Genomic DNA, 924,243 nt, shown 5'->3' on the forward strand with positions numbered 1-924,243 from the left:
GGTATATACCGTTATTCAGGTGTAAATAAACAAGAGGCTGAAGGTGTTTAAGCCTTTTTAAGAAGTGGACAACAACAACAAATATACAATTGTCTACTGTGCATCAGAACGTTGCAGCATGAAACAGTGCAAAGTTAAGCTAAACCAACATTCAGATAATTTGCCTTTACTATTTTAAACCATAATGTTTGGAGCTCAAAAAAAGAAACTGAAAATCAATATGGAAGAAGAAATAGCATATGCCAGGCATTACCAAGATTTCTTAAGAGGTGTTTGACTCAAATGTAAAAAAATAAAAAACACAGCACAAGTTGAATTGATTATTCTTTAAAGATAGATTAAGGACAGGGAATGGGGGAGCAAGAAGAGAAGACTGAGAAAGGGTATAGGTTGTTTTGAATTAAAATCACTGTAAGTTACAAAATCAAAGGTGACTCATCATCAGAGGACCAAGAGGCACCAGACAGTGTACAAAATACATGCTAACTGTCACTAGAGAAGGAGTAAAAAAGTAAATATTAAAATCTCGAGCTCTTACAAGGAAGGGCAAAAAAGCAGAAAGGATTTCAGTAGAGCCCTCAAAATAAGCATCTGCTGTCATCTCAAATCCAAAGGCTACCTTAGACATTAAAAAAATATTTTTCACATTACCTCTTGCATCTAACATCTAATTTCAATATTAGCTCTCCTGATAAATTTCACAGAACATCTTTTGTTTTGCAAAACAAACACCTTGTCTGGGGAAATGGAACTTGACAGTTCTGACTACCTCTGCTTAAGTACAGTCTTGCTAGACCAAAGAAATGTTAATACTAACTTAACAACTGGCAGCTATCTAAGTATTGGTAATTGTGAGCTCTTAATTATATTGTGAAAACATCATGACACCAAGCCAGCGTATCAGTTTCACCAAATGTAATAACCTTAAATGATTATGAAAAATAAACACTTAAAATGAACAGCAGAGATAGGAATTATTATTTAATGACATCCCAAATTAATATCCAATAAAGAAAACACATTGTAAAAAGAAAGGTGAAAAAAATGATTAACAGTTGCAAGAAAAAAACACACACAAATTTGGGGAACCAATAAAATATCAATTGTCAGTAGCATTCAGGACAGCAAGATTTCAGGCTTGTATAAATTCATACTCAGTCATGAACACATCCACCTTTGGATACTGCTAGTAAATAAAAGCAGCAAAAATGCAGAAATAGTCAGCAGATCCTTTTGATCTGTACCTGAAAAAAATAACAGCTGCATTTAATCTTATATAATAGTAAGGAAGGAAAAAAGTGTTTGTATTTTTAATCAAAGAAGCTCTGTGGCAACACTTTGAACAACTGCCAAAGATTTCACATAGCTTAAACTTAGTCTTAAACTAGTCAAAGAGAAACTTGCTTTTGATCCGTGAGAAAATAACACACTGATTAATTTGGAGCTCAGTCAACAGAGGTGTAGCGACTATTATCATTGACACTTGTCATGTTAAACTTCAGAAAAAGGCCTCAAGCAAACAAGCTTGTTGTCCTAAGTACATTACAAACGTATCTTCACTGATACAGTGCATCTGAAATTACGTGAAAGAAATTTCACTTGGTATGACATGGCACCTTGATTAAAAAAAATCTGCACTGGAAGAAGCTATTAAGGGACTGTTTAAACGCATTAAACATTCTCAAAATGCATTAGTACAAGAAGACAAATGTACTATGCAAGGTTCTGCCATGCTCATCAAAAGCACACTCGTGCACCACCATATAGTAATATTATCAATTATCGGGATGATTGAAAGATTTTGTTCATATAATTTACAAAGGATATGAAACTCGGTGCTTCAGTGCATAGCAAACCCATAATCTTAGAGTATGCAATTAAGTCTTTGAGTTGCCATTAGATATTTTGTTACAAGGCTTAATGTAAAGAGCTCCAGGAAGAACTTCTACAGCTTCTGTGTACCCGCATTCAACTACCTTTTTTTAACCTTTATTATAGATTCACAATATTCCTATCCTTAAAAGCCACTAACAAATTTCACCAGAAATACTAAGCTCATGAACCAGAAACTCTAAAAGCACAAAATGTAAGATGCTTCACAGGCACCAGACTGTTCCACATCTTTCTGCAACTTCTACAGGATGTGCTCCAGGTTCGTTAGTCCAGACTAAACTCAGCTGACGACATATGCTGCTTTAGTTTAGAGAACAGCTTTTAACTGTGCCCTCTACAAGATTCTTAAGATATGAATCGCAAGACCAAAGACAATCTTTTCTTAGCTTGGATCCAGGAAAGCGATGACATAAGAGTTAATATTACACTGCTCACCATTGCATTTTTCCCCTCTTCCTCCTTTAGGAACTGAGAGAACAGAGTAAATAATAAGAATCTGGAGCCTAATATAAGGCAGAGCTAATCATACCCTAGCCGCCTATAACTGGAAATAGGCAATCCCATTTTCAGCTAATCCTCTGAGGAACTCACCTGTACTGCTCATACACAAAGTACATGAGGGATTGGTGAAGTGCATGGGTATATACCTGTATCAACTTGGAGTACTGCTACTGGACAAGCTTTTTCTGAAGTGTCCCAGAACCTGCACGCTGCATGAACAACAATCCCAAGCAGCTCTCTGTAATGTGCACTAGGTCTTTCCTTCCCTTTCACTCCTCATGACATGTCATGGTTCTATATCTTGTTACGGGGCTGACCCAAACAGAGTGGCTAGAAGCTACTTCCTGATCAGTAAACCATACCCCCAGGTAACTCAGGTCAACTCTGTTTCTTCATCCTTGAATACACAGTGAACACGCTCCTCTGCATTGTAATACACCTGACCACAGCGCAGATGTGGCTCCTCCTGCTGGTACCAGAGCTCTTCATTGAACTCTGGGAAGAAGAAGGCAATTTCTCTGCTGGCTGATGCTGGTGAATCTGTTAGAATAGAGGAAAAAGATGAGAGATGATAGTCTTGCACCTCAAAGATGCACTACGTTTCAAAGGAAAGGGCAGAAGCTGAGGATGTAAAGAAAAGTGCCAGGCTTGGTTGTAACAGCATAGGTGCAGGTGGAATCTGCAGAAGAGATAAAATCATGAACTTTGACACCACAAACAGAAAGTAAGCAAAGGCAGCCAGAACACCTTCATTCACTCCTCACTGATCTCTAGTCCCTGCCCAGCACTCAGCCAAGAAAGCCTACCTGAGCCATGAGTGGTATTCCTGGTGTCAGTGAGGCCATAAGCTCCTCGGATGGAGTCTGGGACACTGTTTCGGGCTCGGAATACTTTGGTGGGTCCCATCAGGGTTCTCCAGAGGGTGATAGCATTCTCATGGGCCAAGATATAAGCCCACATAGGGCCACTACGAAAAGGACAAGGAAAGAGCAGAAACAGGTAAGGTTACAACAGGGTATAACTTCCTCATTCTTATAAATATGACAAGCTCCAAGAAGCAAATTAGCGCAACTACAACGCAGTGCTCTCTGAGAAGAGATACAGATCTACTACGACACTAGAAAATAAGACCATGGTTTGGAAATATAGCATGCGTGTGACCTCCTCCTAGGTGATGACAACCAAAAACAGCCGGGATGCCGTTCCTGCAGGGTCGATCCCTGCTACCTGCCCACCCCTCAGCCCATAGCTTTCACCCTCAGCGCATCACAAGCACCGTCTCCTGCCGAGATGCATCCCACGCCGAGGCGGACCCCTCCGGATGCTCGGGCAAGACAAGGGTCCGCCTGCCACGCGAAGCAAGCTCCCTCCTCGCGCCCCGCGCTGCCCGCCCGCAGACGCGGCCGGTACCTGGCCATGAACTCCACCAGCCGCTGGTAGAAGAACCGCCCTGCGGGAGAAAGGCGCCTGGAGTCACGCGGCCCGGCCCGGCCCGGCCCGGCCCAGCGGCCAGGCCCGCCCGCCCCGGAGCCGCGGGCCACCCGCGGGCCGCCTACCCGCGTGCTCCCGGTAGAAGCGGCGGCTCTCCTCCCGCCCGCAGCGCAGCTCCTTGGCGCGCACGACGAGGAACCGGTTGCTGAGGATGATCTCGTGCACGGCCTGGAAGGCAGGCAGAGGCGCGGCGGCTGGGCGGGCGGCGCGGACCGCCGGCCCGGCGCGGGCGGCCCGGCCCCCCCGGCCCTCACCTCCAGCACCAGCGGGTGGGCCACGGCGTCCGGCTTCAGCAGCGCCAGCGTCAGCTGCAGCGGCCTCCCGCAGCGCCCCGCCACCGCCATCGCGCCGCCGCTGCCGGCCGCGCGACCACCTGACGGCTGACGCGCGGCGGGGCGGCGCCGGGCGGCGGGGCGGCGCCGGGCGGCGGGGCGGCGCCGGGCGGCGGGGCGGCGCCGGGCGGCGGGGCGGCGCCGGGCGGCGGGGCGGCGCCGGGCGGCGGGGCGGCGCCGGGCGGCGGGGCGGCGCCGGGCGGCGGGGCGGCGCCGGGCGGCGGGGCGGCGCCGGGCGGCGGGGCGGCGCCGGGCGGCGGGGCGGCGCCGGGCGGCGGGGCGGCGCCGGGCGGCGGGGCGGCGCCGGGCGGCGGGGCGGCGCCGGGCGGCGGGGCGGCGCCGGGCGGCGGGGCGGCGCGTGTCGCGTAGCAGCGGGGACGCGGGGGCGGCGCCATGGCGGAGGCGGCGGCGGAGCAGGCCCGGGAGGAGGCCGCGGCCGGCGCCGAGGAGGCCGTGAAGATCATCTGCTTGGGCGACAGCGCCGTGGGCAAGTCCAAGTGTGTGGCCGCGCCGGTCCCCGCCGCCCGGCCGGGCCTCGCGGAAGGCGAGGGGGCGCCCGGGGGCCGCGGCCTCACCCTCCGCCGTTCTCTTTCCGCAGGCTGCTGGAGAGGTTCCTGCTCGACGGATTGTATCCACGCGCCGCGCCGCCCGGACCCCTCAGTTCCCGCTCGTGCCGCCGGGGCCGCCCCCTCAGCCGGCCGGGCGGTGGGGCGCGGCAGAGCGGGCGGCGGTGGGGGGGCGGCGGGCGGCGGGCCCGGCCCGGGGGGCTGCGGCGGGCCCGGGGGGGGCTGCGGCGGGCCCGGCCCGGGGGGGCTGCGGCGGGCCCGGCCCGGGGGGGCTGCGGCGGGCCCGGCCCGGGGGGGCTGCGGCGGGCCCGGGGGGGGGCTGCGGCGGGCCCGGCCCGGGGGGGCGGCGGGCCCGGCCCGGGGGGGCTGCGGCGGGCCCGGCCCGGGGGGGCTGCGGCGGGCCCGGCCGGGGAGCGCACGCCGGCCCGGCGCCGGCAGTCGCTGCGGGTGAGGGGACGTGCGCCTCCGTCGGCTCCTTAACGCGGTCGCAGCCGCCCCCAGCAGCTCTCCACTTTCGCCCTGACGCTGTACAAGCACCGCGTTCGCGTGGACGGGAAGCCGGTCCTGGTGGGTAAGTGCGGAGTGCCCTGGCCGGAGTTCCGGGGGCCCCGGGGACGGGGCGGTGCCGGCTCCGTGGAGGGAGGGTGACGCCGACGGTGCCGCTGGCATACGCAGCAGTATAGAGACCCCAAAATACGGCGGGGGAGGTACTTGCAATGGGCAAAGAGATGCCAAATGTCGATTTGTAGTAGTCAGGGAAATGGGAGAACGAAGGAATCAGAATCACAGAACTGCGGTGGTTTCACACTGATAAACAGGTAAGCTCCACTGTGCGCCTCTGTCACTCCCCCTTCTGATAGAAGTCCCTTCAAAGCTAAACCAGTTTGTGATTCTGTGTAATAGGTTTACATGGCAAGGTTTTGGTAGCTGGGGCGGGGGGGAAGGGATGGGACGCGCAGGGGTGGCTTCTGTGGGAAGAGCTGAGCAGCTGCCCCATGTTAGATAAGAGCCTGTTTCAGCTGGCTCCAAAAGGGACCCGCTGCTGGCCAGAGCTGAGCCAATGAGCAATGCTAGTTGTGCCTCCGGGAGAGCAGATTTAAGAAAGGAAAAAAACTGCTGTGCTACAGCAGCTGGGAGAGAGGAGTGAGAAAAAGTGAGAGAAACAGCCTTGCAGACACCAAGGTCAGTGAAGGAGGGGAAGAGGTGCTCCAGGTGCTGGGGCTGAAGATCCCTGGAAGCTCATGGAGGACCATGGTGGAGCAGGCTGTCCCCCTGCAGCCTATGGTGTACCACAGCAGAGCAGATCTCCATGGTGGAGCAGACTCTAGGCTGGAACTGCAGCCTTCAGAGAAGAGCCCCCATTGGAGCAGGAGGCTTGGTGGGAGCTGCTGCCCATGGTACAGACCCATACTGGACCAGTTCTTGAAGAACGGCAGTCTGTGGGAAGCCTAGGATCAGTTCAGGAAGAACTGCATCCCATGGGAGGGACCCCATGCTGGGGGGCAGGGGAGGACAGTGAAGACGAAGGAATGGCAGAGATGAAGTGTTACGGACTGAATGCATCCACCACTCCCCGTTCCCCTGCACAGCTCAGGCAGAAGATGTAGAAGAGGGTGGATGGTGGGGGAAGGTGTTTTTAATTTGGTTTTAGTTCTCACTGCTGTAATTTGGTAGCAGTAGGCAATAAAGTTACATTAATCTTCCCATGGTGAGTCTGTTTTGCCCATGATGGTAATTGGTGAGTGAACTCCTTGTCCTTATCTGAACCCATAAGACTTTTTTCATCACATTTTCTCCCCTTGTTCTTTTGAGGAAGGGGAGTGAGAGAGTGGCATGGTAGAGCTTAGCTGTCCATCAGTATGAAAGCACTGCAGTTCTGTACTGCTGCCTGTGTCACTACAATTTCTGCATTTTCAGAAACCACAGCTCTGGAAGGGACTGTGAGATGTCATCTAGCACATCTCTATACAGGGGAAATTCTTTACTTAATGACAGTCTTCACGGATACTTACCTATTTCATTTAGTCAAAGACTTCTAATGATAAAGACTGCTTAGGCCATCTATTCCAATATATGTGTCCTTACTGCTAGAAAGTTTCTTGACACTCAGTGTGAATCTTCTCTATCCAAGGTAAACCAGTTATTTCCTATGTTTCCTGGGCACGGCACTGAAAGTTTTTTCCCCTTTCTGCTTGCATCAGTTTTCCACATGTTTGAGTGTTGTAGCTTTTCCCTTTATTTCTTCTCTCTTTTAGGCTAAATAACTTCAGTTTATTCTGCCTTTTTCACAGGATGGATCTCTGGTGATTCTTGATGCTTCCTCTGAATTCTGTTCAGTTGGTTCATGATTGAAATACGCTTTACAAAATTAGAGACGATCCTTTATCAGAGACTTGCTGGTGTATATTATTGCTTTGAGTTAGGAAATGCTGCAATGCTTAAACAACTAGTATCTGTAGTGTAAGAAAGCACAAGGTCTCATTTTGCTGTTTGAGTTTGGCCAGAATCTCCATGTACATCCATTTTTGCCTGATTTCCTCTTTGTTGGAATGCATTGCTTCTGAGCTTGGAGGAGGTGATCATTGAATATTAACCAGCTTTCTTGGGCTCCTCTTCTTTCCAGGGCTTTGTCCCATAGTACTCTACCAAGCAGATCCCTGAAAAGGGCAAAGTCTGTTCTCACAAAGTCCAGGGTAGCAAGTTTGCTGTGCTCCCTCCTTGCTGCTCTCTGGATCCAAAACTTCACCATTTCATGGTCACTGCAGCCAAGCCTGCCCTTGAGTTTCACATTCTCCACCAGCCCCTCCTTGTTGGTGAGAATGAAGTCTGGCAATGCACCTCTCCTCATGGGCTCTTTTATCACTTGGAGAAGGAAGTTGTCATCAGTGCATTCCAGGAACCTCCTGGATTGCCTATGCCCTGCTGTGCTGTCCCTCCAACAGATAATGTGGCGGTTGAAGTCCCCCATGAGAACCAGGGCTTGTGAAAGTGAGGCTGCTTCTATCTGTCTATAGAGGACCTCATCTGCTTGGTCTTCCTGATCAGGTGGCCTGTAGCAGACTCCCACTATAATGTCACCTGTCCCTGCCCTCCCTGTAATCCTGACCCATAAGCTCTCAGCTCCTCATTCATCCCCAGGCAGAGCTCCATGCACTCCAGCTTCTGATTGACATGGAGGGTGATGCCTCCCCCTCGCCTCCCCTGCCTGTCCTTCCTGAAGAGCCTGTATCCTTCCATTAACACTCCAGTCATGGGAGCCATCCCATGGTCTCCGTAAAGCCAATGAAGTCATAGCCCTGAAGGTGTGTGTACATCTCTAACTCCTCTTGTTTATTCCAATACCACGTGCGTTAGCACAGAAACATTAAATTTGAGCCCCTAATGAAGCTGCCTTACTGGCTGGAACACCTTTGTGTTGCTCTTCAGGTGCTCTCCTGCTGACCCATGACCTTTCTTCAGGCTCTGGGCATCTATTGCTGACACTGGCATCAAACTGGGAGGAACAGGATCGATTGAGGTTCCCCTCCTCCAGCAACTCTAGTTTAAAGCCCTCTTCACCAGCTTGGCAAGCCTGTGACCGAAGATGTTCTTCCCCTTCTCTGACAGGTGGACCCCATCAGACGAGGTTTCTGAAAGCGAGTCCCATGGTCTAGGTAGCTGAACCCCTGTCTGTGGCACTAGTCCTGTAACCATCTGTTGATTTGCCAAATTTGAGTGGCCCTTTCAATCCCCTTCCCTTTGACCAGCAGGACTGATGAAGAAACTACCTGCGCTCCTGCGTTCCTTACTGCTGCTCCCAGGGCTCTGTAATCCCTCTTGATACTCCTCAGACTGCTCCTGGCTGCATCGCTGGTGACCACATGAAACAGCAACAGCTGATAATAGTCCTTAGGCTGTACAAGGCTTGTCAGTATCCTGGTAACATCCCTGGTATGAGCCCCCTGGTAAGCATCAGACCTTCCTCAAGAGTAAATCAGGTCAACAGATGGGCACCTCTGTGCCCCTCAGAAGAGATTTGCCTACTACTATCACCTGTCACCTTTTCTTAGTTGGACGAGTTGTTACACAGGGAGCAGACTGTGTTGTCTTACTCTGCTCCACCATCCCTGCAATAGGTCTTTCCTTCTCAGTCTGCAGAGGGGTGAAGTAGTTTTGTAAGGGCATCTGAGGCTTTGGGGGAAGACTCTTCCTCCTGTTGATCCTTGTTGCTGCCAGCTTCCACCCTCCAGTGTCATTGGTCTCACTCCCTTCAGTGAGTGACAGTGAGGGAGTTTTGGGCTGTTTGGCTGTGCGCTGTGATTCCCCTGCAGATCGTGCTAGGATCCAGCTATCCAACTCCTCCTCAGCCTCCCTGATGCTACGCAGCCTTCTCACTGCCTCCTGCAGCTCAGCCACCTGGTACTGGAGGTCCTCCTACCTTCTGCAGGCAGTTCTGCCGCTTGTCCCTGCCCCAAGGGAAAGATCCAGGCACTTCAAGCAGTCGGGAGTCTGTGCTGCAGCCTCGCCTTTCAGTAGCTCCGTCTTGGTGGAAGCATCATCCACGGCTGGGGCAGACAGCACAGACCACGCAGCCAGACCCACGGCCTTTGCCCTGAGACAAGTGCCCACCATTCTGCCTTGAGGATCAGGTAGGGTGAGCACCCCTGATCTGTGCAGATGGGCAGGGAAAGGAGCCTGACTGCAGGGTTAAGGTGTTCTCAACGCCTCCCACTCAGCCAGTGGAATGGCCTTCCCTCATGGGGCGCCGTCCTGCGCCAACTGCCACGCTGTGCTCCTGAGGGGCTGCTTATGTGGGGGTGTGCTGGGCCGCCCACGCCTCCGCAGCTGCTCTCACCCCAGCTGCTGGCCCCTGGCAGGTCTCTGTACTCCCCCGGGGCTTCCCTGGCTCAGGAAACGCCCTTGTGTGATGTGTACAGAACATGCCTGCCCGGAGCTGATCGCCTTGGCAGTAGGTCATGGTCACTTGGTGTTTGTTCCTTGTAAGTGAGGATTCTGGAATGGCACATTGAAAGAGTCAAGCAATTTTAGAAGCTAAGCAAAACTTCCCAGAATGAATGCAAATGTAGTCTGATGAATACTTGCCTATAATTTGGGCAGTTTAAGAAGTCACGGTCCAGAAAGTCAGATACAGTATCCAGTCAGAAACTAACCTGTATTTCAATACCAAGTAGACACAAAGGGAAGTGGCATAATAGTCTTTATGGAGACTGGGGTGCTTCAGTCTAGCTGACAGCATAACTACATCTAGTGGTTCTTACTTGAAGCTGCATAAATTTGTACAACATATAAGACACAAATTTTAGCCCATAAATCCAGCAAGAGGAGGGGGGAAAATCTCTACTTGAGGCACACAAACAGAAAATGGCATTAAAATATTGATGACTGTTCAGGTATGCTTCATGATACCTAGTATACAAGGTACTTAATGAATTGGGACCCGTCTGTCTCAGGCTAACTTCATAATCTTAGAAGCAGTTGTGCCCTTGGAAGGAGCAGATTCAGACTGTCTGGGAGAGTCAGTGGAACCTTTCATTTAGCAGGCACCTGGCTAACACAGATTAACACAGACGTAAGAAATCAAGCTGTCTCAAGACATTTGGATATTGTTTTTTATTGTCATCTCTAGTGACAAAGTACCATACATTGTTACTACTCTTTTCACCTTTGACTAGCTTTATCTTACTGTTCTTATCTGATGACTTCTCTTTTGCTAGAATGTTTATACCACTGTTGTAGCTAACAAAAGATCCTAGTTTTGCATGATTTCTTGGTACTGGAATGTTTCAGGTTAGTGAGGTGAAACCTAATGTGTGACCCTGAGTAGATGGGCAGGTCTTTGCATCCTGGGTTTCAGTGATAAGGAAAACAGAACTTAGGGCATTGTATCATCCTCAGCTTGTTTTTTGTTTGTTTGTTTGTTTGTTTTTCTGTCTTATAGATTTCTGGGACACAGCTGGACAAGAGAGGTTCCAGAGCATGCATGCATCCTATTACCATAAAGCTCATGCTTGTATCATGGTAAGGGCAGTGTCCCAGCTGTGATCTGGTGGAATTTTGGCTGATGGGGTTCCAGTTGACACTTGGCCTGTATGTTACTTTTTCCAATTATACTGTCCTATATTTCTTGTCTCTTCCAGTTGTTTTAAAAAACTTTCCTACATTGTTTCCTATTCTCTCACCAGATAAAGCCACTGTAGTTGGGTATGTTTACCTTTCTTGTATCTTTCCAGATAGCACTAATACTGTATGCCCTGGGTTTTCTTTACTCTAAATTTCCTTTCTTTCATCACTGTGTTTCCAATAATGTGGTATGTACAACTAAATGCATTTCTTTAGAAGCAGTCCTGTCAGGTGATGTGAGGGAAATGGCACTCTCTTCTTGCTCTGCAATGTGACTTTTGAATTATGTAGTACAAAACAGTTTTAACATGTTCTGCAGAGGTACTACATAAGATGTTCTTCTCTGGTCTTCTGCCTTTACTATTTTCACATACTTTGAGCTTCCCATTTTTCTAGCTCAAATGAGCTTTGTTTTCTGACTCCTAACCCACTTAGGTCCCTTGGTCTGTATTAGTACTCTAACTTTTCACTATATCTCATCACTTGTGAGCATCAGTCAACTTTACTGATATTTTAATGTAATTGTTATATTAGAGAAGCCTCACATCTGACCCTATTGACTTAGCAGAACAGGTCTTTCCCAGTGATATGTCATGGGTGATAAAGTGCTTGTCATTGAATGAAATAAGCATGTAAAGGAAAATGGGGGACTGTTGCCTGCATCATGCAAAGAAGGGGGCTGGCTACATATTTCAAGGCTTGCTGGATGTTCTCCATATTCTCTTTCATGATTTCTAACAAAGGCCGGTTTCCCATGTTTATGTCCTCCTGGGAAAATTATGGATGCTGTACATATGTTTGGTGCGGTAGTTTTATCAGGAGCTGTCCTACCGTTGAACCCATGATATAGCTGGTTCTTTTTTGGAAGGTGTTTGATGTGCAGCGAAAAGTCACCTACAAGAACCTGAGTAGCTGGTACAAGGAGCTGAGAGAATTCCGCCCAGAGATCCCTTGCGTTGTGGTAGCCAATAAAATTGATGGTGAGTATATCTTCTTCTTTTAGCCTCCCAGAACTGTGAAGTTATTCTCTTCTTACCTATTTGTGAAAGAATGTCATTCATCTGTTGGGTCCAGATAAGTTCTTGAATATTAGTCCCTCAGGGGGCTGTGTTTTACCAAATAAATAGCTGGGTCCTCTAGTGGCCTTTCACGGTGTCTTATAGGCTCTTGTCCTTGTTTTATTAGCAATTAAAATACAAATTTAATCAATTTAAAATTTATTCAAGCGATGTCCTTCCAATTCTGTCCTTGCCATGCTGCCCATTTCATCCAGCAAGTATACAAAAGCTGGAGCAGTACTTAGTCAAAAATTACAGGATGTCTTGGTGGAAAAGGAGCATAATCTATTCTGCGGCTTCCCCTGATGCACTCAGTAAATGCCTTTGCATTGCTAATTCAGTGTGCAGGTTTCCATGGGACTCTTCCATGCCACAGTATCTAAATATACCTGCTGGAAAACTTGTTCACCTTCCACTGCAGATGACTGAATGATTGCCTCCTCTTAGGAATGCTAGCTAGGCTTTCATAACTGCTGTTATTTAGGTTGTGATCTGTCTTCCGCATTCCATGAGAGTGCATAATGCATCAGCATCAGCTTTCTGCTCAGCATCTAAGAGAGAAGACATACCCACAGGTCCACAGTCTCCTGCTCTATTGGTTTTCTGTCAAGTACCATGTCAGACACGGGCATCCTTGCTGACATTCATAGTGGAAAGTCATCACAGCTATGAATAGGTGTCTCCATCTGAATAAGGTGTCTGGGCTCCCACTGCAGTTTGTGGAAGTTCATTTGATTCAGTGGTGTGGTTTAGGCTATGATGATCTTACCTAATAAAAGCCTTTCCTACAGGATGTGTCAAGTCAACCTTGAATCCACTGATTGCATGGACTGTACAGGAAGCCCAGACAAATGAACTTGCTGTTGACAGTCATATTATAGATACTACTTCTGTGTAGATGAATCCTGCTCCTAGTGTTCTATGTGAGAGTGGACACTGCTTCAAGAAAGTCTTCTCCCTTACCTTTGCTGTATTCCACCAGGACAAGGAAATGATCACTCTTAACACAGACTCAGCCTGTGAAATGGTGGAGCCAGCTTCCTGCAAGGAGGTAGAGAGTGGCTGCCTGGGCAGTGCTCACTGGCAGGTGTTTGGTCTGAACTACTTCAGCTGTTGCTTCTGTGAGAGAGGCGAGATTGTCTGGAGTCATCCTCCTTCTGTGCATACAAGCTGTCTGTTAGTCAAAACTTTGAGCTGTTACTGCTGTGTCAGCATGTTCTATAACTATGAAGTAAATTTATTCCAAAACTGAAAGCCTCTGGCCTACTGATGTTGGAGTAGCTGGACCTAATTGCCCGCTAAGTAAAAAAAAATATAACAGTTGAGTCATTTGTACACTTGTACAAAATGTACATTTGTCATTTGTGATTTTTGTCTTTGATTCACAGTAATATAGGTTACATGGCATAAGGGCAGTGAGCAAGTACGGTTAAAACACCCAAACTGGAAGGAGGGGCGTGGTTTGTGCTGTCAATGGTATCCAGGTCATGTGGACACACAGCAAAATCACAGGGATGTACCTAGAAAATATTCATAGTTGCTGCAAAGTGATTGAACTGATATGTTCTGAGCTGCAAAACATTATGCATTTATAGCACATCAGAATCTATCTATAATGCAGTCAAACACCGTGGATAAAGCAACAAGAACTCTTTCCTTTTTTTGTCTTCTTGCCAATTGTCTGCTGATGCTGTTGCTTTTAAAACCCTCTAGCTTTTGTGGATTCACCTGACCTTGTACGGCAGAGACCAGGCCATGACAGCTAAATCAGACTCTGGTCTCCATCTGTTCCATCATCCCTGTGTATGTTGACATTCTGCCTACAGTGATGCTTTACTGACCATTTTTGCTTTTTTTCCTCCAGCGGATATGAAGGTGACCCAGAAAAATTTCAACTTTGCACGGAAATTCAGTTTACCCTTTTACTTTGTGTCTGCTGCAGATGGCACTAATGTAGTGAAGGTAAAACACAGCTGTTTGGCTCAATGTCTGTGAGAACTCTGTACAGTCCAAGGACATGGACACTGCTGTAGGCACAGAGAGTAGAAAATGGGCTGGTACTTCTGCGTGGCTACTCATGACAGTCATGTTAACTAGAGGTAGTTGTAGAGTGGTTTTTTGTTTGTTTGTTTTTCCTTGGGATGTGGGTACAGTTTCCACATATTAAAGAAACCCAGTGCCCTTTGCTTTGAGTGACAAGTGTTCTTCTCATCAGCTCTTCAATGATGCTATCAAACTGGCCGTTGCTTATAAAAGAATTCAGGAGATTTCATGGATGAGGTCATGCAAGAACTGGAGGTAAGAAAGGCCCTACTTCCTGCACTCCTTCCTCTCTTAAATGATTATTAGCTCTGCCCTTTTCCGCCTCAGTAAAAGCAGAGCTTGTACTGAAGGATGAAACTTTGCAGGAAGGAGAGATATGCCTTATGCTGGTGACACCACTAGGTTTGTGTGCTGTTCATATCTAGGTTGGAAGGGGTGAGGTAGCGACCCTCTGAAGAGCTCATGTTGCCCTAGCCTGAGCTTGAAAGAATCACAGCAGAATGTAGCTGTCATGATTTTCAGCATTTCCTTGTCCTACTTCTTTCCAGAGCTTTGACCTTGAGAAGGAGAGTGAGAATTCGTCGGATAAGGAGGAGAGCTTTCCTGAAGAGAAGCCCCCATCTGCCTAAGGACCAGACCCTGAGTCTATCATGTCTCTCTGCTCCAGTTGTCAGGGGCTAGTTAGAGCTGTCCTCCACAGAGGAAAGCAATTTTTCTCATGCCCTGAGAACTCTGGTGATGGGCAGCTGGGCCTTTCTCCTTCTTGTCAACGACCGTGACCTTCGTTGACTGGGCCCTAACCCTCTGCACATCAGTCAAGGAAAGGGTGAAGTATCCACACTGTTACTAGTTACCGCATGCTTCTTCAAGGCAAAGCTTGCTGGGAGAGCTAAGCCACTGCTGGACCTGCAGAGAAGGGTCCTGCTCAGATGCTTTAATAGTATCTACTGGAGAAAACAAACACTAAAGATTTTTTTTAAAGGTTTGAACTTGGGTTCTTCTTGCACTTTTGTTATAAGGCAGTCCAATTACTGTAGAGTTCAACTGCCAGCCCTCCCCATTCATTTCACAACCTAGCCAGTGCTGACTTTCAGTCCACCCCTGTTATCTCTGCTGCAGTTTCTTTGGGTTTCTCTTCCCCATTCTGTTATGGGGCAACTAGATCGGTAGACTTCTGGACATAGGAAATTTCTCCTTTCAGGTCCTCTAGTATTTAATCGGGTGGACTCTCACACCCAGAAGGCTTCTCCCATCCCAGGCTGATGGATGTGGCTGCTCCTGTTCCCATACATGATGTAGTGTGCATTCCAAAGAGCCGGGTACAAGAACACAGAGACATATACGATTAAAGCAGATGGCAAAACAGAATCACACAGTCACAGAATGGTGGAGGTTGGAAGGGACCTCTGAAGATCATCTAGTCCCAACACCTCTGCCGAACAGGATCACCTAGAGCACCTTGCGCAGGATGGCATCCAGGCAGGTTTTTGAATATCTCCAGAGAAGGAAACTTCACAACCTCTCTGGGCAACCTGTTGTAATGCTCTGTCACCCTCACAGTAAAGAAATGCCCTCTCGTATTCAGATGGAAAACAGATTAACACCGGTAGAACAATGTCCTTACCAGCACTCATGTAAACATAAGCACCACTTACATGATCGTGAACACAAACCAGTAACTCCAAAGTTATCAGGACTGGTGTTCAGTGGGGAAATATGCATGCAGCTTCACTCCATAAGCAGAGCAGATTTATATAGCCTTCAAATAATAGCATGGAAATTAAGTCCCTGTAATAGCTGTGGCTGGATGTCAAGCTCCTCAGCTATTCATTGAGGCAGGCTCTGGATCTTTCCTGATCTGAGTCTCCTGGTGCATGAGCTAGTCCACCTTTAAGTTCACAGGTGCATTGTGCGCGCGTGCGCACACACACACACATCCCACCAGTAGCTGGCTCTGGGGATACTTATGTTGCCAGCTGCTGTCCCTGAGACCTCTGGGCCAGTACTATCTGCATTCCCTTGTCCTCTTGCACCCTCCTCCCTCAGCAGGCATGGCTTCAGCCTTTTCGGGTGACACTTTCTTTCCCCTTTGTGGCCTATGGTCTGCATATTTTGCAGGTGCCAAGTATGGAAATACTCGCACAGGAGACTGAATTGGGATGAGGCATGGTTAGCTGTGGAAATAGGCAGTTTTATTTCTTGAACTAAGTATATTTGAGTAAGTAAAACTAGAGGAGAGTGGGCAGGACAGAGCAGGCCTTTGGCACTGGGGCTGCCTTTGGATCACCAGATACTGCCCCTGAAGAAAATGGTTATAGTACACTGTAGCCTGCAACTAGATCATGTTCAGCTTGCTGCTCAAGCATTATTTCCCCTTATAACCTGCAGGAGTTCCTGCAACAAATTAAAGAATTCCAGGAGTTTCTTGCGTGGAAATGCACATGATATAAATGGGCCTGATGATGGTGATGGTGTTGGCCTTGGCCTGTGAACAGTGGTTGAGACAAAGACTGGCTGTGGTGTTGAAGTAGCCTCTCCTGCTGGATGCAGTCCCATCTGTACCAGGATCCATTCGTAAAAGTGCTGAGTGGAGGCGTATACTCCAGGCCGACGCATTCTACCACAGCCTGTCCCCCAGCTGGTCACACCAACGAGCCAGAAGTAGTCAGCAGTGTTATCTTTGCACACGAGAGGACCACCGCTGTCACCCTGCAGTGGAGGAGAGAAGCCTAAGGTGTTACTAGGTGTCCGCTGTCAGCAGCAGAGCTGGCTCCTCTCTCCCAGCTCCTCCCAGAGCTGTATTCACAGCACAGAAAAGCTCTGCTTGGATTCTGGAGCCTACAGTGGCTTTTCTGGGAGGAGGTCGTGGACATGGAAGGTAGGTCTCTCTCTCTCTCATGTCTCCTGTGCAACAATCCCGGCTGTGGGAAGAAGGGTGTTCCAGGAGTGGGTCTGCCGGGCACCAAGAACATTGCATGGGCTCTCTGGGCAGTCTTGGGGATATGGGACAAGGGGAGCCTTGGCAAGGACCTGCAGATGGGAAAGGGGAGGTGAGCTCCAGAAGTGGTGGGGACCCAGAGCTAGAAGGGTGGCTTGCATGTGCTGGTGTTCGTTTGGGCAGGTACGTCAGGGCTACCCACATGGCAGTGTGTTGACTTGTAGCATGCTCCTACCTGGCAGGTGTCGATGCCACCCTGCATATAACCAGCACACAAGTTGTGGGTCTTGATGGCCCCTCTATACCACCGGCTGCTGTTGCAGAGCTTGGTGTCAATGAGATGGACCATGGCCTCCTGCAGGACATCGGGAGATCGTCCAGCTGCGAGCAGATAGAGGAATTGGCACCCAGCAACTCATTGCTGGTTCTTTTCCCCCCTGCCTGGGTGAACCCCTTCCCCAACCCTTGGCTTTGTGTCTTGAGAGGCACTGTGCTTATGTTTCCCTTCTGTCTTGCTTTGGGAAATGGGTCTGGCCCACCTCTCTGTAGGCGTTCTTCCCCATGGCTTGACCCTGGGTTGTGCCTCTGCCATCAGGTAAGCCCAACCCGTCTCCCCAGCATGCTAAACTTTCACTCTGGACAGCAGTGTTTTTGGGAACTCACATCTTTCCTCTGTGGAACCCCAACCACTGATGTAGCAGGTTGACAGCTCTGACACTCTCAGCGAGGCATCAGGCACGCAGGCAAGTTGTATATAGTAGCTGCACTGGACAGGTTGGTCCAATTCCAGCAGTGCAACGTCGTACCCTGTTTTGATATTTCTATAGTATTCATGAATCACTAGCCGCTTAATATTGCGCACTTCAACCTCAGGGCCCAGCTGAGTCAACCGGTTGGCACCGATCACCACACGCCACATCGTGACATAACTGGAAGGAGATAGAGAAAGGGGTCAGACGGAGGCAGAGCCATGTGCTGTAGCAGCCCAGCAGTTCCCTGAACTCTGCTTTATGGAGGAAAAAGGAAAGCAGTGCTATGAGGGTTGTGATAGCCCTTGTATGCTTTGGGCACAAGGAACATTGATGTGGAGGCTGCTAGGAAGCTCGGCGTGAGCCGAGCCTTCTCACAAGCAGTCCCTCAGCTGGGTTTTGCAGTGCCCAGGCACCGGCCATATTGCAGGGAAACAGATGGGCCCTTACCTTGCATTATCGAAGCAGTGTGCTGCTGTGAGGACCCACTGTGGGCTGATGAGGGACCCTCCACATACATGCCCAACGCCTGAATACCAGGGATTCTGGATGCTGACGATCCAGGGCCAGGCCCCTGGCTGGGCATTCGTGCCACCCACGACGCGCATCATGCCGTAGTGATCGGCCATGGGCCGGAGCCCGCAGGTCCTGTAATCAGAAACTCTTTACTGCCTTGCTCGCCTTTCCTTTGCTCTGTTCACGCTGAAGGTGAGCCGCCTTCCCTCCCCATGAGGCACCATGTGGACAGCGGGGCCCCTGGGTTGTCTCTGACCATGCCCATTTCTGCTTTAGCCCTGCAGATGAGTCGTGCCAGCAGCCCGGGTGCTGGTGAGGCATCAAGCTTCCCCCATGGGGTCTTGGAAGCTCTGGTGTGGCTACAGGGGACGAGGGGACGTCCTCCAGTGAACTCCATAAGGGTCCCCCCAGGCTCCCTCCCAAAGCCTCAGGCCACTCACCCACAGTTTCCTGATGTGCCTTGCACAGGCCAGCACATGGCCAGCAACAGGAGGAGGGGCAGCACCTTCATCACTCCCCGTGGCAAGAGGCAGCTGCTCATGCCCTGGGCTTGTCACGACCAACGCAGCAGCTGATCGTGGTGTGGTGCCCGCGTTGCCCACGGAGCCCTCAGCGCCAACGCCGATGTCACAGAGCCCCTGGTTCCGGGTGCTGGGCACGGCTGTGCCGGTGCCACCTGGGTGGCTGCACGGGGGGGTTCCAGGCAGGAAAGGAGGCGGAAGCTGGGCTTGGGCTCCCCTGACAGACACCCCCTGAACGCTCTTCTGGTGGCACGAGCGTGTGCAGGCCACACGGCAGGCACAGCTCATGGCTCCAAGCACTGCCTGCTGACAGCTAGCAGGAGACACCAAAGCGTGATTTTGTAACCTGTGTGGGAAGTTCACTGCCACCCTGCTCTCTGCAGCTGCTTACCAGCAGGTTCTCCCCGAAGACACACACCAGAGCACATAGCTACTGTAGACAGTATGCATGTGTGAACGCTGTGGAGCTAGGCTGGATACAGCTGGGGCAGATGAGCAGTGAGTCGTGTAAGCTGAACAAGCCAAGCATACCAACGCAGGGTTAACCTTCCTACACAACTCATAGTGGAAATGCACAGCTTACACAGGCTATGTCAGCCATAGCAACATCCTGTAGCAGGATTCACGTTGTTGATCTTAATGAGTAATATTGTCATTCTTGGCCTAGTCTGGCAATATCAGTTGTGGAGTCTGGTATATGTGGCTAAACACACGTAGTTCTATTGATATTGCTGCTCTCAGCTCCACATTCTCCATGGCTTTGCTAAATACTGCATCAACCTCTTATCAGCCTGCTTCCTACTGCTGTATGGGTGAAACCCATCTCGTTTGCATGCTGGAATGCTGGGAAGTTATGGGAGAAAGGCTGGGGCCAGCCACTTGGACTGCAATTTTTCCAAGCAGGACTGGGTCCCCAGAAAGAAGAGAACAGTGACTTCACAGAATCACAGAATTGTAGGGGTTGGAAGGGACCTCAAGAGATCATCGGGTCCAACTCCCCTGCCAAAGCAGGTTCCCCAGGCAGGCGTCCAGACGGGCCTTGAATATCTCCAGAGAAGGAGATCCCACAACCTCCCTGGGCAGCCTGTTCCAGTGCTCTGTCACCCTCACCATGAAGAAGTTCTTTTGCATGTTGGTGCGGAAATTCCTGTGCTCCATTTTGTGGCCATTGCCCCTTGTCCTGTCCCCACAAACCACTGAGAAGAGGTTGGCCAAATCCCACTGTCTCCCACACCTCAGGTATTTATACACATTGATAAGATCCCCTCTCAGTCTTCTCTTCTCCAGGCTGAACAGGCCCAGGTCTCTCAGCCTTTCCTCAAAGGGGAGATGCTCCAGGCCCAGTACCATCTTTGTGGCCCTCCGCTGGACTCTTTCCAGGAGTTCCCTGTCTTTTTTGTACCGGGGAGCCCAGAACTGGACACAGTACTCCAGGTGAGGCCTGGCCAGGGCGGAGTAGAGGGGGAGGATCACCTCCCTTGACCTGCTGGCCATGCTCCTTTTAATGCATGCCAGGATCCCGTTGGTCTTCTTGGCCACGAGGGCACACTGCTGGCTCATGGTCAACCTGTCGTCCACCAGGACCCCCAGGTCCTTCTCCACAGAGCTCCTCTCCAGCAGGTCAGCCTGTACTGATACATTCAGTAAGAACATAAGACTTGAAGAACAGCAGCTGTAAAGCTTGTGAGAGGTGGGGGAGTTTCCTACTGCTATCTGTGCTTGTGCAAATGGATGTAAAGGCAACCTAGTTCCTTGGATGTCAGAGAAGCACAAGATTCAGCCTCTGGTTGAAAGTGGAATAGCTGTTCTTAAGATCCTTGATGCTGAGCATGGCTTTATAGGCACCAGAACTGGGCTCCAAACAAACTGGACTCAAAACTGCTGTGTCTGAAAATTGACCTGATGGTGGTGCCTCAAATCTGCCTATAGTAGACAGAAGGCCTTAGAGAAGACGACTTGTTTTCTGTGGATACAAGGCCCAGGTACTTGTAATGCCATAAGGAATCACAGCTCCTTGGGACCCAGCAGTTGGAAACACCACGTGGGGCCAGCTACTGGGGGGATCACTGTGCACATGCATTTCACTTAGTTAACTTGAAGCTGGATTAGCTCATGAACAAGAGGAGACTCTTTCTGTCATTTGGATGCAGCCCACCTGATTGCAATCAGCTCCAGCATTCACAGACCTTACAGATGGACCAGGCCTACCAACTGCCAGCCACATCTCCACCTTCTGGAGTCATGAGGTGTTTGTTGTCATACAGACTTGTTTGAGCTGCATACCCTAAGCTGCTTCATAGAATCATAGAATATCCCAAGTTGGAAGGGACCCACAAGGATCATCGAGTCCAACTCCCGGCACCACACAGGTCTACTCAAAAATTCAGGCCATGTGACTAAGAGTATATTCCAAACGCTTCTTAAACTCCAACAGGCTTGGTGTCATGACTACGTCCCTGGGGAGCCTGTTCCAGTGTGTGACCAACCTCTCAGTGAAGAGCCTTTTCCAGATATCGAGCCTGAACCTCCCCTGTCACAGCTTGACACCATTTCCTTGGGTCCTATCACTGGTCCCTAAAGAGAATAGATCGGTGCCTGCCCCTCCACTCCCCCTCGTGAGGAAGCTGTAGATGACAGTGCAATGAGGTTTCCCCTCAGCCTCCTCTTTTACAGGCTGAACAGACCAAGTGACCTCAGCCGCTCCTCGTATGTCTTCCCCTCTAGGCCCTTCGCCATCTTTGCAGCCCTTCTATGGACACTCTCCAACAGTTTCACTTCCTTTTTGTACTGTGGTGCCCAAATCTGCCCACAGTACTCAAGGTGAGGCCACACCAGCGCAGAGTAGAGCAGGATAATCCCTTCCCTTGACCGACTAGCAATGCTGTGCTTGAGGCACCCCAGGACGCGGTTGGCCCTCCTGGCTGCCAGGGCGCACTGCTGGCTCATATTCAACTTGCTGTCAACCACAACCCCCAGATCCCCCCCTGCGGGGCTGCTCTCCAGCGTCTCGTCACCCAGTCTGTACGTATAACCAGGGCTGCCCCGTCCCAGGTGCAGGACCCGGCACATGCTCTTGTTAAACTTCATGCGGTTGGTGATTGCCCAGATCTCCAATCTGTCCGGATCTCTCTGCAAGGCCTTTTCACCCCCAACAGAGTCAACAGCTTCTCCCAGTTTAGTATCATCAGCAAATTTACTCAAAACACCCTTCTAGTCCTACATCCAAGTCGTTTATGAAAAAAATGAAAAGAACTTGCCCTAAAATGGAACTGTGGGGGACCCCATTGGTGACTGGCCACCAGCCTGATGTAACCCCATTTACCATAACCCTTTGAGCCCTACCCATCAGACAACTGTTCACCCATCATACGTTTTTATCTAGCAGTATATGCTGGACATTTTGTCCAGTAGGATCCTAAGAGAAACTGTATCGAAAGCTTTAATGAAATCCAAAAAGATTACATCAACTGGCTTCCCTTGATCAACTAGACGGGTGATCTTATAAAAGGAAATCAAATTTGTTAAACAGAACCTACCCTTCATGAACCCATGTTGGCTGTGACCTATGACTGCATTGTCCCCCAGGTGCGTTTCAGTAACTCCCTAGGAGACTTCCCACCTAGACATATACCTTCTGCTGTATCTGTACAGAACCCCGCCCCGTAAACCGCAAGGACCATCCATCTCATCATTCTCTTACTGTGCCCTTAGCCCTCGGAAAGTGATGATGCTGCAGCTCTCAACTGCTCAGCATACTTCCAACTGAGCTGAGATCTCCACTGGGGCATGCCCTTTGCTTCATCTTAAACATGGTCTAGAAGGAGCTGTGCTGGCTCTGGTGATGATGCTACATCCTGGTCCCTCCCTGATCAAGTCAGAGTTTCTCTCAAGAGAGCTCAGCTTGAAGGTCCAACAAATATTTGCACACCCAGCAGGGTTGGTAACCTTCCAACCCTGCAGCTCACTATGCCAGCACACTGTCAGAAGTGTCACTGAGCCAAACTTCCAAGGTAGCTCCAAGGCTAAGCTTGATTAGTTGCGGGGGAGGGTCTGGTGCATTTGGGACAGGCACCACTGTGAAGCAACAGAAGGGGATGGAGCAGCAAGAGACTAGGAGCAGTGGCAGCAGGAGGGCTTGGGAGTACAGTTTGGTACGCAGCAGGGTTGCAGGGCAGGATCCCTGCCCTTCCTGATTTGACTTTCTCCAAACTCCATGTGCTGTTCAAAAAGCATCTTCTCCAGTTTGATGTCCTTCAGAACTTGCCAAATCTCCGGCCCTGCAGCACTCTGCAACAAATCATAGTTCTCAGCAGGGTCTGACTCCAAGTCAAAGAGCAGTGGTGGCACATGATGGGTCAGTGGGGTCAGCCCATGGCAGGCTTGGTCTGGGGTGGTATCACTGTGAAAGGAACCTGCAACAGAAATGTCCAAGTGTAGCTCAGCTGCTACTCAGCTTTTGACAGCAGAACCAGGCAGGACTTCACAAAGCTGCCCGTGCAGAAGGGAGGCGGGACTAACCTTGTGTGAAGTAATGGGCCTTGTACTTCCCAAGCCTGACAGCAAAGGGGCCATGCAGCGGATCAGGGGATGGTGGGTAGAAGAACATGGTCTGACGGGGACTCTGTGGAAAGCAACAGAGGTGATCTTGTCTGTGCAGCCATGAAGCTGGACAAGAGCCCAAGTACACGACCAGACAGTCTCCAGGGAATCACAAAGAAGCCCTGACACTACAGCCAGAACATGGCCAGAAAATGAGGAAGCTAACGAGCAGCAGCATCCTGTTTGCTCCCTGCTCAAAGCTGCAGAGGCTCCTGTCCATCCACTGCAGCCACAGGGACTAGGCTTCGCAAGACGTTGTGGTTGTTACAGTGTGCCCCAGAGCAGACCAGGGAAGCCCATGGCACGGTCCAGACCAGACAAAATCTCCCAGCTCATGGGTCTCCCCCTGACCCCTCAGCTGGCACTGATCATCACGCGCATAGCTCAGGCCTCATACCCAGCCTTCACATACCGCACCAGCCAGAACTGGCCTGCAGGACTCACCTTCCCTGATCCAAACAGCACTGGACTGAGGTCATAGCCATCCAGGGTAACGCTGGGAAGAGCCGCTCCGGCCAAGGCAGTCAGCGTTGGCAGGATGTCCAGGGTGCTTGCCAGCTCATGAGTCACCCCTGCCACCCACGACAGCAAGGCACAAAGAAAGGTTCAAATGCCTGATCCCACTCTCATCCCTACCATCCTCGCTTCTCTCCCCTCCTCTGCTTGTCCCAAGGCAACTGAGTTGCCATGACACCCCTGCCTTGGCTGGTATAAGCACACAAAAGGCACAAGCAGTGCTGAGTCTCACCTGGAGTGATATGGCCTGGCCAATAAGCTACTGCTGGTTCCCGCATGCCACCTTCATATGTTGTGCCCTTCCCGCATCTCAGAAGGCCAGAGCTTCCTCCACGTGCCATCCGCATGGTAGAAGGGCTGTGAGAGAGAAGAACCACCTACCATCAGTTTCACAGGTCCACACAACCCGTTCCCTGCTTGCCAGTGGGACCATGACAAGAAACACACTGTGCCAGTGACACTGAGATCCTTTCCAGCCTTGTGAGGCAGGAGGCATGGGAGGGGTGAAGAAGCTGTGCAAGACACCTGAGCAGGGCACTAGAGACTGAGGCCACCCACACATGAAAGGAATCTGGGGATATTCAGGCTGCATAGTCCTGGACCTAAGCCGGTGCAGCTTCTGCCTGTGAGGGGTACAGCTGATTGATGGGAGCAAGGAGATCATGCAATAGGTCCTCAGCAGAACAGTGTCCACCCACTGACTCAGTTCAGGTCACTAGGATGTCACCTGGCACTGCCACGCCATGTCCCTTGGGCCCCAGTCAATGGGGTCCCATATCATGGTAGTACAGTCTTATCAGTGGATGAAGTCCCTCCAGGGAGCCCACTCACCCATTGTCAGAGGTGAAAAACACCAAGGTTGTGTTCAAAAGACCATTCTCTTGCAGCGCCTGCAGCAGCTGTCCCACTGAGCCATCGAACTCTGAAAGTGCATCACCAAATGGCCCACGCTGTGACTGTCCTGCATACTCCTGGCTTGCAAACTGGGGGTAGTGTGTATGCTGGAGAAAAGGCAGAGAGGGTTGCTACACAAACTCCCAGAGTTGCGTTTCTTTCCCAACTCACTCAGAGACAGCGAAAACCCCAGCTAGGACAGAGATATATGACAATGCCCAAGACATAACAAGGGGCATGCCCCCAAGTTTCAGAAACACCTCCCAGAAATGGTACAAAGAAGCTGAGTCCCGGGCAGGATGCGTAGACTCAGACGGTAGTAAGGTTTCCCAGATGGACTACTGGCCAAGGGAAACAGCCAACGTTCCAGAAAGCAGCCACGCAAGAATAACACCAGAACGGTGCTGCCACAGAGCCTGGACATGGGAACACCGAACCCAAGTCAGCCAGGCGTGGGGAGTTCACCCATCCCTCATCCAAGTATTGACTGCTCAGCACAGCCCAAGGGCTACAGGAGCTGAGGTGCTTCCCAGCTCTCCAGAGCTGAACAAAGGCTTCCTCCCCCACCCTCAGACCTGGAATAGCCCTCCCCCTCTCCTACATGGGAGGCATAGTAGAGCAGGAAGGGCAGGCCTCTTTGTGCACAGTCAGCAATGAAGTCCCGGGAAAATTTGTTGTAGAGTGGCACCAGATCAGGGAAGGAGACTGGCTGTTGCACGATGCTTTGGTTCCAGAGCAGTGGGACTGGCACAAGGTTCTGGTCGCAAGTCCCAAAACACTTGGTATCAGGTGGGAAGCAGGTGAGATTCTGACAGGGGCCCTGGAGAGAACAAACAACACTGCCTTTCATCTGTTCTGCAGGACAGTGAATGGAAGGGGACAAAGAGACTCACAGCAACCCACCACCAGGTCCTACAAGAACCCTTTGGGCAACCACTCTCAGAAACCCAGGGGTCTGTGTCCACCCTAGCACCATCCAAGGACCATGCTGCACCAGTATCACTTTCTGCTGACAGCAGTTCAGATATTTCTTTATAGCCCAGAAGCTGACCTTCCGTCCTGCAATCCACTAAAGGGTGTACATCCTCAGGCACAACTGCTACCTATGATCTGCAGAACTGCTCTACCATACGAAAAACTCAGAGAAGGTCTTTCCCCACCAACGTCCATTTCCCTGGCCTACGGCCACCCACACCCATCTGCCCATGCAGGCACAAACTCAGCCTACACGTCCTCAAACACAAGGTTCACCTTTGAGGCACTCCCCCCACCTGGTCCTGATGCACCCTCGTGGGCTGGACCCATCTCTCACCTGGTCGTGGGAGTACGGCACTCCCAAGAAGTGGTCAAAGCCCTGGTGGATGGGCAGGAAGGAGCCATTAATGCCCACGCCAAGGTGCCACTTGCCAACCATGGCCGTAGCATAGCCCTTGGCCTTCAGCACCTCTGCAACAGTGACCTCAGACAGCGGCAGGCCTCCCCGGGAGTCCGGGTCAAACACGCCAGGGTAAACCCCGGAGCGCATCTGGAAGCGGCCTGTCAGCAGGGCTGCCCTGCGGAAGAGATCGGAGAGGCAGGAGACGGCCGTGACAGCCGGCACGGCACGGCACGGCACAGCCGGCGCCCCGCCCCACACCACCCGGCGGCCCGCAGCTCTTCTCCGCGGCGGGTCCCTCACTCCTGGGGACCTCGCGCCCCGGCCTCAGAGCCGCCGCCGCCAGCCCCCCGCCGCCGCGGGGCCGCGCGCCCGGCCCCCTCCCAGCGCGGCTGCGCCTCGGCGCCTCCCGGGGCGCAGCGGCTTCACCGCCTGCCCCTCCGGCACCGCGGGTCGCTGCCGAGCGCCGCCCCGATGCCTGCCCCCGCCCCGCGGCAGCTCCCGTACCGGGACGGGCTGCACACCGGGGCGCTGCTGTAGAAGCTGGTGAACCGCAGCCCCCGAGAAGCCATCCGGTCCAGGTTGGGCGTGGCGGAAGAAGGGTGCCCGTAGCTCCCCAGATCCCCGAAGCCCAGGTCGTCCGCCAGCAGCACGACGAAGCTGGGCAGGGCGCCGGGCAGGGCGCCGGCCGCCCCGCGCAGGGCCGCCGCCAGCAGCAGGGCCCGCAGCGGGACCCGCGCTGGGAGCGGGCGCCGCGGCCCCATGGCGCTGCCGCCGCCTGCCGCGGGCTGTGCCGGGCGGGCGCTCCCCCGGCCCGCGCGGCCAGCCACGTGACCCAGCGGCGGCGCGGGGCATGCCGGGGCGGTGGCGGCCGGGGGCGTCCCGCTGCCGGCCCGCGGCGGAACGGGGCGGGCTGGGGCCGGGCCGCCGGGAGGCTGCCGGGGGGCGGTGAGCACCTCGGAGGGAGGCGGCGAGCGGGGCCGGGCTGTGTGTGCCCCGGCCGGCTGGCCCAGGCCTCTGCTCCCGGGTGCCTGCTGTCTGGAAGAAGTGACCTGGCTTCTCCCCGGGTGCCTGCGGGGCGCAAAATCAGTAGAGTGAGCTTTGTTCGGGGCAGACTAGGCCCTGTGGGAGTCCTGGTGCTCCTCAAGTGAGGTGTGTATTTGTACAGCAATGACAGAATTTCATGTTTACGAATAAGAGCTGCTGGCAGCGCTTGGGACACAGAAGCCCGTATCCCTCGCGGTCAATGAGTTGCAATCAGAGTAAGGAAGGGGCCGTGCAAAGAGCAATAGCAATTCTGTGGTGGGAGTCTGCACCTGAGAAGACTCTTGCTGTGCCTGCTTTTGAAAACGAGAAAACTCAGAAGACAGGCACTGAAAACGAATTGGGGCCTAATATCCTGAAGAGCACCATGTGCTTAATGTACCCAAAATGAGATTAAAGCAAGACCAGAGATCTTGTACTAACAGATGTACTGGTGGTGGGATGGGGTTAACCACACAGCAGGCAGAGGTGAGGACTTTCACCCAAAAACAAAGCAGGTGTAAAACTTGCTGAAGTCCTAGTCTGGATGTTGTCATGTGGATACACCGTATTTTGTATTCAGCCTGTGTAATCAATCTATTCTGGATTTTGCCATTATTACTAGTCAGCACTTCCTAAGACCCATCCCACTTTTACAACCACTTTATAATTTGCTTGGGAACTTAGCTTCCCATCACTCCCTATTCTCAACAGTTCAGACTGCTGGTATAGCTCCTGGCCTTCCCACGTGTGTCACCTTGTGCCTCCTAAAGGCCTGGCCCTGGCACAAGTAGGGTGCTCGGGCTGCTGCTTCTGCTGTGTTCATTGCCATCAATTATTCAGGGCCAAGAGGCAGAGCAAGTGGGCTGGTACTGCAGCAGGAGGCAAAGCTGCTGTATAATTCATGTAGCCTACTTCATTCATAGGGCATTGCAGTGGTTGCCTTGCAGTGCCTGGCCATGGTGACTGTGGCACAAGGGGATGGCAGGCAGGATGCTGAGGGGAGGAGAACAACTGCAGTTCTGAGCTCTGGAAGGGCACGACATGAGGACAGAGTTTTAGGAACCAGACAAGGAAGAGGGAAGGACATGTGGGACTGTGTGCACTGTGCACAGGTGACATAGTTGTACGGAGCCAGGCAAGGCACTGTGTGACTGCTTCAGGCTGCACCAATGCCAGCAAGCAGGGGTAGAACATACAGATGAACAGTGTCCATGCGGCTGGGCTTAGAAGGGGAGGTCCAAGTGACTGCTGCATTGCTGTGGGAGCCCACTCTGCAAGGACACGTGCAGGCACGTTGTGGTTGGGAATGGTAAGGGTAGATTTTACAGGCTGAGTGCATGAGAGTGGATTGTGAGCTTGTGGGGTGCTTGCTAGTTGTATGTTTGAGAGCAGCCCCACATGTGTAGGGAGTGTGCTCTGCATATGCACGTACCACTTTGGATGCAGTGTGTGCATGCATGCGGGTAACCAGCTGGGTGCACACTGTGCATATGCGTATTGGGTGTGCATACACTGTGTGTCTGCGTCTAGTCTCTTTGTATGTTGTGCTCATGTGCACAAGAAGCAATGCCTTTACCAGCACCCACATAGTACAAAAAAACACAACCCGGAACTTTTCTGCCTCTCCAGTTATCAGGACTGGCGTTCAGTAGTGAACCATACATGCAGCTTTACTCCCTTGATTCATAGGCAGAGCAGATTCATATATCCTTCAAATAATAGCATGGGAATTAAGTCCATGTAATAGCTGTGGCTGGATGTCAAGCTCCTCAGCCACTCATTGGGGCAGACCTTGGGTCTTTCCTGATCTGGATCTCCTGGTGCGAGAGCTAGTCCACCTTTAAGTTCACTGGTGCATTGCATGCACACCCACACAAGGACCCCACCAGTAGCTGGCTCTAGAGACACTTGATGTTGCCAGCTGCTGTCCCTAAGACCTCTGGGCGGTAAATACCTGCATTAAATACCTGCAGTAAATACCTGCATTCCCTTGTCCCATTGCTTGCACCCTCCTCCCTGAGCAAGTATGGTTTCAGCTTTCTTCATAGAATCATAGAATCACAGAATGGCTTGGGTTGGAAGGGACCTGAAAGGTCATCTAGTTCCAGCCCCCCTGCCGTGGGCAGGGATGCCACCCACTAGATCAGGTTGCTCAGGGCCTCATCTAACCTAGTCTCGAACACCTCCAGGGATGGGGCATCTACTACCTGAAAGGAAATAAGCTGTGGGGAGCTGGGGGTCGGCCTCTTCTCTCACTAGTGATAGGACTAGAGGGAATGGCCTCGAGTTGTGCCAGGGGAGGTTTAGGTTCGAAATTAGGAGACATTTCTTCTCAGAAAGAGTAGTCAGGCATTGGAACAGGTTGCTCAGCGAAGTGGTGGAGTCACTGTCCCTGGGGGGTGTTTAAGGTAAGGTTGGACGTGGTGCTTAGCGACATGGTTCAGTGGGTGACGTTGGTAGTAGGGCGATGGTTGGATCAGATGATCTTGGGGGTCTCTTCCAACCTTAATGATTCTGTGATTCTGTGCTTCTCTCTGGGCAACCTGTTCCAGTGTCTCACCACCCTTACAGTGAAGAATTTCCTCCTAACCTCTAATCTAAATCTCCCCTCTTTTAGTTTAAAACCATCTCCCCTTGTCCTGTCATTATCTGATCGAAGTTTCTCTCCATCTTTTTTATAAGATCTCTTTAAATACTGAAAAGCCACAGTGAGGTCATCCTGGAGCCTTCTCTAGGCTGAACAGCCCCAGCTCTCTCAGCCTATTTTCACAGGAGAGGTGCTCCAGCTCCTTGATCATCTTCGTGGCCCTCCTCTGAACCCACTCTAACAGCCCCACATCCTCCTTGTGCTGGGGGCACCAGACCTGGACGCAGGGCTCCAGGTGGACCTGACGAGGGCAGAGTAGAGGGGGCCAATTCCCTCCCCCCCCCCGCTGGACACTCCTTTTTCGATGCAGCCCGGGATGCAGTTGGCCTGGGCAGCGAGTGTGCACTGCTGGCTCATGTTGAATGCGCCCCAAGTCCTTCTCTGCAAGGCTGCCCTCACTGAGTTCTTCTCCCAGTCTGTACTTGTACTTTTGGGGTGACTCTTTCTGCTTTGTGACCCATGGTCTGCACACAGCCTTATTTTGCAAGTGCCACGTATGGAAATCCTTGCCTTGCACAGGAGATTGAACTGGGATGAGGCATGGTTAGCTGTGAAAATAGGCAGTTTTATTTCTTGAACTAAGTATATTTGAGTAAGTAAAACTAGAGGAGAGTGGGCAGGACAGAGCAGGCCTTTGGCACTGGGGCTGCCTTTGGATCACCAGATACTGCCCCTGAAGAAAATGGTTATAGTACACTGTAGCCTGCACTGGATCATGCTCAGCCTGCTGCTCAAGCATTATTTCCCCTTAGGGCATACAGGAGCTCCTGCACCCGAGTAAAGAATTCTTTGAGTTTCTGAAGAGGAAATGGGCAGTCGTTAATCTTGCTTGTTTGTGTTGGTATTGGCCTTGGCCTCTGGAAAGGAGTGGAGGCAGTGAGAAAATGACTCCAATCCCGTGAAGTTGGACGTGAAGTTGGAGAGGTTCGTACTGATGAGTGCAGTCCCATCTGTACCAGGATCCATTCGTAAAAGTGCTGAGTGGAGGCGTATACTCCAGGCCGACGCATTCTACCACAGCCTGTCCCCCAGCTGGTCACACCAACGAGCCAGAAGTAGTCAGCAGTGTTATCTTTGCACACGAGAGGACCACCGCTGTCACCCTGCAGTGGAGGAGAGAAGCCTAAGGTGTTACTAGGTGTCCGCTGTCAGCAGCAGAGCTGGCTCCTCTCTCCCAGCTCCTCCCAGAGCTGTATTCACAGCACAGAAAAGCTCTGCTTGGATTCTGGAGCCTACAGTGGCTTTTCTGGGAGGAGGTCGTGGACATGGAAGGTAGGTCTCTCTCTCTCTCTCATGTCTCCTGTGCAACAATCCCAGCTGTGGGAAGAAGGGTGTTCCAGGAGTGGGTCTGCCGGGCACCAAGAACATTGCATGGGCTCTCTGGGCAGTCTTGGGGATATGGGACAAGGGGAGCCTTGGCAAGGACCTGCAGATGGGAAAGGGGAGGTGAGCTCCAGAAGTGGTGGGGACCCAGAGCTAGAAGGGTGGCTTGCATGTGCTGGTGTTCGTTTGGGCAGGTACGTCAGGGCTACCCACATGGCAGTGTGTTGACTTGTAGCATGCTCCTACCTGGCAGGTGTCGATGCCACCCTGCATATAACCAGCACACAAGTTGTGGGTCTTGATGGCCCCTCTATACCACCGGCTGCTGTTGCAGAGCTTGGTGTCAATGAGATGGACCATGGCCTCCTGCAGGACATCGGGAGATCGTCCAGCTGCGAGCAGATAGAGGAATTGGCACCCAGCAACTCATTGCTGGTTCTTTTCCCCCCTGCCTGGGTGAACCCCTTCCCCAACCCTTGGCTTTGTGTCTTGAGAGGCACTGTGCTTATGTTTCCCTTCTGTCTTGCTTTGGGAAATGGGTCTGGCCCACCTCTCTGTAGGCGTTCTTCCCCATGGCTTGACCCTGGGTTGTGCCTCTGCCATCAGGTAAGCCCAACCCGTCTCCCCAGCATGCTAAACTTTCACTCTGGACAGCAGTGTTTTTGGGAACTCACATCTTTCCTCTGTGGAACCCCAACCACTGATGTAGCAGGTTGACAGCTCTGACACTCTCAGCGAGGCATCAGGCACGCAGGCAAGTTGTATATAGTAGCTGCACTGGACAGGTTGGTCCAATTCCAGCAGTGCAACGTCGTACCCTGTTTTGATATTTCTATAGTATTCATGAATCACTAGCCGCTTAATATTGCGCACTTCAACCTCAGGGCCCAGCTGAGTCAACCGGTTGGCACCGATCACCACACGCCACATCGTGACATAACTGGAAGGAGATAGAGAAAGGGGTCAGACGGAGGCAGAGCCATGTGCTGTAGCAGCCCAGCAGTTCCCTGAACTCTGCTTTATGGAGGAAAAAGGAAAGCAGTGCTATGAGGGTTGTGATAGCCCTTGTATGCTTTGGGCACAAGGAACATTGATGTGGAGGCTGCTAGGAAGCTCGGCGTGAGCCGAGCCTTCTCACAAGCAGTCCCTCAGCTGGGTTTTGCAGTGCCCAGGCACCGGCCATATTGCAGGGAAACAGATGGGCCCTTACCTTGCATTATCGAAGCAGTGTGCTGCTGTGAGGACCCACTGTGGGCTGATGAGGGACCCTCCACATACATGCCCAACGCCTGAATACCAGGGATTCTGGATGCTGACGATCCAGGGCCAGGCCCCTGGCTGGGCATTCGTGCCACCCACGACGCGCATCATGCCGTAGTGATCGGCCATGGGCCGGAGCCCGCAGGTCCTGTAATCAGAAACTCTTTACTGCCTTGCTCGCCTTTCCTTTGCTCTGTTCACGCTGAAGGTGAGCCGCCTTCCCTCCCCATGAGGCACCATGTGGACAGCGGGGCCCCTGGGTTGTCTCTGACCATGCCCATTTCTGCTTTAGCCCTGCAGATGAGTCGTGCCAGCAGCCCGGGTGCTGGTGAGGCATCAAGCTTCCCCCATGGGGTCTTGGAAGCTCTGGTGTGGCTACAGGGGACGAGGGGACGTCCTCCAGTGAACTCCATAAGGGTCCCCCCAGGCTCCCTCCCAAAGCCTCAGGCTACTCACACACAGTTTCCTGATGTGCCTTGCACAGGCCAGCACATGGCCAGCAACAGGAGGAGGGGCAGCACCTTCATCACTCCCCGTGGCAAGAGGCAGCTGCTCATGCCCTGGGCTTGTCACGACCAACGCAGCAGCTGATCGTGGTGTGGTGCCCGCGTTGCCCACGGAGCCCTCAGCGCCAACGCCGATGTCACAGAGCCCCTGGTTCCGGGTGCTGGGCACGGCTGTGCCGGTGCCACCTGGGTGGCTGCACGGGGGGGTTCCAGGCAGGAAAGGAGGCGGAAGCTGGGCTTGGGCTCCCCTGACAGACACCCCCTGAACGCTCTTCTGGTGGCACGAGCGTGTGCAGGCCACACGGCAGGCACAGCTCATGGCTCCAAGCACTGCCTGCTGACAGCTAGCAGGAGACACCAAAGCGTGATTTTGTAACCTGTGTGGGAAGTTCACTGCCACCCTGCTCTCTGCAGCTGCTTACCAGCAGGTTCTCCCCGAAGACACACACCAGAGCACATAGCTACTGTAGACAGTATGCATGTGTGAGCGCTGTGGAGCTAGGCTGGATACAGCTGGGGCAGATGAGCAGTGAGTGACATGCAGTTTCAATGAATCCTGGTGATGCATGCCATGTCCATGCATAAGTACACAGATGTGTTGAAGTGCCTTTTGGTGGTGTCCACTCCGAGTGTGCACACACCAGGCATGCTTGCACTCTGAATGGGTGCACCCTGTATCTACGTACACACATCGTGTGCGTGCACCTTGTACACATTCATTGTAGCATAGGTGATTTGTGTGTGCAGACTGTGAAGATGCATTCTCAGATTCATGTGTGCATGCCATGTGTGCCTGCTTTCCATATTGTACAAGAGATTTGTATGTGCACATTACTTGGTGCTGGTGTGCAATGTGTATTGGTGTGTGTGTGCTGACGTGCGGTGTGTTTGTGCGTGTGTGTGTTTTGGTGTGCAGAATGTGTGTTAGTTTGCAGTCATACTCTGTGTGTTGATGTGCAGTCAGACTGTGTGTGTATGTGTTGGCATGCTGTCTGCGTGTGTATGTGCATGTGCAGCTATTGGTGTGCAGCGTGTGATAGCGCGCATGGCGTTTGTTATACACGTGTTGGTGTGCGGTCCACGTGCATGCATGCGTGTTGGGTTGCTGCGTGTGCGTGTTGGTGTGCAGGCTGTGTACCTGTGGGGGTGCGGCCGTGTTGATGTGCAACCTGTGTTTGCGGGGTGCGGTGTGTGGCCCCGTCTGTCCGCACACGCGGACCGTGCCGCCAGGGGTCGCCGCCGCCCGTCGCGGGGTCCCGGCCCCGCGGTGCGGGAGGGCCGTGGTCCTCTCCCCCCGCGGACCGTGCCGGGGGGGGGGGGCTGTCCCCCCTTGTGTCCCCATGCCGGGGGTGGGAAGTTGTCCTCCCGGGGACACCCCCGCTGCCACCCCGCTGCCGGCGCGGCCCGGGGCACCCAATTCCCCGGGCGGCCGGGCGGGAGCGTGCGGGGTGCGCATGGCGGGGAGCTGGAGCCGCCGCTGCTCCGGGCTTTGCGGGGGAACCGGACACCTCCTGTGTCCGGAGCTTTGATCTCAGGCCCTGGGACCGCTTGCCGTTTTGATGAGCCCTGTTCCCTCCTGGAAGGAGGGGACGAGGGAGGTCCTCGCACCAGCTTCCTGCCGGGGTGGCAGTCTCACCGGGGCTGCCAGGACCGGGCTGGGCGAGCAGGAGCTGCAGGGGTGGCAGAGCAGGGGTGAGAACGGCATGGGCGCTGCCCTTGGTACTTCCGATGCCGACGGAGCTCTGGGCGCCCCTGACTGCAATATTCCTCTTCTCCAGGGTTTGTGGTTTAAAATGTCAATGCAGAGGAGGAGTGGGAGGTAAGGAGCTTCGCAGTGGGGGAGCTGGAGAGCACCGAGGAGTGGAGAGGACAACCTCGGGGTAGGTGTGGGGTGTGGGCAGCACTCCTGTTCTGCACGTGCAGGGGAGCAGCTCCCAGAGCTTGGGTTGCACCTCTGGAACAGCCTTCTTGCCTCTCTCTCGTCCTCCACCTGCCAAGGCTGGTGGGCCTGGCAGCGGCTGTTGCTGATCCTCTTCAGCACTGTTTCACAGCCTGCCTGTGCCTCCCTATGCACAAAGCTGCCTCTGAGCCAGCTCGATGCTGCTGCCTCATAGCTGGGTCTCACCCATGCTGCACTGATGACAGGGGTGCTGTCACTGGTGCATGACACGGGTGCTGAAGGGACAGGAGCATGTCCCTGAGCCTGCCTGGTGCTGAGACACAGGGGAAAACTTGCCGTAGAGTTTGAGGGCTGTGAACTGCAAGGACAAGGGTCTGCTAGGCAGAGCAGTAGGGTGTGAGGGAAATTTGGACATCCACAGAAAAGAGGTGAGGCAACTGCTCCACCAATGACAGGCTCTGGTCCCTTCTCTGCCCCAAGCATCAGTGTTCATGTGGCACTATTGTGAAGCTGAGTGCAGCTACATGGACAGTCACATTTCATGAGAGAGCACTTGGAAATCTCTTGCATAACAGCCAGCTCTCTTCTTTGTGCTTCAAATTGCCTATTTCTGAAGGTCTAGGAGTCTTTTGCTGGTGAAGCAGGGCAGCAAGAGGGTGCTGTAGAGTGGTGGATGGGATGCGGTGCTCATCATTAGGCTGGAGTAATGTTCAAAGTGCTGCAACTAGCAGAAGGGTGGGTGCTGTGAAATGGGGTCCCAGGGACATTGACTAGCTTGGGCTGTTCGGAGAACTTGTATGTGTTGCTTTGGTGTGCTGGTTACGCAGAGCACTGCAAAAACCCAGTGACTATAGGCAGGGCTAGAAGCAAAGTCCTCTGTCCACAGGGGGCCAGGCCCTGTAGATAAATAAGAAGTTGAGTCCCCAGAATGGGGACCAATGTACCAACAGCACATGCAGCCATAGCCTGGAGTGCACAGGGCATGTGGATGATTGCTGCCTGAGCAGCAGGGATGGAGATTCGCACAAGTGAGACATGTGTGTGGAGGGGCTATCTTCAGGGGGCATGGGAAGAGGAATGACGTTCAGAAGAGTCTGTAGCCCTCCCAGGAGAATGGCCAGAGTTACTGCTGCTTCCTGACGTGGGGAGCCCAGGTCCTAGACCAATGTCCTGCTCTGCCAGTGTGAGGACGTGGCAGAGATTGTCCCCAGCAGATGGCCTCACTGTTCCTGGGCAGGGGGTGGTTCTGGGCAGACATCCTGCAGCTTCCAGGTGGCAGATGGATCTGGGATGTCCCTCTTCAGCCCAGTACCACCCCTCACATGCCAGCTGGAGTCTCCTGCTGGGTCTCTTCTATCCTGTTCCTGACATTATTTTCCATAGACCATGTCTGCTACTTTCCATCTGCATGCTTATGCTGTGGGCTGGGTGGCAGGGATGATCTGTGTGGTGGAGAACGCTGCTGGGCTGCTGGTCATGCAGAACAAACTGTCTCAGGATGGAGCCCTTGCCTCTGCATGCATACAGCTTGCAGAGCAACAGCAAAGCAGTTATGCTGTGTTCTGTGATGAAAAGCACAACTGCCTGCCCCCAGGGCTAGAAAAATCTCTGAAGAACCATTCCCTTGCATAAGCATGTGGGGCACCAGGAGGCATGGAGTGGCCGGCTCACCTTGGCAAGGAAGGACAGTGCTGTGAGAAGCTGTCACAAAATCAGAGTGGTTGAGGTTGGAAGGGACCCCTGGAAATTGTTGGAAGGGACCTCTGAAGGGACCCCAACCTGCTCAAGTAGGGCCACCCAGAGCAGGTTGCCCAGGACCGTGACCAGTCAGATTTTGTGTATCTCTAAGGACAGAGACTCCAAAACCTCTCTGGGATCCTGTGCCATTTCCCAGTCACTCTCACAGTAAAACAACATCACTAGTTACTGTCCTCCAGCTGGACTTGATGCTGCTGTTTACCAACATCTGGGCTCAGCCCATCAGTCAGTTTTCAGCCCACCTCATATTCCACTTTTCTAATCTATACTTTGTCAGCTTGCCTACAAAGGTGTTGGGAGAAAGTATCAAAAACATTATTCAAGTGAAAGTGAACAAAATCCACTGCTCTCCTTCATCCACCAAAGCAGTCATCTCATTGTACAAGGTTATCAGAATGGTTAAACACAATTTCCCCTTTATAAATCCTGGCTGTCCCATCCTGCCCTGGCACCTGGCACCTCTCATCTACACCCATTTCAAGGCTGAATTTTTGTATAAGCTGTGCCAGGGAAGCCGATACCTGCCAGAGCTGACAAGTGGGGTGCAGATGGTTGAAACTATCCTGGGCTGCAGAACAATGGGATGGCTATGGCAAGGTGAAGGGCCACTATGTCTGCATGGCCTCTGTGGAGGCTCCCAAAGCCCAGAACAACTGGGTAGCCACCTGCCCAGATCCTACTGGGCTGAAGAGGAGACCAGGGTGCTGGAGTCATGGAGGGGCCTAACCCTGGGGGCTGGCTGCAGTGTAGGAATGGGATGACACTCCTTGCTGTTGGGACTCAGAGAAGAGTCTGATGTCTTTCCTATCTTGATCCAGGGCTGTGTCAGGTGCATTTTCACCCTGCAGGAGGGTTTCTCTTTCCTCAGACCTTTCTAAGAGCAATGGTGCCCACCTCCATGAGCACAGAGTGATGGATGCAGCTTTTGCCACCCTTTGTGTCTGGGTAGGTCTTCCCAGAGAGGCTGAACATCCTCTTAGCTCCACAGAACTAGTGCCTGGGTTGTCATCTCAACCACACAGCAGCCTGAAAATGAAAGGTTAAAATGAAACAAGCTTACAGCATGGTTCTGTCTGAGCACACGAGAAAGTTCCTCTCCAATAAGAGTCACTCCATGCTCAGTCTCAAGGTGCGTGTGGCCACTGCCTGCAGAACGTCCTGCACTGTGTCATGCTGGGAGCCATCCTCACCTGCCTGCCTATGCAGAGCTGGGTACCTGCTCCCGTTTCACTGTTTGTCACACTTTCTTTTGCCTCCCCACCCCAGAGAGCAGGCTGGTTGCACTGGGCTTCTCACACCATCTCACTGGACGCTTTGTGCCTCTGGTGAGCGTGCCCACACTCAGCCTGGCACTGTGGGGCAGGCACGCACCTAGAGCAAGGTGCTTGGCCGCCCTTGCCTTGGGGGCAACTTTGTCCCTAGCTGTCAGTTCGGAGCCTTCCTAGGTCACGCAAACTGCGATGGGGCCATGCGAGCCAGGACCATGGTGTCGGAAGAGATGACATGGGACAGAGCATGGCAGGGACTGACAACAGCAGGCCATCCAGGCTGTCATGGCGCATGCAGCCCTGCTCAGAAAAGCTCTCTCTGCTGTCACTCCAGCTGTGGGCTGGAAAGCCAAGTTCCTGCTGGTTATCTGGGTCTGGCTGTGTGCAGCGGGGGGAGGCTGGCTGTGCCCGGGTCAGGCTGTGTCCCTGGGCTGCCCTGCCCTCAGAGGCTGCTGCCCTGCACCAGCACGGGCAGCCCTGCTCGAGGGGAGCAGGGGGAGGCTCTGGCCAAATTCCTGGCCTCTCTCTTCCCAACACAGGGCAGTGGCACTTGGCCCAGTGTGTAGGTGCCTGCCTCCTTGCCATGTGCGCTGCCATGTCCCAGCAGACCAGGGATTCCAGGAGCCACTTTTAGCATGTGTTTCTCTGTCCTGCACCTGGATAATGGCTTGGAACCCAGCAGGGCTGTGGCTGCATCTGGCTTCCGTGGAGGTAGGTGATGTTTCCTCTGCCCTGGGTGCTTCAGAATCAGCCCCCTCCTGCCACCCCTCTGGGCTGCTTTTAGAAGAGTGACAGGTACTTGTTCTTGCATAGCCCTGCTGGCAGGGAGCTGGGAAGTGAGTGGCAGAAAGGGCAAAGAAAACTCAACCTTGGGCTGCAGCCCCACTCCTAGAAGGTTGTGCCACAGTAAAGAGCACCAAGGAGCACTTCCCTGGACCACAGGATGAGACAGAGTTAGCTGGACACCTTCCCAAGACAAAATAGTCCCATATCTAAGACCAGTCCCCCTATGCCCATGTAAACCCACAGCACTGAAGGAATGCTGCACCCCTTTGCAATCTCAAGAGGTCCCTCTCCCCCTCCTTCGTTCCTACCCCCATGATTTGCATTCCTGTCTCAGAGCAAGTGCAGCTCAGCTGCTGTCCCACAGTCCCTCATTTTTCCTGTCCAGCCTCCCTGCCTGCACCCACACAGGTCTGTGCTCCCAGTTGCTCCCTGGAGTGAGTGGCCCCATTGCCAGGTGATGGGGAAGATGTGCTGCAGGCAGGCCTTTGAACATGAAGTACAGACATTGGCTGGGATGAGGGCTCCTGCAGAAGAGGCTTGTGACTCATTTTAAATAAAGCAGGTTGCATGTGGTGCAAGAAGGTGCTTTTCCTGCAGACCGTGAGCGCAGCTGAATGAGTAGGAGCAGAGGAAGCAGACCACAGGATGATGCTGGCTGCTTACAGCACCAGTGCCATGCCATGGGTTGCCAGGAGCAGAGGGGATATTCTCAGTGCCAGGCAAAGTGATGTGGAGAAAGCTGATATTTTCCCAAATGGGAGCCAAATGCAGTATTTGCTGCAGGCTAAGGGTCTGTCTGAGATGAGTTCCGAGGCTATGCGTGGTGGGGTGATCCAAGCAGCTAGGAGGGGAGTCAACAGACTGACAAGAGAGGAATGGGGTTAGGAAGAATGACAGCCTGAGAAAGCCTTGGAGACAGCAGGAGAGTCTGGCTGAAGGGGAGTGGGTTCAGGAAAAAGTATTGAAGGGGAAGAAACTGCTTCTGGCAGCCCAGCTTTCCTCGTTTGCTCACCACCCTCTCAAAAACCCCGTGCTTCCGTCCACCCGCAGCCAGCCCAGAGCTTGCCAGGTCATGTAGGGTCTTTCATAGCAGCTCCCCAGGGCCAGTGGTGGCTCTGGGGGTGCTGCTTGATGTTTTCTGTTGCTCTGTCTGGGGCAGGAAGGTGATCTGTACCCAGGCAGTGCACCTGACAGTGGATCTGAGAACATGTGAGGCCTTAAACAGCTCCAGGACTACAGCCAGAGGCATTCACACCTTCTCCATTACAAGCTCCCAAGGAAGATGCTGTGGCAGTCCCTTGGGATCAGGGCTGGACCAGATGGTGCTTGAAGCTGGGTGCTGAGGCAGTGGTCATGGGGTGGGGGCAGAGCTTCTGTGTCTGTCGGAGTGCATTTGGGGTGCAGAGTGTTGTGCTGGGGAAAATTGGGAGCGAGGAGTGCAGGGTGTGGTGGCAAGAAAGGGAAACTTGCAGGGTGGCCCGGAGCCTACAGGTCTACCTGTGCTGTGCTGTGCTGTGTCCCCAGGACTTCCTGGCCCCATGGGAAGGTTCTGGCCCTGCATGGCCCCACAGCTGTCCTGCAGGACTCCCACATTCCTGTTGAGGCTGACATAGCTGGATGCAGTAAGGCAAGGCCTGCACCAGATCAATCTTTGCTTGGCACCACTCTGCACCAGATCTATGCTCTTATCTCTATCACTAAGCTGCTCTTCCACACCCTGCTGCTTCCCACAGCTTGTTTCTCCCCCACCTCCTGCAGCTGCAAGAGGCTGCTGTGAGATAATGTTTCAGAAGATGGAACAGACACATCTACAGCAGAGAGACTTCAAATGGGCTGGGAAGCTTGCAGCAGCTCTGCACAACGGAGATGGTGTGCAGTCAATCATTGGATTCCCCCATCCTGCACGCTGCATATTTAATGGCTCTTTGGGTCTCAATGTTTAAATCTATCTAATAAGCATTTAACTGCCGCTCAATATTTAATGCTTCAGTGTTGAGTGTAATAATCCCATGTATCAACGTGAGTGCTGGTCCATCATCCTGGGCATGGGGAGGAGCATGCTGCAGGAGAGGCTCTGCCACAGGGCACATAGTAAGGGGAGAACTGCTCCATGACACAATTTGCATGGGTGTCAGGTTATCTCTACACAATGAGCTGAACCACAGGGCAACAGGAACCGGCCACAGGAGACTGGTAAAGAGCAAAGATACATCAAAGGCAGGCAAAGCAGGACAGCCTGCACATCCAGCACTCCCTGCTCTCCCCCACAGTCCTCCTCCGTGAGTGCAGAGCATTTGCCATGTGGCTGGCTTGTGTGCAGGTGCACATATCTCCCCCTGCACTGTGTTTGTGTGTGCACTTCAGTGAGCTTGCACGTCAGCTAGTTGTTCTGAGACGGCTTTCACTCCCTTTGGGTCTGGTTCTGCTTGCTGGGGCCTCTGCCACCTTGCAGAAAAGCTGAACCCCAAGGCATTTGTTTAGGAGCAGTTCCAGTAGCTCTGTACAGATTGTTCCTGAGCTCACATACCCATGCAAAAGAATAAAATAGTGCAGCTGGAAGGGCCCTTCAAAGATCATCTAGTCCAAATCCCTGACCTCTTCAAGGCTAACCAAAAGTCAAAGCATATTATTGAGGGCATTGTCCAAATGCCTCTTGAACACTGACAGGGATGGGGCATCAACCACCTCTCTAGGAAGCATGTTCCAGTGTTTGACTACCCTCACAGTAGACATTTTTCCTAATGTCCAGTCTGACCCTCCCCTGGTGCAGTTTTGTGCCATTCCCGTGCATCTTGTCATCAGTTACCAGGGAGAAGAGTTTGGTGTTGTCCTCTCCACTTCCTCTCCTCAGGAAGTTGGAGAGAGCGATGAGGTTTCCTCTTAGCCTTCTGTTTTCCAGACTACACAACCCAGGTGTCCTCAGCCTCTCCTCATAAGGCATGTCTTCCGGCCCTTTTACGAGCTTTGTTGCCCTTCTCTGATGCTTTCAAGGACCTTAACATTCTTTTTATATTGTGGAGACCAGAACTGCACACACCGATGTTAAATGTAGTATGAGAATCACCTCTTTAGACCAGCTGTCTGTGCTATTTAATGCATCCTAAAACGCAGTTTGCCCTTCTGGCTGCCAGAGCACTCTGCTTGCTCATGTTGAATCTGCTGTCAGCCAGCACTCCCAGATCCCTTTCTGCAGAGCTTCTCTGCAGCCACTTGTCTCCAGCTGTGTGTTTGTGTCTGGCATTGCAGTGTCCCAGGTGGAGCACCCAGCATTTTCCTTTGTTGAACTTCATATTGTTGCTAATCGCCTGGGGCTTCAGGGCTACTCTGTTGTGCTCAGCTTGCAGGCACTTCAGAATCACAGAATGGTGGAGCTTGGAAGAATCACAGAATCACAGAATTGTAGGGGTTGGAAGGGACCTCAAGAGATCATCGGGTCCAACTCCCCTGCCAAAGCAGGTTCCCTAGAGCAGGTTGCCCAGGTAGGCGTCCAGACGGGCCTTGAATATCTCCAGAGAAGGAGATCCCACAACCTCCCTGGGCAGCCTGTCCCAGTGCTCTGTCACCCTCACCATGAAGAAGTTCTTTCGCATGTTGGTGCGGAACTTCCCATGCTCCATTTTGTGGCCATTGCCCCTAGTCCTATCCCCACAAACCACTGAGAAGAGGTTGGCCAAATCCCTCCGTCTCCCACACCTCAGGTATTTATACACATTGATAAGATCCCCTCTCAGTCTTCTCTTCTCCAGGCTGAACAGGCCCAGGTCTCTCAGCCTTTCCTCAAAGGGGAGATGCTCCAGGCCCAGTACCATCTTTGTGGCCCTCCGCTGGACTCTTTCCAGGAGTTCCCTGTCTTTTTTGTACCGGGGAGCCCAGAACTGGACACAGTACTCCAGGTGAGGCCTGGCCAGGGCAGAGTAGAGGGGGAGGATCACCTCCCTTGACCTGCTGGCCATGCTCCTGTTAATGCATGCCAGGATCCCATTGACCCTCTTGGCCACGAGGGCACACTGCTGGCTCATGGTCAACCTGTCGTCCACCAGGACCCCCAGGTCCTTCTCCACAGAGCTCCTCTCCAGTAGGTCGTCCCCCAGCCTGTACTGATAAGTCCGGTTGTTCCTTCCCAGGTGCAGGACTCTACACTTGCTCTTATTAAACCTCATTTGGTTTCTTCCTGCCCATCTCTCCAGCCAGTCTAGGTCTTGCTGAATCGCGGCACAGCTTTCTGGTGTGTCAGCCACTCCTCCCAGCTTTGTGTCATCGGCGTACTTGCTGAGGGCAGACACTATTCCGTCATCACGGTCGTCGATGAAGATGTTGAACAAAACCGGACCCAGCACCGACCCCTGGGGAACGCCGCTAGTCACAGGTCTCCAGCTGGACTCTGCGCCGCCGATCACCACCCTCAGAGCTCGGCCAGTCAGCCAGTTCTCAACCCACCTTACTGTCCACTCCTCTATCCCACGCTTTCTCAGCTTTGCTATCAGGATGTCATGGGAGACAGTATCGAAAGCCTTGCTAAAGTCAAGGTAGATGACATCCACTGCTCTCCCCCCATCTACCCAGCTGGTGATGTCATCATAGAAGGCAATGAGGTTGGTTGAGCACGACTTCCCCTTGGTAAATCCATGCTGACTGCTCCTCATAACATTCTTCTCTTCCAATTGGTTGGAGATGGCATCCAGAACAAGCTGTTCAACACCTTTTCAGGGACAGAGGTGAGACTGGCTGGCCTGTAGTTTCCTGGATCCTCCTTCTTGCCCTTCTTGAAGACTGGAGTGACATTGGCTACCCTCCAATCTTCAGGCACCTCTCCTGTTCTCCAGGACCTTTCAAAGATGATAGAGAGGGGTTCGGAGATCACCTCCGCTAACTCCCTCAGCACATGTGGATGCATCCCATTGGGACCCATGGATTCGTGTGCGTTGAGCCCACTCAGACACTACTGAACCACTCCCTTGTCAACTGGGGGGATTTCTTCATTTCCCAGACTCTTTCTCCCTCCAGGGTCCAGGGGTTCCAGGGAGGAGTATGAGCAAAGACCGAAGCAAAGAAGGCATTCACTATCTCCGCATTCTCAGCATCCCCCATTACCAGTACACCCCCCTCATTCAGCAGGGGACCCACATTATCTCTAGTCTTCCTTTTACTGTTTACATACTTAAAAAAAAAAACCACAAAACTTCTTATTATCCTTTATCTCTTTTGCAAGCTTCATCTCCAGGTAACAGCAACAGGTACACAGGTTCTTTGGATTGCAGGTGATAAATTCACTGTCTACAAAGAAAACTCAAATGCCAAAAGTATGCGTAACACAGCCTGGCTATTAACATGTTAAAAGGCACAAAGTCTCTATAGAGATTTCTAAGTTTCCCAGGGAGGCACTTGGTATGACCAAGTGTTCAAATCTTACCCAAAGGTGTCCCAGTGGGGGGGGAAGAGAGGCTCAGCTCATCAACTGATCCCAGAAGTCACAATGGTATCTTCTCTCACATCCCCTCTCTCTTAAGTCAATTTATATTATTTTCTATATTTGAGGTGGAGCTTGAGTAACTCTAGTCAGGCATATCTTGGTTATGATTAGTAAAAAGTTTTCTCACTTTCATTTAAAGGTATAGGTTCCGAGAAATTCAGAGCGCATGCTCAGTGAGGGGTGGTCACACCTTGGAGGTGGGGAGTTTTGGGGATGGAGATGTGTTTTGGTGTTATAAGGATATTATAATGAGCAAAGTACACTAGAGAACAGCATTTTGTCAAAAACATGACAGATCGTTGGCTCAGGGTAGCAAATATGCAATTTATTGGTCTAGGTGTGCACAAGAACAATCGGGTCCCCACCTGGTCACAGAGCCTAGCCGCGGTGTCTCCACTCTGATCTACACTCTGTACTGTTCCTTACAGTCAGCACACCAGGTTCCCCCAGTGTGATAGCATCTGAGGTTGGAGACCTAGGGAACTTTTATATAGTGCAGCTATGCTCCACCCTGGAAGCTTCTTCAATGCTGTACATTTTCTTTAAAATGTGAATATCAGTTCAAGTCACCTTAGGCAATTATTCCACAGGGTGTTTATGGAAAAGTTGGATGTGGTACTTAGTGATGTGGTTTAGTGGGTAATATTGGTGTTAGGGGAATAGTTGGACTAGATAATCTTGGAGGTCTTTTCCAACCTTAATTATTCCATGATTCTATGATCATGTTTAGCAGTGGCTGTGGCATGTAAACCCCACAGTCACTGCTTCCTGGGGGAAACTTAGAATGTCCTTGCACATACTGTTGCTGTGGCTCTCACCCTGAGGTGAGCAATTGTGGGTCTTGCCCCACAGCCCAGAAGAGATTTGATTCCTGGGGCATTTCACTTCTCTAATAGCTACATCCTCCCTGGATGACCCTACAGATTTAGGACAGTGCCTTTGCCACACTGAAGTCCAGAGTGACTGCTCATCTTCTGGCATGAGCCATGCCCCCTCCCCAGCCACCTGCCTTGTGCCCTGCTGCCCCTTTGCAGCACAACCCTGCGGGCAGAGTCCTCCAGCCCCAAGGAGGGCTGCAGAGGCACCTGCCTCTTGTGTCGGCAGTGCTGGTGGGCCCAGGCAAGTCTTTTCCCAGCATGCGCATGGGTGAAACACAGCCCCCTTCCTGCTCAGAAAGCTGCCTCCAGGCATGAAGATAACTGCCCCAGCCGTGGGATAGCTGTTCTCTCTGGTGCTGCCTGTGGTGGGTCACGCTGGCCTGGCTCAGGAGGACTCCATGACTGAGAAAAGTGCCTGGTCTGGCCTGGGAGCCCCAGAGCTGTGCCCCAAACTGAGCACTAGCACGCAGGGGCTGGGCAAGCCCAGCTGCTGTGTTAATACAGTCCTGTGAAATCATTCTCTGCAGCAAGCTTAGCTTTTCCTGAAATGTTTCCTTCCCTGCCTTATTCACCTGCCCTTTCTGAAACTGCCATCTCAATCCCTGTTCACAGCTAAAGACTCAGCCACATCATCATCCCCACCGCAAACCCATCCTTATCCCTATTCTCAACCCTGTTCCCATCCCTGTCATCATCATGCTCCCCACCTCTGTTCATCTCTGTCCCTATCCAGACAGCTTCCTTCCTACCCTCTGGACACTCCTGCAGATTGCTTTAACTGTCTTCCAGGGTTTTTGAGAGAGAGAGAAATACCTGATTAATCCCAGAGCGAGCTGTAATCACATGGCAATAACTACACGACTCGTGCTTATCTGAATGTGTAATCACAGCGATGAATAATACTCAGGGTTTAGCACCTTACCAATTAGCTTGGGAGTGGCTGCTGTTGGCTTTATGCAGCAGGTCGCATCCCTCTTGGGGTCATGCTTTGCCTTGTGCGGACAAGGAGCCACTGTCCTGCCAGGACACAAGTGGAGTTAGCAGCTGCCTCCTCAGGGAGCCTGGCCATGGCTGGGAAATTGTCCCATGTAACGCAGTGACTCCTGTCCTGTTGTGAGGTCCCCAGCTGCAAGTGCTCAGGGCAACAGTCGTGCCCTGCTTGTTCCCTGTGTGCTCGTGGAGGACATGGAGGCAGGGCACTGTCCTCTGAACCCACTGTCCCTGATGATGGTTGTGGAGTGTCTGCATGGTGTGGAAACACTCTGCTATGCCATGTTGTGCTGTGACAATGTGCCAGCGGGGACTCCAGGGAGATGGTCCCTTGTCTGGCAAAGCTGCTGGCCATGCAGCCTCTTGTCTGCCTGCTGGCCTCTTCCACCCAGACTAGAAGGACAGAGTGCTTTGGTGCTGCAAGGAAGTGACAAACCATGGTCATCCTGGCCAAAGCCAGTCCCCTGCAGAACCATCCCTGGCTGCAGACTCCAGGTGCTATCAACACTGGGTAGCAGAGATGGGGCCTCACCAGCCTTGATGCCTTTGGGCTCACGGACCCAAAGGGAGCTGGATGCCCCTGTACCACGGTCAAGTGACAAAGCAAAGACCTGGGAGTGGAAACCACTGCCATGAGCCATTATTGTACCATCCAAACTACTCCTTCACAAGTGCCAAGAGAGACAGACTAAGAACTCTGCCTGTGCAAAGCCCTCATGAGGTGCAAAGTATCAACACTGTCTGCATCTTTAACACCCTTTGACAGGGAAAAGAGACCATCATCTGTTCAGCCTGTAGACCTCTGCACTCCTATCATTCCCACAGACCTTCCATAAAAGCCGTGGACTAACTGCAGATGATCCCATGCTGCTGCCTTTTCTGACCACTTGCAGACAGCCCTCTGGGTGTGTCATGACTCTGACCCACTCCCTGCTGGCCAGACAGCTCTTCCCCTCACCCGGTCCCTGTCATGGTGGCCCCAAGGCTGATATGACACAGACCAAAGACATCAGCCAGACCCTCCCAGGTAGAGCAAGACTTAACATACACCAGAGACATGCACATCCCAGAGTGAACATTGAACGGACACACAGTCCAAACTGAACACTGCCCTCAAGATAGGTAGTCCAGTGCCTGTGTGCAAGCACATCCTGTGGTGAGCGCTGCCAGTGCATGTGCACGGTCCCTGGTGAGCACTGTCTGCATGTGTGCACACCTTGGCTGAGCCCTTGTGCACGTGTGCAGCCCTGCGTGCTCTTGCTCCACAGTCAGTGTGTCCCTGTAGCTTGCTCAGCTCTCTAATATCATGATGCAGTGGGCAGTGGCAGCTGAGGTGGGGTGTATGCAGGCAGCTGCTTTCACCCCAGTCCTCTGCGGTGAGAGTCTGGGACTGTGGGGTCCTGTGGCTCAAGCACAGTCAGGGTACAAGGGCAGAAGACTGTGCCATGGCCGGGCTGGGGAAGGACATTCTCGTGGACTGGCAGGCAGAGAACCAGCCTCTGGAAATGTGCAGTGCCACCAAATTAAGGGCTTAATTAGCAGGCGTGTTTCCCTCAAGGAGCTGTCACCTCATTATCATAGAGAATGGTGATTAAGCAGTGGGAAGGGGCAGGCGCCTTGCTCCCTTGTGGGAGAAGCACAAGGATTGGCATCCAGAGAAAGAGTCCACGTGTGAACCTGGAAAGATGTCAAGGGAGAGTTCTGTGTGCCAAGGTAGCACCACAGCTAGCACCCCGTCAGGAAAAGAACTACCTAGGGTAGAGACTGGAGTAAGGACTGTGTCCAAAAGCTGTGTCAGCATACCGACAGCTGTGATCTGTGTAAGGGAAAAGAGATAACACTGCCTTATAGCACAGGGAGCTGTAAGTAAAGCTTTGTTATGTCACCTGTCTGTCTGATCCTAGGCACAGTGTTGCTGATGGTTAGTCATCTAGTAAGAGAGTTCTTAAATCTTACCACAATGTTTGTCTTGTGTAGAGGGTTATGTGAGGCACATGTCAGGACTTCCCATTCAACAGGTGTAATCCAGTCAGGTGCCTAAGAGTCAGGGTGTTTGCCATGCAGCAGGCTGGGCTGGAAAAAGATCTGATAACGCAGGGCATTGTTGCAGACGAGAGATCTTCACTAACAGGTGTTAGCCAGAGTCTCCTTGGCAGCAGGACCACAGGGACTGTGTCCAAAACTCAGCACAGGAAGTTTCCACAGGAGGATAATGATGCCGGTTGCTGTGCACAGGCTGTAGGTGGTGATGTTGTGGAGCTGGATCCCAGCAAGGCACAAGTAGCAAGGGCAGGAAATGTGGTAATGTATATGATGTCTTGCATGCTCCTGTGACACAGTGGAACTGTGTGACGTGTGTTTTGAGAAACCATGGGCTGCAGCAAGAGGCCCAGGACTGTCACCTCGATCCCCCTCACCATATGCCTGTGCTCTCTGCCCAGGTAGATTACAGCCTGAATCAGGCAAATGCACAATGGAATGCATGCACTCATCAAAGCCTCTGCTGTAGGAAACAGAGGGCTAGGCACAGGGTGCCCTTAGCTGCATGCTCAGAGGCTGCTGCTGGCAGAGCCCAAGGCTTATCTGTGTCAGCTAGGAAGATCTGATGTTTCGGAGTCCCACAGCAGCTGCTCCTACACCATGAGCTCAGGGAAAAGAGACAGCTGCACCTTCTGCTTTCATCAGCGGTTGGAAAACACAAGACCTTATCCTGGATTTGTCCACCTTTGAGACCTGTTCCTGGACCTGCAGCTTTGGCCTGAACATCCAGGAATGGCAATGAAGGGGAGAGGCTGCAAAGTGGGATCCAGCATGTGGGACATGGCACAGAGAAGGGGTCCTGGAAAAAATGTGGTTTATTCTATAAGCATCTAGGTAGGACTCAGTGGAGAGGCAGAATCCTACTCAGAGATTCCAGGTCCAAGCATATCCCAAATGCAGCTATTGCACAAATACCAGAAGTGTTGGTAGGCAAGCGCAGCCACTGAGCACTCACGTTGGGAATGGCAATGTGGGGTTGAAGGTTGTACACCCATCAGTATCTGGGCTGCTCTGCACTTGTGTTTGCAGAGACGACCCAACAAGGAGTGGCAGTGCTGGGAACAGGAGGTAGCGAGGCTGTGAGGTGAGCCTGGTGAGCTCTCAGCAAGTTGTCCCTCAACTGACAGGTCTCACCCTGGCTGTGGACAATGCTGCTGTGCCCGAGCACTCTGGTCAGCCACAGCCTCAGCCCAGAGCTCCAGGTGCTGGTCCAGGCCACGGTGCTGCCTGCAGACAAGGACCCAGACCTTGAACTAGGCTCACTGGTCAGAGGGACTCGGGGGCCAGCAGAGACCTGAGGCTTTGGCTGAGGTAGCCAATGCTGCTGAGAAGCCACACTGCAATCCTTTTGTATCATCTTAGGTGATGGGTGAAGTGTCATCTCCATCCACAGGTTTCAGCACTGCAACTCTAATGAGTCTCTGAGCATCGGGTTCAGCAGGAATCACCCTCAAGAAGGGCTGCAGAGAGTAGTTGTGAACCAGCACTGTGCAGTGAAGCAGGCTCATCAGCATTCTCTGTCTACTACATCTGCCCTGTCCTTGCCTGTGCTTAGCTGGAGCCAATTGCTCCTCTTCCTGGAGTCAGTCCCCAGGCACTCTGGGCACCTCAGGAGAAGTGGTGTCACTGTATGATGAGAGACACTTTGCTGGCATGTGAGCTAATGCAGCCTGAGCAGCTCATGCAGATGTTACTATGTGCTAGAGAGGTGATGGCTGCAATGCTCTGTTCAGGTGGACTAGGCAGTGGGGTGCAGGTCTCCATCATGTCTCTCTGTCCACTTCTCTCCTGGGAGGACTGAGCCTACAACACATCCCTGGGCTTCCTGCTGGGCTGTGTTTTCACTCTAACTGCTGCCAGGGAGAAAGCGTCTTCAAGAGCCACCCATTAATTCCATGACCATGTCCTGACCTTCCCGGAGACCGGACTTAGATGGAGGCTGAAGGAGATGGCCAGCTCAAGCATGATCCCCTCTGTGACCCTGGCAGTGCTGGGAATGCTGCCTCCCCTGCGGCCCCACAGTGGCTCCCAGCTGGGCTCTGGCCCAAGCTGGTGCCAGCTCTGCCCTTCTGCTTTTGTGTGCAGCTCATCGTGTATTGCAGAGGAGCATGGGAGCAGCCACTGCTGCCACATCCTTCCCTCCAAAGGGCAGCAGCCCAGGGGGCTTCAGCTGGCCTCCCACCTTCCTGCCATTTCATGCTGTACCTTGGGCCACTTAGTGCTGGAAAGGGCAAGAGTGAAATGAGGGGGCACAAAGGGGAATGTTGAGCTGAGCTGTCCTTTGGACGCTGGGCCCTGCTGCCCAACAGCTTGCGTTTGTCAGGGCATGAAATCTCAGCAAAACACATGTACAGATGTCTGGAGAGGGGAAAGGCAGTGCCATGCTCCATACGCAGCACAGTTCATGTGCTGAGTATAAGATTCACAGATATTATCTGCCTCTGCTGATAGAGTGATACCTCTATCTTGGACATGGCAGAGCATCCCCATGTGCAGCCATGCACCCCCAGTAGGTGGGCAAGAAGCTGAGTCCCCCAAGACCCTAACTGAAGCCCCTGAGCTCTGCCTGGCTCTCTGCTTCTCTAATCTTTCCATGGTCATCAGCCAGGAGCTACTTCCTTCTGTGCTGTACCTCACCGCCCAGAGGAACGCCTCCAGGGTCCCCTTAGCTCCTTTGCCAGACATGGTTTCCCAGCCTTGCTGGTGTGGGATGCCCTGGTATGTCTGGGAGCAGGGACGGGCAGCCCTGGATGCCTTCCTTGTCTGCCCCTTCCCTGTCTCTCCTGGGTCCCCAGTGCACTATTTGCTATTCTCCTGGCTGCCAGACTGGAGGGACCAGATGGGCCCTGCCTCCGCCTGGCTCCTCGCTCCTGCCTGGGAGACATTGCTTCCTGCTGCTTCCCACTCACCAGCGTTTGCATTGCACTTATTCTCTGACCTTTGGAGAAATCAGCACAGGCAGCAAGCTCAGTTCTACAGACCCAGGCTAGGACTCTGGGCAGCACTCCTGTTCCTGGTGTCGGCTACCAGGGACCAGTGTGCCCAAGAGCCCATTCCTCAAGAGCCATCTGCGTGTGCTCCACCATCAACCTGCCCCATGGCAGAGCCCCCGCTTGGGACTCCTACTTAACCAAGCCAGAGCCTATCTGTCTGTGATCTGGCCCAACCTCGTAGACTGCATTCTAGCAGATTGACCTGCCTGATATGCTCACCCAAGTGTCATCACACTTACGTTCCTCGTTGGAAGGTGAGGCTCAGGCGTGACTGGCACAGGCCTATTGTGCATGTTTGTGTATGCAAGCTCATCTCTGCATGCACACAAACACAGGTCCTCTCCACAGGACTGCTCTGGGACTTCCTGAACAGGCAGGAGGAGGGATGGCTTCCCACTCTTTGGGCTTGCCTGGCTCTCAGGAATGGGCAAGTTGCATGTACACAGGCATGGATTTCTCATCGCCTGTGCTCATGTGCTGGCTGCTGCAGAGATACCCTGAGCTGAGCACACTTTTGTCTCTTCTTCCCTGAGCAATGTCTCTTCTCCCAGCTCATACCAGCTCTATTTCACACTTGGCTTGTTTCAAGGGGTGCTGCCACATTCAATATGTCAGATGCTATGCATTCTGAGCTGCCCTTTGTAACACCGTGGGGCTCAGGAGTGGCCTGCTCCAGTGCAGCTGTGCCCTTCCTGCGGCTACTGGACAGAAGAAAGAGGTTCTGCCTCACACCACCTCATGAATGCCTGTCCCTGGCCATTCAACTGCTCCCTGTGCCTTGCAGTCAGATTTGTCTCAATTGATTTCCACCAGGAACTGTTCACACGCCACTTCGACTATGTGGGGTTCCCAGGGCTGTGAGCCCCATACCATCCCACTGCCATGTGCCTAAGACTGGTCCCATCCCTATGACCCAACGAACAGTTCCCTCCTGTGCATACGGGAGTTGTTCTCAGTGCTGTGAGGCTGCAGAGCATACCACAGCTCCAGCTCTGAGCTGCTGCTGTGATCATCACAGCAATCTGAAAATGCCCGGAGTCATGGGACTGGGGGAATGTGTCAGCTGTGTGGGAACAGTGCGTTCTCGGCTCTCCAGGCTTGTGAAGGAAATCCGGGAAGTTTGCCTCAATGAGCTAAAAAATACCCAAAGAATTGCAACTAAACATCTCATGATCAAAACCAGGCCAAGGGCACAGACAGAGCCTGGACGCTATTTCTGAGCCTCTGAGGTGGTAATACTGCCCTGGGAAGTAGCAGGAAGACATCTCTTGGTGGGTCCTGCTCCCCTTGGAGGGTGGAGAGGGGATGTGTAGGAGCTATGGCCAGTGCAGGTCTTAGGGCACGCTGGAAAGTGGCCCTGTGGACGGAGAGAAGGGCCTCATGAGGACTTGCAGCTGGCTGGATGGCTCTGCCTCTCCTGCATCACCCCTGAGCTGGGTGTGACTGCTGTGTGTGACTCATGCTGACCAAAGGTGGGACAGTTGTCATGCAGAGAGAGAGCCACCGCCTGGGACAATGCAGTAGCCTGTCCCTGGAAGGGTACATGACATTCAGGAGAGCTGCTTTGTGGGGTTGTGCAGCTGCTGGGCGCAGGTCCCCATGCAACTCGGGCGTGCCTGCCTGACTTCCTTCCCACGCAGCCCCCTCAAACACGGGTCCCTGTGCTGCACCCTGGCCACGTGCCGCTGATACTTGCACAGAGGTTGTGGAACAGAGCCAGGGCAGGGGGAGAGCAAGGCTCAGCAGATGGGGGGCATGAGGGCCTGCCAGGCTGGGCAGGTGGGGGGCCCAAAGTGGAGGGGAGGGTTCCCACTGGGAGCTGTCTGGGAAGGGCAGCGTCCCCCTTGCTCGCCGGGCAAAGGCTAGGCTGGGCCGTAGTGCTGCCGTGCAGCGCACTGCCACGAGCTCCACCTGTGTCTGCTGGTCCAGCCTCACACTCTGCCCTTCCCAAGCTCATCCCACCCGTGCGTGGCCGGGGCAGACAGCGCCCAGCCTGTCCTCTAGGCTGGGCACCATCAGTCAGCCCATTGTCCATCCGTTCCTGCTGCAGCCTCTGCTGCCATTGCAGTGCTCTCAGGGTTTCCTCCCAGCCGTGGCGCTCCCGCAGGAAGGGAGAATCTCTGCTCCGGCAAGGTGTTTCCTGGCTCCCCAGATAGGATGCGGAGGCACATCCTGACCCCTGCGTGTGTGCGCTGACCCTGAGCTGTACACGGCGTCACCAAGCCCCAGCCACGCAAAACATCCCGCAGCACTCCAGCACAAACCTATGCCCATGCAGCCACGTGTGTGCACGCAGGAGCCCATGGCCAGGCTGTGACCCAGGACGTGCAAGTGCGTCCCGCGCTGCTGGCCCAGCCCAGCTGGCAGCTGGCAGGACGCAGGGGCAGGGGTGTCCCCTTCCTGGCAGGAAAGGGGCTGAGCCGGCGGCTGCAGGTTTCCTGTAGGCTCAGGCTCTGAGGGCGTCAGGAGCCAGAGCAGCCTGAGCAGCACCACGCGGGCCCACGGCAGGTAATGGGGCTGGGCTGCAGGATCCCGGCTGCCCCAAGCATCATGCGGCTGGGGCTCCTCTGATCCCTGCCAAGACATGGGGCTGGGGCAGCCCGGGCAAGGGAAGGTTCCGCTGGCAGCTCTGGTTTCTCACCCTGGGGTGCAGAATGGGCTGTCCCAAGGGCTTTGCTGCGGGGTCAGTGGGGCTGGGCTGGCAGCAAGGGCCACGGGTCTTGGCTGTGTTCAGGCTACAGCATGGGGCAGAGCTACAGGACTGGGCCCTGGGGCAGGTCTTTTGAGCGGCATGGGGCCGGGCCGTTGGGCAGGGCTGTGGGGCAGGGTCGTGCAGCTGTGTCTGCGTTCAGTACCCGCTGCCCTGCTCTTGGTTTGTCACACTGCCGCCGTCCAGCCGGCAATGCCGGGGTCGCGGCCGTGCTGCGGCGGGGTGCCCCACGGCGGGTGCCCCACGTTGGGGTGCCCCACGGCGGGTGCCCCACGGCGGGGAGCGCCGCTCCCCGCCCACGTCGGCTGCCGCTGGCCGCGGGCACCTCCCGGGGGCCGCGGGCTCGGCGGGAGCGGCGGGGCCGGGCCGGAGGGTGCGGGGGAGAGACCGGGGGCCCGGAGAGCCCGAGCGCCGGGGGGTCGGGGAGCACGGGGGGCGGGGGCAGGCGCGGGGAGCTCCGGAGCTCGGGGCAGCCGGGCAGCCCCGCACCGCGGCGGCCGCAGGCGCCGGCCGGCCGTCGGAGCGCGGGGCGGAGACCCTCGGCGCCGTGTGCGAACTTTCCCCGGCGCCCTCCCCTCCCCGCGCACAGGCTCCCCGTCGCCATGACGACTCCTTAAACTAACGCCCCACCGCCGCCGGCGGGGGCCGACTTCGCGGAGGATCCGCCGCGCTCGCCGCGATCCTCCCCGCGCCCCGCCGCCCCCGCCCGCTCCGCGCTGCGGCTCTCCCGCTGCCGGCGGCCGCCGCTGCCCCCGGCCGCGCCGCGGCTATGGTGGCTCGGGCCCCGCCGCCCGCCGCCCCGCAGGTAAGAGCGGCCCCCGGGGCAGGGCCGGCGCCGGGGCGGGCGCGAGGCGGGCGCGCGGAGAGCCCGCGGCGGCGGCGGCGGCGGCGGCGGCGGGGCCGGGGGCGGCGGGCGCCGCTCGCGGACGCCGCTGGGCCCCCGGAGCGCGCCCCGGGGCGCGGGGCTGCGCGCTCCGGCCGAGGCGCGGGGCGCTTCTGTGGCGCGCGCGGGGACGGCTCCGCGTGGCGGCGGGCGGCGGCGGGGCTGCCCGGCGGGCTCGGGCAGCGGCGCGGGGGAGCCGCGGCCGGCAGCGGGTCCGTGGGCGGGCGGAGCCGTGGCTCCGCGGGCTCGTCTGCGGGGAGCGGGTGCCGCGGGCTGCGGGCCGGGTGTCCGGGCGGACGGGGGCCGCGGCGCTCGGCGGGGCGTCCGCGCTGGGCGAGGCGGGGGGCCGGGGGCCGTGGTTTGCCTCAGCGCGCTGCCTCGTGGGGTCCGTGGGTTGCGGTGGGGTTATGCCCTGGGAACGGGGCCACGGTGTGCGGTCTGGCGCGTCTGCGCCGGTGAATCTGGGCCACGGTTTGTGGCTGGGTGTCCGTGCTGGTGTTAGGGGCACCGGTGAGCGGCTGGACGAATGATCCGGGGAATGGGGCTGTGGCTTGCGTGGGGTTGTGTATTGGGACATGGAGTGGCAGTCGTGGTTTGCTGTGGCAGGTGTTGGGGGATAGGAATCATGGGCTGCGCTAGGGTGCCAGCACTTAAGGACAGGAGCTGTCGTTGGCACTGGTGTGCCTGTGCTGGGGAGCGAGGGCTGTGACGTGCTACGGGGTATGCAGGTTGGAGAGGAGGGTCTGTGGCTGTAGTGGGGGCGTATTTGGGGGGATAAGGGCTGTGATTTGCAGTGAATTGAATGTAGCTGGGGGTAGATGCCATGGTTTGCAGTGACACGTACGTGCTGGGAAGTAGGGGCCATGATTTATGGTTGGGTGTACGTGCTGGGGAACGGGAGCCCTGCTTTCTGGTATCATGCACACAGGCGCAGTGTGCCTCAGAGGGTAGGGACCATGATGCCTGTGGCATGGTCCAGAAGCATTTAAACAGAGCAGGGTTACTTCTGGTGAGGGCACATCATTGTTTTTGTAACACGTCTCTTTTTGATCTTTGCGTACCTGTGTATAACTGAGCCTATCCACACCCAGGGCTTTGCACATACCTGTGCATGATGCTCAGCACACCATTTTTCCATGTGTTCTGTTGTCAGTATGTAAGCACAATTTGTGTAGTCAGGCATCTCCAACCCAGTCTCTTCTGGATAATGTGCTGTCCTCTAGACTCAGGATGTGCTGTACAGTCCTGTGTGCGGGACTTATGTGGCCATGCTTCTGTGCCTGGGCCTCAGTTTGCAGTTTTGGCCTGCCCCCTGATGTCTTGGGGAACTGCTGGAAAAATGGGAGTCTGCCATTCTCCTCCTCTTCTAAAAATGGGTCAAGGAAGCAGGAAACTCCAGAGCTGGATTTGCACAGGTACTGGTACACACGAGTGTCCGTGTTTGTGTGAATCAGGATGTGAGAATGAAGAGACGGTAGCCCTGGAAGCAAACAGGATTTAAACAGGAACTGTACCTTCTGTTTCTTGCCTTAATGCCTATGGACAGGGATCCTCAAAGGCTTCAGTGATGTAAGGGTTACATCTGTCAAGCATCTGTGAGAAACATAGTCAAACAGGAGGCTAGCTGTGTAACCATGCCTATAGCAAATGTCTTGCTGTGTTAGCATACCAGCTGCTCTTTTAGCTGTAGTGTGTTTGTGCCAGAGCCTTGGGTTGCAAGGAGAGGAGATGAGGGCTAGGGAATGACCTTGGCACAGTTCTGCTCTTGTCTTGGCCTAGGTGCCCCAGAAGGTGTCTTTGCCTGGGATGTGCAGTTGCTCTTGGCTGGTGTCTCCTAGGCTGGCCAAGTAGTGCTTGCTGCAGCCCTTGCAAATGTGGATGTTGCACAAGAGCCTGCACCCTGAGAGTGTGAGTGTGAGCTTGAATCTTTGGGATTGTATGGCTGTGCGTGAGATGCAGCACATTTTGCGTGCATTGCTTGCATGCAGGCACTGAGGCTTGGGGCTGGGCTTGCAAGGGAACTGAGTGGGAATAGGGATGGCTCTTACATGCTAGGGACCTTTTCCACCAGAAATTCATAAATTTCACTCAACGCTTTTGTTGTCGTTCTCTCTCAATAGTGACATACAGGTAATGGAGACAATGCATAACAAGTTTCCATAGTTTATTTATTTTTAACTAACACTTAGATTCATTACAAAGTTCTTGTGCATGTGGCAACAGAGATTGAGAGGGGGAAAAAGGGCACAAAGGAGGATATTACAAGGTTCTTTTTTTAGATAATCTTTTTTTTTTCTGTTTTACAGCTTAGAACATGTAAATATTCACACAACACCTAAGTATTCTTGATGTTGTTGGTATTTTCTTGATAATGAATAATCTATACTCTGTGTTTTGTACCATATCGTTTAGTTAAACCACTGTTATCTTATAAAAGTGCACATGTACAAGCAGCCCATTACAGAATAGTCTGTTGAGATTTCAGCCAGATAAAAATTGTTACTGCTGCTGTCTCCACACGGGAGGTGTGGGGCAGGGCGTGGGGCTGTGTGGGGTGCATGGGGCAGCAGGCTGAGGCTGGGTGCAGGGCTGGCAGGCTGGGCTCCCTTCCCTGTCTTGCGGAGAGCAGGAAGGTGTGCGTGGAGCTGGGGTGCCCAGCGGGGTGAGGTTCCCTGATGGCGGGACTACAGGGCCCTTGGGCTGCCTGCAGGCAGGTCCTGCCCTGCAGCATGGCAGACAGCGTCTCGCTGCTGTGGGGCATTGCAGAGCCAGGCCAGCATCTGGCCATGGCATTTGGGGTAGCACTGGGCATGTTGCTGTGTAAGCCGGGCAGGGGCATGTGTGGCTGTGATGGAGTTGAGCCGCTTCTGCTGGCTGCATTCAGGCCCTCAGAGTGGCAGGGACCAGCCACAGCCCAAGGTAATGTCACGAGCAGTGCTCTGGGCTCCTGCCTGCTGGCGCAGGAGATAAGAAGGAGCTGAGAGGGGAACAAACGAGCTGGCGCCGTCAGAGCCAGGATAGGATCGGTTGTGCCCTGCCCCAGTCTGCCTGCCTCCTCCCAGCACTGCACCCAGCGCTGCCAGCTTGGATGCTGGGACCTGCTGGTCCAGTTCTGCCCTTGACACTGGGGACAGAGGGGGCACAGCTGCCCCAGGGGCAGCAGAACTGTGGGGCGGGGATCCCCTCTGCAATGGCAGACCTGTCACAGGGGAGGCCATGGAGCTAAAACGAGCACAAAGAGTAAATTGCCATCCCACTCCTAAATGCAGCTGAGCTGCTGTAACTGTGACAACAGGCACAAGCGCTGGCTTCTGAGTGCCTTGGCTCCCATTGGTAGCGTAGGAAGGGGGAGTCAGCGCTGGCTTTGTGGAAGTCTCTCAAGGATCAGCCTAAACTTTTAGGGGATCAGGTGTCTGTGTCACTACTGAACAGCCAGGCTGCCCATCTTCTTGTGGGGAGCAGAGTGGATGGAGACTTTTGTAACCCAAGAAGCAGGTCGATGAGGAGGATCATCTATCATTAAATATTGAAAGATCTTCTTTGGCTGCGACGTATTCTTCACTCCCTGGCAGCAGCTCTGTGAGTTTATGATTCTGGATTTTGGATAAAGACTCGTTTGTGGCCGCACAAGTGACTTTGGAGGGGCATGGGGCTGTGCAGTGCCTGGGACGGTGCAGGAGGGAGCACTGGTGCCTGTTCTCATCCCAGCACTTCCCCGCAGGCAGAGCTGGGCCTAGCTGAGCCGCTGGCACGTGTGCGTGGTGTTCACCCCACAAGCAGCCTCTTGCACCTCAACTTGCCATGAGCCTTTCAGTGTGGGGCTGGTGGTTGTGCTCCAGCCCAGCAGCATTTTGTATTTCAGCTGCTGCTTTGAGGTGCTGGTCCTTTGGAAGGAGGTGACTCTTTGGGCTGCAGTTTCATGCTAAGGTGGGTGGTTGTGTGAGCTCAAGAGCAGCAGAGAGACAGGGGTGGGTTTGGCAGTTGGCTGGGACTTGTTTGCACAGAGAAACCCGAAGTGCAGTTAGGTTTAGGGCTGTGTTTTTCCTCAGGACAGAACTGACTGGTCCTGGACTGTGTCACACCTCCTTACGGTCTCCCCAGCTAGGGACCACGGGGCTCCACCACCCTGGGCGAGGCTGGTCTGTGTGGCTGATTTAAGGAGTGGTTTAAACTTCCTGGTCTGGATCCTTCTGCTTTTTATAGACATCCTCAGGGGAGTGCAAAGAATGGCAGGAAGAGCAGCAGCCCCGTATGCGCTCAGCCCCAACGCTATTGTTCAGCGCTGGCTGGGGCCTTCCCCATGGGAAGCTCAGCGCAAGGCTCAGTGACCTCCTCACAGCCTGATGTAACATTTCCTGGCCTTGGTGGAAAGGGACTACAGCTCCCGGCATGCTGCGGGGATACAGGGCATCACGCTGGGGTTCGGGCTGCAGGACATACCCCTTTGTCGACACTCCTGCTCTTCCACTGGGTTGCAGATCCCTGGGGCTGTGACAAGAGCCTGCTAGGGCATGATGGTAGTGCTGTAGCTCGTCCTGCCTGCCTGCTGACCTCTTGCATGAGTCCTGCAGGCCCTTGGGGTGCCTGGAGCATCTGTGCTGCATCAGGCTGTGCTAGGCTGGGCTCTGGCACAGTGGCAGTTTGGCTGTGGGTATGGCCGGAGCAGTGGCTGGGCTTGGGCTTGCATGGAGATGTGCAGTGGTATCTGCTCGTGGCTCTTCATCTCCTGGCCCTGGGTTCGTGGCTGCCCACTGCTGGGGAAAGCTTTGCCTGCAGATCTTGTCTGGAGCAGCTGGAGCAGAAGATGTCAAGGATGACAAGGATGATGCGTCCTCAAGCATGCATGTGAGAGGGAATAAGCGGCATTGTCCCTCTGTGGGGCCAGGGCCCTGGGACATCTCAGCAGGCAGAAATGGGCAGGTCTTCTCTGCACGAACTCTGATCACAGGCATCTCTGTGAGTCCCACTTGCCATATCATAGCCCTATGGATGTCTCTCCATGCAGACACATTCCCACAGCCCTCCTGATGCAGGAATCTCCAGATGCTTCCCAGTTCCCAGTTCTGTCCTGGGGACAGTTTTACTTCTGCTAACTTCACTTCTGATCATGTCATGCTCGTTAGACTGCTGGGGACCAGCTGCTGAGATCACTGTGAGCTCTGTTATCTTTGAAAGAGAAGAAGCTGAACGAAAAGCAGGAAGTCTGGACATTCACAGTAAGAGTCAAACTTGGACCGGTGAAAGGCAGAATTGCCATTTGTGAGCAAGAACAACAACAGGACAGCCTCCCTGGTGCTCTGAACAAGGTCCCTCTGGCTGCACAGGCAGCAGACTCCTCAGGGACTGGGAGGGCTCAGATACTGGCAATGTACAAGCTACAGTCTAAACACATTGCAGATCATCTGCATAATTTATTCCTCTGTGAAGAGTTTAATTTATCAGGTCCAATAATAAACTCATAAATCTCCTTTGCCTGTTATCAGGGTTGGGAGGAGATGCTCGTATTATAAGGATTTAATTTAGCTCCCGAGCTGCTTCCTGTGCAAACTGGTGCTTTGACATTACAGGATGCGTGCTCATGTGGCCAACATTGCACTGGGCCCTTGTCACAGGAGGACAGAAAGACAATGCTTGAATGGCTGGTGTCAGGACGAGTCCAGGAGGTGGTCATGCTGGCCTGGGTCTGTTGTGGAGGCTGGGTGGACAGATGAAGGTGCAGAGGATAGGTGGGAGGAAGAGCCGTCGTGCTGGAGATGGAACAAGATCCCTGTAAGTGCTGAGTACCGCTCTGCAGCTAGGAACAGCCCTCTGGGGCCAGCCCTGCTGTCCTAGCCCATCTCTGACTCTGCCCGAGGCAGCAGAGGAAGCAGCAGAGGCTCCCCGTGTTGAGAAGGTGGAGACCAGCTGCCTCCATGTGAGACTCGATCCTGCTCACCGTCAGCAGGCCTCGGTGGAGCCCTGCAGAATGGGGTTTCACATCCATGCCAGATTTCCTGCCACTGATTGAGTTGCTGGTGTCATTGCCCATAGAAACATCTAGACCTGGTTGGAAACTTGCAAAGCTCTGGTCCTCAAGGGCTTCCTGTGGCAGTGAGTTGCACCGTCTCATTATGGGTTTGTGACAGAACATTTCCTTTCTTAGCGCGAGGTTCCACTGTATTTTCCATTGCCCTTAAGCTGCAAGATGAAAAGAGCAGAAACGTTGTCTCCTTTCTGCAGACTGTTCAGGATGTTACAGCCTTTTATCTGGGTTCCTTCTTATTTGCCTCCTTTCTTAAGGCAGCCATCCCAGCTCTTTCCTTTCTCTTCTTATGACACTTTTCCTAGTCCCTTGGCCACTCTTGCCTCCTGTTTGAGTCCCCTTGCCTTTGCAGTTTCCTGGGGAGCCCTGGTACCCCCACTGCACCCAGGACAGCTGTTCAGGCGCTCATTCCCCAAGCACTCTGTTGCCTGTCTTGCTCCCAGCCATTGCCTGCAGTGCCCCAGTGTTCCTGGTCCCAGGGGAATGGTGGAAGAGTGCACGGAGTGCTTGGCTGGGTGCAAATGTGGAGCCCTGGGTCCCCAGCATAGCTACTTGGGCTGTGCCCTGGCTGGGTAAGCAGCAGCCTCAACCTGAGGCCTTGGTGTGGTCTTGCTGGAGAAGGCTCCCACAATCCAGACCGCTGCCTGTGGCTGGGTGGTGTGGTTAAGCGCCTGTCCAACAGCCATGTGGACGCCCAGAGGGTGTGGAGCTGGGCCACCAGGTGTGACGGGTGTCGGCGTTGTGCTACCCTTGGTGACTCGTAGCCATGCTGTATAGCTCCAGCCCAAACCCACTGTGTCCCGGGGCTGAGGCTGCCCGGAGGCAGCAGGGTGAGTGAGGGCATGAGCTGCACAAAGTGCCTTTGGTGGGTGGGGAGCTCCTGCTCTGCAGCACCACACAACCCTTTGTCCAAGTGTCCTAATTGCAGCAAACGAGTCTCCCTGCAGTGTTGACAGCAGTGGTGCACAAGGGCTGGGGCTGCTGTGTGCCCTTGAGCCATGTTATGTGCTGCAGTGAGGGGTTTCAGATGGTACATGGTGGGCGGGAGGCTGTGTGGTGTCACCCCTCTGGCCCCAAGCCCTGCAAGTCTGGGCTCATCCAGGTTTGATGTTCCTATGGGCACGGCAGTCCACTGCCTCAGCATCTGCCTGTCCCAGCCTTGGTATTCCCAGTGCTCAGGGATGGGAGAGAAGCTTCTTTCACTGCGGCCGATGCATGTCCAAGCAGGACACGTGCGTGCCCTGTGCTGCTTTGTTTAGGTCTGACATAAGCTGCTGCAGTAGGTTTCCTCTGTTTTAGCAGCACAGGTGTCCCGTGAGCTTTTCTCAGGAGAGAGGTCAGCAGGGTGGTAACAGCTATGTCCGGAGCATCGTGTGAAGGCCGCGTGGTGACCTCAGCAGCGTCACTTTACAGAGGCACACAATAGCCGCTGAGTTTTCCAGGTGAATCGCAGTGCCTGTGGTACCTCTGCCAGTTGAATGGAATACATCTTGTAAAATGCTGAAAGCCTGGTGGCACCCAGCTGCCTGCGTGGTGCACCACGCGTGCTCTGCAAAAATGGGATCCTTGCCGCGGCCCCTTCCCCCCCCACAGCACCTTGCACTTGCCGACACCAGCTGCAGCACAACAAGCGTACTCCGAGAAATCCCAAGTCATACATTTTTAATTTTCTACAACAGAGCAGCCATTTCAGCCACTCACCCAGAAAGGATCTTTAATGAGAAACAAGGATAGAGAGCATGCACATTTCCAGCACACAGGAGAGCAGAGGCACTATGGAAACACTCTGCTCTCTCCTGGCTGCCTGTCACTGTTCTGAGTTTAGCCTGGTGAACTTCCTTCCTGATCTTGTGAAGGTAGGCTCTGCAGGTGCCTTGGGGCTGGTGCCTGAAAAAGAGGAGCTGGCTCTTGGCATAGCTGGTGTTGGTCTGGAGCCAGCCCCTGCTCTCAGGCTCAGTCCTGCTGAGGAGTGGGAGAGGCATGTGGGAGGGAGTCCTGCTGACCCACGGCTGTGCCAGCTCCCTGCTCTCCTGCCCGTGGTTTTCAGGAAGTTGCATTGCCCTCAGACACAACTTTGCCCCATGCTGCGTTGTCAGCAGCGATGTGGAGCTGCCGGTCCCTTAGCCTGCCTGGGTGTGGAGGGAGCCCCTCAGGTCCCCTGCTGGCGATGTGGGCAGGAGGCCGGGGCAGGGCAGCTCCAGTGCAGCAGGGCAGTGGGCATTGCTGCAAGCCGTGGATGACGCTGCTGCTCTCCCTGCTGTCCTGTGGATTTGCTCTGGGATGCTCCTGTTCCCTGACTCAGGTCCTAGGAGGGTCTCCACATCTCCCTGCTGTCCTGAGGCTGCACCAGCTCTCCCTGGGCAGACATAGGTGTAGCGTGCTTGGGGCCTTTCATGGGGTGCATTGCACTGATAATGTCCTTGCTGTCTGTTATCTGCAGGTTGATGAAGAGGGAGTGCTGTGACCCTGTGCCCGTGACAGTTGTTTCAGGTAAATGCTGTTTTTTTCTTCCCTTTCTGCCTTTGGAAATGCCCTGGGCCTCCCAGCAGGAGGTGAGGCTGGTGAGGGCCCTGCTGCCTCTGCCTGGGAGGGCATGACCTGTCTGGGGCACTGGGGATGGAGACCTGGCCAGTGCTCTTGAGCAGCAGCATGGAGGACTTGAGGGCAAAAATGGGGCTTTTGAGGGCTGGAAAAGGATGGAGGGTGTCAGACTGAAGGGAACAGGGTGCATTCAGGCAGGTTGTAAATGATGCAGAAGCAGTTATGAGTCAGGAGTAGGTCATCACATCATAAATGTGCCTTGAGGAGATATCAAAAGGAAAAGACAAGGGGAGAAAGGGTCCGCCCAGACCCTTCCCTCTGGGATCCAGCACGCCATCTCTCACAGAATCCTCCCAGGTCCATCCAGCTGAGATATAGCATCACTGACTGGGGCAAGTACCACTGGTCTTGGAGGACAGGAGGCTCCTGGTCATCTCACTGTTGTGAGTGCTTCTTCCAGCCCTGGCTACTCAGATGCTGACTCATGCAATGGGGCTTTTTCCTGCCCTGCCTAAGGAAGCTGAACCCTTTGCAAGCGCTGCCTGTCCCCATAGCTGATGTGGCTGGTGTGGGATCATGTCACCCCACAGCTGTGTCTGAACTGGGTGCTGTGTGCATGCTGTGCTACAGGGCAGGACAAGATCTCAGTGGGAGCTCTGGGGGACTATGCAGTGTGCTCTGAAGGGCATTTTCTTTGGACACACAGAGAAATTTAGGCTTTTGGTGCTGCTTCCATGGCTGCTGTCAGGCTGACATGAGGGAGGCTGCAGAGCCATGGTGTGAGGCCAGCCAGCACCATGTGTGCATGGCTAACCTGCAGCACCACTGCTGATGGGTGCCAGAACTCCTGTCCCTTAGGAGAATCAAAGCAGTGGTGGATGCCCCTACCCCAGGATGCCAGGACAAGAGTCAGGGGTGCATGCTTCCTCCCAGGGCACTGAATGGATGCGGGCAGGGAAGGGATGTAGCCGTGTCTTATTGTGACTGTGGTAGGGCAAGAACTTGGCACAGAGCTATATAAGGACAGACAGAGCTACACCAGGGACAGGGAGGCACTAGAGAAAGCACAGGGAGGAGTGCTGGGGAGCCCATGGCTGGTGGAAATGTAGCTTGAGCTGTAAGACCCAGCTGGGAAAAGGCAGGGGAGAGATGTCCTTTAGGAATGGAAGACAGCAAATGACAAGTATCTGCTCGTGGTCTGGGGCTGACTCTCTCCATTCTTTGCTTGGCAAGAGACCCAATTTCCTGCCCTGGTCTCTGCCCTGCCCCTCCTGTTTGCTCCTCTGAGCAGCCTTCTCCCTCCCGTCTCCCATGGGGTCTCTTAGTGCCCGGCAAGGACCCCAGCGCCAACTAGGCACAGCACCAGCTGGTTCCTGCCACTGGAGGGTCTGGTGGATGCTGTTTCTGTGCACTGGGTGTGCACACCTGGAGTGCGTCCCTGAGGGTGTGTTCCCACCTACTGCTCACCATGCACCAGTGCAAGAAGTGCTGGGGCTTGCAGGGGAGCCCGACTCCAGCTTCTGCCCCTGTCTCCTGCCAGCCCCATTCACTGCAGGTATTTGCCGTGCACACATCCCAGAAGTCCTGCCCTGGGGAAGGGGCGAACTGAGAATTGCAGGACTCCAGTGCACGCACAGGCCCCATGGACACCTCTGTGGGGCTGGGGCTCAAGAACTGCCAGGCTCACCCAGCCCTCTTGCCCTGTGCACTTGGCAGGCTGAGCTGTGGCGTGCAGCCTGCAATGTGTAGGCTTCAGTGTAAAGGTTTGGAAACCAGAGGATGAGACAAAGGAAAAGTAAAATACTAAGGCACAAGAATACTGAGGTGCTTTTTCTGAGCATGGGTCTGGCTTCAGCGGGCTCTTTCACAGACTGCAGCTTCATTCCAGGACCCCTACAACATCACCTTGTAAATCCTGCAGCTAATTCAGGCTGCCTGTGCAGGGCTGCCTGTGCTGCGTGGGCTGAGCTGTGTGGGCTGTGCTGCGTGTTTCCGTGCAGGGGTGGGCTGTGCTGCATGGGCTGTGCTGCGTGGGCCACACTACGTGCTTCCGTACAGGGGAGTTGCTGTGCCATGCCATGCTATGTCGTGCTGTGACGTGCTGTGCTGCACCGCGCCGTGCTGTGCTGTGCTGCGCTGTGCCGCGCTGTGCCGTGCTATGCAGTGCCGTGCTACACTGTGCTGAGCCATGCTGTGCTGGGTGGCTCAAGGCTGGGGAGTGGCTGTGCCCTGAGTGGTGCTTTCCAGAAAAGCTGTAGGGCTGTGCCAGTTGCCTAAGCATTGGCTGCCTATGCAGGGCAGGTGCAGCCTTGAAATGTGTGCAGTGGGCTTGAATTGTGCTTTTATTGAGAGGTGGACATTTTTCCAAGCTGTTCTTTTACTGGCTTGTGAGTTCAATGAAGTCAGTCCTTCCTGCTCCAAGAGTGCATCCACAACTTGCTGGGCCCAAAGCTGAATGCTGTGGCAGCATCATTTCTGAACGCTTCCAACAGATTGCTCCACAGAAGGCAGCACTCTCACTTGGACAAAATTCCTCCTCCTTGCTCAGCAGCAACACAGCAGATTCCAGTGGGAGCAGGGCCCTGTGGAGCTGGGCTCGGCCAAGGCGAACCCCATTGCAGGGCTTTGTTCCTAACCCTAAAGGAGCAAATTGTCCTCCCCAGCTACAGCAGGAGCCCATGCCTGGGGGACGCAGGGAGGCTGCCGTTGAGCCTGGAGTCTGGCTCAGTCCTGCCTGGATCTGTCCTGGCATGGCTGCCTGGCCAGCTGCTGCTGGCTCCTGTGAGTGCAGCAGCTCTGCCCTGCACTGCTCTGAAGGGTGGGATGGGGCTGGAGGCAGGGATGTGGGGAGGGGAGGATGCCAAGGAGGCGATTAGCTTCTCAGTCCCAGACAAACAGATGGAGGCAGCGTTATCCTATTACCAGAGCTAAGCAGGAGAAGCCGAGTAGTGAGTGCAGGCTGACTGATCAGTGCGCACGCCGGGCTCCTGCAGAGGCAGGATGCTTTTCTGGGGTGGAATCCTCCCCGACACTGGCTCTGGCTCTGGATAGCGGCTGCACCTGGGCAGCACGGAGTCCCTGGAAACAGGTCAGGTACACCCCCCATCCCAGACATGGGTGCAGCACCTCCAGCCCTGCGCCCTGCAATCTGCCTCTGGGGCCTGGAGTGTCAGTGGGGGTGGGCAGGACACCAGCAAGTGTGGGGCACCAGTGCAGCGTGGGGCTGTGCTGGGGCTAGGCCCAGGCCATCACCGGTGAGGCTGAGCCAGGGGGATCGTGATGGGCCTCCCCAGTGGCAGTGACGGGAGGGTGGGTCAGTCCTGCTAGCCGTGGGGCTGTCCAGGTTGCTTCAGGGATTGTGTAATTCCTGGAGGTTCTTGGTTTTCTTGTTTCCCATTGCCTTGTGCTGCTCCTGAGCTGGAGCCAGGAGAGTGGAGATTGCAACAGGTACAGGGCAGCTGGGGTGTCTGTGCAGCCCTACGTCTGTGCCTGCAGGGCAGGGCAGTGCTCGATGGCGAGCTGGCTCAGCCTGGTCCGTGGCATTGCCCACGCGCCCAGGGACTGGGTGTTTTGCCTGGCTGCACAGCCATGGGTCTGTGCTGCTGCCCACTCTGCAGGGATGCAGAGGTGCTTGCTGAGATGAGGGTGCTAGGTGTGGGGACCTAACACTCAGATTTACTTGTCCTTGGGCTGTACCACCTTTGTGGGCTGTGTTTATGTGCAGTTGTGCCCAGGGGTGGTGTGGGAAGATGGAGGGAACAGCTGCATTTTCTGACAGCCTGTCTGTGGTGGGTCAGGCACTGGGGTCTTGTCCCTCTCAGCTGCGTCCTCACATGAATCCAACCCAGGCATTTTCCTCTTCTGCATCGGGGGGCTGTGTGTGTGGGGTTGGTCCTTATGCTCTTGGCTCTGCCCGAGGAGCTGGTGAAGGCTCAGCGACTTGTGGGACAGGAGGAGACACTGCTCTGTCCAGTGCACACCTCCAGGCAAAGTCGTCTGTGGCCAGACTGGTCCAGAGGTCTCTGCAAGGCTCTGACTCCCTGCTCTGGTTGCGAGGGTGATTTCCAGGTGTTCCCATCATTTTGAGGGTGGTGCAGTGCCACCAGTGGGGCTCTTGGCACACAGGTCCGTCCCCGGCCCTGCTGGTGCTGTGCAGCTGCGTGACCTGCAGGCCGGGCGGGCAGCAGGCTGCTGTGTGGGTGCAGGATCAGGGGACCCCGACCGGGGTGCACAGGGCCCTGCACGTGCTCGTGAGAGCGTGTAGCTGTGGTTACCAAGGTGACTGTGTTAAGTGATGTTCCTATGGCTACGCACCGCTGGTGCTTGGAGTTACTGCATGGGGGGAAGGGGGGGCAAAACCCCCAGGATGCCGGTGTTTCTGGGTGAGGCTGTTCTCATTGCAGCAGTTGCCTGGCTCCAGCTCCAGAAGTGCCTTCCTGTGACGACTGTCACACACCAGGGGCTCTGCTGGGCTCTGCAGACCTGGAGGGCCCAGGGCTGTACTGGCTGTGTACTGCCTATGCCCAGCTCTGTGCCCAGCAGGGAAGCAGACACCACCTTGGGATGGGCTTGGAGCAGACCCTGCATGGGGAGGGGGCTCTGGGGACACCTTCCCTGTTTGAGCAGCAGCCACTGCATCCCTGGTGCCCTGCGTGAGCAGTGCCAGCTCCCATGAGTTGCCCTCGTGGCACAGAGAGCCCGCAGATTCCAGCTGCATTACAGGGCAGTAGGTTCTGCAGGCTTTGAGGTCTTCAGCCACTGCCGCCCTCCTTCAGGCTCTGTCCCTCCCTTAGGTCAGGAACATCCCATGTGTGCCACAGGGACAGGCTGGGGCGCTGCGCCTGTGATGCCGACTGAGCACATGCTGCACTGCAAAAGGTGAGGGCGGCCAGGGAGGAAAGACAGCAGCCCCTGATGCTTTGCCGGGAACTGGGACAGATGTGGAAGGGGGCTGTGGGACAGGAAACAATGGGGACGTGCCCCATCTCCTCTGATGGGGAAAAGCTTGGGGAGAGCAGTCGGAGAGGGAGAGGTCACATCTGGGAGGTGGTTCTCCCCGCTGTATTATCCGGGGCTGAGCCAGGCTAGGGGGGCTCAAGCAACTGTTGTCACGTGGGCTCTCTCCTGGTGGTGCTGGCCATGGCTGGGGCAGCTGCTTACATCCTGCTGCTGCTGTGGGAACCTGGAGTCCTGCACAGAGACATTCTTCCTGAGGCTGTCAATGGTTCAGAGCCCAAGGATTGAGTCTGGGATGCCCCAAACCTCAAACTGCCTAAGGTTTAGCTGCTCTTATGACAGACCTGGACCTAGCTGGCTCAAAGAGGGTGGGGAAGTAGCCAGGGTGCAAGCAGCAGACTGTGGAGATATGTACTCGTGACGCAAGCCTGGATTTCAGAGACCACACAGAGGCATGGACAAAGGTTTTGGTGCCTCTCTATGTGCATGTGGCAGGGGACAGCAGGACAGCTATTAGGGATAATGTTTGGGAGCCATGGCACCGAAGCCTCTTGTCCAAGGGCTCTGCAGAAGGGATCCCCTGTGAATTGCCACCTCCAGGCACTGCAGCTGCCTCCAACACCCACACAACCGTGCAAGGACAGTTCAGAGGTTCCCCTGCCCTGTGCTGGACACTAAGGCACAGGTGAGCTCTGGTGTTCCTGGGCATGCACTGCTTTGGTGCCAGATGCTGCTCCTTTTCTTTCTGCTCCTCACTGGGGTCTGTACCACAATGCTGTTGCCCTGGGAAAGCCAGCACTGGTGCAGCAGGTCCAATCCCAGTTGTTGCGGGAGTCGCCCTTTAATCATCTGCACATCCCCAGTGACCCAGTAACCCTGGCAGGCTGAGAGAAGGAAAATCAATTGGCAGTAGAATTACCCATTGAGCCCTGTAGGACACAGGCCATAGGCAGGCTGATCAATGAGCGTTGCTCCCCGTGCCCTCTCCCCTCTGCCCTCTCCCTTCTCTCATTAAATCCGTGCATCTTAATACTCCATCTGGGGCCACTGCAAGCATATACTGTGCTCCTGTCACCCAGCCAGGTACTCTCCCTTGCTCAGCTCCCTGGAGTGAAGACCTCTCTCTGCTCCTTCTAGCGGCTGTCCCCGTCTTGTGCAGGCTGGCCTTCTGCTCTTGGTGCAGGAGATGCCATGAGAGCTCTCTTGGATGTGCTGTCACCCCTTTGCTGGGCACAGGTGAAGAGCAAGCCCTAGTAGGCGAGGGCAGGGTGGCCAGCACTCCTCTGCTGTGCTGGAGACTGTGGCGACAGGTCAGAGGGGCTGTGATGGCATTGACCTCCCTGCCAGCTCTGCCGGTGAGGTAGATGGGAGCTGCACCCAGCAAGGGAGCACGGCTAGGTTTGCCACCCCACTTTGACCTGCCCGCCAGCGAGGGAGGGAGCAAGCAGCCCTCCCAGCTGGTGTGCAAAGCCACTGCTGGGACAAAGCACCTGCATGGCGCTGATCCTGCACATGCTGTAGCCCAGTATGGGGTGGGCGCGGATGCAGCCCAGCCTGTCACAACACGGACTGAGGATGGGGCTGCATCCAGTGCCTGCCCCTGCCCACATGGGGCGGGGACGCGCTGGTGCCTGGGTCATTGTTGGAGGACATGGGCAACAGCGGTGAAGGAAGAGGCTGAGCTGGTGCAGGCTGCTTTGCGCTGCCTGTCATGCGCGACTGGGACGGAGCCATGGCAAAGAGCCCGTGCCCAGGCAAGCCATGAGGACGGCTCTGGCTCTGCTGTGCCCTGCATCTGGGCAGGCCCTGGGCACAGCAGCAGGTGACCAACCCAGGGTGGCCTGTGGGAGCCCCAGCACCCTGCACGACGTGCTGCGCTCAGCCCTGCAGTGGGGTTGAGCAGCGCTGTACCCCCTGGCCCCATCCCCCCCTGTGGAGGCCAAGCCTTCCGCAGCGCTTGCGGCCATCGACCGCACGCTCCAGCTGCAGCTGCAGCCGCCCCTGGTAAATCAGTAACTAGCTTGTGTGAGCGAACGGCACTGCCTGTCCCATGGGCATCGCCAGCCAGGCGCAAGCGGACGCTCCCCAGTTCTTTGAGGTGAGGGCTGACTCGCTGCGGTGGTGTGGGAGGGCAGGGCTCTGAGCAGGGCTCTTAAAGGTGACCCCGGGCTCCCCAGCTCTGGGGGGACTCAGGGGTGATGAGGCGTGCAGGCGCCGTGGCTGGGTTTGGTACTGCTGCAGGAGCGGAGCCGGGAGAGCTGTGGCGGCTGCTGGAGCTGGTGCCAGCCGCGGGCTTTGGAGGGGCGAGCGTAGCCTGGGGCTCTGCAGCTGTGCCATGGATCTGGCAGGGCAGGGGGAGTGCGGATGGACCTGCTGCCCTGTTCCCAGTGCAGGTGGGTGGATGTGCTGCCCTGTCCCTAGAGCAGCTCTCTGGGTGCTAACCTGAAGTGTGTACCTGTTGGGCCTTCTACAAGAAGCTCTCCCCTGCAACTGTGACAGCCCCAAGGCGTGGGGCCTCTTCCCAGTGCTCCCAGCAGTGATAGCACTGTGTGCTCCTCTCCACACCCACCAAGTAGTGATCCCCTGGCAGGACACTGGGTCTCCCCCTAGCTCCTGCTTGCAATGGTGGTGCCCCCACCCACAAACCCTGTGCTGCAATGGGGGCCCTGGAGCACCAGGACCTGGTACAGGCTGTGCCCTGGTGTGTGGCTGTGGGGCACAGCTGGAGTGTGCATGTCTCTCCCATAGACCAGCACCAAGAAGTCCCCAGTCCCTGGGGTGCTGCATGAGCTGTCGCTCCTGCCATCTCCCCCAGGAAAGTGGCATTTGTGCTAGAAAGCAGCATCTGCAGCCTCCTGTGATATGCCCCAGGCACAGGCAAGCCTAGGGACATGGTGAGCCAGGTGCTCCATACGTGTCGTATCTCTGAGACATGTCTGCCTATTCCTCTAAGGGCCAGGCCTGCAGGAATCACAGTGTTGCTGGGCATGAGAGTGGAGGTGAAGCCTGAGCAGTGCTGAAAGCCTTGCTGTGCATGGGAAAGCAGGCACTGGAATGGGAGGAAATTTAACTATGATTCAGCCAGGGGGAGCCTGCCCATCCCAGGCAGGCCTCATTGCTAGCTACAGTAGACTGGTGTTTGCAGGTTTCTGCCAGTCGGTTTGGCTGGGCAGAAGTTAATTCCTTCAGGTGTCTGGCCATGATTCCTGGATGGCCAACAAGCCCTGCAGAGGAAGGCTCAGGTGGTTCCACTTTGTGCCCGTGCTGAGATGTGTAAGTGCTCCCTTGGTGTGGAGAGGTAGCTGCTGATGCTGTTGAGATGTCAGCTGCTATTATCCTGGTTTCGCTTCTTGCGCTCCCTAGCACACTGTTTGAATCTGTGGGACTGCTGCATGGGCCGGAGCTGAGACCTCTCTGTGGTGCATGGGGGGGTGACAACGGCTTTGAAGCCCAGCAAGGCATGAGCCATGCAGAGGGCTCCTTTGGAGGTGCATTGCTTTGTGTCCCTGAGTGTGACTCCAGCCAGTGACTGGTGCAGTCCCTGGGACTGGGACCCCACATGTGCTGGGGCCCCTCATGAATCTGCCATTGTCCCAAGTGCTGCAGCCCCGTGTCTCTGGGTTAGGGGTCTGCCATGCAAGAGGAGACCGCATAAGCAGCACTTTTTTAGCCTGCAAACAGGCTAAAGTTGTAGTGTGGCTCGAGTTGCTGTCTGTGATGTATATAAATACTTACATAAACAGGGGAGGGGAGAAGAGCTGTGCAGGCTAGCAGACAATGCTGACGCAGGAATAGGGTAAACTAGCCATGCTTGTGTGGGCTAGAAATTAGGCCATTGCTAACCATAACAGCAATGAAAGGTCTGAAACAGCTTTCCAGGAAGAGGAGAGAAGGTGAGAGGAGGCCTGGAGGAAAGCGTTTGGAAAGAGGGTTTCAGAGTTGGTGCCAGTGTGTGCCAGCCCTAGCCCTGAGGACAGGGAGAGCCCTCCCTCAGCCTAGCACTGGGCAGCTGTGGCCCTGCAGGGAGCTGGGCTCTTGTCCCAGGCTGCAGGACCTGGTGCTGACTGACAGCGGGCCTGGGTCTTTGCAGCCCTCCCTGGGCTCCTCTGGCAACCACTGCTCACCCTGCCAGCTGGGCGGGGGGACAGCAACTGCCCGGCTCCCTGGAGGTGCCACTGGAGCAGCCCATTGCCCCATCCCAGGAGCGGTCTGGGCTGCACCCCCTGCTGTCCTGTGCCCTGTTTTCCCCTTCCTGCCCTTCCCATGCCCTGAGGCCGCTTGTTTTCTTCAGCCCTTGCTGGGTCCCACTGCTGTGCCAAGGCTGGGCATTCTCCAGGGCCCTCCTTGGAGAGCAAGGGTGATGCAGGGGGCCAGAGCTCTTGGGGGAGTAACAGTGACAACGTCAGAGCGGTGCTCAGCAGCACGGCCTGGGAGAGTCCCAGTGGCACGGTTGCCCTTGGTGGTGGGATGTGTAAGTGGTGGCAGGGGCAGTACTTCAGATTGTGACATTGAGAGTGATGGAGAGGGGCTGGTGATTAGGGAACACTGTTCCTCTCAGGAAAAGAAGTGAAGGTAGCTGCACTTCACAACCTCTTGGCAGGGCTGTTGCAGAGTATTTGGGAGTCCAAATAAAAGGCTCTGTTCCGAACGTCATCTTTGGTGCTCCTGCTGACACGTGGGAAGCTCTACTATGCTGGTGAGGAGTGACTTTCTTTGACAGAAGCATTACTGATTTGTTCCTGTCACTATAAAATCTTCCTGGAAGATTTTATAACTCTCTTTGATGATTTTTCATCAATTTTTCCTGGTGTTGGAATAAGACTCTTCGGATTATAATTTCTAAGATACTCAATTTATATCTTTTTTTCAAGATAAGTGATTTTTTTTTTTTTCGGCAGAGAAGTTGATTTAATAAGAGAAAATGAATGTGAATGACTCTGCAAGTCTGTAATGGAGTTCAGGGGTGGGGGTGGCCAACACATTTTTCCAGTCATTCACAGTTGTATCTGAAACATCACTGGGAACTAATGAGGTACCAGAAGATTGGAATAAAAAGCAAGAATAATCCTGACAATTACCATCTGGAGCATTTAATTTCTCCCTCTATTGAAATAACAAGACAGAAAAAGAGGAAAGAAATAAAATAATTGAACAGCAATAATCGAACAGAGCTATAGCAGCGAATGACAGGCACTGGCTGAGATGAGTACTGCTGCAGGGCAGGTGGAGGGAGATTTGCCACTGAGGGGCCACAAGCTGGAGCTGCTTGCTCTGTGTTCAGCCCTTGTCTGCATTCAGGCCTGACGGAGCTGCTGGCAGAGCCCGTCCATCCCCTGCGTGCATCTGGTGATGCATTGCCCTGCTGCTGGCTGCTGGCCGCTGGCCTCAGGAGCAGCCCCTCCGCTTGCCCATCCTGACCCTGCAGGTGGCACAGCCTCCTCTGTGCAGACCGGTGTCCCCCAGCCCCACTTCCCCTGCCGCAGATACCAAGGTCTCGGGCACTGTCTCTGGGCTGTTTGTGGGTTGTGCCAATTCCACCATGAGTCTGCAGGGTCCCTATCCCTGCTGCTGCTTGGTGCCTGTCCCGCCTGGGACTTACGCTGCGGGGCACTGAGCTCTGCCGGGGCCAGCCATGCCCTGCGTCTCCTGGCCCTGCAGTGTCCCCTGTGCTGGGCAGCAAGCGTGTGGGGACAGGCCAGCCCCCGGGGCTCTCCCCAAGGACCAAGACGCTGCACAGGAGTGGGGCTGCTGGTGCCCAACCAGGAGCAGTGCCGTGGACCCATGCTTGCATGGTTGTAGGTTTCTCCTCCTGGCCTCCAGCTGCTCCTCAGTGCTTCTGCCACGTGCAGCCACAGCTGCTGGCTTCCCAGCTCTGGCTTCTCTGCTTCCTGCTCTGCCCTTTGTTCCACAGACAGTTTTGCCTGCTCCCTTCCTGGCCACTCTTACTCCTTTGTCTTCTGAGCTGCCAGAGATCTCAGCTGGGGCTTGCTTCTCGGCTGCTTGTGACTCACGGCCATTTCATCCACTTCCTCCCCTTGGTAGCCCCACCTTGTCCCCTGTGACCCTGATTCAAGGCTGAAGAGCCTAGCCTGAAGCCCTTCACTTTTGCATTTTCTGCTGAAAAGCCTTTGTCCCAGACCCGTGCTCTGCTCAGTGCTGGCATTTTCTCCAAAGCTCTGCCGTTTCAATGTGCCTTTACCCAGGGCCTGGACAGACCCCAGATGGGGAGCACGGGTGCTTTCCAGCACTCCAGCCTCTCCTCTTGTCCCAGTTCCCTGCCAGGGTGCTGTTCCCAGGCCACAGGGAGCACACAGCAGGAGAGGTGCTGTTGCATAGGCAGTCCCCCTTGTGACGTTTTAGGCTTTCTGTGGTGCTGGGCAAGAACGTATTGTCACACCTTAGAAAGGGGCTGGTTAGGGATGACTGAAACTTACGTTACTGTGTGCTCCCATGCAGGTGCACAGGCTTGACCCATGCCAGGGCAACATTGGGAGTCCAGGGGTGAGGGGAGCCGTGACTGCAAGGGAAGCTGCTGACCCTCTGCTCCTTGCCCTGGCAGGCAGCAGCGTACAGTCAGGACCTGCAGATCTCTTGCACAGGTGTGCAGGTGTGGGAAGGAAAGGAGGAGCTCAGAGACTGGCCAGTTGCTCCTGGGATGCTCTTGTTTGTCATCATCAACCCATGATTTCAGTTTTGGGGTTAGTGCCATGGAGTTGCACGGGTCTGCAGATGCAGCCTTCTCTGTCTGTCTTGCTTTCTCTACTGGTGCAGGACATTCGCAGCAGATGCTGCTCCATCTGGGAGAGTTGCTTGAGGCCAGGCTGCCTGTCAAGAGTCAGGCTCTCCCTGATGCCTGCCTTGTTGCAGTCCCTTGGCCTCAGGGTGGGAGGGCTGAAGGAAGCACCATTAGTCATTTCCTGGACAGATCCAGGCCATACCGTAAATCTCTCCAGCTCTCAGTGGTTTGGGGGCTATTTCTGTTTGAGGATTGTCATGTAGATTAAAGCTTTGAATCCCGGCCAGTGATGGACCGGACGTAGCCCCATGCACAGTCCTGCAGAGCTCAGCCCAGCATCCCATCTGCTCTTGGCAGGACAGTTGCTGGCCTGTCCCTGCCTGGGAGCAAGGACTTGACCTGCCAGGCAGGCAGGGTCCTCCTGTCTCTAGTTCTCACTGGCAGACGGACTGGCAAAAATAGCAGCCTGTGGCAGTGGCCAGTCGTGTCTGCTCTGTGAGCTGGAGCTAACAGTAGCTGTGCCTGCCACCACTCCACCATGTGCACGTGCTTCTCTGACCGAGGCAGGTTCCTGGGGGGGAACTGGCCATCCATCCTCCCACTCCCAAAACCTTGGCACGAGGTCAATGGCACAAGAATCCTGTTGTCCAAACACAGACCAGTTTGGGGAGCCCCTGGCAGATGGCCCCTGTTCACTGCCTGATGAGCTGGTGGAGATGCTGCTGGAGGCTGGACCCCAAGGGCCAATCTGGCTGTTGGCGGGTGTGCACAGCCACATCGTGAGTGGTGACAGCCCCTGAGCAGGAGTCTCGGAGACCTCAGAGAGGGCAGCATTTAAGTACCTGCAGGATGAAGTTTGCAGGGCAAGAACCAAGACCTTTCCCTATAAAACCCTGAGATGGGCAAAGTGCGGAGCCCTCCATGAGTTGCAGCTGCTTGTATTGCTGATGTCCAGCCTCCCTCATTACTCCCCGCTTGAAGATGCGGAAAGAGCCAGGCAGGCCCTCCAGATATGCTGCGCTCTGGGGCCTGGGCAGGGTGTGTGGTGGTAGTTGGCCCCTGCTGGGAGGAGGCCGCCTGTGGGGATCCCTGCGTGCGGTGGGGCATCTCTGTAGGGTCCCTGAGATGGGGATTCCCATCTGAGGTGGGGGTGGTCCTACGCAAGGCCCTTGGCATGAAGATCCATGTTGGGGGGATGCCCCCATGAGGTCCCTGCAGTGGAGCTACCTGTGGGGGGGGGTGAGTCTGCAAGATTCCTGCGTGGTGGGTTGGGGGTTCCCCGGTACAAGTGTCCTTTAATAGGTCCCCGAGGGGGTGCCTGTGTGGAGCGTGGGGCTCTTCTGCAAGGTCCCTGACACAAGGATTATTGTTGGGGGTGTCCCCACACGATTCCTGCATGGTGGGGTTGGTTCCCCAGCGAGGGCCTCTAGATGGGACTCCCTGTGTGGGACGGGTGCGGGTCCCTGCATGGGGTGCCTGTGTGTGGTGTGGGGGTCCCCGCTGGGAGCCCTGTCGGGGGGCCCACGAGGTCCCTTTGCGGAGGTTGGGGTGCTCTGGTGGAGGGTCCGTGGGGGCGGGGGGCGCGAGGTCCCTCCGGGGGTGCCCTCGTGGTCCCCGCCGGCCGCGCTCACCGCTCGTCTCCCGCAGGGCCCCCGGTGCCGGTGCCGGCCGCGCCGCACGGAGCATGCCTCTGAGCCCCGCCGGCAGCAAGCATGAGAGCCCGGAGTCGCCGCCGCCAGAGCCGCCGCCGCCGCCGGAGCGACAGCCCCGCGCCGCCGGGGAGCCGGGCGCCGGCCTGCGGGAGGAGACGCGGCTCGACCCGGCCCGGGGCCCCGGCGGGCCCCGCTCCCCCAAGCTGGCGGCCCCGGCGCGCATGGAGGAGCCCGCGCCCGGCGCCATCGTCGTCCGCATCGGCATCCCCGACCTCCAGCAGACGGTGAGTGCGCGCCCGGCCCCGACCCGCGCCCCGACCGGCCCCGGCCCCGGCCCCGGCCCCGGCCCCGGCCCCGGCCCCGGCCCCGACTCCCAGCCCAGCGCCGACCGGCGAGAGCCGCCGCCTCCGCGCCCCGGCGCCGCCCGGCACCGCCCGGCAAACTTCGCTCTGCCGCGGGCGGGGGCTTGGCCGGCCACGGCTCCGGCAGGACGGCTCCCCGTGGCCCGGCTCCCCGCGGCCCGGCTCCCCGCCGCCCCTGCTGCCGGTGCCCCGCAGAGCCCCCGCTCCCGGTGTCCCGCGGCGGGACTGCGGCGCTGCCTCTCGGGGCCCATCCCCGCCGGGGCGCTCCGGAGCGCCCGGGGCCGGTAGCGCGGCGGGGCCGGGCTGCGCTGTGCCGCCTGCCCGGGCGTGGGGGCACCGGGGCTGGGGGTAGAGCGGGGCGCAGCGCAGGAGGCTTCAGCACCAGCACCGGTACCTGTACCGGCACCGGCTCCGGAACCGGCTCTGGCTCTGGCACCGCTACTGGCTGGGTGCCGCGGGAGCGTGGAGCTGCAGCGCAGCGCTGGGAAAGGTGATGGCTGCTGGTGAGCCAGCGGTGCGGGCGGTGTGCGTGTGCAGCGGGGCCGCAAGCCAGGTGTGAGCGTGCATGAGTGGCGAATGGACGTAGATGTGACCGCGGCAGGTTTGAGGTGTCCAGCCTGGGTGCAGTGCAGCCATGGTGTGTGCTGGGTGCCCCAGTGTGGGCACAGCGGTGCAGTGGTGACGGTGCCGCAGGCGGGACATGTGTCTGTTGCTCGCCAGGAGCTGATGTGTGACACAGGAGGGCACTGGGCATCGCGGCATGTCAGCTGGGGTGGCTGTGAAGTGGAGCAGCACGTGGGGCGCAGGCGGTAGTTGGCACGCAGCACATTTGGTGTCCGGCAGGCAGTGTGCTGTGGGGAGCGGCTGTGACTGACCAGGGCGGTGTTGGGGTCACCTGGGGGCAAGTGCTTGGAGGCTGAGTCTGGTCAGGGCAGGAAGAAAGTTCACCGAAGGACTGCAATATCCATGGTTCTGATGAAGGGTGCTTGTTAGGGTGCTGTGCTGAGAGCAGTAGCTTGCCTGGGAAGGGATGGGCTGGGAGGTGCAGGGAGCCCAAGCTCAGGGTTGAGATGCTGTGGGCAGGAGAAGGGTGTCCTTGGGGGTGAGGCTGGGGGAGGTAAGGAGGCAGAGGGGACTGGGGCAAGCAGAGCATTGCTGCATGGGTGTGCAGGTTACTAAGGGATGTGAGACCGCTCCTGTTTGGTGGGGAGAGTCCCCTTTTGGAGAGCAGTGTGGGGGTCCTGCCTGGAGCCGGAGGGGCAGCAGCAGGGGCCAAGAAGCTCATGAGAGAATGGTGGTGTTGTGGCTGGGGCCAAGGTGCTGGCATGTTTGCCAGCACAGGCTCACAGGCACTGTGGAGTGGCAGAGGAAGGTGAGGCCACACTGCTTTTAGCGTCGAAGAACTGGATAGACAGTCTGCTCTGGAGAGGAGAGTCCTTGTGCTATGGGAGGGCTTCACTCTGCTCGCTACTGCCTCAGCCTTGCTGCAGCTGTGAGCAAGGCTGTCAGGGACATGAAGTTTGCCTCTTCCCTTCTCCACTGTGTTAGCCCTGACACATCAGGACTTCTTACTTCGGCTCCAGCCCCCCCCATTCCCAAGCAGATGCGAGGACCCAGGTCCCATCCTGCTCCAGCCCTCACCGCAGACCTCATTGTGTGATGCAGAGTGGGACAGAGCCCGAGGACTGTCAGTGAGGACACTCTGCAGTTTGCAGTGGTGTCCACCTCTCCACTTCTCTGTTCCTTGGGCACAGCTCCATATTTCCCTTCCCCATCATAGGCATTTGGGTCATGTTCCTCCCCATGGTCGGAGGGTGCTGCACTGGCCCTCGACAGCTCATGCTCCCCCTGGTGTTTCTGGTAGTGAGAGGGCATTGCCACCTGCTTTGTCTCCTGGCTTGGGCTCTCTCCAGGTCTCTGTGGTGCATGTGGTCAGTTTGTGGCAGTTCCTGACCTGGGTGCAGCAGCAATGTTGCGTACCCTGGCAATGCTGCAGCAAGGGAAGAGGAGACCTGAGGCGCAGGCATCTTCTCACAGATGTCCTTCCCCAGCTTTCTGTGTTCCGCCTGCCTGGCTCTGCCGTGGCATGGCCCTCCCTGGAGGCCTGGGTCCCATCTGGCTGGGAGGCTAGCACCAGCCCTGTGTAGGTTTGCAGGGGGTCAGTGTCTGCACCCCTGAGGGACCTTGCAGCCTGGATGTAGAAACCAGGGCTTGGTCTAAGGAGAGGGGAGGGTGTCCTGCAGGCTGGGATGGGACACAGGATTTTGGTGGCACCTGTGGGAGGGGCAGCCAAGTGCTGACCCTATAAAGGGGCCACTTTTGACCTCCTCTGACCTCCATCTCCTCTCTGGACCTCTACAGAGGCTGGGTTGCGCTGGGCCATGGGGCATCAGGGATCAACCAGAAAGGAGAGGGTTTCTTCCCTGGTTACTCTAGGGAGAGGGCAAATATGAGAAGGATGGGATGCTAGCAGGGATCACTGGTCTCCGCAGGACCATGGTGCTGACAGCAGGCTTGTGTGACAGAGGGATTTTGCTGATTGACCTCCAGGCCTGAACACTCCAAGGTGATCCCATAGCCTCCTTGCACAGGAGCTTCTGAGCATGTGGTCTGGTGTGGCAGCCACAGCCTGTGGCTGATGAGCCATGGGCTTTTCAATAACAAGCTCTGCTCTAAGGTGGGGATTGTCTCTTTCAGGATCTTCAGTGCACAGCTTTTCAGTATCAAGTCAGACTCCATTAGCTGCCATTGGACTTCAGCCGGACAAAGTGCACTTTATTCAAGTTCACGTCTCTTGTCAGGGATGGAGCCTACAGGTGGGCTTTTAGACAGTGAAGTGGCTGACTTTTCAAGTCAAGCTTCCCAACTTTCTTGGATTCATCTCCAAGCCTCTTTTAGGTTCCTTTGCAACTCTATCACAATCGTTATTCGGCTGAAAGCCTTTGAATTCCCTGTTAGTGGTTTCCATTGTTAGGTGCAAATCTCCACCTGAGGTGGTGATCTGGAAAGGTACTCTCTTCAGGCACATTGCTGTTTACTCCTAATGATGGGTCAGCACTTCGAGTTAAATAGTCTGGGCAAGCTGCACTAGCTCTGAGCTCGAGGAAGAGAGGTTAAGCTGCCCTATAACCATACAAACAGCTGGAGAAATGGACCCTGGGGGACAGGAGGGTCAGGACACTTTGCAAGATGTTCTCTGACTCTGCACAGACAAATCCAGCTGCAGAGAGCAGGTAGAGATGGGGCAGAGGGAAAGGTCCTCCTGCAGTACCGAAACCAGGGGAGCTGCACTGGGATGGAAAGGGAGAACATAATTACTAAAAGGAGACTCCCCTTGTTGCAGTGCAGAAGAAGCTGGTGGCATTCCCTACCATGCAGGAGAAGAACTCTGCTGGAGCTGTAAACAGGCTATGAACCCCTCAGTGTGCTGACTGACAGAGTTTGCAAATGGCTCTGCTTTCTGAAGGGCAGAGATGCCACAGGGAGTTGCAGGTTTCCCAAAGTCTGTGGGTATGGGACAGCCCTGCAAGTGTCAGGGTGATGGGCTGATGGGAATGTGGGAGAGGATGGTGCTCAGCACTGCCGGCACCAGTGCTACTGCTCTGAGGAGTGCCCGGGGCCGTGGTCAGGAGCTGCATGGTGCCCTGCAGTTTTGGCCATCTTGTGTGCTGCAGGAAGGTCCTATGTCCTGCCCCTGGCAGTCAGCTTGCTGCTTAGCTGGGTATTTTTCATGGTGCCTCAAATTTCCTGTCCCCTGTTCCTCTCTGTGCGGCAGCTGAGGCCCTCAAGGCAAGTATGTCAGGAAGGGAAGGTTCTGCAGGATGGGAGCATCTTGTTGCTTCAGGAGTTTTGTGTCCTTGCCCCTTGCCCACCCTTCCCACTAGCAGTGTCCAAAGGACTTCCTAGCTCTGAGTTTCAGGGTTCCCTGTGCTGGGGGTTAAGTTCTTTGGGAAATGTCTCCCTCCTGCCCACCTCCTGTGGGGTCCACCGTGATGGGACCCTGGCTTCTGATCCTTCGCTCACTGGGCTGTGGGTGCCACGATCCTGCAAGCAGGCTTTGGGCACAGCAGCTGTGATGGGGGTGGCCAGTCTGATGGTACCCCTGGGGCAAGTGAATCCGGGTTATCTCAGGTCACTGGCCTGACAGCAGGTAGCAAGGACAATTAATGTGGGGGCTCGTGCTGAAGCATAGCCGGTGAGATGCTGGAGTACCTGTATCCTGTGGAAGGAGGTCCTGTAGGTGCCCAGGCAGCAGGGTCTGACATGTCCTTCTGTGCTGGCATCTGTCCTGCAGGAGGGCTCATGCCTCATGCAGGGCTTTATGGTATGTCAGGGACTGACGAGGAAAGGTCCCACAATGAAGAGCAGACAGTGGCCTCGGATATGTGGGGTCACCCAGCACTTGTAAGAGGCTGTTTGAGAGGCCAGGCATCTCTTTTCTGTGGAATGAAGTTGCTCATTCTCCTCCATGGCTGCAGAGAAGGCTCTGCTCTGGTCCCACTTCGCAATTGCTCTATACTCCAGGATAATATTTTCTGGCTTGTTATCTCCTTAATGCAAATGAGGGAAGAGCCTGAAAAACAGTGCAACAAAACATTGATTCTTCTGCTAAGCCAAGGGAAACCAAGGGATAAATTTTCCTATTATAAAAGAGAGAGAGGCAACATTTTCCTGAACTTCTGCTTAGCCAAGACTGATGGTAAGAAGGAAGACTGTGAAGAGGTGGTGTGGTGGGCCATTTGTTTGAGGTTTGATGCGAATTCAGTGTGCCAGGAGCATGTGAGAGCGAACGCAGGCCGTCCTGCAAGCATCACCAGCTCTGTCTCCGCAGCCTGGTGAGGCAGGGAGGTGGTGGCCCTGAGCTGCGGCTGGCTGAGCCGCCCACCACCCGACAGCAGCATGGGACTGTGCAAGCCCTGCCTGCGCCCGCAGGGAGGTTTGCTGCGGCCCTGCAGGGCATGATGCGGGGGCTGCGGGTGCCTCTGCTGCTGTGGTCTGGACACTGCAGAGGGGCCGTGTGACAAGGGACGCTGGTTCTGACCAGGTGGTTTGCAAAGGAGGGTTTTTGTGTCTTAAATAAGTGGCCTTTTCTGTAGAAAATGCCACTTGCTTCCTAAAAGAAAAGCAGAGAGGTGGCAGGGGATGTAGGAAATACCAGTGGACACATAGGAGCCGGGGAGTGCCACCACTCCACTGCTGCGTGCCATGTCCCCTGGTGATTGCCTGTGGCACAGGTGGGACTAAGAGAGGTAGGTGAAGAGGTGCTGCCGGTTTCCCCAAACTGGCATGAGAGCTATGGATGGACATTCAGCAGTTCGTGTGCAGTGGCTGTGGAGGCCATGGCAGTGCTGTGCTGGTGGGCACAGCAGCAGACCTGCCGGCAGCCTGCTCCAGTGTCCTGGACAAGCATGTCCCCCACATGCGCCGATTCCCTGCAGCTACCTGCAGGTGCCACATGCTAAGTGATGTGGTGCCAGCTGCAGGTGTTCAGAAGGCAGAACTGCTGAGTTTGTGGAAGAAATTGGTACAAAAAGGATGAATGAAACCACTCTTAACACTTGTTGTGGGTTAGTCCCATAGTCCCCAATCCAATAGTGAAAATCATAGTGAAAATCTGCTGGCATGTGTGCATTATATAAACTACTGTTCTAAATCTGTGTTGCTCCTGGTGTGTTGGCAGGTGTTGGCAGGACAATAAAAGCTTTCTGGGTCCAACCTGGCAGGGGTCTAGGGCAGCATTGTGCTCTGGGGCATCCCAGTCCCCTGCAGAGCCCTCCTAGCACCAGGGCTATAGCAGTTAAAGTACAGACTTTGGGTAGATCTGCTCTATATGCAATGTGATATGAGTCCATGCAGGGTACCGCTCAGTCGGAAAGAATCCCTTCTCACCATCAGCTGCTGCTGCACAGGAAAATACAAGAGGCTTCAGTCACATCAAAAGAGAAGGAAGAACTGCCTGGTTGGTGGTGCAGTCTTTGAGCAACAGTGCGCAGTGGTGTAATTAAGGACTGCATGGTGCTGTGCTCATGAGGGGGCAGAGCCAACACAGTCCACATGCAGTGAATGCCAGTGGACAGTGTGGCTAGCAAGTGCTACTGTCCTCGCCAGCACCAGGGACCGTCTTCTGGTGGTCTGACACTTGTTGGGATGCTCAGGATGCTGCCAGCTGCCTGTTGTGTGCCATTCCTCTGTAGGGCCGTGACTGGGGAGCAGCCCTGTCCGCAGCATGGAGTGGGTGGACAGGAGCGAGCAGGGCGCTGCAACCCAATGGGGCTTAGCAGACCCACAGGAGTGTAGGGCTGCTGCACTGGGTCCATGTGCCGTTGAGGGGGTGCAGACAACCCCAGCATTTCGCTGTCCCAGTGCACACCTCCAGGTGCTGTCCCGCTGCCTGCTCAGCTGCGGTGGGGTGGTACAGCGTGAGAGCTGGGCTGGTTGCAGCGGTGTCTGGAGTGGAGTTCCACGTGCTCGTGGTCCATGCTGCGATGGTGTTTCACCCCATGGGCCCATTTCATATGGGCAGGGAACTGATATGTTATGTGATGATTCCTGAGATAGTAATTTGTTTGGAGTTTGATAACCTGGAGAGCTCCCTTCCTCCTTCAACCCTGCTCCATTGTGAGCTGCTGGTGCACACTGGTGCTGGCCCTTGCATTGGCAGGGGGTGTAAGCATGGGCAAAGCAATGAGGAGGCTGGTGTGCAAGGCCCTGAGGATCTTTTAAAATTGGTAGAGCTTCTCCTCCTCATCTGCCTGCTCCTGCATTCATCCTGTGGCTGCTTATCCTCCAGGAACAGCCATTTCAACTCAGCTTTTGGCTGCGTATTGCTCTGTGGGAGAGGGTGGTGGAGACCCAGGATAAAATTATCCAAAACACCTACAAGATTTATGAGATTATAATCTATTTTTTAACAAGACAGAAGCATGCTCAAGCTGATTTTTTTTCTTTTTTCCTGAAATAGATGTGAATCGCAGGTCTGTATCATTAAAACATTTGAAAACCATACTGATTGCCCTAGTATTGTGGTAGGAGTGCTTTGGACATACGTGCCAGCCTCCTCTGGGGGCCCATAATACAGAAATAATCCTTGAAAAGTGCAGAAGTCCTCCAGCAGTCATCCAAGTCCCCTCTGTCTGCAGTATGCACTGGTGCTGGCTGTTGGAAGGTGCCTGGGTACATCCTATGGGAAAGGTACCTGGGTACATCCTATGGGAAAGTGTGTTCTGCTGCTGCCAGCGGGCAGTGCTGGCTACCCCCTGTATGTCCAGTTGCTACCATTGTTGTCAATACAGAGTGAAAAGGCACAGGTTTTCCACAACCATAGAACCACAGAACATCTTGGGTTGGAAGCGACCTTAAAGATCATATAGTTCCAGCCCCCTTACCACGGGCAGGGATGCCACCCACCAGATCAGGTTGCTCAGGGCCTCGTCCAACCTGGTCTTGAACACCTCCAGGGATGGGGCATCCACAACTTCTCTGGGTAACCTGTGCCAGTGCCTCACCACCCTCAGAGTAAAGAACTTATTCCTAACATTTTCACTGGAAGCAGGGAAAACTTGTTCCAAGGAATCACGGCTCAGCACATCACATAAAAAATGTATATGTAGAGATAAGAGCCGCTTGCAGGTGAGTGGTACTTAGGAAGTGGCTAACTATCAGAGAGCTGGAGCTTATTGAAATAGCTCAGAAAAATCTGGAGGAATGGCAGTGTTCAGCTGATGAGGCTTCCACCTGGAGATTTCCAAGGGTTTTTCTTCTCCATTGTGTGCTGGGAACTCTCTTTCTTTCCCTTTTTAAATCATGTTAAAACCAGACCAAGGAGCTGCTGTAGGTTAAAATAACATTTTTCCTCCACTGGCTCTAGCCTGCAGCAGCTTCCCTCGTCAGGTCCATGCGCACTATTGGAGCCGAGGGAGGAGATGGCAGCAGCATTTTTGACTTTGACAAGTCTGCAAACAGTGTCCTTGGCGCGGAAAGTCCTTTCTCTGTCTTCTGGGTACTGTTCCGTTGGGTCTGGTGTATTGCCACTGTCAGAAACAGCGACAGCTCCTTCTAGCCCTACAATCGCTTTTGCTGCCCAGGGCTATGGGGCAGGTCTGGAGGCCAGGATGTGTGCAGCTGTGCTCAGGTCTTCATGCCGGCTGTGCAGCACCAGCAACGCCGTGTGAGCTCCTGGCAGCACGGATGGCACTGGCCGTGTGCTAATTAGCTATTTAAATATATACCCACCCACACCACGCTCTATTTAGGTCCTTACTTGCTGTCACAAAGCAGGGATAAAAAGCACAAAATCAGGTTTGAGCGTTGTAGATTCTCCCAGGTCATTTTAAACTGAAATAATGAAAAGGTCTTTCTTGACCTGAAAGGGACAACTCCCACCCCCTGAAGGGCTGAGGATTCATCTCGTGTGTCCCAAGGCCTCACAGGAGCCCTTTCCTGCGGTTTTCTTTGTGGTGTGGAGCTGGTGGAGATGGTCTGTGCATTGGCTGCTTTCTGCAGCTGCTTGTCAGAGATGGAGAAGGAGAGGAAGAGAGGGCAAGGAAAGTGGGGCTGGCACTGCATCTGCTCCTGCCAGAGGGGTGAGAGTGTAGGTGGCCCTGGGCAGGAGCGTGGCCACCAGCCATGCAATGTGACCACGCCAGCCCCTGGCTCCTGGGCTCACAAGCTCATCTCCTCTGCCCAGTGCCTGGCTTCTCACTCCTCTCGCAATACCACGCAGCACCTAAAAATTCTTGTTTCCATGCTCCATCTCGGCTATGTGCGCAGTGCAGAAAAAAAATAAAAAATAGCAGAACTTTGATGTTGCAAAGGGAAGATCTGGAGGTCAGGAAATGACCTCCTGAATGGCCTAAACCTGCTCTTAAAACTTTGATCCTTGGCCAAAGCATCTGCTTTCTGCTGTTGTAAAAATCTCTAGATGTCAATAGTTGTATTGGATTTTCAACCCTTTTATGGAAGAATCAAACCACTTATGCACATGCTTTGAGATGCTTTTTGATTACAAGCTGCACATTGTTTTTCCATAGGAACCCAGCTTCTTTCAGATTGGATTAATAGTGCTCAATGAATGAGACAGCTGTTCAGCTTTTATTAATCTTTCTTATTCACTCTGCAGCCCTATGCTTCACTCACTGTATGCTGCCGAATGCTGCACCAAACATGACATACTTTGAAGTCTCCTTGTAGCTTTTTTTTTTTGCATTTATTTTCCTAACACAAACATTAAAGCATTCTGCTAGTATCCAGACAGTAGGATTTACAGAGGGGACTGGGATTATCAGTATAACAAACCATAAGGTTTTGTCCGGTGTTCTGTTATACCGTGCTGAGTAGCTGGGGGTTTGCTACGGCATCGCAGCTGGCCAGCCCGTCTTCCAGTGCAGTGCTTGTGTAAGGCAAGGAGCCCACCTGCTCCCTTGGGATGTGCCAGTTTTCCCCAGCCACCAAGGGGAATGAGGAGCAGGTGGCGGCCAGCCTTGTACAATCATTAATATGGGTCGCATACCTCAGCAAGAGCACTGTGGTTCAGGCTGCAGTTTAGTAGTTAATACTAAACCCGTTGGCCCGGGCTGATGGAGCTGACCCTGGAGCCTGCACGGGGAGCAGGGCAGAGCGCAGGTCCCTGTCCTGCGGGGCCGCCCCTTCTTTGCCCATGGGATGTGCAGCGCGGTGGTGCCTGGGTGTAACGGGAAGGGGAGAGGTGCACCTGGGCTGGGGTCCGCAGAGCCTGACATGGGGACTGCTGGCTGTGCTGCTGTGAGGGGAGCCGGCAGCCAGACCTCGCCTGCCCGCAGGGACGGGCTGTGGGGTAGCGGCTCATCTCCGGCCGCTGCAGCTCAGGTCCCCGAGCGAGGCTCCTGACCCACGGGGCTCTCAGTCAGTGCACATCCAAGGAGGGCTCTCAGAGAAGCCCTTAGCTGAGCGTATGAAACTAGTTTACTTACTAAACCAACCTTAACCATAAATCAGTGAACATGTTTTATTCCTCCCAGCTTATGCAGCTGGGTCAGTTCACAGGGGAGCAGATCCAAAAGTGAGGAACCAGGTGGAGGTTTAGCAAGCAGAGGAGAACTCGCTTTTTGCCTCTAATCCAGAAATAAAAGTCCTTTCAAGTGGGTGAGACCTACCAGTGCTGAGATCTTGATGAATGTGAAGAAACAGTTCATTTAAGTAACTATAGATGAAAGTCCCTTTTTATGGCCATTGTTTGTAAGTGCAAGGGATATTTTGGTTACTTTTTGGCATTTCCAATGAATCCAGTACAGGTAGTGTAGGGTAGCTTATTTAATTTGTTAGTACTCAGAAATATTTTAAAATGCTAAATGAATATTTTATTGCCAGTTTTTATTGTAGGCCACTTTGATTTAAATCACAAGTAAAAAATTACTCATCCTCTATTAAGTAAGAAAAATGCTTCTCACTCTTTTCTAAAATATTAGGATAAAAATAAAAAAATTGAATGTATACTTTACATTGTAATTGCTTAAATAGATGCATAGAGTTACCATGTATCTACTTAGGAAGAAGCACTTCTGGTTGTAAAGTCTATATTAAATCGCAAATTAATCTAATGTAATGGCTATGAATTGATCCGACTCAGCTTTTCTTTAGGAAAATGGTGGAATGCAGAACAACATCAGACTCATTTATTTATAACCAGATTTTCTGCCAGCTGATTTATCATGGTTAAAATCGGTGATCACTTTGACTTAAATCAATCTACTTTACTTTATTATGTGTGTGGAGGGAGGCTTTTCCCTGAAGCAGGAGAGCTTTGGGTCACTGCTTTGTGGCTGTGGCTGTGGTTGGTTATTTTGGGGGCTGGGAAATTTAGCTGCCAAGCGTGCAACACCCTTTGGGACACCACGGGTGAATTATTTGATGAGTTGTTTTGAGTAAATGCAATTTATTTGCATAAAACTCTTGAAACTTGATTTAAAGAAAGCCATGTAAATATGCATCCATTCACTAGCGCAACGAACTCAGCCCTTCTGTCAGCAGGGAAGCAGTAAGCATTCCCTGTATCCTGCTCTGCAAACATTTCACGGCCCTGATGGAGGGCAGTGGGGAAAGGGGAGCCTTCCCTAGGAGCAGAGGGGCATGCCAGGCTGCGTGGCCGGGTGAGTGCAGGCCCCTTGCTCTTGTGAAGCCAGCTGGCCATGGTGCAAAGGCTGCATCCCGTGTTTTGTTCTTGGTGGCAGGCATGGCTGGCACAAGTGTGGTGAGGGCTGGTGGGCGCTGCGGTAGCTGGGCTGGCTCCCCATGTGGACCCCCGTGCCATGGGTGTCCAAACCTCTGCTGCAGTGGCTGGAGAAGGATATGGGCCATGCGGAGCTGGGCAGGCACAAGGTGAGGACCCTTGTCCCATCGCTTGCAGGGCAGCTCAGCAGAGCCAGCGGCATCCCCGGTGCTCCCCAACTATGCCTGCCATGCCAGTGGGTGCTGCTCAGATCCAGTCTTCCTCTCCAGTTAACTGCTTCTCCCAGAATTGTTCAGAAAAGGTTTAAACACTGAAGTTACTAGCAAGACACGTGCCTCCACCTTGTACCTACATTCTGAGTTTGAGTCCTTCCCTTCAGTCAGAGTGGGACTTATAGGTGAGAATGGTGCTGGTGGCATCCCAGCACTGCTGTAGGCTGATGCACCAGCAGTCCTGGTGTGACAATGCCACTGCACAACAAGGAGGAGGAGAGGGCAAGGCGGGTGACTGGATCTCACAGTACTGAGCATCGCTGGTCACTGTGACACCCATTTATTCCATTTCACCAGGAGAGGATGTGGGGGCATGGGTGAAATGTTTTACTGGAACTGGGCATCCACGTCTCATTCCTGTCTTCAGTGATGCTCTTTAGCTATCAGAGAGCTTGTTTGTAAAATGGGTCAATAGTGGTTGCCTTACCCAAAGGTTTAGGATGTGCCCTTCACCGTTAAAGAGCTGGTGCCAAAAGCGGTGTTAAGCATCATCAGTGCAAGAGCTGAGGCAAAGAGTCACAGCTCCTCCCTGGAGGCTCAGAGATAGTGATGGTGGAGATGTTTCACGGTGGAGAGATTTCATTCTTGCACATTAGGATCACTCTGGGGTCTCCTACACCCTTGGATAATTTGGTGATGCTCCTCCCCATTCCTGTCCAACACCAGAGCCAGCTTTGTGGAAGGCAGGGTTGTTTCTCCGGCTACTCCCTTCCCAACTCCCGCAGACAGGTTGTGAAAGCCTTCGCTGCTGGAGCAAGGCTGGAGGTGGGGAGGTGCAAGCGCTGCAGCCTGAGGGGCTGGGACAGGTTTTAGCAAGGGGCTTGACACAGCATGAGCTGCACCCCGCTCACAGACCAGCTGCGGTGGCTGAAGTAGAAATGTTCCTCACTGTTGCTTTTTCTGCTTAACAAGAGAAAAACTCCTTTCTTGCTATGTCTCTGCCTTTGGTCTGTTTGGCAACTGCTGCTTTGCTGGCTCCCTGTCCCACATCTTTGCTTTCAGGGCAGAATGTGCCTGGAGAAGGAGCAGCCACTGCGCCCATGGGCTGATGCTGGGAGGTGTGGTGGGGCTGCTGGGGCTGGGGCTCGAGGCAAGGAGACCCAGTGGGCTGGCAGGCTATGGGAACTATGTACATTCTAGTGAAATACATGAAGGAAAACTTGGAGCAAGCAAGGCATTGAGGATATAACAGGTATATTTAGCTTGGACTAAACTGTCAAAGCAGGTATTTCTCTTGTCTTTCTGAGCTCTGTCCCCTGAACACTTGCATACTTGTAGTTGCCAGAGGTTTTGCAGCTTGAAGGTTCAGCCATAGCTTTGTGCTGGGAGCTGCAGGTTTGTTCACATCGAACACAGCGCAGGGCAGATTTCATGGATCCTCAGAGGGAAAGTGCTTGCAGAGCATCCTGCACTGGGAGCATGATCCTGCTTGGGCATGTGATGAGGAGCTCAGGAGCAGGCACAAGCTTGCACTGTCTACTTTTGGAAAGAAGACAAGAGGGCAGCCTTCCCTCTCTCCTTGCCTGTGCTTAGAGGGCAAAGTGAACATAATTGAGCCATAATTCACAGTTACTGGTAAGAAAGCATGGGCCACAGTATGAGAAGCGGTATTGGAGCTTTATATTACAGCTATCTCCAAGGGAGATTATTTTTATTAAAATCTGGGTTGATGGAAAATTCTGAGATTAGCTTCATTTTTAATGTATAGTTCTTTGTGGATCAGCCCCAAAAGAGTCTTCCTGCTGTCTCCAGCTGTCGAGCTGTGTTCCTGTTCCCAGAAGCATTGTGACCAGACACCCAGTGTGCTGAAGATGCCCAGTTCTAAATGAATGTCCAGAGTTATTTGTCAGCATTTCCAAGAAAAAGTGGATATGAAATCTTAGGTGAAGAAAAACCCCACAAATTGTTGGAAGATTACAGTAAAAATGATCAGTGCTGCAGACCCACTTATTCCCCAAACCTCTGCCACTTCTATTTGCATGCAAGGAAAATGTGCGCATCTGGCAGTACGAGCAGAGGAAGGTTGTCTGCCCGGAGGGATTTGTCACCATGCCGTGGGGCTGGCAGGGAAGTGCCCCACAGCAGGGAGCACAGCCCCCTCCCCATGTGTCTGTTCTCCTCCTTCCTGCAGCAGCAATCCCTGACTGAGCCCTCTGTATGCCTCCAAGCAGCCCAGCTCTGTCCCGCTGTGGCCATGTGGTGCCCAGTGGCTGCCGCTGGGCCAGTGCCACTGGGCAGCGGGAGCAGCTGCTCCGAAGGGGGTACCTGGAGCTGACATGCATGCTGCATGGGGGCTTGGTCATAATGGTGGAAGAATCCCACAGGACTTGTGTCTGCCAGCACAGACATCTGTACTCACAGGGGCTACGCATCATCCTGTCTGGGCCAAGAGGTGCTCTTTTAGTAGAATTGGTGTGAACTGTTGTACAGGTAAAGGCTGAAGCCAGTGCATTCCCCTGCCTGACAGCACTGAGGTTTGCAAAGGTGTCCCGTGGGAGAGGCCAGGGCCGGCTGTGCCAGGTGCCATGGGGAGGACAGCTTCTGCAGACACAGCCTCAGGGGCAATACCAAGGAGCTGTAATGAGGTGAGTGGCTGCCTCAGGGCATGGGGTCCTGCTGCAGGCAGCCAGCAGGAGTTGGGCATGGGCTCACCAGCACAGGGCTGACTGCAGGGTGTGTGCTGCTGATCAGATCTGCCAATGAAATCTGCTGTGTGTCCTTGCCTGCACCTGGCCAGGGTGGAGACTTGTGCCTGGTCAGGATGCTGGCACTGGCCTTGAACCCTCCGTGGTCCTTCTGGTGGCACTTAGGAGCAAGCAGCAAGTGCTCCCATATCCTGGATCCCTGGGAGGTTCAATCACCCAGCAGTGCCGGAGGACTTGGTGCTCCCAGTCACACACTGGGGCCATGCTGTGTCTCTGCTCCTGCTGCTGCCTCTGTCCAGCGTGCCCGAGTGTGCTGTGTCTCTCAGCACTGGCATGGTGCCTGTGGGGACCTCAAGAGTATCCCTAAATTTTTAAAGCATGTCTGAAAAATTTCCTGATATGCTTTCGAACATAGGTTTTTTCTCTGTTAATGGCTTGGTGTTGGCTGCTGATGACTGGATCTGCTAATGGATTCCTTCTAGGTTCATCTGAGCATATGTGTGGAGCGAGTGGGGACCGGAGTTTGCTGCCCTTGGACCAGTTCCCTGGTGCCACTCACCGTCTGCAAACACCGCACCCATGGGAGGGAGCACAGGGACATCTCTCCTGTCAGATTGGCTCACCCCACTGTGCAGCCTCAGCTCCTTCTGTGCTGTTCATCCCCTCCCTTGCTGCCCTGATTGAATTGTAATAATAAATTTACACAGTAACATTTCATAAAGTACATGGTGTTACAGCCCTTTGCTGCCCACATTTCCCAGAGATTTGGTGTAGCACATTAGGGCATGCTGCTCATTTTCTGACTACAGTTTTATCAGGTGTGGTTGAGGTGACTTAGGGTGTTTTCTCCCAGGGCTCTGGAGGAAGACTGGGATCCCTGCATGCAGCCAGCACTCTGTCCGCAGGCTGGCTCCAAATCCACCACCCCACTGTGCTATCGGCACCTTCCCTCTGGTTCTAAGTTGATTTCTTGCTGTCCCCAGCATTTCTCAGGCTGTGGTTAGAGTTTGTGAATCATATACCTTAAAATGAATATTTACACAGGTGCTGAAGGAACATAATTGAAATTAATTCTTTCTTTGTGTCATGTGGGGACTGAATACAGCAGAAGAAGCTAACAAAAAAGGCTTTAAGAGGGAGGAATTGGGTGACATCATCTACAGCTACACAAATGAGTTTGTTGCCCAACACCATGCTGGCTGCCTTTATCTGTCAAGGTTTTATGCATTTAATTAGCATATTTTCAAAAATTTTCAGTGTTGTGCAAGGGTGTGTGGATGGACAGACTGTGCAAGTCAGTTGTGTGAAGGTCCTTCCTGCTGTAGTGGTGGGATTTTGTCAATGGGCAGAGTTCAGCAGTACGTTATAATTGCAAATCTGTAGATGTTCAAACCTGGATTCACCAAATCTCTCATAGAGGCTGGTTCTAGATTGGGTTTCCTGCTTTTCCTGCAGCTCTTATTGTGCCTTGTCCCAGATATTTTTATGGCAACATAGACTTTTTCTAGAACTTTGATCCACTTCTCTACTGTCTCCTTATTGCCACAGACAGAAGAGGGTTGTGAAGAAGCATTATCCTTTGTTAAACATGTTAATAATCATTTATGGGCAAAAAAACGTTAATATATAGAAAAAGCAGACAAAGCTTTCCCAGCCTGAAGAGTGACTGGTGGGCCTGAAACATCATTCATTTTTCTTAGCTGTGTCAGATGATTTAGCAAAGGAGAGAATCTCTTGCTTTTACCTGTACTCTCAGTCCAGGAAAGCGTAGGATTGCTCTAGGAGATGTTCTTCCTCACTGTGGCCTGTGGCATCTAGCCATAGAGCTGTGGAGCTCCAGCTGTGAGTGAGTTGTAAGTTCAGGATGGTGCCTGCATGCATGCCCGGGACATGTGAGCTGCCTGCTCCTCAGTGGTCCCAGGTGTCCCACAGCGTCCTCAGCACCACTGCAACCATGGTCTGGCTCAAGACCAGGTGCTCTCCAAACCTTAACCAGTATTGCCAACTCCAGGGGGCCTGTGCTTGCAGAGACCACGGAGGATTTGTTCTCAATGTGGTTTATGAAGATTTCTCATCTGTTAAGGAATGCTGTGGTTTTTGTTCATCCAAATCCGCTTCATATATGAAGTTAGCTCAGAGCGAGAACCAGAGGTTTATGCTAGGAGATGAAAATCTTAAATCCTAAATTACAAACGGAGCAGTGCAGTTACAAAAGAAATAACAGCACAGATTTAGAGTGTATCTTGCATTTACTGTTTTTTTTTCTTATAGATACAGTCAGCTGAGTTTTCTGCCTAGCAGTGTTCTGCCTCCAAGCTACTTATGTGAGCACCCTCTGATGCAAAAAACTTAATTTCTGATTTATCCGTTTTTTCTCAGTTAGCTTATACATATACAAAATTTCAGAGCTTGTCCTACACCCATTCTCTACTTATGATGGGACCTCATGATATTGTGACCTTACGTTTAATCGTGTTTCTTTGAAGAGAATCCCAAAAGAAGCATGTTTGAGAGAAAGCATCTCTGGACATCAGAGCTTCTCCCGCTTCATCTCCCACCCTCTCATTTCTTTTTTCATAGAGTCCCTGGAATTAGATTCATAAACTTGTAATTTGCAGATTACACAGTAAAATGTTTTTGGCATTGTTTTCAGTTTAGCTTTCAGTTTCCTAGCAGTTTGTGAAGACTTGGTATTATGTGATGTTACATACCGTTAGACCCAGGGACAGTGCCTCAGATTTGCTTTGCTTCAGAGCAGCATTCCCTTCTCAGGGATTCACAAATTGAGATTTTATCTTTCATTTAATTGGGGCTTGTCCAGTTAAATAGTAGTGAGTAACAAGGGCCTCAGGTGCCCTGGAAAGGTGATTGAGGATGAGCAGTGGGCTGCTGTGCTTCTCCTGGCTAGGACCCTGGGGGAGGAGGTAACTCACCTGTGTCTGGAGGAGGTAACTCACCTGTGTCTGGAGGAGGTAACTCACCTGTGTCTCCTTGCGCTGCTGTTGTCTGTAGGTTTGTGCCCGGCCAATAAGCACAGAGTCGGAATCCACAGGAAGGTCTTTCAATTAAATAATTAATTGTATAACTCTGCAGAGTCAGGTGCTTGGCGATCTTCCACAAAGCAAGTACACCTCTGACTCCAATCACCATCAGCAAACTTGTGAAAACTCTCCTTGGCTCCTTTTGTTCGGCTGTTGCAGCTCACCTAACTTATCTCTACTGAGCTTGCGCGTTACAGAGGAACAGTTGGGGGGGGGGGCAAGGCAGCAAATCCCACATTTGCATAGATTAGCATTTTGATGAGTGTGATTTTTAATATGTTAATGGCCCTTAATGAGCAAAAGGTTACTATAGGTCAGTCTGGAGCTGTTTTTCTCCTTCTTGTTTATTACCTTTTAATTACCTTTTATCCCTTATCTTCCTTGCTTCTGCTAGCTCAAGGCTACCTGTCTCTTTCTTTCAGCTAAAAGACTACACAAGCTACAGGTCTCCCTACTTTCTTCAAGGTTTTCTTGTTTTTTTTTTGTTTTTTTTTCCCAGCTTTGGGACTACACTGTCAGTACCCTGCCAGCACCTGAGGCCATGGACTAAGGAAGTTCTGCCAGGAAGGAAAGCGGGGTGGCTCACCACAACCCTGACAAACAGGGTGAAATCCAAGCTGTTGAGTGCCTTTTAGTCCCTGTTGCCGGCTCACATTTGTGCTTAGTGAGGAGTCAAGCAAGATTTGAGATTTTCCATTGCTTTGAGATGGGACCTGTATACAGTCAGTGTAAGTGCTCTGGTCTGGGCTCATTCTGAGCCCGGTGTGATCCCAAGGGTTTCCATGGGACAGACACAGAGCTGATTGTTGCTCTGATAGTGAATAAAATATGGAACTAAAGAGTAAGCACTTGCTGCTGGTAATTGAGTCCAAGGGGCCCTACTAATTTTTCCTGTAGCTTTGCAGCAACCCTAATTGGTCATGCTGGCTTATGGATGCATAATTGTTAGAGATGCTGATACTTATTTATGGTAATAGCCAGGGTCTCATTTGTGATTAGAGAGTCGATATGCTAGGTGTTGTATAAACACATGCAAAGACAAATTTTTCAGCCTGTAAATGTTCTTCTTGTTTCTATTTCTCTTTCCTGGTTAAAGGTACATTTCAGTATATTGCTTTTTCCACAGTTACTATGTTGCATTAAAAAGGGTGTGCAGGAACATTGCTATACTTTTACTAATAGAACTATAAATTATTTATCTCAGTGAGTGTACAACACTGTAGCGATCCATTAAAGTTATTGTTGTGTTTAATATTTGTTTTATTAATCTTTTCTTCTGTCAATCACTTCAGATTAACTAATAAGTATGAGCTGTTTTCTAAACTTCTTTCTTTTCTTTATTTTTTTATATACCAAAGTGTCCTAAAACTAATGCATCATCTTAAATGCATTTACTTCTGTTATACTATGAAGTAATGCCTTTGCAGTGTGGCTCCAAATCCCAGAACCATAACAATTAAAAGATCCAGTAAGCATTTTTCTAGCATAACTTGTCACATTGGTATTTATTCTTAGTCCAGTCTAACTCAAATGTCCCAAGAAAGCAGGTTATTTGCTTATATGGAAGATTACAGTAAAGTTTGTTATCCCTGGCTGCTGGAAAAGAGGTATTTTCTGATGCTGTCTTTTTTTCATCATCTACTGTCTGCTTGAGGTTTTAGTGTGGTGCCAGCCACTGTGCCATGTTACTATGGGAAATCTGTACAGCAGCGAGTGCATTGCATTTCTCAATTCAAGATCTGGCGAAGGAGTTGACCTGGGTTCTCTGGTCCAGCATAACAAGCTGCACGTAACTCGCATCAGAGAGAGTTAAGAGTAAGGAGCTCTGTTTGGATCTCCTTCCAACTTGTACCCTTTCCTGGGATAACCTGGAAAAGCTCCTCTGTCCCATTATCCCAAAAGCTGGAACTGGGCATTGAGCTGCCCTTGCACATGGGTAGGGTCTGCTGTCCCACTGCTCATCCCTGGTGGCTTGAGCTGCCCAAGGTGACCTTAAGGGTGCACGTTCTTGAGCTGCAGATAACTTCCCTGTGGCTGCCCATGGGCTGATGCCAGTGCCGCGCTCGCTGGTCCCTGAAGAGGGTTTTCTGTGTTTGCAGCTGCCATAGCCACCATGCGATTGCTGCTGCAGAAGGAAGCCATCTAGGTCCTCCAGGACTTACTCTGAGCACATGCAGGGCTCCTGCAGGAGGGCCCTGTCTGTCCTTGTGCATCTGGAGTAGGGATGCCGGGTTGTACATTTTTTTAGAAAGAACAGCAAAACAGGTGAAGCTGGGAAATGGGGAGCAAAAGGGCTCCGTGATACCTTCTTGGGCATTAGATGCTTTGGCATCCAGACCATCTGGCAAGACAAATTTGAGTAGCTCTGAATGTTCCCTTCTTTGCACAGAGCAGGAAGCTCAGCTCTGAGGGCTGGATCCCAGTCCCGGAGCCACTTCCCGTTAGCACAGCAGTGCCTCCTGACAGCATGGGGCTGCATCTCTAGAGGTGGCCTCCACCCCTCCCCTCTGTCCTCACTTCATGCTGGGGCTCTGAGTACCTCCTTCCACTTGGGCAGAGTGGGAGGTGTGTCCTGCTCCCCTGCCCTCAGGTGAGAGGGGAGCATGGTACCTGGAAATGACCCTTGTCTTTGATTGTGCCCACCGGGATGTGGCAGGTTATCATAAAATCATAGAATCATTAGGGTAGGAAAAGACCTTCAAGATCATCTGGTCCAACCATCCCCCTACTACCAATATCACCCACTAAACCATGTCCCTTAGAGCCAGGTCCAACCTTTCCTTGAACACCTTATCATACCTCTCATCTGGGGGAATGTCCCTGGGGAGCCCGGCAGTCCAGTGTAACAGTGTAAGGCGTGGTGGAGGCATGCAGAGGTGCTCCCCATGGATCCTTTGCAGTGCTGTGGTCACAAACTGTGTGACCTGAGGGTAGGATCTGCCTATTGGCTTACAGCAGGAGCAGCCACGTGCCAGCGCAGAGAACGAAGAAGCTGTGTCCTTCCTGTGGACGCTGTTTCCCAGGGGTTTATGTACATGGATTTGTGGCAGCGCTTTATCTTCAGGCTTTTGCCTCGGCACTAGCCTTGCACAGGCTTGAGCTGACCACTCACATTGGCTGTTTTTTTATTTTGTTTGTTTGTTTGTTTCTTCCTGAGATCACTGTGGGTGTTTTCCAGCAGCTCAAGCCAAATGTTGTTTCTTCCCACTGCTCATGCTTGTTTGTTGAGGCACAGATCAATTTAGAAACTGGTGCTCCAAATTAAGCTGAACTGGAGCTGGGCGGGGATAATCCGTCTTCCCTTTTCTATGATCTAACAGAGGGTATTTTTCCACATTTCTTTTTTTCTCCTCCCCATTATTGCTGACAAATATATTTCTAATTTTCTGTCTCATGTGTACATCATTATCAGGCATTGCAACTTGTATAGTTTTTCTCTTCTACTGAGTATGTGTGTGTGGAGTTTTACAAAACAGGATTAATCTTTGCTGAGTCTTATTGTCTGGAAACATGTCACATTTTTTGGTATACTCGCTGCTTATTTAGGATGCAATCATTATTAGCAACATCTTATTCCCTTTTAATGTCTTTGTTGTTTGATTGACCCCAGATGCCATTTAACCTCCTTCCTCTATTTAGGTCTTTGACCTTATTTATTGTTGTTGCTATACTGGCTGAGGGCTGAAGAATGGTATGGTAGTGGCATACCCAACAAAAATTTGAGAAATTAAAATCATGCAAACAAGATGTCATGAAGCAGTATTAGAATCATAGAATCACAGAATATCCTGAGTTGGAAGGGACCCACAAGGATCATTGAGTCCATCTCCTGGCACCACACAGGTCTACCCAAAAATTCAGGCCATGTGACTAAGAGCACAGTCCAAATGCTTAAACTCTGACAGGCTTGGTGCTGTGACTACGTCCCTGGGGAGCCTGTTCCAGTGCGTGACCACCCTCTCGGTGAAGAACCTCTTCCTGACATCCAGCATGAACCTCCCCTCTCACAGCTTGGCACCATTCCCTCAGGTCCTATCGCTGGTCACTAAAGAGAATAGATCGGTGAATATTAAACACTGCTTCTAAAATGTGCAATTTACTCTATTTCCATGGTCCAGGAATTTTATAATTCTCAACATAAAGAAAACTTCCATCAGTCTGCTAGAAGTCATGCTTTTCCTGATACTGGTTTTAATAACACTGTTTTTATTAAAACAGTCTGTAACTGCTTTTGGCTTATAGCTCAGTTTTGCTGTAGACCACTGATTGTCTAAATGTGTCCTGACTTTCACAGATCATTGGCATCATTAAAGGCTTGGTTGATTAATTAAACAGCCAGCTAACCTAACAAAATCCTACTCCCTGCTTCTGATTGGCTCTTCCTTCTTACTGGTTTATTGATGGAAAGTCAGGCTTTGTTATATCACTGCTTTACAAAATTGACTTGCAGAACAAGTGGTGAGCTGTTGATGCAGGGGGCCAGGGAAAGGAGCAGTGCTGGAGGCCGCAGGCGTGAACAGCCACGTGTGCTTGGGACTGGGCCACGTGCCCTGCGTGGGGTCAGGAGGGGGGAGCCCGGGTGGGCATGGGGAAGGTGTGACTGGGTACCAGAGGGGAGAGCGCAGCATCCACTGATGCATGGGTAGAGGTCATAGTGCAAATGCGTGGTGGGAGGTTGTGAGAGCAGCAGTACCTACTTGAGCAAAACAGAGACATTTTTCCTTCTTTTCCCTTAGTAATGTCCTGCTGTTAATTTTCAGTATAAGGAGGCGAAGTAGTTGTTGCAGGGAAAAAAAGGGAAAGCAGAGTCAAGATTGTGTTGTGAGCTGTCCCAGGGATGTCAGGGCAAGCATGGAGGCTCTATAAGCTGCCATGTAGTCCTCATCTGAGCCTCTGCAGTGCTGCTGGAGGCTGAGGGCCTCCGGAGTCAGGCACAGATGCTAAACTTAACAGTAAGTTAAGTAAGTTGCTGAGAAGACCCCCTTGAACACTCAGACATTGCAATTTCTATATTATAGTCTTACCATTTTTAGTCTGCTGCGTTTTCCCAAATTCGTTTCAGGGATATGTTCAATTGTTGGGTTGCTTTGGATTTTTTTTGTACTTTTTGAGCCATTGTGACCAAAGTAATTGCATCCTGCCTCAGGTTCTTTTTCTGTGGGAAGTATGATATACATTTCCTTATAGATCCAAAGGAATCTCCTGTATATAAATGCAGAGCATGCAAACTCTGCAGTTGCTGATAGAAGAAAAATGCTATTTTTTTATAACCGGGAAAAATATGGAAGGTAGTCAATATAGGCCCTTCTAAAACTATTTAACTTAATATTAACTTCAGTTTATTTGACAACTTGAAATTCCTTTCTACGGCAGAATTTTTATTGCAAACATGATAATATTGTAGAAGTTGCCATTTGTGAACCTCGAGGCCTTGGTTGCCTGGGAACAGTCAAGCTTTTGGGCTGCTGTTGGGAGGCTGCCAATGCTCAGTGTGTTGGACAAATACTGGCTGAATTGATCATCAGAGGAGTGGTTAATAAATTTATCAACGTTGTCATTGTTCTTTTTTAATTAAAAGCCATAGAGTAGAGGAGCATGCCTCTTCCAGCATCAGCTCTTGCCTGCCAGCTGACGCTGCTTTAAGTGCCACTGCTCACAGGGCACTCAGGATGCTCCCCTGCGAAGAGGCAGGAGGGCAGCTGGAGGTGGCAACCCTTTGACAAGTGCAGTTCAGCTATGGGGGTTTTGTGAGGGTCCCTGCAGAGCCACTGCAGGGGTCTGCACCAGGACCCTGGGCACAGCAGCCCCGCACCTGATATCTCTGTAACAGAGGAGAGCGGGGCTGTGCCAGCCTGAGCACCGCCTATACCCTTTTGTAGAGGTGCGGTCCCTCTGGAGCATCTGGAGCTCAGGGCAGAGGTGGGCAAGGAGTCAGTAGCAGAAATGAAGAAACAAACTGAATCAACAGCGTAAAGTGTTGGCGATGTTTCACAAAAGAATGGATCAGCAGGTGAGTGCCGAAGCAAACTGATTAGAAAAAACCAACAAAACAGTAGGTAATTATTGAAGGAATTTTAAGTATGGAGCAGATGAGTAGGTAGTAATAATGTGTATTTTCACTCAAAACAGTTATTAAATCAGGGAAAAGAGATTAGCAAGAAGGATTTGTTGACACTAAAGCTTTTGCTAAGGATGTCTTCAATGTGGAAAGTTAACGACCAATAAACTTATATGTGGTATAGTAGTTATACTGTTAATCGAAAACAGGAAAATTGAACAGCTGGAAAATAATTTCTGGTAAGATTTAACCATTGCATTTTTAGAAGTTCATGTCTCCCTAATATATTTTCATTCTTTAATAAGAAAGAATGGATATGAGAGATGACTGAGAGGATTTATCAAGATTTCAAAGTAGCTTGATGAAAACACCTCTGAAAAGTTTTTAGAAGTTGCATGTGGAAAGAAGAGTTGGAATGCCTTGAATGTCAAGTGAAGAGATTGGCTTGGGAAAGCACAGAAAAAAATGATGAATTCTTGTCTTCAGAGGAGTTTGGTGGGGTGCTGAGGGGCAGGAAGGAAAATACCTCAAAGTTTGTTCAGAGTGTTAACAATTCGAAAAGGAACATAGCAAAGTAGGCAGCATGCAAGTTTGATGACACTGGTTTCAGGCCATCGGCATCCATCTGGGTCTTGTCTGGAGCGGTAGTCAAAACTGTGGCTCTTGGAGCTGCAAGAACAAATGCTGGAGGGTTGGAGCAAAGGATGGGCACACAGTGACACCTCCCCAGAAAACTTCTCCAGCCTAAACCAGCAGTTAGTCCAGGGGCTGGGCCAGAGGTGTTGTACTTGATAACCCTGTCATTGATGTTTCTTCCAGGAAACTGTAGTATTGTATTTTAAACTCTCTTAGTGCTTGCAGGCTTCTCCTCAGAGGGGCCTCCAGCAGCTGTAGGAATGGCCACAAGGACTGGCAGAGACAAGCACCAAGCCCTGACTATGGCCTCCAGCAACCCTGTGGGATGGAATGGGACACGACCAGAAGGGGTGACTGGATGGCAAATGGCTTTGCAGGAAAGCCCAAGGGACCCCAGAGGCCATCATGACCCAGTGCTGGCAGCGCCCTCGGGCAGTGAAGGCTGAGCTCATCCTGGGTGGCGATGGCTGATGGCAGTCAGCAGGTGTGGGCAGGGATGGCTCCCCTCCACTCAGCACTGGTGAGACCCATCAAGATACTGGGGCCAGACTGGGCTCACCAGCCCAGGCAGACATTGACACAATCCAGCAGGTTCCATGGAGGCTGCTGAGATTCTCAGGACTGAGGTGCAGGAGGTAGGAGGAAAGGCTGAGTGGAATTTTCTTAGACCAGGGAGAAGAGGAGACCTTACTGCCATCTGTGACTGCCTAACAGTGTGGGGAGAGGCGACAGAGCTGGGCTCCTCTGGGAGTGCCACGATGGGTCAAGAGGCCCAAGATACAGCCAGAGATGTCATCCTTCCCTGTCAGGAAATGCCCTCCACTGGAAGGAGGTGGGACGTGGACTGGAGCCTTGAGAAGCCATGGGGTCTCTGTCCTTGGAGATGCTCAGCACTTGCCTGGCCAGTACTGTGCATCCTTTAACAGGTCACCTCTGCTTGAGCAGGGCCAGCTTTTTCCAGGACTCTTCCACTGACATAAGTCTGTGACTCCCTGCTGCAGGGCTCCACAGGTGAACATGTGTTGGGTCGTAGAGAAATAGCCATTCTGAGTCCAGCTTTGACTCTGCCAGTTTCTCTTATTACCCTCCCAAGTTTTGTTTTGAAAGACTTTACTGTTGGTGTGTGGAAGATAGCGCAAGTTAACAGAACCAATGCAGTTGTAACTAACAAGGTGTATGTGCAAAAGTCTTGGAGTTGTAAGTATGAAGAAAAAGGATCCAAACATGAAACTGTGGATCTGGTCATTGAGATCTTTGTAAAACAAGTGAAGTAGAGAGTGGTCCTAAACTAAACCAAGAGTTACTGTTGCAATTAGAGTCAGACCTGGGTAGGGTGTTCTGACTGGGTTAAGCTAAACAACTGATGATACACAATGTTGATTTGTGGTTATGACTGTGTGAGTGGAGGTACCTGGGAGACCAGTTTGGAGTCAATTGCCAGAACCCTGCAGCATGCCATTGAAGGACCAGTACGAGTGTGTCTAATGAAGATGTCCTATCTGTTTTCTTGTCTTGTGTTGTTTGCATCAATTCCGAAGGAAATAATACCTGTTTATCTTTTCCATGCCACTTTTGGTGTTCTTGTATTCCTTCTCAGTCTTCTTTTTCCCAGACTGAAGATTCTTGTCTATTTAGTTGTGCTTCATATGGATGCTGCTCCAGGCCATTGATCATTTTTCCCTCCCTTGTCGGCACCTTTCCCACTTCTGGTGTGGCCTTTCTGAAACAGGAACCAGGACTGCATGCAGTATGGAGGACATGGGTATACCAAGGTCTTCTGATGCAAGGGTGCTTCCAGCTCCTTTGGTAGTGGTCTCTGCTGTTCTGTTGGGCACCTGCTGAGTGGTGCTCTGGTGAGGTCCTAGGACTGCTGGCCACAGTCAGGTGAGAGTCATCTCAGAGCCTGTCCTCATCTGCACTTTTACCTGGGGCTGATCTGCACTATTCTTGAGCCATTTGGCTCTGAGGTCCTTCTGCTGGGTTTTACTGTCAGCTTGCAGTTTTGCCACACTGAGTGCATTAGTTCTTGCCTCAAAATTTGCTTCCCCTTCCCAGACCATCCCAGACCTGTGAGCAGCACAGGCAGTGGTCAAAATCTTGTGAGATGCTTCTGTAAAAACTGGGGTCTACTTGTGTATATTGGGTTTACGTGGCAGGGTTTTGGTAGTGGGAGGCTGCAGGGGTAGCCTGTGTGAGAAGAATCCAGAAGCTGCCCCATGTTAGATAACGGCCACTTTCAGCCAGCTCCAATGGGACCCGCTGCTGTCCAGAGACGAGCCAGTAGGTGATGTTGTTTACACCTCTGTAAGAGCATATTTAAGAAAGGGAAAAAACTGCTGCACAACAGCAGCTGGGAGAGCAAGGAGTGAAAAACAGCCTTGCAGACACTAAGGTCAGTGAAGAATGATGGCAGGAGGTGCTCCTGGTGCCGGAGCAGAAGTCCCATGGTGGAGCAGGCCGTCCCCCTGCAGCCCATGGTGTACCACACCAGAGCAGATCTCCACACTGCAACCCATGGAGGATCCCACAGTAGAGCAGGTGGATGTGGCCTGGAGGAGGCTGTGGCCTGTGGAGAACCCCCACCAGAGCAGACACTGGGCTGGAGCTGCAGCCCATGGAGAGGAGCCCATGAAGGAGCAGGGGGTCTAGGGGGAGCTGTTGATCATGGGGAACCCATGCTAGAGCAGTTTACTCCTGACGGATGGACCCCGTGGTACAGACACGTATTGGAGAAGTTCTTGAATATCTGCTTCCTGTGGGAAGCCCGCACAGGATCAGTTTGGGAAGGACGGCATCCCGTGGGAGGGACCCCCCGTGGAGCAGGGACAGAGAGTGACTGAGAAGGAGTGGTGGAGACGAAGTGTTTTGGACTGACCACAGCCCCCATTCCCCCATTCCCGTGTGCTGCTTGGGGGGAGGAGGTGGAAGAGGGTGGATGGGGGGAAGGTGTTTTTAGTTTGTTTTTGTTTCAAGGACTGGAGCACCTCTCTTATGAAGAAAAGCTGAGAGAGTTGGGGGTGTTCTGCCTGGAGAAGAGGAGGCTCTGGGGAGACCTCATTGTGCTTTCAGTGCTTAAGGGGGTCTTATAAAAAGGATGGAGAGGGACTCTACTTGGGTAGATAATGATAAGACAAGGGGGAATGGTCTTTAAAAGAGGATAGATTTAGTGTACGCATTAGGAAGAAATTCTTCACTGGAAGGGTAGTGAGGCACTGGAACAGGTTGCCCAGAGAAGCTGTGGATGCCCCATGTGAGAAACAAAGTTGTGTTTTTGCAATACAAGGTGTTTTTGCAGTGGAAAATTCCACTAACCTTGCATATTCAAAAGTGATTTTGTAGCATAGCTGTGGGGAGTATGTTAAGCAGATAAGGGGAAGGTCCTACTGTCCCAAAATAAGGAGAATAGCTAAGAAAAACAGGATGAGCAGTACGAAATCTGTAAAAACAAAAATCACGGGACTTTTTAGCCAAAAGGTTATGATAAACCTTTACTGTGTGCTGCTGCTTGCAGGACGCCCGCCATTGCAATCACGAATAAAATAGCTTCACAGAAGGTCCTGTCTGAAGAAAATTATTGATATTTTTCTCACACCCCATACCTGGAGGTGTTCAACGCCAGGTTGGATGGGGCCTTGGCCAACCTGATCTTGTGGGTGGCATCCCTGCCTATGGCAGGGGGGTTGGAACTAGATGATCTTTAAGATCCCTTCCAACCCAAGCCATTCTCTGATTCCATGACTCTATGATCATTGTGCATCCCCTCTACCTCAGGATGTTCTATGATTCTATGAAATAAGAGCCTGAAAAGCTCCAGAAGGCCAAACCGGTGGTCTTTCTGGCCCTGTATCAGTGTCTAGCAGTGGCTAAAGGGTATCGCATTTAGGGAACACCTGAAGCCTTGTCTCTTTCTGCAGTCCGTTCCCCCCACGCTCCTGTTTTAACAAATGGTGGTTTAGGATGTTAGCCTATCAAAACAAATTACGTTTTAATTCATTCAAATACACGATTTTACAGGTAACTAAGGACTAATGCCAGATCTAGAAAACAAGGAGATATGTATTGGAAAGAATGTGGGGTTTGACTGCCTGAAAGGGGTGGAGTGGTCAAAGTAGACTGAACCCAAACTGCCGCATGCTTTATTGCAAACTGCTAATGTGATGCCTGGAGATAGAAGAAAGTGGACAGTGAGTTGAAGTGAGGACAGTATTTTATAGCTGTATATGACAGCTGTGAGACAGATGCTGGAATATTGCCTCTGGCTCTGCATTCTGCAATTTAAAAAGTATATTTAAAATTAAAGAGGGTGCTGAAAAGAGCAACAAAAATGATTTGAGATCTGGAGAAAATGCATTATAATTTATATACACTAGTCTCTTCAGCTCACCCTGAACAAGACTAAAAGGTGACTATGTTAAACAGGGGTTGCCAGTGCAGCAAGACACAGTACTAAACAGTTATTCAATATCACAGGTAAAGATATAACAAGAAATAATGATTGGAAGTTTAAACCAAGGGAATCAAATGAGAATTAAGACTACCTTTTATCATTGAGGATGAGTATTGGACTTACTAATTTATTCAAGGAAGGAGTGCCTTTTCTATCATATGTGGGTTTTTTGTTTATTTTTTAAGGGATTCTTTTCAGGAAACATAGCCAAATTGAAGTAATTCAGCTGATTATTGTAGTTAATGGTTGAAACTTGCAGGGTACTGGTATATTGCTCAGAATAAATGATTTAACAGGCTTTCTTGGCTTTACATTTGCTGAATCAGAGGGCATGTTGAATGTGTGCTGCAAAGGCAACTACCATATGCTATTTTCACTGGTTTCATCCATTCCCTAGTCAAATTTGATTTCATTTACTCCTTTATACTGAGAATTTCTTTACCAGTTCTTCAAGTGTTTATTAGGACCTTTCTACCCAGGTACTGTTTCTGTATATTGATGCTGGATGAACAGATCTTATTCACCCTTCTGTAGAAGAAGCTTTACTGTATGTGGCTTTTGTCTGCCCTAAGCAGAGCTAAAGCTTCTCAGATCTTCATTTTCCAACTGCTCACAAGTTGGACAGTAGTGTTTTTTTTTTTTTTTTTTTTTGTGTGTGTGTGTGGTTGTGGTTGTGATGGTGCAGTGAGCCAAGCAGGAAAAAGTTCCGGGTCTCTGAAGGAAATACTCACCTCTTTAACCTATTTTGGGCTCTTTGGTTGGACCTGCTGATCCCAAACTTTTTTGCATTTCCTTTGCACTGTCTTTTCTGTATGAAGAGTTCAGCAGTTGGATGAAAGGGGCTGGTGATTTTGCTCTTCAGCAGCCCTTTCCTTGCAGGTGGTTAATAATAAAGCTGTTGTAGCTTTGTGTAAGAGGGAGCTTTTGCCTGAACCACTCACTTAGAGTTAATCAGGTGCTGGATCTCTTTAAACATTCATTTCAAGCTGTGTTTGTATCAGAGGCAGCTGCTTCTCTGAAAGCAATGATGGAGGGGCTATAGGATGGAGATGGTTGTCACTGTCAGCACTGCAGAGAGGTTGTAATATGGGGTCTCTTGGACTTTTTTTTTTTTTTTCAAATAGAAGTAACTGTGGATAGCTTCCTACCCACAAAGGATACCAGAGGATGATACAACAGTCAACAACATCCTTCCAGACTGGCTCATAAGCAGCAACCATTTTGCTGGAAAACTCAGTGAGCCAAAATACTTTATCTACAGCGCAGAACTCTGCAAGAAGGGCTCATGCACCAGCCACCTTCCTGCTGGGAGCTGAGAACCTCCCTCCTACTCTTTATCTTGTTTCCTTTTGGTGGAGGCAGCTTCTCCTAGCATGGTGTTCCAGCACATCAGATGGCAGGGCCAGAGCTTTCCTCAGGAGGTGATCTAAGCCCCCAAATTCCTGTTGTTTTGCCAGCATACACATTGCTCTGTAAGCTGGTCCCAGTCTGTTCACCACCACCATCCAGCGCACAGGAAACTTGTGCTGGCTTCTCTTCTTCTCTACTAAAATGCAGGGTGGTTGTTGCTCTGCCCAGTTCCTGCAGAACCCAGCTTCTTCCTTGGCCTATGTTCCTGAAGCAGAAAAGCTGCAATGGTGATGTCCATCCTGTCCCGCAGTTTCCTGGCCAGGGACTGTCTCAACCTCTGCCCGTCTGTGAGGGGGGCTGCTGCTGGCTCCCTGGCTGGTGGCAAGCTGAGGCTGCCACTGGTGGCGGTGCCCCAGTGGCTCCGGTGGCAGTGCTGTCTTGTGGCTCTGATCCATCTCCTATGAGCAAGGCCAGTAGGATCCTGCGGGGGAACAAGAGGAGGCAGGGGATTAATAATCTCTGCCCCACATCACAGGAAGAACTCACTGCTGAAACTGCTGCTTAAGGGGATAGGCTTTTAATAAATCAGAGGGAAAAAAATTACTTATAATTGGGAAAACCAAGTATAGCCTTTTAGGTAAAGGTGAAAAAGATACCTGGGCTTGTTTGTTTTGTACCTGTTTTCTGTTCCTGTGACTTGGTCCCAGTCCCTGCATCAGAAGGAGCCACTGCCCACTGGGTGCAAACCCTGGCTGGTGCAGCGCCGTGCTGTCTGCCCCTCTGGGATGTTTCACTTCTGGGTCTGGCCTCAAGTCCAGTGCACTTGTCCCCTGCAGACCACTCCATGCCTCCAGTCACCTTTGTCATCTTTACCTTTCCTGTTTCTGTTTTTTCCTGAAAAGACAGAGCGATCAGACCCACACGTGATGTAGAAGATCTGGATGTGCTGCCAACTTAAGCGTTGTAACAGCCTTCAGCCTACATCGCATCAGCTCACATCCCGGCATGTGCACATGTGACTCTGCTAATGAACACCTCCGTGTCAGGAAACCCGCCTGGTTAACCTTAACCTTTGTTTACCATCTTCCTTGTTGGTTATTCCAAAAGAATACTTACTTGCTTTTGGCAGTCTAGTTTATGGCAGCAAGGGACATTGTTGAAAGCACTTTGGAAATATGAGTGTGTATTGGGTAAGCAGGCCAGCCTTGCTCTGGCAGCATGGGTTCTCTCCAGGCTCTCCTCGTAGATGGGAGGCATGTCTCTACAGAAAGTAAGCTGTTCTCTCAGCAGTGTGGATGCTTGTCCAAGTCCTGTCCGTTTCCCTGTCAGAGAGGTCAGTCCTGTGGGACCCAGGGCACCGTGACACCCAGCGGGATCTCAGTGCTTCCTGCCTCAGCTCTGCTCCCACTCCAAGGACAGTTTGCACACCATGGTCAACGCTGTTTCATCAGCCTGCTCTTGAACTTGTCATGCTCCTGTGCCTGCTGGGGAGTTTTTGTCACCTACCTATGAGTCCCTGCATGTTGGCAGCTGTAGCGGCAGCAAGGAGCCTGTCCTGTTGCCCATCCTCACAGGAGGAGCCCAGGGACTCTGCCTGGGATGACTTCACACCTCAGTCACTTGCCAGCCTCACCCACTGCCCATCAGATTCCCCACTTCCTTTGCATTTGCTAGTTTTTAATGCCTTTGTTACCGTTGTCTTTTTGCATGTGGTTTGTGCTCCCTTCTGCTCTCATTCCGTGGTGACTCCATTTTCCAAAGGAAATCTTTTACTTTCTATAGTTTCCCCTGCTCTGTTGTTTTGGCTACTCCATCTTTCTCTGGGACCTCTTAGAGACCATTTTTCTATTTTTGCCATACATTTGTTCAGAGCTTCTAATGTGATGTTATGAAATATATTCCCTGCTGCCTGCAGGCACGTTACCTTTTCAGCTGCTTCTTTTAATTTCCTTTCAACTCTTTCTCATTTTTGTGCATTTCGATGAAAAATTTTAGTCTTTTTTGCTGTTAAAGGGTTGTCGAATATAAGTTCTTTATTGTCATTATTGCAGGGTGGCTCCTGAATAGATCTTGTCTGTCATCCTCTGTGGTGCTGAGGATTGAATCTGAAGCTGAGCTCTTTCTTCCTTCAGGAAGGAGTCATCCATGCTGTCTAACTTGCAAAGCTGCATCGTTTTCTTTCAGGAGTTGTTTCTAAGGCTTTGATTGTTGTATGACAAAAATTATTGCTAGTGACAGTGAACCAAAGTGAGCAGCTTGTTCTGAAAGCTGCCTCCAGCCTGTCCCCATCCAACCTGGTGCAGGGTCATCTCTGCAGTGTCTCTGTGTGCGTGCCCGGGTTCCTCGTGGGGACTGGTGCAGGAGCAGTGCTCAGCATCCTGGCAGGAGAGCCTGAGGAGCAAAGGGGTACCAACTTGCCCTTCTCCTACAAGCTTGGGGCTGCACAAGACAACTGGTTTCCTGATTCCTTTTAAAATTCTTATTGGCTTGAGTGTCTCAGCCCTTAGGGCTGGAAGTTATTCCTTCCTGCCTGTGTAAAGTGCTGTCTCAGGGCTGGATGTCCCTGTGCCCGCTGTGGCAGGGCCCTGTGCTGTTTGAGCTCAGCACCCCTTTCCTGATGGAGGTGGGGATCAGTGCCTGGTGTGGTGCTTGTGGCTCAAGCAGCTGAACATTTCGTGCTCTGTCTGGGACCAGCCAGGTGCTGATTTGGGAGCTGCCATGGCTGTTCTGGCTGTGCTGGTGGAGATTGAGGAGTTCCCTGTGAAAGAGGAGTTGGAGAAGCCCTTGCTGCAGTGTCTGCCTGAGCAAACTGAACACAGAGCGGCTTTCTGCTGCGGATCCATGCAGGCTTCAGAGTTAAGGCTGTACAGAGAGATCCTTTGCAACCGTTCGGCAGGCGTTGGTGGGATATTGCTCCTGGAGCGGCTGTGCTGCATCATGGAGTGGAATAAGCAAGTTTAGTTTCAGGAACTCTCATATGAGAAAGTTATTAATACATCTAATGGTATTTGGAAAAACTGAGACATTACACTTTAAGTAGTGGGGTCATGGCCACAAATGGCAAGGCAACATTTTGACCTAACAGCAGAAGTAGGTATTCTTTTCTTTCCAATTTCTGACACTGGTTAATGAAACACACTGCAGGATGGAAGCTGTTTTCTCTCCTAAACAGGAAATGTTAATACTGTCCAGGGTATGTTTTTGCAGTGTAAAGTTTGATATAAAATTCACTGATTTTTGTATTGGGATGTTCCTTCAACCAGCACTTGTGCTTGTACATACGTGTATATCTGTCAATAGCTTTTTTTCCATTAGCCACATATTTTTGTACTGAAAAGCACAATTTGACAGTCAGGAAGAATCCTAGAGGCTAAGTAAGCATGTAGGAAGGTATAGATGGTGATTTTTTATTTAGGGGTCCCTGAAAGAACGATACATGTTCTGCTGAAGCACAACAGAGCTGATATCTCACAGGTTTTGAACTCCTGATGTCTCAGCCCACCAAGTGGCTGCCTCTTCCTTAGTACCTGCTTTAGGACAAGCACGTGTTGATAAGTATGTTCACTTGCTACTGTGGTCAGCAATAAAATAGATAACGCTGACCTCTGTTTGCAGTACATGGCTTGCTGCCAAGTGCAAGTTATCCTTGCCTGAGAAAAATGAACTGTAACATCAGCTCAGTTGCTGTGTTGCATGGTGACTTCTGGGTGGTGATCGGGCCTGGCATTGTGCAGTGCAGCGATGGTGCTCTGCTGCCGACCACCCTGTGCCTCAGCAGGACCATTTGTTTTTCTCTAGGCAATGCTGTTTAAATTAAAAAAAAAAAAAAAAGGCTTACTTTGCCTTCCAGCACAGAAATCAGGAGCTCTACATGGAACTGACAGGCAGTGATTTTGAAACAAAACAGTGAAACAATACCAGAGACTTTCTTCTCCTTGCCCAGAAAGTGTGGATGGGGTGGAAGAGCAAAGAAGGAGGAAAACCAAAGTAACTGGAATGAGGAGAGGTCAAGGGCCAAAAAGCAAAAACTGGGACCTGGGAGGGGAAACTGAGACCACTGATGGGGACTGCCTGTTGTGAGCCTGACCTCTGGTGCTGCCAGTGCAGCATCTTCCTGCCTTCCTGCTCCTGGCTGTGAGAGCAGACGTGAAGGGCCTGCGGTTCTGCAGCCGAGACAGCCAGGGTGCACGGCAGCTGCAGAAGACACAGCTTGAAGGTGAAGGACTGCGAACACTTGATTTCTCAGGGCCCGAGCAGGGAAAGCTGCTTACAGGACCAGGGAAATGAACTGCATGTTACAGGGTGGAAAGGAAAAATAGGACTTCGAATGCATGAAGACAGAGTTGACAGAAGACCTCACTGGATGCCTTGCCTTCCTGGAGGGGGTTGCCGTGCTGGCGTGTACTGCTCCTTTTTTTACACATGTGCAAAATTCCTAGTGGGGAATTCAGTAGACTCCTTACACACTGTCAGAGGGATATTTAATTAAAATATTGCTATTATATTGTTGTTAGGCCGTAAAATACTCTTTGGCACATCTCATTTTATAACATTTTGTAAAATACCAGATTTGAGTCTGCCCTGAACCCTACAAAATAGGTTGGGGGGGATCTGCTAAGTCTCATTCTTTTCTAATTTTTAACTTTTTTTCACCCCTTTCCTCCCCTCCTCTAATCAACTGACATGGAAAAGATTGTGTCTTTCCAATCTCATCCTTCTCCTCACTCTTAGTGTGACTGTTCCTGGGTGCGGTGATGGACTACAGAACCTTAGGGATGCTCAGCTCTAATTGCCCTCTGTCTCTCCACAGAAGTGTCTGCGGTTGAATCCAGATGTTCCTGTGTGGGTCTCCAAGCAGCGCATTCTGTGCACTCTCAACCACAGCCTGAAGGATGTTCTCAACTATGGGCTCTTCCAACCAGCCTTCAACGGCAGGGCTGGGAAGTTCCTGGATGAGGAGCGTCTACTGCGGGAGTACCCCCTGAATCCCGACACTCCTGTCCCCTACCTGGAGGTAGCTGTCCTTTTTTTTTTTTTTTTTTCAAATATATGTGTGTATCTATATACAGATATAGATATATATGCACACACATATATATATGCATAAGTATATAGGACTCATGTGATCCCTTCCACTCTAGTCTCCCCAAAGGCATCACAAAAATTAAGCCCCCTTCCCCTTTTTTTCCCCATTTGCCATCAGGAGTGAAAGCACAGAAATTTCTGTGGGTGTATGTTTACTCACAGAGAATTCATTGAGGGAAAGCTGAGGCAAACGCCTCTGAGTTTTAGTTTTAGTTGCTCTTGACTCTGTCTGGTAGAGAGCTCCATAACATCTGCCACAGTCCTGTGAAACGGCTTCCCTGTTTTTTGACCCTGTTGATCAAAATTTCTTTTTTTTTCTACTGACACATAACTGTCATGGAAGATTGAATTTACAGAAGGAAAACCATTGGTACAGAAGGAAAAGCATAGGAAGGTCTTTGAATGTGAGGCTGAAGAAGCCGTTTGACATTTTTTACTTTATTTTAATATTTATTTATTTTAATTTAATTTACAGTTGTTCTAGAGGCTGGAGGGCAACTGTGTGCTTTGACAGTAAATGACCGTTCCTGTGTGGACCTCATCTATGTGATGAGCATGGAGGATAAATGCTAAGTTTCAAGCTATACTATTTTCTGTTCCAGAAAATTAAGTGGAACAGAAATTAACTGAATTACTCTGTACTAACATTCAATATAGATTTTGCCCTTGGCTGGGATTCAGGTGAACACATGTAGGTATTTGTTCTAGGGTGACCTGGAGCATTTCTTAGGCTCCATTGACTCCCCACTGACTGTAATGGGACTTTGGTTACCTGCATGTGGTCCTCTAGTTTTAGGGATCTTGTGCTATATTTTACCCACAGAATCTACTTAGAAAGCATTACACGCTTAAGCTGCATGAACTCTTATAAATGCAAGCGTGAATGCTGTTATTATAACTAATCCTGACTAATTTGGAAAGAAAGTACTGCACAATTTCTTAGTAAACTAACGTTTAATATAGACAAAAACATTTGGAACAACATTAAGAATGCTTGCAAATAAACCTATGAGGTAGTAAATTCCTTAATGTTCTTTACATAGGCTTTAATGCTTCGTTTCTGTGTAATTTAGCATAATGTCCATGTTTAATGTCTTAGTGCACACATCTAAATGCAGACTTGACATGGATATTTGTTATGTGTCATTTCAGTTCTTCATAACTTGATAAGAACGGTAGCTGAGGACTTAAGAATACTTGTCGGAAAACCCCAGAATCCATTTACAAGAAATAAATCCTACATTGATACCAGTGAGGTTTCTTGAGCCCAAAAGATAAATTAGCCCTCAAGGCTGCATATGAATGTAATCAGATAAACGAGGGTTTGTACACAGCAACAGAGAAATTACAGAGTTAAAAAGCAGGTACCTGCAGTATTTCCCTGGAGAGGTGGGATGCTGGCTCCGTCCTCTGCCATGGAGAGCTGTTGGTACTCCAGATTCCTTTATTGGGATAAAACAGCAGCTGCAACACAGCATGCTGGTGCTCAAGCAGCGGGCAGGGTTCTGCCTGCCCATCTGCTGAGATCCAGTTACCCTCATGTGTGTTCGAAGGTATTGACCATATCCCATATTATCCTACTGGTTGTCATCTACTGTCAGATGCTTACCGTCTCATTCATAATGAGGTAGCTATTTCATTTGTATGCCAAACAACGCTGTTGTGTTTCAGCCATTATTAGCCATCACACAATCAGTTCATTCACCTTGTAGCTTTGAATGAGATTTTGAAATTCACGTGCCTCCATGTCTTCCTTGCACAAGTCCAGTCCACGGATGAGCAATCAGAGCAGAACTGTTGGGGTGCAAATAGCTTAGGGTTAGCTGTCCACTTCTGCCATGTAGTTTTGAGTGGCTGACGATGGGTTGCACAACTTAACTCTTCTCAGTTGAAGTTCTTGCTTTGCCCCAGGGTGGCAGTTGTGTGCTGTCATTACATCAAAGCCAACACAGCCTGCCTTCCGCCTCGCTGTTTCCCTGCCCTGTAGTGCACGGCATCTGGGACCAGGTGTGCTCGGGAGCTTCCCCAGGGTTGAAGGCAGTGACAGCAGTGGTGGGCAAGAAGCCTAAAGCTGCCCAGATTAGGCCAGTGTGCTGCCCAGGATGCAGAGCTGGCGGCTGGGAGCAGAGCTCGTTTGCAGACCCTGGGACGTGATGCCAGGGGTGAAGAGGAGCCACCGAAGGGTGCTTGCATGACAGTGTTGGGATGTGCAAGGGAACCCCAACACTGGCAACATCTGCAAGTGACCAACATCTGTATATCAGTGGGCGAGACAGTTTTTACATTCAGGGAATGATTAAAAAAAAGCTGTGTGAAGAAACATCTGCCCAGCAGTACAAGTTTGTGATAAATTTTGGAATACAAGGGCAACTACAGAAGATTGAAAATGTGCTAATATATTACCAGCATTGAAAAATAAGTAACTTCAGTCCAAAGATAATTTGATGTCAGTTCCAGCTGAAATAATGAAATGTTGGTGACAGATTAAGTTCATAGCAATTCAAAAATTCAGAGTACAATTCATGCATTGAAGAAAGATCTAGTCAAAGCCAATTTCACTCTTTAAGGAAATTGTAATTTTGCGTTATAAAGATAACTGTACAAAGGTAACAGCCCCTTGGGAGTACCTGGTTTTGTTCTACATGGTATTCAAATTCATGATTAGTGCTCTTAAACATCAATAGGACAAGTAATACTGGCTAACTAATCAATGGTTTAAAAGTGGTTGTCACTGAAATCATCACTGCATAGATATATTTCTAGTGGGGTTTCTTAAGGACCAACATCAAGCTTGATATGGTTACCCCAGGTATCTGAGCGTAAAAGTGTATGAGTTGGACACGATGATCCTTGTGCATCCCTTCCAACCTGGGATAATCTATGATTCTATGAATGAGAAATCACTACTGATTGTCTGACTACACCAAGTCTGGCAGAGAATATAACAGTGTGGATGGCACTCTAGGTCATCTGGTAAGTAGGACCCATCAAAGTATACTGCTAAGTCAGCCAAGTGAAAAACATAAAGGGACAAGGCTTTCTTGCAGATGAGGGGCTCTGATTTCAGAAAACAAAGTTTCTGAATAAAATGTTGAGTCTTTTGGTCAAGAAAGCTAACATTAATTCCTAGTGTGATGCCATGGCAAAAAAAAAGTGATCCTGTAATTTTTTGGTGTGTTCCCTCACAAACAGTGAGTTGGTTTCAGGAGTGGCTGGGGTCAAGAGAGTGATATTAGAGCAGTGTGGGGGCCATAGGCAGTGTTCTTGAAAGGACATCAGCAGAAATGATCTGAGAACAGAAGAGGAGATCCTTCAGTGAGAGATTTAGAGCTCAGCCTGCTTAAAGGAAATTTGGCTATAGAATACTTGTGTAAGAACTTTCCTGGGGAAAACCTCTCTGTTCTTAGAGAGATCCTGAATGAATTGGGAAGAAGCAGAACAAAGCCCACACTTTTGGAAGCTGAAGCCAGACAGATTCATATGAAGAACTCGTCAGAATCTCTTTATTGAGAAAAGCAATCAACTATTAGAACAAATTATGGAGGAGAACAGTGGATTCTGTATCTGTTATTTTCAAATTTAGACTGAATGTCTTATATGCAAGACTTTACTGGAGCTGCTCAAGAGCAATTTGATGCTGAGTATGTTTTGTTCATCTCATATCTGACATTCTCCCCTCTTGCAGTTCCGGTACAAAAGGCGTGTGTACACCCAGACTTTGCTGGATGACAAGCAGTTTGCCAAACTCCATACAAAGGTAAGGCTGGAGTCTAGCCTGTCAGCTCAAAGCCCTGGTAGCATGTTCAGCACCAATGGTCTGTCCCGATGAGCTGTGGTCTGTTACAGAGAGAGTACCAGGTCTTGAGATGTTTCAGCCTTCCTTGCTTGCCAGAACACAAGTCACTCGTGTAAGCGGACTGGTACTTGCCAAAGTCTGGGGTGATTTAGATGGGGGTGCAAGCTGAAGGACTCCACTGAGCTGTGGTGGGGTGCCTGCATAGAGGGGGGTCCATGCACTGTGTACGTGTGCTTGTGGATGGGTATCTAGTTGGGCTCATCTCTGCTGGAGATCTTGGGGCCAGCTTTCCACAGGGTGGTAAGGCAGAGGTACACACAATGGGGCAGTTCAAGAGAAACTTTGCTGGCCTGGGTAAGTGACTAAATGCCTGGGGAGTACAATAGTGTGCATTGAGGAGTATGCCTTTCCCTCCCCCTGCCAGAGGCTGCTGCACGCCTTCGCCTTGCATGCAGGCCATTGCCTTGTCCCCGGCTTTAACCCACGCATGGTTCAATCCTTGTGTGGAGAGTGTTCTTGGTCTACTGCATCCAGGGGTTGTGGGCAGTGATCGAGGAATGTGTAAAAATTAGCAGTGCAGGAATTGATTGGGTCTTCCAGATGTTTGAAGGACAGTGAGTGCAGTAAGGATGGTGCTTTTTGCATGCTTAAGTGTTTTCTGGGAGGGAAAGTGCCCCTTCCCTCCCCCCCGAACCCCCAGCTCTCCAGGCTCTGTGGACAGAGACCCCCAACCCAGTACCACCTGCAGGTGCTGCAGAGTCAGGGATGCTGATGGTCACTGGGCCCTGAGCAGACGGTAGCTGGATGTTCTGTTGCATTGCACTTTACCAGAAAGCTGCAGTGGTTCCATGATGTCATTTCTTGTCTAAGTACCTAAAACAGTAACTGTGGAGAGGTCTGGGACCATCAAAGGATTTCTGTTGCCATTAATAATTGTACCTTGAGACTGCCCATGGCCTGTGGGGACTGTGTTGGTTCCCTGGAGGCCAGGACCAGTGGCAGATGGGAAACCACAGGCAGGAGGAGAGAGGTGGGCTCCAGCAGCACAGCTGGCCCTCACGCAGCCCAGTGGCTCTAACATGCTTGGCAGCATTTGCATAGCTGTGTGGTGTGGGGACACCCTCAGTGACCGTCAAACTTTGCCTGTTTTCTGGGAGAGTTCACAGAGAAGTGGGGCTCAGGGCAGGGAGCAATGCCACGGAAGAGATCCTGGGTGTGGCCTGTGCACGAAGGAAAGTGCAAGGAGGCTTTAGAGTTCTTGTTTAAGGAGGATGGAGGACAGGGTGAGATCCCCAGGGCTCCCTGCTGGGTCCCTTGTGGCTGTACAGAGCTACAGCTCCACTGTGAGGTATGGCTGGCTTCCTGACTATTTTTGTTTTGCCCTCTGACTCGATGTGCACAGTTGCCAGACTGTCAGCTGTAGTGCTTAGCCGCTTTCCTCTGAAAGCCAGCTGTTCCAGGAAACACAGAGGAGGTGACCAGGTCTCAGCAATGCTGGCTGTGTGCCTGAGCTCTCTGCTTCCTCCTCAGCCTTCCCAGCAGCCTGCTCAGCCCCTTTGCATAGGGCTGCTGTGCGTTGCTCCTGCTGCAGGTCTGCAGGCTGGTGCCTTGCTCCTGCTCACACGTGCTCTGTAAGAGAGGCAGAAGAGGGTTGCAAGTTTTCAGTTAACATGTACAGCAGCAAGAGCTGAGTACGGTGGAGCTACAGGCGTAACACAGAGGGAACAAAACTTTCTCCCAAAGGACTTGACCTACTGTAAAGGTTAAAATCTTCCTCATGGGAAGAAACAGGTCCTCTGTCTTCCTTTAGCAGAGCTGCAGAAATGAGAAACAAAACGCTACTAGAGTTTGAATTTGACTCACAAAGATTAAAGTCATGAGGTTTCTGTCTAGTGGCATAAGAATATCCAGGCAGCAAATCTGGAAAGCTCTCAGCATCTCCCTGGCGCCAGGAAACATGAATCACTTCTGAGCTTTGCCAGTGGGAGACTGCATTTCCTAGAGGGAGGGCTGCAGATGCCTGTGGCAGGGAGACCTAAACGGCAGCATCTGAGGACATCCCCTAAGACTGTATAGTAGCCATAAATAAGCTTTATTAAATATTCACGTAACCTCTCTGCTTTAATGTCTGCTTAAAATAACAAATCTCCTTCATGTTGTTTCTATGCTTTTTAAGCTGTCTTTTGCTGCTAAAATATGGCATCCAAATGAAATCTTACATCTGTGCTCCCCTTTTATTTCCATCAAGAGGGTGCTGATGCATGTTTCCCTTGGCTGGTATTTTCCAGGAGCCCACGGGCACCGTGGGCCGTGAAGCTCATGGGGATGGCAGAGGAGCCCTGGTGCTGCCCTGGGGCTGCTCCTGTAGGGCTGCGGTGCAGGGGGTGGGTGAGCAGGAGACATGCTTGTGCCAGCTGCTCACTGGGGCAATGATGGTGCTGACAGCCAACAGCAGCAGCGTGACTAACTGCATGGTGCAGCTCGGCACTGATTGCTGGGAGAGGGCGAGAGCGGAGAGCCTGTGCAAGCCTCCCTGCGGGTGGCTGGAGGATGAGAGAGGCACAAAGCAAGCGGGGACATGGGCTCCTCTTTAGGGAGGTGGCTGACTGAGCGGAGAGAAATCTGGCAAGCTGCTGGGGACCCCACACCTAGAGTGAAGAGCATGGTACTGCCTGCTGCTTCTTCTGTGCCAGGTGCTGCCGGCGAGACTGGTCAATCCAGTGCTATGACACTGACCCTATGCAGGGATGCTCAGGGGGCTGGCAGCGAGGCAGGGCTGGGGTGGGGGGATCATCCCTGTAGCAAGGAGGTTTTGTTGGGCCAGCTTGGAGTGGTTGACCCGTCCACAACTGCAGGCGTGTACAAGTTACTCTTATGGATATGAGTGGGCTGTTGTGGGTGTCTCTTCTGCTTTCAGTGCTCCTAGGGGCTGATGCATTCTGCTGGGAAAGCAGATGCATAGCACCGATCTCTGTGTGGAATGGTGCAGACCATGCATGTGTCTTGAAGCATGAGGATGGAATTGTTTCCATATTATTTGTAGTGAGGCCTAATCTCTTGGGTAGTGATTTACTGGTGGGATTGGGTTTTTTTGTTTGTATGGTTTTTTTTTTTTTTTTTTTTTTTTTTGTCTTCCCTCAGATGCAGTAATTTAAAGTGCTGTGAGGAATTAGATTTAGGTCTGATGGGATGGTGGGACTGTGCCTCAGGCTGTGGTATATGTGAAATCTTGAGACCTGTGGCTAACAGGCTCATCTGAATGAGAGTAAAGTACAAAAACATTCAGAGTTTAGAGTCTCATTGTAGGTAACAGGATATCCTACTTGAAACTTTAAATGCTCTTGATGTATGAGTCTTAACTGACACTTAAAAAAAAAGCAACTCCTTTTGCATGGCAGGCGACTTGTTCTAAGAAGTGGGGAAGCTGATTTCTTGGACTTGCAGCAATAACAAGGTAACTTGGTAAAATCAGTCAGTCAGCTTTAATTTCTTATACCTTTTGGGATCTGAAGGCAGTGACACTTATAATAGATTTTTTTTCCTCACTGAATTGCAGTAGACAACTTTGAATGGGAGCGCAAAAAAATGCATGTGATAAAAGGACAGTCCCAACATCACAGAATCACAGAATTGAAGGGGTTGGAAGGGACCTCGAAAGATCATCGGGTCCAACCCCCCTGCCAAAGCAGGCTTCTTAGAGCAGGCTGCCCAGGTAGGCGTCCAGACGGGCCTTGAATATCTCCAGAGAAGGAGACCCCACAACCTCCCTGGGCAGCCTGTTCCAGTGCTCTGTCACCCTCACCGTGAAGAAGTTCTTTTGCATGTTGGTGCGGAACTTTCTGTGCTCTATCTTGTGGCCATTGCCCCTTGTCCTGTCCCCACAAACCACTGAGAAGAGGTTGGCCAAATCCCTCCGTCTCCCACACCTCAGGTATTTATACACATTGATAAGATCCCCTCTCAGTCTTCTCTTCTCCAGGCTGAACAGGCCCAGGTCTCTCAGCCTTTCCTCAAAGGGGAGATGCTCCAGGCCCGATATCATCTTTGTGGCCCTCCGCTGGACTCTTTCCAGGAGTTCCCTGTCTTTTTTGGACCGGGGAGCCCAGAACTGGACACAGTACTCCAGGTGAGGCCTGGCCAGGGCGGAGTAGAGGGGGAGGATCACCTCCCTTGACCTGCTGGCCATGCTCCTTTTAATGCATGCCAGGATCCTGTTGGTCTTCTTGGCCACCAGGGCACACTGCTGGCTCATGGTCAACCTGTCGTCCACCAGGACCCCCAGGTCCTTCTCCACAGAGCTCCTCTCCAGCAGGTCGTCCCCCAGCCTGTACTGATAAGTCCGGTTGTTCCTTCCCAGGTGCAGGACTCTACACTTGCTCTTATTAAACCTCATTTGGTTTCTTCCTGCCCATCTCTCCAGCCGGTCTAGGTCTCGCTGAATGGCGGCACAGCCTTCTGGTGTGTCAGCCACTCCTCCCAGCTTCGTGTCATCGGCGTACTTGCTGAGGGCAGACACTATTCCCTCATCAAGGTCGTCGATGAAGATGTTGAACAAGACTGGACCCAGCACCGACCCCTGGGGAACGCCGCTAGTCACAGGTCTCCAGCTGGACTCTGTGCCACCGATCACCACCCTCAGAGCTCGGCCAGTCAGCCAGTTCTCAACCCGCCTAACTGTCCACTCCTCTATCCCACACTTTCTCAGCTTTGCTATCAGGATGTCATGGGAGACAGTATCGAAAGCCTTGCTAAAGTCAAGGGAGATGACATCCACTGCTCTCCCCCCATCTACCCAGCTGGTGATGTCATCATAGAAGGCAATGAGGTTGGTTGAGCACGACTTCCCCTTGGTAAATCCATGCTGACTGCTCCTCATAACATTCTTCTCTTCCAATTGGTTGGAGATGGCATCCAGAACAAGCTGTTCAACACCTTTTCAGGGACAGAGGTGAGACTGACTGGCCTGTAGTTTCCTGGATCCTCCTTCTTGCCCTTCTTGAAGACTGGAGTGACATTGGCTATCCTCCAGTCTTCAGGCACCTCTCCTGTTCTCCAGGACCTTTCAAAGATGATAGAGAGCGGTTCGGCGATCACCTCTGCCAACTCCCTTAGCACACATGGATGCATCCCATTGGGACCCATGGATTTGTGTGCGTTGAGCCCACTCAGGTGCTCCCCAACTACCCTTGGGTCAACCACGGGGGAGCCCTCCATTTCCCAGCCCCTTTCTCCTCCCACCAGGGTCGAGGAGCGCCGGGGGGGAGTTCCTGAAGCAAAGACTGAAGCAAAGAAAGCATTCAGTATCTCTGCCTTCTCGGCATCTCCCGTTACCAGGACATCCCCCCTCGTTCAGCAGGGGACCTACATTATCCCTAGTCTTCCTTTTACTGTTTACATACTTAAAAAAAACCTTCTTATTATCTTTTATCTCTTTTGCAAGCCTCATCTCTAGGTGGGCTTTAGCCTTCCTCGTCGCGTCCCTGCAGGCCCTGACAACATTTCTATACTCTTCCCAAGAGGACAGGCCCTTTTTCCACATTTCATAGACCTTCCTCTTCCTTTTGATCTTATCGATTAGCTCCTTGCCCATCCACATAGGTTTCAAGCCCCCCTTCCCCGATTTCCTACTCCTAGTGATGCACCGATCCTGAGCTTGGAAGAAGTGCTGTTTAAATGTAGCCCAGCTCTCACAAGCACTCTTGCCTTCTAGCAACCTAGCCCAGGAGATACTTCCAAGCAGGTCCCGGAAGAGGTCGAAGTTGGCTCTTCGAAAGTCCAGGGCAGCAATCCTGCTTTTAGCCTTACTTCTTCCACCAAGTTCCATCTTGAACTCCACCATTTCGTGGTCGCTGCATCCCAAGCTGCCCCCAACCTTCACATCCCTAACAAGCCCATCCCTGTTCGTAAGGACAAGGTACAGAAGCACCCCCTGCCTTGTCGGCTCCTCCACCACCTAAGTCAGAAAATTGTCTTCAACGCATTGCAGGAACCGTTTGGACTGCTCGTGCCTGGCTGAGTTGCTTGCCCAACAGATGTCTGGGTAATTGAAGTCCCCCATGAGAACCAGCGCCCGTGATCGTGAGGCTACTACCAGCTGTTTGTAGAAGGCCTCATCGACCACGTTCTCCTGATCTGGTGACCTGTAGTACACCCCCACAACCGTGTCTCCCATAGCAGCCTACCCCTTAATTCTCACCCACAAGCTCTCCACTTGTCCTTCACCCTCCCTCAGGTGGAGCTGGGTACACACTAATTGCTCCCTCACATAAAGGGCAACCTCACCCCCTCGCTTCCCCAGCCTGTCTTTCCTAAAGAGGACGTAGCCCTCCATGGCAGCGTTCCAGTCACGCGAGCTGTCCCACCATGTCTCTGTGATCGCAACGAGATCGTGGCCCTGCGACCGAACGCAGATCTCGAGCTGTGTTCATGTTTACAAATGAAATGTTCATGTTTACAAATGAAAAATCTGTGCAGAAAAATCTTGGCATTTACCAAAATGTCCACAAAGGACATTGCGTTACCAAAAGACATGGGGTATTACCACCTTGAATGGGAAAGAAGCAACACATTTAAAGCAATTATTAGCAGTATGACTGACATCAGTGTAGATAGGAAGCATTAGCTGTAGGCAGTGATCTTCATGTGCTACAAATTGTACAATTAGAGAAGACAGCCAGCCCAGGCATGGGCATGGGACAGGGTGTATGTAGGCAGCTGGGGGAAGGAGCAGTGAGGGAGCATCAGCTTGGCAGCCGACACCAGCAGCAGCTCCACAGGTGACTGCCACGAGCTTTTCTCTAGGTGCTGGTGCATGAGCAGGGCCATAGTGATGTGGAGGGGATGGTGGCACAGCTCCAGGGAGCAGTGGGATGTGGGGGGTGTCTTAGCCCCAAATGAACCTGGGAGATTGGAGCAACCACCATGGCCATGGCGATGCTGGGAGGAGGCATGGGGGCAGGCAGCCGGGGCAGGCTGTGAAGGACCTCGGGAAGAGCTGGGCCACTGGCATTTGGTATAGGAGTGACCAAGTCTGGTGTGGCATGCACAGCTGCCTTCTTTAAGCCCTTTTTAGGGAGTATCAGTGTATTGTCCTGTGTGGTATTCTCCAGGAGAAGATGGGCTGTCAGCATTTTGGTAGCTGGTAGAGCAGCCATGTGCATACCAGCCTGGGAGCTTCCATTGAGGTTATGGTATCATGGTGCTAGCCTGTTTGCGCTCCTATTTAAAATGTTGTCATATCCCTGAAAATCCAATTAGAGAGCCAAAGGAACTCGTTAATGTCAGCAGTAAGTGCTGGACAGTGAAAGGACTTGCCATGAATAGACAAGCAACTGTGCAGGTGCTGTAAAACAGCACTAACTCAGCACTAGCACGCGGCACTTGCAGGGCAAGCAGGCGATCAGGCCCAGTCAGCATGGGTTTATGAAAGGCAGGTCCTGCTTGACGAACCTGATCTCCTTCTATGACCAAGTGACGCGCTTGGTGGATGAGGGAAAGGCTGTGGATGTGGTTTACCTTGACCTCAGTAAGGCTTTTGACACAGTTCCCCACAACATTCTCCTCAAGAAACTGGCTGCTCGGGGCTTGGACTGGCGTACACTTCTCTGGGTTAGAAACTGGCTGGATGGCCGGGCCCAGAGAGTTGTGGTGAATGGAGTCAAATCTGGTTGGAGGCCGGTTATTAGTGGAGTCCCCCAGGGCTCGGTACTGGGGCCAGTCCTCTTTAATATCTTTATCGATGATCTCGATGAGGGGATCGAGTGCACCCTCAGTAAGTTTGCCGATGACACCAAGCTAAGTGCGTGTGTCGATCTGCTCGAGGGCAGGAAGGCTCTGCAGGAGGATCTGGATAGGCTGGACTGATGGGCTGAGGTCAACTATATGAAGTTCAACAAGGCCAAGTGCCGGGTCCTGCACCTGGGGCGCAACAACCCCAAGCAGAGCTACAGGCCGGGAGATGAGCGGTTGGAAAGCTGCCTGGCCGAGAAGGACCTGGGAGTACTGGTTGATAGTCGGCTGAATATGAGCCAGCAGTGTGCCCAGGTGGCCAAGAAGGCCAACGGCATCCTGGCCTGTATAAGAAGCAGTGTGGCCAGCAGGTCTAGGGAAGTGATTTTGCCCCCTGTACTCGGCTCTGGTGAGGCCGCACCTCGAGTGCTGTGTTCAGTTTTGGGCCCCTCGCTACAGGAAGGACATGGAGGTGCTCGAGAGAGTCTAGAGAAGGGCGACCAAGCTGGTGAGGGGTCTGGAGAACAAGTCTTACGAGGAGCGGCTGAGGGAGCTGGGCTTGTTCAGCCTGGAGAAGAGGAGGCTCAGGGGCGACCTCATCGCTCTCTACAGTTACCTTAAAGGAGGCTGTAGAGAGGTGGGGGTTGGTCTGTTCTCCTACGTGCCTGGTGACAGGACGAGGGGGAATGGGCGAAAGTTGCGACAGGGGAGTTTTAGGTTGGATGTTAGGAAGTACTTCTTTACCGAAAGGGTTATTAAGCATTGGAATGGGCTGCCCAGGGAGGTGGTGGAGTCACCATCCCTGGAGGTCTTTAAAAGACGTTTAGATGTAGAGCTTAGCGATATGGTTTAGTGGAGTACTTAGTGTTAGGTCGGAGGTTGGACTCGATGATCTTGAGGTCTCTTCCAACCTAGAAATCTGTGATACTGTGATACTGTGATACTGTGAACTCCTGGGGCACCATGTGCACTGTGCCTTCTGCCTGGCTGGTAACATTAGCTGAGTATCACCTGGTGCAGGCTGGAGTCCGTGCTGCCTCAGCAGCACTCGGAGCAGCACACCTGCAGCATCCCTCATGGAGGTGTGTGTCCTGTGGGACAGCAGGTGCTGCCCCCAGTCCTCTGCTGAGTGCTTGCCCCTGCCACAGCTTGGACCTTGGGCCAGAGCAACCCTCTGCAAGCTGTTGGTCCCATTCATGCTGGGAGTGCTTCAAAAGGGTTTGGAGAAGCACTGAGCCAACCTCGGAGGTGATGTTTAAAGATTCTTGTTGTGTGCAGTGAAATTGATTATCTGATGTTTCTGTGGGAATCAATGATGTCTGTGATACTGTGATACTGTGATACTGTGAACTCCTGGGGCACCATGTGCACTGTGCACATGATGTCTGTTTGCTGCTGTCTGATTGCCTCGGTGAGAACTTGTAAAATGGCTGGTGCAAGGGAGGACCAGCTTCTTCTGGTGACTGTGACCCCGCGTCATCTGCCACGCTCTGAAATGTGGATGGTTTGTCTTAATTTTAGCTGCTGTTTGGAGCAAACCAGGCCCTGAGGAAAGGTTAGGCTTTTTTTGATACTAAAATTGCTGGAAACATCAGCATGCCCTTGGCGTTAAGGGGATGTTTTGTCTCCACTCTTGCGGTGCGGCTTCCTGTGTGCCCAGCCTGGGCTGAATAGTGAGTGACAGTTAGAATAATTTCTCTGCAAGAAGAATATCTCATTTATTTTCTTTCATTTCTATTCAAGAGAGAAAGACTTGTTCCCTTGCACCAGCTTCCTCTCAATGAGCTTTTATTTTCTGGAGGGTGTTGATTTTTCTTGTGGTTTTGTGCTAATGAGGGATAATGGGCTGAACACAATGTCCCAGCAGGATGACTGGGACTGTGTCCCTTCCCCAGGAACTTTCCTGATCTTAACCTCAGGCTTGCTTTTGTGAACACGCCTCAGACTTGCTCAACAGTCATCTACTGACATAGGGTGTTTTGGGTAATGATGTGAAAATCGAGCTGAAGCACAAGGGAGAGGTGGCAGAGGTTTGAGCAGAAGCCCCAGTGGCTTCCCAATGGTGGGATAAGGGCAGAGCCAGGTTTGGCTCCTGTCTCCTCTAACTGGGCTCCTCCTTTTCCAGAATGAGGGCAGGGTTCATGGACAGCCTGCAGGAGATGCTGGGGGCGGTGAGCTAAGCTCCACTGCAGAGTTTTGGTAGAGACCACAATGGCCCCAGTGCTGGGATGGGAGGGTCCTACCTGCCTCAGCCCCTTGTGTCCAACCCCTGCTCTCACCTGCTGCTGGCCCGTGCCAAGACATTGGGAAATCTATTGGACATCTGATGGTAAGACAAGGGGCAACGGGTACAAGCTGGAAGATAGGAGGTTCCACTTAAATATGAATTACAGAATCACAGAATCATCTAGGTTGGGAGAGACCTCCAAGATCACCTAGTCCAACCACAGTGAGGGTGAGGGAACACGGGAACAGGCTTCCCAGAGGTTGTGGAGTCTCCGTCTCTGGAGAAATTCAAAACCTGCCTGGACGCGTTCCTGTGTGACCTGATCTAGGTGTTCCTGCTCTGGCAGGGGGATTGGACTAGATGATCTTTCAAGGTCCCTTCCAATCCCTAAAATTCTGTAATTCTGTGAAATAGAGACACAAAATGCCCATTAAATCAGCGAGGGGCAGCCATACGCTAGTTTAATTTTATTTGCATAAGTTCTTGTTGTGTCTTGCTTTTTTTCTCCCCAAGGAAGGTTTCCTTCATGCCTCTTAGTATAGCCATTCAAACACACTGATTTGAAAATCACCACAATCTTCACACTAAATATGGTACTTTTGCTCGTGGGAAGATACACTATGAGTGTTTATTTAAGCAGTTAGATATCTTTGTATAAATACGTTTATGTTTTAATTTTTGCGTATAGGGAATTGGATGTGATGCCTTTACTGGTTTCTGATTTTTTTTTTTATATTATTATTTTGATTTGTATCCAACTGTGTTTGGGCAGAAGCTGAAATTCAATTAAAATTAAAGCAGAATAACATTTTAAATAGTGTCTTTATCACTTTGATAAATGTTCCTGGAACGTACTGGACACAGAAGAAGAAAAGTAAATTTATCAGTACATATCTTTTGTATTTAAAGCTGACTGATCTTTTAAACAAAGGGAGATTTGGTTTGTATTAGTGTTTCTCATTACAAATTCTCAAAGGTATTTAAGTGACAGAAAATAAGTAAGTATCTGGTGAGATTTCAAAATTGCCTAAGCGATTTAGGCATCTGCTTAGCTCCCCTTGATTTCTGTGGGAGTCTGACATTTGCTCTCTCTCTTCATGTCTAGTCACCTTAATACTTTTCAAAACCTGGCCCCAAATCCTCAAGTTCTTAGAATAATGAGATCTCATTCCTTTCCCGACAGGATTTTATTCATAAACTGGGGGAGGAAAGCAAGCCTCCTTACTCTCCCAGCTCTCAAATCTCCTTTCGGCTTTGAGTGAATCAGTCCAAATTATAAAGAAAGTATCTATGTTTCTAGCTAAATTGAAATGAAAAACAATCTGATAGGAAAGCTTTTCTATGCACCATAAGCTGAAAAAACAACATGGAAAAATGTAAATACCAGCATTTGCTTCTTTGAAAAGTGGTTATAATGTGCCCAGCATGGGATATGGCTGTGACATATTTATAGTTTTTGAGTTGATTTACAAAGCCAAGTATGTTTTGCTTCTGGTTTCAAATGATTCAGAAAAAGCATGCTTGAATTCATGACTATTGGAGGAAGGGCCATTTAATCAATACAGTTTTCTAAATACTTGGAAGTATGGACTTAGCATAAGCTGTCACATGGCAAACACAGGTTTTAACAGCTGTATTTTTGCAAAGAGAGATACCCTTAGCGTAACCGAATTCTTACTGAAACAAAGACATTAAAGCCAGGATGAAGTTGCTGTTAGTTTGGCACTGCTGCCTGTGTCGTGGTGCCTAGGGCTGCCACGAGTGACTGCGGTGGCAAGTGGGCGCAGAGTGGCTCCCAGGAGCCACCTGGGTCTGATTTCAGTTCAAGCTGTTAAACTCCGATCAGCCCTGTGCTGTGTTCCTGGTGTGGTGTCGGTTCAAACGCTGGCTGAATCGTTCAGCTGCGCTGCTGGGGATGGGCCACTGCGCCAAAAGAAGCTGAGACTGCCCCGCAGACTGTGGGCAGATGTCTGCCTGCTGTCAAGGGCCCGCATCCCCCTCTGAGCTGGGGCTGCTTGAGAGGCTCCGGGACCGTCCTGCAGGCTCTGCCCAGGGATCCTGGAGCCAGCCAGGATGAGCATGGAGTCCCACATGGCATTCTGGTGCTGGAGGCATTAGTCTGCAATGGCCAGGTATGTGAGAGGCTGCCAAGGACAAGAGCGCCTGGATCTTGATGCAACGGTTTGAAGTATGCACTGACCAAAACATCTTAATTTGTAATATCCTGTTCCTTTCCATAATTCGATTTCTGTTATTTCTCAGATCTGGCTATTGGCAGAGTGCTGGAGAGCTCTCTGGGAAGTAGCTGAGTGCCTCCCAAGTATGTGTGCTTCGAAACAGTGGTCTCTCTGTGGTCATTGCAAAATTTTAACTCCAGTGAAACAGTGTCTTTCTCTAACTTTATTCTGGAAAACAGCTCAATTGATTTAATTATGTACCTCTCCATTGGTGAAGAATAAGAAACTGAAAACTGTGTAGTAATATGAAGCTCTGGGCAGCTACGCTTGTGAATACTGCTGTTCCTCATGCCTGTAACAAAATTACATGGGTCCCTCTGGTTGCTGCTTTGCTGCTCAAGCACACAGTTCCAAACCTGCTGTCTTTTGGCAGTGAAATGGTGCAAGGTGACCCTGCTCCTGTCTGCTTGTCCCATCTGCTGACACAGTTCACTGCTTTGGTTGTACAAACACATCTTCCAGTAAGGTCATGCTGTAAACTAAATCAGAGATGCCATCTCGGTTTTCTTTTTATTAGTCTGTTTCCTCGTTATATTTTATTTCAGATTTGTAAGTGGAGCGAGGCTGTCATCTAATCCTGTGATTAGACATGTGATTCTTGTAACATCTATAATTATGCCTCAGTAAATGGTCTTTTTCATTATCTGTGTTCAGTTTTCTTAGGTATTACCCTTGTTCTCCAGGGTCTAGGACCGAAAGTGGAGGAACAAAACTGGGCAAGGGATGATCAGAAGCCGCTACATTATGTTCTGTCCTCTCCTTGTATTTTTAAGTTTGTGAACTGCAGTGAACTCTTAGCTTGGGCACCAAGATGCACATCTGGAGCATGCTGCTAAGCAGTTATAAACTAATGGAAGAAAATATTTTTCTATTTATTATTTAACAGGTAAAGTCTATGGACTTGACAGATTATTTTTGAAGCTTTGCTGTACATTTGATCTGAGATCTTGTGTAGATGAACATTCTTTGTTCTTCATTTGGAAGGACAGGATAGTAGTGGATTTCCCCCAAACGGAAATTCCATGTGGTCACCCATTAGCGCCTGTGTGGTGCACAGGACCTTGATGATTAACAAGCACCTGTAGTGGGAGAATGCACATCCCAGAGGTGAAGGTGCCTCTTTCTGCATTCTCCTTTTACTCATGCACTTTTATCTTCAGTATCTTGCTAAATATAGAATCTATCATTAAAAGTTGACATAGTGCATCATCTTCCCAGTGTCAAAATATGTTTTACCTTCCTGAGCACCTACAATAGTAGAAGTATACACTAGCACACTGCTGATGGATGTAGATGGTCTGGATAGGATGTACTTCTGGGTTGTAAACAACAGTCAGTAGTAGAACCTGAAGAGCAGTTCAGTTTAGTACCTGGGATGTTTGGTAACAACCTAAATGTGCAACTGTAAGAAGTCACTGTCGCATGCACAGAGGTGCATTGTCTGCCTGAGCAGAGAGCTCACAGAAGAAACTTTCCTGTTCCTAGAGGACCTGGGAAGGCTGCAGGTTAAGGGATGTGCATGGGCAGAGGGTACTGGCACCACGGGGGTGGGCATGGGCTCATCATTGACATGGAATCAGCTCTGTTGGCAAGGATCTTGCTGGGACTGTCAGTCCTGTTCTTGGGTACTGGGGCTTACCATGCATGGAGCATCATCTGTTGGGTTAGGTTAGCATTATCTGCTAAATGGCTGTTGGAAGGAGAAGGGACATATGGACAAACAGGAGTTGAAAGACCAGGGTTCAATCTGCACAATTGGGTGATAGTTGAGAATAGGCATTTTGGGATCACATCCTGGAGGTGGTCGCGGAGTTTTCAGTTTGTGCTGTTGCTGGCAGGTGGCTGCGAGTTCCTCCAGTGTTACTGCACTTGTGCTGATGGAATACTGAAACAGGAGAAAGATTTTTCTTTTAGTTACTCATGAAACAGGAAGGAATCTGGGGGAGAAGCAACACCGAGTAGCAAGGGTCAGGGAGGTGTCTTGCCATCAGAAGGGCAGCACTTGTGCACTGCTGCAGTTGATGCCAGTTGCACATGCCTGTTTGTGCTGTGGGAATCAGTTATGCCAAGGGTGCACATTTCCAGCTCCTTCCGCTTTGGGTGACCAACTCTTTTTTACAATTTGAGCTGTTTCCCTCACTCATGTGCACTGTCCTGCTATGGTGCTGGGTCTGTCCTGGTGACCCCATCCAGGCTAGAGAGGCTCTGAGGAACATGAGGGAGCATCTGGGGTGTGTGAAGTGATTAGTATGGGGAGCAGAGGATCAGCTGTGATATTGGACATCTCTGGGTAATACCTACTCCTGCCCTTGTGCCCCAGGAGAGCAGTGCAGTACGGGAAGCCAACCTTGTAACTCAGATGTGTGCTTGTGGCTCTGTGCCTCATCTCATGCATGGCTGTGGCACTGACACCCCTGCCCATGTCTGGGTGTCGCTGTGGACAGATGGAGTGAGCCGCTTGAGTACTGGTATGGGTGCTGTGGGGCTGCATCGCTGCAAGGTTTTGCCTGAGCTAATAATCTCTGATGAGATGGCGTTAATGTTGCAGGGGGTGGTGCACTAAAATGACAAGAAATTTACGTATGTGATCTGGCTTGTTTTATGGCATGGGTCTGTGGTGCCAACCTTAGAAAACGTGCAAAAAATGTTTAGCTTTGCACACTAACTACATACAGAGAGAATTTGGTTAACCAGGTAAACAGCCCAGCATTAATTTGCCTCATCTTTTGATAGTCTCAGCTTGGTGATACTTTCTGTCTGACTTCTTAACATGGTCTCCTCAGCATGCCAGAGATAGAGCACAGGTGAACTTTACAGGTCCCAAGTTTGGGGATTTGCAATGTCCTCTGTAGAATTGCTTCTAAAAGTATTAACTTTTCCCCTTAGAAAATTAAACTTTGGCAGGAGCAAAATATTACACAAGATAATGCATAATGAAATTTTGTTTAGAAAGTCGTTGAAAAGAATCATAAATGTTTCTGCATTGTGCTTAGTATTTTCAGATTTTTTTTTTCAGCTAAAAAACTTCAAAATGAAATTTGAAGTGAAATACTTTGGAATTCATTTTGTTTCATAAAAGATATCATTCTTCTGTGTCAAATTAAAGGAAAATGTTGAATCTTGAGTTTTTTCACTGTGTGGAAAATCTACTCTGCTCAGAAGCGTTCGGCCAGCAGTGTGGTGTTTCACAGGAGCTACAGCTATTGCTTGATTCTTGATTGCAGGTTGGCTGGTTGGCTAAAGCATTTCCCAAAGTCTTCCCTCAGCTGCTTGGACACAATTTTTGGAACGTCAGACACTTTCTAGACTTCCTTTCCTAAAACTGGCTGCTGCAAGGCTTAATTAAAATCAGCTAAAAGAAAAACAAAAACAAACAAACAAAGACCAACCTGCAATCAAAGATCTGAAAAACTGGACTGGAAATGAGTATTTTCACGTTGTAGTCTGTCCAAGTGCTGTCTGCCTGCCTGGCAGAGCTGCAATTTCTAGAGTCTAGAAATTTAATAAAAGAATATATTCATCAAGTATAGCTATCCAAAAGAGAAAAAAAGAGGAAAAAAACAGTAACCTACAAACAGCCAGGCAGACTTAAAGGAGTCTTTTGAGCATTCAGTCCCCTCAAGAGAACAAGATTGTCTCTGGCCAAAGACAGAAAATTACACCAAGAATAAAACAGAATTTCACAGCAGGGAGTGCAACAGCCATACCCATTACACTGTACAATTATAGTCGGTGTTTGAGTAGCTTGATCTTTCTTGAGTGTTTCAAGTTCAACGGGCAGACAGATGATACAGCCTCAAAATGATTTACAAGAGAAGATGTGACACTGCAGTGAGGACACAGACAAAGCCCAAGTGTGCTGTGCCATCACTGGTGCTGCTTAGTGGGTGGCTGGCACTGCACCTTCCATAGCCAGCACCGTGCTGCATGGTTGACAAATGCCTTGATAGATGTCTGGTGATGTGTCTGTGTCACAGGCATGTACAACGTGCGCCTGCCCTCGTGGTGTTTGTGAACAGAAAGCGTGCATTAGCAGAGCGTTGTGGTGTGGGCAGAGGGTGGCTTCCTTGGGATGGTCCAGCAATCCCCAGTCTTGAAGAGTGGGTAGGAAGGACCACATTCCACGTGGACTTGTGGCATACCCTTGAAGAGGGTATTTGCCTTGTAGGGCGTATAGTCTTAGGGACCTGGGAATGAATAAGTGCCCTGGCTTCTAGTGGGTGCTGCACCATTATCCTTGCTGGTTGCCTTGGGTCTCCTGAATGAGGATATTCCTCTGGTGGCTTTTTTCTTCCCATCGGTGTGTTAACACTATGTATTGTATGTTTTCCTGGGGTGTCACGGCTGCAGGCAAATCTGAAGAAGTTCATGGAGTACGTGCAAATGCTAAATGCGGAGAAGGTCTGCAGACTGCTGGAGAAGGGACTGGACCCCAACTTCCATGACCCGGATACTGGAGGTGAGATTGGCCTCTCCAGACAGGGGATGATGGCAGGGCAGGGTTGGGGGAAAAAGTGTCCAGGGGATGCAGTGGGAATTTGGGGGAGTGGTTGTTCTTGAAGAGGCATAGCAAATGATAATTTGTCTGAAATGTAAGGTTTGGAAGAGAGGTATATAAGCTGGATTTCTTAATAGCGTGTCCTGTTATGACACTTGGGTCTTGGAGGTCTTGGGAACATGAAGTTACAGAAGGTGCTTGGCAGAGAGTGTGTGTGCGGAGGGAAAGATGAATAGTCTGGGAATATGACATAAAATGAAACAGCTGTGGAGCTGTGCATCTTTCAGAGTCGGATTCTGGGGAGGACAAAGCTTTCTCTGTGACTGGCATGTTGGGTGAACACAAAATCTCTTCATGAAGCTGTCAGAAGGTTTAAGAAATGTTTTGGAGGTCAAGAAAATAAAATCTTGGCTTCTGGGTACCTCATTTTTTTATTTTTATTTTTTATGCACCTCAGAGAGGTCAGGCCTTTGGAGCACAGGCTGTCGGGTTGTCTGCAGGCTCCTGGGAATGAAGAATGAGAATCACAATCCCATACATTTTCCTTATGGACAGGATCATGAGGGAGGATTCTCATGGTCTTGTTCTGAGAGAGGAGCTACTGTTTTTACTGTTTCTGTTTTAAAGTAATGCACTTTATTGGTATTTAGCATAGAGTTGAACTTCTTTGTGTGAATTATGGGCACATTTCCAACCCATGAGCAGACTCCAATCTGATGATTAATTTTTTATGTTTCCAGTTCAGTTCGATGGCTTTTCAGGTTGTTTCTGAAATTCTGGCTACCTCTGTAGTAGGAGTTCTAGTGTGTCCAGACTGTTGTTCCACACCAAGATCAGCTGGCACAGTCTGCTGTCATGCACTCTGTTAACCTCTCTTATCTTCTCAGACAACAGGGCTGCACCCAAACTGCCCCTTGAGAATGGCTCTTGGCCTCTGCCAGCTCTTCAAATGGGAAGGTGAAAGGTGGTTTAGCCAAACTCTGGCAAGAAGCATTCAAACGGCGTGCAGTAATGTTTGTGTCGTGTAATTTGCTGGTGTAGCCGCTCTGTCTGATCTTGCTGGAGTGCCCTGGTGAACAACTGCTTATATGAAAAATAAACTGTTAGTAGCATACAAGCATGATTGCTGTTTGCTCTGGAGCATGCCCAAACAGCTCAGCTCTATTTCACTTTCATTTTAGCCCAAGACCTTTCAAGCATTTTGAGTGATGTTTCTTTAAAAAGAAAGTCCTACGCTCTTCTAAAGCCGATTCAGCTTTCTGAAATATATTGCAGAGTGCAGTGTGCTTGAGGAGATCATAGAATCATAGAATGGTTTGGGTTGGAAGGGACTTTAAAGATCATTCAGTTCCTACTCCCTGCCATGGGCAGGGATACATTTCAGTAGATCAGATTGCTCAAAGCCCCATCCAGTGGGGCTGGTAAAGTTTAGGATGCTGGGAAAGTTTTGGATCTGATGTTATTTCACAAAAGGGTGGAGGTTTATAGGAACAGACTCTTGCATGCTGCACAGACTTAAATACAGAGTGGGAGGAAGGAAAACAAGACAACAAACCACCTGATCCAAATAGTTATTTGGTTCCAGTTCAGAACTGAAGGCAGAACTGGATTTTATGAGACGTGAAAATAGTGTTGGAGCACAGGGAGTCTTGGACACCTTATTTTGAGCCCTAAGTCTTGTGCAAAACAACTTTATTACTGCTTGCTTTACAATCTGTTTTGTGAACGTGACAGAATGACATAAAACTGCTGTTCAGTATTCATGGGTAGCGGGAATTTAAGACCAGATGGAGCTATTATACCATCCGACCTGACCTCCTGCATCTCATTGGATCCTCGTCACCTTGTGTGTGTGTGAGTTCACTAAGCAAAGCTTAAACATATTTTCCAGAAAGTCATCAATCTTGATTCAGGGAATAGAGGATCTGTGCTGTTCTTTAGTTATTTGGTTAATCACCCTCACTGTTTAAAATTCGTACCTCATTTAAATTTGTATGCTTCAGCTTCCAGCTGTCGTTATACTTTATCTTCTAGATTAAAGAGCACTTTAGAACCTGGTCTTCACATGAAGGTATTTGCACATGGTAATCAAGTCAACATTCAATCTTCCCTTTCCTAATTAAAGAGGCCAAACTCCTTTAGCCTTCCATTGAAGGTATTTTTTCCAGTTTTCCTGTCACTTTTGAGGTTTACCTGTCACTGCTCCATTTCTAGGAGGTTTTTAAGAAGGCAGGCACCAGACAGCCTGCTGTCTGTCTGCACCATTCATCACGGGCAGGTGCCGTTTTCCCTGTGGGTCCTTGCTCTCTGGTCTCCTGTGGCTGTGGTAGCAGTGGCCTCATTGGGGAGGACCCTGGCAGCTGCACGTCTCTGCGATAGACCTCTGCGTCACTCCCTGCAGGGGTTATTTGACCTGTGTCACCTGAAGCATGGTGAAACCATGAAGCAGTTCCTCGTTTGGAAGCTTTGTTTTGGTGAGGCTGGTTTTGCTCCCATTGACTTCCCTGTGCAGCCTGGCTGGCTGAAGGGCAGAGCAAGGTGGGAGCACGTCGCTCCTCCCATGGCTGCCAGCTGCAGCTCTGCCCCCTGCACAGGAGGATTTTGCAAAGCTGTGACCACAGGGCGCAGCCAGACAGGGCAGCACATTTCCTCCCCCAAGCAGTGTGTTCACCCCAGGCTAAGATGGATCCTGCAGGGTTGCCATGGCTTTTGTTTCTGGTTTTCGAATTGCCCAGCCCTGATTGCTCTTAGCAATCTCCCAAGCTTTGTCACCTACAAATATGATCAGAGATTTTCATATACATCAAGATAAAGATGATGAAGGTAGTGCCAAGTCCAACACCTTGGAGAGCCTCTTCAACACCCGCAACCATGTTCCCCAGTGACCACTCTGACTGCTTCTCCTTCACTGGGTTTTAGTTAATTTAAAACATGTGTAGCTGACATTTTATACTGCTCATTTTTAATGTCATGTAGGACTCAGCCGAGCATGAGTCTTACATCAATACAGCTATCTGCATCAATCAGACTTGTAATTTACCAAGAAAAGGAATTATGTGTGAGTAGCAAGACCTATTTACTGTAAAACTTGGCTGGCCAATATTAATGACATTGGTATTCTTCAATGCTGTGTCAATTAAATTCCAAATGAATTTTCCGAGCGTTTGTCCAAGATCAGTGCTATTTTTCTGGCTTGTTGTTTTGTGGATCATCTTACTTCTCCTTTTTGAATACTGTCCTGACATTGCTATCTTTTCAGTCTTTTTGAATGTCCTAATATTTCAAAATGTATTAAAATTTAACTTTATTGGCCCAGAAAGACCTTCAGGAATAAGTTAAGGAGGATGATATACAACATTCACTAGATGTAAACAATTTATTCAAGCTCAGGTAGCTCGTGCCAAAAATCCTTATTTAGTGATAAGGAAAATAATATTTCCATGGTAGCAAAATTAAAAATAAATTATTGATCATCTTACTTTCTGTATTTGTTAACAATTATTCATTATCTGCTTAGCTGACGTTTGCACAGGGCATAGGAAATTATTTTGGTATTATCTAATTTAAACAACAGTAACAAAACCCCTCTCAGTAGTCCTTTGCCATGCCGAATGCAGTTTTCTTTACTGTTATGTCATTTGTTCTTGTTCTTGCCCTTCATTTTCTAATTTTGAATTCATACTGACTGTTATTTCATCGTGGCCTAGTGTTAGAGTCTTTGTAACTGCTCTTATCACTTCACTGCTGACCTGGATGGGGAACGCAGCAGTGGTTCTCCTCTTCAATTTATGGAGTAGTATTCCTGAAACTGTTCTTCAAGAATTCCCAGTCACCTTTTACTTTTTCTTTTTAATTTTAAGCCTCCACATTTCCTACGATAAATTTCCTAATCTAATTTCCCTTGGTTGATTCCCTTAGGAAGCATCAAATATTTACCTGGCTGGTTGGGACTTCCATCTCTCCCCGTTGTCTTTAGCTGACGAGGCAGCAGTCAAATGTTTCATAGATTTTTATTCCTTATGTTGAAATCTAAAGTAGCATTTACCTATGTTGGAGCAAAACATTATCTATGGAAAAGCAATCATTTTTTCCTTTTTAGAAAATGAAATGATGTTTTTTTGGTCATTGAATGGGACAGCCAGCATTTGCTCTCAAGTTGAAGTTGTCCTTATAGTGCAAGTGTTAATTTATATAACTTGGAGATCAACACTTAAAGGTTAATTAATTTTTTTTCTTTACTGGTCTGTAATAAAATCTCATGAAGGATATTTTAACTTTTTACTTCAGACAGTAATCTACATGAATTTTTGGCCCTGTTCTGAATCGTTGCTGGCCATATGATAGATGATGGGATTTTAATGTGAACTCTTTTTCTGGGCCTCCTTGCCCACTCAGTACTTTCTCATTCTTAATGTTCTAAAATGGTGTAATTGTCTGTAGATTTCAGTAATGACAATTATATCAAGATTCTTATTACCAGTAAAAGCAGTCCACATCCTTTTTGCTGTTATCTGGTCTCCTAGTACTTTGAAATGAGCAAAGAAAAAGAAAAACCTTCCTCTCATTCTTTGTCAAATGGCCTTAATTACTTTTGACATGGTGCATTTGTGCTGTATTTCCCTCTTTGGAATTGTTTCACTTGTGTTCTTGGTTTAATGTCTTTCTAATTGTTCTAGTTATTTCTCAGCCAAGATCATTATCTCACCTCTCTGTGAAGTGTAGGTTGTTGACTGAGAAAATCCTCTAGAATGGGCCAGTGTTCCCTAAACCCAAGTTTAGCAAAACTCAATTTTGCTCTCACGCAGCTGGCTGTTCACTTCTAGTGTTTTCTGAACAATGTCTTCTCCTGCTTGTAAGACTGAAGGGATCCCTGGGATGAGCACATGGACTTTTCTTTCCATCAACTTCCCATCCATGTCCTCATGTCCCATTACTAGAGAATTTCTGTCTAATTTCACAAGCTTATCCAACATTAAAGGAAAATGTTGGGCTGCCCTCACCTTTTGTGTTAAGATGTAACATAAATGAAAGTGCCTCTGTACAGGGATGCAGCATGGGCTGTGCACTGATTCCTGTTCCAGATGATGGTGAAGGGCACCCAGATGCCTTTCAGCTGCCAGCTCTGAGGCAGTGACCTGCACTGGGCACCTCACTCTGGGCAATCTGAGACATCAGCGTGGCCCTGACAGATGCGATGCACGGCTGGCAGGAGACTCGTCTGCTGCTCCAAGTAGGATGGGCATCCTGCATTGCCAGGCGGGGTCCGTGCTGGGGATGGCTGCATCCCACCTGTGGGCTGCTGCAGGGTGGGCTCAGCTGTGCTCCATTGAGTTATCCACCACGCTGCTGTAAACCCTGCGGGAGCCTATGTACCCATGAATAGGAAACTTAATTTGTGGGCTGAATTCCATGCCTCTGGCTTTGGCTTGAGGAAGACAGCGCACTGTTTTACTCTTCACCTCTCACTTCAAACAGTCTTTCTTGATGACTTTTCTCAGGGTCTGAGCCTCTCATGAATCTTTGTATAAAATAGGAGCTGATAGTCTCACTGAAAGAAAACAGAAATTATAGGCAAGAAAATAAAATATGTTTGTCTATTTCTGATTTCTTTTCCACTTCTGGCCATAACAGTAACGACCCTTCTCCTTGGGCTGCCTCTAAGTCTGACTCTTGAGTTTAGCTGTCCAGCCAACTTCCTCTAAGTTTTCATTTTTTCAAACCTTATACGGTAGTGTAATGTGTGCTTCTGATCCATATCTTCCAGTTGTCACCAGATTGAACTTCATATGCAGGACTGTTCCTCTCCATTTGTAGAAGGGAAAGCATAGTGCATCCAGCTTAGCATAGCTTTTCTATTTGTACAGTTGGAATAGATCCATACCTGAAAAGAAGGAATGAGTTTCCCTTTGAAACTCCTATTTGGCAGTCCTACTTTCCTGATAGGAGTCTTCACGATGGACTTGTTTACTAAACTAGAATTTCCTAAATTTCCAGTTGAAAGATGAAGAGTATGCAGGGATCCTATGCTGCAGAGTATGAGAGCAGATTTATGGATTGTATTGTCCTATGACAGTATTAGCAGTCAATCATGTTGGTATTGATATAATATATACTGTAAGTTTTAAAAGCTGCAGAAATTGTAGAACCATAGACTATTTGGGGTTGGAAGGGACCTTAAATATAATCTAGTTCCAACCCACCTGCCTTGGCGGGGATGCTACCTATTAGATTGGGTTGCCCAAGGGCCTCATCCACCCTGGTCTTGAACATCTCCAAGGGTGGGGCATCCACAACCTCTCTGGACAACCTGTTCCAGTGCTTCACCAGCTTCTGAATGAAGATCTTCCTCCTAACCTCTAATGTAAATCTCCCCTCTTTTAGTTTAAAACCATTCCCCCTTGTCCTGTCATTATCTAACTGAACAAAAAGTTGTTCTCCATGTCTAAGTCCCCTTTAAGCACTGAAAGGCCGCAAGGATGTCTCCCCAGAGCCTTCTCTTCTCCAGGCTGAACATCCCCAGCTCTCTCAGCTTTCTTCATAGGAGAGGTGTTCCAGCCCTCTCATTCCTTTAACTAGAAGCCTCTTCCTGTTTCTTAATACTGTTGTTGTTGTTAAGAGCCTTATGCTTTTTTATTTGAACCCTAGGATATTGGACATACCTGGTGAGAGAGGATTGTTTTTCTATTTATTTTCCTTTAAAAGTTTTCGCATTGGCTTTTTACCATAATGTCTGAGGACATTATGGGAGTCTGTTGAGCAATATGATTGATGTGTGTCAGTTGTGATCCTTTTTTGTGGCATCTTGTTTGTGGAGAAAATAAATATGCATATGTTCAGGATAACATTTTATTTTGGTAAGCTGTAAAGTAAAAATGTTATTGTTCTATGTCATTCCTGCTGTCTTTGTTAGATAAGGGTGATGGATGGAAGAATGTTTTCATAGTTTTATATTCCAGGGGTTTACCCAAGTCTCAGTCTGCAATGCAGGAGGTCTGGTGGAATGAACGTGTGCAGTCCCCAAGGTTAAGCAAAGGAGGAGGACATTGGCTTGCCCACACTGGAACACCAAGATTGTAGGATGCAGGAAACCTGGGAAGGGAGAGAGTTGCTGGAGATAAAGACAGTGAAGTCTCATTGTAGGACACCATCTCCTTTCAAGTCCCTGTGGAAGCAGACAGTCTAGAGAGAAAGAAGAGCATTAATTTAATATTTAATATCCCTCTCCAGAACGGGGAAGACCGTAGAACTGAACGTGGGTGTGGATGTAGACTTCAATCCTGCCAAGACTAAGCTGATTTAAAAACTGGCTTCCGTACCTACAGTTTTGGACAGAACCTGACTGGTTTTGTAGGAGCTGCCTTTTTTTATTATGTTTGCTCTTAAAGCCTACCTTCAGTCTGCAGGGAAACCTTCCTGTTGAAGCACAGGAGCCTTCAGTGAAGTTCTTACCTCCTAACCCGTCTGTGAATCTACAGTGTGCCCTCCTCTATGGTGTGGTGGCTGGCAGTGTTGTGACCTGCTCTCTGAAATGAGGAGTAATGCCACGACTGGGGTTTTCCTTCTCTGGGAAGCCGGGGTGAGGGGCAGGCTCTGCCTGCTGTGGAGCTGTTGCAGGCATGGCTGTGTGCAGAGAAGAGACCTCAGGTGGCAAGCTGGAGGCTGGACGGGAACCAGAAAACTGTGGTTCAGAGAGAAGTTTTTTTCTGCTACTGAGCTACATGAATAATTTCTTGTGGAGACAAAACTTCTTGTGCTCCCAAGGCATCTCATCCATCGGAATTTTGCTGCTGCCACAGCAGGTCTCCAGTTCTGTGGGGTTTCTCCCAAAGGAGGGGCCCGTCTGACCAGAGACTTTTGATGTTCCCGAGTTAAACACTGCCAGTGCATTGCTCTTTCTGATTTGTTACTTAAAGACTCAATGGCTAGTTTGCTGCCAAGTCAAACTTGCCCTCTCTGAGATGCTTCAAAACCTTAGTCTGAGAAAATCTGAAATAAAATTCTTTTATTTGCTGAGAATACTTGTACATTGAATTTTTAACCCAGAGCTTTCAGATTTATCAGTAAAGTTATGGTAATGTGGGCAGCTCTTCAACTAAGATTTCAAGAGAAGGAATAAATAAATGATCATTTTTTCCAGTGCTTGTTATTTAGCAAAGATAGCATTTATGCACAGCAGCTTTTTCTATTTTTAATTTCTCATCTCTGCTTAACAAAATCATTGTAGTAAAACCTTTCTTTTTTTAGTCAAAACAGCATTGCTATCAGCTATGCTTTTTTGTCCACTGAGTCTCTAGGATAAGTTTGCCAGTGGTATAGCAAATAGGCCCTGACACCAAATGCTTCTTACTGTGTAGCCAGGTCTTCAAAAGCTTGGATAATTACAAACACCATTTATTCTCCTTCCTCCTACAAAATTGGGGTTTCTTCTTGAACCACTCATGTGCAACCCAAGTGGTTCCTTCATCCCAGTCTGAAGGTGATTTAAAACTGCTTTGCTGATTTTTAAGACAGTGAATACAATATTACTGTCTCAAAGACTTTGCAGTATAGATCCCTAATGAAACTGATTCATCCTCTTCTCAGTTTCTGTAACTTTTTATTCTACATGTCTTGACCTAGGGAAAAGAATATCACTGCAGAAATTATTTATGGGTCATTATCCATGACTGTTCAGCATAGGGAATTTAATAGTCTTACTTGCAACCTGCTAGGTTTTCCAGAAAACAGAGGTTTCCCCTTGCTTGTGAGCTAGTTCGTGTAAGGGAGAGATGTCAAATAACCCTGCCTGAGGTTTCAATTCTAGCAGTTCAGAAAGGGGATCTATCTGTGTTGTAGATAAGAATGAGACACTTTTGCCCAGTTGTTCTTGGCCATCAAAATACCTGTGTTTACTCTTAGTTTCTCTTTCCAGCATGTGCTGTTCTTTCTCTGTCCAAGGCATGCAACTGCCTTGTTGACAAGTCCTGGTCCAGGACTTGTTATTCAAATTGTCCCCTGTAGGAAGTAGACATTTCCCTTCTTCTGCCATGATCGTAGCCTGTTTGTATCTCACACTAATGCTAAATTTACTGAAGATGCAGGGAGGTTTGCAGCCTGTCCACACCAGGGTGTTGCATGCTTGTCCTCTGCTGAATTGTCCTGGATGGAACCATTTCTGTGCACTTCCCCTGGCGTCCCTGCCTATGGCAGGGGGGTTGGAACTAGATGATCTTTGAGGTCCGTTCCGACCCAGGCCATTCTGTGGTTCTATGTATTATGAAAAGTTTCCCAAAGTAAGTAGGACGTGCCTATTTCGAGAAATGTTCTTCTGCAGAGTTAAATCCATCTAGTGTACTTTGAATAATGCAGGCTGCACCATAAAATACTGTGTGATTTGTGGTGCCATCCTCACAGCAGAGCCAACAGGAAGGGACAGTGCTGTCTCAGCTCAGTCAAGCACAAAGCTTGGTATCTCCACTTAAGCTGCTGTTGGGAGTGGTTTTAAGCTGCACGGAGGCAGCTGAAGCACAGGGACACGTTCCCTTCTCCTAGGTCTGCTGAGGGGGAGAGAGCAGGTAAGTGCAGTTTCTTAAACCATCACAGCCCAATTTGCCATAGTTTATGTTTCAGTGTTGCAGGATTGCTGGTGAGATACTCTAGGAAAGATTAACAGTTTTTTAAACAGTTTAAAAGAAAAAGACTTGCTCTGTAGGCAAATTTTAAGGGTGAAAAACACACTTTAGAAGTTACTATTATTCTAAAATAAGACCCAAAGCTGAGTATTAGTTCAGAATGGAGAAATGTGAAAGCAATGCTCAATATTTAACAGGGTTGCAACAGGGGAATGGCAACAATGAGAGGAAATTGTTGCATTTACAAAGAAATTTTCTTGACCGTGTGCAGCAAGATGGACTGTGGCTCAATATGATGTGAGGACAAAGAGCTGCAGGAATAGGTAATTGGGGAGAGATACTTACTGTGCATGGCCGTGCTTTCTGCACCTTCTGCTTACCATTACGGGTAAATGTTTGCCCAAGGCACTTGGAGCCTGCTGATCTCCTGCTTCGGCTGTGCCGTACTGCAGACTATCTGCTAGCTATGGCATAATGCATTCAAGGTATAAAAGCAGCATTACTTGATTAAGAACCTGAATAACTCACTTTAAAATATGATATGTTTTCTGTTGATTTGAATTTTAAAAGCTGAAAGTTGTGCTTTGGTTCAGCCAGCAGTTGTGGCCTAGATAGGAGAAACACTGGAAGAAATTTCAGTGGCTTGTGATTTGTAAAGTTATGGTTCTTCTCAGTTTAAAGTCTGTTAGTCCAATTGCTTTAAGCCTTTTTTTTTTTTTTTTTTCAAACTGGTAGCATCACTTTGAGTTCAATGTGTTATGCAGATTAATGAAAGATGATGCGTTTGCACTCAACTGCAATTGCAGATAAAAGGTCATTTTGTAAGGTTTTTCACCCACACCCGAAAAACAGTACCGTGAGGTTCTACTTCTAGATAGCATTTGTCATAGGCACATATTTCCTATTATTTGTGTTATATTTCTGTATAGGAACATTGTGCATAACTTAACCCTCCTCTCTAGTAGCTTGCATGATAACTTTCATATCAAGTCCATTGCCATCTCAGCTTGAACAGAGATCCTCCTGTTTCCAAAAGGTTGAAGTTAAGTTCTGGAGTATTGTTTTTTTCCTTTTTAACAACAACAAAAATCTGTTATCTGAATGAAGAGGTGGTTCTTGCCTGTGTTGGAGCTGCCTTTGGGGTCTCAGCTTTCGTGGCTGCCTTCGCCTCGCCGTATGAGCTCCAGGTCTCAAACAAACACCGCCTGCTGAGCTGCCGCGGTTTCCTTCTGCGATGTGTGCAGGAACAGCCACATGGCCGTGCTGTGCCTGTCCCATCAAGCTGTCTCTTTGCTGCCGGCTTCTGGGGGGGTGTGTGAACAGCACCTGCCCTGCCGCCTGGTGCCGGGGGTTGCCGGGTTCCGGCTGCAGGAGCTCGGACCTGTTCCCCAGCACGCAGCTTTGTCCGGACGCTGCGTCCACAGAACTGACCAGCCTGAGGATTGCCAGAGCACCTCGTATGCAATTAAAATATAAGCAATGCTTTTCATCCTGAGCTTCTTTTAGTCAAACAAAGAGAACACAGGTACAAGACAGAAATGTGGAAAGAACGCTGCTTTAAAGGCAGCAGAAATTAAGTTGTGCAGGCTTTTCTGGAGCTGTACCTGTTTCCTGCACTGGCTGCCCCAGCGAAGAGCTGTTTGCCTGCATCCTGCCCCCAGAGACGGTTCGGATCTGTGCTGCACTCACCAGTTAGGCTTGTGGATTGCAGTGGTGCCATTTGCACAAAGAAATCCCCACAGCAGCTGTAACAATCACCTCCTCTGCTTCTTACCGCACACTGATTAAAGGAAATGTCCACTGGCAGCTTTATAGGTCCCGACCATGTCACCTGCTCCTTCCCTGGTCTGTTGTTTCTTTGACTGCTGGTGGTGCTCCCAAGCACAGCTTTCATCTGCTGGCCAAAATTCACTGTTGCTGATTTTGACTGCAGCATTTAATCTCAGCCCTGCCAGGGACGAGGCTCACAGGAGCAGCTGCCATGCATAAGCGGATGCTGACTTTGTTGTGCAAGCTGTTTCCAGCAGAGCCGTTTTTGAGTGTAGAAGGGTGTACCGGTATCAAATCATGTTGCAAGTTCAGCTGTCCGATAGCCCAAAGGCAAGGAGTTCCACCTACAGCTCCTTCTTACGTGCATTAATCAGTGTTTTACACTGTGCAAAGTACAACGTGCCGTCTTGCTTGTTTTCATTTCCTGTTATGGATCTCGTGTGTTTATTAGTTAATTACTTTAAATATATATTTGGATATGCACAGTTCCAAAAATTAGCAGAGTGTAATCATTAAAATCCTAGATTAGATAGAGATTAGATTAGATTTAGTGGACAAATTGCTAGCTGCAGTTAATTCAGTGAATCTTGAAATGCCCAGTTTGGACCTTTCTCAGTCTGGAGTTCAAGATATATATATGTATATATGTATGTATATATATAATTAGATTTGGTACATTACCAACAGAAACTAAAGGAAGATTTGTTTTCTGTGTCTTTTGCCTCTTTGAAAATTCTGTCTCATTTAAATTGATATTGAAAAAAGATCACTGATTTAACTGCATGTAGGAATGGAGGAAGATGCCTGGAGCAGGGACTGACAAAGATACTTCAGTTCACATGCACAACATGAAGTTTATAGCATTCTCTGAGTATTCATAACAGCACATGGGCCAAATGCATGCCTTCAAAATAATTAAAAATAATCAAAAAGAGGGAACAGATTTTACAATAATAATGGTGTAAAAACAGTAACTGAAAGTTAGTGATAATGAAAATAAAGCAATGATATTTGGCAAAGAAAATAAGTGGTGGTCCTTAAAGTACTGTAACCTCACTAGGCTCTCCTCTCTAGCCATTCCTTTGCCTTCAGCTGGAGGTGGCCATAGCTAAAGAGCTGGGGCATGAGAGTTGGAGAGGTGCAAAGCAGTTGGTTTTGGTATTGGTGGAGTGGAGGAGAAAGGCTGTCCTGCCCCAGGAACTCCCCTGTGGTCACTTACTGTTCATCTCCCTTGGTGTGTGTGTGTGTGTGGGGGTAAGGTTGAATTGGAACCCCTCGTCCCCATCCTGCCTTGGGGGAAAGAGTGGGCTGTGTCTAAACAGACATTGCATCGCAGTTGCCCACCTCTTCCAAATGGCAGCAACCACAGTGACATCTCTGCATACTCCACTAAGGTCTTGCGAGAACCTACCTGGGCTGTGGCAGGCATTTTGCTTCATGTCAGCAGTGCATCCATCTGTAGGTGTGCCAAGCAGTGGCATTTTCCACAGTTCTGGTGCTGTGTCTGGCACTGCTCTCTCGTGGTGGTTGCATGCAGTGAGAGAAGGGATGTGGACTTTCCATCAAATGCTAATTTGCTCAGCTTTTGCTGAGCTAAGGCAATATTTCCACTGCTTTTTCTTAGGTGACGTTGTTGGCCACGTGGACACTATTACATTGCCGCATAATGTATATGTTGTTACAGTGGTAATTACCTTCATGTTTAAAATGAATCCCTTATTTTCTAACTTGAAAGTATTGCACCTGTCCTCTGCATCCATTGGCCAATGGATGAATTCATTTTATTCATTATACCCTTGACTTGGACACATATGCAAAGATATATTCATATCTGCCCAGAGAGGTTGTGGAGTCTTCTTCCTTGGAGAACTTCAGAAGCTTCCTGGACATGGATCTAGGCAACCTGCGCTACGTGTCTCTGCTTGAGTTGAGCTGGATGACCTCCAGATGTCCCTTCCAACCTTAACTGTTTTGTGATTCTGTGATATATAACAACAGCGTGTGTATGTGTCTTGTATCACAGAATCCTGAGAGTTTTAGTAAAGCCACAGAACCCCATCTGACCTCTTCCTATCTCATTAAAAAAATTAGCTAATAGCAATGCACTAGAATTAATATTCACTTGCTTTTTTTTTTTAATTTGTATCTGAAACTGTTTTATTATTCTCATTTTAATAGTTATTTCTACTAAATAGAAAGTTTTTAATTTATGTGCAAATTAGGTACCTTCCTAAAAAATACATGACTTTATTTCTAGCTGATGAAATCTAGCTAGTGTCCACATTGCTCCATATATGCTATGGGGGGGTTGGATGGGAAGACCTAGAAAATTGTTTGAGAAAGAAGACTTTTTTGCTTGTCCATACAAGGACCACAATAGGGTGTCTGCAGATGCATTTGCAGAGGGAGGCAGTCTGTGCTTCTTGCAAACCCATCAAGGCGGAGCTTAGCTGACAGATGAAGGCTGCAGTCAGGTGCTTGACGGACAGAGGTAGCAACTCCTGATGGAAGCGGCAGTGCCCGTCTGGTGCAGAGGGGTCTTTCTGCTTTTTGGAGCTGCGTGCACCAACAGAGAGCAACAGATTTGCGCCAGGGCTCTTGCTCCCATCTGCAAAGCAAATGCAGAGAGTGGTCGGGGGGCTGTTGGGGGTGCACTGCATGAGGAAGGCTTGTTGAAGGGGATGTTTGTAATTCTTCCACTGCCAACTCTAATTATACCCCTAAGTGGACTAAGTCCTAATGCACTGGGCACTCCTGGAGTTGGGGAGCTGGGAGTTGGGACTGTTTCTTGGTCAGAGGTTGGACTGCAGTCAGCCAGGCGAGTTTGTGTGGGCTCTGTGTGCAACAAGTCAGGCTTGTCAGTGGTGGGAGGGTTTGTCATGTGGGTGCATGGGCGTATCACCTCTAGGGGGTGAGCATTTCATGTTTGGAGCTTGCTGCGGTGATGTGATATGATGAGGACCAGCCACAGGACAGCTGTGTGTGAAAGGGCTCAGGACAACTCCGTGTATGCTGGCAGTGCTGCTGGGTTGCACAGCTTCTTCCCCCAAAACAATATCCCTTGTCCATGCTTTACGGTGGGGACAAATGGAACAAGGATATCCTTTTAACCCTGTTCTTCTTTTCCCCTTTGTATAAATGCTGTGCCCAGATGTGTCCCTTGCTGCAGTGTAAGAGCCGGCAATGACGCTTCTGCCATTTGTTAAACTGACAGCACTTTCCTTGCCCATCTCCTCCAGGTTCTTATCCCACACCCACACAAAATTGATGGTCGGTCTCCAGCCCATGGCCAAGACCTGCTACATCCCCATGTTTGGGAAGATCCACTGGTGTCCGAGTGGGTTGGGAGCAAATGTGGGGCTTAGTGCAGCTCCCTTGAGGGGAGCAGGGAACACCCAGCATTGCTGGAGCCCAGGCAGGAGACACGGCGGTGCTGCGATGCCCATTGTGTGCATGCTCACGTGTTTCTCACCGCTCTCTCTTGGGGCTCTGCAGAGTGTCCCCTGACTGCAGCGGCTCAGCTGGAACTTGGTGCCGAGATGATCAAAGCACTGCGCAATGGGGGAGCACACCTGGATTTCCGGACACGGGAGGGAATGACAGCTCTTCACAAGGCTGTGCGGTGCCGCAACCATGCGGCGCTGCTGGTGAGTCACGGCTTGGTCCCTGTGCCCCAGTGCCAGCCGCTCCACTTCCCGACCTGGCCTCATGTCACTGCCCGCCACATCACTGTGCCCTCCTGGGACCGAAGTACCTGTCTTGTGCTGCAGTTGGGGAGCACAGCTTGTTACAAAAATGTGGCACTAATGACCTGAGTCCTGGGGAGGGAAGGGGTGAGCACCACCTGCTGCCATGGCCGCAGCACCCCAGTCCGTCATGGGGTGGGTTGTCCTGTGTGGCTGCCTGGAGCTGCAGGACAAGGGAGGCGCTTCTCCTGCAGACGCTGCTGGACCTGGGTGCCTCCCCAGACTACAAGGACAGCCGAGGGCTGACGCCCCTGTACCACAGCGCCATGGTCGGGGGGGATCCCTACTGCTGTGAGCTCCTGCTGCATGACTACGCCCGGCTGGGCTGCGTGGATGAGAACGGCTGGCAGGAGATCCACCAGGTGAGACAGACAATGGACAAGGTCTAGCTGGGGCCACCACTGCCATACTGTCAGTGAAGAGGCCTGTCCTGTCCCCAGAGGTGCCGCAGGGATGCGGTGTCTTGTTGGCGGGCAGTAGTGGCACTGCATGGCAGGATTGGCTGGCATGGGGGGAGGGTGGTGTCCGGGGTCCTGTCTGGGGATTTGCTTGGGGAGTGCCGGTTCTGTGTCCTACCCAAGGCCTAACACTCAGGCCGTTTCATGCTGGCCTCAGTCAGTGGGGTCTGGGATCCTCCCCAGATTACAGCTGTGCCAGGACAGTGATCTGGGACCTCGATCAAGCCTGAGGCATCCTGATTACAAAAACACAGTTATATCCGCACCTGGTGGCACAGGGAAGAAAGAGATGGGCTAGGTGGGTGAGGGGACCTGAGCTGGCTTTGTGCTTCAAGACTGAGCTCCTTCTGGAGAAGGGAGAGTGTGCTGGCTCTGCCTCAAGTCCCCCGGTCTGGCACTGTCAGGAGGGCAGGCTGCCTTTGGGCCTGTGGCCTCCCAAAGCACTCAGCTCTCAGGCCTTGCAAGGTGAATGAGTACTGGTACATCAAAGGACAGATGGACAGAGTGAAAAAAACAAGAGGTGTTTGTGATCTTGATTTGTGGGAAATGACTCTCCTCCTTCCTGCCTCATCCTGCATTGCCATGGCTGATCTTTGAGGTCTGCTCATCCCAGGATGGACCAAGCACAGAGGAACCACACTAGATCTGGATCTATTGCACTCTGCTTTGCCTGCTTGTGCTTCAGGGCTTTTTTCAGCAGATAATTATTACTGATGTAGCAAATGATCTGGAGGAGGCCCTGATACCTGCATGATGCCGAGCCCAAATTTGCAATCAGTGTAAAGGTAATTTATCTGATAAGTGTTTGTGTATATGTTGCTGTAAGGAGGAGCAGTGAGTGTGCATGGGTGTTAATGGAACTCTTCAGGTTACTGTTCCTGTCTAATAGAACTTTTCTAGCATAGATGAATCCAGAAGAGGTAGGAGGATGTTATGAATTTTATCACTTTCCTGCTGATCTCTCATTTTATTTTTCTATTTCTTTTTTCCCCTTCTGCATTTTGAGCAGGCATGTCGCTACGGCCATGTTCAGCACCTGGAGCATCTTCTCTTCTATGGAGCTGATATGACTGCACAGAATGCCTCAGGAAATACCGCTCTTCATATTTGTGCTCTCTATAACCAGGTACTTCTGTGTGATTCAGGGCATGAGAACAAAGAAAACGTAGATGAGGAACCAGCCTGCCTGAGGGAACAATGCTGGGCTGGGGCATCTTCTGATTACTATTACTGTTTGCAGGCCTAGAAAAGTTTTTCTGAATTGTATACACCCTCTATCTTGGGATGAGGTTGTTTCTGTTTGCAGCACCAGTCTGATGTTAGGTTTCTCAAGAGCCTGGTGACCAGGAGGAAGAGTCTGTGGTTCAGTCTAGTCCCATTCCCAGAATATTTTTGCTGATTTGCTGCCTAACTTGTTCTGTCATTTTTCCTCTGGTTCCTATTCCTTCTTCACACCAAGTGCAGCGAGCCCCCATCACTGGCTGGAGGGAGCAGTTTGCCTGGGTGGAGAGTGCTAATTTGGTCCAGGTGCTTGCATGTAACTTTGGGGAGGGCACATGCCCCAAGCAGGGCTTGTTGGGTATGTCCTGTGGCTTTTGCAGCCTTTGGGGCAGGCATGTGGGCTGGGGTGCTATCCCTGATACAAATGCTCATAATGGTGAGAAGCTGTGACATGGGAGGTTCAGGCTGGGTGTAAAGAAAAGGTTCTTTACTGAGAGGGTGATCAGGCATTGGAACAGGCTCCCCAGGGCAGTGGTCACAGTGCTGAGTCTGCTGGAGTTTAAGAGGTGCTTGGACGATGCTCTCAGACACATGGTCTAATTTTTTGAGTGATCCTGTGCGGACCTAGGAGCTGGACTTAATGATCCTTGTGGGTCCCTTCCAGCTCAGGATATTCTATGAACATCTTATTGCCAATCTCTGAATTTTAAAGAAGGGTGACCAGGCAATGCAGAGTACCCTGCCCTCAGGGTCACTGATCTCAGTTCAGAAGAAATCAAGGGTGGTGGAAGAGCCCTCTCTGATCTTACCCTCCCACTGCTCTCTTTCCAAGATGTAGAGGTCAGTATCTAAGGATTTCTCCTGTAGGTTTTATTCCTTCCTACAGATTTTATACATTCTATTTTCTGTTTTTGCTATAAAGGGAATTTTTCAGATTCCAAGATGCCAATGTTTTAAAAGGTGAATACTCTTATAATTTGCAATAGAAGCTGATTTGTGGCTTGTTATGTGATGGGTGCACTCTGCAGACCCAGGACTCTGATATCTGGGTTTATGCCCACTGGGTTGGTTAGGCAGAGCAGCATTAAGGAGTACAAGGGCCCATAAACGTGTGGAATTAACAGCACAGAAGTACAGAGCATTCAAAACAAAAGTGATAAAAGGCTTTAGGAAATAGCAATACCTGGGAATGTGTAGTGGTCAGCGTGCCTCATAGGTGTGGTCTTGGACTGAGTATAGGGCTTGATTATGGTGGCAACACCTATAGCTGGCACACAGGTAGATGGAATTGGTCAGCTTGGTGCCAGAGGTAACCAGTTCATGGGGATTCCGGTTCCTTTTATATTCCTTGCTCTTGCCAACGGAGGTTTTCTGAGTGCAATGAAACCATGTGGTTTGCTTCTTTGTTGTCACCAGTCTGCAGTGCTAATCAATCTCTTCCTGTTTCCTCCTTGCTTGCTTTCCCAGGAGAGCTGTGCTCGGGTTCTCCTCTTCCGTGGTGCGAGCAAAGAGATTCGCAACTACAACAGCCAGACGGCATTCCAGGTGAGACAGTGAGCTCTGGACCCCAGTCCCTCCATGCCAGAGGAGCTCTGTGGGGCAGTGGCAGCCTCTGACATGTCCCCTGGGTGTGCCTGGGATAACATTTACTGGAACAAAACCATTGATTCAGGACGCCTATTCTGACACTGGAGTGGGAGGGAGGAAAGCGATCATACTGTACATGGGAAGGACTATGAAGGTGGTATCTTATGGTGGGAAACTAAAAGAGCTTTGCTTGTTCTGTCAGTGTAATGGAGGTGGAAAGGAGGAATTTATTGCGCTCTGTAGAAGTGTTGCAGTAAATGTTAGTGAGGGAGCAAAATCCCCAGGAATAAAGGACAGTTTTGCACCTGAGCTTGCTGTTAATAAACTTAAAATGGGAGTTAGAAGACCTCAAACCACTATTGAAATGGATTGAAATTCTGGAATAGCTTTCATGTAAATATGCTAGGTAAAACAGATGGAAAAGGGAAACTTGGTCACTTTGCAGTGTGACTCCTTCCGAAGTTTGCAAGTCATGGGAAGGTGATTGCCTGCAAATTATCACAGGCTGCAGTCTGTGATACAGGAGGTCTCTTCCCTTCAGTCTGCTTTGCCTTTCTTTTGAAAAGTTCTTGAACTTGAAATAACATTTCTGCCTGTGCTTTTGTTGAAACATAATCTTCTACCTGAGGACCTTTCAGAAATGTTGTGACTCATTGTCCAGCTAGTACTAATCTTCAGGTGTCCCTTGAGAGTAGAGCGTGTCTGTCACCATCTTAATCACGTACTAGCTCGGGTAGCCTCAGATGAGCTCCCTAACCATTTTCCCTTTAGAAATGCCTTTCTTCACTCTTTCAATGTTGTTTATAGAGGCTCTAGGCCAAAGCATCTCAAGCATGACCATCACAATGATGTTGCACAGCCCCTGCAAGCATCATGAGTGGCTGCTGAGTGATGCCTTATTACAGATGCAATCGCTCTTGTTCCATGTGTGCAACTACAAATGCTTGAGCAGCAGCATGTCCTGGGAGGAGAGGGGTAGGAAACTGGGCAGATATTTTGCACATGCTGGAAATCTGCTACACTCGGATAGTGCTGTGCCAGTGTTGTCTCTCGCATGGAGGAAGTGGGTACTTCTAGTGAGCCTTGTGTCCTGAGGGATGATCTTTCTTCCAAATGAACTGAATGCTTGTGTAGCTTGAATGCCGTAAGTACTCAGGGGGAGCTGAAGTGCTCTCTGACATAACCTGCCTGCTTACTGGCAGCCACGGTGAACTGGCTGTGGTTGCCTCAGAAGAACCCGCTGCCTGCTGTGGGAATGGTGTTATATTCTGCATCAGGATATTTCATTTAAATTTTAAGTACATTTTAATGCAAATTGAGCAAACAGTCCCAAAAAGAGTACGTACAATGATGGTAAGTACACATATACAAATTAGGCAGCTGTGTAGAGATACCAATTATTAAGCTCTCGTGTGTACATAACTAATAATGCATATGTAGTTTCAGGAAATGATTATATAGCTTATATTCTTAAAAGTAATTTCTTTAGGAAGACTGAGGCCATGTTGCTTACAAGCTGTGTTATGTGTTGGCTTGAATGCTAAGGGAAGAAGAGGCCTGGAAGGTCAAATTGAGCATTCCTTATAGCCTGTCTGGTATTTTGTCACATGTGGGAACTTTAACATAGATTTGTGCCATGGGGGTACACCAGTAATAGAATAAATTCACCTAGTAAGTGGCTGTTGTCTCGTCATACCCGGTGAAGCTGTGAGTGTCATTTGTGTGATGAACTGCAGTTGTCTGCAGAGAAGGGGAGGCTTGTCCTCCCCTCCACAACGGCCCAGAGAGCACAGCGGGACTGGCTCCGGAGGCGTGCTCACGTACACAAGTAGAGTGCCACCACAGACAGCTTTGCTCTGAATTACAGTGAGCACTGTGCCTCGTTAACAGCAGCGAATGCTGAAGGGTGCGTGAGCTCAGCCCTTGGTGGGGACCCCATCCTATGGGAGCCTTTTCTCCACGAATCCACCTTAACTCAGACCTTCTTCTGCATGTTCCACCCAATCTCCCACCTTGGGAGATGGGTCATGAAAGGGTTTGTGTGGATGGAGGCAGCAAGATCTGCTGTGCTCAAACTGTTGCTTTCCAGGGAGTTTTCCTCTGGGAACTGAGGTTTTTCCCATCTGACTGCTCTTAGATGTCATGTGAAAATATTCATTTCCAGGGAAGTACTTTTTCCAGGAAACTGTTGCCTCCTTGTTGAATGGGCTGTACTTTTGGAATCAAGAGATGGAGAAAGGGCAACCTTTTTGCATTGGGCATTTGAAGGAAATGGGGTTGTGTAGCAGATGGTGGAGAGAGAACAAATGGCTTCTGTTCTGATTTTGCTCGTGTCATGCAGAGTCCTAGTGAGTTCTAAGAAGGGATAAGCAGTGTTTGTCTTCTTTTTTGAAGTAGTTTGACCAATTGGAAGTTTCTGATCCAGAGAATTAAAATCATGCTTGGTAATCTGAACAGTTTTTTATTGACAAGTATAACCTGATCCAAACTAGCATTTGATATTACTGTTATGTGCTCCCAGCTTTCAAACAGAAGCGCTCTGACTCCTTGCTTAGATTGCTTGCTCAAGATTTCAGCATGTTATTAAGTTACTATATGCTACAAAGTCTGGCACTTTCTCATGGTTCGTCTTTGTGTAGCCATGGTAAAGAGGTGCTACCTCTCTGTGACTGATTTTCAGCACAGCAGAGGAAAGCCAAGCCTGTACAAAGGAGTGTGCACTAGCCAGAGCGGTTCTGTGGCTGCTGGGAGCTTGTGTAAATGCCTCTGCTTCTACATGGCTATTTAGTCAGTTTACTGCATATACCTTGTGCTAATTTGATTGTTACTGTTAATCAGATAGCGTGGTGTCAGTGGCCTGAGATGACTCACTCAGATAACACTGAGTAATTTAGAGGGTTTAAAAGTTGTAATCTCTTTGGTTATCATCCATGAGGCAAATCAGCATGTTCCTTACCTAGGGAGGTAATGCCACATCTCACCGTGTTGTGTGTTGAGTTCTTCCAGCTGCAGAATGGTCTGATGGAGCACTTGTGGACTGCAGCACGTGGTCTGTACTGTGGGGCAGGAGTGCTGGGAGCATTATCAACTCTTTGTGTCTAGTGGCAGGCTTCAGAGAGGACTGCCAAAGCAGGGTAGGTTTAGGGTAAGAGTTTTCCCATAGTACCTTTTCAGCTTCTGGAAATCTTCAACTTATTGTTTTATCGAGCCAGGTTTTATACCTACATCTGTCTTCCATTGTTCTTAGCTGGCTTGACTTCCATAAATTGTATGAGAGTCCTGTATGCAGATGTAGTCCTTCCCAAAGCTCCCTAGCATCATCCAAATATGTTTTTCTCACTGAAGGTTGGATAAATCATTTTTCAGATAGGATACTGCATACTCAAAATACACTGGACAAAAATAATGTAATTTTTTTTTTCCTTCTGGCTATTTTAACAGTGTCGCTGGTGGGGAATCAGAAACAAAGTGCTACTAAAGCACTAGTTGTCTCACAAAGAGCAAACCTCCCATGTGTCTTCAGGTGCTCACTGACTGGACTTGGGGCATTGGCCAGTGGAGCACACTGTGGGTCAGGGGCCTGCGATGGGAAGGCCAAACACTCAAGCCAGGACTGTGAAGACTGACAGTTGCAGTTGGGATGTGGTGAACCCACCGTCATATTTAAACAACAGAAAGGCATCCAGAAGATGATTGTAATGTGTAGACAGCCATACAAGTAGACGGTTGTGCAAACACAGTGGATGGTTGCTGAGTGGTCAGTCTGACCCTGCTGGGGGAGGAGGAGGACATCTCCCTTTCCCCCAACAGGGTTAGACGCTATGGGACATGGTTTGGACAGAACAATGAACTGTCAGCATGGCTCTAGGGCTCTCATGCAGAAGCTTCATGTGGGGTCGTTCCTGCATCGCTCCCTTCTGCCTCTCCCGTTGCAGATCCCTCATCCCTGTGGTCACAATGCATGTGAGGTGGAAGGAAACTGATCCTGTTTGGACACAACAGCTCCGCAAGCTGGGCTCTTTGAATAGAGCAGTCAAAGATTTCATGCTATCTGTCCTAAGCCTGCTCCAGCCTTCCTGTTCTGTGCAAGGACTAGGAAGGAGCTCTGTGGATGCCACATGCCCCTTTGTCCTCTAGACTCCCTTTTCTGTCTTTTCTTGCTTCTGATAGGATATTATTGTGTTGGGATCGTACAGCATCAGATGCTTGGGTGCTGAATAGTTGCCAACAGCTGAATGATCCATTCCTTATTTCTGTCTCTTTTTCTTGGCCCTTTTCAGGGACAGTTTTCATGAATTTGCCTTGTCTGGAGGTTAACGTTGTGTCAAGGAAGATAACCACTTCCATTGCAGGGCTGTATTGTCAGAGCCCTGAGGGCACTCATAGTCCTTAATGTCCTTGACCAGCCTCACCTGGGGCCCCCACGCTGCCTGTGGGCCCAAAAGCCCCATTTTAGCTCAAGCATGGGACTGTTGATAGCTCCAAGTCTTCCAGGTCAGCCTGTCTACAGTTTCTTTTTTTTTTTTTTTTTAATTGAATAAGAAGTGTTAGCTACTGTTCATTTGCAATGTTTTGGGCTTCTCTTTTTTTTTTTCCTTAATGTCAGTTCACAGAGTGATTCCAAAAGAGATGACCTTCCAAATTCTGGGAACAGCTATGTCCCTTTCTGAGTATGCAGATTACATGACTTGACTTGGAAATGAAACCGTTTACCTTTGCAAGCTGAACTTTATCAGAACAGTTGTTGATTCTCAGGCGAGCATATTATGTGCAGATAGTCTCCCCTAACCTTGATGTGGCACTGCCTGGGCTATTTCCAGTAGGATGCTGGATGAGACTTTCTGGGTCCATCAGAAATCCTCCTGTTGATGAAGTTTTATTGACGATCCACATCGGATGCTGTCAATGAGCTATGTGAAACAGCCTTCCTGTCTCACGAGGTTTGATGTCCAGGTGACAGTTTGATTGTTGGAGTCTACATTAACAAGTGTGTATGACGGAAGAAGACACCCTCTACTCTTGTAAAAGTCATTGTCCCTATGGCTCTCATCCAGCTTGTTTTCTCTAGGGCCTTTTCTGCTGAACTGCTCCTCAGCCTGTCATTGCCAAGGCTGCTTCCTTCCCAGATACATGACTTTGCATCTGTCCATTCTGAATTTTCTGGGGGTCCTCCTGGCCTATTCCTCCAGCCTGTTCAGGTCCCTCTCGATTGCAGCTCTGCCCTTGAGTATATTGATCATCACCAGTCTGGAGGTACCTGCAAACCTGATGACCTCTGTGGTGTTCCACCTGTCTGTGGCTGTCAGGTAGAGAAAGACCTATTCACAATCACTTTGACCTGAACCATCCAACGAACATTTTTTTCCCCATCTAGCTGTCCATGCATCCATACTGTAATGTCCTCATTATTACAGACAGAGATGAGACATGGGAAGAGCCCATCTGGCTTATTTCCCTGTGTCCTCTAAGATACCTGCTGATTTTGCTACCTCTGTATCAGAGGCTGGGCCAACTGTGCCACTTCTGTCTCTCAGCAGTCTACCATGTAGTGTCAGGTTGGAGAGCTGCTGTCAACAGAGGAACCCTATCTCTTCCATATAGAGATTTCCCTGTAAACAGCAGGAGAATCCTAAACTGCTTCTGCTCAGTAGCCATACAAACCACCTAGTTTCTGCTACCCATGCCTGTGTCTCTTTTTCCCTTGGGTTCATCAGTCACAGCTCTTCTGAGTGGTTGGTGTGAGATGGGGTAAAACCCTGCCTCAGCTGTGTTAAGTTCTGTGGTTTCTTATCACCTGGATTGTCACTGCCAGTGCATCAGGTCACGCTTTCCTTTTCCTCCGTGGCTTTTGGATGTCTCAAGGGCTCACTTAAGTATTTTTTTTTCTCAGGAGCCCAGTACTCTGGTGGGATTAAGCCAGAGGTCACAAACTGGCATGCTTTTACTTTAAAACTCTGGGTTATTTTTTAACCCTTCATTTAATAAAAGTAGCTTTTCCAGTTGCCCTTACACCTGCTTAAAAAGTAGAAGTTCATGTTTTTATAGATGACTTAACCTTGCACTGTATTTTTCAGTGACCTGTTGTAGATGCCAGCAGTTTCCTTTTAAGGAGCATCCAAGTTTTATCTTAATACCGCTAATTTCACAGTTTTCTTTCCCAAATCTCATATCTCTAACATGGAGTCTGTGTTTTGTGTTCTCAATGTCGAGATAGCTCTTTTTTATTATATGGAGAGCATTTTGGAAGTTACTTACACTGCCCCTGTATGTTCCTGGCTGATGTGTTTTCAGTGGCTGAGTCATTTCAGAATCACTTGTTTAATTTCTCAACTCCAGATATTTCTGGTCTGGACACCTGGAGCTTGGCCCTTGCCTTCTCCAGGTGTACTGGATTGCTGCACCACCTCAGAGCTGAAGTCGTGTTGGTGGAGCGGTTTGCAGCTAGTGCACGAATGAAGGACCTCAGGAGCTCTCTGCAGCAGGTATGCAGTTGCCTCAGTGTCATCCATAGCGCAAATGTACATGTAGGCTTGGTGATAAGCTGCAGTTCATCAAGCAATCTTGTTCACATGCTAGCTTATTGTGTACCTGCTTATTTGAGTCCTCTGAGGCACTGACTTCCTGTGAGGAGGATCTGGAATGGCAACAGGCATGCAGTAGCTTTTGTTTTCAGGCTCAGAAGGAGAGGGGCGATGGAGATGAGCTTGGGCTCCCATGGTAGTTCAAAGGAAAATGAATCCAGCTGTCAGTACTGGGTTATTTCCAGTTGACATCTGTGTTTACATGCATGTGTTGTCACTGGTAAGTCATCTTTCTGCATGTATTTTTACAGTACTCCTTTCCCAGCAGTAATGGAAGATACTTTTCTGGACCTGTGACTTGGCTTTTCTGGTGGAGGCTTCTCATCTGTGTTTGCCACAAAACATTTTGTTTGGGCAAGGTGGTTTTTCCATTGTCTCCTAAGGAATGTTTCTGATGTCTAAACTGAGGCCCTTAGGGCCCATCAGACACTCCAGTGCTGTTGTGCCCGAGTGCTGCTTATGATACCAAAATAAGAAAAGTTGCCTATAAAACACAGCCTGGTTATGTGCTGTATCCATTTGTCTGTGTGATTTCCACTCTGCTTTGGATACTGGAAAATTATTATAAATGTATGAACTTGTACCAATGTAGCTTTTACAGCCAATAAAGATGGCTATGAGAACCTATCAAAAAGTGAACTCAGCATTGAAGGTTTTAATTATCAATGGATACTAATTCAGTGATATTATTTGAAAAATATAATCATAATAGTCTTGCATAAGCAAAGCTTCAGCTCAGTATGAATGTGAGCAGGTGACCTTGGTATCAAGCTGAAACTAAACATCTTTAAGCATAGATCCTGGTTTCTTTCCTGTCAATCTTGTATTCCAATGGGGCTATGGGATTGCTTGTGTTAGCTTATCCCAAACACTTCTAATGTAAGTTTTAGAAGTGCAGACAAGTTTCTTAATGATCAGTAAACGTCAGTTTTGTACAAATTTCTTTGTCCTCAAGATACTTATGGTTGAACTTTTCCATGTACAGGATTATCATATGCTGAGTAAATAAGAGTTTTTTGGGGTTAGGTAGTTACGCTATAGGTAAACACAATTTCTCGTTATGAGTAATACAGGCTTTGTCGTTGTAGAGAGCTTCTTTGGCTCTGCAAGTGTTCTCAATCACTTGTGCTGACATCAGCGCTTCTCAGCTGGCAAGACTGATCTTGACCATGAAGCTCAAGCACAAGCCAGAGGTTTTAGATAACTCTTAACTCCGCTGTCAGTGTTTCAGAAAAATGTTTGGCTTGACATAAAGAAATTGTTGCCTGAATCGAGGGTACATGTGCAAAGATCGCCCCCCCTGCAGAGCAGAGGTGTTGCTCAGCATTGTCTGGTTCATGATGGCCTGATGTAGGGCAGGGGATGTGCTGGGCAGCAGCATGGGGATTGGCAGCAGTTTCTTGCATGCCTCATTTGGTGGGCAGCCAAGGTACCCATCTCGGCATGGTGGTGTGGGCAGGAGGTGACCAGGCTCGTGGATGTGTCCAGCACGGAACGAGTGAGTGGCTTCATCTCTTCCACTTGTAATGGGGTGAGGTACCACTCACCTAGACTTTGTGACATGGGCAAACACCTTAGTGTGGGATTCCCTCGGTAAGAGGCAGTCTTTGGGTCTGAGCAATTGATGGGGCTGCCCATGGCATCAGTGGGGAGGTGCTCAGCAGGTCCTGTGGGGTTTAGTTTGTGACTCATCCCTCAAACTGCAGAGCAGGATGTATATCTCTGCATCATGACTGGATTTCTTCCCTAGCTCTCTGGGGATAATGTAGCTGTGATAATTTCACATGTAAAATGAATAGTATGATAACTATCATAAGACCAGCGTGGCTGAACAGAGAGCTTCTTCAGGAAATCAGGAAGAAAAGGAATTTATGAATTCTTTTGGAAGAATTCTGGAAGAAGGGGCAGGGAACTCAGGAGGGCTTCAGTGCTGGTGTGAAGTTGTGCAGGGAGAAAATGAGGAGGGCCAAAGCCCAATAGGAACTCAATTTGGCAATTACGGGAAAAGACAATGAATACATTCTATAAATATATTAACAACACAAGGAGGACTAAGGAGAACATTCATCCTTTATTGGATGTGAGGGGAAACAAAGTGATGAAAGATGAGGAAAAGGCTGACATACTTAGTGCCTTTTTGCCTCAGTCTTTATTCGTAAGGCCAATTGTTCTCACCGTACCCAGCCCCCTGACTGGGAGATGGTGGCAGGGAGTGAGATGAAACTTGTACAATCCAGCAGAAAACTGTAAGTGACCTGTTATGTTATTTGAACGTTCATAAGTCTATGGAGCTAGATGGGATTCATCCAAGGGTACTAAGGATATCCCTGACTGTGAGGGGGTCTGGGCTGGTGATCCCAGTCTGGCCCCAGTATCTTGATGGGTCTCACCAGTGCTGAGTGGAGGGGAGCCATCCCTGCCCACACCTGCTGACTGCCATCAGCCATCGCCACCCAGGATGAGCTCAGCCTTCACTGCCCGAGGGCGCTGCCAGCGCTGGGTCATGATGGCCTCTGGGGTCCCTTGGGCTTTCCTGCAAAGCCATTTGCCATCCAGTCACCCCTTCTGGTCGTGTCCCATTCCATCCCACAGGGTTGCTGGAGGCCATAGTCAGGGCTTGGTGCTTGTCTCTGCCAGTCCTTGTGGCCATTCCTACAGCTGCTGGAGGCCCCTCTGAGGAACAGCCTGGCTCTTGTTGCCTGTTGACTGCTTCTAAACTGGCTGACAGTGGTTTCCCTTTCATCGTCATGGCTGTTAATGAAGGTACCACATGGTGCCAGCTGCCATGGCCATCCCTGAGGAATGAGCTTGTAACTGACCATCAGATGGGCTTTGTATTGCTGACTGTCACTCTTCGAGACTGGTGGTCCTGCCAGATGTCCGCCTACCTCATCATACATGTACCCAAAAAAGACCTAGTCCTGTTTCGCAATAAAAATGCTATTGGAGACCACACTGAAAACCTCCTGAAGTTAAGGTTAGATGTTTCCTGTGCTTCCCTCATTCAGTGTCAACCACCTATTGGGCAGGCCATATGCAGATAAGACTGAGAAGAAACTTGAGACCATTTTGTGTGCTGTTCTTCCCACGCACAGGATCAGCACTGTCTGAATGTTTTATGACTGATGTTTGTGTGACCTGCTCCTGAGACCCTCCTATGCTGGATATTGACTGCAGCTTCCTAACACAGTCTCTGTGCTTAGTTGTGTCTGCTGTCAGAAGGCTTTTTCTGACATCTAACCTGAATCTTTCTTATTGAATTTTAAGCCCTTCACTTTTCCCTGGTTATGAAAAACAGATTATTTTTGTCCTTGCTGCAGCTGCCTTCTTTCTGCTTTTATGGCCTCATCACCCCTTCCCCACCTCATCTTCTGTTCTGTGGACTAAGTGTCCCAGAACATGCAGGTTTTCCTGCAGAGACCTTGAAAGCATAATCTGATCATTACTGTTGATTTACTGTGGATTCTCCCCATATCTTTTATTTAATTCAGTTCCCCAAAGTAGCTTACTCCAGCTGACGCTCTGTTCTGCACAGAACAGAGAGATTACATCACACATGTTAGAGGTGAGGCTGCTAATTGTAAATTAGCAATTTTCCCTTTCCCTGCCACAATGTGACTTTGTTGACTCATGTTGAGCTTGTTATCGTGCAGTCCTCAGATCTTCTACAGCAGGACTGCTGCCTGCTGCATTGTGGCATGTGTCCGTGCCTGGTATCACAGACTCACCCAAGCGATTCAAGTTGAGCAGACCTTGGGACATCTCTAGTCCAGCTCTACCGCTCAGAGGAGGGCCAGCCCCAGAGCTGGTGAGGTTACTCAGGGCCTTTCCCACTAAGTCTGGGAAAGTTCCCACGGCTGGAGCACTCCCACCTCTCTGGGACTTGTTCTAGTACTTAGCCATTCTCCTAGTGAAGAGTCTTTTAATTGTGCCCAAACAAAATTTCCCCTGGTGCAACTTGTGCCAGTTGCCTCTTGTTCTTTCTCTGTGCACCTTGGGGAAGAGTCTAGCTCCATCTTCTATAATCCCTGAACATAAATCTAGATTATAGTTTTCTCTATTGAGTAAAATCCTATTTTTTTCTCCTCATACATTTCTTGAGTTCCCAGCAATCATTTTCATTCTAATCCTCAGATCAGTTTGCACCTCCTTCCAGGTTCATCTCATTTAGGAATTTAATAAGCAGGCTCTGTACTCTATCATCCAGGTTGCTAATGAAAAAATTAAATACTGATGAACCTCGGGTAGGGTCCTGTGAAAACCATTCAGTGTGTTTTTAGACTGTCAGTAAGTCATGAATTAGTTTTCTGATCAGTTTTTCATCCACTTAGCAGGAGTTTCACCTAGATTTAATTTCTGTAGTTTCTGAGAATGTCACATAAGACTGTCAAAATTTTTGCTCAAGACAGCTATATGGTATCTTCAGTTTCTTTGCTCTTCACAAAGCCTGGCATGCTACCCTGTCATAGAAGTAACTTGGATTCCTTAAACTGGGTATGCTCTTTGCAAATTAATGCTGTTGTTCTTCTGTTTACAAATTGTCTGCTTCCACCACCATTGTTCTGGACAATAAAATTAAGCTGCCTCTTCTCTAGTGCTGTTTCTCTCTTTCTTGTGCTGCATATTTTAAATCTAGTGGTAGCATCCCTCCTTTTCAGGCATCTGAGAACCTTCAGAGATGATTGGAGTAAACCACTAACTCTGGAGATTTCTCCCAGCAGATTTGCAGATCTCTGGTGATTTGTAGAAAAGTAAAGGCAATTCATAGACAGATTGCAAAAACAGACACAAAGGCAAATAATGCCCCAAATACCATGTGACAGTTTTATCGGGCCAAACCGATTTGCTGATTTGGTGATATTTGCTGAATGATCACAACCAATTGCAAAGTAAAAAGCTAAAGCAAAAAGCCAGTTAACCCTCTGGCATTCATCATACTAACGCTTTCCTCCCCTGACGATTTGCTGGTGCACTTGATCCACTCTTGCAGAATGCGTTATTATGCTTTCCTGTGTCCTGTGTATTCTTTGCACACTTTGGTTGCTATATCTCATTTCACACCTTGACCTTTCTCAATCTTTTGCATCTGTCACACACATAATTGGGCCTAATAACCTGGTAGCACTTTGAATGGTTCACCTTAAATCCTTAAAGATTTGCATTTTGATGTTAACTTAACATACCATTTGCATAAGCTTTTAGTACAATACAAACGGGTTGTTAGATGTATTTTCTTCAAAGATTTGTATTTTGTTGCTTTAAAATAGACATCATGGTCTGAACTCTGCAATTTGCAGTCATGTTGCCCAGGCAACAGAATTTTCTCAAATGGAGTGATTTTGTTAAAGAATGTCTTCACTTAACAATGGTTTTTCTAATTTAACTTAAATTTTAGCTGACAGTGTTTAGATTTATAACTAATTAATGACATCATATCTTGTGATGTTATAGAAAATAATACATCTAATTCTACTTACGTAGATTACAAGTGTCAGTGTTAAGTATACTTGGAAGGAAATGACAAAGATAGTTATTTTACACTTTAGCTAGCTTAGCTGTAAACTCTTGCAAGCTAGCTGCCATTGTTCCTCAACATGTGTAAAATGCACAAACATCGTCTGCTATTTAACATGCTTTAAAGAGTTAGTACTAACTAATGCCAAAATTTTTTTAGCTGATGTGAAAATGTCTATACCATTATTTTTATTAATAAGCTCCATATTTTTCTTGTCCTCACTACAACAGTAACCTTGTTCTCCTCCATCTGTTCTCTCCTGTCAAGTGTCTGGGTTGTAAGGGTTGTGGGTTTTTGTAAGTGTGTGCAGAGCCTACTGATTTTGCTCTCTAGCTCTACTGTTGTAGAAATTAAAATAATTTATGGAGGTGTGGAGTTCCAGTTGGCAGTTCACACTGGAGTGGTTATTCAACCTGTTATGTATTAAAAATGTAACACATCTTCCTCATTCTTACTGCATTTGCTATCTATCTGAGTGGAAAAATGTATTTTTTGTACTTTTAAAAGTATGTTTGTTAAAAGTTAACGTTATAATTGATTACAGTTTCTGACCTTTGAGAAATATATTATATGCTTATAGGGTCTTTGTTGTCTTCAATGATCAGATAGCATAGTAACCCAGCTTCTACTAACCTTTCTAATACTCAAAATTAAAAACTTCCTCTTAATATGGATTTAAGAAGCATGGTTTGCAGCAAAAATAAATAATTAATGACTATAATGTCTAACTGTTCCTTTCAGATTGGTATTGGTAATGTTTTCAACATGTGAGGCTGGCATCTCCTCATTTTGCCTGTGAAGCCAAGCAGGATTCAACACCTTTTGGAGTGCTCATCATCTGTTCCCCCCACCTTCCTTGTTTCTTCAGGCACAGAGGAGATTTTGTCTCTGCAGTTCTCTGCTTTTCTGATAAGCCAAGGAGATAACATGCCTCACTTGTGTGTGGATGCCTTCTCTCTCTTTTTTTTTTTTTTTTAATCATCATGTCTCTTTAGGCCTATTGGGAATTAAGGATAAAACAACCCCTTCCTCCTGAAAATAAAAATTAATTACCCTGCTGGAGTGCAGACTTGGTCTTGATTCAGGGCTGGAAATGCCACCGGCAGTGCAGGCAGACCTGTCCTCCCCCACCCCTGAGGGTGGGTTACACGGCTGACGGGGACCACCACATCTGTGCTCACATACAGTCTGCTGCATGAGAATTGCAGTGTAGTGGGGTCTGCCACTTTTCTTCAAAAGCAGTTTAATTACCCTTGCTGCTAGAAGTTGTCTTTCCTCAGTGCCACTCTGCCTAATTTAATCCTCCCATTATTAGCTTTTCTGTGTGTTACAGAAACTGGAAAGCCTTGTACTTGAGCTTCTTCCCCATATTGTAGTACCTGTGCACAGGGATCATGTCTCCACTGATAAGCAGAATAACTTTATTTCCTTCACATACACATCTTAAAGGCTTTTATAGCTGCTGGATCCCTTTTGTGTACATCAAGATCTGCCTCTCTGTCCCCATGTTCTTTACCATGGCCACTAGGAGCATCCCAGTATGTTAGCACACACGGGTCCTGTTACTGTGACATAGAGAGCTCTTGACTAAACTCGTGTGTATATCTAGTTGATACATTCAGTTATTCTTTTTGGCTGTAGAATTTTATCCTGAGAGTTTATGCAGAAGTTTTTTGTTTTGTTTTGTTTTGTTTTTTTCTTTCCCCTTTGTGTTGCTTAGGCTGGCTGCTCTCAGGCAAACATCAGATTTTGGCTCAAATTCTGCTGTAGCCATGACCTGTCTCTTATCCCACCAGACTGTGTGTCTTCAGTTTTACCCTCAGAATCAATACCTTTGGCCAGGTGGTCGTTACTGACACAGGGTAGGTTGGGGTGAAGAACCTGAGCAAAGCCACTGAGTAATGCCATCCTTGACAACGTTTCTACATCAACAAATGCATTTTTAGCAAGTTAAGCTATATATAACAAATAATATGTATATAATCAATATATCCTGCATCCAATCTGAATATACTATCACGGAAAAAGATAAATTTGCTATATCATACGTTCTTGGACACGAATGTCTTGAATGGAAATCCAGATGCCACATTTTCTAGCAACCCTCAGTAGGCAATCAGTTCTGGAAATGTTTGTCAAATCTGCTTCACAACTATCAGCCAAGGAAACTCTGCATCCAGTCAAAGTAGTTTTTGTCAGTGCTTATCTCTGCTCAGAAAATCAGAAATTTGTTCTTGGTTTTTATTTTTTTTTGAAAGGTAAGTGTATTTTTTTTTAGCCTTCCAAAAGCGGATTGGTAGGATAATTGATCACCAGCCTTTTTTTAATACTTTTTTTTTTTCCCCAAAGATTTAAGATGAACAAGCCCAGTTCTTTCCATCTTTCCTCAGTCTTCATTTTTTCCAAGTCTCTTTTCCAACTTGCTGCTTTCAATTTGTTTACCTCGTTCTTAAAGACCTGTGTCCCAAAACTGAACGTATCAGTCCAGATGGGTCCTTGCCAACTTGTATACAAATAATTAAATTTGTATACGCAATATCACCATTTTCTTGGCTTGTGTTTAGTTTGGGGTTACTGATGCTGCCACACATTGTTTTTTGTTTATGATGCCTAGCCAGTTATTCTCTGCCTCGTATTTATGCATTTTATTTCTCTGTTCCAAGTGTAACACTTTGTGCTAGACCTGAATTTCATCTTTCTGACTTTAGACATAGTTGCTTGTCAGCCAGACTCATAAACTTGTCAATCAGTGTATTTATTTGTCAATTTATGTATTATACCTTTTTCTTTTAACAAGTTTAAAAAAAAATAAATAAGGAAATTATCAGTAAAGGAAGAATAAAATCTAATTAAAGTCTACCGTCAAAACTGGTGTAAGGTATGCAGGCAAAAATAATTTAGAAAAGCATTCTAAATGCTAAATATGCATCAGTATTCTTAATGTACTGTACATGGTCTCTGAAGATTTTAGAAAACAAAGTAGATGTTGTGAGTGTAGTTAATGTTTCTTGTGCTATGTAATTTATAAAATCTTGTTATATTTCTGAAAATGTTTTGAATAGCAAGAAAATCAATCAGATGAGAAAAAGGTGCAGGAGTGAATGGAAACAATACGAATATAAACCCAGATACGGGCAAAAAATGCAACTGTAAAGCAAAGAGAAGGGAAAAGGTGTGAGGCACCATTACTGAAAATATGAAGGTGAGTTCTGGCTTCTTAGCAGAATGAGAAACAGGAAGGAAAATAAAGAGGAAAACAGGTAAGGGAGGAAAACTGAGTTCATTTTTGAGAAAGTTGAAATTGCTTTTCTTTTCAATGAAATGAGAGAGCATACTCTTTTTCAATCAATTCCTACTCTGTAATTGAGACTTCAGCCCTTACATTGTTAACATAAAACTTTTTCTTATTTCAGAAGGGCTGGTAGTTTGGTGTGCTCAGATGAAGCTGTCACATGCGGAGCAGTCCCTTCAGCATGAGCAGCCAGTTCAGGTGGTGGTTCACACCGACCCGCAGCCAGCATCGCGCCAGCCACGATGCCAGGGGGCATGGCTGGGAGGCTGAGCACGCCGGCTGAGCTGCGTGACGCCTCTGCAGCAGGCTGTCTGCAGGGGGCTGGCAGCCACCAGGCAGCGAGGGAATGTTCATTTTGTCTCTCATCCGTGTGACTGATGCCAGGCAGCTCATTCTCTGGTTGCTGAGGTCAATGTTTTTGATTATTATAAATATTTGAGAGCACTGGTGATCCTCCTGTTCCCCGGAATTCCTCTAATTTTCCAAGACCCAGTATTTTAATGGGCATGAAAAGTTCCGTTACTAGTTTTTCAAGACTTTCTGAAACTTATCGAGATTTGTCTATTTAATTGTTAATTATGCTTAGCAAATGCTATCAGCAATCTTCCTTCATTTTAGTTAGTAAATTTCCGTTCTGTATGCTCTGCCATTTGGGAAGAATGCATTCCCCTGTTCCTACTAAATACCTGCCTCCTAGCCTTTTCTACATTGCTGCCTACAATTGTATCATCTGCATCTTTGATGGACCAAGGACTTTGATGGACCTGTGATTTTTCTTCTTTGTGACAGATTTAAAATGTAGGTCACTGCCCTATTCAGCTTCTCTTGTCAATCATAAAGAGTTGAACTCTAAGCTTCCCATTGCTGGAGTATAAGATTGCAGACCAGGAGAAGACCATCTGAGCATGATTGATTTTCTGTCATCATGTAATAGGCTGAAAGTTGCTTTTTGAGCAGCGAAGCATGACGATGCTCAAAGATTGAGTGTATATGCCAAATGAATGTGTACCCCAGGCTTGCCACCGTGCATGGGACACACATCCTCCTCTCCCATGTGCTGCCTCTGTGGGCATCTAGAGGTAAGTGCCTGTGTGCTGCTCCAGGTACAAGGCAGGCTGCTTACCAAGGAACAGGTTTCATTTATCTGATGAACTTCTATTTTTATTTTTAATTTACTTGCTCTCTCAAGGGTTTCTTCTTATCCTCATTTTATTTAATTTGTTTTCTCTCGCTTTTCATTTGAAGTTTGTCTTACAGAAATTGGTCAGGTTTCTGGCTTGGTTCCCTCCCACTCCTCCTCCAGTCTTCAGTGTGAGACTGATCTAATTCTGAGTCAGATGCCATCTCAGCTTCGATTATCCAGATGATGCTGCTGACTTGAAATCTTCCCTGACCTGCAGCAGTCACGTTCCATTTACAGATGTTACACTGATGTCTCAGCTTTGCGCGGGAAGCCCTGAATTTCATAGAATCATAGAATGGCTTGGGTTAGAAGGGACCTTAAAGATCATCCAGTTCCAACCCACCTGCCGTAGGCAGGGATGCCACCCACCAGATCAGGTTGCCCAGGGCCTCATCCAGCCTGGTCTTGAACACCTCCAGGGATGGGGCACCCACAGCTGCTCTGGGCAACCTGTGCCAGTGCCTCACCACCCTCTGAGTGAAGAACTTCCTCTTAACCTCTAATCTAAATGTCCACTCTTTTAGTTTAAAATAATTCCCCCTTGTCCTTTTGTTAGCTGCCTTAGCAAAAAGTTGTTCTCTATCTTTTTATAAGCCCCCTTTAAGTACTGAAAACCCTCAGTGAGGTCTCCCCAGAGCCTTCTCTTCTCCAGGCTGAACAGCCCCAGCTCTCTCAGCTTTTTTTCACAGGAGAGGTGCTCCAGCTCTCTTATTCTTGTGGCCCTCCTCTGGACCTGCTCTAACAGCCCCACATCCTTCTTGTGCTGGGGGCCTCAGACCTGGATGCAGGACTCCAAGCGGGGTCTCACGAGGGCAGAGCCGAGGGGCACAATCCCCTCCCTCAGCCTGCTGGCCACTCCTCTGTTGATGCAGCCCAGGATGCAGTTGCCCTTCTGGGCTGCAGGCACACACTGCTGGCTCATGTCGAGCTTCTCATCTACCAGAACCCCCAGGTGCATCTCTGCAGGGCTGCTCTCAATGAGTTCTTCTCCCAGTCTGCACCCGTGTCTGAGTTTGCCCTGACCCAGGTGCAGCACCTTGCACTTGGACTTGTTGAACCTCTTGTGGTTCACATGGGCCCACTTTTCTGATAGCTCTCAGGAGGTCTGTCAGAGGCAATTCTAATTCTGATGGTAAGGACCGTTCTCTACATGCTGCCCAGTCCCTTGAGAGCATCCTTTAGCACTGGCTGGACCAGAGGGCAGACTATGACTAGCTCTTTCCCAGAAGGACTGGCCTATCCTCTTTAACCTTGCTACCTTCTCTACACAGCACCATCCATCATGATTCCATGTGAACAAGGCAGTTGAGAAATGTACTTATTTGTCTCCCCTCTCTCCTGTGTCTGAGGTACTCATTTCACCGAAGTTGAAAGGAACCTCTGGATCCAATTCAACCTCTGTGCGCAAGCTGGGTCACCCAGAACTGCTTGTCCAGGACCATACTCAGATGGTTCTTGAATATTTCCAAGGATGGAGACTCCACAACCTCTCTGGGGAATGTGTACCAGTGCTCAGTCGTCCTCACAGTAGAAAAGTGTTTCCTGATGTTCCAAGAGAACCATTGCCTCTTGTCCTGTCACTGGGCACCACTGAAGTGAGACTGGCTTCTTTTCCTCAGCACTGACCATCCATGGACCTTGCATTCAGCACTCTGTGCTTAGATCTCTTAGGGTCTGTTTAGTGGCACTGTGAAGTTTCTGTGCAGATGCTGTATAGCTCTGGCCAAACCTGTCATTATTTCCTTGCAGAATCTTTCTCTGAGCCTTCAAGAGGTACCACCAACACGCTTCCTGTTCCTGAGGGAAGCCAAAGGTCGCTTCCAGAGCCTTTCAGCAACACAGCCAATTCATGGAAACCGTTGGCCTGTATAGCTGCTATTGCGTGCATCGCTGCTCTGGCCTGCAAGTCTCCAAAAGCAGGCTGTAGGGGAAGTGCCCCCCCTTCCATCCCCCCATGCCAAGGCTGATGGCTTCAGCTCAAAGACTTCCTGAGCACAGCATTTCTAAGCTGCCTTCTTGAGCTTTTTTAGCTTCCCAGGAGTGTTTGGAGTTCAGAACACCCTGTTCCCCTTGATGGAAGAGATGACAGCATTACCTGAGTCTCTTTAGGATGGTTTTGTGGTGCATCTCATTAGGAGAATCATCTTGTTTTTCCAGTAGTTCCATATACCTCATCTGAATGTATTGAGAAGATTCTCCATCTCTCTTAGGCTAGAGCTGAATGGTTACAGCTTTGGAATTTTTTTCTTTCTCATATACGTTTACCTGTACCCACTGCCTGATGCAGATCGTTAGCAGATACTCCTTGTATGCTTAGTGGCAGAATGTTAGTCTAACTGCTTGGCTACATTGCCTCTTCTAAATCAAGGCCTATGTGTGTGGTCCATAGGAAAAAAAAAATCTTTTGCTGTATAGAGCATGGACAGTAAGTTGGTTTGCAGGAGCAGAGGGCATTTGAGATGCATTTGTCTCAGATCAGCTGTATAGTTCATGCACAGGAGGCCTGTCTATTGCTTCCAGGATCTGTTTGGTCTACAGTGTAGTCATACAGGGACTGACCCCAATGACACTTTCTGAAAGCATCAGACTAGCTGCATCTGTGCAATATAATGGCAGCACACATTGCTATGAACGTATCTAGATTTTCTGCTCATATGGCAGTCCAGATGGAACTACCATATGTGAGCAGTAGGAATGACCTAGTAGGACTGCCAGATTTCTGGAAATCTAGAACAAATGTAGAAGATGCTTGAAGTCTGTCTGGCCAAGTAAAGGTAGGCAACATTGGAAAACATCGAGATATATTTACTCAGGTAGCACTGCTATAAATTGCGGTGATTAAAAATAATAGTTTAGTACTCAGTTATGTGGGGGAAAACCAGCAATGATGGCGAGCTTCAGTATCTAGAGAAGTTTTGGGGAAAGTGGTCTGGAAGTAGTTGCCATCACAAAGTCCGGCATGGTTACAGGATGCTTCTCAGGGTCTAAGGAAAGCTGAGTAGCTTAAAAGTGTTATGACACCAAATGGGCTGCCTGCACCAAAACTAAGAGACTGCACTTTTCCACGGAAGATTCACACTCTTCTTGCCCAGCAGCATCACTGATAATTGCTTCCTTCTGAGCCATTGAATCCTATAACCAATGCAGCTTCACCTTTGCCTGCCTCAGACGTGGCTCTGCTCTTGCCTTATCTTTGCTGCCTTTGCACCCAATACTGTCAGTATGGATTTTGCACACCTAGGATGGTAATGGCAAAGTTCTGGACTTCTTTAATTGTTGCAGTTTGCACCGGAGAAATACCTCTAAGAACATGGTTTAATGCAGAACAAAAACTATGGAGCTTCATTTGATTCAGCAAAAATCTTTTGCTTCTTCTCCTCAAGTCAGAGGTTCGAGTGAGTGGGGGTATGTACTTTTTCGGGTACAAAAAATATTCAAAAATATCATTGGTTTCGGAGTCGCACACAGTGGCATCTACTCACTGTTCTTCTGTGCTTCATCCATGCAACTTCCTTTTGAAGGTATCATTAAAAGCCACTGAAATTTGCCATCCTCTCTTTTTCTTCATACCTCATGGAGATCTTTATCAGTTTTTGTGTCAGCTGGAGGCTTCCCTTAAATCAGATGTGTTTGGCTAGGACTACCCTAGGACTACCCTTCTGTTTGAGACCTTTGCCGTATGATATCTCCAGTGGTGGCAATCTGTTAGCTTCAAGTGCCACAGGGCCTGTCCCTTCCTCAGCAGAGGGAGGTGGTGCTTTACTGTGGATACCTTTAGGGACCAAAGAGCAGATAATGTTAATCCATCTTGGACCTCCCTGTGTTCTTACTTGTAAGCACAAGTTCAAGGTCAATATACTCACTGTTGCACTGTCATTGCATCAGGAAAAGTCCAATTTTTTTATTTTTTTTTATCTTTAATCTTCAGGAGAGCTGTTCTTCGTGTTTCCCATGTAAAATACTGTGTTGCAGGTTGGAGCCCTCCACAGATCTGCTAAGATCCTGGCCATGGTGGCAGTCTGCCTGCGTGATGGCTGGTGGGACTGGGTAACCTCATGCCCATGGCTGAGTCGTGGGCTTTAATGGGCGGCTCAGTCAGTCCAGTGGTGAGCTGTCTTTCTACAACACTGCTAAGTAGATGGATATCCTATTGATGTAGAAAAACTCCCCTGATCCTTAGGAGACTCAGCAAAATAGATTTCATGTTGCTCTGTGCTGTGGCTCCTCCTCCCTCAGAAAACTGTGGGACTGGAGAGCTGGAGCCGTGTCCTGTGGTGACCTGTTGGCCAGGGCTCGCACGGTGTCTGTCGAATACAATCATTGCTGGGGAAACCAGTGTGCCGTGAATCCCCAGCTGAGGTGACAATGCAATAAGGGAAATCCTTTCATCTCCTTTGCGTTTTCCAAGTTGGATTGAAAAATGTAAACAGCAGGGCTCTTCTCTCTTCTTAGGGATTTATGTGAGATTATATTCTTAGCAGACTTCTTATTCAGCATGTTTCTTCTCGCCTTTCCTGGAAGTTGTAACAGTTCCACGGCTATGAGAGAGAGCGCTTCTGTTGCCTGCACATAGGGGTCCTGTGTCAGCTGTCAGACCTCCCTGCTGGGTGGCGGGTGCAACCGTAGGAGACCTCCACCACCTGCAGCTGGACCAGGAGGGATGCCATCGGGTGTGTGCAGTGACAGAAGCAGTTCATGTTGCAGCATGTGCATTCACTATAGAATCATGTATTTTGGATATATCTAATGAAACTCATAATTTTTACTTCAAATTTGGATTTTTCACCGAGAGTGTTAATTGTTTGAAGAACCTTGAAGTTCAAATGCTTTTTCTAAGTTCTCCTTTCCAGTCTTTTGTTAGCGTGGGTATTTTAGCTATCAAAACTCCCCAAATTCTGGTCATTTGTCCTTCTGTACAAAAGTTTTTGTTGCCTGTTTAGAGAATGTGATGTTTGGGCCAGTAAGCCTTGTATATGTATACAGAGAGACAGATTGCAATTGGAAGCAAGCTTGGGGGAAAACAGCAATTCTTACTCTTTTTTTGTCTGTTACTGTGGCCTCATTTTGAGATTGCAGAAGGTTTCCTTTCTTCAAGCCATTACTGATCTCTTACAGTTCTGGCTGAGGAGTTGCAGCATGAATTCTAGGACTCAGGAAAGAAAAAAAAAATATAAACATTGTTGAGCTATATTGAGCATTATTGAGAATAGTAAGACTATTTCTGCTGATAAAGGATCGTAGTAGAGAGGTGTACATGCTGTACTGAGTCACTAAGTTAAAAATATCCCTTCATCACATGTTAGTGGTAAAATGCAAATGAATCTCGTATTTCTAAAAGCTGTTCTTGTAGGAGGGCAGGAAAATGTTTAACAGGCAGCTGGAGCTGCCAGTATTGCTCTTGACTCTGTCGGTGTCTGGATTGATATGGTTTCTACTGACTGCCTGATCAAATTTGTTTGTCCCAAATATCAATCCTGAGTTTAAAAAAGTGTGGGGGTGCAGCAAAATGGTCCCAGCATGGACAGGCAAAATCGTCATCAGTATCTCAGCCTGCTCTTAGAGGTGTTTTCATGCTCTGAGCAGTAGCACTTTTTTTTTCTACTGGGAATCTATCTGGTCCAACTGGTTCTCATTCCCAAATCACCTGTAGGTGCTGCACAGTCCTCAGGGGTTCCTGCCACGTAAGCATGATATGGATATGCTGCTGTGTGGGCAGGAGAGGCGCTGGTGCGCAGGGCCAGTTGTATCAAATGCAAGACTTGAACAGTTCGGTCCAGAGCAGTTCTTCCAGTTTAATATTCTGAGGACCAGCAACTGACTTCGTGTTCTCCTACCCATCTCACTGTGGTTCCTTCACATTTTAAAAGAATATTTTTGGACCTTGTTCTGAAAAAACATCACAACTAGTTTGGAATTACTAGCTGTGATTCAGTGCTGTATTTCCTGCCACCCCCACCCCTTCCACCACCACCCCCCTCACAAAATACGTAAGAAATCAACAAAGAGTTTATGTAATGTCTCTAGTCTGTCGGTTGAGTACTTGCTTCAGGAGAGTAGCGCTTCGGTCTATTTTCTCTTACTCATGTTCTAATCTACCTTCTTGAGGACCGCTGGTGTTCTGCTGTTCCCCAGGATGGGAGCATCTGTGGAAGCAGTTCCTGGAGAAAGGCAGACCATGTCTGTGTGTTCCCTTGGCAGATCCACATTCAGCTTCCCCTCTTCCCTTGTCCTTTTGAGTTATTGAAGATTTTTCATGTGGAGAGAAACTATAGGATGGGTGTTGGGTAAAGCAATATTTAATGTTGGTCTAATATGTTATGGCTTTCCTGGGGCAAGCTGCTGCAGCAGCTGAGTGGAAGTGGTTCCTCAGCCAATCCAGCCTGGAGCGAGCAGGAGCTAGTCCTGGGGACTGTGCAGGTAAGACATGCAGAAAGGTGGGTTTCTGGAAACCTGCTTTTTGTCAGCTAACTATGGTTCGCTGAAAGCCTTCAGGCTTGAGGAAGCTGGTCAGTACCTGCAAGACCTAAAATTAATTCCTAGCTGGTGTTAAGCATATCACCACCAAACTCTGAGGAGATGGGAATGGTTATCTCTGAGCTACCTTCTCATTGCACAAACAATCGACATACGTTCTCCTTGCAATGCTGAGAGTGTATTTACACCTTGGGGTTACTGACTGGGTGAGCTGAGGCAGAACAATTGTTGGCTCTGCATCCCCCATGGAAGGCAGCTGTTATTAGTCCATATGGTGGTATCTGTGCAAGCAGGCACAGGATCAGTGCTGTTCAGTACTGTGAACTGCTCAACTGTCTTCCCTCCCTCTCTTTTCAGGTGGCCATCATTGCAGGAAATTTTGAATTGGCTGAAATCATCAAAACCCACAAAGAATCCGATGTTGGTGAGTTTGATCTTTTTTCTCTCCCCCTTTTCTCCCTTTTTAATCTTACTGTAGAGTCCAGGACTATTTTAGAATGGATATGTTAATTGGTGGTTTCCTAGTGCTGCCTGCAGTGATTAGTGGAAGCTGCAGCCTGCAGCTAGTTTTGGGTCTTGGGAGCGTCAGGACACATCTACTTTCCTCTCGGGGCCATCATTATTCAGTGAGTTTATTCAGTCCAGTGTTTGCTTATGGCTGCTGCGATTAGCAAACTAAAGAATTAGCCAAATTAGTCTGGAGTGGGTCTGAAAAGCTCTTCGTAAAATCCCTTGCCTTTTCTCTCTCTCTGCATCCCTGAGGCCCTTTCATGTCAGAGATGCTCTCCTGCTAAGACTATTAACTGGACCTGGTGCAAGAAGGAGACGTGTCCTCTCTCTTAGTAGTGATAATGGCTATGGAGCTGCCCCGCACTGGAGCTTCTATAAGTAAAAGTGAAGTAGTATTCTGGTATTGTTTCTTTATGGAGGAATATTTTTGGATTTCCTGTTTAGCTTTTTTCCTTGCAGCATCTACTCTCTCCTCCTTTGGTGTAGACATTGTCATGAAATATAATATATGTCATGCAAAACTGAATTTTAGGTTAGGTATAAAATCATACCACTTGTTGAGTTTTCCTGAATTGTTCTAGAAAGTTGATTGGATCAGAGGTCACTAGAGCAAGGGACAAACCAATGTAAAGGGTTAATTCTTGGTGAACGTGCAGTCCACAGAAAGTACAGAATCATAAGGTCATGTCCTCATTTTGGCTGGGATAAAGTTAATTTTCTTTACTGTAGCTAGTATGGTGCTATGTTTTTTGGATTCCAAAAAGGCTGTGGAATGGCATACAGCAATTCAGGTAAACGCGTGAGACAAGCAGAAGTAGAGGTAATGACATACATTTCTCCTTTCTCTCTAACCTTTCCCCTTGATCCTTTCTCAGAGAAATTTTTGGAAAGCCTAAATGAGGTAGAAGTTAAAAAACTTAGTATGGAAGCCAAAAATAAGTACTTGTACAATGGAAAGCTTTATTTCTTTTTGTCTAATTGTGTCAAATTTCCCAGAATGTATAACAAACGTGGATGTTTTTGTTGAGCTCATTCTATTTATAAGGGCAGTTGGAAATCTGTAAGCTTGCTGTGGCAAAGAGATAAAGAGTGTTAACTTTCTGTGTTCCCTTCTTTCTTGTGCTGTCTACAAAGACTTTTTTTCTCACTGTTGTCTCAGTGCATGTACCTTCACAGAAGGTACAGAATCATCAGGTCATGTCCTGGTTTTGGCTGGGATAGAGTTAATTTTCTTTGTTGTGTCCCGTATGGTGCTGGTTTTGGATTTATGATTAAAACAGTGCTGATATAACACACCGATGTTTTAGTTGTTGCAGAGCAGTGCTTACACAGAGCCTGGAACTTTTCTTCTTCATATGCTGCCCTGCCAGCAAGAAGGCTGGGAGTGCACAAGAAGCTGGGAGGGAATACAACCAAGGGACCCAAACTGACCAAGAGGATGTTCCATACCGTATGATATCATGCTTAGTAATGGAAGCTGGGGATAGAGAAGGAAGGGAGGAAAGGAGGGAGGGAGTTATGGCGCTTGTCTTCCCAAGTAACCATTGTGCATGATGAAGCCCTGCTTTCCCAGAAATGGCTGGACATCTGCCTTTCAAGTGGAAGTAGTGCACAAATTCCTTATTTTGCTTTGCTTGTGAGTCCAGCTTTTGCTTTACTTAATAAGTAAATTCTTGGTGATAACTGTCTTTATCTCAGCCCATGAGTTTTCTCACTTTAATCGGAAAGCCGATTCTCTCCCCAGTCCTGCTTGGGTAGAGTGAGCACGCAGCTGTGGGATGCTTAGCTGCCTACTGGGGTTAACCCACAGCAAGTCATCAAGTGGAAAGACTTGTAGAGTCTGAAACAGCCTTTGAGTATTGGGCTTGGTTCTTGGAAGTGGCTGTGAGTCTAGAAACCTGCACCTTAACCCATCCTTTTATCACTTCGTTTCTCAGCTAACTATCACTGATGCTGAGGATTTGTGAGAAGAATCAGGAAGAATGTGAGGAAAAGCCAAAAATTTCTTACACCAGAAAGCCACCCTATCAATTCAAGAGGAAAGAGACTGCAGTGACAGGGATATTGGACTAGATGACCTGCAAAAGTCCCCTTCCAAACTAAATTTTTCTACGATTGAATCTATATGTGATTGAATGGCTCAATTATTTTTCTTGAAAAAAGTGTAGGGAAAAATGGCATGAAAACATGTTGGGTAAGAATGAATTGTTCATGTTCTAGATACGGCTGTTTATATAAAATAGGTCAGATAACAGTTGCAAACTAATCGCATACAAACCAGCAGGTCCAGATGGTATCCACCTGGAGTCAATGGGACTAGCAGATGAATTTCCCAAGCAAGGAGAAATTGTTTTTTGAAGTTCATTAAGATCTGAAAAGTGTGAGTGTCTGACTGGAGGAGAGCAGATTGGCATGATTTAGGCTAAGGAAGGGGTCAGGGTTAGGCAGTCTGGCTGTCTCTATTCCTTTTCTCTGATAGTTCCATCACAATAGTTGCAGAAATACTAAAACAATCTGGTAGGAAAGGGTAGGATTATACGTGACAGTGCAGCATTGTACGTGATAGCTCTTAGAGAAATCTTCTCAAGTTCCCGCTATTAGGCAGCACTTGTCTGTCTGTGAGACAAGAATTGGTGGCCCCCACCATCAGAAATATTCAGAGAGGACCTGCTGTGTTAAGGCTGTGGAAGGAAAGATGGTTAGCAATAGCTTTCAATCCTTGCTGCACGACAGCCTGTTGCACGTAGCTGTAGTTTCTGGCTCTTAGAGCATTCATCAATGTTTGTTTGGATCAGGAGTGTACTTCTGAGGTGGAGCTGGCTGTCCCCACTGGCTGTGATTTGTATCACAATGTACAGCAGGTCTGGAGGGTGTGAAGTGAATTTCTTTTAGGTGAAAATAACCCAAAACTGTGCTCCAGCTGATGTGCTCTATCTGTTTACAAGCATTCAGTTCATGGATCTAGCTAGGGTTGATATAGTTTAAGGAAGATGCCCCAAAATGTCCACAGTGAGGATTCTGGGTGATCAGTGTCTGCTCTTAACAGCCCATTGGGCTGCAGGACTTCTTGGGCAGTTTTCTCCATAGTTTCCTGTGCACAGTTCTCTGTCCTTTCAGTCAGTGCAGGCACCAAGATCTGCTTGTTCCATCACGGGCACCAGCACTGAAGTTGAAGATAGAGTGTTTTTTTTTTTGTTTGTTTGTTTTCTGTTTCTCTTATTTTATGAGTCTGAAGACAGAATGCCATGTATAGTAAGTGCAGCCTTTTCTCTTCTTGGTTGGACCTGAGAGGTTGGATCATGAGAACTTGGCAATGACACTACAGATCCTCTGTGTGCTTGAAGCAGCGTAGCACAGTGCTTGTTCATTAGTGGTGGTCCACTCTTGCCCATATGGGAGTGGTTTCTTTGGTATGGCAAGGGCAGCCCTAACCCTCTTGGGTATAGCTGCAGAACCTGGTCTCTGACCATGCCAGACAGATTTGGAAAAGCAAGGGATGGCAGAGGAAAAAGGCTGCACGTTTATCAGGAACACTGAGACCTGGTCAGTGGGAAACAGTGCAAGCGGGGCTGCGCCTGAACCTTTGGTCCTCTCTGGAGCACCACCGTCAGCCTCCTGGCATGTCCATTTGCTTATTCCATCAGCTTTCAGGTCTTAAATCCACATCAGAATTTACCACCCATATGTGTAACTCCACTCAGTAACATCAGGTGTGTGCCACATTACCTGTTTTCCACTAAAACATTACCAGTAGTGTTAATTGCACATAGTTTTGTTTTGTTTATTTATTTATTTATTTATTTTTATCAGTTGGATCCCTTGTCAGCTGCTCAATAATTTTCATTATCCATCTTTCTGGGAAGTTTTCTCAGCCTGCAAATTTTTAAGTGTTTGTTTCAGCTAATTAGTAGTTCCCTATGCTTTGTCACCATGATGTGATACAAGCGCCTCTTTCTGCTTGTTTTAGAATTTACTTTTACATCTAAAAATGACCGTAAAGCTTCTTAAAATTTTCCTCCATTCTGCAAACTCTTTTTTTTGTTAATGTTTTATCTCCCCTTATCAATTTAGAGTGTATTGTAACTCCATATTGATTTCAGTTATTTAAACTTCAGATATGGAAAATATATTTTGCAATACCAATTGATGTCTTCATCTTGCCACTTTTGTCCAACTGGGCGTTTAACCACAGCTGCTTTATTTCATAATTGTGGTATTGTAACTTCGCTGATTTTTTTGAACTCCTGATTTTTATTCATATTTACTCTATCTACATGAAAGTAGATCTGGAGAAAATAATATAATATTAGCTCAATACTGAGAAATTAACCTTAAGCAGTACATGTACGTAAGACTGGTTGAGGATTCTTTCTTCTTATGCTGAATATAATCAGGTCATGATTCATGGTCACTAAGCAACCACTAACTTCACGTCAAAGGAATTAATTCATTATCAGTCATAGTGAGACCCCAAACAGGTACCCTATATTATGTAAAATATCTTTTTGTTGGGGAATTACAATCTGTATGAGATCACCAGCATTTGTTTGCTGAACTGAAGTGCACCATAACAACATTTGTTTTCTTTAGATGTACAGACAGGGGTGGCGGAGTAACTCATCTCCTCTGGTATGGTTCTGCAGCTTCAGTGATCCACAGTGGTCCTTGCTTTTGGGATGTGTTAGACTCTTGGCCCATGTCTGCTGAAGATCCTACAGCCCTGGCTTACTGTTAGCTCTGTATGGGTAGAGTTGCTGGCACAGTGTCTTCCTCTCTCCTGCTACCTTGGGACAGATTTTTTTCAAGGTATTTAGGTATATGAAGATGCAGGTTGGGCCTAGCAAGGGTCAGAAGATGATCTGGTCACCTAACTCCTCGTTAGGTACCCATCCCATACCCTGGTGCATGTGGCCTAGTTTCCTTCTCTGTGTGAATTGACACCAGGATATTAATTTAAACCATGACACATTAGGAAGATTACATGAGGCTTTGGGCATTGAATTGTCAGTTGTTGTTGAGAAGTCTCAACTTTATGACATTTTATAGCTCAAACCAAAGAATAAGTTATTTCTCATTAAGGAGGGTGTCATGAAGCCAACCTGAGATCAGTGTTTCCTTTGTCCTTCAGGTGCCTTCCTCATCCAAAGCCTGTCCCAAGTATCTCCATGAGCTCTGAAGCTGTATGTCAGAAACTGTGTATGTAAGCTCAGTCTGGGATTACCCAGAGAGTGGAAAAATCTAACATCTTACAATTCTTCCAGCAGATATGATGCTCTGGGGCTCAAAAAAGGAGACAGTGTCAATGACAACAATGGTAATGGTCAAGAGCCAGGAAAGGGCAACTGCAAAAAGGTGGACCAGCAAACCACTTGTATAAAAACCAGTGCCACAAAAAAAAAAAAAAAAAAAAAAAAAAGCACAGAGGGTGTTGGTATTTGGAGACTCCCCTCTGAGAGGCACTGAGGCTCCCATTTGCTGCCCAGACAATCTCTCTCAAGAGGTTCGCTGCCTGTGTGGGGCCCATATTTGTGACATAACAAAGAGGCTACTGAGCTTGGTTAAGCTGGAGGACTATCACTCATTCTGCTCTTTCATGTAGGGACAACAGAGGCTGTGACAAGGAGACTCCAAAACATCAAAAGGGACTTTATGTCCCTTGGAAAGATGCTGAAGGGAATCAGGAGAGCAAGTAGTGTTCTCCTCAGTCCTCCCAGATGGAGACTGGGACCCAAGGAGGAGGTGGCATACAGATCACGTGAATGACTGGCTGCATAGCTGGTGCCATGTTCAGGGTTTTGGGTTCTATGATCTTGGGTGTGTTTTTGAGAGACCGGGAATGCTGACATGGGATGGGGCACACCTGACCAAGTGGGGCAAAAGCATTTTGGGCAGCAAGCTGTCCGGACTCATTAGCAGAGCTTTAAACTAGATTCAGTGGGGGAAGAGGATGTGCCTGTAAGTGACTCCAAAGATCCATTGAGTGCCAATACTTTAGAAAACAGCAGGGAAACACCTGTGAAGTGTTCCATAGGAATTAGAAGGATACCTGTCTAGGTGCTGGATGTGCAGGGATGGGATCAGGAAAGCCAAGGCACTCGCAGAATTAAACTTTGCGAGGGATGCAAAGAATAAAAAGAAGGGGTTCTACAGGTACATTGGCCACAAAAGAAGGTCTAAGGAGAGTGTATTGCCTCTCACAAATAAAGATGGAGGACTGGTAACAACAGACATGGAGGAGGCTGAGGTACTTCACAACTTCTTTGCCTTGGTCTTCACTGGTGGTCAATATTCCCACATCTCTTGAGTCCACGAACCTCTGGGCAGGGGCTGGGGGAGCAGAGTCCCTCCCACTGTAAGCAAGGAGCAAGTTCGGGACCTCCTGATGCAACTTAACAGCTATAAGTCTATGGAGCCTGACGACATGCATCCCAGGGTCTTGAGGGAATTGGCTGATGTAGTTCCCAAGCCACGTTCCATTATATCTGAAAAATCATGGCAGGCAAAGTCCCCGGTGACTGGAAAGGGGAAACATCACTCCCATTTTTAAAAAGGGTAGAAAGGAAGACTCAGAGAACTACAGACCCGTGAGCCTCTGCCTGGAAGCAATGTTAAGGCACATGCAAGACAAGGAGGTGATCTGAGACAGCCAGCATGGCTTCACAAAGGGCAAATCATGCCTGACCAATCTGGTGGCCTTCTGTGATGGAGTGACAGCGTCAATTGACAAAGGAAGACCAACTGATGTCATCTACTTGGAATTCTGTAAGGCTTTTGTCACAGTCTCACATGACATCCTAATCTCTAAGTTGGAAAGATAAGGATTTGAAGGGTGGACCGTAAGGTGGATAAGGAATTGGCTCAATGGCTGCACCTAGAGAGTAGTGGTCAATGGTTCTGTGTCCAGGTGGAGGCTGGTGATGAGCAGAGTCCCTCAGGGGTCTGTCCTGGGACCGGTGCTTTTCAGTATCTTCATCAATGACACAGAAGATGGGATTGAATGCACCCTCAGCAAGTTTGCAGATGACACCAAGTTGAGTGGAGCAGTTGATACCAAAGAAGGAAGAGAAGTCATCCAAAGGGACCTGGACAGGCTGGAGAAGTGGGCCCATGTGAACCAGAAGAGGTTCAACAAGTCCAAGTGCAAGGTGCTGCACCTGAGTTGGGGCTATCCTAGACAGGAGTACAGACTGGGAGAAGAACTCATTGAGAGCAGCCCTGCGGAGAGAGATTTGAGGTTTCTGATGGATGAAAGGCTCGACATGAGCCAGCAGTGTGTGCCTGCAGCCCAGAAGGGCAACTGCATCCTGGGCTGCATCAACAGAGGAGTGGCCAGCAGGCTGAGGGAGGGGATCGTGCCCCTCGGCTCTGCCTTTGTGAGGCCCCACTTGGAGCACTGCATCCAGGTTTTGGGCCTCCAGCACAAGAAGGATTTGGGGCTGTTAGAACGGGTCCAGAGGAGGGCCACAACGACGATGAGAGGGCTGGAGCACCTCTCCTATGAAGAAAGGCTGGGAGAGCTGGGGCTGTTCAGCCTGGAGAAGAGAAGGCTTCGGGGAGACCTTGCGGCCTTTCATTTGCTTAAACGGGGCTTATAAAAAGGTTGGAGAAGGACTCTTTACTCAGGTAGATAATGATAGCACAAGGGGGAATTGTTTTAAACTGACAGAGGGGAGATTTAGATTGGATGTTAGGAATAAGTTCTTTACTCTGAGGGTGGTGAGGCACTGGCACAGGTTGCCCAAAGAAGCTGTGGATGTCCCATCCCTGGAGGTGCTCAAGAGCAGGCTGGATGGGGCCCTGGCAAACCTCATCTAGTCTGCGGCATCCCTGCCTATGGCAGAGGGGTTGGCACTAGATGATCTTTAAGGTCCCTTCCAACCCAAGCCATTCTATGATTCTATGATTTATTTTTGCATGGAGAGTTTGACAAGTTCCTCAAAATGATGCTGATGGGACAATAAATTTTAAGACCAACATGGCCAGTATTGTCACCTTGTGGGGAAAACTTGAACACTTGCACAATTCTGTGCAAACTTTTGCATAAGTTTCTTATGCAGAAAGTTTCTATTGTGGAGTATACTCTTACCCAACATACAAATTTGTGATTCTCTGTTACCTTGGCAAACTGTGACTAGCTTCTGTTTATTTATTTTCTTAGTATAGGTCAGCTTGACCAGCTTCTGAGCCTTTGCATGGCTTTATGTTGAACTCTTTCTGCTTTTTAACATTCCCAAAAAGCATGCGACAGTTTAACATTCTTTTTAGCAATGTTGACTGCATTCCAATGCATTTTTCCATAATAACCTTATGGATGAACAGACTGTGCTACCCTTTTTCGGGGACTGATATATCTAGTGGTTATGTTAGCTTTTCTGCTCACTGCATTGGTCTTGGAGCTTGTCTGTAGGTGGTTTGTGTCAGGAATCACTGGCCTGTTTCAGTCTCGCTGAAAGGAGCTCTTTTTCAAGGAACAGTTCTGTACTGTATAACCTACGTTTGTGTTTCCCAGCTGCTTTGTCTTACTTCAGGAAGTAATGAAATGTGTTCAGATGGTCCCATCTTAACAAATGTTAATTTGTTAACGTTTGTTAACAAGAGATTCCACTGTGTCAGCACCCTCTCTCATATGCTATTGCACCAGCCATGGCATCACCTGCAGTTTTATTGCCAATGATCTGTGTTTGTCTATATGTCTGTGTGTATATATATATTGCCGTATATACATCCATATATAGAGAGGTCATTGGTAAAGGTAAAAATATAAATATTACTGTAGCAAGAACTGGCTTACTGGATAATATTGGAAACATTCCCAATTGTTGTTCTTAATGATTGATTATTTTGTCTTATTATCTGTGCGGTGGTTTTATTGTCTGTGTGGTGGCTTTACTGTGCTAGGCAGCTGAACACCACAACTGCTCTCTCACTCCCCCTCCTTAGAAGAGGAGGGGAAGAAGTAAAGGAAAGAACAACTCACGGGTTGACATAAGGATAATTTAATTAAAGGGGAAAAATAATTATTAAGGAAAGATTATTATTAATTAAACAATTTAAAGGGATAAAAGGGAAAGGGGAAAAGGGAGGGGGAAAGGGAAAAAAAACCAAAACAAGTAAAGGCTATGTGGAAGTGCAGAGGAAAGAAATTACTCTCCACTTCCCACAAATGAGTGATGCTTGACCATGTCCTTGAAGCAGGGCCTCAACGCACGTAGCCGGTGTTCGGGAGGACAGACGTTTTCGCAACGAGAGCCCACCCCTCCCCTCTTCTTCCTTTTTCCACCTTTTATTGCTGAGTGTGACATCATATGGTATGGAATATCCCTTTGGTTGGTTTAGGTCAGCTGCCCTGGTGATGTTTCTTTCTCACTTTTTTGCCCACCCCCTAGGAGGGTTAGAGGGAGTCCTGATGCTGTGCCAGCACTGCTCAGCAGCAGACACGACGCTGGTGCGATACCAGTGCTGTTCTAGTTACACGTGCAGAGCACAGCACTGTATGGGCTGCTGCAGGGAAAGTTAACATCCCAGCCAGACCCAGTACAACCTGTTAAAATCTAGTATCTTGACAAGTGGTAGCATGTAATCAATATCATTACAGTGAAGTCAACAGCTTCACCCAAGCTTATTATCTTTGTCAGTGAGCTTTGAGTTCTTAAAGCCATCTTGGGTGTTATAAATTAAATTCTCATGCTTTATTTTTCAATTGTTAAGTGTCCTGTTTCAGTGTTTCTAGTCCTTTCCTAGAAATGATATAAAGCTATGCTTTCTGTGGTTGTCTCAATAATCCCGCTGACCCTTTCAAAACTGCCTCCCTATCCACTGACACTTTTTAAGGAGTATTATAGATATAGGCCAATGATTCAGTGAGCTGTATGGCAAATTCTTTTGAACATTGCTGCAGAAGCTTTTGACCTGCTATTTTGAACGTACATAACTGAATAAACATCTGTTACTGCTATCCTCGGAATTGTGGGGGGAAGTTTTAACCTGTTTTATTTCTGGGTGCATTTTTGATGGTATGGAGGTATGTACAGGAATTATTTTCAAATATTAATCAGAAATACTTGTTTGATGCTTCTGATTTTCTGGTCATCACTGTTAATTTCATTGTGTCATTCCTGTAACGGGTCTATGCAGTTGCCAGGATTTCCTCTGTGGGGATTTGAGCAGTGGCCTGAGAGTCCAAGCAGGACTTTCAATGTTCTGAATGTGACAAGGAGAAGCAGAGGAATGAAAAATTCTTGCAAGGAAAATCTTCCGGTGATGATATGCATCAGGCTGATAAATATTGTCTGAAGAGAAAGGCTGACAATCCCATATCATGTACTACTCACAGGTGAATTGGCAGCACATTTGAGGACAGTTTGTAGGGAAAAGCTAGCAAGTTTGATTAAAATGTATTTTTAGCAGTTTCAATTTAAGTTTTACAAATGCAGAGAGAAATCTGTCCCCAGCTACATAGGGCTGACACCCTGAGTGGGATGGGGCAAGAGACCTGCACTGAGGTGGAGGAGTGAGGTAGGAGGGGGTAATTCTGAGGGGCTATGTCCAGGGATGGAGCATCACACGAGAATGGGTAATTGAGAGGCAAATGAAGATGACTGAAGAAATCATTAGAGGATAATTTTTTTTTTTTTTTAATTAAAAGGGGCGGGGGGGAGGGGGACCGACTCCAACTCCTACCAGTGCACTGTTTCTCAGTACTGAGGTAAACTAGCAGTTACCTTGCTGGAGCTGAGCTGGTGGCTCTGGTCTGCCTGATCATTGTGTACTTCTCCTTTAGTTTTCATTCCTGGAAAAAAATACCTGAAAGGTCTCTTGGAGTAGCCTCTCTCTCCTGCATGGAAGAGAAGCCTGGGCGTCAATGTGCCTCATGAGGGGAGATGCTATGCGCCTTCTTCGTTCTGCTTTGTAATTTTCCACTATTAAAATGTAAATGTGGCCTCTCAGCTTGGAACTGTGGAGACATTTGCACTTCGTGCTCTTTTGCTCTTTTACATGAATATTTAACATCAAGCCAGTAAATCTCTAAATAACCTCAGAGTGTTGATTACATTTTGGTTCATTAGCCTGAAGCTTGGGGTTGTTTGGAGCGTGGTCCAGGTGCCGCCCAGTGACAGTGCAGCATCTCAGGGCCCAGAACTCCTTTGGGAACCCTGGCTGCACCCTGCTCATACTGCACCTGAGTGGCAAGAGGCATTTTCAACCCAAGAGCCTTGCATTTCTCCTTGTGGAGGGCAAAAGCAAACACGGAAGTGTCAGATTAACCAGGCTGGCTGGAGCACGGTTGTGCTTCTTCGAGCAGCGCTGTCATGGTAACTGAAGTGATTCATTTTGCTGCGAGAAACCCAGTAAACACACTTTGATTAAACTCTTGAGAAGGTATAGAAAAGAATCTTCAAAGCTGATTGTATGAGCTGCACAAAGTTGGTTTTTGGTGCTTTTTTTTTTTTTTTTTTTTTATTGCTCTCACTTCCCTCCCTTCCCCACTAGGAACAGTGGGTTTGGGGGTTGGGAAGAGGAAGCCTTTGCTAGAACTGGCTGCCTCACAGCAGGCTGAAACCATCCTGTCTCTGCACCTGGTCGCTGCAGCTCAGGCTCAGCAGTTTATTATTATTACCAGTTTCAGGTAGTTTGAGGTGCAGTGAGAAGCTGGCTTTGCTGCCTATAGAACTGGCCAAAGCATGCCTTGGGCTCCCCCAGCCTGGTCTTCCCACCCCCGCAGAGAACAGTGACCCCATCCCTCTGCCTGCGCTGGGCTCACTGCCCCGTTGCCGTCCACGTTGCTGTTGAGATAAGCTGGCTGGCAGGTTGGCCTGGAATCTGGGAGGTCATGCGTGATGTACTGGGGGCACGCTGTGGGTGGGGCCCAGGGGACAGGGTGGAGTGCCACCACCTTCTGGCACTGGGGAGTCCTTGGATCAGTGAACACACATCTAGTGTCCTGCAAGAGATCCCCAGCAGGAGAGACCTGCCAGCAGCCCTCTCCAGTCCTCCTTTCCAACTATCTTCTTTGCAGTCAAGAGCATGATTTCAGTCTCTTTTGCACTCGTATGACAGTGACTGGCAGGGAATGGGGCAGAGTTATGTCTCAGTGACAAGTTGGGGTTCACTCAGTGGATGCAGTGGGGCGAGCATCATGATGGATACCTTGCTTAATGTGCTTCTGATCAGAAGACAACTAAGTTCTCTGTGAAGCTGAGTGACCCAATTATTTGGTTGAATGAGGCCGTGTCATAATGCTGGAGGTGGTTGGTCCTCAGTGTTAGAGACAGTGCAGCCAGGCAGGACCTCAGCATCCTCACTGGCACCTGTGTGGTAGCTGAGACCCTGCTGTCCCATAGGACAACCTGGCAGACGTGTCCTCTGGTGCTTTTAAGACAGTAAATGGGCCTGGGATTATTGTGCATTCTAGAGACCTAGATGTCGTTACACATCATTTGGCTGTTGCAAGCTTGTGGCTGCTCTGTTTTTTTCTCTGTTAGGTAGCCAGAGCCTCTGAAATGTGCTGCTCAAAACAAAGAGTGACGGTTAATTCAGCATTTTCAGCCCTAGCACGAAGTTCTCTTTCACTCATCTCCCAAAGAAGTGCCGGGTTTCCCCCAGATTTTTGTTTTTGAATATGCAGGGCTCCCCCAGGGAGAGAAGTAAACAGCAAATCACATGTGACTGTTGTTGGTCTCTTGCTTAGGGCTCCTAGAAAAGTCCTTTTTATAAATAGCAGTAAAGGATCCCTGGTGATCTCCCAGTACTGAGTGAGGCTCTGCTGGAAGTGCAGCTCTCATCGAATCACAAAATCATAGAATATCCTGAGTTGGAAGGGACCCACAGGGATCATCAAGTCCAAATCCTGGCTCCACACAGGACCATCCAAAAATAAAGCCGTATGCCCGAGAGCGTTGTTCAAATGCTTCGTGAGCTCCATCAGGCTCAGTATCATGACCACTGCCCTGGGGAGCCTGTTCCAGTGCCCGATCACCCCCTCAGTGCCGAACCTTCCCCTGACACCCAGCCTGACCCTCCCCTGTCCCAGCTGCATGCCGTTCCCTGGGGTCCTGTCAGATGGGTCCCCAGAGAGCAGGGCTCAGCGCCTGCCCTTCTGCTCCCTCTGTGAGGAAGCTGCAGGCCGCCATGAGGCCTCCTCTTCTCTAGGCTGAACAAACCAAGTGACCTCAGCTGCTCCTCACACCTCTTGCCCTCGGGGCCCTTCACCATCTTTGCAGCCCTTGTTTGCACACTCTAACAATTTTATGTCCTTCTTATATTGTGACACCCAAAACTGCACACAGTTCTTGAGGCGAGGCTGCACCAGCGCAGAGTAGAACTGGACAATCACTTTCCTGTCCTCTGCACAGCTGCCTGTGCCACTGCCTCAAGTACACGGTGGCCTCGATCTTCTGTCTGCTGCAGCCCCTGGACATGTTCCTGGTACTTTTGTTGTCCTTGTGCCTGTGCCAAGTGCTGATTTTCCGCTGGACTTTCTTGTGCAAATAAGTGCACGCGTAGTACCCTTCAACACCAAACTGCCTCCACCATTAGCTCATCCATTTTGGGGTCCATCCCATGGATCTGCCTCAGCACACCTCCCCATGCAATGTGGGTATCTCTTCTGTCCTTTCTGCCATCTGGCCAACGCGCAATTTTCTCTCCCACGGTTCTGCCACATGCAACAGATTTTGTCTCCCTTGCTGTCTTCATCTCATTGCATAGCACAGCCAAACATGTTTTTGTATCTCTCTGAATATATCTAATTGCTGTTGTGAGAGCAGACCCAGGCTTGCGTGTATCTACGTGGCATAGCAGCCAGACTGACTGGAAGTAAGTCTGTGTTTAGATGAGGGCTCTGAAGAATCTCTGGAGTATCCGGGGAGAAAAGTCCTATATTGTTCATACAAGCAATAGGTGTGTTCCTTTGATTGCCATCCTCCCATGAAGCTGCCTGGATGTCTGCTCATCTGTGTTCTCAGTTAAAGCCAAGCTTTCCAGGCCAGGTGTCATCATCCCTGGTTCACTAACCTCTCTGTAGAAGCTGGTCTTGGTCCAGTTGCCTTCCCAGCTGCACAGCGACCCAGAAACGGGCAGTCTAGGCTCCAGAAGCTAGGCACTGAAGTTGGAGCAGGCAGATCTCTATCAGCAGTACCTCTGCACTGAGGCTCCCAAGGACTTTGCTGAGTCCCCTGAGCTGTCCTCTGTCCCGGGTCCAGGGGTATAGCTGCCTTGGCCAGGAGACATCAGGGTATGCTGGACACCCGAGAACCTAAGGAACTTCACACGGTATGCATGTGTGTCATATAAAAGGCTCTGCTCCTGTGATAGTATTGGAAGCAATTTTTTCACTTGTCGTCTGGACTTGTGACTCCCTTGCCCCTAAATTGCACTTTGGCAAGTGAAGTAAACTGTCTTGATCTCACCTCACGTGCAGTTACTGTGTGCTGGGGAACAAGTTAAAATTGGTCAGTGCAGGTATCTGCCTGTCTGTCAAGAGATTGCCTTTGCAGCTGTAATACCATTCTCGTAACACACTTCTAGAGTTAGTCGGGAAATCTTGGCTTTGCAGTCTATTATGTGACCTGGACAGCTTCTTATTTACTCCTGTAAATGCTATGTTATGCTGTAAGTCAGGGACTCTTATGCTTGATGTTATGATAAATGGATTAGTGAGTAGCAGAGTGGTCCTGGGCTTTTTTCTGCAGCCCTGCTGCTCTTCATCTCTGATGTAAATCTGAGACAGTGGTTGTGTTTTGCTCTGGTTTTAGAGTGGATTCTATAATTTTCGTGTTGGGAGTGAGCACTTTGCATATGTAAGGTGATGACTGCTCTTGTGGAGAGCGTGGAAATGGGTAACCAGGTGATTAATTTGACAGCCTAAATTAAAGAATTTACCCTGACCTGCGTCAGAAATTATAAAGTACCTTCCCTTACACCGGGGAGTCCTTGAGCAACCTGTTTGTGTCTCATTGCCTAATAACTGGTGCTTGCTGTGAACATCTCACAGTAAAGTCTGTACCACTCCATGTCTCCTGGAGTGATGTCCATGCTGGTTGCAGGGCAGGCTTCTGCTTCTTCTCAGTTAAGCTAAGGCTACCAGGAGCAGAGATTTCACACAGACTGAAAGGATCTCGTCAGGTGTGCTGCTTTGTTTACTTGCAAGATAAGTCACTGCTTTTCAATTTTTTTCCTCCTTTTCTCTTATGTTGAATGCTAACAATGTTTTCCAGTGTTTGTTTTTTTTTTTTCCAGATTATTGCCCTGATTTATTTATTTATTTATGTATTTTTCTCGTGAAGGACCATGCCTACTGCACAACTCTGGCCAGTCCTAGTTCAGTTGAGTAAAAACAGCTTGCCAACAGGATAGTTTTACAGTGAGCTTGTATGCAATTACTTCAACATACAGCAATGATTTTTTTTTTCTAAGCTGTTAATATCTAGAAACTAATAATTAATTTATAAAGTGCACCAAAGCAAACCAGACTATCTCTTCTGTCTGAGGTTTTCATTGCTGTATTCTTGTTTTCCTCCTCCTTTTTTTTTTTTTTTTTTTTCTGGCTTTGGTGCCAAGACCAATGGTGACAAGTCCAGCCAGATAAAGAAGAGTGGTGACCGCACCGATGGTGGTGACCGCACCGATCCTCGGCTGGGCTGTGGCTGCAGATCTGGTGCACTTGGTGACTGCTTCAGCCTCCTTGTAGTAAAGGATGATGCCACGCGTGCGCAGAGGGAGCACAGTGCAGACTCAGCCTGACTGGCTGGTGCAGAGCTCCAGTAGCCCTAGCTGTCTGCAAAGGACTGACTGCTGCTCCTGGTTTTGTCCAAGACAGGCAAAGAGCTGGTCAGGCACATTCTTCTAGATCTTGATTTTTTCCTTGATATTTTCAGTCTAGCAAAGTTTAATATGGTGTGGTTCCAAACCTTGCATTTCTCCAGCTGTGACGTTGCCTCCTGATAGAGCACTTTTGAGATCACCTCTCTGGGGCTTTGCTGTTCCCCAGTTGAGATGTAATGAGCTCAGATTGACTCCGTTCCCGGCAGAGCTGCACTGAGTTTGTGTTTGGTTGACAGCCACTATGAGTTCACAGCCTTTTGCAGGTTACAGTCCCGTGATCACTGAGTTTCACCTATGTTTTGGGTCCCTGGAAGCACACCATGGGTGTACTCAATGCTATTTGCCTTGGCCTTCAGTTTGGAAATGTATTCAGACCACTGACTGATGTGCTTTCATCATTAGTCAGCATTCAGCACTTATTTTACTAAAAGTAATTCTGTCTGGTTTTTTTTTTTTCAAGAACTGTGCTTAAAGTGCATGGATTGCTTTGGTTTGAAAACAGGTATTGGAGACTAGCAAGGAACTTCCTTGCACTTCCAGTGACTATTTCCAATTTCTAATAATTTTTAAATCTGTCAGTTACTGTGACATGCATCCATTTAATATTTGCTTCTCTGATTTTTTAAAGTGGTTTTCTATGAGAGGTGATGTAGTACAAAATAAAATGTCTGGATGACACACAAACTCAGGCTGGCAGTCCTTGTCAGCCAAACATGTTCAGTGTTGCCTTTGAAAGGGTAGTGGTTAGCCCTGACTTTGGCTTCAGCTCAAGTGTATTGCATTGATGGGGCTGGCTACAGATTAGAGAGTCCTGTTTGCTACAGCCCTGCGGACTCCCACACACCTGAATCCACAGCACATTTTATGTGGCCTGGACCTTGCCTCTTTCCATCTGATATCTCTTGTTCTTTCTGGGTTCCCATTTTGACCTGTTTTTCCTGCGGGGTGCCCTGGATGCGAGGCACTTGCAGTGTTGCAGCTGTGGTCAGAGGTACAGAGACCTTGGTCTGGTGCTGGGCTGGGAGCTGGACTGAGTCGCTGCAGGGAGCACAGACACTGCCGGCAGAAATCCCCCAACACGTGGTTGGAACATCAGAGAACAAATGCATCGAGTTGCTATGACAACAAGAAGATTTACAGGATCCTGAAATTCTTGTACTTTGAACCTAAATTATTCCTCAGAAAAATATTGCAAGTGTGGCTGTGCAGCACAGCTGGAAAGTGCTTTGAAGGCATTCGGTCAGCGATTAAACAGGGTGAGAGGCCTTGCTAAATGTCAGGCAATGTCCTGTTCAGATACCTGGCCAGTCCCTTCCTCTGAAGCCCATTGGTTGTGATAGCTAAAGTGTGCTCAAGGTTCAGCACCCGTTTGCACACCAGGTACAAGTTACCTTGGAAGGAGTAGTCTTGGAAAGGTGAAGTTGTGCAGTCCCCTGTTAGCAGGATCACACCACTTCTGAGTATGCCTTTGAGCAGGAGTGCAGGAGAACTTTGTAGTGCAGGAGATCTCTGCAGTGCGTCAGATGGTGTGTTCTCAGTATCCCCTTGCTTTTGTCACTGAATTTGCAACAGCCTTGGTGGTCACGGCATGAAACCTGCCAGAGTTCAAGAAGTATTTGGACAATGCTCTCAGACATACGGTTTAATTTTTAGGTAGTTCTCTGCGAAGCCAGGGGTCAGATTTTTGATGGTCCTTGCGGGTTCCTTCCAATTTGGGATATTCTATGAAACAAGCGGATATTGTTGACTATGCATTCCCTGCTGAAGGCTGTCACAAATGTGAGGCAAACTTTAAGCATATTAAACTTCAGAATGAAAATGGATTCACTGAACAAACTTCAGGAAAATATGTCTTTCCTAACCTAAGTTCTGCAACACTCCAGCTCCACAGTGTGCATGTGCCATGTCGGCAGCAGAGCGCTCATCCCTCTGTGCCTACAGGAAGTTTTCCATTTCCATTCCTCCTCCTTCTGCAGAGCTGCTGGCAGAAGCAGGAGTTGGCATCTCCAGGTGCCTTTGTGAGGTCTGGCTCTTCCAGACACTGGTAAGAGTCAGCTACAGGGTCAGGAGGGGCAGAGTGTAGCTGGTGTTTTATTCTGTACACTACATTTTTGAGGCTTAGAGATGGCACGTTCCTAAAGCTATAGATTTAGGCCTATTGTACCTCCAGAACAGAGGAGTAACTGGTGGCCAGGATCATGGCCAGTAACAGTGTCCTGTTTTGTGTCACCACCTCCAAACCGGAGTGGTAGCTGGAGGTGGGCTGGAAGCTGGTGGCCCTGACCCTCACCATCACTGTGTCCCCCCACAGGGCTCCTTGATGCTTTTCCAGACACTGCTTCCAAACTCTCCCCATGCTGCCATGCCATCCAACTTGCTGGCTCCACATGCTCCCAGGCCTGCAGATGTTCCCTGAGGAGAGCAGTGTGCTCTGGGTGTCTTGCTGGGATGGGAGCTGGAAGCAGATGGAGACACGTCCTCATCTGCTATGGCTGTTCCTGTGCTCCCACAGGGATGCTCATCCACTCCTGGCCTAGCTCTGTGCTCCTTCTCTGCCACCATCTTCCTGCCCCAGCGTGACCGGCCAACACCAGCTTTGTCCTGTGTGCCTGGTAGCTAATGCTGCTTTCCTGGCTCTTTTGCAGTGCCTTTCAGAGAAACTCCCAGCTACACAAAGCGGAGACGGATCCTCGGTGCCGGTGGCCTCGCTTCACCGCGCATGCTGCAGCGCTCGGCCAGCGACAACAACCTGAAGGCAGAGAGCCGGGCGTCCTACTCACCAGTGCCCTCGCTGCGCAGCCTGCCCCCCCAGCTGCTGGTGCAGATGCAGGAGGCTGCAGCAGGGGCCGGCGGTGGGGACGGCAGCCTGGCCAGCTCCAGCAGCACCCGCAGCGCCCACAGCCGCTCCCCATCCTTGCAGCGCGTGCAGGAGGAGAAGGAGGCCGACCTGCCCACGCTCCGGAGGAGCAGCCGTGGCAAGGCCAGGTAAGGGGCCAGGGGGAGGCAGATCAAGGCTGACTCGTGCCGTGGCTGTTGTGGGCATCAGCACCCATGGGAACCCCATACCCGCATGGAGCTGGGCGCCTTTGGGGCCCCGGGTGAGAAGCAGGGATGCTGGTGCAGCCTGGTACAGGGCTGCATCTCCCCACCCCAGCGCTGCAGGGAGCGGGGCTGTCCGGGGCTTGGTGCGAGCACTGTGGGGGCTGTTTCCTTCAATCTGCTCCCCAGCCCTCAGTCTAATTTTGCGTCTCAGAAGGATGGTAAGTACATCAATTCCGTGTTGCACTTGTTGTTGCTATGACAATGAATGCATCTTGAAAACTAATACTTCGAGGTGGCATATTGCAGATAAGCCAACACCTAATGCATCCAGGCCGACTTGCGGTTATCGCTGCCTTCTGTGTCTACCTGCACAGGTGGTTGCTCTGTCGGATCCACTTGGGCCTGTGGGTGGCTGATGGGCACGGTCACCCTCTCACTAGTCAGCACGGGAAGGCATTCGTTGTGCTGCAGATGATTTCAGTGGCCGATGTGTGTGGGAGTGATTCTTGGTTCTCCTGCTGCTCCCCAGCCATTCCCTGGCCAAGTGCAATGTGAACTCCAGCTCTGAGACCACTTGTCACAGCTGGTGCTTACCTTTGAGTGGAAGTCAAGGCATGGACCCCGTTGCTGATATAGGGGGATAACTGCTAGCCATCTCGGACAGCAAAGACCTCCCTGAGGATAACTGCTTCTGGAGAGTGGTGGTTGACAAGGGTCCCTTTGGTGAGGACTGGGGTTCAGGCTTTGCTTCCCCAAGTCCTTTGTTAGAGAGGCAAGACTGACTGCAGCCATGTCTGGTGTAAAACAACATCTGCTCGAAGGGGCTAACAAGAAATTCTAATACTGTGAGGTCAGAGCAGGAGTTTGAAGAGCAGGTGCCAGGTCTGGGCTATGGTTGTGTTTACTGATGACCAGGAAATGGGTGTGAGCAGTGAAGAACCAGTCTGCAGATGACAGTTGTTTACATTAACTCCATACCAGAAACAGCTTTGAGGCCCTTTGAGGCGATTTAAAGAAATTGGGGAAAAAGAAACATGTTGGTGAATAAAAAATAATGAAAATAAATGCAAAATAGCTACTAAAAGGAAAAAAAATCAACCACTCAATTACCTGGTAGGATTCCTAATTAACAGTTTAACTTGGGAAAAGTTGCAGGTTGTTTTCTAAGGAGTGCATTGGAAACCTCTGCTCAACGTGCAGCTTCAGTACAAAATGCAGTGATATTAGATCACCTAAAGAGTGTGATGGATGATAAAGTGGAAAATGGTCTAACACCATGGTTAAAATCTATGATGACACCTTTGAGTGCTACGCACCAGTGTGGGCACTGCTAGTGAGTGAGAATAGAGTGAGTTGAAGGGTCTCAGAGATGCAGCAAAAATCATCAGGAATGAAAAAAACCTCTGCTTTGAAGAGAGATTTAGAAGAGCAGGATTGTTACCTTAGAAACGAGATGAATAGGAGGAAATATGTTAAAAATATTGGAAATACTGAACGATTTTTAAAAGGGAAATAGGGAACTTCTGCTTTTTTCATGGCACAAGGAAAAAGGAGTGTGCAATGAAATTAATGGCAAGCAAACTGAAAACCAGTACAAGACTGCTTTTTTTCCACCCTGCAGTTAGCTCTGGAATTCACTGCCTTGGGAACTTGCTAAAGCCAGAAGCACAGTATGTTTATAAAAGCATTAGGAGGCTGGTGTGGGTAAAATAATGCTATGGGATTTTATAATCAATAAGCTTTTGGAACTATTCTCAAAATTACCTGGAGCCCCGATGGCAACAAGGAGGAGGGGGCAACATGGTGAAGGCTCAGGCCTCCCCCAGCCAGGCCAGTTCATGGCAAGGGGCGCAGGAAGGCAGCCACCTCTCCAGTCCTGCTGCCAGCACTGTTGGAGCAAGCATCTGCCCCATCTTCTGTTTCCTGCTTGTGCAAATTTATACAGGATTGCTGTAATTGACTTAATTTTTCCTAGCCACATGCATTTTATAAAATGCATATAAAACCACATTTTATTCATTTTTTTGGATGTTTGTATCATTTTTTAGGTATAGGAGTATTGTGAGATTCATAGCACTGAGCTTGGGGCAAATGAAGCTCACACATGCAACCTATGTGCTCAACACCTTGTACATGCTGGTCATGTCAGAGCTGTCAGGATCGTACAGAGGTGGTCTTGGTAACGTGAGAAACGCAAGATGTTAAGTCAAAGGGGCAGAGAAGAAATGGGTGTTGAGTCAGGCAACGGGATCCGAGCCCGACAGCCACTCTCACGCGTTGCTTTGTGTTCCCTCTGTTGGACAGGGCTCAGCTGCCCCAGGCTGTGAGCAGGGCAGGGTGAAAGGGACATTCCCGTGCAGGGCTGGTGGTGCCTGCGGCAGGGCAGCAGCGGTGGGGGTGAGCAGCCGAGGAACCACGGGGGCTGCAGAGCGTGGCCGGCGTGGTTCCAGCATGGCACCACCCTCATCCCAGCTGCGAATGCCAGGCCACGGTGCCAGCAGTGCCGTGTGCCCCTTCCTGCGGTTGTCCCCACATCACCACCACCCCCGTGAGATGGCTGGGGAGGCTGGGTGGGTGCTGATCTCCAAATTGTATTACCTGATATTAAGTTATATAGAAATTTGCACGCACCACTGCTGTTCAGTATGAAGCTATGTGCTAACTAGTGCTTAGAGCAGCTAACTAATAGCTGTATTTTGTTTGACCCAGTATTTCTTTCACTTGTTTGGCCTTACCGCTCTCCCAGTCAGTTCCTAGTGCGTTTGTTTGACAGCTTTTATTTACTCCGGGACTAGGGAACAGCAGTGCGGGGATCCCTAGCTCATCTGAATACTCAGTTCCAAGTGATGTTTTCTTTTCCAACAAGAAAGCCTTTTCTTTGTAGTAAGTGACAAGACATCCATAAACACATGCAGTCCTCATGCATCTTCCTTGAAAAATCTTGCAGAAAAATTGATTTTGGGTCAGATTTTTATCAGAGTAAATACTAAGAAAATTCAATGCCTTCAATGTGTGCCCTGAAATTCTTTATTCTGAGGGAGAAGACTGCCAGCAAAACTCTGATTGTTTTGCAAATATATTCAGGATGGCAAAGATAATTTAGATGAAGCCTGGTTTAGCTTTAGTGTTTCATATTTTCCAGGAGTGATGCACGCAAGCACCTTGAGTGCCCGTGGGCTGGCCAGCAGTGCTGGCATTCAGCTGTGCTGGAAGCAGCAGCAGTTGTTGACCTGTGTTGCTCTTGAGGCTTCGGCCATGCCAATGACTTTGGTGGCTGAGTTCTCCGATGGTCCATGGGTCTCCTCACGTGGAGGCCTGCAGGAGGCTGAGGCCCTGGTCAGCTGGGGAGGCTGAGCAAGAGCACACCTCTGGCCCCGGAGGACAGGTGCGTGTACGTGTGTGGGGCAGACCTGAGTGATGCCAGAGGTTAATCCACCTCGGTGTGGCTTGGGACAGACTTGCTTGGCATGTCTCAAATGCCTTTTGGTGGTTGGCTACCCTTGAGCTAGCAGCCTGCTGCTGGGAGCAAGCTGGGGGGGTCAAGGGGGGCGGTGCAGAGGAAGTTGCTGATGCAGTTTTCTCTGACCCCAAAAGTCCTGGTGCAGGTCCCCAGGGGGAACAGAGAGAACTAACAAGAAGGGTCTAACACACAAACCTGTGTGACAAATCCAGCCTGGTCACAGGAAGCCCCAGAGACAGATGTGCCATGGGCTTTCCTCTTCCCTGTGTCCATCTGTCCTCACCACTAGGGAGGTTTCTCACGCCGGATACTTCTCCTGGCTCGTCATGCCATGCTGAATCTCGGTATGGGGAACACCTTGCTTGCGTCCCCCTTGCAGCAACTTTGTGCACACTGAAGACTGCTTGCTGTGTTTTCCTCAGTGTCACCTCTCCTTTCGGCTGTTGACCCCCGTTGCCTTGCCTTTCCCTGTGGCTTTCCCTCTGGCTTTGCCATTGCTCCTCTGCAGCCTGCTGTCAGCCCAATTCCTTGCTGACAGTGCGGTGCCCAGAGCAGGTGCAGGACAGCAGAGGAGTGCAGCAGCAGAATCACATTGCATGTTTTTCAGGCTGTGGTTTTGATAGCTCGTAATACTGCGTTTTATGAAATGGTGTGATGTATGACTCACATTCAGCGTGTGATAGCCTCCACTTTTTTTTCCTCCTGCAAAACCCACTACATATCAAGTGTTTCCCTATCTGAATCCTTTTGCATCTGATGGCTCCTGCATAGATTTAGTACCTTCAGTTTATCAGGATCCATATAAATCCTAGCCTTGTTCTTTGCTGGACTTTGGAATATTTGGCAGGCCCTTTGCACTACCTGTAGATTTGTTAAGGATCTTCTCCAATCCATCATTCCTTTTTCTAAAGGTGACCCCAACCTAGGGTAGCCCCTTCGTAACCCCTTGGAACCTCCCCCCACCTGGACCATTGGCAAAGCACCAGGGCAAGTTCTCAGTCTGATCTCAGCCATGTTTCCCAGGGCAGCTGTGGAACAGGGGGGAGAAGCCAAAGGAAAGCATCTGACTGTGTCTTGGTTGCCAGCACCTCTCACGGTCTGTCCTTGACAAAACCCTTCTTACTGTTACTGCATCACTTCCTCCTAGACAAGTAAAAATATTTTGGCTTGTTTTGTTGTTTTTGTTTTTTTTTTCATTTTTTTTCCATGAACTGAAGTTACAGCATTTTAGCTCTTATTTTTTCTGCTTTTTGGCAATTTGCTATTTTCCATGCTTTTGGGACATGTTCTATATAATGTGAGCCTTCAAAGATGAGCTTAAGTGTTCTTAGATTGCTTCAATCTGTTCTTAAACTTCCTAGTAGATGTATAGTCAGGCTTATCCACATATTCTTAATTAATTTCTGCTTTTGGTTTCCAGGTGAGATCTTACCTCTCTGCCTCTGAAAAGATAAAAATCATTTCACGGTTGATCTTTGTATTAAAGACTGATTTAAAGACTAACAAATATTAAGTACATTGGTCTTTTTAGTTTCATCCATTTGAAGTTTACCATCTGCAGTTACCCGAGAGAGCACCAACAATTACCAGCAATTCCTGGGATCTTTTTTTTCGCTGTCAGTGTATTTACAGAACGATTTCTTGTTTTTCTTGCTTCTCTCCATAGGGACATTTCTTTCCATGCTTGTGTCTTCTGGATTTCTGTTCTTCTGTGTGTGTGATAGCAATCACTCCTGTTTCTCTCCTTTCCTACCTCTCTCCTTCTTTCCGTGAACACTTACCATTTTGTGATCATTCCTACCAATGTTACCTCTGCCTTCATCTTTTCAGCCACTTGGAATCAAAGTGCTTAACAAGCCACTATATCTTTTTTTCTGCACGTTCTCTATACAAATAAATTGTCACGAATATAGTCCAAGAGCTTTCTGGACAGTCAGTGTCCTGCTCCTTACCTGGGAGATCTCCAGATAAATGCCATCTCTTATTATCCCTGGGTCCCCTAATCTAGCATCAGAGGGGCATAGCAAAAGACACCATACAGGATCAGAATGGATATTTGCCAAGCCCCGTGTCTTGGCTGATGGCTGCCCATGGCATATGTTTAGAGAGCAGGACACGTGCTGAGAAAAGCGGGGATTGTCCTACATGTTCTTTGAAATACCTTCTGATTTGGTCCTGTCTGTGAGCATCTCTGAAAAAGGAAATGTGAATTGCTAATGTGTGACTGGCTGCTGTGTGGACAGAGAGTTCCGCGCAGAGTGCTGTTCAGAGAGACTCTCCATGCAGACTGCAGTGAGCTCACTACTCTTCAGCTGCAAGTAAATAGAGAGAGCATCCTTTCCTAGCACCTCCCCTGAAGATTCTTGGAGCTTTGCCACATTGAACAAATATCCTTCTGAAATTGCTAAAACTGCAGTTATTGCATCAACCACAACCTGGGGATTTTATTTCTAATATTCTTGACCTCTCCTTGGGTGGTTTAATAAAATAAATGCCTTGTCCCTATTTCTCTCTCTCTCTTTTTTTTTTTTTTTTGTATTATTACTTTTAACAGTTTGAACTGATTTTTCTATTCCCAAGCCTTTTTTTTTTCTCAGTAATGTGAGTGAGATCTTTGCCCTAACTGCTAAGTCACTGGTTTATTTGTTTATTTATTTATTAAATGCCTTAGACAATTTGTTTTACCTTCCTGACTTCTGAAAGGGTTAGAGCCATTTGATTTGTTCTACCTGCATCAGGGATTTGAGAAGAAATTGCCACAATCTGTTTCATTCTCTCTTCTGTGTCTTGGTTTTCAGCTTGTCAGCATCTGCTAATTTGAGTCCCTCTGCTTCTCAGCTGTAGCATGTCTCCCTATTGCAGCAAAAATAATTCCCTGGCGGTGCTAGGGAACATGAAGGTCTGTGGTGCAAAGGCCACTTCTCTGGATTCTCCTAGGGTCTCCAGGCTGCTTCAAGTGCTTCTGCGCTGTTTGCAGCACAGCTGAGCACCAAGCAGTACAGCAATACTGGTGCTGTGCCTGACACTCCTGGTATGATGTTTTATTTTGAGGTGGAACAGTGAAGAACTGTTAGGGGATCAATTGTGAAACAAAGTTAGGGGATCTCTTGCTCATAGTATGGCACTGTAGTCTAAGGCAAGTCCTTGTTCTGGAACAGTGGACCAGTAAGGAATTAGATGGACAGTGCTTCTTGAAGAAACATGCAATGAGAAGGACTGTGAGTCCCCAGCTGTCTGACTGAACACCTTGTGCAGGAAATATGGGGTGCTTGCAGAGGAGTTACAGACCTGCAGAATAATTAAAATCGGAAGGAACGTCTGGAGGACGTCTGAAGGAACATCTGGTCAAACCCTCCCATTTAAGGAGAAAAGAAAACTCAAAAAACTTGCTGGTAAAACAGTGGGAAGGGCCTAATCTGATCCCCTGGGGATGCTCCTGCCCCTTGCCAGGGGCTCCTGGCTGTGCAGCTGAGATGGGGCTCTGGGTGCAGGAAGCCTGGTCGGGGCCAGCCCCAAGGCTGGGAACCAAGGTCAGGATGCCATCACTGGTCCTGAGCCGTGCCGTGGGGTGCTGGTGCCTGGTGTGCCCAGGGACCTGCCTGGCACTCCCAGCATCACTGTCTGCCAGCCTGGCATTTTCCCCCACAGGACATGCCCTGTCCAAGAGGCTGGTGCCTGCCCTTGCCCCAAGCTCCCGTCTCACCAGTCCTTGGGGGCAGCTGCGGCAGGACCCCCCTGCAGACCTTGTATGCACGCCGGTGCCAGTTCCTCCCCCACCCGCCTGTGGCAGAATCGTAGGATCATAGAATAGTTTGGGTTGGAAGGGACCTTAAAGATCAACTAAATTCCAACCCCACTGGCATGGGGACCCCTCTCATCAGCCCCAGCTGCCCAAAGCCCCGTCCAGCCTGGCCTTGAACACTTCCAGGGATGGGGCATGTCCTTCTTGTGCTGGGGGTCCCAGAGTTGAACTCGGTGCTCCAGGTGGGGTCTCAGCAGAGCAGAGTAGAGGGGGGAAAATCCTTTCCCTGGCCCTGCTGGCTCTGCTGCTTTTGGTGCAGAACTGCCGCCGGGGAGAAAAACAGTGCAATGGCAGCTTTTCTTCTCAGGACAGAGTCTCTCCTTAAACGTGCAAGTAACTGCTTGCACCATGAGACGTTTCTGAGACATGCTGCTCCCCTCAATGTCTGCCAAGCTGCATCTGAAGTAACTAGGACAGACACCTTTTAAGTTTTGATAAACTAAAAGAAAATCTGAGCAATATTCAAGTAAGATTACCTCCATGCCAGGCTTGTTTGTCTCTGTAATAGCTTTTTCTGTTTGCGTTGAAGTTCCCATAAGGATATATGCTGTCAATTTGGTACACCAGTGAATCTTCAGGAATATTTATTTTAGTTGGGCAAAATTAAAATGGGACTAGATGCGAGGAGCTGAGCTGCCCTGCAGAGTGCTTTCCTCTGATGGGGTGCAAGCGCCTACACTGCCTCCAGGACTAGAGGGCCAGAGGCCACCCCCGTGGCAATTGCCCTGGCTGTCATCCAGGGCCTTCTTACAAAACTCTGCAGCAGTGCAAAGAGAGTGAGTGATGCATGCAGCCCTTACAATAAAGAAGACTCGCTATCTGAATAAATAGCAAAGCATTTTGATAGGCTTTCCAGCTTTCTGTTGGTTAAAACATTACATTTTATATCTGAAAACTGTGCTGCAAGATTTCCGAAGTGGTGCAGGATTTACAGGACCCTCATGTCGAGCTCTTCTGCTCCAGGTGGGCTGGAGCGCCTGGCAGTGGAGGAGGGCCTTGGCGTGATGGTACTGCAAGGAGAAACAATGGGGAGTGTAAAATCTGACACAGCACTTAGACGTGGCAGTGAGGTCTGGACTGTTTGACACAGTGTTTGCAAAGGTTTTGCAGCTTAAGGAGCTGAAGTCTGAATGGCTGGAGTAATCCAGGTGAGCGGTGGTGGGGACAAGGCGCTGAAGCCTGGGGGTGCCAGTGTAGAAGTACTGCTGAAGCCCAGTGGTGGGGTGGCTCTTCAGCAGGGGAAGGGCCTGGCGGTGCAAGCCAAATGCTCTGGTGCCCCAGTCTGGGAGTGCTGGGGGCCGGCTTACGCTCTGTTGGTGACCACCACCACCGCCCCCCGGGACCCCTGCCTCCAGAGCACATCCGAGGAGAGGATGCACGTTGCCCTTGTGCTGCCTGTACACCGAGTTACAGAAATAGCCACACTTCAGAAAATGTGGAATAGTGAATGACAACAGTTTTACCAGGCTCAGCATCTTGAGGAAGGCGAGAAACTGAAAACACTTGCCATGCCAAATTCTGAAGGGGAATTTCAAAAAGATGACAGAAGTTCACCAAAAAGGCCTGAAAAATCAGAAGCAGTAGTATCCTTAAGGGCAATACAGGAGGTGCTGGAGCAATCCAGCTGGAGCTGCACAAGGCAGGACCTTTGGGAGAGGAGCTCATCAATATGGGAATCTGGCTGCCTGCAGTAGGGCTAGGAAACTCTCTGAGAGGAAAGGGACGACTGGAAATGGGAATCTGCGTCTAGGGAAGACAGCATGACCTGCCAGGAGCAAGGAGGAGCTGTCTTCCCAAAGGAGACTTTTGTGTAGACTCTGTTTTTCACCTATGGTGAGGGTCCTGGTGCACAAGACAGGATGGAAAGCATCTCAAAGGAAAATTCCTTTACTGACCTCTCAACCCTAAATTGCCAGAAAAATAAAGATTTGGGAAGAGAAACTGTGTCATCCTGAGCAGCAAGAGTACTGTGATGGGAAATGTCAACAGCAGGTGGTGGCTACGTGAGTGGAGAGTGGCTTAAACTGACGGGGATTTGAGTTTCACCAGTCCAAAACGTTGAAACGCGACACTATAAATAATACAGTGATGTACAAATAATGCATTAGAGTGTGTGTCCCCTCCTCAGCTTTTTGATCTTGTTGATAGTGCAGGGCTGTGAGCAGCAGGATGGGTGCAGGAGATGAAGAGCAAAGGCCAAACTGGAGATGGGCATGGGAAATGCATCAAGAGGGTGAAGCCAAGTGGACTGCTGACTGGAGCCAGTGATCAAGGGTTGTTAGAGCTTTCATTAGGTTTCCTCTTGTACGAGGTTAATATGGAAACTAGGCACTTATGGTATGACGCAGAGCAACTTTGTTCTAAGAGGTTCATCTGGATTGCTACAGCCATTCAGACCTAAGAGAAAAGGAACTATCTGCATTAAAAATGAGCCATGACACAGTAGTGATGTAGCAAAAAAATCACACTGCTGTTAAAGTCAGGCTGGCAGCCTTTCAATGAGGTATGGCAGCCCATCCTTGGACCTGCGATGGAGGCTTTTCCTGGCACTGATCTCGTCCCGACCCAGCTGTGGGCACGCTGGGTGACAGAACTACTTCCTCGCAGGGACAGCAGGGAGATGCCGCTGCGAGCAAGTCACTCCTGGCTTCTTCCCGGTTCCTCACTCAGGACAGCCCGAGATGCGTGGGCCCCTGCAAACCGTCCATAGCTGGTCTTTGTGCCTCCCGTGCGCTGATTCTCTGCATTGCTGATCCCCAGCTTGGTTATTTTATACTGGAGGAAACTGTAAGACTTCAAAGTTTGATGGAGGGTGTAGATAAATACAGGCAAATACATACTGCAAGGAAGAAATTCAGACAGCCTCTACATTTTACTGGATTTTAAATTAACTGCAGTCCCACAGGCTTCCTTGTCAGTGCTGCCATGAAAAATTGCTGCTTTTTTTGGTGAGGAATCACTCATTAAAATACAGAACAAAACATCAGAATTTATAAAATGAGGTAGAAAATAATGCCAATAATAAGACAACACTGTTCCGTCACTCGGTGGGGCATTGCTGTCCGGCTGCAGTGCGCAGTACTCGTAGCCCTGACCCAAGGAGGGGCACCAGCAGAGCAGGGGGGAGGCAGCGGAGCTGCTGCTGCAGGGCTGCGAGTGGGCAGCCGCAGGCACCGGGCAGCCGCGGGGCCACAGCGTTTGCCCAGTGAGGGCGATGCCGCAGAACGGGGGAAGCAACATTTAAAGCTACCAGAGATTGTTCCTTTGCATCTAGTTAAGCCATGCAGCTCCCTCAGCTTCCTTTCTCACAGTCACTTCATTGTAGTTACTGCTTGTTGCGATTTGCACCTTGTGATTTACACTTGTCGTTTGACCGTCAGCTGATGGGTGAGGAGGCCGTTTTCTTGGGGCTGGCTTAGCGCCATGTGCAGGGTCTGAGTGGAGGCACCCACGCCTCTCCCACAGGCAGGTGCCTCCCATGGATGTCCTGGCTGCACCAGAGAGCCACTAACGTCCTTCCCGGCGCCCCACTCTGCCATTCCCTGCGATGTTGCTCTCCCAGCTGAGCTTTTCAGTCCACGGAATATTTCTGCTCAGGGTTGTCTTTCTTTCCTCTTTTAATTTTTTAAGGAGCGTCTGCCTTCAGCTGCAAGGTGTCAGTGTAAGAGCTCCTCAGTCCCGACTTGCCAGTTGTGTGTTCTGCTAACGGACTCGCTAAGATTATTTTCAATACCGACTTCATTCCTCTAGCGGAAGGCTGGCAGTGTGAAGGCACCCACCCTGCAGACACAGCCCCACTGCCCTCCTCATGCCTGTGGCATGCTGCAGGTCTGGCCATGCCTCTGGGCCCACGCAGGTTTGGGGAGGGGATGTCCTCGCAAGACCCGGGACCAGTTTCAGCATCGATGTGCTTTTCTGGCAGAATGAGAGCAACCGTGTGGCCGTATGGCTCAGACCAGCAGGCCAGGAGCAAAGGCAGTGGCCTGAATGTGAATGAGCTCTGCGACGCTCTGCAGGCACGAGCAGCCCGCCCATCCTCGCCAGGGACCTGGAGAGCAGACAGAAATGTAAAGCGATTTGAGCAGGTGGCCGGTGCTGTCCCAAGTGAAGGTTTACTAAGAAAGAAGCTGCTGTTGCAGTAGACAGTCAGATAATTCGGTTTTCTCCTCTGATGCAGTGCCTTGGTGCATGCTGGGCTAGTTCCAGTGATGTATTTTCTGGATAGCAATGTGTCATGTCTCTCAGCTCACAGCTATCTACATGTTCTCTGTGCATCCAGCTGCTTTTCCCAGATATGATAGTACAATAATGTTTTACAGCATCATCAAGATGTGATCTCTGAGCGCTTCCCACTGGGGGAGTAAGTTAATACTCTTGACTTCAGCCCTTGAATTTCAGGACATGGCAGAATCGCTGTGTTTTGCTCCCATCTCGGAGACCCTTGCAGTCCCAGCTGCAGGTGATGTCCCTTTACCCTGCTGCGATAACTTTCTCTCCCTCATTTTCAGCCTCTTGCTGCCTGTCTCTGTGCATTTACCTCCTGCATTGCCTGCCGTCCGTAGCACCGGCTCTGTGCCAGCCCAGCACCGTGCTTTTTGGTGCTGCACCTGCGGCCGCTGCCCAGTGTGCTTCTGTTAGCGCAGGGCAGCAGCCTGGATGTCGCTGCAGCCAACTTGAGAGGCTTTGCCCGCTATGCAGATTCTGCCAGAAACTAACAGTCTGTTTGGCAATGTAGGGGACAGGATAGTAAGTAGAAGAGAAGATATCCCCGTGCCTTTATCAATCAGCGGCACAGTCTTGTCTGAACATTGTGAGTGCTGTCGGGCAGCCTGCTTTGAACAGAGCTGTGCAGGGTGAAGGCAGAGACAAATGCAGCAAATAAGGATTGGCTGGAGGTGCTCTCTTTGTATGCAGAGATGTTGGAAAGAATGGGATTGTTACTGCAGAGGCAGGATTAAATAAGGAGGATGTGATTTAACATCATGGTTGGTTTGGAGGAGCCATAAAATATATAGTCTGTTTTGAGCAGGGTCCCATTTGTAATCGTGCCCTCCCCACGGTGATTCACTAGCATTTCTCACAGCACCACTGTTCCTTTAACTAACAGGTACGCGTGTATTTATAGATGATAGACGAGCAGGCAGGTGGAGCAGAGGCCGGTCAATACTGAACATGGTGCCAAAGGGGGATGCGTTCTTCAGCAGGGAGCACTCCCTGCTTCGCAGACACTGCAGAGCCTGGTGCCCAAGGTGTAAGGATGCTGTGCAGGATGTCAGCAGGTGATTTCAGTTTTGCGAGTCCAGAGTATTTAAAACTTACACTGGCTGCAGGGCTGACTCATATCAAACAGAAGCAGAGACCAAACAGTGGAATGACAAACTGCAAAGGAAGTAATTATTGCACATAAAGTAATGAATCTGTGGAACTCCTTGCCACAGGCATGGCTTGGGCCCAGCACCCAGGAAGATGCAGAGGAGTGAGGCTTCTGGCTGACGCAGGAGCAGCGCTGCTGCAGGAGTTGCAGCAGAGGGATCACTGCTCATAGACCCATAGAAAGGCTTGGGTTGGAAGGGACCTCAAAGATCACCTAGTTCCAACCCCCTCCGCCAAACACAGGGATGCCACCCACCAGATCAGGCTGCCCAGGGCCCCATCCAACCTGGTCTTGAACACCTCCAGGGATGGGGCATCCACAGCGTCTCTGGGCAACCCGTTCCCGTGCCTCATGTCAGGTGTTGTGGAAATTTCTAAAATGGACTAATGCCCATGTGGGTGCAGGTTATTCCTGTCTTGCTACTATTGTCTTTTATACCTTCTGCCTTACAAATTAGCCCTGCCTCCTACTGGTGGTGGAAATTGTGCAGGCTGGACTTTGGCTCCAAATCAAAATTGCCAATTCTAGGGTTCTACCATTGCTTTGCCATGAGCTCTCTCAGTTACACAGGTGTGACAGAGGTTTTCCAGCCCTCCTCACCCCTCTGTCTGCGGTCACGCTGATGTGGGGCCACATGGGAGTGCTGCCGCTCCTGGGGAAGCACATGCTCTGTCAAGACAGCCTTTCAGCAGGCTCAGGGCTGAGCCCTCCTCAAGCTCTGTGCAGCAGCATGAGACATCCAGCCCTGCTGCCTGCCAGCAAATGCTGCTCTGCTCTTGTGCAAGCACAGCCAGCTGCGGGGTGGTGACTTATGCTCCAGCAGGCAAAGATGGGTCCAGCATGCTGGACCAAACTGGCATGTACCAAAGTTGACAAAGTGTCTGCACGCACACCATTCCTACTTTGCTTCATCTGCTATTGCAGGAGCGGTGCTCACCTTCAGCACAACTGCCCATGTCACCAAAGTCTCAGACTTTGGCAGTTTTTTTTTTTTCCAGAAAACGGATGCAGGTGCGGGGGATTTCAGAGTGCAGAAGGGACTGTAATCATCCAGGCACCAGATACCATGGGTGCAAGCAGCCTGCATCCTGCACATCATGCACATGAGCACAAGACCAGAAGAGGAGGGAGCAGCACTCATGGCACCCCATTCAGTGGGTATTTTGGACTCAAGACAGCTTTTGATTTTACCTGAAGATGGCCAGCTTTGAAATGTATGTTAAATCTGAAAGGCTGGTTCCTAATCCCAGTTTTCACATGTTTCTGCCAAGCAAGTGTCCTAATGCAAGGCCAGAATGATTAAACACCTCCTTCTCTGTGGGCTCATTTGAGCATCATTATTCTTGTCTGCCTGCCTAGAGAGGCTCCAGTTTGGCAGGGACAGTGTGGGCTCTTGGACAACGTGCTGCTTGTGAGGGTCATTCGGCTGTTCCTCCTGGATGCAAGCCTGCAGCACACGTGGCCACCACCCTCTGCCCCAGCCAGGGCCGGGCATAGGTGCTGGCATCCCTGTGCCTGTTCTTCCGAGGTGTCTGCATGGGAAATGCAGCCAGGTGGGCTCTCAGGAGGGAGCCACCACACACTGGACGCAGGTTCAGAGGTGCCCCAGTTATGAGGCTGGACTTTAACCCAAAATATCTGATATTTTAAGTCTTTTATGTCTTGGTTTAATGTTTAAGTAGCTCATAACCAGCATGCAGAAGTCTCACTGTAAGACTGCCAAAGGCATTCACGACCCCCAGACTTTTCTGGTGTAAGCCATTTGGAGTGACCCTGGGCTGAAGCAATCAATGTATTATCATTGCCATTTCAATGATGCAGTATTTATTACACATTTTTTATAGGGCTCCCTAGCTATGGTATCTGCACCCCAAATAAGACCACACTTTATGGCTTGCATGAAAATGCTGTTATTGCCTGGAATTCAGCATCGCTGACAATGGATAGCAATCTCAGCTGTTGTAAAATGGTTTTGTTTCCTGTTTATGGAGCTATTACTTTATGGTGGGTAGAAAGCTCACCAGTGGCATTTACTGAGCTAGACTGCTTGTAGTAAAAATGTTTTTAGCTGTTTTTAATCTTTTGGTTGAAATATCTTCTAATCTGAAATTTCTCAGGTTTTTCATTGCTTCTGGTTCAGTTTCAGTTAAAACGGACCAGAATTTTTGAAATGAGAAAAGGTGAAGGAAAAGTGGTTGCAATATAGTCTTTGAGTAGACATGATGCTTGTAAAAAAATAGTGATAGAAAGCTAATATTTTACATGGGTGTTAGCAGTGAAGCAAAAAGGTGACAGTTAGTACTTCAAAATGAATTCTGATTTTGCATGCTACTAGGGATTAGAAAAATCAGGTTTTGTATTTGTGTATTTCTTTTTTATAAATGACAGTCTACTAAATCAGAGTACCATAAACACTGCCATGGTGTAGGGCATAGCTCTACAGAGAGATTTACCTTGGCTTCAGTTCCCCTTTACTTCAGACACTTACTGATCGTTGCTCCAACAAAACTGCATGGAAGCCTAACAGAGTGTGCAGATTAGAAAGCCAGCTGTGGGTCCTCATCTGCCAGACGTGCCATGAGATGGTGATGTACATTCATGCCTTTGACCACACTAAGCATTTGAACTGGCAGTGACAGTTCTGGCTTGGAATCCTGAAACAGACCCTAAAATTCACAGCCCAGATAAATAGCTGCATTTTAGTGCGGGGGGGGAGCCCTTTCCTGCAGCGGCTCACTCACACTCTTCCTAGCACAGCCATGTCTGTAAGTGTCGAGGGGGTGACAGATGGGCCGTGAGACGGTTTGGTGAGCACTGTAGAGGCCATCTCAGGTGCTCAGGTGTTCCTTGCTGGAAGCATGATCTGCTCTCCTGGGGGAACACCACAGAGCCAGCCCTGGAGAAGCTCCAGCTCAGGCAAGCAGCAGAGGTGTGCTGTGCTCTCCTCTCCACCCCAGAACTTGCCTGGGATCCCCAGGGCTGGGACGAGGCAGCTGCAGGGTGTGTGGACATACAGACGCTTCTTATGCCTTTGCAGGTACCAGGACAGGTTTTGTAGAAGTTGTCAAATTTGGCTTGCTTTCAGCTTTGAGTACTGTTCATTTAGGATGTTGCTGTTGTCCACGAGTGCTCTTCACAATAGTGAGGGTGAGAGCTGTGCATAAACCCAGCATGGAGCTGAGCATTTGCCTTGCAAACAGCATAAATTACAGCAAAAACTTGAGATCGTGACCATGTCTTGTTCCCACCTCCATGTTGCAAAGCTCCATGCAGGAGGCCCGCAGTTGTTCCGTGCCCCAGCTGAGAAGCAGCAAGGTCTGGTGGTGGTGGACAGCATTGCCATTTGAGCTGAGGCTTGCCCAGAAGTGCAATCAGATGTTTATGCCCTATGTGTGAGACTCTTTCCGCCTCCTGCCTTATTCTGCCAGAGCTTTCACATCTCCTTTAATTTTGTGCTCCAGGGTCACTGCAGCAAAGTGCCTCATCCTCAGTCGGAGCCCCTAGCACCATGCTGGTTTTCTGCACAAAGCCTTTCCTAACAAATACAGCAGGCACAGAGGTGCCTGCCCTCTTCATTGCAAGCCATCACCTTCTCAGGCTATTTGGGATTCCCATAACTGCTCAGTTACTCTTGTACCTGTTGGGAAAAAGTTTCTGGCATCATTTGTGCCTGTGGGCAGTTTTGGGACCCAAGCTGGCTGCTTCAGCGCTGTGGGTGTTCCCGAAGCAGGTTGTTTGGTTGCCCATATCAATTTTTCCCTCCTTGAATGAGAGGCAATAGACTTGTCACTCCCAAAGTAATGTGGTATCCTCTGACTTGAAAAAATCATTAAAAATAAGTGGTACTTCTACACTGCTGTCTTGTGTCAGCTCCTTTAGAAAACTGAGTTGAAGATTATCCAGTGTCCTGTCTGAATGCAATAAATGCTCTAGGTTTCACTGCCTTTCATATGCTGATTTCCGTAGTTGCATCTCCATTAGCCAGTCAACCTTTGTATTAAGTTTTTATCAAACACCAAGGCAAAGTATTAAATTAATTTTTGACTATCTATATACCACTCTCACACATAGTACTCTGCTACTTTTGTGTGTGTTCCCGTAGGCCTGAAGAGCTTTCCCTTGTTTGCTTTAATCTCCTTTGCAAGGTTTACCTGAGACTGACTGTTGTGGTTATGTGGTCCTGGTCTTTTCACTGCCTTCTCACACAGAAGCCTTTCCAGAATTTTAGTTGCTTATTTCTGAACCTTCCTGTTCCCATCTCGTTGCATGTATTGAGCTGAACTCCCCTCCTAGCAGTGAGTTACACACAGGGCTGCCCTGAGCTCTCAGGCTCTCAGACTACTGTCATCCAGCAAGAAGGAAGCTGCAGGTGAATACATCCCATCCGTTTAGGAATGCCTTCTTTAGGCACAGACCAAATTCCGTCTACATGAAGTTGGGAAGACACTTCTCTCATGGATGACACAGCTGATGTCTTGTTCTGTTTTCCTGGAAGCTGTTAGCAGTTGCAGGTGCTGGTCACTCAGGATCTGAAGGACTGCAAAGCTGTTGGGGAGTGGGAGCTTGAGCTTCTGTCTTTGAACAACTGAGTGGGCAGTGAAATGATTTTACGTACAGAGGGATTGTGGTGAATGGAGTCAAATCTGGTTGGAGGCCGGCCACTAGTGGCGCCCCCCAGGGCTCAGTACTGGGGCCAGTCCTCTTTAATATCTTTATCGATGATCTCGATGAGGGGATCGAGTGCACCCTCAGTAAGTTTGCCGATGACACCAAGCTAAGTGCGTGTGTTGATCTGCTCGAGGGCAGGAAGGCTCTGCAGGAGGATCTGGATAGGCTGGAGCGATGGGCTGAGGTCAACTGTATGAAGTTCAACAAGGCCAAGTGCCGGGTCCTGCACCTGGGGCGCAACAACCCCAAGCAGAGCTACAGGCTGGGAGATGAGTGGCTGGAAAGCTGCCTGGCCGAGAAGGACCTGGGAGTACTGGTTGATAGTCAGCTGAATATGAGCCAGCAGTGTGCCCAGGTGGCCAAGAAGGCCAACAGCATCCTGGCCTGTATAAGAAGCAGTGTGGCCAGCAGGGCTAGGGAAGTGATTGTGCCCCTGTACTCGGCTCTGGTGAGGCCGCACCTCGAGTGCTGTGTTCAGTTTTGGGCCCCTCCCTACAGGAAGGACATGGACGTGCTCGAGCGAGTCCAGAGAAGGGCGACCAAGCTGGTGAGGGGTCTGGAGAACAAGTCTTACGAGGAGCGGCTGAGGGAGCTGGGCTTGTTCAGCCTGGAGAAGAGGAGGCTCAGGGGCGACCTTATCGCACTCTACAGGTACCTTAAAGGAGGCTGTAGAGAGGTGGGGGTTGGTCTGTTCTCCCACGTGCCTGGTGACAGGACGAGGGGGAATGGGCTAAAGTTGCGTCAGGAGAGGTTTAGGTTGGGTATTAGGAAAAACTTCTTTACCGAAAGGGTTGTTAGGCATTGGAGTGGGCTGCCCAGGGAAGTGGTTGAGTCACCATCCCTGGAGGTCTTTAAAAGACGTTTAGATGTAGCCCTTAGTGATATGGTTTAGTGGAGGACTTGTTAGTGTTAGGTCAGAGGCTGGACTCGGTGATCTTGGAGGTCTCTTCCAACCTAGACGATTCTGTGATTCTGTGATTCTGTGATTCTGTGATAAGGTGCTACAAGATACGATTTAGTAGCTTAGTGGGTAGTATTGGTGATAGGAGGACGGTTGGACTAGGTGATCTTGTAGGTCCTTTCCAGCCTTGTGGTTCTATGATTCTATGATCCAACAGAAGAGCATGTGGGCATGGTTTTACAGGGCTTCTGCTGTTTTCATAGTATGACATGAGGAGGGACAAGGTTGCCCAAGAACGTCAAGCCAGCATTACTCTGGGTGAAACAACGATGCCCAGGACCTCAGTGGTGACATTCTCACCATGCTGCCTGTGGTGTGCAAGAGGCCAAAGGCAGGTCTGGTGTCTGGTGCACAGATTGTGGTTGCGCAGAGAGGGGGATTTGGGAATGGGGAGAGCCACTAGGAGGAGGAGGCACCCGGACAGGAGGGACAGAGTCAGCCAGCTTGTACCAAGATCTGACAGGTCATGAAGGGGTATTTAAACTAGAATATAAAGGAAAGCCTTTGTCTGTTTAAATGTGGTGTGAAACTTGTCATTGCAAACTGCTGTTTTGCCAGAGTACTGTGATTGCCAATGTGATGCCCATCCACCAGAAGGGCTGGAGGGGCTCAAGAGAGCTGTGGAAATCCTTTAGGTGATGGTAGTGTCTGCAGTTAATAAAGGATAACATCATTGAACATGTGGAGTAGTACAACCTACTGGGAAGAAACCAGGAGCTTTTGTGAAGAGAAACTTACCTTGCTGACCTGATATAGGAACTGTACAACGTGTTGACAAGCCTCTGGGTGGAGGCAAGGAGGTGAACAAAATACATTTGGATTTTCTGAAAACCTTTAGATGAGGTTTCATATCAAGGCAGTTGAAACTAAGAATTGGATAAAATATTTCCTTACGGCTTGAAGGCTTGTAAATGGAGGAAGCAAAGGTTGGGACTTATATGTCACTTTTCAGGATGGCAAACCATCAGCAGTGGGGTACCTGGAGATACTGTTGAAACTGCTTCATTCTCTGTTTTCCTCAATGAGCTGGAGAAGGAAGTGTGCAGTGGAACCTCCAAGTCTGTGGATGAGATGAGGTCTTCTGAGTATCCAAATGATGCAACATTTCTGGTGAATGCCAGGAAGACACCCAGGCTGAGTGTGCATCTAAAAGTATTAAAAGTACTCTACAGTCAGCTACATAATGCTGAATGTGGAGCTGGTGGGTACAGCTCCAGAAAGGTTTTGGAGCTGATGCTGTTAGCTCTCAGAATCATGGGCATGGTGCACAAGAGCCGCCAAAACAAGCAAACAAACAACAAACAAACAAACAAAAAAACACTAACCAACAAAATAAATCAGAAAAGAGATGGAAAGAAGGCAGGCAATGTCATTAGGGGCTGTGCTGATCCTGCACATGCAAGCCTTCAGAGCTGTGTGTGGTTCTGGATCAGCATCTCAAGGGGGAAGTGGTGGAGCTAGAGAAGGTCTGGGGAAGGGCAGCTAAAATTGGGATGGAGCAACTGCCCTACGATGAGAGACTGAGAATGCTGGGACTCTCCAGCCTGGAGAGGAGAAAGCTCAGAGAGACACATGGCCAAGGCTTACAAAGCCACCCAAGGCAGTGGATACAGTAAATGTAGATCTGCTCTTCACCAAATGGTGCAGCATTAGAAGGAGAGGGCTCACAATGAAACTAGTGGCAGATCAGATACAGACAAAGCAAGTCTTCTTTACACAACAGACAATTGTCTTCCAGATTCATGGCGTGGCAGGCCATGGAGGTAGACATTCCTGTCAGATTCAGAAAGAGATTAGATGAAGACCTGGAGAGCAGATCCATGCACAGATCTGAGCAGGATCATTTCTGTTAACGTCCCCAGAACAATGATGTTGGATGCAGGAAGGCACAAGTGAATGGCTGGGCATACGTGCGCTCCTTAAGAGCATCTTCTGTTGCTCCTGTCAGAGACAGAAAACTGTGCTAACAGACCATTAACCTGTACCTGTGAAATATTTCTTGTGTTTCATTTGTTAATTACCTTACAATGAGACTTCTACTGTTGTGTTGTACTTTTTTGACCTGAAGTTTGTATAGAGTCTTTCAGGTCCCACCCTAGATGTTCAGTGTAATGGAAGGCTTTTGACTTTTAGAATCTGCTGGAAGTTGTAAGCCACATGTCTGATTGCATTAGATGTGTCATTTGTAAGATCCATTTAGGTTAGATATGAATCCCATCCTTGGGTCTTGTCTCCCCTGGTGTTAGCACTGACACAGCTTTACTCCAGTGTTGCCGTTGTATTTCTGCATTTGGGAACCCTGCCTGGGGCAATGCACCCACTGGTATTTTGTTTGTGCTGACAGAGCTGCTGCTTGCTTTGCTGAGGCTAAATCTGTGACTTTGGTTAAATGGAACTTCTCAAACCATATCCCTGAAGTTTTCTCTCCCTTGTCTCACGTGTGACAGTTCAGAGGATACCATAAAGAGGAAGATTAGCTCTGAACAGGCTGTCTAGGTCCTGATACAGACCACACTCACGGAGTACTTGGGCACGTCTGTTGCACTCGCTCTGACTTACATGTCTCAGTGCTTAGCGGGAATGAAATGTTTGAGCCTGGCTGAGAAAAGCCCCCTGAAAAGCTGCCGGTTTCAGGGGTCTTTGAACGAGTTGGAAATGGAGGCATGTCTCGGTGAGTGTCAGTAAAGTGCTGTACCAGCCAGCCTGCCCATTTTCTGGGCTCCCAGCAAGTTCTGCTTCTCAGCTGAAGTGTGCCAAGGGCAGGGGTTGGATGGATCAGTGTTAGACATCCCGTTCCTGACCCATCTCTAAGAGGCTGGAGGTATCCTGAAGCTCAGGATAACTGAGAACGTGTTCCTCCATGCAAGCTGAGACTCACAGCAAAGGACAGTTCTCTCTCCTGTTCAGGTCCTGTCTGTCTTGGCTTGCAGCTTGAGGTAACAGTGACAATTCAAAAGTCAGTTTGTCCCGCAGAGCTCTTGCATAATGTAGCTCAGGTTTCACTGAGGGCCTGAAAACAGCATGTTCAATGCACAAAATGCACAATCCAAAGACCATCTCTATAAATGCTGCTGTGCTCCTCTCCCACAGCCCCTGCACCAGTACTACCTTCAGGTTGCCCCCAGCTCAGTGCAGGGTACCGCTGAGGCTCTGTGAAGTCTACTCTTGCACTGTTCCAGTGATTCTCTAGGCATAGCTCAGCTAACGTGAGACATACCTTCAGAAGATTATGGTCATCTGGGAGTTGTTTTGGATTGCTTCACAAGGAGGAAAATGAAATAGAAAAGCTACAAGTTTCCTTCGTCTTCTTTCTAGTGTTTCATATAAGGTATTTACATGCGCTAGAGATCCTCTTGCTCACTGAGTACCAGCCGCATCTCACTCTTTCTATCAGGTCTTCTTCTTAATGTGATTCACATATTCAAGAACAGTTTCTAAAATTCAATCAGATCCCCATTCCAGTTGCCTAATATACTCCAGCAGAGTTTTTATTATTGGAATATATCAAATTATGTTGTTTCCTTTGCATTTTTTAAAGGTACAGTTCTAGTTTCCCTTCTTTCAGAAATTAGTAACTGCATAACCTGCAAAACAGATGACTGGGCTGACAGCCTACACAGGACTGCAGTGACTGAAGCACCCAAGGATGCTGAGGGAGTTGGCAGATGTGATTGCAGGGCTGCTTTCCATCATCTATCAGCAGTCTTGGTCATCTGGAGAGGTCCTAAATGACTGGAGACTTGCTAATTGTGGAGGTTTTACTTGGGTGGGTATCTGAGCTCAACCACACTGCTCTCTCCCTCCCCCTCCTCAAAGAAAAAGAGGGAGAAAATACAATGCAAGGGACTGAAGGGTTGAGTTTTTTCCCTTTCTTAAATACGCTCTCACAGAGGCACAAACAACATTGCTTATTGGCTCGGCTCTGGCCAGCAGCAGGCCCCTTATCTAAATGGGCCAGCTTCTGGATTCCTCTCACAGAAGCCACCCCTATGGCCTGCCACTACCAAAACCTTGCCACGTAAACCCACTACACTAAAGTGACGCCCAACTATAAGAATGGTCGTAAAGAGGATCTGGGAACTACAGGCCTGTCAGCCTGACCTCGGTGCCAGGAAAGGTGATGGAACAGAACATCTTGAATGCAATCACACAGCATGTGCAGGACAACCAGGGGATCAGGCCCAGACAGCATGGGTTCATGAAAGGCGAGTCCTGCCTGACCAACCTCATCTCCTATGACCAGGTGATCCGCCTTGTGGATGAGGGAAAGGCTGTTGAGGTAGTCTACCTGGACTTCAGCAAGGCCTTTGACATGGTCTCCCACAGTATTCTGGAGAAGCTGGCAGCCCGTGGCTTGGACAGGTACCCCCTGGCTGAAGTCAGTTGTATACGGGTAGTCCACAGCGTTCGGATGAGGAAATGGCCTTGGCAGTCACTGCTGCAGGAGGGTTTTTAATCAGCATCAGAATCTGAAGGCTTAGTCAAAGACAAAGAATAGATATTATGGTGACGATCTACTTGAAGAATTGACATTGCTGATAAGGAATGTCTTCCCCTCAGTTAAGTTCCAGTTTATATATTTATAAACTGCTTATCTAAATTCCCTGTGTACTTTCAATTGAATGCGGCATTCTGATTCACTTCCTATATTGACCTGATTTGTAGCATTGCTGTGCATAGCTAACCAGATCTTGTAGTTCAGCCCAGATGTGCTAAAATTTCCATGATTAGTGAAAATATTGTCCCTCAGACTTTACCTGAAAAGGAACGTGAAACTGCATTAGTGTTGCCGAGGATACCTCTATGTCCAGGTGGAGGCCAGTGGCAAGTGGTGTCCTTCAGGGTTCTGTCCTGGGACTGGCACTGTTTAATATCTGTATCAACAACATAGACACTGGGATCAAGTGCACCCTCAGCAAGTTTTCAGATGATACCAAACTGAGAGGTGCAGTTGATACAGCAGAAGGAAGAAATGCTACCCAAAGAGACCTGGACAAGCTTGGGAAGTGGGCCCCTGTGAACCACATGAGGTTCAGCAAGCCCAAGTGCAAGGTGCTGCACCTGTGTCGGGGCAATCCTGGACATGAGCACAGACTGGGAGAAAAACTCATTGAGAGCAGCCCTGCGGAGAAGGACTTGGGGGTTCTGGTGGATGAAAAGCTCGACATGAGCCAGCAGTGTGTGCCTGCAGCCCAGAAGGGCAACTGCATCCTGGGCTGCATCAACAGAGGAGTGGCCAGCAGGCTGAGGGAGGGGATTGTGCCCCTCGGCTCTGCCCTCGTGAGGCCCCACTTGGAGTTCTGCATCCAGGTCTGATGCCCCCAGCACAAAAAGGACGTTGAGCTGTTAGAACGGGTTCAGAGTGGGGCCATGAGGATGATCAAGGGCTGGAGCACCTCTCCTATGAAGAAAGGCTGCAGCAATTGCTGGCCCGGGGAACTCGCCATGGTGTCCTGGGCTGGCAAGTGCAGTAATGTCAGGATGGGGACTACCATGTTGCATCAGGGTAATGCTGAGGAGCATGTTGCTCTAGCAGCTGTGGCTTTACCTTTCTTGAGTGATGTGCCTCAGGTCTTCTCAGAGGTCTTCTCTTCTTTAGATGTGAAGAGGTCTTCCCACGGTCTGGGGGTGCTGGCAGCTGGCACCGGGGATAGGTAGTGGGACCACCAAGTTGAGCACTGGCAGACCTGTGGCGTCTTCCAAAAATACTTGGTTAGGCAGGTGGGCAGCCAAGAGGTGGTCCCAGGTGCCTTTTGCGAGGGTGGTGAGTAGCCTTGAGTTCTCTGTGTTGCCTTTTGTATCTTTGCAACTGGCAGGTGGTGGGTGAGAATGACTAACAGGGAGCCTCAGCAGAGACCTGGAGTAGGGGAGGTGTGTGTTGGGTGGTGGTGAAGATGACCATCTCATGGGAGCTACTCTAAATACGATATCATACAACCTATTTCTGCGTAAAAATTAAAATCACAGAATCAGAATCACAGAATGGTGGAGGTTGGAAGGGACCTCTGAAGATCATCTAGTCCAAACCCCTGCCGAGCAGGATCACCTGGAGCACCTTGCACAGAATGGCATCCAGGTGGGTTTTGAATATCTCCGGAGAAGGAGACTCCACAACCTCTCTGGGCAACCTATGCCAGTGCTCTGTCACCCTCACAGTAAAGAAATGCCCTCTCATATTCAGATGGAACCTCCAGTGCTTCAGTTTGTGCCCGTTGCCTCTCGTCCTGTCTCTGGGCACAACTGAAAAGAGACTGGCTCCATCCTCTTGATACCTTCCCCTCAGACATCTATACACATTGATGAGGTGTCCCCTCAGTCTTCTCTTTTCCAGGCTAAACAGGCCCAGTTCTCTCATCCTGTCCTCCTATGACAGGTGCTCCTGTCCTCTAATCATCTTAGTAGCCCTAAGTAGCCCTAATCATCTTAGTGGCCCTAAGTCCTAATCAGCATAGCCTGCCTCTGCCCTGAGCCTCTGGTGGCTTGGACCTTTGGGAATTGGCTCAAAGGTTGAGGCAGTGAAGGGAATTGCTGTACCCCATGGAGAATTGCTTCGGGAACACGCATCCACAGGGAATGATGTTGATCTGGGGAGTCTGGAGATTACAGCAGCCTCCCCCACGCTGCATCATCTGTGTCACTGCTCTCCTGACACCAGTGCTGACTGGCATGGTCTGGACTGGGCAGGACAGGAGGATCAGGTGTCCTCCCCTCACAGCACCACTCTGTTTCCTATTGCCAGTGCCTCTCTACAGCTGGAGCCTCTGAGCGGTGCAGGAAAGCCTTGCTCACCCCCTCACAGAGGGTGGTCAGGCAAAATGCAGGCAGGAATTGGCCCATGGTCACGTAAGTGTTGAGAACAGACGGGGTCTCTTCCTGCCTTGCTGGTATAATTGGAAGCTGAATACATGTTTTACAGTGCTGTGAAGTTGCACGAGCACACACATATATGCATGTCCTTTACATATCCATATATATATGCATTTTATCTATCTATCTATCTATCTATCTGTCTGTCTATCTAAATGGTTTATTGCAGCTTGCCCTTTATCTCCTTAATCCATTATTCAGGTTTTAAGGAGCTTGTGCATCTTTTTTATCTTCACTAAATTGAGCCTTCCTAGATTTATACTTGCTGCATGTGTGGTTCCCCTGGAAGGGTGAACACAGTAGATCTAATCTGTCTGGGTGAACATCTGATACAGTGCCCTGCTGTAAACAGGTAGCTCTCCTGGAGAACATGACATTAATGCAGAGCTGTAATATAAATAAGCAGTGGTCTAAACGTGCAAGAGCAGTGGGTTGCTGAAAAGGCAACTTGCCAGGTTGGAAAGAGGTTAGTAGGAAAAGTCTCCAGTGTTTTCTCTAGTGTCCTTGACATGAGAAACACAATCGTGAACTTCACTGATGATATAAAGTCAGTGCTTAGGAGGGCTGGAATATTATGAAGAATTTCAAGTACAGAAAAGCTAGAAATAAGATAAAATGGTAAGCAAGATGTATTTAAAATTTCTGCAATGAGTTCATAGTTGCCATACCTGCTGGAAACAATAGAGGAAAATGGTTGGGAATATTAATCAGAATAAGATGGTCAGTCTGTTGTGAAGTGAAGGCAAGTGCTAACACCATTGTACAAGATCTTGTAAGACTATATTTAAAATATTATGTAGAATACAATAGTTTGGTTGGAAGGGACCTTCAAAGATTATCTAGCTCAACTCACTGACCTCTTCAAGGCTAACCAAAAGTTAAAGCATATTATTGAGGGCATTGTCCAAATGCTTCTTGAACACTGACAGGCATGGGACTTCAAACATCCTCTTTACGACCATTCTTATAGATGGGTGCCACATTAGCAAGTCTCCAGTCACATGGGACCTCTCTGGTTGACCAGGACCACTCCATTTTCCACCAGTGGTGGAAAGTGAGTCAGCAATCACGTCCGCCAACTCCCTCAGCACCCTGGGGCCCATTAGCATGTTTTCTTATGGGCCACCCCATCTGGCCCCATGGACTTGTGACAGTCCAGGTGGAGTAGCAGCTCTCTAGCTGTTTCCACCTGAATCATGGGGAGTTTATTCAGCTCCCCATCCCAGACTTCCAGGACAGGAGGATGAGTACACTGAGGATAACTGGTCTGACTGTTAAAGACAGATGTAAAGAAGGCATTGAGAACCTCAGCCTTTTCCTTATCCTCAGTAGACATGTTCCCCACCACATTCAGTAAAGGATGCACTGGATAAAACAGTGCTTGCCAGGAAAAGATAATTCATTGAAACTAGACTTCAGAGTGCTGAGCAGTACTTGACATGAAAGAAGACGAAACAGTGCATATTTGAGCATTACCATTAGCTAATGTAACTACATAAGGCTGGCTGAGCAGGGTCAGATTAAAGGTCCATTTAGCCCAATATCCTGTGGCTAATAGCTAATGCCTTGAAAAATAAGAACAGGGACCTATAATTCTACAAAGTACTCTTTGTTTCTAACTATATGGCTTAGGGACTCCTTGAGCCAGGCTTGATATCTTTTGTATTTGATGGCTTTCAGTGGAGAGGTTTTTCTCTTGAGTTTTGTCTGTTGCTTTTCAATGCTATGTAAACTTTCCTTTTCACAACATCAGGCAGGGGAGAGGTTTGCAGCTTCCTTACCCATATGTGAAAAAGTGCCTCTTTGTCTCTGTGTGGCCTGACTCTCTCCCCACTCAATTTTTTCCATCCAGTTCCTGTACTGGGGGGGTCTGTGAGAAGCAGATCTCTGTTGACCTTCTCAATCCCACCCCTGGTGTCAGAGATCTCTGCCATGTCCCCCAGTGTTCTCCTCCCATGCTGAGGATGCTTTGCTGTGGAGTCATTCCTTGTGCAGAAGCCACTGTAGACCTTCACTCACTCCAGTCACCAGTTCCTCAGCCTTTTCCAGATCTGCAACAGAACTTGCCTCTTTGGGAAGCCAGAAACTGGAACTGCATGGAGCATTCACAAAGATGGGTTGACTCTTCCCAGTAATTCATGTTTGTCCATGTGTATGGTACTCTTCATCTTTAAATAGTCTCTCAATTTGGCAAGTAGAGATAACAGGCTTAATGGTGTGTTATTCCTCCCCCAGAACCTTTTTAAAAAATTGCTGGCCCATTTGCCACCTTCTGATGCTAAAAGAAGATTTGAGCAAAAGGTTATGCACTGCTGTTAGCAGTTCAGCTGTTTCAAACTGAAGTTCCTGGTGATTTCTTGCTACACCTTTACTAATCTGTTTTTCTGTCAACTCCTGTCAAGACTGAGGCAGATTTTCTTTATGCCACCAGTCAGGAAGAGACTCAATGTGGGGATGTTGCAAATCTCTATCCAATCTCCCAAAAACATAGGTGGCAATTTTCATTTTGTTTTTTTTTTTTCTACTATAGCTTTGTTGTCTCTGAACACTTCTTTTATACCTCAGTTATCTATTAGTCTTTTAAGTTCCTGGATGTTTCTGAAAAATGGTTTACTAGTTTTTAGGGTTTCTACACATCATTCTTCCAACTCCATTTTTGTGGTTGCTTTTTGTTGTTGTTTGTTTGTTTTGTTGTTGTTTTGGTTTGGTTTTGCACTTTAAAGAACGCATGATCTGTTCTGTTTTTTTTGTTGTTGTTGTTGTTTGTTTTTTCTCATTTCAATACAACATTGTCTTTTTGACTGGCATTTCTTACTTATTATAACTTTACCTACGCTTCTATTCTTTAGTCTTGCTGGCTTTCTTTAGGTCTTTCCAAAGTCCTTCTTGGCAGGCATTATGTGTCTGAACATCCCGTAAGTTTTCTTGAAATAGTTTCTAGGACAACAGCAAAGGCTTCACTGTTAACTGTCCATTTTATTTTCTTATTACCAAAACTAATTTTTCTGAATTATGAAGTCCCTATGTTTTAAACTGAACACAATGGTTGTTGATTTATTGTCTTCCATTGCTTGTGCAAGATTATGAACCTACACATACAAGGGTCACTGTTAAATAATGTCTCCTAATTAACAAGATTATGAGCTATGAGATACCTGTTGGTCACTGTGAGGTCAGGAATGCATTTTCCTGTGGTGGATTCTGTGTCTGGCCGCTCTGCTGGCCATGCCTGGGCATGGTATTTGCCAGCTTGTGCAGAATTAACTGCTGTACCTCACTCCTATAGAGTTTGCTGACCCCTCTGATTTTCTTCAGCAGGTTACTGTCAGCGTCACCATCCTGCCTGGGTGGCTAGAAGCATACCCCTAACCACAAACAGGTCCCGCTGGAGCATCAGCCCATGGCGAGTCCATATTCTCTGTTGGCACTCACCTCGTTAATCTGATTTAGCTCTAAGCCTTCTTTGCGATGCAGCACCCCCTCCCCTACCAGTGCCTGCTCTGTCTTTCCTGAATGCTCTGTCTTTCTTAAATGCTTTCCCACTGTGTCTTTCTTCCATTGAGTTTCCAGTACCCATTGTATCGATATTTTTATTAAAACTAGGTATTCTGGTTCTCTTATCTTACTTCTTCGACTTCTAGCTCCTGTACAGAGGAACATAAACATTAGTTTGGGGCTTCTATTTTCCAGTTCCATTTGTGCAACTGTTCTTTGTGGTTTTATATCTGACTTCTGCCAGCTTCTGTCCTATCTCTTTATGGCTTCACCTCTACAGCATGAATCATGCCCAAGCAGGTGCTTTTCTGCGCATGCCATTTTTCCTCCCTCTAGTTAAAGGCTCTCCTGTAACCTTGTTATGTTAAATCCCATCAGCCTGCTTCCACTGTGGTTTAGAAACAGTTTGCCCCTCCTTCACAGGTATCCTGTTTTCTGCATTTTCCCCAGTATTTAGACAGTACGCATCCTTCTTTATTACACCATGTTCTCAGCTGTGCAGTGGGGTTTTACATCCCCGCTCCTCTATCTGGCTTCTGCATGGCACTGGGGGTTATTCAGAAAACATTAACATGCAGGTCTTGGTCTTTGGCTCCCAGAAAGTTGCCTCCCACAGCTCTCTCCTGCTCCTCCCATGTCACTGACCCACGGATCTCAAACGTGAGATCCTCCCCAGAATTTTGAAGGGTCTGCCCATGAAGTCTACCATCTTACCACATGGAACATTGGTCACCATGAAGTCTGCTTGTGTTTCACCAGCCTGTTCATCTGTGTGCTTGGTAATCAGATCGAGCACTCTGTAGTCTGCCTTGTCTGGTAGCATTTTCCCCTTCTCAAGCTTCATGCTTTTCTACCATGAGGCTTCCCCCCTCTTCAGCAGCACCAACACTGAAGTCAAAGGGGAGAGAGCTCCACACAGAGGGACATCAGCTCATCTCCGCCTAGCTTGCAGAAGAGGAGGCTGACGGGAGGCCTGATGGCGGCCTGCAGCTCCCTCACGAGGGGAGCGGAGGGGCAGGCGCTGAGCTCTGCTCTCTGGGGACAGCGACAGGACCCGAGGGAACGGCATGGAGCTGGGGCAGGGGAGGGTCAGGCTGGGGGTTAGGGAAAGGTTCTTCACTGAGAAGGTGATCGGGCGCTGGGACAGGCTCCCCAGGGCAGTGGTCATGTCACTGAGCCTGCCCGAGCTCAAAAAGCATTTGGGCAACACTCTTGGACATATGGATTAATTTTTGGGTGGTCCTGTGTGTCGCCAGGATTTGGACTTGATGATCCTTGTGGGTCTCTTTCAACTCAGGATATTCTGGGATTCCATTCTATGATTCTATAGCTGTGGCTGGACTCCACCCTAGCCTGATCTACTTACTGATTCCGTGATTGGCCTTAACTGCTTACTCAGGATCTTAGATCTCTGTACGGTTTCACTTTATTCAGTTGTCACATTGTCTTTGCATTTTGCAAACTTACATGCTTATATCCGGTGCCTTTCACACTTCCAAAGCTACAAATCATGTGCACAGCTTGTCGTAAGTGATCCTTATGGCATAAGTTTTAGGGTTAGACTTTCTGGGCTCAGAGATATTAAGAGCAGTTGTACAGTGCTCCATAACAAACTCACTCCGTGTGATTTGAACAGCTCAAAATCAAGATGCTCGTCTGCAAGACGAAGTTAGTGCTAAATAAGCTGAGGAGTGAATTTACAGCACAGAAGCCAGTTTGCACCCTGTGCAGATGCTCTTCTTTGAGAGCTGTGCAGGGCTCCTGACACCCAGTCTGCCTGGCAGCCGTCTGCGTGGGGAGCGAGTGTACCGCAGTTCATATTTACGCTTACTGTAATTCTGCGCAGATAAAACCTTTGGAGTGCTCTTTGACTGTTGCGGAGTTGGAAACAGCTACAATTATTTTGGTAAATAAAGTGATCAGGGAACAGCTACTGACTGTTTTGTTAGTACCATAGAATCATTGAATGGTTTGGGTTGGAAGGGACCTTATGGCCCATCTAGTTCCAGCTCCGTGCCATGGACAGGGACACCTTCCGCTAGACCAGGCTGCCCAAATCCCCATCCAGCTTTGCCTTGGGCACTTCCAGGGATGGGACATCCACAGTTTCTCTGGGCAACCTGTTCTAGTGGGTCCAACCCATTGCATTTGCATGGGCTTCTTCTGCACTACCGTCTCTCAAATATGAAGCCTTTAGATATCATAAGACCCAGGTGGCAGTGGAAATTGTTGTCCTTGGCATGCTTTGCTCTGCCTTGGAGATGTTTGCCATCCACTGATTTGTGCAGGAGAAGGTGTGGAGATGAAGAAAATGAAAGGCTCATGCACCCACCGAGGACTGTCATGGATGTGTCTTTCTGAAGTGTATTATCAGTTTTGTGAATCCTCACATGCTGATGTGGTGGCCACTAGACCTTTTGATACTTTCTGGCAAGGAAAACCCATTCTGAACTGAATTTAGGTCTTTACTGAATATGTTCTTCCATCGTCTCTTGGTCCATGCTCTTGCAATGTCCTCTTAAACTGACTTGAGTGTACCTGGACCGTGACATCTACCTCGTGGGAAGGAACTTCATCTCCCACTTTTGTGCTATGTGACGCTTCTCAAGCTGCATGCCTGAGCTGAGGAAATGCATGAGATGGTCTTTGTTCTGTTGTTTAACTCTCAGCTGGTGTCTCACGTTCAAGCACCCTCTCTTAGTGGGACCTCCTACTCTGGCTTCTTAAAGCATCCCATCCTTCTCTCTTGAGCCCTGCCCTGTGGAGCTTCTACCCAATGGCAAAATGTAGTAACTGTCATGCTGAAGGCTTGATTTCAACTTAGTAGAACTATTTTTACTGCCATTTTAATGAGTGTACATTTTATAGGTAATTAATTTCTTGAGCACTGTCAGTGGGCTCTATCAGGACTGCAAGATGTGGTCTTGGCCTCATGGCGATCGGCCTGTCCGGGGTCCCAAATGGTCCCATTGGTGCCTATACTGCTGTCGCCATGGCCTCGAGCAGTGTGGTGGGGCTGGTGGCTGCTACCACACCCGAGCCTCTTCTCAGCCTTGTGCTGTGTGGACATGGCTTCAACATCTGCCCTGCCACTGTTGGGAGCGACCTGGCTTTGTTCACCTTCCATGTTTTAGTGGAATATTTTAAGGTTATGAGACAAACATGCCAGCCTGCTTAAAGAGTAGTTTCTATTCAAAGAAGCAACCCCTCTAAGGACTGGGAAATTACTTCAATGAGTGATTGCAGTACAGTCAGACTTAAGTAAGTGCTTTAAATATGCTGTGCCTGTTCTTTGCTGTTCAAGTGCTAAGGCTAGTAACAAGCACTGCATGCTTTATGCAAAGTTGGTCTCACTTTGAGCAAAATTGAAGCAACTATAACATAAAATAAACCAAATGTGACTTTATTATTCCCCTAGAATGATGTATAGAGAAATTACATATTAAGGAAAAAAAATCTGCAAGTATTAGAAGTTATTAACAAAAGGATCATAATCCTCTGTAGACCAGAAAGACCACTGCAGAGTGAAAAAAATCCATGTATTGTATATAGTTTATTCACAGAATCACAGAATGGTTGAGGTTGGAAGGGACCTCTGGAGATCATCTTATCTAATCCCCCTGCTCAAGCAGGGACACCTAGAACAGATTGCCCATGACCATGTCCAGATGGCTTTTGAAGATGTCCAAGGAGGTTCTGTTCTTCTAGGGCTGGTGAGATGAGGAATAAAGAAAGCTGCCTCTGACCCCGAAAGTGTACAATTAAGAGTTAAAATGAGCAAGAAACAGGTAAGTACACCTGGGTGGCTCTAAGACACTAGGGCTGAGCAGGACTGTAGCATCGCAGTCAGTACAGCCAAAGGGCACCCATGAAAGCAGGGGAGGCAGTGGGCTGCTATGGGCAGGGAGAGCCCAGGGTGGGGGGTGAGACAGGAGAGGCAGGGGAGGTGGGAAAACATTCCCTGACGCAGCATCCAAGGGGATGCAAGGTGACCAACAGCAAGTTTGTTTAGGCTAATAAAGGGATATTGCAGGAAGTGGAGGGGGCTGTTAGAAAGAGTGGGTGGGAGATTTAGCTTTAGAAAAAAGGCTATTATTCAGATTTGTTGTCCTAGATCCAAGATGCATCATTTTAATCAAAAGAGGTCATTGCTGTGTTTACTATGTATTCCCAAACAGTCATTCCTCTGTTTTTCTTGGGGTGACACTTGCATGCTCACCGTCCCAGGTTGTGATTTGCATTATTTGGGGGTGAAATGCATTATGTAGTCTGCACTGACAGTCTGAGCACTTCTATTCAATCCCACGTTTGCAGAGCAGGGCAGCAAAAAATAGGCCAGGGCACCCCCTGTCCTACACGCACATGGTGCAGGGACCTATTCAAGCTGATCCCTCTCAGGTTCATCTTGTCAGTAACTTCGTTGGAGATCAGCTCGCCAAGATTAGTGGCAGAAATTTCAGGTTGTTATTTTCTGCACAGCAGCTACTTCTCTGGACACTGACGAGGGAAAACCCAGAGGGTCCTGTTTCCAGTGGGTCTATTTCCAGTGCCAGTGGTCCTGTTTCGACTTACTGCAGCTCTCTTTATTGGCAAACCTTGTCTTTGCATCATCTTGCCAGAAGCTGGAGACAAAACTGATCCTGAAAACGTTTGGAGCACCAGGTGACGACAGAGGCCCAGGCCGAAGCCAGGTCTCACGTGAAGGTCACCCTGCACCCGTAGTAAGTGACGGATGCCTCCTGCCTGACACCACCACAACTGCAAGAACTGTCTGCTTAGACTGCTTGCATCCTGAATTAGACTGGGTGGTGGCAAAATATTTCTGGCAACAGGGTAGACAATATGCCCCTTCCCAGGTGCCTGTCTGCTAGAGGCGTCATAACAAGCCAGTCTGCCTGTGCATATGACTCACTCATGCTCCTTTTTTGAAGAAATACAGATGCGGAGTAAATGGGAATCAATTACACTTCCTACACAAAGAATCCCCTTAATTTGGCATCTGACACAGACACATCCTTCCTTCCAAGGGAATAAAATTGAAAATTAATTTGAGTCCCAGGGAAACTTCCGTTATGAGTACTCCTCCCAGCGACTCCCTGGACCACATCACACACACTCAGGTCCCTGCAATACCAGCACCAAGTGCCTGCTGATGCCAGGCAGATCCTCCTCGGCAGCCCAGGACCCTGGCAGGCCAGTCCCTGTGTATGGAGCTGCTGCTGCCACATTCCCTTTCTACTGAGGAAAAGATACGCTTCATCCCAATGCCTTGCAGCTGCTGCGATGAAATGAGAGGTTTACTTGAACAGCAGACCCAGGAGTGTGGCTTCCTTCATTAGTGCTTAGACACACCAGTCCCAAATATTACATACAACAACATCTCTGTGCTTGTATGTTTGAGAACCAAGAAGAGAGGCTGATTTCACTGCTGGGTATGAAGAACTTGTGACTCAAGTGGCTGGGATGTTCACTGCAAGCTTCACCCTCTTGCTGCATCTCTCAGGCAGTGGCAGTGACCAGGGACAGAGCAAGGTGTACAAGTGGTGACAGACTGACTCTCTGACCTGGGGGTGTCTGAAAACAGATCTATTTGTAACTTGGCATACAGCAAAATGCCTGAAAACCTGCCTCGGGGCTGAAACACACAGTGAGTTGTATGCATGTCCAGCTGGGGAGTACATGTCCTCTAACTTCTTTTTATTAAGGAAAGGAAAGGAAAGGAAAGGAAAGGAAAGGAAAGGAAAGGAAAGGAAAGGAAAGGAAAGGAAAGGAAAGGAAAGGAAAGGAAAGGAAAGGAAAGGAAAGGAAAGGAAAGGAAAGGAAAGGAAAGGAAAGGAAAGGAAAGGGAAGGGAAGGGAAGGGAAGGGAAGGGAAGGGAAGGGAAGGGAAGGGAAGGGAAGGGAAGGGAAGGGAAGGGAAGGGAAGGGAAGGGAAGGGAAGGGAAGGGAAGGGAAGGGAAGGGAAGGGAAGGGAAGGGAAGGGAAGGGAAGGGAAGGGAAGGGAAGGGAAGGGAAGGGAAGGGAAGGGAAGGGAAGGGAAGGGAAGGGAAGGGAAGGGAAGGAAGGGAAGGGAAGGGAAGGGAAGGGAAGGGAAGGGAAGGGAAAAGGGAAGGGAAGGAAAGAAAGGGAAGGGAAGGGAAGGGAAGGGAAGGGAAGGGAAGGGAAGGGAAGGGAAGGGAAGATTTCAATATCACAAGCAAGGCAGCAGTTGTTTCTACAACCCTTTTATCTTTCCAGAGATGTATGCTGATAGCTCCCAGCAGCTGCAGGCATGGTCTCAGTGGCCCCAACACTGCTGTTTTGGGCTGTGTCTCTAGCAGATCCATCCCTCCTCATGGGAGGTGCAGCATGCCATGGAGAAACATTCATGGCACCGTAACTTCAAGTAAAGAAATGCTTCAGGACTGAGTGTTTTACAGTGTTATGGAAGAAAAAGCATAAATATTTCCAACCTGGTGGTCCTTTGAGAAGAAATCTCTTTCCTTTGGGTTGTCTTTGGTCAGTGTTTGGGCAATGACAGTTTTAGTGAAACAGCAATTGCTAACAGAAGATCAGGATCCGAGTGATACACAGACCACAGGGAGATGGCTGCATCCATGCTGGAGGTCCTCTGGAGGGTGTCTCAGGCTGAAGCTCCAAGAGCTTGGTTTTCATGTCACTAAAGCGAGTGGTGCAGACCAGCCAAGAGAGGAGACTATGCACTTTTCTGCCAAGGCAATGGGAATTTTGTGCAAAGATGCTGCCCGCTTTGCAGCTGAGACATGTTCCCATGTCCTCTCACACCAAAGGCTTCCTGTGAGGTTTAGGTCAGGAGGTGGCGCAGTGTGCCTGGCCTCGCACTGCGCCAAGTGACAGCTGCTTCTCTCCCCTCTGGTGATATTCTGAATTGCAGTTTAGCAGCGTGGGATATGCTTCTATGTAAGTTCCCTTTCTTTGGCCTTATTTTAATACTTCAACAGCTCCAAGCAGTTCCAGTAACTTCTGGACCCAAGTGGAAGTCTCCAGGATGAAAATGAGTGTTGTTCTGGTGGTCCAGGAGAAAGCAAGCTCAGCCATCTCAGTTTTGGAAGACTGTTGGTCTTTCTCACCCAGGATCTCCATTTCTAGGAGCTGCAAAGCCACAGACCTTTGGGGCTGAAAAGTTCATAGCGTCTAAAGTAGGTAGGGACAAATCATCAAGTCATAGAATGGCCTGGGTTGGAAGGCACCTCAAGGATCATCTCGTTCCAACTCCCTTGCCATGGGCAGGGATGCCACCCAGTAGATCAGGTTGCTCGGGGCCTCATCTAACCCAGCCTTGAACACCTGCAGGGATGGGGCATCCACAACCTCTTGGGCAACCTGCTCCAGTGCCTCACCACCCTCTGAGTCAATCATCTCCTGGTCAATCATCTCCTTTCACTCCTGGGTGGCACTGACTAGAAGATACTGCTGAAATGATTCATCTTTTTCTTTTCTTAATAAAGTAAGATTGTTGAAGTATTTGTCTTGATCATCAGCAGATTGTGAGGATTCACCTGAATCTTTGCCTCCAGACTCCAATGAGTGTGGGGTTTGGTAAACCTTTTGCAGCTCTCTTCAGTTACTATCTACTGTAAACTTGTCATGAATCTTTAGCAAAACTAGGCTTTCTCTCACCGTTGTTAAGAGTATCTGACAGAGTGAGGTGCATGCTAATTCACTGCAGTTGTCGGTTCCTGCATTTGCTCAACTTATCAGACAAGTTGTCCAAATTCCTGAGGACTGTGATCTTGCGGGATAGGCAGGATTAAAGGCATAGTTTTCAGAAATACCGTTATCCTCTTTGTCAACTGATAAAGCTATATTTTGTCTTTTCAATGGGGCTTTTCAAGATCTGATGGAGCAACCCAGTAATATAAAACACTTCGGGCTGTCAGGGTGGAGAGGTACAAATCCTCCTACCACTGTGGATGTTTTACTGGCTGGGATGCACACAGAGTATTTTAAAGAGTGAAGCAGTATCTGTGATTATATGAGGGGAGATGAAACCTTTTAATTAATTGTCTCTCTAGGGTTTCTAGTTCCGCTCCATCTTCTCCAGGCATGTCTGTAAGGCTGTGACCAGAGCCAGGCAGAGGTGTTTGTACTTCAAGGGATGTAGTTCTACATCCAGACTAATAATTGCAGTAAAGTGTAGGTCACTGCCCAGCAAGGAGGGTGTCTGCAGGACCTCTCCCAGCTGTCACTTTGGCAATCTTCTGCAGTCATTTGCCATGTGCCCTTGGCAGTAGAGTCTCAGCCCAGGTTTCTGAAGCGTCTTGTAGATCATGGTTCCCAGTGCTTCTTGGCCAAACGCTCCTCTTCTGAGGATTTTCTTGTTTGGTTGTTGGCTGACTCTTGCACCGTGTTGTCCTGCACTGTGTTTCCCTCGTACGGTGCAGCACCGTGCCCAGTCCTAACTCCGCTGCTGCAGAAGGAACCACCTACTGAACTCCCACTGCTCCTGGCAGATGCCAGATCTGACCCAAAGGCTCCTCAGCGTTAAAATGCTGCTCAGGCCTCTGTGCTAATTAGCAGAGCACTGGTCTCACGGCTGCCTGAGGAGAAGCAGGGAAGGCGAGTGACTCCTGTTCTCCCATTGCCTGCTTTTTCCCAAACAGAGTGAATCTGCCACTAATTGGCTCTGGTTAGCAGGTGATTGTGTTATTCTCATTTAGTTGTGCAGAGATGATCTAAGACCAGAAGTTTCTCAGCAGATTGAACTGCAAGCTAAATGAGCAGTGCTCTAGGAACTGAAAGGAATAAAAACGTTTTGTGCAAGAGCATTAGCAGTCAGCCCCGGCATATCAGCCAGAAGCCTGCCTTGTTACCTGGCTCAGGGGGCATGTGGGGGGAGAGAGGGTGTGGGTCCTGCGCCACTTTTGTGGTTGGAGGAAGCCTCCGTGGTGAGGCACAAAGCTCTCCGAGTAGGAAACTGCCTCCTGAATTTTGAACAGAATATGCATCTTTCGGTATTTCAGGGATAACCCAGGTAATACCCTAGGCAGAGTGTCTCTGAAGATTTCTTCCATTAATGAATCCACGATTGCTCCCAAAATAGCTAACTGACAGCCAAGGAAAATTTTTCTTGACCACAAATATATGCTGGGGGCCACCCAGCTGGAAAGCAACTTGTAAGAAAAGGACCCGGGGTCCTGGTGGACACCAGGTTGACCATGAGCTGGCAGGTGGAGGGAGGTGATCCTTCCCCTCTTTTCAGCACTGGTGTGGCCACCCCTGGAGTACGGTGTCCAGTGCTGGGCTCCTCAGTACGAGAGATGTGGACATACCGGAGAGAGTCCATCACAGTACCACAATGATGATGAAGGGACTGGAGCACCTCTCCTATGAGCAGAGGCTGAAAGAGCTGAGACTGTTCAGCCTGGAGAAGAGGAGGCTCAGGGGTATCTCATCCATGTACGTAAATACCTGAAGGGAGATGATAAATACCTGAAGGGAGATACAGAGAGGATGGAGCCAGGCTCTTGCCACAAGAGGCAGTGGGCACAAACTGGAGCACAGGAGGCTCCCTCTGAACATCAGGAAACACTTCATAACCGTGTGGGTGATGGAGCACTGGCACAGACTGCCCAGGGAGGTTGTGGAGTCTCCCTCCTTGGAGATCTCCAAAAGCTGCCCAGACATGGTCCTGGGAAACTTGCTCTAGGTGTCCCTGCATGAGTAGGGGAGTTGGACAAGTTGACTTTCAGAGGTCCCTTCCAACCTCAGTCTACAATTCAGTGATTGAAGTATGAATCTTTTCACCATATATAATGCTTTTCTCTGAGATGGTCTTATTCCCAGACTTTGAGATCCTGTTTTCTGGGGAAGTCTTTGATTCTTTAATTGGCTTACAACTCTGGGTACTGCAGAAGATCTAGGAAAAAAGGGTCTCAAAACCTTTCCAACTCTTTCTATGGCAGACAAGCCCTGAAAGTGAGTTGCTCTCAATGATCCTTGTGGGTCCCTTCCAACTTGGGATATTCTATGATTCTGTGAAAGTGTCTTAGCATACACCAGAATAGGGAGAAAAGCAGGTTCCCTGCTGTGTTTCCTTGTTGAGAACACGTGCATGTGATATGGTAGCACAGAACTCATATGCTCATTGTCTCCACATGGCTTTGAGCACTTCTCTTTCTTTTCCCCAGAGAGCCCATCAATTTGTCCAGGTAGGACATGGAACGGTGCCATGTTCTGTTTTCTCCTGCTCAAGCTCTTCATCTTTTTAAAGATTAATTAAATACCCATTGAAACCAGAGAGGGTGTGAGTGGGCGGGAGTTATACCTGTGGGTTCAGGCACCCTCAATGGGCTGGTAAAGTGGGGCCAGCCTGGTCCTCACTGGGTCCGCCTCCCCACACGGTGCTGCAGACATCAGCTGAGACTTCACCAGGAGGTGAGCAACGTGAGTTCATGTCTCCTGAAGCAGAGAAGCCTTTTCAAACTGGACTCACCAAAATCGGATCTCCTGTATCCTATTGAGTGGATGCTCCCATTAGCTGGTCTTAGCTGGAAGAACTGACCTTTCTTACACTGTCTGATCTTCTAGGAAAGCTCTGAATCACCATTGTTTCTTTGAAAGTACCACCTCAGGAGAGAAGTTCAAAGTTCAGCATCTAAAGCAGAATATAGATTTACTCTCTGCAGCTTAGAGTAAAACATATCCCTCCCTTAAATGGGGAGTGTGTCCACGTTCACCTGTCTGCTCAGAAGTTTTGTTAGATGGTGTGGGTGGACATCCACTCATTGTGGTGTTTTCAGAAATTGTTTAATTTCCTGGTTCTCCCCAGGTGTGGTGCTGGGGCAGCATGGGTCCCTAGCTCAGGCTCTGCATTTCTTCAGGCAGTTCTGAAGCAGCAAAGTCATATTGGTAAATCTGTGCTAAAGATCCTTGATTTCTGCTTATGATAAGGAAAAATGGTTAGAACTTGTGTAATGGTCCTGGGAGTTCGAACCATCTCCAGAATCTGTCGTGACCAAAATCAAAATCCCATCCAAAGAGCTGTTTGTTTGCTGCAAAAGACAGAGCAGTCAAGAACAGCTTGGTGACCTCATTGGTGACTGCATTTTTTGATACACAAAATCTAGTAGACATCATCATTGTCTGAAGTTAGCTTCTTTCTCAGAGACCCCTTGGGGCAAAATAGGTACTGAATGGAATAAAGGGAGACCAAGACAACAACTTCTGTTTCCTTGTGCATTTTTCTGCCAATGCACCCTGGCTAGTTTGGACTGCTTGGATCGATTCCCTGCCCTTACCCTCGGCTGGTGGCACCTGTACCACCCGCCCAGCCAGCAGGAAGCAGTACATGGCTCTGGGATGCTGCTGGGGATCCTGAGTACTCATCTGAATGCTGGCAGCTGTTCTTGGCACATCTAGAAATGGTGGTGGGTCGAAACCTGTGCTCACTGACAGACTCCATGTGTGCCCCACTCTCCAGGGTGCACTGGCTTAGGAGGTCCAGACACAGGTTTTAGAAGCAATGAACCTGATATTTTCTTGAGATGAAATTCAACAAAGGCAACTGCAGGGTCCTGCACCTAGGGAGGTGCACCAGTACAGGTTGGGCACTGACCTGCTGGAAAGCAGCCCTGTGGAGAAGGACCTGGGAGTCCTGGTGGATAGCAGATTTACCATGAGCCAGCATTGTGTCCTTGTGGCCAAGAAGGCCAATGGTATCCTGGGGTGTATTAGGAAGAGTGTTGCCAGCAGGTCGAGGGAGGTGCTCCTGCCCCTCTGCTGAGCCCTGGTGAGGTCTCACCTGGAGTACTGTGCCCAGTTCTGGGCTCCCGGTACAAGAGGGACACGGAGTTCCTGGAACAAGTCCAGCAGAGGGCTGTGAAGATGATGAGGGGACTGGAGCATCTCTCATATGAGGAGAGGCTGAGAGAGCTGGGTTTGTTTAGCATGGAGAAGAGAAGACTGATAGGGGATATTATCAATGTGTACAAGTATCTGAAGGGTGGGAGTCAAGAGGATAGGGCCGGACTCCTTTTAGTGGTACCCAGTGACAGGACAAAAGGCAACAGGCACAAACTGAAACAGGGGAAGTTCTGGCTGAATATGAGAAAACATTTTTTACTGTAAGGGTGACAGAGCACTGGAACAGGTTGCCCAGAGTCTCCTTCTTTGGAGATATTCAAAACCCACCTGGATGCGATCCTGTGCAACACGTGGTAGGTGACCCTGCTTGGCAGTGGGGTTGGACCAGATGATCTCCAGAGGTCCCTTCCAACTTCAACCATTCTGTGTATGATTCTGTGTGTGTAGAACCAGTCTGTGGTTCTGTATCTGTCAGCCACACTTAGAGTAACAGTTTGAAACTCCAGAACAGCAAAAGCATTTCTTCCAAAGGACAGAACAGCAAAAGCGTTTCTTCTTGAGGAGGCTGAGGGGAGACCTCATTGCGGTCTACAGCTTCCTCACAAGGGGGAGTGGAGGTGCAGGCACCGATCTGTTCTCTTTAGTGACCAGCAACAGGACCCGAGGGAATGGTGTCAAGCTGCGACAGGGGAGGTTCAGGCTGGACATCAGGAAGAGGTTCTTCACTGAGAGGGTCGTTGTGCGCTGGAACAGGCTCCCCAGGGAAGTAGTCAAGGCACCAAGCCTGCTGGAGTTTAAGAAGCATTTGGACTGTGCACTTGGTCATATGGTCTGAATTTTTGGGTAGATCTGTGTGGTGCCAGGAGTTGGACTCAATGATCCTTGTGGGTCCCTTCCAACTCAGGATATTCTGTGATTCTATGATTCTATGACACATAGCAAGTGTCATAATTGAGAAAGAGTGTTTGGTTGTCACTCAAACGCTTTCTGAAAGTACCAGGTTATAAGGACTTGGTGGAGTTTATGATACTGCTTGTGTGATGGCAAAATCTGTCTTTTACCCGTACATCATAAAGTACAACTCACAAATGAGGTCACTAGACACGTTACTAGACAGTGCTGAAGCACCTGCGGCACGGCATGCACTTGTATGATCCCTCCCATCACAGCTTTGGCCATAGATGGCTCCGAAAAGGTTTGTACAATGAAATTGTCTGCAGGTACCCAGTCAGTGCTGAGCTGTATGTATGTGTGAGAGCACACAAATGTTCTCAGAGTATCATAGGCTTGAGGAAGAGTGGCTTGAAAGCTACCTGGCAGAAAAGGAACCTGGGGTGCTGGTCGACAGCTGGCTGAAGAGGAGCCAGCCGTGTGCCCAGGCGGCCAGTAAGGCCAGTGCCATCCTGGCCTGTATCAAAGACGGTGTTGCCAGCAGGACTGGGGAGGGAAGCGATTGTCCCTCTGTGCGCAGAACAGGCAAGTATCTCAAGTTCTGTGTTCAGTTTTGGGCCCCTCACTGCAAGAAAGTTACTCAGTTGCTGGAACATGCTCAAGGAAGAGCAATGAGGCTGACGAAGGAACTGGAAAAGAAGACACATGAGGAGTGGCTGATGGAACTGGGGCTGTTGAGTCTAGAGTAAAGGTTGCAGAGGGGAAACCTCATCGCTCTGTACAACTACCTGGAAGGTTGCAGCTCGTCAGTCTCTTTTTTCAGGTAATATGTGATAGGATGGGAGGAAACAGTCTCAAGTTGCAGCAGAGAGGTTTAGATTGGATACTGGGAAGAATTTCTTCATGGAAAGGGTGGTTAAGCGTTGGAACAGGCTGCCCAGGGAAGTGGTGGAGTCGCCATTTCTGGAGGTACTTAGGAGATGTGTGAATGTGGCACTTAAGGACATGGTTTGTCAGTGGACTTGGTGGTGTTAGGTGGATGGTTGGACTTAATGATCTTAAGGATCTTTTCCAACCTAAACAATTCTATGATTCAGAGCAATGGGAGTAGTTTACAAAGCCTTTCTGTCATGCTCAAAGTAAAAGAACTCCAATGCCAGAGGCAACTCATTAAACAAACAAACAAGCAAGAAACAGTCATACAGTTACTAGGAAGGGCTAACAGATTAACTGCAAAGCTACCAAATACATTTTGTTCCTGCAGGGTTCATTTATAGTATGTTTTGAAAGAGTTAGGAAGCTCCCCCATGCAAAAAAATCTTTCTGTATCCTAAAGCAACAAAAGAAAATCTGACATTCGCTCTCAACAGGGAAGAAATTCACGATCTGTAATAGATACTTTCATGATAATGTGCAAGGCACCTTAGTATTTTCACTGCCTCCCGGAGATATACAGAAATGTGGCAAGACAAACCTTAAGTTATTCCCACAGCTCTGGCATAGCCACCTTGGCTTGGGTCTGCCACATCCCCCGGTCCTGCCGGCACAGCTCATGCTGTGACAGCAAAAGTTGCAGCGTCTGTAAACCACTGGCTGTGCTCTCCAAAAACCGGCGTGCTTTCACCTCCCACCTCATGTGCGCCACCAGGATGGGGGCAGAAAGTCTCCAAAGAAGGAGTGCCATTTAAACCTAGAGTGAGAATCCTTCAGCCAGAACTCACCTGACAAAAAAGCGATTCTCTGATGATCGGCCCCTTGAGAGTGCATGCAGAGTGAAGCAGCTGTCCATGGTATTTGGGACTGCTTGATGTGTTTGAAGTAATAGTGGTGAGTATTATGGTCTGTTAATTTAATTCACTGGTGGTGGTTGGAATGTGCCACCAGCCTATGGAAGGCAAACCCGTGTCTTCCCTCAGAAATGCCTGTCTTTTTAAGGGGATTATTCTCTCTCATGAGGAAGCGCTTCCATACTGGGACCCACCGGCTTCTGATGGAGGCACCCAGTCGGATGCTTAGGTCTTCATCACTGTATCCAGGCACAATTGAGTCTGAACGCTTCTATGGCTAAAATATCTGTAAGAAGTGTGAGACATGGAGTCACACATCAAATCCATCTCAAATATCTATTTTCAACAGATAGAGCAAGTGTGAGGCCTCATACATTTGATACAAAGGTGTGTGCCATCAGGTTTTCTTGCTGATGTGTAGGCTTGTAGCAGTGTTTCTTGAGCACTCTTTTGTTTGAAGGAGAATCAAAGCCGAGCACCTTCTCAGTGAGCAGGTGTACACAGGTGTACGCGTTCCAGGAGGAGCGTCATGTGCAGAGGGCTCAGCCTCCTTGAGGCTCTTGGTGAAGCATGCAGAGGAAATCCAGTTTCAGTTCACTGGCTTCCAGAATAGGTTGCTGGTTACAGGGACAGTGTATGACAGTAGGAGGAGGAGTCCTCCATCTGCTATTGAAGCTCACTCGAACCAGAAGCATGCCTCTTGTCAGTGTGCTTCAGATGTAAGATGCCTACATCTCTAACTTATTTACCCAACATTGTTCTCTGGTCAGTGCTGTGAAATCTGATTTGTGGTTCATATGGACAAATTTCAGATAAACTGCCAACATGGGGAAAAGCCCTGTAATCACCAAGGGCAGGATATCTGTATGGAAAAAGAAAGGGCAGCCTCTCTTTCAGTGACTACATTTAATTTGAGCTGCCCCCACTTGGCAGCCCCGTGGGGAGCAGCCTGCTCTGGCGCTCAGGCGTTTTGCCTGCGATGTCCTTTGTGTCTCGGAGAGGAGGAGGATGTGGGCATTGCGCTCGGTGAAATCACCATTATACACTGGGGACGTTAAGAAGCTCCTTAGCTTCTTAATAAACGCTGTCGTGGTAGTGTTTGTTTTATTCATAATATACAAGGTGTCCTGGCTCCAGTTCAGAATTAAGCTGTGGATCCAGCAGCGATTAGCTACAGCTTAGCTAGGCAAAGCAAAGGAAGAAACCTGCTCCTTCAGGCCTCGAGGTGCCTCATGGCATAGGGTGATAAAGTAGGTGAAGAAACACATTGTCAATTCATGTGGAAACATGCCAAGAGATTCTCCACACTGGACTGACAGAAAACATAAAAACGATTCTGTGTGGTTTTTCTCACATTTTCCAGTTGGGAATATATATAGAAATGTTCCTAGAGTAAAGTCTGAACCTGGAGCAGCTGCATGACTGACACAGATCTCTATCAAGTAAGCATTAACATGAAAAAGGATTAAACTGATTAATATTCCTTAATTGAAATTGAGCCTGCCAAAAAAACAGACCAAACAAAAATGGTAGTATTCTTTGAAATTATTACACAACTTGTTATAAATGTACTTTCAATATAATACATGTAGGCTTCTGAGACATTTTGACTTAATAACTTCTTAACGATTTAAAAATGAATGTGCTACAAAATCAATATGGCAGATATGAACTGGATGGCAAGCCACATAATTAATGCTTCCTCAATGCAAGTGCTAAAGAGGAGTCATGGAGAATTTGGGCTGTCATTTTGATCTTCATGGCATTTGTGCAAGGACTGGCTCTTAGTCCAGGGGTGGTATTTGCAAAGAATGACAGCGCTGGTGCTGTGCTGAGAGGTGGGCTGGCTGCAGGGAGCAGTCTGGGGAAGTGACACGGCAGGATTGGGATCCTGCTTGCAGACTGACTCATGAATGCGAGGGTCTGCGTGAGCAGCACTGCAGTCAGCGCAGCTGGAGGGATACGCAGCTGCAGCAATCCCACTGTGCTCGGGGCCCCGCTGGCCGCACCAGCAGCCTGGGCGCTTGCGCACACACACCTGCGTGCAAAGCCCCCCACGTGAACGTCTTGTGCTGTGGGCTGGGCACTCCTGGGTCAGTGTGAGCATGCAGCGTGGTGCAGAGCTGCAGCATCCAACAGCCTCTTTGCATTGAGCAAGTATTTCTGGGAGCTGCCTGCAATACCTACATTTTCTGCATGCTTCTCGTGACTGTTTCTAAAAACATGAAGGAGCCTTTTAGAGATCTGAGCTGGTCTTTAATATCTCTGCATTGACTAAATCATGATACTGGAGTGACATTTAGAAGTATTATAAGGAAAGGGTAGCTATTTATTTCTTATTAAAGTATTTTTTCCCTTGAGGGACTATAATGCAGCGCAGTACTGAAGCACTGCTTCGGGGCTGAGGCCGGCAGGTGACCCAGCACACATCCCCGGTGTGACGGTGCCTTCTACTGAAGCTTTGTGCCCGCGGACAGCAAGTTTGATGAGAGGGCCCGGGCAGCGTGCTGATGAGCAAGAGGGGAAGCCGTGCCCCTCTCGCTCATCAAAAGCCGTGGGACAGCTTTTCCCACTGCAGCGGCCGCTCCCCGCCCCGTCTCCACGCAGCACCGCGCGGGAGGGCCGCAGGCGGAGACCCCGGGTGGGGCCGCGCCGCTTCCCCACCCACAGCCCCGGCGGGGAGCCGGGCTGCGCTCCGCAGGCCCAGGGGCGCAGCACGGACGGCCCGGGGCAGCCCCAGCTGAAGGTGGCCCCGTGGCCCTGGGAGATGTGGGGAGCTGGGGAGGATGGGTGCTAACGAGCAGGGTCCGCAAGCGCCGGGCAGGGGCCGCAGGCATTTGGCACGAAGCTGCAAACACGGAGCACGGAGTAAAACGCGGGGCGTGGGGCTGCAGGCGCACACCGGGGCTGCACGCGTGGGGCGCAGGCCGCAAAGACGGAGCGCGGGCTGCGGGCACGGGGCGGGGGCTGCGGGCCTGCGGGCGCGGGGCAGCCGCGGGCGGCCGGTGGCGGGGGATCTGCCGGCAGCGGGGGCCAGCCCCGAGCTCCGCCGCCGGCCCGGCTCAGGTCGGCAGGTGGCAGCCCGGGGGCCGCCCCGTGCGGGGGGCGCTGCGACCCCCCGGACCCCCGCTCGCGCCGCCGGACCGGGAGCGGGGCCGCCCCCAGCTACCCCCCGCGCCCCGGCCGCCCCCCGGCACTGCCCCCCGCGGTCCCCCCGCGCCGTCCCCGGGCGCTCCCCCCGGCAGCTGCCCCCCGTCCCCGCTGCCCCCCCCCCCCCCGCCCCCTCCGGCCCGGGGCAGCGCGGCGGCGGCGGCCGCCGGGGGGCGGCGCGGAGCGCGGCGGCGGCGGAGGAGGGAGGGAGGGAGGGAGGGAGCGGCGGCGGCGGCCGGGGTCGGCGGAGCCGCGGCGCGGCGGGGGCGGGGGCGGCGGCCGGGGGCGGGAGGCGGGAGGCGGCCGGGCCGGCGCCGTCCCCGTCCCCGCCCGCAGGGGGAGGAGCCGCCGGCGGCGGCACCTGCCCCGGGCCATGGTGCGCGCGGCGGCGGCGCGGCGCCGGAGGGAGCGGAGCGCCGCGCGGGGCGGGCGGCGCCGCGCCATGGAGCCGGCGGCGGGCGGCGGCCCCCCAGCCGCAGCCGGTGCCCGCGCCCGGGCGGCGCCGCGGCGGCCGGGGCTGCGCTGAGCCCCCCGGCCCCGGGGCCGCGCCGAGCCCCGAGCCCCGCGGCCGCGCCGTCCCCGCCATGGCGCAGCCCGCGGGCCGCGGCGGGCCGAGCCACGAGCTGCCGGGCATCAGCACCGTAACCTACGTCTTCGTTTACAGCCCCGGCGGCCCGGCGGGCCCCCCCGGGCCCGGGCCCGGCCCCGAGCCCGCGCCGCACGCCGCGCCCGCCCCGCTGCGCGGGCCCAAGCGGAAGCTGTACAGCGCCGTGCCCGGCCGCAAGTTCATCGTGGTGAAGAGCTACGCGCCGCAGGGCGAGGGCGAGATCCAGCTCAACCGGGGCGAAGCCGTCAAGGGTGAGTGCGGCGGGGCCGGGACCGCGACGGGACGGGGCGGGGCGGGGCCGGCGGCAGCGGAGCTGGGGGCGCCCCGCGGGCTCTGGACCCCCGTGGGGGCCGCAGGGCCTGGGGCCCCGGGGCAGCCCCGGGTGCGGGACTCCCGGCAGGGCGTCGGTGGGGCCGTGGGGGGGCTCCGAGCGGGCGCGGGGCCCTGGGGTCTGCCCCTTCGGTGGGCGCGGGTCTCGGCGCCAGCCCTGCGGCACGGGGCGCTGGGGCTCCGTGCTTGGCTGGGGCACCACGGAGAGGTTGGCGCATCGCGGAGCCCTTTCCAACCCGGCCTGACGTTGGCTTTACACCTCGGGAGTCCACCCTACGCGGCCCTGGAGTGGGTCCCGCCGTGGGGCAGGCTGCAGGGCGCTGGCTGGGGCGCGCAGCCCACCGGTTACTGCGCACCGCTGGGGGTACGGGCAGCGGGAGCAGCGAGGAGGAAGCTGGCGAGGAATTGCTCTCTAAGCAAAACTCCCAACCACCTGCACCGTGGAGCCACGGCGATGCAGAACTGTTGGGGAGATTAGAGGTTTAGAGGGATAATGGGATTGCCCATTATGTTGAGAAGACTTCTTGAAAGGCATGTAAACCCCCGCGGTAGGTCAAAAGTCAGCTTCCAGCAGACAGGAATAAGAAAAGACTTCCTCTGCAAGCAGGCTAATTCCACAGTTTTTCACAGAAAGTTTAAGGATCTTCTTTTCTTTTCATCTTCCTGCCTCCACTTTTTTGCTGATGCCTCTTACAATACGGACTGGAGCAGTCACTAATCTGACTAGTTGCATTAGCCGTAACATGAATCTGAGCTTGGGAGACGGGGCTTGCTGTTCCATGCTCTGAATCACTAGTTCGGAAGCGTGTTAGACTGCATGTACATCCTGTGCTGAGGATGCTGAAAACCTCAGCCGTGGAGGTGACAGTCCAAGCAGACTTGCCTCTTGCCCCCACCTGCACGTTGTTTCCCCCTCAGCAGAGGAAGAGGTGTAGACATGAAGCATCTGTGATCTGGCTGGTGCGCCAGATGGTAAGGCTTTGTGCGGTTGGAGTCAACGGCTGTTGGATGTGTGGAGCTGCTTGTCGTGTGGTCATGGGATAAAGGTTGCCAAAAGGCTGGAAGGGATTACCAGATCGACGGGGCTTCTGGGTCACAAGCACCTTTCCTGTCTTTTTGTCTTTACCCACTTATCCAGTGCTTTCTATCACACAATTCCTAATCTCTTCAGACATTTGTATTAAGTAGGTGGTCCTGATGCCAATCCTTAGTAGTTGCACCAGAATCCTAATTCATGTATTCACCTGTAATTGTTTGCATGTCTTTTTCATATGGTCTCCAGAGAGAAGGCAAGTTGTGGGACACATTGTGGCAAGGAAGAGAGGACTACAAGGGGAATGCATCCTCTGAGCTGGAGGCACTCAGCTGGCTTTCCTAATTTGTGGCTGAGAAGGCTTAATAAGAATTGAGGATCACTTTAGTGACTCGTTTGTAAAAGATCTTAAGGCAGCGTAGATGGGCAGTGCTTAATTATTTACTGCTTTTGTGATGCTGATTTATTTTTACGAGGATAGGAATATTGACATCATTGGACTGGGTGTCCTGTCTTTGCAGGCAGGTAGAGTGATGGGTATAAATGGAAACCAGCAGCAGGACCAGAAATGCTGCAACTGGTACTTTGTCATGTTTGGTGGGCTTGTGTGTGCCGTTAGAAACGAGGTGATCTTCAGTTGGTGGGAGGAACGCTCTGGCACCCGATCTGTGGGATAAAGGATCTGGGGCAAGTGAAGGTCCCTGAGGTGGTGCTGGAGTTTGGCTGTGAGCTAGCAAGGGTGTCAGCGTGTCCACAAACAGGCAGCAGCCCTGAGAGGTGTTGGGAGAGAGTGGTTTGAGATAGTCCCCTTTTCATGGCAACGCACTACAAGAAAGCTGGAGAGGGATTCTTTATTGGAGAGTGTATTGATAGGACAAGGAGTCATGGCTTTCAACTAAAAGAGGAGAGATTTAGATTAGGTGTAAGGAAGAGATACTTTACTATGAGGCTGGTGAGGCATTGGAACGGGTTGCCCAGAGAAGCTGTGGATGTCCCATCCCTGGCAGTGTTCAAGGCCAGGCTGGAAGGGGCTTTGGGCAACGTGGTCTGGAACTAGATGGGCTTTGAGGTCTCTTCCAACCTAAGCCGTTCTATAAAGAGCAGGGCAGCTGTTGTGTCAGCCTGGGCGAGCTCAGATTGGGCTCCTGAAAAGGATGCACCAGCATGTGGGGGCTAACGGAGCCACCCAGCAATCTGGATGCTGGGGCGCCCTGGAGGGAATGTTAAAGTGTGGTGCATTTGAGCAGAAGAGCTTTTGGGGAAGGGTGGGAGCAGGTTTGGGGAATGTTATCAAAGAACTGCTGGAGGCAGTTCTTAATGAGAGGGGGGCTGTGTCTGGGGAGATGTGGAGTGTGGGGAGCTCTGTGAGAGTACGATGTGAGGGAGGAACGTGTCTGAAAGCGCAGGTCTGAGCGAGGGACTTTCCCATGGCACGGTTCTGCTGTGGGGTGGGAGCTCTGCAGGGAGGGCAGCGCTGGGCAGGCAGAGGCCCCTTGGGACAGGAGGTCATGAGCATGGAAGCCGTGGTAAGACCAGTGTCTCTTAGCCAGTGTTAGTGAGGGGGTTTGATAGCCATCAGTTTGATCCAATGAAATTCAGTGGTTTCATATGGTAGGGCTGCAAGGAATTAGTATCAGAGAGGAGAATGGCAAAACGTCTGACTTCTCTTTATCTTGAGAATTGCAGAAAAGAGAAGAGTTTGACGTGGAGTAACATGAGTACCTCTGTCTTGCGTGAGCCACAGGAGGCTTTGTGTATGGTTCTGTTTGAAGCATGACTGTGTTACAAAGGAAATGCTGATTGTTGGTCCTGGAAAAAAGGCTGAGGATCCGCGAACATTCACCAAATGCTGCGTTCAGAAGTTGTGTCCCTTGTTAAAAGCAAATTGACTCCTGTGAAATTCTGCTTTGTGTTGATGTTAAGCATGGGTCTTGTGCTAGATTTGATGGTTGCACTGGATCCCATGCTGTGTGGTGGATTTCCTTGGGAGCTTTCAGCAGGAGTTGGTTTGGTTTCAAGAGCACGATGAAAGTTAGGGTACATATCTTCACTGTACAGAATAACCATCCCAGTAGCTATTGGATGACAAAAGGCAATAATCAATACAGATACTTCATTTGTAAGATAGCAAAAGAATGCAAGTAGAGGAGAGTCTGTCCTTGATCTGCTTGTTACTGATAATGAGAAGTGAAATGAGATGTGAGAGCCCCAAGCAAAGGGAGAACCAGTAGTCACCAGCCTTGAAATCACAAGGTCACAGGCAGAAGTGGCTTGTGGGCAGGGTGCAACGAGGGGATTCAGTCACCAACCTGGGAACTAGGGGAAAATCAGGAACATTATGAATATGCTGGTTTGGGAGTCTCATTTCTTTACACTTTGTGATTAGGCTCGAGCAACTGTTACCATATGTATCCAACAGTAAGCTTTCCTATGTAGTGTGGCTCCTTATTGACATTCTCTACTGCAGTATCTAAGCTAACCCTGTGTGAAATAAATGGCAGTCTGAATTTCTGTTGGCCGTGGGTTATGCTTGTGTTGAATCTTTATCATAGTAGTTCTTAGTTGTGCTGGAGGTTGCTTAGATAGAGAGGATTATTTCAGTTGTGAATAAAGTTGTTTTTGCACAATGAAGGTGTTTTTATTAGAGGAAGGCTTTGTGGGCTTTGTTTGATGATCAGGCAGCTAGTTTCCTCTGGCGTTTCTTTATCCGCGCAGAAATGGTTGGGAGAGGCTGCTCATGTACAGTTCACTCAGGGCTATGGGATCTGTGCCGTCCCGCAGGAAGGCAGTTGTTCTGGCATTCAGATGCAGGTGGTTAGAGACCGAATCATTAATAACTTGGAAAATTAAGCCAAAGTTTTACAGTTTCCCCCCAAACTATCTGTGACCGTGGTGATTTAGAGCGGCAGGGTGACAAACAGCTGCCTTCTGCGTTATTCTCGTTCCCAGTGTTGGAAGAACAGAGATGGAGCTCGAGTCTTGTGGTCAGTGACTCGGGTCCCTGGCTCTGTGTGGCTTTGCCATACAACTGCCTGTAAACTGGTTGTGCTCCACCTGTAAACTGGTTGTGCTTCACGTGTAAACTGGTTGTGCTCCACCTGTAAATCTACTGAAGCCTCCCTTCTGCTGGTCTGTTTGGGAGGCTGCTCTAGAACCTTCTGCACTCCATACTTTGTCTCATCTGTCTCATGTGTGTCTTAGACACAGCGGACTGTGTGATCTGGCTGTGAGACATCAAAGGTGCTGCGACCACGTCCTTGTTTAGAAAAAGGAGACTGACTTTTCATTTCTTAACAAATGAAAGAACTTAGCTACGGGTGCTACCTGCTAGCCTTGTTTTAGTGATCAGCCAAGTAGGAATCCCAGCGTGGCTGTGGCTCTGATCAAGGGTTGTGTGCAGGGCCTTCAGTGGTGCTGGAGAGCTGTGTCCCACCTCCTGCCACAGGCCGTTTCCCTGTGCTCCTCGTCTCTCCGGTCTCCTCGGCCTGAGCCGCTCTGTCCTCAGGTGCTGGTGGGCAGAGCGCTCCCCGCGGTAGCAGGCCAGGCCAGGTGTCTTTGAGGGCCTGTTGCCCCCTGAGGCCACAGTGCTTGGTGCTCGCAGTTCCCTTGTAGTCCTCGGACGCAAACCATTCTCGCTTTCCATCTGAGGAACTCCTTGCAGTCCTGAGGACTGAAATGCAGTGAGAACTCTTTGACCCCAACATCATGAGTTTGATGAGAACAGGACTGTGGGAATGGATGAGTGCTGTTTGGGTTCTTGGCAGCCCTAAGTTCCTTGGAAGTACTTAGAATTATAGAATATCCCGAGTTGGAAGGGACCCATAAGGATCATCGAGTCCAATTTCTTTGGCACCAGTGTGGATCCCACCAGGCCTTTGGACAACAGTGGTCACCTTCCCTCCGTGTGCTGGAGGGGATCGATGGCAGACAGTGGCGCAAAGCAGTCCCCATCCCACATCATGTTCCTGTGCATCTCCTTTGCCTTGGCTTTACCAGAGGCCCTCTGCAATGAGCACGGCAGCCTTGAACATGCTCTGGCGTGACTTGGCGAGGCCTTGTTTTGCAGCCCTGTACAGGACATTCTAATTGGGAGGCCAAGGTTATGTGCTGTGGGAGCTTGGGCACTGCTTCTGTACTGGTTGTCTAGTGGTCAGTATTTGGAAATTAAAAGATTTTTTAGGAATAATGAGAGCTTCTTGAGACCAAGTTAAATTATTTTGTCTTGCTAGAAACTTTGAAAAATGAGTCATGGAAGAAAAAAGAGAATAAGGATTGCTTATGAAAGTCAAAAGAAATGAACTGAATAAAACCAAAATGTCTTAGGGATCTATAGAAACTCGTTTTTTTGAAGAAATGGGGATTTTGTTGTGTATATGTAGAACTGCATGGCCAAACCTGTGGTGACCAGGTATAATCTTGTTGCCTTTCAGGCCAGTGGGACACAGTAGTAGTGTTTTCCTACCATAGGCTTGTGTAATTTCTCTCCTAGGCCTGAGCAAGGTCTTGTCGCTGTGTGTTAATTTGTCTGTAATCAGTTAACATGAGGGTCTCCTGAAAAAGTCATGGTAAGCCCATGTTTGTTACCTGGCTCGTGCCCTGAAGCAGGAGAATATATGGTCCCTGTTTTGAGATTGTTCTCCTAAGGCAATTGGGCATAGGCAGCTGTTGTTTCTCTTCTCTTCTGTTTGTTTCAAACTATATTTCAAACCACTCAAACCTTGTTGAAGAAATTTGTCCTGCATGTGGAGGTCTCGAGGCCAGTCTTCTTGAACTGTGGGACCGGCGGGTGGGCAGAGCAGCCAGCTGTCATGTCATCGAGCCTGGCACAGCCGTGGGGCGGTCTGTCTGTCCGCTGGCCCAGCAGCACGAGGGCTGGCGTCGTGCTGGGCAGGGGGCTGCTGGTGGGCCTGTGGGAGGGGGGCTTCCCCGCTGCGGCCACAAGGTCAGCACGCTCAGTCTCATCCTGCCTGGTGTAACTCCATCTGCTCTCGTTTTCTATATAAATACCTGACCTCTTTCTCATCCCTGCTGTGCTCTTCGTGCCAGTTGTCGTACGACAGGGTGTTATGTCCGATGTAGGAAAGTATCTGATTTTATTGGTTTATAAATGTTACTCCTCAGTTTGTGTTTTCTTGTCCAGATGTTACGTGGAAGTTCTGTCTCTTTGAAATTCCACTTACCATCTTATATATTTGTTTTGTACCTGCTTAAGTAAACATTGTTTTGCCATTAATGTGCCTCATTCTTTAAATCTGTTCCCGCAGTTATGTTTTGTTTATGCCTCTGATCAACCCTTTAGGTCTTCTCTTAAATGAGTTTGGTTTCTGTTACGAATAAATAGATCTTTGTGATTACAGTCTTGGGTGGCATCCTGATGAATCTTGCATCGCTTTGGGTTAAGTGATTTAAGATAAAGAGAACATGGAATTTATATACACTGTTTTGCTTTTTCAAGGAAAAACAACCTTCCAAAGTTTAGAAATACTAAACGTATATTTTTAGCTTAAGCTATGAACCATACACCGCTTTCCTCTCCTTCTGCATGTTTATTCACTTCTTAAACGTAAGACACGAAGATGACTGTACTTCATCGCTGGTGTTTCTTTGGAGGCGTTGCATACACTGCGACCCAAGTTGTAACTGTTCCACTTGTTCCAAGATTATCCTGTAACTTCACCCTCCCATTTATTGAAGGGAGGGATGACGAGCTGGGCTGCGTTGGGAAGTCACAGCATCGAGCTCTTCAGTGCTTGCTCTTACAACATTGTGTAGCTCCACCTGCGTGGTTGTGCTGGGTTAGCTGTTGTGCTCCTGAAGAAGCTTTTGGTAGAACAGCATTGGCCTGGGCCCTGCTGCCTGAAACGTCCCGCCCGGATAGTCGGTACTTGGGCAGCCCTAGGCTCCAGGGGGGAAAGCACTTTTTAGTCGGCAGCCTCTTCTGTTCGGAGCTGGCTGCGGGCCTGTGGTGGCTTTGAATTATGCCCACTACTGCAGCATAACCTAGAAGGAAAGAAGAACAAAAAGCTGGGGTAGGAGTGTGGGGGTTTTAGCTCTGAGGATCCTGCTTTCCCGACAGCTGCAGGTGATCAGCAGGCTGTGGGATACTTGCATCCACCTGGGCAGCCCCCAGCACTGGTGGCAGGTTTGCACATTTGGGCTCTGAGCAAGTGCCACAGATCCCACAAAGCAGTGAGGCACGTTAAGACAGTGGGAGGAGGGGAAGGTAGCTTATTGGATTCTTATAAAAATTTCTGAAATGCTGTTTATGGTCTAATATCGATCAAGAATTAAGAAAAAGATTGGGGGGGGGTGTCTATTGAGGACAATGCAATAGAAAGAAGTGTCAAAATTTACTTAAGTGCAAAGACGAAATGGAGATTCCCTGGGGACATGCAGAACAAGTAATCCCTCTACGATTATTAAAGCTGCCACCAGTTGGCATTATAAACTCTATTTTTAGTAATCCTAAACTATGGCTAGAAAAATTGGTCTGGCCTAAAATTTTCTCACTCAAAGTTTAATTGTTTGGCACACTTGGGCTTCTGCAGTGTAATCTGAAAGAATACACATGCTTGCTTGGCAGAGGAGGTATTTCTGTGCACTGCACCAGTGCCCCGGCACGCAGGGCAGGGAGTGCTCCAGGAGGGCGCAGAGCTGATGCTGCAAGCAGCAACCCCAGCACGATTCCTGAATGAAGCAGGTCACGTACATGTACAAATACAGGTGGGCTGCATCTGGCATCAGGGCTTAGTCTCAGAGTTGCATTTGAAGACGGTATCGGACATCAACACCTGTGACGCTGCTGGAGCTCTTAGGATGGTTGTTTGGAGCAAACTCCAGTGGTTGCATATTGGGTGGAGAAGATACTGTCTTGCGAGCATTCTTAAGCTGAGTTTTTTGTTTGTTCTTTTTATCATCACTAGAAACAAAACTTATCAAAAACCCCTTGATCCTGCATTTCCCTTTCCAGCATTTTTTTCTGTGAATGAGTTTAATACTGAGTGTTTCTATAGTTTCTTCAGGACCAGGAAGGAACTCAGTTTACTGGAGAATCTTTTCCTTTGAACCAGGGTCAGGAAATTCTTTCTGTTCCTTCTTATTTTTTCTACTGGGAAGGTCATTTTGAAAGAGATGGGAAGAAGCCAAGATGCGGCTGGTTGCTGTAGCCTGGTATGAGAATTATACAACCTCTCGGGATTGCTGTCTGTCATAAGTCCTGCCTTCTGCTGTGCTAAATTTCTTTGAGTTTAGGGCAGGATTTTTCCACTGAGATTAGTGTTGCAGGTCAACAGCATGGCTTCTGGGTTGTTGGTGCTATGAAACTGAAAATGTCCAGCTGAGTCCAAATAATCCTTCTGAAGAGGAAGGATTGAAAAATGGAATGAAAAATCACAATCAGAAAACAAAGGGAGGATTTAGAGATTGTGTCAGGCAGAACAGAATCAGGATCTCTGTTCTCTGCTATGGGTAGGACAAAATTGGCCTGAACTGTTGTGGTCCATTTGTCTCCATCTCTTCTTTACATCCAAGGAAAAGGTTGCAGAGATTCTGCTCGTTTATTATAAAAACATCTCTAAAACTTTTTGGTACTTTTTTTCTTCAGCATTAATTCCTCTGCCAGGGAATATTAGTCTTCAAAACTTAGGGGAACTTTCTTCAGACATCAGCTATTTTCAGTTCCAGCTTTCTACAAAGATGCTCATTATACATGTAACACCATGCTGGTGAGATAATTAGGTGGTGAAAACATAACCATATAAGATAGTTTTTATTAATGGGAATCACGTGGGTATGCAGTGTCCTGTTGTGCCTGTTTCCCACACAGGATTCAGGTCTGCTGCCTGTGAGTATTCGCACTGAAGCTTTAAAAGGTATTTGAAAACCTGTAGGTCAAGAAAACTCTTTCCTGTGATGTTCTGAATTTTTCATTCTTTTTCTGCGTGTTTTTAAGGGAATTTCTCCTCTTATTTAAAGAGAATGGTTATCATTTCCTATGTCAACATCTCTGTTTGCATATATAGCAATGAGTAACATTGCCTCAGTGTCTTTTTGAAATGCTCCAAGATGAAATTCTTAGTGCTTTGAAATGCTATTTGAAAGTCATATAGGTACCCAGTGTGAGATTGGATTATTGCATATTGCCTTCAAAATGATAACATTTGTGCTTGGCATCTGCAATGATATGTTGAGAATTCGTACCAGCTTGTCACTGTAGGAGAGGAAGCCTTGTTGACAAGTCAAAGAACAAGATGCCATCAAAGCTCTTACTTCCATAATGGAAATCTTCTGTTTCCCACTCTTTTCTTGGGTACCTGTTATGGTTGGCTGTGTCGTGAGCCCAGCAGCATGGGGTGAGAAACAGAGGTTCACCGCAGACTTTATTGGGATGGTTGTACTTGGCTTGTGTGCATCAGTTCAGTAGCCGGACCCAAGTGTGCTCTTCTCAGAGGACAGACAAAACATATGTGCTCGAGCTTGACTAGCACAGAAAGTGTCATTTAATTTTATTAATAGTATTTCCAGCAGGTTATTTGTAATGGCTTTAGGTCTCTGCTTCCTTTTTGCATCTTGCTTTTGGATAGACTTCTTCCTTAAAAGAAATTTTTCTCTTGAGGGCACACACTTTTTTTTTACAAAATTTTTAACCAAACTTACGATGCAATTTTTGTTCTTCATCCACTGGTTGCTCTTCTAGCATTGTAGTACTTACAAGTGCAAATGCCTGGGGAAAAATGTAAAAGTAATCCTCTTAATTAAACACTGTCAGTGTTTTTCGGGAGGTGTGTTTGGGGGGTGTGGAGTTATACTCCTGAATGCCTTCTGAAGGTCCTTCTCGATTTCCTATGCTTTGCCTACATCCGAACTCTACAGCAAAGAGAAATTTGTCTCTTAACTGTGCAATGCTGAATAGTGTCTTTGAAAGTATTAAGAATTTAAAGAGCCTTCCTGAGTGGCTGCTGAACCAAGGTACTTGTCAGAATAATAGCCAAGGTTATTCCCTCCTCAGTTTCTTCTAGCAAGGTACAGTTCTTAATGCGGTGACATTTTCTGCTTGTTGACTCGGGAAGTGCAGGACAAATACAAATGTCTCATCTCATCTACCACATGCTCCTCTACTTCCCACATCTGTCAGATGCACTTTCGGGACAATCGGGTACTGACAGCTAGCATCGCCTCTCTGTCTTAAATCAAATTACAGTGAGGTTTGCTTTAGCTGCTGAATGTCTTTAGTCAAATCCCTGGCAGGCGCTGTTTGGCAGTACCCAGCCATCTTCCCGTGGGCACAACCCATCCCATTCCTAGACCACCACTGACAAACTGAGCTCTTCTTCCTTAGTTCGGGCCCGTCTTCGGCCTGTCCCAGCTGTATCCTGGGCACCGGCTTCAGCTGCCCTCACCCAGCAGTGCTCCCTGGGGCCCTGACCCTCAGCGCTGGCCCTCAGCGGCCGAGTAGGCCGTTCTGCTCTGTTGTTACTCGCTTGTGTGTTTGTTTTTGTTTTTTTTTTTTTAAACCATGAAATAGGTTGAAATTTGAGTTAGCTTATGAGAGAATTTACTGTGAGAGAATTTTCCTGTTTACGTTCCCAGAATTTTATTTACGTATCTGTCTGTACATATGCAACTTGTGCAGTCCCTCACACCCTGTCTGACGTCCCGCAGGCCGCACGCAGCCCTGTGAGCCCCGCGCAGACCCCGCAGTGCTCGCGCTCAGCACGTTTCCCTTCCCCGTTGCTTACGAGGCCCAGGCTGACCCCTGCAGCGCTGTGCCCAGCAGCTCCCTTGCTGCCTGTCATTCCGCAACCCAGGGAGCTTTGGCCTTCGTTGCTGCCTCCATGATGACCTGCTTGTTAACGGTGGCGTGTCTGCTCGGTGCATTGCCTTCCTTGTTGTTTGGTGTGTCTTTTATACCGAGCAGTTCTCCACCAGGTGACGTGATGCATCGGGTGTTTTCTCATCCCGCGTACCTGTGCAGCGAAAGCGAGCTGTCCCAGCCAGGTGGGCTGTCTCCCGGACCTCTCTGTGTTGAGCAGTTTCCCAGTAATGAAGGGACTACTTTTTCCCTCCCCAAGCTAGTTTCCCAGCTCTGGAAGTTTTTCTTCCAGAATGTTTTTTTGTCTGTTGCACTTGAGTTATTTCTGTAAAGGGCAGAAAGTCTGATTTCCTCCCTCCCACATCAGCGTTCTGTAGGGTTTCTCTGGGTGACCCGACAGATTTAGAAAGGATCAACATAGGAGTCACCTTTGATCCTGTTCCTTAGGGCACAAAGCCTTAATGTGAGGTGGAGTGGCTGTTCCTGGAGAGCCCCTGGGGGTATGGGCATGAACCGCCTTGGCTCAGCCGTCCACATGCAGGGGCTGACTTTGGGATCAGGGTAACCCCGCTACTGCAAACCTGCTGTTGTGCGCTGAGCACCGTGTGAATCCCCAGAGCCTCCGTGACGGGTCCAGAGGGATGCTCTAGGCTGTCAGGGATGAGAGGGGGTGATTCATCTGTCTGCATGTGGCTGTCTAACGTACACAGCTACACCTGAGATAGTTGTCTAGACTCCCTGTAGTCAGTGGTAAGAAATAGCTCTTCCAAAGTGCAATTTATCTCATCCTGAGTTAGACATTTAAAATAAGTCTGATGAATCACACCCAGAAATAGGCTATTTCTCTGTTGACTAGCTCAGATATAGATAGCCTTTTAGCTCTCTCTTTCGTATGTCTTGACCATTAGCCATGGCTATTGCAAACCATAGCAAGGGGCTGCTTGACTTCAGCGTCCGCTTTCTGTCCAGAAATTGTTCTGCTGTTGTCTTTACTTAACATCTGGCTGTGGAAGTTAATGAAAAGGACAGTCATCAATCTGACGCTCCTCACCTATCCCAAGTGGGTATTAACTAAAGATATTGGTCTTCTCTTGGAACCAGCAAAATGTTCCCTAATGAATCATCATACTTTCACAGCGTGGACTGCTTTCCATGTGGCCGAAGCATTGCTTCGCAAAGGGAGCGAGAGACAGATGTTCATGGCTGTCTCAGTGTACGCTGCTTCATTTAAGTAGTGAATTCCTATCTTTAGTCTTTCAAGGGTGAGGTTAATTAACGGCTGAGCAAACCTACTGGTGGGTGTCCTTTGCATAAAGATCAGATGTGTTTCTGTTCGAGGCTTTCCAGCTCTGGAGAGGTGAGACTGGCGCTTTAGCAGCTCGCTCCCAAGGTGGAGCTCTGTTGTGTGACTGTCTGGGACTCTGCTGGCACAGGCTTGCCAAATAATCTGAATCCTCAGCTTTGGGGAGAAGCGTGCCAGCAGAAATCTCTGTGCCTGACAGTAACAGCTTGCTTTGAATCCAGCCACATGTTTGTGGATTAAATATGGACCTTGGGTCTAACACCTGTAAGACGCACCAGGGGCTGCCTCGTTGCCGTCCAAACGATGCGTCACAGTCTCTTAAAATTAGAGGCACTGCTGTCACGTCAGCTGGGAGTAGCTGATGGGCATGAAGGGTCATCCTTAGTGTGTTTGTTTTTTGTCTTGATTAAAAATTAGTAATGATCCACATATTCTGCGCTTCGTTTAAAGCTTTCTGTCAGATCATGTGCGTGTAGTACCGTTCTCATTTGATCTCCTGCTGCCTGTCAGAAGAAGCATTTCCTTCTCTGTGGGCTTGTGATTGATATACTTGAGTAAAATGTTGGGACAGTTTAATACAGTCTGCTTACAGACTGGGCAAGAGATGATGCCGCTGCCTTTGTGAGCCGGAGAGCGTCAGCACATCAGTTATTAACTCACAGAAGGCCTTAGGGAAAGAAGGCTTGAATCTGAGCCGAGTCTTGGGAAGAGCTCGGGTGCGATGTGATGTAAAAGCTAAACCCAGGGCACAGATCTTGCACCTTGTCCATGGGGAGCGTGGATGGATGTCTGAGCAGAATTCTAGCAGGTTGATGAAGAGAGCATCTATTGCCTATTTCTAAAATGTAAGTGACGATGATGATTTTCTGTAAGTTCAGTGCATTACCTCTAAATATTATTTAGTTAACTTTTAATTGTAAGAATAATTGTGGTTTGTTAGGAGCACAAATATTACAGTCTAAGGCAGCTGTTTAAAGTTGTAGCAGGTGATGTGAGGGATGTCCAGTGCTCCTGTACAAGTTCGCACACCTGCAGGACAGCAAGGAGCCCCTCCGCTTAACTGCAGCGGTCATCTGGGGGCTGCGTGAGCCAGGAAGAGGCATTTCTGATGTCAGCTTCTAGTACCACGGGTCTGTCAGGGGAGTCGTGAGCTTCACGTGGCACCACAAGGCATGCGCTTAATCTTGAGTCTTGTAAGGGCTTTGGTGTGCGTGTGGCTGTCGGCACCGTGCCCAGCCCTGCTCTCGCCTGCCTGGGGTTGCTTTCTCAATGCAGAAGTTGCCGGGTGAGACCGCGTGGTGGCCAAAGTCAGGCCAGGTGTAATTGCACCTTCTGGTTTCATCAGGAGCGCTGCTGGCCTTCAAGTTAATGAGAGTTTTCTTTGCGCTCCTACTCAGCTCTGTTCTGTGGCCCTAATGTCTAGATCTACTGCTGGGATTTTGGTGACTTGTTTGCTGAATCTTTTGATTGTTGTCGTTCTTGAACCCAGGGAGTTCTTGTTAATTGGCTGTCTGCGGTGAGCATTTGCACAGTACTGACTGTTGAACATCTGCTTATCAACAGTTTGGTCATTTGAGATTTTTGTTAGGTACCACAATTTTTTTTTTCCTTCTTCAGGTCTTCACTACATAGGGCACCCAGAAGAGCTGGTCCATGCTGCCCTTTGTAATAGACCGGTTTACCCACTTACAGCTTTTGTGCCCTCTGGCTTGGAACAAAAATAGTTCATTTAGTTCAGTTCAGTTCTCTCCACTCCCAAAGCTATAATTATCATAAAAGAAATTATATTCACTTTAATTCTGCAGAAGAGCATCTACTTATAAATATGACTTGCTGTGACTAATACATTTCAGTTCAGATCACTAATATAAATTAACTAATCTTTTGGTACATCAGAATTTTGGCATAGTAATAAATTTTTTTATCAGTGACAGGTAAAAGGAGGGGATGAGCCTGGTGATATAACTTCACAGATCTATACGAGGTGGTTGGGGTGTGTGGGCATCTTTCAGCAATGTTGCTCTTTACAAACTTTTGGATATATGGGTAGTAAATGTAAAATCCTGTGGTTTGGTTTCTGGGTATTGTTTTTCCTGGGCCCTCTGGGGAAAAAGAGTTTCCTTACGTTCCTCCTTTCGCACTGAGATTACTGTAGGCTATAAATCAGTTAGAGAGAGTTTGAGGGCACTTTAGGTACGCACATGAACAAGATGGCATTTATTCTAATTTCTTTTGAAATGTTCTCTGGGTTTTGGGGAGTGTTTGTGGTAATTACTAGTCAATTTATTCTGGCAATACAAGATTGGCTTGCCTCTTGGCTTGGCTGCAGACAAACATGATAATGTGGAGAAGATGTGTCTTCCTGCCAGATGTAATGGCAAACAAATTTGGGGCTAAAATGTATTTTGCAGATGACCTCTATAGAAAACCTGTTGGAAATCAGGTTTACAATTTTAGCAATACGTAGTCTGTCTTTCCTTGGAAACCACTTGAATTAGTAAGACGGTCAAGTCAAATGCATTTAGTTGTGCACTGAGCTGGCAGCTCTCCCTATTTACCTTCCAGAATTAGAAAATGCTTCATTAATTCAAGTCAGCATCTTCTGTGTGCCTCAGTTTGACCTTAGTAGTGTCCCAGTTTTCGGCTATGGGGGCACACAGACCTATTATTAGAGGGAAAACTCGGGTGTGAACTTGCCAGGCTTTAGTTGCTGCAGGATTGATGTGCACTAGGATAACTTGGATTTCTTCTCACTGAAAGAGTGCACGTACTGCGTTCACAGCAGTGTAAGTCTGCATCTGGACAGCTCTGCAGGGCAGCTGAAGCACTACTGCTCTGTTTGCATGCTCATGTGTTTAAGAGCCTGTTTACGTAGCCAAGTTGTTAGGCGTCTGGAGAGCTGCCTCACGAACCTCTGGTTTCTCTCCTTAGTGGTGTATATTCTTTGTACCTGTCAGTTTGACGGTAGCAACTGGTTTGAAAGGGCCATGCATCTTTTATGGTATGTGTCCTTTTGGTATTCCGCCTGTTCTGGGGATCTGCATTGTGGATGCCGACAGCGTGGTGTTCGGGCAGGTCCCAACATGCAGCCGAGGCTGAGAGCTCGGAGCTGGACCCGGGGACGAGTGGGCCTGAAGCAGCTGGGGGGCAGGGGCTGCGGCGCCACTCAGGTGCGTGCAGCCTTGGTGGACTTCGGTCTGGTGTTTCCAAATCCACTTTTGAGATGGATGCACGCTTTGCATCCTCACGATTTACAGAAGCACGGTCCTGAGGACCGTATTATCTGAGAGTACAGGACTGTTTGTCTCCTCTGGAAAGCATCAAGGCATGTGCAGCCATCACCCGCCGCTGCAGGGTGTTTATATACACTTATGTTTTCTTCAGACCCTTTGGTTCAGGAGGCTGCTAGATAGCACACCCGGTCTTTTCCTCGTGCTTACTTCCCTGCCCCTCGAGGGACGTTCCCTGACCGTGGCTCCAGCCTTACGGTGGTGGTTTCCCCGCAGGTGCAGCGGGAGCCGTCTCGGACAGTGCCCCAGCGAAGGCTCTGGGCACGGAGCGGCTGATGGCACCGTGCGGGGCTGGGCCCGGCACGAGGGCTCCGACCTGCGGCACCAGGCGGCTTCTGGCCCAACCGGCGAGCCGGAGGGCGCTGTGCTCTCCCCGCGCTGCACCGCCGCGTCCCCGGGCTGGGCGGTGCAGGAGCTGGCCCTTGAGCCCTGCAGTTAGCGTGGTGACGGGGAAGAGCTTTGGTGTCTGAAAGGCAGAAGGTGTGTCTGGATTTAGCAAAGCCAGTGAGGAAAGGTTATCCAGAAAAAAGGAGTTGGAAGGGTAGGCATTAGTATGTTTCTGGACGGTGTGGTTACTCGTTTGGAGCTGGAACCACCTGGAGCCTCTTGAGGACTTCAGTGGACAAACCAGGCAGCATCCCTCTGGGCTGAGGTTTCAAGAAGCCCAAAACCAACGCCTGGCACCACTCAAACAGGACGTACGTTCTGGGACAGGCATCTGGCCAGGTAAATGGCGTGTCAGCTGATGTGGAATTGCTCCTGTACACGGCGTGTGAGTTCTGAGGGACGGAAGGACGGGTGGGTGAGCAGGCTGTATAGGAAGAAAGTAGTGAGTGGTCCAGGTCTGGGGAGGAGATGGTGCAGGGAGGAAAATGTTTTGTGGTTTTTTTATACCCACTTTAGGCAGGCAGGAGGGAGAGAGGAGTGGGGGGGAGGGAGGGAAGCTTTTTTTTTTTTTACATAGACTATTTTATAAATTGAATTTCCTTTTGTTAGTTCTGGACTGGAAGGTCTTGCAGAGTGGTTTTGTCTCATGGATGCGGGGCTATGAGGTAAAGGAATAAAGAAGCATTGTCCTCTAACGTTGGTATTATTAGACAGTGTATGGGCACCTGGGCTTTGAGAGGAGCTGCGGGGCCAGCATCTGCAGGCCAGAGGAGGCCAGGCCATCAGTGTCCTGCTGCTGTCTGTGGCCTGGAGGTGTCCCCGCAGCTGAGCTGGAGACGGCTCTTGTGCTCCTTCTGTGTGTGTTTCTGTTTTGCTCTCAGCTAATGCACATGTCCCATGGTTTTTCTCTTTCATTTTCGTTCATGCTTCGCAGTAGACGAGCAGCTTCATGAACTAGGTAACTATGACTTTTTTCTATTTTTTTTTTCCTCCACTCCTCTGCATCTTTTCCTCGTCTTCTCCTTGCTGTGCCCTTTGTGTGTAGGAGTTTACAAGGGCTTTTGGAGCCGAGTTTTCCCTGTTCCTTCCTTGATTCCTGCTGTCTAGCCTGTATGGAGTTGAGTAGCAAAGAAGGGGGCTTTCCTTTCCCATCCTGCTGTTTTTTCCACAGTCCTTGAAGTTTCTCTGTTCCTGTATGTCTCTTGTGAAGTGCTTGGGAAGACCAGCTGAGGAGGCGTATGTGCTTCCCAAGAAGATACTCCTGTGGTGTCTGGAGAGAACTGTGGAAAGGAATGAGCCGATCCTAGGAGGGTCTCTGCAGAAGTTCTGGCTGCTGACAGCAGGGGAGAGAGTACCAGACCCTACTGCTTCCCGTTGCCTGTGGACAAGCTGGAGGAAGTTATCAGAGGCCAGGTGGCCTTGTGTAGGCTGTTTGTTTTTTTCAGTGCTGGCATATAAGTATTTGAGCTTTGTCAGGAGGGACAGATGTCCTCCTGTGTGATACCATTCTCAGGCTGCAGATCTGATCCTGTGGCCTGTAGGATGTCACTTGGGAGCACCTGGTCAAGGAGAGTGGGCTCCAGGAAGCGCTGTGCACCACTGACATCCCCGTCTGCTCCCATTACCTGCTTCTGGGATGATATGGAGCGGAGTCACACCAGAAACATCCATCTTAAAAACAGCCATCTCAGTCAAAAAACAAAAAAAAAAAAACAGCTATCAAAACAGTCATCTCTGCCTACAGAGGAAGCCCAGCAAAAACTCCAGGTAGATGTCTGTGTATGGCCAAACAGGCCTGGCCCTTTGTTATACCTTTAAACAATCCGGGCTTCTGTTTCTGATGATGCGGTTGATGCAGCGCTAGAGGCAAAGGAATCCCTGTACAAAAAGACAAAATTGTCCTTCTAATTCACACTGAATGGTAGTTGACTTTTGCCTTCAGACACTGTAATTTATAATTACAGGCAGAGCTGGCAGCTGAAATTGCTGTGCACCTTCTTGTGCTTTCACAGGCTCGCTTCACCCAGCCATGGTCTCTGTTGTGGCCTCAGCATGGGAGGGTAGCCACCCACACCGGGAGGGAGGAGAAGGAGGCGCATTTTCACGGATACTCAGCGGATGTCCTGGGGGTAGCTTCAGGGCAGGTTGCAGAATCTGAAAACATGGAAAACAAAATAAGCAGAAGTCCAGAAACAGGTTTGGGAGTGTTTTGCTTCTTAGGATGAAACTGGGTCTCGTACTGTGCCAAAGAAACAGGGAACACGCGTCCTTGTGTGAGTAGGCTCCAGACATATACCGGCAGACTTGGGAAGTTGCACCACAAATGTGTTCAGCTGACTCTTTTTTTTTTTTGAAGCTTTAAACTGTTCCCGGATTTGGTTGCTTTTCTGTGTGGGTGTCAATAAGCACATGACAGAGACCTTTTCTGCCAAATTAAAACCCTCATCTGACATGCCCAAGTGTCACGGCTTCCTGTCTAAATATTTAAGATTTTTTGTTTGGTTTGCTTTAGACATAGTAAAAAAGTTTTCTTTCGATTTTAGTTCCGAGCAAAAACTGAACCCCAGATCTGGGGTTAGCTGGAGCTTTGTTTAAAAGACCATTGAGGCAGATGTTTGGTGTAGGAAAGTCACCCCGAACAGTTAAGTTCAGGCACATTAAAGGTCACTGGAAACGCGGGGCCACCGAGTGCTTTAGAGAAAAAATGTTCGACATCATAATGCACCGGCAGCTCCTCCGTGACCATTTATCCTCTTGTAAACTGTTGCCAGTGTTTCTCTGAAATGCTATTAGATTTGCAAATGCTGATTCCGCTTGGGAACGCTTCCTGGGGCTCTGCTGACTCACGAGGCCAGCTCTGTGCAGCAGAGCTGTCTGCCTGGCGTTCGTGGCCGGGGCTGCGAGGAGGAATCCCGCTGCCCGTCGTGCCGCGGTGCCAGCCGCGCACCGCCCGCGTCGCATGGAGGGAGCGGGAGCCTCCCGCCCGCAGCTGGAGTCTGCAGCGGGCCAGGGAGGCACAGCCCCGCCGGGCACCGTCCCACACCCGTCTTGGGTGTGAAGCGCCACAGGGAACGCGGGCCGTGCCGTGCGTCTTTAAGGAACAGCAGCGCTTGCCAGCTTACCTGGAAGCAGCTCTCATTACCAAGCACCATGAAGTGCAGAATGAGGAAGCGCTGCTTCAAGAGGAGAGCATGGGAAAACAAACAAACAGTTACCAAGATCTGCTTCAAGCGTAGCAGTACTTCAGCTGCTGCTCAGGCCTCGCTCCTGCAGCTCTTCCTGGGAGCTTCCCAGCGACACTCCATCCTCCCAGTGTGAATTTTTGGAACCAGTACCTTTCAGCAGCCTTTGGCTCTTAGTTAAGAAATGGAGCACCTCCTTTAACTATGTATGAGCTACTAGCTCTTCATCCTTGCCTTCCTTGGAATATTTCAGAACCACTCCTTTAAGAGTTTTCCTAAAAGTTGAGTGTTTTTCTCCTCCCTCATCGCTTTCTTTTATTCTCCCCTCTTCCCCCCCCCCAATTGTTTTGTCAGGGTTGCTGCTCTAAGACATGCCTGTTGCCCGGCTGTGAAGGATTCATAGCTCGTTCCCATCTCCATTTTCTAGACGTGAGTTTCTCTAGCCTTCCTAGGTTGCTTCATTAATTAGCACATTTCTTCTCCCTCAGAAGGTTTTCCTTCGCTTTGCAGCACTTGTCATGTGGATAGCATATGCTGTAAGGCACACACCAGAGGAAGTGTTTACCGCGCATACATCTTAGTGGGCTGCTAACTTCGAGTCTCTCCTGAGAACCCACCTGGCATCAGGATTGCTGATGGCAGAAAGGCAGCAAACGCTTCTTTCTTAATATCAAAACTAAGAAGCAGATGCAGGACAGTACTTATGAAGAAACACAATAATGAAACCTCTTTCCCCACTTCAGTTTTCTTCTTCAGAAGATCCCAGGATTTTCAGTCTTTTTTCATAAAAGCCCTTTCACTGGCTTCGGTCACGTCATTTTTTTGGTCACTAACTTTTCTGTAGCTGTGAAGTGCTCTTGAAGTGACCAGCATCACACTTGATACGAAAGTGAGGTGTCGTGCAGTTTGTGTTATCCTCCTGTTGGTCTTTTTTTTTTTTCTTTAGTATGACAGCTACTGAGAAGTCTCAGCTCCTGCTTGTAATGCTTACTGGGGTCTCCTTGCTCTGGGGATCGCTTAGTTTAAACGCAGTAGAGTGTGGTTTCTTGAAGTGTACTGAGTGATGCACATCATACAAACTGCTGTCCGTGCTGTATGATGCAATTACCCTGTGAGGCTATATAGGTCTCATATTCCTTGCATAATCACCTTGTCCCAATTAGCAAAAGTAGCTTTCTGTTTCGTGCAGCTCAGTGGAAATGCATCTCCTCTTCTCTGCGTTGTTGTCCTTTAATATTAGAATGTGAAAATGATTGTGTTTGATCAGGACCAAGGACCATCTGGTTCCACGTCTACTCTGTGACAGCGTCCCAAAGCCACGGTCTGGCACAGGATTAAGACTGGAAGGTGCACAGCGATGCTTTGCTGGCAGCTTGGAAGTTACACGTGTAACAACTCAAGGGCTAATTTGTAGTTCTTGGTCAACTCTTTTTTGCTTTCATTATTTTTTCCGATTGAACCCATGATGACTTGCATGGTCGGTAATGCCCTACGGTAAAGTGTTGTGCAGCCTGTGTCCTATGAAGAATCACAGGCTGGCTGAGGTTTGAGAGGACCTCAGCTGAATCAGGTACTGCCCCACTGAAGCAGAGTGCCCAGGGCCATGTCCAAGCAGCTGTTGAAGATCTCCAAGGAGGACCCGGAGTGCTGGTTGATGCACCCAGCCTCTTGTGTTTTGAGAAGCAGAGAAGAGCTGATGCATATTTGTCCTTTCCCAGCCACGCGTGATTCCCCTGCCCTCCTATTCCAGTGGTGTCTTGCAACCTGAAGAGTTGTACTCTGTGCATTATTTCCAGTGCGGAAGTCATTCCAGACCTTTGTTCTCATCGCCTTCCTCTGGAACTTCTTCTGGTTCTCTCCCTCACTTCTGACGTGAGGAGATCAGAACTGTGTGTGCTATTCAATAGGTGGGCACGCTTGGCATTATACAGTGGCTTAGTGATAGCTTGGCTTATGCTTGGTCTTACTTAACCTGCAGCAATGAGAGAACAAAAATACTAGTTTGTTTGCTGTCCTGAGGAGAGGTAGTGCTAGGGAACTGTCCAATGAAGCTGGTTTTTTATTGTATAATGGATGGGTAAAGGATGGTTGTTACCAGCTTACTCTTTTTACAGAAAGTGGCTTTCAAAGCCTTTTTAACCTTGCATTAAATATGGAAATTAAAGAGGAAAAAAAACAGAATAGTTAAGACTTTCAATTTAACATTCCCTCTCTGTCTCAGAAGGGAACAGCATTTGAAAGCCCTGTGCGTGATCATTTTTTGTTGCTACCTGCCATTTTGGAGAGGTGGGGTGGGAGGTAGCTCTGGTGATGTGGGGCAGCGGGGTGAACTCTAGTCCTTTCGAAACAGGATGCAAAACGAACCTTGTTTCCACTCCTAGTGCTGCTTTGGGTATCCGTGCAAGGAACTACCCTGTGTGTCATAAGCACATCCTTATTTTCCGGCCTGCTTCTTGGAAAACACTGCAAGAGTGCAAAATACGATAAGCCCTACAAAGACCTGATAGACTCATGTCATGCTGAAGCATTCCAAGGCTCTGTTGCTTTCAGCTGCTTTTGGTCATGCATTCAAAGTGGCATTGTATTCCTCATAAGCTAACCCAGGCTTTTAACGATCAATGAGTAAGAAATAAAGCAGTAGTAGAAATGCAAGGAGAAGGCAGGGAGGGAAAGGGTGAGGGGGTAAGGAGAACAAAGCACGCAGCCCACCCTGGCTGGAAGAGCCGGGGAGCCACAGCTCTGCGCTGGGCTGTGCCTGAGGGCTGTGCACGAGCCCTTGGCGTTGCAGGGCTCATTGGAGACATGGTGTGCCAAGTGAGCCACAAGCTGCTGTCTGCTGCGCTGTCTGCAGAGCTAGCTAATGCCCTGTGTCCGGCTGTGCCGGGTCGTGCCAGGATCTGCCGTTGCTGCAGCAGGAGTGCAATTTCTCTGCCCTGGCTAGGTCTGCTCGTTCCTCTGTGGTCTCCGCAGGAATGGGCTGCGGGGGCGGCTGCTAATCAGAAATGAATCCTTCCTTTCATCTGCTCCCTTCCCTCGTTCACTTCTGCGTGGGTGTTTCTGTCTCGAGCAAATTGGATTGCGGGTTGCCGAAGCAGAGCCTATGGGACAGGCGGTGAGCGCGGCTCCAGTGCCCAGGCAGGTGGCTGGAAGCAGCGGGCGGTGGCAGCGGCCGGCTCTGTCCCGGCAGCGCGGTGGCCGCACGCTCAGCGCCTGCAGGAGGCTGAGAGGGGGGCGGCGCGGCGAGGGCACCGGCTCGGCAGCTGCGGGGGCCCTGGGCCTCGAGGAGATGTCCAGCGCCCGGCATCCCTGCGGCTCGACCGAGCCCAGCCCCGGTAGCAGCCCTGCTAAAGCCGTTTGCTTGCCCTTTTTTCCATAATGGACTTTGGAAGAGAAAATTAAATTATTAATGAATTTGAGGATTTCCACAAGGACTGAGCACCTTTTTAGTGTCTGCTGCTTGTTTCACGAGGAATTTTAATGCTAATCGTTCTAGTTTCCACTGTAATTTGGACCACAGCCTGTAAGCACGTGGTCCCTTACTCCCCTTGCTGACTCCAAGTAGAGAAGGACACAGCTCTTCATCTGTCCCCTGGCTGTAGTTATTTCCTACGTGGTATTAAGTTTTTCAGGTCAACTGAGACATCTCCTGGTATATGGGTGATGACAACAAATGTTTCCCCTGATTGGAAATAGTGGCGAAAGGCATGAACCTGGGCCGGGGAAAGTTACCGTGCTGTCCCTTCCCCAGCATCTTGCGGTTGTTGGGACTCCTCAGGGCCGTGCAGCACGCTGTCCCGGTGGGGTGCCAGCTGGAATCGCCCTCTCGGTCAGCTCGCAGCCTGCCATCCCAGGAAGCAGAGAAGCCAGGGCCAGATCCCTGCGGAAGCTGATGCGGGGAGCTGAGCGGCCCCGGCAGTGCTCGGGTTCTGTGCTTCATATGTTTACATCAGGCTTGGTGCATTCGGGTATCAGAGGAGATGTTTAATTTTCAGAGTGCTTCACTTCTGTTTCTAAGAAGTGCACTGTCATGCTGCAAAGCGCCTTGGACAGGAGGAGAGGTCTGTGTTGCTAATTAGAGAGCAGCAAGCTCTTGGCATTTGAAATTGCAAAGGTGTCAGTGGGCTGCTCAGAAGTATATGATCTGGTAATTTTTTTATTTTTATTTTTTTTAATCGGTGAAATGGCTGCCAGTGTTAAAGGAAAAGGCAGCGTACTATTCCAACTGCTACGAGCTGTCTGCAGATTCGGGCAGACAATGGTCGTCTCGTTCCCTCTGGCCAGTCCACAGACAATGCAGTATTTGCTCGTACCTGGGATGCGTAGCCTGAAAGCTGACTACAGAGAGCTGTGGGGTGATAGCGTGATGCAGAGTGAATGAGAAGTAAGTGTCTGCTGAAGTTCAGAGTTAATAAATGCAAATCATGCACAAAGGGAAGAATAGCCCAAATGCTACGTATACAGCAAAGGGAGTCAATTAGCTATTGGCATTCAGATAGTAGATCTTGGAGTAATCGTTCTTCTGTAGCACTGTCAATAATAATTACAGATAAAGATATAACCAGCAGTGCTGTCTGTAAAATCAGTGCAGTGCTCAGGAACTGGTCAAACTCACCCCAACAAACAATGTTGAGAATTATTAGAAAAGCTGTTAGGACCAAAACAAAAATGATCAACGTGCATAGTGTAAATCCATGATGTGCCCTCATCTGACAGCTTAGGTCCCCCTCTCCCTAAGACGTACAGAGAGGGTAATGAAGCTGATCAGTGATGTTCAGCCTCATCTGCATGAGGAGATACCCTTGTGGAATTTAGGACTTACCCATTTGGGAAATAAGTGGTTGAAGTTGGTGTGACAGCAGTCCGTAATTTCATGATTAACTGGAGAAAGTAGAAGATAGCAGGCAGCCTTGGAGATGCTGAAAGAAATGTTGGTTCCACCCTTAAGATAGAGGAGAACACTTTTATTTTTTTAGCATGAGTTAAACTGCAGAATTTATTGCTGCAGGACATTGTGGAGGCCAAGGATGTGAACAGATTTTTAAAAAGGAGAAGATATATTTATGGAAGACATGTTTGCAGTGTCTATTAGACAGTATGACTCCTGCAGTCTCCGGAAAATCCCCTGAGCTGTCAGCTCCTGGAAACTGCAAGGCACTGAAAGAAGGATCCCTCGGTGTGCGCTGTTCCTTACAGCTGTTCTCTAAGCGCCTGCTGCTGTGTACGGGTGCTGGAGGCGTACGCCTCTGCTTGGGTTCAGGGTGCCCCAGCTGATGTTGCCCACATCTCCTCCTTTGGATATGGAACTGGATTCTGCCTCTTTTGAGGCTTTCTGGCTGCTTTAATTTGCATAATTTGTTTGACTGCTGTTCTCAGTCCAAGGCTAGAATGTGAGAAACAAGAACAGTTCTGTCCTTTGTGCTTCCTGTGATGCGCAAAGGGACGAAAGCAAAGGTGAGCGCCAGGCCAGGCAATGCAGTGTGTGCTCAGGCCTCTCTCTGCTGGCTGGGCTCCCTGGCTGCCGAGTTTCACTTAGCTCTGCTCTAGCAACAAGTGTTTTGGGCAGCAGCCTTTGCTCCGTTGTTCACAGTACTGATGGGTGGCTGCTAAAGCATCAACAGCAAGCCCGTGCAAAGTCAGTCTGCTTCTTCTGCCTGCATTTGGTGAGAATGATGTGTCAGGGCGGGGATTCCTTCCCAAGGGGCCACCGAGTGCTTTACAGTTCTGGATTTCCTCTCTATATAGCTTTTGAGTGGATCTGGGGGATTCCTAATCCCTCTGTCTTCAAGGAGAAGCTTTCTCAGCTGCAGCAGTAAATTAGAATTGCAATTGCTAGTCCCCATGTAAGTGTCTGATTCTGAAACGTTCCTTGGAGTGGGGCTCATGCAGTGAGGGTTTAGAAAAATCACATCAGCCTGTAATAACCTCCAAGATGCTTTCTTGCCTTTCTTTGACAAGGCATTTTAGCTGCTCGAGTGGTGTTAATACAGCAAAGCACGTCACAGTGCTTCAGTGGAAGAGGATTCAGGCAGCAGGCAGGGATTTCCTGAACCCTGGGGCTCTGGCGGGGTTCCTCCTGCAGGAGAGCAGCCTGCCAGCGAGGAGCAGGGGAAGCGAACAAGTAGGGTGATGCAGCTTGGCAAAGCATTTGAATTTCTCCTAGATTTCTCTTTTTCCTGGCAGCCTGGGGCTGCTGTGCGGCTACGAGTTTGTTCTCTGTGGGCAGTGTGCTGAGTTACCAGTGTGAGTCGGCTAAGAGAGCTCTCTGGCTGCTTTTCCGTGTTCAAGAGCTAAGGAAGCATGTGCTGCTGCTGCTTCCTTCACGCCGGCAGTGCTGCTAATGCCATTGAAAGCCTGTGACCCCTGCAAACTGAACTGCGCGCGTCTGCTCTGCAGCGCTAATGAACATGCCCAGCGTGGCGAGGCATTAATATGCACAGCAGGACGGTGGCGATGCTGGGCTCTGCGGTTAAGTGCTGTAACAGCCCCACTCTTCTCTTTGATTGCCCACCAGAGGGTTGGAAATGAGATGGGCAAGGGCACGGAAGGTGGTAATGAGGCAAAAAAGGCAAAATGTCTCATGCTGAGGAGAAAGCTGAGACGTGCCACGGCAGGGGGGCTGCTGTGTCTGCATGTCAGCCCTCTGTACAGAAGGCAGGGTGACGCGGTAGGGTCCCCACGTTCAAGGACTGTTGAACTGTGGTCTCTGAATCCAGAAAGTCCTCCTGTAGTGAAGGTGCCCGGGTTAAACCTGCCAGCAGAGGAGCTGAGGGCGGGCAGGGTACCCCTCAGGGCGTGCTCTGGTCCTGGAGGAACAAATTAATTGGTGTCACCTGGCCAGGAGGGCAGTAAAGGGACAACCACAGCGCTCTGTGCTGGGCAGCTGCAGTTTTTCCCTCTGCTCTCTGTACTGGAGAAGGAAGATGCTGCTTTCTATTGTCTTGTTCTTCAGACCGTAGTCACCAGAGTATCTGCACACCTTAACTGATGTGAGTAGCACTAGCTGTCTCCTTCTGTCCCTCTGCTGAGAAATCAAGCAGTGATTATATATCACTTTTATTGAATATATTAAACTTAGTCTGTGTTCTGTGTATTACTAGCTGGGGGAAAAAAAAGAGGGGGGGAAAAAAAAAACCTCAGAGGCTTTCGTGTTACCTCAGTTGCAGTGGAAATACCTTGACTTCTAAGAAGTACAGAATGCTTTTCTTGGGATCTTCCCCCCAGACCTTTAGGTTTTTCCAGGTGCTCTGCGAGAAACCAGTGCAGAAGTCAGAGTGCAGGAGCCTGGCTTGTATATTGCAGGAGAGACATGTGCTCTGGGTGGCTATAGTTCCTGAGTTTTCAGAGTTTTATGTCTAGGTTTGTTGTTTCCGATATCTGGTAGTACAGTGGGAGTGAAATCAAGATCATGCTCTTGTCCTTCAGGATGATATTGAGCCCGCAGGTGACCAGGCATCATGCAGGTGTCTTTCATATGTTCTGCTCTGCAGTGCTCAAGACTGTGAAGAGCCTCCTAAATCTTGAGTCTCTTCTGTCTGTGTAATTATATCCCACAAAAACACCCCAACACTATGACAGTGAAGCCGTGTCTTTCTCATACCTTGCTTTGCCTGGCTGCAGTCTGAGTGTTTTGCCTCTTAGGGGGCTGCTGGTTGTGTGGCTGGATGTGGTGGCAGGTGAGCGGAGCTGGGTAAGTTGCACTGAGCTCCACTTCCACTGCCGTCACCCAGCTGTTTCATCTCCTGGTTGCACGCAGGTGTTAATTGTACTAGAGAGAGATGATCCTGGAAAACACTTGACATGTGAGGGGTGCAGCAGCAGGAATACACTTGCCTGTAACTTTCTGGGTATATGTTCTTAAGAGTTTCTTTCTTGTTGTTTTGTTTTGTTTTTTAATAAATTCTCTGATGTTCTGCCATCTCTTCCAGACAGCACAGGGGCATTTCATGAACACTGCCTCTGCACAGACATGAGAAGTTCTGACCATTCCCAGACTGTGCCTCATGCATGCCCTTCCCTTGGCAGGAGGTGCCTGAGGACCAGCAGATCTGTAGGGCGCAGCTGAACTAGAGTTATGTGCTCATTCGGAGATGACCGACTGTTACAACTTGTACGTGGTCACAACAGATTGCTGTAACCTTTGGTCCTTCCCATCTGGACAACACCTGTGTGGTTCTGTCTGCCGTCGGTATGTCCATCGCTGTCTCCTGATTCTGTTTGTACTTTGGGGGAGATGTTAGCAAATTAGAAGTGTAGAGAAGACCCTAGGAAAATGATCTGACCCTGGAAAGTTTGTCATGGCTATATGGGAAGAGGCAGCTTGTAGACGTGCAGCCTGAAGACCCAGGTCTACGTGTATCCTGAAGCCGTGGGCAGGCATCTGAAGGAGATGAAGGAAGAGATGAGTGTTTGGATTTTGCATTTGAAGTTTTTTGTGAGCCCAATGCCGAAGTCCAGGACAGGACCCTGGAGTGCCACACCAGCTGCAGGATCTGTCCCTGGAGCTTCGCTCAAACCCCGTCAGAGCCATCAGCTTTGGTCAGCACAAAATCATACTGAGCCTTGGCTCTGATTTCCTGCTGACTGGGGGTTGATTCCTCGTGATTAATCTTCTTTGGATCGAGCTTGGTGTAGATGCTGGAACCCTTTACCTACATTTCTGTCTCACTTATGTGTCAGTGAGAGACTGTGTTGCAGGGAGAGCAAAGGACACCAGGGTGGGATTACTGGACTTGTGCTGCTAGTCCCTGCTCAGAAGCTGTCAGGAATTTATTACCTAATGAAGCCACAGACTCAGTGTTGTCATTTGTTCATCTCACCGTGAGCAGCATTGGCTGTTTAGGTTTGGTTTCTGATGTGGGCAAATGGGATGGCTTTGAAACAGGGCTCGGCAGCCGTTGTTCTACCTCGTCTAGACTTGTTTCTCTCTGGATGAGTGGTCAGTGGCCATGGGGAGCGTGCTTGCCCTCCTGGAGGCTGCAGGTGGGACATCTGCCTGGTCCTCCTGGCACTGGCAGAGCTGGCGTGGGTGCTGCCCTGAGACTTTGCACCAGTTCCTGGACACTTGTGTCACTGAGGACACACCTGCAGGTGCCTGCACAGGGCAGAAATAAGCATATAAAATCTTCAGGTACAAACCAACTCCTCTGACAGATTTGGGAAGCACTGCCCCAAAACTAGATGATCTTGGAGGTCTCTTCCAACCTAGATGATTCTGTGATTCTGTGAAAACGAATGATGCTGTCCTGATCTGTTAGGAGGAGTCCTGCTCCTCCCTCTGGAACAGCTTCCTCCTTTCACAGACAGGGGAGTGGGTTAGATGAAGTCCTGCTCAAGTATAGCTGCGTGACACCCGTATTCCTCATCTTTTGCCAGCATCCCCTGTGGTGTGATGTAGCGCCGTATCAATGGCGAGCTGTGATCTCTGCTGCTGAGGGCCCTCGTTCTGCAGGGAATTTCAGACCGTGGAAACCCCAGCTTGGTTCTGGGGTGGCCCACCTGCTCCCCAGCCTGCCGGCACCGCTAGTCTCACGGCAGGCTGTCAGAGGCGTGCGTGGGCACCCAGCCGGTCAGCCTCGCTCTGCCTGCGCCCCTGGAGCTGGGGGCTGGAGCCAAGGCCGCGCAGGCCTGGCTGCCCCTCGTCTCTCCCCACACCCTGCACTGGCACGTGGGGCTCCTGCGTCAGGGTTGCGCCCTACGTGCGCTCCAGTGGGTGCTGTGGTTAAAACGAATGGGGGCTGTGGAGCAGCTGAGCTCCTCGGGACGGGCAGCTCCTCGTGCTGGGAGTGCTATCAACTGGAGCCTGCGGCACAGGGTCCGGCCTGCCCGCTGCTTGGGGCAGGTCCGTGGCAGCAGGCATTCCTGAGGCCTGGGAGCTGCAGCTTGCCCTGCTCACACCAAGTTGCCAGCAGAGCTGATGGTGGGCTTCTTTCTGGATGTCTTGTCTGCTGCCATTAATACTGCTTCTGATGGGGTTATTGGCTAGTCTCCCCTTCATCCTTCTGGGGTAGATAAGGTAGATACTTTTGTAGCCTTCAGTTTGTCCTCAGACCCCAGTTTTTTGTTTGCTCTGTCCAAATCACAGAATGGTTAAGGTTGGGAGGGACCTCTGGAGGGCATGCAACCGGCCTGTGTTGTTCTTGCTGTGCCTCTGAGGCTCGGCAGTCCCCAGATGCTGATTTTTATGCACTCTGTGCCCACCTACTCGCAGGCTTGTACATCCCCTTCTGTCCAGCACATCAACAGCTCCCAACACACCAGAGCTCCCCAAAATCAACCTCTCTTATGCTTTGTGCACATTTTGGGTACAGAAAGTGCCAGATAAGCCTGCTGTCTAACCTTTGGACGTACTTGTGAATCCCCAGCCACGCTCCTGTTGGCACACCGACTGCACTGTGCCAGAGCTGCCCAGGTGTGCTCACTGCTCACAGCTGTGCTCGCTTGCACGGGGTAGTGCAACAGTGCCTGTAACCTGCAGCAAGATTTAAATGTGCTTGAGGTATCCAGCCATGCTTTTCTGAAAGTCTTTGCATGTTGTGAAGCAGATGTTGATGAGTACAGGGGAGGAACAGACAGAGGAAGCGTTGCTTGCTTTGTCTGAACTGAGCGTATTTCTTGTATTTTAGGTGAAGAGCCTGGAAGGAACTGGTTTTCAGTTCAAAACTGCTTTCTTTGGGGCATTTTCAGAATGCTAGAGGGAAGGGAGTCTGAGCTGCTCCTTCTCTTGGCTAGATGTGATCAGCCATGCAGGGAACAGATGAGGAGCTGTGGTGAATCTGATTAAGGTATGCAGCACCAGGAGAACTCCCAAAGGATTTCCCATCAGGTCTGTTATGCCAGGTTGAAATGAAAGGGGGCTGAACACATGCAAACAAGATGTTTCAGGGGATAGTGCAGGACACCAGGCTCGTGGTAGGGCACCAGTTGCACCCAGTAACATAGAATCAGAATCATTAAGGTTGGGAGAGACCCCCAAGATCATCTGGTCCAACCATCCCCCTACCACCACTGTGACCCACCAAACCACTTCCCTTGTTCTGCTGGCCACACTACTCCTGATGCAAGCCAGGATGGCATTGGCCTTCTTAGCCACCTGGGCACACTGCTGGCTCATGTTCAGGGGGAAGTGTCTCTGGGAGTCTCAGGTCGGTGTTGGTGGGATCTCTTGGGGGTGGAGGAATTTCTCTGGAGACTTGGGGAGGGAGGGAAGGATGCAGGCAGGCTGGAAGGCTGGATGTATCAGTCCTCTTTGGGAAAGGGTAAGGAGCGAGGTGACACTAGCTAGCATGGGGACTGTGATAGGGTTGCTGTTGGTGCTTCCCAGGATGGGTTCTCTCTGACCTGATTTTATGCAAAGTTTGCCCCTCTTGTCTGGGGCTTTCTCGTCTCCTGTGAGCATGCCTGTTGGGATGCCTTGGTGAAGCACAGCTGGAGGAAGCTCATGGCCTACCTGCGTGTAGGGCACTGTGTGCCCAGTGCTCTTCCAGTTCCACCCAGCCATACAGTGGAGGAAGGCCGTGTCATGACCAGAGTCTTGTGGCAGTGCCATGTTCTCTTACTTTGCTGGAAACTTGGAATACTTCCTAAGAAGTCTCCTCAGATGGGTCGCTGTTTGGTTTTTGGAGAGGCCAGCAGGCAGTTTGGCCTGCAGAGTGTCTGTCCACTAGTGCTTGCAGTTGGTCCCTCTGGCTCCTGGGGAAGTGCTATCTGAATGTGTGCATGATGTGCCCCAGCCACACGTTCACCAGGCTGGGGGCCAAAAGCTGCAGAACATCTTCAGGAGAAGGCAGTTTGTCATGGACATGGTCCTGCCTTGTAGGAGCAGCCCTGTGGTGTCTGTCAGGAGGTCCCCCATCAGCCGTGGCAGTGCTAGGTGCCCAGGGGAGGGAGCAAGACTGGAAAGCTCAGCGGTCCTCATCCATGAGGGGCATTGCTGTGTTCATAGTCCCTGATGGTACTTGTTGGGTTTTCTGGTTGTGGTTTTTTTTTTTTGTAGCAACCTTGTCTGTTTGCATTTTTAGCCCATGCAAATTCTTTGTATCCACAGCAGCTTAAATGTGCATTTCGTGAAAAGCCATTTCGTTTGAGGATTTCTTTTGCTTGCTCTCTGCTGGTTTTGCTTGATAGCACCTAAATCTTTGGTGAAAGAAGCAGGAGGCAGTGGATCCCTTCTCTCACTGTCAGTCAGTATAGAGGTTTCCCATTCCTTGCATGGGAGAAGTTCCAGACCCTTCACTGTCCCCGTCAACCCCTTCTGCATGTGTACCAGTGTTGTGTCTGCTTTGAGCTAAGGGAACTGAACTGCACCTGGTATTTAAGGTGCTTTCCCTTTCCTAAAGTTTGATTACTTTTTTGTTGCTGTCAGTCATTGAGCTGTTCTCAGGGAAGGATCCAAATCAAAATCTGATTTCTGAGTGGCAACAGGTCAGAGCCCAGTTCCATTTATGTAATATTGCTTTCTCATACACAGCTGCGGCATGTTTGCCTGTATTGAATTTGATGCTGGCAGTTTGCCTGCTAGCTTGGTGTCGCCCAGTGCAAATGTTAGGAGCAGAGTCCATGTCTCGCTCTCCTCTGGAGTGCTTCCAGGGGCACCTTCCCCACCTTCCAGCCCAGCCGGGTGATGCATTGACTCTCTGGGACCTTTCTGAGAGGCTGGAGCCCGCTGCGAGCCCTGCAGCACGAGCAGACGGGACCCTCCCTGCCTTCCCAGGCATTCTGCACCCTGGTGGGACTGCTAGCACCAGGGAGGGGCGTGGATCCATCTAGGTCTTTGACAAGATTTTGTGAAAGTCATTGCTTTTTCCTGGCAGCATGAAGTACTGGGCTCCTGCAGGGAGGCCCCCCAAGCATGAGAGGGCGATCCGGGGGTGCGGGGTGTTCTGCTGCGTGTCCTTTGAGTGTCGGCCTGCAGTGCTGCTGGTAGCAGAGCCGGAGGCTGTCTGCACGCGTGCGTGGGAAGGACGTCTCGGAGAACACCTGCTAACGCTCCCATCGTCTCTGCTGAAGACTAGGCTTACTGTCTTCGTGCTGCTCTGTTGTTCCCATATGTGCTTTTTGCAAGGCCCAAGAAGGAGCAGCGTGGTCACGTGCGTTGGCTCAGGTTTTCCTATACCAGGACTGTAGAAGGAGCTGGAGCTGGGAGAGCCTCCTGCCGCTCCTGGTGCATGTGAACAGAAGACTTGGGCAGGGAGCCACGCTGCCGGCTTGTCTGACGCAGCTGAAGCCCTTGTGATAGCGCACGTGTGCTGTTAGCAGGAGCAGGCCTCTGGGACAGCCGCCTGGCTGCAGCACCCTGCCCTGCTGGGGCTGCCCCGGGCTCTCTGGGAAGCCGGGGGCCTCGGGCAGGCAGACGTCAGCCCCTGTGGCAGAGGAGCAGTTGTAAGGGAAGGGGGGGTGGGTGCTCACGCTCGCGTATTGTGGGCAACGGTAAGTGTGGCGGTTCATCCGACTCCTTCAGGGCAGGCTTGGCTTTAGGAAAGGTTTGACAGCCCCAGTGTCTTCAAATGTCCCCCTGAAGGACTGCTTGTCAGGCAGGTTCTTACTGCTGGGGCACGCTTCTGGGACTGGGACTCTCAGTGTGGGTCTGTCCTGAAATCCAAAGGGCTCGACACGTGCCCCGTTTTGCCTGTAACAGGCCGTGGAAGGGTGACAGGTCAGTTTGGTCCCTCAGGCATGCAGTATTGCTGCTGTGAGTGGTCTGGGTGGGATGTGTGTCACTGGGAGGTGGGGAAGGAGAAGTGGGAAGATTCTCCAGTGGTGGGAGAGGAGGAGGAGGAGGAGAAGCATGAGCATCAGGAGAACTGTACAGTCCCCTTTCAGCTTGGATCATCTGGGTCAGGGCTGCCCTGCTCGAGCTTTGCATATCACATTTTGAATCTGCTTATTGGATACCAGATCCTGAAGCTCTGTTCAGGCTGAAAAGTCCTCATTAACATTTTGGGAATACGTTAATTCCCTTCCTTTCCTATTCCAACCTGCTGACTTTGATTGGCACTATTTTTTACAATAAATGCTTAATTAAAGGCATAATGACTGTATAATGATTGTATTAAAAGCAAGATGATTATAAAAATCAGCTTAGCAGCTGGAGGCTGAAGGGCTGGAATAGCTCAGAGCAGAAATCTGCATGGCAGTGCTGTGGAGTCTGCTCACAAGCTGATTATATGCAGCGTCTCTGCTGCTGTTGCACTTGCAGACCCCCATCCACGGCCCTCTTCTTCTGAGTGCTGTGTGGAATATCACTGCAGAAATACCTTCTGCCTTAAGGAATTTCAGCCTAAACCAGCAATAGGTGGGGAAAAGGTAGATGTACCACTGCTGCCTACCATCTGTATTGCTGCAGATGAGGAGCAGAGCTGTGACATTAAAGAAGCTACAAAACGTGATGTGTTTCTGCATCGGCGCCAGCTGCAGCCTCTGTCCCCAAGTCCCTCCGGCTGGTGAGCCAAGTTCAAGGTCTAGGTCCTTGTCTGCAGGGAGCACCGTGGCCTGGACCAGCACGTGGAGCTGAGGCTGTGGCTGACCACGGTGCTCAGACCCCAGCCAGGGTGAGACGTGTCAGTTGAGAGACAGCTTGCTGAGAGCTCACCAGGCTCACCTCCCAGCCTCGCTGCCTCCTGCACCCAGCACCGACTGCCACTCCTCACTGGGTCACCTCTGCTAGTGTGCTTGCCTGGTCGGCGTGTGGCACAACCAGGTCCTCCTCTGCCCGGTCACCGCCTCCACTGCTCATGCAGATCTCACCCCTGAGGAGCTGGTGGGCTTGGAGCACGTCTGTTGGGTGCGTTGGAAAAGCCTTTGTGGTGTGTCCTTAAAATGCTGACGAGCGTGACACAAAACTTGGATAGAATGGAAAAGGCTCAGGAGAGGGAGCGTGACAACCTCCTGCAGAGCCTGTGGCTTGTCTTCTGTTGGACCGTGTGATGTGCTGCAGGACTGTGTAGGGCAGAGATGGTGTGTCCTGGTTCTTACTGCTTCTGTACAGGCTTCTGCCCTTCCCTTCTAATGGCACTCAGGTGGACCCCATCTGCTCCTGGAGACTTTTCAGGTCCCCAGACTTTGAACTTAATTGCTTTGACCTGCCTGCATCTGAAGATGCCAGGAAAGGTGCAAGAGTTGGTGACAGATGGTGTGGGTGAGGGTGGTCTGCTTTCTCTCTGCAGTGCCAGTTCTCTCTTTGTGCCCATTCTTCAGGTCATGTCTCCACTCATCCCATAATGATCTCATTTCCTCTGCTGCTATATTTGAGCTCTGCACTACCTCAGATCTCGTTTGGACCCAGCTGTGCCTCTGTTCCTCTGAGATTGCTGGAGCCCCAAACTTAACAAGAGGCAGAAGATGCAATTTGGAAAGTGCCCCTCACCCCAGGCTGTTATTTGTGCTGTGCCTGTGTTAGGGTAGTCTGTGTGAAAAGCTGAAAGTTTAAGTTTAGTAAATCATAAGCACTTAATGTGATTTTCAGTGTCAGTTTTGAAAAAGTTGTAAGCTACTTGAGTGTGCACTGGTGCAGGAATGATAGGAGTAGATGCTGAGAGAAGTCCTTTTTTCTTTTTTTTTGCTTGCTTTTGTCTAAAAGGTTTGTAACCCCTAAAATAGGTTACCTTCATCAAAATGTAGGTTGTGTTTGTAGCAGAAGATGTTGTAGTGGTCCCTAGGCAGCAAGCACCAGGTCTGTGGGGCTGGAAATGTTCAAGCACAGGAGGAGCTGCAAGGAAGGGATGGACATCCCCACTTGGGTCAGCACCGCTGTGCTCCGCTACACGGTCTGCAGAGCTGCAGTGCGCAGCCAGTGTCCCTTTCATGGCTCCCTCAGCAGAGAGAGGTGCAGAGCCACTGTGCAAACCTGTGTCTCGACTGTGATGTGAAAGGTTGTGGTGAGCAGGTATGTGTAAGCCTCTGGCAGACCCAGCAAGACTTGCTTGGTTCACATTCTTCAGAACTGGGCTTCGCTGGGCATGTGGGTCCCTTGCCTGCTCTGAGGGAGGATGAGTGGCTGCTCTCTGCTCCTCAGGCACACAGCATCGTCTCCAGCAAAGGCAGGGCTGCTCTTTTTGGGGACGCAGCCAGTCCAAGCTTGCAGAAGAGACGCTTGCAGCAAGTACTCAGCACAACTTTTCTGTGCTCAGCCTCAAGCACAGCTGCTTCAGCTTTGCTGACTCTTTGATTCTTTGGGCTGCTGTAAAATCAAATTCTGCCCAGATTTTTTTCAGGAACAGTGAGGAAAACGCCCTACCCCTTTTCATTTCTGATACAGCAATTAATATTTTTCTTCCTGTTCACCTTTCTCTGTTTTAAAAATCATTTAGGTGTAAAGAATTGTGGATGCAAAACAGGACACTAAAAGTCACATCCATCATCTTGGCCTCTTGCTGTATAAGAAGCAGGTCAAAGTGCCTTCTCTTCAGAGTTAGCTTGAGCTGGGGGTCCTTTTTATCCCTTATTCTCTTGGGATGACTTGCATTTTCTGCCTAACTTGGAAATCTGGTGTGCTGAATTACTGCCAAAGTTGCTTGGTTTTAACACCAGTTCTGCTGGCTTGGCCCTTCTGGAGATGCTTCGGGAGTGAGCCTGCTTTCCTCGGGAGCCATGCACTGAAGCGTCAGGAAGGCAGGCAGTCTTCGCTGCCTGTTTGGTTCAGCATGGCAGGTTGCAGCCAGGACTCGTGCCAGCACATGCAGCTGCAGTATTTGCTTTTTCATCAGCTGATAACTATAAATCATACCAACAATTTCATGGGATCACTGGAGGCCACTTTACAGCCACAGAGACTCTCGTGCCCTGGACTAAAGGTCCCTTAAAACCTTCTCTGGTATTATGACAGTTCTCAACTTTTAAAATTTTTAGTGGGAAAATTCAAAAGGTGATTTTAAGTCTATTTTGTATGGTCTGAATATTTATACTCAGTATCTTAGCTCCTCCTGTGATTCAGGAGGAAAAGGTTTGAAGAGAGAAGAATTCTTTATTAATTTATCTTCCTTAATTGGAGAGGAAACATTATTCTACTTCAGAGTCTCCAACCAAGTTTATTCTTGAAGCTCTCCATCATTTGTGCTTCCTGCGTGCCCTGGCAGCCAGGAGGGCCAACCGTATCCTGGGGTGCATCAAGCACGGCGCTGCTAGCTGGTCGAGGGAAGGGACCGTCCCACGCTGCTCCGCATGGTGAGGCCTCACCTTGAGGGAGTGCTGCGTGCAGTTTTGGGGCACCACGGTACAATAAAGACATAAAACTGTTACAGAGCCTCCAAAGGAGGGCTATGAAGATTGTGAAGGCTCTGGAGGGCAAGACGAATGAGGAGTGGCTGAAGTCGCTTGGATTGTTCCGTCTGGAGAAGGGGAGGCCTGATGGCGGCCTGCAGCTCCCTCACGAGGGGAGCGGAGGGGCAGGCGCTGAGCTCTGCTCTCTGGGGACAGCGACAGCACCCGAGGGGACGGCATGGGGCTGGGACAGGGGAGGGTCAGGCTGGGGGTTAGGGAAAGGTTCTGCACCCAGAGGTGGTCGGGCACTGGGACAGGCTCCCCAGGGAAGCAGGCACTGCACCAAGCCTGTCTGAATTTAAGAAGCAATTGGACTGTGCACTCAGTCACATGGTCTAAACTTTTGGGCAGACCTGTGCGGTGCCAGGAGTTGGACTTGATGATCCTTATGGGTCCCTTCCAACTTGGGATATTCTACGATTCTGTGATTTTCTTTGAGTTTTTGGTTAAGATCTCCATCAGTCACCACAATGAATCTCTCTGATCACAGAGAGCACCTGCCAACTCAGAGATGAACGTGTAACTGGGGAATCCACCAGCTTGCTTTCCACCTGCATGGAAAGCTGATGTTTGTGTCAGGGTGTCAAAACTGTCCCATATTCTTAAGCTAACACTTTGTGTTGGATTTCTTTCCAGAATAATTTGTTTCAATATTATAAAGCATGTAACCTTTGAGCGAGAAAAATCCACTTATTTTGCTCTGGTACTGTTTTTATTACCGTGAAGTAGTGTAGGTAGGAGGTAGCTGTGGCTGAAAGACGACAAATGGCCTTCATGGAGTAACTGCAAAGCCTGTTTGGGCAGGAGTGACTGGAGGCTTGTGAAGGAAGCTTCGTATCCACTTGTCATGGTTTAACCCAGCAGTGGCATGGCTAACCGGTGCCTGCATTTAGCTGCTGAGTGGTAGGTGTGACAAACTGCTCTGAACAGCAGGGCAGGATCATCCCGATGGGAGGTGCTTAGGAGTTCGGCTGTGAAAAGCGTGTTGCATTAAGGCAAGACCTGGGTGGAGCATCGCCTCTAAAGCACATAGCTCTTCTGCAGCAGACTTGCAAGGGTCTATAGCAGATAAGTGTGGAGTGCCTTTGTTTGGGAGAATTAAGCACATACGGAGGGCTGGGAGAGGGTCCGGCCACAGCATACATGTAGAACTTCCCACTGGAGAGCAAAGAGAGCAGTGTGCTTTCCCTGATGAACCAGAAACACACTTGAGGATGCTTTTTCATGGGCAACGTGGGAACGGCTTGTCAGTGTGTAGCTGTGTAGTGTTTTGAGGTCTGTGTGAACACTGGTGTGCTCAGTGAGATGGTGGATGTGTCCTAAGAGCAGAAGGCATCTGTGACCGTTCCTGTCGGGAGGACTGTCCTGGAGGCATTCGAAAGATGTGTAAATATGGTGCTTAGGGAAGTGGTTGTGTGGTAGACGTGGCAGTGCTAGGTTAATGGTTGGACTTGATGATCTTGGAGGCCTTTTCCAACCTAAATGATTCTAGGACTTCATTTGCACGTTGCGTGTGGGCTCTGACTTCTCATCCCTTGGCAATAAAGGAGCAAGTGACATCTAATGAAAGTTTGTTCTCTGTACCCAGGATCAAAAGCCTCCGAGGGCATTTCTGGAAGGTTATTAGGCTGGTGGACACACCACTTTTCCTGTTGTGCTGGGGACCCCGGGTCAATCTTTGCTACTTTCCCTGATCTCTCTAACTGCCAACTTGTATATCTCCCTTGTTTTGTTTATTAATAAACCCAAGTGAAGTTTGTGATGAAAAAAACGTGCAACAACTTCATATGGACTGTGTGCAGTCAGTGTATTAATTTGATGGGGCATTTAAAATCAGCTTTTATAACTGTTTTAATTTCATAACAAAGCAGCTGTGCAGGGTGAAAAGACGGGCTTTTGTGACATATGCTGGGGGATCACTGACTCTAAAAATGCCTCACGTTTTGCAGCCTGATCCATCAGGGATCTGTGAACTTTGTCAGATAATGGGGTTTGAGAGTCCCTGGGCTCTGTGATTTAGGAAGATGATAACCTCATTGTGCTGGTAGTAGGGACTACACCTTCCTAGGCCTGATGTTCCCGAGATGCATCCATGGCACAATTGCTGTGTTTCTTCTGAAAGAGGACATTTCTAACATTGGTTCACAAACACAGCTCCTGGGATTTGGGTATCAAGCGTGCAAGTAATTGCGCACTGGAGAATATGTAGCCTGTGCATGTGAGATGTATTCAGGCTTGCTGGACTGTGTGCATACACTTGAGCAGTATGCTCGGGTGTTCAATGAGCTGGGGGTTAACAGGGCTCAGGGCAAGGGATTTAAAGCTATGCAAGACTTTGTGGTTGGCTTGCTTCCAGTTTTGACTGTGGCTCAGTACAGCCACAGGCAAATTAAAAGGAAAGGAGAAACCTTTCCTAGTGTGGGAAAACAATAGCAAGAAATGCAGAATCTGATGAGCTCTGAAACCAACTGAAGGTCGTAGCATAACACTGCTGTTCTGATGAGGGACTTGACCAAAAAATGGGTCAGTCGTTGGTGATTTTTGAGAGCTCAGCATCAGTAATTTACAGCTGACATTGAGCAAAACTGTGCTGTTGGCATGGTTCTGGCAGCTTCCTTTTTTCTGGGTCCCTAGTACAGCAGTGGCTCAGAAGTAAAAAACACAAAGGTGAAGAAGTGTGGTTGAGAGACTGTCTCATCTCCCAGTCAGCCTCTCAAGCAGCACGGGGCGCTTTGTTTAATACCCAGGCAACGTGAGAGATTGTTGAGGACATGGAGTTCTTGTGTAAGTCGAGGCAATATTTTCTTGTTTGCTGGGAAATTGTTTTAGAATAAAACTGCCTAGAGACCTGTGTACAACAGAGGCACCAATTTCCTCTCGACTTAATCTTGGATTACAAGAGTGTAATGTAATGGTTTTATTTCCATGGTGTGCTGTGCATCTAGGCTTGGAGTGACATCAGGCTACCTGTTCCATTTTTTTTCCTCATTTTGTAGCCTTTTGGAGTTTCTTTGCTTGTAATGTGTCTTCCAGGGACCAGCTGTTATGGGGTAGAGTTGGATATAGACTGGAACAAGATCTTAGCTGCAATCAAGTTTATGGCTTCACCCACACTGGGAAGCTGCATGTTGTAACTAACCTGGAGCTATAAGTAAGCCTGCACGCTGGGGGATTGGTGCCCTGTGGCACGCAGAGAGCCGTAGTGCTGAGAACAAGAGACCCTGATGGTCATCTTTGTGGGTTACCTACCACTGCAGGTACGCCTCAAGGAGTCACGTATTGGGTTTGAGAGAAACGTGAGTGCTGCATCAGTCTTCCTACCTCACCACTGAGGGCGTCTTATATGGTCAGGGTGGCTTCAGGAACCAGCCGTTACTTCTGCATGGCCTTTGCATCACAGCAGTCCTGGAAAGTCTCTGAAACCCAAGGCCAGGACCCCTCTCAGGGCATCAGCGCGTGCTGCCTTTTGCGGAGGCCTAGTATGATGCCTCTGGGTTTGAGACGTGCCTTATCGCTAGGTTTGAAACTCTTGAACAGATTATCTATCTGTCCCCCTCAAATGGCTTCCGGATAGTTATTAATAGATAAAACAGGCAGAATTGATTTGTCCCTTGTTTGTAGCTCAGTGCATGAAATGGGAAGTCTGATGTTTTCCTGCCCCTCAGGAGGCTGAAACTAAATTAAGCAGTTATCGAAGAATTTGGCCATGACAGCTGTGAAGGACACGGAGCCCCACAGAACCACCACAGCAGGTGAGATGCCAGCTGTAACGTCTGAGCGAGGCTGACCAGGAGTGTGAGGCTGGTTGGGTCAATGGGAACACGCCGGGGTCCTGCATCTCGCAGTCCTGGGACCAGCAGAAGGAAGTGGCAAGGCTACCTGGGCTGGAGCAGCCTCGAGAAAGCTGTGGCAAGCAGGCTTGTGCTGGAGCACTAGGGAGACCACAGGCAGCAGCAGGACTGTCCCCGAGTGCTGCCTGGGTCACTTTGCAGAGGAGGACAAAGGAGGCCCCTCTCAGAACTGGTGGGGAGTTGGGGTTGAAGGCATCCTGAGAGCAAAGTGTGGGGAACCTGGGCTGTGAGGCAAGCGTGAGAGACCCCTGCAAAGGTTAGCATGGAAGTCCCAAGGGTAGATTGTCAGACCTATGGGTGAGAGTTGGAATGAGGGAGGCTGTTAGAAATGAAATCAAGGCTGCTACAGACTAGGAGGCAGGGCCTGCAGAGTCTTCCTTGTTGCCCTCTGAGTTGCTGTTTATGTTTGTGCCTTGATTTGTCCTCAACACAGCAGAATCCAAGTGGAAAGCAACGTTTGCATCCTCAATGGCTGCACTGGCCCCAGTGGTATAACTGGGGTCCTTTCAGCTTCTCCCCTTGACAGGGACTTTGCATATCTGTGACTGAGGGCAGTGTTCACCTGGGCTTTGCTGTGAAATCACTCATTTGATGGATTTTAATGTGCTGCAATAGATGACAGGCACAGTATGTTATGAATTTCTGATTGTGTGATTAGCTCTGGGGTGACAAATAGAGTGTAGATGGGACCTCCTGACACAGAGGCTGGCTGTACGTGTAGAACTGGTCAGCAACTCTGTTACGCATCTGTCTGGCGTCTCCATCTAGGAAAAGGGGTAATAAATTAATGGGCATGCTGGAAGAACTACAGCGGCAGTAGTGCTGTGAGTGCATCGAGGTCCCCAGGGAGGGCTTGGGTCTCAAACAGCTGCCACCTAAGTTGCCTGCCAGGAGGAGACTTTCAGGTGTGGCTGAGAGGTGACTCCGTAGGTCATCCCTGGGGAAAGCCCTCTAGGCACGTTCCCTGTGACGAGGTGGATCCTGCTCTTCTAGCTCATCTTTCCTGGCAACAATGGCTTTGGACAGGAATGATGATCAAAACATTTCTTAAAAGATACCACCAACTGCAAAGGCCAAAGGGTCTGTGGGCACTCTGTGTTCAAGTGGAGTCCCTGCAGAAGCAGCGTGGCTGGGTCGTGTGGCTCCCCAGGCAAGCCTTGGAACTGGAGCACTGTGCTGCCAGGCATGCTGCCATCCTCAGGACTCATCAAGGAGAAGCTAGGAGGAGGAATACGGCAACACATCCCTTTATAGGAAAATCTCAGATGCTAAAGAGAGATCCCGTGTTCCTCTGAGCAGGATGGACAACATCGCTCATGAGCAAACATTAGGGGAAATTGGCCAATGTCTGCTGCGTCGCCAGCACATGCTGGAGTGATCCCTGCTCTAATGCACCAGGAGAGGGAAATGTCAGAAATGCATTGTCCTGGGAGACAGAACAGAAGAGGAGGATTCTGCTTGAGCAGTGAGTGAGACGGCGGTTGGCCTGAGCCCAGCCTCGTGAATAAATGAGCAGCTTGGATGTTTGGAGTGACCTGTCTAATAGGGTGGAAACAAAAACAAATCAAAGCAAGTCAAATCCGTATCTGAGAGATTGTGTAAGAAGCAACTTCTGGGATTACTCTATGCGTATCAGTGTGTAGGGGACTCAAGAAAGGGAAAACCCGTGGCCACTATGTTGGGTTTTTCTTGTTTTATTTTTTTGGTCTTGAAACTTATGAAACCAAGGGAAATAGAACCTTAAACAGAGGAACAGAGGTGATAGGAACAAACTAAAGAGTTCTGCATTCCTGGCCACCTGTGATGTTGCTAGCCCATGTGAAAGGCATATCTTGGTAGCATTTAGGCTCCTTCGGGTTGGGAAACCCACTTTGTGGTATGCAGCAGAGAGAAGACAGAACCAAATTCTGGAACTGAAGGTCTGCAGGTTGTAGAGTCAAGCAGTAGAACAGCTGACAATGCAAATATGGGGTGCAAAGAGGTAGTTTTGAAGAGCTGACCTTGCTGAGCTGTTTTATATATTATCCCTTAAAGGTAAAATGGAATTGAAAACAAAGGAAAAAGGTAGACCTTCGTCAGGACATCTGCCTTGTCATTTGAAGATGCCTGAGATCCATAAGAATCATTTCAGTAGGGCATTTTCCAGAAGATCTGAAGAATGCTGCAGTGGGTTGTCCCAGGGAGATGTTTGCAGATACAGTGGAGTGCGTAGGAGGCAGCACGTAAAGGTCTGAAAGACGGGTTTGTTAACAAGTAAGGCCTGATAGCAGGATGGAGGAAAGTAGGGTCAAGTTCATGGTAGAACAGTGGTGGATGGTAGAATTTTGCCTTTAAGGGGTAAGGCAAGGATATCTGCATTTGATATTAAAGTGGAGAGGGAAACAGCAAGAGATCCCTCGAGTGGCTGAAAGAAAGCCAGAGTGATTTCAGCAGCTGGCTTTTCCTCCAGGGTCCTGCAGCAGCAAGCTAAAGAAGCTGGCAGGCAAACTCAACTCAATGCATCAGTCGCTTGGGTGGAGCAAGCAGCAGTACAGCACAGCACTGGTAGACGGCAGGTAGATGGCAATCCGTCTCAGAGATTTTTTTTCCAGTCTGTTTTCTGTTTGTTAATTTCTTCAAAGTGTGTTTAAGTATTTCATGTGTGCATTCCAACACGACTTGGTGTATGCCTCATTACCATGTTTATAGCTATTCAAATTACCGGTGACCTTCAGAGCTGATGGTTGCCCAGCTTGCATCAATGATTTGTAGCCCACAGTAGACCATTTATTTCTCTTCTCCCATCAGTGCCAGCTTTTTCTTGAATGCTGCGGTATTGCCCACTCAGTCCGGGGCCCCTGCAGGGACCGGTGGTTGTCACAGACAAGTTGGGCACACGAGGACTTCTGAGTACGGCACTAAAAGAGAAAGGCATGATTTTGAACAAGAAAATGAGGCAGGCTTTTTGAGTGCCTTGGCCAGATAGAGATGACACCCCGATTTCAAGCCAGGCCCTTCTGAAGTCCAGCTGAATCCACGCTGCTGGGTTTGAGTGCTGTCCTTTTGGTGTGCCTGGCACGAATTGCTGTAGCTTCAGAGCTCCTTGGCACCCATCTGCTCCTCTCCCTGCCTGCCCCCAAACTCACGCTTTCTCTCCCTGCTTCCCAAGGAAGGTGAATGTTTATGCAGCAAGAAGAGTTTGAATGAGCTGAGTGAGGCTGAGGAGCTTCCTTCTTTGCCTCAGTCCTCACTGGCAAGTCCTTCAGGAGCCTGGGGCCCCTGAAACCAGAAGGAGAGTCCGTGCCAAGATAGGCTTGCCCGCAGTGGAGGAGGATGAGGTTGGGGAATGTTTAAACAAACTGGGCATCCATGAGCCCAGGGAGCCTGACGAGGTGCACCCGGGAGTGCTGAGGGATCTGGCTGATGGCATTGCAAGGTCGCTCTCGATTATCTTGGAAAGGCTGTGTTGGTGGGGAGAGATTCCTGACGACTGGAAGAAAGCGAATGTCAGCCCTGTCTTCATGAAGGGTGGGGAGCTCTGTGCTGTCCTCATAGCAGAGGTGCTCCAGCCCTCTGATCATCCTCGTGGTAACAGAGGTGAGTGAGAATAGCCAGCCTGGAATTGCGAAGGGGAAATGCTACTTTACCAAGCTGATGACTTTCTGCAATGAGGTGACTATCTCGTTGGGTGTGGGGAGAGCAGTGGGTGTTGTTTATCTTGACTTGAGCAAGGCTTTTGACGTTGTCTTGTGTAACGGCCTCGTAGTCCATATTTTGCCGGTTAGCAAGTTTTAAAGTTTCCCTTCCATTAGAATAGACTTGGCTTGCTGTTTTCCCTAAAATCTGTGTTCAGCGTGGTGCTGCCAATCCTCAAGAAATAGCAAATCTTAAAAGAGAAGCAGTGTGAGTGAAGAGCAAAGCATAACAATGCAAGAACAGGAGGCTCTGAAGAGCAGAATGAGCTCTCTTTCTTAAAAAGATGGTTTAGAAGTTTTAAATACAAAGTACTAGATGGGGAATTTTCCACTGGGAAGTGTTAGCAGAACTTCTAATGCATGGACAAGAGCAGTGGGAAATATAGTATGGGATTTGGATCTATTCGAAATTGTGACAACATCACAGCCTTTGGAGAGCGGGAGCATTAGGAGCATTAGCATCTCAAGAAAGGATCTAGAGAAGAGACTTAAACGAATCTACAGCTTGGCTTGTACGTCAAGCTTTCTGTGTTTCCCTTGCTTCCTACAGAACTAGTGCCTAGATACAGGCAATCGTGAAGCTCCTCTTCTGTGGGGAATCTGCTTTGGCTGGCATGGAGGAGTATGTAATTTATGAGTAACTCTCGTATCTGCATTTAGCTGTGAATGACACATGGGCACTACGTGGATGGGTGCAGGGACAAATCCAATAGTGCTGTCTGTGCAGCTCTGGAAGAGAGCTGAATTAGAGAGGTGGCAGCACACTGAAGAGTGTGGGTATGTCTGTGCCTTCTGCCAGTTGGGATATCAAATACCATAGTAGTTCAGGAGTATATTTTCAGAATGGTGTATTTGTTAACTAATCTAATTAAAAAGGGGAGGAAAAAAAAAAGTTATCCCCTCTGTTACCAGCAACAGAAATCCCAGGCTAGCAGTACAACCACGGTCCGTGCCAGTGGATCAGCTTCCCCTTTGTAAGGTGCAATGCTTTGTGCGTAACCCTGCACTCTTTTTACTGATCTGAAAGTGCTATAAATCTGCCACCTGGAAATTAAGCCTTATATTGTTTTCCTTACCTACCTAGGATAGCTTTCCTTTCCTTTCTCGCATGTTGCTCAGAGAGGATGGGTACCCAGGAGTAGCAGCAGTGACTCCCGTGACACCTGAGTGGATGGGGCTACTGCTAGTTTGGATCAAGGAAAAAAAAGACGCTTATCAGAGGTCTTTGACTAGGGACGCACCAATATACCGGTAGTGAATTACACGGTGCTTTGTGTAGAGATTAACAGCAGGAGCAGAAAACAGCCAATGCATCTGAAGCCTGAATGCTGAAGCTAGAGGTGCAGTGAGGGACCCTGGGGAGAGTGGTGGGCAGCGGGGTGACGCAGGTGACAGACAGCAGTGCGATCACTTGAGCACGATGCTCCTGCCTCCCCCCCGCTACCCAGTGCTGCAGCGAAGTGCAGACACCCCGGAGAGGTGAGTCGAGTGTGCCAGCCCCCCTTGCCTCGATAGCCTTTGGGGTAAAATGCCTCACACTTCCACCTACAGCTGAATAGGATCCTCAAGGCACTTGGTTCACTAAATATGAGCTGAAAAGACCTCCTTTTGAGTGTGGAGGCTTTCCCTTTCCAACAGGGCACCTCTGTGTGTTCTGCAGAGCACCCAGCCCCTTCTGAGGTGTTAAGTTTTTGGTTTTGTTTTAAAAGTGGCGGGAGGAGGGAGCAATAGGGTACTGGAAACTGTGCAGAATTATCTTATGGAGAAGAGGGGCAATAACTGCTACCTGTGTACCTCTGGCAGCATTCACAATCATAGGACGCTTGCGTAGCCTTGTGGTATAAATGTTTTCAAAATCCTTATCTCAGTCGGTATTCCCACTGAGGATCAAAGATCTGGCTGCCTGGGGTTGTGTTGTAGCAGTGGTCTCATTTACTTAGTTTCTTGTGACAAGACCTGAGTAACTGCTGATAACTGCTTACTCTGCCTATTTGCAGCGCAGACTTAGAAAAATGAGACAGTAAGGCTTCCCTGCCATTGCTGGCTGCCTCATCGCTGTCATCCCCTTGCCAAAAGACCTTTTTGGTAACCTGCCAGAGGAGGTTCTTCATCTTTTGCTGGGGCCTGCCTGGTGGTTGGAGGAGGTAATCGGCTGCTTCCAAGATCAATGCGTTTGTGCTGGGACAGGTCCTAAGACTTGTCTGCGACCTCTAGTCCCTACCTCTGGGAGAAACAGCTCACTTTAACTGTCAGATTCACTTGAGTATGTTTTAGATCATAGGCAAGCTCCAAAGGAAGTCGAGCTTCATGCTGCCAAAGCCACAATGTTAAGTTTTGATTACAAAGTTGGAGAAACAGCTATAACGAAAAAGTGTAAGATAATGCAAATCTAATGTAGGCTCAACATCAGACTTACTTTACCTGCTGCTCAGGGATTTATTAAGGAGCTTCAGAATTCAGTTCAGTGGATCCTTGTTGATAAGACACATCCTACTGAGTGGGAGGTTATCCTTGGGTTTATGTCCCTTCTTTGTAGTAGGGGATTTTATAGCTGCTGCTGAAGTTTCAAAGCAAGTCCAGGAAACCCCATGTCTCTGTGCTAATCAGGGGCATCTCTTCATGTGATATAGCCTGGGTTTTAAGTACTTTTTTTATCCAGATAATGCTAAGGAAATAGTTTGAAGATCATTTGGGGTTTCACTCTGACAGCAGGGACCCTAGGATGTTGCAAGTCTTCTGTTGTTTTGTTTTTTGTTTTTGTCTGAATATCAAATGAATTGCAATTATGAATGTTACATCATAGTGTTTTCCAAATGATGCATCAAAAGCTTATTACTTTTGGGTGATGTGCAGCAGTTTCTCTTGATCTAAATAACATTTTGTAGGCTACATATAACACATTAGTTCACGATCTGTTCCAGAAATTACTGTGTTACAAAGAGTTAGGAAAACATTGTGAGCCACAATGACCTGAAAACATATATAACTGTTCTCCTCCGCTTCTTTTGCATCAAGACGGTGCAAATAATTGGCCTTGTAAGTGCTTGAATTCAAGGGAGAGGTGCTCATTGGCCATTTTCTGGATAAAACGGGGATAATATCTGGGCACTCTGGGATATAGTGCAGAAGTGGGAACATCCAGAAAGATTAGTAACGATTCTCACTTTTTTTTTCCTCTTGCACTTGTACATATTTTTGTTTGCTTGGATGCTCAGGGAAAGACAATCATTTTCTCTGTGGCCGTAAGCAATGTAATGGTCATGTTTGATGCATTTTTAAACGTCCCAGAACAATACAAACCTTTCTTGCAGAGCCTGGTAGCATAAGGTGTGGGGGATCCAGTTGCAAGGAATTTAGAGATGACAGCTGACATTTAGAGATGCCAGCACACATTTGCTGGTAATGATTTTCATAGCAGACCCTGTGCTGGCTAGTCTGCATTGGACCCAAGTTCATTTTTCAGGTGTAACAAGAAGTGCTGGTTTTGTTCATAGCTCTTCAGTAGTTCGGATCCTGGCTACCTGGAAGATGTCCTTTTTCAGTCGGCAGTGGGTGAGGAGCTCAAGCTGATAGTTGCCTGGTTTAATGAGGACACTCGTGATGTAATTCTCGATTAAAATTGCCCTGACTCTGAGTTCATTTAATCTTCAGAGCACGTTTCAAGACTTCCTTTCTGTTTCTCTAAGCTTTGAGCAAGTAAAAACAAGTCTTAATGGGTTGGGAGAATTTTTCTGTGACAATGAAGTACCTTGGTGCTTGGTGTCTCATTTAGAGTGAAATAGCTATTTTATTTTTATTTTTTTTGAATAGGGGCCTGTCAGGACACCCCAGTTCTCACGATGACTCCTGTCATCACCCAGTTTCTTTCCCTCTCTGCACCTCATTTTCCTTATGTAGCTGTGATTTCTCTGTTGCTCTGCGGATGTAAGAAGTTAACAGTACGTAGCGTGTTCCTGGGAGTTGTCTCACCAGAGTCCATGTTAGGTCTGCTCCTTCTGTCAACGATCCTTGATAAAACGATGGATGGTGCGAGTCTACTCGTTCATGTTCCCATCACATGGCCGCACAGAGGCCATTCTCTACACTTCCTTTCTACTTGATGTGTGCGAGAAAACCTTCTGAAAGTTCCTTGAGGTGCTTTGTTCCTCCAGACCATGCATGTCCCCAGAATTTTTTTCTGTGCTCTGCTCTGTCATGTTTCCGCTGACTTAACACTATAGGATGGTGGTTCTGGCCTTCCCTTTTTCTGAGTGCTGCTCGTTCTCACTCACCTGTTTGTTTCTTTCCACAGTGCTGAGTATTGGCGAAGGTGGCTTTTGGGAAGGAACCGTGAAAGGAAGGACTGGCTGGTTCCCAGCAGAATGTGTTGAGGAGGTGCAGATGCGACAGTATGATCCACGACAAGGTAAGCTGTTCTTAGATCAGTATGTCTCTCAGCAGATGCACTGAACAGCCCCAGAAATTCAGAAGTCTCAATTTTAAATTTCTTTCACACTTGGAGTTTGCCCGTTCTTTCCAGTGAGTGATGAATACATCTTATGAACTGTACTGCTTGGGGCGTTAGCTTATGTTACTGCGTGCATTAACATCCAGTAGTAGACACACTGATTCACGCAAGTGGCATGGTACCGTCGTGAGGACAGGAATCATCAGCTCATTTTGTAGAGGTGTTAGCGGTGATGCAATGACTGTTGGTCTGAACCTCAAACTCAGCAGTGCATTGTAGGAGCCTTCAAAGGAAGACACTAGATAGATCTTGAGTAATTTACATGTGTTTGTTCTGGTTCAAAAATACTAAAAATGGCTGTGACTCAGCCATAGCGCTCCTGACCCTCCACCTTCAGTGCCAGTCACGACCTAACAGGTATTGGCTGTTCCTGGAGGACAGCAGCCCTTGGGACAGCAGTGTTGGGAGCAGCTGTGAATTGCATGTGCCAAACATATGGTGCTCTTGGAGGTCACAGTACCTAACTAGGTTTCCTGCTGTTGTGGGCTGTATCACCACAGCTTCCTGGCAGCTGCCTGGGCAGTGTTCCTCTCCTGGCCTGAGAGCTGGGTGGAAGATGCTTCTGGCAGACCTGAACTTGTCCACGTCTAGCGCAACTGAGGAGAACATCCAGATTTTGTTTCTCGATTTATTACTTACAAGAGGGGAGAAGAGGCCCTGACTTGAGAAGTTCAGCAAAGTTCACTTTGCACATTAAATGAGTTTTAATATTCATACAGCTGGATTCTGATAAGCAAGAGTTAACTTTGATTGTGGAGTTGGAAACAAAGTTATGGAAACTTATTTTATTAATTTTCTGTTCTAACTTTACAAAACAAGAAGTGTTAATTAGTTTCTGGAAGCTTGTTCCCATTTCAAGTCATCTATTTACTGTAATCCTGGTTCTTCCTGAGAGTTTTAAATGTATATGTACACACCATCAGGCCTCTCTGTACCAGGACGCTTGGATACTATAAGTGAGCCACAAAGGCTGTGTGTGCTGTGACAGCCACGTGGCAGGTGGTGTGCAGGCATCCTAGAGCACATCAGTCACTGTGGATAGTGTGTTAGGTGCCCTTGGGACCTGGGCCTGGTGGATGTGGAAGGTGTAAGTGGGAGTGGTGCCCCCCTGGTGGCACTACAAGCCTGCATGCTGCAGGGTCTAATCAGCAAAGCTTTTCTTTCACTCAGTCTCCCAATTAGTTCAGCTGTTAGCTCGCCTGCCTGAAGTTCCAGCTTGTGTTCCCAATGCTCATTTGTTTTCTTTCTTTGACTTATCTTTGTATGTGCTTCAGTGTATGTCATTGATCACCTTTGGCTCTTCCCAGTCCTGTGCAGCGAGGGCTCCTGACTGATCACAGTGTTATGAACTCAGCTGTACTCTGCATCCCTTAGAAGTGAAGCAAATATTTCTGTTGTGCTGGTGGGAAACACTTGATGACGATAAAGACTTGAATGGGATACTCCTCCTTTTCCAGAGGTGGTTAAAGCAGATGAGTTGGGACTATACTGAGGGGATTCCACCTTCCTCCCTCTCATACTTGCTTCGCAGCTGTACTCTGCAGGGCCACTTGCCCTATCCCTTTGCGATGCTAAATTGAGAGAGTACCCTTATCAATGTGGTTTAAGTAGTTAATGTGGTAACTCCTTCCTCCGTCTAGGAGTTAATGTTTGCTGTGTGTTTTCTTAAAGGATGCTTCATGTCTGTGTCAAATTGAACTTGTGTAGTGAAATGTGCAGGTCCATAGCACAGGTCCATAGTACAGGTCCCTAGGCACTAGAGCAGAAGTGTGAGCATTTTCCTCCAGTTGTCCGTACCGTTTGGTTAGTGTGTCCCCTGGCATGGTTTTGGCTTCTGCCAGCGTTTGTTTTTCCTGACAAAGCTTGGGTGCAGTTTTTCAGACACAGTTTGTTTGCAGTAGGTAGCTTGGATAACACCATCACGATTGTGCACAGATAGTTTAGCTATATGGACGTGGTGCTTTTCTGCCACTTGCCCTCAAGACCAAAGAAAAAGGGTCTATTTTATGAGTTTCAGTATAGCCTAATAGCTGATTGGGCTATGCACTGCCCACTTGTACATGGCACTGGTTAGATGACATCTTGAATATTGTGTTCAGTTTTGAGCTCCTTGGTACAAGAAAGACTGTTTAGCCTGGAGAAAGGGACGCTGAGGGGAGACCTCATCACTCTCTACAACTACCTGCAAGGAGGCTGCAGCGAGGAGTGTCAGTCTCTTTTCTTAGGTGACAAGTGATAGGACGTTAGGAAACGGCCTCAAGTTGTGCCAGGGAGATTTAGGTTGGATGTCAGGAAGAATTTCCTCAGAGAGAGAGGGAGGCTGGGTGTTGGAACAGCCTGCCCAGGGAAGTGGTAGAGTCATCATCCCTGGAGGTATTTAAGAGATGTGTGGACATGGTACTAAGGGACATGGTTTAATGATGGGGCTTGGTAGGTCAGGTTGATGGTTGGACTTCTTATGGTCTTGAATGTCTTTTCCAACGTAGATGATTCTATGACTCTGTAAAAGGTTTTGACCTGACTATTATTTGCTGGGGAATAAAGCTGTGTCAAGCTTGCAGATGTCTCCAGCTGTGTTTACAGACTGAGGAAAGTAGGAGGGTTACATGGCAGATATCTGACTAGACTCTTGTTGGGACAGATTGGAGATGACTTTTACAAGGTTGAGAGTAGCTAAGGAAATTCATTGTGATCCTCATTGAAATTCAGAGAGATCAAGTTCCAGGGTTGACATTTTAGAGATGGTATTAGGATGTTCCCTTAACCTGCATGTATTTTCATGCTTGGAGGGAAAAGGCCATGAGCTGCATGTTGATCTATCTTAATGAGCCATGTTCTTCTGTAGAGGTACCTCTAGGTCAGAGCTTCCTTCTCAGACCACGGTTTGTAGACACTGCAGTGCTTGTGGAGTTAGAAGGAGGATGTCCCATCGTCCACCTCAGTTTCCGGCCCCAAGGCAGAAACTTAAGTTTCTCAGTTCCCAGTGAAGTTTTCCTTAAATATTCCCTTTTCCTATGGAACTAAAATCCTTTGGGGCTTAAACACAATTTAATAACTCACTCTTTAGGTTCTAAATTCATTTCTTACGGCCCTACTGAGTCAGAGATCTGCTTTCAGTCATCTTTCCATAAAGGTGATCTTTCTTATAGCATTATGATATCCCAAGAGGAGATGCAGGTTCTAGTCATCAGTCCTGTCATTATACACTTTAATTCTTCGAAGGCATCTCCTCTAATGCCATAGCCCATATTGTACTTTAAGTGGTGTGACATTTGTATCAGTCAGAGAACTAATCTGTGTTTTCCATGTGGTTGAAACAGGCCTTGTCTTTCTGCCAATGTAGCATCAAGATAATCAGCTGATCCTCATGGCTGTTTGTTAGTCTGAGCTCTGTAGATGTAAGAACATGCATGCAGACACCACCCAGTCAAGTCTCCCCATCTCTGAGTCCGTTATGAGACCATCACATCGACCTGCCTTTGGGCAGTGGAAGTGCATCCCCCGGATCTCGAGCTGCATCTGTGATTCTGTGGAGGAATATCTTTGTCTCCCAGAGTAGAGGCACTGGTGGATCTTGGGACTGGAGGGAATGTGCTCCCACTCCTGCTTGTCAAGCAGCTTCATTCATACTTGCAGAAGTGCTGTGGAGCATTACCAGGGGATGTGATGGGCAGCACCTTCACAGTACCTGAGAGTCTGCAGATCTGTCTCCGTGTGATGTTGAAAGATAGTCTTTCACTGTGTGAATACATACGGGATTTTGACTAAAATGGAACAGAAAAAGAGGTTGTCTGTAAGTGCCCATGTGTACGTCCCCCTCCCATGCTTCTTCCTGCCCCTAGTATGACCCCAGGAATCGTAAGGTTTGGGGTTTGGAGAGTGCCAGGTCACTGAGCATGAGCTGCTTGGTGTGCATCATCAGTGAGGTAGGGAGAAGCATGGCACCTGCTAGAGCTAAAGCACCTTACCTGGAGTCCAATGCCACAGGCACACGCAGGTGGTGGTGGTGGTTCCCAGAGCTGCGGGTAAGTCACCATCTGTTCAGTCACCGAAAGCATTCAGAGAGCGTGCTCCAGGAAGGGGCTCTGCCTCCACATCTGGACTCCCAGAGATCGAAGTGGTTTGAAACCAAGGAAAGAAGGGAGTTGATTTGGATAGGCTGTTATCTGTGTTGCTGGTTTCAGTACAGCAAGAGGAAAATCAGATGGGTGCTTGCATATCTTTGCCTAAGGGAACATGAGAGAGTTGGGTGGACAGGTGAAAGCAGCAGTGAAGCAGGCAGTTTGCTCTTAAAAGAGACTCTTCTCTGCCAGTGAAACTGGTGGTGGCCAGTAAGATGAGCGTATGCCAGCTCCTGAGCACAGAGGGAAAGAAGCTGAAACAAGTGGTTCAGTAAGTATTAACAGCTGCAAGGGGCGAGAACAGGGCAGAGCAGCACACATGCACCCTAAGGAAAGACAGAAGTAAAGGGGAAGCTGAGGGTGGGAGGTACATGTGGTACATAAACTGTGCAGAAGCAGAGATAGCACTGAAACATAAACCTTTAAATTGCTTTGAAAAAAAGATAGTGTAAGATATCCTGGTAGTAAGGGTAGAGTCTAGATTTGTATAGTTGATGAAGACAAATGTAGTGAAGTAAATGGAATTGACTATCTTCAGCAAGTTAAAACAGAGGTGGAATTTTAAGTGAATATTTTAAGTCAATGTTATTAAAACCATTTCTAGCATGTATTCCAGGGAGAACCAAAATCTTACAGGTAGAGAATCCAAATGTGATTGTCTGAAAGAAACTGGATAAGCAAAGCGCTCAAAGAACAGAGACTAGGATTCATCTGCAAAGAAATCTATGAGAGGGATCTGAAATCATAAATGTAATATGCAACTTGCCAAAAACACAGCTAAGGTAAATATTAAGAATTTTAAGAGAAGAAAGAGGAAGTAGAGCTGTTAAGCAGTGAGAGTGAGATAAGATCAAAGTTAATGAGATACGGCTCCAGGTCTACCAGAACACTTGCCTGAGTGTCAAAATGGGTAGGATGTTGGATGGATAGGCTGAGGCAGAATTGATGCTGATGGTTGGGGAGAACGGTGTCAGGGCTCTGATGGCACTAATGTGCCTTCATGTCCCTGATCAGCCTCACCTGGGGCTCCCTCCCATGCCCATGGGCTCAGGAGCTCTACTTCAGCTCAGTTCGGGCAGAGGCTGAAAGCCCCAGGCTATGTTGGAAGAGTCCTGGTCTCCAGTTCAGCCGTAGCCATGCCTGCGGACAGCCTGGGACCCTCCTGACCCAGACTGTGACCCACGGACTGATGTCCCCCCTTGACCTCAGACCTGCCCTGTCACTGTGGACCTGACCAGTGATCATTAGACCTGACCCTAACGCCAGCTGCAGATTGGCTTTCTAGCTTGTTTGAGGCCTGCCCCGTTGCCATTGTACTGTCCTATGCGTTGGACACCGTGCTGCACCTGGCCACCACCCCTGGGTCTGCCCCCATTGCATTGCTCAGGCCCTGTCCAGCGAGGCCCTTGCCCTGCTGGTGGAGGGGTCTCCCTGGGTTCCCGGCCCTCCTCCCCTTTGGGAGCAGCCCTGCCCTTGTGGCCCCCAACAAACGAGGGACACCAGTACTCTGAAAGAAATAATCGTAGAGTCACAGAATGGCTTGGGTTGGAAGGGACCTTAAGGATCATCTAGTGCCACACACACACCCCTGCCATGGGCAGGGACACCTCCCACCACACCAGGTTTCCCAAAGCCCCGTCCAGCCTGGCCTTGAGCACCTCCAGGGATGGGGCATCCACAGCTTCTCTGGGCAGCCTGTGCCAGTGCCTCACCGCCCTCTGAGTGAAGAATTTCTTCCTAAATCTTCTCTCCTTTAGTTTAAAGCCATGACTCCTTGTCCTATCACTGTGCTCCCTGGCAGAGTCCCTCCCCAGCCTTCCTGTAGGCCCCCTTTAAGTACTGGTATTACGTAAAACTACCGGTACGTTACTGAAGGCTTCCGTTGAGGTGGCAGTAGGTCTGGGGTGGAGAGAGCACTGGGGGCAACTGAGTTAAGGTGCTCTGACCGATTGGAAAGCCTTTAAGACAGCTTTTAAAGGAAGGGAAGAAAAAGATGGGGAAGATGAGAGAAGGAGTAAGACAGAACACCGTTTATCCAGGTATGTTTTTGTGCTAAAGGTGATTGATTGTGTTGGCTAAAGAAATATCATCATCCCCGCTCCTTTGGATTTCAGGACAGGGCTTAACGGTGTTGTGGGAAATTATTAGTGAAGGTGGAAGAAGTGTGGGGGAGCACTAGAAGCTTGTCATCTGTCACTAGCTGATTAATGGTTTCATCTGTTAAATGCTTTCACTAGTAGCTGTGGCCAAAAGAAAACTGGAATGTGTTGCTAATGTTTCCTTGTGACATCACATGAGTTGAGGACATTTTACTTGAAGCTGGATGAGTTGGTGTAACAGGATGGAATTGCAGGATCTTGCACTGAACTACTGAGACGATTTTCTGTTGCAAGCTAACGTTTTACTTGTTGAAGCAACAGAAAGAGGTGTATTAGTGGCTTAGGAGATGACTGTCAGTATAGAGTAACGTGTCTGTGAAGGAAGCAGATGAGTCTAGGATGTCTTGTACAGTGCGTTTCCAGCACATAGGAGGTGTTGGTGCTACAGCGTAAGGAGTTGTTAACATCTGATCTGAAATTCATTGTCATTCTGATTGCTGTCCCCAGGAAACTGAATTCACAGTGGTCTCGTTCTCCCCACATGCATACATCTGCTATTTGGAGTTGGCTCTTAGAATCATAGAATATCCCGAGTTGGAAAGGACCCACAAGGATCATCGAGTTCAGCTCCCAGCTCTGCAAAGGGCCACCCCAAAATCTGACCACATGTCCGAGAGCGTTGGGCAGGCTTCGTGTTTCTGTTAAGGAACCGAAACCTTGAGTATGGGATCCCTTCTTGGGTGAGAATTGAGGAACTCCAGACATGTAAAGCTTGTGCACAGAAATTTCAGTAATGTGGCTAGGGCTATTGGCAATATATGGAATTAAATGTAAGTTTCTTGTTTTTTCTTAAACCTAGGTGTTTTTTTTACTTGTTGGACAACAATTGGCACTGAAATGTCTGCGCCTGTGCTTTGAACACAATTCATTCTTGCTTTGGGTCAATCACAGAGTAGTGTCGATACTGTGGTCTGGGTAGAAGCTCTAAGAAGGATCTGCAGCTCTGGTTAAAATTGAAGAGGAATGTTTGGTAATAGCCATCTGCTTGGGATTGGATGCTGGCACTGTAAAGTGCAAGTTTATTTATCATACCTTGTGATGTTGCAATCCCATGGAAGTGTGTGGGCCCAGTTTGGGGTCATTTCACCCTGAGCTATTGTGTCTCTCTTCCGTGGCCTCATTCCCTTGCATTTTTCAAAATCACCTTTTGTGGTAAACGTTGACTCTGTCTCCCCCACCTAATTGTAGTAGTGCAACAGAGCTCACCTGCCATACAGAGCTTGCTGATCTTTGAGGAATGATACTCAGAAACTAAAGGACAAGTTTGGGTTTGTGAAGCAGAATGTGCCAAACGCTTACAATGCATATGTGCAAGCAGCCTGTTGTCACGGTACGTGGATTGAGAGAAGGTGTGATAGTGGAGCATAAGCTCTCCCGTGCTCATCAAGCCTGGAACCTGGCCTTGGTAGAGATCCAAGACTGTTTGGTATCACCTTGCTATTCGCTTCTCTCAAGTTTTGTTTGTTTGGGGAGATAATGTAACATCTCTTTTAGGAGACGCTCTGTGCTGTTTGTCTGCTTCCACATACAAATCTGTCTTTGTGGAGAGAAATGCAAAGGAAATTCTTTGCAGACTTAGGCTGTATCTGAAGAGCATTTACAAACCTACTGGGTCTGTTTTTTCGCTGTGGCTGCTCCCTGGCCTTTCAGGGACAGAGCTATCCCTTCCCTCTGAAGCAGAGGAGACTTGAGGTGCTCTGGTAGTGCCCCTGGTTCAGGCAGTTACGGGACCAGTAGGTGGGCGCATTGCAGAATTGCTCTCCAGGACAGGTGTTGCAGAAGGGTGACTGGGCCTTCACCGTCTGGAAGATGAAGAGACAGAGCCGCAGAGACCCGGGAGGCTTGGATTTCTGCTGCTGCTGACCAGGGCACGTGGTCTAGGTTGCAGAGAGCGTGTTACGTGAGGCTGGGACTGACCGAGAGCTATGTTAGTCCTCGGTACGTAATAACTGTGGCACGAGCATGCTCTTACTAGAATTTTCCCTTTTTGTCTCGCTTTGATTCCCGTAGAAGGATGAGAGTAGTCATTGATGACTGGTGAACCGTCTGCTTCCCATGGAATGGCAGAGACTTCTTTCCTTATTGCTGCTTGTCTGCCCTCTTGTTTGTTGCAAGATTTTCAATTGTTTTCGATCATCACGGCACCTAAACCACTATTACATGAAACCATGATAACAGAGTTCCTAGTGGACTTAGTCTTTCTTATTCCTTCTTTTTATGGGAAAGGAAAAATAATTTTAAGATTGGGATGGTTTCTCTCTTACAACAGGAAGGTATTGACTACTTCCTCAGTATCTCTGGGTAGCAGTGGAGGTAGTAGAAGGGTTACTGCTTCTCCCTGTTATAGGGGGAAAAAAGAGAGATTTAGGAGCTTGAACCACCGTTTGCTCAAGAAACAAGTTTCTTACGTAAGAAGTGGTTTTAAATTGTAATATCAATTGCTGGATAGTTCACATTATTTACAAGTTTAATAATGAGAACATCATGGTGAAGTTAACCAGTGTAGGTATCAGAAGAGCAAATAATACAATAAGGGAATCAAAAAATCGTTAGCATTGCTATTCCTAAATAATCCATTCCCACTGTGTTGTTTAGGGGAGTTGAAAGTATTTTCTGTCCCAGTACATTGGAGGCACCAGAGCCACCGTCTCTGAAGATCATGAAGTGTTTGTATGCGCGTTGGGGCTTCAGTGCCAAAAGGGCAGTTTCGTGTTGTGACTTGGTCTGGACCTCGACCACTGGCCAGAGCCCGCTCTGAGTTCTCCTGTTTTGGAGAGCAGGGCAGGTTCTGTCCCTGCTGTTTGGGCTCTGGGTGGGAAGTTACAGAAGTTGTTGGCTGTTCTTAGGGTAGAGGGCACTGTTGTTCTTCACTCTCTGCTGCCAACCTCAGGTGATACAAACGCGTAGGTTGCAGAGGCGCAGGAGGATGGTGGAGGATTTTGGTACCCTGATGAGTTACAGCTCTCTAACTTCCTGCAGTAAATTTGTCTTCCTCTTGGAGGTCTGCTCCAGCCTTTGGGGAGGTCGCCTTGTTTTTCTGTGGTGTCTGTTTTGTAACTTATCTCTGTGTGTCCTGCATATGAAGGGGTGAGTTATCTATGCCACCTTTTCTTTCGTTTTCTTGGTGCATTATGGAGTCTCCCTTGATTCACGGTGATGCTCCTCTGGAGAACTTTCACTTAAAGTGAAAGTGGAGTCATCTTGAACTAATTGGTGATAATAGCCTCACCCATAGTGAGAACGGATGGTGTGTTAGACTGATGTGGAATTGTAGTCCTTCGGCTGAGATGCTGTTGGTGTCCCCGGTGGGCATTTGTATGGTTTGTGTCTCTTTGGTTTGGCTATAGTGTTTTGCACATAGCACCCACCTAGCTTGTTGTAACAGACGGCCTGGTTCAGCAATCATTGCTTTTAGTGAATACCTTGCTTTTTTTAAGAAGGACTGCACTAGGAGATGAAGTACGGGCAGCAGAAAGGGAAGGTAAAACACATCAGCTGAACTTGCAACAGCTGCCGAGAAGCCCTGGCTGAGCAGTGAGCCCTGGGTCTGTACACTGTGGGTTTTCTGAGTGGGTTTTGGTTCTGACAGACTGAATGTGAGGGGAAGGAACTCCTGGGGAGGCATCTGCCTTGGGGCAGTAAGCCGGGAGTCAAAGCAGAGCAGGCTTCCGGATGTGGAGCCCAGCCCTGGGAGGCCGTGCAGGAAGGGTGCCTGTTGTACTTCTCTAACTCTTCGACGTGGAGTTGCAGAATGCTAGCTGAGGAGGTGGGCACGTGGAGGCTTTGCTGCAGCTGTGCCGGGAGCAGACGTGCACCTTAGCCCTGCGCGACGGGCGCCCATGATGGGTGATGAGCCAGAAGGCGGCGCGCTCGGAGGATGCTGTGTGGCAGCTTGCACGTGGGGTGCGGCTGTGGAGCAGCTCAAGCACTGTAAATTGTCCTGCTGGAACTTTTCTGTGTCACCTTCTGGCTCTGAGCTCGGTCTCCTCCTTCAGGCCATACAGTTACTGGTCCCTGAGAACAAGACTTCAGCGTGAGCTGGACTGGAGCCCTCCTTGCTCGGCCGCTGGCTGCCACGTTGTTGTGCGTGAGCCAGCAGGCGGTCGGCATGCTCGTGCTCTGCGTCTTTGCCTGGGCGGCCTGGAGGAGGCTTGGGGTTAGGACAGAGGAGCGAGGGAAGCAGGGGAGCAAAAGCCTGGAGCGGCCAGCAGCCGCTCACCGCAGCCAAGTCGTGCCTGCCTGCCTGAAGCACTGGGGTGGCTGGTGCTCCCCAGGACAAGGCCAGTGGATGTTGTGTACCTTGTTTTTTGTCACAGCTTCCTGCACTGTCCTTATAGACGTTTACTTTCACATTAAGTGGTGGGAAGGGTAGATTTGCAGCTTCAAATTGTTTCCTGTTTGTTGATACTTAGATATATCTGCTTTTACCGTGGTCTCTTGGCTGGAGAGAAATGACTCTACCCCTTTGGCCACTTGTAAGGTGACAATTCCCTGTCAGAACATCCTCGTACCTGGCTAGGAAGCTCGTGTTCAGCTTTCTGTGGCTGACTACTGTCTTGGCTGGAGTTATGCGTGCAGCAGCACATGAATGCATAGGAGCATGTGCAGAGACAGCTGAAGACCTGGTAACAATAGCGATGCAGATTATGGAGCATTGACTGACAAAGCCAGCCAGCTGCTGCTGGAAGAGCGTGCGAATTAAAACCATCTAACAAGAGCTCAGATAACCTCTCATCTCCCTCTGGGCCCGGTGCACCAACCGGCATTGCAAGCAGAATTGCGTTCCCTTCTGATGCGTATTTCTTGTTGTACACGAGGTGGGAACGAGTCCTCTGAGTACTTAACGCCAGTGTTCTAAAAATCCCCTTAATTTCTTTTTCACTTCTCTGACTTTCTTCCAAAAGACTGATCCTGTATCCAATATATTGCTTCTTATGTTAGGCTTCTTCTCTGTTTGTGCTGCCTTTAACCTTGATCCCTTTTGTTTCTCTGAACTTTCCACTTCATTTTAATTAATCTGATACTCAGCTGGCAGCCTTCTCTTTCAGTCGAGAAAAAAGGTCAACATTATGAATATCCCAAGTGCTGCTTAGGTTCTAAAGCTAATATATGTTAAGTTGCTGATTTCCACCCCTCACCGAGAACTTGCAAGTCTTGGCACTAGATTCTTTCCAGATTAACTTTCCCGTAATATTTCTGATAACAGAACACTTCGCACTGATTTGACCACTTAGCAAAAACATGCGTCTATCATGGGTACTTCAGTGGGCAGGCTTAGGCAGTGCTGTGCTGGCTCTGGCTGGCATGGAGTTACTTTCCCTGCAGCGGCCCCTGCAGCGCTCGCTTTGCACGTGTAGCTAGAACACCACTGGTATCGCCCCAGTGTTGTGTCTCCTGCTGAGCAACGCTGCCGCCGCATCGGGACTCCTCCAGACCCCCCCAGAGCCAGCAGGCTGGGGGCGGGCAAGAGGTGAAGAAGGAACATCACCGAGGCAGCTGACCTAAACCAACCAAAGGGATATTCCGTACCCTATGGTGTCACACTCAGCAATAAAACGGGGGAAAGGGGGGGGGGGGGGGGGGGGGCTCTTGTTATGAAGATATCTGCCCTCCCAAACAACTGCTGTGTGTATCGAGGCCCTGCTTCCCGGGACGTGGCCAAACATCGCTCGTTGATGGGAAGTAAAGAGTAATTTCTTTTCTCTTGCTCTGTGTTTCTGTGCTTTGTTTATTTCACCCTCTTCTTTTTCCCTTTAATTAAGTTATCCTTATTTCAACCTGTGAGTGTTTTTCTTTCCAGCGTACTTTCTTCTCTCCCTCTTTTCTAAGGAGGGGGAGTGAGAGTGGTTGTAGTGGACTTCAGCTGCCCAACAAGGTAAAACCACCAGAACTACAAATGTTCTGGGCATGAACTGAACGTCCCCATTCCTTAAGTGAGGGCTGTAGGAGCACTGAGGTCAAGCAGAGTGTATCAAGGAACGGTACAAAGTACCAAGATTTCTGTGACAGTTTTACTTATGAACCTCTTAGCAATGCTCTAGCACTCTTAGCCCATTTATCTCACTTGCACTGTGTCTCCAAGGAGTAAGGATGCAGTTGTCTTAAAGCACTCTTAGGCTGGCATTTGAACTGTTCAGAATTCAAAGGAAATTGAAAAATAAACAAGGCAGTTGCTTGAAGTGGTTTCTCCTGTGCTTATTTGTTTAGGCTTATAAAAGGGGGAAAAAAGTCCATAGCATTACTTTTTTTTAAAAGAACAAAAAAAAACCAACAACAACAAAAAGCAAGGCTATATAGTATCCTACAGAAAGAATTTGGACTCAACAGAATTGTTTTATTGACATTGCAGAGTATAAGGAGAGACTCCCTGGAACAAAGACTTGCATTGCTGCTGTTTGTGCCTTGTAGCCTGGGAGGAGAGGAAATTCTGGCTAATGACTCTAAGTGACAATGTTAATTCTGAATTCTGCATTGTTGTCATTGCTGCAGAGCGCTGGTCACCACATGGTGAATGCAGGCTTGTCTGTGCCTAACTCAGAAGTCTTGAAACAAGCCAGCCCTTTTTATTGCCATCTGGATGTTTGACCGCCGGCTTTTTTTTCCAGTTTTGTAAATTTTCTGCTTTGTCTGTTGGTACTATGTAAGTTGCAGTAGTTAATGTCTTATGATTGCTTTTGTTTCAGTCTGTTTTATATTTTATTCATTTCCAGTACTGTATTTGATATTAGCTCACACAATGAGTTAGAACTTCTGTCGTTTTTTAAGCAACTGTATCATTTTTAGTTGCTAATATCTTCTGGTACTCTTTTTTTGTATTATGCATTTCCCAGTGTTTCTGAGCTCAGCAGTCTTGGAGGAAATGGACACAAATCCTTTCAATATCTAGTTCCCTGCATTTCTCAGTTAGCTTTTTAATTTATTGTCTTTCGCAGCTTGCAGCATGTGTTTGCCCAGCTTTAGGATGCTGGGTAGCTGGCGAATGAAGTCAATCAAATACTTGAGGTTAGAGACCTTGCTCTTGATCAGGTGCCTGTCCTCAAAGCTGGCTGGACAGTCTGAGCCCCCAAGTGTGTGCATGTGAAAATGTCCTGGAAGTTTGCTCCAGGAAGTTGTTCTGTGCAGGCAGCTCAAGTTCAAATTGACGGGGTCCTAGTCTTCCTCTAGAGGCCATCAGTAGTGCTCGTCTTGCCATTAGCCACACGAGGAACTTGCATATCACGAGTGGTCCTGTTGGGGCCAGGTATCTCACTGTTAAGAACATTGTTTAGGGTTAGGTTTCTTCCAAGCAACCTAGATCTGCTCTATGCACTCAAGGGTAAAGCATGATACAGCAATGCTCTTACATTCCAGGTGACCCACTTGAGTAATTGCAAAATGAGCAATCTAGTCAAATTAATAATTAATCACAAGTTCTTGTTGGCTTTTATATATACCTCGACATCAGTGTCAGTCTTCCATGGTGAAACTTGTTGCGGTCAACGGCTCAGTCTCCAGGTGGAGATCAGTAACGAATGGTGTCCCTCAGGGGTCAGTCTTAGGACTGGTGCTGTTTAACATCTTTGTCATTAACATGGGCAGGGGGATCGAGGGTACCCTCAGCAAGTTTGCTAATGACATCAAGCTGAGTAGCGGGGGTCAGCACTGGAGGGAAGGGATGTCATCCAGAGGGACCTGGACAGGCCTGAGAGGTGGGTCTGTTGTGAACCTCCTGAGGTTCAACAAGACCAAGGGCAATGTGCTGTTCCTGGGCTGGGGCAATCCCAAGCACAAATCCAGACTGGGTGGAGAATGGATTGAAAACAGCCCTGAGGAGAAGGTCCTGGGGTTGTTGGTTGACAAGAAACTCGACACAAGCCAGCAATGTGTGCTTCCAGCCCAGAAACCAACCATACCCTGGGCTGCACCGCCAGCAGCGTGGGCAGCAGGGTGAGGGAGGGGATTCTCCCCCTCTATTCTGCTCTCATGAGACCCCACCTGGAGCCCTACGTTCAACTCTGGGGTCCCCAGCACAAGAAGGATGTGGACCTGTTGGAGTGAGTCCAGAGGAGGCCATAAAGATGACGAAGGGGCTGGAACACTCTCCTCTGAAGGCAGGTTGAGGGATCTGGGGGCATTCAGCCTGGCGAAGAGAGGGCTTCAGGGAGGCCTCATTGTGGCCTTCCAGTACCTAAGGGGGGCCTGAAGAAAGCTGGAGAGGGACTCTGTCAGGAAGTGTAGTGATAGGATGGGGGGATGGTTTTAAACTAACAGAGAGGAGATTTAGATTAGATATAAGAAGAAATTCTTTACTGCGAGGGTGGTGAGGCAGTGGAACAGGTTGCCCAGAGAAGCTGTGGATGCCCCATCCCTGAAAGTGTTTAAGGCCAGGCTGCATGGAGCTTTGGTCAGCCTGCTGTAGTGGAAGGTGTCCCTGTCCATGTCAGGGTGTCAGAACTAAGTGGGCTTTAGGGTCCCTTCCAACCCAAATGATTCTGTGATTCCATGCCATAACTGCATTTGTCCCCGCTCATCCTTTAAACACTCGCCGCTGACTCAGACTTCTTCTGGTCCTCGGTTACTTCTGTTTTCCGAGGCTTACTGAAAACGTAATGTCCAGAGAGATCATCAGCTAGGATCTTTTAAGGATCTCACTAAGAACTCTTGCCTAGAACTGCTAATTTGAAGGTACTCATCTCTAGTAGTTGTTGTTCAGCATCTGTAATTACCACGAGAAGAAAAACTAGAGAGTCAGTATGCATGATCTCTTCTATCTATATGGAAAGAACAAGCATTGCTTACAGAGTTTGACCTGCACTATTTTTGTGTTATTGTAGTATGTCAGCACCGCTGCCAGGATATCGAGATTTTTTTTTACATCATGCAAATTAGTGAAAATTAGAATAAAGTGACACTTTATTGACTCTTTCTCATTTTCAAACCTTCGTAGGGGAAAGTCCACTAGATGTCCTACATGTCTTTGAAGGAGTCAAGAAACACTGGGACAAGGGTTGATATATTGTGCCTAGGCTTTCCAAAAGCTGTTAAGGCTTCTTTTATATAACTAGTTGAAATATAAAAAGCAAAGGATAGAAATAGGCATGCAGGCTCTATACAAGGTGGAGATTGCCAGTGGTAGGCTACAAGGTAGTTTCCAGGTGAAGAAGGACAGAATTAAAGAGAGGCAGGTGTTGGGAGGGTTGTCAGGAGAATATAATGGGAGTCTTGAGAAAGTATAGAGAAATGGGATGAGTTCTTGTTCTTTGCCTTAATGTGAGAATTAAGCTTGCTGACAGATCTCATTGACTGTCCCTTAACTCCAGAAAACAAAATACCACTTCCACACAGCGTGCAGTTCTGGAACTCTTTGCAGCAGTGGGTGGAGATTAAAGGCTCCGAAAAGAGATTAGGCAAAATTCACGGCAGCTATGTTCCTCAGGCTTAATAAAGTAATGGTTCTGAAACCCCCTCAGCTGAGGGGAAGAAAGAAGCCTTTGCTAGCACAGCCTTTGTTCAGGGCTCTGCACTGACCACTGCTGTTTGTCAGCATGCAAAGCCCCCCAGAAGCCCTCCTGAAAGATCTTCCTTCAGAGCCTTCCTCTCCAGGCAGTCTTCTAAGTCACTGTGGGGAATGAGAGAGCCCCAGCCCTGAGGCTGGTGCCTCTGGTGCTAAGGATTAAGCCGAAGAACAATGGCCATAAAGATGCCACGTCTTTACCAGCGCCCTGAGTGAGAACTGATGCAATCTTTCCACTGACTTCCCTCTGCAGCTGTACCATGTTCTTGGCACATAATGAATCAGCAACATCTTATTCATCTATATCAGGCTTAAAGTTCCCTCCCCACCCACTCTTCATATTATTTCCCAGGTTGGAGGATGCCTTGTTAGCAGTACTCCTGTTTCTTGTTACCGAATCCTAGAGTAATAGGCAGTCTTTTTCTAAGCCAGATCTGAACGAGACAGTAGCAGTGCCTTTTGGCTCCTCAGCTGTCGTGCTTAAAACCCAAGGACCACCCCCCAACTCCGGCCGTTGTTCCCCACAGCTCCTCTTAGGTAGTTGGTGTGATGCGGATATTTTCCTTCTGTAGTAGGAGTGTAAAGTTTGAGGATTAGCAGGCAGAAATACAAATGATCCTCCCTGACTTGCTGTGGTAGAAATTCTTGTAGTTCTTGCAGTGACACCATCCTCTGTGGCCAAGTCATATGTGAAACAGTACTTTGGAGCCTAAGTTACAAAACTGAAACTGCTGATCCATCGTGTCACACCTTAACGTTATGGTTGGGGTAAGTCTGTACACAACCCATCTCCGGAAAGCTCGTTATGAAGAGTGAAGGTTTCCTGTGCTCCCTGCTGCCTTGATGTCCCCAAAGCACAGATCTGTAAGTACAGATCAAGGGATCTAAGAGAAGCAGAAGGAGACTTTTTTTTTTTCCAAAAATGACAAAAAGAAAGGGAAGGTGAAGAATTGGAGAAGCCCAACATGAAGGGGTCTTAATAAAGCTTGGGTAGCCTCGATTCTGACACTTCTTAACTGTGCTCAAAGCAGGCACCATCTGCTTCAGAGAAATAGGCTTGACCTGACTGCTTACCTCACAGGCGGACAGACAAAACTTGCATCCATTTTTCCCTTGCTGTGCCTGGTGCCAGTAAGTGCTCTCCCCTGCTGTCTTCGTCATCTTTAATTGGTACCCATGCTGTCTGTGAGCTGCCTCTTTTCCCTGGAGCTGTGAGTATAGCTCTGGCTTACCCTGTATTTTCTCAGCACTTGGTTGCAGAGCTGGGGTTCCCTGGAATGGTGGGACAGCAATTTGTTGTGCAAGCGTTCAGAGTAAAAATGTCTGTCCTGTGCTGTGCCAGTGAAGTTGGTTCCCTGCGGTGCCAACAGAGCCCTGGTCCATGTGAATGGGGAAGGGGCACCTGGGGTTCTTGCGCAACACAGATGGCTTTTGTCCCTGGAGGGGACAGCGCTGTCCGGAGAGAAGTGACATGTGCCAGGCATCACAGAATCATAGAAACACAAGGTTGGGAAGTGCTACCATCCTCCTATCACCAATACTACCCACTAAGCTACTAAATCGTATCTCGTAGCACCTTGTCCAGGCGCTTCTTGAACACTGCCAGGGACGGTGACTCCACCACAGGTGACTCCCTGGGCAACCCGTTCCAGTGCCTGGCCGCTCTTTGAAAGAAAAAGTTTTTCCTGATGTCTAAGCTAAATCTCCCCAGGTGCAACTCGTTGCCATTTCCTCGAGCCCTATCGTTAGTTATCTGAGAGAAGAGGCCAACCCCCTCCTCATCACAGCCTCCCTTCAGGAAGTTGTAGAGAGCGATGAGGTCTCCCCTGAGCCTTCTCTTCCCCAGGCTAAACAACCCCAGCGCCCTCAGCCACTCCTCACGGGACTTGTGCTCCAGACGGCTCACCAGTTTTGTTGCCCAAAACAAAGGTGGGCAGGTGGAGACGTGGCAAGGTGAACCTAATTGTCACTAATGAAGGAACTTGTGTGGGTCTGGATGCTCAGGTAGGGTCCCTGCCCTTCTGAGTTCCCCTGGTTGGGCATGGTCTGGGTCTAGGAGCCCAGGCTGACCTGTGCTGGATTATGGCTGTGAGCCTCTTGCTGGTAGCTACTGGCCATCAAGGAGGTGGCATTGCTGAGGTCCCCGTTTGTCCTAACACGCAGGGATCAGTGCAGGAGTGGCAGTCTTCACGCTAGGATTTGGCTGTGCAAACCATTATCATAAATGGCTTTCTTTGAAGGTAACTAGCAGCTTGTGGGAGTTCCTGATCTCAACAGCCTTGTTTTGTTTTTATTTAAATAAAAGAAAAAAGGGAAAAAAATCCACATTAGGGGCTGTGATCATCTGTCCATCCCCCCCCCCCCCCCATAGCGCTGCAGGGGAGTTAGGGGCATGTCCTGCTGATGAGTCCGCGGGGGCAGCAGTGCCAGCGTGATCGGCCTGCCGGGGGAGCTGCAGCTGGTGCTGTCCCAGCTGCTTGGCCCTGGAGGTGCCTGTGGGGAAGGACTGCGTGCCTGCACGGCTGCGTTACGCTGGGGCAAGGGGGAGCTGAGTGAGGAGTTCCCTCTCAGAGGTTTTTGGATCGTTCAGAATTAATTGCACCTCCCTGGGTGGCACTTCCTGGAAATACTTTTGATACGGGAATCTGTATAAATCTACATGGCATGGCTGTGGAGACCTTCTGATGAACGTTGTTTTCTGGGCCCTGCTACTGCTGTGCGTGGCGTTTCAGCATTACAGCTTCGTTAACTGATCCCCCTGTTCCTCTTAAACTGACAACCTGGGCAGTTAAGTCCATGTGAGAGGTAACGCACAGATGCTTCTCTCTAACTCACAGTTATTTGAGAGATGACTTTCCATTTATTTGCATTTTTTCAGTAGCAGATAAGCTAAAAACTCTAACAAACATAATTGTATTGCAAGTATAACTCATAAATGAAAGGCAAGAAGCGGGCAAATACAATTATCTCCTCTGTGCATTTGTGCAACACAGGCCAAAGGTGCACCAAATGACTACACCTTGAACATAAATTATTGTGTGAAACTAAGGGTTATACAGCAAGGCTTCTAGAATTATTTCTTTTCAGAGAAAAGTTGTATTTGAACTTCAGAGAATAAAAATCAGTCATGGGGAAAACATAAATTAGCTAACCGTTCTGCATAAAATACGGTAATGCCACAAATCTCTAAGCAAATACATTCTTGGGCTTTTCTGTTTTCAGTCAACAGATCCAGGTGCAGCAGGGGTATGAATTAGTTGATTCTCCTGGCAGTGCTGTGAGAAAGGGAAGAAGAGTCATACTTCAAGGGTTTCCATGCTTGCTTGCATTTCAAGTAAGGCTTGCTGACGCTGGCGTGCAGACCCCCGTCTGCACTGGACCTGCTGCTACCGAAGGAGCTCTTGCCAGTGGTCACCGCAGCTGGTGGCAGAGGGGATGCATTCCGGCGTCCTACCTGCTCCAGCTCCTTGTCTTCTGTGTGGAGGGCCATCAGGATCCTCTCTCGCCTCCGCATGCCCTTCCCCCTTTCAGCGTAGTTCAGCATTTCTTCTTGTGAAATAATTCCCTTTCTTTTCAGCAGTGTGCTCGGAGGCAGCCCCAGCCAGATTGGCTGACTGGCACAGAGCCTGGAAGAGTCTTTAATTGTGGTGGCATCTGCTCATCAACCTACTCCGAGTCAGGTGCTCGAGAGCACTGTTTGGGACGCGTGGGTGAAATCCACAATGGGCAGCAGGCTCCGTCTGCCAGCGCCGCGCGCCTGCGGAGCTGCACAGAGCAGGGGCTGCAGCACTGCGCTTCCCCCTGCCTGGGAGCTGCCCCTGGGGCTCGCCCCGGCACCGCAGCTCGCCCCGCTGAGCCCTGCCGGCGTTGGCTGGGGTTCTGCGCTGTCCCGGCACTGGCTTTGCCTGTGGGGTGGCGCGGCTCTCCCATGGGTCTGCCAAGGCTTATGGTCCAGCTTGCTTCAGGAGGAGGAGGCTGCCCGACATTTCTGTTGACCGAGAGCATTGTCTGCATGTGGTATCTCTTCCAGAGCGGTGAGGCAGTTCAAAAGGCAATGAATCAGTACTCCCACCAGGGACTGCTGAAACAGACGGGGCCTCTGTGAGCCTTCCTCGTGGGTGCGTTGGCATGAGAAGTGTCCACATACTGGAGAAGGCACAAGTACAGGCCCCAGCCTTCTCCATTCCTGAGACCCCATCTCCTCTGACTTGTGTATTACTCATTTCAGTGTGAAATTTCAGTTTGGAAGGTTGTGTCCATTTGAAATCCTCCTTCTTGACTAGCACAGGGTTGAACTGTTATTTCCCTTCCTCAGTTCCTGTATGGTTTGCTATGACCTTGACCTCTCAGGTGGTTTGATGTAGCTCTTGGGTGATAACCGTATTGTCCCAGCTGCTGCATTAAATCATTTAAGAGATCATTTTCCAAAACCTGGCTCCTTATGCTTCACCCAGTGCAGGAATCTGCTGTGCTGGCCCAAAGTGTTCTCAGCCTGCAGCCACTGGGGGGTGGGGGGGTTCTGGCTGCAAGGAGCAGCCCTTTGTTTGGCTGCCATGGTGCGTTTCTGTCGCCAACGTCAGCCTGTTAACCTGGGAGAATTTCTGCTGCTACGGTGCCCATTGTGGTACAGGAACAGTTGATCAAAAATAGTGATGAAAGAGAAACTGCTGCCAGTAACGAGAGAGACATAAACCTTGCATTTAATAAGATTAAATGTAATATTTAGAAGTATAGTCCTATCATTCTGTAGAAATAAAAAGGTATTTTTCACACATTCAGAAAGCAAAATCTGGGTTTCAACTAGAAAAAATAACTCTGTCTGAGCTGAGAGGACAGGGCTAACCCAGGTGCTGGGGCTGCGGGGGAATGGCGCTCAGGCTTCCTGCCCCTCGCTGGCCCAGCAGGGCCCTCTATCCAGGCAGTCTGCGTGAGCGCTGCTTCTCTCCTGTGACCGTCTCTTTGGCACGTCGAGACTTCTCTTGGCCTGTCATGGGATATTGGCATTCTTGTATTTTCATTTTCTGTACTGGACAGGCTTACCTAGAAAAAAAAATATTTGTTACCTTTACGGGCGCTCTGCAGCACAGCCTGAGTGCAGGCTGCATCCATCTACCTGCTCCTGCTTTCCAGGCTGTCGCTTTTCAGCGTTTTCTGTTCCCTGCTCCTGGTTCCCTCCTCGTGCCGCTGTGTGCATCGCAAGGAGCCCCCGCAGCCCTGCACGCACAGCTCCTCCTGCAGAGCCACCCCGGGAGCCAGGGGCTCTACCTCCTCTTGCTCCGTCCCCTAAATATAGAGCCTCCCTCTCCACACCTATCTCCAAAGCATTCGCTCCTCTCCATCCATCAGCCTCAGCCCCTGATGCCTCCTTGACGGCTCCATTAAACACACACTCCACAGCAGCTATATTTAGCAGTCATGAAGAGAAGGAGCCTTTGGGCTGCGGACAGCCCATAAATCCAGCTCCCTTCACAAAATCACCATTCCTCTATCTGGAATGAGATCGATAGGGATGTTTGCAGATGAGGTACACGTGTCTGTGCATGCGTGGATGGGAGGCAGGAGATGAAGGAAGAGGAGGCACAGTATGGTAGAGAAAGGGGAAGGGGAAAGGACTGAAGTGAAGGTGCGTGGGGACACGGGGAGTGGGGCTTTCTGGGGGCCCCTGGGAGCAGCGATGAGAGGCCGGAGGCGAGGGGAAACCTGCCTGGAGCAGGGCTCGTGGCGCTGCAGCAGCAGCGTGTTTGTCCCTGACGGGGACCGAAGGGGGCTGTGGCTGTGTCTGCGCTGAGACCCTCTGCGTACCACGAGGCAGAGGTGGACGTGCTCACCTCAGCTGTCGTGGTCTGCTCAGCTTGCGCTGTCCCAGTACCTCCACAAGGGCCTGCCCACCTGTCCCGCTTCACTACCCCCTTCCCGTTTTTATTGCATCCGTGTCAACTCGTTACTGTGGGTACAGCTCCTTCGCAGGCACGTTGGCCTTGGGTGTCATCCTGGTGCTTTCGGTGGATCTTAGGCCCCCGCAGCGCTCCCTCGCTCCCTCTGTGGGAAGCGTTGCGGGATCCCCGCGGTGCTGATGGCGTGCAGGTGGAGCTGGGGCTGCTCCCTGCTGCTGGGGGCTGCTGGGGGCTGCTGGGGGCTGCTCGGGGCTGCTCCCTGCTGCTGGGGGCTGCTCCCTGCTCCTGGGGCTGCTCCCTGCTGCTGGGGGCTGCTCCCTGCTCCTGGGGCTGCTCCCTGCTGCTGGGGGCTGCTCCCTGCTCCTGGGGCTGCTCCCTGCTGCTGGGGGCTGCTCCCTGCTGCTGGGGCTGCTCCCTGCTGCTGGGGCTGCTGGGGGCTGCTCCCTGCTGCTGGGGGCTGCTGGGGGCTGCTCCCTGCTGCTGGGGGCTGCTCCCTGCTGCTGGGGGCTGCTCCCTGCTGCTGGGGGCTGCTCCCTGCTGCTGGGGGCTGCTCCCTGCTCCTGGGGCTGCTCCCTGCTGCTGGGGGCTGCTCCCTGCTGCTGGGGCTGCTCCCTGCTGCTGGGGCTGCTGGGGGCTGCTCCCTGCTGCTGGGGCTGCTCCCTGCTGCTGGGGCTGCTCCCTGCTCCTGGGACTGCTCCCTGCTCCTGGGGGCTGCTCCCTGCTCCTGGGGCTGCTCCCTGCTGCTGGGGGCTGCTCCCTGCTGCTGGGGGCTGCTCCCTGCTGCTGGGGGCTGCTCCCTGCTGCTGGGGCTGCTCCCTGCTGCTGGGGCTGCTGGGGGCTGCTCCCTGCTGCTGGGGGCTGCTGGGGGCTGCTCCCTGCTGCTGGGGGCTGCTCCCTGCTGCTGGGGGCTGCTCCCTGCTGCTGGGGGCTGCTCCCTGCTGCTGGGGGCTGCTCCCTGCTGCTGGGGGCTGCTCCCTGCTCCTGGGGCTGCTCCCTGCTGCTGGGGGCTGCTCCCTGCTGCTGGGGCTGCTCCCTGCTGCTGGGGCTGCTGGGGGCTGCTCCCTGCTGCTGGGGCTGCTCCCTGCTCCTGGGGCTGCTGGGGGCTGCTCCCTGCTGCTGGGGGCTGCTCCCTGCTCCTGGGGCTGCTCCCTGCTGCTGGGGCTGCTCCCTGCTGCTGGGGGCTGCTCCCTGCTCCTGGGGCTGCTCCCTGCTGCTGGGGGCTGCTCCCTGCTGCTGGGGGCTGCTCCCTGCTGCTGGGGCTGCTCCCTGCTCCTGGGGCTGCTCCCTGCTCCTGGGGCTGCTCCCTGCTCCTGGGGGCTGCTGGGGGCTGCTCCCTGCTGCTGGGGGCTGCTCCCTGCTGCTGGGGGCTGCTCCCTGCTGCTGGGGCTGCTGGGGGCTGCTCCCTGCTGCTGGGGGCTGCTCCCTGCTGCTGGGGCTGCTCCCTGCTCCTGGGGGCTGCTCCCTGCTGCTGGGGGCTGCTGGGGCTGCTCCCTGCTGCTGGGGGCTGCTCCCTGCTGCTGGGGCTGCTCCCTGCTCCTGGGGGCTGCTCCCTGCTGCTGGGGCTGCTCCCTGCTGCTGGGGGCTGCTCCCTGCTGCTGGGGCTGCTCCCTGCTCCTGGGGGCTGCTCCCTGCTGCTGGGGGCTGCTCCCTGCTGCTGGGGGCTGCTCCCTGCTGCTGGGGCTGCTCCCTGCTGCTGGGGCTGCTCCCTGCTGCTGGGGGCTGCTCCCTGCTGCTGGGGCTGCTCCCTGCTGCTGGGGCTGCTCCCTGCTCCTGGGGGCTGCTCCCTGCTGCTGGGGGCTGCTCCCTGCTGCTGGGGCTGCTCCCTGCTCCTGGGGCTGCTCCCTGCTCCTGGGGCTGCTCCCTGCTCCTGGGGGCTGCTGGGGGCTGCTCCCTGCTGCTGGGGGCTGCTCCCTGCTGCTGGGGGCTGCTCCCTGCTGCTGGGGCTGCTGGGGGCTGCTCCCTGCTGCTGGGGGCTGCTCCCTGCTGCTGGGGCTGCTCCCTGCTCCTGGGGGCTGCTCCCTGCTGCTGGGGGCTGCTGGGGCTGCTCCCTGCTGCTGGGGGCTGCTCCCTGCTGCTGGGGCTGCTCCCTGCTCCTGGGGGCTGCTCCCTGCTGCTGGGGCTGCTCCCTGCTGCTGGGGGCTGCTCCCTGCTGCTGGGGCTGCTCCCTGCTCCTGGGGGCTGCTCCCTGCTGCTGGGGGCTGCTCCCTGCTGCTGGGGGCTGCTCCCTGCTGCTGGGGCTGCTCCCTGCTGCTGGGGCTGCTCCCTGCTGCTGGGGGCTGCTCCCTGCTGCTGGGGCTGCTCCCTGCTGCTGGGGCTGCTCCCTGCTCCTGGGGGCTGCTCCCTGCTGCTGGGGGCTGCTCCCTGCTGCTGGGGCTGCTCCCTGCTCCTGGGGCTGCTCCCTGCTGCTGGGGGTGCTCCCTGCTCCTGGGGCTGCTCCCTGCTCCTGGGGCTGCTCCCTGCTGCTGGGGCTGCTCCCTGCTGCTGGGGGTGCGGTGCGGTGCGCAGCTTCCCGGGCAGCCCGCCGGCCCTGCCGGGGCTCCTGGTGCCGCCTTCCCTCGGCGGCTGCCGCGTGCTCTTACCGCGGTGGCGGAGGCCGGGCGTCCCCGTCCGGCGTTAGGGGCTGGCAGTCCGCCGCCGCTGCGGAGGGTTACGAGCGAGGTGCGAAGCTGCCTCGGCTGATTTCCAGCCGCAGGAGCGGGGTCGTCGCCCCCCCGGCCGCCCGGGAGCTCCGCGCCCCCAGCCCCTGCGGTCCCCGCCGCGCTGCGGCAACCCCCCGGGACCGCCCCCCCGGGACCGCCCCCCCGGGACCGCCCCCCCGGGACCGCGGCGCCGGGGCTGGGCGGGAGGGCGCCAGCCCGGAGGACTCGCGGGGCGCCCCCCCGCCGGCCGGGTGACGCCGCCGGGCCCTGCGCGCCCCGGGGCCGCCCGCGGACCGGGCTGGGGGGGCCCCGGCGCCGCCGTGGAGCGCGGGCGGCCCCTGCCGGCGGCAGCCCCGAGCCGCGGCCCCCCCGCACGGCGCGGCGCGGTGCCGCGGCGTCACGGAGCCGTCTAGGCTGGAGGAGACCTCCGCGATCACCTGGTGCGACCTCTGGCCTAACACAAGTCCTCCACTGAACCGTATCGCTAAAAAATAGCGCAGGGGGATCGTGCAGGAATCGTGCAGGAATCGTACGATTACGTGTTATATCGGTAATTTACAGTAATTTTGTATCGATACAGTACGGTACGGCACAGTACGGGACAGTACAGAATGGAACGGTGCGGTACAGATCGGTACGGTGCGGTACGCGTGCTCGTCCCTACTGCTCCGTCACGTACACTGCGAAGCTTGTGCAAAAATAGGAACTGGAAACGCGTGAGACGGAGCCAGAGAAAACACTTCTGAGAAAGTTTTTTGCAATGCTGCAAAAACCACGTTACTGCCACGCCACGCTGGCTTGTCGCGCACACCCCGCTTCGGAGGCCACTGAGGCATGCCTGGAGGTGTCTGATGTGGTGGGAAGGAAAGCCGGAGCCATGGCACGGGGCGCTACTCGGCAGGGACGTGGTAAGGCTGCTCTTCAGCTCTTCTGAGATGACAAAGAAAAATCTAAAAAAATAAAACAAAAAGAGGACATCAGAAAGAAAAAATCTAAAAAAATATACAAGGCTGTGTTTGGCAAATCCATATCTACGCTTTGGTGAAGGTAATTATTGGTTTAACCTTGGCAGTAGTAAGCGTGCTTTGTGCGTGCAGTGGAAGCGCATGCTGAGGGCGAGGTTCGCCCCCGAGCAGGACATCTTTGTCGAAGTACATGCCTCACACCCCGCTGCACAAGCCTCTTTGGGAGAGGAGATGCGAAGCCGACCTCCAGACGCAGCCTCCAGTAGCGGAGGACAGCCCGCGCCTGCTGGGGAGCTGCGAGGGTGCAGGGAAGCGTGCTGGCTGTGGCACGGCAGCTGCTGATGCAGCGGGGGCTGTCACCTGTCCCCACGGCGGGCGGCTGGCGTTGTGACCACTGTAGCAGCAATTCCACTCACCGGCTTAGGACAGCGGTGATGGTTCCTTCTGATCGCAAGACCAGGGTAAAAGCTCTGAAAGTGCATCCTGTCCTGAGTTTAAAACAAGCCTCCTTAGGCTGACAGCGTTGCAATGGCAGTAAAAACTCCTGCCCCTCTACTTTTGTAGCCCCTTCTTGCTGGCTTTTGTCATTCCAAAATGACAATTTCAAAGCAGGTGAAAGCAAACATCTATTTTGTGTTGTTGCTGCTTTGGGTGCAAACAGCTTGTGTCCCTATTGAAGAGAAAAATGTTTTACTCTTCGTCTCTTCTCCTTCCCCCTTCATTCTGTCCCCCTTTTGACTGCCCTACTCAGTCTGCTAAAAGACGTTCCCTATCTGCATCAGATCAGCAGCCTGCCTGATGTAGCCGCTAATGCAGTGAACAACACCAAGTGCTTCAAAAGAATGTAGTGACAAAGGCAAATGGAGTGACCTGATGGTTTGGTGTCCTGCCACCACCCTAGTGTAGCCGTGTGTGAGCTGGTTCAATGTGATGTTCTCAGTCTGGTTGGCGCAAGGCCTCAATTGCTCCCTGCAGCTTGAGTCTTGCATATTAATTCTGGGTCGTGCAAATAACTTCAGTTTTGGTAGTGTGATGCAAATTTCTTCTGGGTTAGGAAAATGGTAACTGGGAATGTCCAGCTTAAATTCTTACACTGTTAAATGAAATACTTAACTTAAATTCTCCCTGTCACCTTTCAGCCAGTGGCTGCCAGCCACATTACGATGGCTGCAGTGGCATCCGTGTCCACTAGCCATGACTCAAGCTGCCTTTCCTCAGCGGCCAGCAGCCTGGAGGCCCAAGCATCTCTTCTCTTGTCAGCTTTGGAGTTCTCTGGGTGCCTACCTGTGGGTTCCTGTATTTGCCCTGAAGTGTCAGGTCAGGCTGGCAGCTTCTCTGGCTTTTTCCACCGTTCTGAGGCAAGCAAGTAGACTCTGGAATTGTTACACCCAAAAGGGGATATTTGGGCCATGTGTGGCCTGAAGAGCCCAACGCGCTGACTTCGGCCGAAGAGCCGCTGGGGCAGTGCTGCTGGTTCACACGGGAGGTAGCAGAAGCCTCTCTGGGTTCCTGGCTTTCCTTCCTCGTAACTCGGAGATCTCAGTGACCGCCTGAGGAGATGAAGGCTGACTGGAGTTGTTACCAATTTTTCTGTGGCAACTGCATCCACATTGCTTGACATGCCTAAAATTCAAGTGGCCAAACAGAGCAAAGGGACAAAATCTGGCAGCTCCCTTGGGACATGGAGTATGTCTTTGCCTTACTGGGGCTGGTTCTCCTCTTTGGCCCTACTTTGGAGTTTGTCGAGATTTGATGCTTCAGCGTGGTATATTAAAATCTCTGGGTTCAGAAGTCCTAGCGAAGAGATCTTACGTTCACTGATGCTGTTTGTGTGCATATGGGACTGTACCCAAGTATGCATGGGACTGATCACATTGACACGTCTGCACGCAGATTATTGCGTGTTTATTAATTAATGTTTGCATGAAAGCGAGGTTCACTCTGTATACATATAGAGAAAACAGAGGTAATGATAAGTGTTCTTTTAGCTCTCAGCTTTGTGATGTGTCTTTTCTCTTGTAGAAACCAGAGAAGACAGGACAAAGCGTCTCTTCCGACATTATACTGTGGGCTCTTACGACAATTTCACCTCTCACAGGTAAGCATCTTTGCTTTGTGATTATAAGGAGATTCATTTCCATGGAAAGAACATCTCATTTTTCTGACTGTGCAGTATGTGTCATGTTAATTTTATGGGAAGGAAACTTTCTGGTTGTTTCTGTCAATTCATTTGTAGTCTAAACTGTAAGTCCTAGATGAGGCTTGCTTGCATAAAATGTTGAAACTGAACAGGGCAGTTCGGCTTGTGTTTTAGCTTAGAAATAAGTGTTCTGGAGGTTTTGTGGTGTGCTCCAGGAATTGAAGGAAATGGTTTGGATGCAGATCTGGGATTATGGTTCCTTTATGAAGGGGAAGAGGATGGTGCTGTGCAGGCGATAGCATGCAGACTGCAGTCACTTGAGCCCCTTGGCAGTACTGAATGTGCTCTCTGGACTACAGGGATGTTCACCTGGGGTGTTCAGGTATGTGGCAATCACAGAATGTTAGGGAGTGGAAGGGACCTTGAAAGATCATCGAGTCCGATCGGGTGTACTCACTTTGGCAGGGAGACTGACGTTTGGGAAAATGGTCAGGCTTGATACTGAAGTAAGCTTGGAATTACCATGAAAGCAGGGGTGGTGCTGCTCTTTTGTATGTCGTCTTGAGCACGTGTGGCTGGTGGACATGTTTGTAGGAGACTGAGCTGTAGGAGTGGCTCTACTTTTTGGATTCAAGAGTGTGCTTTTGACACGGCTTGTGTGTGATGTGCTTGAGGGGTAGATGTAGGGTTACTCTGTGTAATGCACTCCCTACTTGCAGTCAGGCTTCATTGCTATTTCAAACTGTTGGTCATTAAAGTAATTGGATGGGCATTATTGCTTATGAAATAAGCATGAATGACGTGAAAGGAGCAAATTGTGATAATTCATTATGCAAAATTAAGTTATCCTGAAGTCTTTGAGTTTACCAGCAAAGCAGTGAATGTATTCTTTGTTCTGAGCTACTTCTCCTAAATCTGTCTCCATGGCTCTCAACACTTTTTTACTCAAAGTTATGGGTGTAGCTTGTTTGGATTTTCAAAAATCCTGTGACATGCTTCTTCAGAGCTGTTTATATTCTTAACTGATCATGGGACAAAAGAGAAAATGCTGCTATGACTCAGAAAACAGCGAAGAATAAGAATGGAGAGGGAAAAACACTAAATTTCCATCATAGCCAAATGCTGCACGGAACTCAGAGAATCTGTGCTGGGGTCACTGGTTGCACTAGGTCTTGAAAAGGGCAGGAAATAGGTCAAAATTTGCAGATTATTCAAAATTCGTAAGGAAGACAAGGGCAGATGGATGAGATTGCATCAAGCTGGGTCAATAAACAGTGGGATAATAGAATAAATTTATTTTGCAACATGAAAGACAGCACACATTCAAAGCAACGCTGCAAGGTACTCTTGCCTATTAAAGATTCTTCATGTCTTTGTAATTGCTTAGGAATAAAAGATCTGACATCACTGTGATATCACAGTGAAAACATCTTCGTTAATACTGAGGCATTCACAGAAAGCAAACAAGAGTAGGTCAGAAAATACAATTAAAGCGATTGTGTAGGAGGGCAATTGGAGAAGGCTCACCCCTGGATTTCCAGGGGAACCTGCTCTCAAGTCCGTGCTGTTGAACCTGCTTGGTTCCCTTCCACATCATTTATGCATGGTGAGCTAACAAAGTTACTCAACACTTCTAAGATTGCCAGGGTTGTAGAAAAAAAAAATGGAGTTTAGTTGCAGAACAATTGCACAGTACTGAATATTGTGACACTGGGTACTGAGCGGCTAAACTCCAATACAGAAAATAAAAGATAATGCATGCAAGCAAAAAAGTAGTAGTAGTATTTTGTGTTCAGTGGAGGTGTTGGACTGACTTCTCCTGCTCAGGAATAAGACTGGGGGATTACTTCAATTCCAGTCCAAACCTGGAAAAGGAAATTTAGTTTGTTAAGAAAGGAAAACAGGACAAAATGGAAAACATGAATATTAGTGTCTGTATAACTGTGTACTATGCAAGTATCTTGAAACCAGCATCCAGTTTTCATCTTTCAGGTGTATAACATAGCTGTCAAAAAGCTGGCAGGGAAAACTAACAGGGGCTCAAAATAGTGAAACGTCTTCCATAAGGGTGAGACTGAATAGACTGAAACACTCGTGGTTAGAAGATGTTGGTGAAGGAGAAGGGTCTTGGTGAAAGTCCATAATAAGTGATATGGAAAAGGTGAACCAGAGGTAGTTGATCTCCGTCTTTTCAGTGCAAGAACATGAGGTACTGAATGAAATAAGTACGTGGAATGCTAAAAGTGAACAAAAGGAGGAGGTTCTTCATGTAACATACAATTAAACCGTGCAACTCCTTGCTAAGTGACATTCAGAGTGCTAAAAATTGACACAGGTTCAGAAAGCAGCGGGACAAATCAGAGAAAGAAAAATCCATTGCAGGTTTCTGAATACGAAGAGATCGACTCTGACTCAGGAATTCAGTTAGTCATGCAGCAGCAGAGGTTAGGAGCACGTAGTGCGGAAGCACCGCGCTATGGTTACTCTATTGTAATTTCCTCATCATGTTCCGATGGTTAGCTGCTGCTAGGAAGTCAGGAGGATTCCTGGCCTGACCCTTGATGACTGTTGTGAACTGGGGCGAAGCAGGCTTTTCTCTGAAGCCCAAAGTGAGGCTCCCCAGAGAGCAGATCTCAAGGCACGGCTGCCTTCTTGGCGTCCTGTGTGGCTGCTGAAATGGCTTTGTGTTCAGGCACCTGGCCGACAGTAGTCCTGTTCCCTGGTTTGAACTCTTCACTCTGATAATAGAGGAAGCCTGGGCATCTGACCTGATTGTCTCAAGAGCAGACTTTAGCCTCTTCAGAGATCTGTGTGAAGGAATTCCATGGGATGCCATCCTGGGGAGAGGAGAGGTCCAGGAGAGCTGGCTGATGCTCCAGGATCAGCTCCTCCAAGCTCAGGAATGGTCCATCGGGACAAACAGGAAAACAGATGGGTCAGCAGGAGGCCGGTGTGGATGAACAAGGAGATCCTCACTAAACTCAGACAGAAGAAGGACGTGACCAAGGGGCAGAAGCAGGGAGAAGTGACGTGGGGGGTATACAGACACAGTGTCTGAGAGTGTTGGGACGGGGTTAGGAGAGCCGAAGCCCACTTGGAATTGAATTTGGCAAGGGAGGAGAAGGCAAACAGGACAGGATTCTGCAAGCCAAATCAGGGAATACTGGGGAAAATATTGGTCCCCTGCTGAATGAGGCAAGGACCTTAATGGCAAAGGGCAAGGAGAAGACCAAGGTACTCAGTGCCTTAGCCTTCACTGGTAAGGCCATCCTTCAGCAGTCGCAGCTTTTTTTTGAATGCTGCGGTATTGCCCACTCAGTCCGGGGCCCCTGCAGGGACCGGTGGTTGTCACAGACAAGTTGGGCTCACGAGGACTTCTGAGTACGGCACTAAAAGAGAAAGGCATGATTTTGAACAAGAAAATGAGGCAGGCTTTTTGAGTGCCTTGGCCAGATAGAGATGACACCCCGATTTCAAGCCAGGCCCTTCTGAAGTCCAGCTGAATCGACGCTGCTGGGTTTGAGTGCTGTCCTTTTGGTGTGCCTGGCACGAATTGCTGTAGCTTCAGAGCTCCTTGGCACCCATCTGCTCCTCTCCCTGCCTGCCCCCAAACTCACGCTTTCTCTCCCTGCTTCCTAAGGAAGGTGAATGTTTATGCAGCAAGAAGAGTTTGAATGAGCTGAGTGAAGCTGAGTAGCTTCCTTCTTTGCCTGAGTCCTCACTGGCAAGTCCTTCAGGAGCCTGGGGCCCCTGAAACCAGAAGGAGAGTCCGTGCCAAGATAGGCTTGCCCGCAGTGGAGGAGGATGAGGTTGGGGAATGTTTAAACAAACTGGGCATCCATGAGCCCAGGGAGCCTGACGAGATGCACCCGGGAGTGCTGAGGGATCTGGCTGATGGCATTGCAAGGTCGCTCTCGATTATCTTGGAAAGGCTGTGTTGGTGGGGAGAGATTCCTGACGACTGGAAGAAAGCGAATGTCAGCCCTGTCTTCAGGAAGGGTGAGGAGGAAGGCGTGGGGAGCTCTGTGCTGTCCTCATAGCAGAGGTGCTCCAGCCCTCTGATCATCCTCGTGGTAACAGAGGTGAGTGAGAGTAGCCAGCCTGGAATTGCGAAGGGGAAATGCTACTTTACCAAGCTGATGACTTTCTGCAATGAGGTGACTATCTCGTTGGGTGTGGGGAGAGCAGTGGGTGTTGTTTATCTTGACTTGAGCAAGGCTTTTGATACTTTCTTCCATAACATCCTCAAAGATGCACTGTCAAAGTGTATTTCCATAACTGGATAGCAAGGTGGATTGAAAACTGCCTGAATGACTGAGTCCGGAGGGTTGTGATCAGTGGTACAAAGTCCAGTTGGAGGCCAGCCACTAGTGGAGAACCCCAGAGGTTGATACTGGGGTCAATACTGTTCAACATCTTTGTAGATACACTGGATGATGGGGCAGAGTGTACCCTCAGCACGTTTGCAGATGATGCCGAACTGGAAGGAGTGGCTGGTATACCAGAGGGTCATGCTGCCATCCAGAGGGACCTGGACGGGCGGAGAGATGGGCTGACAAGAACCTAATGCAGTTCAGCCAAGGGAAATGCAAAGTCCTGCATCCAGAGATAAACAACCCCAGAGACCAGGATATGCTGGGGGCCACCCAGCAGCTCTGCAGAAAAGGTCCTGGGCGTCCTGGTGGACGCTGAGCGAAACAGGAGCCAGCAGTTTCCTACGTGAAGTAAACCAAAGGCTGTACTTAGAGAAAGGTGCTCACCTTTTAGTCTGTGGGCTGTAGCTTGCAGCAGAGCGATCTCTTCTGGCTCTGGCCTGTTCCTGTTTTCCCTCTGACCTGAGGGAAATCCACAGAAATTTTTGTATGATGAGGTGGTGCAATGGAGGGAGCGTACTGGGAAGGGCAGCTGGCTGGAATGGTCTTGCACGAGGGAATAAGAAGCTGTCCCATCTGTCTTATAACTTGGCATCCAGGGACCCTCATGAAAGAGGAAAAAATGGGGGCAGTTTTTCTCGTGGTGGCAGTTTTGCCCATAGTGGTCCTGTTACTGCAGAATCAACTGGGGAGGAGGGGAATGAGTCAGGTAATTGTGTATGTGTCTGTCTTTAACTGCACGCCTTAGACAAGATAATGCATCTTTTCATCTTAAAGTTCCCCGGGGCTACGTGTCAGGGGATATAAAGCCTCTCTGGACCTGTCCCCGTAGTCCCATTGGTCTCGGCACTCCCAGGCAGTCAGTGGTGTGCTGGACTGCTTTGCCACGGTGTGACCGGGGTGTGCCGGGATCACAGTAACAATGCTAAGCCTGGATGTGGAAACTTGGGGTTTTGACAGATTTTGGTTGTTTAAACTGAAACAGATTGGATGATTTTAGCTGTTGTCCCATAATATAGTGTGTAGTCATGCAACATAAAAGCATGAAGATGGCCCCTCTGGAGCATGACAAAGACCCTTTAGGCCAGTATCGTGTGTTGCCCCGTGGCCAGCGGCAGTGCTTGGTGCAGCAATGAGTACAGAATAAGCACATTTCAGTAGCTCCCCAAAATATTATTCCTGCCTGCAGCAGTTTACTGTTCAGAGTCTTCCTGTGCCAGAGGCAATGTCCTTGTATTTAATAGCCTTTAATGGATCGTTATTCCATCAATTTGCCTAGTGACATGTAACTTGAGTGCTTTCACTCTCTCTCCTGAAATGGAGAAAGGGTCGGGATTGCCTTTGGTGGAGACGGTGAGACAGAGGTGGTGCTGAGCGGTGGGGTGCATGCGTCTGCTGCTCCTGTTGTGTCAAAATACTTGCAGCATGCTGATAGGAAATCAGAAAGAAGTTTGTTAAAGTGTATAAGCTTGTCGTTCACTGAAAGCAGAAACAAAACATAGCCTCGCCATTCAGTTAGGGAAAACCGGCTCAGGGTAAGACAGGTAACTGCAGCTGCTGCCTTCCCTGAGGCTGCGTGTTGGCTTTGCTGATGCCTGGGCAGCACCCACGACCCCTGTCTGAAGGCCTGGATGCAGGTGATGTGAGAAACACCATTCAGCCACCCTGACAGCAAAAGACACCCCGGGACAGGAGCAGCACCTTACCATTTCCATGGAGCCACATCGGCTCTCTTCCCTGGAGTCCACCGTGTGCCTGGGGCTGGGGCACGCAGGCGGCGCTGGCCGCTGCGGTTGCAGCGTGGCGCCGAGCACGGGGAGCAGAGCCTGCAGCTGCGCGGGGCACATCTCAGCGGCGTTTCGGGATCGAAACGGAGTTTGGACTCGAGAGGAGGCAGAATGGCCTGTGTGGTATGGGGATTCACATGCTGGTTTTAGGATTGCCTTAATAAATAGGATAAATGGATATTTTTTTTCCTGTTCTTCACAGCTCCGTTCCCCTGTGCCGCTCAGGACAAGGAGATAGAAGAGGGTGGGTGGGGGGAAGGTGTTTTTAGTTTGCTTTTATTTCTCCCTGGTCTGGTCTGCTATCAGAGGCAATAAATTGTATTAATCTCCTTATTCTGAGTCTGCTTTGCCTGTGGCGGTAATTGGTGAGTGTCTCCCTGTCCTTATCTCAGCTCATGAGCCCTTTTAAATAGTATTTTCTCCCCCTGTTCCTTAGAGGAGAGGGAGTGAGAGAGCGGTACATTGTAACTTAGCTGCCCATCGGTGTGAAATCACCACAATTAAACACTTGAACCGATAGATCCCTTTAGAGCAGAGATCAAGAAGTAACTAAGATGCTGTAAGATCTGTGCAGCAGACATTAACGTGATTTGCAGGCAAGTGCTTATTCCGTCAACTCTGACTTCACTGGAGGTCTCAGACGTGGGAGATTAACATAATGACAATGTTTGAGGAACAACTTAAAAGTACTTGAGAAAATTACACACAAGTGACTTTAGTTTTCAGAAGAAGCCTTTGAAATGGCTGAAGGTTTGAATGGATATCCTGTGAAATGGAGGAGGGAACAGCATTCACGTGGTGAATAGCAGATTTGGGAGGGGTATGTAATTTACTCTTTTTTGCTTAATAAGGTGAAAAGAAAGCTACAAATACACGGAGGGATATATTTGAGAACATGAGAAGATAGTAGGCTATATACTGAAAAAAAGTCTTTCCTTTTGTGGAATCAACCGCTAGGGAAGCAGTATTTCAGTTTTAAACCTCACTAGCACATTGCCGATAACAAATGATAGATAGGAGGTCTGCTTTGGAACAGGGTGAGAGATTGTTGTGGGGCAGGCTCCCCTCCTCTCACTTGATAACCATTCTGAAGCGTAACAGCAGCTACAGAAGGAAGAAGGCAGGAGGCTGCTCCACAGCTGGGGTGCGCTCAAGGTCCCAGGGGGCAACAAGAGCCTTCCCCAGACCTCTGAGGATGAGGAGTGTGAGACAGAGCTCAGCAAATATAATCTGGTCTGAAATAGGAATAGGGCAAACAGGCAGCAAAGTTTGAGCTCGTGTTTATCAGAAAGAGGCAGTCACAAGGGGAATTGAGTTCCCTGATGAACTGTGTTAAGGAAAGAGATTAAAGTGATTTGAAATTAACTCCATAAAATTAAGAGCCCACATTCTACATGGCACAGCTGGGAAGCAAAAGAATTGGGAGCAACAGACAATTTAGGATTATTTTTTTATTCAATCATGGGGATTACCTGAGCAGGGAGAGTGATTACAGCGGTCAGTATTCACAAGCCATCTGGACGGGTCTCCCTTAAAAGAGGAAAAACATGAAGGAGTCACTACGCAGAGATTTTTGTGCCTCAAAACGCTGTGACTGGCCAAACACGTCAATGTGCGGAGTTACAGAATCTTTGAGGTCGGAAGGGGTGTCCGGGTATCTCCAGAACAACGTGCTGCTCAGAGCAGGGCCAGCTTCCATCAGGTTGCTTCGCATGTCTCCGGGGCTGGCGGCCCCACAGCCTCCCGGGGCCTGTGGTCTGGGTCTGTTTCTGGCACGAGAACATTTGTGCTCTCACTGTTCTGACCTGTGCACGAAGCCTCGTGTCCGTCCCCGTGTGCCTCCAGGAGCCTCGCTCTCTTCTCTGCAGCCTCTGTGAGGCAGCTGCGGTGGCAGCGAGGGGCCCCCTTCGCCAGCTCTCCTCTAGGCCGAGCAAGCCCAGCTTTCTCAGCGTCCCCTTGTACGCTGTATGCTGTAGCCCCCAAATATTCTGGTGGATTGAGAGAGCAAATCAGTACTGTAAGTGATCGGTGAAATAACCTAGAAATCTTTGGGACTGCACCAACAACTTGCTATTTCTCCTTTCACCAACATGTACGAGAATAGCAGCAGCGTTTTCCTGGTGCAGAGGCACTTTGGTGGCTTTTGTTTCTTTCTTTTCTCTAGGTCCTGTTCAGGAACCATCCCCCTTGGCAGTGACGGTTGTAGCTTTTACTCCTCCTCCGCTGATACTAGCGTTTCTGCTTGTGTCCGTCACCAGAATTGGCCACCTCCACGCACCACCTCTGTGTGGCCGCTTCCCGAGGCTGTTGTGCCTCTGGGGAGCCTGCGCGGTGCCAGTGGTAGCGATGTGCAGGCAGCAAGCTGCTTCCCGTTCTTCCAGATCAGACCAAGTAAAATACTGGCTCTGAATTTCCCCGAGTTGTTTCGTGGCCACGTGGGGCTCCGAGACAACTCTTTTTATTCCTTCCTGTGCTGCAGTTTGTTTGCTGGTTGCTCCTCTCCCACCAGTCCCTGGTGTGCTGCGCGTATGAGATCGCTCCTGAAGTGTGCTGGGCGTTACGCAGGTGGGGTCCTTCCTGATGCTCCCGCAAGTTCTCATCTAGGAGGCAAGCAGCAGGCAGGGAACTGGGAATTGCATCAGCTTTGTCGTTCTGATTAGTTTGGGCTAATTAGCAAGCATTCTCTGAGAGAAGCTGTGTTACAGACAGGGCTCAACAAGCAGCCTGGAAGAGGCCTAGGCAATGGCTTTACAGAGCGGGTCATCAAAAATATCCCCGCAAAAGGAGCTTATGCTTAGCAACTACAAGGGGGAATGAATTTTTGACAAATTTATTGTGCGACTTCAACTGCTGACCGGTTCACTTTAGCTGGTCTGGAAGGGTGCCTGCTTTTGGTATATTACAGGAAATAGGGTTTTATAGCGGTGAGCACATCTAGTTGGAAAAAAGTAATCTGCACTGGGCTAGTGCAACGTGCATTTCTATAGCAACAGAAGTGTAGAGGGAGAAAATTAAATCTCTTATTGAAAAGGCTCCTGTATAATCCACTTGTCAAATTAGCATGCCTTCAAAATAGTCTTTGAAAATCTTTTGGGGAACAGTGACTTGTGGGACCACTTACCTCTTTCACAGAAAGTTTCAATGAAATGGTAGAGTGAACCCCCACGAACCTCTTGCTTTTCCCCAAGCAGTCCTTTTGCCTGGAGTCATGTACTAGACTGCTCAGCTTTTGCTGGAATTAAGAATTTAGAATTTTAGAATTGGTGGGTAATGTGAGGTTTTGTGGCCAGTTTTTTACAAGAAACAGGACCAGATAGTGCTGCAATGAATTGGTTAAAGCAGAGTACAGCCAGCCAATGTGAGCTGGTAGGAAAGGTACCCAAGCTGTGAACAACTACAGTTTTCAAAGATACTTTTTAATAGTTAAAGAAGCATTGGAAAGGAGACCTGTCTACTAAACTATTATCATTTGCTTTCTCTTAAAAAAAAAAAAAAAAAAACAACAGAAAGAAAGAAAAGAAAATCAGGAAAGCTAGTTAGCAGTTTGGAAACTAGGTTGGGGGAAAACGTACGAACAACTTGTCTGCAAAATAACCCTCCGGCTGCACAAGAGTTAAGAGGGGTTCCTTGGGCTTTTCCTTTCTTTTTGTAGTTAAGCAAAGGATGCCATGCCTGTTGTTGTAGGTGAAATGCTGGAAAGAAGGGTTTATGGCGGGGTAGAGGGAAGGGAAACATGCACCACCCTCAGCATTTGTCATGAGGCTTGGTCAGAGGAGTCCTGTTTTCCACGGAGTACTTGCAGTATGTTTTGGTTAGGCAATACAAGGAACGCAACCAGAGCTTGAACAAGGCAATGACTGGTTGGTCTGTCTGAGACTAAAGTCCTTCTGGCTCCTGTAGTCCTTGGGGTTGAAAGTCTTTGAAGTGTGTACCTGCGTGGTGATGGATTCCTTTAACAGCATTTTACTCTGAGCAGTTTTGGAGTCCATGTGGGTAGTTCTCATCACTGGGTAGACTCGTCATCTAGGCAGCAACTGATGACACAGATAGGATGTTAGGAAATAGGAAAGAAATAGAAAGTCTCCTAAAATCCTGTTACACTTCTATGTAAGTCCATAGTTTGACAATCTCTTGAAAAGCACTTGCAGTTGTAGTTTACCCGTGTGAATCAGAGGAATTAGAAAAAGTTCAAAGGCAAGCAAAAGGGTGGCCCAAAGCATGGAGCATTGTTAATTTGAGGAAGGATTAAATAGCCTGGAACTCTTCAGCCTGGGGAAGAGGTACCTGAGAAAGATTTGACAGAGTTTTGCAGAATTATGAGTAGGCAAGAAGAAGGTGAATTTGGAACAATAGTTATTTCTTAGTACAAAGGAATGAGGTGGCACTCAGTGGAATTATCAAGCAGCAAGATTAAAATAAAACAAAGTACTTTGTCACACTGCAGGTGCTTATATTGTAGAATTTATTCCTTCTGCATGTTGTGGAGGCCAAAAATATCAACGCATTCAAAAAGTGCATACAAAACTAGTGGAGAGTAAGTTTGTGATCAAGAAACGTTGTGACCTGGTCAGGGGCTCGAGAGGAGGAATTCGGTTACGAGCTTTCAGAAGCAGGGAGGGTGTTCCTTGAGCTGATCACTTAGCTTGTTTCTTAAGGTCTTTCCTTTGTTGTTTGTTGCCGACCATTATTCATTAAAGGACACTGGTGTTGATGAACCAACCCCTAGTCTCCTGCAGTAGCCTTGTCCTTGTATTCTGGTTTACAAAAGGCCGTTAGGTGAGAGGAATCAGTCTCTCTCTGTACTCTAACATGGTGTGTGTTTTAACACTCAAGACTAATTAAAAAAATAATCACAGATTCCAAAAAGGTTTGTTCTCGTTCCTTCATGCTAGGTGGAAGAAGAAAATAAGTTAGAACACGCCGGAGCCTTTTCATTTCTTCTCAGCCACCTTCAGAAAGGAAGGACTTGGCTCTTTGAACATTTTACAGCTATTAAGCTCAGTTGTTTTTCTTCCATGGTGCAGTTCTTTGTTTGGTCTTTGAAAACTTTGTTTTCCTATCAACTATTCGGTGTCTTTGACCGAAGCGTAAATGTTTTCTGTAACACTGCGCTTTGTTTAATGGTTTTCTGCCATCTGCTGAACAGGGGAGAGGAGAGACTTTTGTCATCTGACTAGAGAGGAGCAATTCGTCTTGCGTACCTTCAGACGGTCGGTACCTGTCTGCCTGACCTTACCATCAATGTTCCCTTTGTAGTATGAAGTAGCAAAAGGGAACTTGCAGGGCGCACTTAATTTCCATCTAAAACATTTAAAAGAAGTAAGATGAGTCAAAAGGAACCCCAGGGGTACTAGCACACATGTAGACGTGTACACTGTTGTGCTGGTCGGAGGAGTTAACTTTCTTCGTAGTATCTCATGTCGTGCAGTGTTCGGGGATGTCTAATGAAAATAGTGGTGATAACACACCGATGTTTTGGTTGTTGCAGAGCAGTGCTTACACTAAGCCAAGGACTTTTTGTCTTCTCATACTGCCCTGCTAACGAGGAGGCTGGGGGTGCACAAGAAGCTGGGAGGGGACAGGCCCAGGACAGCTGACCCCGCCTGGCCAAAGGGATGTCCCATTCCGTGTGGCCTCACACTGAGCAATAAACCGGGGGAGCTGGCGGGGGGCTGCCGGGGCTCGCTCGGACTGCCCGGGCGTCAGTCAGCGGGTGGTGAGCGGTTGCGTTTTGCATTGCTTGTTCTTTCTTTGCTTTGCTTTTTTTTTTCTTTCTTTCTTTTTACTTTCCTTTTTTCTTTTCTTTTTTTCTTACTTATTAAGCTGTCTTTATCTCGACCCGTGAGTTTTCCAACTTTTGTCCCGCTGATTCTCTTGCAGGGGGTGGGGGCGGTGAGCGAGGGGGGCTGTGTGGTGTCTAGCTGCCCATAGGGTTTAAACCACAGCCACCGTCAGTGTCATAACTTAGGCAAGATGCATCCTGCTCCAGGTGCTGGCAACAAAAAGCTCTTCATTTAACTACCCGGTTGTTGATGAAAAATAAGGTATTCCTGAGCAAAATTTATCTGATGTCAGATACATTCCCTAAGACATGACTCATCCTTTACAATCAGTTCGTCTTCTCTGTTTTGTACCAAGATTTGTTGCTGCTGTGGTACCTTCCCCTGTGTTGTGCCTGAGTAACGGTGAATGTCTTTAGCATCATTGCTATTGTTTATTGACTCGGACACCTGAAGGAGCAGAAGAGAAACCCACAGAACCTCTGTTGGCTTTTGCTTCCCGGAATGTTTAAGCACTGGAACAAGCATCGTCCTCCCCCTTTTCTGGACAAGAATACTTGCTTGATGAGGAACAGAAGACATCGTAAATGCCCTCAGTGAGTCACTGCAAATACTGCAAACTTGTAGGCAGGATAGGAATTCAGAATAATCATGGCAATAGAAACGCTTCTTTGAAAATGCTTAGATGCAATTCAGTAAGGAGAAATGCAAATTACTACACTTGCGGAAAAGTAATCAACTGTGCAAATGTAGAATGGAGAACAGTTGGTTATGTAGCAATTCTGCAGAGCAACTTTGGAAGTTACAGCGATCCTAAACTGAGCATCAGTGAGCGATATCAAAATGTAAAAACCCAGAGATACTGGGGTATTCAAACAGAAGTCCAGCAAACATTTGAAATAAATATTCTCCTTAGCTTAGCTTAGCACTGGTAAAGTATAAACTGGGGTGCTGTGCTGAGTGAGAGTGCATGGTAACAGTCTTCAAATACATAATTTTAACTGCAGAGGTGGGAATAAACTCTGCACAGTACCTTTTTGAATAGGACAAGAAGTCATCAGCAGTAACCACAGCAAACAAAATTAAGCTAGCCAGTAGGAGAAAACTAATCATAAGGGTAGCATAGCATTAGAAAAGATTGTCTAGATAGTTATTTAAAGGTCTCTCGTTTGGTAAATAAAGAACACTTTAGGCAAACATCTGTTACGAGTGTTTTGGTATAATTGATTCTGCACTGGAGCAAGCCTTCTTAAAATCACTTGTAGACTGGGTTTTCTCTGATTTTTTATTATCATTGCTGTGCTACACGTCTCCAGATCTTCATCAAGTATTCCACTCCTGAGAGATAGGGCTTCAGATTGCACGTGTCGCTGCCAGCTACGGTAGCTAGTCTTTTAAGTGTCATGAGGAAAGGGAAACAAAAGTCTTTCTTCAACATGATCAGTTGTAAGTTATTTCTACGGATTTCCAGAAAGCAATTAAAAACAGGTATTACAGAGGATGGCCGTATATCTCTGAGCTACGTCATTACCTAGGAAGTAGGATTATGAAAGATAGTGCAGATTCTTAACAATATCTTCTTAGTGAATTTTGGTGGATTTTTCTTTTGATTAGAGGCTAATGGCTCTTGTTCTTCCAGAGAGAAGATAATCAGATCATTATAAACAAATGAAATTTCTAAAAAATAGTGTCAAATGTTCTTTCCTCTAGCACTTCATCAACTCACAGTAGTTCAATTAAATAGACAAAAATTACCCCAAAATGTTTTCTGTTTCGATAAAATATGAGTGAGAAGGGGCAATTACATTTAATTTGACTTCCTGTGTATAACAGCCCATTAAATTTTACCTAGGTACTGTGTTTGATTACAAAGACTTTTGGTAGACTAAAACAGCATATTCACAAGACAAAACTGTTGTTTGCCTCAAACACCCTCCTACTGTTAGGGAATTTAGCAGATACAGGTTTTTGGCATATGACTAGCATCATATGATGCAAAGGAAGTGAAAACTCCTGGATTTTTTTAACAGTCTAATTTGGTAGATTATTTCTTCCCCTCTTAAATACAGCAATTGTTCGACTCAGAGCATTCAGGCATCCTTGTACAACCTCAGAGAGCTGCTTTGTCCCATCCATTGTCATTTATCCTGTTTCAGCTAGTTTTTGTTTCAGCTTTCCCTGAAGCAGCATCCAGAAAGGAGGGGAGTGGAAAGAGAAGCTGGGGGTGTGCAGTCATTGCAGATGTAAAAGATCAGAAGGAATCAGCTTCCAAACAACCTAGTCCTCTCCCATACATAATTTGGAAAAGCTAAGTGAAAATGTAATCTCTGAGTTGTCAATGAAGAGCCTCAAGCAAGAGTCCACCACTTTCTTGACACGGTGTTCGATGTTTAATTGCCCACTGTAGTGGGAATTGGCCTTATTTCAAGGCTGAATTTCAAGGCCTCTGAGTCATATCTTGAAATCTGGTCTTTTTGCCCTGCATTGCTTGAAAATTCTAAAATACTGAAAATATTTCTCTTTCATTATGTTCGGTATAGTAATCTACATGCCTCTTGACCTCTTTGATAGGAGTAAATCAAGATGAATTTCATATTGTAAGACTTTTTTTCCAACTCCTGATCTTGTTTTTTCATTGCCTTGTGGTCTCAAATGTTTCCACATCATTATTGAAGACACTGGCAGAACTATTCCAGTAAAGTCTTACCCATGTTTTCAGAGGAAAATACTAATTCTGTTTCTATTGTATAATTTTTATAAGTCCAGAGATTGCCTTTCTTCACTTGATTGCAGTGAGCGTTAATGCTGCAGCAGTATTCTCTTTTTTTAGTTGTTGCTTTTCAAGAATGTTGTTTATCCTGAAATAGAGCCTGTACTTTTGACACTCGTATTTACCTGTATCTCAAACCTTTCTTGTCCTGATTGTTTAATGGCACAATCCAAATCATTCTGATAATCAGTTCTCTGCTATGGCAGCATTCTCTGTTTCCTCTTCAAACACATAGGTCTTGTGTTTCTAAATCAGGATTTTACAACGTTATTCACGAACTGGGTATGGCTTATTATAAGAGTCTGTCCAGTCTAAAATTGTGTGAGATGTCTCTTAGTATCTGTGGTCAGCCCTAGGACTTCTGCTACACGTGTGACTCTGCAGAAGAGTGTAACTCAGCTGTAAAGGTGCAGAAGTTGTACAGCTCTGGTATAGATCACTGCCTGCATGATGGATTAGGACTGGTCCTCGTGGGACTAATTGGAGGCAGTTGTCCCTGCTAGTGTCCGCATACTTATGACTGTATTTTTTTGACCTGTTGGTGAGTGAATTTCTAATAGCCTACTAGAAAGTTGCCTACAAATTTCTAATAGCCTACTAGAAAGTTGCACTGTACAGAGTTAATTCATGTGGTGGTATCAAGCCACAGTAAGTGGTCTCCTATTGTTACTGTCATCAATTATATTGGAATCTTGACAAGATGCTGGCATGATCTACCTCTTGGTAACACCACCAAAAGCATTTCTTATTCCATCTTCCAGATAAAGCATTTTGTTAATTTACTTAGGATTGGTGTCAGGCTGATAGTTTATAGTTCTTGTGTCATCCCTGGCACTCCTTCCAGGCTCTGGAATTTCCCAAGTTTCCAGAATTTCTTAAATACTGACATTTGTTACTGAGACAGCTCCTTAGCTGATTTCCCTAATGCTCTTCAGTGTAAAGAATTCCAGCTCTGGATGTGAAAATGCTTCACTTTAGCAGGTAGTACTTCATGCGCTCCGTAGAGGTGACAAATTTTCCATTCCACCTGTATCATTCCAGTGGCCACCTTTGTTCCAAATTCAACACCACAGTACTTACTGGACATTTCTGTCTTTCCTATGTTTCAATTCACATTTCATCACCCACCACATCTAACTTGAAGGCCATCTCTTTTTGCAGCTGGCATACGCTACAGACTGGAAGTGAACAAAATAACGTTTGCACCACATCACCCATGCAGATTCACCTCATAAGAGAGCTTTGTGAGATTAAATTAGTTCAGCAGGAGTCATTTTGACTTAACAGCCAAATCAGGACCTGCAGCATCCCTTGCACTCAGTTAAGTCGGAGCTATTTCTAGTACAGGTCTGTTTGCTTGTTTGTTTTAAATGGTCTTCTGGCAAACATTTGCCAAAATTTTCTTTATGCCAGTAGTGTCCTGATCTAAGTGCAGCCTGTGGTCTTGGTTTATGCTGTTGTTTTCTTTTCGATTGCATTCCTGGAGTTCAGCTGACTGTAACTCTTCCACCAAAGGAACTCGTGACTAGTGCTGAATTTACAGAGAAGGATAAATCAGATTTTGATATATCTGTTAGAAAACATGCATTGTAAGAAGAAGAACTAAAAAAGTGATGCAAATCATCCAGTCAGAACTAAAATGCTGTGCTCTCTGCTTTGCTGCTGGCTTGCTGTGCAAGCTCAGCCTGGTTGTGACACGGGGCCAGGGAGCAGCCGATAACGAATGGCTTCTGCACCCAGCAAACTCGGGCTGGGGTCTGCCGGCCCAGCGCAGCCTCACGGGCAGTAACACTTGACAGTGCGAGTAATTTATTGTTAAACAGCTGAAGAACACGGTGGAGTCCCCTTTATGAGATAATCCATCCATGCTGAGCGTCGGAGCAGGATCTGCGTGGTGAAAATCTGTGGCTTCTATCCAGGAGGCTGTCCTCCGTGGGGGCGGTCTGACGGAAGTCGCCATCCCTGAGGCCAGGATCAGTGAGAGACAGAGAAGTGTGTCCTCGCCGCGAGGCCTGGGGCTGGGCCCCGGGGTGCAGGACCAGGACGCGTCGGGTGTCAGAAGTCCGTAGTGGCCCTGCCGGGAGCCAGTCGCAGTCCTCTGCACCACGGGTCGCTGTTCCGGTGTAGCTTGCACAGGCCAGGTGTGCCTGGGGGCAGCCGTGGGGCAGCCGTGCCAGGGCGCTGAGTGGGAAGCCGCTGCCGCTGTGCGCGCTGAGCGGCCATGGCCAGAGCTCCACCGTCGTCTCCTGAGCACAGGGGTACCAAGAGCGGAGCCCTCGGTCCCCAGCCCAAAGGCGGCCACCCCCAGCCCCACACCACACTGCGTGTCGCTCCCTGCCGAGCCACCGGTGAGGCCCGAGAGACTTGCCCTGGCTGGGGGGGCCAGGCCGGGTTGCACGGGCTCGGCGCCTGCCGGCAGAGCAGAGCCAGCAGCTGCTGGGCAGGCCAGAGCTGGGCACAGCAGCGTCCCGGCCCCGGGCCTGCCACAGCCTCCTTGGTCCTGGACTGCCCTGGTGCTGGTGGTGGAGACTGGGGCAGGCAGGGGACTCCTGCCCGAGTCTGTAACTGGCGCAGGGCGTAGGTATCCTTCGAGTTCAAACGACAGCAGCAACAGGTCTTCGTCTTGTGATTTGAACTGAATCCAGTTAGTACAACATTTAATATGCTGACATCAGCTGTGGGGATTTGAAAGTAGCTTCTTGGCCCATCTTCTTTAAGAGATGCTGAGGAAGAGAAGATTCGTTCCAGAGAAATGATTATAGCCGGTTCTGGCACTTCATGTAAAGGCCAAATAGGGCTTCAGTAGGGTAAGGGAAAATTCAATCACCAAATGGGAAACTGGATGTTTCAGTCAGAGATGTTATTTAATAATGGGTCCCATTGGTATTCTGGAAGAGCTGTTTTCATCTTCATGAAATTAAATATCATGCTTTCTCTAGTGGGTTTTCATAGATCTTATGGCAAGAGAAGATTGAACCTAAGATCCTGGAGGCAGCTGACTTGGGAAATAAGGTGCTGCTGCTTTCCTAATTTTGCATGAAAATTGAACTGCTGAAATGACCCCGAATTGTGGACTTCATGTTACAGAGGAAGGCAGAAGAAATAAAAAAGTGTGCAACAGTACCCTGCAGTACTTAGCAGTCTAAAGAAGAATGTCTTGGTTGTATACTAATCAGTTTAGCTCTAAGCACGCGAGCAAGATATACCAACAAACTGCCTATTAGAGGCATTTTTCAAAACTGCTGTGAGCAGCAGCATGCACAACAGCCCATCTCTGGGAAGGGCAGATTTCAGTGCTTTGTAAAAAAGCACAGAAATACTGCAGAATGCAAGCCATGCACAGAGGTAATGGCAGAGAGCAGCAGCAGGCTCAATGCGTGGTACTGGTGCAACAAAAGCGTGGTTTGAGGAAGCAAAATAAGCAGTCTGAAAACTTAGTCTCCACCTGTCTGTTTCCAGAACTGCACTTGTCAGATGTTTCTATCTATAAAGAATGAGTTAAAAATGTTAGTAGCAGGCCTGAATGTTAATTATAATTAGCAATAGTATAACCATCACTTTCAGATTCATAACTGATACTATGGAGGCAAAAAAAACTTCATGTTGCCCAGCAGTCCCTTCTGCCCTGCCTGTAAAGGACGTGGTATTATGGTTTATGGTATACCATAAACGCCATGGTATTTTTAAGGCGTACAGAAGGTAAGTCTTCCTGGCTGGACAGGGTCATCTCTGGCTGTCGTTTGTATGGCGCTGAGCCTGAGCAGTTCCATAGGACTTGCTAGAGCTGATGCAGCCACCCACCCTCCTGCAGGGCACTGGATCACAGCTGCCCTGGATGAGGAATGCTGTTTGCATTAGTCCAAAGATTTTTTAGAGCTACGTGTGTTAGTTGCATATATTTGCATGTATGAATACTAACAGTCATGTGCACAGTAGGAATAACATACTAACAAATCACAGTGGGTTTTATAATTATTTGTGGGGGCGTAAATTACTACTCAAGCTGCAGGGCAGAAGAGAATCAAACTATAAATCAGTCCCTCTTCCTCCGTACACTGACTGTTCAGTGCTGGCTTCAAAGCAATCAAGGCTGCTGGTATGCTACTGCTGCTTGTGAATGTTCTGTGAGGGTGATTTTCCTTTAATGTTTGTTTTGTTAGGAATGCTAATTAACTTTCAGGCTTGTGATTAATTGGATCATTTACCTTAAAAAAAAAAAAAGTTGTTTTCTGTTTGCTTTCCTTAAGTTTCTGCTGTATTTATGTTATTTTCTGTCTTTTCAAGAATAGCTGTCAGGGTTGCTATACATTTGATATGTATACACTTGTTCCCAAGGTGCAAGTATTAATTATCAAAGTATTTACATTCCTGTTACTGTCTTGGAGGTGTTTTTCTTTTTATGTTGTTTTCATAAGGGTTACCTTTACAAATGCTTCTTCTCATTATTTAAATTGATGTGGGCAAATAAATCTATAGTATAAGAACTAAAGAAGTCAAAAGCATTATATCTTTAAGAAATATGGTCTTTTTTTTCTTTACTTCACCATCCCCTGAAGTTAAGAGGCGCCTCTGGCACGCGACTCCTGTGCTATGAGTTGAGTGGACTTAAGTGTTTGAATGAGAAAAAGGTGAACCTTAGCCAATGCCAAGGTGATGGTTTAGTGTCTGCAGGGCTGCTGGTGCAATCTGTAACTTTGGGTCTGCTGCCTCGGTAGATAATCCATGCTCCTTTTTTGTAGACAGTCGAAGAAATGCAAGGTTTCAGATCCATATGTTCTTCTGCTTCCTTGAGAAGCAACTGTGCCTGACAGCTATTTTTCCACATTTGGTTTTTCAGCCGATCATTACTTTTTCCTATACAATCCTTATCACGATATTACATGCTTATGTCATGGTCATATTGGCCTTTTCATTTTTTGAAGACTACTTGTAAGCTTAATGCTGTGACAAACAGCTTGCTTAGCAGCAAGGAAAGCTGGGCTAAGCACATTATGTGTGCGCTGCATTGATTTCCAATTCAAACCATCAGCTGTGAACAAGGCTCTCTAAAAAATGAGTGTGAACTCTCCCATAATAAAAACCAGCTGAGGGGTTTTGGCTGGCGGGCCCTGGGTGACATTGGTGGGGCAGGGGTAGGCTGGGGTTGGTGCTAGGGAAATTATCCTGGATTGCTTTTTCAGGTGGGCTGTGTTACACTGTGGTCATGGTCTTTCATGGTAGTATGTGCCATTTCTAGGTACTTTTTTACAGGTGGAAGTACACATGGGGCTCTAGACAACCAGCATGTTTTATTATCGGAGCAAAATTAAAAGTAATAAATACATTTCCGGAACAGGTTCCTAAAGGAGAGATTTGTTTTTTTTTGTCTGCAGTCCATTTTATGAGTATGTGGCAGTAAGTAAGGGAGGATGGGGAGGAAAGAGGAGGTGATTGATTTACAAAAATTCAGTAATGTACGGAAGAGAGGCTCATACCAGACAGGGACAGACTCTTGATGATTCAGATCTAAATTGCTCAGTTTGTAAGTTTGAGAAGATACTTTCCACCTCTAACTGGACTCAGAGCAAAGGAGCACTTGTGTTGAATATTAGCAACATTAGGATTGTGCAAACAAGTTTAGTTAACAATTTGAGCTGTCAGTGAAATATGTATCTGTCCCTAATGTCAGTATAAGTAGCTGATAAACTTGGGAGGCAGCAGTGAATTAACTGTTTTTCATGTTATGTCTTTTCTGGGCAGAAACCCTCTATAACCACTGAATGTGAAATTATCAGTATATAAGGTACAAAAAAGAGGTTTTGTTTCTGGGCATTCATGTTTTAAACAGAGATGACAAAATATATTGAGAGCACCAGAGTAAGTTAACTTCAAGTTATTCTTAATTACAGTAAAAAGTTAATGATAATTATTACAAAGCAAACGTGTCGACTCACAGGAAACAGCCACTGCTTCAGAATGAGAATTGTGCAAATTATTGGATATTGTGAGTAGAACATGGAAACACAGATCCAGGAAGAAAATAGAGTGGTAGAGGCTACTGTGTGGTGATCACACAGAAAGATTGTCCATGTGGTCTTCTCTTGTCACAGAACACTGCAAAGTGGTTTTGAGAAGTGGACCCATTCAGTATTGTAAGCTAAGTTATTTTCATCTCATTAGTAAATTTGTGAAATGATCTTTGCGTGATGCAGTCCCTTGAAATGAGCCAGGAAGCTGAGCTAAGATTGTCTGTGGTGTCGGCAGTCCGTCGCAGCCCAGCAGTGAGAGGTGAAGGTTTAACCATGGCTCTGCATGCAGCCCTGGCCGGAGTGGTGCACAGTCGTGCTGTTCTTTGTGGAGGGACCATCACAGTCCTCCTACCTGGACTAATTCGTCAGAGAGCAATTCAGCTGGACAACTGAAGGTGTCAAACCAAAAAACATCATTCGTGACTCTTCTCATTCTACAAGTGATAAGTCATTCATTAAAGAGATAGAAATTCTTAGTTAAGCCATAGAATCATAGAATCATAGAATATCCTGAGTTGGAAGGGACCCTTAAGGATCATCAAGTCCAACTCTTGATACCGCACAGGTCTACCCAAAAGTTCAGACCATGTGACTAAGTGCACAGTGCAATCTCTTCTTAAATTCAGACAGGCTCGGTGCAGTGACCACTTCCCTGGGGAGCCTGTCCCAGTGTGCAACCACCCTCTCTGTGAAGAACCCCCTCCTGATGTCGAGCCTAAATTTCCCCTGCCTCAGCTTAACCCCGTTCCCGCGGGTCCTGTCACTGGTGTTAATGGAGAAAAGGTCTCCTGCCTCTCGACACCCCCTTACGAGGAAGTTGTAGACTGTGATGAGGTCTCCCCTCAGCCTCCTCTTCTCCAGGCTGAACAGGCCCAGTGACCTCAGCCGTTCCTCGTACGTCTTCCCCTCCAGGCCTTTCATCATCTTCGTAGCCCTCCTCTGTACACTCTCCAACAGTTTCATGTCCTTTTTATACTGTGGTGCCCAGAACTGCACACAGTACTCGAGGTGAGGCCGCACCAGCGCAGAGTAGAGCGGGACAATCACCTCCCTTGACCTACTAGCGATGCCGTGCTTGATGCACCCCAGGACACGGTTGGCCCTCCTGGCTGCCAGGGCACACTGCTGGCTCATATTCAACTTGCTGTCAACCACGACCCCCAGATCCCTCTCTTCTAGGCTGCTCTCTAGCGTCTCATCGCCCAGTCTGTACGTGCAGCCAGGGTTTCCCCGTCCCAGGTGCAGGACCCGGCACTTGCTCTTATTGAACTTCATGCGGTTGGTGATCGCCCAGCTCTCCAACCTATCCAGATCCCTCTGCAAGGCCTTTCCACCCTCATTCGAGTCCACAACTCCTCCAAGTTTGGTGTCATTTGGCTGGGACCAATGACTGCTTCATAAAGGATGTGTTAATCAATAGTGACTACACTGCTTGTGCTGAGTCTGGAGCAGCTGCAATGGCAGAATACTCCTAATCTGGACATACCTACATGCTAAAGGCATTTCTTAGAATCGGAGTCAACTAGGTTGGAAAAGACCTTCAAGATCGTCATGTCCAACCATCAACCTGACCTACCGAGTCCCATCACTGAACCATGCCCCTTAGTGCCACGTCCACACGTCTCCTGTGATGGCGACTCCACCGCTTCCCTGGGCAGCCCATCCCAATGCTTGACCCCTGCCCTCTGTGGAAAAAAAATCTTCCTAATACCCAGTCTAAACCTACTCTGGTGCAACTCGAGACCATTTCCTTGCATCCTATCACTTGTCACCTGAGAAAAGAGACCAACACCATCCTCGCTGCAGCCTCCTTTCAGGCAGCTGTAGATCGTGATGAGGTCTTCCCTCAGCCTCCTTTCCCCAGACTAAGCAGCCCCAGTTCCCTCAGCTGCTCGTCATGTCATTTCCCAGTCCTTTCACCAGCTTCGTTGCTTTTCTCTGCACACATTCGAGCAATTCAATGTCTATCTTGTAGTGAGGTGCCCAAAGCTGAACACAGTGCTCAAGGTGCAGGGTACAGAGGGACGATCACTCCCTATTCCTGCTGGCCATGACAGTTCTGATGCAGGCCAGGACAGCAGTAGCCTTACTGGCCACCCGGGCGCACGGCTGGCTTCTGTTCAGCCGGCTGTCAACCAGCAGCCCCAGGTTCCTTTTCTGCCGGCAGCTTTCCAGCCACTCTCCCCCAAACCTGTGTCAGTACATGGGGTTGTTGTGACCCAAGTGCGAGACCTCACACTCAGCCTTGTTGAATGTCACACAACTGGATGTGACCCATTGAGCCCATCCAGCCCCCTCTTCAGAGCCTTCCTGCCCTCAAGCAGATCAACACTCCCACCTAACTTGGTGTCATCCATGAACTTTCTGAGGGTGCATTCGATCCTTTCAACAAGATTGTTGATAAAAACATTAATACAGGCCCCAAGACCAAGTCCTGGGGAGCACCACTGGTGACCGCCACCAGCTGGACCAAGCTCCATTCACCGTGGCTCTTTGAACCTGGCCAGGCAGCCAGTTCTCCGCCCAGCAAACCACACACCTGTCCAAGCCCCAAGCAGCCACTTTATCCAGGAGAACACTGTGGGAAACGGTGTCAAATGCTTTACTAAACCCAGATAAACAACATCCATGGCCTTTCCCTCATCTATTAAGCAGGTTCTTGTTGCAGATGTTGTGGAAGGGATCAATGTGCGCAGTCAGGCAATAAGCCCTACTTCGGGGCTGGAAGCTGATGAAGCTGATGGAAGCGCTGTCCAGGGACGTACACTGATGACTAGAGCTGAAATGTGGAGATTTTATAGTCTGACACATAAAAAGCCACTTCGAGGTGGTCACAGCCATTCATGGTTTCACCAAGAAATTTTAAAGGTCTCCTCTGACTCATCTCCTGAACCAGCTGATGACAAGAGTCTGCTTGCAAGAGAAGTCATCCCTGTGAACTGTCAGAACAGCAAGGAAGCAGCTGTAATGTAAGATGCTGCACACATGACATCTGTACTCTTGGAGAAATCAAATAATTGCTATTGAGCTCTTAGAAAATTAGGACTAAATTGGCCAAATCTCAAGTTGCAGGAATACAGCCTGTACAATAAAATGCTCTGTCTGTAAAACAGCAAAGAAAAACTGAAACAATACGAAAGGACCCAAGTTGAGAAGGTTACTCAAACATTTTTCACAATGCCCCTTACTAAGTACCATCTCCACTGACGAAGGCTGTTGAAAATCAGTTCAAACGTATGACCCTCAAGCAAGCTACTGCATCAGTTGATGAGTTTTTTGTGTGCTCACAGCCCTCAAAACAAGGTACTCTGAGGTCATGTGCTTGTGCACTGATATTTCAGTAAGAGTGGGAGACTCGAATACCCAGTAAGTGTGTGAAAACCAGGTACTCCTTCCCCAGGCTGCAAGGTATTGAACTGCTCAGCAAATTGGAAATCAATGCATCGTTCCAGCAAAAGCATTTTCCCATTGCATTCGTTGCTCCACTTAGGGGTCATGAGCTGCTTTTTGTACTGTTTCAAGTATCCTGCGAATCTAATGTCTTTCAAAAGGCGGTAAGACAAATTATCTCAGTGATTTGGGACCCTACCTTTGAGCTTCATGAGGATGATATCTTAAAGGACTGCAGCTACAAGGAGCTGGATTTACCTTTAATGAAAAGAGGTGTGATTTGAAGAAACAGTGCCCATATCTTGGGTCACGTAACCATTACCATTAAATAACGTAGAGAGCAAGACTGGAGACTGTACAGCGTGCAGCAGCTTCCAGTATTACAATGCTGAAGCACTGCCTGAACACGATCAGCTCATTAGGCGAGTGTGTATCAAGAAAGCCTGACATCTAGTGACCTCGGATTAGTTGCTGTTCTCCATCACTTCTTTTTCATCAAAATGAGCATGACCAACTCCACAGAGGGAGCTGGTCGACATAACCAGCAGCATCCTGCGACACATGCCAGAGCTGCTGCCCAGGAGGACAGGGCTCCCAGATACTGGGTGAGTCCTGGTGTGGAAACTGCAAGAATCATAGAAGCCCAGAAAATCCTGAGTTGGAAGGGAACCACAAGGATCATCAGGTCCAGCTCTTGGCTCCACACAGGACCACACGAAAATCAGACCGTGTGTCTGAGAGCATTGTCCAAACACTTCCCAAACTCCAGCAGGCTCGGTGCCGTGACCACTGCCCTGGGGAGCCTGTCCCAGTGCCTGCCACCCTCTTGGTGAAGAACCTTTTCCTAACGCCCAGTCCGAACCTCCCATGATGCAGCTTTATGCAATGAGAGAAATACCAAGGGTGGCATGACTGAATAAAGTATCAGTGGAAATGTCTGAGAAAACACCAAGAGATGCAATAAATCAGGGGTTAAAGGCATGGCCTGTACTGATAGCCCTGCACAGGAGAACCAGTCGACAGCCAGGGCTGTGCCGCTGACCTGCGCTGCCCATGGCGCAGATGCTGCAGGAGACAGAAGTCCTGTGTGCTGCTAATGCCACCAAACAGGTGACTTCTCAGCAAGCTGCCTGCACTCCAATAGCGGGAGGATGGTGACAAGGTTACCACACGCCGCACACACTGCTCCTCCTCCTTTTGCTCCAGTGGGAAGACAAACTGTAGCCAGTACATACCCCAGATAAAGTGCAAATTGTTTAATCCAGCCTTACTAGGATTTGCTAGGATAAAGCAAGAAAGATTTGAGATGAGGATTGTGTCGTAGTTGATTCCTAAAGGTTCTAAAAGATCTGTCCAAAGTATAGTTTGTTTTTGCCAGACAAGAGGAAGCCAGGAGACTGTGCAAACTTAACAGCCATTGTCCCTTCTACTCCGTCACACAAGTGATCTCCATCAGAATATTTGGCAACTCGACTCACACGTGGAAGTTCTGAGTATGTGTGGATAGAGTCGAGTTGTTAGGAGAGGTTAAATGAAGCCCAAATTATCTACTCCAGGAAGGGCTTGCAATGAGTTTTCTTGATTTAATTTTTACAATGATGATGCAGCAATGACCAAAACCAGACAGTAGCTGATGAGAGCTTTTGAATGGGCTGCCAGCGCTCTAAGCATTTCTTCAGCAGCTGAAGCTCTGACTTTCTATCAGGTACGATCAAATACTTGGGTCTTTTTGAGGTTTTACCTTTTGTTTTATGTGTGAAGGGGTTTTGCTTTGTTTTGTTTTGTTTTGCTTTGTTTTTCTCCAGTTAGGGTCTGCAGGAACAGAGCTATCAATGTGAATCACTTAAAACATCTGAGCTGCCAGAGCACGAAGCAGGCCAGCCAGTCCCGTCGCTGACACGTTCCTCACCAGGCCACGGGCAGCCAGGCTTCAGTGCTGTCTGAGGTGTTGATTCAGAAACTGCACGGTTCTGCGTGCATTGTCAAAGCAACCAGAGACTGCAGTGAGCGACTCCAGCAGTCTGAGGAGTTTGCTTGGGTCTTCTGTGCAAGCCTGCTGCTCCTGCAGTTCCTACCAGCAAGGTTTCAGAAGTGGCTTAGGTGTGGTGGTTTTGACTCTTTAGAGCCATATTTCTTCCCAAATGCAAAATGGCTTTCCTAAAAGAAAACACTCAGAGTAGCAGAGTACATATGGCAGCCAAGTGTCTTTTCAGTGCAGGTGTGTGGTTTGTGAGCTGGAAAGGGTTTTTGCAGAGCTCCCTAAGAGTGATCATAAAGTTAGCCTCCACAGCACTCAGGATTTGGTAGAACTATTTCCCCTGAACTGTGTTTTTTCCAGGTTATGCAGTACTAAGCTGCACCATTCCTTGTGCAAAAAAAACTTTCCATACTTTCAAAAATCTGTGAAACTTTTCTTTTTTTTCTTTTTTTTTTTTTTTTTTTTGAGTTTGATTGTATTCTTTTCCAAAGTGGGAAGAGCAGAGCAACTACAAGTATTTAAGGTGTGGGGGCACTTCGGCTGTGCCAGTGATATAATGGTTCTCTGTCTAATTCACTTTTCTTTTCTAATAGTTCCTGGCCACTGTAGGACATTATGGTGACATTTTTCTTGAGCTGTCTACCATATCCCAGAGTTCTTAATTCTGGTTAGTAATGGTCATCTCAGAGCCTGGGATCTTATGTATGAGGAGAGAATTTTTTTCCTTGTGCCTCAGTTTTTCTCAACATTACATTTCATCTTAGATTTTTAACCCCAATGACAGAAGATCTTTCTACAGTTCTTCACAGTTTTCCTCATCTTTAATACTCTGAATAGTTCAGCATTATCAGAAAACCTGGTTGCCTTTCATTCCTCTCTCATAAGTGGTCTAGGGCTATGCTGAACAGCTTAAGTCCTGGCACCAATTCCCTGCAAGACTCCACTGCTGACCTTTCATCTGATGTGAAATCCTGTAATTTTCTACCTTCTAATAAATTGAACACGTAAGAACCTTCCTTTTTATCACATGGCTTCATGGCTTCCTCGAGAGATCTTAGTGAAGGACTTTGTCAAATGGTTTTGGAAGTTGACTTCAGTTAAGTTTCTCTTGTCAAATAACTTGTATCTATGCTTTTTTTCCCAGGCCCTTGTCTTTGGCCATTCTCTCTGGCTGCGTGTCAGTTTACCCCTTGCTCTGTTGCAGTGTTGGCCCATTGCATGTCTGCAACAAAACCTGCTTGTGGTGCTGGGGCGATTTGATTCAAGCTAGCGCTTCCTAAAGGTGCTCTTTGTGAGACCGCTGAGTTCAGCTGCCTCCTCTCTGCACGATCCACCAGCACAATCCTGGCAGGCCCCGTAGCCTCCAACACCTTTGCCTGTCCTTGTGCTGTGCTCATGCAACGCACGTCCCTAAGCACTGGGCTCAAAGGGGGGTGCTCGAATGGTGCAGACACAAGCTGTTCTGCACTGGTTATTTTGGGGGTCCATGACAGCTTCCTGAGGGGGCTGGCTGCACCCCCATAAGTTTGGTTCATCCCCGCTATCTACACATCCCAGAGAATCCCTGAATCGCAGAGGCTGGGAGGGACCTCCTTTCTCTGCATCCGTATGTATGACCTCAGGGAACTGCAGTAAGATTAGAGGCAAGGTGTTCTCTTAAAACGCTGCGTTAACGTTCCCAGCTGTGATGCTGGGATGTACCCCTGCGTGTGCTGGCTGGCTGCTGTATCCCAGTGCTAGAGTCGTGCCCAGTGTTGCCATCACAGGCCTGGAGCTGTCCCCTCTGCTGCCGTCTTGCAAAAAGCGGCGCCGTGCGCCCACCAGCACCACGCGCCCGCCAGCCCGGCCCCGCTGGAGCTCGCACACCACGGCGAGCGCCGCTCTTCCGGCCACAGGGTGCTCCAGGACCTTGGCTGTCTGCAGTCTAGTCCTGGCGGTCCGTGACCCTTTTTCTTTTTCCATGGCCTCTTGCAGAGGCGCTTCAGCCTTGGATCTGTCTGCGAATCCCTGTGCTTCTGAAGGGAAAACCTCCCCACAGCACGAAGGTCGGGTTTTGTTCAGGTGTCTGTTACGGCCTTGTACCCTGCATGGAGCTTTGGCACTGTGACTGTCCCACCCCAAAGGTTCTCTGGTAGGCTTCCTGCTTCATATGTGTGTGAAAACTGATTTTAGTATTAGTTTTGATGCCTTTTGCAAATTGTTCCACAGATTTATGTTTGGTCTGTCATAACTGTTTTTACATTTAGCCTGACAGAGTTACAATTCTTTCCTTGTTCCTCACTTGGCCATGGTTTCAGCTTTAAGAAGGATGTTTTCTTGTCTTTTATAACCTCCATTTCCCTGCTGTTTAGCCATGCCAGCTTCTTTCTGTTCTTTGTCAATCTGTAAAATGTATTTGCACTGTGTCTCCAGCACGGTGTCCTTAAACAGTCTCCATCTGTCTCCTTTGCTGAGGATAGGATAAATCCACATTGCAGAATTTGGATTTTCTATGACTTGTTTTTATTATTTATAGAAATATGCATTGTTCTTCCATAAATACATATTGGACAAACACAGACATAATGTTCTTTAATCTCCTTACATTCAGGCAAAGGGAGATTTTAGATGTCATCTATTTTTTCTCAGTACATGCAGCAACTGAAGCCAGTGATACCACTAACTGTAACGTCCCTGTTTGTGACGATTTTCCCCTTTAAATATATGCAGCATAGGTTTCATGAGCTAGCGATACATCTTAAGACTTGAGATGCCGTTGCATGTTACCTTGTCTGTCTCTCTGTGCATCTGCACAACCGAGTGGCTCCGATGTCAGCTCTGAACAACGCTGTTTCTGTGGAGCAGAATTCCCACAGGTGTAATTTAGCAGCGTTAAGCATGCATGAGAGCCTGCCTTTGCCTCCTTTTTTAGTCGACACCATTTTCCACCGCTTGCCGAAGAAGTGATGCTGGAAGGCAGCGGATGATGAATCTCGTCTCTGCAGCCTGGGGCCACACTCGCTGGTCCGCGTCCCGTGGTCACTGTCGGAGCGTCGGGTTCAGCACGTCTGGTGGAGAGCACACCCAGTGAGAGGGAGCTGGAGAGCAGCACCTCTCCAGCTGCAACGCCTTTTCTGGCAAGTGAGGAGAAAAATTTGGGACAAATAGCTTCTTTCTGCCAGCACTAATATCAGCCTGATTATTCCACAGGCTTACCTTTTCTGTGTCTCTGCGATGGCTTCTTTTCCTTGACTCGACTGCTTTTCAGCAAGGTCTTAACAGCTTTCTCATTATCTCTGTTGGTTTGAAGTCCAGGTGAAATGTATCGTAGACTTCTCATTCCCTTAATGAGGTGCTTTATTTTAATGTTTTGGTTAACTTCCTAGAAGTTACTAGTTTGGTGTGTTTAAATAAAATGCTTCCAGTACTGAAAATACCCTGTGAAAACTGTCCATATTTGAATTGGGAAGGTGATACTTTTTCCTAACCGTCTTCCTCACTTTCTGCAATATCTGATCTTCAGAATTTCTCTGGTTCTCAAAGCCGACATTTCGTCTAGGACTGAACAGCTGTGGTTTGGGGTTTTTAACTGATGGCTGAAAAGCGTTTGACCAATGCAGGAGGGAATGTGATCTCAAACAACACATCCTTCCTGGGATTTTGCTGCACTTTCAAATTGTGTGTGTGTGTGTGTGTGGCTGGAAGGTGGTTTCTTCTGGGGGAAGAGTTGCTTTTCATGTGTCAGTTTGCTTTTGACGTAGTTCATAATCAGTGCCTTTAATGAGCTACCTCCTGACTGAATTAAACAGAAAATGTTACTGATGATAATCAGTGCCTTAGGATCAGTTACAAGCATAAATAGGCTCCTTTCTGGCCCCCTCTCCATTTCCTGGTGTCCTTTGCTTTCATTACAGAAGCACCGCTGTCACCTGCATTTCCAGAGATGTCATGATCCATTTTCGTGGAGTTTTAAGTGGATTATTTTTCTATTCAGGATAGGGCTTTTCCCAGTTCCACTCTGATATTACTGCTCAGGTCCCCTGGCTGCCAGTCTCAGGGGCTGGGAGGCTCTTCTGGGACAGAAGTACACTTAGGACACCTGCTCCTTTACTCTTCCCCAGGCTTCTGCTGGCAGTAAATGTTTGAGATGAGATGCTTAGTCTGACCTGCTGGGGTCATTCTTTTTCTCTTGTATTCAAACAGAGCCAGTACAGCCGTGTTACTCTTTGGCTATTGCCCGTGTCACAGCAGAGCAGGACTGTGACACCTGCCTCTGCAGAGCGCTCGGGCCTGGGTAGATCTCCACGGCCTCCTTGCTGCCAGGGATGCTGTACCTCGCAAACCGCTCAATAGCGATGTGCCCAGTCCATCCCAGGCCTCCAGGACACATGCCCGTATCCTGTTGATTTCTGCTAGAAACTTAAGTGTTTGGTGTACAAGTCTAATGGTGATCGCCTTCCCTAAAGCTTCACCAGCCCTGGGAAGTGAGATGGGTGAGGAAGGAGGCCTTAGGCCTGGATGTGCCGTAGGCATCCATGCTGTTTCATTGCTAGCTTGCTCCGCGGGATAGATTTGAACTGGGCCAACTCCCAGACAATCCCAGTTATAGAGCAAGGCCGGCTCTCGTCAGAGGCAATTTCTGAAATGCAGCTTGGAAAGAGCTGCTCTGTGTGCTGGTTTTAATTTTCTGGGGCAGAGAAGAAAGTTTGTCCACGAAGACCTGGACTGCTGTGGCCAGAGACTGGTCTGTGGCCCAGTTACTCATCATTGCTATAAATCATCCTTCTGTTGCATCAGACATTTTCTGCACAAGGTACCTGAGCAGAATTACACTGCTGTGTCACTGCCTGGCTGTGGGTCATGGTGTGTGAGGTTTTTACTGGGAGAGGCCTAGTGTGGTTCATCTTCCACCTACATCAGGCTCAGCTGACCTTAAATTATTCCTGAGGAGGATTTACCTAAAAGCTCCCTGTAAGTGACCTTCCACCACCACCTCTGTTCCTGTGCCTCAGCATGCATCATTACTGCTGAAAAGCGGTGTGGCACCTTTTAAGCATTTTCTCCTGGGAGTAATCGAGTCAGTACATCAAACCAGGTCTTTCCTCAGGCTATGTTTCCTGGGCCCTTTATCTTCCAGATGTCTTCCTCAGGACTCTTTCCTGTTGACCCACATCTTTCTGGAAGTGTGGTGCTGGCAACCGGACAGCTGAGCGGTACTCTTTATCTAACTTCAGGAATGTGATTCACATCACTTCGCTGTAGGTGTCTACCATGTAGGTGTCTGAGCTCATCGCCCTGGCTTTCCCTGAGAGTCGATGCAGATGTGTGCAGTCAGTGAAGCCAGGGGTGCCATTCATTTGACAAAATGTAGGCGGTCATTTCAGCATGGGATGAATCACAGCTCCATTGACTTCACCGAACAGATCTCCATTGAGTCTAAAAGGAGCCTGGAGCAACTTGCTCACTGTGGGTGCTTGTTTTATATACGCCCACATTTAACTCGATGACTCCCAAGGCTACTGCTGCATGGAGCAGGGCAGAAGGACTATGTCAGATCTTAGACAGCACTCTTGCTTATTTTTCTCCAGTCTGTCCGGTGTGACACTGCAGCTGATGCTTCTGAGTCCGAAGTGGTATTTGTGGCTTTCCCTGCTGGCTGTCCAGCCGGTCCTTCTGCAGCCTCTGCCTTTCTTTTCATAGTTCCTGCCTAGTGCCTTGAACTTTCCTTTCTCCTCCAGTATTTTTCAGGCCATTTTTCCAGTGATGGTACCACATGAATCCAAGTCCCCTCTTCCAACATTTTGCTGTCCTTCGAGTTAGGACCCTCTGCAAGTTTAAGTTTACTCCCTATTACATCCTAGTCATTGGTGAAGACACTGAGGTTGTCCCAAGACAGACCCGCTTTTAAATCCCACTTTATATTTCCATCCAGTTCAACGGTGAAAAATGTCAAACCAGCTATTTACTCACCGTGCAGCAGTTTATGTTCCCCTTGCTTTTTGTGAGAATGTCTTGTGAGAGCATTCAAAGTGTTTAACTGGCATCAAGATATATATCACAGAACTGCCTTTCCCATGTTCATGAGACCTACTATGTTCAAACAGAAATTAGGTCAGTTTAGCACAATTTGTTCTTTCAAATCCGTGCCACCTGGGATTTATCACCTTCTTTTCTTCTAGATGTTTTATTAAACTGTTGTGTTGTTTGTTAGAGTTTTCCTGGGAATTAAGATGAGTTACCTCAATTTATACTTCCTTTGATCTTTCTATTGCCTGTTTTTAAAGATGCGCATGATGCCTTTTTCAGATCTTCTGGAGTGTCGTGCATCCCATGCAAGTTCTCAGAACAATCCATCATAGCTCTCAGATGTTTTCCACCAGCTCCCCAGGCACTTTCAGAGAACTTCAGCCGGCCCAGACAATGGAAAATAAAAAATTTGAATTCCTCCAATTGCTGTTTTTTCCACTTAAGTCAGAGCTCATCTTTGCCATCACAGTGTTACCAGGATGACTGGAGTTAATTGTAGCTATTTAGTCCAGTCATAACCTTGCTATTTTTTTGTAATTGTTCATTTGATCTATTAGGTTTGTCTCTCTAAACAGTCACAAATTTACTAAAATAATTAGCCCTGGTCAAGTGCATTAACTGTCTGTAATTTGGTTTCAGTAAAAGGTAAACCAGCCGAAGGAGGTCTGATGCCCAACCCTGGCATTGCAGGAGCGAGACCATCCATCAGGCTTTGCGTTGCCTCAAGCAGCAGCTCTGAAGGGCCGTGCTCTGACGCCTCTGTGTCGTTACACTAGCTCATCTGTTTACTCATTTACCGGTTACATGTAGGGCACAGTCATCTGGCAGTGAACTTGAGGTGCTGTTTTCCATCAGGTATCATAACTTGATTAACATTTATGACCCAAGAGTATTAAATCACTATTTTGCTTAATCTTTGTCAAATATTTTAAAATTCAAATAACTCCTCACTACATTTTTTTGAAAGTTCCTATTTTTATTTAGACAAAAATAAAGAAATGAGTAATTCAGGTTACTTTTTTGGTATGACATGATCACAGATCTTTGATTGCACTGCTTCACCTCCTTCCCCAGGCTGGTTTTTGCTTCTTTTTCCAGCTCTTGGAGCTCTAGCAGTGTCAATCAGTGGCATCTCAGGTGACTTTCTACTCCCCCATGATTCTAGTTCACAAAAATTTAGTGGGTTTTTATTTCACTTTTTATATAGATCTATCTGTAGAACTATTTAGTGTGGTTATATCAAAAAGTGAAGGTGTCCACTGGATTTTACTGTAGTCAGTTATGAACCCGAGGCTTTTTTTGGTGTTTGTAGAGATAAATGGCAATAGGCAAAGAGTTTGCAGGTTCCAGAGGGACTTAAACTGGGAGTGCTCTTGCAAGATCCCCCTTGCAAATCAAACTTTGTAAATCCCTCTGTGAAAGACACAGAGGAGGGGAGTGAGCTAAAACAAATAAATGTCCAACATTTCCAAAAAACCCACAGGTGCCTCTACATACTTACTGTCGGAGCGTCCAGAGACAGAAAGAAGCATGTTGGGGAGTTTTCCTATTGTTTCTGACAAGTTTAGATTTTGAATTAAGATGCTTCTTGCCGGTTTATTTGCAGGTGGAGGTTTAATTCAGAGGTGGAGGAAAGAATGAAATATTTTTGCAAAGTAACTTTTGGTAAAGCAGCAGCGGGCTGAACTTGTTTAAAGGTGTACATTATTAGAGGAAGTCTTGGTAGATGAGGATTGTTGGAGGCTGCATAAACCATACTTATACAGGATACAAGTGGTTTTGTCAAGAATTTTTTCAGTTTATCGTCTGGATAAAACAACCACAGAGGTCTTATGGAAGAATTAGAAGTACAGAATTTTATCATGGATTCCTTTTTCATTGATAAAGCAACCACAGCAGGACTAGTTGGGCACTTGGCCCACCACTAGGTAAAATAAAAACCACAATTTTGTACAGAACATTTGTTTGCCTTTACCTCTCTCTCCTTCTCCTGCACATACACCTGCACAAACGCATGCTAGTAGAGGTGGCAGAATTTCTCATGGTATAGGGTTAAGATCTCACGCAGGGCATCTACGGGGGCTTGACGTGTCCATTGGAAAAGGGAGGATATTCCCCTGGATGTGAAATGTCTTAGGTCTAGTTCTGTTCCTAGACAGTAAGCCACGGCTCAAGGAGAAGGTAAAGGCTTGATACAGGAATCATGGTTTGAGGTTGTCTGGCTGCTCGTAGGTGGACAGGAGAATCGTTCTCCCGTAATGGCCTCTTCTGGGCGTTGCAGGTATGAATCTGTTTCCAGTAGGACATGCTAGACTTGGAAGAGAGGATTTTGTTGTAGAAGGGAGAGTTTTACATGTGTCAGGGAGCATATGCATAACCAGCTCTGCTTTTGAAAGACAGGCAATGTGTTGAAAATGTGACATAAATGGATGACTGTGTGACAGCAGCCACCTCCTTTAAAGCAGTTCACATAGTTTTGTTGAATTTTGTCCACACCTAGGTACTTCGTTGCATGAAGTGATGGGTTTATAGATACCTCCCCTTTTTTTTTTTAAATGTGTAATGCCAAAGGATGTCCAAAATTAGAGCACACAGTGAAATAACAGGGAAGTCCAAGGAGTTTAGGCTTGAGTTCTGTGTTAATTTTGTTGGACAGCATCTCTCCTGAGTCTCCTAGAGTGCCTTGGTACCTGCGGCCCTGGCATGTATTGACTTCTGTGATCGCTTTCCCTTGGTCTTGGAAAACAAAGGACTCTGCCCACCTGTCTCGATAGGAGAGCCAGAGACCGTTGTGATGTTAACGGCATTCATAAAACTCTACCAAAAAGCGGGTGGCGATGCCCACAGAGGCATCGCTGTCAGGCGGGGCTGCAGATGGGCAGGGTGCAGAGGTGCGCCCGGTCTGGGGGAGCGTGCACAGGACGGGGCCGCCAGCCAGGCCCGTGCAGCAGCACCCGCAGCCCCTCTTTCGCCCCGAAGCGCGGCTCCCGCACCCCTGCCGTGGACGCGCGGTCCCGGCGTGGCGCAGCCGCTTCCCTGCGGCACACCCGGGGCAGGGGGGCGGCCGTGGGGCTGCCGTGCCGCAGTGTGCCCGCTCCGTGCCCTCCCTGCGGGTCGGGGGCCCGGCACCCACGCGTGCGGCCAGGGGGCCGCCGCACGCCGCCCGTCCCCCTCTGCCTGCCCGGGCTGTGGCGCGGCGCGTAACGCGTCCTGCCGTGCTGCCGAGCGGGACCGAGGTCCCTGATTAATTCCACTCTGATGTCAGACATGCGGCTCTGCTGGGAGGGATTTGCAGGGCTGCATTTCAGCTCCCGTTTGCGGAGAGAAGCCCTCTCCCCGTGCCCCCCGCCTCTCCTGGAGCCTGTGGATGATTTTGGTTGGAAGGGCCGCCAGCACCCGGGGGCTGCTCAGAGCCACGCGTCCGTTCCTCTCTCTCCAGCACCGGATTTTTTTCCGTTCTTCTCGGCTAGCTGCTGTTGAGGGCAGGGAAGAGCGGCTTTGTTAAAATAGGACAATGAAATGCATCCCCCCTCTTCTAATGACAGACCGTTACTTAGCAACGAGGGGGGGGATTTTAAGAGAAGATCAGAGCATCGGGATGAGGATATAAACTCTGCCGTTCTCTCTCCCAGGAAACTTACCAAAGAGGCACCTTTCCTTTTGTCAGGCATCTAATTTTTTCATACAAGAGGCAACTGGAAAGTCTCAGAGCATCTTCCCTGATGGATGGATGGCTGCCTCCCCCCGCACCTCCTCTGCTCAGGCGCTCCACTCTTCAGTTCCATGTTAAGGGCATCATTTAAAGGGAAGCCCAAGTGGGATCAGTAAGCTCCCTGCATGCGTATGCAGGTGACTGAGAAGGGGACCGGTGGGCAGAAGGGTGATCCAGGCAGCCAGGGCTTCCCTCCACCTACATATTGAGGGAAAGTAGCTTTCGTCTTTTTGTTCTGACTTTGGGCAAGGGAGGGAGGGAAGCAGAGTGTTCCCAGCTCCTTGCTGAGATGAAACAGTCGATGAGAAGAGGTCTCCTTGTCACAGGCACAAAGGCCACCTCCGCCTGGCAGCATGGTGCTGAAATCTAACCCTAGCATCATTCTCTTGTGCTCTTTCCTGCCCAGTGACTACATCATTGAGGAGAAGACGGCCGTGCTGCAGAAGAGGGAGCATGAGGGATTCGGGTTTGTGTTGCGAGGGGCCAAAGGTAAGGGCTGCTTCTTTCACTTGGTCCTGGGGTTGGGGGAGAGCTCCGTCTCGTCACCTCGGTTAGCGCTCCGGACCCTGCTTCCCTGGCTGCATGGAGCAGCCCTCGAGCCCTGTGCATCAGGGTCTCCTGAGGGAATCTCTTTTCTCCTTCTCTGACAGCTAGGCAGTGTGAGTGCAGTCTATTTCTGGGTACGTGCATTGTACAGAAAATGCCATTCGTGGTAAATGTGCATCTCTTGAACGTTCTGGGGTGTTTTTCTGGTGCAGATGCTGGTATTTGTAGCTTTGAATTTGTAAGAGTTTTCACTTCTGCCGATTTACTGGGTGTATGAAGTGCATCTGCCGTTCCAGGTACAGGTGTAAGCCCCATGGGGTAGGGCCGGTGTCCTCCACGGCTTTTTTTTTTTTTTTTTTTTTTTTTTTGTGCTTGAAGTTTTTCACTGTTCTTTGAGTGTGTACAGCTGGGGTCCTCCTGGGGGCCCTGGCTGTGTTGGGGCTCAGCCCCAGCACGAGGGCAGGCTGGTGGAAGCTCTGCCTCGGCCCCTGTGCTGCCAGCAAGCCTCTGCTGGTGCCCGGGGCACGCTTCACCTGCACAGCCCTGCAATACCTGAGCGCTGGCAACCGGCACGTTGGACCCGGTTGTTTCTGTGGCTCCTGTTTCAAGAAACTGATCTTTTTGCTACAAAAAAAGAGTCCCTTGAGGACTGTTAATGAATGTGCTCACATTCACCCAGGAATGGGCTTCAGCCCCTGCGATGGGGGGCAGGTCCCCCTCAGGCTGGGGGTCCTCTCGCCTGCATTTCCAGGCTGAAGGCACGGCAGAGGCTGGGGGTCTGAAATACAGCTGCTGGCAGCAGAGGCATAGCGGCGCAGGCTGCCGTCCCTTCCCCGCATGTAGGGTGCAGGATGCGGGAGGGAAAGCGTAAATGAGTGGCTGCCAGCTCCTCTGGTAGAGCTGCACCTTTCCTGGACTTGCGTGTGCCTGGAGATCGTTGCGGTTTGGACTTAAATCTTGGGTGTGATTTTCTGTCAGGATTCCTGAATTGCCTTTGTTCTGCCCGTGTCTCGAGGGGGCTCCGTGTGCCAGTGGGTGTGTTTGTGTTCCAGTCAGAATATGGTCGCTGTCTCTCTCCTTCCCTGTCTCTCCCCTTCCCTAAATATGTGACATACGTGTCTGTCCATGTACTGCTCACATCGGTCTGTGTAATGTGGAGTGAAACTTCAGGGCTCAAAATGGCATCCATTTTTTTGCCGGATCAGACTTGCAGCTGTCGTGTTAGGACAAAAAGGGATAAATTGTGCCCTATTTCCATTTTTGTTTGTGTGTTTGCCCTCCGAACGTCTGCAGGCTCTGTATTTTCCTTTGTCTGCCGAGGCTGAGGGAGCGGACTTGGGGCGGGTTGGACAGTGGGCGTGAGGCTGTGTGGGGCCGGGGTCTGGCTCAGGCATTCGCAGCCTGGCGCTGCTGCAGGGGCTCTCGGCAGGGCTGCAGGGGCCGCGTCTCGGAAGCCCCCGCAGGACGGATGCGGTCTCTGGTGCCGCCGCCTGGGGCGGGGGTGCCCGTGTGTCTGCCGATGCCCCAGGGGAGCAGCACCCTCCTGGCGGAGAGGGGCTTGTGGCGCTTCTGTCACCCCCTCACTTCCCTGCCTCTCAGCCTCGAGCTTCCTGCTGCTGGGGGCTTTAATCTGGAAACAGCATTGGGATCTTCTGGCTTGGCCCCACCTGCCGACACTGCTCACGCTTCATTTAGATAGCGAAGCACTTCAGGTCTCTTGGGGTGGTCTGGAGAAGGAGCCCAGGAACGGGAGGGAGCAGAGTCAGCAAAGTCCCTGCAGAGGGAAGGAGCTGGTTAAGTGAGACACAGCTGGATGATCCTCAAGGGAAGCTGCACTTCATGCTGCAGAGGATGGTGAGAATCTTGCACGGCTTCTGGCAGTCGTGCTGGTTCCTTCCAAGCCGGCTTTGCCCATCCGTGTGACACTGCCCCACCGGCTGCATCCCAGGCAGGGGGAGCCAGCCCTCCCCAGCCCACCGCGTCCCCCTCTGCCTCCAGCACCCGGGGGAGGCCAGGTCCCAGTCAAACCAGCGGAGCGTTTGGGCAGAGCTTATCCCTGGATCCCTGCAGGAGATGATGTGCAGCTTTCTGACGCGGGGTTTGCCCGCAGCTGTTGCCTCAGCGAGTCGAGTGGATGGAGCAAGGGGCAGCAGTGAGGCAGCACCTTTGCTCAGCACCCTGAAGGAGGGTGGTGAGCAGGTGGATTTACTGCTGCATTTCTCAGCCCAGAGAGACCAGCCCTACCTTTCACGCACACAGGTGATAGACCTGTGCTGAGCACAGGTATGAGATGAAATGTTTTCGTGATGAAGTGCTGAGAGATGATATTTCTAGGCGTCTAATATCCTGAACTCAGTCACTCTTCTGTGCATACATGGAAGGTTCTTCTAGCAACCTCTTTCTGCCTACCATGACCACAGATCAGGCACTGTCCCTGTAGTAGTATGATTCATAAAGTATTCATACATACTTCACTAGGGCCATCCTTGTAAACAGTGCTTGTTACAGCCGATACAGCGACCGCACCTCACACATGGTTTCAGCAGATCCATGCTACCTGTTCGCTGAGCGAGGAGTGCTGTGACTGTGCCAGTTCATACTCATTTGGCGTCTGGTTACAGTGGGTTCTGTGAAAGTGGTGGAGGGACACACAGTCCCTGACTCAGCCATTTAGTAATTAAGGAGGAGATAATTTAATGAATAGCAAAGTTATTGTCTATAATGTGAATCGTGTTTAAAAAAAAAAAAAAAAAAGAGAGAGAGAGAAATGGCCCTAAGTCCTTGCTCCAGGGCATGAGCTTTTGTTTGTCTGTTTAATTTGGGGAGAAGTCCCCAGGCAGGGCAAGTTATGCAAGAAGTTTCCCAAGATTGTTGCTTCCTGTGATATGTGTATCTCCTGCAGCAGCTGATCCTGTATGCTGCTGGCGAGAAGATGTCGTACCAACCTAGTGCAGGGCTTGTTCTGCTCCTGCTTCTTTCCAAAATGTTGCAAATCTTTGTGGTTTTTGTTTGTTTGTTCGTTTGTTTTTTTGCCAGGTTTCCAATCAAGCTAGCACTTACCTGCTGTACCAAGAGTACCTGTATTGATGCAGGACACAGACCCGCTTTCCACGTCTGCCCAGCTCTCGCTGCTCCTTGGAGCAAGCTTTGTACCCGTGCCCTCCCTCCCTGGGCTCCCTGCTTTCACACAGCCCCACGTCCCTGCTGCTCTCCTCTGCAGTCTCTCCACTCCTGTACACGACACAGCACTCCCTCCACCCCCACGTTCAGTGTCTGTCCACGCGTTTGAGCCGGACTGTTACGGAGAGCTTGCCGAAGCAGTGGAGTGTGCTCACCTGCTGCTCAGCCCCGAACCTGCCTCTGTCTGAGGGCGTTCTGGGGGCAATTCCCGTGGGTGACTGCCAGGTCCAGTGGGGCGTAGTGCAGAAATCCCACTAGGGGACAACTTAATCAGCAAGTCACACGGAGCTGTCAGAGCTGAATAAGCTTGGGCACAGCAATGCACGGGTGTGGCTGTGCTTTGGAGACCAGGTCCCTTGCTCCACGTATGGTCTCAGACAGCCCAAGCGTGGGACTGTCATCACATGAGTGGCAGCGGCATCCCGTAGATGCAGGGGCTGCCAGATAACCCAGTGCCAGTGGTGAGATGCCAGCTGAGGCGGACAGAAAGGCTCAGTTTGTAACCCAACCCCATCCTTCCTTGCTGGGACACAACAGAACCGCCTGGGAAGCGGTGTTGTCTCCAGCCTGCTCTGGAGCACTCCCCATGAACACTGGATTATGTTTAGCGACACGGGAGAATTGGGCAGTGTGGCCACACAGCTCCAGTCTTGTACTTGGAAGCCTGTGCAGCTATCACAAATGTCTCTTTGCCTGTTCCTGGCCATCATGTGAGCTTGGGCACAGCAAGCTCACTGAGATTCCTTCTCCAGTCCTACAAATGCCTAGGGCTGGCCTGGTTCCACAGTCGAGACACAGTTGCAAGGTGCTCAGAGAGCTCAAGGCCAGGTCAGGGAGGGTCTCTGCACGGATGGCATTTTAGGACTCGTGTGCTTCACCAACTCCTGTTTGTCTTTTGCCATGTTTTCTCTGCAGGAGGGGTTAAAGTTTGATATTCAGCAAAAGATGTTTGTTTGCATCCCTTTGTGTAAAGAACAGCCAGAATTGATGATACTGCAGTTATTGAGACAAAGTGCCTTGGGTGAATTCAGTGATCCAGCCACCCAAGCTTTGTACTTGCTTCAATCTGTAGCAATCCGTTGGGCACTTGAGGGAGTTTTAGTTTCTTTTCCTGTCCAACACTTGGTGTGAAGACCTTACATTCAGCAACAGAAGCCCCTACAAGTTGAGCGTCAGTGCCGTGAATTGCTTGGTGCAGGGTCTCATGGCCTTACAAAGGTCTATGACAGCCGCAGCTCCTGCTCTGCACAGCCCTGGGGGCACGAGGACGAGGCATGGTGCAGGAAGCATGGTCAGAGCTTGAGGATCTCACTGTTGGTCTAGCAGGCAGAGGGGAAGCTGGCCTAAAGCCCTGCAGCAAATTCTGGGACATGCTGGTATCATAACATTTCACGGAACTGGAAGAGCTTATTTATGGTTTTCAGAATGTGGCTTTTATGCAGAGGAGTGCTGTGACACTTTGTGACCCTCAGGATGATAACAAAGTGGGACTGGAAGATGTATTTAAAGCACTTCAAACACCATGTCTGTCATCTGTATTGTTAAGGGCGGTATCATCATTATGGAGATCTAATGGAAGCCTGGAAACAAAGCTCAGTAGAATCTAGATATGGTAAATGCTGCTTTTGACCCATCTTTTATACTAGCCTTAGAAACTTTAAAACTCAGGAGCTGATTTTAATTAACCTCTGTGGCACCCCTTCTCTTCCTACCTCCAAATACACGTACTCTGTAGGTGCCTGTTATCCACTGACCAGCTAGCTGCAAGTGGCTACCAGGTGCTCTGATATTCTGGGACGTGCCTTCAGGATTTTAGGTGAGAAGTACCAAGTAGCTAAGATATCCTGCAGTAAATATGATTTAGAATCCTTTTTTTTTTCCACTCTGTAAATGCGAAGCCTTCATCTTGAAATGAGATCGATTGCGATGCTGCAAGAGTCAAAATCAGGGCTGGGGTTTACTGCATGAGGTCCTTGGGAGCAGCTCCTAACGAAGACGAGCAGCTCAGGGCAGTGACAGCTCACAGGTCCGGGCACTCCTCTGGCCCTGGCAGGTACCAAGGAACTGGGGCGTCGTTTTCCCTCGGGTGCCCCTGTGGCATCAGTGCCATCCTCCTGGCAGCAGCAGCGCGGCGGGGGCAAACCAGCCCTGCAGGGACAAGATCCCCTGTGCCCTGCAGCGCTGCCAGCTGGGTTTGGGTGCTGCAGGGCCTTCGCCCTGAGATCCGCAGCATCGAGGGGTTCTCAGAGCTCCTGCCGAGCTCCCTGGTGACCTGTCTCTTTCGGGACTTCTGACTCTTCGGGGTGCAGCTGAGGATAGAGCCTGTGGTGCAAGGCAGCCCAGATGACATTAGATTTTTAAGATCAGGAAATGGCCACAGTGATCAAATTGTACAACTAAAGCTTTGGTGTTAACGTGATAGTTTCTTGACTGGTACGAATTATAATTCTTGAGATTTAAAGTCATGAGATTTTGCAATGAACAGTAGACCTCCTTGTTAGGAAATTCTACGTCATTACCGGTGAGAATTTCTGCAATTTAATTCCAAAGCTATTGATTTAGTTATGCCCTTGTCAGCTGGATAGAAAGAGCCTCCTTAAATTTTATTTCCTTCCTGTGTAGGTACTTACAGATGAATTGTTACCCATATTACATACTTCTGACCTAACACTTTCCTGCAGGCTCTGGTCTGGAAGCAGTATTAGGGAGGATCTGGTTCCAAGCCGAATTTTGGGTTGGCTGGGTTGCTGCACTCAGGCTTGGCCTGGGCCGCTGTGAGACATCGGAGGTTGGGTTTCCCAAGTTGTGTACGGAGCATATAATGTCTTCTGCCTTCGTTACTGCGGCTGCATCAGGCTCTGAACATGGTGGATTGTTCTGGTGCCTTATTTCGGTGGTGGCTGGGCTGATGATGAGGCCCTGGCTGAGGTGAAGCTGACGGGACAGGAGGTGGAAGTCTGACGGACGTGATGTGAGGAGCTGCACGGCAGGGCAGGTAGCGATGGGAGAGCTGACCAAGTTACAGGTGGTGCCGTGAGGGACGGCTGGGTTTCGCTGGCGTTTAAGGGAGAGTAATGCTAGAAATGGCCAAACCTCACAGACAGCTGAAGGGGAACACTGGGCCGTCGCCTGTGTGAGGCCAGCACTGGCTCCCAGGTGTTTCGGACGGTGCGCTGTGCTGCGTGCAGGCGGTGCCCAGATGTCTGCGTCCCGCTGCGCGCGGGCAGCCTGTGGAGCATGGCTCGTGCAGCGCTCCGTCTCCGTGCCCCCGAGGAGCACAGGTTTTCCTGGCTCTGGGCTGGACAGAGTGCCTCGAGGGCAGAGGAGTGACAGCGATGGTCAGAGTTTCTCCTACAGCAGTGAATTTTCCATTCACGCTTCATCTTTTGCAGAGCACTATTCTGCAGGGGTGCTTCTGCCCCTTTCAGCTGTGGTTTGGAAGGAGACGTGCGCGCCACCAAGGTGTCTTAAATGTGGCATGGTTTGTAGGCGCTTCATAGGGCTTTCTAGCAACATTACATTTAATTCTGTTTCTTATGAGAAAACAATGTGCCCAGTACCCATCAGCTTAAAAACAAAGACCGGGTTGGGCCCTTCTGGACAAAACATGCAGCGTGCAGCTGGACTCGTACACAGTACGATGGGCGAACAGCTGGCTGGCGGGTCAGGCTCTAAGGGCTATAGTAAATGGGGTTGCACCAGGCTGGCAGCCAGTCGCTGGTAGGGTTCCCCAGGGCTCCTTTTTAGGGTCAGTTCTCTTCAATGTTTTTATCAGTGACCTGGACAGAGGAGCTGAGCACACACTAAGTAAGTTTGTGGACAGTACTAACTTGATAGGAGTTGTCAATTCCCTTAAGGGTAGAGGGGCCCTACAGAGAGATCTTGATGGGTTGGAGCACTGGGCAATCACCAAATGTAAGAAATTTAATGAGAGCAAGTGCCGGATTCCGCACCTAGAGCAATGCTGTCCTGAATGTAATACAGACTGGGGGACAAGTGGCCGGAGGGGGATCTGGCGTTTGGGTTGATAGCAAGCTCAGTGTGAGTCGATGGTGAGCCCTGAGGGCCAGAAGGGTCCTGGGGTGCATTGTAAGTGGTGTAGCTAACTGGTCAAAAGAAGCAATAGTCCCACTATACTCAGCACTGCTGCAGTTTCACCTTGAGCACTGTGTGCAGTTTGGGGCTCCACGATATAAGAAAGATATAAAAATATTAAAGAGTGTCCAGGGCAGGGCACAAAGGAGGGCAACAAAGATGGTAAAAGGACTAGAGGACAAAACATATGAGGAGCAGCTGAGGTCCCTTAATTTGCTCAGCCAGAGAAAAGGAGGCTGAGGGAAGGAAACCTACGGCTTCCTCACGAAGGGAGTGGATGGACAGGCTCTGCTCTCTTCTCTCTGGCGACGGGACCTAAGGGAACGGCGTGGAGCTGGGACAGGGGAGGGTCAGGCTGGGTGTTAGGGAAAGGTTCTGCACCCAGAGGTGGTTGGGCACTGGGACGGGCTGCCCAGGGACATGGACATGGCACTGAGCCTGTTTGAGCGCTTAGGTGCATGGTTTAACTCTTAGGTTGCCATGTTTGGAGGTAGGAGTTGGTCTCGATGATCCTCGTGGGTCCCTGCCAATGCAGGATATTCTATGATTCTGTGATTATGTTTTAATTACTGACTACTGTAGGAGCATTTTCTCCCTTTGCAGGTCCTTTGAAGAGAAATACAGATCAGATTCGGTACTGGGCAAGTATAAGCACAGTATTGATATGTTTGACAGAATAACTAAAAGCAGCTGTAACAGAAAGATCTGAAACAAGAAAGTACAGCTGCGGACTGCTAAACAGTAGGTTTCCCCTTTATTGCCTAAATGTTGCAGTACTGAGGCAGATGGGAAATCCAGTGCTAGACTGTACCTCTATCCAGAGGTCACAACTTCTCCACCTACTGCCTGATGTGGCTGTTGGAGACACCTGGAGCAGTTGCCCCTGCACATCTTCTCATTCTCTGTGTGGAGAAGGGATGGTTTAATCCACATTTACTTGTCCCTTCTAGAGCTTCTTGTTCCTTGTGATTAAGTATTGGGTCTTCAGGCAGTAACGTGAGAGAGTCGGTCGCTTCCTCTTTCAGCTTTTTTCTTCTTTTATTAAATTCTGCTTCCAGTATTTGCTTTCATGAGGATACAGTTCTGACTTCAGGATGCATTTTCTTGTTTACTGACTTTTTAAGGCATTACTGACACTTCAAAAATTGTGTACAGTGGCATGCAGTTACTGCACATATAACTTCCAGCCCACAGAAAATGGTCTACCCGTCATCCTCATGTAACACATCAATAATACAGGTGACAAAATTGGCTATAAGGCTGTTTTTCCTAGGTTAATTTTACCTGTATTCCCTATCAGTTTATATTTTTGTTTGCCAATGAGAAAACTACATCCTTGAACTATCCCTCAAATGACTCCGAGCTATAATTTAGGGTTTCTCTCCTTGTCAGCCCCGTGGCCCATGGCTTGATGCTGCCGCCCTCCATTCTGGGCTTAGTCCTGCTCCTTCACTGTGCTGATGCTTGCAGGTCAAAGGAATGGGCGGAACAGAGCCAAATCCCAAAGCTGCTCCTCTTTCCCTTGCTATGGGCACTCACTTTCCTTCCTCCTGGTACACCTGGGGATACGCAGGGGCAGCAAGCACCTCTGAGTTGTGCTGGGCATTTGTGGGAACACAGCGGGAGTGAGCCTGGTGGGACAGGTCTGTCTCATGCCTCTTGTGATAGGTAGTTCGCTCATGTTAGGCTCCTTCTGGCTGGGAAACCGCTTAAACTCTCATCTGCACAATGCTGTCCTCCCCAGGGATCAGGACTTCCACTCGGCCTTTTCAAGTCTTGATTGTGATGTGTGTATGATAAGAGGGCAGTACTGGGATGTCATGTTGATGCTCCGTTTTGCAAAGTGCAGTGCTGATATTCTGCAGGGACTGTGTTATCATTATCATCATATAAATAATTTACTTTACATTCAGAGAGCCCCTTTACATTCAGTCTCCCCTTTTCTAATTTTCAGACATTCAGGCAATACACAAGGTCTTTCTCCACTTAAATCTTGTGTTCCTCTGGGCCTGGGTCTAACAAAAGTTAATGGGCACCTTGTTTTGCAGCTGCCATCTGCAACAAGGTCAGGCTGGTGGTTCTTTTAACTTCAGATTATTGAAAGAGCTTGCTGGCGAACAGTGATCCAAGAAGTTGAGTTTAACACTGGGGAAGATTTGAAGGATTTGGAGAAATCAAATGTTACGCTGGCATTTTTAAAAATAGGTAGGATGACTTGTCTACTGCTTGCCAGTTTAAGCTAGATCCATCAAAGGAAGAAGGTCATGGAAAGCTGTTCTGGGATGCAGTCAATAAAAACATCTAAGCATAATCAGATCGTTCAGTTTATTTTTGAGAAAATAGCATCTTGTCAGGCAAACTTTGTCTTGCTCTGGTGCTGCCTGATGGCTATATGATTTAGCAGAAGAAATCTTGCATAAAATTTTTTTTTTAATTTTTTAATTTTTTTTTTTTAAAACATAAAAAGTTTTAAAAAGTGTTATGGCAAATGATGGAAATATTCTGTCTATATAAAATAACTGACTATACATTTTGCACAAATACATGGTCATCTGTCAATTAAGAGAATGTAGGTTACATTTACTGGAGTGACCTGACATCGGAGGAGATCTAAGGACAAGGTCATCTGCTGACTCTGTTATTAAATCTTCTGCTTCATAAGGGTTTTGATGCAGCTCTTAAATACATTGATTTGATAATAGAGTGATGGATAACGTGTCCAGAAGTGATGACGCACTACTTCATTATCTATATTGTTCAGAAAAATAAAGCATGCTTTCTGCATACATCAGCTCAGAGGTGAGAGGTGGATCTACAGGAGCAATTGCTGAAGGCTCTGGCCCTTGTCATGCATGATATCAGACTAGATAATGTTGTTTTTTCTGGCTTGCTTGTTGCATATGTCTAGGGCAAATGGTTTTTTCAAGCATCATCAGCCACTGAAGAAGACATTTGGTGTCTGATTTCTTAGAAAGCTAGACCTTTCAGTGCATCCTGTACGTGGCTGTCCCTACACTAGCAAAGAATGTCCTTTTATCTTTGGCTCTTCTGAATGGCGCCTGTGAATCCTGTGTGGACTAAAGATTCATGTGAGAAAAAGACAGCTCCATAACTCCCCCCAAAGTCCTGAGTGGGAACCTTCAGTGTAGACTCACATACGAGGCCCCAAAATTGCTTGCCTGGCCAGGGGCTGGGGAGCATGTCCCTATTTTGAATTCTTTGGCTCTGCTTATGTTTGAGTCAGCTGCTTCATGTTCGAGCAGCTGCGGATGTGTCCTCGCCATTCCGTTTGTCACTGCCAGCTCTCACGTCTCTCCTGCGTGTGTGAGAATTGCATCGTTCATGGAGAGCCACGGTGTCAGCCATCGGCCAAGCTCGCAGAGTCCCTTGTGCGGCTCTCGGTGCTGGCTTGCAAGCCCCTCCACACGCTTCTGTATTAACAACCTCGTCCTTGAGACAACATGAAGTACAGCAGGACTCCCTGTGCACCTCAGTCACGACCGCTAGACTTAAAGTTACTGCTTGTATAGAGCACTGGACTGAGACAATCTGCATCAACGCCATCAGTGCCAGAAGCTGTGCATCAGGCTTTTATTCTGACCCTGTGCAAGTTGCAGTGCCATGCTGTCAGCCAGCCAGTGGTCACTAGCCAAAATGTAGATGTTTCAGGCACTAATTAATATCTTTTAGTGCATGAGATAGGCTGCATCATTAGAAAAAACAACGGCTTGTTAACCCTATCTCCTTCTGGTGGTTTAAGTATGTTCAAGAGCTACTCAACAGAATGAGTGCTGTGCTGCTGTTATAGGAGAGGACTTCGGCCGTACAACGTGCTGTCTGTTACTCTACAACTGGCCTTGAGCAAAGCTGCTGTTGCAGGTGGGAAGGAATAATGAAACCCACTCATTGACCCTCCGGTGTGTCTCTTTTTTGAGGACAGTGCAGATCGGTCAGAGCATGCCTAGGTTTTTTGTCCATGTCTTACTCCCAGTGTGTCAGTGGTTACGTTTCTGCGTGACGGGTGACCTTGAACATCACCTCCTATTTGTGCAGACAGGGAAAGCAGGTTCATTGACATACGGGGTTTCAGGATTGCAACCCCCCACAATGTTGCTGAGCACTCTTGTATGTGGTAGCCCACCTTGAGCTTTACATTTGAGGCTGTAACTGGATGAGAACAGCTCCAAGATTAATGCAGTGCAATTCACCGAAGCACAATCCCCATGCTAGTCCTGGGACTAGCACTGAGTGGAGGTAGGACTGGGCATGATCCTCCCTAGAAGGCTGTGCAGATGTGTGCCATAGTGCTGAGAAGAAGCGCTTTTCTCTGAAAGGTTACTTCTGCCTTTTTCTTCTCTGAGGAACCCACTCTTAGGAAAGCCCGTCTGTCTGGTAACACATGAAAGCCAGTAATGAGATGGCATGCCATGAGAAAAGGCTCATTAGAAAGGTCTCAGCAGGTCGAGAGAGGTGACTGTCCCCCTCTATTCTGCCCTTCTGAGGCCCCACTTGGAGTCCTGCGTCCAGGTCTGGGGCCCCCAGCACAAGAAGGGTGTGGGGCTGTTAGAGCAGCTCCAGGGGAGGCCACGAGGGTGCTCAGAGGGCTGGAGCACCTCTCCTGTGAACAAAGGCTGAGAGAGCTGGGGATGTTCAGCCTGGAGAAGAGAAGGCTCTGGGGAGACCTCATTGTGGCCTTTCAATACTTAAAGGGGGCTTATAGAAAAGGTGGAGAGTGACTTTTTACATGAGCAGATTGACAGGACAGGGGGGAATGGTTTTAAACTGAAAGAGGGGAGATTTAGATTAGAGGTTAGGGAGAAATTCTTCACTCAGAGAGCAGTGAGGCACAGGCTGCCCAGAGAAGCTGTGGATGCCCCATCCCTGGAGGTGCTCAAGGCCAGGCTGGACGGGGCTTTGGGCAGCCTGGTCTAATGGAGGGTGTCCCTGCCCGTGGCAGGGGGTTGGAACTAGGTGGACTTTAAGGTCGCTTCCAACCCAAGCCATTCTGTGATTCTCCAGGGTCCCCTTCAGGTGTTTCTAGTCACCTAAGGCCTAGTGAAGCAGACCTCACTGACTTCATGCTGTGGTCCTGGGTCGTACCACACAAATCCCCTCTGCACAAAAACAGGTACATAGTCAAGCAAGTCTCTTCACAATACATGAAGGGGAAAATAAATTCTTGGAGAGTCGTGACTGGTCCCTGAAACAGCCACATCTGACAGACTCTGTGCCAAGGACAGCAACCCCTCTGGTGCCACTTCTAGGTTCAGAGACTGCCCAGTTGCCCAAAGAGTAGCTGTGGCCTTTTTGCTTCATTTCTTTCATGGATCTGGTGTCTCTGAAAGCCTGCAACAGTCTCATGATAAACAGACACTGTAAGCTTTTTCCTTTCTCCCATCGCACAAGGTAGCACGCATCACACCTGCTGCTGTAAGGTGGACAACCCCTCCATCCCGGGCGGGCAGTGACGCAGGATGGGCTGAGGCTGGGTAATACAAGTGCACTGCCTGGGTCTACCTGAGAAAGTCCCTTCCCTGGACGAGCGTTCCTGCTGGGGGCAGGAGCAGGTTTTCCTGCCGGGAATGCAGTTCAACCTGAGTGGTTAAGAGTGGGGTTCACCTGACTAATGCAGGTGTGCATCAGCAGGCGGCCCGCTGCTGCTGAGCATCTCGACTCCTGTAGGTCCCGTACTGTGAGGGGCTCCGCTCTAGGGCTGGCATCTTCAGTGACACAGGTGGTTGGCACAGTTTTTTCTCTGCTGACTATGAGGGAGTCCTGGAGCTTCTAACTCAGACATAAACATGTCTTCTGTAGCTACGAGTCAGAAGGAGCGAGTTCCACCCCTCATGGCACTGCTTGTAGATGTTGTTCGCATTTTGTGTGTGGTACTGGGAGATGAATGAGGACCTTGTGGGAACATACACGACTCCGGGAGTTGCACATTTCAGGGAGGCGCCGGGGCTATCTCAGGATTCAATCCAATGAACACTGCAGCCACGTAGCTTTAGCTCTGGTTCCTGCACTGAAGTCAAGCTGCGCCTTGCATGAGTGTTCTTTCCAAACCAACGTATGGAGATTTTCTTAGGCTCCTGGACACTGTCCACCATCTTCTGCCTGCTTTTAGCCACACTGCTTCAATCTCTCTCTCTGTCTTTTGTAGCTGAAACCCCAATTGAGGAGTTCACCCCAACCCCAGCCTTCCCAGCGCTCCAGTACCTGGAATCAGTGGATGTGGAAGGCGTTGCTTGGAGAGCAGGGCTTCGCACAGGAGACTTTCTGATTGAGGTGAGCCCGGACGCGGCAGGGAGAGTGACTGATGGCAGCCAGCAGTATCTTCGTCTGCAGCACAAGGGCCAACATCGTGCACAAAATTATTTTCCTTTGTAAGGTGTTTTGAGAGCTGGGTAATAATTGTTATTGAAATGTCTGCTGCCTAGATGTCTTGATGAAAAAATGTTCTTCGGTACAATAATTCAAGCAGATACATGCTCTCTGTGCTAGAAAACGAGCTGACAGGTTCCCTTCTGCTAACTAAAATTATGGGGAAAATGGAAGTCAGAGAAAAGACTCATTAGATGTCCTCTCTGGAGGCTTGCCAGGATTCTTTTGTACTGATATTTATTACAGTTTTGCCCAATGTGGTACAAGTATTGGGGTCTACAGAGAAGAATTAGATTTAGCAAATGCATAATGCTCTGCTCTTGTATATCTCCCACTTGGCACTTTTTCTTTCTTGAGGAAGTCCTGCTGGAGTCTGTGTCCTGCCTCCACTCTGCTCTAGGGTCAGAGCAGACTGGATTTTCTTGGTCATGTTTAAAACAAAAAGGAAGCAAGGATTAGAGTCAATGGCAATTTCACATTTAAAAAATGGCCAACGGGTTCAGCAGCAAGTTACAGAGAGGGGGAATACTGTGTGGTACATGCAGAGAGGTAGATACAGACACATGAAGAAGATGGAGCCAGGCTCTTTCCAGTGGTGCCCAGGGCAGGAGCGGAGGCCCCGGGCGCAGCCTGCAGCCAGGAGGCTCCCCCTGGCCCCCAGCAGCACTTCTGGGCCAGGCGGGGGCCGGAGCCCTGGCACCGGGACCAGGGGCTGGGGGGGTCTCCTCCTGGGGGGTCTCCAAACCCACCTGGGTGTGGGGCTGGGCACCGGCTGGGGATGGGGTGGGCTGGGAGGATGCCAGGTGCCTCCTGGCAGGTTCTTTGGAGTATGGCATGCAGTCTGCCTGAGGCGTGGGTGGGAGAGTTGGGAGAAAACCGTGGTAGGGCTCTGAAGGTGGCTCACAGGTCTCCAGTAGTGGCAGCGCTCGCTTGATCCCCAGCTTGGCTGCATTGTTATTTTGTTCCTGTTTGTATCAGCATATGCCCAGACAGCAGGGACAGGTCAGGAGAACACTGCTAGGTGCTGTACAGAGCACGCATATGCGCGGGACCGGTGGTGACGGCTGTGTTGCACCCATGGGACTACGTGAGTGCTCCATTGCTGATGCTCACTGTCCCTAGGTAGGGAGATAACACTGCAAGGACCGGTCCTTGCGTATCAGCTGCTTCATCTCTTCGTGAACACAGCAGAGGATAGTTTTAAGCAGTGATTTGAAAGAGAGTGATAACATTAATTTGTTAATGTGTACGGGGATTTTCATCACTATAGGAGAGAAGTGTAGGAGAAATTACTATGGTACTTGAAAAGGAAAATTATGTTCAGAATCCATGCCAAATGAATATAGTATGAATAGGCCAAGTCTGCATTTCTTGGAGCCAGAGAAAAGGCTGTTGCAATAAGGTGGTTAAGAAAATATTTAAATGTTTGTGAATCACTCAGTCAAGATGTCTGCTGCTGTGCCGTCATTGTAAAGGGTTCCCAGAGAGTCTGCTCCAAACGGAGATGTGTACGGTGTCAGTAGTGTGAGGTGAATCCTGCCTCTACCAAGGGAGCAACATTAGCAGAAGAGGTGGAGTGATGCCGAATTGACACTGAGTCTGTGAAACAGCCGTGTGTGTTAGGTGGGGCTGGGAAAGGGAACATCATGGGGAAAGCAGAGGTGAATGGTGTGGTCAGGATTCTCGCAGCGAGTATGCGATAGTGCACACTGAACAGATTGTGTGCAGTCAGGGAAAGGACAGGCATGCCATGGGATTTTCTTTCTTATGTTTTCCCATGCAAAAATCATAAGGCTTTAAACCCAGTAATGCAGTATATTGCAACCGCATCGGTTCAATGTGAAGATAAAAGTTGTGGTTGTGATTGGTGTAGGTGAGTAAATGTGTGCATTTGTACCAGTTGCAGAAGTGTTCCTGGGACTGGAGAAGGCGGCAGTGAGGCTTTGCTCAGCCCAGCTGCTGCAACTCATCCCACAGTCTGAAGCTTATAGTGAAAAATACTCTTCGATGGGTGGTCATCCCCATTGTAACAGGCAGCTAGCTGCCCGGCGCGCCAGGATCCCCCTTCTCTGTGGGATCTTTCTACTCTGTGGGCTCTTTCTAGGAATACTTCCTCCAGACCAAGTGCCTCAGGCACTGTTGTGAGACTCGAAGCTCAACGAGTGGTTGATGGAAAGCCTGCATTAAGAGCAGGGGACCAGTCGTGATGTGCTGTGGCAAGGCGCTGAGTGTGCCGCAGCCTTCGTGCAAAGCGGAAACGCCCGCAGGCAACACCGTGCCCACATGCGCTGTGTTGCTGCCGGCAGGCAGGAGGACGTGGAGCTGTGTGCTGCTGTGAATCCCTCAGCTGGTGACCAGAGCAAGAAGGGGAGAAGGGGGCCGTGTGCTGTGAAGGCATGGTCTTACAGCACGAACATCACCCAAAATCTGTGAGCTGGGGGGTGCTGGCAGAGACTGCTCGACCCACATAACCTTTGCCAGCAATGTCTGCGTTATTAGTGTGTCTTCTGTAGCCTCTAAAGAGACACAGTGAAACCCAAATCGGCATAAACCTGACAAAATCATTATAGAGCTGTTCCTTTTTCTGATACCTAGTATTATAAACAGTATAAAGCAAGGAGGAATTTCAGATGTGTATAAAGCCTCTTGGGGTGGAATGAGCAGGTGAGTACTGCAGCACAGTATCCTCGTCATGGCTGAGATTCACAGTCCTTCTCCTCTCCCTCCCAATTTGGATGTTCAGCTGCAGAACAAGTGTATTTAGCTGGTAACCTGCCCTCAGCAGCTTACCGTTTCCTTCCATCAGCTGACTTCCCCTGTGGCTGCAGGATCATTAAATCTTTTGCAAGAGGAGCAGTGAGCATGTGTGTTGTCCCTGGGAAGAGAAGCTGGAAATGGGTTCAGACTGAGCACATCAACTTTGCTGCAATGTAAAGCTACATCCTGAGAGCAATATTCTGAAAGAGAGATCCTGTGATATGGCTTGGAGCCTCATACAGGTCTCCAACACACATCTTCATCAACCTGTCCAAGTGTATGTATTAGAGATGTGTTAAATTCAGATCAAAATTGCACGGACATCTTAGTGTTGGTGTCCTCACCCGATACTTTCTTCAGTGAGACTGGTCTCTGTTCATACTGGAAAACTTCTGCCTAATTGTGTGAAGGTGGAAAATTTCATCAGACACCTCCAGGAAGAATAGACAAAGATAATCTTGAAGCAGGAAAATGCCAACTCCCTGGTAACTGTCGGGAGTTTTAAGTCACGCAGGAAATTAAGTTCACCCGAGGGTACTGAGAGAACTGGCAGAGGAGCTGGCCAAGCCGCTTTCCATCATTTATCGGCAGTCCTGGCTATCGGGGGAGGTCCCAGTCGACTGGCGGCTAGCAAACGTGACGCCCATCTACAAGAAGGGCCGGAGGGTAGACCCGGGGAACTATAGGCCTGTCAGTTTGACCTCAGTGCCAGGAAAGCTCATGGAGCAGATTATCTTGAGTGTCATCACACGGCACTTACAGGGCAACCAGGCGATCAGGCCCGGTCAGCATGGGTTTATGAAAGGCAGGTCCTGCTTGACGAACCTGATCTCCTTCTATGACAACGTGACACGCTTAGTGGATGAGGGAAAGGCTGTGGATGTGGCCTACCTTGACTTCAGTAAGGCTTTTGACACCGTTTCCCACAACATTCTCCTCAAGAAACTGGCTGCTCATGGCTTGGACTGGCGTACGCTTCATTGGGTTAAAAACTGGCTGGATGGCCGGGCCCAAAGAGTTGTGGTGAATGGAGTCAAATCTGGTTGGAGGCCGGTCACTAGTGGAGTCCCCCAGGGCTCAGTACTGGGGCCAGTCCTCTTTAATATCTTTATCGATGATCTCGATGAGGGGATCGAGTGCACCCTCAGTAAGTTTGCCGATGACACCAAGCTAAGTGCGTGTGTTGATCTGCTCGAGGGCAGGAAGGCTCTGCAGGAGGATCTGGATAGGCTGGAGCGATGGGCTGAGGTCAACTGTATGAGGTTCAACAAGGCCAAGTGCCGGGTCCTGCACCTGGGGCGCAACAACCCCAAGCAGAGCTACAGGCTGGGAGATGAGCGGTTGGAAAGCTGCCTGGCCGAGAAGGACCTGGGAGTACTGGTTGATAGTCGGCTGAATATGAGCCAGCAGCGTGCCCAGGTGGCCAAGAAGGCCAACAGCATCCTGGCCTGTATAAGAAGCAGTGTGGCCAGCAGGGCTAGGGAAGTGATTGTGCCCCTGTACTCGGCTCTGGTGAGGCCGCACCTCGAGTACTGTGTTCAGTTTTGGGCCCCTCCCTACAGGAAGGACATGGACGTGCTCGAGAGAGTCCAGAGAAGGGCAATGAAGCTGGTGAGGGGTCTGGAGAACAAGCCTTACGAGGAGCGGCTGAGGGAGCTGGCATTGTTCAGCCTGGAGAAGAGGAGGCTCAGGGGCAACCTCATCGCTCTCTATAGGTACCTTAAAGGAGGCTGTAAAGAGGTGAGAGTTGGTCTGTTCTCCCACGTGCCTGGTGACAGGACGAGGGGGAATGGGCTAAAGTTGCGTCAGGAGAGGTTTAGGTTGGATGTTAGGAAAAACTTCTTTACCGGAAGGGTTGTTAGGCATTGGAGTGGGCTGCCCAGGGAGGTGGTTGAGTCACCATCCCTGGAGGTCTTTAAAAGACTTTTAGATGTTGAGCTTAGTGATAGGGTTTAGTGAAGTACTTGTTAGTGTTAGGTCAGAGGTTGGACTCGGTGATCTTGGAGGTCTCTTCCAACCTAGACGATTCTGTGATTCTGTGAAATGCAAGGCTGCTGCAGCTCCAGGTCCCCAGGTTCAGTCAGCAGCAAGGTTTAGCATGTGTTCCCAGCGGGGACACATACAGATGTACCATATATCCATATGCACACAGCCTGCCACACAGATGAGAAAATGCACGGCATGCTGCAGGCACAATCAGACAGGTGGCCTGACCATGTCCTCCCCACTGACTTATCAGAACAAAAGCCTGTCAACAGAGACTATATACATATATGCATAAAGACAATATGGATTGCTGGTTACTGGCACCTGAGTATGTGAACCCTTGAGACCCACTCCCGTTGCTGGTGCTTGGATCTCCTGATGCACTGGATCTGCCAGAAGCTGGCCTCAGACACTTGGTCATTCTGACCAGTGACCTCTTTACCCTCGGCTGGCTTCTTCCACATCTTCTCCCTTTATTCTCCTGTGCTTGTTCTCACCTGATTCACCATCATCCCCCCTTCTCCAGCTTTTGGTCTTTTCACTGATCTCAGCAGGTCTTGCACAATCCCTGAATGCTCCTGCTGGAAGCCCATAACGTGTCCTGTGCCCCTCAGTAGTGCCCCTTGGTCTGCAGGGTGGCCCGGAGAGAGCCTCCCATCAACTCACCTGGTGGGTGTTGGACCTGGGCTGGGGCCGAGGCTCCTCCTGTGGTAGCCCTGGGAGCAGCTGAGGCAGGGTGCTCCATTAGCACTGGCCAGGTTCCTCCACCTGCCATTGTTCTCTGCTCCTTTATGGTTATGGTGGTTAGCCTTTAATCACTTAATCTAATAGTAACAACCCGTCATCGTGTCTGCAGGCATTACCTATTCATGCGTTCTGCCTGTTCTCCCTTTGCCACTGGGGTTCATCTCCTGCTGATCCCATTTTTAACAGAGCCCTGGCTGGGCTGGGCTGGGCTGGGCTGGGCTGGGCTGCCTCATGCATCTTCGCCTCTGAGCCTCTTCTGTCTCTGCACTGTGGCCGAGGAAGCAGGAGCTGTGGAGAGAAGTAACCTCAGTCCTGCAATGCCATCTGTCAACAGAAATTCAAGTATTAGAAGTGTGTTTAAAATTTTGCTGAGGCCCGTACAGCAACCAAGTCCCTGACCTTCCAAGAAGCATTTGCAACTCTTAAATACCATAATAGACTGGAATATCTGGCCCTTGCTCTCATTCCACAGAGAGATACCATCTCGTTTTTTGTTTTTTTTTTTTCCCTAGGATTCTGGGCTTTTTGCTTCTTCTCTTTTCCTTCATCATTCCTCAAGTCCTCTCTCTATGGAAAGCTAAGCCTTCTCATCGTACTGGACTGAACAGGTTCATTTTTTAAATCCCAGCGAACCATATGCATCTGTAACAAGTGCTAGACCTTCTGCTTTTGTATGTTGACTCAGCCCTCGTTTGCTGCAGCGTATTTTGGGTGGGAATCAGATCGCACTTTTATTATTACTTAAGATTTTACCCGCTGTCTAGATTGTAAGCATGTAGGGAGACTGTAAGATGTCTGGCACCTGATTGTGAGAGGGGTGGCAGGCATCTGACACATTGAGGAGAATAAAGACAGCAGGACAGGTGGAATGCACAGATCATTTTGCATATCACACAAGCAGAACAGAGAGGTGCATGAATGCTGCTTTCATGTCCGTTATGAGCCTGGACAGAGCATTTCTGCTTATCTGCTGTCCTTCAGGCTGGCTGAACTCAGAACGTTGGCATCCCCTCTGTTCTGCGTTGCTTTTGTCAGTCTTGCAATCCTTCAGCATATTTTCATGAGCTGCTACTCACTCTAGGATGTATTTTTTCATTCACTTCATAACCCCCTTTTCCATCCTTGGTCCTGCCATGGTGTGGTGGTTTTACTCAGCTAGGCAGCCGAACTCCACCACAACCACTCTCTTACTCCCCCTCCTCAAAGAAAAAGGGGAACAAAATAAGATGGAAAGGGTTCAAGGGTTGAGATAAGGACAGGGAGATCGCTCAATAATCATCGTGACAGGCAAAACAGACTCAGAGTAGGGAGATTGATGTAATTTATTGCCTACCACTAGCAGACTAGAACAGTGAGAAACTAAAAGCCAACTAAAAACACCTGCCCCACTACATCCACCCTCTTCTATGTCCCCCCCAAGCAGCACAGGGGAATGGGGGAATGGGGGCTGAGGTCAGTCCTTGATGCTTCGTCTCCACCACTCCTTCGGTCCCTCTCTGCCCCTGCTCCACGTGGGGTCCCTCCCACGGGATCCCATCCTTCCTGAACTGAGCCTGCGGGGGCTGCCCACAGGCAGCAGCTCTTCAAGAACTGCTCCCACACGGCTCCATACCACAGGGTCCATCCATCCCCCAGGAGCAAACTGCTCCAGCACGGGTCCCCCACGGGCGGCAGCTCCCCCCAGACCCCCTGCTCCTGTGGGGGCTCCTCTCCATGGCTGCAGCTCCGGCCCGGGGCCTGCTCCTGCGGGGGCTCTCCACAGGCCGCGGCCTCCTCCAGGCCACATCCACCTGCTCCACCGGGGGCTCCTCCACGGGCTGCAGCGTGGAGATCTGCTCCGTGTGGGACCTGTGGGCTGCAGGGGGACAGCCTGCTCCACCAGGGGCCTCTCCTCGGGCCGCAGGGGAACTGCTGCTGTGAGCCTGGAGCACCTCCTGCCTCCTGCTGCACTCACCTTGGGGGCTGCAGGGCTGGGTCTCACTCCTCACTCTCCCAGCTGCTGTTCCCCAGCAGTTTTTTTCCCCTTTCTTAAATCTGCTCTCCCAGAGGCACAGCCATCATCGTTCATTGGCTCAGCTCTGGCCAGTGGTGGGTCCCTTTTGGAGCCAGATGGAGCTGACCCTTATCTAACACGGGTCAGCTTCTGGACTCTTCTCACAGAAGCCATCCTTGCGCCCCCCCATCTAGCAAACCTTTGCCACATAGACCCAATACACATGGCCACTCTGTCTGGCTTCAAACTGCATGGCTGGTTGTGCTTTCAGATGGGCATGCTCCCTGCTTTGTTCATTTACCTAGCAAAAGCCCTGAGACCTCCAAGAAGTGCTTCTACCCAAATTTCCAGAAAAACAGTCCAGGTGAAATTTCAGCAGTACCTGCTCAGCATCTTTGTTATCTGCTGATCCAAGAACAAAAAGATCCTATTTTCAGATTCTTAACGCTAAAACAAAAACATGAACTGAGTTAAGTGACTGTATGTCCTCAGGTCAAAGGAAGAGCATCAGTTCGTCACCAGTGAAAAGGCCACGCTACCTTCTTAGTGACTAACCGTCCCTGTCTGTGATGAGTGTGGTTCAGATCAGCCATGGGCAGGCCTGCCTGTCCTGTCGGTTGGTATGGGCTGTTCGGGGATGTGAAGGGACAGAAAGTTCCAGGGCTTCTGCTTGCTTAGGGCAGACAGATCAGAGGCATTGAGCTCTGCCCTTGATCTTCCAGCACTGAGATCACCACCTCCCACGGTATTTCTATGTATAGAAATAACTAGATAAGTAACCTCAGTGTTTACTCAGCATCTCTTTAACTGTACTTCCATCACGTGTGCTCCAAGTAGAGTGGTTGGAAGCCAACTCTCACATGAAGCTGTGTGGCTGATTTTCTCTGGTTAGCTTGGCTAACACTGGCTCGTCAATGTTCTTGTTCACATTTCCAGGTGCCAGCATTCCCTGGGGCACTCCAATTTCCTAAATACAGCTGCGGTCCTATAACCCACAGGGCTGCTGTGACAACAGAGTTGCAGGGGATCTCAATACCCTGCCTTTGGTAGAGATCTGTGGTGGGGTTCATCTCACCTCACTTCAGGCTGCACGTACCTGGGTGCCTACGCCTGGGAGCCTTGTCTAAGCTGCCAGTTCTGTCTGCAGAATCCAAATGAATGTGATGGTGGAAATCAGAGAGTAATTAATTCATCTAACCTAACCTGAGGTCTGCCTTAGGATGTGACATATTGTACTCAAGGTCTGCTGGGTTCACTGACCAGCTCTTCCCTGTCTGGACAGGGATTGCAGGGCAAATTTTTGGGGGTAGGTGCCCATTTTATAGACAGCACATTCTGTCAAGTGAATCCCAGCACTGCAGACTCCTGCCAAAAAGCACATTTTCTGTAGCACTGCAGGTGAGAAATACCAAACATGAAGCCGCTCCTTGGAGCATTCAGTATTTGTTCCCTGTGCTGTCGGGGGGTTCTCTCAGAGGAACTGCTGACCTCAGGGTGTTACTGACACTGTGAATATAGCTGGATGTGCAATCACCACTGGCACTTCTTGGGATTATGGCTGGGAAAGCCCTGACAAGAAACCTGCAATGCGTCCGCAGTGTGAATTCAGAGGCTTCTGTGGTGTCCGTATGCTTGAGGTGCTGACCTGTCTGGAGACTCAGAAGTGATCCTGAGGTAGCTGTGAGTTGGTGCCGTTTGCAGTCTTCCAGCAGCACACATGGAGGAAAGAAACCCTTCCTGACACAACGCTTTCCTTGGGAGGTTCAGCCTTTGCACATGTTTCTGAGCATGATCTTCCCATTGCCTCAGGAAGAGATCTGGTTCATTCCCCCCATCTCATTCTCTCAGTGCAGTCAGTCTGGCTCACAGAAGTCATCTCCAGCTCATGGTGGGCCAAGAACCTCAGTAGCACAAGGTTTCATCACAGTGCTAAGACTTGCCTCAAGATCATCACTGCAGAGGCCATCGTATCTTGGTGTGTTAATCTATATTGCAGTAGCGAGGCTGTTGTGCCATACACCAGACCCTCTGCTACCCATCTAGGCCTGACTTTATCTTGTGTATATTCTGGAAAGCCACACTGTCACTGTGTTGCTAGAGATAACTTCATCAACTGTACTTACATGGTAGTATAACTTGACCGGTCTCTGCAAGGAACATGCGTTTTATTTTACTTCCCGTCACGCAGAATTGTCTTGCTGCAGACTTTCTGGTGACTTGTTGTGGGGCTGCACCACCCTGCTCAGAATTTTTTTCCTAAGGTCCAAGTCCAGCCTGGATGCCCCAAGGCAGTTTGTGGCTGCTGGCTGTGCTCGTTCCATCATCTGCTACTTCCTGAAGAGTCCGGCTCACTGATCTCCAGGTGCCTTGCAAGCAGTTGTAGGCTGCTTTTTTTTTAGTTTATTTGTCATGTGAACTGGGTCCAGACCCTTCTTCCCTTCTGGTCTGAACCACCTTCCCTTTGTGGCTGCTTTCCAGGAATTACTTCCCAGCTTCCCCTAAGTAAGCTGCTGTCAGTCCTGGACCTCAGGATCCTAATTCTGCTACTCACCTTTCAAGCCTTCCTCCAGATCCTGAACACAGCCCTCTGGCAGCTGCTGCAGCCCCAGCTGCCCTGTGTTCACATTCACCACCAGTTTTCCCCTGTTTGTGGGCAGCAAGTCAAGCAGGGGGCCAGCTCTGACAACCCCCTCCAGTGTTCGTGTTAGGGGATTGTCACCAGTGGTCTGGGACCCTTCTGGATTCCCGTGATTCACTGTCTTCCCAGCAGATGTCCGGCTGGTCAGAATCCTGGAGAGGATGAGGGCTTGCGAGACTTCCCTAGCTGGTTGTGGGCAGCCTCAGCCACCACCTCCTCTCGGGTATCTGTAACAGACCCAGCGTCCCTCCCCTTCCCTGTCTGGATCCAGAGGCTCTCAGAAGGCACCGCTGTGCCTCCTCACTGCAGCACCGTGCGGTCAGGAGCTCCATCGCATGGGGACACCTCCCTGTCCTTCCTGAGCAGCCTGCAGGCAGCTGTGGCCACCTCCTGATGAATGCGGGCTGCCCTCAGTGGCTCTCGGTGAGTCTAACCGTTTCTGCGACCATGTCTAACCAGCCCTGCGACCACACCAGGACATGTAGTTCTTTCTGCTTGTTGTCCATCCTCTGGGAACCTGAATGAACCTGGCCTCTGAATGCTTGGTCCTCTGGGCAAGAATATGAATGTCCCCTGTGGACCTTTTCCTCCATACCTGTCTAATCTGTAAGCTCAGGTCCCTGTTCCCTGATGAACCTAATTTAAAATCCTTCTCTCCACATCAGCATTTGAGCTGGTCCAGGTTTTTCCTGGGTGTATCACCAGTAAGCCTTTCCTGTGACAGTAAGGTTGGCTAGGGTAATGAGCAAGGTCATAAATAAGATTCCCACCTTTTTCCAGAACAGGGTCACTCAGCAGAACTGAACACTGTCTCTTTCCTTTCCTGAGCTTTGTCCTTCCAAGTCAGAGCTCTCTCCATTTTTAAATACTCTCCATTTGACAGAAGCATCGAGGAAGATGCCCTCATCTCCTGTAGTTTGCAGCAGAGGTATCTGAGAAGGGAGGCTCTGAGTGCAAAGACTGCCTTACTGAGAGCAGCGCAGTGGAAGGCTCTGTGTGGTAGCTGGGGTGGAACTGCCAGCAGCTCTCCAGGGCTTTCAGTAGGGCTCGTGTCCTCCAGGTTGCCTTTGAGAGGCGTCTCCATTCTGAAGGGCGTCGTGTACTAACATCATTGCCAGTGCTGCAGCCTGCAGGTGAGACGCAGGGTTGGGGAGAGCAGTGCTGGAGTCTCGCTGGCTGGGAACTCAGTCTCCTGTTGCAGCTTCTTCACTTGGTGGTGCTGCATGGCAGACCCATGGACGAAGGATGCACATAAGTAGGAGAATTGAAGGAGAAGGGAAGGTTACCTGATCAGGACTGCATTTTCCTAGGAATATGGTATCCAGTGCACGTCTTCTAGGCCCTTTCACTTGGAACTGTAAGGTTTGGCAGAAGTATTGGAGTGGGGTGGGCTCTTCCCTCTCATGCTACATTCAGACAGCCTGGGTCAGTAAATGCTACAGATACTGCTAAGGCAAAAAGTGTCTGTGCTTGAGCGTTTGGATGTGCATACATCAGAGTTTGAAGTGCTTGTGGACAATGCTCTGGTTATTGACAGAAAATCTTTAAAAGGCAGGAGGAATGGATGTGGATGTTAGAATACCATCTAGTTGGGTGAAATGCAGGAGTATGAAGATGTTTCTAGCTGGGTGAAATGCAGGAGTATGAAGATGCGTTGCTTCTTGAGGGAAGCTTTCAAATTGCAAAGATAAAGGGGTTGTGCAGAGCTCAGTGGTGGGCTTTGTGAGATATCTCTGAATGAAGCAGAATTTGAATCGGGCAGATGCCGCATAGGGCACCCAAATGACTGCCTTTCCATGCTCAGCGCCAGAACAAAATGCACATGGGCAATTACACTTATGCAATTAGTGCTCACCTGCCTAGTTGGAGTCAGTGGGACAGCATCAGGCTGGGAAAGTGCCACAGTTACGGGACTAGCTGTAGATGTTTCCTGTCTGAAGGGTATAATGTCAAAGCTTTGACCTATCAGGGCATGGGATTTTGAAAGTCTTCTCTTATCTGACCAGTGCTCAAGAATACTGTCTGCAGTATCTAGCCTTCTTTACCTTCCTCTAAGCCTGACCTTCTTTAGATATTTGGATTTTAACTTGAGGAGCCTGTAAGTAGTGATGTAGACAGCCTTTGGAAGTACATTTTCATTTTATGCATGCATATGTGCATATACACGCTAAACTTATGGACATCAAATACAAATATGGATATAAATCTGTGGATATTTTCATTATATATGTCTATGCTATATAGTTGTACATAAGCATTGTTAGGAGAAAATTGAAATTAACAATTGACCTGGGATATGACTGCCCAAACAGTCAGGTGTATAGACCTCTGCCTGGTCTGGGGTAGTGCCTGTTTTGTACTGAAGAGACCCTGTTGGCTGCCTTTCCTTATGGGTAAGGAGAAAACCTCTGATGTCAGAAGTTGGTTCAGCCAGGGAGCATTTTCTGAATATCTCTTCTGTCACTAGTGAAATATTCTTGGTGTAAGATACTGTAATCTAGGATTAATTTCATTTGACACAATAAAAAAAAAAAAAGAATTGATCGCTCCGATAAAAATGTGCAGGAGTAGTAGTAGATCTGATGGTCGTGATCTGCTGTGATTTACATGTGTGGAGCATGTCAGCAAACTGCGAGCATCTCCTGAGGATGGGAGTGTCATTTTTCTGAATCTCAGAGTTTTTGATACTTGGGTATATCAATTCTACATAGTGAAGAAAATCTACAGGTTATTTGAGGACACATTGCTAAATGCAGCCCAAAAGTCAGGGGAAGAAAAAAAAAACTGCTGGGCAAGACATCGCCCCACTTCAGTGAGATAATGAAGGAGCAGTTAAATATTACTTATAGCCACAGTATCCCCTTCTTACTGGAAAGGTTAGCAAGTAAAAGAGAAGGAAATGCAGATAATTTGAGCTAAAGTACGTAGGAGGTTGATAAGGGAAGCCAAAGGAAATATCAAAGGCCAATATGTAAAAATAATAAGAAATTTTTAAGCATTAGAGGCAAAAAAAAAAAAATCCGGTAGAGATCCATTTCTATATGCAAATGATAAAATTGCATATTCTGGTGAAAAAAAAAAAAAGTAAAAATGTTCTGTTCTGAGTTTGGAACAAATCAGGAGGATGTATCTATCCATATGATGTGCTTGGAACAGAAAGTTTCCCAGCTGTAACCAAGGAGAAAGTGAGATAGTATTTGCTAAAAATAAACATACTCAAATTAACAGTCTTGAATAACATATACCCAAGTGTCTAAAAGAGCCTTGCTGAGGAGTTGTCTGAACCACTGATGTTAATACCTCAAAATCTTACTAATCTATGAAATTTCAAAGAGTTGGTAGAAGGCTGTTGCTATTCTAATACTCTGAAGGTGTAAAATAGGTGATTCAGGAAGCTTCAGCTTGTTTAGATCAACACCAGTGCTGCATAAAATAAAGAATAATTTGGAACACAACAAAGAATTAGGGAAGGAAAATACAGGTAGTAAAATACAGTGTGGTTCCACGGAAGGTGGAAATAAACCTGCTGTCCTTTCCTGACAGCATCATAGGACTGGCTGAAGTGAAGACTGTGTTTACATAGCCTGTTTTGACTTCCTTAATAGCCATGTGATTTGTGTATAAATAAATGTACGTTAAGTGGAATTAGCAGAGAGAGTATGGCTTAGATGCTTTACAAAATCATTCAGTGGTGCATTTCAGAAAGCATCTGCTAAGGAGAAGGTACCAGTGCATGGAGCCATTACCAACCAGGCTTCATTACAGATTTTTATCCCTGCAGCTCAACACTTCTATCACTGTTCCAAAATAGTGACACACAAGCTGCATTTGTAAGGACTGAAGGTGTCACGCATGGTGGGGGAATAGCTACCTGTAAAGTCACTGCTGCAGAATGGTCTGGCTTTCCTGACAAAGCAGCCATATTCCAGCAGCCCCTGCAATGTAATGTGTCTGCAAGCAAAGATTCCAGGTTACACGGTATGAGATTACCCTGGAAAATATAATTCAGCAAAAGACATGGGTTTCTCCAAGATAATTGTGTTAACATTAGCTGATTGCGTAGGATGTGGCAGAGATGTTTTGTTTGTATATGTAAAGGATAAGCTTTAAGAGTTATGTGAACTTGCATATCTAGTTGCAGCTTTGGAAGATTACTAAAGCATTACTTTGTGCAAGTAAGGAATTCACACCACGGGATGAATCTGAAGTTACTGAGTGGAATTCAAACAAGGGCCTCAAAGTGATTCACAACATGAAAAAAGGTTTGGGAGGCTTAAGGAGTCCATCTTGTTCAGCACATGAAGGCAGGAGCCCTGGTGCGCAGGTGTTTAATTCATGGAATCAGAGTGGTTTGGGTTGGAAGGGACCTTAAAGATCACCCAGCCCACCCCCTGCCACGGGCAGGTTCATCTTTCACTCGATCAGGTTTGAGTTCCATTGCCTGGTTTGTGGGGGGTCTGTTCTGGGGGTCCTGCTCGTGGCAGGTCTCAGTGTATACGCAGAAGTTCCCCTGGATAACTGTGATCATGAATTTCAGTGAAATCCTGTTTCAAAGCGTTTCTGCACCAGTACATGCTATGCCCAGAGAATGAGATTGCCTGGGAGACATGGGAAAGACAGTTTAGAGCTCAAGTTCCCAAAAGGAGTGACTTAGGATCTGGAGTATCTTGGAAGCTTTCTCCAGCATGAGAGTTTTGAAACACTGAGGGGATGAAGTTGGCGATCAGCACATGCAGTGGCATACAGGTTTGTTCCTGTTGGTGAAGATTTATTGCCCTCGGTTCCCTCTAGCAGTCTGCATCCCCTGGTTGTTGGGCCAGGTGTTCTTTGGGTAGAAGGGCATAACAAAGCTCTGGAGAAGAAGAATCTTATTTCAGGCTTCAGCGCTGGCATTCCTCTAAGAAACTCTTGCTATTCCTGGGAATTTGCACTACTGTGGTGATTTATTGAAGAGTCCAGAATCATAGAACCATTAAGGTTGGAAGAGACCTCCGTGGTCGTCTGGTCCAACCATACCCCTGCTACCAATGTCACCCAACAAACCATGTCCCTAAGCACCAGGTCCAACCTCTCCTTGAACACCCCCAGGGACGGTGACGCCACCACCTCCCTGGGCAACCCGTCCCAACGCCTGACCGCTCTTTCTGAGCAGAAATGTCTCCTCGTTTCCAACCTGAACCTCCCCTGGCACAACTTGAGGCCGTTCCCTCTGGTCCTGTCACTGGTTACCTGTGAGAAGAGGCCGACCCCAGCTCCCCACAGCTTCCTTTCAGGCAGTTGCAGAGAGCAATGAGGTCTCCCCTGAGCCTCCTCTTCTCCAGCCCAAACCCCCCCAGCTCCCTCAGCCGCTCCTCACAGGACTTGTGTCCCAGGCCCTTCCCCAGCTTCGTAGCCCTTCTCTGGACACGCTTCAGGGCCTCGACGTCCTTCTGGTAGCGAGGGGCCCAAAGCTGAACCCAGCACTCGAGGTGCGGCCTCACCAGAGCTGAGGACAGGGGGACGATCACCTCCCTGGTCCAACCTGCAGGGATAGTCATTTTATCATCCTTTAGCAATCAAACATTACATTGTCATAAACTGTTAAGCAATTCCTTTCTTGCAAGGGGGCAGTTTTCTGTTCTTTTTTTACCAACAGTCTGACTTCAGCTGGAAATACTTAGTTTGTCACATTGCTGCCACCATGCTAGGGACTGCTGAACATACCATTGGTCTCCACATAGGTCGCATCTCCTTCAGGAATTTTTCTCAAATGCTTCAGAATAGCCAGATGTGCTGAACCCAGACTTGTATCTCAGGAACTTGTGGGGACTCAGCCCACCATGTGTGCAGGCAATAACTTTCAAGGAAGCTGGGTACTGTTTTTTGTTGTCCCAAAATTTTCTGGAGATGTGGCTTTTTTTTTTTTTGGCTTTCTTTTTTTTTTTTTTGTAGCAGAGAAGTTAACCTGCTGTAAGAGGGAAACTGCTTCCAGGCATATAGTTCAGGAGCAAGATTTGGAGTAATGAAAGGTCACAGTCAGGAGTATGTTCTGGGGCTGCCAGCAGTGGTGTAAGGAGCTCTAGTGAAGAGCCGCAGTGGTAGGCAAAAATCAGTTTAGCAGTTCCCTACATTATCTAAATTATCAGTGTTCAGGACACCTGTAAGATGAATATATGAAAGAACAAAGAAGGAACAAAGCAGGGAAAGACAGGAAGGGTAAACAAATAAGAAAATTAGTCTCTTTTAAAATACGTGGTGAATTCCACCTGGAGAAAAGTAATCCAAACTCCAGATCTTCAGGGTTTTCAGACAGGGAACAAATGTGGAAAGCAGCAACACACCAGGGTTGTCAGCAAATAGCCGTGGAATGTGCCGCTGTGGTCCGTGCAGTGCTTGGTGCAGAGAAGTTGCAGAGCTGGTGCATCCCCAGCTGGTACAGCTGGGTGAGCTCTCAGCTGCTGTAGCCAGCTGATCTAGAGCAAAGGCCGTCCTCCGGTCCCCTTCTGTTGAGGCAGATTCAGCTTTCTTTGCAGCTGCTCTGGCCAGTCACTCCCTGAGTTTCAGGAACACATAGCCCTTGCCTTTCTTTTCAGAGCTTTCATCTGCTGTAGGGGTTCATTGGTCAGTCACAGGGTGGAAGTATTTGTACAATTGCTCAAATCACATAAGAGCTTATTTGGAATAATATCCACCCCTGTAGACAGCTGTGTTCAAAAAATACAAATTCAGGCTGGAAAAGCAACGTGGAGATACCAGGAGAATGAGGACGTTATCGCAGAATCAGAATCATGGAATGGTTTGGGTTGGAAGGGACCTAAAATATCATCTAATTCCAAGCCCCCTGTGGGCAGGGACACCTTGCACTACACCAGGTTGCTCACAGCCCCGTCCAGCCTGGCCTTAAACACTTCCAGGGATGGGGCATCCACAACTTCTCTGTGCAACCTGTTCCAGTGCCTCACCACCCTCATGGTAAAGAAGTTCTTCCTTATTTCTAATCTAAATCTGTTAGTTTAAAGCCATCCCCCTGCCCTACCCCTACCCCCCGGCACAGAGTCCCTCCCCAGCCCTCCTGCAGCCCCTTCGGGCCCCGGCAGCCCGCTGGGAGCTCTCCCCGGAGCCTTCTCTTCTCCAGGCTGAGCACCCCCAGCTCCCTCAGCCTGGCCCCGCAGCAGAGGGGCTCCAGCCCCTGCAGCGTCCTCGTGGCCTCCTCCGGCCTCGCTCTGCCACGTCCCTGTCCTGGTGCTGGGCCCGGAGCTGAACGCAGGCTCCAGGTGGGGTCTCAGGAGAGCGGAGCAGAGGGGAACGATCCCCTCCCTGCCCTGCTGCCCACGCGGTGCTGGTGCAGCCCAGGGTACAGTTGGCTTTCTCCTGTGACAGATTGCTAAAGTTTTGTATCCTTGTCAACTGCTGAAAGGGATCAGACTGAAAGTATGAAATGCCCTGCTGGGCCAGATTAATGGTCCATTAGCTCAGTTCCCTGTCTGTGACAGGAGCATTAGAAGATGCTCTTAAGGAGAGCACGTGTGCCCGGCCATTTTGGGTTGTCCATTCCCGTCGTGCCTTCCAGCATCCAACATCGTTGTTCTGGGGACATTAGCAGGAATGATCCTGCTCAGTCCTGTTAGTATCTGTGCATGGATCTGCTCTCCAGGTCTTCATCTAATCTCTTTCTGAATCTGACAGGACTGTCTACCGCTATGGCCTCCCATGCCCTGTATCTGGAAGACAGTTGTCTGTTGTGTAAAGAAGACTTGCTTTGTCTGTATCTGATCTGCCACTAGTTTCATTGTGAGCCCTCTCCTTCTAATGCTGCGCTATTTGGTGAAGAGCAGATCTGCATTTACTGTATCCACTGCCTTGGGTGGCTTTGTAAGCCTTGGCCATGTGTCTCTCTGAGCCTTCTCTCCAGGCTGGAGAGTCCCAGCATTCTCAGTCTCTCATCGTAGGGCAGTTGCTCCATCCCAATTTTAGCTGTCCTTCCCCAGACCTTCTCTAGCTCCACCACTTCCCCCTTGAGATGCTGATCCAGAACCACACACAGCTCTGAAGGCTTGCATGTGCAGGATCAGCACAGCCCCTAATGACATTGCCTGCCCTCTTTCCATCTCTTTTCTGATATATTTTGTTGGTTAGTGGTGTGTTTTTTTTTGGCTGCTGTTGTGCACCATGCCCATGATTTTGAGAGCTGTCAGCATCAGCTCCAAAACCTTTCTGGAGCTGTACCCACCAGCTCCATGTTCAGCATTGTGTAGCATGGTTCAGATGGATTTTCCCTAAAAGCAGTACTTTGCGTTTATCTTCACGGTGACCCATTTGCCACCTTATGCACATTCATTCAGCCTGGGAGTCCTCCTGGAGTTCATCAGCTCTGTTGCATCATTTGGCTACTCAAAAAATAGTTGCATCAGTTTATAATGTCCACAGACTTTGACATAGTGTCCTCAGATTTCTGCGCATGTATGTTTTGTAGCCACTTTCTGCATGGTTTGATTCTTGATTTGGCCTTCTTCCAGGCCAAAAGTGTATCTCCAAGAGCTGGGCATCCTCATCAGGCACATGTATCCAAGGAACTGGAAGTTTTTATCTATTGCTGGATCAAAACTAGTCATGTTTCTACCACTGTGTGTCTGATCTTTCCCATTCTGACACACCTCCCTGTTTGATGGCCAGCAAGTGCTTGGAGTGTTTAATTCAAGGGGAGGACTTCCAGCTGCCCGTCTTGAAAATTAATATCTGCACTTCACAGACTGGGACCAAAAACTGATTTTTTTGTGTGTCTCAGGCGATTCCCGTGTGTCACTCGAACGTCGTCAGACAGCCCAGGGCTGTCTGCATGACAGGGATCCTCCGTGCAGTGGGTCTGTTCAGAGAGATGAAACAGTTTGCTTTGTTCATTTCGCTGCCTCCTCTTTTTGTCTAAGTACTTTTCTTCCTCCTGTGGGAGATGGTATTGTGCTCCTGAGAATGCGTTTCTGACGTTTCAGTCTTGCTGGAAGGCGGGGGGATGTCTTGGCTAAGATATTCTCCGGGTTCAGCAGATCAGCATCGTCAGCAAACCGCAGGCTGTTCTCCCTGCCAGGCGCCTCACACCGAAGGTCTCTGGCTGTTGTGGCTTCATCCAGCAGCCTGCAGGTAGGCTGAAAGGTGCTGTCTGCTGCCAGATCTCCCGTCCCACTGCTGAGCGGGATCTCGAACCACCGGCTTACTCACTGCTAATGAGAGCTCAGCTCCTTATAGGTTATAAAACCAGCCTTGGTGTCCAGGCTCTGTGGTCTCGGAACATGCAGCTTACTGTGCCATATTGAGTCAATGCAGTTCTGAATTTATTTATGGTGCACGCAATTGTCTGACCAGTCTCCTCTGTGATTAGCTGTGCTGTATAGTTGTATGGTGTTCAGTCTTGACCTCCTGTGTTATTTTAGCCTCCTGACTGCTTTTCTTACCGGCTTTCTGCAGGATGTCATCTCCTGTGGGTCAGGTTTAGCTACAGCTTCCTGTTTTTGCAAACCTGTCTGGTTTTATTCCATCTTTCAAATAAAAGGCCTGGCAACATGTGACTAATACTTTGCGGTTGTCACTGGAAGACCTTTAATGTGCTGTTCCCTCTCTCCTAATCAGCGGCAGAGATGTTATTTTTTCCCATAGGCCAAATTATTCACATTCACACCCCAGTGATCGAGCTTTCCTTGGCAGATTTTGTAACCTAACCTGGCTCTGGCACATTTCTGGCCAGCTTGGTTGTGGCTGTGGGTTGACGTCCTTCTGGCCAAGGATGTTTCAGAGTCACAGGGTCAGGTCAGCTTCCCTGGACAAGTGTAGCGCTGAGACTTAGCGCTTACTGCCCAGCATCGTGTTTTTCTTGTCTTTTTTGGCTGGGTCCTTAGGGTGCTTCATCAGGTCAGTGTTGCTCTCTCTGCTGCTTGTTTGCTCATCAGTCAAGGAGTGCCCAGCAGTGGAGTGAAATTGTGCTGTACAACGTGAATTGGTGTCTTACGGCTTTTTTAGGAGTTGTCCATCTATGGGCACTTTTAAAACACATTGGGCAAAAAGCTATCTGGCCATGTTGGTACCTTTTTCATCCCTGGTCTCAGTAAGGTATAAACAATTGAAAATCCACATTTTCCATCTGTCATTTGAGCTGTCAGCAAAAACCTCAGCAGCCTGCCAGAATACCAACAGAATATGGATGCTTGGGTCCTGACCAGATCGTGCTTCTGCCAGGTGGAGCCACAGGAGTTAATGCTCTCCTGGAGACCACGTACTCTGGCTTCTGCCATAAGTGCTGCAACAAGATGGAGAAGAGGGTGGAAATATCACCGTTACAGCCCACAAGGTCAGAGCTTCCCACTCCTGCTTCTTTCTATTGGAGTAACCTAAAAAATCTGAACTGCTGCCCATTTGGGTGGACGTGTTTGGATGATTAAAAATGAAACAGAAAGCACAGGCGTGTTCTATCAGTATTTCTGTTCTTTATTTGGAAAGGAGCAGGGTGATGTGCCTGTATCACATGCAGATGATGAAATACTTTCCAAACCATTAGTAAGTGAAGCTGTCAGCATCTACCAGGTGGTAATTTTTCAGTTTTTGCATTTTTTAATTTTATGATACTGGGGAAATGCCAGGAGACTGGCAGAGCACTGGTGCTTAGAAGGGGCAAGAGAGATTATCCATTGAATTATAAAATTGTGAGCCTGGTACCAGTTTCTTGCAAAAATGGACACGCTGATACTGTAGGCAGTTGGTAAAGAATTAAAGAGTAGAATATAATTAACACCAGAAAATCCCATAAAACAAATTTAATTTCCTTCTCTGAGATGTCAGATTTGTTTGATAAAGATAACTGTTCAGATGTAATAGAGTTTTATGGGGGCCTTTGTTTACTACTGTATAACATACCCATTACAAAGTCCGTGGTGTACGAAATCAGTGGAGCGCATGTTAAGTGGTTCACAAATTTGCTAAATGACAGGTCTTGACAAGTAATTGTCAGTGAGAAATCATCGCTGGCTGGTGCTTCTAGTGGTCTCTCCAGGATTTAGTTCAAGACCTGATGCTACTCAGTGCTTTCATAAACGTTTTAGAAATGAACCTGAAATCACTGCTAATTAAATGTATGGTGACCCACGGGCTGAAGTGTTTGGGCAGGCGGGAGCAGGGCTGTCTGCAGAGGGAGGAACCGGGATGGATCAGCCCCACGAGGCTCTGCCTCCTGCGCAGAGCTGCAGGCAGGGGCAGCGGCCAGGGGCCGGTGGCTCTGAAGGTGCGGGGAGCAGGGGGAGGGAGGGCCTTAGATGAAAGAAGCAGGGCAAAAAGGGGGCTGGCACTGGAAGGTGCCGTGCAGCCCCAGAGTCTGCTGTTTAGATGTGTTTCGAAAAACCACATTGCTTGCAAGGGATAACTCATGAAGTGGTTCAGGACTGGGAGAAAATGCAGGGTAACCACGCTGCAGAATTCACTCCGTTCAATACAGCTGATCCAAAAAGAAGGTTTAGAGGTGATTTAACTAGAGTAGGCTGGTAAGTTCATCAAAATCCTATTATTTGAGGAAAACCTATATTTTCATGAAAGTTGAATAAGAGAAATAGTTGAAATAAAATGAGTATTTCAAAAGCTTTGTATCTTAGAAAATCTTGATGTTCTGTTTCAGAACTGACTTCAGTGCATTTTCTTTTTTGTATTTTTTATGGTGTTTCACAGAAGACCGCACGACGGCTCATGAATTACAAGTGTTATAATAACCTACATAGTTCTAATTATGTAAACAGCAACATTCACCCAAATTAGTATTAATAAAAACACCTTAGACCTTAAGATGAAACATCTCCAGCTGGAGTTGGAACAAATGCAAAGGAAACATTCTTGAAATGTCAAAGTTTCCTCCATCCAGGCCAGTTCTGCATTTCAGTTGTACTTCTGTTCAGAGAGGGTGAGGTCCAGAGGATGAGGCCGGTAGTGAGGAAGGTGCTGCACAATAAGGAAAGGCGTCACGAGAACCAGCGGCTGAAGTTTGATTTCATGCTAGTTTAATATAGGGACTGGGGGGTAAGCAGTGGCAGTTACCAAGCAGTTGGAACATTCAGGGGTAGGGCTTAAATTCTTCATCTCCTGGTGTCTTTGAGTAGAGACCTGAAGCCTCTGGCGTGCAACAGCCTGGATATAAAGCTTCTGATCTTGAAATTATGGGCAACCTAACTACGGTCATTACCTATCTTTTGAGTGGTTCACTTCTGGTAACATAAATATTAGTGTAAATATTAACACAAGTGCTTCTGTTTTTGCCGTAGCCCTGCCCATAGAAAATCACTTGTCTCTTATTTGCCATCATTCATTATCTTGTATCCAGAGTAATAGCAGTCCTAGAATATACAGCACATTTCAAAAGTGAATGCAGAAGTGTGCAAACCTGTTTTTTTTTTAACAAAGGGTGGGTAGCCCTAGCCACCGAAGTTGAGACCAGAAGGCAGAGGTTCTGCTGCCTGGCGGCTGCCCCACCGTGTGCTGCTTGCACCGGCCGGGCGCAGCTCCCCCGGCTTCTCTAGCACGCTGGGGCTGCTGGCACCCAGCACCTCACCAGGCAGCCTAAATGCCTGAGTGTGCTCGGCCACGCAGACAGGCGGCTGCTTCTGTGTTGTGACATCCATCGGCCTTGCCCTCTCTCTTTGTCAAGAGCCATCTCTGTACTGGACCGTTTCTCTTTTTGTAGGTGAATGGTGTGAACGTGGTGAAGGTGGGGCACAAGCAGGTGGTCTCGCTCATCCGGCAAGGGGGGAATCACCTGGTGATGAAAGTTGTTTCCGTCAGCCGCAAGCCAGAATCAGAAGAAGTTGTTCGGAAAAAGGGTAAGTGCAGAGCTTGGCGGTGCTGTGAGCAGGAGGGCTGGCATTGTCAGGGCATGAGTGGGCTCAGAGAAGCCGTGGCCATGCCGGGAGGAGCTGCGGCGTGGAGCAGCCGTGCCGGGAGGACGCTGCAGCACTGCGGCTGCTGGGAGCGGAGAGCGCTGCGTGTGGGAGCCCTGCTTGTCCTCGCAGCACGGACACCCGGACATGTGTGGGGAGTGGTGCAGTGGGGATGGCTGAGGGTGGAGAGGCTGACAGAGCTCTGCTGCTGAAGGGGAAGCCAGGCACAGCTGGCAGCTGCTGGCCAGGCCTCCTGCAGGCCCACCGTTGCCGGGCTGCAGCGCTCCGGCAGCGCTGCTCTCGCTCCAGAGCTCGGTGCTCTCGATGGAGCAGGACGCCAGCTCCTCCGTGGAGCCGAGCCGCTGCTGGGCCCCGTCTGGGCACTGACCTCTAGTGCCAGCGGCAGCCTGTCCCTGGAGCCGGGGCTCCCCCAGCCTCGAGGGGTGTCATGGCACAGAACTTCCCCCGCCCTGCACTGGGTGGGAAGCAGCCCCCGCAGGGGTGGGGGCTGCCCCTGCAAAGCACAGGGCTGTCCTGGAGGACTGACCTGGTGGGGATGCGGGGGATGCCAGGGTGGAGGACGGCCTCCAAGTTGTGCAGGGGGGTGATGGGATGGAGCTTGTCCTCCCTGGAGGGGATGGGAGCTGTCCGCGGGCTGGGGGCTCCTGGGGGCATGGCCAGTCCTGAGGCTGCCCGGCCGCTCCGGGGAGCACAGGCGGCCATGGAGCCCCCTGCTTTGGGCCTTTGCCCCGTTTTCCCCAGGCGCTGAGGGCAGAGGTGAGACCCTCTGCCAGACGGCGGCCAAGGGGGCGGGCTGATGTGCTCATGGGGCAGGGCAGCCCTCAGGATAGGGGCAGCCAACAGTGGAGGGCAGGGGCACATCTGGAGGGGCGCAGCCAGCTGTGCATGGCAGGGCACATCGTGGCACACAGCTGCGCAGGGCAGGGGCGCGCTGGGAGCAGCCGGCACAGGGCAGGCTCTCCCTGCCCGGCCCTGCTCTCACCTGCGTGGGGCCACGTGTGGGGAGGTGCCTGCGGGGCCGTGGTGGTTTTGGGGAGCGGGGACAGCAGAGGGGCGCTCCCAGCCCGGCACACCGGGAGTGGGGGAGGGAGGCAGCTCTGCACGCTGGCACCAAGCGCTGTAATTACATTGTCGCTGCACAAAAGCATGAGCTGTGGGAAAGGCTGAGGCTTGGGAACCGGTGCCGGGACCACCTCTGGTGCCACTCACTGCTTCTAATGCTCCCAGCCCCATAGCTGGTGAGCAGCCCCCGGTCGCTGCTGGCGCCCCGAGCCATGCCCGCGGAGCTGCACGGCCGCTGCCCCAACACGGGGCCCAGGGACTGGGGCCGAGCCCCACTGCTGCCGTCCGGCAGGGCCCGGCTGTGGTGCCGCGGGATGGGGCGCACCCCGGCCCTCCCGGCTGGGGCCTTTTTTTCCTGCGGGTGATGGAGGCCTGTGTGGGACTGGCGTTTTCTGTCTGAATCCGCCCCTGTTGGGGTCTCTGATGCAGGCAGCGCCAGCACCAGCCTGAAGCTCTGGTTGCCATGGCAATGCTTGAGCGTTGAAGCCAGTATTGTCACAGCGCGAGCGCGAGGAGGAGGCACCGAAGTGAAGAGGAAGAGCCTTCAACTCGTCCCTGTGCCGGTGGGCTCGTGGCATGGAGCGCCTCCGGGGCGGACCCGCAGGCCGGCCTGGCTAGGGACCCCCGGGCAGCCCCGCGCCCCAGCACAGCGCCCGCCGGCCATGTGCCGCTGCCCGGCACGGAGCCGGCCGCCTCCAGAGCTTCGCTAGGGCAGCAGGAGCCTCACCCGTCCTGGATACGGCCCCAGCCAGCAGAGACGAGGGTGGGTGGGCTGCGTTTCGCTGGGGGACGCGCCGCGCCGAGGCGGGGATGAGAGACTGAGAATCAGGCCTCCTGGACTTGCTTCTCCCTCCTACCCCTCCACCCATGGCGAGTGTGGAGGGGAAGCAGCCATCAAAGCTGTGCGCTGAGTCCCGCAGGCAGGCAGCCAGCTGCCTGAGACAGATTTAATTCGCGAGAGGCTTTCATAGCCATAGCATCTCCGGTAGCGGCAGGGGGGCAGGAGCAGCCCGGGGACATGACTTGGACTCTCTTCCGCTGAGGGCTGTGGGAGCCTGGGCAGCGTGCACGTGCCTGCGGCAGCCTCTAGCCCCTCCGCGCCGGGGCCTGCCCCAAGCCCTCGGGACCGTGCGACCGAGACGATGAAGAAGTTTGCCTCCACGCGCAGCCTCAATAAGATTCTGCAGCAGTGCGACTCCTCATCCCGCGAGTACGAGGAGATCCAGGCTGTGGAGAAGAAGTGGCACCTGCATCTGGCCACTCCTCGTAAGTTCCTGGACAAGAAATGCAAAATGCCGTCTCTCTTCCTTTCAGCTCCGCCGCCTCCCAAGAGAGCGCCCAGCACCACCCTGACGCTGCGGTCCAAGTCCATGACAGCCGAGCTGGAGGAGCTGGGTAAGCGGCGGCGCGGGGCTCGCGCCTGCATGCGGAGGAGCATGACGAGCATGCGGGGGCTGGGGCGAGAGCAGGCAGCACGCACAGCATCCATTTTCCTGAGGGGTGCATGAACGTGAGCTCGCGGCGACGCGCTCCTCCCGTACCGACGTCCCTGCTGTGCTGTGCAGGGCGCGGGGGGCCAAGTGCCCGCAGGACCCCCACAGAGCCAGACCAGCTCCTCGGTGCCACCTCAGCAGGCAGATGGACTGGGACAGGGCGCTGGGAGCCTCTGTGCGCATGCAGAGAGGCTCACCTCCCCCGTGCCCCGTCCTTCGGGCACCCTGCGCCTCACATGCGCCGAGCAGCCTATTGTTTTTATTTTCCTCTACCTCTAGGCAGATAGCACATGCTGCAAGATTAGCTGGCATCCCCCCGGGCTGCCCTCCTCCCTTACACACACACATGCACATGCACACACGCTCACACGCTCACACGATCTGCTGTCACTACAGAGCCTACCCACGTTTCCAGATGCTTTAGCATCCCAGCTTGCAGCTCCATGTTCCTGTGTTCTCTCAGAGCGGCTCCACCCGCCCCCTCCGTCCTCACATCCAGGTACCCTGTGATGGAGCCCCGTGCTCTTCCCTTGTATTGACATCCCTGCCGAGCCCACGCCTTTGCAGTGTCCTGGCCTGCCCCCATAGCATCCCACCTGCCCAGGGCTGCAGGGCTGTCAGCGTTCATGCCCCCCCAAAGTGCAGTCTGTTTGCTGCACATGGGCTCGTGTGCCCGTCTCGCAGCACCCCGTCCCCGTGTGTGGCAGAGGCCACAGGGCCCTGGGCAGGGGGCTCGGTGGAGGTGTGGGTGCCGGCACTGAACAGGCAGGCTGGCTGGCAGGAGGGCTGCGTCACGGTCATCCCATGTCCCGCCTGGCACTAAGAGGTGCAGGGCAGTCTCCACCCTCATTTTGGAGAGCTCAGGGTGCAGTTGTGCTACACACGTGTGTGGCACCGCTGAGAGCGGCTGTGCAGGGCAGACGTGGAGCGAGCCGAGCGTTCTGCAAGCCCACGGTGAGAGCCCCGGCAGAGCCACTGAGCGAGCCTTGCACAGCATTGCTGGCTGCTCTGGCTCCTGCTTCTGCTCGCTGTGCTGAGCTCTTTGCCATGCGAGAATGTGGTGGTGTGCACAGCTGTGCTCACTGGCCACAGCACAGAGCCTGCGCGTGGCACACTGCTCTCCTGCCGAGAGGAGACCTGCTGGGAGAGAGAAACCTGGGCACAGACCCAGCGCCTCCCTTCGTCAGGGCGTTGGGGGAAGGTCCGTGACCTTCCTCGCTCTGCTCTGCTCCCTGTGCTACACGCATGACCAGGCCTTATAGCCTGCGGGGTTCTGAAGAAGGGAGACCTAGAGGGTTAGGGTTCACCCTCAAACATAGGCTTGAAGAGAAATCATAGTATCCAAGGGTTCACATCAACTGCTTGATGGCCGTTGTGATTTTATGCTGAGCCCCCAGCCTTGTTTCTCACCCTAAGCTGTTCCTTGCTTTCCCAGACTCTTTATTACTAAGCTCAAAGGCTCTGTGTTTAGTAGTAGCCATTAGGAAAAGATTTAGAACAGCCCATTTATTCTACTTTTTGTTCTTCCCTTTGCACAGACACTGCACAGGCCCTGGGGTTGATATTTTTACTCCCAGTTACTGGTCCTGAAGACAGTTTCTAGCTGGCGTGATAGGTGTTTTCTTGCGCAGGCATCCTGTTGCCTCTGGGAAAACGTGTTCCCAGCTGCACGGGCCCATCTTTGGCGACCACCAGCCCAGGTCAAAGCCAGGCTTTACGCAGGCGCCTTGGCAGGGGGACAGACACAAACCATGGCGCTTTGTCTTACACCTGCACACACACCTGGCTGTGGGGCGTGGGACATCACCATGGGACAACCTGTACACGCGTGAGGGCATGGGGCACAACTTGCATGTGTTTTGACAAGCACAGCTGCCAGGTGTGAGGGGAAGGGATACAAGCTCATGGAATGGGAAGTCACAAAAAGCTAAGAAATATCTCTGCCAGAGAATATATTAAAGGGGAGACCTCTGGGTCTCCCTGAGGAGTGTGCATCTAGATGCTGCCTCTCTTCTACCTGGAGAGGGACTGGGAGTGACAACTGCCTCATTCTCCCACGAGAGGAATCTGTAGACAATGCCTGGTCTTGGTCACGATGTCTTCCAGGAGACTTTAGCAGTTAGTCCTTATTTCATGTCTTGTGGGTCAGGGAGCATGTTGCAGCCAGTCCCACCATGCCTCTCCAAGGAGCCTGGCATAGGGAAGGTGGGGTTGTTTCTCCTCCCTCACTTTGTCTGCTGGTGGTTGACCTCTCCTGCTTTTACTGCAAAGGGCACGTTTCCATGCAGGTCAGCATGCCCACACCTCAGCGGTGTGCAGGTTCAGAGCCTGGTCTCCTTTTCTGAGGGGAAGATGGTGTTAGTGCGTGGGCCATTTCCACCTGCAGCTTCTTCAGGGGAGATTTGTTGGACGGGCCCTGCCTCTTCTTCCTTGAAGCCTGTCCCTGTCCTGCAGCTTACCATACATGCCATGTGCCCACAGTGATACCTTAAAATTTCCTGTGCTGCACGTTGTGCCAATCCCCTTAGAAAAGCAGATTTCCAGCAAGCTGCTAACAAAGAAAGCACTGCTGTCCTGCAGTCCTTGCTTTTGTTGGATGCAGTTAAAACATCTGGAGGAAGCTGTCCTCGGGAGGCTTGTAGGCTGTGGTCTCTTTGCAGTGAGCAGGGAGGGATCAATGACTTTCACACCAGTTTCTCCATGGCACCAGAGGGCAGCGCCAGGGGTGCATGTGGTGCTGCACCTCTCGCCTGCCCGCAGCCATGCACTGCCTGAGCCGTAACACTGAGAGCCCCGCAGCGAGCGGCCTCAGACAGACACACGCTGGACCATCAGGGCCGGATCCTGTCAGCATGCCGGGAGGCAAGAGTGTGGGGATGAGACACAGAAGGCAGAGAGCGAGGCTAGAGCTGGGGATGGAAGCAGGAACTGTGCATGCCATTCATGTGTTGTGTTTTGTTTCTTGATTCCAAGCCTCCATGCGGAGAAGAAAAGGGGGTGAGTGAAAACGCACATCCTGGGGCTCATCCCTTCCCTGTCAGTGCCCAGCAAGCCCCCCAGTCCTTGCCACAGGGACAGTCACGGGAAAGCTTATTCTGAAGGCAGGCAGAGCTCTGGGCACGGACAGCAATTTCTGTTTGTCAGCCAGGCCCCATGAATGTCCAGCTCTGGCTTCCTCGGGGTGTCACGCTTGCTTTGGGTGCACTCCACAGTGGAAATACCCTGTACAGGAACGTCCCCACATCTGGGGTCCTCCAGTGCAGCCTCCTTCAGCCCCTGGGTCAGGACGCCGCGGTTCGGTCAGGCAAAGTCACAGCCATGCTGTGCAGGAGCTGCCTCTGCTGCGCTCCCTGCGAGCTGTCCTGCTGCTGCCAGCGCTCCGGCACCCAGGGAGCACCTGGAGACCTGCTCTGCGAGCGGGGTGTGAAGGCAGCTCGGAGGGCATCCCCCGGTTAGCTGGAGAGGAGCTAGGCAGGTAGAGGAGGTTTGGGGAGAGGGCCATCCGCCCTGAAGGCCGTGTTCGCAGTGCCCAAGCTGGCTGGGGTGAGGCTGGTTGCAGCATGGGCGTGTGGATGAAAGCTGCACTGTGCGGTGTCCACGGGGACACGGCACAAGGGACGGCACAAAGACAGAGCCAAGCGAGAAGGCCCATCCCATGGCAGCCCACTGCTCCGCGTGTCTCCAGCACGGGGCTGTGGGCAGCCTGCAGGCCTGACCCCAGCTCTTTGCCTTTTGGCAGCCAAATTCTGGTCTGATAACCTGAACCTACAGAAAGGTGGGAGATCTGCTCTTCTACCCTAACAGAGATAGCAGAGAAGCTGAATGGGGCTGGCAAGTGGGAGGTCTCCCAGGGACCTCCCCTGACCTCTCTACTGAGCAGATCTGCTGGCACTCAGAGGTGGAGGCACTGCAGAAGTCCCATGCCTCGGTGACTGGCAGGAGGTCGCCAGGGCTGTGCTGGCATGGAAGCTGGCAGTCCCCATTCCTGGAGGGTCCCTATGCCTCAGGGCAGCTACAGCGCTGCCACATCTCCCACCCCAGCAGCCTGGAGCCACATGAGGATGCACTCTGCTGGTATTAAAAGACAAAAAGCAGAATAAAACCAACCAGTGAGGTAGATGGAGAGGGCTGCACATTGCTGTTATTCCTGTCACAGCACTGAGATCCCCCGGAGCTCCCCAGAGCAGCTTCCAGAAACACCCATGGGCGTGTTTCCAGCATGTGGTCCTTTAAAAGCAGCCTGTGGCCCATCCTGCCTTCAGGCTTTGCTGTTGGAGGTCCTCACGGTGGTCACTTAGCAGTGTGTGGCAGCACGGGGAGAGCAGGCTCCCACCGCACCGCTGGGAGGTGGCGGCTCAGGCCGAGCCACCTGAGCCTCGTGCGGTGACTGCACCACGAGGGCTGCACGGCTCTGAGGGAGAGGAACTGCGAGATGCCCCAGAGACAGGGACGGGCTGCATGGCTGCACCAGGGGGTCTGCTACAAAGCCCCGGAGGTTTTGTGCCGAGGAAATCCAGCAGCTGGCCTGAGCGGCTTCCCTGGAGCTCCTTCGTCTCAGGGCCATGGGTGCCTGCCACCAAGGCTGTTGGTGTCAGAGGGCACGTGAGTCCCCTTGGCAAAGACCACTTGCCTCCTGTGTTTGCACAGGGCTCGCTCCTCCAGCGACTGGACTCATTTTTAGTTTTATAACTGGAGAATGCTGTCATACAAAGACAGGTGGACAGCTGCTGTGACCACAGGGTGCAGAGGTGCTGAGGCTGGCCTGTGAGTCACACCAGCCCCGGGCAGGGGTTTGTAGGATGGTCAGAGCTCTCCAGGTCACTTGGGTCACTAGGATCAGCAGCTCCCACACCACACTGGTGGCATTTCGCAGTCCTAACTGGACCAGCCAGGCTGGGAGGAGCCGAGAAGGTTGCAAGCCTTTCCCTGACCTCAGGCAGAGCTCGTCAGCCTTACGGGACAAATGCTGCACGTGGTTCCCCCTCTCCCTGTGCAGTTTACTGGAACTGTGGGTTAGCTGTGCCATGGGGGTAGAGTCATCCAGTCTTCGTGATGCCAAGACAGACCTGTAAGCCTCAGCACAGCACCGTACCAATGTGGTGGCCACACTTCAGAGCCAGCTGTCCTCAGAAGGTAGAGCTGGCACAGTTTGTGACATGGAGCTGACAGAGAGAACCCTGCCAGGCCCCAGCAGCCGTAGGAGTTGGAGTGGCCCAACCCGAACGAATCCTGCACGGGCCGAGCGCCAGCCCAGCAGGCTTCGTTAGCTCGGCTCTGCTGGACCCTGTCTGGCTGCATGTGGAGGAAGCTCAGAAAGGGTCAGTGGTGATGGTGGCCAGCGCCTGCCTGCTGCCCTTTACAATGTCCTTTGTTTCAGGATGTCTTAGTACCCCTGGCAGGTAGTCCCAGTGGCAGCCTGAGCCTGGCGCCGTGTCTGAGGGGGTAATTGGTCCCTCCTGGCACGAGTGGTGTGGGAAGTGCAGAATGACGCAGCTCTGTGGGTTTGCAGCGATGGGGCAGATCTGAGGTTAGGCAGGAGCTGGGTCGGGATCTGGTCTTGTAAGGGTAACCAGGGTCAGACGTAGCCGAGATCTCCAGGCAGGCCCATGGTGATGAGGCAGGGCCAAGCCCAAGTCTGGAAGTCTGTCTGTGGGTCAGGATCCAGGCCGGGCTCAGGGCTGGCTGTGGCATGGCTGTGGCAGCACCGCAGGCAGATGCTGCTGTACCACTCGGGTGGTCCCGAGCTTAACTGGAGCTCCTGGACCCAGGAGCATGGGCTGTGCATGGGGCCAGGTTACTTCCATCAGCTGCATTAATTAGTCCACCCAGGGAGGAAACATCCCAGTTTGTCTCCATCTAACAATGGAATGGAACTGGTTGAGCTGGAGCCAGGCTGACTCCCTTGGGGTCCCAAGGAGTGCCGCACTCTGCTGCAGTCTTCTGCCTAGCCTATGTTCCCTGGGACACCTGGGTTTCCCCTTGTCTGGAGTAGCACAGCTGCTTGCCCCACCCCACCCTGTAACCCAATTTGGGGGAATTTTATCTCATTCTGGTTATCAGAAACTTCACCATCACTGATTCTGAATATCAAGAGTTTGCTGGGCAAAAAAGTGCTCCTTTAATCAAAGGATGCAAACTTCCAGACAGCTCTGCGCAGCTGGGAGCAGACCCCAGAGCCGAGCGTGGGCAAGTCGGACCCCAGGTGCTGGGTGGGCTGCGCAGGGGCGCCCGCTGCAGCCAGGGTGGGAGCGCGGAGCTGCTGGCTGCGGGTCCCCCGTGGAGCGAGGTCAGGGCTTGGTTGTGCAGCGGGAGGGGGGTGCTGCTCCAGAGCCACCAAGGTCTTCATCTGCAGGGCTCTGGGGATTAGGAGGACGAGCAGACGTGTCCTCAGTCTGTTTTCAACAGGCCCACGAACCATGTTCGCTAAGCGGAAGCTCGCGCTCTGCTTAGTCGCGCTGCGGAGGACGGGCTTGTCATAGGGGAGCTGCCCTGGTGCAATGGCCCTTGCTAACTGGTTTGCTTCTATGTTTGGATTTTCAGAAAAACTGGATGAGATTTTGGCAGCAGCCGAGCCCTCGCTGAGAGCAGACATTGTCGAAGCAGATTCTAGGGCAGCCACTGTGAAGCAGCGACCAACAAGCCGGCGCATCACGCCAGCAGAAATCAGTGTGAGAGAGCAGGGCTTGCGGTGGGCAAGGGAAGGGCACGTTGTGCTGGGTCACCTGCTGGATGCCTGCAGCAAAGGACCTGCACTGGGGAGGGGGCTTCCCGAGGGGGAGAGGCTGGGGGCAGACAGAGCTGCGGAGAGCAGGAGCCCAGCTGGGGGTGGAGGAGCTGACCGGGGCGTTTTGTGCACAAGTACAGGATTGGCAGCGGGAGGGACATCAGAACAGATCAGGAGTGTGGAGAGCTGAGTCGGAGAGCTTAGGCTGGCTGCAGTTTTCTGGATGTGAAGCTGGAAATTGGGAGGAATCAAAGAAGAGAAAAAGGCAGTCTCTGAGGGGAAACATGGATGCAGTAGGAGTGGGGATGCGAGCTCCAGGCTATCTGGATTGTGAACGCGTGCTGCAGGCGGTGGGAGGCAGCTTCTGGAGCAGGAGATAAAATGGGACAGGCTGGATCTGAGCAGAGACTGGCCTGCCTGAAGCCTTCCCACAGAGGAAGGCTGCTGCTCTGGAGCAGGGTCACCAGGGAGGTGCTGCGTGTCCCCAGGGGCTGCGTGTCCCCAGGGGCTGCGTGTCCCCAGGGGCTGCGTGTCCCCAGGGGCTGCGTGTCCCCAGGGGCTGCGTGTCCCCAGGGGCTGCGTGCCCCACCAGGGCCTGGCAGCAGGAGCGGGGAGGGTTCACCCCCAGGGCAGCCACGCAGGGTCCCGGGCACTCTGCCTTGGGAAGCGCTGAAGGGGGAGTGCTGGAGGCAGAAGCGAGGCAGGGGGCAGAGCCTGTTCCCAAGGAAGCAGCCCCTCCTAAAGCTGTCCCGGGCCCTGCCTGCGGGTGTGGAGCTGCAGGGACAGGGTCTGGCGTGCAGACAGGTGTGGGGTTGGGAACTCGGCAGCTGGGAGCATCAGGTGGGCTGAGGTGAAGTATTGTTTCCTTTCAGCTGATTCTTGCTGATGTCCAGAATGGAAATTCCCTTTTTTTTTCTCTTCTACAGTCACTCTTTGAACGCCAGGGTATGGCAGCACATTCGGGGGTCCTTGCGGGAGCTGAGAAGCCCCATGTTTCACTACGCAAAGGAATTCCGCGGACAAAATCTGTAGGTAAGGCAAACTGGGGGGAAATGTGTTCCTAAAGAGGAAAGGTCATGCCTGGGGAGCATTCATGCATGCATGAGAAGCAGCAGGAAGGACTCAACCCTCTACTGTCTTGTATCTGAAGATCTTTTAAGAGGGGATGCTTGATGTGATTTGTAGTTTGAAGGCTGCGTGTGTGTTGAGAACCTGCTCTAACACTGACGCTAGCCCTGCTCTGAGCAGAAGGCTGGACTAGAGACCTCCAGAGGTCCCTCTTTTGCTGAGTCTCTTTATAGAGCTGCAAGGGATAAGACGTTTCTCCCATTCTCTGTGCTTGCAAGTGAAGACTGGTGGGTGATTTTCTGTCTGCCTGTGTTGTGGTTGGGCTGGGAGTGCCGTGTGCTGAACATGGGGGGTTGAGCATTAGGCCATGAGCTGTAACGGGCTCAGATGACAGAGCAGGGAGCAAATGGATCTTTTCTAAGGGTAAACATGACAGGGTCTGTAACAAGCCGTCATCTACAGACTGTGTCGGGACATTTAGACCCTGTCCCCTGTCCCAAAAGGTTTATGGTGCAACTGAAAGCAAAAATATGCTGGAGGAAGGCGATTGGAGGAGGGGCAGGATGGACAAGGGGTGGTGGCACAACGGCAGTATGGTGGTCTCATTTTCTTGATCTTGTGTGTCAGTGGGTTTCATCCGGGTGGTAACACGAATCCATAGTGTTAGCAAGGTGTGAGGGCTGTGTAGGCTGGAGCTGGGGAGAGTGCGTTATCACTTGGAGCTATGGGGCAAGGGGAAGGTGGTGTGCTAAGTGTTAATTTTGAGTAACCCTTTTGATAGCAGTGGTGATGCCAAAACAGATTGTGTGTTTAACACACACATAAATGAATAGAAAGTATATTCTGTTTAGATACACAGCTGAGAGCAGCATAACCCCAGCAAGAATGTAAAAATATTTGAAAAAGGCAAGGATTCATATTCAAAATGTACTTTTATATGTACAAGGGCACAGAATTGCTGTACATATGTGCCTCACATTTGTGTTTGTATGAGAGCAGCTGCTACCTGTAGTCCCACGTGAGATTGGTCTGAGAGTAGTAGAAAGCTACAGATAATTAAATGCGTGTATGATAAATCTGAAAAACAAACTAAAGAGATAATCTTTAAAAAAAAAAGAGTGGGTGTTTAATGGACTGCCCTAGTGTGTGTACTTATATACCATGTTGATAAAGCTGCTGTCACACCATAGAATATACAGGTGTAAAGCTCCTGTAACTGAAGAGCTGAAATAAAGCCTGAGCTTGAGCAAATGATAAGATGCAATGCTGGAAGGAAATGCAGGCATTAATTAGTTGTTTATATGTTGCAAAAATGCTGATGGACATGGTGAGAAGGGAGAAGACCTGACTGCCTTGGTACCTTGGGTCACCACAGCAGTGACCCACGTACCTGCACCTGGCTAGAGCAGATATGACAAGTTAATCCTCTCAGGAAGGTAAAAACTGCCAGTAGCACATGTAGGGTAGGAGTCGTCTCATCTAGCCTTGCATGTTAACAATGCAGAAATCTCCACTGTCTGCTACTTGGCGGACCAGCATTGTAGTGGCCAGTGGTGTCTAAACTGCAAGTCTGTTTTGCAAACTCTATCCTAGAAGTTTATTTTATTTGTGAGAATGTTTGTGAAAATGCTTTTAAGCAGAACTTGTTCAAGGTTCAATCAAGCCACAACAGCTGGAAATCATTTTAAAGGGGAACTGTTGTGTGAAATAGCATCTCAGCTCAATAATAGATCATAAACTGGAAAAGTATTCATTAAATACAAGATACTTGCCTGTAAGGAGCTCCTTTTTACTTGTGAAAGCAGAGTCAATGGTTCAAGAAATCCATCTAAACCTACCCCTGATGCTTGTAGATCAGGTATTCTGTCAAGGATATCTATGCAGAGAACTGTGGGAAGAATTACAGAATCATAGGATCGTAGAATGGTTTGGGTGGGAAAGGACCTTAAAGCCCATCTCATTCCAACCCCTGCCATGGGCAGGGACACCTCCCCCCAGCCCAGGCTGCCCAAAGCCCCGTCCAACCTGGTCGTGGGCACTGCCAGGGATGGGGCACCCACAGCTCCTCGGGGCAGCCTGTGCCAGGGCCTAACTGCCCTCATAGAGTCATGGAATATCCCGAGCTGGAAGGGACCCACAAGGATCATCGAGTCCAACTCCTGGGTCCACACAGGACCACCCAAAAATCAGACTGTGTGTCTGAGAGTGTTCGCTTCTTGAACTCCAGCAGGCTCGGTGCCATCACCACTGACCTGGGGAGCCTGTTCCCGAGCCTGACCACCCTCTCAGTGAAGAATTTCTTCCTAAGAAGAATTTGAAGTCTGTAGGGTTTATACAACTGTAAGGCTTGAGGGTTGTGTGTAGGGTTTGTATGCTCATAAGCACAGAGCATAATGTCCCATGTGTGTCTTTTTTGTTCAGCACCTGGAACCTGGGAGCCCGATCCCTGTGTGGGATTCCCAGCCCGTACAGCCCTATGCAACAAGGGGTTAGAAATGCTAGATTTAATCTGCATCGGGGAAGATTAAAACAGACCTGGAGATTGCCTATTCTGAGCTGGAATGGCTGCAGCTGTCACAAGCACAGCATCCAAGCATGACCTAACAATAAATGCAGGAAAAAAATCACAAATCTCTTTTAATTATGCTCAGTCTAAGAAAGGTATCTGCCTGCACAAAATGGAAGCAATTCCAGTGAGGAGGGGACAGCAACTTCTGGCTTCCAGCTTGTCTGTTACAATGCACACCAAAAGCAGTGCCTCTTAGAAATCAGCTAATTTTCGTGGAATTCCAAATAAGCTAAAATAGAAAACAGCCAAACATTAGAAATTGGGTTGCAATTGACTTGTTTTAGAAGTCCTTCTTGAGCTGTCATTTCACACCCACAGTGACAGGCTCATACGATGTACAGTCAGTTGACTTCATCATAAAAATCTCTACCAACAGCAAAGAACTAGATGAAAAATAAGCAGGGGTTGGCTGGTTTGGTTTGTTGGTTTTATTTTGGTGAAGAATTGCTCTGAATTATTTGCATATTGCACATGCTCCACAAGCACAGCTGTTTCAGATTCCCAGGGACTTGTGACAAAAGATCAAAATATTTCATGTTTTCTTCTAAATATTTCTTGAGACAAAGGTAATTAACCCTTCACTTGCTACAAGGAAAGCAGAAGAGAAGAAATGTTTCAAGAAAAATGTGAAGAAAGAAATGCATTGCAGCGGGGAGGCTGATCAAAAAGATCTCTGTCAGACTTCCAAGATAGCTGCCGTGCCATCTGCTCCAGCATCAGAAGTTAAAAACACTCGAATGTCTGCAGAACGGTCTCGGTACGCGCTGAGTCTCCCCCCGAGCCAATGCAAAACGCTGTGGAAGGTGTTTCTGCAAGGAGAGAAGCAGTGCGTGTGCCCTGCTGGGGGGAGCACCAGGGCTGCTGAGGGTGCGGGCGCCGGGGAGCTCGGGGGCGCTCGGGGCCGCTGGGGATGCCGGATCCCCCCGGGCTCAGCGTGAGGGAGGGGTTGGCAGAGGCACGGGTGGCACAAGACCTCTCCCCGTGCAGTTTCAGGACCGTCCGTCTCTGTAAAGACCTGGATGAGCTCCCAGTGCTTTCATTCCCCTTCTCTACGCAGGCTTTCAAGCTCACCCTCGTTGCAATTTGAACCTCGCGCAGTGCCAGCCCCCCCAGCACCCTCTATTGCACTGCTCTCTGGTGACTTCCCTTATCTTCCTCCCGCCGGGTTTCTGTTGTTGCCTGGAGCTGCTGCAAGCCGAGCGAAGCCAAGGGCTGTAACGCTCGCCCGTTTTCCCCTTCCAAAAATGAGCCCAGCACCGGCGCCTGGCACCTCAGTGCTGTGGCACGGGGCAGCTTTGGGCGCTGCTTGGCCCTCCCTGCACGGGGAGGGTAAGGCTGGGCTGCCGGGGTGTGAGCTGGAGAGAGTAACCTCATTAGCTCTCCCAAATTAATGCGCAGAGTTACATTCTCACAGGGATTTAGGCTGTTATGGCAACAGGCCCAAAAGCACTATGGAGAGTTATTGTGCTTTCCTTAGCGATTAATAACGCATTGTGCGCGCTGTGAATTGCAGAGGGGTTGCCATGAGGCTTGGGATCGCCAAGCTGCGCTTTAGGCATGCACGCAGCAGCGTGATTCTCCCCCGAGAGCCATCGTCCCGCGGTGCTCAGGGACAGAGGTCTCTGCTGGTCCCTCCTGGTCACCGGCGGGCTCCTGGCTTGACCCAGGCTCTTTGTTCCTGCATGTGCCGACCTCTGTAGGTTATGGGTGAGCCTGGTGAGGTCTCGCTGCTCCTTGTAGGAAGTGTGTGTGCACCCTGCTACAAGGTACAGTGTGTGTTTGAATGAAACTGAGAGATCCTGCAGCTAGTGAAGGGACAGATCTGTTTATTTGTTGGGGAAGTTCAGTTTTCCATTCACGAACCTGGAATATGAACCCTGTGAGGCGGCAGGAGGGAGGTCAGAGGCAGCACACAAAGGGTCGTGCCGTTGGTGACAGACAGCTCTTTTCTCAGTGATCAGCCTCACCTCCGCCGTCCCTCTGCAGAACCTAGAATAGCTGACAAGGTTTCACGCTCGGCGGCAGAGCACGGGTGTGTGGAACGGGGACGGGGTCCGGGGGAGGCGGCGGCACGCAGTCCCTGCCGGTGAAGCGTGCCTGCAGACAAAGGGCTCAGATGCACGTGTTCCCCGTGACAGGAGATCGAATGGCAAGCTGGTAATTGCTAGGTCGGGATCGGGCAGGATGAAAGGATGATCGTTCAGGTGTTACAAATTTAAAGGAGCTTCTCCTTGTGCCATGTGCTGGAGAGAATCTTAGGCTCGTGATGGGGAGACTTCCCTTGCCAGCTGCTGTGCTGTTTGTGGGTGCACAAGGCAACAGAGAGCTGCTCTGCTCTTATGTGCCCGTGAGTCTTGTGGAAGGGCTCCAAGTGCTGCAGGAGTTGGTCAGGCTCCTGCTTCTACAGACATCCCATCTCTTGGGCTGTGGTCTGCCCGTTACCTGATGAAGCATTTATCAGCAGGCAAATGTTAAGATAGAAGTGAAAAATGAACATGTTTACTACGGGTAATTAACTGTTAGCATTTGAGGCGTAGAAATGGGGTTGGATAAGAGAGCCGTGCTTTTAGCTACTAGTATTTTACCTAAGCTCAGACAGATTCTGTCTCCATTTCATCAAGATAAAAGCTACCAGGATGGTTTCACAAGTCTTGTGTCTGCTATCTAATCTTTTAGGAGGACCCTTGTTCCCAGCACTGCTCTCACTGAAGGGATTTCCATATGGCTGGGTGCTCGATGTCTCTGGAGAGGTCCATGTAGAGTCCAACCCTCTCCTAAAGGGCTGAATGCAATTCATAAATTCAGTACTTAATCAAGACATCAGGTTTTAAGCCTGCTCCCAAGGGATTATTGGTTGCCTTTGTTTAACTTCAGAGACTCCCTGAGCAGATCTATATCCTGCGTAGACAGTAAGTAAAGCTCAGTAATGATTAGCCTCATGCTTAACTATAAACAGATGCTTCTCCATGTTAAGGGAGAGGTTTCACTTTGCCTGTGTGATCACATTGAAACATCGGTGAGGAGTTTCCTTCTGTAATGAAGACTGTATTTTACATAGCTTAAATGGGTGATTTGGTCACAATTGTGATTTGATCACAGTTTAATCAGCAGTGAATTACAGAGAGAATATTGCTTGTAATTCATTAACAATTTTAATAAAGATTAAGCACATTTGAGTCTGGGTAGCATTGGGATGATACTAGCTTTAGGGCAAATATTGTCTAAGTCAGATTTTAGAGAGAGAGCTAGAATTTACTCAGTATGACTGGATTTACCAGATAATATATTTACGTGGGCAAGGTTTAAAAAAAGGTTGGTTTACTTCATTATTTTGCTGTCACAGTAGGAATGGGTAGTGAAAGATTTGAATAAGAGAGCAGAGTAACACAGCAACCCAATTCAAAGAAAGCCTAATGAAAAGGTCTTTACAAGCCAGATGGGCAATAGAGGGAGATTCGAAAGAAAGAGAAGGAGGTAATTCTGCACACATTGCTGGTAAGCCACAGAGCTCTTTGCTGCGGGTTATTGTGGGCGCTAGAAATTTGCCTGAGTTTAAAGAGCAGTGACAAGTGCACAGAAGAACGTCTACCAAGGGTTAAATACAAATGCAGTCTGACTCAGCCAGCTCTTGATCAGTAAATTGCTGGAAGCTGACAGAGTATTTGGGAGGCGCAAAGCAGCACTGCATGCTTGCTGTGTTCTTATGTGCTTCCTCTGGCAATTATTGTTGGCCACTGTCGGGCAGCATACTGGGCTAGATGTGCCTTTGATTCGATCCACAGTCATTGCCCTTGTTTTCTGCAATTCTGGGGGAGAAATGGAGAAGTGGAGTAGAGGCGGTATCATCAACAGGATACAGAGAGTGAGCAAGCTGCAGAGAGAGGAGGAGAGGCAGATGAGGAAATGGATGTAGTTGCTTATGCGTGACTTGGATGGCGGAGCACACAGATACAGTGAGACGAGGAGCTATGTCAGAACGGTGAGTTGCAGGTAGTGAAGAAGAAGCTTGCCAAGCTTCTGCTTTCCTCCCACCTCTGCCATCAGTGATCTCTCCTGAGTGTTGATTTTCTTGCTGAGGAGCAACAGGAGACATTCAGTTTCACAGGGAACAGACATGATTCCTGCTATTTCTAGGAGCAGGATGGTCAGCTTGTGAACCAGAACTGGAATGAAGCCACTCTTCCTCTGTTGTAGAATCAAAGGATAATTTAGTTTGGAAGGGAGGTCTCTAGTCCAACCTGCTGCTCAAAGCAGGGTTAACTGTGAGATTGTATCGTGTTGTTCAGGGTTTTATCCAGTCTGGTCCTGAAAACCTCCAAGGATGGAAAGTGCACAACCTTCCTGAGCAGCCTGTTCTGCTGCTTGACTGTCCTCATTATAACATTTATCTTTTTATCCACTCTGAAACTGATTTCATTTCAGTTTTGCCTATTCCCCCTTGTTCCTGCACCTTGGCCTTTTGTCTTTCCACCACCTACCACTGTGAGAAGCCTGGCTTCACCTTCTTGATAACCTCCTTGTTGGTATGGGAAGGCCACTGTTAGGTCCCCCCAAAGCTGTTTCTTCTGCAGGCTGAACAAGCCCAGATCGCTCAGCCTACCCAGGCACAGCAAGAGCTCCAGCCCTGATCATTGCGGTGGCTCTTAGCTGAAGTTTGTTCAGTTTCTTGAGGTGTTCCTTGAGCCCCAAAATTGGACACAGTCTTGTGGGTGCTATCTCATGAGTGGCGAATGAGAGGGACAGTCTTCTTGCTCTGCCTGTTGCAGCGGCTCTTGTTCACGCAGCCAGGGATGCTGTAGGCCTTGGCTCCCAAGGCACATGGCCAGCCCTTGTTCAGTTTGCTGACTGCCAAGACGCCAGAGTTGCTTCCCAGCCAGTCAGTCTCCAGCCTTTCTGGTGTCAAGGGGTTCCTTCTTGGTGCAGGACTTTGCATTTGTCCTTGTTGAAATTCATGAATTTCATGAGCAATCCAGGAGATTCCTAGAGTGCGTTGAGGATAACTGCCTGGTACAGGTATTAGACAAACCACCCAGAGGAGAAGCGTTTCTGGACCTGGTGCTCACCAGTGCAGACAAATTCTTTAAAGAGGTTAAGATTGGAGGCAGTCTGGGCTGCAGTGACCGCACCCTGGTTAACTTTGTGATCTTGAGGAATATAGGCCTGGCGAAGAGCAGTCAGGACCCTGGACCTCTGAAGAGCAAACTTCAAGCTATTTAAAGACCTGGTGGACGAGATCCCCTGGAACACTGTGCTTAGGGACAAAGGAGCTGAACAGAGCTGGCAACTCTTTAAGGATGTTTTCCTTAGAGCACAAGAGCTCTTCATCCCCCAGTGTAAGGAAGAGAGCAGGGAGGGCAGAAAGGCTGAGCAAGGACCTGCTGGTCAGACTGAGGTGCAAGGAGGAGACGCATGGGCAGTGGCAGCAGGGACACTTGGCCTGGGGAGAGTAAGGGATGCTGTCCGGATGTGCAGGGATGGCAGCAGGAAAGCCAAGGCACACATGGAACATAGCTTGGCAAGGGATGCAAAAAATAACAAGAAGGGATTCTGTAGGTACATTGTCCAGAAAAGAGAGGACAAGGCGAGTGTACCCCCTCTAATAAATGGGAAGGGAGAACTGGTAACGACTGACATGGAGAAGGCTGAGGTACTCAACAGGTACTCTTTGCCTCGGTCTTCACTGCCAGTCAGACCTCCCACATCTCTCATTTTCCTGAACCTGTAGATGAGGGATGGGGGAGCAAAGTCCCACCCACTGTAAGCAAAAGAGGTTCGAGGCCACCTGATGTAACTGAACGGGTACAAGTCCATGGGGTCTGACGACAGGCATCCCAGAGTCCTCAGGGAACTGGATGATGAGTTGCCAAGCCTATCTCCATCATATTTGAAAAGTCATGGCAGTCTGGTGAAGTCCTCAGTGACTGGAAAAGGGAAACATCACTCCCGTTTTTAAAAAGGGTAGAAAGGAGAACCCAAGGAGCTACAGATCGGTGACCCTCGCCTCTCTGCTTGGGAAGATCCTCCTGGAGGCATTGTCAAAGCACATGCAGGACAAGGAGGTGATCTGAGACAGCCAGCATGGCTTCCCCAAGGGCAAATCATGCCTGATCCATCTGGTGGCCTTCTGTGATGGAGTGACTGCATCGGTTGACAAGGGAAGGCTGACCAGTGTTATCTACCTGGTGTCCCTCAGGAGTCTGTCATGGGACTGGTGCTTTTCAATATCTTCATCAACAACATAGACACTGGGATCGAGTGCACCCTCAGCAAGTTTTCAGATGACACCCAGCTGAGTGGTGCGATTGATACAACAGAATGAAGGGATGGCATCCAAAGGGACCTGGAAAAGCTTGAGAAGTGGGCCCACATGAACCTAATGAGGTTCAACAAGTCCAAGTGCAAGGTGCTACACCTGGGTCAGGGCAATCCTGGACATGAGCACGGACTGGGAGAACTCATTGAGAGCAGCCCTGCAGAGAAGGACTTGGGGGTTCTGGTGGATGAAAAGCTCGACATGAGCCAGCAGTGTGTGCCTGCAGCCCAGAAGGCCAACTGCGTCCTGGGCTGCATCAACAGAGGAGTGGCCAGCAGGCTGAGGGAGGGGATTGTGCCCCTCTCTGTCCCCTCTGGAGTCCTGCATCCAGGTCTGGGGCCCCCAGCACAAGAAGGATTTGGGGCTGTTAGAGCAGGTCCAGAGGAAGGCCACAAGGATGATCAGAGGGCTGGAGCACCTCTCCTGTGAACAAAGGCTGAGAGAGCTGGGGATGTTCAGCCTGGAGAAGAGAAGGCTCTGGGGTGACCTTATTGACAGCTTTTCTATATTTAAAGGGAGCTTATAAAAAGATGGAGAGCAACATTTTGCTCAGGCAGACAATGACAGGACAGGGTGGAATGGTTTTAAAGTAAGAGGGGAAATAGAGGTTAGGAGGAAATTTTTCACTCAGAAGGTGGTGAGGCACTGGAACAGGTTGCCCAGAGAAGCTGTGGTTGCCCCATCTCTGGAGGTGTTCAAGACCGGGCTGGATGAGGCCCTGGGCAGCCTGATCTGGTGGGTAGCATCCCTGTGCATGGCGGGGTTGGAACTAGATGATATTTAAGGTCCCTTCCAACCTGAGCCGTTCTGTGATTCTGTGATTCTCTGAATTTCCTTCTGACCCATTCCTCTAGCCTGTCTAGGTCCTTTTGAGATGTCCAGCTAGTCACTGAACCTGACAGGGCTTTGGATATCATTTTCCAAAGTACTTCCCACCACATATTAAAAAAAAATGCAGGAGAGATGCTTACAGTAGAGAAAAATATCAAGTGGGGAGCAGAGAGTAAAATGAATACTCGTAGAAGCAGCTATGTAAAGTAATACCAAAAGTAATACCCATGCAGCAAAAATGCTTGTATTATCTAACTAACATCTTCACCTTTCCTTCACTTGAAATATTTTGCTTGTAACTCATTAAAAGATCACATCCGGGACTGTAGGCTTTTGGGGCTTCTGGTAGCCCCAGAAGGTAGAACAACTAGAACTGTTCACAGTCAAAGCCAAGAACTTGCAGCAACCAGTGGCTTCACAGTCACATTCTCCTTTGGCCTGGCAGCCACTTTGCAAGCCTGCTCTTTGCAGAGCAAACTTTGAGCAAGTTGAGGATGAACACACTTTCCGGTTTTATTTCCTGAAATATCTCTGAACTCAACACTGTAGTGCCTGTCCGCTGGATGGTCAGCATATCCCAAAGACAAGCTCTAATGGTGCTAGACCATGTACTGTAACAGGACATGGTAACGGAGCTCCATGCTGCATAAATTTCCTTGTTTCAGCTCTTGGCCTTTCCCACGTGAGAAGTAGAAATGAGCATAAAGGCGTAACTTTATTTTTTTTAATTATTTTTTTTTATCCTCATGCTGTTAAGAATATGAGAATGTCTATACCAAGTCAGACCATGGCTCCATCTAGTGCAGGATCCTGTCTTAAGCATTGTCTATAAGCAGATGTCCAGGGAAAACAGGGTGATGATGTTTCTCTTGGATAACCACCCAGGAAGGGTGTCTTCAACTCAGAGATCTCTGTGCGCACAGTACCCCCACAAAAAATATCCTCCATGGCTTTGTCCAATCTTTCTTTGAAGCTGTTTCATGATTCCAGTTCGTTATGCTACCATGGTATTAAAAGTCCTCAGAGAGTGCTCAGCAAAAATAGCACAGCTTTGATCACACAGCGATAGACTGAACAATGTGATGAGATGTAAAGTTCAATGCTCACTGGCCAAAATATTCCCTTTTTCTCCCAGCAGACTCCACATCTGCAAGCATTTGGTGAAATTGCTGATGTAATATAATGCATAGTTGCCAAAGCAATTTGAATGCTGGTGGACATTACAGAATAAACATTAGAGCCAAAATGCAGGTGGTCACCGTACTACTGTGCCAAGACGTGGCTTTCTGCCATCCTGAGCATTCTCTCTCACAAGCAGTTTTATACCTTGACAACAGCTGAACTGTAACTGAAAAGAACATGGTGTGGCAAGTAAATGGTTAGCATAGCAAAGCAGGTCTTGGTAAAGAACAGCAGACTCATGCAGAAGGCTAGAGCTGGACAAGTTGGTTAACTTGTGTACTCCCACCTCCTCAATATTAGAGGTACCTGGAAAAGCTCTCAAGGTGTACCCAGGTAGAAAGTTAGTAGTAAGAATGGCAGAATCTGGCTTCCCTGGGTGCTTGCAATTCTTGCAATGCATAAGCTACATTTCTGGTAGACCCTGCTTCTGAATTCAGTCTAGCACATTTAAGCATATGTAACCCCTCAGAAGGGGAGTGGGGAAGTGTGACACGAGAACAGCGAGCTTCAGAGTGCGAGAACCGCACATGGGAGACGGCACTGCCTGCTGCAAGTTACACAACCTGGTCGCACCCAGCTGTCTCACACGTTGGCAGTGCGGTGTTGGTAGGTTCAATCAAGCAAGTGTTCAATTATGTCAGTGCTGTGTTGGTCTGGAGAGCGTTCAGCTCGATTGGAGAGTATTGGACAAGACTGTCTGGTGGATTTAAAGCAATGTCAGATGTTTTGAGAGTCTGGCCACACTTCTGTACCGAGTGAACGTGAACAAGGGGCCAAACTAGAAATGCTTGCACCAAGCAAAGAAAAGATGAAGCGGAAAGTCACCTTAGAAAGAAAGAGGGGTAGGGGGAAGAAAGGGATGTCGTATACCCAAATTGTGGTGACTGCTGTACTCTGGATTCTCTGGAGAAGACCTCTCTGACTTCATTGTTCTTCTGTTTTTCCAGGTGAAGACGAGAAACTTGCTGCTTCTTTGCTAGATGGGAAGTTTCCCCGGAGCACATCGATGCAAGACACTGTTAGGGAAGGGCATGGGATTCCACCACCACCTCAAACAGCCCCACCCCCACCTCCTTCTCCATATTACTTTGACACAGGCCCCCCGCCATCCTTCTCACCACCTCCACCCCCAGGAAGAGCTTATGATACCATAAGATCAAGCTTTAAGCCAAGCCTGGAGGCTAAGCTCCACGGACTCCCACAGGTCATTAGCGCAGCAGAGATGTATGATCAGGCGAGGACTTCCATTCCTTATCCTGAAAGGCAGAAGAGGGCCCGATCCATGATAATCCTACAGGATTCCTCTCATCTTCCTGTGGAGCCAACAGAGATCCCCCGGCCTGGCCCATCCGCAACCCCTCCAGAGAAGCTAAAGAGGAAGGGGAGAGTGATTGACAACCCTTATGCCAACATGGGTCAGTTCAATGTCAGCCTGTTTGCTCCCACCAAGCCACAGAGGAAGAAGAGTCCTCTTGTTAAGCAGTTACAAGTAGAGGATGCACAGGAGAGAGCAGCACTGTCCATCACTGGAGGCTTTACAAGGGAGCCCTCTCCCACGCGCAGGAGCCATCGCCTGAGTGGCGTGGAATATCAGCACCACACGGGCATTGCTCAGGTTGAAGCCACAAGCATCCCCTTTGCCACTGCCATTGCTGGAGTCATGAAGGACAGAGACCGGCGTCTGGATGAGAAGCGGAAATCCACTGTCTTCCTCTCAGTTGGGGCCATCGAAGGAAGCCCCCCCAGCAGTGACATGCCATCCTTACAGCAGTCCAGGTCTATCGATGAGCGGTTGTTAGGAAGCCGAGATGTACTACTGCCTTCCCCTGTCTCAGCTTTAAAGCCATTAATTAGCAGCTCATCCTCAACGTTCATCCACCCCCTCACAGGAAAGCCCTTGGATCCAAACTCACCACTGGCGCTTGCGCTGGCCGCAAGGGAACGGGCCCTCTCAACTCAAGTCCCATCCCGGTCGCCCACCCCGATCCACAGCCCAGACTCAGACAGAGCAGCACCCCTGTTTGTGGACATCCAAACCAAAGAACCAGAGAGGGGGGAGTTGGAGAGTTTAGTGTCCCCTGCGTATTCACCTGGAGGCAAAGGGGCAATTGGAACGGACTCTGGGACTTTGGCCCCTACTAAGACCCCGTGGGGGACTCCGTCCACACTGAGAAAAGAAACTGAGGCAAGAGCAGAAACACCTGTGAAGGAGGAGAAAAAACAAGAAGACAAGAAGTCCATGATTATTAGTATAGTGGATACATCACAGCAGAAGACTGCTGGCCTTATCATGGTTCACGCCACAAGTAATGGCCAAGACGAGGTAGGACTTGAGGTAAAAGAGGAGAAACCAGCTGTCCCTGAAGCATGCACAGAGCCAGCAGAGTCTCCCAAAGTAGAGACCCAGCCCAGTCCCGTGGGAAAGCCACCAGTCAGTCCAGCCTCTGACAAGACACTGGGGCAAGGGAGTTCGGAGGAAGAAGTGGAGCCCTACACGGTTACCCTCCCACCAGCTCAGTTGTCTTCAAGCGATGAAGAGACCAGGGAGGAGCTGGCCAAGATAGGGCTGGTGCCTCCACCAGATGAGTTTGCAAACGGGGTACTAGTCACCACCCCTGGCACACCAGTCAGCCACCTGGCTACGCCTAGCACGCCATCCATACCAGCGGCAGCAGTAGCACCTTCTACCACTGGCGGAACACCCTCAGGGAAGCCCTCTGATGCCCCCGTAGCCCCAGAGTCTGCTGCAGACTCAGGAGTGGAAGAGGTGGACACCAGAAGTTCAAGTGACCATCACCTGGAGACCACAAGCACCATCTCTACGGTCTCCAGCATGTCTACATTGTCCTCAGAAAGCGGGGAGCCTACTGACACATACACTTCCTTTGCGGATGGACAAACTTTTATACTCGAGAAGCCACCAGTGCCTCCAAAGCCAAAACTCAAGTCCCAGCTCAGCAAGGGGCCAGTTACTTTCAGGGACCCACTTTTGAAGCAGTCTTCGGACAGCGAGCTCATCTCCCAGCAACATGCGGCCACTCTGGCATCAGCCAGCATTGGCCGGCCACGCTACCTCTTTCAGAGAAGGTCCAAGCTATGGGGGGACCCCATGGAGAGCAGGCCAATCCATGGGGCTGATGATGACAAGCCAACTGTGATCAGTGAGCTAAGTTCCCGACTACAGCAACTGAATAAGGATACACGATCACTGGGGGAGGAACCTGCCGGGTCCACGTTAGATCCCGGGAAGAAGTCACCGGTGGTCGCGGCACGGTAAGATGCTGGTCGCTGGTCGGGGAGGGGCTGGTGCAGGGCTTAGGCACCCAGAAAGATAGGGAGCTGCACAGGCACGGTATAACTGTGCTGAGTAATTCAGGATGTGTTTGAGGGGCATTTCAGAGATGTCAGGACTTCTCAGCTACACAGGGGAGAAAAAATGCCGAGACAAACTTTCTCGAAGTTGGTGTGATTTGTTCATGGCTCCTCTCTAGTACGCACCACGCACGTAGAGAGCGCTCACTGTTGTTTTTTCCCTTTAAATTGCCTTCCTGTTGTTTCATGTTCCTCCTCTGTCTTTATTCTATCGTTAAGCTGCTGTATTTAGTTGTGGGTTTCACTTCTAAATGTTTTCTCCTGAACAATTAATAACAATGTATGTTTCTCCAGTGCTTTTCATTTCAAAGGATCTCCAAATGTTGTCAGACTGCGTAGTAGAGCTCTGGTCAGTCACTGCTGTCACACGGGTGGTCTGTGGTAGCCTTTAAAAAGGACACAGCAACCCCACACACGACATTTCTTGGCTGAGGTTCCAGGCGTGAGCGAGTCCCACTGGGCCGCAGGGAGGGTTCTGGCAGGACGCAGCCGGGAGGTGACGTGCGGTGCTGCGCAGGGCGCCCGGGCCGTGTCCTGCCGAGCCCGGCACCACGCCACTCGCAGCGCCACGCGGCACCTCCTCCCGCCAGCGGGCCGGGGAGTCCGCGCAGAGGTCTCTGCGTAGCACCGAAATACGGATCCTCTCACCTCCTCGTCCTCCTGCAGACCCAGAGCTGCTCAGGGCCTGGTCAACCCATCAGGTCTAAAAAGGTCACGGTCCAGGTTACGGTGTGAATCCCCAGGACATCAGAAGCCTCTTTCTCATTCAAAGTCATTCTCAGATTTCTTCATCCCTCAAGGCACTCAGGAGCCACTGGCTCCCCTCTCCCACGCTGCAGCTGTGCCCATCGTGTTCCCCAGGCAGCACAGACCTCCCGTGGCAGCCTCCTCCCGTGGCAGGCACCCCCTCGGCTGCCCCATCCCGCTCACCAGCCTGCACACGGCGCTGCATTCGGACCTGCTGCCTCCGTGGAGGTGGTGGCCCCCTTGGCCATTGCTTTCACCCCAGCTCACCCACTGATCTAGGTGTAAAACTAAACTAAACCAAAAAACTCTAATTTAGAGTCTGAGATTTGAGACCAAACTCTCAGAAGGCATAGAAATTTAAAGATACAGCAGGAAGGGACCCAAGGACACCAGTTGCACCCTGCCCTTCACACGGATGCCTTCCTGGTCACAAAGGCACAGTAAGCAGGTCCCACTGGCATCACAATGTCCAGGCCACCCAGATGCAGACACGTGGCAGGGTCAGCAAGGTGACAGACCAGCAGGGAGCTCTGAGCTAAGGGGAACCTGTCTTTTGAGATGTTTTATCTAACCAGAGCATCGCTGTGATGGATTACAAATCCATGTAGTGCTAACACAGCTGATGACATTTCAAACTGTAGCACGGGGGTAAAATGTCCTAACCTGACGTAGCCCCGCAGGAGCGCTCGTGTATCTGCATCCTCCACCCGGCTCGTATCTCCCTGCTGGTGCCTGTGTTGGCAGTGCCAGCCTGGCTGCACTGATGATCCACCTCTGGGTAGGTGCCAACTTGTAGTTACGATCACAGAGTGGCATAAGATCTCTGGATCTTGCCCTGCTATGCTATTATATCTCCTTGATGGGTTCGGACTCAAATGCACATTACGGCCATTCCCTACAGACTGATGTCTGACGCATGGTCCCTCCTCCAAGCACTGCTCAGTTGGTCAACATGAGGTCCTGAGCTGAATGGCCTTAGTTCAATTGCATTTGGGGACCCTCTGAAATAAGGCATGCCATGCCTCATATTCTTAAAAATTGCTGACCATGCACATCTTCAGTGAAGCTAGTGAACTTGGATTCTCATCTTTTAATGGTGATCGGGATGGCATCTCAAACAGCTCACCCATACAGGACATTGTCCTTTTGCTGGGACCCGTCCTGGGGCGCAGCTAGTCCTCCCTCACCTGATGGTGGTAGAGGGGCTGCTAGGTTGTGTGTCCTCAACCTCATCTGGCCTCCCAGAGGTGTCAGTGAAAAGCACCTGCAACTCCCTCATGGTCAGAACTCAGCAACCCCTCTACCTGTCCCCTTTCCGTTCCTGGCCTCCCCTGTCTGTCCAGATCACCAGGTACTGGTGAGCCTCTGTTCCCCGTGCAGCCACCCGGCACAAGTAACCCCCCCAGTTCCCAGGGGGTGCCCCTTCTCCACCCTCTGCCTCTCTCGAACGCCTCCCATCCTTCACGGCTGCAGGTCTCCCACCCGTGTCCCAGCAGGCAGCGTGCCTCCCTGGTCCCCATCTCTGCCGGGGGCAGCAGACCCCTGCCGCAGCTCCTGCCCCGTGACGTGGTCTTGCTGCAATGCACCCTCTGTGTGGAGACCCCGTCCTCCTCCTCGCCGGCACCTGCTGCCCTGCCCTGCGGGGATATGCGTCCCTGCCTCCTGTCCTGTACCCACCCTGCCACCAAGTGTTTGGCATTTTTTGGCAGTCCTGCAGAGTTAAATATTTCTCATCTCTTTCTCTGAAAGTCATGGCCTTTCATCTCTGAAATTTTTATGCTCTTGGTTGGTGTCAAATTCTTAAAATATTTCCCAGGTAGTCAGCTGTAAATAGAATATTTAATGATGTCAGTCACTCTCTTCATTGTGAAAATTCCTCTCTTTTATGAAATTACTGTAAATTCAGAAAATAATGGAAAGAACAGTTAGATAAGCTTAAATTACCCATTTCAGGACACATTTTCCAGTCCCTGGGCTTGTCCTGAGAACGACAGTATTATCTAAATCTCCCACAACAGACACCCCTAAATACAGCAGTACTGCTATGGAGGGAGTGAGGTGGGACCATGCTGGCCCAGTGCTGCTGTCAGCAGTGGTGGCCCTTGAGCATCCCTGCAGGGGCTGCGGGATGGGGCACCCCTTTGTCCAGGCATCCTGAAAGCCCAGGTGCCGCTGCAGCCCGAGCCCGTTTTCCAGCCCCTCTGCAGGGCATTTGGAGGACTGACGGGCCGTGGCCTGATTTGTGCTGCAGCTTTTTCAGTCGTTCTCACGTTTCACACTGCTCCAGAAACTGTCGTGAGCTGAACTGCGGCTCTTATCTAGAGCCAGAACGTGTCCCGGAGTTCCACAGGGCTTAGTGGGACGATGAGGGGCCCCTTGCAGAAACCATTCATGAGCTGCTGTCACTATCAGTGTCACTGCAGGGGCTTGAAGAGCTGCTGCGAGCAGGTGGAGCAGCTTGCTTGCAGTTGCAGGTTTCACGAATGCGATTCATTTCTAGCACATTAAATTCTGAATTTACAGTATTTACATCTGAGAGCAGGTAACCTCTTGTTGCACGCGCTGTCTGTAGCACAGGCACTGGTGCAGTTCTCTTGCAGAGGTCTGTGAGGGTCCTGGCTGGGGGCCTCCAGGAACAGAAGACAGAAACTGCTTTCTCCACGACTAACTCTGACTGTATCTCCTTCCAAGACAGTCTTCCCCAGGAGGACATTTGACAAGAGGGACTGAAAAAGAGGTCAAGAAATACTGAGAATGAGAACCTAAGGTCAGAGTTGAGGCAATCAATAGAGAAAACGTATATTCCATCATCCCCAGTCATCAGGCCCTGTGTGAATGGCCAGGGCTAAGCATGTTGAGGGAAGCTTTGTTGCACCCGTGCACTGTGCTTTTAGTTTGCTACTGAAGCAGTAGCATGCCCATTTGCTCAGATTCAGCCTTCTGCACAGTGCTCACCAGGACACCGTAGTTTGGCGGTGGCAGTGACAGCAGAGCGCAGGGACAACTTTCATTCACACTGTCTCGTGGGACTATGAGATGACCCATGAGCTGGGAACACAAACTTTGCTCACCTGGGAGTTCCTCTGCCACTTACTTTAACAAAGCATGTCTACGAAGGCTGACACGAAGCCAGCAGCAGACATCTCCTTGTTTAGCATGAATGTGATCCTTGAAGAGCCGGTGTCCCAAGACGCAATAGCCTTTTCTAAGCTGAGCTGCAGGAGAGTGACCAGATGCCATGGCATGTCTATGACTTGAACTGCCGAGCCCCCTGGGACAGAACTAACACAGCAGCAGATGTCGTGCAGTTCTTCCACTGAGCAGGAGCAGTTGAAGGAACCTGCAGCTCAGAGCTGAAATGGATTCATTGTGTGACATCCATTATCACAATAAAGCTGACGTTAACTAATGAGAGGTGTACGTTTCTGATTAGTGATCCAGTGAGTCATAGCTAGCGATGAAAATGCCAGCTGAAGAACTGCATCCTAGTACCAGATGCTGAAATCATGCTCCTCAGGGTGACTCACGCGTTCAATGTGCAGCATTCGAACATGTGTTGAAGATGGCATTCCTGTTTAATGTCCCTTTGTTGTGTGACTGGCCGTGGCCATCCAGCCTCATCAGGGTTGTGTCATTTCTCATCGTGCGTAGTCACACTCAGATCTAAACCTCCCACCTCTGCTAACAGGTTTGCTAGGATGCTGATCAGCCAGACCATAAAGCTAAATGTGAGCTCACGTTGACTCAAGCCAGAAGCATGTGAAGTGTCAACACAGTTCCAGTTTTGGGCTCCAGCTAATTCAGCCAAGAATCTGGGTTAGAGGGTGTTTTGCAAAGGGTTTTTGTTTGATTGTTTGTTTGTATTTAAGCAACAGCCGAACATGCCAAATGTATCATGTGAAGCACAATTTTAGATGCAAAACTGAGTTTTTCAGGTGCTGTTCTGGAAACCCACAATTGCTTTGTATTTCTACAGATCTGAAAGAGAGAGAGAAGAAAAATAAGCCCTTTAGGCATTTAGCTCCTAGGGTAAAGCTACCTCTTTCTATATAAACTCATCAATTAATTCTGTTTCAGTTAAATGGTGTAACATTTCTGGTGCAAGCTTTCAGCCGCTGCAGATACAACCCCCTGTTTCCTTGTAGGCTTTTTGTCTCTTCATGCTGTCTAAACTGATGCACAAATGAGATCTGAGCTTTTTCCAATGGTCAAGGGAATCGTCCATGGAGAGCTGCTGAAAAGCTAGAGATTGTCACTCATGAGGCCAGCTGAGATCTGTGCTTCTCAGCCCCTTCCCCAGAGGGAGTTTGTGGCATATGGGAAGTTATTTGTGCTGCATTTAGGTTTTGCAGGAGGTGGCCTTTCCGATGAGAAATACAGTCTCGTGCAGAGTGCAAGCATCAGACCCCGGCCTCAGGTGCTGGAAGGCTGCATCGCTCCAACAGGCTGGCAGCTGTGTCCTCTGACGAAGTAAAACAGGGTGCACCTCGGGCTGTCCTGTCTAGAGCAGCCTGACTGTTGATGCTCCCAAAGCCTGCTGTCCCCTGGAGACCCTGAGGCCCCAGCAGCATGCCCCCAAGCACCCCACCTTTTCCCAATGTGCCAGGTGAAACCTGAAGCCACTGATGAGAAGGGCAAAAGTGCAGTGCCGTGGTGGAGCCATGGTGGGACTCAGGTCTGTTTTCCTGCAGCAGCTTGCTTACAGATGCTTAATACATCTCTGCAGCTAACTATAAAAATGCATCCTTTGCTCCACGGACTCCCCATCCTCTGACGGTGGGAGGAAGGTGCTGCACATGGAGGCGTGCAGCAGCGGGACCAGCAGCTCTGCTGCGGGTGCACTCAGGCAGCTGGGGGCAGCTCTCCTTGCTTCCTGGTGATGGCTCAGACCAGTGTGCACAAAGATGCTGTTGGCTCCTTGACGACACGGCGTTGTGCCAGCTTTCACTGCAGGAGGCCAGGATGAGGATGTGGCACTCCTGCGCCCAGTCCACTCCTCTGGGCTTTTCCACTTAGCCATGGGACTGCAGACAGCAAGGGGGTGGGGAAGCACACTGTTTAGAGATAAGCTGAGGGAGGCCGGGCATTTGGAAAATATGGCAAGAGTTTCTATGAACTACTGTGAAGAGCTAAATTCAGAGAACACCTGCCCCATAGGAACTCTCCCCTTGATCTTGAGTGACACCGGCCTGGAACCAGTTCGATGCTTCCTGCCACTGGTGCACGGGTAGGGTCTGTTTTTGACGTTGATGTGCATTGCCTACAAGGAGACAGGGGCTTTGTGGGTAGCAAGTCTCAGCATGTGTCCATATCACAGCAAGCACAGCTGGCTTCACCTCATCTGGTCACTAACATGTACTAATCACAGCTCATGCACTCATCACTCCTCCGAGTGAGTAGAAGAGCAAAGTGAGACTCTGACTCATGCTTGTCCAGAGTGAGATTTAGGGAGAGCAGAGCAGGTGTTGGGTAGACCTCCATCAGCAGAGCTCTGGGTCCCACCAATACTGTGTCAGTGCTGAGATGGCTCAAAGAGAAGAATGAAAGAGTCACTCATGGCTGATAACAGCCCTGGGAAGGTCCCACGATGCAGTTACATGTCTCCCAGGTGCAGGGAGAAGAGCTGTAAGGGATGTTCCTTTCAGGGGCCTTAGCAGACTAGATGTGCAAGTCATAGAAAAGGGGCTTTTCCTTTTTATGGAGAAAAATGAAGAGACACTCAAATTACAATTATTTTGTCAACACAGAAGAGGCAAAGCAACTATATGTAAAGAGGCCTGCATGCTAACTTAGAGCAGTTTTGCAGGAAATCTTCCGTGTTGACTTAAACTCCCAAGTGAAAGTTTAGGAAGAGATTGGCTTGGAGATTCCCAGAGACAACACAGGAGGAGACAAGGTGTCCTACAGCTACTGGCCCTAAATTTCATTTTCCTAAAAAAAAAGAGATCAGAAGAGGACAAAACAGGTTTACTGCAACAAGAGATTAACATTGGCTAAGGCGCATGCAGCTCTTCTGTCCATAAAGCTCTGACCCTTCCAGAAACTCACTGTTGTAAATGTTCACCAACACAGGTTTTGCTGCCGATTCTCCCTGTTCCACAAAGCAGCACAGGCAGGCAGGAGCCCAAGTCTGAACAACTCAGAGTCCAAGTACATCACCAGCTTCAAAACTGCCCAAGAAAATGTTGCTGGAGGCTGAGATCCTCTTGTATGGAAAAGCATGAGAAGGAGAGTGCTCAAAGTGCATTTAGAAGTCCTCTTGCTCTTCTAGGTCACTCCTTGAGTGTAGTGAGTCCATCACCGTGACACGGCCGGGACGCCTTCGCTGGCGGTGCCTGGCATTCCCAGGGGATAACCATGCTTCCTCCTCAGCACGCCGTCCTGCCTGGGCGCTGCCTGTGTGCATTCGCTTCGGGTTGTGCAGGAGTGAGCTAGATCTCTGTCCCAGACAGCACAGGCTTCACTTGATGCTGGTGACCTGCACCAGCTACCAGCCAGTACTTTCCACCTGCAGTCCCTTGTTTGGCCGAGCAAATCCCATCTGGAAGACTATAACTGTCTTGCTTCCTTCTTCCCCATTGGAGTCTGGTGCAGGCATGAGAAATTCCTATGAATTTCTTTGCATTAGGAGTACAACCTGCAGAAAAAAAGGAAAATAAAAAAAAAAAGAGGAAAAAAAATGAATGAAACCAGAGATTATTTTTTTATGTTTGTATTCCCCATGCCAAACTGAAACATGGCGGGGACTTTCAGGAAACGAGAAGGGCCTGGCACTGCAGCGCGTGGAGGCAGCGAATCTCTGCTAGGAGGAGGTGGGCAATGCCGTCCAGATGAGCCAAGGCCGAGGGGTTTCACAGTGCACAAGAAGGCAGTCTAGGAAGTTCAATACCGAGGCAGAGGCTGCAAGGCCGTCCTTGCCCCTGCAATGTGTCCCACCTCCTTACTGGATATCAAATGCTGGTTTTTTTTTTCCTCCAGAGCCTTTCCTGCCAGCTCAGGGCCAGTGCTTTGGCATAGCACAGACTCCTAGCAAAGCATTAACACAAACTTGTGTACCAGAGAAACTGTGATTATCCCCTTTGGGAAACATTAACTCACTTGCAAGGCCCTAATAATACTCCATTGACCTCCAGTTGTAGCTGTTGTTCTCACAGTCATAAAAACAAAACACTTAACACAGACATTTGGTAAAGTCAGAAAAGATGTTGAACTGTATTTGCCACTCTTTCTTGTTCTTGCTGTGGACCATTTTTTTCTCATGCATATGTTCTTTCCTTCCCCTCCTTCTCCTCCCCCTTCTGCTCTTCCCCAAATTTCTGCCCCATCCCATCCCTTTTCTCTTTCCCTTCCTCCCTTCTTCTTTTCTCAGCGGTTACAAATAGTACTGTTGAATTGTTCAGGCTTTGGCTGTTGAACTCACGCAATTATGACTGTCCCATTTCCCGTAGTAAACACACGAAAGTACCCTCAGCAAGTGCGGAACCCACCTGAACGTACCTGGCCCCAGAAGCCCCGTTGGCAGTTCCCTGGGCCCCCCACCCAGGAGCGACCCCCCGGAGCTGCTGGGTTTCGGTCACACTGAGCCCAGCGGCTGGGGGCCCGCTGCCCCGCTGCCCCGCTGCCCCACGCCCCAGCCACCGCCCCTGGGCCCGCGCGGCCTGGCCAGGCCGCGGCCGTGTGCCAACCTCTGTTCACTCCGTGTTGTTGCTGCGCCCGGACCGGAGCTAACATTCTCTCTCATTGCTCTCTTCCTGCTCTCACATCTGCATGTCTGCGCTGCTCTGTCTAGAACCGCCTCTGGCCTCAGGAGGGTGGGCGAGTTGTGTAAGTGAGCATGTTCTCATCTCATAGCAAACTCATGTCGTGCCCCGCGCCGCCCGCCCGTCCCGCTCCCCGCTCCCCGCTCCCGTGCCCGGGTGGCCGAGGGCAGGGAGCGGCGCCCGCTCTGCCTCGTGAGTGTCCGCCCGCCCGTCCTCGTGTGCCCCGTAGCATGTCCGTGTCCCCGTGTCGTGGCGTTGTGTGCTGCTGCCTCCTGGGCGACAACTGAGGAAATTCCCTCGGGCTTTGATGGCGCCTGTCCCGTGGCTGGATGAGACCACGTGCCCCAGCCAGCCAGGGCCAGGCCGGGCCCCTGCGGCGCAGCCCCCGAGGCCTGGGGACAGACGCCGGCAAAGGGCTGAGCCAGCCGCCCCCAGGGAGCAGGCTCCTTGCCGAGCCCCCTGGCAGCTGCCCCGTGCTCAGAGGTGCCCTAGGCCTCACCCTCGCTGCCGGTCACCTCCTGGAGCAGTAGCCTGATGAGACAAAGCAAGCAGCCTTTTACGCTCTTTCTATGTCCAAAATCGTGCAGAGACCCCAGGCTTGAGCCCAGCTGACGGGCAGTGAAGGGTGGGCCTGGAAGGGGACAGTGCTGCCTTCTGGCAGCTCCAGCCCGGTGGCCCACAGCCGGTGACATGCAGTGCCCCAGGGAAACCGCTGCAGGCACAGACTTAAACCACAGATCAAGGTTTACCTGGGACTGCTGCGGGGAAATCACACGACAGAAAACTGCCTCCCTTCTCCCAAGGTGGTTAATGGCTGCTGGAGAAGTCCTCGCTGGCACAGCACTTGGCCCATGTCCCCAGCAGGTCTCAGCTGCCACCGGTGCTGCTGGCAGTCCTTGCAAGCCCCTGGCTGGCCAGCTGTGTGCATTCACCTGGCGGCAGGCCCCCTTTGCCTCCCTCCTCCCCAGGAAGATGGCCTGCGGGCCTGCAGGGGCTCTGCAGGGCTCGAGCTGTGGCACGTGCTCCCGATCCAGGCTGCCCACCAAGTGAATTTCCCCAGTGTGCATGGCCAGCTGTGTGGTCTTGGTTGTGCTTCTTCCGTGTTTGTCTGTCTGTCCTGTTTTTTTTACCCGTAGTGTGTATGAAACTAGCTACCTACACCTGTGTTGCTTCCACGTGTGAAGGCAAACCCAGAGCATCCCCAGAGCTCTGGACAGTCTCATGTTTTATTTTACTTGTCATTTTCTGCCAATTGCTGAATTTCCGAGTCTGCATCCCCTTTCCGGTGTCCAGCTGGACAGGGCCAGTCCCTGGGAGAGCAGAATGGCAGCACACTAGGACACTCCTCTTGCCAGATGCCATACACCACCGCTGGGCTGTTGGTTTCTCCTGTACCGCTTTCCAGACAGCCGCGTGGATGCCATCCGCAGGGACCAGGTCTGCTCCACTCCCGGGCTGTGACACACAGCCGCTTTAAGCAGAGCTGTGGGAAACTCAGGCGCCATCTGGCCCAGGGCAGTCCTGGTGGGGAGAGGTGGTGGAGCCCGTAGGTACAGCTGGAGATGGGGCACTGTTCTGGCTAGAGCTGGGCAGAAAGTTGCGCCCCGGTTTGGCACATAAATCTTGCTTTGTTTGCCTCTGGTCAGCGGTGGGAGGGTCCTGCTCATGTCATTGCATATGCCCATGTCTTCATGCATTCCGTCCTGTTGCTGGTGTCACAGAGCGTCTGAGTGTTGGGGGTGCTGCACCCAGGGGGAGCCTGCCCCCCCGTCACTGCTGCGGGCACTTGGGCTCGTCCCTCAGCTCTGTGCTGCGTGCAGCAGGACGGGGCCAATTTAGAGGCTGCCCAGACCTGTCTTCTGCCCCCCACCCTGTGGGGACGCTGCCCAGCGGTCCCAGCACAGCACCGGCTCGTCAGACAGCATTAACATGATTATCATTGTTTGAAACGAACGGGAGCCAATTCCGTCCTCGTTCAGCTGAGCAGGCATTTCAGACAATGCTCCCAGCCTGCGCCCGTCCGTTTGGGCTCAGCCAGCACTGCTCCCGTCCAGCCCCAGCTGGCTGAGTGTCCCTGTCAGTTCATGTTCCTGCTCTGCTGCACAACCCCATTGGCATGACAGCTTCGGACACCACTTCGCCCGAGCCCAGCATCCCGCTGAGCGCCGAGTGCAGCCGGGACAGGGAACGGGCGCTGCAAAGGGGCTGCGGCACAGCAGCAGGCAGCGGGGGGAGGCCATGGCCAAACAGGGCTGTGTTAGCACGAGCAGGGGGGGTGGGCAGCGGGCACCGACTGCACAGGGACTTAAGGGAGTGGTGTTATTCCCAATTATGGTGCAAAAAAAGTCAGCTGGTGTCTTTGTCCAAAGTGACCGGTGATAAAACTGGATGGGTAATCCACCCTGTTTTTCACAGGTGCCTGCTTAGCTGAGCACCTTTAATATTTTCCTAGCACAAGTTTTTGCATTTAATTTCCTGGAAAAGAGGTGGTGTAAAACCAGGATATTTTTAGGCTGCACTGAGGAGACTCATTTCTACACCACTTCTAAGGCATGATCAGTTCAGGCGCAGAAGTGCTTGCTGCTGGCTGGAGGCATGTCGTTAGCTCTGTGTACGTAACGATGTCCTGCAACCCTGTAAGTTAACCTTCTGTGTCATCAAATTTCAAACACTCCTGGGCCAACTTTCCCACTCGTCAGTCCCATCGGGGTCAGTCATTTTCTGCAAACTAGTAGCTTTCCCGTGTGACACAGCTCCTCACCTGAGCAGAAAGCTCTGGCCCTGCCTTTCTGTGCAGGTGGCTGAGGTCAGGCCCGGAGACGTGCCCAGCGCTGACGCTGGCGATCGGTGGCACCGGGCAGAAGAGGAGCCCGAGCCCAGGGCAGGTTGTAGCTGTCAGTGAGGTGCACAAGAAGAGCTGGGTCTGCATGAAAGCAACAAAACAGCTCCGCTGCAGCCTCTGGGCCCAGCCAGCTGAGAACGAGCCTCACCATTCCGTGCCAGCACTTGAGCGCACTGAAACAGGCTGGGACTGCAGTGCCTGGGGCAGCGCTGGCTGCCAGCAGACAGGGTGAGCGTGGAAGGTGGCAGTGCCTGCAGGGCTTGGTTTGGCCTGCAGGTGCCTGCAGCTGGTGCTGCCGGAGAGGGGAAGGCTCTGTCTTGGCTCTCAGAGCTCAGCTCTGGGAATTAGGAAGAGAAAAACAACACAGAAGTGCCCTTCCTCCTCTGATCTGAGACCAGCAGGAGCAATAAATATGAAGAGCCCTGGGTCCTTCTTTTCCAGTCACTTTTTCCACTAGGAACTCACTTCTGAGGCGTTAGGTGCTACGAGGGTCATGTTAGATGATCTCTGTGCAAGAGATCTCTGTGCAATGCTCCAAGTCTGCCAGCAGCCAGTGGCCTGCGCCATCCCGTGATCTGCGCAGAGCCTGCTGAGCACAGACACTGGCCAAGGTCAGACTCCTGTGACTGGGAGCCAGGAGCTCAGCAGAGGGAGGACAGGCAGTTCTGGCTCGGGAGACAGCTCCCGATGAAGTTTGTAGGACACTGTAGTGAGCTGGGAAGAGCAGGTGAAGAAAGGACAATTAGTGTTTTGGGGTCAGGTGAAAATGTTCTAACAGGGACCACCCAGAATGGTTACTGTCCTGGCTGCAGGAGTTTGATCAGAGAAAAGAGGGAAATGCATGGAGAGAGAAAAAGTGGGTTTGAAACAGGAAGGAGACGTTTACACTGAGAAGCCACAAAAGGGCATACGCCTCAAGGGTTTTCATGGCTCTGCTTCATTGGGATAATGTTTTATAAACAGTTTGGGAGAGCAAAAATAAATAAATCAATAAACCCAGCAAAAGTGAAATTTGCTTTCATCTGACCATGACCGAGGCTGGTAAGGGACCTCTCTCTCCATAAGGAAGGCAGTGCATTTGTGGAGAGATCGGGGGCAGTGGACGGTTCATCTTGACTCATAGGTGAGTCTCATCCTTTGACATTTTGCCAGTTCAGGGCTTAGTCTTCAGCTGCACCTTGCACTTCATCAAAGCCTCAGAGCAGCAACTTCATCCTTCTGTTACCCAGGTGCCAAGCAGGTGTCCTGTCTTGTCCACGCCGTTCCCTTCATCAGCTCAAGGAAACATCATAAGTTCTTAGCTCTTTTTCCATCAGAAGCACATCTGCAGGGGTGTCCTATTCCCACATGAAGGACCATGTATAGTGTGATGAAGAGCAAAAGATCGTTGTGACATGGTAAATGAGGAGTAGCAGGCTCAGCTGCGTCATCAGTGACACCATCCCATTGCTCAGTTTTTGTTTTGTCCTCACATGGTGAGGTACTGGCTTAACACAGTGACACAGTATCTTTCTGGAGAAGATTTTCATACTCTATTAAAGTGATATACAAGAATCCAGAAAATCATTTGTTACCTCTAGCACAGCTTCCACCAGGCCAGTCTTACGTGCTCCTTGGGTGGAGAGCCTCAGGCCCCTGCTCTTTGTCTCAATGCTAGCAGGAATTTCCCAGAAGTGCACCCAGGTCTGAGTGCTGTGCTTTGAAGGCATCCAGGGCTTCCCCTGCTGCTTCAGTCAGGTCTGCATCACCTACAAACCTGACACGTGTGCCATATTTTCCATTCGTGTCTGCTTGCCTTTAACTTCCATGGATTTGTTCGTTTTCCTGTCCCCGCTGCGTGTTTCGTACTTGGTGCTTTCTGTACCTGACGGTGTTCCCTGACTGCAGGCAAGTCGCTCCCTGCTTTTCCTCTTCAGTGCACCAGGCCAGCAGCTGGCCATGCAGAGCTTGATTCACACTGCCCAGGTCTGCTGTGATGGCTGTTCTCCTGGCCGCTGACTGCAGTGCTCACAGGCTGCTCCCAGAAAGTCTGCCTGGTGCAGCCCACGCTGTGCCACCCTGGCAGCTCAGCCCAGCAGTAGTGTAGGGGTTACTGCCGTGGCATGCAAGAAGTCATGGCTCAAGTGGCTTTCACTATATGCTTCTCTGAGAGAAAAAACAATTTGCAAAAGTAGTGGTATACGTCGTCGTACTGCTTTCTTCCACTGGTCGCTCCCATGCTTGTGGAGCACCGAGCTTCTGGCCACGTGCACTGCTGCCCTGTAGTCATGCGATCTGTGAGCTTTGGCAGTCCTTCATGATCTGGCATTAGGGTTTATAAGCAACTTCATTGTTCAAGTGAGCTTGTCTTGCTGAACACCTGAATGGCAGCATAGAGCTGGCCTGATTCACTTGGTTAGTTGCTACACGTTCACTACTTGCTGCTTAAGCTATAGAAATCAGTTTTTCCATCTCTTTTGTCCCCAGAGTCAAGGGAGATGCTGAATCTGTGCTAGTTCTAGGACTTCTTTTCAGCTCTGGAAATAAGTAGAAGAAAGTCCAGTCCTGAGCAGACTGAGGAAATCCAGAACTTGATGTCTTAGATTTAGAAACTCAAATCTCTCCCCTCCTTTCCATGCAAGAAGAAAAGGTTTTCATTGTACAGTGGTGTGACATGGATGGAGGACACACTGGCTCCAAATAGTCCCCCGTGCAGAGAGGTGTCAGTGTTGCACATGCCTTGGTTCAGGAAGGTTTGTCCTCTGTAGGCCACTTCATTGCCTTGCGTGTCTTCCACTTCTCCAGTGCTGGCAGTTCTGCACTCGTTTGGAAACTGAAATCTTCATACACAGCCTGCACACTGCTGAGGACCTCCAGCAGTGCAGTGAGAGACCCCTTGGGCTCCTCTGCATTTCCCTCTCCAGACAGAAAGCTGCAAGTGGATTGTTTGTGTCGCCTTGTCAATGGTGAGATGCCGTGATGGGACTTGAGCTAAATGCAGCGTGCCTCGACTCTGGACGCTTGGCTCAAGGGAGCTGTGTTTGTTCCACATTCACAGCCCCTAAGGAAGGCCACTCTCTTGGGCAGGCACGTGTGTGTTCTCCTGCCAGCTGCCCATGTCTCAGGAGCAAAGCCAGCAGCCCCTGCTCCAGGCTGTGGTTCAGGAGCTGGGCGTCGGAAGCACAGGAGATGGATTATTAAAACTGAGGAATTATTTCAGAGTAAGAAGTAAGACTTTGGTCTTGATGCGTTTTACAGAGGAGAAAAATAGAAATGAAGAGTTGGAGTAGCTTGTCATTGTGGAAAAAGGTTAATTGCAGAGATTCAGTATTTTCTAGTAGGGTCCCATTTAACATTAGTAACAGAGTTACTAATTATATGAAAACCACAGTAATTAATGAGAATTCGTGATTTACAGAAAACATGGAAGTGTGGGAGACATTGAACTTAGAGAGGACAGTGAAGAACTAGAGGGAAACTAGCCAAGCTAGGTGAGTGAATTGTGTGATAGCAAAGGAAGTTCAATGTTAATAAATGTAAAGAAATGGGCAGCTGAGTGCAAAAGCTAAATTCCGCAGGTCAAAGAGCTCAGTCCCCAGCCATGAATTTTGGCCACCTGGTGTTCGCACTGTTCCTGATGCCGCCAGTGTTCTCTGTACCACAGGCAGCAAGAAGTGAAAGCTGATACTGAAATGGTGCGGGCTGGTAGGGACAGCGAGGTATTGATGGTGGTGCAGGACTACACTGCTGTTTGCTTGCTGCGTGTGCACCAGTGAAAGCTGAGGACAGTGTCTGGAAGATCTGTCGGAAGCTCAAGTACTCTCTACATAAATCCTCACAGAGGCTTCTTGTAAAACCTCGTGGAGGGTTCTTCCACTGGGCAGCTGTGGCAAAAAGAAATAATCATCTGTAGCAGTGAGCTGATGTGATCATCACTTTCTCATCGGGACATCTGCTGCTGGCTGCCCGCAGGGGTGTGCTGGTCTCCCACCATCTGCATTCGCAGAATCACGGAATGGTTGAGGTTGGAAGGGACCTCTGGAGATCGTCCCACCCCTGCTCAGGCAGGGCCACCTCGAGCAGCACACCCAGGACATTTTCAGGTTTTTGCTGCCTCCAGGGTTGGAGACTCCACACACCCTCTGGGCAACCTGTGCCTGCCAGTGTTTGACCACCCCCACAGTAAAAACGTGATTTCTTGTCTTCAGATGGAATTTCCTATATTTAACTGTGCCCATTGCTGCTTGTCCCGTCACTGGGCACCACTGAGAAGAGCCTGGCTCTATCTTTTCTCCTCCCTTCCATCAGGTAGTTAGACGGTGATGAGATTCCCCCTGGACCTTCTGCAGGCTGAACAGTCCCAGCTCTCCCAGTCTGTGCTTCTGTGTCATACGCTCCAGTCCCTTAAACCATCTTCCTGGTCTTCTGCTGGGATCTCTCCAGTATGCCCATGTCTCTCTTGTACTTGGGAGCCCAGCACTGGACACAGCGCTCCAGGTGTGCCCTCACCAGTGCCGAGAAGAGGGACAGGATCACCTCCCTCGACCTGCTGGCAGTGCAAGTCCAAGATACCATCTTTCTTACACAGGGGCACATTGCTGGCTCGTGTTCAACTTGGTGTCCAGAAGGACCCACAACTCCTCCACAAAGCTGCTTTCCACCTGGTTGGCCACTGGCATGCCCTGGAGGATGGGGCTGTTCCCCCCTTCCCAGGTGTAGGACTTTGCATTTCCCTTTGTTGGGAAGATTGCTCTTGGCCCGCTATTCAGTCAGTCAGGGACCCTGAGGGGCAGCATACCCGTTTGGTTTATCAGACACCCCTCCTTGTTTTATAAACCCATCCGCAAACTTGCTGAGGGTATCCTATGCCCCCTCGTCCAGGTAATTAATGATGAAGACATAAGCGGTTTTGGCCTCAGTACCAGCAGCCGGAGTAACCATCATTACCCGGCCTCCAGCTGGACTGGACTGCTGACCACAGTCCTTCACATCGCCTGGCAGCTCGTCCAGTTCCCAGTCAGCCTTGCCTTCCACTTGGCCAGTGCATGCTTCACTGCTTTGCCAGTGAGGCTGTTATTGGAGATGGGTTTTTGGCCTTGCTGAAGTCAAGATAAAAGACATCCATTAGTCTCTCCTCTTCCACCAAGTTCATCATTTGGCTGCGGAAGGCTGCCAGGCTGATCAGGCATGACTTCCCCTTCACAGCGTCCCAGTCACCTTCTCATCCTCGGTATGGCTGGAAATGGTTTCCGGGGTGATTTTCTCTGTCTCCTGCCCAGGGACCGGTGTGAGGCTGGCCAGCCTGGCGCCCCCTGCGCCCTCCTCCCTGAAGGCAGGAGTTCCCGAGGAGTTACAGCGCTGCTCTGCTGAGCAGCCGGACAATGGCTGCAGCCGAGACAGGCACCGAGCGGGCTGCCATTGCCGAATCCTTGCTCCGTAGGCTAGGCATGTTGGTTGCCACAGCAACTCGATAGGCAGTGGGAAAAGAAGGATTGCTTTCTGGAGGCTGCTCGCCCTCCTCACCGAAGGCTGAGGGGAGGTGCAGCCCCTGCAGGTACCCCGTCACCATCCTCTGCCGGAGCTGCCGCACGGTTCCCCTTTCCCCCCGCACGGTGGGGTGTCTGGAAGGCCGTTCTGCCCGCTGCCTGCTTTGCCCTAAGCCACGTTAACCGGTAGCTCGCGCGGCTCTCTTACCAGCCACTTCCCGGGAAGGAACAGACCTGCAGTCTGGTCCGAAGGAGTCATCGTTCTCAGAAGAGAGGTGACCTACTTCTGAGTTCTCCCAGAAATGCGTGCCTTCCCACTGGAAACAACGTCTGGAATGAATCTGATGATTTGGGAAGTTGGCCTGAGATTTCTGGCACGCTCGTGTGACCTGCAGCAGTGCTGCTGCAGCAGGGCTGTTCCATGCATGAAGTACTGTGTGTAGCCACGTCATTTGCACGAGCTGATTATACTGTTCTTGTGCAGTGCATCAGCTGCTTGCAGAAGGCATCAACTTCATCTGTCACGCCCAATGCAGTCTCTGTGCCCTGCAGAGTGTGAGCCCTGTGAAAGCTGTGCTGTGCTGGCTCTCCAGCGAAGCGGCTGCACCTCACCTGCGCCAGGGCTTAGCTCCCGTGGCCATCGATAAGGACACAGCATATACAAGTCTGACCCTTTCTGGAAATGTGAGACCGGTTGCACATGATCAGCACTGCTGATCTGTCTCCTGCGCATTTTAAGTCTGATATGCCAAGAATACGAGAGCTCTGCCCGTGGTAGCCCATCTTCGCAAACTGTGCTTCACAGGACCAAGCTGCCCTGTTCTCCAGGACTTCATGCATACGTGCTGCCCACAATTCTGCATTTATTTGTGCTCAGGAGGCTCCGTGCAGAAGCATAGCAGCCATTAGAGTTACAAGCTGTAGCAATTCTATTCTTTTTTTGCTCATTCTTGTGTAAGAGAGACTCGTCCAGTTCTTCTTCAGCATCATCAGGCCCTCCAGATGCTGGCAGAGTTAGTGCATTGCCTTCAGGAAGGACGATACACTGTGTACAATTAACCCCACTTGTTTGTGTCGCTTCTGTAGGTGTTCCCTCTCAGTATCCTTTTGCTTTTTTTACTGTGAAAGAGAATAATTCAGGAGTGCCAGATTTATCCTCCTTAATGAAAGCGGTGGCTGCACGAGTAGAGTCCTAAGAAAAAATGACAGCAGGAAATTAGATTGCCTTCAGAGAAAATCCTTCTTCTCAGTAGTTCTTCAGATAAGCCTCACGCGCTGTTGGGCACCCCTTCCCCTGCAGGGTTTCTCTTAGGGGGATAAGCTTATCCTCTCTTTGGATTCTTTTGCTGAAAGCCAGTAACAAATTTCTTGCTGAAATTCAGTAGTTAAGGATGAGCAGTGGGTTAGCAAATGGTCCCTGAGAAGAGTTCATAAATCTTCCATTAATGCAGCTCTGTCTGCCCTGGTGCAGTGCACTGTGTGGAAGCAGGATGGCTGCGACGCTGCCTTTTTTCCTGTGGGTTCTCTGTCTAGATAGAGCGTACAGCTTCGGGCACAGAGCTGCTTTCCTAGTTCTGACATGACGAGGTTTTGCCTGGTGCTCTGCTAGTGGGACTTTCTCAAGGGTTTGTGAAGAACTGTATCTCTTTACAGCTTTTTGCCCAAACGCCTCCACCAGCACCACCAAATAAAGCGTGCCCGAACTGACCGTCAGCAAGATCTGAACCGCAGGCGGGGATGGGAAGTGCTCCTTCCCCTGGTACACCTTGGTCACATGGAAAGCAGCGTGTGGGAGCAACCAGCTCACACCAGTCTTTGTCCTGCTTGGCAGCTGTGTTATTTTCGTGGTGACAAGTAGCGCAAGTGCTTCTGATTTTTGGTTTAGAGGCTATCCAGAGAGGTTTTCTTTCAGTTCCGTACTCTTCCCTTTTGCCATCCCTTTTCAGGGACAGTTCTCTTGAGAAAATTCTAGAAAATCAAATCCTTTTGAGACGAGAGCTGTAGAGGTGCGATATCATCTGTGTATGTACCTTCCTAGGCAGCAAGAACCAAAGTTCCCAGCTGCATTTAAGCAAAGAGAGAGAGGATTAGTCTCCAATCCTGACCTTAAAGCACAGCCTGGCCACGATCCCAAATCGCACCAAGCTCCACGTCAGAGCCTTTGGGTGCACCGAGCACTGATGGAGAATCACGAGAGCAGTCTTGTGTCTCGGTGATCTGGTAGTGAAGGTTGTTCATCACATGCAGTGAATCCTTCATGCAGTCCTAATGAAAAGCAGTGGCGATGCCTTTGAACACCAGTAGGAAAACACCTGGAAGCCAAGAGCAGTAAAAACAAAGACTTGCTGAGCAAAAGCAGTGGCTTCTCTTCGGAGTGATTGGCGGTGCGTTACTTCTGTTGCTGAATCCGCCCTAGCCTTTGTTACTCTTGAAGAAATTGGGACCAAGATACAGAGTTCAAAGAAAGAATGCTCATCCATTAGTGACTTATTCAAGAAATCTGTGGTTTAATACCTTCAGTAAAAGTATTCCCAGAAGGCTTAATTAGCTGTCCTGCAAATGCATAATCCCTCTTTGTTTGGTTATAACTTCCTTTTTCAGCAAGCTGGCGTTTCTTTGCCTTGAGATTGCTTCCCATGAGACCTGTTCTCCCCCTCTTACTGATTTCAGTCAGTTCCATACATAAGCTGTGGTGTGCAAATCAGGCCTTGCATTCTGCGTCTCAAAGGCTGCTTTTTCTGCCTGCTCTGAAGAAGCAATCCAGGCAACCAATCTACTGCTACTGCTGTTGCCAACAGACTGCCATCACTGAACTCTGCACGACAAGGGGTAGGAGCTGCCAGAACCTGGACTTGTTCAGAAAAGGAAAGCTTGAAGGCAGCCCTGTAACAGCTATCAGTGCTGAGACAGCCAGCAACCCCACCATTTCTGTGCTGCTCATCTTCCGAGGCCCAGTTGGAGCATCACTGTAAGTGGAAAGCGAAGAAAGTATTTTGTTTTTCTTGTCAAGCTTCCCAGTTACATTTCCATGATGTTGCCCAAAGAAGCGGGCAACACCTTAGTATTCATGAAACCTGACAAACATAAAGGCTTTGATAGCATCATCCTAAACCATAGCAGCACTTGGTCTCAGCTTGTTCCAGCTGGTTGGTACGTCTGTATCAATGTGTAGTCCTCTGGCAAAACACTAATATGCCAATATGAACCTGTAACAAAGAGCAATGACCCAGAAAAAGCCCTCTAAGCAGATACGGTTGTTATGCATAATGTGCAAGTTGTCAGAAAGGATATTGTGCTGAGATACCACTTGTGAAGGATCACATCCAGAAAAACTTACCTGGATTCAGCACAGAATAAAGTGCCTGTGAGCAAACAATTGTCCTGATGGCCTGTAATGAAGTCATCTTCCAGAGCTGGACAGGGCATCAGAGACCTCTGGACATAATGCGTGGCTGGCAGAACAGTCCTCCTGGAAGTGTTGAGAGCCAACAGTGTGTTGCCAGCAGTCCATTGTGCTGAGCAAGCCAGTGCTCTGCAGAGAACAGACCTGCAAATTACATCTGCTGACCGGCCATGCCCAGAAAGGTCGGCTTCGGCTCCCCTGTGTCACTGCCGCAGGAACATGCTGGCCCTGGAAGCCTGGGCACACAGCTGATTTCTTGCATGGGGCTCCAGCAAGCTCTTTCCCCAAGCTCTCCAGACCCTGAGAGAAGAAACTGAGCCACAGAGGCCTGCTACGGTCTCATCTGGGACCTGCACGCCTGGTAGCAAGGCCCATGCTGCTGGACAGGCATCAGGTGCCCACCACTCCTGGGGGGGCACATGCCCAGGACTGCTGGAGGCTTGGTCCCGCTGCCTCTCTGCATCTCCCTGGGGGCACTGCCTGCTGCGGAAGGACCGCCTGCAACGCCAGCAGGGCCTCGCTGCCCCCAGCACCGCAGCATCTCACCACATGGTTGGTAATCCCTTGTCACAGGCAGGGGAAAACTAATAGAAGCATTGCTGTGTTTGCTGCTGTCTGGGAGATACCTGCATGGCAGTCTTACCCCCAGCTCTTGAAAGAGGGGTGGCAGTAACACCAGAACACAACTGGACAGTAATGGCCCACTGTGCCATTTGTGGGGTTTTCTAAATCCTCTGGAAGGGTATGCCCCACTCTCACAAACCCTCTTTATTTGCAGCCTGAACTCAAAAACACTCAAGGCAAGTTGCAGCATTTGTGGGGCTGGTCTCCACAGTCTGCTCTCACATCCTGAATGTCCTGGTTACGCCATGGCATAGAAGTTCTCTCACAACAGACCGTACAGAGCCCTGTGTGGAAGATCTCATTACCGACTGTACAAGCAGAAACTGAACAGCTGCCCAGGAAGATGTAGTGCAGACGATGTCTGGAGACAGGAGCGCGCAGCGTGTTGCTGCCCTCAAACCCTCAGTGCAGCAGTTGTCATTCTTCCTATACCAAGATTAATTCATGTTTGGACACAGATTCGGGGTTGTTTTGCAAACCGCGTGGAAGGTGAATCTTCAGGCAATAGCCCTGTGCAGCTAATTGCGTGCCTGAAAAGCGAGGCCCAGGGCTTTGTCTCAGTTCATTGCTCGCCGTGGGCCCTAACCACGTCCTCACTCTGGAGACGGACCTGAGGCCTGGTGGGCCACCAGCTTCCCCGACCAGCGCTATCGGTCTGACAGCTAGGTGCTGTCTGCTAACCAGCCAGCGTGTGTTTGAGGTCTGGCGTCCTTGGCACCCTCCAGGCTAAGCATCTCTTCTCCTTTCACAGCCTCTGACAGCAATTTCCCTCTCTGTCCTGCCTTTGCCAGGTTGAACAAGCTCTTGGCACACCAGCTGCCATTGTCTGCAGCCATTCCTGTTCAAATTTACCTTTCTTGAACATACGGGACCAGAATTGTGCTCAGAATTTCACAACAGATTGTATCGGTGTCTTGTGTGGCGACATTAATGCACACTTCAGATCTTGCAGTATTCTTGCCACACTGGTGCCTCCCGGCAAGCTTAGGGTGTACCGGTAGACCCAGAACTTTCTCTTCCTTCATCAATTCCCATAGACGAGCTCCATCTGAAAGCAGAGATCCTTGCCAGTAGGACACTGAATTTTGTACTGTCACTTTTTGTTCTGTTTTTTGTACTGCAGTCCTCAAGGTCATTCGGTTGTTCCTCTTTTATATTGATGGAGCTTCCTAAATGTGATTCATCGTCACGCTTCTTTATCACTCTTGCTTTCTGTGCCAAGGTAGGAAGAAAATAAGAATAAAAGGCAATGTGGCTAAGCCCACAGACTCTGGACAGACCTTCATATTCATGTTAAGCTCATCTTCTCGGAGCCATCTCTCTAAGAAATCATTGACATGTATTAACTTCCCAGACCATGTCTTGTGTGGTGTCTGCATTAATGGCAGCGTGCTTAGTGTAGTCCATGGATTGCTGTAGCTATCAAAGGCTCTCCAGTGTCCGTCTGTCCCAGGAGTGACCCCGAGGGGAAGGCAGAGCTCAGAGGGGAGCAGGGGACTGCAGTGCGTCAGGCTGCAGGTGGCGGTGCCAGGCGGCAGCGGCCCTGGGGACGCCAGGCGTGCACACCGTGCTGTCTCGTTGCAGCCCGAGAGCGGCACCAGGACTGGGAGGTCCCGCTTGCTGCCGGCCCAGGGAGGAGCACTCTGATGCTTTCAAGTGCCAAGCTTCAGGCTCTGACTTCACGGGGCAGCAGGAGCCCGGGCAGCGTCCTGCTCTGCGGGGCTGGGCTGAGGGGCTCTGGTCACCGGCGTGGCGGTGGCGTACCTGCAGCCTGCAGGCACGGGGAGCCGCAGCCCCGCTCAGAGGACAAGCACGTTGACATTGCCTGACTCACAGCAGTGGGCAGCGCTGTTCAGCAGAGATCGCCAGTCCAGCCCCAGTAGTGCTGCGCCTCCCGGCCCAGGGGTGCGCAGACCCAGAGCAGCAGACCCTTGCTTCTATTCAGGAGCATTCTCACCACCTCAGGTCTGCAGCATTTCTGCTGCGGGACCACCCAGGCCCCGATCAGCCACGGTTCATGGGCCACTGCCCAGGCCTCAGAGCCCTGAGGCTGAGGAGCTGCTGCAGGCGTTCAGGCCGCAGCACCCGGCTGCTCTCCAGAAACCATCTGTGCTCATCTCCGACCTGGCAGCAGTGGTGGGCTAGCTCGCCCACCAAGGCCAACGCGTTCTGTTGGGTGTACGTTAGCAAAGCGCAGCCCAGTCAAAGAGCAGTAGTCAAGGTGATTGGAGATAGGATTGAGCTGCAGCCAAAGGCCTGGGGAGGGTTCAGGGTGCTGCGTTTGCCCCCGCTGCCAGACCAGAGAGACCACGCAGAGCCTCAGGGTCCCCTGGCCGGTCCTGGCCCCAACAGCCACTGGTGATAGGTGCTTGTCCCCAGGCTTCCCAAGCTGAGGGACTCGCTCAGGCCATTACGCTCAAAGGCCTTGCCCTCCAGGTTTTCTCCCCATCATTTTTTTTGTCTGTTTCTTTTCACATACCAAGAATACTTGTTTATGCCAGGCGAAGTAGTAAAGACAAGTAGGTGATGGCAGAAGGAAAGTGTTCCTGCAGCATGGAGAGGTAGTGGGGAGCAGACAGGCCAGTGCCCAGGCATACTGTGCGTCCTACTCGACAAGCGAGACTTGCTGCCCCAGCAGCACCAGCCTGCCCGTGCCCCCAGCACGCACACAAACACGCAGACCAAGGCGTAAAATGCCCAGGGAGGCAGACACGTGGCATAACACCAGATAAGGCTGTTCAGACACCTCTTTGCCCGTTGCACGGCCCAAGCTAGGGAGCTTGCCACCACTCCGGTGGCAGCCAGGCCCCGCTGTCGCCATGCTAGGGGTGGCACGACGGCCCTCCCACCCGCACGGCGCTGCCTGGGGTGGTGGCGGGGGGGGTCCCCTTGTCCTAGGAAGGGGCTCTGCCCCCACAGCAGATGGCTTGAGGTGTTACGTTTTGCTCTGGGTCCGTGCCGGGACCTGACTGCAAACTGGAGCTAGAGGTGTGAGCGAGGGGAGATGGTTCCTGGTGGGAGGGGGCCGGCGTGGCTCCGCACGGCTCTGCCGCAGCCTCCTGCTGATGCGCCAAGGCAGGCAGCGGTGCAGGGGCTGCAGCTGCAGCCGTCTCGGCACGGCCGCAGGGGGCTGCAGGGCCAGGTTGCTCCCCGGGAGGTCTCCATGGGCTTCAGGGCCGTGGCAGCTAGGGCAGGTTTGGCCAGGAACCGGAGATACTTGCTTGAACCTCTTCTGCCTCCTCTGGAATAGACCTCGCAGGGCTTGCAGAAACTCTTGGCCAAAGTTCTCCGAGCCCGTGTCCCCGAGCACTGCAGAGCCACCCCTGCTGCCTGAGGCTGGCCCAGCCCTGCAGCGGCCGCCCCGCGTGTTGTGTGTGTGCCGCTGTGTCTGGGGACCTGGCCTCACCCCGCCCTCTGCTCTCTCTCCTCTCTCTCTCGCTGTACCGTTCTTTCTGCAGACTTTTCAGTAGTTTAGGAGAACTCAGCACCATTTCCCAGCGGAGCTCCGGGACCACCTACACAGTTCGACCTGGCAGTCGCTACCCTGTAACCCGACGTACCCCCAGCCCCGTGAAGCCGGCTCTGGATCGGACAGAGCCCCTCAGCACCGTGCGGCCCTATGGTCTGACCCCTCCCACCATCCTCAAATCTTCCAGCCTCTCCATCCCACACGAGCCCAAGGAGGTGCGTTTTGTGGTGAGGAGCGTGAGCGCCCGGAGCCGCTCCCCGTCCCCGTCCCCCTCTCCAGGGCCGCCCCTGCACACCCTCCACCCACCAAGGCCCTTCATGCAGAAACCCCTCCACCTGTGGAACAAGTACGACGTCGGGGACTGGCTGGAAAGCATCAACTTGGTGGAGCACCGAGACAAGTTTGAGGACCATGAAATAGAGGGCACACACCTGCCCGCCCTCACCAAGGAGGACTTTGTGGAGTTGGGGGTGACACGGGTCGGGCACCGTATGAACATTGAGCGGGCACTCAAGCAGCTGGTAGACAGCTGACCGTCCTAGGCAGCGCTGGCCTCTTCCAGAGCCACCACACGGGGAGGGGGGGGCGTTTCTACTAGACTAATAAAACCCAGTTTGATTCTCTTTCTACTCTGAGCACTGCACTGAAGGGCGCGGAGCCGAGGGGCTCCCACCCGCTCACACACAGCCTGCGTGCCACGCACACGCAGACCCCGCTCAGCCCCACCAGGCCCGCGACGCCTTCGGGAAAAGGAATGTTGCATGAAATACATCCTCTTTTCTGTTCCTCCCAGAGAGTCTGGCCTGTATATCGCTTGATGTGCTCTTCCCTGGGGCGTCGCTGGTGGCAGGAGGGGCCGAGGCGCCAGGTGCCGCCGCGCCCGGGCTCCCCGCGCAGGACCTGTGGCACGGCGACACCTGGTTGGGGGGGACTGTGCAGGGCCGCCGTGCAGTTGAGGAACCGAACCTGTGCAGGGCAAGGGCTTCTGAGCAGCAGGCTCTGCGTGGGTTTTCCTGCGAGCCCAGCGCTGCTCGCAAGTCCCTTGTGTGGCAGGCAGGGAGGTGGCAGGCCAGACGCGCTGCCCCGAGAGGCTGCGTGTGGGGAGCACGGCAAGGCAGGGCCCCGGCAGCGCGGGCTGCTGTGGGAGGCAGGCCGGGCGCTGCGGGGGCAGGAGCAGGACGGAGGCCCCGTGGGGCTGGGCGAGGAAGGGCGGCAGCGGGAGCAGGGCCCGTGGCAGGGCAGCCTCGCTGCGTGCCAGGAGAGCCGCGGTGACGGCCGCCCTGCTCCCGCCCGCGCCCTGCTCCGACCCTGCCGCGGCTCCTCCGGCAGACCTGTCGCAGGCAGGAGCAAGCCTCGCCGTGCAGGTGAGAAGAGCGCCAAGCGTGAGAGAGCCTGGCCTGTGGGCTCTGCTCCCCTGCCTGGTTGCGCTTGGTTTGCCCTGGAGAGAGAGGGACCGAAACCGCATGGATAGAAGCATGTTTGGGGGGAGTCAGAGGGAGGCTGGTGGGGAATCCAGCAGAAAACGCTTTGCCAACGTTCAAAGGGGTGGGGGGTGGGGGGAGGTGTTTTATTTCCTCTTGGTTTGGGGGTCTTGTTTCCAAGGGGGACACATTGATGGATAATATATAATCTCCGTGCATTTATATAGAGAGCAGCTGATGATCTACAAGAGACGATACTGAACTACAGGATTCCCACTCCGTCTTAGTCATCCTTATTTTGCATCTTTTTAATCAGCTATATATTTGAAAAGAGAGAACAAATATCTATATATCTATATCTATAGCTATAGCCACCTGATTTTGTTATAATTTTACTAAATCTATATATCTCTAGACTTGTTGAGATGCTGATGAGGTGGTGCCTGCACCCCTCCCCTGGGACGCCCATGACTCATGGGAGTTTTTAGTGACTGACTGAATGAATGTTAAAGTCTTTTTAAAAAAAAAAAAAAAAAACCAACAGCTCCTTTCAGACACTCTGGATTTTAAAGATTTAGAAACACAAAACAAAACTTGGTTTTTGGGACACACCAAGTCTTCCATCCCCGCAGGCAGAGATGCATGGAGAGCTTCCACTACCCTGCAGCAACCCCGCGCCTCCGGCAGGCGCAGGGCCCCCATGGCTTCAGGTCCTCCTCCCGCCTCCAGCGCTGGGGCGATCGCCCGCCCTCGGACCCCGTGCCCGCAGCGCACCGCAGCTGGCTGAGGGCTGCGCAGGCTGTGCCGTGCCCCGGCGCGAGCGCTGTGCTGGGAACCCCAGCCGGAGGCAAGCGAGGGGCAGCACTGGCATTACACCCAGTGGCTGAGGAGGCTGCGGTGCCCAGGGGCGGCCCCAGAGCCGGAGGAGGCAGCGTCCCCGTCCCCCAGCCCGGTCCCTGTCCCCCTGCCCCGTGCGCTCCCCTCCGCACTGCACCCTCAACAGCATCGCGCACCCAGGCTCAGGGGTGGCCAGGGGCTCGCCCCAGCCAGCTCGGGAGGGGATGGCTTGGTGACTGGTGTTCCCCAAAAGCTGAGTCCCCCATGAAGGCATTAACTCTTCTGGTGCTAGAGGGAAGGACAAGGAGGTTCCTTCTGACCCTCACACATCTCCGAACCTTCACAACCTTCAGCCAGTGGAAAGGCACAGGCCAAGGGTTGGGGCTGCAGCCCCTCCTGCGTGTGAGCACCAGGCTGAGGCCCTCTTCGGGACAGGTCCTGGCAGGCTGTGGTGCTGTCTCCTTTTCCCTGAGCTCTCTTGCTGGGCACGTGCCCAAAACGGCTCTATACAGAGCTCTCCAGAAACCGCTGAATTCTGTGTATTCACAAGCACTTCTTCCCTCCCCAGGCAACATCCCAGTGCTTGCAGCTGGGACAGTCGCATGGGGAAGGCAAGAGGGGGTTTCAACCTGTACCTTCTTATTCTGCAAGCAAAAATCCTGCTGTAGATACCCCAGGGTACTCCAGGCCTCCCATCCGATAACCTGGTGAGCCAAGAGGCATCCTAATTGTAATAGCAACCATTGTGTCTGCCTGAAGCCACCTCTTTGTTGACCAGGTTTGCCATCGTATTCATTAGTCTCCTCCCCGCCCCTCCTGTGTGTGCCAACGCTACCGCTGTATGGTGTGTGACCATGTCCTGCCCCTGCTGCCGTGCCTGTCCCTGTGCCCATCGCTGCAGCCTGCCCCATCACGCCTCTGCCTCCGTGCACCCCTCCATGCCCTGCATTTACCCCGCTGCTCCCATTCGCCACCCGCCCTCCTCCATCCCCCGCCCAGGCACCCGTTTGCCCTCCACGATGGCCTCTCGCAAGGCCAGCAGCACTTTCAGACGCACTGAATTATGCCCTGCTCCCCATGCTGCGCTGCCCACAGCCCACTCACTCTCTCCATTGCCCACATTTCCAGCTCCTTAGCCTGTCCTGGCATTAATTGTCACCTTCTGGTCACAAACGCTTGCTGGCATGCTCATGCACAGATGGGGACAGTTCTGTACTAGGGATGTCCCATGCCGCTGGCGGGGTGGCACTTGCTGGCACAATAAGGCTGTGCCGACAACCGCTGCCACCGCCACTGCTGCACCCCTGGCACGTAGCTCGCTGCCTGCAGACCCACCGGCTCCATGTGTCCCCTGCCTGCCCCCCCCCCTCGTCGCCTCCCACATGCTCTGCAGTGCCTGGACCCTCAATGCTGTCTGTACACACGTTGCCACAAGCCAAGCCCACCACTTGCCCCCTGTGACCCGAATGTTCAGGCTGATGCTGCTTCTTCAGCCCCGTGCCTGGCGAAGTGGCACTGCCACGTCCTGGTGGCACCCATGGGCACACAGAGCCTCCGTGTCGCTGCCGCATGCCAGCTCTGCTGCTGCGGGGACTGGGCGTGCAGGCAGGCTTGTCCCAGGCTCCATGTCATGCAGGCTCTGCCTCAAACTCTGTAAAACATTAGAATTTAAAAAAAAAATAATTTAGTTTGGCTGTCTGTTCCTCATGCTGCTTCTGTGAGGTTGCTCTGGAGCCTCTCACTGATGTAGAAATGCTCATTTCCAGCCTGCACTGAGCCATGGGAAGCCCGTGCCCATTTGTCCCTAGGCTGCTCGTGTCCTTCTGCTGGCTTCTGCCTCTGCTCCCCCACGCTTCAGAGCTCCCTGGCCATCCCGTGCCTCGCTCTCCTGTGCTCCGTCCCACGGGTTCCCACCATGGCCGCTCCTGGCTGTGTGGAAGGGGCAGACGTGGCCCTGCAGAGCACGCTTTCTTTCTGCACACCACAGCTTGGCGGCCGCTCCAAACCTTTGCACCACTGATGGCTTGGCCCAGGCTGCCCAGCTTGGCTCTGCAGCCCCTGCCCTGCCCTCACCCCCGGCCCTGCGGCCCCCCAGCCCAGCACCTCCATCTCCTGCCCCGCTGCCCTGGCCACACCAGCCTCCCCCGTGGCTCTCACCTCTTCCATTCCCACAGCATTTCCATCTCACTGCCAGCTTCTTTCCGCCCCACCTGCAGGTAACGCAGACCCCGGCAGCCCTCACCCCCGGTAGCCCCGTGTCCTATGGGTGTGGAGCTGCTCCCCTCCTCCAGCCGGAGCACGCAGAGCTGCTGCCTGCTGCTCCCTGGCATCCCCCCGGCACGGCCCCAAAAGCCTCTCCCCGGCCCCTGGGGCCACGGGGCGGCCGGTGGGCACTGCGGGTTGAAGTGTAACCGTGTTGTCCTGAGTGCAGGCTGCCCCTCGGGCCCTCGCCCGTGGACTGCGGGTCTCTGCCCCTTCTGCAGCTGCTTCTGGGGCGACGCACAGAGACCCTGCCTGCACCCGCCCCTCGCTGCGAGGGGCCAGAAGACTGCAGAGCGTAACTTTTCTGCAGGAAGTTCGGTCTGGGACCTGGAAAGCTGGACGCCTTCTTGCCATTTCCGAAGAGCCCTCCTCCACCCCTAGCGCAGCCCCCTCCTCCTGGCGAGGGCTGGAGATGGTGGATGCACTGCTCTGCCGCTGGCGGAGCTGGCGGCCGCGCCGCCCCAACGTGCACCCCAGCTTCCACATCACGAAGCAGCTGCAGCCGTACCTGTGTTGGCAAACACTGCGTGAACCCTCGGGGCCGCCAGCCCCAGGGCCACCACGGCTGGTCCCAGTCAGGCATAACACAAAAGAAGGCGACTTCCAACCACACTCGTGCCATCGCCCCTGTCCCTGCGGCTGCTTGGGTCTGCCACGAAGTCCTGCTCCCCTCTCCCTGTCCACACAGCAGCGACAGCTTCATCCTCCTCATCACCCTCCCGTCCCCTTCATAGACATACGTGTGTGTGGAGCTGGACGAGCGTTGGCCTAGGGCTTTGGAGACAGCACCGTCCCAGGCAGCGCCAGGGCACCCGCGGGGCGAGCCTGCTCCGTTTCGGGGCGGCACCCGGGGCGCTTGCCTTGCCCGTGCTGCCCGAGACGCGAGCGGCCAGGGCCAGCGCCTCCCCGCTCCGGACAGCTCAGTCTCACCGGTGCCGCCTGCGGCCCAGGGCTCTGCCCCTGTGCCTGGCCAGCCGGCGGTGCCGGTCACTGCCCCGCTCAGTGGCCGTGCTGGCCCCGAGCAGCTTCATCCCCGCTTCAAGCACCAGCCAAGCCGAGGTCTCGAGTGCCCCGCACTTGCTGGAGGACGTCCCCGCACTGGTCTGCCCGGGGGCTCCGTTCCCTGCGGCAGCGTCACCAGGAGCAGTCGGTTGCGTACCGGCCTGACGGCCAGCAGTGGTCTTGTCCCATGATCATTTCTAGTCCCACCTAGACAGAAACGTAACTTTCCAGCTAACGCAGCTGCTGCTACTTAACTTTTTTTTTTTTTTCTCAGCTGAAGCAAAGAGGATTTTTTTTCCCATGTGTAGATAGCTCTTTTCTGACTTTATATCTACTCTGATGGCATTGGCATCTCCATTCCAAACATCTCCAGACCCAGTGAGACATTTCATTTTGAAAAGCCATTCAGGAGAAGGCAGAGCGATAGGCGAGGAACCCAACCACCCGGCCTTGCGGCGAGGGTCCTGAGCGCAGCTGGGCCCCACCTGCCAGGACGTCCTGGTGCGCCAGGACCCGCCGCCGTTACTGTGATTCTCATGGCTTCTCAATGACTTGGGTTATCTGCTGTAAAAATGGATACACCTTTTCTTTTCTTTGAAGGGATTTTTTTTTTTAAAGTTGTTGATATTTTTCCTTTGTCCAGACGAAATTCATCAATCCTTGTTCTCCATAAACCCCTGTCTGTAATTCTGACTTTAAGAGACGAGAAAACAAAACCCAAAGCACTTTGTTCCTGGTGGGCGAGCTTTTGCAGCTCAGACCATGTCGAAGCAGCAACAAAGTGTGGCCTGGTTTTATTTTTTCCCAGCACACGTGCATACCCCCCCCATTGCCGGCATGCATGTATACATGTGCGTATATACCCACATGCACACGGCCCCCGGGCGCGTGCACACTCTCACAGACTCTGCATGTGCATAGACAGGCTCGCACCCTCGCACACACGTGCGTGAACACACGCGCACGCACACATCTCACATCCACACTCTTGTTTCCCCCCAGACGAACTCACCTGTGGGTTTTTGTTCTGTTTTTAATTTTACAGGGTCAGTTTGACTTCACCCTTATTTTGTATGGATTTTCTGAGGAGATTTCTCCTTCTCCAGAGTCATGGAGGTGTGACCATTCACCTCCCGCCCTTGACGTTGTGATACACATACCCCACAGAGATCTATGTTTCTTATATTATATTATTATTATTATTATGTAATAAATTTATAAGAAAGCTCTGCTTTGTTCTGTGGTGTTTCTGCTCCAGCAGTCCCCGCTCCGCACTGCAGCAGCCCCTGGACCAGGGTTGCACCCGGGGCCCCTCTTCAATCCCTCTGCGGTCCCTGGGGATTGCCCCAGCCTTTGGTTACCCCAGCACCAAGACCCGTCACAGCCCGGCTGCTCTGCTGGGGGGGTTTCTGTGCCCCCCGGCCTCAGCCAGCAGCGGGGCTGGGGCCGGGCAGAGGCCACTTCCCGCTGCATGGGGACGCCGGAGCCTCTCGGTGACCCCCACAGCTCTGGGGCAGTGTGTGGCAGACCCACACCAGCACCCAGCACCCCGGGGCGCCCCGTGCTGGGGAGCAGCTTCCCGGAGCCAGGGCCCCTCTGCAGGGAGTGGGGCTCCCCCGGGGCCACAGCACCCAGCCCGGTGCCTCAGGCGAGGCTGGGAAGCACTGGCAGGAACCAGCCTTGGTGAAGCATCGTCCTCGTCCCTGCAGCTGCAGCCCCGCGGGGATGTCCCAGGGAAGGGCGAGTGTGCCAGCGTCCCCCGACGGAGCCGGCCACGGAGCCGGCCGTCCAGGAGCAGGGCAGCGAAAGCAGCTCATGGCTGCCCAGGACACGTGTAGCTGGAGTTTCCCAGACCTTACACGAAAACTTGAGGCGATGTGCACAAACTTGGGCTGACGCGCACAAAGCTTTGTTCAACATCTGCAGCTGATGGCAAGCACCGACACCGAGGTCACCTGGCGGGTGGGGGGGCAGAAAGAGAGGAAAGGAGAACACCCGGGGAGATGCGCAGTGTCCCCAGGGGGTACCCTATGGGAAAGCCCCCAGCACCCTTCCCAGCACAGGATGGAACCACAACTGCCTCGATGACCCCCCCCACACACCGTGAATCCCCTGCTGGGGTTACTGGCCCTGATTGGAATATGCTTAATTAGGTGCAAACGCTGCATGCGAAGCGGCTGCGGGGCCTTGTGCACATCTGCTGCCAGGCAATACCAGGGTATGGAAGCGGCCGTGATCTCCTGCTGGCCGCCTTGTCCGAGCCATGGTGGGACCAGCACTGCAAGGGGGGGTCAGGGCAGTGCGCCCCACCACCCGCAGCCCCCGTCCCACGGGCTGGCCCAGGCACCCGGGGGCTGGCCATGTCAGTCACCCTTGGTAGCAGCAGGGACGGGGTCCCCTCTCCAGCCCCACACACCCCCAGGAGCTTTCCAGGGCTCCTGCCCCCAGGACTGACGCAGGCAGCCCCCTCCCCACAGCCCCAGGGCTACCGCCGCACACCCCGACCCCCACAGAGCGCCGCAGGGCTCGCGGTCACACCAAGCATATATTTTATTGAAAGACCAAGTGGATGACAAGGCAGTGAGGGGGGAACCTTTAACCAGGGTTTTGTACAAGTTACAGTTGCTCAGGACTCCTCTTGTTGGTTCGAGTTACGAGATAAATATCGGTACATAGAGCGGAGTGGAGGTATAGTCACTAAACTAGCACTGGTTGGATATACGGGGCCGGCAAGCAAAATAAATCACCAGGCACAGCAGTGAGGAGCAGGGGGGGCTGCGTGCCCGGTGCCGGGAGCAGCGGCCACCCCAGCCCTGGGTCCTCCTCTCCTGGGGCAAATACATTCAGGCCAGGGGGGTTCCCACGGGGCCAGGAGCATCACCCCCCCGGCTGAGTGCCGCGCATCCCAGCGCCGGTCCCACTCCCCACGGCCAGGCAGGGTCCCCTGGGGGGGCTGGCGTGGGGCAGGAGGCTTGGGGGGGGGTGAAGGGGCAGGAGGGGCAGTGCCACACTCCTGAGGGCTGCAGCACTGGGGCTGGGGAGGCATTAGAGGGGGGGCACTGGGGTGTGGGGCTGCTCCTGGGGCCCTGCAGCTGGGGGGGAGCCCCTCCTGCAGCCCCCCCAGCTCTGTCTGCCTGGGGCCCCCGTGAGGGTGCAGGGGCAGCACAGAGCTGGGGACTGCGTGGTGGCAGATGCTGACCCCGGCACCTAAATCCTGCCCGTGCCCCCATCAGCCCCCCACAGCAAGCCCCCAGCCCCTTTCCCCTCCCCGTGCTGCCCTGGCCCCTCGGCACACATCAGCCCCCCCTGCTCTCCCCTGGTGCCCCCACCCCGCGTGGCAGCGGCTGGCCCGGGTCACAGCTGAGAGCCCCGGGCCTGTGCCCCCGCCTGGTTTGCTCATGCAGGGGGGCAGCTTCTGGCCCAGCCCAGGGCATGGCCGTGCCACCCCCATGGCCAGGGCGATGCCGGACGCACCCCAGCCCCCCCCCCCCCAATCACCCACGGCCGCGGCCTGGCGCCCGGCCCCCCGGGGAAGCAGTGAGGATGTGCAGTGAGTCCGTCGGGCATGGGCGGGAGCGTGTGCAGAAGGGGCCAAGCCGGCTGGTTGTGGGGTCAGACAGAGTCTCTGGCCGTCCGTGGGGCTGGGGGGGTGCGGAAGCTGGAGACACAGCGCCCTGCCCCCTTACTCCAGGTAAATGTCCTCTGTGGGGCAGGCGTACTCCAGGTGCTCCTGGTAATATTCCTGAAACGCTCGGCTGCAAGGCAAGGGCACGGCCACGGGCAGCTCAGGGATGGGGCCAGGACCCGGCACCACCGCCCTCTGCACCCCCAGCCCTGCCACCCCCAGCCCCCTCCCCATCCGTCCCCATCTTACCCGACGCACTCGGCGACGTGCCGCATGGATTCCTGCGAGACGAAGACGTGGCAGGCGAAGCGGCTCAGCACCGGGTGCTTGGTGATGAACCCGAAGTAGCTGCAGGGAGAGGGCAGGGTGAGCGTGGGGGACCCCACTCTCACCCCAGGGGGGCTCCTGCAGCGCAGGGGGGGGCTCCACAGAGGGGACCCCAGGGCTGCCCCCGCTTGGCAGGGGAGTGCGGGGCTGGGAGCGCCCGGGCGCAGCCCCGTGCACCCTGAGGTGCGGGAGCACGGGGTCTCACCAGCTGTTCCGGGGGTGGCATCCGCAGAAGGAGATGTTCTTCATCTGGAAGAAGTGGCTGCAGCGCTCAAACTGGAAGAGAAAACCCCGGCAGGGTGTGGGCGCCCAGCGGGCTGGGGGACACGCACCGGGACCCCTGCCCACGGTGCCCCCGCACCTCCTCGTCACGGCTGTACTCGTTGACCGTCAGGATGAGCTTGATGCCCTGCAGCGTGATCTCCAGGTCGCAGCTGGCGGGCGGGCGCAAGTGCACTGTCAGCTTCCTGGTGGTGGCAATCTGGGGGCGTGGGGACGGGGCATCAGGGCGCGTGGTCCCGGTGGGCCCCCCGGCACAGACCCGCTCCCCAGCCCCTGCTGAAAGCACCAAGGGGCCGGTGCCCACGCAGCACCCACATCCTCTGCCCAAGCTGGGGAGGCAGCGGGACGCGTCTCCTGAGCACAGCAGGGTCTCTGCATGGGGAGGGGGGGCTGCGTGGCGCTGCTGGCCCCCCCAGCTGCCTCACCTTCTGCATGGCCGCGCAGAGGATGCCGTTACCCTGGTGGTACGGCACCTCCACCGAGCCCAGGAACTGTACGTTGAACCGCTCCACCCAGCACGGGTTCCTCTTCAGGCCTGCACAGGAGAGGAGTCGGGGAGACGGCGCCCAGGACCCCCGCAGCCCCCCGCTGCCCCCACCAGCACCCCGTGCCGCCCACCGGAGGCACCCGCGGGGCTGGGAGCGCTTCCTACCGATGACGTCCCTGGCCTGGCCGACGACCTCGTGGGCGTAGAAGGCGGGGAAGATGCCCCTCTCCCCCGTCCGCATGTTGTAGCCCCGGTACCAGTAGTCGTCCTCCTCCAGCTCCACCAGGATGGGGTCGTCCACGTCCAGCTCCAGCTCGTCCTCGTGGCGAGGGATGAACCTGCGAGGAGGAAGGGAAGGAAGGAAGACGCATGCCTGGGGGGGGCCAGGGGGAGGCAGCGAGACCCCGAGAAGCGCCCCATGGCCACGGCCGTGCCCTGCACCCGCAGAGCTGCCCCAAGACAGGAGAGGCCGTGGGGAGCGGAGCTGGCGGCCGGGTTCACTGCTCACCTGAAGACGGCCCGGTGGGTCTGCTCCCGCTCCTCCCCATTCACCATGCAGGAGAACAGCCCGAAGGACTCTGTGCCTGGGGCAGAAGGAGGCGGCATCACCCTGGGGTCCCCCTGAGCCCCCAGCCCCACGCCCCACGCAGCACCCCAGGGCAGAGGACCACCAGTGGCACCTCGCAGCCCTGCAGGGGGAAGCCCCCAGCCGCTGGGAGCAGCCCCAGCACCCCGCGGCAGTGCGGTCCCTGCCCACCTCCAGGGCCCCGTGCTGTGCCACGCCGTGCTGGTGGCGTGCCCAGGTGGACGAGGCAGGACGGCGCTGGGCAGCCAGCCTTGCCCCTGTACAAGGCAGCCCACGGCCGGAACAGCGCGGCCCGGTCACTTACTGGAGGAGCGGGAGGTGCTGTTGACAAAGACGTTGAGGAACTTCTTGGAGAACTGCAGGTCGGCCTCGGGGGACGAGTCCTCGGAGGAGCTGTGCGCGTCGGGGGCCGCCAGCCCGTCCTCGAAGGCCGCCTCATCCTCCAGGTCGCAGCGGTCGCAGGCACGGAGCAGGTCACTGTCATCGCTCAGCACCGAGGTGCAGCGCCGCAGGCTCACCAGCTCCAGCTGCGTGTGCTCGTCCACCACCAGCGTGTACTTCACCGAGTCGTAGGCCAGGGACTCGTCCAGCGCCCGCGGCTCCAGCGCCTCGGGGGCCGGCGGCAGCGGCAGCTCCCCGGGGAAGCCCCGCGGGTCCTCGGGGAAGGGGGAGCCCTTCAGGTAGGGCGCCTCGTCCTCGTCCGTGGAGTAGGCCATGGTGAAGCAGCGGTTGGTCTTGGCAGTGGAGACATCCAGGGCAGGCGGGAAGGCGTCGGGGTCCTGCCCCAGGGGCTCTAACCGGACGTCGTCGATCATGTCGTTGTCCTCCAGGATGCCCGAGTCCAGGTCCTTGTCGACGGCCCAGTCCTTGGTGCCGGCAGCCGGCTCCACCGTGGCACAGGGCTCGCCGGAGGTGGCCTCGGTGCCGGGAGAGCTGCGCGGCGGGCTGCGGGGCGGCCCCGTGCAGCAGCCAAAGGTGGCCAGGACCTCAGAGCCACCCAGCCTGTCGAGGGAGACGGGGCGCCCCGGGAAGACGGGCGCGATGGTGTCGTTGGTGGGGTTGCTCAGGAAGAGGAACGGGCCCGGGTCGTCCGCAGGTGGCTCCGGCGCCGTCTCCGTCCCAACGCCCAGGGAGCGCTCGTCCTCGGCGCGCTGCAGGGAGCTGCGCAGCGTCTCCATGTCCACCAGCTCGATGCTGCGCTGGGCGCAGGGCAGGGCGGCCGGCTCCCCCTCGCTCACCGGGGAGTCCCGCAAGCCGGGCTCCTCGTCCAGCGCCTCGCTCAGGATCTCGGGCTCCAGGTCAGAGGCTGGGGAGATGGTGTCACAGAGCGAGTGGGTCTGCTGGAAGCACTCATCCGGGCACTTGATGGGGTAGGAGCCCTCCGAGATCATCTTGTTGACGAGGTTGCTGAGCAGCCACGGCGAGTCCGAGTCCTCGCTCAGGTCAGGCTCCGACTCCGAGTCGGAGTCGTACTCGCTGTTGTCCTCATCGTCCGCCTCGGGCATGAGCTTGGGCCCCACGGGCAGGTAAAAGGAGCGCCGGATGCTCTCCAGGCTGTGGTCTGGGTCGATCTTCAGGTCCAGGGGGCTGGAGGTGGACACATCCGTCTGGTCCACGGGCGCAGAGGAGTCCTCGGGGTTCAGGCTGTCATAGTAGCCCTCCATCTTCAGCTCCGCCAGGCTCTCCCGCCTCACCATGCCGCTCTCCGGGAGCTCCCTGTCCAGGGTCTCCTCCTCCTCTTCCTTGCCCTTGTCCAGCAGCAGGGAGTCCTTGATGCCCATGACGCCGGGCGCCTCCAGCTCGGTCTCCAGCTCGGCCTCCGAGGCGGGGGAGCTGGCCTCCTCGATGGAGTTGGTAAGGTGGGAGGACCTGCCGCTGCTGCTGTCGCTGCTCAGGTCAAGCTCCGTCTCCGAGATGGAGGAGATCATGTTGCTGACCAGGCGCCCAGCAGCGAAGGCCGCCTCGATCTCCCCCTCCACGTCCGAGTCGGAGCCAGGCGAGCTGAGGTCCTCGCTGTGCCGGCTGCAGGGCAAGAAGGGCTTGGAGGTCCTGCTGGTGAGGTCGGCCTCGATGCCGGGGTCCGAGGAGGGCGAGGTGGTCTCCGAGGAGCCCGAGGGGCGCCCGCGCACGCTGGCCGCCCGGCTGGGCAGGGGGCCCTCCCCGTCGGAGCTGAGCTGCTCCGCCGGCCCCTTGGGGCACGCGTGGGGGCCTGGCAGCCGGGACCCCGGCCCCTCGCTGCGCTGGGCACAGGCCCTGGCCGCCAGCTCCTCCGGGGGCAACGGGGCACCGCGCTGCTCACGGGGGGCCACGGGGGACCCTGGGCTCCCGGCCCCCGCGCCATCCCCCTCGCTGGGCACCTGACTCTCCCGGCCGCCAGCCGCCTGCTGCTTTAGCGGGGCGCAGCGGCCGTCCGGAGCCACGGGCTGCCGGGCCCCGGGGGTCTGGGGCTGCGAGCCCGCGTCGGAGCCGGCGGGCATGCGAGCAGGAGTGGCCAGCCCTGTTGGAGAGAGAGACGGTTCAGGGGGCGGCTGGCAGAGGTGAGACGGGGAATGTGGTGGTCTGAGCGCAGAGGAGATGATATTCATATTATAATCTTCCCCGGCTCGCTCGGGCGATGGGTTACCATGTGCCAGAGACTCGTGGCTGTTGCCTTGCGAGTCAAAGAGGGAAGGCTGCGGCGGGGTGGGGGCCTGCCCTGTCCCCCCGGGACTCGGCCCCAGCCCCTTCTGGCTTTCCAGGCAGGGTCCGTCTTGAATGCAGGCGTGGGGAGACGAGTGTCCTGCGGGGCAAGAGCAGAGCGCCCAGGTCAGCTCCCCGCGACGCAGCCGGTCCCTCCCGCACCTTGGGATGGGGAGGGGGTGCCGAGGTGCGCCCGTACCCATACCCGCCTGTGCCTGCTCCCCAGCCCCATGGGGTGAGGACCCTTCTGCCCAGGACCCCTGGAGGCCCCAGCTCCGCACACTGTGCTGGATGAGCCCCCAGCCTGGACCGGACACACCTGGGAGGCTTCCGGCACAAAGGCCCAAACAATCCCTTGGCTTTGGCAGAAGGGGGACGGGGTCCGGGGCAGCCCCACTGCAGCACCAGGTCCCGGGACACCCACGCAGGACCCTGCCCCACAGTCCTGTGCTCACCAGTGTGTGAGGAAGAGGAGGAGGAGGAGGAGTGGAGAAGGGCGTCCTGCCACGTGGTGCGGTGCGCGGGAGGCGGGTAGCTGCCGTTGTTGTTCAGGGAGTCCTGCGGGGAGAGCAGAGCCGAGCATGTCTGGGTACGGGGCGGTCGGCAGGGTACGGGAGGGAGAGGGGACACAGCGGGGGCCGCACCGGAGCCGGGCTGCGGACGTGTGCTGGCACCAAACGTGACCGGGCCGGCAGGGGACGTCCCACCGCGGTGCTGCCTTGTGCAGGTCTGGCCACTGCCGCCACCGTGGGCACCCCACGGTCAGGTCCCACCCGTGGCACCCCATGGCACGGCCTGGCAGCGCCTGGGACACGTGCCCGGGACTGATCCAGATTAGAGCCGTGACATCCCCAGAACGGGGACCCAGGGGACCGGCACTTTCCCAGGAGGGCGCCCAGCAGGGGACGCGGTGACACGGGTGCTGTCCCCAGGGGAAACCCATTACACGGCCGCACAAGCCCCATCCCCCCATGAGCTGCACGACCCGTGGCAAGAGGGTCCCTCGAAGGGACACCGGCCCTGGGGGTGGGGACGGGAGCCAGCAGGGCTGGGGCTGCCCGCCCGGCACAGCGGCAGCTGCGGATTAGTGCCGGCGGGCAGCGATAATCCAGCCGAGCCAGGAGATTAGCGAGCGGGGCTGGCGCAACGTGCGGCGGGGCACGCAGTGCCACAAATGGGGGCTGCGGGGCCGGGGGGGCTGCGGGGCTGGGGAAGGGGCAGGGACCGGGACCAGCACCACGTGGGCTGCACTGTGCACCCCAGGGACGGGGTGCTGAGGGGCTCCACTGCACCAGGCTCTGCGCTGGCCCCAGCAGGCAAAACGCGACGGAGCCGGGATTAGCCGGGATTTGCACCCCGGGCACGCCGACGGGGCCGGATCCTGCCCCCCTCATGCCCCGAGGGACAACGGATCAGGGTCATCGATCGGTGCGACCGGGCGTCGTGCATCCCCCGCGGCACAGAGGGGCGGCAGGGCTCTGCCCTGACCCAACACCGGCCCCCGGCCCCCCGCCGGGGAGCAGAGCCCACCCCGAGGGGCTGGGAGCCCCCAGCGCCATGGCAACGCTGCCGGATGCAGGCAGCACCGCGCCGGCTGCCCACGCATTGCGGCGGCGCGGCAGCTCCGGCAGCGCGGTGGCAGCACCGCAGGCGCGTGCGCACGGGGACACAGGGACACGGGGACACCCCCGCGGCACCACGCGCAGGGCCCCCCCCGCCCCCTGCCACACGGAGAGCCCCGGGGGACGCAGCGTGCACACGCACACCCATGCACACCCACGCACACGCGCCCCCGGCCATGTGGTGCCACGGTGCCAGCAGCCGTAGCACCTCGCACCATTGCCCCACGGAGACGTGCCGGACCCCGAGCTCACCCCAGAGCCCTGCACATGGGGACAGGCCCCTGAGCCCTGCACCGGGGGCCTGGCGGGGGGCACGCAGGGACCCCGTGGTGCCGGCAGCCGCCGCACAGACCCAGCCCCGGTGCCCCCAGCTCGGCCACACCACTGCAGAGCTAGAGCCCTCCTTGCACTTCTCTGCCCTCCCTGTGCTCACCAGGCCCCGTAGCCCCCAGCTGGGCACGCAGCCCTCACCCCATCCTCCCTGCCTCTGTGGAACCCCCGGAGACCCCCCACACGCAGGCCCCGGGAGCAGAGACCCCCGGGCAGGGGCTGACCCCGCCCCCAACCCTGACCCTCACCTGGGTGCCCGGTGCCGTCAGGTTGAGTGTGGTGGGCCGGTGCTTCTGCGTCTCCTCCAGGGCGGGCGAGGGGATGGGTGAGGCTGAAGGGGATGGTGGAGCTTCCAGCTCGTTGCCCTCCTCCTCCTCCTCTTCTTCCTCCTCTTCCTCATTGTCGTCAATCATCTCGAACTCCTGGAAGTCATCCTGGAAGGTGCAGACGGGGTGCGGCTGCTCGCTGCGCTCCAGCACCAGGCAGTCCTGGGGGGAGCAGCACGGGGTTAGCAGCCAGGCCGCTGGTGCCGGACCCCACCACGGCCCTGCGGCCAGGCCCACACCTCACCCTGCGGCTCGGGGCCAGCATCGCCTCCTGCCCCTGCCCCAGAGAGCCTCCAAGCAGAGGGACCTGCTCTGTGCTGGGGACCAGGGTGCCCCTGGCTCTGCAGCAGCCTGCCCGCCCCCCCCCCCCGCGTCCCTGTCCCGTGTCCCCCAGCCTGGCCGTCCTGGTGCCTGGGGCAGTGCTGGGGAAGAGCTGAGTAAGCCGGAGCCACGTGAGAGCGGCCACGGGCTCAGCACCGGGCTGGCTGCTGAGCCATCACTGTTCCTGCGGCTGCCCCGCGGGGCCTGGCCGGAGGTGGTGGGGGCCCAGAGCTCGGCCCCACCGGGGGACGCCCGGGCTCCGAATCCACCTCCCCCGACAGCCCCTGCCTGGGGCACGCTTTATCGGGCTCCCCCTCCCCGCGTCCCCCCTAGCCCTGCCGCAGCCGCCTTGGCACACGTGGCTCGTGCACCTTCTCGTAGTGGTCCGAGTCATAGTTCAGCCCGATCCCGCAGTCATCCGTGATCTCCGACAGGTCCTCGTCATCGAATTCCTCCAGGCTGATGTCCTGGGGGGGCCTGGGAGAGGAGCAGGGGACATCAGGGCTGCGGACATCGCTCGGCTGCACGTGGGGAAACGCCGCCTGCTTCCCCCTGGCACCACGAGGTCCCGGCGAGCCGCGTGGCACCACGGGGACATGAGGGCACAGTGCCACCATCACCCCGGGTCTCCGGCACGGCAGCAGTGGCCGAGGTGCCGCAGCATGTTTTGGGAGCAGAGACATCGGTGCCACGGAGCAGGGCAGGCACAGACAGGAGCAGACACAGCCACGCCGCAGCCCCTCTGCCCCGGCGGCGCAGTGGAGGCTCCCAGGGTGGTGGCCGCAATTCCCCGAGGTGGGCTCATGCCCCGAGGCAGCCGTGGCCGGAGCAGCTCCGCTCAGGACCCCGCACTGCAGCCCGCAGACCTGCCCCACTGCCGAGGCCGGAGGCGATGGGGAGGGCAGCAGCCACAGCAGAGCCCGGCACGGGCTCAGCTCGGGGAGCTCCCTGCCGAGCTCGGCACTGAGCGTCCCCAGGTTACCGCTGGCCTTTAGCCAAGGCGACGGGAGCCCCGCGTGGCACGAGGCCCCGCAGCCTCCCCGAGGCCCTGCAGTTTGGGGGTGCCCCAGCTGCCCCAGGAGAGGCAATGCGGTGCCCCCATGCACTGTCTGCTCCCGGCCCCAGGAGTGGCAGCACCCCCAGGCCCACCTGTGTGACGCCAGCACCCAAGGGGCCCCTGCGCCCCCCTGGGCAAGCACCCATGGGAGCCTCCCTCGGACCCATCCCTGCAGAACACCCCGAGGGCACCCACGGGAGGCTCCACAAGCCCTGGGCAAGCAGCAAGCCCATGGCAGCGACTGGCCCCATGGGGCCCCCGAGGGTGGCAGCGCCCACCACACCGCAGGCAGCGAGCCTCCCAGCCTCCCGCCCCACCTCGGTCCGCAAACAGCGCACGTGACGGCGGCCAGGGCGCTGGCACCACCGCGTTTCGGGTGACCCGAGCTGCGTCGCTGCTTTCACACCTTTGGGGGTCTGCGTTTGACCCGAGCCAGGATTTGTGCAGCTCCTGCCCGGCTCCAAGTACGGGGCTGGCACGCGCCAGGCTGCTGCCCCCAGCCCAGCGCTCCCCGCTCGCCTGCCCATCAGCGCGGTGCTCGCGGTCCAGCGGGCCAGCCGAGGGCTGCCCTGCTGCCTGCCGAGATACTGAGGTAAGGCCGGTCAGAAAAAATTAAAGCAAGCCATTTCCCTGTCGGGAAGAGGGTGTCATGGAAACCAAAATTTTCTGCAGGGAGGAAAAAAAAAAAAGATTACTCTTGGCAGGATTTTCTGCCGGGAAAACGTAAACCAATCGCCGCTGGTCGGTACTGAACCAGGGAGGGGCTGCAGTGCCCGGGGCTGTGGCTGGGACCCCCCCTCCTGCACTCCGGGGGCCTGGGGAACGCCGTGGGCACCCACGGCCCAGCCAGGCAGGGGCACAGCAGCGTCCCCAGCTGGAGCTGCACACCCCGGGGTGCCCCGCAGCGGGGACAGCAGCCGGTGCCCTGCTCCAGCTCAGCTCCGGACCCCTGTCCCAGCTGGACCCTGCCACCCTTTCTCACCCCCATCACAGCCTGGCCATGGACAACCAAAGCCAAACATTGTTCCTGGGTTGCTTCCCCTGCCTTTGACTTCTATTTTTGCCCTTAACTCCCATTTCCAAGCTCCCCTCTCCACCACGGATGCTGGGAGCTTACTCCGATTTTACTGAGAAAAAGATTTTCCCCTAATCACATAATTCCCAGAAGTAGGCCATTAAGACAACGTCAAATATCCTCCGATCTGCGGTGAAATCATCAGTCGGTGGTGGAAGCGGCAGCACCAGCCCACGGGGTGCGGGGCTGGGACCGGCCCCAGGCCCTGGCCCCCAGCGGTGGCACAGCCCCGGGGGCTGCGGGGCCAGAGCCCAGCCGCCAGCCCCAGGGACGGCTGCGGCCACGAGTCCTGGCACAGAGACGTGCCGGCATCCCCTGGGTCCCCAGCTGGGGAAACCAACGCCGTTATCAGCCCCTGTCCCCAGCCGAGAGGACGCACACCCTGGCCATGGGCTGGCACAGCACGGCATGGCACAACACGGCACGGCACAGCACGGCACGGCGCAGCGCGGCACAGCACCACGGTGCTCTGCCCAACAGGCAGCTCCGGTCATGAGCTACGGCCACAACAAACCACAGCCGGAGCTCCGGGGCCACCACGGGTGGCCACAGCGGGACCGGAGCTGCAGCACTGCCCCAGGGGCACCCCGACTCCGGCCCCTCGGCCAACGGGGAGCGTCACCAGCACGGGGACGCAGCAGTGGGTGCCTCGGACGTGCTGGCGATGAGCAGACGGTGGCCAGGGAGGTGGCACTGGGTGGGCAGCACCCAAAGGAGGGTCCAGAGCCAAGGCAGAGCCGGTCGCTCCAGGGGGGCAGAGCTCACCCCAGCCCCATGCATGGAGAGAGGGCTCCAGGAGGCGGCAGAAGGCAGCGGGACACCGGACCTCGCAGCGGGACACCACCGGCACCGCAACTGCGCACCTTTCGGCTGCGCTGCCACCCATGCCGAGCTGACCTCGCTGGGCTGGGCTGGGCTGGGCCAGGCGGCAGTGGGGAGCAGGGGGGATGCAGCAGGGGAGGGCTGGGCCCCAAAGGGGTCCCCGACATCAGCCCCTGGGGTGCACGGGGCACGGGCACACATCAGCACGCAGCCAGGAGCCGGCATGTCTGCGCTGGGAGCTGCTGTGGGCCGGGCTTTCTGTGGAGGGAGTGACCAACAACCAGGCCAAGGGAAGATTGAATTTCCTCGTTATTTTCAGCTCAGCTCCCTGGACAGTTCTCCTTGGACCTGGATACGTTGCAACGGCTTCTCCTGCAGGGAAGGGCTGGGGACCGTGACCCGCAGCCCGCGGCCCAGCGCTGTGCCTGCAGGTCCTCGGGCCAGTGGTGCACAGCAAGGTCGGGGCTGACCCCCAGGGAGCCCAGCACCAGCCCCGCGTCCCCCACCCCAACACAGGAGCAGTCACAGGATGCAAGAGCCACCTCGCAGCCCCCTCCCCTGCCCAGGACCCGCCACGTGCCCATAGCGCTGACCCCTCCCCACCACATCGCCTTCACCTGCCTCTCCTTCGCCTCCCTCCAGAGGAAGCCCCAACTCAGCGCCCCGCTGCGAAGCCCTTTGCTGGCAACAGGCACGACCTGGACCCAGCACCCCAGACCCCCCTGAGCCGGCCACCAGCTCCATCACGGTACCCGCACACCGGGGCTGCCCCCGTGGGCCTCATCCCCACACAGGGCCAGGCAACCCGGGGACGGGGCTGGTCCTCGTTGCACTGCGCTCAGCACCCGATCCTGCCCGGGCAGCGCCGGGGCCTCGAAGGCTGCAGGAGCCAGCGATGGGCCATGGTGCGGGGAACGGCGGCTGTGGCCAAACTGGGAGCCAGGCTGCTGGCTCCTGGGGGAGCACAGGGGTGGGGGGGATGCGGAAAGCAGCGCGTTTCCGTGTTTCTGTGTTTCCGTCTGGCACGAGGAGAGGTTTTCGCCCCGGGGGCGGCTCGTGCGGCACCACCTGGGATGAGCCGCAGCTGCGGGTGGGGAGGGATCGGAGGGTGGCAGCAGGAGGACGTCGCGGTCTGCACCGCTCCCGGGGGGCTCACGGCCCTGGAGAGGAGCTGGCCCGGGTGGGCTGGGGCCCTGCGGCCTCCCCTGCCCCTCCTGGCCCAGGCCTCGGCTGCAAGGAGGAGGCCGTGGAGCTGCTGGGGGCCGTGGAGCTGCTGGGGGCCAGCACCGATCCCCACGCAGCAGGGGCCTGGGGGCTGCGCGGGGAGCACCACGCAGAAAGCCCGGCCAGGCCCCCCGAGCATCGCCAGGGCCCAGGTGCCAGGCAGGAGGCAGAAGGAGCGGGATGGGAGCTGCAGGGAGAGGCCGGATCCTCCCCGCCCTGCACCACCGCGACCGGGGCCTCTCCTGGGGTCCCCGCACTGCGAGACCTGGGGAAGGGATAGGGGGGCCAGGCCCACGGGGGGGGGGGGGGCCACACCTGTCCTGCATCCCCTCTGAGCCCCCCACCCGCAAACCTCCGCACCCCCAGGGCCTTCCCTGTGCCCCCCACCATGTCCCCGACCCCTCCCCATCCCGGAGCCCTGTGCCGAGCCGGCGGGTCCCGCACCCAGACCCCGCGCCCCCCGGGGACCCCAGCCCAGCCTGCGCCCCGCAGCGGGTCCCCAAGGTCAGCCGAGGTGCTGGGGGGGGAAGGAGCGGCCCTGCGCCCCCCCGCGCTGCGAGGCTCCGTCCGTCGGCACAGCCCCGGACCCCCCCGGACCCCCGGGGGTGCCCCGCGGTGGGCGCCCCCCGAGCGCGGCCCCTCCCCGGCGGCGCCCGCGTCTGACCCCGGGGGTGCGGAGCCGCCTGGGTGGGTGGGCTCGGGGGGGGGTCGAGGGGGGGCTGAGCCCCAGCCCAGGACCCCGCCGGGCTCCGGGCCCCCCCCCGCCGGCTGCAGCGGGGCAGACAAAGGCACGGGCCGGGACCGGGGCTCTGCCCCTGTGGGCCGGGGGTTGGGGGGGGGGACCGGGGGGTGGGGGGGGGGGACCGGAGGGAGCCCTCCGGGCTCTGCGCAGCCCAGCCCAAGGTGAAGGGCGGCTCCGTCCCCCCCGCGCCCCCCCCGGTCTCGGCCCCGCACCGGCGATGCGCGGGGAAGGGCAGGGCTGGGGGTGGGAGGGCAGGGAAGGGAAGGGCAAGGTGGGGAAGGGCAGGGCGGGGGAGGGCAGCCCCCCCCCCGCGGCCCCCGCCCCGGCGCCGCTCACCTGCAGCCCGGCGGGGACAGCGAGTGGAAGGTGGAGAGCGAGAACATCTCGGCGCGATCCGCCATCTTCTCCCGGCCGGGGCTGCGCCGGACTGCGGAGTGCGGGGGGGGGCGGGGGGGGCGGGCGGGGCGGGGAGGGGCGGGGGGAGGGGAGGGGGCGGGGGGGGAGGGGCTGGGGAGCGGGGGGCGGCGGGGGGGGGCAGCGGGGGGGCGGGGGGGAGGGGCAGGGAGGGCAGGAAAGGGGGGTGGGGAGGGGCCGGGGGGCTCCCCGCGGGGGGAGGAGGGGGCAGGAGGGCGGGGGGGGGGGGAGCGGGGGGGCACGGAGGAGATGGGGGGGCCGGGCGGGGGTGCGGGGGGCTGGGGCTATACAGGGCGCTACGGGGGGGGGGGGCACGGGGCTGCGGGGGGGCTGCGCGGGGCCCGCGGCGAGGGCGGGGATCGGGGGGGGGGGGGGGGGGGGGGGGGCAGCCACGGGACGCGCCCGGCTCCCCCCCAGCAGCGCGGGGCGGCACCGGGGGGGGCGCGCGGGGAGGGGCGGGGGCGGCGCGGGGCCGTGCGGGGAGGGGCAGCCCCGGCCGGGGGGCAGGGCAGGACCCGGGGATGGAGGCCGGGAGCCGGCCGGGAGCCGGGGATGGAGGCCGGGACTGTCCGTGGTCCGGCGCTGGAGGCCGGGATTCGTCCCGGGGCTGGAGGCCGGGAGCTGTCCGGGACCCGGTGCTGGAGGCTGGGGGGGGGGCGTGCCTGATCTGAAGGCCCGGACATGGCCCGGTGCCGGAGGCCGGGAGCTGTCCCGGGGCTGGAGGCCGGGAGCTGTCCGTGATCCAGTGCTGGAGGCCGGGATTCGTCCCGGGGCTGGAGGCCGGAGCTGTCCGGGACCCGGTGCTGGAGGCTGGGGGGCGTGCCTGATCTGAAGGCCCGGACATGGCCCGGTGCCGGAGGCCGGGAGCTGTCCCGGGGCTGGAGGCCGGGAGCTGTCCGTGATCCAGTGCTGGAGGCCGGGATTTGTCCCGGGGTTGGAGGCCGGAGCTGTCCAGGATCCAGTGCTGGAGGCCGGGGCTGTCCCGGTGCTGGAGGCCAGGAGCTGTCCGTGATCCAGTGCTGGAGGCCGGGATTTGTCCAGGACCCGGTGCTGGAGGCCGGGAGTCGTGCCTGTTCTGAAGGCCAGGAGATATCCTGGTCCTGGAGGCCAGGACTGTCCAGGATCCAGTGCTGGAGGCCGGGATTTGTCCCGGGGCTGGAGGCCGGAGCTGTCCCATCCCGACGGCTACCACCTGGGGCCGAGGTCTCCCCACGGGGCCCATGGAGCTGGGCGTTCAGCTGGCCCTGTGGGTCCGGCCGGGTCAGGACATGCCAGTACTGACGCTGGGTGTGGAAATATCCTTGGAGTAGGGAATAATCCATACTGTACCGAATATGGTAGCCACAGGAACGCTAATATACATAGCGCACACCAGATGCAACGTGAGAATCCTGTAACCAGACAGCCTGTCCCGAACGGCAAGGGGTGGTGCTGGCTGTGTGGCAATAAAGCCAGGAAGGTGTTGCCCCCGGGATGGAAGGGAGCTTGCACCCTGGAGGCAATAATTCCAAACGGAACTGTTATTGAAGACCCACAAAGCCAAAGCCCCGTTGAGCCCACACGCAGAATTAAGCGGACTCCAGATAATCCTCTAGTAAAATTCTCTAGTATTTCACAGCTTTGCAAGGTGGTTTTTACCTTGGTTAAGGGTGAGTGAATTAGAAAAAGCTATTGTAAACATCTCAAAATACAAAAATATTGTAAATATATTGAAGATCTATAAAATAAGTTGGATAAGTTTGCAAAAATAGTACTCTAGAATCAAATAGTATTAGATTTATTAATAACCTCATAAGGAGGAGCGTGCCCTGTAATTAATACTAGTTTCTGTATATATGTAGATCAAACGGGATGAATTTGACTGATCTAAAAAATATTTGGGAGAAAAGAAAAAAAAAACACAAGATCCTACATAGAGTAACTCAAGATGACTCTTCCTGGGGATTTGGAAACATTTGGGAGAAACTAATTTCGTGATTACCTGCATAGAATTGGCTCAAACAACTATTTGTTGGTATTGTAATAATAATGGCATTGTATACCTGTCATCCCCCGTGACATCCGAAGAAGGATATTGTGCCTTCATGTTGGGAAAACTCAAGAGTGCGGTACGTGAAGGGGTGCAAAAGCAACAATAGGAGTAAGAAAAGAAGAGGGGAGAATTGTGAGAAACAGAGTTGTGTTTTTGCAGTAGAGAATTACTTTTCTGTGTTCCAGCGTAGTTGTGCAGTCATAATAAGGAGAAATGCCAAGCAGGTAAGCGGACAGTAGAAGGCCTCACTGTTCCAAAATAAGGCAGAAGCTTGAGGAAAGACAGGATGAGCAGTGTGAGAACAGTAAAACAAAGATCACAGGTTCTCAAAACATAAGAAAGGAGAAATTGAAGGGTTGAAAAAAACCAGAATTGTGCATATATGGTATAGAGGAGTGTCGTAGTGTAGAGCAGTACAGAGGAACCTGTGGTGCTCAGCCAGTGAGGAAACGGGAGGCGATCAGGCGTCGGGCAATAGGGAATAAAAGGTTACGATTCGTTTACTAAAATGCGCCCCTGATTGACAGGACGCCCGCCATTGCAATCACGAATAAAATAGCTTCACAGAAGATCCTGTCTGAAGAAAATTATTTGAGATTTTTCTCACACAGGGGCAGAGACCTGTGCATGGGGGGTCCCCAGAGGCCGGGGGGCACAGCAGGCAGCGGGGGGTCCCAGGGAAGCAGCGCCTGAGGGCCCTCGGGGAGGCCAGGAGGCCCTGCGAGGGCCAGGAACAGCTCTGGGCACCGGAGGCCGCAGAAATCAGAGGCCACAAGAGGCCGTGCAGGGCCGGGAGGCGGGGGGGGCACCCCTGCACTGGGGAGCAGCTCGTGCTGGTGGGCCAAAGGCCTGGGGGCGGGGGGCCGCTGCGCCCACCCCTCCCTGCAGCCGCTTGGCCGATGCTGGTTCAGGACCGTGCCAGGCCCCCCCCCCCCAATCTGGTTGTGCCAGGACCCCCACCCGTCCGGCTGCAGCACGGCACCGTGCCAGGCCCCACGGACCCCCCTCGTGGCACCCAGCTCCTGCTCACTGCAGACCCCGGCCGCTGAGGTACTGGCTCCCGGTGGCACAGACCCCCCCGGAGCATGCCCCCCCCCGAGGGAGCCGCCTGAACGTGGGATGGGTTTTGGGATCCACTGCTGCAGGCCCAGAGGGCACTGCCCCTGCGGGGGGACAAAGCCGGGTGGGGGGGGGGAAATCAGAGGGGGCTGCCCTGGTTGGGGAGCACCGAGACTCCCCCAGCTCCCTGCCTGTATGGGGCCGGCTCCCTGCGGCTGCTTCCCGGCCCCAGGAGGGCAGAGCAGTGCCAGGGTCCGCAGCCCCCCAGTGCCCCCCCTCAGCCCGTCTGTCCCAGGGGTCCAGCACTGCCCCCGCCACCCCCGGACACCCCCCAGGGACACTGGACCCCAGCCCAGGACAGATTAGGGCAGTCCCAGCCCCGCACAACGCTGTGGCAGTAGCCAGATGGGGGGGTGGCACCAGCCCCCCAGCCCCCCCCCCCAGCTGCTGCCATGGCCCCGAGCCTCCCCCCACCCCCAGCAGCACCGGGCAGGGCTCCACGGGGGGAGGACGTGATCCAGGCTTAGGGCCAAGTTCTGCTGGGACGGAGCCTCCTGCACGGCGCCATCCTGTCCCCCTCCATCCACCCCCTGCCCCCCCCAGGGCTGTGCCCCCCCCAGGACAGCCGTGGGCATCCCACCCCGATCCCAGTGTGAGGGCGCAGCCAGTCCCAGGCACGGAGACGCCATCTGCCAGAGCTTTTATTGGGCACCTGAGGGCAGGGGGCTGGCGGTGCCCGTGGGGAGCGGTGCCCACACACCCCCACGCAGCGGGGGGAGCACGGCGCTGCCCCCCCCACGCCCTCAGGGGCTCACGCCCCCCTTGGCCAGCAGAAGGTCCAGGTACGCGCCGGTGACCAGGTCCTCGTCCTGCACCCCCAGCTCCACCATCAGCTCGCGGGCCACGCGCTCGCCGTGCTCCACGCTCTGGTCCTCGCTCAGCACCACCTGCGGACGGAGGGGGGGGGTGAGGGGGGGAACCGGGGTGGGGGCGCACCCACCCCCGCGGCCGTGCCCGGCTCACCTCCAGCTCCAGGAAGTCGCCCAGCCCCTCCACGCTGTCCAGGTGCACCCGTGTCTGCCCCACCAGGTAGAGCAGCCGCTGCTTCCTCACCACGCCCAGCACGCCCAGCGCCTGCGCCAGCACCGCCTGCACAGCACCGCAGCTCTAACGGCCGGGATAGGCCCTGGGGGGGGGGGGGGGGGCACAGTGGGACCCCCGCCCCCGAGGGGTCATCCCACAGCAGGACGGTGCGTACCTCCAGGCCATCGGGGTCATCTGTGGGGGTGATGGTGAACTGGGACAGCTTGGGGCCGGCGCTGTCGGGGCGCTCGTAGAAGATGAGCTCACCTCGGCCATCCTGGGGGGCACTGGGGAGGGTCAGTCTGTGTGCTCCTCCCCAAGCCCCAGCACCCTCCCGGGCCCCACACCCACCCCCCAGTCCCAGTCCCACATCTGTACTGGTCCCATACCCCATGCCCACCACTCCCCCCAGTCCCATCCCCTGTCCCCTCTCCCCTCCCCCCTGTCCCCGTTCCTTGTCCCCCCCCCCAGGTCCTGTTCTTCGTACCCCCGCCCCAGGTTCTGTGCCCTGTACCTCCCCTGAACCCTGTATCTCCTCCCAGGGTCCCGTCCCTGTCCCCCCCCCCGGGGGTCCCATTCCCCGCCCCAGCCCCCCCCCGGTCCCATCCCTTGTACACCCCTCCGGGCCCGCTCCCCCCGTACCCTGTACCCCCGCTCCTATCCCCACCCATGCCCCTGATCCCCTCTCCCATATTCCCCCTGTTCCTCGGGTCCCATCTCCCTTCCCCCAGGTCCCATCCCCGTACACCCCCCCGGACCCCATCCCCTCCTCCCGCGGGCCCCGATACCCTTCCCCGTGCCCCCCCACGTACCCCCGGGGTCCCGTTCCCCCCCCCCACCCAGGTCCCATCCCCCGCCCCACCTGCCCCGGACCCCGTCCCCCGGATCCCCCCGGTCCCGTCCCCCGGATCCCCCCGGACCCCGTCCCCCGTCCCCGTACCCCCCACTTGCCCCGTGCCCCATCCCAACCTCCCGCGGGTCCCGGTACCGGGACGCCCCCCCCCCGGCCCCGGGCTCACGGGGGAGCGCCGCAGCTTGAGGCGCCCCGCGGGCACGCGGAAGAAGGTGTCGGCCTGGGGCAGGGCCGTGCCCGCCGCCCCGCTCCGCCGCTCCGCCGCGCCCCGCACCGCCGCCGCCCGCCGCAGCCGCGCCTTCAGCTCCACGTTGCGCCGCATCCCGCCGCGCCGCGTGACGTCACCGCCGCCGCGCCGCCCCATTGGGCCGCGCCCGCCCCGCCTCCGCGCCGCCGGCCAACGGGCGCGGAGGGGCGGGGCGCGGAGGGGCGGGGCGCGGGGGCGGGGCGGGGCGCGGCGGCCATGGCGGCCACGGCGGCGGGGCGCGGGGCGGGCGGCGGGGCCGGGAGCGGGGCCGTGCCCGCCGCCACCCGGCTGCGGGCCTACGCCTGGTGCCGGGAGTTCCTGGCCGGCTCCTGGAAGCTCATCGGCCCCGACGAGTTCGTCATCGGGCCCGTCAGGTACGGCCGGCACCGGCACCGGCACCGGAACGGGAAGCGGAACCGGCACCGGCGCGGGAACCCGCGCCGCCCAGCCCCGCCCCGCCCGCGACCCCCGCCCCGCCCCCCCGCCCCGGTCCCTCCCTGTCCCTGCCCCCCCCCCCGTGCCCCCGCCGGTGCCCCCCGGTCCCGCCCCCGGTCCCTTCCCGGTCCCCTCCCCGGCCCCGTTCCCTGCCGTGTCCCTGCCGGACCCACACCCTCCGGCAGCCCCGGTGCCCCCTGCCCCTAGTTCCCGGTGCCCGCAGCCCCCCGGTCCCCCTGCCCCAGCTCCCAGTCCCCCTGCCCACGGCCCCCCGGTGCCCCCTGCCCGCGGTTCCCGGTGCCCGCGGTTCCCGGTGCCCTCCTCCCCGTGCCCCCCCCGAGCCGCCGTGGCCGCCCCTGACGCGTGCCGTGCCCGTGCCCGCAGCGGGGGGCTCAGCAACCTGCTCTTCAAGTGCGCGCTGCCCGAGCACATCCTCAGCGTGGGCGACGAGCCCCGGCAGGTGCTGCTGCGCGTCTACGGGGCCATCCTGCAGGTGAGACCCCGGCCCCGCCGCCACCGGCACCCCCGGGACCCCTCGGGACCCCCGGCCCCGCCGCCGCTCACCGGCCCCGTCCGCAGGGCGTGGACTCGCTGGTGCTGGAGAGCGTGATGTTCGCCATCCTGGCGGAGCGCGCGCTGGGGCCGCGGCTCTATGGCGTCTTCCCCCAGGGGCGGCTGGAGCAGTACATCCCGGTACGGCACGGGGCAGTACGGGGCAGTATGGGGTGATACGGGGTAATACGGGGTAGTATGTGACAAGATGGGGCAGTACGGGGCAATATGGAGCGATGCACGGCGATATGGGGCAATATGGGGCAGTACAGGGTGATACAGGGCAATGTGGGGTGGTATGGGGTGATACAGAGTGGTACAGGGCAATATGGAGTGATATGGGGCAGTATGGGGTGAGATGGGGCAGTACGGGGCAATATGGAGTGATACAGGGCAATATGGAGCAATACCAGGCAGTACGGGGCAATATGGGGCAGTACGGGGCAATACAGGGTTAAACAGGTCGGTATGGGGTGATACGGGGCACTATGGAGCAATATGGGGCAGTATGGGGCGAGACGGGTTGGTACATGGCAATATGGAGCAATACAGGGTGATACAGGGCGATATGGGGTGGTACAGGGCAATATGGGGTGATATGGGATGGTACAGGGTAATATGGGGCGAGACAGGGCGGTACGGGGCGGTACGGGGCGATACGGGGCAATACAGAGCGGTACGGGGCAGGGTCCCCGCTGGCCCCCCCTTGCTGACACCGCTGTGCGTCCCCAGAGCCGTCGGCTGCGGACCGAGGACCTGCGGGACCCCGACATCTCCAAGGAGATCGCGGTGAAGATGTCGCGCTTCCACGGCATGGTGATGCCCTTCAACAAGGAGCCCAAGTGGCTCTTCGGGACCATGGAGCGGTGAGGGCGCCGCGCTCGTGGCGGGCAGCCGCCCCCAACCCCAAATCCCAGGGGCTCAGGGGGGCGCAGAGCGGCGGGGAGGGGGCGCAGGGGGGCTAAAGCCTCCCCCGTCCCCCGCCCCAGGTACCTGAAGCAGATTTCGGAGCTCACCTTCTCCGAGGAGGGGCAGCTGAAGAAGTTCAACCACCTGAAGGCCTACAACCTGCAGCAGGAGATGAGGAGCCTCAGGTGAGCCCGGTGTCCCCGGGGACCTCTGGGGGGGGGACGCAGCTCTGCGCCCTGCCCGGCGGCGGTGGCGGGGGACGGGCGAGGGCTGACGCCGAGCTCTGCCCCCCTGCAGGGAGCTGCTGGAGGCCACCCCCTCGCCGGTCGTCTTCTGCCACAACGACGTGCAGGAGGGTGAGTGCCGGCGCCCTGCGGCCGTGCCGGGCCGCGCTCCTCGTCCCCCTGACCCGTCCCGGTCCCGTCCGTGTCCCCAGGGAACATCCTGCTGCTGGCCGGGCACGAGGCCTCCCCCTCGGACAAGCTGATGCTCATCGACTTCGAGTACAGCAGCTACAACTACCGGTGGGCGCGGGGCTGCGGGGGGCTGTGCCCCGCATCGGGCGGCTCCTCGCTCACCCCCCGCTCCCTCCCCAGGGGCTTTGACATCGGCAACCACTTCTGCGAGTGGGTGTACAACTACACGCACGGGTCCTGGCCCTACTACAAGGCCTCTCCGGAGAACTACCCCAGTCGGCAGCAGCAGGTGAGCCGTGCTGCCCCGGGGCGCTGCGCGGCTCGGGCAAGGCGCCGGGGCTGCAGGGGGGGTGCTGGGCTGGGGCACGCGCTGCCCGCAGCGTCCCAACCTGCTGCCCCCCCTCCCCCCCAGCTGCATTTCATCCGGCACTACCTCTCGGAGGACTCGGGGCGGCGCGGGGACACGACGCACGAGGAGCAGGCTCGCATCGAGGAGGAGATGCTGACGGAGATCAAGCGGTGAGGGACGCGGGGGGAGCGGTGCTGGGGGCACCGTGTGGGAGAGCAGCAGCCCCGGGACGACCCTCCCGCTCGCCCCGCTGGGGGCAGGGAGGGGGCCGGGGGTGCTGAGGGCTGTGCTCCCCTCAGGTTCGCTTTGGCCTCGCACTTCTTCTGGGGCCTCTGGTCCATCCTGCAGGCGAAGATCTCCACCATCGAGTTCGGGTACCTGGTGAGTGCTGCCCCTGGGGGGCCGGGCGGGCGCAGGGAGGGGCCCAGCCTCCACGCAGGGCTGCCCTGGGGCTCTCCTGCTCATCACCCCCCCCCCCCCCCGGCACAGGGCACCGGGGCAGGGAGGGGTCCGGACAGCCAGGCGCAGGGGGGTCTCCAGCCCGGGCACCGGGGCAGGTTAGGGGGTGACCCCCAGGTGTCGCGGTGCTTCCCTCGTACCCCTGCGCTGGGGGTGCTGGTGGAGGTGGGGGGGACAGGTCCCTTCTGACCCCTTTTCCCCCCACAGGACTATGCCCAGAGCCGCTTCGAGGCCTATTTCCAGCACAAGGCGCAGTGCTGCTGAGACCGACCGGATCCCTGGCCCTGCCTGCGCCCCCCCGCAGCCCCCCAGCCATGCCGTGGGGCCACAGACGCAGCGCCCCCTCCCACGGGGGCTGCAACAGGCGGCCGTGGGGCTGGTCCCTGCCGTGGCTGCCCCGCGGGGGACGGGGACGGGGACGGGGCAGGCTCCGGGGCTGCATCGTGGCATGGGGCGAGCTGTGGGACCGCCAGGGTGCGTGGGGAAAGGGGACGGGCCCCCCTCAAAGAGGGGACACAGCCGTGGGGCTCCGCCTCTGCCATCACTGCTGGAGGCAAAGGAGGCCGCAGCCCCTGCTGACCTCCCACAGTGCCTCTGCAGCCCCCCCCATGCCCCTGCAGCCCCCCCATGCCCCTGCAGCCCTGGCCTCCCCCTGCAGGCACAAGGCGGGGTTGGAGCCGTGGGCACCGCACTGGTGGGACCCCCTCGGTCCCCCCCAGACCAGGAGGGGTCGCGGGTGGCTGCGTGTGGTCCTGCCCGCTGTAAGGGCTGCATGTGGAGGTGCTGGGGGCAGGGGGTGGGGGGGCTCTGCACGTGCATCTCATCCCCCCCCAGCTCTCCCCCACCATCTGGGGCCAGGCAGGACCCCCGTGCCGCACCGTGCCCCCCCCGTGCCCCCCTGCCCGGCTCCCCGCTGCCTTGGCTGCGCAGCCGCTGCTCGACGGGGCTGGGGGCTGGGGGCTGGGGGCTGGCGGCCCCCCCGACAGCAGAATGTACAGTCCTGGACCAATAAACGCTGCGGTGCTGCACGGGGGCTGCTCGCTGTCTGCTGCCCCGTGGCGTTGCCCCGTTTGCCCTGCAGGCTCCGGGGAGCAGGGTGGGTGTGGGCAGCCCCGGGGGGGTTCTGCCCTCGGGCGGTGCTCACAGCTCTGCCCGTGCGCACAGGGGGGGCTTCGGTGTGGCCTCCCCCTCCTCGGTGCCTGCTGGCCGCAGGGGCTCGTGGCTTCGCCTTGTGAGTGGCTTCGGCTTCTGCGGCACCCCCGGCAGCCTCTGCGCCCCCTGCGCCCCCTGCACCCCACAGCGCCAGGGCCCCCAGACCCCTGGTCCCCTCCTGGCTCCCCTGGGACACCCCCAGCTCCCGTAGGGCCATTGCTCCACGGGACCCCCCCGGCTCACCGTGGGGTGCATGGGGAGGGGGTGTCTGTGGGCAGGGCGGGGGGGCAGAGCCCAGCCCCACGGGGATGTGAGGTGGGGGCCGGGGAGGAGGGGGCTCAGCGCCACCCGGGGACGCGGGGGGGGGACGCGTGGGGACGGGGACAGGAGGACAGCGCCCACCCCGCCCTGCCCTCCCCGGCCGTGCGGGGACGGAGCTGCTCCCGGCTGCGCTGCTGGGGGGGGAGTGACCGGGGGGGGGGGATCCCGAAGGACGCTGCAAGCCCGTCAGGGGGACACGCGGCCGGGCCAGGAGCCCCCCCCCTGCCCCGGGACCCCCTGCCCCCCTCCCTGGGACCCCCTGCCCCGAGACCCCCTGCCCCGGGACCCCCAGGCCGGGCGCGGAGACCCGCGGGGGGGGCACCCCGGGGCGCGCTGCCCCCGCTCCTCTCGGCCCGGTCCCGGCCATTTATAGCCCCGTCGCGGCAGCAGCTGCCGGGGGGCCGGGGGGGCTCTCCCCGGGCCGCGCGGGGCGGACGAGCCGCGGTCCCGGCGGGTGCACGCGTGGGGCCGGTCCCCGCACAAGGCCCCCCCCCCGCTCCCCCCCCCACGCGCGGCGGCTCCACGCAGCGGGACGGGGGCACGGCCGTGGGGGTGCGGGGAGCTGCGGGGCCCCGGGGGGTGCCGGTCCCCTGCCCGGCCGGGGGTCCGCGGGGGGGGTCCCGCCGGGTGCCGGGTCCCCGGCGAGGGGGGGGGGGGGGGCGCGGGGCGAGGCGGGCCCCGGGGGAGGAGCGGCCGGGCGGCCCCGGCCATTTCGGGCCATGTGGCGGGGCCGCCCCCCCGCCCGTGTCCGGTTACAGCCCCCCGGGGCGCGGCGCGGGGCGCGCGGAGCCGCCGTCCCCGGGGCGCAGCGGGCGCACGGAGCCGCCGTCCCCGGGGCTCTGCCCCTCGCCGTTCGCACCCCCCGAGCAGGTACCGGGCACTGCGGGGCGGGCGGGGCGCCCGCGGCACCCGGGCCTGGGGGTGGCCCCGCGGGGGGTCGGGGTTCCCTCGGGGCTGGGGGAGCCCCGGGGCGCTGGGGCGCCGCCGAGCCGCTGCCCCCGGCCCGCACCGGGCCCCCTCCCGGGCCGTGCCCTTGCGCTGCTGCTGCCGCTTGGGGACCGTCCGCCGGGCCCCCTTGTGTCTGCCGGGCCCCCTTGTGACCCCGGGGCGTCCCAGGGGCTCTGGGTACCCCTGTGCTGGCCTGTCCCGCTGCACCCCGTCCCGCGGCACCCTGGTCCCACTGCACCGTGGTCCCACTGCGCCCTTGTCCCACTGTGCCCCGTCGGGTGGCCCCATAGTCCCCAGGATCCGAGCCCTGGGCAGGGCGCCCCGTGGGCTGGGCAGCTGCAGCTCTGTCCCTGGGGTGTCCCCAGGGGCATCCGTGTCCCTCCAGGGCACGTCCCGGTGCCGCACCGCCCCAGTGACCTTGTGACGCTCGGTGGCTGCTGGGCGTGAGGAGTGGGCAGAGCGGGCCAGGGCACGTGGGTCCCCCAGGGCCTGCAGTTACGTGGGTGCTGTGCTGTGCTGTGCTGTGCTGTGCAGTGCCATGCAGTGCTATGCAGTGCTGTGCAGTCCAGTGCAGTGTGCCGTGCCGTGCTGTGCTGTGCTGTGCTGTGCAGAGCCCTTGCCGTGCCGTGCCGTGCCATACTGTGCACTGCCGTGCCGTGCGGTGTGATGAGCTCGGTGGGTGCGGAGCAGCTCAGCACAGGGCAGGGCAGTGCCACGCAGCGCCATGCAGCTCGGTGCAGCGCGATGCAGTTTAATGCAGCGCAGCGCAGCGCAGCACGAAGCAGCGCAGTGCCTCGCAGGCCCTGCTGTGCTGCAGCACGGTGCTGTGCGGTGCTGTGCAGTTGGTGCTGTGCACTTCGGTGCCATGCAGCATGACGCATGCCAGTGCGGTGCGGTGCCGTGGCAGCAGCAGGACTCCTGGCTCTCACCGCGCTGCTGTTTGCCTTCAGCCCAAGGACGCCCTTGTGGAAGGGCACCTCAGGCTCACGCACCGGGGAGGCAGCTCCGTGGCTCCCCCCACGCTGCCGTGCTGAGCCGGCTGTGCCCACACCAGCAGGAGCCCGGGCCCCATGCAGCGGTGGGGGCTCTGCCCGTGCCCCCTGAGGGAGGGGACCCTGGGCACGGAGGGGTGTGGGGGGGCCCAGCTCCTGCCGCAGCCCCTGCCCCAGTGTTCCCGGTGCGTGGGGACGATGCACGGCTTGGCAGCAGGGGGCCTGTGCTGCTGCCCCCCCATGCGGCCGGGTGCGCCGCGGGGGTGTGTCTGTGCATCTGCCCCCTCGGCGGCGTGCGCTGGGGCAGCGGGACGGTGCCTGACCCTTCCCTCACTGGGCACCCGTCCAGGCCCATGTGACTGGGACAGGGCCCCCCCGCGGGCACGCGCACGTGGCTCCGGGGCCTGGCCGGGGCTGACGTGACGCAGCTCTCCTGGCACCGCCGCTGGCACGCAGCGTGACCGTCCCGGTGCGCGGTGGCCCCGGTGACACCGGCGGGGGGGGGGGCACGGGGGGGGGTTGCGATGCCAACAGCGTCATGGGGTGTTCCAGGTGGTGCCCAGAGCCATGGCACCACAGAGCCTGGCGCCCGGTGCCGGGTGTGGCCATCCCCAGGCACCGTCCCCCCGCTCAGCCACCCCCCGTGCACCCCCAGGTGCCAGCAGCCCCCCAAGATGGCAGAAGCCCACCAGGCCGTGGCCTTCCAGTTCACCGTCACCCCCGAGGGCTTAGATTTCCACCTCAGCCGCGAGGCCGTCAAGCAGCTCTACCTCGCCGGCATCTCCTCCTGGAAGAAGCGCTTTGTCCGTGCCAAGGTGGGCCCGGGGGGGGGGCTGCGGGGCCTGGTGGTCCCTGCCGCCCCGCCACCGCCGCCCTGACCCCCTGTGCCCACAGAACAGCTTCCTGACCGGCGTCTACCCCGCGTCCCCCTCCAGCTGGATGGTGGTGGTGATGGCCACCGCCGGCTCCTTCTACTGCCAGGTGGACCCCTCCATGGGGCTGATCGCCCGCATCCGCTGCTTCCTGCCTGAGAGGTGAGCGGGGCCAGCTCCACACGGCCCCCAGCCTCTGGGCACCCCACTCAGCCCCCCAGCCCACGGGCATGGCCCCACCTGCGGCGTCCCCAAGGAGGGACCATGCCCCACGTCCCCCAGCTCTATGGGCACGTCCCCACCTGCCGTGTGTCCCACCCCACACGTCCCCCAACACCGCGAGCATGGTCCCAGCACGGGGACATCCCCCAGGGCGTCCCACCCACGTGTCCCCCCAGCCCCGTGGTGCCCCCCACGCGGTCACGTCCCCACCTCAGCCCTCTCCCCGCTCCCCGCAGCCAACTCCTGAGCTACGAGAGCCGGACGGTCGTGAGCGCCGTCCTCTTCTCCACCGGCGTCTGGCTCTCGGCTGTGCTGCTCTTCCGGCAGACGATGAGGCTGCTCCTCTCCTACCACGGGTGGATGTTTGAGCCCCACGGCAAGATGAGCCGCAGCACCAAGATCTGGGTGGTGCGTGCCTGCGCGTGCGCCTCCAAGCGTGCGCGTGTTGCACGGGGGGCGCTGGCAGTGCCACAAAGGCGCTGGTGGTGGGGACGGCACCGGGGACCTTGGGGGCTGGTGTGGGGAGGGGGGCTGGCTCCTGCAGCGCTGCCCCTGACCCCCAGCCTCTGCGCTGGCCCTGCAGGCGCTGATGAAGGTGCTCTCAGGCCGCAAGCCCCTGCTCTACAGCTTCCAGACCTCGCTGCCCAAGCTGCCCGTGCCCCCCGTGGAGGCCACCATCCGCAGGGTAAGGGCTGAGCGGCGCGGGGGCACCGCCTGGCGCTGCCCTCCCTGGTCCCCGGGGACGGCGGTGACCCGAGCCCCCTGCCCGCAGTACCTGGAGTCCGTGCGCCCGCTGATGGACGACGAGAAGTACAGCAAGATGGAGGCTCTGGCCAAGGAGTTCAAGGAGAAGACGGCCCCCCGGCTGCAGAAGTACCTGATCCTCAAGTCCTGGTGGACAACCAACTACGTGAGCCCAGCCCCAGGAGCGGGACGCTGCTGTGATCCCACGGCCTGGGCATGGTCACCCCTTTGTGGGGCCCTGGGGCACCCAGACTGCGTGGGGGGGATGCGGGGTGGTCCTGGGGCAGCCTCTTGCCACCCCTGTCCCTGCTCCTGTGTCCCACTTGCCGAGAAGCTCCAGCCTGGGCCTTGCTCTGCAGCCTAGCATGCCCTGAAGAGATGGGCACAGGGACATGGGGCAGGGGTGCTGCCCCCCTGGGCAGCCTGGGGACCCCAACAAGGTCACTGTGGGCAGGACAGGGGGTCTTGCACCGAGCCCCAGTGTAGGGAGGGCAGGGGCTGACCCCGCTCCCTGTCCCTGCTCCTGCAGCTGGCCCCTTCCACTGTCCCTCTCCCCTGCCCCTGTCCCACGTCCCCTTCCCAGTGTCCGTATCTGCTCTCCCTGTCCCCTCTCCCCGCACCTGCTTCTGTCCCTGTCCAGCCACCTTCGCCCCGCTTTGTCCCCAGTTCCTGTCCCCTTCCCCCATCGCTATCCCTTGCCTTGTCCATTGCCCTATCTGCCCTTCCTGTCCCCATCCCTGTCCCCCATCCCCACCCCTGTCCCCGTCCCTGCCCCGCGGTGACCCCAGCTCCCGTCCCCCACCAGGTGAGCGACTGGTGGGAGCAGTACATCTACCTGCGCGGCCGCAGCCCGCTCATGGTCAACAGCAACTACTACGCCATGGTGAGGGGGGTGGCGGTGCCACGGCGCCGTCCCCCGGCCGGGGACATTCCCAGACCCGCACTGGGCCGAGCGGGGACCCCGGGCGCCCCCTCCCAGCCCGTCCCTTGTCCCCAGGACTTCCTCTACGTGACGCCCAGCCACATACAGGCTGCCCGGGCGGGCAACGTGGTGCACGCCATCCTGCTGTACCGCCGCAAGCTGGACCGCGGGGAGATCCCGCCCGTGAGCACCTGGGGGGGGGCACGGGGTCCGGGTGGGGGCGTGGGGCTGCGGGGCAGGCTGGGGGCACCGAGTGGGGGATCTGGGGAGCCCGGCGGGGCACGGGAGGGAGGGGAATAATGGGGCAGGGGTCGGGCTGGGGGCAAGTGCTGTGGGGCTGGCAGAGGGTCAGGGGGCTGCAGCGGGGATGGGGGTCGCAGTGGGCTGGGGTGGGAGCCCCTCTTGTTGCCCCCCCACAGATGATGGCGCTGGGCATCGTGCCCATGTGCTCCTACCAGTCGGAACGGATGTTCAACACCACCCGCATCCCCGGCAAGGAGACGGGTACGTGGCCGGCAGGGCAGGGCCCCATCCTGAGCCGGGGCTCAGCCCCAGCCCTGCACACGAGGGCTGCCCCGGGGTGCTCAGCCCCCCCGCCCCATGGGTCCTGTCGTGCCGTGGGATGGCCGCAGCGGAGCAATGGTGCCCCTCCCGCAGACACGCTGCTGCACTTGCTGGACAGCAAGCACTTGGCCGTCTACCACAAGGGCCGCTTCTACAAGGTGTGGCTGTACTACGGGGGGCAGCTGCTGAAGCCGCGGGACCTGGAGCTGCAGTTCCAGCGCATCCTGGACGACCCCTCACCCCCCCAGCCCGGCGAGGAGCGGCTGGCGGCCCTCACCGCCGGGGACAGGTACCCGGGCTGGGGGCGAAGGGCAATGGGGGACACGGCTGCCCCGCGGGGTGGTGGCACCTGGGGGCTGCCGGGGCGCGGGGGCAGCGCCAGGCGCCCGCCCTCACTGCTGCCGGTGCCCGCAGGGTGCCCTGGGCAGAGGCACGGGCCCGATTCTTCAGCCAGGGCAAGAACAAGGTGTCGCTGGACGCCATCGAGCGGGCAGCCTTCTTCCTGACACTGGACGAGGAGGCGCACGGCTACAGCGCGGACAGGGAGGACTGCATGGACACCTACGCCAAGTCCCTGCTGCATGGGCAGTGCTACGACCGGTGGGCAGCCCCTGTTCCCCCCCCCCCCCCGAGCCCCTGCACCCCTGGGACACCCCCGGCACCGCGCCGCTCACCCCGTGCCCCCCCGCAGGTGGTTCGACAAATCCTTCACCCTGGTCGTCTACAAGAACGGCAAGCTGGGCGCCAACGCCGAGCACTCATGGGCCGACGCGCCCATCATCGGGCACCTCTGGGAGGTACCGGCTGGGGGGGGACCTGCGCCCCCGTGGGGCACCCCAGGATGGGCACCCCCCCTAAATGGAAACACCCCCCCCAAACGGGCACCCCCAAAATGGGCACCCCCCCAGGGCTGAGCATCCGGAGCTGGGCATCCCCAGTGGGCTCCCCCAGAAGTGGGCACCCCAGTTGGGCCCCCCAGTTGGGCACTCTGGAGCTGGGCACCCCCACTGGGCACCCCCTGGGTCCCCCCAAAACTGGGCATCCCTGGGCTGGGCACCACTACTGGGGACGCCCGGGCTGGGCACCACCATCCTGGGGACACAGCGAGCTCCATGGGGGGCAGGGGACAGCCTTGGGGGTAAAGGGAGCTGCAGGAGGGCTGTGTGGGGGGGCCATGCTGGGGGCGAGTTGGTGGATACTGCTGTCTGGGGGACGCTGGGGGCACTGTGAGGCCGGTGCCCCCCGCTCAGTCCCTGCCTCCCCCCAGTTCATGCTGGCGACAGACAAATTCCAGCTGGGCTACACCGAGGGGGGGCACTGCGTGGGGGACCCCGACACGCGGCTGGCACCACCCCAGCGCCTGCAGTGGGACATCCCCCAGGAGGTGGGTGCAGCCCCGAGCCGCCCCGGCCCCGCTCCCTGTGGTGTTCCTGCACTGGAGCCAGCCCTGCCCGCCGGCCACCCGGTGCCACCCGGTGCCACCCAGTGCCGCCCTGGCCCCGTGGGAGCGGGGCTGACCCTCGGCGTCCCTGTCCCGGGGCGCTTGGTGCCCGCGCCCACCGCCACGGCCGTGTGTCCCCACAGTGCCAGGCCACCATCGAGAGCTCGTACCGCGTGGCCAAGGCGCTGGCCGACGACGTGGACTTCTGCTGCTTCCAGTTCTCCGACTTCGGGAAGGGGCTGATCAAGAAGTGCCGGACCAGCCCCGACGCCTTCATCCAGATCTCCCTGCAGCTCGCCCACTTCCGCGTGAGCTGCGCCGCGGGGACGCGCGGGGGGCCCCGGTGGGCGTCCCCCTGTGCCCGCTCCCAGCCACCTCTCTCCGCAGGACAAGGGCTGCTTCTGCCTCACCTACGAGGCCTCCATGACGCGGCTGTTCCGCGAGGGCCGGACGGAGACGGTGCGCTCCTGCACCTCCGAGTCGACTGCCTTCGTGCGGAGCATGGGGGATGCCAGGCAGAGCGTGAGCACCGCGCCGCCCCACGCCCCTCACACCGTGCCTTGCCCAAGTCCCTGTCCCTCGGGGGGGTCCCCACCCCTTGGTCACATTCCCCATCTCCAGCAGAGGCCCCTGCCCCTCGGGGAGATCCCCGGCCCAGGAGGAAGCACCCGTCTCTGCAGGAGGTCCCTGACCCCGGTGGAGGTCCCTGTCCCTCGGGGATGTCCCCGTCCCTTGGGACCGTTTCCCCAGAGCTGCGGAGCCGCTGCCATCCCCAGGCAGGACGGAGGACGTCACCCCGCACAGAGCACCCCGGGGTGGGCAGGTTTTGGGGTGTGCCGGCCCCTGAGCTCGGCTCTCCCCGCAGCGGGCCGAGCGCCAGCGGCTCTTCAAGCTGGCGGCGGAGAAGCACCAGCACATGTACCGCATGGCCATGACCGGGGCCGGCATCGACCGGCACCTCTTCTGCCTCTACGTGGTGTCCCGCTACCTGGGGGTGCAGTCCCCCTTCCTGGCACAGGTGAGCGGGGCAGGGTGCTGGGGAGCACGTGCTTCGCTGCGGGGCGCAGCGGGGCGCAGCGGGGCACAGTGGGGCACAGTGGGGTGCATTGGGGCGCAGTGGGGCACAGCAGGGCGCAGAGGGGCACAGTGGGGCAGTGTGGGGTGCATTGGGGCGCAGTGGGGCACAGCAGGGCGCAGAGGGGCACAGTGGGGCACAGTGGGGTGCATTGGGGCGCAGTGGGGTGCAGCGGGGCACCAGCCGCAGCAGTGACCCCATCCCCACAGGTGCTGTCGGAGCCCTGGCGCCTCTCCACCAGCCAGACGCCGCAGCAGCAGCTGAAGATGTTCGACCTGGACAAGTACCCGGACCACGTCTCCACCGGCGGCGGCTTCGGCCCGGTCAGCGTCGCTCGGCCACGGGGAGGGGGATGGGGACCCCCCCGGGGGGGACCAGCAGACCCTGGGCTCCCCAGTCCTGCTCACTTCCCCCCCTCTGCCCCCCCAGGTCGCTGACGATGGCTACGGCGTCTCCTACATCATCGCCGGCGAGAACCTCATCACCTTCCACATCTCCAGCAAGTACTCCAGCCCCGAGACGGTGAGGGCTGAGGCTGGGGGCTGGGGGTCCCCGGGGCGGGGGGAGCTGGGCGGCCCCCAGCTGGGTAAGGACAGTCCCGTCCCCCCCAGATCCCACGCGGCGCTGAGCCTCTGCCCTCTGGCCAGCGCAGGGCACGGGCTGCCCCTCTGTGCCCCACTGCGTCCCAGTTGCTCTCCCTTGGGACCCCGACCACAATCCAGGCTCACAGAGCTGCCCATGCAGGACCTGCCGGGGGGGTCCCAAGGGGCACGGGGGGTACCAAGGTTTGGGGGGGTCCCCAGAGCTTTTGGGGGTCACAGGAGACACAGGTTGGGCTCAGGGGCTTGGGGGGGGGGTCCCCGGGGCTGGGATGTCCATCCCTGTGCACAGGGCAGGGCACAGCAGGATGGGGGGGGGGGGGGCAGGGCTGGGCCCCCCCCCCTCTGGGTACGACCCCCCCAGCTGATGGGGGTGTGGGCGCTGCCGCAGGACTCGAAGCGTTTCGGGAGGAACATCCGCCAGGCCATGCTGGACGTCGCCGAGCTCTTCGACGTGCCAGCCAAGAAGGCGGGGAAGTGAGGGGGCGCGGGCGGCCCCGGGTCCCCGCGGGGTCCCAGGGGACACGGAGGAGCCGGGACCACGGGGGGCCGTGGGACGAGGGCGGGTGGGGGGAGCAGGGCCTTGCTTCTCTGTAAATGCTGCCAATAAAGGCTGCTTCTGCCACACCGCCGCGGCCTCTCCGGGGCACGGCACGGCCAGCGCTGGGGTCCCTGAGCTGCGGGAAGGGGGCGGCGGCGCCGTGGGGTCCCCGCGGGGTCTCTGCGTCCCAGGGGCCCCCCTGCCCGCAGGCAGCGGGCGCGTGCCACGGGGCTAACGAGCCGCGGTCGGGGCGCCAGCAGCGCGGCGAGGCGGCGATGAAAGCAGGCGCGGTGTGACGGGGGTGTGCAGCGGGGCACGGCGGCAGGGAGCGGCACTGAGCCCGTCAGCCGTGTCGGCGTGGCGCCCACCCGCACCGCGGGGCCGGCAGCCGTGGCGCAGCGGGCGGACGGACGGACAGCAGGAAACACGGACAGCACGGAGCCCCTCGCGCCTGCAACAAGCGGCCCCGCGCCGTGGTGGCTGGGGAGGTGCTCCCACAGCACTGCTCGGGCAGCAGCACACGCTGGGTGCTCAGAGCGGGGGGACTGGGGGGGGCTGGCCCGGGGTTGGGGTTGGGGTTGGGATCAGGGTTAGGGTTAGGGGTAGGGGTAGGGTAGGGTTAGGGCTAGTTAGGGTTAGAGGTAGGGTTAGAGCGCTAGGGTTAGCGGGGTAGGGGCAGGGGCAGGGGTAGGGTTAGGCTTAGAGTTAGGGTTAGGGGTAGGGGTAGGAGTAGGGTGACGGTCAGGGTTAGGGCTAAGGTTAGGGTTAGAGTTGGGGTTAGTGTTGGGGTTAGAGTAAGCATTAGGGTTAGGTTTAGGGGATAGGGTTAGGACTGGGGTTGGGGTTATGGTCAGGGTTATTGTTAGGGTCAGGCTCTGCAGCCCCCAGCCCCAGGGTTCAGCTCCATGCTCCCTACAAGCCCCTCCTGCAGCGCGCTCCCTGCCTGCCAGCTCTGGGCTCAGGCTGAGCACCCACAGCCCCGCGTCCTGCACCACCCCATGCTGCACCCCCACCCTCCGTAGGGGTGGCGTCCTGCACCCCGGGCTCTGCCACCCTGCCTCCTGTGCCGCCGTCCCCCCGTGGGGTTTGCTGCAGGAGCCAGCCCTGACCCACGGCACGGCTCAGCCCCATGCCTTGGGGGTGTCCCGGATTGGGTTTGGGGCCCCCCAGGTGCCGCAGGGACCCCGAGAGCTGCAGCCAGCCGCCTGTGCCAGGCGGAGCCTGGAGGAAAAGGAGCTGCCGATGCGTGTCTGGAGCCGGGCTCCTCCGCCCCACCAGCTCCAGCCCTTATCTGATGCCCCCGATAAGGAGGCACAAACCCTGCCGGGTGCTGCGGGTGCTGCAGCGCCGTAACCCTCTGCTGTCTGGCGTGGCCCTGCTCAGGGGGCTGTGAGTGCTGCGCCCCCACCCCTCCGTGGGTCCCTCCCCAGCACCTCCAGTCCCCCCCCGGGCCCATGCCCACTGGAGGCTGCCAGGACAGCGTCACTCGGTCCCTCGGCAGTGATCAGCGATGTGCCAGGGCCCCCACTGCCAGCCCCGGCTGCGAGGCAGTGACCAGAGCACCGGGGGTACCCCAGTGCCATGGGGCCATCGGGGCCTGGGGGGTCAGCAAACGCTGTGCAAAGAGCACCGAGGGCAGGGGGTGTTGGGGACCCCTTGGCGACACCGCCCTGTGGGATGTGGGGGGCTCTTGCCCAGCCTTGCCAAGGAGGGGCCGGCTCCCAGGGGACTTCTGCGCTTTGCAGGATGTGCAGCAGTCAGCTGTGACCCCCCCCCCAGTGTCAGGGGCTCGGGACCCCAGCAAGGAGACAAGGGGGGGGGGGGGGGCACAAAATAGTGGGGGGCCGACCTCACGCCTCTGCAGCATCCCCTGGGGCTGGCCGGGGTACAAAAAGCGTGGCCAAAGCAGGGCTGGGGGCTCGGGGCCAGGGGGCTGGGGCCAGGGGGCTGGGGCCAGGGGGCCCTCAGGCGGTCAGGGGCCTGTCTGTCTGTCTGTCCGTCTGTCTGTCTGTCCGTCTGTCTGGGCACCCACCCGAGGGACCGGCGCATCCCAGGGGGCGGCCGCCCGAAGCTTTGATCTTGCTGCCAGCCCGCAGCGGTGCCACCCGCGGCGGCTATAAAGGCACCGGGGCGGCCGCATCCTGCACCAGCCCCGCTCGCCTCCACGCCTCTGCCACAGGTGCTGGATGGGCGCTGGGGCAGCGGGTGCCCCCCTGGGTGGGTGCCCCCCTGGGTGGGTGCCCCCCTGGGTGGGTGTCCCCCTGGGTGGGTGCTCCCCTGGGTGGGTGCCCCCCTCGGTGGGTGCCCCCCACGCCGCTCCATCACCGCTCTCTTTGCAGGAAGGACGAGGATGGGACCAGCCGCGTTCCTCGGCCTCTGCCTGCTGGGCTTCCTGGCACTGCCCTCCCTGCCAGGTGAGCCCCCCCGCCCCCAGCCCCTGCCCTTCGCCTTCTCGTGACCCCCCCAGCCCCATCCAGCTGCTGCCCCGCCTGCCCCGGCCCCAGGGACACGCGGGGCCCCCCCAGCTCTTTGCATCGCCCCAAGGATGGAGCACCCATGGGAGGGGGAAGGTGCTCGGGGCTGCCCCAAAAAGCAGCGGCTCGGCGCCTGCCTCCGATGGTGGAGGTGGGGCAGAGCACCCCTGGGTTCCCTGCTGCGGGGGGGCAGGGCTGGGGGGGGCAGGGCCGGACCCCCCCCTCACCAAGCTCTCTGTGCCACACAGGGGTGCAGGCGAACAAGTGCCCCAAGGGCTGGCTGGACTTCAGGGGGAGCTGCTACGGGTACTTCGGGCAGCAGCTCACCTGGAGGAAGGCAGAGGTAGGTGCCCCCCAGGCTGCAGGGGGGGCCCGGGCTCCCCACTGCCCCGGCAGCCCCCAGCCCCCCCTCACCCCCCCGTCCCACCCCCCCGCAGGCTTGGTGCAAGGTGATCCACGCCGGCTGCCACCTCGCCTCCCTGCACAGCCCCGAGGAGCACACAGCCGTCGCCAGGTTCGTCGCCAAGTTCCAGCGCAGCGAGGAGGAGGACAATGTCTGGATCGGCCTCCACTACTGGGTGAGCACCCTGGGGTGCCCGGGGCCCCCACAAAACCCGCCCTCCGTGGGTGCCCTGAACGCGTGTCCTGCCCCGGGTGCAGGGGGGCCAGGCCGGGTTGCCCCCGGTTTGCCCCTGGGCTGTCCCTATCCTGGAGCAGGTCCCTGGCCCTGGCCGCCCCCCGCGTCCCCCCCCTCGTGTCCCCACCGTGTCCCCAGCATCGTGGCCCCGTGCCCACGCAGCCCCCGCGCCGCCCGCAGCCCCGCGCAGCCCCATCCCCTAACGCCAGCCTTCTTCCTCCCGCGGCCCAGAACCAAGCCCAGGTGTGGATAGACGGCTCCAAGAAGCGCTACTCTGCCTGGGACGACGACGAGTTCCCCAAGGGAAAGTACTGCACAGTGCTGGAGGGCTCCTCGGGTGAGCGGGGACGCTGGTGGTCCCGCGGGGGGGGGGGGGGAAGGTCCCTGCCAGCCCCAGCGCTCGCTCTGCTCTCTTCCAGGTTTCATGTCCTGGGAGGACAACCCCTGCAGCGAGAGGAACCCCTTCGTCTGCAAATACTCAGCCTAGAAGCGGGGCCGCGAGCGAGCCGCCCCCAGCCCTGCCGTCACCCTGCACCCCGCGCCCCCCCGCCCCGGTGCCGGCTGCCCCCCTGCACGTCGCCCCCACACCCTGGGCCCCCCCTCGCTCCCAGCCCCCTTGCTGTGACCGTGGCGAGGGACCCCGCAATAAACGCACACGAAGCACGCCCTGGTGCCGCGTCTTCCTCCGGCCGCACCCCTGCCCCGCTCGGCGCTGTCCCCCGGCCGCGGCAGGGTGCAGGGCTGCCCCTGGGGGGGGGGTTCTGCCCCCAGCCCCCTGGTCCTGCCCCCCTGTGTGGTGTGATACCGGGCCAGCGGCGAGGTGTGCCTGCGGGCGGGGGGCTGCACATTGGGCAGGGGCCGGAGGGATGAACACTGCTGAAGGGACCCGGAGCTCATTTGGGAAAGGGGCAGCTGTGCCTCCCGGCAGAGGGGGGCCCTCGGCCCGGGCACAACGGGCACAGCTGGGCACAGAGACCCCTGGGGCACTTCTCCCACACCCCCGAGGCCCCCAGCGCACGAGGACGTCGCCCACCCTGGGCACGGCCGGATCCTGCCCCGGCCTCAGCACCGGGGCCGCAGGCCCTCGAGTGCTGGGGTCACGAGCCCAGCACCGGGACCAGCGGTGCTGCTGCCCGGGGCCGTGCCGGGGTGGAGAGGGGCCGTCAGCCCCCCGCTCTCCCCCCCGGCCGCATATGGCCATGGGGGCACCAGGGCTGCCCTGGGCCATGGGGTCAGGGGCTTTTTGGGGGGAAACCCCCGTATCTGCCAAGCGGTTATCACCAAAGCAGGAAATTATCCTCCCCCTTATCAGCCAGAGCGTGCCCGTGTTTGCCGTGGCCGCTTTCAGAGACTCAGGTATTTACCTGGAGCTCGGTGCCCGTGATAAGGGACGGGGCAGCCCTTTTGGGGGGTGCGAAGACAACGCAGCAGCGAGCACCAAGAACCCCTCAGGGAGCACAGCGCAGGCGGCGGGGGGGGGGGATTCCCTGCCCGCGGGAAGGCAAAGGGTGCACAAGGGATGGGGGTGTGGGGGGGTGCAGGAGCCAGTCTGATTCCATAGGAGGAGAGGGAGGAAGGATTAAAGGAGAGGCATGGAGAGGAATCTGGGGGTCTTGTACAGTTTGTGGTCAAAATAAGAAGCGGGACAGCCAGTGGTCCCTGCTGCCGAAGTGCCAAGTGCCTCTGGCACGACATCCCCGTACCCATCCCTGTCCCTGTCCCCATCCCCGTCCTGCCCCTGCCCACTTGTGTCCGCGCCCAGCCCCACGCTCTACTCCTGCTTGTGCCTGCCGGGCTGCCCCCGGTGCAGTGTGTGACAAGGGAGCTATCAGACCGCCTCCGCTCCCCACCTGCAGGGCAGGGGCCCAGGGGCAGCCCCAGGCAGGGATGGGGCAGGGGCTGGGGGCAGTGTGCCCGTCATGCTGCCGGTGGAGGGTCCGGGCTGCCTGGGGACCGCAGCGGCTGCCTGGGAGCAGTTCACAGCCGGGTTACTGATAAGGCTCGGGGGTGACCCGAAGTTGGGGTGTCCGGGAGGCAGTTGTGGCTCTCTGACCGCACAGCAAGCAGCGCGGGGGGCAGGGGCAGTGCCGGGGCTTGGGAAGCAGGGATGCACCGCGGGTGCTTCAGGTCACACCGCTGCCAGCACGTCCCATCATGTCCTACCATGTCCTGCCACGTCCCCGTGCCCCACAGCCCCGGCTGACCCCGGCTGTGCCCCTGTCCCTGTCCCCATCCCCATGGGGCTCGGGGCCGCCCTCGTGCCGGGGCAGCAGAGCCGCTGGGGCAGGGCGGCGAGCAGCTCCCAGGTGCCTCGCGCCCACGGCTCCCCAAAAACAGGTCAGCCTCATGTACCAGTTTGCAGGCTAGTCTCGAGTCATTCCTTCGTTTTGTAGGATTTTGAGGGATACAGAAAGAAAACAGCTTTAGCCAGAGCATGCAAAACCCTTCCCTGCAGTCTGCACGTTGATAAGAAGGCAAGGAAAGGTACAAAACGCGTTGTATGAGATTTCACCGAAACTTTCCTGAGCGAACGTTACTGACTTAGGCTGCTCCTGTTGTTTTCAAATAAAGCCATCTCGCTTCCTGCTGTTCGAGCTGCAGCCTGTGGACAGCGAGAGACGTCTGCCAGCCTTTCGGTGCCGGTGTCAGTGCCACACTCAGCGCCACTGGCAGCATTGCGGCTGCCCGCACCACATCCGCAGCCAGCGGTGCCAGGCGGGGACCAGGGGCGGCGCCAGGCGGAGCAGGACGCGGTGACCTCCTCGGCTGAGGGATCGGGACCGGGGCCCCGTGCACCCGCGGGGTCTCCAGCCCAGACCCTCGGCGCTCGCCCTGAGTGCCAGCGCTTGGTCCTGCTCCCTCTGGGGACCACCTGGCCCAGCTCCTGGGTCCTTAGGTGGAGGAGGGGGCGCGGCGTTCCCATCCCACACCAAGGGCTCTGAACTGGGTCCGGTGCTGGACCCTGGTACAGGAGAGGCATGGGGCTGCAGGAGGGAGCTCAGAGGAGGGCCCCTGGCATGCTGCAGGGCCTGGAGCCCCCCTGCTGCGAGGAGAGGCTGCGGGAGCTGGGGCTGCTCGGCCTGGGGAGGGGATGGCTCCGGGGGGCTCCCCCATGGCCCTCGGACCCCCAGGGAGCTGCACGAGGACAGGGCTGGGCCCTGGCACCGGGACCAGGGCCTGGGGGGTCTCCTGCTGAGTGGTCTCCAAACCTGCCTGGACATGGGGCTGGGCACTGGCTGGGGGGGCCCTGCTGGGGCGGGGGGGGCCGGGAGGACACCAGGTGACCCCAGCCTCAGCCAGGCAGTGTCCTGGGGCCAGGGGCTGCCGGGTGACACGGGCAGGGTGCAGCTGGGTCGTGCCCCTGGGCAGGCAGCGAGTGCCTTTACACCTCTGGTTCGGATACTCAGGCACTCAGGCACTTCTGCGGGCTCAGACACCAGCTCTTGGAGCAGGTGTCACCAACTTCTGCTCCCCTTGAGGTCACCCCGGTACCACAGCTGGGCCCCCAGCTGGAGCCTGGACACGAGCCACTGGCCCCGGGTCACCCAGCGGGTCCCCATCACCAGGAGTGGCAATTGCACCGTGTTGGATTCCTTTGGGTTTGGTAGCTTTAATATGGCAGGTGCTATTTTTTGGCTCACAAGCCCCTCCTTGTGAGGCCGAAGGACAGTCGGAGGCCCAGTGGTTTTGGACTGTAAGAGTGAATCAGCCTCAGCCCGCTGATCCTTCCAGCACCCGAAGCTGGAAACGCCGCAGGCACCAGCTGGCGAAGCTTGGCTGGCCTTCCTGCTGGGTTAAACGCTTTGCACCCGTTAGGAGCAAGGTGCTGGCTGTGCAGAAAGTGAAATATTACATTTTTAGGTCAAAATGCTGATGGAGCAAGACGTGCTGTGGTTCCAGTGCCTCTCGCGGGCACCAGCGCCACGGAGCCAGAGCCCCCCTGTGCCAGCGGCCAGCCGAGTCATTGCCGTGCGGGCAGGCGAGCACCGCACAGGGAGGGCAATCAAATTTTATGAAGCACATTTGGCTTAATGGGCTTCTCTGGGAGAGACGGTGATCTGCACAGCCAGACGTGCCTTCTGGGCCGTGTGTTTCCTAATTATCATTAGCACGCAGCCAACCATCACTCTGCAAACTACAGCGCGTACAGCCAGGGCCGGTGACGTTACGGGGTCTTGGCAATTGTACCATCACGCTCCCTGTAAGCGTCCCGAGTTCCAGACTACCAAAAACACCACTGTCTGCAACTGTGGAATCGTTATTGCAGGTCCAGGATGTTTCTAGGTCAGAACCACTGCAAGCTTGCACGCAGTTCCTGCAGTTACCTTGGAACTGCCCTGGGGCGCGATGGCAGGGCAGCGTGCCGGTACTGCTGCTCCTCTTCCCTCCCAGGCTGTTTGTGCCCTGGGCATCCTGACGGGGCTGTGTCCTGCGAATGTGCTTCGGGAGGCTGCAGGCGGTAACTCGGGGTGCTGGGCGGTGGCGATGCTGAATGAGGTCGGCACCGAGGTGCTCGAGGAGCCGGCTCTGCCAGCCACCCGTGTCTGGCATCTGGTGGCAGCTGGCGTGAGCAACACCAACCATCGGATTCGTTACCCACTTGAGAAATCGTGTCCACGATCTGAGCAATGTGACTGCTGGCTGCCCCAGTGCTGTTTTACCTCGTGCCGAATCGCCACACAAGCCACCGGTGCCGTGGAGGGGTCAGCGCGAGCAGTGCCCCCGCTCCTCGCCCTGGGGCTGTGCTCTGCAGCGCCGCTGGGTGCCCCGAGCTGTGCCAAACACAGACCCTGTGCTGCACCACTGCAGAGCTCTGCGAAACAACACGGCTTTAATTGTAACTGCAGCTCAGTAGCGTCCTCGTTCTGCCCAGCGCCCCCAAACCTGTCCCAGGCCTGCCGTGCCCTGCAGCGCCGGCTGGCAGCAGGACCAAGGGGCCAGGGACGGAAGGCAGAGCTGGGGGGACCTGGGAGAAAACACAGCCTCGAGCCTCCTGCGGCCCTGCGGGGCCGGGTGGCACCGGGCAGTGTACCCGGGTGCCAGCAGTCAGCCTGGCACAGCCACAACCGGTGCCTGCAGCCCCCAGACCCCCCTCGCACCACCCCACACCGTGCCCAGTGCCAGGCTGCTGGGGGCACGCTGTGGCCGGGATGACACTGGTGCCGTGCTGGGCTCTGCCCCGCCCCGAGCCACCTGGGCGCACAACACCTCTGCAGCCGTTGGCACCAGGCCCCCCCCAATTTCCCCATTTCCCCATCCTGGAGCCCCCCCACAGGCTCCGGGCACGGGGCTTTCCTGGCACACCGTCAGGCTTGGCACAGGGCCCGGCGCCTGCCATGGCACGGGCAGAGGCGTTTGATCGCGGGGCGTGAACGCGGGCAGCATTAGCGCGGGGCTGCACCCGGTGCCAGGGAGCCGGAGACGCCCCCGGCCCCACCGAGCAGCACCGGGGCGAGTGGGGCCCGCGGCCACGCGGCCACGCAGCCACGCAGCGCGCCTCGTCTCCAGCTTGGCACCCGCGCGGCCACCCCGTGCCCGGTGAGGACGACAGCAGTGGGGGCCCGGCCCCCCCCCACCCGCCCCATCAAAGGCCGGCAGCGCTGGACACACGCCGCTGCCTCTCCCAAGTGCGTCGATGAGGCCGCCGCTTGTGATCCCTGTTTGCTTTGGGGAAGGGATGACATTTTCGGGCCGCTTGTGTTGTGCCTCCCCACGGACCCCTCCCTGCCCTCGCAGGGATAAAAACCCCCGGGGCTGCCGCCAACCGCCCGGAGCCTGGACACGAGCGCTGCTGCTGCCGCCGGACACAGGTGAGCCCCCCACAGCCCCTGCCCGCCGCACCCGGGGTGTCGCTGGCAAGGGGAGGCTGCGCTCCCGCTCCTCTGCTCAGCCTCAGGCTCCCAGCCTGGCCCCACAGCAGTCCGGGGTCCCCTGCAGACTGCATCCTGCATCCCTGCACCCCACAAACCTGCATCCTGCATCCCTGCACCCCACAACCCTGCACCCTGCAAACCTGCACCCCGCAACCCTGCACCCCACAACGCTGCACCCCACAAACCTGCACATCACAGCCCTGCACGTCACAGCCCTGTACCCCACAAACCTCCACCCTGCAAACCTGCACTCTCAGCCCTGCACCCCACAGCTCTGCACACCGAAAGCCCGCACCCCGCATCGCTGAACTTTGCATCCCTGCGCTCTGTATCCCTGCACCCTGCATCCTGGTAACCCCGCACCCCTGTAAGTTGCATCCTTGCACCTCTGTGCCCCAGCACTGCTACCCCACACCTGTAACCCTCATTCCTGTGCCCGGTGTCCTTGTTCCCTACATCCCTGCACCCACAGACCCACAATGAAGTGCCCTGATCCTCACACCCTGCACTCCACACCCTGCACTCCAACATCCTTGCACCTTGCACCCTTGCAACCCTGCACCTTGCACCTCACATTCTGCACCTTGCACCCCACACCTTGCACCCTGCAGCTCACATGCTGTGCCCCCCACCTTGTATCCCTGAACACCTGCATCCCACACTCCCCCACACCACGCATCCCTGCACCCCCTGCCCCTGCACCCTGCTCCCCACCCTGCACCCATGCTCCCTGCTCCCCCACTCGATGGTGCTCACGCCCACGGTGCTGGGGTCCCCACGCACCCCTGCCTGAGCCCCCCACTCCAACCTGGGCACAAGGGGAGGCCCCGCCACCCCCAGCCCCTGGGTCAATAGGGGTGGGGGGCTCAGCCGAGGCAGCCCCCAGAAGCAGGGTGCTGAGCAGGCCCCGTCCCAGGTGTCCTCCCAGGGAAGCGACATGGCACCGACGTGGACGCCGGGGCTCTGGCTGCTGGGCTGCCTGCTGCTGGTCCCCGCGCTGTGGGGTGAGTGCCCCGTGCCCCCCCCAAGCCCCACCGTGCCCCGCTGTGCCCCCACTGCCCCTCGCTCACCCGGTCCCTCTGCAGGGCGGGAGCTGTCCGACTGCACCCCGGGCTGGGTGCCCGTCAGCGGGGGCTGCCTCGGCTTCTTCCCCTGGGAGCTGAGCTGGAACAGGGCCGAGGTGAGTGGCTGCAGGGCGCAATGCGGGCAGTGGCTGGGCTCTGCGGCCCTGGGGGGTCGTGTCACAGCGTTCTGGGGCCACCCCAGGACGGGGACCCTCTCCAAGGGCTCCCTTCCCTCGCCGGACCGGCTGTCACCATGGTGGCACTGCTGCTCTGCGCCAAGGCAGAGCACACAGCGGTGCCAGGCACCACGCGCCCCCACGTCCCCACAGCCCCGGCACTGCTCCCACCGCCCTCCTCCTGGGGAGGTGGGGGCTGGGGTCACGCTGCCCTCCCTGCCGCAGGCCTTCTGCCGGCGCTTCGGCTCCAGGACCCACCTGGCCTCGGTGCACAGCGAGGAGGAGCTGCAGGCCGTGGTGGACCTGCTCTTCTCCTCCCGCTCCAGCGACGCCAGCGAGGAGGAGCTGGACGAGGAGGTCTGGATCGGCCTCCACCGGCCTCTGCGGGTGAGCAAAGCCCCGGGGAAGGGCCCCGGACTCCCCTCTCTGAGGCAGCCCCGGGATGTTCCCAGGCTGGGGGTGCGGGGGCTCCCTGGGGGGTCCCAGCACTGCCCTGTCCCCCCGCAGAGCCGCAGCTGGCAGTGGTCGGACGGCACGGCAGTGGCGTACAACTCCTGGCACCGGGCGGCCCTCAGCAGGCGGAGAGCCTGCGCCGCGCTGCAGGACGCCACGGGTGAGCCCGGCACCGGGGCACCGCCACTGGCGGCAGTGCCACTGTGTGCGGCACTGGCCAAGCCCCGCAGCCTCGTGGCCATGGCTGGGGCAGCCCTCGGGTGGCTTGTGCAGGCACACACAGACACGTGCACACACATGCACACACATACACATATGGGCGTGCTCTGTGAACACACGTGCATGCTGCCAACATGCATACATGTGCTCACAGCCCCACTGTGCACACCTGCCCACTACGTGTGCACATATGCACACAAGCGCACATACACACCGCACGCACAGGCGCTCATCATTTGCACACATGCACACCCCCAGATGTGCACACACCCCCAGATGTGCACACACCCCCAGTTGTGCACACACCCCCAGATGTGCACACACCCCCAGATGTGTGCGCACACCCCCAGATGTGCACGCACACACACACACACGCACGTGCCCACACACGCTCGGTGCCCTGGGCTGGCAGCCGCAGGACCTGGCCCTGTGCTTGCCGGGGCCCGGTGCCGGCTGCCGGCGGGATGGGCTGTGCTGGGGGGGTCACGGCGCCTTTCCCTTCCAGATTTCACCACGTGGGAAGCAGAAGCCTGCAGCGACAGAAAACCCTTCATCTGCAAGTCCCTCTCCTAGAGCGACACAGCGCCCACACTGCCCCCAGCACCCCCGGTGCCCGCAGTGCCCGCAGCACCCGCGGTGCCTGCCCTGCCTGCCCCTGCCCACCCGGGCACAGCCTCCGGCCCCCAATAAAGGCCCTGATCTCAGCCTGGTCCCAGATGAGATGGGATGAAATGGGATGGGACGGGGACAGGGATGGGGTGGGGATGGGGACGGGGACGGCACAGGGAGTCTCTGGGCAGCCCTGCAGCGCACTGCCCACCCCCATGGACCCCATGAGACCCCCTTGGCCTCAGAGACCCGCAAGCCCCCAGTGTGGCTCCTGCAGTCCCAGAGGGACCCCATGGCCAGAGGGACCCCTGTGACCTCTCGCTGACCCCGCAGCCCCCCCATGCCCGTGCCCCCGGGCGCAGCCTGGCCCCGCAGTGGGGCAGCCCCCCGCCTGCAGCCCCCCCAGGACACGAGGGAGCCGGGTGGCCGTGGCCGCAGGTCCCAGTCCTGCGCAGGGCTGCAGGCGCCGTTTGTTGTCCCGGGTGCCGTAGTAACGGGCAGGGGACGGGCCCACGGCTCCCAAACCCAGGCAGAGAAGGTAAGGGGCGACCCCTGCTTGGTCTGGGGGGGCACCGACCCTAAATGCTGGGGCTGCATCCGTGGGGTGCAGGGGTTTCATTCTGGGGGTGCTGGGGCTGCATTGGGGGGGTGCTGGGTCTGCATCCAGAGGTCCTGGGGCTGCATCCAGGGGATGCTGGGGGCTACATCCAGGGGGTGCTGGGGCTGAATCCATTGGGTGCTGGGGGATTCATCTTGGAAGTTCTGGGGGCTACATCCAGGGGGTGCTGGGGTTGCATCCTGGGGGTGCTGGGGGCTGAATCCAGGGGGTGCTGGGGCTGAATCCAGGGGGTCCTGGGCCTACATCCAGGGGGTGCTGGGGCTATATCCAGGGGGTGCTGGGGGCTGCATCTGGGGGTGCTGGGGCTACATCCAGGGGGTGCTGGGTCCCGATCCTCCTGGTTCAGTTTTGGGCTGCTGGGGCTCCCCCAGCACTTGGGGGCGATCCCGGGGGCAATCCCGGGGTCCTTTGCCCCAGGAGCCAGGGCACGGCCTCTGCTCAGCCTCACAGGTACCGGGGTTGGGGGGGGGGGGGGGGGGGGGTTAGAACCCGGAGCCCCCCACCCACGGGGGCCATTGTGACCCCCCGGCTGCTCGGCTGTGCCCCAGGACCTCCGCAGGGTGAGCCCGGCCCCGGCCCCGCTGCAGGGGGACGTGGATGGGGACGGGGACTGGGACACTGCACAGCACCCAGACGGGGGGCACCGCTCCTGGGGACCGGGACCCTGCTGGGGGCTGGGTGGCGGGGAGGGGAGGGGAAGGGGAGGACACATCCCTCGGTGAGCCCCCCGAGGTGGGCACCCGCTGACGGACCGCCCTCGCTCCGCGCAGGGCCGGGCAGAGCCGCGTGCCCGCCATGTCGACCAGCGCCTGGGTGGGCACCTGGAGACCCCACCGCCCCCGCGGCCCCATCGCCGCCCTCTACAGCAGCCCCGGGCCCAAGTACGGGCTCCCCACCAATGTCGGTGAGTTGGGGGGGTGGGAAGGTGTGGGAGGGTTGTTCTGGTGCCATGGGGGGACAGGGGGGGTCCCGTGCCCACCATGCCCCCCACCCCACGCAGGGTACCGGCTGCACGACCCGTCCCGGCACCGCGCGCCCGCCTACAGCTTCGGCGCCCGCACGGCGCAGCACGGGGACGACCGCTCCCCGGGGCCCGCGTACCTGCTGCCCCCCAGGACCACCGCCAAGGGCAAGGACGGGATCCCAGCGTACTCCATCTACGGCCGCCCCCGGGACCTGGAGCCCTTCCGGACGCCTGGGCCAGGTGGGGAGCCCTGACGGTGCGGGGGGAGGCAGGCGGGAGCCCCCTCCCCACGTGGCCGTGCTGCTCTCGCCCCGCTGCAGGCTGCTACTCGCCAGAGAAGGCAGGGAAATGGGCATTCCCCTCCGCGCCCGTCTACTCCCTGCGCTCCCGCACCAAGGAGTTCGCCAGCGACCAGACACCGGGTACGAGAGATGGGGTGGGCTGAGCCCCCTGGCCCCCCCAGGCTGGGCTGAGACCCCATTCCTGGGCTGAGACCCTCATACCTGAATTGAGACCCCCCCATCCCTGAACTGAGCCCCCACCTCCAGGCTGAGCCTTCCCAACCCTGGGCTGAGCCCCCCCCATCCCTGAGCTGAGCTCCCCATGCCCAGGCTGAGCCCCCCCATGCCCAGACTGACCCCCCACATCCCTAGGCTGAGCCCCCCCATCCCTGAACTGAGCCCCCATTGCCAGGCTGAGCCCCCCATCCCTAGACTGAGCCCCCCCCCCATCCCTCACCTGAGCTCCCATCCCTGAACTGAGCCCCCATCCCCAGGCTGAGCCCCTCTTCCCCCCTCTCCCCCTGGGTTGAAGCCCGCCGCCCACTGCCCCGTGACCCCCCCCGGACCTCCTGATCCCCTCGCCCCCCCCAGGCCCCGCCGCGTACCGCCTGCCCCCCATGCTGGGGCCCCGCATTGTCAGCAAGAGCTCGGCCCCCAACTACTCCATGCCAGGACGCAGCAACGTGGGCGCCTTCTACGAGGACCTGTGCAAGGTGAGGGGGGAGCCAGAGGGCCGGGGGGGCACCTGGGGGGGGGCAGCAGCGAGGCATCACCACCCCCCTCTGCCCACAGACACCGGGACCCTGCAACTACCGCGTGGTGGACGCCAACGTCTACAAGAGCCGGGCGCCGCAGTACAGCATGCTGGCGCGCAACGCGCCCCCCGGGGACAGCACCGTCAAGCCGGGGCCCGGCGCCTACAGCCCCAGCACGGTGAGGCCACGGTGGCGGCACCGCGGGGCGCGGCGGTGGGGACACGGGGGGCAGCCCCCAGCCCTCACCACCACCTCGCCCCCAGGGCCGGCCGCAGGGGCTGACGTTCGGGATCCGGCACTCGGACTACTTGGCCCCGCTCATCGTGGATGTGCCCGACTAGGGGGGTCGTGGGGGCGGTCGGCCTCTGATGGCAAAAGTTCGGTGCCGAAAGACTCAGTCGCTCGCCTCGTGTCTCAGCGCGTCGCCAGGACAGGGGCTGCGCCTGCCCCGCCTGGTCTGGGGCTCTGGGAGGGCTGGGGAGCAAGGGGGGGCGGGGAGCAACGGGAGGTGGGGATCGCCCCACCATGCCCCGGGCTGCCCCAGCCTGGCTGCTGCATCCCATCCTGTCCCCTCCCTATATTGTCCTATCTCATCTCCATCCCATCTCCATCCCATCCCATCCCATCCCTGTGTCCCCATGCATTCCCTATCTCCCTGTGTCCCCTCGTGCTCCCCAAGCCCCCATGTCCCTCACATCCCTTTACCCCTTGTCCCCCCGACCCCACAGGTGCCCCCTGCCACCCCACGTCTGCTGAGCCCGGTGACGCTGCAGCCACTCCTGCCACAGCCCCGTGGGTGCTGGCACCACGGGCACGGGTGGGCTGGGAGCGATCGGGTCGGGGCCGTGCCGCTGCCTCCTGTGCTCTGCGCCACCGCAGTGGCCGTGCCACTGCCACCACGGCCCTGTGGGGACAGGGAGGGGACACTCATCAGCAAGGCACTGCGGGACCGGGGTGCCAGGGGTGCTGAGGGCACCTTGGGAGTGCTGTGGGCACCGTGGGAGCTGTGGGTGCCGCACCCACCCCGGGTTCCGTGGGTGTGGAGGGTGCCGAGCCGCACGCAGTGCCAAGGCAGGCAGAGACACGCAGAGCCCTGCACCTGCCCCACGTCACTGTCGGGAACCGAGACACCGGGGACAGCCAGGAAGGGACAAGGGCACCCAGCCCCAGCCCCAGCCCCAGCCCTGCCACCTCGCTCCCTGCCCTGGGGGCAGAGTCCAGTGCCCAAGGCGCCTCCGTGCCGCGGGCTCAGGGCCAGGCTGGGCAGGCGGTGCCGGTGGCACGGGAGCGGTGACAGCGGCAGGGGAGCAGCGATGGACGCCCAGCTCTCCCTCCCGGCCCTCATCCGCAGGAAGCGGGACGGCGAGCAGCTGCGGGACGAGGAGATCCAGAGCTTCGTGCGCGGCGTGACCGAGGGCTCTGCGGAGCAGGGCCAGATCGGTGGGGGCATGGCGGGGCCGGGGGGGGCACACAGCACGGGAGTGCACTGGGGGGACCTGGAACGGGACAAGGGGGAGGCAGGAGGGGGCTGGTGGTGGGGGGATGTCGCTAGGCAGGGGGCAGGTGGGGCACGGGAGCAGCTGGGGCACGGTGCGGGACATGGCACGGGGACGTGGTGGGGATAGGGCATGGGGGGACACACCCGGGGACATCCCTGGGGAGGACACAGCCAGGGGACCTGGCACAGGGACACGGCCAAAGGCAGCTGGGACGTGGCAGGGCTGGGGGGGGACACGGGCTGGGGACACACTGAGGGGACATGAGAGGGATGGGGGGCAGGGGGGCTCCTGGCACGGGACAGCAAAAGGGAGTAGGACACAGCGGGGGGATGTGGCTGGGGGCACTGGGGGGCACTGGGGGGTCCCAGGCGGGGGGCACTGGGGGCACTGGGGGCTCCCAGGCGGGGGTCACTGGGGTCCCCACCCCGCCCCCAGGCGCCATGCTGATGGCCATCCGGCTGCGGGGCATGGACGCGCAGGAGACGCTGGCGCTGACGCGCGCCATGGCGGCCTCGGGCCGGCTGCTGGCCTGGCCGCCGGGCTGGCGGGGGCGGCTGGTGGACAAGCACTCAACGGGCGGCGTCGGGGACAAGGTCAGCCTGGCCCTGGCCCCTGCCCTGGCCGCGTGCGGCTGCAAGGTGAGCGGGGACGGGGACGGGGACGGGGACGGGGACGGGGATGGGGACGGGGACGGGGACGGAGCGGCACCGCAGGGTCCCCGCGCCGCCGCCTGCGCCCACCCGCCTGCGCCCGCAGGTGCCCATGATCAGCGGCCGCGGGCTGGGGCACACCGGGGGCACGCTGGACAAGCTGGAGGCCATCCCCGGCTTCTGCGTCTCCCAGAGCCCTGAGCAGGTGCGGGGGGGACACGGGGTGGGGACACGGGACAGGGACAGCGATGGGGATGGGGACGGGGATGGGGATGGGGATGGGGATGGGGACGGGGATGGGGATGGGGACGGGGACGGGGACGGGGACAGGGACGGGGACAGGGAGAGGGACAGGGACAGGGACAGGGACAGGGACGGGGATGGGGATGAGGATGGGGACAAGTGGCCACACACCCCCTGCCCATCCCACTGGCACGGGGCCGCTCTGTTCCCGTTTGGCTGGAGCTGAGGCTCTGCCCGTGGGGGCAGCTGCCCCTAACCCCCGCCGTGACAGGCGGGTGGTGCACTGGGGTCACCCCGGCACTCACAGACCCCGCTGGTCCACGCACACTGCACAGGGGGTGGCCCACGAGGGGACAACGGGAAACAGCGGCAGTGCAGGGGGGAGCAGGGAGGGGGCAGAGGGCCGGGATGGCATGGAGCGGGACGTGGGACACTGATGGGATGCAGGATGTGCTGACGGGATGTGGGATGCCAGTGGGATGCAGGATGCTGATGGAATGTGGATGGGATGCAAGATGCCAACGGGATGCAGGATACGGATGGGATGTGGGATGCTGATGGATGTGGGACACCAACGGGATGCGGGATGCTGAAGGACTGCGGGATGCAGACGAGGCGTGGGATGCTGATGAGACAGACTCGGGATGTGGATGGGATATGGGGTGCTGATGGGACCCAGGTGGGACGTGGGATGGGGATGGGGAGGAGGATGCGGGTGGGATGCGGGATGCAGGACACCGATGCCCCCGGCCCCACAGATGCAGAGCATCCTGGAGCAGGTGGGCTGCTGCATCGTGGGGCAGAGCGAGGAGCTGGTGCCGGCTGACCGGGTGCTGTACAGCCTGCGGGACGTCACCGCCACCGTCGACAGCCTCCCCCTCATCACAGGTACCGGGGGGCTGGGGCGTGCGGGGGCATTGGGACAGGACCCCCCCCCCCCCCCCCGCTCCGTCCAAGCAGGGCCCCAGGAGTGGGTGCAGGGCTGGGTCTGTGGGGCCGGGGTTGCTGCCACCCACAAGGCTGCCCCGTCCCCAGCCTCCATCCTGAGCAAGAAGGCGGCGGAGCAGATCTCAGCGCTGGTGCTGGACGTCAAGTTCGGGAGCGCGGCGCTGTACCCCACGCTGGAGAGCGCGCGGGAGCTGGCCCAGAGCCTGGTGAGCCCGCGGCCCCCCCACGGGACCCCCCTGGGGACAGCGCTGGGGCCGGCGCCCCCGGTCCGGTGGGTGCCAGGGCCGCATCCTGCCCCGCCACGACACCCGGTGCCCCCGCGCAGGTGGCGGTGGGTGAGGAGCTGGGCATCCGCACGGCGGCCGTGCTGAGCAGCATGGACCAGCCCCTGGGGCGCTGCGTGGGCAACTCGCTGGAGGTGCTGGAGGCGCTGCAGTGCCTGGAGGGAGGCGGCCCCGCTGACCTGCGGGAGCTGGTGACGGTGCTGGGTCAGGACGGGGACGGGGACGGGGTGGGCACTGCCCAAGGCCACACACGAGCCCCCTGCCCCAGCTCTGCACCCGTGCACAGACCCCGTGCCCCCCCCCTCCCTGTGCCCCACACGCAGCTCGGGCTCCCTGCCCAATCTTGTGCCCCCCCCGGCTCCTGCGCCCCCAGCCCTCTCCCCACCCCTTGCCCCGTGCCCCAAGATCTCACCCTCCTCCCCAGGCTGCTGCTCCCCGTCCCTGTCCTCCCCACACCCCCACCCATGTCCCCTGCCCCTTGTAGCTCCCCACCCACTGCCCCCAGCCCCCAGGCTCCCCCCAGCTCATTGCTGGGGGGCTGCTCCTGGCCCCCAGCCCTTCCTTGCACCCTGGGTGGGGGGAGCACAGGGGTCCCAGCGCCGTGCCATGTCCCGCAGGCGGGCTGCTGCTGTGGCAGAGCGGGATGGCCCCGACGGCGGAGCAGGGCCAGGAGCGGCTGGCGCGGGCGCTGGACGACGGCTCGGCCCTGCGCACCTTCGAGGCCATGCTGGGGGCGCAGGGGGTGCCCCCCGACACCGCCCGCCTGCTCTGCGCGGGGACCCCCCAGCAGCGCCGCCAGGTCCTGGGGCAGGCGGGCACCCGCGAGGAGCTGCTGGCGCCCCGCGAAGGTGAGGGGGGGCCGGGGGTCCCTGCCAGCACCCTGCATCCCCACCCGCAGCCCCGTGCCCCCTGCCCATGCCCTGAGCCCCAGCCCCCCAGCACCACCCCTGTGGGCACCACGGGGTGCTCAGCCCCCTGCCAAGCCCCAGATCCCCATGTGCTGGTTCCCCCCCGCTGCTCAGCACCCCTGCATCCCAATGTCCCCCCGCTGCTCTCCACCACCCCCAGGCCCAGTGCCCCCCCGACGCTCAGCACCCCCACATCCCAGTGCCCCCCTGATGCTCCCCACCACCCCCACGTCCTGGTACCCCTGCACTGCTCAGCACCCCCATGTCCCAGTGCCCCCCTGCTGCTCCCCGCCACCCCGGTGCCCGGTGTCCCCCTGATGCTCAGCACCCCCACATCCCGGTGCACCCCCGTTGCTCCCCGCCACCCTGGTGCCCGGTGCGGTGCGGTGCGGTGATGCTGCTGCTGGCCCAGGCACGGTGCAGCAGATCGAGGCACTGCCGCTGGCCCACGTGCTGCACGAGCTGGGGGCCGGCCGGACGCGTGCCGGGGAAGCCATCAACCCCCGCGTGGGCGCCGAGGTGCTGGTGGCCGTGGGGCAGCACCTGCGGGAAGGTAAGGGGGCGGCGGCAGGGGGGTGGCGGTGGTGGTATGGGGACCCCATCCCCGTGCCCCTTATCCCCGTGCCCCCCACCCTGTGCCCACGTGCTGCCCGACCATAGGGGAGCCCTGGCTGCGGCTGCACCACGACGGGGCGCTGAGGGCAGAGCAGCGCCAGGCCCTGCAGGACGCGCTGCTGCTGGGCACCGGCACCGGCACCGCCGCGCCCCGCGTCGCCGAGACCGTGCTGCCCTGCGGCGCGCCCTGACCGCACGCAGGGACGGCGATGACGACGACGACGGGCAGCTGGCTTCAGGAAAACAGGCTCCACCATCGGTAGGGCTGTGAAGCGGGTGTGTTTATTCAGCGCTGGGCAGCACGGGGGCAGTCTCACCGAAGTCGTGTGCGCCCCAACGCGGCAACTTGCCATGGCCATACGCAGCAAAGGGCTGCATGCGCATGAAGTTTCCCAGTGCGCCTATACACACACATAACCTGTCCCCGCTTCGTATTAAAATTAATTCAAGGAGTCATTTCCATCAGCTCCTCCCGCCTGCCTTGCGCAGTGTCTGCTGGTGGTGGTCGCCGGGGGCCGTGGGGATGAAGGCTGATAACTCCTCTTCATCACCACCGGCTGGCCCCCTGCCTGTGCGCAGGCTCAGCTGCTCCTTGGCTCTCGCCCAACCCGCAGGGTCGGTCTCAGCAGGCTTTTGGGACAGGTTCCCCATTTGTGTCAGGGAACATCCTCTGTGAGGGGCCCTCGGACTCCTCGTTTCAGTTAATTTGCACAGCAGTAAGCAAAGACACTCAGCAACATCTATTTTAATGCGATTTAGCGAGCCCCCGTTCTTCCATCCCTGGATTCAATAATGATTATTTTATTTAGAGATCATTAACGCGATTAAGCGAGCCCCCGCCCTTCCGCTCCTGGCCTCAGCGGGGACGAAGGCTGGCGGCCCTTCCTCGTCCCTGCCGGCCGCCCGCTGCCCTCGGCGCAGACCCAGCCGCTCCTCGGCTCTCGCCCACCCTCAGGACCAGTTCCTCCCAGCTCCTGGGGACGGGCTCGCACCGTTATCAGGGACTGGCCTGGGTGAGGGGCCCGAGGCTTCGTGCTTTAGTTAATGAGCACAGTGCACGATTAGTGAGGACGCTAATTAGCATCCGCGAGCTGACACTGTCAGCGCCCTGTCTCTGCCTGGTAAGGCTCTGCTCGCGCCCTCTGTCAGCGCGGGGTGATGGGGGCGCAGCGGTGTGACACCAGGTGTGACAGGTGTGACGGGTGTGACGGGTGTGACACCAAGTGTGACACTGGATGTGACACTGGGTGTGACATGGGGTGTGGAGGGTGTGAGGGGTGTGAGGGGTGTGACACCGGGTGTGACACCAGGTGGGATGGGTGTGACGGGTGTGACACCAGGTGTGACACCGGGTGTGACACCGGGTGTGCAATGGGGTGTGACACCGGGTGTGACGGCTGGGAGATGACACGAGGCCGGGCCGGGCCGGGCCCCCCCCCGAGAGGAACGCCGCGGTCACGTGGGGCCTTGCGGGGTCACGTGGGGCCGTGCGGGGTCACGTGGGAGCCCCCCCCCCCCAGCCGCGCGCGGCGGCGCCCCCTGGTGCTGCCGCTGTCTCCCGGCGGCGGGCACTGCGCGTGCGCGCGCAGCAGCCCCGCCCCTCCCGCGGGGCGCTTCCGGTGTGCGGCGGCGGGAGGAGGTGGGCAGGGGGCGGGGGGCAAGCGGGGGGGGAGGGCACCGGGGGGGGCAAACGGTACCGGGGGCCGGGAGGGGGCAAAGGGTGCGGGAGCAGGGCGGGGCCGGGGGGCAGCGGGGGGTCAGAGGGCAGCGGGGGGTCGGGGGCACCGGGGGTCACAGGACACCGGAGGGGTCAGAGGGCACCCGGGGTCAGTGCTGCGTGGGGGGGGGGTCAGGGGGCACCGGGGGTCAGGGGGCACCGGGGGTCAGGGGGCAGCGGGGGGGTCAGGGGGCAGCGGGGGTCAAAGGGCACTGAGGGACTCAGGGGGCACCGGGGGGGTCAGGGGTGAACAGGGGTCAAAGGGTACCGGGGGGATCAGTGCTACGGGGGGGGGGCAAGGGGCAGCGAGGGTCAAAGGGCACTGAGGGAGTCAGAGAGCACCGGGGGGGTCAGGGGGCACCAGCAGTCAAAGGGCACTGGGGAGGTCAGGGGGCATTTGGGGGCTCAGGGGGCACCGGGAGTCAGAGGGCACTGGGGGGGTCGGGACACCACGGCCCCCCCTCACCCCCCGCCCCCCCCAGCCCCGCCATGGCCCAGGCCCTGCTCCCCGCACGCTGCCTGCGGTGCTGCCGGACCTCGCCCCGGACCCTGCTCCAGCCCCGGCCCCCCACCGCGCCCCCCACCCCCTCCCGCGGGCTGTCCGGGCCCCGGGGGTCGTCGTCGTCGGGGGGGGGGGGCTCAGCCCCGCTGCCGCTGTGGCAGCGCGTGGCGGTGGTGGCGGTGGCAGGCGGCGCGGCGGCGGGCGGCTGGCTGCACCTGCGGGCGCGGCGGGAGCGGGAGCGGCGGCAGCGGCGGGCGCAGGAGCTGCAGGCGCTGGCGCTGGGCCAGGGCGACTTCGAGCTGGTGGACCACACCGGGCGGCCGCGGCGCAAGGCCGACTTCCGCGGGCAGTGGGTGCTGCTCTACTTCGGCTTCACGCACTGCCCCGACGTCTGCCCCGACGAGCTGGAGAAGCTGAGCCGGGCGGTGGAGCTGCTGGACCGCGACGCGGCCCTGCCCCGCGTGCAGCCGCTCTTCATCACCGTGGACCCCGAGCGCGACGACGTGGCGGCCGTGGCGCGCTACGTGCGGGACTTCCACCCCCGGCTGCTGGGGCTGACGGGCAGCCCCGAGCAGGTGCGGGCGGCGGGCAGCGCCTACCGCGTCTACTCCAGCGCCGGCCCCAAGGACGAGGACGGCGACTACATCGTGGACCACACGGTCATCATCTACCTGCTGGGCCCCGACGGGCTCTTCCTGGACTACTACGGCCGCAGCAAGAGCGACGCCAAGATCGCCGAGAGCGTGCGCCGCCACATGGAGACCTACGAGCCGCTCCCCGCCTGAGCGCCGACAGGGAGGGGGCGGTGAGCGGCCCCCCGGCACCGACACCGCCGCGGGACCCCACAGCCCCACCGGGACGGGGGGCAGCGGCCCCAGGACTCGACCCTCCCCAGCCCCACGGGGCCGCGCTGCTGGAGCCTGGCTGCTTTGGGGGACGCCCTGTGGATGTCACAACAAGGCAGGCGTTACGGAAGCTGGGTATTTATTGCTGAGCAAGGGGGCACCGCGGGCGGGGGGCTGTACACAATGGGGGGCTGTACAGGAGGCGGGGGGCTGTACAGGACTGGGGGGGCTCAGTCGCAGAGCAGGGAGGCGCGGTAGGTGCGGAAGCGCTCGTGGGCCTGCTCGTGCCGGAGGAGCCGGAGCCGCATGGTGTCCACCGCCTCCTCCAGGCCCGGGTCCTGCGCCACCTCCACCGTGTAGTCGTTGGCCTGCGGAGAGGGGCAGGGGTCGGGAGGGCTGCGCCGAGCCCCCCGGGGGATCCCCCCAGCCCCAAGGCCCCCTACTCACCAGCTGCAGGGAGGCCAGCATGTAGCGGCACACCTCGAAGGCCGGCATGCCCGACACCAGGCTGCTGAAGGACCGCCACTCGCCCAGGTGCTCGAACTGCGCGGCCAGCCGCTCCCCGTAGCTGTGGATGTCGAAGGCCGCCCGTTCCTCCTGCGGGACGGGGCGGGGGGGGAGGTCAGGGCGGCCCCACGCCTCCCCCGGCCCCATCCAGCCCCGCTGCCGCCCCCCCCGCAACGTGCCTGCTCCTGCAGCATCGGCCCCATCTTCTCCTCCCACTGGCGGACGTGCTGGGAGAGCTCCGTCTCCTGCACGTACCTCTGCGAGTTGGCGATGAACAGCTCCTGGGGGCGCAGAGAGACGCGGGGGTGTGGGGGACATGTGTGGGGGACACGGGGACACGGGGAGCGCAGGGAGCATGGGGACACGGGGAGCGCAGGGACACGGGGACACAGGGACATGGGGAGCGCAGGGAGCGCAGGGACATGGGGAACACAGGGACACGGGGAACGCAGGGACATGGGGAGCGCAGGGAGCACGGGGGTGCAGAGCACACGGGGTGCCCCGAGCCTGCGGGTGCTGCCCAGGCGCGACACCTACCACGTTCCTCCTCACCAGCTCCTCGTAGCCCAGCGCATCCAAGTCGCAGGGGCCTGTGAGGGAGCAGAGTGGTGCTGGGGGGTGGCAGCGTGCAGCCGGCCCCACGGTGCTGAGCAGGGAAGGGGAGGCTGCCCCGGCCCGCAGGCAGGATGCAGCGGGGCACGGGCTCGGGGCTGGCCCCTCGGCTGCTGCTGAGCGGGGGGCGCCCTCCCCACAGCCCCCCGCAAGCGCTCACCCACGGCTCCCTCGAGCACCGCCTCCGGGGCCTCCAGCTGGATGTCCTCGTGCTCCAGAAAATCATCTGCGGGCGGGGAGACCCTGCTCAGCACCCCGGGTGCGCCAGTCCCCGCGGCTGCTCAGCACCCCGGGGGCTCCACCCGTACCTGGGGCTTCCTCGGCGTCCCCCCCGAAGTCTTCCTCGCGCTCCTCCTCCGGCACCTCCGGCTCCTCCTCGTGCTCCAGCGGCAGCGCCCAGGGCGGCCTCTGGGAGAGCAGCGCTGAGCCCAGCGCCCCCCCAAGCCCCCCCCCCGAGCCCCCCAGCCCCTGCCCCGCTCACCGCCCTGCTCTGCAGCTTCCTCTGTGCCGCCAGCCGCTCCTTCAGCTGCTTCCAGTACAGCACCTCCAGATCTGCGCAGACACAGCACGGGCACGGCCTCAGCGCCCCACGCCCCGGCGGCGATGGGTGGGGGTCCCCTCCAGCCCCCGCAGCCCCCCCTCCTGGCACAGCGGAGCTCCCAGGGTGTCCCCCCCCACCCCGGGCAGTCCCAGCACTGCAGCCCTGCCTGCCCTTCCTGCTGCGGGTCCCACCAGTGCTGGGGAAACAAGCCGGGAGCTCCCCAGCAAGAGGCGAGGCTTAGGTTAGCAAGGTTCAGGGTGTGCCTTTCAGAAGGGGATTGAAAGTCAGATTTCTGGGTTGAGAACACAAACCACAACCCAGCCTGAGCCGTGGCGCTCCGCTCGTGCCCCCGCGCACATTGCCATCAGCCCCCACCTCAGCACAGCCTCGCCGCAGCCACGGCGCTGCCTCCCCTGGGCACGCAGCGCCACCCCCGCGGGCACCCCACCCCACCCCAGCCCCCCCACCCCGCTCACCCGCGAACGTCGGCCCTTTCCTCTTCGTTTTCCTGCCGTCTGCGGCGTCGTTGTCTGCAGAAAGCAGGAGAGGACTGAGGACTGCGGTCAGAGCTGAGGGGGCCAGCCCCGCCAGCCCTGCAGGGAGGCGTGCGAGGGGCAGACCCCGGGCGTTTTGCCGGCTGTGCCCGTCGGGGTGTGCAGAGCGGCTGCTGCCGTGCCCCAGCACCACCTCCTTCCCCGGGGCAGCTCCAGGCTCCAGCCCCGGCAGTGCCCAGTGCCCCGCTCGCCCTCCTGGGAACGCATGGCCGGGGGGAGCCAGCGCTCTGCTGCCCGGGAGCAGGGGGCTTCAGCTGCCCCCTGCCCCACGGTGACGCCTCGCAGGGCAGAACCCACACGCTTTTACTCGTGCTGGTGTTAGCGCTGCCTGCCCTGCGTTGTGCCTGTGTCCGTGTTAGCGTGTCCCGTCAGCACGGCGCCTGGCGGCGGGCTGCCCCTGCCCCCCGCGGCGGCACCACCCGGTGAGGCGCAGAGCTCTGCCCAGCTCGGGCTGCCTCAGGGCCATGGGCTAAAATTTTGGGGTGGGCAGACCTGTGCGGTGCCAGGAGTTGGACTCGATGATCCTTACGGGTCCCTTCCAACTCATCACATAAAAAATAAAAAAATAAAAATAAATAAAATCAAAGTAAAATCAAAATAAATCAAAATAAATTAAAATAAATTAAATTAAAATAAAATAGAATAAAACAAAATAAAATAAATAAAATAAATAAAATAAAATAAATAAAATAAAATGAATAAAAAGGCCACCTGCTCCTCCCTCCTCGAAGCCCCACGGGGACTGAGGTGAGCCGCTGTGCCCCACGCCCCGCGTGGCAGACGGGGGAGCACGCGGGGAGCGCCCCGAGGCCCCGAGGCCTCGCATCAGAGCGGCCGCCAGCCGCAGGCCCTGCTGAACGCGCGGCAGGGCGGGAGGTGTTCGAGCCGCGACACTCACAGGAGGCAGAGAACCACTTCAAGAAGTCCTGAAGCTTCCTCGGCCCCTTCCTTTTCCGCTTGCTACCGATCACGTCGTCCAGGCCCTGCGGCACCAGGAAGGGCCTCCCTGCAGGGCAGGGGGCGATGAGCCACGCCGCAGGCTGCGGGCAGGACCCCGTGCTGCCGCTCACAGGCGGGCAGCTCCGAGGCAGGGGGCAGGCACGCTTCCCCGCCCCACCTCGGATACCTTTCTTGAAGGGCTTGTCTTCGGAGTCCCCGAAGGGGTCCAGGCTCTGCCACGGATCCAGCAACTCCTGGGGGAGGAAGCGAGCGCGGGCAGAGCCCTCAGCAGGGACGGGGGCACCGGAGCCGCGCGGCTCCCTCGGCACCAGCGCAGCACGGAGCGGGGTGGGGCGGGCAGGGACACCCCGGGGCTTCCCGCGGCACCCGGGCTCTGCTGCTGCCCACCCGGCTCAGCTGCGGGCCCTCACCTTGATGTGCTCCTGCGGGTCCTTGGCAGGGGCTCGCTCCCGCAGCACGTAGCCCCTCGCCTGGGGTGCGCCCTGGCAGACACGAAGCGTCAGGCAGACACAAAGCCGCGGGCAGCCGGGCTCCAGGGCCGGAGCGAGGAGCTGCGGTGCCCCCCGTGCCCTGCCTGCCCTACCCTCTGCGCCTCGATGCGTTCGTCGGCAGCCGGAGCCATTTCCACGTTGTCCTCGGGGGCCATGGGCAAGTCGTCCCCGCTGTCGTCTGGCCCCGCAGCACCTAGCGGGGATAACAGGATACAGTCAGGAGCTGGGACGGCCTCTTGCGGGGTCTCCCTTTTCCACCCTGTCTGAGGGGGAGCTTCCCTGGGGAGTTTTACTCCTTAAATCACGACACCCGGGCCGGCTGGGGGTGCGCAGAGGACAGGAGCACCTCTGGTAACAGCGCGGCACACCCCGCGCAGCAGCTGCCTGCACGCAGCCCGGCCCAGCAAGGCACACGGGCAGGACAAACGGACGGACCCCACCGAGAGCATCTCACCTCCGTCGTCAGAGAAGTTCAGTGCCTGGACGGGCGTCGCACCGGCGCCGAGGTGCAGGGGCTCCCTGCTGCCGCCGAGGACCGAGGACCGTGCTCCTGAGAGGTGACAGAGGGGGGGGTGACCTGCAGCCCCGCAGCCGGCCCGACGCAGAGTGGCTGTGGTGGCAGGGAAGGGGCAGCTCCCCAGGCTGGGCCCTGCCTTTGCCCACCCCCAGGTCTCCCCCATGCCCAATTTTCAGCAGTAACCGACCCCTGTGCTGGCAGTAACCAACCTAACCAACCCCTGTGCTGGCAGTCGGAGTGCTTTTGACAAAGGCAGGGCAGCAGAGGAAAGGCAGAGTCACATCTCCTCCACCCCCAAGAGCAGGGCTGAGAGCTCACATCCTCTCGAGGCAGAAGGCAAGCGAAGCACCCCAGCGGGGCAGCCCCACTCCGTGCTGCCTTCCACCCCGCAGAGCTCCTCACCCGAGCCCCGTACCTGCTGCTCCACCGGCGATCCCTTCGTGGTGCCGATCCTGCAGGCACGTGGGCGAGAGCCCCGCCAGCTCCAGCATGAAGGCCCCGGTGGCGTGAGGGGTGCACGTGTTCATCCGGAAATCCTTGCGGCTGGCCAGGACCTCGCCCTTCCGGCTGGGGACAACGGGCCCGTCAGGGGGACAGGGCCCCGCTGGGGACCCCCAGACGGGGGGAGCGGGGCTGAGGTGCCCCCAGGCCAACAGCCCCCTGCTCCAGGAGGGATCTGCTCCCAGCCACTGTCCTCACGCTCCTCCGGCCCCACAAAGCCCTTCACAGATTCCCCAGCGCAGTCCCGGCCTCGTTGCACCCCCTGCACCAGGAGCAGCCCCCGTGCGGGCTCCTGGCACCCTCAGGATTATTCCTCCTCCCTGCCTCCCGGGTTTAGCCGGGACAGGGCCATTCCCTCTGCGACGGCACGGGGACAGCCAGACCCTACTGCAGCACGAGCTGGGGGCGCTGAGGCGGGCTCTCACCTGAACAGGGGGTTGTTCCTCTTCTCAGCCTCCTCCGGGGGCACCAAAGACATCGGGGTCAGGGGAACAATGCTCACGGCCTGCAGGGACAAGAACAGGAGTGCGGCTGCCGTTGCTCGGGGCGGGACGGGAGGCGCGGGCACTGCGTGGGCAGCGCCGTCCCTCGGAGCCCCGCCGGCTGGGCAGCAGCCCCAGCGCCTCCGCGATGCCGGGGGACGAAAAGGGCGACAGCAGGCTGCCTTACGCTGGGCCGATGGTCCTTCTTCATGTCCACGCTGCCCTGGCTGGTGTCCCTGATGTCATCCAGGGAGAGGAACTGCAGAGAGAGGCCCGCGGCGGTGACCGGCTGGCAGCGGGGCCCGGCGTGCCGCACCGCACCGCAGCGCCCCGTGGGGCCTGGGAGCTGCCGCTGCGCAGGCAGGACTGAACCAGCAGCAGAGGGAAAGCTCTGGCTTTAGAGCCTCTGCCAGGACAGGAGCTGGTCTATAAGGTCCCTTTAACAGATGGCCTTTAAGGTCCCTTTAACAGATGGCCCTTAAGGTCCCTTCCAACCCGAGCCGTGCTAGCAGAAGGAAGGCTAAGGCACGGGACGGAGGGGTCCCAACGTGCTGTGTAGGAGATAAGCTCTCCCAGCAGGGCTGCGAGGCAGCAAATCCCTTCCCTCGGAGGCCACACAGGAGTTTCATGACAAAAACCTCCTGAGGCGCTCCTGCCGTGCCTGGGGGCGGGAGGGGGCAGACGTGGGGCTGAAGGCAGCAGAGCGCGCAGGGCCGCAGGGAGCACACCCGCAGCGTCCCCCTCACCTCCTCCTCCTCCGTCCCGAAGGTTGCGTCAGCGTCCCTGCCGTCCTCCCCCACGGAGCAGGGCAGCTTCTCCCGCCTGTCAGGGAGCAGAAACACAGTCAGGTGCTGTGCACCACCGGCTAGAGGCTCGGGCAAAGCAGCAGCAGGCTTCCCCCAGCCCGGCCGTGGCGCACGCAGCAACTGGTGCGGCGTCCTTCTGCAGCGCCTCTGGGCACAACTCCCGGGCACCAGGCACGGACCGCAGCGCGCTGCCAGCACCGCTGGGCAGCCACAGCACCAGCTCGCTCCCTGATGAGCTGCCACCCACGGTCCTGGCAGCGCTGGGGGGCTGCAAAGGAATCAGGACTTGAGGGAAGAGGGGACTCAGTCCATCCAGCAAATCCTATCTTGAACAAAAACGTCCCGCTCAGCTCGGGAGCTCAATTTGAAAGAGAATGATTCACTGCAAGGCAACAACACTGCGTGGAGATAATTTTGGGGGATGTTCAGAAAGCTCCGCAGCAGCTTCACGGTGCTGCAGCCCCAACAGAGCCTCCTTCAGGTGCCCTGCCTCAGGCTCCCAAACAAGCCCGCAGCACAGTTCCCGGTGAGCGGGGTTTACGGCTGGGCGAGCCAGAGGACGGATGGCTCCTGCAGGGAGCTGCCTGAGCCCAGCACCCGCTCGGTGCGAGGCGCCTCACAAAAGCCTCGGGTTTTACAAAATTTGCCTGAGGGCACACAGAACAGTGTCACAAGCTGATCCCGCCTTAGTGGAAGCCAGGTTCTGAACTCAAGCCGGGTTGGCAGAAGCCAACTTGTGCAAGACAACTTGAAAACTGCGACTGCAACAGCAGTGCCCCGCTCTCAGCAACAGTGGGGAAACAAATCACGAGCTTCTTTGCCACACGGGTCACGCTGTGCGCTGAGAGGCGCGCTGCGGGGTGCTGGGCACGGCCCTCTCCTTACCCAACAGCCGGGCACCGCAACGACAAAACCCCCGCACGGCGCCGCTGGAAGAGCTCTGGGGGAAGAGCTTGGCCCCAAGCCCTCGAGGCAGAACCGAGTCCCAGTGGGGCCTTTCACGCTGCCTGCAGAAATCCTCAGCCCCAGAGAACCTCTCCTAGGGCTGCAGGCTGACGCTGCAATCGGCTGGCTTGTTTTTAAAATAAAGGATTGCCGTAAGGGAAGGGTGCTCGGGAAAAGCAAAGCGTGGCTCTGAGCGGGGGCAGAGCCCCGGGGGCTCTCCCTGTGGGTGGGACAGGTCACGGCCTCGTCCCTGTGCCAGCAGAGCTCGCACACGGCTGCGGCAGGAGCTCCTCAGCTCAGCAGGGCCGTGCCACAACGCAGGGGCTGAGCAGCGAGGGGACACGTCCGTGTGTTCCGCTAAAGCAGTGGGACTTGCAGGAAGACCCCAGCCCCTACAAGGATCGTCTCCCCAGCGGATGGAGCTCGTTGCTTACTTCTTATTGGAAATGAAGTCGAGTGCCTGGTACACCAGAGAGTAGAGATACTCCACCTGTAAAACAGGGGCCAGACTCAGAGACAGAGAAAGCAGCTCCCAGAAAAGACCCCTCGGCTGACGCCAGGATGACCACGGACCTTCCCGTATCCCCACACAGCCTGAGTTCAATTTCTTAATAATCTTGTTGTGTTTTTTTTCCCCATTCGAGCCATTTTGAATCCAGGTTTGGGAAAAGAGGTTGTTTTTTGCTTTTGTTTTTTCTCCAGGCTGCCAATCCCAACACATATAAAGGAATTTAGGAATTTGAGATCAATAACCTTCTAAATTCCTTGGCCATTATTACATTCAAGTCATCCAAACTCAAGGGCAGCTCCCCAAAGCAGCCCCCATAGAAGCCTCAGCCCCAGGAGCCCCAACTGAGGGATCAGGGCCAGGACCAGGACGTAGCCGTGCCCAACGGCGCTCTCACCTTCTTGCTGTAGACGCAGGCAGAGCCCTGGATTAACAGAGCTGCTTCTATGAAGTTCATGGTGGTTTTGCCACCATCAAAGGAAATACAGATTTGGTCCAGCTGCAAAACGTACAAGAGAAGGAAAATGAAACACTGCTTTGCGGACTGATTTAAGGCTAGCACTGCAAAAGGCAAAAGTCAAAATCACGGCAGTTTGCCTAGCGTGACACTCTGGGGCTGGATGTAATGAGTGAACGCAGAAGGAAGGAATGCCATTCCCCTTTTCCCTGCAGCACGAGGGCCTTTTCTGTGGCTGCACTACAAGGGACACATCCCTGAAATCAGGGGACACCCAGAAGGGATGGCTGTGCGACGACGCTGGATCTCCCACCCCTGCACGTCCACCCGCACAGGCCAGTGACCACGCCGCTGCACTGCCCTGGGGCAAGCAGGAGCTCCGTGGCCGTGCCGGGCGGCGGGCAGCGGCCGCGGGCAGGGACAGAGGCTCCCCGTGCACGATCAGCCCTGCCGCAGCCCCCCGCAGCGCGGGGGCACGGCGCCCCCCTCACCTCCTCCAGGTACTCCCCGAGCTGCGCGGCCACGTCCACCTCCCAGTTCTTGGTGAGGTCGCGGATGGGCTGCAGGAGGTGCAGGAAGCGCGACTCCACGTCCTCCATGGCGGCTCCCCGGGGGTGCAGGCAGCTCCTCGGCGGTCGGACGCAGGCCGGGCACGGCGAGCTGCCCGCTGGGCGCCGGGTGGCTCGGGGCAGGGTCACTCCGGGTCCGGTGGCGGGGGGCAGCCGCGGTCACACGGAGCCAGCGGCGGCCTCGTGGCTTCAGCAGGAGGAAAGCTGTAAGGAAGGGAGCCCGACGGGCACAGGGCAGCGCCCAGGAGGCAGGAGAAGAAAGGAACGCTGTGCGTTACCTTGCGGAACCACGGCAGGCGGGCTGAGCACCGGGCTGAGCACCGGGATGAGCACTGGGATGAGCACCGGGATGAGCACCGGGATGAGCTCTGGGCCCAGCACCGGGGCCGAGCACCGGGCCCAGCACTGGGCCCTGGCAGCCCGAGGCTGAGTGTGGCCTGCAAAGGGCGCGGGTGTCACCGGCGTGCAGCTGGGGGGCACCGGTAGGGACCTGGGCCAGGAACTGGGACCGAGACCGGGACCTGGGACCGGGGACAGGGGTCCGGAGCCGGGGAACGGGGACATGGGAACGGGGATGGGGAACGGGACCCGGGGGACGGGACCCGGGGGACGGGAACCGGGGACGGGGACTGGGGCCGGGATCGGGGGCCGGGGCCGGGGACCGGGGGCCGGGGCCGGGAACCAGGGCCGGGGCAGGGATCGGGATCGGGATCGGGGACCGCGACCGGGGCCGGGGACCGGGGCCGGGACCAGGGCAGGGATCGGGAGCCAGGACCGGGGATCGGGATCCGGGGCCGGGGCCAGGGACCCGCTCCGCGCGGCAGGGCCGCAGCCGCGCACCGGTGCCGGTGCCGAGCCCAGGGGCCGCTCCCGCCGCGCTCAGCGCCGCTCCCGCCGCGCCGCCATTTCGCGCTTCCCGCCCGCCGCGCCCCGGCCGCGCGCTGCCGTCACCGGGCGCCGCGTCACGGGCCCCGCCCGCCGCGCTCGGCCCCGCCGCCGGCCCCGTCCGCGCCATGGCGGAGCCGCCGCGCCGCCCGCGGGAGCTGTTCCTGGCCGGGCTGGCCGCCGCCTACCTCGCCGCCTTCGTCTCGCTCTACCTGCAGGTGCCCGGTACGCCGCGCCCCGACCCGCCCCGTCCCGCCCCGCCGGGCTCGGCGCCGCGCTGAGCCCCGGCCCCGTTCCGTGTCCCCGCAGGGCTGTACGGGCGCGACGGGATCCTGCCGGTGCGGCGGGCGCTGCGGCCGGGCGGCCGCGGGCTGCGGGCGCTGCTGCGGGACGAGCCCACGCTGCTGTGGCTGTGCCCGCGCGCGGGGCTGGAGGCGGAGCGCGGCGCGGAGCTGCTCTGCCTGCTGGGCGCCGCCGCCGCGCTGGGCGCGCTGCTGAGCCCCGCGCTGCGGGACTGCCTGCTGCTCGCCGCCCTGCGCGCCGCCTACCTCTCGCTCTGCCAGGTACGGCTCCGGCACCGGCACCGGCACCGGGACCCTGCCCCGGCACCGGCACCGAGCGCTGCGCGGCCGCTGCTCGTGGTTGTGCACGGGGGGGGGGGAGGGCGGGCTGGGGGTGAGCTCTGGGTTGGGGGGGGGATTGGGAGTGGGTGAGCTGGGGGGTGAGGAGGGTGAGCTGGGTGCCTGGGTGAGCTGGGGGTGCCTGGGTGAGCTGGGTGCCTGGGTGAGCTGGGGGTGCCTGGGTGAGCTGGGGGTGCATGGGTGAGCTGTGCACGTGTGAGCTGGGGGGGGTGTGCTGTGTGTGAGCTGGGGGCGTGTGTGATTGTGAGTGTGTGCACATGTGTGTGAGCTGGGTGTGTGTGCTGGGTGTGTGATTGTGTGTGTGAGCTGGGTGTGAGCTGGGGGTGCCTGGGTGAGCTGGGTGCCTGGGTGAGCTGTGCACGTGTGAGCTGGGGGGGGTGTGCTGGGTGTGAGCTGGGGGCGTGTGTGATTGTGAGTGTGTGCACATGTGTGTGAGCTGGGTGTGAGCTGGGTGTGTGTGAGCTGGGGGTGTGTGATTGTGAGCTGTGATTGTGTGTGTCAGCTGTGTGCGTGTGTGATTGTGTGTGCAGGTGTGTGCGAGCTGGGTGCGTGCATGTGTTTGTGTGTTGTGGGCTGGGTGCAAGCTGGGGGTGTGTGTGTGCCTGTCTGGGTGTGTGTGTGTGAGCTGGGTGTGTGTGATTGTGAGTGTGTGTGTGTGTCAGCTCTATGTATGTGTGTGTGTGTGATTATGAGTGTGAGCTGGGTGCATGTGAGCCGTGCGTGTGAGGTGTGTGAGCTGTCTGTGCATGTGCCTGTGTGTGTGAGCTGGGTGTGTGCATGTGTCCGTGTGCGCGCCTCTGAGCTGGGTGTGCGTGTGTTTCTGTGTATGTGTGAGCTGTGTGCCCCCGTCGCTGTGTGTGCGTGTGTCAGCACAGCTGCGGCAGGACTCGGTTCCTCTTCCCTCCCAACCCGGGGAAACCCAGCAGGGAGCAGCTCACCAGGAGCCCCCCCGGCAGGGCGCCCGCTGCTGCTGCTGCTGCTGCTGGAGCTGGGGACGCCACGTGGCGCTGCTCCAACCCCGCAGCGTGCGGCTGCCCCTGTCCCGGGCTGCCCCTGTCCCGGGGTGCCCCTGTCGCGGGGTGCCCCTCTCCCCGGGGTACCCCCTGTGCCATGTCCCGTGGGGGCAGGACAGGAGCCAGGCTCGGTCCCTGCCCCCGGAGGGGCAGCACCAGGAGCCGTGCAAGCCGGGGCTCCCGGCTGCCGGAGCAGCCTCCACCCAGCCCCTGCGTGCCAGGCCCTCGTCCTTCCCTTTTAAGGTGATGTGCAGAGAAATCCTCGCCCTCCTCTTCCTCCTCCTCCTCCCCTCAGTGCTGTCTGCAAGCGGGGCTCAGCCAGGGGCTGTGCCAGGAGGGGCAGCCCCGTGCAGCGGGGCGGCGTGGGGCAGGGCTCGGCCCCGTCCTGTCCCCGTCCTGCCGCCGGGGCTGCCCCGTTCCTGCTGCCGGCCACGTGGCCGTGCCTGGAGCTCAGCTCCCGCCTGGAGCCGCTCCTGGGCTGCGGTTCCTGGCGCCGCAGCCTTGCAGCACGTCCGGCCCGGGAGCATCCCTCCTCCGTCCTCCCTCCTCCACCTCACGCCCCGGGCGGCGCTGCCTCCGTGGCATCACGGCGTGCCGAGGCCGCTGCCACGCGCTGGGGCTGGCCCGAGGCCGGCCTCGGGTTTGGCAGGGTGCTGGGGAGGCGCCGGGGGGGCTCCGTGCGGGCAGGGAGCAGGGGAGGGCCCGGGGGGCAAAACCCCACAGCACAGAGCCCCCCGCCCCGCTCACCGCTCCCTCTCCCCGCAGGTAGGACAGGTCTTCCTCTACTTCCAGTGGTAAGTCAGCCGCCGCACGCCCGCCCTCCAGACCCCGCAGGGCCCTGCCGGGGGGCTCCGTGCCTCCTCCCAACCCACGGGGGGCTCCGTCCCCGCTCGGCACCTCGGGGACGCGGCCCCGGGGTGCCGGTGTGGGACTGTGGCGTGCCCGCAGGGACAGCCTCCTGCTGGAAGCGGGCTTCCTGGGCGTGCTGGTGGCCCCCCTGCGCCTCTTCAAGTGGCGCTCGACGGCATGGCGCGCCCACGACGGCGTCACCTTCTGGCTGGTGCGCTGGCTGCTCTTCCGCCTCATGTTCGCCTCCGGCGTGGTGAAGCTGACCAGCCGCTGCCCCACCTGGTGGGGGCTCACAGGTGAGGGGGGCACGGCCCCCGCGGGGTGTCGCAGGCCGTGGGGGCACACAGCGAGGCGGGGGGGAGACAGGCACAGCCCCTGGCCCCAGGCTGTGCCCCGTGTGGCTCTGGGCAGCTCCCCCGTGCAAACGCACCGTGCTCGGCCCCCGCGGCACGGCTCTGCCCGCCCCGAGCTGCTCCCCTGCCCCCAGGCGCGCCGCTGACCCCCTGCTGTCCCCCCAGCTCTCACCTACCACTACGAGACGCAGTGCATCCCCACGCCGGCCGCCTGGTTCGCCCACCAGCTGCCCGTGTGGTTCCAGAAGCTCAGCGTGGTGGCCACCTACGTCATCGAGATTGCCGTCCCGCTGCTCTTCTTCGCCCCCATCCGCCGCCTCCGGCTCTTCGCCTTCTACTGCCAGGTGCGGGGGGCGTTGGGACACCGGCGGGGGGGCTGCATGCAGGCTGCTGCCCCCCCCGGGCAGCCTGCTCAGCGCCGTGACGCCCCCAGCCCTGCCTTTGCTCCCGCCCAGGTCCTGCTGCAGGTCCTCATCATCCTCACGGGCAACTACAACTTCTTCAACGCGCTCACCATCGTCCTGGCCTTCTCCCTGCTGGATGAGGAGCACGTGGCGTACTGGCTGGGGCGCAGCAAGAAGAAGCACGGCAGCTGTGAGTCGGGGGGCTCGCGGCCCGATGGGGGCGCGGTGCCCTCTGCTGTGCGTGGGGCGGGGAGGGGCCGGGCCGCCAGCTCCGCGTGGCCCCGGGAGGTGTCGTTGCGGCTGCCCCGTGTTGGTGCTGAGCGAGCTGCCGCCCCTGGGGCGCTCAGGCCGGGGCACAGCACGGGGCTGTGGTGCAGGGAGGTGCTCCGAGCGCCGCCCCTGCCCTCCCGCACGCGGGCTCTCGGGGCTGGGTTCGTGGTCTGCTGGGTGCCGTGGGTCAGGCCCCGGCGCTGAGCTGCCCCCCGCCGTCAGCCTGGCCCCCCAGCTTCCTCGCCTTCCTCTCCACCCTGCTGGAGCTGGCTGCCTACGCCCTGCTGCTCTACTGGAGCGTCCAGCACTTCGGCCTGGAGATCGACTGGGAGAAGAAGGTGCTGGAATCCAAAGTGGGTACGTCCCGGCCGCACCGGGGTGGCCGTCCCCGTCCCCACGGCCCGGCTGCTCCCACGGGTGCCGCCGCCGGCCCTGACCCCGCGCTGTCGCCCTGCCCCAGCCTTCACCTACCACGAGTTCACCCAGTGGCTGCGGGCGGTGACGCTGCCGCTGGTGGGGCTGGGCTTCCTCTCGCTGTCCTGGGAGATCCTCTCCGCCTTGTACCGGTGAGCGCCGCAGAGCCCTGCGCCCCTGGGGTGCGGTTCCCAGCCGTGCTGAGGAGGGGCTCACCCGGGTCCCCGTCCCCACACCGTGCACCCAGCCGTGCCCCCCCGCCATGCACGTGCGGCCTGGGGGGGCCGTGCGGGTCTGAGCCCCCCCGTCCCACCCCTCACAGGTGCGTCTGCGTCCGCGGCTGCTTCTGGAAGCTGTGGGCTTTGCTGCAGTGGGCCGTCTTCGCCACGGCCGCCGTGGGGGTGTTCGCCGTCAGCTTGGTGAGCCTGGGGGGACGGGGGGCTCTGCTGGGCCGCGGGGGTGGTCCCCGCTCCTTCGGCTGGGGCTGGGGGGTGCGGGTGGGCAGCAGCGGGGCGCGGGGGGGCTCTGCCCGTGCCTCCTGCAGCCGCCCTCCTCCTGCGCCGCCCAGGTGCCCTTCACCTACATCGACTACGAGTCCAACGGCAAGCTGTGGCCCGGCATCCACCACATGTTCAACGCCGTCGAGCGCTTCCAGGTGGTGAACTCCTACGGGCTCTTCCGCAGGATGACGGGCGTCGGGGGGCGGCCCGAGGTGGTGCTGGAGGGCAGCTACGACAAGCAGACCTGGACGGTGAGCGCCCGCCTCGCTCCGAGGGCTGGGATGGGGCTGAGGAGCCAGCCCCGAGCATCCCCTCCCCGCTGCCTTGGTGCTGCCGGGGACCCCGGCCGTCCCCGTGGGCTGGGGGGGGGCTTTGTTCGTCCCACGGCCCCTGGAGGTGACGGGGGGAGCGTGGGGGAGCTGTGGTCCGGACCCGAGCCCCCCGCCCCGCCCTGCCCGCAGGAGATCGAGTTCATGTACAAGCCGGGCAACGTCAGCGCGGCCCCGCCGCTGGTGGCCCCGCACCAGCCCCGCCTGGACTGGCAGATGTGGTTCGCGGCCCTGGGGCACCACAGCAGCAGCCCCTGGTTCGCCAGCTTCGTGCACCGCCTGCTGCAGGGCAAGAAGGACGGTGAGTGGGGCGGGGGGGTCAGTGGGGCGGGGGGGTCAGTGGGGCGGGGGGGTCAGTGGGGCGGGGGCCTGGGGCGGCCCCCCTAACGCTGCGCCCCCCGCAGTGATCCGCCTGGTGCAGCTCGATGAGGCCAAGTACCCGTTCAGCGCCCAGCCGCCCACCTACATCCGCGCCCAGCTCTACAAGTACTGGTTCACCGGCAGCGCCGAGACCGGGTGAGCGGGGACGGCCGGGGGCAGGGCTGGCTCAGCACCCCCCCGCTGCCCCCCCTGCACCCCAACACGGGGGTGTCTGCACACCGACGTGCTGGCTGTCCTTGGGCAGCTGCTGCGGGGGCAAGCTGTGAGGGTGGGAGCTCACCGGGACCCTGAGAGCAGCTCCAGGGGGCTGCGAGGCTGCGGGGGGGTCCCGTTCCCCCCCCCCCAGGCACTGATCCCCTGTCCCGCAGGGAGGGGGCTACGCGGTGGTGGCGGCGGCAGCACGTCCAGGAGTTCTTCCCCACCGTCTCTCTGGGCGACCCCACGCTGGAGAACCTCCTCGCGCAGCACGGGCTGAAGGTAGGGCCCCGTCCCCGCGCCCCGCCGAGCCCCCTGCGTGGCCGTGGGGCGGCGCTCACCCCCCCGTGCCCCCCCAGGACAAGGCGCCACCGAAGCGCCCGGCGACCACCTTCCTGCCCTGGCTCCTGGAGTCCATCCGGCGCCTCAGCCTCCCCTACTCGGGCCCGGCCGTGCTGTGGTCCCTGTACCTCGTCGCCGCCAGCGCCTGCCTGCTGCGCGCCCTCGGCCGCCGGCCCCGGGGGGGGGCGCCCCCGGCCCGCCACAAAGGCCCCAAGCGGGGGGACCCGGTGGACCGAGGGGGCGACGAAAAAAACGGGCAGGTGAGGAGGAAGGAGGCCAAAGAGGCGGAGGAGAAGGGCGAGGGCCGTGCCCGGGGGGCGGCCGACAGCGAGGGCCCCCGCAGCACCAAGAAGAAGAAGTAGCAGCAGCGCCGGGAGCCGCCAGCCCAGGACCCGTCTTCCACGCACTGACTGATGCCGCTGGCTCCGGGCCCCCCCCGCGCTCCCCGGCTGCCCGACGCTGCCTCTGTCCCCATGGGGGGGTCCTGGCGGGGCACGGCCCCCCCCCCCGCCATCACGACCCCCGCCCCGGGGTGAGCGTGCCGCTCTCCCTGCCAGTGCCTTCACGCACAGCCGGAGCAGCGCGGGCGGTGGTGGCCTCCCCGTGCCCCCCAGCAGGGGCTGCCCCCCTGCCCCCCCCGGCCGTCCTGTGGGGCAGGGGCAGCGCTGGGGGGGCAGCTGCATCGCGGCCTCGTGTGCCCACAGGGGGCTCCGGCCCCCGCTGCCCCGTGCCGGGGGGGTCTGACCGCACCACGCTTCCCCTGGGCTGCGGCCAGCGCAGGGGTTTCCTACGATTTTCTAAATAAAGCCTTTGACATTCCAGCCCCGGGCCTCTCCTTCACACCAGAAAGGCTGGGGGGGCCACGGGGAGAAATGGGGGCTGTGCTGGTCCCACTTGGTCCTGCTGCACCCCCCCCAGCGGGCTCTCCCCAGCCCCGTGCCCTGGCTGCGACCAGCACCACGGTGCGTGCCAAGCAGGTTTATTGATGGCCTGGTGCCCCGGGGCAGGGTGCGGGGCAAGCAGGGGGGGCGAGTGCAGTGCTGCGTGCCGGGGGGGCTGGGGCTCCGCGTGGGGGGGTCCCAGCTCACCAGCAGAGCTGCCCCGGGCAGTACTTGTCGATGAGGGACTGGTAGTAGCCCCGCAGCTCCTGCACATCGGGCAGCTCCTCCTGCTTGGTGTAGAGGTCGAACTTGCTGTGGGAGCGAGTAGGGGTTAGAGCCGGGGGGGGGTCACAACGTCCCAGCCCCCCCCTCAGCTCCCCGGCCACGCACTTGAGCTCCTTGACCCAGGGCAGCATGCGCAGGTCCTCCTCGCTGCAGAGGTGCCCGTAGTCCCCGTGCGCGTGCCACGGGTAGAAGGAGTGGAAGCGAACCATGTAGAAGGCCTGGGGGCGGGGGGGGGACAGGGCCGTGGCATGGGGGGGCTGTGGGTGCCCGGCCCCCTGCCCCTCGGGGCGCCCACCCTGCGCCCCCTGCCCTCACCTCCTTGGGCAGGGCGAAGTTGTTGAACTTCATGACCCTGTACATGTACTCTGGGGAGAGAGCGGGCGGCTGGGGGGGCCGGGCAGCCACTGCCCCCGGACCCACGGCTCCGGATGGGGGCAGAGCCCCTGCGCCCCCCCCAAAAAAGGGGGCTGGGGGTGTCCCCACACTGCAGCTCACCGTCGTGTCCCCAGGACATGAGCACGTTCTCCAGGCCGCAGTGGGGCTGGTACATCCCGCACTCCGTGCTGGGGGGCAGGGGCGTGGGCTCGGGGCTGCGCCGTGGGGCTCGGCCCCCCCGAACCCCCCCACCACCGAAGGGGCAGGGGGCTGCGCTCACCTGTACCGGGGGTCCCTGCTGTCGGGGTTCTCGTGGAAGGTGGAGTCGCTGAAGACCACGGACTTCTGCACCTTGCAGCCCACGGGGAAGGTGTCCCCCACCACGGCCCACTGCGGGGCGGCGACAGGTGTCCCGGGGGGGCCTGAGGAGGGCTCCATGGCGGTGCCAGGCGCCGTCCCCCCCGCACCCCCGTCACCCCGCTCACCTGGGGCTCCCCGAACAGCGCCAGGACCTTCCCCATGTCGTGCAGCAGCCCCACGAGGTGGAACCAGTCTGGGGGTGAGCGGGGCTGTCACCCCCCGGCGGCACCCCCGGGGCTCGGCCCTCCCCGTCCCGGCCCTACCTTTGTCGGGGTGGGCGCGACGGATGCCCTCGGCAGTCTGGTAGGCGTGGAAGGAGTTGGGGAAGTCGACGTCGGGGTCGGACTCGTCCACCAGCTGGTCCAGCAGCTCCAGCGCCTCCATCACGCTCATCCTGCGCAGGGAGCAGCCCCCGTACTCGGCGCTCTGGGGACGCACCAGGGCGGTGAGCGCCGGCCCGAGGACCCCCGGGACCCCCCCAGGACCCCCTGGGACCGCGGTGCCAGCGGGGCCGGACGCCCGGAGGAGGGACGCGCACCTTCCTACGGACGAAGTCGACGGTCTGGTGGGTGTGCATCAGCAGGTAGGTGGTGTAGACGCGGTCCAGCAGCTTCCCCTCCTATGGCGCAGCGTCAGGCTCAGGGGGCCCGGCCCCCTGGGGTGGGCTGGGGGGGGGACACCCCGTCCCGCTGCCCCCCGAGGGCAGCAAGGCCAGCCCCGCGGTGCCGGCGGCTCACCGTGTAGTTGCGGTACTCGGACTTGGCCTTGCCGGGCTGCGGCTCCTCGGAGGGGTCAGCGTCCTGGGGCGAGAGGGGCAGGGTCAGCGGGGCCCGATCCTGCGCCCAGCCCGTGGCCGTGGGGACAGAGCTAAAAGGCTCAGGGACAAAATGTTTCCCGAAGGGCAGGGGGACCACGCGACCTCCAAAGGAAAGCCCTGGAGGCGGTGGCAGCACTGCACAGCGTCGCTGCACAGCACTGCAGTGTAGCGCAGTGCTGGGGGGCAATGCCCTGCACTGCACGAGGCGGCACAGTGCGGTGCTGTGCTGCGTGGTGCTGTGCTATGCTGCGTGGCACGGTGTTGCCTGTTCTTGTGCTGCGTGGCACTGCTCTGTGCTGTATGGCACTGCTCTGTGCTGCGTGGCACTGCTCTGTGCTGTATGGCACTGCGCTGTGCTGCATGGCATTGCAGTGTGCTGCGTGGTGCTGTGCTGTGCTGCGTGGTGCTGTGCTGTGCTGCGTGGCACGGTGTTGCCTGTTGCTGTGCTGCGTGGCACTGCGCTGCACGGCATTGTCCAGCACCGCACTGCACAGCACTGCGCAGCGTTGCGCTGCCGCTCCTTTGCCCCATCCCCATTTCCACAGGGGGTCCCAGGCCGTGTCCCCACGGGGCACAAAGTCCGTGCCACCCGGCCGGCCCGGTGCACGGGGCCGTGTCTCCTGCGTCCCCAGGGAGCAAAGCGGAGCACGGGGGGGGGCACCAGCCCTGTTCTGCGGGGGGGGGAGCCCAGAGCCAGGAGCACTGCCCAGAATCCCCGCTGCGGCCCCACAGCGCAGCCTGTGGGGTCAGTGTGCCATGGGGCAGCGCTGTGGGGTGGGACCCCCGGGGGGTTGGGATCCACGGGGGTTTGGGTCCACTCGGGGGCTGGGACTCGTGTGGAAGTGGGAACCCCACAAGGATGGGACCCCCCATGGGGAATGGACCCCTGTGGGGATCAGATCTGCATGGGGCTGGGTCCCACGTGGGGCTGGGACACAGAGGGGCCTGGGACCCCCTTGGGGTGGCATCCCCATGGGGCTGGGTCCCACGTGGGGCTGGGATCCCCGCAACAGTGAGGACATCGCAGAGGGTCCTGGGGGTCTCCTGCCCCCCACTCTCCCCCCAAAAGGCAGCCACCCCACTGCCAAGCTCTGCCAGGCCCCACATCACACTGAGCTGTGGGGGGGTTCCCTGAGTGCCAGGCCCCACGGGGGGGGGGGGGGGGGGGGGCAACGTTCATGGGGCTGTGCCCCACAGCACGGGGGTTAGTGGGGAGGGGGCTGCACGGGTGCTCCTGCCCCCGACGCACGGCGCAGGAGGAGCAGGGCTGGCCCCGAGGAGGGTACTCACCACCCGGGGGGGCCTCATGCTGGCCGTGGCGAGGGGCAGAGGGCGCACGGGGCGGCCGCCGGGACCCCCGGCTTTATCCCCGGGCGCAGGGGCAATCGGTCACCAGTTAACCGGCCCCCGGTTAATGTTTGAGCCCGTGACGCCGTCGCCGCTCCCCTAGGGCAGGGGGGTGCTGGGGGGTCCTGGCACAGCCCCCGGGATGGGGTGACCCATGCTGCAGCCCCCCGAGTGCGGGAGCCCCCAGCCCCAGCCAGGGACCCCCAGGTACCGGCAGCCCCACGGGGGGCAGCGGGGACGCGGCTGCTCTGCTCCGGGGCCAGGGCACGGGGACGCCGTAGTGCTGGGCTGCCACGGCCACGGGGGGGGGCACAAGGTGAGGGGGGCACCGGGGTGGGGGTCTGCAGCCGTGGCAAACATGGGGGTGCCCTGGTGGCACCGGCTGCAGCATCCCGAGACCCTAATGCTGGGGAAGGGTCTCTGTGGGACCGCCCTGGTCCTACCGCGGCCCCCACCAGCCCTTTCCCCAGCGGGGATGGAGAAGGGGGCTCCGGGGGAGGGGAGGAGGGAATGGGGGGGGGGGGATCCCACAGGGGCTGGGGCACCCAGCGCATCCCCCGGAGTGGGACGGGGCCGTGGGGAAGCGTCTGGGGGGAGGGCGTGGGGATGGACCCCGCATCCCAAGGGGCTGGGGGGGCAGGAGGGGGCAGTGGGACAGACGGACAGGCAGAGGGGTGGGCAGGCGGACAGACAGATGGGCTGGGGGGGGCAGTGGGAGCGGGGGGGCTGGTGGGAGCCTCCGAGCGGGGCCCGGTGCTGCCCAGGGCAGTGCATCCAGTGCCCGTTCGTGCAGGGCTCCGTCGCGACATGACACGACACAACTCGTCACGACACGTCACGTCACGACACGACGGTGCTCACTCGCTCCCTGCCCTCACCCACGGCCGGCACCCGCTGGCGTCCCCCCGCCGCGTCCCGTGGGCACAGAAATCCCCGGCACCCGCTGGGAAGTCTCACGCTTTATTCTGCCCAAACCCGACGGGCTCTGGAGGACGCGGGGGGCCGGATCCGGCTGGGGGCACCGGGGGGCACCGGGGGGCACCGGCCTGGGCCGGGCAGGGGTCGTCCCGGTCCCCACGGGTCCCAGGGGCAGCGACGCCGCGGCTGCAGCCCCTTGGCACACCCGACCATGGGCCCAGCGCTGTCACGCGCAGCTTGGCCAAAATTGTAGAGTTTGACCCCAGATTTTCTGGGCTAAGCTCCCACTCGGGGTCTGCAGTCTCGTTCCCACCCAGCCCCGTGGTTTGGGGCGCCTGGGGTGGGGGCAGCGAGGGGGCGGGAGCAGCACCCGTGGGTGCCCCCCAACCCCTGGTGCTCGGGGGGGGCGCTGGGTGCTCCTGGGGACGGAGGGGGCCGTGGGAAGGATGCTCACAGGCAGATGAGGGCACTGCTGGCACGGGGGGGCTGCTCCCAGGGGGACGAGGGTGCTCGTGCAAGGGATGGGGCTGATGAGGGTGAGCGTGGGTGAGGGTGCCCGTGGTGGTGGGGATGGGGGCTGGCAGGAAGGAGAAGGGGTGCAGTCACGCCATGCCCCCCACCCTCTCCACAGAGGGCTGGATCTGTCCCGTGTGTCCCCCCCCACAGCGGGGCCCCATTGCCAGCAGGTTGGGGTCCCTCTGCTCCCTGGGTTGGCACCAAGCCAGTGGCCACGGGTGGCCCTGGGCCCCCAGCACCTTGGTCACGGGGAGGACACGAGCCGGGGGGGCAGGCACGGCCCCAGGAGGGGGCTGCACGTCCCCATCACAGCGTGGGGTGTCTGGGAAACTTGGGGTCCCCTCGTGTCTGTGCTCCCCCCCCCCCAGTCCTGGTCCCCAGAGACCGCGGGGCCCTTCCCAGCCGTGCTCCGGGGGCACGGGGCTTGTCCCCAGGGCCTCAGCACCGCCCTGGGGCTGCACCAGGGCCTGGAGGGGGGCAGGAGGTGGGAGGGGAATGGGGACAGGAATGGGGTCAGGACAGGGACAGGAATGGGGTCAGGACAGGGACAGGAATGGGGTCAGGACAGGGACATCTCTCCATGCCCTGGAGCCCACCAGCACCTGGTCCCGGTCCCATCTTAGGGCTGTGAGCAGTAGGGGGGGGGGGGGGGGGGGGGGGGGGGGCACAGGGGGGAACAAGGAGGACAGGGCCTCAGGGGAAGGGGGGCAGCCTCCTCCCCAGGGAGGACATGACCCCACAGGCACCCTGTCCTCAGCCTTGGGAAGGGACCCAGGGCACTGAGCCCAACCTGGGACCCCTGCCAGGAGAAGGGGGCTGGGGGCAGCCCCATACTGGGGGCAGCCAGGCTTGGGAGGGGCCCCGCGCTCTGCTCCTGTGGTCCCTGCGTGTCCCTGTCCTCAGCCCCTCCCTGCCCCGGGGACAGCAGGGACCCCCTGCCCGTGGCCCCCCAGCAGTGCCCACAAAGCCCCAGGTTTGGGCACAGCAGAGGGCAGGTTTGGGACAGGACGCGCCTGGGGGGGCCCCATGTCACTGCGCATCCTGGGCAGGCGCAGGCGGTGCCCACAGTGGGGCTCCCCGCCATGGGGCTCCCCTCCATGGGGCAGGCGAGCTGCTGAGTCAGGCAGGGGCAGGGCCAGGGCCAGGGGCTCGGCCCCGCGCTCTTGCACAAGGGCCGGCGCCCCTTGGACCTGCGGTCAACAGCCCCAGCGGCCGGGCCACCGCCAGGCGCCACGGGCCAGCAGCTCCGCGGTGACACTCGCTCGTCCCGCCTGGGCTCTCCGCGGGGACAAACCCACGTCACATCCCCACGGGGCCACCGCTGCCCTGCAGCCCCATCCCGGCCTGGCGCTGGGCTCAGCCCCACATGGGGACCCCGGGCACCCCGCAGAAAGGCGCACACGAGCCCGGCAGCCTCTGGAAGTGCTTTAGTGGGAGCTCCTACGCGGGCCCAGGCAGTCTGGGGGGGGGCGGCCGCCCTCACCCGTAGCTGTGGGGGCTGTTGGGGTTCATGGGGGACGAGTCCTGGCGGCCCGACTGTCCCATCAGCTGCCACAGGCGGTGGCTGAGGTTCTGCACCTGGCAGGTGCCCAGCACGCAGCCCACCCGCAGCAGCTGCGCGTGGTGCAGGCGGCCCCCGGCGTGCCGACGGCCCCGCCGCGAACCGGGCTGCCGGGGGGCGAGACGGGGGCCGTGCCGCGGGACGAGGCGCGCACCGTGCCGGTGTCCGTGCCGCGGGGTGAGCTTCGGGCTGTGCCGCGGGGCTGGCTGGGGTCCGTGCCGCGGGACGAGCTTCAGGCCTTGCCGGGGGGCTGGCCGGGGTCTGTGCCGCGGGATGAGCTTCGGGCCGTGCCGCGGGATGAGCCTCGGGCCGTGCCGCGGGCCGAGCTGTCTGCGCCGGGGGCCACCCGCAGGCTGCGGTGGAGCTGGGGGATACAGCCCAGGGTGGTCCCCATGGAGGGGGAATGGGGACGGGCGCTGCCGGGGCACCCGCAGCGAGGCCGGGGAGGGTCTCCGGTCCGGGGGCTCCCTGCAAGAGAGCAGCGTGGGGTGAGCAGGAGGGGGGCCGGCACTCGGCGGCGCACAGCCCCGGGCAGGGGGGGCTGCAGAGGGGCGCAGACCCCCGGGAGATCCGGCCCGCCTGGGGCACCCCGCGCCCTGCAGGGTGCCCTGGGTGGCCACATCCTGCAGAGGGCGTGCGGGGCCAGCGCTGGGTGGGTGCCGCAGGGCGGCCGAGCTCGCCCCTGGGGAGCGGGTGCTCGCAGAAGGGAGCCGGCTCTGCAGGCAGCAGCTGCCCCCCCCCAGTCAAGCCCCCTCCCCAGGGGGACCCCAGCCCCAGCCCCCGGGGCTCTTCTCCACCTCCTGCCCTGTGCCCCACGGGACATGGGGGGGGCGGGGGGGGATCCAAAGCACGGTGGTGCCAGCAGCCCCCAGCCCAGCTGCCCGGTGCCCCCCACCCGCCGTGCAGCCGGACCCCGACCCCAGCCCCGTGCCCACGCCGGGCCCCAGGGAGCTGCGTGAGGCCGGGAGGAGGCCGAGCGGGAGCAGCTACCTGCAGCCCCACACGTACCCGCGCCACGCCACAAGGGCTGGTGGGGAGGTGCCGCCAGCAGCCCGGCTGCGCCCGCAGGCTCCCAGCCTCCAAACCAGCAGCACTGGGATGAGCGCCTGTCGCCTCCCGGCCCCTCTCGTCCCGTCCCACAGGGCTCCCTGGGGACACGGGAGCCCACGTCCCACCACAGCCACCCCATGCCGCGGCCACTGCACTACGTGAGCGTGGCCGGGAGCCCCGCCACGAGCCCCCACCCAGCCCCACAAGCGCTGACACCTCTGGGGCCGCGCTCTGCCCCACGGCTGTGCCAGGTCCCTGAGCCCACTGCCCACCTCCTCCGCAGCCCCCACACCCCAGGGGCACTGCATGCCCCAGCCTGGCACTGGCACACACGGACACCCCAGCCCCCCTCCGCCTTCCCACTCGTGGCCGTGACCGGTGAGCAGCAGCCCTGGCCTGGGGCCCAGCTCCAGGCACGGCACAGCCACGGGGCACCAAGGGGGCTGCATGCTGGCAGCTGAGCCCTTGCCCCCCAGCCCCCGGTGCTCATCCATCTGCTGCCCCCTCCCCATCGGCACCAGGCCCTGCCCCAACCCAGCCCCCTGCCCCGCAGGAACATGCGGCGGGGTGTGGGGGCAGTGGGGGGGGGATCGCACACCACGTGGCTGGGGGCACCCAGGGACTGTGGTGGGGATCCCCCCGCGCACACACCGGCACTGCCGGCACATGGGCACACGGCAGCACCGGCACTGCCCCTGCAGCCCGGCCTGAGCCCCCCGCACCTTCCTGCGCCACCGGCACGGTGCCACGCACACACAGGGACACGGCCACGCTGCAACCCCGCACGCACAGGCACGGTGCAACCCCACGCACACGCAGCTGTCCCTGCAGGCACGTCCCCCTTCGCCCCTGTGAACACGCACACGCGTGCCGTGACCCCTGTACACACACAGGTACACCCACATGCCGGTGTGCATGCAGACACGCACGCACGCCCCAACCCCTGCACACAGCGGTGCACACATGTCCCGGCACGCACACGCGTCCGTGCGCTCTAACACCCGTACCCACGTCCCGCAGTGCACACAGACGGGCGGTGACCCCGCGCACACGAGGTGCCCCCACCCCTGCTGGCACGCAGACCCCCACGACCTGGCACCCCCCCACACACACTGTACCCCCCCTGCACGCACAGGCACGCTGCTCCCGGTGGGCACACGCAGCCCTGCACCACCCTGAGCCCACCAAGCCCCCCGCTGCAGCTGGATGCGGCCACACGGCGCTGCTGGCCCTGCACCACGGGGCCGGGGGCTCGTCCCGGCACGGCTCGTCTGGGTCGAGGCCGGACGCCGCTTGGCCACAAGCCCCGGGGAGCAGGGACAGAGGCCAAATTCCTGCAGCCCGGCAGGGACAGGAAGCACCGGCGGGGCAAGGCCTCGCGCTCGCCTGCCCCTTCCTCGGACGTGTTTACAGGAGGCAGCTGGTGCCCGGAAACCCCGGAGCCTTCCCGGCCGTGTGGGGCTTTCCCTGGCAGCGCTCATCCAGGCAGCCCCGCCGTGCCCCCAGCCCAAAAAGCCCCGTGCCGGGTTCCCGCAGGACGGCTGCGGAGTTCCCCGCCCGCCCCTGGCTTTGCCCCGGCGCATCCGGCAGTGCGTGGGATCGCTGCAGCTCTGCTCCCTGCCTGGTCCCCTGGGGCTTTGCGAGGCTCGCGGGCTCCCACTGACCCCTCCACAGCCTCTGCCTACTGGGTTGCAGCCTCCCCGGGCCCTTTCCATGCAGCTTCCAGCCCCGAGGTGAGCCCCCCCCACCGCTGCCTCTCGCTGCTGCCTGACCCAGCTCCCACGGCACCTGTGCGGAGCCAGCACCCACGCGGGGGCAGCCCCAGGACACCCACCCGCAGTGCCCCCGGCCCCAGGGATACCAGCACCAACGGCAGCCGTGCCGTGCCACCCCATGGCCGCAGCACCGGAGCTGCACGGAGCCCAGCGCAGGCTTCCCACGGAGCCGGGCGCAGCCCAAACCAGCTCCTCAAGCAGCAACATGCAGGCGCGCAGCCCGCGCGTGCACGCACACACGGCGCCGGCAGGAGCTTTAATCCCCTTCCCAGCTTCCTCCTTCGGCAGAAGGTTCTGACAAGAGATCCTGGCGCCGCACAGCCGCTGCTTGCGGACCCCGGCCGTCCTCACCCCCGTGTGCCCTGTCCAGCGCATGCACACCCTGGCTCCTGGCACAGGCACCATCTGGCACGGCACGCACGGACACCTCGTCCTGCCCTTGCTCACACTTGGGCACGTGGACTCTGCCCGGCCCTTGCACACGCTCGCGCTCTGCCCAGGCTTTGGGCATGCACACACACAGACACACACAGACACACACAGACACACACAGACACACACAGACACACACAGACACACACAGACACACACAGACACACACAGACACACACAGACACCCCCCCCCCGGTACCGCTCTGGCCCCTGCGCCCTCCCGTCCCCCCTGTCCCCATGCACAGCTCCGCGCAGCGATGCGCCCCATGCGTTAACCCTGGCCACGTCCCAGCCCCGTTCACCCATTTCACACCAGGGCAGGGTGCAGGGCTCCCGCAGCGCTTTGGGAACATCACAAAGGGATCATGTGGATCTGGGGGAGCCCCCAGCCTGCCGCCTCCGCACACCCCCAGGGGCTGTGTCTGAGCCCAGGGGACCCTGTGCCCAACCTGCTGCCCGCACAAGGGCGCTTCTGTGCGGGGCCGGGTGTCCCCTCCCTGCCCAGGGCCACGTCCTGCAGCGGGGGCGTGCTGGTGGCAGGAGGCACAGCGGTGCCACCCGTGCTGGACCCCAAGGGAGCCAGGGAGAGCAACCGGGTCTGGAGCGGCCCCACGGGGAAGCGCTGGGTGGCAGGACGGGTGGGCACACGGTGCCTGGCGGGACAGACGGGTGCGGGGACGTGGCCCCTACTGGCACCAGGTCAGCTGCAGTCAGGAGCAGAGCCCAGCGGCGCGGGGCAGGCGTGCGGGGCTGGGTCCGGTGCCGGACAGGTCCTGGGCAGGGGCTTAGGGCAGCAGGGCTCAGTCCTGGGCTGGGTCCTGAGCAGGGGGTCGGGATCGCGTCCCCCCGAGGGGCCGGGTGGGGGTGCTGGGCGCTGGCTCACCTGTGCTTGGGCGAGCGCCCCGCGGGCAGGGGCCGGCAGCCGGGCAGCTCCAGCAGACACAGCACCAAGCTGATGCAACCCAGCGCAAGCGGCGCCGGGGCTCTCATGGCGGGGCTGGGCCGGGGCAGCGGATCCGGGGCTGCAAGGAGAAGAGAAAAGCTCAGGGCGCGGCGCGGCACGGCTCGGCACGGCTCGGCACGGCGGCAGCGAGCGGCTCCGGGACCCCAGCGCCGCAGCCCGGCTCTGCCCGCCCCGACCCGACCCGCCCCGAGCCGCTCCGCCTGGCCCGGCGCCCCCGGCGCCCTCCTGCCCCGGGTCCCCGGCGCCCCCCTCGAGCTGCCCCCCGGTGCCCCCCGGTACCCCCCGGTGCCCCCCTGCCCCCCGGCTGCTCCCGCCCCCGGTGCCCCCCTGCTGCCCCCGGTGCCGGGGCTCCCGCACGGCCCCGCCCGTACCTGGCTGCGGCCGGGCCGGGGGCGCGGGGGGGGCTCGGGGCCGGGGCCGGGTCGGGCCGGGCTCAGCCGCCGGCTGCGGGGTGCGGGGTGCGCGGAGCGGGGTGCGGGTGCGCCGGGTGCGGGTGCTCGGGGTGCGGGTCCGTGCCGCCGCCGGCCGCGCTGCCCGAGCTGGCGCTGCCCGGCCCGGCCCAGGTTAAATATCGCTGGGCTCGGCGCGGCGAGGAGGAGCCGAGCGGCCGCGGGAGGAGCCACGGGGCGCGGGGCAGCCCGGCCCGGCCCGGCCCCGCTCCGCACCGTGCTCCCGGCCCGGCCCCGCACCGCCCCCGGCCCCGCTCCCCACGGTGCCCGCGGACCGGCCCCGGGCGCCGCCCGCCGGGACCCCCGGGCCGGGAGCGGGGCCGGGGCTGGCGGGGGTCTGGGGGGCTTGGAGGGGTTTGGGGGGGGTTGGGGGGCTTGGAGGGGTTTGGGGGGTTGGGGGGGGATTGGGGCGGGTTGGGGGGGTTGGGGGGCTCCTCCCGCACCTGCGCCCCCTGCCCGGGGCCGGCCGGGCCGTGGCAGCGCTGCTGAAGCCCCGCCGAGCCGTGCCGAGCCGTGTCGGGCCCCGGAGCCGTGCCGAGCCGTGCCGAGCCGTGCCGAGCCGTGCCCAGCCCCAGTCCCACGGGACAGACCCGAGCAAACCCCGCTGCGGGGCCGGGGCCGCATCCTGCCCCCCTGCCGGGCTGCACGGGGACGTTCGGTGCCCGGTGCGGCCAGCACCCAAACCCCTGCCCCACGGACCCCACGGACCCCACGGACCCCACGGACCCCACGAGCCCCACGGCCCCGTGCCACCACGGAGCCGCCCCCAGCAGGGCCGGGGCTTCCCCAGCCCCCGAGCACCTCTCGGGGCCTTTTAACGCGACCCGGGGAGCAGCGAGCCCAGGCCGCCCCCAGCTCCCCACCGTCCCCCGCTGCTCTGCCTCACCCCTGGCAGCCCTCGGCTGGGGGCCGTGGGGGTCCCTGGGCTCGGGGTGCTCGCAGGGCGGGCGATGCTCAGCCCCGGGGGTGCTCCCAGCCCCTTGCTGTCCCCTCGGGTTGCAGGAGGGGTTTGGGGACCCTGGGCTCGCTGCAGCCCCCAGGAGCAGGGAGGAAGTGGGGCAGCTTTGGGGACGAGGCCAGCTCAGAACCACACCGTGTCCGGCCAGGCAAGGGAAACGCAATGCCAGGCCAAGAGGAGGGGGAGCAGGGGTGCAGGGACCCCCCCATGCTCCAGGGCAGGGGCTCAGCGGGTCTGGGTGTCCGCAGTGCTCCCGCTGCCGAGCTGGGGCAGGGCGAGGAGCCCAGGCACCTCTGGGCTGCCCCGGCCGGGGTCTCGCCCCAAGGCGGGGTGCTGGTGCCCCCTCCGTGCCCCGCTCCCCCCTTGAGGCCTCCTGGTGCCGAGGGGCCGGGGCCCCGCGTGCTCCGAATCGCTCGGATTCTTCTGCATCATCAGGACACAAAGGCTTCAAACACCCGCGGCCAGTGCAGGAGGATTTGCAGCAGCACCTGATCATGTGTCGGCGGGGACGGGACGGGATGGGGACGGGACGGGACTGGGATGGGGCTGGGGACGGGGCACACGGTCCAGCCTGGAGGGTGTCGGGCGCCCAGGCAGCCCCCGCGGGGCAGAGCCGCGTCTGCAGCCCCCCGAGCAGAGCAGAGCAGAGCAGCCCCCGGCCCTGGGCGAGCAGCCGGCGCCGCAGCCCTGGGCTCTGCTGGCGTCTCCCCGGGGGATTTCTGTGGCACGCCGGATTCTTCCGCTTGTTTGTTGCTGGATTACTGCAGCGACGGAAAAACAGCAGGGAAACCGCGCCGCAGGAGTGCAGCCAGGGGCCGGGGGCACGAGCACCCTGCCTGGCCCCGGCCCAGCCCCAGTGTGCCCTGTGAGGGGTGTCACCTGCATGGGATGTCCCCTGGATGTCCCCTGTGCGGGATGTCCCCTGCTGTCCCCAGGGCTGAGAGCAGCCCGGCCACCACCAGCCCAGCCCCGCCACCCCAAATCAAGCCCTGAGCTGTGCCGTGCCGGGGTCCTGCCTGGGGACACCCATGGCACCTCCCGTGCCCCCGCACAGGCAGCGTCAGGGTGCCGGGGGCTGCAGCGCCTGCACGAGCCTGGACGGGAGAACAGGGCTGTGGGTGGCTCGCGTTTGTCCAACTCAGGTGGCTGGGGGGGGACAGCCCCAACTGCTCAGTCACCCCTCCCCATGCAGGGGGGGAACAGGAGGCCAGGGCTCTGCTGGGTGCCCCCTCGAGCCTTGGCTCGGCAGCTCCAGGTGCAGAAGGACCAGGGCCACAGAACAGGAGCAGGGCCAGAGCAGCAGCAAGCAGGACAGGAGCAGCAGAAGCAGCAGGAGCAGGACAGCAGGAGCAGGACCAGCAGCAGCAGGAGCAGGACCAGGAGCAGGTCTCTCCAGCAGCCCTCGCCCCAGGCATGTGCCCTGCCCCAGGGCACGCAGACAAGGCAGGGCTGAGCCGCAGCAGGGGCAGAGCCCGGCTCCCTGCCCGGCTCGGGGCAGCACGGCTCCTGTGGCGCTGGGAAGGCCCCGGTGCCCTGCTGTGCCTGATCCGACCCCCCCGGCCTGCAGCAGAGCTCACCGGCACCGCAGCTGCACCGGGGGCCTGGCGTGGTGACCCCCGCAGCGGGAGCCGCCAGAGCCCCGGCCCCCCGGCTGGTGGCTGGGGACAGGCAGTGCTTTCCCTCTGGGGGAGACACCTGGCGTCCAGCCACCAGAATCAATAGCTAAGTTTCAATTAGCTTAATTACCTCCTCAGCGCCTGGCAGGGGAGGGCAGGGAGCTGAGCGCAGCCAGCACAGACCGGAGCCCCGGGCCCGTGTCCCGCTGGGGTCAGAGCGCGCTTTGGGGGCGGGGGGGGAGCGGGGGGGCTGCACCCACATGGCCAGCACCCGCTTGGGACAGGCACGGGGACAGGGACGGGGAGGGAAAGCAGCAGAGCCCCCCCATCCCTGGGGGGCTTCGTGGAGGCTCTGGTGCCCCCCTGCCCGAGCCCTGCCGTGCCCCTGCGTCCCCGGCACCTGCACCACGGCTCCCAGACCCCTCGGCAGGTGCCGGCGCTCCGGGAACCGAGACATCACCCGGGGACGTCGGAGCACAGCGCGGGGCCGCGGGGGCCGCCTGGGGCTGGGCACGGGGCGAGGGGCTGCAGCCGCAGAGCCCCCGCCCCGTCCAGCAGCACCGCGGCCGCGCGTGACGCAGGCGAGCAGGGAGGTGAACGCGGCTCTGCGACAGGCGCGGGAGCGGGCGGCACCCGGCCTGAATCAGCGCGCTCACACCGGGGCACCAGGGCCTTGGCGGGTGCTGTGCTGCGCCCCGGGGCGTGGAGGAGCCCCTATCCTGCGGCTGAGCCCCTCCGGCACGGCTGAGCCCCCACGTTGCTGTGGAGCCCCCCAGGCCATGGCTGAGCCCCCACGTTGCTGCTGGTCCCCCCACACCACAGCAGAGTCCCCATACCACGACTGGCACCCCCACACCACAGCTGAGCCCCCTGGACCGTGGCTGAGCCCCCACATTGCTGCCGAGCCCCCCATACCACAGCAGAGCCCCCACACCATGGCTGGGTCACCCACACCATGGCTGAGCCCCCCAGGCCGTGGCTGAGCCCCCATGTTGCTGCTGGGTCCCCCACACCACAGCAGAGCGCCCCAGGCCATGGCTGAGCCCCCACACTGCTGCCGAGCCCCCCATACCACAGACGAGCCCCCACACCACAGCTGCGGACCCCCACACCAAAAGGGTCACCCAACACGGACCCCAGCCCCCCAGCAGCCAGGCACTGCCCTGCCCGCAGCACCACAGCTCTGCAGCAGGATCCGGCCCCCCGCTCCCCCCCCAGCCCCAGCCCTGCTCCGTGTGGGCACTGAGCTCCGTCCAGCACCGAGCCCGCGAGCGGCGGGTGCCCCCCTGCAGGCACCGGGCCCCCATCCTGCCCCTGGGAGCGAGGTGCTGAGCCCCGAGCCTGGGCAGGGCCTGGGCACGGGGACTTTGGAAAAACACCGTCGCCTGGCTCACCCTGGGGGGTTTTAATCTGAAACGGAGCTGTGGGGGTACAGGACGGTGTGCTGGGGGGCTGCCCGGGCGGTGCTCAGCGCTGCCTCGGTGGCTGCACATCCCCGGGAGAGGGGAGAGACGCGTCTGTCCCCCAGGCCACCAAACACGGGGGTGTCCCCGGTGTCCCCACGGGCAGCCCACGGCCACGCAGCACCCATGGGTGCCGCGATGCTGGGGGCCCGGCATCGACCCCACCGCTGCCACCGCAGCCCCGTGGGTTGGCAGGACCGCGACCTGCTCCAGTGGCCCCAAATCCCCCCGGCCCCGATCCCCCGGCCCCGGTGCCCCTGGCCGTGCTCCCTCCCTCTACCCCCCAGTCCGTGCTGTCCCCTGGGAACCGCTGGCACCCCCGCACGCCTCGCCCTCGGGCGCTTCAAAGCAGCTCAGCCTGATCTGCTCCCCCCAGCCCGACCTCCCCGCTCCCCTCATCCTGACCCCCCCATTGCCCCCACCCAGATTTCCCCGCTCCCCCCAGCCCCAGCTCCCCGCTCCCCCGCTGCCACCGCTCCAGCCCCACGTCCCCCTCGTCGCCCTCCCTGCGCTGTGCCAGGCCCCGTGGGGACGGGGGGGGGGGGGACAAGGCTCCCGTAGCCCCCCCACGGGCTGTGCCTGTCCGCAGCGCTGGGACGTGTGCCTGTGACAGCACCCACCCCTGCAGGGGGACAGGGGGGCAGGGGGGGGGACATGGGGACATGGGGACAGGGGGGGGACATGGGGACATATGGGGATATGGGGATATGGGGATATGGGGACAGGGGGACATGGGGACATGGGGACATGGGGACAGGGGGACGGGGGACAGGGGGATATGGGGATATGGGGACGGGGGGGACAACATGGGGATATGGGGATATGGGGACAGGGGGACAGGGGGACATGGGGGGGGATATGGGGACAGGGGGTGGGGACATACATGGGGACATGGGGACAGGGGACATGGGGGGGGACATGGGGACGTATGGGGACACAGGGGACACACGGGGACACATGGGGACAGGGGACACATGGGGACACGGTGCTGGGGCTGGGGGCACCCAAACCCCAGGGGACCCCCGGACCCCTTCCCGGGGAGCTGCTGCTCGTCCCCGGACCCCCCCCGCTCCCCCCCCCCGTGAGCGCGCCCCCGCCCCCCGCCGCTGGCCCCGCCCCCGTCCCGGCCCCGCCCCCTCGGCCAGGCCCCGCCCCTCTCCCACCGGCGTGCCGGTGCCGCGCCCCCTCCCGTTGGCGGCGGCGCAGGCGCAGTGCGGGCGGGCCGGGCCGGGCGGCGCGCGGCGCCAAGATGGCGGCGGTCGGGGCGGCGCGCGGGCGGGCGGCGGCGGCGGCGGCGGCGGCGGGAGCGGGGCTGTGAGCGCGGCGCCTCCCCCGGCCCGGCCCGGCCCGGCCCGGCCCGGCCCGCCGCCATGGCCCGCCTCGCCGACTACTTCGTCCTCGTGGGCTACGACGCGGACAAGCGCGGTGAGCCGGGGCCGCCGCTGTCAGCCGCCGCCGCCGCGGGGGAGGGGCGCGGGCGGCGCCGGGCTGGGGGGGACCGGGGGGACCGGGGGGGGCTGGGGGGAGCCGGGCACGGCGGGGGGGTGCGGCGGGGGGGGGGGGCCGCGGCCCGGCGACGTGGCGGGGCGGCGGGGCGGGACCGCGGCCGGTACCGGGGCCGGGCCCGGGGGCGGCTCCCGGAGCTCCCCGGAGCGGGTCCCGGGGGGGGGGCGGGCACCGGGAGCCCCCCCGGGGCAGGGCCGGGGCCGTGCCGCTGCCCGGAGCCGCTGCCCCGAGCCCCCCGCCCGCAGCCCCCCGCCGGTACCGCCGCCGGGGCCGGGCTCTGCCAGGCCCAGCCGCGGCCCCGTTCGCGCCCCGCGGGCCCCGAGGCCGCCGGGGCAGGGTCCTGGCGCTCCCCCGGCGCTGGGGGGACCCGTTCTGCCCGGTGCTGGCCCCGCAGGGAGCTGGGGGCCCGGTGAGACCCGGCTGCACGGGCACTTGGAGCACCGGGCACCGGCACCCCCCGACCTGCCGGCGTCCCGCCCGCCCCGCCGGTGGGGAGCAGCGGCCCTTGGGGCACCCGGTGTGGGGCCGCCCGGCTGCGGGGCGGCACCGGGAGCGCGGCCTCGGGAGCGACGCTGGGCCGGGGCCGGCCGAGAGCTCCGGTGCGTTCTGAGCAGAACCGGTGCCGTGGCGGTTCTGCCTCGTTACCGTCTGCGTTGGGATCCCCGGCCCCGCGGCATCCCCTGGCGTGGCGGAGGGCTGGGGGAGATGCGTCGCCGCGGCCACCCCCGGGCTGGACTTGTGTGCCACGGGGACCGGTGTGCCGCGGGGACCAGTGTGCCACGGGGACTGGTGTGCCGTGAGACCCGCAGAGGACCGGGAAGGCCGGGACAGCGGCGTGTGGCTGTGCTGTCTCTGGCGGCTTTGAGCCCTGCCGTTCCTCCCCCTGCGCCGCTTCGCACATCCCGGCCTCCCTGGCGGGGTGCTGGCAGCGGGCGGCGGTGCCTGCTGGTAGCGGCGGCCGTCCCGTCCGGCGGTGCTGTGGGACAGGCCCGAGTCGCAGCCATCCGCTCCTCGCCCCCCGTTCTGGAAAGCGGCGTTTCAGAAGGGAGAAATGAGCGCCGTGAGTCTTCGTGGTGCCGGCTGGGACTTGCCTGGGGAAGTTCTGCAGCCGAGGGTTGTTTTCAGCGGGGCGTCAGAAAGGAGACGTTGCAGTTAACGAGCGGTAGTCCTCTGACCTAAACATCCACTGTTTGGTTTTAAATCCCATCCGCAGGCTACAGCACCGCGCCGCGCTTGCTCGTGTTTGTGCCGGTACGGATCTTGGCGCAGCACCCAGCCTTGGCCTGAAACCCACCGGCAGCTCCCGGTGGGGCGAGGCGCCCCCGGCCCAGGAGCAGCAGTGGGTGCCGTGCCGCGAGCGCTGCTCCCGGCGGGGAGCGGCCAGTCCCCGGTCGCTGTGATTAGTGCCGTAGGGGAAGGCTGCGGGATGCTTCCTGCTCACACCCGGCCGAGCGGAGCCGCTGGTGCAGCGGGGCCGGAGGTGCACAGGGCCCCGCGTCCCCACGGGGCTTGGGGTCCTCAGGCACTGCCCCCGCGGGCGGCTTCGTGGCCGGGCTGGCTGTCCCCGACGGCGCGAGGCTGCTGTGTGCTCCGCGTCACGCAGGGCAGGCCTGCTTTCTGCCGGTGGCTGCTGGTGCAGCCTGAGCATCACCCTGGGCACAGGGAATTGGACGTCAGGACGGACAGACGTCTTGCAGAGCTGCGCGGTGAAGAGGGGGGAGCCTCCGGGATGCAACAAGGAGCCTCCACCGTGGGGCCTCCGTGTTGTGCTCCTGGGGCTGCACTGAAGGCGACCCCGGCCGGGCGCTCGTGTGCCCTTGGCCAGGGGGTGGGACTGACGCGGGTGGGGGACCGACGCGGGTGGCACCTTGCGAACACCAGCCCCGCCGGTGGCAGCAGGGCAGGCAGCTCTCCCAGCCCGGCCTGCGAGCCCCAGGCGCTCCCCCTCGCAGCACGGCGGGCGGTTTGGAGCAAGCTGTGTGTCAGAGGGACCTGAGGAGCCCTCGAGAGGAGCCCCGGGGATCCGCCCGCTACGGAAGCGCAGGCTGAGCGGTATCTTCGTGACCCCTTATCTGATTCCGGGGGCCGTGGGGGCAATACGTGCCATTGCGGTGCCGATTTCCCGCAGCAGCTCCCCGAAGGGAGCTGGAGGCAGGGCACACCGCTCGCTGCCACTGACTCATTGCCCTACAGGTCCGGGCGGTCTCGGCAGGGCTGCAGCCTGCGCGGCACCTCCCCGCGGCCCCGGCTAACCGGTGCCAGTGCCAGCAGGGGAGCCGGTGCGGGGGGCTCCGGAGGGCACAGGGGGGCCCTCGAGCGGGCGGGGAAGGGGCTCGGCTCTGCCTGCGAGGCCTCGGTGTGCCGATGGGGTTGGCGGTCGGGCGGGGGCAGGTTGGCGGCTGGGGGCAGCGAAGGGGAGCCCCGCGGGGTGCGGGACCCCGGCGGCTCTGCCGTCCCCGGGCACAGCTCCTCGCGCCTTCGTGGCAGCAAAACCGAAAGCGAGCGAAGGCGCCTGCGGGGGCCGGGGAGAGGCAGGAAGTGGGGCTGGCGGGGGTGCCGCGGGGGAGCCCAGCGCGGCCCCGCGGGTTACGGCTGGCGTCTCGGGGCGGCGGGGAGCGGCGCGCTGCGAAGGGCTCGGCCTCCCCGGCACGCACCGTGCGGGGTCGCGGCGGCCTGCCCGGGGTTGGAGCTGTCCTGCTGGGGCTAGAGAAAACGGGTCGTTAGCTCCGATAGAAGCCAAGGGTCGTTAACTGTGACAGAAGCTGTCCGACCGGGGAAGGGCCTTGTCAGAGTTTCTGGGTGTGCACCAGGCACGGGTCTGTCCGCCTTCCCCTCCGGGCTGCGATGCTGAGCCACGGGGCCACACCGAGCCGTGGGATCGTGCCCCACAGCACACACGGGCCTCTCACCGGCTGCGTGCGCTCAGGAGAGGGGCTGCATCCTGTGGGGGCTGCGCGCGGAGCCGGCGCCCCAGCTGAGGGAACGGCCCCATTCATCCGCGAGCGCTGGTCCCGTCCTGCCCCGATGACTCCTGTTACCCTCTAGCTGCCTGTTCGCAGGTCGCCGGGCGCTCGCGGCGCTGCGGATGAGGAGGAATGGCCGCGCTGCGGGGCCGGGCCTTCTGGCTGCTTGCTGCCCCCCGGGGCCGGGAGGTTTCGCTCCGTCCCCTGTGGCCTGCGCGGGGCCGGATCTCGGGCAGAGCAGCGCAGCCTCAGGACGTGCCGAGCGCTGCCGAGGGCTCTCTTTGGGGTTTCTTTGGGATTTCTGCACGGAGCAGTGAGCGAGCCGCGGCCCCTTCCCTGTGGGGGGCTGGAAAACAACAATAAAATCAGGGGGTTTAGGAAACGCGCTTCAGAATGAGCCATTGTGAGCGCGCTGCTGTCTCTGGCTGTGTCCAAATTTGCAGCTGCCCTTCGGAGCCTCCTGCCCTCACGCCCTCCGTATGCAGCGCTTCTCGTCGGGCTGTTCTGTGCTTTGTTTGTGGCGAGATCTTCAGCTGTTGCGGCAGGAAAGCAGAGTTCTGGTTTGGGACTTGGCAGCGGAGCGGAAAAAAATCTTCACTTAAAGGCCCGGCTGTGGCGCGGAGCTGCTGGAGGGTGCGCGCTCGTTCCTGTCTGCGCTAGCAGTTTTCTCCCTGGTTCTGCAGGCTGCTCGGAGCGCTCCGTTAGCTCTTGCCTGCACCTGAAATGTCCCGTGTCGTTCTCCGTCGCAAAAGTCACTCCGGAGGAGGCGTGCTGGGCCGTCGGTGTGAAGGCCGGGAGGAGGATGTGCAGCTGGTGCAGGAGAGGCTGACGGCAACCCGCCGCGTCCCGCCGTGCCGTGCAGGCACCGGGGAGCCCACCGGGCTCCTGCTGCCAGTGCGTCCGCGCTGTGCCCCTGGGGGAGGCGCCGCCCGTGGCAGCAGACGGGCGCTGTGCTCCGCTCCTCGGTGCGCGGCCCGTCCGAGCGACTCGCCGCCTCGGCCCCGCTCGCTCAGCGCCACGCACGCGCAGCTGGCGCCATCCCCGTGCGCCGAGCCGCCTCCCGTGGGTGTTGGCGGCGAGCTCGCTCCCCGCACAGACATTTGGGGGGGCACCGCGGGAGCAGAGGACGTGCTCCGTGCGTGCGGGGCTGTGCCTGCCGTCCGGCTGTGCTCCGGCTGCCGGGAGCGGGGGCGTCTCCACGCGGGGGTCGGCCCCGTGCAGGGGTGTCCCAGCCGTGCTGGGAACCGCGACGCCTCCGTCCCCTGTGCTGGGCTCGCCTCGGTCTCTGTGGCTGGACTCGTCCTGGAGGAGGCGCTCTGGGCGCTGTGGGTGGGAGCATGGCGAGGCGGGCGCCTGGCAGCCTCTGTGCCCCTCTGCTCAGCGGGGGCTCGGGGCAGCCCTCAGCCAGCAGCGGCTCCCATGGGCAGCCAGGCGCTCTCTGGCACCGGGCTCGGCGCTGCCCCTTCCCGGAGGTGCTCGTGGCAGCGGGGCGAGGGGGGGATGCGCCCCTCCGCCTGCCCTCGGGAGGCCCCCCCGCAGCACCGCGTGCAGCTCTGGGCCCCGCACCAGGACACGGAGCTGCTGGAGCGGGGCCAGGGGCAGCTGCGAGGATGCTCGGGGCGGGAGCAGCTCCACGGGGCCAGCCGGGGGCTGGGGGCGTTGGGCCTGGGGGCGAGAAGTTCCCGGGGGGGGCCTCGCAGCTGGCTCACAGCCCCCAAGGGGGGGGCTACGGCTGGGGAGGGGCTTTTTACCAGGGCACGTGGTGATGGGACACGGCGTAAGGGCTTTAAAGTAACAGAGGGCAGGCTGAGATCGGGTATAAGGAAGAGGCTCTTTACTGCGAGGGCCTGGCGCAGGCTGCCCCGAGGAGCTGGGGGTGCCCTGTCCCTGGGGGGCCCAAGGCCGGGCTGGGGGCAGCGGGAGCTGGAGGAGGGGTCGTGCCCATGGTGGGGGTCAGAACCAGAGGGGCTTTGAGGTCCCTGCCAGCGCAGCCCGTCGTAGGCCGTGTTCTGTGGTTCTGCTCCTGCGGATCAGAAGGGAGAAGTCCTGCGGTCGCCCCGGTGGTGGTGAGGCAGCAGGCGGGGGGAGCCGCGCGGTGCTGGGCGGGCTCCGTTCCCCCTGTGCCACCCGTCCCCGCCCCGGGCTGGCACCGCGCTGTGAACGCTCTCGCCGCCCCGGCGCTGAAGCCACAGCCTGGCCTCTGCCGTGGGCGCTGCGCGGTGCCCGTGGCGGGGCTTCAGCCGTGGCCCCGGGGCGCTGCGCTTCCCCGATGGCCGGGTGGGCGACGCTCTGAAATCGCCTCGAACGGCACGAGAAGCATCTGGGGGTGAAACTTTCCACCGGCCCACCTCTGCAGCTGGTAACCCTGCGGCGTCCCTGGGGGCGGCATGGAAAGCTCAGCCCCGCCGCGGGCGGCCCTCCTGCCTCGTGGGGCGCCGTGTGTGGCCCCGGTGGGAGCGGCTTGGGCCCCGCAGCGACGCCCGTGCCGGACAGCCGCGTGTGTGCCAGCCTCAGCCCTCTGCGTAGCCGTGTGAGCCTCAGCCCTCAGCCGTGTGTGCCTCAGCCCTCTGCATAGCTGTGTGTGCCTCAGCCCTCTGCGTAGCCGTGTGTGCCTCAGCCCTCTGCGTAGCCGTGTGTGCCTCAGCCCTCTGCATAGCCGTGTGTGCCTCAGCCCTCCATCCCGCCCAGCCCTGCTCACCGGGAGCCTCCCGCGGGGCCGGGCTGGAGCCCCGTCCCGTCCCATCCCGTCCCGAGCTGCCATCCCCGTGTGTCACCGTTTGGGCAGAGCGGGTGAGCATGAGGAGGAAGCACCGATTTGAAACATACGCTGTAACCAGATTCCTTCACTGTTAGTAATATTTTGTTTGCTGCCAGTGAGAATTTTGCAAATTCTTTAAAATTTCTCTCACTTCAGCATGTGTTTGCCTCAGCTCGGGCCGGAATCTGAAGGCTTTGTTCCCGGCCAGTTTTATTTCCCGGTTCCTGGCCCTGCGATGCCAGATATGAAAAGCAGCTGCGGTTCTGTAGATGCTGAAAGCAAACAAACGCAGGGAAGGCTCGGCCGCAGCAGGGACGTGCCCTGGCCTTTGCCCAGTGGCTCTGCTGGTGCCTCGCGGGAGCCCCGGCCGCGGGGTGGGAAGGAGGCGGCGCAGAGGAGCCTTGTGGCACAGTGGTCCCGCGGGCACGGCCGGGGCCTCCTCCTGTCCACGTCTGCTGTGACTGCGGCATGAAGCCTCGCGGGCCGGGCTGCTTCGCCCTCGGAGGCTGCGATGTGCCGGGTGCCCCGTGACATCACACCAGGTACTGAGACCGCCACGGGGCAGGGATCATCCTGCTTCAGGAACATGTCCTTCAGATACCCGGAGCGTGTGACTCCCTGCTGGCTTTGCAGCAGAAGGAGCTGAGGCGCACAGGGCCTGCCCGAGGTGGCCGCGGTCACCAGCGAGGGGGCGGCCGGCGTGCCAGAGGGCTGCCTGTGAGCACGGGCACACCGAGGAGCAGAGGCCCTTTCCTCGTGCTGATTCCAGTCCCCTCTTTGTTTGTGGCGTGGCTCAGAAGCGGCCACGTGTCAGTGTGCAGGAACAGCCCGCGTATTTGGCAGCTGCCGATGCCTCGTCGCTGCGATTTGGATAGTCCTGCCTGCTATTTTTGTTTTTTTTTCTTCTGACTGCTTTTTTGATCAAAATGGTGCAGCAGGGTGTTTTTTTGGGGAGGAAGAATTGAAGCTCTCTGTTTATCAGACGCATTTGTGTTGTGGGTAGCCGTAGGAAGTGGAGCAGAAACGAGTCAGGCTGATCGCCTCGGCGCTACGTCACCTTCCTCTCCGAACCGTGCCGATGGCCCAGATAAGCGCGCCTTCGCTCCGGCTGAGTCACGGCCCTGCCGCGGGGAGGAGGCGATGCTGCGGCGCTGCCCCCTCGCCCTGCCCGACTTGGGCGGCTTCTGGGTTCGCCCGGCGCGGGGCGTCCCGAGGGGGCTCCGCTCGGGTGCTCGCTGCATCCCTCACTCTTCTGGAGCGGGCGACGGCCTCCGGTGCCGTGTTAGGGACCTTGCCCAGCGTTTGCTTTGCTGCGGGTTTCGGTACCTGCAGCCAGGCATCTCGTGCTCTGAGAACGGCGGTGTGTGTCTGTTAATTGACACCTGGGGAAGTCGGTGCTGAATTAGGTGCGAGCCCCGGCCGGGGGGTTTGGGTGCGCTGGGTACGCGGAGGCCCTGTGCCAGGGCCAGGTGCCCGCTCGGCAGCGTGCAGCGGGACAGCGGCGGGTCCCAGTGCGGTGCTCCCCGCGTCCAGCCCTTCCCCGCTGCGGGGGCTGCCCCCTGCCGCCCCCCAGCACCGCGGCTCCCGCGCCGCCTGCGGCAGGAGCGCAGGAGCCGGAGCCGGGGCGGGCGCAGCTGCGGGCAGCGGGACGCTGCCGGGTGCTCGCCTGGGACACAGCATCTCTGTTCGGCGCTGAATAGGACGCGGCCGGAGGACAATTGTTTGCTTCAGCTCCTTCTGGAGGAGCGGCTGTGGTGGCAGCAGGGGTATCGGCGAGGGGCTGCGTCATCGGTTTTATTTAGCAGTGAGCGAAGCCGCGGTGCTCGTGGGTTCGTGCATCGCTTGGCATGCGCGGGTGGATGCGAGCGAGAAAGCGGCGCTCTTCGGTGGCGCTGGACTTTGTCAGCTGGCATGGCAGGGGCTGCTGTGAAAAGCCAGGTGATTAGAAACGAGGGGAGATAAGCTCCCGGAGGAGATCAATGTGAACTTAGCAGGCCTATTTAGGAAGGAGGTCAGGCAGCGTGCACAGTGCCGTACGGCGTACCAAAGATAGGCTGCTCCAATTTACTTCCTAACGAGCAGAGTGAGCCCCCTGGCAAAGAGAAGCGCTGATTTATACAGTAGTTATCTGTAGGGGTGACTCCGATGGGCTACCAGTGGCTTGGATGTCTGTGGGTGAGAGCACGGGCGTTAGGACAACGTCGCTTCGGATGCGGGCGCTGCTTCACCGCGTAGGTCAGCGCCCGTCGGCAGAGGCAGCTCGGGAAGCTCCCGTGCGGGCAGTGCTGGCTGAAATGGGTCCCGCGTGTGCACGTATCCCTGCGCTCTGTCCGTGTTGGAGATTGAACTTGGGCACCCATTCCTAGTGTGATGGCTCCTGTTAGTTGGCTCCGTTCGAGATGTCAAATTGGATAAGCAAATCTCGGCCTCGTTGCTTGGGAGCCGCAGCGAGGCTGGCGGTGTGGTTAAAGCCCAGATTAGCGAAGCGGCACGGGCTGCGATAACCGGGAGTCAGCGGAGTCTGCAGCTGGCTGCCCGGGGGCACGGCAGCGCTTTTTTTCCCCTAGAAGGCGAGGAGCGGCCCCGCACGGCTCCGTCTGAGGGGCAGGAGCAGCCCCAGCAGATGCGTGTCGGCAGCGGCCGTCTGTGAGCCGGGGGCCGGGCGTCCCTGCGGCACGGGCACGTGGATGGGCGGTGGGAGCCGGGGGCCGAAGGGCTGCGGGCAGCCGGTTACACAGAACCACGCTGGGGGAGTTGGGCGGTAAGGTGCAACTGCAGCAGGTCCTGATAGCGTTAATTATGGCCTTCCCTAATGAGCTGGGGCAGGACCGCCTGTCGTTAGCGTTCCCAACCGATGCACAGTCGGGACGAGGGAGCTGCTGGCACCTTACGGCGCAGAAGCGACTTGTGGAGCCGCTCAGCGCCTCGTGCCCCTGCACTGAGCGCCCAACTTCCCCGCCGTGCCCCCAGGGCCTCCCCGGGGGCCCTCGCCGGGCGCAGGACGTGTGGGCGCGGGGAGGTGCGGTGAGGAGACGGAAGCGCAGGGAGGCACCGAGGTGAGAGGCACCTGCCAGGGTCCGGGCGGCGGTGGTGCCCTGCAACCCGGTGCGGTTAACGGGGCGCCGGGCTGAAACCCGAGGGTCCGTGCCTGTCGGCCCAGGGCAAGCTGAAGCATGGCCGTGCTGGGCCTCCTTCCCGGCCTCCTTCCCCCCGGCCTCCTTCCCCCCGGCCTCCTTCCCGGCCGCCTCGTTGCGCAGAGGAGCTTGGACAGAAGAGGGCTGCTCCAGCAGGCAGCTTCCATCACCTGCGTCAGTGCCGCTGCCTCGGCAGCGCAGGTATTTTGTTACCCAGCGGAACGCCGGCGTGCTGGAGCTGCTTGTTGGGCTTGGAGGCGCTCGAGGGGCTTGGCCTTTGTCTTTGGGGCTACGTGCGGTCCTGCTTAGAGCCACCAGAAGGCCGTTCCCGTGCGGGCTGAGCCTTCGCTCAAGCTCCCGGCCCCAGGCCGAGCCGCTGCGGGTGTCGTCACTGCCGTGCTGCTTCTCCGGCTCGGCAGCCACTGGGGCGGCGCGGCGCTTCCCAGGGGCTTCACGTGGGGTGTCCCCACCGCCTCCGTCACCCGTGTCCCTCTGCCCCGTCCTCCTCTGGTAGGGAGGTGGGCTGGAAGTGGTGGCAGAGCCGCGGAAGGGAAGGTTTCTTTCCTTGAAGCCTCCCGGGAACGCACCGGGGAGCTGACGCGCTTGTTCTGCGGACGCTGCTCGTCCACCCGTGTCTGCTGCTGCCTGGTCCGGGCGGCTCGTTAAGGTAATTGCACGGTGGTTGTGAATCAGCGGAGCAGCTCTGTTCCTAACAGTGTATTTAAAGCGAGTTGGGAACAAAAAGCGACGGAGGCCTTAGGGGAGATTTTTTCATTCTCCAGCTGTCGGGTAACTCCTGTCTGATTTTGGTTACCGCATGCGTTTTTAATTTTCCAGGCCGTCGTGGTGCCGTTTTCCTTGACAGCTCGGTGTGATGAGTTGTCTCTGAGTGGAAAAGGACCCAGTCCTGCCTGGCGATTTCCTCGAAGACTCTCTGTAGAGCAGAGCCGGGCAGGAGCAGCCAGCGTGCCCGGGCTGGAGAGAAGCGCAGCGAGCAGAGGCGCTGCCAGCGGCGTGTGCAGCGTGGAGCCGTGACCTGCGCAGCTCCTGCAGCTGCTCTCGGGGGAATTCCTGCTGCTGCTTCAGTGAATTGCGCTGCGTGTTCTGCCTCGGGCTTCAGGCTCTCCAAGCTTCCCTCAGCTGCCTTGACCGTGCTCTGGTTTTGCTCTTTATTTTGCTCTCCGTTTGGACTGGTTTTTTGGCCGTTTGGAGGTTTCCTTGCTCGTTTCACATAATTGCCTTTATCCTTGCTGTTGTAACCTTACTGTCGTCTTGTACATCCCTGTTTGGTTTTTTTACTCTAAGTGCTGGCAATTGAGGCCGCGTTAACAGTTAACGAAGCAGGGAAAGGGGATGTTGATTCTTCTCTATTGACCTCAAGTTTTCTCGGCACTTCTCACTTTATAGAACTGCCTCTCAAAAATGTTACTTCTCAGGGAAATTCCTCGCCGTTGAGGATGTCAGGGTGATCGCGTTGGATGTTTTTAAAACTGATGCACCTACTCAAGGTTTGTCCCATTTTTAGGCTCGTGTCTCTTCTGTATGAGCCATCCCAAGGGCCGGCCGGGATTGCTGCTTGAGCCAGTCCCTTCGGGGAGTTCACCTGTGGCTGGTTGTGGCGCTGTGTCGCTGCAGCGCGCAGGAGCTTCATCGCCACCTGCAGCCTCCACATTTAATTTGATGGCCGGGGGCAGCCTGGAGCGGGAGAAAAGCAAGGTGTGAGCTCTGAGAGCCCCTCTGCTTGGGGCCGTAGCCGTGGGCAGGTTGGTGGCAGGGCCGTGCTCTGTGGACGTGCCCGCCGCCCCCCGGCGGGGTGCCCGCTTCGCTGCTGCCGTCACCTCCGTGTGTCGCGGCCGGCTCCAGCCCCGTGTCCCTGCGGTGGAGACGTTGGTGAGGCGGTGCCAGCCCCCCTCCTGCCCCGCCGTCCCACCTCCTCGGTCCGGGGACTCGCTCAGTTCGAGCCTCTGAGGGAGGAAGGAGGCTGGGTTCGAGGCCGTGGGGTGGCCAGGCTGACAGTCGCCTCCTGAAGCGGCGTCACGGAGATGTTCCCGCTGAGTATCGGCGATGCTGCTGACGGTAACGCCGCTGTCCTGGCAGGGCGCAGAGCGACGCTGCCGGGCTTGGGGATTTTGCAGCACTGCAGAGCACAAGGAAAGGGCTGGCCGTGGCCCCGATGCCTCCGGGACCTGAGGCTGCGCCAGGCCGCTGCGAGAACAAATGAAACAAACCCCAGAGAACCGAATTTTTGGCAAGAGCGGACGGGGGGTTGTGAAACTCCAGAGGCAGGCAGCTATCACCTTACTCGCAGGTGCGGTAAGGGGTACAATAGTAAGGTTATTCAGACCATATATAACCAGCGGGAAAGCTGAGCAGACCTCCCCGAAACAAGGTCATAACCTCCACCTCTTCATGGTCTTGGCCTTTCCACAGAAGGTTTTGCCCATGGAAAAGTAGCTGCATTTTCTCAAAGGCCCTTCAAAAGCATCTGTGGGCATATCTTGGCCCTGTGTCCTGGATGTGAAGCGCCTCGGTGGCATCAGGCCAGGAAGGATAAGAGCGCTCTGTCATCTGGCGCTGCCTCAGCACGCTAGGCTGAATAGGCGGCACCGCGAGCGCCGTCCCTGCAGGAGTGGAAACGCCGCAGGCTTCTGCAGGGGAGTCACGAGACAGGCGTTCCGTGAACGCGCAGGGGCTGTGGTCCCTCTGAATCACTCGTTGGAGAAGGAAATCTCTTCCCGGTGGGAAGTGCCGTGGAAGGCCGGGGCTCAGTCACGGACCAGCCGACGGCCCCGGGGCCCTGCCGGGCAGCGGGAGAGGAGCAGCGGCGGCACGGCGGGCTGCGGCGCGCGCGGGACCAGCGGTGCTCCTGCGGCCTTCGTGCTGGTACCCTGGGAGCTGCCGCCCTCATCCGTGGCTCGTGATTTTGGCTGTCTGCGAATCCGCAGAGAGCAAGAAGTAAAAATCGTGGGGATAAAGGTCTCGCCAGCGTGCGCGGGGAAGCGCGCTCTTCTCGTCCCAGTCGGATGGTGGCTGGGTGTCCTGACGTGGTGCGGGGCTGGGTGGTGCCTGGGGAGGGGAGCTCGGTTCGGGGGACGAGGGGCTGGCTGTGGCCGCACTCCAGCGGGAGCGCTGGGTGTTGCTCAAGGACGGTGGCCCTGTGCAGTTTTTTAAAAAACAAACAAACGAAAAACCAAGCAGACCAGCCCCGCCTCTCCGCGCAGCTGCCACAGCTTTTGTCCTACTTTTGCCATGGGAAGGAGCCGCATCCTCGGCTCTGAGGGCTGATTGCAGGACCTGGGGCCGTCCTGCTCGCAGTCTGAGCGGGAGCGTGGGGGACCTGCAGCACTCCCTCCAAACGGAGGATTGTCCTCAGAGCTTTGCCATTGCTTTCCTCCGTGGACAACTCTTGCTGTCCACCTCCAAACCGTTATTTGCGACATTCTCTCCCCTCACCGCTGTGGGACCCTCAGCCCCGCTCCCCTCCTCAGGCTCCGTCGGGTGTCAGTGCGGTGCCTGGGCAGCAGCCGCAGGTCCCCGCGGTCTGGGGGGCGCACGGGGAGCTGGCCGTGGTCTGCAGGCCGGTGCTGCCTGTGCCGGGCTTCGCTGCAGAAGATGGGAGCGATTGTAATGCAAACATGGAACGTGTGCCACTGGGGAGCAGAGCACGGAGGGAGCAGGGAGCTGTTCTGGGCACGGCAGGTTTGTCCTGGCGGTGGCAGGCAGTCCGCCCCGCGGAGCTGTCTGCGCGTGGGCACGGCAGGGCGAGACCCACCCGGGGGGAGCGGAGACCTGGGAAGGCGGTGCGTGAAGGTCAAGGGTGCTCCTACCCCCTGCGTGGTGGGGACCAGTGCCCGCACCCCCTGTCTCTGCTCCGTTCCCTGTACCCGTGGAATAGCACCACCGAGGTTCTCGAGTAGCTCTTTGCCCTTGGAAGGCACGCCCGTGCCGGGTAACGTGTTTGTTCTCCCGAGGTCCGTTTCCTCCTGGACGCGGTCCGTGTGACACCGCTGTTCCGTCTGAAACCACGCACGCTTCAGTCCACGGCTGAGGCAGGGGCAGAGGGCTTTGGGTGGCCGCTGGCGTGCCCTTTGTGGCCTCTCCACAAAGGTGGAACCGAGCGAGAGGTGCGGTGACGCCTGGGGCCGTGCTGGAGGCAGGGGGACGAGCCGTGCGGTGCCGCTGAGCTGCCAGGAAGCGCTGCGCGGCGCTGGGACGAGGGACGTGCGGTGGCGTCGTGGGTAGCGGCGCCCGGCGAGCTCGCCGGTGTTCGTTGGGCACGCGGCGTGCGTAGAGCAGCGAGACCTGCACGGGGCGGCCCTGCAGGATGTGCTCCGGGGGTCAGGGCTGCGAGGCAGGGCTTTGGGATTTGCGGAGCTTCCAGATGGAGACGCTGCCGGGAGTTAATGTAAATCCTGGGATTTACTGCTGTTTTCCAGCACGGGGCGGCGTGTTGTTCAGTGGCCTGCTTGCAGGGTGAGGCTGGTTGCTCTGTGCCCACGGAGGAGCTGGAGGGAGCGTTTCCGAGCTGCGTGCCGTGCCACCAGCCCTGGAGCAACCGGGCTCCGGGGGGCGGTGGGGCCCCGGTTCAGCCCCTCCCGCGGTCGCAGCCTCCTTGAGCCTCGGCAGAATGACTTCACTGAGGATCTCAGGAAAGGTCCTTCACAGCCCCGGCTCCTGCTGTTCAGCAGCTGTGAGCGAACAAAGCTCATTTTCCGAGCCGGGCCGGCGTGCCTGGGGGCGGCTGGTGAGTTATCGGCAGAGATCCTCTGGGGACATGCAGACCTGGGCGGGCAGGGGAGGGCCACGGGCAGGAGCTGCGTGCCCGGGCTGCACGGGGCTCCCCGCGGGAACGGGCTGGTGGGGTCGGCAGGCTTTGTGAGAGCTGACTGCATCTTTCCCCGGTCTCCAAAGGCCTTTGGGGCTGGTGGTGTGGAAGGCACAGCGGAGGCAAATCGGGTTCCGCATCCAGCAGCACGCTGGCGGCGGGGAGCAGAGCCCAGCAGCGGCAGCCCTGGGGGTGACCGGGGGTGCCGAGGGGCCTCTCCCCGCACGGCTCTGCCCCGCGCCTTGCCGAGCACCCCTCTCCGTGGGGCTGTGCTCTCCGGCTTGGGCTGAGCCCAGAGGGGCGCAGCCCACGTGCTGACATCGCTCCGTGGTGCGCCAAAGGCACGGCGTGGACGCTCGCTGGTGCACGGCGGCTTTGGGATTTCCAGAAGGGTTCTGCGATCGGTTCGTGCCTGTAGGTAGGCAAAGTACGGACACAAACCCCTCATTGCTGTGCTGCCACCGTGTTTGTGGCTTCTCCGTTTCTGCAGGACCTGAGCAGGTTTCAGTGTGAGGCTTCAGAACCAGCGGCTTGCTGCTGGCTGTGCCAGCGTGTCCGACAGCAGCTCCCCCTGCTCCTGCACAGAGCTGTCCTCAGTGGGCAGGATACTTCCCAAACAGGGTCCAGTTAGCATCTCTCCTGAGAAGAGGTAATCGGCGAGCTGAATTGTTGCGCTGCAGACAATAAAACTGAGCCAGGGGCGATGCCACTTCGTATTTGGGGAAACGGCAGGAGCGCGCCTTCTGCTGCGGTGCCCCTGAGCTCGTGGGCGCGCTGCGCCTGCGCGCTCCTCTCCCCGGGGCCGCCCGTTCTCCTCGCTCTGCGAACTAAAATCATGTTCCTGCTATTGTTTGCTGTTGTCACTCTGAGAAAAAAAAAAAGGCACAAAAACTTTTGTGGGCTGAAGGGGACCAAGCAGGAAGCCGGGGCTTGCTGCGCAGCGTGTAGTCCCTCGCTCGGCTTCCCTTATATAGACGCAGTCACCGCGTACCCGACGGTCGCGAGGCGGCTGCGGCCGCGGCCCGTTTGCTCTCTGCCTGCCGGAGGGGATGTGAGAGCAGCGCTGGGAGGAGCCGCTGCCTGCTGGCCTCGTGCGTGCGGCCCCGTACGGCCGCCTGCCGCGTGGGGCACGCATCTTGGTGCCCTGCGAGCATCCGTGCTCAGCCGCCTGTCCCTGCCTCCCGAGCCGTGCACCGCGTGCCGCCTGGTCCGGCCCGATGCTGGCTGGTGACTGCAGCGACGTGTGCGCTGCCGCGCTCGGCTGGGCTGTGGGCTCCTCGCCCGCGGTCCGCTGGCTCTGAGGCCCCCGGTTTGTAGGAACAGAGCCCCTCGCCCGGGAGGAGAGGAAGGGCCACGCTGGCCAGGGGCATGCGCTCGCCCAGCCTGATTCCCTGCAGCCAGCCCCTTCCCCCCTCCTGCTGCGGCTCCGTGCTTCAGGGCAAAGCCGTCCGAGCCCCTGCGTCTATTCGAAGTCAGGCCCTTCAGCCTGAGAGCTTGGGCAGAATTCACTTTTAGCACTCCGTGGCTTTCAAAGGCCGAGGACCTCGCTTCTCCAGCCCTGGGAGGAGCTGACGATGGCTGCGGGCAGGGGGTCCTGCGCTGCGCCCGCTGCTCCTGCGCGTCGGTGTCCGGCCCCGGGCGTGCAGAGCGTGGCTGCCGGCATCCAGGGCACGCAGTGGCGCTCGCCGTGGTCGCACCAAGCTGCGGCCATCTTCTGGTGCTCGCGGGGCGGCGTGTCAGTGCTGGCAGCCCGGCGCCGCGTTGGTTGGCGGCTCTGGCTCCGGGCAGGATTACTTTGGGAGTAGAGGGCGGTTTGTGCGTTGTGTTGGTTTTGTGTGTTGGCTGCTTGTTTTGTTGCTTTGCTTCCTTGCAGCGTGGAAGTTTCACTCTCGTTTTCTTTTCCCCTTGCTGTATCAAGAACAAAAGCTGTTTTTCCACTTACGCTCTGCTTTTTGTTTAGTCCCCAGGAGTCAGTCCGCCCGCGTTCGACTTTGTTTCCTCTGCACCCCCATTAGCGCTGCTGGCAGCGAGAGACTCGGCGCTGAGATTTCTGAACTGAAACCGAAGCGGGGCGGCAGGCCGAGTGCCCCCAGGGCCTGTGCGGCGCTTGCAGTCTCTGCTTTGTGGAGCAGTAGGCGGTGCGGAGGTGCAAAGGGGGGGCTCTTCAGGCGTTTAGGTTAAAATCCCGGTTGTGAGGCGGGCGCTGCACCCGGTGCCGGCAGCAGTCGGGTGGTCGGGGACGGCTCCAGGCGAGGTGCGTGCCGTCTCCGTCCTGCACGGGGGCTTCTTCCTCGCTGCAGCCGGCACCTGTGGGCTCGGCTGTATGGAAATTCGCGTTGCTTCGCACGGAAACCTCCAGGCACGTTGGAGGAAAGGGCTGAAACCTTAAAACTTGACGTGTTCCTTGGCTGGAGGGGCTGCTGTGCTGTGATGGGGTCGGGACGGAGCCCTGCCGGTACGGGGAGCGTGCTGGCGGCGGGGCAGCGGTGCCCGCTTCGAGGAGCTGCCCTGGGAGTTGGTCCTCCCGTGAAGTTCCTCCACTTCAGCTCTTATTTTAGATTTGGTTTTGATTTTGGTCGTGTTTTCTCTTTCCGCACGTGGGAGCTCGGTAGGTTATTAACATCTCTGTGGTGGGAGGCTCGGCCCCTGCAGGGTGTGAGCCTCTTTATAAATGGCCAAAATGTTTGAAAATGGGGGTTTGGGATCTGTCGGGGGCTAACGCTCCCTGTGCCTTGTCCTGCCATCGTGTGGGGGACAATTTTTTTCCTCGAGTCTCTTGGGAGAAGTTGTGAAATCTGATTTAGGGGAGCGAATGTGGCAAGGAGGCGTTCATAAATGCCGACCGGTGCCGCGCGTCGCAGACCACCCCGCAAGCCAGCCCGGCGCTCGCCACGCTCTGTGGGTTTTGTGTTGTCCTCCGCGTTCCAGGCGCGTTCGGTCCGGGGGAGCATCTCCCAGCCCCGCGGGCACCTCGGCTGTGTGGGGTGAGTCGCGCCGAGCCCTCTGTCACTGGAGGCTTCTGGCTGCTCAGTGCCTTCTGCGCCGTGGCGGAGCTCAGGGAACGTCCCTGGCGTGGGGGCTTTTTCCCTTTTTTTTCCCCTTTTCCCCTTTTTTTTCCCCTTTTTTTTTTTTTCCCCCCTTTTTTTTTTTTCCCCTTTTTTTCCCCTTTTCCCCTTTTCCCCTTGCTGGCGCTGCCGAGCTGCGGCCTCGCTCAGGAGGGCGGAGGTGTGGGCCGCGGCTTGCTCCGTGATTTCTCTCTGGGGGGAAGAGGACAGTCAAACAGAGCAGTGGCGAAGCACGCCCTTTCCTCAGGTTCTTTGTTTTCTGTAGAGCCTCTCGGCCACCCAGAGAGTTTAAATAAGGGGCCGGCCTCCCGTTCTGGAGGGGAAGCTGAGGCGCAATGCCGTGCCCGCGGACACGGCCGGGATGCCACCACGTGCCGGTGGCTTCCCGCGGTCGGGGCCGCCCCCTCGGCGAGGAGCGGCACCGCAGGCACGCGGCCGGGCACGGACCCGCTCGTGGCGGGTGTGCAGAGACGGGGCACCGGGCCTGGGCTGGCGGCGGGGGCTCGAGCTTGGGCTGCTCGTGGCAGCGGTGCCGGCACAGACGTGGCTGTGTTCTGGCTGCCTGGGGCCGGGGCCTCCTTTGGACTCCTTGGACGCCGCCCGCGTGGATCTTAGGCACACTTGGGCAGCCCCGTGCCGAGTGCCGTTACTGCCCGCGGGGGGAGCAGCCCCGGGGCACCCGCAGCTCCCTTCACCCACCTCAGCTGCAAGAGTTGGTAGCAGTGACCTAAAGCCACCGATGGCTCGGATGAGCGTGTTGTAGCGCTGCTAGGAGGGACGCTGCCAAGTAGTTCAGACTTGCATAGGAGTTAGTCGTGAAACTGCCGTAACTTGTATTTTAAGGTTAACCATTTCCGTGAATTCAGGCCTCGCATTAAGAGGCCGTGACCAGCCTTTTCTTTTGTTAAGGATAACTTCAGTGTGGGGGGACCAGAGCTCAGGTTGTCCCCTGTAGATGGGGCGGAGGCTGGTGGTGTTCCCGATGCCGAGTGAGGCAGGGTGGAGGCTTCGTGTCCCCAAGTGCTGGCGGCGCTTTGTGAGGCCTGGACGAGCAGGGAGTTGTGCAGGTATCGCGTGCTTTGCAGCTGGTTGTCCTCCTGGAGATCTCTGTCTCGAGGGGCGCAGTGGGCGTAGTGAAGAGAAGAGGGTGAAGCACTGCTCTGAGATCTGGGCGGCACAGCGCGGCTGAAGCAGGGCGGCGGAGGAGGCGAGTGCCGGAGCTGCAGCGGTGTCGGTGAGGTGGGACGGGAGCGAGCGGAGCCTCGCTGAGCCGCCCTGGCCACGGCATCGGCGGGACGCCGTCCTCCGGCTGCAGGAGCCCTGACAGCCTTCGAGACTTGTCGGCGCTGGCTCTGGCAATGCTCTGCTGTCATGGAGAAGCAGGTGCTCAGACGGGCTGCAGCTCCGTCTCAGCAGGGTGAGGCCGATCGCCGAGGTCCCGTGCCTGCAGCCGCGGCAGCGCGGTGAGGGAGGTGCTGCAGGAGCAGGGCAGGGGTGCCGACGGGTGGGACCTGAGAGATGTTCACTCTCCTGTCAGGGTCAGGCTTTCTCGCTGAAAGCGACCGGCCTCTGCCTCAGGGAAGGAGGCCGGGCTCCTGCTGCTCCCTCAGCTTCCCTGGCACGTGGGCACCAGCTCCGTCTGAGAGGGGAGAAGCACCAGGACCGAGCCCCACGGGCTTCCCTTACCCTCAAAGTCAGTGTCAAATTGTCTCACGGCTCCACCGGCTCTTTGGGAGGCTGCGGGTGTGGAGAAGGGGGTGTTGCTCAGGCCATGCGCAACCCCTTCCAGCCTCTTCCTCTGGTTTCCGGGATCTGGTTCCCACTTTTGGGGATGATGAACCCAAGGGAGGACCCCAGGGTGGGCAGAGGCAGGCGCTGCTGTCTTCTGCCTGCCTGGTGCCTCGGGCCTGCGGATTTTGGGGCGGAGGAGGATTTTGTTTCCTGCTCCTGAGTTAGACTGCACAGCGTTCCCTCGCCTGATCAGGCAGTGCCTCTCCTGCACCGAGGTGGCTGATGTGCTGTGCATCGTCTGGAGGTTTCTCCCCTGGGGCTGCTGTCAGTCTGTCTGTCTGTCTGTCTGTCTGTCTGTCTGTCTGTTTGCAGAGGACGCTGCTCCTGCAGGAGCCGTGCTGCGACCTGGGTGCGCCGGCCTGGCGCAGGCCGTGCCTTTGGTGTCCCAGTGCAGCGATCCCCCCCGCACGGAGCGACTGCCGTGGCCAGGCCGGAGGTGAGAAGCGCTGCACACGCTGCTGGCCTCCAGGAGGTGCCCAGAGGCGCCGGGCCTGCTCGTGGAGCAGCCGGAGCTGGGTGATGGCACCGGCTGCTCCCAGGCAGAGCTGCCTGCAGGCCCCACTCGTCCCCGCCGCCCGGCGTGGTGCTGCCTGCCCTTCCCTCCGAGCTCCAGTGACCTCAGGAGACACCCCTGCCTCTTAAAGGCTTTCCAGCTAATCTCTTGTGCGGAGGATGAGGTGGTGTAGGTAAGGACGGAGGAGTTGGGGGGCCCCAGGCAGAGTCCTGCTGGTGCCGGGGGTGTCCGCGGGCACCGCACCGCCGCCGCTCACCTCCCGCTGGGCTCTGCTGGCTGGCACAGCCGGCAGCCCCGGGCCCCTCGCGGTGGGCTTGGGGCTCACAGGAGCCGGTCCGCTGGTTGCAGCGGGGTTACAGGTGGGGGCTGCCCACGGCTCCGTCCTGCCCGGGCACGGCAGCAGGTCTCCGGGGTGGAAGGGGCCAGCAGCTCTGCAGCGCTCCGGGAGCAGCACCGCACAGGCAAGCAAGGGATGGGGCCAGTGCTTGGTCTCAGAGGCCATAACGCTCTGCTCTGCGGGGTGGCGGCTGCTCTGCACAGAGCAAGGGCTCAGCACCGACGCCGTTGCAGCCTCTCGAAGCTGACCCCCGTGGCACGGTGCCTCGGGGTCCCCCGGTGGCAGCGGCCCCCTGCAGCTGCTGAGCCTGCGCGACCGAGGGCACCTGCGGGGGGCTCGCCAGCATCGAGCCCCAGCTCGCTGGGGAGCTGCACGCGTGGAGGCCAAAGGGGAATGTGTTGGTTCTCCCTCCTGGCGGGGACTGAGGTTAACGGTGCTCTCAGTTCCCGTCAGCAACAGCCCCGTCCTGTGGGCTTGGCTGCCCTGGCGCCTTCGGAGAGGTTCCTGCAGGAACCGTTCGGCTTCGGTTCCTGCTGCAGCCCCGCTCCGCCCAGCTGCTCCTTCTCCTTCTCCTTGGTTTGGGCTTGTCCTGCCTGCCAGCAGGGCTGCAAGCCGGGGCGAGGCTGAGCCCCCACCGGGCTGCCCGGCCCCACCGCGCCGCCTCGCCTCCCGCCCGGCGAGCCGGGTTTGTGCTGCACGGGGCCCGTGGCCCCGCAGTCAGGAGGCGATCCCACACGCGTAGCTCGGGGGTGCGTGGTGAAGCAGCCGACCAAAGGGGTTTTGTTGTTCTCTGGCCACGTGGACAGAGCGCATCGTGCCTTGTCGTGGCCGTCAGTTTTCGCAGCATCCCCACATTTCCCCGCTGGCGCAGTTCTCAGCAAGGGGTGGAACGGGGCACGGTCGTCACTTCCCAGCCGGGGGGCAGGGGAAGAACCGGGTCGGCCTGAGACAAATTCCAGTTTCGGGAAGGCGGCTTCCCTGGCTGCTTCCCTCCGGGCTGCCTGGCGAGCGTCCCCCTGCAGCTCCTCGCAGCCTCTGCTGCGGCGCAGCACTTCCCTCCCTCTCCTTGACCCGGTCCCCCCGTTAGCACTGGCCCTGAGCGCTGGTTTTGCAGCGTTCCTGCTCTCCACCGCTAAGTCCTGCGAGTTGAAACACAAACCCTGCAAACAGCTGGACCTCGGGGCCGCTCTGCCCACGCTGCGGCAGGGCTCTGCTTGCTGCCCGTGCGAGCGGCTGCGGCCGCGACCGCCGCGGGACGTCCCGGCCACGTGTGCTGCAGGCGCACGGGAGGCGCTGCCGGCTGCGAGGCTGGGCTGTGCGGCGCGGTGCTCGGTGGCTTCTCCTGCACCTCCCGGCCAAGCTCTCGCCGCGGTGAGCCGAAAACCCCGCGTGGTGCCGCGTGCGGGGCCGCTCAGGGCAGCTGGGGCAGGGCGGTCTCTGGAGGAGCGCTGGAGGAGCCTTCCGAGGGCCGTTTGTGTGGCACGGCCGGTGCCCTCCTCTGCGTGTCATAGAACGGCCCGGGTTGGAAGGGCCCTTAAAGCCCATCCAGTTCCAACCCCCTGCCATGGGCAGGGACGCCTCCCGCTAGATCAGGTTGCCCAGGGCCCCATCAGGCCAGAAGTCGGTGCGCGAACGGCCGTGCTTTGCGGGGGGGTTAGTGAGACATCTCCGGATGTTTCCTCTCAGTTCAGCACCTGATGCAAGCCAGCGCAGCACCGGCACTGGGGCAGCAGGCTGGCTGCTCCCTGTATCGCCTCCTGGCAGTTCCTGCTGTTGTCACTCGCAGCCCTTGTTGTCTCCGAGCGTGGCGTTCCCCGTGCTGACAGCGGCTCCGATCCCTCGGTGCTGCCTCCTGTGCCGAGCACCTGGGAACAAAAGCTCCTCCTGCAGCTGCAGGAGACGTTGGTCCCGGCAAACGCTGTGGACGTGAACGGTCTCGTGGTGGGGTCGGGGCAAACTGGGCCAGTGCTTAGATCATTCCTCCTTCCCCGGCATGCTGAAAGAGGGAGGGCTTTGGGGTACTCACGTGAGCCAGTGAACAACGGTCTTGTTCGGTTTGGGTTTTTTCCCCCCGTCTTTGCGTTAGAGTTTACTGCCAAGCAAAAGGAGCAGCATTTTCCTCTTCTGGCATTTCCTTGTTCTGTTCAGAGAATGATGGAGTGGGTTGGGTTGAAGGGACCTCAAAGCCCACCTGGTTCCAACCCCCGCTGTGGGCACAACCCCTCCTCCAGCCCCAGCTGCCCCCGGCCCCCCCAGCCTGGCCTTGGGCCCCCCCAGGGATGGGGCACCCCCAGCTCCTTTCCATGCTCTCGCGTCTGGTGTCAGTCCTTCACCGGACTGTCAGGGTTAGAAGCGGTTGTTCCCTTCAGGCTGAGAAACCCCATGCATTTTGTGTTTTTATTGCGGTTTTACAAGTTAGCAGTCTTCCACAGTTTGTAGCAGACTCCGCACGGTACCAGGAGTGGGCTCCCCTTCCCACGTGGAAATGAGCCCGAAGGGAAGGCACGCCTGGCTGGAGGCGCTCCGATCCCGTAGGAGCAGGGGCTGAAACGCCGCAGGCTGGGGACCTGGCAGCAGGTAATGAACGGCTCGGGCAGGCGGCAGTGCTCGCCCGGCGGTGACGCGGCGGAGACGTGGCCAGCGGCCTCCGGGGGTGCAGAGCCTCTGCTGGGGCCTCGCTGCAGGCCTGGCTTCGGGCTTGGCTGGTGTTCGGTGCCCGGCGTTAGAGCAGAGCCCTCGCTGCCGAGCGGGGCTGCAGGAAGGGGCTCGGGGCCATGCGCTGCCTCGGCACCAGCGCCCTGCCTTTCCGCGTGGCGTAGCCCAGGAGAATGTTTGGGAATTGCCGGTGGAACGGAACAAAGCGGGAAAGCGGATTTGTCTTCAAAGACAAATAATGTCAGGAATTGGCCCGAGCAGCGGGAGGAGCCTGCGCTTAGGTCGGAGTTCCAAGAAGTGAAACCCGGTGCCCCGGTGCCCCCGGGATGAGGCTTGCGTCCCGCCCGGACGCCTGGCACCGGCTGAAGTTTCAGCAGCACCAAGCCCGGCCGTGGCACGCCGCGTCCTGCAGCTCCGGCTGCCCCGTGAGGGCCGTGGCGTGCCCCGTGCTTACGCTGCGCGCGGTGTTTACATTGCTGGCGGTGCCGCCCATCACCTGCGAGGGATTTTCCTTCCAGCCCCTTCCCGGCAGCGCCATTTACCTGGCGCCCAGCACTCGGCCGCGTCACCGGGCTGGGGGCGTGCGCGGCCGGTGCGCGGTGCCAGGGGAAGGAAACGGGGCTGGGCGTTAGGAGGGCCTGCAGTGAGAGGCGCTCCCCCGGTGCTCGGGCACGGCGCTCTGCCCCACTGCGGCCGGGTGGGGCGCAGGGCGCAGCAGGCGTGCAGCCGAAGGCTAGGCGAGGCTGAATCAGGGAATGGGTCAGGCTGGAAAAAACCCCCGTGATCATCCAGTCCAGCCTGTACCCCAGCGGTGACAGGTCCGCCACTAAAACGTGCCTCCAAGTTCTACATCTACGCGTTTCTTGAAGACCTCCAGGGGTGATGACTCGAAGCTGGGTGCTTGGCTTGCCCTCCCCGACGGGCTTTCGGGAGGCTCAGAGCCCAGATTCAGCTGCCGGGAGGGGTGCTGGAAGTGGGGCTCTGGGAGGAGCGAGGGCCTGGGAGCCGCGGGCCCTTCCCTCTGGGCAGCGGGCAGGGGGAGGTGGCGGAGCAGAGCCCAGCGCTTGTGGCACAGGGGCAGGGCTGGCTCTGTCCAAGTGTGGTGCCTGGAGCAGCCGTTGGCAGCGCTGTCGGTGAGCGAGGAAGGAGCTCCTGCTCGTGTTTCCCCCATCGCTGCTCTCCCTGCGGGTGCCTTGGCCCCATTCAGGGCACTGCCGGCAGCTCCCTCCTCTTGGGTGCCCAGCTGAAACGTTCGCTTGCCCGGAGCGAATAAACCAGTCCCGTGCCCCTCATGCAATGTGCCGCGGCGCTGAGCTCGAGAGGACGCGCTGCTCCTGTCCAGAGCAATGCTGCTGGTGCTGGCTCCTCGCATGGCACGGCCCCGAGGCGGGGGGACGGCAGGAGAGGGGTCACAAACTGGGGTCCTCGGGGAGGGGAGGCACCAAGACGCCTCCACCCTGGGCTGGGTGGGAAACCCGCGACGTCTGTGCTGCGCGAAAAGCTGTGGGCTGGGATGTGCCTGGCACTTGGTTCCAGGTGGGCCGGAGCACTTGGAGGTTCCTTTGCTGAAACCTCAGGTTTGCTGCCCGGCGTTGGGCTGCTCCTGCCACGCTGCCCTCGGTGCCCTGGGGGCTGAGAGCCCAGGCTGAGCGCTCCCTGCGTCGGCACGCGCCGGGCCGGGAGCGCTGGATGTGTGCGCGTCGTGGTTCTGCGGTTCTCTGTGTGTGGTTTATTTTTTAGTTGGCCCTTAGTGGAGCCAGCAGCTGGACCCGACGGTCCTCGCAGGCTCGGGGCATTCTGTGCCCCTGTGTGCTACAGGACGTGCGCACGCAGTGCCCGTGCCGCTCCTGGGGCGAATGTGCCTCTGCGACTCGCCCCCCGGCCTCGGCAGGGCCGTGGGAGCGCTGGCAGGCAGCCGGCGGCTCTGGGGGGAGACTAAAAATACCCTGGGGGCAGAGGCCAGCAGGTGCCCGCGGCCGTGCCCCAGCAGCGCCCGGCGCTCGGTGCCGCGGGACGGCGCTCGGTGCCGCGGGGGGGCTGCCGGCGCAGCACGTGCTGTTTTTAGGCTCTGGGTAAGCGCCGGCGGTGCGGCCCTGTAATTATCGGGACAGGGTGCCATTGGAGCTGGCTCGTGGCTCCCCCGGGAAGCAAGTGGAATTTGGCGTTTGGTAAAAATAGAACGGGTTCCTCCCCAAGATGCTTTTAGTAGCTGTCCCCTTGTCCCCCCCCACACCCTCCCCAAGTGGAGCCGTGCGTGGGCCGCGCTGTTTGCTCGGTGCCCGCTGCCTGCGGGTGCCGCTCCTCGGCGTGCGAGCCCCGGCCCTGCCCGCGCCGCCAGGAGGAGAGGGCACAAACACCAGGTTGGGGAGCGCAGGCTGGGCCCGCGCCTGGCGAGTGCTGGCAGCCGACCTCTGGGCAGGAGCGTGGCGGCAGCCCCGGGTCCTGCAGTGAGCGCGAGGAGCGGCTCCCCGAGACCTGGAGGCCTCGTGGCTGAAGGAGGGCATCGTGGCTGGGATCGGGGCCTGGCTCTGTTCACTCAGGGTCTGGAGGACTCCTTCGTGCTGCCCTGTGCTGCTACTCTGTCACGAGCCTCTGCTGCTCGCAGAGGAAGCGCAGCTCAGGCTCCCCCAGCAGCCTCGCTGCTCCACATCGCCTCTCCTCCGGTGGGATCGCAGCGATCGCAGCAGCCCTGCGGCCACTCCTGCTCTGTGCAGTGCCGTGGGGCTGCCCTCACGGGACACGGCCCCCCAGGAGGCATCCAGACACCAAGTCCATTTCTCAGGAAGAACTTCAGTTAACTGTGTTAGCACCTGGGGTTTTACAAAGCGTGCGTTGCCGCGAATGTGGAAGTAGTGAATTGGGCCGTACAGACTCTTGTTATGAGGCAGCACGCCCATAAATACCCACGTGCTCGGGAACCACGCATGGGCGCACCGTGTCAACCGAAAAAGCTTCTTCGCTTCGTATGGGGAAGGAGATGCTCACGTACGGAGCCCGTTTCGCCCAAGTAACCGTGGGCTGTCCGCCCGTGTCACCTCCCGGCAGCAGCACTAACGCTCCCTATTGCCTGCTTTGACTCAGCTGCTGCAGCCCTTGCAGCTTAACGGCCGCAGCTCCCACGGACACGGCGCTCAGGGGCCGGCAGCAGATGCAGCAGATGCAGCGCCCGCAGCCGGTGCGGCCCCGCCGAGCTCATCGCGCTGCCCTGCCCGCGCTCCTGCAGCAGCCGTCACGCGGCAGCCTCCGGCAGCCAGGAGGAAGTGGGGTGAGAAGAGGTGGTGAAGGTAACGCTGGCACGCAGCGTCGCCTCCTCCTCCTGAGCGCAGGCTGCTGCGTGCCGCGCAGGGCGAGCAGACAACCCGAGGTGCCGGCAGGCGTCGTGAGCTCAGCGCCTGAGCAGCCGCCCCGGCCCCGCTCCCGCTGCCCGGCGGAGCCGCGAGCTGCGGGTCAGGTCCTGCGGGCCCTGGGGGCTGTGGGGAGCTCAGCTCTGCCCTCGAGTGCATTGCACGGTATTCGGTTAGGAGTGCGGGTGAATCACGGGATTCGTATCCCCAAACAGCAGCTGTTCCGTGCTGAAAATGCCTATTATGGTCAGCAACTGGAGAGGATAAAGTTCTCCCCTTCGGAGTGCCCGCCTCTGCTTCTCTCTGCCCCAGCCGAAGCTGGAGTTTCCTCTCAGCACTTGTGCCTTGCTGTGCTCCCCGTGCCGTTCGAAGCCTTGCTCAGTGTTTAACCTCACGGGGCGAAGGTTTGTGGCAACCGAAGCGGCGCGGCTCGCCTGGCGCGGGGAGGCCCAGGAACGCCTCGGTGCCGAGGCAGCGATGCCTTCGGAAACTGTCCCGCTGCCCTCCGCCGTCCCCCCAGCTCATCAGCGGTGTCCGGCACCCGCTGCCCGGGGCTGGGCGAGCGCTGGCAGGCAGCACGGCAGCAGCTGCGGCTCTCGGACGGTGGCTGGGGGCAGGCGGGCGCGCTCCCCAGGACCGAAAGCAGCCGCTGCAGGTGGCAGCCCCGAGCCAGGTCGCTCCTTTCTGCATTGAGCCGCGCAGCGAGCGCTCAGCGGGCTGCACGAGCACCGCGGTGCCGCACACCTGCCCTTGGAGGAGGACGAAACCTTCCCGGTGTGTTCCCGGTGCAGCGCGTGTCACCGCGAGGCTGCGCGGCGGCGCTGTGCCGGGCGTGTTGTGCCGCTCAGCGCTGCTGTCCTGCGCCGGGGACGCTCCATGAGGCAGCGCTCCTTGAGGCCACCTTGAAACGCGTGGGGACGGCTGTGGGACATCGAGAACCCTCGTTCTTCTTCTGTTTGTTTGGACTGCTGGATCTGACAACATATAATGCCACATGTCACCGTTCGGAGGGCTCTGCCTGCGTTAGGGACTGCTCTCTCCACCTTGGTAAAGCCCTGGTCATTGGAGAGTGTCGGAGCCGGGCAGCGTGTCCCTGCCTGCTGGGGGGGCCTCGCATGCCTCCCCCCTCGGCTGGGCTCTGGCACTGTGGCCGCTGGGGCTGGGGAGCCCCGGGCGCAGGCGTGGGCAGGGCTGGGCTACAGACGGGGCTCTCCAGCAGCTTTTCACCGAAGCGGTGGCTTTCGGGTTGTGGTCGTAGAAACCTGGGAGTTGAGTTGCCATCCTGACCATCTGGCAGAGCGTAAGCCGGGCAAACCTGTGTTCGGGGGGCTCGGATTGCCTGTGAGGAGCTCTCGCCAGGAAGCGGTTTGGGAGCGTGCGAGCCCCAAAGCTTGAGCAGCCCGCACCGCGTCACCCGCAGCGGCGTCCCCCCGACACGCTGGCCTCGGCTGTTGGGCGGCGTTTCGGGAGCGGGGACGGGGCTGTGCCCGGCCACCCCGCGCGGTGCGAGGCTGTCACCCCCTCCTGCTCGGGGAGGAACCCCGGGGGACACACGTCTCATCCCGTTGTGCCGACGGCCCCACTGCCAGGCTGCAGCCCCCGGCACTGCGGTGCCTGCGTGCACTGAGCCACCCTCGGGCCGCGAAGGCTCGGCACAGCCTTTGTGGGGGGCTCTTCCGAAGGGCGCTGCGGGTCTCCAGGGGGGCTGGGGGCACCTGGGGCTCGCCCCTCAGCAGGCCGAGGGCACTGAGGTGCTGCGGGTGCGCAGCGGGGGCTTGCATGGCTCGGGAGCTGTGCGTTTCCACGGGGCTCTGGCTGGCTGCTGAGCCCCAGGTTTTTGTGCGGGACTTCCTCCTAGGTCCGCGCAGGAGCATTTCCAGAAATGGCTAAGGGTGAGCAAGTGGCAGGCAGCTGTAAAACGCTTATCTCTCTGGCTGCCAGTAACCCTCCGGGCCCTGAACAGCACTTCTCTGGGACAAGCTCTTGGAAACAGGCGGATATTTTTTTTTAATTGCTTCCTCTTATGCCTTAATGTTTCTAAAGATAAATACGACTCTCCTCTTGGCGTGTGCTCAAGGAACAGTAAAGCTTTACAAAAGAGGAAAGCGTCATATCAGCATGTGCCGTGCCTCGGCTCTCAACCTGCGGCTTGTTCCTGAGGCAGCCGTAAATCGTTTTCTCCCACTCCCTGCCCGGGACGATGGACGTCCCGCTGCCCCGGGGGTCCCGAGCCACCCTCCGTGACGGGTCATGAGCGAGGGGTCTCTCCGAACCCACTCAGCTGCTTCCTCCTGGGGTGCGGGTCGGGGCTGTCATCGGGGAAACATCTTCCTTGGGCACAAGCAGCGGCTTCGGAGACCTCGGGAGATGCCTTGTTCGGAGACCTGCGCGGGCATTGCCAGAGGGGGCGGGAGAGCGGCCGGTGTCACCCGCGGGTGGGCAGGGGGCTCGTCCCGTGGGCATGCAGGGGACCTGTCCTGCAGGTGGGCAGGGGACTCATCCCACGGCCTCGCAGGGTTCCCCACGCAGCGCCCAAACCCCGAGCGCTGGCTCCTGCAGGTCCCGGCCCCGGTGGCCCCGGCGTGGAGCAGGTCCGGCGGTGGCCGCACGCGGGATGGTGTCCGGAAGGAGATGGGGTGTCTCGCTGACACTTCTGGGCCCTAATTGGAGAGTGGGTAAGAACGGGTTTGAGTACGGTAATGACAGCCTGGGGACGAGAGCTGGGGCCCGGGGAAGGAACGGTGTGAAAATAGAATTACGGAGAGGTCTGCGAGGGAGAACAACGCTGTCCAGTTCTGCGGAGGCTTTAATTTTAGCTCTTCTATAAAAGTCTCATTACTAAGCAGCTCCCCAGCTTGGCACGCTCGGCCAGGGCTCCCGGGGCTCACCGCTGTGCCGTGCTCTGGAGGAACACTGGCGGGTCCGGCCGGGGGCCGTGTCCTCCCGCGGACACGGTGCCGGGGACGTTCTTCTGGGAGCGAAGTGACCCAAGAGTCGAGTATTTCGTCTGCAGCTGGGAGAAGTTCCGCAATTGCAGGAAGCTTTCCCAGCAACAAGTCGCTCTGATTTTCATTGGGCCTGCACGTAGGCAGCGCGTTTCTCCATCCAGCGGTTCGGTCCCATCCCGAACTGTTTGTCCTTCTGATCGTTATCACCTCGTGTTTACGAAGAGCCAAGCGTGTCTTCAAACATCACTAAGGCAATCTTTAAACAGAGACCTCATTTGTTTTTGTCCTTTTATTTCTGATATACCCAGCGCAGAAGTTGGCACGCTGAGCGCCACTTTGGTTCTTTGCAGCGTGTTTTGCCTTAAATGCTGTCAAAAGTGGAATAAAAGCCCGCAGCCCCTGTGTCGTCCTGCTCGTGGCCTGCAGGTTTGCTCTCGGGCTGCTTCTCCTGTTGGTGTCGATTCCAATCTGCCTTGAGTTTGCGGCTCCTTCCAGGGGTGGTTGGCTCAGCTGGCACGCAGGCATCTGGTTTTCTCGCTGTCTGGGAAAGGACCGAGCTATGTCTTTTCCCAAGTTTCTTGCCCTGTGAAACTGCACTAAAACATGAAGCCAAGAAAAAAGTGCGGATTATTTATTGGTCTGGCTTGCCGGCCCCTCTGCAGACAAACGAGGCGGCAGCGGGTCGGGGCTCTGGGAGGAGCAGGAGGGGACAGCACGAGCCCAGCGGATGCCACCGCCGCCGGCTGGCTGCCCGGCGAGCCGTGCCCTCGGTGGTGGCGTCGTGCTCCTGCCGGGCCGCGGTGGCTTTGGGGCACGGGTGGGCTTTCCCCCGGAGGAGCTGGGACCGTGCAGGGGCAGGGAGGAGCAGGCCAGCTCCAGCCTCAGCACCGCACACAGCCCTTTTGTGTTCCCCCATAGAAAAGCCATTCTTCGTGCTCGTTTCATAAATATGTAACGCGGGAACAGTGCAGTTATTGTCTCCGAGCAGACACTCGCCGTGTTGTTCGGGGCTGCCGTGCCCTCCGGTGCGGTGGGTTTGGCCGGGCTGGGGCCTGCGCTCCCCACCCTGGTCCCGGGGCAGCCATGGCCACCGGTGGCGGGGCTGGGTGCTGCTGGGGCCGGACCCACGGAGCTGGCCTGGGGCTGTCCGACGTGCTGGGGCAGCCCCCGGGGACCAGGAGGGGCGGTGCGGACCAGGAGGGGCGATGCTCCCGCTGCTCTCTGGGGCCGCCGCTGCGGCACAGCGCCGCAAGGCAGCCGGGACCCGGTCGGGTTTAAGTAACGCTGCCCTACTCACGGCGCGGCACCGTTCTTCACAGGCACTGTACCTCTTGTCTTGCCCTGGGTTTGGACAGATGGCTTCTGGCTCACATCAGCCTCCAGACCCCTCCTCTCCCTTAGGCGCGCGGAGCACGCAGCGCCGGGGGGGAGCGGCAGTGCTGCTGGTGCCCGCAGCGCCCCGGTCTCCGTTCCGCAGGGGTGCGCCCGGTGCTCCTCGCAGCCAGCTCCTGCAGGCTGGATAAAGCCTCGTGCCGTTGGGAACGTGGTGCTGCACATCGCCGCGGGTCTCTCGGGGTCCCCCACCGTGCCCCCAGCACAGAGCAGCCTGCGGGCCCGCTGGGTCCCAGGGGCGCAGGGACACCCTGCCCCCGGGCACCGGGCGGTGGAGCCCTGGCTGCTCTCGGGTCCCTTGCGCCGGGCCTGAAACCCGCCTCGTGCCGTCCGCGGTCTTGCTGCCCCCGGTCCCTTGGCTGCCGCTCGGGGCTCACCTTGGTGTCCAGGCACCAGCTGTGGAGTTGCGAGGCACTGAGGGAGAAGCAGGGCTGTGGCCAGAATTTGAAGTACGGAAGCTAAATCTTGGGGCGCTCTGTCGCAGCCTGAGCAAACTTCAGGTGTGCTGCAGGTGGAGGACGGCTCGCGGGACCGAGTTCTGAACCCCTGACTTCCCCCGGGTTCCCTGCACAGTTCTGTGAGGCCCCAAGGCTTCTCCCTGCTCTCCCGGAGGAGGAGTTGATGTCCGTGGGCCGTGGTGTCCCTGCATCCTGACTGCCGTGTGTGCTCACCCCCGTTAGCTGCGGCGCTTCGTCTCCTGTGCTCAGCGTGGTGAATCCCCTCGTCCTGGAGGAAACTCTGGGGCCGAGGGGATGGACACAGGAGCCTCGATGTGGAGTTTGTGCGAGGGAAGACCGCAAAGGAGCTTCCTCCTGAGACTGAAAGGAAGAAATGAGAAGGCCGGGGAGGGTTGGCTGGAGCCTGTCTCCAAAGCTTCTCTTCTGGGGGGAGGCCTGACGGGCAAGGCAGGGGAAATGAGAGCCAGCGATGACGGCCGGTAACGATTGTGTCTGAAAGCGAAACAGCAGGTGTGGTGCTGGGGTGAAAACGAAGGCTGCTTCCTGGTGGGGGAGCTGGGGAGGAGAGCCCTGCAGCTCCCAGGGCTCTGCGGCAGCAGTCGGGCTGTGGGCATGCACCCGTCCCCGTCGTGCCCCCTCCGGCCCGCGCAGGGCCCTGCAGCGACACCCCCACGGCAGTCGTGGCTGCAGCTTGCCCCCTGCCCTCCTGCTGGGCTTTCCTCCCCTTCTCCTCCTGTTTAAGCTGTTGCTTGCCTAAAAAGTGTGTTTCCTCGTACGGAGGGAGAGAAGCGGAGGCACGGAGAAGGGGCACGCTCGTCGTAGTGCCTTGAAGAGCTGGAGTGGCTTTTCTCATGTGGCTTGGTGCAGCCCTGCGGGCTTGGGTGTCGGCGGAGAGCTCCCGCAGCGCAGCTGCAGGTCCCGAGCAGTCGAGGCAGGCACCGTGCCTGCGGTGCTCCGGCCGAGGGCGAGCCGTGCCGGCCGCTCCGACGTGCAGCCCGCAGCCGAGCGTGCCGCGGGGAGCTGCTGGTGCCTGTCCAACCTTGCGCGGGTCGCAGCCTTGGGCTGCTGTCCCGTGCTCCAGATCTTTTGTGCTTGCCCAGCAAACAGGAATCGGGGAGCTTCCTGCTGCCGCTTTCTCGCTGCGGGCTCCTGCAGCCTGGTGCCGGAGCGCTCTTGGCCCGGGCTCAGCTCGGGCTGTGCTGCTCCCTGCAGCCCTGCAAGCTGCTGGGCTTCGCCTGCTCCTCGCTTCCTTCCCGGCCCGATCTCATCGCGGCAGCTGAACGCGGTGTTCTGTTTTCCTTAGTGCCACTCATCCTGGACAGTCAGGTGCTTGTTTGTGTTCACTGGTCTGCACGTTTGCGTGAGAATATCCTGCGCAGCACTTCCCTGAAGAGAGCCTGCTTTCCCCAGGCCCTGTGCCACGCCGTTTCTCACCGGCCGGCGCGTGGCAGCGGTGCCAAGAGCCACCGCCTGGCATTGCAGGTAGAGCTGAGCGTTGCAGAGAGGTGCCGGCACGTTAGTCACACCGGGGCAGTGGTTGATGCAATAGCTCCTGCTTCTTGCGGGGTAGTTGCCCAACGCTGTTTCATCCAGCTCACGGCCTGGCGAGGGTTATCTGGGTCGCCGCTTCCCCCAGGAGCACCGCGAGCAGCCTGCCGGGCAGCCCCGGTGCCTGACTCCATCGCACAGAGCGGGCGGGCACGTTTGGGCCCGGTGCGGCGCTGTGCACAGCTCTGAGCGAGGAGCGCTCGTGGCAGAAGCCCCAGGTCCCCGTGCAGGTTGTCGCCGGGTTTGTGCCTTGTGGCTTAGCGCCGCGCTGCAGGAAACCACCGCAGGAGCTGCGCTCAGTGCTCTTGTGGCACAGGGTACCTTGTGATGCTTCAAAGCAGCTAAACTTAAACCAATTTCAGCTGCGAGATGCCGGGGAGCAATTTGTAAGCCTCTAATGACCTTGGGAGCGATGGCTGAGTTCTGGGCTCCCCGTACCAGGGGTGAGCTGCTGCAGTGCCCCAAACACCCCAGCACGAGGCGGCCTCCCCGTGGAGGCAGGGGCTGGCGGAGGCCTGAAGCGCGCCGTGCTCACGCGCTGAGGATTTGCGAGCTCCACCTTCCTCCGTGCTGTACAACACCGGGTGGTGGCAGCTCGGTGCCGTGGGGGTCGTGCCCGAGCCCGCAGGAGGGCTGAGCTCCGGAGGCTGAGCGCGGGCTGCGCAGCGCTGCCGTGGGACACCGGCAGGGCCCAGGGCTGCAGGCACGGCCCTTGGAGGAGCTGAGCCAGCCGCGGTCCCCTGCCGCATGGAAGCGCTTCCTCGACTCCCCTCGCTCCGCCGTCACAGCGAGGGGCAGGTCCCAGCACGGCCGGAGACGCTGCTGCGAGCTTCCTGCGGGCAGTGCCAGCCCGGAGCGGTGCGCAGGGGCTGGGGGCAGCCGCCAGGCCGAGGGGGACGGGGCTGCAGGGCCCTGGGGCCGCTCCAGGAGCAGGGCACAGGGCCCCGTGAGCGCGGCCCTGGTCCGGCCGTTCCGCTGGGCACTGGGGCTGAGCTGTTCTCGTCCCCGCGCTCCAGCAGTGTCAGGAGCAAGGGAGGCGGTGGGGAGCTTCTCGCTCGGCCGTGGCCCTGGCTGGGCTGGGAGCTGCCTGCCCCGGGAGAGTGTCCCCAGTGTCCCCGGCGTGCCAGCGTGCCTGCCTGGGACTTGAGGTCACTGGGTTGTGGTGCGTCAGCTGAGTGTTTAACTTTTTGCTTATTTAGAGTTTCCTGTATTGTGATAAGATCTCATAAACTTCCAAATATAGCCTGACATGAATCCCGAGCGTCGCAGGCTGCCCCAGGAGCAGCGGCCAGGTGTCACCTTCAGTCCCGTTGCCTTTTCTGCGCGGAGGAGCCGGCAGGAAGGAAGGAGCGGAGCGCGGCAGCTGCGCCAGCGCCCGTTCACACGCACACGTGCCTTCCCGGGCCGGGGAGCAGAAGAATCGGCGGGCCGGGCCGGCTCCGCGCCGCAGGAAGGGCCGCGCCGATAGAACAGCCCGATAGGCAGATGTGCGCTGGGAGCCGGGAGGCAGGGAGGCAGGATCAGGCCGCCCGAGGAGTAACCGAGGGAAGTGCCGGACTGCTCGGCGCCGCCGGCCGGTCACAGTGCACGGGCCAGGCCGGTTGGTGGTGCTGGCAGCCGGAGCTGGGGTGCGTGTGGGGCGCACGCTGCTAAATAACGTGCTCGAGAAGCCCCGGGGCTGAGTGCCCTCTTGCTCCAGCATCTGCCGGAGTGACCCCTCCGTTCGTGCTGTCCGTGCAGCCCAGCAGTGCAGGAGCGGGCAGCCCTCGCTCGCGGCGCTTGGTGCCCTGCGCAGCCACCGCCGCTGCCACCGCTGTGCCAGCCCTGCCCGAGGGGAGCTGGGGTGCGGGCACGGTGCGAGGGGGTTCGGGCAACGTGACGCTTGGCACTGTTTTCTTCGTAACTTGGCACCGACCTTTCCATTTCGGTCCTCGGGCTATAAGTGGCATCTCTTCTGATGCCGTCCTCTGCTAAATCCAGCTGTGGCTGGCCGGTGGTGAGGGGGGTGGTGGAGACAGGTCTGGGTGCCGAAAATATCCCGCCGGCGGCACGCACCTCCTGGCGCGGCTCCTCCCGTGACGTGGCCCCGTGCCCCACAGCCATGGGACGTCCCTGCCAGGACGGAGAGGAGGCGTCCGCCGGGCCCCCCAGCAGGTCTGCGGGCTGCGGCCGCCCCTCCGCAGGGGTTGCCTGGCTGTGCCCAGCAGGAGCACAGCGCCCCGCGTCCCTCACTGCAGCTCCGTGCGCTGGAGCAGGGTTTTACCGTGTGTAAGCTCATAGCTGAGGGGACGTGGCCGGTGCCAGGCCACTTTGCTGGCCTTGCAGACTTAGCTCCACAAACGCAGCAGGAGCTACGGGAGCCTCAGCGGGGTTCTGCCTCTGCTTCAGGCTGTCCCAAGAGCTGGGTGTCCCCCAGAGCGCTGGCCTCGTCCCTGCTGTGCCCGGCTCCGTGCTCGTGTGGCCAGCTCAGGCAGGGGGCGAGCGGGGGATGCTCGTTTCGCTGGGTTCAGCCGGGGGAAGGTGTGGGTGGCCTTCAGCAGCGGTGCAGGCTTCAGGTGATGTAAAGCCGCGGGGCAGCTGCGGGCCCCAGGGGAACCTGAAAATGAAACTGAGCAGCTCGGTTCCATTGTTCGGGGAAAATGTCAAGTGCCAAGTCGGAGATAACGAGCGGTGGCAACGAGGAAGGAAACTAATGTTAAACTTGGCCAGAGATCTGCCGCACTTCTGCTTTGCCAGGCTGTGCGTCCCCAGAGAGCTGCTTTCGCTCTGGGGGCTGTTTGCTCGAGGCTCAGGGGCGCCCATCCCTGTGCCGGGGCGCGTGCTGCCGCGCGGCCGTGCCTGTGGAAGGGGCTGTGGGGTCACTGCTGCGCTGCCCGTGTCCGTGGGGGTGTCGTGCTGCTGGAGCTCTGCCCGGCGTCACCGGGAGGCCGAAGCGTTGGCCGCACGGCTGCCTGCCCTCTAATCCTCCTCTTGTTCCTGCAGGCAGCGGGGATGGACAGGGACAGATACTGCAGCGCTTCCCCGAGAAGGACTGGGAGGACAACCCCTTTCCTCAAGGCATCGAGCTGGTGAGTGTGCCGCCCTTCGGGGCCGGGGCCCGGGCAGGCTGTCCCGCTACGGCACCGCACGCGCCCCGACGCCGCCCTGGCAGCGGTGGGTTTCGGTGTACCCCCACTCCTCCTGGCTTCGCTTCCCGCAGGAGCCGCGCGGATAAACCTCCGTGTCGCCGGCCCCGTCGCCAGCAGCGGGGCTCGTCCGTCGGCAGAGCTCTCCCGGTGCTGCCCGGCCCGGGCCGGCGGGGGCTCGCCCTGCTGCGGGGCTGGGTGTGCTCTGCTTGCATCCGCCGGGCGAGGGGTGGGGGCCCTGGATCCCTTCCCCAGCCCTCCGGCCGCGCTCGCCTGCTGCTGTGCAGCCCTTTGAGGTTGCGATCGCTGCTGGGTCATACCCAGAGCGACACACCCAGTCTAATTTGGCACTGCGTGGGTTCTTCACAAACCAGCTTTTAACTAATCAAGGATAATAGGATTGTTCTCCTCGGTTTCTAAATTTGAGCAGAAGTTCTTTTAAGATCCTTCCCTGCTGCAGCGGTGCTGCCGCTCTGCTGGAAAGCAGTGTGGGCTCTGCGGGCCTCCCTCCCCGCAAGGCCGAGGCCCCCTCTCGCCTGCGTTCCTCCTCCTCCTCCTGCAGCTCTTCCCCGCTGCTGGCTGAGTGCAGCGGAGCACAAAGTGTGAAGACAGATGAGATTTTAGAAGTTCGTTTGCTGCCCTGCGGGTGCTAGGATCTCTGAGCAGCCCTCGTGTTGGCCAGGGGAGCTGCGGACTCCCGAAGTAGAAGGGGACCCCATCGGGGTCACGCTGTCCCCAGGGCTTCGTGCCCTCGGGAGCACGTTCTCTTGGAGCAGACGCGGTGCAGGGGGCCGGGGTGGAGTGCTGGGCTCTGCCTTGCCTTACGTAGCCCACAGGCAGTGCTTTGGGTGGCCGGGAGGTGGTGGCCCAGCCCTTGCCCCGTTGCATGGCCTGGGCGAGTTCCCCGCGCTCTCTGCAGCGCTCGATTCCTGGAGCTGTGCGGCTGCGGCCGTCTCTGCTCTGGGCACCAGCTCTGGGTGGCCCCGCTGGAGCCAGGGTAGGACCAGAAGGACCCAGAGGTCCCTGCCAGCCCCAGCCATTCTGTGATACTCGCACATCCCGACCAAGCTCGGCTCTTAGCCACCTCGACATCTCTTGGCCTTGTTCAGTTGGCTGCCACCTCCACCTCACCGCCTGTGCTGGTGCCGGAGGGCCTCGTGTCAGCCGTGGCCGTGCGTGGGGCTGCTCAGGACACCCCGCGTCGTGTGCCCCCCAGGGGCTCTTGTCATGCCACCTGCGAACCTGTGGGCCCTGCTGGCGCGTGCAGGGTGTGGAGGTTTTACTGGGGTGGGCAGCCGAGCTCCACCACGGCCGCTCTGTCACTCCCCCTCCTCACAGGGAAAGGGGAAGAAAATTCAATGCAAAGGGCTGAGATAAGGACGGGGAGGTCACTCAACGATTGTCGTCATGGGCAAAACAGACTCAGAGTAGGGAGATAATAAAGTTTATTGCCTATTGCTCGCAAGCTAGAACAGTGAGAAACAAAAACAAGTCAAAAACACCTTTCCCCATCCACCCTCTTCCACCTCCTCCCCCAAGCAGCGCAGGGGAATGGGGTCCGCAGCGCTCTTCCTCTGCCGCTCCTCCACGGTCCCTCTCTGCCCCTGCTCCCCGTGGGGTCCCTCCCTCGGGACGCCGTCCTTCCCGAACTGATCCTGCGTGGTCCTACTGACCCACAGGCAGCAGCTCCTCAAGAGCTGCTCCCACACAGCTCCGTACCACGGGGTCCATCCATCCCCCAGGAGCAAACTGCTCCAGCACGGGTCCCCCACGGGCGGCAGCTCCCCCCAGACCCCCTGCTCCTGCGGGGGCTCCTCTCCATGGCTGCAGCTCCGGCCCGGGGCCTGCTCCTGCGGGGGCTCTCCACAGGCCGCAGCCTCCTCCAGGCCACATCCACCTGCTCCACCGGGGGCTCCTCCACGGGCTGCAGCGTGGAGATCTGCTCCGTGTGGGACCCGTGGGCTGCAGGGGGACAGCCTGCTCCACCAGGGGCCTCTCCCCAGGCCGCAGGGGAACTGCTGCTGTGAGCCTGGAGCACCTCCTGCCTCCTGCTGCACTCACCTTGGGGGCTGCAGGGCTGGGTCTCACCCCTCTCTCCCAGCTGCTGTTCCCCAGCGGTTTTTTCCCCTTTCTTAACTCTGCTCTCCCAGAGGCACAAACAACATCGCTTACTGGCTCAGCTCTGGCCAGCAGCATACCCCTTATCTAACACGGGTCAGCTTCTGGATTCTTCTCACAGAAGCCACCCCTGTGGCCCCCCGCTACCCAAACCTTGCCACGTAAACCCCCTGCACGAGGGAGCGCTGCCGGCGTGCTCCTGTTGTCTGCCAGGAGCAAGCAGCTCGCGGAGGGAAGGCCGGAGCTGGACACGTCTCCTGGTCCCTGTCCTCGTCTCGGGTGCTCTGCTCGCGGTGCTCCTCTGTAGCTGCCGCGTGGCGCCGTGTGCCCACCAGCCCTTGGGATCGGCAGTGGGGAACCTTCTTCCTATTTATTGCATGCTCACCGTAATCCCAGCGCAGTCCTGGACTTCGCTATTTACTTTGTCTGAGGCAAAAATATATATTATTTTTCTGGTTAGTGTTTCCTTGTTGTCTGCAGGGGACTTGGGACCTGTGCCAAGAGAGAGGAAAGCTGTGCTTTTTTCCCAAGGGCCAAACTGTCCAGCCAAAAAATCTGTGGAATTTAAACAATTGAAGCCTCGGCCTGCTGGGGGCCATGGGGTGGCTCCGAGGCTTTCCACCAGTCGCCGGGAGGCCTCCTGGTAGAGCAGCACGTAGGGCTGAAAGGCAGCTTTGGGAAGCCGGGCAGCCCCCGCTGGTAGCGTTGTACCTCCCGGTGTCATCCCTTCTGTGTCCGACAGCCGCAATGTGAGGAGCACATTTTCGGTGTCTTAGGGAGCAGGGATTGAGGAATCGGTAGCTTCTGTCCCGCTCGCTGACAGCATTTCCAAACAAAAATCTTTTTTTTCCTGGTGGAAGCTCCTCCAGAGACACAGGATGTGAGTGCTTCTCCATGGCAGCCTCGCTCCTCTTGGGGGCGCAGGCCGAGGACAGCAGGACGCCGTGTCCCTGGCTGTGGCCGGATGGCGCGGGGCTGCTGCCGGCGTGCCCGTGCCTGCAGGACCTCGCAGGGAGCCCGGCTCCGTGCTGGCACCACCGGCTGCTGCCGCGCGGCGCTCCCAGTCCCAGGGCCCCTGCAGGTACAGGATCACAGTCACAGAATCACAGAATCGTCTAGGTTGGAAGAGACCTCCTAGATCACCGAGTCCAACCTCTGACCTAACACTAACAAGTCCTCCACTAAACCATATCACTAAGGGCTACATCTAAACGTCTTTTAAAGACCTCCAGGGATGGTGACTCAACCACCTCCCTGGGCAGCCCACCCCAATGCCTAACAACCCTTTTGGTAAAGAAGTTTTTCCTAACATCCAACCTAAACCTCTCCTGACGCAACTTTAGCCCATTCCCCCTCGTCCTGTCACCAGGCACGTGGGAGAACAGACCAACCCCCACCTCTCTACAGCCTCCTTTAAGGTACCTATAGAGAGCGATAAGGTCACCCCTGAGCCTCCTCTTCTCCAGACTGAACAACCCCAGCTCCCTCAGCCGCTCCTCGTAAGACTTGTTCTCCAGACCCCTCACCAGCTTGGTCGCCCTTCTCTGGACTCGCTCGAGCACCTCCATGTCCTTCCTGTAGGGAGGGGCCCAAAACTGAACACAGTACTCGAGGTGCGGCCTCACCAGAGCCGAGTACAGGGGGACAATCACTTCCCTAGACCTGCTGGCCACACTGCTTCTTATACAGGCCAGGGTGCTGTTGGCCTTCTTGGCCACCTGAGCAGCGAGGTGCGCGTTGCGGCGACGGCGTGGCTGCTGGAAGGAGAGGCCACAGGTCTGCCGTGGTGTGCTGCACCTGCTAGCTCCGTCTGCTCTGGCGTGTGCTGGGACAGCTCCTCCTCTCCTCTGAAGCGCTGCCTGTAGCGTTTGTCTGCTGGTCCTGCAGCAGGGTCGCTCAGGCCTACTTAGGGCAGCGCAGCATTTCCCGTGCCCGTTGCGTTCTGCAGACTGCCATCGTGCCCACCGGGCACATCCCGGCCTCCAGAAGCGTCTCATCTCTGCCGGCGTGCACCAGCTCCCGAGCCGGCGTCTGCCAGCATTTCCTCCTGGCACCCGTGCGCTGGAGAGCATCAGGGCTCCTGCTGCTCTCCGAGGTAAAGCAGTCAGGTCCTTTTGTTTTCTGACCACAAGGTAATTGCCTGCGTGTTTGCAGCTTCGGTCTCCTCGTTTGGTTAACGGAGAGCACGGGGCTGTGCAGACACGCTCCAGTGCCAGTCCTGGCCCTGGCAGGGGGCTCGGTGGGGCTGCGTTCTGGGGGCCTCAGACCCCTCAGCGCGCTCTGCTGCTTGCATGGAAACGTCCTTGGGCACTTTGCTTCTGTCATGTGATGAGAGCTGAGCCGAGCTCCTCTGCCACTTCGGTCAGGACCTGTGGACGTCCCCCCGCACGGCGGCTGGCAGCCCGCTGCGGGTCGGCAGCGCTGGGAGCGAGCAGAGCCACCGGTGGCTGCGCTGGGCTCGGCGAGGAGCGAGGGGGCTGCTGGCCGCCTGCTGGGGCCGGGGGCTCCCCGTGCCTCCCCTCCTGCCGGGCGGCGGGGGCTCTGCCCTCCCCTGGCCTCACGGGGTGAATGTGAAGGATCCAGAGGTTGTCCTGGATCGTCGTAGACAAGATGCTCCGAAATGGATCGCTACAGACCTGGGGAGGGCCTGCAACATCGCTGGTGAAGGAGGAAAGGTGGCGAAGCAGTGCTGTGGAAAACAAGGCTTGCCAGGCAGACAGACACACACAGGCACGAGAGGATGTTGCTAACGCTGCTTCTTGCTGCGCTAGGCAGTGTCTGCGCAGCCCGGGACACAGCTCTGTCTGCCTGTGAAACCTTTCTGCAGAAATGAAAGCTGTTGCTGCCCTCAGGCTGAGGAGCAGCCCGCCTCGGGTGCTGGCTCTGCAGAGCCGTAGGGGAAACGGGCACGGGGTCGGCATCCCCCCGCTGCGGGTCCGAGTCTGGGCAAGGCAAGGGCCCTGGGCTCACCTCCTGCGGGGATCGTTAGTTCTGCCTGGGGGCCCGTGGCTCTGTCCTGCTGTAACTGTGGGAGCTCCGTGCGGCCCAGCACCACGGTGCTGCCGTTCGGGCACTGGTCCTGGGGCGCCGCTGTTCTTGCTGCCAGCTGATCTACACCCGTCGTCCATGGAGAAGCTGAATCGTTGTTTGTCCCTTCTGAAGGACCGAGCTCGACACCAGGCAGCGCCCGTCAGACCTCTGTGTGCCTGATGCTTTGCGGGGACTTGTGCACGATAAATCGGCTGAGAAGCATCTTCTGCATCGGGCTGGAGCAACTCGGTGCCTGGCTGCAGCACAAACTGGGCCCTGGTGCTGTGCTTCAAAGCAGCCTGTGGTGTTTTGAAGGAGCTGTCTTCTTGTTCCTCTGCCCCAGGACGGCTCAGTTCAGAGCCTCCCACGGTGGGATCAAGGTCTGGGCTCCAATGCTGAGCTTGCTGCTGGAGCAGAGCTGTAGGCCCACCTGAAGACCCTCAGGCACGCCCATGTCCATGTGGCACCGTCGTTGCCCTGTGCCCATTTAATGGTCCCGAAAGAATGGGTCCGAGCTTCCTCGGCACAGGAGGCAGCTTTACTGGGGCAGCGGAGCAGGGCCTGTGTCTGACGGTGTTGGTGGTGGTGGTGTCCTCATGGCGTTCTCCTAGGGGAGCCATCCAGGGGAACCGGGTTGCTCATCCCGAGGCCTGAGAAACAGCACGCTTGACCCCTGGTGCCCAGGCTTGTATGCGCACGTCTCCGCGTGAGGCTTAGCACCGCAGCCCCGGAGTGCGTCCTCCTCCTTGCACCCGCGTGTGGTGACCACGAGTGCTGGGTGGGACCGGCAGCCAGCTCCTGCGGGCTGCGGGCCGTTGTGTGCTTCAGCCTCGTCTGTAACGTGCAGGGAGCGTTAGCGCGGAGCTGGGGCAGGGCGCCCGGCACGGAGCCCGGGGAGGCGAGGAACTCACCCGGGAGAGCGGCGCTGTGCGCTCGGCTGGTCGCTGCGAGCCGCCTCCTGCGCGCTGCCGGGGCCGGGCAGCAGGAAGGAGAGGCCCCAGGCACAGCTTTATGGGGACGTGGCAGGGCCCGGCGGGCAGCCAGCCGTGTCCTTCTGCCTCGCCGACTCCCGGGCGGCTGGAAACGGCAGAGCTGCGGCCGATTCCCGGCTTAGAGCCGTGGCCGCCCCGCGCTGCGTAAGAGAGGGCGGGTGGATGTGTGCCGTCGGGTGCTCGTATATGTGGAGCGTGATACAGGGCATGGAGAACAGCGAATGGTCGGCAAACTGCGCTGGGCTGGAGGCAGCTTTCAGCAGCGAGGGCTGGAGCAGGCATTTCTGCCTGTCCGGCCCTGTGGCCTTCCCGCTCTCAGCCCCCGTTTTGCTGAAATCGCCTCATCCTCAGGGCTGCCAGACCGTGGCCGCAGAAGCTGCCGCGTTTTCCTGCTCTCCGAGGACTTTCTGTGGGGTCCCAAAACTAGTGGGAATTTTCCAGCGTACACCAGCCAAACGCGGGTGCTGAGGAGAGGAAATGCAGAAAAATCCCTTGAGATTTTGAAACCCCGCGGGGAGTTCTGGGGCTGGAATTACCCGCCGGGCCCGGGAGGGTGTTTGGGAAGTTCCCAGGAACCAGCCAGGCCGCGCGCTGGAGCCAGCTGCAGCACGGAGCAGCCCGGGTCGGCGCTCCCGGCCCCGCAGGAGCAGTGCCCCCTCCCGGAGCTCTACACCCGCACCCCGGCCTCACCCTGCACCCTGGCCTCACCCCACAGCCCCAACCGAGCCCCACAGCCCCAACCAGGCCCCTCAGCCCCAACCAAGCCTCACAGCCCCATCCAAGCCTCGCAGCCCCAGCCTCGTCCCACGGCCCTGGCCTCACCCCACAGCCCCGGCCTCACCCCATCTGGAGGAGCTGCGCAGAGCCCAGCGTGGATCCTGCAGGCACCGCTCCCGAGGCGCAGCTCAGCCCCAGCCCTGTGCCAGCTCTGGGCCGGGCACGGGGTGGCAGCGGGTCCCGGCGCCCCTTGCCCTGCCGTGGGTGCCTCTGCGGAGGACAGGGGCTCTAGCAGTGCTCCCCTGGAACAGAGCTGCTCGTGTGCTGCCGGGGGTGGCAGAGCCCTGCGTGCCCCACGGCGATGCGTCACTGCAGCGAGCTCCCCGCACAATGCGGGGGCACGGGACAGCGTGCAGCCCCCCGGCCCCGCCGCCTGACCCCCTCCCCTGCTCTCTCCCGCAGTTCTGCCAGCCCAGCGGCTGGCAGCTCTTCACGGAGAGGAACCCCCCCACCTTCTTCGTCGCCGTGCTGACCGACATCAACTCGGAGCGGCACTACTGCGCCTGCTTCACCTTCTGGGAGGCCGTGGAGAGCGCGCAGGTACCGCGGGCTGCTGGGGAGGGTGCCTGGTGCTGCGGGTTCCTGGTTTCCCGTATTGGAAGAACCTGGGGTCTGGGAGAGGGAAGGGGGTCTGACGTGGCTGATGCGCGTGTCTCCGTAGCCTCAGAGCCACCCCAGGAATGGAGAGGAGGAGGAAGAGTCGTCTTCATCTCCTGTTCAACCGGCGCAGCTCTTTGCTCCCAAAAGCCTGGTGCTGGTGTCGCGGCTGGACCACGCGGAGGTCTTCAGGGTAAGTCTGAAATGATCTGGGAGAGGGGAGACAAAGAAGAGCAACCTGAGTGAAACCTCGAGGTTGTGGGAGCCACAGGAGGCCGCGCAGCCCCCCAGCACCATGAGCTGCCAGAGCCCAGCCCGCTCCCTGCGCCCTGTCCGGCGGCACCGCCGCGCTCAGCGCGCTGAACCCGAGCGCCTGCCTGCAAAGCGGCAAACCTGGGACCCGGCCACGCTGGGCAGCTGGTGGCCTTGACCCAGTTTAGTTAATGCAAAAACCGTGAAGCACAGCCTGTTCCTGTACGGCCTTTATCTTGGCCATCTGTGTTCTCCTCAAACTCGCTGCATTATGTGGCTGGAAAAGGTTTGGGAGGGCACGGGCTGCAGCCTGGCACCTTCATAAAGCTCTGCCCTGCACGCGTGGGGCAGCAGCTCGCCGGTGGGGCCGGCGTGGTCGGGCAGCGTCCGCTGCTAGCCCAGGTGCTGGGCTTGCGGAGGGTGGCATTTTCCACCGCTGGCTGGGCTCTATTCTTCCTTTTTTCCCTCCTGCTGAGAGGATATCACTTCTGGGTAGCTGCCCCGTGCCTGAGTCTCTTGTTCTCAGCCTGCCCCGTGGGCACGGGGTGTTCCTTGGGGGTGTTCAGCCACTGCGCCCTCCCGGTGGTAATAACTGACAGGGAAAAATATCGCTGCATTCTTCGGCCTGGAGCTGCTTCACACAGACCTCGGGCTTCACAGGACCCTGGGGCAGCTGAGGCTGGCGGGGACATCCCGCCGGGACGTCTGCTCCTACCCCTGCTCGAGCGGGGTCAGCTGGAGCCGGTCACCCAGGACCTCAGACTGGCTGGGTGTGAGAGGTGCAACGACTGCAGCGCCCCGGGGCAGCCTGGGCCACGCTCAGGCACCTTCACAGCAAGGCAGGCCACGCGCCTCGTAGCCTCGTACCTAGGCGTGTTGCTGGGAAGGCGTCTGAGCGTAGGTGAGGCCGTGGTGGCTGAGGGGTGGCAGGAAAACAGAGACCCTTCGGTGAGAGCAGTGACACCGGGACAGGAGGGAGCGTGAGAGCAGATGGGGGCTGGGACCCTGAACCCATTCCCCTCACCGTGAGCGGTTGCATCCTGTGTTCGTCTTCACATCGGGGATGAGCTTTGCCGTGTCCAGCCCTCCGTGGAGCTGAGACTCCCCAAAACGCAGGAGCTGCTCGTGGTCGGGGTCTGAGAGGGCAGGGCGAGGTCAGCCAGGCCGCCGTGCCTGCCGCACGGGGCAGGAGCCGGTTGTGCTCGGGGATGTTTTCGGAGGAAAGTGGGTCAGCTCGCTTATTGCCCAACACAGACGTTTCCTGCGAGAGCGCCTGGAGCCTGGCTGACACGGCTCCCAGCTCGATGTCTGCCTACCTGCCCGCTCTGCTCCGCCGCTCTCGCTGGGAGGCCGAGCAATGTTTGCATTGCTCGCCCGGCTGCTTGATTTCAGCGCTCAGCCGCGTGAGTTATCCGCCTCAGTGATTTCGGGGGAACAGGTTAGCGACAGGAGTGCTGCAGTCCTGTGCTTTTGGGCCCTGGGTTCTGTCCCCCTTACGCTACGACAAGAAAATCAGAAATGTCACCGGGGATCTGTGAGGGGGAATGGGGCCCTGGAGCTGGGTCGCTGTTGCAGGTGTTCGGTGGTTTTGTTTTCAGCAGCGTTTGCTGCTCACCTTGCTGTTCCCTGCCCCTCCCAGCGGAAGGGGGACAGGTAAAACCTCATGGTTTGGCCTTCGGTTGAGCGGATGAATTTCACGACTGAGTTTGAAGTGCAGCCTGTTACGTCCCCAGCACACGGCTCGAGTTGTCCCGGCCCCTTCCCGTCTCTGAAGCGGTCTCTGCACAGCCCCAGACCTCGCCCTGCTCACCCTCGGTCAGCGTGGTGCTGGGCTGGGGTCGTGGTCCCTGCTCCCTCCGCTGCGTGGCCAGCAGAGCTGCGTGTGTCCGTGTGTCCGTGGGTGGGCAGGCAGGAACGGGAGCTCGCTTCTCACTCAGCACCCATCCCTGATTCTCTCCTAAAGGCCCAGTGATGGCGTCCTCTCTTCCTACCGACACGGAGAGATGGTTTGAGAAAAAACAGGGGGTGCCTTGAAGACAAATTCCTCGAATTCCTAGTTATATACCTGTGTATTACAGTAGCTCTTCGTGTCCCAGCAGAGGACGTGCTGAACACTGCCCCGTGCCTGTGCCCCTGTGCAGGAGCTGACGCTGGCTCCTCGGTGTGTGCCGCCAGAAGAGCAGTGCCCAGCCGCGGTGCCTCAGCAAGCCCTCGGTGACCAAGGGGACTCCTCCCTGTCCGCTGTTTGGGGTTTTTATGAGACTTGGTTAAACTCTGCAGGGACCAGGAGTGCTGGAGAATTCCCCCTCTGCCTGTGGAGCCCTTGAGCCCCGCTGCCCCGTTCATGCTGATCCCACCGGGGCAGCCCCGTGCTGGGAAGGTGCTGCTGGCTGGGAGCAGGCTGGGCATGGGCTGAATGTCCCGTCCCTGCCGACAAGGACTCACTGCGGGAAGCTCGAGGGGAGGCCTCGAGCACTGCACCCAGGGCTCGGCTGTCACGGGGCGTGCTCCCGTCTGGGACAGGCGCTGGGAGGCACAGGGAACGGTGCCCGGGCTGGAGCCCTCGCGCTGCTCCGGTTCGTGTCTGCCCCCTGCGCCGGTGCTCAGCCGCGCTGTGCTTCCCTCTGCAGAACAGCCTGGGCTTGATCTACACCATCTACGTGGACGGACTGAGCGTGTCCCTGGAGAACGTCATCGGGAACCTCCTGACGTGTACCATCCCCATCACCGGGGGAGCTCAGGTGGGTAGCCTGCCCGCGCCCTCTCCCAGCTCCCCGTGCTTCTGCCTCGCGCGGCTCCCGCAGAGCAGAGGCGCGGGGCCGGGATGTGCCGCTCGGCTGCGTCCTGGGCGCTGGGCTGGGCTGGGCTGAGCTGAGCAGGGCTGCTTGGGCCTGCAGGCGGCAGCTGGCTCTGCGTGCTGGCTGCTGCCGAGCTGGCACTGCTGCCGGCACGGCACTGACTAGTGCCCGCAGTGCCTTCCCAAGTGCTTATGAGTAGAAACAACAGAGCTCTGTGATTTGGAGCAGCTCAGCTCCTGGACCAGCTGAGGCCATCTCGCTGCTTCGCTTGCCGCGGGTAAGCAGCTTTGTCGTGGCTCCCCACTCCCTGCAGGAGGGAGTGCCGGATGGGCTGACCCCAGCCGTGTAGTGGCAGAGCCGTCTGTGCAAACAACTGCCACGGTCTGTGGTCACCCCTGCTCCAGGGAGGTCTTGCTCCTCCGTTCAAGCCTGTCTGATTGCACGGAGAGCTGCTCCAGAGCTGGTCACAGGCCATCTGTGAGAGTCCCCGTCTCGAGGGGGACAGGCCAAGCGGGGCTCCTGTTTGCTAGGTGAACGGCCTGGAGCTCTCTTCTCAAACCACTGGATTGTGCCCGTGCATGGCCAGCATCTGTGATTGCTAGACAGGGCTGGAGGAGCAACAGCCTTGCTTGTGCCCAGAGCAGGCCACCAGAAAGAGCCCTCCCTGTTCCCCCCTGAGCCGTGCGTTCCTCTTGTGCTGCTCCTCCTGCTCCAGGAAGGCCAGCTGGGCTGCAGGCCCACGCGAGCAGCAGATGGGTGTAAGGGCTGTAAGGTGGGTGATGGGTGTAAGCAGATGGGTGTAATTAGCTCCTCGCTAATTGACGAGGAGATGGAAAAAGTGGAGAGCGCCCAGCTGGAGCCCCTGGCTGGAAGCACTTGGAGACAGCAGCATAACCCCCTGGAGCTGTTTTGCCATGCTAACCCCTGGAAGATCGCCGCGGATGTGGCACTTGTTCCTGCAGTGGCTTCACTTTCAGCTGCTCAGCAAAAGGCAGCGTCCAATTCTGCACCCAGGGGAAGGAGCTTTTGCAAGGCCCTGGCTGTGCTGCAAGTCCTCGGTGCCTGGAGGCTGAGTTTCTCCCACCATTGAGGCCCACGACCCTCGGGGACGGCCGCGCTCTTGCACCCGTGCAGGTTCCTGGTGCGGGTGCTTTCTGCTGGGCAGCGATGCCCCGTGGGCTGGCTTCATGGCCCAGCCTAAGTTTGGTGCTGCCCCGATGGCCCAGAGCGCTGCAGGTCCCGGGGGGCTGAGCTGTGCAGGGCTGGGTGCCGCTCACACCCCGCTCCGGAGCAGGAAGCAAGGGCCGGGGCTGTGCCAAGCGTCCCGGGCTGTGTCCGGCTGCAGGTGTGGGCAGCGGCTCTCCTGCAGGAGCTGCCCAGGGCTGTCTGACTCCGTCTGGTTCCTCCCAGGTGGAGCCTGTCAGCAGCAGGCAAGGCGAGGAGAGGCCTCGGACCTGGGAGGCCTCTGGAGATGCCGTGGCTCAGCGAGCCGTGCGCTTTGGCACAGTTGTTCGTCACCTCCCGGTTCTTGCAGGATCGATCTGTGCCGTGGGGACAAGTAGCGTGCTGCAGGGAGGACAGATTGTTGGTGGCGCTTCCCTTCCCGTGCTTCACCTGTGCCCCCGCTGTGTCCCGAAGCTCTCTCTCAGTGTGGCATTCACTGCTTTTGCTTTGTCTGTGTGCACCTCTCCTCCTCCGAGGGCGCTGGTCTCTGCTTCGCGTCGGCTGTGTGTGTGTCTCCCCTCGCCTGGCTGTGTCCGTGTGTTTCTAACTGACTGTGCTATCTCTGTCTGTCCCTATCTCAGCCTGACGCGGACGACGAAGCAGCGGTACGCACACCTTCTCTTTCATCGGGTCTGTCTCCTCGTTAGCCACCTCTCACTCCCGCTGGGAAGGCTCGGGGGCCGTGCACCCTGCAGCGCCGGGTCCGTCCCCAGCGCGGGCGCGGAGCCCTGGCCGTGCGTGGGGCCGCGCTCCGGGCAGCGGGGCTGCTGTGCTCTGCCTCCCCCGGGGCTTGTGAAAACCTGGCCTGCTGGGCTGGCGGAGCAGGTCAGGGGTGCTTGCTCTGCGCGGCCAGCCCGGCGTTCGGGGGCGGCCTCCTGGGCTGTTGCGGTGGCGTGAGCTCCTCGCGGCTGCGTGGGGCTGAGCGGGGAGGTGGGTCGCGTGGCGAAACCTCCTGTTGCAGAGCGGCGTGTCCCTGGAGAGGCGCAGAGAGAGGAGCGCAGCGATCCCGGGCTGCCCTCGTCTCCCTGGGGAGAGGCTGAGGACCTGGAGGGCCTCCCAGTGCCGCTGCGAATGAGCTGAAAAATTGCCCCTGGGGAAAGACGTGGGGCTGTGCCCAGCGTGCCCGCCCCAGCCCCTATCCCAGGAGCCGAGCAGGGACAGCTCTGCCTGGACGTGGCCTCGCCTGAGGCTGCGGGGAGCTGGCACAGAGCTGGCGCTGCAGCCCCTGCCTGGTGGTGCTGGGGGGCACGGCGCAGGCGAGCTGCTCCTCGGGCACGGAGCTCCCGGAGAGCCCTCGCGAGCGGCGGCACGGCTCTGCCCCGCTCCCGCAAGTGCTACCGATGGCTCGGTCCTGGCCCCACGTGTGGGGCTTCGGGCTGCTGCCGGCGCCGCCCCCTCGCTCGGTGCAAGCCCCGGACACATCTGCTTTGTCTTGCAGAGGACGATCTCCCTGGGCGCGGGGGACAGGCAGGTGATCCAGACGCCCATCAATGACTCGCTTCCCGTCAGCAGCTGCAGCGTGGCCCTGCTCTTCCGTCAGCTCGGTGAGACTTCTCCCCGCACCTCCTTCTCACCGGGTCCGGTGCCAAGGCCAGCGCAGCGCTGGGCTGCAGCTCCCAGCGCGTCTGCAGCCCGGTGTGGGGGCTGGGGGCTGTGCTCCCGCTGCAGCCCCGTCGGAGCGAGCCCTGCCGCAGCCCAGCTCTGCCTTCCCCTTGGTGGGGAAGGGCCGTGGCTCTTCCCCGGCTGGGAGCAGGGCTGTGGCCAGGTCTCACCGCGGGCATGCCAAGGGCCTGGCTGGCAGGCGTGGGCGCAGAGCCGTGCTGCCATGTCCTTGTGCCACCAACAGAAGGGTCTTGGCAGCCTCGGCAGAGCCCCCGAGCACCATCCCCAAGGGGGGGCACTCCATGGGTGTCCCAGCAGTGGCTCCCTGCAGGACGTCAGCCCCTCCGCTGTGCACGGCATGGAGATGGGAGTGGGATCCGTCCGGGTGGGGTGTAGCGGTCTGTGCTGGAGCAGAGGAGGGGAACCCTTGTTTCTGAGTGCTCTTCTCTCCCTTCCTCCCCAGGGATCACCAACGTGCTCTATCTCTTCTGCGCAGCGCTTACTGAACACAAGATCCTGTTCCTCTCCAGCAGCTACCAGAGGCTCACCGACGCCTGCCGGGCTCTCCTCGCGCTCATGTTCCCCCTCAAGTACAGGTGAGGGAAGCGCCCTGCTCCTCGAGCCCTCAGCAGAGCTGGAGGCAGCTGGGGCACCACGACTGGCCAGGCCATTTGCCACCCCCTCGCTCCGTGCCCTGGCTGGTGAATAACTGCGTTTGGGGCACTGCCAGCGCAGGGCAGGTGAACGCAGCATGGGCAACGTGAAGGATTTGTTCTTGGCTGCGCTCACGGCTCCTCTCCTGGAGCCTTTGGTGTGCACAGCAGCGTAATTCCCCAGGTGCCCCCAGCAGCGAAGGGCTGTGAGCTTCCCACCCCTGCCTCCTGCCTTTCCTGGTACAGGCGGGGAATCGGGGCGCTACCCCTGGGGGCAGGCAGCGAGCCCTGGGGCAGGCAGCGAGGCTCACTGCAGCGCCTGCAGCTCCTGGAGCTGCTGCCACAACTGCTCCCAGCCTTGGAGGGAGGGCAGCGGGGCTGGGGGGCTGGGGGGATGTGTGGATGCCCCGCAGTGTGCTTGGAGGGGCCGGCAGGGCGTAGTGCCCCAGAGGCCATCCCTTCCCCTCTCTCATAGCTCCCCCTGTGCGGAGCACAGAGCCTCTGGGCACCACTTCTGCGGGCAGCCCGGCCCCAGCCCCAGCGTCCCACTGGGCAGGGCTGGGTGCTGGGAGGCTTCCAAAGACCCGCGGGGCAGATCCTGCCCCCAGGACGGGGCACGCACACACAGAGCTGTTGTTTCCAGTGGCCGCGGTGACTCCCGCGGGACAGCCGGCACCCTGCTCACCCGCCTGGGGCGCTGGGGACGCGGTGGCCAGCAGGGACCCAGCCCACAGCCCGCCCGCTGCTGCACGTCCCCATGTAGGACAGCCCTTGTGGCTGCCAGCTCCTGTCGCGCTGTTTCCACACTGGCCTGCCGTATTCCCGGGCTGCAGAAAGGCTGTTTGTAGTCCAAAGAAAGCTTTCTTTTGGATTTAAATTGCTGTGCTGGGAACCTTTCCCTCAGTCAGACTTGGGCCGTAACTCCCGGGCCAGGGAACGATCACGGTCTGCATCCACAAGCACTCAGAAACCTCGCACAGCTGTAAGACTCGTATTGTCTCGGGGGCTGACAGTGGCAGACGAAAATCTGCTTTCCTGGGAATGCGGTCACCCCACAGCTCTGTCCTGCAGACCATCAGCTGCCCGTGGAACAGAGAAAGGATGGGTTCAGGGTGCTGCACTTGCCGTCTCCTCATGTCCTAGCACGCAAACCCTGCTCGGGGACACGCTGGTGTGTTCGTGGCAGGAGAGCGCTGCGAGGGGCAGGATGGTGGGCTGAGCTCCGCCAGGGGGGCTGCGTGGGGAGGACGGGGCCGGGCACCGAGCGGGGCTCCACCGGCTGCAGCGATGACCTCTTCTGCTTGCAGCTTCACGTACGTGCCCATCCTGCCTGCGCAGCTCCTGGAGGTGCTGAGCACACCGACGCCCTTCATTATCGGAGTCCACTCCATCTTCCAGTCGGAGACCCAGGAGCTGGTGAGACCCCTGCCCCCATGCCCTGTCCTGGGGGCTGGGAGCGGGGACTGGGCCAGGGGAAGCAGCGGGGCCATGTGCCAGTGGTCCCAGAGACAAAACGGCCCCGAAAGGCGCCCAGCTCAGCAGGCTGGGCACCCGGCTTGCACCCAGTGTGCTGTCCTGGCCGGGCAGCTCGGCCACGAGCCAGGGGGGCTGCCTGGGGCTGCCTGGGGCTGCCTGGGGCTGCCCGGGCAGGGCGTCAGGTCTCCAGTCGGCCAGCAGCGCCTGGGTTAACCGAGGGTTTGAGTTTGAAACTCAGCTGGCAGCACTGGTCCAAGAGGCTGTGTTGGCACTTCAGCCCGACAGACTTCAGTGCAGAAGCTGAATTAAATCAAAGCATAATGAGCCTGATCCAAACTGAAACAAGCTTTTGTGCAGCCTTCTGAACAAGCTGAGAAGTGCCGTTTGGGTTAAGCGGGGTGGCGTACGCGCTGGGGCTGGCATCGGTGTCTGCTCTCCATGAGACGTCTCACCCAGCTGAGGAGTCTGATGCCGCAAAGCCGCGATCGGTGACCCAGCCTCCCGAGCGGGGCTGCGTCCCTCTTTGTCCCTCTTCTGCCAGCTTGCCTCCCCTGCTGCTCCCTCAGATCTGGCTTGCCCCCGGTTTTGTGGGTGCCATTGCCGTGGGCTCCGTGCAGCCGGGTGCCCCCACTGCAGGCAGTGGTGGGATCCTGTTGCAGCTGTGGTATTGCTCGTGTCTGGGTGCAGTGACAGTGGGTGAGGGGAAATTGCTGCTGAAGGCCAGAGCGCTCTGAGCTTGCAGAAGACGGAGAGGAGACAAGCTGGGGTTCCCCAAGGTCCCCCCCTCGGCCGGGCTCCTTCCCCCGTTAGCTCCCCGTCGGCAGCAGGAGGCGGTGGCAGTGCCCCAGCCTGGCCTCATCTCACGCCCGTCCCCCCTTGCAGCTGGATGTTGTTATCGCAGACCTGGACGGCGGGACGGTGAACGTCCCTGAGTGCGTGCACATCTCCCTGCTCCCTGAGCCGCTGCTGCAGCAGACCCGGGAAGCCCTCTCCATGGTAAGTGCTGCGGCTTCTCCCCACCTCCAGGGTGCGGGCGCCTGGGGAGCACGGGGGGAATGGGCAGAGCGGAGCTGAGGGCAGGGCTCCGACCTCAGGGTCCCCCTGGCCGTGCCGCACAGGACCTCTCCGGATCCCAGCGGCCTCTGCTGCGTGGCAGTGCTGCAGGGGGCCCCTCTGCCAAAGGTTTCTGGGAATCAGGTGGCTGGCTCCCAGCCCTCGGGCAGGAAGCAGCTGCAGCCCTGAAGCTGCTTTTCTGGCTGCTAGCGCGTTCCCAGAGCCTGCCGGCCGTGCGAGTGCGTGCCCAGGACAGCGCAGGCAAACAAAGGCTGGGCGCCTTGGCCCCCGCTGCTTGTGGCCGGGGGGAGAGCGGGCTGAGCTCCGCTGCATGCGTGAGCCCTGGCCACAGCCTGGCCGTGCCAAGCGCCAGCCCCTCCGTGGCACGCATTTCCCCAGTTCTAACAAGGACACGGAGCTGGAGAGGCAGCCGCCGAGCTGTCCCTGGGCAGCTGCGTCCAGCCACGGGGAGCCCGTGGCACAGCGGGGGGGTTCTGATGGCTGGCGACCGCAGCCCAGCCCTGCGGGTTGCGAGCCCCTCACCCCTCGTCCGTGGGTCCTGCCGGGCTCCCGGGGAGCGCTGCTGCACGGCGCCCAGCTGGGAGGACAGATCCCCGCGGGCTCAAGCATGCTTTGTGCCCTGTCTGTGCAGGTCTTGGACCCAGAGCTGGAGGTGGCTGATCTCGCGTTCCCCCCTTCCACCGTTTCTGCCTCTTCCCTCAAAATGCAGGTGAGTGGAGTGGGAAGAGGGGAGGCGCAGGGCCTCGCCGCTTCGGGAGCGGAGAGCCCCTGCCGCGAGGCTGCCGCCCCTGTGGGCACCGCGCTCCATGGGCACGGAGCAGGCTGGCACAGAGCGGGCTGGCAGAGCTGCAGGCTGGCACAGAGCAGGCTGCCCTGCACTCAGCACCGCTGCCTCAGCACGCTGCCCCCAGCCCCAGGACGTGCTCCGACCTGGAGCCAGCAACACTGCCACGAGCGGGCTCAGCGCGCGGTGCCGGTGCGCTGCCCTGCCAGGAGCGGCACCTTGGGCCCCAGGGCTGAGAGCTCCTTCCTCCGTGCGCGGTGTCAGGGACGCTGAAAGGGCAGAACGCGGGGGATCCGTCTGCCTCTCCCTTTTCCCTTGAACCTTTGGGTTTCCTGCCCCGCTCAGCAGAGGCCGAGCCTGACACGTGGCTCGGATCTTGGGTGGAAACTTCTGCCCTGCTTGCTGGCTGCTCCTCGCCCCTCTGACCGCGCCGCCCGTCCCTGTTCGCAGGACAAGGAGATCCGGGCTGTCTTCCTTCGCTTGTTTGCACAGCTGCTGCAGGGCTATCGCTGGTGTCTGCACATCATCCGCATCCATCCCGAGCCGGTCATCCGCTTCCACAAGGTACGGCCGGGACAGAGGCACGTGGGGTGGTGGGAGGGCAGGAAGCCTCGGGGCTCGGCCAGCAGGGGCGGGCAGGGGACGTGCGGCTGCAGGGTCTCTGCTCCTCCTGCCCCAAGGCCTTGTGCCCGCACAGCAGGGTTATTTTTTCAGGCTGCGTTGTAGGTCTGTGGATAAACTCTTTACCAAATGGGTTGAATTAAGGTTGGGGAGAGTTAATCTGTGGGAAGGTTTGCACAAATACAGCCGTATCTAGAAATAAAGACCTGCGTTGCCAGCAGGTGACTGCCCTGCACCATCGCCAGCTCCCCCTGCATCCCTTGTTTGTCCTTGAGCATCCCGAGGTCCCGTGGGTCAGATACCATTTCCCTGTTCGTGCCCACACGTGGTCAGATGCACCACAGCTGACGTTCGTGTGCCTGGTGTCGTGCAGAGGCTTACAGAAGGCATCCCTCACGTCGCAGACTGGAGCTGTGGGTTTTCTTGAAGTCTAGGCAAAGGAAGCAGAGCCTGGGGAGACGAGGCAGGCAGGGCCGGCCGATCCGGGTGCCTTGGGGCTGTTGGCAAGCATGGGGCAGGGAGAAGAGGAAAATATTTGAGGTGTTTGGGGGTCTGTGGGGAGATCACAGGAGAAGACAACAGACAGGGAGAGAGCAGAGGGGCTCGGGCGCTGCAGCTCAGCGTGGCCACGTCAGCTGCAAGCAGCTCGCCCCTCGCCGCTGCCCACGCCAGGCCCGTGGGGACCGGCGGGCTGGAGCACAGCGTGGGGGCAAAACCTCGGTCCCGCAGAAGTGTGCGGGGGGCAGGCCTGTGCTGTGCACGTCCCGGGCGTGTGCATCGCCAGCACTGCCCGGTGCTGGAGGAATCGTGCTGGCCTCTGATGTTTAAAATCAGCACTGAGTTCTTAAAGGTTTTGAATGATTTTTTTTTATGCTCAGTAAATGTTTATTGCTGACAAGATTCACGTGTTCCGTAAAATTATAAGCACGCAGTAAAACCAACAAAAACTTTACTTTTTACCTTTACCTTGGTAAACAGCTATAGAGCTTACGAAGCATAACAAACCTCCGCTTCATAAAACCATCACGTGCAGCAGCTGCGTGCGGCACAAAATAGCCTGAATTCCGCTCATTTGGCTGCTCTGGCCACAGCGGCATCTCAGAAACATCCCATTCTTGCCCAAATAGCCACACTGATTGCTTGTAGCACCCTGCAGCCCTGCTCCCAGCATCGCACCGGGCGGGTGAGGGTGCTGGGGGAGCAGGGAGCCCCGCGGCAGCTGGGGGCCAGCTCCCTGCTCATCCGCCCAGGGGAAGGTCCCGGGGGCTTTGGGTAGCCCTGGCGCCTCGGGCTGCCTTTGTGGGCAGTGGTGCGATGCCTTCAGAGGCACAGCCGGGGCAAGAGGCAGGGTGAGCAAGCATTCAGGGTGAGGTCCTCGCTGCAGATGCTGGAAGGAGCCCGCTGTGGGAGCGGAGGGGGGAGAGCTGGTCTCCTCTCTGTGACTGCTGATGGGTTGGGAGGGTGGCGTGGAGCTGGGGCAGGGCTGGCAGGGGAAGGGTTGGCACCCAGAGGTGGTTGGGCACTGGGATGGGCTCCCCAGGGACATGGTCAGGCACTGGCACCGAGCTGCAGGAGTTCGGGAAGCATTTGGACAATATTAGCTGCATGGTTTAGCTCTTAGGTTTCCTTTGTGGAGCCGGGAGTTGCCTCAGCGATCCTGGTGACTCCCTCCCAACTCGGGGTATTTTGGGCTTCTGCGCGCCTGTGGCTGCTGAGCCCCACCTGCCTCCGGGGGCAGGCGGGCTGGTGCTCGGGCAGCGTGCCCTGCTTGCCCCACGTCTGTCCTGCTGCAGACCCAGGACGTGCCCTCAGCTCTGTGGGCTGGGTGCAGGCATCTCTGCTAACCGACGGGGACGGGGCCCTCGCCGTGCCGCCCACGCCGGGACGGCCGCCGTGCTGCTGTGCTGCTGACGGCTCCGCGCTTCCCTGTTGCAGGCAGCCTTCCTCGGGCAGCGGGGGCTGACGGAGGACGACTTCCTCACCAAGGTGCTGGAGGGCATGGCGTTCGCTGGCTTCGTGACCGAGAGGGGCGCCCCGTACCGTGCCATCGACCTGTTCGATGAGGTGAGCAGCTCCCCCGGCCCCTGCCGGCTGCCCCGTGCCGCGCTGCCACCACTGGGAGCGGGTGGGAACGGGTGGGACGCGCTCCCTCCCACAGCACGGGCTGGGGATCCGCCTCGATGCTTGGCTGCGGTGCTGAGCCCGGCCTGGCAGCTGCTGGGGACGGAGCTGGGGCATGGGGAGGGTGGTCGGATCCTGCCCAGCGGGCGGCTGCTCCTCTCACCCGCCTCTCCTCCTTCCAGCTTGTTGCTTATGAAGTGAAGCGCATGCGTGCAGAAGAGGGGAACAAGCAGAAAATACTGCGGCACATCAAGGAGCTGGCAGAGAAGCTTTACAAAAATGTGAGTCCTGAGCACCGGAGGGGAACTGATGGTCTGACGGGGACACGGGGCTGGGAGAACCTGGGTCATAGCCCCGGTCGGTCCGTCCTCCTTCCACTTGCGTTACTGTGAGCTGGTGCTGGAGGCAGTGCTGGCGGTGCTTATTCCATCCTGCCCTGCACTGCTAGGTGTGGCAGGGCAACTGCTGATGGACCCAAAGGCGTCCAGCCTGGGAGTAGGAGCCCTTCTTTTGGAGTGGCCTGGCCATCAGGCACTTCCTTTGCCCTGGAGCAGCTGGCCAGCTGATGCACGTGTTGTATGGCGCAGGTCAGACCTGCTGAGGTCTTCCGAGAGCAGAGCAGCGCCCTGTGAGCCCCTTGGGCACCTCAGCCCTGAGCTCCTGACTGGCTTTTTGCTCGCTGCTGAGTTCAGGGCCGGAGTGCTGTCCTTGCAGCTCCTGAGAGCAGAGCACGATGGCACTGTAACTAAGGTCTCAGGGCTGCAGGCCTGGGGGACTGTAGATCGCCTTCTGGGAGAGGAGGAGAGGAGCAGGGGTTGCAGAAGAATGCCTTCCTGAGCCTCCTGCTCTGGGAGAGGACACGACTTCCGTGTGCCTGAAAAGAAACTCTTTGCTGTGCCAGGAGAACCCGTACCCCGCAGTGACCATGCACAAGGTGCAGAAGCCCACGGAAGGCTGCCACCTGCGCCTCCACCAGAAGCCTTTTCCCCGTCTGGATGAGGGCACAGTGCAGTGGATCATTGACCAGGCCACGGCCAAGCTGCAGACAGCCCCTCCTGCTGTGAAGGCGGAGAAGAAGTGCATGGTGCCGTCGGGCCCCCCCATCGGTACGTGTGCGCAGTGCGTCCCCGCAGTGAGGAGCCCTGCCCGGGAGGAGCTCCCCCGTGGCAGTGCCGGCTCTCGGGGTGCCGCCTCACTTCCACACCGCGGCGTGTCCGAGGGTCCCATGCGAGCAAAATGTGGGCAGTCCTGCCTCCGGAGCTGCCTCCTGGCTGAGCGGCAGCGCTGTCCCCGTTAGCTGCTGGCAGCTTGGAGCTCCCTGGGCTCCGGCAGCCAGCACGAGGCAACAGCTGGGACCCTGCAGGATCCTTCCAGCAGGGCTGCTGCAGCCCAGGGCCCTGCCCACGCAGAGCCGTGGGGGCACCCCTCGCCCCCCACCCTGGGGTGACGGCCCTGCCCTGCCCGAGCTAACAGCCGGCTCTCTCCCCAGCTGCCATCATGGAGCGTAACGGCAACGCCCTGGCCAACAGCGCCCGGCGCCTGGAGGTGGTCAGGAACTGCATCTCCTATGTCTTCGAGAACAAGATGTTAGAAGCCAAAAAGGTGAGGGGCACTCGCGAGGAGCTGCTGGTTGAGGGGAGGGCACTGAGGTCACTCTGTCTCTCCTCCGCGACGGGCTGGGGAGGCCGTTCCTTGCCTCTGTCCAGATCTCTCCTGAGCAGCTCTGTTGCCCTACGGGCACTGGTTCTCGCGGCCCTGTTCCTCCCTGCTCTGTCCCTGGGCTTTTGGCTGATCCTTCCATTGCACCAGTGTCTCCCAGTGCCCCTCAGGGTCTGTCCCACGGAGGTGGCCGGGCTGGGGTCCTATCCCCCAGCCTTGCTGAGCAAGGAGCCCCCCTGAGCTGTGCTCCAGCTGGCCAGATGGGGATGCTCTGGTTTGCATCCACGTTGGATCAGCTGCCTGTAGACAACGTGGTGTCAGCCAGCACAGCCAGAACGTGAAGCCCCTCCTGCACCTCTGTCCTGGTTCCAGTTAGGACAGAGTTAAGTAGCTCATAGCCCTTGTGGGCTGCCCTTGACCTCACCGTCTCCCAGAGCTCAGCTGGGCCCCGTCTTTCTGCTCTTCCTCCCACAGCTGTTCCCTGCCGTGCTGCGAGCCATGAAGGGCCGAGCAGCCCGGCACTGCCTGACCCAGGAGCTGAACCTGCACGTGCAGCAGAACCGGGCCGTGCTGGACCACCAGCAGTTTGACTTCGTAGTCCGCATGATGAACTGCTGCTTGCAGGTAGGAGAGGGGCTGGGGGCGCACATCCCTTCAGGAAGGAGAGCGTGTCCTGCTGGGGGAGGCAGCGTTGTGCAGGGCTGGGGGTAGATCGAGGTGATCTCGCAGCGAACCCTCCTGTAAGCTCTGTTCCCTTCCCCAGGACTGCACGGCCATGGATGAGCATGGGATCGCAGCTGCTCTCTTGCCACTGGTCACTGCTTTCTGCCGAGTGAGTACCTGCAGTGCCCTGATGCCTGCTGTAGCCTCACAGGCTCTGAGCTCCTTGGAGGCCGCAGAGGCTGGTAGTGTGAAGGGCCGAGAGCCAGTGCCGCAGCCAGGCCAAAGGCAGATTGTCCCCTCAGTTCCCAGAGCATGGGGTCCTGTCCAGGAGCTCCCAGCCACGCCAGCCCTGCCATCTGCACCAGTCTCCGGGCCCAGGGTTTCCAAAGTGGCTGGAACGTGTTGGGAAGGGTGCTCGGAAGCTGGGGATGTTCTCATTGTCAGTCAGGCTGGGCTGAGGTCATAGAATCAGCTAGGCTGGAAAAAACCTTCAAGATCATCAAGTCCAACCATCAATGTGACATACTGAGTGCCATCGCTATACCGTGTCCCTCAGTGCCACGTCCACAGATCTCTTAAATACCTCCAGGGTTGGAGACCACCACTTCCCTGGGCAGCCTGTCCCAACACTTGGTAGATTCTGCCTTCCAAAACCTATCTCTGGCTCGGGGCCCTGTTGGGCCCTGGGTCAGCGCTGAGCAAATCTGAGAAGAGTTTGCAAGGAATGCTTGGAGGAGCTCTGGTACAAGCGTCCCTCCTGCCTCCCAAGAGCACAGGCGAGAGAAAAGATCAGCTGGGGAGGAGAGGTTGGCACAAAGGCCGTGTCTGCATGCAGCTTCTGTCTTCTGCTTCCTCAGAAACTGGGCCCGGGCATCACGCAGTTTGCCTACAGCTGTGTGCAGGAGCACGTGGTGTGGACCAACATCCAGTTCTGGGAGGCGATGTTCTACTGCGATGTGCAGAACCACATCCGAGCCCTGTACCTGGACAGCAACGAGGAGAACCACACGGAGGAGGTGAGGCGGCGGTGTCGGGGTTCCCGCAGAGCAGCCTCACGGGAGCAGCCCTCCTAGGTCCACAGGCTGACAGGGACGGACGAGGGACTGCAGCCCGCTGTTGGAGACTGCTCTGGGAGCAGCGGGGTGAAGGCTGGCAGGTCTGTCCGTGCAGACCTCTGACATGTCCTTACGCCTCCTTCAGGAGAGCACGGAGGAGCCACAGGAAGCCAAATCTGCCCTCGAGATAGCATCAGAGCAGCTGAGACTCTGGCCCACCATGAGCCGAGAGAAACAGCAGGAGCTGATCCAGAAGGAGGAGAGCACCGTTTTCAGCCAGGCCATCCACTACGCCAACCGCATGAGCTACCTGCTGCTGCCTCTTGACACCAGCAAGAACCGCCTGCTGCGCAGCTCCGGGCTGGGGGACGTGGAGAGTGTCAGCAACAGCCTCGTCACCAACAGGTACATTGGGCACGGTACTGAGAGCACACCTTGGTGCGATACCTGGGCATCCGGATCATTCAGCTGCGAGGCAGGATTGGTGCAGGTTGCACTGCCCAGGGCCGTTTCACGTCAAGAGTGGAACCCCTGGGTTCATACGAAGAGAGGGACGAAGACTCCTTCGAACTCTGCCTGGCGTGGGCAGGGGCCTCCTGCTATGGTTATGGCAGCAGAGGGAGGTACTCCGAGCTAAGTCTTCTCTGCTTCTGTACGGCAGCATCGCTGGCAGCGTGGCCGAGAGCTATGACACAGAGAGTGGATTCGAGGACGCCGAGAGCTCCGATGTGGCCAACTACGTGGTGCGATTCATCAACCGCTTTGTGGACAAAGTCTGCACGGAGAGCGGGGTCACCAACGAGCACCTCAAGGGGCTGCACGTCATGATCCCTGGTAATGCGCCCTGCAGCTCTGCGGGGGGGTGGGCGGCTTTGTGATCCCACTGCAGACCCTTCCTGAGCAGCTGGGGTCTGCTCGCGAGGGGATTCTGAAAGAAGCAGCGAGAAGGGCAAAAGAGGAGCACTCAGTGCTACGGGACAGGTTGCCTGGGGAGCGTGTAAGGTAACGCGTTGCTCATGGTCTCTAACTTCTTGTCCACAGATATTGTGCAGATGCACATAGAGACCCTGGATGCCGTGCACAGGGAGAGCAAGAGGCTTCCTGCCATCCAGAAGGTATTGACCTGGCCCGCTGCAGCGTGGGGGGAAGGTTCTGGTGCTGTGGGGGGCTATCGAGTCCCCTTCCATGTCTGCATGGCCCTGAACTTCCTATTTTACATCCCCGTAGCCAAAGCTGCTGCGCCCCAACCTGTTGGTGGGCGAGGAGTGCGTGATGGAGGGCTTCCGCGTGTACCTCATGCCCGACGAGCGGGAAGAGGCTGCGGGGGGCAGCATCGGTGGCCCGCCCCTCCTGCCTGCCGAGGGAGCCATCTTCCTCACCACGTACCGCATCATCTTCAAAGGCACTCCCACGGACCCGCTGGGTAAGGCTGCCCGTGCACCACGTCCTCCGGCTGGGTGGGTTGGTGGTGCTGGGGGAAGGCGGCCAGGGGCGATCCTGAGCAGCGGCTGCAGCTCGCTCGCTGCCGGGGGGGCCACGAGTTCGGTGGGTACGCCCAGTGCTGCACAGGAGGGGTGCCTGCTCTTGCTTTGCGCCCTCTGGAGATGTTACATTGCTCGTGCCCATCTCCAAAGCTCCGTGGCCTGGCTGTAGAACCTGTGACCTGCTGCTGGCCTTCTGATCCTGGGGGACTGGTGAGAGCTGGCTGGGCGGTGGCTAACGTGTTCCGTATTGTGCCCAGTGGGGGAGCAGGTGGTGATCCGTTCCTTCCCCATCGCCTCGCTGACCAAAGAGAAGAAGATCAATATCCACAGCCAGCAGGATCAGCTCCTCACGGAGGGCCTGCAGCTACGCTCCTGCACATTCCAGGTGAGGCCGCGGGGGGCTGCGGGCTGCTCCTTGGAGCTGCATCGTCGCAGCCGAGGAGTGCCTTGACGGTGGGACCCAGCAGGGACCTGGCCGGTGCTGGCTTCATCCCCTGGGACGAGGCACTCGCTGCCCGTGCTCACCTGGTTTGGGGGTAGTTTTGCCTGCAGGGGCCAAAGACGGCCTCTGAAGGGGGTGACTGCACCTGGGGGCAGAGCCTGAGGCCCCCTTGCAGAGGAGGGATTGGGCTGTGGTCCCGATACGGGGCCAGTCAAGGTCCTTTTGTAGCTGGAGGCTCCTCTCCAACTGCTTTGGTGGCTGTTGGAGCCCTGGGAAGGCACGTGCCGTGCTCATGCAGTGCTCTCAGAGGTGATCCTGCAAACCTTGTAGTGGGTCCTAGAAGGGGAGGAATCCAGCAGGGAGAGGTGTCAGAAGGGGAGTCACTACTGAGCATTGCACGTCTCTGAGACTCATGGAGACAGAGCAACCTGGGGAGGAGAGCACCACGTAAAGCGTGCTGCCTGTCCCTTCCCGCCTGTCCCCGCGCTCTGGGGACATCCCGGGGGCAGCGCACACGCACAGAGCAGCCCCAGGAGGGCCGTGTATGGCACCAAGTAACTGGCACAGGGGGCAGACGGGGCAGCCCCCCACCTGGCCCGTGCCCATGGTGGTCACTGCTGAGCAGGACCTGAGCTGGGGGAAGGGCCGGTGGAGCTCTGCGGCTCTCCCTTGCCCCAGCGGTGCCAAGCACGCGGTGACCCCCCTGAGCCTGCCTTCTGCTCGTCCTCGCAGTTGCTGAAGATTGCCTTCGATGATGAGGTGGCTATGGAGAGTGCCGAGGTCTTCAGGAAGCACCTGCACAAGCTGCGCTACCCCCAGCACGTCCATGGCACCTTCGCCTTCACGGTGGGCCAGTCGCCCAAGCAAGCCATGCAGCCCAAGGCCAAGGAGAAGAACCCCTCGCTCAGGTACCTGCAGCGTCCCCGGAGCAGGAGGAGCGGTCGTGGGATGCTCCTGGCCCTTGCAGGCGGTGCTGGGGCTCTTCTCTCCCTCCTCCAGCCCACCGGCAGAGAGCCGCCAGGCAGGGGGAAACCAGGCACAGGCTCCGGAGCTGGAGCTCGGGGTCCCTGGGCATGCCTTGCTCAGACGTCCCCTGGCACAGGATCCCTGCTCTCTTTGGGTTTTTGCAAGGAGGGGAACGGTCCTTTTTGGGGGGTCCTTTTCCAAGCAGAGACCAGCCAAGCCTGGGAAGCGCGCTGACGGCTTCAGTGCTGTTCCCTGCACGGCTGCCCGAGCTGAAGCAGCGCAAGCCCCGAGGAAGCATCTCATGCGAGAAGCTCCACTGGGCACGAGAGCGTGGTCTCTGCCTTTGCGGAGGACGGGGAGCGCGGCGGGGCAGTGGAAAAGCTCTGTGCTTGGTGCCGGCCCAAGGCCAGACCCTGCTCCTGCGCTCGGTGGCTGCGTTAACTGCTGCTGTAGCTGCGGGGTCTGGCTGCTGCTGTGTTCGTGCTTGGTGTGCCCTGGAGTCTAAGCTGCTCTCCCGTGTGTTTGTGACTCAGCTCCCAGCAGGTGACCGGTATGTTCCAGGGCCTGACAGTGGGGGTCATGTCCCTCGGGCACCTTGGCCATTCAACCACGTAAGATGCCTTCACCCTGTGCGGGAGCTTGCGAGGTGGCATCGGCTCAGGCTGCAGCCTTCACTGCTCCCAGGGCTTCTTCTCACCCTCTCTGCATGCTGCCTGGGCCGGGGGCTTGGCACTTGGGGATTGCCGTTTTCCAGGCTGCCGGTCTGAAGGTTTGGGGTGCGCTCTCACCACAGCCTCAGGCGGCGGGCGGCCGTCCCTGTGCTCTGTGGCACTGCGGCGGATCCCCAGGACGTGCTGAGGGAGCTCTGCGTCTTCCTACTAACCTCTAGGGACCACCAGAGCTGCTGGGCCCAGCTCTGCCTGGGCACAGCCCCAGATCTTGCGAGGTCTGCTCCATCACCACCCCACAAGTCTGCCGCCGGCTGTGCCCCACACTACCTGCAGGTCTTGTCCCTCTGGTTAGGAAGCACTCCTACTTCCAGCCTCTGTACCTGACCGCTGGTTCCCAGGACAGTGTTATTTCCCAGTCCTAAGGCTTTTCTTCTCTTAGTAACTGTAGGGAGCGGTTAGATTGCCTCTTGGTCTGCTTTGCAAAGCAAAACGAGCCACCTGCTGGTCTCACTTTGGCCCCAGTCCTGACAAGGTGAATTACTAGAGATCTGCGCACCAGCTTGGCTGTTGTTCTGGGCTGGACGTGGCCTGTTCCGTGGCTGATTCCTGCACCTTCTTTACTTGTTCCTCCTTGAGCCCATGGGCTCCCTGAGATGATGATGGTGATGATGATGATGTGTGTGAGGTCCTGCACACGTGCAGACCATTTGTGCCTTCAGGCATAGGCTTGCTGGAGCTGTGTCCTAAGGAGCCTGTTTTCACCACGCAGCCTAACCGTCTGCAGGTTTTTGAAGATTTCCCTTCTGCGCCTTCCCATTCCGCCCTCGGCAGGCAGAGAAGTTCCCCCACGGGCGGGTGGGGGGCTGAGCCCCGCTGCTGTCACCGTCCCTTACACAGCGCCGGGCAGCTCGCCTTCAGCAGCTCCCCTCCGCCCCGTGTCTGGGCTGGGCTGGCGGCGTCCCCACGCAGCCTTCAGCAGCCGTCACCTTGCCCTGGTGGTGAGAAGGAGCCCACCTTGGAGAAATGAGGATTTTTTCATGATGAGGGCGGTGGCACAGGCTGCCCCGAGGAGCTGGGGGTGCCCCATCCCTGGCAGTGCCCAGGGCCAGGCTGGATGGGGCTGGGGGCAGCCGGGGCTGGGGCAGGGGTTGGAAGGAGATGGGCTCTGAGGTCCCTTCCAACCCAAACCATTCTGGGATTCCGCGATTCTCTAGGGACGCGACAGATCAATGGGTTTGAGGGCTCAGACGTGGAGGTGGTGGCTTCAGAGCCCAGAACATGGCTGGATCCACGCCGGTGGTGTGCCCAGGAGGCTGGGGCACTGGGGGCTGCTCAGCCGGGCTGCCCCCAGCCTCTGCAGCCTGGGCTCGGGGCTCGGCGCCAAGCGCTCGCCCCGTGCTGGGCGCTGCAGGTGGCATCCGTCCTCTGGTGGCCGTGGCTGCGACCGTGCCTGCCGGCAGTGGTCGGGGTGTGCCGGTGGTCGGGGTGATCGGGGCGCTCCGGTGGTCGGGGTGTGCCGGTGGTCGGGGTGCTCCGGTGGTTGAGGTGGTCGGGGTGCTCTGGTGGTTGGGGTGCTCCGTCTCTGCTTCGCTCTGGCTGTGAGGTGGGTGCTGCTCCAGCCTTCGGGGACTGCCCTGGTGGCCGTGCGCGTGCCGGAGCGGGTGTCAGCTGGCCCCGGCCTCTTCTTTTGTTCCAGGACGCTCTCCAAAAACCTGGTGAAAAACGCCAAGAAAACAATCGGCCGCCAGTACGTGACACGGAAGAAATACACGCCGCCCGCGTGGGAGCAGCGGAGCAGCCAGCACTTCGCAGAGGACAACGAGGACGAGATCTCAGGTTGGGAGCACCCTGCGGGGGGAGGGAGGCGGCGGGGAGCAGGGGGAGGCTGCAGCAGGAGCTCCCCGGGACAGGGCTTGGCTGTCACCGTGCAGGGAGCAGGCGCGGGAGCTTCCCCGCGCAGAGCGCCGCCCCCGGTCTCCTCTGCCTGTCCCCAGCAGCCTGCCAGCTCTCGTCCCCTTGTAGTGACCAGGCAGCAAGCTGAGATATTCCTGCCTTAGAACTGAAAATACCCAGTGAGCCGTGCGGGGGGGGGGAGTTACTTGGTGGCCTCAGCCTGTCAGGCGAAAATGTGCAGGCTTAAGCTGTAGCAAGGAAGGTTGGATTAGACGTGAGACAAACTCGTTTGGGCTGAGGGGAGCAAAGGGCGAGGTGTTCTCAGTACTGAAGATCCCAGCCTCCCCCGGGGAGGGCTGTCGGAGGAGGCATGGCTGTGGGATCCGGGGCTCGATGGGAGCCGTATTCCCGGGGAGCCTGCTGCGTGCGGGGCTGGCCTCTCGGATCGTACGTGGCTGATTTCAGAGCTTTCCTTCTGTTCACTAGGATGCTTTGAATTCTGTTAACCTAACGAGCAAAGGCTCTTGGTTCGGAGACCTTGGGAAGGACCAGAGCTCTTCCGTTTCAGGGGAAGGTGCTGGGGTGCAGCTCCCGTCCCGTCCTGTCTCTGCCAGGTTGGACGATGCCTCCAGCTGCAAGCGGGACACCGCCTCTGCACCGCGGGCTGACCCAGGTCCCCCTTTGTCTCCGCAGTGTCTGAAGAGATGGACAGAAGCACTTTGACCCCCACCACCACCATCAAACCTTCGGAGAAGATGACCATCAACCACCTGGTGGAGCGAGCCTGCTGCCGCGACTACCAGCGGCTGGGGCTGGGCACGCTCAGCAGCAGCCTCACGCGCTCCAAGAACGAGCCCTTCCGCATCTCCACGGTGAACCGCATGTACGCCATTTGTCGGAGGTGAGCCCGAGCGGCGCGGCGGGGGCGGGGGCAGCTGCTGAGGAAGAGGCCTGCAATGGCAGGAGAGGGCAGCGAGGGTCTTCAGACGCTTGTGGGAGCTGCGGGCGGGCTCGTGCTGCACCTCGCTGCGCCCTGCAGAGCCTCCGCTCTCTCCCGCAGCTACCCCGGGCTGCTCATCGTGCCGCAGAGCATCCAGGACAACACGATCCAGCGCATCTCCCGCTGCTACCGCCAGAACCGCTTCCCCGTGGTGTGCTGGCGCAACTCCCGCACCAAGGCCGTGCTGCTGCGCTCGGGAGGGCTGCACGGCAAGGGCGTCGTGGGCCTCTTCAAGTCCCAGAACGCCCCCACCACAGGTGCCTGTCCCCCGCGTCCCGGGCAGCGCTGTGCTGGAGCGGGCTGCGGCCCCGTCCCGTGCCCGGGGCGGAGTGCTGATGCTCTTGGCTCTCTCCTAGGCCCCTCGCAGACAGACTCCACCAGTTTGGAGCAGGAAAAGTATCTGCAGGCAGTGATCAACTCCATGCCTCACTATGCTGACGCCAGTGGGCGCAACACGCTCAGTGGCTTCACCTCGGCACACATGAGCAGCTCAGGTGAGAGGAGCTGGGTCGTGGCGCTGCGGCGCAGTGCTCAGGGGAGGCAGGAGGCTCGCGCCTTACTTGGTGCACCGGGCCCCGCTCGTGGGTCCTGCTGCGTGTCCCAGAGCCCGGACAGCCAGGTGAGCAGCTCTCCCTGGTCTGCCGTCTCCACGAAGGCAGCAGAGCCTTCCCGGTGCACTTCCCAGAGCTCCCAGTTCCCACCGGGTCTCCAGGACTGGTGGTGGGGACGGGTTTGGGAAAGGCAGTGTCCCCGCACCTGCAAGCACTGGGAGCTCCCAGCTGGATCCAGGCGCTTGCTGAGAGCCGGGGGTGGGCTGGGGGGGGACGGACCCCATCAGCTGAGACCTCGGCACCAAGCGCAGCGGGGGCAGCCCGCGGGGTCTGTCACGGGAAGCTGCGGTAAGTCTGTCTCGTGCTGTCCGAGCAGAGCTCTCCATTGCTGCCAGCCGTGCTTCATTGCCATTCATCGTCTGTCCCTGCCATTCCACCCCGTCATCGCTGCGGAGGTGACCGGGGGCCAAAGGGATGTAGGAGAGCCCAGTTGCTGAAGCCCCCCCAGGGCTCGTTCCCTGGTGCGGGACGTGCCCGAAGCTGCTGCAGAAGCAGCACGGTCAGAGGGGCTGGGGGGCGGCGAGGGAGCAGGCACGGTGCTGGGCTCTGCCCGGCTCCGCGGCTCTGGGCGGTGCCCCCCAGGGCAGGGCTGGGGCAGAGCGGTGGCACTCGCTGGTGCTGTGGGGTCCAGCCCCTGCTCACGCTGCTGCTGCAGGTGCCCGCGTGCCGTGGCTGCAGCTGGAAGGTGCCTCCTGCATGCTGGCCCCTGGTCCCGGCCCCGGGCTCTCCTGCTTGCCGCTGGTTCCTTCCTCGGGCCCCTTCCCTCCCTCTGGAGCAGCCGTGGGGAGGCAGGGCGGGAGGGTCCTGCTGGGGCAGCACAGGGAGGCTCAGAGCTGACGTTTTGTTGGTGCTACAGATTTCTCCGACAAGAGGCAGCCTAAGCTGGGATCGCTCATGAAGCAGGTGATGGGAGGGAAGGACGATGGGCCCGGTACTATTAGCCGTGGAGGTGAGGACGTGCGAGTGAACGCTGCCTCGTGGGGGCCTCGCGAAGGCCCCCGGGCCGGGGCAGCTGGGGTAGAGTAGTTGCTTCCCTCTTGCTTCCCCAGAGCTCTCTGGCATGGGGCAGCCGCAGGGGAGGGAGGGAGGGACCGGCTGCAGGACCCGGAGGCAGCTCCCCGTGCCGTCTCCATCCCATTCGTGGCTCCAGTTGCTCCATCCCGACCCCCGGGCGCCGCTGCCCGTCCCTTCCATCCATGTCCACCCAGCGAGAGCGTTGGTCCAGCTCCGCCCGGCGCCTTCGCTGAGGTTGCTTTCGTCCTGTGCTCTCAGGGCTCGGTCACAGAGCCAGGGTCATCACCCTCTCCACCCCCAAGTGCGCGTCGGCGAAGGGCCGCGAGGCGCCCCGAGGTACGGTACCGCCGTGCGCCTAACCGCCGCCCGGGTGCTAACCTGACGACTGACCCCACGCCCCCACACCCCACACCCCCTTCACACGACTAATGCCCCAGTAACACCACCGCCCGCCCGCGCCTGCGCTCAGCTGAGCACGTCCCTGGTGCGGCCCAGCCGCGGTGCCAGCGGTAAGTCCTGGGTCTGCCCGCGCCGGCCCCGCGCCCTCTCCCAGGTTTGCTTTAGGCTCCTCGCACTTCTGCTGGTGCTCGGTGGTGGCGGCGGAGGAGAGGGTCTGGCTTGCAGGGAAGGGGGCGAGTCCTGGCACAGGGGCACGGGGGCAGCCCACGTTGCTTGGGGCTGGGGCTGGTCCCGGCTCACGGCGGGCAGGAGGCCCCACAGCACCCAGCGAGGAGACGGAGCAAAAGCAAACCTGACGCCCGGCACCTTCCCAGCATGTGCTCCGAGGGCGCTGCCCTGCGGGTGGCAGCAGCCCGGCCCCCACGGAGAGCTGCTCGCCCTGTGCCAGCCCGTCGGGGTCGGGGTGAGCGCAGCGGCCGTCCCGGCCTCGGGGCCCCTTGGTGACTGCGGCCGTCTTGCAGGCAAGTGGGGCAGCATCCGCGCCAGCGGGCGCATGAGCAGCTACGCCCTGAACGTGGAGATCGGGTCGCGCCTGGCTGGGAAGGACCTGCTGAGCGCCCAGCACAACGGCACCCCCGCCGAGGCCAGCTTCCTGCGCCAGCACCGCGCCTCGCTCTACATCATCGGGGACAAGTCGCAGCTGAAGGTGGCTGAAGGGGACGAGGTGGCGGTGGGGCTGCGCACGGCCTCGCACGGTGCTGATGCTCTCCTCCCGCAGGGCGTGAAACCGGACCCGCTGCAGCACTGGGAGGTGGTGCCCATCGAAGTGTTCGACGTGCGGCAGGTGAAAGCCAGCTTCAAGAAGCTGATGAAGGCCTGTGTGCCCGGCTGCCCCTCCGGCGACCCCCCCGTCACCTACCTGCGGTCCCTGGAGGAGTCCGAGTGGCTCTCCCAGGTCAGTGGTTCCCCGGAGGCTGCAGGGGCCCCGATCCATCCCCATGGCACTGTCGGATCGTGTCAGGGATGTGTTTCTCCCACCTGGTGAAGCAGAGGCTGAGAGGAGGGTCTGGGTGTTCTGTCCCGAGTGCCGCTTGGCACAGGGTGGGGACACCAAGTGAACAAGGCTGGGCTGAGAGGAACAAGGATGAAAGAGCCCAGACAACATGCTGCTTGGTGGCTCTGGATATGAGCGCTGCGAGCATCTGGGGCAGCTGCCGGCTGGAGAAGCAGGGCAGGACCTGCAGCACGGCAGCATACAGGGCAGCACCCGCAGGACCCAGGGGGCCCCAGGGTCTGCTTCTCTGTAGGATGGTTTTTGTCTGCAGAGCTGCCGTGGGCCCAGGCCCTGGCTGCTGGAGGGAGCACAGCACCCACAGCCGTGCTGCTGTGGTGGTTCTGCCCCTCTGCCTTTGCTGTTCAGGCTCGCAGTGCCTGAGCACTGGAGTCGTGTCTTGGCCCTGCAGAGCCCTTGTGCTCTGCTCCATTTGGCTCAGCTGTTCCCAGAAGAAGGGGTTGCTTTGCCCCGCGACAGCAAACGAGTTTCCTGCTCCCTAGTAAGTCTTGATCCTTACGTTGGCAGATCCATAAGATCCTGCAGATTTCAGTGCTGGTGGTGGAGCTGCTGGACACGGGCTCCTCTGTGCTCGTCAGCCTGGAGGACGGCTGGGACATCACCACGCAGGTAGGAGCCCTCAGCTGCCCAGCGCGACGGCTGCCTCCGACAGTGTCCCCACGAGCATCTCGAGCCCCCCCTGTCCTTGCAGGTTGTTTCCTTGGTGCAGCTGCTCTCGGACCCCTACTACCGGACGATGGAGGGCTTCCGCCTGCTCATGGAGAAGGAGTGGCTGTCCTTCGGGCACCGCTTCAGCCACCGCGGGGCCCAGACCCTGGCTAGCCAGAGCAGCGGCTTTGCGCCCATCTTCCTGCAGTTCCTGGACTGCGTGCATCAGGTGAGGTCCTCGTGCGGGCTGCTGGCCCTGCCGCCGGCCGGGGAGATCCCTGCCACCAGTGGGGGCTGCCCGAGCACCGATGCCAGCCCGCGGTTTGGGCAGCGACTGCCAGCGTAGGTGGGTGCTGGGAGGCCTCACCTCGCTCTTCCTCGCAGATCCACCTGCAGTTCCCCATGGAGTTTGAGTTCAGCCAGTACTACCTGAAGTTCCTCAGCTACCACTACATTTCCAATCGTTTCCGGACATTCCTGCTGGACTCGGACTACGAGCGCATCGAGCTGGGTGAGGGCAGCGTGCGGGGTGCGCAGGGGGCGGTAGCTCAGTGCCTTGCCCCAAATAACACCCTCCCTGCCCGCCTCTCCACAGGCCTCCTTTACGAGGAGAAGGGTGAGCGGAAGAGCCAGCAGGTCTACAAGTCAATTTGGGATTACATCGACCGGCTGAACAAGAAGGCTCCTGTCTTCTTCAACTACATGTATGCCCCCGAGGACGGGGAGGTGAGAGCGCTGCTGCTGCTCTGGATCCACCTGCTCCAGCCCCCTCAGGACCCCGCACTCTGCAGGGGCTCAGGGATTTCTGGGGGTAATGCAAGGAACCTCGAGCACAGGAGAGATCCTGAGCTGGAGCTGTCAGGGTCTCCTTATGGGCTCTTCACCACCACAAGCTGGAAATACCCTTCCACGGGGAGAGCTCGGCTTCTGGCGCACGGCCCCAGCACGGTGGCAGCGCAGGGAGCTGCGCTGTGCAGGCGAGCCCAGTCTGGGGCTGGGCTGCTCAGAGCCTGCATTTGGTCTGGGCCCTGTCCTGGCGGCAGCTCTGGTGTCGCCGGGCCAGCATTGCCCTCTGCTGACCAGCCTGCCGGCTCTTGGTACCAGCCAGAAAGCATCACCATGGGGAAGGCTCTTTGTGAAGGGACTGGTTTCCAGTCTGGCCAGAGAAAACCAGTACAACACAGGCTTGTCTGTGACCCTGCAGCATGGCCAGGTCTGCCTGGATGCCGCCAGCTGTTCTGAGCATAACCCTGGCTCTTCCCTAGGTGCTGAGGCCGTACAGCAACATTTCCAACCTGAAGGTGTGGGACTACTACACGGAGGAGACGCTGTCGGAGGGCCCCTCCTATGACTGGGAGCTGGTGCAGGGGCAGCCGGAGCACGTGGAGGAGGCAGACCGGCAGGACACCAGCGCCCCGCAGACGAAGCGCAAGATCATCTGGCCCTGCTACGACAACCGCAGCCGCGTGGAGCCCGACGCCATCTCCAAGCTGCTGGAGGTGAGTTTGGGCTTGGACGGTGTCCCAGAGGTGATGCAGTGCCCCACGCACAGCGCTCTGCAGCCCCCCCGGGACACAGACAGCTCGGGCTGATGCCTGACCCTTCCCTGCAGGAGCTGCACAACCTGGAGATGGAGCTGGGGCAGGTTCCGGAGCGCTGGAAGGACACGTGGGACAAGATCAAAGCTTCCCAGCGCACCGAGGCCCGGCAGGAGGGCAGCCGGGTAGGGCTGTGATGGGGCTGAAGGGAGGACTTGGTTCTGCTGAGGGTGCCCAGCGAGGCTGGCGTTAGCTTCTGCAGCCCGGGGCTGAGGAGGGGAGCTGGTGCTTGGTGTGCCCGAGGAGCCCTCCACCCTCACACGGTGCCCTCTGCCCCCCGCAGACCCCCAGCTCCCTGCTGATGTCCTCCGGCCTCTCCCACCACCGCCGCTCGCTGGGCGTGTACCTGCAGGAGAGTGGCGTGGGCTCGACGCTCAACCTCAGCCTCGACAGCGACACCAGCAGCACCTCCACCCCGTCCAGCGGGAAGCAGGGCGGCCGGAAGAGCACCAGCACGCTCTACAGCCAGTTCCAGATGTCGGAGAGCGAGAACAGGCAGGCGGGGAGGGGAAAGGGGTGGGGGACAGGGGTGGGGGGCCCTTCCCAGAGAGGTGGCACCTGGGTTCTGCAGCACGGGGACCTCGGTGGTCCCCGTTGATGTCAGGCTGCCACTGGCTGAACCGCACTCGGGCCCCGCTCTGCTTTCGCCCACGGGGTGCAACGAGGCACTGACGCGCTGCCTGGCCCCCGCAGGTCCTATGAGGGGACCCTGTACAAGAAAGGAGCCTTCATGAAACCCTGGAAGCCTCGCTGGTTTGTGCTGGATAAAACCAAGCATCAGGTACTGAGGGGCTGGGCAGGGTGAGGGACGGGTGTCCGGGGTCCTTCCCTCCCTCCCCGCGTGCTGAGCTGTGTGCGGGACCTCTCCCCGCAGCTGCGGTACTACGACAGCCGGATGGACACGGAGTGCAAAGGCGTCATTGACCTGGCCGACGTGGAGTCCATCACCCCTGGCACCCCCACCATGGGGGCCCCCAAGACGGTGGACGAGAAAGCCTTCTTCGATGTGAGTGGGGCGCTGAGCCTGCGCTGCAGGGAAAGGAGCTCGGCAGCCCACGGCCCCTGCCCCTCGCTGGGCTCCTGGTGGCCATGGCGCTGCTGGCTCACCCGGAGCAGCCGCCCGGCCCCGCTCACCTTCTCTCTCCTCCCCTGCAGCTGAAGACGACAAAACGAGTTTACAATTTCTGCGCCCAGGATGTGCAGCTAGCCCAGCAGTGGATCGACCGCATCCAGAGCTGCTTGTCGGACGCGTGAGCCTGGCTCAGAGGAGCCTCTATTCCAGGCACAGAGTCTCCCGCGCCCCAGCACGTGGAGCAGAGGCAGTGCCCAGGCTCGGCGCTGAGCCGGGGCTGTGACTGACTGGCGAGGAGATGGACCCTTCCCTGCCGCGGGTGTGCTGTACCGGAGTGCCCACAGCCGCCCATGCTCCCGCAGGTGGTGGTGGGGGCAGGATCAGCGTGTTACACTATGGTAGGACTGCGTAGTGGAGGAATTCGTCGCATTGAAGCAGGCTGGGGTGCAGGCGGGAGCCTGTCCTGCTCTGCTCCCCCGTCCTGTCTGAGCCCTGTAATTACCCTGTGTCCTCTGTGCACCTCCGGGCCAGGCGGCCTCACTCCAGCTCTGCTGCAGCAGGGATGGTGTCGGCTGGCTGGAGAGGGTGCCCCCTGCCACTGCCCTGTGCTGCTAGAGAAAGCAGGAGCTGCCTGGCTCCCTCATCCTCCCCACGGCTTGCATGTCTGCCCGAGCATCCACGGGGCAGGGCCTGCTCCCTCCTCACCCGGTGCTGCTGCCCCCGGTGCAGTCGCTGGCCCAAGTGTGGCCCAGGCTTTGTTCCTGCCTTGCTGGAGCCGGGGATCTGCAGCTCAGGGTGCCTGTGGGTGCAGAGGGCGCTGGCCTGAGCTCTGGGACCATCCTGCCCTGGCCCTCCGGCAGCAGCGGGCAGCGCTCCCCAGCCCTTGAGCTCTCACAGACTTGCACAGGAACAAACGAGCACAGCTGCTGCCTGCCCGGGGCTGCTCACAGTGTTGTAGCTGTAGGCACCAGGTGCGTGTACAGGAGGGGGCGTGGATGTGGCTGGTGCCTGTTCAGGCTGTGACCAACAGGCTCCCTGCCCTGGCTGGGTGCAGCCTCTACCTCCTTGCTCAGGCTTGCTGGCGGGGGTGCGTTCCCCATGGGAGGTGCCAAATGCAGGCTCGGTGCCCTGGCCCAGGCTGGGGAGTGCCCCTCTGTCCCTGCAGGTCCCTTCCCGGATGGGGACCACTCAGCCCCAGGGACAAGGGGTCCTGCTCGGCTGCAGCCCAGGGTCCCCAGGGGTTTGATGCCAGGTGATAACGCCAGGGCCAGGATGCGATGGGCGCTGTCGCGTGCCACGCTCTGCTCTGGTCTCTGCTCTGGTCTCTGCTCTGGTCACCCCGTGCGTCCTGCGGGAAGGAGCGGGCAGCACCTCGGCGGGCACCGTGCAGGGCACTGCGCTGTGCTGCCTGCTTGTCCCCACCTCCGGGGCTCTTCCCCTCCCCAAGCCCCTGTGCTTGTGCTCAGGCTGGGCCCCTGCCAGCGCTGCCAGGCCGAGCCCACCGGTAGAGGGGTCTCGGCCCCACGGGAGGGCAGGTTTGCCCCCCCAGCGCTGCTGGGGGCTGCGCGTCCCCCCCCGCTGCCACCTCCCTGCTTATTGCTGTCACAGTGTCAGTGCAAAGGGGGAATCTCGGTACAGAATCAGATCCTGCAGCACCTCATCCCCTGCACTGGTGTTACTGCGGGTGGGTTTGGCCCCGCTCATCCCGAGGTCGCTTCCTGGGCAGGTGGAGGTCGCTCAGGACGTGCGGCTGTCCGTCCGTCCGTCCGAGGGATGGGAACCGGCCCCCGCAGCCCTCCCAGCTCCGCGAAGCGACCGTGACCAGGGCCCGACCCTCCACGCCTCTCCTGCAAGCTCAGCCAGCTCTCCTACCTGTCTTGTTTTTAAAGGAGTTCCTTGTTTTATTTCAGTGCAGAGGTCTTTGTACAGTCTTAAGCCCCAGGTTCCCCTCTTTGTTTTATTGTACAATAATGGCTGTGGCAGGTAGCTGGTGTAACATGGAGGTTTTGTAACTTACCTGAGCAGTTGTAGATTATTGAAGTTTCTGTACATTGTGTCAAACATACAGAGTCCTTGTATTGTATTGTGCCTAGAGGAAAAAGGTTATTATATAAAAGAGAAGACTAACTGAATTTAATAAAAAAATTAATATGACACGAGCCCCCTTGTGCCTCACTGCCACCCCCAGCGGGTGCCCCGCAGCCCCCCCAGCGCCGCAGGAGCTGCAGGATGGGGGCTGCCACCTGTGGCTGGGGCCAGAGCCCTGCGGAGAGCAGGCGGCACAGCGAGGAGGAGGAGGGCAGGAGCCCCGCCAGGACTGCTCTGAGCAGGGTTCAGTGGTGTCCATCACGGGCTAACACAGACCGTGGTTCATCAGGTGTCTGCTGCCTGGGGCATTAAAGCTCAGCTCTGCTGTGAGACCTTTGCTGCTGCTCCAACTCTGTGGTGGGGACATCCTGAGCAGCTGACTTTAAAAGCTAATGAAGAACAAAACCAGCAGCCCCTGTACTGCTGTGTAAGTCTCCAGGAGCCCAGACTTTAGGCTTGGTTTTCTCTTAGTTTCCATCCCCCCCCCACCCCATACGCACATTTGCAGCTGCGACTTTCAATTTGTTAAACGACCTTTTTTTTTTTTTTTTCTCCCCCCCCCATTTGCTGTCCATATGAAAGGGTTTTGTTTGTTTGTTTCTGTCCTCTTTCTTCACGTTGAAGGAACACAACTCCCTTTGTCTCAGGCTGGGCACACAGCTGGTTCAGGCCCTGTCCCCATCCCACTGACCGTCCCCGGGGTCCCCTCCAGCCCCAGGAGTGCGTTCGGAGGTTGAACCAGTTCCCGTTTCTCACACGCTGAAGCAACGGGCTGTCTCCAAGCAGCTCACGCTGCGGATGGATGAAGCACAGCACTGCTGAGGCATGCTGAAAACTGCCTTAAATCTACAGCAGCTGATGGAAACCAGTGAAGTTGAAGCAGACAGAAACCCAGCCCCAATGATGCCAGTTTGCAACCTCTCTATCATGCCTTGGTGAGACCAGGCAGTGCGTGGCCCCACACCTGGGGCTGCTCACCTTGGGTAACCAAAAAGCTTCATTACGCTGGATGGGAACAGTGACTTCACGCAACTGTCTCACTTAAACCTGCTCCTGGCTGCAGCCATCAAGATGGGGACCCCTTGGAAAAACCAGAGGGAACGAGAGAAGGCTTCATGCGACGACTCCATCTCAACGCCCGGAAACGGGGTCACCGGAGAACAAGCTACGGGGTGAGGCCCAGCCCTGCTCCACGTGCGTGCTGATGGCTGGCACAGCCTTTACCGGCAACAAGCACGGCTTTCTTCCTGGTGAAGACTTGAAAACTTTGTCACAAGGCTCCTTGGGATGGAGCTTTTTCTTACAACACAGCTATCAATCAGTCAACAACAAGGGACCGGCTGCACACAGAGCATTTGGCAAAGCTGCCAACAGCCACGGCACCCGGGGCGCTGCGGGTGGGTCGCCTGCTTGCAGGCCAGGCTGTGGCAAGGACTAAACCGGGGTGAGCAAGAGCGTGGCTGCAGTCAGGCTGTGCACTGGCCTCACCATCAGCCACGTCCCTGGTCACTGCCCCCAGTCCCTCCAGAGGTGACATCCAGAGCCCCAAATCCTGCCCTGTACCAGCTCCTGATGGGTGCCAGGTCACTCTCGCTCCAGTGGTGCAGATTAAAAGCGAAGCCTCGCCCCTCGTACAACGCTGCTGCTGCTTTTTCACCTCCTGAGACAGCGCAGGAGCAGGTACCGATGCGCTTTTACCTTCTCTCGCCCCCTTCGAGAGCAACAAACGCCTTCAAGCCCCGCTGCCCTGGCCGTGCCCTGAGCCCTGGCCACGGCTCCTGCCCGTGGGGGGTCCCACAGCCCTGGCGGGGGGCGGGGGTCCCACAGCCCCAGCGCTGCCCGCGCACAGCGGCCGGGCTGAGGCCGTGACGGCGCCTGGCTCCCGGGAGCAGCACGGCGGGGCTCAGTGTGTCCTGCAGGAATCCACCACTGGCACGTGAATTTTGAGCTTTTATTGATAGTTGGAATTTACAGCCTAAAACTGACAACATAGAGAGATGCAGACTTTTTTTTTCTTTTTCTTTTTTCTTTTTTTCTTTTTTTTCTTCTTTTTTACAAAAACAAAAACCAAAATAACCAAAAGCCACCAGCATCAGTTTTACAATATAAAAGTTTTGACAGTAGAGAGACTAAAGTACATCTGGAATTACTCAGAAAAATAAACAGGGAAAAAAGGCAGTAATTTAAAATTTGTCCCTCATATATACACATAGATACACAGACATTGCTTACAAAGACCCGGTTTCAACATTTAAGGGCAGTAGGCATCATGAGAAAAAAAGGCTCCCCTATGTCATTGCACTAAATTAATTCACCCAGTGGGGCACCCCCTCGCCACCCCCTCCCGATTCAGAGGAAAGGCCACTTGAAGCTAGGACTGAGCTCCCGCGTCCCCCGGGGGCTCGGCGAGGACCCTCCCGCACCAGCCCCAGCTCCGGGCAGCCGCTGCCTGGCACGTCCGCTACCACAGCCTCAGGACACCGTCTATGCAGGCAAGTATTTCTTATTGCTATACAGAGTGCATCTTACCTATCGTCAGCCACCATTTTATGGTTTGTTTAAAAGACGAAAAAAAAAAAAAAAGAAAAGAAAAAGAAGCATAGATTCAGCCCCTAACGCTTGTTTTTCCAGCCAGGCCATCGGGGCGCCCGCAAACCCAATGCGCGGCGAGCCTTTCCTCAGGGAAGCACTACAGCTGGGCTTTCCAACAGTGCTCAACAGGCAGATTTTTTTCAAGGAAACTTGGCTCTTCGGCCACCAAAACAAAACACCTGGAATTTTAGAAGAGCAGAAGAAAGTGGGCGCAGAGCTTTGCTGAAAATCAGGGCCCCTGTCTGGGCACGGAGCACTGCAGAGCCCGGCTCCCGAGCCCGCCACAGCCCCATCCACACCCCACAGCGCAATTCGCCCACCTTGGACCGGGCTGTGAGGGGTCCCAGGAGCCAGGAGGGCTTTGCCCTGCGTCCCGCCAGCCCTGGGACTCGGCGCCGAGCGGTGGTGACACCGGGACTGCCGCGGTGCCGGCTGCACGTTTTCCTCTCCCGAAATGAGCGGCCGCAGCAAGGCACATGCCCGGCCCCGCGCCCGGCCGCGGCTCCGCGGGGACGCTTGGATGGAGCTGCCCGGCCAGAGGCTCCTGGAGCCTTCCAGTTTTCTCCGAGTTAAGTAATTCTTTTTAAAAATATGTTTTGGATCACTTTTAGTTTAAACAAGCATTCCAGGTCCTCTGGCATTAGGTGGCAACTGGTGAACTTCCTAGGGTGGACGGGCCTTGAATAAGTGGTTTGTGCTAACAGTCAAAAAGCCAAACACCTCCAATTGTCTCACGTCTACCCTGCAGCCTAACGCCAAACCGAACGGAAACCGCCGGAGGTTATGGAAAACGCCCAGAAAAGCAACTCCAGGAGTTACAGGCAAGAGACCGTGGATCAAAATAAAGTGGCAAAGAATATTTAATATTCTGATTGCTTTAAATATGCCAAGTGCAAATTAACTGGTTAAACCATGGCGTCTTTTTGAGTTTGAAAAGGAAGTTTCTGTTTGTCTGAGCAGATACACCCTATAATAAAAAATATCATTAGAACCATGGATATTTTCATGTGCAATAATACATATTACCCACTCCAAGTATGTACATGTATGTATGCGTATACGTATGCACACACACACACACACACGTATATATATGATGACCGCCTTAAGCACTGCCAAGCTGATCTAGTGCCAATACTTGGGTTGTGTTAAAGAAAAGGTTTCCAAAATATCAGATCAAGAAAAAGGTTTCTATAAAACTTTACATTTCAACTGAAGCTGCTCATCTAAATTTTAAACACTGTCAAAACCCAGTCTGGATACAAAAGGCAAACACAGAAACAGACAAGGAACAAAAATTAAAAATCAACGACCTTAATTTCCATGAGCCTCGTTGAGAAAACACCAAAATGAGAAACCCTTGAGCATCTTTTTTTTTTCCGTCTGAAAATGTTCCTTTAACATAACTTCACCTACCTAGAGAAAACGGCAGCAAGGTACTTATAACTGTAGCAAAATAGTATGTTATCTTCAACTGAGAAACCCTAACGAGTCATTTAATTCTCAAATCTAAGCCCGGTGGAAGCGAGTCACGAGTGAATCCTGCCCTTCCAGAAACCTTCCTCCACGCGCCCAGTACCTTTTTTATTATTATTTGTACCAACGATTCCGGTGTTTTAGAAGGTGCACACTTACCCATCAAGAAATTAAATGCAAACCCGAAAGCTCTGAGAAAAATAGGTCTAAGGTGAAGAAATTTAGAAATATACACATATTTATACATATATAAATAGACCCTATGTACACGACAAACAAGAGGGCGAGAGAAGGAACCGAAGCCAGCCCTGTGTGAGCCCAGCGCCCCTGCCCCAGTCCCCGCGCCCCCGTCCTGCCCAGGCCCGCAGTGCCCACAGTCCCTGCAGCCCCCGCGGCCCCTGCGACCCCCCCCCGCCAGCTCTGCGCTGCCCTCGGCCACGCACAGCCTCCTGCACGCAGGGAAGGCGCTGACACCTCCAGGAGAATTTATCAAAAATACGTGAAAAACCTCTCAGGCACAGCAAGAAATGAAGGGTGCTCCCCGCGCCTCAACCTGCTCTGCGCACCACCACCAAGGCGGGCAGAACAATTTTCTCCCTTGTCCCCCCCCGACTGTTTCCATCCCCAGCCCTCAGACCCCTCGTCTCCAGCCCCGCGCCCGTGCCGCAGGTCACTCACGTCCTCACCCCAACCAGAGCCCAGGAGGGCGACGTGGACGCCCCGCGAGTGCTGCGACGTGGCCAACGCGCTGGCCGCGAATGCCCCGCGCACTGGCGCTGGCGCGTCCCCTGCAGCCCTTCCCTGGGCACCAAACGGCCGCGGGGTCACCCGGTGGCCCCGACGTTAAAGCTCTGCAGCAGAGGCGGATGCCGGGGGCGAGCGCCCCACCGAAGCCCCCGTCTCCATCACCTCCATCGCCGCACACAGCACCGCACAGCACCGTGCCCCCGGTGCTTGCAGGTGCCCCTGGGCCCAGCCACGCACCGTTGAGCCGGGGATTTCTGCCCCCATCCCCTTGGCATACCCGTCCCGGGGGGGCTCTGGCACAGCCAGCACAGTGCCCGGAGCCTCGGCAGCCGCGGGCGAGCAGCAGCCCCAAAAGCAGCCCCGCTCCCTCCCGCGCCCGTGCGCCCACAGCAGCCCCGACTCCTGGCGCCCCAGCTCGGGGCCTGGCTCCCTCTCCGCCGGCGTGAGGCCGTGGAGTCACCGGCTCCCACCGACGGTAACGACACACACACAGATCCTCACGGCACCACTGGCTCCGTGGCACGTTCAACAGCCAGAGCTAGGTCTAATTTCAGCCTGTTGCAATTTAACACAGAATGTTTGAGTATTTCCATTATTTTCAGTTATACTGATATTTTGCTGCCATTACAGGAATGAATAATCGTAAAATGGGAAAGCTTGTCGGCAGCTTTTCAAGTATTTCTCACTGTTTTACAGAAAAATTTCTTCTCATTTAAAAAACAAAATTCAGATGAGGAATATTTATATTTGATAAGGGGAAAATATTTACACGCCATATGGACAAATGAGTTTTTTATTTAAATTACACGTTAAATAATAAATATTTAATATTAAATATTATATTTAAACACAAAATTATGTATAACCAATTTCTTAGGAGCTTTTAAGCCTAGTTTCCCTAACACTTGGAGGACAAGTTCAATGCACGCTTTCTATGTGGGTATCAATAAAACATTCTGAATAGACACGAGGACGTCCATGAACTCACCCTTCCTGCTCCACGTTAAATGCTCTGCTGCACTAGCCTCCATCGCGTCATTTCTGTTCTCCTTTAGAAGAAGGACCCCGCTCTCCTTGCACAGCCCTGTCCCCGCAGGTAGCCCAGGGGCTGCTGGCAGGGGGTAACTTGGTGACTCGCAGCCCCTGCGCGAAGCAGCGCCCAAGTGGCACGGAGGAACTGCGACGGCGCCCACGCAGCCCCGCCGCCCAGACCCCACGTGCTAGAGGTGCTGGTGGTGGTGCCCCGGCTGTGGTTCCCGCACCACAACGGGGGGCAGAGCGCCCTCGGCCAGGACCTCAGGGCCACCTCGCGGGGCCGGCGCGTGCCGGGGGTGCGGTAGTGGCGTAAGCGGCTCCGAGGGCTGGGAGGCAGAGGAGGAGGGAGAGCACAATGAACAGAAATACCTTTTGTTGGGATCTGGATGGCTTTAAGGCACTCGGAACCACAACGGGGTATTTTAACACTACTGTTACTGCACGGGATCCTTCTGCTCATCACGTTCTCTTTCCCTTTACTTCGGGGTATCTGGAGATGAAAACTGACTCCAAAAATGATTCCAAAGCTGGAACGAGAAGAAATCACTCCTGAACTAAAATAAAGGCACTGGCGCTTTCATATCTGGAATTTTTATTGCTGATCATCGTTTTGCCCTAGAGATAACCAGACAGTTCACCCCCGTGAGGGCACTCAGTCATCAGCTGGAACGCGAGCGGGACGAGCTCTGCACCGGAGTGAGGACCGGGGTCGCGGCGAGAACACGACAGGGATGGAAACGGGAAGGAGACAAACCCGGTCCCTGCAGAACGGGCGATCCAGATATCCAAAAACCCCATGTGAGATTTTAGTCAGAACAGTGACTGTCAATGCTGGGTGCACACCCAGGTGCCACAAAGACAAAGTACTTGCTCACAAGGCGACGTGATGCTACCCCTCGTCTCCGGGCAGGCGGCCTCAGGGGAAGGCAGGCCAGGGGAGGGGGGTTTGTGGAGTTGTGGCGTAACACGTAAAGTTTGGAAGTGTTAGAAATGGGACAGGGAAGGGAAGGGAAGGGAAGGGAAGGGAAGGGAAGGGAAGGGAAGGGAAGGGAAGGGAAGGGAAGGGAAGGGAAGGGAAGGGAAGAGGGAAGAGGGAAGGGGAAGAGGAAGAGGGAAGGGAAGAGGGAAGAGGGAAGAGGGAAGAGGGAAGAGGGAAGAGGGAAGAGAAGAGAAAAGGAAGAGAAGAGAAGAGAAGAGAAGAGAAGAGAAGAGAAGAGAAGAGAAGAGAAGAGAAGAGAAGAGAAGAGAAGAGAAGAGAAGAGAAGAGAAGAGAAGAGAAGAGAAGAGAAGAGAAGAGAAGAGAAGAGAAGAGAAGAGAAGAGAAGAGAAGAGAAGAGAAGAGAAGAGAAGAGAAGAGAAGAGAAGAGAAGAAAGAGAAGAGAAGAGAAGAGAAGAGAAGAGAAGAGAAGAGAAGAGAAGAGAAGAGAAGAGAAGAGAAGAGAAGAGAAGAGAAGAGAAGAAGAGAAGAGAAGAGAAGAGAAGAGAAGAGAAGAGAAGAGAAGAGAAGAGAAGAGAAGAGAAGAGAAGAGAAGAGAAGAGAAGAGAAGAGAAGAGAAGAGAAGAGAAGAGAAGAGAAGAGAAGAGAAGAGAAGAGAGAAGAGAAGAGAAGAGAAGAGAAGAGAAGAGAAGAGAAGAGAAGAGAAGAGAAGAGAAGAGAAGAGAAGAGAAGAGGTCTCTATGCCAGCTAGGACTTGACAAGTGTCCGTAAGTGAGCACAAATTCCTTTTCTTAGTAAAGTTTCGGCAGGTACACTGACAGATATACTTTTTTTTTTTTTTCTTTTGAGGAAGAGGAGTTACTCAGCAGTTTACAAGGGAAATACTAGGAATGATGGGGCAGAATAAATGGAAATCAATTACACATTAATAGTACACACATCACGTCCAGAGAAGTTTCTGAAAAGGAAATGAAGTCCCCAGTGCTCTGAACTCTCCCACCCTGTGCTTTGCCCAATTTACTTTAAGAAAGAAGGAAAGAAAAGTCTGTTCAAAGTCTCAGGCAAAAAGAAAATGCTGCTTTGAAAATGATTGCAAAGATGATTTTTTACAAAGATACTCTTTCAAATCATGTAAAGGAACTCAACACTGACTTAACTATTACAATTCACTATGTTATTTAGTAAATACTCTTCTTTTAACTTCTAACATTTTCATGTAACATGCATATATTCAAGTGATCCTTATGTTACAGTCAACAATTTACATAGATTTATAGCATGAGGTAATTAATGGTTTTCTTTACGTTTTTTGTTTCTGAAAGAATAAGAACACAGAATTTTAAATTACACGTGATCAATGCACTTTAAGGCAAGTTTAGTGCCCTTTGTATTCTAACTGATACTGGCAAGTTTCAGGTATCTGGCAAACCCCCGACAGAGGACTCGGCCCTGCTCTGTAAGGTGCCACTGCAAACGAGCCCACTTTGCCTGCCGGGCGGTTTGAGCCAGGACAAAACGCGCTGCTGCGTACAGGCTGGTGTCGCCCGACCCCAGGAAAGAAAAGAGGCGATTTTCAACACAAAGTCCTTCCTTCAGATTGCCTCGGGAAGTCAGTCATAGCTTGGTGTTTAAGTATGAACATGAGATGAGCGGTAAAAGAGAGAAAGTTTCAGTGCAAAATCACTGCTACCAACCGCCGCGGGTGCCAGCTCCGGGCTTCCAGCAGCAGAGCAGCACGACTTCCCTTTCAGGTAACCTCAAGTGCAACTACGTACCACAGATGATTTTTCAACACACGTTTCGCACACGAAAGCACGTGCGGATGCAGGGCGCCCGGAGCTCCAGCCGCGAGGACGTGAGCAGGAGCTGTCGGCGAGGGCCGCCCGCGGGGCGGTCACACCACGCAGGTGCCCGCAGGCTCGGGCGCAACGCCCAGCTTCCTGGCAAAGTACTTCAGCGGGCTGACTAACGAACGAGAAACAGTTTCAAGCCGTACACAACGAGAAGGTTTCGATCGACGTCTGCTGTGCCTCTAGCTAGCTCTGTTCCGAGTTGAGCTCCGTGAATGCCTGAGCCGAGGAGATGCTCCTGCAGGCCCCGGCAGCGGCGTGCTGTCCTGCAGAAGACGGGGTCACTCAACACCCACCCACAGCGGGAAATTCTCTACAGCGTGTCTAGCATTTCTAGAAAGTTTTGAAAAACTAGCTATGAGCATCAAAATTACGCGATAAAAGATTTTCAATAGCTTATATCTGTCCAAACCGTTTGAGAAAATAAAAAATAGATGGGGAAGAATCTGTCCTTTACAAAAGCCCCACAGCTCCGTGGGGAGAAAAAGGATTTTTCTCCCCTGATCAGCATCAAATATAAAAATACATTTTACACATAGGCATATTTCACTAACATTTTTATACTTAAGTTGTGAAAGGTGACAGATAACAGTCACTAGGAAATACAGTTAATTTTTGTACAAAAATTAATAGGGAGGTTGGACTGGTCACCACAATGCCCTTCTAGTAATGAGGTAAGTGAGTTTCAGATGAAATAAGCTAACATACAGGAGCCAAATTGTTTATTTTCTGCATTTCAATTTGTCAAAGTTTATGTGTAAATGTCCACAGAAAATGCCTGCTTAGGTTTACTAGAAACGTCACATCAGATGGAATTTTGTCAGTAGCTACCACGGAGGGAAACCGCTACGCAAACATCGCTTTCTCTCCTCAGACAAAACCTGCATTCTCTACAAATTCAGAAACTTTAGCCATTATGAAATCAACAAGAATGGCATCAAACCCAAAGAATCTCAATTTTTCATTGAAATAAATTGTAAAAATGGTCTAATACATTTTATCTACTTCCAGAGGTGTCCATTTCTGCTAAGACCTATAAAAATGATGCATAATTCTGGAGATCAGCTAAGGCACTGTCCATAATTAAACTTACAACGCACAGTTCCCCTGACCAGAAGGATTTTTTTGCAAGTTTTCAGGCAGAGGTAAAATGACTACTTCTAACTTCATCCCAAGTGACTTTAAAATTCAGTATCAATGGAAATGATGTACTTACAGCTCACAATGCCCAGCTCTGAGATATGGCACTCTGTTTTGATTCACTGAACGTACTGGTGCAACCTCAGAAAATCGTATTTAAGATTCAAGAAATTGTATTTAATATTAAATGCCTCCTTCTAAGATTCAGTTAGCTACAGGCGGGTTTAGGTTGTTTTACTGTTCAGAAAACAATTTTTACTTTGAACAATGTAGGCATCTTTGAACTACCAAAAAACAAAACAAAACAAAACAAGCACTTTGACAAGAAGACACATTTCTTAAGAAAAGGGGGAAATACAGACACATCCAGGGAATCCAGCCCACCCCAGCAGGTGACAGCACCACTCACAGAACACAGAGCCCCCCTCCCTCCCCCCGGTGCCACGCGCCAGCAGCAGGGCGCTCTGATCAGCTCAACGCACCGACACGCGACTCGAGCTCCAGCTCCTGAACGTACGTGCTCTGAAGGGGGCTGACCGAAAAAGAAAAGGTACGGAGCACACGTGCAAAGCGCTACTAACTCAAACCTCAGTGCAGCAAAGGAAAAAATCCTGCTGCAACCTGATTAAATAAGCAACTGAATCCAATACAGAACAGCTACAGATAAATACGTAAGCCCCAGCCTTTTGAAGATATACACTGCTGCACTGCCAATACGCTCGATAGCCTCAAAGCCAAGGGTTTTCTTTAATTAGCTTTCAGAGAGCCTTCAGCTCTTCACTGCCCATGTTGCTGTTAAAAAGAAAGACTAAATGCTTCCACGGCGAGCTTTCACTGTATTCCATGAAGCCATGCTACGGAGTACACAGTGGTTTGACAAGGCAGAAACAAATCCTTTTGCACGCTGATTAAGGAAACCATGCAAGTTAGGACAAGACTAGAAAAGAAAGAAGCAGTAACACGGTATTTGTCAGGAAGCCAGAAGCTAACAGTGACGAGGAATGTGTTCTGCAGTGGAAGTGACAGCTTTTCTCAGGCCACTCTGAAGCGTTCAGCTTCATCAGTTCACAGTTACGCAGCTCCTGTGACTTTCCTGTGCACAGCACGGAACGTAGCGAGGCCTCGTTTAAGCCACTTAACAGCAAGCCCTGGCCTGGCATGACATCGTCAAGAGGGACACAAGCAGAGCTCCCTATTTTTCTTCAGTTCTTTCCTAGGCAACACACTTCTTCTTTATTTATTTTAAACTAAAGCCCCCATCCCACACAATCTGAACAGAAAGCTGTAAGATTTTCTCAGAACAAGGGAGAATTTTTGGTTGTTTTTAATGGGCCGTAATGTTCAAACCAGAGAAAAACTCTACTGCCTCACAGGCCAACAGCTATCCCCCTAAATCCTGAACCTGCGTAATACCACTCGGCCCTGTCAATGATCTGCCCTAGTGAGGGCTCTTCCCTAACACCAAGGGACTGGGACGAGACGAAGAATTTCACTTCTGGGAGAACCATCTAAAAATCTTGTTTTACAGCTGGGATCGGCAAAAGAGCGTGTAAGTGCATTACGCTTGCCTTGCGAGAGCTTGCAACCGGAGATACAGGTACTTTTCAAACAGCAAAGTTCGTGGTAGAGTAGGACTTCAGAGAGAACTGAATCATGGTTAAAAAAAAAAAAAGTAATAAAAATTAACATGCTGTTGTAAACAGCAGGTCTAGTTTTATCTCTTTTTTTGCAACGGCATCAAAACCTCTTATAACAACAAAATCAACTGCTTACAGAAACAAAATCACTGTTTATAAACTGTTTATAAGTTTGACTGTTTACAAATTTGTATGTTTTGAACATGGTTCCGGGTGAGATCACCGCTTTGGGAAAAGCAAGTGGAAAAAAACCTTACTCTTTAAATGACTGAAAATTGCAGTACAAGTTACTAAATAGTATCAAAAAAGTCAAAAATTACATTGCCAAAATATCAGATGATCTTATTCATCATGAATAATTAGCCTGGCAGCCAGGGTGCAGGACTAGTCTCGCGCAGTCCCAGGGGACATCAAACTGCACGGTCACTCTGGAGTACTTGCAGGGACTTGCGGCACCTCCTCCACCACGACTGGCACAGCACTTTGGTCTTTCCCAACGTCTGCAGAAATAAGGGCACTCTGCCACACAGCAGCTGCTTCCCCCGTGAGACAAAATGAACGACCGAAGAAAAGGGGGCTCCTTCAGCTTTGTTCTGATTATCACTACACTGAGACGGTGCTTAGCGCTACAGGAGGTGAAACCTGAAAAACCTTATCACTAAACTACTACTCAAGAGAGTTAAGTGTGTCAGAAAATAAGTGCAAACAAAGGGGAAAAGGCAAGAAGCCCCATCACGGGGCTGCAGAGCCCCAGCTGGGCGCCCGTGGCGCTTCGTGGTGGGACGGGGTGAGCCGAGGCTGAGAGGCGACGGAGCCAGGTCCCCGGCGCACACCCCCAGCGCCTGGCAGTGAGCTCTCCTGCTGTGTTAGGTCGTGCCACTGATAAATACCGATTTCAGTTACAGCTCGCCGGCTCATTTTGTAGAAATGATTTTGAGACGTCAGTGAACAACAACAAAGCCCCCTTAAAATTCCTCCCTTAGATATGCATTGATGAACAACCCTTAGTGCCCACACACACGGTGCGGCACACCCAGCGCCTTTCACCAGCAATAGGTAGCTGAGGTTCCACTGTTGTTGGGTTTTGCTTTTTAGTTTGTGCGCCCACTGGTTTTCCATTCTGCTTGCCAGCTGCAGATCTGTAAAAGGTAATGAGAGCAACGAAACCTTGGGACACTCAAGAAATTTATTTCAGTCTTTGCTGAGGACATGTCATCCAGATGAACAGCTGGGATCTCGTCTGCCTTTACTCTTACAACTTAAGAGAAGAATCAATAAATTATATATTTGTGTAAGAAAATGTTGTTAGAAGACTGGTGAAACTGTTCAACAAACTGCGATCCTGTTCCTTCATTTGATCCCTTTCCTGCAGACTATCTTACTCAAACTTTCATTTTGAGCCGGTGCACATGCTCCTGTGTGGATACAGTGTTAGAGAGGACCTCATCTCTTTGGGACAGCAAGGGAATTCAAAACCCACAAACCCAACAACAAACCCCCACCTCGGTCTGAAGAGGGTACCTAGCACCAGCCTGCTTTGTAGCTCTGTTTTCCACTCACCTGGCATTAAAAGCCTGTAGTGAGCAGCACAACAGAATTTAAATAGGTCTGCTTCAAAAGAAAAAAAAATTATATCATCCAAGTTTTTATCTATCAGATCATGTCTTATGGCTCCAAACTTGTTATGCTTGACCTTCCTGCAGCAGAGGGTTTTTTCTGATTGCAAGTCCCTACAGCTGTGCCCCCTGCTCCCCTGCCCCCCAAGTTTCATACCCAGGTACTGAACACAGAAGTCTGGATGCCTGAAAGCAGTCACCTGATGTGACCCTGACAGTACTCCTGAATGGCCAGGTCACCCAAAGGGACGTGGTTTTTCCCACAACCCAACCAACTGGAGAGAAACATGTCACAATTCAAGAATTACTTAGTGTTGGCTGACCTGACCACTTTTTAACTGCAGAAAACACCTCCTCCTCTCGCGATGTGAACACCTGTGGGCAATGCTCTGCAGCAGCAGGAGCACCAGGAGCAACACCAGGGATCGCTGCACACGTGGCCACTCTCCTGCAAGCCGCTGCATCAACACCTAGCTGGGCGAAATCACGGAACCCCAGCTGGCTAGAAGCACTGAATGCTTGAGCAGAAGCACGGGACCAAGGCGTGCCCTGCTGGTTCTGGGCTCGTACAATGACTGTTTGTCTATGACTTGCTATTGATCATGTACCTTTACATACACATAAATTCAGGCTCACTGTGCTCCAAGTCTCTGCTTCACCAGGTTTCTTACAATATCCAACTGTGTGTGTATAAATATACATGGAATAATACATATTGCAAATATATATCTATATACACACTCATCAGTATACATATTCAAAACTAAAATTATATATACCATATAGATATGGACAGATTCAAAATACTGCACATAAATGAGGAAGGACAGTGCTAAATACAACTTCTGTTTAGTCTTCATTGCCTTCTGACCAAGTATCTTAGCATAAGTTGATGGTTTTTTAAAGGATACAGCTGGGTTACATCAATCCATTTTGGAAGACAGCATGTCCTGCTCCGACCCTGAGTGACAGCCCTTCCCTTACTGCCTACTCAGTGAGAAGGTAACACGCCTCTCCTGGGAACAACCGCCACGGACACAGTGCTGGACTGCGCTGAGGAAGGGTTCACCCAGCTGCTGCCACGTCCCTGAACGTTGTGTCTTAAGGTCACCTGAAAACAGAAGAGCAGTCAGACCGCCCAGCTGCCACGCAGCTTTGGCACGCGTCTGGAACAGCGAGCAAGAAAGCTCAGACAGCAATGAGGACCGAGAGAGGCAGTGGGAACCCTCAGCCTGTACACAAACATTGCGACTCGAGATCCACGAGAAGCTCCAATTCACAGAGAGAAAGAATTTCATGCCCAGTTTACCTACAAAAACCACTTGAGCCACGTGAGGAAGCCATCATCTGACTCTGGACCTGGTCTGAGCTTCAGACTCCAAGATACCAGGGGTCAGAAACTCTTCCTAGATCAGTTTGTCGGCTGGTGTGAAGAACAATCCTATGGTACCAATGAGGTATAGTTCAGAGCTTAAATCCCAAATGTGGAGGAATCACACCCCCCCGTCACAAAAGCAAGAGACCTTATGCATTTCTACAGTCTTTTTAACTATGGGTAAATTGTCTTTTCACATAAGTAACTGGACACAAGCAATCAAGTTAATGAACTTAGATAACGATCCCCTCAGTAACTACACTATACTTTTAGATCTGCTTACTGGGAAGCTTGTAAATGTATCATTAAAGCTTTCGTTTAAATTTATAGAGTCAAAGCCAACAGATAATGAACAACAAGTTGAGAATATGCAACACAAGGCACAGACAGACATGTCCTTGCATATCCTTCTGAAACATTGTAGGATGTTATTGCTGCCAGCTGTTCGGTACCACTTTACAGGTGGAGGTTACTGCTCCCGAAACCAAGGCATCACGGACAGGTCACGTAGGGACAACGAACCAGTGTTCTTGCAGCATCAGCCAGCATGATGATTTAAGGTAACCCCGGTCTATGACAATCTAACGCAAAGATCATTTGTAAGTCTAACAAGGTAGCTGAATATGTATCAAGCCATGAGAAAGATCAAATTGTGCCTGCTATCGGCAGTCCTGAACAGACCTGGTCATAGCTGTAACACGGTGGAGCCCGCAAGCACTACAGTCAAGAAGAGTGAACGAGAAGAGACTGGAAAAGAACTACTGTCATCACCCGGTATTTACTGGGACTGAAGCCCAGCCACGGTCTTCAATCAGCTGCTGGAATCAGTTGCACTGATGCTGTCTGTATTTGATGAATGATTTTTCATAGTCTCACTTTTGGGTGTTTAAAGAACGCCCTACAGAGAACCTGATTTTCAGAAAATCTCTAGCACCAATCCTCTGAAAATTAAGACTTTAACGTGTCTCCAATTAGGAACTCAAAACTACTAATCGCTTCTGAAAATCCGGGCTAAGAGTGGGACTGATCTCTAAATAGCAAGCGGGGTAACCAAAGCAGAAAGTGAGATTTCTCCTTCTAGCACAATGTATCTTTAAATTATTTATTTTAAATTACAAGGAGGGAGTGAGAAGACTTCCAGAACAACAGTACTGTGCCATGAAAGCACCTGCTTACCAAGTAATTGCAGCTGAGAGAAATCACAGCTATGTCAGCAGCATACAAGTGGCCCACAACCCCAGCACGCAACTTCAAAGATGCACAGAGTAATCTCATCCTGCTTTCTGCGCTCTAATCTCCATAGCTGGCATTCTAACAAATCAAATCCTCAACCTTCCCTAAGAGCGAAAATGGAAATATGTAATCCTTGGGCATATGACAGCCTCGTGCTGCGGGTACGTCACCGTCGGATACTGATCCAGCAGAACAGACTGACTCTAACAGCGAAAACGTTTTGTTCATCTCACTCCCCCCCACACACCACCTCTCAACACAGTTAAGAAATTTTCATATGCACTACATACATATCACAGTTAAAAATAAAGTATTTTTTTAAAAGACTGAAGTTTGGCTAGGATGCCTTTGCTCATAACAACAGATCTGTGTGAGGTACTTTTTCATACTCACAGGGTAAAGTCCCTCGTTATGCACAAGTGAGAATATATCAGAAAATAAGCTATTTGGCTACCTATGTGTCAAGCTTCATGCTTTTATTCCAAAGTGAATGATTTTCCAGCTTAGATCTTGGACTAATAAAATAAGCGGCATTTAACATTTGACAGGTGGATTTCAGCATACAGCTTACACACAAAAGCAGGCCCAGCTCTGTATCTAGTCTAGGGGTAGAGAACGAGCACTGGTGACGGCGATCTGCTGTTACCAGCCCGAGCCTGGTTCTGCACGTGGCCCAACATCTACACCCGTATGATCTACGTGCACAAGTCCAGTCTGGGAACAAGCTCAATGCAGAGACCAGCACAAACCAGTGCAGACCTGTGTCTGAAACTGGTACAGTCTTTACAGGAGTAGGTCCTTCAGCCTGTGCAGAAGATCCTGTGTTCCAGGGTCAAGTACACATCTTTAACTGACCTTGCTCCCAGGCAGTTTGAAGCGCAGTCCGTTTCTCCATACTGTCTTACTCTACCATCCCAGGGCAGCGGCATGTCCCCCCCAACCTCTCCATGCCCGACTGCCTGGGGGTAAGGAACAGCAGGAGTCCTGTGCTGGGGCCGTTTCACTCTCCAATGTTGTCACTAGGTACAAAGTGCAAAAGTGTTGCTGTTCCTGCATCCATTAAAAACTTTAAAAACAGAACAAAACAAACAGAAAAGGATTTCCATAATAATTTGAAAATACATTAGTCTCCAAAAAGCCAGCAAACACCTGATAACCTGTTTGTGCCATATCTGCTCTTGTTCCTGCATGGCAGCAGTCCAGTGGATCATTATCCTCTCAGCTGGCAAACAACATGCTACCTTCTTTGCATACTCTGCAGCCAACTGAGGACGACATCCGGGAAGTTGAGTTTTGATGGCTCGGACAGAAGAGGCCAATTGCTAAACGACCCAAGATCCTGCAGTGAACTGTCCCATCTCCCGAGAGAGAGCACTGAGCAATTCACTGGAATGCAGAGACTTCCCGCTTCTCAAGACGGTTCAGCATTACGGTAAGTTAGCTACCTGGCCTCTGGCTTGGGATGATGTCAATGATTTCCCTCCCACCCCACAAAAATGTAAAATAAAATCCCTCCCTGCCTCATCCCATTTAAAGTGTTTGCATCTTTTCCTCCTATGAAATGTTTCTGATAAGGCTTTATTGCTATACAAAAGCGGTGCAAATGCTGCCCAAAGACAGCTCCATCAGGAACTTTGGTCACACGACTGCGGGACTCCTGTGCACTGTCCAAGTCCCAGCGTTAGACCTGCTACCTTTCTGAAGAGAAGCTGAATACTGTGTGCAATAACACTAAGAAAATAGGACTGAACCCCAAATACAAAACAAAAACAAGGGAGAGAGGGAAGGGGACAAGGAACTAAAATTAGGCAGAAGGCTTGCTTGGGAAGAACCCCATCATTCCTGTGATGACTAACTGATCAATGCTACATTTAGACAATGCAAGTGTCTTTCAGAACAGATTGTTGGTGTTGAAACTGCATGTCTGGTCCTGAATGCCAGCTCTCTCATCAATGCAGCATTTATTAAAAAATAAAATTAAAATGAAAAAAAAAAAATTGACAAATTGCATCACCAGGTAGCAGCCTGGCCTGGATCACACACGTCCCATTGCATCTGTTTCATCAAGCGGGGCCATTTAATGTGGCTTCAGCACAGGGCAAGACTTCTTCTTTCCTAAAGACAAAGCCAAAGAGTAATATTAGAGAAATACAGCTACTGAATCATACTCACCCCTAAAGCTTACTTTCATCCTGGTTGTGTACTTTCCTCTGCAGTAGTATCTGAGCCATCCCTCCTCTATTTTTGTTTCTTCTACCTGCTAAAACATTATTAGCTTTCCTAGTCAGAACCTCTTCCGAATCTTTTACCAAATACATTTAGAAATCAAAACAGAAACCAAGAAGTCCACTTTGCTGATTGCACAACATCAATTAATGCGCTGAACGAAGTTTGGAACACACGCAACCGTGTCCCGAGAGCACCTCGGCACTCACCCCTGCCCGCGGCACGCAGCACCGGGCCTCGTGCCCTGCTGGCACAGACCTGCTGCCTTGGCTCCCTGGCGTGTTCCAGGACTAGGATGTGCATGGCCACTGCTGGATGGGGTCCTGTGGGACCAGGCACCTTGCCTGTGGGGATTCTGTCCCTGCCTCGCTGTCACCCTCAGCTCCGCGCGGACGTCCCCCTGCCTGCTGGTGCGCTCATGGCCCTGGCAGCACCTGAGCGGGGTGGTGAGCAACCACCCGATGGGATCACCGGCTTCCTCCCAGGCGTGTGTTAAACTACCACTAGAATTTGTGTGATTCTGGTTGCAAACTGCAGATTCAAAAGCTACACAGAAGCTGTACAGGGGAGATGTAATAACCAATACTGCTGATATCCACAGCAGATGTTAATGGAGTTCAGTGAATCGCTGAATGAAGCTCAAGGCAGTTGTTAGAACGTCCTCCTCTCACCACAAATATCTAACAGAAGATATAATTGTAGGATGGCCCAGATGTCTCGCTTCAGCTAAGCACCATCACCTGAGATTGAACCTATCGGCAAGTTTGTCCCAGGAGGGATGAGCCATACCAGAGAGGATGCGCTGGTTCAAGACGAGCAGGAGCACCTCCTTAATGTTACACAGCTCTCTGGCCAAAAACAGGAGCCACAGCAGAGCTACGAGGGTGACAGCACTAGTTGCTCAGAATGATTGGTTTCCATATTTAAAAAAAGACCTAAACAGTCACAGTCACAATGATTATGAAATAATTTCTCCTCTAGATTCCTTCCAGTTTCAGTTAACAAAACACATTCCGAAATTTCCTCATACCATTTTAATTGTAAATGTCTATACAGTCACCTGAACAAACCAACCTGAATAATTGCTGTGTGAGGAAGAAATGAGAAGTCTATTATTCTAACGTAACAGATGATTTGGTAGAGCCTGTAGGAAACAAAGTTGCACGCAGTACGCCGCAGGAACAGCTCTGCACTCCCAGCAGTATAATGCACCCCAAGACACTCAGATGTACTCAGTGTGCAACACCGACCACACACTAGTGGTAGAATAACCACATTCAGTGACAAAGTAAAAATCAACTCTCCGGCGCAGGCAAGTAAAGGAGAATTTTGGCCAGCTCACCTGTCTTTTGTGGCTGTTTCTGTGACAGCTGTAACAGCCGCTGTGTTCTGGTGTTCCTCCGGGTGCTGGGCCATGTTGTTCAGTGGTTTGGACGCTTTTGTCGTTCCGATGTCCGTGATGGCCAGCTTATCAATAACCATGCAGTCTGCATCACTGTGTGGGGAGAAGTCAAGTTCATGTTAAAATGCCAATTAATGGGGCTTAAATTCCTACAGAAAAAATGTATATTCCTCCTCCTCTCCTAGCACAGGCCACACAATTCTCATAAAGAAGTAAGAACTGAAAAGAAATGGGAATTAAAAGCCTTATATGTGTACTGGAGGAGGAACAGTAGCTCCTCAAGAAAGACATTCTCGTTTCCTGCAGCAAAATTGGTCCGAGGAGTTTTCAACTTATCCCCCCTGCCTGCAAACAAGACACTCTGTCACCCTCTGCAGCTACCTCTGGTGCACCTTCCTATGAATGACACAGAAAACAAACCGTAGAAAGGATGCAAACGTGAAGTACGTTCAGCCACAACTGTGCAAGTTTAGAAGGTCCAGAAAATCACGGTCACTCCAGGGAGAAATAAACCAACATCACGCTGCTTACCTGGACGTGGCTCTGACTACCACCGCCACCGCCGTTCACCTTCCCTGGAGCTGCCCTCCGCTACCCACCACCAGCAGGCGATTCTGCGAGCTCGTGGCTCTTTGAGCTCCTGGTTCTGGCAAAGCACGTTCCTGACCTAGCACAGGCGCCTATCCTGCTGCAATCTGTGCGCGTTTACAGAGAGGCAACTGGCATTTCTGTGTGCACTCAGAAAGGACTTAAGTTGAAGTACAGAACCTAAAGCTGAGGAAGACAAAAAACTCGCTGGGTGCTCACGAGTGGTACCCTCGGAAGCCAACCACAGTCAAACTGACTTGCTTTCAGTAACACATACGATGACAGATCCCCACGCTTGAGGGGTAACATTTCCAATGACGTCTCACTACAACAGAACAGAAGCTCAAATCCTGAAAAATAAACAACCTGCTAGCACAAAACCTCCAAAACAGCTACGTTTGTATTAAGAAGACTGGCATTTCTGACGGGAGAAGTGATTTCTGTGAACATTGTTATTTTTTGCCTTCTAAGGCAGAGGAAAGTTTTGCCTGTGAATCATCTTCCACACAATTTCAACCCAGTCAAGAAAAATTTCTCCTCCTTCTTTCGGAGGGCATGCCTACAAAAATGGAAGGAAACCTCAGCAGATGACTGGGCTGGAATCCTGTCACAGCTCCTAGGAAAACACATAATGTATACATGTAAGTACGTATATGCACAGCTTGGGAACTAAGACAGGACAGATTCTGAGACCTAGGTTCTATTTCTGTAGCCACTTTTCTGTGTGCTCGTGAAAAAAAAATACATAAAAAATGCAGAATAATGAGATCAAAACATTTATCTTCCTAAAGGGCTCATGTGCTCTTAAAAGGAAATACCACAAGTACAAAAATACACTTCAGAGAAACTGCAGGGGATAGTTGAGACAGCAGAGAATTAAACTGAGTTGCCAGAAATGTCATTAGAAAATGACTTCCCACACAAGAAACTGGAGCTCACGACATTTAAACTGCTCAAAGATAAACTTCTTAAATTCAATCGCTACAATTTCCATGACTCAAGGATTCCAGTATTACGAAGTCCCGAGGTTACCTGACCACTACAGGGGGATGGAAATTTATCTTTCCCCAACAGCCCCATGGAAAAGCAAGGCTGGACACGCGAGGCTACGCAGAAGGACACTCAGAGGCCAAACTAACGGCGTGAAAAACAAGGGGTTGTGTGGAACATGCGGGAGGCTAATGACAGCACCTACTTCTAGCCTAGAATAAACTCCGGTACCTATAAATACTTCGTGTTTCTGTTCCTCCGGTCAGCTTATTTTTAGCGGACAGGTATAACCCTGCTGCCAGTGCCACCACCCACGCGGTCCGCTTCCAGGTCACCAGAGGCAAACCCGCTACGTGCTGCTCCAGCTACGTGCTGCTCGGGGCAGGGCCGGGCACAGGCAGCGTGTCACCCGTGAACAAACCCAACCGCTGTCCCGTGAGCTCGGCTCAGGCAGGCTGAGCACGACAAGGTACCAGCAGCAACACGCGGCCCTACCGCAGCCTCCTCTGAGTTACGCTCCGCAGCCAGGTCTCTACCACTCCCCACTCCAGGAAGAATGAGTTCCCGTCCAGCTCCAAGCCACTCGTACGAGTCCTCCAGCGGCAGCTGAAGTCTGCCCACAGCTGCGCCTTTTTCACGGCGGCCGAGCACTCAGCACAAGCTACTTGTGAATGCCACCTACGGCCGTGCCCACGGGGCTTTCCAACACGCTTGGACACTTCTCTTTGTGCTCGCTGAGCTCCGTATTGTGGCCAAACTGCAAATTAACCACTCAGTTTGTAAATACTGCTGCCTGGAGGTCACAGAACAGAGGCCCCTCTCTTTCTGCAAACACTGCAATGCTTTCTGAGATGCTTCCCCCCCGGAGCACAAGCTGACTGCCCAGACTCTCCAGCCTTCCCAGTAAATAAGACTGGAAGGTACGGCCTGCGTTACTAGGTGCAGGCATCCTCACCCCCGGGTTAGGACACAGCCTGCATAAAGTAAGACGGAGACGTCTCCTCCTAACCGCTGGTGCTGCCTCTGGACTGCCCTGCGCCTGGCTGCCCCGAGAGCACCACGTTCAGCACAGTTACCGCGTCTGCCTCACTGCAGTGGGACACGGGTGAACTCACACCGTGCTCAACAGGACAGTCCCCACGTGGCCTTTACGCAGCAGGGCTTCTACAGGAGAGCCTGAAGAAGACAACTTTGAGGTCTCGGGACAGGAGCTTCATGGCAGCAGGAGACTGTTGCCTGGTGTCCAGAAGAGAAGAAAGCCAGCAAACCAACGAGCTGGGGATCTCGGGGACGGGCAGGTAACTATGTGCTATGTGCGGACACTGGCAAGGAGTACCTCCTGCTGGAGCCAACTTCAGCACATGGAAGCTGGGGAGCTGCGGCCACAGCAACCGGGGGGGGCAGACTGAGGAGCAGCCCTGAGTGACACACGTCACAGACTGCTGAGAGCACGGCAGGGGATTTTAAGGAGAGTGGAAGGGAAGCAACTAAATCATTCCCGTTCACTCTTCAAGGTTACCTATGTATTTCATACCTTAAACATCGTCTATGGTTTGTCCTTTCAGGCAGCAGGTTCCTAATTCGTAAGGCACAACCGAGGGTGATGGGTACTGCCAAGCACCTTGGTTTCAGTTAGAACAACTATGTGATAAATCACAATGCTGATTCTAAGCAAAGGAGTATTTATAACAACTTCTTGAAAAGCTGTTATTTTATGTTAACAGATATACCCATATATAAAACAAGAAAGGCAACTGAAACCCTTCTGGCCGAAGTCGCTAGTGTCCGGGCAAGATCTGTGCACACACACGTACACACGTACTGCCTCACCGCTGGGAGACGTGAACAGGGTTACTGTTTAAGCCAACAAACCAGAAGACAAGGTAGCTCATGGTAAGCTGTAATAGTATTATACCTGGCTTCAAGTAGGCTTTCAGTGCCATTTCCCAAATGCACACACATTACTTCAGACAGGAGGCTTGAGCAGATGAACCCTGACTTCTAGCTGCCTCTGGGGAATTTCTCACCTTCTGCTAGAAGCACCACGAGGACGATCCCGTGCAAGGTCTCTGACTTGCTCATCCTGCAGCCATATGAATTCTCTGAAGAGATTTGCTTCTCACACGCTACTGAAAACTCAGAGCTCTCTCAGCTAATGAGATTCAACTGCATTAACTTGTTTTTAGAGAAAAAATTGCAAAAAGATTGCACGGAGTTCTCAGCATTTACACCACATAATGCATTACACATGCTACAAGAAATATTATATATCCTCATTGCAGACCTCAGGTGCTACAGAATGGTTGTTTATTTTTTGCTCTAGTGCCCAAATCCAGCAAACGCAAAGGTTCCTCAGCCTAACAATACTACTGTTTTCCTTGCAGTGCAATTTCTTCCTAGAAAAACAGGATTAAACAAGGACATTCACATTTTGTAATTACTGAGGTTGTCACAAAACCATCCTATATCAAAACTAACACCCAGTTAAAATACAGAAACATACTGTTCTATTTGTGGAGATGAAAACATCAGGAGCTCGCCTAACTTCTGATATCACTTCAGCTCTGCCCATAGATTTCCATTAGCTTTATGGAGTAAATTTTAGCATTGCGATTTTTTGAACACCTCTCTTCTGCCCAGTTTCACTTCTTGTAACATTTCCACAATGCTACCACAAAACACACTTCTCCATCTGTCTTTTACTGTTTACTGAGAGCCTCCTGCATCTAGCAAGACAAACTAAGCTGTAACGGCTTTGCTGCGGGTTCGGATATGCCATACTGGCTCTGAATTGTACTACCACGCTACAGCACCTAATGTGGTTTCTCCTGAGGCCAAGTCCAACTGACCTGCATCTCGCTACCAAAGGACCTGTGAAGAATTCAGCCTGTAGTCACGAATGAGCTTTAAGTAATTCAGTAAGTAAATTGGATTTGACACTGAATGGCTCAGCCTCAGCTGGGGTTCAGTTCTACCCACCTCTGAAGCTCACTACTGTGGCTCCTGGCATACACTTTGGGTATTCTCTAGTCTCTTTGGTAAACAGTCAGTCAGTATTATAGACAACAAAACTCCGTGAAGACACACTAGGAAAAACAGTGGTGCTATGAACGAAGAAGCAAGACTCGTATAAAAAGCGTACCTAAACACAAGTCTCATGCGGAGCCCACAAGCAAGTCCTTAAAAGCCAGACTCTGCAACAACCGACCAGAAGACAACGTACGAGATGCAGCAGCCCCAGGCCACACGCGCTGCCCCGCGGGCTGCCACCGTGGGTGCCGGATAAGGATTACACGAGGCCACCCAAGCCGGGAGGTCCGAACGCCAAATTTACATGCAAGCTTACATTAAAAAGGCCAACGTGTCAGCATCAAAGATCCCACCTATGCCAATTATGGCACTAAACGTTCACCTCTGACTGAAAACGTGGTGAAGTGGCACCTCGGATTAGCTGCGTCACTTCTACTCTTTCAGAATAAAAGCACACCGATGTGCAGCCAAGTGTTATAGAAAAGCTGGAGGCATGCTCCATGCCCAGTCTTCCACAGCATGCTCATTTCGCCCTAATCATCTTTTCAAAGCATTCCAGCAGCTCTTCCCAGCTAGGCAGAGACATGAGGCAGAAGCAAGACAACCACTTCTCGCGCCGCTTTATCATGCTCGTCGTGGCAAGGGCAGACCGGCACGTCATGCAGGGTGAACAGTCAGCAGGCACAGGACAGAAAAACACATCCCAAAATGGGAGAGCTCAAAACATCCACTGTGACAACGTAACTCCGCTCGGCCTGGGGAACTGGAGGGCGCTTGTCTCTGCTGCACGTAAGCCCCGCGCCGGCCGTGCCAGCGGGAGCGCGCTGCGGGCCCCTGCGTCTGAGCTGTGCCAGCAGGAGGGTGTGAGGCTTTCACTGCTGCCAGAACCCACGTTTAATGCTTTCATCCCAGAACTGCATGTGATCAGAAACAAGAGGAGACTTCTACCGTGATTTTGCAGAAACGCAAAACTTGCAGAAATGGCAGAAATTGCTGGTTTTGTCTCATTTTCACCTCGGTTCTAAGGAAACCACTGTGGCACTTACAGCGGCTGCCTCCAAAGCTCAGGAATGTACAAAATCAGAGTCGATATTATACTGGCACAAAAGAAATGTATCTGTGCTTAACAGATAGCAAGCAGCACTTTACAGAAGGAATTCCAGCCTCCCCTCTACACTTGCTTTCTTGGTTGCTTATCAAACCATCCAGCAGAGGAGGCAGTGGGGAGAAGGGGGCAGTGAATGAACATATTGCACAATCAAAAAAAAAAAATAAAAGTAAAAAAGGATTAAGAAGAAAATAGCATGAGTAGTTAGGTAAGGTTAATAAACTGAAAAAGAAATTAAAAGTTACAAACATCCCAAGCCCACTATCACCATACACAGCAAAAGCTGTTTGTTTTTTTTTCATTTTTTTCTAATGTGCAGCACATCGTCTAAGAATCTGCTTAGAAACTTTATTTGAACAGCTCAGCAGTGAAATACTTCAGATAGCTTTTGAAAACATAAAGTGGTGCAAAAGCTTGCATTAATATCATACAGCTAAAAGTTAAGCAGACAGACAAGGAAATGCAAGCCATTTCCCCCAGAAAAGCACCGGTCACGCTGCGTACACTTCGCATCCGTCATTTTGCTGTTGCACTCAACGCAGGTCTCGCTGCTGCTCACGCCGCTACCCGCAGCTCGATGACCACGAGAGGTGCGAGGCTGCCCAGGCCAGCAGCGCTGCAGAACTCCCCTGCCTCGTTCACCCTCCGGTCCCACAGCTCGGGCGAAGCCCCGCAGCGGCTGCCGAGGCCCCCGCAGCGCGGGCAGCTCAGAGCCCTGGCGCTGGCTGCTCCTCGCCGACCGCTCGGTCACGGCGTGAGCGCTGCCAGGTCCTTCTGGCAGAAAGCACTGCCAACAGCAAGTACTTCTGAAATGCGGCGTGTACTTGACTACTTGCACGAGAGGCAGAAAGCTTTCAGAAGTTTTGGTAATTATTAAAATATTAAGTAAAACAAGGACATGTTGTAATAAAACAAATATTTTAAAAATACCTCACAGCTCGTAACTTGAAAAACCTGGAGTCTCCGGAGATTGGAGGTGCGTGCTGAGCTGTGTTTCCTGAACCTCCTGCTCAGAGAGGTCAGAATGATATTTCTGTTCATCAGGTATCTGTCCTTTCTAGATATGAAAGTTTACATGCTTTCCGTGACATACTCTTCAAATGAAACAGTTAGGAGATGTGCTTATAACACAGTGACTTTCTCTTTTTGTCTCTGATCTCATCCAGAAATTATAGCAAAGTCTTGCTAGTCTGAACAGTGGCTGGGAAACATCATTTAAATGAATGATTTTTTGAAAGTAATTAATAAGAACCCACAATTTAAAACAGAAAGCAAACGTCAGAAAAAATAAGTATTTTGTTAAAAAAATAAAAAAAATAAAACTGGAAAACATACCTAGTGTTATTTCATGGCATATTACAGCATCCAAGTAAAACAAAAATATTTGTTAGTGGTGGTGTAAGAAAGTCCCAAGAGACTTTATCCCTGCCCCCAGTTAACGCAGGCAGCGATTCCAGTAGTGGGTGCATCAGCAGAGTGCAGTCAGCAAAGCTTCATTACGGTCATCCTGAACCGAGCGTGAACTTTCCTTTAAAATAGTAATAAAAAATTCCTATTTGCAGAAAAAGCTCACAAACAGGTGGAACGGCAGAAGCTCAAGGACACACGATGCATGGAACGAGTGAACACCACATTTGCATTTTCACATTTCATTAACGGATACGCTGACTGTGCGCATGCTTTCACAAGGGACTACACACAACCTCCGATTCAGTTTTTCAGCATATTATTTCTAGATCTGCTGTATCTGATTGTGAAAAGATGAGCTTTCCCAATGGTCCAACAGCTCTTTTTTCCAGCCCAGTATGAAGTAACTAACGGGAGCGACTACTTGTCAGGTGGATGTTTGGAACCCTGAGCACGTCACCATCATACATACCCTCTGACTGCAGGTCTAAATACTCTGAGCAATACCCACAGCAAGAGAGAAAGGCGGCAAGAGAGGCAGAAACAGAAGAAAGCAAAGAAAGGAAGAAAAAGAAAACAGTAAAGATTGCTGAAAAAACAGACAAATGAGTTAACTTTGCAACCTTATATTCGGCTGGGGTTCCTTCCAGGAGAATATGCAGGGACATTCAGAAGGCTCATTCAAAGGGAACAGTCACTGAACACCACGTTTCCCACACAAAATTCAGATCAACATATAGAAACTAGAAGATTCAATACACCATAAAAAGCATACTTCTCAAGCCCAACACACAAATTGTGAGATTTAGCAGTACTGGAAGCTCTTTAGTGAGGGAAATTCTACCAAACTACTTACTTTTCACAAGAAACTACCATGTGAATTAGATCTGGGAAGCTAGCTAAATACATCTGCAACATCTTCTTTATATGTGATTTTTAAGCTATTACTAATTTTATTGGCTACCTTAAGCAGAACCTGCCATGAGGGACGTTTTTACCAGGCCAGGCAAGGAGAAATCATTAACTATCTGGAGTTTTATGTTCGGGGTGATGTGGGCAGGCAGAAAGGATCAGCAAATAACATCATGAGCATGGAGTGCATTTAGAGGCAGGTACTGGAACATCTGGAGCTTTCATGACCCTGGTGACCACAGAAACTACAGAGTCTTTACGGAGCTCCAAGGAATATTAAAGATCTTCACTGTACTGATTTCAGTAGTGGGAAAAGAATAGAGAGGGGGGAAAAAAAGGAGAACAACCTGTTTCTACAGGAACAGGAATGTGCTTTGTTACAAGCTGAGTACTTCTGGGGAAAAGAAAAATAACCATGTTTTAATTACATGCTTAAAAACAGATTTAGTCACTCAAATTTGAAACCTTACACCAAAAAGACTTGCCAAAGCCAAAGCAGGTGGTGGGACCTAGAACTTGCTGCATCCAATACCGGAGCTGTGGGAGCACAAGGCTGTAACGATACTGATCCACATTTGGAATTTTGCTTCTAGAAAGCCATCAAGAACCATGTATTCAATCTAGAATATTCTTAAATGTTTAGTATAGTTAATTTACTTGGAATCATTAGGGAACACGGTAAGAAATAAGTATATTCTCTACTGGCCATTTGAGTTTACCTACACCTGCTCCAGCAGAAGACAGATTGGTTTGGGGGAGTTGTGGATATCAGAAGTTTCCACTATCGTCACTGGTCAATACAGCAATTCATACACTGTAAGAAACTCGTCTGCTAAACAGATCTGGAGCAGCTGAAATCACAATCTATGCAACAGGTTTCTGTCTTCCCACAGCTTCTATTTTTGTTTTTGGCTGTGGTTATAGTTGTGGAAAGCTACAGACACCTTTAAAGTGGAGACTGTGGTTATTCGAGTATTTACTTTCTTTGCCAAAATGGAATTACTTTTGTAGAACTGCAATCATGCAAAACCAAGCACGTTCTGGAAGCCTTGTACTTATTGACAGTGCTCGAGATATATACGCATATTTAGAGAGAAAAACATTCGTAATTGCACTGCTTGAAACAGCAGATATAGCCTACAACAGCTAGCTAGCCAAATTAAAAAAAAAAAATCCCTATCCCTGCTAGGCAATAAATGAAAGACCGTGCCAAATAAGATTTACACTGCTACTGAGAATCAAGACAGATAGCTACATGTGTAAAACAACTCTACTCAAACACGCCATGTATTCAGAGAGGAAAAACATCTGGAGCACAGAATTTGTTTTAGACACAAATGCCAATGGATTTAATTACATACAATAAAAAACGAAAACTGGAAAAGGAGAGGCTGCCTCTAGCACAGCAAGCAGCATTCTTATTTTTCTCATTTTTCATTTTTTGTGAAGCCAGTCTGCTTGGCCATGCCATCCCTATGCATACAAACCAACTCCATTTATCAAAATAGCTCTTCAGATGCAACCACTGTAAGCAAAGAAATCTCTGGAATCTCACTCATTTCAAGAATGAAGAGTCAAAGACCATTTGAAGCGGATATCAAAAATTAAAAAACAGTCTAGTTATTAAAGTTAAATTCAAAGTTGCTTAAACCTTTGGTTTACTTCCTCAAATAATTTTACTTAGTTCTGTAATCTCACTTGTTTGCTGAGCCACTGGTTTTTAGCTCCCAGCAGCTATTTGCTGGAGTGTGTAGACACATCAGGCAACTTGAGTTGAATATCTAAAAAAGTCACATAACCACAACATCATAAAAACTACGTCTCTCTTCCTGAGTTATATACATAAAATACAGGAACTCCAGCTGGCTAAATCGTATCCCAACCTATCACAGAATCACAGAGTGGTTGCGGTTGGAAGGGACCTCCTGAGACCATCTAGCCCAACCGCCCTGCCCAAGCAGGGCCACCTAGAGCATGTTACACAGGCTATATATCTGTAAGGAATATGAAGAAAAAAACAAACAAGTGTATTAAAATTGGGTAATGTTTCTTGCCATGCCAAAGTGAACTAGGTGCCTACTCTTTTCAAAAGCAACTTCCACTCTCAGATCATTAGAGCAGGCTGGAGTTGAGCACATGCAATTCCAACCAAATTGTTGCCCAAAAAACTAATCTCAGGAACTGACATATCTTCTGGGGACATTTTGCATTATTTATCTTTTATTGTTTATCATGTACTACTTAGAGAATGAGGGAAAAATGACAGCTTGAGGCATTTAAATCTTCCCCCTGCAAAACAGCACACTGATTCCACGTCAGACCTTGTACTACCCATCATCTGAGGCTTTGCAAGACTCCTCTCTGCAATCTGATCTATGCATCCCTGCCACCAGGCCAGGCCTAAACTTCTTGGGCAGCAAGACAGACAGATGGGAGATGCTTCTGTGACATGGCTCGGTGGCTAAAATGAGCCACACACGTTTCTTAAAATAAGCCTGTTTTAAGCATTTTATTAGAACAGAATGCCTGGGACAAGAAAGCTGTAAGCCATCATCACGCAGGACTTTGGGAACCATGGGGTCTACACAGGAAAAAGCAATGCATTAATCCCTGGCAACACAAGGGGCTAAAACAGAGGGCAGAGCTCTACCCCACCCCAAGGCGATTCCTTTCGCACCTGGTGAAAACTGCCTTCTCATTTTTAGCATCCACGGTCAGCTTGATGGTTTCCTGGCCTGAGCCTGTGCTGATGGTTTCCGTGACCACATCGGCTTTGTCGTCCTCCTCGTCGCTGTCCGAGCCGCCGGAGGAGCTGCTGTCCGAGGCCACGAGCGGCGCCTTCCTCGTAACGCAGACGTTCCAAACGCAGGGCGAGGCAGCGCTGACTGAGAAAAGCAAACAGCTCGCGTTGCACAACGAACACAACCTCAGGAACCACGCCGCAGCACGACCCCGCCGACTACCGTGATGCAAACAGAGCGCTCACAGCTACTGCGAGTTTTGAGACAAGGGTTTCTGTGCAGATCCTGCACTGACAGCACACAACATTATTTTTGTAAGGAAAAAAGACAACAGACATCAGTGTTCTCCATTGAGAAAGTCCTGCCACCTCATGTCTGAGTTCAGTACACACTGCAGAGCAGACTACTTTCTTCACTTGTTGCAAGCACACAAAAGGTGGTGACTGAGAGGAGGATTAGGGCAGTCCTTGGGACCCCAGCTGACTGCAGCTTAGCCCTGAGAGGTCGTTACTGGAACGTTTAGGTATCTATTCTTTCTGAAGTGTTCACTGGTTTTAATGCCACAAGCACCCTGGCAAGGACTTTCCTCTAAGGAAAGAGGAAAAGAAGTGCTGCAGTCTCAGAAAGTGTTTTTCTTCCCCAGGTTGGTATCATATGTTCACTTAGCTTGATTTCACAGTGTCTGGCTGATGAGCACTATCTGGGTAGATTTAAAAATGTGCATGCACAAAGCAGTCATCGCCTGCTATCTGAGCTCTGCTGAACTGAATCTTGAATTCAGCTGGAAGAGTACACCAGAAAACACACGCAGCAGAGAAGTGCACTGTGCTATCCATTCCAGTATCATCCACCTCTCCGTTGTAACCACAGACAAAACCTTGGTTTAGTTCCATCAAGGTTCTTCAAGAATTTTATTTCTCCTTCCTCAGAAGGGATGAGGGAAAGAAATCAAGCTGAAGTTAACCAACGGACCTGGCACAATTACCAGTAAGATAACTTAGGGTATCCTTCTGGTTTTTGGTAACTTTATAATCGAGTATCCAGTTAAAAATGGGATTTTTCAATAGTTTACAAATGAATTGTCTCTGTGACATCAACTCTTCCTAACTTAAACTTCATCTTTTACTTGTTGAATAGTATTATCCCCCAAAATATTCAGGGTTCTGAGTTATTATTTTCATAGACTGATCTCTGTACAAAAGAGAGCTGTCAAGTAAGGTAAGGCAGACAGCAGGGGAGGGAAGCTCTCCCCGGTAGACTCAGTATGCCATGCAGTTATTTCAAACAGCTTAAATAATACGTTGTTTTGCCTTGTAACATTCTCACTTACAATTCTTGTCCTGACTCTGCTTCGGGTTTCCATCTGAATCGTTGCTTTCTGTGTCCACAGGAGAACTGCATCGTGGACCTGATTCTGAGCTAAAGTAAGGAAAACAAACCTTGAGAATGAAGTACAGACATCCTGGTTGTGCTTCTAAGTATCCCTGAAAGAAGGGCTTAGAATGAGAACACTGCTCTTTTCTTACATAAATACTTAGAACTTTTTAAAAACTTCATTTACTGTTTTCGTAGTCTCAGTGTAGCAGCAGTTACAGCACACGCAGTATTGCTGCATCACAATACATGCGTGCTAACACCAGTTAGAAGCGCTAGAAGGCAAAGGGAAAGATGATGCCCTGAGCCAGAATACTCACACAATATGAAAAAACATAAGGGACAGCAAAGGGAAAGGAAGGGGGAGGAAAAAAAAGATCATAATCATTGTATTTCCCCAAAACATATTTACAGTATTTCTTTATTCAGAAGTTATAAAGAAATTGAAAGAATTTATGCCTCTTTTACCAACAGAAAGGCTGGAAGTCTGTAAACTTTGCCCATCCTTTCTCCTCTGGCGTGGTGTTCTCTGGGGCTGCTGAATCCCATACACTTGATCCAACATCCATGGCAACACAGGGGGCAGGGGGCTTTGAGTTCACGGGCTCAAACACAGCTGTCCATCCAGACCCTGCACACACAAAACAACCCACTGGGATTCAGCTGAATTTTCAGGATCTTCAGCCATCCTAAAAGTATTCCAAAGTGATTTGGATCACTCCAACGAGATCCCAGAGACAAATGAAAAAAGAGACCACCCAACGGCACTCCTTCAACACCTTCAGGAAGCTGTCTGTCTCACAGGTTACAGACAATTAGCTCCCAAATCCCTTTTCTGATAAATATTAATGTTATCCACAAGAGAGAAGCATCAATTAAGAAAAATGACTTTATGAATTTCTTCATTCTTTGTACTGGTGCTTTCCAAATGAATTCTGTGCAAATACCTTCGTTTCTTGTCAAAACCTAAGTGGCAAGATTTTCAATCATTTCAATCACTAACTGTTTAATTTTGGAATTACAGGTAGGGAATTGATACGTGGATTAAAATGTTTAATATCACAGAGTGATCTCGAGTAAAATTAAGAATACGATATTGTTTTTAAGATCCCAGTCTACTCTATATTCATTAGAGTATCTTTTATTTCTACAGATGATAATTTTTGAATAAGCATTTTTCGTTATCTGTTCTTAAGAAAAAGAACAGATTGCGGAGGACTGTCATGCAAACTGATCTGCGTGTAACAAAATTCAGAGAGGGAGAGATCCATCAAACCTACACTCGCTCAAAATTTGAGCCAAAATTTGAACCAAAGTCTCTGAATGGGTAGCTACGCTGACGTACACGAGCCACAGGGCTGCCATTTGTGTCATTCATACTGGTTCCTTCTAATAAGAATGGAAAATATCTGATACTAGTAAATGGCTGCAGAAAGCAGATTACAGGAACAAAAATGGATTATAGTTACTAATACAAAGATATTATCTAGAAACATAAACATTCTTTAAACAGAAAAGGTTTGCACCAACAGCAGGTACTGCACCACAGGCAGAGAACAAAGAACTTCTGGGAAAACATTTGTGTCCCTTTACTTCTGTTGACTGAATTTGTTCTGCTGACAACACTGTGTGCCTCATGAAGTTACACTGCATCACTTGCATCATGGCATGCGAAAAATCTATCTACCTACAGTCTTCCATGAGGTACTCTAAGAATGGTTTTCCAACATGCAAACTAAAACTAGAAGAGCAATTAGGCAGAAAAGGAAGATACATGGGGTGTGGAGATACTCAGCAAGGCTCTGCATAAAACTCTTCTAATATAACGTAAAGAGGACATGCTCCTCTACTAATACTTTATTCACTGGTTTTCACACTACAATACCTAATATTATTATTGCTCCTGTACCTTTGTGGTTGTCCCAGCATAACTGACGCAGCACACTGCTACTCTGAAGAAGTTGGACAGGGCTCAATCTCACTAATGTTTTAAAGGCAAAAAATGAAGACTGAAATTCACACTTCTCATCTATGCAGGTGGAATTACAGAACAGCCACAGAAAGGAGGCAGTCTGCAAAGTGCTGTTCCACAGAGATGATTACAGATCTCATATGAGATGATATAAATCTCATCCCATTTTTCAAACAGGATTTTTCAAATGGGATGACGCTGTTTTAAACTCTTTACCTTCAGAAGAGTCTGAATCTTTCTGCTCAGAAACATTATTCTTGTTGCTGTTTGCTGAGGAAGGAGGCACCTGCTGTTCTGTTTCCTCCTCTTCTTCTGAGTCCACACTACCGTCATGATCTCCATTCTCAAGATCACTTTTTGATGAACTCTCTGAGGTCTGAGATGCTCCAAACCTGTATCACAGAACTCCGAATTAGAAAAACCCTTACATCATCCAGTTCATCTTTCACCTGCTTCCTCCCTGCCCCAGGCAGAAAGCAGAAACTGTCAAGTGATAGTGGGCGCTTCTTAAGATATTTCCACTAAAGACTCTAAGGGCTTTGCTTGTCAAAATGCATCTGCAGAGTTGTAATCAGAAATAAGTTGCAGCGACATATTTGGGCTGGAGACTGATATGAACAGACAAAACAGTAGCAAATGAGAGGAATACTGGTTTGGTATCAATTGTGTGTATTAGCAAGACAACCCATTTTTTAGTGCTAGGCAAACAGACATCAAGGTCTTGACCACTTTTTCTGTCTCATTTGATTATATTTTCAGACTTACAATTACAGAAGTGACTTTATTTAATAACTGTCTATATAAAAGAATTTAAAATTTGTAAATGATTTGCAATGCCAGAGATGCACCATGGGACGTCACTCATTGTCATGCAAAACATTATTTTTCTTCATTTGGCATTTTGAAATAGAATATTCTGTCTATTATCCTCAGTCTTACAATGCTTTCAACATTGTCCCAACATGAGGAAGGAGTAAGTTCTAAGTATTTCAAACTGAGTTTTTATTTTTATTTTTTTTAAATCTTTGACAGTGGAATCACTAATTAGGTGCTTCTGTCATCGCATTCCCTCAAATTTTATCTTTTCACATTCAAATCATCAGCTCTTTTTTTCAGAAGTGCAGCATGTAAAGCACTGTTTTATGCCAGAAAAAGGCTTCAGAGCACATAAATAATAAACAACTAAGCATGTACTTAACTGAAACGTACAGTTTCATAGCATTTGGAAAAAAAAATTGATCTTTCATTTTCACCTTACCGTGTTCTTGATTTAACTTGGGTTGCATAGCTTATCTCCTTCTCTTCCCAGATATCTTCTTCCTCCTCATTATCATCAAATTGTTGGATTCGTTCATTGCAGCAGGCTTCAAAGAGGGAAGCATTGGGCTGAAACAGTATTATAAAGAAGTCAAATTCCACTCACTCTTTGGAGACAGAAACAAGAACTTAGATTATAAGCAAGTCCATAAACCAGCATTTGTACACAACTAGTACCATGAAGGTGTTTGTGCTTATTTCCTTTTACATCCCAAGCTGTGTAACAAGCAATGCTCAGATGTGCAAGAGTAATAATAGCACAGTACACTCAGAAGCAGCAAGCCCTTGATACATCAAGAAAGGAACAGAACAGTCTCACCCTACAACACTTCCAAAGGAGGAGGAACTCCTGCATGTTGCTTCATAGCTGTTCTATTATATGAATCCCTTTGCATCCCTCACAGTGGTAGGGATATAAAGTCACTGTAGTATGAGGGCTGGAAAGAATTTCCTTAAGAACAGATTCACAAACTGACCACCGTGGAACTTAGAGATTAAAGCAATGCAATCTGTCCCACTCGGGCTAAAAATCCACAGTGCAATTTGTTTCGGTGAGTGCATTCTTCCTGACAGAATTACAGGGAAGTTCTACGTATGATGATACTTAACTCATGCACACACACACCCCCTTCAAAGCATATAACCTTCCGTTCTGGAAATGGCAGTTTTTTAGACACTGGTAAAGTGAGGTTTCCCTGTAAATATACAAATGATCTGCCCATTTGAGCTTTCTGGGATCTCTGAATTAAGGGATAGACTAAATGCTGTCTTCCAGGCGGTGCACAGTCCAAATCAACAGCTGCATTAGAATTCCATCACACACACAAACTGTCTACTAAGGAAAAAAAAAAACAAAAAAAAACAAGCTAAGATAAGCCTCTCAATAACAACTGGTGGCTGCAGACTTAGCTGGCAATTTCATGAAGAAATCAAACTTTCTGTTATCTATAGAGCACTGCCTACAGCAGCCAGAAGGGGGAAGAAAAACTCTTCATACTGCTGTTTAAGTGAAAAAGAAAGTATGTTAAGACCAAGAAAATCTAAGTGTTAATATTGACTAAAACAAGCTTCAGTCAGGACAGATGAGCCTCGAATCACCTCTTTTAAGCCACTACCCAGCTTCTTCAGTAAGAATTGATTTTGGTCAATAAAATGCAAAAGGCAAGAAACATCACGGCAATATTTAGACCTGTAAGAAAGCCAATTCCCCATTTGCATCTTTTCTTAATTGGTGTATGGAAAGATTATCAAAGTGAAAATAGGGACAACAGAATCACACTGCAGAGAGAGAAAGATTCCTCCAATGTAAAGAGTGCTACTTTTGGAGATCCTCATCAACATAGCGAAATTCTACAAGGGTGCATTTAACGCCCCGAGTTCCTTAACAGGACTCAGCTACCAGGGCACCTTTTACCAAAACAACGTAACAGTTATTTTAATTTCAAAATAACAACAGCTGATTCGAGCATGAACTAACTTGCCAGAATTCATCCTGTTAAATAAATATCCCAAAATACCCACTTACACTGTCATCATCTGCATCTATATTGAAGTTTATCTCTGCAATCCTGTCAAAAGGAGCACTGCAAAAAGAAGGGAAAGAAGCTTCAGTGACGGCATGGAGTAACAAACAGCACTTTTGCAGCCCCAGCACAAGACCAGGAGACAGCTAACCACAGAGAGACTTCATATAACCACTCGCTGCCTTCTGTGTTTGTTCCCTCAATATTCACCGCTGTATTAAATGCAATAGTTTCCTTTCCTGAGATAAAATATTATTTATTTTTGAATATTTGAAAAAAATGTATGATATTCATTCCTAGGTCTAATTCAATACCTGAGTGGAACCTTTGGCATTATCTCGCTGATAAGGTATGTAGAGTTTTCATGGCTACCACAGCAATGTCTGCCTGTTATTTTGCAGCTCTTATGCTACTTATGCAGTGTAAAGGCCATCTTCAGATTTTTCACTGAACCTCTCCAGCTGAATCAAAGTTTATACAAAAAGAAAAAAAAAACACAAAAACAACAACTGAAGTCATAGATACTTAAAAATAGAAGAAGCTGCATCCAACTGCTCTGGATTCCTGTACTACATTCACCAAGAATTTCATTAGGTTCCTCAGCATGAGGCAAGACCCAGATTTGGGACTGAATCCTGCATGGTGGGCATTACTAAGACAAGTACACTGCAAAAAATCATTAAATAACCCAATTTCCGATCTGGACCTGTGTGTGTATTGTAAGAACGGCAGAGGGTGCTACAGGTCAAAAAACTCCAGCCTACCAGCACAATTTGGGCCCATGCAGTATTTTTTCGCTGTATCTAGTTATCTCTATGTTCGGACAGTGTTATTTTCCTTTAAAGAAGACTGATTAGTAAAAACCATTGTTGTGCAAATCACCAGGACACGGAAGCATGATTAATACTTCTTAAAATATTAATGTTAACTGTCAAAGTTTTCAACAGCTGGAAAACAAATGATGCAGAGCACCATTCTCAGAAGGCTCAATACCAGAAGTTTTGTAGTATATTCTCCTTTCCAATTGCAAATACGGAGAAGTCTAGCACATCTGTTACAGACTTCGTTCAGTTTCATGTTCTATATGTACATGAGTTTCCTTCAGCAGCTATTCATATAATTTAACCCTTCCTTTCCACTTACACACAAGTTCATTATTTGCTGTTGTCTGGTAAGATTTTTTATTTTTAATGTACAGAACTAAGTAATCCATAGTCAAAGAAATCTCTCGTTCTAGTCTGGAACTTATTAGACTTATTAAACATCTTGACATTTACAATGCTCAGAAAGGAAAGATAGACTCTAAAGCCTTCCTCCACATCAGAATTACAGCTTCCAACTGTTTGGCAAACACAATGATGGAGTTCCTGAGACTGTAATGACCTCAGACTCTCAGAGCTAACAAAAATGGAAGGCCATCAGGACAAGCTACTTGGATTCATGCTTGAAAGCAACTCTGTAGCAGCTAAACTATTTCTACATTGTCGTTTTATTTAAGGTATTTCACAGAGCACAGTAGTTGCTAAAAATAAGGTCTTTGCAGGACCAGCAAAAGAATCCTCAATAAAACAAATCTGGAGCAGCCACAGAGCAATAAGGCATGCCCAGAGCATTCTGTGCTAAAAGCTTCCTGCTTCAGGCAGAATTCCAGGACACCAGGATCCTACAGATTTTGCACAGCAGACCCCAACATTTGCTGGCCTGTGAGTATCAACCCTCAGGACGTTATGTACGGCAGGTACTACCACCTACTCCCTCACTGTCACCTTGGACAAACGCTTCTTGTGATTGAAACAAACACTGCCACGAGATGAAAGAGAATGGAAAAAGCTGAGAAGCTGAATGCTATGCTGGGTATCCTCCTGGAGCACTATTCTGCCAGTAAATGTAATACTAAATGGTTACAGCTCTCCAGTATGGACAATCAGGATAATTACAGTCCCAGTAACTTCCTTAGCTTGGATTTTTAAGGTGAGAAGACAAGTTGCAGTTTTAATTGTGTTACAGCAGTTCTTCTATAAAAGTAGCACCACTTTTAAACACTGAATTCAGCAAGTCATGTAACACTAAATCCACCTGTATCTACCTTCTATTAACAATTACTTGTTCCTGCCTTATCTACATTTCCATATTCATACGTGAAAAAACGGTTAATTTTTCTGTGGACTTTTATCAGAATACCATTCTTTTACTCCTACTTTCAATAGACTTAATGCCACTCGCAAATATCTGTATAATTCCCTAGAGTTAGCTCTAATGCTTTGCTTTTTGTGCAGCTAAATTTATTCTAGAATGTGGCCGGGTAATAATTGCATGCTTTATTAAAGTGTTACTCATCAAAATGAAGAAATATTTTTCCTTGGTTCTACAACTGACATTGTAGATCAGAAAAAAAATATCTATAAAAATCTATAAAGATATACAAAAAGAGCCACTGTGAATAAAATGTCAGATGTTTCCGGGCCATTGATCAGTCTTCTGTTTGTTTCAAACCAAAGAAGGTATACAGTGAGCTTCATTTTAAAACCTGAACCACAAGAAGAAAGCTTAGATGCAAAGAGGCTTAAATGCTCAACAGAAGCCTCTTGAAGTTTTATAAACTTACTTTATATTATCATCCTGGTCTGCAAACTCCTCATCGTTAAAGCCAAACTGATCCACGAAGTTAGCTGTCATCTGCTGGATCTGGTACTCAGAGAAGGCCTGAGCAATGGAACCCAAAAAGAGCTGTCAGATAGCTGTCCAGGGATACTCAGTTAACCTGGCTGAAAACACGTTTTCTATGAAAGCATTAAAATAACAGCAAACTGATGATCTTTGAGAAATCACCTATTCCAATCCCCTTTCTCAAAGCAAGACCAAACAAACTTCTACAAGTCCTGGACAGATGCTTCTCTGATCTGCTCTTCACTTCTTCCAAAGAGTTATGATTTTTTTTCTAGGAAATCATTTGTTGGCTTCATTATTCTATGTGTTACACATAGAACAGTGTACTGGTTTTTATTCATTTGTTTGTTTTCCCCTGATGAACATGAAATTTACCTTGCAGCAACTTAAACCCATAATGGACATCGAGAAGGTATTTCTGGTTTCCCACAGCAGCTTGGGTCCTCTGTTCTTCAGCCTGCATGCAGGATAATTGCCCACATATTCTTTTGGTCACACCCTTGCCTACTCATCCATGTCTCATTCTCTATGTATGTAAAGGATTGATTCTGCCTCTGAACAGAATCTTATGCTTGCTCTTATGCATTGTATATTTCTGTCAGATCACTCCTCCTATTTGGAGGATAATTCTGAATACTTGTGGTTGGCCCACTACAGCTACAGCTAAGAAATTCACACAGATCCTCTCAGCAGGACTTTGCCATGACTCTACCACAGGTGATGTGAAGTACCCATGTTCCTGTCTGAGGAGTTCTGCCAGCTCCTGTCAATATTTTTATTAATACTTCTCATAATAACAGACAAATTTTTCACAAAAGCACTGCAATTTCCCTTCTTTAATGAGCATTATAAATATCAGCGCAGGAAAAGAAAAGCATTTGTAACATCAGTGTAACCAGTTGCAGTATTCGGACAAAAGACTAACTGTAAACTTTTTCAGCTCTTTTTAACCCTTAACTAGATTTCAGATTGAACATGTTGAATCTTCTATTTTCTGTTAATGTTCTTCATGTTTTTAGCGTCAAAAATGGTGGGGAGGAGATTGCCTAAATTCTTCATCCTGAAAAGCAGCTTCCAAATACTTGATGACCCTTCACCAAATTTTGAGGAACCTGATGTCTTTGCTAAATCCCTTTGATTTCCTTCATTTCTCCTTAAGTCGAGGCTTTTTACTGCTCTTACTGCTACTGTTTAATGATCTTTACTTGCTAACATTCTAGTATGGCTCTTCCAATCTTTAATTGAAGTCTGCATAGCTCAAGAGGAAGCAGAACCCCTCTACCAGCTCCAATTGTAATGCAGGTGGGTGATGCAAACTACCTTGTTGGCTGGGAACTACACCGCTATGCCACAGTTCGTCTCCTACATCAGGATGACTCAACCCACTACTGTGCCGAGAACCAGGAAAGAGAGAAAAATATGCAGCGTCTCACAGGAATTTAAGAGACATCATGTATCTGGGACTTGGATGCAGTCTGAGCCGAATTTATTCCCAACTGGAGTCTAGATTGAAGCCTGCCATTTAAGTAACAATACTGGAAAAACACGTAAGAGCTGAACACAGTGAGAGCAAAATTTACAAAGCTGCTCTATAATAGGAAGGATTTAAGAAGAATCAGAGAAGGAAACTCCCCGGGAACAGCAAAGAACACACTGTGAACTCACCTGTTGGAGAGAAAGTTCATTGGGAAAAGCACTCTCAATATCTTCATCCTCACTGGAAGAGTGCAGATGGTGAGTGCTCACCTGAAAGAAGAAAAAATAAGCACAAAGGAAAAGTAAGAAAGCTCAAATACTTGAATTTGAAAACTCCCCAGAGGGCAGAAACTGTCCCAGTGAATGACACAGACGCATGGTTTAGAGTTTACCAACACAACTGAGAGCTGCTGCTAGTTGAAGACCTATTATGAAACATATATATATGTATACATGTACGTATACGTTTACAGACACTCTGTCCTTGAAAGCATACTTCATATAATCAAGAAGAAAAAAAACAGCAGTATCACTTCTTTTTTACTAAAGAAAATCCAGAAGAGAGCAGGCCTATCTGAAGTACACACAGCATCACTGTTCTCACCAAATCCACTGTATTCCTCCTGTTTGTTTCCATCAGCGTCTCTTCTACAAAACTCTCCCATCTCCCTCTGCAGTCTTCAGGTAGCTCTGTAACACAAAGATTACCCCAACTCAGAGAGAAAGGCTCACAGCCAGTGAGTCAGCCCCACTGGTTACCTGGCAGTCTTTGGGCAGACACATAAACCTGCGCGTGAGCTACGTGATGCATGCACTGAGTGCAAACCCAAAACACAGCATCGTATGGGCCGCTATGAAGACAGTCGACTTCATCCCAGCCAGACTCAGCACAGCAAAACAATGGAAAGAAATAACGACGCCTTGTGAAACTTTCGGCCTTTACTGAAATATTTTGAAGTTATCAATTTTAACGTGGATATGACAACAAACCAAGTCACTACACTATTTGATATGCTCACGAGAAGCCAAAAATGGAAATTCAAGTCATATTTGTAGTCACTGTTTCTGTTAATAGATGCAGACGGAAAATCTTATTTCCTTTCACACCAAAACTCTCAGATAAAATTAGTTCTCAGAAGAAAGGCCAGTGAAGATATGATGGAAAGAGCATGAATATCTCTGACACAGCAGAGGGGTAGGGCCTCTGTGATCACTTACTCTTGTCTCTCTCCTCCTCTCAGACAGGTATAACAATAAGGAAGTATATAAGCACCAGTTATAAACATCACCCTAGAATGCTGTAAATGAGCATTCATAGGAAGTATGTGAAAATCCACACGAAAAGAAGCATTCTTTAGCACAAAAAGATTACCTTCAGCCTCTGGTTACAAAACCAAAGTTCCAACAGCTTTGACATGAGTATATAAATACAAAGAGCAACTGAATTTGGTCTAAATATTTTTTGAAATTATGGGAATTTGTGGTATTTAATTAGTAATCCTTTTCATTACGAAAGGGACCCTCGTGTAATACAATGCAATAAAACTTTTCCAAAAGGCCTGCAAGGATTATTTAATTACGGAAAAAACAATGGAATGGGGAAAGGAGATTATACCTTTAATGAACTCGCTAATCTGAGTCTGCATGGGGCCCTTCTCCATGTTCTGTACCACAGCATTGGCTATCCGGGTGAGGTGGCCCATATTGCCTCGCCTCATTCCACCTTCTGCCCTGAAAGGAGAGAACAGCCCGTAGCAATATAACCAGACACCCGAGTCAGAAGGTCACAGTCATAACCGATTTCATAACCTAGAAATGCTGAGAGTTCCCCACCGCTGCAGTAGTTTGACATATGTAAGCGTTACTACAAGCAGGGTTAACATAGACGCTGCAGCTCCGAAGCAGCAGGAGCACTCTCCATTCATGCAGGCAGGGCACAGCATGAGTTTACCCAGAAGAAATGAGCCCTTCTGCATTTTTGCATGTATCGAGAGGGAAAGATTATTCATCCAGTTTAGAATGCACTGCATGCTCTTTGTAACTGGCTTACACTTTAAGGTAATGCAGTACCTTTAAAGATGAATGCAGAGTTAAAGATTCTGGTTATAATTTTCAATAATGGAAACGCTGCAGTAAGAATTTACATCCCTTCTACTAAAAAAGCTTTAGAGTTTTACTTGCAATTGAAGTATTTAGCGGATGAATTCCAGAGAACAGAAGAGACTGATCTGCAGCCGTACGTTTTCTCCCTTACCAAAACCGTAAGAAGCCAACACTAAGCCCAGGCAGTCTTTAAGCCACTTTGAGTTAGCATTGGTTCTCCTTCACTGGATAGCAAAGAAGGAATCCAAAAATTGGAGCACGAAGGGCCTGAAATAATTCTGCTTTCCACAGTATGCAAACTATTTGGGAAGAAACATGTAAACACCAGCGGCAGAGCACTGGTAAGGAATTTCACAGTAACATGTTTAGAGCAGCATTTCTGGTTTTGAACTGGCAGGTGCTGAAAATAAGCTCAGACAAAACTCTTAGACACAACGCGATCACTCGATTGTAGCATTACGTACATTAAAGTACACCAGATACTGAAGCCATATTCAGAAACGATCATTTCTCGATGTAGCACAGGTGTATGCAAGGTTGACTCAGGCAACCACAAATAAAATTGGTGGGTCGGAATTAAAGTAAATAAAATAAAACCCTCACGAGTAGCATGACAAGAAGTTTCCAGCTAATGTTAACTCTGTCTCCAGCTGTAAAACAAAGCTTTCTTTCCTAGAGGTTAACAGAGCCAGCACATACTAAGGAATTCCATTTTTCCTTGGGGGAGGGACAGCACTAAATACATTGGAATTAATTTTGGGCTGGTGTGCTGTGCTCGCGTCAATTCTTCTCTGTCCTTGCTCTGGGGATTTGTGTGTAGCAGTCACAGCCAACAGGTAGAATAGAGCAAAGCCGTCAGCCAGAATCAGCTCCTTCTGACAACATGAAGTTACAGCAACATTTTTAAACTTTTGGTTTTCTTTATGACCCCTGCCCCTCTTGGACAGTGCAGTCATCACCTCCTCAACATCTGGAAAGGAGAAGTTTCTGCTGAAATCATCTCGGTCTTTCCCCTAATGCTGGAGCTGAACATAGCAGGTGAGGAGGTTAGACCGTTTGGGAAGAAAACAAACAAACACCTGTCTTTCCTGTCCACATGTACCCACACCAAAACCCAGCACCCAAACCCAATACCAACTGCCATGGTGTGTAGTTCCTGTACCAACGGCAGCCCTCTAACCTGCACGCCGAATTCAGGGTTTAGAACTATTCCAATAAAAGTTAACACCTGCAAATGAGTTTTCAGTGCTACGCTACAGCCTTTGGGACGCAGACTTGCGGCCATTTCTTTCGCACCCCAGCCCAACAGGAGACAGCCCCAGCCCCAGCCCAGGGACACGGAGCCCCTCGCACCGGGGCGGCTGCAGACAGCGGGTGCAGCAAGCGGAGGGGCACGCAGGCACACCTAGAGGCAAATCCCCCCTGCACCTCCTAAAGGCTGTGCCAAACGCCCCCACGAGAGCTCTGGAGGACAAAGCCTGCCGGCAGACGGGCTGGAGGCACGCAGCCCTTCCGAGAACAGCAGCACTCTCGTTTCTCCCTGTAAAAATGCATGTTTTTTCAGCAATCTTGCAAGCTTGGCTTTCTCAAAAATTTAAAGTAAGTGGTGACAGAAGCGGTCTACAGCAATGCTGTGTCTGTCTTAGGTTGTGTGCTCTGGGAGGACCAACTGAGCGTTATTTTTTCTGAGTTGAGCAGTCCTTAACACACTGCTGGAATGCAGACAGCAAGCATGTAAAATTAACTTTTATTTCAACACTGTCATAAACTGCTATCAACCATACCACTCTTGGTGGTTACTACACTTGCAGGAATAAGAAGGCAAACAAATATGTGCTACAGTAAGCTGCCATTTCCTATAAATATGTATTGATGACCAGAATTTACCTATTTTAAATTCTAACTACCGAGGCAAATGTACTGCAGTAAAATAATTACGTGGCATATGCAGAAGTTAAGTTCTAGTAGTTACAAAGTCCTTTATCAAAAATGCAGGGAACACGTAAAACCAGGAGAACCCAAAGAGAAATTCCATATTCCAACAGGAAAACGTATTACCACCATTCTGTCTGCTGATTTTTAAGAACTAGTTCCCACGCTCTCAGCTTGGAATCTCTGACCCTGGGGGTCCTAGGGCTTGATTCCAGCTCCTCATCGAGTGCATACAATAATCTTTGTATGAACTCAAACTTCTTAAAGGACACCGTCTGAGATACCTCTCTGTTAGCTCAGTATTAATTTTCACCACTAAGATTCTTTCCAGTGTGGTGCCTGGAACTGTTTGCCATGAAATATGTATGAGTTCTAGTCCCCATCTAATTTAATGAGGAAAACTCTTAAGCAGGAACCACAGATATTTCTGCTACCTACAAAGCTGTGCACTGACAGCTGTGCAATAAAACCATCAGCAAAATTTGTTATTAACTGCCCAAGGGGTTGCAGGCCTGACAGTGAGCCTAAAACAGAGTGGGACTACAGTGAACTTTGAAGCTATAAAGAGCTAAAAAAAAGGAAGAGGGACCAAAACACTCAGCTGGGGTAAGAAACAGGAGCATAGGTAATATTTTCACTTCAATCCGTGTGGTGGTGTTTTTTGTTTGTTTAATTATTTAGTTTTTACAGCACTCAGCATGAAATCAGCATTAGATGAAGGATCTGGTTGATGAGAAGCTCAACATGAGCCAGCAATGTGTGCCTACAGCCCCAAAACCACCCGTACCCTGGGCTGCACCGCTGGCAGCGTGGGCAGCAGGGCAGGGAGGGGATCGTTCCCCTCTGCTCCGCTCTCCTGAGACCCCACCTGGGGCCTGCGTTCAGCTCCGGGCCCAGCACCAGGACAGGGACGTGGCAGAGCAAGGCCGGAGCAGGCCACGAGGACGCTGCAGGGGCTGGAGCCCCTCTGCTGCGGGGCCAGGCTGAGGGAGCTGGGGGTGCTCAGCCTGGAGAAGAGAAGGCTCCGGGGAGAGCTCCCAGCGGGCTGCCGGGGCCCGAAGGGGCTGCAGGAGGGCTGGGGAGGGACTCTGTGCCGGGGGGTAGGGGTAGGGCAGGGGGATGGCTTTAAACTAACAGAGGGGGGATTTAGATTGGATATAAGAAGAAATTATTTACTACAAGGGCAGTGAGACCCTGGCACAGGCTGCCCAGGGGAGCTGGGGCTGCCCCATCCCTGGGGGTGTTCAGGGCCAGGCTGGATGGGGCTGGGGGCAGCTGGGGCTGGTGGGAGGCAGCATCTGAAAAAAATGCTAAAGATCTAAAATCTAAGCATTTTATACAGTTATAATATTAAATGTGCAGTCTAGGGCAAAAAAGCTTGCCCATCTCAGTTTCTACACAGCTACTTGCTCTAGGGAAATATAATTATGCACTTATGAAAAGAAAAAAAAAAAGAAAAAGTTGAAATGCTATGTAACGTTTCTTGACAAAGCAAGAAAGAAGCATATTGTGTATTTGGGTTGAAATGTTATAAGTAATAAAAACATTCATGCTTTCACATTATACACCTATCTGGTGAATTTGTTTTTTAACATGCAAATAATTGAAATCCCAAATCATAATCAAAATTAAAATCCATACACCATTAAATTGTAAATAATCCAAATAACTGAAGGTGTATTTCAAGTGAATATTCAACATCTGCAGCCCTAGAACAAGGCCTTCTGAACCCAAAATCCCTTACTGTATTTTGTCATTGGCTTCCCAGGCATCCAATATCCTTTGCACTAGGCAGCATTTCTGGAACAACTAGAGAAAAAAAAAAGAGAGAGAGAGAGGAAGAACATTTCAAAAGTTTGCCAAAGAAATACTCATGCCTTAGGAAGCCTGTACTGAACTAGAGTTACTTTTGTTCATTCCTTCACTCCTACTAAACAAGAACTTAAAGTTCAGCACTTATCTTTCTTAAGAGCTCAAGTTTCTTCTTTCTCATTTTTTTCTCAGAGGATCCAAGGAAAACAGCAAAACATATAAACATCTTCAGTCTGTTTTGGGGCTTCACAAGCCCCAAAATAATAATAATTGTTGTCATTTTACAAATACAACAAAATGTTTTCATCATTAGGACCAAAATAGAGAAGCTAAAATGTGGTTAGTTAGTTGTAGTTACTATAATGGTTCTTTTTTTTTTTTTTGTCCAAAGTTTATATGCATCTTTATAAAAAAATAAAAAGGAATTCACAAGCCCATTAAATGTGATGGGTGGTATGTTTCCTTGTAACCAGATGCTAAAAACAAATTTACAAAAGCAAATACAGTTCCAACCAGAACCAGCAGAACCAAGTTATATCTACACACTGTTAAATAAACTCTGTGCTCTCGGACAGTTCATCATATCATTTTCCTGCTAATGCATATTCAGACTGAATCAATCAGTCTAAAATTCTCAGGTGACATGACCAGACTTACATGAGTAACCATGATATTCTCGGTGTTGTTTTCTGGAGCCTCTAAGTTCTCTGTGGCCACATTTCCATTCAGCACCTCTTCTTTGCTTTCTAGGTCATTAGTAGTTGTTTTCCCCTCTTGCACAGAGTGTGAGAGAATAGCTGCTATGGACAATTCCACTTGGAAATGCAAAAAGTTATTCCATGTGTATTTAAAAAATAAGTCCTGGAGTAAAATGAGAAACAAACAAAAAAATCATTCTAAATACACATTCCCATTTTTAACAATCAAATTATATTAGAACATTGTGCAAGTAATTGTTTAATCAGCAATTACACTAAAAATAATTTAGGATCCAGTTATATCTATCTGAATGTGCTCAGTGTTCTCTGCTCTGATGCGTAATTACACATGAACTGAGCACAATGGAAACAACCTCATTGACAGCTAGGGCTCTCATAACACAGGAACACTGAAAATAATGTTATCTATTCTGCGAGTGAAAAATATCAACGAAATAATTGTAAGTATAAAAATAATTTTCTGAAAGACTGCCCTGCTTATAATGGCAGTCAGCCCTCGGTATTATGAGGCCTGTCTCCACAAGGTCCCCGAGCTTTCTCAATAACCAGACTATTTGGCTTACACGCTACTGAACTCTTGTAACAATAAATTTGAAGCAAGATGTTTGGTTCAACATACTAAGCAACTGTAATTGTATTACAAAAGCTCCTTCTTTCGGCAGATTAGGGAAATAATGTGACTGGCACACATGCAACAAACTACCTTGCACTAAACAGATGAAAGGGAAAGTAAAAACGCTCTCAGTTTGAAGTCGTTTCCCCCCCACCATTTGCAGTGTCATACTGTATTACTCACAAGTAATAAATTCATGGTACTGAGTCTGCATAGTTCCTGATTAATACTGGGAGTGTTTGTGTGAAGCAGAGCAGCTATTAGACGAGATCCGTGAAGACGAGCATTCCCCAGTGGCTCTTCCAAGACACCAATTGTAGTTAGGATTGCTGTTTTCTATCAGAGAAACAGATATTGAGAACCTCAACAAAGATCAACATTTCCTTTAGTGTATATGCACATCGATTTGCCTAAATATAACTACTTCTTACGTAAATATTCTCTGCAGGTAAACCTGAATTATCTTCCCACACAGAGGACAGCGTCCTGCGACTACTCTTAGATTTGTACTTCCAGAACTGAAGAGTGAGATCGAAATATCCACTAACTAACAGTCTCTTTCTCTCCCTGGCCACCCTTACATAAACCATCGGTCACATCTCTGTGCTTCTTAGTTTTCCTCAAGTACAATGAACTGGCTTTCAATTCCTAAGTTCCTAAGCACGTGAATTATGAACCTTAAGTGTGATTTTTTCTTCAAAAGATATAAGGTTGAGTTTGCTTGTCTCAGCTTAATACCCAGGAATCCCACGAATAAGTAAGAGGAAACCCTGAAATCCAAGTCAGCAGCAATTTGCTCCTGAGAAAGATGAGATGCCTTACCTTGGGAGGGCTGAGCAGCAGCTGGTGGAAATCTTTTAGCCTTGGTTCAATACCATGTAAGATGCTGCTATTGACAGTGTAAGACCTTTCAAATCCCTGAGTGTATGAGTCCATCAGTCCTTCCACCCTGTAAAAAGCAAAAAGCACAACAGTCAAGATTTGACAAAATCTTAAAATGGCCTCTAGTCACGCTGTCCATGTTGGTTATTTTCTCTTGAAAAACAACTATGAATATGAAGAATAATAACAGACAGCTACTGAAGATATTTACGTAACTATATTATCATATTATTTGCAAGATGATATTCACATAATCAAAGCTGTGAATGAGATGAGTGGGAAGACAGAGAACAAGCTGTCTGCAGAGCTGACAAAGACAAATTACTGAAGTGCTTCCTGGTTTTAAAACTTCACAAATATCCGAGGAGTAAAATACATCAGCAAATGTTTATATCCATAAACATTTGTTAAAAACTATAAGAAACTTTCCGCAAGTGTTCCAGAAGATGTACATAAGTATTCTATCTAATGAAATGCTAGAGCAGACGCGCAGCTATGCTCATACTCATACCTCTTCACTGCTAAGCAGTAAATCGTAACAACTATTCATAGCCCCTTCCAACAGCAAAGTCTCATATTGGAATAAAACAAATGCTTTCATTTCAGCAAGGCAGGCATGTTCTAGATAGGAACGCTTAAGTCTCTAACTCATAAATCTTCAGAGATCCCGAGCTCTAGACACAGTAGAATCAGTATCTCAACTTTTCAGTTTTAATTCTACATGACTCTGAGTAACAAGTCGTTTGCCCAGTGCCATCTCCTGTCTGCTTCTCTCTTCAGTAACTCTTCCTAATCTTCCATTAGCTTTGTCACTGTTCATTATTTTCTTCTTTTTTAAAAAGTGAGACTTCCAGTGTCTCTCTTCCTCCCCAGAACCCACTTTTTCCACCTCTCCTCTATCTCCATAAAAAGAAACAAAAATATGACATAGTTTTAAGGAACAAAATTAAAACTACATAGCCATATATACGTTATCACACAGATTAGGCAATGCTATCCCATTGTCCCCCACTCTGTGTATATTCTGCTGTAAGATCTCAGACACAACTCTGCTACACACGTGCAAGAGAACTGGAAGAGCCCATAAAAGAGCCCAAGATGCCATTTTGTCATGAAGTACAGGCACTGCATCAAACAAACAAACAAACAAACAAAAAAACCACCAGCTTTTCTTGTACTCATTTCTACACAGCATTTCACGTTAGGTCAAAAAAATCCCCCCACCCCACCCCATTTTTTTAATTAAAACCAGAACGGAATTCCTAAAACTGTTCTTCCTAGGGAAGGAAGTGTGCTGACTTACCCAGAGCGCCTTGTTTCCAGCAACGTTAGAAGAACTTGTGTTCCATTCACTATGCAATTTTCAGTCTGTTCTCCATCGAACATATTCTTCAGGAGTTGCTCCACACATTCCTGCCTGTTGATCAACACACACACATTAGCAGTATTAGAATGAGAAATGTTTGGCAGCTGCTTTAGTTGCCAGAAAAAAACACTTGTTTTTTTCTGAAAGAAAAGGTTTATTTTTATTTTTATTTTTTTTGCGAAAAAATAGAGACATTCCATTTTGCAAAGACAAGAATGCTTCTGCATTAGGTTCCGAACTTGCTTACTCATCACTAGGTAAGACCTAGTTACCAACACCCAGACTCCCAAATAAAGCTGGTTCTCCTGTATCAACAAGATATACCTCTTAATTATACACTGGAAGACAATCAAAGTGTTAACTTGGACAATTTAATTCATTAAAGACAATATGAAGGTATGAGCTCGTAGTCTAAAACTATCCACCAGAATCCCAGAAGAAAGAAAAGAAACATTGGAAGCTGACCCTTATCATTTGCCACTGGCACAGTAAGATCCAGGAGAGGCCAACAAAACTGTAAATAAGATGCACATTTTTAATAGTCTTAGCTATTATCCACTTGCAATATTTTCATCCATTCACAATCTCTTTGAGCCCTTAAATCAAGATAAGATACCTTCCAAATCCTGACAGATTTGGGGCCAGGTGGAAGGATCACTAAGTCTTGAAGACTCCTGGAGTCAAAATGAATCATGACATTCCTTTCTAGCCTTAAAAATGATTTTGAAAATCAAAAACAACCTTAGAATTGAAAAACAATCAGCATAAAGGTAACAACACGTTTTTCTCACTGCTATCTGCTATGTGAAATGAATAAAAGATACGAGGAACACGAGGTTTCGGCTGGCAATGTTACTCATCTGTAGTTAGTGACTAGAGCAGTGCCTACTTCCACCTCTGTACCGAGATTCTTTCCCCATGCTAATTCTGCAGATGTTAATGAAATTTCTCCAAAATCCAGCACTTGGCATGTGCCCTTCTTGAGTTGCTAGATCACATATCCAGCTAAAACAGTACTACTCAAGTTTGCAGTCTAATTTTTACTATTTCCTAACATTTGAAAAAATCTCATTTACATTTGTACACATGAGATAAAAGTGTAAAAATACATGAATAATATATGAGATACAACTATTTTAATAAATAGCATCTAAATACACTCTATCAGCACAAGCTCAAGTGGCAGAGTAAAGAAAAAGTAACCCTTTACTGTGATTAACCGAATTCACTTTTGTTGCATACAATTAATCTATGAAACAAGCTGCTGCAGACAGTTTCAAAAATAGTTATTGAAAATCTAGATTTGGTATTTATTCCGTAACCCTAATCATGGCTCCTTCTTGCAGCAATACTTGATCATTAATTCCTGATTCCTAGATAAATAAATGTTATCCAAAGATCAAAAAAGGTTACCAATAATGCCTGGAAAAATTACCAGAGAAAAGAAATGAGATGAGATATGTGACAGAAATGAGATGTGTGACAGCTGTGTGCCACCAGCAGAAATGTCAGCGGTGCAAAAAGTCACTTTCGTTCAGAGTATTTTTTCTTCTAAATAGTGAAGTGGTGTAACGATTTTAGAAACGCTCTTTGAAAGTGCAAAAGCATTTTAATCTATCTCATGGAAGTTACAGGTAGTGCTTGAAAACATGCAAAACATGGCAGAGACAAAGAAAACCACACAAGAGAGGGCAGCTGGGAGGGAGAGGGAAGGCAGATGAAGCAGCAGCTGAAGACCATCCCCGTGAAGTAGGAGCCAAACCTCAAACTGCAGCTTTGTACAATTCTTCGTGCAACCTGGGAAGTTTGCTTAAATTCTCCCACAGAGGCTCTCATGAACGACCATGGGGCAGCAAACTTCTGCCCCGAGCACAGCGGGGCTCCGCATCCCTCTGCTGAACCAGTGAGAAAGTCGAACACTACCGAGTTCTCTGGGCTGTCCACCCCTGACGCCGCTGCGAGCCCTGACACTCGTTAAAGGTCCCAGGCTTTCCAGGTGAAGCAGCCAAGCTGGAGGCTCATCGAACACTGAAAGGGCTCAAAACGGATTCAGTTTTGATGAGATGCTGAAGGCTCCCAGGATCAGGGATGCGATCTATGCTGAAAATTCAACATTGTGCTTATTCGATAAAAAAACCGCGGCAGGCCATTGGACAAAAGGCCTGATCTGCCGTATTTCTGCAGGTGCAATCAAGGAAATGAAGCATTTAATAAAAAGCATTTCCTCAGAGGCGCAGGTTTATACTTCAAGCCCGTGGAAGATCCAGCACGTATCTCCAGAGAACGTGGCTTTTCCGAGTTTGTGTGCAGCACAGCTCCCATCCTGTTTTCACCTGTACGCTCCAGCTCCTTTCCCAACAGATGCCCCTGCTGTTCATTTACCATTATTTGGGAAATAACTCCTAACAAAAATACTCTTTGAAAGTTCATCAACACAGTATTCCCTGAGTAATATTACAGAATTTAGCTTAAACCACTTCAGATGGAAAAAAAATCCTCAAAGTTTCATGGGAAGTTGCCTGGACATGAAACTGCAGGTCCTGAAAGGAAGTACTGAGCACCACCAGCTGGGACTACAAGCACTGCTGTATCCTTTCTTCAAGAGAACACCTTCTATCAGATGTAACTTAAAAAAAATGAAATAGTACAAATGCTTCTTTCGCAGGCTGTACACCAGGAGCATTGTATTACCAGATTAAGTCTTTAAAACAACCTGCACTCACCAACAGTTCCCAAATGGTGGAGTTCACTAGATTCCACTCCCCATGATTATTTCAGAGCGACAGACTACCTGCACTAATTTATACAAGATGATGAACAAACATGACAAAACAGCTTACAAACCAAAGCAGCTTTTCTGCTTTTTCCAGCCAAACTACCAGGCCTGATAAGAGATGACATCTCTACGTACACATCTTGTCTGCAAACCAGAAGTTAGGAAATGATAAAAACCAATCCTGTATCTGCAGCGTGACATGCCACCTCTCATTAAAGCAGTGCACGACGTTTCTGAGACCTGATGACAGCTCATGAAGGTCACAGGTGTCAGGGCTCTGAGGAAAAAGGACTAGCTGGCAATACCTCTAATGTATTGAGGTATCCACTGGGATGGTAAAAAGAGATTCGAATTTCCAGCCTAACCCTAACATCACAAATAAATGGAGGGGAGGCGATTAAAGTGTGCAGGGTTCTTTCTTTCAGGGTTCAACCAAATTTGGAGAATAAAAACGGATTAATGATTCAGTCTAAGTAAAAGCCAAGCAGACAACCTTTGGTGAGAAGAATCAAGAAGCATCTTGGCAGCACCTTATCTGTGCAGAAGTGCATACAACCCAAGGTCTACATAAGTTAAGAAATCTTCAACTAATACTTGGTTCAGAAGCCAAAAATAGCATGCCAGAGGACATTCAGAGCACGTAGGCAGACTTCAGAAAAATTTGGAAGGCAAGCTGGAAATGCCCAGTACAAAACAAAGTGCACAGTGACATGCAAGCTACGGTGGTGAGAGAACTCTTCCTGTTGTCACAGCATTTTCTTCCCCATTTGGAAGGACAGTAATCTGACGACCTGAAACCTGTCTGTACGGTGCAATACATTTACTGATGGGGAGGAAAAGTCACTGACTGGCCAAATAGGACTGAAGCCTTTCACATGAAGTCACACTCAGCACTGAAGAATATAGTGAATACAGGAATGTTAAGATTTGTCTTTGTGGGTTCTCCCTCAACTATTGCTGTCACAGTTCACCTTTCTCCGAATTCACCGTGAGATTTGAATGCACTCCCTAGCGTTGCCTTGCCTTGAACTGGACTGTGAGCTTTGAGAATCATTAACCCCGACCTCCCGCATTCATACAGAGCTACAAAAACCAGAAATCTCAACAGAGGTTGTTAAGGGACGCCACAACTTAGAAGCAAAATTAAATGCTTGGGATAATTGTCAAGAGTTAAGCCCAGGTGTAAGACTACTTCCTGCATGGTTTGTGCCTCCACAGAGCGATCAAGAAGTGACAGTATTTGTAACAACCAGTTTAGCAACAATCCCCTGACAAGTACTTACGATTCCAGTGCTGTGAGAAGTGGATCAGGCTCAGGTATATCCTGGAGTTGATTGCTCTGGTCTCTGCTCAGTCTTATGATATCACACAGGGTCTGGGAAGCATTTGATTGCCTCTGTAAACAACGACAAAGAGCACACTTCAGTCTGACTCCTCAGCTTGGCTCATTCTGGCTCTCAGAGCAACTTTAACATAGCTGGGAATGCAAGGAACTAACTAACTAAGAACTTTTCAGTACAAGTGCTACCATGCTCTAGATTATTTATCTGTTAAACATAATGTTTATGTGAATTATTAGAAGCATTAACAGATTTTAAAATCATAAAGAGGGTTTTCCTGAACTCAGAGATTCCAGAAAGTGAGAATTGTTTTTAAACTTTCTGACCAAGTGTGTTAACTTGCAAATTTCAAATACGAGTATTTCATTCTCACTTCTCACTACTCAGGAGGCTTCTTTTGCATGAGGAAAAATAAATGACTTGATAAAACCCTTTACAATTTAATTACTATGTATTAAAAGGCTTTAAAGTAGTATTTTGGTAAATTAATAGTCTCATTCTGGCTATCAATCAAAGACTGTCTCTAGCTTCTGTATGTGTAACATCTTATGCTGTAATTTAGCATTCATCCATAAGACAGTGCTGCTGAAGACGTACAAATCGGCATGTTACTTCCCATTCATTCTCTCAGAGGGGGCAATTTTGGCTGCAGTATGTGGAGAGAATCATACTGTTAGTGCTGACTGCTGGCACTCACAGGCATCTGTTAACAACTGCCCCATCCCCACCTAACACAAAGCTGCAGCCAGAGAGACCAACGTGCTCCTTCTGTTCCTTCTGCTCAGCATCGGGGGTGGCAGTCAGCACCCAGCTGACAGCGTAGCAAACCAAAATCCAGAACTAGAACTGCTGGTTTGGATGTTTGTGAAAATTATTGAAAGAAAAAAAAAACACAAACAAATGACAAAGCACTCACGTAATTTAATACTCACCATGCCTTTCTCATGAGCTCAGAGAATTGCATCTTGTATACTTTAACTGAATGTTTACTTACTTGTGGTTTAAAAAGACCTGAAGGCTACAGTGAACCAGTTAATTTAGAAAGTTTTTCAACAGTCTGTTTCAAATAGCTTGTTCCTACTTAAAATCAGGTAAGTTATTGGTGACTGTAAATACTGAGATGCACTGATGTAACACCAGGATGAACTAAGAAACGTAGTAAAATTAAAGTCAAAACCAGATCAAAAATACAAGAAATCATTTCAGTATTGCACTCTGCAATGAAGGGACGGGGTGTCCATCCATGAAGCTCATCCCTCATTTAGGAGGGTGATCTTCATGGATGGAAGAATCGCATCAGGAGTCCAGCTCCTTTAGGAGTTGGACTCAATGATCCTTGTGGGTCCCTTCCAACTTGGGCTATTCTATGATTCTGTGATTCTGTGATTCATTATCTCCTTCTATAAGGCACCTGGGCATCATTCAAGGAAACAGAGAGAGGTTCTTCTGAACCTTACGGGACCCACTATCCATAAACACAAAACTTAAGTCTTGTCATACTTACATCCTCATCCTGGCTTGAATGGATCAGTTCCACAAGTCTCTGAATAATTTTTGCTTCATTAAGCCACTAGAGGGAAAGGAATAAAAAAAAGAAAATCCTTGTTTGGTATCACAGAATTCAAAACAAGAGATCTTCAGGAAGCTTTGCACAGTATTGGCTTTTTGATGAGGGAGAGCCCTTTCCTTTTATATTAGAATCAAAGATACAGGCAATACACAATCTCCCCAAGGCACAGATACAGACGTATTTTAATTTGCATCGGTATGTATACCCTGCCCAGGGAACTAAAAACCTAAATACCTTTGGAAACCATGCAACAGATCAGCCATGAATGCGGTCTCACCTGAAGCAGCAGTAGCGTAACCACCACCATGTTTTTCTCCTGCCACTTCCCATTCCCACAGTCAGACTACTGCTTACCCGAAACCACTGCTCAGACTTTGCCATGACCCAGCAGTGCTGCCACTGGACCTCACCTCCTTGCCCTATTCCACACTTCAGACTACTTCCTTTTCTGAGGGCAAGCTTTATCTCCCTTCCCTGACCACGTGTAAACTAAGCACGCAATCTGCAAGTAATGCATTCAGCTTCTCTCCTTCCAGCTTCACCTACAAGCTCAACCTCTCCTTCCAACCCAACCACCTTCACCGAGTTCCTATGGTCCGCGCTGCAGGCAAACGCCTAGATCTGTAACATCAACCAAACTAATCAGTCAAATCAGCCAAACTAGTGCATTCTCAGTCGCTTCTGAAATGACTGACCAAACCTTAATTAAAAGGAAAATTACTTTGGAGGTTTCTGCAATGATATAATCTTCCATCACCCTTCAGATGAGTCATGGAGAAAATGAACAGTCTCCTGCCTTCCACCGCTTTGTAAGAAAGCTCTGTGCCTCTCTTCTCCCCTCAAATGCTAATTTTTGGTATCTATTCACATGACTTCAACCATGTCAAATCCTTATGGAGATTCTTTACCAGTTTTGTTCTAGCAGCCTTCCTACAGATCCCACCCTGTCCTCTCCAACGCCATGTTGAGTATGACGTATGTCTGATTTAGAACAAAAATCCAAGATCACTATTTTTAGTGACTTTTCCCATGAATAATACTGCTGTTTTCCTACTAAGCCTGAAATGTCTCACTTTGTCTCCTTTCTGGAGTCCCAGAAGCCTTTCCAGCACACAGCTGTGAATCCAAGTATTTCATTCGAGACTGTATTTTCAGATCTGTTTTCTGGAATTTCTTCTTCCTGACAGCCAGTTTACCCCAAAGTTTAAAAAAAAAAAAAAAAACAGCTTCCTAAGACAATTTTCCTCTCCACTCTCCCTAAAAACCTATCTCTTCAGATTCTTCCACTGGTTTCTAGTTTCCCAGCACCAAAATGAAACCCCTGACCCTTCTCGAGCCCATCGCAGCAGAGCTGACCCCCCGTATGTCTCAGAGCACGCCTTGCCATCTCCGTTCCACTAACAGAGCCCCTGTCCGCTCCTTATTTGTTCACCTGGTCAACAAGCATCTTTTCTCATCTCCATGCGCTTGGAAATGACGACTGAAATCCTTCCTTCACATCCTAAACCCCGGCCTTGTGGTAATTTACCAAAACAGCTCCAGCAAGGTGAATGAAAATCTCCTAATTTGTATCTTCAGAAACAACCCCCCCTGCGGGAATCTATCCGTTATGCCTCCTGGCAGCCCCTGGAACAACCAAATTACCCGTCGCTGTGGGATGTTTACGTGCTTCATTCTTCATCACCACTTACACACCCCACGTTTACACAGCACCACGACTACAAGCCCGGATTTTGACTGCTATCTCCGGGTATCCCCACAGCATAAACAAATTGCACAACTTCGATAGCAAAACCTTATATTCATTTTTACCCGCACGTTTCCTTTGTTCGCACAACGAACTCCGCAGACGTGGCACAGCGGGTGTTTCTGCCCCTTTCTTATCCCAGGCAGAGCCGACCTGCCAGGCCCCGCCGGCAGAGGAACTGTTTCCTACCCAAGTTCCACCTCTCCTTACGACTTCTGCAGCCCAGAAGAAAACTACTTACCGGCACTCCCGCACTAAATATTTTCCTTTCCCTTGCAGAGCACAGTAAGTCAAATCCCAGCCCTTCATTGCAGTTCAACTTCATTTTGTATTCTGTATTTTTGTATTCTGTAGTTTCAGCTTCATCAACACCCTCCCCCAGGCCCCAGACCGGTGGCACCTCCGGCCCTCATTAACAGGGAAGTCGCGTTAAGCAAGGACAAGCGGGTTTGCTCTTTTTGCCTGGACTGTCATGATCATGGGCTGTGCGGGAGGCAGACGGCCAGAGAGGGGTACTGAGGAGGGGGAAGCACGATCATTCACCTGACCAGAGGAGTCACCGCTCCTGAGAGACACAGAAAATGAAATCCAAAAACTGAAAGAATCTGTTAAGATCAGAAGAGCAATACCAAATTTTGGTGAATTAACAGGCACCCAGCGTATCTGGAAGAGACCAACTTCTCTGTCTCGAGGCCGTGGTCGAAGAGATGGGCTTTGACAATGACAAGAGGAGGAATACTCTTCAGTTCACTCCTCAAGCAAAAGCTGTGGCACTGGCAGGACTCTGCTCACCGGGCTGCAGCACAGCACTGCTACGCTCAGCACCTCCCCCGGGACAAGGCTCACACTTGAAACAAACTTTCTGACTCCATGCAGCCCAGCAGCGCGTTTACTCTCACCGGTAAATGATGCAGCTGCAAGGAGCGGATGGACAGAAACTCGTGTTTGTGTGTGACACGAACGGCTCTACAGGAAAATGAAGACAGCCACACGCAGAGCCAGCGAGCAGGAGGCTGCTCGTGCCGTGACGGTTTGCTGTCCGCAAACAAACGCTGCCGGCTTCTGGTGGCTGCTTCCTGAGGAGGAGCTGCCCCTGCCCACCTGCTGCTGGGGGGCACCTGCAGAGCGCCCAGGCACAACCGAAACAAGTGGGGCACGGCCAACGGGCCCGGACGAACCGCAGGTAGCGAGGGGCTGCCACGGAAGGGGCCTGAGACCACAGGGACTCCAAGATCAGTGCAACCACAGCGCTGACACGCAAGACATCCCCAACCGCCAGCTGGGGCAGCCACATCTGGCGCACGGGAGGCCTCGAGCCACCGGAGCCCCTGAGGGCCTGGAGCTTCCCCTTGGTGGAAATAATGGTCCTCGCCTGCGGCGCACACTCTCATTGAGGCACTGTGCTGCCAAGTGACCGAGTTATGAGGCCGGGAGTTGAGAAGACAATGTAATAGCAGCATGGATGCACAGAATTTAAACAGCTTTTTTGCAGTGTGTAAACACCCGGGGTTTCCTGGACCCTCTTTGTGCATGGAAGAAGGGACAGCCGGAGACTACGCAGAAATTAAGAGGATGGAGACTCCCAAACCACGAGATGCTGGAAGCTGGCAACATGAGAAAAGCTCTTTCATCACCGTGAGATGTGCGCTTACAGAACAGGCGTAACGGCGCCATGTAACAGGTGAGGAGCAACAGGTCTCCTCGAGGGACCCGTTGGAGCCGCCCAAGCCTGACAGGCGCTAACGGAAGGGGAAGCGGTGGCTGAGCGCGGCTGGAGGCCGCCTTCTGCAGGGAGGAACCCCGCACCAGCCAGGCCTGCTGCCCTGCCACCAGCTCTCGGACGTCCCAGCGTGAGGTGGGACTGCCAGGGCCCAGCCGGCCCTTGGGCACGCAGCCCCTCCTGCCGGCACCGCGTGAGCACCGGTACCGCTGCCAAGGGACGGCTCTGGCGTACCGGGAGGGACAGCACCGACCTGCTGGAGCGAAGCGCTGGAGAAGCCCCCGTGCTGCCCATCACATCCCCTGCCGGTTGCAATACTGGCTGAGTTTTGGCTTTCCTGCCGGCTCGGGCAGCCTCTCACAGCTGCTGCTGGCCACTTCAGCCCCGCTCCACCTTGGGAGCACTTCCCATGTGTGCGTGAGCCCGGGCAGGAGTTCCCTGCTCACCCATGACCGCCCGTGCCTGCCTCACGTTCTGCCCGTCGGGACGGACCGTTTCGCTGACGTACTCTCTAACTCTTCCCCTTCTCTGCGACGACTGCCCTCCCACAGAACCTGCTACTAGGCTCAGCAGCTGCGCAGGCCTCGCAGCAGGCATTACCAGTAAAAAGAATCCACACTAGGGACCAATACCACTAAATGTTTTCATGAAAGACTTGAAAATGGGAAAAAACGCACCCTTAGCAAGTTCATGAACAATGCCAATTTGTGGGGCAGCAGTGGATATGCAGGAGGGAGGAGTGTCATTCAGAGGAACCCATCCATCAGGGAGAAACAGCCTGGAAGGAACCTGGAAGGAACCTGGAAGTTCATGCTTTTTTATTGAAGACGGTAGTCAAACAAGGGACTCTGCAGCAATCAACAGCCTAAGTTGCCTGATTCTTTTAAGGATCAAAACATCAACAGCCACTTAGCGGAAGCATTCACATTAAACTTCCCTCATCTGAGGACTGATCTCGCAGTAGGACAACCTTTGTTAGAACGGAAAGGTATCTGCATTAGTCTGATCCAGCCCTGGGAGCTAGTTTCTTTAGGGCATAGATGGCACAGAGAGTATGCCTTTTTTTTCTTGTGTTTTGTTACCTGCAAAAGCAATAGAGAAAAGCAGGACAACATGCAGTTTTTGTGCTATGATCACTACCCACATTAGGCTCCGATGAAAAGGCTGCACAATACTCCGGGTGCAAGAGGTGAGAACTGGAACATCGGATCGACCAAAGCAGTGCAGAACTAGCGAGGGGTTTCTGCGGGAGGCAGAGAGCCTGGGAAGCTGCGGGGCCTCGTCCCTCTTCACCAGTACCCGGGGAGAAGAAACTGATCCATCCAGGGCAAGCAGATTTCTCGCCAGAACACCACCGATCACATCCTCCCAGTTACTAAGGAAACCTTATCAGCTGTGTGGACTGGTGTAACCAAATCTGCAACCCACAGGTGGAGTTTTGCAGTGACAGCCCGGTGACTCACTGCTCCGGCTGAGTCACACCAGGTTTTCTCCTTCAGACCTGAATCGGGGAAGACAGACTAATTCTTCTCAGTGAAGATTATAAAGCAGAAGCTGACTTTTTACACTTATGCAAACACGAGAACATGAAATGCACAAGAGACATCCAGAATAACTGGATCTGCCTCACAGGAATTCCAAGTATATGCCACCAAAATCAGACGTGGAGCCCTCTCATAGTGACTGTGTCTCTCTGTGTTTTTCTAGGTAAGATTGTACACTAAGAACATGCAGACAGAGGACAGACTTCTTTGATGCCATTTATCTGTCCTGATACTAAAAATGCTTCAAGAAGTAACCTACATTTGAGCCTTCCTGCTGCACAAGAAGTAAATTATTTAAAGTCAATATTATTTCTTTTACAAATTTAGAGACATTCCAGGATCAAATGACAGTGATCAAAGAAAATACGCTGTCATCCACCTGTACAATGTAGGTTTTGTCCAAGGATATTAAAAGGTAAGTGCCTGAAAGACAAGCTACCTGGAAGGACCTCCTTAAAGGTTTCTGACAAAGACTCTTCCAATATTTCCAACTGTGAAAGTCCGAAACAGGAAGGAGATAGCTCTGTAAAGATGCAATGTAGACAACAGATTACTTCACTTACAGCGCACCCACCCATGGGCTGCTGAATCTGGAGGCTTCCTCATACAGTGGTGCTTCTGTCGAACCCAGGACAGAAGTATGTAGGCACAGCATGTGCCAGCAAGGTTTTTTTCGTGATGGCACAGCTCTTCAAAGCAACAAAATCTGAACTACGCGAACAAAGCATTCCTCTATCACGCATGAAAAGAAGGAAATGAAAAAAGAATTATCATACTGTCATGTAAACTCTATGCCCTCAATTACAGATTAGGGAAGAGAAAGGGAAAAACCACCACAGACTGTAATTCTGCAGACACTAAGAACATACAAAATGGCACTGCCAACCTCTCTGCTCCTACTCATCCACTTAGCTTCTCCTCCTTTTCAACTCCCTTATCATAGTACCAGGCCATGCAAAAAAAAAATAAATAAATAAATAATAAAAAAATAAATAAAACAAGGAATTGATCCAGCTGAAAACAATCCTGGCAATGAATGCAAATAAGAGAGGTGTTTTCACAGTCGTATTGATTCCCTAATCCATGTCACTCTACAGCCACACTCCAGCTGGCAAAGATTCAAGAGGAGCTGGGTGGGCAGAACAAGCAGCAAGAGGCAGTGGAAGCAAGACTGCCGCTCTCTGTGGCAATGCCAGCTCCAAGTGCTCATGGAATTGTTGGCCCTGCTTCACTCGGCTCTGGACGTCAAACGCTGCACTAAGACAGTGAGCACCTCCATCGAGGCTAACGTCATCCCAGCAAGGAGCAGCCAAGGAAACTTCAAACGCGCTGAAAAAAGGTCCATTCAGCAGAAAACAGAACAAAGAACGGAGCCACCAGTACCACCTAGCAGTCTCGGAATCCCTAAAACAGAGAACTACAGACTCTTGCGCAATTATCAGGGAGTCTCTGACTTACCAAGTCAAAGGGACAACGTGGATATCAAACCCTAATGAGAGATGCTGTGAGACTTGGTATGTAGAGTATAATTTTACTTAACTTAAAGCTTAAGATGTCATCTTCATAAATCTGACAAGGTAAAACAGCACCTTTCCAGGCAGCAAGGAACATAACAAACCAACCGAAGTTTGCAGCAGTATTTTGCCAGCGCGGCTGTGTCAGATGGAAGTGGTCTTTTCCCAGCCCTGCTGGGGCACCCTTGGCAGCAGCACTTTCTCATGAACAACAGCACTTCTCAAACTCTTCTGGGACAAAGTTTTCAGCTTTTGCTAAGTCACACAAATGCACAGTAAAAGGCATTTTGTTGGTCAGATGGCACTCATGTTCTACTTGGGAAGTAGCTGGAGCATAACCCTGATACATTAGACCTCCTAAGATACCATCCAGCAGTAATGCACATCGGTACCATGCAGACCTTAAAACATCAAGTGTAACTGCTGTCACAGTGTTATAAAAATAACGGGTAAACAGCTAAGGCAGGGGATGTCCACGCGGAACACCATCTACTGCACAGAGGAATATGCGCAGATGGGGAACAACTCCTGACCGTGGCATTGGAGGACATACTCTGAACACACACGGCTCTTGGTGAACAAAGTTTGCATGCAGGTTCGGCATATGGGTAGAGTAATTAGCCAACTAGGAACTGTTTTAACAGAAGAAAGCAACACAGAGGAATTTGGAAGACATGGTATATAAGACGTTGATTAAATGCACACAAATGCAGAAGCGCAGCGCAGACCCAGACCAGCAGACAGCTGGACTCCACCACGCTGAGCGGTAACGGTGTTACGATTACCATCGGATAGCTGCTCTCCCTACCAAAACGTGCGGGACAAGCCAGCAGCCAGCTGTGCTGGGGGCAGGGCAGAGCTGAGCAGTCGGCTCCTGGAAGGCTGGGACTGGAGCCAAGCTCCGGAGCCGCCGGTTCTGACCAACAGACATCGGCATCCGCAGCACCACTGGGACCTGTCGCCAGGCTTTCAGCAGCCACGACTGGGAGAAGAGCAGCCACCAGGAGTGAGAGCCTGGGAAGATCTGCCCGCTGCAGCTCTGTGAGCTCCTGAAAAACTCCTAATGATACTTTTCCTTCGGCTGAAACCCAAAGAGCCCAGTACCTCCTGAGGAGCCCATCATCCCAAAGAAATACGGACTGCTTTGACACGGCAAACCGCTCACATCCATTCTAGCTACTACCTGACAAACAATACTTCTCCTTTTGGTGAAAACCCAAAGCAGTCCATGACGTGTAACTTTAATTTCCAATTCCTGCCAAAAATCAAGATTGCAAATTAGCTTTTCTGGGGACCTGATTTTCTGAATATATCACCATAATTACTGATACAAGGCCACTCTATCCATTCAAACCCACATTTCAGTATTGCTACTACTTTCCATCCTTCTGAAGAGAAGAGCCCATGCCACCAGATTTTTAACTTCTCCAGGATAATACTTATATTAAGACTATTTGGAAAAAAATATCAGGCACACCTCCAGTGCCATATGGTATCTTCAATTTGTTTTCATTTTTTTTGGACTGTGTGAAATCTTTAACAGGTGGGATTCAGGTAACAGGATGGGGTTAAAATATATCGCATCCACATTTGACAGTTTATGGATGGTTGTTATTTGGAAGCCTGGATATTGGGAAGTTTCCTGGATGGAAGCCATCCACCAGGGAAAAAGCTACTCAGTTAAAATGCCATTTAACATCAGAAGGAAAAATAATTGCATTTATGCTGGTAATTATTATGCTGCACTATTGCAATGCCTGTCCTGCGCTGGTGAGCCCTCTGCTTGGCCCCAGCATCTTGTCGGGTGCCAGCAGCGCCAAGCAGCGGCGAGGAACCCCAGCCCTCGGGCCATCCCTGCCTGCTTCTGGCTGGGCCTTTCCTGCAAAGCTGCTTTCTCTTCCAGGGACTCCTCCATCATCACTTTCCCATGTCAGTCCCTCTCTTGAAGACTTTTTTCTCCCAGTTCTTTTCTTGGCATTACTGTGTGATTTCTAACCATTTTGAATTGCTGACTTTCCTGTTAAAAAAAAACACAGATGACTGCCTTTCATGGGTGAATGCCCGTAGAAGTCTGTGAGGATCGATTCACACCTGTACTTTCTCCTTCTTGAAGCAGCAGGCGTACTGCACTACGCCCCGCAAGGCCGGGAGGGGGAACTGAGCGACGCAATCATCTATCGCGAGCCTCAGCAAAGAGCGGCCGCTTGCTCAGCGAACCCACTGGTGTGCTCAATGCTCTGGACACAGAAGACTTGGACAGCAAAGCTTGCCAAAAGTGTAAATACTGGTTTGGGCTTCAGTGACATGAGTACAGTTTTCCATACGGCACACCGTTCGTGTGGATTATTGAGCGGGAGCCAAAGTAGGCTTTCTTCCTGCAGTCCTCCATGACTGCTCACAGACGGGGGGATGAGGCAGCCTCACCCAGACTGGGCTATGAGGGGAGAAAAACTTGCCCTACCTGTACAGCAAACTAAGTGTCTCAGCGAGGTATTTTATAAGGGTGCATATTAAAGAGGAAGGGGGAAGAGGAGACACAGGATATCATCTCCAAAAATCTCATACACCCTTGAAAACGGTGAGGAATTAAACAAATTAGTGTCCCAAATGATTAGTATGAAATTCTGAACACTGGGAAAGATTACGAATTTCCTTTGTCAGAGCAAAAACAGATAGAGTAAACACTGGTTGCTATATGGAAAAACGAGTTGAAAATCCTTTGCTGCCAGCGACTGAGCCAGGCTCGCTCTGTGCAAGCAAACAGGCTGACGTACCCAATGGGACCGACGTGCAGACTCTAGCACTACCAAAAGCAGCTCTCAAAAGAGTGGATCCGCTCTCATAATAAAGGACAACCAGAATTATATTCCTTAACAAACAAACACAAAGCCTTGTTCTCATCTTGTAAAGAAAAAAGAAGGAAATTCTCACATTCAGTACTTCCTGCCGTAGAGTTGCGGGCTCCACACAGCTGATGAGACGAAGCAGGAGGTCCATCATTGCTGATGTATCTATATGCTTTAGCACCAGGCTAATAAATTTGTCTTTTTTCCTCAAAAATGCAATCACCTAAAAATAAAAATGTCACCATCAGCTGCTAGTACAACAAACAGACATAACACCACCAGACTTCTTCATGTTCTTGTCTCAACCAACCAGCCTTGATGCAAAACAGCTACAAGATTGAGAAACTCTCCAGACAGCAGACAGAATAACGTTCGCATTTCAAGGCAGCAGTAAATCAAATCTTTTTTGCTATCTTTTCTTTCCTCTCTGCCCCACAGAAGTAAGAGTATCAAGGAACTAGTGAAGCTGGAGAATTTTTCATTCCACTATGGCTTTCCAATAATCTCCATTTAAAATAATACCTCTGAACTGGAACACGTCTTTCTCTAAAATACTATACGGCACGTGTTTCCAGCACCTCTTTTACAGGAGAGAGACTGAGGCATGATTTATATAACAAGAAGGTTCTGGGCAATGATCAAAGGCTGTATCAATATGCTTTAGTACAAAAATAAAGCTTTAGCACAGGAATATCTCTGTTATTGTAATTCCAAAACAAAAATTATATAAAGGTGTCCAAACGAGTCAGCAATTCCCTTAACCAAGAAAGTTTGAAGAACTTTCCAAAGCCTACATTGCAATTCCACCCTTAAAGAGTAAAGCTGTTTTTCAACTCCAAGAATATAGTGAGAGCATGAGGATAGCAAGGACACTGCTGTACAACACAAACCGTGATAGTGAATTAATTTGTGCATACGTATCAGGACAAATCTCATCTCTACCTGTTCTGTTTTTCTTGCAATGAGATTCCCAATCGTCTTACTGAAGAAACTGGCAAGCAACGGGTTCAAAGGAGGCTCGTGATCCAAGAAGTCATAGAGGATATTCAGCAGAGTTTCATCCCCTCCTAGCTTGTCGTTGATCTGGGGCACATCCGAGGTCAGCAGTTCACAGGCCGTGTTTGGGTATCTAGGATGGAACAAGAACAACTAAAGGTGAAATGAAAACTCTCAAGAAAATCTTCACTTTTTAAAGTTATAAAGAGCAGGAGGACCACCCCTCTTGGAGACGAGGGGAGCAGAAAATAACAGGAGAAACGAGGGTCATCTCCATTAATGGCACATGTAAGGAAAAACTGTTCCCTTTGCACGTCCCCTGTGGGTTTTTACCACTGAATTATGCATTTCAGCTGCCTGCAAATCACAGTTAGTTCTGATCATTAAAAGTGGGGTTTAATCAGTTTCGGTACACTTAAAATCTCTTGAAGTCTTTTAACATAAATCCATTTGCACAACTAAAATTAACCTAAAATTTGAAGGCTGATTTGAAGAATGCATATTTAGCAGGTTTCTGTGATGTTTCTGAAAAGTTGTTCTTTCCACTACTGGAGCTGAATGAAAAACGAACATCCCATATGACTGACATCAGATAAAGACACGGTCTGCTCGAGTGCTTCAGGTTCTAAGCACAAAGAAGCATTTCTGAAGCCCAAACTTCCCAAACTGAGTGGCAGTTCTGGCCTTTGTTTCCTAAAGTGGTTTTAATTGTTACCAAGTGGTACAGAGAAAAAAATAAAACCTGTCTGTTTCAGCCTGAAGTCATTTTCTCTCTGCAAGCAGAGCGGGCAATCTGTTGGTGGTTGTTTTGTTAAAAATCAAAAAGCAAATTTGCTACATATTTAAAAATCAGCCAATTAAATTAATCACATCAAAATATCCTACAGAATAGTCTTGTTACAAGTGCGCATTCATTCCTTAGTGCAGTCACTTTCCAAGTAACAGCGGTGCCATTCCATGAGACACAAATCCAACACATTTTTCCCATTTTAGTAATTCTGTAAGGTGTGCTTTTTGTAACTTTAGATATGAGCCGACTCCAAAATCAATATAAAACACTTCTGCAATACCATGACCGTCACTACAACACAAAGGGAACACCTTAACTTCTGCAGAGCAGGCAAACTGATGCAATCTCTCAATAAACAGACAGATTTCTTCTAACCTTAACTTCAAATTAAAGAAAAATGCAGAAAAGAGCTGTGTAAACAACCGGGAAACGCTCATGTCTGCGAATTCCTTTGCAGTAAGACCTGCAACTGCCCTACAGAGTGCGGGTTGCAGTGCTTATCTGCTGTGCCTTTCTCTTAGCTGAAAAGAGTCAGACTTCTGCCCTCAGCACCTGCAACAGCAAGCCACAAGGAAACCTTGACGGCACCGCCTGAGCCTGAAACCGGGCCCCTGCTCCCAGCCCTGATCTCCCACCCAGCCCGTCTGATGCCCCGGGCGGTGCTTCCTAACCTGCCGACCCCCTGGCAGAGAGGGAACCGTGCAATTGCTGCAGGCACTCAGAAATTTCGGCCCCGGCCCCAGGCTGGCAAGGCAGAGGCGCAGCTTGCTGGGGCTCGCAGGAACGGAGCGGGCAGGAGGACGGTTGTCGCGGGGTGCGCTGGCGGCACGCTCGCTTCTCGAGCACGGAACGAAACGGAGCCGCCAGGACCACGGCCAGGGGCAGGACACCAGGAGAGGCAGATCTGTGTCTGACGCTGCTCTTGGCACCTGCAGCTCCTTCTCCAGGTGGCTGCCCGCTCGCCCGCGGGGCTGCCCGGGCACCGTGCACGCGCGGCTTCCCTCCCGGCGGGACGTCCTGCTGGCCCGGCGGCTCCTGCCCACCCTCAGCTCGTGCTGGGGCTTCCTTCCAGCTGCCACGATTCCAGTACGCCAACCTCACACCCGCCTTTACCCTCTGAACGGCCACTGGTTTACTTTTCTTATATTCACTCAACCGATTTTTACTCTGGAAGAGATCCCACGCCTCAGCCTTCTCAGCGTAGGCCTGGCTTTATTCATCCCGGTTCCATTTGGTTCTCGGCAAGGAAAATTCTCCGTGTCCTGGCAGCACGTAAAGAGCCAAGACAAGGCTTACAGAACCGTAACCTGTTCTGTACAGACACCGAACTGCTCTGTGCGAAGCCGTGCCTTCAGTCCCGAGCACACCTTGTGTTCGCTGTTTGTGGAGGACTTCCAGGCCACCCAGACTCAGAGGCCTTCCAGGATGTAAAAGCCGATCTGACGCCCACCAACGTGCACACGCAGCTTGGGTCATCAGCCGTTACACAACCAGCAGTGACCACATTTGCTTTACTTCTACTTGGCCGCACAATACCATGAAACCTTTCTACCATTTCATTTAACCAACCTCACTAATTTTACCATCTCACCATTCCACATTTACAATTCATCCTCCCTCGTGTATCACGCAGGAATACATCAAACAGGTTAGGACTCAGATTAGTGCAAATCCAGAAAGATGGAACTGCCCGTTTCTCCTCTGCATGTATTTCCTCTCTTTAAACAGTCATTAACTGGTAACAGAGCCCTTCTTTGCTCTCCCATGACAGCTTGTTTTCTCCAGGCTTTCCTTAGCACCCTAAGGTGACTTCTTAGGGAAGCGCTCACGCCGCGCGAGGCCCACCGCCCTCACCCACAGGCCTCACTGTCCCCATCAGACTCAGCTCCTGAAGACCTGCGAAGCCTGACTCCCCTCTAGAGAAGCTGTACTGGGCAACGGCAAGGCGACAGCACGTGGAAAGGTGTCTCGGAAGCACAACTTTATAACGATTTTTCTCCTTCCATTTGCACAAGCCGGATCTTCTGGCTCACAGACCTGGATCGCCCTCGAGTCCCACGAAGAACCTGGGTCTCATCTCCCACTTCTGCTCTGCTGGTGACCTGCTCTGTATTCAAATTCCTCAAGTCACTCAGGCAAATAGCAGCGAATCCCGGCAATTATTCCAGTGATTTTTTTCCAAAGGTACTTCCTCCGGTGCTCCAGTTTGAGACAGTTCCTCAGCCTGTTCCCTCAAAGGCAGACACCACTTGGGAATCCCCTTAGAAGTCCCTGAGGTGAGCACCACCGCAGACCATTTAATCAGATTTTCTGCAGTGCTCCCATCTGCTTCACACCCTGATCATCTCTCCACCCTACATGTTCCATGGGTTGCCTTGGTTTGACGGCTTTGGAGTATCAGGGGTTTTGCCTTCAGCAAGCTTTCTCAGAATGCCCTTGTCCAGTCGCACAGCCCAGCCACAGTAACCTTCCTCCACGTCTGGACACAGCCTTCCTTTTTTAGGATGCAGTTCTACCTGTACTGCGTTATTTGTCTTTAACAAAGCCAGTCTCCTACTATTTTAAATGTTTTCAATACAACCCTTGCACGCACCGTGTTTTTTTTTATCCATTTACAGCATCATTCACCTCCTAACCAGTCTCCCCACGTGTGCAGTTCAGTGTCTTAAAGTTATGAAAAGCAAACCCGAGCCCCCAATAATGCTGCTTATGTCTTTTTGCTCCTACGAGGATGGTAAGTTTGAGTACATTATGGTTACTGTTACAAAATGATTTTACAAGTTATGTTTCTTAGAACTCTCAAGGTTATATGAAGAGTTATTTTTCCTTTTTCTGACTCATTGCTCTATGCAAAAGGCATTCTTGATTCCTAAGAACTCACGCACTGTGCCTCCCTGTGACACGTATCCTGGCACCAGGTGAATAAATGAAATCTCTCACTCTTATAGATTATAGTGTGTCCAACTCTTACAGCCTTTTCTTCACCCCTTCCATCCAGGCGCTGCATCCCAACCATAATGCTTCCACGCTGCTGCTAACTTCATCTCACTCAACACGCAGCTCGTCGAGCAGTTAGGAGCTGTCCTCCTGAGCTGCATGGTCTCGAGAGGTTTGAGACCCCTTAGTAGGTTAACAAGTTCATTATAAATGGACGTAACAATTCAAATAGTTTAACACTACTTTGATTGCTACAGGTCTTCATTGGGTTGCTTAGTTTTGCATGCCGTGGTTAGAAGGGGATTTACTGTTGAGCTGTCCTGTGCAGCCTCCTTTCTGAACTCCACACATTTCCATCCTACTGACATTTCAAGAACACTGCATTGTGATGATCCCGGTCCTACAGCACGCATCCTTCTGAGCTGCACGACCTTCCAAATCTACCAAGTTTCTCTCTTCCCTGTTACTGTCTAAAAACTTTTAACACCTTTTCTTAAGAGCCAAAAATGCGGTTCTACTTGGACTTAGTCTATTCTTCTCCTGTAGGTTTTTATCTATTCCAAAAGGAGCCCTGGTTTTGAATACTCTTAGACTCTCAACCCTCCCTCCAGTGCCTCACCCTGCTTTGGAAATGCTCCATGCATCTGTGTGTAGTGCTGGAAGCACTTCCAGAGAAACGCTTCATGAGATGAGCTCTGTCCCAGCAAGCAGGTCGCCACGCAGCTCTCAGGAGCTGAGCACTCTCTCCTCTGCGCTGGGCAGTCACCCTGCCCATCACTACGCCTGCTTTTCCAGCAGGCACCTCACACACCGCTCTTAGAGGAAGATACACCACCACCATCTGACACACATCTCTAAGTTTGATTGTGGACTCAGGGCCCCCCCAACAGCAGATGCTCCTCCAGCTTGCCAGCACAGGGACCGCACCGCTGGAGGTACCTGGAGGCAGGCTGCTTCCAGCCCGGGGCTGCCCCCGTCCTGCCCCCGGGACCTGGGGCTGCCTAAACCACACGCGTACCCTCAAACCCTGCTGCAGAGGCATGCCAGCCTGCCTGCAAAAGCCAGGGGCACATGGAAGTAAGCGCTCTCAAACTGAGCTTCCCTCTTCACGGAAGAGCCTCCTTTATGGATTTTGCTTCTTGAGGAACCTGTTTGCCTCCACTCTCCTTATGCTTCATCTGTTTGGCAAGGAGAGGCTGTTCTACTTCACCCTGCAGCACGCAGGAGCGGAGATATGAACTGTCTCGTGAGAATCTCAAAATACAGGAAATAAAAATATGGCCTGGCTTATGAAGCACTAGAGTATTCCGCAGTGCAACGGGAAATGCACGAATTAGTGCTGGCACGGTCCTTGGCACCTGGTACCTCATCGTGCACACATTCTGGTAAAGGGCCACAAGCCTCACATTGTTCAACATCTTCTCAGCTCATTACCTTTTAATCGAAGTTTTCCTTTATGGAGGAAAAGTATTACCTATCAACTTCAGTAAGAGATTTGGGGTTTGAGCTTGTTTTAGGTGAGATGTGAAAACAATACGGATAAAGAGCTGCATGAAGCTCCAGGCCAGCCACGCACGGGTAAGCCAGTTATTCTGATACGCTACGGGAAATGCAACAAGTCCAGAGAAGAATCCCAGAATCCCAGGCTGGCTGAGGTGGGAAGGGACCTCTGGGTCCACCTGCTTCCTCCCTGCCCCAGCAGGTGCCCAGCCCCACATCCAGGCGGGTTTGGAGATCCCTGAGGGGGAGACCCCACAGCCTCTGGGCAATGGTTGTGTGCCGTGTTCCTGGCTGAAAAGTACCTGTATGAAATTCACACTTGCAGGACAAGAGGATGAAAATAATACTCCTGGTTCCTTCTGGTAATTCAGCTTTGATAGCAGAAGCCTCGCAGAATCAGCCGTACATTATTCCAAGTTACTACATTATGCATTTTCTGGCATTTCCTTATCTGGAAAGCCACCTAAACAGACTTGACTGTCTCATGGAATAATAAATCTAAACAATCCCATCCTTTCTTCTGTGGATTTCTAGCAACAACAGCAAAAACCAACACTGACCCATTCCCACAGCGACAAACTCATACGCTTTTATTAATTTATTTATACATGGAGCAAGCAGCCTTTTATTTTTACATAAACTTAGCAAAGAAAAACAAACTTCCCAAATTCGAAATGCAAATATCTTCAAGTATACACTTAAATAAGATGCATAAATACAACTTGATACGAGAACCAGGCACATCTAAGGAGTTCACCATCATAAGAAAGAGGTTGTTTGCACAGGTGCTCTCCCTCACTATAGGAACAATGAAACCAACAGATTCTGCGTACGCAGCGCATGGAAAACATTACATGTTTTATTCACTGTACAGATCAATTTCTTTTGTGGGTTGACTACTGAAAACCAATCAAGTTCAGAAATTTATAACTCTGAGCATAATGCTCATTCTTTGCTTGCAATTTGAGTTGGACTCCATGATCCTTGTGGGTCCCTTCCAACTCAGATATTCTATGATTAATTTTGATAAAAATGTACTAAAGAAACTATTGGGATACCGATCATTCTGCTTGCAAAGTTTTGAAGAAACAGCAAGACATTTTTTTAGACAATACCAATGAAAAAACATTAATAATAAAGAAATAAGCTTCTGAAAATTCACTACAAATATGAGAACACCGTGAAATATTTCTCAGTATTTGGAAGATTTTTTCAAGACCAAAAATATTGTGTCACTGTACACCAGAGCATTTCTAACATCGAGATCTCTCATTCAGTTTTCCTCATGTAGGACAGAAAACAAATACCTACTTGAAGCGGACCTTCTCATCCATATCCACAGGGGGCTCATGTGTGATGAGGTTGACAAGCTCCTCCATGCAGTGCTGCTGGCAAAGGAAGTCCAGCAGCTTGCGGTTCTGAGCCTTGCACTCCTGTAAGATGTCATCTTCATCCATCAGCTCGTGCAGTGTCACATCTTCTTTATCCAGCAGCTTATCCACATGCGATGTTGTGTTCAAATCAAACTTCCAGAACATGATGATGGGACACACCTAGCTGTAACACAGAAGAACAGGAGTTAATCTTCAGTCTTCGCTATTTATTCCTCCTCTATATTTTCCGAACAGAATACCTCAATATAGCTTCTAGCCAGGTTTTATCAGATAAATTCTTTACACAAAACTATTAAGTACTGCTTTACTCCTGGTGTGAAAAGTCAGGTTATAGCTGTACGACACCAACAGTGGAGGTGATATATGCGTGACCTGGCTTTAACTGCAGGTAGCTTGAACTAAAACCACAGAGCGTGCTCGTACACACAAATGGGAAGACCTATAAAAGCAAAGCATCAGGTGATGGCACTGAATCTTCTTCTAGGAGCAGCCTGCACGGTGCCTGCTAGGAGAGCAGCTGTAGCGATGGGAAGGGTGATCACCCAGCACAGAGAGGCCGTTCACAGACAGGGAAACCACGCTACCGCACTACCACCAGTTTGCCTTAAAGGGCTCGGGCCTCTTTGTACTCTTACTACAGCTTCCGTAACTGTGCTCACTGGCCAAAACTTCAACAATTATTTATGTAAGAGGAAAAAAGGCCTTCGGTATCAACAAAGGCAAGAGAGAAGTAAAGAATGACAGAACACTAGACTACAAGCCATTAAGCTCACAGACGTCATAGGCGTGTAAAGCCAAGTGGTCTTCAGCAGGACAGGCGAGCACGCTTTGCTGTTACAGAGGCCACCCGGAGCCCCAGGGCCGGGTGCCCGCGGACCCCAGCGCGCTGTGAGCGGTGCACGAGGCAGCCCGCGGCACCGTGCCCCCTGCAGCAGGTTCTGCACTCCTGAACCCTCCTCCTCCTGGGGGAAAAGCGCGGCCTGGAGACCAGCGGTTCCTGTTCCCTAAAGGACATGAGACTGGGCAGCCAAAGTTTGGTCCGCAAAATAGTGCCCGGATTCTGCTCCTGCCCGTCCCAAAGCAGACACTCAGCAGCCCGCACACAGCCACCCGGCAGCCAGGCTGGGCTGGCACATGGTGCTGCGTGCTCGGGTTGGGGCTTACGGGTGATCACCAACAACACGAGTGGCAACAGGATACTGCAAGCCAAACAGGATACTGCAAGCCAAAGCCAGAAGCTGGAACTTGAGCGAGGCTCTCCTTTTGCGCACACTCTGGTTCTGAAGCCTTCGTAGGCGTTTGGTGAAAGGAAACCCTCCTCACCATCATCTCCCTTCACAGGAAGCTCTGCATGGACATTACACATCAATCCCAACAAAGTTCAACAGATTTTGATACAGCCCTTTGCAAAAGGTGGTAAAAGTGAGACTGCATGTAACAAAAAAATGACAAATTACCGAAGAGCACCTCGGGCTGGAGTCTCGTCCTACACACCCACGGTGCGCTGTCTGGTGATGAACAAGGCCAGCCCCAGCAGCACGTCCTGCCCCCTCCAAGCCCACCTGGCCGTGGTCACAGAACCGCCCTGCCCCGGAGCTCCCTCGAGCCCTCTCGCAGCGTTTGGGATCACCTCTCGCGTCCCCTCCTGCACCCACTGCACTCTGCGGCACCCTGCAGAGGGTGACCAGAACCAAACGCTTCATTTCTGCGGATGTTTCACTATCGCCACGTAGATCAGTAAGAATATTCCCCTTCAAACAATTTTCACTAAATACAGAGCACTGCACATTATATTATTCATTTTCATCCCGTTCCTACCTCTAACATTTTCTTTCCAGTCATCCTGACTTTTCTCTGTGTGAGCTCTACTAATTCATCTGTTTCCCCAATACATGTTGAGAAGAGTCATTAATTATACCAAAACAAGACAATGCCCAGCCCAATCCTTAAGAAACTCTTCCAGTGGTCCTCCCCCAGCTCAATATTCTCTTACAATTCTGCCCTTGGACATCTCACTCAGGACCTGGCTAACTCACTTTGACCCTTAAACCAACCACCACCTTTCCCAATCTTGCTCTGTCGTACAAAATATCTGAATGACCTCCACAAAGAAAGAAGACTTACTGAATTTCTTTCGTTTAGAATACCAGCTGCCAAAGAAAGAGCTCAGAGCGGTTTGGCACAACTTAAGTTACTGATCTTTATTTCATTTTTCATTGTTGGATCTGTTACCATTCCCTACAAGGAGCAGAAGGGAGTAACCCACCTCTTCCTTCTTCCCCAGTGACACTTCCAGCATCTTCAGTAAGTACAAGGTAACTTCGATCCCTCACCTGTAGACATCTGTACTTCAAGAAGCAGCTAAGTCAGTTATCTACCTGAGAAGTCGCGAACAGGCTTTCGTTCCTGGCTCCCACTTTGCGTTTCAGATAAAGTTCTTCCCCAGACACTGCCTCATCCTCACTCGAAACCCACGGCCCTACCACAGGTGCAGAAGCCTAACGAAAGGACGAGCCAGCTTCCGAAGGACACGGAGGCCGAGCACAGCGAGGGGGCCGATGCCACGAAGGGGAGTGGGTGAGACGGCGTCATAGTGTGGGCTATGGGGATCAGAGACTGTTGCAAGAAATAAATGATCATTAGTACTAAAGAAATGAGAGTAACTGTTATTCCCCAGTGACAAAGGAGATAAACGTAGTTAAAACAAGATAAATGTTCTGCGCAATAATGCTATTAAGCCGCAACACATTTTAAAAAACGAAGCAAACTGGATGCAAGATGTCAAAGCACTACATTCCCAGATTATCTGTAAACGCACAAGATCATACAGCAGGATTGCGATGCCTTTTTTAACCTAACCCACATTACTATTTCTGTAGCAGCAGGAACACTTGCTCCAATCATTCAGTTTTGCTTTCTCCAGCATCCGAACATTACCACACCCGATCTTTTGCTAGCTCCATCGCTTGCATAACTGCATCTGTGACAGATTTTTGAAATGATCCTTTTTAAAAGGAGCAGAAACCAACACTGGTTTTCCTCCAGGGAGGCTTACTGAAGGGGGGGGGTCTGATAATGCTGAGGCTAATTTTCTAATTACCTTTGTTTAAATATCTGGGTCGCTTTCAGTATAACATTAACACTTAACCTGCAGCTGAAGGCCTTACAGTAACTATTACATGAAACACATTAAAAGAAACATCGATTTCTTTTATTATTTTACAGTTTAAGGATTCTTCTCTTGTGCATCGAAGGATCTCTAAAAGAAGGATCATTACCTTATGAAATTAAGGCATCTTTTTTTCTTGGAATAGCTCCATTACCCATGGTATTTGATAACGGCTCTCTGGAGCTCCACTCAGTGGTTCAAAATTCGTCACAGGGAGTTTGGTTTAGAGAGCTTCTTCCCACATCATCACCCTCTTTTATTTTAATTTCCTTGTTCATCTCAGAGACTTGGAAATGGAGACAGTGACTGCAAACCCGTCCTTCGCAGCGCTGACACGACGAGGTCCTGTTCGAACTTAGCGGTGGCACAAGACCGGATCACAAGCGGAACATCTCCGCTACGAACCTACAAAGCGCAGCCTCCCCGTAACCACCTCTGCCTTCCCTCCGCCCTCCCCACACCACACTTACCAGCCAGCCCTCGACTTCGGGCCGTTTGAGGCGGAGATCCCGTACCTTACGGGGACGTGCACGGCCGGATCCCAGGGGACACAGAACCGAGATCCCGGTCAGGCCTCACAGCTAGAAAAGCACTTCACACCAAGCTCCTTTTAAACGCCCAGTATCAGTGGTTTTAGTCAAACCCTCAGCATCAAGCAGCTTGTACAGCTACCTACCAACACCCAGGCTTTGCTCGGGACAGGCCCACACACGGGGCTGTGGAGGGGTACAACGGGTCCAAGGTGAAGCTTGGCCGAACGTCCCACAGGGCCCGCCACCGCCGCTCCCTAGCGATCTGCCAAGCTGCCAGGTCAACCAGGTTAGGCCGATCCCAATCCTCTGGGAACAACTCCCCCACCAGAAATAGCAAAACACGTGGCAGAAAGAAGTGGTTTCTAATTCGAGCTTTCAGTGTTCTTGAAATAAAAAGTTAAATTTCAGCACTGCAGCAAGAAGCAAGAGCTTCTGCATCTGTCCGTGCAGCTATGGAAATGCACTTCCATGAATTTCTGAGCTGGGAACAGACATCTGAATTTTCAACCTACGTGACATTTCTGTGACAGTAATGCTGTTTGCCCGCATAGCGTGTTCATTACAAACTGTTCTTCAGATATTTTTAACGAACTATGCTTAGCTATAAATTCACCGAGGGAAAAGCTGACATAAAAGGCCTTAAATTAAGAATGTTTGGGTGCACAGTTAACCTAAATACACATATATTCCATAGGCGCGCATGGCCTACACACGTAAAACTTACCTTTGACAAGCCGACCCGTTACGAAGCCGGCAGTTGCAGGTTTCTCCCCGCACCTTGCCACGGTTCTGTAGGAGCTGTCTGTGCGAAGGAGAGGCCGACGAGAGGTCCCCAGGGAGGGAGGCCGGCTCCTTCCTCCGCCCGCAGCTGACACACCGCCTGAAGCAGAGCTCGGCAGCACTGCCGGGGCTCGCTGGTGGAGCCGGGCCTCTGGGGACGCTCCCCACGTCCCGGGACGGCCGCAGGTGTAACCCACGGTAACATCTCCACAAGCTTGGATGCGGAAGGGTACCGCGAAACAACGCCAGGCGCTGCGGGAGGAGCGGGAGGCCAGAAGCCAGGCACGACCCCGACCCCGACAAGGCCCTGCTGCCCCTGGGGCCTGAGCCTCGCAGCCTCCGGAGGCAGACACGCGGCTGAGGCTGAACGAGCAGCTCGGGCCCCAGGGCATTCCTCAGCACCGGGCAGCCCTGGATGGTCCAAGGAGCTTCCCGCCCAGCACCCGCACACCCGACTCCAGGCTGCCCACAGCCGGTGGCGACAGCGTGCCGCTACCCACGTGCCGGCAGCGCCAACAGGACGGACGAGGGCAGCTCGGAGCCCAGCCACCCAACCTGCGGAAGCAGCAGGACAAGCACACGTATGTGCGGATGCATGCGTACAACACGATTCCGGTGTGTGTTTTCATGCAGCCTTCTGCAGTACGCTACTGAGCTGCTGATGCACATGGAAACACCTTGAAAGCACAGGACCAAGGGTGGGGGAAAAAATATCTGTATGGCGAGAAAGGTGCGCGTCTATGAACACTTCGTTTTGAGTCGTCAGGAAACAAACTGTTATTCCTACAGCAATAAAAAATGTTTATTACTACTTAGAAAATGATAATCTACTGAAGTAACTGACCCATTCTGTAATGATTAGGTAATTAACTTCTGTAATCTGTTTCACTGTGGCTAAGTTATAACTAACAGGGCACTCATTCTCCACAAGCTATGATGGAGAGTCGCAAGAGAAGGACCTTAAGAAATGGGATGTCCCCATAAAGTACCTTAGCTACGGTGAGAAACCTCAGCAGCATTAATCAGCACGCTCCAGCCCATCAACAGGACCCACCACAGGGTCTCAGAGACAGAAGGCAGAATGAGAAAGTCTGGTTTTGGTATTAAGAAATGCATCCACATTTTTTCTATAAACCAAAAAAGTGCATCTTTTTCTCCTCCCAAACAGTTGATAAGAAAAAAATTCCCACTGAATAACAGAGAAACTGAAAACAGCTAAAGAGTCTGAGTATTACAAGACCAATAAACTGCATTTACAATTTCTTCTTGTGATGCATGACTTACAAAGAGTCACTGCAGTGTCTTAATGATGACATAACAGAAAGCTAAGAGCAAGGAACTTCTAAACACTAAACTACAACCACTAGAAGCCACTTATAAAGTTAAGGAATACAAAACGGCACATCACGAGAGGTAGACGAAGACAAGGAGCTGCCAAGAAACAGGAATACAAAAGAGCATCCTTTCTCTAGCAGCATGTGGCATTGCACAGCTCAAGAAAAGAAAAACCAGGAAATTAAATCAAGTCAGGGGCATCTTACACACCTAATGGAAAAAAAAAAATAGAAAGTTTCAGATTTCCAGGACAGAAGACCACAAAGAAGCGGACGTTAACTGCCTGTTTTAGAGCGTTCCCAACTATTAAGCATTCAGAGTTCTGTGCCCTAGCTGCAGGTTTTGATGGGGTGGCTGATGCAATTTGAGCCATCGCACAAAGCAGGGCGCTCTCGGGCCTTTTCACCCAGCGGGAACGGAGGGCTCTCTGTAGCTGAAAGGCAGGTTCTACCCTGCTGCAAAAGCTAGGTTTGGAAACGGCAGCACTACCCAGACCCATGCAGGGAAGTCAGTAATGAGAGGTTAGGAAATGAAGCGTACGCTGTTCACCGCAAGCTACGCAGTCACTATCGAAGCTGATGGTGCGTGGCTGTATCTGAATGAGGACAAAAGCAGAAGTGGCCTCCTCGGGGGGCTGTGCCACTGCCTCAGAGGCACGGACACTATTTTCTGCTGAGAGCAGGACAAGGAACATCCCACCTACACTGAGTAATTTTGTGGTCTGCACTGTTTCCTCTTGCAGGACTGCTGAATCTTCTTACAGAGCTCACCGTCGTCCCTACGGCCTTTGAAGTGAACTGCACTGCTTCCCGCACATCCATTCCCGTTGAGGAGGTCCCAGTTCTCAGACCGGCAGGCCCTCAGTGCCTTCCTGGCATCCCCAAAACCCACCAAGATCGGCACCACGGCCACAGCCAGCCTTCCCAGCCACCACCCGTGGCTGCGTGGTGGTAAGGAAAGGGACCCCACACCAGAGGGGAGGCCCCACAGCTGCCCTCCAGCACAGGAGCCCCCGTGGGTGCTTAAACCTTTAGCACAATGCCCAGCTCCCCCCCCATGCTTCCCAGTACCTGCCAGCGAGTTGTGGTGCTCAGAGCTCTGAGGGATCAGTTTAGCCAGGTGCACTTTAATACGTGCATCTGGAGAAATGTAAGCTTCTACACAACTTTGTCTCGGCCTTACGATTATTATGTGACACCATCTTGTAGGTTCAGTTACCCAAACACGAAACTAAGCAGCATTAACCATTGAGCCTAAAGAGTTACCAGTCAAAATGAACTTGAGTTTTCTAAATTTTACTAACAGTGTTCCTTTTCAGCTACTTAGTTGTCATTCTTCCCCCCGCCTCATATGACAAAAACCTCTATGTACCTACACCTACCCTACGTACCAAAAAACCCTACGTACCACGGTTCACTTATTGTCCCCATGTTTAAGTTTCCAATTTTATAAAACTGGCACGTCCTTAGCAGTAGAAGGATGTTGTAGAGATTCGCAGCTGTGAACAGCTTAAAATAAGCTTTCCTTAACTGGGTATTTCTTCACCAAGCTGTTATCCTCCACCACCAGCCTGTCTTTATTTGTAGTAGAGGCAAAGTTCGTTTGAGATACCAACAGGCTGCTTACAGACATGGAGGTATTCAAAACAATCCCTGCTACACCACTCCTCAAGTTTCACTTTCCTTCCTCAGACAACAAGAAAAAAAAAGAAAGTTAAATCAGAACATGAGAACACGAGGATAAACACGTTTGGGTCAAGGTTCACATTCTTGCTGCTCAAGCTAACTCTTGATTTTATTTTTTTTTTTTAAATTTAAAGCTGTTTCCAGCCCTTTTGTTTGGGGAAAAAAATTGAAACATGTTCACTATAGCTGTCCGAATGACACCTGTCCAACCTGCAGGTTGCCTTCAGCAGTGGAAAAGGCAACAAGAAGCAGCGCACTGCTTCCAGCCAGCAGAGGCAGAAGCCGCAGGTCTCCCTGTTCCAGCAGGAGCCTGGAGCTCCACAGGCCTGGGGTTTGCAGGGCCTGCTCACGCTGCGCTGGTGGTGTCTGTACGGCAGCCTAGGTCAGAGCAACGTGGAGGGAGCTGCCACAAGGCTACCAAGCAATGCTGTCCCCGAATCAGCCGAGACACGCTGTTCTCAACAGTTTGTAAGGGACTTGAGGACTTAATTTTCCCCAACTGCTTTAATCAGCTCTGAAGCAGTTACTGGTACTGACCTTTAACACCTTCAGAGTGTCGCCAAATTACATCACAACGAACCAGGGTTGTTCACACAGCTTTGGAGTCCGGCTTTTTACAGTGACGTAACAGGAACAGACCTGGGTCACTTATTTTCAAGGAGTTATTTCAATCACGTCAGTGCACTTGACACCCAGTTGCAAGGGATTTTACCTGGGCAAAAAGTTTACTGAACAGTTTCCTTAAGATCCTGTTTTCGTTTATACCTAAAATAACGTAGGTGTATTTTTAATCGCTATGAACAAATGCACTTTTCCCATCCTCTGCATCTTCAATACCACAGGGTAATAGAAAACCTTTATTGACAGGGAGCTACTGAACAGGAGAGGAGGCTCTGGCGATCCTGTATTGGCTGGGGCGAGCTACAGGCTGTAAAACAAGTAGAAAGAAACTGTCTTAAATACAACTTGTAACGTGCTTTGCTGTCCTATGACAATCATCTTTGGTGTCAAAATAAAGTCACAGTTTAGTCCCCTGATTTGTCAGTTTTCTTCTGTTCTTGCTTGCGGTTGCAAAAGCAAGACTCCTCGTAAAGCAGGCGTGCTCTGTCAAGCTGGAGGAACAACCAGCGCATCACTGCAGGCTGCCACCAGCAGGGAGCTCTGACAAATCACACCATTAAAAGAAAGAAAAGGAAATATTTCATACTGCAACCGACAGCAAGAACCAGGTCAGGCTCAGAACGTTTTGTATAGAAGACTGACTTGATTCCTTTATGCCAATTAACAGCATTGAAGGCAGGCAGGTGCTTTCCAGACACAGGGAGGAGAGACAAAAAAAGCAGCTTACTGAGGAGATAGAGAACAGGAGAAAAAAAATGAACAAAACTAAGGTGACCAAAAGGTGTTCCTTGTATTTTTAAATGCTAAGTGGCTTAGCTGTTGCAATTTTCTATAAGCACTGCTCACCTGTGTGAGCAGGGAAGGACCTGGATTTGTTGCAGCAAGGTTTTTGCTCTTCAGTGCCTGCCGGTCGGTAACACATCCCCTCCTCCTCCCCACGTTTTGTGGGCAAGAAATATTAGATGCAGAGCTCTGAGGAGGCAGGGCTTGTTAGTCTTGTAATTCAGTACCGGAACAGAAAGACAAATATTTCCTACATGCTTCTGAGCAAGTTAAGTATCACCGCCCTTCCAGTTTGTTAATAAAATGAACGAACTGTACGTATCAGATACTTGCACAGCTGCACTAAAGCCCTGGTACGTTCGGGTACCAAACCAGATGAGGCCCTAACACGTCCACACACACCTTTCTCCTGGCATCTGCCGCACCTCGGGTACCAGGACTCCGTCTGGATCATCCGTGTCAGCTGCAAACTAGCAATAGCTTTTGCTTTTTCAGTCAGACAACTGCAAGTCCCTTTAAAGTTGCTTGTATTGCATTTGAACTGGAGCACAGAAGGGAGAACCATGACGGCTTCAGGAAACAAGCTTCCTGCAACTGTGTAACGCCATTTCTGAAGATTAACTGCTTGGTGGAGAACATTTCTAAATTTCATGGATGTAGAATTAAGCTGTCATTCAAACACTTGCTATTTGCCAACACTACACTCCAGGAATGTTTTAATATTTACAAGGTATGCAAAGGCTTCAATCAAGAACCAGCAGAACACGCACAGCAATTCGTGACTGAGCACAGATCCTGGGCTAGACAACTACACAAAACAAATACAGTTCTCTCACTGCGTGTGTTTCAAAGTCTGCGCTACGTTTTGTCTCATTGCTTACCCAAGTAGTGTCAAAAACCTACTTTCTGCTTTGGGGGGCCTTTAGCGACTGTTCTACCCCTTCCGTCTCACTTCATCTCATCCTTCCGTGTAGCAGCAATTTCCGCTTTGTGGTCAGGCTTTTATTTCAGTTAACAGTTGCGCTGGGGTGCAGGGAGGTCTCTTTTTAAAGCCCTCACCAAGTGTCATTAAGTTTGGTGGAGAGGCCTCTACATTCACTAGAAAAAAAAGCCTGCAGAAGTAGCACGTGGTTAAAATTCATCGCCTGACAGACCGATACTTGTGTTACCGTAACACCTACAGCACCTTGCAGTTCTCCTCTGGCTGCCATAACTGCACACATTTCCTTCTTTCCCTAAAACTTCGGATGAGTTTGTGTCTTAATTACTGCATTTGCATTTTGTCCAGGATCACTCCTGTAGCTATTTCCATAGTTACCAAAGGCTACCCTGAGCTTTACTGAATACGGGCGCGCGCACACAAATCCCACACCATTTTCCTACCTTCTAGAACACTCTCAGAGCATTCAGTACTCCAAGACCAGTAACAACGAACTTCGGAGGGCCAGAAATCACCACAGGCAACTCCTCCTGGAAACTGGGAGGAAATTACCAAGATTTACGGATTTTTTATTTAAGCCTATTTAAGCCTATTCCTGATAAAATAAAACATTGAACATTTTCCACTTAGTAACAAGTGGAAACACATGGAAATGCTGAGAGTAGTATATTATCCTTCTTGTTTCCAAAAAGAAAGCGTTTTTGAATACTTCTGACTTTCCTGTAACATCCTGTCTGTAGTGAAAATGTGACAGAGCAACCACCCCAGCAGCTATGTCACAGGTGAAGATTCCCCCTAGGTCCCACTCACTTCATCGGGTCTCTTTAGTCTTACCAGACGGGGATTCCTGAAATTAATTTAGATTTTTTTTTCTCAATTTTTATACAGAATTTCCTTTGTTTCCCCTATAAGCATAAATGATCAAACTTTTCTACACGGGGAAAAAGAAAACCACCTGGAGAATTATCTCAAATTGCAGCACGAACAGAGACAGCTTCAGAACACGCCTGTGAGTGAGCTGCCAACAGATCACCAGGACTAATGGTACTCACCCAAGAACTTGACAGCTTTAAAACACTGTTGCTGAACAACCAGTGCAGGAAATAAAGTGTCACATTATTTAACCTGGTGAACTTGACGCCTGAAACATACTTTCAAAGAGTTTGCTTAAAGCAAATTGTTATGCAATTTATTAAAATCACAACAAAAACAAACAGATGGACAAGAACAGTAAGATCAATGGTTCGCCTGAAACCCCAAAGAAGAGTTTTGCATAGACTGCTCCAATTAATCCTAAAGAACAGCTCAGTTTCTTGTCAATCAGCAGCTGGTAAAAGCAAAGGAAGTAAAAGAAAAATGCAGCAAGTAAGGTCCCAAAAGAGCCAGTGCTCCTCAACGTATTTGTAAGTAATATCGGAAGAAAGACGAGCAGCAAGGTAGCAGCATTTACTAGCAACAGAAAAATATTTAGTATAAGCCTAATCAAAGCTGACAAACAGCTGCAGGATGCTCGCATGGTAATAAGCAACTGGACAAGAAAATGGCAGCTTTAACTCCGTGCTGACAAAGGCAGGCACTGCTCACGGCAGAAAACCCAGCCCCGAGCAGCCACCTGCGAGTTGTTAATGCCCCCCGATGAGGGCCCTGCAGCCACCCGGTGCCTTCAGACCGGAGTGCCAACACCTTCGCTACAGCACGCTAACGGTGCCCTCTGAACAGAGGGCAGGCGACGTGCCCCGTCCCCAAGGGCCGACCGGCGAGCCCCCGCCTCTCGGCTTGCTCCAGCCCGACCCGGGAGCTCCTGGGACCCGCCGGCACCCGCAGTGCCCTCTGCTCCTCAGGAAGCCTCCTTCTCCGTGGGTCCTGCAGCCGGGCCGCCCATCTGCTCCGCGCTGATCCGAGACGTATCCCACGCCCTCCCACGCCACCAGCTTCTTTCCCCTGAACTCTCACACACTCGCGCTCCGCTGCCTGCCCACCCCGCGCTCGGGACCTCCTTCCTTCCTCCCGCGGGCTCGCGGAGCTATCTCGGGACAGAGCCACCGCCCCGGCTTCCGGAGGGCTTCGCCGGGCCCGAGTGCTGCAGCACTGAGCGAACAAGCGGCCCTCCTCTGAAGAAATGCGGTACTTTAACACACAAATTAAACAGATCCTGCTTGTTACAGCCTCTTGGAGAAGATCGTGGAGCCACTGCTCAAGGATCTCAACACAGAGCAGCAGCCAAGGGCGTAAAAGTAGCATCAGGATTTATTACAAGTAGGAATAAGCAAGTAAACAGAAGGCGTGACTTCGTTTTTGACTATCGTGTGTTTGCATCTCAAGCACTGGTCTGGTTAGCTTCTCTCAGAAGAGAGCAGAGCTAGAACAAGTACAGCTGGTCTGATCAGCTCCCGTAAGGGACCGAGCAGAACTAGAGCAGGAACAGCTTCCCAAGGAAGGCGCATGAAACCTGACTTGATGTACGGCTTCAGCTCAGGAAACCAGCAGATACAAAGAGCGGCGTGAGTGGCATTGAGGAGGAGGATAGGCAGTCATTTACAGCTTCCGACAAACCTCAGAATGGCGACACCTCGAAGCTATCAAGCAGCCAATTTAAAAACAGGCAGAATGAAGTACTAATTATGTTCCACACAGCAAGAAAAAACCCTGTGGAACTTACTGGCATAGAAGGTTATGGTGTCCAAAAGCTCGATTGTCTTCAAACGAGTTCATTAGACCAGCTGACAGAAGCCTGGTTTATAAAGGACTCTCAAACGTTTTGCAGCCGTGCTAGTTCAGAATAAACCACTAACCTGGAGACTGTCAGCAAGCTGGAGTGCCCACCGTCCCCCAACCCTGCTCTCAGCTTCCCCAAGGTATAAATACCCTTAGCAGGAGCAGGTATCAGCGTCCCGAGCCAGCTGGGGCTCGAGAATGACTGCAATTTGTCAGAGTGGGCTACACTTACTTCCAACCACTATTTTCTACTTCTATCTATTTTGCTGGCACAGACAACCACATGCCTTGTTACTATCCATGTGCTGCAGCTCAAATGGCTTCTAGAACCATTTTCACCAGTTTCAAACCATCGGGTCTGACAGGCTCCATAACCGTAACCAGCTCCAGCAGCAGCAGCATCTCTTCCCACAGCTCACCTGCAACCTGCACTTTTCTGCAACAAAACTTGGGATCTCCTGAATTCTCTCAGGAGCTTTAAGAGCCTTCTCTCCATCCAAGGATTCAGCAGGCTGACTACTTTTCTAGAGGAAACGAGGCTCCTTCACAGCCTACTCCCCCGGTAAACCTTTCTTCACACAGTCTCTTGCCTTTGTAGCACTAAGAAAGCTTTTCCTAACTGAAATACCAACAGGAACATGACCGAGTCCGTCGGCTCCACCACGTGCATGGATCCAGCAAGGACTGCCTGCTCCCACGAGCAGCCAGCCCAGCATCCTGCCTCACAGCAGCCAGGACACCTCCAAATAACCTGGGGCACCAAGTCCCCTGGGTAATTACACGCTGCATGAAAGGGCACTTCCACTTGCTTGCTTTAAGCTGCCTGCTTGATCACTTTGGTGCATGCTTCCAGTTTCACCTGATGAAAACCTTTCACTTTCACGTCACGCCTATTCACTTTCACTACCCCAATGACCAAGCTTTTTGTGTGTCATTTCCATATTGCTGATTCTTAGAACAGCCACGAGCAGTTTCCAGAATTAGAGATAGCCACCAGAAAGTTAAAAAAAAAAGTTCTGTCTTCTTCCCATTAACTATGGGCATGAAATTCAGGTTCATGTTTTGAGAAGCACTTGGCAGTTTAGGGTTTTAGGGAGTATCCCGACCAGCACACCAGGACCAGCCTGCAGATCCAACAGCAGCAGAGCTCCCCAGCTGTACGCAACCAGCCCCGAACCATCAGCGGGACCCTCCCAGCGACGTTACAGTTCCCTCTCAAATGCCTCCAGGTATTAAATATCAGGAACAATCTCACCAGCGACCACCAGCACACGCACTACAGAAATACGAAACGTGATGTCATTACCGAGCTTCAAAAGAAAAGGCAGACGTGCATACCTTCAGTAGAAGTTATTTCAAACGTGAAATCTTCTCCACGGACAGAGAAACATTTGGGTTACAGTTCCTGGAATATATCCAGCTTCAGAAAATTATTTTCATCCAGTGTGAATTCTCTCTCGAGCTTCCTATCCTGGAAAAAATTTTAGAAAGTGATTGTTAACCAAGTGTAACTGACAGTCAAAGACTTCTGCCTGAACAAACTTCCCCACAGCCCTTTACTCAAACAAAATCCATGATAGTACCGTAGGTGTGCAAGGCCAGCAGCATGTCAGATGAGTCCTTTTAATCACCCCTCCCCTCCTGTAGCACGGGAGGAGTGCGAACCTTTCCATCAGGCCGTGAGAGCACAGGGGTTAACCGCCCCTTCGCTTCAGCTGCGAGAGCCGTACCTCGGTCAAGAGCATGCTTGCTTTCCTGACATCGCTTCAAAAGAAAGTTTGAGGTTGCCAAGGAAACCGAAAGGCCATTTTCACTCGTTCCAAGAGTGCCGGCAGCAACAATGCACGCGCTTCACGTTCGGCCGGGGGCCCTCCCGCCTTCAGGAGGGCGCAGGGGCCAGGAGCCAGCTCCCTGCGGCTGCAGCCGAGGACTCGCGGTGGGACCAGCTCGGCTTCGCCCGCCCCGTCCCCTGCCTTGCCCGAGGCCAGGGCCCCTGCACCACGGGCACATCGCCACACAAAGTGTCTGTTGGCGCCCGTGCCCAAGGACAGCTCCCGAGCTGCCCCGACCCCAAACACGCTCAGGTTTACCAGGGCAGGCATTCCACGCGCCTCCAGCCCCGCACACATCACTGCCAGCACGGCAGCACGCTCGCAGGGCACCGTGCTCTCATCACGTTGTCAGCGGCTCCTTAGCTGGAGATGCACTCACCCGAAGCCTTAGCTGGAAGGGGCAGAGCACACAAGGCCTTACTGCGCGTATTTAAGGTCTGTAACGTTGATGCCTTTCCTTTTCCCCAGCACTCACCCAACCACGTCATTTAAACGTTACAGACGATAACCGAGCGCAGCACAGTGCTGCACCGATTTCAGATCTGACCCCGAGGCCCAGCGAGCGCTGCTCAGAAAGCACCCGGCTGTCCACAGAAGTCAGCATCGCCCCATCCTCAGTACCACGTGAACACCTTGACACAGAACTCGAGAGAACGCTAAACTTCCTGCTTCTACGTAGCCCTTAAAGAGCCAAACTGTTTTGGAAATTAATCTGTGGTTTGGATATTTGCTGTATTTCTACTTAAAAGTGACAGGTGAGAAGAAAAGCTCTGAATAACAACTTTAGTACAAGTTTAACAGACGACAATTAGTACTTAAAAGCTACTTTGTTACGGAAATTCAAAACATCTCTATCATTTGGACGTTTGCTTGCTGTGCCTGTCCAGATAAACCATGCTTCTCGGCTCTGCACAACCCGTGCGATTACTCCAGCCCCAACTCTGTTACAGCCGTGTTTGAATCCTGGCACGAGCAGCGCCCTGCGGAACTTCCCGAGCCCCGGAGCCGAGCAGGCGCTAGGGCATTTACACAGCCCACATGGAGCTGAGGCCTCACGTACAGTCCCCAGCGAGCCCCAAAAGCTCCCTGTAACACCGGGTGCACAGAGCGAGACGCACAGAGGGGGGACCAGGACCCATCTCGCTCTCCCTGGAAAAGCATTTCAAGGATCTTCGTATTTAGCGCCTCGGGGACACGACCGAGCCCCGTCTCCCTGGGACGGCCTTCCCACATCCTGGCGTGAAGGAAACAAGCCCCCGCAGCGCTGTCCTTCTAGTCTGAAAAGAAGGAAAATTTAATCTTCAACGCTGCAATTGTCTGACATCAGCCTCACACTTACGGCTGTCATCTTTTTATGCTCTCTCCCTCAATTTTTTCTTCAATTTCTTCAATTATTCTAATTAAAATAGTTAAGGGAAGGATTTTCAGAGAGGAGTGGCAGGACAAGGGATCTGCTGCGCTTCAACGCCACCGACACAGATCCGGATCCCGCGGCTCGTTCCTTTCCCACGCTGTGAACACTGCTCAGGTTCCGGCCTGACTCCCTTCTGAGGCGCAGTGTGTTTGCAACTCGGCTGCCAGATCTGGCACAAAAAGGCACAATAAGGCACCGTAAAAGTGTCTGTGTTCTGCCTTCTTTCTGAGAATCTGCATTTCTTGCTAAACTCACTGCAGGTTAACCAGTTGCATTTGCCTACACGTTTAAAACTGTATTAGAGTCGACCCAGAAGAAATTCACATGCACACGTTTCTGGGTTGTCAAAGTCTCTCACGTCTAACGGGAGAAATTACCCGCTTCACAATAACAACTAATGGCTTCAGTGATATCCTGAAGTACGGTGAGGGGAACAAACTCAAGAGGTAAACATACTCCCTGTACTCACAGATTTTTAGAGAAATGTAGTATAATTTAGGATATGAATTTTAAAAGACACTCCAAACAGCAGATGTACAGACAGAGCAGTACCAAGGTAACTGGACGGCTATTAGCCAATTCTTTTTCAAAAGCCTTCTGTGGGGAGACTGAAACGGTCCCAGGTTCCACAATGAAGTCATAAAGATTAGAGCGAGGCCAGAGGAGGCCACGAGGACGCTGCAGGGGCTGGAGCCCCTCTGCTGCGGGGCCAGGCTGAGGGAGCTGGGGGTGCTCAGCCTGGAGAAGAGAAGGCTCCGGGGAGAGCTCCCAGCGGGCTGCCGGGGCCCGAAGGGGCTGCAGGAGGGCTGGGGAGGGACTCTGTGCCGGGGGGTAGGGGTAGGGCAGGGGGATGGCTTTAAACTAAGACCCACATCACTTCACAGAAATACCTCAGCGTGAGTTAGAGTCACTGCAATCCAGCAGTAAGACACAGCTTTTGAATTCAGAGTTATACCTACTTTGGATTAGGTAACTGTGAGCCGCCTGCCTTCCTCATTCCAGCAGCACGTTTTGGGGTTTGGAAATCAAATGCCTGTGGCTGCTACTGTGCCAAACCTGCTCCTAAGCCTCAGACCCCAGCGCGCACATCCCAAGGCTCACAGTGGAAGCCCTCGCTGGTACGGCAGCACGCCTAAGGACAATCAATAGGGAAGCGATTGCTCTGAACAACGAGCTAATCAACAGAATTCTCTGCCCGGCCACTGAAGCCAAGAGTTTCGTAAAATTCTACAGATCTCTGGTTTAATGGATAATGAAGTTTTGGACAGCTCAAGGACGCAGACAAGCATTTTGGTAAAAAAACAAATCCTCAGGAGGTACAGAACAAGGCAGCTGCCCAGAGGCGGTCATTAAGATGATGGGGGGGGGGGAAGAGGGGTTCACGAGGGGCTTTGGGGTGGGAGAGGCTGCAGTGTCCTTTTACATTAGCTCTTGAATTCCACAACCAAAAGTTGTCAGGTGCTAAACATCGCTACCAGAGATGGGATGTAAGCAGATCAGCACAGAACCGCAGCCTGGCTGAGGCTGGGGACACCTGCTGTGCCCCCCAGCCGGTGCCCAGCCCCACACCCAGGTGGGTTTGGAGACCCCCCAGGGGGAGACCCCCCAGCCCCTGGTCCCGGTGCCAGGGCTCCGGCCCCCGCCTGGCCCAGAAGTGCTGCTGGGGGCCAGGGGGAGCCTCCTGGCTGCAGGCTGCGCCCGGGGCCTCCGCTCCCTGGCCTCGTGCAGCTCCCTGCGGGTCCGCAGGGACGTGGATGAGACCTAGTCAGACGAATCCTAGTAACCCCTATGCTCCTCTCGTCCTAATCTGCAAACAAGACACAAAGTTGCTTTCAAATTCCATCCCAGGAACGCCACCGCAGGGCTCCCAGAGGCCTGCAGGGAGCGAGCACCATCAAGCAACACGGATCCACAGGTCACCACCGCCCTGACAAGCCGAGCGCTTCGTGCCACCACGCGATATCAGCACCTCATCATCGCTGCCTGTCTGGTAGCCCCTGAAAAAAGGAACACTCTCAGTTACGCAAGCAAATAATGAAGTTGTTATACAAAGAATGAGAGGCTGATAAATGTACTGCTCATCATTACTTAATGACTTCCAGCTTCAAAGTAGTCACACATGAGCCAAACCTTTCAAATAGTCATTAGAAAGAACAAGGCAGAAAAAATTGAAACACTTTCACTTTATGAAAGAGCGCTGGCAAAACGCCCGAGGAACTTGCCCAAAGTTTGGTGTGAGCAAAATCCAAAGGAATTCAAGAGACTGCAGATTTACAGCTTTTCATTAGACAGTATGTTTCCAAATATACGAAATTACTAAAAATATCTTTAAGTTAATGCATTTGGAGGCACGCATCTCTAAGTGAAAGATGCAAATTAAAATAATCAGTCAAGAGCGAAAGTCCCATTTGTACAAAGCTTTGTTCTAAGCTCGCACAAAATCACAGCGGTGCAGCTTTCTGCACTTTTTTTCTCCCCAAATAATCCCGCGAGTACGGCGCGTCTCCCCACTGCTGCTTCCTGCGGTCTGTAAGGCAGCAGCAGGCTTCTGAGAGATCCTACAGCTCCTGCTGGAATCCACGCCGCCAGCCAAGAGAGCAAGCAGAGCAATACGGCACACCTGAGAGCATTTATGCTTTAGCAAGGGGAGAAAGAAGTTACGAACCCAGCTTCTGGACTGCCTCCCTAAGCCCTCCTCACGAGTTCCCATGTGCAGGACGATTTGCCAAGGCGGCTGCACGACGCGCTGCGCCCACCCTTGTTTCACAGGACGGTGCAGGACCGGCAGCACAGGTACCACAGCGCGAGGCCCGGCGTTGCCCACGCGTGGCTCAGCGCCTCTGGGGGAGCCCGGCCGAGGCCAGCAGGCTCCCGGAGACCTCTGTGGGGATGCGGGGCTCAGGCCCAGCCCGTGACTGAATGCAACCAAAGCAGAAGCAGGCCTGCTGCTCGGCACCAGGAGAGCCTCCGAAGCTGCAGAGGTAATGCTCTCTGCTCTCTTCAGCCACCAACTTCCACCCAGAACGGGATTTTTTCATCACTCTCCTCTTGGCATCGCTGAAACCCAACGAAGTAGAAGACCAGAGCTCCTCTTGCAGCTCTGACGCTTCTCGCAGGGCTCCTCTGCTCAGAGCAGGCAGGGCGAGGAAGCCGTAATTAAGCAGAGAACTCTCCCTGGGCTCCCCTGCTACTGCGGAAGCTGGAAAAAGTGATCAAACCTCATCCAGGCACCTGCCGCGCGCCCTCCCCGCAGCGAATCCGCACCGCGGCTCCTCCTAACTACCGGCACTGGAGGGCTCTTTATCTGGAAGAGACTTTGGAAGAGGAAAACACTGAGGAGAATTCGATTCCCTGGATAAAAATAATAAAATTAACTCTTAGAGACAATGCGAAGGCAAAAGAGCATCCCCAACCAGCCATTCTCATGGCTTTGGCAGAGCAAGAGCCAAACGAGACTCCTGCCTTCCCCGCGTGTTCTGGTGGCACCTGACAGCAGCAAGACGTGAGCCCACCGAAGGACAGGCACATCCTGCTAATGCTGTACAAAACCAGCTGTCTTTAAAGAAATTAAAGTCTTACCACTGTTCTGTGTTGGTAACGCTCATGTAGTTGATCAGGAATATCAAGCAAGATTACCTAAACTCAGCCTTTTGTATAGCCTGTAATGTTCCTCACGACTTTATTAATAAAGTCAGAATTGTAGCTATCCGAACTAAGAAAAACAGCATTTATGCAGGTTATCTCCATAAAGAGGTAAAGAGAGGGACAGGCAGTTAGGTAGCTTACATAAAAGCAGCGACAGCCACCAACAATTCCCTCATCTGTTTCACCACCACTTGCATACGTTTTGGAATTCATTCAGCTCCCTCCCACCTGCTTTAAGATTGGATTATGATTTTTTTCTGGTGACCAAAGGGAAAAAAAAAAAGGGAAGGACAGTATATAGCAGTGAACCTTCCCATCTTTGCTGTGGGATGCACCAAGTGAGAAGCACAAGCGCTCTTTAACACCGGTGCCCATTCAGGGCATTTTTCTACTACCACGCACTTGCAACAAGCCTCTGAAGTTTTGTTTTTTGAAATCAACTCTTTCCTAACTGTACCTCTGTAAGGACAGTAACAGCAGGAATTCAGGGGTAAAAGGGTGTGATGAGTATAGAATTGTCACCAGGAATAAAAAAACCCACCCAGCAATCCTTCTGAGACTCGACCATAACACTGGAAGTTAAATACTCCCACTGTCACTGGTCCTAACAGTAAATAGAGAGGGCAGCTCGCACCAACTGACCACTGCACGGTTAAAGGATACTTCAGGCATTTATCAGCATGTACTTAACACTAAATGGTGCCACCTTTTCAGGAGCTGTGTTGAAATCCCAGGGCACCCCCTCCTCAAACTCCCACTGCCTCTTCACGCCACTTTCAGAAGCGGATTTCTCTCCCCGCGTATTTTCAGAGTGCCTGAAACTTGACGGAAGTTGCTGAAATCAGAAGCCAACATCCGATCTGTGGACCAAACCAGACTCCCTACCACCCCTTTTAGCAGCGCATGTTTAGGAACAGAAGATTCGTGTCTCAGACGAGGCCCGGCGGCCGGCTGCACCCCGGCCCTCACGGCGGGGCCTTCGCGTCGCTCCCGAGCGAGACCGAAGGCTGCCCGGTGCCTTAACCGACGGCCCGCTTGGCTTCAACACCTCCCCCAGACAGCCAAACAGACGTTTCACACCTTTTTCAGCCCGTGGGGTAACTGGCAGCATCGACAGCATTTCCGCAGCAACGGTACCGCCCAGGGTCCAGGGACAGCTACGTCACCGCAGTCCTGCGGCCAGCGCTCAGTTTAATCTTCGATTAACTTTTTAATATTACCGTACTTTTGCGATAACAGGATTCCTCTGAGCGGCACAGGCCTCCCGTTCCAAGGGGCCATCCAACTCGCCTTCTCCCGCTCGCCCTGGAGCCCACGGTGTGCCCCAGAGGCCAGGCAGGCAGCCTGCTCCCCCCGCCCCACCGCTGGGTTCTCTTCCCAGCCTCCGTAACTCAGCCTTAGCAGCAAACCGGACTTTAAAACACATCCCTTATAAATTCAGGTTCAGAGTGACGGCAAGTTTATTTTCCTCTCCATCTGGACGCTTGCAAAACGATATGCAAATCATGAGATACATGAAGTGATACTGGTAATTATAGACGTAACCGAGAGCGGGTGCTATTTTAGACTTTTGGCCACGCACTGTGCAATCTTTCAGAGAAGCCGACCCCTAACAAAAACAGCACGTTATGGCGGCAGAGCTCGCAGGAAATATTTTCAAAACTGTTAAGTACAACACAGGCTGAACGTGAAGTCATCACTCTTTCTGAGTTAAAGACTTCAGAAGTCCCGTCCACAAGGTCAGGCACGGCCAGACAACCGAACGCCAGCTGAGGACTCTCCAGAGCAGTTATTTATGGCAATAAACTGCCAAACAGCACTGGAACTGTGGCACAGAAGAAAATCAAGGACAGTGTTTTACTGTCAAAAGCACTGGCTAGAAAGAAGCTAAAACCTACCAAAAAAAAACCCTTGCAGTCATGTGGAAGGCCTCAAATACCGCTCTGATCTTTCTTACCTAGCATCAGTAACGTCACAAGTGTCACAAGAAAGCCCAACGATTTACAAGGCAGGGGACAGTCATTTCAACCAATTTTTCTTCTCCTGCCAACGTAACGCCCTGCTCATTCACACTCCCCAGCTGATGCTTTAAGTCAGCTATAATCCATTTTAAGAATCTGTCAAGCCACTCAGTAACTCAACAGGCTGAGGAGAGTTGCCAGTTTCATACATAACTCCACTGTTACCTCACAGAATTTATTTCTCGGTATTTTTATCATCAAGATTTTCCCCAGATACTTGGTAATTTGGGTTATCCCAAGTTTTTGACTGCGCAGGTTAAGTTGCCTAGAAGAGTCACAACTTCCCCACAGAGGTGAGTCTCCAAAACTCAGTGTGCTGTGAAGTCTCAGGTCACCTCCGATTAAGTCCTCAGACAGATCCAAAGTCTTCGTCCCGTGACCGCTGCAGGAGGCGGACAAAGCCACCGCCACCCTGGAGCCACATCGCTGCGAAAAAGGCATGGGACGCTCTCGAGAGTCACCCCTGCCTATCCGAGCTCTCACTCCAGAAATTGCTAAGTCTCTGAATTGTTCTGCACAGAACAGACATGGACTAAAGCTCGACCAGGAGTTACAGCAACGGAGCAAGCGACCAGCGTGCTTCAGCGACAACCCGAGGCCAAGCCTCACCAGCCCCCAGCACAACAAGCCTCCGCAGTGGCTCAGCACCGGCACTCCGTCGGGGAGACGCGCGGCGTTGTTCCTGCTGACAAAAAGCAGGCGGGCCGAACCTGCTCTGCTCAAACAGAATTTAAGTTTTCAGCTTGACTGCACAAAACCCCCGGTGCATGCTGACGCTCGCTCGCATTCTGCCATGCCAAAAAGCAAGCTTGCTAAACTTCACAGGTACGAAAGCAGCGACGCACGGGCCGTGGGGACGGGGCGCACAGACAGAATGAGAACTGTCAGCAGAGCAACTACAAAATTCCTCGCTGGAAAGAAAATCTCTCAGAGCCCAGGGCTGACAACATCTATTTCTGGAAGACCCCCAGATGAAGACCCACACTACCTAAACTTAGCCTGCTCCGCAGTCAAGGCACAGAAGAAGCAACTTTAACAAAAACAGTTATAAGAGACCACCACACAGCGGGCAGCCTAGAAGCAATTCCAACAAAACCTGGCAGCACTGCCGACTTCTGTGCTTTTTCACCATTTTATTTTCACCCTGTTACCATGCATCTCCCACACTCGGGCCTTGCTGCTAGGAGAGGTCAGAGTTTCTTCTCCTCAATTTTCCTCTTCCCTGTCATTTGGAAAAAAAACAGGGTTGTCAACGGTTTCTATTTATGTGTTCAACAGCACAAGTAACGACTTACGCTGGCCAGAGCAAGAGAGAAAAACACCTAAGAAATAATTTGATCTTGTACGAGTTATTTGCCCTCACCGCAGCGAGCTCGGCGCCAGCCTCCCAGCCCGCGCTGCCGTGTCTCCTGCCCTGCACGAGCGGTGCTGGTCACAGGCTGGGTGCTGAGCAGGCAGGAAACGTGTGGCGAGGGAGCAAGCAGCGGGGCCGGGGCCGTTTCGACCAATTTAGTGTCCGGGACCTCAGCAAGCGGTCACACAAAAACCTGTGCGAGCAAGGTGCAAAGTGCTCTGCGCCCGCAGCGATTCTAACTGGGTGCACAGGCACCAAGCTACAGTCACGGCGTCTGCCTGCCCTCGCCCACGGGCAGCACAGCCCGACCATCGTAACCCAGCATCCTTTTCACACGCAGCAGCTGAACAGCCGTGAGGACCGCTCGACTGAACTGCCCCAGCCTTAAAAGACTCACGGCAGGACTTACAAGAACACGCGGCTCCTAAGGCAGACTTCCCAGCAGCTCAGCGTGCTACCGCTGCGTTTACATCCGGGAACCCGGGACGTATTTTTTATTTTCAAGGCTCTTCGCTTCTCCCCGCAAGTGCTTTTACAGGTAGAGCACCACCTTATTACTCACCAGATCTGCAGCTGAAAGGAAGTGAGCCTCACCGGCCACACTGCAGACTGCTGAGGGCCTCAGAGGTGCTTCACGCCGCCACACCAACTGCCCACACGGCGCTCCGCCAAACGAAAGAAAGTGAAAATGTCCTCAGTAAAAAATACCCTGCACCGTTTACACCTCCAGAATAGCACTCCTCGTCTTGGGCTTGGCTTTACATCTAAGAATTAAACAGAAAGATGTAAGAACGTCTTACTTGCTTCTGCGCAGGCCTTTTAAGATGCCATTGGAACTGATGGTGCCGTGCCATCACAACACGACGATACAGGCACAGCACGGCACCTACAGAAACCCCACGGAGAACACACACCAACCACGGTGCAGACAAGAAAGACACCCTCCTTCCAGAAGTCTTACTTTTGACATACATCAGCTGCACACATGGCAAAAGCATCACTCCTGAAATTACTGAAATTGCAATTGTCGCTCCTGGTGTGCTCGTTTAGCAGCACCTCGCGGGGCGCCCACAAGGAGATTCCCACTTACACAGCCCATTATTTGCATGCCATCTTCTCTGAAATCCAGCTTGCGTAACAAGAGCTCCAAGAACATTTCTTTTTGTACTACCAGAGAAACAACTTTGCAGAGTAAATGGAAAAAGTGTCTAGTTCCAAATCCTCCAAGGCGGCTTTGGCAGCCTGCTGCTGACAAGTAGCACACTCCGAGTCTTCGGGTCCATTGGAAGCTTGGAGGAGGAAAAAAATAGCACTGCTAAGCTGTTTGGTACCTATTAACAGACTTACTGGCTAACCAGCCAGAAGAAATGTGTCTGGCGAGCTCCGACACTAACATGTTTTGCACCAACAAAAAGGCTACAGAGCTCCTGGGCAGCCTTCCACGTCAGCCTAACTTGCCAGAAAGACTCAGCAATAAATAAGTTTGGTTAGTAAAGAGATGCCTGCTCTCACTTCTGCTCTGCCCCATTCTCTTACTGTCACTAAAACAGACGCCCTTTCCAATCTGGGAAGACCACTGCACAAACATCGGCCCCACACACTGAGTAACAGCCCTGAAGAGTTTCCCCGCGGCCCGCCCCAGGGTCTCCGGCACTCCCCAGGTCAGCGCCGAAGTTTGACGTTTCTCCTCGAGCACTCGCAGCCGCCCTCAGCTCTCTGTGCCGCCTGCTTCCAGCAGTATTTTAAACCGCATCCTCCTGCTGGGAACAAGTTCTATTTAGAAATTTTTCTAACGTCTCTAGCACAATTTTGGAACATCTCCGCCAGCCTGCAGCACCAGGCGCGGTGCGCACAGCCGCAGCGGCGTGCCTCCGGAGGGCAGAGACCCACGCGGCCGCTGCGAGGGCGGCAAAGGGAGGGACACAAGAGGTGCTGAGCCCAGACCTCGGCCAGCGCTGCGCAGCACCCTCCGGCACTGCACGACAGGGCTGGCACAAAGGCCAAACACCACCGCTGCCACCTGCGGATGCAGAAGCGTCCCTCAGCACCCCACAGAAGCGGCATACCGACGAGAAGCCGCTGAGTCTGGTGGAAGGATCGGTCCCTGCGTGCTCCCTGTTTCAACCCCTGTTTTCTTCAGTTTCCCCTTGACAGTCAGGTCAAGGCCCGTTCAGGCAGAAATCACAATTCGCCCTTTTTTGGGAAGAGCATTTCCTATTCAGACAAACTTTAAATAAAGCCAGCAAGCACATGGGCTGCCATAGAACCAGCCGATTAAATACCTTCCCAAGCTCCAAACGGATGCACAGCTAATTGGCGAGCTCCAGTGCAGCTACAGCTGGCTGCAGCAGCCAGGGAATACACACCACCACCACCACCACGCACGCTCCCCAGAGCTAGCTGCGATCTCTGGCACCGGCACGCACCACGGGGATGCACAGCAGGGATGACTCAGGCAGCTCGCCGTCGGCACGTCGCCGCGGTGCCACCGAGCCAGGCGCTTTGCTTCGGGGGCCTGCCTAACGCCGCGCTCGCGACAGCCACGCCGACCAGGTCGCAGATGATTGTCAGCGGGTGCCCGGGCTCACGCTGCACGTGCATTCGGCTTCAGGCTACGTTCGGGAGGACCGGGGGCCCTGTGCTAACAAAGGGACAACAGGCAGGAGCCACAGCCCAGCGGCGCAGCGCTGGGGGCCCACAGCAGCCCCCACGGTGCCGTGCAGGGAGGTTTGGGGCTGCGAGACCAGGTACGGGCACGGCCGCTTCGTGCCAACGGCGGATGTCTGCGCACAGCACCCCTTAGTTTAGCAGCTTTCACCTTACAGAGGACACGAGCCAACAGCTTCCTGCAACAGGAACAGCTACAGGCGGGAGGAGACGCGAGGGCATCTCTGGAGATCACCCGGCCCCCCCTGCCCCAGCAATTTGTGCCCACTCCTGGGGCCTCTCGTCCTGGTGCTGTATTCCACTGGAAAGAGCCTGGCCCCATCTTTACCGCCCCCCATGCAGGATTTGTTACTCTGCTGAGAAGCCCCCGGGCCATCTCTTCTCCAGTCCCAGCCCGCAGGCTCACACCACAAGTGTTCCATTTAAGCATCTTCATGGCCCTTTGCCGGACTCTCCCAACTACGAACACGACTCTGTTGTCCTCGGGACATGTCCCATGGCCGAGCTTCCTGAGACTGCTGCCAGCCCCTCCTCCACCCTGCTGAGGTCCCGCTGCACAACCAGGGGGGCCGCTAACCGCCTCCCCCAGCTGTCCACGCAGCGTGTCCCAAACACGCTTCTGCTCATTCTTTCAGAAGGCACGCTACATTATTTGCCAAGGGATGGGGGAGTGAGTCATGCAAAAAAGGAAGAATCACAGAATGGCTTGAGTTGGAAGAGACCTTAAAGATCATCTAACTCCAACCCCCCTGACGTGGGCAGGGATGGCACCCACTAGATCAGGCTGGCCAAGGCCCCATCCAGCCTGGCCTTGAGCACCTCCAGGGATGGGGCATCCACAGCTTCTCTGGGCAGCCTGTGCCAGTGCCTCACCACCCTTACAGTGAAGAACTTCTTCCTAATGTCTCGTCTAAATCTCCCCTCTTTTAGTTTAAGACCATTCCCACTTCTTCTATTATTATCTATCCGAGCACAGAGTCCTTCTCCATCCTTTTTATAAGCCCCCTTTAAGCAATGAAAGGAATAAGGTCTCCCCAGAGCCTTCTCTTCTCCAGGCTGAACAGCCCCAGCTCTCTCAGCCTTTCTTCATAGGAGAGGTGCTCCAGCCCTCTCATCGTCGTTGTGGCCCTCCTCTGGACCTGTTCTAACAGCCCCAAATCCTTCTTGTGCTGGAGGCCCAAAACCTGGATGCAGGACTCCAAGTGGGGCCTCACAAAGGCAGAGCTGAGGGGCACAATCCCCTCCCTCAGCCTGCTGGCCACTCCTCTGTTGATGCAGCCCAGGATGCAGTTGCCCTTCTGGGCTGCAGGCACACACTGCTGGCTCATGTCGAGCCCTTCATCCATCAGAAACCTCAAATCTCTCTCCGCAGGGCTGCTCTCAATGAGTTCTTCTCCCAGTCTGTACTCCTGTCTAGGATAGCCCCAACCCAGGTGCAGCACCTTGCACTTGGACTTGTTGAACCTCATGTGGTTCACATGGGCCCACTTCTCCAGCCTGTCCAGGTCCCTTTGGATGACTTCTCTTCCTTCTTTGGTATCAACTGCTCCACTCAACTTGGTGTCATCTGCAAACTTGCTGAGGGTGCATTCAGTCCCATCTGCTGTGTCATTGACGAAGATACTGAAAAGCACCGGTCCCAGGACAGACCCCTGAGGGACTCTGCTCATCACCAGCCTCCACCTGGACACAGAACCATTGACCACTACTCTCTAGGTGCGGCCATTGAGCCAATTCCTTATCCACCGTACGGTCCACCCTTCAAATCCTTATCTTTCCAACTTAGAGATTAGGATGTCATGTGAGTCACTGTGACAAAAGCCTTACAGAATTCCAAGCAGATGACATCACTTGGTCTTCCTTTGTCAACTGATGCTGTCACTCCATCACAGAAGGCCACCAGATGGATCAGGCATGACTTGCCCCTGGGGAAGCCATGCTGGCTGTCTCAGATCACCTCCTTGTCCTGCACGTGCCTTGACACTGCCTCCAGGAGGATCTTGCCAGGCATAGAGGTGAGGCTCACCAACCTGTAGTTCCTTGGGTTCTCTTTCCACCCTTTTTAAAAATGGGAGCGATGTTTCCCTTTTCCCAGTCACTGGGGACTTCAACTGGCTGCCGTGATTTTTCAAATGTGACGGAGAGAGGCTTGGTGACTACATCATCCAGTTCCCTCACGACCCTGGGATGCATGACATCGGGCCCCATGGACTTGTAGCAGTTCAGTTGTGTCAGGAGGTCCCGAGCTTGCTCCTTGCTTACAGCAGGAAGGACTCTGCTCCCCCCAGCCCTGCCTAGAGGTTTGGGGACTCAAGAGACATGGGAAACCTGACCACCAGTGAAGTTGTGAGGTAACACTGCCTTCTCCATGTCTGTTGTTACCAGCTCTGTCTTCATTTATCAGAGGCAATATGCTCTCCTTGGTCTTTATTTTGTGATCAATGTACCTGCAGCACCCCTTCTTGTTATTCTTTGCCTCCCTCACCAAGTTTAGTTCCATCTGTGCCTTGGCTTTCCTGACCCCATCCCTGCCCATCCAGAGAGCATTTCCGTACCCTTCCCAGGGCGCACGGCCCTGTTTCCAGCATCTGTGCATTTCCTTCTTTTGCCTACGTTTGAGCAGCAGGTCCTTGTTCGGCCATGCCCGCTTCCTACCTTCCCTGCTTGATTTATCGCATATGGGAACAGAGCGCTCTTGTGCCCTGAGAAAAATGTCCTTAAAGAGCTGCCAGCTCTGATGAGATCCTGTGCCCCCCCTAAGGGCCGTGTCCCGCGGGATCTCATCCACTAACTCTTTGACCAGCTGGACATTTGCTTTTCTGAAGAATCGAGCTTGGGAAGACGCTTGTGGTCTTCCCAGCACCTCACAATGCAGTGCTGCACCGGAGGTGACCAGGAGAGAATTACTTGCTTAAGAGCAGGACAAGGAACGAGTTGTCAGGGAAATCATTCAAAACCACCTGAGGAACATACCCCAGGCACAGCAACCAGCTCCCACCAATCACCAGCTGTCTGAAGGGATTTTGGCCTGGCCAGACTGGTCCTTCCTCACTCTCTCAGCGCTCATCTCCAGGATGAAACAACGCTGATAAAAATGTTTCGTTCTTCACATAACATAGCAGAGATTAAATCAGTCATCTGCACTGATTGCCCTGAATGTGCATTCATACCACGCATGGAGAAAAGTGAAAAAAAAAAAAAAAAAACAGAAAATGAGAAGTTTGCTAAGTAAACAAATGCTATGGCACCTGAAGGGATTTTTTTCAGATTAGTGCGATTTTATCCTGGAGAGGTGTGTGGTTCTCCAGATAAACTGCACTAGCACTGATGGTTTCCTGCCGTACCTAGCTAGTGCTGGAGCTGCTGAAGCCCACCGCCACGTGGAAAACAAGCAAATTCCTGCCAGGCAGCCACCTCCCGCCTTGCCGCCGGCTGTACTGTGCAGCAGCTGTCCACGGAGCCCCAAGAAGGCAACGTGAAAGACAGAAAATCAAAGGCAAGAAATACCTAATGCCTCCTCACCAGCCTCCTCCTTCCCACCTAGTCTGTAACTTGGAAAACCTCAGGCTCCATTAACATGCTCTAAATTCAAACTGGTGTCACGCCTGCCCTTCGTAATCACGCTATCTTCGACAGCCGGAGGAAGCCCAACCTTCTGATGGAGGAGCCCTGCCTACCCGACAGCACGGGGTTCGTTCTCTTTCGGGACACACCTGCAGACACCCTTTGAAAACCAAGCCTTGGCAGGCTTCACTGCGGCCCCTCCACAAGCACGACATCTCCCGTGTCACACCACCCCAACAGCAAATCCAGACGTTACGGCGGGTTATCTGACGCGCTCCACATGCTCTCACGCGTAACACCTACATGGGTAGGCATTATTTACGTACGGCATGTCGCAAGCAATAAGGCGCTAGGCATAAGAGTGAGATGGAAATCTGTCTTCTACAGGTATGCAGAGCCTTAATCTCCCAAGATCAAAAGCATTTAGGCAAATCTGCACTTACCTTAGTGCCACGCTGAAACTGTAGCTTCCTACTACAGTGAAAGCCTAAGCACAAAGCCCTGAGAAAAACAGAAACCGACGGTTGGCTACAGCCTGGGAGACACGCACAGCTCACACAGCAAACTGAGGAAGGCCTTAGGTGCAAGACCGCAATTTTTGTGAACAACAGCTGCAATAAGTTAAGGAACTAGGATGAAATGAGCAGCCGCCCCTAGTAGGGGAGCCTGGATGAGTCCAAAGCAGCCTCCTCTCCCAGGTTAGCGTCGTGCCATCAGCCCATCCCCGCTCAGAATAGCTAGCTGCAGGTTTAGCTACAGCAACGCCGAGGGACGTTATCCACGAAGGCTCTCTATGAAACCCTGCAAGAGCTGTCACTGCACCTCCAGGACTCTTTTTGGCTGCAGCACATGAATAAAACCTCTATTGTAACATCAGAAAGCTACATAAGCACATTTCTCACTCAGCACCCTTCTCCTTGTCCCCTACTCTCACCCGTCTGCCCGATCCCGCTGACAGGCAGCGATCAGGAGGCAAAGCAGGATGCACGAGAGCCCCCGGAGCCCACAACGGCTCCAGCCGCACGCTCCCATTAGCGCCCATCGAGCTCCTATGCGCAGCAATTTCTGCCAAGCTCTGACTGAGCATGTACACATCAAAGTCTCACGAACAGAAAGCACTCATGCATTTTAACCTTTGTCACCTCCTACAACTGAGCATACAACATTATTGATCGACCCTATTGTACTCAGTTAGCTTTGCAGTTAGCTACTGACTCAGTGCTGGGATAACTAGTACTTCAAACCTCTGACACCTTGCATCTCATACCACGTGTTTACCAGTCAGTTTGTTTTTTAAGAAGGACGTAGTTTATTAGTTTATCACTGTTTTATTGCTTCATCTTCCTCCCACTCCCTCCAAGTCAGATGATCTCCAAAGGTGAACAGTCAGCAGTTTCTGTTTCGTTCAGGTGTAGGATGCACCTCTGGTTAAAACCCCAAGAGGATCTTGTCTGTGGGCCCCTTCCCCGGCAGAGAGCCAGCGAAGCTTTGCCGGAAGGCTGGCCGGGCTCCTGGGGAGCGGGAACAGCTTCCTGCAGCAAGCGCGCCCCTCTGCTTCTGCCCCCGAGGTTGAGCCGTACCAGGAGGGACAGGACAGGTCACGGTCCTGCCGAGCGCACCCAGCACCTCCCGGGCCACCGCAGCCGCGTCTCCCAGCGGAGCGTTTTTCAGACACCATCCACCCGGGACCCCGTCACCAGCCCAGGGCCCCGAGGCGCTGCCTCCTTCGGCCCCACGGGGCCACGACTTCGCCCTGACGCAGGAGGCGGCCGCCTTCCCGCGGGACCGCCCAGCCCGAGCTGTCGATGTGAAAACACGAAGATACGCGTGGAGCTATCAGAGAGAAACCGCTCCCAAGCAGAGCAGCAGCTCAGCAGCTCGCCAGGAGCCCACCTTCGCCTTCCTCTTCTGAACTAGCGATATGAATTGCTTCGTTTTTTCGTAGCACCTAACCGAGGGATGGAAGAGGCCGTGTTTACATTGCTCGGACACAAGCAGTAAGTCACAAGCGCTGCAGCAGCCTGGTGTACCAGCACAGCAAGGGATTTTTCTTCCTTTAAATAAAAAACTGCCGCAGGCAAAAAATGATGAAGGTCTGTCTGTTGAACAAATATGCACCCCAAATTAAGAGTTACTTCTAATTATTCTATGCTTCTGAAGTTCCTAATAAAGAGATGCTATCAAGAAGAACTTTGTTTTGATGATCAGCTTTATCCCCACCTAGCATCTACCTAAACAGCCTTCTGATCGTTGCCCTACCCCATGCTAAGGACAAAGTTTGCACAGCTTTTTTAAATGTTACATTTTTAATTAAATTCAACACACCCAGACACTGAAGAAACTGCTATGCTTCCAAAAAAAAATGCAGAAAAACTAGCTGCAAAAATACACCAAAGTCAGCGTGAACATAACTGCACAGAAAAAAATGACTTTTTTTTTTTCTAGGTCAGTCGAAAGCCTCTGGAACTGAGCACACAAAGTAAGGGGCTCCACAGCCTAACAGCTTCACACCACCTGTAAGGGCACGGTCACCTCAGGACTGCCAGCCGGCACCGCACCCCGGCACTGGCCGCTCCACACGGCTAACGGCCCCGTGTCACCCTGGGGCCTGTCCCCCCGTGGGAGTACGTGAGCATGGGCAGCCTTTCCAAGTCACCCCACGGGGATTCCTGTGCTTCACTTTAAAGATTACCCTTCAAGTGTAAGATTTGCAATTCAGTTTGAATATTAAAAAGCCAACGCTCAATCGCTGTAAAACAAGCGAAACAAAAGCACGGGGTTTTTAATTGCCAATTTGCATCTCTTGCAGGACTCCTCAGCCACTCCGCCCCACGCTCCCTTGCCTGCTTACCTGAGTGAATGAGGCTTGATGAGGCTTGGATGCCACTCAGACTCTTAAGCAACAAACTGAATTCTTCCTGATCACCTTCAGAAGTCATTAGCTAGAAGATATCTCAAAAAGGAGATGCTGGTGCTTACCAGCCAGGAGCATTTTACAGAAAATCCGCTTTGTCAGAGCCACTTCCCGCACAGATCCGGACCCCGGGCATTTTCTCTTGGTTGCACACGCAGAACAAGCCAGCACCACGCCGTGCCGTTCAGACTACTGGATGGTGAACCAGCAGCATTTGCAAATAAAAGATTTCCTGTTGTGCTTTTCAAGATCAAGAGCTGTAGGTTTCAGACGCACCTATTTCGTCAGGACTGCGATGTCCTCAAACGAGCAGGACAAACCACTGCCCGCGTTACTGTGCTGGTCCTCCCCACAAGTTCAAAGCGGCACAGCCCCACTTGTGCCTCCGTCTCTATTAGAACGGCACGCTGCGGCTCTCCCAGAATATTCTGATGTCGCGCTGTCCTACCAAACCACGCGGCAACAAGGCACTACACTGCTTCGTCAAAACTGTAACTACTCAGTGCCCTGACACAGGACATTAAACATGCATCTTCATTTCCTTAATCGCTCAGGATATCATGTAGGCACAGTTCACACAAAGAACTCAATCCAAGCATTTCTACAGTTACAATAAATATTACAGCACTTAAAGAAAAATCTTACATACGGCAACGGACCACCAATCTGTTTTCCCATTGCACGGCACCACTTAAGTATATTTATGAGCTTTATTTGTCATGAGACATCTTGAAAGGAAGACGATCATTTGGAAGTTTCAGACCCACCCTTTTGGAGTTTACTTGGACAAACAAACTTTGGAGCTCAGCTTGCTCGTCAAATGGCAAACCGGAATCATGCAGTGACAATTTTAGGCTGCAGTTTGCCATGTATCCAGGGCTGCACTGCTGAAAAAAACTCTCTTCCTTTTCCATGCACTACTCGCAGAAAAAGAACTCGGCTGGATCCTTCCCCAGCTGGCTCACAACGCGGCTGCACAAATGCTTGCGCCAGCAAGGCATGAGGGCAGAGAAGCGAAGGACAGGGATGAGCAGCAAGAAAGGGACAGCCTTCCAGCGCTGGTGCCAGCTTAAATGCACGTCAAACTATGGCTTTAAGCTCAAGTTTCAAGAAGTAGTTCGCATTGCAACTAAATGGCCTTAAACATGACCAAAAACATGACCAAAAACACTAACGAAAAGCACAGGTTCTGTAACAGAAAAGGTGAAAACTTCAAGTGGCTTTAAAGAGCAATATCTATTTTTGCAAGTTTAATAAATTCTAGGCTTTGTATAAACTGTGGGAAAAGAAAACAACATTGGCTCTGCACAGAAGATCAGCAGTAAATACGCTCAGTCTGTATAAATTCCTCAGAGAATGCAGAACGTGGTAGCTGCAGGGACAGGGCAGCATCTCAGCGACCACCCCCAGCTGCAGTAAAGCCTCGTATTTAAGCTTGCTTGGTGCTGCACCTAACTACACGGTTTGGAGGAGTCAGATTAGATACCAATTTGCATGACACAAAGCTTGTTGGAATACCAACTCCCAAGTCCGAAACTCAGCGTCAAGCAAAGCAGGCTGCAGGCAGCGCTGCCCGCTGCATTCCCCCCGTGCCAAGAGCCCTCACCACCACGAGCCCCAGCCATAAAAGCAGCCGGCACCGCTGGGCCTTCCAAGCGAAGCACCCCAGCCTGCGCCAAACGCTGGGGTGACACCGCCTGACCTCCAGCAACTCGGGGCACGGACGACTGGCGATCCCTTCTGAAGGCGAGAGCGCATTTTGCGTTCTACGAGTGGCCCGACTCGGACGTTTTACTTCACGGCGACGTGTTAGGTAATGTTCTTGCTGCTTCTGTACCAGAGCAGCACAGGGAAGCACCACACTCAGGGACGCCCAGGCCAGCCACGTGCTGCCCGCACAGACGGACACGGCGCAGAGGGTGCGCCGGCACCGCACGCAGCGCGGGGCAAAGGCTTGGTGCTGGGTGCGGGGCCACCGGGGCCGGGCTGGCTCCACGCAACAGCCCCAGAGCAAAGAGCGGGGCAGGACAGGCGAGCACCCTAGGTTTCAAATAAGGAACGTCACAGAGACAGCCTGCGGCAGTCGGCCTCAAAAGCAGGCACAATCGGCTGGGTCGGGATTAGGCAATGGGAAGCCAAGAGGGGACCAGGGGAGAACAATGTGCGGGGGGGGGGGGGGGGGGGCGCCTCTCAATCCCACGGGTAACTTGCAGAGGTATCTGTGCTGCTCCCAGCACCCCAGAACACGAAGGTGTCGTCAAACGCCAAAAGCGCACAAACGCTTCCTCCTCTTACTGACACAGGTAGAACACCCACGCACGGAGTCAAGCCTACTAGCTCTTGGCCTAATTAATAACTGACATCAAGCTTCTCAAGCTGTCTGCACACCAGAAATCGTGAACCAGAAATACATCCAGGCTTCCACACATACTATCAGTTCCCTTTGCCGTTTTTTTTTTTTTATATATAGCAGATAACCCAGTCTTCTTTTTTTAAGTCTTCTCTGCAGTGCTATTGTCTTTAAAGACATACTTCAGTATCGTCTCCACCACTACCACGCGTAATGTTTCACCATCTCCAGGCACAGCACCTGTTCCAATAACTACACTGCGTGTTATTTGGCTTGCTAATTGCACACAGATGAATTTCCAGAGACCTTCCAACAACGCTGCCTGATCTTCTCCCATCTCTTCCCCATCAGGCAGCCAGAGTTTAGACGGGCCAACACACACAAATTGTGATTTCCTTCCAGCAAGAAGTGCCTTCCACGTATCTAAACTTGAACACGGAGGCGAATGGAAGACCATTTCTTCTTATCAAGGGCTTTTGAGACTCTCCTGTTTCTCCAAACACTTGGTCTGCCATCAGTTTGTTAGCAATTTGGTGAAATTGCTGCTTTCCCAAAATAGTACGCTCACGACTATGGCAGAGCCTACCAACTTTGCTGGAACCAACTTTGGCTGCGTAACAATTTTTTCCTCACGTGACAAATTTCTGCCGTGACTGCCAAGTGATTTAGTTTCATTTCGTAGGTCCTTGTAAAACCCCAGGTATACACTAAATATTTTTATTTGCTCTTCTATTCTTAGACTAAAATTATTTAAATAGTTTTGTTCTTGGGAACTGTACCAATTCATCCCAACGTTTTCTTCCAGGTGTTTTAAAAACCAGCACTTGTAAGCTTACTTCAACAGAGGTAAAATTTTAGTCAAGAAAACAGAAGTCAAAGTGGTGAGGTCTCTTCTGCGAGACGGAAAAGACAAAACATTCCTCAGCAGCACTGCTATCAAAAGTGGAGGGGAAAGGCAGGCCTGGGGAGGTCGTGCACACACTTGGTACTGGATAAAAGCTGCCACGCTGGAACAACTACAGATATTAGCACTAATTATTTGAAAGGGTTACTGTATAGTAACTACAATTAGCTAAAAACAAAGATGACAGAAGCATCAGGAAAAACAGAAGTAATGAAATTAGCTGCCTATTTTGTAAGAGGAAACAGTGGGTACAGCGTAACATCAATGGAAAGCGAACACGCATTTATTCCTGGCGCTGCATCCCTAAAACATTAAGCACTTTTCTGCAAAATTCGGAATCCTCAGATGACTTCTTAGCTTTGTAAACAACTCTGCCACTCCAGCCTCAAGTCTCTACGAAACTCAGATGCATCTAACAGTCCCGTGACTGGTCATACTTAAATAGTCTTTAGAAAAGGAGCAAGAGTCATATCTACATTTACTACAATAGTGATGGCAAACTGCTTTACCTCTCAGGGTCCTCTTCATGCTACCAATGTGGAAACAAGAAGTGCTGCCTTCTGCACCACGGAGCTTACTATTTGTTTATGTCCCAGACTCAGCAGACAATCACAGCGTACAGCTACTGTGCCGGTTAGCACCTGTATGTCTCAGCCAGAACCTTGAAATCCAACTGTGCTGGTCATGCATGTGACAAAAATTTCAGTTGGCACTGGTCTTTAATAGTTAGCTAGGTGCTCCGAATCATTTAAAGACACTGCCTTCCACCTCAAGCTTATCAGTCAGCTGTGAAAGAGGAAGAAGACTCACCAAGCAGAGCTAAGGGCACAGCACGTTGCAAAACATACCCAAAGCCACATTAACCTTACAATCCATCGAGGGCAAGGAGGCAACCTCGGTGAGATGAGGAGGTCCCCATCAGGACCTCTGCCTAGCGAGTCTGCTCTTCTGGAAGAGGATCTGCCTCACCTAACTTGCAGATATTTATACTATAGATGACTAATGTGAATTAGTCACCCAAACTCCCATTGCTGTAGGAGAGAAACGAGCGCTTCTACAGCAAAACTATTTCAGACTTTCGCATCAGAAGAAAATAAGCATCTGTTTCCCTCCATTGACTAAAAAAAGGAATCCTAAATGGTTACCTCAGATGTAGGCATTTACATCACAGATATCTGAGCTTCAGGGACAAGTCTCCAATCCCCTGAAAGCGAAGGCAGAGTCTGAAACACAACGTTATGGAAAGGCAGCTTAGAGAGTGATGGGAGAAAACAAAAGACAACAACAAGATGTAGCACATACCATGGACAATGCAACGTTAAAAAGTGATATAATAAAGGACTGGGAGAAGGCATAAGTAATAAAAACCAACTGAGCCCTAAAGCAATCATCTACGCTAAAAGAACTAGAAAAGGATAACGTGCAATAGAACTATGTTGAAATCCAGTATCTAGGATTTTCTCATTTGTTAAACAGAGTGCTGGCTGAGCATCTGTTGACCAGCACCTGGAAGCTCTATAGCTCAGGAGCTGAAGTGTCAGGACTTCGTGAGGATGACCCGATTCGGCACTTGCTGTGCTCAGTCTGGTTTAATCACAGCCTTCATTCACACCCCCACAGCCCCGCTGCCCCCAGCCCCTTCACGTTTAGCGGTCTGCCAGCAGGCAGCGGCGCTCCTCTGTCCCTACGGTGCTGAGCACCCGCTGAGTAGAATAAGGCAGCAGAAAACGAACAGGGGGAGCGGTCCTGACAGAGCGGCTCCCTGTAAGCACGGGACAAAGCAGGAACACGCCACGCTGCACACTTAGATTAGTTAAATGAGAACCACGCCTCGCCCAAATGCAGACAGAGACCTGCTCTTCCCTCCTCTCCCTCCCGGGTCGTGCGCTCCCGCATCCTCCCTTGTGTCAGCGCTGTTTGTGCAACTGCACATCGAGCTGGTCGAGGGAGCTGGTCCAGCTGAAAACTTCTCACTTGGAGCAGCGCTCGTGTTCAGCCCGACCGGCTCCCCACGGGGGCGCACGGCGCGGCCGCACAAGGATGAATGCCAACACATGGCAGCCTGGGCCGGGGCCAGCTCGCGGGGTCCGGGAGCTGCACCCTTGTCCTCCGGCTTGGGAAGGCAGGATAGTTTTCAACCTGACCGCCTGCAGTCTCAATTATCCTTCTAAAAAGTGGAAATCTGCCTTAAAAGAGAAGGATTGCATTAAACGGGATGCCAGAGGATCTTCTGAAGAACAAAACGAAACGGTAAATAGCTGCAGAAACACGGCCTGCCTCATCCCACCGCGCCTTGCTGCACGTGGGGGTAGGAAGCTGAAACAGCCTCCAGGTTCCGCGAGACCATCGGGAATGAAGAGAAACGAATAGAAAGGAAGGGAAAACATAGCAGGGAATCTACGTCATCATCAGAAAACATGAGGGCATACCCATCACGCGCGTTGTCTGTTAACATAAATAAGTCTGTCAGGGAATAATCAAAGACAAGATTGAAACTGAAACGTGTTCTATTTCCTTCTTCCTCCCGCAGGCTGCAGCAAGAAGGGCCACCTCCACCGCCGCAGTCTTTGCACCCTTTTGTGCTTTCCCCTCGGCGAGCAGTGCTGATGCCTGCTCTGCTGCCGCTGCTCCCGATGCTGCCAAACAAAATCAAAATCAAAGTGACAAAACGTTCATCAGTGTCACTGCGGGCCACGACATTCTGAACAGCAGCAAACTGCAGAACCGGAAAGAGGAAAAAAGACTACTACGGGCACGAGAGGAAGAGCAGCAGTCGTCTGCCAACTGAACGAAACCCTTGAATTCAACTAATCAATATGTTGGGAAAGTTTCTGCAAATCCTGTAGGTTGCCAACCAACCCCCAACCAAAACTGAGCTTGGTGGAAGTTTCTTGTTTTGCCAAGGTAACGAAATCGCCCCGAGCGCTGCCTGGCTGGCTTCACAGCTCCCTGAACTTTGCCATTTAACCATAATGTTATTTTCTCGTGCCTTCCGGCTTCCCTTCTGTACAGATAAGATTGTGTCAGTGCCGTGTGCTGAGGACGCAGTGGAAAGAAACTTGGTGTTTGCCACGCCGGGGACTGGGCCCAGGGGAGCAGGGGAGCCGGCACCTCGCGCCGAACAGGGCCAGCGGCCGCCCCGCGGGGCTCGCAGCCCGCGCGCAGGACGAGAAGTCAGGCAGGCACAAAGAAAGAGAAACAGAAAAAAAACTGGCAGCAGCCAGCAGCCCCAGCACAACAGCTGCAGAGCTTCCATGCTCAGGCCGATGCTTTTTACTTCCTCCTTCTGACACGACGTTCTTCTGAGCTAGCTCATCCCGGTTTTGCTGACAGCCCCTTTCTGCGGCCCAGCGCCGCACGGCCTCCGGCGTGACGTGACCCCTGCCGAAGAAGGCTGCCAGCTACACGCTGGGGACGGCCACGCAGCCGCGGCCACCTGCAGCACCTCAGGTTTACCTCGGACCAAGCGGCATTGATAAGCAAAAAGCGAGAATGTCGCTGTCTGAAGCCAGTCAGCGATGTCGACTTCCAGCCCGCAGAGCGGAGCCGAGCCCCACGCACGCTGGTGTACGCGGGACACTGCAGAGGCCCAGCCTTTCTCACCCTGAGCTTTCTAACCTCGGCTGCGCAAGCTTCATTTCCTGAGATAACCGTAACATTTATCTGCCTGAATTTCCCCCCTACCCGAGTTAACACGCAGGTAAAAATAGCCCAGGCACGTAAGGATAAAGTCAATATTGGTTATTGCTCCGCTGCCTGCTCTAGCAGACCAAAACAAGGCCCAGGGGGAGGGGAGGGCGCTGGGAGGAACCCAGGCACGGGGAGGGAAGGAGCAAAGCGCAATTAAAGAAACAAGCGGCCTAGGAACATAGCCGCGGCCAGAAAAGACAACATACTTTTGCTTCTAATAATATTGAATCAAAGAAGACACTTCAGTTCCTTTGTTGCTACTGCTGGTCACAGAGAGGCCACATTCTTCCCCTGATCCTTACATAAACCCACCAACATCTGTAGATTTCCCGTGAAAAGGAGGTAACAAACAGTCAGAGCGATCCCCCGGCCCATAAAAGATAATTAGGAACAGAACCGCCTTCCCCTATAAATAGGGCTAAGAGTGAGCGACTGCTCCTCTAACTGCAGCTCCGTCTTTGACTGCCTGGATGGAGAGCCGACATCGCTCCTTAACGCAGCCTGTTAGCTCCGCTCTCCCCAATTAGCTTTCCAACAACCTCCCGTCTCACCAGCAGGACCTCCCACAGGTACTCCTCCCTGCAAGGTTCTCCCGAGCGCTGCCAACACTCGGCTCCGGCTTTGCTCTCCACTCCCTGACCTCAACTGTTTTTCCTGTGTCATTTACACCCAAGTTTCCCTGTTATTCTTGTCATTCTACTATTGTTTCAGCAACATTTACTCTAACGAGACTCTCTTCTATTTCTTGGCATTCCAGTTCACCCATTTTTATGGCTCAGCTTATTAGGCTGCTCTAGCTGTTGCCCTTCAGGCACTGACACTTCAGACTCCAAGCCACTGTGTTAAGAAAACACACTGCTTGATTATGCATGTGAAGTCATTCTCCCTAACGTATAATCTGCAGCTTTTACACTTACACTTCTACAGACCTCGTTACCAGAAGCGGAGAGCAAGAAAGCTCGTCCTCCCTCTCCCCGAACACAGCACCTTCGGTTGCTGAAGTTCTGCAGCACTAAGGCGTCTCAGGAAAGAGCAGCGCTTTTGGTTTCTCTTTGACACCCCAGCTGACAGCCAATAAAGCAAGGAGCAGGCGTGGAAGGAAGGGCTCCTTCCAGCCAGCACGGAACACACGGCCAGCTGCGGCCGGGCTGGCTCCCACCGAAGAGGAGCAGAAGCCCATCCATCCAGCCGGTTCCACCTCGAGCTCAGGACCGCGCTACCTGGGGACAGCGAGGACCGAGCTCATCCCAGCTGACTCCTGAGCCAGAGGAGACCCCGAAGCACCGCCTGTCCCCAGCAGGGCACCCCCCGCTCTTTCCCATTTCCTCACGAGGAAGCCCGGCGAAAGCGGCTGCGGCACCGCTGACAGCAGCCTGCGGCGTCCTACGGGCGACTCAAAGCCCACGGTCTGCGGGTGCTCGAATATTACCAGAGTTACGAGGTGTCGCTTTGGAGATAGCTCGCTTTGTTGTCCATTTCAGTATGACAGTCTCCGATTTCTGAACTATGAACTTAAAACTTCAACCCGCCCCTCCTACGACAGCACTGGGGTTCCATCGAGCACTGTGCTCAGAACGAGGGCGCTTCGGGGCTCCCTGCCGCCCCCGAACAAACCCTCCACGCACAGCAGCTGCCTCCCCGTGGGCTGAAGCGGGCAGGAACCCCCCAGAACCTCACACCTGCCTTCTGCCCACCTGCCCGACCCCACTCTGCCACAGCCCGAGCTCCTCCCAGGAGCCTGCTGCCACACCACAACTTTTACACCGTTTCTGGACAGGATGCTGTCCCCGGATTTGCGACATAACACCCAGAACGTGCCAAAGTCACCAGAAACATCTGCACGACAAACAGAAGAAAATCAAAGTACGCTTCCAATTTCTAACAATTTTGTTCTTATCCAACCCTCGGTCATCTTCTGAGCAGACGTTTATTGGGATCGCTCAAAGCGCTGCAGATCGTTTTACGTTCCTACTGCACGGTCCAAAATTTAACTTTGCTTACCATGATATCACCAGCGGTTGCTATGGAAATTGCTATACTACCATGCACTAGGTTTTTTTTTAAACCACTGAAATATTTTGGCAGGCTGTTTGCCTCTAAGTGTCAGAATAATAAGGAAAATCATAAATGTTTATTCTCCCATCATCCCTAAAACAGTGCTTTATTAAAAAGCAAAACCTGCTGGTAGGCAGCTACACGTTTGGCTCCAAGCGCAGCCCTGGACAGGACCGAAATAGCAACTTTCTCCTTCTTCTTCGGAGAGAAAATAAACTACATTATGAAAAAGGCCTCGGCTTTTAAAATCACTATTTCTGACGGGGAGATCAAGAGCCGAAAAGCACCTCGGGCCCTTCCAAGTTCTCTGCGTCTGTTTTTCACTTCCTAGTTGTTGTTGTGTTTTTTTTTTTTTTGGTGGTGCTGTTTTTTTTCTTGTTTTTTTTTTTTTTTTTTTGAAGCGCTGCAAAACAGCGCCCCGGGTTTCCGAAGGGAGCCCTGGCGCGACCTGCGGGGCAGCGGCCCTCCTGCGGGACCCCGCTCCGGGACGGCGGCACCGGGGGGGGGGGGGGGGCGCGGGGCTCCCCCCGGCCCCGCAGTTGCCCCCCCCGATCCCGCAGTTGCCCCCCCCGGCCCCGCTTTGCCCGGCCCCGGTCCCGGGTGCGCGGCCGCGGGCAGGGCCGGCGGGGAGGGCTCGGGCCCGGGCCCGCAGCGGGGCAGCTCCGGGGGGGGCCCCGGGGGGAGGAAGGGGAGCGACACGGCGAAGCGGAGGCGGCGGCGCAGGCCCCGGCGCCCCGTGACAGGATCCCGGCGGCGGCGCGGGGCCGGGCGGGGGTCGCGGCGGAGGAGGGCGGGCGGGCGGCAGGCCGCGCACCGCCCCCGCCGGGCCCAGCGGCCCGGGCCCTCCGCGGGAGCCGCCGAGAAGCCGGCGGAGGGGAGGAGGAAGGGGGGGGGGGCGCGGCCCGGCCCCCGGCGGCCCCCGGCGGCGGTGACAGCTCGGCGGCGGCGCGGGCGGCGGGCCCGGCCGCGGGTCTCACCTGCTGGGGTCCGGCCCTGCCGTCCGGCCCCGCGGCGAGGCCGCTGTCGCGCTGCCTGGCTGCGAGGGCCCGCGGCCCGGCGGGCATGGGCCGCGTCCGAGGCGGGGCGCGGCGGCCGGGGCTGCGCTGACAGCGGGCGGCGGGCGGCGGGCGCGGGCGCTACGGCGGCCTCCAAAATGGCGGCGGCCCCGCTGCTGCCCAGCGCCGCGCGGGGGGGCGGGAGGGCGGGGGCGGGGGGCGGGGCCGCGAGGGGAGGGGCGGGGAGGGAGGGGCCGCGGGGGGGCGGGGCCTGGGGGGGCGGGGAGGGGGGAGGGAGGGGTGAGGGGGGGGGGGGGGGGCGTGATGGGGGGGCACGGGGTGAGGGGGGAGTAAGGGGATAGGGGGGGCACGGGGTGAGGGTACGGGGGGGGGGCAGGGTGAGGGTATGGGGGGGTCACGGCATGATGGGGGGCATAGGGCCAGGGGTGCCTGAGGGGGGTGTGAGGGGACTGGGGGGGGGCACAGCCTGACAGGGGCAGTCACAGCCTCAGGGGGTGCAAAGATGGAAGGGGGGGGTCACAGCCTGATGGGGGGAGCACAGCCTGAGGCGGGTATGAGTGGATGGAGGGGTCACGGCATGAGGGGGGGGCATAAGGGTCTGGGGGCTCCTGAGGGGGACATGAGGGGATTGGGGGGGGCATGAGGGGCCGGGGGGGTCATGAGGGGAAGCGGACAGGGCCTGGTGGTTTGGTCCTGGCCCTGCGGGCACTGTGGGGAAGGGGGACAGGGCCCTGGGGAAGGGGGACAGGGCCCGGGGGAAGGGGGACGGGGCCCTGGGGAAGGGGGACAGGGCCCTGGGGAAGGGGGACAGGGCCCTGGGGAAGGGGGACAGGGCCCTGGGGAAGGGGGACAGGGCCCAGGGGAAGGGGAACGGGGCTGGGGGAAGCCCCATCACTGCTGGCAGTGACAGTGGGGACAGGCCCCGGGGCCTCGGGGCATGCGGGCTGGGGGCTTTGGGTTGGCACCGAGGGGGCCGCTGTGGGGCAGCTCAGGCCTTTGGGGTGGCAGCTGCCGTTGGGGTGGAGGAGGGCAGTGCCTGGGGACTGTCGCCTTTGTGGTGGCGTTTAATGCCAGGGGACAGCGAGAGAGAGCCCTTGGGTGGGCACAGCCCGAGCACGGGGAGGCAGAAGCCGAGCTGCGAGCACCAGCTCGGGCCCTGCTGGGGTCACTGGGAAGGGGGGACGGGGGGGACGGAGGCGGCTGTCACGGCGTGAGGCTGGGGGGAACGGAGGGTGCGAGGGGGGGAACGGGAGGGGGAGGAAAAGGGGTGATCCGAGAGATGGAACAAAGCAGTGCTGGGCAGAAAGGTACCTCTGAGTCACGCTGCCGCGCTGGATTAAGTAGGCTTCGCTGCTGCCTTGCCCGGATTTGTCTTAGTATGCTAATAAACTGTTTTCTCACTGCCAACATCATACAGGAACCGAACGGGAGCTGATTAAATTCTTAATTCCAAAGTAAATTCTTGCCATTAGGTGTACCACTACGTCTCGTCTTCTCTGCCAGTCTTACTTCGGCCCTCGGCCTGCCACTATTAATGCACATGCTTAAGATATAACGCATTCGCGTTCTCTCCAGAACCTGCGGACGGACCTACAGCAGAAAACCCTGCTGCGAGCGTCACGGTGGCAACCAGGCCCCGCTGGATGGAACCGCTCACAGGGGAAGATGGGGTGCCGACAAGGCAGGTGAGAGAGATGCTTTAAAACCGCCCGGTTTGCACCATAGGTTGGCTTTTTTTTCCCTGCAGAAATACCATAAAAAATCTCAACTGTAACTGAGAATACCAAATTGGCAGCGTTTCTCATTTATGCCTGCTTTTCTCATCGTAAGGGCTCGAAGGCAAAGGCTCCAAGACTGTTAACAGCAGCCAGTATGGTAATTAACACTTTGTTGGCCATTAACAAGGAAAAAAAATAATATTAGTACAACTCCTTAAGTTTCATTTCTCCATTTTGTCTATTGGAGGGTAATGAGCTTATAAAGCACTTTTTATGGCATATTGTGGCTTCTGGGGACAGAGCAATGGCAATCCAAGAAAATTCTTGAATCTTCCAGCCGTGCCCAGAGGGTTTTCACTTGCTGTCTCCCCACTCAGAGCCGGAGGGCCAGGGCTGGAGACCCTGCCTGCCCCAGCTGATTTCTAGAATATAGGTCTTGGAACAGCTTCCTTCTTTTCTCCTCCAAATCTACGAAATACACTAAAATACTGCTTAACTACACAGGCTTGGCAGCGAGGATGGACTCGGGCTGCCAGCTCGCCTCTCCCAACCCGGAACGCAAGCAGGCACAGGAACTGGGAGCGCTACTGAAGCCAGCAAAATGGCCCGCGGGACCGAGACCCTGGGTGTTTTACAAGGCCAGCTATATTCTACTGCAAACAACCGCCGGTTTCTTCTGTGGCTACTCGTGCTGACATGCAGGTGCTGAATACTGGTATGACCTCTTTCCTGTTCAAACAGATACAAAAATCATGTCTGTCCGCTTGTGCACATATGAAAATTTGGCAATTTTAAGTTTCACATCCTTCACTGTCATTAAAATCCACACCAGGATATAAATAATTAAAAATATTTTCGTGTCACTCTCCTCTCAGCAATGTCTCAGCTTTCCTAAACAGGAAGGAGCCGATGATTTGGTGTCCTCGCTCCAACGGTGTTAGCATTTCCAGACAATTGTTTATTGAAATTCATGCTGCCCATATTCAGTCCAACGTGCACTTGAATGATCTTGTGATTAGTCAGTGTCCAATCCAGCAAAAATATATTCAGAAAAGGAGTGTCTCTTTCACAGTTTTATAGGAAAAAATCCTAAGGATCTTTACCGTTTTTTATTAAACTAGAACAGTAATTTCACCAGGTTACAAAAGCGTGAATTCACTTTTAAATCCTAAGGCCTGTGAATAAGAAAAAGAAACAGCTTTGCTGTTTACGTAGCGTTTTACATCCGCCTGGTTTCACCACTGACCATTTCACATAGAATGAAGAGAAAGAAAGAGCAAGGTACAACAGTGCCAGCTCTGCTTAAATTAACAGTAACTCCAGCAATGGGCTGCAGCCGCTATTCTGGCCAGTGACCTCAGCTCTCCCTGTCTTAGAGAAAGATTAAGAAGCTGGATCTGTCTGCCATTGCGCTATGTCAAAAAGTCTCGCGGAAGAGTAGCTCAGCTGCAAGCTCTCTGAGATAGCAAAGTTGTCCCGGTGCCAATTTGTATGTCATTTGGCATTCTGTTGACGCGAACAATAATGGATACAGACCATTTCTAAACAATCCGAATTGTGTAAGCACACAACAAACAGAACTCATTCTAGCAGGTGGCCAAGTAAGCACTCTACGGGTACAAGAATTCATCCCACTGGCCCCAACGAGGACCGTCGGTCGCTGTCGCTTCATTGCCTGCACTGCTGCAGAACTGCACCTGGAGCCACGGCTGCAGGCTCTGCCACCGTGTCCTGTCCTGGCGGTTAGCCCTGCCTCCGTCGGGCTCGCACCCCAAGTATTAGCATGCATAATTGCACTTTCGTCCCGTATGCAAATTTCTAGTCATTGGACAAGTCTGGTGAATACTGCCTCACTTTTTTTTTTACTACGCATTGAGCATATATTTCACATCTGTACAAAATCAGCTAAAACTATGTTGTTAGCTTTCACCTCCAAACTTGAAAAGCTGCCACTGTTTAACTCAAATAACTGATTTGCACATCAAGCAGCCAGGACATATTAAACGTTGTTTTGTTGTGTGACTTGCTGTACTACTGGATAGCATGGCTTGTTTGTTTCTTTGTTTGAAGCACTGAACCTTGTTCCAAGTGAGTTTTATTTGGGACTTTGAGGCTTAATGAAAAAGCGTAAAAGACACGGAATTTTTGTCAGAAATCCAAAGATCATGGCCACAAAGACTTTGGCAGATTATGGATACTTTTGTCTTCAGACCCACAGTGCAGTGAGTGTTATGGGCTTCAGACCCTCAGCACGGTTCTCCGGTCTGGAGCCGGAGGATGAGCCTGAGCCTCGCTGACGATTCACACCTGGAGCGCGATTCCGCACGCATTTTGCTAGGATGCTGCACGACCAGCAACGGGAGGTCGATGATCAGGAATGCTGGGCTCCGTTCCTGGCTGTGAAAGGAAGTGTGATCTAGTGGTTAGAACAGACATTGTATCAGGATTGCCAAGCTACGGTTCTGACAGGAATTCTGAGAAACACTGAAGGGAGGAGGGGAGAAGCCTTAGTTACGTTCTACTGGAGTCATAAGTTCTTTTCCTAAACATAATTTGTGTGTTAGGCTTTCCAAACACCGAGAATTATATCTGGCTGCCTTTTGGGGCAAGTTATAAGGCCTTGTTCAAATAACAAAGCTCTGAAGTGCACAGAATATAAACAGCAATCAGAAGTGAGACTGGCGAGCTAACATTTCTTGGCTTACAGCATATTGCACGTTCCTCTAGTCTGCAGGGTATTTATGTTTCTTCTTTTGTCTGGGGAATATTATCCTGACTGGCAATGCAAGAGAAAAGGCAGACAAATTGAAGCAGAATGCAAAATATCCTGCAAAATCTGGTAGGCCGGTGCTCCTGAGAGCTCTGATGCAAAAGATAATTATAGATGAAAGTGTAGCAACCGCTGTGGTTAAGGTTGCGAAATGTTCTATTTACTCAGGTTGCTTAGGAGCCGTGCAAAAACTACACGCTGGCTCTGTGCAGCACAATATCTCCAGCGAGGCCAGAGCTTTGGGGAGGATCAGATCTGCAGTGTTCTCAAGTTCTGCAGAACCTTTATTGCCCAAATATGGTCCAGGAGCGTATAGGTGCTTAAAAGGCTAGAAATTATGGGCCTGTGATTAGATGTTTCATAGAGACCGAAGGCTCAAAAGGCCCAGCCCTCAAAGGCTGAATAGATCAAATTTTGCTGAGAAAATACCACTTTGTAGCTTTCTCTGCAGAAGCCCTGAGGAGCACAGGACCAGCACTCTCCCTACTCCTTGCAAAGGGCTACAGAGCCAGATACACATCGTTGTTTTAAGTCTTCTGTGTTTTTGTTTCAAGTCAAGCTGAGGAAATTAATTGTAAAAGCTCCGTGTTTAGACAACAGAAAGCCTGAAGTATTCTGGGGCATGTCCTCAGCTTGTGTAAATTGTCATGAGATATCAAAGTGAAGATCAAATGCCAGGCCTTCCCTCAGATATCCTGTGTGTGCTATGACACAGCAGCTACACATGTGGTCATAAACTGTTTTCCAAACAATAACATAATGCAATGCAGTAATACTGTGGTTAGGCTAATGATGTGGTAGGACCATCACATATTGTGCTAACCAGCATCATCCTATTGTTGCTTTTTTTTTCCTTGCACTTCTTTGATTACCTTGACGTGCTGCTTCTTCACGCTTAAACCCTATAATCTCTCTGTCCAGTTTGCATTGCACCTTGCTAAATGTAGCTATGGCCCATTATTCGGGTACAGAGGTGCTAAACCAACACAAAAAATGGATTTTTATATTAACTGTTAGTAATATTTATTATAGGCTCTCAGCATACTATATCTAACGAACATATGTTCTGATATGCTGCATTACTTGTTTGATATTAGTGTTATGTATATCATAAAATCCTAGAATCATTAAGGTTGGAAAAGCCCTCCAAGATCATCTGGTCCAACCATCCCCCTCCCACCACTGTCACCCACCAAACCACGTCCCCAAGCACCACGTCCGACCTCTCCTTGAACACCCCCAGGGACGGTGACGCCACCACCTCCCTGGGCAACCCGTCCCAACGCCTGACCGCTCTTTCTGAGCAGAAATGTCTCCTCGTTTCCAACCTGAACCTCCCCTGGCACAACCTGAGGCCGTTCCCTCTGGTCCTGTCACTGGTTACCTGTGAGAAGAGGCCGACCCCAGCTCCCCACAGCTTCCTTTCAGGTGGTTGTAGGGAGCAATGAGGTCTCCCCTGAGCCTCCTCTTCTCCAGCCCAAACCCCCCCAGCTCCCTCAGCCGCTCCTCATAGAACTTGTGTTCCAGGCCCTTCGCCAGCTTCGTAGCCCTAAAGCGTAGCGTAATGCAGTCCTCTAACTGTCACAATACATACACAAGATGTACAAGCTCATTCGTCTTCCTACTGTTTAGGACTTTCCTGATCAGCCAATTTCATTAGCACAATCATATGAAGTGTTGGTGAGGTCTCCACAGAAGTCCAGCATAACAGCCACGTCTACTTAGGTCCTACTTACAACCTCAGAAAATCCTAATATATTTTTCTTTCTTGCTAAACATGTAGGATAAATTACCAAAGAAAAGCAGAGACAAAACAACCTTACAGATGATTCTTGCCAGAAAAGAGGCATGATGAGAATACAGAAAAATAAAAATAAAATAGGTGGTATAAAAAATACTGGACATTTTTTGGCCTGTTGTCCTTTGTCCTATAATAAAAATTACCTTTGATCTTATTACCAAGAGGTCCTATATAGCTGACTTCACTGCAGCTGCACACACATTACTCCTGCCTTGCCAAGTATAAAAAAATTTACTGTGAATAAAAATGGTAATGAAAGTATTTATAACATCTGAGAAGTGTAAAAACAATAGCTGAAAGACTTAAATTAACATTGAAAGACACACCTTTAATCCAAACAGGAATCAATAAGAGGCACCGAGCCAGGACAGATCCAAGATCTCTAGTCATCTCTCCATAGCTGGAATTAGCAACAGTTGTACTGCAAGGCAAGCAGGTATTGGAATCCTAAAACGAGTTATGAATTTATGTGTATGCTGGACACAACCAAAAGAAAGGACACAAATTCATCTGCATGGGCAAGAGGATATCGCCCGCTTTCTTCAAAGGTGTGGTGAATAGGCCAGGTTCTCCTCTGAAACCACGTAAATCTGAAAATTCCATTTTTTTTTACAGAATTACCCAATGTACCTCTTGGTCATGATGCAGTTTGTCAAGAAAGCAGCCAGAAATGCACACATCTTTTTCCAAAAATTAATCAAAAGCCCAGTAAAGAGGCTTTACTGTCAAACACACGGATCACGTTAGGACTGAGGTTACTGCTACCTAGGTTGGATATTAGGTTATATACCACAGGGTCTTACCTTTAGGTTGGGTATTAGGAAGAACTTCTGTACGGAAAGGGTTGTTAGGCACCGGAACGGGCTGCCCAGGGAGGTGGTTCAGTCACCATCCCTGGAGGTCTTTAAAAGACGTTTAGATGTTGAGCTCAGTGATAGGGTTTAGTGGAGGACGTGTCAGTGTTAGGTCAGAGGTTGGACTCGGTGACCTTGGAGGCCTCTTCCAACCCGGATGATTCTGTGATACTGAGACACCGAGGGGCGAGCAGGCCAGCTCCTGGGGCAGCAGCTCCTGGGGCAGCAGCTCCTGGGGCAGCAGCTCCTGGGGCAGCAGCTCCTCGGGCAGCAGCTCCTCGGGCAGCAGCTCCTCGGGCAGCAGCTCCCGGGCAGCAGCTCCTCGGGCAGCAGCTCCCCGGGCAGCAGCTCCTCCAGCACGCAGCCCAGCGGCCGAACCCCTCGGGGGGCCCCGGCGTGCGGGTGGGATGCGCGGAGCACAGGTTGGTATGCGGCGGCCCGAGGCCCTGCCCCTCCTACCCCTCCCCGCGGAGCAGCCCTCGCGCTTATCAGCTCCCTGCCCGGCACAGGCACAGCAGTAGCCTAGCAATAAATAAACAAACAACAGAGAGCGAGCAGGTTTTCGCCATCCCCTCAGGAAACCTGCCACGGAGCTGCTATTTACCGCCGCCGCTTTACCAGCTCCTGGAAGTCGCCCTCCGCCCGCCCCACGCGCTAACGCGGCCCGGAGAGGCGCCGTGCCCCGAGCCCAAGCGACCCCCGCTGCGGCCCGGGCTCCGGGGACCGCTCCCCCCCGCCCCGAGCCGGCCGCCCCCGGCCTCCCTCCGCGGCCTTGCGGGCCCGGGGCTGAGGCGCGGCTCCGCCCGGCTCCATGGCAACGGCCGCGGCCGCCATGACACCCGGCCGGCATGGGGGGGGGGGGGGGGGGGCGGCCTCCGCACCACCGGGGGGCGCGGCGGGGCGGGGCGGGGGCCGGTAGGGGCGGGGCGGGGCGGCGGAGCGGGCGCTGCCATGGACGCGCTGAGCCGGGCCCGGCCCCGGCCCCGCCGCCCCGCCGCCGCCTCGCCGCTGCCCTGGGCCCGCTTCTCCGCCTGGCTCGAGTGTGTGTGCGTGGTCACCTTCGACCTGGAGCTGGGACAGGCCATGGAGGTGCGACCGGGGCGGGGGGGCGGCGGCGGCTCCGGGCGGCTGCGGGCCGCGGGGGGTGCCCGGGGGCGGGGCGGCGAGCCGGGAGCCCGTTTCTGGGGAGATGTTCCCTGGAACGGGGCTTGTGTCTGCGAGGGGGTTGGGGGGAGCTGGGCGCCCCGTGGGGGGGAGCTGGGCGCCCCGTGGGGGGATCTGGGCGCCCCGTGGGGGGATCTGTGCGCCCCGGGGGGGGGATCTGGGCACCCTGTGAGGGGATCTGGGCGCCCTGTGGGGGGATCTGGGCGCCCCGTGAGGGGATCTGGGCGCCCCGGGGGGGGATCTGGGCGCCCCGTGGGGGGATCTGGGCGCCCCGGGGGGGGATCTGGGCGCCCTGTGGGGGGATCTGGGCGCCCCGGGGGGGGATCTGGGCGCCCCGGGGGGGGATCTGGGCGCCCCGGGGGGGGATCTGGGCGCCCCGGGGGGGGGATCTGGGCGCCCCGTGAGGGGATCTGGGCGCCCCGGGATCTGGGCGCCCTGTGAGGGGATCTGGGCGCCCCGGGGGGGGATCTGGGCGCCCCGGGGGGGGGATCTGGGCGCCCCGTGAGGGGATCTGGGCGCCCCGGGGGGGGATCTGGGCGCCCTGTGAGGGGATCTGGGCGCCCCGGGGGGGGATCTGGGCGCCCCGGGGGGGGATCTGGGCGCCCCGGGGGGGGGATCTGGGCGCCCCGTGAGGGGATCTGGGCGCCCCGGGGGGGGATCTGGGCGCCCTGTGAGGGGATCTGGGCGCCCCGGGGGGGGATCTGGGCGCCCCGTGGGGGGATCTGGGCGCCCCGGGGGGGGATCTGGGCGCCCTGTGGGGGGATCTGGGCGCCCCGGGGGGGGATCTGGGCGCCCCGGGGGGGGATCTGGGCGCCCCGGGGGGGGATCTGGGCGCCCCGGGGGGGGGATCTGGGCGCCCCGTGAGGGGATCTGGGCGCCCCGGGGGGGGATCTGGGCGCCCTGTGAGGGGATCTGGGCGCCCCGGGGGGGGATCTGGGCGCCCCGGGGGGGGGATCTGGGCGCCCCGTGAGGGGATCTGGGCGCCCCGGGGGGGGATCTGGGCGCCCTGTGAGGGGATCTGGGCGCCCCGGGGGGGGATCTGGGCGCCCCGTGGGGGGATCTGGGCGCCCCGGGGGGGGATCTGGGCGCCCTGTGGGGGGATCTGGGCGCCCCGGGGGGGGATCTGGGCGCCCCGGGGGGGGATCTGGGCGCCCCGGGGGGGGATCTGGGCGCCCCGGGGGGGGATCTGGGCGCCCCGGGGGGGGGATCTGGGCGCCCCGTGAGGGGATCTGGGCGCCCCGGGGGGGGATCTGGGCGCCCTGTGAGGGGATCTGGGCGCCCCGGGGGGGGATCTGGGCGCCCCGGGGGGGGATCTGGGCGCCCCGGGGGGGGATCTGGGCGCCCTGTGGGGGGATCTGGGCGCCCTGTGGGGGGATCTGGGCGCCCCGGGGGGGGATCTGGGCGCCCTGTGAGGGGATCTGGGCGCCCCGGGGGGGGATCTGGGCGCCCCGGGGGGGGAGGCCCGTACCGTGACAGGAGGCAGGAGCCGGTGGTGTTCTCCCGAGGCCCCGTGACATGCGGGCCTGGTGCTGGACCCCCGGCGTCGATCCAGGCCCCGATCCCCGTCACGTAAGGGAGGGCAGCGCTCCCTGCCCGGCCGTGGTGCGGGGGGCTCGGCGCTGCCTTCTCCCGTGATGGAGGCTTCGTCTTCTGAGAGCAGGGCGAAGCCTCTGGAGGGAACGAAGAGGGCTAGAGGTTGTCAGCCCGTTGCTGCTCGGTTTCCGTAAAAATACCTGAATATGCTTCTTTCCATGAAGCCTGAAAACGAAAATATACGCAATGGACCTAAACTTCACAAGCTCTACGTGCTTTCCTGTGGAGCCAGACCTGACATACCCTGGAGAGGGCATGGATACTGGGATATTAATTGGGATAGTAATGAGCCTTTGCAATTTGGTGCTCCATAGGTGTGTTTTGATACTTAGCCACAAAGGTGCTTTCTTACCCGTTTCCTTACCCGTCCCCCGTCACAGGGGGGGCACTGTTGCCACTGGTCAGTGTCGTTACCTCTGCTTGTTCCCCATTTCTCTCCATTGCTTTGGTTGTTTTAGATCGGGTCTGGATCCTGTGGCTTGCTTGCAGGCGTGCTGAGTTCTGCAGCTGCGAAGAGGCAGGTTTATGAGTCGGGCTTTTGACTGCAAGTTGCTAGCTTAAAAAAAAAAAGGGTTGGAACCATGTTTGTGGCACCCTGCCCCGTGGGACTTCGGTCCTGGCTGAGGTTGCACGGGAGGCTTGCCGTAGGTGTTAACAGATCGGCACAGCTGGCTGAGATTAGATCTTGGCGGAGCGTTGTGTGGTTTGTGGATGCAGGTACGGCCCTCCGAGGAGTGATTTATACAGGGGCTGCTCCCACACCCGAGCACCGTGCAGTGACAGCTACAGGTACTCGGGGTAACTCGCAGTACCGCACGTGCTCACGGCAACACGAGTCGGAAGGAAGGGAAGCCTCGCTTTCTGGAGTTGCACCACAGGCTTGCATCATCTCCGTAAATCTCTGTGGGAAGAGGCACGCATGGAAGGGTGGTGAGGGGACTGGGATGTCCTGGGGCCGGGGGACGGCTGCGGGAGCACGCTGTCCTGGTCGGGGTCTGCTGAGACCTGCAGGGCTGCGCCCCGTGGGGGCACAACTGAGGAGCGCTCCCGTCTGTGGTGAGGAGTAAGGTGGCGGTGCCTCGCTCCTGCCAAAAACTGCCCACTGGGCAGAGTTGGAGACTTCATGACGCGTGGCTTTGCTTTGCTTCTCCTCGGCCTGCTGGAATGGAAATTGGTGCACACCTTGTTCCTCCCCCCCCCAGGATCTCTGGTGCTTCTCCCTCTGTATAAAGTGCTACAAGGATTGTTCTTTTCAGTACTCTGTGGGTGCCCTGGGTGTGTTAATTCTAAGCGCTGGAATTTCTTAGCTGCTCATTGTGGTACAATCATATTTAATTATTCTGCAAAGAAGCCTTTGTAAATTCATAAAATGCATTTGCTGGAAACCTAACCGGAAGAAACCCAACCGGGACCAAAACAAACTGGGTTTTGTCATCTTTCTGAAGGTTATTTTTCCCTGAGTATAGCATTGTTTCCAGATAAAGGATCTCTTCTTCCTTCGCTGCCCAAATCTAAGTGGAAGCCACGCTGCTGGAGCCCGCTCTGTGTGTGCTGTGTGTCCTTCAGCAGCGCCGCCAGGAACGGCAGAGCAGCCCCCGGAGTCGGGGTTCTGCGGGTGTCACTTTGCAGCCAGGAGCATCTTTAGGGTCTGCCCAGGTTCCCGAACGTCGCCTGACTTGTGCAGGTGCAGGTACACCGTCACCCTGAGATCCAGCGAGTCCCGACTCTTCTGCTATGTATTTAAATAGCAGCACAGGTGTCACAAAAAACATAGGTTAATGCAGAAACTGGGTGTAATTACTGCTTCTGACTCACCCACCAGTTTACCTTGCTTCAAGCAGTCGGTTCCAGGCAGTGAAAGCAGCAGTGGGAGAGAGGATGTGTGTCTGAGGGCATCCCTCAGAACGGGCTGTGTCACGCTGAAAACGCGTCCCCTGCTCCCAAAACATCCCCTTGCACGGCACCACTGACTGCTCCCTCCCCAGCTTTTCCAGACACAGGCACTTTGTTGCTCCGAAGCTGTGTTGCTTCAGTCACCAGAAGTCATTTTCTGGGCTGTTCTGCTCGTTGCTATGACAGCTGCAGGCACCACCAGCAACGCTGTAGTGCTCAGGGTCTGTTCAGCAACGTGTGTCACCTCCACGCTTGTGAACTCCCTGGTGATGGGAGGGAGCCACACCACCAAAAAATGATGTAGAAGTAGCCCAAAAGGGCTTAAATTGTAATACCCAGGGACTAACACAAAGAAAAAAGTGTTTTTGTTTGCTGTCTTTTTGCTTTTGAAAACTTCTAGAAACTAGGATACTTAATATTTTAGATTGTTTCTTTAATCTTGTCGTTGTTGAGTGATTTCCCCCCACACCAAACACAGGGCACGCGTCAGACAGTTGAACCGAAGGGGGAGCAGAAATGCAGAAGATGAAGGCTAGTTTTCAGAAACACAATATCTGAATTTTGGATCCATCAGTGTTTCTGTGCTCAGACAGCATTTGGACCTGAATTAGTTTTTTCCGTAATGCTGAGCACGCATCTCCGAGTGAAACACATGCTCAGCAAATCTCAAGCTCGGGCCCAAAATATCCTAACAAAGCAGCGTGGAGCCATCAGTGTCCACCTGGTCCGATCGAGTTGCAGAAAGGTGCCCCAGAAAAGGCAGTATGAGAATTAGAAGTCTGCCTTGAGGCTTCAGCTTGCGTTTAGATCACAAGCGAGCGTTGTGGACGGCATGGTGCCGTGAGATCCTGCGCTCCGTGATGCGTCGGGGTCAGACGTGCAGGTCTCGTGTAGCTGTTGCTGTAGGGGGATTAACAGAATAAGTGTACGATCATCAAATTAGTCACAACCACAAGAATTTGGTCTAATGCAAAAACGCAGCAGCGGAGAAGCGTCCGCTCCCGTGGCGTAGCTGTAGCGCACCCCTTCCTCCAGCCCCGCCGCGCCGCCTCTGCGCTGTGGCACGTACGCGATCATTTTGCTCCTGCCTCTTCGCAGCTCTCTTCTTCCTGCGAAGCTTTAACCGAAGGCTGATCAGCACAATTTTTAATTGTTCATTCGGCGCTCTCTCTGAAGCTGGTTTAGCTGCCTTTGCCCGAGAACCCGAGGGGAACGGTGAGAGCTGAGCGAGGCAGCTGGTGAGCTCGCTGCGCTCTGGCAGGGGGCCCGCCTGGGTATTTATAGCCCCGCGAGCGGCCGGGCACGGGGCAGAGCTGCTGATTTGAGCGCTGGGTGACTGGTGCTGACCTCAAACAGAGTTACCGCCTGGGAGCTGCGGAAATCTGATAGCAGGTCTCCGTTTTTCAAGTCATTCGGCGCTAGTTTCTTTCTCATCTGCTTCTTTAAAGCCACCTGCAGTTTCGGCACTTCCCGACCCGTAAGTGCTGTGAGGGCTGCGTGGTTTACTTTTACGGATTTGTAAGTACGTACTTCAGTTTCCATCCTCTGCCAAGTGACTCGTGCAACTCACTGCGGCCGTGGCTGTGTCATTTCTCGCCTCTCCTACTCCTCACTGGGACTTCCTGGTGGTGGATCTCGCTGTGGATGGATGGCAGTTGCGTGCAGCTCTGTGCTCGACCTGACCCGAGGAGTCTTGCACGGAGTTCTCCTTTACTGCGTTGCAGTAAATGCAGAAGCAGCATTATCGGCATGCACACAGCTCAGATGCAAAGCCAGGATCCTTAACTAGATACTTTAAAATTCTTGAAGATCTCTTTATCTGCAATGCCGGATGATAAATTGGGTGTTGCTCAGATCAGCTGTCACTGGTATGCTGACAAAGCATGAATCCTGAGGTCTGTGCCAGACCTACCTCTTGCCATACAAAATAAACCTCGGCTTGTCTTTCTAACAACGGATCCCAGATCAATGAGGCTAAAGCAGAGCTCTGGATCCCTCCCAACGTCTGCTGATCACTTACTGGTTTTTGGTCACTGTGAGCAGCGTCTCTAGCTGACCCCTCGCTCATACAAATAAATGTTTGTACCCTGGAGGCTAGGACACAAACCGTGTCTACCATCAGACTTGGTGGTTGCTTAATATACGTAGGATACGTTGCTTTCTAATCTCGCCGTGCTGCAAGAGCCTTTGTCTGGTGTCGTAGTCTCCCTCTCGATTATCGCTGCGTCCTTTCCCCTGCCCTTGAGGACAGCGATCTCGCCCTGCCGTGCCCGTGCTGGGCGCTGCTCTGAAGGTTGTTCCACCAGCCAGGGCTGTCAGCCTTCTCTCTGCCGTCCTCCTCTCGCCACGTCTCATCACGTGTGTGCAGAACTCCACTTTCAAAGCCGTTCTTACTCTGTGCCCACTGTCTGTCTTCTCATTTCTTTATTGTGAAATCTTGTTTTAGCTCCCCGCAGCTCAGAAGGCCAGCTTTCCTCGCTCCTTCAGAATATTTGGTATTTCTAATGTATTGTAAGTGGCTTTCTAGCAGGAATCAAAGAATCAAAACAAAAAGCGACCTTCCTGCAAACAACAACTAGGAATATACAAAGTTCAAAGCTTTCTGTGTAGGACATGATTTGGGGCAATTTGTGAACTTCTGTTTAGGTGAGAAGTGAATAGTAATACTCAATATTCTAAGATTCTATGGGTAATGCTTCCCAGGCTTGGAGAGTAAATATACATTAACGTAATTTCAAGTGGTGTTGAAGCAGTCCCGTCCTGCCTGCTTCAGAGGAAGGCGGTGTTTGCGTATCAGTAAGCTGCGCAGAGGAGTTACCAACGAGGTCGCGAGGCTGTTTGTGCACTGAGCCATCCACCCTCTAGTTAAAATCTAAGTAAAACGTGAGCTATTCTGTCTGTCTCCAAATCTGCTGTAATAAATACAGACTGTGAAAGGCTCGGTGCACAGGGTGCGGACATTAAGGTTGTAATGTGTAGGTGACCAAGCTACTAGGATATGTTACTTTGGGGAAAAACAAGTTACTTGCTGTACGGAAGCAATGTTTATCGGCGTGTAGAAGCCGTGGGGGAACAGCGTGACTGACTTACTGCCTCTCATCCCTTTGCAGTTGGTGTATCCTTACGACTTCCGACTAACAGAGAAAGAGGTAACAACTGCTTTTTTCTTCCTGTTTTTAAAGATACCGGGCAGCAGCGCTGGAGGTTTTCTCACCGTGTCTTTGTGTTTGTTGCAGAAGACCAGTATCTGCTACTTGTCCTTCCCAGACTCCTACTCAGGTAGGTGGCGTCTGCCGGCCTCGCCTGCGGGTGGCTCGTCGCTGTTATGAACGAAATGGGTTCGCGATGGAGAGAGTGAGTCATCGTCTAATGGAGCAGGGGCTGATGGGCTGCATCCTCCCGAGCCGTGACAGCACGCAGCGCCCAGCCCTTCAGTCTGGGCAAAGAGGCTCGGTGTCATTTCGATTGCTCTCAGTACAGAATCTGCGATCTCGTGGGTGACAGGATATTTTCTTGATAATCCCGCACACTCATGCTTCACCCATGCATAGGAAAGATTAAAAAGCAGTCACTGAGGGTATGTTTCCTGAGGTTTGCAGCTGTCGACTCTGTCAGCATTTCTGTGTTCGGCTGAAGCATTCGCTGAAGACAAATAAATGGGGAGAGGATGCTTTCACAGCAGAAGTAGTCCCAAAGCTTGTGCTTATAAATCAGAAAGGTGGCAATAGGACATATGTTAATTCATGCGAATACCTCTTTTTTTAAGACTGACTCCTGACTCTTGGTTTTCTACAGTTTTGCCCAGCTTAGTTTAAACGTTTTTAAGGATGGACTTTTGCTAGTTTCTCAGAGCTTAGTGAGCACTCAGACTAAGTGTTCCTTTTATTAAAGTCAATTACTTACTGTTGGCGATATCCTTGTAACAGGTATGACGGTCTGTACTCTTTGTGGTGGGAAGGGAGCACGTCCCTTCCCCCTTGGTGTGCCTTAGGGTGTTCAGCCTTGGCGGTTGTTCAGTGAGCTCTGGCACGTTTAGCTCTTTCCTCGTAACTGACCTCTTTGTAAGTACTCAACCCAGTTCTCCAAGTTCTCCTGCCCATCCTGTCCCCTCCAGAGGATTTCATGCTATTTTTTTTTTCCTGCTGTTTTCTTGGTGCAGGGGTGAGCAATATTGTATAACCTGGGAGGTTCCCGCCTGCGGTGCTTGTGTAGCTCACTTGCTAGAACCGCTGTGCAGGGGGTTGTTGCTTAAATCAGCATTTGTGTGGTCTTGGCTTAAGGCTGTTTGTAGGTTTTTTTTCAACGTAGGATAAGAGGTGGTAGCTGCAGCTACTCAGGGTAGATGATTCTGGCCAATGTCTGTACATTTCCCAGCAATGACCTTGCGAGGTGCGACTTAATGGTACCGGTTCTCGTGTTCAGTGATGGGTTCTCCCTGTCTGGCAGTGGGTTTGGGGTCCTGAGAGTCCCTTTGTTCTGTTTCCGAGTTTCTTGTCTCTGTTTTTGTCAGCACTTCTGACTTAAGCAATTTTCAGCTTTCCCCTTACTGAAACTTCTTCCTGAACGTCTGTGATCTCCTGTCTCAGGTGGCCTGGGGGACACTCAGTTTAGCTTCCGTCTTCGCCAGTCTGGGGGACAGAGGGCCGCTCATTATGAGGATGATGGCGAGTACAACAGAGAAGCACCCCTCACCCTGCAGGTGAGTTGCATTTCACGTGCTCTACTTATACGAAGCAAACAGTGGTGCTTTTGGGTTTAAAATCCAAACACGCTTTTGATTTGTTTTCTGTGCCTAAATTGCTCCCCATCTCTGGTTGTTTTCCTGAGCCATGGGAATAGTCAGAAAAGCAGAAAGCTTTCTGCACAGGGATTTCTTTCCACATTAATATGTGTAGAGGGCCGTGTTGAGAATTGCAGCTGCTCGGAGCGATGGAGCTGAATCGGGAGGAGCCCAGATTAGAGCAGTGCCCCTGTCGAGCTAGAGGGGAAGGTAAGTGGTGGCACCCAGGAGACATCCACCAGTGCACAGCTACCTGTGCACGTTACCGTGAGGCAAGACGAGAATGTCCTTGTCCCTGGTAAATGAGATGTTTGCCTGTTCTGTTGAGGGAGGACACTTCTTTGTATTTATTGCAGGATGGATGGATGTAAAAACAGCCAGTGCAACTGTCATGACACATACGTGCACTTCGGCTTTGTGTGCTTGCTGGTTTAACCGTACCCAAGCATCAATACCAGGAGTGTCTGTTAGCTGTGGTTTTTCCAGCAGTGAGTTCTCTGCCCACTTCATGCAGAAGGAGGGATGTGCTCAGCACTGCTGCTGCTTTTTCTAGAGCAGATGGCCATCAGATCAAATTGTCCTCTTCTGCTTTCTACTTTCTGTCAAATGAGATGATTCTTCCTGTGCATGTGCCTTTTAACACGATCCCTTTGTGATACGTGATTAGAAATGGATTGCTGGTCTGAGGGGGGAGTAGGAGGATTTCTTTTCAGAAATTCTGGTTTGGAGATTGTTCAGCTTGTGTACATCTTTACTGCTTTGTAGTAATTGGTTGTCAGACACTGCCTTATAAATTCACCTGCCTTTAAAGAAGGGAAGCAAAACTACCAAAATCCTGGATTCTGATGTGGAAAAATAATATTGAAAAGAGAAAGGTGCCTTAAACCATGATGCCTATGATGTGTAGGAAAATTGTATTAAGGAAGATCTTTGTGTTTGGCACTGATAACTATTCTTCCTTCTTGACGTCTCTGGGAACCTAGAAGACAGAAGGTGCTTGAAACTTTGGGATTTCTGTTCAATCTGATAGTTTTCATGGATGCTGTGAGGCATCGTTCGGCTTTGAGCTGCAGCCTCCATCTGAAGCAAAGTTTGTCCTTAAATGCCTGGTAGAGAGGAGCGCAGTGGGTCTGGTAGGGAACGTTTCCTTGCAGGAGATGGTGTGTCGTGTCCAGCAATGCGCTGTCCTCTGCCTGGCAAAGAAAACGGACAGTCGGAGCAGAGCTGAGGTAGCTTGGGGTGCCAGGGTGAGCTCCGGGGGGGTTGGCTCTGTTAGCTCTGTTAGCAGAAACCGCAGTTAGTCCTGTGGGAGGCAGCCCTGAGGGTGCTGCAGAGAGGGGCTGGTGAAAGGGCCTGCCTCGAGGCTGTGGTCTGTGAATTTCGGTGGTTGTATCGCCTTGCTGTCCTCCCAAGCGGTAAACTCTGCCAGAGAGCCAGCGTGGATGATTTGGGTGACTAGGAAGGAGTGCTGTAAGTGTGTCCCAGCAGCAGTGAGGCGCGGTGTTCGGTCAGCGGCTGGAGGGGGTCTGTGGGCAGCAGCAGTCGGCCTCTCCGTAACAGCACTGTTGGTCTCTCTTGCAGCGGGAGTCGGCTCATTACTTTGGTTACGTATACTTCAGGCAAGTCAAGGACAGCTCGATGAAGAGAGGTTATTTTCAGAAGGTGAGTACTGAAACCAGAGAGCTCGCTACTCTCGACTGGTACGTCGCTGTAAAGCGGCACCTCTCCGTAGCTGTAAAACAGCACCACTTCCTACGTGACACCCCCAGGGCTTCTGCAGGAAACAGCAAAGGTCACGGAGAACAGGAATATGTGGAAAGTGTAATTCCAAACAAACCTGGATGGCGTTGCCATGGTGTGTTAATCACATGAGCGGTGACCTGCTGTGTGAATCATGAGATCCCGAAGTACTCGAGCGTTTCCTTCAGTACGTACTCTAGTGTTACGGACACTGAGGGGATATACTTCACTGTTGCAGTCTGTGCCAGTTATACCTCAGTCCTGCTCTTATTATTGCTCTTATTTCATTAATCTTTCGTCTTCCTAGAAGCCATCTGGGAATGAATTGCCTGCTGGGTGGATTGCTTCTAACTGGCAGCAATGACACTGCTATTACCTCACAAACCTTGCCTCATATCATAAATTCCTTTAACGCTGACACTGGAAAAAAATAATATAAACTTGCATGCTTATTTCAGTGTAAATATGCAAAGTGCTTAGTATTATTCAGGCAGATAGGTATAGTAGCTACCTGAGACAGGGTGGAATTTCAGACTCCTTCCAGAGAAGGAAAATGTTTTACTTTGATCTTAAGATTCATTTTTCTCCATGGATACATACTCTTTTGATAGTGACTTTCCGCCTCAGAAAATAAAAGGGCATCCTCTTGAACAGATAAACTTTGAACACCTACTTTTCAAAGAGCAATGCTTCATAGTAGATCTGTCTGGTAACTTGTTGGAAAATGGGGCTCCATCCTGCTCCAGCGGTTACTTTGGCCTGCTGTTCTTTCTCCCATCCATCTGTAGGCAGTGACAAGGAGTTTCTTTCAAAAAGACATTAATACAGAAGTGAGTTTCCTCATATCCCCTGAAGCAGGCTGGAGAAATGGGCCCATGAGCACCGAATGAGGTTCAACAAGTCCAAGTGCAAGGTGCTGCACCTGTGTCGGGGCAATCCCAGGCATGAGGACAGACTGGGAGAACTCACTGAGAGCAGCCCTGCGGGGAAGGACTTGGGGGTTCTGGTGGACAAAAGGCTCGACATGAGCCAGCAGCCCATAAGTGCAACTGCATCCTGGGCTGCATCACCAGAGGGGTGGGCAGCAGGGGAGGGAGGGGATTGTCCCTATATGCTCCGACCTTGTGAGGCTCCACTTGGAGTGCTGCATCCAGGTTGGGGCCCCCAGCACAAGAAGGATGTGCACTTGTTAGAGCAAGTCCAGAGGAAGGCCACAAGGATGCTCAGAGGGCTGGAGCACCTCTCCTGTGAAGAAAGGCTGAGAGAGCTGGGGATGTTCAGCCTGGAGTAGAGAAGGCTCTGGGGAGACCTCATTGCAGCCTTTCAGTACTTACAGGTAGCTTATAGAAAAGATGGAGAAGGACTCTTTACTTGGGTAGATAATGATAGGACAAAGGGGAATGGTCTTTAAAAGAGGATAGATTTAGTTTAGACATTAGGAAGAAATTCTTCACTGTAAGGGTGGTGAGGCACTGGCACAGGCTGCCCAGAGAAGCTGTGGATGCCCCATCCGTGGAGGTGCTCAAGGCCAGGCTGGATGGGGCTTTGGCCAGCCTGATCTAGTGGGTGCCATCCCTGCCCATGGCATGAATGAATGATTAGAGGAGGAGAATTATCAGTGTAGTAATGAATTCCCCCAATTAGACTGAATTGAAAAGTGTTTTTTTAACAAAAGATATATTTTATAAAAAGTAATAGAAGCCAAAGTAACAACCCAAAAGTCATTGCTTGAGATAAATTAGCATTACTTTGAATTACTTTATTTCTTCTTCCCCAGCATTCCTTTGTTTCATTTGTATATATAATTTAAGTTTCAGCTGCCTGTTCCTTGGCACTCCTCTGTCTGCTATGGTTGTTTTCATAGCTTTGAACCTATTGCCAATTTATTTTTATTTTTAATTAAAATTAATCTATTAAAATATCTATAAATCTATTTTTCCTGCAGTTGAGCTTTTGCTAGATCACAAACTCATCCATCTTAGTTGCAGCAGCTCCATTCTAGAAGCTGTCAGCTGTGATCACTTGTTAAGAAACTCCTTGATATCTATCATCTCCCTAAGACTGCTGGCTCAGCTAGCAAGAATTTCACCAGTGAAAGTGCTACTTTTGCGTTCTTTCATGTTGTTGATGTTGTTTTTTAAGTGTAGTCCTCTAGGAAGCAGTATAGGTATATGCAGTGCTAGAAATTATCTCAACAGGGGGTCTCTGACTCCTAAATGTACTGCTTTTTCAGTCTCTGGTGCTGGTGTCACGCCTTCCGTATGTGAACTTGTTCCAGTCATTGCTGCAGTTGATTGCTCCAGAATACTTTGACAAGCTGGAGCCATGCCTGGAGGCAGGTGAGCAGTCAGATCTAGGAGGGATGGTTTGCATATTGAAATCTTTCAGAGGTTTTATCAGGAGGTTCCTGAAAGACAGCTGAAATGTTCCCAATTAGTTCGTTCTGAAATAAATTCCAACAGGGAAAAACTTTCATCCAAATGGCTGGCTTGTCAAAATTATAAACAGCTGTAAAGGATGCATTAATGGAAAATGTCTGACAATCCTAATGGATGATGCTGTCAGTTTTGTGTACAATGTATTCCCGAAGAGGGAAAAAACTGCTAATGCTACATCTCTGTCTGGGCCTTTATTGCACTGTGCAACTTAATCATCATTTGTCAACACTGTAGTGCTGCTGGGTCTGCACTGGAAACCGTGGTGCAGACATAAATCTGGTGTCTGACCTAAACTTGCACGATTATTTGGTGTAGTGTTTGTTTGCAACTAGCCAGGGGGACGCGTGAACTAGGAGTGAGTGATAAGTAAATTGGCAGAACTCGCAGGACCAGCTGAATTAGCTGTATTGACCTTCAGTTTCAACTGTTTCCTTTGTCTGTGTCCCTGCAGTGTGCAATGAGATTGATCAGTGGCCACCTCCTGTGCCAGGACAGACTCTGAACCTTCCAGTGATGGGAGTTGTCATTCAGGTATGCGTTGCTGATGATACTCAGCAGCAGAATGAGACAAAGTAGGAAGTGGAGCACATACTCCTTTTTCTTTTGGATGTTAAAGTTGCTGTTGACTCTAGATTCCTTCCCTTTATGCCTAACCTCAGTGCAGTTGAAAATTGAGACAGCTTTCCATGAGAGTGGTTGTTAGGGAAGAAAGCAACACGGCTAACTGATTCCATCTCCTGATTAACCTGTCTGTTCTTAACTGTAATCTAGGTGAGGATCCCATCCAGGGTGGATAAGCCAGGATCAAGTCCAGTGAAGCAGTTCAATCAAGAGGTGAGACAAAGTGTGGCATGACACAAGCCACTGATGGGCAGGAGCTAGCCTAGTACAAAAGGAGGATGTAGGAGAACTGGGGCTCCTTGGACCTAGTCCCACTCGGAACCACTTTGGCCTGGGATCAGTGCAGTTTGTTACCCATCTGGTTCAGACCACATGCTGTCATGGCTGTGTATTTCAAAACAGGGCTCTGCACAGAACTTGCGTGCTTCAAGTTACATATGTGCATTGTTTCCATGGTTTTTGTTCACTTTGTTTTTTCATAGGAATTAATGCATGGGTAGGCCTTCATGAGACTCTGCCTTAGTCTTCCTTGTTATTTTGTAGTGTTTGCAGTCAGAACATCTTTACTGCTTTGATTCAGCTTTGATTTTGTTTCCTGTTTATCTCAGCTTTTCCTTTCTTTTTCTATCCATTTAATAATGTTACTGTCTGTTACACACTTCTGAACTTTTGGTACTTATATTTCCAGCCCTTGTTGCCTATATCTGTATCTCTGTCTTCAACTAGAGGAAGCTCCAGAAAACAAAGGAGCAGCCATGGGAAGTCTTTAACATCTCGAAAAGAAGGGATTCTTGGCTCTCTTCTAAGAAAGGAAATTCACTTGGAGCTTGACTGCCCAATCCAGATCTATTCCTGACTCATATCTCCAAGCATTAATCTCATTCTCTTCTTCTTATGCTTATTGTAGAAGGAGCTACTTTGATTGATGTGTCAAATTAGATGGCATTTCAGTCAGAGTGCTTCCACTTACTAACAATTTTGGATTTTTTTTCCTTTCTCATTTAGAATCTCTTGCCAGCCCCAATGGTTCTGCCAAGTATTCATGAACTGGATCTCTTCAGGTGAGAGCCACCATCTCTACAACCCTCTTCTCTTCATCTGCTTTACGTCCTCCCTGCTCAGAGTATCCTATAAGTCATATGGATAGTGAAGATGTCAAATGAAGAATCAAAAATCATTGCTTTGCAGGGTGTCATTTAGAATATTGAACTTGCAGAACCTGTGCGGTGTCTGAGCCAGTACGCATGGCCTTTAACACATCACCCAGGGTCCTGGTTAGAGAAGGGTTTCTTTTCCTGACCTCAGATGGTGATCAGCTTAAGCCCTGAAGCATACACATTGTGCATCTGAAATAAACTTTTCAGCACTGTAGGTACTGTTCTAATAGCCATACATCTGTTGTAATCAGCATGCATTTTATTTTGCTTAGATCAAAGGACGTACTGCTACAAGTTGCTTTACATTGCTTAAAGTGTTTCCCTAAACACGTATAAGATGGTTGAGCTGTAGCGGGTGTAAAGACACAAAACATTCTGTTGTGGGATACCAGAAATCAGTCCTAGATTTCAAATGCCCCAGAGGCACATCTGGTTACACTTATATGCAATAATAGCACCTGGTCTTTTCTGAGCTGCTTTTCTAACCTGAGTTTGTCATTCTTCCTTTCACTAACAGGTGTTTTCAGCCAGTGTTAATTCATATCCAGATGTTATGGGAACTGATGTTACTGGGAGAGCCAATTGTTGTAATGGCACCATCCCCTACAGTTTCTTCAGAAATGGTTATGGCTCTTACCAGGTAATGCTCTCATTCTGAGATACAGATAACTATAGTAATAAATTCTGTCAGTTTTTCTCTTTCATGTACGCTCTTCTGGAAAGTCAATTGTGTTAGGTTTAGTTTGTCTGTGAAAGTTTGTATGACAAGCAATAGCATAGTAAGGCAAGAAATAGCACAGTAAAGCAGCCTTACTCACGTTCCACCAATGGCAGAGAAGACTAAAAGTGAGTCTACTGTGTTGAGAGACTTGATGGTTCATAGCCCTGAGTAGTTTCTCTACCCAGCTTTGAACTCTTCTTTAAGAAAAAAAAAAAAAAAAAAAGGCCTGGAACTCCTCCAGTGTTACCTCTAGCAGGACAAAACACTGCTGTAGGACATTAACCTGATATAAACACACATTCCTTCTCTGTGAAGTTTATATGGCAACTATTCTGTCTGTTGTTACAGCTGTCTTGCCCCTCTGAGGTACTGTTGTGACTACCGTCCCTATTTTACTATCCACGACAGTGAATTTAAAGAGTATACCACCAGGACTCAAGCTCCGTAAGTAGCCAGTAGGTCCTTGCTACCCCCTCACCACTGTCTGGGTGGAGGATACCCTGGGGGTAGCATCGTTCTGCATTTTTTCCTTTCTTTCTAGGCCAAACATCGTTGTGGGAGTCACAAACCCTTTCTTTATCAAAACACTCCAGCACTGGCCACACATCCTTCGGGTCGGGGAGCTCAGAATGTCAGGTAGGGGTGGATCCAAGTCCTCTTGTGCTGCTATACCTTGTTAGGGGCTAGCAGGGAGCTGGCAGCTGTAGTGCTAGCCATCATTTTACGTCTTCATTGCTGTGAGAGCTGAGAAACCAAAGGGAAGGCTAGACTCTGAGTCAGTTGACGTGCAAGATGAGCATGAACAATGATGAAGACAAATTGTTGAAACAATAACTTGTTTTTTTCTGAAGAACTAACAAAATGAGAATCTTTCTAGGCAGGAAAGAGAAAATTGCGTGAACGAGAAGAGTCTACGAAGCCAAGAAAACTGCTTCACTCTAGGCTGAGAAGGTTTTTTTTTTGTTTTTTTTTTGAGGGGGGAGGGAGATGAGGAGGTTATCTTTTTGGTTGGTTTGCACTTATTCTTTATTTTTTGCTGTGTGTCCTTAACATGTTCCTGGTCCAAACTTTTAGCACCAAAGTTAGCAAACAGGAAGGCTTATCTGAGGATAGAGTTAAGGGAGGGCATGACTTCAGATGTAGAAGTGTAGCACTGAATGTTCTCAAGTGTGAAGTCTCATGCATGCTGTGCTGTGAGGGGAGATTCAGAACCTGAGCTAATTATTTAATGTCCTTCCACAGGAGACTTGCCCAAGCAAGTTAAGGTGAAGAAGCTAACTAAACTAAAAACTCTAGACACAAAACCAGGTAGGTCCTCTTGTCAGGCATGGTTTAATTTTGTTTACGCTTTCACATGAGGGATTTGCAGGCTTGTGAACAATGCACACATTGTTCTTTGTATTGCAATAAACGGACACTTTGGTGTTCTCATACTTGATCTGCTACACAGCTCTCTGTAATGGCATCCCCCACCTAATAAAGAAAAACTGTGCATCTTTGAGATTGAAAAAGCCAATATAAAATAATTCAACAAATTATTTTAGTTTCAGAGAACAGGTTCTAATTTTCTTGGTTTTATTTTATATATCATATTTGCTTTTTAGATGCAGTTGAAGTCAAAGGAACTTGCTTACCTAGATACAGATCTCTGTCAGTTAACTAACTGTTCAGGTCAGGCCTAGCCATAAGCTGACTCCAGTGAGTTATCTCACCATAAGTTTAGCGTAAGAAAGTCCTCGAGATAGTGTAGTGCCCTTTAATCCTGCTGCGAGTGCCAGCTGCATTAGCAGTTTTAAAATTATCATTAATTTTTTATGATATTTGTAATTAACCCCCTGACACAGCTGCCATGGTTTGTGCTAGGAACTTCAGTTCTGTTACCCCTGTGCAGTATAATGGTGCCTTCTCTACATACATGGTGGTTTTTGTTTGTTTCAATCTAGGAATCTACACTTCTTATAAAACATTTCTTCACAAAGATAAAACTCTGATAAAAAGATTACTAAAGGTAAGTAATTCAACCTGTTCCAAATTATTTATGCCACTGTGGGAAAACTCTGCTAACAGCTCGGTTTAAACAGACAAAATCCTGCAAGGAACAGACTGCTTTTTTTTCAGTTTGATTTAACTTTGTAACGATTTAGTCAAGTATACTTGAACAGGTTTCTCAGGCCAGTTTTAATTTTTTTCACTTGATATCATGGAATAAATGCTGGCACAAATGATAACCTAAGAGAGGACAATCCTTATTGGAAAAAAGAGTCTGGAGAAACAGATTCATCTAGTGAAACACGAGTGGTACCTTTAAGCGGGGAGTGGAGTATGTATTTTGGGCAGTACGCTTTCCAGGCTGCTCTGGACTGGTTGCTTATAGCTGCAGAGTTTGCAAATTCTGCATCTATCTACATAATAGAGAATAGCATTGTTGTGAACGCCCTGCTTGTGCTTGCAGGGGATTCAGCGAAAACGCCCATCTGAAGTCCAAAGTGCCCTTCTGAGGCGTCACCTCCTGGAGCTCACCCAGAGCTTCATTATTCCCCTGGTGAGTTGAGCAGAGACTTGTCAGAGCGGTGTAAAGGGGGGGGGGGGTGAACAGGAGATGCTTGCTTAAGTGACAAGTTTGCACTTGCCCTTTTTTATTCACCTATATTTGAGCACCTGTAAGAGATTCAGGATGTGGCACTCTAGAGATGTTTTACTCCATAGAAAGAAACTAAATTTCTCTCGATTGCAAATTTCAGTAATTAGTGTACAAGTCTGCAGGTTGGATATCCAGCACATTATGTGTGAAGACAGGATGTTTTTTCCTGCCATACAGGAATAGTCATTCCCCGTGATTTGGTAGTCAAAGCAGATAGGTAGTGAAGAGGCAGGAGCCCAAAACATGCCTCTTGCCCCATAATACTGGAGTCAAACCTAGTGCCTGCGTGAAAATCTCCCTTCCATGAAGCTCTGCTATATATGGCTTAGGAGGCCTGTCGACGTGGCCATTGCTGTCCTAAGGCAGATTTTAACAAATGTTTTATTTCAGGGCTTTCCCTGTCTAGTCTCATTAGAAAGCCATTAATATTTTTTTGGTGACCATTCAGGTGCACGTCTGGCTCCTTCACTTTCTTTTCTACGTCATCCTAGGAGGCAGTAAATGAGGTGACAGAATATCTTCTAGGATTCTAGTCCTTCCTGCCAGCTTCTTCCCACCTGACCTTTCCTCACATCATGTTTAGGATTCTGGCCGCATGTAGTTTTGTGGCCCGACCCTTGGTGGGAAACAAGCTGGAACACTCAGGCTCATGTAAAATGCAAGTAAAAGTCACAGAATTATAGAACGGTTTGGGCTGGAAGGGACCTTAAAGATCATCATCAACCCCCTGCCATGAGCAGAGATGCCACCCACCAGATCAAGTTGCCCAGAGCCCCATCCGACCTGGTCTAAAACAAGAACAGAGTAAGAGGCTGGTGATTGTGCCTATGATGCACTGAAGAAGACCATAACGGCCAGTGACAATGCAAGAGGCTCCTTGATTGTTGTGACATCGGGGTTTTTTGTTGGTTCTTAGGAGCACTATATTGCAAGTCTGATGCCTCTGCAGAGAGCCATTACTCCATGGAAAGTAAGTTCAGTTTTCCAGTCTCTTCTGCTTTCTTTTGACTGCAGGGATTGGGAATAATTATGCCATATGCTGATCACGTAGTCTGATATACTGTGTGAACTTCCCTCATCGAAGGAAGAGGGTTATTACTCCTTTAAAAAAAAAAAAAAAGTGAAACAAACATTGGGACAGATGCTTCCTGTTTTGCAGTAAGCTCAGCTATTGTGAATCTAATTTAAATTTTGCTAGCACGGCTGGTTAAGATGTTCATGCGTCTGTAGTTCTCATAGTTTTGAATCTGCCTTGTGCAGTCTCTTCTATTGTGAATACAGACCTTATTTTCCCGTTTTCTTTTGGGTGCATGTATTATTGTCTTTCCATTGTGCAGAATCCTCCACAAATTCGCCCTTTCCGACAAGATGATTTCATGAAGACCCTTGAGCATGCTGGTCCCCAACTTACCTGTGTACTTAAGGGTGACTGGTTAGGCCTCTACAGGTAACAGTTTAGTAATTCCTTACCTTATCTCCTTAACAGCTGGTGTAGATTATAATGAACATCAAATCCTGAATTAGAATTGGGAGCAAAAAGGTAATTTCAGGACAGAAACTGGTCACGTAAGAAACTTGCACACATGAAGAATTGATTAATAGTGGTCAGGAAGAGCAAATGCAAGGTTGAATCAGTCCTGTGTTTCAAGTAATCTATTAAATGAGTAGATGCAGGTTTAGAAGCTAAAACTCTTTACCTTCAGGAACCTAAGAACACCGAGGTCCTCACTGAAGGGGAAGGAGGGGACTCGTCTCTGATAGCAGCTATGTCATTTACTGCCCTCCAAGGAATATATCTTTTTGAAGTGTCTGGTCCTTGGCAGATGGGGTAAGAAGCCTTGTAGGTCCTCATCCAGCAGTTGTCATATGCTTTTGTACCACGTTCAGTACAGTGGCCACTTCGGTCTTACTGCAAGCTGGCAATGCTGTTAGAACATTAAAATACATCTTTTCAGGGTATAATTTAGGACAGCATGCAGTAGAGTATACCCTTTGTATTCATAAAGCATAGTTGGTTACAATTTGAGTATGAAAAAATCAGAAATCAGGTATCTGGGGGTTCTGGTCGACAGCAAGTTGAACATGAGGCAGCAGTGTGCCCTGGCAGCCAGGAGGGCCAACCGTATCCTGGGGTGCATCAGGCACAGCACAGCTAGCTGGTCGAGGGAAGGGACCGTCCTGCTCTGCTCTGCCTGCTGTGGTCTCACCTGGAGTACTGTGGGCAGATTTGGGCACCACAGGATAAGAAGGGCATAAAACTTATCAGAGGGTGTCCACAGTAGGTGACAGCGACAGGACCCAAGGGAATGGCGTGGAGCTGCAACAGAGGAGGGTCAGGCTGGGGGTTAGGAAAAGGCTGTTTACCAGGAGGTGGTCGGACACTGGGACAGGCTCCCCAGGGCAGTGGTCACGGCACCGAGCTGCTGGAGTTCAAGAAGGGTTTGGAAGATGGGAAAAAAGCCCAGAAAGTGAGCAGAGAATAAGAATCATGGATTCACGTGTTTTGTCATTGTCATTTTGTGCTTTAGTGTATTCAGCAGGAAACAAACATTTCCACTCCTTATGGCGTGGGTGTGGCAGACAGTAAGATTTAATCTTGGATATCTAATATTTTGAAAAATAGTAACAAACAACAAGCTGTTTCAATAAATTGGTTGAGATTTTCTGGGAACTGATTTACATGCAGAAGCTTATGTATTCCTGGGCTCCTAACTGTGTGAGATTTTGTGCGTGTGTAGTATTTGTTGTGTTCCTAAGTCAAACCCTTAATTACAAAAACATCTGTCAGTACCGCAGCAGCATCTTGAGATCTTGGCTCGGTTTAGGACTCCATTGTGCTGGGGAGAGTGCACGAGCAAAAGAGTCCCTGTAGTTGCAAAAAAAAACAAACAACACCTGAGTTCTGCTGACAAAGTGCTCTCTGGAGGTAGCCTGAGGAAATAGCGTGAAGGAAGATACTACACGATACTACACGTGCCAGTCTTAATAGAGGGAAATGCTAAAATACAGCATCTAAGATACCCCCACTGTTACTGAAAGAATTACAAAGAACGTGCTGCTAAAGTGCCAGTTGCCCAGCTCACTTTTGGCATCTTAAACTTTCTTTCTCTGCTGCCACAACCCTTGGGTTTTTGTTAGCAGCTTTTCAATCCCACTTTGAATTTGATTTAAAAATCTATAACACTCTGAGACGAAAACAGGTATTATGCTGCCCCCTGTTTGCTTTCCTGTGTAGATCAGTAAAAACAGAGGCTTATTACTGCACTGCGCTGGAGGGGTAGAAATTACACATCTGTTGACATAGCCTAGATGATACTTTATTTATGTGGGAGAGACATTAATTGCTAATTATATGGGACTCAGGTCTGTGCCAGCGAGTGTTTGACAGCTTTTAAATATCAGGAAAGGGGAGGAATTCAGCAAGGCACTGCAGAGGAATGTGAATTTCTTCCCATGGCTGAACCATATTAGTTATCATAACTCCCCAGGAAAAGTGGTCCTAAATAAGTCTACAGAAGAGAGCACCACTTCTCAAATTGACTCAGGCTTGAGCTGATGCAAAGGAGAGTTTGAGACTGGCAGGATTGTCCCTCACTGGTGACAGTCTGCTAAAGCTGCTCAGTTGTATCGTGTTAATGCCTGATGGAAGAAAAGACGAGATAGGAAAAGGCTGAAATAGCTCATAATTGGTTGCCATCCTTAAAGATGCTGTGTATGGAAATGTCTTTTCCTCTAACATCTGTGTCTGCTGCAGCAAGAAGGGAAATCTGAACCCAGCATACTTTTCTGGATCCCTCCTTGTCCCTCGTCTCAATGTCACCTCACTTTCTGCAGGCGTTTCTTCAAGTCTCCCAACTTTGATGGCTGGTACCGTCAGAGGCATAAGGAAATGACCCAGAAACTGGAAGCCCTTCATTTGGAGGCAATCTGTGAAGCGGTATGTCCCAGCTGCGGGTATTAAAACCAGTGCCAGACTGCTCAGGCCTGAGACCTGGGAGATGAGAGCACTCCTTGGGTGTTTGTTGATGATTCTGCACTGACAGAGTGGGGACAAGTGCTCTGTGCCCAAGGGAAACACAGGTCTGCCTCATGTTCCTCAGAGCAGAGGAACAACAGCACTTGTGGGGGACAAGGAAATGAGCAGCCCAGCTCCCTCACTTTGTTAGCCAGTGCAGCCAGTTAGCCAGTCCTCCTCTGGCTGCTTCTGGCAAGTATTTTTTCATTCATCAGGCCCTTCCCAAGCCAACAGACTCCCAGACTGGAAACATCATCTGTTGCTGGCTTCCTTAATGCCTATTGAAAATGGGTAGGAATTTTAGTAGTGACTGCTGGTGCAAGCTCGTAAACTGAGCAGCTGCTGGGATGGTCCCAGGAGCTCTGGCATCCCGCCCAGGTGCATCTTCGGCTGCAGCGCTCGCTTCACTGTTCAGCAGTGCAGGTCCTCAAGCGTGGTGTGGGAATGCCAAAGCTGTCTCCTTTTTTAACAGGCCTGACTCTTGCAAATAGATGTAAATTCTGAGCGCAGCACAAGATTCGTGGTGCTGACTGGAGGAGGGAACCGGCACCGTCTACGTATTGCTGCATCTTTCCTTGATTCTTCTCTTGCAGGCAAGAGCTTGATGCTGTCATGGGCAGAAAAGTGGGGAGAGCTCTGTCTTGCTCACTTAGGCTTAAGTGCTGCGAGCAGAGTTGTGAAAGAGGATGAGAAACCTCCTCCTCACTTTTATTTCAGGTTTTGCTTAGGGGTATCTCTTTGAAAAAAACTTCTGTAAAGAAGATAAGTCCCTGAAAAAACTGTTCTTCTCTTTCTTTAGAACATTGTGGCCTGGATGAAGGACAAGTCCGAGGTGGAGATTGTAGACCTGGTGCTAAAACTTCGGGAGAAGCTGGTAGGTTTTCCTCCCCTCTTCCTGTGCTCGTTCCTTTCTGTGTCTCTGTGTCAGGGAGTGACCAGGGACATAGATCACGGTTGTTGCTTTGCCCCCTGATTTGGAGAACTGGCAAACGGGACAGTTATGAAACTTCAGTGGTTACCCAGTAGAGGATTCAAAGTTTTTTCTTTTCATCAGTCTGATTCAGGTGACAGTTTCCTGACTGTTTTCTCTTACCCCAGCTAAAGAGACAGTGGGAGATTTGCTTGGCCAATGGCAAGGCAGAAAGAGGACCTGAAGCTGTTTTAGAAACCCTCAGTTTCTCTCCTCTCTCTTCCTGTAGGTAAGAGCCAGGTGCCAGCACCTTCCTGTGAAGGAGGAGACTCTGCAGCGGGTGGGCCTGTATATTGAGACCATCATTGACTCCTTGCCAGAGGATCTCCAGACAGTGCTGCACCACCACTGAGCACGGCGAAGGGACCGTTGGAGAAGGAAGGGCCCTCCCACTCTACGGGCAGCTGCAGTTGCACTTGGAAAGGAAAATTCTTCCCTGATCCAGCCAACGTCACCAGATCTGGACCTTGCTCGCAAATGCGTATGATTTCCAGCACGTGGATCGGAACTGTAGCAGCAGTGGGGAACCGTGTGCGCTGTTCTGTCTAATCCTGCTTCACGGAGCTGGATTTAGGGGCCTGTAGATGAAAAACTGTTCCTTGTGTGGCTGGTAGTAGGTCAGGAAGTGACAGATGGGCTTTCAGCAGCATGTGATAGGCTGTGCAAAACCTGTTTTGCCCATACGTACACATCCATCCTTGTCTAGTGCTTGGGCTCTCAAAATTTCAGTGCCGTCATCCAGCCTGGAAGAAGCAGGAGCAGCCCGGTATGGGGGAGTTGTTTTCAGGAGAGCTCCTGCTGATAATGAGAGAGATGCTAGTCCCCCACATGTAAATGACGTGCAAAAAAATGTTGCTGCCCATTCAGCAGCCTGACTCACGCCAGCAAGAGCTTCGGCTGTGTTGGGAGTGGGAGGCTGAACTGCTGGACGTGGAACGCTGTTGCTTTTTCTCCAAGGCAGAGATGAAGGTCTGGTGCATCTGCAAGGAACAGAGCTCTCCAGAGGTGGTGGATGTGTGCTGTGTGAATGGAATAGCTATTGCAGCTCCACAGAGAGGAGCTGGCCTCCAAATGTAATTTGTTCTGCTTGGAAGTATCACGTTTGTGTGCTGTGATAACGTACAAGGGTGCTGGAGCTCTGCCTTGAGCACTGAGATTTATCTGATGTGGTCAGCCCACTTGCTGATAAAACATGGTGGAGAATCTGATCTTCACAGCCTGTGGCACCCTTGCCAAGTGGAAACTCGTGGAGTGGCGCTCGTGTGAGTGTCAGGGCTGGCTGTGAGAAGTGCGTGCTTGCCCTGCGCTTAGGGCGGTGAGGAGCATCCTCTTTGGCTGTGTCTGTTCCTGCTGCAGCCACGCTTCCAACTCGGTCGTTCTGTTCCCTTTCACCTCCTGGGAAAGAGAGACACACGTATGTGCTTCTGGGCCGAATATAGGAGAGACTTGGGGCTCCTCTGTGAGTTCAGGAGGTAGTTGCCCTCTGCCTGAGAGAGCAGCCTTTCTGCCAGCTACCTTGGAAATGGATTTACCGTAACCCCAGGGTGGTCCCATAATTGCTGCTACTGCAATTGCATTTCACCATCTGCCAGTTTGGCCAGTGCCTGGATGTTTGCCTAAGGAATGGGTCTGGGGATGGGTCTGGCAGCCTGATGCACTCGTGTTCTGCAGGAGGCTCTGGAGCACACCTTTCCGCACGGTAGGAGAGTTCAGCACTGCAGCCAAGACCTGCCCGAAGCTGCCACAGGACCCTGTAGGCAATGCCAAGTCCTTAGTGGGAGGAAGCTGGGTTTTTGTTCCACGAGCAATCTCTGCCCATTGCTGCACTGCCTTGCAGCCCAAATTCGGGGTGGGGGAGCTGTTAGTAGGTCATGGGAGTGACTGAATCCTTCCTGCGTTTTCCCCACTCCAGAGCAAGGCCCAGACAGCGCAGGATCGGTGGGAGGCTGCTCGCTTTCCTGCTGCCTCCAGCCTGGAGCAGCCAAGCGAGGAGACTCGCCCCGTAGTAACAAGTTCTGTACAGTTCTCCGTAGCGGCAGCCCTGCCTGTACAGTGTACATTCTGTATATAGTTTGTGCGTGTGTCTGTGCGATAGCTCTGCAGTGACTGTGGTGGACCGAAGCACTAATGTATAGTAGAAAATAATAAATAATAGTAAAAAACAAAAACAAACCCTAAGCCAAGCTGTCTCCTGTTTTCGGGTCTCAGATGTTTTTGTTTAGGAATCCCATTTCTCTACAGAGGTGCCTCTGCGCCGCTTTCCTTTCCAGGGAGAGCAGCACTCCTGGATGCTGCTCTTCACCTCTTATTGATTAGTTGTTTATTGATTTTTGGCTTTTCGTCATCCTGGCTAGCTGCTGTTCGCTTGTGACACGCTCCATGTGTCGTGGCCATGGGTCAGCCCCAGCCTTGTTCTGTTTTCACAGCAATGCCATTTTACTGGAGGGGGGGCTCACGCTGGTGTTCATAATCCTGTCACTTGCCTCTCCCCTGCCTCCCTGCTCGTTCCCAGCCCTTCTGGGGATCCTCCTCTGGGGATCTGCAGGAGTGGGAGCTGAGGTCAGCCCAGCCACAGCCTCGTCCTCCCCATCACTGTGTGCCCCAGCCTCTCTTCCCCCCACCCGTTTGCTCCCATTTCTCTGGCAGAGCTTTTGCCTCCCCTGCAGCACCAGCACTGGGCTCGCTCCTGTTTCTCCTAGCCAACCTCAGCCTAATTCCTTCCTCTCCCAAACAACCGCGTGGGAGAAGTTTACACCGCAGGCACTCCTGGCCCTCACCTGCTGCCACGGGAGGAAGCCCAGGGACCTCCTCCCTTCACGGCGGCTTTTGTCACCCCAAAGCCAGCAGCCGGTGGGGCTGCCTGGCAGTGATTCATCCTTCGCATCCTAAATGTGTGCACCGTCCCACCCTGCCCTGCCACCGCACAAGCCATTTGCCTTCCTGCGTCTCGGTCAGCATCGATGCGCTTGCATAGGTCCGTGCTCGGCAGCTGCTGGCTCAGCTATGGTCAGCTTGTGCCCCTTCCTCAACAGCCCAAACATCCTCCTGCAGCTTCACAGGCGCTATTCCCCTCAACTGCATGCGTTTAGCTTTGTGTTCCTCCCAAGGAGGTCAGATACCCTGCAACAAACACACATTAATACCATTTCCACTGTCCTACCAGGGCTACATCTAATGGGCCTTTCTGCTCTGCTCTGCTCTGGTTCACGTGCCTCCTTTATGAGCCTGGACCCTCGTCCCCTGTCCTCCCCCAGCACCATCTGCATTGTGGTGCTGGTATCAATTTTTAATGACCTGAAATCCTTACTTTCATTCCTGCTGGAGGAGTCCCAGTGGTCACTGGGCAGCTGGCAGGATGCTTCCAGGAGCCGCAGCCCCGTCTGCTCGCCCACCTCCCCTCTGCAGCAGCTTCTCCCTTGTACCCATCACCACGCCACGGCCCTGCAGGGCTGCTGCACCCCTCTGCTCATGGCACTTGCACCCAGCTGAGCACCATCTCCATTCCCAGCCTCAGCAGGATTTGAGAGCCCCCCCCGCCCCCTTTTGTCCTTAGCAATTTTCCCTGGGCCTGAGGCCCCCAGGCTGACCTTTACGTGTCTGTGCTCGCTGAGTCCTGTAGCGATGGGGGTGAGCGTGGCTGAGCAGCGTCAGCCCCACAAGTAGCAGAGGGTGAGCTGCCCACCTGATTGTGGAGCAGAGGGACCTGGCCCTGGTGGAAGTTTTTGGGCTTTGGGGTTGGAACCTGCCCCCAGCTGTGGCTCCTCCATCGCTGCTGACGTGACCTTGGCCAAGAGCCTTCCCTGGGGGCAGGAAGGAGGCACGAGCTGCCCGGCTCTGCCTGCTTTAGTTGCTTGCCTAGCAGCAGCAAAGCCCAGGAGCCCTTCGGCTGTAACACGTTTATTTGTAAGCACCTTCTCTCGAGCCCTGCGGAGGACTTGGGATTGCTTGCTGGCAGAAAGTAACGCTGAAACAAGACCAGACAAAACAGACAGAAGAAAGACCCGCCACCTTCCTTGGTTTAGTCGCAGTTGGCGGAAGGGCTGGGGACGGCCAAATCGCCTGCACGCTGCCAGCCTCCCCCCGCCACCTGGGTGCTTCATCACCCCACGAGCCCCCCGGCTGCAAACTGCTGGAGTCGGCAGTGGAGCGCAGCCGGGGCATCCTCCTTGCAGGGACCTTCTGCGCTGGGGCGTGGGGCTGGGCCGTGGGGCTGAGCCCTTGCCGCTCGGAGCATTTGGCTCTGCACCGGGGCTGTGAGAGTGCCAGGAGCAGCTCGGTGCTGCCTTGGGACGGGGGCAGCAGCGCAGGCGGAGGAAATGGCTGCGGCGACGTGGCCCCGGCGCAGCGCCGTGCCTGGGGGTTTTCATCTGAAGCGCGCAGGAAGCCGCGGTCGTGCTCTCATGCAGCGACTGCGCCTGGGTTCGATGTCTGCGTGCTGCAGCCGCCTCCGGCAGCGGGGGTCTATGGGCAGGCGTCCCACCGCAGCAGCGTCGCTGCAGCCACCACCGTGGTCGGAAACCTGCCCAGGGGACCCTGTCCCGTGCCGGTGGCTTCCTGCACGAACCTCTCCAGGCACGGAGGGCTGAGTCCACGAGATCCTGCCCGGTTCAGGGAGCCGCTGGGGATGTGCAAATCGTGCTGAGGCTTCGGGTGCAGCGGGACCCAGGGTGGCAGCCTAGGCGATGGCCCCCAGGGACTCGTCGTAGAAGCCCTGGAGGCCCCTGTGGTGCTGCAGGGAGGGCCGCTGGCCCACCGCCTCCCGGCGGAAATTTCGTCTCAGCCACCCGTAGGCCAGGCTGTGCAGGAAGCCCTGCAGGGACGTGGTCAGGGCCTGCGAGGGAGGACAGGACCGGGGGGAGCCAGGCTCAGCCGCACGCAGGGCGATGTGTGGGAGGAGGTGGCCTTCCTCGTGGTGCGGCCACGTGAACCAAAGCACCTGGCAGGCGCTGAGGACCCAGGCATCGCCCAGCAAAACAGGGGGAGACCAGAGGCAGCCCCATGGCCACGGCGCGTCCTTGCGTGGCTGAGGTGCCCAAAGCTGAGCTGGGCCTGGGGCAGCCACCAGCGAGCCGGGGCCTTTGCCCCGATTCTGTCCCGGTAGCACCGGGGGGGTGGCAGCACCCATGGAGCTCGCCCTGCCCCAGGGGGGCATCACTGCGGCCAGTGCTGCTCCCGGCTGCGCTGTCCCATCGGGGCCCCGCATCCCCTCCACTTACACCGCCAACAGGGACAAACGTCCCGGTGCACGGCCCAGGGAAGGGCCCTTTACTTACTGTAGCAACATAGAGGCCAAAGACCGAGGCAGGTTTGACGCTGGTGAAGGAGAGGATGGTGAGGAGGAAGGCTGGGGGTGGGAAACAAAAAATGGTGTTGGTCCCCCCTCGTCATGAGCTTCCCTTGCCAAGGGGCAATGCTCGTCCTTTCCCACAGCCTGTTGCCCATGTCATGGGGGGTCTATGCAGGACAAGCACCTGCGTGTAAAACAAAGTCCTTCCCGACACGCTGCCCGGGCCCAATTGCCTCAGGTTTCTGTAAGACTGGAAGTAGAAACGGGCCCAGAAGGGGATGAGGCATTTATAAAGAGCAGGGCCAAGAAACGCCATCCCGCCTCCAGCTCAGAAACGCCGCCTGAAAGGCCAGGGTGGGCTACGCCAGCTGCCTGGCTGACTTCATGCTGTGCTTGGGGGGGGGTCCTCATGTGGGGTTTATCCAGCCATGGACCCTTGCAGACACCCTCGAGCTGTGTGCTCTTATCCAGTCCCAGCTTCTTCTCTTGGCCCTGGGTGCTGCCTCAGCCCAGGACCAGCGGGGCTGGGGCAGGCGCTGCGGTGGCTTTTGCCTGCCAGTTCTGGGGGCTGCCCAAACCCCCACCCCCCCGACTTGCCTGGCGCCCAGCAGAGCAGGAAAACCAGCTGGAAGTAGTGCGAGACCCTGCTGACGCTGCGGATGCTCCTGCCTGCGAAGCCGTCCTTCTCTAGGGCCAGCAAGGGAGCGGAGGCGTTCCTGCGGCACCAGAGCTTCACCCTGCGGTACAGGAGCTGGGCGCGGGGCAGCGGCGTCAGCCGGGGTGCACGGGATGCAGGGGCCCCGCATTCGCCCCGTGGCTTACCGTGCAGCAGCTGAGCACCAGCAGCAGGTACAGGAAGAAGATGATTTTCCCCTCCAGGCCCACGTCCTTCCTACCTACGTACTGAGAGGCAACAGGAAACCAGTGGGGCCGCGGGCCAGCCCCGTGCGCTGCAAGCCCCCCGGCACAGGGGCAGTGCTGGAGCCGGGAGCTGCGCCTCTGCCTCTGCTCGGGTGGGGACAGCTCCGTCCCCATCCCTCCACCAGCATTTTCCCACACAACGAGCCCGCTGCCTTCCCAACCATCCTTCTAGCCCGCCTTGCAGGTGGGGAAGGGACGGGACGGGACCAGCAGCGCTCACCTCGTAGCAGATATCCTGGGAACGGCGAATGAGGAGCAGGCAGCTGAAACGGCAGAGGGTGCGGGTGGTGGGCCCCTGATGCCACAGCATCGTCCCCGTGGCGCTTTGTGATTCCGTCTCCCACCCCCAAACCCTTCACCACCCTGAGGTTTGCCCTGGGGGGAGCTTGCGCAGCACGGGGCTGTGGCGCGCCCAACCCGGCTGGGAAGGCGCGCGGGGCCTGCTCCTGGCCCCTTCTCGGGGCCGGGCGGCGAGGCTGGTGCTGCACCTGGAGCAGTACAGGCTGTAGGTCTCGTTGGAGCGGTTGGACGGCACGACGGGCTGGATGGGTTTTGGAGCGATGTCGGTCAGGGAGGTGCCGCGGGCAATCAGCTGTCCCAGCAGCGTCAGCGCCGGCAGCAGCCTTTGCAGGGAGAGGCGGAGGTGAAGGCGTGCCGTGCCATCCGGCACCCGGGGCAGGGCAGGATCTGTGCCGCAGGGATGGGGCCGGGGGCTGGCACCTACCAGGCCAGGACGTAGGGCAGACCCTGCCACGCGCTCTCCAGGCACCCACTCCTCTCCTGCAAGGAGGAAACCGCCGTGACCCGGCCCTGCCGGTCCCACAGCAGCTTGAGGCTCCAGCCCTGCTCTGCTGGGACCGGGCAGGACTGCAGGGTGCGGGGGATGCCAGCAACACCGCAGGGAAAGGGGCTGCCCATGGCTGCCCACGCTGCTTCCCAGCCCATCGTGGGGCCGGAGCAGCCGTGCACGGGGAGAGCGATGCCCAGCTGTGCCACATCTGGGGGACACCGACCTGCAGAGCTGCCACGTGCCACGCTCTCCAGCCGTGGATGGCGCGTAGGCTTCGTACGCGTAGACCACAACCATCAGGAATGAGACTGCATAGAAGGTCTGAGAGGGGAGAGGGAAAACAGGCTCCTGCTTAGCCCAGTGCCCCAAAGGCACCGGCCCCCATCCCTCCTCTTGCTCTGCGTGGCGACGCCTGCCGTCCCCACAGCAGGGCTGCACGAGGAGCAGAGCTGCCCCCAAGGTGCTGAGCCCCTCCCGGTCCCTGTCCCCATGCGTACCCAAGAGGCAATAACCCCGTGGCCAGCAGGACGAGGCTGGGGCAGGAGGGGAGTGGTGCTGCCCGTGGTGGGCTCCTGCACCAGGCAGGGCAGAGAGGCGCCAGTGGCTCTGTGGGCGCGCGCAGAGCTTGGGCACGAAGGGGCGAGCACACCGGCACCAGGGAGAGCCACGCTCTGCCCTGCCCCAGGGCACAGGCACGGCTGCGTTGGGTTTGCCACCCCAGGCTGGAGGAAGGGCGTGGGGATGACGCGAGGGATGTGGCGGGGGCTGCAGTGCTGATCTCCCCGGGGCTGCCGCGCGTGCTTCCCCGAGGAAGCAGTCGTGGTGGCTCAGGCCTGACGAGGGGGAAGAGGAGACAGCTCTTGGCAGGAGAAACAGCTCCCCGCACGGGACTTGCCCAGGGATCTCCAGCCCACAGATGGGTCTTGTTTTTCCCAGCAGTACAGGAGGAGGTGCACAGGTCCCATGAGCCCAGGTCACGGTGCGAGCTGCCCCACTCACCGTGGCCAGCATCAGGCCGTAGGGGCAGGCAGCGTACGCCGGGATGAAGAGCGGGGCTGGCAGCAGCTGGATGGTGGCCGTGCTCAGCAGCACGGCGGCAGCCAGGAAATCTGCCAGGGCCAGCAGGAACAGGGGGCGAAGCTGGGAGCCAGGACACGGCGTTAGCTCTGGCTGGCAGCACCGCCCTGGCCAGCCGCAGCCTCTCCCCGGGCTGTGCAGTGCGGCCTCAGCCACGTCCCTCCCGGGGCTGTGCCGGGAGCAGAGCTGGGAGCGGCTCCTGCCCGCTGCGGTGCTGGTGTCCCGCACCTCTGACCCTGCTGTGCCTGAAGCCCGGCAGCAGCGGTGCTGGCCCAGCTCTGCTTTGGCTTAGCCGGGACCAAAACACGTCCCCGGGCCCGCAGCACACACCTGGATGTGGCAGCACCGCCTCCGCCGGGAGGTGACAGCGAGGACTGACGCGCTGCCCACGAGGCTGGAAGAGACGGGGCTGGTGGTGAACGTCCCCGCGGAGCAGCCACGTGTGGGGTGCTCTGCGTCCCCCACCCATTGCCAGAAGCTTTTCGTGCAGGGACCGAAGCAGCTGAAGGTGCCCGAGCACGGCGCCGTCCCCCAAACCCACCCTAAGGGACCGTGCGCGGGCGGGACAAGCGGCTGTGCGAGGGCAGGGCTGCCGCACGCTGCCCCCACCAGCGATGTCCACAGGGGCCGGGGGGTCAGCACCCACCTGAGCAGCAGGGCCGGCACGTAGATGCACGTCAGCACAAAGACCTGCGAGAGGACACAGCGAGAGGAGCCCGGGGCCAGGCGCAGGAGGACGCAGAGCCCCAGGCACGGCCGGACCCGCTCCCACGGGCATCCCCGCCCGGTACCGGCATCGCTGGGGAGCGGGCAGGAGTGAGGCAAAACCAGCACCTTCCCCACGCCGTGGCTCAGGGCCATGCCCAGCGGCTGGAGCCCCTCGGTCATTGCCGGCCCATTGCTGGTGCCCCGCCAGCCCCACGAGGGGCAAACCCCGCAGCCGGCAGAGCGCGATGCGACGCGGCGGCGCCCGCTTTCCCTCGCCCAGGGCTGGGGAGCGCCATGGAGCCGCGTCCCGCTCGGGGCCACGCTGCCGAGAGCGGCTCCCAGGCAGCACGGTGTGGGGCTGCCGCGGAGGAACCGGCACGACGACGGCGTGAGTCAGGGCGAGGAGCCGAGCGGCGGCGGCGGCTGCTCCGGGAAACGCCGGCTCCAGCGAGCGCAAACCTGCCCAGCCTCGGCCACGCGGGCTTGGCCCTCTTGCTGCAGGGGAACCCGAGCTGCCATCGCCCTTTTGCAGAGCCCCACAATGCATCTCCCACCCCCCCAGATCTTTGGAGCGAGGAAAGGCCCCGGGCAGGGAGGTGTGCGAGGGCTGAGCAGGGGCTGCAGCGCTCGGCAGCAGCTTTCCGCACGCCTTTACCTGGTTGTCTGAGAGCGCTGACGGACGCTCCTCTTCGTTGGCCATGGCTGGGCGGCTCGGAGCCAGGTCCTCTGGTCTCCTCTCTGCCACCGGGCACGGCCTGGGGACAGGCTGGGGGCCGAGGGGGTGGCGCTGGCAGCAGAGCCGCTCCCGCAGCCGCCTGGGCTCGCTCCTCCGCCCGGCCGTGGGACCTGGCCGCGGCTCTGGCTGCGCGGTGCGGCCGGAGGAACCTGCCCAGCCGGGGCTGCGGGCACTTCCCCGCCGACGTGCAGGCTGCCGCGTGCAAGCCCTGCGAGCAGGGAGGGGACCGGCCCCTCGCGGAGCCCGGGCGGGCGTGCGGCAGAGCCTTCGCGCCTCCCCTCGCGCACCTGGAGCGGGAGCGGAGCAGGAGACGCGGCTCCCGCGGGCGCAGGCGTGAGCACGGCCCCTTTCTGTCCCCGCAGCTCGGCCGCCGCTGCGAACGAGGGGGTGCCGCATCCCCGCAGCTGCTGCTAGAGGCGCAGGATGGCTTCGAGGAGGAGGAGGGGAACTAAGGCACGGTGTCCCCGTGCAAGGTGAGCCCACAGCCTGGCTGCCAGGTGGTGCCGGCGTGCCCCGGAGGCGTACCCCTTTGCTCCGCGAGCACCGTGGGTGCGCGGGGATGGGGCGACGGGCAGGCTCAGCGCAGGCACTCAGCGCAGGATGCGGCCCCAGCGCAGCCCCACGTGCGGCTCGCAGCAGGAAGCTCGGGCAGGGGAAGCCCACCCGTGCAGGACAGGCGCTGCTGAGCGCAGCAAAAAGGCTGCCGGAGGTGGGGAGAGAGGAGCAAAGCGCGACAGGCACCCTGCGGGCTGCCACCGCGTCGGGAGCGGTGACCGCAGCCACTTCCCCCGTGACAAGGGACGTTCGGCTGCGGGGTGCACAGAGCAACCTCCTCCACGTCCACGCGCAGCCCCAGAGACGGGACTGGAGGTGCAGGAGGGAAGCGGCTGCAGCCCTGCGCTTGCAGGGACCCAGGAAATCGAGGGCAGTGGCTTTCCAAGAAGCTGCCACCACCCCCAGCCAAGCGCTGCCCCGCTCCTCCCAGGCCCAGCAGGTCCCGGCAATGAATCCCAGGCCTTTACATGTTTCTCACGGAAGCGTGCGGACCAGGATCACCAACGCCCAGGAAGCCCAGCCCTCTCTGCTCCGCTTGCTTAGGCTTGATTGCAGCCGCCGTCCATCGCAGGCTAAGTCCAGCGCGGCCCCTGCCGCAAAGCAGGGGGCTCACAGCCTCCCGCAGCGCCGCCCGTGCCCCTCCAGAGATGCTGCGATCTCTCAGGAGCCCGCAGTGAGATCAGCTCAGGCTGACAAGCTGAAGCACGTCGCTTCTCTCTGTTCAAGCACAGCGTGTGCAAGAGCGAGCGCGCGCAGCCGGGCGGCAGAGCCCAAGGGCGCACCCAGCGCCTCGGTGCCGGCTCAGCAGCTCCCGGTCCAGCTGAGCACCGTGGTGCCTGGCACCCACAACAGCAGCGTGCTGGGGGAGGCCGGGGTGCAGCGACGTGCGGGCAGCCAGCCCCCACCCAGCTCACCCCCTAAACCCCAGGTCACCAAACAGCACGCAAAGTCACGCTTCAAATATATAGATCTTAGGTTTATTTGGGAGGTCGTTGACTGAATTGAGAGGAAAGAGGGAAGGATGCGCAGGAAGGTCCGAGGGAAGGCGAGGGGCCGTGGGGGAACAGAGGAAGGGACCGCACAGCGAGAGCTGCACCGAGATGACGGCAACGGGCAGAGCCGTCGCGGCCCCGCTCCCACCGGACGAGGTTTGAGAAGCCCCGCGCTTCTAGAGGCACCGCTTGGCTCCAGCTCACCAAAGGTGAGCCCCCGGAGCAAGGGGGGGTGAGCACCCCCGGAGCAAGCTCCGATTTCAATCCCACCGCCTCCAGCGGAGCAGCACGCGGCCCCTGGTGGGCCCAACGGGCTGACGTCCCCTGCCGGCGCGCTCAGTCCGCTCCCTGCACGAGGGTACCTTCCAGCACCAGGAGCTGCTCCCTGCTCGGCTTTGTCGCCCCCTTCCAGACCTCCAGCAGCTGCGGATTCTGCCTGGGGCGGTTTTCCCTGAGGAGTTTTTGTGGAGAAATTAGCACCGGGGGGGGTTGCGTTGGCGGGGAGGTGCCCGCAGAGCTTCGCTCCTCCTCGCGAGGCGGCGCGCTGCCCTTCCCTGCAGCGAGGCAGGGGTCGCGGAGCAGGCTCCGGGAACTTGGCTGCCGAGACACGGAGTGCCGGCACGGCTCTGAAAGGAAGAAGGGCTCTGTCCCGGGGAGCTGCTAAAGCTCTCTGCGCACCCCGTGGCCCTGAACTGCGAGGCCCTCGAGGCGCTGGCTCCCCCTGCCGAGGAGCTGCAAGGCGCTGGCTCTTCCACCTGCTGCTAGCTCAGCGCCAGGGCTCGTGAGCAGCCTGGGGACTGTTAAACAAGGCCGAACGCCCGCGGCTACAAACGTTCCCCATACTCCGGGCTGGGGAAGTTGTGCTTTAGCGCCCAAGTTCTCATTAAAAGAAAGCAAATGCACGCTCGTTTTTCCCTCCCAACCCTGCATTGCCTCCCTTACACGAAGCCCAGGCACCGCGCCCCGGGCTTCAGGAGCAGCTCGCTGCGGCAGCGGCGCGTTGCACAGCACTCCCCCCCGCACACAGGCCCCGCATGAGCTGCGCTCAGAGGCTGTGGCCCCCTGGGGCAGCCCAGGAGCCAGCTCCAGCCGAAACGTCACCTGGACCTGGTTTGGGTCTGGCTTTTCGGAGCCCCATCCCCACCCCAGGGCCCCGGGTGACCGGGGGGTGCCCTCTAGCTGCTGCGGCACCCAGGGGCTCCGCCGAGCCCCCCTCAGGGTGGGCAGAGCCCCGGGAACCGAGCCTGCCCCGGCCTTACAGCGGCGTACCGAGCCCAGAGGGGTTTCAAAACGCTTCGGCTTCCTCCCTGGCAAGCTCACCGACCCACAGGGAAGTTATGCGAGAACCTCCAGGGCTGCGCAGCAGCAGGCCAGGCCCTCACCCAGGCAGCAGAGCACAGCCTCGCTGCTGGGGCCACGCGCGCGCCGCTCCCAGAGCTGCCACCTGCTGCCCCTCGCTCCCTCTCGCTTCTCCGATCCCAAGAGGAGCAACGCCTCGCGGCCAGGCGGAACCGCGGAGCACCAGCAGCGCTGTGAAACTCCCGCGCGTTCAGGAGACGGCTGCTGAGGGGCCGCGTTGCCCGTTTCAGCCTCTTGCTCGGTTCCCAGCTCAGGCGGGGCCAGCAGGCCGAGCTCCCTGTTCCAGCAGCACTGGCACAGGGCGCCTTCCCCTCGCGCCCCGCGTGCTCCCGCACAGCCACGAGGTGTCCTCAGAAAAACCTTCCTGGGAAACACCGGTAACAGCACAGAGAGAGCTGGTCAGAAACGGGAGAACACCGTAACACACCGTGCCCTCCGGTGGTCCCCAGTGCTACGGGGGGTGCTGCAGCCACTGGTACGGATCCGGCGCTAGGTCACGAGGCGTTTTTAAGAAATTGCTCAAGATTTTCTGCGTTCGGATGATGCTGGTAGTTAAGACTCATCCTTCTTCTTGCAGGCTTTCAGCTCGTCTTACGTGATTTTAGCACCACGTTAAGTGCTTTTTTTTTTCCTCCTTTTTAAATTCGAGTCAGGAGCCTGCGCAGCGTTTCCAGATACAAGCAAGTTCCACCCTGACAGAGCTCCTCGCCCTACGCCTGACAAGCAGAGATTTTTTTTTGTCAAAAAAAAGAAAAGCATCGGTATCCTTTTTTTTTTTTTTATGCCAAATTCCAACTCAGAGCAAGTCCTTACAGCAGCGAGCACTGCGATCCCACCAGAGCGGTTGGCACGGTTCGTTTAAGCCCGTGCTAACAGCACGAGCTAAGCCCAGGTCCTTGCTGGAAGCTCCCTGCTCCTTCGCGCTGTCGGAAAGAGGCGGCCCCCCGGCGAGGCCTTCACCGAGAACCAGAAAGGCGTTACTGAGCAAGGGCAGGTAGGGGTAACGACGACCACCTCATCTCTTCCCAGAGGGCCACCAGCTGCTGTAAGCCGACTGTTTCCTGATAGCCTGCTTCTCCTCTGGGCTGAAATGCAGAATAGTCAGTATGGCAGTTAGAGTCTGCTGGCGACCGAGAGGATCTGGCAGCGTCAAAAACCTGTAGACGATGTTCTTGAGGTATTCCAGGTTGGCCCCCTCCCTGCTCTTATCTCTGAAGTTCTTCTGGATTTCGTCCCGGAGCGCCGACACCTCTTCCCGGTGCTTCTCCTCCTCAGCCAGGACTCTCTCCTGGAGCCGGTGAACTTCCATTTCCAGTTTGTGCTTCTGCTTCCTCAGCGCTACGATCTCCACCTCCTTGCGAGCCAGCTGCTCCGCGTACAAGAAGAAGGTGGGCTCGCTGCTGGCGGAGAGGCGAAGGGCCTGGGGGAGGCTCTCTGAGGCATCGGTGGCCGGCGCGTCATCGCCGGCAACGTCGGCGCCCGACGCCCCGTAGGTTTTGGACCCCTGAAGCCCGGCGTAAGGCAAGGTGATGGATCTCAGCTGCTCCAGCTCTTGGTCCTTTTCCGCCAGCACCGCCAGCGCCCGGTCCCGCTGCTTGTGCATCTCCTCCTCCAGCTTCAGCGCCCGCTCCCTGTAGTCCAGCTGGCAGCGCTCCAGCTCCTGCCTGTGGAGGTGCTGCAGGTGGGACAGCTCCTGCTTCTTGGCCTCCACGTCCAGCTGGTGCTGCTTCTCCATCTCCTCCGCGGACAGCTGGAGCACGACGTACTTCTCCTTCAGGTCCGCCAGCTGCTCTTGAGCCTCCTCCAGTTCTTTAGCCAGATTGACGTCTTTGAGGGACTTGTTCTTGAGAACCACCTGCGCCCTCATCTTGTACCTTTCGAACTCTTCCTTCAGCTGCTTCAGCTCCTGCTGGTAGTACAGAGCAGTGGCCTTCTCGCCATCCGCGGCCTCGGTGCCCTTCGGCGGCTCCAGCTCGCACAGCTTCTCGATGTCCAGAGCGGGCTGGCTCCTCTTCGCCGCCGCCTGCAGGAGCTTCTTCAGCTTCTCCATCTTGTCCTTGAGAACGTTCACGTCCAGGTTGGCCTCTTCGACGCTGACGTCCAGCGGGGAGTGGCTGGCAGCGGCGACGGCCAGGGTTTTGTTCTCCTGGTCCAACTGCACGATGCGGTCCTTCAGCTTCTGAATGACCAGCTGGTCCTTCTGCTTGGCCTTCTCGTACGTGCCGAGCAGCCCCGACACTTCGGAGACCTGGCCCTCCAGGTCGGCCACTCGCTGCTCCTCCATCTGGGCGTGCTGCCGGAGCTGCTCCTCGGCCTGCGCGGTCTGAGAGCAAAGAGACAGGGCAGGGGCACGTTATCTCAGCGCTCCAGGCACGAGGGCCGCAGTTATACGGGGGCTTGGCTCTGCCCTGCTGACCTCCACGCAAGCGCGGGGCCAGCCTGTCCCCTAACTCCCTCCGTGAGCCCCCACCCCGCCACGCCTGTCTTTAAAACAGAGATTCCAGGACAAAATAAAATAATAAAAATCAAAAAACTTGGTTCTGCTCCCTGCTCTGCAGGGCTGCTGTTCGCAGCACGACCTGCACTGCGGTGGGTGTGCGGGGGGGCGGGAAGCAGCAGGCTCATGCCGCAATCTGCCACAGGATTTTTAAAATGTGCACGTGCCCTGAGCTTGGATACACCCTAGTGCAATTCACCCGAATGCTGCGCTCTGTTCCAGGCGCGGCGCTCCCTGTATTGGCCTCTCTTCCTTCCCTTGAGCTCTCCAAGCCCCACCAAACCCCCGGGCCTTCCGCAATGCAGGTCTGGGGAGCCCCTGGGCCAAAACTGCTCCGCGTGGGTCCCATCCGTGCGGGTGGGCAATCCCCCCGTCCGCACCCCTGCGGTCCGACAGGCTTTGTCAGGGAAGCCGTGAAGCCCACAGACATCCCTCCCCAGCCGTGGTGCAGCACAAACGAGGGGAAGGCCGGTTCCCCTGGCTTTCTGCCTAATCCTCCCGATTTAGGGAGGGTTACTTAGAGGTTATTTCCCTCCATGAGCTACTGTAAGGGTGCCTTGCATTGTGCTGAAGTACTTTACAGAGACGAGACCGTGCTCGTTGTCACAGCAGGCCAGAGCAAAGGTCTCTCCTCCCAGCCCGGCCACACCAGGGCCGAATGAGGCTGCCGAGGACAGTCGCTGCGTAACCACACCCGGCGGCCACCACCCGACACGCGCACCGAGTCACCGACAGCTTTCGTTTCCCTCAGGGAACATCAGCCCGTCAAACACAGCAACGACGTTCTCCTGCGACCAACCTCTTGGGCTTTGCAGGATGGGGCAGGGGAGGAGAATTTGAGCTCCTCCAGCCTCAGACCCTGCTCCCGGTGCCGCCGCTACACCGCACAGGGCGAGCTGCTCCAGGGCCCGCAGGAATTACCTTCCGCATCTCCTGCAGCAGCTGCGACTGGAAGTGGTGCTTCAGGCTGGCCATCTCCTCCTGCAGGTCCTGGACCCGGGGGTCTGGCTTCTTCCTCTCTTCCTGAACGGCCTGCAGCTCTCTCTTCAGGTCTTCCACCTCCTGGCTCAGCTGCCTGACCTGCAGCTCGTAGCCCTCCGCTCGGTCAGCCACGCTCACCCTCCCGGCCAGCGCCTCCCTCGTCTCCTCCAGCTTCAGCTCCGCATCCTGGCGCAGAGCCCGCTCGCTCTGCAGCAGCTTCTGCAGCTCCCGCAGCATGACGGCGTGGTCGCTCTGCTCCTGGGCCCGGTCGTGCTGCTGCGTGATCAGACGGGCTTTGGTCTCGGCGAGCTGCTCCTGGACGGACCTCAGCTCCGTCTCCAGCTTGTCGGTCTCGTCCTCCGCCTTCTTAACGGCATCATCCAGGTCCTGCTTCATCTTCTTCTTGTCCGCCTGGTACGAGGCTTCCATGCGGGACTTCTCCTGCGTCACTGTTGACAGCGCGCTGGTCAGGGTGGCCAGCTGGGTCTTCAGCTGGAGCACTCTTTTGTCAGCCTCAGCAGCAGCAGGGGGAACATCCCCGCTGCTCGTGCTGACGCCGCTCTCCGAACCGTTTGTCTCCTCTGATTTAAGAGAGGAGGCTGCCGCCGCGGGCTTCTCATCCTCGGTCCCTTGCTCACCCTTGGTGCTGGCCAAACTGGCGGCTGTGTCTGCGCTGGTAGCTGTCCCCACGCTGTCTTCGCTGTGAACCGAGCTCTTGTCATCGGCAGAATCGGCAAAGGAAGAGCTGGAGCTAGCCACAGACACGGGGCTGAGCGCTGCTCAAGCCAATATCTGCCTCGTGAGACGCGGACAACACTTTTAAGCTGGCTTCCAAGGCTTCCTTCTCATTGATCAGGCTCTTGTAGGCTATCACGACATCCTTCAGCCGCGCCTGGTAATTAAGGAGCTGCTTCTTCTGTGACTCGATGGTCTCCAGAAGATCTTTTTTACTTGGGCCGCCTCCAAAGTTCATGCCAAACTTCTCCATGACTCCTCACGCGATCTGAAAGGAAAAACACGGCGCAAAGGCTGAACGAACGGCACGGGCACGTTTACGACCGGCAGCAGCACGTGGCCAGTTGGGACCATCGTGCCAAGCCCCCCAGACCGGCACAGCGAGCGACTGCAGTGCGCTCTCCCCATGCACTGAGCCCTACGCAAAGGGCCCGAAGGCCCCAGGGGCTGCAGGTCTCGGTGCTCTGCCGGGGAGCTCAGGGCAGCCGTGCTGCAGCCCCGGCACCTCCGGCTTCTCAGCCAGGCGCACACAACGCCCCGGGCCTGGGAGGGGCCCTCGGGGCTCCCCGGGCCCAGCCCCTAGGACCCCAGAGCCCCCCCCCACACCCAGCCCCTGTGCCTGAGGGCCCTCCCTGACCTCCGACAGGCCTGGTGCCGTGCCCAGCCCCCCGGGGGGTCCCGGCCCAGCCCCCGACCCCCTCAGGGCGCAGAACCCTCCCCTCACACTCCCCCCGGCCCCCCCTGTCCCAGCTCCACGCCATCCCCTCGGGCCCTGCCGCTGTCCCCAGGGGGCAGAGCTCAGCGCCCGGCTCCCCGTGAGGGAGCTGCGGCCGCCGTGAGGCCTCCCGCCCCCCCCCGTCCCCTCACAGCCCCCGGTCCCCTCACCGCCCCCCCGCCTCACCTCACCCCCGGGCCCCGGGCCCGTTGCCCACGGCGCATGCGCAGGACGCCCCCCTCCAACGACCGGCGCTCACCGCGCATGCGCAGGGTTGGACGGCCGGGCCGGGCTTCAAGCTGCGCATGCGCTGCTGGAGCCGTGCGGGACGGCGCAGCGGAAAAGGGGGGCTCAGCGCGCATGCGCCACCCCGCCCCCGCGGCGTCCGCGCCGGGTGCCAATCAGGAGTCAGCAGCGGCCGGCAGCGAGAGGCCGTGCGGGGGGCGGGGCTAACGCAACGGGGGGCGGGGCTAGTTTCTGAGGGGGCGTGGCCTGCGACGAGGGGGCGGGGCTCGGGGCTCGGGGGCGGGGCCTGTGGCGCGGCGGAGCTCCGGCAGCGGGGGCGCAGCGCGGCCGCCCCCACCCGACCCGGCCCGGCCCGGCCCGGCCCGTCCGTCCCCGCCGCCGCCATGGGCCTCACGGTGTCCGCCATCTTCTCCCGCATCTTCGGCAAGAAGCAGATGCGGATCCTGATGGGTGAGCGCGGGGCCGGGCCGCGGGGGCGGCGGCGCGGGGCCGGGGATGGGGAGGGGAGGGGGTGGGATTGGGATTGGGATTGGGATTGGGATTGGGGATGGGGATGGGGATTGGGGATGGGGTGGGATGGGGATGGCAACGGGATGGGGATGGGGTGGGGACAAGGATGGGGTTGGGGAGGGGATGGGGTGGGATTGGAACTGGGATTGGGATTGGGATTGGGGATGGGGTGGGATGGGGATGGCAACGGGATAGGGACGGGATGGGGATGGGATGGGGACAAGGATGGGGATGGGGAGGGAATGGGGTGAGATTGGGATTGGGACAGGGATGGGGTGGGATGGGATTGGGATGGGGATGGGATTGGGACGGGGATGGGATGGAGATGGGATGGGGTTGGGATTGGGATTGGGATGGGGGTGGGTTGGGATGGGATGGGGATGGGATGGGGATGAGGATGGGGTTGGGATGGGGTGGGGTGGGGACGAGGACGGGATGGGGATAGGATGGGAATGAAATGGCAATGGGATGGCAGCAGGATGGGGACAGGATGGGGATGGGATGTGATGGGAATGGGGGCAGGATGGGGATGGGATGCGATGGGGCAGGGAGCGGTGCCGGTACCGGTGCCGGTGATGCCACCTCTCCGCTGCAGTGGGTCTGGACGCCGCTGGCAAGACCACCATCCTCTACAAGCTGAAGCTGGGCGAGATCGTCACCACCATCCCCACCATCGGTGAGCACCCGGCACCGGGCAGGGCCCCACCGGGCACCGTCACCCCATGTCCCCAGGGTGGCGAGGAGCGGGACGTGCTGCCGGCCACCCCGGTGCTCCACTGCTGCCCTCCCGGTATCCCCCACAGGCTGTGCGGGTGGGGGGCCTGGCTCTCACCCCAATGTGCCACCTGTGGTCACCACCGCAGGCATCCCGGTGGCCCGTCCCTGCCCAACCCGCAGCACTGGGGCTGAATTTGCCGCGCTGGCATGCTGCCTTCTGGTCGGTGTCACCGTGGCAGGAGACATGGTGTCCCGCCAGCTCCCGGGCAAAGCCTTGGGCTAGGTGCCCGATGCCAGTCCCCGGGCTGGTGGAGCAGCATCGGGACCTGTCTGAGCCACTGGGGCAGGGAGGCTGGGGCTGGTGCCGTGGGGTGCCCCGATGGCCGGTCCTGCGCTGGTGGCCGGGGTGAGGGGCAGAGAGCACCCGTGGTGGTGAGCTTGCCGGTGGCATGAAGCTGGGAGGAGAGGTAATGCACCAGAGGGTCGTTCTGCCCTTAGGGGGACCTGGGCAGGGAGAGCAGGGTAGAGGAACCCCCCAAAGCACAGCAAGGACAATGCCAAGTCCTGCCCCTGGGGAGGAGCGGCCCCAGGCACCGGGACCTGCTGGAGAGCAGCTTCACGGTGAAGACCCTGGGAGGTCTGGTGGGCAAGGGAAAGACACACGAGGGAAGACCAGCACCCCTGGCTGCGTGGCCAGCAGGTCCGGAGAGGTGCCCCTGCCCTCTGCCCGGCTCCGGTGAGACACCTCTGGGTGCTGGGTCTGGTGCTGGGCTCCCCAGGACAAGGAGGACGGGGGCTGAGCCCAGTGAGGGGTCACAGAGCGACCAGGGGCTGGGGCATCTCCCACGCGAGGAGAGCTGGGACGGCTCAGCCGGGAAGAGGCGGCTCGGGGGCATCTCGTCAGTGTGCAGGAATCCCCTTTTGGGGGGGGGGAGCCAGGCTCTTCGCGGTGCCCAGCGCCAGGGCCAGAAGCACTGGGCACAAACTGGGGCCGGCAGGCTCCCCCTGGCCCCCAGGCAGCACTTCTGTGCCAGGGCCCTGCCGCAGGGAGGCTGTGGGGTCTCCTCCTTGGAGGTCTTCAACAGCCACTGGCTCGGGCTGCAGCGGGGGCGGCACTGGGTGGTCTCCAGGGGTGCCCCCAGCCCCCGCCGTCCGTGGTTTGGGAGGGTGAGCATCCGCTGCGCTGCACTGCAGAGGTTTTCCAGGGGATGCCCTTGGGAAATGGCTGGGGCAATCGCGTGTTGCTGGTGCTGGGCAGCCAGCAGGGCCCAGGGGAACGTGCTGGGTGATGCTTTAGGGAGCGGGGACGCTCGGCTGAGGGCAGAGCCTTCGTGGGTGCCTCTCCGAAACAGCCAGCCCGTGGCACCAGCGCAGGCTGCGCGTGGCGGTGCTCCCTGGGGGAGCGTGCCCGTGCCCCTTGCTCTCCTCCCCATGGTGCCCCCCCACCTCTGCAGGGTTCAACGTGGAGACGGTGGAGTACAAGAACATCTGCTTCACGGTCTGGGACGTGGGCGGGCAGGACAAGATCCGGCCCCTGTGGCGGCACTACTTCCAGAACACGCAGGTACGCGGAGCCGGCGTGGCCGTGGGCACGGCACGGGGACCCCGTCGGCCCCAGTGCTGCCAGTCATCGGGATGGGACCACGCGGGCCTTCCCCGTGGGCAGGAAGGGTCCGAGGTGGAGGAGCCCCTGGGGGAACTGGGTGTGGGGCAAATGTGGCAGCACTGACCCCCACGGTGCTCTGCCTCCGCGTGGCCGGGGGCCGGGGGGGCCTGTCCTCTCCGCTGCCCGCTGCACCCCGGCCTCTCCTGCAGGGCCTCATCTTCGTGGTGGACAGCAACGACCGGGAGAGGGTGCAGGAGTCCGCCGATGAGCTGCAGAAGATGGTGAGTGGCATGGGGGGGGATGCCAGCTCCCCAGGAGAGCTCTCCCCAGATCGGGGCTGCCGGCACAGGGCGTGCTCCCTGGGGATGGGGCTCGAGGGTCAGATGGCGGTGACAAACCACAGGGACCAGGAGCACTTATAAAGGGGAAAATGGCCAAGAAAATGCTGGATTATGTTACAATTAGCCAGGGCTTTGCCGGCTGAGGCACTGAGACCAGCGGTGCTGGAGCCCACGGCCGGGACCCATCGTGCCACGGCAGCACCCAGCACCGGCTCACCGAGCGGGGCGCGGTGAGGCCTGGCGTGCACGGGGAGGGCAGGCAGCTGCCAGAAACGACGTCCAAAAGCTGGTCTGGGTGGCAGGGATTTCACACTCCTTGGCTTGCTGGGCGCAGAGCATCCTCGGGGTGGGAAGAGGGCGCAGAGCGAGCACGCAGCAGCCTGGGAGCGGGGTGGAAGGACAGCCCGGTGCCCCCCGGCTGCTCCCCCTCGTCCGCAGAGCCCCGTTCTGTTTGAGGCAGATCTTTACTCTGCTTTTGCTGGGAAGACCCCGACAGCCGGCTCCCCTGGCCCTAGCACGTTTGCAGCAGTGATCTTCATTTCGGAGGAGAGCGGTGCCCTCTGTCACCTGGGGCCGTGCCACGGGGCTGCCGGCCGTCCCGTGCGAGCGCAGCGTGGGCGCAGGGCTCGGGAGCCCCAGCTGCGGGGACACCGATGCCTCCAGGCTGCAGGAGCCCTGGGGTTTTCCACGCTGCAGGGTTCCCATCGAGGCCACAGGGTGCAGGGACTCGGGGCTGGAAGCTCGGAGGTCACCGAGCCCAACGGGCACGAGGGAGGCGCAGGGAGGGGGCAGAGGAGCCGGAGCCCTCCTGGCCCCGTGCCCGGCTCAGCCGTCCCCACCTCTCCGCAGCTGCAGGAGGACGAGCTGCGGGACGCCGTGCTGCTGGTGTTCGCCAACAAGCAGGACATGCCCAACGCCATGGCGGTGAGCGAGCTGACCGACAAGCTGGGCCTGCAGACGCTGCGCAGCAGGACCGTGAGTGCGCGGGGACCTGGGGGGGCCTCGGGGCCACCGCGGGGCGTGCGGCCGGGAGCCCGTTCCCCGCCTCGCCGCCTGCCACCTCTCCTTCTCCCTCTGTTTTGCAGTGGTACGTGCAGGCAACGTGTGCCACGCAGGGCACGGGCCTCTACGACGGGCTGGACTGGCTGTCGCACGAGCTCTCCAAGCGCTAGCTGCAGCCGGCAGCGTGGGGCGCAGGCGGGCCGGGGGCGTCTCTCCCAACCGCTGTTCTCTTTGGGTTCCTTTACTTAATTTTTTTTTTGTTGTTTTTGGGGGGGGTGTTTTTCCTTTCCCCCCAGCGTGGCCTCGTCTCTGTGTGTTTATCTGGTAGGACTTGAACCTCAAGGACTCTTCAGGCAGCTCTGCCTCGCAGCGCCTGCCTCTGCCCCGGCCGCTGCGTGCCGGCCGTGCCCTGCCTGCGAGCGTCCCCCTGGGGAGCCTGCGGGGCCGGGCGAGGGGCTCGGGCTGCGTGGACGCCGCGGGAAAGGAAGGATCCTGCTTTTTATCCTTCCACAAACTGTACAGTTCTCTCGGGGAGGGGGCGTATGGCTGCGTAACGTGCTGTTGTACGTGGAGTAATTAAACACCACCACTTTGTACCCTGCGCCCGGCGCGTCCCTGCTGCCTCCGGGGCTGCCTTGGAGCCCCGCTCTCCACGTGCAACTTCAACGAGCGTCTTGGGGCAAGGGGATTTGGGCCTCAATGCAACCTCGCCTGCACCGTGCTGGGACACAGAGGAGGTGGGCAGAGGCTCTCAGGTGTGTCCCGCTGTCCCCTGACCCATCCTATAGCTGCCCTGGTGCACCAAACCAGGAGAGGTTTGGTGGTTTGCTCGTGGCCAGTCCTGCTGCCGGGGCCACGCTGGGAGGGACGCCCTCGTGCTGACACGCAGGGTCACCTCGGGCCATGTGCTGCAGGGATGCTAATTGGGTTGTAATTAGTGGTGCTGCACAAAGCCCGATGGCAGCAGCGGAGCCGCGTGCGCTCAGCCGCTGCCTCCCCGCCGCGTGGCGATGGCAGGGGATGAGCTGGGGGGGCACCTCCACATGTGGGCCCCGCGGCCCCTCCCAGGCACGGAAGGCGATGACGGGCACGGAGCACCCCCGGGGACTGCCGGCAGCGTTGCCACACGCGTGTGCAGGGATGTGAGCATCCCCCTGCCAGGCACACGTGTCTCCCAGCTGCGTGCCTTGCAGGAAGGTGCTCCCCACGCTGAACTGAGCTGTGCGCTGCTGGTCCTCGTGGGGACGCGCTGTCCCTGCGGGCTGTCCCTGCGGGGTGGCACGTGGGCAGCGCGCTTGGGGCTGGTCCTGCCCGTGCCCCTTCCCCTGGGGCAGAGATGGGAACTGGGGGGCTGCGGGTTCCCACAGCAGTCCCGGGCTCTCCGACTTCCCCCGGGTTTCAACCCCTCGTGCTTGGTTTTGCAGCTGCTGCGGGGGCTCCCGTTCCATGCCGGCTGTACAGCCGCATGCCAGCGTTTTATCCGGATTTGTTCTGAAGCCCCATCGCTCAGGTTCCCAGGGCTCAGTGCTGCTGTCCCGAGGCCCTGGCTCTGCCACTGGAGCCGACGCAGGTCCTTGCCTTTGGTGGAGAAAAGGGGACTGGCTGGGCCAGGGGGTTCCCTGGGTGCTTGGTGCGAGGCTTCCCGGGAGAGCGCAGAAGTCCTGAGAGCGGGGCTATGGGCAGAGCACGGACAAGAGGCAGATGTCCCCGGGGGGCCCTGTAGTGGGGTTAAGCCATGTCCTGGGGGGGACAGTGGGGTCCTTTTCTCAGCTTGTTCCCCACGCCTTGGTCCTGCCCTGCACGTGCAGCCTGAGCTCTGGACCCTGCGGGGCTGTTCCTGCACCGAGCAGCCCAGTGGCTGCTGTCCCCCAGCTGGGGAGCCCCAGGGCTCAGCAGCTCCTGGTCCCTGCTTCGCCCCGCGAGGATTTCCGAGCCTGGCTGCTGCCCCTCCGGTGGTGGCTCTCCTCTGGCTTCGAGCCCTGCAGGGGCAGCAGCCTCGGGCTCCCAGGATTTCAGCTTTCACTGCGGGCATCCAGCAACGCACGATGCATCCCACTGCATCACCAGCAGTGCTGGGGAGGCGAGGCAGGAGCAGCTTGGCGGGGTCTCACGGCGTGCATCCACCCTGCCCCACGCGGGGCACTAGGCTTGGTTTACAGCACGGCCAAAGAAGTCCTTGGGGGGCTAAGAGGGGGTCAGGAGAAGCCAGGACCCAGCTGGTGGGGCATCGGCCGCTGGATCAGCCGTGCCTGTCAGCTCCTGGTGCTGGGCTTCCCCCAGACTCGTGCACGGTCCTGCTGGCACTGGGGACAGCTGTGTCCCCTTCGCCCTGGACAGCCTGGAGCAGTGGTATAGGGGAGGGGGGGACTCGACCTGTGCTACCCCTCTCCCAGTGGCAGGACGCACCGGGGAGCCAGAGCCCAGCCAGCCTGCTCTCAGAGAGCTGGGAAAAAAAAAAAAGCGTGAGTAATTTAACGCCCCATTTACCAGCAGCTCCTCACGCCCGGCCTGGCCAGCAGCCTCAGGCTGAGATGAGCGGCGCCCTACAAATGGCAGTGGGGTGGCTGCGGGTGTCGCTTTGGCACCCAGCCGCTGCCACCTCCAAGCCCGGGAGCTCCCACACCCTTTCCTTCTCCGTGACCCTGTGCAGCCCCCCAGACCCTGTGCAGCCCCCCCAGACCCTGTGCAGCCCCTCCAGACCCTATCCAGCCCCCCTGCTTGCCCTGCCTCGGTCCCTTTGGGTGCTGCTGGCCCCATGTCCCCCCTGCAGGTGGCTGTCCAGCTCCTCCAGAGCCCCCTCTCCTCCGGCAGCGCGGCTGGAGGTGCTGGGACGCGGTGGCCGGAGGGGACAGGACACGTCCCCACGGCCGCAGCGAGGTCCCCATCAGCTCCAGGACCCCGGGGGAAGGAGACCAAGCGGGGGTGCTCGCTGCGGGCTCGCTTCCCGGGACAGGAGGTTTGCAAATCTGCGCGGGGCATCGCAGTCGCAGCTTGGCTGGGGGTGAGCACACGTCCTGGCTGCATCCGTGCTGGGGAAGGAGCCCCCTCCCCACTGCCAGGCGCCCCCCAGCTGGATCCCAGCGGGCTCCCGGCACCCTCACAGCATTTTGGCTGCCCCACATCTCTGGCTGCCCAACCAGCCCCTGCAGACGCGGACCGACACCAGGCAAATGGATCCCACTGGTGGCGGCGTCCTGCACCGTACACTGACCCCTGCGGGGGCCTTTGCTGGTGGGTTCAGCAGCTGCAGCACCAAACCTGAGGCCTGGGCCCCCACCTATAAGCCAAATATTAGTTTTTACATGTCATGTTTTTTTCAGGCAATTTTGTTTTTTAATGTTTTTGGAGGTCTTGGTATGAAAACGCTGTTAGCATCCCTGTCCCCATGTCACCCCCCCATCCCTGTCCCCATGTCTCCCCCATCCCTGTCCCCATGTCTCCCCCATCCCTGTCCCCATGTCACCCCCATCCCTGTCCCCATGTCTCCCCCATCCCTGTCCCCATGTCTCCCCCATCCCTGTCCCCATGTCACCCCCATCCCTGTCCCCATGTCACCCCCATCCCTATCCCCATGTCTCCCCCATCCCTATCCCCATGTCTCCCCCATCCCTGTCCCCATGTCACCCCCATCCCTGTCCCCATGTCACCCCCATCCCTGTCCCCATGTCACCCCCATCCCTATCCCCATGTCTCCCCCATCCCTGTCCCACGCTGCCCTCCCCATCCCCATCCCCACCCCTGGGGCTGACCGTGGTCAAAATCCCCGGGCCTGGCTCACCCCAGCACTTTGGGGGTGAGCCCCATCGCCTGTCCCTGGACATCCGAGCAGTGCCCCAGTTGTGGCACCAGCTCCTGGGAGGGATCACGGGGCTTGGGGGGCACCAGGCACTGGGGCAGAGCGTGGGGGGAGCGGAGCTGGCGGTGCCCAGGGCTCGGGTGGCCGGGAGCATCCGTGTCCGCATCTCCTGACTGCACCCAGGGGCTGGAGAAAGGGGTGTGGGAACCAGCCTGAGCGTTCTGCAAGGCTGAGCGATTGGGATGTCACAGCTGCATACTCCTGGGACGCGATTTTTTTTTCTCTTAGAGATACCCGTGGAACATTTTTTTTCTTACAAAAATATTTTTTCCTGTTTATCGAGCACTAAGCTGGAGCTGAGGCTTGTCCCGGGGGAGAAAGGGGCCCTTGCGCTGCCCAGGCCAGGGGCTGTGGGGTGCGTGGGGACGGTGACAGCCGAGCCGTGTCCCCGCACGGCCACCCCTGAGCTGTTTTCTCTGGCTGAAGGAAGCGATCGGTTTCCTTCGAATAAAATGATGCCCCGTGCTGGTGGTGGAGGCGATCGTCGTCCTGGCTCCGTTGTTTTAAATTCAATTTCTAAGCAAACAAAACCCCCAAACTTTTTATTTAGAACAAGGAACAAAAGCACGGGGCTTTCTGGGGCTGATTTTTGGTGCAAGCTGTTCTCCAAATCGATGCAAGTTAGTACAAAATTTTGGTCCTTTTTTTTTATGGTCAAGGCCCTGATGCAGGGACGACGTCCCCGGCTCTGCAGCGTGCTGCCAGGGAGGCAGGGGGGTGTCGGGGCCGGGGGTGTCAGAGCTGGTGCCCCCCAGGCAGGGCTGGGGTCTCCCTGGTGCTTTCCCCCGGCCCCGGCGGTGGGATGGGAGCCTGGGCACCCGGTGCCCCCTCCTCACGTGTGGGCACCGCGGTTTTCCGACCGTAATTTGGGGTGTTGCAGGCAGGAGGGGACAAGAGGCTTGAAGCAGAGCAGGGGATGTAGCTGGGGGCACAGCGGTGACACCGGCAGCCCTTCTGCGAAGGCCGGGAGAGGGCTGGGATGGGGACACGGCACTGGGGGGGTGACAAACCCTACGGTGTGGCAAGGGGGGTCCCCGAGGAGCCTGTCTCCTGCTGCCTGCCCCCCCACCAGGGATGTCACCACCACCACCCGGCTGTCACCGAGGCGTGCGGCCGTCCCTGACCCGCCCCGGTGTGGTCTGGGGGCCACGTGCCGGACCCCCCCCAGCCTCGCCGAGTGCCCTCAGAGCCAGGGGCACCCGGGTGCGTGGAGGCGGGCGAGGGGCTCGGGCACGCAGCAGGCGGCAGCGGGGTGCAGGTGGGCACGGGGGGGCAGCAGGGCGAAGGGGGGGCCCTCCCGGGGCTGCCAGGGAGCCGGAGGGGGGCTGCCGCCAGGGGCCAGGCCTGCGGGACGGCACACGGGGCTCAGGCAGTGGGGCCAGGGACACCCACCCCACTGCAACCCCCCCACAGGGGCCGGGGCCGGGCAGGGAGGGGGAGCAGCTCCCCGCACCCCCCTGCAGCCCCTGGGGCCCCGCTCCGCATCGGGGGCTCCCTCCCTGGCCGTGCCCGGGGGTCCCAGCCCCCGGGGGCACCCCCTGCCCCGTGGCCCTTTTACCGCAGCAAGCATTGTCGCGGGGGCTGGAGGTGCAGAGGTGCAGCGGGGCCGGGGGGGCCGGGGGGGTGCTGAGGCGGTGGCTGTGGCCGTGGAGGGTCTCCAGCGAGGTGGCGGGGGCAGGCGGGAGGTGCTGTGCGGGGAGCAGAGAGCGGGGCATCACCGAGCAGCCGTGGGGTGCACCGGGAGCAGGCTGCGCTGCAGGGGGCTTGCGCCCTCGGGGGCAGCTCCTGGAGCATCCCCCGGGGGGGGGGCACACTGGAGCCCCCCCATCTCCCGCACGTCCCAGCCCTCTGGGGTGCCCCCACGGCAGTGGCTGGGGGGTGCCGGGGGGCACCGCAGCCCCCCCCCGGGTGCAGGAAGAGGCTCGGACCCCCTCCTACCTGCGCAGAGATGGGGGCTGTCACGGCGGGGGGGTGCGCAGCGGCCCCGGGGGGCAGGATCCAGTCGCACCAGGAGCCTGCGTGGGGAGAGCGGGAGGGCAGCGCGGAGACCCTGCTTTAGGGCTGGGGTCTCCCTTCTCTGGGGGGCACAGGGAGCAGCCGTGCCCCCTCCCCAGCCCAGGCTGCAGCCGTGCTCCCCCCCCAAGGGCAGCCCCCAGCCCCTGCCCGGGCACCGGGTGCGGGTCCCGTCCCCGTCCCCTCCACCCAGGGGCTGTCACCTGCACCGGCCTCCAGCCTCTGCTTGGCCTCCCGCCTCCACTTGGCTCTTCTGTTCGAGAACCAGACCTGGGAGAGGAGGGAGGGGGTGAGGCTGTGCCCCCCCCCCGGGCTGAGCCCCCCTCCCTCGGTCACGCTGGGCTGGAGACCTGGGGCTCTGCCCGAGGCCGGCGGTTCCGCTGGCGGGGCACCGGCCCTCGGTGTGGGAGGAGTGGGGCTGATCCTGCCTCTCCTCCACCGCGGCGTTCGTGGGGTTGCAAACACGCAGGCTTTGCGGTGCGGGGCCGTACGTAGCCCGGCACGGGGGGCACGGGGCAGCGCCAGGAGCACAGCACGGACCTTGGCACGGGCTGTGCCATGCAGCGTGCCCTGCATGCCCTGCAGCGTGCCCTGCAGCGTGCCCCAGCTCCGCAGCGCTCTGCTTCCCTCCCTGTGTCCCCACCCCCTGGCACCGTCCCGGGGCCCAGCACCATGCCCCCAGTGGGGCAGAGCCGGGCAGGGCAGGACCCCTCCGCGAGGCCCTGCAGCGTGTTACCTGTGACAGACCTCCAGGGCATGGCGACTGCTGCCATGGAGCGGCCTGGGGGTCCCCCACCCCAGCACCCCGTGCTTGCCCCCAGCAGACAGCAGAGAGCAGGAGGAGCAGGCAGGTACCGATGGAGCAGCCCTGCCCCTCTCCTGGGGACGAAACCTGCTGGCTGGGGGTCCCCCCCCCCCCCATTCTGGCACACGCACGCTGCCCTGCCTGAGCCTGTTCCCACCTCTGCCGCCAGCAGCAGCGTCACGATTTGGAGACGTCCCCGCACGCCGAGGGACATCAGAGCAGGAGGGAGCCCAGGCTGGGACCCCCCCCCCGGCCACCCCAGCTCCGGCCAGGCTGTGCTGCCCGCCCCGCTCAGGCTGCAGCCGCCGCGTGGCCGCCTGCTCCTACCCTGATGGTCGTGTCCAGCAACCGGGTGGCCGCGGCCAGTCTCTCCCGGGTGGCGGTGTCCGGGTACTGCCCCCTCCGAAACTCTGCGAGGGGGTCGGGGTGCAATCAGCCCCTCCGTTGGGGTGACCCCCCCAGTGCCCGTGGCGTGGGGCAGGTGCTGACTGCTCAGCCGCCGTCCTGGCGGCACCGCACCTTTCTCCAGGGCCTCCGACTGCTGGCTGGTGAAGACCGTCCTGCTGCGGTGCTGGGCGCCCGGCGGGAGCTGCCGGCTGGACGTGGAGCCCCGGGGAGGGCGCTGGGTCCCCGGAGCACCAGCCGTACCAGCTTCAGGGGGCGAGCAGCAGCCCGGGGGATGCGGGATGGAGGTGGGGGTGAGCGGGGAGGCTGCGGGGACAGAAAGGGAGAAGGAGCCTGGGATTGTGCCCGTGGGGATGCCCGGGAGGGGCAGGCAGGGGGCAGTGAGGGACAATGAGGGGGCACAGGGGCAGTGCGGGAGTGTGCGGAGGAGCAATGTGCATGCAGGCGTGTGCGTGTGTGCATCCATTTGCATGTATGTGTGCACACGTGCATGTGTGTGCATGTGGCTGTGCAGCTGGGAGGCCGGCGGTGGCAGGAGCTCTCCGTGCACCCAGAGCTGGTCCCTGCTATGGGTTGCAGCCCCCCCCAGCCCCTCTCCCCGGGACCTCACCCCCAGCCAGCCTCACCCTGTGGCAGCGGGTCCCTTGCTGAAGCCCGGCCGGCGGCGGGGCACGGGTCCCTCTGCAGGCTCCTCAGCACCCGGTTGATGGAGGAGACCTGGGGGGAGAGATGGGGCTGTGCCGCCGGCAGGCTGCGCGGCACTGCGGCTGCAGGGTGCTGCGAAGGTGGGAGCGGGGTCCAGGAGAAGCTTTGGGGCAGCGGGGGCAGCCTGACCCAGTGCCAAGGCAGGGAGGAATGGAAGCTGATGCCCCGGTGCTGGTCCCTGAAGGGCTCTCCTGCGGCCATGCCAGGGCCACCGCGCACCTGAGCACGTGCCAGGGATTGTCCGTGCTGGGGACGTGCCCGTCTGCTCCTAACGGGGCAATCCGCACATAGGAGCTGGGGTCCGTGGGGTTATCGTGGTGGGTCTGTGGTTTCAGAACACGGCTCTCGGCTGTGGGGGCTGCACTCCGTCACCTCTGCCTGCCGGGTACTTGCGGCAGACCCATCGCTACAGCAGCCAAACGCCAGAGCCAACACTGGACTTGTGTGGGAACGGCTGCCAGGGCTCTCCGCCACCGTGCTGCTTTAGCTCAGAGGCATCGTTCCCCTCCCCTCCCTGCCCAAGGCTTTTCTCCTCTCTCCAGGAAGCCCCAGGGACAGATCCCAGCCCTGGGCAGCACCCTGCCCTCCTCGGGACTCGGCTGCTGCTGCGCGTCGCCCTTGGGGTGGCACGGGGCACGGCGGCTGGGTGTGGATGGGGACAGGTCCCCGGGGACAGGCAGGCGCTGTCCCTGCAGGGTGGATGCCGCGTGTTTCCTACTGCAGGCGGTGGTCTCAGCTCCCCTGGCTCATCCCCACAATCCGTGCTTCACTCCAGTTTGCTTCTTGCTGTCCCTCCAAGCATCCCTGCGTGCCCACTCCCTCCCCAGTGCGGGACCCCCACCCACAAACCCCAGCTGTGGGCTTGGACCCTGCGTGGTGCCTGACCCCGGCATCCCCATGGACCCCCCCCCCCCAAGCCGGGACTCACGCTGGGGGTCCGGTTGCTGGCGCAGACGCCCTCGGCGTGCAGCTGCCGTCGGATCTCCCAGGCGAAGAGGGACGGCTGCTCCCGCTTCAGCTGGGCGATCCGTGCCACCACCTCGGGGGTGGCCGTGCGGGGCTTGCTGCCCCCGATGGCCTTGGGCTCCACGGCCCCCGTCCGGTAGAAGCGGCCCAGGATCTTGCTGACGCAGCCGTTGGACACCTGCGGCACGGAGAGGCTGGGGGGTGCTCAGCGGGAAGGGGGGGGGGGGGGGAAGGGCCAGGACCCCCGGCCCCGGCACACCTTGAGGCTGCGGGAGATGTCGGAGGTGCGCACGCCGCAGGAGGCCAGCTCGATGATCCGCTTCCTCTTGCAGGCAGGGAGGGGGCGGCCGTTCACAAAGAGCCCCCCCAGCTGGTTCACGCCGCTGGGGCCTGGGGAGAGGCCAGGCGGGAGGGGACAGGGGACAGGGCTGGCGGTGAGGGGGGTGCTGCCTCCCCTTCCCTGCCCAGCACTCCGGGGGGCTTTGCAGGGCGAAGGACTGGGGCTGGGGGGGAGCCCCATCCCCTGTGTGCTGAGGGGAGGTTTGGTGGGGCCAGGCAGCGGGACTGAGCTCTGGTGCTGCTCGCTTGTTGGGGTGCGGGGTGCAGGGGTGCGGGGTGCTGGGGTGACCCCCTGTGTGGGTGCGGGCAGGGTGCAGTGGGACCAGGCAGGGACAGGGGGACAAACCCAGGTGGTGCCAGCAGAAACAACACCCCGTGAAGGGGCACAGGGAGCAGGACAATCCTCCCGGCAGCAGCAGAGAGCAGGGGCTGCACACATGGGGGTCCCAGCAGCAGGGGTGGGCAGGGAGGCACCAAACATCAGTCGGGGGCCAGGAGGACCCCGCAGAGCCACGCGCCTGTCAGCTGTCAGCACCGAACGCAAAGCGGCAGGGAACAGCAGCCTCCTTGTCACAGAGCGGGGGCTCACAGCACCTCCCCGACGTCCCCAGGACCACGGATGCAGGGACTCTGCTCCCCGCAGCCACCCTGGTGCAGCCGCGTTGCTCACCTTGATGCTGCATGGCGAGGCTTCACGGGGCTTCCCGTGCCAGAGAACTTCCAGGTGGTTTTTCTGAGGGGGGGATAAATCAGTGCCAGCGTCCAAGGCTCGGCCAAGTCCCCTGCCCACTATCCTGCGAGAAGGAAGGGGAGCAAAAGCATAAATACCAGGAGGATGGAAATGTTTGAGGGCATCAGAGCATTTGGAAAATCATCGCACTCCAGGGCAGTGCAAACAGAGCTGGGGCACCCTCGGGCTCAGAGGTGCCTGGGGAGGTGCTGGGAATGCTGCCTGCGCTGCACCAGCACTGCCTGTGCCCCGGCTTTGCGGAGCCGCGTCCCGGCGCCTGCGTGCGCCCCCATGGACACACTGCGGCTGGTGGGGGTTTCCCTGTGCCCACCCCAGAGCCGGGCTGTCTCAGGGACAGGAGGTTCTGGGGGCAGAGGAGCTGGTGGGAGACTGGCAGGGACACGGTCTGAGTGTCTCTGCAGCCCACATCCCGGCTCTGCCAGCGGCCGGGGGATGCGCACACCTCGGGGAGCCGGTGACCTTCAGGCCAGCACCGGCTGACGTCTCCAAACCTCCCCGGCTGCAGCAATCCACAGCTCAGGGGCTCCCCCTGCCAGGGGGGGGTCCTCCTGTTCATACCCCCATGGGGGTTTTGCATCTCCGAATTGGCCCAGTACTTTTTTGAAAGCACACAGCATCAGGCTCCCTTTTATCCCGTGCCAGCCCTCCCCCTGCCCTGCTCCGTGCAGCCGGGCGCGCTGCCTCCTGCCGCTGCCTCCGGACAGCCCTGCTGCTGCTTCCCTTCCATTCCCCCAGTCCTATCACTTCAGGGGACAGAGAGCAGTGCCTCCCTCTTCTTCCCCTGCGTCCTACCAGGATGTCACAGGCTTCTGCCTCTCTCTCATCGCCTCTTCTGCTGTGAGAAGCTGCCACACGCGGCGCTTTCCTGGGACTGGGGCTCGGGCAGGGCACGGGGGAAACGCAGCTGCAGCCAGGCGAGGGAAGCGGAGGTTTGCAGCACAAAGCACAGAGTGGGGATGGGAAGCAGGGGTGCCACGGGTCCCCTGGGTCTGGGCCACTACCCCCGTGAGGGGCTGCTGTCAGCGCTGAGCATCCCCAGCCTCCCGGTGCGTGCAGCGCTCCGTGCCCGCAGGGTGGCTGCACCCAGGGGTGAACGCTGCCCTCAGCTCTCTGCATGGCCTCCGGTGGCACTGCCCTCCTCTGAGCCTCCTCCAGCCTCCCCTCGATTCATTTCGAACCCAGCTGATCTTTCCCACATGAATCAGAACTGCACCAGCCTCCCTGGAATCCCTCCAGGTCCACGCCGCTCCGCGTGGGAGCAGGACCTGGCAGCCGCAGGAGCGCGGTGCCGCGGGCTCTGCGGAGCTGCTGCTGCTTTGCACCAGCCCGAGAAAAAGCAGGATCGGGAGCTCTGTTTTCATGTGCAGCCGCTCCCGTGCTGATTCACAAGCCGTTTATCACCCACTTGAACCCCTCTCTGCTGCCTGCCCGGCAGCTCCAGGCACAAGTGCGTGAGCTCACTGCTTCCCCCGCTTCCGCGCAGGCAGCGTCACCGTCTCGCAGCGTATTTATGCCAGGGCCGTGGTCTAGCTCCGTGCTCTGATTGCACTGCCATAAATCCAGGGTTGCTCAGCTGCAGACAATGGCGTGGGGCTGGATTTACAGCCCTGTGTCGCCCAGCCAAGGGACATTTGCGAGGGACAACCCGCTGACGAGGAGCCTCTCCTCCTCCAGCCGGAGCCACGCCATCACCTCTGGCAGCTCAGCAGACCATGGCCGGGCTTCCCCACGCACACGCACACTTCCAGAGTCCCCGAGAACTTTCCCAAGTCCCTCAGTGCTTCTGTTTGCCTGCTGCACCTTCCCTCACCCCAGATCCTGACCTCAGGCATTCCTGTGGATTGAGACACCAACACCACAGCCTCCTTCCTCCGGCACAGCAAACCGAGGCAAACCCCATGGCACCAAACCCCCCTGGAGTAAGCACCGCCCCACATGCTCCACGAAACGCAGCTTTAACTGGGGCTGGGGGAGCAGCCCCACTGCGCAGCCCCACGTCTCACTGTGCGGAGGGGATTGGGGGTGGTTCCAGCGAGGGCACTGGTGCCAGCCCCTCTCACAAGGAAAAATCCCATTCCCCTCCCTGCTCATGCAGTAGCAGTTGTGGCAGTTGTTGAGCAGCGTGCTGAGCCATGAGGTGCCACACGGACCTGTGGCTGCTGCTGCAACTGCTGCCTTGATGAAGTCGCAGGCAGCCTGGTGCACACCCGCTAAACCTGGAGTTTAACCTGCAGTACCCCAGAAAACTCCTGCCCGTCCCCAGCACGAGGGTCTCCCTGCCGGAGTCTCCTAATCCCACAGCAGCATTTGCAATACCTCCCCGCACAGCTTGGGGATGTTGTTTGGAGACACTGATTGTGATTACAAAGTTCAACAAAAGCAAAATAAATCCAAGTAACTCAACCACAGGGACAGCTTGGAGATTCCTCTGAAACGCCAACAAGCAGTGCACCCGGTCTCCCTCTCCGCCAGGAAGGGGATGGATTGCCTCTGAGCACAGCACGGGAGGCTGTGCATGGTGGCAGAGAACAAGCCTTTCCCACCAGGACGCGTTTCCCCGTGGGGTCAGCGTAGCCCCGCTGGCATTCCCCAGCTTTGCGCCAGCCGAAGGCTTGGCCGGTGCTCCAGCGGGACACCCAGGGACTTCTCTCCCCACGGGTGCACTGGGAAAGCCAAGAATGGCTCAGAGGTGTGAGCTCCTTGGGTCCTGCTGGGGGACCTCAGCTGTGGCCAGAGTGGTGAGTGCGGTCTTTGTGCACGCAGAGGTGAGGCGAGGTGAGGAAAGGAAAGGAGTAAAAGGGACAGGAATGGACTGGGGTAGAGCAGAGCGGACCGTCCCCAGAGCAAGCTCCAAACCTTGCCAGTGTTAAAGCATCCTCGCCACCCCATGGCCGTCAGGAATTGCTCGCTGTGGCTGCACAGGTGACCCTGCCCTGACCAGAAATCGCAACCCCGCACTCCCCACGCAGCCCTCCCACGTCTGAGCTTGCCCCGCGCAAAACTCTGTGTGTGCAGCCGTGCGTGGAAGCGTGCACACCTGTACGTGAGTGCACGCGCGCACACAAACCTGAGTGCGCTTTTGTGCACGGATGCACGTTTATACATGCACACCTTCCTTCCTTGGTGCAAATCTGTGCACCTGAGCGCACTTTCGTGCGTGGACGCACATTTATGCACACACACCTCCCTTCCTCGGTGCAGGGGTGTGCCTGTGCACACCTACACGTGTGCCTGTGCTCATGCACGCACCTGTGCTTGTGCCCATGTGTCCACAGCCGCTCGTGCACGCACGCGTGCCCATGTGAGCGCGTGCCCGCGCATGGGGGCTCCCGGGGGGGGGGGTCGGTACCTGTGGAGCCGAACCGGGCCGTCCTCGGAGCCAGCCGGTGCTGCCGTGCTGCTGCCGTGCAGGGCTGCTCGAGAGGGAGCGGGGCCGTGATGTCACGGGGCAGGAGGAAGAGGAGGAAGGGGAGGAGAGGGCGGCCCCGATGGGGACCGAGCAGCCGCTCACCAGCCCACGCCGCCTGCCCCGAGCCCCGGCGGAGCCCCCCGAGCCGGGCAGCGGGGCCGGTGCCGGTGGGGCCGCCGGTATTTCAGCACCAGCGGGCGGCGGACAGCGTGTGCCCCGCCGCATCCCGCCCCGAGCATCCCCGCAGCCCCCGGCGGAGCCTCCCCGGAGCCCGGCCGGTGCCCCGCGAACCCCGGGGGCTGCACTCCCGCGTCCCCCGCAAAGCAAACAGGGACAGGCTGTGTTGCAGACACACCTGCCATATGGTAGAGTGCTTCGGATTCAATCATAAATCGAGGCCAGATTCTGTTTTATTACGTAGATATATTTTTTTTCCTGCGTTGAACAAATAGAAGGCGGCCCGGGGTGGATGGGCACCGCGGGGACTGCCCCTGTGTGCAGCCCGAGGCCCGGCACAGATGGCCCCCCTCGCCCGGGCCGCAGATAAAAACACGTTGTAAACCTTTCAAGTAAAATATTTGAAGAGCAAATATTAGCAAGCGAGGAGCCCTGCGACGCGGCCCTCTTCGCCCAGCCCCGGGAGTAATTGGCCATTATTAGCACCCCGCTCCCGGCCCCCGCTCTCCCCGCACAAGAGGCCGCCTTTGAAAATGCCATATGCTCCGAATTACACATTAACCACAGCCCTCCGGGGCACGGGCCCGGGCCCGGACCCAGCCCCCGGGGAGCCGCGGCGCAGCCCCCCCGAAGGCCCCGGGGCGCCCCGGTCCCCCCCGCCCCTTGGCCGCCCGCGGGAGCCGGAGCCGGGGCCGAGCGGCTCGGGGAGCGCTGGCAGCCGGGGCCGGGCCTCCCGCTCCGCTCCGGGCACCGGGGAGCCCCGGCGGAGCCGCGGGGCCGGGCGAGCCCCGTGCGTAACGCGGCGCCGGGGAGCGCGGCGCGGGGCGCGGCGGGGCGCGGGGGCCCCGGCGGCTCCGGGACGGCCCCGCCGCTCCCCCCGGCGCCGGCCGCCTCCGGTCCCCGGCGGCGCCCCGCCGCCCCGGCCCCCCGCCGTGCCGCGGCCGTCCCCGCCGCGCACCGGGCAGGGCGCACGGCGCGGCCTCTCCAAGCGGCCGCCGCCGCCCAGGGCCTCGCCGCTGCGCCCCGAGCCGTGCCGCGCCGAACCGGGCGGCGGCTGCGGGCGGGAGGCGGCGGGGAGCCGCGGGGGTCCCGGCGACGCGGGGCCGGGCCGGGCCGGGAGCTGCGGGGAGCGACCCCGGGCTGTGCGCACCGGGGGCCGAGCGCGCAGGCGGCGGCCGGGGGAGCGGCGCGGGGCACGGGCCCGCGCGGCGGAGGCGAGCGGTGCCCGCCGCTCCCCCGGCGGCGGAAGGAGCCCGCAGGGTCCCCCCCCCAGCTCGGGGCGGCCCTCGGAGCCCTTCGGGCCGGGGCAGGGCTGGGGAAAGCGGGAGCGCGGGGCGCCGGGCCGTGCGTCCTGGGCGCAGCGGCGGGAGCGTGAACGGCGGCGGGGACGGGGCGAGGGCGGGCACGGAGGGGAGGAAACGTCCGGGGAGACGAGGGAAGGCGAGGGAAAGAGAGCTGGAGAGGTGGAGAGATGGAGAGGTGGAGAGGTGGAGAGGTGGAGAAATGGAGAGGTGGAGAGGTGGAGAGGTGGAGAAGTGGAGAGGTGGAGAGGTGGAGAGATGGAGAGGTGGAGAGGTGGAGAGGTGGAGAGGTGGAGAGGTGGAGAGGTGGAGAGATGATGGGATGGAGAGATGATGAAATAGAGATGTGGAGACATGGAGATGTGGAGAGGTGGACACGTGGAAATGAGATGTGGAGACACGGAGATGTGGAGATCTGGATACAGGGAGAGATGGAGACAGAAACATGAGAGATGGAGAAGTGAAGAGGTGGAGAGGTGGACAGGTAGGCAGATGGAGAGAAGGAGAGTTGGAGAGACAGGGAGAGAGGGAGTTGGAGGAGTGGGGAGATCCTCCAGGCCCTGCCGTGCTGCCTGCAGGTTGTGCTTGTTTGCATCCTGTCCACCTGCCTCTGCATCTCCGGGAAGAGCTCTTTGCAGGCATTTCTTTTACTGCCGGAAGCATGGCAGCTCTGGTGTGCATCACACTGGGACAGTTTTGGGGCAGGGACAGGACACGGTGGGATGGTGTCAGGCAGGTGCTGACAGGAGGGCAATCCTGGCAGTCGCAGAGTGGGGGGCATGCAGCAGGGCAGCCTGCAGTACCCAAAAGCAGCGCTGGGTGCTGGCACCTTGCTCCCCGTCCTCTTCTGTGTTCCCCTGACCCTGAGCCCACACCTCCTGTGCCATGACCTGACGGGCGTGCAGCCCTGGCTTGGGACCTCCACATACTGTGCTCCAGGACCCCCTGGGCCTCTGCTGCTCATGTTATGCCTGGAGCTCACAAAGTGCCGTGTAAATACCCAGCACTGCAGCATGCCTCAGAACCCAGTCCAGAAAGTCAGGGAGGGTTTTTGCACCTTAACAACTTCCACATTTCCGCTGTGTGCTGGGATGACGGATTGCTATTCCTGGTGAACTTGGCCGTGTCACAGGCACTGCTGTTTATCATCATGGCATAATTACTGTTTCTCCAAACCAGTAGTTCATTTCAAAGCAGAACACAGCTCGCTTCAGCCTGGCCGTGAACATCAATCCCAGGACCTCCGCTTCAGACCCACTTTCACAAATTTACCCCTAAGAGGTGGGCAGGGAGCTCCTGGGGATGGAGAGGGTTTAATGCTGCTGCTGGAGGGGGCTCAGTGGTGGTGTCTGCAGCTCCTCCCTCCCCTGCCCCAGCACAGCCACAATTCTCTCATGTGCAACGTCCTTCCCTGGGAGACCACCACCATGAGGAAGACGCTCCAGTCCTGGTGCAGGCGATGCTCTGGCTGTGGAGGAGCCGGGTTCTGAGCACTGGGAGCCAGGGAGCCGTCTGGTGGGAGCTGCCTGGGGGCAGCCCCCTCAGAGCAGCCAGCACCAGCACCCTTCGGGCAGTGCCTCCACACAGAGCAGGAATGGGAGCGCTGCCTGCGGACAGGTGGGGGAGGCGGTGCCACCTGGGGACAGGGCAGGGATGCTGTGCTTCCTGGGGGCAGGGTGGGGATGCTGTGCATCCCAGGGACAGGACGAGGATGCTGTCCTTCCTGGTGGTGGGACAGAGATGCCGTGCTGCCCGGCACGAGGTGGGTCTGGCCCAGTAGCCTGGGACGCTGCTGGCTGAGCACCTGCCGGCTGTGTCTGCCGTTGTGCCCCCAGTCCCTGCGCACGGGGGCTGGTGGGCACCGAATTTCCCCCCTCCCCAGGTCCTGACCATCCCGCTGCCCTGAGCCCCAGCCCACATGGGGGCCTGGGCATTCCCCAGGCAGAGCTGCAGCAGCCAGGCACCGTGGCTGGAGGGAGGGAGGAAGGACAGACGGACGGCTGCAGGACCAGGAGCAGGCGCAGCAGTGAGGGTGTGCAGGGGCTGCCCCACGTCAGTGTGCGGGGCTGAGAGGTGCTGAGGGGCTTGTGGGGGGGAGAGGGGGACTGGGGGGATTCACTGCTGCTTCTCACCACAGGCGAGCTTGGCATGAGCATGGCAAGAGCGTGGTGCGAGCACGGCATGAGCGTGGTGAGGCTCCCTGTACACCCGGGGAGCACCCTGCCCCTCATGAACACACGGCAGGTAATTAGGGTGAGCCGTTCCCCTTTGTGCAGAAGAGGGAAGGATTGGGAAGGAAAGGCAAAGCAAGGCCAGGCAAGACAAAGGGTAAGATGTGGTGGAAAGAAGGATGGATGGACAGAAGGAAATCGGCTGAAAGAAACCCAGTAGAGAGGCCACTGCTGGGTATTTTCACCCCCTGTAAGCAGTGCCCCAAAGTTCTCCTGGACTTTCCTCTGACGCAGTCTCTGTCCCCAGTCTGTGCTCAGACACCTGGGCAGGGGCATGTGCAAGTGCAGCTCCAGCCTCGAAAATCCCATGTGGAGCCTTTGTGGCATCCCCGCAGCTGGCCCCGCTGACGTCCTTCCTGGCATCATGAGGGGCGGCTGGGCAGCCTGCGGGGGGCCCAGCAGGAAGCAACGAATCTGAATACACATAAAAAAAACGCAGAAAGTTAAGTGCCTGACCCCAGAAAAAGCTTTGCTTTGCCATGGGTAGATGTTCTCCTGATGATAAGTGGCCAGTTCCAGCTGCAGCTTTTGCCCGGAGCAGAGTTTTGGTGCGGGGCTGTGCGGCACGGCTGTGGGTTCGTGACGATGCCCAGAGGTGGATGGGGCACGGGGCTGTGAGCAGGGCAGGCGGAGCTGGGCGCACCCATCCCTTTGTCCCCGTTGGGTGGCATCCCGACCCCTGGCACGCAGGTGAGTGAGGCTGTGAGCCGTCTGCCACCGGGGCAGTGCCCGTCCCTCGGGGCTGGGACTGGGGGCCACAGGGCACGGCCCCCCCATGGGGCTCTCCGGAGCTGCTCCCTTCTCCCTCCCCCTGGTGCTGCAGGGACCGGAGGGCAGGGAGCCCGCATGGCCCTGCACGGCTTCCCTGGCTCGGATGCTACCGGGGGCAGCTCCAGGAAGGATATCAGGGGGAGGAGGAGGAGGTGTAATCTCGGCTTCCTCGCAGTCATGCCCCGTCCCTACTGCACCTCTGGCAGGTTTGCTTCTGAGCCTCAGCTCCCAGGACTGGAGCAAGTCGGTGCCTGGCTCAGCTGCGCCCCGAGAGCAGCCACCAGCAGCCAGGTCCCCCTGCCACCACTGGCACCAACGGGGGTGTGCCAGGGTGTGGGGGGGGCTGTGGATGTGTTTGCAATACTTAGGACGTCCCAGGGAGAGGGCAAGTCCTGGGGAAGGAGCTGAGGTGCTGCTTGGGACCCGCTCGGCAGCGGGGCGGTGTTGGTGCATCCGCGTGTTTGCACGGGGCGTGGGTCCAGGCGAAGGGATCCGTCCTTGTCCTCATCTCCTCGTTTAGGTACGTCGTGGGTCTGGCTGACAAAGACACCTGCGTTGATATAGGGTGCTTGGATTTCTGCAGGGCGTTTGACTTAGTGCTGCAGGACGTTTTGATTAAAAACCGCTCATTAAGCAAAACGAGCAGAGCAGACCGCTCATTAAGCAAAACAAGCCAGCTCCCGACGGAACGGAGATGCTGCTCACGGGGGGGCAGCCCACTCACCTTCCGAGCAATGCTTTGGGCTGGTGGCATCTCCCGGTGACAGCGGTGTCCCCGTGGCACAGGGACAGGACAGGACAGCACCTGGGAGCGGGGGCGGCCGGGGACCGCCATGGGCCAGGGGATGGCTGGGGAAGGAGAGCCCCCGGGGGTCACCCCCAGCCCTGAGCTCTCAGGGCAGACGTGAGCTCTGCTGAGCCTTAATTAACCCCTCGCTGCGATCGGCCCCAGGCTTCGGCGGGCGGCTGGGCGCTGCGGAGCTGGCCACGCTGGCCACGCTGGCCACAAGGGCTTCGAGAGCCTGCGCTGAGCGGAGCAGCTCGTGCCGTGTTTCCAGCTCTGTGCAAACCCAGGCAGGAGGTGACGTGGTGACGCTCAGGGCATCGCTGCAAAGGTTTCCCTGTGGCCATGGCGGGCAGATTTGGGCCCTTTGCTGCAGGGAGCACGGCACAGCCCATGCAGCCGGCCCCTCCGTGCCCAGCCTGGAGCAAGGCACAGACAGCCCTGCCTGGGGGCTGAGCTGCTCCCAGCTCATGGGACACGGCCGCATCCTGCTGGTGGGTGCTGCGGGCCTGTTCCCCTCCCAGAGACCGGTCCTCGATCCCACCAGAGATGTCCAGAAGGGGTTTTCCTCCTCCGGGAGCCAGCCTGGGTCCAGGCTGACATGCAGCTTTCCCGCCAGGGTGTGATGCTCATCAGCACTAACGAGCCGGAGCGGGGAGCAGCCCCAGATCCCGGCCCCCTCCGTGCCAGGCCCGCGCTGGCGTTGGCTCCCTGGGCACCAGCGATGCCGAGCTGGGGGGCTGGGGGTGGGGGCAGCTGCCCCTCTTCCCCCCTGCCTGCCATGCAGCCCCGCACGAGGAGAGCGCAGGCACGGCTCACGTCCATTTATCCAGGTAACGCGGTCAGCAGCTCTGCGGCACCAGGAGCTAGGATGGAAGCGATCCTGGCCCGAGGCTTTTTGCAGCCAGATGCTCCCTTGCTCCCTTTGCAGCCAGACGCTCCTTGCTTGCCGGTGCCCGGGGCTTTTTCAGGCACCCCCATAGCGGCTCCGTCTCCCAGTGCCCCCGAGCAGGGGGCAGGGGGGGCAGGGCGTCCCCATCCCGCACAGACTCTGCCGACCTTTCCTCCCCTCCCGTCCCACTAGCGGGCACGCAGCCTGCACTGGGGGATGTGTGGTGTGAAGGTCGGACCCCGCAGCTCCTGGGGCTGTTTCACCTCTGGGGAGTTCCCACGGGTGCGTTTCTGCCCCCCCTCCCACCTCTGCTCAGAGGGGTTCAAGCGTTGTCCTCGCCTGCCCGCACCCTGTGGGCAGCCCCGCACCCGTGGGTCCGGGGAGGTCCCGGTGCTGTTTGGGGGCTGCGCACGGGGCGCTGAGACGGGGGCTGACTCCTGGAGCACTTCTGGGAATTGCTTACCCGCCCTGCCGAAAGGAGAGCAGGGCGTTCAGGAGCTTGGGCATCCAGCGGTGGCTTTCCCTGTCCCCTGGCTCTGGTTCCCCAGCCTTGGCACCACGGCTCGTCCCTTTATCCAGGCAGCACTTCAACAGGGCCGAGCGGCCACGGTGTATTTCGCTCGGGGAGCAGGAGCCTGGGTCTGGAAATTCCTGCTGGGAGGGGAAGGGCCCCGGGCAAGGCAGGAGGAGAGGGCGAGCATCGTGTCCTGCCCCACCGAGAGATGGATGCGATGGGAAGAGGGTGGCAGGGAGGGGGGCAGCGCAGGGTGGTGCTGGTGCAGCAGGGTGGCCTGCGGCGCCGCCGGGGGCACGGACACCCCCACTTAGCCAAGAGCAGGGCAGCCTTCGCCTCCCTCCGCCTGCACGGGGCTGTGCCTCGTCCTGTGGATGCGTCTCACACCACCTCAGACCTTGCTGGGGTGGCTGCAAACCCCCGGGGGCTTCGTGGGGAGCTCCCGCCCCGTGCCCCCAGCCCCGCAGGGCCGCACCGTCCCCATCCTTCCGGGCACGGGGGGGCTCAGCTGGGGTGTGCACAGCGCAGCGGGGTCAGCTCCGTGCCCCCACAAGCCAGTCCCTTCCTCCTTGGGGCTCCTCTGCCTGCCGGGGGCTGCTTGGGGCCTTTCGGGGCTCTCCCAAGGGGGTGGCTCCCACTCCTCACCTCGAAAATGAGGGGGCGGCTGCAAGGAAAGTGCTCTTCTCCTACGGGAAGCGCGCTTCGGAGTTAAAAGCCCCGGTGAGTCACCAGCCGAGCGAACCTGCTTAGCCCAGTGCTCCCACCTACATCCCACCTTTCTTCAGTCGGAAAGGAGGGTTATTAAACTATCCTGGCTGAAACAGGCGGTCCTTGGGCTGGGGGGAGCTGCAGTGGGGGCCATGCTGGGGCACTCTGCCCCAGCCCATGCAGGACAGGGCTCGGGGCTGTGGGATGGGGCTCGGGGCTGTGGGACAGGGCTCAGGGCTGTGGGATGGGGCTCATGTGGGATGGGACTTGGGACTGGGACGGGGCTTGGGGCTGTGGGACATGGGTTGGGGCTCACTGGGCTGTGGGATGGGGCTCGGGGCTGTGGGACAGGGCTTGGGGCTGTGGGATGGGGCTCATGTGGGATGGGTCTTGGGGCTGTGGGACGGAGCTCAGGGCTGTGGGATGGGGCTCAGGGCTGTGGGACCAGGGGGCTGTGGGATGGGACTTGTGGGACGGGGCTTGGGGCTGTGGGACATGGGTTGGGGCTGTGGGATGGGACTTGGGGCAGTGGGACGGGGCTTGGGGCTGTGAGATGGGGCTTGGGGCAGTGGGACAGGGCTCGGGGCTGTGGGATGGGGCTTGGGGCTGTGGGATGGGGCTCGGGGCTGTGGGATGGGGCTCGCGGCCGTGGGACGGGGCTCCGGGAAAGCGGCACAGGGAGGCTGGGTGCAGGCGGGCCGTAAATCATGGTAAGGGAGCGGCCGTGCCAGGCTCGCGGGCAGGGGAGATGATTTCCTGCCCTTCAAGCGCCATCGCTCATCCTGGCGCTCGTGAATCACGGCACGAAATATTAAAAAGGAAAAGGGGGAGAAAACAAACAAATCGATAAATCATCACCAAACAAGACAGAGCGAGAATATTAAAACCCGCCGAGGGCAGGGACGGGTGGGCACCGTCCGACGGGGGGGGCGCTGCCCCGGCAGCCTGCCCCAGGGACCGGAGATTTCGGGCAGGGCAGCGCGGTGCCGGCACAGCTGCACGGGGCGCCGGGACCACCGGCACCCACCGGGAAGGGGACGAGCCCCGCGTTGGGAGCACGCCGTCAGCGTCCAGGCTGCCAAACGCCGCTGGAAGACGCCGGCAGGGTCTGGTCTGTCCCGAGGGCACAGCACAGGCTGCGTCCCATGGGGACCTTGCCATGCCGTGCCTGCTCCTGGGCTCTGGGGAGCGGCTGGGGCAGCGGGGCCGGGTGCGGGGTGGGTCGGTGCCGGGGGCTGCACGGGGCTCTGAGACCCTGAGGTCCGGGAGTGAGTGGGGTCTGTGCGTGACTGGGGTCTCAGCGTGACCTGGGGTCTGTGCGTGCCCTGGGACCTGTGCGTGCCCTGGGGTCTGTCTGTGAGTGTGCCCTGGGATCCTCTGCATGCCCTGGGGTCTGTCTCAGTGTGTGCCCTGGGGATCTATGCGTGCCTGGGGTCTGTGTGTGATCGCTGCGTCGCCCTGGGACCTGTGTGCGCCCTGGTGTCTGTGCATGCCCTGGGACCTGTGTGTGATCTGGGGTCTGTGCGTGCCCAGGGATCTGTGTGTGTGCCCCGGGACCTGTGTGCCCTGGGGTCTGTGCGTGCCCTGGGATTTGTGCATGACCTAGGATTGCTGTGTGCCCTGGGACCTGTGTGTGTCCTGAGGTCTGCGCGTGCCCTGGGATCTCCGTGTGCCCTGGGATCTGTGTGTGCCCTGCGGTCTGTGTGTGATCTGGGATCTGTGCATGCCCTGGGACCTGTATGTGCCCTGGGGGCTGTGCGTGCCTGGGGTCTCTGTGTGCCCTGGGACCTGTGTGCGCCCTGGGATCTGTGTGTGTGCCCGTGGATCTCTGCGTGTCCTGGGATCGCTGCGTGCCCTGGGGTCTGTGGTGTCTGTGTGTGCCCCAGGGTCTGTGTGTGCCCCGGGGTCTGTGTGTGCCCCTCCGGGGGGTCTGTGTGTGCCCCGGGGTCTGTGTGTGTGTGCCCCGGGGTCTCCGCGTGCCCACCACAGGCACGAGGACGCCCATCTCCTGCCACCCGCGCGCGGCACGGCACAACACGGCTCCGCACCGGCTGGGGCTGGGAGCACCGCTCGGAGCACCGCCGCCGCCCCGGGGCGCAGGATCCGGCCCTGCCCCGCGGCCTGGGGCAACACCGCGGGGCCGCGGCGCCGCTTCGGGCACAGCCCGCCCGGTTCCGGGGCTCCGCCGCGGCCACCGCCGCCAGCCCGGTGACGGCCGGGGGGCTCCGGGCGCGCCCCAGGACACGAGGCCGAAGGGGGGGGGGGGGGGGGGGGGCCGAGCCCAAGGGGCAGGGCCCCCCCTACACGTCCCCGGTGCCCCCGGGGCGCCTCGCCGGTGGGGGGGGGGGGGTACGGGGGGTGTGTGTGGGGGGGTCCCGTTCCCCGACCCCCCCCAGCAACCGGGAGGCGGCGGGGGGCTGGGGGGGTTCCGGGGGGGCTGGCACCGGCGGCACCCCCAGCACCGGGAGCCCCGGGGGTGGGGGGGCGGAACGGGGGGGGCATCACGGGGAGCCCCCCCCCCCCCCCCGAGCCCCACCGGGGGTCCCGGACCCGTCCCCCCCGCTGCGCCCCCCCCCCCCTCCTTCCCCCCCCCCCGTCCGGTCCCGGCGGCGCGCGGCCGGGGAGCGGCGGTGACGTCACGGCGAGGGGGCGTGTCCCCGGCGAAGCCCCGCCCCCGGCGCGGCGCGGCGGAGGCCACGTGGGAGCGCGGGGCCCCCCTTTGCCGACGTGTCCCTGGCGCCGCGTGCCCCGGAAGTCCCGCCCTCCTCCGCGGGGCCGGGGGGGCGGAGCGCGGGGGCGGGGCCCGCCGTGACGTCACCCGCGCGGCAGCCTCTCGGGCCGGCGCCGCGGCCCCGCTCTCCCGCCATTGGCCGGCGCGCGGCGGGGCGGGGCGGGGCGGGCGGCGGGGCGCGCCGCCCATTGGCCGGCGGCGGCGGGGCGGGGCGGGGCGGCGGGCCGGAGGCCCCGCCCCTCGCTCCGCCGAGGCCCCGCCCCCCGCCGCCCCGCCCCGCGGCTCCCTTCCGCGCTCCCGCCGGGCCCCCCTCCGCCGCGCTCCCGCCGCCGCCGCCGCGCCCCCGCCATGGCCTCCGGGGCGGCCCCCGGGCAGGGCGGCCCCGCGCCGCCCCTCGCCGTGCAGCGCGGCATCGTCAAGATGGTAAGGGCCCGGTACCGGCACCGCCACCGGCACCGCGCCCGGCCTGCCCGCGCCGTGCCGCGTGTCCCCTGCCCGGTGCTCCCCGGAGCCCCCCGGCCGCGCTCGGCACCCCCCCGGTTCTCCCCCCTCCGGTGCCGTGCCCGCGCCCCGCGTTCGTGAACCGGGGCTGGGGGGGGGGACTCGGTCCCGGCCCCCCCCCCACACCGGGACCCGCTCCCGGGGGCACCGGCCCCGGGGGGGGGCTGCTCCGTGCTGGTTCCCTCCCCCTCGTGACCCCCGGTTTCGGAGGGGGACGGCGCTTGCGGGGCCGGGGCGCGCGCCCCCCGGTTTTACCGGACGGGGCTCGGTGCCGCTTCCCAGCCCCGGAGCCGGGCCCCGGGTGCACCCCGGTGCGGCGCGGCCCTTCCCAGCCAGCTCGGCGTGGCCCGGAACCGAAACCCGCCGCTGGTGGAAATCGGCCCGGGGACGGTGCCGGGACGGCGGGGGGCAGAGCGGGGCCAGCTCCCGGGGCGCCCCCGAGCTCCCCCCCCCCCGAAGCTGGGCACGGGTCGCACCGGGGCTGGGGGGCTCCGTCCCCCCGGGGGGTGCGGGCAGAGCCCGGGGGAGCGGGGCTGGGGGCACGGGCCGGGGGCTGCCCGGGGGTCCGGCTGCTCGGGGGGTGCCCCGCCAGGAGCTACGGGCGGCTGCGCGTCCCGCTGACACCGTCTGGACGCCCGCTGTCGGTTCCTGGGGGGGGCACCGGAGACACCCCCCCCCCCCCCCAAAAAGCGCCCGGTCCCACCTGGGCTCCCGCCGCCCGCGGGACGTGCGCACGTGGGAGCAGCGGGGCCGGGACGGGCGTCACACGTGGGCACGGGGTGGCCCCGCGCTGGGGCTGGTGGCCGCCGTCCCGGCCGTCCCCCCGTCCCTCGGGTCCGTCCCTTTTCACCGTCGCCCCCCCCGTTCCCGAGAGGTCCTGAGCCCTTCCCGCCCCGCTCGGGGGCGAAGGTGCCGGGGGGCTGCACCGGGCGGCCAACAAACCCGTCCCCTCCCCGAGCCCCGGGGCTTGTAACGGTGACCGGGTGGAACGGTCACAGCGCCTGACTCGTCCCCCGGCGCCCTATAAATTAAGGGTTGGGGTTAATTACGCCGGCGAAACCTCCAAGCCCTCAAGCGCCCGGCCCTGGGTCGGCCGCCGGACGGGGCCGCGAGCGCCGCGGCTCCTGGGCGCACGGCGAGGGCTCCGGGCGGGCAGGGAGCCAGCGCCTGCTGAACCCGGCCCCGAGGCTTCCCGCGGGCGGCACCCGGCACGAGGCTGCTTCAGACAGGAGCAGGGGGGTCCCCGACGCGTGCCCTGCCTGCCGGGGGGGGCCGGGCTGGCACGGAGGGGGACCGCAACGGGCGCTGCCGGTGCTGCGGTCGGTAAACGGGCAGCTTGCGGCCTCGTGCAGTCGGAGCTGTTGAAAAACCTTGTGTTTTTGGTTTTTTTTTTTTAATTTATTTTTGCCGGGCAGGACGATGCTGGTGGCCGTTAATAGGGCCGGGCGCGGGGAGGAGAGGTGCGGTTTGGGTCTCTTGGTTTCGGAGAGGGTCCTGGCGGCTCTGCCTGCCCGCGGTGGCCGGGTGGTGCCGGGGGCTGTGCCACCGCTGCTCTGCCCGCAGACCTCGAGCGGAGCCCGTGGCGTGCCCGGCCACGGGACGTCGGTGCCCGCCGGGCTGCGCGAGGCTCCGTGAACCCTTCCAAAAAGCACAGCCTGGGGGGCGAGGGCTGGCTGAACGGCCGGGGGGCGGTGGTCGGCAGCACGGAGTCCAGCTGGGGGCCAGCAGCTCGCGGCGTGCCCGAGGGGTTGGTGCCGGGGGTCCCGGTGGGCACCGAGGTGCCCACGAGCCGGTGACGGGTCCCTGACGCACGGGAGGCGAACGTCCTGGGCTGCGCCGGGCAAAGCAGCGCCTGGAGAACTGGGCCCCGTGTGTGCCCCCGCTACGGGAGGGGCCTGGGCAGGCTGGGGGGAGCCCAGCGCAGGGCCCCCGGGGCGCTGCAGGGCCTGGAGCCCCCCTGCTGCGAGGAGAGGCTGCGGGAGCTGGGGCTGCTCGGCCTGGGTTGGGGAGCGGCTCCGGGGGGGCTCCCCCACGGCCCTCGGACCCGCAGGGAGCTGCACGAGGACGGGTCCGGGACCAGGGGCTGGGGGATCTCCTCCTAGGGGGGGGTCTCCAAACCCGCCTGGGCGTGGGGCTGGGCACCGGCTGGGGGGGGCCCTGCTGGGGCAGGGGAATAAAAATCCCTGCGTCTCCTGCGTCCTTCCCGTTACCTGCCGCGCTGAAACCGCCCCACGAGCAGTGGCGCCGGGCGTTAAGGAGGGGCTGCGATGTTCGGCGTGTCCTGGGCACGGCGTTCCCTGTAACTGCTGCGCGCCATGGCGTGGGGTCGGCCGGGCTGCGTGGGTGGGGGTCCGGGCATTTTGTTGGGGGGGGGGCTGTGGTCTCTGCCCGCCTCCCCGCTCACCCTGTGCCTCCCCGCAGGTGCTCTCGGGATGCGCCATCATCGTCCGCGGGCAGCCCCGCGGCGGGCCCCCTCCGGAGCGGCAGATCAACCTCAGCAACATCCGCGCCGGCAGCCTCGCCCGCCGCGCCGCCGCCGGCCAGCCGGACGCCAAGGACACCCCGGACGAGGTGGGTGTCGTCCCCCCCCCAGGCACGCGTCCCTGCGGTGTGCCCGGGGACCTGGGGACGCGGTGCTGGGGCCTCTCGCTGGCGGTCAGGGAGGAGCTGGAGCAGGGAGAGCTGCCGGGGGTGGATTCACGCCTCGGAGCCCCGCGGGTTTTGCTCCCGGCTCCGGATCTCTCCTCCCGGTGCGCTTTGGTGGCCGTGGTGCGAAGAGCTTCGCCTCTGGCGCCCTGTGTAAATCTTCCTCGCCAACTCTCAGGTCTCCAGGGAGAAGGGGTCTGCACGAGGGCCCCTCGGTGCGGCTGGAGCAGGCTCCTAATTTAACGCTCCTAAGCGTTAATCAGAGCGGGGACCAGGATCAGGCTCTGCCCCAGGCTTCGGCCTCTCAGGGGCTCGGTGAGCTCTGGCTGTGGCTGATCGGGGACTCAGGGGACCTGGTCGCAGCCGGTGCTGGCCCTGGCAGCTCCTCTGAAGGCGTGGGGACACGATGTGGAGGTGGCGCTGCTTTTTGGGGCGCCGCCGGGGTGCAGCAGGGGTTGCCCGTGCCGCTGGCTTGGCGCAGTGCTCGGAGGAAGCAGGGTTGGGTAGCAGAGAGCTGAGCCCGGGGCCACCCATCCTCCCAGCCCCGGGGGTGGCGCAGAGCGCTCAGCTAATTGCTCTCCCTGGGGAGTTTGTCTTCTAAACACTGCTTCAGCCGTTAAATGTCACTCTTTTAAAAAATTACGCCTGTCAGTTTTGCTAATTGTTTATTAGCACGTCATGTTCTCTCCTCCGGACCACTTTCTCCACCCACCCGCTTCTGCGGTGGAGTGGGGCTGAGCTCGCCCTGGCGCTGCCGTGAGTCGCGCTCGTGCCTCCGGTGCAGGAGGGATGGGGACGGAGGGACGGGGACGCAGGGACGTGCCGGGCACGGCCATGGATGAGCCGTGCCAGCTCCGCACCCTCACCACGGGCACGGCAGCGTGTGCCAGCCCCGGGCACCCGGGGGGGAGCTGATGTCCGCTGCTTTCCTTCCTTTCCTTCCAGCCCTGGGGGTTCCCAGCCCGGGAGTTCCTGCGGAAGAAGCTGATCGGGAAGGAGGTCTGCTTCACCGTGGAGTACAAGACCCCGCAGGGTCGCGAGTATGGCATGGTGTACCTGGGCAAAGGTGAGCGCGGGGGGTCCGGCGGGCGCGCGCAGAGCTCGGGGCCGGGCTGCTGTCCGAGGAGGGTGGGTGGGATGCGGAGGTCGGTGGCAGTTTTTTTTTTGTCACCCGGTTTCCAGCTTCTCGGCAGGGAGCGATGCCCAGCGGCTGTCCCGGCTGCCCGCGGAGCTGCCGGGGGGTTCCCTCCTCTCTGGTGCCGCCGCTGCGGGCGTGCCTGGGTCGTGGCGCTGGGTGAATCCCCACGCATGTCCGTTTGCTGAACGTTTTGCCATTGTAAATCTCACGCTCGCCTCTGGCAGACGGCCGTCACCTGGAAGGAACCCGTTTACCAGCCCGCTTACCTGCGTCCCCGAGCAGGCGGCAGGGTGCCTGGAGCGCAGCCGCCCAGCCCGAGCCACGCGCAATACCTGCAGGCAGAGCTTTCCCCGGCTCAGGCTAGAAGCAGTTTGGGGCAAATGGCCTTTTTTTGGGGTGTTTGACCCGCTGCTAGCTCAGGCGGGCTTCGCCTCTGGTTCGGTCCCCTGGGGCTGGGCCAGGCAAGCAGCACATCCTGGGGGGCAGTGCCGGGACCTGAGCGCTTACGGGGGGAGAAGGAAAACGCCGAAACTGGGGAGCAGGAGTGGCAAGAGCTCGCGGTGCAGGACTGGTGCTGCTGAGCCATCCCACAGGGAGCACCGTGTCCTGTGTCCCTTGGTGGGGCAGGGGGACACGTAACCGGGCCAGCCACCTCCAGATGCTCGTGGAAGCCTTGTCGTTGGCTTGTTGTCTCTGAGCCTCCGGCTCCTGCAGGATGCTCGCAGGGAGGCTCGCGCTCTCAACGCGGTTGAGGTCGGTCAGTGCAATTAACGCCGCGTTGATCAGAACTTGCAGCGAGCCCTCGGGCAGAGCTGCCTGCTTACCGGGCGGGAAGGACCCGTTCGCGCCCCTGAGGCTCGGGGCAGCCCCAAGGGTGCTGCGCTCGGTTTGAGCGCTTGCTGCGGTGCCAAGTCCCAGCCTGAGCTTATGGAGGAGTTTTTGGGCCCCGGTCGGCTCTGGGCCCTGATCAGCTCTGGTGAGAGGGGCAGGGAGAAGGTGGCTTGGGGACAGGGGAATGCGGGCATCCTGCTGCCCTGTACGGTGCTGGGTCGGCTCCTGGTTGAACCCTCAGCTCCCAAGGAGCGGGGACGAGTTGCTCCGCGTGGGAAGTCTCCCAGGGCACAGCTCGTCCCTCGGTGTGTGCCGTGGGGCTGCCGGGTGGGTGCTCGGGTGCCCCGGGACAGGGCAGGAGGCTCTCCGAGGTGCTCGGGGTGCAGGTTGGCTCCAGCCCGTGCTCCTCGCAGCGTGCCGTGCCGCAGGGAGCTCGGCGGAGCGTGGGAGATGCCAGCACCAGGGTGGTGCGAAGGAGACGCATTTGGGGAGGGCGTCCCCTGCGCCCAAACGGTGCCAGGTGAGCCCAAAGCACGGGTAGCTGGGGCAATATCGAGTTGTTCCTGAGCCTGCAGCCTGCTGAGGGCTGCCTGATGCTGGAGGACACCAGGAGCCCCTGGGGATGTGCGTGCAGGGCGAGCATCCCTTCGGAGAGTTTCTGCTTCCCATCCAGCCGGCGTGCACAGCCAGCCCCTCCGTATGGGACACCCGGCTCAGCACCGAAGGCAGGATGCGGTCGCGTAGCCTGCAACAAATAAATCCTGGAAGGGGTTTTGTTGTCGGGTGACGCCGCGATCAGCCGAAGCGCTCTTGTTTCAGTCATCCGCAGCCTTGTCGTCTGCCACATGAAGGGTTTTTAATGCTGAGCCTCCCGTGTAGGTGTCGTCCTCATTGTTAAATCCCAGCCTGTCACGCCGCTGCGGTGAGAAATGAAGCATGAAATGTTTCCTGATGAAGTTTGTCAAGGTTTAAATGCAATTAATATGGAAGCGCTGCGGCAGCCTCCTCGGCAGCGGTGCTGGGGGGGCCGCTGTGCCGCGGGACGGGGGGCGTTGAGGTGGGCCACTGCCGGGGGTCCGGGAGCACCGCTCCCTGGGGACATGCGTGGGCACACGGAGCTTTGCCCAAAGGTTGGGAGAAGGTGGAAGTGCTGGGTGACGTGAGGGGGATTGGGGCTGCTGCAGTCCCGGTGTCTGTGTAGGCTTGGGGTGGGGGAGAGCAAAGCCACAGCCCCCGGTGCCGAGGGAAGGTGTGGGGGGGAGCTGGGGGGGCTCACAGGATAGAGCATCCCACGTTGGAAGGGACCCACGAGGATCATCGAGTCCAGCTCCTGGCCAGGTCTCCTCCTGGGGGGTCTCCAAACCCACCTGGACGTGGGGCTGGGCACCGGCTGGGGGGCTCTGCTGGGGCAGGAGGACACCAGGTGCCCCCAGGCTCGGCCCGGCTGCGATCCCGTGAGAAGTCGCCGGCAGCATCAGTGCTGCAGCCCCTGCCTGAAATTGCGAGAGCCCCTTGGGTGCCGGGAGGTAGCTGCTTGCTGAGGGGTGCTGGGGGCGTCCCCCGCGCGTGCAAACGGTCCTGGCTGCCCCCGAGCCTTGCAGCCGAGCCGGGCGCCAGCCCCTGCTCCTCCTGCTCTCATCCCCTGCCCGGGGAAGCGCCGTCCCGGGGGAGCTCTGCGCCGTGCACGGGTCTGGGGCATGGAGGAGCTGCTGCAGGGCACTCAGCGCAAGGCAGCCACGGGTCGTGCTGCAGGGCGGTGCGGTTATCGGGGTGTGCGGCTGGGCTGGGGTCTGCCCTCGAGGCTCTGATCTCCGTGAGCCCACCTGGGGGGACCGGGAGCTCCCTCCCTGTGTGGTGCTGGGGGTGGTCTCAGAGCCCCCAGGTTCTCCACTGAACTCACCGTGGGGTGGGTGCCTCCAGACCCCGATGGCAGCCTGTGCTGCCTGTCAGCAGAGCCCGGGCCACGTTCAGAGCCTGTCTCGTGGCCTTGCACCCCTCCCCGCTCAGTGAAATCGTCTCGTTCCCGGGCTCTCTGCGGGGACGAGGCCGGTTTCTCCCGGGCTCCTGTCGGCGCAGTGCCGTCCGCCTGCCGCGTGCCCCCACTGACTGCTCTCCTCTCCCCGCAGACACGAGCGGCGAGAACATCGCCGAGTCCCTGGTGGCAGAAGGACTGGCCTCCCGCCGGGAAGGGATCCGAGCCAACAAGTACGTATGTGCCCGTGCTGCCCAGCCCCGGGAAGCGGCTCCGCGCTGCGGGGCTCCCACCGCCGGTTATCTGCAGCCGGGCGCCCGCGCTGGGTGCACGGGGCTGAGCCTCGGAGCTGTGGCTTTGTCCTGGCCCTGCGGGGAATCGGTGGCCCCAGAGGGGTCCCAGCTTGGTGCTGGGAGAAGCCCGGCCGTGGCCACCGTGCCGGCAGCCCCGTGGGGGCCGCTGTTACAGGGGCGTGAGCGGTTGCTGCGCCGGCGCTATAAATACCGGTGGGACGCTATTTCCATCCTGTGCCTGCTGGGCTGGAAGCTCGCCCGTGTCGCTTCCTAAAACTGTTCCTGGCACACTTGGGTGCTTTCCATCCAGTGTTTTCAGTAGCGCAGCCTGTAAACAGGTATGCGGAGTAAACAGAGCGTGCGCCGCCGAGGGCAGGGACGGGGTGCCTGGTTCCTGGGCTCCCCGGTGCAGGAGCCCCGAGCGCCAGCGGGTCCTGGTCCCCGTATGTCTGGGGACACAGTCCCTGTCCCTGTGCCCAGCCACCCCCCAGCGCCTTCATGGCCCCTGCCTGGGCCCGTAGGGCCTGCGTGACCCACGGGAATTAAGGCTCAGCTGTAGCACGGTCGGGGTGTGCGGTGGGCACCCCGCGTCCCCCCGTGCTGGGCACCAAGGGCTCTGCTGTGACCCGCGTGGTGAGCCTGGCCCCGGGAGGTGGCACGGGGCTGTGCAGGACATCGGGGACGTGCCCCGTGCTGGTGGGACAGCGAGTGCAGCCAAGCAGCCCCCTCGCAAGGGTCTCACAGGGCACAACCACGTTCATGGGGTGCACGAGGATCAGCTGGAGCCAGCTCCTGCTCCGGTGCTGTGGGCTCCCACCTCTGGCACCCGTGGGGAAGGTGAGCATGGGGCTGGCACCCTGCTGGGCTTTCTGCTTTGGGTCACTTGCTCGCAGCACGTGGCCGTGCTGCTGTGACAGCCGGAGGAAGCTGTCACCGTGCAGGGACACCACGGGGATGTCAGGGCCGGGGCTCCCCTGCGTGCCGGGCACCGGGGCGCAGACCGGGCAGGACCTCAGCTCCTCCACCACCGATGCGGGCACCGACCTTCAGCGCGGCTGCTGCCCCGCGGCCGGGGGCTGTGGCTGTGCAGCAGGGAGCTGGCAGCCCTCGCTCCCTGGAGCGCCTGTGATGCCTGCTGGCCACGGGACGACGTTCGTCAGCCCTTGTGTTTTGGGCAGGCGGTGCTGGAAGGACCCAGCCAGGCAGGTGCCCCGTGGTGCTGTGCCTCGCTGGTGGGTTTGGGTCTGTGCGTGGCGCACCGGGGGGCCTGGGAAGCAAACGGCACCGCGGGTTGGGGGCAGCCCAGCTCTTTGGACCCCTGGCTGCTCCTTTCATCCCCCCAGGGACAAGACCCTTCAATGCCACGGCCCCGCAGCTACCCTAGGCCAAAACCCCCGAGGCAGGAGGTGCTCGCTGCCCACCCCAGGGCAGGCAGTGGCATGGGGACGTCCCCGAGGAGCTGGGGAAGCGATGGCATGGCTGTGACTTGTCCCTGCTGTCCCAGCAACGTTCCCCCCCTGAGGGGAGGCGTGGAAGGAGGTCGCGGCGCAGTCTGGGCGCTGTCGTGCTGCGCTCAGGGTTGTGGTGCTCGCGCCAGGGGACCTGGGCCACGGGGACCTTCTGGTGGCCTCGGGCTCGCCGGGCTTTGTCCCCTCTGCTCCAGCGGTCGCCTGCTGTGAGGCCGGGGCGCGGGGCGTGCGGCCACCCCGGTCTGCGCGGTTCCGCTGGAGTACGGCAGTCCCCGCAGGACCCAGCTTCCTGCAGTTAAACACTGCCTGGGGCTTGTTGCTGCTCAGAGCTTGCTCTCCTAATTCAAAGGACGCGTTAATTAACGGGTGCATGAGGAGCCTCAGCCCTCAGCTTACCAGGCGCAGGCAGAGGAGGCGGCTGGAGGTGCTGGGTGAGCCCTGGGGGTGCCGGGGAGCTGCTGTGCCCCCCGCTCTGCTGCCCCCCTGGGGCGCAGGTATTTAAAGCCAGGCACGTTTACCTGGGGGCTCCCGGTCCGCGGGGCCGCTCAGCTTCTGCGCGGAGCTCGGGATCCCTCAGGTTGCAGCTTTGCCCTCAGCCGAGCCGAGGAACGATGAACCCAGAATATCCCAGGGTGTGTTTAACGGAGTGTGGGGGCGCTTGGCAGCGCTCTCCTTCGTCAGGGACTCGGTCCCCTCGGTGTGGAGAGACGCCTGCTGCTGCCTCCTGGCTTCGGAGGCCGCCTGCTGCTCGCCCCGGGCCATTCGTGCTCCCGGTGAGCCGCTGGCAGCAGCCTTGGCTCCACGGCCCTCGCTCCCAAACCAGGCGCTGGTGGCCGGGGCTGCCGCTGCCCTGCCGCAGGGTCAGGACCTGCAGGGTCAGGACCTGCGCCCGAACCTCCCCATGCACAAAACCAACCTCGAGAGGGGCTGTGCAGCTCGCACCTTCGCTGTCCTGTTGTAGCTGGGGTGTATGTGGCCAGCAGCGGCACGCCCTGCGTGCTGGGTGCCGGAGAGACTTCGATTTACGGAGCGTCGCTGTCAGACGCATAAAGCATCGCTCACCCGGGCTGTGCCCTCCCTAGACTTGAGTGTTCAGATTGCTAAAGCATCCAGAAAAGTGCCTGAGAGATGGATGTCCCCGGGGGTAAAATACGCAGGGCCCGCCAGCGCCCTGCCCGCTGGTCCCTGCGCCCGCTGAGCGCCGTGGCTCTGCCCTGACCTGGTTTTTGTCCCACTCCTTGCAGCCCTGAGCAGAGCAGGCTGGCGGAGCTGGAGGAGCAGGCCAAGAGCGCCAAGAAGGGGATGTGGAGCGAGGGCACGGGCTCCCACACCATCCGGGACCTCAAGTACACCATCGAGAACCCCCGGCACTTCGTGGACTCCATGCACCAGAAGCCGGTCAATGGTGAGCTGGTGGCTGTGGGGACGTGGTGGTGGCTGGGGCTGCGTCTCCCTGCCTGCTCTGCGGTTTTGTGGCTGGCCTCGTCCGTGGCTTGTGGGACCTGCCTGTCCCCAAAGCTGCACGCGCGGCGCTGCACGCTGCTGTGATGCTGTCCTTGGCTTTGTACGAGCACGGCGCTCACCGTGCAGCAGTATGTGGCTTTGGGGACGGAGGGGGACAGCTCTGGCTCTGCAGCCCCTGCTGAGCCCCTCCGTGGCCAGCACCAACCTCTGCTCTCGTCCTGCAGCCATCATAGAGCACGTCCGGGATGGCAGCGTGGTGAGAGCCCTCCTCCTCCCGGACTACTACCTGGTCACCGTCATGCTCTCGGGGATCAAGGTGAGGTGTGGCCGCTGTCACCTGCCTGCTTGTCGTGCTTGCTGTCACCTCTCTGCTCTTGGCACCGGGACTGGTGCGAGCCTCCGAGGGGCCTTACCCACGCCCGCTGCTCCCCCGGCCATCGGGTGTCCTCCGGCACCGTGCTTGGCACAGCCCCTGGGGTGCGCACACCGTTGTGGGGCCGTCACTTGGGGTCAGCAGGTCCCAGCTCCGTGCTGCGCGAGGTACGGGATGCCCTGGGAGGGTCCCGGGCAGCTGGGGGAGGGATGGCCCTGTCCCATCAGGAGGGCTCAGCCCCTGCGTGGCTGTTGGCATCTGCGTGGTGGGGGGATTTGGGGGCAGCCGGGGAGCAGCCCTGCCCGTGTTCTCCCCGCTGCTGGGGGCTGCTGCTCGGCGCGCTCTGGGTGCGCCCTTTGCTGCAGCACCGGTGATTTTTTTTTTTATTTGCTTTTTTCCCCTTGCCTTTTGAACCTTGCCGTTTTCCTTGCCATCCTCAGCAGGACTGCACTGGGAGTTTGTTTCCGTGCCCTGGTTCACTCCTGGCGGTGTTTGCTGGGGCGGGTAAAGGGCTGTGTCAGCACAGAACGGCCGGAGAGCATCGCTGTGCACACATCCCCGGTCCCTCTCCGCCAGGCTACAGCCGGAGCTCGGGGCACTTGGGGTTTTCCTCCTCCACTTCTGCGATGCTGAGCCCGACCTGAGTCTTGTGCTCACGGCTCCTCTCCACTTTTTTCCTGGGGAGCCAGCACGGGGAGAGGCCCCCCAGGGTGCCTGCGGAGCTGCTGCGTCCTCCCCACGGCCCCGCTGCTGCCGGGACCTGTCCGTCCCTGGCAGCTCTGCCGGCTCCTGCCCCATCTGCCCTCCGTGAGCACCCCATTTTAAGCTCAGTTTCCTGAGCAAGCAGGGACTCCCCGAGGTGCCTTGGCGGGGAGGATGGGCTGGACCAGGCGTCGTAACCCTTTAGAGCCTCCTGACTTTGGGGCATGGGGTTTTTGGGGCCAGCCAAGCTCCGTGCCCGGTCTCGCAGCGCGGCTCTGTGCCACGGTGCCCCCGCGGTGCCGCGATCCCGTCTGCGTGGGTGATGTTCCCTCCCCCTTGCTGAGGTTTTTGGGGCCCACCTCGTGCTGTGGGAACCCTCCCGTGCCCTGACCGTGTCCCTGTGCCGCAGTGCCCCACGTTCAAGCGGGAGGCGGACGCCCCGGAGGTCCCCGAGCCGTTTGCGGCCGAAGCGAAGTTTTTCACGGAGTCGCGGCTGCTGCAGAGGGACGTGCAGATCGTGCTGGAGAGCTGCCACAACCAGAACATCCTGGGCACCATCCTGCACCCGGCAAGTGGGGGCGGTGAGGGGCGGGATGGGGGCTGCCGGGATGCTCTTCGTCCCCTGCTGGAGATGCTGGAGCTTGCTGCGAGGTCCCGCTGCCTCCACGGGGCCCGGAGCAGCGCCGCAGGGCTGGGAGCCGTGCTCTCTGCCAGGGGATGTAGGAGGGCACGGGTCCGTTTGAGCAGAGTCCTGTGGTCTTCTGGGGTTGCATCCTTTGATAGCCCTCGGGGTGCTGTGGGCCAGGCCTTGCATCGTTTGTGGGCGCTGGGGACCCGTGGCAGCGAAGGGGCTGCGCAGGACGCGTGAGCTCCGCGCTGCAGGACTCAGCGCCGGGGCAGGGCAGGATAAATCCCGATGCCGTGGGGCCCCGCGTGCGAGCGTGCGTCTCCTCCCCGTCCGCAGAACGGCAACATCACCGAGCTGCTGCTGAAGGAGGGCTTCGCCCGCTGCGTGGACTGGTCCATCGCTGTCTACACCCGCGGGGCCGACAAGCTGCGCGCGGCCGAAAGGTGAGCCCGGGGCTGCGGCGCTGCCAGCGGGCGCGCGGGGTGCTGGGCCCCTTCCCCATCCACGCACACCGGGTGTCCCTGGTGTCGCTGTGCTGAGGCACGGGCAGGCTCTGGCTTGGAGCAGCCCTTACCACTTGCCAATGCCCTCTGGAATAGAAAAAGAAAGGCGGCAGCTTTGTGCCCGGTGCCGCCGCTGCGGCGCGCCCGTCCCTGCTGGGGACCCCCTGCCCGGGCGTCACGGGTGCCTCCCCCCCCCCCCCGTCAGGTTCGCCAAGGAGCGCAAGCTGAGGATCTGGAGGGACTACGTGGCCCCCACGGCGAACCTGGACCAGAAGGACAAGCAGTTTGTGGCCAAGGTGGGTGCCTGGCGGAGCAGGGCAGGGATGGGTGCTGGGCTGCCTCTGCCAGCTCCTGCGTGTGGTCGGAAAAAACCTTGGAGCTGGGCTCTGCCCCCGCTGTGCCTGCGGCTTCGATTCCCCTCCGCGGACCCCCTGGGTGCCCCCCGGCATTGGGCTGCCCTCTGTGGGTCGGAGCCGGGTTTAATGGCACGGTGGGGTGACCGGCCCAGGTGATGCTACGTCCATGCAGCCCGTAGTCGGGGCTCAGCCATGTCCCTGCACCGTGTTTGGGGTGGGGAGCGGTGAAACAGGGCAGAGGGAGGGGGCTGGGGGCTGTGGACAGGCTGGTGGGCACCCTTGGGTACTGCAGGGATGCTCTCGCTCTGGCTGCAGGGGGCTGGGCGCAGCAGAGCTTCCCCTTCCCATCACGGGGGCTCCGTGCCCCTGCCACAGCCCCTTCCCTGCATGCCCGGTGCGGGGCCGCCGTCCTGAAGCCGTGCCCACGCTTTCCCCAGTGAGGTTCGGTCGCTGTTGGCAGCGGTGCCGTGCCCGGGAGGCTGGGAGGGCAGCGGAGCGGGGCTGACCGGGCGCTGTGCCTGCCCCGGGCGCGTGCCCCTGCGGCAGGGAGCCCCGAGCCGCCGGGTGCTGAGCCGGGTGCTGAGCCGGGTGCTGAGCCCCGCTAGGTGGTGCTGCCGGCTCGCCCAGCCGCCGGGCTGCAGCTGGGCTGGGAGCCCTGGGAAATGCGCAGTTGGATTTCTTGGGAAGCGAGCTCAGCCCCCGCGCCGGGTGGCGCTGGGTCACATCCTGCCTCGCAGCCGCCTCCTGAGCGCCAGCTCCTTGTTTTTCCCCCCCCGTGTGTGTGTGGGGGGGGACCCGAAGGGCCCCGGGTGGGAGCCACCCGAGAGCGGGGTGTCCCCGTGTCCTGCCCAGCCGCTGCCCTGGGGGCTGCTCCCCCCCTGCTTTGGGGCTCCCGGCTGCGGGAGGAATTAGGGGGCGATGCGGGGCGCGGGGCCGTGCCCGGCCGCGGTGCTGAGCGCCGCTGGCTCAGGGAGCGGTGGCGGTGCCGAGCAGGGCGAAGCGAGGAGCTCCCGCGCCTGGTCCTGTCTCGAAGGCGCGATCCAGCAGGCGCAGTTATCTCATCCGCCGGAGGCACGGCGCTGTCGCTGGTCCCCGTGTGACAGCCCCTGTCCTGCAGGGCGAGGGCAGGGAGGTTCTTGCTCACGCGCTAACTCCGAGATCAGGTGCGCTCCCTTCTCCCCAGGTGGCCGTTTGTCAGCTCCAGTAAGGCCGGAGTGATAGCAGAGGTCCTGAGCACTTCCTCGCCCGGGGAGGGGGGGCGAAGGCTTCGCTTCGCTTTTCCCGTTCGAGCGGTGGACGAACGCGTCCTGAGCGCCGACCCCGGGGGGCTCCTCGGAGGCCGGAGCTGCGAGACCCCTCCCGGAGCACGGCGGTGAGAGCCCCTGGCAGGGAGGAGAGGCACGGGGGGGGGGGGGGGACGGGACCCCTGCCCAGGTGCCGCCGTGATGGTGAGCGCCCAGCGCCCCGTGCAGGGCAGGGGAGCGCCGTGTGTCGGCGCTGGCGGCCCCGCAGCGCGATCCTGCGCTGGCAGAGGCTGCAGACGCAGCCCGCGCCAGGACCAGACGCGGGGGGCATTAGTCATGCTTTGCTCAGCAGCTTGCGGAGGGGGCGGATGGATGCTCCTGGCATTTCCAAGACGCCCGTCATTTTGTCGAGCAGCTCTCGCGTGCGAGCTGGGGCGCTGCCGGGGAGCTGCAGCAGGCAGGGCTCTCGTCCCGAGCCCCTGGGCACCGCTGTGGGGCAAAGCGGCGAAGATGCTGGGGGTGTGGGGGTGCCCCCATCCCTGGGGGCGGGGTAGGGGGGGCAGTGCATCCCACCTGGGGGTCCGAGCCCTCTCCCTGGGCTAGGATGGGCGAAGCGCAGGGTGCATCCCAAGGGGGCACCCCGTCTCTGGGAGCGGGGCACCCAGGGTTGCCCCCAGTCCTGGGCACGGCCCCTTGAGCCCCCTGCTCGCCCCCCCAGCTTTATGCAGCCCCAGGGGGAGGGGATGCGTTCCCCCCCCGGAGCACGGCTCTGGTGCAGTTGGGCTGCACTCGCTCCGCAGGAGGGGCCCCGAACACCGCGTCGTGCCCCCTGCTTCCCAGCAGCAGAAAGTCTCTGCCTGTGCTTAAAAACTGCTTCTGATGCAGGAACGCGCAAATCAGCATTTAGGGAGCAGTCAGCCAGAGCCCCCCTGGGCGATGTCGTTTTTGCAGTGTCAATTTTTGGTCCTTTTCCCTCCCCGAGAATTGCAAGTGACAGGGAAAATCAGGACAAATGCCTGCGCGCTCGGAAGCGCAGGAGCTTAAACGCGACTTGGGCGCGCGCCCGGTGCCGCACGCAAGGGGCCATAAACACCCATCAATCCTCGTAGCGCCTGGGGTGCCGCGCGCAAGGGGCCGTAAACGCCCATCAGTCCTCACAGTGCCCAGGGGGCTCTGGGGGGTGCAGCCTCGCACCGCGGAGGTGGTGGATGAGGGGCTTCGGGTGGCCAAGCCGTGGTGGCAGAAGCGACTCGCCCGCTCCTGGGGGGTGGCGGGCGGGAGGGGAAGGTCCCAACCTGCCCCCGTGGTGCTGAGCAGTGGGCGCAAAGCAGCTGCACCTGGTTTTTGGGTCCTGCTGCCATCGCGTTGGGCTGTGGTTTGGAACGAGGGCTGGTGTTGTGAGCGGAGGGCTTGGTTCGGGCAGGGGCGAAGTCTCGGCCCCAGCTGTGGACTCGCTGCCTATAAACGGTGGAGCGAGTGGCGAGAAGAAAAGAGGTGGGATAAAAATGCGAAGAGACGGGAGGCTTTCTTCAGAATTTCCTACGTCAGCTTGTCTTAGAGCACCCAAGAATTTGGGGCAGCGTTGCTTGGAGCTGAACGCATCACGCTTGCAGCTACGCCGTGCCAAAAGCAGTTTGCGGCACAGCTTTCTCTCTTTCTCTGCGGCTCCCGGGGCTGCGAGGGCTCGGGGAGGGCTCTGCCCCCTCTGCACCCCGCGGGGCAGGATCAGCTCCCTGCCAGCGAGGGGCTGGGGACGCTGAGGAAGAGCAGAGGGACGGCAGCAGCGCTCGCCTGGGGCCCTGGGTGCCCGGGGAGCTGTCACCGTGTGTCCCCCCGTGCGCCCGGCTGGGGGCTGTGCGCGGTGACCCCGGGCATCCCTCGGGGACCGCACGGGGAGCTTGGGGGGCCCCAGCCAGGCTGGCTGCGTGCGTCGTGCCCTGCCTTGCGCTGTGGGTCGGCTCCAGCCGTTCTGCAAAATGGAGAAAAATGGAGAAGGCGGTTGCGGATGAGCTCCCAGCGTTGTGGATTTTATTTTTTTTTCCCTTTCCAAACCGCTTAGACCGTTTATCATGGCCAAATCATCTCAAATCTCGGCAGAATCTGCCAAAGCAAGCCTGGGGAGTTGCTCTCCTCCTGGAGTTGATTGCAAAAGCATGCCAGAACCTCTCCCAGAGCCGTTCCCCATTTGGGGAACCGGGGTAGGGGGTAAGGGGATGGTGCTGGGCATGCAGGGCTCTGGCTCCCCAAAAAATCACCGTGCCCATCTCACGAACTCAGCGCGTGGGCACGGAGCAGCGGTCACCCCCGCTGTGGGGACAGCCCCTGCCCCATGGCCTGTCCCCGAGCCCTCTCCCAGGAGCGCTGCCGTAACGAGCTGCCCTCGTTAGCGCGGGGAGGGGAGCGCAGCAGCCTCCGCGGGCAGCCCTGGGGCCCTGCCAGGCTCCTGCGTGGCCCCGCGGCAGCTGGGAGAGCCGTGAATGGGCTCCTCTGTTCCTCGGCACGCAGCCAGGGCCAAGCGGTGGAAGGAGGAGGCAGCAGCGCTTCGGAGGCCGACCTCTCCCCGTCCTGGGGGTCCCCAAGGGGTGCCCTGTGCAGCCTCCTCGCCCCCGCGGTGCCCCCCAGCAGCCGGGTCGGAGCCGGTCCCTGCCCGGGGAGCAGCCTCTCGGCTGGACGCGGCTCTCGCTTGTTGCGAGGCTCTGGCTTGGAAAATTGGAAACCTTGTTGGGAGCAGCGCTTGCAGCGAGAGAAACTTGTCGTGTGAAAAATAGTCACTGCCTGCTGCCCTCACCTTCGTGTGCAGGTGGAGGGGCGAGGGGAGGAGGATGCCCGGGCTCGGCGAGGTGCCCCCGGCCCCGCTGGGGGAAGGCTGGGTCGGGGGGGGAGCGGCACCGCGGCACGCAGGCTCCTCGAGCAGCAGCTGCGGAGATTTAAAGAAAAAAAAAAAAAAAGAAATCCTTTCAATCCGTTTATCAAAGTGCCTTTCTGAGGCAGGTGAAGCCACAATAAATATTGGATAAAGGAAGCTGTCCACAGCGAGCTGAGGAATTGTGAGCAAGAAAAATGGCCCCGTGCCTGCGCTGTGCTGAGCCTCGGGGTTTTGCTGCCAATCTCCTCGGCCCGGCGGGGGCTGCGGGCGCGGGGTCTTGGGGCAGGGGCAGGAGCGGCCACCCCCAGATGGAGTGGAGAGGCCTGCCCTCGCTCTGTGAACCGATGCCCACGGAGAGGGGACGCCACCGTGCAGAGCAGCTCGGGGAGCACCCGTGTGGGGTCACCCAGCTCGCCCTGCCCTTACGGGGAGCCCCCATGGTGCCGCAGACCAAACGTGACCTGACCGCTGCTCCCTGCGCTGCCGCGCATGATGGAGGTGTGGTACAGCAGGGGGTTTGTCCCCAAATCTGCCCTGCAGCTCCCCCGCTGCAGCTGCATCTCCCGTCCTGCTTTCTGGAAGGAGCAAGCACGTAACGCGGGGGGGGGGGGAGGCTGGGGCCCTTCCCCAGCCCGGTGTAACTGGGGCAGGGAGGCTGGGGCCCCTTCCCGACCCCCGAATGCCCTGAAGCATGAGATGCAATTACTCCGTTCCGCATGCAAACTGCCGTGGGCTCAGCTCTGCCTGCAAAACCTCAGGATCTGCCTCCCTGGAGAGGCGGAGGCTGGGGGCAGGGATGTCCCCCGGAGGGCTTTGCTGTGCCGAGGAGCCCTGGAAATCCTGAGTGTCTGTTTTAATTCTAATTCCTATAATCCTGTTATCCCTTTGACTAAGCACATGGGGAGGGACTGACGTGCCTGCTGGGGCAAAAAGCGCTGCAAGCGGGAAAAGGCCGGTCCCTTCTGAGCTCCCTGCCGGCTCTGGCCACGGGTCTGGGGTGTCTGGGACGGGCACGCAGGGCATGGGTGAGCCTCGCTGGTACCAGCACGTGCTCAGGGAGAGTTTCTGTGGGTCCCGCTAGGCTGATGGTGGCGGTGGGAGCGCCCAGGTGCCTTGTTCTGCTCGTGGAGATGCTCATGGTCCAGGCTGGGGAGCGCTGGTTCATGAAAACCGAGAAGATCACAACAGCAAGCTGGGAGCCTCCTGGCCCCTCCGCCTGCTTGCACGGTCCTGCCTGCCCTTGCCACCAGTCGCTCGCATTAATTTGCTCCCTGGGTGCGCGCGGAGCCACCAGCTGAGCCACGAGGCCTGCGCCTGCGCTCGCTGCCCTCTGGTCCCGGGACTGATGCACGCACCCGAGCCTTCTGCGAGGTTCGCTCCCTGCGTCCCCGTGGGACCCCCCGCAGGATGGACCCCACCTTGTCCCCTGGTCTCAGGGCTCACGGTGGCACCGTGCCATCGGATGCTGTGCTTCGGGGGCTGCCGTTCCTCCCCTGTGCCGCGGGGCACCACGGAGGTGAGCGGTGCCTGCCCGCGCTGCCTGGCGCAGCTCTGGGAAATTGGAAACCTTGTTGGGAGTAATGCTTGCAGCAAGAGAAACTTCTCATGTGAAATATATATATATGTATATGTATATGTATGTATCTCCAAGGCTGTGAGGAGTCTGCAGGGCTCCTCTGTTCCCTCATTGCTCTTCCTCCTGCTACTCAGCTAACCCGCAGTCGTGCCCTGTCTGCTCCAGCGGCACCGCTGCTGGCACCACGCGTGCAGGGGCCCCTCTGCCCATACATAAAGCAAAGGTCCCATCACTTGAGAGGGAAGTGGGCATCGCCTTGCTAATCGTCCGTGGTAGATCAGTGTGCCTGTGTGCCGTGGTGTCGCTGGGGAATACTGTGGGGCTCTGACTGGTGCTGAGCTCGCCAGGCTTGGAGAGCAGGATGGTGGACGTGTTGGCGAGCTGTTTGCCCCGGTGAGCCCTGGGCACCCAGGCAAGGCTCAGAGCTGCTCCTCCCGTGCTGGATGGCAGCCCCTGGAGCTGGGGTGGATCAGGAACGTGCCCCGTGCCGTTGCTGTTCGGGGTCGGGGTGCCCTGCGTGTCGTGCTGCCCGCAGGGACGCCGCTCACCGCTGCGCTCTCTCCCTCCCCAGGTGATGCAGGTGCTGAACGCCGACGCCATCGTGGTGAAGCTGAACTCCGGGGACCACAAAACCATTCATCTGTCCAGCATCCGACCCCCCCGGCTGGAGGGGGACAGCACTCAGGTGACCGTGGGGAGGTGGCAGCGGGGCGGGAGGGGGCGTCTGCGGCAGCGTCACCGGTGTCTGTGGCCGTCCCCAGGTGGATTCCCCTCCCTGCGGGCTCCTGCTCAGCGCTGTCCTCTCTCCTGGGGGGAGCCCCCTCTCGAGGGTTGCGGGAACCCTTGGCGAGTTTGAGTGCACGCCCTGCCTGGTGCAGGGAGACGTCGGTCTGCCTCATTCCCTGCCTCGGTTTCCCCTCCTTGGCCTCACGGGAGCCTGTGCCGTGGCACCCGGTGCTTCCTGGCACCGCGTTCTGGAGGTGGGAGAGCCGTGTCCTCCGGCCGTGCCCTGATGCCTGCACCGGGCCGTTGAGGTCGGGCTGTGGGGGCTGCTTGGGAACGTGCTGGAGGATGGGGTGGATGACTTGTCCCCAAGGGTCGTGTCCCTTGGTGTGTCCTTAGGGCTCTCCCCCAGCCCTGGGCGTTGGGCAGGGGCTTGCACGTCGCAGTGGCCGTCCCTATCCCCCTCCCCTGCTGTTTGCCCATTGCCAGGGGGCGAAGCAGGAGCCCGCGGGCTGCTGGAGGTGGTGCGCCAACCCCTCTTTGGTTTTCCTTGTCCTCCCTGCCCTTCAGCGAGTGCTTGGCCGCTGTCTGCGGCAGCACGGTGTTGGAGGGAGCTCTGTACGGGGCCGTGTTAGTGCTTGTGTGGGGGAAAATAAGAGCTGCTGGCGTCCCGTGACAGGCGGCAGGGCTGGGGTCCCCGTGCAGCCTGGCCCCAAAGCGCCAGGAGCTGATGCAGAAATGCAGAAATTCAGAAATGCTGCGTTGCTTGTGCGTGCCTCGGTCTGCTCTGCGCTGGGTTTCCGTGTCCTGTAAGCGAACGACAGGACTGTAAGTGCCCCAGATAACCCTTGCCATTTGTACACTTTGGCCACACGCTGAGCCTCTGCGTAACCGCGCTCCTGGCGCTGTGCATCACGCGCGTGTGCCGGGACACGAGCCAGGGCGTTGGTTTCATCTCCGCTGTCTCCCTCCAGAAAGGTCGGCAGAGGGGCCGGGGGCACCCGCTGGCGGGGCTGGCACCCGTCGCGCAGGGACAGGAGCCAGGTGCTGCCTGGTGGCGCTGGCTCTGAACCGCTCCAAGAGCCCCGTGGGGCTGGGATTTTCCTGCTGGCTGCTTTTTCCATCCCCCCCCCTCCAGCGGTGGATGCGCTCACGAGCCGCTGAGCTGCCCACCGGGTGCCTGCCTCGCTTGTAGCGGAACCGTCCCTGTCATCCCACGCCTCCCGAGATGGCGAGGGCTGCTCCTGCCCGCGAGCGAGAGGAGGGGTTTCCAGCTGGGAGCAGAAAGCCAGCCTTCGTGCAGGATTGCGTGAAAGCTGCCTTTTCCAGGGCTGTTTCTCCCCACGCAGCACCGGCTCGCACACAACGTGGCGTTTTGCGTGGCCGTGCGCGCGCTGCAGTGGCGCCGGGAGCCCCCGAGCGCGTGGAGCCGCGCACGGCTGCGGGGACCGAGCTCGGGTTGCTGTGGGAACCGTAATTTGGAAATTCCTGCCTCCTCGGCTGCTGCCTTGTTTTGTACACACTGAATTATGAATAACTTCCCAGATTAGCCCGTTCCTCCTGCTGTTCCTTTGGCGTCAGAGCTGGGTGGACCGGAGATGCGGCGCGCTGCACGGCGGGGAGGGCGCGGGGCCGGGCACCGGTGCCGGCGGGGGGGGCTGCCCCGGAGCGGCCGTGCCGCGGGGGGAGCGTGGATCATTTGCAGTGGTCGCGGTCTCCAAGGAGACTGCAGAAAGGCTCCCCGCCGCCCGCTCCGCTCGTGGAAGCGTTGCTCCTTTTGGAGCGGTGTCCCCACAGCACGGGCAGTCGCGTTCTCCGTGCCTGCCGGGCTCGTCACCGGCCCCACCGTGTGTTGGACAGGCGTACCCCGGGGGTGCCCAGAACGTGGGCTCTGGGGGGCTCCCGACCCCTTCTGCCCTGAATTTGGCCACTTTCTGCCCGCTGCATCCCTGCAGCAGCGGCCTGAGCAGTGGCTGGGGCTGGGCCACCAGCCCGCTGCCGATGCCGCGCCGCCCCGAACCCACTCGCCTGCTGCTGGCTTCTGCTTCGAGAAGCTCGTCCGGTGGAAGCGGTGGGGCATTTGGGAGCAGCTGCATCTTTAAACAGCGTCCTGAGATTGCAGGTGCCGGCATCCTGCAGCCAAACCCCCACACCGTGTGTAATCGTGCAGCGCTACGAGGGCGGCGGTGCCAGCGTGACCCCAGGCCGTGCGGCACCCCGCTGCCCGCGTTGTGTCCCCGCACGTCCCCCTCCTGCGCTGGCGGCTTCAGAGCGCGTCCCCGGGGGGGCTGAGCCGTGGCACTGCAGCTCCTGGGCCCCTTTCTCTGAAGGTGGTTGGCAGAGGAGCTGCCCCGTGCCCAGAGAGCATCCTTGCAGCGTGTCTTTGCCTGCCCCCCTTGCTCGGGCAGCCCCCCCGGGAGGGCACCAGGCCCCTCTCGTGCCGCCGTGCTCCCCGCGCTGTGCTGGGCTGCCCGAGGCTGCTGCCGTGCCCTGCGGGGAGCGCCTTCTGCCACGCTGGCTCGTGGGTGGCTCTGTTAAACCTCATTTCTTTCTTTTTCGTTCTCATCCCTCTTTAGGTCCTCCTGCATTTTCATCTCCGGCTCTGTTTAATGACCTGTGAATGCCATCGGTGAAATGTTTGCCCCCCTCCCCTTCCAGATTTCCCTTTAGAATTGAAAAAGCAAACCAGAGCAGCCCTGGCCAACCAAGCCCGGCCCTTACTGGGGTATTTGCACCCCTCTCCACCTCCACTAAGCAGGTGCTGGGCTTGTGTGCCGTGCTTTGGGGGCTGGCACACGGTGCCAGCACGGCTCCGTGCAGGTGGGGCGCGGGGCGCTTCTGGTGTCGCAGACCCCATCCCGGCTTCCCTTGTGAAGGAGGAGCCTGAGCTCAGAGTGCACGCACGCATGTTTTGGGCTGATTTCAGGTTGTTTTGCAAGGACTGCACGAGTGCCCAGCGTGGGTCTGGCAGCTCGTGGCAGAGCTGCTGGCGTTGTCCTCGTGCGGCCCCGTTGCAGCTCACCTGGGCTCTTCGCAGCCCCGTCCCTGCCCTGGGTCCGGATACGTGCAACCCGTAGTAGGCAGCAAGTAGCTAGCGCGGCTCCGCTGGGGAGATCCGTCTCCATCGCACAGAATGCAAATTGGTCCCTAGGCACCTGATCGAGTGGATGGGAAATGACAAACTGAAAATTCAATGTAATAAAATCCTACAGCCTTTCATCTTCCGCCTTCATCACCCAGCGCGAAATGAATCCTGAGCGCGGGAGCTGATAGCATTTAATATCTCTATTGCTTGTCTCTGTCGAGGAACGTAATGTATTCAGATGAAGATGCATCTCCCACCGCTGCCCAGGTGCTGGGTCTGCAGGTGTGGTGCCGGTGCTGCGGCAGCACGGGGACGATCCCAGGGTCCGGAGCGGGACGTGGCGCGGCTCCTTCCCGCGGCGAGCGGCAGCTGGGCTGGCTGGTGTGCCATTCGGGGCAGCACGTGCTGGTGGGCAGCATCAAAGGCTGGGTGTTCACAGCGATCCTTCCCCTTCATCAGCTTAGGGATACGCTGGGTCGGAGCTCGAGGCAGGACCCGGCTTCAGGGCTGAGCCCCAGATGGTGGGCTCGGAGCGTGGGGTGCTCTTTGGGCACCCTCTGAGCACCTCTGGGGCGAGCAGGGCACCTCGGGGTGCAGGGAAGCCTCTCCCATTGCTGCGGCTGGTGCCCGTCACCCCGGTGTCCTGCACTACTCAGCCCGTTGGAAGGTTTTGTGGTCTGTCCGTCCGTCCTGGTGGCGGGTCTGTCCAGGCAGCTGGAGCAGAGCCCAGTGCTGGGGTCGGTGAGCGTGCGGCTGGCCCCAGGGCTGGGACCCCCTCGGGTTCCTTTCGGCAGCTCCCGTCCACGGCACCGTGCGCAGTGCTCAGGAGGAACTTGATTTCGGCTGAGCTTTTTTAATCAGAAGTTCATTCCCTTGGACAGCTAAATTACAGAAGCTTGTTAGCAGCTCTGTGTTCTAGCAAGCTGTATTTGCTCAATTGATGCAACAGCACTACAAATCTGCTCCGATCCCACGATTTATCTAAATTGATATCTTAATTGGTAGAACTCTTGGAGCGGGGGAATCAGGCACGGGCCCTGGCTCGAGGAGGAAAAAAACGCAGGGAAGCGGCCCTGCGGGCGGTGCCTGGGGGCCTGAACGGGGCCGGTGCCTCCTGGCGGGAGCGGTGCAGGACACGAGGGCTGCCAGGGCCACGCCGCCCCTGCCTGGCTCCAGAGCTGGAGGGAGGCGGAGGAAGGGGAGCGGGAGCAGCAGTGGGGACGTCCCCGCTCCTCTCCTGCCTGCGCCGTGTCCCCAGCACCTGGGGAAGATCCCTGCTGCCGCCTGCGCCGCGCAGATAAGGCTGCCGGGGCGGCAGGGGCTGGGGCTGCAACTGGGAAGGAGTTCTTCAAGGGCTGCCCGGATGGAGCCGGGCTGGATTTTGTGAGCATCGCAAGCCAAGGCTGCCTGGCTTGCCTTGTTCGCCCTGGGCGCAGGATGCTGCTGTGCCCGTTCCTCAGCCCCAGGCTCTGCCAGCCCCCGCAGCCCCGAGCCGTGCCTCCAGGGCAGCTGCTGCAAGAGCTCGTGCCTGCTCGGAGCTTTCCTGGCACGGTGGCCGCTAACTGCAAGCTCGACGTGCGCCTTGGCGGCCGTCACCGCGCCAGGCAAGCTTAGGGGAACCGTCACTCCCACAAAGCAGTCAGAAGCTGGAAGCGTAGGGAAGCTGGAAATGGCTTCAGAGGTAAAAAACAGATGGATTTGGGGCTGGGTTTTTTTCCTTAGGCTGCTGATAGAGCAGGGAACTTTTGGCGGAGACGGCCCCACGCATCCCCGGGGACCCACCACGAGGTCCCTGCCGGCGGGAGGACTCGCAGCCAGGGATTAGCGGGATCAGAGGAAGGGGGAGCCTGCGTGTGATGGCAGAGCCCCAGCGCCATCAGGCCTAACCTGCTTGGGGGTCTCAGCATCTCCACTTGTCTGAGAGAGGCAGGCACCTCTCCTGCCCGTCCCGGTGAGCGCATGGGGGCACGGTACATCCACTGCTCCCCTACCCCATAGAATCCCAGTTCCCACCGTTCCCCGGGGACTGGTGCCCAGCAGCCCCCACCCACTGGCCGTGTGCCTTCCCCTTCCCCTGCCTGGCGTTAGGCTGTCGGAGGCGAAACTGGGACGCCCTGCAACAGGGAGCTGCAGCTGGGTGCTTGCTCGGCGCCTCCCTCCCGCCGAGAGCATCGCTGCCGCGCGCAGCATCCGTGGGAAGCCCCCGCCGCGGGCGCTGGCCGGGCTCCTAGCCCAGAGCTGGCACCGGGGCTGGCTCGCTGCTTCAGCGGGCAGGCAGTCCCCTCTCCTCGCTGCTCAAGGTGAGATGAGCGCAGGGATGGAAGCCGCGGGGGCAGGATGCTGTGCGCAGCGCACGTGGCCCTGTCCCTCTGCCCAGCCGGGCACGGCGAGTCCCCTGCAGAGAGCAAGGACGCCGGAGGTCGGCGCTGGGGCAGCGACCTGGACTGCAACCAGGCGGCTCCCGGAGGTGCCGCTGTTGGAGCCCTGACGAGCTTTCCCTGTGCCCGGAATCTCTTGTCCAACCTGGCCTCTGCGGCTCGGCGCCGTGACCTCCGCCCCGGCTCCGCCACCTCCCGATGGAAAGCGGAGCCCGGGTGAGGGCAGAGCCCGTCTGCGGGGCGCTGGGGTGGCTGCCAGGGTCGGTGCCGAGTCCCCGCGGGGATCGCCGAGTCCCCGCACCCCCTCCTTTATCGCTCAGTCTCTCCCACGCTCCAGCAGATTTTAGAAAGAGTAATATTTTACTCAAACCCCATTGAACTGCGGTGCTTTCTCTCTGCTCCTTTCCCTGTCACTTGCTGATTGCCAAGATATTTATGAGAGGCTGGAAGTGCTTTGTAAGAGCGAGCTGCCCAGCTTGCTGCCGGCCGCCTCCAGCACAGCCGGAGCCGCTGACGTCCACGTCGCCCTGGACAGGCGGGAGATGGATCTCGGGGCCAGGGGAAGCCCGCACCCCTCGAGCTGCTGGTTCGGGCTCTGTTGGAGCTGGATTTATGACCCCTTTTAAGATTTGGAAGCAAGCTGTTCAGGAGGGGTCACATCACGCCTGTTTTTAGCTGTTTTGCCCCCAGAAAGGAGCTTTGTCCCGCAGTGCTGCGCCCCTTGGTCAGGTCGGGCTGTCCAGGACGTGGCTCCGCGCGCTGCGGCTGCTCGGCCACGGTTTGCAGGTGCCTGCCCGATGTTCTCTGCAGCCAGCCCTCCTGGAGGGGCTGCGTGCGGCTTGGCGGGCGGCGTGACCCCGGTGGGGGGCACCAAGCGGCCCCCCTGCCCCTCCAGCGCTGGGCTGGGGCACAGGAGCTGTGCTGGGATGCACCCAGGCTGTGGTGAGATGGGTTGTGCGTGGGCTTTCCCCTTCTGGACGCTCGCAGGGCAGCGGCGGCAAGGCTGGGCTGACGCTGTCCATGTCCCCTCCCTGCCCGGCGCCTTGCTGCTGGTCTCTGGCACCAAGCGCCCCCCTGCTGTCTGTCCCCGGGGCATCCAGGCTGCCCCGAGCTTGAGGGCTTTCCATCCCTCGTTTCCTTTGCTTAATGTCCGTCTCCTGGCTTCTCCCGTTGCTTTGGGCCGCTCTCGGCGCCTCCCTCCTTCCACTAACCGAGGAGGGCGGCTCAGCGCAGCGAGTCTTGGAGGAGCCTGCGGGTCCCCAGCTCCACCGCGCTCCCCGGGACCTCCAGCCTGACACCGTCACCCGCAGGAGGTGCGGTGAGGACGTCCCCCGTCCTCTGCAGCTCAGCGCCTGCGAGCGGCACTGGGCTGGAGTCACTGCGCCTGGAGGTGAATCCGAGGCTGCCGCAGCCGCCGCGCGCCCTGCCCGGCGGCGAGGGACGGCCTCCCGCGGCAGCGGGGTCCGCCTGCGGAGACAGCCTTGTTTCCCTGTTTGTCGAGCAGGGCTTGTACTACGAAAAGCGCACCGCACTCAACGAGCATAAAAGATTAATGAGAAACAAAACCACGAACTCATCAGTGTCTCATCTCCGCTAAATTACAGCTACAAGGATCACAGTAACTCATCCATGTATCGTGTAACAGAACTGATTGCGGGCATGGATGGGACGCGCGGCGAGCGCGGCTTCGCCAGCGGAGCAGTGCAGCGTAAAATGCTAAGTGCTCGGGCATATGGCCCTCATGTATTCTAAATATCGGCAGAGGAGAGGTGCAGCTAAGGAGAGGCGGGAGCAGAAAGTGGGGGCACTGGAGTTCCCTGATCAATATTTAATAGGGGCTGCAATAGCTTCCAGGGCGAAGACGCATGAAGTCAGCACGTTCTCGCAACCTGCTTTTTGCCCTCCGGGTAGCATGCTCCTTCTAGTGTAAAAATGATTAGCTTGCATCTCTCTCAGCAGTTCTTCTCTCCCTTCCCCCAAGTCTTCCCACTGTTGGAAGGCGATTGCCTGGCACGTGGTCTGCGGCTTCGGCTTGCCAGGAGCCGGCTCCCGGCAGCTCAGGGTGCCGTGGACGGGGGGCGATCACTGCAGCGGGCGCTCCGCTCCGGTACGGTCAGAGCCTCCCTGAGCCGTGTGCGGGTGTTCTGGCAGCCCCGGCCGCGCTGTTCTCCCTTCTCCCGCTGTTGTGTCTCGGGCACCTCGTCCTAACCTCTCTGCACCTGCAGAGGGGAGCAGGCTGGAGCCCCGCGAGGTCACGCTGCTTCACCTCAGGCGGGTTTTTCACCCCGGCTACGTGCGGCCACGCGACGGCACGAGGAGAGCCTGGCTCTCGGGGCTGTGCCGCGGCCAGGCACGGGTCCTGATCCGAGGTGGGTTCATGTGAGTGAGCTGGCACAGCTGGGTTCCCCTGGGGATTAGTGCCTCTGGCGTCCCGGTAAATTGCTCGCGGCTTACAGAGCAAAGCCAAGCGAAAAAAAGCGAAAAGAAAAGAAGCGAAAAGAAAAGAAGCAAAAAGAAAAGAAGCGGAGCGCTGGGGATTGCCTGAGGTCTGCAGGCACCCGGCCAGCCCCCGGGCCCGTGGCTGGCGCTGGCTGGGGGAGACGGGCTCCAGGGGCACGGGCTCCCGGGGGGGGACAGGCTCCCTGCCCCAGGCAAAGCACAGCGCACAGCTCCAGGGCACATCGCCGGGAGGAAGAAGCGTCTCCACACCATATGTTGTGCGAATCGCGGCAGCACTTAAGTGCTCGGTCTCATTGATGCCGTGTAAGTAATACGCCCCGAAGATTGGGCTGTGCGAAAACGCTTCCCCAACGCCGTACGTTTAAGCGTTGTCACTCTTCCGACCCAGCAGAAGCGCCTGGTGCTCTGACACCGATGCTCCGAGGAGGATCCCGGCAGCTGCCAGCTTGCATTGAGGCAGGTGACCCCCATGGGGCTGCGCCGCGTGCTCTCCAGGCTCGAGGAGCCGGTGCCGCACCACTTGGCGAGCCTTGGGGACTGCGGGGCTTGCAGCACACGAGCCTCGGACCCGGCCGTCCTGCACGCCTCGCCCCGGCTTCTTGGGGTGGCTGACGGAGTGCTGTGGCGGTGGCAAATGCCTCTCAGTCTGGCGGGTGAGCACGGAATTGCTGATGGGTGGATGAAGCTTTGACCTTTTGATCTCATCAGGAAGCCGCTGTGAATCCTCCATTGATGGTTAAATTGCACTAAATTAGAGAGGAGCTGTGCAATTCTGCCACGTTGCTGAACTGTGCAATTAACGTCCTGCCTAGCAACAGCACCCTTGTGCCTCGGGAAACTTGAGCCCGTGATTTTAGGTATGCGACCGACCTGCCTCTGCAAAAGCCGCTCGTTTTTTTTTTTTCCCAGCAGCGGATGGCTTCGGGACTCTCTGCTCCATCCGGGCGGCTGTCAGAGCCGTCCCTGCCAGCAGTGACTCTGCGGTGCCCCGCGAGTTCCCAGCATCGCCCCTGGCCCTGCCGCATCTCTGGGCTTGCCCCCACCCTGCTGGGGGGTACCGGGGCGTGCGCCGCGGGGCAGTGCAGGCACGTGGGCGCGCTCGGAGGCGCTGCCTCAGAGCCGATGTCGTCTTTGCAGCTCGGCGCACGCGCCTGCTGCCTTATCTCAGCTCTTCAGCCTCCAGCCCGAAGGATGGCGAAGGCGCCCCCGTCCCTGCAGAGGGGGCGGTGGCTGGCATGGAGAGCTCGGTGCCCCCAGCACCGCCGCATTTTGCTGTTTGCCCACCCCTCTCCGGCTGTGCGGTGCTGCTCAAAGCTTTGGCCCCTGCCATCAGCGCCGGCCTGCGAAGATCTCTGTTCGTGGCTGGACGTTTCCCAACGTGCTCAGAACGAAGCCTCCCGCGAGCAGGGGCCCTGCTAATGCCCGCAGCCCCCTCTGCACGGGCTGCTCGCTGCAAGCCGCTGCCTCCCCAGCAGGGCAGCAGAAGCGTGGCCGTGCCCTGCCTTGGGGAGGCTCTGCCTGCCCCCGGCCCTGACCCACTCTGCCAGCTCAGGCTCAATTTTACCGTTCTCTTTTATTTTGCCCCCAAGAAACAGCCCAGCGGCACGCCGTGTGCTGGAGGGGAGTGGGTCCCGGCGCCCACCTATTTTAAAGCTGGTGCAGTGGGGAGGGGACGTGCTCAGCACCCGGAACACCGCGGGGACTGAGGGCTGGGGGTGCTCCAAGGACCCTGCTCCCCCCGTGGCATGCTCGGTGCGAGGCAGCACGCGGCCAGCACCTGGCTCCCAAATCATGTTCCTGGCGCAGAGGCTGCATGCGGGTACAGAGGAGCACTGGGTTGTAAGGGGTGCTCCTGCCTGCGTCGTCCTGTGGTGCACAGCTGCGTGCCCTTCCCCTTCTGGGAAAGGTGCTGGGAAAGGGAAAAAGGAGGATGTAAGAGCACGGGGCGGGGGGAAGCTCTCCCCTGAGCAGCTCCCACCCCTTCCCCTCTGCCGCAGGCTCTGAGCACGGACCCAGCCTCACGGCAGCCACCGTGTGCCAGAATTAAACCTGGCCAGAGCTGCCCAAGTGCGATCCTGTGAAATCTGGGATGGATGAGATGAAAGTGCAGAGGAGATGGGGCATGTGCTGGAGAAACGGGGCAGGCGGTGCCCGTGGCCACCCCGAGATGGGCTGCCCGTGCCCCGGTGGTGGTGGCTCGTGGGGTCCCCTCTCCTGGGCCACGCAGAGGGGACACCAGCTCCGTCCTTAAAAGCTTTTTGCCTCCCGCCTGGCCCGGGCTCTGCTGGCCTACTTTTCCCTTGCTTCTATTCTTTTCCCCCGTCACACGCAGTTTCGGCACGTTGTGCTTAAATAGGGCTTTGTCTTCTGCTGACTTCTGCGGAGCGGGCTGAGTGGGGTTGCGGGTGAATTAAAATGCATCCCTGCCTGGCTGCTGGCTCGGTGCGCGGCTCAGCACCGTGCTGAGCTTCACCGGCTCACACACGGTGCACGCAGACGTGGAAGTCCCCGGGAGCGGGGATGCGGTGGGAGGAGGACGCTCCCCCGTACCGTGCTCCAAAGGGGCGCTCAGCGCCACGGCCGGGGCAGCGCAGTCTGCCGAGTGACAGCGCTGTGATGAAGCGGTCGGGTTTTGCAGTATCATCGAAAATTCGGGTTAACGGTTTGGAAAGAATGGAGGTTTTGTAAAATCCTGACATGGCTGCCAGCCCCGAGGCAGGGAGCCTGCGAGAGCGTTCCTGGGTCTTGGGCTTTGAGCAGAGCCAGTCCCCGGCACCTCGGGGCCGCTTTTAGGGCCAGGCTGAAACGAAGCAGAAGCGTTTCCAGCAGGCTTCGCCGAGCATCCCGATGCCTGGCTACAGAACCAGCCCCATTCTGAGACCGACAGCTGCATTTTCACGCTCCTTGTGCTTGGATCAGCCAAAATGCTGCTCGAGACCAGAACGCAGCACGAGCCCTTCCTCGGTGCCCCGCAGCATCGCTCCGCGGTGCCTGCAGCAGCGCCTGCTCCCAGAGGCAGCCCTGCTCCTCCAGCACGTTTAATCCTCACCAGAGGTCATCAGCAAACGGCTAATTGGCGCTGGGGGCTCTGGGCTCGCTGCCCGCGCCACCCCGAGCCGCTCGGTGATGACTTTCAGACGATGCTTGCTCTGAGGTTCAGCAGCCGTGGCTCTGTGGCTGCTGCGAGCAGTCCTGCTCTTGCACCGGCAGCACCTGCAGTGCTGGGAGAAGCCGGGAGCGGTTCGAGGAGCTGCAGGAGCAGCAGGGCTGGCGGGACGCACCGGGGAGCTTGGGGACATGGGAACGGCATGGGGAACCCCGCGCGTGCCTGTGCCCTCCGGTTCCTTGCCCGGCATCTGAAGGGTGTCCTAAAATTGCCTCTCCTCAACACCATTTTGCAAGATCTGCATTGTCCCCGGTCCCTCCTGCATTAGGGTCTGGGGTAACCCCGTGTGTCGTGGCACGTGCGCCATACGTTGGGGTGATGCCGTGGTGCGGGTGCTCACCAACACCAGCGCTCGGGGTGTCCGTCTGTCCCCCTGCCTCGCCCGTGGGCAGAGTTGCTCTTCCGCCCGCAGCCAGCCGTGCGAGCCGCCCACAGTGCTGCCGGTTGGGACAATTAGCATATCGAATCACTTCCCTGCGAGACCGGGGACGATAAATTACTTTTCCGTCGGAAAATAGCATAAAAGGCCCATTATGTGCCGATGAGAGCGTTTATGGAGCCAGTCTGCTGCTCCTCAGTGGGTTTTGCACTTTTTAACGAGTTTCCAATTGGCTGGGTGGGAACAAAGTCGGTGCCTGGGGCTCGTGTTGGGCGAATCCCTGAAGTGCTTTGGGCACAGAGAGGTGGCAGGAGGGACCCTCGGTGACCTGTGCCGTGGTGGAGCCTCCGCTGCTGCCAGGAGGGACCGGTGCTGGTCCCAGACTCCACATCAGTGCGGGGCCAGGGGCCACTCGGGGTATCCAGGGTGCTCCATGGCACGCCAGGGCTTTGGTCCCTTCCTCCAGATGAAAAGCGTCGCGGTGTGGTGATTTTGCCAGCTGCTGTTTTTCTGTGCTCCTTCCTGCACGCTGTGCAGTGGGGGCCGCGTGGCCACAGGAGCGTGGGCGCCCGGCGGCGCTGAGGGTGCTGCTGCTGCTGCCCTGCGCTGCCTCCCCCGGCTGGCAGGAGTCCTCTTCCCGGCACCGCCAGCTCCATTTCATCGTTTCCCTCTGGCTCGGAAGGCAGTGCAGGATGTGATCGCTGTGCAAAGCCCCGGAGCTAGCGCGGCCTGGCAGCCTGCTCCTTCCTGAAGGCTTCCTCCAGCTGCGAGAGCGCGCAGCGGGGACGGGGCTGGCGCCTCGCCTGCCCTGACCGAGGTTTGGCTGCTGCACCGCGGGCACAGCCCGGCCCCGGTCTGCAGGCAGGGCTGGCCCTGGAGCTGCTCTGTGCCGTGCCGTGCCGTGCCGTGCCGCTGCTCCTGCATAGCCACCTCCTTTCCGAGGTGGCTCCCTGCTTGTGGCTGGATTGCAGCACGGCTTGGCACGGGCATCCCCTTGCTGCAGGCTTTGTGCCATGAGCGTGCCGCAGCCCAGCCCGGGTCCCGGTGGTGCTGGACACAGGAGCAGCCCCAGGAGCTGCCCAGGCGGTGCTGGCGTGCTGCCGGCCCGGCACTCGTCCGCAGCTGCTGCAGCCAAGCCCTGGGGACCCCGGGGACCGGGTGTGATGCTGGGGCTGGCGCAGTTTGCTGTTGCGATCCTAAGCAGGGCCAGCCAGGCTTTCTGCTGCCTTTCCCAAGCTGCGTTCCCTTCATCTTCACCCTAGTGAAATGGGGCCAGCCTGAAGGGTTTCGGCCCCGAATCGTTCCGTTCGCAGCCCAGCAGCTGGGATTAGCGGGTGGCAAACTGAGCCCCGAGCCCTGCTGCTGGTTGCTGTTCTCTGGTCTCCTCCGTGCCTCCCACCCCTGCACTTCCCTCTTTTCTGCTCCTCCGCTGCTCCGCGCCTCTCCCGGTGCTTTGGGTGCATTTCCTCTGTGGGGCCAGCTGCAGGCACCGCCGCAGTGCCCCGGTGCTACCCAGTGCTATTCCTGCTCTGTGCAGGAACCAGGGTTCCCTTTTTTTCCTTCTTTTGCCCCGACTTGTCTGCATGGCCTTGCATCCCCAGGGGGCACTCGGGAAGTCGCATCCGAGCCCCCCTGGCCCCACCGCCCTGCTGCTCCGCGCGGCTCGCAGGGGTGTCGCGAGAAGGGGCGGCTCAGGTGGCACGCTCCATCTCCCTGCTTCAAACGAGAGGAATTTATGGCCTGGGAATGCCAAAGGATGACAACCTCATGGCTTGCCAGCTACCCGTTGAAAGTTTAATTCCCGGTGTCAGCGCAGGGCTCTGCTGCCCGATGGGTGCAGGTGGAGAGGCGCAGGGTGAACGCGGCAGTGCCGGAGCTGGAGCGCCGCAGGGGAGGGGTTTTGCCCCCTCCTGTTGCTGCCATGTGGAGCTGGGATTGTTGGGGGCAGCGCCGGGGGGGGCTCAGGTCCCCTTGAGCCTCTTGAGGCTTCAGGCAAAAGAGAAGCAATTGGAAAGGAGGAGCCATTGAACCCGCCGAGGAAAAATATTTTTTAAACGTCACATGAGCCCTCCGAGGGTCTGCATTAGGGCAAGCAGGTGTCAATCATAAAATCCAATGAAACAGCGTTATTTTGGACAAAACCTTGCTGGGGAGATGCTGTGGGTGCAGGGAGCCAGGCCACGTTTGGGCAGCGCTGCCCACCAGCCCCGTGCCCGCTTTGTGCTCGTGAACACGCGGCCGGCTGCAGGTGACCCGAGGGCATCCTGCGTCAGGTGCTTTCTGCTGCTCCCTTGGCCTGGCTGCGGGCAGACGGCTTCACTGAAAATAGAACTCAAGTATTGTGGTGGTTAAAATTAAAATTTAAAAAAAAAATCCTTCTGAAATTGCCGAGTATTTTTACACATCTCAATTTCCTCATTAGCGACGACATTATCTCCTCGTCCGTGGAGAGGTAGCTCTTTGTCTGTGCGAGTTGCCAAAGCACCACCAGCTAATGAATTCCCCATTGATGCGCAATTTTGTACTCAGATGATTTTTCAGATTAGTTCCTGCGCAACAGGAGAGGAAGGGGCGCTGGGTTTCCCACTGGCACGTAAAGATGCTCCCCCGTTTTCCCAGCTGGAGGAGATGGCGACAGCCGCACGCGCGCGCGGCGCTCCTTCCCGCGGCCGCGCGGAGATTCGCGAATTCGGGAGTTATTTCGCAGACCTCCCCCGTCTGCAGCCATTCTCCTCCAATATTCATGAAACAAAAACTTCGGTCGCTTAGAAATTACTTTCCGTAGGAATTCTGATGGGTTTAAGCAGAGGCTTTCCTTGCAGAGGGTGATCCCGTTTTTAACGATGTAATTTATAGTTGCTGATTACAGCCCTGAACGTTCCTGTGTGAGCAAACACACTCGGAGCAATAAACACGCTATCTGCTGGCGACAGGCTCCCCGAGTGTCGATAGTTGAGAGGGAGATATCCAAAGGATGCCTGTAATTAGCCCGAGCGTTTAATTTAATAAAACAAGTGACTAAAAACATAAGCGTGCTGTATTCTAAAAGCGTTGCGCGTAATTACAAATTATCTTAATTCAGCGCAGGCACAGCCAAGTTGGTAATCGCCTAATAAATAACTTCCATTAGCTGTTGGCAGCCTCGCCGCCGGGGTCTGCCTCCGGGGGTCCCGGGGGCGGCGGGGTGGCCGCCCGGGGGACGTGGAGGAGCAGGGAGGGGGCCGGTGCTCGCCGGGAAGTTCTGTGCCAAAGCAGTTGTGTGGTTTTGCTTTTTATTTTTGCGCTGGGAGAGAGCTGGCGAGGGCACCGATTGCACGTGGTTTCCGTGCGCCCCGCGGCTGCTCTGCGGGGCTCTGTTATTTCCCCGTGGAGGCTCCGCCACGGCCCCGAGCTGCCCGCTCCCCTCGTCCCCAGCGCTGCCCGGGCACCCCCTCGGAGCACACGTGTGCCCCAGGAGCTCAGCCCTCGCTAACCCGGATCCTGCTCACGCAGGAGCTCCCCGTGGCTGGGGCTCTCCGGGTCCCCTCCCCACCGTCTCACAATTCCCGGAGCAGCCCCGGGCTGCGGCTGAGCGCAGCCGTCAGCCTGCGGGGCTGGGAGCGGGGCGCCGGGGGCTCGCAGCCTTCCCTCGGCTGGGCTGGGGCACGGTGCTTGCCCTGTGGCCGCTGGACCCTCGGTGTGCTGAAGGTGCTCGTGGGCTTGGAGGAGTTCCCGTGGTGGAGCCGGCTCGTCCCGGCGCTGCAGGGGCAGGATCCGTCCCATCCCCCTGCTGCAGGAGAGCCAGCTCCCGGGAGGGCGCCTGCTCAACCCGCAGCTGGGGCCGACGAGACGAGCGATATTAATTGGAGCCCGCTGCTGAGGCGATGGCAGCAGGCGCGTGACGCAGCGATGCAGGGGCGCGGGGACCCTGCCGCTGGCCCCGGCCCCTGCGCTGCCGCTCCCCTTCCTGAACCGCGCTGCTGCGGGCGAGGAGCGAGGCCGCGGCACGGAGCGGTTGCAGGAGCCCGGGCTGCGAACAGAAACGTGCTTTTGTGCCGGCTTTTGAGGAATTAGGGACGCTGAGCACAGTGGCGGCGGGGAGATAAGCGCTCAGCTCTCGCAAGCAATTAGGAGTGCGGCTGCCTCAGCCTCAGCTGCGCCCCTGCTCGGGTTTGAGCCCGGCGGGGGGGCTGCTTCCCGGGGCAGCCGGAGCTGCTGGTGACGTGCCTGCTTTTTGCCCCGGGACGCCGCGGTGCTGCCCGCAGGATGCGCGGCTCTCATGGGGCGGGGGTGGCGAGGGCGACGTCCCCTGCGGGATGCAGGACGAGGGGGAGCGAGGTCAGGGTCCCCGCGGAGCTGCGTGCGCGTGGCGGAAGGCGCTGCCTGCAGAGGCTGAAATCCCTGCAGAAAACCCCGCGTCCTGCTGCGCCTGCTGCCTCTGCGTGCTCCCAGGCTGGTGCTGGTGCTGTGCCCGTGCCTCGTGGAGCAGGGGCTGTGTTCCTGGCTGTTTTTTCCCAGCGTGGGGTGAAATCCGTCACGCTGTGTGCAGGGGGCTCCCGGCCTGAACGGCTGCTGCTGCCTCCGGGGAGGAGCAAAGCTCACGGCTTAGCCTGGGGAGAGGAGCGTGAACAGCCCCCGGGGGGCTCGGGGCTCCTGACCCATGGCTCTGGCACGGCGGCGGGCGGCTGTCTGTCCGTGCCCGGTGTCCGTGGGTCAGATTGATGGGGATGTCACCCCAGCCTTGGCGTTGGGCAGTCGGTGTGCGCCCCGCTGGGCTGAAAAGCAGAAAGCCCTGCGCCCTCGGAGGCTGTGGTGTGCGGGGCAGGGGCTCCCCCCGCTCTTCTCATCGCGATGTAGCAGAGGAGGAGACCCCCAGGTTTAGGGGGGTAAAAGGTGTAAATCTGTGTAAAAGGTGTAAATCAGAGCCTCTCCCGAAGGGCTTAGCGAGTGCTTTCAGGCTTGATGGAGATTGATGGTTGCTGGAGAGTCCCTGGGAGCGCGGAGACCCGAAGCCCTGGGGAGGGCGTCCTCGCAGCACCATAAATACTGGGCTGGGCGCTGAAGGGTTTTAGGGGAGAGGCGGAGGACGGTCACGGGATCGGTTTTATGGGAAGAGGCCTGGATGGAGCCGTTGCCCTTCCTGGTAGCTGCTTTCTGCAGGTTGCTCGCTCTCCTGCCCTGGCTTTGCTGGCCCCCAAGGACACCGGCTTGCAGGGGGACGTCTGGCACCGGGGATGTGCGTGGCTTCAGCCCGGTTCTGAGCTGTGCCAGGAGCTGTGGCTCGACCCACGCGTGTGCTGCGGGTGCGATACCCACGGCTTGGTGCCAGGGTGCTCTCCGGCCACTGCAGGGATGTGTGTCTGTCCGCGTGCAATTCTGGCGGTGCTTCAGCCGATGGACGCTTCCACAGCCTGGCTTTTGGGGAGGAGGAGGAGGAGAGAGAAGAGGAGGAGGAAGAGGGCAGCATCGCCCCGTTCTGCTCGCACTCATGCCCGTGCCATGGAGAGGCAGCAGGCGTACTCGCAGTGGGCTGGGAATGGCTGGGTGGGTGCCGGGGCGCTGGGGGCACCTTTCTGCACCCGCTGCAGGGCTGGGGGATCCCGAAGCAGGGCTGCTTCTCCTCGCCCTGCCAGTGCGCTCTGACAGAATGCAAACCTCGTTAAAATGGTAGGCTTCCAATTACAAGGCTCCAGCGGGGAGTCCGTTTTGATAATGAAAGCAATTAAAATGGGGACCTCTCTATATTTTTTTTTGCTATAGATGTTCAGCTCGGAAGTAGCTTGGTTTGCTGCCTTTATTTGGACCCTGCTAATGATGCTGGAGCCATTCCTCGGCCTGAGGTGCTCCAACACCCACCTGAGGGCTCGCCACCCACCTGGGTGCAGTGGGGACGATTCAGCCCTGGGGCGACCCCCCCCCAGTTCCTGCTGTGGCTGGTGCTGGGAGCCCCGTGGTGTGCGGGGTTGGGGGCTGCTGGTTTTGGGGGCTTCTGGTGTGGGCCAGAGGCTGCGTGGGCACCATTCCTCCCCATTTTATACCCGTGTGGTTTTGTTCCTCTTCCTCTCCAAACTCTGGGTTCGCTTGGCTCCTTGTGTGCTCGGCAGTGCTGGGGGCGCTCGTCCCCGCGAGCCGTGCCGGTCCTGCTGCCGCCTGCCTCGCCATGGCACCCTTGTGCAGCACCTGGCCGCTCTGCTCTCCTCTTGTAGTCACTGCTGTAGCAAATGGGGAAGTTCTGAATTTCTCCCAGAATGTGCGCGCGGCTGCTGGGGCACCAGGGAGGAGCGTGGACACCCCCGGGATGCCCGGCACGGAGAGGGGAGCAGGCGCGGGGCAGCTTTGGGACGGGGCTGTCACACATACAAGCTGTGTGAGCGATGTGCCGGGGCTCCCTGAGCCTCCTGCCCGCCCTCCCACCACAGCCTGGGGCCCGGGAACAAGGTGGGAGCGACCCTGCCGCAGCAGCCGCGGGATAACGGGCACCCGGGGGAAGCTTCTCCCTGACCCCCATTAGTTTAGAGGTGCCCTTTTGCCCCGAAGCCTTTGAGTATTATGGAGCTCCCAGAATGGCTGCTTGCGGCTAATCCTCTTACGGTTGTAACTCTGGCTGTTCTCGTCAACTGAAGGAATATCCACCGAGAGGCTTTGATCTTCCCCTCACCTCTCTGAGACCAGCGGGAAAAGAGCCGCGGCCGCGGCTGCCTCCGCTCGCCAGGCTCAGCAGCGGCCGCCTGCTGCGGCAATTGTGCTGCTCCCGTGCAGCCCCCCGGGGTCACCGATAGCTGCTGGTGATGGTGGCACCCCAAAATGCCGGGGCTGGGGGACAGCCACCCCTCCGTGCTGGCGCCGTGGGACTCATGCTGCTGTGCGAGGAGCCGAGCTGGTGCCAGCGCTCGGTAAATCCCGTCCCGCAGGGGCTCTCAGCGCGCGCGCTCTCCCTTATCGCCGCTTAAAACCCTTCCTCTGCGGCTCAGCCGTGGCCGCCCCGTGTTTATCGTTCCTCTGAAGTGTTCCAGGGCACGTGCCGCCTTGGCACCGAGTGCCTGCTGCCGGGGAGCTGCTTCGCAGGCAATCCAGGAGCCGAGAGCACTTCTCCAGAAGAGCAGGCAGGGCTCAGGGCGAGGTGCTTGAGGAGCTGGAAGCGGCACTTGACGCCGCGCGCCCAGGGACCGGCACCGCTCGTGCAGGCAGGGGATGCCTGAGCAAAGCGCCGGTCGTTTCAGCGGGAGCCCCTCGTCCTTGTGTCCTGGCTGCGAGTGCTGCAGGACTGCAGGCACCTCGGCACCGTGCTCCTGGAGCCGCTGCTGCTCCCGGGGCCGTCCCTGGCCCTGCGGAAGCGCCGCCCTGCCCGTGGACGAGGCGCTGGGGCAGCGGTGCCGGTGCTTGTGCTGCCCCCACGTCCGCACGTGTGCTGTTAAGCCAAGCGCATGCCTCCGCGTCCTTGCAGACAAAGCCTCGAGGCGTTGCAGAGCCTCTGGCAGGGAAAAGCCTCTCTCTCCCTGGAGGCTCGGCGGCAGTGTGCTTTCTTTTTTTGCTCGCTGGCTGCAGTCACCTCTTCAAAGCCCCGTAGCCGGGCCCCGGTGTCGGACACGCTTGTAACGGCAGCAAGGAGCACGGCGCCGTGTTCGCTGTCACCGCCTCGCTGTCCCCGCTGATGGATGTCGTGTCGGCACGTCCCCGCCAGCCGAGCGTGCCGGGTTCAGCCGAGGCTGCGCGGGGGCGGGAGGGCTGGGGCCGCCGACGTGCCGCGCTGCTCTGCCGGCCTCCCAGCTCCCCGAGCGGGGCGCTGAGCGCGGGGGCACTCGAGGCTTTTTTAATGCATCCCCCACGCTGCTGCCCCGGGGATTTCCCTGCCCGCAGGAGGGAGCCCCGCACCCCGGGGGTGGGAGGGTCGCATCCTTCCCCCCCCTGCAGGCGCACCGTGACGCACGCCGTGATGCTCTGGGGCGCACCAGGCACCTGTGGCGGTGCTCCCCTGCGCGAAGCTGAGCCGGCAGCGGATGCAGGCTCGGGATTTGTGGCTCTGTCGTCGCTGCAGCTGATCGCCCTGGGTCGGAGAGCTGCCAGCAGCTTGTGGCCTTGCAGGGGCGTTGTGCCCTGGGGGCTGCCCTGTAGCAACGGCTGGGGTGAGAGGGTGGGCGGCGGGGGGCTCCCTTCAGTGGGTGGAGGCACCAGGAGGGTACCTGAGTGCTTCGGAGAAAGAGGTCGGAAACGTGGGCAGTGCGCCTGGGTGCAGGGTGCAGTGCGTGGAGCTGTGGGGTTTGGTGAGGGGCCTGGTGAGGTGGGCAGGGGGCAGCGCCCGGGGGTCCCGCGGCACCGGGGAGGGGTGGGAAGGGAGGGACGGGGAGGGAGGGAAGGGCAGAGGGGTGGTGTTGCAGGGACAGAGGGAGGGATTGGGTGGGAAGGGCCCCGGCAGCCCCCGACCCCACGGGGTCCTGGGGCTTGCAGCTCGCAGCCGTTCCCCATGGCTGGCAGCCCCGCGTTGAGCAGTTTGTTCTCCGTGTCACCTCGAGTCGATGTGCCATACTAATCGCTTAAGAAATAATGAGCTTCCCTAATCGCGCCAGCACGGGAGGGGAGACCTCTCCCCACCGTGGTCCTGCCCCGTGCCTTGGGAAGAGCTGCGTGTCCCAGCTCCGTGCCTTCAATGCTGTGACCTTTTCGGGTCGCTGGCACCCACCGCGTCCCATGTCCCACGTGGGGCAGGCGGCTCCGTGCGGGGCCGTCCCTGCTCGTGGGTGCAGGTACAAAGAAACCTGCCTGGTTTGCAGCCATCCCAAACAGAGGATGGAGACGCTGCCTGCTCCGTGCCGGGTGGGTTGCCACCGTCCTGGGCTGAGGGACCCGGGCACCGGGGCACTGGGCACGGGGAGCCCCAAGACCTGGAGGGCAGTGAGGAGCCGCGGGTGCTTTGTGTTCAGCCCCCTCCTGTTGCAGGGCGCCATCCTTCGCGGCAGATACGGGCCGCTGGCTTCCTGAAAATAGGCTCTAATTGGCTGCTGTGCAGCGTAATGATTTTAATTTGACGAGAGGGCCGTAATTCACTTGTCCTGCTGCGTGTTTAGAGCCACACGTGAGGGGTTTGAGGCAGAGGGGCCGGGGGTGCCATCCCCCTGCGCTCATGGCCCCGTGCAGGGCGCACGTCCCCAGGGTGGTGCAGCTCGGACCCGCTTTCAGGGCCCCCCCGTGCTTCATTTTGAACAAGAAGCTTTTTTTTGTTTTTTTTTTTTTTTTTTCCTGGCTTTCCTGGCACGGATCTGCGGGCAGCAGCACGCTGCTATTGATTTCCAGTTTAAAATTCTGCGCTTCCAGGAGTGTGGGCGAGCAGCTGACCCCCTCCCCTTCCCCAGAAACTCCAAAGATGACGCTCGACGCATCGACTGGCTCGATAATAAAACGACTTCCTCGCTGCACACCTTTAATTAAATAAGGCTAATAAGCCTTTTTTTTTTTTTTTTCCCTTTCCTGCATGCCTGACGCCTTTCCCCTGGCCGCTGGGAGAGCCAGGGCCACCTATTGGCGTGCGCCGTGCCGCGGGGTCGCGGGGGTCCGGTGCTGCAGGGAGGGTGCCCGAGCCAGAAGTGCCGCTCGCCCGGAGCTGTGCTCTGACAGCTCTTCCCAAAACCTCAGCTTCCCCTCCCCTCCCGCAGCCTTTCCAGGGCTCGGCAGCTTTTCTGCAGACAGCACTTTGCACCCGGACCTGAGTCCCAAAGGCAGGAGACGTTGCCGCTCGGCGCCTGGCTTTGCAGGATCGCAGAGGACGTGGGAGCCCTCGCTGCGCGCTGACAGCGGGGCAGCTGACGGGCGTGCTGCTGCGGTTCAAGCTCTTGGCTGGAAAAGTGGTTTAAAAAAGCCATATCTTTATATGTGGCCGTAATTGCTGGATGTTTGATGGTCGTAGAATTTAGTTAGCGTCCTTGCTTTTATATTGATTTTTAATGTTTATTTGCAAAACCTCAAACGTGTGTCCAAGTTCTTGAACGGCTTCCCAGAATGATCTACTGGGCCACTTCCCCTCCGATATGAAATCCCATTTTTACAGGCCAGCAAAACGGTATTTAATGGTGGCTGACAGGGTAGCGTTTAAGGGCGATATGTATTGGACACTTAAATGTTTCTATTATCCGACTCCCGGCACAGATCATTGCATTTTAGTTGTTCTGGGAATTGCAGAAGGGTTTGCATTTTTCATCAGCGTCACCAAGACTTGGCCTTGGGGGAGACCCAGCCCCTCCTTGGCCAGCACAGTGCCGTGGTGGCTTCTGGCACGGCACGGCACGGCACAGCGTGGCAGCGGCTCCCGGTGCGGTGGTGGCTTCTGGTGCGGCGTTGGCCCCCGGTGCAGCAGTGGCTCCTGGTGCAGTGGCGGTTCCCGGAGCAGCGGCGCATCCTGGCCCAGCGGTGGCTCCCAGCACAGCGGTGGCTCCCAGCGCATCACGGCACGGCCCGGGGTGGGTGTCCTGGATTAGCGGGGCTGCAGACCCCTGTGTCTCTCCAAGGTCACCGCTTTTTCGTTTCTTTTAAGGCAAACGTTTGCTTTTGTGCAATTCCGTGGAGAGCGGCAGCTGCGTTTGCAGAAGAGGCTTTTAAGCACTTGAGCGCTGCTTCCAGGGCCGGCTTTTCCCCACTCCTCGTTAATGCAGCGGCGGCGTTTTACCCAAGCCCTGGAAATCCCTGGTTAAGCAGCGGGTGGAGGAGCCCTCCTGGAGCGCTTGTTCCCCGCCGGCCACGCTTCGGGCGGACTGGAGGGCGCACCCCCCGGGATCCTGGGCAGTCACCCACCCGTGCTTTAAAAGCAGAGCTCAGGCATCTTCGCTGGCAACTCCCTGCCCTCCTCGTGCGGAGGCTGCGGAGCTGCCATCAGGTCACTTCGCGGCTGACTTTAATCGGAGCTGGCGGGCCGAGCCCCCGCGGCGCTGCGCTGCGGGCCGGGCGCTGCCGGGGCTGTGCCAGGCTTCGCTGCTCGCTCCCGACGTCCCCGTCCTCGCTCCTCCCCTTCCCAAACGCCGTCTTGGACGGGATTAGGAACTTAACAGCCTGTGCCAGATAGACACTTAAACAAGCAATAAATTTGGAGTTCGTTAGTGAGGATTAATTGGTGTTTGCACAGGGCTTTGCCTGTGCAAAGCAGTAGATAGGAGCCAGAGCAGTGTTATTTGCTTTGAAGCTTCGCTGTGACCTTGTTGGGGTTCATGAGGGGCCCACGGTGCACATCCTGCTGCTGGCAGCTTTTTGCATCCCTCTGCTGGCGTCCCTTTGCATCCCACTGCCCGCATCCCATCATATCCCATCACCGCCCACATCCCATCACGTCCCGCTGCCCACATCCCCTTTCATCCCAGAACGGCCACGCTGCAGAGGCGCGTGGACGACAGCCGCCTGTGTGCTGAGCCAAGCGTGCCCTGGGCCACCCGGGAGCACGCTGCGGACTCGGGGACAGGAGCTGCTCCGGGAGCCCCGCGGGCAGAGCAGGAGCCCGAATTTAGCCAGCAGCTTGCGCATGCCTCCAAGGTGGACGTCCTGGAGCTGCTTGGATGGAGCCGGGGAGCAGCAGGCAGCCTCTGGCTTTGCAGGGAGGAGAGGGTGGGTTTGCCTGCGTGGGGGCTTGGCTCCGGCTCCTCCGCACCTCGGGGCTCCTGTCTCCTCCCCGCCTAGGGGAGCGGAGAGCAGGGAGGTGACCCCTGGGGCACTCGGTGCTTCCAGAGCTCTCCTGGGCCCTGCAAAGCCTCTGCCCTCGAGCAGCTGCCCTGGAATTTTGGCTGTGCTGGCGGGTCCCTTGCGCCGTGCCGTGGCCATGTCCCGCGAGATGCTTCAAGTCACCAGCGCCCAGAGAGGCACAGGGCGCCGCACGCCGCCGCAGCCGGCCCTTTATTCCGTGGGCAGCACACGGCTCTGTCTGGGCCACCGCTCCGCTTGAAAAAGAATCAATATTTGGCAGCAGGCAGCAATCAGTAAATGGAAGCCGGCTTTGCACGCCGCATTTGTCAGGATGTAATTGGGAAGGGGTGGAGGGGGAGGTCAGCAGCAGCTCGTGCGCGCTCGCCACCGCCCGCGAGCGGCCGCGGGCACGCGGCTCCTTGCTGCCCCTCGCTGTCCCTGCGTGCCCCTGGCTGTCCCTCGGTGTCCCTCGGTGCCCCTTGGTGTCCCTTGGTGCCCCAGGACTGAGGCAAGCCCTCGAGCCCTCCCGCTGCACAGCCCACGTGCCGGGATGCGGGTGGGAGGCACGGAGGAGCAGCATCCCCGCGGCAGCGCGGCGCAGGGCTCGGCCCGCCCGGCTCCCCGGCCCCTGGAGCTCTCCCGCTGTCCCCGCGCGGTGCTTTTTCAGCGGGGCGATGCCTGCTGCTGCCTTCCGCTGCTCCGCAGCGCCGGGCTGTGAAGTGAGGAGTTAGGCAGCCCTGCCGCTCGGCGGGGAGCAGCCCAGCCCCGCTGCGAGGGGACGAGGCCGGCTTTGTGCTGCCGGGGCTGGGGATGCCCGGGGGCTGTTTGGAGCTGGGGGGGGGGACACGGCGGTGGCTCCGCGCAGACCCCGCTGCGAGTGCTGTGGGATTCATCACGCGGCTCGACTCCAGCTCTGGCGCGGGGCTGGGAATTTTTCTGGCACCAGCCAAGTGATGGAAACGCCTCCGTCCCCGGGGAGGGGAGCGGTGTGAATAACGCGTCCTGCTGCTGCGTGCTGCCTTCGGGGCTCGGCGCTGGCAGTGCCAGCATTCCCCCACGGCAGGAGCCGTGCTCTCTGTGCAGGGTGGCTGATTTTTCCTCCAGCCAGCCTCTCCAGCAACGTGGCCTTACGATGCCTGTGCCCTCGCCTGGCTTTGTACGGCTGGGGGCAAGAAGAAAGCCCCCGCCGTGCGTGAAAAGCCGGCTGAGCGCAGGAAAAGCCCCCCTGGGCCACGGTGCAGCGTCCTGTATCATGGGTCCATGCCGGCCTCGCCCAACCCCCCAGTGGGCATCAGAGCTCCTTTCGGGAAGGAATCATGTCTCTGCTGACCCCATGCCCGGGTCCTGTCCTCACTGCACCTGCGAAGGGGTTTTCAGCGGCTGCGTGGAGCAGGGGCCTCCTGCGGGATGGGTTTGGCACCACTGGCTGCTGCATGCGGGATGCCCTCGCAGGATCCGACTGTCTCCAGCACCCGTGGCTGCGCTGAGCGGCACGGGCACGGAGCAGGTCCAGCGAGCAGCCTGCGAGCGGTGCCTAGGAGATCATAAACTCTATCAAAGCCTCATTCATTATGGGAGAACGTGGAGCGAAATTGCCGTCGTGTCTTTGTTCGCTTTGCTCCCTCTCCCATCTGATTCATTTCCTTCATTTCCTGCTGCTTCTGCCTTATCTCGTTCCTTTCAATTTTCTCCTCCCTTTGGTTCCCCTGGCTGGGCACCAAGGCTGCGCCGCGCTCACCCTGCCCCGGGCTGCTGCGGGCACAGGACAGGGCCCCAGCGCCGCCGTCGGGATGGGTCTTCGCTATCCAGGCCCCCATGGAGAGGCAGGGACAGAGGCGGGAGCAGCAGGCCTGGGGCAAGGCGGAGCAAATTTTGGGGGGCCGATGGATTTGCAGCCTGACCGTGCTCAAGCTGCGGGGTCAAATGGCTGTGGTGTGGCCAGGACCCCTGGTAGGGCTGGGGTCTGCCCCACTTCTGACATCTCCAGTTCCTGGGGATGTGTGTCTGGGTGGTCCTGGGTGTGGGTCCCTCGAGGGAGGGCAGCAGCTCGCAGCCCCCATGCCCTGCGGTGTGCACCCCTGCTCTGAGCCGTGGCCAAGCTCCGGCTGTGCCACACACAGAACCTGGGCACGGTGTCACCTGCGGGCACGGGGACGAGCGGGGACGATCGGCTGCGCTGAGCCGAGCCCTGCAGGGTTTATTGGGGCCACCGGCACCCAGCTCCTCGCCTTGCCCTGCCTGATGGGTCCTCGTCATGCTGCTGGGAGCTCCCATACTGAGGGATGAAACCCTGCCCAGGGCTGGCCACAGGTTCCCGTGCCCAGCAGGAGCCCACCCTGGGGTGCTGGCACTGGTGCTGGCTCCAGCTCCGTGCCGAGGGCCCCCTGCCAGTGGCACAGGCAGCGGTGGGGACATTTGGAGGCACCAGCCAGGGGCTGCTCCGCTCCTGGCAGCGCGGCTGTGACCACCCTCGAGCTGGTGGCAGCCAACCCAGCCTCCACGGTGCTGTGCTGAGCACCGGTGTTGGGTCCAGAAGCCCCAGCGAGCCTCAGGACGGCGGTGCTGGTTGGGAAGCGGGCGGTGCGGTGCTCCCCGGGCAAGGCAGCAAGGCACCGGGGTGCTGCTCCTCGCATGGCGCTGCAGGCTCGGCGGTGGGCGACGTTCCCAGCACCAACATCCTTCGCTTTCAGCTGCTGCCGAATCTCTGCCTCGTCTCCGTTCTTCGCGTCGCGCCCATCCAAGCGAGAGCAGCCCCGGCTCTTCCTTTGGCTGCGGTGCAAACGTGGTGCTCGGCTCGGGGCCCCCCTGCCTGCTGCAGCTGTGGGCAGCGCCTCGGGGCCGCACCAAACGCTGGCACGGCACGACGGCTGCCCCGCTCCCCGCCGGCTCCCGCGGCAGCGTGAGTCGTGAGGAATGGTGGTTGTGGGTTTTTGCTGTAATTGCAAAACTTCTGGAGCAGGAGAGAGCGCCCGTGGCCGCCCTGTGAGTGCTGCAGCTCTTCTCCAAGCCTTCCAGCGTCCCCCTTGCTGCTGAAACCCCCGGGGAAAACGCTGGAGACGTGGTGCCTCTGTTGGGGGTGTTGTCCTGAGCCGCGGCTGGCTGAAGTCTCAGGCTGAAGGTGCAATTCAGAAGCCTCCCTTTTACATGAGGATCACGAAAACCGGCAGCGTAGTTTTGTGTCTGCGAGCTCTCGCTGTGCCTGGAGCCTGTGCAGCAAAGCACAGAGTGTCCAAAATCACAGACACGAGCAGGGAAGCTCCCAAGGGGGAGCTGCCAGCGCGGCCCTCCGGAGACGGGGCCCAGCAGCACGTTGGCTTTTAAAGCGAGTTTTGTCACCCCGTGCACTGCCCCCGGGGCTGGCGGCACAGCCCGTGGGGGACGAGCCCCTTAGGGCAGTGGGTCCAGGGGCACCGTCTCTGGTCCAAGAACTGATCAGTCCCCGGAGCTGGGTCACCGGGGGGGACACGCAGGGATGTCACCGTGTGCCCGCCCTCGCTCTCGCCAGGCACCTGCTTTGGGCGCTCGCGGGGATGGGGGCAGGGGGGACCCGCGGCCCTCGGGGAACTGCTGGCATTGCTGGCATCGGGGCTGGTTCTGCCATGGGGCAGGTGTGGTGCAAGTCTGGGGGCTTGGAAATCCCATGGCGAACCTAAAAACCGGCCCAAACTGCAGCCGCATGCCGGGCTGCGTCCTTTGAGTCCCCCCAGCAGGTTTTGGGTGCGTTGCACCTCCCTCACCCAGCGCAGCCCCGCGCAGCGCCCAGGTCTGCGAGCGAGATGTTGCCTGCTCACAGCCCAGACCCCGGAGGCACCTCGTGTAGGTGCTCGTGCCTGTTACCTGGTACCGATCACCGGGTTTGCTGCTGCGGATCCTGATCGGTGGCATGATGTGGCCGTGCCCTGCAAGTCCCTGCGGCGGCTCGGCTCAGCCCTGCCTTCCCCAGCCCTTTTTCGCCCCCCGCATGCCGCGGGATGTGCCTGGCCCCGCTGCCGCTGCTCAAATCCCCGCTACTATTTCTGCTGGAAAACTGCCCCCCGCTCAGCCTTTGAAGGGGTTTCATCGCCGCGAGCTGCCCCGAGCTGCTGATGGGCAGCGAGCGGCGGGATGCCCTCCGCGTCCCTTCCCTTGGCGTCTCATCCCGCAAGTGCTATTAATCACGGCCAGTAATGAGCTCCTCTAATGAGCAACTTTTGTGCAGGAACCTGCGTGAGCAGAGGCCGCGTACCCAGCTCGCAAGCTTTCTTAATTACCGAGCTCTCCTCGTTTCATGTTCCCCTGCCCTGGGTGGGAGGCGGCGAGCAGGGGAAGGGGCTGCTGCTGTGCGCGGTGTTTGGGGTGTGCTGGGTTTGGGGGTGCTCGTGGCGCCTAGATCAGGGCTGAGGGGCTTTTGGCAGCCCCGTGGCTGCAGCCATGCTCGGCGTGCCCCACTCGGGCAGCGTGACCCCCTCGCCTGCTGTCTGCACCGAGGGGGCTGCTCCCGAAGCACCCACGGGTGCTGGGTGCTTGGGGTCTGTCCGAGCAGGGGAGCGCACCGCGATGCTCCAGCTCCATGGGGGGGGTTTGGGAGCTCCCCGTGACCTGTGCCCCTCTCTGCTCCTCCCGCAGGACAAGAACAGGAAGCTGAGGCCCCTCTACGACATCCCCTACATGTTCGAGGCCCGGGAGTTCCTGCGCAAGAAGCTCATCGGGAAGAAGGTACGGAGGGGCTGGGGCCGGCGGTGAGGTCCTCGCCCGCCCTCGGTGCGGGTGGTGCTGGGGGGGGTCAGTGCCATGGTTCGGGGGTCGGCAGGATCGGCTCCATGCAGCAAATTGCCAGAGACACCCAAAGCTGAAGCATCCTCGTGCCTCAGCCCTGCTCCCTCCCGGGTCCCGTGGCGTGTCCTGGTTATCCAGGAGGGCTGTGTACCTGCAGAATTTCATCTTTTCCTTTGTTTCCCTGGCACATTTTTCGAGGCTGGTTTAGAGCAGTTCGGGGGAATGAAGAATATAATGTGCACTTAACTACTGAAGCACATGCTCAGGATGCAATTTTCAAACGCTCATAAAATGGTCAAATAAAATCAATTTCCTTCATGGCGAGGCTGCTCACTGCTGCTCATTGAGGACTATTTCCATGCCTAATTGCATCTTTCCATTTCAGAGCCCTGTTTATATATTAAAAAAAAAAAAATAGCAGCTTGCAAGACTTTTATAATGGGAAGTCTGTCACTTGTCGTGCTCGAAAGCAACTGCGAGGATGTTGCTGGGACTTGTGAAGAGAGCTCAGGTCTCTGAAATGGAAACAGCCTCGTGCCAGCACCTGGAGCAGCAGCAGCAGCAGCAGCAGCAGCAGCAGCGCTTTGTGCTGCCGGGGCAGTGGCACCTCCCTGCCCAGCTGGGGGCTTTTGAGTCCTGCAGGCAGCAGCCTGGCTGTGGGATGCCCCTGGCGAGGGGCAGGAACTGTGGCTGCGGGGGGAATGCCCTGGTGGGCAGCTCGGGGGAGCACGAGCTCCCCATCCATGGGCTAAAAGTGGGGTGCTGCTGGAGAGGGGGCGACTGCGCCCCGGCTGCCCCGGCACGACCCCTGTGCAGGCTGGTTGCAGGCACCGTGCGCCCCTCGTCTGGGCAAGGACTGGCTCCCGCGGGTGCTCCGATGGCCGGGGGAGCCTCCAGTGCGCCCAGAGCCCGGAGGAGCAAGGCTGGGTGCTTGCCACGCGGGGCAAGCCGGCGGTGCTGGCCACAGGGAGGTTGCAGAGCGCTGCGCCGGCACTGCTGAGCGCCGCGCCAAGCGCCAGCCCCTTCCCGCTGCCGTGCCAGGCCGGCGCGGTGTCCCGGTTCGGCTGGGGTAGAAGAAGAAGACCGTGTCCCTGGCAGCACCGGGTCAGGGCTCCCCCACCCTGCCCTGCTTGGCTGCTGCTCAAAGCCGCGCTTTTTCTCCCAAATTCTGCTTGCAAGCCACGTGCCGGAGGGCACGGCCGTGTCCTGGCAGTGCTGGGGAGAAGGAGGAGGAGGAAGAGGAGGAGGTGGAGGAGGAGGAGGAGGAGGAGGAGGAGGAGGAGGAGGGTCCTGCCTTCCTCACAGCGATCAGCACGGGGTTCCACCAGGCACTGCGCCCGCAGGGGTGGGCGCAGGATCAGTCCCAAGGGAGGCAGGCGGCGGCGCAGCCTCGCTGCGGGAGCCACGCTCCTCCTGCTGCGCTTGGATCGCTTTCAGCAGCAGAACGAGCAAGGCAGGAGAGCCGCCAAGTGCCAGCGGTTCCCGTTCCCGAAGCGGCTGGTCAGGAGCCAGTGACCCCCAGAAATAGCAGCAGAAAGCCGCTTGGCTGCGGGTGGAGGCAGCCTGCGTTGTGGAAGCCCCCGATCACCTTGCAGCGCGGCGCTGGGGCCCCGGCGTTCCGGCAGCCCTGGGAGCCGGACGCCCCGTTGCCTTTGATGTTGCATAGTCTGCTTTATAAAAATTTCCTTTGTCAGCTCCACGTTTTTCACTTCAGATTAATTTGATTGAGTAAAGCGATGAAAAAATCCTTTACGTTAATGATCAAAACAGTCCCTCGAGGTTGGCGGTGCGTTCTGATCCGAAATGACAGCCTCACATGCGGTGGCGTGCCCTTGCCTTCTCACGGCTGGCTGTCAGCATCAATCTTTGCGGCAAAATCCCTCCTTTCCCACCCCCTTTTTAATATACTTTTAAACCCCACCCCGGCAGGGAATTAGCGACTTCTGAGAGCTGTCTGCTGCCAGGGAGATCAAACGGGGTGGGCTGGCGCTGCGCTGCGCGCGCTTGCGGCGGAGAGCCCAGGGAGCCCTGCCACCCCGAAGCCACGCGCGCGTGGTCCTCGCTCCCCAAGTCCCCTGAGCGCCCGCCCCAGCTTGGCCCCAGGGCTGAGCACACGCTGTGCCCCCCCCGGAGCCCCCGGCTGCCCCACATTGGGCATGGGGACAGGGATGGGGACAGGGACGGGGCTCTCCCTGCCCCGCGAGGCCCGGCCGCGGCGGGGAGCAGCCGCCCGCCCTCCTGGTGCCTGCTGCTCACCTGGCCCGGCGTGGCAGTGTGACAAGCCCTGGGCGGGCTCCAGAGGAGCGCGATCATCCCCTTCAGGGCCGATGAATTGGATATTGGGAATAATTAGGCCAGGAGGAGCTTTCGGTCCGGCTGCCGGTGCTTCATCAGCTGCCGCCCTCAGCCGCGAGCAGCAAGCCGCAGGGCTTGGCCGTGCCGTGCCCCAGGCTGCCTGCGGGACAGGGGACAGGGGCTGGTCCCCCTGCGGGTGCTGTCCCTGCACTCTGGGGACCCTCCTGGTGGCTGCTGTCCCCGCACGGCCCTTGGGACCCTCCCCACCATCGCCGTCCTTGCGCAGCGGTGACCTTGCCTCCCGGGTGCTGTCCCTGCGCGGTGGCAGGTCCGGAGGGCGGCTGTGACACTAGAGGGAGCTGCGCTGTAGGAATTGCAGAGCCAGGTGTCCCCTGTCCCCCCTCAACCCCATCCCACCCCAACGTACCCCATCCCACAGCAGGTAGCACCCTGGTCACCCAGACCCCCGCTGGGTGACGGCTCGCAGCCGCTGTCACCGTCCCCTGCCCTCCGCCCCGCAGCGCAGAGGTCCCCGCGCACCCCCGCGAGGTTCCCTGCCCGCCCGTGTCGGGGCTCTGCACGGGCCGGGGAGGAACGGGTGCAGGGCCAGGGCTGCCTGGAGCTGCCGTGAGCGCGGCAGGGCTTCGCTCCTGGGTGGCTTCAGGCGGCCTGCAGGGTCCCCTCGCTGTCCCAGGGCTGGGGACAGGCTGCTGTTAGCCGAACCCAAGGGGACGCCCGTGCCTCTGGGACCCGTCCCTGGCAGGGTTGAGCTTTGCCTGTCCCCCTCCCAGCGTCTGCTCCCATTCATGGTCTGACATCCTCTCCTCTTCCTCCTCTTCGTCCTGCTGTGTGGGAGCAGCATCCCCAGCCTCGCCTGGCCCTGCTGCCGCCGCTCTGCTCCCAGCCGGCGAGGGCGGCCGTGCCGCATCCTGCCCGCTCACCCTGCCGGCCCCGCTGCCCTCATCCGTCTCCCTCAGCCCCCGGCGGAGCCATCGGCTCGGCCAGCACTGCCCATTTCACCCCCGGAGCTGGGCACCAGCAGCTCCCCATTCCCCCGTGCCTTGCGCTTCCCCGCGGGGACGGGCAGGGGCCGCCTGGCTCTGGGGACACCGAGGTTTGCTCGAGCGCCTGCAGGTGGAGGGGGCTGACAGCAACCCCCCCCACGCCTCTCTGCACCCTCAGCCGTGCGCTTTGGGGTGGGGAAGGTGCAGCGATGGGGAGGCAGCAGGGGCTGGTTTTGGGGTCGGAAGCCCCAAAGCCGCCTGTGTGGGGTGTTGGGACCCCTTGGTGGCCGGGGGACGCAGCCGCAGGTGCCTGGCCCTGCCACACAGCTTGTCCCCAGAGCGGGGACAGCCCTGCCGGCCCCCCCGCGCCGTGCTGCCGGGGGGGAGGCGGGGGGACCCTGCAGAGGGTGTTTCCCAAACCCCGCTCCAGCAGTGGGCTTTGGCACGCTGGTGGGAAGCAAATTAATGTTTCACTGTTTGACGCCGCTGAGATTATTCCTGGCAGCGCTGAGCGCAGGCAGCGTGATGGCTCCGCCGTGCTTTCCCTCTCCTCCCCGGGCCGCGGGGGCATCGTGGGGGCATCGCCACGTCCGAGCAGACGAAATGGGCTGGAGCCGAGCGCCTCGGTGCCCCGCTGCCGCTTACTGCTCCGCCACCGTCTCGAGCCCCCGGCTGCGCTGCGGTTCCTCGGGGTGCCCCCTTCTCCCCGGCGGCGACGCGTTGCAGCGGTGCAAGTTAACGTGCCTGCCTCGGGCTCTGGGTGGGCAAAGGGAACCCCGAGCAGCGCCTGGGCTGTGCCGTGGCTGCTTTGAGGGGCGCACGTGTGCATCTGGGGCGAGCGGGGGCTCGGGGACCCCCTTTGGGATCCCGGGGACGGCTGCGGGGCCGTGCACACAGGGCTGCGGGAGGGCTTTGCTCCTAGAGTCCCTTTCCCACCTTTGCTCCTGAAGCCCCTTCCTCACCGCCTTTTCGGCCCTGTGGCACCTCGATCCCTGGCTGCCGGAGCCCAGCATCGCCCTCCAGCCGCCGCATCCCGCCGCTGTGCTGCGTCCCCGTGCCGTGGCATGGCGCTGCCGGCCCTGCAGAAGCGCAGGGGCAGAGCGATAGCTTTTCCCCGGGCCCCTGCAGTAAAAATAAACCGCGGCAATAGCTTCCAGAAATAATTCCCTCTGTCCCCCCCCCCCCACCTCCCCCTCCCTGCGAAGAAAGCACTGGAGGGAGAAGACGAAGAAATATTGCCGTGGCCGCGGCCGTTTCCTGCACTCTGAGCCTGCTTGCTTTCGTTTCGGGGAGCACTTATCGTGTTAGGAGCGGAGCAGGGCTGCTGGTAACCACATTTGAATTCCCAGGACCCGGGGTGGGGGGGGGGGGGGGGGGGGGAGAGGAGAGGGCGAATATCATCTATTTTCTCTCCCGCCCTTTCATCAGAGCAGCAGGAAGTTTTAGAAAGCGCCGATTTTCATGGCGCGTTGCTTCCCTAACAGACCTCGTTCGCTCTCGCTGTGCTCGGCTGGCCCGATCGCAAACCTTGCCTCGGCAGAGAGACGTCGCTCGGGGGCCCGGGGGGACGCGGCCGCGTCCCCCCGGGCCCCCGAGCGACGTCTCTCTGCCGGTACTGATGCTCAGCATCACCGCACCCCGATGCCCTTTCCAAAAGGGGACGCCGCTCGCCGTTCCGTCACCCTACCGGGGACACCGGCACCGCGCTCCCCGTTGCACCAGCCCCTTGAGCTCCCCGAGTGACCCGGCTCGGTGGAATTTGCCCCGTGGGACGAGATAAATCAGCTGCCGAGGCCGGCGGGCGTTTGGCTGCCGTGACACGGTATGGATTGGCTCGGAGCTGGCTCCCGCCCTGGAATAAATCCGTGGTGCGTGTCAGCGAGCGGGCCGGCTCCCTGAGCGCCGAGCGCTGCCCATCGATCGCAGCGCCGGGCGTGCGCCGCCGTTAAGCAGCTTTTGTTAATTACGCCGCCGCGCAGGCAATTGGATAGAGTCCGAATGGGCGCTCTTGGCCCTTTCCTCTAATTAGCTCGAGGGGATTAATCATGTGGACGGGGGGAGAGATGGCACGAGATAACTCAAATAACTCGGTGACAAATGCGCCCTGAGCGAGGAAGCAATTCAGTCCCACGCTGCGGCCGTCAGGGGAGCGGAGGGGTGGCTCTCCCCGGGGTGCCCAGCACCCATGGGTGCCCGACAGGCTGCAGTCACGGGGATGTGGGGCTCTGCGGCGTGCCAGGGCTCCGGGCATCCCCACTGGGGACCCCACACAGCGGGTGCATGCCCAGAGCCCGGGCATCTTGGGCGTCTTTCTGCCCAGGCAAAGGTGGCGCGAGGGTGGCCTGCCCTCGCCCTCCCTCCACGTGCCTGTGCCTGGTTATCTGCAAAGCCTCAGATTATTTTTAATGCCTCAGGATTTGTTAGCGATGCGGCTCAGGGCTGGAGCCTCATCAAAGGGAAGGCTGACGGCGAGCCGATTAAACCTCTTCTCTGCCGCGGCAGCCCGCGAGCCTGGGATGGAGACCCCAGCGTACCTGGAAAGCAGTGGCCGCAGGTTTCCCTGCACATTTTCCAGGCGTCCTCCTTCTGTTTGTGGTCAGAGGCACCCGGCCGCTCCCGGGGCTGCTCCTCTGGGGCTTACCACGAGCAGCACTCCGGGCGTGAGCGTGCCAGCGTCCTGCAGACCAGCCCTGGAGCTGGGCTCACCGCTGGGAACAACAGAGTGGGGTTGGAAGGGGAAGACGTTTCCTCCTGGGAACGTCGTGCCATGCGAGCCACCGGGCACAACTCTGTGCCAATAACTGTGCCAGGGCGTGGGCACCGGCTCCGGAGCCTGCCGGCAGCGCAGCAACGTCGCTGCTGCTTCCGAGCACGTGGAGCTGGGGAGGGTTTTGCTGTTCAAAGCCTTCTGGAGAGCTGGCTGCTCCCCAGTGCCCAACTTGGGAGGAATCTTCTCCCTCCTGTGTTTTACTTGGAATAAACAGTGTGTGCGGATGCAAATGAGCAGGGGGAGAAGCCTGGCGGCGCGCTGAGCGCCTGGTGCTGCAGCGGCTGAAATGGCTCCGTGATAGCAGGGGCAGGCGAAGAGAGCAAGCACGGGGCCGCGTGTGCTCCCAGCGGCACGGTGACCAGAAATTCGGGGCCATTTCCTCTCTCTGCGTCCCTTTCCTTCCTTCAGACGCTTCCTCAAATGTCTCTGTTGGGCACTTCCATTTGCAGGCTGCAGCCCTGGTTTTCCCAGCTCGGGCAGGCGCTGCTGTAGCAAGGTCAGTTGTGTCCCGGGGCTGCCGGCGCCGCTCGGCTCGGCGCGGCCGCTCGGGGCCTCAACCCAGGCAGGAGGGAGCACAAAGCCCCTCCACAAAGCCCCCGAGCCGCTGCAGGCTGCTTTTGGCAACGGCTGGGCTTCTGCAGGCTGGGGGGTTCTCTGCAGCGTGGGGCTTGGGGCATGCCCCAGATGAAATCCCGGGGTGATGGGCTCCGTGCACGCCTTCGTGATGGGAGGATCCCACGCGGAGAGGTGGAGGGGGCTGGCGAGGAGCTTTGGGAAGCTGAAGGCGAGGTGAGCTGGCTGCGGCTCGCTGCTCGCAGCAGCGCCCTTTCTGCGGGCTGGGCCGAGCGCCCTGGGGAAGGGAACCGCACGTGTGGGCGCACAGCGTGGTGCCGGAGCCCAGGCCAGGCTCTGCCAGCTCCGTGTGCCCGGCGGGGAGCAGGAGGCGCCTGGGGGTGCTGCCATGTGGCACACGCTGCGTGTCCCACCGGGTCACCAAGCCACGGAGCAAACGCTGCACCGTTAGGAACGGGACCAGCCTGTGGCTCCCTGACGCAGTAGTGTTACGGTCCTGCTGAGCGGGGTCAGCTGCGATGGGCCCCGATGGGGTGGGAGAGCTGGAGCAGGGCTGCAGACCGTGCCTGTGTGCCGGGGCACGTCAGACCTGCTGCCCAGCCCCGTTTTCTCTTTCCTCTCTTACTCCCACCAGCAGCACGTGCTGGTACCGAGCTGCTCCGGGACCTGGCCGTTGGCACATCCGCGGCGTGCCGGTGCTTCTCCGCAGCGTCTGAGCTGCTGCTGTCCCCGAAACGCAGCCTCCTGGGGCGGCCCCCCTCTGCGGGATGCTGTGGGGCCACAGTGGCCTCAATCCCAGTGCCGGGGCAGGTGCCAGGACACGAGGGCCCAGCTCCCTGTGGAGTATGGAGGCCACAGCTCTGCTTGTGCTGGGTCGGTGAGAGCGGGCTGCAGATGGGTCGGAGCAGGCAGCGGGCACCAGGTCCCCCCGCACAGACCTCCCCCTGTCCCCGCACCGCAGTGACCGAGGGGCAGGGGACCCACATGAGCTGCCTGGGAGCAGCCCAGCAGCTGCGGAGCACTGAACAGGAAAAGCCAAACGGGGAAAATCGGTGCCCGAGCTCCCCAGAGTGGCATCTGCTGGCGCCCGGCACGGCGGCACAGGGGCAAGGGTGTGCGCGTGGCTGCGGTGGCAGTGCCCTCGTTTGGAGCGGCAGGGTGGGCTCCGTGCCGTGTCGGTGATGTCCCCAGGGGTACCCCGTGCCCAGGAGGGTCAGTTTGGTCCCAAGGCATGGGGACAGGGGCACGACCTCGGGGGTCCCACGTGCGGGCGCTTGGGGCATGGCAGGGGGTGCACGTGGCAGGGGTGGGTGGCAGACCAGACCTGCTCGGCTATAATTACTGCCCGAAACGCCCGCGGATCTCCTGTCCCTTCTTTGTCCCAAACTCACAGGGACTGTTTTTGCCCCCCCTGCGAGCTCGTGCCACGTGTCCGGGTTGTGCAGGGGAGCTGGGCTGTGCCTGCTCCTGGCTCGGAGGCCGAGCGGATGCTCCCAAAGACCGGAGCGCCAGCGTGGCTGGGGAGCACGTGGGGGGGACCATGCACGGGGGCTGCACGCTGGGTACCACGCACCAGGGACCACGTGCCCGGGGCTGGATGCAGGGGACCACGTGCTGAGAACCGTGTGCTCAGTCCCTGAGTACCAGGGACCACGTGCTGGGGGGCCACATCCTGGGCACCACGTGCCAGGGACCACGTTAGAGGGACCCTATAAGAGGGACCCCGTGCCAGGGACCACACCACAATGACCCCGTGCTGGGTCCCACGTGGCAGTGACGGTGTGCCGGGGACGTGGTGCTCAGCACCCCGGGCACTGCTGTGGGTTTGAGCCCTCCCTGAACGCCCTCCCACACAAGTTGGTGGCGAGTTTTAGGGCTGGGGTCAGCTCAGCCACCCTCCCCCCTCACCGTGGTGCCGGGACGGTGCTGGCACGGCGGGGGTCTCGCCGGTGGGGTGGCCGCCGACCCCGGTGGTGGCAGGGGACAGGGGCGGGTGACATTGAGCTGCGCCGCGGCGCGCGGTCTCTGTAGTGCCATTCTTCCCGGGGCTGGATCTCCTCCAGGGAGGAGAGCTGCCGGAGTGATTTAATTCACTCTGACTGCAGCTGACCTTGGAAACCCGCTGATAGACGGCCGCCATCGACACCGGCTCCGGGGGTGGGGGGGGACACACAAGCTTGGTGCGGCCCCGCGGGCACGGGGGAACCGAGCAGAGCCAGCCGCTGCGCCGATGGGCTGAGCATCACCGTGCTGGTGGGCCGAGCTTTGCTGTGCTGATGGGCCAAGCATTGCCGTGCCAAAGGTCTGAGCATCACCGTACCAATGGTCCCTGCATCCCACAGCCCACCCCAGGGCCGAGCTCCCTCCCGGTGCTGGCAGCTGCGGGAGCTCAGCACGCTGCTCCCCGTGCTGGGAAAGTGCTCGTCCTTTTTACCCCCATGAAATATTTGCTGGGTTGCAGGTCTGCTGGGTGACAGGGATGGAGGCTTGTGCGCGTGCCTGCTGCCCGACAGAGCCTGGGTCTGGGGTGCAGGAGGTGCCCGGGGGTGCAGGAGGTGCCCGGGGGTGCAGGAGGTGCCCTGCTGGGTCTGGGGTGCAGGATACAACCAGATGGGCCAAGGGGTGCAGGATGTGCCCAGCTGGGTCTGGGGTGCAGGAGGTGCCCAGTTTGGGGTCTGCAGGTACATACAGGAGATGCCCAGCCGGATGGCGGGGTGCAGGATGTGACCAGCCTGGGGTGTGGGTGCAGGAGGAGCCCCAGCCCGCTGGAGCACCCTGCTTGCAGCTGCAGCCCGTGCACCAGGGTCATCCCCTTGCTGGGGACACGAGGGGACAGGAGCTGGCCGGGGGAGCAGCAGGGATGCGGCAGCACCCAGGGCTTGGCCATGAAATAGCTTTGAGCTGGGGCTGGGGGTGTCAGGGTGACACAAGCTGGGTGGCGGCGGGGCCGGCGGTGCAGGATGCGGGCGATGCAGCCACGAGCCAGCTGCCTGCTTGGTGCCGGCCCCGAGCACCTGCTTCTGGCCGTTGTCCCCACGGCATTGCTCTGAGCTCGCGAGGAGAAGCATCCCTGTAGCAGCTCTGCTTGGGGCTGCAGGCAGGCAGGAGCCAGGTGCTAATTACCTGACAATTTTAATTTCTGGTTTGCAGCCAGCTCCAGCCGCTGGCGCGCTGCTGCTGCTGCTCCTGGCACCCCGGTGCCCCGTGCGTGCCCTGGGCAGGGTTGGTGCTGCAGCATCGCCCGGCTCCTCGCAAGGTGCAGGTCCCCACTGCACACCACAGCTCCGGGGCCTTGCGTGTGCCCTTGTGCCGGGGTTGTGCTGGGAGGCACGGGGGGGGTCGGGGCTGCAGGTGGGGTCAGGGGGACGCGGGCAGGTCCGAGCCCCTTCGTGCCGATTGCGTAGGAAGCTCGTGGCGAGCTTGTTCTCGCTCCGGGGGGGGGGAGTTTTGCCTTTGCAACTTGTCAGCTGCAGCTGTGCTGGCATCACGCAGGCGGGGCACGTGCCAGCTTTGTCACCGCGCTGAGCCTCAGCTGTGCAGGGGACACGACGCAGTGCGACGCTTCGCAACGCAGCAGGACGCGGCACTGTGCGACGCAGCGCGGTGCAGTGCGGTGCAGTGCAACGCCGCACAACGCAGTGCAACACAGCACCGTGCAACACAGCACCGTGCGATGCAACACAATGCAGTGCAGCGCTGCACAATGCACCACAACACAATGCGGCGCAGTGCAATGCGACGCTGCACGATGCGACACGGCACCATGCAATGCCATGCAACGCAATGCAACACAGCGCAACACGATGCAGTGCAGTGCAATGCAGCACAACGCAGTGTAACGCAATGCTGTGCAGCACAGCGCAACGCAACACAATGCAGCACGGTGCAATGCAACACTGTGCCATGCAACACGGCGCCATGCAATGCAGTGCGATGCAGTACGACACAGCACGATGCAGTGTGGTGCAGCGCAGTGCGACGCAGCACAATGCGGTGCAGTACAGCACGACACAACAGCACAATGCAGCGCTTTGCAATGCAACGCAACGCAACGCACCACGAGGCAGCGCAGAACAAGGCAACGCAGCGCTGTGCGGCTCGGTGCAATGCGATGCAACAAAACACCACAAAATGCAGCACAGCACAACACGGTGCGGTGCATTGCAATGCCGCACAGCACAGTGCAGTGCGCGGGTGCTGCAGGCTGAGCTGTGACGCCCAGCCCGACCCCTGCCTGCTCTGCCCCTGCCGTGACGATGCAGGGTCCTAACGATGCAGGGTCCTGACGATGCAGGGTCCTGACGATGCAGGGTCCGTGCCCAAGTGGGGGCTGCCCCCTAGAGCTGCTGGCCACCCTGGCTGTTTGCTGGACGCTTTGCCCAGCTCCAGCCGAGGTGTTTCCTAACCGAGCTGTGCCTCGCCGCCTTGCCCGGTGACAAAGGGCCCTGTAGTAGTTTGAATTCCCTAACCTGCCTTTTGGAGTAATTGTTGTCTTTTTTTGTCGTACAGTTGTTATGACAATAGTTTCACGGGGAGGAATTCCTTTAACCTCTACCCTTAATTGGCTCTTTCCTGACAGAGCTCCCTCTTTTGTTGCTGCTAAAACATGATTAGATCTGCTGCTCCAGTGAGTGATCTGACGGCAGGAAATTTTGACTCAGTCGTACCTTTTTGCATTTTTGTGCTCATTTAAAAAGCGAGGCTTGTAAGGAGCCGACAGTTTGAAAGGGTTTCGGCGACGCTTTCTTGTAGCGCTGCGCTCGACGCCTGTCTGTCTCGGGCTGACGGCACGGAGTGAAAAAAAAACACGGGGAAAGCGTGCAGTGTGTGGGTGTCCCCTGGGGGCAGCAGCCGGAGGATCCCCCGGGGGCTCCCCCTCCACCTATCCTTGCCCCGGGGCCCTGTTTGGGGCAAATGTGGAGCTTTCGGTCACTGGCAGGGGCCCTGCGCTGGCCTCGCTGCGGGTACTGCCCAGCCCCGGCACGGCCTCTGCTCCTCCGGATCAAGCGCCAGCTTTAATGGGGAGAAATCGGCTTTTTTTGCAGAAGCAGGGTGGTGGGATTAGGTCGGATTTGCATAGAAATGGTGCGTGCAGATGTGGGAATGCATTAGCGGCCTGTTCGAGCACGTGGGCTGGGAGTTCAACTCTGGTTTAATTTTCCCTGCTCTTTATTGCCTTGCCGTGGCCGGGAATTGCAGATCCACGCTGGCACTGCACCCAAGTGCTGGTGCTGCTGGCGCTCTGGGTGCCATGGTGGTGGTGCTGGTGCCGTGGGTGCTACCAGTACTGCTGGTGTGCTGCCCGAGGTCTGGGGAATGATGCCCTGGAGCTGGAGTCGGGCACTCAGCCCTGCACATCCCTGCACCCCCAGGTTGTGCTGAGCCCCGCTCCGGCAGCAGCGACCAGCAGCAGCGCAGCAGGAGCCGCCCCAAGCTGGACCCCTTGCAGCTGGACCCAGCGGTCCCAGGGTGCACCCATCCCCATGCAGGGTGCACAGTTGGGTGATGGGGGCACCCCGGGGTGCTCCCTATCCCCCCGAAGCATTCTGCAAGCCGGGCTCTGTGTGCCGCTCGGTGCGGCGCTGGCAATGCTGATGCCGCCTGACAGCTGCGGCTCAGCAGCGAGCTGTGCCGTAACGCACCTGAAGGTGCAGCCGCACTCTCATACCAGAGCCCGAACACCATCACCCATACACCAGGAGGCAGCCGGGCTGGCTGTGTGCTCGGGATCCCGGCCACGGCTCCTGGGCGTGCGGGGAGCTCGCAGCGGGGCTTGGCAGGAGCCGGGCACCCCGGGGACCCAAGCGCCCACCAGGAGCCCACGGTGCAGCTTGTCCGCCCGGCACGGCTCCGGCTTCACCCAGCTCACGCTGCAGCATCCGAGGTTGCAGCGCTGACAGCGCCACCGGGGCTGGGGCATGGGCAGGTTTTGGGGCCTGGGGGTGCGGGGATGGGGGCACCGCGGCCCTGACGCTGCGCCCACGCTGACCCCTGTCTGTCCCCGCAGGTGAACGTGACGGTGGACTACATCCGACCCGCCAGCAGCGCCACCGAGACCGTGCCGGCCTTCTCCGAGCGCACGTGTGCCACCGTCTCCATCGGGGGAATGTAAGTGTGGCCCCGGGGCCCCGCTCCGCGCTCTGCCTCCTGTGGGACCGGGACGGGGGTGGCCTGTCCGTGCTGCCCTGCCCGGCACCGCATCGCCCTGTGCGCCCCAGCGGGGTGGTTTGGGGCCGCGAGGTGCAGGACCCCACCACGAGCTGCCCGCCTCCAGAAGCATCTCAGCAGTGGGTTTGCTTTGGAGGAGCTGTCACCGCTCCCCGCACTGTCTGTCCTGTCCCAGGGGTAAAGGACATCGCCACCCCCCCAGCCCGGTGCAGCGGTTTGGGGGCTGCCCCACAGACACCCACAGCCCTGTGGCCACGGGGAGCCCCCGCTCTCAGCCAGAGGCTGCCCCCCTCATTGCCAGCCCATCCTCCACCCCACCCCAGCACCATTTTGTGCCCCAGGCCCCTTTGGTGGCTTCCCTGCCCCAGGGGTACGGGGGGAGCCCTGCTCCTCTGCCCCTCCTCGCAGCGGGGCGGTTCTGGGGCAGTTCACATGCCCAGCTGGCAGCGGATGGGAGCCGTGTGGGGATGATTTGTCATAGGCCGTTTCCTCCTCCTTTTTTTTTTTTTTTTTCTGTAGCAGCTATTTTGGAAAGCCACCAAAGTGCTGCAGCTCTGCTCATTTTTTTTTGCACGTTAACCCGAGGTCTGTGAGAGCCGAGCAGCGCGCGCTGCGCGGGGGAAGCGTAGCCGTGCACGCGGGAGCCGCACCGCGTCCCCTCGCCCCGTTACGCCCCGGTGAAGGCACCCGCCGGTGACCTGCGGCTGTGCTTGTCTCTCGGGGGGGTGAATCCCTCTCCGGGGCAGGGGGCTCGCTGGTGGGGGTGCCGGGCCGGATCCTGAGCGCCTGCGCCTCTCCCGGCAAGGCTGCCCCGTCCCCTCTGTGCCTCCGCTTGCTGCTGGGGGCTTCGGGCGCTCCCCGTGCCCCCATCCCCGTGCACCGGGGTGGGAAGCAGGTTCAGGGGGGGCCCCAAGCCCTGGGCTGTGCCCGGTGCTGGGTGCTCAGATCCATCCCTCCTGCTGGCTTCGTTACCTGGGTTGCAGTGCTGGGAGAGGAGGCTGTCAGCAGATGGGGCTGCTGGGGGGGGCAGTAGCGTTTGGGGGGGGGTCAGCGGCCGGGGCAGCCCCTGGGGGCGCAGGGCGGCTCTGCAGCACCAGGCGAACCGGGTGAGTAGGGCTCCCCCCTCCAGCAGCAGCTCGCCCCGCACTGCCGCCTGCTCTCAGCGTCTCCGGCTGCAAATTGCCTCCCGAAAGCTCCCGAGCCCTGTCTGGGGAGTGAGCCCGACGGGCGTTTTCAGGGCCAGCGGTCGGGGTGCCTCCATCGGCACAATGAGACGGCGGCAGGGTGAGCCGAGCGAGCAGCGAGCATCCCGCTGCCAGCACCCCGCCGTCGGCACCCTGCCGCGGCGTGCCGGGGGCCGGTCCTGCCTCGCCCCGAGCGGTGCCGGGTGCTCTGCCCCGGGTGCCAGTCGCTGCGTGGGTGTAACAGAGCGGGGTCTGTGCCGCCGGCCCGCGCCGCGCCGCGGATGCAGCGGGGAAGAAAGCCTGGCTTGTGCGCCTGGCAGCCGGGCCGGGCTCAGCCTGCTTGGCAGTCGGAGCACGCCGCCGGTGGGGCACGGCCGCTCTCTGGGGATGGGAACCGGGGAGGGTTGCTGGTGGCTGCCTCGTTTCTGGGGGCTTCGGCTCCCTCGTTTCCGTGCCGCTGCTGTTCATGCAGGTGGCCCCACGGCAGTGGAGAACAGCGAGAGGAGAGGGGGACGGGGGGGGGTGGAGGGCGATGGCTCCCTGCCCCGAGCATCTCCTCTCCGTGGGGTCAGCTCTGCCCAGGGCAGCAGGGAGATGCTGCTCCGGGCAGCCTTGGAGGGGGCCGGTGTGCAGCCAGCCCCTGCTTCTAGCTCCAGGCTGGGCCACGTGTCCCCCTGCCCTGGAGCACGAAGCTGGCCCCGCTGCCCACGTCCCTGCCTGCAGCCCTGCTCACATCCCTGCTCACATCCCTGCCCCCTGCCCCCATCCTTGCCAGCGTCCCTTCCCACATCCCTGCTCACTTCCCTGCCTGCATCCCTGCTCACATCCCTGCCTGCTTTCCTGCCCCCATCCTTGCCTGCATCCCTGCCCATGTCCCTGCCCACATCCTTTTTCATATCCCTGCTCACATCCCTTCCCACATCCCTTCCCACATCCCTGCCCATGTCCCTGCCCACGTCCCTGCCCCAGCCCCACTGCTCTCCCCAGCACGTTTCCTGCAGGCAGGCTCCGTCCTGGTGGCTCTGGCCACCCTCGGTGCGTTCACCTCGCTGCCCAGCTCGTGTCCTCCTGCTGTCAGGGCAGAGCTTTGTGCCCTGCAGCAGCACACCCAAGGGGCCACGGCTGGTGGCGATGGCAGCGGCCGGGAGAGGGGGAGCGCCGCGGGCACCGCTTGTGCCGGTCCTGGTGCTCGCAGCAGTGCCCATCCTGTGGCATCCCACAGCACCCCATGACATCCCACAGCACCCCATGCACCCCATGACATCCACAGCATCCCATCCCACAGATCCCACGAGTGTTCTGCACCACCCTGCCGCATCCTGCCACATCCCACGGCATCCCGTGACACTCAGCAGCATCTTGCCGCATCCCACAGCATCCCGTGGCATCCCACAGCATCAGTTGGCATCCCACAGCATCCCACACCGTCCCGTGACATTCAGCAGCAGCCCACCAGTGTCCCGCGGCGTCCCCCAGCATCCCATGACGCTCAGCTCTATTCTCCCGCATCCCACGGCATCCCGCGGCGTTCTGCAGCATCCCACCACATCCCACACATCCCACAGCGTCCCGCAGCATCCTGCACCATCCCGCAGCATCCCGTGACATTCAAGGCTGAATCTGAAGGTCCCAGGACCGGGGTGCTGCGCACCGGGGCCGCCTGGGTGCAGGTGGTGAGCTCAGGGGCTGGCTGCAGTCGCTGCTCTCGTGGCGCTTTCGCCGTTTGCTGCAGGCAGCTGGGGCGGGGGGCACAGCCCGGAGCCCGCAGGAGGGGCTGCGGCGGGTGGAAAGCGCCTTTGAGCCAACTTGGGCTGGATTTTCTGGGGAAAACTGCGAAATGAGTTCCGTGCTGCTGGGGAGCGTGGGGGGAGGCTTGCAAACGGCCCTTCTCCCCTCCGCCCTGCTCTGAGTGGCAAAAACTGTATTTCACGGCCTAATGAGATTTTTCCACAGCAAACAGCTTTTCATCTGTGTTCCCATATTCCCGTTCTTTAATCTGGGCTTAGCGGGGGGAAGCATCTTCCCTCTGCGCCCCGGCTCCCGCTCCGCTCCAGAGGCTGCTTGTGGAGGCGGGGGCCGTGCTGGGCCCCCCCAGGAGCAGGGCTGCGGCACGGCACCGCGCTCACGGCCGGGGGGGGCCTTCTGCAGGCCGGATCGCTGCGCCCCCCTCCTCAGCTGCTTCTGGGCCGAGCCCTGCTGTGCGGGCTGCGGGGACTGGGCGGTGGTGGCGGGTCTGGCTGCGGTAGCAGCGTGCGCCCACGGCATCGCAGCCGTCCCCGCGCCCACGGCACCGCTGCAGCGCACCCATGGTGGTGGGTGCAACCACTGCAGCGCACCCGCTGCACTGCAGGCACCAGAGCCGTGCACCCACTGCAGTGCAAACACCGGAGTGCTCCCGTTGCTGTGTACCCATCGCCACGCACCCACTGCATTGCACCATTTCATGCAACCGCTGCGGAGCACCCATTGGGCTGCACCCATCGCAGCGCGCCCACGGCACTGCACCCGCCGCAGCGCCCATCGCGGCGCCCACGCCGTGCCTCCCTGGGTGCCCAGCACACGGCCTGCACCCCGCCACCTGCCCCGGCAGCACTGGGGTCCCCAAATCCCAAGGTCAGCAAAGCGTGACGGAGCCTGGGGCACGCCAGCGCGGGCGGTTTGCTTTGCATTCGAGCCGCGCGAGCCCCTGGCCGTGCTGGGGTGCTCGCAGGGAGGGGTTTCCGTGCCGTTACCCGTTGAGGGGGAGCTGTGCCAGGGGTGCCCGTGCGAGGCAGCGGGGCCGGGGGGGCGTTCACCCCGAGTCCCCGGCAGCAGCTGCCAGCACTCTGCTCTCCGTTGCGCAGCCACGTGCGCAGCGCGGTCGGTACCTGCGTGGGCCGCGGTGCCAGGGTAAAGCTGGGCTCGCGCCCAAGCTCCGTGTAGGTTTTTGCAGCCGCTGGAAAGGGACCAGATTTCGCTGCTGCCTCGCAAGCTGCTCCCTCCTACAGGGAGGAGGTGGCTGCGGTCTTGTCCCCGGGAGCCGCGAGGATGCCGGTGCCGGGCTGAGGGCTGGCAGAGCTCCTGGCGCTGGGTGGGGAGCTGCGGGGGGGCCACGAGCGTGGGGACTTGGAGCGAAGCCACTCGTGCCGTTCAGCAGGGCAACCCTGGGGCACTGTCCCCGAGTCCCCCCTGCCTCGCGGTGCCCTCTGGGTGTCGTGTGCTCATCCTGGGATGAAAGCTCTCACCAGGACGGTCGGTCCTGCAGGGCAGCTGGGGGCGATGTCCCTGTCCCTGCACGTGCCACGGTGCCTGAGGGGGACGCTGCTCGCCCTCGCAGCTGGGTTTAGGAAGGATGTGCCGCTGGTATGTGGCCCCGGGGAGGAGGAGAGGCTCCCACAGGCTCCCGCTGGCGTGCATGGGGCTGGGGTGTGAGTGCTGAGCCAGGACAGGCTGCGCCCCCGGGCGATGCGCACAGAACCATTGAACATCCCGGCTTGGAAGGGAGCTGCAAGGAGCATCCCGTCCAGCTCCCGGCTCCACACGGGACCCCCCGTAACCAAGCCGTGTGTCTGAGAGCGTTGGCCAAGTGCTTTGCGGTTGGCCAAATGCCACCGGGGGGTGCGGGACCCCTGGGGTCGCAGCGGGATCGGGGCCAGGCACCCGTTGGCTTCGCGGTGCTGGTGGCTGCTGGTGGCGCATCCTCCTCCTCGGAGCGTTGATTCCGGCCTAAAATCCTACAGGGGGAACCCAGAGTTGTTTAACCGCGGGCGTGGGATCGGCCCCAGGCTGGTGCCAGCGGGTGGTCCCGCAGGTGGGCAGGGCGCCTGGGACCCCACGGCCCTCCCGGTTTGATCAGAAATCTGCAGGGGTACGTGACACTTAAAAACCTCATCCTCGCTTAATTTAGCCGAAGTTTCCCAAGAAACTCCCAGTGGCGTTGCCCTGAGGTGCTCCTGGCTGCCCTGCGAGGAGGATGAGGGGCGGATGAAGGCGCAGCTCTGGGCTCGCTGCTCGGAGGCCCGGACAACCCACTCCAGAACGAGGAGTCGTTTCCTTCTAACCAGGCTGTGATGTATTAACGTGGCTCCGGTTGCAGAGGTGGTTTAACATTAGATTTTTAATGATCCCTCCATTAATCCTGGTATTCTGGGATTTAATGCTCGCTGCCCTCTGACCGGTGGAAATGATGAAAACTTTGATTTCGTGCACGTTGGACGCTTCTGGAGTCCGGCACCAGGAGCTGCAGCTCGTCCTCTGAGGGCAGGGGATTAAAGGCTGGGGACGGGGCAGGGCTGGCCGGGAGTGGGATCCGCAGGACCCCTTTGGGCTTTGGGGTGCAGGGGGGCCAAGGCAGGGTCTGGGGGTTTCCCCCAGCCTCGTGCTTGCTCCCAGGGGGTTTCAGCTCGGCCGGCTGCGGGCTCAGCCCCCCGGGAGTGGTTGCAAGCACAGCGTCACGCAGGGAGTCCGTCGGCTCGCGGCGGGTTCACGTTTCTGTGGGGAAAGGTGACAACAGCCAGCACTGGCCCCTTTGGGTGTCCCCAGGCCAGCATTTGCTCCGGGTGCCTCCGTCCCGTGCTGCAGAGCCCACTGGGGACCCAAAAGCGGCGCGGCCGCGCTCCCCGCGCAGCCCCAGCCCTTAGGACTGCTCCTTTAGGACCCGGCAGCGCGGTGGGAGCAAACGCCGGCAATCGCGCTTGTCTTCTAAAGAGCCATAACCACGCTATTGCTGAATAAATGAAGCCATCAAGCAGAGGTGGCAACAAGATTACAACACTTCACAAGTGCTGGGGGCAGAATAAAATCGTCCGTTTAGTGAGCAGACGGAGCGCTCGCTATCGCGCTTGTTTCCTGATGCTTTCCGTGCCGGGTTTTAATCTCCTTCCCTCCCCTCTGCCCAGACCTTCCCCCGCTCCCTGCTCTCTTCCCAGACCGGGGCTGGGGGTGCCGGGAGCTGCCCAGGGCTGTGTGGAGCTGGGTGTCTGCTCTGGGGGCTGCAGACGGGGGCTCACGGGACCCCCAGCCCGGATCCAGGCAGGCTGTGCAGATGGGACCCCCGGCGCTGCGGTGGGGACACGGGACAAGGAGCTGTGTCCCGGTGGGTTGTGACCTGTCCTGTCCGGTGCTGGTGGCAGTTGCCACTGGGGGCTTGTCCCCAAAGTGAGTGGGGTTGGGGACGTGCTGCTGCCACGTGCAGATGTGCTGCAGCCCCCTGGCAGGGCAGCCCCCCCCCAGCGCACCGGTGCCGTGCCGTGGGCATCTCCCCCGTGCGGAGCGTCCTGGGGTCCCGCATCCCTGGCCGTGCACCCAGCAGTGTGCGGTGCTGCGGGGCTGGGGGGAGCCACCTGCACCCGTACACTGCGTGGGGAGGATGAGGACGGGGGCAGCACGGTCCCCTCCTGCCCCTGCCAGCCCCTCGGGGCCGGACGGGAAGGCAGGGAAAGAGCCCGGCCGGTGCGCAGGTGCTGCGGGGCTCCCCGGCTGGTGGGTGGCGGTGCCCATGCTGCTCGCGCCTCGCAGCCTGGCGGGGCGGTGCAGTACGAGCTCTCGCATGTGAGCTTCTCCCCTCGCACACGCCGGTCCTGGCCGCGCGCCTCGGCCCCGCCGTGGGGGGGAGCCCCCGCTCGGCTCCGCGCCCTGCCCGGGGCGCCAGCTGTCAGCGGCCCCGCGCGCCTCTCGCTGCCGCTCGCTCTGTGCTGCGACAGGCGTCAGCTGCCACCCACCTCCCGCATCTCCTCGCCGCCGTGGCTCGGCCGCAGATGGCTGGCTTGCTGCAAAAGCTGTCCCCACCGGAGCTCGCCTGGGGGGACTCCCTCCGGCGGCAGCCTCGTGGCTGCCGGAGGCGGCTGCAGGTCTGCGCGTGAGCGCAGCGCTCCCTGGCACGGTGCCGGCGGCCCCGAGCTCACCCGCGGCACGTGCCGGTGGTGCGGGGCCGGGCAGCGTGCTGGGCACCGGTTCCTGTCGGCTCCCTGCCCGCCGGCTGGGTGCAGCCACCTGCAGGTGCCCGAGGGCAGAGCCCAGGGAGGTTTCCTGCCGTGGGGCAGAGCAGGGGGTACCTGGGGCTCGGGGCCGCTCAGCACCGGCCTGTGGCTGAGCACCAGCGCTGCCAACCCCAGGTTCCTCGGTGCTGGTGCCCTGCAGCGTGTCTCCGTGGTCCCACAGGGCCATGTTTCCCATCCCGTCACCACCCCGAAGCCTGAAATCCCCCAGGGGCCGGGGGTGCTGGGGCAGAGCAGGGCTGGTGCCACCAGCCCTGCGCTCGCCTCCCCCCGGCACAGCCTGGCGTCCGCTCAAAATAGCTCTAGGTGCTTATTCCTGGTTGCTTGGCATTTCGAGAGCTACCTTTGCAGCTGCCTCCCGCTGCAGCTTATTTCCTCGTTTACGAATGCTTAGCTTTTTTCCCCCTGCTCCGAGGCGAGACCTATTTTCGGCTGCCGGTGATGGCTCAGCCCAGCCCCCCCAGGGGCAGGGGGGTGCTCCCGGGACGTGCAGCCCGACGAGGCCCCCCGTGCACACGCACGCTCATCCATACGTTGTTTTAAAGTGGTGAATTAGCAGTCCATGCCCTGCATATGTAATCGGAGGAGAATTACAGATGCACTCGGCGAAGTAGAATTTATGAATTTGTTTAAAGCGGCAGAAGGTAATGGCAGCCAATTTACCGCGCCGCCGCGGCGTGCGGCGCCGGTTGGCAGGCAGCCCTCGAACCCATCCCGCGTCGACCTCTCCTCTCCTCCCCGGCGAGGGGATGGTGGGGGAAGTCATCGGGAGGGAGAACCACGGGCAGGCTCCTGCCTGGGAGCTCCGACAGCTCTCCAAAAAGACGGGCGGCTGCGGCGGGGATGGGGACGGCGGGCAGCCGTGCCGTGAGACGTCCCTGCAGGGACGGGCAGTGTCCCATGCTGGTGGTGGAGGCGTGTGGCCATCCCCAGACAGCATCCCCAGGACACGAAACCATCCCATGGGTGGTCCCTGCTGGCCCTGGTCACTGTCAGACACGTCCCCCTCATCATGTGGGCAAACGGGAGCGGGGTGCCCGCTCTGTCACTACGCTCGGGGTGCTGCTGTGCCCAGGGCACGCCTGGTGCAGGGGTTTTTTGGGGTGCTCACGGGAGCGCAGGCTGGGCTGCTGCACGCTCGTGCACACCCCCGAGCAGCAGGAGTGCCCATTAGTCGTTACACGGTGCTGCAAGCACCTTCCCCTGGCCGGCAGCCCGAAACTGGAGGGGGGTCTCCTCTTCCTTCCCCCGGTGTGTCCGGTGCCACGCACGGGGTCTCTGTGCCGGTGCTGAGCCCCCCCCTCTCTCTTCTGCCTTGCAGCAACATCGCCGAAGCGCTGGTGAGCAAAGGCCTGGCCACCGTCATCCGCTACCGGCAAGACGACGACCAAAGATCCTCGCACTACGACGAGCTCTTGGCCGCAGAGGCTCGGTGAGTGCCACTGGAGCTCGGCCGCGCCGGGCGGCGGTGCCGCGGGCACGGCTGGCTCCCTTCCCAGCTCCGCTCCCCCCTTCGTGGCGCTCGGGGCGCCCTCCCTGCCCTTCAGCAGCCTTCACCCCGCACTCAGCCCTGGCTCTGCAAGCTCTGCCCCCAGCCCCGTGGAGCCGAACCCCCCCCCCCCTGTTACAGCCCCCTCCATCGCAGCCCGCGCGGTGCTGGCACGGCAGCCGGGCTCGGCGCTGGCGGAGGGCCAGGCGCGCTCTGAGTCAGTGGGAGCCGGCGCAGCGCATGTGGAATCTCCGTGCTAATGCTGCAACTCCCAGGAGGCAGATTAAAGAAGATAACATTTTTAAAAAAAAAACGCGCCGGGGGGGGGGGGTCGTTGGAGCCTCACGGCCCATTGTGCTGGGAGCACGGCCGGGTGCAGGGGTCCGGGGGCCCCGCACGGCTCCCGGGGCAGCGAGCCCACCGAGCGCTGCCGCAGCCGCCCAGCCCCAGCCTGGCTGCGGGAGAGGTAATTGCATTTAAGCCGTATGACGTCTGAGCAGATCCAGAGGACTTCAGACACATTCTGGCCTCCCGTAATTAGGTTGAGGTTATCGTGGTGAGAAAAATGTGTGTGGCTGCTCCCTGCGCCGTGTCCTCGACGGAGGCAGCAGAAGTGCTGATGCAGGCTGGGGCTCGCTGCCGGCCCTGCTCGGCCCGCTGCGGGGAGCGGGGCGCTGCGTGCGCTGGGGTGCGCGGACAGGCGTGTCGCCCAGGTGTGTGTGCTCCAGATGTGTGTGTGTGTGCTGTGTCATCCAGATGTGTGTCACCCAGGTGTGCACGGTCTGGAAAAGCCACCCAGATGTGTGCCATCCAGGCGTGCGTGGTCCAGGTGTGTGCAGTCCAGGCGTGCCATCCAGCTGAGCGTGTGCCAGGCGTGCCCGGTCTGGGTGTGCACCATTTAGGTGTGCTCGATCCCAGCTTATTTGATCCATGGTCCAGAAGTTCACGCTCTGGGCTTGTGAGGTCCAGCTCTGCACCATCCAGCTCTGCACCGTCCAGCTGTGCACCATCCAGCTGCGCATTGTCCAGCTGCACATGCTGTGCACAGGCAGTGCACGGTCCAGATGTGCACTGCTCCAGCTGTGCTCGGTCCCGGTGTGCACGGCCCAGGCGTGCGATGTCCAGCTGCGCTCGGTCCTGCCCCACTTCATCCTGGTGCCACCCGCGTGGGGCTGGGTCCCTGAGCCGCCCCCGGTTCCCCCCCGTGCCCCCGCGGTGCCTGGCCTGGCCCCGGCTGCTCTCCGGCAGGATTTCAGCTCCTCCTCGGCAGCAGCTCCAGCCGCAGCTGCCGGCGCGGTGCCGCCAGCAGGGGCGAGCAGCGTTGAGGGGGCTGCGCAGTGGTTTCTGCCAGCCCGCCGTGCAATACGGTGACGGGCTCTGCTGCAAGCCTCCTCTCACCAGGGGGGGTGGGGGGCCGCTACCAGGCCCTGGCTCGCCCTCCTGCAGCCCCCCCCCATGGTACAGGCGGCTGTGATCCGCGGCCAGCAGCTCGCTCGTGGCCTAATTGCGGCACGATGGGGATGTGCCTTGTAGAGCGGATGTGCCTGGCATGAAAGACGCATCTCGGAGCGCTCCGGCACCGAGCCTGCAGCGTGCTCCAGGCTCCGAACCCGGCCCCGGAGGTGTGGGGGGGCCAGGGCCTCCGAGTGAGCAGGGCTTGGAGCAGGGATGAGCTCGGAGCAGGGATGAGCTCGGAGCAGGGCTGAGCTCGGGGCAGGGATGAGCTCGGAGCAGGGATGCACTCGGAGCACTGCTCGCTTCGGTGATGGTTGCTCGGGGTTTGTAAAAATGCTTCCAACCTCTCGGCTTGTTAGCAAAGCCTGGAGTTGGGTCTGCCCAGGCTGAGCTGCTGGAGCCTGCTCTGCCCTTCTTGGGGTATTTGGGAAGGGGGTGATCGGTGTCCCGCTCCCACCAGATTTTGGGGGATTGTGGACATCGCTCTGCACCCCGCAGCATCCCCTGGCAATGCAGGTCACAGAAACTCTGCAAACAGCTGCTGAATAAGTCCTATCCCCTCCTCTGGGAGCACTCCGCTCCCCAAGGTGTGGTTTTCGTCCATCCCTGCTCCAAAGCAGGTGTGGGGGGGCTGCACGTCCCCTTCCCTGCCCCGAGCCCCCTCGGGAGGGTTTCCTTGGGCCCTCCGGGAGCTTGCGGTGGTGGCCCTGGGGACACGGAGCTTGAGCAGGAGGGGACATCATGGCACATCCCTGCCCCGAGGGGGGCTGCATCCCCGGCTGCCCTTGCTGGGCTTTATGGAGTTTGACTTTGTCCCTCTTCTAAAGCTGGGGAAGGAGCTGCTTCCCTGTAGGAAAAAGCTGATTCTTCCCGAGCCACTTATCCCTGGGTGCAGCGCTGAGCGGGGAGGGGTGTCTCGAAGCAGGGAGGGAGAGAAGAAGAAATCCGTTTGCTGATTTAACAGGTTGGCTTCTGCCAGACAGCTCCTCGAGTGATACAGCTCAGCAAATTGATTGCTGTACAAAGCCTCAGCAGGGCCTTTGAGTTTTCTCCCCTTGTATTTTTATTATCATCACCGTCCACTCCGAGCGAATTCGTGCCTCTTGCCTGGGAGCAGCTATGAGGTCGCTGGCTGCGCAACGAGGCGCTGCGACGCCCGCAGGCGGGGGCTGCGTCGGGTTCCCTGCTCGAGTTATGGGAAGGAAGGGCACAGAGCAGCTTTATCCACGGGGATAACGCGTGGAGGAAGGTGCAGCCACAGCCTGCCAGCCGCGCTCCCCTCGCACAGGGGCGTGCACAGTGCAGGAGCGCCGGCTCTGCCAGGGAAGCCCCAGCTTGGGGATGAGCCCGAATCACTGAGGGGGCTGCAAACCGGAGCTGTGGGCGCAGAGAGAGCTGGTTTCCAGCCGGATTTGCCCTGCCTGCTGCCAACAGCCATCATCCCAGACTAAAAACATCCCCGACCCCAAAACGCCAGGTTTGGAGCTCATGTGCTGGCGCCGGTCGGCACCGCGCCGCTCCGAAAGGCAGGGCAGCATCTCCGGGTGTGCTTTCTGCTGTGTGCACCTGGGAAATAAACGCGGCCTTTGCAGGCTGGAAAAGGACAGAGCTGTCAGGGGAAGGAGCCGTCGGCGTCTGTAATGAACGTGCGCTGCCCTTCCACCTGCCGCCGCGCTGCCGCCCTGCCTGTGCCGTGCCGGCAGCTGCGTCTGGGGGCACCACTGCTGCTCCTGCATGTGGCAATAAGCCCGGCAGCAGAACCACGTCGGGGTCCCCTTGGGGCCCTGGGGCAGCTGCCCCTGCCGCCCCCTGGGCTGTGCAGTGCCCGACCGGCTCTGGCTGCGTTTCGAGCTTTCCTTTGGCTTCTGAGGAGAAGGGCCCGGGGGTGCTGATGGGTGAGAAACGCAGCACGAGGCGGCACGGTGCGCACGCAGCCCAGAAGGGCAGCCGGACCCTGCCCCCCCCTACCCACTCCATGGTTCTCACAGCTTTGCAGCTTGACCCCGACCTCCCTCGCTGCGGTTTTGGGTGCCTCTGCCTCGTGGGTGCTGCCGCGTTACCTCCTCCCCGCTGCAGTCGCTGCTCCTGTATTTGTAAGGGATGCGCTTCCTCGGCGGCCGGAGCCACCAAGAGCCCTGCGCCCCCGTTTCGCCATGCCCCACGTGCAGGATCCCGGCTGTCGGGGTTTGGGGATGGAAAACGCGGGTGTGGGGCTCGCAGGGAGCTCCAGGGGCCAGCACCAGCTTTGGCGCCCAGCTCGTTTCCCAGCCGTCCACTGGTGCCACGAGCGGTATCGCTTCATTCAGGCCGTTTCCTGAATGCAGTTGGTTAACGTGGCAGGAACGTGCTTCCTTCAGAACTGGAGCATTCGCTGCATATTTTGCATTTAAAATGATCGGTGCGATTAAGAGCTGAAAGAAACAGGTATTAACTCTGGCTCGGGCTGGGGCGCTCTCCTTCCCGTCCCTTCCCCACTATACGTGGGGAGCAAAGCCATGAAATTTGGTGACGGGGACGCGCGCTCCCCCCGACCAGGTGGGTGCTGGGCCCAGGTGAGCCGCTGGATGCTGCTAATTGGGATTAGAGGCTAACGAGCTGCCGCTCTGCAGGCACGGCGTGCTGCCATGTGGGGACAGTGGGAGCACTGGGGGACAGCGTGTCACCCCCTCTCCGCGCCGGGCGCTGACGGCATGTGCCACCTCTCTTTTGCAGGGCCATCAAGAACGGCAAGGGGCTGCACAGCAAGAAGGAGGTGCCCATTCACCGGGTGGCCGACATCTCCGGGGTAAGGACCCTGCTCTCACAAAGCAGATTTCCCCTGGGCTTTCTTCTCTCCGTGGGGAGGTCTCGCCCCCTGCCCTGTGCTGGGGTGGCTGCGGGCTGGGTCTGGCTCCGTGCACGGCCCCAGGAGCATCCCCGGGGCTCCGCTTCCAGCTGGGGGTGTCCGTGCGTCCTGCGTTCGGTGCCCAGCCCTTGAGGTGGTTCTCGGTGTCCTCGGCAGGCAGGAGCTCTGTCCCGGGGATGCCAAGCCGCTGTGCCCCCACTGCCACTTACACCAGCCCCCTCTTTCCCTGTGTCTCTTGGGGCCCCCGGCAGCATCTGTAGCTCCGCAGCGACGGAGGCACTGCGACGGGTGAGCGCAGGGACGCGGGTGCGGGGACGTCCCCGCTCCGAGCCGTGCCGGGCGCACGAAGCCCCCGGGTTGTTAGCGGCCCCGTAACTCAATCAGGGAGGCGAGCAAAACGGTTGGTTCCGGCCGGCAGGCGGAGGGGGAGGGCCCCTGCAAACAAAATTAGGGTAATACATCACCGCTTTTATGAAGATTTGTTAATCTTTTTTAATCTTTAATAGTTTTCTGTAAATTGATCCCACTCCGAGTTAGGCGAGTGTCAGCAGTTGTGCGGCATGATGAATGCGGGTGTGCACTGAACTGACAGGGTGTGCTTTAGCACTGCCAAAATAATTTAATGGGAATTAGCGTCGGCGCTCCCCTCCCGCTGCCCGGGCTCGGGAGGGGCCCCGCTCGCTCCGGCTGCAGGCAGGATGCTCAGGCAGCGCGCGGGGATTTCGGGGTTTTTTCAATGTAGGTCACCCGCGGCCCCGGCTCCCTCCTCGCACCGATGCGGGCGTCCGTGAGCGCAGGCGTTTGCTTTTCATCCTGTGCATGCCACGTGGGTGGGTGGTCATGTTACGGTGAGCGGGGATGCCCGGAGGGGCTGCAGGTGGGGCCCCAACAGCGGCCCCGCAGTGCTGCTGCCCCGTCTCGGTGCCGTGCGTAATGCAGCGGTGCAGCACCGGCACCGTGTCCCGCTCCGTGCCGCTGCCCCAGGGGGCTCGGCCCCATCCCCATCCCCATCCCGTGGAGCTGCTGCGTCCCGGCTCCACTTTGCCCTGGCTCCCAGCACGAGGCTCACGGGAACTCATTTGGCCACATGCTGCCGGGAGGCTGCCGGATTTCACCCAGTTCCCACAGCTCCAGCCCGCGCTCCTCCTGCTGGGAAATGCCCTTTCCCCATCGGGTCGCGGCCACCCTGGTGTCCCCCGGCCCCCATGTCCCGGAGCAGGGGAGGGGAGGGCTCTGAGCGCACCCCAGGGGCGCACCCCATCCTCTTGAAGCAGCCTCCCTCCAGATGAGCCCGCGGTGCTGCAGGCTGCACGGAAAGCAAAGGCAAAAGGCAAAAAGAAAAAAAAAAAGCGAAGAGGGAAATGCAGCAGCGATGATAATGCCGCCTCGCCCACGCTCGCCTCTGCGGTGGCCTCCTTTGCAGTCCCGCTGCTGGGCGAGGTTTGCTGCTCCCCAGCCTCGGAGACCCCCGACTGCTCTGGACAGCAGGGGCCGTCCCGATGTCTGTCCGTCCGTCCGTCCTGCCCCAGGCTGGCGCTGCTGGCTTGCTTCTTCAGCCAGGAGAAATGGCGCTGGCCGTGTGCATCGGCGTTCCCATCGCTGGCACCCAAAGTCAGCGGGGTGCAGCCGCTTTTCCAAAAATCCCCCGAGTGCCCCGTGAGCTGATCCCACGGCTCCGACCTCCGCAGCCCCGCGGGAGGGACGCAGCCCCCCCGCTGCCACCCCAGCCACCTCCCCCCGGTCCTGCCCGGGGACATTTCAGGGGCTCAGCGTGTGGGGATCCGCTCGGGCAGCGCCTCTTCCTCATCCTCCCTCTTCCTCGTCCTCCCCTCCGTGCAGCAGGGAGAGGCCCGGCGCTCCTTCCTCCCGCTTCCCGGCATCCTGCCGGGCTCACGGGCGCCTCAAAGCAGCGCGGTTCTGCTCCGGAGCAGCTCGCTAAATAATTCAGGTGGTGTAAGACAAACCTGCGCCAGCTCGCCTCTCCCGTTACACCGCGGGCGCTCCGGCACGGGCGCGAGGGCGAGCGTGCGGCCGCCTGAAAGCCTCCCGTCCTTGGGCAGAGTCCTTGAATAATTTTGCATAATTGGCAGCGCTTCACATAAAAGTGGAGTTACGAGGATATTTTTCCTCGCCGTATTTATGCATAATTTTCCTTCGATTCCCAGCTAATTAAACGCTGGAAGCGTTAAAATAATAGTGGGGACGGGGGGGGGGGGCGGCACCTGCCCTTGGGGGCTGAGCGGGGCTGGGGTCCCTGCTCCGTGGGGAGGGGGCAAAAGGTGCGGGGTGGGGGTGACGCCCTCGGTGGCTTCCTGGGGGGGAGGTTCACCCCAGGGGGGGTGCACGGAGTCAGCCGGGGGGGGTCCGTGCCCTGGAAGAGCCTCTTCCTCCCCAGGGACACTGAAGGGAGCCTCGGGCACCGGCTCAGTGGCAGGGGACGGATCCTGCCCGGCTCTGGTGCCATCGCTGCCCTTCCCCGTCCGAATTTGTGCCGAGCCGCCCGGTGTCCGCAGCGCTGCGGGTCGGGGGCTGCGGGGTTTTGGGGCTGGGCGCCCTGACCCCATGCAGCTCCCGGTCCTCACCATGGGGTCTGCTGCCCGGGGGGGTCCCGGAGGGGCTGCAGGAGTGAGAGAGGGCATTGGCAGAGCTGAGCTGGCCCTGGCCCAGCCTGTGCGATGTGGTATTTGGGAGAGGGGAGTGGGGGCAGCTCGGGATAGCTTGGAGCGAGCACTGGACCAGTGCGCAGGGTGCAGGGGGTGGCTCCAGGTGCAGGGAGAGGATGGGATTTAGGAAGGATGGGATTTAGGGGCTGAGACTGGACCGTGGGGCTCAGAAAGCAATCTTTGCTCATTTAGGTGCCCCGGGGGGTGTTGTGGGCTCACCCCCCCTCCCCTGGAAGCTGCTCCCCAGCTGCAGCGCCCGGCTCCAGCTGCCCCCGAGGCTCCTACAGGGTCCCGCCAGCGGAGGGGCCGGCGGCGCGGGATGCTCCGTCCGTGTCCGTTCCTCCCGCCTGCCTCCTGCAAAGGACGCGCGGCGTGTCCTTCAGCGCGCAGCCACCGGCTGGGCTGGGCGGCCGCGAGCTCTGCAGCAGCTGCTCCCGTCCCAAAGGCCGCCAGCCGCGGCGTCACGCGCCCGCTGCCGCCACCGTGCCAGGCTGGTGTGCGGAGCCGGGGAGCCGGAGCTGCCCCGAGCGCTCCCAAAATTCACTCCCGGGGATCGCTGCCAGCCCTGGCACAGCCTCGCCCTCTGGATGAGGGACGGATCCAGCCCTGCTCGTGGTGCTGGCTGCTTGGCCACAGCCACGGGCGTCCCACGGCAGCGCTTGTCCCACACGGCAGCACCGGCGGTTTCCTCCCCACGGGTGCTGTTGTTCCAGGTGCCCGTGCCGGGAGGCTCAGACATGTCCTGGGTCTCCTTTTCCTGTCCCAGCTGCGGTGTGCACCTTGGTGCCCTCGCTGCCTCCACTCGGTGTTTTCAGGACCCATCTCCCCCGTCAGATTCCCCGCTCCTGTCCCACTGCATGGCAAGGCAGCGGCACACGGAGGGCAATGGTGGAGGGGGAGCACCGCGGTGCAGGAGGGGAGCTCGGTACCCCCAGCGTTTGGTGCTGCAGCCCCATGTCCGTGGTGCAGGAGGGGAGCTCGGTACCCCCAGCGTTTGGTGCTGCAGCCCCATGTCCGTGGTGCAGGAGGGGAGCTCGGTACCCCCAGCATTCGGCACTGCCTCCCTGTGTCCGTGGTGCAGGAGGGGAGCTCGGTTTGGCGCTGCAGCCCCATGCCTGAACCTGGTGCCGCGGGCAGCCCAAGCCCCACCACGGCCGTTTTGGTGAACGAGGGATCGGGAGCAGCTCGGAGGAGCACGGCGCAGCTCCAAGCAGCGCAGATCCCCCTGCACTGGTGGAACCCCAGGACCGAGCGGCCTCTCCCCGCTGTCCTGGCACGCCGGGCACCGAGCCGTTCGTTACCTGTCACTCCTGTGCCGCCCGCCTCCGCTGCCGGCGTGCCTCGCTGCGCGGTGATTGCCGCTCCCCACTTATTATTCCACATTAACCACCAGCGCCTGCACGCCTCTTCCCTTCTCGCGGAAGAGCTGCTTTGTGTTATGCAAAATCCTTGTGGGTTTTTAAGGTCATCCTCGAGCACGTTTGAACACCGCCGCGCCCCACGGATGCTGGCAGCGGCAGGCGCGCGGTGCCGGTCCGCAGCATCCTCGCTACCGCGCTCTTCCTCACCACCGCGCTCTTCCTCGCTGCCCCACCGCCCTCCCCGGGGGCACGGGGGCTTCCCCACCTGGCACCTGTGGGACGGACCTGCCGGTGGGCTCCTTCATGCAGCTCGTTTTTCCCTCAGCTAATCAAATCGTGACTGCATAGTGATTACCGCTAATTAGTAGCCTTCATTAGCAGCTCCCATTTTAGATTTGCATATGTTAGACCTAAGTGGTTAACATGGGGTAATGTGGTTTTCCTTTGCGTGCAGATTGCACTTACATGTGTTGCATTAACTTCTTGGCTGCACATCTGCTGAACGCCCTCCCCGGGCCTGTTCGGTGCCCGTGGCGCACGTGGAACGGAGCCACCCGGCGTCGAGCGCCGCGGCAGCACCGCAGCGGGACCGGGGGGCGTCTCTGCCCCCCCTGCCCTGGTGCAACCCCAGCAGCTGCCATCACGGCCCCGCTCCCCCCGTAGCCCCGAGCCTCCGCTCCGCAGACCCACGTCCCTTCCCTCCCCACGGCGCCACGGTTCAGGCGTGGATGCTGCAGGTGCCAGCACAGCGCCCGGCGCGGCCACCTCCACGGCTGCCGCGCACCGTCCCTCCGTCGGGTCCGGGTTCGACGGGGGAGGCGCAGGGGTTTGGGCTGTGGCAAGCTCCCTCCCTTCCCTCCGCGGCTCATTTTTCTAAATTAAGGCCGGAGTGAAATACAAAGCCACCTGGCTGTGTTTTATTTTAGGAGCTGCTTGGCTCTGACTTTTCTTCCCCGGGTGAATAAATCAGGAGCTCGCGGCACGGCGCGCCGTGCCTCCGAAACGCGCCGGTGGCGGCGATCTCGGCCGAGGCCACAGCTTCAAAGTGGGGGGGGGCTCCGTGGGCACTGCGCCCAAGTTGTGCCTGAGCTGCTCGGCGTGGATCCAGCCCTTTTGGTGGACAGGACCGATGGAAGGGGGTCCTAGGAAAAGGGGGGGCTGCAGGGCGCTCCGTCAGGGATGGGGAAGGATGGGGCAGGATCCGGCCTCCCTCCCCTGCTGATGTCGGGGCCGCGGGTGCCAGCGAGGGGAGGGCGCAGTGTGGGCTGGAAGCCACCCGAGCTGTGCCCACATCCCACATCCCGCTCCCCATCTGGGGTGTGTGGGGGGGGGTTAAAATGTTGTCCCCAGAGCGCCGGTGCCACGAGGGGGCTGCGGGAGCGGTGCGGCACGCTGATGCCCCTTCTCTCCCCAGGACACCCAGAAGGCGAAGCAGTTCCTGCCCTTCCTGCAGCGCGCCGGCCGCTCCGAGGCCGTGGTGGAGTACGTCTTCAGTGGCTCCCGCCTGAAGCTCTTCATGCCCAAGGAGACCTGCCTCATCACCTTCCTGCTGGCAGGTGAGCCGCCGCGCCGCGCCGTGCCGCGCGAGGAGGGGACGGCTCCGGGGACACGCACGGACCTCCCGAAAGTGCCTCTGCCCCCTGCATCCCGTCCCCTGCTGGTGGGGCGCAGGAGGGTTTAATCAAGCTGGGCAGCGCTAATTGGAGCTGGCCAGAGAGTTGGGTGCTAGGAACCGGTGCCCCCGGTACGTTTGTCCCTGCCCTTTCCCCGAGCTCCGCCGGTGCGTGCGCCCATTTGGGGCTGGGATTCGGGAGCTTCCTGCGTGTCTTGGCATTGCTGCTGCTCTCTGTCCTGCGTCCCTGGGGGTGGCACTGGGGCTCTGCCCGCTGCTGGGGGACAGGGGTGGGGAAGCCGAGGAGAAGCCAAGGGGAAGCCAAAGGGAAGCCAAAGGGAAGCCAAAGGGAAGCCGTCCTCCACCAGCACCAGGGAGGAGGATGTCAGGAGAGGAGGCTGCGGGGCTGTGGCCACCGGGCTGCGGGACCAGTCCCCGAGGACGGACAGGGATGGGGACGAGCAGCTCTCGGTGGAGCTGAGGCCACCCCGGACGCATCGCCCCAGAGAAGCAGGACTGGGGAGTCGTGGTGCACCAGGAGGAGGGTGCGTGTCTTTGTGTACACGCGGTGGTTGTTCCAGTAGGTCCTGCAAAAACTGCAGAGCTCCCCCTCCAAAATGGTCCCGCTTGCGGTGCACGGTGCCACCAGCGCTTAGCCTCCTTTGCTGGCACATCGCAGCCGTCCTTTGCCCCACAGCCACGCTCCAGGAGCGTTTGGACCTGCCACCTTCCCGGGATGTGGGACAGGGCAGGCGGCGATGTGTGGCCCCAGGAGGAGGTCGAGGAGGTTGAGGAAGATGAGGAGGATGAGGAAGGCCGCGGGGCAGCTCGCGGAGCCCTGGCAGCCCGTGCCGCGTGCTCGCGGTGCCTCCATGGGAGCCGATGTGGGGCGGCTTCGCTCTCGCTCCGGTTTCTATGGCAATAACCGCGTATAAAGGATGACCCTGAACGCTGATCGTTCACAACTCGGTTATGAAAAATTCAATAAGCGTATAAATAGATCTTATATGGGGATAACAACACCGCGGCTTCTGTAAGCAGCGGCTCCTGCCGCTCCCACCCAAGGGACGTTCCCCTGGGGACGGCGCTGGGACGGTCCCCGGCCGTCCCATTGCTCCCGCAGCACGGGAGATGCGCGGGCGTTTGCTGAGCCTGGGCTCCCCCAGAGCTGCCCCTTCCCTTCTGCTGGGGCTTCTGAGCACGGTTTGGGAGCAGGAGGGACCGTGGCTGGTCCGGGAGCACATCCCAGAGCCCTGCACACACGGGCACGGCCCCTGCCTGTGCCCCGGGCTCCTTGTCCCCATCCCCTTGGGCCACCCCGCTGCAGGACGTGGCCACCCCAGCGGCCACTGCTGCGCCGCTGCCCTCCGGGGACCGAAAACCTCACGGCGATGTGCTGCGGTGCCATGCGATGTCACACGACGCGATGTCACGCGAACGTGTTGTCGCACGACGTGACATGATGTCGCACGATGCGCTCCCGGCGCTGGCACGTCCCCGCTGCCGTCCGGAGGCCAGCGTCCCCAGCCCCGCTCTGCCAGGGCACGGGGATCGGGGCCCCCCGCGCTCCCGGCTGGCTCCTGCCGCGTGGGAAGCGCGTCCTAAACCTGTCCTTCTCCTTGCGCTTGTGCGTATAAATAGTCGCACTGCCTTATTTATAATTAACCATTCTTAAAGTCAGCTGCAAAAGACAGGGAAATGAGACTCCCCCTTGCCTGCGACTGATACATTAAAATTTTAAGAAGCGATGGAACTCCCACGTGCTCGGGAGGAGGAATTTCTTTATATTTAAATATTTCTCTTGCGGAAGGCTGCCGTCGGGCTCGGCCGCGCTTTGCACGCGGGAATCCCGCCGGCTGCCTCCGAGCGCTCCCCGTGCACCGGGGTCCGGGGAGGGGGCCTGGGACCCTCACTCCTGCTCGCTGCGTTGCTGTTCCCTGGAAATTTGTGATTCCCGGCCCTGATGCACGCCCTGGCCTCTTCCTCCTCACGTCGGTGCTGCTGGATGCATGCACGGGGCTGTCACACCCGCCCCATGAGCTCGGCTCCACACCGCTGCAGCGATTAAACCCTTCCCTTGGCGAGGTTGGGGGGGCTTCTGCGGGCTGGGGGCGGGGGGGGGCATGGCGGTGGGATGCTCGGGATGCTCCCATCCCTTCCTGTTGCCATCCTGCACGGCGTTCCTGGCCCCTCTCTGCAGGTCGGGGTGCTCTGGCTTGGCTGGGTGGGTTTTAAATCAAATGGGAGCAAGCGGGGAGGGGGGGGGGGGGGCGCGCTCCGGCGGCCGGGCGATGGATGGATGGCTCCGGGGGGAGCGCGCTCGCTGCAAGTTATATTTAATCCCCGTTGCTGTGGAGACCGACGGGCTGTCGCCTTGCTGGGGGTGCCCGGGCTCCGAAAAGTTCCCAAAGTCGTGACCCCCCCCCCCGGCACAGGCGGCCCCGAGCCCCCGCAGGGTCCCCGGAGCCCTGGGGGTGCCGCTGCGCGCGGGGTGCGCCGCTCGCCTCCTGCCGCGGCTGAGTCACCCCGGCCACCTCCCTCGCCACCTCCGCTTTGCCCTTCGGCAGACAGCTCAATTAGAGGGCTGGGAATAACGAGCTGGGGGGGACGGGGGGGGGTGTCACCGCCCTGCAAAGCAAGGGGCCGGGCTGGGAGTGAAGGTTTTGGGGTGTTCGGTGCCCGGGGGAGATGTGGCTGCGCCCCGCGGAACAGCAGCCTCTGCATCTCCCGGGGCGCCCGCGCTGCACGGGATCATCCTGCGGGGCACAGGGTGACCCCAGTTTGCACAGGATCACCCCGTGTCGCGTGGGATCAGCCCCCGTTGCACGGGACCATCCCAATTGCACAGGATCACCCCACATTGCACAGGACCACCCCACATCACACAGGACCACCCCAATTGCACAGGACCACCCCAATTGCACAGGACCACCCCATGTTGCACAGGACCACCCCACATCACACAGGACCACCCCAATTGCACAGGATCACCCCACGTTGCACAGGACCACCCCAATTGCACAGGATTACCCAGTTTGCACAGCATTGCACAGGACCACCCCACGTTGCACAGGATCACCCCGCGCTGCCCGTTCCAGAGCCACAGCTGTGCCGGGATCGCGGTGCTGCTGGGAACACTCAGGGGCGCTGTGCAAACTGTCCCGGTCCCCTCCCGGTCCCCTCCCGGTCCCCTCCCGGTCCCCACGGCACAGGGAATCTGCAGCTCCTCCTCCTCCCCGGTGCCTCTCCGGGGACACTTCCCCAGCTCCAGCTCTCTAATCAACCTGTAAGCGTTAATTACAGGCTAAAGAGGCAGGTAGAGTGCCAATTAGCGTGGAAGACAATGCGCCACCTCTGCTGGGGAGGGGACCGCGGGTGTCCCCGGTCGGGGTGGGAGGCTCCGCGGCACCCAGGGGTGGGAGGTGACGACGGGAGGGCCGTGGTGGGAACGGGAATTCCCCAGCACCCGTTGGCACGTGCCGGCACCCGACCACCACGCCTGCTGTGCTTTCCCTGTCCCTTCCACATATTAATTGGAGCTGCGTAATTAGGACTGCTTGGCGGCCTCCCCGCCCTGGCCCACTCCCAGCAGGGGCTGAGGGTCCCCTGTGGCCACCCCCCAAATCCCAAAGGGGCGCCCCTCCTCGCTGCTGGCTCTGAGAAGTTAAACCTTCACCCTGCGTAAGCCAAACTCGGTTATTGAAGCATCCCCGCCCCTAATGAGCCCCGTGCAGCCCGATCAATTATTCAGCCGAGCAGCTAACGAAAGGCCGGGCGGCTGCGGGGGCTGGCGGCTTCCCAGGCCAGGGATTTCGGCACAGGGGGTGGGGGGGGGGGACACTGCTGGGGGCTGCAGCGAGCTCGGGGCCGGAGCATGACGCTGCAGGGGCAAAATTCGCTCCCAGCCATGCCACGGGGAGAGCCCGGTGCTGCTGATCCTTCCGTGCACCATCCATGCTTTGACAGTTTGTTTTCCGTCCCTGGCTGCTGGCGCGGCACAACCGGGGCGCGGGTCCCAGCACCACAACCAGGGCACTGGTCCCAGCACCACAACCGGGGCGCGGGTCCCAGCACCACAACCGGGGCGCGGGTCCCAGCACCACAACCGGGGCACTGGTCCCAGCACCGCAACTGGGGCGCAGCTCCCAGCATCGCCCCCGGGGCTGCTGCACCGCCCTGGCACGGTGCGGCCGCTGGCTAATTGCCGAAGTAATTGCCTCTCATAAAATAACGAGAGATGAGGGGCACGGTGCGGCAGCGAGCCAGGGTGGGCTTTCCCCGTGCGCACGCACTCCTTTTTTTTTCCCGTTTCCTTCGGTTTTGGCAGGAGCCGCTGCAGGCTCCCTCCCCTCGGCTTGGCGCTGCTGCAGCCGGAGCTGCCCCGGCCCCACTGCCCGGGGGCGTGGGGTTCGTCCCAGAAACGGGATAAATCCCCGCGTTTCCTCAGCGCCGCCTTCATTTCTTTTTTTTTTAAAGTCAAATGCAAATGAGCATCATGAAGCGAAGACAGGTCCCCTGTAAATGTGACTTCGGGGAGGTTCTCCAGGGAGGCTCATGCCGTCTTCCCAGCTAAAATATATACGTCGGCGCGCTATAAATATGTGCAAATACAGAGGCACTAATTTAATCCCGCGCTCCGCTTCCCCAGCGAGACTCCGAAGCCTGACGCCGCCTTCGGGGTGCGGGGGCCCGCGGCAGCGCCAGCGGGAGGGATCCAGCGGGGGGGGGCACGCCCTGAGGCTCCTGCGCCCCGGCACGGCGCTGTCAGCGTGCAGCGGGGCGCCGAGGGTCGGGGCCCTAAATCGTGCCGAGGCGACAGCGCGGCGCCGTATTTACGAGGTGGGGTGGGGGTCACGGTGTTTGTCTGTGCCGGGGGGCTGAGCCGCAGCCGATGCCCGCCCGGCACGGGTCTCACCCCGCTCAGCAAGCCGTCTCCCGTGGGGGCGGCTGTAGCTCACTGGTGCCACCGCGGGACGCGGGGTCCCCGTCCGGGCGCTGCGGGGTCCCGGGGGCATCTGGATGCCGGGCGAGGAGCACTGCCCGTCTGCAGCCCCGCTGCGCTGAGTCAGGGCGTGTCACTGCTTTTTGGGGAAAAAGGGGCAAAAACGAGGTTTCTCCCTGAGCTGCAGGGCACAGCTGCAGCCCGTGGAGGTTGCGCACGCTCCAGACCCTGCTCCGACGCGCCATGGAGACCTCCTGGAACCCTTTCCAGCCTCATGCCCCGTGATGCCTTCTGGCAGCTGATGCATTTTTACCCGGTTTTTGGCTTTGCCTCATTTTTTTTTGTCTCGTGGGGCTGTGCGGCCATGGGGTGGAGCTGGGAGCTGAGCCCCGAAATGATGACCCCAAATGCTGTGGCCCTGCAGTGTCAGGATGTGGTGACCCCAGATGCTGCAGGTGTGTGGGGTGGGGATGTGGTGACCCCAACTGCTGTGGGCCCACGGTATCAGGATGCAGTGACCCCAGATGCTGCGGGTGTGTGGTTTGGGGATGTGGTGACCCCAGATGCTGCAGATCTGCAGTATAGGGATTTGCCAAGGAGCAGCCGTCCTCATGGACACGAGCGAGGCCGGTGCGTCAGCGTGTGCCTCGATCCCAGGCCGTGAGTGCGTGGGGCTGCCATGAGCTGAGCGTGGCGGCTGCTCCCGCTGCCTCTGTGGGGTGCCCCAGGGATGGGGCTCTGCGGCGCCCGGCCACCCTGCAGGCGTCACCACGGTGGCAGTGCTTCTACGTGATGTATGGGCTGTGTGACCTGGTGGGCGTACGGGATATATGGGCTGTAAGGGATATATGGGCTGTAAGGGATATATGGGCTGTACGGGATATATGGGCTGTATGAGGTGTATGGGATATATGGGCTGTACGGGATATATGGGCTGTGTGAGGTGTATGGGATATATCATCTGTACGGGCTGTACAGGCTGTATGATCTGTAGGGGTTGTGTGGGCTGTATGGGCTGTGTGAACTCTACGACCTGTATTGGCTGTGTGTATGGTCTGCATGGGCTATACAGGCTGTATGGGCCGTATGGAAGGTATGGACTGTACAGGCTGTGCAGCCTGTATGAGTTAAACGGGCTGTATGGGATGTATAGGTTGTATGGGCTGTATGGGATGTAGGGGCTGCATGGGATGTTTGGGCTACATGGGCTGTAGGGGCTGTACTGACTGCAGGGGCTGTATGGGATGTATGGGGTGCAGGGGCTGTACAGGCTGTATGGGACGTTTAGGGGCTGTTTGGGATATAGGGGCTGTACAGGCTGTATGGGATGTTTAGGGGCTGTTTGGGATATAGGGGCTGTACAGGCTGTATGGGATGCAGGAGCTGTGCAGGCACTCTCCCATCTGCATCGGGACGAGTGCCTCCGGCCACTTTTTATCGCCGATCTGCTGATAACGGGGCCTTCGTCACCCCCTGCACCGCTTTGCTCCTTGTAAACGGGGGCCGAGAAGTGGGGATCCCCCCAGCACCCGACAGCCTGCACCTGGGCAGCGTGGGTTTAGCGCTCCTGCCACTGGTCCTGGTGGCACCGTGCCATGCCGGGGGTCCCCGGCCGTGCCCCCCACCCGGCCGCGGACGGTGCGATTGGGGCTGCGCCCGGCCACCCCCCGCCTCCCCGCTGCCGTCTGTTTCCCTGTTCCCGACAGCCTCTATTTTGGTAGGGACTGGTGTTAAAAATAACGCCGCGCTCCCACACGGGCTGCGCGGCAGCAGCCAAGTTGCCATCACGACTCGAGGCCGCCGCGCGTGCCAGCGCCGTGGGCACCGCCTGCACCGGGACGCCGTGGCTTGGGGACGGCGCATGGGAGGGAGGGGACGGCGGCGTCACCGGGCGTCCCCGGGGGCCAGCTCCGTGCCCCACCGGAGCAGGGCACGTGCACCGCAGCGGGATCCGGCCCCGAACCTCGCGTCCTTCTCGTGCACCGAGGTCTGGCGCGGGGCTTCAGCATTCAGGTCTCGCTTCTGCGCTGCCCGCAATTACCGGGCGGCTCCGTTCCGGTGACTGATGCTCCCGCGCGGCTTCTGTCCTCCCTTCTGTTCGCCTTTTCTATTTCTCAAAGACCCCATAAATCCTGCCGGAGATCAATCTCAGGCATTCGTCAGTAGCAGAAGTGCTCCGGGCAGGAGCACGGGGCGCCGAGACCTCACGCCGCTGCCTCTGCCTGCCTCGCCGTGCCGGTGGGGAAGGCGACAGCGCGGCAAAGGGAAGGGGGGGGCGCGCTGGGCCCCCCGGGGAGATGCAGGCAGGCGCCTGCCCCACTCGTGCTGGTGCTGTCACCAAAGGCAGCAGCGGTGTGGTGCTGAGCAGGGACCTGGCGGGGACACACCAGCCTGCAGGACAGGCGCCGCCGAAGCATCCCGGACCCCCCCCAGGTTTTGTGCAGGTGAGCCCAGCGCCCTCAAGTCACGCTCAAAGTAAAGAGGCAAAGCCCCCGCAGCAAGAGGCAGCTGGAGGAGGTCCCACGTCCCCACATCCCTGCATCCCCACCAGCATCTACCCCATCCCCCTGCAGTGCTCCGGGGACCCAATCTGGCGCAGAGCACCCCCGGCACACGTGGCCACCCCCGGAGCCTGTTCCCTGCTCCCATGCACACCCCGCTCCGTGGCAGTGCAGGATCAGCTCCTCCGCTGGGCCCCCTGCACAGCGCCGGGTTTATCACCCCCTGCACGGGTCCCTGCTCCTCACTTCCCTGCACGCAGCCCGAGATGCGTTACGGGGCCGAACACCCTGGTGCGGGTCTGGCTGCAGCGCGGGGGTGATGCGGGACGCTGCCCCGGCGGCTTGCATGGTGCCTTCCAGGTGCTGTGTGGGGGGGTCCGTGCCGCAGGGAGGTGAGGGGGCAGCCCAGAATTGGAATTATTTTATTTCTTGTGCCGATGGGACAGCCACTGAGGGATGTGCTCGGTTAGTTTTCATGCGCCCCTAGAGCTCCGTCCGACACCGTTCCAAGCCGATGCTCCATCACATCTCCCCACGGCTTGGGGGGCGCACGGGGGCGTTTGCAGTGCGATGCTTGTCCCCGGCCCTTGCCCTCCTCCTGTCCCTGCATGGGGACGGGGATGGGGACGGGGTCGGAGCAACCCCCAGCCCCCTGCCCCGGCCGCCCCCATCACTGCCGTGCTCCAGCCAGGGCTCGCTGCCTGGCGGCGCTGAGCAGAAGTGATTTGTAGCGGAGTTATTTTGGGGCCCCGGGGGAAAGCAGCGGCAGCCGCACGCTGCAGTGTTTTAAACTGCATCCCTCATCTGCGCAGATTAATACATTACGGCTTCCCGGGAAGAGCATCAGAGCCGCGTCTTCAGGTTTATTTAGTTTTTTCAAGGGCTGTGCAACTTTGATGGCTTTGCTCAGATCGCTGCCGGGTGTCCCCCTCCCCGTGCCGCGTGCCGGATGCGTAGTGCTGGGGTTGGACGCGCTCGTCGCATCCTTCCCGGGTGTCTTTTTTTTTTTTTTTTCCGAAAAAAAGCAGGCTTTGCTCATGTGGTTTCAGGAGGCATCAGGGGCTGTGAGCGTACGCAGTGTGGCATCCGGCGCGGGGTCCGGGGCTCGTGCACGCAGCGCTCAGTGGCCCCCCGGCCCCCCCCCCCCCCGAGCCCGCGCCGGGCTGCGGCAGCGCCGCGCTCCTAATTGGCGTTTGGGGTTTAAGCACTTGGACACTTCCTCGGCTGCTGCTTCAGATCACTTTCTGCAAAAAAAGCATCTTTCGCCACTCGCCGCTGTTGGAGGCTGTTAGCGCACAGCCGCGGCTCCCTCCCCCCGGCCCCTGCTCGCTGCGCACAGGAGGAGGAGGAGGAGGAGGAGGAGGAAGGGCGCCAGAATCCTCCTGGCGAAGGCAGGAGCCCTGGCGAACACCTCGCGCCGCTCTCCCATGTGCCCCCAAATGGTGCACAGCACAAAAGGGGGGTGCACACTTGCTCACGTGCCTGCCCCCCCGCCCCCCCCCCCCCCGCCCAAGGAGCCCCCTGGGGCCAGGCTGCCGGTGCTCGGCTCGCTGACGAAGCCGCTGGATCGCCCACTCTCCCCACCCCGAGTTCTGCTGCTTTTCCAGAAATCCTCTGTTCCTATCCCGTTTTTTTGGGGCAGGGGGGTGCGGATGCTCCAGAGGCTGCTGCGGAGGCCGGGATGGGGCACGGGCAGGGCCGGGGGCTCCCCTCGCCCCGGGGGGGCTCGGGGGGGGGCTGGCAGCTGGCTGCTGCGTGTCACCGCTGCCAAACTCCTGCCAGACTGCCTGGAAATGTTTTGCTTCCCTTGGAGACAGCACGGAGGAGAGGGGGGAGGGAAAAGAGGGGAAAAAAGGCTTTTTTGGCTGCCACCGTGCTCCAGCTCTGCGGTTGTGGTGATGGCGAGGGTGGGAGGCAGCGGGGTGGTGGGGATGGGATGGGATGGGATGGGATGGGATGGGATGGGATGGGATGGGATGGGATGGGATGGGATGGGATGGGATGGGATGGGGACGCAGTATTTTCTCGGAGCGGGTGCCCCCCTGCCCCAGCAAGCCCCGGGGAAGGCTGGGGAGAGCCAGGGACACCGGAGCCCTCTCCCGCAGCCTCCTCCTCGCCCATCATTGCCCACGGTGCAGAGGTTTAATTTCGAGTGATTCAAATCACCGCTTTTAATCGCCGGCTAAATCAGCGAGCAGGAAACCTTGATTTAAGTCGGCGCTTCTCATCGTCTGCACTCGCGCCCCCCCGCAGCCTCCCAGGGGCCGCGCTCCCCTCTCGCTGGGCGGCTGCTGGCCCCCCCCCCCGCCGTGACTTGCGCCCGGCCGCGTCTGCACGCCGGTCAGCACTTCATCAACGCGCGGGAGCAGCGTTTTGGAAGCGCTGCTGCTGGAGCACGGCGCCTGCGTGCCAGCAGCGCTGGGTGCCCCCTGCACCGCACCGGGGGTGCCCCGCTGCCGCCTGCCCGCGCTGCTGCGCCCACAGCCAGCTCTGCTTCTGACCCTAAGCAGGCTTTTTTATTAGAAACAGCACGCAGAGTAAGGATGGGGGCTCTGCTAAACATAAAATCTCCTGTTCAAGCGATCGCTCGCAAGCCGGTTTCCCATTGCGGCTTTGCTGCAGGGTCTGCCCGTTGCGGTGCCGGCTTTGCCGCGCGCTTCAGCCTCTTGCCGTGAATTATCGGCGTCTGTCTGTCTGTCTGTCCTGCCCGGTGAGGAGCACCGGGCCGTGCTGTGCCTTAATCCCGTCCCCTTCGCTGGTGCCTGCACCCTGCTGCCTCCCCGGTGCTCCCGCGGTCCCCCCGTGCGGGGACAGCCCCGTCCCCAGCCGTTGCGGTGTCGGTCCCAGGGTGGTGCGGGGCGGCTCTCGGACCCCACAGCACCTGCCCTGCACCCCGGCAGCCCGGTCCCTCCGCAGGCTGAGCGCCGGCGATGGCTTCTGCGGCCGTGCCGTGAGCCGGGGGCGATGCCAGCACCGGCCTCACCGCGCGCTGCCCCTCCTGCATCCAGCAGGGTGCTGCTCTGCACTTTCCCGTTATAGACCGACGGGTTGGGCAGCCGCTAAATGTAATTCTTGGCACTTCATTAACAACAAATTATGTAAAATAAAATTAACAATGCAGCACTTCCCCGTTTAATAAGCTGTGCCTCCGTGGCAGCGGAGCAGCCTGGCTTGGGCAGCGCGCTGCACGAGGGGACCCCGGGGCTCTCACCCCGCTCCGCACCTGGGGAAACCGAGTCAGGGAGCGGCGGCTGCGCCGCGGCGGCTCCGGGTCGTGGTTTGGGTCTGGGGCACGTGGGGCACAGCCCGGCCTCTGCGCCAAGCCAGAGAGCCAGCCCTGCAGCACTCGGTCTCCTCCTCTCCCCCTTTTTTTTTTTCAGTATTTCAATTCCCAGCGATGGCTGACGAGACTGGGGGGGTAGCGCTGGTGCTTGACCTGCCCGCGCGGCTGTAATAATAGGGCAGAATTAATACCTGCTTATCAGGAGCTCTCAGCCAGCGCTATCGCGCAGGCGGCTATTAGAGGTAATGGGAGCAGCCTGGAATTAGGCTCGGTGCTTGAGGCAGCCGGGGACGTCCCCCTCCGGCGCGAGGCAGGGCACAAGGACTGGGGACGGGGACAGGGGCGCAGCCCTAACCCCAGCCTGCGGGCTCGTCACTGTGCCCCCCGCACTGCCAGCTCCTCCCTGGCCCGGCCCAGGGGCTGTCGCAGGCTCTGCACGGGCCCCATGCCCACCAGCTGAGGGGTCTGGGGGTTTTGGGGGGCCAGGGGGTGTTAACGTGCGCCTAGACTGGAGGTGGCACCGCCGGCGCCGTGGTAAAGTCTTTGTGCGCTGCCTTCCTCCGCTAAGCGTGCGCTTTGGGTTGTGTCCCCAGCACCGCCTTGCCCAGTGATGATTTAGGATTTGTGCAGGGAACAGCTCCCGGCGTGGGGTCTTTGCAGCCCCCCCGGGTACGTGGGGTGCCCCCGTCCCACCCCACGGGGAGCCGCCGGCAGCCCCGCAGCGAAGCCCGGTGCCAGGCGGGAGCAGCGAGGCCTGGCGCTGCTCTGGCTGCGCCGCGCGGAGCCGGGGAATCAATTTTCATTTCCTCGCCCATATAGTTTTACGGCCCGTGAAGCTGCACGAGCCCTGCGGCTGCCGTAAAGGGAAGGAGCGGCGCTGCTGCCAACCAAGAGCCCGAAGCCACCGGCCGCGTGCCGCGCAGGGTTGGGGCAGCCACCGGGCCACCGGCGCTGCTGGGGTGGGCGCACGGGTACGCGCCGGCCCCCTCCCAACGCCTCCCTCTCCCCCTGCAGGTATCGAGTGTCCCCGAGGAGCCAGGAACCTGCCGGGGCTGGTGCAGGAGGGGGAACCCTTCAGCGAGGAGGCCACGCACTTCACCAAGGAGCTGGTGCTGCAGCGAGAGGTAGGAGCGCACGGCGCGGGCGCGGGTGCATACGATGCCAGAGGGTGCCAGCTGCCTTCCCGAAGGGCTGCGGGCAGGCGCGGCAGGTGGGGGCTTTCCGTGGCACAGGAATTGCCACGATCATACGTCACCGAGTGTCCCTGCTGCCAGGTTTGGGTCTGGGCACAGCCAGGGGATGCAGTTCCGTGGCTCCGGCACAGCTCGGGGCTGCCGTGTCCATACCACGTGCGAGGGGTGGACGAGAGCCCTGTGCCACTGCCAGTCTTGGCACGCCGGTGGCACGGGAATGGTGCTTTGTGTTGGAAGCCAATGCGTAAATCATGGAGGTGGTGTCTTCCCACCACCCCTAAAATCTCTTGTGCCGGGCATTTCTCCCTGTCAGGGCCAGGGGCAGGTGGGAGAGCGCTCGCTTGCCTCTTCTTTTACCTTTGTATTTGTGTGGAAAGCAATAACGAGAGCTACTTGTGCCGAGCGCGGCGTGGGGGAACGCATCCTGCAGGGTGCCAGGTGAGGGTGCTGCGTGTGCCCCAGAAAGACCGCAAAGGCGGTGGCCCCGAAAAGCACCTGGCAATGACGCCGGCAAAAAAGGAAAGCACAGAGATGATGCTTGCAAAAAGGGAAAGTGCAGAGGAAGCACGAAGCGGCACAGCGCACCCGCTGCGCGCGGGGGCTCCAGGCCAGCGCGGGGGGAGAGGACAGGGCGAGGAGGAAGAAGGGCTCGGCCTGTGAGGGCCAGGTGCAGAGGGGGTGACCCAGCCCTGGGTGTCACCGTGCCCCCCCCAGACTGATGGGGTACCTGCTCCGTGCCGCTGCATCTCCTGCGCACGTAACTCGCTCCTCGTCCGCAGCGCGGCTCTCGCGGGGACCCCGGCTCCTCAGCGGGGTGTCTCTGTACCCACCGCACATCGCTGCCCTTCTGTCCGTTTCCCAGCCGTTAGCTTTAGGTTGACTCAAGCAGCCGTTATCTCAGGGTCTGCCAGCCCCGTCTCCCTGCCACGGGCTCTGAGCATTCTCTGCGATGAGCCGGGCTGGCTCGGGGCAATGGAGACGCCACCGCGGGTCCCCCGGGTGCCCCTGGATCTGGCCCTGCCTGCCAGGATGTACATGGGGAGCTGCTAGGGGCTGCTGTGCTGTGCTCCGTTTTCCCACTGGGATGGGACAGGCGTGCTTCCATCCTCTCCGTCCCATGGCCAGCGGCACTTCCAGCTCTGCAGCCTCCCCAGAGCCACCCAGGGGACAGCGGAAGGCACCGGGCGCTGCGCTTGCCTCGTCCCTGCCACCCGCTGTGTCCCGAGTGTGAGCAGGGAGGCACCGAACTGGGCCCTGTGAGCACACAGGGTGGGAGAAGTGCAGGAGTTAGAGCACGTCCGGGTCCTCTGCGGTGGCTCACATTGCCCTCTGCGGAGCTGTGGTGCACAGCAGGCACACAGAGGATGCGTGGCGGTGGCAGGGTGGATGTGCGGCACGTGAACGGCTGGTGCACCACGGGTGCACCGGGGACGCGGGCTGGATGCACAGCGAATGCACAGCGGGGGCGTGCAGGGTGCACAGAGAACGAGCAGGGGGTGCCCAGCACCTGCGCAGGGGCTGTGCCAGGGATGCACAGCGAGCACACAGCGGATGCACGGCAGATGCACGGTGGATGCACAGAGGATGTGCGGCAGATGCGCAGCAGATGCACAATGGATGCACAGTGGGCACACAGAGGGTGCGGGGTGGGTGTGCGGCAGATGCGCAGCAGAAGCACAGCAGAAGCACAACGGATGCACGGTGCGTGCATGGTGGACACGCGGCAGGTGCACGGCGGGTGCGCGATGGATGCACAGCGGATACAGCGGGGACGCAGCGGGGATGCACAGCGGATACACGAGGACGCATGAGGGATGCACAGTGGACGCACAATGGTGGCACAGAGGATGCATGGAGGATGCACGCAGGATGCACAGTGGTTGCACAGAGGATGCGTGCTGGATGCACAGAGGATGCACAGAGGATGCAGAGGATGCACACAGGATGCACAATGGTTGCACAGAGGATACACAGAGGATGCACAGTGGTTGCACAGAGGATGCGTGCTGGATGCACAGAGGATGCACAGAGGATGCAGAGGATGCACACAGGATGCACAATGGTTGCACAGAGGATGCACAGTGGTTGCATGGAGGATGCGTGGTGGATGCACGGAGGATGCACAGAGGGTGCACAGAGGATGCCTGGTGGATGCAAAGCAGTTGCAGGGTGGGTGTGCAGCAGATGCACAGCAAAAGCACAGCGTGTGCAGGGCAGATGCGTGAAGGATGCACAGCAGATACATGGGGGATGCACAGAGGGTGCTGAGCAGATGCAGGGCAGATGCACGGTGGGTGCACAGTGGGAGCACAGTGGGTGCACGCTGGATGCATGGCAGATGCTGGAGCTGCCGCGGGAAGCAGGGGCCGATCCTGCACCTCCACAGCACCGTCGCGAGGCCGGGCCGCGGGCTGGCTCCTCAGGACCATCCTCAGAGGGAGCCGCGGCCGGGCCGACCTTGCATGGCCTCAGCAAATGCTAATTACAGAAATCGCCCTGCAGGGGAGCAGCTTTAGATTCTGAGATGAAAAACCGTAAATTACTTTCTTTTGATCTTCTGAAGGAGAAAGCATCTGGGCGCCCCGAGAGCCGTGTGCCGGTCACCACGGCCCCGCTGCTCTTGATGGGAGCACGGCTGGGGCTGTGTGGGGTGTCCAGCCAGCTCTCCCGTGAGCGCCGGGGGCGTTTGCAGAATTTGGCGTGAACCTGCCCCCCGTCCCCGCCTCCCCTGTCTTTAATGTGTGCTCATTAAGACCTCTTGATATGAAAATTCGCCAACTCGTGCGACTCCTCTGATTGAAACTTCTGTGCCACCCGAGCGCGGGATCCATTTTGTGTAATTGCGCCGTGATTCATAATTTCAATATAGGATAAAAAATGCCCTCCGCAGCCCTTGGCCATCTCCCTGAATGACTGTCAGGATAAAACCGCGCTCGTTGGGCGCCGACGGCTTTGCTCTTCCCCTCGCTCCTGGGACCCCAGGGTGACAGAACTGCACCCCCCCGGCGGTGGGGGCTCCAGGCACAGGGCACGGCCCCGCCGCGTGCTGGGAGCAGGGGGAGAGGAGGGGACGGGGGAGCTGCAGCAGGAACGGGGGTGCTGGCTCAGGAATGGGGGAGCTGGGGCAGATCAGGGGGTGCCGGGGCACATCAGGGGGAGTGGGGCTGGGGCAGCTCAGCTGCCATCTCCCCAGCAGAGCCTCGGCAGCAGAGGCACTGCGGTGCCCCACGGCACGCAGGCTGCAGCTCCTGTGCCCCAGGAGCATGGGCCAGCCCGGGCAGCTGCTGCGCAGGGTCCCCGTGGGGTGCCCAGGGCCATGCTCCCAACACCCTGCAAACAGGCAGCACTGCTGCCAACCCCAGGACGGGGACACAGGGGTCCCCTCCCTGGTGCCCTCGTGGCTTCTGCCTCCCAGCCCCACAGACCCAGCTCCGGCTTCTTGGCTCGTGCCCCACACCGCATCCCTGCAGACCCCGGTGGCAACGTGCCCGGGGCTCCTGCAGCTTCCCGCAGCCCCACAGCGCTTGGGGACGATCCCAGGGGCGCGTTTGCTGCAGGAAACCCGAGCGCACAGGAGCGGAGAGGCGCGAGGCTGCGGTGGCGTTAATCCTTCCTGCCGGCGAGGAGCCCGAGCAGGGCGGCTTAATAAAGACAATTCCCTGGGGGGACGGAGCCGCGGAGATCCAGGGGAGCTGGCGGCAGGGTGGGCGGCGTGCCTGGGCTGCAGCTCGCGAGCCACCGGCAGCGCTGCCCCCACCGGCACGGCCCTGTGTCCCCACGTCCCCTGGGTGCTGCTGCCCCGTCCTCGGGCTGCGGTGCCCACCGGGGCTCAGCCTTTGCTGTGTTCCAGTTGTCCCCAGGAGCTCTTGAATCGTGGCAGCTCCCCATGGGACACGGGGATGGGGTGACAGCCCCCTCCCTGGGGCGCAGAGGTCGGTGCCATCCCCGTTGCGTCCCTGCCGCTTGCCTCCAGTGTGGCGATGTATTTGGGGGTCCCATCACACCGTCCGTCCGTCTGTCCATCCATCCACCCACCGCTGGCTCTGTCAGTGCCATGGGGCCGCACAGCGTGGCAGGCATCCAAGGGAAGCCATGGGGGGGTACACGTTGCCGGACCCCCACCACCACCAAACCCCACCTCTGCCAAAAACATGGCCAGGGGTCCCCAACCACCCCGACCCCACGGGGTGCTCGGTGTTCCAGCACCCAGGTCCTGCTGGCGGAGGCATTCCTCGGGGCCGGGGCAGTGATTTGGGAGCGGGCTCAGCTCCGTGGTCTTCGTCGGGGGCCACTTGTTCCCCGCACCAGGCAGCAGCGCCAGCGCCATGCTCGCCGGCCTCCCCCGCCTCCCCCGGCACCTCGGGCGCTTGAAAGGTTTTCTCTTCGTAATCTCAGCTCCTCAAGCGTGCCAGGTCAGCAAGCTTTTAAACTCTTTTGCTAAATGCTCAAGTCCTCCAGGAGCTGAGCAGAAAGCAGCTCTTTTATTTTTTTTCCCCCTTTTTTTTTGCCTCGCCTCCCCTTCTCCTTCGCTCGTGCGTTGTAGGCGCTGGGGCTTAATGCAAGAGGAGAGCCCTTTGGCCACGCAGGGGCAGGGATGGGGACGGGGATGGGGATAAGATGGTGACAGGGGTGGAGACAGGATGGTGATGGAGACGGGGATGTGGATGGGGACAGGATGGTGATGGGGATGTAGGCGGGGATGGGGACGGGGATGGGAACATGGATGGGGACAGGATGGTGATGGAAAAGGGGACAGGGATGGGGATGGGATGGAGACGGGGATGGGGACAGGATGGTGATGCGGTATCTGGAAAGGGACGAGGTCGGGGGGCAGGAAGGCTTTGCTCCTCGCTGTGCTGGGCTGGGAGCCAATGTCCCCTGCCCTGTGCGTGCGTGTCCGCACCCTGTCCCCGGCGCCCGGTGGCCGCGCAGGTGTTGTGTGTCCCCCAGGGACATGCAGGTGTCGTGTCCCCCCCCGGGGACACGCAGATGTCACGCTGGCTGGGAGAGCAGAGGGTGGGAAGCTGGGGAGGCACGTGGCACGCTGTGCCGTGCTGTGCCGAGCCATGTTATGCCGTGCCAAGTTATGCCGTGCCGTGCCGTGCCACGCTGTGCCGCACCACGCCGTGCCATGCAGCCAGGCAGGAAGCCCGTACTGCTGGGGCTCCGGTGGCAGCACATTTTTAGCAGCTTTTTCCCCTGATTCTGGCAAGGTGGAGCAGGACCCGGCAGGGAAGTGACCGCTGGCAGCCGGCGTTCACACCGCAGCTTGGGTGCCACGAGCACGCCGGGCACGGCGCTCAGCCCTGCGTGGTGCAGCTCCGGCACGCACGCGGCTCCGCCGAGACAGCCTGGCTCAGCCGGCCTGGCTGGGACGACGCCGGGAATTACGGCGTGCTGTCACCGGTACTGCTCCCTGCGGTCACCTCTCCGGCTCGTAGCACGCGACCCATTACGCAGGACGGCGCGGCCGTTCCCTTACAGCACCGCGGGCACATCGCCTGGGCAGACAACAGCACCCGGCGGCGCTAGGCAGGGACCCCCTGCGGGTGCTGGATTTTGGGGGCCGGTCCCTCCCCGTCGCCAGCCCCCACCCCGTGGGGACGGAGCCGACCTCTGCTGCCGTTGCTGGAGTCCAACAGCCGTGCAGCTTCTCCCGCCGTTGATTAACGTGGTGGAGAGAAAATGGATGAGCAGTGCCGGGCCGTTTGTCCCCCGGCGCTCTGGGTGTCCCCTTCGTGTCCCCCCCATGCTGGGCTGTGCTGGGAGGACGGGGGGGAGGCGGACGATCCCGCTGCGAGCGCTCGCAGCTCGCATCCAGATCACGGCTTTGCGAAGCCCCTCGGGGACCTGAGTCCGAGGAAACAAGCCCTGGCAGGAGCGCGTTTTGTTCCGTTATTGATTGCCTCGTAGCCCACATTTTTCCTTTATCATTATGGTTTTAATTAGAGGTTTCGGCTGATGTGTCAGCAGTTTGCCGCAGCAGCGCCAGGCCGCAGCTCCCCGCGGAGCTGGGAGGGGGCAGCGCTGCCGGAGGAGCCCCCCCTGTGCCGAGCCCCGGCCGGGGGCAGCAGCCGAGCAGCGCCAGCGGCCCCCTCGTGCCCACCCGGGCTGCGGCCGCGCTCGGCTCAGGTTCAGTCTCCAGCCAAAGGGAGCGACGCGTTTAATCTGTAGGCGAAAATTTCCTCTCGTCAAGGTGTAATTCTCTCCCCTCGAATGCGTTCCTCCTGCCGTAATGGGAAGGAGAGATCCTGCTGAACGCTCAGCTGGCCGCCAAAAGCCGCTTTGGTGAGCTGCGTGCCCCTGGCACGGCTGCCAGCAGCATGGGCTCACATCCACGGGGGACAGGGGGGCACGGAGCGGGGCACGGCCCCGTGCATCCCCCGGAGATGTGTCCAGGAGGGATGAGGCTGCACAGGTTCATCAGCCTTCTCGTTATCCCTCTCATTACCCCTCTCGTTATCCCTCTCGCTCTCAGCCCGGCTCCTCCAGCGGCCGCAGCTCCCAGCCCACGGCTGCGCCCCCGCAGCAGGGTTTCCTTGCAGCCTCCCCTACATCTGGGGTCCAGCCCCGCGCCCCAAAGCTGCTCGTGCCCCGGCGTGGCTTCGTGCTGCCCCACATGCCCCCGGCCCTTTATTTACCCCATCCCTGCCTTTGCACTGCCTGCGGCAGCACCGGCACAGCACGGCTGGGGTCTCGCCGTGGCGGCGGGCACCGACCAGGAGCGGCAGCACCGGAAAGGCTCCCGGGGCCCTGTCCCACCTCTTCCCCCTCGTGCTCATGTCGTGCGAGCGAGCAGCTTCGATTTGACAAGGTGCCGGGTTTAATTACGTCGGAGAGGCTGCCGGCTTCTCCCCAGGTGCCGACTGTTTGCGGCCGTACGGCACCATCCGTCCCCGGGGTCCCGCTGGGCTTCGCCGGCGCGACGCGGGGGCACCGGCGCTGCCCGCCCCGCAGTGCCGGCACGTGGCGGCGGCACGGTGGCCACGCAGAGGCAGGGACGGTGCCGGGGACGTGGCAGGGTGGTGGCAGAGCCGGGGGAGCTGCAGGTGCTTGAAGCCCCGCACATCTCCCTCCCGCAGCGGGGGCAGCATTTATCCACCCCGGGGCCGGGGTCGCAATCCGCGGGCAGGGGCAGCGACCCCCAGGGCTGACCCGGGTCGGGAGGTCCCAGCTCGTCAGGCCAATTAGGCCAATTAGGCCGGATGGGGTCGGGGAAGCGGCGCATTATGCAAAGCAGCCCCGGTAGCGGCCCCATTTAGAGGCAGCACAGTTGCTAAACTGTTTATGCAAATGGGCCCAGCAGCAGCCCGTGCTGCAGTTGTAATTACTGGGGGGGGGGGGGGGGGGGGGGGGAAGCAGCACATAAAATCCTCTCCCCCTTCAAAAAAGAGTTTGCCGCAGTCTGCAGCTCAGGCTCGGGGGGGGGGGGAAAAAAGCCACGAGAGCGGCAACGTCGCCCGGTGCTGAGCCCTGCACGGCGGTGCTGAGCGGCTGGGGAGGAGAAGGAGGGCGCTGCGCCCTCCCGGGGCTGTCCCCCCCGGGGCTGTCCCCCAGCGCTGTCCCCCTCGGATGTTCATCGTCTCGTGGCAGGGGCTCTGTGCCTCAGTTTCCCCAGTGGCCCCTGGGGCAGGGATGGGGCCCAGACGTGGAGGGCAGCAGCAGGATGCTGTGGGGACGGTGCCACTGGGACGTTGCTGCTCGCCTTCTCGCTTCAGGCCGGTTTTAATCTGTCCACGTCCTGCCGCCCTTCCCGGGCCAGCACAGGGCTGGGGGTTGTTTGTGGGTCGATCGGCTGCCATCACGAGCCGGGTTCCACAGGCACTGTGCTCCTCAACTGGTTCCCGCTCCCGAGAGCACTCCAAGAGCCACCGTCCCCTCTCCGCCTCTCCACGGCACCGTGCTGCCTGTGTCCTCACGGCTCAAGGGAGGGCGTCCGTCCCCTTAAAAGTCCCTGTCCCCGTAACAGTCCCTGTCCCCATCCTTGTCCCTGTCCCCATCAGTCCCTGTCCCCATCCCAGTCCCTGTCCCCGTGTGCTGGGGGCTGCAGAGCGCGGGGCTGGCTCCCATGCAGGGCGCACCTCAGCCTGTGCACACACGCCTGCGCGCTCCCAAAGCTCTCCACGACCAAAGCTGCCCGCATCCAGGCCGACAGATCTGTGCTGCCCTAACCGGGGCTCGGAGGGACCTTGGGTGCTGCTGCGCTGGGCTCTGCCTGAGGCGCTGGGCGAGGGGCGCAGCCGACGGAGCGCTGCCGGTGGGACGCGACTGTGCCTGTCCCCCGCCGGCACGGAGAGGGGGCTCGGTGTGACATAAGAGGAGTAAAGGCAATGAAAAGGTAATTCGGTGCCGACTCCTGACCCCGGCTGCATCGCAGCACTGCTGCCTGCGGCACACGGGGGGGCTGCAGTAATTGGCACCGTCGAGGTCGCGGGATGTGTGATGGCTTTTAGGGGAGCATGAGCGAAGGGGAGTGTGGGGCTGAGCTGGTGCTGAGCCCCCAGGACTTTGCAGCATGCTCAGGGACAGGGGCAGAAAAGGGGGGGGTCCTGCAGCGGCTGCACACCCAGGCTGAGCCCCCAGCGCTTGGGGGCAGGGTCCCAGGTCCCCACCGGCCACGCCGCCAGCGCCACGCTCCCCGCAGCCCGAGCTCAGCCCCTTTTCTCTGAGGGAACCGCCGTGCCACTTCGATTTCCATCCCTCCCGACGTTTCACCCGCGGGAAGAGCGAGAGCTCGGCAAAGCCCCTGTCACCAAAAGGCAGCCGGCGGCACGGGGACGGCGCAGGAGCCCCGAAAGCAGCAGGGCCGGGGGCAGCCCCCGCTCCCCTGCCCGTGCCCGCTGCCTGCCGGGAGGCTGCAGGGATATTTTTAAAACCCTGTCTGCAGCCGGCTGCTGACTCACAGCCAGGTGAAGCGAGCGGCCGGTGACGAGCCGCGTGCCGGCTAATTTTGGCTGGGATCACGTTCGGGCTGACAGCGGCCCCGAGCAGCTCGCCGCGCTCCCGGGGGACGCGCGCTCGCGGCTTCGCGCTCGGGTTTCACCCCGCAGACGGCCCGGGGGGACGCGACCCACCAGCACCGGGAGCCGCACGTGCCACAGCCACCCACGCCGGGACCACGGCGTCCCCACGCCACGCGAGCACGGTGTGGGCACCCCCTGGGGACCCTCTTAACTCGGGGGGAGGCGAGGGGTTGTCGCCCTCCCACGCGTTTTTTTTGGCACCCGGGCGATTCCCGGCTCCGCGGCCGGGCACGAGCAGCCCCCGTCCGTGCGTGATGGCAAGCAGCCCCGTCCGCAGCGCTCCTCGGGTGGGAAGCACAAGGCGCTTTTTGTTCTGCTCCGATGAATCGAGCCTCAAATTGTCGGCCTGCCGATCCCCCGCCCGTGCGCCCATGGCTGCAGCTCCTGGCGGCCCCCAGCGAGAGCATTAAAACCCCGCCGGGCTGAAACGCGAGCGCCTTCCCGGGATGCGCTGCCGCACGCTGCAAAACCCGCGGAGCTGCGAAAACATCTGCAGCAACGGAGCCAAAAATATCCGCAGCAATAAGAATAATTACCGCGAGCCCCGAGTCGGGCTGTGCCGCCGAGCCCACACAGCCGGCACAGCCCCCGGCTTCGTCGCCGGCTTCCTGCGCCCGGTGGGAATGCCCCCGGGACGGCGGCCCCACCGCGGGCACCGCGGAGCACGGCCCCGTGGCCTCGATGCTGGCTTTGCCCCGCTCGGGAACCTCAGCTCAAGCCCGGGGATGCCGCGCATGAGGGAGCTGCCACGCTGCAGCAGGGCGGTAGGGACCGTCCCAGTGCCTCCCAGTACCTCCCAGCGTGTCCCAGTGCACACAGTGCCCTGGAGGAGCGTCCGCCCCCGGCGCTGCTGGCGGGGTTTTCTGGGCGGCTGCTGTGACATTTGCTTTTTTCCTGAAAGTGCAGATTCGGATTTAGTAAATATTTGCCTTTTCCGAGGCACGGCAGCTAATTACGGAGCCCTGACCGCGGCGGTGCGCGGGCGGCGAGGGAAAGGCCCCGGCAGGAGGTGCCCGGGCTCCGTCCCCGCCGCCGAGCATCCCCGACCCCAACAGCCCCGGGGCGGGCGCGGGGACCCTCGGGGACCCTGCGGGACGGGGCCACCCCGGGTCCCCCTCTGCCAGCACCCGCTCGCACGTGCACGTGCGGAGACAATAGCGGCCGGGCCCCGATGGGGAGCGTTGCCATAGAAATTATCCTTAACAAGCCGCGAGGTTTTTAATCACGGGATGCTGCAGCCGCTGCACACGTTCCCCGGGGCCCCCGCTCTGCTCTGGGGCGTTTTCCTTACGGACCCCGGGGGGCTCCGTGGGGTGGCTGTGGGGCTCCGTGGGGCTCCGTGGGGCCGGTGCTGGCCCCACACCCCGGTGCTGGCAATGCCCGAGCTGGCTCTTGGCAAAACCTCGCCGGCATCTCCCATCTCCCGTCCCCAAAATGCTGGGGGGGGGCGGGGGGCGGTGGGTGGATGGCGTGTGCAGGGGGGGGCAGCCCGCGCCCGGCACCGCCGCCAATGAAAGGCTTTTATATTCCTGTCGCTCCGCTTCTTGCATGTCTCTGGGAAGCCGGTGACGAAGGCGCTCGCACAGGGCTGGCTGCGAATACCCCCCCGCCCTCAGCTGCAGGGCCCAGGGTCTGTCTGTCCCTGTCCCTGTCCCTGTCCCTGTCCGTCCCCCATCACTGTCCCGTCCCCGTCCCTCAGACCCCTATCCCCAGTCGGGGGGGGTCAGGCAGCAAAGTTTGTGAGCCCTGGGGGAGGAGCGGCTGCAGCACAGGGGTACCTGGGTGCCCCAACTGCCCCGCACCTCCCCGGGCACGCTGCAAACGCCCGAGCACACCGGGACCACCCGAGCACATCGGGACCACCCGCTCACATCGGGAGCACCCGATCAAATCGCGAGCACCCGACCAACATTGCGGCCACCCGACCACATCGGGACCACCCGACCACATCGCCACCCCTTGCACCGATCGCGCTGCATCCCCTCGTGGCACTGCAGCCCCGCTGCCCCATCACACTGCAGCCCACCCACTCGCATGGCAATCCCCCCCCCCCCTCAGCCCCCACTGACGGCTGTGCAGCCCCTCACATCGCATCGAGCCCCCTGACCACACCACAACCACAACGATCTGGTCACTGCACGGCCCCTCCGCCTCGTCACACCGCAGCCCCTTGTGCTGATCACGCTGCAAGTCCCTTGCTCCGATCGCACCGCAAATGCTCCCTCCCATCGCATCCCATCGCATCCCATCGGATCCCGTCCCATCGGATCCCATCCCGTCAGATCCCCCCCATCCCATCCCGTCCCATCACAACCTCTCCATCCCATCACAACGCATCCCCTCCATCCTATCACATTGCAACCGCTCCACCCCACCAGAGCCCCTCCATCCCATCCCAATCCCATCCCCATCGCCCCTCCACCCCATCCCAATCCCAGCACCCCATCCCATCCCATCTCCATCCCATCGCACTGCAACTCCTCCACCTCATTGCATCACGGCCCCCCGTCCCCTCGCACCACACTCCATCCATCCCATCCCACCCCATCGCAGCCCCCCCACCCCATCCCATCCCACCGCAGCCCCTCGCCCCCGGGACACCGCAGCCCACCCGGCCAGAGCTCGCAGCCCCCCCGGTCCCAGCGCGGCGCTGAGCCCCGAGCCCCGCGCTCTCCCCGCCGCGCACGCTCCCTCCGGGCACCTCTCGCAGCAGCAGCAGCAGCCAGATTATTTACTTTGCTATTCTAATTTAGGGCTAAAATTAAAGCTAAGTGCTTAAATAAACTCCATACGTCACGTCAGCCCGCTCCCCGTGTCTGCCGCCGGTAGCGGCTCTGGCGGGGCGCTGGGCTCCCCGGTGGCGAGGAGGATGAGGAGGGGAGCGGCGCGGGAGGAAGGGCCCAGCACCGCGGTGCCGCTGGGACCGGGCCAGAACTGGGCCGGGGAGCCACGAGAGACGCCGGGCTTTGAGAGAAAGGCTCCCAGAGCCCAGCGCCACCAAAATCCCACCCCGAAAAGCACCCAAAAAAGCCCAAAAAAATCTCCCAGCGCCAGCTCCCGCCGCATCCGGCAACAGCGGCGGTGGCTCACGGGGTGGGCATGGTGTGGGGGGCTCGGGCACGGCACGGGGGGCTCGGGCAGGTCTTGGGGGGGCTCGGGAAGGTCATGGGGGGGGCTCGGGCAGGGCACGGCGTTGTGCCACTGCTGGGGGGGGCTCCAGGGGGTCCCGCGCCCCCGTCCCACCGCCCGAGCACCGCGGCACGGCCGGTGATTCATCGCCGCCCGTCCTCCCCCGGCGGTAAATGGCGAACCCAGCTCCGGCGGCCGGGGATATTCGGGGGGAAGGGGCCCGATCCTGGCAGGATCGGGGTGGGGGGGGGTCCCTGGCCCCGTGCACACGCGTGTACAAGCGCTGGCCATCCGCAGCGGTGCCCCCCCCCGGTTCCGCGCGCCCCCCTCGCCGCCGCTCTCCTTCCATTTTCCTCCTGACCTCCTCCCCCGCCTCCCCCCCCCCCCCCAGCATCCCGATTTTTGGAGGCTTTTTGCTGCCGGGCAGACAAAAAGCGGCCACAGAAACCCTTTCAGGCTCTGCTCGGCGCGGGGAGGTTGGGGGGGGGGGGACACGCGGGGCGGCCGGGCCAGTTAACCCGTGAGGGACAGCGCGTTCAAAATTTTTAACAATATTTATTAAAATACAAAAATACACTTGTTTTTTTTTTTCTTTCTTTTTTTTTTTTTTTCTGCTGTTGCTGCTGCTGTCGTTGGTTTCTCGCTCAGAGTACAGTCAGGTCGTTGGGAGTCGATATAGCGATATAGCGATATATATAACTTCGGGGTTCGCCTGCCCCCTCCCCACCCCGCTCCCCAACCCCCCCCCCCCCTTCCCACGATTTCGGGAGTCGCCGAAATCCCACCGCTCAGTCCTTAAAGCTAAATTAAAGCCACGCCGGGGGGGGGGGGGGTCGGAAGGGGGGGGGCACCGCCTCCTCCCGCCCTGCACCCCCCAAGGGGAGGGGGGGGGAGCCCCAACGCTGGGGCCCCATGCACTGCCCCCCGCCTCCCAGCTGCGCCCCCAGAGCGCCGGGGCTTTGTGCCCCCCCCTCGGCCCCCCCCCGGTGTGGGGCAGGGTCCCACGAGCCCTTGGTCCCCCCCCCTTGTCCCCCTTTCTGCGAGCATCCCTCGGGGTGGGCTGGGGAGAGGGGGGGGGGGGGGTCCCATCCTCCCCCCCTCTCCCCCCCCCCAGAAAACACGCCTGGGGCTCAGCCCGGGGAAGGGGGTGGGGAAAAAGCAAACAACCCCCCCCCCAAAAAAAAAAAAAGGAAAGGAGACGCACCCCGGGACTGCGAGCCGCAGCGGGCGGGGGGCTACAATCACGGGTCGGGGCTCCCGGGGGAGCCGTAGCCCTGCGCCGGGGCCGCCACGCTGCAGGGGTGCTGCAGTGGGAGGGGGCGCGGGGGGGGGCACCCGCTCTGAGCCCCCCCCCCCCCAATGCCGGCCCCCGCTTCCCCCCCCCTTTTTTGTTTTTTTTTTTGTTTTTTTTTGCATTAATACATTGCAGATATTCCCTCCCCGCCACAATCTGCACCCACCCACCCCCCCCGCCAAAAAAAAAAAAGAAAAAAAAAAAAGAAAAAAAAAATCCTATTTTTTTCTTATTGCATGTGGAAGGTTTTGGCACGGCTCCGCCGGCCGCTCGCCCGGCCCCGGTGGCCGCGGTGCCGCGGGGTCCGGCCGCATCCTGCCCGCGGCGTCGCCCGCCCTCCTCCTCCTCGCGCCTGGGCAGGCGCGGATGTCCTCTCGCCTCTCTTAAATAGAACTTACGAGTTAGAAAATAGTTTTCTTTGTGTGTTTTCGTTTTCGTTTTTGTTTTTTTTTTTTTAAATTTTAATATAATCTGCTCCTCTTATCAGCCCATAGATTTAATATATAAGCATGTACAAGAAAAAAAGTCTCTCCCCCGCTCTGTACAAAAGTTACTGTCTCTTTTTTTTTTTTTTTTTGTTCTGTTTTTGTGCATTCTATTGCATTTGTAATTTCTGGGAAAAAAAAAAGATGAAAAAAAAAAAAAGAAGAAAAAAAAAATAGAAGTCATATCTGAGTTTCCTGCACTTTCTCCTTGGTGTGGGTCTGAATGATATAGGGTTCAGAGAGGGTGGTTACGGGGGGGTGCAGCGAGTTCCCCAGGCTGTTCTCTGTCCAGTGGGCCCCGTGCGCGGCTTTGTAGGTGTTGTAGTTAATGTGGTCATGAACGGCGGGCAGCACGACCGCCCCCTCACCTGAGACGCCGGCGGGGGCCGCCGCCGCCGCCGGGATGTCCTCGTCCACCTGGATGATCTCCACCGTCCGGGCGGCCGTCACGGTGCTGCGCTGCTGGTGCCGCTTGCGGAGCTTGTAGAAGACGATGAGCATGGCCGCGGCCAGGAGCGTCACCGCCACGAAGCAGCCGATGATGATCTTGGTGGTCTTCATCACCTCGTCCAGGCTGGTCTGCATCTTGTCGCCGGCGTCGGCGGTGGGCACGGCCACCTGCTTGGGCGTCCGCGTGGTCTGCACCAGGACGGTGGTGGTGGTGGTGTAGGCCGGCTGGTAGCCCGTGGAGGTGGTGGGCACGGGCTTGGTGAACTTGGGGGAGACGTCCTCGGGGGAGATCTCCGTGGTCTCCACCGTGACGGTGGTGAAGAAGCTGTAGTTGGAGGTGTTGAGCTCGGCCGTGCTCACGTTGAGGTAGGCCGAGGCGTTGGAGTTCCCCGCCACGTTGGTCACCATGCACGTGTAGAGGCCGGTGTCCGTCAGCAGCACGTGGGAGAAGTTGAGGGTGCCGTCGTTGAGGACGGAGATGCGCGGGTGGCTGGACGCGTGGCTCAGCACCGTCCCGTTCGGCAGCAACCACCGAACGGAGGACATGGAAGGAGTCCGGCACTTGAGCTCGGCCACCCGCCCCTCGGAGATGTTGAGGTCCATCGGGGCGTCCATGATGAAGGGCGCCGAGCACTGGAAGGAGGTCTGGTCCACCTCCACCAGGAACCTGCCCCGCATGTGCAGGGGCGCGTGGCAGCGCCCGCAGCAGGTGGAGTTGGTGGGGATGTACTCGCGCAGCCACCAGGACAGCCAGAGGATGTCGCAGTCGCAGTCCCAGGGGTTGTGGTGCAGGTGCAGCTCCACCAGGTAGCGCAGCGGGGCGAAGAGGTCGTGGGGCAGGGAGGAGAGGTTGTTGTGGGCCAGGTTGAGCTCCACCAGCGCCGTGAGGTCGTCGAAGGCGTTGCGCTCGATCAGGCTGATCTGCGAGTTCATAATCCAGAGCTTTTTGAGCGACTTGAGCCCGTGGAAGGAGCCCGGCTTGATCTCGGGGAAGTTGTTCCCCGACATCTCCAGCTCCTCCAGCCCCACCAGGGGCGTGAGGTTGGGCATGTCCTTGATGTTGCACATCCCCAGGTTGAGGTACTTGAGGTTGTACAGGCCCTCGAAAGCCCCCTCGGAGATGTACTCCAGCTTCTTCAGCTCGCCCAGGTCCAGGCGCATGAGGGAGGGCACCCGGTTGAAGGCGTACGAGGGGATGCTCTCGATGGGGTTGTTCCTCAGCCACAGCTCCCGCAGCTTGGAGAGGTACTCGAAGGCCCCGCTGGGGATGACGGTCAGCCAGTTGTCGAAGAGCTCCAGGGTGTTGAGGCTGGCCAGCCCGTTGAAGGCGCCCACCTCGATCTGCCGGATGGCGTTCCTGCCCAGCTGCAGGACCTCCAGGTGGTGCAGGTGGCGGAAGGTGTCCGCCTGGATCAGCTGGATGTTGTTCTCCATCAGGTTGAGGTACCGGGTGTTGGAGGGGATGCCCGGGGGCACCTGGGCCAGCCCGCGGCGCGTGCAGACCACCTTGCCCAGCTGGTTACTGCAGGAGCAGGCGGCGGGGCAGCTCGGGGCGGCGGGCGAGGCGGCGGCGGCGGCGCAGAGCGTCCAGGCGTGGACGGTCAGGCAGGCGAACAGGGACGCGCTCCAGGTGTGGTGCCCAGGTACCTGCCGCAAGAGCTTCATGGTGTGGCACGTTCATCATTCACCATCGTCCGGGATGGCGGCGCGGAAAGGAGAACTGGCTCGGGGCCCCCCCCCTCCGCGCCCGGCGCCGAGAAGGACGCTCCCGGCTCGGACGCGGCGTTCGACGGCTCGCCGGAGGGGCCGGGGGCAGAGGGGGGGGGATTCGGATCGAGGAAGGATGGAATAGGGAGAATGCGGGGGGAAGAGGGGAAAGGGGCGGGGGGAGAAAAAAGATAAAGGGAAAAAAAGAAAAAAGGTGCCGGGGGGGGGGGGGAGGAAGGAGCAGCCCCCCCTCAGCCGAGCCCCGCTCCCCAGCCGTACCTACCTGGGGGCAGGGGCTGCTCCGGGCCGCTCGGTGCCGAGCAAGGCGGGGGGGGGGGGGGGCGGCGGGGAGGCGGGGAGGGGGGGGGGGGGGCCCCAGGAAAAAAAAAAAAAAAAAAAATAAGGGAAAAGGGGGGAGGGGGGGGAACCCACAAAATGGCTCCTGGCGGCTGCGGCGCGGGGCGCGGGGAGGCGGGGGCCCGGCTTAGGCGGGGGCCCGGCAGCCCCCCACCACCGCCGCCAGCCCCGCCGCGCTCCGCCGCCCGCCGCCCGCCCGCCGCCGCATGGCGGCCCCCCCCCGGTACCCCCCCCCCCCCCCCGGCCGGGCAGAGAGAGGGGGAAAAAAAAATTAAAAAAAAAGGAAAGGGGCTGGGGGGGGGAGGGACGTAGAGAGGAAATTTAAAAATAGAAAATGGGGGAAAAAAAAGGGGGAATGGAAACGGGGAATGGAGGAGAGGAGAGGAAGGGAGAGGGGGAGGTGGAGAAGGGGGGAGGTGGGAGAAACGGGAGATGGAAAAGATGGGAAAACGGGAAATGGAAAAACTGGAAAACGGAAAAAATGGGAAACGACGGAAAAAATGGAAAACGGAAAAAAGGGAACGGAAGAAATGGAAAATGGGGAAAAAAAAAAAAGGAGATGGAAACGGGAGAAATGAAGGCGGAAAATGGAGAAACGGGAAACGGAGACGGGGAAACGGAGGGAAAAAAAAACGAAGGGGGGGGGGTAAAAAAAAAAAAAGGCGGACGGAGAGCGGGGGGGGGTGGGGGGGGTAAGCGGCGAGCTGGAAGATGGAGAAGGAGCCGGCGGCGGAGCGGAGGTGACCGGGCGGCGGCGGCGGGGCGGCAGCACCGGGCGGTCGCGGCCGGAGGGCGGCAGGCGGCGGCCGGGAGCGGAGCCGAGCCCCGCAGCGCGCAGCCGCGCGCACGGCGGCGGGGGGGGGGGCGGGGGGGGGGGGGGCCGCGGGGGGGGGGGGGGGGGCGCAGCGCGGCGCAGCCGGGGCCGGGCGCTCCCCGCGGGGCTCGGTCGGGGGCGGTGGAGGTTGGGGGGGGGGGACGGGGACGGACGGGTTTCAGCCCGTGGGGGGGGTGGGGGGGGGATGGGGGGGGGCCCCCGGTGCGGGGGGGGGGGCGCGGCGGGAGGCCCCGCGCATCCTTTTGTCCTTCAGCGGCAGCGCGCCCCGGTCGCTGACGCACGGCGGCCGGGCACCGGCGTGATGCTGAGCTCCGACGCGGACGGGCCCCCCCCCCCCTCCGGTGTCCCCCCCCCCGACAGCCGCACACCCCCCTTCCCGGTCCCCAAATCCGGATCTCCCCCCCCCCCCCCCAGCCCCGCAGCTGGGCTCGGTGCGGTGCTCGCCTTCCTTCCCCTTCTCCTCCTCCTCCTCCTCCTGTCCTCCCCCTGTGACCCCCCCCGGCCTGGATCGCAGCCCCCCCCCCCCCCCCGGGGCAGGGGGCACAGCGGAGCAGCCCCCCGGGAGGCGACTGCGATGGGGATGGGGACGGGGGGGGCTCAGCCCCTCCCCTCCTTGCACCCCCCTCCCTTCATCCCTGCACCCCCCCACCTGCACCCCCCCCCCCGCACCCCCTCCACCTTCACCCCCGCCCTGACCCCCCCCCCCAGTCCCGAGGACAGACGGATGGACAGATGGACAAACAGACAAAAGCGGCACGGAGCAGCCAGGCATCTGTAAGGTGACGGGGGCTGGGGGGGGGGGACGCGGCTCAGCATGGCCCCCACCCCTGTGCCCCCCCCCGTACCCAGCTGGGGGCTGAGACCTGGCACCCACTGCGATGGGGGGGCACGGGGCGGTGGTTGCGTGGTGCCTCCTCGGCACCGACAGACAATTTTTGGGTCCCCCCCCCCCCAGCATTTAGCGCCAGGCACGTGGTTGGGATCGCGGGGTGCAAACGGCAGCACCCATGGGGACCCCCCTCCGTGGGTGCCAGCACTCGGGCGGGTGACCCAGGCACGGCTGTACCCATCTGAGCAAGGGGCGCATCGCCACACAGTGCTGCTGCACGGAGACGGATCCGGGGGAGCTGCTCCTGGGGGGGGGGCAGGGTCAGGGGGCTGTGTCGTCCCCCCCCCCGAGCCCCAGTTTTAGCTCTGTAGAGTTTTGGGCTGTCGGTGCTGGGGCGTCCCGAGCGCTGCTGTGGTTTAATTGGGAAAAGGGAAAGAGACCGAGGGGGGAGTGGGGCAGGGAGCCCGTGGCCGTCCCCGCGGCGCTGCTCCCATGGGGGATGAGCTTGGGGCTCTGGCTCTGCTCCTGGGGGGGGGGGCAACCCCCCTGGCTGTGCTTCGGAGGCGCAGGGCTGGGCACGCCGTGGATTTGGGGTTGGCTTTTTGGGGTGTGATCACCTCTCGGGCACCGGTGGCACCTGGGGCTGCAGTGTCCCCCGGGGGGCACGGTGCCTGGTGGCTCCATTTTCCTGGGGGGCGTCCCATGCGCCCCCAGCCCCTGCTCACCTCCCTCAGCAACCCCTCGGTAACGAAGCAAAGGCCTCACCGGGGCAATTAAACTGCCCTCGCCGGGGAGCAGGGGCAGCATCCTGGTGCAGCCGGCCTCGCGCTGCCCAACGTGCACGGGGGGCTGAGGCAGGAGGGGTGGGTGCTGCGAGGCTGCGCGGGGCGAGGTTATAAAACCACCCATGAGCTCCGGGACGGGAGGACAGCTCCGGGATGGGAGAACGGGGGTGCCAAACGCGGTCGGCGAAGCGGAGGGCCGTGGTGGGGTAACTAAATCAGCGCAGCGCCGCATCTGTGAAACCGCGGGGGCCCACCCGGCTCCTGCTTTGCACCCTGTGCACTCCGGGCAGAGGCAGCGGTGCTGTGCCCTGGCGCTTTTTGGCTGTGCCGTCCGTCCCCAGCTGCTTGGGGGGGGGGGGCAGCCCCAGCCCTCCCCAGCACCATCCCCAGGGCCGTACTCGGAGCCACGAGGCCGGTGCTGGGTGCCGGGCAGGCTCGCTGGATCAGCCAAGCGCCACGCTCGGCCCCGGCGAGGGATCGATTGCAGGAGGAGGCAGAGGCCGAAGCTCGGGGCCGAGAGGCCGGCGGTGGAGCAGAGGCCGGGGCCGCTCCGGGTGCCCAGGGCCGGAGGGAACGGCCGGGGAGCGCTCGTCCCCGCTCCGGGTGCGGGCGCTGGGCTCAGCCTGGTCGGAGGTGCCGGGCACCGCGGCCGTGCGAGCTTTGCTGGTGCACGCACGTGAGCTCCAGCCGAGCACTGTGCGAGGTTTGGGTGCGTGGTGGTGCTCGGAACCATTTTGGGTGCTTCAGAAATCACTGCAGAGTGCCGCGGAGCCTGACCCGCGACCTCCACTCCGCGAAGCCACCAAATTTAGGGGCCCTGCTCGACACACGGGGAGCGCAGCGCCTGCAGCACCCATAGCACCTGCAGTGCCTGCAGCACCCACAGTGCTTGCAGCACCCATAGTGCCTGCAGTGCCCATAGTACCTGCAGCAGTCACCGCGCCTGCAGCACCCGCAGCACCCGCAGCACCCACCGCCTGCTCCCTGCAGGACAGGGGCTGGGGGCGTCCCATGGAAAGCCCCAGGAGACCCCACGCCCCCAGCTGCCCGCATCCAGCCCCGCACCTCCCCATGGCGGGGCAGGAGGCCCGCTCGTGCCGCTCGGCTGGCCGGGCGCGCTGGTTTGCAGCCCCGCTCGTGCGCTGGGGCTTCAGCTCCATTACGGGATTAGCGGCGATTAGCGCCGCTGCCAGCCTCCCGCGCCGTCCTGCCTGTGAACACTTCGTGGGTGCTGGCAGGAGCCCGCAGCTTGCAAGCCCGGTGCAGGAGCACCAGAGGGCCGCGCCGCCGCCGTGGTGTGCAGCCAGCTCCGTGTGGTCCCGTCGGTGAATTTGGGCACGGAACCCGGCCCAGGACACGAGCGGGCAGGGAAGGGACACGGGGCGCAGCGGGGGACGGCTCGTGCCTGCGCACAGCCACGCTCAGGGCCGTGCAGCAGCGTGCTGCCTGCGTTGCGCAGGGTGTGAGGGTGCACAGGGCCTGCGTGGTGCAGGGATTACAAGGTGTGCAAGGCTTACAAGGTGTGCAGGATGCACAGGGTGTGCGGGGTGCATGGGCATGTGGGGTGCGTGGGGTGTGCGGGGTTTACGAGGTGTGCAAGGGTGCACAGGGTGGCACGCACAGTCATTGCCACATGGCACTACTGGGAGAGTGCTGGGCAGTGCTGGGGGAACACTGGGTAGCGCTGTCACAACACTGGGAGCACTGGGAGGGCACTGGGCAGGACGGGGAGAGCACTGGGAGAGCACTGGGAGAGCACTGGGCAGCATTGCAGTGGCACTGGGGGCACTGGGAGGGCACCGAGGCACAGGCAGAGCACAGGCAGCACTGGGCTGGCAGTGGGAGCACTGGGAGAGCCCCTGGCAGCACTGGGAGGGCGCTGGGCAGCCTGCCTTCGGTGCCAGGCCTCAGGCAGCAGAAACCATCCCTGGGGAAGCGCGTCCCAGGGTGGGGGGCTGCGGGGCTGGGGGCCAGCCGTGGCTGGTGCGCACGCTCCGGTGGGCTCGTGCCGGTTAGCACGCTGCCTTGTGCACCTTGCTTTGCTCTCACTGGTTTGCACACGCAGCCCGCCCACTCGCACACGCAGCCCGCCCACTCGCACACCCAGCTCACTCTCAGGCTTGCACGCCCATGCCCCTGCCGTCCCTGGGCATCCGAACTCAGGCGGCCGCGGCATTCCTCGGGCTCACCGGGCACCGCAGGACTATGAGCAGCAGCCGCTGCCCTCCTGCTGGGCTGCTGGCACGCCTGCGGCCATGTCCCCGGTGCTCCCAGGGTCCCAGGAACCCCACGCATCCCGGGGGTGTCCCCCTCCCCACTCCCACCCCGCCTTACCCCTGAGCACAGCTCGGAGCAGCCGCTCAGCCTGAGCGCGCGTCTCTGAGGGCTGTGGTGTGGGCGCAGGCGGCGGTGCCGTGCCGGACCCTGCCCGCCAGCCGGGCCATGCTGACCCCCCCCCGTCCCCGCTGCCCGCAGGTGGAGGTGGAGGTGGAGAGCATGGACAAGGCGGGGAACTTCATCGGCTGGCTGCACATCGAGGGCGTCAACCTGTCGGTGGCCCTGGTGGAGCACGCGCTCTCCAAGGTGCACTTCACCGCCGAGCGCAGCCCCTACTCCAAGGCGCTGCTGGCCGCCGAGGAGGCCGCCAAGCAGAGGAAGGAGAAGGTGAGCGGCCCCTTGTGCCACCGCGCCGGCCCCGACGCCTCCAGGGACCCACGCCGGTGGCCCCGCGCGTGTGGCCGTGGGCTGGATGCCCGCCCCAGCCCCGTCCCCTGCTCGCCCCCCCCAGGTGTGGTCCCACTACGAGGAGACGCCGGTGGAGGAGGTGGTGCCGGTGCTGGAGGAGAAGGAGCGCACGGCCAACTACAAGCCCGTCTTCGTCACGGAGATCACGGACGACCTGCACTTCTACGTGCAGGACGTGGAGACAGGTGAGGGGCGGCAGCAGCACTGTGGGGACGGGGTCGCTGCTCCGTGCCCCCCCTCCCCGTGCAGCGGGGTTTCACTGCTCACCCCCACCCGCAACTGAAGGCGGCTGCTTTCATTACAAAAAAGGCCGTTTAAATTAAAAAAGCGAGCTGCGGCACCGGGCAGTCGCTGCCCGGTGTCCCCAAGTCCCCAGCGGGGTCCCCACACCGAGGCCAGGACGGGTGGTTGGGGATGGGGACGGGGACAGGGCACGGTGCTGCACCCCCTGCCTGGCGCAGCGTGGGGCACCCTCGTCCCCATGTCCCCGGGGTGCACGGGGGGGTGGCACCGGTGCCGGCACCCCATAGCGCAGCTCTGCACGTCTTGTGGCTGGCAGCAGGGTCTCAGCGTGGCGGTGCTGGCCACCACGATGTCCCCAGCCCCTGTCCCTGCGGTGGGTGGCTTTATGTCGTTGGGCTGAGGACGCTGGGTTTTGGTGAGCAGCCCCGAACCCACGCCCCCAGCGCTGGGTGGGACTCGAGCAGCCTCTGGGTGCCCCCGTCCTGCACTGGGGGGGATGCCACATGTGTCACCCGGGCACCCGACGCCCCCCCGCAGGCGCCCAGCTGGAGAAGCTGATGGAGAACATGCGCGCCGAGGTGGCCAGCCACCCGCCCGTGGAGGGCTCCTACGTCCCACGCCGCGGCGACTTCTGCATCGCCAAATTCGTCGACGGAGAATGGTGAGGGTCCCGCTCCCCCGGCACCCCCTTCACAGGGGTGACCCCCCCCCCCCCCAACACTCCTTTACCTCCCCCCCTTCCCTGTGCAGGTACCGTGCCCGGGTGGAGAGGGTGGAGTCGCCCGCCAAGGTGCACATCTTCTACATCGACTACGGCAATGTGAGTGCGCAGCGTGGGGGTGCTGGATGGGACCCCCCCCCCCCCCCCACCTCCAGGCGTGTCCCCCTTCGCTGGGGGTGCAGCCCTGGGGATAGGGGCTTCGGGGAGCCCGTGGGTGCCCCCCAACCCCATTTTTCCCCCCGCAGAAGGAGACCCTGCCCTCCTCGCGCCTGGGCGCGCTGCCCCCCGCCTTCAGCACCCGCGTGCTGCCCGCGCAGGCCACCGAGTACAAGTTCGCCTTCATCCAGGTGCCCCAGGACGTAAGCAGGAGGGGGGGATTTGGGGTGTGGGGGGGGGGGAAACCGGGACGGGGGGCAGCGGGGGGGGGTGGGCACAGCCCCTCGGTGGGGAGCGGGTGCCCACGCTGGCCCCCGCCGCAGGACGACGCGCGGGCGGACGCAGTGGACAGCGTGGTGCGGGACATCCAGAACACGCAGTGCCTGCTCAACGTGGAGCACCTGGGGCCCGGCTGTCCCCACGTCACCCTCCAGTTCGCCGACTCCAAGAGCGACGTGGGGCTGGGGCTAGTCAAGGAGGGGCTGGTCATGGTGGAGGTGCGCAAGGAGAAGCAGTTCCAGAAAGTGGTAGGTGGCAGCGGGACGGGGGGGGGACCGGGGAGGTGGCGCTGGGCAGGGGACCGGGGAGGTGGCACCAGGGAGGGGGACTGGGAAGGGGACCAGGGAGGTGGCACTGGGCAGGGGACTGGGGAGGTGGCTCTGGGAAGGGAACTGGGGAGGTGGCACTGGGAGGGGAACTGAGAGGGGGACCAGGGAGGTGGCACTGGGCAGGGGACTGGGGAGGTGGCACCGAGAGGGGAACCGAGAGGGGGACCAGGGAGGTGGCATTGGGTTGGGGACTGGGGAGGTGGCACCAACCGAGAGGGGGACCAGGGAGGTGGCATTGGGTTGGGGACTGGGGAGGTGGCACCAGGAGGGGGACTGGAGAGGTGGCAATGGGAAGGAGACTGGGGAGGTGGCACTGGGATGGGGACTGGGGAAGTGGCACCAGGAGGGGGATCGGAGAGGTGGCACTGGGTTGGGGACTGGGAAGGTGGCACCAGGAAGGGGACCGTGCAGGTGGCACTGGGCAATAGGTGGCACCAGGCAGTGGGAGGGGGCCGGGTGCCCGGCGATTGACGCCCACCTCCCATGACGCCGCGTCTGTCCCTGAGGTGGGACAGTGTCCCCAGGCACCAAAAAGGGGGGACCCCGCCACCTCCCCCAGGGTCCCAAGACCCTGCCCCATGGGGCGGGCACCCCCTTCTTCACCGACCCCCACCCTCAAGGTCCAGGTGGCGCAGGGGGGCAGTGGGGGGGGGGTCCCTGCGGTGTGCAGCCCCCCAGGGCAGGGGCAGGGGGCTCACCCCGTGGCCGTGTCCCCGCAGATCACCGAGTACCTGAACGCGCAGGAGACGGCCAAGAGCGCCCGGGTGAGTGGGGGGCAAAGGGGTGGTCGTTGGGGGGGGGGGCACCCATCCCCTATGGGTCCTGCGGTGCTGGCTGCAGCCCCCATATCACTGGGGGGGCGGCTGTTGTGCCCCCATCTCCGGGGGAAGATGCTGGATGTGCCCCCCCCCCCCCAGTCTCCAAGGGGAGGTGATGGATGTGCCCCCCCCCCCCAATCTCTGCGGGCAGTTACTGGCCACAGCCCCCCCAAAGGGGAGATGCTGGATGTGCCCCCCCCCCCCCCCCCCCCCATCTCCAAGGGGAGATGCTGGATGTGCCCCCCCAAAGGGGAGATGCTGGATGTGCCCCCCCCCCATCTCCAAGGGGAGGTGATGGATGTGCCCCCCCCCCAGTCTCTGGGGGCAGTTACCGGCCACAGCCCCCCCCAAGGGGAGATGCTGGATGTGCCCCCCCCCCCAATCTCCAAGGGGAGGTGATGGATGCCCCCCCCCAAAGGGGAGATGCTGGACATGCCCCCCCCATCTCCAGGGGCACACTCTGCATGTGCCCCCCCACCTCTTGGGGGGCAGTTACCGGCCGCAGCCCCCCCCCCATCACCGGGAAGATGCAAGTTGCACCCCCCCCCCCACCAAGGGCCGGTGCCGGCCGTGCCCCCCCCCCCCCGCACCTCGGAGGGGCGATGCCGGCCGTGCCCCCCCCCGGCTGCGCCCCCATCGTGCCCCCTCCCCTGCAGCTGAACCTGTGGCGCTACGGGGACTTCCGCGCCGACGACGCAGACGAGTTCGGCTACAGCCGCTGAGGGACACGGACGAAGCCCCCCCCCCCCGCCCCCCCACCGCCGCCGCCACCGTGCCCCCCCCCGTCCCCTCTGACCCCCTCCGGGCCCTCCGAGGGGGCCGCGGCTCCGTGCCCGGGGCGGGGGGGGCCCCGTCCCCCTGCCCTCCTGCGACTGACAGCTGATGTGCCCCCCCCCCCCCCCCCCAGGCCTGTGTCCCCCCCCCCCCCACTTTCGTCCCCTGTCCCCCCCCCGTCCCCCCCGCCGCGGCCCTGGCCTGTATTTAAAGCTTTGGAGGCCCAATAAACGTAGCCGAGCGTCGGGGGGGGGTCTCTGTCTTGGGGGGGGAAGGAGGGGTCCTGGGGGGGGGGGCAGAAGGAGGGGGTCCTGGGGGGGAAGGAGGGCATTGGGAAGGGGGGGGGGAACGGGGAACAGGGCATGGTGCTGGGGGGGGGGGGGGGGGGGGATCCTGCAGCTCCTGGGTCCCAAAGGGGGACCCCCAGGCCCAGGTCCCAGATTTGGGCCCCAACCCCGGGCTCCAAACCCTGGACCCCAAACTGGGGCCCCCAAACTGGGGACCCCGAGCTCGGGTCCCGGTCCCCTGAACTCCAAACCCTACTGACCCCAAATTCAGGTCCCAGCCCCTTGACCCCCCCCCCCCCCAAAGCCCAGGCTCTAACCCTGGAGCTCAGCCTCGGCCCCCCCCGCCCCCGGACCTCAGCCCAGGTCCCCGCGCACTGCGCCCACCCCAGGACCCCCCCCACCCCGACCTCCAGACCAGGGACCCCAAAAGCGGCCCCCGGCCCCGTGTCCCACCCGCAGCCCCCCGGTGCTGCCCCCCCCCCCCCCAGGGCCCCCCCCCACCGGCGGTGAGGGGTCCCCACGCGCCGCCTCGCTCCTGGGGCGCTCATTAGGGCCGCGCTAATTTAATCGGAGCACAATTAGAGCCCAGCGCGCTGGGTGGCGAGCCTCGGTAATTAATGCAGCTAACGGCTGTAATTAACGGGGGAGCTGGGGGGGGGGGGGGGCCGCCAGGAGCGGGTGGTCCCTGGTGGGTCCCTGGGGGGGGTCTCTGGGGACCTCAGGGTCTGCTGGGGAACCCTTGAGGGTCCCTGGGGTCACCCCATGGGGGTACCTGGGGTCGCCCCCCCCCCCCTCCAGCTCTCTGGGGGGGGGGTCCCTGGGTGGGGGGGGGGGGCTGAGCTCCCACCCATTGCGGGTGGCCACGAAGGGACCCACGCAGAGCCCCGGGTCCCCGTCGGTGCCCCCGGTGCAGGCCGCAGCCCCCCCCAGTGCCCCCCAGTGCCCCCAGTCTCTGTGTGTGCTGACCCTGCCGCAGCAAACGGGGGGGGCTGTTAGGGACTCGTGTCATTAATTGGGGCGGGGGGGGGACAGCACAGCCGGGGGGGGGCTCGGGCAGTGTGGGTGTCACCGGGAATGGGGGGGGGGGCAGGGGGTGTGGGACCCTTCCCATGTGCCGTGGCTCCATGGGACAGGTTGGGGGGGACACGGGGACACGGGGGGACACGGGACAAGGGGGGGGGACACGGGGACGGGGGGGACATGGGGACAGTGTGCCCCCTGCCCCCCCCCCCCCCCCCCCCCGAGGTCCCGGTGCCACCAGCCGGGGGTCCCCTGCAGCCCCGTGCCCTGTCCCCAGCGCACCCGGGGTGTCCCTGCTGGGGGGGGGGGGGAGAGGGGGGCCGGGCTGGGGGGGTGGTGGGTGTACTGGGATGTACTGGGTGTACTGGGGCTCTGCCGGGGTGTGCTGAGGCTATACTGGATTTTACTGGGCTGTACTGGTCCGAACTGGTCGCTGCGCACCGGGGCGGCGCTGCCGGCAGCGGGAGCGGCTGGAACGGAGAGAAACGGCGACACCTCCCGGTGCGGCACGGCACGGCACGGCACGGCACGGTACGGCACGGCACGGCACGGCACGGTACGGCACGGTACGGTACGGTATGGTACGGTACGGTTCGGTACGGTACGGTTCGGTACGGTACGGTACGGTACGGTTCGGTACGGTTCGGTACGGTACGGTACGGTTCGGTACGGTACGGTACGGTACGGTACGGTTCGGTACGGTTCGGTACGGTACGGTTCGGTACGGTACGGTACGGTACGGCACGGTACGGTACGGTACTGTACGGCACGGCACGGTACGGTACGGTTCGGTACGGTTCGGTACGGTACGGTTCGGTACGGTACGGTACGGTACGGCACGGTACGGTACGGTACGGTACGGCACGGCACGGTACGGTTCGGTACGGCACGGTACGGTACGGTACGGTTCGGTACGGTACGGTTCGGTACGGTACGGTTCGGTACGGCACGGTACGGTACGGTACGGTACGGCACGGCACGGTACGGTACGGTACGGTTCGGTACGGTTCGGTACGGTACGGTTCGGTACGGTACGGTACGGTACGGCACGGTACGGTACGGTTCGGTACGGTACGGTACGGTACGGTTCGGTACGGTACGGTACGGTACGGCACGGTACGGTACGGTACGGCACGGTTCGGTACGGTACGGTTCGGTACGGCACGGTACGGTACGGTTCGGTACGGTACGGTACGGCACGGTTCGGTACCTCCCGGTGCGGCACGGCACGGTACGGTTGGTACAGTACGGCATGGCACGGCACGGTACAGCACGACCCAGTATTGCCCCCTCCCACTACAGCCCAGTCCCAGCACGGCCCCGTCCCGGTACAACCCAGTCCCAGTACAGCCCAGTCCCAGTACAGCCCAATCCCAGCACAACCCAGTCCAAGCACGGCCCCATCCCAGCACGGCCCCGTCCCAGTACGGTCCTGTCCCAGTATGGTCCCGTCCCAGCGCAGCCCTGTCTCAGTACAGCCCAGTCCCAGCAGAGCACAGCCCTGGCCCCGTACCAGCACATCCCAGTCCCAGCACAGCCCCATCCCAGTCCCAGCACATCCCAGTCCCAGCACAGCCCCATCCCAGTCCCAGCACATCCCAGTCCCAGCACGGCTCCATCCTGGTACAACCCAGCACAGCCCAGTCCCAGCACAGCCCAGTCCCAGCACAGCCCCATCCCAGTACAGCCCAGTCCCAGCACAGCCAGGTCCCAGCACAGACAGGTCCCAGCACATCCCAGTCCCAGCACATCCCAGTTCCAGCACATCCCAGTACAACCCAGTCCCAGCCCAGCCCCATCCCAGTCCCCGTGCCCTTGTAACGCCGGTGCGCCGGGCGCTGTGCACGCTCAGTCCCCGTGTCCCCGCGTGTCCCTGTCCGCGCGTGTCCCTGCGGGGGGGGGGGGGGTGCGCCCGGCGCCGTGTCCTGCCCGTGCCGTGCCCCCCGTCCCCGTGTCCCCGTCCCTTGTCCCGACAGGGCGTGGCCGGGGCGTGGCCGGGGCGGGGCCGGGGCGGGGCCGAGGGGCGGGGCGCCCCGGGGCCGGGCACGTCCGGCAGGGACCCGGTGCGCGTGGGGCCAGCCCCGGTGTCCCCGTGCCCAGTGTCCCTTTGCAGCGGTGTCCCCGTGTCCGTGTTCCCTTGTCCCCGTGTCCGGGTGTCCCCGTGTCCGTGTCCCCGTGTCCCCGTGTCCGTGTGTCCCCCTGTCCCTCTGTCCCGCTGTCCCCGTGCCCCTCTGTCCCCATCTCTCCGTGTCCCCGTGCCCCCGCGTGTCCCCGTGCCCGTGTCCCCGTGCCCACGTCCCGGTGTCCCCGTGCCCCCCCATGCCTTGTCCCCGTGCCCCCCGTACCGTGTCGAGGAGTCCCCGTGCCCCCCCCCGTGTCCCGGTGTCCCCGTGCCCCCCCCCGTGTCCCGGTGTCCCCGTGCCCCCCCCATTCCCGTGTCGCGGTGTCCCCGTGCCCCCCCATGCCGTGTCCCCGTGCCCCCCCCCGTGTCCCCGTGCCCCCCCCGTTCCCGCGTCGCGGTGTCCCCATGTCCGTGTCGCGGTGTCCCCGTGCCCCCCGCGCCCCCCCCGTGTCCCCGTGTCGCGGTGTCCCCGTGCCCCCCCCCCCGTGCCGTGTCCCCGTGCCCCCCCCGTGTCCCGGTGTCCCCGTGCCCCCCCCCGTGTCCCCGTGTCGCGGTATCCCCGTGCCCCCCCCCGTGTCCCCGTGTCGCGGTATCCCCGTGCCCCCCCCGTGTCCCGGTGTCCCCGTGCCCCCCCCGTGTCCCGGTGTCCCCGCGCCCCCCCCCGTGTCCCCGTGCCCCCCCCGTGTCCCCGTGTCCCGGTGTCCCCGCGCCCCCCCCGTGTCCCCGTGCCCCCCCCTTGCCCCCCCCCGTGTCCCGGTGTCCCGGTGTCCCCGTGCCCCCCCCCGTGTCCCGGTGTCCCCGTGCCCCCCCCGTGTCCCCCCCCCCCCCGCGCCGTGTCCCGGTGTCCCCGCGCCCCCCCCCGTGTCCCCGTGCCCCCCCCCCCGTGTCCCGGTGTCCCCGTGCCCCCCCCGTGTCCCCGTGTCCCGATATCCCCGTGCCCCCCCCCCCGTGTCCCGGTGTCCCCGTGCCCCCCCGTGTCCCCGCGCCCCCCCCGTGTCCCCGTGTCGCGGTGTCCCCGTGCCCCCCCCGTGCCCCCCCCCCGCCCCCCCGCGCCGTGTCGCGGTGTCCCCGCGGCCGGGCTCTATTTTTAGCGCCCCGCTCCCAGAATAGCGGCGGGGGCGGCGGGGCTGCTCCCCCCCCCCCGCCCCCCCGCGCCCCCCCCCGCGCTATTTTTGGCTCTCGCGTGTTTCCAGGGGAACCCTGGTGGCGCAGTGACGTCAATGCGGGGCCAGCGCCGCCGCCGGGGCTCCTCCGGCTCCGCGCCGCGCTCCGGGCCCCCCCCCCCCCCTCCCGGCCCCCCCCCCCCCTCCGGCCCCCCCCCGGCAGCGGAACCGAGCGGGCAGCGCCGCAGGTAGGAGCGGGGCGCGGGGGGGCTGCGGGATCCCCGGGTGTCCCCCCCCCCCCCCACACCTCCTGCTCCGCCCCCGGGGCTCCCCCCCCCCACCGTGCCCCCCCCCCCCCCCAGCTCCGTGCCCGGTGCCCCCCCCGCTTCTGCCCCCCCCCCCCCCCCCCGCGCAGCACTCGCCCCCCCCCCCCCCCGCCCGGCTCCAAACGCCCCCTCCCCTCCCCGGACCCCCCCCCCCCCTTCCCACCCTGGGACCCTGCACCGCGACCCCCGGCACCCCCCCAGCCGCACCCTGGGGTCCCCAAGCACCCCTCCCCAAGCACCGCACCCTGCGACCCCCAAGCCCAACCCCCCCCCCCCAACAACACACCCCACGTACCCCATGCACGAACCCCCCCCCCCCCCACCATGCACCGCAACCCAGGGTCCCCATGCACCAAACCCTGCCCCCCCAAACACCCCCCCCATCACGCTCCCCCCCCCCCCGGGACCCCCACGCCCCAGAACTCCCCACGCGCCACCACCGCGGGCCCCCAAGCACCAGCACCCCCCCCCCACACTGCACCCCAAGACCCCCAAGCACCGCACCCCAGCACCCCCAAACCCCAGGACCCCCAAGCCCCAACCCCCCCAGGCCCTGACCCCAAAACCCACAGCACCCCGAGACCCCCCCCCACTGCACCCTGTGGTCCCATGTGCCCCCTCTGTACCCCCCCACACCCTCCAATGCCCTGTGCATGGGGGGGGGGGGGGGGGGCCACCCATGTCCCCCTCCCCACCGTGCTCCATGTGTCACCCACCACGGTCCCCTCACAGCACCCCAGTCCCCCCCGCACCAGGACCCCCACAGACACCCCCCCCGTGCCCTGCATGCCCCCCCCATGCCACATGCCCAGGATGTGCCCCCCCGGCCCCCCCACCCCCTGCCCCTGCTCATTCCCCACGGGTCCCCCACCCCAGCGCCCTCCATCCCCGGCGGGCACCCAGCTCCATGCACCCATCGGTGGAGGGGTGGCCAAAGGGCCGAGCCGCGGGGTCCCCAATTTTTTTTTGGGGGGGGGGGGGGCGGGGGGGGCGCATTCGGCGGGGCGGCAGCCCTGTCCCCGCGCCGGTGACGTGCCGGAGGAGCCTACGTACTCCAGCACCGTCCTTGGCGCTCTAGAAAGGTCTCTGCCGCGCGCACCGCGGGCGCAGGCACGGCCACGCTCGCCCGCCGCCCTCGCACGGGCACCCAGCGCGGCGCCGGCCCCCGCTCGGGGTGGGAGCCCCGCGGGGACGAGGGGTGCCTGGGGCCGGCGGTGCTGGGGTCCCCCCCCCGCCCGGATCTGGGGACAGGAGGTGGAGGGGCGGCAGGGCAGGACGCGGCCCCTGCGCCCGTCAGGGCTGGGGATCCCCGCGTGGCCGCCCGCGCCCGGCGAGGGCACCCTCGTGTCCCCAGCAGCGGCTGCGGAGGTGGCCGAGCCCCGGCTGCTGCAGCGAGGCTGCGACGCCCACGGGTGCAGGTGAGCGCGGGGCCACGGCGCGGTCGGGCGCGGGGATGGGGAATGGGAACGGGGAACGGGGGAGCGGGCACGGGGATGGGGCACGGGGACGGGGAATGGGGACGGGGACAAGGAGTGGGCGCGGGGACGGGCAGGGCAGGGCTGGCAGCAGCGCGGGGAGGAGGGAGGGCGCTGAAGCAGGGCCCGGCAGCGCGTCGGTGCCACCGGCATCGCTGCCACCAGCCTGGGATGGGCCACTCGGTCCTCTGTGCCCTGGGTGACGGCTCCTCGGCCGGTGGTGTCACCTCCCGGCCTGTGACACAGGGCAGAGGGGGACGAGGCTGTCCGGAGCCCGGTGTCCCCGCAGGCTGCCCCGCTCTGCAGGGAAGCGGCAATGCCTCGGCTCCGCTGGACGCTGGCACCGGCTCTGGCGGCTGCACCGGGAGCATCGCCTGCCTCGGCCCCACAGGGATGGCACCCAGAGAAGTGTCACCTTCCTCTGTCACCCTGCTCGTCGGGGACGGGGACAGAGCCGGGATGGGGCTGGAGCCAGGGCCGTGGAACGGAGACGGGGCTGGGGACGGAGCTGGGGCACCGACATGGAGGTGACGGCGATGCCGGTGGTGATGCTGGTGGAGATGGCGACAGCGTGCATGCACTGCTGGCTGGGGACAGTGACACCAAGCTCCGCTTCGGCGTGACACCAGGCCACACCGCGCACGGCTCCAGGAGCGTTTCCCCGGCCGCCCCCCCCTGGTTTCCCACCCTCGCAGCAGCCCCGGCAGCTCCCACGGTGGCACCGGGGCCGTCAGCGTGCTGCAGCGCCTCGACGGTGCGGCCCTCCGCCGGGAGCCACCGAAGGGGACCGGTGTGTGCCTGCAGAACTCTGCGACCCCCCCCCCCCCAGCACCGCTCCGAATTGCCACCAGACCCTCACCCCCGGGCACGGAGCTGCCACTTGACCCCACCGCTTGTCGGCAGCCTCACCACGACCACGGCCACGGCCATGGCCACGGCACACGGACGGCCCCGTTCAGCCCAAGGCCCTGCCGCGCTCGGCTGCGCCGCGGAGAAGGGGACGGTTTTGGGAGCAGCGTTGGTGATGCCGGGGGGGTTCCCAGCCGCCCCCTCGGTCCCTACATGCAGCGGCTCCGGGCTGATGGAGGTGACCTGGGGCCAGCTCCCGGCCCGGCCCCTGCCTGCAGCCGCGGCTGAGCCTCTGCCACCGGCAAAGCCCCGCCGGGGGGCACCCGGTGCTTCCCTGCCTGCAGCCCTGGGCCCTCGGCTCCCATCTGCCATGTCCCCACCGCTCTGTGCCGTGTCCCCACCGCTCTGTGCCGTGTCCCCACCGCTCTGTGCCATGTTCCCACCACTCCGTGCTGTGTCACCACTGGTCTATGCCATGTCCCCACCGCTCTGTGCCGTGTCCCCACCGCTCTGTGCCGTGTCACCATCATGCCTCTGCCGCATCCCCGTCAGCCTGTGCCATGTCTCCATCCGTCCGCGCTGCGTCCCCACCAGCCCATGCCGTGTGGCACCGGTGCGTGCCACGTCCCTGCTGGGGTGTGCCATGTCCCCGTCAGTCTGCGCCGTGTCCCCATCGTGTCTCTGCTGCATCCCCGTCATCCGGGGCCGTGCCCCCAGTGCTCTGTGCCATGTCCCCATCGTCCTGTGCCATGTCCCTGTCCATCTATGCCATGGCCCCGTCACGTCTCTGCCACATCCCCATCACCCTGTGCCACGTCCCCCTTGCCCTGTGCCGTGTCCCCACCATCCCGTGCCACGTCCCCGCCACTCCGTGTCACATCCCCATGCGTCCCCTGCACCCGACACCAGCAGCGGACCCAGGATTTCTCTCTGGGCACTGGCGCACCCAGTGCCCAGGGTGCTGCCAGGCCCCCCCTGCCCTGCCTGCCCCCACCCCCGGGCACGTTGCACACCCAGGGCTTGTGCGTGTGCAGGCCCAGGTGTCCCCGTGCCCCCTGCCACCCCACAGCAGGGGACACCCAGGGCCGCTGGGGACCTCGGGGTGCTGGGTCTGGGTGGCTCTGCAGGATGCGCCTCAGATCCTGGGGGGGGGGGGTGGTGGTGTTGGGTGTGTGCCACCCCGGACACCCCGACCTCCCCCCCCCCCCCCGGGGTGTCCCCGCGTCCCCTGTGCCCGGCCACGCTGCGGACGCTGCCGGGCCCTTTCCCTCTTGGATCTTTTTGCGGTCTGGGCTTGCTGTTCACCCGCCAGCACTCAGGAAGCCCTTACCCCAAAAAGGATCTGCGGGGGAGCCACGCGGCGGGGAGGCGCGGGGTGGCCACGGCCAGGTGAGTGCGGGCGTTGGGGGGGGGGGGGGCCGGGACCCTGGGGGGTTTTGGGGGGCACCGAGGTGGGGGCACGACGCGGTCCCTGCATCTACCTGGGTGCTGGGGGCCACGCACACGCGTGTGCAAGTGTACACGTGTGTAGGTGCACGTCTGCGGGTGCATGCGTGTGTGCGCAGCATGTGCACAACCACGCGGGTGCACAAGGGGACACGGCCCCATGGGGACGCGTGGCCCCACAGCCTCTTGGGGACACACAGCCCCATGGTGTGCACAGGGGGACGCATGGCCCCATATGGGGACGCGTGGCCCCACAGCCCCTTGGGGACACACAGCCCCACGGTGTGCACAGGGGGACACTGTCCCCACGGGGACGCATGGCCCCACGGGGACACAGCCCCACGGGGACACAGCCCCACGGGGACACCCGGCCCCACGGGGACACCCGGCCCCACGGGGACGCAGGGCCCCGCGCTGTGCACGGCCGCACCCCTGGGGCTCCCTCCCCTGCCCACGCGTGTCCCGACGCACGGCCCCGACACGTCCCCGACGGGTGTCCCCGTGCCCCCAGGGCCGCCGTCCCTCCCCTTCCTGGCAGCGCTGTGTCAATGTTTGCCCAGCCCGGAGCTCTCTTGGGCAATTCCCTCCCCTCCCGCTGCCTTCCCGGCCACGAACACCCCAAATCCCGGGACCCCCCCGTCCCCGTCCCCCCCTCCATGGGACCCCCGGGTGCTGCGGTGACAGACGGGGTGGGGACAGGGGCGCCGAGCAGGGACACGGCCGTGTCCCCAGCCGCCCCCTGTCTCACCAACCCCATGGGATGGCTGGGGGGGGGGGGTCGGGGGTGGGGGTGGGAAATCCCACAACAAAGCCCGGCTCCCCCCCCCACGTAGGGGCTGGGGTGATGCGGGGACGCAGCAGGGATGTCCCCATTGTGTCCCCGCATCACCCCGACCCCACACTGGGGACATTTGGGGACAAACCTCCAGCCTGCTCCCCCGCCACCACCCCGTCCGCATCCCCATCCCACCGTCAGCCCTTTGGCTGCTTCCCGGGGGGGGGGGGGGGTTCTGCAGGCCCCCCCCCCCCCCAGGACCCCGTTTTGCAGTGGGGCCACCCCATCCCCATGTCCCCAGGGCCCTCAGGGGCTGTGAATCAGCCGGAGCAAAAATAACGGTGAAATCCTTGGGGGGGGGGGGGGGGGGCACAGGGACCCCGGGGCTGTCTGTGGGAAGGGGAGGGGGTGGGGGCTGCGGAGGAGGGTTGTGGGGGAGCCCCAGGGGTGGGGGCCCTGCTGGGGTACAGGGCGGTGCTCCCCAGTGGGCGCACAGCTCCAGACCCCATCCGATACCTGTACATGTGCTGCTCTCCTCATCCCCATCACACCCCACCCCATCCCCATCCCATCCTATCCCATCCCATCCCATCCCATCCCATCCCCATCCCATCCCATCCCCATCCCATCCCCATCCCCATCCCCATCCCCATCCCATCCCATCCCCATCCCATCCCCATCCCCATCCCATCCCCATCCCCATCCCCATCCCCATCCCATCATCCCCATCCCATCCTATCCCATCCCCATCCCCATCCCATCCCATCCCATCCCATCCCCATCCCCATCCCCATCCCCATCCCATCCCATCCCCATCCCATCCTATCCCATCATCCCCATCCCATCCCCATCCCATCCCCATCCCATCCCATCCCCATCCCATCATCCCCATCCCCATCCCCATCCCATCCCATCCCCATCCCATCCCATCCCATCCCATCCCATCATCCCCATCCCCATCCCCATCCCATCATCCCATCCCATCCCCATCCCCATCCCCATCCCCATCCCATCCCCATCCCATCCTATCCCATCCCCATCCCATCCCATCCCCATCCCATCATCCCATCCCATCCCATCCCATCATCCCATCCCATCCCCATCCCATCCCATCCCCATCCCATCCTATCCCATCATCCCCATCCCATCCCATCCCCATCCCCATCCCCATCCCATCCCATCCCATCCCCATCCCATCCCATCCCATCCCATCCCATCCCCATCCCCATCCCCCCATCCCATCCCCATCCCATCCCATCCCATCCCCATCCCCATCCCCATCCCATCCCATCCCCATCCCATCCTATCCCATCCCCATCCCCAGCCCATCCCAGCCCCACCCATGTGCCCTGCCCACGCTCTGTGTCTCCGTGTCCCCATGTCCCCGTGTCCCCATGTCCCTGTGTCGTGTCCCCATGTCCCCATGCTCTGTGTCCCCGTGTCCCCGTGTCCCCATGTCCCCGTGTCTGTCCCCGTGTCCCCATGTCCCCATATCCCTGTGTCCCCATGTGTGTCCCCGTGTCCCCGTGTCCCCGTGTCCCCGTGTCACCCCACGCCCCAGAGCAGGTCACACTGTGGGCACACCGTGACACACATCCTGGGCTCCGTGGGGACACCACCGGTGACGCTCGGTGCGGGGCCGGGCTGGAGCAGCACCGGGTGTGGGGGTGCCCTCACCCCCCCCGCAGGACCCCCACGGGGGACACACGCGTGGGGGGGCGTGGGGTGGGCGTGGGGGTGGGGGTGGGTGGGTGCCGGGCGGGTGTCCCTGCGTGTCCCTGTCCGCGGTTGGGGGGGGGGGGGGGGGGGGGGGGGGGCACCACCGTGTCCCCCTCTTGTTACAGGGCAAAGGGTTTGGGAACTGGCCCCCCCCCCCCCCCCGCAGGGCCACGCGTGGCGGGGTGGGAGCGGGTGTCCCGCGTGGGCGTGGCCGTGGGCGCGCCCCGTGCCGGTGCGGGTGCCCTGGCCCTGCGCACGTAGGCGTGGGGCGCGTGCCGCGCGTCCGTCCGTGTGTCCGTGTGTCCGTGTCCGTCCGTCTGTCCGTGTCTGTCTGTCCGTGTGTCCGTGTGTCCGTGTCCGTCCATCTGTCTGTCCGTGTGTCCGTGTGTCCGTGTCCGTCTGTCCCGGCCCGCGGGGCTCCCCGGGCTCTCGGGGCTCCAGGGACCCCCCCGGCTCTGCCTGTCCCCGAGACCCCCCCATGCATGGCCCCGGGACCCCCCACCCCCTCCCCACGCTGCGTGTCCCCACGGACCCCCCCCCAGTAGTGTCTGTCCCCAGGACCCCCCCCGTGACTCCCCAGGACCCCCGTGTGCTCCCCAGCCCCCCCCCGCCGCACCGTGCATCCCCAGGGATCCCCCCTTGTGCATCCCAAGCCCCCCCTCGCTATGTGTGTGTCCCTGCCCCCCCCCCCCCGTGTGTCCCTGCCCCCCCCCCGTGTGTCCCTGCCCCCCCCCCGCACTGTATGTGCCGGGACCCCCCCCCCCCCGTGCTCCCTGGGACCCCTCCCACCCCCCTGTGCTCCGTGCATCCCCCCCAAGCCCCATGTCCCTGGACCCCCCCCCCCCCCCCTTTTGCTCAGCGCAGAGCAGGGCACTGCGGGGGGTCCCGCTGGACGGACAGACGGACAGACAGCGGCGGGGGGGGCCGGGCGGGGAGCCACGGGCGGGGGCGGGCGGGCTGCTATATAGGAGGGCCCGGGGGCGTGGGGCCGCCACGGGACCGGACCGGACCCGACGGGGTGGCCCAGGTAAGCGGGACCCCCCAGGGACCCCCCACTAGGGACACCCCCCATTTGGGACACCCCCTCCATTTGGGACACCCCCCCCATTTGGGATGCCCCTTCCTTGGGATGCCCCCTCTATGAGACGCCCCCTCTATGGGACACCCCCAGTTTGGGACCCCCCTTCCCTAGGGACACCCCCACTTTGGGATACCCCCCCACCTGGGATGCCCCCCTTTGGGATACCCCCTTTTTGGGACACCCCCCAGGGACACCCCTCCCTTTCTGACCCCTTCCCTTGGGACACCCCCCTTAGGACACCCCCCCTTGGGACACCCCTTCCCTA

General features: G+C 56.0%; 27 protein-coding genes and 5 long non-coding RNA genes across 64 annotated transcripts; 16 read left to right on the plus strand and 16 right to left on the minus strand.

The window, feature by feature from the left end:
• Positions 1–968: 968 nt before the first annotated feature.
• On the minus strand, positions 969–4,298 carry NME6 (NME/NM23 nucleoside diphosphate kinase 6). 2 transcript variants are annotated; one of them, XM_066992618.1, is made up of 6 exons: positions 4,140–4,297; positions 3,951–4,053; positions 3,805–3,844; positions 3,201–3,361; positions 2,757–2,934; positions 969–1,244 (listed from the first exon to the last, which is right to left on the minus strand). In XM_066992618.1, exons 1-5 carry the CDS (start codon positions 4,227–4,229, stop codon positions 2,768–2,770), a joined length of 561 nt encoding a protein of 186 aa, XP_066848719.1. In that variant the 5' UTR covers positions 4,230–4,297; the 3' UTR covers positions 969–1,244; positions 2,757–2,767. The 2 variants fall into 2 exon arrangements, with proteins under 2 accessions (XP_066848719.1, XP_066848691.1); XM_066992590.1 differs by having other exon boundaries at positions 969–2,934; positions 4,140–4,298.
• Positions 4,299–4,551: 253 nt separating this feature from the next.
• RABL2B (RAB, member of RAS oncogene family like 2B) lies at positions 4,552–14,993 on the plus strand. The gene is given in 9 exon segments (XM_066992734.1): positions 4,552–4,714; positions 4,816–4,845; positions 5,275–5,354; positions 10,722–10,801; positions 11,772–11,883; positions 13,826–13,923; positions 14,177–14,213; positions 14,216–14,259; positions 14,553–14,993. Coding segments are annotated over 9 exon segments (666 nt in total). The 5' UTR covers positions 4,552–4,610; the 3' UTR covers positions 14,634–14,993.
• Positions 14,994–16,362: 1,369 nt separating this feature from the next.
• Positions 16,363–33,419, minus strand: ACR (acrosin). Its single transcript, XM_066990554.1, has 10 exons — positions 32,825–33,419; positions 32,319–32,516; positions 31,783–32,048; positions 31,355–31,500; positions 30,523–30,888; positions 18,648–18,751; positions 18,142–18,339; positions 17,606–17,871; positions 17,178–17,323; positions 16,363–16,713 (listed from the first exon to the last, which is right to left on the minus strand). The coding sequence occupies exons 1-10, from the start codon at positions 32,923–32,925 to the stop codon at positions 16,363–16,365; spliced, it is 2,142 nt and encodes a 713-aa protein (XP_066846655.1). The 5' UTR covers positions 32,926–33,419.
• Positions 22,152–26,942, minus strand: ARSA (arylsulfatase A). Its single transcript, XM_066992682.1, has 8 exons — positions 26,620–26,942; positions 26,050–26,290; positions 25,339–25,557; positions 24,675–24,844; positions 24,076–24,200; positions 23,772–23,899; positions 23,247–23,349; positions 22,152–23,140 (listed from the first exon to the last, which is right to left on the minus strand). The coding sequence occupies exons 1-8, from the start codon at positions 26,874–26,876 to the stop codon at positions 22,839–22,841; spliced, it is 1,545 nt and encodes a 514-aa protein (XP_066848783.1). The 5' UTR covers positions 26,877–26,942; the 3' UTR covers positions 22,152–22,838.
• A 20,909-nt stretch (positions 33,420–54,328) lies between the features above and the next one.
• Positions 54,329–444,471, plus strand: SHANK3 (SH3 and multiple ankyrin repeat domains 3). Of its 4 annotated transcripts, none has more exons than XM_066992893.1 (24): positions 54,329–54,472; positions 63,013–63,062; positions 76,453–76,741; positions 111,282–111,485; positions 115,242–115,313; positions 131,895–132,003; positions 146,919–147,070; positions 147,364–147,531; positions 148,637–148,753; positions 150,316–150,393; positions 173,838–173,904; positions 192,458–192,797; positions 239,796–239,989; positions 288,144–288,257; positions 315,653–315,728; positions 351,981–352,063; positions 365,556–365,680; positions 388,583–388,718; positions 391,173–391,253; positions 394,325–394,348; positions 397,892–398,019; positions 399,002–399,107; positions 410,986–413,311; positions 437,710–444,471. In XM_066992893.1, exons 3-24 carry the CDS (start codon positions 76,490–76,492, stop codon positions 438,251–438,253), a joined length of 5,496 nt encoding a protein of 1,831 aa, XP_066848994.1. In that variant the 5' UTR covers positions 54,329–54,472; positions 63,013–63,062; positions 76,453–76,489; the 3' UTR covers positions 438,254–444,471. The 4 variants fall into 4 exon arrangements, with proteins under 4 accessions (XP_066848994.1, XP_066848949.1, XP_066848866.1 ...); XM_066992848.1 differs by lacking the exon at positions 54,329–54,472 and adding an exon at positions 54,919–62,014; XM_066992765.1 differs by lacking the exons at positions 54,329–54,472; positions 63,013–63,062 and adding exons at positions 67,417–67,495; positions 67,907–67,991.
• A 1,297-nt stretch (positions 444,472–445,768) lies between these two features.
• Positions 445,769–459,193, minus strand: MAPK8IP2 (mitogen-activated protein kinase 8 interacting protein 2). Of its 2 annotated transcripts, XM_066993004.1 has the most exons (13): positions 459,084–459,193; positions 454,199–454,304; positions 453,429–453,668; positions 451,684–451,786; positions 451,173–451,328; positions 448,854–451,046; positions 448,472–448,547; positions 448,129–448,301; positions 447,902–448,011; positions 447,556–447,675; positions 447,400–447,470; positions 447,117–447,215; positions 445,769–446,997 (listed from the first exon to the last, which is right to left on the minus strand). In XM_066993004.1, exons 1-13 carry the CDS (start codon positions 459,146–459,148, stop codon positions 446,925–446,927), a joined length of 3,585 nt encoding a protein of 1,194 aa, XP_066849105.1. In that variant the 5' UTR covers positions 459,149–459,193; the 3' UTR covers positions 445,769–446,924. The 2 variants fall into 2 exon arrangements, with proteins under 2 accessions (XP_066849105.1, XP_066849066.1); XM_066992965.1 differs by having other exon boundaries at positions 448,854–451,328.
• A 3,743-nt stretch (positions 459,194–462,936) lies between these two features.
• On the minus strand, positions 462,937–464,567 carry LOC136790195 (adenylate cyclase CyaB-like). The gene is made up of 4 exons (XM_066993109.1): positions 464,355–464,567; positions 463,511–463,612; positions 463,276–463,401; positions 462,937–463,199 (listed from the first exon to the last, which is right to left on the minus strand). Exons 1-4 carry the CDS (start codon positions 464,550–464,552, stop codon positions 463,056–463,058), a joined length of 570 nt encoding a protein of 189 aa, XP_066849210.1. The 5' UTR covers positions 464,553–464,567; the 3' UTR covers positions 462,937–463,055.
• A 53-nt stretch (positions 464,568–464,620) lies between these two features.
• Positions 464,621–468,583, plus strand: CHKB (choline kinase beta). Its single transcript, XM_066993050.1, has 11 exons — positions 464,621–464,809; positions 465,255–465,363; positions 465,450–465,563; positions 466,155–466,288; positions 466,412–466,516; positions 466,629–466,687; positions 466,768–466,855; positions 466,928–467,036; positions 467,160–467,266; positions 467,396–467,477; positions 467,763–468,583. Exons 1-11 carry the CDS (start codon positions 464,652–464,654, stop codon positions 467,817–467,819), a joined length of 1,122 nt encoding a protein of 373 aa, XP_066849151.1. The 5' UTR covers positions 464,621–464,651; the 3' UTR covers positions 467,820–468,583.
• Positions 468,584–469,742: 1,159 nt separating this feature from the next.
• CPT1B (carnitine palmitoyltransferase 1B) lies at positions 469,743–478,050 on the plus strand. Of its 2 annotated transcripts, XM_066993148.1 has the most exons (19): positions 469,743–469,898; positions 471,624–471,783; positions 471,863–472,002; positions 472,299–472,470; positions 472,646–472,747; positions 472,835–472,972; positions 473,612–473,689; positions 473,804–473,911; positions 474,148–474,232; positions 474,386–474,581; positions 474,707–474,892; positions 474,984–475,089; positions 475,560–475,676; positions 475,877–476,041; positions 476,121–476,255; positions 476,599–476,751; positions 477,018–477,131; positions 477,238–477,330; positions 477,799–478,050. In XM_066993148.1, exons 2-19 carry the CDS (start codon positions 471,643–471,645, stop codon positions 477,886–477,888), a joined length of 2,319 nt encoding a protein of 772 aa, XP_066849249.1. In that variant the 5' UTR covers positions 469,743–469,898; positions 471,624–471,642; the 3' UTR covers positions 477,889–478,050. The 2 variants fall into 2 exon arrangements, with proteins under 2 accessions (XP_066849249.1, XP_066849265.1); XM_066993164.1 differs by lacking the exons at positions 469,743–469,898; positions 471,624–471,783; positions 472,299–472,470.
• Positions 478,051–479,956: 1,906 nt separating this feature from the next.
• LOC125180766 (rheacalcin-1-like) lies at positions 479,957–481,718 on the plus strand. Its single transcript, XM_066990540.1, has 6 exons — positions 479,957–480,127; positions 480,288–480,362; positions 480,671–480,765; positions 480,860–481,000; positions 481,291–481,396; positions 481,479–481,718. Exons 2-6 carry the CDS (start codon positions 480,299–480,301, stop codon positions 481,544–481,546), a joined length of 474 nt encoding a protein of 157 aa, XP_066846641.1. The 5' UTR covers positions 479,957–480,127; positions 480,288–480,298; the 3' UTR covers positions 481,547–481,718.
• A 3,455-nt stretch (positions 481,719–485,173) lies between these two features.
• On the minus strand, positions 485,174–488,124 carry LOC106048147 (uncharacterized). The gene is made up of 3 exons (XR_010830092.1): positions 488,003–488,124; positions 485,721–485,872; positions 485,174–485,620 (listed from the first exon to the last, which is right to left on the minus strand). It is a non-coding gene; the product is annotated as an uncharacterized lncRNA (long non-coding RNA).
• LOC125180756 (struthiocalcin-2-like) lies at positions 486,329–489,726 on the plus strand. 2 transcript variants are annotated; one of them, XM_048052624.2, is made up of 6 exons: positions 486,329–486,869; positions 487,849–487,936; positions 488,018–488,112; positions 488,398–488,559; positions 488,680–488,785; positions 489,350–489,726. In XM_048052624.2, the coding sequence occupies exons 2-6, from the start codon at positions 487,870–487,872 to the stop codon at positions 489,415–489,417; spliced, it is 498 nt and encodes a 165-aa protein (XP_047908581.1). In that variant the 5' UTR covers positions 486,329–486,869; positions 487,849–487,869; the 3' UTR covers positions 489,418–489,726. The 2 variants fall into 2 exon arrangements, with proteins under 2 accessions (XP_047908581.1, XP_066849633.1); XM_066993532.1 differs by lacking the exon at positions 486,329–486,869 and having other exon boundaries at positions 487,833–487,936.
• A 143-nt stretch (positions 489,727–489,869) lies between these two features.
• Positions 489,870–492,487, plus strand: CIMAP1B (ciliary microtubule associated protein 1B). Of its 4 annotated transcripts, none has more exons than XM_066993405.1 (7): positions 489,870–489,991; positions 490,843–490,976; positions 491,073–491,276; positions 491,357–491,458; positions 491,909–492,030; positions 492,110–492,250; positions 492,336–492,487. In XM_066993405.1, the coding sequence occupies exons 2-7, from the start codon at positions 490,868–490,870 to the stop codon at positions 492,411–492,413; spliced, it is 756 nt and encodes a 251-aa protein (XP_066849506.1). In that variant the 5' UTR covers positions 489,870–489,991; positions 490,843–490,867; the 3' UTR covers positions 492,414–492,487. The 4 variants fall into 4 exon arrangements, with proteins under 4 accessions (XP_066849506.1, XP_066849536.1, XP_066849393.1 ...); XM_066993292.1 differs by lacking the exon at positions 489,870–489,991 and adding an exon at positions 490,561–490,632; XM_066993435.1 differs by lacking the exons at positions 489,870–489,991; positions 491,073–491,276 and adding an exon at positions 490,559–490,632.
• A 396-nt stretch (positions 492,488–492,883) lies between these two features.
• On the plus strand, positions 492,884–497,684 carry TYMP (thymidine phosphorylase). The gene is made up of 9 exons (XM_066993213.1): positions 492,884–493,512; positions 494,007–494,209; positions 494,328–494,426; positions 495,223–495,352; positions 495,500–495,618; positions 495,738–495,900; positions 496,314–496,544; positions 497,017–497,157; positions 497,265–497,684. The coding sequence occupies exons 1-9, from the start codon at positions 493,386–493,388 to the stop codon at positions 497,408–497,410; spliced, it is 1,359 nt and encodes a 452-aa protein (XP_066849314.1). The 5' UTR covers positions 492,884–493,385; the 3' UTR covers positions 497,411–497,684.
• A 1,087-nt stretch (positions 497,685–498,771) lies between these two features.
• Positions 498,772–500,413, plus strand: SCO2 (synthesis of cytochrome C oxidase 2). Its single transcript, XM_066993885.1, has 2 exons — positions 498,772–498,858; positions 499,419–500,413. Exon 2 carries the CDS (start codon positions 499,426–499,428, stop codon positions 500,221–500,223), a length of 798 nt encoding a protein of 265 aa, XP_066849986.1. The 5' UTR covers positions 498,772–498,858; positions 499,419–499,425; the 3' UTR covers positions 500,224–500,413.
• On the minus strand, positions 500,406–509,704 carry NCAPH2 (non-SMC condensin II complex subunit H2). The gene is made up of 22 exons (XM_066993686.1): positions 509,574–509,704; positions 509,012–509,170; positions 508,656–508,920; positions 508,105–508,206; positions 507,634–507,689; positions 506,195–506,270; positions 505,636–505,707; positions 505,392–505,471; positions 504,881–505,032; positions 504,403–504,498; positions 504,041–504,141; positions 503,868–503,939; positions 503,624–503,690; positions 503,396–503,503; positions 502,420–502,473; positions 501,884–501,954; positions 501,711–501,810; positions 501,563–501,628; positions 501,328–501,380; positions 500,970–501,071; positions 500,731–500,880; positions 500,406–500,651 (listed from the first exon to the last, which is right to left on the minus strand). Exons 3-22 carry the CDS (start codon positions 508,761–508,763, stop codon positions 500,514–500,516), a joined length of 1,824 nt encoding a protein of 607 aa, XP_066849787.1. The 5' UTR covers positions 508,764–508,920; positions 509,012–509,170; positions 509,574–509,704; the 3' UTR covers positions 500,406–500,513.
• Positions 509,689–516,130, plus strand: LMF2 (lipase maturation factor 2). The gene is made up of 14 exons (XM_066993633.1): positions 509,689–509,843; positions 509,928–510,181; positions 512,038–512,066; positions 512,221–512,417; positions 512,640–512,818; positions 512,930–513,068; positions 513,371–513,505; positions 513,609–513,714; positions 513,885–513,981; positions 514,131–514,313; positions 514,524–514,692; positions 514,796–514,907; positions 515,141–515,249; positions 515,327–516,130. The coding sequence occupies exons 1-14, from the start codon at positions 509,747–509,749 to the stop codon at positions 515,669–515,671; spliced, it is 2,151 nt and encodes a 716-aa protein (XP_066849734.1). The 5' UTR covers positions 509,689–509,746; the 3' UTR covers positions 515,672–516,130.
• MIOX (myo-inositol oxygenase) lies at positions 515,987–519,401 on the minus strand. 4 transcript variants are annotated; one of them, XM_048052648.2, is made up of 10 exons: positions 519,318–519,400; positions 517,948–518,010; positions 517,749–517,829; positions 517,474–517,636; positions 517,336–517,403; positions 517,131–517,240; positions 516,971–517,038; positions 516,791–516,840; positions 516,581–516,693; positions 516,273–516,502 (listed from the first exon to the last, which is right to left on the minus strand). In XM_048052648.2, the coding sequence occupies exons 1-10, from the start codon at positions 519,333–519,335 to the stop codon at positions 516,394–516,396; spliced, it is 843 nt and encodes a 280-aa protein (XP_047908605.1). In that variant the 5' UTR covers positions 519,336–519,400; the 3' UTR covers positions 516,273–516,393. The 4 variants fall into 4 exon arrangements, with proteins under 4 accessions (XP_066849911.1, XP_066849858.1, XP_066849878.1 ...); XM_066993757.1 differs by lacking the exon at positions 516,791–516,840 and having other exon boundaries at positions 515,991–516,502; positions 519,318–519,401; XM_066993777.1 differs by lacking the exon at positions 517,336–517,403 and having other exon boundaries at positions 515,999–516,502.
• Positions 519,402–520,318: 917 nt separating this feature from the next.
• ADM2 (adrenomedullin 2) lies at positions 520,319–527,122 on the minus strand. The gene is made up of 3 exons (XM_066993932.1): positions 526,962–527,122; positions 526,510–526,648; positions 520,319–522,837 (listed from the first exon to the last, which is right to left on the minus strand). Exons 2-3 carry the CDS (start codon positions 526,614–526,616, stop codon positions 522,288–522,290), a joined length of 657 nt encoding a protein of 218 aa, XP_066850033.1. The 5' UTR covers positions 526,617–526,648; positions 526,962–527,122; the 3' UTR covers positions 520,319–522,287.
• A 5,206-nt stretch (positions 527,123–532,328) lies between these two features.
• SBF1 (SET binding factor 1) lies at positions 532,329–605,959 on the plus strand. 12 transcript variants are annotated; one of them, XM_066994185.1, is made up of 44 exons: positions 532,329–532,501; positions 567,297–567,382; positions 574,759–574,896; positions 575,018–575,146; positions 577,836–577,946; positions 579,809–579,832; positions 580,666–580,771; positions 581,293–581,425; positions 582,790–582,898; positions 583,841–583,954; positions 584,664–584,741; positions 585,267–585,380; positions 587,373–587,501; positions 587,741–587,839; positions 588,460–588,664; positions 589,048–589,160; positions 589,692–589,841; positions 589,981–590,049; positions 590,738–590,896; positions 591,081–591,340; positions 591,597–591,769; positions 591,977–592,050; positions 592,163–592,358; positions 592,677–592,804; positions 593,594–593,769; positions 594,361–594,438; positions 596,195–596,334; positions 597,085–597,292; positions 597,452–597,648; positions 597,748–597,885; positions 598,859–598,951; positions 599,275–599,352; positions 599,937–600,121; positions 600,194–600,370; positions 600,995–601,096; positions 601,179–601,364; positions 601,520–601,646; positions 601,731–601,861; positions 602,401–602,634; positions 602,748–602,858; positions 603,017–603,228; positions 603,427–603,514; positions 603,608–603,739; positions 603,889–605,959. In XM_066994185.1, exons 1-44 carry the CDS (start codon positions 532,447–532,449, stop codon positions 603,985–603,987), a joined length of 5,844 nt encoding a protein of 1,947 aa, XP_066850286.1. In that variant the 5' UTR covers positions 532,329–532,446; the 3' UTR covers positions 603,988–605,959. The 12 variants fall into 12 exon arrangements, with proteins under 12 accessions (XP_066850286.1, XP_047908585.2, XP_047908588.2 ...); XM_048052628.2 differs by lacking the exon at positions 532,329–532,501 and adding an exon at positions 551,149–551,554; XM_048052631.2 differs by lacking the exons at positions 532,329–532,501; positions 599,275–599,352 and adding an exon at positions 551,150–551,554.
• Positions 605,960–621,990: 16,031 nt separating this feature from the next.
• Positions 621,991–720,514, minus strand: PPP6R2 (protein phosphatase 6 regulatory subunit 2). 5 transcript variants are annotated; one of them, XM_066994462.1, is made up of 26 exons: positions 720,314–720,514; positions 714,737–714,814; positions 692,265–692,397; positions 678,283–678,528; positions 671,691–671,877; positions 670,834–670,971; positions 661,312–661,377; positions 659,751–659,863; positions 655,629–655,742; positions 654,266–654,392; positions 653,627–653,779; positions 652,769–652,972; positions 652,044–652,108; positions 647,880–647,995; positions 646,869–646,954; positions 646,454–646,534; positions 644,727–644,824; positions 642,124–642,181; positions 640,540–640,667; positions 639,498–639,673; positions 637,778–637,940; positions 637,266–637,354; positions 635,872–636,079; positions 632,755–632,778; positions 625,100–625,252; positions 621,991–623,646 (listed from the first exon to the last, which is right to left on the minus strand). In XM_066994462.1, exons 4-26 carry the CDS (start codon positions 678,507–678,509, stop codon positions 623,595–623,597), a joined length of 2,826 nt encoding a protein of 941 aa, XP_066850563.1. In that variant the 5' UTR covers positions 678,510–678,528; positions 692,265–692,397; positions 714,737–714,814; positions 720,314–720,514; the 3' UTR covers positions 621,991–623,594. The 5 variants fall into 5 exon arrangements, with proteins under 5 accessions (XP_066850563.1, XP_066850522.1, XP_066850600.1 ...); XM_066994421.1 differs by lacking the exon at positions 714,737–714,814; XM_066994499.1 differs by lacking the exons at positions 714,737–714,814; positions 720,314–720,514 and adding an exon at positions 692,510–692,528.
• Positions 705,749–710,455, plus strand: LOC136790497 (uncharacterized). Its single transcript, XR_010830524.1, has 3 exons — positions 705,749–705,874; positions 709,369–710,124; positions 710,233–710,455. It is a non-coding gene; the product is annotated as an uncharacterized lncRNA (long non-coding RNA).
• A 3,635-nt stretch (positions 720,515–724,149) lies between the features above and the next one.
• LOC125180761 (uncharacterized) lies at positions 724,150–728,340 on the minus strand. 3 transcript variants are annotated; one of them, XR_007159627.2, is made up of 3 exons: positions 727,445–728,340; positions 726,968–727,088; positions 724,150–724,467 (listed from the first exon to the last, which is right to left on the minus strand). It is a non-coding gene; the product is annotated as an uncharacterized lncRNA (long non-coding RNA). The 3 variants fall into 3 exon arrangements; XR_010830500.1 differs by having other exon boundaries at positions 724,150–726,389; XR_007159628.2 differs by lacking the exon at positions 726,968–727,088.
• Positions 728,341–728,409: 69 nt separating this feature from the next.
• Positions 728,410–753,400, plus strand: DENND6B (DENN domain containing 6B). Of its 2 annotated transcripts, XM_066994895.1 has the most exons (20): positions 728,410–728,584; positions 735,256–735,294; positions 735,382–735,424; positions 736,732–736,844; positions 738,507–738,587; positions 740,899–741,004; positions 741,555–741,634; positions 741,875–741,937; positions 742,730–742,785; positions 743,399–743,521; positions 743,951–744,046; positions 744,144–744,238; positions 744,845–744,910; positions 745,546–745,610; positions 746,055–746,144; positions 747,160–747,213; positions 747,581–747,690; positions 750,078–750,180; positions 751,058–751,132; positions 751,458–753,400. In XM_066994895.1, the coding sequence occupies exons 1-20, from the start codon at positions 728,447–728,449 to the stop codon at positions 751,578–751,580; spliced, it is 1,719 nt and encodes a 572-aa protein (XP_066850996.1). In that variant the 5' UTR covers positions 728,410–728,446; the 3' UTR covers positions 751,581–753,400. The 2 variants fall into 2 exon arrangements, with proteins under 2 accessions (XP_066850996.1, XP_066850935.1); XM_066994834.1 differs by lacking the exon at positions 735,256–735,294 and having other exon boundaries at positions 735,328–735,424.
• Positions 732,505–733,733, minus strand: LOC136790536 (uncharacterized). The gene is made up of 2 exons (XR_010830657.1): positions 733,215–733,733; positions 732,505–733,045 (listed from the first exon to the last, which is right to left on the minus strand). It is a non-coding gene; the product is annotated as an uncharacterized lncRNA (long non-coding RNA).
• A 2,351-nt stretch (positions 753,401–755,751) lies between the features above and the next one.
• On the minus strand, positions 755,752–763,135 carry LOC106048857 (uncharacterized). The gene is made up of 14 exons (XM_066990555.1): positions 763,127–763,135; positions 760,667–761,195; positions 759,950–759,993; positions 759,634–759,697; positions 759,226–759,366; positions 758,724–759,059; positions 758,450–758,547; positions 758,161–758,246; positions 757,925–758,059; positions 757,657–757,699; positions 757,338–757,418; positions 757,113–757,266; positions 756,502–756,572; positions 755,752–756,059 (listed from the first exon to the last, which is right to left on the minus strand). Exons 1-14 carry the CDS (start codon positions 763,133–763,135, stop codon positions 755,904–755,906), a joined length of 1,947 nt encoding a protein of 648 aa, XP_066846656.1. The 3' UTR covers positions 755,752–755,903.
• GCC1 (GRIP and coiled-coil domain containing 1) lies at positions 762,252–768,924 on the minus strand. Its single transcript, XM_066994784.1, is given in 4 exon segments — positions 762,252–765,976; positions 767,072–767,884; positions 767,886–768,134; positions 768,768–768,924. Coding segments are annotated over 3 exon segments (2,355 nt in total). The 5' UTR covers positions 768,120–768,134; positions 768,768–768,924; the 3' UTR covers positions 762,252–764,668.
• Positions 768,925–769,091: 167 nt separating this feature from the next.
• Positions 769,092–773,604, plus strand: ARF5 (ADP ribosylation factor 5). The gene is made up of 6 exons (XM_066994947.1): positions 769,092–769,277; positions 769,933–770,013; positions 771,509–771,618; positions 771,870–771,941; positions 772,851–772,976; positions 773,087–773,604. The coding sequence occupies exons 1-6, from the start codon at positions 769,211–769,213 to the stop codon at positions 773,171–773,173; spliced, it is 543 nt and encodes a 180-aa protein (XP_066851048.1). The 5' UTR covers positions 769,092–769,210; the 3' UTR covers positions 773,174–773,604.
• Positions 773,605–777,908: 4,304 nt separating this feature from the next.
• On the minus strand, positions 777,909–783,076 carry PAX4 (paired box 4). Its single transcript, XM_048052627.2, has 9 exons — positions 782,763–783,076; positions 782,013–782,143; positions 781,716–781,931; positions 780,709–780,799; positions 780,197–780,388; positions 780,005–780,087; positions 779,076–779,142; positions 778,798–778,874; positions 777,909–778,547 (listed from the first exon to the last, which is right to left on the minus strand). The coding sequence occupies exons 1-9, from the start codon at positions 782,773–782,775 to the stop codon at positions 777,957–777,959; spliced, it is 1,461 nt and encodes a 486-aa protein (XP_047908584.2). The 5' UTR covers positions 782,776–783,076; the 3' UTR covers positions 777,909–777,956.
• A 13,546-nt stretch (positions 783,077–796,622) lies between these two features.
• Positions 796,623–912,020, plus strand: SND1 (staphylococcal nuclease and tudor domain containing 1). The gene is made up of 24 exons (XM_066995149.1): positions 796,623–796,784; positions 799,284–799,433; positions 800,454–800,574; positions 803,604–803,682; positions 806,456–806,616; positions 806,900–806,991; positions 808,160–808,318; positions 808,715–808,821; positions 809,087–809,177; positions 815,495–815,608; positions 843,354–843,443; positions 856,153–856,253; positions 864,794–864,904; positions 869,129–869,201; positions 874,700–874,841; positions 886,638–886,747; positions 908,186–908,374; positions 908,499–908,640; positions 909,236–909,359; positions 909,449–909,518; positions 909,665–909,778; positions 909,899–910,102; positions 910,903–910,947; positions 911,658–912,020. The coding sequence occupies exons 1-24, from the start codon at positions 796,710–796,712 to the stop codon at positions 911,721–911,723; spliced, it is 2,730 nt and encodes a 909-aa protein (XP_066851250.1). The 5' UTR covers positions 796,623–796,709; the 3' UTR covers positions 911,724–912,020.
• Positions 900,882–903,102, minus strand: LRRC4 (leucine rich repeat containing 4). The gene has a single exon (XM_013200968.3). It carries the CDS (start codon positions 902,860–902,862, stop codon positions 900,928–900,930), a length of 1,935 nt encoding a protein of 644 aa, XP_013056422.2. The 5' UTR covers positions 902,863–903,102; the 3' UTR covers positions 900,882–900,927.
• Positions 912,021–917,487: 5,467 nt separating the features above from the next.
• Positions 917,488–919,508, plus strand: LOC136790568 (uncharacterized). Of its 2 annotated transcripts, none has more exons than XR_010830718.1 (2): positions 917,488–918,051; positions 918,355–919,508. It is a non-coding gene; the product is annotated as an uncharacterized lncRNA (long non-coding RNA). The 2 variants fall into 2 exon arrangements; XR_010830723.1 differs by having other exon boundaries at positions 918,360–919,508.
• Positions 919,509–924,243: the final 4,735 nt, after the last annotated feature.

This window comes from Anser cygnoides, chromosome 1 (assembly GCF_040182565.1).
Source record: "Anser cygnoides isolate HZ-2024a breed goose chromosome 1, Taihu_goose_T2T_genome, whole genome shotgun sequence".
NCBI classification, from domain to species: domain Eukaryota; kingdom Metazoa; phylum Chordata; class Aves; order Anseriformes; family Anatidae; genus Anser; species Anser cygnoides.

Bases quoted from the DNA above. Each gene is read 5' to 3' on its own strand.
- NME6 (XM_066992590.1), bottom strand. From the start codon at position 4,229: ATGGCGGTGGCGGGGCGCTGCGGGAGGCCGCTGCAGCTGACGCTGGCG. The intron at 3,845-3,950 runs GTAGGCGGCCCG...TTTCTCCCGCAG, and splicing joins CTTCTACCGGGAGCACGCGG to GGCGGTTCTTCTACCAGCGG. The intron at 2,935-3,200 runs GTAGGCTTTCTT...CTATTCTAACAG, and splicing joins GAATACCACTCATGGCTCAG to ATTCACCAGCATCAGCCAGC.
- ARSA (XM_066992682.1), bottom strand. From the start codon at position 26,876: ATGGGGCCGCGGCGCCCGCTCCCAGCGCGGGTCCCGCTGCGGGCCCTG. The intron at 23,350-23,771 runs GTGAGTCCTGCA...TGCTTTCCACAG, and splicing joins TGCTGTTTGGATCAGGGAAG to AGTCCCCGTCAGACCATGTT. The intron at 23,141-23,246 runs GTTAGTCCCGCC...TTTCTGTTGCAG, and splicing joins GGCCCATTACTTCACACAAG to GTTCCTTTCACAGTGATACC.
- ACR (XM_066990554.1), bottom strand. From the start codon at position 32,925: ATGAGCAGCTGCCTCTTGCCACGGGGAGTGATGAAGGTGCTGCCCCTC. The intron at 32,517-32,824 runs GTGAGTAGCCTG...TTCTGATTACAG, and splicing joins GGCACATCAGGAAACTGTGT to GACCTGCGGGCTCCGGCCCA. The intron at 31,501-31,782 runs GTGAGTTCCCAA...ATCTGCTCGCAG, and splicing joins GGGTTCCACAGAGGAAAGAT to CTGGACGATCTCCCGATGTC.
- SHANK3 (XM_066992765.1), top strand. From the start codon at position 67,450: ATGGGGGGAAGGGGGGGCAAAACCCCCAGGATGCCGGTGTTTCTGG. The intron at 67,992-76,452 runs GTGAGGGCGGCC...CGTCTCCCGCAG, and splicing joins CACATGCTGCACTGCAAAAG to GGCCCCCGGTGCCGGTGCCG. The intron at 150,394-173,837 runs GTGAGACAGTGA...CTCTCTTTTCAG, and splicing joins ACAGCCAGACGGCATTCCAG to GTGGCCATCATTGCAGGAAA.
- MAPK8IP2 (XM_066992965.1), bottom strand. From the start codon at position 459,148: ATGGCGGATCGCGCCGAGATGTTCTCGCTCTCCACCTTCCACTCGCTG. The intron at 454,305-459,083 runs GTGAGCGGCGCC...CTCCTCTCCCAG, and splicing joins CTGTCCCCGCCGGGCTGCAG to GCCCCCCCAGGACATCAGCC. The intron at 451,329-451,683 runs GTGAGCACAGGA...CTTGCCCCGCAG, and splicing joins CTCCTCTTCCTCACACACTG to GACACTCGTCTCCCCACGCC.
- LOC136790195 (XM_066993109.1), bottom strand. From the start codon at position 464,552: ATGGGGCGGCGCGGCGGCGGTGACGTCACGCGGCGCGGCGGGATGCGG. The intron at 463,613-464,354 runs GTGAGCCCGGGG...AGTGCCCCCCAG, and splicing joins TCAAGCTGCGGCGCTCCCCC to GATGGCCGAGGTGAGCTCAT. The intron at 463,200-463,275 runs GTGAGCCGGGCA...CTCCGTCCGCAG, and splicing joins GCGACTTCCTGGAGCTGGAG to GTGGTGCTGAGCGAGGACCA.
- CHKB (XM_066993050.1), top strand. From the start codon at position 464,652: ATGGCGGCCACGGCGGCGGGGCGCGGGGCGGGCGGCGGGGCCGGGAGC. The intron at 464,810-465,254 runs GTACGGCCGGCA...CCGTGCCCGCAG, and splicing joins TTCGTCATCGGGCCCGTCAG to CGGGGGGCTCAGCAACCTGC. The intron at 467,037-467,159 runs GTGAGCCGTGCT...CCTCCCCCCCAG, and splicing joins ACCCCAGTCGGCAGCAGCAG to CTGCATTTCATCCGGCACTA.
- CPT1B (XM_066993148.1), top strand. From the start codon at position 471,643: ATGGCAGAAGCCCACCAGGCCGTGGCCTTCCAGTTCACCGTCACCCCC. The intron at 474,582-474,706 runs GTACCCGGGCTG...CGGTGCCCGCAG, and splicing joins GCCCTCACCGCCGGGGACAG to GGTGCCCTGGGCAGAGGCAC. The intron at 476,256-476,598 runs GTGAGCACCGCG...CTCTCCCCGCAG, and splicing joins TGGGGGATGCCAGGCAGAGC to CGGGCCGAGCGCCAGCGGCT.
- LOC125180766 (XM_066990540.1), top strand. From the start codon at position 480,299: ATGGGACCAGCCGCGTTCCTCGGCCTCTGCCTGCTGGGCTTCCTGGCA. The intron at 480,363-480,670 runs GTGAGCCCCCCC...TGTGCCACACAG, and splicing joins GGCACTGCCCTCCCTGCCAG to GGGTGCAGGCGAACAAGTGC. The intron at 481,001-481,290 runs GTGAGCACCCTG...CCCGCGGCCCAG, and splicing joins GGATCGGCCTCCACTACTGG to AACCAAGCCCAGGTGTGGAT.
- LOC125180756 (XM_048052624.2), top strand. From the start codon at position 487,870: ATGGCACCGACGTGGACGCCGGGGCTCTGGCTGCTGGGCTGCCTGCTG. The intron at 487,937-488,017 runs GTGAGTGCCCCG...GTCCCTCTGCAG, and splicing joins GCTGGTCCCCGCGCTGTGGG to GGCGGGAGCTGTCCGACTGC. The intron at 488,560-488,679 runs GTGAGCAAAGCC...GTCCCCCCGCAG, and splicing joins GCCTCCACCGGCCTCTGCGG to AGCCGCAGCTGGCAGTGGTC.
- CIMAP1B (XM_066993405.1), top strand. From the start codon at position 490,868: ATGTCGACCAGCGCCTGGGTGGGCACCTGGAGACCCCACCGCCCCCGC. The intron at 490,977-491,072 runs GTGAGTTGGGGG...CACCCCACGCAG, and splicing joins CGGGCTCCCCACCAATGTCG to GGTACCGGCTGCACGACCCG. The intron at 492,031-492,109 runs GTGAGGGGGGAG...CTCTGCCCACAG, and splicing joins TCTACGAGGACCTGTGCAAG to ACACCGGGACCCTGCAACTA.
- TYMP (XM_066993213.1), top strand. From the start codon at position 493,386: ATGGACGCCCAGCTCTCCCTCCCGGCCCTCATCCGCAGGAAGCGGGAC. The intron at 494,210-494,327 runs GTGAGCGGGGAC...CTGCGCCCGCAG, and splicing joins TGGCCGCGTGCGGCTGCAAG to GTGCCCATGATCAGCGGCCG. The intron at 495,353-495,499 runs GTACCGGGGGGC...CCCCGTCCCCAG, and splicing joins CAGCCTCCCCCTCATCACAG to CCTCCATCCTGAGCAAGAAG.
- SCO2 (XM_066993885.1), top strand. From the start codon at position 499,426: ATGGCCCAGGCCCTGCTCCCCGCACGCTGCCTGCGGTGCTGCCGGACC.
- NCAPH2 (XM_066993686.1), bottom strand. From the start codon at position 508,763: ATGGAGGACGTGGAGTCGCGCTTCCTGCACCTCCTGCAGCCCATCCGC. The intron at 503,940-504,040 runs GTAGGGCAGGCA...CGTGTCTGCCAG, and splicing joins AACGCATCGAGGCGCAGAGG to GGCGCACCCCAGGCGAGGGG. The intron at 501,072-501,327 runs GTAGGTGTCGCG...CTGCGCCCCCAG, and splicing joins AGCTGGTGAGGAGGAACGTG to GAGCTGTTCATCGCCAACTC.
- LMF2 (XM_066993633.1), top strand. From the start codon at position 509,747: ATGGCGGAGCCGCCGCGCCGCCCGCGGGAGCTGTTCCTGGCCGGGCTG. The intron at 510,182-512,037 runs GTACGGCTCCGG...CTCTCCCCGCAG, and splicing joins CCTACCTCTCGCTCTGCCAG to GTAGGACAGGTCTTCCTCTA. The intron at 513,506-513,608 runs GTACGTCCCGGC...GCCCTGCCCCAG, and splicing joins GGTGCTGGAATCCAAAGTGG to CCTTCACCTACCACGAGTTC.
- MIOX (XM_066993757.1), bottom strand. The intron at 517,241-517,335 runs GTGAGCGGGGTG...GCCGCCCCGCAG, and splicing joins CGCTGTTCGGGGAGCCCCAG to TGGGCCGTGGTGGGGGACAC. The intron at 516,503-516,580 runs GTGCGTGGCCGG...TCGCTCCCACAG, and splicing joins CCCTGGGTCAAGGAGCTCAA to CAAGTTCGACCTCTACACCA.
- ADM2 (XM_066993932.1), bottom strand. From the start codon at position 526,616: ATGAGAGCCCCGGCGCCGCTTGCGCTGGGTTGCATCAGCTTGGTGCTG. The intron at 522,838-526,509 runs GTGAGCCAGCGC...GCTCTCTTGCAG, and splicing joins GGGCGCTCGCCCAAGCACAG to GGAGCCCCCGGACCGGAGAC.
- SBF1 (XM_048052628.2), top strand. From the start codon at position 551,341: ATGTGCTGTGCATCGTCTGGAGGTTTCTCCCCTGGGGCTGCTGTCAGT. The intron at 582,899-583,840 runs GTGAGACCCCTG...CCCCCCTTGCAG, and splicing joins AGTCGGAGACCCAGGAGCTG to CTGGATGTTGTTATCGCAGA. The intron at 601,365-601,519 runs GTGAGGTCCTCG...TCTTCCTCGCAG, and splicing joins TCCTGGACTGCGTGCATCAG to ATCCACCTGCAGTTCCCCAT.
- PPP6R2 (XM_066994421.1), bottom strand. From the start codon at position 678,509: ATGTTCTGGAAGTTTGATTTGAACACAACATCGCATGTGGATAAGCTG. The intron at 670,972-671,690 runs GTAGAGATGAGA...TTTTATTTTTAG, and splicing joins TTGCAAGAAAAACAGAACAG to GTGATTGCATTTTTGAGGAA. The intron at 647,996-652,043 runs GTAAGGGATTTT...CTCTCCTTTCAG, and splicing joins GAAGCCAATGACAAAATACA to GGCAGAAGGTGGAATGAGGC.
- DENND6B (XM_066994834.1), top strand. From the start codon at position 728,447: ATGGACGCGCTGAGCCGGGCCCGGCCCCGGCCCCGCCGCCCCGCCGCC. The intron at 738,588-740,898 runs GTGAGTACTGAA...CTGCTTTTTCAG, and splicing joins AGAGAGGTTATTTTCAGAAG to TCTCTGGTGCTGGTGTCACG. The intron at 744,239-744,844 runs GTAGGGGTGGAT...GTCCTTCCACAG, and splicing joins CGGGGAGCTCAGAATGTCAG to GAGACTTGCCCAAGCAAGTT.
- LOC106048857 (XM_066990555.1), bottom strand. The intron at 758,548-758,723 runs GTACGCATGGGG...CTCCCCTCTCAG, and splicing joins ACGGGGTTATTGCCTCTTGG to ACCTTCTATGCAGTCTCATT. The intron at 758,247-758,449 runs GTCGGTGTCCCC...TGGGACCGGCAG, and splicing joins GGCACGTGGCAGCTCTGCAG to GGCCGGGTCACGGCGGTTTC.
- ARF5 (XM_066994947.1), top strand. From the start codon at position 769,211: ATGGGCCTCACGGTGTCCGCCATCTTCTCCCGCATCTTCGGCAAGAAG. The intron at 769,278-769,932 runs GTGAGCGCGGGG...TCTCCGCTGCAG, and splicing joins GCAGATGCGGATCCTGATGG to TGGGTCTGGACGCCGCTGGC. The intron at 771,619-771,869 runs GTACGCGGAGCC...CCTCTCCTGCAG, and splicing joins ACTACTTCCAGAACACGCAG to GGCCTCATCTTCGTGGTGGA.
- PAX4 (XM_048052627.2), bottom strand. The intron at 780,389-780,708 runs GTGAGGCTGGCT...CTGTCCCCGCAG, and splicing joins AAGGGACCCGCTGCCACAGG to CCTCCCCGCTCACCCCCACC. The intron at 779,143-780,004 runs GTAGGAGCAGGC...CTCCTCTCCCAG, and splicing joins TGCTGGACACGACCATCAGG to GTCTGGTTCTCGAACAGAAG.
- SND1 (XM_066995149.1), top strand. From the start codon at position 796,710: ATGGCCTCCGGGGCGGCCCCCGGGCAGGGCGGCCCCGCGCCGCCCCTC. The intron at 806,992-808,159 runs GTGAGGTGTGGC...CCTGTGCCGCAG, and splicing joins TCATGCTCTCGGGGATCAAG to TGCCCCACGTTCAAGCGGGA. The intron at 886,748-908,185 runs GTAGGAGCGCAC...CGCTGCCCGCAG, and splicing joins AGCTGGTGCTGCAGCGAGAG to GTGGAGGTGGAGGTGGAGAG.
- LRRC4 (XM_013200968.3), bottom strand. From the start codon at position 902,862: ATGAAGCTCTTGCGGCAGGTACCTGGGCACCACACCTGGAGCGCGTCC.